Source organism: Oryctolagus cuniculus, chromosome 19 (assembly GCF_964237555.1).
Source record: "Oryctolagus cuniculus chromosome 19, mOryCun1.1, whole genome shotgun sequence".
NCBI classification, from domain to species: Eukaryota; Metazoa; Chordata; class Mammalia; order Lagomorpha; family Leporidae; genus Oryctolagus; species Oryctolagus cuniculus.
Window position 1 is genome coordinate 34,983,253 of NC_091450.1, and position 1,008,055 is coordinate 35,991,307.

Here is a 1,008,055-nt window from a genome sequence, read left to right on the forward strand (position 1 = left end):
GAGCAGAGGGAAGTAGAGGTTGGGGAGAGAAGTAGAATAGAATATTGCATGACATGTTTAAGCTGTTCTGAATTGTGGAGAGGCATCCTCCAAGATTCTGGGCCCCCAGGCACCTCATCTCTCTCTTGCTTCAGTCTCCTCATGGCTCTGGGATGGACAGGAAAAAAACAACTCACTTTGCTCTTAGCAGATGACCCTCTTCATGAACTAGCTATGCACTGCAAAAGGAGAGGGGGTGAAGAAAATGAATTGAAATATTTTGACACAAATGGATCTATGGTATCACATCATGATACCAAGAACAACATCCCACATTGTCTGCTTCCACTGATTATTTTTTAAAGATTTATTAATTTTTTTTTTTTTTTGACAGGCAGAGTGGACAGTGAGAGAGAGACAGAGAGAGAAAGGTCTTCCTTTGCCGTTGGTTCACCCTCCAATGGCCGCCGCTGCAGCTGGCGCACCGCGCTGATCCTGGCAGGAGCCAGGAGCCAGGTGCTTTTCCTGGTCTCCCATGGGGTGCAGGGCCCAAGCACCTGGGCCATCCTCCACTGCACTCCCTGGCCATAGCAGAGAGCTGGCCTGGAAGAGGGGCAACCGGGACAGAATCCGGCGCCCCAACCGGGACTAGAACTTGGTGTGCCGGCGCCGCAAGGTGGAGGATTAGCCTATTGAGCCACGGCGCCGGCTAAAGATTTATTAATTTAAAAGTGACCATGACAGAGACAAAGGAACACACACACACACACACATGAAGTGGGGGTGTAAAGGGAGGGAGAGAGAGGGAGGGGGAGGGGGAGAGGGAGAAAGAGTAAGGGAGGGAATGAGGGGAGTCTTCAACCCACAGGTTCAACCAGCGCTGGACAGGTAGAATCCAGAATTGAGGAACTCCATGTGGATCTCCGAGGTGGGAGCCAGGGACTCAAGTCCTTGAACCATGGTCTGCTGCCTCCTAGGGATGTTAACATGGAGATGGCTTGGAAACAGAGCATCTGGGACTTGGTCTGCCATTCTGATGTCAGCTGAGCAGCAGAAGCCTAACTTGCTGTGCCACAACACCCACTGATTTTTTTTATAAAGCTTTATTTGAAGGAGAGAGTGACTGACTGATTGATTGATTCAGAGACAAAGAAGATCTTCCATCTGTTGGTGCCCTCCCCAAATGACTGCAGTGATTGGAGCTAGGCCAATCTGATGACAGGAGATTCTTGTGTGTCTCCCACAAGGGTGCAAGGACCTAAATACTTGAGATTCTCTGACTTTCCCAGGTGCATTGTGGAGCTGGATTGGAAGTGGAGCAGCTGGAGCTTGAACTGCCCAAGTGGCAACATTAGCTCTACACTACAGCACCAATCCCATCCATGATTTCTTTTTTCACCAAGAAGACTTTCATTTAAGGAATACAAACTTCATGTGTTTCATAAGTATGGCTTTAGGAATATAGTGATTGTTCCCACCATACCCACCCTCCCACCACTCTCTCATCCCACCTCCTGCTCCCTGACCCATTGCCAGTCCTATTTTCTACTAAGGTCCATTTTCAATTCACTTTTTTCTTTTTTTTAACTTTTATTTAATGAATATAAATTTCCAAAGTACAGCTTATGGATTACAATGGCTTCCCCCCCATAACTTCCCTCCCACCCACAACCCTCTCCTCTCCCGCTCCCTCTACCCTTCCATTCACATCAAGATTCATTTTCAATTCTCTTTATATACAGAAGATCAATTTAGTATATATTAGTAAAGATTTCAACAGTTTGTACCCACACAGAAACACAAAGTGTAAAGTACTGTTTGAGTACTAGTTATAGCATTAAATCACAATGTACAGCACATTAAGGAAAGAGATCCTACATGAGGAGTAAGTGCACTGTGATTCCTGTTGTTGACTTAACAATTTGACACTCTTGTTTATGGCATCAGTAATCACCCTAGGCTCTTGTCATGAGTTGCCAAGGCTATGGAGGCCTTTTGAGTTAACTTTATACACAGAAGACCAGCTCTTTACTAAGCAAAGAGTTCCACAGTTTGCACCAAAAAACTGTTCCTCAACAGTTGAGACAAGGACTGTTCAAAGTCCTTTCATCTTGAAGTTAGTTTCACTTCATTTTTTTAGAAACTTAATTAACTTTAAAGAAGCACTGAAGAATGATACATCGTTTTGCAAGCACCTAGACATAATACAACTCTTAGAGGTACTTCATGAGAAGTTAGTGCACAACAACTCCTGTGTTAACAGTTAAAACTCTTGGCCAGCACGTGGCTCACTTGACTAATCCTCTGCCTGCAGCGCTGGTACCCAGGGTTCTAGTCCCGGTTGCTCCTCTTCCAGTTCACCTCCCTGCTGCAGCCCGGGAAGGCAATGGAGGATGGCCCAAGTCCTTGGGCCCTGTACTGGCATGGGAGACCAGGAGGAAGCTCCTGGCTTCATATCGGTGCAGCATGCAGGCCATGGTGGCCATTTGGGGGGTGAACCAATGGAAGGAAGACCTTTCTGTCTGTCTCTCACTCTCACTCTCACTATCTAACTCTGCCTGTCAAAAAAAAAGTTAAAACTCTTATGTATAATGTCAGTGACCACCCAAGGCCCTTGACATGAGCTCCCTAGGCTATGGAAGCCTTTTGAATCCACAAACTCCATCAGCATTTAGACAAGGCCATAAGCAAAGTGGAAGTCCTCTCTTGCCTTCAGAGAAAAGTACCTCCTTCTTTGATGACCACTTCTTTCCACTGAGCTCTTGCCCATGAAGTTCCTTCTTGTCAGATATTTTTTGCACAGTGTCTGGCTTTTGATGCCTGAAATGCTCTCATGGACTTTTCAGACCAAGAAGACTTAAAGGGCTGATTCTGAGGTCAGAGTGCTACTTAAAGGGATTGTCTATCAGAATCTACTCAGATTCTGAGTCTGCTGTGTGGACTGCTAATCATGTTGGAACATCCATTCCTTTTTAATTATTACAAGACCCCTAATCCTACCCATATGATCAATTTAACACTTAAGATGATATATTTACCACCCAGTTTAATGGTATTTGAGATCCCATGGCAAGTATTTAAACTGCAAGTAAGTCCATAGGAAAGTATGCAGAACTATACAGCTTTAGAGTTAGAAACTCCACATGCTTCATAATTACAACTTTAGAAACATGGTGATTCTTCCCACTGTGCCCGCCCTCATGCCCATACTCCCACCCCTCTTCCTCCTCCTCTTATTCCTACTCTTACTTTTTACTGAGGTCTGTTTTCAATTGACTATATACACATATGTTAAACTTTAAGAGTTTGACAAATAGTATATATAAAAAAAACCCCGTTCCTCAACAATAAGACAAGGGCTGTTAGAGTCATTGCCTCTCTTCTACAGATTTCTTTTTAGATTTTTTATTATCACAGATCAGGGAGAACATATGGTAGTTGTCCCTTTGGGACTGGCTTATTTCAGTAAGTATGATTTCCACATTCATTCATTTTGTTGCAAATGATCGGATTTCATTTTTATAACCCCTGTGTGGTATTCCAAGGTGTACATATCCCATAATTTCTTTATCCAGTCTTCAGTTGATGGGCTTTTGAGTTGCTTCCATGATTTAGCTAGTGTAAACTGAGCTGCAATAAAGATGGGGCGGTGCACATAACTCTTTCATATGCTGATTTCATTTCCCTTGGGAAAATCCCCAGGAATGGATGGCTGGGACATATGGTACATCTATATTCAGATTTCTGAGCTATCTCCATACTGTCCTCCACAGTGGTTTTATCAGTTTACATTCTCACCGACAGTGGGTTAGGGTACCTTTATCCTCACATCCTCCCCAGCATTTGTTGATTTCTGTATGGAAGCCATTCTTACTGGGGTGAGGTGAAACCTCATTGTGGTTTTGATTTGCATTTCTCTGGTGGCTAGTGATCCTGAGCCATTTTTTCTGTGTCTGTTGGCCATTTGGATTTCCTCTTTTGAAAAATGTCTAAGTCCTTTGCCCATTTCTTCACTGGGTTGCTTGCTTTGTTGCTGTGGAATTTCTTGATCTTTTTATATATTTTGGTTATTAAACCTTTATAAGTTGTATAGTTTGCAAATAATTTCTCCCACGCAGTCATTTGCCTCTTCAAATAGTTAAATGTTTCTTTTGCACTGCATAACTTCCCAATTTGATATAATCCCATTTGTTAATTTGGCTTTGATTGCTTGTGCCTCTGGGGTCTTTTCCAAGAATGGTTTGCGTGTTCCAAAGTCTTACAGGGTTTCCCCAATGTTCTCTAATAATTTGATGGTATCGGGTCACAGATTTAAGTCCTTAATCTATGTTGAGTGGATGGTTAAGATGTAAGGTAGGGATCCTGCTTCCTACTTCTGAATGTGGAAATCCAATTTTCCTAACACCATTTGTTGAAGAGACTGTCCTTGCTCCAGGGATTGGTTTTAGATCCTAGGTCAAATATAAGTTGGTTGTAGATGCTTGGAATGAATTCTGGCAATTCTACTCTGTTCCATTGGTCTATCCATCTGTTTTTGTACCAGAACCAGGCTATTTTGCTTACAACTGCCTTGTAGTATGTCTTGAAATCTGGAATTGTGATGCCTTCAGCTTGGTTTTTGTGTATAAGATTGTTTTAGCTATTTGAGGTCTCCAGTGTTTCCATATGAATTTCAGCATCACTTTTTATCCTTGGTATTTGATTGAAATTGCATTGAAATTGTAAATTACCTTTGGAAGAATGGACATTTTGATGTTGATGCATCTAATCCATGAACATGGCAGATTTTTCCATTTTTTTGGTATCTTCTATTTCTTTAATCATTTATGATTCTCATCATAAAGATCCTTGACATCCTTGGTTAAATTTATTCCAAGGTATGATTTTTTTGGAACTATTATGAATGGAATTGATCTTAAAAGTTTTTTCTCAGCCGTACCTTTGTGTATTCAAAGGCTGTTGATTTTTCTGAATTGACCTTATATCCTGCTACTTTACCTAACTTTTCTATGAGGTCCAATAGTCTTTTAGTGGAGTCTTTTGGATTCTCTATATAGAATCATGTCATGTGCAAATAGGAATAATTTGACTTCCTCCTTCCCATTTTGTATCCCTTTGACTTATTTTTCTTGCATAATGGCTCTGGCTAAAACTTCCAGGAATGTTTTAAATAGAAATGTTGAGAGTGGGCATCCTTGTCTGGTTCCATATCTCAGTGGGAATGGTTCCAACTTTTCCTCATTCAATAGGATGCTGGCTGAGGGTTTCTCATAAAATACCTTGATTGTATTGAGGAATGTTGATTCTTTACCCAATTTTCTTAGAGTATTCATCATGAAAGGGTGTTGTATTTTATCCAATGGCTTCTCTGCAGCCATTGGATCACATGGTTTTTGTTCTTCAGGTTGGTAATGTGATGTTTGACATGGTTTGCTTTGTGAATGTTGACCTATTCCTGCATACCAGGAATAAATCCCACTTGGTCCAGCTGAATGGTCTTTCTGATGTGTTGTTGGATTCAATTGGCTAACATTTTTTTGAGGATTTTTGTGTCTATGTTCATCAGGGAAATTGGTCTGTAGTTCTCTTTTTCTGTTGCATCTTTTTCAGGTTTATGAATTAAGGTGATGCTGGCTTCATAGAATGAATTCGGGAGGATCCCCCCCCTTTCAATAGTTTCTGAATAGCTTGAGAAGGATTGGACCTTCTTCAAATTCCTGTTAGAATTCAGTAAAGCCATCCAGTCGTGGGCTACTCTTTGCTGGAAGGGTCTTTATTACTGATTCAGTTTCTGTCTTGGTAATGATTTCTTAATGTTGTTTTACTGTGCGGCACTTTATGTGTCTCTACTTTTGTTTTTTTCTGCTAGTTTTTGATGGATTTAGGTTCTTCTTTTTTGCTTGTTCTTAAATATGTTCAAAGAATTGATTGATTTCAGACATTTTTTATTGTAGTTGCTCGTAGGTATAAATTTTCTTCTAGGCCCTGATTTCACTTCATCCATTAGGTGATTGTATTTTGTTTTCATTGCAATTAAAATTCTAAGTGTTTTGCAATCTCTTTTTGACATCTTTGTTAACCTACTGTGTATATGTGTGTATGTGCACTTCCACACCTGTGGCAAGCAAGATGTATTTAAGTCAGGATGCTCTTTCCACAGAGATCAGGAGGGGCCTCCAAGAGAGGAGAAAATTCTGGAAATGACAGACGGGGTCCTTTAGTACAATTGAGTTGAGGTACAGGATTTCAGGTAACAGATGGTAAGGGCCCAACTCAAGCCTGGAAATGCAGTCCCCTATAGACTGCTCATGATAAAATACAAAAGCCGTCAGAAGTATGCAATAGTAAACTTATATTCTCATGATAAAACCAGAGACCCAGGGGGCCGGTGCCATGGCTCACTTGGTTAATTCCTGCCTGCAGCGCTGGCATCCATATGGGAGCCAAGTTCTAGTCCTGGTTGCTCCTCTTCCAGGCCAGCTCTCTGCTGTGGCCTGGGAAGGCAGTGGAGGATGGCCCAAGTGCTTGGGCCCCTGCACCCGCATGGGAGACCAGGAGAAGCACCTGGCTCCTGGCTTCAGTGTAGCTCCAGCCGTGGCAGCCATTTGAGGGGTGAACCAATAGAAGGAAAACCTTTATCTCTGTCTCTCTCACTGTCAAAAAAAAAAAAAAAAACACAAAAAACTAGAGACCCAGAATCATGGAATTGGCACTTTTGTCTTGCTAATGGTCTTTTTCTTTTTGTTAACTTTTATTTAATAAATATAAATTTCCAAAGTACAGTTTATGGATTACAACAGCTTTTCCCCCACCATAACTTCCCTGCCTCCCACAACCTTCCCATCTCCCACTCCCTCTCCCATTCCATTCACATCAAGATTCATTTTTAATTATATACAGAAGATCAATTTAGTATATATTAAGTAAAGATTTCATCAGTTTTGCTAACGGTCTTGTCCATGCTTAAAGGGACATCCTCTTTCCCCATTTCAGTGGGGAACTGACCTAACTGTTCTCTCAAATACCTCCTCACATTACCACCCCCTCCCCACCCAGAAGAATGGACCCTAACTGCAGTTAGGGATACGGGGACTGCTACCATACTGATGGCTTCATGCTAAATGGGGCACCCTTCAGGGACAGCAGTAGGGCATCCTTCTGAGTGCTGATCTAAGGTCTCCACTAGAAGGCAGATTTCTCAGGGTGTCATCTGGAATACTTCCTAGTGTTTGACTCTGGTTGTTTAGTCCTGGATAAAACAAAGCAGGTAGGGGAATTACTATCTCTCCCCTACTTCATGTTGACATTTTCAATTGGGAGAGTTCACATTTGTGAATTCCAGGAATCTATCTAGAAGCATCAAGGTCAAAGACTCAGTGTCAGAGCTGAAGACATACTCTGATGTGGGATGGGGGTGTGCTCATTGGCATCTTATGGAGATGGGCAGATATGGTTCCCAATTTTTTTTAATAATTTGAGTATAAAATATCTCAATTTGGATGTCTTTGAGGTTTATTCTGCCATGGATTTGTTGTGCATCTTCGAGGTGTAGGCTCAAGCTTTTCCTCCACCTGTAACTTTTCAGATAGTGTTTATGTCATTATTGTTTCTGCTTCTTAAAGTCTCCTTTTCTTATGCAGCTTATCTTGTACAAGACATGGTACATTTGATACAGTTTCACTGCTTTTAAACTCTGTTCTTCATTATTTTTCCTCTGTGTTCCTTGCACTGGGACACCTCAATTATCTGGCACTCAGGTTCATTATTCTTCACACTCAAATCCACTTTTAAGATTTGTTGTGATTTTTTTTTCATTTCAGTTCTGCTTTGCAGCTCTAGAATTTGCTTCCTGTTTAAAATTTGTTTCTTTGAAGACATTCTCATTTTGGTTGTGTGGTTTTCCCAATTTGCTCTAGATCTTTATGATTTGATTTTTTTTTGCACAAAATAAAATTGACTTGTTTTTGTCCTTGTAGAATATTTCTATGTTTTCATTTCCTTGTAAAAGAGACTTGCTTTCGTGTTTCTTTGCATGGCACACAATTTCTTACTCAAGACGTATAGCTCTTGTCATCTCTGCTCCAACCCCACCTCAGGTTCATTGTTCCTGTTTTTGTGTGGTCTATGTGTTTATTTTCTTCTATCATCTCTTTTTGGAATGTCTGTCTTATGTTTTCTGTGTCTACTGAAGTGTTCAGTTTCTGTTCCTAAAATTATTTAAGTCAAAGGAAACTGAGGAAAAGAAAATCCTTTTCCAGTCCTGCAGATTGACTCCATGTTGCTCCACTCCTTCAGTGCTTTTCAGCAACTTGTCCTCTGTGCCACACTCAACACCTCCTGTGTGCATCCTGCACATCAGCCAGGGCTGAAATCTTGGGACACTTCTCCCATCTCCTGTGCACGCAGCCCACCTCGTGCATGTGGTAGTGTCCGTGATTACAAGGCATACACAAGAAGTTTAAATGTCCTGCTATCCCAAGTAGCTCCTGACCCGTCCCCTTACTTACCCCTCTTCAGAGTATCTGTGGCTCATCCCATCTGATCTCTGGTCCCTCGGCCTTCTGGGGCCAATGCTTGTGCCTTTATGGACTTTCTGCAAGTGTCGCCTGAGAAGCTATCACATCCTTGGAAAGGCTTCAAGCTGGGCACACCAGAGGCAAGCAGCCTCCGTGCCACACCTCAGAGACCTTCTCACAGTCCAGTGGAGAAGCGTGGTCTTTGAGACTGATGTCGGCATTGCCCCTTCTGGTCTGAGTAGCTTGTGTCCGGAGTTTGTATTGCTGCCGTTACCACTGCCACTCACCTGAGAATGGAACATGAGGCAGGGATTTAAACTGCAGCAGTGCTTCCTTAAAGCTGCAGCTTTCTGTATGAACCCCTCCCTCCCCTGACTGCTGTAAGGTGGTAAATCCATCCCAGGTTCTGGAAACTTGATTCCTGTGGATTTTCTAGGTTTTGTTGCTGCTGGGGCACAATGGAGCACTAGATCTCCCTGCTTGGGAATTTTTAGTGATGTTACCATGAATGTACTTTTGATTATGAAAATGGGTCTAACATGTGTGGCTGAGGTCATTCAGATGAGTGCAATCTGATGTCTGTTTTCACCCAAAGACTCCTTAACCCCTAGAAATGCATCATTAGTAAACGATGGGTGTTCCACAATGAGAATGCCTGGCCAGGTGACCCAGAGGCTCTGTGGCTATTGGGCAAAACATTTTTGTTTAGGAAACAAACTATTTTGAGCAGATCAACCTGTCAGATGAATTCAGGCCTTACATTCCAAAAATTCTATCACTCTATTCCCAAAGTCATCTCGGAATTTCCAAAGCATGTTAAACGGAATTGCAGTTCTCTCCAGACACAAATTCATGTTGAAGCTCAACTTTCCAGGATTTCAAATGTAAAGATATTTATTAGGCATTAGCAGAGTTGTTGAATTAAAATGAGATCGTTCAGCCATAATCCAGCTGGAGTGTTCATTGAAGAAAGGAATATCAGGACACACTCAGAGAAGCAGTGGGGAGCTTTGTGCACTGACGGCAAGCCAGGTGAGGACAGTGTGAGGAGGCAGCCATCTGCAAACAAGGAGAGAGGCCAGAAGAAATGATACCTGCCCTTAGTGTGCTCTTTGTAACCTTTCCTTCAGAACTGTGAGGAATAAGCTCTTCTTTTACTTCGTTATAGGTGGAATTCTGCGTTGAGTTCCCTAGAAAATTCATAAGGGCATTTCCTCTATCAAAACATGTTTCCTGTTTGGTCTAAAACATTCACAATGTGCACCTCATCTCACTGTGATTATTTTGGTTCTTAAACTTTGATTTTGATTGAAAGACAGAATCACACAGATTTTCCGGTAGCCAGTTCACTCCCCAGGTGTCTACAATAGCCCAGGCTGGCTCGGACTGAGGGACTGAAGCCCAGAGACAGGGGCATCATTCAGGCTTCCCACGTGGATTTCATTCAGAAATCAAGATTCTAGCTGGGGTGAGGTGAAACTTCATTGTGGTTTTGATTTTCATTTCCCTCATGGCTAATGATCCTGAGCATTATTTTTTTGACAGGCAGAGTGGACAGAGAGAGAGAGAGAGAGACAGAGAGTAAGGTCTTCCTTTTACTGTTGGTTCACCCTCCAATGGCCGCTACGGCCAGCACACCATGCTGATCCAATGGCAGGAGCCAGGTGCTTCTCCTGGTCTCCCATGGGGTGCAGGGTCCAAGCACTTGGGCCATCCTCCACTGCACTTCCCTGGCCACAGCAGAGAGCTGGCCTGGAAGAGGGGCAACCGGGACAGAATCCGGCGCCCCAATCAGGACTAGAACCCAGTGTGCCGGTGCCGCAAGGTGGAGGATTAGCCTAGTGAGCCGCGGCGCCGGCGATCCTGAGCATTTTTCCATGAGTCTGTCGGCCATTTGGATTTTGTCTTTTGAAAAAGTATTTCAGTCCTTTGCCAATTTCTTAACTGGGTTGTTTTGTTGTGGAGTTTCTAGATATCTTTATATGTCCTGGTTATTCCTCTAGATTCGCAGGTGCACCATCCCCATAGATCAGAGTTGGTGAACTCAAGAGGCTTCCATAGCCTTGACAGCTCATGATTACTGACATCATAAATCAGAGTGTCAGTTGTTAAATCAATAACGGGAGTTACTGTGCACCTGCTCCCCATGTAGGATCTCTGTCCTTAATATGTTGTACTATGAGAATTAACAGTAAAGCTACTAGTCGAACAGTACTCTATTTTGTGTGGCTGTGTGGGTGCAGTCTGTTGAAATCTTTACTTAGCATATACTAAGTTGATCATCTGCATATAAAGATAATTGAAAATGAATCTCGAAGAATGGGATGGGAGAGGGAGTGGGAAATGAGATGGTTGCAAGTGGGAGGGAGGTTATGGGGGGAAAAGCCACAACAATGCAAAAGTTGTACTTTGTAAATTTATATTTATTAAATAAAAAAGAAAAAAATTTCTGTTGCTTCTGGATCATGTCCAGATTGCAGACTATGGTAGCAGAATTTAGGGACAGATTATACCCCTCCTTTGGGTATACCTTATCTGTAGTTCTTCTTGTAGTGGCTGGCATCTGGTAGACACTCAATGTATCGATGTATTTTAAAAAGCATTTAGAATTAAATTTTAAAGTATTTTTCATTTTGTTAAGATTTTTGATATTCATAAAATAGAATATATCAATGGCCTCAGCAGGGCCAATCTTAGTTGTAGACTGCAGCATTACCTTTGTTAACTTCTCCTTCTACTGGATAACATTGTCTGCTCAGAACTTATTTGAAAATCCCTACTTAGTTGCCAGAAGACTTGGCTGCAAAGAGATAATATTTAAGGCTTATGGTTAAATTGCTGCAGGTACCATTCAAAAATCAGCTCTTAGGTCAAATATCATTTTAGTAGCTGTCAGATTATTTTGAGCCCTGAGAAAATAAGATGTAGGGCATTTGAATGTGATTTACTGGGAAAATTTCATGAAGACATCCACGGAGATAACTATTACTGTTACCAGAGAGACAACCCTATTTTTAGGATCACTTTAACACTTAATCCTATCTATATGTTCATTTTAACACTTAAGGTGGCATTTTTACCACCCAGTCTAATGGGATTTGGGGTCCCATGGCAAGTTTTTAAACTGTAACCTTGTAAGTAAGTCTATAGGAATGTATGCATAACTACAGCTTTAAAACTACAAACTTCCGGCCAGCGCCGCAGCTCACTAGGCTAATCCTCCGCCTTGCAGCGCCGGCACACCGGGTTCTAGTCCTGGTCGGGGCACCGGATTCTGTCCTGGTTGCTCCTCTTCCAGGCCAGCTCTCTGCTGTGGCCAGGGAGTGCAGTGGAGGATGGCCCAAGTGCTTGGGCCCTACACCCCATGGGAGACCAGGAGAAGCACCTGGCTCCTGCCATCGGATCAGCGTGGTGCGCTGGCCGTGGCGGCCATTGGAGGGTGAACCAACGGCAAAGGAAGACCTTTCTCTCACTGTCCACTCTGCCTGTCAAAAAAAAAAAAACTACAAATTTCCTCCTCCCTCTCTTTATTCCCACTCTTGCTTTTTACTGAGACCCACCCTCAAGTGACTTTATATACACATGACTAGTGCTATGTTAAATAAAAAGTTTCAACAAATACTATGAAGAAAACCAAATAAAAAAAACAAATGAAACTATTCCTCAACAGTCAAGACAAAGGCAGCTCAATTCGTGACTTCTTGAAGTGTCCATATTACTTCTACAGATTTGGTTTTAGGTGCTCTATTCTCACAGATCAAGGAGAACATATGGTATTGGCCCATTTGGTACTGGCTTGTTTCACTAAGTGTGATGTTTTCTAGATTCATCCATTGTGTTGAAAATGACCGGATTTCATTTTTTACTGGTGTGTAGTATTCCATAGTGTAAGCAGACTCATAGAATGGCAGCACTTCTGCCTCAGAATCAACCCTTGGGACATTCGGATCTGGCTAAAAGGTCCATGAGAGTCTCACAGGCATGGAAAGCCATGACACCGTGGCAAAAAAACAATCTAAATGAAAGATCCTGGTGAACAAGACCCCAGCAGAAGGAACAGGCCATCAAGGAGAGAGGCGCCTTTCTCTGAAGGGAGGAAGGAACCTCCACTGTGCTATGGCCTTGACTAAACAAGTTCAGAGTCAGTGAACTCAAGGGGCTTCCATAGACTAGACAGCTCATAGCAAGAGTCTCGGGTGACTGCTGACATCATAAATAAGAGTGCCAATTGTTAAATCAACAACGGGAGTCACTGGATACATGCTCCCCATGTAGGATCTCTGACCTTAATGTGTTTTACTATGAAACTTAAAAACAACACTACTAGTCAAACAATACCCTATACCTTGTGCGGTTGTGTGAGTACAGCCTGTTGAAATCTTTGCTTAGTATATACTAAGTTGATCTTCAGTATATGAAGGTAATTGAAAATGAAACGTGATGAAGGGCAGGATGGGAGAGGGAGTGGGAGAGGGGAGGGCCATGGGAGGGAGGGAGGGAGGTGGGGTGGGGGAAGCCACAACAATATAAAAGTTGCACTTTGTAAATTCACATTTATTAAATAAAAAAAACTATATAACAAAAAACTTAATACTTTACCCTTTTAGTATTTTTTATGTTCTACTTAAAACTATTGGTTGAACTCTGTAATTAATACACAATTACTCTTAGGTGTTTAATGCTATAACTAGTACTCAAATAGTATTTTACACTTTGTGTTTCTGTGTGGGTGCAAACTGTTGAAATCTTTACTTAATATATGCTAAATTGATCTTCTGTATATAAAGATAATTGAAAATTAATCTTGATGTGAATGGAAGGGAGAGGGAGTGGGGGGAGTGTTGTGTGTGGGAGGGAAGTTATGGGGGGGGAAGCTATTGTAATCCATAAGCTGTACTTTGGAAATTTATATTCATTAAATAAAATAAAATTTAAAAAAAGAAAAGAAAAGTATTCCATAGTGTACATATCCCATGATTTCTTTATCCAGTCTTTGGTTGACAGGCATTGAGGTTGACTCCATGTTGTAGCTATTGAGAATTGAGCTGCAATAAACATGGGGGTGCAGATAATTCTTTAATTAACTGATTTCATTTACCTTGGCTACATTCCCAGGAGTGGGGGTGGCCGGGCCATACGGCAGGTCTCAATTCAGATTTCTGAGGTATTTCCATACTGTATTCCATAGTGGTTTTACCAGTTTACACTCCCACCAACAGTGAATTAGGATACCTTTTTCCCCACACCCTCACCAGCATTTGTGGTTTGTTGATTTCTGTATGAAAGCCATTCTAACTCGGGTGAGGTAAAACCTCATTGTGGTTTTGATCTGCATTTCCATGGTGGCTAGTGAGCCTAAATATTTTTTCATGTGTCTATTGGCCATTTGGGTTTCCTCTTTTGAAAAATGTCTAAGTCCTTTGCCCATTTCTTAATATGGGTGTTTGTTTTCCTGTTGTTGAGTCCCTTGATGTATTTGTATATTCTGGTTATGAATCCTTAATTGGTCGCATAGTTTGCAAATAATTTCTCCCACTCTGCCAGTTGCCTCTTCACTTTCCTGAGTGTTTCTTTTGTGGTATAGAAACTTCTTGATTTGATGTAACCTCATTTGTTAATTTTGGCTTTGATTGCCTGTGCCTCTGGGGTCTTTTCCAAAAACATTTTGCCTGTGCCAATGTCTTGCAGTGTTTTACAAAATGTTCTCTAATAATTTGGTGCCGGGTCATAGATTTAGATCTTTTAATTCATGTTGAGTAGATCTTTGTGTAATGTGAAACGTATGGGTCTTCATACTTCTGCGTGTGGAAATCCAGTTTTCCAAGCACCATTTGTTGTAGAGACTGTCCTTGCTCCAAAGAATTGTTTTAACTCCTTTGTCAAATACAAGGTGGATGTAGATGCTTGGGTTGATTTCTAGATTTTTATTCTGTTGTATTGGTCTATCCATCTGTTTTTGTATCAGTACCAGGCTATTTTGATTATAACTGCCTTGTAGTATGTCTTAATCTTTTATTGTGATGCCTCTAACTTTGTGTTATAAAGATTGCTTTAGCTATTCAAAGTCCCCTGTGATTCCATGTGAATTTCAGCATCATATTTTCTATATCTGAAAAAAAGTCCTTGGTATTTTGATTGGTATCACAATGAATCTGAAAATTGCTTTCAGGAGAATGGACATTTGATGATATTGATAATTCCAATCCATGAACATGGAAGATTTTTCCAATTTTTTTGGTATCTGCTTCTATTTCTTTCTTTCATATTTGTTAATTCTCATTGTGCAGATCTTTGACTACCTTGGTTACATTTATTCCAAGGTATTTGATTTTTTTGTAGTTATTGTGAATGGGATTCATTTTTGAGGTTGTTTCTCAGTATTGGCATTCTCTGTGTATACAACGGCTATTTTTTGTATTAATTTTATTTCCTGCTACTTTCCCACACTCTTCTATGAGTTCTAATAGTCTCTTGGTAGAGACTTTTGGATCCCCTATATAGAAATATTTTCTGCTAATAAGGATAGTTTGAATTCCTTCTTCCCAGTTTGTATCCATTTGATTTCTTTTTCTTGCCTAATGGCTCTGGCTAAAACATCCAGGAATATATTAAACATCAATGGTGAAAGTGGGCATCCTAGTCCGCTTCTGGATCTCAGTGGGAATGCTTCCAAGTCTTCCCCATTCAATAGGATGCTGGCCGTGGTTGTGTCATAAATTGCCTTGATTATGCTGAGGAATGTTCCTTCTATACCCAGTTTGCTTAGAGTTTTCATCATGAAAGGGTGTTGTATTTTATCAAATTTTTCTCTGCATCTATTGAGACAATCACATGGTTTTTGTTCTGCAGTTTGTTAATGTGGCGTATCATATTGATTGATTTGCAAATGTTGAACTATCCCTGCTTACCAAGGATAAATTCCACTTGGTCCATCTGGGTGGATGATCTTTCTAATATGTTGTTGAATTTGATTGGCTAGAATTTCGTTCAGTATTGTTGCATCTATGTTCATCAGGGGAATTGATCTGTAATTCGTTGTTTCAGTTGCATCTTTTTCAGGTTTAGAGATTAAGATGATGGCTGGCTTCATAGAATTTGGGAGGATTCCCTCCCTTTCAATTGTTTTGAATAACATGAGAAGAATTGCAGTTAGTTCTTTAAATGTCTGGTAGAATTCAGCAGTGAGGCCATCTGGTCCCAGGCTGTTCTTTTTTGTGAGGCTCTTTATTATTGATTCAATTTATGACTGGGTAATTGGTTTGTTTAGGTTTCCTATGTCTTCATGGCTCAACTCAGGAACGTTGTATGTGGCCTGGAATCTGTCCATTTCTTGTAGGTTTCCCAGTTTGTTGGCATAGAGCTCTCTGGAGTAATTTCTGATTTTTTTTTCCTGTGGATTCTGTTGTTGCACTTCCTTTTTCACTTCTAATTTTATTGATTTGGGTCTTCTCTCTCTCTTGATGGCTAGTGGGAAAAATGTTTTGCCAATTTTGTTTATTGCATGAAAAACAGCTCTTTGTTTTGCTTATCTTTTGTGTTTTTTGTTTGAATTTTATTGATTTCCTCTCACTTTAATTTTTTTTTCCTATTAGTTTTGAGTTTGGTTTCCTGCTGTTTTTCTAGGTACTTGAGATGCATTGACAGCTCATTTATTTGGTGTACACACCAATTGCTATAAACTTTCCTCTTAACACTTCTTTTGCTAAATCCCATAAGTTTTGGTATGTTGTATTGTCATCATCATTTGCTTTCAGAATTTTTTTTACTTCTTATTTTTTAAACTTTTATTTAACAGATATGAATTTTCAAAGTACAGCTTTTGGATTACAGTGGCTTTTCCCCCCCATAACTTCCCTCCCACCCGCAACCCTCCCATCTCCTGCTCCCTCTCCCATTCCATTCACATCAAGATTCATTTTCAATTCTCTTTATATACAGAAGATCAATTTAGTATATACTAAGTAAAGATTTCAAGTTTGTACCCACACAGAAACACAAAGTGTAAAGTACCGTTTGAGTACTAGTTATAGCATTAATTCACATTGTACAACACATTAAGGAAAGAGATCCTACATGAGGAGTAAGTACACAGTGACTCCTGTTGTTGACTTAACAAATTGACACTCTTGTTTATAGTGTCAGTAATCACTCTAGGCTCTTGTCATGAGTTGCCAAGGCTATGGAAGCCTTTTGAGTTTGTCGACTTCGATCTTATTTAGACAAGGTCGTAGTCCAAGTGGAAGTTCTCGCCTCCCTTCAGAGAAAGGTACCTCCTTCTTTGATGGCCCGTTCTTTCCGCTGGGATCTCACTTGCAGAGATCTTTCATTTAGGTTTTGTTGTTTTTTTTTTTCCAGAGTGTCTTGGCTTTCCATGCCTAAAATACTCTCATGGGCTCTTCAGCCAGATCTGAATGCCTTTAGGGCTGATTCTGAGGCCAGAGTGCTATTTAGGACATCTGCCATTCTATGAGTCTGCTGTGTATCCTGCTTCCCATGTTGGATCGTTCTCTCCTTTTTAATGTTATCAGTTAGTATTAGCAGACACTAGGCTTGTTTATGTGATCATTTTGACTCTTAATCCTATCATTATGATTGATTGTGAACTGAAACTGATCACTTTGGCTAGTGAGATGGCATTGGTACATGCCACCTTGATGGGATTGAGTTGAAATCCCTTGGCACGTTTCTAACTCCACCATTTGGGGCAAGCCAGCTTGTGCATGTCCCAATTTGTACATCTCCTCCCTCTCTTATTCCCACTCTTATATTTTACAGGGATGACTTTTCAGTTAAGTTTCAACACTTAAGAAGAATTGTGTGTTAATTAAAGAGTTCAACCAATAGTATTAAGTATTAAGTAGAACCAAAAAAAAAACTAAAAGGGATAAAGTATTAAGTTGTTCCCCAACAGTCAGAACAAGGGCTGATCAAGTCACTGTTTCTCATAGTGTCCATTTCACTTCAACAGTTTCCTTTTTGGTGCTCAGTCAAAATCTCTTGATTTCTTCTGTGATCCACTGTTCATTCAGGAGCATGGTGTTCAGTCTCCATGTGATTGCATACGTTCTAGAGATTACTGAGTTGCTGAATTCCAGTTTCATTCCATGATGGTCCGAGAAGATGCATGGTATGATGATGACTCTTTGGAACTGGTGAGACTTGCTTTATTGCCTAGCATGTGGCTGATACTAGAGAAAGTTCCATACACTGGAGAGAGAGATCTGTTAGGTCCATTGGTCTATAGTATCAATAACCTCTGCTGTTTCCTTGCTGATTTTCTGTCTGGTTCATCTATCCATTGCTTAAGTGTGGTGTGAAGTGCCCCATTAATATTGCATTTGAGTCTATGTCTCCATTTAGATTCCTTAACATTTATTTAAATAGCCAGGTACCCTGAAATTGGGTGCATATACGTTTATAATAGTCACATCTTCCTATTGAATTGATCCCTTAATCATTACACAGTGCCCTTCTTTGTCTCTTAAGTTTTTTTTTGTTAAGGTCTATTTTGTCTGATATTAGGATGCCTACACAAGCTCTTTTTTGGTTTCTGTTAACATGGAATATCTTTTTCTATCCTTTCACTTTCAGTCTGTATGCCTCTTTGTTGGTGAGATGTATTTCTTGTAGGCAGCAAATAGATGAGTTTTGTTTTTTAATCCATTCAGCCAGTGTGTGTCTTTTAACTGGAGAGTTGAGGCCATTTACATTCAAGGTGATTATGGATAGGTAACAACTTTGCCCTGCCATTTTTCCAAAAATATTCCTGTTTTTTACTTTGGATTTTTTTGTACATTTACTGGGATATTTTCTCTTGTAGAGATGACCGTGTTTCTGTGTTTCTGTGTGCAGTGCATTGTTAAGCATCTTTTGCAGGGCTGAATGGTTGGTGACAAATTCTTTCAGTTTCTGCTTGTTATGGAAGGTCTTTATTGCACCTTCATTCATAAATGAGAGAGTTTTGCTGAGTATAGTGTTCTGGGTTGACAGTTATTTTATTACTTGGAATATAGCTTGTCATTGTCTCTTATCCTTTGGGGTTTCTGATGAGAAGTCCACTGTGAGTCTAACTAGAGATCCTCTGAAAGTAATATTGGCATTTCTCTTGCACATTTTAGTACATTTTCTTTATTTTACTGTGGAAAGTTTGATTACAATGCCATGGTAAGGATCTTTTCTGGTCATGTACATTAGTTCTGTGTGCTTCCTGTACTTGGAAGTCCCTTTCTTTCTCCTAATTAGGGACGTTTTCTGTTACTATTTCACTAAACAGGTCTTCCAATCCTTTCTTTCTATGCCTTCAGGAACTCCTAGAACTCATATTTTGGGTCATTTGATAGCATCCTATAGATTTCCAACAGTGTCTTTTAGTTTTCTAACTTTCTCTTGTTTGTTTTTTTTTTTTTGTCTGACTGTATAATTTCTTGTGATTTGTCTTCTAAGTTGGCTATTGTTGCTTCTGCTTTTCCAATTCTGTTAAAACTCTCCACTGCATTTTTATTTGTTCTATTGAATTCCTTTTTTTTGACAGGCAGAGCTAGACAGAGAGAGACAGGTTTTCCTTCTGTTGGTTCACCCCCTAAATGGCCACTATGGCTGATGCACTGCGCTAATCCAAAGCCAGGAGCCAGGTGCTTCCTCCTGGTCTCCCATGCAGGTGCAGTGCCCAAGCACTTGGCCCATCCTCCACTGCCTTCCCAGGCCACAGCAGAGAGCTGGACTGGAAGAGGAGCAACCAAGACTAGAACCCAGAGTGCCAGCACTGCAGGCAGAGGATTAGCCTAGTGAGCCATGGCGCTGGCTCTATTGAATTCTTAATTTCATTTTGATTTCTCTTTTAAGGTATCAATTTCATGGGAGAAATTTTCTTTCATGTCATGTATGCATTTCAGTAGTTTATGCATTTGCTTCTGATTATTTCAGAGTAATCAATTTTTGAATTCCATTTCTGGCATTTCTTCAGTATTATCATCTTCACAATCTAGTATTCAAGTGTTGTTTCATTTAGGTGTGTTGTTTTCTTCCTTACTGTTTCCTTCGGTGCACCTGTTAAATGGCATTTGTGGAGATGCCCAGTGGTTTCTTTTTTTTTTTCACTGTGGTGGCTTTTGTCTTTGTATTATGCCTCTGTAGATTAGTGGAGTATCTGCTTTCAATGAATAGCTAGAGGCATGTTGTAGGTGTGGCCACGGAACTCTGTCAGTTCTCCATGGTGAAGGGCATGTCTATGGTGACACACCTAGATTTGACATGGTAAATTTGCTCTTTATCAGGAGAGAGGTTTATTCTACTTAGCTGAACTCCTCTCCTCAAAGGAGACTGGTGTCTGAGCACTAGCCCCTGGGAGTATTATATTCATCCACTCTGCCACAGTGACCACACAAAGGATCTGTGCAGTCCTCAGAGTAAGCTCAGATTCTGCAGCATGTCCCTCACCAGGTAACCAGGGAGTCCTAAGCCTGTGGGTTCTCCCACAGTGACATCCCAAAGTCCCAGCCACACCCTGAGCCCTCTCATGCACACATCTCAGCACACAAGCCTCCCACAGTCACGAACACCCAGCTCCCTGTTAGCTCTCCCCACCAGACTCGGGAGTCTCTACTTGGCTGGTTCTGGCACTGCAAAGCTGGTGCAGCTATTGGGTATGTCTGAAATGGTGCCTGCTCTATCATCTTGTACAGGACACAGTTGCAGTGTGGTGTGGAGAGAAAAACGTGCCCTCCCTTTTTCTTCCTCTCCTCTAGTTTTGCAGGTATACTATTCCCCATGGAGCTCCAAGAAGGGTTCCCTCTAGGCTCTTCATGCAGCTTTATCGTCAGTGACTTGGGATGCTGGTCATCTTAGTCTAAAAGCAGATGCTATATATTCATCAATTAATTTCTGGGATCTGTATTCCACTCCATTGAGCTATATATATTTTCTTTACCAATACTGTGTAATTTTAATATATATGGCTTTGTAATATGTTTTGTAGGCAGGTCTTGTGATGCCTGCAGGTTGACTGACCCTGCCCCCCAAATCCCCATATACACCTTTGGCTAATCTGGGTCTTTTTTTTATCTCATGAATTTCAGGATCACTTTTTAATTCTGTAAATAATGTTCTTGATATTTTGATAGTTACTGTGTTGAATCTGTAGACTGCTTTATGTAGTGTAAGTATTTTAATGATATTGACTCTTCTGATCCATAAGCAGAGGTAACTTCCCAGGTTTTTGTTTCCTTGTTGATTGCCTTCATGAGTGATCTGCAGTTTGCATTGTAGGAATCTTCCACTTCTTTGGTTAAATTTATTCTTATCCATTTGATTTTTGTAGATATTGTGAATGATCTTTTTTCTTGAATTCTCTTTCAAGGAGTTCATCCTTAGTGTATAAAAAAGCTAATTTCTTTCTCCTCCCTAAATGGTCTTGATAATACTTCCAGTACCCTATTGAAGAAGTGTGGTGTAAGTGGACATTATTATCTTCGTCCAGATCTGATGGGAAGTGTTTTCAACTTTTAAAAGATTTATTTTATTTATTTGAAAAACAGAGTTACAGAGAGGTAGAGAGAGAGAGAGAGGTCTTCCATCCGCTGGCTCACTTCCCAGATGGCTGCAACAGCTGGAGCTGTGCCGATCCAAAGTCAGGAGCCAAGAGCTTCTTCCAGGTCTCCCAACCTGGTCAGGGTTGGGCAGACCCTATGTTTCTTCTATATCTAATTTGTGTATTTTCTTAAACATGAAGGGGTGTTGAATCTTATCCAACATTGTCTTTGCCTCTATTGAGGTGGCCATATGCTTTTTTACTTTTAATTTCTTCTTGTGATTTATGTTGTTTATTGACTTGCTATTGTTGAAACACTCTTGATTCTTGGGATAAATTGAAGTTGATCATGATGTCTGATTTTTTTATATGGTTTTTTAATTAAGTTTTTTGAGAATCTCTGCATCTTTGTTCAAAAAGGATATAGGTCTGTTTTCTTATTGTTTTGTCTTTTTTGTTTTTGATAAGAGTGACACTGGCCTTGTAAAGTCAGTTTAGCAAGCTTCCATCCCGTTTAATATTTTGAAATGGTTTGACTATTACTGGAATAAGTTCTTCTTCAAATGTTTAATAGAATTCAGTAGCAAATCCAAAATGTTTTGGATTTTTACTGGAAGGCAGATGTTTAATTACTGCTGCAATCTTGTTTCTTTTTATTCTTGTATTTAGATTTATATCATCTTGATTTAATCTTGATAGGCTCTAAGAATCTTCATTTATCCACTTTCTCGACGTTTGTCAGTTTATGTGCACATGCTTGTTCATAGTAGTTTCTTAGCATCCTCTGTTTCAGTTCAAATGTCTGCTTTTTCATCTCTAATTTTATTTGAATGTTTCTCTTTTTTTCTTTGCAAGTCTGGCTAAAGGAAAATATATTACATTAATCAGCTCAAATATCTTTTTGTTTTATTGATCCTTTGCTTTTTTAAGTTTCAATTTCATTTGTTTCTTCTTTGGACATCACAATTTCTCACCTCTTTCTGGTTTTGCATTTGGTTTCCTCCTGTGTTTCTGTGTCTTTGAGATGCATCACTGGATCTTTGAGACCATTCTGTATTTTAATGTAAGTTAATGCTATCAACTTCCCTTTAAAACTGCTTTGGCTGTATCCCATAGATGTTGATAAGTTATGATTTCATTTCATCTCAAAGTTTACGATTTTACTTTTTTCAGTAACTCCTATATTGTTAGGGAACCATTCACAGAGAAAGTAATTGTAGCACGGTTTGAAACAAAGTAACTGTAGCACCCTTTGAAAGAAAGTAACTGCGCAGTCACAGTGGCGCGCAGCTTGAAGGAAAAGTAGAGTAGTAGCCACCCTAGCTGGTAAGATTTGAAAACAGATGGCCTAACTAGATGGCCTAACCACAAACTGTCATTGCCATGATGATGGGACCCTGGGGGGTGGGAATGTGGGCGGGGCTAGCCTCTAGAAACTGTATATAAGGGGACCCTCAGATGCTGTAAACCAAAGGTTGCTCAGCCTCTCTCCCTGGTCCGTAGTGCCTAGTGCCCGTGGGGAGAAGCTCCTGGTCCCTAGTGCCTAGTGCCCTCAGGAGTAGGCTTGAGCGATCTCTCCTCCTAGTCACCTAGAGTATCCATAAAGTGTGTTTACCTTGACCTTCCTCAGTCTCCTCGACTCTTCCTTCATGGTAACCTGGCCAGTTCCTGAAGAGGGGAGATCCTGACAGCTGGCGCCCGAACAGGGACCTGAAGTCAGATGGTGGTGAGGAGATGAGCCCTTGAGGAATCGTCAAAAGGGTGAGTAGTGGTGGTTGAAAGAGACCACGATGGGTGGGATGTCCCCGTCAAAAGAATATAGACAGGCGCTAGTGAGTATAGAGACGGTGAAGGTCCTTCCAGGCCAGGCATAAAGAGGCAAGAAAGTGAAGTGCTACTCCCCTGGAAATATAACATGGGCTTGTAAGCTGGCAGCAGCTTGTACAGGACAGGACCTCCAAGATCTGCAGACCTTGGAAGAGGTAGAAAACCTCCTGGAGGAATTTCTACAAAAAGGAGAAGGCGCCACAACAGGGAAAGACTATAAATGTGCAGTAGACACCCTTAAGGTGTTAATTTGTTGTGGCAAGGCATTAAATCCAAAAAATACAGGAGACGCCTGTAAGCTCTATGACGCCATAGCAGAATGTAGGCAAAAACCTCAGGTTGTTCCCAGGGAGTTAAGAAAGGAAGAAAAAGCAAAAGAACAGTCATCTTACCCAATAATGTTAAGAGGTGGTAGGCGAGAATACGAGCCTGTGGGACCTGGACTAATAGCACTTGGCTTAAACAAGTTCAGGAACACGGTCTCACACACCCGGCTACCATCACTTATTTTGTGGTAATTTCAGTGAACTTTACATCGGTAGACATCAATATGCTACTGAATGTAACTCCTAGCTTTGCAGCAGAGAAACAGCTAATCATAGATAAGATAAAAGAGAAGGCGATGCTATGGGATGAGATGCATCCCCCTCCCCCAGCCGACGCGGCTGGACCAATGCCACTAACATCAGATAAGATTAGGGGAATTGGATTATCACCAGAAGAAGCAGCTGGCCCTAGATTTGCTGATGCCAGAACCCTCTATAGAATATGGGTTCTTGAGGCACTTCAAGAATGCCAGAGAACTATCAGTGGGGCCCCTAAAGCAGTTAGCATCAGACAAGGGCCCAAAGAACCCTACCCTGAGTTTATTAATCGATTATTTACTCAGATTGATATGGAAACATCTAGAGAGGATTGGAGAACATATTTAAAGGACACCATGAGCATTCAAAATGCTAATGAAGAATGTAAAAAGTTGCTTAGAAATTTAAGACCAGGAGATTCGTTAGAAGAAAAAATGTATGCCTGTAGGGAATTTGGGTCCACCTCCTATAAGATGGCCATGCTGGCAGAGGCCTTAAAGGCTGGAGATAGACAGCAAGGGTCAAGAAGTTTTCAGGGAACTTGTTACAGATGTGGAAGAAAGGGGCATATGGCAAGAAATTGTAGGAGTGGAGAAAAAACTCTGCTAAAATGCTATAATTGTGGGAGAACAGGACATATGGCAAAAGTATGCAGACAGCCAAAAAACGGGAAAGCGGGGGGCAATGCCCCCCGGACCATGATGGCATCTTCCCAGAATATCCAGTCATCTATCCCGCCATCTGCGACACCCCTGGGGGAAGCACAGATGGAAACCCCTGCGACAGGGATCTACCCAAAACTACCAAAATAGAATTAAAACAAAGACCTACCTTAAAGGTAAACCTAGGGGGGGGAGACATAATAGGACTGTTAGACACAGGGGCTGATTTAACTATAATAAGGGAACAAGAGGCTAAAGGAATAAAAGAAGGGATAACAGAAGGATGGAAAAATATAGAAGGGGTGGGAGGGTGCTCTAAATTACAAAAAAATCACAGATTACACTGAAAGACAAAAAAGGAAGGAAGACAAAGACATCCATTCTAATATCCCCAGATATTCCCATCAATATATTTGGAAGGGATATATTAATGAAGTTAGGGGTAGCCCTAATTATGGCGCAACTCTCTACCCAAATTACCCCAATAAAGATAAAAAGGAAAGATCCTAATAAAGGTCCCTTGATTCCCCAATGGCCTTTAACCAAAGAAAAATTAGAAGGAATTAAGGAAATAACAAAAAGACTACTAGAGGAAGGGAAGATATCTCCAGCAGACCCAGATAATCCCTGGAACACCCCAATATTTGTGATAAGGAAGAAATCCGGCAAATGATGAATGTTAATAGATTTTAGAGAACTTAATAAATTAGTAGATAAGGGAAGAGAAGTTCAGTTAGGTATTCCACACCCTGGAGGATTACAAAGAAGAAACCAGGTTACTGTTTTGGATATAGGGGATGCTTATTTTACCATCCCTCTGGATAAGGACTTCAGGCAGTGCACTGCCTTTACCATCCCAGAGGTTAATAATCAAGGTCCAGGCCATAGGTATGTTTGGAATTGCCTCCCACAAGGTTTTGTATTAAGTCCCTTGATTTACCAAAGTATACTAAGGGACATACTAGAGCCCTGGAGACAACAACACCCAGAAGTAGATCTTTATCAATATATGGATGATATATATATTAGGTCCAATCATTCCATAGAAAAACTCAGAAAAATGCTTTTAGAAAAGGGATTCAAGACACCAAATGAGAAATTACAAGAACAATATCCCTATTCATGGATGGGGTACTTGTTGCACCCAAATAAATGGACATTGCAAAAACTAGAGTTGCCAGAACTTCAGAGAAGCCCACCCTAAATGAACTACAAAAGTTAGTAGGACTCCTTAATTGGATGACCCAAGCTGTTCCTGGAATTAAGACAAAACCTTTTACTCTTATGATGAAGGGAAACCAAGAGTTAAATAGTATCAGGGAATGGACCCCCGAAGCAAGACAGGAGTTAGGGACTATAAGGAGGCTATTACAAGAACACAAAACTTTAAGCTCCTGGACCCCAGGAAGGAAGTTTACTGTACAGTTATGATGAGAGGTAACACCATAAATTATAAAGTGCACCAAGGATCTGATATCCTTTGGGTAGGTAGACAGGAATTTCCAAAGGTATTGACAGCATCTCCTCCAACTAGAGCCCTAAAATGTCTACATAAAATCAGACAAGAATGCATTATTCAAATAGGGCAAGAACCTATATATAGGTTACCTATTAAAAAAGAGGATTTAGATGTTATGATTCACTGGCGCCGTGGCTCACTAGGCTAATCCTCCACCTAGCAGCGCCAGCACACCGGGTTCTAGTCCCGGTTGGGGCGCCGGATTCTGTCCCAGTTGCCCCTCTTCCAGGCCAGCTCTCTGCTGTGGCCAGGGAGTGCAGTGGAGGATGGCCCAAGTGCTTGGGCCCTGCACCCCATGGGAGACCAGGAAAAGCACCTGGCTCCTGGCTCCTGCCATCGGATCAGCACGGTGCGCCGGCTGCAGCACGCCGGCCACGGCGGAAATTGGAGGGTGAACCAATGGCAAAGGAAGACCTTTCTATCTGTCTCTCTCTCTCTCACTGTCCACTCTGCCTGTCAAAAAATAAATAAATAAATAAATAAAAAATAGATGTTATGAGTCAGGACGACCCTTACTTGCATTGGGTACCACAGATTGGATGTATCCATGTGCCTTTAATGCTTAGAAGGGTGCTAAGCAGTCTTCAAGGTCATCCTGTGCCAGGACCTACTTACTATGTTGATGGAGGAAGCAAACAGGGGCAAGGAAAATATGGCTTTTGGAGATCAGATGGAGTTAAACTAGTTAAGGAGAGTGAGGGAAGTAATCAAGAATTAGAAAAAAGAGCCATGTTACTAGCCCTTCAAGAAGGACCCCCGATAATGAATATAGTTACGGATTCCCAATATGTATATACATTAATTGAGGCCAGACTCCTACCTGTAAATATTGAAGAACCTTTGCTTAGAACCATACTAGAAGCTTAGAAAGTAAAGAAGAAATTTATATCCAATGGGTGCCTGGACGTAAGGGAATCCCAGGCAAAGAAAATATTGACAAATTAGTTTCACAAATAAATACAACTCAAATAAACCTGGTAGTACAAGGTGGCCACATTAAGGAAAAAGAACCAGAACAGATTGGATACTCCATAAGTGCCCCCAAAAGATCTGGTACTTATGCCAAAGGTAATAGAGACCCTTAACCTTCAAACACAAATTACCATAATCCCAGGACAGTGGGGGTGGATAACAGAAACATCAGAGATGACTGAGGCCAAAGTAAGGGTAGTTGGAGGTTTCATCAGCCCAGGAGATCAAAATCCTTTAAAGATAAGATTGGTTAACCTATCCCAAAAAATAGTATATGTAAAAGCAGGACAACAGTAGCTCAGTTATTTTTAATGCCAGTCCTCCATGACATAGTAAGGCACCAAACATCTTTTTTCTAGAACATATTGAGACAGCCATGGATGATCATGCTAAATGGCATAGTGATGTGTCATACTTGAGACAACAATTCAGCTTACCAAAAATTGTAGCAGAACAAACAATAAAGAACTGCCCCAAGTGTGTACATAAAAGAGGAACTACTCCTCATATTAGTAGATCAAGGCTAGGACTGTGGCAAATGGATGTGACCCACTATGAGGCCCAGCTAATTCTGGTAGCCATTGAGACATCTACTGGCCTTCTATGGGCTAAGCTAATTCCTAAGGAGACTGCTCAGGAAACAGTATGGGGAATATTAGAACTACAGAATCTATTTCATATCCAAGCACTCCCTACAGATAATGGCCCTAACTTCACAGCAGAAAGGGTCACAGGATTGTGCCGATATTTAAATTTTGATCATACCACAGGCACACCCTATAATCCACAGTCACAAGGAATGGTTGAGAGAGCCAATCAATCCTTAAAACAAGAAATGGATAAATTTGCCAATGTAGTTCAAACCGTTGAAGCATGGCTACAATTGGCTCTTATCACCCTTAATCAAAAGAAAAGGGGAGGAATAGGGGGCTATACCCCTACTGAAAGATATATTCATCAGAGATGGCAAGAACTAGAGCAAACGCTCCAACTCCAGAAATTTAAAGATAAAAAACTCTTGCTTTTATAGATTACCAAACAGTAAAGACTGGAAAGGGCCCACTACCATCCTTTGGAAAGGTGAAGGAGCAGTAGTGATTGACACACCTGAAAAGGGGATTATTAGCTTGCCCCAAAGACATGTTAGGATGGTTCCAGCCTCAGGACCTCAAGACTTGGGAATTTCCAACTAGGCACTAATGGAATATCAATTGCAATTATCCTGTCAAAAGAACTCATATGTTTGTAAGATGCTTTTTACAGAAAGAATTAGGGATTTCCTATTCCAGAGCTAGGACTAAAGAACTCCAGAAATGGCAACAGCAGCAGCAAACGGAGATGGGACCCAGATAAAGGTAAGTTAATTGAAGGTAAGCAAATGCTTAAACAATTTAAAATATTAGGTAATTTAATGAGATTGTGGGAATCTTCTTAATTATATTGCCAAGGATAAAAACAGAACAAGTGTTAGGCCTAGTAGAAAACCCACCAGCCTATACATACCCTGATATTAATAATTTGCTTTTATTTGTAAAAATGGCTCAGAGCATAGATATATTATAGGTAGACCTCCAAGTAGCAATCAGTCAACACATTGTTTTTGGCAGGCAGGATATGAAATGTTTCACAAACATTTTGTAAAAATTCCAGTAAGGGAAGACCCAGGAAATTGGACAGGTAGAACAGAAGGGGAAGTATTGTATGCTAGATGCACACACTCATTAGATTCTAAAAAGGAGCTTGGTTGCTATATAAGAGGCCTGAAATGGGAAGAGAGAGTGATAACATTTTTGGCTCCATATATGGTGGTAAAAGCAACTCCCTTCACATATGTACCAGTAAATATGTCTGATTTGACTATACCAATAAAACCTATGCACAAAAAAAGAGACTTTGGAGTAACAGCAGCTATTGTCACTATAGCGGTGTCAGCAGCTGCAGTAGCTGGCACTGTGACTGGAGCACTGGCTCTAAGCACTACCCAACTACAGGGAGATGCTTTGGAGTCCCTCCTGAAGGTAATTCAGGAGCAGCGGGCTCAGCTAGGTGACCAGTCAACACTGCTTAAGACACATGCTATGGGGCTCCAGATGCTCGAAGCACGCATGGTACAAATAGAACAGATAATTACTATACTAGCTTTGGAAAGAGAACTCAAGTGTGAAGCGATTGGAAGAGTTTGCATTACCACCATTCCGTGGAACAATCTATCCATTCCTAATGCAACGCAACTAGCTGATATGTTCAAACACAACCATTCTACCTGGCTACAGTGGGTAAATGCAACAGCTCATCTTGAGGCTAACATTACTGAGAGCGCTCTACAGATAATACAGCTTCAACATATAGCGGCATTTAAGATAGGTCAAGTCAGAACAGTGGAACAGAAAATAAATACTCTGACTGACACAGTTTCCTCTTGGCTCCCATCCTGGAAATGGTTTAAAATAGGAGCAATATTTTGTATGGTTCTTGTATGCTTGCCTACCTTAGAGCACCTCTTCTCAATTGGACAGAATTTCACGAAGGGATACCTAGCCCTCCGAAAGGAACCCAGCCCACCAGAAATAGGAGAAAAGGAAGATCCCGAACCTGGAAATCAATCCGGAATATGCTCAAGAATGTTCATCCCCTTGGCCCAGCGGCTCAATGAGCTTTGCAGGGCTATGAGCGCATTTAAAGAAAAGAAAAGGGAGGACTGTTAGGGAACCATTCATGGAGAAAGTAACTGTAGCACCCTTTGAAAGAAAGTAACTGCGCAGCCGCAGTCGCAGTTGCAGTCGCGCCCAGCTTGAAGGAAAAGTAGAGTAGTAGCCACCCTAGCTGGTAAGATTTGAAAACGGATGGCCTAGAGGGCCTAACCACAAACTGTCATTGCCATGATGATGGGACCCTGGGGGGTGGGAATGTGGGCAGGGCTAGCCTCTAGAAACTATATAAAGGGACCCTCAGCTGCTGTAAACCAGAGGTTGCTCAGCCTCTCTCCCCGGTCAGTAGTGCCTAGTGCCCGCGGGGAGAAGCTCCTGGTCTGTACTGCCTAACGTCCGCAGGAGTAGGCTTGAGCGATCTCTCCTCCTAGTCACCTAGAGTATCAATAAAATGTGTTTAGCTTGACCTTCCTCAGAATCCTCGACTCTTCCTTCGTGGTAACCTGGCCAGTTCCCAAAGGGGGAGATCCTGACACAAAGGAAGCTCCTGGTTCCTGGCTTCAGATCAGCACAGCTCTGGCCATTGTGGCCATCTGGGGGTGAGACAGCGGATGAAGACCTCTCTGTCTCTACCTATTTCAAATAAATAAAATAAATCATAAAAAAGAATCACTATGGTACATTGTGCACCTCCCTGTGTGCCACTCACCAGACAGCTGGCTGGGGAGTTTTGGATTCCACCCAAAGACTCTTCTTCTAGGTGTAGCAATAGATTATTCCTAGAAACCAAAGAAACAATCTTCCTTCCCCAGAGAAGCTACTGTATCATTTGCAACTAGATTTGGTTAGACAGGTCCCAGGGGAGCATGAACAATTTAGCTCCTCCATTCCAAGAGTATCTCACTGAAGCTGTGACCATGGATCTAATCTGGGATGAGAACACACTAGTACATCACCACTAGCAGTTCAGCCATCAGACAGAGAGCTTGGACAAACTATTTCAGCACTGTGCAGGGCATTTTGCAAGGAGGGAATCTAATGCCTGGCCAGACTCACAGGCTCAGGCAAGGCGGAAACGTGTTGAGATCTTCGGGTCATCACAGCTCAGGGGTCTACCCAGGTGTGGCTGATGGACAGTCAACGTGGAGGAATCAGCTCATCTAAGGAAAAACCAGGGTGTCTTACTGCTCCTACCGATCCCCGAAACAGGTGAGTTAATTTTATTCTGACCACAATTGGCCTCATTGTGGATTACACAGGCACACATTTCAACTGTGCTCCTGTTCTGCGAGACAAAGTATCTCCCTGTGCTCTACTTTGATTTGTTCTTTGTCTTCTTAGGTGAGTTTGCTTTATCTATCCACCAAGCTTGTGCGTTCAGGGTACACTGCCGTTTCTTTCATCTTTACAAAACCACACTGCCTGACACCTTAGCATAATTCAGATCCTCAAGATTTCTGTGGAAATTAACCAGAAATGCCAATGTAAGTAGAAACAAAAGAATGCAGAAATCTCCATGTATGCATCTGTTGAATCTATTTAACCATCCATTCATCCCTCTATGTATCTGGCATTTGCCTGTATTGGGAAAGAAAGATGCATTATACAGCTACTGACACCCCTGAGTCATTTAGGGAGGATCCCAGGGACCAACATGTCCATGTCCCCATCTGGAGACCCAGGAGAGCCATTCATTCAATTCTAGGACACTATCAGAGTATTAGTCAGTTATCTAAGGCACTAAGGTAGGAGGGTCCGCTCCTGCTCACGGACTGAGTAGCCCTTTTGCTCCACTCAAACCTGACCAGGAAGGGCGATTTCCCTGACAAAGTCTACAGATGTTAAACCTAGCCAGAAGTACCCACACAGAAACATCAAATTTATGCCTGGCCAAATGTGTGGGCACTTGGTGGCCCCGTTCAGTCATTACATAAAATCACCTTTCATACTAGGATCAAACATGAAATGAAACACCAGGAGTAAGGCAGGCCTTTGCATTCACAGCCATAACAGTTGATATGCATAGGCAGACAGGAGGAGGAAGGGCTGGAGGGGAGAAGGGGTGAAAAAGACAGGCAAGGGGAGGGCCTCACTGGAGGACAGGAAGATGGAGAGTTTGGAAACACCAGGAATCAGAAGACAAGACAGGGCTGGCGCTGTGCTGCAGCGGCTTAATGCCCTGGCCTGAAGGGCCAGCATCCCTATGGGTACTGGTTCAAGACCCGCCTGCTCCACTTCTGATCCAGCTCTCTGCTATGGCCTGGGAAAGCAGAGGAAGATGGCCCAAGTCCTGGAGGAAGCTCCTAGCTTCAGGATTGACACAGCTCCAGCCGTTGTGGCCAATTGTGGATGGAAGACCTGTGTGTGTGTGTGTGTGTGTGTATAAAACTCTGACTTTCAAATAAATAAATCTTCAAAAAAAAAAAAAGCACAACAATGTCATAAGGATGAACAGCACTGTGGCATAGCAGGTAAAGCCGCCACCTGCAGTGCCGGCATCCCATATGGGTGCCAGTTCAAGACCTTGCTGCTCCACTTCCAATCCAGCTCTCTGCTAAGGCCTGGGAAAGCAGTAGAAGCTGGCCCAAGTCCTTGGGCCCCTATACCTGCATGGGAGACTCAGAAGAAGCTCCCAACTCCTGGCTTCAGATCAGCACAGTTCTGGCCATTATGGCCAACTGGGGAGTGAACCAGCGGATGGAAGACTGACATCTCCCTCTCTGTCTCTGCCTGTCTCTCTATCTCTGCCTCTCTGTCTGTCTCTGCCTCTCTCTCTCTGCCTTTCCTTCTCTGTGTAACTCTTTCAAATACATAATAAATCTTTAATTAAAAAAAGGCATCAGCAGAAAGAGTAAAACTTCAGACTGAGCACAGCCCCCTGAAGCAGAGCCCTGAGCTCTAGCTCAGTCCCTCACCCTCACCCCATCATGACCAGCACTGCAACCAGGGTCAAGTTTCCTGAACTCAGGAAGCAGCTCTGCTAGCTGCTAGATGTGCAGCCATCTCCAAACAATCCTCTCATGTGGGCAAAATGTATGCTCTCACGGGCGTCACCTCAGTTCCCACAGCAAGGAAACTGCGGTCCCTGCCTTCTCTCATCCCTGGGGATCTTTGAAGCTCAGGACAGCCCAGGAAACTACAGGCACGTAATGAAGGCAAGGCCATGCATGTTTGCCTCTCGGGGAACACACACACTCACCACAGATAGCCCTCCATTGGCTGACAGATGCTTCCTAAAGCTTGGTCTGCGTGAGAAACAGCCTCACTCATTCACTCAAGCGATGGACTCGACTCAGCGAGTGCAAAAACAGTGAGACCCGACTTCCGATCTTGCAACACCTTGTGCCAGCACACCAGGAGCAGGTTCCAGAAAGCTATTTATTTCCTAGCAAGCAGATCCCTCCCCCAGTTCCTCATTGGCTGAGTAACAACAGCGTGACAATCTTCCTGGCATTTGCTTCAGCTGTTTGGCCACAACCTTCCTGGGTCCCTAAAAACTCAGGTGCACAGAATCTACCATTCTTACTTTGAAAATGAACCAAGTGTTTACTTCTCACAGGGAGGAATAGTGGCGAGGAGTTCTTGGGCAAGGCACCTTTGTGCAGAGCAGTGTGTGTGAGGGGTGAACAAGGGCTTGTCTAGGAGAAGATATACTATATTGGCTAACACAAATCTGCACTCATGTAGAAAACTCACACTCTCATCTGAGGGAAATCACTAACCTCTCCCACTCCTGAATATGGCCCGGAAAGGGTCTATTGTAAACTGCCTGCATGTCTGTATCCTCCGGCAAATTACAAATTCCCAAACACACCCCCCGGCAGTCTTAGCCTAGTACTTCTCCCAGTGGTGGCACAGATTCCCAGAAGTAACTTGGGGGGTTTGCCTCCACATGCTTGAAACAATGGGATTCAGACTCATCTCTGTGCCTTGGTTGTCAGCTTCTAAGCAGATGTGTTTCCAGCTCCCATTCCATGACAAGCAAAGTCCTGTATCATCCACACCCACCCACACTCCAACACTGGAGCCCACAAAGTACTGTGGGCTGCGTTTTGGGCCCTTGTGAGACTTGTTGTCTCCCACAGTGCACATCAGGAGGAAGCTGAAATCAGGACTGGACCAGATGTAAACCCAGGAAATCCTATGTGGGATGTAGACACCAGGAGATGACTTATTGCTGCCCCAGGAATCCACCTTTTACTCCTATAACACTTAAGAGGGAATTACATAAAATTAATTATACACAGGCAAGTTTGTGCACACAAGGCATGACTATGTTATCAATAACAAGAAAAGCAGTATTGGACCAAGGCACACAGGAGCAGAATTTGTGTATGCTATTATAGGTGGCATGGACTCAGACTAAGGGGCTATATATTTAGGATGCTGTATGTGATCTCAGTATCAACATATTTTTGATAATCTTTTAGAGATTTATTTTTACTTATTTGAAAGGCAGAGTTACAGGGAGAGAGGGGGAGAGAGGCAGATCTATCCACTGGTTCACTACGCAAATGGCCTCATGGCTGAAGCTGGCCCTGACCAAAGTCAAGAGCAAGGAACCAGGAGCTTCTTCCAGATCTCACATGGCTGCAGGGGCCCAAACACTTGTGCCATCCTCCACTAATTTCCCAGGTGCATTAGCAAGGAGCTGGACTGGAAGTGGAGCAGCCAGGACTTGAACTGGTGCTGATATGAGATGCTGGCATCACAGGCAGCAGCATTACCTGCTACATCACAAACACCAGCCCCTAGATAATTTCTGTGTACATGGGGGACAAGTTCAAGGGCATTTAACTAGCTGTGAGCCAAAGCCATACCAAGGGTGCTCGAGGCTGGCCAGGATGCCACACGGCCCCTCAGGGCTCAGGCTGCGAGTGCCTCCAGGCAGCAGCGGAGGTCAGGGCGCATCAGAACGAACTTTGAAAAACGGATTTGAGGGCCCAGTAACATGGTGTAGCAAGTTAAGCCTCTGCCTGCAGCACCGGCATCCCATATGGGCGCCAGTTCAAATCCCAGCTGCTGCACTTTTGATCCAGCTCCCTGCTGATGCACCTGGGAAAGCAGCAGAGGATGGCCTAAGAAATGGAAATGCAACAAACACAACAATGCACCTCAAGGACCGCAAAAAGCAAGAAAATCCCAGAGTTAGAAGACAGAAATAATATCAGAACTGAAACATGAAATAAAATTTTTTTAAAAAGATGAGTTGCAGGCGTGCACCTTCCGGATAGGTTAATGCCAGAGAGACCTCGGAGACACCAGACGCGTTTATCGGCTTTTCAGCTTCCACTTTATTTTTTAGCAGACTCGGGTTACATGTCGCGAACGCCCGCTGTCTTCGCCTCCTCCAACCCTCTTTTATATCCCCCTCCCACCGTCCACCTGTTTATATATGATTCACGGAGAACATGTTACCAAATCAGCAAGAAACAAAACTTAGTAAATGTGGGAAACATGGAATAACAGGATGCTTAAAGTCAAAACAGCATCTTGCGGTTAGCAACGGGCAGGGTGGAAAAAGCCCAGCACTAAACTTCTTGTGCTTGTACATGTTGGGAGGGGCACAGCTGGCCAGGCTGTCCCATTCCCCGACATCTCCCCCTTATTTCTTTGCAAAATGGAGTGGTACTGTGCCTGTCTTAGGTGACCAAGAGCATCTATTGGGCTTACCCGTCATTGGCACATGAACATGAGGTGTGGAGGGAGCGTTCATGCCCTGTCTTAGGTTGCCTTGAAGACCTCTCAGAACATACCTGTCTTTGACTACCGGTCCAGCAGATTCAGCCACACCTGAATCTGTCCATTTTGCATGGGGTACTGGTTATTGAATGTTAGCATGGCTTATTTAACCACCATTTGCGTATTATGCTGACGCCTGAACAGCCCTTGCAAGATCTGAACAATAATTGATCCTGTTATAAGCACAACAAGAGCCAACCCTATAATAGCGGCCCATTGTTTAATTGGATTCCAACTACCATTTAACATGCTACCCAAAAGATGGGACTGATTAGCGGCAAATGAAAAGTGGTTGTAGGGGTAGGCGGTAACACAAACTGCAGTAGATCGAATAACACAGGGTATGCCAGCCACCCTGATCTTGCAATAAATCCGTTCATTGAGTTAACAGCTGAATAGCAGTATATCATCAAGTGCCTGGGTGGTAGATCTTGTGATGCTATCAAGTGCGGACAGTGTGGAGGTTTGGCTCATGGCCATGCCAATAGCGGCTGCACCAGCTGATAACGCCGCAATTACTGCAATGACGACTGTGGTGACACCAAAGTCTCTCCTGTGTCGAACAGCCATTGAGAAGTCCTTCTCAGACACCGCAACTGGTACAGGAACCCAAATGGTAATCCGCACAACCTCCAGTGTTTCCACTTCATTCAATTTTCCTTTAACACATGAGGAAATAACTCCTGTAGTGCAAGTATTATTAGTAGCATTACAGCGACACCAAAAGAAGGGAGGCTGAAGGCAAACAGGGGATGATACACGGGTTTCATTGGGTGATGAAAAGGCAAATCATAGCCAGCGCTGCAGCTCACGAGGCTAATCCTCCGCCTTGCGGCGCCGGCACACCAGGTTCTAGTCCCGGACAGGGCGCCGGATTTTGTCCCGGTGGCCCCTCTTCCAGGCCAGCTCTCTGCTGTGGCCAGGGAGTGCAGTGGAGGATGGCCCAAGTGCTTGGGCCCTGCACCCCATGGGAGACCAGGAGAAGCACCTGGCTCCTGCCTTTTGATCAGCGCGGTGCGCTGGCCACAGCGTGCTGGCCGCGGCGGCCACTGGAGGGTGAGCCAACGGCAAAAGGAAGACCTTTCTCTCTGTCTCTCTCTCTCACTGTCCACTCTCTGCCTGTCAAAAAAAAAAAAGAAAGAAAAGGCAAATCAAGAAGGTGCAAAGAAATTAACATTAAGGAGCAACAGGGAATCGATCAGAGGTGGACAGGCATCTGGAGAATTGGGGGTGCCTGAGGAGTGCAAGAAGGAAGTGGATTGGTAGGAGGGTAAGGAGCAAATGGTCTGTGACACTCCTGGCACCTGAGAGGTAGCGACTCAGATCGAAAAGCTATAAGTTCCCCTGTAATATTGGCTGTATAAGAACTACCTGACTCATTCCAGTTGATAACATCTCCCATGGAATAAATGGCCAAATTAATACATGGCGTAGGAAAGCCGGTATAATTATAACCACAAAGATCTGCACCAAACTTGGGCTTATGGAAGCATAGCGCTCCCGAAAGGTGGATGGGTAAGTTAACCTGGCCCTGATGGGAAGAATTGACAAGACTGTTGTAAGGCACTCCAAATCTTTCACCTATGGTAGAGTTATGCAAATACACAACTGGCAGAAGGTTAGAAGAATTAGAAACAGGTAGAAGGAGAGGTAGGGCTCTCAAGAGACCGCAATACTCATCCAGCTTGGCCATCGTTGGTGACAGTGGCGTCATTATTAGGAGTAGGATCACGATCATCTTGCCACTCTATTGTTCTTGTCAGTCTTTCTGGAGTCCAGATTGGATTTTTTTTTTCCTGTGGGAGAAAACAAACAGCGCCTCGTACCCGTCTTATTAATGGGTATGGGCCTTTCCATTTGTTATCTTGTGGGTCTTTCCACATAATCATTTTTCTAACAGGTGGCTGAGCTTCTGTCAGTTCATGGGGTTTATTACTATTGGGGGTCTGTTCCGAGATTACATGATGTTCTGCCGGGGTGAGACCATCAGCTTTTTTATTTAAAAAATTTATGGTAAGTAAGGCGAGGTTGAGAATGTCTTTAAGGGGAACGGGATAGTGCCCCTATTCCCCCTTTTTGTTTTAATACAAAATTTTTCAGATACAGATTAGTGCCACCACAACGGCTTGTCCAGTAGGGTTATATGGGATGCCGGTTAAATGAGAGATATGAAAAGTTGCTAAAAACTCAGCAAAAGCCTTAGAAGTATAAGCAGGTCCATTATCAGTTTTTATTATATTAGGAATTCCCCAAGAAGCAAAACATTGTAACATATGTTGCATTACATGCGAGGTGGACTCTTTGGCGGCGGCGGTAGCCATAACTACTCCTGAGTAAGTATCCACCGTAACATGGACACAGGATAGCTTGCCAAAGGCAGGGATATGCGTTACATCCATTTGCCAAATGTGACATGGATAAAGGCCCCAGGGATTAGCTCCAGTGGGCATAGTAACAGGCTGATGAATAACACATTTTTCACAATTTTGGACAATAGATTTAGCTTTACGAATAGGGATATTAAACCTCATCCTTAAGGTCTTACTATTAACATGCCAAAGTTTGTGATATTCCGTTGCCTGTTCCATGGCAGTGCAAGCTAAAAGGAAGTGGGAATGTTGATCGGCAAGGGCGTTTCCCGCAGTGAGAGGACCTGGCAGAGAGGTATGTGCTCTAATATGGGTGATAAAAATGGGATCTGATCTCCTAAATAAAGCGTGCTGAACAAGCTCAAAATAAGGAAACACTGTAGAACTTTTGGATATTAGCGAAGGGGAGCCTAGCCTCTTAACAGCATTAACAACATATAAGCTATCAGAAACGATATTAAGAGGACCCTCAACCATATTTAATAACTTAGCCACTACAGCTAGCTCTGCATGTTGAGGTGAGGGAGACGCAGTAACTGCATGATGCACCTGACCTTGTAAAATAGCCACCCCGGTACCTCCTTTTGCTCCATCAGTAAAAGCTATGGGTGCTTTGGGAATGGGATTAGAATAAACTCTTTTAAAATAGTGTAAGGGTACCATGTCGCAAAATCTAATAAAGGGATGATGGGGATAATGGTTATCTACACTTATGTCAAGGGTGATGGTGATGTGGGACCATTGCCAAGTTTCCTTAGCCCACTCCTGAATGACTACAGACTCTAATGGAAGAATGCAGGACTGTGGTCTTCTCCCTGCAATTTCTATGACTCGGTGGATGGCTTGTAAAACTAAATTTCCCATAGCCTCCACATAGGAGGTAATAGATCTGGGCATATGGTTATGTGGGTATACAGACAACAACGGTCCTTCTTGCCAGAGTAAAGCATAGGGATAATGACTTTGTATGAACACCAAAATACTTAAGGGCATACTGGGGTCACACCGCTGCATAGCGGTGCTCTTAAGGTGCTGTTCAAAATTTTTTAATACTGCTTTTGTCTCCTTTGTAAGTTGTCTGGGTGAATTTAGGCATGCATCGCCTTCCAGAAGTCGGAACAAAGGGTGCATTTCTTCAGTAGTCATTTTACAATAAGGCCGAATCCAGTTTAAATTTCCACACAATTTGGGCCGGCGCCGCGGCTCACTAGGCTAATCCTCTGCCTAGCGGCACTGGCACACTGGGTTCTAGTCCCAGTCGGGATGCTGGATTCTGTCCCGGTTGCCCCTCTTCCAGGCCAGCTCTCTGCTGTGGCCAGGGAGTGCAGTGGAGGATGGCCCAGGTGCTTGGGCCCTGCACCCCATGGGAGACCAGGAAAAGCACCTGGCTCCTGGCTCCTGCCATCGGATCAGCGTGGTGTGCCGGCCACAATGTGCTGGCCGCGGCTGCCATTGGAGGGTGAACCAATGGCAAAAGGAAGACCTTTTTCTCTGTCTCTCTCACTGTCCACTCTGCCTGTCAAAAAAAAAAAAATAAAAAAAAAATAAAATAAAATTTAAAAAATTTTCCACACAATTTTTGTAAGTCATTTAAGGTTTTAACATGATGAGTGGAGATATTAAAATCAAGAGGCTTTACTGTGGTAGGGGTAATCCGTAGTCCTAAATATTGGACTGCAAGAACTCGTTGAATCTTTTCAGGGGATAAGATAAGATTATAATTGTTTAGGGATTGCTCTAATGCAAAAAAGGCTTTATCTAATTCTTCCTGATTGAGAGCAGCCAATAGACCATCACCCATGTAGTGTACTATTGTCATTTGTGGAAATAATTTTCTTACAGGTGCAATAGCCTTAGCAACATATATTTGACATAATGTGGGACTATTAGTCATTCCTTGTGGCAATACCGTCCATTCAAAATGAGCATTGGGTCCTATATGATTTATAGAGGGAATTGTAAAGGCAAAACGTTGTCTATCTTCCTTGGCTAGGGGGATAGAGAAAAAACAATCCTTTATATCAACTACTATTAGTTTCCATTCTCTAGGTAGCATGGTTAAAACGGGGAGGCCGGGTTGGGTGGCCCCCATAGGTTGCATTTGTTTATTTATAGCTCTTAAATCATGAAGTAGGTGATATTTACCTGATTTCTTTTTAATCACAAAGATAGGAGTATTCCAAGGAGAAGTAGATGGCTGAAGATGTCCTGCCCCTAATTGTTCCTCTACTAAGGTTTTTACAGCAGCCAATTTTTCTTCTGTAAGGGGCCACTGCGAAATCCACACTGGCTTAGAGGAGAGCCAAGTTATAGGGATTGGCTGCGGTGCAGTGGCCCCTCCTGGAAACCCAGTCCATGCCTGTCCTTTTCTCCTTTTGGACTAATGGGCATTGAAATACCCTGTTCCCTAGCTCCCAGGCCTCCACCTTTATATCCCATTCATGTCATGATGTTCCACACAGCCTGCTATCCTTGTTGTTTTCCCTTTTCATTAGTCAAGGTAAGTCTTAGTTCCTGTAGGACGTCTCGTCCCCAAAGGGTAACTGGCAGCTTACAGATATATGGTTGGATCTGTCCAGAATGGCCTTCATTGTCGGTCCAAGTGAGGATGCTGGCACTCCTAGGTGGAGCATGGGTAGTACCCAACCCTACCAGTGTATTCTCTGACTCTTGTGTTGGCCAGGAGGGAGGCCAGTCGTCTGTGGCTATAATACATCAGCCCCAGTATCTAACAAGCCTTGTATTGTTTTTCCCTGAATGACAAGAGGCCAAAGTGGTCTGTTTTCCAATGATAAGGAGAGTGCTGCAAAATTACTTCCTTGTTTAGCTCTCTGATCTCTAATTTTTTCCCAGCATAGTAATTGTGCTAGGGGTCTGTCATTATCTACGATAGCTGCACCTAAGGTGGCTTGAACGATAACTTTAGGTTTGCATGTGGGGAAAGTTACTATTGTTGGCTGAATTTGGAGTCCACGCTGAAAATTGGTGGCTCGTCCAATCACTAGTCCAAAGCCAGTATTGGGAACAGAATTTTTAGTAGGGACTACATCAATGATTTGAGGACCCATAGCTGGAGTTAATATTTGAGACTCCGTTGGCTGCAATTCGAAACAGCTTACTGTTCCTGATCCCCCTTTTTTGATTGCTGGCACACCCAATTTTGCTTCAGGCCCCGGTGTGCTGGGGCCCCTCTCCCATTTTTTGACTCTTGGGGAATGGGGTTTCCTGCTCTATCAGTCTTAGAATAACAATCACTGGCCCAATGATTACCTTTCCCACATTTAGGGCATAATCCTGGCTGTCGTTTGTTGGGCTTATGTTGTCTACATTCCTTTTTTACATGTCCGGGTTGGCCACAAGTGAAATATTTGCGGTCACTCGCTCTATTGGCCTTAGCCATTGCCATAGCAGCATGAGCCCAGAGGCAACATCATCCATGACATCTCTGCAAATTTTCATAAAGGTAGGGATGTCCTTATGTTGCGAAGGCCTTAGCGTGGAGCGACATGTCTTATTAGCATTTTCATATGCCAGTCGTCTCAGCAAGGGTGCGGCCTCTTCAGGAGACTCAAACAGATTGCCCGCAGCTTCATAAAGGCGGTTAATAAAATCTGCATAAGGCTCGGTTGGTCCTTGTATTATCTTACTAAGACTGTGTTTAACTTCCCCTTTTTTTGGCACTACCTTCCAGGCCCTCAAGGCTGTATCTCTTATTTGTTGTAATACCTCCCGGGGACACCAAGCTTGCACCGCTTCTGCATGGAATGCTCCCTCTCCGTTTAACATGTCCTCATTCCAGGCAGGTTGCCCATCAGCTCGGTTTTGTGCCGCCTGAGTACGAGCTAGTTCCCTATAAGCGGCTGACCATAAGAGATAATCTCCCCCTGAAAGGACTGCCTTGCAGACATTTCTCCAATCTTCAGGGACTAGGCCCTGAGTGCCTAAAGTTCCTAGGATAGCTTTGGTGAAGTTAGCATGTGGCCCGTAGAGAGTCACTGCCTTTTGCAGCTCTTTTAATGCTGTAAAGTTGACCGGAGTCCACCCGCGATTTCCTTGGCAGTCTTCAGTCACTGGAAAGATCTGATGGGGGTTAAAGAACTCTGCCCAATTTGGTTTCAGGCGCCGCGGTGGGTGGGGAGTTGATTCCCCAGTATTTATAAGAAAAGCAGCTTCAACGTCATTACGAGCACTTTCGTTTTCAAGTATTTGCCTTCTATTCTGTTTCTCCGGCCCAGACTCTAAAACTATGGGCCTCATCTCACTTGAAGCATTGCCGGCAAAACAGCAACAGCACATAGGATGAGGGGGCAGTTCGTAAGGAGCAGCGGAGGGCATTAAGGGCAACTCCGGGTAAAGTGGAGGCAATTCCAGCGTCTGCAGATGTTTCACTTTTGGTCATGCTCCTCCGCTTGCTTCCATCCTTTGTTCCTCTATCTTGTCTCCTTTTTCGCTACTATCAAGGGAGTCTTCGCTGAGCTCCTCCTGTAGTTCAGAGACTTCATCTAAGAGTTCCCCGACCTAGTCATCCTCCGACCGTAAGGCAGTATCTATCAGCTTCCACAAGCGGATCACTCCCTCTTCAACTCCAGCGTTTCACAATTCACGTCCCACCCATCTCCACCAAACCTGTGATAAATCTCCTTCTTCAACAAACCAAGGACAAGTTTTATATAGTATCCTAGTAAAATTGCACACAGCTACACTCTTTACGGGCGGCTAATCAATAGGTGCATTTTCATGGTGGACTGTATGTTCCCCATTGTACCGCGGTATTCCTAGGCTTTTTCCCCTAGACTCCCGTCTATAGACTTTTTTTTTCTTACCTTCTTTCTGCGTCACAGCGATCCGAGTCATGGCACCAGTTGCAGGCATGCACCTTCCGGATAGGTTAATGCCAGAGAGACCTCGGAGACACCAGACGCGTTTATCGGCTTTTCAGCTTCCACTTTATTTTTTAGCAGACTCAGGTTACATGTCACGAACGCCCACTGTCTTCGCCTCCTCCAACCCTCTGATATATCCCCCTCCCACCATCCACCTGTTTATATATGATTCACGGAAAACATGTTACCAAATCAGCAAGAAACAAAACTTAGTAAATGTGGGAAACATGCAATAACAGGATGCTTAAAGTCAAAACAGGATCTTGCGGTTAGCAACGGGCAGGGTGGAAAAAGCCCAGCACTAAACTTCTTGTGCTTGTACATGTCGGGAGGGGCACAGCTGGCCAGGCTGTCCCATTCCCCAACAATGAGTGGATCAGGTTTTTTGAAAAGGTGAACAAAATTTGTATTTATTTTTATTTTTTGAGGTCTGAAACACAACCTTATTTATTAATTGTTATTAAACCTTAGTTTTGACTGGACTCAGATTTAGCAGTAGACACTCTCAGAGAAGACAGCCCACATCTCCCGGCAATCCATTCCTGGCGTTTTTCTTTGGCCTCCTCCATTCTCTTGGCTGAGAGTTTAGCATATTCTGCAGCCTCCTCCTTGTTCTCCTTAGTACACTGTTTCTTCAGAGCAATTTGCCGGCGTCTGTGTCGCAGGACACGTGGAGTAACTAGACGCTGAATCTTGGGTGCTTTGGTCCTAGGTTTCTTACCCTGTTTAAGGGCTTTTCTTACAACATACTGGCATACATCATCTTCTTTAGAGAAACTGAAAAACTTACGAATTCTGCTGGCTCTTTTAAGACCCAGGCGACAAGACACCGTGGTATCTGTCAATCCAGGAATATCTCTCTCTCTCTCTCCCTCTCTTTTTTTTTTTACAATGACCAAGTTGAGAACACTCAAATTGGCATCAACAATGCAGCCCCGAACTGATTTGAGCTTTCTTTCTCCAGTTCTCCTTGGTCAGTAACAGGAATGCCCCTTATTCAGCAGAAGGTGGACCCGCCCATGGGTCAAGACACCTTGCTTCATGGGAAAACCTTGTTTGTCATTCCCACCACTGATCTGGACCACATAACCCTTCCATTCTTCACCCAGGGTGTCGGCAGCAACTTCTGTGGCCATACACTTCTCATAGAAAGTACGAAGTTTACGTTCATTGTGCACTTGGATGAGTTTCTGGCAGCCAGTGGCTGGGAAGGAGGTATTCAGCTTCATTTTGAAGCAGCTGGCCGCTTCGGAGGCTAAATTTTATTTAAGGTATACAAGTTTCATGTATTGCCTATATACAGATCTAGGAACATAGTGATATTCCCCATCCTTCCCTCCCTCCCACCCATGCTCCAACCCTTCTTCCTCCTCCCTCTCCTATTTCCGTTAATTTTTACAAAAATCTATTTTTAGTTTACTTTATACTCCTAAGGGTAACTCTGCACTAAGAGTTCAGGTAGTATGAAGGAAAAAATACTGTTGTGGGGGCTGGTGCTGTGGCACAGCAGGTTAAAGTCCCAGTCTGCATGGCGGGCATCCCGTAAGGGTGCAGGTTCAAGTCCTAGCCGCTCCACTTCTGACCCAGCTCTCTGCTGTGGCCTGGGAAGGCAGTGGAAGATGGCCCAAATCCTTGGGCCCCTTTACCCACGTGGGAGACCTGGAAGAGGCTCCTGGTTTGGATCAGCACTGCTTCAGCCATTATGGCCAATTGGGGAGTGAACCAGCAGATAGAAGACCTCTCTCTGCCTCTGTTAGGGTCATTTCTGGGCCAGGGGCATCTTCAGGCGAAGTCATTTTCAGGAAAGGGCATCTGGGTGAGGGTCATTGCTGGCAGGGGCTTCCAGGCAAGGGCATCTTCGGGCAAGGGTCACTTCTGGGCCAGGGTCATCTTCAGGTGAGGTCAATTTCAGGGATGGCATCTGGGTGAGGAGGGCATCTGGGTGAGGGGCATTGCTGGGTGGAGGCACCAAGGCAAGGGCAAGGGTCAATCCTGGGGCAGGGGTATCATGGGTAAGGGCAGTCTGGGTGAGGTTCACTTAGGGCCAGGGGGCATCATGGGAGAAGGCATCTGGGCAAGGAGAGCATCTGTGTGAGGGTCATTGCTAGGCAGGGGCACCTGGGCCAGGGCATCTAGGGCAAGGGTCACTTCTGGACCAGGGGCAGCATCATCCTAGGGCCCAGGGTCTACTGTGCTGCGGGTGGGCACTGCACAGGGCAGCAGGGCCTGCCAGCAGTGGGCAGCCTGCTGTGCTGTGCTGTACTGAGCATTCAGTGGGGTGAAGAGGCCTCTTCCAGGCTGGTCTTATTACACTGTGACTCCAGGGGCACTGCCGTGTGTGTGTGTGTGTGTGTTTATGAGTATTTATAGATTGTCGCTCCCCCTCTTCATGGAGGAATGACGCTAAGCCCTGCCTATGCTTCCTAGCCGAGTCACGGCACCATTATGTCGCTCCCCGTCTTCGTGGAGGAACGACACAGGACCCTGCGCTGTTCTTTTGTCTGCTCAGCCCTCCCCGGGTTTGCTGCTGGTTCTTCCCGGGTTGGCTACCATCCCTTCCACCTCCGTGGAAGGGCGGTTCCCCCTGCCACTTTCCCCACTTCCGGGGGGAGCGGCACACTGCCGGCCGGCTCTCTCGGGGGCTGCACAGGTGTTCCTTCAGATAGATGTTCCTGGTGCATGTTGTCTCTCTCCTCCTTTATAGTCCTCTTCCACCAATCCCAACTCTGCTACCCACAATGCTGAGTACGCTGCTCTCCTCCAATCAGGAGCAGGTCCTGCTGTTTATTGGTTGAACTGGAGGCAGCTGTGTAGAAGCTGTTTCCTCCTCTCCCAGCGCCATATTGTGGGAAAGCAGATGCATAGAATAAGTCTTAATTCCAGTAACTTAGTCTAGTCCGAGTTGCTTCCCACAATAGATATTTATAGAACAGGGCAGCAGCAGGACCCCAGAGGGGCACAAATTTTCAACAAGGTCATGCCTGGAGGTATGAGCTCACCACACAACAGAAAGTCACAGATGAAGGGGAGGCTTTGAGGCTGAGGGGCCACTGTCAAGTCACAGAACAGCTCTCTGGACAGACTGGCAAAGGGAGGTCTCTGAGGAAGAGAAAGGATCTGGTTAGATGTCAAAGGGGGGCCTGGGGCTCTCAGGACAGCATGGCCTTGCCTGACCCAATCAGCTGGCAGTGGGAGAGAGAGCAGAGAGAACAGTGGAGAGAGAGGAGGGAGACAGGTGGTAAGGCAAGAGCAGCCAGGCCATGGCACTGGTGGGCAGGGCGGAGGTGGGAAGCAGCAGGAGGTGGGCATGTGGGTGAGCTTTCTGGAAAAGGCCAAGGACAGGAAGGGGAAGGAAGATGGGAGGAGGAGCTGGAGTGGGTGACCAGTTTCTGGGGAGTCGGGGTGGAGGCTGGAGAGGGCCTCCCCTGCCACTCACGCCACCTCTCACTCACCACCCAGGCAGCACAGCCACAGTCCTGACACAAGCCTGGCCCTCTCAGACTTCCCTCCTCCCTGACGGCCCTGCCTTTGGACCCACTGGCCATGGCCAGCACTAGCCTGGGAGCCCATGTGGCAGCCAGCAGGCCTGATGGAGAAAGACAGGAGGAAGAACCCTGCTTGAACCAGGAGCACGCAGCTAAAATGGATGGGTGGAGGGGGTGCCGGAGGCCCCTCGGGTACTCAAAAAGCCCAGCATCCTCAAAGGGGACACTGGAGAGGCAGGGCGGGCAGGGGGCCACAAACTCACAAATCTAAGAGGGGAGCCTCAGCTGGTCGGGGGGCTGCAGGTCGTGGAGGTGAGTCTGGGCCCTCCCTGCTGGGGAAAAGCAGAAGAGGGAGAGTCAGAGGCCAGCGAAGAGTGGCAGGTGGGGCCCTGGGCCAACTCTGTGGCCCAGCCAGGCGGAACTCAGAGTAGCTGACCTGCCCTGGCTACGGGGCTTCATCCGGGGCTGAGGATCCCACCTTCAGCCAGTAGCAGGTGTGACAATGCCCAGGTGGGAGGCAGGAGGCTGTGGGTCCCTGCCTCGCCTGGGCTGATGGGTACAGAGGATTCTCAGGCTTTGAGGTCATCAAGCAACCGAAGGCTTCACCCCCGGCCACTCTCAACTGCACACCCAAGGGATGAGGTGACCCCCGGCCTGTCACCCTGGCCTGTGCTGGGGCTCCCAGGCTGGAGGCTTGATACCTCTTGTCCCCTGCCCCCAGCAGCACAGCTCTGATTGGGGCAGGTGTGGCACGCCCAGGAGGAAGTTCAAAGACCTCTGGCTGTCCCACAACAACACCCCCCAAGTTCCCAGCCCCTACACCATCAACCACAAGCTCCCTGACCTCTCTGACAGCTCAGAGGACACCCACATCTGCCAGTGGTGCGGATCCTGTCCCGAGAACCCCCAAGCTCAGCCACGGAGGCCCTGGGCAGCTGCACGGAGTCCCGAGGCTGCCTGGGAAGGGAGAGGAGAGAGCCAGCTGGCCCAAGGACAGAAACAGGAAAGAGGGAGTCTGGAGCTGCAGTAGGGAGAGGGAGGGGCCTGGCCCTGAGGTCCCAGGGGCACCCCCCAGTGTGGGGCTGGTGCAGTGGGGCAGACATGGTCCTGAAACAGGCAGAGTGGCAGGTGCCTACCTTGGCTGACCCTCCTCAGGGGGCACTGAGAGAGATTCTGAAAGAAAGCTCGGGAGCCTCCCGGAGTTTTTTCTGCCCAGGAAGACTGAGGAAGGCCCACCTGTGGGCTGTGGTTGGGGTGGGGGAGGGCTGGGGGTAGCCATGATGCCACTGTGTGGGGGGGGCTCGTACACAACCTCTCCCCATTGGGTGGACTCAGAAATCCTCATGGGGGATGGAGGACATTGGCACCACAGGGGTTGGCGGGTGCTGGCAACCTCATGGGTCGGGGGACAGAGGCACCCTCACAGGTCAGGGGGCATGGGCACCATCATGGGGTTGGTGCCACAGCCACCCTCACCAGGTCGGGCGGCAGCCATCCTCACAGGGTCAGGGGCAGCTACCACCCTCATGGGGTTGGTAGTTCAGGCACACTCATGGGGCTGGGGATGCTGGCACCCTCATGGCTCAGGGGGCACTGGCACCCTCATGGGTCAGGGGGCACTGGAACCACGTGTCGGGGCCCCTGCACCCTCAAGGGATTGTGCAGTACAATGAGAAGGCTATGCCAAAATGGCTGCTGGCAAGAAAGCATCAGTTACTCAGGAATTGCTTCAGAAACTCCCTGGGAAACCACCTGGCAATGGAGCCTGCCTGGCAACAGGCTATGATTGGTCAGGGCATAAACTGCCCCTTGACAAGATTGGCTGCCTCAGCTATATAAGCTGCTGCACCAACTGAAATAGACAAGTCTGCTGGCTGCTCACCTCTGGCCTGCTTTCACCTGACTCCCGGCATCTGTGTGGTGACTCTGTGCCTCTTGCCCCCACCATGCTTCTCCTCTCAGAATGAATCCACAGCAACATCTGGCACCAACGTGACTGAGAGAGAGACAGTGTGTCAGACTCGGCGAAGTCCCCCCTTGATTTTGGCAGGTAGGCCCCTCGGTGTTTTGTGTGCTATTCGGTTCTGCGAGGGTGAGCACAGAACCCCCTCCTACGCCCCTTTCCTTGTCCTTGTCCTCAGTCTAAGTGACCGCAGGTTAAGCACACACTACCCAGAAACCTAATGCCACTTCTCGGCTCCTCCTTTTACTTCCAGTTCGCCTGGCGAATTCACATAAGGGACTGATCATCCCAGAATTCGGAACCAAGTCATCTACCCTCCCTTGAGAGAGTTGACGCTCTGGAGACACCATGTGGGCATACGGCCTTGACCTAACGAATCAAGGAAGTCCCCCACTAAGCACAGGACAAACATACGACCTGATACACCACTGTCTGTCCGTCTAACGTAGGGAACCTCTGCATAATGCCATCAACCACTGAGGTGCTAGGAATTTGTTTTGTTATGGCAGCAGTGCTGTGCATGTCTTTCCTTTGGCTAGAGTTGGTGTGCCGTGCAGCTCTTAAGCACTCAAACATGGGAAAGATACCCCCTCTCAGAAACCCACACAGATGACCAAACATAATGAATCTGTGAGTGATGAGAGCCTGTCTCTCCAGGTCCCTGTCTCACAGACATCAGTTGATGACTTCGGGAGAGAGCGCTCTGACAGTGAAAATGATGTGTCAGCAGACAACGCAGCAATGCCTAGTCAGACACTCCCCAGATACCCATGGGATGAACTTAGATGACCTCGAGGCAATAACCCATGTGAGGTCATCCCATCCGCACCCAGTGAGGATCCATGTTTGTGGCAGTCCCCAGGTACCCCAGGCTCTCAGAGCAGCTGCTAGACCCCATCCCACCTGCATGTTTGCCCTAAATGTAGGAGCAGATGTGGAATTCAGGCCCTGGATTCCAACACCCATAGAAAGGCTTTTGCTGACCAAGGGCCAAGGGTATGCTTGTGTCTATCCAGAGAATGTGGGACAGCCCATTTGGGTACCAGCCAGAAACATCAAGCCTGCAACTGATAGTCAACCAGAACCAGCTGAACAAGACAGAGTCCACCTTGTTAGTGGACGCACCTGCTACCAATTGTCAAGCTGCTGCCCTATCATACTACCCTGAGGAACTGCCCATAGCCATATTTGCTACTGTTTTATACTCCCACTAGCTCTGGTCAGCCACTCAAATGGCCCACAGCCTGCATGCAGTTACCATTGTTCCTCATTCCTACCCCCATCTGAGCAAGCACTCCTATGGTCTCCCATTTTGAGCGCTGGTTAGTCAGTGGCTAAGATCTCCTGGGGGACAACCTAAGACAGGCACAGCCATGAACGGAGACTACATGGAAATGGGGTCAACAATGGTATGGCCAAGAATCATGCCTCCCGTTGCTCAAAAATAAACAAAAAGGGGGCAATGTGGTGGAACAAGAAGACCATGCCAAGATTGCTGCTGGCAATGGAGCCTGCCTGGCAATACACTGTGATGGGATGGCTTTGGAAACCACATGGCAATGGAGCCTGCCTGGCAACAGGCTGTGATTGGATGGCTTCCAAAACCACATGGCAATGGAGCCTGCCTGGCAACGGGCTATGACTGGTTAGGGCATAAACCGCCCCTTGACTGGATTCACTGCTTCGACTATATAAGCTGCTGTACCAACAGAAATAGACGAGTCTGCGGGCTGCTCACCTCTCACCCACTTTCACCTGACTCCTGGGATCTGTGTGGTGACTCCGCGCCTCTTGCCCCCACCACGCTCCTCCTCTCAGAACGAATCCACAGTAACAATTAAGTTCAGGGGGGGTGCAGGGGCTGCCTCAGAATGTGGATTAAAACTCGAGATTTGCACTCTGGCCCAGGGTTGCCTCTTTGAGGACAGCCAGGCCTGGATGCAGCTCCAGGAGCCCTGCAGGAACACACCTGCCAGAGAGAAGCTGCAGGGTGGCTCCTGTTAGTTACCTGATAACCCACCCTTGATTAGCTTGAAGGGTCTTATCCTGCTACTTCATTCCCCCATCCAAATTTTTATCTTCTCTCCTTTATTCAGAGAGAAACTGCATTCTGCACCTGGATGTTGTTAACCAAGGATTCATACTCAGCTCCCAGTCCAAGCCAGGTCTCCAGGTGCCACTTGGGGGGTGCCTGACAAATGAACAGGTATCCACACCACACAGAAGAGATGTTCCAGTTACTGGTGTTACTTCTCTAACGATGAGGTGGTTTGGGCCCCACGTGAATACTCATGAGCTTTGCACACACTGATACATAGACCAGCCCAGAGGTCCCCAAGGCCTGGATCCAGGAAGAGGATTCTCTCTAGTGCTTTGTACGTGGCTAGAGTTGAGGATGCATGCACTCATTTCTGCCCACTCACACAGCCCCACACCCTGGGTGCCTAAGATCCATTCTCAGGCCTGCCTCACCACCATTGACCAGATCAGGATATTCTGAGACTCCCCACAAAACCTCTGGAGGCTCTGAGAGTACACAGGGAGGGCAGGATGACTGAGCCAGAAGAGACTTTTGCCTATGGGGGCCTGAGGCTGCAGGAAATTGTTTTTTTCTCCCCCAGGCTATGGAGTAATTGAATCTAGGAGTAGAGATGCCCCTTGCAGCTCAGTGACTAGAGAACAACCTCTCTTTCATCCTTTCAAAAGGTCAGCACCTTCAAGACCAGAATGGGCTCATCCTGGCCCCCACTTCACATATGATCTTAGTGACAGCTCCAAGGCCAGCAGTCAGGCCTCTTGGAACCTGTCTGGGGCATGTAGGAAAAGAAGGGGCCTCTTGGGAGAGAACATGATGCCTTGGGCCACCTGGCCAGGTTTTCTGTGATATCCCCAGGACAATGGCAATCTCAAAAGCAAAAATAATCAGGTTTTGCAAAGAATGATATTCATTTGGGAATGGTAGAGCAACACAATGGTTGAACATGTGTCATAATAGACTATGAGTGCACTCCAAGGGTCTGAGGGAGGGGGAGTTCTTAAAGGAAAACATAAGGAATGCTATACCAAATACTTTGAAACAACAATATTGGATCACAATGGACAATACCTAGGCTGAATCCTTTACAATAGTTACTATTAGGCAACCAAGAGTTCAGTATTAGCTCCAGGGCTGCAGCAGGTTGGACAGGACAGGAGCTGAGATGGTGCTACGGGACTCATGGTTGTTAGTGACCATACAGGAAGTGTCCCTAGAACGGTGGTAAATGCCCAATTAGGGTGAGCCCAAGAAAGAATGGCAGAAGCATGGACAAGAGTATACACACAAGTCCACACTTCCTGCTGAAAAGAGAGTCAAGTGTTCACAAAGACATGTGATGCAGAGGTTTTGTCTCACAGATGAACATTGCATACGATGCTCAGACCATGCAAAGAGATTGATGTGAGACACTGGTAGAAAATCAACATACAAGGGACTTCAGAGTGCACTTACTTTAGAAATGAGAAATATCAACAAACAATTTCTCTTTGGTTTGTCTGTGCTTTGATGAGGGAAGATTGCCTTTCATCTGAGAGACATTTTTCACTGTGTGGTATGCTGCAATCGCACCGAATTAAAATATTTTTCCTATTTGTTTTCTTTCTCTGAAAATGTTCATCTTAAGGATGTATTTACAATAAGATTGCATTTTGGGGCTGTACTGTGGTGCAGTGGGTTAAACCACTGCTTGAGGTGCTAGCATCACATACAGGTGCCAGTTTGAGTCCTGGCTGCTCCACTTCCAATTCAGCTCCCTGCTAACGTACCTGGGGTAGTAGCAGAAATGCTTGGGCCCCTGCACCCACGTGGGAGACCTGGAAGAAGCTCCCAGCTCCTGGCTTTGGTCTGGCCCAGCTTTGGCCATTGCAGCCATCTGGGGAGTGAAGTAGATAGAAGACACCTCTCTCTCTCCCTCTCTCTCTCTCTCTCTCTCTCTCTCTCTCTCCCCTCTCTCTCTTCCTCTAACTCTATCTTGCAAATAAAGTAAATAAATCATCTTAAAAGATATTGCATGTTATATACCTTATTACCATCAGATAGCTGAATAATTTGGGGGCTCCTAAGCTTACTGGGGATGCATTAAAGACCTGAATTTAAGGCCTACAACTAAATTTCCTAGGAGATAATATAGGGGAAACACTTCAAGACATTGGTGTAGATGGTGACTTCTTGGTTAAGGTCTCCAAGGCATAGACAACAAAAGCAAAACTAGACAAATGGTATTATATCAAAACTCAGAAGCTTCTGCATGTCAAAGGAAAACATAGAGTGAAGAGACATCCAACAGAAAGTGCAAAAATTCTTGTGAGCTACTCATCTGATAAGGGGTTAACATTCAGAATATATCAGCAACATAAAAAACTCAACAACAAACAACCAGTCGAGTTAAGAAATGGGGAAAGGACCTCAGAAGACAGTTCTCTAAAGAAGAAATGCAAATGGCTAACAAATATGGTGAGGGAATTCTTAGGGGATAATAATGTAAACCAACCCAAGCATTTGGTATATGGTTGTCCTTGAATTCAGAACATGGCCATCAGGAGGTAATTATTTCTGACCAAATGATACTGCATTATTGGTTTTGTAATAATCGTCAAATATCATCAGTTTCTCATAGTGGATTCCAAAACATTTGGAGAGGCTTATTATTTTTTAGACATTTGGGAAAGCAAGGACAGACTGTTCAGTGATCAGAAAGGTGTTCTTTAGAACCACCACAAGAGAGCAGTAAGATGTAGGCTTTAGTATCTGCACCCCTGTTTCTCAGAGGCTTGGGAATATGTTTATTCCACCTTTCCTGTGTTAACGTCTCCTTTTCTTCATTTTAAAATTCTCAAACATCTTGAGATAAATTTACTCTCTCTGGAACCTTCTGATTGTACATCTGTGTCTGTGTGTGCACATGTGCATGAGTATATGTTAATGTTCATACATGCATTGTGATGTGTGTGCTTGTCTAACATATGTATACATCTCTGTTAGTGTTGTTATTGTATATCTTCATGTGTACCTTCACCTGTGTGTACTATGTAAGTGTGTGAGGGTTAAGTGTATGAGTGTGTGTACCTTTATGAAATATATTTTTGTGTATACCCACTCACATCAAATACTATGCACATGTATGTGTGTGTGTGTTAGATGTGCACTGTGGTGTGTCCATTTGTGTGGCTCAGGCCTATTCAAGTGTGGGCTAGGGTATGTGACATATGTGTGCCTGTGTTCATGTTTGTGGGATTTTGTTGGATGGGCAGGGAGATTTCAAATAGCATTTATATGTGTGTGTAATGACAAGGAACTAAACCAACTGCCCTCTTTTTAAAAGATTTATTCATTTATTTGAAAGTCAGAGTTACACAGGGAGAGGAGAGGCAGAGAGAGGGGGAGAGAGGTCTTCCATCTGATGGCTCATTCCCCAATTGGCCACAACAGCCAGAGCTGTGCCGATCTGAAGCCAGGAACCAGGAGCTTCCTCCATGACTCCCATGTGGGTGCAGGGACCCAAGGACTTGGGCCATATTCCACTGCTTTCCCAGGCCATAGCAGAGAGCTGGATTGGAAGTGGAGCAGCCAGGTCTTGAACCAGTATCCATATGGGATGCCAGTGCTTCAGGCCACAGTGCTGTGCCACAGCGCCGGTCCCACAAACTGTCCATAGAACTTTCTTCCCAATTGAACACCTCACTCTGGCAGTGTGCTGTCTGCACTCTCTGGAGAGATCAGAGGAAACCCTTTGACTCCCATGTTGAGACCACTACTCTGTCTGTGTTTCTCTGTCCTGCACAACAGTTACATTCACTGGATTGTGTGGGGGCCATCGTAAGCCCCCAGACCCACCGTTAATTATTTGTTTGTTCTGTGTAGAAGCTCTGAGTCTAAAGAGCACTTTAGTATTTATTTCTATCACCACACAGTCTTACTTTCTCTGATATTTGACCATTTCATCTCTAATGATTGACTTTCTTAGGAAAATACAGGTGTCAACTATCCTCTCAAATAATCTGTTTCTAATATGACCATTTTCTTGGCTTCAGCAGATTCTTTTGAAGGAAAACTTGTCAGCTTATCTTCCTAAAGCTTATTTATGCACGCCTTTATTTTAAACTCTGTATTCCTTTGCAAAAATGCCAGAGGAACCTTCACAAGCTCTGTTTTCTTAGAAATAGTTGATTACTTGCTTTTGAGGTTTGTCTTGAAATGGTGTTCTCTGATCTTAGTGCCTGATATGAAGTCATTTTTCATGTTTTCCCACCTAGCATTTTCTTTTTATTTATTTATTTTTTGAAAATAACACACAGAGTGAAGAAGAGGCAGAGAGGCAGAGGTCTTCCATCCACTGGTTCATTCCCCAATTGGCTGCCATGGCTGGAGCTGCATCGATCCGAAGCCAGGAGCCAGGAGCTTCTTCTGAGTCTCCCACGTGGGTTCAGGGCTCCAAAGACTTGGACCATCTTCTACTGCTTTCCAAGGCAATAGCAAAGAGCTGGATTGGAAGTGGAGCAGCCTGGACTCAAACCGTCACCCATATGGGATGCCGGTACTGCTGGCAGCAGCTTTACCTGCTACACCACGATGCCAGCACTCCCACCTAGCATTTTCTAACTTCATAGCATTCTGAGAGAACAATGACTTTGCAGCCAGAGTATCCCAAGATCAAACCAGGGGCCAAGTCAAATCACTTGGCCTTTACAGTAGTGGCTTTGGCTATAGCCTACACACTAAGTTATATAGTAGATTACCCATAAACTCCTACTGATTTTCATTTAAATTTTATAAAGGAAATGTTTTAAAAACAGTTTCTCAGACAAATTATAGTTGAAAGATGTTAATGTATGGTGGAATGAGAAGGCCATGCCAAAATGGCCACTGGCAAGCAAGCATCAGTTACTCAGGAGTGGCTTAGGAAACCCCCTGGGGAAACCCCCTGGCAACAGAGCATGACTGGCAACAGGCTGTGATTGATGGCTTTGGATACTTCCTGGCAACAGGCTGTGATTGGTTAGGGCATAAACCACCCCTTAACCAGATAGGCTTTCTTGGCTATTTAAGCTGCTGTTGCAACTGAAATAGATGAGTCTGTGGGCTGCTCACCTCTGGCCTGCTTTCACCTGACTCCCGGGGTCTGTGTGGTGACTCCACGCCTCTTGCCCCCACCATGCTCCTCCTCTCAGAATGAATCCACAGCAACAAATGTAGCTGATTTCCTGCATAAGAGTCAGAAAATATTAATTCTACATTATTCAAAATGGAGAACTTTATGCTTCAAAAGAACTCTAAAGCTACTGACCTAAAAAATATGAGGGGGTCTTCAAAAATTCATAGAAAGTGCATATTTTAAAAAAACTATGCATGGAGTTGAAACAGTTTTGCATCAAAATAAACATATCTTAATTTTATTTTTCCACAATTTTTGAAGCCCCCTTGTATACAGACTCTATAAATATTTCTATCAACACTTTTTATCCTACATAATGTTCAGTACTTGTTGACATCACAAGAAACAAGATTTGGGTGAGAAGACATTGCTCAAATAACCGAATCTTCAAAAAATTCCAAAGATTTTCAAATTATATCACTCCGAAGACGGATAGACATTTAAGCTATTTTGTAATTACATTCAATAAAAACACAAGCTATTGCTTTGGAAGATTATGTTTATCAGTTGACAGTATCCAAACAGAGTCAGCATAGGCATTTGGTTCAGTGGCTACGCTGCCTCTTGGGACACCTGCATTGCGTACCAGAGCGCCTGGGTTGAAGTCTTGTCTCTGCTCCTAATTCCAGCTTCCAGCTAATGCAGACTCTCAGAAGGGATCCAATACTTGGGTGTGGGAGACCTGGATTGAACTTCCAGCTCCTGGCTTTGGCCTGGCCGAAGCCTGTCTGTTGCAGGTGCTTGGTGCATGAACCAGTGCATGAGAGTTCTGTCTATCAGTCTTGCTGCCTCTCAAAAAAAATCTGCAAAAAATATAAAAAAAGAAGCAAAATCAAGAGTTGGAAATGTGAATTGATCAGGAGGACACCTTCCCAACAACTTGATTTGTGCTTCCTGATCCGTGGTTATTCTCTCCATTCTTCCCATCCCCATTCAAGCTATGTCAGTGAACACTTCCCCCACTGTGAGACTAATCCATCCTTGATCCCAGTCCCTTCTTATGCTACTTTTTACCCTATAGTTAATCTGGCAGTGAGATCTCACTTATCTGAAATATGGCTTTTCAGAACTCAGGTCAAGTTCACTGATGTCTAAACCAAGTTCTTGTATACAGTTTTATACTCTGAAGATAAACACAATAATAATTCTCTACCCTATACTTATGTGGTTATAAGTCCTTAGGGTAACCACAAAAAACTAGAATATCTATAAATTTTAATTAATTATCTAACTTAGCTGCTTAAGAAATACTCAAATGTGAAAACAAGCCAAACACATAAATCTTAAAAAAAGAAATTATGACAACAGTTGTCATGAGGGAAAGGGGGCCAGTGCTGTGGTGTAGCAGGTAAAGCTGCTGCCTGCAGTGCCAGAATCCCATATGGGCTCTGGTTCAAGTTCCAGCTGCTCCACTTCCGATCCAGCTCTCTGCTGTGGCCTGGGAAAGCACTGAAGGATGGCCCAAGTCCTTGGGCCCCTGTACCCACATGGGAGATCCAGAATATGCTTCTGGCTCCTGGCTTCAGATCAGCACAGCTCCAGCCCTTGCAGCCAACTGGGGAGTGAACCAGTGGATGGAAGACCTCTCTCTCTCTCTCTCTCTCTCTCTCTCTGTGTGTGTGTGTAATTCTGCCTTTCAAATAAATAAATAAATAAGTCTCTTTAAAAAAGGGGGGCAGTACTGTGGTATAGCAGGTAAAGCCACCGCCTGCAGTGCTGGCATCCCATACGGGCACCCGTTGGAGTCTTGGATGCTCCACTTTTGATCCAGTTCTCAGTTATGGCCTGGGGAAGCAGTAGAAGATAACCCAAGTCCTTGGGCCCTCATACTCATGTGGGAGACCTGGAGGAAGCTCCTGGCTCCTGGCTTCAGATAGACTCAGCTCCAGCCATTGTAGCCATCTGGGGAGTGAACCAGCAGATTGAAAACTCTCTCTCTCTCTCTGCCTTTCAAATAAATAAATAAATATATAAATCTTTTAAAAACAGGAATATCAGAATGTGTATCTATAAACAGCTAAAATCTTTTTTAAGATTATTTATTTGAAAGAGTTACACAGAGAGGGAAGGAGGCAGAGACAGAGAGGTCTTCCATCCGCATCTTCTACTGCTTTCCTAGGCTGTAGCAGAGAGCTGGATTGAAGTGGAGCAGCCAGGTCTCGAACCGGCGCCTATATGGGATGCTGGCACTACAGGCAGCGGTTTTACCCACTATGCCACTGCACCTGGCCCATTGCTAAAATCTTTTAAAAGAAACAGTAGCAGTTGCAATAAGAACTTGCATTCATCACTGTCCCACCCTCCCTGTAGATTTGAGAAGGAAATTGCTTTTGAAAATAATCATCATGTCAACACCATGCAGGAAAAACAGAGACCATCCAACTTTATTTAACACAGTAAGCCCACCAAGTCCAGTGCAGCCACCTACCAAACCAATCAACCTTGTAGGATGTCACTATGCAGACATGATAGAGTAATACTGGAAGCCACACAGGGAACATCAAGTTAGTTTCAGAGATCAGATATCACACCATATTACAGGTCATCATGTGGAACTAAAAATCAGTATTACAGGTCACTGTCCAGGCCTCATACTAGTTTCAGTGGCCATCTTTTTTTTTTTTTTTTTGAAAGACAGAGTTAGAGAGAGAGAGACAGAGAGAAAGGTCTTCCTTCAGTTGGTTCACCCCACAAATGGCTGCTACGGCCAGCGATGCGCCGATCCGAAGCCAGGCACCTCCTCCTGGTCTCCCATGCAGGTGCAGGGCCCAAGCACTTGGGCCATCCTCCACTGCCTTCCCAGGCCACAGCAGAGAGCTGGACTGGAAGAGGAGCAACTGGGACTAGTATCCAACGCCCCAACTAGGACTAGAACCCGGGGTGCCAGCGCCACAGGTGGAGGATTAGCCTAGTGAGCCACGGCGCCGGCCATGGATATCTTATTGGTAGATATCTTGTGCTTTAGGTGGAATTTCTCCCCCCGTCCCCCCAGACCTTTCTGTGTCCAGCACTCTGAAGACCTGTCAGCCAGAGATTGGAAGCATTTTACAGAGTGCAGATCTGAGAGTTCATCCTTGCTGGGAACCTGGCGCACTTCTCACACCCTTGATGGCTACAGCCAGAAGAGGCAGGCTCGCGCGCCCTCTGGTGCACTTCTCACACCCTTGATGGCTATAGCCAGAAGAGGCAGGCTCGCGCGCCCTCTGGCGCACTTCTCACACCCTTGATGGCTACAGCCAGAAGAGGCAGGATCACGTGCCCTCTGATGCACTTCTCACACCCTTGATGCCTACAGTCAGAAAAGGCAGGCTCGCGCGCCCTCTGGTGGCTTCTAGGACTCGGCACAGGACTCGCGGCCGTTCGCCACAGACTACACCTCCCAGTGGTCCCCACGGGCATCCTGCGTCAGAGGACCGCGTCTCCCAGAACACCTCACGGGCTCTGGACTCAGACTCCATTTCCCAGGGTCCCGTGGGTGCCTGCCTCAGACTCCATCTCCCAGAGCCCCGTGGGCGCCTGCCTCAGACTGCATCTCCCAGAGCCCCATGGGCGCCTGCCTCAGACTCCATCTCCCAGAGCCCCGTGGGCGCCTGCCTCAGACTGCATCTCCCGGAGCCCCGTGGGCGCCTGCCTCAGACTCCATCTCCCGGAGCCCCGTGGACAGCCGACTTCCGAGTACTCCTCTCACGGAGGGCCCTGCGGGGGTGCCCTCTTTGAGGAGCCCGTCTTCCGTCTTCCAGAGCACTCTGCGCAAATCCCTAAGACCCCATCTCCAAGAGCCCCATGGGCGCCTCAGACTCGAACTCCCAGAGCCAGCGAGAGACAAGCCTCAAAGGACTCCATCTCCCAGTGGTCCCCGCGGGTGTCACGCATCAGAGGACCGCGTCTCCCAGAACACCTTACTGGCTCTGGACTCAGACTCCATCTCCCAGAGCCCCGTGGGTGTCCAGCTTCCTAGGACTCCGTCTCACGGAGGGCCCTGCTGGGCTGCCCTCTTTGAGGACCCCAGCTTCCAGAGCCCCCTGAGCATGAAACCCTCAGAAAGCCATCTGCGAAAGCCCCGCGGGCGCCCCCCGCGACTCCAACTACCAGAGCCCAGCCAGCGACAAGCCTCGGAGGACTCCATCTCCCTGGGGTCCCCGTGGGCGTCTTACATCAGAGGACCGCGTCTCCCAGATCGCACTGTGGTCTCGCGCTTCAGACTCCATCCCCCAGAGGTCCCCGCGCGTACTGTGCATCAGAGGACCGCGTCTCCCAGAACTCCACGCTGGCCCCCCACCCCGCCTCTGACGCCATCTCCCAGAGCCCAGTGAGCAACAAGCCTCAGAGGACTCCATCTCCCAGAGTTCCTAAAAGGATGCCCACGTCAGAGGACCGCGTCTTCCAGATCGCACTGTGGTTTCCCGCTTCAGACTACATCTCCCAGAGGTCCCAGCGCACTGTGCATCAGAAGACCGCGTCACACAGAACTCCACGCCGGCCCCCCCCACCTCTGACGCCATCTCCCAGAGCCCAGAGAGCAACAAGTCTCAGAGGACTTCATCTCCCAAGGGTCCCCGCGGGCATCAGACGTCAGAGGACCGCGTCTTCCAGATCGCACTGTGGTCTCCCGCTTCAGACTCCATCTCCCAGAGGTCCCCGCGCTCACTGTGCGTCAGAGGGCCACGTCTTCCAGAATACCTCGCGGGCGCTCATCTCAGACTAACTTTCCAGGGTCCTGTGAGCGCCTGCCTCAGACGCCATCTCCCAGAGTTCCTAGCAGGATGCTCACGTCAGAGGACCGCTTCTCCCAGAACACCTTGCAGGCGCTCGCCTCAGACTCCATCTCCAGCGGCAAGCTTCAAAGGACTCCATCTCCCAGTGATCTCCGCCGGCACCGCGCGTCAGAAGACCGCGATTCCATGAAGGCTGCGGGGCGTCCATCCTCAGCCCATCTCCCAGCGCTCCCCGCGGGCGCACACACACACACACACACACACGTTATCCTCAGAACGATGGAGCCCTAGAGTGTGGAGTGCAGAGCACGACAGGGCATCTGTCACAGATGCGTGGACACTCACGACGCGTGGTGGGAGACGGCGCTTGTGTGGAATCCACAGGCCGGAATGAAAGTGGAATGCACACGAGCAGTGCACCCTCCTTCTTACAGGGCCAACAGAGGCTTCGGGCGTCAGGCGTTGCGGCACAGCGGCTTAAGTGGCTGCCTGCAATGCCGGCATTCCCTATGGGCGCTGCTTAGATCAAGCTACTGCACTCCCAATCCAGTTCCCCGCTGATGTGCCTGGGAAAGCCTTGGGTGGCGGCCAGAGTCTTGCACCCCTGCCACGCCCATGAACGACACTGGGGGAGTTCCAGGCTCCTGGGTTCAGCTTGGCCCACCCCACCATTGTCGCCATTTTGGGAATGGAAGATCTGTCTCTCCCTCTGTCACTGTAGCTCAAGAAAGAAAGAGAGAGGGAGGGAGGGAAGGAAGGAAGGAAGAGAAAAAAATAAATTTAAAAAGAAAGAAGAAAAGGAGTCTGAGGGAGCCTGTTTCACCGTCCCGCCATTCAAGGCCACAGCTGCAGACCCATCAGTGAAGAGCAGGTCTGCACCAGAAATCTCCAGAGCTTCAATCTTTGTCTGCTGTCCAGGACCACGGGCAATACATTACTGTTGAGATCTACTTCCTGAAAACCCATAACCCCACGCCCATTGTGAGGAAAGTCAGAAAAGAGAAACTCATGGCATAGAGCTGGAGACCTAGAAGCCATGAGCGATTTTCTAGTAAAAATACATAAAAGTTGGGGCCAGTGCTGTGGTGTAGTGGGTTAAACCACAACCTGTAGTACCAGCATCCCATATGGGCACCGGGTCTCTCCCTGGTACTCTGACACCATCAGAAGCACATGTCCTGCCTCTCCAGTCTATGCATATCCTGGAGCCTGTGTGAAGTGGCACAGACCCTAAATGCCTCCCTTCCACTTTCATCTTCACTCACTTCCCAGCGTGCAATCTTTTCCCTGAGGGCATGGATTGCAGGGGACACAGTGCACATCTGCTCTGGGAGATAAGTAGGAAGTGAGAGAAGCCTGGGAGGGGATTCCCTTAATCTGAGGTCCCCAGAGGCGATCCCCAGCTCTGCCCTCCACTGCCTTCCTCTACAGTGGAGACTCCCTGGATTCCTACAGCCACGGGACAGGTGTGGAGAGTCCTCCCCTTTGTGGTGCATCCTGCAGAGCAGTGCAGTCGTGCACATTTATGTCTCAGCAAAGCTGAGTTCCCATCTCCATGGAGAACCTTAGGAAAGGTCATGTGGGGTGAGCTCCTGTTTCTATGTCAGCTTTGCAACACTGAATGTAAAAATGGTCACTGAAAAACCCAGGAAGCTTGCTTATTGTGAGAGTTGAAGGATCAAATTCCACTGCATATTAACTGTAAATTTCAAGATTTAGAGGTGACTTTTTCTTTTTTTAGTTTTCTTAAAGATTTTAAAATTTATATGAGAGTTACAGAGAAAGACAGAGAGGTCTTAGATCTACTGGCCCAGTCCCCAAAAGACTACAATGGCCCAGACTGGTCCAGGCCAAAGTCAGGAGCCCAGAGATCTTTCCCAAGTCTCCTGCATGTGTGCAGGGGACCAAGCCCTTGAGTCGTCTGCCACTGTTTTTCCAGGCAAATTAGCCCAGAGCTGGACTGGAGATGAAACTGTCAGGTCCTGGACTTGTGCCCATACTGGATGCCAGCATCACAGACGGCAGCTTAACCTGCTATACCACAATGTCAGCCCAAAGTAGTTTTATTTTTAAACATTGCCTTGGTTAATGAATTAATAAATCTATTCATCCTTGATTTTTCCAGTCATTTCTTTATTCTCTGTGAATTTGCATTTGCTCTTTGGGATACCAACCCTTCTGCATTATTGACTGCAAACATTATATGAGGTTCCCTCTGTCATTCATGAAGGGATGAAAGCATAAACTCATTTTAATGTGAACCTAAGGAGATCATTTTAACATTAGAGACAGATAATCTTTTTTTTTTTTTACAGGCAGAGTGGACAGTGAGAGAGAGAGACAGAGAGAAAGGTCTTCTGTTGCCATTGGTTCACCCTCCAATGGCTGCTGTGGCCAGCGCACCGCGCTGATCCGATGGCAGGAGCCAGGAGCCAGATCTCCCATGGGGTGCAGGGCCCAAGCACCTGGGCCATCCTCCACTGCACTCCCTGGCCACAGCAGAGAGCTGGCCTGGAAGAGGGGCAACCGGGACAGAATCCAGCACCCCAACCGGGACTAGAACCCGGTGTGCCGGTGCCACTAGGTGGAGGATTAGCCTAGTGAGCCGCGGCGCCGGCCGAGACAGATAATCTTGAGGTAGTTTCCTTTTTCCCTTCATTTGCTCAATTTTATCTATTTCCCCACCTCTCTGGTGTAAGCATGGTTTTAATAGCACAAGTTTCCATTAGTTGTGTTTCCAGAGTGGCCATGAGAAGCCGCTCAGATGTAGTCAGCTGACGCCTAGTAATAGTTCTGCAGTATAAAGCATAAGCACATCAGAGCACTGTGTTGGTTTCTGATTTTCAGACTGCTTTTTCCTTTGCTTTTTATAAACATCACAACTTGAGTTAACATATCTCAGTCCACTGCTGTGGATAGACGTTAAACCATGTGTTGTAGAAAATAGGGTGTGGAGGGAGAGTTTCTGGGGGATGTTCCATCTCTGTCTGGCTTCTTGGTGATTTGGACCTGGGTCAGTGATAAATTCATGCTTCTCTCTGGTCTGCTTTGCCTTCTAGGAGTCCAACTGTATATTATTCTGTCGCATCCCTTGACCAGCAAGGAAGACACGACCCGAACTCTTCTTCAAGCAGTTTATTCAGGAACCTTGAACAAGCTTCTTCTTCCGCCTCCTTCCCTCTCCCATCCCTCTTATAGCCATCAGCACACCAATCAAAAGCAGCCAAGTAGCAAGGATTGATAGGTACAGCAATGCGGAAGCCAGAAGGGAGCTCAGCCATCTCCTTATTAGGAGTTGTTTGATTCTCGCCAGTCCCTCCGGGAGAAAGGAGCCAGCGCCATCTTTAGGGCGTGGTGCAATGGCTTCCCACAGTTCCCCCTTTTTGTTTTAGAACCAGGCATCTAAGGATTACAGGAGAAGGTAGGGGTCTGTCCCCCACTGCCAGGCATCCACCTAGAACAGCATCCTTTTCACGGGGGTGGGATCTGGGATGCCAACCCACATGCAGACAGACTTGCCTTCCAGAGAATGTAATGGCTCGTTCCCTCTGAAGTGCTTTGCCTCGCACCCTGCACCCATGTCTAGCATTCAAGGAAGGCCAGCCATGCTTGTGGCGATTGTCCAGCCTCAAGGGCATAAAAGGCTTGAGTTATCATGGCCAATTCCCGCCGATGAGCTGTCCTCATTCTGCACAAACACCACAGGCAAAATAACACAACAAGTAACAGCAACCCCACCAAAGCTCCAAGTCCCGCCCACTCCTTCAGGTTGGAGATGGCTGTGTGGATCCAGGATGAGAATCCAGATGCGAAGGAGACATCCACACGTGTGGAGTTGATGGTGACCACGGCAAGGCACAGTTGCTTCAAGGTGTAGTCAAATTCTGCGGACCAATTCTGCAAGAGCATCTGAGACAACTGTTTAGAGTAATTTGCTGCCTGAGTCATGTTATCGTACTGAACAGAGGTCACACACAACCCTGAAAATTTCCACTCACATCCTAGCTGAGCAAGCTGCCAGAGAGTATCCACCTGCTCCTGTACCAAATCCACACGCTGATTAACAATCATCAAGCCTCCCTTTATTTGTGCATTTAAGGATGTCTGAGTATCCAAAGCAGCAGCCACGGAGGCCGTTAAATTATTCAGGGTATTAGCAGTTTGAACTGTCCCTGTGAGCGCTATAGCAGCTGTTGTAGCACCCACAGCTGCAATGGAAATGGTGGTTATAATGGCTGCAGCAACGATCCCAATCAGCAATGTTATCATAATGAAGATCGAGGGGCTGCTTTGTGACATTGTCTGTTTGCCGCACCAGTCGCTCAGGTAACCATCAAGAATATAGAAACATGTCCACGTCCCCATATTAAAACAGGGTCAGGTCCATATCATTGAGCAGTTAGAGGGTCTTTCCACTTCACATAGACTTGTTGTCTTTTGGTTTCAGGATGCCAGTGACGATCAGCTGCAGTTTTCCCTTGATTATCCAGTATTAGAAAATTTAAAATGAAAAGAGCATGTGATAGCCATTTTTGTGGGGAATATGCCATGGTCCCGTATTCCCCCTTTTTTATTTTTTGTAAATAATTTTTTAATGTGGCATGTGCTCGTTCCACAATACCTTGTCCCTGGGGATTATAAGGAATCCCGGTGATGAGAGATGTGGAAGTTAGTACAGAAGTGCTTAAAAGAGTTGGAAGTATACGCTGGGCCATTATCAGTTTTTATCTGTATAGGGGTTCCTAGAACAGCAAAGGCCTGAAGGCAATGAGAGATGTTTGGCAGCCTCGCCGCATTGCGGGGTGGCAAAAACAAAACCTGAACATGTATCTAAAGAAACATGTATGTATTTTAGTTTACCAAATTCATAAAAATGGGTAACATCCATCTGCCAAAGCTGATTAGGCATAAAACCTCTAGGATTTACACCATAATAAGGGACCGGGAGAAATGTGACACAGGAAGGGCAGGATTTTACAATTTGCCTTGCCTGTTCCCGGGTGATTCTGTATCTTGTGATTCCATATCTTAATCGTAAGGTCTGGGCATTGAGGTGATGCAAATCATGACCATGGGATGCTTCTTAGACTTTGTCAGTCTTTCTTTAAAGGATCTGGCTTCTGAGCCAGAGACTGGAGCAGCTAGAAAGAAACACGTTTATAACTGAAGTTTAGCATCATTTCACATCTTGGCACCACTTTTAATCTAAACAGCCCGATTGGTTATCATCTCTGCAAGATGAGAGATATATCTTTTGACATCTCCAGGGGCCCTCTGGAGATACCAAAAGTTCAGAGAATTTAGAACTTTGATTTTCAGAAAGTCTGTTAAAGGTGCCAAGAGAACTTAGAGTATCTGGTCAAAATAGAATTCCTTAACATTTAGTCAGGGCGATTTTAACACTTTTAGACCAGATCTGATCATAATAATATTTAACATAATTTTTAAGACTTAATACTTTTTATCAATCATAACTTGACAGTAGTGTTAAAAAGAGACGTTACAGTTTTTGCAACAACAGATTTTAAGATTTACAATTGAGACCATTTCCAGATAATTACTAACATTAGTACACATTTTAAAAAATCCCATTGTTATAACAGAAGATCAGACTTCAACTTTAGGTTAGTGTAATTTTGGCATTAACATTTAACTTATAGAAAACTCTGTAAACAATGTTTTAAAATCGTAAACTTTTTACAACTTTTCATGACTTGCTCACACCTTCTGAAACTTTATACCTGTAGTTACTTTTACAGTCTTGAATTATCATGTATGGACAACCTATGAGAATACATGCTGGCAAACTTAAAAGTCTCTCTTATCAAATTTAAGATGTTAAAAGTACACATAATACATTTTCCATATTTTACTTGGCACCGATGCCTGGATAACTTAAAACACTGAGCTATTAATGAATACCACACCATTATCTGAATTAAAAGTCAAAATTACATTTCCATGCTTTTAAGTAACATAAGGATAACATCACTTGGGCAGCAACAGTCACTAGTGCATATTTACAACTTTGAAAAGATCTTCATCCTTAAGAGAAACAAGTTTAAAGCATATCAAAGACATGTAAATGTAAAACTGAGCAAGTGAACCAAAGGGCGTTTGCATTAACCCAATTTTCTGAACCAATCTGTATTGGCTTACTTGAGTTAACAACATAAAGGCTTGTAGACACAGAATTTACTCTCATTTTTATAAGACTACTCTAGCTGAAAAGCAAAAACATGAATACAGCATAGATTTGACATCATTTACTACATTTTAATACACTTTGTATAATTTGAATTGACTCAAACAGCTGTTACTTTAACAAATTTAGAGTCCCATCCTTTGAGAGTTCCAGGGATCCGACTGGAAGCCCCAAAGTTGAAAGACTCGGTTTAGAATTTAAACTATCAGAGAGTCAAACCATTTTAGTCAAAAATTAGTACGTTTAACCAAGGCTGTGGACTAGATCTAATCAGAGTTACGTAATCACTCAAACATTAAAGATATAACGTAAACAGCTTCATGGTGCAGTTTTTCCAATCAAGACTCATACTGGCAATAGAAAAATGCGAAACCTTCAAGACACATGAAAACTCTCATTAGATAAGTTAGCTACAGCAGCACAGAAAAGAATTGATTATCAGCGTATGAGCCCATTGCTTAAGTTTTTATTAACTGTAAAGAGAAAAACCCATCAAGTTGGAAAGGGTTATCGAATTAAGACTTTTCTCTAGGTCAAGATACCTGTGGAATTTTTCCTCTCTCTTTCTCCTGGCCTGTCGCGTCCCCCTTTTTGTTTTAAAAGATATTCTTTCAGTGTGCAGTGTGCTCGCTCAATTATGCCCTGGCCCTGAGGATTGTACGGCAATCCATGGACAAGTTGAACCTCCATTTTTTGGCAAAAGGTGGTAAAGGTTTGAGATGTATAGGCCGGGCCATTATCAGTTTTTAGCACCTGGGGTTTCCCCCAGGCGGCCCATGCATCCAGACAATGAGCAATCACCTGACGTTAGGGATGCAATTGGGCTAGAAGGTTTAATCGGTCCTGTGGTTTCCAATATCTTTAATGTGTTCACCACATATAAGGAATCTGACAACAAGTTAAAGGCGAAAGAGCACTGCTCAAGGACTTCAATAACTATTTTTAATTCCACAACTTGAGGTGAGCCTGGCTGAAACTGATGAAATACCGGGTCATTACCCTCTACCATATAAACCCCACAGCCTGTTTTTGACCCATCCGTAAATATATTTGGAGCACCTGGTAACGGCTCAGTGGCTGTAATTTTTGGAAATCCTCATTTGCCGATTCAATTCCCGTACTTGCTTTATACCAGACTCTTTGTTATCGCCACACTCTTCAGACTCACTGTTGCTTTCTGAGCTACTTTCTGCACTAGTACTACTTACTAAGGAGGGGCTGCGCAACTCGGAAAGATTGGGGTACAGTTTTTTCCTAGTTCTTTTCTGACTCTCCTTCAAAGTTTTCCCTTTTTCACTGGCAGCTCTCTCAGAGCGCTCTTCCTGGAGCTCCTCCAAGGCAGCTTGACCGCTCAGAATAGTTTCACTATACCGCTCATCCTCGAGGCATGCTCACACCAACTTCCATATTGGTCTCACTCCCCTTTCAAGATTACCCTGTTCGAATGCAAAATCCAAATCCCTGCCTAGTTTGTCCCATGAAGGGATGGTAAGGCTTCCCGAAACCCCATACCAGGGTGCAATGGTATCGCAGTTACGTAAAAACCTATGCAATGTACTAGGCTTAAGTTTCAAACTGTTTTCTCGAAGCAGCACATTCAGCGCCAGAAAAATTGGATGGGACTGTGAATTACCCATCGTCAAAAATTGTACTCTTTCCCTGGCCACAGGTCAGAGCTCCTTCTGCTTTTGTCGCAGAACTTCCTCTGCTTTAATCGCAGAGCTATCCTCCCGCTATTGTCGCAGGACTGCCCGCTCTTATCGCGGATCCCCACCTTATTTTCCTGGGGGACTTACCAGCGCTGCCCTGACTGCAGGAAGTTCTGAGTTCGCGTTTGAGATGGTTCCCCGTACGGGCCACCAGTTGTCACGTCCCTTACCAGCAAGGAAGACACGACCCGAACTCTTCTTCAAGCAGTTTATTCAGGAACCTTGAACAAGCTTCTTCTTCCGCCTCCTTCCCTCTCCCATCCCTCTTATAGCCATCAGCGCACCAATCAAAAGCAGCCAAGTGGCAAGGATTGATAGGTACAGCAATGCGGAAGCCAGAAGGGAGCTCAGCCATCTCCTTATTAGGAGTTGTTTGTTTCTCGCCAGTCCTTCCGGGAGAAAGGAGCCGGCGCCATCTTTAGGGCATGGTGCCATGGCTTCCCACATTATTCTAGCTATTTGTTCCTCCAGGTTATTGCTTTGCAGGTTCCTTTGAATGCCTGTTATAATTCAGGCCTATTTTTGGTTAGGAACGGCAGCAGTGGAGATGAATGTATGTGTTACTGTCGTCCCACTAAGCAGCCTGGAGTAGAGCCAATGGGTTTACTTGACAGTGTGAACTTCCCTTAGTGTCCCTGGAAGCAGCCTCGCCCCCTGCATGCAGGCAACAAAGTAGCAGGACAGTGGCACAGCAAACAATGCCATGGAAATTTACTGTTGCCGGGAGCTAGGCCATGCTGCATTGGCTTCTGCATTGGCAGTGCTTAGCCTCGCCAGCAGGGCCATCTGCTGGGGCTGCCTCCTTCATACAGTCAGCCCTTCTTTCTTAGTGACCATGGCTCCTGTGACAGCAAAGCTACAGGTTTGGATGGTGGAAACTGTGGAGGAGTCAACAGTGTGGGGCAGCTTGAATATATTTCTTTGGTGCTTGAATGATCCTGGCCCACCCGTACAACTTCTGTGTCTAACATCACTGCCTTCTGCTGCATGGTGGCTCTGCTCTGTCATGTGTCAGAGACCTTTGGGTGGCATTTTCATTTATGGAGCATGAGCCTAGAAATGTCACTTCCCCAGTGGTTTTAAGTATTAGTTCTTTGGCCTCAGTTTCTGGAAACTCTCTGTCTTAATGTCATGGCCCAGCACAGAGATGGTGTTTTTCTGGCACTTGCTGTGTTGAGGCGGCTGTGTGGCCTTCCTGCTTTATTCCGTAAGTGAATGAAATCCTGTTTCAAAGATCAGAAACATGATTTGTTCATTTCTGAGTCATGGACAGCAGGCTACCTCACTGGCAAGGCATGCATAAATGGTTATCCCATGATACCTGGTAAAAGCCACTTGGTTCTTCCTTTAGTTCCGAAAAACTAAAGCTTGTAGAGTGTTTTTGTATGCTACAAGCTGACCATTATTGAAGGTGCTGTGAGCATGTGGTAACCCTGTATTCCTAGTCTTGGTTAGCACATGAATGGTTGTGTTTAATGTATGAAAAAATATATAGATATATATTTCTAAACCTCCAAGAAATAAAGGAAACAAATTGCTTTCAAATGCTTGTGAGTATTTAAATGTTTGGTAAGTAGATTTTTTCCTTGGGGCAGAGCCAAGATGGCGGAATAGTGAGGGTGCGCACCGATAGTCCGGGAATATTTAGTTTAATAAAAGCGGAGTTATGGTAGCCTCAGAAAAAGGATCAGGAAAAAATTGCAGAGGAAACTCTTCCAGAGCTATTCGCTGTGAACCAAAGGACCTACTGGGAGAGCAGAGTCACCCACCACGTGGAAGCCGAACTGCGGGAGCTGCAGGGTCTGAGCGCCAGTGCGGGAAGGGGAGTCTATGTGACAAAGACACCAGCGGGGAGAGGAGGGACGCTAAGGGCTCTGAGTCCACACATCGGCGCTGTAAGTGGAGGTGAGCTCAGTAACCAGAGACATTGGCGGGGAAACGGCAGACAGAATTTTAGAGGGACGCAGGTTTTGAAGCGGGAAAGTACAACAGACTACAGGAGAGAAGGAAAAATAGATAAATAAATAAATAAAAAGGTGGGGGCATACTGGTACAGACAAGTTCCACTCTCTGCCAACCTTGCAAAGGCGAGCAAGAGACAAAGAGCTGGGATATACATAATAAAAGGGGAGAGTTAAGCCTACAATTCAGTAGCCTAGGCAACCCAGTGGGAGTCCGCAGGAGAAATGGAGCCTGCACAGACTCTTTGGGTAGAAGCCAGCAGAACCTAAATACCATCCATTCTGCTCAGCCTTGCAGTATTACTTACCTCCTGAACAAAAAATAAAATAAAATAAAATAAATGAATAAATAAATAAAGAGAGATTTACCATGCATAACCTGAGGGTGTCACCTTTGCACACCTGTAACCCTGAAGAACCAAGCAGAGCTCTCAGGCCACACCCATCTCAAGCCTCCAAGGCTCCTCCAACAGCAGGCAGTCCACTTAACACGGACATAGTATAATAATAATAAAAAAAAACCTCACAGTGAGGGAAACAGAATTAACCATGCCAAGCAATAAACACAGAAATCGAGGGAACAAGATCAACGATGAGATTATGATGCCTCCAAATAAACAAAACACCCCAAGCCAAGATTATGAAGATGATGAGATAGAAGAAATGCAAGATATGGAGTTCAAAAAATTTATGATAAGAACATTTAGAAGTTTTCAAAAGCAAATCCTTGAACTACAGAAATCCTTATTGGACAGGATTGAAAATCTCTCTCGTGAAAATGAAATTTTAAGGAAGAATCAAAATGAAACGCAGAAACTAGTAGAGCAGGAAAGTGTGATAGTGAAGAGAAATCAAAATGAAATGAAGAGCTCAATAGATCAAATGACAAACACATTAGAGAGCCTTACAAACACAATGGGTGAAGCAGAAGAGAGAATATCGGACTTAGAAGACAGAGAACAGGAAAGGATACAGTCAAACCTAAGAAAAGAAGAGGAAATTAGAAATCTAAAAAATATTGTTGGGAATCCACAGGATACTATTAAAAAAAAAACAACATTCGAGTTCTAGGAGTTCCTGAAGGCATGGAGAGAGAGAAAGGATTAGAAGGCCTTTTTAGTGAGATACTAGCAGAGAACTTTCCGGGTCTGGAGAAGGAGAGACATCCTAGTACAGGAAGCTCATAGAACCCCCAGTAAACATGACCAAAAGAGATCCTCACCACGACACGTTGTAATTAAACTCACCACAGTGAAACATAAAGAAAAGATCCTAAAATGTGCAAGAGAAATGTCAGATTACTCTCAGAGGATCTCCAATCAGACTCACAGCAGACTTCTCATCAGAAACACTACAGGCTAGGAGGGAATGGCGAGACACAGCACAGGTGCTAAGAGAGAAAAATTGCCAGCCCAGAATATTATATCCTGCTAAGCTCTCATTTGTGAATGAAGGTGAAATAAAGACCTTTCATAGCAAACAGAAATTGAAAGACTTTGTGGCCCCTCGTCCGGCCCTGCAAAAGATACTTAAAGATGTGCTACACTCAGAAACACAGAAACACGGCCATCAATATGAAAGAAGGTAAAGGAAGAACACCTACCAGTAAAAGAGCATGGGAAGCTCAAAGCATATACTAGAAAATATCTCCGGGAAAATGGCAGGGCAAAATCACTATGTATCAATAGTCACATTAAACGTGAATGGCCTGAACTGTCCAGTTAAAAGACACAGACTGGCTGACTGGCTTAAGGAACAACACCCAACTATCTGTTGCCTACAAGAAACACATCTCTCTAACAAAGATGCATGCAGACTGAAAGTGAAAGGTTGGAAAAAGATATTCCATGCCAACAAAGACCAAAAACAAGCAGGTGTAGCCATATTAATATCAGACAAAATAAACTTTAATACAAAAACTGTTAAGAGAGACAAGGAGGGGCACTATAAAATGATTAAGGGTTCAATTCAACAGGAAGATGTAACTATTATTAATGTATATGTACCTAATTACAGGGCTCTGGTCTATTTAAAAGATATGTTAAGGGACTTAAAGGGAGACTTAGATTCCAATACAATAGTACTGGGGGACTTCAATACTCCACTCTCAGAAATAGATAGATCATCCGGACAGAAGATCAACAAGGAAACAGCAGATTTAATCAACACTATTGCCCAAATGGATCTAACAGATATCTACAGAACTTTCAATCATACATCTAAGACTTTACATTCTTCTCAGCAGTGCATGGAACCTTCTCTAGGATTGATCACATACTAGGTCATAAAGCAAGTCTCAGCAAATTTAAAAGAATTAGAATCATACCATGCAGCTTCTCAGACCACAGTGGAATGAAGCTGGAAATTAGCAACTCAGGAAACCCCAGAAAGTATGCAAACACATGGAGACTGAACAACATGCTCCTGAATGAACACTGGGTCATTCAAGAAATCAAAAGAGAAATCAGAAACTTTCTGGAAGTAAATGAGGATAACAACACAACATATCAAAACTTATGGGATACAGCAAAAGCAGTATTGAGAGGCAAGTTTATAGCAATAGGGGCCTATATCAAGAAATTGGAAAGGCACCAAATAAATGAGCTTTCAGCACATCTCAAGGACCTAGAAAATTTGCAGCAAACCAGACCCAAATCTAGTAGGAGAATAGAAATAATTAAAATCAGAGAAGAAATTAACAGGATTGAATCCAAAAAAACATTACAAAAAATCAGCCAAGCGAAGAGCTGGTTTTTTGAAAAAATAAACAAAATTGACACCCCATTGGCCCAACTAACTAAAAAAAGAAGAGAAAAGACCCAAATCAATAAAATCAGAGATGAAAAAGGAAACGTAACAACAGACACCACAGAAATAAAAAGAATCATCAGAAATTACTACAAGGACTTGTATGCCAGCAAACAAGAAAATCTATCAGAAATGGATAGATTCCTGGACACATGCAATCTACCTAAATTGAACCATGAAGACATAGAAAACCTAAATAGACCCATAACTGAAACAGAAATTGAAACAGTAATAAAGGCCCTCCCAACAAAGAAAAGCCCAGGACCAGATGGATTCACTGCTGAATTCTACCAGACATTTAAAGAAGAACTGATTCCATTTCTTCTCAAACTATTCAGAACAATCGAAAAAGATGGAATCCTCCCAAATTCTTTCTATGAAGCCAGCATCACCTTAATCCCTAAGCCAGAGAAAGATGCAGCACTGAAAGAAAATTATAGACCAATATCCCTGATGAACATAGACGCAAAAATCCTCAATAAAATTCTCGCCAATAGAATACAACAACACATCAGGAAAATCATCCACCCAGACCAAGTGGGATTTATCCCTGGTATGCAGGGATGGTTCAATATTCGCAAATCAATGTGATTCACCACATTAACAGACTGCAGAAGAAAAACCATATGATTATCTCAATAGATGCAGAGAAAGCATTCGATAAGATTCAACACCCTTTCATGATGAAAACTCTAAGCAAATTGGGTATAGAAGGAACATTCCTCAATATAATCAAAGCAATTTATGAAAAGCCCACAGCCAGCATCCTATTGAATGGGGAAAAGTTGGAAGCATTTCCATTGAGATCTGGCACCAGACAGGGATGCCCACTCTCACCACTGCTATTTAACATAGTTCTGGAAGTTTTAGCCAGAGCCATCAGACAAGAAAAAGAAATTAAAGGAATACAAATTGAGAAGGAAGAAGTCAAACTATCCCTCTTTGCAGATGATATGATTCTTTACTTAGGGGATCCAAAGAACTCTACTAAGAGACTATTGGAACTCATAGAGGAGTTTGGCGAAGTGGCAGGATATAAAATCAATGCACAAAAATCAACAGCCTTTGTATACACAAGCAATGCCATGGCTGAGAAAGAACTGCTAAGATCAATCCCATTCACAATAGCTACAAAAACAATCAAATACCTTGGAATAAACTTAACCAAGGATGTTAAAGATCTCTATGATGAGAATTACAAAATCTTAAAGAAAGAAATAGAAGAGGATACCAAAAAATGGAAAAATCTTCCATGCTCATGGATTGGAAGAATCAACATCATCAAAATGTCCATTCTCCCAAAAGCAATTTATAGATTCAATGCAATCCCAATCAAGATACCAAAGACATTCTTCTCTGATCTAGAAAAAATGATGCTGAAATTCATATGGAGGCAAAAGAGACCTCGAATAGCTAAAGCAATCTTGTACAACAAAAACAAAGCTGCAGGCATCACAATACCAGATTTCAGGACATACTACAGGGCAGTTGTAATCAAAACAGCATGGTACTGGTACAGAAACAGATGGATAGACCAATGGAACAGAATTGAAACACCAGAAATCAACCCAAACATCTACAGCCAACTTATATTTGATCAAGGATCTAAAACCAATTCCTGGAGCAAGGACAGTCTATTCAATAAATGGTGCTGGGAAAACTGGATTTCCACGTGCAGAAGCATGAAGCAAGAACCCTACCTTATACCTTACACAAAAATCCACTCAACGTGGATTAAAGACGTAAATCTATGACCTGACACCATCAAGTTATTAGAGAACATTGGAGAAACCCTTCAAGATATTGGCATAGGCAAAGAATTTCTGGAAAAGACCCAGGAGGCACAGGCAGTCAAAGCCAAAATCAACTATTGGGATTGCATCAAATTGAGAAGTTTCTGTACTGCAAAAGAAACAGTCAGGAGAGTGAAGAGACAACCGACAGAATGGGAAAAAATATTTGCAAACTATGCAACAGATAAAGGGTTAATAACCAGAATCTACAGAGATCAAGAAACTCCACAAAAACAAAACCAACAACCCAATTAAGAGATGGGCCAAGGACCTCAATAGACATTTTTCAAAAGAGGAAATCCAAATGGCCAACAGGCACATGAAAAAATTTTCAAGGTCATTAGCAATCAGGGAAATGCAAATCAAAACCACAATGAGATTTCACCTCACCCCGGTTAGAATGGCTCACATTCAGAAATCTACCAACAACAGATGCTGGCGAGGATGTGGGGAAAAAGGGACACTAACCCACTGTTGGTGGGAATGCAAACTGGTCAAGCCACTATGGAAGTCAGTCTGGAGATTCCTCTGAAGATAACCCTACCGTTTGACCCAGCCATCCCACTCCTTGGAATTTACCCAAGGGAATTTAAATTGGCAAACAAAAAAGTGGTCTGCACCCTAATGTTTATTGCAGCTCAATTCACAATAGCCAAGACCTGGAACCAACCTAAATGCCCATCAACGGTAGACTGGATAAAGAAATCATGGGATATGTACTCTTTAGAATACTATACCGCAGTAAGAAACAACGAAATCCAGTCATTTGCAACAAAATGGAGGAATCTGGAACACATCATGCTGAGTGAAATAAGCCAGTCCCAAAGGGACAAATACCATATGTCCTCCCTGATTGGTGACAACTGACTGAACACCAAAAAGGAAACCTGTTGAAGTGAAATGGACACTATGAGAAACGGTGACTTGATCAGCATAGCCCTGACTGTTAATGAACAACTTAATACATTATCCCTCTTAGTAGTTTTTTTGTCTGCTCTACTTAATATGACTGGTTTAATTCTGTAATTAATACACAGTTATTCTTAAGTGTTGAAATTTAACTGAAATGTGATCCCTGTTAAACATAAGAGTGGGAATAAGAGAGGGAAGAGATGTACAATTTGGGACATGCTCAGGCTGACTTGCCCCAAATGGTAGAGTTAGAAACATACCAGGGGACTCCAATTCAATCCCATCAAGGTGGCATGTACCAATGCCATCTCACTAGTCCAAGTGATCAATTTTCAGTTCACAATTGATCATAATGAAAGGACTAAGAGTCAAGGGGAGCACATAAACAAGTCTAGTACCTCCTAATACTAACCGATAGAATAAATAAAGGGGAGAGTGATCCAACATGGGAAGCGAGATACTCAGTAGACTCATAGAATGGCAGATGTCCTAAACAGCACTCTGGCCTCAGAATCAGCCCTAAAGGCATTCCGATCTGGCTGAAAAGCCCATGAGAGTATTTGAGGCATGGAAAGCCAAGACACTCTGGCAAAAAAAAAAACACCTAAATGAAAGATCTCTGTGAGTGAGATCCCAGTGGAAAGAACAGGTCTTCAAAGAAGGAGGTACCTTTCTCTGAAGGTAGGAGAGAACCTCCACTTTCACTATGACCTTGTCTAAACAAGATAAGAGTCAGAGAACTCAAGGGGCTTCCATAGCCTTGGAAACTCATGACTGGAGCATGGGGAGATTACTGATGCCATAAACAAGAGTGTCAATTTGTAAAGCCAACAACAGGAGTCACTGTGCACTCGCTCCTCATGTAGAATCTCTGTCCTTAGCATGCTGTACATTGAGACTTAATGCTATAACGAGTACTCAAACAGTATATTTCACTTTGTGTTTCTATGGGGGTGCAAACTGTTGAAAGTTTTACTTAATGTATACTAAACTGATCTTCTGTAAAAAAAAAAGAAGAAGAAATTATCAATTCCCAACTTGACTCTCACTGGGATTAAACATGACAATAGGTCTGATCTGATTTCATCATCATTTAAAAAATCATCTATTATTTTTCACTTTATGTTTCTGTGTGGGAGCAAACTGTTGAAATCTTTACTTAATGTATGCTAAACTGATCTTCTGTAGATAAAGAGAATCAAAAATGAATCTTGATGTGAATGGAAGGGGAGAGGGAGTGGGAAAGGGGAGGGTTGCGGGTGGGAGGGACGTTATGGGGGGGAAGCCATTGTAATCCATAAGCTGTACTTTGGAAATTTATATTCATCAAATAAAAGTTAAAAAAAAGTTTGGTAAGTAAAATAGTAGTATCATAGGCTTAATAATAGTAGCTCTGTCTCCCCATATGTACATGTTATAAAAAGTTACTAAGAAATTACTGAAAACAATGGCTAGCTTTCTTTAATATTATTTCCCTCTAGAGTTGAGTCTAGATCCTTTATAAGCCAAATAAAGTACTGAAACAGTAATTACTGAACATAAGTTTATGTATTCTATTTGACATCTTTCTTCTGTATCATAAGGAGAAGCAAAATATCTTGGAGTATCTTAATGAATAAGAAAAAGATAAGCCGGCGCTGTGGCTCACTAGGCTAATCCTCCACCTTGTGGTGCTGGCACACCGGGTTCTAGTCCCAGTCGGGGCACCAGATTCTGTCCTGGTTGCCCCTCTTCCAGGCCAGCTCTCTGCTGTGACCAGGGAGTGCAGTGGAGGATGGCCTAAGTCCTTGGGCCCTGCACCCAATGGGAGACCAGGATAAGTACCTGATTCCTGCCATCGGATCAGCGCGGTGTGCTGCCTGCAGCATGCTGGCCGTGGTGGCCATTGGAGGGTGAACCAATGGCAAAAGGAAGACCTTTCTCTCTGTCTCTCTCTCTCACTGCCCACTCTGCCTGTCAAAAAAAAGATATCACATGAGGGTCCTTATTCCTCTAGAAATTACAGATTCACAAATGTGTTAGTCTGCTATCAAATGCTGCTCCATGACTGCACTATAGAGTGAATGTTCATGGCTTCCTCAAACATATCTGGTGGTATATTTAGCCTGTTGTGATAGTCTTTGATACTGGAGTTCTTGGTAAGTGATATGGTCACTCTTACAACAGAACCCTATGTGGTTTTTTTTGTTGTTTTTTGATGATTTCTCTCTTTTTTTTTTGACAGGCAGAGTTTGTGAGAGACAGAGAGACAGATAAAAAGGTCTTCCTTCCATTGGTTCCCTCCCCAAATGGCCACTACACCTATCTGAAGCCAGGAGCCAGGTGCTTCCTCCTGGTCTCCCATGGGGGTGCAGGTCCCAAGCACTTGGGCCATCCTCCACTGCCTTCCCGGGCCACAGCAGAGAGCTGGCCTGGAAGAGGAGCAACTGGGACAGAATCCAATGCCCCCTCAGGTACTAGAACCTCAGGGTGCCAGCGCTGCAGGTGGAGGATTAGCCAAATGAGCCACAGTGCCAGCCTAGAACCCTATGTCTTAAACATTACTTGGCTGTTTCTGCTCTGAACAGCCCTCAGCAATTTTGACAAATTATTTCAACCATAATTGTTTCCATACTTCTCAGCATGTCCTAGGAAAATAATTTATTTGAAATCACAATTAAGAATTACAGAATCAAATTGTTGCAGGAGTTTGAGTCAGTTTTTTATTTCAGGTTGGATAATGAGTGTGAGAAAAAGGAGAAGTAAAGTTTCACTGAGGAGGGGATCCAAGGGAGTGTTCCAGTAAGGTTGTGGACAACACAGCTTATTTAGCGATTGCCTGTTGATTGAGCAATCGCTTATGTGGGGCCTGCTTTGTTGTTTTGTTTCATGTTTGCATGTTTTCTTCAGGAGTCTGGTTTCTGGTGAATTGAGAAATGGCTTCCTTACATACATTTCAGGAAGTGGTCATTGTCTCTGACCAGGTTATCTCTCTATTGAGGTCTGATCTGGCTTCCAATACCTGGAACATTCTATACATCAAGGAAATGGTCCTGGTCTCTGATGAGCTGAGAATGCCATCTTTCTGAGTAGAAAGAGTTGAAAGACATTACCTCACTGATCACTATAGAAATGCCATAGTTGGAAACTGTTGCTGACAAGTTGAAAATGTGGTGGTCTGGCCAGTGCTCACTAGGCTAATCCTCCACCTTGCGGCACCGGCACACCAGGTTCTAGTCCTGGTTGGGGTGCTGAATTCTGTCCCGGTTGCCCCTCTTCCAGGCCAGCTCTCTGCTGTGGCCCGGGAGTGCAGTGGAGGATGGCCCAAGTCCTTGGGCTCTGCACCCCATGGGATACCAGGAGAAGCACCTGTCTCCTGCCTTTGGATCAGCACGGTGTGCTGGCCGCAGCAGCCATTGGAGGGTGAACCAACGGCAAAGGAAGACCTTTCTCTCTGTCTCTCTCTCTCTCTCTCACTGTCCACTCTGTCAAAAGAAAGAAAGAAAGAAAGAGAGAGAGAGAGAGAAAGAAAGAAAGAGAGAGACAAAATGTGGTGGTCTGCTCTGACACCAGAACCTGGTATCTTGTAGTTATTTAAGAAAAAAGGACACTTCTATATCCCAGAACCCATTGTTTTCCTATCTTTCTGATGGTATTTCACTTACTGCATTCTGACAAGATAGCTACTCAAGGAGCAACCCCCTGCTACCCTTACAATGCTATAGTGGATATGCTGACTGATGTGAAATGAGAAGGCCATAGATATCCAACTGCAGCACCAGCAACAATAAGCACAAAGAAACACATAGGAACATCTGACTACAGAATTGCCCACTTTTGGCAACTGAGGTTTATCTTCAGTTATTGAAACTGGAGTTAGAGAAGTATTTAACTTCATAATAGTAAATGAGAAATGGGCATATCTTTCTCATTCATAAGATTCTTTTTTCAGTTGCTGACTGAGTGTGGTGGCTGCAGCTGACCAATTCTACAATAGCTTCTCTGCTGAGAACTACAGGTTGCACTGGGAGGCCAAGATGCAGCCCCTCTCCTACCAACACCTCTTTTTCTGTTCTATCCTCCATGGTAGGAAGGTTTGATTGCTTCTACAACACAAAACTCAGAGATCACAACCAGTTAAATTTGTGTTTTAACTCTGGTATACTACACATAAAACATGAATGCCCTGGCATTGTTCTCAACCATCATTTTTGTACTATGTCTATGATGATTAAGAATTATTCTGTAAAGAATTTCTATGGTGTTCATGTTTGCAGGGAATTTCTCCCTATATTAATTATCTGGTTTTTTGGAGTTCCTTCTCCATAGACTTCTCTTATAATTCTGTTTCTGTGCATTCGTTGGTAACAGTCTATATTTCATTTCTGAGTTAAGATTCTGAGTCTCTCCTTTGTAATCTAAGTGTTTGTAATATGTGTTCATTTGTCAAAGAATCAAGTTTGATTCTGGTGATTTTTAAAAAGATGTACTTATTTAAAGGCAAAGATGGAGGGGGGTAGGGAGGGAAAGAGAGATATCTTTGACTTTCTGATTTAATCACCAAATCAGCACAGTAGCCTGGGCACAATCAGGCCAAAGCCAAGAGTACAGAACTCAATCAGGGTCTTCAAAATGGTGGCAAAACCCCAGGTATTTGAACAAATATCTTCTGCTTCCTATTTGCACAGCAGTGAGCTGGATGGGGAGCAAAGCAATGTGATTGTTTACTTCCCACATACTCCATACAGTCAGGTCCAGGCTTGCCTAAAGCCAGAAGCTTGGAACTCTACAGCTATATCCCACATTGGTGGCCAGGACCCAGGTTCCTGTGCCATCACATGCTGCTCTCTGTGATCTACATTAGCAGAACAGGTACCAGTAGCCATAACTGTGACTAGAAACCAAGTATACACATATGGTGCTTAGGCATCCTAACTGGTTGGCATCTTAACCAACAGGCCAAATGCCTATTCCATATTGTATGTTCTTTTTTAAAACATTTTATTTATTTTATTTGAGAGGTAGAGTTACAGACAGTGAGAAGGAGAATCAGGAAAGAAAGGTCTTCCCTCCATTGGTTCACTCCCCAAATGGCTGCAATGGCCAGAGCTGCACCAATCCGAAGCCAGGAGCCAGGAGCTTCCTCCAGGTCTCCCACATGGGTGCAGGGGCCCAAGGACTTGGGCCATCTTCCAGTGCTTTCCCAGGCCTGAGTAAAGAGCTGGATTGGCGGTGGAGCAGCCAGGACCAGAACTGGCAACCAGATGGGATGCCAGTGCTGCAGGTGGAAAGATTAACCCACTATGCCACGGCAATGGCCCCTCCATATTATATGTTCTTTTTTTAAATTTTTTTATTTTTTTTTATTTAATGAGCATAAATTTCCAAAGTACAGCTTATGGATTACAATAGCTTCCTCCCCCCCGTAACTTCCCTCCCACCCACAACGCTCCCCTCTCCCACTCCCTTTCCCCTCCCCTTCACATCAAGATTTTCAATTATCAATTATTATAATTTAATATAATTATATATAATTTAATTTAATATATAATTTAATTTATATATAATTTAATATATAATTATATATTATATATAATTTAATACATATAATTATATATAATATATAAATATATAATTATATATAATTTAATATATAATTTAATTTAATATATAATTTAATATAATTATATTATATTATCTTTATATACAGAAGAAAAATTTAGCATATGTTAAGTAAAGATTTCCACATTTTGCTCCCACACAGAAACACAAAATGTAATACTATTTGAGTACTAGTTATAGCATTAAACACCTAAGAGTGATTGTGTATTAATTACAGAGTTCAACCAATAGTTTTAAGTAGAATATAAAATGCAACTTTTGTATTGTTGTGGCTTCCCCCCACAACCTCCCTCCCTCCCGTGGCCCTCCCCTCACCCACTCCCTCTCCCATCCTGCCCCTCATCATGTTTCATTTTCAATTACCTTCATATACTGAAGATCAACTTAGTATATACTAAGCAGGGATTTCAACAGGTTGCACTCACACAACCGAACCAGGTATAGGGTATTGTTCGACTAGTAGTGTTGTTTTTGAGTTTCATAGTTAAACATATTAAGGACAGAGATCCTGCGTGGGGAGCATGAACCCAGTGACTCCCGTTGTTGATTTAACAATTGGCACTCTTATTTATGATGTCAGCAATCACCCGAGACTCTTGCTATGAGCTGTCTAGGCTATGGAAGCCCCTTGAGTTCACCAACTCTGAATTTGTTTAGTCCAGGCCATATCACAGTGGAGGTTCCTTCCTCCCTTCAGAGAAAGGCGCCTCTCTTCTTGATGGCCTGTTCCTTCTGCTGGGGTCTTGTTCACCAGGATCATTCATTTAGATTGTTTTTTGCCAGCGTGTCATGGCTTTCCATGCCTGTGAGACTCTCATGGACCTTTTAGCCAGATCCGAATGTCCCAAGGGTTGATTCTGAGGCAGGAGTGCTGTTTTGGGCATTTGCCATTCTATGAGTCTGCTGTGTGTCCTGTTTCCCCTGCAGGATCGTTCTCTCCCTTTTAATTCTGTCCTTCATTATTTGCTTACACTGGTCTTATTTGTGTAATCTCTTCGACACTTACCCTATCTTTTTGATCAATTCTGTATTTATATTTATCACTTTACCAAGTTTGCTGGCATTGGTACCTGCCTCCTTGGTAAGGTTGAGTTGAAATCCCCTGGCACATTTCTAGTTCCACCATTGGAGGTAGGTCTGAGTGAGTATGTGCCGTCCTATATATCTCCTCCCTCTCTTATTCCCACTCCTATGTTTCACAGAGATCAATTTTCTGTTAATTTTTAAATGCTTAAGAATGGTTGTGCATTGATTGCAGAGTTCAACCAGTGGTCTTGTGTAGAGCAAACCGAGCAACAACAACAACAACAACAACAAAAATACTAAAGGAAACAAAATAGTAAGTTGTTCCTCAACAGTCTAGACAAGGGCTGCTCATGTCATTGTCTCTCACAGTGTCCATTTCACTTCAATGGGTATCATTTAGGTGCTCGTTTAGTTGCCATCGATCAGGGAGAACATGTGATATTTGTCCCTTTTGGACTGGCTTATTTCACTCAGCATGATGTTTTCCAGCTTCCTCCATTTTGTTGTAAATGCCCGGATTTCATTGTTTTTTACTGCTGTATAGTGTTCCATAGAGTACATATCCCATAGTTTCTTTATCCAGTCATCCGTTGATGGACATTTAGGTTGATTCCATGTCTTAGCTATTGTGAATTGAGCTGCAACAACTATTGAGGTGCAAATGGCTTTTTTCACCCCTTTAATTCCATTTGGGTATACTCCAAGGAGTGGGATGGCTGGGTCCTGTGGTAGTGCTATATTCAGGTTTCTGAGGATTCTCCAGACTGTCTTCCATAGTGGCTTTACCAGTTAGCATTCCCACCAACAGTGGGTTAGTGTCCCTTTTTCCCCACATCCTCGCCAGCATCTGTTGTTGGTTGATTTCTGTATGTAAGCCAATATAACCGGAGTGAAGTGGAATCTCATTGTGGTTTTGATCTGCATTTCCCTGATGGCTAGGGATCCTGAGCATTTTTTCATGTGTCTGTTGGCCATTTGGATTTCCTCTTTTGAAAAATGTCTGTTGCCCATTTTTATTGGGTTGTTTGTTTTGATTCTGTGGTGTTTTTTGATCATTGTGTAGATTCTAGTTGTTAATCCTTTATCTGTTGTGTGGTTTGTGAATAACGTCTCCCAATCTGTTGGTTGCCTCTTCACTTTCCTGACTGTTTCCTTTGCTGTTAAGAAACTCTTCAATTTGAGGTAATCCCATTTGTTTATTTTATCTTTGATTACCTGTGCCTGTGGGGTCTTCTCCAGGAATTCTTCACCTATTCCAGTATCTTGAAGGGTTTCCCCTATGCTCTCAATTAGTTTCATGGTGTCGTGGCACGTCTCTAGTTCTTTGATCCATGTTGAGTGGATTTTTGTATAAGGTGTAAGGTAGAAGTCTTGCTTCATACTGTGACATGTGGACATCCAGTTTTCCCAGCACCATTTGTTGAAGAGGCTGTCCTTGTTCCAGGGGTTGGTTTTAGGTCCTTTGTTGAATATGAGTTGGTTATAGATGTTTGGATTGATCTCTGGTGTTTCTATTCTGTTCCATTGGTCTATCCATCTGTTTCTGTACCAGTACCAGGCTGTTTTGATTACAACTGCCCTGTAGTATGTCTTGAAGTCTGGAATTGTGATGCCTCCAGCCTTGTTTTTATTGTAAAGGATTGCTTTAGCTATTCTGGGTCTCCTGTTTCTCCATATGAATTTCAGCATCGTTTTTTCTAGGTCTTTGAAGAATGACTTTGGTATTTTGATTGGTATTGCATTGAACTTGTAAATTGCTTTTGGGAGAATGGACATTTTGATGATATTGATTCTTCCAATCCATGAGCATGGCAGGTTTTTCCATTTTTTTTGTGTCATCTTCTATTTCTTTCTTTAGTGTTTTGTAATTTTCATCATAGAGGTCTTTGACCTCCTTGGTTAAATTTATTCCAAGGTACTTTATTGGTTTTGTGGCTATTGTGAATGGGATTGATCTTAGTAGTTCTTCCTCATCCCTGGCATTGTCTGTGTATACAAAGGCTGTTGATTTCTGAGTGTTGATTTTGTATCCTGCTACTTTACCAAACTCTTCTATGAGTTCCAGTAGTCTCTTATAGGAGTTTATCGGGTCCCCTATATATAGTATCATGTCATCTGCAAATAGGGATAGTTTAACTTCCTTCTTTCCCATTTGTATCCCTTTAATTTCTTTTTCTTGCCTGATGGCTCTGGCTAACACTTCTAGGACTATATTGAATAGCAATGGTGAGAGCGGGCATCCCTGTCTGGTGCCAGTTTTCAATGGAAATGCCTCCAACTTTTCCCCATTCAATATGATGCTGGCCTTTGGTTTATCATAGACTGCCTTAATTATGTTCAGGAATGTTCCTTCTAACCCCAATTTGATTAGGGTTTTCATCATGAAAGGGTGTTGTTGTATTTTGTCAAATGCTTTCTCTGCATCTATTGAGATAACCATATGGTTTTTGTTTCTCAATTTATTAATGTGATGTATTACATTGATTGACTTTCGAATATTGAACCATCCCTGCATACCAGGGATAAATCCCACTTGGTCCGGGTGAATGATCTTTCTGATGTGTAGTTGGATTCAGTTTGCCAGAATTTTGTTGACTATTTTTGCATCTATGTTCATCAGGGAGATAGGTCTGTAGTTTTCTTTCTCTGTTGTGTATTTTCTGGTCTTAGGAATTAAGGTGATATTGGCTTCATAGAAAGAATTTGGAAGGATTCCCTCTCTTTTGATCGTTTTGAATAATTTGAGAAGAACTGGGGTTAGTTGTTCTCTAAATGTCTGGTAAAATTCGGCAGTGAAGCCATCCGGTCCTGGGCTCTTCTTTTAAGGTAGTGCGTTTATTACTGATTCAATTTCTTCCATGGTTGTGGGTCTGTTTAGATTTTCTATATCTTCACAGCTCAGTTTAGAAAGGTTGTATTTGTCCAGGAATCTATCCATTTCTTCCAGGTTCCCCAATTTGTTAACATACATCTCTTTGTAGTAGTTTCTGATGATTCTTTTAATTTTTGTTGTGTCTGTTGTTACATTTCCATTACTATCTTTGATTTTACAGATTTGGGTCTTCTCTCTCCTTTTTTTTTGGTTAGTTGGGCCAATGGTGTGTCGATTTTGTTTATTTTTTTCAAAGAACCAGCTCCTGGTTTTGTTGATCTTTTGTATTTTTTTTTTTTGGTTTCAATTCTGTTTATTTCTTCTCTGATCTTTAGTATTTCTTTCCTCCTTTTGGATTTGGGCTTGATTTGCTGCTGTTTTTCTAAATCCTTGAGGTGCATGGAGAGTTCATTTGTTTGGTTCCTTTCCAGCTTCTTGATGTAGGCACTAATTGCTATAAACTTTCCTCTTAGCACTGCTTTTGCTGTGTCCCACAGGTTTTGATACGTTGTGTTATCATTTTTATTTGTTTCTGGTAATCTTTTGATTTTTCTTTTAATTTCTTCATTTAGGATCATGTTGTCCATTCTCCATATATTTGCATATGGTGTAGAGATTCTTGGGTTGTTGATTTGAAGTTTCACTGTGCTATGGTCTGAGAAGCTACATGGTATAGTTTCAATTTTTTTGAATTTGTTGAGGCTCCCTTTATGGCCTAGTATATGGTCAATCCTAGAGAATGTTCCATGTACTGGGGAGAAATACATGAACTCTGTGTCTGTGGGGTGGAAGGTTCTGAAGATACCTATTAGGTCTATTTGGTCTATGGCATCAATTAGCTCAGTTGTTTCCTTGTTGAATTTCTGTCTGGTTGATCTGTCCATTGGTGAGAGTGGGGTGTTGAAGTCCCCTGTTACTATTGTATTTGAGTCTATATCTCCCTTTAAATCCTTTAGTAATTCTTTCAGGTAGCCAGGCGCCCTGTAATTAGGTGCATATATATTTATAATAGTAATGTCTTCCTGTTGGATAGATCCTTTAATCATTACATAGTGCCCTTCTCTGTCTCTTTTAATTGTTTTTATGTTAAAGTCTATTTTGTCTGATATTTGTCTGATGGCCACACCAGCTCTTTTTTGATTTCCGTTAGCTTGGAGTATCTTTTTCCATCCTTTCACTTTCAGTCTTCATGCATCTTTGCTGATAAGGTGTGTCTCCTGAAGGCAGCATATAGATGGATTCTCTTTCTTTATCCAATCAGCTAGTCTATGTATGTCTCTTTGTTGTGGAATTAAGACCATTCACATTCAATGTGATTACTGTTAAGTACTGTCTTTTCCCTTTCATGTTTCCTGAAACGAGCTGTTTATGTATTTTGAACTTTGTTTGTGGGTTACTCTACATTCGCTTTTTTTTTTTGTAGTGAAATTCTTGTTTTTGTATTTCTGTGTGCAGCACGTTTTGAGCAAGTGTTGTAGGGTTGGATGCGTGGATACAAATTCTTTCAGTTTCTGTTTGTTGTGGAAGATCTTTATTTCCCCTTCATTCATAAATGATAGCTTTGCAGGATATAGTATTCTAGGTTGGCATTGTTTGTCTTTTAAAACTTGAAATATATCATGCCATTGTCTCCTTGCCTGTAGTGTTTGCGATGAGAAGTCTGGGGTGAGTCTGATTGACTTACCCCTGAATGTGATTTGTCGCTTTTCTCTGGCACATTTTAGGATTTGTTCTTTGTGTGTCACTGAACTGAGTGTTGCCACAATGTGTCGTGGTGAATTTCTCTTCTGGTCTACTCTGTTCGGAGTTCTGGCTATCTGTTGTATTTGTGTGTTGTTATCCAGCTGCCTTTGTTTGAAGTTTTCTGATATTATTTTGTTGAAGACACCTTCCAATCCATTCTCTCTTTCCACCCCCTCAGGGACTCCTATTATCGGAACATTACACTGTTGGAATCTTGTAGGTCTCTGACCATATTTTTTAATTTCTTCTTCCTGCGTTTGAACTGACTGTATTATTTCTGGAAGTTTGTCTTCGAATTCTGATATTCAGTCTTCTATTTCATCTGTTCAATTTCCGAGGGATTCCAGTGTTTTTTATATGGTCAATTGAGTTTTTCAGTTCTAGAATCTCATTCTGGCTTCTCTTTAGGATCTCTAATCCTTGGGCTTGTTTTTCATTCAGCTCTTGACACTGTTTCTCATTTTTCTAAGTATTCTGGTTATTAATTCTCTGAATTCTTTTTATGGCATGTTTTCAACTTCTTATTCTTCTGCCTCTGTTATGGTTGGTTTAGCCTGCTCCATTGGCAAGTTTATATGTTATTCTATATTCTTATTTTGGGTTTTTGTTTTGTTTTTTGGCATTCCGTCTGGGTGGTTTTTCAGGTTGATTTCCCTCTGCTATAGGCTGCTGTGAGTCTCTACCAATATCCAGTGTAAGCAGGCTGCTCTACACAGCCCGAATGTAAACAGACAGGATGACTGCTCTCTGCCCGCTGCAGCTCTGGATGCTGCCCTTTTTCCTCAGGTGCTACTCAGTTTTTTTTTTTTATTTTAACTTGAGTAGGTGGGTGTCAGGGCTTTGAGCTGCCCTCCCTCGAGCAAGAAGTGTCCTGTTGCTCCGCTCCACGAAGGTTAGTGTGGAGGCAAAGACAGTTCTCCTTTAAGCCCGAATGTAAACAGACAAAATGGCTGCTTCCCACCCACTGCAGCTCCGAGGAGGCGCCAAGAGATACTGGCTTACTCAGTCTCTCAATTAGTACCCCTGGATTGCACACTCTTTCTGCAGGCACCACTCTGTTCCGTTTTCTATTTCCTCCCCCACTCAGTCGTGTGTGTCTCAGTGTCCATCCCAGGGTGGGTTGGGGGAGGGGTGGCGGTGGCTGTGCCACGGTGCTGGGCGAGCGCCCCGTCTCACCTCGGCTTCCAGCGCTGGTGTGAACACACTCCTGCTGATGTCCTGCGCCTCAGGCGTCCACGTCCTCCTCACGTGTCCACCCTATCTCCCCAGTTTCAGGAAGGGCTTCTCGTTCCTTAAAAACTACAAATTCTCACCCCTCTTTGAACCTTCCCTTACTGGACCTTTGATGTGCTCCCTCCCTATTCCACCGTCTTCCCCCAGAACCTATATGTTCTTAACACAGTAATTTGTATCAATATGTAATGTCCTTTTTGTCTCCTGCAATGATTTTTGTCTCTCATATAATTGTCTGATGGTAGTATAACCACACCAGTTGGATTTTTACCTATGATACAATTCTACATTTCCTTTTCTGTCCATCACTTTGAACCTCCTTTCTATTGAATCTACAGTGATTTTATGTAGACAGTGTATGGTTGGGTTTAGTTTTAAAGCATTCTGATATCTGCTTTTTCATTAGAGTGTTGACACTATTTATATTGGAATAATTATGACATTACTTCTGAAATTTTACATTTGCTTTTTGTTCTCTCTTAGACTATTTTTATCTCATTTCAACCCACACAGCATTTTCTTCATTTCCTTGAATTTTGTAGTGGACACTTTTGATTCCCTTCTCATTTTCCTATTTGTACATGTTTAGGATACTTTTGTTCTTATTACCAATACTTACCTTGGCAAGATTAATATAGGAGACAAAGAAGAACATTATTTTGAGGAAAATTACTGGGTCAAGAAGACAATATGGGGTTGGAATTGGGCCTGTTAGTTAATGCACCAGTAAGGATGCATGCCCCAAATGTGTAAAAAAATCTCAAATGTATATTATATATAACATTCTGAATACATAGCCACTTAGCCTGAGTTGATGCCACCTGCAATAGCACACAAAGACAATGTTCCTATACACCTCCTTCCAACCCTTTTTTTTCTTGGTCAAAGATAACATTATTATAACTTCTGTGCACTAACATGCTTATTTCTAATTATGTTTATGTATTTCTCTTTTAATTGTAATAAGAAATAAAAGGAAAGGATGGACAACTATAAAACCATCCTCAATTCACCATCCTCTCAAATAGAGCAGGAGCTGAAGAGGGTCCTGGTGTAGTTGGTTTTCATGGTGGCATTAAACTTTGTTCCCTCTCTACATTCAGGAAACACCTTCAGAGCAACAGGTATTTCCCAGAGTTACCTTGATCTTTTGTCTTTGTTCTCAGTCATCTGGATTCTCCAACTTTCCTTCTAACAATAAACACATGGCCACTATGCTTGAATGTGCACTGGTCCTGGGGTTCTTCATACATCACACTTTTTAAAATGCTTTGGGAGGTAGCTAGAGTGCCAATTTCAGGGGTTCCCAATGGCCAGCCCGAATCCCTTCCTCATGCAGAACAATGTGTCATTATAAGCTTCTCCTGAAACTTTTTCTCTGGAACAATGAACAGTCAAGGTGAATCCAGATCATGTACCTGCTTCATGCAACATTTGAGGGAACTACAGGTCAGGGTGGTGAAAGCCATGGCCACAAGTGACACAGCTGGCAGGCATGGTGTTCTCTAGATGGTCAGATCCTCACAACATTTTGTTTCTCATCTTATAAAATGTGAACCATTGTCTTCTTTCCTCCTTCACCAAAAGTTCATCACACCAGAGTCAGTTGGCATATACACTGGGAGGAAAAATGATCCCAAGAAAGGATGTGTGTCACATTTGCACATGAGCTGATATAGACTTGATATAGAAAATTTGTAATGCTGCAAATCTACACCATCCTTTTAGCTTTCTCAACCAAAGAACACTTTGATGAAAACACATGGAAGAGCTGGCTGGTAGCATTTATAAAGGATTTACAGAGGTAGGAAGAAACTGGAGCATAGAGCAATGGCATAGAAGGCTGTGACTGCAATCCAGACACTGGAGATGGAGCAAACAGAGTGTGGAACTAGCAAGCCTTGGTCCAGGACAGGCCTACTGGTTAACACAGTGGTTGGGATGCCCATATTTCATATTGGAACATCTGGGTTCAAGTCCAGGCACAGCTTCAGATTCTAGCTTCCTGCTAATGTGCACCCTTGGAGGCAGCAGGCCATGGGTCAAGTAGTTAGGTTCCTGCTACCCACAGGGAGGACCTGGATGGAGTTCTCGGCTCTCAGTTTCAGCCTGGCCCAGACCTGGTAATTTCTTGCATTTGAGAAGTTGGATTAGCAGACAGGAGCTTGTTTTCTCTGCCTCTCAAAAAATACATAAAAAATACCCAAAACACCCACAAAACCTTGTTCTAGCCTTGTCCCTGCCATGCTTCCATTACTGCTGGGGAACCCTGAGCAAGTCACAGCCATTTCTCTGAAGCTTTGTAATTTGTCCCGAAGATGCTGATGAACTGATAATAGAAAACCCTGAGGTTCTTTCAAACTCTAAAATTCTGCCTGAGATTTATGAATTTTAATGCATTCTGAATACCATCTTGAATCCAGAAGGGAATATAGATGTAGTAATTCTTAACATAATCTTGTCAAAGTACAAAGGAATAGGCTTGATTTTAAGAATTTTTTTTTTGGACAGGCAGAGTGGACAGTGAGAGAGAGAGAGACAGAGAAAGGTCTTCCTTTTTCCATTGGTTCACCCTCCAATGGCAGCTGCGGCTGGCATGCTGTGGCTGGCACACTGCGCTGATCTGAAGCCAGAAGCCAGGTGCTTCTCCTGGTCTCCCATGTGGGTGCAGGGCCCAAGGACCTGGGCCATCCTCCTCTGCACTCCTGGGCCACAGCAGAGAGCTGGACTGGAAGAGGAGCAACCAGGACAGAATCCGGCACTCTGTCCAGGACTAGAACCTGGTGTGCTGGCACCGCAGGTGGAGGATTAGCCTATTGAGCGGCAGCGCCGGCCAAGAATGTTTTTTAAACCAGATTACATCACAACAAGCCCATCATTTCAGCATCTTTCTGTTTTCCTTGTTTATGAAAATGATTTGGGCACTGCTGCTATAGCAGTAGTTGACATTAAAGTCAAATAAGAATATTATGTTTGAAACAGAGGAGAGGATTTAAGCTTATCTTTCTAAGAAATTTATGAAAATATACTCGGCAGGCAGAAATTGCATTGTCATCAAATTAGTTTTCTAAGCTCAAATTTAATTAAAATGAGACACTTCTACAACTGGTTCAATCAACAGAGTGTAAAGAGATTTTGGAGGGGCTGGCACTGTGACGCAGTGGGTTAACGTCCTGGCCTGAAGCACTGGCATCCCTTAAGGGCACCAGTTCAAGACCCAGCTGCTCCATTTCTGATCCAGCTCTCTGCTATGGCCTGGGAAAGCAGTAGAAGATGGCCCAAGTCCTTGGGCCCCTGCACCCATGTGGGAAACCAGGAAGAAGCTCCTGGCTCCTGGCTTTGGATCAGTGCAGCTCCGGCCATTGCGGCCAATTGGGGAGTGAACCAGCAGATGGAAAACCTCTCTCTCTCTCTCTCTCTCTCTCTCTCTACCTCTCCTCCCTCTATGTAACTCTGAATTTCAAATAAATAAATAAATCTTTAAAAAAGGAGAGATTTTGAATAGAGCACACAGGAAATAAATATAGTACCACTCAAGCAAATAACCAACACAACAGTTGTCTGTCTGCTGTTGCTGGTGATGCTTCTCAAATATCTTTACAACTTCTGGATGAATTGGCTTCTGCTGGTGTGAAGCAGGCTCGTCACGCCTGGCTCACACTTGCAAACCCCTCTCCTCCTCACACCTGACCACAAGTCTGTCTCCAAGATCTGTTCAGTGCTTGGTGTCTGGTTTTTCCCAGAAGGGATCCTTCCTCACCTTTATAGACATCTGGGTGGCTGCAATGGCCTTACCCCATTTAGCTGGGATAAAGCTTTCACCTTGCTGTTTCTGGTGTCAGAGCCCTCAGGGATCCCATGGCTTGCAGGATAAAATCTACAGCAGCTGAGACTGCCGCTGTTTCAGCTGGGCCAATGAATTAGATTTCTTTACATATCTCTGCACATCTGAGAGTCTGCATCTTAGAATGCTTTGCTCTTCCTCTGCCAACTCAAGGACTTTTCCTCCTTCCATTCTATCTTGAAATTCACTTCCTTCAGGATGTTTTCCTCATTTAGTAGCTACTCAGCAAGTAAACAACTCTCTTTTGTTGAGCTTTTAATTGCATTAAGTGCTTTTAAGATGAATTATCCAAGTCTAGGGATAAGCAAGTCAGAGATTTTCATTCCTTACAATGTTTAACATTTTGAAATTTGAGAACCAAGTGGGGAAAGTTCCTTATTTCACATGCAGGTCTGTGTATGTTGGCTCTCTGGCTTGGAGAATCTAGTTACTTCCCCAGTGACTTTCACTAGAGTGGCATGCTAAGTGCCATGCAGGAGGATTCCTGGGCCCTTGAAAATGCTTTCCGTGCTTCTCTAGGGATTGTTATTATCTGAAGTCAGCTGAAAAACATAAATTCTTCATTTCCCCAGCCTTTCTATTTGTTGTGCTGCACTTTCTATTGCTATAAGCTGTTTTAGCTGAGACTGGATAATTTATAGACATTTATTGGGAATCATGGTGCTGGAAGCCAGGAGTTCCAAGATCTGGCAGTTACAGCTGGGAGGCTCTGAGGCTGCTGCATGTTATGGCAGAAAGCAGATGATCAGCAGAAGGAAAAGAAGGGGCAAGTCAGAGGAAGCAGCCTGGCTTTATCCCAAGGGACTCTTGTGATAACAAATTTAGTTCTGGAAGAACAAGAGCTCCCTCTTGGGGAAAAGACCTTAATTCATTTATCAAGGCTCCAGCTCTATAACTGACACACTTCCTATTAGGTGCCATGTCCAAAAACTGTTGAAATATTTACTTAATGTATGCTAAACTGATCTTCTATATATAAAGAGAATTGAAAATGAATCTTGATGTGAATGGAATGGGAGAGGGAGTGGGAAAGGGGAGGGTTACGGGTGGGAGGGACGTTATGGGGAGGAAGCCATTGTAATCCATAAGCTGTACTTTGGAAATTTATATTCATTAAATAAAAGTTAAAAAAATAAATTAAAAAAATGGTTCTTGGAAAAAAAAACTGCCCCATTGAATAATTAAAGTTCCAAGCCATGAACTTTTTCTTCTTTTTCCCAGAATGTAAGAACACCATTTCATGAAAGTGTAAGTTGGAAACTCTTTTTTTTTTTGTTTGACAGGCAAAGTGGACAGTGAGAGAGAGAGACAGAGAAAGGTCTTCCTTTTTCCATTGGTTCACCCTCCAATGGCCACTGCAGTCGGTGCACAGCGCTGATCTGAAGCCAGGAGCCAGGTGCTTCCTCCTGGTCTCCCATGTGGGTGCAGGGCCCAAGCACTTGGGCCATCCTTCACTGCCTTCCTGGCCACAACAGAGAGCTGGACTGGAAGAGGGGCAACCGGGGCAGAATCTGGTGCCCCGACCAGGACTAGAAACAAGTGTGCCAGTGCTGCAGATAGAGGATTAGGCTATTAAGCCGTGGTGCCGGCCCAAACCATGAACTTTTAATGGACACTTTGAAACCACAGTGCTATTTAAACCCTATCAGGTTTTTTTTTTTGGTAGAATAGTGTCCTGGGTGACTTTTGTGATACCTCTAAACCAAGGGATAGGAGACGTGTATACAATTAATACTTTCCCACACATTGATTGTACACCGCAGATAATATAAAGGGCTGATGTCAGTCACAAACACCAAGTGGATTCATGGGGTGATTAACTGGGGACTGTTGATGGAGGCCCATGAGAATGTCACTTAAGTAAGTTAGTGGACCCTCGCAGCCTGGTAGATGATGACGAACAGTTAACAATGCATCTGGTTACATGAAATGTGTGAGGTCTGGAAAACCTTGGGGATATCAAAGTCACATAAACAACACAACCTTGATCTGACTTGCATGATCCAGGCAGGGGCTAGTCATAGTTGTGAAAAGCACCAACATATCTCCCGGGATTTCTGGCTTCCCATCCTTATTAATCCTATGAGAAAGCATATTCTCACACTGGCAATTTTACCAGACAGCTGTGTATGTTGGGGACCTCTTGACCAAAGGAATAAGATGCTTCTCTGAGAGTTCTTTACAACAAAGCCAAATTAATAGGAGAGATACATGAGGGAGCAACATTGTTTTCAGTTTGGTTTGTATTGACTGCATAGTCAGATACTCATGATTCATTTAAGGTGCACTCCTGTCCATGTTTGGCTTCATCTCCATTGTGTAGCTTATGCCAACAGTTTTGGCAAGAAGGCTCTGCATTGCTTTGCTTGGAAGGTCAGGTGGACATGCAAGAAGGGCTTGCAATCCCTTCTCACTGTATTTCTTCTAAGCAGAAGCCAGGTGAATGGGTTGAAGTGATAGGTCTTTTCCCTTAGCAGATATTCCCACCTGGGTCTGTTCTGGGAAGGGCTCAAAGCCAATGTCATGACACCAAGCACCTCCCTGCAGCTGAGGGATTTGGCTCTAGTCACAGCTAGGGCTACAGATTGCTTTTCATGCTGATGTAGCTCACAGACAGCAGCATGTGATGGCTGAAGAACCTGGGTCCCTGCCACAAAAGTGGGAGATGTCCACCTGGTTCCAAACTATGGCCTGGCTGGGACCTGACTCTTTTGAATATTTGAGATGTGAACACTCCATTTGCTCTGCTCTCAATTCAGCTCACTGCTGTGCAACCAGGGTGCAGCAGATGATCATTCAAACACTGAGTATTTACCACCATTTTTAGGACCCAGATGGAGTTCTGGGCTCCTGGCATTAGCCTGATTCTGCCCAGGCTACTGAAATGAAACTTGATTTTATGTTTTAAAGTAAGACTGCTAGGTTACAAGCACCTGAAAGCTTTTAGGCAAACAAGATAAACAAGAGTATAGTGGCAAGAACATGTGATGAGAAGGCAGGACAGCTTGTAACCCCAGTGTTTCAGCCTGTGAGGAAGCAGGGGAAATAGCCAGTACCACAGATCAATAGGCTAATCCTCCACCTGCAGCACCAGCACACTGGGATCTAGTCCCATTCGGGGCGCTGGATTCTGTCCCGGTTGCCCCTCTTCCAGGCCAGCTCTCTGCTATGGCCTGGGAGTGCAGTGGAGGATGGCCCAAGTCCTTGGGCCCTGAACCCACATGGGAGACCAGGAGGAAGCACCTGGCTCCTGGCTTTGGATCAGCGCAGTTCAGTGGCCACTGGAGGGTGAACCAACGGCAAAGGAAGACCTTTCTCTCTGTCTCTCTCTCACTGTCCACTCTGCCTGTCAAAAAAGAAGAAAAGAAGGGGAGGGATCTCCATGCTAGGAAATCAATAGTCGGCTCTAACCGCCCCAGGTATGCTGACCTACCAACCTAGAAATCTTGCAAGATTGTTAATCAGGTTTCGATGTTGGTACATGCACTTCCTGAACCCATCGTTTGACTGGATGAGTGAGGTTGTTCATCATACAGACCAGTCTATGAAGCATCAGTCAACAAATGCAGGGCCATCCAAGGTGAGTATGTGTCCCTAGAGAGACAAACACACATGTGCTGGCCTTCATTACTTGGCTGTGGTTTCCTGTACTAAACTGAATTCCAAAGATGCCCAGAAATGAGGGCAGGCAGGAGCCCCCATTTCACTGCTGTGGGTCCTGAGGAGCTGCCTGTGGATGAACCTTTTGTGAGAGTGAGAGTTGTTTGGAGATGGCTGCCCATGTCTACTCTGATACCTTCTTCCTGTATTTGGGGAAATGGGCCCTGGTTGGCCCAGTGATATTTTTGGTCATCTTGGGGTGAGGGAGGAGGGATTGAGGAAAACTTGGGGGCTCAGGCTTCAGATACAGCTCTCACTCCAGAGTTTTACTCCTTCCGCTCACCCCTCAGGAACTGTTTTCTCTTTGGTCATTTGCCTTTTCAGTCTCATCATTTTCCTGCCCTCTAGTATACCCCTTCTCTTGGCTCCTTTTTTACCTCTTCTCCCTTTCCAGCCCCCTTCTTCCTGCCTGACTATGCATATCAAGGATTATGGCTATGAGTGCAAAAACCCTGCCTTAATCTTGTTTTTATTTTTTTTTTATTTTCTGTGTGGTCATAGTATGCTAGTTAATTTTACATAATGACTGGATTGGGCCACCGACTGACCATACCTTTGGCCTAACCTCATTCTTTCTGTGTCTACGTGGGTATTTCTGGCTTGGTTTAACATCTGAACAGCTAGAACATGCAAAGAAAATGGCCCTTCCTGGTGAGGCTTGAATAGAGCAAAAGGACAGAGCAGTCTGTAATCAAGAGGTCACACTCCTTCCTTTACTGTCTTAGATAATTGACGTCCGAATATTCTGGATAGTGTTCTAGAATTTGATGAATGACTCTCCTGGGTATCCAGATTGGGAAATGGGCACACACAAAGGTTTCTTCAGCAATGTTTGATCTTTCCTTCACAGGACCTCTGCCTCCACCTCTATCTGAATATGCTCTAGTCCTGGTGTCTTCCACATACCACACTTGTTTCAATGCCTTTGGGAGGTGGCTCAGGTGCCAGTTTCAGGGGCTTTCAATGTCGGCCTCTGTCCTTCCCACATGCACACCAGCTGTGACATTGCAGACTTTTTCTGAAACTTTCATCTGGAAAAATTAACAGTCTAGATGCATGCAGATTATGTACTTTCTTCATAGAACATTTGAGGGAACTAAGGTCAAGGGATAAAGTTTGTTAATTTCAGAGCATCTTTCTAGTATAAACCTCAAAGAAAAGCACAAATGTGTCATTTCCTTTCCTTGACACTCACAACCTAGCAGAGATATTTTCCAGACCAATCTTTCTAGTCTAGCACCATGTACCGGAATATTTGTTTTTGAAGGATCCCATATCTTGGAAAATTTAAAAAACATTTTTATAATGATTGGCTGGCAGCAGGAATCCCATCCTGCTTAGCCAGTTTCACTACAGTCTCACAAAGTGTCTCAGTATGGATTTTAACTTTCATGTGAAGTGTAGATGCTGGCAAAATCTTTCCATTCTTTCCATATTCTCCATATCCTTTATTTCCAAACATATTTACAAAGTCAGTTCACAATGGTCAGTAGCATGTCTTGATTAGGATCAATGCAGTTTGAGATCTTGTCCAAGTTAGGATATTGAGGAAGCAGTTTCTGCTGATTAACTGGAAGTGATCAAAATTCTCTTTCTATTCAGTGTGCTAACTCTTACATTCTGGGGCCATAGTGGCTGAGAGCATTCGTGATCTTCCAGAAGTTCTAGTGCTCCAGCCTCTCCTTTTCCTCCTCCATGCTGCTCAAGGCAGCAGAGGACATCGCCATGGCCGAGCCCCAGTGCAGGGTGGAGAACAGTGATTCCACCACACCACTTCCAGCACAGCTGCCGCTGCTTTCTGGCCAGCAGCCTTTGGCAGCTGAGTGGCGGGAAGCTGTGCTAAATTCCTCTGCTGCATCCCTGCCACCATCCTTGGCTTGGTGGCAGCTGCTCCGTCCTCCTCTTGATGGTGCCAACATGGACCTACTGCAAACTCAGTGCACATTTCACTCCCTGCTCTCCTCAGTGCTGCCTCCATGCTGGAACCCCTGAGGTGCTGAGGGATCCTTGGCATTCCCCACAGGGTTAAAGGGCTACACAAGGCCTTATTAAGAGTTGGCCCAAGGCACAGTGACAGGATTTGTGCACGTATTACCATGAAATATTCCCAAGGTCCTGTACTCTGATGTGCCATGGGCACAATTCCTGGGGCCAATGGCAACGGAGATCTTCCCACAGCTGCAGGGGCTGTTGTATGCCACTCAAAGGCTCCCCAAGATACAGCTCAGACACCCGGCATAAGCCTGGTGGGTCATCTCTGGGCATCAAGCTCAGCAAAGCAGAGCTGCTTCCATCATACTCTCCCATTGGTCCCTGGACCAAAGCAGATGGGTCTAAGGAAGACAGGGCAGGGCTGGGCCCAGGCACCTGAAGCCATCCTTTCTAGTCTTTGTGATCTGACTGGAGCTTAGCTGTCTGACTCTGCCCACTTTTGCTTTCTTGTCTGCCAGTTGCAAACTCTATTCCTGCATTTACAGGAAAGAAGCTGTGGTCTAGCTTCTTCTGCAAGTAGATGCAGGACCCTGAAGTGTGCCTCAGTGAGATGCATGCACCTAACCTCCTGTGAGCACACTTGTCATTAGACAAACATCCTGTCATCCGGTGCTCCCAAACATGAGTATTTCCTTCTCCCTGCTTGCCTTGTTCTGCTTTGATCCCTTACCTTCCTGCCCTTGAGTTCTCATTTTTGTTCCCCTAAAACAATGCCCTGGTCCCCTTTACCTCATTCCACCTCCTACTATGTAGACATGTCTCAGCACTCAAGACTTAATGGGATTAGAATTCACTTGCTCTATCAAGCATTTAACACAATCGTAACTAGGGTGCTGTGTTGTGGAGCAGCAGGCTGGGCAGCTGCTTGCAAAGTCAGCACTCATAAGGTCATGAATGTGTTAGTACCTGTAACCCCACTTCCTATCTAGGCTCCCTTGGATAATGCCTGGCAGGAAAGCAGAAAATTGTCCCATTCCTTGGGTGCATGCCTCCCATGTAGGAGACCCAGATGGAGCTCCATGTCCTGGCTGTGGCCTGGCCCAACCACTGCTGCGGTGGCCATTTGGACAACAACCCAGAGGATAGAAGATGTCTGTCTGTCTCTCAAGCTCTCTCCCTGTTACTTTGCTTTTCAAATGCTAACAAAAATGTACATCTCTAAAGTTACTCACCACTAGCCTAAGCTCATGCAAAAGAGGAGCCCTGTTTTATTAACCACAGCATCTGTAGTGCCAGGGACATCTCCGTCCTTTCAAAAACAGGTACAAATGAGAGACACTGTTCTTTTAAATATTTATTTACTTGAAAGTCAGAGTTACACAGAGAGAAGGAGAGGCAGAGAGAGAGAGCTCTTCCATCTGCTGGTTCACTCTCTAGTTGGCTGCAATGGCTGGAGCTGGGCCAATCCGAAGCCAGGAGCTTCTTCCAGGTCTCCGACATGGGTGCAGGGGCCCAACGACTTGGGCCATCTTCTGCTTTCCCAGGCCATAGCAGAGAGCTGGATCAGAAGAGGAACAGCTGGCACTCAAACCAGTGCCCCATGGGATACTGGCACTGCAGGGGTTGTCTTTATTCACTATGCCACAGCACCAGCCCTGAGACATGTTGTTTGTAAACTTGGGCCATTGTCTGTCCCAGATTGCAGAAAATGCAGTGAGCGATAAGGACTGTGTCATACATGTACCTGATGGGATGCATTCAGCCTCCCAGCCTGCATTTGTGGTCTGCCTTGTCAGGCTGTCCTTAGTATGCGCCATCTGATAATCCCATCAGATTCTCAAGTCCGTGTATTGAGTTTACAGAGTCTAGATTGTGCCTACTGTTTCTGAGCCTATTTCTGGAGGGGGAGGTATGAACTAGAATATTCATGAGGAAATAAAATTATAACTTGTTCTTAGACCTTCGTACTCTGAGGCCTATATTTTGTTTTTTACTATTTTCCCTCTCCAGTCTCTGGAGAAGCTGAATGCAAGTGACAGAGAAGTCACCTGCACTCTGAATGACTCTGAATGAGAGCCAGATTTGAACTTGAGCATGGTCTAATCAAGTGAGCAATGTGAAACCTTCTTAGACTGAAAAGGAAAACAAGGCATCTGCTAAAGGCATCCTCACAAAATGTATATAAACTACACTTGTCACTTTTGCATGTTGATTCATGTACATGTGTTCATTTAAATGGTGTAGCAGGTAGCCCACATTCTCAGATTGCCCTCCAGTCTCTCCTCACCTGAGGAAGAGGCCAACGGTGGGGATCATGAGAGCAGTTGTGTCCAGCAAGCCCATTATCACTGACTCAATATTGCACCCCCTTCTCATGTGCAGGGAAATTGGGAAACTTGTCTTTCTTATTCCCTGGAGGTCTGTCCAGCTTGAAGTCACCTCCTTGTAAAATCTCAGGATGAGCTGTGGAGGGCATGCCAAGGCAGCAACGCAGATCTGTCTCCCAGAGAGTCTACTCATGGGGGGTGGGCCTGAGAAACTTCTGTTTGCTTGGTTTGGGATAGTACCAAGGAGATCTGTGGATGGAGACCTTTGAGCAGGGGCCCCATGCTGTCTCTGGTTGTCTTGAGCAGAGGGAAGTAAAGGTTGGGGAGAGAAGTAGAAGGTGTAGAATATTGCATGACATGTTTAAGCTGTTCTGAATTGTGGAGAGGCATCCTCCAAGATTCTGGGCCCCCAGGCACCTCATCTCTCTCTTGCTTCAGTCTCCTCATGGCTCTGGGATGGACAGGAAAAAAACAACTCACTTTGCTCTTAGCAGATGACCCTCTTCATGAACTAGCTATGCACTGCAAAAGGAGAGGGGGTGAAGAAAATGAATTGAAATATTTTGACACAAATGGATCTATGGTATCACATCATGATACCAAGAACAACATCCCACATTGTCTGCTTCCACTGATTATTTTTTAAAGATTTATTAATTTAAAAGTGACCATGACAGAGACAAAGGAACACACACACAAACACACACACACATGAAGTGGGGGTGTAAAGGGGGGGAGAGAGAGGGAGGGGGAGGGGGAGAGGGAGAGAGAGTAAGGGAGGGAATGAGGGAAGTCTTCAACCCACAGGTTCAACCAGCGCTGGACAGGTAGAATCCAGAATTCAGGAACTCCATGGGGGTCTCCCAGGTGGGAGCCAGGGACTCAAGTCCTTGAACCATGGTCTGCTGCCTCCTAGGGATGTTAACATGGAGATGGCTTGGAAACAGAGCATCTGGGACTTGGTCTGCCATTCTGATGTCAGCTGAGCAGCAGAAGCCTAACTTGCTGTGCCACAACACCCACTGATTTTTTTATAAAGCTTTATTTGAAGGAGAGAGTGACTGACTGATTGATTGATTCAGAGACAAAGAAGATCTTCCATCTGTTGGTGCCCTCCCCAAATGACTGCAGTGATTGGAGCTAGGCCAATCTGATGACAGGAGATTCTTGTGTGTCTCCCACAAGGGTGCAAGGACCTAAATACTTGAGATTCTCTGACTTTCCCAGGTGCATTGTGGAGCTGGATTGGAAGTGGAGCAGCTGGAGCTTGAACTGCCCAAGTGGCAACATTATGCTACAGCACCAGTCCCATCCATGATTTCTTTTTTCACAAAGAAGACTTTCATTTAAGGAATACAAACTTCATGCGTTTCATAAGTACGGCTTTAGGAATATAGTGATTGTTCCCACCATACCCACCCTCCCACCACTCTCTCATCCCACCTCCTGCTCCCTGACCCATTGCCAGTCCCATTTTCTACTAAGGTCCATTTTCAATTAACTTTTTTCTTTTTCTAACTTTTATTTAATGAATATAAATTTTCAAAGTACAGCTTATGGATTACAATGGCTTCCCCCCCATAACTTCCCTCCCACCCACAATCCTCTCCTCTCCCGCTCCCTCTCCCCTTCCATTCACATCAAGATTCATTTTCAATTCTCTTTATATACAGAAGATCAATTTAATATATATTAGTAAAGATTTCAGCAGTTTGTACCCACACAGAAACACAAAGTGAAAAATACTGTTTGAGTACTAGTTATAGCATTAAATCACAATGTACAGCACATTAAGGAAAGAGATCCTACATGAGGAGTAAGTGCACTGTGATTCCTGTTGTTGACTTAACAAATTGACACTCTTGTTTATGGCACCAGTAATCACCGTAGGCTCTTGTCATGAGTTGCCAAGGCTATGGAGGCCTTTTGGGTTAACTTTATACACAGAAGACCAGCTCTTTACTAAGCAAAGAGTTCCACAGTTTGCACCAAAAAACTGTTCTTGACAGTTGAGACAAGGACTGTTCAAAGTCCTTTCATCTTGGAGTTAGTTTCACTTCATTTTTTTAGAAACTTAATTAACTTTAAAGAAGCACTGAAGAATGATACATCATTTTGCAAGCACCTAAACATAATACAACTCTTAGAGGTACTTCATGAGAAGTTAGTGCACAGCAACTCCTGTGTTAACAGTTAAAACTCTTGGCCAGCACCGCGGCTCACTTGACTAATCCTCTGCCTGCAGCGCCGGTACCCAGGGTTCTAGTCCCGGTTGCTCCTCTTCCAGTCCACCTCTCTGCTGTGGCCCGGGAAGGCAATGGAGGATGGCCCAAATCCTTGGGCCCTGTACTGGCCTGGGAGACCAGGAGGAAGCTCCTGGCTTCATATCAGTGCAGCATGCAGGCCATGGTGGCCATTTGGGGGGTGAACCAATGGAAGGAAGACCTTTCTGTCTGTCTCTCACTCTCACACTCACTGTCTAACTCTGCCAGTCAAAAAAAAAAAAAACAGTTAAAACTCTTATGTATAATGTCAGTGACCACCCAAGGCCCTTGACATGAGCTCCCTAGGCTATGGAAGCCTTTTGAATCCACAAACTCCATCAGCATTTAGACAAGGCCATAAGCAAAGTGGAAGTCCTCTCTTGCCTTCAGAGAAAAGTACCTCCTTCTTTGATGACCACTTCTTTCCACTGAGCTCTTGCCCATGAAGTTCCTTCTTGTCAGATATTTTTTGCACAGTGTCTGGCTTTTGATGCCTGAAATGCTCTCATGGACTTTTCAGACCAAGAAGACTTAAAGGGCTGATTCTGAGGTCAGAGTGCTACTTAAAGGGATTGTCTATCAGAAGCTATTCAGATTCTGAGTCTGCTGTGTGGACTGCTAATCATGTTGGAACATCCATTCCTTTTTAATTATTACAAGACCCCTAATCCTACCCATATGATCAATTTAACACTTAAGATGATATATTTACCACCCAGTTTAATGGTATTTGAGATCCCATGGCAAGTATTTAAACTGCAAGTAAGTCCGTGGGAAAGTATGCAGAACTATACAGCTTTAGAGTTAGAAACTCCACATGCTTCATAATTACAACTTTAGAAACATGGTGATTCTTCCCACTGTGCCCACCCTCATGCCCATACTCCCACCCCTCTTCCTCCTCCTCTTATTCCTACTCTTACTTTTTACTGAGATCTATTTTGAATTGACTATATACACATATGTTAAACTGTTAAGAGTTTGACAAATAGTATAAAAAAATTCCTCAACAATAAGACAAGGGCTGTTAGAGTCATTGCCTCTCTTCTACAGATTTCTTTTTCTATTGTCACAGATCAGGGAGAACTTATGGTAGTTGTCCCTTTGGGACTGGCTTATTTCAGTAAGTATGATTTCCACATTCATTCATTTTGTTGCAAATGATCAGATTTCATTTTTATAACCCCTGTGTGGTATTCCAAGGTGTACATATCCCATAATTTCTTTATCCAGTCTTCAGTTGATGGGCATTTGAGTTGCTTCCATGACTTAGCTAGTGTAAACTGAGTTGCAATAAACATGGGGGGGGTGCAGATAACTCTCATATGCTGATTTCATTTCCCTTGGGAAAATCCCCAGGAATGGGATGGCTGGGACATATGGTACATCTATATTCAGATTTCTGAGCTATCTCCATACTGTCCTCCACAGTGGTTTTATCAGTTTACATTCTCACCGACAGTGGGTTAGGGTACCTTTATCCTCACATCCTCCCCAGCATTTGTTGATTTCTGTATGGAAGCCATTCTTACTGGGGTGAGGTGAAACCTCATTGTGGTTTTGATTTGCATTTCTCTGGTGGCTAGTGATCCTGAGCCTTTTTTCTGTGTCTGTTGGCCATTTGGATCTCCTCTTTTGAAAAAATGTCTAAGACCTTTGCCCATTTCTTCACTGGGTTGCTTGCTTTGTTGTTGTGGAGTTTCTTCATATTTTTATATATTCTGGTTATTTTTTTTGACAGGCAGAGTGGACAGTGAGAGAGACAGAGAGAAAGGTCTTCCTTTGCCGTTGGTTCACCCTCCAAAGGCCACCGCGGCTGGCGCACTGTGCCCGGCTTACCGCACTGATCCGATGGCAGGAGCCAGGAGCCAGGTGCTTCTCCTGGTCTCCCATGGGGTGCAGGGCCCAAGCACTTGGGCCATCCTCCACTGCACTCCCTGGCCACAGCAGACAGGTAGCCTGGAAGAGGGGCAACCGGGACAGAATCCGGCACCCCAACCAGGACTAGAACCCGGTGTGCCGGCGCCGCTAGGCGGAGGATTAGCTTAGTGAGCCGCGGCGCTGGCCTATATATTCTGGTTATTAAACCTTTATAAGTTGTATAGTTTGCAAATAATTTCTCCCATGCAGTCATTTGCTCTTCAAATAGTTGAATGTTTCTTTTGCACTGCATAACTTCCCAATTGGATATAATCCCATTTGTTAATTTGGCTTTGATTGCTTGTGCCTCTGGGGTCTTTTCCAAGAATGGTTTGCGTGTTCCAAAGTCTTACAGGGTTTCCCCAATGTTCTCTAATAATTTGATGGTATCGGGTCACAGATTTAAGTCCTTAATCTATGTTGAGTGGATGGTTAAGATGTAAGGTAGGGATCCTGCTTCCTACTTCTGAATGTGGAAATCCAATTTTCCTAACACCATTTGTTGAAGAGACTGTCCTTGCTCCAGGGATTGGTTTTAGATCCTAGGTCAAATATAAGTTGGTTGTAGATGCTTGGAATGAATTCTGGCAATTCTACTCTGTTCCATTGGTCTATCCATCTGTTTTTGTACCAGAACCAGGCTATTTTGCTTACAACTGCCTTGTAGTATGTCTTGAAGTCTGGAATTGTGATGCCTTCAGCTTGGTTTTTGTTGTATAAGATTGTTTTAGCTATTTGAGGTCTCCAGTGTTTCCATATGAATTTCAGCATCACTTTTTATCCTTGGTATTTGATTGAACTGCATTGAAATTGTAAATTACCTTTGGAAGAATGGACATTTTGATGTTAATGCTTCGAATCCATGAACATGGCAGATTTTTCCATTTTTTTGGTATCTTCTATTTCTTTAATATTTATAATTCTCATCATAGAGATCCTTGACATCCTTGGTTAAATTTATTCCAAGGTATGATTTTTTTGGAACTATTATGAATGGAATTGATCTTAAAAGTTCTTTCTCAGCCGTGGCTTTGTGTATTCAAAGGCTGTTGATTTTTCTGAATTGACCTTATATCCTGCTACTTTACCTAACTTTTCTATGAGGTCCAATAGTCTTTTAGTGAAGTCTTTTGGATTCTCTATATAGAATCATGTCATGTGCAAATAGGAATAATTTGACTTCCTCCTTCCCATTTTGTATCCCTTTGACTTATTTTTCTTGCATAATGGCTCTGGCTAAAACTTCCAGGAATGTTTTAAATAGAAATGTTGAGAGTGGGCATCCTTGTCTGGTTCCATATCTCAGTGGGAATGGTTCCAACTTTTCCTCATTCAATAGGATGCTGGCTGTGGGTTTGTCATAAAATGCCTTGAATGTATTGAGGAATGTTGATTCTTTACCCAATTTTCTTAGAGTATTCATCATGAAAGGGTGTTGTATTTTATCCAATGGCTTCTCTGCAGCCATTGGATCACATGGTTTTTGTTCTTCAGGTTGGTAATGTGATGTTTGACATTGTTTGCTTTGTGAATGTTGACCTATTCCTGCATACCAGGAATAAATCCCACTTGGTCCAGCTGAATGGTCTTTCTGATGTGTTGTTGGATTCAATTGGCTAACATTTTTTTGAGGATTTTTGTGTCTATGTTCATCAGGGAAATTGGTCTGTAGTTCTCTTTTTCTGTTGCATCTTTTTCAGGTTTATGAATTAAGGTGATGCTGGCTTCATAGAATGAATTCGGGAGGATCCCCCCCCTTTCAATAGTTTCTGAATAGCTTGAGAAGGATTGGACCTTCTTCAAATTCCTGTTAGAATTCAGTAAAGCCATCCAGTCGTGGGCTACTCTTTGCTGGAAGGGTCTTTATTACTGATTCAGTTTCTGTCTTGGTAATGATTTCTTAAAGTTGTTTTACTGTGTGGCACTTTGTGTCTCTACTTTTGTTTCTTCTGCTAGTTTTTGATGGATTTAGGTTCTTTTTTGCTTGTTCTTAAATATGTTCAAAGAATTGATTGATTTCAGATATTTTTTTTTTATTGTAGTTGCTTGTAGGTATAAATTTTCTTCTAGGCCCTGATTTTACTTCATCCATTAGGTGATTGTATTTTGTTTTCATTGAAATTAAAATTCTAAGTGTTTCTCAATCTCTTTTTGACATCTTTGTTAACCTACTGTGTGTATGTGTGTGTGTGCACTTCCATACCTGTGGCAAGCAAGATGTATTTAAGTCAGGATGCTCTTTCCACAGAGATCAGGAGGGGCCTCCAAGAGAGAAGAAAATTCTGGAAATGACAGATGGGTCCTTTAGTACAATTGAGTTGAGGTACAGGATTTCAGGTAACAGATGGTAAGGGCCCAACTCAAGCCTGGAAATGCAGTCCCCTATAGACTGCTCACGATAAAATACAAAAGCTGTCAGAAGTATGCAATAGTAAACTTATATTCTCATGATAAAACTAGAGACCCAGGGGTTCGGTGCCATGGCTCACTCAGTTAATTCTCCGCCTGCAGTGCTGGCATCCATATGGGAGCCAGGTTCTAGTCCTGGTTGCTCCTCTTCCAGTCCAGCTCTCTGCTGTGGCCCGGGAAGGCAGTGGAGGATGGCCCAAGTGCTTGGGCCCCTGCACCCACATGGGAGACCAGGAGAAGCACCTGGACCCTGGCTTCAGTGTAGCTCCAGCCGTCGTGGCCATTTGAGGGGTGAACCAACAGAAGGAAGACCTTTCTCTCTGTCTCTCTTGCTGTCAAATAAATAAATAAAAAAAAACTAGAGACCCAGAATCATGGAATTGGCACTTTTGTCTTGCTAACGGTCTTTTTCTTTTTTTTTTTAAACTTTTATTTAGTAAATATAAATTTCCAAAGTACAGTTTATGGATTACAATGGCTTTTTCCCCACCATAACTTCCCTGCCTCCTGCAACCCTCCCATCTCCCACTCCCTCTCCCATTCATTCACATCAAGATTCATTTTTAATTATATACAGAAGATCAACTTAGTATATATTAAGTAAAGATTTCATCAGTTTTGCTAACGGTCTTGTCCATGCTTAAAGGGACATCCTCTTTCCCCATTTCAGTGGGGAACTGACCTAACTGTTCTTTCAAATACCTCCTCACATTACCACCCCCTCCCCACCCAGAAGAATGGACCCTAACTGCAGTTAGGGATACGGGGACTGCTACCATACTGATGGCTTCATGCTAAATGGGGCACCCTTCAGGGACAGCAGTAGGGCATCCTTCTGAGTGCTGATCTAAGGTCTCCACTAGAAGGCAGATTGTCTCAGGGTGTCATCTGGAGTACTTCCTAGTGTTTGACTCTGGTTGTTTAGTCCTGGATAAAACAAAGCAGGTAAGGGAATTACTATCTCTCCCCTACTTCATGTTGACATTTTCAAATGGGAGAATTCACATTTGTGAATTCCAGGAATCTACCTAGAATCATCAAGGTCAAAGACTAAGTGTCAGAGCTGAAGACATGCTCTGATGTGGGATGGGGGTGTGCTCATTGGCATCTTATGGAGATGGGCAGATATGGTTCCCCAATTTTTTTATAATTTGAGTATAAAATATCTCAATTTGGATGTCTTTGAGGTTTATTCTGCCATGGATTTGTTGTGTGTCTTCAAGGTGTAGGCTCAAGCTTTTCCTCCACCTGTAACTTTTCAGATAGTGTTTATGTCATTATTGTTTCTGCTTCTTAAAGTCTCCTTTTCTTATGCAGCTTATCTTGTACAAGACATGGTACATTTGATACAGTTTCACTGCTTTTAAACTCTGTTCTTCATTATTTTTCCTCTGTTCCTTGCACTGGGACATCTCAATTATCTGGCACTTAGGCTCACTATTCTTCATCACACTCAAATCCACTTTTAAGATTTGTTTGATTTTTTTTAACTTTTATTTAATGAATATAAATTTTCAAAGTACAGCTTATGGATTAAAATGGCTTCCCCCCCATATCGTCTCTCCCACCCGCATCCCTCCCCTTTCCCACTCCCTCTCCCCTTCCATTCACATGAGGATTCATTTTTGATTCTCTTTATATACAGAAGATCAGTTTAGCATACATTAAGTAAAGATTTCAACAGTTTGCTCCCACACAAACATAAAGTGAAAAATAATAGATGATTTTTTAAATGATGATGAAATCAGATCAGACCTATTGTCATGTTTAATCCCAGTGAGAGTCAAGTTGGGAATTGATAATTTCTTCTTCTTTTTTTTTTTTACAGAAGATCAGCTTAGTATACATTAAGTAAAGATTTCAACAGTTTGCACCCCCATAGAAACACAAAGCAAAATATACTGTTTGAGTACTCATTATAGCATTAAGTCCCAATGTACAGCACATTAAGGACAGAGATCCTACATGAGGAGTAAGTGCACAGTGACTCCTGTTGTTGACTTTACAAATTGACACTCCTGTTTATGGCATCAGTAATCTCCCTATGCACCAGTCATGAGTTTCCAAGGCTATGGAAGCCCTCTGAATTCTCCGACTCTTATCTTGTTTAGACAAGGTCATATTCAAAGTGGAGGTTCTCTTCTCCCTTCAGAGAAAGGTACCTCCTTCTTTGATGACCTGTTCTTTCCACTGGGATCTCACTCACAGAGATCTTTCATTTAGGGTTTTTGTTTGTTTGTTTGTTTTGTTTTGTTTTGTTTTGCCAGAGTGTCTTGGCTTTCCATGCCTGAAATACTCTCATGGGCTTTTCAGCCAGATCGGAATGCCTCTAGGGCTGATTCTGAGGCCAGAGTGCTGTTTAGGACATCCACCATTCTATGAGTCTGCTGAGTATCTCGCTTCCCATGTTGGATCACTCTCCCCTTTATTTATTCTACCAGTTAGTATTAGCAGGTATTAGACTTGTTTATGTGCTTCCTTTGACTCTTAGTCCTTTCATTATGATCAATTGTGAACTGAAATTGATCACTTGGACTGGTGAGATGGCATTGGTACATGCCACCTTGATGGGATTCAATTGGAGTCCCCTGGTATGTTTCTAACTCTACCATCTGGGGCAAGTCAGCTTGAGCATGTCCCAAATTGTACATCTCTTCCCTCTCTTATTCCTACTCTTATGTTTAACAGGGATCACATTTCAGTTAATTTTCAACACTTAAGAATAACTGTGTATTAATTACAGAATTAAACCGGTCATATTAAGTAGAACAGACAAAAAAACTACTAAGAGGGATAATGTATTAAGTTGTTCATTAACAATCAGGGCTATGCTGATCAAGTCACCGTTTCCCATAGTGTCCATTTCACTTCAACAGGTTTCCTTTTTGGTGTTCAGTCAGTTGTTTTTTGTTTTCATTTCAGTTCTGCTTTGCAGCTCTAGAATTTATTTGCTTCCTGTTTAAAATTTGTTTCTTTGAAGACATTCTTATTTTGGTCATGTGTGGTTTTCCCAATTTGCTCTAGATCTTTATGATTTGATTATTTTTGTGCAAAATAAAATTGACTTGTTATGACAATAGGTCTGATCTGATTTCATCATTAAAAAAATCATCTATTATTTTTCACTTTATGTTTCTGTGTGGGAGCAAACTGTTGAAATCCTTACTTAATGTATACTAAGCTGATCTTCTGTATATTAAGAGAATTGAAAATGAATCTTGATGTGAATGGAAGGGGAGAGGGAGCGGGAAAGTGGAGGGTTGTGGGTGGGAGGGACGGTATGGGGGGGAAGCCATTGTAATCCATAAATCGTACTTTGGAAATTTATATTCATTAAATAAAAGTTTTAAAAAAATTGACTTCTTTTTGTCCTTGTAGAATATTTCTATGTTTTCACTTTCTTGTAAAAGAGACTTGCTTTCGTGTTTCTTTGCATGGCACACAATTTCTTACCCAAGACATATAGCTCTCGTCATCTCTGCCCCAACCCCACCTCAGGTTCATTGTTCCAATTTTTTGTGGGCCTATGTGTTCATTTTCTTTTATCATCTCTTTTTGGAATGTCTGTCTTATGTTTTCTGTGTCTACTGAAGTGTTCAGCTTCTGTTCCTAAAATTCTTTAAGTCAAAGGAAACTGAGGTAAAGAAAATCCTTTTCCAGTCCTGCAGATTGACTCCATGTTGCTCTACTCCTTCAGTGCTTTTCAGCAACTTGTCCTCTGTGCCACACTCAACACCTCCTGTGTGCATCCTGCACATCAGCCAGAGCTGAAATCTTGGGACACTTCTCCCATCTCCTGTGCACACAGCCCACCTCGCAGATGTGATGATGTCCGTGATTACAAGGCATACACAAGAAGTTTAAATGTCCTGCTATCCCAAGTAGCTCCTGACCCGTCCCCTCACTTACCCCTCTTCAGAGTATCTGTGGCTCATCCCATCTGATCTCTGGTCCCTCGGCTTTCTGGGGCCAATGCTGTGCCTTTATGGACTTTCTGCAAATGTCGCCTGAGAAGCTATCACATCCTTGGAAAGGCTTCAAGCTGGGCACACCAGAGGCAAGCAGCCTCCGTGCCACACCTCAGAGACCTTCTCACAGTCCAGTGGAGAAGCGTGGTCTTTGAGACTGATGTCGGCATTGCCCCTTCTGGTCTGAGTAGCTTGTGTCCGGAGTTTGTATTGCTGCCATTAGCACTGCCGCTCACCTGAGAATGGAACATCGGGCAGGGATTTAAACTGCAGCAGCGCTTCCTTAAAGCTGCAGCTTTCTGTATGAATCCCTCCCCTGACTGCTGTAAGGTGGTAAATCCATCCCAGGTTCTGGAAACTTGATTCCTGTGGATTTTCTAGGTTTTGTTGCTGCTGGGGCACAATGGAGCACTAGATCTCCCTGCTTGGGAATTTTTAGTGATGTTACCATGAATGTACTTTTGATTATGAAAATGGGTCTAACATGTGTGGCTGAGGTCATTCAGATGAGTGCAATCTGATGTCTGTTTTCACCCAAAGACTCCTTAACCCCTAGAAATGCATCATTAGTAAAAGATGGGCATTCTGCAATCAGAATGCCTGGCCAGGTGACCCAGAGGCTCTGTGGCTATTGGGCAAAACATTTTTGTTTAGGAAACAAACTATTTTGAGCAGATCAACCTGTCAGATGAATTCAGGTCTTACATTCCAAAAATTCTATCACTTTATTCCCAAAGTCATCTCGGAATTTCCAAAGCATGTTAAATGGAATTGCAGTTCTCTCCAGACACAAATTCATGTTGAAGCTCAACATCCCAGGATTTCAAATGTAAAGATATTTATTAGGCATTAGCAGAGCTGTTGAATTAAAATGAGATCGCTCAGCCATAATCCAGCTGGAGTGTTCATTGAAGAAAGGAATATCAGGACACACTCAGAGAAGCAGTGGGGAGCTTTGTGCACTGACGGCAAGCCAGGTGAGGACAGTGTGAGGAGGCAGCCATCTGCAAACAAGGAGAGAGGCCAGAAGAAATGATACCTGCCCTTAGTGTGCTCTTTGTAACCTTTCCTTCAGAACTGTGAGGAATAAGCTCTTCTTTTACTTCGTTATAGGTGGAATTCTGCGTTGAGTTCCCTAGAAAATTCATAAGGGCATTTCCTCTATCAAAACATGTTTCCTGTTTGGTCTAAAACATTCACAATGTGCACCTGATCTCACTGTGATTATTTTGGTTCTTAAACTTTGATTTTGATTGAAAGGCAGAATCACACAGATTTTCTGGTAGCCAGTTCACTCCCCAGGTGGCTCCAATAGCCCAGGCTGGCTCGGACTGAGGGACTGAAGCCCAGAGACAGGGGCATCATTCAGGCTTCCCATGTGGATTTCATTCAGAAATCAAGATTCTAGCTGGGGTGAGGTGAAACTTCATTGTGGTTTTGATTTTCATTTCCCTCATGGCTAGTGATCCTGAGCATTTTTTTTTGACAGGCAGAGTGGACAGAGAGAGAGATAGAGAGTAAGATCTTCCTTTTGCTGTGGGTTCACCCTCCAATGACCGCTGCGGCCAGCGCACCGTGCTGATCTGATGGCAGGAGCCAGGTGCTTCTCCTGGTCTCTCATGGGGTGCAGGGCCCAAGCACTTGGGCCATCCTCCACTGCACTCCCTGGCCACTATGAGAATAGTTAAAGAATGCTTTAACTATTCAAAGTCCCCTGTGATTCCATGTGAATTTCAGCATCATATTTTCTATATTTGAAAAAAAGTCCTTGGTATTTTGATTGGTATCACAATGAATCTGAAAATTGCTTTCAGGAGAATGGACATTTGATGATATTGATAATTCCAATCCATGGACATGGAAGATTTTTCCAATTTTTTTGGTATCTGCTTCTATTTCTTTCTTTCATATTTGTTAATTCTCATTGTGCAGATCTTTGACTACCTTGGTTACATTTATTCCAAGGTATTTGATTTTTTTGTAGTTATTGTGAATGGGATTCATTTTTGAGGTTGTTTCTCAGTATTGGCATTCTCTGTGTATACAAAGGCCATTTTTTGTATTAATTTTATTTCCTGCTACTTTCCCACACTCTTCTATGAGTTCTAATAGTCTCTTGGTAGAGACTTTTGGATCCCCTATATAGAAATATTTTCTGCTAATAAGGATAGTTTGAATTCCTTCTTCCCAGTTTGTATCCATTTGATTTCTTTTTCTTGCCTAATGGCTCTGGCTAAAACATCCAGGAATATATTAAACATCAATGGTGAAAGTGGGCATCCTAGTCCAGTTCTGGATCTCAGTGGGAATGCTTCCAAGTCTTCCCCATTCAATAGGATGCTGGCCGTGGTTGTGTCATAAATTGCCTTGATTATGTTGAGGAATGTTCCTTCTATACCCAGTTTGCTTAGAGTTTTCATCATGAAAGGGTGTTGTATTTTTTCAAATTTTTCTCTGCATCTATTGAGACAATCACATGGTTTTTGTTCTGCAGTTTGTTAATGTGGTGTATCATATTGATTGATTTGCAAATGTTGAACTATCCCTGCTTACCAAGGATAAATTCCACTTGGTCCATCTGGGTGGATGATCTTTCTAATATGTTGTTGAATTTGATTGGCTAGAATTTTGTTCAGTATTGTTGCATCTATGTTCATCAGGGGAATTGATCTGTAATTCATTGTTTCAGTTGCATCTTTTTCAGGTTTAGAGATTAAGGTGATGGCTGGCTTCATAGAATTTGGGAGGATTCCCTCCCTTTCAATTGTTTTGAATAACATGAGAAGAATTGCAGTTAGTTCTTTAAATGTCTGGTAGAATTCAGCAGTGAGGCCATCTGGTCACAGGCTGTTCTTTTTTGCGAGGCTCTTTATTATTGATTCAATTTATGACTGGGTAATTGGTTTGTTTAGGTTTCCTATGTCTTCATGGCTCAACTCAGGAAGGTTGTATGTGGCCTGGAATCTGTCCATTTCTTGTAGGTTTCCCAGTTTGTTGGCATAGAGCTCTCTCGAGTAATTTCTGATTTTTTTTCCTGTGGTGTCTTTTGTTGCACTTCCTTTTTCACTTCTAATTTTATTGATTTGGGTCTTCTCTCTCTCTTGATGGCTAGTGGGAAAAATGTTCTGCCAATTTTGTTTATTGCATGAAAAAACAGCTCTTTGTTTTGCTTATCTTTTGTATTTTTTGTTTGAATTTTATTGATTTCCTCTCACTTTAATTTTTTTTCCTATTAGTTTTGAGTTTGGTTTCCTGCTGTTTTTCTAGGTACTTGAGATGCATTGACAGCTCATTTATGTAGTGTACACACCAATTGCTATAAACTTTCCTCTTAACACTTCTTTTGCTAAATCCCATAAGTTTTGGTATGTTGTATTGTCATCATCATTTGCTTTCAGAATTTTTTTTACTTCTTATTTTTTAAACTTTTATTTAACAGATATGAATTTTCAAAGTACAGCTTTTGGATTACAGTGGCTTTTTCCCCCCATAACTTCCCTCCCACCTGCAACCCTCCCATCTCCTGCTCCCTCTCCCATTCCATTCACATCAAGATTCATTTTCAATTCTCTTTATATACAGAAGATCAATTTAGTATATACTAAGTAAAGATTTCAACAGTTTGTACCCACACAGAAACACAAAGTGTAAAGTACTGTTTGAGTACTAGTTATAGCATTAATTCACATTGTGCAACACATTAAGGAAAGAGATCCTACATGAGGAGTAAGTACACAGTGACTCCTGTTGTTGACTTAACAAATTGACACTCTTGTTTATAGTGTCAGTAATCACTCTAGGCTCTTGTCGTGAGTTGCCAAGGCTATGGAAGCCTTTTGAGTTTGCCGACTTCGATCTTATTTAGACAAGGTCGTAGTCCAAGTGGAAGTTCTCGCCTCCCTTCAGAGAAAGGTACCTCCTTCTTTGATGGCCCATTCTTTCCGCTGGGATCTCACTTGCAGAGATCTTTCATTTAGGTGTTTTTTTTTTTGCCAGAGTGTCTTGGCTTTCCATGCCTAAAATACTCTCATGGGCTCTTCAGCCAGATCTGAATGCCTTAACGGCTGATTCTGAGGCCAGAGTGCTATTTAGGACATCTGCCATTCTATGAGTCTGCTGTGTATCCTGCTTCCCATGTTGGATCGTTCTCTCCTTTTTAATGTTATCAGTTAGTATTAGCAGACACTAGGCTTGTTTATGTGATCATTTTGACTCTAATCCTATCATTATGATTGATTGTGAACTGAAACTGATCACTTTGACTAGTGAGATGGCATTGGTACATGCCACCTTGATGGGATTGAGTTGAAATCCCTTGGCACGTTTCTAACTCCACCATTTGGGGCAAGCCAGCTTGTGCATGTCCCAAATTGTACATCTTCTCCCTCTCTTGTTCCCACTCTTATATTTTACAGGGATGACTTTTCAGTTAAGTTTCAACACTTAAGAAGAATTGTGTGTTAATTAAAGAGTTCAACCAATAGTATTAAGTATTAAGTAGAACCAAAAAAACCTAAAAGGGATAAAGTATTAAGTTGTTCCCCGACAGTCAGGACAAGGGCTGATCAAGTCACTGTTTCTCATAGTGTCCATTTCACTTCAACAGGTTTCCTTTTTGGTGCTCAGTCAAAATCTCTTGATTTCTTCTGAGATCCACTGCTCATTCAGGAACATGGTGTTCAGTCTCCATGTGATTGCATATGTTCTAGAGATTACTGAGTTGCTGAATTCCAGTTTCATTCCATGATGGTCCGAGAAGATGCATGGTATGATGATGACTCTTTGGAACTGGTGAGACTTGCTTTATTGCCTAGCATGTGGCTGATACTAGAGAAAGTTCCATACACTGGAGAGAGAGATCTGTTAGGTCCATTGGTCTATAGTATCAATAACCTCTGCTGTTTCCTTGCTGATTTTCTGTCTGGTTCATCTATCCATTGCTTAAGTGTGGTGTGAAGTGCCCCATTAATATTGCATTTGAGTCTATGTCTCCATTTAGATTCCTTAACATTTATTTAAATAGCCAGCTACCCTGAAATTGGGTGCATATACGTTTATAATAGTCACATCTTCCTATTGAATTGATCCCTTAATCATTACACAGTGCCCTTCTTTGTCTCTTAAGTTTTTTTATTAAGGTCTATTTTGTCTGATATTAGGATGCCTACACAAGCCCTCCGAAAGGAACCCAGCCCACCAGAAATAGAAGAAAAGGAAGATCCCGAATCTGGAAATCAATCCAGAATATGCTCAAGAATGTTCATCCCCTTGGCCCAGCAGCTCAATGGGCTTTGCAGGGCTACGAGCACATTTAAAGAAAAGAAAAGGGAGGACTGTTAGGGAACCATTCATGGAGAAAGTAACTGTAGCACCCTTTGAAAGAAAATAACTCTGCAGCCGCAGTCGCAGTCGCAGTCGCGCCCAGCTTGAAGGAAACGTAGAGTAGTAGCCACCCTAGCTGGTAAGATTTGAAAACCGATGGCCTAGAGGGCCTAACCACAAACTGTCATTGCCATGATGATGGGACCCTGGGGGGGTGGGAATGTGGGCAGGGCTAGCCTCTAGAAACTATATAAAGGGACCCTCAGCTGCTGTAAACCAGAGGTTGCTCAGCCTCTCTCCCGGGTCCGTAGTGCCTAGTGCCCGCGGGGAGAAGCTCCTGGTCCGTACTGCCTAACGTCCGCAGGAGTAGGCTTGAGCGATCTCTCCTCCTAGTCGCCTAGAGTATCAATAAAGTGTGTTTAGCTTGACCTTCCTCAGTCTCCTCGACTCTTCCTTCGTGGTAACCTGGCCATTTCCCGAAGGGGGAGATCCTGACACAAAGGAAGCTCCTGGTTCCTGGCTTCAGATCAGCACAGCTCTGGCCATTGTGGCCATCTGGGGGTGAGACAGTGGATGAAGACCTCTCTGTCTCTACCTATTTCAAATAAATAAAATAAATCATAAAAAAGAATCACTATGGTACATTGTGCACCTCCCTGTGTGCCACTCACCAGACAGCTGGCTGGGGAGTTTTGGATTCCACCCAAAGACTCTTCTTCTAGGTGTAACAATAGATTATTCCTAGAAACCAAAGAAACAATCTTCCTTCCCCAGAGAAGCTACTGTATCATTGCAACTAGATTTGGTTAGACAGGTCCCAGGGGAGCATGAACAATTTAGCTCCTCCTTTCCAAGAGTATCTCACTGAAGCTGTGACCACGGATCTAATCTGGGATGAGAACACACTAGTACATCACCACTAGCAGTTCAGCCATCAGACAGAGAGCTTGGACAAACTATTTCAGCACCATGCAGGGCATTTTGCAAGGAGGGAATCTAATGCCTGGCCAGACCCACAGGCTCAGGCAAGGCTGAAACGTGTTGAGATCTTCGGGTCATCACAGCTCAGGGGTCTACCCAGGTGTGGCTGATAGACAGCCAACGTGGAGGAATCAGCTCATCTAAGGAAAAACCAGGGTGTCTTACTGCTCCTACCGATCCCCGAAACAGGTGAGTTAATTTTATTCTGACCACAATTGGCCTCATTGTGGATTACACAGGCACACATTTCAACTGTGCTCCTGTTCTGCGAGACAAAGCATCTCCCTGTGCTCTACTTTGATTTGTTCTTTGTCTTCTTAGGTGAGTTTGCTTTATCTACCCACCAAGCTTGTGCGTTCAGGGTACACTGCCGTTTCTTTCATCTTTACAAAACCACACTGCCTGACACCTTAGCATAATTCAGATCCTCAAGATTTCTGTGGAAATTAACCAGAAATGCCAATGTAAGTAGAAACAACAGAATGCAGAATTCTCCATGTATGTGCATCTGTTGAATCTATTTAACCATCCATTCATCCCTCTATGTATCTGGCATTTGCCTGTATTGGCAAAGAAAGATGCATTATACAGCTACTGACACTCCTGAGTCATTTGGGGAGGATCCCAGGGACCAACATGTCCATGTCCCCATCTGGAGACCCAGGAGAGCCATTCATTCAATTCTAGGACACTATCAGAGTATTGGTCAGTTATCTAAGGCACTAAGGTAGGAGGGTCCGCTCCTGCTCACGGACTGAGTAGCCCTTTTGCTCTACTCAAACCTCACCAGGAAGGGCGATTTCCCTGACAAAGTCTACAGATGTTAAACCTAGCCAGAAGTACCCACACAGAAACATCAAATTTATGCCTGGCCAAATGTGTGGGCACTTGGTGGCCCCGTCCAGTCATTACATAAAATCACCTTTCATACTAGAATCAAACATGAAATGAAACACCAGGAGTAAGGCAGGCCTTTGCATTCACAGCCATAACAGTTGATATGCATAGGCAGACAGGAGGAGGAAGGGCTGGAGGGGAGAAGGGGTGAAAAAGACAGGCAAGGGGAGGGCCTCACTGAAGGACAGGAAGATGGAGAGTTTGGAAACACCAGGAATCAGAAGACAAGACAGGGGCTAGCGCTGTGCTGCAGCGGCTTAATGCCCTGGCCTGAAGGGCCAGCATCCCTATGGGCACTGGTTCAAGACCCGCCTGCTCCACTTCTGATCCAGCTCTCTGCTATGGCCTGGGAAAGCAGAGGAAGATGGTCCAAGTCCTGGAGGAAGCTCCTGGATTCAGGATCAGCACAGCTCCAGCCGTTGCGGCCAATTGCAGATGGAAGACCTGTGTGTGTGTGTGTGTGTGTGTGTAAAACTCTGACTTTCAAATAAATAAATCTTCAAAAAAAAGCACAACAATGTCATAAGGATGAACAGCACTGTGGCATAGCAGGTAAAGCCGCCACCTGCAGTGCCGGCATCCCATATGGGTGCCAGTTCAAGACCTGGCTGAACCACTTCCGATCCAGCTCTCTGCTAAGGCCTGGGAAAGCAGTAGAAGCTGGCCCAAGTCCTTGGGCCCCTATACCTGCATGGGAGACTCAGAAGAAGCTCCTGACTCCTGGCTTCAGATCATCACAGTTCTGGCCATTATGGCCAACTGGGGAGTGAACCAGCAGATGGAAGACTGACATCTCCCTCTCTGTCTCTGCCTGCCTCTCTGTCTCTGCCTCTGCCTCTCTCTCTCTGCCTCTCTCTGCCTCTCCTTCTCTGTGTAACTCTTTCAAATACATAAAAAAAGGCATCAGCAGAAAGAGTAAAACTTCAGACTAAGCACAGCCCCCTGAAGCGGAGCCCTGAGCTCTAGCTCAGTCCCTCACCCTCACCCCATTGTGACCAGCACTGCAACCAGGGCCAAGTTTCCTGAACTCAGGAAGCAGCTCTGCTAGCTGCTAGATGTGCAGCCTTCTCCAAACAACCCTCTCATGTGGGCAAAATGTATGCTTTCACGGGCATCACCTCAGTTCCCACAGCAAGGAAACTGCAGTCCCTGCCTTCTCTCATCCCTGGGGGTCTTTGAAGCTCAGGACAGCCCAGGAAACCACAGGCACATAATGAAGGCAAGACCACGCATGTTTGCCTCTCGGGGAACACACACACACACCACGGGCAGCCCTCCATTGGCTGAAAGATGATTCCTAAAGCTTGGTCTGTGTGAGAAACAGCCTCACTCATTCACTCAAGCGATGGACTCGACTCAGCGAGTGCAACAAGAGCGAGACCCAACTTCCGATCTTGCAACGCTTTGTGCCAGCACACAGGGAGCAGGTTCCAGAAAGCTATTTATTTCCTAGCAAGCAGATCCCTCCCCCAGTTCCTCATTGGCTGAGTAACAACAGCGTGACAATCTTCCTGGCATTTGCTTCAGCTGTTTGGCCACAACCTTCCTGGGTTCCTAAAAACTCAGGTGCACGGAATCTACCATTCTTACTTTGAAAATGCACCAAGTGTTTACTTCTCACAGGGAGGAATAGTGAAGAGGAGTTCTTGGGCAAGGCACCTTTGTGCAGAGCAGTATGTGTGAGGGGTGAACAAGGGCTTGTCTAGGAGAAGATATACTATATTGGCTAACACAAATCTGCACTCATGTAGAAAACTCACACTCTCATCTGAGGGAAATCATCTCCCACTCCTGAATATGGCCCGGAAAGGGTCTATTGTAAACTGCCTGCATGTCTGTATCCTCCGGCAAATTACAAATTCCCAAACACACCCCCCGGCAGTCTTAGCCTAGTACTTCTCCTAGTGGTGGCACGGATTCCAAGAAGTAGCTTGGGGGTTTTGCCCCCACATGCTTGAAACAATGGGATTCAGACTCATCTCTGTGCCTTGGTTGTCAGCTTCTAAGCAGATGTGTTTCCAGCTCCCATTCCATGACAAGCAAAGTCCCGTATCATCCACGCCCACCCACACTCCAACACTGGAGCCCACAAAGAACTGTGGGCTGTGTTTTGGGCCCTTGTGAGACTTGTTGTCTCCCACAGTGCACATCAGGAGGAAGCTGAAATCAGGACTGGACCAGATGTAAACCCAGGAAATCCTATGTGGGATGTAGACACCAAGAGGTGACTTATTGCTGCCCCAGGAATCCACCTTTTACTCCTATAACACTTAAGAGGGAATTACATAAAATTAATTATACACAGGCAAGTTTGTGCACACAAGGCATGACTATGTTATCAATAACAAGAAAAGCAGTATTGGACCAAGGCACACAGGAGCAAAATTTGTGTATGCTATTGTAGGTGGCATGGACTCACACTAAGGGGCTATATATTTAGGATGCTGTATGTGATCTCAGTATCAACATATTTTTGATAATCTTTTAGAGATTTATTTTTATTTATTTGAAAGGCAGAGTTATAGGGAGGGGGGGGAGAGAGGCAGATCTTCTATCCACTGGTTCACTACCCAAATGGCCTCATGGCTGAAGCTGGCCCTGACCAAAGTCAAGAGCCAGGAGCCAGGAGCTTCTTCCAGATCTCACATGGCTGCAGGGGCCCAAACACTTGTGCCATCCTCCACTAATTTGCCAGGTGCATTAGCAAGGAGCTGGACTGGAAGTGGAGCAGCCAGGACTTGAACTGGTGCCCATATGGGATGCTGGCATCACAGGCAGCAGCATTACCTGCTACATCACAAACACCAGCCCCTAGATAATTTTTGTGTACATGGGGGACAAGTTCAAGGGCATTTAACTAGCTGTGAGCCAAAGCCATACCAAGGGTGCTCGAGGCTGGCCAGGATGCCACACGGCCCCTCAGGGCTCAGGCTGCGAGCACCTCCAGGCAGCAGCAGAGGTTAGGGCGCATCAGAATGAACTTTGAAAAATGGATTTGAGGGGCCGGCGCCGCGGCTCACTAGGCTAATCCTCCGCCTAGCGGCGCCGGCACACCGGGTTCTAGTCCCGGTCGGAGTGCCGGATTCTGTCCCGGTTGCCCCTCTTCCAGGCCAGCCCTCTGCTGTGGCCAGGGAGTGCAGTGGAGGATGGCCCAGGTGCTTGGGCCCTGCACCCCATGGGAGACCAGGAAAAGCACTTGGCTCCTGGCTCCTGCCATCGGATCAGTGCGGTGCGCCGGTCGCAGCGCGCTGGCCGCGGCAGCCATTGGAGGGTGAACCAACGGCAAAGGAAGACCTTTCTCTCTGTCTCTCTCTCTCACTGTCCACTCTGCCTGTCAAAAAAATAAAAAATAAAAAAAAATGGATTTGAGGGGCCAGTACCATGGTGTAGCAAGTTAAGCCTCTGCCTGCAGCACCGGCATCCCATATGGGTGCCAGTTCAAATCCCAGCTGCTGCACTTTTGATCCAGCTCCCTGCTGATGCACCTGGGAAAGCAGCAGAGGATGGCCTAAGAAATGGAAGTGCAACAAACACAACAATGCACCTCAAGGACCGCAAAAAGCAAGAAAATCCCAGAGTTAGAAGACAGAAATATCAGAACTGAAACATGAAATAAAATTTTTTTAAAAAGATGAGTTGCAGGTGTGCACCTTCCGGATAGGTTAATGCCAGACAGACCTCAGAGACACCAGACGCGTTTATCGGCTTTTCAGCTTCCACTTTATTTTTTAGCAGACTCGGACTCGGGTTACATGTCGTGAACACCCGCTGTCTTCGCCTCCTCCAACCCTCTTATATATCCCCCTCCCACCGTCCACCTGTTTATATATGATTCACGGAAAACATGTTACCAAATCAGCAAGAAACAAAACTTAGTAAATGTGGGAAAGATGCAATAACAGGATGCTTACAGTCAAAAGAGGATCTTGCGGTTAGCAACGGGCAGGGTGGAAAAAGCCCAGCACTAAACTTCTTGTGCTTGTACATGTCGGGAGGGGCACAGCTGGCCAGGCTGTCCCATTCCCCAACATCTCCCCCTTATTTCTTTGCAAAATGGAGTGATACTGTGCCTGTCTTAGGTGACCAAGAGCATCTATTGGGCTTACCCGTCATTGGCACATGAACATGAGGTGTGGAGGGAGCGTTCATGCCCTGTCTTAGGTTGCCTTGAAGACCTCTCAGAACTTACCCGTCTTTGACTACCGGTCCAGCAGATTCAGCCACACCTGAATCTGTCCATTTTGCATGGGGTACTGGTTATTGAATGTTAGCATGGCTTATTTAACCACCATTTGTGTATTATGCTGACGCCTGAACAGCCCTTGCAAGATCCGAACAATAATTGATCCTGTTATAAGCACAAGAGCCAGCCCTATAATAGCGGCCCATTGTTCAATTGGATTCCAACTACCATTTAACATGCTACCCAAAAGATGGGACTGATTAGCGGCAAATGAGAAGTGGTTGTAGGGGTAGGCGGTAACACAAACTGCAGTAGATCGAATAACACAGGGTATGCCAGCCAGGCCTGATCTTGCAATAAATCCGTTCATTGAGCTAACAGCTGAATAGCAGTATATCATCAAGTGCCTGGGCGGTAGATCTTGTGATGCTATCAAGTGTGGACAGTGTGGAGGTTTGGCTCACGGCCATGCCAATAGTGGCCGCACCAGCTGATAATGCCGCAATTACTGCAACGACGACCGCGGTGACTCCGAAGTCTCTCCTGTGTCAAACAGCCATTGAGAAGTCCTTCTCAGACACCGCAACTGGTACAGGAACCCAAATGGGAATCCGCACAACCACCAGTGTTTCCACTTCATTTAATTTTCCTTTAACACATGAGGAAATAACTCCTGTAGTGCAAGTATTATTAGTAGCATTACAGCAATACCAAAAGAAGGGAGGCTGAAGGCAAACAGCGGATGATACATGGGTTTCGTTGGGTGATGAAAAGGCAAATCAAGAAGCTGCAAAGAAATTAACATTAAGGAGCAACAGGGAATTGATCAGAGGTGGACAGGCATCTGGAGAATTGGGGGTGCCTGAGGAGTGCAAGAAGGAAGTGGATTGGTAGGAGGGTAAGGAGCAAATGGTCTGTGACACTCCTGGCACCTGAGAGGTAGTGACTCAGATCAAAAGGCTATAAGTTCCCCTATAATATTGGCTGTGTAAGAACTACCTGACTCATTCCAGTTGATAACATCTCCCATGGAATAAGTGGCCAAATTAATACATGGCGTAGGAAAGCCGCTATAATTATAACCACAAAGATCTGTACCAAACTTGGGCTTATGGAAGCATAGCGCTCCCGAAAGGTGGATGGGTAAGTTAACCTGGCCCTGATGGGAAGAATTGACAAGACTGTTGTAAGGCACTCCGAATCTTTCACCTATGGTAGAGTTATGCAAATACACAACTGGCAGAAGGTTAGAAGAATTAGAAACAGGTAGAAGGAGAGGTAGGGCTCTCAAGAGACCCCAATACTCATCCAGCTTGGCCATCATCGGTGACAGTTGTGTCATTATTAGTAGGAGTAGAATCACGATCATCTCGCTACTCTATTGTTCTTGTCCGTCTTTCTGGAGTCCAGATTGGATTTTTTTCTTCCTGTGGGAGAAAACAAACAGAACCTCATACCCTTCTTATTAATGGGTATGGGCCTTTCCATTTGTTATCTTGTGGGTCTTTCCACATAATCATTTCTCTAATGGGTGGCTGAGCTTCTGTCGGTTCATGGGGTTTATTACTATTGGGGGTCTGTTCCGAGATTACATAACGTTCTGCCGGGGTGAGACCATCAGCTTTTTTATTTAAAAAATTTATGGTAAGTAAGGCGAGGTTGAGAATGTCTTTAAGGGGAACGGGATAGTGCCCCTATTCCCCCTTTTTGTTTTAATACAAAATTTTTCAGATACAGATTAGTGCCACCACAACGGCTTGTCCAGTAGGGTTATATGGGATGCCGGTTAAATGAGAGATATGAAAAGTTGCTAAAAACTCAGCAAAAGCCTTAGAAGTATAAGCAGGTCCATTATCAGTTTTTATTATATTAGGAATTCCCCAAGAAGCAAAACATTGTAACATATGTTGCATTACATGGGAGGCAGACTCTTTGGTGGTGGTGGTAGCCATAACTACTCCTGAGTAAGTATCCACCGTAACATGGACACAGGATAGCTTGCCAAAGGCAGGGATATGCGTTACATCCATTTGCCAAATGTGACATGGATAAAGGCCCCGGGGATTAGCTCCAGTGGGCATAGTAACAGGCTGATGAATAACACATTTTTCACAATTTTGGACAATAGATTTAGCTTTACGAATAGGGATATTAAACCTCATCCTTAAGGTCTTACTATTAACATGCCAAAGTTTGTGATATTCCGTTGCCTGTTCCATGGTAGTGCAAGCTAAAAGGAAGCGGGAATGTTGATCAGCAAGGGCATTTCCCGCGGTGAGAGGACCTGGCAGAGAGGTATGTGCTCTAATATGTGTGATAAAAATGGGATCTTATCTCCTAAATAAAGCGTGCTGAACAAGCTCAAAATAAGGAAACACTGTAGAACTTTTGGATATTAGCGAAGGGGAGCCTAGCCTCTTAACAGCATTAACAACATATAAGCTATCAGAAACGATATTAAGAGGACCCTCAACCATATTTTTTTAATTTTTTTAAATTATTTTTTAACTTTTATTTAATGAATATAAATTTCCAAAGTACGACTTATGGATTACAATGGCTTCCCCCCCATACCGTCCCTCCCACCAACAACCCTCCCCTTTCCTGCTCCCTCTCCCCTTCCATTCACATCAAGATTCATTTTCAATTATCTTAATATACAGAAGATCAGCTTAGTATACATTAAGTAAAGATTTCAACAGTTTGCTCCCACACAGAAACATAAAGTGAAAAATAATAGATGATTTTTTTAAATGATGATGAAATCAGATCAGACCTATTGTCATGTTTAATCCCAGTGAGAGTCAAGTTGGGAATTGATAATTTCTTTTTTTTTTTTAACAGAAGATCAGTTTAGTATGCATTAAGTAAAGATTTCAACAGTTTGCACCCCCATAGAAACACAAAGTGAAATATACTGTTTGAGTACTCATTATAGCATTAAATCTCAATGCACAGCACATTAAGGACAGAGATCCTACATGAGGAGTAAGTGCACAATGACTCCTGTTGTTGACTTTACCAATTGACACTCCTGTCTATGGCATCAGTAATCTCCCTATGCTCCAGTCATGAGTTTCCAAGGCTATGGAAGCCCCTTGAGTTCTCCGACTCTTATCTTGTTTAGACAAGGTCATAGTCAAAGTGGAGGTTCTCTTCTCCCTTCAGAGAAAGGTACCTCCTTCTTTGATGACCTGTTCTTTCCACAGGGATCTCACTCACAGAGATCTATTGCCAGAGTGTCTTGGCTTTCCATGCCTGAAATACTCTCATGGGCTTTTCAGCCAGCTCCGAATGCCTTTAGGGCTGATTCTGAGGCCAGAGTGCTATTTAGGACATCTGCCATTCTATGAGTCTGCTGAGTATCTCACTTCCCATGTTGGATCACTCTCCCCTTTATTTATTCTATCGGTTAGTGTTAGCAGGTACTAGGCTTGTTTATGTGCTCCCTTTGACTCTTAGTCCTTTCATTATGATCAATTGTGAACTGAAATTGATCACTTGGAATAGTGAGATGGCATTGGTACATGCCACCTTGATGGGATTGAATTGGAATCCCCTGGTATGTTTCTAACTCTACCATTTTGGGCAAGTCAGCTTGAGCATGTCCCAAATTATACATCTCTTCCCTCTCTTATTCCCACTCTTATGTTTAACAGGGATCACATTTCAGTTAATTTTCAACACTTAAGAATAACTGTGTATTAATTACAGAATTAAACCGGTCATATTAAGTAGAACAGACAAAAAAACTACTAAGAGGGATAATGTATTAAGTTGTTCATTAACAGTCAAGGCTATGCTGATCAAGTCACCGTTTCCCATAGTGTCCATTTCACTTCAACAGGTTTCCTTTTGTCTCCTCAGGAAGACTGAGGAAGGCCCACCTGTGGGCTGTGGTTGGGGTGGGGGAGGGCTGGGGGTAGTCATGATGCCACTGTGTGTGGGGGGCACGCAGACATCCTCCCCACATTGGGTGGGCTCAGAAATCCTCACGGGATGGAGGGCATTGGCACCCACACAGAATTGGGGGTGCTGGCACACTCACGGATTGGAGGCCACTGGCAACTTCATGTGTTGGGGGGCACGGGCTCCCTCATGGGTCGGGGGGCACGGGCATTCTCACAGTGTTGGGGGCCCAGGAACACTCACAGGGTTGGGGTGCTGGCATCTTCTCTGATCGGTGGATGCCGGCACCCTCATGGGTCGAGGGGCCCAGGAAACCTCAAGAGGTCGGGGGTGCAGCCCCCCATGGGGTTGGGAGGCACTGGCACCCTCACAGGGTTGGGAGGTGCTGGCACCCTCACGGGGTTGATGTCTACTGCAGCCCCCCGCACGGGGTTGGGGTCCACAGCCATGCTCACGGCTCGGTGGCCTGGACATCCTCACTGGTCGGGGGTCTCAGGCACACTCATGGGGTTGGGGGGGCGTAGACTTCCTCACAGGTCGGGGGGCGCAGGCCCCCTCACGGTTCGGGAGGCACAGAAATCCTCACAGGGTCTGGGGGCTTTGGCACATGCACGGAGTCAGGGGGCGCAGGCACCCCCACTGGTTGGGGGTGCAGACATCCGCGTGGATCTGGGAACGCAGGCACACGCACGAGGTCTGGGGGCACAGACTTCCTCACGGGTCGGGGGGGTGCAGCCACCATGACGGGGTCGGGAGGTGCTAGCATCCTCACGGGGTCTGGGTCCGTAGCCATGCTCACGGTTCGGGAGCGCAAACATCCTCACGGATGGGGGGGCGCAGGCTCACTCATGGAGTTGGGAGGTGCAGGCACACTCACGGGTCGGGGGCACAGACACCCTCACGGGATGGGGTCCGCAACCATCCGCACGGGTCGGGGGGGCGCAGGCACACGCACGGGGTCGGGGGGCGCGGGCTACTCACCGTGACTGGAAGGTCCCGAGGCAGCTGCGGCCGGGTCCTGCTCAGCCCTGGAGGGAAGCGTGGGAGAGGCTGAGGCCCCGGAGCTGCTCTGAGGGGAAAGGGGGCCCGTGGGGGTGCGGGAGGAGGAGCCGCCAGGACCTGGGCGTGCCCGACTGGATCCAGCTGGGCGGGGTCAGCGTGGGGCTCCTCGAGGAAGGGCTGGGTGTGAGAGGGCAGTGTCTGGAGGACGTGAAAGGGACCCTGAGGGGATTTCTGAAAGGAGAACGTCTGGGGCACATCTGGGAGGAGTCAGAAAGGGGTCGTGAACTGATGCAGTGTCCCCTGCTCTGCGCTCCGCGCCCACCTCCTGAGCCCTGGGGTCCGAGGGCCCCGGTTCGGGGGCGCCTGTGGAGAAAAGGGGTCCAGGGCGCGGGCCGGAGAGCGGCCTCTGGGGTCCGTAGACTAACTAGAATTCTGTGTCGGACGCCATGAGAGGCTCCCAGAAAGCTGCGCCCGCACCCAAGGGAAATCGCCCCGCCCCCAGAGTGGGCGGTGACAGAGCTGCATGTGCAGCTCCCATTTTGACGCCTCGGACCACGCCCCTCTTTGTTTCATCTTTCTCACTGACCAATGGGCTTGAAGTGTGGCGACCACGCCCACCCAGCCCCTCCGAGTTCTGCCCTGAACCTGCGTCTCCTGGCTCAGTCACACACCTGCGCGGTAGCTGCCGGGAGCAACTTGCGTTGGTTGCCGGGATCGTGGTGATGTGGCCCCCCTCCCTCGCCCCCTCCCCGCCCCGCGATGTCGGAGGAAACCCGACAGAGCAAGCTGGCTGCGGCCAAGAAAAAGGTAAAACGTTGGGGTCGCGCCCCCCCGGCCCAGCCCACTGCCCCTCTGACAGCTGGTCCGTGGCGGGGTCTGTGTGGCTCCTCAGACACTCGGGTTGAGCCCCAGCACTTCTTGGCTTCCCCCACCCAAGTCCTCTCAACCAGCACTGCCCCCTCAGCACCCAGCCCCCGCCCTGGCTTGTCGCCCCTGGGTGACTTTGGGCCCTTGGCTCCTGGGGCTCCTCGGCCCAGCCTCAGACCTCGTCTCCGGCCTCCTGCCTTAAAAACGGCAGTAGCCCTGAGACAACCACTTCTCAGGGTTGTCACTCAACTGAGGATGTGAGTCTTGGCTGGCCAGGCTGCTGGGGGCTCGGGGGCTAATGGGCAATGGGGGGTGGGGGTTGGGGATCCAGAGGACAATGGAAGATGGTGGAAGGGAGTGTTAGATACTGGTCAAGGATTCTGGGTCTGAATGCTCCCTTTCCCTCTGCTAGGGATATAATGTAAGGCAAACTGTTCAAGCTTTCTGGGCCTCTCTCTCCACATCTGTAAAATAGATGGGGCTGATGTTTTACTTACAAAGTTTGAGATTTTTTGCTGTTCTCGTATTAATCCAGAATACAGGGTCTTGTAACATTCATAGTCGCTGGTATTTGCGACTTCCTCATCCCCGGCCTCAGGAAAAGCCAGGTCAGCGAGAGCAGCCCGGCCATCGGGCTGTGCCCTTAGGAAGCCCCAGGCACTGGGATTCAGCCTTGGCTCTGGATGACCTCAGAAAAGTCACAGCCTCCCCTGGGCTTCCGTTTCAGGCTGTCAGATATTATTGGATTGGAACAGTGTCTTCTAATTGTTGAGCTGTAGCCTCCCTGTTCAAGAGAACCCTTCTGCAGATGTCTGGTTTTAACATGGAGAGTGGAGGTCGTGTCAGGGGGAGGGTCTGAGAGCCGTGCTGGTCAGTGACTGCGCTTCCTGTGACTCTGGGGCCTGGGGACTTTTCCCTCTGTCTGGCGAGGCAGCAATGGCCAGTCTGAGAGGATGGCCTGGGGGCCACGGTGTGGATCTCTGCTCTTCCTCAGCCTCCGTTTCCTCACTCCACCTCTTCCTTCCCCGACATCCTCGCCTCTCTCTAAGCCACGTCTTGTGGGGAGCAATCCGGACTAGACTGAGTTACTGGAATTAAGACTTATTCTATGCATCTGCTCTCCCACAGTATGGCGCTGGGAGAGAAGTAAACAGCTTCCGCACAGCTGCCTCCAGTTCAGCTAATAAACTGTAGGACTTGCTCCTGATTGGAGGAGAGCAGCGTACTCGGCGTGTGGGCAGCCGAGTTAGGATTGGCGGAGGAGGACTATAAAGGAGGAGAGAGACGGCATGCACCAGGAACATCTAAGGGGAACATCTAAGGGGAACATCTAGCTGAAGGAACACCTGTGCAGCCCCCGAGAAGAGCCGGCCGGCGGTGTGCCGCTCCCCTGCGGAAGTGGGGAATGTGGCCAGGGGGAACTGCCCTTCCACGGAGGTGGAAGGGACAGTAGCCAACCCGGGAAGAACCAGAAGCAAACCCGGGGAGGGCCGAGCAGACGAAAGAACAGCGCAGGGTCCTGTGTCGTTCCTCCACGAAGAGGGGGAGCGACATAATGGTGCCGTGACTCGGATAGGAAACTTAGGATGGATATGAAACTTAGGAGGGAAGAAACGGGAAGAAGTGGAAAATATCGGAGAGAGAGACTAGCAAACAGCCTAGGGAAAAGCCGGACGAAAGAGGTGCCGGAAGAAGCTATTGAAAGCCTAGGCATAGACTCAGATACGGACTACGGGGGGAAGCTGGGAGAAATCTCTAAGGTCGAAAGCGAAAGTGAAAGCTAGAACAAACAGACTCGGATGCGGACTGTGGGGAGAGGCCAGGAGAAATGAGGGAGGAGTATTGTTGGAAGAAAGCTTGGGGAAACATACCGGGTAGAAAAAAATGTTAGGGAAATTGAAGCCGCGGGGGGCAGGCCGAGGCGGAAACGAAAGCCACTTTGGGATTCTCAAGTTAGCCCGGGAATAGGGGGCGAAAAGTTGAAACCAGAAGCTGAAACGTAAGCCAGATTGGGATCCGTCTGATTAGCCCGGGGAGCAAAGGACGGGAAGCCAAACCGTGGGGCGGAGACGTAAGCTGGGTTGAATTCGCCAGGCTAGCCCGGGGAACTTAGATTGAATGCTAGTGGCGGACACGTAAGCTACGCTGTGTGACTCGCGGAGGCTGCCGCGCGCAGACAGAGCGTGCGGGGCTCAAGTACATAGAGAACGCGGGGCTGGCGCGAGGCCGTGGTTCAGACGCGAAAGGGTTAAATGCGAGACCGCGGAGTGTGCGCGCAAAGCCGAGCCGCGCAGATGAGAGAGGCGCGGGCTGAAGCGGCTCAGAGCTGGCGAGGCGCCGAGAAGCAGCCTCGGGGCGGAGCCCGCTGGCGGGGCGAGGCGCCGGGAAGCCGTCGGCAGGGCGAGGCGCCAGGAAGCTGCAGGGATAGGAGAAATAGAAGTTTAGAAGTAAAGTGAGAGAAATAGGAATGCTGGAAGATGGAAGTAAAATGGGAGAAGTAGGAATGCCCGGAGATAGAGAAATAGAGAAATAGAAAGGCCTCCCCTCAACATGGCAGTGAGAGAGCTTGGATTCGGTCTGCCTGATTAAGTGAGGCGATGAGCACCTGCGGCGGCTAGCAGCTTATGCGCCGCAGGTCACCGAAGACAAGCACGAATTAACATCAGAAAGGCCTCCCCACAATACAACAATTAGGAGGCTTGGATTCGGTCTGCCTGATTAAGGCGGTAAGCGCCAGCAGGCGGCTCGACCAGAGTATGAGCCGCAGGTCACCGAACACAGGCACGCATCAGCGCCTAAAAACCTCCTCACAACATGGCGAAGAGAGGACCCGGATTCGGTTTTCCTGATTGATAGGACTTGTAAGAACCTGTGGCAACTCTAGCAAGCAGAGCAGAGTGTGTGCCACGGGGCACCGAAGACAGGCGCGTATCAACGCCAAAAATAAAAAGAAAGGGGGATCTGTGGGGAGCAATCCGGACTAGACTGAGTTACTGGAATTAAGACTTATTCTATGCATCTGCTCTCCCACAGTATGGCGCTGGGAGAGAAGTAAACAGCTTCCGCACAGCTGCCTCCAGTTCAGCTAATAAACTGTAGGACTTGCTCCTGATTGGAGGAGAGCAGCGTACTCGGCGTGTGGGCAGCCGAGTTAGGATTGGCGGAGGAGGACTATAAAGGAGGAGAGAGACGGCATGCACCAGGAACATCTAAGGGGAACATCTAAGGGGAACATCTAGCTGAAGGAACACCTGTGCAGCCCCCGAGAAGAGCCGGCCGGCGGTGTGCTGCTCCCCTGCGGAAGTGGGGAATGTGGCCAGGGGGAACTGCCCTTCCACGGAGGTGGAAGGGACAGTAGCCAACCCGGGAAGAACCAGCAGCAAACCCGGGGAGGGCCGAGCAGACAAAAGAACAGCGCAGGGTTTTGTGTCGTTCCTCCACGAAGAGGGGGAGCGACATAATGGTGCCGTGACTCGGATATGAAGCCTAGGCAGGGCTTAGTGTCGTTCCTCCACGAAGAGGGGGAGCGACAACGTCTCTGTGTCTTCTCCTGCCCTTGTTTTCCCCTTTTCACCGTCTCTAGATGCAGGACATACTGAAGGTGCTGGCGTCTGACCTTAACCATTCCAATGGGGTAGCGCTGCCCCATAGGACAAGTGGAAGGGGAGGCAGTGCCAAGACCCCCTCTCTGGCTTGCTGCCTCCCAGGTGTGCATGTCCCTGAGGCTTGTCTCATATGGTGGAGACTGCCTCTGGCTTGTTTTAAGTTGCTGCCATTAACCCTCAGCCTGCTTATGTCTGCTTCCTCCCCTGCTTGGTTAATTGCATTTTTCCCTTCCCTTGTGTCTTTTATCATCTTGGAGAGGGTAAGGCACACCTCAAAGATTCAGTAATTTGGGAATAACTTTCAGAGCAGGTCTGTAGGGTTTTGGGCTTTGAATGTCCAGTGCAGTTAGACCAGGAGAGATTTGAAAAAATACAAATGCTGTTACATTTTGCCCTCTGGGCAAGTAGACCAGATGGAAGTAAGTGATTTTTCAACTTGATGAATTCCATTTTGGTTTGAGAGTGAGAAGATAGAATTAAGAGAAAATGAATTGGCTTTATAATCACAAGGATGGAGGTTAGCTTTTCAGAGGAACTAACCGGCAAGGATGTGAGGCTACCCAGACAGACCAGTGCTAGGACACTCTGCCTGCCCCTCGTCTCTTTGACAAATCAGATGGGGCACTCAACCATGTTCACTGGGCCCGTGGATGGCAAAGGCATTGGATGCACAGTGGTGGAAGTAGAAGAACAAGACAGGAGGTGCCATGGGGGTGGCAGAGTGCTCTGAGGGGGCAGGGGAAAGGCGGCAATAGGCCAGCTGCATGGCTAGGTGAGGGAGGTGGGTTCCGAATGGACTTGTGGCTGGAAAAGGTGGCGTTTGAGGCCAGTGTGAAGATTAAAGGTGGGTAATATTCATCCACGTGGCGAGTGGGGGAGGCAGAGGGAGCGATGAGGTCATAGGCAGCATAGTGAGGTCATAGAACACCTTCCAGGGCTGCAGCGAGCCTGAGTTGGGGGAGGGGCAGGGCACAGGCACACGGGGCTAGGTAGGCCATAACCTGCAGATAATGTTGGCACTTCCTGTCTAACTGCCCCAGGGCCTTCAGCCAAGCCAGTGTAGCAGGGCTGATCTGGGGATGGGCCTAGGGAAAGGGACAGATGGCTGGTCAACCATCATGGCGGCTCCCACCCAGGAAGGTCTGGCCAGGGGCCATGACTCACTCTACAGCCTCAGAGGAGACAACAAATGACATAGTCTGGGCAGGGCCCAGGCACAGAGAAGTCCTGACAGCTGAAATTTGACTTCGAGTAGCTCAGTGTACTTGAGCCATCACAGGGTCTCCAAGGGCTGGCATGAGGAGGAAACTGCAGTCAGAGCTGGAGCTAGGAATCGGACTAAGGCATTCTGAAGCCAGGTGCAGGCTTCTCATCTGGTGTCGACAGCCAGGCAAAGATCCACCTTCAGACTGAAAGCCAGGTGCACACTTCTCATCTGGTGTCCTGACACCCAGGCGAAGCTCCACCTTCAGACTCAAAGTGAGGTGCAGGCTTCTCATCTGGTGTCCTGACACCCAGGTGAAGCTCCCCCTTCAGACTGAAAGCCAGGTGCAGGATTCTCATCTGGTGTCCTGACACCCATGCGAAACTCCACATTCAGACTGAAATCCAGGTGCATGCTTTCCATGCGGTGTGCTGACACCGAGACAAAGCACCACCTTCAGACTGAAAGCGTGGTGCAGGCTTCTCATCTGGTATCCTAAAACCCATGGGAAGCTCCGCCTTCAGACTGAAAGCCAGGTGCAGGATTCTCATCCGGTGTCCTGATACACAGGTGAAGCTCCACCTCCCAATGTGAAGCAAGGGCAGGCTTCTGATCTGGTGTCCGGACACCCAGGCAAATCTCCACCTTCAGACTGAAAGCGAGGTGCAGGCTTCTCATCTAGTGTCCTGACACCCAGGCAAAACTCCACCTTCAGACTGAAAGCCTGATGCAGGCTTCTCATCTGGTGTAATGACACCCAGTCGAAGCTCCACCTTCTGACTAAAAGCCAGGTGCAGGTTTCTCATCTGGTGTCCTGACACCCAGGCGAAGCTCCCTCTTCAGACTGAAAGTGAGGTGCAGGCTTCTCATCTGGTGTCCTGTCACCCAGGCAAAGCTCTCACCTCAGATTGAAAGCGACTTACAGGCTTCTCATCTGGTGTCGTGACATCCAGGCGAAGCTCCACCTTCAGACTTAAAGCGAGGTGCAGGCTTCTCATCTTGTGTCCTGACACCCACGTGAAGCTCCACCTTCAGACTGAAAACCAGGTGCAGGCTTCTCATCTGGTGTCCTGACACCCAGGCGATGTGCCAATTCAGATGTGATGCGAGGTGCAGGATATCATTCGGTGTCTTGATACCCAGGCGAAGCTCCCACTTCAGATTGAAAGCGACTTGCAGGCTTCTCATCGGGTGTTTTGACATCCAGGCGAACTCCACCTTCAGACTGGAAGCCACGTGCAGGATTCTCATCTGGTGTCCTGACACCCAGGCGAAGCTCCACCTTCAGACTGAAAGCCAGGTGCAGGCTTTTCATCTGGTGTCCTGACTCCCAGGCGAAGCTCCACCACCAGACTGAAAGCCAGGTGCAGGCTTCTCATCTGGTGTCCTGACACCCGGGTGAACCTCCGCATTCACATGTGAAGCTAGGGGCAGACTTCAAATCTGGTGTTCTGACACCCAGGCGAACCTCCACATACAGAATGTGAAGCTAGGGGCAGACTTCTCTTTTGGTCTTCTGACAATCATGTGAAGCTTCACCTTCAGACTGAAAGCCTGGTGCATGCTTCTCATCTGGTATGCTGACACCCACGCGAAGCTCCGTCTTCAGACAGAAAGCCAGGTGCAGGCTTATCATCTGGTGGCCTGACATTCAGGCAAAACTCCACCTTCATACTGAAAGCCAGGTGCAGGCTTCTCATCTGGTGTCCTGACACCCGGATGAACCTCCCCATTCAGATTTGAAGTTTGGGGCAGGCATCTCATCTTGTGTTCTATCACACAGGTGAAGCTCCACCTTCAGACTGAAAGCCAGGTGCAGCCTTCTCATCTGGTGTCCTGACACCCAGGCGAAGCTCCACCTTCAGACTGAAAACCAGCTGCAGGCTTCTCATGTGGTGTCCTGACACCCAGGCGATCCTCCACCTTCAGAGGTGAAGGAGGGGCAGGCTTATCATCTGGTGTACTGACACCCAGGTGATGCTCCACCTTCAATGTGAAGCGAGGGGCAGGCTTCTCATCTGGTGTCTTAACACCCAGGCGAAGCACGACATTCAGACTGAAAGCCAGTTGCAGGCTTCTCATCTGGTGTCCTGACACCCAGTTGAAGCTCACACTTCAGATTGAAAGCGACTTGCAGGCTTCTCATCTGGTGTCCTGACATCCAGGCGAAGCTCCCCCTTCAGACATGAAGCGAGGTGCAGGCTTCTCATCTGGTGTCCTGACACCCAGGCAAAGCTCCACTTGTGCACGTGATGCGAGGTTCAGGCTTCTCATCTACTGTTGACACCCTGGAAAATCTCACATCCTGATGTGAAATCAGGTGCAGGCTTCTCATCTGGTGTCCTGATACACAGGCGAAGCTCCACCTTCAGACTGAAAGTGAGGTGCTGGCTTCTTATCTGGTGTCCTGACACCCTGGCAAAGCTCCACCTTCAGACTGAAAGTGAGGTGCAGGCTTCTCAACTGTTGTCCTGACACCCAGGCGAAGCTCCACCTTCAGATATGAAATGAGGGGCAGGCTTCTCATCTGGTGTCTTTACACCCAGGCAAACCTCCATCTTCAGACTGAAAGCCATGTGTAGGCTTCTCATCTGGTGTCCTGACACCCTGGCAAAGCTCCACCTTCAGACAGAAAGCCAGATGCAGGCTTCTCATCTGGAGTCCTGACACCAATGCCAAGCGCCACCTTCATATTGAAAGGCAGGTGCAGGCTTTCATCTGGTCTCCTGACACCCAGCAGAGCTACACATTCAGACTGAAAGCCAGGTGCAGGATTCTCATCTGGTGTCCTGACACCCAGGCAAAGCTCCACATTAAGACCAAAAGCTAGGTGCAGGCTTCTCATCTGGCATCCTGACACCCAGGCGAAGTTCCACCTTCACACTGAAAGCCTGGTGCAGGCTTCTCATCTGGTGTCCTGACAATCAGGCGAAGCTTCACCTTCAGACTGAAAGCCTGGTGCAAGCTTCTCATCTGGTGTCCTGATACCCAGATGAAGCTCGACCTTCAGACTGAAAGCCATGTGTAGGCTTCTCATCTGGTGTCCTGACACCTAAGCGAAGCTCCACCTTCTTACTGGAAGCGAGGTACAGGCTTCTCATCTGGTGTCCTGACACCCAGGTGAGCTCCACTTTCAGACTGAAATCCAGTGCAGGCTTCTCATCTGGTGTCCTGACACCCAGGCAAAGCTCCACCTTGAGACTGAAAGTGAGGTGCAGGCTTCTTATCTGGTGTCCTTACACGTAGGTGTGCAACACTTTCAGACTGAAAGCCTGGTGCAGGCTTCTCATCTGGTGTCCTGACAACCAGGCTAACCTCCACCTTCAGACTGAAAGCCAGGTGCAGGCTTCTCATCTGGTGTCCTGACACCCAGGCGAAGCTCCACCTTTTGACGTCATGTGAGGTGCAGGCTTCTCAGGTGGTGTCCTGACAGCCTGGCAAAGCTCCAACTCCAGATGTGAATCCAGGTGCAAGGTTCTCATGTGGTGTTCTGACACCCAGCCGAAGCTCCACCTTCAGATGTGAAGTGAGGAGCAGGCTTCTCATCTACTGTCGTGACACCCTGGCAAATCTCCACATCCTGATGTGAAATCAGGTGCAGGCTTCTCATCTGGTGTCCTGATGCCCAAGAGAAGCTCCACCTTCAGACTGAAAGCGAGGTGCAGGCTTCTCATCTGGTGTTCTGACATCCAGGCAAAGATCCACCTTCAGACTGAAAACCAGGTGCAGGCTTCAAATCTGGTGTCCTGACACCCAGGCGATCCTCCACCTTCAGATATGAAGCTAGGGGCAGGCTTCTCATCTGGTGTACTGACACCCAGACGAAGCTCGACCTTCAGACTGAAAGCCATGTGTAGGCTTCTCATCTGGGGTCCTGACACCCAAGCGAAGCTCTACCTTCTTACTGGAAGCGAGGTACAGGGTTCTCATTTGGTGTCCTGACACCCAGGCAAAGCTCCACCTTGAGACTGAAAGTGAGGTTCTGGCTTCTCATCTGGTGTCCTGACACCGAGGCGAACCTCCATCTTCAGACTGAAAGCCAGGTGAAGGCTTCTGATCTGGTGTCCTGACACCCTGGCGAACCTCCACCTTCAGACTGAAAGTGAGGTGCAGACTTCTCATCTGGTGTCCTGAAACCAAGCTAAGCTTCACCTCCAGATGTGAAGCGAGGTGCAGGCTTCTCACCTGGTGTCCTGTCATCCAGGCGAAGCTCCACCTTCATACTGAAAGCCAGGTGCAGGCTTCTCATCTGGTGTCCTGACATCCAGGTGAGCTCCACCATCAGACAGAAAGCCAGTTGCAGGCTTCTCATCTGGTGTCCTGACACCCAGGTGAACCTACACCTTCAGACTGAAAGTGAGGTGCAGGCTTCTCAACTGTTGTCCTGACACCCAGGCGAAGCTCCACCTTCAGACATGATGCAAAGTGCAGGCTTCTCATCTGGTGTCCTGACATCCAGGCCAAGCTCCAGCTTCAGACTGAAAGTGAGTTGCAGGCTTCTCATCTGGTGTCCTGACACACAGGCGAAGCTCCACCTTCAGATTGAAACCCAGGTGAAGGCCTCTTATCTGGCGTCCTGATACCCAGGCGAAGCACCACCGTCAGAGTGAAATCCAGGTACAGGCTTCCCATAGGTGTCCTGACACCCAGGTGAAGCTCCACCTTCAGAATGAAAGCAGTTGCAGGCCTCACATCTGGTATCCTAATGTCCACGGGAAGCTCCAACTTGAGACGTGAAGCCAGGTGCAGGATTCTCATCTGGTGTCCTGACTCCCAGGCGAAGCTCCCCCTTCAGACTGAAAGCCAGGTGCAGGCTTCTCATCTGGTGTCCTGACATCCAGGCTAAGCTCCACCTTCAGCCTGAAAGCCATGTGCAGGCTTCTCATCTGGTGTCCTGACACCCAGGCAAAGCTCTACCTTCAACTGAAAGTGAGGTGCAGGCTTCTCATCTGGTGTCCTGACACCCAGTCGAAGCTCCACCTTTTCACGTCATGCGAGGTGTAGGCTTTTCATCTGGTTTCCTGACATCAGGCGAAGCACCACCTCCAGACATGAAGCGAGGGGCATGCTTCTCATCTGGTGTCCTGACACCCTGGCAAAGCTCCAACTCCAGATGTGAAGCCAGGTGCAGGTTTCTCATCTGGTGTCCTGACACCCAGGTGAGCTCTACCTGTAGACTGAAAACCAGGTGAAGACTTGTCATCTGGTGTCCTGACACCCTGGCGAAGCTCGACCCCCAGATGTGAAGCCAGGTGTAGGCTTCTCATCTGCTGTCCTCACACCTAGGCCAAGCTGCTCCTTCAGACTGAAAGCCTGGTGCAGGCTTCTCATCTGGTGTCCTGACAACCAGGCGATGTGCCAATTCAGACATGATGCAAGGTGCAGGATATCATCCGGTGTCCTTACTCCCAGGCGAAGCTGCACCTTCTTATTGGAAGCGAGGTACAGGCTTCTCATCTGGTGTCCTGACACCCAGGTGACGCGCTACCTTCAGACTGAAATCCAGTGCAGGCTTCTAATCTGGTGTCCTGATACTCAGGGGAAGCTCCACCTTCAGAATGAGAGCCAGGTGCAGCTTCTCATCTGGTGTCCTGACACACTGGCAAAGCTCCAACTCCAGATGTGAAGCCAGGTGCAGGGTTCTCATCTGGTGTTCTGACACCCAGGCGAAGCTCCACCTTCAGATGTGAACGGGAGTCAGGCTTCTCATCAGGTGTCCTGACACCCAGGTGAGCTCAACCTTCAGAATGAAAGCCAGGTACAGGCTTTTCATCCGGTGTCCTGACTCCAAGGCGAAGCTCCACCTTCTCACTAGAAGCGAGGTACAGGCTTCTCATCTGGTGTCCTGACACCCAGGCAAAGCTCCACCTTCAGATTGAAAGCCAGGTGCAGGCTTCTCATCTGGTGTCCTGACACCCTGGCGAACCTCCACATACAGATATGAAGCTAGGGGCAGACTTCACATCTGGTGTTCTGACACCCAGGCGAAGCTCCACATGAGACAGAAAGTGAAGTGCAGACTTCTCATCTGGTGTCGACACCCAGGCAAAGCTCCACCTTCAGACTGAAAGCCAGGTGCAGGCTTCTCATCTGGTGTCCTGACACCCAGGCTAAGCTCCACCTTCAGACTGAAAGCGATGTTCAGGCTTCTCATCTGTTGTTCTGATACACAGGCAAAGCTCCAACTTGAGACGTGAAGCCAGGTTCAGGCTTCTCATCTGGTGTCCGACACCCAGGTGAGCTCCACTTTCAGACTGAAAGCCAGGTGCAGGCTTCTCATCTGGTGTCCTGACATCCAGGCTAAGCTCCACCTTCAGACTGACAGCCAGGTGCATGCTTCTCATCCGGTGTCCTGACACCCAGGCGAAGCTCCACCTTCAGCCTGAAACCCAGGTGAAGGCCTCTCATCTGGCATTCTGACACCCAGGCGAAGCAACACCGTCAGAGTGAAATCCAGGTAAAGGCTTCCCATGTGTTGTCCTGACACCCAGGCGAAACTCCACCTTCAGACTGAAAGCCAGGTGCAGGCTTCCCATGTGTTGTCCTGACACCCAGGCGAAACTCCACCTTCAGACATGATGCGAAGTGCACGCTTCTCATCTGGTGTCCTGACACCCAGGCGAACCTCCACATGCAGATGTGAAGCTTGGGGCAGACTTCTCATCTGGTGTTCTGACACCCAGCGAAGCTCCACATTCAGGCGGGAAGTGATGTGCAGACTTCTCATCTGGTGTCCTGACACCCAGGAGAAGCTCCACCTTCAGACTGAAAGCCAGGTGCAGGCTTCTCATCTGGTGTCCTGACACCCAGGCGAACCTCCACCTTCAGATGTGAAGTGAGGGGCAGGCTTCTCATCTGCTGTCCTGACACCCAGGCAAAGCTCCACTTGCACATGTGATGCGAGGTTCAGGCTTCTCATCTACTGTCGTGACACCCTGGCAAATCTCCACATCCTGAAGTGAAATCAGGTGCAGGCTTCTCATCTGGTGTCCTGATACACAGGCGAAGCTCCACCTTCAGACTGAAAGGCAGGTGCGGGCTTCTCACCTGGTGTCCTGTCATCCAGGCAAAGCTCCACCTTCATACTGAAAGCCAGGTGCAGGCTTCTCATCTGGTGTCCTGACATCCAGGTGAGCTCCACCATCAGACAGAAAGCCAGGTGCAGGCTTCTCATCTGGTGTCCTGACACCCAGGTGAACCTACACCTTCAGACTGAAAGTGAGGTGCAGGCTTCTCAACTGTTGTCCTGACACCCAGGCGAAGCTCCACCTTCAGACATGATGCAAAGTGCAGGCTTCTCATCTGGTGTCCTGACATCCAGGCCAAGCTCCAGCTTCAGACTGAAAGTGAGTTGCAGGCTTCTCATCTGGTGTCCTGATACACAGGCGAAGCTCCACCTTCAGACTGAAAGGCAGGTGCGGGCTTCTCACCTGGTGTCCTGTCATCCAGGCGAAGCTCCACTGTCAGAGTGAAAGCCATGTGAATGCTTCTCTTCTGGTGCCCTGACACCAATGCAAAATTCCACCTTCAGACTGAAAGCCAGGTGCAGGATTCTCATCTGGTGTCCTGATACACAGGCGAAGCTCCACCTCCCGATGTGAAGCGAAGGGCAGGCTTCTCATCTGGTGTCCGGACAACCAGGTGAAGCTCCCCCTTCACACTGAAACCCAGGTGCAGGATTCTCATCTGGCGTCCTGACACCCAGGTGAAGCTCCACCTTCAGACTGAATGCCAGGTGCAGGCTTCTGATCTGGTGTCCTGACACCCAAGCGAAACTCCAAATTCAGACTGAAAGCCTGATGCAGCCTTCTCATCTGGTGTAATGACACCCAGTCGAAGCTCCACCTTCAGACTGAAAGCCAGGTGCAGGCTTCTCATCTGGTGTCCTGACACCCAGGCGAAGCTCCCTCTTCAGTCTGAAAGCCAGGTGCAGGCTTCTCATCTGGTGTCCTGACACCCAGGCGAAGCTCCCTCTTCAGTCTGAAAGCCAGGTGCAGGCTTCTCATCTGGTGTCCTGACACCCAGTTGAAGCTCCCAATTCAGATTGAAAGTGACTTGCAGGCTTCTCATCTGGTGTCCTGACATCCAGGCGAAGATCCACCTTCAGACTGAAATCGAGGTGCAGGCTTCTCATCTGGTGTCCTGACACCCAGCAGCGCTCCACATTCAGACTGAATGCCAGGTGCAGGCTTCTCATCTGCTGTCCTGACACCCAGGCGAACCTCCACCTTCAGACTGAAAGCCTGATGCAGGCTTCTCATCTGGTGTCCTGACACCCAGCAGCGCTCCACATTCAGACTGAATGCCAGGTGCAGGCTTCTCATCTGGTGTCTTGACATTCAGCCGAGCTCCACATTCAGACTGAAAGCCAGGTGCAGGCTTCTCATCTGGTGTCTTGACATCCAGCCGAGCTCCACATTCAGACTGAAAGCCTGATGCAGACTTCTCATCTGGTGTCCTGACACCCAGCAGTGCTCCACATTCAGACTGAAAGCCAGGTGCAGGCTTCTCATCTGGTGTCTTGACATCCAGCCGAGCTCCACCTTTAGACTGAAAGCCCGGTACAGGCTTTTCATCTGGTGTCTTGTCACCCAGGCGAGGCTCCACCTTCAGACGTGAAACCAGGTTCAGGCTTCTCATCTGGTATCCTGACACCCAGGCCAAACTCCACCTTCAGACTGAAAGCCAGGTGCAGGCTTCTCATGTGTTGTCCTGACACCCAGGTGAACCTCCACCTTCAGACTGAAAGCCTGGTGTAGGCTTCTCATCTGGTGTGCTGACTCCAAGCGAAGCTCCACCTTCTTACTGGAAGCGAGGTACAGGCTTCTCATCTGGTATCCTGACACCCAGGTTACCTCCACTTTCAGACTGAAAGACAGTGCGGGATTCTCATCTGGTGTCCAGAAACCCAGGCAAAGCTCCACCTTCAGACTGAAAGCCAGGTGAAGACTTGTCATCTGGTGTCCTGACACCCAGGCGAAGCTCTACCTTTTGACTTCATGCGAGGAGTAGGCTTCTCATCTCGTGTTCTGACACCCTGGCAAAGCCCCCTCTCCAGATGTGACGCCAGTTGCAGGGTTCTCATCTGGTTTCCTGACACCCTGGCAAACTCCAACTCCAGATGTGACGCCAGTTGCAGGGTTCTCATCTGGTTTCCTGACACCCTGGCAAACTCCAACTCCAGATGTGAAGCCAGGTGCAGGGTTCTCATCTGGTATTATGACACCCAGGTGAGCTCAACCTTCAGATGTGAACTGGTGGCAGGCTTCTCATCAGGTGTCCTGACACCAGGTGAGCTCCACCTTCAGACTGAAAGCAAGGTGCAGGCTTCTCATCTGGTGTCCAGACACCCAGGTGAGCTTGACTTTCAGACGGAAAGCCAGGTACAGGCTTCTCATCTGGTGTCCTGACACCAAGGTGAGCTCCACTCTCAGACTGAAAGCCAGGTGCAGGCTTCTCATCTGGTGTCCTGACACCCAGGCGAAACTCCACCTTCATACTAAAAGCCAGGTGCAGGCTTCTCATCTGGCGTCCTGACACCCAGGCGAAGCTCCACTTTCAGACTGAAAGCCAAGTGCAGGCTTTTCATCTGGTGTCCTGACACCCAGGCGAAGCTCCACCTTCAAACTTAAAACCAGGTGCTGGTTTCTCATCTGGTGTCCTGACACCCAGGCGATCCTCCACCTTCAGATGTGAAGCTTGGGGCAGGCTTCTCATCAGGTGTACTGACACCCAGGCAAAGCTCCACCTTCAATGTGAAGCGAGGGGCAGGCTTCTCATCTGGTGTCCTTATACCCAGATGAAGCTCAACCTTCAGACTGAAAGCCCGGTGCAGGCTTCTCATCTGGTGTCCTGACACCCAAGCAAAGCTCCACCTTGAGACTGAAAGTGAGGGTCAGGTTTTTCATCTGGTGTCCTGACACCCAGGTGAGCAACACTTTCAGACTGAGAACCTGGTGTAGGCTTCTCATCTGGTCTCCTGACACCCAGGCTAACCTCCACCTTCAGACTGAAAGCCAGGTGCAGGCTTCTCATCTGGTGTCATGACACCCAGGCGAAGCTCCACTTTCAGACTGAAAGCCAGGTGCAGGCTTCTCATCTGGTGTCCTGACACCCAGGCGAAACTCCACCTTCATACTAAAAGCCAGGTGCAGGCTTCTCATCTGGCGTCCTGACACCCAGGCGAAGCTCCACTTTCAGACTGAAAGCCAAGTGCAGGCTTTTCATCTGGTGTCCTGACACCCAGGCGAAGCTCCACCTTCAAACTTAAAACCAGGTGCTGGTTTCTCATCTGGTGTCCTGACACCCAGGCGATCCTCCACCTTCAGATGTGAAGCTTGGGGCAGGCTTCTCATCAGGTGTACTGACACCCAGGCAAAGCTCCACCTTCAATGTGAAGCGAGGGGCAGGCTTCTCATCTGGTGTCCTTATACCCAGATGAAGCTCAACCTTCAGACTGAAAGCCCGGTGCAGGCTTCTCATCTGGTGTCCTGACACCCAAGCAAAGCTCCACCTTGAGACTGAAAGTGAGGGTCAGGTTTTTCATCTGGTGTCCTGACACCCAGGTGAGCAACACTTTCAGACTGAGAACCTGGTGTAGGCTTCTCATCTGGTCTCCTGACACCCAGGCTAACCTCCACCTTCAGACTGAAAGCCAGGTGCAGGCTTCTCATCTGGTGTCATGACACCCAGGCGAAGCTCCACTTTCAGACTGAAAGCCAGGTGCAGGCCTCTCATCTGGTGTCCTGACACCCAGTTGAGGCTCCACCTTTTGACATCATGTGAGGTGCAGGCTTCTAATCTGGTGTCCTGACACCCAGGCGAACCTCCACATACAGATGTGAAGCTAGGGGCAGATTTCACATCTGGTGTTCTGACACCCAGGTGAAGCTCCACATTCAGACGGAAAGCCTGGTGCAGGCTTCTCATCTGGTGTCCTGACACCCAGTCGAGCTCCACCTTCAGTCTTAAAGCCCGGTGCAGTCTTCTATTTTGGTGTCCTGATGCAGAAGAGGAGTTCCACCTTCAGACTGAAAGCGAGGTGCAGGCTTCTCATCTGGTGTCCTGGCAGCCTGGTGAAGCTCCACCTTCAGATGAAAGTGAGGTGCAGGCTTCTCATCTGGTGTTCTGACATCGAGGCGAATCTACACCTTCAGACTGAAAGCCAGGTGCAGGCTTCTCATCTGGTGCCCTGACACCCTGGGAAACCACCTCCAGATGTGAAGCCAGGAGAAGCTCCACCCGCAGACGTGATGCGAGGTGCAGGCTTCTCATCTGGTGTCCTGACACCCTGGAATTGCTCCACCCCCAGATGTGAAGCCAGGTTCAGGCTTCTAATGTGGTGGCCTGATGCCGAAGAGAAGCTCCACCTTCAGACTGAAAGCGAGGTGCAGGCTTCTCATCTGGTGTCTAACACCCAGATGAAGCTCCACCTTCAAGCTGAAAGCCAGGTGCAGGCTTCTCATCTGGTGTCCTGACACCCAGTAGAGCTCTACATTCAGACTGAAAGCCCGGTGCAGGCTTCTAATCTGGTGGCCTGATTCCCAAGAGAAGCTCCACCTTCAGACTGAAAGCGAGGTGCAGGCTTCTCATCTGGTGTCCTGACACCCAGGCGAAGCTCCACCTTCAGACTGGAAGCCAGGTGCAGGCTTCTCATCTGGTGTCTAGACACCCTGGGAAACTCCACCTTCAGATGTGAAGCGAGGGGCAGGCTTCTCATCTCGTGTCCTGACACCCAGGCGAAGCTCCAACTTCAGACTGAAAGCCCGGTGCAGGCTTCTCATCTAGTGTCCTTTCACCCAGGCGAAACTCCACCTTTAGATGGAAAGCCTGGTGCAGGCTTCTCATCTGGTGTCCTGACAACCAGGTGAAGCTCCACCTTCAGACTGAAAGCCAGGTGCAGGCTTCTCATCTGGTGCCCTGACACCCTGGGAAACCACCTCCAGATGTGAAGCCAGGTGCATGCTTCTCATGTGGTGGCCTGACACCCTGGGAAACTCCACCTCCAGATGTGAAGCCAGGTGCAGGCTTCTCATCTGGTGTCCTGACAACCAGGCGAAGCTCCATCTTCAGATTGAAAGGCAGGTTCAGGCTTGTCATCTGGTGTCCTGACACCCAGGCGAAGCTTCACCATCATTGTTAAGCGAGGTGCAGGCTTCTCATCTGGTGTCCTGACGCTGTGGGGAAGCTGCGCCTTCAGACTGAAAGTGAGGGGCAGGCTTCTCATCTGGTTTCTTGACACCCAGTCGAAGCTCCAGCTTCAGACGTAGAATTGTGACCTGGTTGTTCACAAAGTAATCACAGTAGATAGATTCAATTTTTATTTACTTATTTATGTATTTGAAAACTCAGTTATAGAGAAGCAGAGATAAGAGAGAGAGAGAGACAGAGAGAGGGAGAGGGGGAGAGAGAAGTAGTCCATCCCCTGGTCCACTCTCCAAAGATATAAGTGCAGAGTCAGCACGCCTTTTCCTCATCTATAGGCTTTGCAGCCTGGACTCTAAGGAGGCAGCCAATTGGAGTTTTCAGAGGCCAGGGCTGAAGGGTTCAGAGAGCAGGCAGCAACTCCCTGCCTCCACTCAGCTCCTCTGGCTGCTGTCACTTGTTCAGCCATCTTGGCTGTATGCGGCCGTCTGGCCTGCTGACATGAGGTGGTCTTTAGAGCCAGATGCTTGGACCGAGAGTTAGGCCTGAGCCTGGGGAGAAGCTGGATGGGGCTGGCCGAGGGAGGGGGTCCCACTGGGGAAGAAGGAGGAGAGGCTTCTCCATGGCTCCTAGCACTAGATCCCCGCATTGTTCCCTAGCAGTTTTTCTGGCAATGAGGCGCCATGACCTCCATGTGCCAAATCAAAGAGCAGACATCTTACCTGTGATTTCCTGGCTTCTTTTGGTAGAGTAGGTGTTTCTGGAGCTGCGAGATGGGGCTGAGAGGTATGCCCATGAGGCAGCTGTGGTTGATTTTATCTCCAGAAAGCAGGGAGGGGCTTCTTGGACAACATTTCTCCTTGGAAAGGCCTGAATCAGAGAAATACAGCTGATGGTTGAGGCAGAGAGGAGGGCAGGGAGAAAGGGCAGAGAGCAGGAGAGGGCAGCAGCAGAGTACTACCTGGAGGGAGCCCCGTCACCACCAGCAGCCTCGGCCCAGCAGGGGCCTAGAGTTAGGGTCACTGTGCAGCAGAGACTGGCTTTCTGGAAGAACACTGCCGTGCTGCTTGATCTTGGTGCGCGTTCCTTCTGCCTGCTGCAGCTGCCAGAGGTCAGAGCCCTTGCTGAGGTCCAGGGAGAATCAGGACCTTGTGTCCACAGAGGTCATAGCCCCTTCCTTTGAGCTTTGGCCACCTGAAAAGATGCCACGTGTCCCCAAGCCTGGGCAAGCCATTCCCACAACCCCTGTGGTTCCCAGCATGTATGACTGTCACTCTGACTGCTACGACATCTTCCTACCTGCTCTGTGCCCTTGTGTCCATGGCAGCGAGGCACCTCCTCTCCTGCATGGCCCCCTAACCCCCTGCTCTGTTCCCTGACAGGCGCCCAAAGACTGCACTGCTCCTGCACCACCCTCTGCTGATGCCACTGTGTTACCTGGTGGTGTAGCGCCCCCTGGTGCTAGTCTACCTAGCATGACACCAACTCGGGTTTCTGCCTCTGTCCTTGTGCCTGCTACCCCTGTATGCTTGTACCATCTCCCTTCCCAGAGGACTGCGCCTGCTGTGCCTTCTCTTCTTCTTTCTTCCGGCAGCTTGGTTCCCAGTGCCAGGCACCCTTACCAGCACTGGGGGGGGGGGAGGCCAAGACAGGGCTTTCTCTTGAGCTTGTGGCAGTGGCAGGTTGCTGGAAGGAGATGGGCTCCTGCCACCCTGAGTGGTTCTTACTGGAAATCAGGTGATCACTGTCTCTTTGTTCTCCCTCAGATCCATGATGCTGACCATGGCCCTGTCCTCATAGATGAGACCAAGTGAGTGTCTTCCTGTGTGGGCAGCATTCCCTAAGCCATGGGAATGAGGGCAGGCCACGGCCCAAGGACCTCTTTTGCATCAAGCCCCTGCACCCCTGACCTCTGCGTGCCTGTCCCTAGGACATTGTCCTCCACGGAGAGCCTGCGTCAACCTGCTCGGCAGCTCAATGGTCTTGTCGCCGAGGTACCCCAGACACTGGGACTCAGGAAGGGAGGAGAGAGAGGAAAGGACAGAAATGGAGGCTGGGATTCCTGAGAGATGGGGAGATCCTGGGAGAGACTGACCTGCTGGGCTGTGTTGGGCAGGCTAGGTGTTGGCTTCTTCTTGGAAGCCATACAGATGAAGGACGTGGCCATGAGAACGGTGACCATGTATCTCAGCGCAGGAAGCACTGGGAGAGCATCATTCAGGAAGGGAGGGGGATGGTGATGAGACCCAGGAGAAGCTGGCATAGAGGGTGATGAGAGGAAGAGGCCAGGCTGGGCAGAGGAGTTGCCAGGTGGAGGTGGGGGGGAGGTAGTCTGAGGGTAGGCCTAGAGGGTGATGAGAGGAAGAGGGCAGGCTGGGCAGAGGAGTTGCCAGGTGGAGGTGGGGGGAGAGGTAGTCTGAGGGTAGGCATAGAGGGTGATGAGAGGAAGAGGCCAGGCTGGGCAGAGGAGTTGCCAGGTGGAGGTGGGGGAGAGGTAGTCTGAGGGTAGGCATAGAGGGTGATGAGAGGAAGAGGCCAGGCTGGGCAGAGGAGTTGCCAGGTGGAGGTGGGGGAGAGGTAGTCTGAAGGTAGGCATAGAGGGTGATGAGAGGAAGAGGCCAGGCTGGGCAGAGGAGTTGCCAGGTGGAGGTGGGGGAGAGGTAGTCTGAAGGTAGGCATAGAGGGTGATGAGAGGAAGAGGCCAGGCTGGGCAGAGGAGTTGCCAGGTGGAGGTGGGGGAGAGGTAGTCTGAAGGTAGGCATAGAGGGTGATGAGAGGAAGAGGCCAGGCTGGGCAGAGGAGTTGCCAGGTGGAGGTGGGGGAGAGGTAGTCTGAAGGTAGGCATAGAGGGTGATGAGAGGAAGAGGCCAGGCTGGGCAGAGGAGTTGCCAGGTGGAGGTGGGGGAGAGGTAGTCTGAAGGTAGGCATAGAGGGTGATGAGAGGAAGAGGCCAGGCTGGGCAGAGGAGTTGCCAGGTGGAGGTGGGGTGGAGAGGTAGTCTGAGGGTAGGCATAGAGGGTGATGAGAGGAAGAGGCCAGGCTGGGCAGAGGAGTTGCCAGGTGGAGGTGGGGGAGAGGTAGTCTGAGGGTAGGCATAGAGGGTGATGAGAGGAAGAGGCCAAGCTGGGCAGAGGAGTTGCCAGGTGGAGGTGGGGGAGAGGTAGTCTGAAGGTAGGCATAGAGGGTGATGAGAGGAAGAGGCCAGGCTGGGCAGAGGAGTTGCCAGGTGGAGGTGGGGGGGGAGGTAGTCTGAGGGTAGGCCTAGAGGGTGATGAGAGGAAGAGGGCAGGCTGGGCAGAGGAGTTGCCAGGTGGAGGTGGGGGAGAGGTAGTCTGAGGGTAGGCATAGAGGGTGATGAGAGGAAGAGGCCAGGCTGGGCAGAGGAGTTGCCAGGTGGAGGTGGGGGAGAGGTAGTCTGAGGGTAGGCATAGAGGGTGATGAGAGGAAGAGGCCAGGCTGGGCAGAGGAGTTGCCAGGTGGAGGTGGGGGAGAGGTAGTCTGAGGGTAGGCATAGAGGGTGATGAGAGGAAGAGGCCAAGCTGGGCAGAGGAGTTGCCAGGTGGAGGTGGGGGAGAGGTAGTCTGAAGGTAGGCATAGAGGGTGATGAGAGGAAGAGGCCAGGCTGGGCAGAGGAGTTGCCAGGTGGAGGTGGGGGGGGAGGTAGTCTGAGGGTAGGCCTAGAGGGTGATGAGAGGAAGAGGGCAGGCTGGGCAGAGGAGTTGCCAGGTGGAGGTGGGGGAGAGGTAGTCTGAGGGTAGGCATAGAGGGTGATGAGAGGAAGAGGCCAGGCTGGGCAGAGGAGTTGCCAGGTGGAGGTGGGGTGGAGAGGTAGTCTGAGGGTAGGCATAGAGGGTGATGAGAGGAAGAGGCCAGGCTGGGCAGAGGAGTTGCCAGGTGGAGGTGGGGGGGGAGAGGTAGTCTGAGGGTAGGGACTTGGCGGTGGAGGACGTAGCATCTCCATGGGAGCTCTTGTCTCTTCTAGTCAATGTCCTACATCAGTGGAGAGGGCCTCACATCTTCCTACATGAAGGATCTGGAGGTGAGTGGCTCTGCAGGGCCACCCCCCCTTCTCCCACAGCGGGGGCTGAGTGCCCTGCTGCCAGCTGAGATAGCCCGTGCCCCCCCAGCCCTAATGACTGCTCTCTCTACCTCTCCTCAAACCCTCCTGCAACTCCTCCTCTCTGCATGCGCCTCAGAGCCAGTACCAAGAGCTGGCAGTAGCCCTGGACTCCAGCTATCTAACAAACAAACAACTCAGTAACACCATAGAGGAATTGGTAAGAGCCCAGTGGGGTCCCCTGATTCCATGCTGCCCACCCTGGGCTTCCATTTCCCCACGGGCTCTGAAGAAAGGGGCTGGGGGCCCCCTGGTGCTGAGGGAGAGTAGGGTGCTGGGTGGGCCAGGTCTCAGCTGGAGGGACCCCAGAGCATGGAGCATGCAGCATGGCTCTCATCCTGTCGCTGCCCTCTCCACCTCCTCTCTTCTCCAGACACCCCTGCTTGCACCCTGGCCACACAGCCCTGGGATTGTGGCCTCTTGTTCAGTGCTGGCCATGAGCCTCGTGTCCCCGCCCTGACTCAGGCCCTGACCTGAACTTTGAGTTTGGACAAGCAGCTCTCCGCCCTGGGCTTGAGTTTCCCAAGGAGGTGAAAATGGCAGTTGTCAAAGGGCTCTTTTAGCTCTAAGAATCCAAGATTTCCAGGCTTCCTGGGACATCAACCTCAGGGAGAGAAGGGATCTTACCTGTGCTTTTCATTCCTGTATCCCCGCTGTTAAGAGCAGCCCCCAACCCCTATGTAGCACGTGCTGAGCTGTCAAACGATGCGCACACCCCTGTAAATCCAAACCTAGTGAAAAGCCCATCTTTTCTCACATTCTGTTTCTGGAGGCTCACCTTACTGTCCCCTAAGAAGAATCCCGATTCAGACGCGGTTCCATAGCTGTGAGCAAAAACCAGCAAAGACCCAGATGCTCTTTCCTTGGGAGCCTCAGGACAGGCCCTGTGCCCATAGGTTCTGAGAATGTGCCAATCCCACTCTGGCCCCCTGCGCACCCCCTCTTGCTCTGGGAGTGGAGTAGAGGGGACATCCTTAGTCACCTTCCCTTCTTTGACTCTCCCCACAGAAACAACAGCAGCATTGGTTTAGAGGGAGGCAGTGGCCCCTGCTCATGGCTCTTTTCCCTGTGCTCTGGGCAGCTCTGCACGCTGAGGGAGGAGAAGGAGTGCAGCCTGAGTCAGGTGCGGGAGCTGGAGACCACCTTGGCCAAGCTCAAGAGCCAGATGGGTGAGCAGGGGCAGAGGTGGCCTGGGAGCTGGATGGGTGTTGGGTGCCCCGGTGAGGGGTGTTGTGGCAGAGGGAAGCAGGTCTGTGCTGGTGGATGGCAAGTCTTGTCATCTCTTTGAGCATAGGTGACCTCATCTGTAAATAGGGGTGGCATACCCACTGTCCACCATGCACGGTCAAGCACTGTGTGTCCTGGCTTGGAAGGGTAATGACCATCTGAATATGAAAAGTTGTTAGCCAAGAAGCCAGCACTGGGGTGGGGGCAAGCAGTTGGCCTGAGGAGCTAAGGACCAAGACAGGAGCTTTTTGAAAACCCAGAGGCTGGGGCCCCTGATGGCTGCTTCCTTTCTCAGCTGAGCCTCCCACCCCAGAGTCCCCAGCTTCCCCCGCGGGGCCATCGGAGGTGGAACAGCAGCTGCAGGCGCAGGCTGAGCAGCTGCAGAAGGAGCTGGAGAGCCTGGCAGGACAGCTGCAGGCCCAGGTGCATGACAACGCAGGCCTGAGTCGCCTGAACCAGCAGCAGGAACAGCGGCTGCTGCAGCTGGAGCGGGAGGCGGAGCTGTGGGGCAGTCAGGCTGAGGAGCACAAGCAGAGCGACCACGTGACCATCAGCCGCGCGCTCCTGCAGAACCTGGAGCTCAAGGAGCAGCTGGCCAAGCTGCAGGATGGCTTCGTGAGACTGGTGTGTTCAGCCTCCCTGGGCAAGGCCTCTGGCACAAAACACTTCCCTCTGGGCCTTCACTTCCCCCCCACCAAAGGGGATGGTGATGACCTAGGCAGGCGCCCTGTGAGCCAGGACCCTGCTCAAATGTCTGTCGGAGGAGAGGGGCTGAGCTTCCAGCCCTCCCAGCACTGTGGGAGGTGGGCACCTGGTGTTGGGATCCGGATGCAGCCGCTTTGGGTGGCAACGGATTGCTTCTCTCTGTGCAGAGCAATGACAACATGTGGCTCACCCTCTCGCTGCAGGCAGAGCAGCACATCAAGAACGAGCTGGCCAGGGAACTCGGCCAGCTGCAGGAGAAGCTGGGGGAGCTGAAGGAAATGGTAACGCTCAGCCCGACTGTGAAGGACTGGGCCATGGGGACAAGTCTCTGGGGAGGGCAGTGCTAGGCCCAGGAGGGAGGCTGCTCCAGTCTGGAGTGACAGGTGACCTCCATGTCGACTGTCCTGCCTCTCTTAGGGCTGGTAGCCCCGGGCTCCTCCCAGGCCTGGACATCATTGTCCCACGAGAGGCGTGTCACCCAGCTCCTCTGGTCACTACACAAAGGCTACCCTTTGCTAAGCCTCAGATTCCTGACAAAGGAACTTAGCATTTTTTCCTTACACAGGTGTTGAGGATGAGCTGAGATTGTGCATGTAAAGTATTAGGCACGAGTGTTCCCCTAAAGATGATGCCTTCCCTCTCGTGTGTGGCCTCAAGTTAAAGTGATGGGAAAGAAGGGGATGAGGTGTGAGGCTGGGTGCAGGAGACGCAGGGCTCTGCGCCACTCCCCTGCAACCAGTGGAATCGGTTAGCAAGCCACCACCTGCCCTCATGCTTCCCCCACCCGCCTTGGTCTCCCGCAGATGGAGCTGAAGAGCCAGGAGGCTCAGGGTCTGCACCAACAGCGCGACCAGTGCCTGTTCCACCTGCAGCAGCACGTGGCCGCCTACACACAGCTGCACTCTGAGAAGAAGGCGCTACACAAGCAGAACCCTACTGCGCAGCAGCTCAGGAAGCAGCCACAGGTGATGCAGAACCCCCGGGAGCGCCCAGGCCTGGGCACCAACCACTGCATCCCCTTCTTCTACTGGGCTGACAAGCATGACGACATTATCGTCTAACACCAGATGCCATCAGCCCGGGGAGCCCCAACCCAATCCTTGCCACTCCACCCCTGCTAGCCACCCTATCCCCTGCCGTTCCTTCCCAGTTCCCTTTCCTCCTTAGCCAGAACCCCTGATGGGGAGAGAAAGGCCTCTTTAGGCTGCCTCTCTGGAGGACCCCAGGGGCTCCTGGGGCCTCCACATTTCCAGCTCCATCCTCAGAGGCCGTGACCAACACAGGCAGCATTTGTGTGGCCCCCAGAACAGCCGAGACCAGGGGGTGCTCATCCACTTGGGCAAGTCAGCCAGGCAGTTTTCATCACCCCTCTTGGGGCTGTCAGCCTGGCCAGCATAATCTGGCCGGGAACATCACGTGGGGGCATCAGCAGGCACAGACATGAGGGCATCAGGAGAGGAGGGCATCTGAGTGAGTGTCATTGCTGGGCGGGGGCACCTGGGCAAGGGCATTGCTGGGCAGGGGTCACTTCCGGGGCAGGGGCATCATCATGGGCAAGGGTCACTTCCAGGCCAGGGGCATCATGGGTAAGGGTATATGGGTGAGGAGGGCACAATAGGATGAGGGTCCTCTGGGCGAGGGCAGTCCCTTATTAAGGGAGGCTCCCGGTCCCAAATCGCAGGTTGGCCTAGGCAAGCTGAGGCTAATGGGAGGCCAGGCTTGGTCCAGCTCTTCACTCCGTGCCTGTGCCCCCAGGCAGCCCAGCTGGGAGGCACGGTCAACAGCCCTCAAAGGGTCAGCTGCAGCAGGCGATGCAGGGGCGCCTGTCCCCTTACTAACAGGCACACCAGCCAGGCAGGGCCGAGGCAGGCTAGGCAGGCATTCGGGGGACTCCCTTTTCTTTGGAGGCACTTTGGGGCAGGGCAGTAGGCAGCATTCTGTCAGGCCCTAGGACAGTTGGGGCTAACTCTAGGCCTGATGAGGGGAAGAGGCTGCCTCCAGTGGGCCTCCCCACCCCCACCCCATGTAAATATTGTACTTGTGTATATTTTGTATATTCTGGGGGTAGGGCCTCCCCTGTATCATAGCTGAGGCTGGAGCTCGCAAATGAGGAGGAGGTCTTAATAATTATCTGGGGCTGGGAAACGTATTTATTGACAGTCTATGGCCCAGGAAAGAGGCGGAGACAGCGTTGTGGCACCATGTTGATGTGGCTCCTGATATTATCTTGAAATAAAGAGATAGAGCCATACTGCATGGCCCCGTGTGTGGCAGTTTTGTCATAGGGCCCAGGGTCTGCTGTGCTGCGGGTGGGCACTGCACAGGGCAGCAGGGCCTGCCAGCAGTGGGCAGCCTCTGTGCTGTGCCGAGCATTCAGTGGGGTGAAGAGGCCTCTTCCAGGCTGGTCTCCTTACACTGCAACTCCAGGGGCACTGCTCTGTGTGTGTGTGTGTGTATTTATGAGTATTTATAGATATTTATAGAACAGGGCAGGAGCAGGACCACAGAGGGGCACAAATTTTCACCAAGGTCATGCCTGGAGGTGTGAGCTCACCACACAACAGAAAGTCACAGATGAAGGGGAGGCTTTGGGGATGAGGGGCCACTGTCAAGTCACAGAGCAGGTGTCCAGGCAGCTTGGAAAGGGAGGTCTCTGAGGAAGAGGAGGGATCTGGTTAGAGGTCGAAGGGAGGCCTGGGGCTCTCAGGACAGGACAGCCTTGCCTGACCCAATTGTCCGGCAGTGGGAGAGAGAGCAGAGAGAACAGCGGAGAGAGAGGAGGGAGACAGGTGGTAAGGCAAGAGCAGCCAGGCCACGGCACTGGTGGGCAGGGCGGGGATGGGAAGCAGCATCAGGTGGGCATGTGTGTGAGCTTTCTGGAAAAGGCCATGGACAGGAAGGAGAAGGAAGATGGGAGGAGGAGCTGGAGTGGGTGACCAGAGTTTCCGGGGAGTCGGGGTGGAGGCTGGAGAGGGCCTCCCCTGCCACTCACGCCACCTCTCACTCACCACCCAGGCAGCACACCCACAGTCCTGACACAAGTCTGGTTCTCTCAGACTTCCCTCCTCCCTGACGGCCCTGCCTTTGGACCCACTGGCCATGGCCAGCACTAGCCTGGGAGGCTCACGTGGCAGCCAGCAGGCCTGATGGAGAAAGACAGGAGGAAGAACCCTGCTTGAACCAGGAGCATGCAGCTAAAACGGATGGGTGGAGGAGACGCCAGAGGCCCCTCGGGTACTCAAAAACCCCAGGAGTCCTCTGAGGGGACCCTGGGGAGCCAGGGCCGGCAGGCGGCCATAAACTCAAAAATCTAAGAGGGGATCCTCCGCTGGTCAGGGGGCTGCAGGTCGTGGAGGCAAGTCTGGGCCCTCCCTGCTGGGGAAAAGCAGAAGAGGGAGAGTCAGAGGCCAGCAAAGAGTGGCAGGTGGGGCCCTGGGCCAACTCTGCAGCCCGGCCGGGCGGAACTCAGAGTAGCTGACCTGCTCTGGCTACAGGGCTTCATCTGGGACTGAGGACCCCACCTTCAGCCAGTAGCAGGTGTGACAATGCCCAGGTGGGAGGCAGGAGGCTGTGCGTCCCTGCCTCGCCAGGGCTGATGGGTGCAGAGGATTCTCAGGCTTTGAGGTCATCAAGCAACCAAAGGCTTCACCCTGGCCACTGCTCAACTGCACACCCAAGGGACGAGGTGTCCCCCGGCCTGTCACCCTGGCCTGTGCTGGGGCTCCCAGGCTGGAGGCTTCATACCCCCTGTCCCCTGCCCCCAGCAGCACAGCTCTGATTGGGGCAGATGTGGCACGCCCAGGAGGAAGTTCAAAGACCTCTGGCTGTCCCACAACAACATCCCCCAAGTTCCCAGCCCCTACACCATCAACCACAAGCTCCCTGACCTCTCTGACAGCTCAGAGGACACCCACATCTGCCAGTGGTGCAGATCCTGTCCCGAGAACCCCCAGGCTCAGCCACGGAGGCCCTGGGCAGCTGCACGGAGTCCCGAGGCTGGCTGGGAAGGGAGAGGAGAGAGCCCGCTGGCCCAAGGACAGAAACAGGAAAGAGGGAGTCTGGCACTGCAGTAGGGAGAGGGAGTGGCCTGGCCCTGAGGTCCCAGGGGTGCCCCCCAGAGTGGGGCTGGTGCAGTGGGGCAGACATGGTCCTGAGACAGGCAGAGTGGCAGGTGCCTACCTTGGCTGACCCTCCTCAGGGGGCACTGAGAGAGATTCTGAAAGACAGCTCGGGAGCCTCCTGGAGTTTTTTCTGCTCAGGAAGACTGAGGAAGGCCCACCTGTGGGCTGTGGTTGGGGTGGGGGAGGGCTGGGGGTAGCCATGATGCCACTGTGTGGGGGGGGCTCGTACACAACCTCTCCCCATTGGGTGGACTCAGAAATCCTCATGGGGGATTGAGGACATTGGCACCACAGGGGTTGGCGGGTGCTGGCAACCTCATGGGTCGGGGGACAGAGGCACCCTCACAGGTCAGGGGGCATGGGCACCATCACGGGGTTGGTGCCACAGCCACCCTCACCAGGTCGGGCGGCAGCCATCCTCACAGGGTCAGGGGCAGGAGCCACCCTCATGGGGTTGGTAGTTCAGGCACACTCATGGGGCTGGGGATGCTGGAACCCTCATGGCTCAGGGGGCACTGGCACCCTCATGGGTCAGGGGGCACTGGAACCACGTGTCGGGGCCCCTGCACCCTCAAGGGATTGTGCAGTACAATGAGAAGGCTATGCCAAGATGGCTGCTGGCAAGAAAGCATCAGTTACTCAGGAATTGCCTCAGAAACTCCCTGGGAAACCACCTGGCAATGGAGCCTGCCTGGCAACAGGCTATGATTGGTCAGGGCATAAACTGCCCCTTGACAAGATTGGCTGCCTCAGCTATATAAGCTGCTGCACCAACTGAAATATACAAGTCTGCTGGCTGCTCACCTCTGGCCTGCTTTCACCTGACTCCCGGCATCTGTGTGGTGACTCTGCGCCTCTTGCCCCCACCATGCTCCTCCTCTCAGAATGAATCCACAGCAACATCTGGCACCAACGTGACTGAGAGAGAGACAGTGTGTCAGACTCGGCGAAGTCCCCCCTTGATTTTGGCAAGTAGGCCCCTCGGTGTTTTGTGTGCTATTCGGTTCTGTGAGGGTGAGCACAGAACCCCCTCCTACACCCCTTTCCTTGTCCTTGTCCTCAGTCTAAGTGACCCCAGGTTAAGCACACACTGCCCAGAAACCTAATGCTGCTTCTCGGCTCCTCCTTTTACTTCCAGTTCGCCTGGCGAATTCACATAAGGGACTGATCATCCCAGAATTCAGAACCAAGTCATCTACCCTCCCTTGAGAGAGTTGACGCTCTGGAGACACCATGTGGGCATACGGCCTTGACCTAATGAATCAAGGAAGTCCCCCACTAAGCACAGGACAAACATACGACCTGATACACCACTGTCTGTCCGTCTAACGTAGGGAACCTCTGCATAATGCCATCAACCACTGAGGTGCTAGGAATTTGTTTTGTTATGGCAGCAGTGCTGTGCATGTCTTTCCTTTGGCTAGAGTTGGCGTGCCGTGCCGCTCTTAAGCACTCAAACATGGGAAAGATACCCCCTCTCAGAAACCCACACAGATGACCAAACATAATGAATCTGTGAGTGATGAGAGCCTGTCTCTCCAGGTCCCTGTCTCACAGACATCAGTTGATGACTTCGGGAGAGAGCGCTCTGACAGTGAAAATGACGTGTCAGCAGACAACGCAGCAATGCCTAGTCAGACACCTCCCAGATACCCATGGGATGAACTTAGATGACCTTGAGGCAATAACCCATGTGAGGTCATCCCATCCGCACCCAGTGAGTATCCATGTTTGTGGCAGTCCCCAGGTACCCCAGGCTCTCAGAGCAGCTGCTAGACCCCATCCCACCTGCATGTTTGCCCTAAATGTAGGAGCAGATGTGGAATTCAGGCCCTGGATTCCAACACCCATAGAAAGGCTTTTGCTGACCAAGGGCCAAGGATATGCTTGTGTCTATCCAGAGAATGTGGGACAGCCCATTTGGGTACCAGCCAGAAACATCAAGCCTGCAACTGATAGTCAACCAGAACCAGCTGAACAAGACAGAGTCCACCTTGTTAGTGGACGCACCTGCTACCAATTGTCAAGCTGCTGCCCTATCATACTACCCTGAGGAACTGCCCATAGCCATATTTGCTACTGTTTTATACTCCCACTAGCTCTGGTCAGCCACTCAAATGGCCCACAGCCTGCATGCGGTTACCATTGTTCCTCATTCCTACCCCCATCTGAGCAAGCACTCCTATGGTCTCCCATTTTGAGCGCTGGTTAGTCAGTGGCTAAGATCTCCTGGGGGACAACCTAAGACAGGCACAGCCATGAATGGAGACCACATGGAAATGGGGTCAACAATGGTATGGCCAAGAATCATGCCTCCCGTTGCTCAAAAATAAACAAAAAGGGGACAATGTGGTGGAACAAGAAGATCATGCCAAGATGGCTGCTGGCAATGGAGCCTGCCTGGCAACAGGCTGTGATTGGATGGCTTCCAAAACCACATGGCAATGGAGCCTGCCTGGCAACGGGCTATGACTGGTTAGGGCATAAACTGCCCCTTGACTGGATTCACTGCTTCGACTATATAAGCTGCTGTACCAACTGAAATAGACGAGTCTGCGGGCTGCTCACCTCTCACCCACTTTCACCTGACTCCTGGGATCTGTGTGGTGACTCCGCGCCTCTTGCCCCCACCACGCTCCTCCTCTCAGAACGAATCCACAGTAACAATTAAGTTCAGGGGGGGTGCAGGGGCTGCCTCAGAATGTGGATTAAAACTCGAGATTTGCACTCTGGCCCAGGGGTGCCTCTTTGAGGACAGCCAGGCCTGGATGCAGCTCCAGGAGCCCTGCAGGAACACACCTGCCAGAGAGAAGCTGCAGGGTGGCTCCTGTTAGTTACCTGATAACCCACCCTTGATTAGCTTGAAGGGTCTTACCCTGCTACTTCATTCCCCCATCCAAATTTTTATCTTCTCTCCTTTATTCAGAAAGAAACTGCATTCTGCACCTGGATGTTGTTAACCAAGGATTCATACTCAGCTCCCAGTCCAAGCAGGTCTCCAGGTGCCACTTGGGGGGTGCCTGACAAATGAACAGGTATCCACACCACACAGAAGAGATGTTCCAGTTACTGGTGTTACTTCTCTAACGATGAGGTGGTTTGGGCCCCACGTGAATACTCATGAGCTTTGCACACACTGATACATAGACCAGCCTGGAGGTCCCCAAGGCCTGGATCCAGGAAGAGGATTCTCTCTAGTGCTTTGTACTTGGCTAGAGTTGAGGATGCCTGCACTCATTTCTGCCCACTCACACAGCCCCACACCCTGGGTGCCTAAGATCCATTCTCAGGCCTGCCTCACCACCACTGACCAGCATCAGGATATTCTGAGACTCCCCACAAAACCTCTGGAGGCTCTGAGAGTACACAGGGAGGGCAGGATGACTGAGCCAGAAGAGACTTTTGCCTATGGGGGCCTGAGGCTGCAGGAAATTGTTTTTTTTTTTTCTCCCCCAGGCTATGGATTAATTGAATCTTGGAGTAGAGATGCCCCTTGCAGTTCAGTGACTAGAGAACAGCCTCTCTTTATCCTTTCAAAAGGTCAGCACCTTCAAGACCAGAATGGGCTCATCCTGGCCCCCACTTCACATATGATCTCAGTGACAGCTCCAAGGCCAGCAGTCAGGCCTCTTGGAACCTGTCTGGGGCATGTAGGAAAAGAAGGGGCCTCTTGGGAGAGAACATGATGCCTTGGGCCACCTGGCCAGGTTTTCTGTGATATCCCCAGGACAATGGCAATCTCAAAAGCAAAAATAATCAGGTTTTGCAAAGAATGATATTCATTTGGGAATGGTAGAGCAACGCAATGGTTGAACATGTGTCATAATAGACTATGAGTGCACTCAAAGGGTCTGAAGGAGGGGGAGTTCTTAAAGGAAAACATAAGGAATGCTATACCAAATACTTTGAAACAACAATATTGGATCACAATGGACAATACCTAGGCTGAATCCTTTACAATAGTTACTATTAGGCAACCAAGAGTTCAGTATTAGCTCCAGGGCTGCAGCAGGTTGGACAGGACAGGAGCTGAGATGGCGCTATGGGACTCATGGTTGTTAGTGACCATACAGGAAGTGTCCCTAGAACGGTGGTAAATGCCCAATTAGGGTGAGCCCAAGAAAGAATGGCAGAAGCATGGACAAGAGTATACACATGAGTCCATGCTTCCTGCTGAAAAGAGAGTCAAGTGTTCACAAAGACATGTGATGTGGAGGTTTTGTCTCACAGATGAACATTGCATACGATGCTCAAACCATGCAAAGAGATTGATGCAAGACACTGGTAGAAAATCAACATACAAGGGACTTCGGAGTGCACTTACTTTAGAAATGAGAAATATCAACAAACAATTTCTCTTTGGTTTGTCTGTGCTTTGATGAGGGAAGACTGCCTTTCATCTGAGAGCCATTTTTCATTGTGTGGTATGTTGCAATTGCACCAAATTAAAATATTTTTCCTAGTTGTTTTCTTTCTCTGAAAATGTTCATCTGAAGGATGTATTTACAATAAGATTGCATTTTGGGGCTGGTACTGTGGTGCAGTGGGTTAAACCACTGCTTGAGGTGCTTGCAGCACATACAGGTGCCAGTTTGAGTCCTGGCCATTCCACTTCCAATTCAGCTCCCTGCTAATGTACCTCGGGTAGTAGCAGAAGTGCTTGGGCCCCTGCACCCATGTGGGAGACCTGGAAGAAGCTCCCAGCTCCTGGCTTTGGTCTGGCCCAGCTTTGGCCATTGCAGCCATCTGGGGAGTGAAGTAGATAGAAGACACCTCTCTCTCTCTCTCTCTCTCTCTCTCTCTCTCTCTCTCCCCTCTCTCTCTCTTCCTCTAACTCTATATTGCAAATAAAGTAAATAAATCATCTTAAAAGATATTGCATGTTATATACCTTATTACCATCAGATAGCTGAATAATTTGGGGGCTCCTAAGCTTACTGGGGATGCATTAAAGACCTGAATTTAAGGCCTACAACTAAATTTCCTAGGAGATAATATAGGGGAAACACTTCAAGACATTGGTGTAGATGGTGACTTCTTGGTTAAGGTCTCCAAGGCATAGACAACAAAAGCAAAACTAGACAAATGGTATTATATCAAAACTCAGAAGCTTCTGCATGTCAAAGGAAAACGTAGAGTGAAGAGACATCCAACAGAAAGTGCAAAAATACTTGTGAGCTACTCATCTGATAAGGGGTTAACATTCAGAATATATCAGCAACATAAAAAACTCAACAACAAACAACCAGTCGAGTTAAGAAATGGGGAAAGGACCTCAGAAGACAGTTCTCTAAAGAAGAAATGCAAATGGCTAACAAATATGGTGAGGGAATTCTTAGGGGATAATAATGTAAACCAACCCAAGCATTTGGTATATGGTTGTCCTTGAATTCAGAACATGGCCATCAGGAGGTAATTAGTTCTGACCAAATGATACTGCATTATTGGTTTTGTAATAATTGTCAAATATCATCAGTTTCTCATAGTGGATTCCAAAACATTTGGAGAGGCTTATTATTTTTTAGACATTTGGGAAGGAAGGAGAGACTGTTCAGTGATCAGAAAGGTGTTCTTTAGAACCACCACAAGAGAGCAGTAAGACGTAGGCTTTAGTATCTGCACCCCTGTTTCTCAGAGGCTTGGGAATATGTTTATTCCACCTTTCTTGTGTTAGTGTCTCCTTTTCTTCATTTTAAAATTCTCAAACATCTTGTAGAGATAAATTTACTTTCTCTGGAACCTTCTGATTGTACATCTGTGTCTGTATCTGTGTGCACATGTGCATGAGTATATGTTAGTGTTCACATGCATGCATTGTGATGTGCGTGCTTGTCTAACATATGTATACATCTCTGTTAGTGTTGTTATTGTATATCTTCATGTGTACCTTCATCTGTGTGTACTATGTAAGTGTGTGAGGGTTAAGTGTATGAGTGTGTGTGTACCTTTATGAAATATATGTTTGTGTATACCCACTCACATCAAATACTATGCACATGTATGTGTGTGTGTGTGTGTGTTTTAGATGTGCACTGTGGTGTGTCCATTTGTGTGGCTCAGGCCTATTCAAGTGTGGGCTAGGGTATGTGACATGTGTGCCTGTGTTCATGTTTGTGGGATTTTGTTGGATGGGCAGGGAGATTTCAAATAGCATTTATATGTGTGTGTAATGACAAGGAACTAAACCAACTGCCCTCTTTTTAAAAGATTTATTCATTTATTTGAAAGTCAGAGTTACACAGGGAGAGGAGAGGCAGAGAGAGGGGGAGAGAGGTCTTCCATCTGATGGCTCATTCCCCAATTGGCCACAACAGCCAGAGCTGTGCCGATCTGAAGCCAGGAACCAGGAGCTTTCTCCATGATTCCCATGTGGGTGCAGGGACCCAAGGACTTGGGCCATATTCCACTGCTTTCCCAGGACATAGCAGAGAGCTGGATTGGAAGTGGAGCAGCCAGGTTTAGAACCAGCACCCATATGGGATGCCAGTGCTTCAGCTCACAGTGCTGTGCCACAGCGCCAGTCCCACAAACTGTCCGTAGAACTTTATTCCCAATTGAACACCTCACTCTGGCAGTGTGCTGTCTGCACTCTCTGGAGAGATCAGAGGAAACCCTTTGACTTCCATGTTGAGACCACTACTCTGTGTTTCTCTGTCCTGCACAACAGTTACATTCACTGGATTGTGTGGGGGCCATCGTAAGCCTATTTGTTCTGTGTAGAAGCTCTGAGTCTAAAGAGCACTTTAGTATTTATTTCTATCACCACACAGTCTTACTTTCTCTGATATTTGACCATTTCATCTCTAATGATTCACTTTCTTAGGAAAATACAGGTGTCAACTATCCTCTCAAATAATCTGTTTTCTAATATGACCATTTTCTTGGCTTCAGCAGATTCTTTTGAAGTAAAACTTGTTAGCTTATCTTCCTAAAGCTTATTTATGCACGCCTTTATTTTAAACTCTGTATTCCTTTGCAAAAATGCCAGAGGAACCTTCACAAGCTCTGTTTTCTTAAAAAGAATTGATTACTTGCTTTTGAGGTTTGTCTTGAAATGGTGTTCTCTGATCTTAGTGCCTGATATGTAGTCATTTTTCATGTTTTCCCACCTAGCATTTTCTTTTTATTTATTTATTTTTTGAAAATAACACAGAGAGAGAAGGAGAGGCAGAGAGGCAGAGGTCTTCCATCCACTGGTTCATTCCCCAATTGGCTGCCATGGCTGGAGCTGCATCGATCTGAAGCCAGGAGCCAGGAGCTTCTTCTGAGTCTCCCACGTGGGTTCAGGGCCCCAAAGACTTGGACCATCTTCTACTGCTTTCCAAGGCCATAGCAAAGAGCTGGATTGGAAGTGGAGCAGCCTGGACTCAAACCGTCACCCACATGGGATGCCGGCACTGCTGGCAGCAGCTTTACCTGCTACACCATGATGCCAGCACCCCCACCTAGTGTTTTCTAACTTCATAGCATTCTGAAAGAGCAATGACTTTGCAGGCAGGGTAGCCCAAGATCAAACCAGGGGCCAAGTCAAATCACTTGGCCTTTACAGTAGTGGCTTTGGCTATAGCCTGAACACTAAGTTATATAGTAGATTACCCATAAACTCCTACTGATTTTCATTTAAATTTTATGAAGGAAATGTTTTAAAAACAGTTTCTCAGACAAATTATAGTTGAAAGATGTTCATGTATGGTGGAATGAGAAGGTCATGCTAAGATGGCCACTGGCAAGTGAGTGTCAGTTACTCAGGAGTGGCTTAGGAAACCCCCTGGGAACCCCCCAGCAACAGAGCATGGCTGGCAACAGGCTGTGATTGGATGGCTTTGGATACTTCCTGGCAACAGGCTGTGATTGGTTAGGGCATAAACCACCCCTTAACCAGATAGGCTTTCTTGGCAATTTAAGCTGCTGTTGCAACTGAAATAGACGAGTCTGTGGGCTGCTCGCCTCTGGCCTGCTTTCACCTGACTCCCGGGGTCTGTGTGGTGACTCCACGCCTCTTGCCCCCACCATGCTCCTCCTCTCAGAATGAATCCACAGCAACAAATGTAGCTGATTTCCTGCATAAGAGTCAGAAAATATTAATTCTGCATTATTCAAAATGGAGAACTTTATGCTTCAAAAGAACTCTAAAGCTACTGACTTAAAAATATGAGGGGCTCTTCAAAAATTCATAGAAAGTGCATATTTTGAAAAAACTATGCATGGAGTTGAAACAGTTTTGCATCAGAAGATACATATCTTAATTTTATTTTTCCACAATTTTTGAAGCCCCCTTGTATACAGACTCTATAAATATTTCTATCAACACTTTTTATCCTACATAATGTTCAGTACTTGTTGACATCACAAGAAACAAGATTTGGGTGAGAAGACATTGCTCAAATAACCGAATCTTCAAAAAATTCCAAAGATTTTCAAATTATATCACTCCGAAGATGGATAGACATTTAAGCTATTTTGTAATTATATTCAATAAAAACACAAGCTATTGCTTTGGAAGATTATGTTTATCAGTTGACAGTATCAAATCAGCGTCAGCATAGGCATTTGGTTCAGTGGCTACGCTGCCTCTTGGGACACCTGCATTGCGTACCAGAGCGCCTGGGTTGAAGTCTTGTCTCTGCTCCTAATTCCAGCTTCCAGCTAATGCAGACTCTCAGAAGGGATCCAATACTTGGGTGTGGGAGACCTGGGTTGAACTTCCAGCTCCTGGCTTTGGCCTGGCCGAAGCCTGTCTTTTGCAGGCACTTGGTGCATGAACCAGTGCATGAGAGTTCTGTCTGTCAGTCTTGCTGCCCCTCAAAAAAAAATCTGCAAAACAATATAAAAAAACAGAAGCAAAATCAAGAGTTGGAAATGTGAATTCATCAGGAGGACACCTTCCCAACAAATTGATTTGTGCTTCCTGATCCGTGGTTATTCTCTCCATTCTTCCCATCCCCATTCAAGCTATGTCAGTGAACACTTCCCCCACTGTGAGACTAATCCATCCTTGATCCCAGTCCCTTCTTATGCTACTTTTTACCCTATAGTTAATCTGGCAGTGAGATCTCACCTATCTGAAATATGGCTTTTCAGAACTCAGTTCAAGTTCACTGATGTCTAAATTAAGTTCTTGTATACAGTTTTATACTCTGAAGATAAACACAATAATAATTCTCTACCCTATACTTATGTGGTTGTAAGTCCTTAGGGTAACCACAAAAAATTAGAATATCTATAAATTTTAATTAATTATCTAACTTAGCTGCTTAAGAAATACTCAAATGTGAAAACAAGCCAAATACTTAAATCTTAAAAAAAGAAATTATGACAACAGTTGTCATGAGGGAAACGGGGCCAGTGCTGTGGTGTAGCAGGTAAAGCTGCTGCCTGCAGTGCCAGAATCCCATATGGGCTCCGGTTCAAGTTCCAGCTGCTCCACTTCCGATCCAGCTCTCTGCAGTGGCCTTGGAAAGCGCTGAGGGATGGCCCAAGTCCTTGGGCCCCTGTACCCACATGGGAGACCCAGAATATGCTTCTGGCTCCTGGCTTCAGATCAGCACAGCTCCAGCCCTTGCAGCCAACTGGGGAGTGAACCAGTGGATGGAAGACCTCTCTCTCTCTCTCTCTCTCTCTCTCTCTGTGTGTGTGTGTGTGTGTGTGTAATTCTGCCTTTCAAATAAATAAATAAATAAATAAGTCTCTTTAAAAAAATAGGGTGGCAGCACTGTGGCGTAGCAGGTAAAGCCACCGCCTGCAGTGCTGGCATCCCATACGGGCACCCGTTGGAGTCTTGGATGCTCCACTTTTGATCCAGTTCTCAGTTATGGCCTGTTTGGAAGCAGTAGAAGATAACCCAAGTCCTTGGGCCCTCACACTCATGTGGGAGACCTGGAGGAAGCTCCTGGCTCCTGGCTTCAGATAGACTCAGCTCCAGCCATTGTAGCCATCTGGGGAGTGAACCAGCAGATTGAAAACTCTCTCTCTCTCTCTCTCTGCCTTTCAAATAAATAAATAAATAAATAAACAAACCTTTTAAAAACAGGAATATCAGAATGTGTATCTATAAACAGCTAAAATCTTTTTTTAAGATTATTTATTTGAAAGAGTTACACAGAGAGGGAAGGAGGCAGAGACAGAGAGGTCTTCCATCCGCATCTTCTACTGCTTTCCTAGGCTGTAGCAGAGAGCTGGATTGAAGTGGAGCAGCCAGGTCTCGAACCGGCGCCTATATGGGATGCTGGCACTACAGGCAGCGGTTTTACCCACTATGCCACTGCACCTGGCCCATTGCTAAAATCTTTTAAAAGAAACAGTAGCAGTTGCAATAAGAACTTGCATTCATCACTGTCCCACCCTCCCTGTAGATTTGAGAAGGAAATTGCTTTTGAAAACAATCATGTCAACACCATGCAGGAAAAACAGAGACCATCCAACTTTATTTAACACAGTAAGCCCACCAAGTCCAGTGCAGCCACCTGCCAAACCAATCAACCTTGTAGGATGTCACTATGCAGACATGATAGAGTAATACTGGAAGCCACACAGGGAACATCAAGTTAGTTTCAGAGATCAGATATCACACCATATTACAGGTCATCATATGGACCTAAAAATCAGTATTACAGGTCACTGTCCAGGCCTCATACTAGTTTCAGTGGCCAACTTTTTTTTTTTTTGACAGACAGAGTTAGTGAGAGAGAGAGACAGAGAGAAAGGTCTTCCTTCCGTTGGTTCACCCCACAAATGGCCGCTATGGCCAGCACTGCGCCGATCCGAAGCCAGGAGCCAGGCACCTCCTCCTGGTCTCCCATGCAGGTGCAGGGCCCAAGCACTTGGGCCATCCTCCACTGCCTTCCCGGGCCACAGCAGAGAGCTGGACTGGAAGAGGAGCAACTGGGACTAGTATCCAGCGCCCCAACTAGGACTAGAACCCGGGATGCCAGCGCCACAGGTGGAGGATTAGTCTAGTGAGCCACGGCGCCAGCCATGGATATCTTATTGGTAGATATCTTGTGCTTTAGGTGGAATTTCTCCCCCCGTCCCCCCAGACCTTTCTGTGTCCAGCACTCTGAAGACCTGTCAGCCAGAGATTGGAAGCATTTTACAGAGTGCAGATCTGAGATTTCATCCTTGCTGGGAACCTGGCGCACTTCTCACACCCTTGATGGCTACAGCCAGAAGAGGCAGGCTCGCGCGCCCTCTGGTGCACTTCTCACACCCTTGATGGCTATAGCCAGAAGAGGCAGGCTCGCGCGCCCTCTGGCGCACTTCTCACACCCTTGATGGCTACAGTCAGAAAAAGCAGGCTCGCGCGCCCTCTGGCGCACTTCTCACATCTTTGATGGCTACAGTCAGAAAAGGCAGGCTCGCGCGCCCTCTGGTGGCTTCTAGGACTCGGCACAGGACTCGCGGCCGTTCGCCACAGACTACACCTCCCAGTGGTCCCCACGGGCATCCTGCGTCAGAGGACCGCGTCTCCCAGAACACCCCACGGGCTCTGGACTCAGACTCCATTTCCCAGGGTCCCTTAGGCGCCCGCCTCAGACTCCATCTCCCAGAGCCCCGTGGGCACCTGCCTCAGACGGCATCTCCCAGAGCCCCATGGGCGCCTGCCTCAGACTGCATCTCCCAGAGCCCCGTGGACAGCCGACTTCCGAGTACTCCTCTCACGGAGGGCCCTGCGGGGGTGCCCTCTTTGAGGAGCCCGTCTTCCGTCTTCCAGAGCACTCTGCGCAAATCCCTAAGACCCCATCTCCAAGAGCCCCATGGGCGCCTCAGACTCGAACTCCCAGAGCCAGCGAGCGACAAGCCTCAAAGGACTCCATCTCCCAGAGTCCCGTGGGCACCCGCCTCAGACTGCATCTCCCAGAGCCACATGGGCGCCTGCCTCAGACTCCATCTCCCAGAGCCCCATGGGCGCCTGCCTCAGACTTTATCTCCCAGAGCCCTGGGTGCGCCCGCCTCAGATTCCATCTCCCAGAGCCCCGTGGGTGTCCAGCTTCCTAGGGCTCCGTCTCACGGAGGGCCCTGCTGGGCTGCCCTCTTTGAGGACCCCAGCTTCCAGAGCCCCCTGAGCATGAAACCCTCAGAAAGCCATGTGCGAAAGCCCCGCGGGCGCCCCCCGCGACTCCAACTACCAGAGCCCAGCCAGCGACAAACCTCGGAGGACTCCATCTCCCAGGGGTCCCCGCGGGCATCATACGTCAGAGGACCGCGTCTCCCAGAATGCACCATGGTCTCCCGCTTCAGACTCCATCTCCCAGAGGTCCCCGCGCTCACTGTGCGACAGAGGGCCACGTCTTCCAGAACACCTCGCGGGCGCTCATCTCAGACTAACTTTCCAGGGTCCTGTGAGCGCCTGCCTCAGACTCCATCTCCCAGAGTTCCTAGCAGGATGCTCACGTCAGAGGACCGCTTCTCCCAGAACACCTTGCAGGCGCTCGCCTCAGACTCCATCTCCAGCGGCAAGCTTCAAAGGACTCCATCTCCCTGCGTTCCCCGAGGGCGCACACACACACACACACACACACACGCGTTATCCTCAGAACGATGGAGCCCTAGAGTGTGGAGTGCAGAGCACGACAGGGCATCCGTCACAGATGCGTGGACACTCACGACGCGCGGTGGGAGACGGCGCTTGTGTGGAATCCACAGGCCGGAATGAAAGTGGAATGTACACGAGCAGTGCACCGTCCTTCTTACAGGGCCAACAGAGGCTTCGGGCGTCAGGCGTTGCGGCACAGCCGCTTAAGTGGCTGCCTGCAATGCCGGCATTCCCTATGGGCGCTGCTTAGATCAAGCTACTGCACTCCCAATCCAGTTCCCCGCTGATGTGCCTGGGAAAGCCTTGGGTGGCGGCCAGAGTCTTGCACCCCTGCCACGCCCATGAAAGACACAGAGGGAGTTCCAGGCTCCTGGCTTCAGCTTGGCCCGCCCCACCATTGTCGCCATTTGGGGAATGGAAGATCTGTCTCTCCTCTGTCACTGTAGCTCAAGAAAGAAAGAGAGAAGGAGGGAGGGAGGGAGGGAAGGAAGGAAGAGAAAAAAAATTAATTTAAAAAGAAAAAAGGAGTCTGAGGGAGCCTGTTTCACCGTCCCGCCATTCAAGGCCACAGCTGCAGACCCATCAGGGAAGAGCAGGTCTGCACCAGAAATCTCCAGAGCTTCAATCTTTGTCTGCTGTCCAGGACCACGGGCAATACATTACTGTTGAGATCTACTTCCTGAAAACCCATAACCCCAGGCCCATTGTGAGGAAAGTCAGAAAAGAGAAACTCATGGCATAGAGCTGGAGACCTAGAAGCCATGAGCGATTTTCTAGTAAAAATACATAAAAGTTTGGGCCAGTGCTGTGGTGTAGTGGGTTAAACCACAACCTGTAGTACCAGCATCCCATATGGGCACCGGGTAAGTCTCTCCCTGGTACTCTGACACCATCAGAAGCACATGTCCTGCCTCTCCAGTCTACGCATATCCTGGAGCCTGTGTGAAGAGGCACAGACCTTAAATGCCTCCATTCCACTTTCATCTTCACTCATTTCCCAGCGTGCAATCTTTTCCCTGAGACCATGGATTGCAGGGGACACAGTGCACATCTGCGCTGGGAGATAAGTAGGAAGTGAGAGAAGCCTGGAAGGGCATTCCCTGAATCTGAGGTCCCCAGAGGCGATCCCCAGCTCTGCCCTCCACTGCCTTCCTCTACAGTGGAGACTCCCTGGGTTCCTACAGCCACGGGACAGGTGTGGAGAGTCCTCCCCTTTGTGGTGCATCCTGCAGAGCAGTGCAGTCGTGCACATTTATGTCTCAGCAAAACTGAGTTCTCATCTCCATGGAGAACCTTAGGAAAGGTCATGTGGTGTGAGCTTCTGTTTCTATGTCAGCTTTGCAACACTGAATGTAAAAATGGTCACTGAAAAACCCAGGAAGCTTGCTTATTTTGAGAGTTGAAGGATCAAATTCCACTGCGTATTAACTGTAAATTTCAAGATTTAGAGGTGACTTTTTCTTTTTTTAGTTTTCTTAAAGATTTTAAAATTTATATGAGAGTTACAGAGAAAGACAGAGAGGTCTTAGATCTACTGGCCCAGTCCCGAAAAGGCTACAATGGCCCAGACTGGTCCAGGCCAAAGTCAGGAGCCCAGAGATCTTTCCCAAGTCTCCTGCATGTGTGCAGGGGACCAAGCACTTGAGTCATCTGCCACTGTTTTTCCAGGCAAATTAGCCCAGAGCTGGACGGGAGATGAAACTGTCAGGTCCTGGACTTGTGTGCATACTGGATGCCAGCATCACAGACGGCAGCTTAACCTGCTATACCACAATGTCAGCCCAAAATATTTTTATTTTTAAACATTGCCTTGGTTAATGAATTAATAAATCTATTCATCCTTGATTTTTCCAGTCATTTCTTTATTCTCTGTGAATTTGCATTTGCTCTTTGGGATACCAACCCTTCTGCATTATTGACTGCAAACATTATATGAGGTTCCCTCTGTCATTCATGAAGGGATGAAAGCATAAACTCATTTTAATGTGAACCTAAGGAGATCGTTTTAACATTAAAGACAGATAATCTTGAGGTAGTTTCCTTTTTCCCTTCATTTGCTCGATTTTATTTATTTCCCCACCTCTCTGGTGTAAGCATGGTTTTAATAGCACAAGTTTCCATTAGTTGTGTTTCCAGAGTGGCCATGAGAAGCCGCTCAGATGTAGTCAGCTGACGCCTAGTACTAGTTCTGCAGTATAAAGCGTAAGCACATCAGAGCACTGTGTTGGTTTCTGATTTTCAGACTGCTTTTTTCTTTGCTTTTTATAAACATCACAACTTGAATTAACATATCTCAGTCCACTGCTGTGGATAGACGTTAAACCATGTGTTGTAGAAAATAGGGTGTGGAGGGAGAGTTTCTGGGGGATGTTCCATCTCTGTCTGGCTTCTTGGTGATTTGGACCTGGGTCAGTGATAAATTCATGCTTCTCTCTGGTCTGCTTTGCCTTCTAGGAGTCCAACTGTATATTATTCTAGCTATTTGTTCCTCCAGGTTATTGCTTTGCAGGTTCCTTTGAATGCCTGTTATAATTCAGGCCTATTTTTGGTTAGGAACGGCAGCAGTGGAGATCAATGTATGTGTTACTGTTGTCCCACTAAGCAGCCTGGAGTAGAGCCGATGGGTTTACTTCACAGTGTGAACTTCCCTTAGTGTCCCTGGAAGCAGCCTCGACCACTGCGTGCAGGCAACAAAGTAGCAGGACAAAGACACAGCAAACAATGCCATGGAAATTTACTGTTGCAGGGAGCTAGGCCATGCTGCATTGGCTTCTGCATTGGCAGTGCTTAGCCTCGACAGCAGGGCCATCTGCTGGGGCTGCCTCCTTCATACAGTCAGCCCTTCTTTCTTAGTGACCATGGCTCCTGTGACAGCAAAGCTACAGGTTTGGGTGGTGGAAACTGTGGAGGAGTCAACAATGTGGAGCAGCTTGAGTATATTTCTTTGGTGCTTGAATGATCCTGGCCCACCCGTACAGCTTCTGTGTCTAACATCACAGCCTTCTGCTGCATGGTGGCTCTGCTCTGTCATGTATCAGAGACCTTTGGGTGGCTCCAACAGCAGGCAGTCACAATTGATCATAATGAAAGGACTAAGAGTAAAAGGGAGCACATAAACAAGTCTAGTACCTCCTAATACTAACCGATAGAATAAATAAAGGGGAGAGTGATCCAACATGGGAAGCGAGATACTCAGCAGACTCATAGAATGGTAGATGTCCTAAACAGCACTCTGGCCTCAGAATCAGCCCTAAAGGCATTCGGATCTGGATGAAAAGCCCATGAGAGTATTTCAGGCATGGAAAGCCAAGACACTCTGGCCAAAAAAAAAAAAAAAAAAAAACAAACAAACACCTAAATGAAAGATCTCTGTGAGTGAGATCCCAGTGGAAAGAACAGGTCTTCAAAGAAGGAGGTACCTTTCTCTGAAGGGAGGAGAGAACCTCCACTTTGACTATGACCTTGTCTAAACAAGATAAGAGTCAGAGAACTCAAGGGGCTTCCATAGCCTTGGAAACTCATGACTGGAGCATGGGGAGATTACTGAGGCCATAAACAAGAGTGTCAATTTGTAAAGCCAACAACAGGAGTCACTGTGCACTCGTTCCTCATGTAGGATCTCTGTCCTTAGCGTGCTGTACATTGAGACTTAATGCTATAACGAGTACTCAAACAGTATATTTCACTTTGTGTTTCTATGGGGGTGCAAACTGTTGAAAGCTTTACTTAATGTATACTAAACTGATCTTCTGTAAAAAAAAAAAAAAGAAGAAGAAGAAATTATCAATTCCCAACTTGACTCTCACTGGGATTACTGGGATTAAACATGACAATAGGTCTGATCTGATTTCATCATCATTTAAAAAATCATCTATTATGTTTCACTTTATGTTTCTGTGTGGGAGCAAACTGTTGAAATCTTTACTTAATGTATGCTAAACTGATCTTCTGTAGATAAAGAGAATCGAAAATGAATCTTGATGAAGGGGAGAGGGAGTGGGAGAGGGGAGGGTTGCGGGTGGGAGGGACGTTATGGGGGGGAAGCCATTGTAATCCATAAGCTGTACTTTGGAAATTTATATTCATCAAATAAAAGTTAAAAAAATGTTTGGTAAGTAAAATAGTAGTATCATAGGCTTAATAATAGTAGCTTGTCTCCCCATACGTACATGTTATAAAAAGTTACTAGGAAATTACTGAAAACAATGGCTAGCTTTCTTTAATATTATTTCCCTCTAGAGTTGAGTCTAGATCCTTTCTAAGCCAAATAAAGTACTGAAACAGTAATTACTGAACATAAGTTTATGTATTCTGTTTGACATCTTGCTTCTGTATCATAAGGAGAAGCAAAATATTTTGGAGTATCTTAATGAATATGAAAAAGATAAGCTGGCGCTGTGGCTCACTAGGCTAATCCTCCACCTTGTGGTGCTGGCACACCAGGTTCTAGTCCCGGTCGGGGCACCAGATTCTGTCCTGGTTGCCCCTCTTCCAGGCCAGATCTCTGCTGTGGCCAGGGAGTGCAGTGGAGGATGGCCTAAGTCCTTGGGCCCTGCACCCCATGGGAGACCAGGATAAGTACCTGATTCCTGCCATCGGATCAACGCGGTGTGCTGGCTGCAGCACGCTGGCCGTGGTGGCCATTGGAGGGTGAACCAATGGCAAAAGGAAGACCTTTCTCTCTGTCTCTCTCTCTCACTGCCCACTCTGCCTGTCAAAAAAAAAGATATCACATGAGGGTCCTTATTCCTCTAGAAATTACAGATTCACAAATGTGTTAGTCTGCTATCAAATGCTGCTCCATGACTGCACTATAGAGTGAATGTTCATGGCTTCCTCAAACATATCTGTTGGTATATTTAGCCTGTTGTGATAGTCTTTGATACTGGGGTTCTTGGTAAGTGATATGGTCACTCTTACAACAGAACCCTATGTGGTTTTTTTTTGTTGTTTTTTGATGATTTCTCTCTCTCTTTTTTTTTTTTTGACAGGCAGAGTTAGTGAGAGACAGAGAGACAGATAAAAAGGTCTTCCTTCAATTTGTTCACTCCCCAAATGGCCACTACACCTATCTGAAGCCAGGAGCCAGGTGCTTCCTCCTGGTCTCCCATGGGGGTGTGGGTCCCAAGCACTTGGGCCATCCTCCACTGCCTTCCCGGGCCACAGCAGAGAGCTGGCCTGGAAGAGGAGCAACTGGGACAGAATCCAATGCCCCCTCAGGTACTAGAACCCCAGGGTGCCAGCACTGCAGGTGGAGGATTAGCCAAATGAGCCACAGTGCCAGCCTAGAACCCTATGTCTTAAACATTACTTGGCTGTTTCTGCTCTGAACAGCCCTCGACAATTTTGACAAATTATTTCAACCATAATTGTTTCCATACTTCTCAGCATGTCCTAGGAAAATAATTTATTTGAAATCACAATTAAAAATTACAGAATCAAATTGTTGCAGGAGTTTGAGTCAGTTTTTTATTTCAGGTTGGATGAGTGTGAGAAAAAGGAGAAGTAAAGTTTCACTGAGGAGGGGATCCAAGGGAGTGTTCCAGTAAGGTTGTGGACAACACAGCTTATTTAGCGATTGCCTGTTGATTGATCAATCACTTATGTCAGGGCCTGCTTTGGTGTTTTGTTTCATGTTTTCATGTTTTCTTCAGGAGTCTGGTTTCTGGTGAATTGAGAAATGGCTTCCTTACATACATTTCAGGAAGTGGTCATTGTCTCTGACCAGGTTATCTCTCTATTGAGGTCTGATCTGGCTTCCAATACCTGGAACATTCTACACATCAAGGAAATGGTCCTGGTCTCTGATGAGCTGAGAATGCCATCTTTCTGAGTAGAAAGAGTTGAAAGACATTACCTCACTGATCACTATAGAAATGCCATAGTTGGAAACTGTTGCTGACAAGTTGAAAATGTGGTGGTCTGGCCGGTGCCGTGGCTCACTAGGCTAATCCTCCACCTTGCGGCACCGGCACACCAGGTTCTAGTCCCGCTTGGGGTGCCGGATTCTGTCCCAGTTACCCCTCTTCCAGGCCAGATCTCTGCTGTGGCCCGGGAGTGCAGTGGAGGATGGCCCAAGTCCTTGGACTCTGCACTCCATGGGAGACCAGGAGAAGCACCTGGCTCCTGCCTTTGGATCAGCACGGTGCGCTGGCCGCAGCAGCCATTGGAGGGTGAACCAATGGCAAAGGAAGACCTTTCTCTCTGTCTCTCTCTCTCTCTCTTTCTCTCACTGTCCACTCTGTCAAAAGAAAGAAAGAAAGAGAGAGAGAGAGAGAGAGAGAGAAAGAAAGAGAGAGAGAGACAAAATGTGGTGGTCTGCTCTGACACCAGAACCTGGTATCTTGTAGTTATTTAAGAAAAAAGGACACATCTATATCCCAGAACCTGTTATTTCCCTATCTTTCTGCTGGTATTTCACTTACTGCATTCTCACAAGATAGCTACTCAAGGAGCACCCCCCTGCTACCCTTACAATGCTATAGTGGATATGCTGACTGATGTGAAATGAGAAGGCCATAGATATCCAACTGCAGCACCAGCAACAATAAGCACAAAGAAACACATAGGAACATCTGACTACAGAATTGCCCACTTTTGGCAACTGAGGTTTATCTTCAGTTATTGAAACTGGAGTTAGAGAAGTATTTAACTTCATAATAGTAAATGAGAAATGGGCATATCTTTCTCATTCATAAGATTCTTTTTTCAGTTGCTGACTGAGTGTGGTGGCTGCAGCTGACCAATTCTACAATAGCTTCTCTGCTGAGAACTACAGGTTGCACTGGGAGGCCAAGATGCAGCCCCTCTCCTACCAACACCTCTTTTTCTGTTCTATCCTCCATGGTAGGAAGGTTTGATTGCTTCTACAACATAAAACTCAAAGATCACAACCAGTTAAATTTGTGTTTTAACTCTGGTATACTACACATAAAACATGAATGCCCTGGCATTGTTCTCAACCATCATTTTTGTACTATGTCTATGATGATTAATAATTATTCTGTAAAGAACTTCGATGGTGTTCATGTTTGCAGGGAATTTCTTCCTATATTAATTATCTGGATTTTTTGGAGTTCCTTCTCCATAGACTTCTCTTATAATTCTGTTTCTGTGCATTCGTTGGTAACAGTCTATATTTCATTTCTGAGTTAAGATTCTGAGTCTCTCCTTTGTAATCTAAGTGTTTGTAATATGTGTTCATTTGTCAAAGAATCAAGTTTGATTCTGGTGATTTTTAAAAAGATGTACTTATTTAAAGGCAAAGATGGAGGGGGGTAGGGAGGGAAAGAGAGAGATATATTCGACTTTCTGATTTAATCACCAAATCAGCACAGTAGCCTGGGCACAATCAGGCCAAAGCCAAGAGTACAGAACTCAATCAGGGTCTTCAAAATGGTGGCAAAAACCCAGGTATTTGAACAAACATCTTCTGCTTCCTATTTGCACAGCAGTGAGCTGGATGGGGAGCAAAGCAATGTGATTGTTTACTTCCCACATACTCCATACAGTCAGGTCCAGGCTTGCCGAAAGCCAGAAGCTTGAAACTCTACAGCTATATCCCACGTTGGTGGCCAGGACCCAGGTTCCTGTGCCATCACATGCTGCTCTCTGTGATCTACATTAGCAGAACAGGTACCAGTAGCCATAACTGTGACTAGAAACCAAGTATACGCATATGGCGCTTAGGCATCGTAACTGGTTGGCATCTTAACCAATAGGCCAAATGCCTATTCCATATTGTTTGTTCTTTTTAAAAACATTTTATTTATTTTATTTGAGAAGTAGAGTTACAGACAGTGAGAAGGAGAATCATGAAAGAAAGGTCTTCCCTCCATTGGTTCACTCCCCAAATGGCTGCAATGGCCAGAGCTGCACCAATCCGAAGCCAGGAGCCAGGAGCTTCCTCCAGGTCTCCCACATGGGTGCAGGGACCCAAACACTTGGGCCATCTTCTACTGCTTTCCCAGGCCTGAGCAAAGAGCTGGATTGGCGGTGGAGCAGCCAGGACCAGAACTGGCAACCAGATGGGATGCCAGTGCTGCAGGTGGAAAGATTAACCCACTACGCCATGGCAATGGCCCCTCCATATTATATGTTCTTTTTTTAAATTTTTTTTATTTTTTTTTTTATTTAATGAGCATAAATTTCCAAAGTACAGCTTATGGATTACAATAGCTTCCTCCCCCCCGTAACTTCCCTCCCACCCACAACACTCCCCTCTCCCACACCCTCTCCCCTCCCCTTCACATCAAGATTTTCAATTATCAATTATTATAATTTAATATAATTATATAAAATTTAATACATAAAATTTAATTTAATATATATAATTTAATTTATATATAACTTAATATATATTATATATAATTTAATATATAATTATATATAATATATAAATATATAATTATATATAATTTAATTTAATATATAATTTAATATAATTATATATAATTTTCAATTATCTTTATATACAGAAGAAAAATTTAGCGTATGTTAAGTAAAGATTTCCACATTTTGCTCCCACACAGAAACAAAAAGTGTAAAATACTATTTGAGTACTAGTTATAGCATTAAACACCTAAGAGTGATTGTGTATTAATTACAGAGTTCAACCAATAGTTTTAAGTAGAATATAAAATTCAACTTTTGTATTGTTGTGGCTTCCCCCCACAACCTCCCTCCCTCCTGTGGCCCTCCCCTCACCCACTCCCTCTCCCATCCTGCCCTTCATCACGTTTCATTTTCAATTACCTTCATATACTGAAGATCAACTTAGTATATCCTAAGCAGGGATTTCAACAGGTTGTACTCACACAACCGAACCAGGTATAGGGTATTGTTCGACTAGTAGTGTTGTTTTTGAGTTTCATAGTTAAACATATTAAGGACAGAGATCCTGTGTGGGGAGCATGAACTCAGTGACTCCCGTTGTTGATTTAACAATTGGCACTCTTATTTATGATGTCAGCAATCACCCGAGACTCTTGCTATGAGCTGTCTAGGCTATGGAAGCCCCTTGAGTTCACCAACTCTGAATTTGTTTAGTCCAGGCCATATCACAGTGGCGGTTCCTTCCTCCCTTCAGAGAAAGGCGCCTCTCTCCTTGATGGCCTGTTCCTTCTGCTGGGGTCTTGTTCACCAGGATCTTTCATTTAGATTGTTTTTTGCCACCGTGTCATGGCTTTCCATGCCTGTGAGACTCTCATGGACCTTTTAGTCAGATCCGAATGTCCCAAGGGTTGATTCTGAGGCAGGAGTGCTGTTTTGGGCATTTGCCATTCTATGAGTCTGCTGTGTGTCCTGTTTCCCCTGCAGGATCGTTCTCTCCCTTTTAATTCTGTCCTTCATTATTTGCTTACACTGGTCTTATTTGTGTAATCTCTTCGACACTTACCCTATCTTTTTGATCAATTCTGTATTTATATTTATCACTTTACCAAGTTTGCTGGCATTGGTACCTGCCTCCTTGGTAAGGTTGAGTTGAAATCCCCTGGCACATTTCTAGTTCCACCATTGGAGGTAGGTCTGAGTGAGTATGTGCCGTCCTATATATCTCCTCCCTCTCTTATTCCCACTCCTATGTTTCACAGAGATCAATTTTCTGTTAATTTTTAAATGCTTAAGAATGGTTGTGCATTGATTGCAGAGTTCAACCAGTGGTCTTGTGTAGAGCAAACCGAGCAACAACAACAACAACAACAACAAAAATACTAAAGGAAACAAAATAGTAAGTTGTTCCTCAACAGTCTAGACAAGGGCTGCTCATGTCATTGTCTCTCACAGTGTCCATTTCACTTCAATGGGTATCATTTAGGTGCTCGTTTAGTTGCCATCGATCAGGGAGAACATGTGATATTTGTCCCTTTTGGACTGGCTTATTTCACTCAGCATGATGTTTTCCAGCTTCCTCCATTTTGTTGTAAATGCCCGGATTTCATTGTTTTTTACTGCTGTATAGTGTTCCATAGAGTACATATCCCATAGTTTCTTTATCCAGTCATCCGTTGATGGACATTTAGGTTGATTCCATGTCTTCTTAGCTATTGTGAATTGAGCTGCAACAACTATTGAGGTGCAAATGGCTTTTTTCACCCCTTTAATTCCATTTGGGTATACTCCAAGGAGTGGGATGGCTGGGTCCTGTGGTAGTGCTATATTCAGGTTTCTGAGGATTCTCCAGACTGTCTTCCATAGTGGCTTTACCAGTTAGCATTCCCACCAACAGTGGGTTAGTGTCCCTTTTTCCCCACATCCTCGCCAGCATCTGTTGTTGGTTGATTTCTGTATGTAAGCCAATATAACCGGAGTGAAGTGGAATCTCATTGTGGTTTTGATCTGCATTTCCCTGATGGCTAGGGATCCTGAGCATTTTTTCATGTGTCTGTTGGCCATTTGGATTTCCTCTTTTGAAAAATGTCTGTTAAGGTCCTTGGCCCATTTTTATTGGGTTGTTTGTTTTGATTCTGTGGTGTTTTTTGATCATTGTGTAGATTCTAGTTGTTAATCCTTTATCTGTTGTGTGGTTTGTGAATAACGTCTCCCATTCTGTTGGTTGCCTCTTCACTTTCCTGACTGTTTCCTTTGCTGTTAAGAAACTCCTCAATTTGAGGTAATCCCATTTGTTTATTTTATCTTTGATTACCCGTGCCTGTGGGGTCTTCTCCAGGAATTCTTCACCTATTCCAATATCTTGAAGGGTTTCCCCTATGCTCTCAATTAGTTTCATGGTGTCGTGGCATGTCTCTAGTTCTTTGATCCATGTTGAGTGGATTTTTGTATAAGGTGTAAGGTAGAAGTCTTGCTTCATACTGTGACATGTGGACATCCAGTTTTCCCAGCACCATTTGTTGAAGAGGCTGTCCTTGTTCCAGGGGTTGGTTTTAGGTCCTTTGTTGAATATGAGTTGGTTATAGGTGTTTGGATTGATCTCCGGTGTTTCTATTCTGTTCCATTGGTCTATCCATCTGTTTTTTTACCAGTACCAGGCTGTTTTGATTACAACTGCCCTGTAGTATGTCTTGAAGTCTGGAATTGTGATGCCTCCAGCCTTGTTTTTATTGTAAAGGATTGCTTTAGCTATTCTGGGTCTCCTGTTTCTCCATATGAATTTCAGCATCGTTTTTTCTAGGTCTTTGAAGAATGACTTTGGTATTTTGATTGGTATTGCATTGAACTTGTAAATTGCTTTTGGGAGAATGGACATTTTGATGATATTGATTCTTCCAATCCATGAGCATGGCAGGTTTTTCCATTTTTTGTGTCGTCTTCTATTTCTTTCTTTAGTGTTTTGTAATTTTCATCATAGAGGTCTTTGACCTCCTTGGTTAAATTTATTCCAAGGTACTTTATTGTTTTTGTGGCTATCGTGAATGGGATTGATCTTAGTAGTTCTTCCTCATCCCTGGCATTGTCTGTGTATACAAAGGCTGTTGATTTCTGAGTGTTGATTTTGTATCCTGCTACTTTACCAAACTCTTCTATGAGTTCCAGTAGTCTCTTATAGGAGTTTATCGGGTCCCCTATATATAGTACCATGTCATCTGCAAATAGGGATAGTTTAACTTCCTCCTTTCCCATTTGTATCCCTTTAATTTCTTTTTCTTGCCTGATGGCTCTGGCTAACACTTCTAGGACTATATTGAATAGCAATGGTGAGAGTGGGCATCCCTGTCTGGTGCCAGTTTTCAATGGAAATGCCTCCAACTTTTCCCCATTCAATATGATGCTGGCCTTTGGTTTATCATAGACTGCCTTAATTATGTTCAGGAATGTTCCTTCTAACCCCAATTTGCTTAGGGTTTTCATCATGAAAGGGTGTTGTTGCATTTTGTCAAATGCTTTCTCTGCATCTATTGAGATAACCATATGGTTTTTGTTTCTCAATTTATTAATGTGATGTATTACATTGATTGACTTTCGAATATTGAACCATCCCTGCATACCAGGGATAAATCCCACTTGGTCCGGGTGAATGATCTTTCTGATGTGTAGTTGGATTCAGTTTGCCAGAATTTTGTTGACTATTTTTGCATCTATGTTCATCAGGGAGATAGGTCTGTAGTTTTCTTTCTCTGTTGTGTCTTTTCTGGGCTTAAGAATTAAGGTGATATTGGCTTCATAGAAAGAATTTGGAAGGATTCCCTCTCTTTCGATCATTTTGAATAATTTGAGAAGAACTGGGGTTAGTTGTTCTCTAAATGTCTGGTAAAATTCGGCAGTGAAGCCATCCGGTCCTGGGCTCTTCTTTTTCGGTAGTGCGTTTATTACTGATTCAATTTCTTCCATGGTTGTGGGTCTGTTTAGATTTTCTATATCTTCACAGCTCAGTTTAGAAAGGTTGTATTTGTCCAGGAATCTATCCATTTCTTCCAGGTTCCCCAATTTGTTAACATACATCTCTTTGTAGTAGTTTCTGATGATTCTTTTAATTTTTGTTGTGTCTGTTGTTACATTTCCATTACTATCTTTGATTTTACAGATTTGGGTCTTCTCTCTCCTTTTTTTGGTTAGTTGGGCCAATGGTGTGTCGATTTTGTTTATTTTTTTCAAAGAACCAGCTCCTGGTTTTGTTGATCTTTTGTATTTTTTTTTTTTTGGTTTCAATTCTGTTTATTTCTTCTCTGATCTTTAGTATTTCTTTCCTCCTTTTGGATTTGGGCTTGATTTGCTGCTGTTTTTCTAAATCCTTGAGGTGCATGGAGAGTTCAATTTTTTGGTTCCTTTCCAGCTTCTTGATGTAGGCACTAATTGCTATAAACTTTCCTCTTAGCACTGCTTTTGCTGTGTCCCACAGGTTTTGATAGGTTGTGTTATCATTTTCATTTGTTTCTGGAAATCTTTTGATTTCTCTTTTAATTTCTTCAATGACCCACTGTTCATTTAGGATCATGTTGTCCATTCTCCATGTATTTGCATATGGTGTAGAGATTCTTGGGTTGTTGATTTGAAGTTTCACTGTGCTATGGTCTGAGAAGCTACATGGTATAGTTTCAATTTTTTTGAATTTGTTGAGGCTCTCTTTATGGCCTAGTATATGGTCAATCCTAGAGAATGTTCCATGTACTGGGGAGAAATATGTGAACTCTGTGTCTGTGGGGTGGAAGGTTCTGAAGATATCTCTTAGGTCTATTTGGTCTATGGCATCAATTAGCTCAGTTGTTTCCTTGTTGAATTTCTGTCTGGCTGATCTGTCCATTGGTGAGAGTGGGGTGTTGAAGTCCCCTGTTACTATTGTATTTGAGTCTATATCTCCCTTTAAATCCTTTAGTAATTCTTTCAGGTAGCCAGGCGCCCTGTAATTAGGTGCGTATATATTTATAATAGTAATGTCTTCCTAATGGATAGATCCTTTAATCACTATATAGTGCCCTTCTCTGTCTCTTTTAATAGTTTTTATGTTAAAGTCTATTTTGTCTGATATTTGTCTGATGGCCACACCAGCTGTTTTTTGATTTCCATTAGCTTGGAGTATCTTTTTCCATCCTTTCACTTTCAGTCTTCATGCATCTTTGCTGATAAGGTGTGTCTCCTGAAGGGAGCATATAGATGGATTCTCTTTCTTTATCCAATCAGCTAGTCTATGTATGTCTCTTTGTTGTGGAATTAAGACCATTCACATTCAATGTGATTACTGTTAAGTACTGTCTTTTCCCCTTCATGTTTCCTGAAACGAGCTGTTTATGTATTTTGAACTTTGTTTGTGGGTTACTCTACATTCTCTTTTTTTTTTGTAGTGAAGTTCTTGTTTTTGTATTTCTGTGTGCAGCACGTTTTGAGCAAGTGTTGTAGGATAAGACGCATGGATACAAATTCTTTCAGTTTCTGTTTGTCGTGGAAGATCTTTATTTCCCCTTCATTCATAAATGATAGCTTTGCAGGATATAGTATTCTAGGTTGGCATTGTTTGTCTTTTAAAACTTGAAATATATCACGCCATTGTCTCCTTGCCTGTAGTGTTTGCGATGAGAAGTCTGGGGTGAGTCTGATTGACTTACCCCTGAATGTGATTTGTCGCTTTTCTCTGGCACATTTTAGGATTTGTTTTTTGTGGGTCACTGAACTGAGTGTTGCCACAATGTGTCGTGGTGAATTTCTCTTCTGGTCTACTCTGTTCGGAGTCCTAGCTATCTGTTGTATTTGTGTGTTGTTATCCAGCTGCCTTTGTTTGAAGTTTTCTGATATTATTTTGTTGAAGACACCTTCCAATCCATTCTCTCTTTCCACCCCCTCAGGGACTCCTATTATCGGAACATTACACTGTTGGAATCTTGTAGGTCTCTGACCATATTTTTTAATTTTTTAATTTCTTCTTCCTGCGTTTGAACTGACTGTATTATTTCTGGAAGTTTGTCTTCGAATTCTGATATTCAGTCTTCTATTTCATCTGTTCGATTTCCGAGGGATTCCAGTGTTTTTTATATGGTCAATTGAGTTTTTCAGTTCTAGAATCTCATTCTGGCTTCTCTTTAGGATCTCTAATCCTTGGGCTTGTTTTTCATTCAGCTCTTGACACTGTTTCTCATTAATTCTAAGTATTCTGATTATTAATTTTCTGAATTCTTTTTCTGGCATGTTTTCAACTTCTTATTCTTCTGCCTCTGTTATGGTTGGTTTAGCCTGCTCCATTGGCAAGTTTATATGTTCTTCTATATTCTTGTTGCGGGTTTTTGTTTTGTTTTTTGGCATTCCATCTGGGTGGTTTTTCAGGTTGATTTCCCTCTGCTATAGGCTGCTGTGAGTCTGTACCAATATCCAGTGTAAGCAGGCTGCTCTACACAGCCCGAATGTAAACAGACAGGATGACTGCTCTCTGCCCGCTGCAGCTCTGGATGCTGCCCTTTTTCCCCCTTCAGGCGCTACTCAGTTTTTTTTTATTGTAACTTGAGTAGGTGGGCGTCAGGGCTTTGAGCTGCCCTCCCTCGAGCAAGAAGTGTCCTGTTGCTCTACTCCACGAAGGTTAGTGTGGAGGCAAAGACAGTTCTCCTTTAAGCCCAAATGTAAACAGACAAAATGGCTGCTTTCCACCCACTGCAGCTCCGAGGAGGCGCCAAGAGATACTGGCTTACTCAGTCTCTCAATTAGTACCCCTGGATTGCACACTCTTTCTGCAGGCGCCACTCTGTTCTGTTTTCTATTTCCTCCCCCACTCAGTCGTGTGTGTCTCAGTGTCCATCCCAGGGTGGGTTGGGGGAGGGGTGGCGGTGGCTGTGCCACGGTGCTGGGCGAGTGCCCCGTCTCACCTCGGCTTCCAGCGCTGGTGTGTACACACTCCTGCTGATGTCCTGTGCTTCAGGTGTCCACGTCCTCCTCATGTGTCCACCCTATCTCCCCAGTTTCAGGAAGGGCTTCTCGTTCCTTAAAAACTACAAATTCTCACCCCTCTTTGAACCTTCCCTTACTGGACCTTTGATGTGCTCCCTCCCTATTCCACCATCTTCCCCCAGAACCTATATGTTCTTAACACAGTAATTTGTATCAATATGTAATGTCCTTTTTGTCTCCTGCAATGATTTTTGTCTCTCATATAATTGTCTGATGGTAGTATAACCACACCAGTTGGATTTTTTACCTATGATACAATTCTACATTTCCTTTTCTGTCCATCACTTTGAACCTCCTTTCTATTGAATCTATAGTGATTTTATGTAGACAGTGTATGGTTGGGTTTAGTTTTAAAGCATTCTGATATCTGCTTTTTCATTAGAGTGTTGACACTATTTATATTGGAATAATTATGACATTACTTCTGAAATTTTACATTCGCTTTTTGTTCTCTCTTAGACTATTTTTATCTCATTTCAACCCACACAGCATTTTCTTCATTTCCTTGAATTTTGTAGTGAACACTTTTGATTCCCTTCTCATTTTCCTATTTGTACATGTTTAGGATACTTTTGTTCTTATTACCAATACTTACCTTGGCAAGATTAATATAGGAGACAAAGAAGAGCATTATTTTGAGGAAAATTACTGGGTCAAGAAGACAATATGGGGTTGGAATTGGGCCTGTTAGTTAATGCACCAGTAAGGATGCATGCCCCAAATATGTAAAAAATCTCAAATGTATATTATATATAACATTCTGAATACATAGCCACTTAGCCTGAGTTGATGCCACCTGCAATAGCACACAAAGACAATGTTCCTATACACCTCAGTCCAACCCTTTTTTTTTCTTGGTCAAAGATACCATTATTATAACTTCTGTGCACTAACATGCTTATTTCTAATTATGTTTATGTATTTCTCTTTTAATTGTAATAAGAAATAAAAGGAAAGGATGGACAACTATAAAACCATCCTCAATTCACCATCCTCTCAAATAGAGCAGGAGCTGAGGAGGGTCGTGGTGTAGTTGGTTTTCATGGTGGCATTAAATTTTGTTCCCTCTCTACATTCAGGAAACACCTTCAGAGCAACAGGTATTTCCCAGAGTTACCTTGATCTTTTGTCTTTGTTCTCAGTCATCTGGATTCTCCAACTTTCCTTCTAACAATAAACACATGGCCACTATGCTTGAATGTGCACTGGTCCTGGGGTTCTTCATACATCACACTTTTTAAAAATGCTTTGGGAGGTAGCCAGAGTGCCAATTTCAGGGGTTCCCAATGGCCAGCCCGAATCCCTTCCTCATGCAGAACAATGTGTCATTACAAGCTTCTGAAACTTTTTCTCTGGAACAATGAACAGTCAAGGTGAATCCAGATCATGTACCTGCTTCATGGAACATTTGAGGGAACTACAGGTCAGGGTGGTGAAAGCCATGGCCACAAGTGACACAGCTGGCAGGCATGGTGTTCTCTAGATGGTCAGATCCTCACAACATTTTGTTTCTCATCTTATAAAATGTGAACCATTGTCTTCTTTCCTCCTTCACCAAAAGTCATCACACCAGAGTCAGTTGGCATATACACTGGGAGGAAAAATAATCCCAAGAAAGGATATGTGTCACATTTGCACATGAGCTGATATAGACTTGATATAGAAAATTTGTAATGCTGAAAATCTACACCATCCTTTTAGGTTTCTCAACCAAAGAATACTTTGATGAAAACACATAGAAGAGCTGGCTGGTAGCATTTATAAAGGATTTGCAGAGGTAGGAAGAAACTGGAGCATAGAGCAATGGCATAGAAGGCTGTGACTGCAATCCAGACACTGGAGATGGAGCAAACAGAGTGTGGAACTAGCAAGCCTTGCTCCAGGACAAGTCTACTGGTTAACACCGTGGTTGGGATGCCCATATTTCATATTGGAACATCTGGGTTCAAGTCCAGGCACAGCTTCAGATTCTAGCTTCCTGCTAATGTGCACCCTTGGAGGCAGCAGGTCATGGGTCAAGTAGTTAGGTTCCTGCTACCCACAGGGAGGACCTGGATGGAGTTCTCGGCTCTCAGTTTCAGCCTGGGCCAGACCTGGTAATTTCTTGCATTTGAGAAGTTGGATTAGCAGATAGGAGCTTGTTTTCTCTGCCTCTCAAAAAATACATAAAAAAATACCCAAAACACCCACAAGACCTTGTTCTAGCCTTGTCCCTGCCATGCTTCCATTACTGCTGGGGAACCCTGAGCAAGTCACAGCCATTTCTCTGAAGCTTTGTAATTTGTCCCGAAGATGCTGATGTACTGATAATAGAAAACCCTGAGGTTCTTTCAAACTCTAAAATTCTGCCTGAGATTTATGAATTTTAATGCATTCTGAATACCATCTTGAATCCAGAAGGGAATATAGATGTAGTAATTCTTAACATAATCTTGTCAAAGTACAAAGGAATAGGCTTGATTTTAAGAATTTTTTTTTGGACAGGCAGAGTGGACAGTGAGAGAGAGAGAGACAGAGAAAGGTCTTCCTTTTTCCATTGGTTCACCCTCCAATGGCAGCTGCGGCTGGCATGCTGTGGCTGGCACACTGCGCTGATCTGAAGCCAGAAGCCAGGTGCTTCTCCTGGTCTCCCATGTGGGTGCAGGGCCCAAGGACCTGGGCCATCCTCCTCTGCACTCCTGGGCCACAGCAGAGAGCTGGACTGGAAGAGGAGCAACCAGGACAGAATCCGGCACTCTGTCCAGGACTAGAACCCGGTGTGCTGGCACCGTAGGTGGAGGATTAGCCTATTGAGCCGCAGCGCCAGCCAAGAATGTTTTTTAAACCAGATTACATCACAACAAGCCCATCATTTCAGCATCTTTCTGTTTTCCTTGTTTATGAAAATGATTTGGGCACTGCTGCTATAGCAGCGGTTGACATTAAAGTCAAATAAGAATATTATGTTTGAAACAGAGGAGAGGATTTAAGCTTATCTTTCTAAGAAATTTATGAAAATATACTCGGCAGGCAGAAATTGCATTGTCATCAAATTAGTTTTCTAAGCTCAAATTTAATTAAAATGAGACACTTCTACAACTGGTTCAATCAACAGAGTGTAAAGAGATTTTGGAGGGGCTGGCACTGTGACGCAGTGGGTTAACGTCCTGGCCTGAAGCACTGGCATCCCTTAAGGGCACCAGTTCAAGACCCAGCTGCTCCATTTCTGATCCAGCTCTCTGCTATGGCCTGGGAAAGCAGTAGAAGATGGTCCAAGTCCTTGGGCCCCTGCACCCATGTGGGAAACCAGGAAGAAGCTCCTGGCTCCTGGCTTTGGATCAGTGCAGCTCTGGCCATTGCGGCCAATTGGGGAGTGAACCAGCAGATGGAAAACCTCTCTCTCTCTCTCTCTCTCTCTCTACCTCTCCTCCCTCTATGTAACTCTGAATTTCAAATAAATAAATAAATCTTTAAAAAAGGAGGGATTTTGAATAGAGCACACAGGAAATAAATATAGTACCACTCAAGCAAATAACCAACACAAAGTTGTCTGTCTGCTGTTGCTGGTGATGCTTCTCAAATATCTTTAACAACTTCTGGATGAATTGGCTTCTGCTGGTGTGAAGCAGGCTCGTCACGCCTGGCTCACACTTGCAAACCTCTCTCCTCCTCACACCTGACCACAAGTCTGTCTCCAAGATCTGTTCAGTGCTTGGTGTCTAGTTTTTCCCAGAAGGGATCCTTCCTCACCTTTATAGACATCTGGGTGGCTACAATGGCCTTACCCCATTTAGCTGGTATAAAGCTTTCACCTTGCTGTTTCTGGTGTCAGAGCCCTCAGGGATCCCATGGCTTGCAGGATAAAATCTACAGCAGCTGAGACTGCCGCTGTTTCAGCTGGGCCAATGAATTAGATTTCTTTACATATCTCTGCACATCTGAGTCTGCATCTTAGAATGCTTTGCTCTTCCTCTGCCAACTCAAGGACTTTTCCTCCTTCCATTCTATCTTGAAATTCACTTCCTTCAGGATGTTTTCCTCATTTAGTAGCTACTCAGCAAGTAAACAACTCTCTTTTGTTGAGCTTTTAATTGCATTAAGTGCTTTTAAGATGAATTATCCAAGTCTAGGGATAAGCAAGTCAGAGATTTTCATTCCTTACAATGTTTAACATTTTGAAATTTGAGAACCAAGTGGGGAAAGTTCCTTATTTCACATGCAGGTCTGTGTATGTTGGCTCTCTGGCTTGGAGAATCTAGTTACTTCCCCAGTGACTTTCACTAGAGTGGCATGCTAAGTGCCATGCAGGAGGATTCCTGGGCTCTTGAAAATGCTTTCCGTGCTTCTCTAGGGATTGTTATTATCTGAAGTCAGCTGAAAAACATAAATTCTTCATTTCCCCAGCCTTTCTATTTGTTGTGCTGCACTTTCTATTGCTATAAGCTGTTTTAGCTGAGACTGGATAATTTATAGACATTTATTGGGAATCATGGTGCTGGAAGCCAGGAGTTCCAAGATCTGGCAGTTACAGCTGGGAGGCTCCGAGGCTGCTGCATGTTATGGCAGAAAGCAGATGATCAGCAGAAGGAAAAGAAGGGGCAAGTCAGAGGAAGCAGCCTGGCTTTATCCCAAGGGACTCTTGTGATAACAAATTTAGTTCTGGAAGAACAAGAGCTCCCTCTTGGGGAAAAGACCTTAATTCATTTATCAAGGCTCCAGCTCTATAACTGACACACTTCCTACTAGGTGCCATGTCCAAAAACTGTTGAAATATTTACTTAATGTATGCTAAACTGATCTTCTATATATAAAGAGAATTGAAAATGAATCTTGATGTGAATGGAATGGGAGAGGGAGTGGGAAAGGGGAGGGTTGCGGGTGGGAGGGACGTTATGAGGAGGAAGCCATTGTAATCCATAAGCTGTAATTTGGAAATTTATATTCATTAAATAAAAGTTAAAAAAATAAATTTAAAAAATGGTTCTTGGGAAAAAAAAACTGTCCCATTGAATAATTAAAGTTCCAAGCCATGAACTTTTTTTTCTTTTTCCCAGAATGTAAGAACACCATTTCATGAAAGTGTAAGTTGGAAACTCTTTTTTTTTTTGTTTGACAGGCAAAGTGGACAGTGAGAGAGAGAGACAGAGAGAAAGGTCTTCCTTTTTCCATTGGTTCACCCTCCAATGGCCACTGCAGTCGGTGCACAGCGCTGATCTGAAGCCAGGAGCCAGGTGCTTCCTCCTGGTCTCCCATGCGGGTGCAGGGCCCAAGCACTTGGGACATCCTTCACGGCCTTCCTGGGCCACAATAGAGAGCTGGACTGGAAGAGGGGCAACTGGGGCAGAATCTGGCGCCCCGACCAGGACTAGAAACCAGCATGCCAGTGCTGCAGATAGAGGATTAAGCTATTAAGCTGTGGTGCCGGCCCAAACCATGAACTTTTAATGGACACTTTGAAACCACAGTGCTATTTAAACCCTATCAGGTTTTTTTTTTTTTTTTTGGTAGAATAGTGTCCTGGGTGACTTTTGTGATACCTCTAAACCAAGGGATAGGAGACGTGTATACAATTAATACTTTCCCACACATTGATTGTACGCCACAGATAATATAAAGGGCTGATGTCAGTCTCAAACACCAAGTGGATTCATGGGGTGATTAACTGGGGACTGTTGACGGAGGCCCATGAGAATGTCACTTAAGTTAGTGGACCCTCGCAGCCTGGTAGATGATGACGAACAGTTAACAATGCATCTGGTTACATGAAATGTGTGAGGTCTGGAAAACCTTGGGTATATCAAAGTCACATAAACAACACAACCTTGATCTGACTTGCATGATCCAGGCAGGGGCTAGTCATAGTTGTGAAAAGCACCAACATATCTCCCGGGATTTCTAGCTTCCCATCCTTATTAATCCTATGAAAAAGCATATTCTCACACTGGCGATTTTACCATACAGCTGTGTATGTTGGGGACCTCTTGACCAAAGGAATAAGATGCTTCTCTGAGAGTTCTTTACCACAAAGCCAGATTAATAGGAGAGATACATGAGGGAGCAACATTGTTTTCAGTTTGGTTTGTATTGACTGCATAGTCAGATACTCATGATTCATTTAAGGTGCACTCCTGTCCATGTTTGGCTTCATCTCCATTGTGTAGCTTATGCCAACAGTTTTGGCAAGAAGGCTCTGCATTGCTTTGCTTGGAAGGTCAGGTGGACACGCCAGAAGGGCTTGCAATCCCTTCTCACTGTATTTCTTCTGAGCAGAAGCCAGGTGAATGGGTTGAAGTGATAGGTCTTTTCCCTTAGCAGAAATTCCCATCTGGGTCTGTTCTTCTGGGAAGGGCTCAAAGCCAATGTCATGACACCAAGCACCTCCCTGCAGCTGAGGGATTTGGCTCTAGTCACAGCTAGGGCTACAGATTGCTTTTCATGCTGATGTAGCTCACAGACAGCAGCATGTGATGGCTGAAGAACCTGGGTCCCTGCCACAAAAGTGGGAGGTGTCCACCTGGTTCCAAACTATGGCCTGGCTGGGACCTGACTCTTTTGAATATTTGAGATGTGAACACTCCATTTGCCCTGCTCTCAATTCAGCTCACTGCTGTGCAACCAGGATGCAGCAGATGATGGTTCAAACACTGAGTATTTACCACCATTTTTAGGACCCAGATGGAGTTCTGGGCTCCTGGCATTAGCCTGATTCTGCCCAGGCTACTGAAATGAAACTTGATTTATGTTTTAAAGTAAGACTGCTAGGTTACAAGCACCTGAAAGCTTTTAGGCAAACAAGATAAACAAGAGTATAGTGGCAAGAACAGGTGATGAGAAGGCAGGAAAGCTTGTAACCCCAGTGTTTCAGCCTGTGAGGAAGCAGGGGAAATAGCCAGTGCCACAGCTCAATAGGCTAATCCTCCACCTGCAGCACTGGCACACCGGGTTCTAGTCCCAGTCGGGGCGCTGGATTCTGTCCCGGTTGCCCCTCTTCCAGGCCAGCTCTCTGCTATGGCCTGGGAGTGCAGTGGAGGATGGCCCAAGTCCTTGGGCCCTGAACCCGCATGGGAGACCAGGAGGAAGCACCTGGCTCCTGGCTTCAGATCAGCGCAGTTCAATTGCCACTGGAGGGTGAACCAACTGCAAAAGGAAGACCTTTCTGTCTCTCTCTCTCACTGTCCACTCTGCCTGTCAAAAAAAAAGAAGAAGAAGAAGGGAGGGAACTCCATGCTAGGAAATCAATTGTCGGCTCTAACCACCCCAGGTATGCTGACCTACCAAGCTGGAAATCTTGCAAGATTGTTAACCAAGTTTCGATGTTGGTACATGCACTTCCTGAACCCATCGTTTGACTGGATGAGTGAGGTTGTTCATCATACAGACCAGTCTATGAAGCATCAGTCAACAAATGCAGGGCCATCCAAGGTGAGTATGTGTCCCTAGAGAGACAAACACACATGTGTTGGCCTTCATTACTTGGATGTGGTTTCCTATACTAAACTGAATTCCAAAGATGCCCAGAAATGAGGGCAGGCAGGAGCCCCCATTTCACTGCTGTGGGTCCTGAGGAGCTGCCTGTGGATGAACCTTTTGTGAGAGTGAGAGTTGTTTGGAGATGGCTGCCCATGTCTACTCTGATACCTTCTTCCTGTATTTGGGGAAATGGGCCCTGGTTGGCCCAGTGATATTTTTGGTCAGCTTGGGGTGAGGGAGGAGGGATTGAGGTAAACTTGGGGGCTCAGGCTTCAGATACAGCTCTCACTCCAGAGTTTTACTCCTTCTGCTCACCCCTCAGGAACTGTTTTCTCTTTGGTCATTTGCCTTTTCAGTCTCATCATTTTCCTGCCCTCTAGTATCCCCTTCTCTTGGCTCCTTTTTTACCTCTTCTCCCTTTCCAGCCTCCTTCTTCCTGCCTAACTATGCATATCAAGGATTATGGCTATGAGTGCAAAAACCCTGCCTTAATCTTGTTTTTATTTTTTTTTATTTTCTGTGTGGTCATAGTATGATAGTTAATTTTACATAATGACTGGATTGGGCTACCGAGTGCCCATACATTTGGCCTAGCCTCATTCTTGATGTGTCTATGTGGGTATTTCTGGCTTGGTTTAACATCTGAACAGCTACAGTGTGCAAAGAAAATGGCCCTTCCTGGTGAGGCTTGAATAGAGCAAAAGGACAGCAGTCTGTAATCAAGAGGTCACACTCCTTCCTTCACTGTCTTAGATAATTGACGTCAGAATATTCTGGATAGTGTTCTAGAATTTGATGAATGACTCTCCTGGGTATCCAGATTGGGAAATGGGCACACACGAAGGTTTCTGCAGTAATGTTTGATCTTTCCTTCACAGGACCTCTGCCTCCACCTCTATGTGAATATGCTCTAGTCCTGGGTGTCTTCCACATACCACACTTGTTTCAATGCCTTTGGGAGGTGGCTCAGGTGCCAGTTTCAGGGGCTTTCAATGTCGGCCTCTGTCCTTCCCACATGCACACCAGCTGTGACATTGCAGACTTTTTCTGAAACTTTCATCTGGAAAAATTAACAGTCTAGATGCATGCAGATTATGTACTTTCTTCATAGAACATTTGAGGGAACTAAGGGCAAGGGATAAAGTTTGTTAATTTCAGAGCATCTTTCTAGTATAAACCTTGGGGAAAAGCACAAAAGTGTCCATTCCTTTCCTTGGCACTCACAACCTAGCAGAGATATTTTCCAGACCAATCTTTCTAGTCTAGCACCATGTACCGGAATATTTGTTTTTGAAGGATCCCATATCTCGGAAAATTTAAAAAACATTTTTATAATGATTGGCTGGTAGCAGGAATCCCATCCTGCTTCGCCAGTTTCACTACAGTCTCACAAAGTGTCTCAGTATGGGATTTTAACTTTCATGTGAAGTGTAGATGCTGTCGAAATCTTTCCATTCTTTCCATATTCTCCATATCCTTTATTTCCAAACATATTTATAAAGTCGTTCACAATGGTCAGTAGCATGTCTTGATTAGGATCAATGCAGTTTGAGATCTTGTCAAAGTTAAGATATTGAGGAAGCAGTTTCTGCTGATTAACTGGAAGTGATCAAAATTCTCTTTCTATTCAATGTGCCAACTCTTACATTCTGGGGCCATAGTGGCTGAGAGCATTTGTGATCTTCCAGAATTGCTAGTGCTCCAGCCTGTCCTTTTCCTCCTCCATGCTGCTCAAGGCAGCTGAGGACATCGCCATGGCCGAGCCCCAGTGCAGGGTGGAGAACAGTGATTCCACCACACCACTTCCAGCACAGCTGCCGCTGCTGTCTGGCCAGCAGCCTTTGGCAGCTGAGTGGCGGGAAGCTGTGCTAAACTCCTCTGCTGCATCCCTGCCACCATCCTTGGCTTGGTGGCAGATGCTCCGTCCTCCTCTTGATGGTGCCAACATGAACCTGCTGCAAACTCAGTGCACATTTCACTCCCTGCTCTCCTCAGTGCTGCCTCCATGCTGGAACCCCTGAGGTGCTGAGGGATCCTTGGCATTCCCCACAGGGTTAAAGGACTGTGCATGGCCTTAGTAAGAGTTGGCCCAAGGCACAGTGACAGGATTTGTGCACGTATTACCAAGAAATATTTCCAAGGTCCTGTACTCTGATGTGTCATGGGCATAATTCCTGGGGCCAATGGCAATGGGGATCTTCCCACAGCTGAAGGGCTCTTGTATGCCACTCCAAGGCTCCCCAAGATACAGCTCAGACACCCAGCGTAAGCCTGGTGGGTCATCTCTGGGCATCAAGCTCAGCAAAGCAGAGCTGCTTCCGTTCATACTCTCCCATTGGTCCCTGGACCAAAGCAGGTGGGTCTAAGGAAGACGGGGCAGGGCTGGGTCCAGGCACCTGAAGCCATCCTTTCTAGTCTTTGTGATCTGACTGGAGCTTAGCTGTCTGACCCTGCCCAGCCCCTTCACTTTTGCTTTCTTGTCTGCCAGTTGCAAACTCTATTCCTGCATTTACAGGAAAGAAGCTGTGGTCTAGCTTCTTCTGCAAGTAGGTGCAGGACCCTGCAGTGTGCCTCAGTGAGATGCATGCGCCTAACCTCCTGTGAGCACACTTGTCATTAGACAAACATCCTGTCATCCGGTGCTTCCAAACATGAGTATTTCCTTCTCCCTGCTTGCCTTGTTCTGGCTTTGATCCCTTACCTTCCTGCCCTTGAGTTCTCATTTTTGTTCCCCTAAAACAATGCCCTGGTCCCCTTTACCTCATTCCACCTCTGACTGTGTAGACATGCCTCAGGACTTCAGACTTAATGGGATTAGAATTAACTTGCTCTATCAAGCATTTAAAACAACATAACTAGGGTGTTGTGTTGTGGAGCAGCAGGCTAAGCAGCTGCTTGCAAAGTCAGCACCCATAGGTCATGAATGTTAGTACCTGTAACCCCACTTCCTATCTAGGCTCCCTTGTATAATGGCTGGAAAGACAGCAAAAAATTGTCCCATTCCTTGGGTGCATGCCTCCCATGTAGGAGACCCAGATGGAGCTCCATGTCCTGGCTGTGGCCTGGCCCAACCACTGCTGCGGTGGCCATTTGGACAATGAACCAGAGGATAGAAGATGTCTGTCTGTCTCTCAAGCTCTCTCCCTGTCTTCTTTCTCTGTTACTTTGCTTTTCAAATGCTAACAAAAATGTACATCTCTAAAGTTACCAGTAGCCTAAGCTCATGCAAAAGAGGAGCCCTATTTTATTAACCACAGCATCTGTAGTGCCAGGGACATCTCTGTCCTTTCAAAAATGGGTACAAATGAGAGACATTCTTCTTCTAAAGATTTATTTATTTACTTGAAAGAGTTACACAGAGAGAAGGAGAGGCAGAGAGAGAGAGAGAGGTCTTCCATCTGCTGGTTCACTCTCTAGTTGGCTGCAATGGCTGGAGCTGGGCCAATCTGAAGCCAGGAGCCAGGAGCTTCTTCCAGGTCTCCCATGAGGGTGCAGGGGCCCAAGGACTTGGGCCATATTCTACTGCTTTCCCAGTACATAGCAGAGAGTTGGATCAGAAGAGGAGCAGCTGGGGCTAAAACCAGTGCCCCTAGGGGATACTGGCACTCAGGGGTTGCCTTTACTCACTATGCCACAGCACTGGCCCTGAGACACATTATTTGTATACCTGGGCCATTGTCTGTCCTAGACTGCAGAAAATGCAGTGAGCGATAAGGACTGTGTCATACACGTACCTGATGGGATGCATTCAGCCTCCCAGCCTGCATTTGTGGTCTGCCTTGTCAGGCTGTCCTTAGTATGCGCCATCTGATAATCCCATCAGATTCTCAAGTCCGTGTATTGAGTTTACAGAGTCTAGATTGTGCCTACTATTTCTGAGCCTCTTTCTGGAAGGGGTGATATGAACTGGAGTACACATGAGGAAATAAAATTATAGCTTCTTCTTACACCTTCGTACTCTGAGGCCTGTATTTTGTTTTTTACTATCTTCCCTCTTCAGTCTCCTGAGAAGCTCAATGCAGGTGACAGAGAAGTGTTTCCTGACTCTTAATAGGAGGCAGATTTGAACTTGAGCATGGCCTAATCAAGTGAGCAATGTGAAACCTTCTCAAACCAAAAAGGAAAACAAGGCATCTGCTAAAGGCATCCTCACAGAATGTATATAAACTACACTTGTTACTTTTGCATGTTGATTCATGTATATGTATTCATTTAAATGGTGTAGCAGGTAGCCCACATTCTCAGATTGCCCTCCAGTCTCTCCTCACCTGAGGAAGAGGCCAACGGTGGGGATCATGAGAGCAGTTGTGTCCAGCAAGCCATTATCACTGACCCAATATTGCAACTCACTTCTCATGTGCAGGGAAATTGGGAAACTTGTCTTATACTCTGGAGGTCTGTCCAGCTTGAAGTCACCTCCTTGTAAAATCTCAGGATGAGCTGTGGAGGGCATGCCAAGGCAGCAACGCAGATCTGTCTCCCAGAGTCTACTCATGGTGGATGGGCCTGAGAAGCTTCTGTTTGCATGGTTTGCGATAGTACCAAGCAGATCTGCGGATGGAGACCTTTGAGTAGGGGCCTCATGCTGTCTCTGGTTGTCTTGAGCAGAGGGAAGTAGAGGTTGGGGAGAGAAGTAGAAGGTGTAGAATATTGCATGACATGTTTAAGCTGTTCTGAATTGTGGAGAGGCATCCTCCAAGATTCTGGGCCCCCAGGCACCTCATCTCTCTCTTGCTTCAGTCTCCTCATGGCTCTGGGATGGACAGGAAAAAAACAACTCACTTTGCTCTTAGCAGATGACCCTCTTCATGAACTAGCTATGCACTGCAAAAGGAGAGGGGGTGAAGAAAATGAGTTGAAATATTTTGACACAAATGGATCTATGGTATCACATCATGATACCAAGAACAACATCCCACATTGTCTGCTTCCACTGATTATTTTTTAAAGATTTATTAATTTAAAAGTGACCATGACAGAGACAAAGGAACACACACACAAACACATGAAGTGGGGGTGTAAAGGGAGGGAAAGAGAGGGAGGGGGAGGGGAAGAGGGAGAGAGAGAAAGGGAGGGAATGAGGGAAGTCTTCAACCCACAGGTTCAACCAGCGCTGGACAGGTAGAATCCAGAATTCAGGAACTCCATGTGGATCTCCGAGGTGGGAGCCAGAGACTCAAGTCCTTGAACCATGGTCTGCAGCCTCCTAGGGATGTTAACATGGAGATGCTTGGAAACAGAGCATCTGGGACTTGGTCTGCCATTCTGATGTCAGCTGAGCAGCAGAAGCCTAACTTGCTGTGCCACAACACCCACTCTGATTTTTTTGTAAAGCTTTATTTGAAGGAGAGAGTGACTGACTGACTGATTGATTCAGAGACAAAGAAGATCTTCCATCTGCTGGTGCCCTCCCTGAGTGACTGCAGTGATTGGAGCTAGGCCACTCTGATGACAGGAGATTCTTGTGTGTCTCCCACAAGGGTGCAAGGACGTAAATACTTGAGATTCTCTGACTTTCCCAGGTGCATTGTGGAGCTGGATTGGAAGTGGAGCAGCTGGAACTTGAACTGCCCAAGTGGCAACATTATGCTACAGCACCAGTCCCATCCATGATTTCTTTTTTCACAAAGAAGACTTTCATTTAAGGAATACAAACTTCATGCATTTCATAAGTACGGCTTTAGGAATATAGTGATTGTTCCCACCATACCCACCCTCCCACCACTCTCTCATCCCACCTCCTGCTCCCTGACCCATTGCCAGTCCTATTTTCTACTAAGGTCCATTTTCAATTAACTTTTTTCTTTTTTTAAACTTTTATTTAATGAATATAAATTTCCAAAGTACAGCTTATGGATTACAATGGCTTCCCCCCATAACTTCCCTCCCACCCACAACCCTCTCCTCTCCCGCTCCCTCTCCCCTTCCATTCACATCAAGATTCATTTTCAATTCTCTTTATATACAGAAGATCAATTTAGTATATATTAGTAAAGATTTCAACAGTTTGCACCCACACAGAAACACAAAGTGAAAAATACTGTTTGAGTACTAGTTATAGCATTAAATCACAATGTACAGCACATTAAGGAAAGAGATCCTACATGAGGAGTAAGTGCACTGTGATTCCTGTTGTTGACTTAACAAATTGACACTCTTGTTTATGGCATCAGTAATCACCCTAGGCTCTTGTCATGAGTTGCCAAGGCTATGGAGGCCTTTTGAGTTAACTTTATACACAGAAGACCAGCTCTTTACTAAGCAGAGTTCCACAGTTTACACCAAAAAACTGTTCCTCAACAGTTGAGACAAGGACTGTTCAAAGTCCTTTCATCTTGAAGTTAGTTTCACTTCATTTTTTTAGAAACTTAATTAACTTTAAAGAAGCACTGAAGAATGATACATCATTTTGCGAGCACCTAGACATAATACAACACTTAGAGGTACTTCATGAGAAGTTAGTGCACAGCAACTCCTGTGTTAACAGTTAAAACTCTTGACCAGCACCGCGGCTCACTTGACTAATCCTCTGCCTGCAGCGCCGGTACCCAGGGTTCTAGTCCCGGTTGCTCCTCTTCCAGTCCACCTCTCTGCTGCGGCCCGGGAAGGCAATGGAGGATGGCCCAAATCCTTGGGCCCTGTACTGGCATGGGAGACCAGGAGGAAGCTCCTGGCTTCATATCAGTGCAGCATGCAGGCCATGGTGGCCATTTGGGGGGTGAACCAATGGAAGGAAGACCTTTCTGTCTGTCTCTCACTCTCACACTCACTGTCTAACTCTGCCAGTCAAAAAAAAAAAAAACAGTTAAAACTCTTATGTATAATGTCAGTAACCACCCAAGGACCTTGACATGAGCTCCCTAGGCTATGGAAGCCTTTTGAATCCACAAACTCCATCAGCATTTAGACAAGGCCATAAGCAAAGTGGAAGTCCTCTCTTGCCTTCAGAGAAAAGTACCTCCTTCTTTGATGACCACTTCTTTCCACTGAGCTCTCGCCCATGAAGGTCCTTCTTCTCAGATATTTTTTGAACAGTCTCTGGCTTTTGATGCCAAATGCTCTCATGGATTTTTCAGACAGACCAAGAAGACTTAAAGGGCTGATTCTGAGGTCAGAGTGCTACTTAAAGGGATTGTCTATCAGAAGCTACTCAGATTCTGAGTCTGCTGTGTGAACTGCTAATCATGTTGGAACATCCATTCCTTTTTAATTATTACCAGACCCCTAATCCTACCCATATGATCAATTTAACATTTAAGATGATATATTTACCACCCAGTTTAATGGTATTTGAGATCCCATGGCAAGTATTTAAACTGCAAGTAAGTCCGTAGGAAAGTATGCAGAACTATACAGCTTTAGAGTTAGAAACTCCACATGCTTCATAATTACAACTTTAGAAACATGTGATTCTTCCCACTGTGCCCACCCTCATGCCCATACTCCCACCCCTCTTCCTCCTCCTCTTATTCCTACTCTTACTTTTTACTGAGATCTATTTTCAATTGACTATATACACATATGTTAAACTGTTAAGAGTTTGACAAATAGTATAAAAAAAATTCCTCAACAAGACAAGGGCTGTTAGAGTCATTGCCTCTCTTCTACAGATTTCTTTTTAGGTGTTCTATTATCACAGATCAGGGAGAACATATGGTAGTTGTCCCTTTGGGACTGGCTTTTTTCAGTAAGTATGATTTCCACATTCATTCATTTTGTTACAAATGATCGGATTTCATTTTTATAACCCCTGTGTGGTATTCCAAGGTGTACATATCCCATAATTTCTTTATCCAGTCTTCAGTTGATGGGCATTTGAGTTGCTTCCATGACTTAGCTAGTGTAAACTGAGTTGCAATAAACATGGGGGGTGCAGATAACTCTCATATGCTGATTTCATTTCCCTTGGGAAAATCCCCAGGAATGGGATGGCTGGGACATATGGTACATCTATATTCAGATTTCTGAGCTATCTCCATACTGTCCTCCACAGTGGTTTTATCAGTTTACATTCTCACCGACAGTGGGTTAGGGTACCTTTATCCTCACATCCTCCCCAGCATTTGTTGATTTCTGTATGGAAGCCATTCTTACTGGGGTGAGGTGAAACCTCATTGTGGTTTTGATTTGCATTTCTCTGGTGGCTAGTGATCCTGAGCCTTTTTTCTGTGTCTGTTGGCCATTTGGATCTCCTCTTTTAAAACAATGTCTAAGACCTTTGCCCATTTCTTCACTGGGTTGCTTGCTTTGTTGTTGTGGAGTTTCTTGATCTTTTTATATATTTTGGTTATTAAACCTTTATAAGTTGTATAGTTTGCAAATAATTTCTCCCATGCAGTCATTTGCTCTTCAAATAGTTGAATGTTTCTATTGCACTGCATAACTTCCCAATTGGATATAATCCAATTTCTTAATTTGGCTTTGATTGCTTGTGCCTCTGGGGTCTTTTCCAAGAATGGTTTGCGTGTTCCAAAGTCTTACAGGGTTTCCCCAATGTTCTCTAATAATTTGATGGTATCGGGTCACAGATTTAAGTCCTTAATCTATGTTGAGTGGATGGTTAAGATGTAAGGTAGGGATCCTGCTTCCTACTTCTGAATGTGGAAATCCAATTTTCCTAACACCATTTGTTGAAGAGACTGTCCTTGCTCCAGGGATTGGTTTTAGATCCTAGGTCAAATATAAGTTGGTTGTAGATGCTTGGAATGAATTCTGGCAATTCTACTCTGTTCCATTGGTCTATCCACCTGTTTTTGTACCAGAACCAGGCTATTTTGCTTACAACTGCCTTGTAGTATGTCTTGAAATCTGGTATTGTGATGCCTTCAGCTTGGTTTTTGTTGTATAAGATTGTTTTAGCTATTTGAGGTCTCCAGTGTTTCCATATGAATTTCAGCCTTACTCTTTATCCTTGGTATTATATTGGACTTGCATTGAAATTGTAAATTAACTTTGGAAGAATGGACATTTTGATGTTAATGCTTCTAATCCATGAACATGGCAGATTTTTCCATTTTTTTGGTATCTTCTATTTCTTTAATATTTATAATTCTCATCATAGAGATCCTTGACATCCTTGGTAAAATTTATTCCAAGGTATGATTTTTTTTGCAGCTATTATGAATGGAATTGATCTTAAAAGTTCTTTCTCAGCCTTGGCTTTGTGTATTCAAAGGCTGTTGATTTTTCTGAATTGACCTTATATCCTGCTACTTTACCTAACTTTTCTATGAGGTCCAATAGTCTTTTAGTGGAGTCTTTTGGATTCTCTATATAGAATCATGTCATGTGCAAATAGGAATAATTTGACTTCCCCCTTCCCATTTTGTATCCCTTTACCTTATTTTTCTTGCCTAATGGCTCTGGCTAAAACTTCCAGGAATGTTTTAAATAGAAATGTTGAGAGTGGGCATCCTTGTCTGGTTCCATATCTCAGTGGGAATGGTTCCAACTTTTCCTCATTCAATAGGATGCTGGCTGTGGGTTTGTCATAAAATGCCTTGATTGTATTGAGGAATGTTGATTCTTTACCCAATTTTCTTAGAGTATTCATCATGAAAGGGTGTTGTATTTTATCCAATGGCTTCTCTGCAGCCATTGGATCACATGGTTTTTGTTCTTCAGGTTGGTAATGTGATGTTTGACATTGTTTGCTTTGTGAATGTTGACCTATTCCTGCATATCAGGAATAAATCCCACTTGGTCAAGCTGAATGGTCTTTCTGATGTTTGACATTGTTTGCTTTGTGAATGTTGACCTATTCCTGCATATCAGGAATAAATCCCACTTGGTCAAGCTGAATGGTCTTTCTGATGTGCTGTTGGATTCAATTGGCTAACATTTTTTTTGAGGATTTTTGTGTCTATGTTCATCAGGGAAATTGGTCTGTGGTTCTCTTTTTCTGTTGCATCTTTTTCAGGTTTATGAATTAAGGTGATGCTGGCTTCATAGAATGAATTCGGGAGGATCCCCCCCCTTTCAATTGTTTCTGAATAGCTTGAGAAGGATTGGACCTTCTTCAAATTCCTGTTAGAATTCAGTAAAGCCATCCAGTCATGGGCTACTCTTTGCTGGAAGGGTCTTTATTACTGATTCAGTTTCTGTCTTGGTAATGATTTCTTAATGTTGTTTTACTGTGTGGCACTTTATGTGTCTCTACTTTTGTTTCTTCTGCTAGTTTTTGATGGATTTAGGTTCTTTTTTGCTTATTCTTAAATATGTTCAAAGAATTGATTGATTTCAGATATTTGTTTTTATTGTAGTTGCTTGTAGGTATAAATTTTCTTCTAGGCCCTGATTTCACTTCATCCATTAGGTGATTGTATTTTGTTTCACTGCAATTAAAATTCTAAGTGTTTCTCAATCTCTTTTTGAGATCTTTGTTAACCTACTGTGTGTATGTGTGTGTGTGCACTTCCATACCTGTGGCAAGCAAGATGTATTTAAGTCAGGATGCTCTTTCCACAGAGATCAGGAGGGGTCTCCAAGAGAGAAGAAAATTCTGGAAATGACAGACAGGGTCCTTTAGTACAATTGAGTTGAGGTACAGGATTTCAGGTAACAGATGGTAAGGGCCCAACTCAAGCCTGGAAATGCAGTCCCCTATAGACTGCTCATGATAAAATACAAAAGCCGTCAGAAGTATGCAATAGTAAACTTATATTCTCATGATAAAACTAGAGACCCAGGGGGCCGGTGCCATGGCTCACTTGGTTAATTCTCTGCCTGCAGTGCTGGCATCCATATGGGCGCCAGGTACTAGTCCCGGTTGCTCCTCTTCCAGTCCAGCTCTCTGCTGTGGCCTGGGAAGGCAGAGGAGGATGGCCCAAGTGCTTGGGCCCCTACACCTGCATGGGAGACCAGGAGAAGCACCTGGATCCTGGCTTCAGTGTAGCTCCAGCCATCGCGGCCATTTGAGGGGTGAACCAACAGAAGGAAGACCTTTCTCCCTGTCTCTCTTGCTAACTGTCAAATAAATTAAAAAAAAAAAAAACTAGAGACCCAGAATCATGGAATTGGCACTTTTTTCTTGCTAATGGTCTTTTTCTTTTTTTTAAACTTTTATTTAGTAAATATAAATTTCCAAAGTACAGTTTATGGATTACAATGGCTTTTTCCCCACCATAACTTCCCTGCCTCCCACAACCCTCCCATCTCCCACTCCCTCTCCCATTCTATTCACATCAAGATTCATTTTTAATTATATACAGAAGATCAATTTAGTATATATTAAGTAAAGATTTCATCAGTTTTGCTAACGGTCTTGTCCATGCTTAAAGGGACATCCTCTTTCCCCATTTCAGTGGGGAACTGACCTAACTGTTCTTTCAAATACCTCCTCACATTACCACCCCCTCCCCACCCAGAAGAATGGACCCTAACTGCAGTTAGGGATACGGGGACTGCTACCATACTGATGGCTTCATGCTAAATGGGGCACCCTTCAGGGACAGCAGTAGGGCATCCTTCTGAGTGCTGATCTAAGGTCTCCACTAGAAGGCAGTTTGCCTCAGGGTGTCATCTGGAATACTTCCTAGTGTTTGACTCTGGTTGTTTAGTCCTGGATAAAACAAAGCAGGTAAGGGAATTACTATCTCTCCCCTACTTCATGTTGACGTTTTCAATTGGGAGAATTCACATTTGTGAATTCCAGGAATCTACCTAGAAGCATCAAGGTCAAAGACTAAGTGTCAGAGCAAGCTGAAGACATGCTCTGATGTGGGATGGGGGTGTGCTCATTGGCATCTTATGGAGATGGGCAGATATGGTTCCCCAATTTTTTTTTATAATTTGAGTATAAAATATCTCAATTTAGATGTCTTTGAGGTTTATTCTGCCATGGATTTGTTGTGTGTCTTCAAGGTGTAGGCTCAAGCTTTTCCTCCACCTGTAACTTTTCAGATAGTGTTTATGTCATTATTGTTTCTCCTTATTAAAGTCTCCTTTTCTTATGCAGCTTATCTTGTACAAGACATGGTACATTTGATACAGTTTCACTGCTTTTAAACTCTGTTCTTCATTATTTTTCCTCTGTTCCTTGCACTGGGACATCTCAATTATCTGGCACTTAGGCTCACTATTCTTCATCACACTCAAATCCACTTTTAAGATTTGTTGTGGTTTTTGTTTTCATTTCAGTTCTGCTTTGAAGCTCTAGAATTTGTTTGCTTCCTGTTTAAAATTTGTTTCTTCGAAGACATTCTTATTTTGGTCATGTGTGGTTTTCCCAATTTGCTCTAGATCTTTATGATTTGATTTTTTTTGCACAAAATAAAATTGACTTGTTTTTGTCCTTGTAGAATATTTCTATGTTTTCACTTTCTTGTAAAAGAGACTTGCTTTCATGTTTCTTTGCATGACACACAATTTCTTACCCAAGACGTATAGCTCTTGTCATCTCTGCTCCAACCCCACCTCAGGTTCATTGTTCCCGTTTTTTGTGTGGCCTAAGTGTTCATTTTCTTTTATCATCTCTTTTTGGAATGTCTGCCTTATGTTTTCTGTGTCTACTGAAGTGTTCAGAGTTTCTGTTCCTAAAATTCTTTAAGTCAAAGGAAACTGAGGAAAAGAAAATCCTTTTCCAGTCCTGCAGATTGACTCCAGGTTGCTCCACTCCTTCAGTGCTTTTTAGCAACTTGTCCTCTGTGCCACACTCAACACCTCCTGTGTGCATCCTGCACATCAGCCAGAGCTGAAATCTTGGGACACTTCTCCCATCTCCTGTGCACGCAGCCCACCTCGCGGATGTGGTAGTGTCCGTGATTACAAGGCATACACAAGAAGTTTAAATGTCCTGTTATCCCAAGTAGCTCCTGACCCGTCCCCTCACTTACCCCTCTTCAGAGTATCTGTGGCTCATCCCATCTGATCTCTGGTCCCTCGGCCTTCTGGGGCCAATGCTGTGCCTTTATGGACTTTCTGCAAGTGTCGCCTGAGAAGCTATCACATCCTTGGAAAGGCTTCAAGCTGGGCACACCAGAGGCAAGCAGCCTCCGTGCCACACCTCAGAGACCTTCTCACAGTCCAGTGGAGAAGTGTGGTCTTTGAGACTGATGTCGGCATTGCCCCTTCTGGTCTGAGTAGCTTGTGTCCGGAGTTTGTATTGCTGCCATTAGCACTGCCGCTCACCTGAGAATGGAACATGGGGCAGGGATTTAAACTGCAGCAGCGCTTCCTTAAAGCTGCAGCTTTCTGTATGAACCCCTCCCTCCCCTGACTGCTGTAAGGTGGTAAATCCATCCCAGGTTCTGGAAACTTGATTCCTGTGGATTTTCTAGGTTTTGTTGCTGCAGGGGCACAATGGAGCACTAGATCACTCTGCTTGGGAATTTTTAGTAATGTTACCATGAATGTACTTTTGATTACAAAAGTTGGTCTAACGTGTGTGGCTGAGGAGAAATTTTCTTTCATGTCATGTATGCATTTCAGTAGTTTATGCATTTGCTTCTGATTATTTCAGAGTAATCAATTTTTGAATTCCATTTCTGGCATTTCTTCAGTATTATCATCTTCACAATCTAGTATTCAAGTGTTGTTTCGTTTAGGTGTGTTGTTTTCTTCCTTACTGTTTCCTTTGGTGCATTTGTTAAATGGCATTTGTGGAGATGCCCAGTGGTTTCTTTTTTTTTTTTTCACTGTGGTGGCTTTTGTCTTTGTATTATGCCTCTGTAGATTAGTGGAGTATCTGCTTTCAATGAATAGCTAGAGGCATGTGGTAGGTGTGGCCAGGGAACTCTGTCAGTTCTCCATGATGAAGGGCATGTCTATGGTGACACACCTAGATTTGACATGGTAAATTTGCTCTTTATCAGGAGAGAGGTTTATTCTACTTAGCTGAACTCCTCTCCTCAAAGGAGACTGGTGTCTGAGCGCTAGCCCCTGGGAGTATTATATTCATCCACTCTGCCACAGTGACCACACAAAGGATCTGTGCAGTCCTCAGAGTAAGCTCAGATTCTGCAGCATGTCCCTCACCAGGTAACCAGGGAGTCCTAAGCCTGTGGGTTCTCCCACAGTGACATCCCAAAGTCCCAGCCACACCCTGAGCCCTCTCATGCACACATCTCAGCACACAAGCCTCCCACAGTCACGAACACCCAGCTCCTTGTTAGCTCTCCCCACCAGACTCGGGAGTCTCTACTTGGCTGGTTCTGGCATTGAAAAGCTGGTGCAGCTATTGGGTATGTCTGAAATGGTGCCTGCTCTATCATCTTGTACAGGACACAGTTGCAGTGTGGTGGGGAGAGAAAAACGTGCCCTCCCTTTTTCTTCCTCTCCTCTAGTTTTGCAGGTATATTATTCCCCATGGAGCTCCAAGAAGGGTTCCCTCTAGGCTCTTCATGCAGCTTTATCGTCAGTGACTTGGGATGCTGGTCATCTTAGTCTAAAAGCAGATGCTATATATTCATCAATTAATTTCTGGGATCTGTATTCCACTCCATTGAGCTATATATATTTTCTTTACCAATACTGTGTAATTTTAATATATATGGCTTTGTAATATGTTTTGTAGGCAGGTCTTGTGATGCCTGCAGGTAGACTGACCCTGCCCCCCAAATCCCCTTATTCACCTTTGGCTAATCTGGGTCTTTTTTTTTTATCTCATGAATTTCAGGATCACTTTTTAATTCTGTAAATAATGTTCTTGATATTTTGATAGTTACTGTGTTGAATCTGTAGACTGCTTTATGTAGTGTAAGTATTTTAATGATATTGACTCTTCTGATCCATAAGCAGAGGTAACTTCCCAGGTTTTTGTTTCCTTGTTGATTGCCTTCATGAGTGATCTGCAGTTTGCATTGTAGAAATCTTCCACTTCTTTGGTTAAATTTATTCTTATCCATTTGATTTTTGTAGATATTGTGAATGATCTTTTTTCTTGAATTCTCTTTCAAGGAGTTCATCCTTAGTGTATAAAAAAAGCTAATTTCTTTCTCCTCCCTAAATGGTCTTGCTAATACTTCCTGTACCCTATTGAAGAAGTGTGGTGTAAGTGGACATTATCATCTTCGTCCAGATCTGATGGGAAGTGTTTTCAACTTTTAAAAGATTTATTTTATTTATTTGAAAAACAGAGTTACAGAGAGGTAAAGACAGAGAGAGAGAGGTCTTCCATCCACTGGCTCACTCCCCAGATGGCTGCAACAGCTGGAGCTGTGCCAATCCAAAGTCAGGAGCCAAGAGCTTCTTCCAGGTCTCCCACCTGGTCAGGGGCCCAAGGACTTGCGCAGACCCTATGTTTCTTCTATATCTAATTTGTGTATTTTCTTAAACATGAAGGGGTGTTGAATCTTATCCAACATTGTCTTTGCCTCTATTGAGGTGGCCATATGCTTTTTTACTTTTAATTTCTTCTTGTGATTTATGTTGTTTATTGACTTGCTATTGTTGAAACACTCTTGATTCTTGGGATAAATTGAAGTTGATCATGATGTCTGATTTTTTATATGGTTTTTTAATTAAGTTTTTTGGGAATCTCTGCATCTTTGTTCAAAAAGGATATAGGTCTGTTTTCTTATTGTTTTGTCTTTTTTGTTTTTGATAAGAGTGACACTGGCCTTGTAAAGTCAGTTTAGCAGGGTTCCATCCCGTTTCATATTTTGAAATGGGTTGACTATTACTGGAATAAGTTCCTCTTCAAATGTTTAATAGAATTCAGTAGCAAATCCAAAATGTTTTGGATTTTTACTGGAAGGCAGATGTTTAATTACTGCTGCAATCTTGTTTCTTTTTACTCTTGTATTTAGATTTATATCATCTTGATTTAATCTTGATAGGCCCTAAGAAGCTTCATTTATCCACTTTCTCGACGTTTGTCAGTTTATGTGCACATGCTTGTTCATAGTAGTTTCTTAGCATCCTCTGTTTCAGTTCAAATGCCTGCTTTTTCATCTCTAATTTTATTTGAATGTTTCTTTTTTTTTCTTTGCAAGTCTGGCTAAAGGAAAATCTATTACATTAATCAGCTCAAATATCTTTTTGTTTTATTGATCATTTGCTTTAAGTTTCAATTTCATTTGTTTCTGCTTTGGACATCACAATTTCTCACCTCTTTCTGGTTTTGCATTTGGTTTCCTCCTGTGTTTCTGTGTCTTTGAGATGCATCACTGGATCTTTGAGACCATTCTGTATTTTAATGTAAGTTAATGCTATCAACTTCCCTTTAAAACTGCTTTGGCTGTATCCCATAGATGTTGATAAGTTATAATTTCATTTTATCTCAAAGTTTATGATTTTACTTTTTTCAGTAACTCCTATATTGTTAGGGAACCATTCACAGAGAAAGTAATTGTAGCACCGTTTGAAACAAAGTAACTGTAGTGCCCTTTGAAAGAAAATAACTGCGCAGTCACAGTGGCACACAGCTTGAAGGAAAAGTAGAGTAGTAGCCACCCTAGCTGGTAAGATTTGAAAACGGGTGGCCTAACTAGATGGCCTAACCACAAACTGTCATTGCCATGATGATGGGACCCTGGGGGGTGGGAATGTGGGCGGGGATAGCCTCTAGAAACTGTATATAAGGAGACCCTCAGACGCTGTAAACCAGAGGTTGCTCAGCCTCTCTCCCTGGTCCATATTGCCTAGTGCCCGTGGGGAGAAGCTCCTGGTCCATAGTGCCTAGTGCCCGCAGTAGTAGGCTTGAGTGATCTCTCCTCCTAGTCACCTAGAGTATCCATAAAGTGTGTTTAGCTTGACCTTCCTCAGTCTCCTGGACTCTTCCTTCATGGTAACCTGGCCAGTTCCTGAAGAGGGGAGATCCTGACAGCTGGCGCCTGAACAGGGACCTGAAGTCAGATGGTGGTGAGGAGACGAGCCCTTGAGGAATCGTCAAAAGGGTGAGTAGTGGTGGTTGAAAGAGACCACGATGGGTGGGACATCCCAGTCAAAAGAATAGACAGGCACTAGTGAGTATAGAGACGATGAAGGTCCTTCCAGGCCAGGCACCAAGAGGCAAGAAAGTGAAGTGCTAATCACCAGGAAATGTAACATGGGCTTGTAAGCTGGCAGCAGCTTGTAAAGGACGGGACCTCCAAGAACTGCAGACCTTGGAAGAGGTAGAAAACCTCCTGGAGGAATTTCTACAAAAAGAAGAAGGCGCCACAACAGGGAAAGACTATAAATGTGCAGTAGACACCCTTAAGGTGTTAATTTGTTGTGGCAAGGCATTAAATCCAAAAAATACAGGAGATGCCTGTAAGCTCTATGATGCCATAGCAGAATGTAGGCAAAAATCTCAGGTTTTTCCCAGGGAGTTAAGCAAGGAAGAAAAAGCAAAAGAACAGTCATCTTACCCGATAATGTTAAGAGGTGGTAGACGAGAATATGAGCCTGTGGGACCTGGACTCATAGCCGCTTGGCTTAAACAAGTTCAGGAACATGGTCTCACACACCCAGCTACCATCACTTATTTTGTGGTAATTTCAGTGAACTTTACATCGATAGACATTAATATGCTACTGAATGTAACTCCTGGCTTTGCAGCAGAGAAACAGCTAATCATAGATAAGATAAAAGAGAAGGCGATGCTATGGGATGAGATGCATCCCCCTCCCCCAGCCGACGCAGCTGGACCAATGCCACTAACATCAGATCAGATTGGGGGAATTGGATTATCACCAGAAGAAGCAGCTGGCCCTAGATTTGCTGATGCCAGAACCCTCTATAGAATATGGGTTCTTGAGGTGCTTCAAGAATGCCAGAGAACTCTCAGTGGGGCCCCTAAAGCAGTTAGCATCAGACAAGGGCCCAAAGAACCCTACCCTGAGTTTATTAATTGATTATTTACTCAGATTGATATGGAAACATCTAGAGAGGATTGGAGAACATATTTAAAGGACACCATGAGCATTCAAAATTTTAATGAAGAATGTAAAAAGTTGCTTAGAAATTTAAGACCAGGAGATTCGTTAGAAGAAAAAATGTATGCCTGTAGGGAATTTGGGCCCACCTCCTATAAGATGGCCATGCTGGTAGAGGCCTTAAAGGCTGGAGATAGACAGCAAGGGTCAAGAAGTTTTCAGGGAACTTGTTACAGATGTGGAAAAAAGGGGCATATGGCAAGAAATTGTAGGAGTGGAGAAAAAACTCCGCTAAAATGCTATAATTGTGGGAGAACAGGACATATGGCAAAAGTATGCAGACAGCCAAAAAATGGGAAAGTGGGGGGCAATGCCCCCAAGACCATGATGGCATCTTCCCAGAATATCCAGTCATCTATCCCGCCATATGCGACACCCCTGGGGGAAGCACAGATGGAAACCCCTGCGACAGGGATCTACCCAAAACTACCAAAATAGAATTAAAACAAAGACCTACCTTAAAGGTAAACCTAGGGGGGGAAGATATAATAGGACTGTTAGACACAGGGGCTGATTTAACTATAATAAGGGAACAAGAGGCTAAAGGAATAAAAGAAGGGATAACAGAAGGATGGAAAAATATAGAGGGGGTGGGAGGGTGCTCTAAATTACAAAAAATATCACAGATTACACTGAAAGACAAAAAAGGAAGGAAGACAAAGACATCCATTCTAATATCCCCAGATATTCCCATCAATATATTTGGAAGGGATATATTAACGAAGTTAGGGGTAGCCCTAATTATGGCACAACTCTCTACCCAAATCACCCCAATAAAGATAAAAATGAAAGATCCTAATAAAGGTCCCTTGATTCCCCAATGGCCTTTAACCAAAGAAAAATTAGAAGGAATTAAGGAAATAACAAAAAGACTACTAGAGGAAGGGAAGCTATCTCCAGCAGACCCAGATAATCCCTGGAACACCCCAATATTTGTGATAAGGAAGAAATCAGGCAAATGATGAATGTTAATAGATTTTAGAGAACTTAATAAATTAGTAGATAAGGGAAGAGAAGTTCAGTTAGGTATTCCACACCCTGGAGGATTACAAAGAAGAAACCAGGTTACTCTTTTGGATATAGGGGATGCTTATTTTACCATCCCTCTGGATAAGGACTTCAGGCAGTGCACTGCCTTTACCATCCCAGAGGTTAATAATCAAGGTCCAGGCCATAGGTATGTTTGGAATTGCCTCCCACAAGGTTTTGTATTAAGTCCCTTGATTTACCAAAGTATACTAAGGGACATACTAGAGCCCTGGAGACAACAACACCCAGAAGTAGATCTTTATCAATATATGGATGATATATATATTAGGTCTGATCATTCCATAGAAAAACTCAGAAAAATGCTTTTAGAAAAGGGATTCGAGACACCAAATGAGAAATTACAAGAACAATATCCCTATTCATGGATGGGGTACTTGTTGCACCCAAATAAATGGACATTGCAAAAACTAGAGTTGCCAGAACTTCAGAGAAGCCCACCCTAAATGAACTACAAAAGTTAGTAGGACTCCTTAATTGGATGACCCAAGCTGTTCCCGGAATTAAGACAAAACCTTGTACTCTTATGATGAAGGGAAACCAAGAGTTAAATAGTATCAGGGAATGGACCCCCGAAGCAAGACAGGAGTTAGGGACTATAAGGAGGCTATTACAAGAACACAAAACTTTAAGCTCCTGGACCCCAGGAAGGAAGTTTACTGTACAGTTATGATGAGAGGTAACACCATAAATTATAAAGTGCACCAAGGATCTGATATCCTTTGGGTAGGTAGACAGGAATTTCCAAAGGTATTGACAGCATCTCCTCTAACTAGAGCCCTAAAATGTCTACATAAAATCAGACAAGAATGCATTATTCAAATAGGGCAAGAACCTATATATAGGTTACCTATTAAAAAAGAGGATTTAGATGTTATGATTCACCGGTGCCACAGCTCACTAGGCTAATCCTCCACCTAGCAGCGCCAGCACACCGGGTTCTAGTCCCGGTTGGGGCGCCAGATTCTGTCCCGGTTGCCCCTCTTCCAGGCCAGCTCTCTGCTGTGGCCAGGGAGTGCAGTGGAGGATGGCCCAAGTGCTTGGGCCCTGCACCCCATGGGAGACCAGGAAAAGCACTTGGCTCCTGGCTCCTGCCATCGGATCAGCGCGGTGAACCGGCTTCAGCACGCCGGCCACGGCGGCCATTGGAGGGTGAACCAACAGCAAAGGAAGACCTTTCTATCTGTCTGTCTCTCTCACTGTCCACTCTGCCTGTCAAAAATAAATAAATAAATAAATAAATAAATAAATAAATAAAAAATAGATGTTATGATTCAGGACGACCCCTACTTGCATTGGGTACCACAGATTGGATGTATCCATGTGCCTTTAATGCTTAGAAGGGTGCTAAGCAGTCTTCAAGGTCATCCCGTGCCAGGACCTACTTACTATGTTGATGGAGGAAGCAAACAGGGGCAAGGAAAATATGGCTTTTGGAGATCAGATGGAGTTAAACTAGTTAAGGAGAGTGAGGGAAGTAATCAAGAATTAGAAAAAAGAGCCATGTTACTAGCCCTTCAAGAAGGACCCCCGATAATGAATATAGTTACGGATTCCCAATATGTATATACATTAATTGAGGCCAGACTCCTACCTGTAAATATTGAAGAACCCTTGCTTAGAACCATACTAGAAGCTATAGAAAGTAAAGAAGAAATTTATATCCAATGGGTGCCTGGACATAAGGGAATCCCAGGCAAAGAAAATATTGACAAATTAGTTTCACAAATAAATACAACTCAAATAAACCTGGTAGTACAAGGTGGCCACATTAAGGAAAAAGAACCAGAACAGATTGGATACTTCATAAGTGCCCCCAAAAGATCTGGTACTTATGCCAAAGGTAATAGAGACCCTTAACCTTCAAACACAAATTACCATAATCCCAGGACAGTGGGGGTGGATAACAGAAACATCAGAGATGACTGAGGCCAAAGTAAGGGTAGTTGGAGGTTTCATCAGCCCAGGAGATCAAAATCCTTTAAAGATAAGATTGGTTAACCTATCCCCAAAAATAGTATATGTAAAAGCAGGACAACAGTAGCTCAGTTATTTTTAATGCCAGTCCTCCATGACATAGTAAGGCACCAAACATCTTTTTTCTAGAACATATTGAGACAGCCACGGATGATCATGCTAAATGGCATAGTGATGTGTCATACTTGAGACAACAATTCAGCTTACCAAAAATTGTAGCAGAACAAACAATAAAGAACTACCCCAGGTGTGTACATAAAAGAGGAACTACTACTCCTATTAGTAGATCAGGGTCAGGACTGTGGCAAATGGATGTGACCCACTATGAGGCCCGGCTAATTCTGGTAGCCATTGAGACATCTACTGGCCTTCTATGGGCTAAGCTAATTCCTAAGGAGACTGCTCAGGAAACAGTATGGGGAATATTAGAACTACAGAATCTAGTTCATTTCCAAGCACTCCCTACAGATAATGGCCCTAACTTCACAGCAGAAAGGGTCACAGGATTGTGCCGATATTTAAATTTTGATCATACCACAGGCACACCCTATAATCCACAGTCACAAGGAATGGTTGAGAGAGCCAATCAATCCTTAAAACAAGAAATGGATAAATTTGCTGATGTAGTTCAAACCGTTGAAGCACGGCTACAATTGGCTCTTATCACCCTTACTCAAAAGAAAAGGGGAGGAATAGGGGGCTATACCCCTACTGAAAGATATATTCATCAGAGATGGCAAGAACTAGAGCAAACGCTCCAACTCCAGAAATTTAAAGATAAAAAACTCTTGCTTTTATAGATTACCAAACAGTAAAGACTGGAAAGGGCCCACTACCATCCTTTGGAAAGGTGAAGGAGCAGTAGTGATTGACACACCTGAAAAGGGGATTATTAGCTTGCCCCAAAGACATGTTAGGATGGTTCCAGCCCCAGGACCTCAAGACTTGGGAATTTCCAATTAGGCACTAATGGAATATCAATTGCAATTATCCTGTCAAAAGAACTCATATGTTTGTAAGAAGCTTTTTACAGAAAGAATTAGGGATTTCCTATTCCAGAGCTAGGACTAAAGAACTCCAGAAATGGCAGCAGCAGCAGCAAACGGAGATGGGGCCCAGATAAAGGTAAGTTAATTGAAGGTAAGAAAATGCTTAAATGATTTAAAATATTAGGTAATTTAATGAGATTGTGGGAATCTTCTTAATTATATTGCCAAGGATAAAAACAGAACAAGTGTTAGGCCTAGTAGAAAACACACCAGCCTATACATACCCTGATATTAATAATTTGCTTTTATTTGTAAAAATGGCTCAGAGCATAGATATATTATAGGTAGACCTCCAAGTAGCAATCAGTCAACACATTGTTTTTGGCAGGCAGGATATGAAATGTTTCACAAACATTTTGTAAAAATTCCACTAAGGGAAGACCCAGGAAATTGGACAGGTAGAACAGAAGGGGAAGTATTGTATGCTAGATGCACACACTCATTAGATTCTAAAAAGGAGCTTGGTTGCTATATAAGAGGCCTGAAATGGGAAGAGAGAATGATAACATTCTTGGCTCCATATATGGTGGTAAAGGCAACTCCCTTCACATATGTACCAGTAAATATGTCTGATTTGACTATACCAATAAAACCTATGCACAAAAAAAGAGACTTTGGAGTAACAGCAGCTATTGTCGCTATAGCAGTGTCAGCAGCCGCAGTAGCTGGCGCTGTGACTGGAGCACTGGCTCTAAGCACTACCCAACTACAGAGAGATGCTTTGGAGTCCCTCCTGAAGGTAATTCAGGAGCAGCAGGCTCAGTAGGTGACCCGTCAGCACTGCTTAAGACACATGTTATGGGGCTCCAGATGCTCGAAGCACGCATGGTACAAATAGAACAGATAATTACTATACTAGCTTTGGAAAGAGAACTCAAGTGTGAAGTGATTGGAAGAGTTTGCATTACCACCATTCCGTGGAACAATCTATCCATTCCTAATGCAACGCAACTAGCTGATATGTTCAAACACAACCATTCTACCTGGCTAGAGTGGGTAAACGCAACAGCTCATCTTGAGGCTAACATTACTAAGAGAGCTCTACAGATAATACAGCTTCAACATATAGTGGCATTTAAGATAGGTCAAGTCAGAACAGTGGAACAGACAAGAAATACTCTGACACAGTTTCCTCTTGGCTCCCATCCTGGAAATGGTTTAAAATAGGAGCAATATTTTGTATGGTTCTTGTATGCTTGCCTACCTTACAGCACCTCTTCTCAATTGGACAGAATTATATGAAGGGATACCTAGCCATCTTTAAGGAACCCAGCCCGCCAGAAATAGAAGAGGAAAAGGAAGATCCCGAATCTGGAAATCAATCCGGAATATGCTCAAGAATGTTCATCCCCTTGGCCCAGCGGCTCAATGGGCTTTGCAGGGCTACGAGCACATTTAAAGAAAAGAAAAGGGAGGACTATTAGGGAACCATTCATGGAGAAAGTAATTGTAGCACTGTTTGAAACAAAGTAACTGTAGCACCCTTTGAAAGAAAGTAACTGCGCAGCCGCAGTTGCAGTCGCGCCCAGCTTGAAGGAAAAGTAGAGTAGTAGCCACCCTAGCTGGTAAGATTTGAAAATGGACGGCCTAGAGGGCCTAACCACAAACTGTCATTGCCATGATGATGGGACCCTGGGGGGTGGGAATGTGGGCGGGGATAGCCTCTAGAAACTGTAATATAAGGGGACCCTCAGCTGCTGTAAACCAGAGGTTGCTCAGCCTCTCTCTCTGGTCCATAGTGCCTAATGCCCGCGGAGAGAAGCTCCTGGTCCATAGTGCCTAGTGCCCGCAGGAGTAGGCTTGAGCAATCTCTCCTCCTAGTCGCCTAGAGGATCAATAAAGTGTGTTTAGCTTGACCTTCCTCAGTCTCCTCGACTCTTCCTTCGTGGTAACCTGGCCAGTTCCCGAAGGGGGAGATCCTGACACAAAGGAAGCTCCTGGTTCCTGGCTTCAGATCAGCACAGCTCTGGCCATTGTGGCCATCTGGGGGTCAGACAGCGGATGAAGACCTCTCTGTCTCTACCTATTTCAAATAAATAAAATAAATCATAAAAAAGAATCACTATGGTACATTGTGCACCTCCCTGTGTGCCACTCACCAGACAGCTGGCTGGGGAGTTTTGGATTCCACCCAAAGACTCTTCTTCTAGGTGTAACAATAGATTATTCCTAGAAACCAAAGAAACAATCTTCCTTCCCCAGAGAAGCTACTGTATCATTTGCAACTAGATTTGGTTAGACAGGTCCCTGGGGAGCATGAACAATTTAGCTCCTCCATTCCAAGAGTATCTCACTGAAGCTGTGACCATGGATCTAATCTGGGATGAGAACACACTAGTACATCATCACCACTAGCAGTTCAGCCATCAGAGAGAGAGCTTGGACAAACTATCTCAGCACCGTGCAGGGCATTTTGCAAGGAGGGAATCTAATGCCTGGCCAGACCCACAGGCTCAGGCAAGGCTGAAACGTGTTGAGATCTTGGGCTCATCACAGCTCAGGGGTCTACCCAGGTGTGGCTGATGGACATCCAACGTGGAGGAATCAGCTCATCTAAGGAAAAACCAGGGTGTTCCTTCTACCAATCCCCGAAACAGGTGAGTTAATTTCATTCTGACCACAATTGGCCTCATTGCAGATTACAAAGGCACACATTTCAACTGTGCTCCTGTTCTGCGAGACAAAGCATCTCCCTGTGCTCTACTTTGATTTGTTCTTTGTCTTCTTAGGTGAGTTTGCTTTATCTACCCACCAAGCTTGTGCGTTCAGGGTATACTTCCGTTTCTTTCATCTTTACAAAACCACACTGCCTGACACCTTAGCATAATTCAGATCCTCAAGATTTCTGTGGAAATTAACCAGAAATGCCAATGTAAGTAGAAACAACAGAATGCAGAAGTCTCCATGTATGTGCATCTGTTGAATCTATTTAACCATCCATTCATCCCTCTATGTATCTGGCATTTGCCTGTATTGGCAAAGAAAGATGCATTATACAGCTGCTGACACTCCTGAGCCATTTGGGGAGGATCCCAGGGACCAACATGTCCATGTCCCCATCTGGAGACCCAGGAGAGCCATTCATTCAATTCTAGGACACTATCAGAGTATTAGTCAGTTATCTAAGGCACTAAGGTAGGAGGGTCTGCTCCTGCTCACGGACTGAGTAGCCCTTTTGCTCCACTCAAACCTCACCAGGAAGGGCAATTTCCCTGACAAAGTCTACAGATGTTAAACCTAGCCAGAAGTACCCACACAGAAACATCAAATTTATGCCTGGCCAAATGTGTGGGCACTTGGTGGCCCCGTACAGTCATTACATAAAATCACCTTTCATACTAGGATCAAACATGAAATGAAACACCAGGAGTAAAGCAGGCCTTTGCATTCACAGCCATAACAGTTGATATGCATAGGCAGACAGGAGGAGGAAGGGCTGGACGGGAGAAGGGGTGAAAAAACAGGCAAGGGGAGGGGCTCACTGGAGGACAGGAAGATGGAGAGTTTGGAAACACCAGGAATTAGAAGACAAGACAGGGGCTAGCGCTGTGCTGCAGCGGCTTAATGCCCTGGCCTGAAGAGCCAGATCCCTATGGGCACTGGTTCAAGACCCGCCTGCTCCACTTCTGATCCAGCTCTCTGCTATGGCCTGGGAAAGCAGAGGAAGATGGCCCAAGTCTTGGAGGAAGCTCCTGGCTTCAGGATCAGCACAGCTCCAGCCGTTGCGGCCAATTGCAGATGGAAGACCTGTGTGTGTGTGTGTGTGTGTGTGTGTAAAACTCTGACTTTCAAATAAATAAATCTTCAAAAAAAAGGCACAACAATGTCATAAGGATGAACAGCACTGTGGCATAGCAGGTAAAGCCGCCACCTGCAGTGCCGGCATCCCATATGGGTGCCAGTTCAAGACCTGGCTGCTCCACTTCCGATCCAGCTCTCTACTAAGGCCTGGGAAAGCAGTAGAAGCTGGCCCAAGTCCTTGGGCCCCTATACCTGCATGGGAGACTCAGAAGAAGCTCCTGACTCCTGGCTTCAGATCAGCACAGTTCTGGCCATTATGGCCAACTGGGGAGTGAACCAGCAGATGGAAGACTGACATCTCCCTCTCTGTCTCTGCCTGTCTCTGCCTCTCTGTCTCTGCCTCTCTCTGCCTCTCCTTCTCTGTGTAACTCTTTCAAATACATAATAGATCTTTAATTAAAAAAAAGGCATCAGCAGAAAGAGTAAAACTTCAGACTAAGCACAGCCCCCTGAAGTGGAGCCCTGAGCTCTAGCTCAGTCCCTCACCCTCACCCCATTGTGACCAGCACTGCAACCAGGGCCAAGTTTCCTGAACTCAGGAAGCAGCTAGCAGAGATGTACAGCCTTCTCCAAACAACCCTCTCATGTGGGCAAAGTGTATGCTTTCACAGGCAGCACCTCAGTTCCCACAGCAAGGAAACTGAGGTCCCTGCCTTCTCTCATCCCTGGGGGTCTCTGAAGCTCAGAACAGCCCAGGAAACCACAGGCACGTAATGAAGGCAAGGCCACGCATGTTTGCCTCTCAGGGAACACACACACTCACCATGGGCAGCCCTCCATTGGCTGACAGATGATTCCTAAAGCTTGGTCTGCGTGAGAAACAGCCTCACTCATTCACTCAAGCGATGGACTCGACTCAGTGAGTGCAAGAAGAGCGAGACCCAACTTCCGATCTTGCAACGCCTTTTGCTAGCACACCAGGAGCAGGTTCCAGAAAGCTATTTATTTCCTAGCAAGCAGATCCCTCCCCCAGTTCCTCATTGGCTGAGTAACAACAGCGTGACAATCTTCCTGGCATTTGCTTCAGCTGTTTGGCCACTAACTTCCTGGGTCCCTAAGCACTCTCATGTGCACGGAATCTACCATTCTTACTTTGAAAATGCACCAAGTGTTTACTTCTCACAGGGAGGAATAGTGGTGAGGAGTTCTTGGGCAAGGCACCTTTGTGCAGAGCAGTGTGTATGAGGGGTGAACAAGGGCTTGTCTAGGAGAAGATATACTATATTGGCTAACACAAATCTGCACTCATGTAGAAAACTCACACTCTCATCTGAGGGAAATCATCTCCCACTCCTGAATATGGCCCGGAAAGGGTCTATTGTAAACTGCCTGCATGTCTGTATCCTCTGGCAAATTACAAATTCCCAAACACACGCCCCGACAGTCTTAGCCTAGTACTTCTCCCAGTGGTGGCACAGATTCCCAGAAATAACTTGGGGGTTTTGCCCCCACATGCTTGAAACAATGGGATTCAGGCTCATCTCTGTGCCTTGGTTGTCAGCTTCTAAGCAGATGTGTTTCCAGCTCCCATTCCATGACAAGCAAAGTCCCGTATCATCCACGCCCACCCACACTCCAACACTGGAGCCCACAAAGAACTGTGGGCTGCGTTTTGGGCCCTTTTGAGACTTGCTGTCTCCCACAGTGCACATCAGGAGGAAGCTGAAATCAGGACTGGACCAGATGTAAACCCAGGAAATCCTATGTGGGATGTAGACGCCAGGAGGTGACTTATTGCTGCCCCAGGAATCCACCTTTTACTCCTATAACACTTAAGAGGGAATTACATAAAATTAATTATACACAGGCAAGTTTGTGCACACAAGGCATGACTATGTTATCAATAACAAGAAAAGCAGTATTGGACCAAGGCACACAGGAGCAGAATTTGTGTATGCTATTGTAGGTGGCATCGACTCAGACTAAGGGGCTATATACTTAGGATGCTGTATGTGATCTCAGTATCAACATATTTTTGATAATCTTTTAGAGATTTATTTTTACTTATTTGAAAGGCAGAGTTACAGGGAGAGAGGGGGAGAGAGGCAGATCTTCTATCCACTGGTTCACTACCCAAATGGCCTCATGGCTGAAGCTGGCCCTGACCAAAGTCAAGAGCCAGGAACCAGGAGCTTCTTCCAGATCTCACATGGCTGCAGGGGCCCAAACCCTTGTGCCATCCTCCACTAATTTGCCAGGTGCATTAGCAAGGAGCTGGACTGGAAGTGGAGCAGCCAGGACTTGAACTGGTGCCCATATGGGATGCTGGCATCACAGGCAGCAGCATTACCTGCTACATCACAAACACCAGCGCCTAGATAATTTCTATGTACATGGGGGACAAGTTCAAGGGCATTTAACTAGCTGTGAGCCAAAGCCGCACCAAGGGTGCTCGAGGCTGGCCAGGACGCCACACGGCCCCTCAGGGCTCAGGCTGCGAGCACCTCCAGGCAGCAGCAGAGGTCAGGGCGCATCAGAACAAACTTTGAAAAACGGACTTGAGGGGCCAGTACCATGGTGTGGCAAGTTAAGCCACTGCCTGCAGCACCGGCATCCCATATGGGCGCCAGTTCAAATCCCAGCTGCTGCACTTTTGATCCAGCTCCCTGCTGATGCACCTGGGAAAGCAGCAGAGGATGGCCTAAGAAATGGAAATGCAACAAACACAACAATGCACCTCAAGGACCGCAAAAAGCAAGAAAATCCCAGAGTTAGAAGACAGAAATAATATCAGAACTGAAACATGAAATAAAATTTTTTTAAAAAGATGAGTTGCAGGCGTGCACCTTCCAGATAGGTTAATGCCAGAGAGACCTCGGAGACACCAGACGCGTTTATCAGCTTTTCAGCTTCCACTTTATTTTTTAGCAGACTCGGGTTACATGTCGCGAATGCCCACTGTCTTCACCTCCTCCAACCCTCTTATATATCCCGCCCACCGTCCACCTGTTTATATATGATTCACAGAAAACATGTTACCAAATCAGCAAGAAGCAAAACTTAGTAAATGTGGGAAACATGCAATAACAGGATGCTTAAAGTCAAAACAGCATCTTGCGGTTAGCAACGGGCAGGGTGGAAAAAGCCCAGCACGAAACTTCTTGTGCTTGTACATGTTGGGAGGGGCACAGCTGGCCAGGCTGTCCCATTCCCTGACATCTCCCCCTTATTGCTTTGCAAAATGGAGTGGTACTGTGCCTGTCTTAGGTGACCAACAGCATCTATCGGGCTTACCCGTCATTGGCACATGAACATGAGGTGTGGAGGGAGCGTTCATGCCCTGTCTTAGGTTGCCTTGAAGATCTCTCAGAACTTACCCGTCTTTGACTACCGGTCCAGCAGATTCAGCCACACCTGAATCTGTCCATTTTGCATGGGGTACTGGTTATTGAATGTTAGCATGGCTTATTTAACCACCATTTGCGTATTACGCTGACGCCTGAACAGCCCTTGCAAGATCCGAACAATAATTGATCCTGTTATAAGCACAAGAGCCAACCCTATAATAGCGGCTCATTGTTTAATTGGATTCCAACTACCATTTAACATGCTACCCAAAAGATGGGACTGATTAGCGGCAAATGAAAAGTGGTTGCAGAGGTAGGTGGTAACACAAACTGCAGTAGATCGAATAACACAGGGTATGCCAGCCAGGCCTGATCTTGCAATAAATCCATTCATTGAGTTAACAGCTGAATAGCAGTATATCATCAAGTGCCTGGGCAGTAGATCTTGTGATGCTATCAAGTGTGGACAGTGTGGAGGTTTGGCTCATGGCCATGCCAATAGTGGCCACACCAGCTGATAACGCCGCAATTACTGCAACGACGACTGCGGTGACCCCAAAGTCTCTCCTGTGTCAAACAGCCATTGAGAAGTCCTTCTCAGACACCGCAACTGGTACAGGAACCCAAATGGGAATCCGCACAACCACCAGTGTTTCCACTTCATTTAATTTTCCTTTAACACATGAGGAAATAACTCCTGTAGTGCAAGTATTATTAGTAGCATTACAGCGACACCAAAAGAAGGGAGGCTGAAGGCAAACGGGATGATACATGGGTTTCATTGGGTGATGAAAAGGCAAATCATAGCCAGCGCCGCAGCTCACTAGGCTAATCCTCCACCTTGCGGTGCCAGCACACCGGGTTCTAGTCCCGGACAGGGCGCTGGATTTTGTCCCGGTGGCCCATCTTCCAGGCCAGCTCTCTGCTGTGGCCAGGGAGTGCAGTGGAGGATGGCCCAAGTGCTTGGGCCCTGCACCCCATGGGAGACCAGGAGAAGCACCTGGCTCCTGCCTTTGGATCAGCGCGGTGCACTGGCCACAGCATGCTGGCCGCGGCGGCCATTGGAGGGTGAACCAATGGCAAAAGGAAGACCTTTCTCTCTGTCTCTCTCTCTCACTGTCCACTCTCTGCCTGTCAAAAAAAAAAAAAAGAAAGAAAAGGCAAATCAAGAAGGTGCAAAGAAATTAACATTAAGGAGCAACAGGGAATCAATCAGAGGTGGACAGGCATCTGGAGAATTGGGGGTGCCTGAGGAGTGCAAGAAGGAAGTGGATTGGTAGGAGGGTAAGGAGCAAATGGTCTGTGACACTCCTGGCACCTGAGAGGTAGCGACTCAGATCGAAAGGCTATAAGTTCCCCTGTAATATTGGCTGTGTAAGAACTACCTGACTCATTCCAGTTGATAACATCTCCCATGGAATAAGTGGCCAAATTAATACATGGTGTAGGAAAGCCGCTATAATTATAACCACAAAGATCTGCACCAAACTTAGGCTTATGGAAGCATAGCGCTCCCGAAAGGTGGATGGGTAAGTTAACCTGGCCCTGATGGGAAGAATTGACAAGACTGTTGTAAGGCACTCCGAATCTTTCACCTATGGTAGAGTTATGCAAATACACAACTGGCAGAAGGTTAGAAGAATTAGAAACAGGTAGAAGGAGAGGTAGGGCTCTCAAGAGACCCCAATACTCATCCAGCTTGGCCATCATCAGTGACAGTTGCGTCACTACTAGTAGGAGTAGAATCATGATCATCTTGCCACTCTATTGTTCTTGTCCGTCTTTCTGGAGTCCAGATTGGATTTTTTTCTTCCTGTGGGAGAAAACAAACAAGGCCTCGTACCCGTCTTATTAATGGGTATGGGCCTTTCTATTTGTTATCTTGTGGGTCTTTCCACATAATCATTTTTCTAACGGGTGGCTGAGCTTCTGTCAGTTCATGGGGTTTATTACTACTGGGGGTCTGTTCCGAGATTACATGACATTCTGCCGGGGTGAGACCATCAGTTTTTTTATTTAAAAAATTTATGGTAAGTACGAGGTTGAGAATGTCTTTAAGGGGAACGGGATAGTGCCCCTATTCCCCCTTTTTGTTTTAATACAAAATTTTTCAGATACAGATTAGTGCGTTCCACAACGGCTTGTCCAGTAGGGTTATATGGGATGCCGGTTAAATGAGAAATATGAAAAGTTGCTAAAAACTCAGCAAAAGCCTTAGAAGTATAAGCAGGTCCATTATCAGTTTTTATTATATTAGGAATTCCCCAAGAGCAAAACATTGCAACATATGTTGCATTACATGGGAGGCGGACTCTTTGGCAGCAGCAGTAGCCATAACTACTCCTGAGTAAGTATCCACCGTAACATGGACACAGGATAGCTTGCCAAAGGCAGGGATATGCATTACATCCATTTGCCAAATGTGACATGGATGAGGCCCAGGGGATTAGCTCCAGTGGGCATAGTAACAGGCTGATGAATAACACATTTTTCACAATTTTGGACATAGATTTAGCTTTACAAATAGGGATATTAAATCTCATACTTAAGGTCTTACTATTAACATGCCAAAGTTTGTGATATTCCGTTGCCTGTTCCATGGCAGTGCAAGCTAAAAGGAAGCGGCAATGTTGATCGACAAGGGCGTTTCCCACAGTGAGAGGACCTGGCAGAGAGGTATGTGCTAATATGGGTGATCAAAATGGGATCTGATCTCCTAAATAAAGCGTGCTGAACAAGCTCAAAATAAGGAAACACTGTAGAACTTTTGGATATTAACGAAGGGGAGCCTAGCCTCTTAACAGCATTAACAACATATAAGCTATCAGAAACGATATTAAGAGGACCCTCAACCATATTTAATAACTTAGCCACTACAGCTAGCTCTGCATGTTGAGGTGAGGGAGACGCAGTAACTGCATGATGCACCTGACCTTGTAAAATAGCCACCCTGGTAGCTCCTTTTGCTCCATCAGTAAAAGCTGTGGGTGCTTTGGGAATGGGATTAGAATAAACTCTTTTAAAATAGTGTAAGGGTACCGTGTTGCAAAATCTAATAAAGGGATGATTGGGATAATGGTTATCTACACTTATGTCAAGGGTGATGGTGATGTGGGACCATTGCCAAGTTTCCTTAGCCCACTCCTGAATGACTACAGATTCTAACGGAAGAATGCAGGACTGTGGTCTTCTCCCTGCAATTTCTATGACTCGGTGGATGGCTTGTAAAACTAAATTTCCCATAGCCTCCGCATAGGAGGTAATAGATCTGGGCATATGGTTATGTGGGTATATAGACAACAACGGTCCTTCTTGCCAGAGTAAAGCATAGGGATAATGACTTTGCATGAACACCAAAATACTTAAGGGCATAGTGGAGTCACACCGCTGCATAGTGGTGCTCTTAAGGCGCTGTTCAAAAATTTTTAATACTGCTTTTGCCTCCTTTGTAAATTGTCTGGGTGAATTTAGGCATGCATCGCCTTCCAGAAGTCAGAACAAAGGGCGCATTTCTTTAGTAGTCATTTTACAATAAGGCCAAATCCAGTTTAAACTTCCACACAATTTTTGTAAGTCATTTAAGGTTTTAACATGATGAGTGGAGATATTAAAATCAAGAGGCTTTACTGTGGTAGGGGTAATCCATAGTCCTAAATATTGTACTGCAAGAACTCATTGAATCTTTTCAGGGGATAAGATAAGATTATAATTGTTTAGGGATTGCTCTAATGCAAAAAAGGCTTTATCTAATTCTTCCTGGTTGAGAGCAGCCAATAGACTATCACCCATGTAGTGTACTATTGTCATTTGTGGAAATAATTTTCTTACAGGTGCAATAGCCTTAGCAACATATATTTGACATAATGTGGGACTATTAGTCATTCCTTGTGGCAATACCGTCCATTCAAAATGAGCATTGGGTCCTATATGATTTATAGAGGGAATTGTAAAGGCAAAACGTTGTCTATCTTCCTTGGCTAGGGGGATAGAGAAAAAACAATCCTTTATATCAACTACTATTAGTTTCCATTATCTAGGTAGCATGGTTAAAATGGGGAGGCCGGGTTGGGTGGCCCCCATAGGTTGCATTTGTTTATTTATAGCTCTTAAATCATGAAGTAGGTGATATTTACCTGATTTCTTTTTAATCACAAAGATAGGAGTATTCCAAGGAGAAGTAGATGGCTGAAGATGTCCTGCCCCTAATTGTTCCTCTACTAAGGTTTTTACAGCAGCCAATTTTTCTTCTGTAAGGGGCCACTGCGAAATCCACACTGGCTTAGAGGAGAGCCAAGTTACAGGGATTGGCTGCGGTGCAGTGGCCCCTCCTGGAAACCCAGTCCATGCCTGTCCTTTTCTCCTTTTGGACTAATGGGCGTTGTAATACCCTGTTCCCTAGCTCCCAGGCCTCCACCTTTATATCCCATTCGCGTCATGATGTTCCACGCAGCCTGCGATCCTTGTTGTTTTCCCTTTTCATTAGTCAAGGTAAGTCTTAGTTCCCGTAGGACGTCTCGTCCCCAAAGGGTAACTGGCAGCTTACAGATATATGGTTGGATCTGTCCAGAATGGCCTTCATTGTCGGTCCAAGTGAGGATGCTGGCACTCCTAGGTGGAGCATGGGTAGTACCCAACCCTACCAGTGTATTCTCTGACTCTTGTGTTGGCCAGGAGGGAGGCCAGTCATCTGCGTCTATAATACTTACATCAGCCCCAGTATCTAACAAGCCTTGTATTGTTTTTCCCTGAATGACAAGAGGCCAAAGTGGTCTGTTTTCCAATGATAAGGAGAGTGCTGCAAAATTACTTCCTTGTTTAGCTCTCTGATCTCTAATTTTTTCCCAGCATAGTAATTGTGCTAGGGGTCTGTCATTATCTATGATAGCTGCACCTAAGGTGGCTTGAACGATAACTTTAGGTTAGCATGTGGGGAAAGTTACTATTGCTGGCTGAATTTGGAGTCTGTGCTGAAAATTGGTGGCTCATCCAATCACTAGTCCGAAGCCAGTATTGGGAAGAGAATTTTTAGTAGGGACTACATCAATGATTTGAAGACCCATAGCTGGAGTTAATATTTGAGACTCTGTTGGCCGCAATTCAAAACAGCTTACTGATCCTGATCCCCTTTTTTTGATTGCTGGCGCACCCAATTTTGCTTCGGGCCCCGGTGTGGTGGGGCCCCTCTCCCATTTTTTGACTCTTGGGGAATGGGGTTTCCTGCTTTATCAGTCTTAGAATAACAATCACTGACCCAATGATTACCTTTCCCACATTTAGGGCATAATCCCGGCTGTCGTTTGTTGGGCTTATGTTGTCTACATTCCTTTTTTACATGTCCGGGTTGGCCGCAAGCGAAACATTTGTGGTCACTCACTCTATTGGCCTTAGCCATTGCCATAGCAGCATGAGCCCCAGAGGCAACATCATCCATGACATCTCTGCAAATTTTCATAAAGGTAGGGATGTCCTTATGTTGCCAAGGCCTTAGCGTGGAGCGACAAGTCTTATTAGCATTTTCATATGCCAGTCATCTCAGCAAGGGTGCAGCCTCTTCAGGAGACTCAAACAGATTGCCCGCAGCTTCATAAAGGCGGTTAATAAAATCTGCATAAGGCTCGGTCGGTCCTTGTATTATCTTAGTAAGACTGTGTTTAACTTCCCCTTTTTTTGGCACTACCTTCCAGGCCCTCAAGGCTATATCTCTTATTTGTTGTAATACCTCCCAGGGACACCAAGCTTGCACCACTTCTGCATGGAATGCTCCCTCTCCGTTTAACATGTCCTCATTCCAGGCAGGTTGTCCATCAGCTCAGTTTTGCACCGCCTGAGTACGAGCTAGTTCCCTATAAGCGGCTGACCATAAGAGATAATCTCCCCCTGAAAGGACTGCCTTGCAGACATTTCTCCAATCTTCAGGGACTAGGCCCTGAGTGCCTAAGGTTCCTAGGATAGCTTTGGTGAAGTTAGCATGTGGCCCGTAGAGAGTCACTGCCTTTTGCAGCTCTTTTAATGCTGTAAAGTTGACCGGAGTCCACCCGCGATTTCCTTGGCAGTCTTCAGTCACTGGAAAGATCTGATGGGGATTAAAGAACTCTGCCCAATTTGGTTTCGGGTGCCGCGGTGGGTGGGGAGTTGATTCCCCAGTATTTATAAGAAAAGTGGCTTCATCGTCATTATGAGCACTTTTGTTTTCAAGTATTTGCCTTCTAGTCTGTTTCTCCGGCCCAGACTCTAGAACTATGGGCCTCATCTCACTTGAAGCATTGCCGGCAAAACAGCAGCAGCACATAGGATGAGGGGGCAGTTCGTAAGGAGGAGTGGAGGGCATTAAGGGCAACTCTGGGTAAAGTGGAGGCAATTCCAGCGTCTGTGGATGTTTCACTTTTGGTCGGGCTCCTCTGCTTGCTTCCATCCTTTGTTCCTCTATATTGTCTCCTTTTTCACTACTATCACAGGAGTCTTCGCTGAGCTCCTCCAGTAGTTCAGAGCCTTCATCTAAGAGTTCCCCGACCTGGTCATCCTCCGACCGTAAGGCAGTATCTATCAGATACCACAAGCGGATCACTCCCTCCTCGACTCCAGCGTTTCGCAATTCACGTCCCACCCGTCTCCACCAAACCTGTGATAAATCTCCTTCAACAAACCAAGGACAAGTTTTATATAGTATCCTAGTAAAATTGCACACAGCTACACTCTTTACAGGCGTACCTGTTGCCTTTAAAAGGCGGCTAATCAATAGGTGCGTTTTCGTGGTGGACTGTGTGTTCCCCATTGTACCGCGGTATTCCTAGGCTTTTTCCCCTAGACTCCCGTCTATAGACTTTTTTTTCTTACCTTCTTTCTGCATCGCAGCGATCCGAGTCATGGCACCAGTTGCAGGCATGCACCTTCCAGATAGGTTAACACCGGCGAGACCTCAGAGACACCAGACACGTTTATCGGCTTTTCAGCTTCCACTTTATTTTTTAGCAGACTCGGGTTACATGTGGTGAACGCCCGCTGTCTTCGCCTCCTCCAACCCTCTTATATATCCCCCTCCCACCGTCCACCTGTTTATATATGATTCATGGAAAACATGTTACCAAATCAGCAAGAAACAAAACTTAGTAAATGTGGGAAACATGCAATAACAGGATGCTTAAAGTCAAAACAGGATCTTGCGGTTAGCAACGGGCAGGATGGAAAAAGCCCAGCACTAAACTTCTTGTGCTTGTACATGTCGGGAGGGGCACAGCTGGCCAGGCTGTCCCATTCCCCAACAATGAGTGGATTAGGTTTTTTGAAAAGGTGAACAAAATTTGTATTTATTTTTATTTTTTGAGGTCTGAAACACAATCTTATTCATTTGTTGTTATTAAACCTTAGTTTTGACTGGACTCAGATTTAGCAGTAGACGCTCTCAGAGAAGACAGCCCACATCTCCCGGAAATCCGTTCCTGGCATTTTTCTTTGGCCTCCTCCATTCTCTTGGCTGAGAGTTTAACATATTCTGCAGCCTCCTCCTTGTTCTCCTTAGTACACTGTTTCTTCAGAGCAATTCACCGGCGTCTGTGTCACAGTTCACGTGGAGTAACTAGACGCTGAATCTTGGGTGCTTTGGTCCTAGGTTTCTTACCCTGTTTAAGGGCTTTTCTTACAACATACTGGCATACATCATCTTCTTTAGAGAAACTGAAAAGCTTACAAATTCTGCTGGCTCTTTTAGGACCCAGGCGACGAGGCACCGTGGTATCTGTCAATCCAGGAATATCTCTCTCTCTCTCTCTTTTTTTTACAATGACCAAGTTGAGAACACTCAAATTGGCATCAACAATGCAGCCCCGAACTGATTTGAGCTTTCTTTCTCCAGTTCTCCTTGGTCAGTAACAGGAATGCCCCTTATTCAGCAGAAGGTGGACCCGCCCATGGGTCAAGACACCTTGCTTCATGGGAAAACCTTGTTTGTCATTCCCACCACTGATCTGGACCACATAACCCTCCCATTCTTCACCCAGAGCATTGGCAGCAACTTCTGTGGCCATACGCTTCTCATAGAAAGTACAAAGTTTACTTTCATTGTGCACTTGGATGAGTTTCTGGCAGCCAGTGGCTGGGAAGGAGGTATTCAGCTTCATTTTGAAGCAGCTGACCGCTTCGGAGGCTAAATTTTATTTAAGGTATACAAGTTTCATGTATTTCCTATATACAGACCTAGGAACATAGTGATATTCCCTATCCTTCCCTCCCTCCCACCCACGCTCCAACCCTTCTTCCTCCTCCCTCTCCTATTTCCATTAATTTTTACAAAAATCTATTTTTAGTTTACTTTATACTCCTAAGGGTAACTCTACACTAAGAGTTCAGGTAGTATGAAGGAAAAAATACTGTTGTGGGGGCTGGTGCTGTGGCACAGCAGGTTAAAGCCCCAGTCTACATTGCGGGCATCCTGTAAGGGTGCAGGTTCAAGTCCTAGCCGCTCCACTTCTGACCCGGCTCTCTGCTGTGGCCTGGGAAGGCAGTGGAAGATGGCCCAAATCCTTGGGCCCCTTTACCCACGTGGGAGACCTGGAAGAGGCTCCTGGTTTGGATCAGCACTGCTTCAGCCATTATGGCCAACTGGGGAGTGAACCAGCAGATAGAAGACCTCTCTGCCTCTGTCTCTCTGTAACTCTTTCAAATAAATGAAATAAATATTTTTAAAAATACACTTGTGAACAAATTTTTAGGTAGACAATAAAAACAGAGAAGACTCAAGTCAATAGCAGACATGAAAATGTGACAACGTGTATGATAACACAGAAACATCACTGCCCATTATAGACTGTGAAAACCACATGCCAACAAATTTGAGAACCATTAAGAGAAAGATAAGGGCTGGCGTCATGGCTCACTAGGCTAATCCTCCGCCTGCAGCGCCGGCACATCGGGTTCTAGTCCCAGTCGGGGTACCAGATTCTGTCCCGGTTGCCCCTCTTCCAGGCCAGCTCTCTGCTGTGGCCCGGGAAGGCAGTGGAGAATGGCCCAAGTGCTTGGGCCCTGCACCCGCATGGGAGACCAGGAGGAAGCAGCTGGCTTCTGGCTTTGGATCGGCGCAGCATGCTGGCCACAACGAGCTGGCCGTAGCAGCCATTTGGGGGGTGAAACAACGGAAAAAGGAAGACCTTTCTCTCTGTCTCTCTCTCACTGTCTAACTCTGCCCATCAAAAAAAAAAAGATAAAATTCTGTAGGTGTGACTTACCACACCTGCAGCATGAAGAGAGACCAACAAAAGCTGAGAGTTGGAAGCAGTAAGAAAAAAGCTCCCAGCAAGGAAAAGCCCAGGACCAGATGGCTTTGTGGCTTCATTTTAGCAGACTCTCAGTAAGAACCAAACTGATTAATCTCAAAGTAGCCCCTAAAAATTCAAAGGTAGGGAAACCTTCCAAATTCAATCTAGGAGGACAGCATTACCTCTACTTCAAAACCAGGCAAGGATACAACCAAAAAAATAAAACTACAAGTCAGTGTCCCCAGTGGACACAGCTGCAAAATCCTCAACCAACTCTAGCAAAATGAACTTAATAAGAAATCATTCATACTGATCAAGTGGGGTTTATCACAGGGATTCAGGTACATTCAACCTGTGCACACCAAGAAGCCTATCACAAATCACTTCAATAGAAGGAAGGAGAAAGCTCATATGATCACCTCGACAGAGAAATCACTTGATACAATTCAACAATCTCTCCTCATTTAGAAATCTTGCACATGGGGCTGGCGCTGTGGCGCAGCGGGTTAACACCCTGGCCTGAAGTGCCAGCATCCCATATGGGCACTGGTTTGAGATCTGGCTGCTCCTCTTCCAATCCAGCTCTCTGCTATGGCCTGAGAAAGTAGTAGAAGATGGCCAAGGAGAGAGGCACCTTTCTCTGAAGGGAGGAAGGAACCTCCACTGTGATATGGCTTGACTAAACAAATTCAGAGTTGGTGAACTCAAGGGGCTTCCATAGCCTAGACAGCTCATAGCAAGAGTCTCAGGTGATTGCTGACATCATAAATAAGAGTGCCAATTGTTAAATCAACAGGAGTCACTGGGTTCATGCTCCCCACACAGGATCTCTGTCCTTAATATGTTTAACTATGAAACTCAAAAACAACACTACTAGTCGAACAATACCCTATACCTTGTGCGGTTGTGTGAGTGCAACCTGTTGAAATCTCTGCTTAGTATATACTAAGTTGATCTTCAGTATATGAAGGTAATTGAAAATGAAATGTGATGAAGGGCGGGATGGGAGAGGGAGTGGGAGAAGGGAGGGCCACGGGAGGGAGGGAGGGAGGTGGGGCGGGGGAAGCCACAACAATACAAAAGTTGCACTTTGTAAATTCACATTTATTAAATTAAAAAAAAAACTATATAACAAAAAAACTTAATACTTTACCCTTTTAGTATTTTTTATGTTCTACTTAAAACTATTGGTTGAACTCTGTAATTAATACACAATTACTCTTAGGTGTTTAATTAATGCTATAACTAGTACTCAAATAGTATTTTATACTTTGTGTTTCTGTGTGGGTGCAAACTGTTGAAATCTTTACTTAATATATGCTAAATTGATCTTCTGTATATAAAGATAATTGAAAATTAATCTTGATGTGAATGGAAGGGAGAGGGAGTGGGAGAGGGGAGTGTTGTGGGTGGGAGGGAAGTTATGGGGGGGAAGCTATTGTAATCCATAAGCTGTACTTTGGAAATTTATATTCATTAAATAAAATAAAATTTTCAAAAAAGAAAAGAAAAGTATTCCATAGTGTACATATCCCATGATTTCTTTATCCAGTCTTTGGTTGACAGGCATTGAGGTTGACTCCATGTTGTAGCTATTGAGAATTGAGCTGCAATAAACATGGGGGTGCAGATAATTCTTTAATTTACTGATTTCATTTACCTTGGCTACATTCCCAGGAGTGGGGGTGGCCGGGCCATACGGCAGGTCTCAATTCAGATTTCTGAGGTATTTCCATACTGTATTCCATAGTGGTTTTACCAGTTTACACTCCCACCAACAGTGAATTAGGATACCTTTTTCCCCACACCCTCACCAGCATTTGTGGTTTGTTGATTTCTGTATGAAAGCCATTCTAACTCGGGTGAGGTAAAACCTCATTGTGGTTTTGATCTGCATTTCCATGGTGGCTAGTGAGCCTAAATATTTTTTCATGTGTCTATTGGCCATTTGGGTTTCCTCTTTTGAAAAATGTCTAAGTCCTTTGCCCATTTCTTAATATGGGTGTTTGTTTTCTTGCTGTTGAGTCCCTTGATGTATTTGTATATTCTGGTTATTAATCCTTAATTGGTCGCATAGTTTGCAAATAATTTCTCCCACTCTGTCAGTGCCTCTTCACTTTCCTGAGTGTTTCTTTTGTGGTATAGAAACTTCTTGATTTGATGTAACCTCATTTGTTAATTTTGGCTTTGATTGCCTGTGCCTCTGGGGTCTTTTCCAAAAACATTTTGCCTGTGCCAATGTCTTGCAGTGTTTTACAAAATGTTCTCTAATAATTTGGTGCCAGGTCATAGATTTAGATCTTTTAATTCATGTTGAGTAGATCTTTGTGTAATGTGAAACGTATGGGTCTTCATACTTCTGCGTGTGGAAATCCAGTTTTCCAAGCACCATTTGTTGTAGAGACTGTCCTTGCTCCAAAGAATTGTTTTAACTCCTTTGTCAAATACAAGGTGGATGTAGATGCTTGGGTTGATTTCTAGATTTTTATTCTGTTGTATTGGTCTATCCATCTGTTTTTGTATCAGTACCAGGCTATTTTGATTATAACTGCCTTGTAGTATGTCTTAATCTTTTATTGTGATGCCTCTGACTTTGTGTTATAAAGATTGCTTTAGCTATTCAAAGTCCCCTGTGATTCCATGTGAATTTCAGCATCATATTTTCTATATCTGAAAAAAAGTCCTTGGTATTTTGATTGGTATCACAATGAATCTGAAAATTGCTTTCAGGAGAATGGACATTTGATGATATTGATAATTCCAATCCATGGACATGGAAGATTTTTCCAATTTTTTTGGTATCTGCTTCTATTTCTTTCTTTAATATTTGTTAATTCTCATTGTGCAGATCTTTGACTACCTTGGTTACATTTATTCCAAGGTATTTGATTTTTTGTAGTTATTGTGAATGGGATTCATTTTTGAGGTTGTTTCTCAGTATTGGCATTCTCTGTGTATACAAAGGCTATTTTTTGTATTAATTTTATTTCCTGCTACTTTCCCACACTCTTCTATGAGTTCTAATAGTCTCTTGGTAGAGACTTTTGGATCCCCTATATAGAAATATTTTCTGCTAATAAGGATAGTTTGAATTCCTTCTTCCCAGTTTGTATCCATTTGATTTCTTTTTCTTGCCTAATGGCTCTGGCTAAAACATCCAGGAATATATTAAACATCAATGGTGAAAGTGGGCATCCTAGTCCAGTTCTGGATCTCAGTGGGAATGCTTCCAAGTCTTCCCCATTCAATAGGATGCTGGCCGTGGTTGTGTCATAAATTGCCTTGATTATGCTGAGGAATGTTCCTTCTATACCCAGTTTGCTTAGAGTTTTCATCATGAAAGGGTGTTGTATTTTATCAAATTTTTCTCTGCATCTATTGAGACAATCACATGGTTTTTGTTCTGCAGTTTGTTAATGTGGCGTATCATATTGATTGATTTGCAAATGTTGAACTATCCCTGCTTACCAAGGATAAATTCCACTTGGTCCATCTGGGTGGATGATCTTTCTAATATGTTGTTGAATTTGATTGGCTAGAATTTTGTTCAGTATTGTTGCATCTATGTTCATCAGGGGAATTGATCTGTAATTCGTTGTTTCAGTTGCATCTTTTTCAGGTTTAGAGATTAAGGTGATGGCTGGCTTCATAGAATTTGGGAGGATTCCCTCCCTTTCAATTGTTTTGAATAACATGAGAAGAATTGCAGTTAGTTCTTTAAATGTCTGGTAGAATTCAGCAGTGAGGCCATCTGGTCTCAGGCTGTTCTTTTTTGCGAGGCTCTTTATTATTGATTCAATTTCTGACTGGGTAATTGGTTTGTTTAGGTTTCCTATGTCTTCTTGACTCAACTCAGGAAGGTTGTATGTGGCCTGGAATCTGTCCATTTCTTGTAGGTTTCTCAGTTTGTTGGCATAGAGCTCTCTGGAGTAATTTCTGATTTTTTTTCCTGTGGTGTCTGTTGTTGCACTTCCTTTTTCACTTCTAATTTTATTGATTTGGGTCTTCTCTCTCTCTTGATGGCTAGTGGGAAAAATGTTTTGCCAATTTTGTTTATTGCATGAAAAAACAGCTCTTTGTTTTGCTTACCTTTTGTATTTTTTGTTTGAATTTTATTGATTTCCTCTCACTTTAATTTTTTTTTCCTATTAGTTTTGAGTTTGGTTTCCTGCTGTTTTTCTAGGTACTTGAGATGCATTGACAGCTCATTTATTTGGTGTACACACCAATTGCTATAAACTTTCCTCTTAACACTTCTTTTGCTAAATCCCATAAGTTTTGGTATGTTGTATTGTCATCATCATTTGCTTTCAGAATTTTTTTTACTTCTTATTTTTTAAACTTTTATTTAACAGATATAAATTTTCAAAGTACAGCTTTTGGATTACAGTGGCTTTTTCCCCCCATAACTTCCCTCCCACCTGCAACCCTCCCATCCCCTGCTCCCTCTCCCATTCCATTCACATCAAGATTCATTTTCAATTCTCTTTATATACAGAAGATCAATTTAGTATATACTAAGTAAAGATTTCAACAGTTTGTACCCACACAGAAACACAAAGTGTAAAGTACTGTTTGAGTACTAGTTATAGCATTAATTCACATTGTACAACACATTAAGGAAAGAGATCCTACATGAAGAGTAAGTACACAGTGACTCCTGTTGTTGACTTAACAAATTGACACTCTTGTTTATAGTGTCAGTAATCACTCTAGGCTCTTGTCATGAGTTGCCAAGGCTATGGAAGCCTTTTGAGTTCGTCGACTTCGATCTTATTTAAACAAGGTCGTAGTCCAAGTGGAAGTTCTCGCCTCCCTTCAGAGAAAGGTACCTCCTTCTTTGATGGCCCGTTCTTTCCGCTGGGATCTCACTTGCAGAGATCTTTCATTTAGGTGTTTTTTTTTTTTTTTTGCCAGAGTGTCTTGGCTTTCCATGCCTAAAATACTCTCATGGGCTCTTCAGCCAGATCTGAATGCCTTAACGGCTGATTCTGAGGCCAGAGTGCTATTTAGGACATCTGCCATTCTATGAGTCTGCTGTGTATCCTGCTTCCCATGTTGGATCGTTCTCTCCTTTTTAATGTTATCAGTTAGTATTAGCAGACACTAGGCTTGTTTATGTGATCATTTTGACTCTAATCCTATCATTATGATTGATTGTGAACTGAAACTGATCACTTTGACTAGTGAGATGGCATTGGTACATGCCACCTTGATGGGATTGAGTTGAAATCCCTTGGCACGTTTCTAACTCCACCATTTGGGGCAAGCCAGCTTGTGCATGTCCCAAATTGTACATCTTCTCCCTCTCTTGTTCCCACTCTTATATTTTACAGGGATGACTTTTCAGTTAAGTTTCAACACTTAAGAAGAATTGTGTGTTAAAGAGTTCAACCAATAGTATTAAGTATTAAGTAGAACCAAAAAAAAAAAAAACTAAAAGGGATAAAGTATTAAGTTGTTCCCCAACAGTCAGGACAAGGGCTGATCAAGTCACTGTTTCTCATAGTGTCCATTTCACTTCAACAGGTTTCCTTTTTGGTGCTCAGTCAAAATCTCTTGATTTCTTCTGTGATCCACTGCTCATTCAGGAGCATGGTGTTCAGTCTCCATGTGATTGCATATGTTCTAGAGATTACTGAGTTGCTGAATTCCAGTTTCATTCCATGATGGTCCGAGAAGATGCATGGTATGATGATGACTCTTTGGAACTGGTGAGACTTGCTTTATTGCCTAGCATGTGGCTGATACTAGAGAAAGTTCCATACACTGGAGAGAGAGATCTGTTAGGTCCATTGGTCTATAGTATCAATAACCTCTGCTGTTTCCTTGCTGATTTTCTGTCTGGTTCATCTATCCATTGCTTAAGTGTGGTGTGAAGTGCCCCATTAATATTGCATTTGAGTCTATGTCTCATTTAGATTCCTTAACATTTATTTAAATAGCCAGCTACCCTGAAATTGGGTGCATATACGTTTATAATAGTCACATCTTCCTATTGAATTGATCCCTTAATCATTACACAGTGCCCTTTTTTGTCTCTTAAGTTTTTTTGTTAAGGTCTATTTTGTCTGATATTAGGATGCCTACACAAGCTCTTTTTTGGTTTCTGTTAACATGGAATATCTTTTTCTATCCTTTCACTTTCAGTCTGCATGCCTCTTTGTTGGTGAGATGTATTTCTTGTAGGCAGCAAATAGATGAGTTTTGTTTTTTAATCCATTCAGCCAGTGTGTGTCTTTTAACTGGAGAGTTGAGGCCATTTACATTCAAGGTGATTATGGATAGGTAACAACTTTGCCCTGCTATTTTCCCAAAAATATTCCTGCTTTTTACTTTGGATTTTTTTTTTGTACATTTACTGGGATATTTTCTCTTGTAGAGATGACCGTGTTTCTGTGTTTCTGTGTGCAGTGCATTGTTAAGCATCTTTTGCAGGGCTGGATGGTTGGTGACAAATTCTTTCAGTTTCTGCTTGTTATGGAAGGTCTTTATTGCACCTTCATTCATAAATGAGAGAGTTTTGCTGAGTATAGTGTTCTGGGTTGACAGCTTTCTTATTACTTGGAATATATCTTGTCATTGTCTCTTATCCTTTGGGGTTTCTGATGAGAAGTCCACTGTGAGTCTAACTAGAGATCCTCTGAAAGTAATATTGGCATTTCTCTTGCACATTTTAGTACATTTTCTTTATTTTACTGTGGAAAGTTTGATTACAATGCCATGGTAAGGATCTTTTCTGGTCATGTACATTAGTTCTGTGTGCTTCCTGTACTTGGAAGTCCCTTTCTTTCTCCTAATTAGGGACGTTTTCTGTTACTATTTCACTAAACAGGTCTTCAATCCTTTCTTTCTATGCCTTCAGGAACTCCTAGGACTCATATTTTGGGTCATTTGATAGCATCCTGTAGATTTCCAACAGTGTCTTTTAGTTTTCTAACTTTATCTTGTTTTTTTGTCTGACTGTATAATTTCTTGTGATTTGTCTTCTAAGTTGGCTATTGTTACTTCTGCTTTTCCAATTCTGTTAAAGCTCTCCACTGCATTTTTATTTGTTCTATTGAATTCCTTTTTTTTGACAGGCAGAGCTAGACAGTGAGAGAGAGACAGGTTTTCCTTCTGTTGGTTCACCCCCTAAATGGCCACTACGGCTGATGCGCTGCACTGATCCAAAGCCAGGAGCCAGGTGCTTCCTCCTGGTCTCCCATGCAGGTGCAGTGCCCAAGCACTTGGCCCATCCTCCACTGCCTTCCCAGGCCACAGCAGAGAGCTCGACTGGAAGAGGAGCAACCAAGACTAGAACCCAGAGTGCCGGCACCGCAGGCAGAGGATTAGCCTAGTGAGCCATGGCGCTGGCTCTATTGAATTCTTAATTTCATTTTGATTTCTCTTTTAAGGTATCAATTTCATGGGAGAAATTTTCTTTCATGTCATGTATGAATTTCAGTAGTTTATGCATTTGCTTCTGATTCTTTCAGAGTAATCAATTTTTGAATTCCATTTCTGGCATTTCTTCAGTATTATCATCTTCACAATCTAGTATTCAAGTGTTGTTTCATTTAGGTGTGTTGTTTTCTTCCTTACTGTTTCCTTTGGTGCATTTGTTAAATGGCATTTGTGGAGATGCCCAGTGGTTTCTTTTTTTTTTTTTCACTGTGGTGGCTTTTGTCTTTGTATTATGCCTCTGTAGATTAGTGGAGTATCTGCTTTCAATGAATAGCTAGAGGCATGTTGTAGGTGTGACCACGGAACTCTGTCAGTTCTCCATGGTGAAGGGCATGTCTATGGTGACACACCTAGATTTGACATGGTAAATTTGCTCTTTATCAGGAGAGAGGTTTATTCTACTTAGCTGAACTCCTCTCCTCAAAGGAGACTGGTGTCTGAGCGCTAGCCCCTGGGAGTATTATATTCATCCACTCTGCCACAGTGACCACACAAAGGATCTGTGCAGTCCTCAGAGTAAGCTCAGATTCTGCAGCATGTCCCTCACCAGGTAACCAGGGAGTCCTAAGCCTGTGGGTTCTCCCACAGTGACATCCCAAAGTCCCAGCCACACCCTGAGCCCTCTCATGCACACATCTCAGCACACAAGCCTCCCACAGTCACGAACACCCAGCTCCTTGTTAGCTCTCCCCACCAGACTCGGGAGTCTCTACTTGGCTGGTTCTGGCATTGAAAAGCTGGTGCAGCTATTGGGTATGTCTGAAATGGTGCCTGCTCTATCATCTTGTACAGGACACAGTTGCAGTGTGGTGGGGAGAGAAAAACGTGCCCTCCCTTTTTCTTCCTCTCCTCTAGTTTTGCAGGTATATTATTCCCCATGGAGCTCCAAGAAGGGTTCCCTCTAGGCTCTTCATGCAGCTTTATCGTCAGTGACTTGGGATGCTGGTCATCTTAGTCTAAAAGCAGATGCTATATATTCATCAATTAATTTCTGGGATCTGTATTCCACTCCATTGAGCTATATATATTTTCTTTACCAATACTGTGTAATTTTAATATATATGGCTTTGTAATATGTTTTGTAGGCAGGTCTTGTGATGCCTGCAGGTAGACTGACCCTGCCCCCCAAATCCCCTTATTCACCTTTGGCTAATCTGGGTCTTTTTTTTTTATCTCATGAATTTCAGGATCACTTTTTAATTCTGTAAATAATGTTCTTGATATTTTGATAGTTACTGTGTTGAATCTGTAGACTGCTTTATGTAGTGTAAGTATTTTAATGATATTGACTCTTCTGATCCATAAGCAGAGGTAACTTCCCAGGTTTTTGTTTCCTTGTTGATTGCCTTCATGAGTGATCTGCAGTTTGCATTGTAGGAATCTTCCACTTCTTTGGTTAAATTTATTCTTATCCATTTGATTTTTGTAGATATTGTGAATGATCTTTTTTCTTGAATTCTCTTTCAAGGAGTTCATCCTTAGTGTATAAAAAAAGCTAATTTCTTTCTCCTCCCTAAATGGTCTTGCTAATACTTCCTGTACCCTATTGAAGAAGTGTGGTGTAAGTGGACATTATCATCTTCGTCCAGATCTGATGGGAAGTGTTTTCAACTTTTAAAAGATTTATTTTATTTATTTGAAAAACAGAGTTACAGAGAGGTAAAGACAGAGAGAGAGAGGTCTTCCATCCGCTGGCTCACTCCCCAGATGGCTGCAACAGCTGGAGCTGTGCCGATCCAAAGTCAGGAGCCAAGAGCTTCTTCCAGGTCTCCCATCTGGTCAGGGGCCCAAGGACTTGCGCAGACCCTATGTTTCTTCTATATCTAATTTGTGTATTTTCTTAAACATGAAGGGGTGTTGAATCTTATACAACATTGTCTTTGCCTCTATTGAGGTGGCCATATGCTTTTTTATTTTTTAATTTCTTCTTGTGATTTATGTTGTTTATTGACTTGCTATTGTTGAAACACTCTTGATTCTTGGGATAAATTGAAGTTGATCATGATGTCTGATTTTTATATGGTTTTTTAATTAAGTTTTTTGGGAATCTCTGCATCTTTGTTCAAAAAGGATATAGGTCTGTTTTCTTATTGTTTTGTCTTTTTTGTTTTTGATAAGAGTGACACTGGCCTTGTAAAGTCAGTTTAGCAGGCTTCCATCCCGTTTAATATTTTGAAATGGTTTGACTATTACTGGAATAAGTTCCTCTTCAAATGTTTAATAGAATTCAGTAGCAAATCCAAAATGTTTTGGATTTTTACTGGAAGGCAGATGTTTAATTACTGCTGCAATCTTGTTTCTTTTTATTCTTGTAGTTAGATTTATATCATCTTGATTTAATCTTGATAGGCTCTAAGAATCTTCATTTATCCACTTTCTCGATGTTTGTCAGTTTATGTGCACATGCTTGTTCATAGTAGTTTCTTAGCATCCTCTGTTTCAGTTCAAATGTCTGATTTTTCATCTCTAATTTTATTTGAATGTTTCTTTTTTTTTCTTTGCAAGTCTGGCTAAAGGAAAATCTATTACATTAATCAGCTCAAATATCTTTTTGTTTTATTGATCATTTGCTTTAAGTTTCAATTTCATTTGTTTCTGCTTTGGACATCACAATTTCTCACCTCTTTCTGGTTTTGCATTTGGTTTCCTCCTGTGTTTCTGTGTCTTTGAGATGCATCACTGGATCTTTGAGACCATTCTGTATTTTAATATAAGTTAATGCTATCAACTTCCCTTTAAAACTGCTTTGGCTGTATCCCATAGATGTTGATAAGTTATGATTTCATTTTATCTCAAAGTTTACAATTTTACTTTTTTCAGTAACTCCTATATTGTTAGGGAACCATTCACAGAGAAAGTAATTGTAGCACGGTTTGAAACAAAGTAACTGTAGCGCCCTTTGAAAGAAAGTAACTGCGCAGTCACAGTGGCACGCAGCTTGAAGGAAAAGTAGAGTAGTAGCCACCCTAGCTGGTAAGATTTGAAAACGGATGGCCTAACTAGATGGCCTAACCACAAACTGTCATTGCCATGATGATGGGACCCTGGGGGGTGGGAATGTGGGCAGGGATAGCCTCTAGAAACTGTATATAAGGAGACCCTCAGACGCTGTAAACCAGAGGTTGCTCAGCCTCTCTCCCTGGTCCATAGTGCCTAGTGCCCGTGGGGAGAAGCTCCTGGTCCATAGTGCCTAGTGCCCTCAGGAGTAGGCTTGAGTGATCTCTCCTCCTAGTCGCCTAGAGTATCCATAAAGTGTGTTTAGCTTGACCTTCCTCAGTCTCCTTGACTCTTCCTTCATGGTAACCTGGCCAGTTCCTGAAGAGGGGAGATCCTGACAGCTGGCGCCTGAACAGGGACCTGAAGTCAGATGGTGGTGAGGAGACGAGCCCTTGAGGAATCGTCAAAAGGGTGAGTAGTGGTGGTTGAAAGAGACCACGATGGGTGGGATGTCCCAGTCAAAAGAATATAGACAGGCACTAGTGAGTATAGAGACGATGAAGGTCCTTCCAGGCCAGGCATCAAGAGGCAAGCAAGTGAAGTGCTACTCCCCAGGAAATATAACATGGGCTTGTAAGCTGGCAGCAGCTTGTACAGGATGGGACCTCCATGATCTGCAGACCTTGGAAGAGGTAGAAAACCTCCTGGAGGAATTTCTTCAAAAAGGAGAAGGCGCCACAACAGGGAAAGAATACAAATGTGCAGTAGACACCCTTAAGGTGTTAATTTGTTGTGGCAAGGCATTAAATCCAAAAAATACAGGAGACGCCTGTAAGCTCTATGATGCCATAGTAGAATGTAGGCAAAAACCTCAGGTTGTTCCCAGAGAGTTAAGCAAGGAAGAAAAAGCAAAAGAACAGTCAGCTTACCCGATAATGTTAAGAGGTGGTAGGCGAGAATATGAGCCTGTGGGACCTGGACTCATAGCCGCTTGACTTCAACAAGTTCAGGAACACAGTCTCACACACCCAGCTACCATCACTTATTTTGTGGTAATTTCAGTGAACTTTACATCGATAGACATCAATATGCTACTGAATGTAACTCCTGGCTTTGCAGCAGAGAAACAGCTAATCATAGATAAGATAAAAGAGAAGGTGATGCTATGGGATGAGATGCATCCCCCTTCCCCAGCTGACGTGGCAGGATTAGTGCCACTAACATCAGATCAGATTAGGGGAATTGGATTATCACCAGAAGAAGCAGCTGGCCCTAGATTTGCTGATGCCAGAACCCTCTATAGAATATGGGTTCTTGAGGCACTTCAAGAATGCCAGAGAAATATCAGTGGGGCCCCTAAAGCAGTTAGCATCAGACAAGGGCCCAAAGAACCCTACCCTGAGTTTATTAATTGATTATTTACTCAGATTGATATGGAAACATCTAGAGAGGATTTGAGAACATATTTAAAGGACACCATGAGCATTCAAAATGCTAATGAAGAATGTAAAAAGTTGCTTAGAAATTTAAGACCAGGAGATTCATTAGAAGAAAAAATGTATGCCTGTAGAGAATTTGGGTCCACCTCCTATAAGATGGCCATGCTGGCAGAGGTCTTAAAGGCTGGAGATAGACAGCAAGGGTCAAGAAGTTTTCAGGGAACTTGTTACAGATGTGGAAAAAAGGGGCATATGGCAAGAAATTGTAGGAGTGGAGAAAAAACTCCGCTAAAATGCTATGATTGTGGGAGAACAGGACATATGGCAGAAGTATGCAGACAGCCAAGAAATGGGAAAGTGGGGGCAATGCCCCCAAGACCATGATGGCATCTTCCCAGAATATCTAGTCATCTATCCCACCATCTGCGACACCCCTGGGGGAAGCACAGATGGAAACCCCTGCGACAGGGATCTACCCAAAACTACCAAAATAGAATTAAAACAAAGACCTACCTTAAAGGTAAACCTAGGGGGGGAAGATATAATAGGACTGTTAGACACAGGGGCTGATTTAACTATAATAAGGGAACAAGAGGCTAAAGGAATAAAAGAAGGGATAACAGAAGGATGGAAAAATATAGAGGGGGTGGGAGGGTGCTCTAAATTACAAAAAATATCACAGATTACACTGAAAGACAAAAAAGGAAGGAAGACAAAGACATCCATTCTAATATCCCCAGATATTCCCATCAATATATTTGGAAGGGATATATTAACGAAGTTAGGGGTAGCCCTAATTATGGCACAACTCTCTACCCAAATCACCCCAATAAAGATAAAAATGAAAGATCCTAATAAAGGTCCCTTGATTCCCCAATGGCCTTTAACCAAAGAAAAATTAGAAGGAATTAAGGAAATAACAAAAAGACTACTAGAGGAAGGGAAGCTATCTCCAGCAGACCCAGATAATCCCTGGAACACCCCAATATTTGTGATAAGGAAGAAATCAGGCAAATGATGAATGTTAATAGATTTTAGAGAACTTAATAAATTAGTAGATAAGGGAAGAGAAGTTCAATTAGGTATTCCACACCCTGGAGGATTACAAAGAAGAAACCAGGTTACTCTTTTGGATATAGGGGATGCTTATTTTACCATCCCTCTGGATAAGGACTTCAGGCAGTGCACTGCCTTTACCATCCCAGAGGTTAATAATCAAGGCCCAGGTATGTTTGGAATTGCCTCCCATAAGGTTTTGTATTAAGTCCCTTGATTTACCAAAGTATACTAAGGGACATACTAGAGCCCTGGAGACAACAACACCCAGAAGTAGATCTTTATCAATATATGGATGATATATATATTAGGTCCGATCATTCCATAGAAAAACTCAGAAAAATACTTTTAGAAAAGGGATTCGAGACACCAAATAAGAAATTACAAGAACAATATCCCTATTCATGGATGGGGTACTTGTTGCACCCAAATAAATGGACATTGCAAAAACTAGAGTTGCCAGAACTTCAGAGAAGCCCACCCTAAATGAACTACAAAAGTTAGTAGGACTCCTTAATTGGATGATCCAAGCTGTTCCCGGAATTAAGACAAAACCTTGTACTCTTATGATGAAGGGAAACCAAGAGTTAAATAGTATCAGGGAATGGACCCCCAAAGCAAGACAGGAGTTAGGGACTATAAGGAGGCTATTACAAGAACACAAACCTTTAAGCTACTGGTACCCCAGCAAGGAAGTTTACTGTACAGTTATGATGAGAGGTAACACCATAAATTATAAAGTGCACCAAGGATCTGATATCCTTTGGGTAGGTAGACAGGAATTTCCAAAGGTATTGACAGCATCTCCTCTAACTAGAGCCCTAAAATGTCTACATAAAATCAGACAAGAATGCATTATTCAAATAGGGCAAGAACCTATATATAGGTTACCTATTAAAAAAGAGGATTTAGATGTTATGATTCAGGAAGACCCCTACTTGCATTGGGTACCACAGATTGGATGTATCCATGTGCCTTTAATGCTTAGAAGGGTGCTAAGCAGTCTTCAAGGTCATCCCGTGCCAGGACCTACTTACTATGTTGATGGAGGAAGCAAACAGGGGCAAGGAAAATATGGCTTTTGGAGATCAGATGGAGTTAAACTAGTTAAGGAGAGTGAGGGAAGTAATCAAGAATTAGAAAAAAGAGCCATGCTACTAGCCCTTCAAGAAGGACCCCCGATAATGAATATAGTTACGGATTCCCAATATGTATATACATTAATTGAGGCCAGACTCCTACCTGTAACTATTGAAGAACACTTGCTTAGAACCATACTAGAAGCTTAGAAAGTAAAGAAGAAATTTATATCCAATGGGTGCCTGGACATAAGGGAATCCCAGGCAAAGAAAATATTGACAAATTAGTTTCACAAATAAATACAACTCAAATAAACCTGGTAGTACAAGGTGGCCACATTAAGGAAAAAGAACCAGAACAGATTGGATACTCCATAAGTGCCCCCAAAAGATCTGGTACTTATGCCAAAGGTAATAGAGACCCTTAACCTTCAAACACAAATTACCATAATCCCAGGACAGTGGGGGTGGATAACAGAAACATCAGAGATGACTGAGGCCAAAGTAAGGGTAGTTGGAGGTTTCATCAGCCCAGGAGATCAAAATCCTTTAAAGATAAGATTGGTTAACCTATCCCCAAAAATAGTATATGTAAAAGCAGGACAACAGTAGCTCAGTTATTTTTAATGCCAGTCCTCCATGACATAGTAAGGCACCAAACATCTTTTTTCTAGAACATATTGAGACAGCCACGGATGATCATGCTAAATGGCATAGTGATGTGTCATACTTGAGACAACAATTCAGCTTACCAAAAATTGTAGCAGAACAAATAATAAAGAACTGCCCCAAGTGTGTATATAAAAGAGGAACTACTCCTCATATTAGTAGATCAGGGCTAGGACTGTGGCAAATGGATGTGACCCACTGTGAGGCCCAGCTAATTCTGGTAGCCATTGAGACATCTACTGGCCTTCTATGGGCTAAGCTAATTCCTAAGGAGACTGCTCAGGAAACAGTATGGGGAATATTAGAACTACAGAATCTATTTCATATCCAAGCACTCCATACAGATAATGGCCCTAACTTCACAGCAGAAAGGGTCACAGGATTGTGCCGATATTTAAATTTTGATCATACCACAGGCACACCCTATAATCCACAGTCACAAGGAATGGTTGAGAGAGCCAATCAATCCTTAAAACAAGAAATGGATAAATTTGCTGATGTAGTTCAAACCGTTGAAGCACGGCTACAATTGGCTCTTATCGCCCTTAATCAAAAGAAAAGGGGAGGAATAGGGGGCTATACCCCTACTGAAAGATATATTCATCAGAGATGGCAAAACTAGAGCAAACGCTCCAACTCCAGAAATTTAAAGATAAAAAACTCTTGCTTTTATAGATTACCAAACAGTAAAGACTGGAAAGGGCTCACTACCATCCTTTGGAAAGGAGAAGGAGCAGTAGTGATTGACACACCTGAAAAGGGGATTATTAGCTTGCCCCAAAGACATGTTAGGATGGTTCCAGCCCCAGGACCTCAAGACTTGGGAATTTCCAATTAGGCACTAATGGAATATCAATTGCAATTATCCTGTCAAAAGAACTCATATGTTTGTAAGAAGCTTTTTACAGAAAGAATTAGGGATTTCATATTCCAGAGCTAGAACTAAAGAACTCCAGAAATGGCAGCAGCAGCAGCAAACGGAGAGGGGACCCAGATAAAGGTAAGTTAATTGAAGGTAAGCAAACGCTTAAACAATTTAAAATATTAGGTAATTTAATGAGATTGTGGGAATCTTCTTAATTATATTGCCAAGGATAAAACAGAACAAGTGTTAGGCCTAGTAGAAAACCCACCAGCCTATACATACCCTGATATTAATAATTTGCTTTTATTTGTAAAAATGGCTCAGAGCATAGATATATTATAGGTAGACCTCCAAGTAGCAATCAGTCAACACATTGTTTTTGGCAGGCAGGATATGAAATGTTTCACAAACATTTTGTAAAAATTCCACTAAGGGAAGACCCAGGAAATTGGACAGGTAGAACAGAAGGGGAAGTATTGTATGCTAGATGCACACACTCATTAGATTCTAAAAAGGAGCTTGGTTGCTATATAAGAGGCCTGAAATGGGAAGAGAGAATGATAACATTCTTGGCTCCATATATGGTGGTAAAGGCAACTCCCTTCACATATGTACCAGTAAATATGTCTGATTTGACTATACCAATAAAACCTATGCGCAAAAAAAGAGACTTTGGAGTAACAGCAGCTATTGTCACTATAGCGGTGTCAGCAGCCGCAGTAGCTGGCGCTGTGACTGGAGCACTGGCTCTAAGCACTACCCAACTACAGGGAGATGCTTTGGAATCCCTCCTGAAGGTAATTCAGGAGCAGCAGGTTCAGCTAGGTGACCAGTCAGCACTGCTTAAGACGCATGCTATGGGGCTCCAGATGCTCGAAGCACGCATGGTACAAATAGAACAGATAATTACTATACTAGCTTTGGAAAGAGAACTCAAGTGTGAAGTGATTGGAAGAGTTTGAAATTACGACCATTCCATGGAACAATCTATCCATTCCTAATGCAACGCAACTAGCTGATATGTTCAAACACAACCATTCTACCTGGCTAGAGTGGGTAAATGCAACAGCTCATCTTGAGGCTAACATTACTGAGAGTGCTCTACAGATAATACAGCTTCAACATATAGCGGCATTTAAGATAGGTCAGGTCAAAACAGTGGAACAGACAATAAATACTCTGACACAGTTTCCTCTCGGCTCTCATCCTGGAAATGGTTTAAAATAGGAGCAATATTTTGTATGGTTCTTGTATGCTTGCCTACCTTACAGCACCTCTTCTCAATTGGACAGAATTTCACGAAGGGATACCTAGCACTCTGAAAGGAACCCAGCCCACCAGAAATAGAAGAGGAAAAGGAAGATCCCGAATTTGGAAATCAATTCGGAATATGCTCAAGAATGTTCATCCCCTTGGCCCAGCGGCTCAATGGGCTTTGCAGGGCTACGAGCGCATTTAAAGAAAAGAAAAGGGAGGACTATTAGGGAACCATTCATGGAGAAAGTAACTGTAGCACCGTTTGAAACAAAGTAACTGTAGCACCCTTTGAAAGAAAGTAACTGCACAGCCACAGCAGTTGCAGTCGCGCCCAGCTTGAAGGAAAAGTAGAGTAGTAGCCACCCTAGCTGGTAAGATTTGAAAATGGACGGCCTAGAGGGCCTAACCACAAACTGTCATTGCCATGATGATGGGACCCTGGGGGGTGGGAATGTGGGCGGGGATAGCCTCTAGAAACTGTATATAAGGGAACCCTCAGACGCTGTAAACCAGAGGTTGCTCAGCCTCTCTCCCTGGTCCGTAGTGCCTAGTGCCCACAGGAGTAGGCTTGAGCCATCTCTCCTAGTCGCCTAGAGTATAAATAAAGTGTGTTTAGCTTGACCTTCCTCAGTCTCCTCGACTCTTCCTTCGTGGTAACCTGGCCAGTTCCCGAAGGGGGAGATCCTGACACAAAGGAAGCTCCTGGTTCCTGGCTTCAGATCAGCACAGCTCTGGCTATTGTGGCCATCTTGGGGTGAGACAGTGGATGAAGACCTCTCTGTCTCTACCTATATCAAATAACTAAATCATAAAAAAGAACCACTATGGTACATTGTGCACCTCCCTGTGTGCCACTCACCAGACAGCTGGCTGGGGAGTTTTGGATTCCACCCAAAGTCTCTTCTTCTAGGTGTAACAATAGATTATTCCTAGAAACCAAAGAAACAATCTTCCTTCCCCAGAGAAGCTACTGTATCATTTGCAACTAGATTTGGTTAGACAGGTCCCAGGGGAGCATGAACAATTTAGCTCCTCGATTCCAAGAGTATGTCACTGAAGCTGTGACCATGGATCTAATCTGGGATGAGAACACACTAGTACATCATCACCACTAGCAGTTCAGCCATCAGACAGAGAGCTTGGACAAACTATTTCAGCACCGTGCAGGGCATTTTGAGGAGGGAATCTAATGCCTGGCCAGACCCACAGGCTCAAGCAAGGCTGAAACATGTTGAGATCTTGGGCTCATCACGTTCAGGGGTCTACCCAGGTGTGGCTGATGGACAGCCAACGTGGAGGAATCAGCTCATCTAAGGAAAAACCAGGGTGTCTTACTGCTCCTACCGATCCCTGCAACAGGTGAGTTAATTTCATTCTGACCACAATTGGCCCCATTGTGGATTACACAGGCACACATTTCAACTGTGCTCCTGTTCTGTGAGACAAAGTATCTCCCTGTGCTCTATTTTGATTTGTTCTTTGTCTTCTTAGGCGAGTTTGCTTTATCTACCCAGCAAGCTTGTGCATTCAGGGTACACTTCCGTTTCTTTCATCTTTACAAAACCACACTGCCTGACACCTTAGCATAATTCAGAGCCTCAAGATTTCTGTGGAAATTAACCAGAAATGCCAATGTAAGTAGACACAACAGAATGCAGAAATCTCCAGGTATGCATCTGTTGAATCTATTTAACCATCCATTCATCCCTCTATGTATCTGGCATTTGCCTGTATTGGCAAAGAAAGATGCATTATACAGCTGCTGACACTCCTGAGTCATTTGGGGAGGATCCCAGGGACCAAGATGTCCATGTCCCCATCTGGAGACCCAGGAGAGCCATTCATTCAATTCTAGGACACTATCAGAGTATTAGTCAGTTATCTAAGGCACTAAGGTAGGAGGGTCTGCTCCTGCTCACGGACTGAGTAGCCCTTTTGCTCCACTCAAACCTCACCAGGAAGGGCGATTTCCCTGACAAAGTCTACAGATGTTAAACCTAGCCAGAAGTACCCACACAGAAACATCAAATTTATGCCTGGCCAAATGTGTGGGCACTTGGTGGCCCCGTCCAGTCATTACATAAAATCACCTTTCATACTAGGATCAAACATGAAATGAAACACCAGGAGTAAGGCAGGCATTTACATTCACAGCCATAACAGTTGATATGCATAGGCAGACAGGAGGAGGAAGGGCTGGACGGGAGAAGGGGTGAAAAAACAGGCAAGGGGAGGGGCTCACTGGAGGACAGGAAGATGGAGAGTTTGGAAACACCAGGAATCAGAAGACAAGACAGGGGCTAGCGCTGTGCTGCAGCGGCTTAATGCCCTGGCCTGAAGAGCCAGCATCCCTATGGGCACTGGTTCAAGACCCGCCTGCTCCACTTCTAATCCAGCTCTCTGCTATGGCCTGGGAAAGCAGAGGAAGATGGCCCAAGTCCTGGAGGAAGCTCCTGGCTTCAGGATCAGCACAGCTCCAGCCGTTGCGGCCAATTGCAGATGGAAGACCTGTGTGTGTGTGTGTGTGTGTGTGTGTAAAACTCTGACTTTCAAATAAATAAATCTTCAAAAAAAAGGCACAACAATGTCATAAGGATGAACAGCACTGTGGCATAGCAGGTAAAGCCGCCACCTGCAGTGCCGGCATCCCATATGGGTGCCAGTTCAAGACCTGGCTGCTCCACTTCCTATCCAGCTCTCTGCTAAGGCCTGGGAAAGCAATAGAAGCTGGCCCAAGTCCTTGGGCCCCTATACCTGCATGGGAGACTCAGAAGAAGCTCCTGACTCCTGGCTTCAGATCAGCACAGTTCTGGCCACTATGACCAACTGGGGAGTGAACCAGCGGATGGAAGACTGACATCTCCCTCTCTGTCTCTGCCTGCCTCTCTGTCTCTGTCTCTCTCTCTCTGCCTCTCTGTCTCTGCCTCTCTCTGCCTCTCCTTCTCTGTGTAACTCTTTCAAATACATAATAAATCTTTAATTAAAAACAAGGCATCAGCAGAAAGAGTAAAACTTCAGACAGCACAGCCCCCTGAAGTGGAGCCCTGAGCTCTAGCTCAGTCCCTCACCCTCACCCCATCGTGACCAGCACTGCAACCAGGGCCAAGTTTCCTGAACTCAGGAAGCAGCTAGCAGAGATGTACAGCCTTCTCCAAACAACCCTCTCATGTGGGCAAAGTGTATGCTTTCACAGGCAGCACCTCAGTTCCCACAGCAAGGAAACTGAGGTCCCTGCCTTCTCTCATCCCTGGGGGTCTCTGAAGCTCAGAACAGCCCAGGAAACCACAAGCACGTAATGAAGGCAAGGCCACGCATGTTTGCCTCTCAGGGAACACACACACTCACCACGGGCAGCCCTCCATTGGCTGACAGATGATTCCTAAAGCTTGGTCTGTGTGAGAAACAGCCTCACCCATCCGCTCAAGCGATGGACTCGACTCAGTGAGTGCAACAAGAGCGAGACATGACTTCCGATCTTGCAACACCTTGTGCCAGCACACCAGGAGCAGGTTCCAGAAAGCTATTTATTTCCTAGCAAGCAGATCCCTCCCCCAGTTCCTCATTGGCTGAGTAACAACAGCGTGACAATCTTCCTGGCATTTGCTTCAGCTGTTTGGCCACAACCTTCCTGGGTCCCTAAAAACTCAGGTGCACAGAATCTACCATTCTTACTTTGAAAATGCACCAAGTGTTTACTTCTCACAGGGAGGAATAGTGGTGAGGAGTTCTTGGGCAAGGCACCTTTGTGCAGAGCAGTGTGTATGAGGGGTGAACAAGGGCTTGTCTAGGAGAAGATATACTATATTGGCTAACACAAATCTGCACTCATGTAGAAAACTCACACTCTCATCTGTGGGAAATCACTAACCTCTCCCACTCCTGAATATGGCCCGGAAAGGGTCTATTGTAAACTGCCTGCATGTCTGTATCCTCTGGCAAATTACAAATTCCCAAACACACCCCCAACAGTCTTAGCCTAGTACTTCTCCCAGTGGTGGCACAGATTCCCAGAAGTAACTTGGGGGTTTTGCCCCCACATGCTTGAAACAATGGGATTCAGACTCATCTCTGTGCCTTGGTTGTCAGCTTCTAAGCAGATGTGTTTCCAGCTCCCATTCCATGACAAGCAAAGTCCCGTATCATCCACGCCCACCCACACTCCAACACTGGAGCCCACAAAGAACTGTGGGCTGCGTTTTGGGCCCTTGTGAGACTTGCTGTCTCCCACAGTGCACATCAGGAGGAAGCTGAAATCAGGACTGGACCAGATGTAAACCCAGGAAATCCTATGTGGGATGTAGACGCCAGGAGGTGACTTATTGCTGCCCCAGGAATCCACCTTTTACTCCTATAACACTTAGGAGGGAATTACATAAAATTAATTATACACAGGCAAGTTTGTGCACACAAGGCATGACTATGTTATCAATAACAAGAAAAGCAGTATTGGACCAAGGCACACAGGAGCAGAATTTGTGTATGCTATTGTAGGTGGCATCGACTCAGACTAAGGGGCTATATATTTAGGATGCTGTATGTGATCTCAGTATCAACATATTTTTGATAATCTTTTAGAGATTTATTTTTATTTATTTGAAAGGCAGAGTTACAGGGAGAGAGGGGGAGAGAGGCAGATCTTCTATCCACTGGTTCACTACCCAAATGGCCTCATGGCTGAAGCTGGCCCTGACCAAAGTCAAGAGCCAGGAGCCAGGAGCTTCTTCCAGATCTCACATGGCTGCAGGGGCCCAAACCCTTGTGCCATCCTCCACTAATTTGCCAGGTGCATTAGCAAGGAGCTGGACTGGAAGTGGAGCAGCCAGGACTTGAACTGGTGCCCATATGGGATGCTGGCATCACAGGCAGCAGCATTACCTGCTACATCACAAACACCAGCCCCTAGATAATTTCTATGTACATGGGGGACAAGTTCAAGGGCATTTAACTAGCTGTGAGCCAAAGCCACACCAAGGGTGCTCGAGGCTGGCCAGGACACCACACAGCCCCTCAGGGCTCAGGCTGCGAGCACCTCCAGGCAGCAGCAGAGGTCAGGGCGCATCAGAACGAACTTTGAAAAATGGATTTGAGGGCCCAGAACCATGGTGTAGCAAGTTAAGCCTCTGCCTGCCCCACCGGCATCCCATATGGGTGCCAGTTCAAATCCCAGCTGCTGCACTTTTGATCCAGCTCCCTGCTGATGCACCTGGGAAAGTAGCAGAGGATGGCCTAAGAAATGGAAATGCAACAAACACAACAATGCACCTCAAGGACCGCAAAAAGCAAGAAAATCCCAGAGTTAGAAGACAGAAATATCAGAACTGAAACATGAAATAAAATTTTTTTAAAAAGATGAGTTGCAGGCGTGCACCTTCCGGATAGGTTAATGCCGGAGAGACCTCGGAGAAACCAGACGCGTTTATCGGCTTTTCAGCTTCCACTTTATTTTTTAGCAGACTCGGGTTACATGTCACGAACGCCCACTGTCTTCGCCTCCTCCAACCCTCATATATCCCCCTCCCACTGTCCACCTGTTTATATATGATTCATGGAAAACATGTTACCAAATCAGCAAGAAACAAAACTTAGTAAATGTAGGAAACATGCAATAACAGGATGCTTAAAGTCAAAACAGGATCTTGTGGTTAGCAACAGGCAGGGTGGAAAAAGCCCAGCACGAAACTTCTTGTGCTTGTACATGTCGGGAGGGGCACAGCTGGCCAGGCTGTCCCATTCCCCGACATCTCCCCCTTATTTCTTGGCAAAATGGAGTGGTACTGTGCCTGTCTTAGGTGACCAAGAGCATCTATCGGGCTTACCCGTCATTGGCACATGAACTTGAGGTGTGGAGGGAGCGTTCATGCCCTGTCTTAGGTTGCCTTGAAGACCTCTCAGAACTTACCCGTCTTTGACTACCAGTCCAGCAGATTCAGCCACACCTGAATCTGTCCATTTTGCATGGGGTACTGGTTATTGAATGTTAGCATGGCTTATTTAACCACCATTTGCGTGTTAGGCTGACGCCTGAACAGCCCTTGCAAGATCCGAACAATAATTGATCCTGTTATAAGCACAAGAGCCAGCCCTATAATAGCGGCCCATTGTTTAATTGGATTCCAACTACCATTTAACATGCTACCCAAAAGATGGGACTGATTAGCGGCAAATGAAAAGTGGTTGCAGAGGTAGGTGGTAACACAAACTGCAGTAGATCGAATAACACAGGGTATGCCAGCCAGGCCTGATCTTGCAATAAATCCGTTCATTGAGTTAACAGCTGAATAGCAGTATATCATCAAGTGCCTGGGTGGTAGATCTTGTGATGCTATCAAGTGTGGACAGTGTGGAGGTTTGGCTCACAGCCATGCCAATAGCGGCTGCACCAGCTGATAATGCTGCAATTACTGCAATGACGACCGCGGTGACTCCAAAGTCTCTCCTGTGTCGAACAGCCATTGAGAAGTTCTTCTCAGACACCGCAACTGGTACAGGAACCCAAATGGGAATCCGCACAACCACCAGTGTTTCCACTTCATTTAATTTTCCTTTAACACATGAGGAAATAACTCCTGTAGTGCAAGTATTATTAGTAGCATTACAGCAATACCAAAAGAAGGGAGGCTGAAGGCAAACAGGGGATGATACATGGGTTTCATTGGGTGATGAAAAGGCAAATCAAGAAGGTGCAAAGAAATTAACATTAAGGAGCAACAGGGAATCGATCAGAGGTGGACAGGCATCTGGAGAATTGGGGGTGCCTGAGGAGTGCAAGAAGGAAGTGGATTGGTAGGAGGGTAAGGAGCAAATGGTCTGTGACACTCCTGGCACCTGAGAGGTAGCGACTCAGATCGAAAGGCTATAAGTTCCCCTGTAATATTGGCTGTATAAGAACTACCTGACTCATTCCAGTTGATAACATCTCCCATGGAATAAGTGGCCAAATTAATACATGGTGTAGGAAAGCCGCTATAATTATAACCACAAAGATCTGCACCAAACTTAGGCTTATGGAAGCATAGCGCTCCCGAAAGGTGGATGGGTAAGTTAACCTGGCCCTGATGGGAAGAATTGACAAGACTGTTGTAAGGCACTCCGAATCTTTCACCTATGGTAGAGTTATGCAAATACACAACTGGCAGAAGGTTAGAAGAATTAGAAACAGGTAGAAGGAGAGGTAGGGCTCTCAAGAGACCCCAATACTCATCCAGCTTGGCCATCGTCGGTCACAGTGGCATCATTATTAGTAGGATTAGGATCACGATCATCTTGCCACTCTATTGTTCTTGTCCGTCTTTCTGGAGTCCAGATTGGATTTTTTTCTTCCTGTGGGAGAAAACAAACAGTGCCTCGTACCCTTCTTATTAATGGGTATGGGCCTTTCCATTTGTTATCTTGTGGGTCTTTCCACATAATCATTTTTCTAACGGGTGGCTGAGCTTCTGTCGGTTCATGGGGTTTATTACTATTGGGGGTCTGTTCCGAGATTACATGACGTTTTGCCGGGGTGAGACCATCAGTTTTTTTATTTAAAAAATTTATGGTAAGTACGAGGTTGAGAATGTCTTTAAGGGGAATGGGATAGTGCCCCTATTCCCCCTTTTTGTTTTAATACAAAATTTTTCAGATACAGATTAGTGCGTTCCACAACGGCTTGTCCAGTAGGGTTATATGGGATGCCGGTTAAATGAGACATATGAAAAGTTGCTAAAAACTCAGCAAAAGCCTTAGAAGTATAAGCAGGTCCATTATCAGTTTTTATTATATTAGGAATTCCCCAAGAGCAAAACATTGCAACATATGTTGCATTACATGGGAGGCGGACTCTTTGGCAGCAGCGGTAGCCATAACTACTCCTGAGTAAGTATCCACCGTAACATGGACACAGGATAGCTTGCCAAAGGCAGGGATATGCATTACATCCATTTGCCAAATGTGACATGGGTCGAGGGTCCCAGGCAACCTCAAGATGTCGGGGGTGCAGCCCCCCATGGGGTTGGGAGGCACTGGCACCCTCACGGGGTTGGGAGGTGCTGGCACCCTCATGGGGTTGATGTCTACTGCAGCCCCCTGCACGGGGTTGGGGTCCGCAGCCATGCTCACGGCTCGGTGGCCTGGACATCCTCACTGGTCGGGGGGCTCAGGCACACTCATGGGGTTGGGGGGCGTAGACTTCCTCACAGGTCGGGGGGCGCAGGCCCCCTCACGGTTCAGGAGGCACAGAAATCCTCACAGGGTCTGGGGGCTCTGGCACATGCACAGAGTCAGGGGGCGCAGGCACCCTCACTGGTTGGGGGCCCAGACATCCGCGTGGATCTGGGAACGCAGGCACACGCACGGGGTCTGGGGGCACAGACTTCCTCACAGGTCGGGGGGGTACAGCCACCATGATGGGGTCGGGAGGTGCTGGCATCCTCACGGGGTTGGGTCCGTAGCCATGCTCACGGTTCGGGAGTGCAAACATCCTCACGGATGGGGGGGCGCAGGCACACTCATAGAGTTGGGCCGTGCAGGCACACACACGGGTCGGGGGGCACAGACAACCTCACGGGATGGGGTCTGCAACCATCCGCAAGGGTCGGGGGGCGCAGACATCCTCACGGGTTGGGGGCGCAGACATTCTCACGGGTCGGGGGCACAGACACCCTCACGGGATGGGGTCCGCAACCATCCGCACGGGTCAGGGGGCACGGGCACACAGACTACTCACCGTGACCAGAAGGCCCTGCGGCAGCTGCGGCCGGGTCCTGCTCAGCCCTGGAGGGAAGCGTGGGAGAGGCTGAGGCCCCGGAGCTGCTCTGAGGGGAAAGGGGGCCCGTGGGGGCGCGGGCGGAGGAGCCACCGGGACCTGGGAGCACCCGACTGGATCCAGCTGGGCGGGGTCAGCGTGGGGCCCCTCGAGAAAGGGCTGGGTGTGAGAGGGCAGTGTCTGGAGGACGTGAAAGGGACCCTGAGGGGATTTCTGAAAGGAGAACGTCTGGGGCACATCTGGGAGGAGTCAGAAAGGAGTCGTGAACTGATGCAGTGTCCCCTGCTCTGCGCTCCGCGCCCACCTCCTGAGCCCTGGGGTCCGAGGGCCCCGGTTCGGGGGCGCCTGTGGAGAAAGGGGGTTGAGGGCGCGGGCCGGAGAGCGGCCTCTGGGGTCCACAGACTAACTAGAATTCTGTGTCGGATGCCATGAGAGGCTCCCAGAAAGCTGCGCCCGCACCCAAGGGAAATCGCCCCGCCCCCAGAGTGGGCGGTGACAGAGCTGCACGCGCAGCTCCCATTTTGACGCCTTGGACCACGCCCCTCTTTGTTTCGTCTTTCTCACTGACCAATGGGCTTGAAGTGTGGAGACCACGCCCACCCAGCCCCACCGAGTTCTGCCCTGAACCTGCGTCTCCTGGCTCAGTCACACACCTGCGCGGTAGCTGCCGGTAGCAACTCGCGTTGGTTGCTGGGATCGTGGTGATGTGGCCCCACCTCCCCCCGCCCCCTCCCCGCCCCGTGATGTTGGAGGAAACCCGACAGAGCAAACTGGCTGCGGCCAAGAAAAAGGTAAAACGTTGGGGTCGCGCCCCCCGGCCCAGCCCACTGCCCCTCTGACAGCCGGTCTGTGGCGGGGTCTGTGCGGCTCCTCAGACACTCGGGTTGAGCCCCAGCACTTCTTGGCTTCCCCCACCCAAGTCCTCTCAGCCAGCACCGTCCCCTCAGCACCCAGCCCCCGCCCTGGCTTGTCGCCCCTGGGAGACTTTGGGCCATTGGCTCCTGGGGCTCCTCGGCCCAGCCTCAGACCTCGTCTCCGGCCTCCTGCCTTAAAAACGGCAGTAGCCCTGAGACAACCACTTCTCAGGGTTGTCACTCAATTGAGGATGTGAGTCTTGGCTGGCCAGGCTGCTGGGGGCTCGGGGGCTAAGGGGCAATGGGGGGTGGGGGGTTGGGGATCCAGAGGACAGTGGAAGATGGAGGAAGGGAGTGTTAGATACTGGTCAAGGATTCTGGGTCTGAATGCTCCCTTTCCCTCTGCTAGGGATATGATGTAAGGCAAACTGTTCAAGCTTTCTGGGCCTCTCTCTCCACATCTGTAAAATAGATGGGGCTGATGATTTACTCACAAAGTTTGAGAGTTTTTGCTGTTCTCATATCAATCCAGAATACAGGGTCTTGTAACATTCATAGTCGCTGGTATTTGCGACTTCCTCATCCCCGGCCTCAGGAAAAGCCAGGCCAGTGAGAGCAGCCCGGCCATCAGGCTGTTCCCTTAGGAAGCCCCAGGCACTGGGATTCAGCCTTGGCTCTGGGTGACCTCAGAAAAGTCACAGCCTCCCCTGAGCTTCCGTTTCAGGCCGTCAGATATTATTGGATTGGAACAGTGTCTTCTAATTGTTGAGCTGTAGCCTCCCTGTTCAAGAGAACCCTTCTGCAGAAGTCTGGTTTTAACATGGAGAGTGGGGGTCGTGTCTGGGGGAGGGTCTGAGAGCCGTGCTGGTCAGTGACTGCGCTTCCTGTGACTCTGGGGCCTGGGGACTTTTCCCTCTGTCTGGCGAGGCAGCAATGGCCAGTCTGAGAGGATGGCCTGGAGGCCACGGTGTGGATCTCTGCTCTTCCTCAGCCTCCGTTTCCTGACTCCACCTCTTCCTTCCCCGACATCCTCGCCTCTCTCTAAGCCACGTCTCTGTGTCTTCCCCTGCCCTTGTTTTCCCCTTTTCACTGCCTCTAGATGCAGGACATACGGAAGGTGCTGGTGTCTGACCTTAACCGTTCTGATGGGGTAGCACTGCCCCATAGGACAAGTGGAAGGGGAGGCAGTGCCGAGACCCCCCCTCTCTGGCTTGCTGCCTCCCAGATGTGCATGTCCCTGAGGCTTGTCTCATTTGCTGCATACTCTGGCTTGTTTTAAGTTGCTGCCATTAACCCTCGGCCTGCTTATGTCTGCTTCCTCCCCTGCTTGGCTAATTGCATTTTTTCCCTTCCCTTGTGTCTTTTATCATCTTGGAGAGGGTAAGGCACACCTCAAAGATTCGGTAATTTGGGAATAATTTCCAGAGCAGGTCTGTGGCGTTTTGGGCTTTGAATGCCCATGCGGTCAGACCAGGAGAGATTTGAAAACATACAAATGCTGTTACATTTTGCCCTCTGGGCAAGTAGACCAGATAGAAGTGAGTGATTTTTCAACTTGATGAATTCCATTTTGGTTTGAGAGTGAGAAGGTAGAATTAAGAGAAAATGAATTGGCTTTATAATCACAAGGATGGAGGTTAGCTTTTCAGAGGAACTAACCGGCAAGGATGTGAGGCTACCCAGACAGACCAGTGCTAGGACACTCTGCCTGCCCCTCGTCTCTTTGACATATCAGATGGGACACTCAACCAACCGTGTTCACTAGGCCCATGGATGGCAAAGGCATTGGATGCACAGTGGTGGAAGTAGAAGAACAAGACAGGAGGTGCCATGGGGGTGGCAGAGTCCTCTGAGGGGGCAGAGGAAAGGCGGCAATAGGCCAGCTGCATGGCTAGGTGATGGAGGTGGGTTCCGAATGGACTTGCAGCTGCAGGAGGTGGCGTTTGAGGCCAGTGTGAAGATTAAAGGTGGGTAATATTCATCCACGTGGTGAGTGGTGGAGGCAGAAGGAGTGATGAGGTCATAGGCAGCATCGTGAGGTCATAGAACACCTTTCAGGGCTGCAAGGAGCCTGAGTTGGGGGAGGGACAGGGCACAGGCACGCAGGGCTAGGTAGGCCATTACCTGCAGATAATGTTGGCACTTCCTAACTACCCCAGGGCCTTCAGCCAAGCCAGAGTAGCAGGGCTGATCTGGAGATAGGCCTGGGGAAAGGGACAGGTGGCTGGTCAACCATCACGGCGGCTCCCACACAGGTAGGTCTGAGTAGGGGCCATGATCACTCTGCGGCCTCAGAGGAGACAACAAATGGCATAGTCTGGGCAGAGACCAGGCACGAAGTCCTGACAGCTGAGTACTTGACTTCGAGTAGCTCAGTGTACTTGAGCCATCACAGTGTCTGCATGGTTGGCATGAGCAGGAAGCTGGAGCTAGGAATCGGGCTCAGGAACTCTGAAGTCAGGTGCAGGCTTCTCATCTGGTGTCCTGACACCCAGGCGAAGCTCCACCTTCAGACTGAAAGCTAGGTGCAGGCTTCTCACCTTCTGTCCTGACACCCAGCCGAGCTCCACATTCAGACGGAAAGCGAGGTGCAGGCTTTTCATCTGATGTCCTGACACCCAGGCGAAGCTCCACATTCAGACTGAAAGCCATGAGTAGCCTTCTCATTTGGTGTCCTGACACCCAGGCAAAGCTCCACCTTCAGACTGAAAGCCAGGTGCAGGCTTCTCATCCGGTGTCCTGACACCCAGGCGAAACTCCACCTGCAGACGTGAAGCGAGGTGCAGGCTTCTCATCTGGTGTCCTGACGTCTAGGTGAAGCTCCACATTCAGACTGAAAGTCAGATTCAGGCTTCTCATCCGGTGTCCTGACACCCAGACGATTTTCCCCTTCAGACTGAAAGCCAGGTGCAGGCTTCACATCTGGTGTGCTGACACCCAGCCCATCTCCACATTCAGACGGAAATCCAGGTGCAGGCTTCTCATCAGGTGTCCTGACACCCAGGCGCAGCTCCACCTCCAGTTGTGAAGGAGGTTCTGGTTTCTAATCTGGTGTCTTGACGCCCAGGTGAAGCTCCCCCTTCAGTCTGAAAGAGAGATGCAGGCTTCTCATTTGGTGTCCTGACACCCAGGTGAAGCTCCATCTTCAGACTCAAAGCCTGGTGCAGGCTTCTCATCTGGTGTCCTGACACCCAGGCGAAGCTCCACCTTCAGACTGAAAGCGAGATGCAGGCTTCTCATCTGGTGTCCTGACACCCAGGCGAAGTTCCACCTTGAGACTGAAAGCCAGGTGAAGGCTCATCTGGTGTTCTGACACCAAGGTGAAGTTCCACCTCCAGACGTGAAGGAGCTTCAGGCTTCTAATCTGGTGTCCTGACGCCCAGGTGAAGCTCCACATTCAGACTGAAAGCCAGATTCAGGCTTCTCATCTGGTGTCCTGACACCCAGGCAAAGCTCCAACTTCCGACGTGATGTGCGGTACAGGCTTCTCATCTGGTGTCCTTACACCCAAGCGAAGCTCACCCTTGACTGAAAGCCAGGAGCAGGCTTCTCATCTGGTGTCCTGATACCCAGGCGAAGCTCCACCTCCAGACGTGAAGGAGGTTCAGGCTTCTAATCTGGTGTCCTGAAGCCCAAGTGAAGCTCCACCTTCAGACTGAAAGCCAGGTGCAGGCTTCTCATCTGGTGTCCTGATGCACAAGAGAAGCTCCACCTACAGACTGAAAGGCAGATGGCTTCTCATATGGTGTCCTGACACCCAGGTGAAGCTCCACCTTCAGTCGCGATGTGAGGTGCAGGCTTCTCATCTGGTGTCCTACACCCAGGCGAAGCTCCACCTTTAAACTGAACGCGAGGTGCATGCTTCTCACCTGGTGTCCTGACACCCAGCCGAACTCCACCTTCATACTGAAAGCCAGGTGCAAGCTTCTCATCTGGTGTCCTGACGCCCAGGCAAAGCTCCACCTTCAGACATGAAGGGAGGGGCAGGCTTCTCATCTGGTGTCCTGACAACAGGCGAAGCTCCACCTTGAGAAGTAGAATTGTGACTTGGTTGTTCACAAAGTAATCACAGTACATAGATTCTATTTTCTTTTACTTATGTTTGTATTTGAAAAGCACAGTTATAGAGAAGCCAAGATGAGAGAGAGAGAGAGAGAGGGAGAGAGAAGTCTTCCATCTGCTGGTCCACTCTCCAAAGGTACAACTGCAGACTCAGCACGCCTCATCCTCATCTGTAGACTTTGCAGCCTGGAATCTAAGGAGGCAGCCAATTGGGGTTTTCAGAGGCCAGGGCTGAAGAGTCCAGAGAGCAGGCAGCAACTCCCTGCCTTCACTCTGCTCCTCTGGCTGCTGTCACTTGTTCAGTCATCTTGGCTGTGTGCGGCCGTCTGGCCTGCTGAGATGAGGTGGCTCTAGAGCCAGATGCGTGGACCGAGAGTTAGGCCTGAGCCTGGGGAGAAGCTGGATGGGGCTGGCCGAGGGAGGGGGTCCTGCTGGGGAAGAAGGAGGAGAGGCTTCTCCATGTCTCCAAGCACTAGATCCCCGCATTGTTTCCTAGCAGTTTTTCTGGCAATGAGGCGCCATGACCTCCATGTGCCAAGTCAAAGAGCAGACGTCTTACCTGTGATTTCCTGGCTTCTTTGGTAGAGTAGGTGTTTCTGGAGCTGCGAGATTGGGCTGAGAGGTATACCCATGAGGCGCTGTGGTTGATTTTATCTCCAGAAAGCAGGGAGGGGCTTCTTGGGCAACATTTCTCCTTGGAAAGGCCTGAATCAGAGAACTACAGCTGATGGTTGAGGCAGAGAGGAGGGCAGGGAGAAAGGGCGGAGAGCAGGAGAGGGCAGTGGCAGAGAGCTACCTGGAGGGATTCCTGTCACCACCAGCAGCCTCGGCCCAGCAGGGGCCTAGAGTTAGGGTCACTGTGCAGCAGAGACTGGCTTCCTGGAAGAACACTGCCATGCTCCCTGATGTTGGTGCCTGTTCCTTCTGCCTGCTGTGGCTGCCAGAGGTCAGAGCCCTTGCTGAGGTCCAGGTAGAACCAGGGCCTCGTGTCCACGGAGGTCGTAGTCCCCTTCCTTTGAGCTTTGGCCACCTGAAAAGATGTCACATGTCCCCAAGCCTGGACAAGCCATTCCCACAACCCCTGTGGTTCCCAGCATGTGTGACTGTCACTCTGACTGCTACAACATCTTCCTACCTGCCCTGCGCCCTTGTGTCCATGGCAGCGAGGCACCTCCTCTCCTGCATGGCCCCCTAACCCCCTACTCTGTTCCCTGACAGGTGCCCAAAGACCGCGCTGCTCCTGCACCACCCTCTGCTGATGCCACCGTGTTACTTGGCAGTGTAGTGTCCCCTGGCACTACTCTAACTAGCATGGCACCAACTCAGGTTTGCCTCCATCCTTGTGCCTGCTACCCCTGTATGCTTGCACCATCTCCCTTCCCAGATGACTGCGCCTGCTGTGCCTTCTCTTCTCCTTTCTTCCGGCAGCTTGGTTCCCAGTGCCAGGCACCCTTCCCGGCACTGGTGTTGGGGAGGCCAAGATGGGGCTTTCTCTTGAGCTTGTGGCAGTGGCAGGTTGCTGGAAGGAGCTGGGCTCCTGCCACCCCTGGGTAGTTCTTACTGGAAATCAGGTGATCACTCTCTCTTCTCCCTCAGATCCATGATGCTGACCATGGCCCTGTCCTCATAGATGAGACCAAGTGAGTGTCTTCCTGTGTGGGCAGCAGTCCCTAAGCCATGGGGGTGAGGGCAGGCCACAGCCCAAGGACCTCTTTTGCATCAAGCCCCTGCACCCCTGACCTCTGTGTGCCTGTCCCTAGGACATTGTCCTCCACGGAGAGCCTGCGTCAACCTGCTCAGCAGCTCCATGGTCTTGTCTCTGAGGTACACCAGACACTGGACTCAGGAAGGGAGGAGAGAGAGGAGAGGACAGAAATGGAGGCTGGGATTCCTGAGAGATGGGGAGATCCTGGGAGAGACTGACCTGCTGGGCCGTGTTGGGCAGGCTGGGTGATGGCTTCTTCTTGGAAGCCATACAGATGAAGGACATGGCCATGAGAACGGTGACCATGTATCTCAGTGCAGGAAGCACAGGGAGAGCATCACTCAGGAAGGGAGGGGGATGGTGATGAGACCCAGGAGAAGCTGGCATAGAGGGTGATGAGAGGAAGAGGCCAACTGGGCAGAGGAGTTGCCAGGTGGAGTTGAGGGGGAAGAGGTAGTCTGAAGGTAGGCCTAGAGGGTGATGAGAGGAAGAGGGCAGGCTGGGCAGAGGAGTTGCCAGGTGGAGTTGAGGGGGAAGAAGTAGTCTGAAGGTAGGCCTAGAGGGTGATGAGAGGAAGAGGCCAGGCTGGGCAGAGGAGTTACCAGGTGGAGGTGGGGGGGGAGAGGTAGTCTGAGGGTAGGCATAGAGGGTGATGAGAGGAAGAAGCCCAGCTGGGCAGAGGAGTTCCCAAGTGGAGGTGGTGGGGGAGGAAAGGTGGGTGGGGAGGCAGTCCGAGGGTAGGAACTTGGTGGTAGAGGATTAGCATCTCCATTGGAGCTCTTGTCTCTTCTAGTCAATGTCCTACATCAGTGGAGAGGACCTCACATCTTCCTACATGAAGGATCTGGAGGTGAGTGGCTCTGCAGGGCCAGCCCCCCTCTTCTCCCACAGCAGGGGCTGAGTTCCCCGCTGCCAGCTGAGACAGCCTGTGCCACCCCCACCAGCCCTAATGACTGCTCTCTCTACCTCTCCCCAGCCCTCCTGCAACTCCTCCTCTCTGCATGTGCCTCAGAGCTGGTACCAAGAGCTGGCAGTAGCCCTGGACTCCAGCTATCTAACAAACAGCTCAGTAACACCATAGAGGAATTGGTAAGAGCCCAGTGGGGTCCCCTGATTCCATGCTGCCCACCCTGGGCTTCCATTTCCCCACGGGCTCTGAAAAAGGGGGTGGGGGCCCCTGGTGCTGAGGGAGAGTAGAGCTGGGTGGGCCAGGTCTCAGCTGGAGGGACCCCAGAGCATGGAGCATGCAGCATGGCTCTCGTCCTCTTGCTGCCCTCTCTGCCTCCTCCCTTCTTCAGATACCCCTGCTTGCACCCTGGCCACACAGCCCTGGGATTGTGGCCTCTCATTCAGCACTGGCCATGAGCCTCGTGTCCCCACCCTGACTCAGGCCCTGACCTGAACTTTGAGATTGGACAAGCACCTCTCTACCCTGGGCTTGAGTTTCCCAAGGAGGTGGAAATGGCAGTTGTCAAAGGTCTCTTTTAGCTCTAAGAATCCAAGATTTCCAGGCTCCCTGGGATGTCAACCTCAGGGAGAGAAGGGATCTTACCTGTGCTTTTCATTCCTGTATCCCTGCTGTTAAAAGCAGCCCCAACCCCTATGTAGCACGTGCTGAGCTGTCGAATGATGCGCGCACCCCTGTAAATCCAAACCTAGCGGAACCCCCGTCTTTTCTCACATTCTGTTTCTGGAGGCTCACCTTACTGTCCCCTAAGGAGAATCCCGATTCAGACTCGGTTCCACAGCTGTGAGCAAAAACCAGCAAAGACCCACATACTCTTTCCCTGGGAGCCTCGGGATAGGTCCTGTGCCCATAGGGTCTGAGAATGTGCCAATCCCGCCCTGGCCCCCTGCCCACCTCCTCTTGCTCTGGGAGTGGAGTAGACGGGACTTCCTTAGTCACCTTCCTTTCTTTGACTCTCCCCACAGAAACAACAGCAGCATCGGTTTAGAGGGAGGCAGTGGCCCCTGCTCATGGCTCTTTCCCCTGTGCTCTGGGCAGCTCTGCATGCTGAGGGAGGAGAAGGAGTGCAACCTGAGTCAGGTGCTGGAGCTGGAGACCACCTTGGCTGAGCTCAAGAGCCAGATGGGTAAGCAGGGGCAGAGGTGGCCTGGGAGCCCCGGTGAGTGGTGTTGTGGCAGAGGGAAGCAGGTCTGTGCCAGTGGATGGCGAGTCTTGTCATCTCTTTGAGCATAGGTGACCTCATCTGTAAATAGGGGTGGCGTACCCACTGTCCACCATGCACGGTCAAGCACTCTGTGTCCTGGCTTGGAAGGGTAATGACCATCTGAATATGGAAAGTTGTTAGCCAAGAAGCCAGCACCGGGGTGGGGGCAAGCAGTTGGCCTGAGGAGCTAAGGACCAAGACAGGAGCTTTTTGAAAACCCAGAGGCCAGGGCCCCTGATGGCTGCTTCCTTTCTCAGCTGAGCCTCCCACCCCAGAGTCCCCAGCTTCCCCCGCAGGGCCATCGGAGGTGGAACAGCAGCTGCAGGCGCAGGCTGAGCAGCTGCAGAAGGAGCTGGAGAGCCTGGCGGGACAGCTGCAGGCCCAGGTGCAGGACAACGCAGGCCTGAGTCACCTGAACCAGCATCAGGAACAGCGGCTGCTACAGCTGGAGCGGGAGGCGGAGCTGTGGGGCAACCAGGCCGAGGAACGCACACAGAGCGACCGCGTGACCATCAGCCACGTGCTCCTGCAGAACCGGGAGCTCAAGGAGCAGCTGGCCGAGCTGCAGGATGGCTTCGTGAGACTGGTGTGTTTGGCCTCCCTGGGCAAGTCCTCGGGTACAAAACACTTCTCTCTGGGCCTTCACTCCCCCCCCACCAAAGGGGACGGTGATGACCTAGGCAGGCGCCCTGTGAGCCAGGACCCTGCTCAAATGTCTGTCGGAGGAGAGGGGCTGAGTTTCCAGCCCTCCCAGCACTGTGGGAGGTGGGCACCTGGTGCTGGGATCCGGATGCAGCCACTTTGGGTGGCAACGGATTGCTTCTCTCTGTGCAGAGCAATGACAACATGCGGCTCACCCTCTCACTGCAGGCAGAGCAGCACATCAAGAACGAGCTGGCCAGGGAACTCGGCCAGCTGCAGGAGAAGCTGGGGGAGCTGAAGGAAACGGTAACGCTCAGCCCGACTGTGAAGGACTGGGCCATGGGTACAAGTCACTGGGGAGGGCAGTGCTAGGCCCAGGAGGGAGGCCGCTCCAGTCTGGAGTGACAGGTGACCTCTATATCGACTGTCCTGCCTCTCTTAGGGCTGGTAGCCCCGGGCTCCTCCCAGGCCTGGACATCATTGTCCCACGAGAGGCGTGTCACCCAGCTCCACTGGTCACTACACAAAGGCTACCCTTTGCTAAGCCTCAGATTCCTGACAAAGGAACTTAGCATTTTTTCCTTACACAGGTGTTGAGGATGAGCTGAGATTGTGCATGTAAAGTATTAGGCACGAGTGTTCCCCTAAAGATGATGCCTTCCCTCTCGCTTGTGGCCTCAAGTTAAAGTGATGGGAAAGAAGGGGATGAGGTGTGAGGCTGGGTGCAGGAGACACAGGGCTCTGTGCCACTCCCCTGCAACCAGTGGAATCGGTTAGCAAGCCACCACCTGCCCTCATGCTCCCCCCACCCGCCTTGGTCTCCCGCAGATGGAGCTGAAGAGCCAGGAGGCTTAGGGTCTGCACCAACAGCGCGACCAGTGCCTGTTCCACCTGCAGCAGCACGTGGCCGCCTACACACAGCTGCACTCTGAGAAGAAGGCGCTACACAAGCAGAACCCTACTGTGCAGCAGCTCAGGAAGCAGCCATAGGAGATGCAGAACCCCCAGGAGTGCCCAGGCCTGGGCACCAACCACTGCATCCCCTTCTTCTACCGGGCTGACGAGCATGACGACATTATCGTCTAACACCAGATACCATCAGCCTGGGGAGCCCCAACCCCATCCTTGCCACTCCACCCCTGCTAGCCACCCTATCCCCTGCCGTTCCTTCCGAGTTCCCTTTCCTCCTTAGCCAGAACACCTGATGGGGAGAGAAAGGCCTCTTTAGGCTGCCTCTCTGGAGGACCCCGGGGGCTCCTGGGGCCTCCTCATTTCCAGCTCCATCCTCAGAGGCCGTGACCAACACAGGCAGCATTTGTGTGGCCCCGAGAACAGCCGAGACCAGGGGGTGCTCATCCACTTGGGCAAGTCAGCCAGGCAGTTTTCATCGCCCCTCTTGGGGCTAACTGTCAGCCTGGCCAGCATAATCTGGCCAGGAACATCACGTGGGGGCATCAGCAGGCACGGACATGAGGGCATCAGACAAGGAGGGCATCTGAGTGAGGGTCATTGCTGGGCGGGGGCACCCGGGCAAGGGCATCACTGGGCAGGGGTCACTTCCGGGGCAGGGGCATCATCATGGGCAAGGGTCACTTCCGGGCCAGGGCATCATGGGTAAGGGTATATGGGCAAGGAGGGCACAATAGGATGAGGGTCCTCTCTGGGTGAGGACAGTCCCTTATTCAGGGAGGCTCCCGGTCCCAAATCACAGGGTGGCCTGGGCAAGCTGAGGCTAATGGGAAGCCGGGTGCTTACCACAGGTGGTGGTCATGGTAGGCCAGGCGTGGTCCAGCTCTTCACTCCGTGCCTGTGCCCCCAGGCAGGCCAGCTGGGAGGCACGGTCAACAGCCCTCAAAGGGTCGGCTGGGGCAGGCAATGCAGGGGCGCCTGTCCCCTTACTAACAGGCACACCAGCCAGGCAGGGCTGAGGCAGGCATTCGGGGGACTCCCTTTTCTTTGGAGGCACTTTGGGGCAGGGCAGTAGGCAGCATTCTGTCAGGCCCTAGGACAGTTGGGGCTAACTCTAGGCCTGATGAGGGGAAGAGGCTGCCTCCAGTGGGCCTCCCCACCCCCACCCCCACGTACATATTGTACTTGTGTATATTTTGTATATGCTGGGGGTAGGGCCTCCCCTGTATCATAGCTGAGGCTGGAGCTCGCAAATGAGGAGGAGGCCTTAATAATTATTTGGGGCTGGGAAACTAATTTATTGACAGTCTATGGCCCAGGAAAGAGGCGGAGACAGGGTTGTGGTACCATGTTGATGTGGCTCCTGTTATTATCTTGAAATAAAAAGATTGAGCTATACTGCTTGGCCCCGTGTGGCAGCTTTGTCACAGGGCGCAGGGTCTGCTGTGCTGTGGGTGGGCACTGCACAGGGCAGCAGGGCCTGCCAGCAGTGGGCAGCCTCTGTGCTGTGCTGAGCATTCAGTGGGGTGAAGAGGCCTCTTCCAGGCTGGTCTTATTACATTGTGACTCCAGGGGCACTTCCACGTGTGTGTGTGTGTGTGTGTGTATTTATGAGTATTTATAGATATTTATAGAACAGGGCAGGAGCAGGACCACAGAGGGGCACAAATTTTCACCAAGGTCATGCCTGGAGGTATGAGCTCACCACACAACAGAAAGTCACAGATGAAGGGGAGGCTTTGGGGCTGAGGGGCCCCTGTCAAGTCACAGAACAGCTCTCTGGACAGACTGGCAAAGGGAGGTCTCCGAGGAAGAGGAAGGATCTGGTTAGATGTCAAAGGGGGGCCTGGGGCTCTCAGGACGGGACAGCCTTGCCTGACCCAATCGTCTGGCAGTGGGAGAGAGAGCAGAGAGAACAGCGGAGAGAGAGGAGGGAGACAGGTGATAAGCCAGGCCACGGCACTGGTGGGCAGGGCGGGGATGGGAAGCAGCAGGAGGTGGGCATGTGGGTGAGCTTTCTGGAAAAGGCCATGGACAGGAAGGAGAAGGAAGATGGGAGGAGGAGCTGGAGTGGGTGACCAGTTTCCGGGGAGTCAGGGTGGAGGCTGGAGAGGGCCTCCCCTGCCACTCATGCCACCTCTCACACAGCACCCAGGCAGCACACCCACAGTCCTGACACAAGCCTCGTCCTCTCAGACTTCCCTCCTCCCTGATGGCCCTGCCTTTGGACCCACTGGCCAGGGCCAGCACTAGCCTGGGAGGCTCACGTGGCAGCCAGCAGGCCTGATGGAGAAAGACAGGAGGAAGAACCCTGCTTGAACCAGGAGTGCACAGCTAAAACAGATGGCTGGAGGGGGCGCTGGAGGCCCCTCGGGTACTCAAAAAGCCCAGGAGTCCTCTGAGGGGACCCTGGGGAGCCAGGGCCAGCAGGCGGCCATAAACTCAAAAATCTAAGAGGGGAGCCTCAGCTGCTCGGGGGGCTGCAGGTCGTGGAGGCGAGGTGGGACCCTCCCTGATGGGGAAAAGCAGAAGAGGGGGAGAGTCAGAGGCCAGCGAAGAGTGGCAGGTGGGGCCCTGGGCCAACTCTGCAGTCCAGCCAGGCGGAACTCAGAGTAGCTGACCTGTCCTGGCTAAGGGGCTTCATCCGGGGCTGAGGACCCCACCTTCAGCCAGTAGCAGGTGTGACAACGCCCAGGAGGGAGGCAGGAGGCTGCGCGTCCCTGCCTCGCCTGGGCTGATGGGTGCAGAGGATTCTCAGGCTTTGAGGTCATCAAGCAACCGAAGGCTTCACCCCCGGCCATTCTCAACTGCACACCCAAGGGACGAGGTGACCCCCGGCCTGTCACCCTGGCCTGTGCTGAGGCTCCCAGGCCAGGGGGCAGGATACCCCCTGCCCCCAGCAGCACAGCTCTGATTGGGGCAGGTGTGGCACTCCCAGGAGGAAGTTCAAAGACCTCTGGCTGTCCCACAACAACACCCCCCAAGTTCCCAGCCCCTACACCATCAACCACAAGCCCCTGGCCTCTCTGGCAGCTCCAGAGGGCACCCACATCTGCCAGTGGTGTGGATCCTGTCCTGAGAACCCCCAGGCTCAGCCACGGAGGCCCTGGGCAGCTGCACTGAGTCCCGAGGCTGCCTGGGAAGGGAGAGGAGAGAGCCAGCTGGCCCAAGGACAGAAACAGGAAAGAGGGAGTCTGGCGCTGCAGTAGGGAGAGGGAGGGGCCTGGCCCTGAGGTCCCAGGGGCGCCCCCCAGTGTGGGGCTGGTGCAGTGGGGCAGATGCGGTCCTGAGGCAGGCAGAGTGGCAGGTACCTACCTTGGCTGACGCTCCTCAGGGGGCACTGAGAGGGATTCTGAAAGACAGCTCGGGAGACTCCCGGAGTTTTGTCTGCCCAGGAAGACTGAGGAAGGCCCACCTGTGGGCTGTGGTTGGGGTGGGGGAGGGCTGGGGGTAGCCATGATGCCACTGTGTGTGGGGGGGCACGTAGACAACCTCTCCGCATTGGGTGGGCTCAGAAATCCTCATGGAGGATGGAGGACATTGGCACCAAAGGGGTTGGTGGGCGCTGGCAACCTCATGGGTCGGTGGACAGAGGCACCCTCACGGGTCAGGGGCATGGGCACTGTCACAGGGTCGGTGGCCACAGCCACCCTCACCAGGTCGGGCAGCAGCCATCCTCACAGGGTCAGGGGCAGCAGCCACCCTCATGGGGTTGGTAGTTCAGGCACACTCATGGGGCTGGGAATGCTGGCAACCTCATGGGTCGGGGGGCACTGGCACCACATGTTGGGGCCCCTGCACCCTCAAGGGATCATGTGGTATAATGAGAAGGCCATGCCAAGATGGCTGCTGGCAAGAAAGCGTCAGTTACTCAGGAATTGCTTCAGAAACTCCCTGGGAAACCACCTGGCAATGGAGCCTGCCTGGCAACAGGCTGTGATTGGTCAGGGCATAAACCACCCCTTGACAAGATTGGCTACCTCGGCTATATAAGCTGCTGCACCAACTGAAATAGACAAGTCTGCTGGCTGCTCACCTCTGGCCTGCTTTCACCCAACTCCCGGCATCTGTGTGGTGACTCTGTGCCTCTTGCCCCCACCACACTCCTCCTCTCAGAATGAATCCACAGCAACATCTGGCACCAACGTGATTGAGAGAAACAGTGTGTCGGACTCGGCGAGGTCCCCCCTTGATTTTGGCAAGTAGGCCCCTCGGTGTTTTGTGTGCTATTCGGTTCTGTGAGGTGAGCACAGAACCCCCTCCTATGCCCCTTTCCTTGTCCTTGTCCTCAGTCTAAGTGACCCCAGGTTAGCACACACTGCCCAGAAACCTAATGCCACTTCTCAGCTCCTCCTTTTACTTTCGGTTCACCTGGCGAATTCACATAAGGGACTGATCATCCCAGAATTTGGAACCAAGTCTTCTACCCTCCCTTGAGAGAGTTGATGCTCCAGAGATACCGTGTGGCATACGGCTTTGACCTAATGAATCAAGGAAGTCCCCACTAAGCACAGGACAAACGTACAACCTGAAACACCATTGTCTGTCCGTCTAATGTAGGGAACCCCTGCATAATGCCATCAACCACTGAGGTGCTAGGAATTTGTTTTGTTATGGCAGCAGTGCTGTGCGGGTCTTTCCTTTGGCTAGAGTTGGTGTGCCGTGCAGCTCTTAAGCACTCAAACATGGGAAAGACACCCCCTCTCAGAAACCCACACAGATGACCAAACATAATGAATCTGTGAGTGATAAGAGCCTGTCACTCCAGGTCCCTGTCTCACAGACATCAGTTGATGACTTAGGGAGAGAGCGTTCTGACAGTGAAAATGACGTGTCAGCAGACAACGCAGCAATGCCTAGTCAGACACCCCCCAGATATCCATGGGATGAACTTAGATGACCTCGAGGCAATAACCCATGTGAGGTCATCCCATCCGCACCCAGTGAGGAGCCCCATGTTTGTGGCAGTCCCCAGGTACCCCAGGCTCTCAGAGCAGCTGCTAGACCCCATCCCATCTGCATGTTTGCTCTAAATGTAGGAGCAGATGTGGAATTCAGGCCCTGGATTCCAACACCAATAGAAAGGCTTTTGCTGACCAAGGGCCAAGGATATGCTTGTGTCTATCCAGAGAATGTGGGACAGCCCATTTGGGTACCAGCCAGAAACATCAAGCCTGCAACTGATAGTCAACCAGAACCAGCTGAACAAGACAGAGTCCACCTTGTTAGTGGATGCACCTGCTACCAATTGTCAAGCTGCTGCCCTATCATCCTACCCTCAGGAACTGCCCATAGCCACATCCACTACTGTTTTATATCTGCACTAGCTCTGGTCAGCCACTCAAATGGCCCACAGCCTGCATGTGGTTACCATTGTTCCTCATTCCTACCCCCATCTGAGCAAGCACTCCTATTGTCTCCCATTTTGAGCACTGGTTAGTCAATGACGGGTAAGATCCCCTGGGGGACAACCTAAGACAGGCACAGCCATGAATGGAGACCACATGGAAATGGGGTCAACAATGGTATGGCCAAGAATCATGCCTCCCATTGCTCAAAAATAAACAAAAAGGGGGCAATGTGGTGGAACAAGAAGGCCATGCCAAGATGGCTGCTGGCAACGGAGCCTTGGATGGCTTCCAAAACCACATGGCAATGGAGCCTGCCTGGCAACGGGCTATTATTGGTTAGGGCATAAACCGCCCCTTGACTGGATTGGCTGCTTCGACTATATAAGCTGCTGTACCAACTGAAATAGACAAGTCTGCGGGCTGCTCGCCTCTCACCCGCTTTCACCCAACTCCTGGGATCTGTGTGGTGACTCCGCACCTCTTGCCCCCACTGTGCTCCTCCTCTCAGAACGAATCCACAGTAACAATTAAGTTCGGGGGGAAGCAGGGGCTGCCTCAGAATGTGGATTAAAACTCGAGATTTGCACTCTGGCCCAGGGGCGCCTCTTTGAGGACAGCCAGGCCTGGATGCAGCTCCAGGAGCCCTGCAGGAACACACCTGCCAGAGAGAAGCTGCAGGGTAGCTCCTGTTAGTTACCTGATAACCCACCCTTGATTAGCTTGAAGGGTCTTACCCTGCTACTTCATTCCCCCATCCAAATTTTATCTTCTCTCCTTTATTCAGAAAGAAACTGCATTCTGCACCTGGATGTTGTTAACCAAGAATGCATACTTAGCTTCCAGTCCAAGCCAGGTCTCCAGGTGCCACTTGGGGGATGCCTGACAAATGAACAGGTATCCACACCACATAAAAGAGATGTTCCAGTTACTGGTGTTACTTCTCTAACGATGAGGTGGTTTGGGCCCCATGTGAATACTCATGAGCTTTGCACACACTGATACATAGACCAGCCCGGAGGTCCCCAAGGCCTGGATCCAGGAAGAGGATTCTCTCTAGTGCTTTGTACTTGGCTAGAGTTGAGGATGCCTGCACTCATTTCTGCCCACTCACACAGCCCCACACCCTGGGTGCCTAAGATCCATTCTCAGGCCTGCCTCACCACCACGGACCAGCATCAGGATATTCTGAGACTCCCCACAAAACCTCTGGAGGCTCTGAGAGTACACAGGGAGGGCAGGATGACTGAGCCAGAAGAGACTTTTGCCTATGGGGGCCTGAGGCTGCAGGAAATTGTTTTTTTTTTCTCCCCCAGGCTATGGGGTAATTGAATCTAGGAGTAGAGATGCCCCTTGCAGCTCAGTGACTAGAGAACAACCTCTCTTTCATCCTTTCAAAAGGTCAGCACCTTCAAGACCAAAATGGGCTCATTCTGGCCCCCACTTCACATATGATCTCAGTGACAGCTCCAAGGCCAGCAGTCAGGCCTCTTGGAACCTGTCTGGGGCATGTAGGAAAAGAAGGGGCCTCTTGGGAGAGAACATGATGCCTTGGGCCACCTGGCCAGGTTTTCTGTGATATCCCCAGGACAATGGCAATCTCAAAAGCAAAAATAATCAGGTTTTGCAAAGAATGATATTCATTTGGGAATGGTAGAGCAACACAATGGTTGAACATGTGTCATAATAGACTATGAGTGCATTCAAAGGGTCTGAGGAAGGGGGAGTTCTTAAAGGAAAACATAAGGAATGCTATACCAAATACCTTGAAACAACAATATTGGATCACAATGGATAATACCTAGGCTGAGTCCTTTACAATAGTTACTATTAGGCAACCAAGAGTTCAGTATTAGCTCCAGGGCTGCAGCAGGTTGGACAGGACAGGAGCTGAGATGGTGCTATGGGACTCATGGTTGTTAGTGACCATACAGGAAGTGTCCCTAGAATGGTGGTAAATGCCCAATTAGGGTGAGCCCAAGAAAGAATGGCAGAAGCATGGACAAGAGTATACACACGAGTCTGTGCTTCCTGCTGAAAAGAGAGTCAAGTGTTCACAAAGACATGTGATGCGGAGGTTTTGTCTCACAGATGAACATTGCATACGATGCTCAAACCATGCAAAGAGATTGATGTGAGTCACTGGTAGAAAATCAACACACAAGGGACTTTGGAGTGTACTTACTTTAGAAATGAGAAATATCAACAAACAATTTCTCTTTGGTTTGTCTGTGCTTTGATGAGGGAAGATTGCCTTTCATCTGAGAGCCATTTTTCATTGTGTGGTATGCTGCAATTGCACCAAATTAAAATATTTTTCCTAGTTGTTTTCTTTCTCTGAAAATGTTCATCTTAAGGATGTATTTACAATAAGATTGCATTTTGGGGCTGGTACTGTGGTGCAGTGGGTTAAACCACTGCTTGAGGTGCTTGCATCACATACAGGTGCCAGTTTGAGTCCTGGCCACTCCACTTCCAATTCAGCTCCCTTCTAACATACCTGGGGTAGTAGCAGAAGTGCTTGGGCCCCTGCACCCATGTGGGAGACCTGGAAGAAGCTCCCAGCTCCTGGCTTTGGTCTGGCCCAGCTTTGGCCATTGCAGCCATCTGGGGAGTGAAGTAGATAGAAGACACCTCTCTCTCTCTCTCTCTCTCTCTCTCTCTCTCTCTCTCCCCTCTCTCTCTTCCTCTAACTCTATCTTGCAAATAAAGTAAATAAATCATCTTAAAAGATATTGCATGTTATATACCTTATTACCATCAGATAGCTGAATAATTTGGGGGCTCCTAAGCTTACTGGGGATGCATTAAAGACCTGAATTTAAGGCCTACAACTAAATTTGCTAGGAGATAATATAGGGGAAACACTTCAAGACATTGGTGTAGATGGTGACTTCTTGGTTAAGGTCTCCAAGGCATAGACAACAAAAGCAAAACTAGACAAATGGTATTATATCAAAACTCAGAAGCTTCTGCATGTCAAAGGAAAAGACAGAGTGAAGAGACATCCAACAGAAAGTGCAAAAATACTTGTGAGCTACTCATCTGATAAGGGGTTAACATTCAGAATATATCAGCAACATAAAAAACTCAACAACAAACAACCAGTCGAGTTAAGAAATGGGGAAAGGACCTCAGAAGACAGTTCTCTAAAGAAGAAATGCAAATGGCTAACAAATATGGTGAGGGAATTCTTAGGGGATAATAATGTAAACCAACCCAAGCATTTGGTATATGGTTGTCCTTGAATTCAGAACATGGCAATCAGGAGGTAATTAGTTCTGACCAAATGATACTGCATTATTGGTTTTGTAATAATTGTCAAATATCATCAGTTTCTCATAGTGGATTCCAAAATATTTGGAGAGGCTTTTTATTTTTTAGACATTTGGGAAGGAAGGAGAGACTGTTCAGTGATCAGAAAGGTGTTCTTTAGAACCACCACAAGAGAGCAGTAAGACGTAGGCTTTAATATCTGCACCCCTGTTTCTCAGAGGCTTGGGAATATGTTTATTCCACCTTTCTTGTGTTAGTGTCTCCTTTTCTTCATTTTAAAATTCTCAAACATCTTGTAGAGATAAATTTACTTTCTCTGGAACCTTCTGATTGTACATCTGTGTCTGTATCTGTGTGCACATGTGCATGAGTATATGTCAGTGTTCACATGCATGCATTGTGATGTGCGTATTTGTCTAACATATGTATACATCTCTGTTAGTGTTGCTATTGTATATCTTCATGTGTACCTTCATCTGTGTGTACTATGTAAGTGTGTGAGGGTTAAGTGTATGAGTGTGTGTGTACCTTTATGAAATATATGTTTGTGTATACCCACTCACATCAAATACTATGCACGTGTATGTGTGTGTGTGTGTTAGATGTGCACTGTGGTGTGTCCATTTGTGTGGCTCAGGCCTATTCAAGTGTGGGCTAGGGTATGTGACATATGTGTGCCTGTGTTCATGTTTGTGGGATTTTGTTGGATGGGCAGGGAGATTTCAAATAGCATTTATATGTGTGTGTAATGACAAGGAACTAAACCAACTGCCCTCTTTTTAAAAGATTTATTCATTTATTTGAAAGTCAGAGTTACACAGGGAGAGGAGAGGCAGAGAGAGGGGGAGAGAGGTCGTCCATCTGATGGCTCATTCCCCAATTGGCCACAACAGCCAGAGCTGTGCCAATCTGAAGCCAGGAACCAGGAGCTTCCTCCATGATTCCCATGTGGGTGCAGGGACCCAAGGACTTGGGCCATATTCCACTGCTTTCCCAGGCCATAGCAGAGAGCTGGATTGGAAGTGGAGCAGCCAGGTTTTGAACCAGCACCCATATGGTATGCCAGTGCTTCAGGCCACAGTGCTGTGCCACAGTGCCGGTCCCACAAACTGTCCGTAGAACTTTCTTCCCAATTGAACACCTCACTCTGGCAGTGTGCTGTCTGCACTCTCTGGAGAGATCAGAGGAAACCCTTTGACTCCCATGTTGAGACCACTACTCTGTGTTTCTTTGTCCTGCACAACAGTTACATTCACTGGATTGTGTGGGGGCCATCATAAGCCTATTTGTTCTGTGTAGAAGCTCTGAGTCTAAAGAGCACTTTAGTATTTATTTCTATCACCACACAGTCTTACTTTCTCTGATATTTGACCATTTCATCTCTAATGATTGACTTTCTTAGGAAAATACAGGTGTCAACTATCCTCTCAAATAATCTGTTTTCTAATATGATCATTTTCTTGGCTTCAGCAGATTCTTTTGAAGTAAAACTTGTCAGCTTATCTTCCTAAAGCTTATTTATGCACGCCTTTATTTTAAACTCTGTATTCCTTTGCAAAAATGCCAGAGGAACCTTCACAAGCTCTGTTTTCTTAAAAAGAATTGATTACTTGCTTTTGAGGTTTGTCTTGAAATGGTGTTCTCTGATCTTAGTGCCTGATATGTAGTCATTTTTCATGTTTTCCCACCTAGCATTTTCTTTTTATTTATTTATTTTTTGAAAATAACACACAGAGAGAAGGAGAGGCACAGAGGCAGAGGTATTCCATCCACTGGTTCATTCCCCAATTGGCTGCCATGGCTGGAGCTGCATCGATCCGAAGCCAGGAGCCAGGAGCTTCTTCTGAGTCTCCCACGTGGGTTCAGGGCCCCAAAGACTTGGACCATCTTCTACTGCTTTCCAAGGCCATAGCAAAGAGCTGGATTGGAAGTGGAGCAGCCTGGACTCAAACCGTCACCCACATGGGATGCCGGCACTGCTGGCAGCAGCTTTACCTGCTACACCACGATGCCAGCACCCCCACCTAGCGTTTTCTAACTTCATAGCATTCTGAAAGAGCAATGACTTTGCAGGCAGGGTAGCCCAAGATCAAACCAGGGGCCAAGTCAAATCACTTGGCCTTTACAGTAGTGGCTTTGGCTATAGCCTGCACACTAAGTTATATAGTAGATTACCCATAAACTCCTACTGATTTTCATTTAAATTTTATGAAGGAAATGTTTTAAAAACAGTTTCTCAGACAAATTATAGTTGAAAGATGTTCATGTATGGTGGAATGAGAAGGCCATGCCAAGATGGCCACTGGCAAGCAAGCATCAGTTACTCAGGAGTGGCTTAGGTAACCCCCTGGGAGACCCCTTGGCAACAGAGCATGACTGGCAACAGGCTGTGATTGGATGGCTTTGGATACTTCCTGGCAACAGGCTGTGATTGGTTAGGGCATAAACCACCCCTTAACCAGATAGGCTTTCTTGGCTATTTAAGCTGCTGTTGCAACTGAAATAGACGAGTCTGTGGGCTGCTCGCCTCTGGCCTGCTTTCACCTGACTCCCGGGGTCTGTGTGGTCACTCCACACCTCTTGCCCCCACCATGCTCCTCCTCTCAGAATGAATCCACAGCAACAAATGTAGCTGATTTCCTGCATAAGAGTCAGAAAATATTAATTCTACATTATTCAAAATGGAGAACTTTATGCTTCAAAAGAACTCTAAAGCTGCTGACCTAAAAAATTTGAGGGGGTCTTCAAAAATTCATAGAAAGTGCATATTTTGAAAAAACTATGCATGAAGTTGAAACAGTTTTGCATCAAAATAAACATATCTTAATTTTATTTTTCCACAATTTTTGAAGCCCCCTTGTATACAGACTCTATAAATATTTCTATCAACACTTTTTATCCTACATAATGTTCAGTACTTGTTGACATCACAAGAAACAAGATTTGGGTGAGAAGACATTGCTCAAATAACCGAATCTTCAAAAAATTCCAAAGATTTTCAAATTATATCACTCCGAAGATGGATAGACATTTAAGCTATTTTGTAATTACATTCAATAAAAACACAAGCTATTGCTTTGGAAGATTATGTTTATCAGTTGACAGTATCAAATCAGTGTCAGCATAGGCATTTGGTTCAGTGGCTACGCTGCCTCTTGGGACACCTGCATTGCATACCAGAGCGCCTGGGTTGAAGTCTTGTCTCTGCTCCTAATTCCAGCTTCCAGCTAATGCAGACTCTCAGAAGGGATCCAATACTTGGGTGTGGGAGACCTGGATTGAACTTCCAGCTCCTGGCTTTGGCCTGGCCAAAGCCTGTCTGTTGCAGGCGCTTGGTGCATGAACCAGTGCATGAGAGTTCTGTCTGTCAGTCTCGCTGCCTCTCAAAAAAAAATCTGCAAAACAATATAAAAAGAACAGAAGCAAAATCAAGAGTTGGAAATGTGAATTGATCAGGAGGACACCTTCCCAACAACTTGATTTGTGCTTCCTGATCCGTGGTTATTCTCTCCATTCTTCCCATCCCCACTCAAGCTATGTCAGTGAACACTTCCCCCACTGTGAGATTAATCCATCCTTGATCCCAGTCCCTTCTTATGCTACTTTTTACCCTATAGTTAATCTGGCAGTGATATCTCACCTATCTGAAATATGGCTTTTCAGAACTCAGTTCAAGTTCACTGATGTCTAAATCAAGTTCTTGTATACAGTTTTATACTCTGAAGATAAACACAATAATATTTCTCTACCCTATACTTATGTGGTTATAAGTCCTTAGGGTAACCACAAAAAACTAGAATATCTATAAATTTTAATTAATTATCTAACTTAGCTGCTTAAGAAATGCTCAAATGTGAAAACAAGCCAAATATATAAATCTTAAAAAAAGAAATTATGACAACAGTTGTCATGAGGGAAAGGGGGCCAGTGCTGTGGCGTAGCAGGTAAAGCTGCTGCCTGCAGTGCCAGAATCCCATATGGGCTCCGGTTCAAGTTCCAGCTGCTCCACTTCCAATCCAGCTCTCTGCTGTGGCCTGGGAAAGCACTGAAGGATGGCCCAAGTCCTTGGGCCCCTGTACCCACATGGGAGATCCAGAATAAGCTTCTGGCTCCTGGCTTCAGATCAGCACAGCTCCAGCCCTTGCAGCCAACTGGGGAGTGAACCAGTGGATGAAAGACCTCTCTCTCTCTGTGTGTGTGTGTGTGTGTGTGTAATTCTGCCTTTCAAATAAGTAAATAAATAAATAAATAAATAAGTCTCTTTAAAAAAAAAAAAAGAGGGGGGCAGCACTGTGGTGTAGCAGGTAAAGCCGCCGCCTGCAGTGCTGGCATCCCATACGGGCACCCGTTCGAGTCTTGGATGCACCACTTTTGATCCAGTTCTCAGTTATGGCCTGGGGAAGCAGTAGAAGATAACCCAAGTCCTTGGGCCCTCACACTCATGTGGGAGACCTGGAGGAAGCTCCTGGCTCCTGGCTTCAGATAGACTCAGCTCCAGCCATTGTAGCCATCTGGGGAGTGAACCAGCAGATTGAAAACTCTCTCTCTCTCTCTCTCTCTGCCTTTCAAATAAATAAATAAATAAATAAATCTTTTAAAAACAGGAATATCAGAATGTGTATCTATAAACAGCTAAAATCTTTTTTAAGATTATTTATTTGAAAGAGTTACACAGAGAGGGAAGGAGGCAGAGACAGAGAGGTCTTCCATCCGCATCTTCTACTGCTTTCCTAGGCTGTAGCAGAGAGCTGGATTGAAGTGGAGCAGCCAGGTCTCGAACCGGCGCCTATATGGGATGCTGGCACTACAGGCAGCGGTTTTACCCACTATGCCACTGCACCTGGCCCATTGCTAAAATCTTTTAAAAGAAACAGTAGCAGTTGCAATAAGAACTTGCATTCATCACTGTCCCACCCTCCCTGTAGATTTGAGAAGGAAATTGCTTTTGAAAACAATCATGTCAACACCATGCAGGAAAAACAGAGACCATCCAACTTTATTTAACACAGTAAGCCCACCAAGTCCAGTGCAGCCACCTGCCAAACCAATCAACCTTGTAGGATGTCACTATGCAGACATGATAGAGTAATACTGGAAGCCACACAGGGAACATGAAGTTAGTTTCAGAGATCAGATATCACACCATATTACAGGTCATCATGTGGACCTAAAAATCAGTATTACAGGTCACTGTCCAGGCCTCATACTAGTTTCAGTGGCCATCTTTTTTTTTTTTTTTTTTTGACAGACAGAGTTAGTGAGAGAGAGAGAGAGAGAGAGAGAAAGGTCTTCCTTCCGTTGGTTCACCCCACAAATGGCCGCTACGGCCAGCGCTGCGCTGATCCTAAGCCAGGAGCCAGGTGCTTCCTCCTGGTCTCCCATGCAGGTGCAGGGCCCAAGCACTTGGGCCATCCTCCACTGACTTCCCGGGCCACAGCAGAGAGCTGGACTGGAAGAGGAGCAACTGGGACTAGTACCCAGTGCCCCTACCAGGACTAGAACCCGGGGTGCCAGCGCCACAGGTGGAGGATTAGCCTAGTGAGCCACGGCGCCGGCCATGGATATCTTATTGGTAGATATCTTGTGCTTTAGGTGGAATTTCTCCCCCCGTCCCCCGAGACCTTTCTGTGTCCAGCACTCTGAAGACCTGTCAGCCAGAGATTGGAAGCATTTTACAGAATGCAGATCTGAGATTTCATCCTTGCTGGGAACCTGGCGCACTTCTCACACCCTTGATGGCTACAGCCAGAAGAGGCAGGTTCACGCGCCCCCTGGCGCACTTCTCACACCCTTGATGGCTACAGCCAGAAAAGGCAGGCTCGCGCGCCCTCTGGCGCACTTCTCACACCCTTGATGGCTACAGCCAGAAAAGGCAGGCTTGCGTGCCCTCTGGCGCACTTCTCACACCCTTGATGGCTACAGTCAGAAAAGGCAGGCTCGCGCGCCCTCTGGTGGCTTCTAGGACTCGGCACAGGACTCGCGGCCGTTCGCCACAGACTACACCTCCCAGTGGTCCCCCGGGCATCCTGCTTCAGAGGACCGCGTCTCCCAGAACACCTCACGGGCTCTGGACTCAGACTCCATTTCCCAGGGTCCAGTGGGCGCCCGCCTCAGACTCCATCTCCCAGAGCCCCATGGGCGCCTGCCTTAGACTGCATCTCCCGGAGCCCCATGGGCGCCTGCCTCAGACTGCATCTCCCAGAGCCCCGCGGACAGCCGACTTCCGAGTACTCCTCTCACGGAGGGCCCTGCGGGGGTTCCCTCTTTGAGGAGCCCGTCTTCTGTCTTCCAGAGCACTCTGCGCAAATCCCTAAGACCCCATCTCCGAGAGCCCCATGGGCGCCTCAGACTCGAACTCCCAGAGCCAGCGAGCGACAAGCCTCAAAGGACTCCATCTCCCAGTGGTCCCCGCGGGTGTCACGCATCAGAGGACCCCGTCTCCCAGAACACCTCACGGGCTCTGGACTCAGACTCCATTTCCCAGAGTCCCGTGGGCACCCGCCTCAGACTGCATCTCCCAGAACCCCGTGGGGGCCCGCCTCAGACTGCATCTCCCAGAGCCACATGGGCGCCTGCCTCAGACTGCATCTCCTAGAACCCCGTGGGCGCCCGCCTCAGACTCCATCACCCAGATCCCCGTGGGCACCTGCCTCAGACTGCATCTCCCAGAGCCACATGGGCGCCTGCCTCAGACTCCATCTCCCGGAGCCCCGTGGGTGTCCAGCTTCCTAGGGCTCCGTCTCACGGAGGGCCCTGCTGGGCTTCCCTCTTTGAGGACCCCAGCTTCCAGAGCCCCCTGAGCATGAAACCCTCAGAAAGCCATCTGCGAAAGCCCCGCGGGCGCCCCCCGCGACTCCAACTACCAGAGCCCAGCCAGCGACAAGCCTCGGAGGACTCCATCTCCCAGGGGTCCCCGCGCGCACTGTGCATCAGAGGACCGCGTCTCCCAGAACTCCACGCGCCCCCCCCCGCCTCTGACGCCATCTCCCAGAGCCCAGTGAGCAACAAGCCTCAGAGGACTCCATCTCCCAGAGTTCCTAGTAGGATGCTCACGTCAGAAGGACCGCTTCTCCCAGAACACCTTGCAGGCGCTCGCCTCAGACTCCATCCAGCGGCAAGCTTCGAAGGACTCCATCTCCCAGCGCTCCCCGTGGGCACACACACACGTTATCCTCAGAACGATGGAGCCCTAGATTGTGGAGTGCAGAGCACGACAGGACATCTGTCACAGATGCGTGGACACTCACGACGCGTGGTGGGAGACGGCGCTGTGTGGAATCCACAGGCCGGAATGAAAGTGGAATGCACACGAGCAGTGCACCGTCCTTCTTACAGGGCCAACAGAGGCTTCGGCCGTCAGGCGTTGCGGCACAGCGGCTTAAGTGGCTGCCTGCAATGCCGGCATTCCCTATGGGCGCTGCTTAGATCAAGGCTACTGCACTCCCAATCCAGTTCCCCGCTGATGTGCCTGGGAAAGCCTTGGGTGGCGGCCAGAATCTTGCACCCGTGCCACCCCCATGAAAGACACTGGGGGAGTTCCAGGCTCCTGGCTTCAGCTTGGCCCGCCCCACCATTGTCGCCATTTGGGGAGTGAACCAGCAGATGGAAGATCTGTCCCTCCCTCTGTCACTGTAGCTCAAGAAAGAAAGAAAGAGAGAAGGAGGGAGGGAGGGAGGGAAGGAAGGAAGAGAAAAAAAAAGAAATTTAAAAAGACAAAAGAAAAGGAGTCTTAGGGAGCCTGTTTCACCGTCCCGCCATTCAAGGCCACAGCTGCAGACCCATCAGTGAAGAGCAGGTCTGCACCAGAAATATCCAGAGCTTTAATCTTTGTCTACTGTCCAGGACCGCGGGCAATACATTACTGTTGAGATCTACTTCCTGAAAACCCATAACCCCAGGCCCATTGTGAGGAAAGTCAGAAAAGAGAAACTCATGGCATAAAGCTGGAGACCTAGAAGCCATGAGCGATTTTCTAGTAAAAATACATAAAAGTTGGGGCCAGTGTTGTGGTGTAGTGGGTTAAACCACAACCTGTAGTACCAGCATCCCATATGGGCACCGGGTAAGTCTCTCCCTGGTACTCTGACACCATCAGAAGCACATGTCCTGCCTCTCCAGTCTATGCATATCCTGGAGCCTGTGTGAAGTGGCACAGACCCTGAATGCCTCCCTTCCACTTTTATCTTCACTCATTTCCCAGCGTGCAATCTTTTCCCTGAGGGCATGGATTGCAGGGGACACAGTGCACATCTGCGCTGGGAGATAAGTAGGAAGTGAGAGAAGCCTGGAAGCGGATTCTCTGAATCTGAGATCCCCAGAGGCGATCCCCGGCTCTGCCCTCCACTGCCCTCCTCTACAGTGGAGACTCCCTGGGTTCCTACAGCCACGGGACAGGTGTGGAGAGTCCTCCCCTTTGTGGTGCATCCTGCAGAGCAGTACAGTCGTGCACATTTATGTCTCAGCAAAACTGAGTTCCCATCTCCATGGAGAACCTTAGGAAAGGTCATGTGGGGTGAGCTCCTGTTTCTATGTCAGCTTTGCAACACTGAATGTAAAAATGGTCACTGAAAAACCCAGGAAGCTTACTTATTGTGAGAGTTGAAGGATCAAATTCCACTGCATATTAACTGTAAATTTCAAGATTTAGAGGTGACTTTTTCTTTTTATAGTTTTCTTAAAGATTTTAAAATTTATATGAGTTACAGAGAAAGACAGAGAGGTCTTAGATCTACTGGCCCAGTCCCCAAAAGGCTACAATGGCCCAGACTGGTCCAGGCCAAAGTCAGGAGCCCAGAGATCTTTCCCAAGTCTCCTGCATGTGTACAGGGGACCAAGCACTTGAGTCATCTGCCACTGTTTTTCCAGGCAAATTAGCCCAGAGCTGGACTGGAGATGAAACCGCCAAGTCCTGGACTTGTGCCCATACTGGATGCCAGCATCACAGACAGCAGCTTAACCTGCTATACCACAATGTCAGCCCAAAGTAGTTTTATTTTTGAACATTGCCTTGGTTAATGAATTAATAAATCTATTCATCCTTGATTTTTCCAGTCATTTCTTTATTCTCTGTGAATTTGCATTTGCTCTTTGGGATACCAACCCTTCTGCATTGTTGACTGCAAACATTATATGAGGTTCCCTCTGTCATTCATGAAGGGATGAAAGCATAAACTCATTTTAACGTGAACCTAAGGAGATCATTTTAACATTAAAGACAGATAATCTTGAGGTAGTTTCCTTTTTCCCTTCATTTGCTCAATTTTATTTACTTTCCCACCTCTCTGGTGTAAGCATGGTTTTAATAGCACAATAGCATTGGCTTCTGCATTGGCAGTGCTTAGCCTCGCCAGCAGGGCCATCTGCTGGGGCTGCCTCCTTCATATGGTCAGCCCTTCTTTCTTAGTGACCATGGCTCCTGTGACAGCAAAGCTACAGGTTTGGGTGGTGGAAACCATGGAGGAGTCAACAGTGTGGAACAGCTTGAGTATATTTCTTTGGTGCTTGAATGATCCTGGCCCACCCGTACAGCTTCTGTGTCTAACATCACTGCCTTCTGCTGCATGGTGGCTCTACTCTGTTGTGTGTCAGAGACCTTTGGGTGGCATTTCCATTTATAGAGCATGAGCCTAGAAATGTCACTTCCCCAGTGGTTTTAAGTATTAGTTCTTTGGCCTCAGTTTCTGGAAACTCTCTGTCTTAATGTCATGGCCCAGCACAGAGATGGTGTTTTTCTGGCACTTGTTGTGTTGAGATGGCCGTGTGGCCTTCCTGCTTTATTCCATAAGTGACTGAAATCCTGTTTCAAAGATCAGAAACATGATTTGTTCATTTCTGAGTCATGGACAGCAGGCTACCTCACTGGCAAGGCATGCATAAATGGTTATCCCATGATACCTGGTAAAAGCCACTTGGTTCTTCTTCCTTAAGTTCTGAAAAACTAGAGCTTGTAGAGTGTTTTTGTAGGCTACAAGCTGACCATTATTGAAGGTGCTGTAAGCATGTGGTAACCCTGTATTCCTAGTCTTGGTTAGCATGTGAACGGTTGTGTTTAATGTATAAAAAATATATAGATATATATTTCTAAACCTCCAAGAAATAAATAAAGGAAACAAATTGCTTTCAAATGCTTGTGAGTATTTAAATCTTTATAAGTAAAATAGTAGTATCATAGGCTTAATAATAGTAGCTCTGTCTCCCCATACGTACATGTTATAAAAAGTTACTAGGAAATTACTGAAAACAAAGGCTAGCTTTATTTAATATTATTTCTCTCTAGAGTAGAGTCTAGATCCTTTCTAAGCCAGATAAAGTACTGAAACAGTAATTACTGAACATAAGTTTATGTATTCTATTTGACATCTTGCTTCTGTATGATAAGGAGAAGCAAAATATCTTGGAGTATCTTAATGAATATGAAAAAGATAAGCCGGCACTGTGGCTCACTAGGCTAATCCTCTGCCTTGTGGCACTAGCACACCAGGTTCTAGTCCCGGTCGGGGCACCGGATTCTGTCCCGGTTGCCCCTCTTCCAGGCCAGATCTCTGCTGTGGCCCGGGAGTGCAGTGGAGGATGGCCTAAGTCCTTGGGTCCTGCACTCCATGGGAGACCAGGATAAGTACCTGATTCCTGCCATTGGATCAGCGCGGTGTGCCGGCCGCAGCACGGCCATTGGAGGGTGAACCAACGGCAAAAGGAAGACCTTTCTCTCTGTCTCTCTCACTGTCCACTCTGCCTCTCAAAAAAAAAAGATATCACATGAGGGTCCTTATTCCTCTAGAAATTACAGATTCACGAATGTGTTAGTCTGCTATCAAATGCTGCTCCATGACTGCACTATAAAGTTAATGTTCATGGCTGCCTCAAACATATCTGTTGGTATATTTAGCCTGTTGTGATGGTCTTCGATACTGGGGTTCTTGGTAAATGATATGGTCACTCTTACAACAGAACCCTATGTATTTTTGTTTTTTGATGATTTTTTTTTGACAGGCAGAGTTAGACAGTGAGAGACAAAGAGACAGATAAAAAGGTCTTCCTTCCATTGGTTCACTCCCCAAGTGGCCACTACACCTATCTGAAGCCAGGAGCCAGGTGCTTCCTCCTGGTCTCCCATGGGGGTGCAGGGCCCAAGCACTTGGGCCATCCTCCACTGCCTTCCTGGGCCACAGCAGAGAGCTGGCCTGGAAGAGGAGCAACTGGGACAGAATCCAGTGCCCCCTCTGGTACTAGAACCCCGGGGTGCCAGCGCTGCAGGCGGAGGATTAGCCAAACGAGCCACAGTGCCAGCCTAGAACCCTATGTCGTAAACATTACTTGGCTGTTTCTGCTCTGAACAGCCCTCGGCAATTTTGACAAATTATTTCAACCATAATTGTTTCCATACTTCTCAGCATGTCCTAGGAAAATAATTTATTTGAAATCACAATTAAAAATTACAGAATCAAATTGTTGCAGGAGTTTGAGTCAATTTTTATTTCAGGTTGGATAATGAGTGTGTGAAAAAGGAGAAGTAAAGTTTCACTGAGGAGGGGGTCCAAGGGAGTGTTCCAGTAAGGTTGTGGACAACACAGCTTATTTAGCAATTGCCTGTTGATTGATTAATTGCCTATGTTGGGGCCTGCTTCGTTGTTTTGTTTCATGTTTGCATATGTTTTCTTCAGGGGTCTGGTTTCTGGTGAATTGAGAAATGGCTTCCTTACATACATTTCAGGAAGTGGTCATTGTCTCTGACCAGGTTATCTCTCTATTGAGGTCTGATCTGGCTTCCAATACCTGGAACATTCTATACATCAAGGAAGTGGTCCTGGTCTCTGATGAGCTGAGAATGCCATCTTTCTGAGTAGAAAGAGTTGAAAGACGTTACCTCACTGATCACTATAGAAATGCCATAGTTGGAAACTGTTGCTGACGGGTTGAAAATGTGGTGGTCTGGCCGTTGCTGTGGCTCACTAGGCTAATCCTCCACCTTGTGGTGCTGGCACACCGGGTTCTAGTCCCGGTCGGGGCACCGGATTCTGTCCCAGTTGCCCCTCTTCCAGGCCAGCTCTCTGCTGTGGCCCAGGAGTGCAGTGGAGGATGGCCCAAGTCCTTGGGCCCTGCACCCCATGGGAGACCAGGATAAGCACCTGGCTCCTGCCTTCGGATCAGCATGGTGTGCCGGCTGCAGCAGCCATTGGAGGGTGAACCAATGGCAAAGGAAGACCTTTCTCTCTGTCTCTCTCTCTCTCTCTCACTGTCCACTCTGTCAAAAAAAAAAAAAAGAAAAAAGAAAATGTGGTGGTCTACTCCGACACCAGAACCTGGTATCTTGTAGTTATTTAAGAAAAAAGGGCACTTCTATATCCCAGAACCCGTTATTTTCCTATCTTTCTGCTGGTATTTCACTTACTGCATTCTCACAAGATAGTTACTCAAAGAGCACCCCTCTGCTACCCTTACAATGCTATAGTTGATCTGCTGACTGATGTGAGATGAGAAGGCCATAGATATCCAACTGCAGCACCAGCAACAATAAGCACAAAGAAACACATAGGAACATCTGACTACAGAATTGCCCACTTTTGGCAACTGAGGTTTATCTTCAGTTATTGAAACTGGAGTTAGAGAAATATTTAACTTCATGATATTAAATGAGAAATGGGCATATCTTTCCCATTCATAAGATTCTTTTTTCAGTTGCTGACTGAGTGTGGTGGCTGCAGCTGACCAATTCTACAATAGCTTCTCTGTGCTGAGAACTACAGGTTGCACTGGGAGGCCAAGATGCAGTCCCTCTCCTACAAACACCTCTTTTTCTGTTCTATCCTCCATGGTAGGAAGGTTTGATTGCTTCTACAACACAAAACTCAGAGATCGCAACCAGTTAAATTTGTGTTTTAACTCTGGTATACTACACATAAAACATGAATGCCCTGGCATTGTTCTCAACCATCATTTTTGTACTATGTCTATGATGATTAATAATTATTCTGTAAAGAACTTCGATGGTGTTCATGTTTGCAGGGAATTTCTCCCTATATTAATTATCTGGTTTTTTGAAGTTCCTTCTCCATAGACTTCTCTTATAATTCTGTTTCTGTGCATTCATTGGTAACAGTCTATGTTTCACTTCTGAGTTAAGATTCTGAGTCTCTCCTTTGTAATCTAAGTGTTTGTAATATGTGTTCATTTGTCAAAGAATAAAGTTTGATTCTGGTGATTTTTAAAAAGATGTACTTATTTAAAGGCAAAGATGGAGGGTGGTAGGGAGGGAAAGAGAGAGATAGCTTTGACTTTCTGATTTAATCACCAAATCAGCACAGTAGCCTGGGCATAATCAGGCCAAAGCCAAGAGTACAGAACTCAATCAGGGTCTTCAAAATGGTGGCAAAAACCCAGGTATTGGAACGAATATCTTCTGCCTCCTATTTGCACAGCAGTGAGCTGGATGGGGAGCAAAGCAATGTGATTGTTTACTTCCCACATACTCAATACAGTCAGGTCCAGGCTTGCCAAAAGCCAGAAGCTTGGAACTCTACAGCTATATCCCATGTTGGTGGCCAGGACCCAGGTTCCTGTGCCATCACATGCTGCTCTCTGTGATCTACATTAGCAGAACAGGTACCAGTAGCCATAACTGTGACTAGAAACCAAGTATACGCATATGGCACTAAGGCATCCTAACTGGTTGGTATCTTAACCAATAGGCCAAATGCCTATTCCATATTGTATGTTCTTTTTTAAAACATTTTATTTATTTTATTTGAGAGGCAGAGTTACAGACAGTGAGAAGGAGAATCAGGAAAGAAAGGTCTTCCCTCCATTGGTTCACTCCCCAAATGGCTGCAATGGCCAGAGCTGTGCCAATCCAAAGCCAGGAGCCAGGAGCTTCCTCCAGGTCTCCCACATGGGTGCAGGGGCCCAAGGACTTGGGCCATCTTCCAGTGCTTTCCCAGGCCTGAGAAAAGAGCTGAATTGGCGGTGGAGCAGCCAGGACCAGAACCAGCAACCAGATGGGATGCCAGTGCTGCAGGTAAAGATTAACCCACTACGCCATGGCAATGGCCCATCCATATATGTTCTTTTTTTAAAATTTTTTTATTTTTTTATTTAATGAGCATAAATTTCCAAAGTACAGCTTATGGATTACAATAGCTTCCTCCCCCCCGTAACTTCCCTCCCACCCACAACACTCCCCTCTCCCACTCCCTCTCCCCTCCCCTTCACATCAAGATTAATTTTCAATTATCTTTATATACAGAAGATCAATTTAGCGTATATTAAGTAAAGATTTCCACATTTTGCTCCCATACAGAAACACAAAGTGTAAAATACTATTTGAGTACTAGTTATAGCATTAAACACCTAAGAGTAATTGTGTGTTAATTACAGAGTTCAACCAATAGTTTTAAGTAGAATATAAAATGCAACTTTTGTATTGTTGTGGCTTCCCCCCACAACCTCCCTCCCTCCCGTGGCCCTCCCCTCTCCCACTCCCTCTCCCATCCTGCCCTTCATCACGTTTCATTTTCAATTACCTTCATATACTGAAGATCAACTTAGTATATACTAAGCAGGGATTTCAACAGGTTGCACTCACACAACCGAACCAGGTATAGGGTATTGTTCAACTAGTAGTGTTGTTTTTGAGTTTCATAGTAAAACACATTAAGGACAGAGATCCTGTGTGGGGAGCATGAACCCAGTGACTCCCGTTGTAGATTTAACAATTGGCACTCTTATTTATGACATCAGCAATCACCCGAGACTCTTACTATGAGCTGTCTAGGCTATGGAAGCCCCTTGAGTTCACCATCTCTGAATTTGTTTAGTCAAGGCCATATCACAGTGGAGGTTCCTTCCTCCCTTCAGAGAAAGGTGCCTCTCTCCTTGATGGCCTATTCCTTCTGCTGGGGTCTTGTTCACCAGGATCTTTCATTTAAATTGTTTTTTGCCAGCGTGTCATGGCTTTCCATGCCTGTGAGACTCTAATGGACCTTTTAGCCAGATCCGAATGTCCCAAGGGTTGATTCTGAGGCAGGAGTGCTGTTTTGGGCATTTGTCATTCTATCAGTCTGCTGTGTGTCCTGCTTCCCCCACAGGATCATTCTCTCCCTTTTGATTCTATCTTTCATTATTTGCTTACACTGGTCTTATTTGTGTAATCTCTTCGACACCTACCCTATCTTTTTGATAAGTTGTGTATTTATATTTATCACTTTACCAAGTGTGCTGGCATTGGTACCTGCCTCCTTGGTAAGGTTGAGTTGAAATCCCCTGGCACATTTTTAGTTCCACCATTGGAGGTAGGTCTGAGTGAGTATGTGCCGTCCTATATATCTCCTCCCTCTCTTATTCTCACTCCTATGTTTCACAGAGATCAATTTTCTGTTAATTTTTAAATGCTTAAGAATGGTTGTGCATTGATCGCAGAGTTCAACCAGTGGTCTTGTGTAGAGCAAACGGAGCAACAACAACAACAACAACAACAACAAAAATACTAAAGGAAACAAAATAGTAAGTTGTTCCTCAACAGTCTAGACAAGGGCTGCTCATGTCATTGTCTCTCACAGTGTCCATTTCACTTCAATGGGTATCATTTAGGTGCTCGTTTAGTTGCCATCGATCAGGGAGAACATGTGATATTTGTCCCTTTTGGACTGGCTTATTTCACTCAGCATGATGTTTTCCAGCTTCCTCCATTTTGTTGTAAATGCCCGGATTTCATTGTTTTTTACTGCTGTATAGTGTTCCATAGAGTACATATCCCATAGTTTCTTTATCCAGTCATCCGTTGATGGACATTTAGGTTGATTCCATGTCTTAGCTATTGTGAATTGAGCTGCAACAAATGTTGAGGTGCAAATGGCTTTTTTCACCCCTTTAATTCCATTTGGGTATACTCCAAGGAGTGGGATGGCTGGGTCCTGTGGTAGTGCTGTATTCAGGTTTCTGAGGATTCTCCAGACTGTCTTCCATAGTGGCTTTACCAGTTTGCATTCCCACCAACAGTGGATTAGTGTCCCTTTTTCCCCACATCCTCACCAGCATCTGTTGTTGGTTGATTTCTGTATGTAAGCCAATCTAACCGGAGTGAAGTGGAATCTCATTGTGGTTTTGATCTGCATTTCCCTGATGGCTAGGGATCCTGAGCATTTTTTCATGTGTCTGTTGGCCATTTGGATTTCCTCTTTTGAAAAAATGTCTGTTAAGGTCCTTGGCCCATTTTTTATTGGGTTGTTTGTTTTAATTCTGTGGTGTTTTTTGATCATCGTGTAGATTCTAGTTGTTAATCCTTTATCTGTTGTGTGGTTTGTGAATAACGTCTCCCATTCTGTTGGTTGCCTCTTTGCTTTCCTGACTGTTTCCTTTGCTGTTAAGAAACTCTTCAATTTGAGGTAATCCCATTTGTTTATCTTATCTTTGATTACCCGTGCCTGTGGGGTCTTCTCCAGGAATTCTTCGCCTATTCCAATATCCTGAAGGGTTTCTCCTATGCTCTCAATTAGTTTCATGGTATTGTGGTGCATCTCTAGTTCTTTGATCCATGTTGAGTGGATTTTTGTATAAGGTTTAAGGTAGAAGTCTTGCTTCATACTGTGACATGTGGACATCCAGTTTTCCCAGCACCATTTGTTGAAGAGGCTGTCCTTGTTCCAGGGGTTGGTTTTAGGTCCTTTGTCGAATATGAGTTGGTTATAGATGTTTGGATTGATCTCCGGTGTTTCTATTCTGTTCCATTGGTCTATCCATCTGTTTCTGTACCAGTACCAGGCTGTTTTGATTACAACTGCCCTGTAGTATGCCTTGAAGTCTGGAATTGTGATGCCTCCAGCCTTGTTTTTATTGTATAGGATTGCTTTAGCTATTCTGGGTCTCATGTTTCTCCATATGAATTTCAGCATCATTTTTTCTAGGTCTTTGAAGAATGACTTTGGTATTTTGATTGGTATTGCATTGAACTTGTAAATTGCTTTTGGGAGAATGGACATTTTGATGATATTGATTCTTCCCATCCATGAGCATGGCAGGTTTTTCCATTTTTTGTGTCGTCTTCTATTTCTTTCTTTAGTGTTTTGTAATTTCCATCATAGAGGTCTTTGACCTCCTTGGTTAGGTTTATTCCAAGGTACTTTATTGTTTTTGTGGTTATTGTGAATGGGATTGATCTTAGTAATTCTTGCTTGGCCCTGGCATTGTCTGTGTATACAAAGGCTGTTGATTTCTGAGCGTTGACTTTGTATCCTGCTACTTTACCAAACTCTTCTATGAGTTCCAGTAGTCTCTTACAGGAGTTTATCGGGTCCCCTATATATAGTATCATGTCATCTGCAAATAGGGATAGTTTAACTTCCTCCTTTCCCATTTGTATCCCTTTAATTTCTTTTTCTTGCCTGATGGCTCTGGCTAACACTTCTAGGACTATATTGAATAGCAATGGTGAGAGCGGGCATCCCTGTCTGGTGCCAGTTTTCAATGGAAATGCCTCCAACTTTTCCCCATTCAATATGATGCTGGCCTTTGGTTTATCATAGACTGCCTTAATTATGTTCAGGAATGTTCCTTCTAACCCCAATTTGATTAGGGTTTTCATCATGAAAGGGTGTTGTATTTTGTCAAATGCTTTCCCTGCATCTATTGAGATAACCATATGGTTTTTGTTTTTCAATTTATTAATGTGATGTATTACATTGATTGACTTTTGAATATTGAACCATCCCTGCATACCAGGGATAAATCCAACTTGGACCGGATGAATGATCTTTCTGATGTGTAGTTGGATTCGGTTTGCCAGAATTTTGTTGAGTATTTTTGCATCTATGTTCATCAGGGGGATAGGTCTGTAGTTTTCTTTCTCTGTTGTGTCTTTTCTGGGCTTAGGAATTAAGGTGATATTGGCTTCATAGAAAGAATTTGGAAGGATTCCCTCTCTTTCGATCGTTTTGAATAATTTGAGAAGAACTGGGGTTAGTTGTTCTCTAAATGTCTGGTAAAATTCGGCAGTGAAGCCATCCAGTCCTGGGCTCTTCTTTTTCGGTAGTGCGTTTATTACTGATTCAATTTCTTCCATGGTTGTGGGTCTGTTTAGATTTTCTATATCTTCACAGCTCAGTTTAGGAAGGTTGCATTTGTCCAGGAATCTATCCATTTCTTCCAGGTTCCCCAATTTGTTAGCATACATCTCTTTGTAGTAGTTTCTGATGATTCTTTTAATTTTTGTTCTGTCTGTTGTTACATTTCCATTACTATCTTTGATTTTACAGATTTGGGTCTTCTCTCTCCTTTTTTTGGTTAGTTGGGCCAATGGTGTGTCGATTTTGTTTATTTTTTTCAAAGAACCAGCTCCTGGTTTTGTTGATCTTTTGTATTGGTTTTTTTTTTGTTTGTTTCAATTCTGTTTATTTCTTCTCTGATCTTTAGTATTTCTTTCCTCCTTTTGGATTTGGGCTTGATTTGCTGCTGTTTTTCTAAATCCTTGAGGTGCATGGAGAGTTCATTTGTTTGGTTCCTTTCCAACTTCTTGATGTAGGCACTAATTGCTATAAACTTTCCTCTTAGCACTGCTTTTGCTGTGTCCCACAGGTTTTGATAGGTTGTGTTATCATTTTCATTTGTTTCTGGAAATCTTTTGATTTCTCTTTTAATTTCTTCAATGACCCACTGTTCATTTAGGATCATGTTGTCCATTCTCCATATATTTGCATATGGTGTAGAGATTCTTGGGTTGTTGATTTGAAGTTTCACTGTGCTATGGTCTGAGAAGCTACATGGTATAGTTTTTTTGAATTTGTTGAGGCTCCCTTTATGGCCTAGTATATGGTCAATCCTAGAGAATGTTCCATGTACTGGGGAGAAATACGTGAACTCTGTGTCTGTGGGGTGGAAGGTTCTGAAGATATCTATTAGGTCTATTTGGTCTATGGCGTCAATTAGCTCAGTTGTTTCCTTGTTGAATTTCTGTCTGGTTGATCTGTCCATTGGTGAGAGTGGGGTGTTGAAGTCCCCTGTTACTATTGTATTTGAGTCTATATCTCCCTTTAAATCCTTTAGTAATTCTTTCAGGTAGCCAGGCACCCTGTAATTAGGTGCGTATATATTTATAATAGTAATGTCTTCCTGTTGGATAGATCCTTTAATCATTATATAGTGCCCTTCTCTGTCTCTTTTAATAGTTTTTATGTTAAAGTCTATTTTGTCTGATATTAGGATGGCCACACCAGCTCTTTTTTGATTTCCGTTAGCTTGGAGTATCTTTTTCCATCCTTTCACTTTCAGTCTTCATGCATCTTTGCTGATAAGGTGTGTCTCCTGAAGGCAGCATATAGATGGATTCTCTTTCTTTATCCAATCAGCTAGTCTATGTATGTCTCTTTGTCGTGGAATTAAGACCATTCACATTCAATGTGATTACTGTTAAGTACTGTCTTTTCCCCTTCATGTTTCCTGAAACGAGCTGTTTATGTATTTTGAACTTTGTTTGTGGGTTACTCTACATTCTCTTTTTTTTTTGTAGTGAAGTTCTTGTTTTTGTATTTCTGTGTGCAGCACGTTTTGAGCAAGTGTTGTAGGGTTGGATGCGTGGATACAAATTCTTTCAGTTTCTGTTTGTCGTGGAAGATCTTTATTTCCCCTTCATTCATAAATGATAGCTTTGCAGGATATAGTATTCTAGGTTGGCATTGTTTGTCTTTTAAAACTTGAAATATATCATGCCATTGTCTCCTTGCCTGTAGTGTTTGCAATGAGAAGTCTGGGGTGAGTCTGATTGACTTACCCCTGAATGTGATTTGTCGCTTTTCTCTGGCACATTTTAGGATTTGTTCTTTGTGTGTCACTGAACTGAGTGTTGCCACAATGTGTTGTGGTGAATTTCTCTTCTGGTCTACTCTGTTCGGAGTCCTGGCTATCTGTTGTATTTGTGTGTTGTTATCCAGCTGCCTTTGTTTGAAGTTTTCTGATATTATTTTGTTGAAGACACCTTCCAATCCATTCTCTCTTTCCACCCCCTCAGGGACTCCTATTATCGGAACATTACACTGTTTGATTGAATCTTGTAGGTCTCTGACCGTATTTTTTAATTTTTTAATTTCTTCTTCCTGCATTTGAACTGACTGTATTATTTCTGGAAGTTTGTCTTCGAATTCTGATATTCAGTCTTCTATTTCATCTGTTTGATTTCCGAGGGATTCCAGTGTTTCTTATATGGTCAATTGAGTTTTTCAGTTCTAGAATCTCATTCTGGCTTCTCTTTAGGATCTCTAATCCTTGGGCTTGTTTTTCATTCAGCTCTTGACACTGTTTCTCATTATTTCTAAGTATTCTGATTATTAATTTTCTGAATTCTTTTTCTGGCATGTTTTCAACTTCTTCTTCTGCCTCTGTTATGGTTGGTTTAGCCTGCTTCATTGGCATGTTTATATGTTCTTCTATATTCTTATTGTGGGTTTTTGTTTTGTTTTTGGCATTTGGTCTGGGTGGTTTTTCAGGTTGATTTCCCTCTTCTATAGGCTGCTGTGGGTCTCTACCAATATCCAGTGTAAGCAGGCTGCTCTACACAGCCCGAATGTAAACAGACAGGATGACTGCTCTCTGCCCACTGCAGCTCTGGATGCTGCCCTTTTTCCCCCTTCAGGCGCTTCTCAGTTTTTGTTTTATTGTAACTTGAATAGGTGGGCGTCAGGGCCTTGAGCTGCCCTCCCTCGAGCAAGAAGTGTCCTGTTGCTCCGCTCCACCTTTGGGCTCCGCCTCTGAAGGTTAGTGTGGAGGCAAAGACAGTTCTCCTTTAAGCCCAAATGTAAACAGACAAAATGGCTACTTCCCACCCACTGCAGCTCCGAGGAGGCGCCAAGAGATACTGGCTTACTCAGTCTCTCAATTAGTACCCCTGGATTGCACACTCTTTCTGCAGGCGCCACTCTGTTCTGTTTTCTATTTCCTCCCCCACTCAGTCGTGTGTGTCTCAGTGTCCATCCCAGGGTGGGTTGGGGGAGGGGTGGCGGTGGCTGTGCCGCAGTGCTGGGCGAGCGCCCCATCTCACCTCGGCTTCCAGTGCTGGTGTGTACACACTCCTGCTGATGTCCTGCGCCTCAGGCATCCACGTCCTCTTCGCGTGTCCACCCTATCTCCCCAGTTTCAAGAAGGGCTTCTCGTTCCTTAAAAACTACAAATTCTCACCCCTCTTTGAAACTTCCCTTACTGGACCTTCGATGTGCTCCCTCCCTATTCCACCATCTTCCCCCAGAACCTATATGTTCTTAACACAGTAATTTGTATCAATATGTAATGTCCTTTTTGTCTCCTGCAATGATTTTTGTCTCTCATATAATTGTCTGATGGTAGTATAACCACACCAGTTGGATTTTTACCTATGATACAATTCTACATTTCCTTTTCTGTCCATCACTTTGAACCTCCTTTCTATTGAATCTACAGTGATTTTATGTAGACAGTGTATGGTTGGGGTTAGTTTTAAAGCATTCTGATATCTGCTTTTTCATTAGAGTGTTGACACTATTTATATTGGAATAATTATGACATTACTTCTGAAATTTTACATTTGCTTTTTGTTCTCTCTTAGACTATTTTTATCTCATTTCAACCCACAAAGCATTTTCTTCATTTCCTTGAATTTTGTAGTGAACACTTTTGATTCCCTTCTTTGATTCCCTATTTGTACATGTTTAGGATACTTTTGTTCTTATTACCAATACTTACCTTGGCAAGATTAATATAGGAGACAAAGAAGAGCATTATTTTGAGGAAAATTACTGGGTCAAGAAGACAATATGGGGTTGGAATTGGGCCTGTTAGTTAATGCACCAGTAAGGATGCATGCCCCAAATATGTAAAAAATCTCAAATGTATATTATATATAACATTCTGAATACATAGCCACTTAGCCTGAGTTGATGCCACCTGCAATAGCACACAAAGACAATGTTCCTATACACCTCAGTCCAACCCTTTTTTTTTCTTGGTCAAAGATACCATTATTATAACTTCTGTGCACTAACATGCTTATTTCTAATTATGTTTATGTATTTCTCTTTTAATTGTAATAAGAAATAAAAGGAAAGGATGGACAACTATAAAACCATCCTTGATTCACCATCCTCTCAAATAGAGAAGGAGCTGAGGAGGGCCGTGGTGTAGTTGGTTTTCATGGTGGCATTAAACTTTGTTCCCTCTCTACATTAAGGAAACACCTTCAGAGCTACAGGGATTTCCCAGAGTTACCTTGATCTTTTGTCTTTGTTCTCAGTCATCTGGATTCTCCAACTTTACTTCTAACAATGAACACATGGCCACTGTGCTTGAATGTGCACTGGTCCTGGGGTTCTTCATACATCACACTTTTTAAAAATGCTTTGGGAGGTAGCTAGAGTGCCAATTTCAGGGGTTCCCAATGGCCAGCCCGAAGCCTTTCCTCATGCAGAACAATGTGTCATTACAAGCTTCTTCTGAAACTTTTTCTCTGGAACAATGAACAGTCAAGGTGAATCCAGATCATGTACCTGCTTCATGCAACATTTGAGGGAACTACAGGTCAGGTGGTGAAAGCCATGGCCACAAGTGACACAGCTGGCAGGCATGGTGTTCTCTACATGGTCAGATCCTCACAATATGTTGTTTCTCATCTTATAAAATGTGAACCATTGTCTTCTTTCCTCCTTCACCAAAAGTTCATCACACCAGAGTCAGTTGGCATATACACTGGGAGGAAAAATGATCCTAAGAAATGGTGTGTGTCACATTTGCACATGAGCTGCTGGATAGCCTGAACCACAAGGGTTCAGGTTTTAGGATACTGCTCTCTCTCTAGAGTTTTACACTTTCTGCTTGACCCTATGGGACTGTTTGTCTTTGGCTATTCACCTTTCCAGCCTCATCATTTTCCTGCTCCCTAGTAAAATCCTTCCCTCAGCTCCCTTGTGAACCTGTTCTCCCCTTCCTAACCCTTCTTCCTCCTCCTGCCTGTCTTTGCTTATCTAAGGTTATGGATATGAATGCCAAACTCCTCCCTTAATCTTGGAGTTTTATTTTCTGTGTGCTCATAGTATGAACATTAATTTTATATAATAACTGGCCTGAACCACCAACTGCCCATACATTTGGCCCAGCCTCATTCTCGATGTGTCTATGTGGGAATTTCTGGGTAGGTGTAACATCTGAACAGCTAGAATTTGTAAAGGAAATTGCCCTTCCTGGTGAGCCTTGAATAGAGCAACAGGACTGAACAGTCTGATCAAGAGGGCACCCCCTCCCTTCATAGAACATGTGCGAGAACTTAGGGGCAGGGAAGTGAAAGACCTCACCCCAGTTGACACAGCTGACAGCCATTGCATTTTCCTGGTGATAATCCCTCTCACCATTCTGGGTATGTCACAAAATTTGAGCATAGGAACCATTATCTGCTTGCCTTCTTCAGCAAAGGTTCATTGTAACAGGGCTGGTTGGCATATAACTTAGGGATGACAAATAATTCCAAGAAGCACTGTTTCACATTTGCACATGAGCCATATGATGCCCTGAACCATGAATGCTTCTGAAAGAGATACTAGGGATCTCTGAATATGGAGAAAGGAGGGGAAATGTCCCAGATGCTCCTGAGGAAGTAGGAGCATTGGATTCCCCCTGCTGGGTGTTTCCTTGGTGGAGAGGCCATTGCAGGTGCATGTTTGACATTTTGTTTTTGTTTTGTTTCAGATGAATAATTCCAATTCGTATTTATCTGGAACCCAAGAGAGAAACAAGCAGAGCCAGTGTGGGCTATTGGAAGCAGGCATGAGGTAAGTGTTTTCCATCATCATCCACACAGCCCCTCACTCCATTCTCAGATCATCCCCAAGGTGCAGGCATCATTATCTTCACTTTGTGGGTGAGAAGACTGAGGCTCACAGAGGTAAAGGAACTTGTTTTAGCAAAGAAGGACTCAAAACCAGGGACAAAAATAGCCAACTTGGACTTGATATAGAAAATTTGTAATGCTGCAAATCTACACCATCCTTTTAGCTTTCTCAACCAGAGAATACCTTGATGAAAACACATGGGAGAGCTGGCTGGTAGCATTTATAAAGGATTTACAGAGGTAGGAAGAAACTGGAGCATAGAGCAATGGCATAGAAGGCTGTGACTGCAATCCAGACACTGGAGATGGAGCAAACAGAGTGTGGAACTAGCAAGCCTTGGTCCAGGACAGGCCTACTGGTTAACACAGTGGTTGGGATGCCCATATTCCATATTGGAACGTCTGGGTTCAAGTCCAGGCACAGCTTCAGATTCTAGCTTCCTGCTAATGTGCACCCTTGGAGGCAGCAGGTCATGGGTCAAGTAGTTAGGTTCCTGCTACCCACAGGCAAGACCTGGATGGAGTTCTTGGCTCTCAGTTTCAGCCTGGGCCAGACCTGGTAATTTCTGGCATTTGAGAAGTTGGATTAGCAGATAGGAGCTTGTTTTCTCTGCCTCTCAAAAAATACATTAAAAAACCCCAAAACACCCACAAGACCTTGTTCTAGCCTTGTCCCTGCCATGCTTCCATTACTGCTGGGGAACCCTGAGCAAGTCACAGCCATTTCTCTGAAGCTTTGTAATTTGTCCCTAAGATACTGATGAACTCAAGATGGCGGAATAGTGAGGGCGCGCACCGATAGTCTGGGAAAATTTAGTTTAATAAAAGGGGAGTTACAGTAGCCGCAGAAAAAAAGAACCAGGAAAATATTGCAGGGGAAACCCTTCTGGATGAATTGGAGGACCTACTGGGAGAACAAGGTCGCCCACCGCGTGGAAGCCAAGTCGCGGGACCGAGCCGAGGAAGCCCCAGGGTCTGCGCGCCAGTGCTTGAAGGGGAGTGCATGCCACACAGACAACAGCGGGGAGACTTGGGACGCTCAGGGCACCAAGTCCACACATCGGTGCTGGAAGGGGAGGTGAGCTCAATAACCCGAGACATTGGTGGGGAAACGGGGGTCAGAATCTAGAGGGGGGCCGGAAAGTGCAGCAAACTCACTACCGGAAAGAAGGAAAAAAAAGCTTCGGGGTTTCTCTTCCCCCTAACCTTGCAAAGGTTACAAGGCTGCAAGGCTTGAAGAATTCCCAAGAGACAAAGAGCAGGCCTCCTCTCTGGATTTACATATCAATGGGGGAGAGCTAAGGAACTGAGTCACTATAATTTAGTAGCCTAGGCAACCCAGTGGAAGTCCAGAGGAGCCAAAGACTGGAAGCGAAATACCATCAATTCTGCACCGCCGTGCCATGCGGTGTTACTTACCCCCTGAATAAATAAAATACATAAATAAATAAAAAGAGAGAGATTTACCACGCATAACCTGAGGGTGTCACCTTTGCACACCCTTAACCAGGAAGAACCAGGCAGAGCTCTCAGGCCGCACCCATCTCAAGCCTCCAAGGCTCCTCCAACAGCAGCCAGTCCACTTAACACGGACACAGTATAAAAAAAAAATGCACAGTGACGCAAGAAGAATTAACTATGCCGAGTAACAAACACAGAAATAGAGGGAGCAAGATCAATGATGACACTATGATGCCTCCAAATAAACAAAACACCCAAAGCCAAGATTATGAAGATGATGAGATAGAAGAAATGCAAGATACGAATTTCAAAAAATTTATGATAAGAACATTTAGAAGTTTTCAAAAGCAAATCCTTGAACTACAGAAATCCTTAATGGACAAGATTGAAAATCTCTCTCGTGAAAACAAAATTTTAAGGAAGAGTCGAAATGAAACTCAGAAACTAGTAGAACAGGAAAGTGTTATAGTGAAGAGAAATCAAAATGAAATGAAGAGCTCAATAGATCAAATGACAAACACATTAGAAAGCCTTCAAAACAGAATGGGTGAAGCAGAAGAGAGGATATCAGACTTAGAAGATAGAGCACAGGAAAACATACAGTCAAACCAAAGAAAAGAAGAGGAAATTAGAAATCTAAAAAATATTGTTGGGAACCTACAGGATACTATTAAAAAAACCAACATTTGAGTTCTAGGAGTTCCTGAAGGCATGGAGAAAGAGAAAGGATTGGAAGGCCTTTTTAGTGAGATACTAGCAGAGAACTTTCCAGGTTTGCAGAAGGACAGAGATATCCTAGTACAGGAAGCTCATAGAACCCCCAATAAACATGACCAAAAGAGATCCTCACCACGACACGTGGTAATTAAACTTACCACAGTGAAACATAAAGAAAAGATCCTAAAATGTGCAAGAGAGAAACGTCAGATTACTCTCAGAGGATCTCCAATCAGACTCACAGCAGACTTCTCATCAGAAACACTACAGGCTAGGAGGGAATGGCGAGACATAGCACAGGTGCTAAGAGAGAAAAATTGCCAGCCCAGAATATTATATCCTGCCAAGCTCTCATTTGTGAATGAAGGTGAAATAAAGACCTTTCATAGCAAACAGAAATTGAAAGACTTTGTGGCCACTCGTCCGGCCCTGCAAAAGATACTTAAAGATGTGCTACACTCAGAAACACAGAAACACGGCCATCAATATGAAAGAAGGGAAAGGAAGAACACCTACCAGTAAAAGAGCATGGGAAGCTCAAAGCATATACTAGAAAATATTTCCGGGAAAATGGCAGGGCAAAGTCACTACGTATCAATAGTCACATTGAACATTAATGGTCTGAATTCTTCAGTTAAAAGACACCGTTTGGCTGACTGGCTCACAGAACACAACCCAACTATTTGTTGCCTACAAGAAACACATCTCTCTAACAAAGAGGCATGCAGACTGAAAGTGAAAGGTTGGAAAAAGATATTCCATGCCAACAGAAACCAAAAAAAAGCAGGTGTAGCCATATTAATATCAGACAAAATAAACTTTAATACAAAAACTGTTAAGAGAGACAAAGAGGGACACTATATAATGATTAAGGGTTCAATTCAACAGGAAGATGTAACTATTATAAATGTATATGCACCTAATTACAGGGCACCGGTCTATTTAAAAGATATGTTAAGGGACTTAAAGGGAGATTTAGATTCCAATACAATAGTACTGGGGGACTTCAATACTCCACTCTCAGAAATAGACAGATCATCCGGACAGAAGATCAACAAGGAAACAGCAGATTTAAATGACACTATAGCCCAAATGGATCTAACAGATATATACAGAACTTTCAACCCTACATCTACAGACTTCACATTCTTCTCAGCAGCGCATGGAACCTTCTCTAGGATTGACCACATACTAGGCCATAAAGCAAGTCTCAGCAAATTTAAAAGAATTAGAATCATACCATGCAGCTTCTCAGACCACAGCGGAATGAAGCTGGAAATTAGCAACTCAGGAAACCCCAGAAAGTATGCAAACACATGGAGACTGAACAACATGCTCCTGAATGAACACTGGGTCATTCAAGAAATCAAAAGAGAAATCAAAAACTTTCTGGAAGTAAATGAAGACAACAACACAACATATCAAAACTTATGGGATACAGCAAAAGCAGTATTGAGAGGCAAATTTATAGCAATAGGTGCCTATATCAAGAAATTGGAAAGGCACCAAATAAATGAGCTTTCAGCGCACCTCAAGGACCTAGAAAAACTGCAGCAAACCAAACCCAAATCTAGTAGGAGAAGAGAAATAATTAAAATCAGAGAAGAAATTAACAGGATTGAATCCAAAAAAAACATTACAAAAAATCAGCCAAGCGAGAAGCTGGTTTTTTGAAAAAATAAACAAAATTGACACCCCATTGGCCCAACTAACTAAAAAAAGAAGAGAAAAGACCCAAATCAATAAAATCAGAGATGAAAAAGGAAACGTAACAACAGACACCACAGAAATAAAAAGAATCATCAGAAATTACTACAAGGACCTGTATGACAGCAAACAGGAAAACCTATCAGAAATGGATAGATTCCTGGACACATGCAATCTACCAAAATTGAACCATGAAGACATAGAAAACCTAAATAGACACATAACTGAAACAGAAATTGAAACAGTAATAAAGGCCCTCCCAACAAAGAAAAGCCCAGGACCAGATGGATTCACTGCTGAATTCTACCAGACATTTAAAGAAGAACTAACTCCAATTCTTCTCAAACTATTCAGAACAATAGAAAAAGAGGGAATCCTCCCAAATTCTTTCTATGAAGCCAGCATCACCTTAATCCCTAAGCCAGAGAAAGATGCAGCACTGAAAGAAAATTACAGACCAATATCCCTGATGAACATAGACGCAAAAATCCTCAATAAAATTCTGGCCAATAGAATACAACAACACATCAGGAAAATCATCCACCCAGACCAAGTGGGATTCATCCCTGGTATGCAGGGATGGTTCAACATTCGCAAATCCATCAATGTGATTCACCACATTAACAGACTGCAAAAGAAAAACCATATGATTATCTCAATTGATGCAGAGAAAGCATTTGATAAAATTCAACACCCTTTCATGATGAAAACTCTAAGCAAATTGGGTATAGAAGGAACATTCCTCAATATAATCAAAGCAATTTATAAAAAACCCACAGCCAGCATCCTATTGAATGGGGAAAAGTTAGAAGCATTTCCACTGAAATCTGGCACCAGGCAGGGATGCCCACTCTCACCACTGCTATTTAACATAGTTCTGAAAGTTTTAGCCAGAGCCATCAGACAAGAAAAAGAAAACAAAGGAATACAAATCAAGAAGGAAGAAGTCAAACTACCCTCTTTGCAGACGATATGATTCTGTACTTAGAGGATCCAAAGAACTCTACTAAGAGACTATTGGAACTCATAGAGGAGTTTGGCAAAGTGGCAGGATATAAAATCAATGCACAAAAATCAACAGCCTTTGTATACACAAGCAATGCCATGACTGAGAAAGAACTGCTAAGGTCAATCCCATTCACAATAGCTACAAAAACAATCAAATACCTTGGAATAAACTTAACCAAGGATGTTAAAGATCTCTACGATGAAAATTACAAAATCTTAAAGAAAGAAATAGAAGAGGATACCAAGAAATGGAAAAATCTTCCATGCTCATGGATTGGAAGAATCAACATCATCAAAATGTCCATTCTCCCAAAAGCAATTTATAGATTCAATGCAATCCCACTCAAGATACCAAAGACCTTCTTCTCAGATCTAGAAAAAATGATGCTGAAATTCATATGGAGGCACAAGAGACCTCGAATAGCTAAAGCAATCTTGTACAACAAAAACAAAGCTGCAGGCATCACAATACCAGATTTCAGGACATACTACAGGGCAGTTGTAATCAAAACAGCATGGTACTGGTACAGAAACAGATGGATAGACCAATGGAACAGAATTGAAACACCAGAAATCAACCCAAACATCTACAGCCAACTTATATTTGATCAAGGATCTAAAACTAATTCCTGGAGCAAGGACAGTCTATTCAATAAATGGTGCTGGGAAAACTGGATTTCCACGTGCAGAAGCATGAAGCAAGACCCCTACCTTACACCTTACACAAAAATTCACTCAACGTGGATTAAAGACCTAAATCTACGTCCTGACACCATTAAGTTATTAGAGAACATTGGAGAAACCCTTCAAGATATTGGCACAGGCAAAGAATTTCTGGAAAAGACCCGGGAGGCACAGACAGTCAAAGCCAAAATCAACTATTGGGATTGCATCAAATTGAGAAGTTTCTGTACTGCAAAAGAAACAGTCAGGAGAGTGAAGAGACAACCGACAGAATGGGAAAAAATATTTGCAAACTATGCAACAGATAAAGGGTTAATAACCAGAATCTACAAAGAGATCAAGAAACTCCACAAAAACAAAACCAACAACCCACTTAAGAGATGGGCCAAGGACTTCAATAGACATTTTTCAAAAGAGGAAATCCAAATGGCCAACAGGCACATGAAAAAATGTTCAAGGTCACTAGCAATCAGGGAAATGCAAATCAAAACCACAATGAGGTTTCACCTCACCCCGGTTAGAATGGCTCACATACAGAAATCTACCAACAACAGATGCTGGCGAGGATGTGGGGAAAAAGGGACACTAACCCACTGTTGGTGGGAATGCAAACTGGTCAAGCCACTGTGGAAATCAGTCTGGAGATTCCTCAGAAACCTGAATATAACCCTACCGTTCGACCCAGCCATCCCACTCCTTGGGATTTACCCAAAGGAGTTTAAATTGACAAACAAAAAAGCGGTCTGCAGCCTAATGTTTATTGCAGCACAATTCACAATAGCCAAGACCTGGAACCAACCTAAATGCCCATCAACGGTAGACTGGATAAAGAAATTATGGGATATGTATTCTTTAGAATACTTTACCGCAGTAAGAAACAACGAAATCCAGTCATTTGCAAAAAAATGGAGGAATCTGGAACACATCATGCTGAGTGAAGTAAGCCAGTCCCAAAAGGACAAATACCATATGTTCTCCCTGATCGGTGACAACTGACTCAACACCAAAAAGGAAACCTCCTGAAGTGAAATGGACACTATGGGAAATGGTGACTTGATCAGCATAGCCCTGACTGTTAATGAACAACTTAATACATTATCCCTCTTAGTAGATTTTTTGTCTGTTCTACTTAATATGACTGGTTTAATTCTGTAATTATCACACAGTTATTCTTAAGTGTTGAAAATTAACTGAAATGTGATCCCTGTTAAACATAAGAGTGGGAATAAGAGAGGGAAGAGATGTATAATTTGGGACATGCTCGGGCTGACTTGCCCCAATTGGTAGAGTTGGAAACATACCAGGGGATTCCAATTCAATCCCATCAAGGTGGCATGTGCCAATGCCATCTCACTATTCCAAGTGATCAATTTCAGTTCACAATTGATCATAATGAAAGGACTAAGAGTCAAAGGGAGCACATAAACAAGTCTAGTACCTGCTAACACTAACCGATAGAATAAATAAAGGGGAGAGTGATCCAACATGGGAAGTGAGATACTCAGCAGACTCATAGAATGGCGGATGTCCTAAATAGCACTCTGGCCTCAGAATCAGCCCTAAAGGCATTCGGATCTGGCTGAAAAGCCCATGAGAGTATTTCAGGCATGGAAAGCCAAGACACTCTGACAAAAAGATCTCTGTGAGTGAGATCCCAGTGGAAAGAACAGGTCTTCAAAGAAGGAGGTACCTTTCTCTGAAGGGAGGAGAGAACCTCCACTTTGACTATGACCTTGTCTAAACAAGATAAGAGTCGGAGAACTCAGAGGGCTTCCATAGCCTTGGAAACTCATGACTGGTGCATAGGGAGATTACTGATGCCATAAACAGGAGTGTCAATTTGTAAAGTCAACAACAGGAGTCACTGTGCACTTACTCCTCATGTAGGATCTCTGTCCTTAATGTGCTGTACATTGAGGCTTAATGCTATAACGAGTACTCAAACAGTATATTTCACTTTGTGTTTCTATGGGGGTGCAAACTGTTGAAATCTTTACTTAACGTACACTAAACTGATCTTCTGTAAAAAAAAAAAAAAGAAATTATCAATTCCCAACTTGACTCTCACTGGGATTAAACATGACAATAGGTCTGATCTGATTTCATCATCATTTAAAAAAAATCATCTATTATTTTTCACTTTATGTTTCTGTGTGGGAGCAAACTGTTGAAATCCTTACTTAAGGTATACTAAGCTGATCTTCTGTATATTAAGATAATCGAAAATGAATCTTGATGTGAATGGAAGGGGAGAGGGAGTGGGAAAGGGGAGGGTTGTTGGTGGGAGGGATGGTATGGGGGGGGAAGCCATTGTAACCCATGAGTCGTACTTTGGAAATTTATATTCATTAAATAAAAGATAAAAAAAGATACTGATGAACTGATAATAGAAAACCCTGAGGTTCTTTCAAACTCTAAAATTCTGCCTGAGATTTATAAATTTTAATGCACTCTGAATACCATCTTGAATCCAGAAGAGAATATAGATGTAGTAATTCTTAACATAATCTTGTCAAAGTACAAAGGAATAGGCTTGATTTTAAGAATGCTTTCTCTTTTTTTTTGGACAGGCAGAGTGGACAGTGAGAAAGACAGAGAGAAAGGTCTTCCTTTTTCCATTGGTTCACCCTCCAATGGCCACTGCACTGATCCAAAGCCAGGAGCCAGGTGCTTCTCCTGGTCTCCCGTGTGGGTGCAGGGCCCAAGGACTTGGGCCATCCTCCTCTGCACTCCCGGACCACAGCAGAGAGCTGACCTAGAAGAGGAGCAACCGGGACAGAATCCAGCACTCCAACTGGGACTAAACCCGGTGTGCCGGCGCCGCAGGCAGAGGATTAGCCTATTGAGCCATGGTGCCGGCCAAGAATGCTTTTTAAACCAGATTACATCACAACAAGCCCATCATTTCAGCATCTTTCTGTTTTCCTTGTTTATGAATATGATTTGGACACTGCTGCTATAGCAGTAGTTGACATTAAAGTCAAATAAGAATATTATGTTTGAAACAGAGGAGAGGATTTAAGCTTATCTTTCTAAGAAATTTATGAAAATATACTCGGCAGGCAGAAATTGCATTGTCATCAAATTAGTTTTCTAAGCTCAAATTTAATTAAAATGAGACACTTCTACAACTGGTTCAATCAACAGAGTGTAAAGAGATTTTGGAGGGGCCGGCACTGTGACGTAGTGGGCTAATGTCCTGGCCTGAAGCACCGGCATCCCTTAAGGGCACCAATTCAAGATCTGGCTGCTTCACTTCCGATCCAGCTCTCTGCTATGGCCTGGAAAAGCAGTAGAAGATGGCCCAAGTCCTTGGGCCCCTGCACCCATGTGGGAGACCAGGAAGAAGCTCCTGGCTCCTGGCTTTGGATCAGTGCAGTTCCAGCCATTGCGGCCAATTGGGGAGTGAACCAGTGGTTGGAAGACCTCTCTCTCTCTCTCCTTCTCTTTCTCTCTCTCCCCGTCTCCTCTCTCTATGTAACTCTGAATTTCAAATAAATAAATCTTTAAAAAAAAGAGAGATTTTGAATAGAGCACACAGGAAATAAATACAGTACCGCTCGAGCAAATAACCAACACAACAGTTGTGTCTGCTGTTGCTGGTGATGCTTCTCAAATATCTTTAACAACTTCTGGATGAATTGGCTTCTGCTGGTGTGAAGCAGGCTCGTCACGCCTGGTTCACACTTGCAAATTTAGTTCTATAAGAACAAGAGCTCCCGGCCGGCACCGCGGCTCAGTAGGCTAATCCTCCACCTTGCAGCGCCAGCACACTGGGTTCTAGTGCCGGTCAAGGCACTGGATTCTGTCCCAGTTGCCCCTCTTCCAGGCCAGCTCTCTGCTGTGGCCCGGGAGTACAGTGAGGTATGGCCCAAGTGCTTGGGCCCTGCACCCCATGGGAGACCAGGAGAAGCACCTGGCTCCTGCCTTCGGATCAGCGCGGTGCGCCAGCCTCAGCGCACTGGCCGTGGTGGCCATTGGAGGGTAAACCAATGGCAAAGGAAGACCTTTCTCTCTGTCACTCTCTCTCACTGTCCACTCTGCCTGTCAAAAAAAAAAAAAAAAAACCAAGAGCTCCCTCTTGAGGAAAAGACCTTAATTCATTTATCGAGGCTCCACTTTTATAACTGACACACTTCCTACTATGTGCCATGTCTAAAAACTGTCCTGTTGAATAATTAAAGTTCCAAACCATGAACTTTTTTTTTCTTTTTCCCAGAATGTAAGTCCACCATTTCAGCTGTTTTCATGAGACTGTAAGTTGGCAACTCTTTTTTTTTTTTTTTTTTTGACAGGCAGGGTTGACAGTGAGAGAGAGACAGAGAGAAAGGTCTTCCTTTTGCCATTGGTTCACCCTCCAATGGCCGCTGCAGCTGGCACACCATGCTGATCTGAAGCCAGGAGCCAGGTGCTTCCTCCTGGTCTCCCATACAGGTGCAGGGCCCAAGGACCTGGGCCATCCTCCACTGCCTTCCTGGGCCACAGCAGAGAGCTGGGCTGGAAGAGGAGCAACTTGGACAGAATCTGGTGCTCCAACTGGGACTAGAACCTGGTGTGCCGGTGCCGCAGGTGGAGGATTAGGCTATTAAGCCGCAGCACTGGCCCAAACCATGAACTTTTAATGGACACTTTGAAACCACAGTGCTATTTAAACCCTATCAGGTTTTTTTTTTGGTAGAATAGTTTCCTGGGTGACTTTTGTGATACCTCTGAACTGAGGGATAGGAGACGTGTATACAATTAATACTTTCCCACACATTGATTGTATGCTGCAGATAATAAAAAGGGCTGATGTCAGTCACAAACACCAAGTGGATTCATGGGGTGATTAACTGGGGACTGTTGATGGAGGCCCATGAGAATGTCACTTAAGTAAGTTAGTTGACCCTCGCTGCCTGATAGATGATGACGAACAGTTAACAATGCATCTGGTTACATGAAATGTGTGAGGTCTGGAAAACCTTGGGGATATCAAAGTCACATAAACAACACAACCTTGATCTGACTTGCATGATCCAGGCAGGGGCTAGTCATAGTTGTGAAAAGCACCAACATATCTCCCGGGATTTCTAGCTTCCCATCCTTATTAATCCTATGAAAAAGCATATTCTCACACTGGTCATTTTACCGTACAGCTGTGTATGTTGGGGACCTCTTGACCAAAGGAATAAGATGCTTCTCTGAGAGTTCTTTACCACAAAGCCAGATTAATAGGAGAGATACATGAGGGAGCAACATTGTTTTCAGTTTGGTTTGTATTGACTGCATAGTCAGATACTCATGATTCATTTAAGGTGCACTCCTGTCCATGTTTGGCTTCGTCTCCATTGTGTAGCTTATGCCAACAGTTTTGGCAAGAAGGCTCTGCATTGCTTTGCTTGGAAGGTCAGGTGGACACACAAGAAGGGCTCGCAATCCCTTCTCACTGTATTTCTTCTGAGCAGAAGCCAGGTGAATGGGTTGAAGTGATAGGTCTTTTCCCTTAGCAGAAATTCCCACCTGGATCTATTCTTCTGGGAAGGGCTCAAAGCCAATGTCATGACACCAAGCACTTCCCTGTAGCTGAGGGCATTGGGCTCTAGTCACAGCTATGGCTACAGATTGCTTTTCACAATGATGTAGCTGACAGACAGCAGCATGTGATGGCTGAAGAACTATGTGGGAGATACCACATAGTTCTCAACTTCGGGCTGTGGATTGGCCTGGAGCTGACTCTTTTGAGCATTTGAGATTAGAACATTCAGATTGCTCTGTTCCTGATTCAGCTTGCCACTACGCAACCAGGATGCAGCAGATGATGGCTCAAACACTGAGTATTTGCCACCATTTGCAGGACCAGATGGAGTTCTGGGCTCCTGGCATTAGCCTGATTCTGCCCAGGCTACAGTGCTGATCTAGGGAGTAAATCAGCAGGCCAAAGACACATTCTTTCCCCAAATTGTGTGGCTTTACCTTTCAAATACATTCATCTTTTTAAAAAAAAAATCACTGAAATCAAACTTGATTGACTTTTTTAAAGTAAGACTGCTGGGTTATGTGCACCTGAAAGCTTTTAGGCAAACAGATGAAACAAATGCCAGGAAGATTGTGACCTCAGCCAATTGTAACTCAAGCAATGAGGATTCTAACTCAAAGACTGTAACTCAGCCAATGAGGAACCAGGGGAGGGATCTGCATGCTAGGTAATAAATAGGTCACACTAAACTTCCCCTCGCGTGCTGGCCTACCAAGCATGAAGTCTTGAAGGCAGATAATCCAGTCTCAATTTTGGTGCACTTCCAGATTCCATCGCTTGACTGGATGGGTGAGGCTGTTTCTCACACAGAGATGCCTTAAAAATCAACAGTTGACAAAGGCAGGGTCATCTGTGCTGAGTGTGTGTGCATTCATGAGTAAGTAGGAGTATTGGATTCCCCCTTCTTTGCGTTTCCTTGGTGGAGAAGCCATTGTTGCTCTTGTTTAAGATTTTGAAATTTGAGACCCATGCCTGGAAAGTTACTTATTCTGCATGCAGGGCTGTGTTCATTAGCTCTCTGGGATGGAGGGTCTGATTGCTCGCCAAGTAATTTTCATTAGAATGAGGTTCCAGGCCTCATGTAGGAGGACTCCTGGGCCATTGGGCATGGTTTCAGGGCTCATTTAGGGACTATCATTATCTGAAGTCAGCTGATAAATGTGAATTCTTTGTTTCTCCAGCCTTTTGATTTGTTGTAAGCCAGATACCAGACTGGATAATCTACACAACGGTTTATTCTGGTTCATGGTTCTGGGAGCCAGGATTTCCAAGGTCTGGTAGTTAGAGCTGGTGAGACTCTGAGGCTGTCTCGTCTTGTGGCAGAGTCAGTGGAGGGCAGTGAAGGGAACAACACAAAGGGGTAGTCCTTGCTTTATTCCTACTCACTTTTGTGATAACAAATCTGGTTTGGAAGAGAAAACACTCCTGGGAGAAAAACATGAATTCATTTATCCAGGGTCTACTCAAATGGCTGACACAATTCCCACTACCTACCACTCCCTAAATCCTTCCCATTGAGTAATCAAGGTTCTAACCTGTGTACTTTCAGCAGACACTTTGAACCCATACCATTACTTAACCATTAGAAGATTTTTGTAGAGAAGCTTCATGGTTGACTTTTGTGACACCTCTGAATCAAGGGAGAGGGGAATTTCACGTGAATGCTGACTCTGCACACATTGCTTCTACTCTGAAGTTAATATGAAGGTCTGAGGCAGACACTTAGCATTCAGAGAAACAACATGTGCATTCCGTGTGTAAATAAATTGGAGAACATGGACATAGGCCGATGAGAATGTCACTTCTGTAACTTAGTTGACCCTTGCAGCCTGATAGATGACAAAAGATTAACAAAATGCATCTGGCTGCATGCAATGTGAGGTCTGGAAAGCCTAGGAGATACCAAAGTCACATTAGCAAACATTGCTTTGATCAGATGTGCATGATCCAGGCAGGCTAGTCATTAATTGTCAAAAGCACCAACATATTTCCCAGAGTTTGTAGCTTCCCATCCATGCTTATCCTAGGAGAACAGCATATTCCCACTCAGGCAGTTTTATCATACAGGTGTGCATGTTGGGGGCCTAGTGACCTAAGGAAGAATAATATCCTCTCAAAGAGTTCTCTACAGCAAAGCCCTGTTGATAGGAGAGATTCATGAGGGAGCAATATTGGTTTAGGTTTGGGGTTATTGACTGCATAGTCAGATACTCATGATTCACTTAAGGTGCACTCCTGTCCATGTTTGGCTTCGTCTCCACTGTGTAGCTTATGCCAACAGTTTTGGCAAGAAGGCTCTGCATTGCTTTGCTTGGAAAGTCAGGCAGACATGCAAGAAGGGCTTGCAATCCCTTCTCACTGTATTTCTTCTGAGCAGAAGCCAGGTGAATGGGTTGAAGTGATAGGTCTTTTTCCTTAGCAGATATTCCCACCTGGGTCTGCTCTTCTGGGAGGGGCTCAAAGCCAATTTCATGACACCAAGCACCTCCCTGTAGCTGAGGGCATTGGGCTCTAGTCACAGCTATGGCTACAGATTGCTTTTCATGGTGATGTAGCTCACAGACAGCAGCATGTGATGGCTGAAGAACCTGGGTCCCTGCCACAAAAGTGGGAGATGTCCACCTGGTTCCAAACTATGACCTGGCCAGGACCTGACTCTTGAATATTTGAGATGTGAACACTCCATTTGCTCTGCTCTCAATTCAGCTCACTGCTGTGCAACAAGGATGCAGCAGATGATGGTTCAAATACTTGGTATTTACTACAATTTGTAGGACACAGAAGGAGTTTTGAGCTCCTGGCTTTAGCCTGATTCTAAAATAAACCTTGATTTATGTTTTAAAGTAAGACTGCTAGGTTACAAGCACCTGAAAGCTTTTAGGCAAACAAGATAAACAGGAGTATAGTGGCAAGAACCAGTGAAGAGAATGCAGGACAGCTTGTAACCCCAGTGTTTCAGCCTGTGAGGAAGCAGGGGAGGGATCTCCATGCTAGGAAATCAATAGTTGGCTTTAACCGCCCCAGGTATGCTGACCTACCAAGCTGGAAATCTTGCAAGATTGTTAACCAAGTTTCGATGTTGGTGCATGCACTTCCTGAACCCATCACTTGACTGGATGAGTGAGGTTGTTCATCACACAGATGAGTCTATGAAGCATCAGTCAACAAATGCAGGGCCATCCACGATGAGTATGTGTCCCTAGAGAGACACACACACATGTGTTGGCCTTCATTACTTGGCTGTGGTTTCCTGTACTAAACTGAATTCCAAAGACGCCCAGAAATGAGGACAGGCAGGAGCCCCCATTTCACTGCTGTGGGTCCTGAGGAGCTGCCTATGGATGAACCTTTTGTGAGAGTGAGAGTTGTTTGGAGATGGCTGCCCATGTCTACTCTGATACCTTCTTCCTGTATTTGGCCCTGGTTGGCCCAGTGATATTTTTGGTCATCTTGGGGTGAGGGAGGAGGGATTGAGGTAAACTCGGGGGCTCAGGCTTCAGATACAGCTCTCACTCCAGAGTTTTACTCCTTCTGCTCACCCCTCAGGAACTGTTTTCTCTTTGGTCATTTGCCTTTTCAGTCTCATCATTTTCCTGCCCTCTAGTATCCCCTTCTCTTGGCTCCTTTTTTACCTCTTCACCCTTTCCAGCCCCCTTCTTCCTGCCTGACTATGCATATCAAGGATTATGGCTATGAATGCAAAAACCCTGCCTTAATCTTGTTTTTATTTTTTTTTATTTTCTGTGTGGTCATAGTATGATAGTTAATTTTACACAATGACTGGATTGGGCCACCGAGTATCCATACATTTGGCCTAGCCTCATTCTTGATGTGTATATGTGGGTATTTCTGGCTTGGTTTAACATCTGAACAGCTAGAATGTGCAAAGAAAATGGCCCTTCCTGGTGAGGTTTGAATAGAGCAAAAGGACAGAGCAGTCTGTAATCAAGAGGTCACACTCCTTCCTTTACTGTCTTAGATAATTGACATCAGAATATTCTGGATAGTGTTCTAGAATTTGATGAATGACTCTCCTGGGTATCCAGATTGGGAAATGGGCACACATGAAGGTTTCTGCAGCAATGTTTGATCTTTCCTTCATAGGACCTCTGCCTCCACCTCTATGTGAATATGCTCTAGTCCTGGGTGTCTTCCACATACCACACTTGTTTCAATGCCTTTGGGAGGTGGCTCAGGTGCCAGTTTCAGGGGCCTCTGTCCCTCCCACATGTACACCCGCTGTGACATTGCAGATTTTTTCTGAAACTTTTGTCTGGAAAAATGATGAACAGTCAAGATGCATGCAGATTATGTACTTTCTTCATAGAACATTTGAGGGAACTAAGGGCAAGGGATAAAGTTTGTTAATTTCAGAGCATCTTTCTAGTATAAACCTCAGGGAAAAGCACAAAAGTGTCCATTCCTTTCCTTGACACTCACAACCTAGCAGAGATATTTTCCAGACCAATCTTTCTAGTCTAGCACCATGTACCGGAATATTTGTTTTTGAAGGATCCCATATCTTGGAAAATTTAAAAAACATTTTTATAATGATTGCCTGGTATCAGGAATCCCATCCTGCTTCACCAGTTTCACTGTAGTCTCACAAAGTCTCTCAGTATGGATTTTAACTTTCATGTGAAGTGTAGATGCTGGCAAAATCTTTCCATTCTTTCCGTATTCTCCATATACTTTATTTCCAAACATATTTATAAAGTCATTCACAATGGTCAATAGCATGTCTTGATTAGGATCAGTGCAGTTTGAGATCTTGTCCAAGTTAAGATATTGAGGAAGCAGTTTCTGCTGATTAACTGGAAGTGATCAAAATTCTCTTTCTATTCAATGTGCCAGCTCTTACATTCTGGGGCCATAGTGGCTGAGAGCATTCGTGATCTTCCAGAAGTGCTAGTGCTCCATCCTGTCCTTTTCCTCCTCCATGCTGCTCAAGGCAGCAGAGGACATCGCCATGGCCGAGCCCCAGTGCAGGGTGGAGAACAGTGATTCCACCACACCACTTCCAGCACAGCTGCCGCTGCTTTCTGGCCAGCAGCCTTTGGCATCTGAGTGGTGGGAAGCTGTGCTAAACTCCTCTGCTGCATCCCTGCCACCATCCTTGGCTTGGTGGCAGCTGCTCTGTCCTCCTCTTGATGGTGCCAACATGGACCTGCTGCAAACTCAGTGCACATTTCACTCCCTGCTCTCCTCAGTGCTGCCTCCATGCTGGAACCCCTGAGGTGCTGAGGGATCCTTGGAATCCCCCACATGGTTAAAGGGCTGTGCATGGCCTTAGTAAGAGTTGGCCCAAGGCACAGTGACAGGATTTGTGCACGTATTACCATGAAATATTTCCAAGGTCCTGTACTCTGATGTGTCATGGGCACAATTCCTGGGGCCAATGGCAATGGAGATCTTCCCACAGCTGCAGGGGCTCTTGTATACCACTCCAAGGCTCCCCAAGATACAGCTCAGACACCCGGCGTAAGCCTGGTGGGTCATCTCTGGGCATCAAGCTCAGCAAAGCAGAGTTGCTTCCATTCATACTCTCCCATTGCTCCCTGGACCAAAGCAGATGGGTCTAAGGAAGACGGGGCAGGGCTGGGTCTAGGCACCTGAAGCCATCCTTTCTAGTCTTTGTGATCTGACTGGAGCTTAGCTGTCTGACCCTGCCCACCCCCTTCACTTTTGCTTTCTTGTCTGCCAGTTGCAAACTCTATTCCTGCATTTACAGGAAAGAAGCTGTGGTCTAGCTTCTTCTGCAAGTAGGTGCAGGACCCTGCAGTGTGCCTCAGTGAGATGCATGCGCCTAACCTCCTGTGAGCACACTTGTCATTAGACAAACATCCTGTCATCCGGTGCTCCCAAACACGAGTATTTCCTTCTCCCTGCTTGCCTTGTTCTGGCTTTGATCCCTTACCTTCCTGCCCTTGAGTTCTCATTTTTGTTCCCCTAAAACAATGCCCTGGTCCCCTTTACCTCATTCCACCTCTGACTATGTAGACATGTCTCAGCACTTCAGACTTAATGGGTTAGAATTCACTTGCTGTATCAAGCATTTAACACAATCATAACTAGGGTGCTGTGTTGTGGAGCAGCAGGCTGCGCAGCTGCTTGCAAAGTCAGCACTCATAAGGTCATGAATGTTACTACCTGTAACCCCACTTCCTATCTAGGCTCCCTTGGATAATGCCTGGCAGGAAAGCAGAAAATTGTCCCATTACTTGGGTGCATGCCTCCCATGTAGGAGACCCAGATGGAGCTCCATGTCCTGGCTGTGGCCTGGCCCAACCACTGCTGCGGTGGCCATTTGGACAACAACCCAGAGGATAGAAGATGTCTGTCTGTCTCTCAAGCTCTCTCCCTGTTACTTTGCTTTTCAAATGCTAACAAAAATGTACATCTCTAAAGTTACTCACCACTAGCCTAAGCTCATGCAAAAGAGGAGCCCTGTTTTATTAACCACAGCATCTGTAGTGCCAGGGACATCTCCGTCCTTTCAAAAACAGGTACAAATGAGAGACACTGTTCTTTTAAATATTTATTTACTTGAAAGTCAGAGTTACACAGAGAGAAGGAGAGGCAGAGAGAGAGAGAGAGCTCTTCCATCGCTGGTTCACTCTCTAGTTGGCTGCAATGGCTGGAGCTGGGCCAATCTGAAGCCAGGAGCTTCTTCCAGGTCTCCGACATGGGTGCAGGGGCCCAACGACTTGGGCCATCTTCTGCTTTCCCAGGCAATAGCAGAGAGCTGGATCAGAAGAGGAACAGCTGGCACTCAAACCAGTGCCCGATGGGATACTGGCACTGCAGGGGTTGTCTTTATTCACTATGCCACAGCACCAGCCCCGAGACATGTTGTTTGTAAACTTGGGCCATTGTCAGTCCCAGATTGCAGAAAATGCAGTGAGCGATAAGGACTGTGTCATACACGTACCTGATGGGATGCATTCAGCCTCCCAGCCTGCATTTGTGGTCTTCCTTGTCAGGCTGTCCTTAGTATGTGCCATCTGATAATCCCGTCAGATTCTCAAGTCCGTGTATTTAGTTTACAGAGTCTAGATTGTGCCTACTGTTTCTGAGCCTATTTCTGGAAGGGGAGGTATGAACTAGAGTATTCATGAGGAAATAAAATTATAGCTTGTTCTTAGACCTTCGTACTCTGAGGCCTATATTTTGTTTTTAACTATTTTCCCTCTCCAGTCTCTGGAGAAGCTCAATGCAAGTGACAGAGAAGTCACCTGCACTCTGAATGACTCTGAGTGAGAGGCAGATTTGAACTTGAGCATGGTCTAATCAAGTGAGCAATGTGAAACCTTCTTAGACTGAAAAGGAAAACAAGGCATCTGCTAAAGGCATCCTCACAAAATGTATATAAACTACACTTGTCACTTTTGCATGTTGATTCATGTATATGTGTTCAATTAAATGGTGAAGCAGGTAGCCCACATTCTCAGATTGCCCTCCAGTCTCTCCTCACCTGAGGAAGAGGCCAATGGTGGGGATCATGAGAGCAGTTGTGCCCAGCAAGCCATTATCACTGACTCAATATTGCACCCCCTTCTCATGTGCAGGGAAATTGGCAAACTTGTCTTTCTTATTCTCTGGAGGTCTGTCCAGCTTGAAGTCACCTCCTTGTAAAATCTCAGGATGAGCTGTGGAGGGCATGCCAAGGCAGCAATGCAGATCTGTCTCCCAGAGAGTCTACTCATGGGGGGTGGGCCTGAGAAACTTCTGTTTGCTTGGTTTGGGATAGTACCAAGGAGATCTGTGGATGGAGACCTTTGAGCAGGAGCCTCATGCTGTCTCTGGTTGTCTTGAGCAGAGGGAAGTGGAGGTTGGGGAGAGAAGTAGAAGGTGTAGAATATTGCATGACATGTTAAGCTGTTCTGAATTGTGGAGAGGCATCCTCCAAGATTCTGGGCCCCCAGGCACCTCATCTCCATCTCTTGCTTCAGTCTCCTCATGGCTCTGGGATGGACAGGAAAAAAACAACTCACTTTGCTCTTAGCGGATGACCCTCTTCATGAACTAGCTATGCACTGCAAAAGGAGAGGGGGTGAAGAAAATGAATTGAAATATTTTGACACAAATGGATCTATGGTATCACATCATGATACCAAGAACAACATCCCACATTGTCTGCTTCCACTGATTATTTTTTAAAGATTTATTAATTTAAAAGTGACCATGACAGAGACAAAGGAACACACACAAACACATGAAGTGGGTGTGTAAAGGGAGGGAGAGAGAGGGAGGGGGAGGAGGAGAGGGAGAGAGAGAAAGGGAGGGAATGAGGGAAGTCTTCAACCCACAGGTTCAACCAGCGCTGGACAGGTAGAATCCAGAATTCAGGAACTCCATGTGGATCTCCGAGGTGGGAGCCAGGGACTCAAGTCCTTGAACCATGGTCTGCAGCCTCCTAGGGATGTTAACATGGAGATGCTTGGAAACAGAGCATCTGGGACTTGGTCTGCCATTCTGATGTCAGCTGAGCAGCAGAAGCCTAACTTGCTATGCCACAACACCCACTCTGATTTTTTTGTAAAGCTTTATTTGAAGGAGAGAGTGACTGACTGACTGATTGATTGATTCAGAGACAAAGAAGATCTTCCATCTGTTGGTGTCCTCCCTGAGTGACTGCAGTGATTGGAGCTAGGCCACTCTGATGACAGGAGATTCTTGTGTGTCTCCCACAAGGGTGCAAGGACCTAAATACTTGAGATTCTCTGACTTGCCCAGGTGCATTGTGGAGCTGGATTGGAAGTGGAGCAGCTGGAGCTTGAACTGCCCAAGTGGCAACATTATGCTACAGCACCAGTCCCATCCATGATTTCTTTTTTCACAAAGAAGACTTTCATTTATGGAATACAAACTTCATGTGTTTCATAAGTACAGCTTTAGGAATATAGTGATTGTTCCCACCATACCCACCCTCCCACCACTCTCTCATCCCACCTCCTGCTCCCTGACTCATTGCCAGTCCCATTTTCTACTAAGGTCCATTTTCAATTAACTTTTTTCTTTTTCTAACTTTTATTTAATGAATATAAATTTCCAAAGTACAGCTTATGGATTACAATGGCTTCCCCCCCATAACTTCCCTCCCACCCACAACCCTCTCCTCTCCCGCTCCCTCTCCCCTTCCATTCACATCAAGATTCATTTTCAATTCTCTTTATATACAGAAGATCAATTTAGTATATATTAGTAAAGATTTCAACAGTTGGCACCCACACAGAAACACAAAGTGAAAAAAATACTGTTTGAGTACTAGTTATAGCATTAAATCACAGTGTACAGCACATTAAAGAAAGAGATCCTACATGAGGAGTAAGTGCACAGTGATTCCTGTTGTTGACTTAACAAATTGACACTCTTGTTCATGGCATCAGTAATCACCCTAGGCTCTTGTCATGAGTTGCCAAGGCTATGGATGCCTTTTGAGTTAACTTTATACACAGAAGACCAGCTCTTTACTAAGCAAAGAGTTCCACAGTTTGCACCAAAAAAACTGTTCCTCAACAGTTGAGACAAGGACTGTTCAAAGTCCTTTCATCTTGAAGTTAGTTTCACTCCATTTTTTTAGAAACTTAATTAACTTTAAAGAAGCACTGAAGAATGATACATCGTTTTGCGAACACCTAGACATAATGCAACTCTTAGAGGTACTTCATGAGAAGTTAGTGCACAACAACTCCTGTGTTAACAGTTAAAACTCTTGGCCAGCACCGTGGCTCACTGGACTAATCCTCTGCCTGCAGCGCCGGTACCCAGGGTTCTAGTCCCGGTTGCTCCTCTTCCAGTTCACCTCCCTGCTGCAGCCCGGGAAGGCAATGGAGGATGGCCCAAATCCTTGGGCCCTGTACTGGCATGGGAGACCAGGAGGAAGCTCCTGGCTTCATATCGGTGCAGCATGCAGGCCATGGTGGCCATTTGGGGGGTGAACCAATGGAAGGAAGACCTTTCTGTCTGTCTCTCACTCTCACTCTCACTGTCTAACTCTGCCTGTCAAAAAAAAAGTTAAAACTCTTATGTATAATGTCAGTGACCACCCAAGGCCCTTGACATGAGCTCCCTAGGCTATGAAAGCCTTTTGAATCCACAAACTCCATCAGCATTTAGACAAGGCCATAAGCAAAGTGGAAGTCCTCTCTTGCCTTCAGAGAAAAGTACCTCCTTCTTTGATGACCACTTCTTTCCACTGAGCTCTCGCCCATGAAGGTCCTTCTTCTCAGATATTTTTTGCACAGTGTCTGGCTTTTGATGCCTGAAATGCTCTCATGGATTTTTCAGACAGACCAAGAAGACTTAAAGGGCTGATTCTGAGGTCCGAGTGCTACTTAAAGGGATTGTCTATCAGAATCTACTCAGATTCTGAGTCTGCTGTGTGGACTGCTAATCATGTTGGAACATCCATTCCTTTTTAATTATTACCAGACCCCTAATCCTACCCATATGATCAATTTAACACTTAAGATGATATATTTACCACCCAGTTTAATGGTATTTGAGATCCCATGGCAAGTATTTAAACTGCAAGTAAGTCCGTAGGAAAGTATGCAGAACTATACAGCTTTAGAGTTAGAAACTCCACATGCTTCATAATTACAACTTTAGAAACATGGTGATTCTTCCCACTGGGCCCACCCTCATGCCCATACTCCCACCCCTCTTCCTCCTCCTCTTATTCCTACTCTTACTTTTCCTGAGGTCTATTTTCAATTGACTATATACACATATGTTAAACTTTTAAGAGTTTGACAAATAGTATATAAAAAAAAAAACCCCGTTCCTCAACAATAAGACAAGGGCTGTTAGAGTCATTGCCTCTCTTCTACAGATTTCTTTTTATGTGTTCTATTATCACAGATCAGGGAGAACATATGGTAGTTGTCCCTTTGGGACTGGCTTATTTCAGTAAGTATGATTTCCACATTCATTCATTTTGTTGCAAATGATTGGATTTCATTTTTATAACCCCTGTGTGGTATTCCAAGGTGTACATATCCCATAATTTATCCAGTCTTCAGTTGATGGGCTTTTGAGTTGCTTCCATGATTTAGCTAGTGTAAACTGAGCTGCAATAAACATGGGGGCGGTGCAGATAACTCTTTCATATGCTGATTTCTTTTTTTTTATCTTTTATTTAATGAATATAAATTTCCAAAGTACGACTCATGGGTTACAATGGCTTCCCCCCCCATACCGTCCCTCCCACCAACAACCCTCCCCTTTCCCACTCCCTCTCCCCTTCCATTCACACCAAGATTCATTTTCGACTATCTTAATATACAGAAGATCAGCTTAGTATACCTTAAGTAAGGATTTCAACAGTTTGCTCCCACACAGAAACATAAAGTGAAAAATAATAGATGATTTTTTTTTAAATGATGATGAAATCAGATCAGACCTATTGTCATGTTTAATCCCAGTGAGAGTCAAGTTGGGAATTGAAAATTTCTTTCTTTTTTTTTTTTTACAGAAGATCAGTTTAGTATACATTAAGTAAAGATTTCAGTCGTTTGCACCCCCATAGAAACACAAAGTGAAATATACTGTTTGAGTACTCGTTATAGCATTAAGCCTCAGTGTACAGCACGTTAAGGACCGAGATCCTACATGAGGAGTAAGTGCACAGTGACTCCTGTTGTTGACTTTACCAATTGACACTCCTGTTTATGGCATCAGTAATCTCCCTATGCACCAGTTATGAGTTTCCAAGGCTATGGAAGCCCCTTGAGTTCTCTGACTCTTATCTTGTTTAGACACGGTCATAGTCAAAGTGGAGGTTCTCTCCTCCCTTCAGAGAAAGGCACCTCCCTCTTTGAAGACCTGTTCTTTCCACTGGGATCTCACTCACAGAGATCTTTTTGCCAGAGTGTCTTGGCTTTCCATGCCTGAAATACTCTCATGGGCTTTTCAGCCAGATCCGAGTGCCTTTAGGGCTGATTCTGAGGCCAGAGTGCTATTTAGGACATCCGCCATTCTATGAGTCTGCTGAGTATCTCACTTCCCATGTTGGATCACTCTCCCCTTTATTTATTCTATCGGTTGGTGTTAGCAGATACTAGACTTGTTTATGTGCTCCCTTTGACTCTTAGTCCTTTCATTATGATCAATTGTGAACTGAAATTGATCACTTGGAGTAGTGAGATGGCATTGGCACATGCCACCTTGATGGGATTGAATTGGAATCCCCTGGTATGTTTCCAACTCTACCAATTGGGGCAAGTCAGCCCGAGCATGTCCCAAATTATTCATCTCTTCCCTCTCTTATTCCCACTCTTATGTTTAACAGGGATCACATTTCAGTTAATTTTCAACACTTAAGAATAACTGTGTGATAATTACAGAATTAAACCAGTCATATTAAGTAGAACAGACAAAAAAAATACTATGAGGGATAATGTATTAAGTTGTCCATTAGCAGTCAGAGCTATGCTGATCAAGTCACCATTTCTCATAGTGTCCATTTCACTTCAGGAGGTTTCCTTTTTGGTGTTGAGTCAGTTGTCACCGATCAGGGAGAACATATGGTATTTGTCCCTTTGGGACTGGCTTACTTCACTCAGCATGATGTGTTCCAGATTCCTCCATTTTGTTGCAAATGACTGGATTTCGTTGTTTCTTACTGCGGTATAGTACTCTAAAGAATACATATCCCATAATTTCTTTATCCAGTCTACCGTTGATGGGCATTTAGGTTGGTTCCAGGTCTTGGCTATTGTGAATTGTGCTGCAATAAACATTAGGCTGCAGACCGCTTTTTTGTTTATCAATTTAAACTCCTTTGGGTAAATTCAAAGGAGTGGGATGGCTGGGTTGAATGGTAGGGTTATCTTCAGGTTTCTGAGGAATCTCCAGACTGATTTCCATAGTGGCTTGACCAGTTTGCATTCCCACCAACAGTGGGTTAGTGTCCCTTTTTCCCCACATCCTCGCCAGCATCTGTTGTTGGTAGATTTCTGTATGTGAGCCATTCTAACCGGGGTGAGGTGAAACCTCATTGTGGTTTTGATTTGCATTTCCCTGATTGCTAGTGACCTTGAACATTTTTTCATGTGCCTGTTGGCCATTTGGATTTCCTCTTTTGAAAAATGTCTATTGAGGTCCTTGGCCCATCTCTTAAGTGGGTTGTTGGTTTTGTTTTTGTGGAGTTTCTTGATCTCTTTGTAGATTCTGGTTATTAACCCTTTATCTGTTGCATAGTTTGCAAATATTTTTTCCCATTCTGTCGGTTGTCTCTTCACTCTCCTGACTGTTTCTTTTGCAGTACAGAAACTTCTCAATTTGATGCAATCCCAATAGTTGATTTTGGCTTTGACTGTCTGTGCCTCCCGGGTCTTTTCCAGAAATTCTTTGCCTGTGCCAATCAATATCTTGAAGGGTTTCTCCAATGTTCTCTAATAACTTAATGGTGTCAGGACGAAGATTTAGGTCTTTAATCCACGTTGAGTGGATTTTTGTGTAAGGTGTAAGGTAGGGGTCTTGCTTCATGCTTCTGCACGTGGAAATCCAGTTTTCCCAGCACCATTTATTGAATAGACTGTCCTTGCTCCAGGAATTAGTTTTAGATCCTTGATCAAATATAAGTTGGCTGTAGATGTTTGGGTTGATTTCTGGTGTTTCAATTCTGTTCCATTGGTCTATCCATCTGTTTCTGTACCAGTACCATGCTGTTTTGATTACAACTGCCCTGTAGTATGTCCTGAAGTCTGGTATTGTGATGCCTCCGGCTTTGTTTTTGTTGTACAAGATTGCTTTAGCTATTCGAGGTCTCTTGTGCCTCCATATGAATTTCAGCATCATTTTTTCTAGATCTGCGAAGAATGTCTTTGGTATCTTGATTGGGATTGCATTGAATCTATAAATTGCTTTTGGGAGAATGGACATTTTGATGATGTTGATTCTTCCAATCCATGAGCATGGAAGATTTTTCCATTTTTTCGTATCCTCTTCTATTTCTTTCTTTAAGGTTTTGTAATTTTCATCGTAGAGATCTTTAACGTCCTTGGTTAAGTTTATTCCAAGGTATTTGATTGTTTTTGTAGCTATTGTGAATGGGATTGACCTTAGCAGCTCTTTCTCAGTCATGGCATTGCTTGTGTATACAAAGGCTGTTGATTTTTGTGCATTGATTTTATATCCTGCCACTTTGCCAAACTCCTCTATGAGTTCCAATAGTCTCTTAGTAGAGTTCTTTGGATCCTCTAAGTACAGAATCATATCGTCTGCAAAGAGGGATAGTTTGACTTCTTCCTTCTTGATTTGTATTCCTTTGATTTCTTTTTCTTGTCTGATGGCTCTGGCTAAAACTTCCAGAACTATGTTAAATAGCAGTGGTGAGAGTGGGCATCCCTGCCTGGTGCCAGATTTCAGTGGAAATGCTTCTAACTTTTCCCCATTCAATAGGATGCTGGCTGTGGGTTTTTTATAAATTGCTTTGATTATATTGAGGAATGTTCCTTCTATACCCAATTTGCTTAGAGTTTTCATCATGAAAGGGTGTTGAATTTTATCAAATGCTTTCTCTGCATCAATTGAGATAATCATATGGTTTTTCTTTTGCAGTCTGTTAATGTGGTGAATCACATTGATGGATTTGCGAATGTTGAACCATCCCTGCATACCAGGGATGAATCCCACTTGGTCTGGGTGGATGATTTTCCTGATGTGTTGTTGTATTCTATTGGCCAGAATTTTATTGAGGATTTTTGCGTCTATGTTCATCAGGGATATTGGTCTGTAATTTTCTTTCAGTGCTGCATCTTTCTCTGGCTTAGGGATTAAGGTGATGCTAGCTTCATAGAAAGAATTTGGGAGGATTCCCTCTTTTTCGATTGTTCTGAATAGTTTGAGAAGAAATGGGATTAGTTCTTCTTTAAATGTCTGGTAGAATTCAGCAGTGAATCCATCTGGTCCTGGGCTTTTCTTTGTTGGGAGGGCCTTTATTACTGTTTCAATTTCTGTTTCAGTTATGGGTCTATTTAGGTTTTCGATGTCTTCATGGTTCAATTTAGGTAGGTTGCATGTGTCCAGGAATCTATCCATTTCTGATAGGTTTTCCTGTTTGCTGGCGTACAGGTCCTTGTAGTAATTTCTGATGATTCTTTTTATTTCTGTGGTGTCTGTTGTTACGTTTCCTTTTTCATCTCTGATTTTATTGATTTGGGTCTTTTCTCTTCTTTTTTTAGTTAGTTGGGCCAATGGGGTGTCAATTTTGTTTATTTTTTCAAAAAACCAGCTTCTCACTTGGCTGATTTTTTGTAATGTTTTTTTGGATTCAATTCTATTAATTTCTTCTCTGGTTTTAATTATTTCTCTTCTCCTACTAGATTTGGGTTTGGTTTGCTGCAGTTTTTCTAGGTCCTTGAGGTGCGCTGAAAGCTCATTTATTTGGTACCTTTCCAACTTCTTGGTATAGGCACCTATTGCTATAAATTTGCCTCTCAATACTGCTTTTGCTGTATCCCATAAGTTTTGATATGTTGTGTTGTTGTCTTCATTTACTTCCAGAAAGTTTTTGATTTCTCTTTTGATTTCTTGAATGACCCAGTGTTCATTCAGGAGCATGTTGTTCAGTCTCCATGTGTTTGCATACTTTCTGGGGTTTCCTGAGTTGCTAATTTCCAGCTTCATCCCGCTGTGGTCTGAGAAGCTGCATGGTATGATTCTAATTCTTTTAAATTTGCTGAGACTTGCTTTATGGCCTAGTATGTGGTCAATCCTAGAGAAGGTTCCATGCGCTGCTGAGAAGAATGTGAAGTCTGTAGATGTAGGGTTGAAAGTTCTGTATATATCTGTTAGATCCATTTGGGCTATAGTGTCATTTAAATCTGCTGTTTCCTTGTTGATCTTCTGTCCGGATGATCTGTCTATTTCTGAGAGTGGAGTATTGAAGTCCCCCAGTACTATTGTATTGGAATCTAAATCTCCCTTTAAGTCCCTTAACATATCTTTTAAATAGACCGGTGCCCTGTAATTAGGTGCATATACATTTATAATAGTTACATCTTCCTGTTGAATTGAACCCTTAATCATTATATAGTGTCCCTCTTTGTCTCTCTTAACAGTTTTTGTATTAAAGTTTATTTTGTCTGATATTAATATGGCTACACCTGCTTTTTTTTGGTTTCTGTTGGCATGGAATATCTTTTTCCAACCTTTCACTTTCAGTCTGCATGCCTCTTTGTTAGAGAGATGTGTTTCTTGTAGGCAACAAATAGTTGGGTTGTGTTCTGTGAGCCAGTCAGCTAAACGGTGTCTTTTAACTGAAGAATTCAGACCATTAATGTTCAATGTGACTATTGATACGTAGTGACTTTGCCCTGCCATTTTCCCGGAAATATTTTCTAGTATATGCTTTGAGCTTCCCATGCTCTTTTACTGGTAGGTGTTCTTCCTTTCCCTTCTTTCATATTGATGGCCGTGTTTCTGTGTTTCTGAGTGTAGCACATCTTTAAGTATCTTTTGCAGGGCCGGACGAGTGGCCACAAAGTCTTTCAATTTCTGTTTGCTATGAAAGGTCTTTATTTCACCTTCATTCACAAATGAGAGCTTGGCAGGATATAATATTCTGGGCTGGCAATTTTTCTCTCTTAGCACCTGTGCTATGTCTCGCCATTCCCTCCTAGCTTGTAGGGTTTCTGATGAGAAGTCAGCTGTGAGTCTGATTGGAGATCCTCTGAGAGTAATCTGACGTTTCTCTCTTGCACATTTTAGGATCTTTTCTTTATGTTTCACTGTGGTAAGTTTAATTACCACGTGTCGTGGTGAGGATCTCTTTTGGTCATGTTTATTGGGGGTTCTATGAGCTTCCTGTACTAGGATATCTCTGTCCTTCTCCAAACCTGGAAAGTTCTCTGCTAGTATCTCACTAAAAAGGCCTTCCAATCCTTTCTCTCTCTCCATGCCTTCAGGAACTCCTAGAACTCGAATGTTGGTTTTTTTGATAGTATCCTGTAGGTTCCCAACAATATTTTTTAGGTTTCTAATTTCCTCTTCTTTTCTTTGGTTTGACTGTATGTTTTCCTGTGCTCTATCTTCTAAGTCCAATATTCTCTCTTCTGCTTCACCCATTCTGTTTTTAAGGCTTTCTAATGTGTTTGTCATTTGATCTATTGAGCTCTTCATTTCATTTTGATTTCTCTTCACTATAACACTTTCCTGTTCTACTAGTTTCTGAGTTTCATTTCGACTCTTCCTTAAAATTTTGTTTTCACGAGAGAGATTTTCAATCTTGTCCATTAAGGATTTCTGTAGTTCAAGGATTTGCTTTTGAAAACTTCTAAATGTTCTTATCATAAATTTTTTGAAATCCGTATCTTGCATTTCTTCTATCTCATCATCTTCATACTCTTGGCTTGGGGTGTTTTGCTTATTTGGAGGCATCATAGTGTCATCGTTGATCTTGCTCCCTCTATTTCTGTGTTTGTTACTCGGCATAGTTAATTCTTCTTGCGTCACTGTGCGTTTTTTTTTTCTTTCTTTCTTTTTTTTATTTATACTGTGTCCGTGTTAAGTGGACTGGCTGCTGTTGGAGGAGCCTTGGAGGCTTGAGATGGGTGCGGCCTGAGAGCTCTGCCTGGTTCTTCCAGGTTAAGGGTGTGCAAAGGTGACACCCTCAGGTTATGCGTGGTAAATCTCTCTCTTTTTATTTATTTATTTATTTTATTTATTCAGGGGGTAAGTAACACCGCAGGGCAAGGCTGTGCAGAATTGATGGTATTTAGCTTCCAGTCTTTGGCTCCTCTGGACTCCCACTGGGTTGCCTAGGCTACTGAATTGTAGTGACTCAGTTGCTTAGCTCTCCCCCATTGATATGTAAATCCAGAGCGCAGGCCTGCTCTTTGTCTCTTGGGAATTCTAGCCTTGCAGCCTTGTAACCTTTGCAAGGTTAGGGGGAAGAGAAACCCCGAAGCTTTTTTTTTTCCTTCTTTCCGGTAGTGAGTTTGCTGCACTTTCCGGCCCCCCTCTAGATTCTGACCCCCGTTTCCCCACCAATGTCTCGGGTTATTGAGCTCACCTCCCCTTCCAGCGCCGATGTGTGGAGCGTCCCAAGTCTCCCCGCTGTTGTCTGTGTGGCATGCACTCCCCTTGGAGCACTGGGGCTTCTGCGGCTCCGTCCCGCGACTTGGCTTCCGCGCGGTGGGCGACCTTGTTCTCCCAGTAGGTCCTCCGATTCACGATTCCTGTGCAATTTTTTCCTGGTTCTTTTTTCTGCGGCTACCGTAACTCCCCTTTTATTAAACTAAATTTTCCCGGACTATCGGTGCACGCCCTCACTATTCCGCCATCTTGGCTCCGCCTACCTCATATGCTGATTTCATTTCCCTTGGGTAAATCCCCAGGAACAGATGGCTGGGACATATGGTACATCTATATTCAGATTTCTGAGCTATCTCCATACTGTCCTCCACAGTGGTTTTATCAGTTTACATTCTCACCGACAGTGGGTTAGGGTACCTTTATCCTCACATCCTCCCCAGCATTTGTTGATTCCTGTATGGAAGCCATTCTTACTGGGGTGAGGTGAAACCTCATTGTGGTTTTGATTTGCATTTCTCTAGTGGCTAGTGATCCTGAGCCTTTTTTCTGTGTCTGTTGGCCATTTGGATTTCCTCTTTTGAAAAATGTCTAAGTCCTTTGCCCATTTCTTCACTGGGTTGCTTGCTTTGTTGTTGTGGAGTTTCTTGATCTTTTTATATATTTTGGTTATTAAACCTTTATAAGTTGTATAGTTTGCAAATAATTTCTCCCATGCAGTCATTTGCTCTTCAAATAGTTGAATGTTTCTATTGCACTGCATAACTTCCCAATTGGATATAATCCCATTTCTTAATTTGGCTTTGATTGCTTGTGCCTCTGGGGTCTTTTCCAAGAATGGTTTGCGTGTTCCAAAGTCTTACAGGGTTTCCCCAATGTTCTCTAATAATTTGATGGTATCGGGTCACAGATTTAAGTCCTTAATCTATGTTGAGTGGATGGTTAAGATGTAAGGTAGGGATCCTGCTTCCTACTTCTGAATGTGGAAATCCAATTTTCCTAACACCATTTGTTGAAGAGACTGTCCTTGCTCCCGGGATTGGTTTTAGATCCTAGGTCAAATATAAGTTGGTTGTAGATGCTTGGAATGAATTCTGGCAATTCTACTCTGTTCCATTGGTCTATCCATCTGTTTTTGTACCAGAACCAGGCTATTTTGCTTACAACTGCCTTGTAGTATGTCTTGAAATCTGGTATTGTGATGCCTTCAGCTTGGTTTTTGTTGTATAAGATTGTTTTAGCTATTTGAGGTCTCCAGTGTTTCCATATGAATTTCAGCATCACTTTTTATCCTTGGTATTTGATTGAAATTGCATTGAATTTGTAAATTACCTTTGGAAGAATGGACATTTTGATGTTGATGCTTCTAATCCATGAACATGGCAGATTTTTCCTTTTTTTTTGGTATCTTCTATTTCTTTAATGATTTATAATTCTCATCATAGAGATCCTTGACATCCTTGGTTAAATTTATTCCAAGGTATGATTTTTTTGCAGCTATTATGAATGGAATTGATCTTAAAAGTTCTTTCTCAGCCATGGCTTTGTGTATTCAAAGGCTGTTGATTTTTCTGAATTGACCTTATACCCTGCTACTTTACCTAACTTTTCTATGAGGTCCAATAGTCTTTTAGTGGAGTCTTTTGGATTCTCCATATAGAATCATGTCATGTGCAAATAGGAATACTTTGACTTCCTCCTTCCCATTTTGTATCCCTTTACCTTATTTTTCTTGCCTGATGGCTCTGGCTAAAACTTCCAGGAATGTTTTAAATAGAAATGTTGAGAGTGGGCATCCTTGTCTGGTTCCATATCTCAGTGGGAATGGTTCCAACTTTTCCTCATTCAATAGGATGCTGGCTGTGGGTTTGTCATAAAATGCCTTGATTGTATTGAGGAATGTTGATTCTTTACCCAATTTTCTTAGAGTATTCATCATGAAAGGGTGTTGTATTTTATCCAATGGCTTCTCTGCAGCCATTGGATCACATGGTTTTTGTTCTTCAGGTTGGTAATGTGATGTTTGACATTGTTTGCTTTGTGAATGTTGACCTATTCCTGCATACCAGGAATAAATCCCACTTGGTCAAGCTGAATGGTCTTTCTGATGTGTTGTTGGATTCAATTGGCTAACATTTTTTTGAGGATTTTTGTGTCTATGTTCATCAGGGAAATTGGTCTGTAGTTCTCTTTTTCTGTTGCATCTTTTTCAGGTTTATGAATTAAGGTGATGCTGGCTTCATAGAATAAATTTGGGAGGATTCCCCCCATTTCAATTGTTTCTGAATAGCTTGAGAAGGATTGGACCTTCTTCAAATTCCTGTTAGAATTCAGTAAAGCCATCCAGTCATGGGCTATTCTTTGCTGGAAGGGTCTTTATTACTGATTCAGTTTCTGTCTTGGTAATGATTTCTTAATGTTGTTTTACTGTGTGGCACTTTGTGTCTCTACTTTTGTTTTTTTCTGCTAGTTTTTGATGGATTTAGGTTCTTCTTTTTTGCTTGTTCTTAAATATGTTCAAAGAATTGATTGATTTCAGATATTTTTTATTGTAGTTGCTCGTAGGTATAAATTTTCTTCTAGGCCCTGATTTCACTTCATCCATTAGGTGATTGTATTTTGTTTTCATTGCAATTAAAATGCTAAGTGTTTTTCAATCTCTTTTTGACATCTTTGTTAACCTACTGTGTGTATGAGTGTATGTGCACTTCCATACCTGTGGCAAGCAAGATGTATTTAAGTCAGGATGCTCTTTCCACAGAGATCAGGAGGGGCCTCCAAGAGAGGAGAAAATTCTGGAAATGACAGATGGGGTCCTTTAGTACAATTGAGTTGAGGTACAGGATTTCAGGTAACAGATGGTAAGGGCCCAACTCAAGCCAGGAAATGCAGTCCCCTATAGACTGCTCATGATAAAATACAAAAGCCGTCAGAAGTATGCAATAGTAAACTTATATTCTCATGATAAAACCAGAGACCCAGGGGGCCGGTGCCATGGCTCACTTGGTTAATTCCCGCCTGCAGCGCTGGCATCCATATGGGCGCCAGGTACTAGTCCTGGTTGCTCCTCTTCCAGTCCAGCTCTCTGCTGTGGCCCAGGAAGGCAGTGGAGGATGGCCCAAGTGCTTGGGCCCCTGCACCCGCATGGGAGACCAGGAGAAGCACCTGGCTCCTGGCTTCAGTGTAGCTCCAGCCGTGGCGGCCATTTGAGGGGTGAACCAATAGAAGGAAAACCTTTATCTCTGTCTCTCTCACTGTCAAAAAAAAAAAAAAAAACACAAAAAACTAGAGACCCAGAATCATGGAATTGGCACTTTTGTCTTGCTAATGGTCTTTTTCTTTTTGTTAACTTGTATTTAGTAAATATAAATTTCCAAAGTACAGTTTATGGATTACAATAGCTTTTCCCCCACCATAACTTCCCTGCCTCCCACAACCTTCCCATCTCCCACTCCCTCTCCCATTCCATTCATATCAAGATTCATTTTTAATTATATACAGAAGATCAATTTAGTATATATTAAGTAAAGATTTCATCAGTTTTGCTAACGGTCTTGTCCATGCTTAAAGGGACATCCTCTTTCCCCATTTCAGTGGGGAACTGACCTAACTGTTTTTTCAAATACCTCCTCACATAACCACTCCCTCCCCACCCAGAAGAATGGACCCTAACTGCAGTTAGGGATACGGGGACTGCTACCATACTGATGGCTTCATGCTAAATGGGGCACCCTTCAGGGACAGCAGTAGGGCATCCTTCTGAGTGCTGATCTAAGGTCTCCACTAGAAGGCAGTTTGCCTCAGGGTGTCATCTGGAATACTTCCTAGTGTTTTACTCTGGTTGTTTAGTCCTGGATAAAACAAAGCAGGTAAGGGAATTACTATCTCTCCCCTACTTCATGTTGACATTTTCAATTGGGAGAATTCACATTTGTGAATTCCAGGAATCTACCTAGAAGCATCAAGGTCAAAGACTCAGTGTCAGAGCTGAAGACATACTCTGATGTGGGATGGGGGTGTGCTCATTGGCATCTTATGGAGATGGGCAGATATGGTTCCCCAACTTTTTTAATAATTTGAGTATAAAATATCTCAATTTGGATGTCTTTGAGGTTTATTCTGCCATGGATTTGTTGTGCGTCTTTGAGGTGTAGGCTCAAGCTTTTCCTCCACCTGTAACTTTTCAGATAGTGTTTATGTCATTATTGTTTCTGCTTCTTAAAGTCTCCTTTTCTTATGCAGCTTATCTTGTACAAGTCATGGTATATTTGATACAGTTTCACTGCTTTTAAACTCTGTTCTTCATTATTTTTCCTCTGTGTTCCTTGCACTGGAACATCTCAATTATCTGGCATTCAGGTTCACTATTCTTCACACTCAAATCCACTTTTAAGATTTGTTGTGATTTTTTTTTCATTTCAGTTCTGCTTTGCAGCTCTAGAATTTGCTTCCTGTTTAAAATTTGTTTCTTTGAAGACATTCTCATTTTGGTCATGTGTGGTTTTCCCAATTTGCTCTAGATCTTTATGATTTGATTTTTTTTGCACAAAAGAAAATTGACTTGATTTTGTCCTTGTAGAATATTTATGTTTTCATTTTCTTGTAAAAGAGACTTGCTTTCGTGTTTCTTTGCATGGCACACAATTTCTTACCCAAGACGTATAGCTCTTGTCATCTCTGCTCCAACCCCACCTCAGGTTCATTGTTCCTGTTTTTGTGTGGTCTATGTGTTCGTTTTCTTCTATCATCTCTTTTTGGAATGTCTGTCTTATGTTTTCTGTGTCTACTGAAGTGTTCAGCTTCTGTTCCTAAAATTCTTTAAGTCAAAGGAAACTGAGGAGAAGAAAATCCTTTTCCAGTCCTGCAGATTGACTCCATGTTGCTCCACTCCTTCAGTGCTTTTCAGCAACTTGTCCTCTGTGCCACACTCAACACCTCCTGTGTGCATCCCGCACATCAGCCAGGGCTGAAATCTTGGAACACTTCTCCCATCTCCTGTGCACGCAGCCCACCTCGCGGATGTGGTAGTGTCCATGATTACAAGGCATACACAAGAAGTTTAAATGTCCTGCTATCCCAAGTAGCTCCTGACCCATCCCCTCACTTACCCCTCTTCAGAGTATCTGTGGCTCATCCCATCTGATCTCTGGTCCCTCGGCCTTCTGGGGCCAATACTGTGCCTTTCTGGACTTTCTGCAAATGTCACCTGAGAAGCTATCACATCCTTGGAAAGGCTTCAAGCTGGGCACACCAGAGGCAAGCAGCCTCCGTGCCACACCTCAGAGACCTTCTCACAGTCCAGTGGAGAAGTGTGGTCTTTGAGACTGATGTCGGCATTGCCCCTTCTGGTCTGAGTAGCTTGTGTCCGGAGTTTGTATTGCTGCCGTTACCACTGCCGCTCACCTGAGAATGGAACATGAGGCAGGGATTTAAACTGCAGCAGGCTTCCTTAAAGCTGCAGCTTTTTGTATTAACCCCTCCCCTGACTGCTGTAAGGTGGTAAATCCATCCCAGGTTTTGGAAACTTGATTCCTGTGGATTTTCTAGGTTTTGTTGCTGCGGGGGCACAATGGAGCACTAGATCTCCCTGCTTGGGAATTTTTAGTGATGTTACCATGAATGTACTTTTGATTATGAAAATGGGTCTAACGCGTGTGGCTGAGGTCATTCAGATGAGTGCAATCTGATGTCTGTTTTCACCCAAAGACTCCTTAACCCCTAGAAATGCATCATTAGTAAAAGATGGGCGTTGCACAATGAGAATGCCTGGCCAGGTGACCCAGAGGCTCTGTGGCTATTGGGCAAAACATTTTTGTTTAGGAAACAAACTATTTTGAGCAGATCAACCTGTCAGATGAATTCAGGCCTTACAGTCCAAAAATTCTATCACTCTATTCCCAAAGTCATCTCAGAATTTCCAAAGCATGTTAAACGGAATTGCAGTTCTCTCCAGACACAAATTCATGTTGAAGCGCAACTTCCCAGGATTCCAAATGTAAAGATATTTATTAGGCATTAGCAGAGCTGTTGAATTAAAATGAGATCGCTAAGCCATAATCCAGCTGGAGTGTTCATTGAAGAAAGGAATATCAGGACACACTCAGAGAAGCAGTGGGGAGCTTTGTGCACTGATGGCAAGCCAGGTGAGGACAGTGTGAGGAGGCAGCCATCTGCAAACAAGGAGAGAGGCCAGAAGAAATGATACCTGCCCTTAGTGTGCTCTTTGTAACCCCTCCTCCAGAACTGTGAGTAATAAGCTCTTCTTTTACTTCATTATAGGTGGAATTCTGCATTGAGTTCCCTAGAAAATTCATAAGGGCATTTCCTCTATCAAAACATGTCTCCCGTTTGGTCTAAAACATTCACAATGTGCACCTGATCTCACTGTGATTATTTTGGTTCTTAAACTTTGATTTTGATTGAAAGGCAGAATCACACAGAGATTTTCCGGTAGCCAGTTCACTCCCCAGGTGGCTCCAATAGCCCAGGCTGGCTTGGACTGAGGGACTGAAGCCCAGAGACAGGGGCGTCATTCAGGCTTCCCACGTGGATTTCATTCAGAAATCAAGATTCTAGCTGGGGTGAGGTGAAACTTCATTTTGGTTTTGATTTTCGTTTCCCTCATGGCTAGTGATCCTGAGCATTATTTTTTTGACAGGCAGAGTGGACAGAGAGAGAGACAGAGAGTAAGGTCTTCCTTTTTCTGTTGGTTCACCCTCCAATGGCTGCTGCGGCCAGCGCACCGTGCTGATCTGATGGCAGGAGCCAGGTGCTTCTCCTGGTCTCCCATGGGGTGCAGGGCCCAAGCACTTGGGCCATCCTCCACGGCACTTCCCTGGCCACAGCAGAGAGCTGGCCTGGAAGAGGGGCAACCGGGACAGAATCCGGTGCCCTGACCAGGACTAGAACCTGGTGTGCCAGCACCACAAGGTGGAGGATTAGCCTAGTAAGCCACAGTGCCGGCAATCCTGAGCATTTTTCCATGAGTCTGTCAGCCATTTGGATTTTGTCTTTTGAAAAAGTATTTCAGTCCTTTGCCAATTTCTTAACTGTGTTGTTTTGTTGTGGAGGTTTTAGATCTCTTTATATGTCCTGGTTATTCCTCTAGATTCGCAGGTGCACCATCCCCATAGATCAGAGTTGGTGAACTCAAGAAGCTTCCATAGCCTTGACAGCTCATGATTACTGACATCATAAATAAGAGTGTCAATTGTTAAATCAATAACGGGAGTCACTGTGCACCTGCTCCCCATGTAGGATCTCTGTCCTTAATATGTTGTACTATGAGAATTAACAGTAAAACTACTAGTCGAACAGTATTCTATTTTGTGTGGCTGTGTGGGTGCAGTCTGTTGAAATCTTTACTTAGTATATACTAAGTTGATCATCTGCATATAAAGATAATTGAAAATGAATCTCGAAGAATGGGATGGGAGAGGGAGTGGGAAATGGGATGGTTGCAAGTGGGAGGGAGGTTATGGGGGAAAAAGCCACAACAATGCAAAAGTTGTACTTTGTAAATTTATATTTATTAAATAAAAAAAGAAAAAAAAATTTCTGTTACTTCTGGATCATGTCCAGATTGCAGACTATGGTAGCAGAATTTAGGGACAGATTATGCCCCTCCTTTGGGTATACCTTATCTGTAGTTCTTCTTGTAGTGGCTGGCATCTGGTAGACACTCAATGTATCAATGTATTTTAAAAAGCATTTAGAATTAAGTTTTAAAGTATTTTTCATTTTGTTAAGATTTTTGATATTCATAAAATAGAATATATCAATGGCCTCAGCAGGGACAATCTTAGTTGTAGACTGCAGCATTACCTTTGTTAACTTCTCCTTCTACTGGATAACATTGTCTGCTCAGAACTTATTTGAAAATCCCTACTTAGTTGCCAGAAGACTTGGCTGCAAAGAGATAATATTTAAGGCTTATGGTTAAATTGCTGCAGGTACCACTCAAAAATCAGCTCTTAGGTCAAATATCATTTTAGTAGCTGTCAGATTATTTTGAGCCCTGAGAAAATAAGATGTAGGGCATTTGAATGTGATTTACTGGGAAAATTTCATGAAGACATCCACGGAGATAACTATTACTGTTACCAGAGAGACAACCCTATTTTTAGGATCACTTTAACACTTAATCCTATCTATATGTTCATTTTAACACTTAAGGTGGCATTTTTACCACCCAGTCTAATGAGATTTGGGGTCCCATGGCAAGTTTTTAAACTGTACCCTTATAAGTAAGTCTATAGGAATGTATGCATAACTACAGCTTTAAAACTACAAACTTCCGGCCAGCGCCGTGGCTCACTAGGCTAATCCTCCGCCTTGCAGCGCCGGCACACCGGGTTCTAGTCCTGGTCGGGGTGCCGGATTCTGTCCCGGTTGCCCCTCTTCCAGGCCAGCTCTCTGCTGGGGCCAGGGAGTGCAGTGGAGGATGGCCCAAGTGCTTGGGCCCTGCACCCGCACGGGAGACCAGGAGAAGCACCTGGCTCCTGCCATCGGATCAGCACAGTGCGCTGGCCGTGGTGGCCATTGGAGGGTGAACCAATGGCAAAGGAAGACCTTTCTCTCACTGTCCACTCTGCCTGTCAAAAAAAAAAAAAAACTACAAATTTCCTCCTCCCTCTCTTTATTCCCACTCTTGCTTTTTACTGAGACCCACCCTCAAGTAACTTTATATACACATGACTAGTGCTATGTTAAATAAAAAGTTTCAACAAATACTATGAAGAAAACCAAATAAAAAAACAAATGAAACTGTTCCTCAACAGTCAAGACAAAGGCAGCTCAATTCGTGACTTCTTGAAGTGTCAATATTACTTCTACAGATTTGGTTGTAGGTGCTCTATTCTCACAGATCAGGGAGAACATATGGTATTGGCCCATTTGGTACTGGCTTGTTTCACTAAGTGTGATGTTTTCTAGATTCATCCATTGTGTTGAAAATGACCGGATTTCATTTTTTACTGGTGTGTAGTATTCCATAGTGTAAGCAGACTCATAGAATGGCAGCACTCCTGCCTCAGAATCAACCCTTGGGACATTCGGATCTGGCTAAAAGGTCCATGAGAGTCTCACAGGCATGGAAAGCCATGACACCATGGCAAAAAACAATCTAAATGAAAGATCCTGGTGAACAAGACTCCAGCAGAAGGAACAGGCCATCAAGGAGAGAGGCGCCTTTCTCTGAAGGGAGGAAGGAACCTCCACTGTGATATGGCCTTGACTAAACAAGTTCAGAGTCAGTGAACTCAAGGGGCTTTCATAGCCTAGACAGCTCATAGCAAGAGTCTCGGGTGACTGCTGACGTCATAAATAAGAGTGCCAATTGTTAAATCAACAGGAGTCACTGGGGTACATGCTCCCCACGTAGAATCTCTGTCCTTAATATGTTTTACTATGAAACTTAAAAACAACACTACTAGTCAAACAATACCCTATACCTTGTGCGGTTGTGTGAGTACAGCCTGTTGAAATCTTTGCTTAGTATATACTAAGTTGATCTTCAGTATATGAAGGTAATTGAAAATGAAACGTGATGAAGGGCGGGATGGGAGAGGGAGTGGGAGAGGGGAGGGCCACGGGAGGGAGGGAGGGAGGGAGGTCGGGTGGGGGAAGCCACAACAATACAAAAGTTGCACTTTGTAAATTCACATTTATTAAATAAAAAAATAACTATATAACAAAAAAACTTAATACTTTACCCTTTTAGTATTTTTTATGTTCTACTTAAAACTATTGGTTGAACACTGTAATTAATACACAATTACTCTTAGGTGTTTCATTAATGCTATAACTAGTACTCAAATAGTATTTTACACTTTGTGTTTCTGTGTGGGTGCAAACTGTTGAAATCTTTACTTAATATATGCTAAATTGATCTTCTGTATATAAAGATAATTGAAAATTAATCTTGATGTGAATGGAAGGGAGAGGGAGTGGGGGGGGAGTGTTGTGTGTGGGAGGATAGTTATGGGGGGTGAAGCTATTGTAATCCATAAGCTGTACTTTGGAAATTTATATTCATTAAATAAAATAAAATTTAAAAAAAGAAAAAAAAAGTATTCCATAGTGTACATATCCCATGATTTCTTTATCCAGTCTTTGGTTGACAGGCATTGAGGTTGACTCCATGTTGTAGCTATTGAGAATTGAGCTGCAATAAACATGGGGGTGCAGATAATTCTTTAATTTACTGATTTCATTTACCTTGGCTACATTCCCAGGAGTGGGGGTGGCCGGGCCATACGGCAGGTCTCAATTCAGATTTCTGAGGTATTTCCATACTGTATTCCATAGTGGTTTTACCAGTTTACACTCCCACCAACAGTGAATTAGGATACCTTTTTCCCCACACCCTCACCAGCATTTGTGGTTTGTTGATTTCTGTATGAAAGCCATTCTAACTCGGGTGAGGTAAAACCTCATTGTGGTTTTGATCTGCATTTCCATGGTGGCTAGTGAGCCTAAATATTTTTTCATGTGTCTATTGGCCATTTGGGTTTCCTCTTTTGAAAAATGTCTAAGTCCTTTGCCCATTTCTTAATATGGGTGTTTGTTTTCCTGTTGTTGAGTCCCTTGATGTATTTGTATATTCTGGTTATGAATCCTTAATTGGTCGCATAGTTTGCAAATAATTTCTCCCACTCTGTCAGTTGCCTCTTCACTTTCCTGAGTGTTTCTTTTGTGGTATAGAAACTTCTTGATTTGATGTAACCTCATTTGTTAATTTTGGCTTTGATTGCCTGTGCCTCTGGGGTCTTTTCCAAAAACATTTTGCCTGTGCCAATGTCTTGCAGTGTTTTACAAAATGTTCTCTAATAATTTGTGCCGGGTCATAGATTTAGATCTTTTAATTCATGTTGAGTAGATCTTTGTGTAATGTGAAACGTATGGGTCTTCATACTTCTGCGTGTGGAAATCCAGTTTTCCAAGCACCATTTGTTGTAGAGACTGTCCTTGCTCCAAAGAATTGTTTTAACTCCTTTGTCAAATACAAGGTGGATGTAGATGCTTGGGTTGATTTCTAGATTTTTATTCTGTTGTATTGGTCTATCCATCTGTTTTTGTATCAGTACCAGGCTATTTTGATTATAACTGCCTTGTAGTATGTCTTTTAATCTTTTATTGTGATGCCTCTGACTTTGTGTTATAAAGACTGCTTTAACTATTCAAAGTCCCCTGTGATTCCATGTGAATTTCAGCATCATATTTTCTATATCTTAAAAAAAGTCCTTGGTATTTTGATTGGTATCACAATGAATCTGAAAATTGCTTTCAGGAGAATGGACATTTGATGATATTGATAATTCCAATCCATGAACATGGAAGATTTTTCCAATTTTTTTGGTATCTGCTTCTATTTCTTTCTTTAATATTTGTTAATTTTCATTGTGCAGATCTTTGACTACCTTGGTTACATTTATTCCAAGGTATTTGATTTTTTGTAGTTATTGTGAATGGGATTCATTTTTGAGGTTGTTTCTCAGTATTGGCATTCTCTGTGTATACAAAGGCTATTTTTTGTATTAATTTTATTTCCTGCTACTTTCCCACACTCTTCTATGAGTTCTAATAGTCTCTTGGTAGAGACTTTTGGATCCCCTATATAGAAATATTTTCTGCTAATAAGGATAGTTTGAATTCCTTCTTCCCAGTTTGTATCCATTTGATTTCTTTTTCTTGCCTAATGGCTCTGGCTAAAACATCCAGGAATATATTAAACATCAATGGTGAAAGTGGGCATCCTAGTCCGCTTCTGGATCTCAGTGGGAATGCTTCCAAGTCTTCCCCATTCAATAGGATGCTGGCCGTGGTTGTGTCATAAATTGCCTTGATTATGCTGAGGAATGTTCCTTCTATACCCAGTTTGCTTAGAGTTTTCATCATGAAAGGGTGTTGTATTTTATCAAATTTTTCTCTGCATCTATTGAGACAATCACATGGTTTTTGTTCTGCAGTTTGTTAATGTGGCGTATCATATTGATTGATTTGCAAATGTTGAACTATCCCTGCTTACCAAGGATAAATTCCACTTGGTCCATCTGGGTGGATGATCTTTCTAATATGTTGTTGAATTTGATTGGCTAGAATTTCGTTCAGTATTGTTGCATCTATGTTCCTCAGGGGAATTGATCTGGAATTCGTTGTTTCAGTTGCATCTTTTTCAGGTTTAGAGATTAAGGTGATGGCTGGCTTCATAGAATTTGGGAGGATTCCCTCCCTTTCAATTGTTTTGAATAACATGAGAAGAATTGCAGTTAGTTCTTTAAATGTCTGGTAGAATTCAGCAGTGAGGCCATCTGGTCTCAGGCTGTTCTTTTTTGCGAGGCTCTTTATTATTGATTCAATTTCTGACTGGGTAATTGGTTTGTTTAGGTTTCCTATGTCTTCATGGCTCAACTCAGGAAGGTTGTATGTGGCCTGGAATCTGTCCATTTCTTGTAGGTTTCCCAGTTTGTTGGCATAGAGCTCTCTGGAGTAATTTCTGATTTTTTTTTCCTGTGGTATCTGTTGCTGCACTTCCTTTTTCACTTCTAATTTTATTGATTTGGGTCTTTTCTCTCTCTTGATGGCTAGTGGGAAAAATGTTTTGCCATTTTTGTTTATTGCATGAAAAAACAGCTCTTTGTTTTGCTTTTGTATTTTTTGTTTGAATTTTATGGATTTCCTCTCACTTTAATTTTTTTTCCTATTAGTTTTGAGTTTGGTTTCCTGCTGTTTTTCTAGGTACTTGAGATGCATTGACAGCTCATTTACTTGGTGTATACACCAATTGCTATAAACTTTCCTCTTAACACTTCTTTTGCTAAATCCCATAAGTTTTGGTATGTTGTATTGTCATCATCATTTGCTTTCAGAATTTTTTTTACTTCTTATTTTTTAAACTTTTATTTAACAGATATGAATTTTCAAAGTACAGCTTTTGGATTACAGTGGCTTTTTCCCCCCATAACTTCCCTCCCACCCGCAACCCTCCCATCTCCTGCTCCCTCTCCCATTCCATTCACATCAAGATTCATTTTCAATTCTCTTTATATACAGAAGATCAATTTAGTATATACTAAGTAAAGATTTCAACAGTTTGTACCCACACAGAAACACAAAGTGTAAAGTACTGTTTGAGTACTAGTTATAGCATTAATTCACATTGTACAACACATTAAGGAAAGAGATCCTACATGAGGAGTAAGTACACAGTGACTCCTGTTGTTGACTTCATAAATTGACACTCTTGTTTATAGTGTCAGTAATCACTCTAGGCTCTTGTCATGAGTTGCCAAGGCTATGGAAGCCTTTTGAGTTCGTCGACTTCGATCTTATTTAGACAAGGTCGTAGTCCAAGTGGAAGTTCTCGCCTCCCTTCAGAGAAAGGTACCTCCTTCTTTGATGGCCCGTTCTTTCCACTGGGATCTCACTTGCAGAGATCTTTCATTTAGTTTTTTTTTTCTTTTTTTTTTTTTTGCCAGAGTGTCTTGGCTTTCCATGCCTAAAATACTCTCATGGGCTCTTCAGCCAGATCTGAATGCCTTACAGCTGATTCTGAGGCTATTTAGGACATCTGCCATTCTATGAGTCTGCTGTGTATCCTGCTTCCCATGTTGGATCATTCTCTTTTTTAATGTTATCAGTTAGTATTAGCAGACACTAGGCTTGTTTATGTGATCATTTTGACTCTTAATCCTATCATTATGATTGATTGTGAACTGAAACTGATCACTTGGACTAGTGAGATGGCATTGGTACATGCCACCTTGATGGGATTGAGTTGAAATCCCTTGGCACGTTTCTAACTCCACCATTTGGGGCAAGCCAGCTTGTGCATTTCCCAAATTGTACATCTCCTCCCTCTCTTATTCCCACTCTTATATTTTAAAGGGATGACTTTTCAGTTAAGTTTCAACACTTAAGAATAATTGTGTGTTAATTAAAGAGTTCAACCAATAGTATTAAGTATTAAGTAGAACAAAAAAAACTAAAAGGGATAAAGTATTAAGTTGTTCCCCGACAGTCAGGACAAGGGCTGATCAAGTCACTGTTTCTCATAGTGTCCATTTCACTTCAACAGGTTTCCTTTTTGGTGCTCAGTCAAAATCTCTTGATTTCTTCTGTGATCCACTGTTCATTCAGGAGCATGGTGTTCAGTCTCCATGTGATTGCATACGTTCTAGAGATTACTGAGTTGCTGAATTCCAGTTTCATTCCATGATGGTCCGAGAAGATGCATGGTATGATGATGACTTTTTGGAACTTGTGAGACTTGCTTTATTGCCTAGCATGTGGCTGATACTAGAGAAAGTTTCATACACTGGAGAGAGAGATCTGTTAGGTCCATTGGTCTATAGTATCAATAACCTCTTCTGTTTCCTTGCTGATTTTCTGTCTGGTTCATCTATCCATTGCTTAAGTGTGGTGTGAAGTGCCCCATTAATATTGCATTTGAGTCTATGTCTCCATTTAGATTCCTTAACATTTATTTAAATAGCCAGCTACCCTGAAATTGGGTGCATATACGTTTATAATAGTCACATCTTCCTATTGAATTGATCCCTTAATCATTACACAGTGCCCTTCTTTGTCTCTTAAGTTTTTTTGTTAAGGTCTATTTTGTCTAATATTAGGATGCCTACACAAGTTCTTTTTTGGTTTCTGTTAACATGGAATATCTTTTTCTATCCTTTCACTTTCAGTCTGTATGCCTCTTTGTTGGTGAGATGTATTTCTTGTAGGCAGCAAATAGATGAGTTTTGTTTTTTAATCCATTCAGCCAGTGTGTGTCTTTTAACTGGAGAGTTGAGGCCATTTACATTCAAGGTGATTATGGATAGGTAACAACTTTGCTCTGCCATTTTTCCAAAAATATTCCTGTTTTTTACTTTGGATTTTTTTGTACATTTACTGGGATATTTTCTCTTGTAGAGATGACTGTGTTTCTATGTTTCTGTGTGCAGCGCATTGTTAAGCATCTTTTGCAGGGCTGGATGGTTGGTGACAAATTCTTTCAGTTTCTGTTTGTTATGGAAGGTCTTTATTGCACCTTCATTCATAAATGAGAGAGTTTTGCTGAGTATAGTGTTCTGGGTTGACAGTTTTCTTATTACTTGGAATATATCTTGTCATTGTCTCTTATCCTCTGGGGTTTCTGATGAGAAGTCCACTGTGAGTCTAAGTAGAGATCCTCTGAAAGTAATATTGGCATTTCTCTTGCACATTTTAGTACATTTTCTTTATTTTACTGTGGAGAGTTTGATTACAATGCCATGGTAAGGATCTTTTCTGGTCATGTACATTAGTTCTGTGTGCTTCCTGTACTTGGAAGTCCCTTTCTTTTTCCTAATTAGGGACATTTTTTGTTACTATTTCACTAAACAGGTCTTCCAATCCTTTCTTTCTATGCCTTCAGGAACTCATAGAACTCATATTTTGGGTCATTTGATAGTATCCTGTAGATTTCCAACAGTGTCTTTTAGTTTTCTAACTTTCTCTTGTTTTTTGTCTGACTGTATAATTTCTTGTGATTTGTCTGCTAAGTTGGCTATTGTTACTTCTGCTTTTCCAATTCTGTTAAAGCTCTCCACTGCATTTTTATTTGTTCTATTGAATTCTTTTTTTTTTTTGACAGGCAGAGCTAGACAGTGAGAGAGAGACAGGTCTTCCTTCTGTTGGTTCACCCCCTAAATGGCCACTACGACTGGTGCGCTGCGCTGATCCAAAGCCAGGAGCCAGGTGCTTCCTCCTGGTCCCCCATGCAGGTGCAGTGCCCAAGCACTTGGCCCATCCTCCACTGCCTTCCCGGGCCACAGCAGGGAGCTGGAATGGAAGAGGAGCAACCAAGACTAGAACCCAGAGTGCCAGCACTGCAGGCAGAGGATTAGCCTAGTCAGCCATGGTGCTGGCTCTATTGAATTCTTAATTTCATTTTGATTTCTCTTTTAAGGTATCAATTTCATGGGAGAAATTTTCTTTCATGTCATGTATGAATTTCAGTAGTTTATGCATTTGCTTCTGATTCTTTCAGAGTAATCAATTTTTGAATTCCATTTCTGGCATTTCTTCAGTATTATCATCTTCACAATCTAGTATTCAAGTGTTGTTTCATTTAGGTGTGTTGTTTTCTTCCTTACTGTTTCCTTTGGTGCATTTGTTAAATGGCATTTGTGGAGATGCCCAGTGGTTTCTTTTTTTTTCACTGTGGTGGCTTTTGTCTTTGTATTATGCCTCTGTAGATTAGTGGAGTATCTGCTTTCAATGAATAGATAGAGGCAGGTGGTAGGTGTGGCCAGGGAACTCTGTCAGTTCTCCATGATGAAGAGCATGTCTATGGTGACACACCTGGATTTGACTTGGTAAATTTGCTCTTTATCAGGAGAGAGGTTTATTCTACTTAGCTGAACTCCTCTCCTCAAAGGAGACTGGTGTCTGAGCGCTAGCCCCTGGGAGTATTATATTCATCCACTCTGCCACAGTGACCACACAAAGGATCTGTGCAGTCCTCAGAGTAAGCTCAGATTCTGCAGCAATGTCCCTCACCAGGTAACCAGGGAGTCCTAAGCCTGTGGGTTCTCCCACAGTGACATCCCAAAGTCCCAGCCACACCCTGAGCCCTCTCATGCACACATCTCAGCACACAAGCCTCCCGCAGTCACGAACACCCAGCTCCCTGTTAGCTCTCCCCACCAGACTCTGGAGTCTCTACTTGGCTGGTTCTGGCACTGAAAAGCTGGTGCAGCTATTGGGTATGTCTGAAATGGTGCCTGCTCTATCATCTTGTACAGGACACAGTTGCAGTGTGGTGGGGAGAGAAAAATGTGCCCTCCCTTTTTCTTCCTCTCCTCTAGTTTTGCAGGTATACTATTCCCCATGGAGCTCCAAGAAGGGTTCCCTCTAGGCTCTTCATGTAGCTTTATCATCAGTGACTTGGGATGTTGGTCATCTTAATCTAAAAGCAGATGCTATATATTCATCGATTAATTTCTGGGATCTGTATTCCACTCCATTGTGCTATATATATTTTCTTTACCAATACTGTGTAATTTTAATATATATGGCTTTGTAATATGTTTTGTAGGCAGGTCTTGTGATGCCTGCAGGTTGACTGACCCTGCCCCCCAAATCCCCATATACACCTTTGGCTAATCTGGGTCTTTTTTTTATCTCATGAATTTCAGGATCACTTTTCTAATTCTGTAAACAATGTTCTTGATATTTTGATAGTTACTGTGTTGAATCTGTAGACTGCTTTATGTAGTGTAAGTATTTTAATGATATTGACTCTTCTGATCCATAAGCAGAGGTAACTTCCCAGGTTTTTGTTTCCTTGTTGATTGCCTTCATGAGTGATCTGCAGTTTGCATCGTAGAAATCTTCCACTTCTTTGGTTAAATTTATTCTTATCCATTTGATTTTTGTAGGTATTGTGAATGATCTTTTTTTCTTGAATTCTCTTTCAAGGAGTTCATCCTTAGTGTATAAAAAAGCTAATTTCTTTCTCCTCCCTAAATGGTCTTGCTAATACTTCCTGTACCCTATTAAAGAAGTGTGGTGTAAGTGGACATTATTATCTTGGTCCAGATCTGATGGGAAGTGTTTTCAACTTTTTCTCATTCAGGATGTCATATACAGCCTTCATAATGATGAGTTATGTTTCTTTTTTAAAAAAGATTTATTTTATTTATTTGAAAAACAGAGTTACAGAGAGGTAGAGACAGAGAGAGAGAGAGGTCTTCCATCCACTGGCTCACTCCCCAGCTGCAATGGCTGGAGCTGTGCTGATCCAAAGTCAGGAGCCAAGAGCTTCTTCCAGGTCTCCCACCTGGTCAGGGCCCCAAGGACTTGCGCAGACCCTATGTTTCTTCTATATCTAATTTGTGTATTTTCTTAAACATGAAAAGGTGTTGAATCTTATCCAACATTGTCTTTGCCTCTATTGAGGTGGCCATATGCTTTTTTATTTTTTAGTTCTTGTGATTTATGTTGTTTATTGACTTGCTATTGTTGAAACACTCTTCATTCTTGGGATAAACTGAAGTTGATCATGATGTCTGATTTTTTTTATGTGGATTTTAATTGAGTTTTTTGAGAATCTCTGCATCTTTGTTCAATAAAGATATAGGTCTGTTTTCTTATTGTTTTGTCTTTTTTGTTTTTGATAAGAGTGACACTGGCCTTGTAAAGTCAGTTTAGTAGGGTTCCATCCCATTTAATATTTTGAAATGGTTTGAATATTACTGGAATAAGTTCCTATTCAAATGTTTAATAGAATTCAGTAGCAAATCCATCGTGTTTTCAATTTTTACTGGAAGGCAGATGTTTAATTACTGCTGCAATCTTGTTTCTTTTTATTCTTGTAGTTAGATTTATATCATCTTGATTTAATCTTGATAGGCTCTAAGAATCCTCATTTATCCACTTTCTCGAGGTTTGCCAGTTTATGTGCACATGCTTGTTCATAGTAGTTTCTTAGCATCCTCTGTTTCAGTTCAAATGTCTGCTTTTTCATCTCTAATGTTATTTGAATGTTTCTCTTCTTTTCTTTGCAAGTCTGGCTAAAGGAAAATCTATTACATTAATCAGCTCAAATATCTTTTTGTTTTATTGATCCTTTGCTTTTTTAAGTTTCAATTTCATTTGTTTCTGCTTTGGACATCATGATTTCTCACCTCTTTCTGGTTTTGCATTTGGTTTCCTCCTGTGTTTCTGTGTCTTTGAGATGCATCACTGGATCTTTGAGACCATTCTGTATTTTAATGTAAGTTAATGCTATCAACTTCCCTTTAAAACTGCTTTGGCTGTATCCCATAGATGTTGATAAGTTATGATTTCATTTTATCTCAAAGTTTACAATTTTACTTTTTTCAGTAACTCCTATATTGTTAGGGAACCATTCACAGAGAAAGTAATTGTAGCACCGTTTGAAGCAAAGTAACTGTAGCACCCTTTGAAAGAAAGTAACTGCACAGCTGCAGTGACACACAGCTTGAAGGAAAAGTAGAGTAGTAGCCACCCTAGCTGGTAAGATTTGAAAATGGATGGCCTAACTAGATGGCCTAACCACAAACTGTCATTGCCATGATGACAGGACCCTGGGGGGTGGGAATGTGGGCGGGGCTAGCCTCTAGAAACTGTATATAAGGGGACCCTCAGACGCTGTAAACCAGAGGTTGCTCAGTCTCTTTTCCCGGTCCCTCGTGCCTAGTGCCCACAGGGAGAAGCTCCTGGTCCATAGTGCCTAGTGCCTGCAGGAGTAGGCTTGAGTGATCTCTCCTCCTAGTCCCCTAGAGTATCCATAAAGTGTGTTTAGCTTGACCTTCCTCAGTCTCCTCAACTCTTCCTTCGTGGTAACCTGGCCAGTTCCCGAAGAGGGGAGATCCTGACAGCTGGTGCCCGAACAGGGACCTGAAGTCAGATGGTGGTGAGGAGACGAGCCCTTGAGGAATCGTCAAAAGGGTGAGTAGTGGTGGTTGAAAGAGACCATGATGGGTGGGACGTCCCAGTCAAAAGAATATAGACAGGCGCTAGTGAGTATAGAGAAGGTGAAGATCCTTCCAGGCCAGCCAACAAGATGCAAGAAAGTGAAGTGCTACTCACCAGGAAATGTAACATGGGCTTGTAAGCTGGCAGCAGCTTGTACAGGATGGGACCTCCAAGATCTGCAGACCTTGGAAGAGGTACAAAACCTCCTGGAGGAATTTCTACAAAAAGGAGAAGGCGCCACAACAGGGAAAGACTATAAATGTGCAGTAGACACCCTTAAGGTGTTAATTTGTTGTGGCAAGGAATTAAATCCAAAAAATACAGGAGATGCCAGTAAGCTCTATGATGCCATAGCAGAATGTAGGGAAAAACCTCAGGTTGTTCCCAGGGAGTTAAGCAAGGAAGAAAAAGCAAAAGAACAGTCAGCTTACCTGATAATGTTAAGAGGTGGTAGATGAGAATATGAGTCTGTGGGACGTGGACTAATAGCCGCTTGGCTTAAACAAGTTCAGGAAAATTGTCTCTTACACCCGGCTACCATCACTTATTTTGCAGTAATTTCAGTGAACTTTACATCGGTAGACATCAATATGCTACTGAATGTAACTCCTGGCTTTGCAGCAGAGAAACAGCTAGTCATAGATAAGATAAAAGAGAAGGCGATGCTATGGGATGAGATGCATCCCCCTCCCCCAGCCGACGCGGCTGGATTAGTGCCACTAACATCAGATCAGATAAGGGGAATTGGATTATCACCAGAAGAAGCAGCTGGCTCTAGATTTGCTGATGCCAGAACCCTCTATAGAACATGGGTTCTTGAGGCGCTTCAAGAATGCCAGAGAACTATCAGTGGGGCCCCTAAAGCAGTTAGCATCAGACAAGGGCCCAAAGAACCCTACCCTGAGTTTATTAATCGATTATTTACTCAGATTGATATGGAAACATCTAGAGAGGATTTGAGAACATATTTAAAGGACACCATGAGCATTCAAAATGCTAATGAAGAATGTAAAAAGTTGCTTAGAAATTTAAGACCAGGAGATTCATTAGAAGAAAAAATGTATGCCTGTAGGGAATTTGGGTCCACCTCCTATAAGATGGCCATGCTGGCAGAGGCCTTAAAGGCTGGAGATAGACAGCAAGGGTCAAGAAGTTTTCAGGGAACTTGTTACAGATGCGGAAAAAAGGGGCATATGGCAAGAAATTGTAGGAGTGGAGAAAAACTCCGCTAAAATGCTATAATTGTGGGAGAACAGGACATATTGCAAAAGTATGCAAACAGCCAAAAAAACGGGAAAGCAGGGGGCAATGCCCCCCGGACCATGATGGCATCTTCCCAGAATATCCACTCATCTATCCCACCATCAGCCCCACCCCTGGGGGAAGCACAGACAGAAGCCCCTGCGACAGCGATCTACCCAAAACTACCAAAGTAGAATTAAAACAAAGACCTACCTTAAAGGTAAACCTGGGGGGGAGATATAATAGGACTGTTAGACACAGGGGCTGATTTAACTATAATAAGGGAACAAGAGGCTAAAGGAATAAAAGAAGGGATAACAGAAGGATGGAAAAATATAGAGGGGGTGGGAGGGTGCTCTAAATTACAAAAAATATCACAGATTACACTGAAAGACAAAAAAGGAAGGAAGACAAAGACATCCATTCTAATATCCCCAGATATTCCCATCAATATATTTGGAAGGGATATCTTAACGAAGTTTGGGGTAGCCCTAATTATGGCGCAACTCTCTACCCAAATCACCCCAATAAAGATAAAAAGGAAAGATCCTAATAAAGGTCCCTTGATTCCCCAATGGCCTTTAACCAAAGAAAAATTAGAAGGAATTAAGGAAATAACAAAAAGTCTACTAGAGGAAGGGAAGATATCTCCAGCAGACCCAGATAATCCCTGGAACACCCCAATATTTGTGATAAGGAAGAAATCAGGCAAGTGGTGAATGTTAATAGATTTTAGAGAACTTAATAAATTAGTAGACAAGGGAAGAGAAGTTCAGTTAGGTATTCCACACCCTGGAGGATTACAAAGAAGAAACCAGGTTACTCTTTTGGATATAGGGGATGCTTATTTTACCATCCCTCTGGATAAGGACTTCAGGCAGTGCACTGCCTTTACCATCCCAGAGGTTAATAATCAAGGTCCAGGCCATAGGTATGTTCGGAATTGCCTCCCACAAGGTTTTGTATTAAGTCCCTTGATTTACCAAAGTATACTAAGGGACATACTAGAGCCCTGGAGACAACAACACCCAGAAGTAGATCTTTATCAATATATGGATGATATATATATTGGGTCCGATCATTCCATAGAAAAACTCAGAAAAATGCTTTTAGAAAAGGGATTCGAGACACCAAATGAGAAATTACAAGAACAATATTCCTATTCATGGATGGGGTACTTGTTGCACCCAAATAAATAGACATTGCAAAAACTAGAGTTGCCAGAACTTCAGAGAAGCCCACCCTAAATGAACTACAAAAGTTAGTAGGACTCCTTAATTGGATGACCCAAGCTGTTCCCGGAATTAAGACAAAACCTTTTACTCTTATGATGAAGGGAAACCAAGAGTTAAATAGTATCAGGGAATGGACCCCCAAAGCAAGACAGGAGTTAGGGACTATAAGGAGGCTATTACAAGAACACAAACCTTTAAGCTACTGGTACCCCAGCAAGGAAGTTTACTGTACAGTTATGATGGGAGGTAACACCATAAATTATAAAGTGCACCAAGGATCTGATATTCTTTGGGTAGGTAGACAGGAATTTCCAAAGGTATTAGCAGCATCTCCTCTAACTAGAGCCCTAAAATGTCTACATAAAATCAGACAAGAATGCATTATTCAAATAGGGCAAGAACCTATATATAGGTTACCTATTAAAAAAGAGGATTTAGATGTTATGATTCAGGAAGACCCCTACTTGCATTGGGTACCACAGATTGGATGTATCCATGTGCCTTTAATGCTTAGAAGGGTGCTAAGCAGTCTTCAAGGTCATCCCGTGCCAGGACCTACTTACTATGTTGATGGAGGAAGCAAACAGGGGCAAGGAAAATATGGCTTTTGGAGATCAGATGGAGTTAAACTAGTTAAGGAGAGTGAGGGAAGTAATCAAGAATTAGAAAAAAGAGCCATGTTACTAGCCTTTCAAGAAGGACCCCCAATAATGAATATAGTTACAGATTCTCAATATGTATATACATTAATTGAGGCCATACCCCTACCTGTAAATATTGAAGAACCCTTGCTTAGAACCATACTAGAAGCTATGGAAAGTAAAGAAGAGATTCATATCCAATGGGTGCCTGGACATAAGGGAATCCCAGGCAAAGAAAATATTGACAAATTAGTTTCACAAATAAATACAACTCAAATAAACCTGGTAGTACAAGGTGGCCACATTAAGGAAAAAGAACCAGAACAGATTGGATACTCCATAAGTGCCCCCAAAAGATCTGGTACTTATGCCAAAGGTAATAGAGACCCTTAACCTTCAAACACAAATTACCATAATCCCAGGACAGTGAGGGTGGATAACAGAAACATCAGAGATGACTGAGGCCAAAGTAAGGGTAGTTGGAGGTTTCATCAGCCCAGGAGATCAAAATCCTTTAAAGATAAGATTGGTTAACCCATCCCAAAAAAATAGTATATGTAAAAGCAGGACAACAGTAGCTGTTATTTTTAATGCCTGTCCTCCATGACATAAGTAAGGCACCAAACATCTTTTTTCTAGAACATATAGAGACAGCCACGGATGATCATGCTAAATGGCATAGTGATGTGTCATACTTGAGACAACAATTCAGCTTACCAAAAATTGTAGCAGAACAAACAATAAAGAACTGCCCCAAGTGTGTACATAAAAGAGGAACTACTCCTCATATTAGTAGATCAGGGTCAGGACTGTGGCAAATGGATGTGACCCACTATGAGGCCCAGCTAATTCTGGTAGCCATTGAGACATCTACTGGCCTTCTATGGACTAAGCTAATTCCTAAGGAGACTGCTCAGGAAACAGTATGAGGAATATTAGAACTACAGAATCTATTTCATATCCAAGCACTCCCTACAGATAATGGCCTAACTTCACAGCAGAAAGGGTCATGAGACTGTTCCAATATTTAAATATTGATCATACCACAGGCACACCCTATAATCCACAGTCACAAGGAATGGTTGAGAGAGCCAATCAATCCTTAAATCAAGAAATGGATAAATTTGCCAATGTAGTTCAAACCATTGAAGCACGGCTACAATTGGCTCTTTTCACCCTTAATCAAAAGAAAAGGGGAGGAATAGGGGGCTATACCCCTACTGAAAGATATATTCATCAGAGATGGCAAGAACTAGAGCAAATGCTCCAACTCCAGAAATTTAAAGATAAAAAACTCTTGCTTTTATAGATTACCAAACAGTAAAGACTGGAAAGGGCCCACAACCATCCTTTGGAAAGGAGAAGGAACAGTAGTGATCGACACACTTGAAAAGGGGATTATTAGCTTGCCCCAAAGACATGTTAGGATGGTTCCAGCCCCAGGACCTCAAGACTTGGGAATTTCCAATTAGGCACTAATGGAATATCAATTGCAATTATCCTGTCAAAAGAACTCATATGTTTGTAAGATGCTTTTTACAGAAAGAATTAGGGATTTCATATTCCAGAGCTAGGACTAAAGAACTCCAGAAATGGCAGCAGCAGCAGCAAACGGAGATGGGACCCAGATAAAGGTAAGTTAATTGAAGGTGAGCAAATGCTTAAACAATTTAAAATATTAGGTAATTTAATGAGATTGTGGGAATCATCTTAATTATATTGCCAAGGATAAAAACAGAACAAGTGTTAGGCCTAGTAGAAAACCTACCAGCCTATACATATCCTGATATTAATAATTTGCTTTTATTTGTAAAAATGGCTCAGAGCAAAGATATACTATAGGTAGACCTCCAAGTAGCAATCAGTCAACACATTGTTTTTGGCAGGCAGGATATGAAATGTTTCACAAACATTTTGTAAAAATTCCAGTAAGGGAAGACCCAGGAAATTGGACAGGTAGAACAGAAGGGGAAGTATTGTATGCTAGATGCACACACTCATTAGATTCTAAAAAGGAGCTTGGTTGCTATATAAGAGGCCTGAAATGGGAAGAGAGAATGATAACATTCTTGGCTCCATATATGGTGGTAAAGGCAACTCCCTTCACATATGTACCAGTAAATATGTCTGATTTGACTATACCAATAAAACCTATGCACAAAAAAAGAGACTTTGGAGTAACAGCAGCTATTGTCACTATAGCAGTGTCAGCAGCCACAGTAGCTGGCGCTGTGACTGGAGCACTGGCTCTAAGCACTACCCAACTACAGGGAGATTCCTTGGAGTCCCTCCTGAAGGTAATTCAGGAGCAGCGGGCTCAGCTAGGTGACCAGTCAACACTGCTTAAGACACATGCTGGCCGGCGCCATGGCTCACAGGGCTAATCCTCCGCCTAGCGGCACCGGCACACCAGGTTCTAGTCCCGGTTGGGGCGCCGGATTCTGTCCCGGTTGCCCCTCTTCCAGGCCAGCTCTCTGCTGTGGCCAGGGAGTGCAGTGGAGGATGGCCCAGATGCTTGGGCCCTGCACCCCATGGGAGACCAGGAAAAGCACCTGGCTCCTGGCTCCTGCCATCGGATCAGCGCGGTGCGCCGGCCGCAGCGTGCCGGCCGCGGCGGCCATTGGAGGGTGAACCAACGGCAAAGGAAGACCTTTCTCTCTGTCTCTCTCTCTCACTGTCCACTCTGCCTGTCAAAAAAAAAAAAGACACATGCTATAGGGCTCCAGATGCTCGAAGCACGCACAGTACAAATAGAACAGATAATTACTATACTAGCTTTGGAAAGAGAACTCAAGTGTGAAGTGATTGGAAGAGTTTGCATTACTGTCGCTCCCCCATTCGTGGAGGAATGACACTAAACCCTGTACTGTTCTTTTGTCTGCTCGGCCCTTCCCGGGTTTGCTGCTGGTCCTTCCCAGGTTGGCTGCCGACCCCTCCACCTCTGTGGAGGGGCGGCTCCCCTGCCACTTTCCCCACTTCCGCGGAGGAGTGGCACACCACTGGCCGGCACTCTCGGGGGCTGCTCAGATGTTATCCGGATGTTCCCAGTGCATGTTGTCTCTCTCCTCCTTTATAGTCCTCTTCCACCAATCCCAACTCTGCTACCCACACGCCGAGCACGCTGCTCTCCTCCAATCAGGAGCAGGATCAGCTACTGCAGCTTGTCAAACTGATGAGGCAGCTGCGTAGAGGTTGTTTGGTCTCTTTCTCTCAGCGCCATATTGTGGGAGAGCAGATGCATAGAATAAGTCTTAATTCCAGTAACTTAGTCTAGTCTCAGTTGCTCCCCACACATTACCACCATTCTGTGGAACAATCTATCCATTCCTAACGCAACGCAACTACCTGATATGTTCAAACACAACCATTCTACCTGGCTAGAGTGGGTAAACGCAACAGCTCATCTTGAGGCTAACATTACTGAGAGCGCTCTACAGATAATACAGCTTCAACATATAGTGGCATTTAAGATAGGTCAAGTCAGAACAGTGGAACAGACAATAAATACTCTGACTGACACAGTTTCCTCTTGGCTCCCATCCTGGAAATGGTTTAAAATAGGAGCAATATTTTGTATGGTTCTTGTATGCTTGCCTATCTTACAGTACCTCTTCTCAATTGGACAGAATTTCGTGAAGGGATACCTAGCCCTCCGAAAGGAACCCAGCCTGCCAGAAATAGAAGAGGAAAAGGAAGATCCCGAATCTGGAAATCAATCCGGAATATGCTCAAGAATGTTCATCCCCTTGGCCCAGCGGCTCAATGGGCTTTGCAGGGCTACGAGCACATTTAAAGAAAAGAAAAGGGAGGACTGTTAGGGAACCATTCATGGAGAAAGTAATTGTAGCACCATTTGAAACAAAGTAACTATAGCACCCTTTGAAAGAAAGTAACTGTGCAGCCGCAGTCGCAGTTGCGCCCAGCTTGAAGGAAAAGTAGAGTAGTAGCCACCCTAGCTGGTAAGATTTGAAAATGGACGGCCTAGAAGGCCTAACCACAAACTGTCATTGCCATGATGACGGGACCCTGGGGGGTGGGAATGTGGGCGGGGCTAGCCTCTAGAAACTGTATATAAGGGGACCCTGAGATGCTGTAAACCAGAGGTTGCTCAGTCTCTCTCCCAAGTCCCTCGTGCCTAGTGCCCGCAGGGAGAAGCTCCTGGTCCATAGTGCCTAGTGCCTGCAGGAGTAGGCTTGAGTGATCTCTCCTCCTAGTCCCCTAGAGTATCCATAAAGTGTGTTTAGCTTGACCTTCCTCAGTCTCCTCGACTCTTCCTTCGTGGTAACCTGGCCAGTTCCTGAAGGGGGAGATCCTGACACAAAGGAAGCTCCTGGTTCCTGGCTTCAGATCAGCACAGCTCTGGCCATTGTGGCCATCTTGGGGTGAGAGAGCGGATGAAGACCTCTCTGTCTCTACCTATTTCAAATAACTAAATCATAAAAAAGAATCACTATGGTACATTGTGCACCTCCCTGTGTGCCACTCACCAGACAGCTGGCTGGGGAGTTTTGGATTCCACCCAAAGACTCTTCTTCTAGGTGTAACAATAGATTATTCCTAGAAACCAAAGAAACAATCTTCCTTCCCCAGAGAAGCTACTGTATCATTGCAACTAGATTTGGTTAGACAGGTCCCAGGGGAGCATGAACAATTTAGCTCCTCGATTCCAAGAGTATCTCACTGAAGCTGTGACCATGGATCTAATCTGGGATGAGAACACACTAGTACATCATCACCACTAGCAGTTCAGCCATCAGACAGAGAGCTTGGACAAACTATTTCAGCACCGTGCAGGGCATTTTGCAAGGAGAGAATCTAATGCCTGGCCAGACCCACAGGCTCAGGCAAGGCTGAAATGTGTTGAGATCTTGGGCTCATCACGGTTCAGGGGTCTACCCAGGTGTGGCTGATGGACATCCAACGTGGAGGAATCAGCTCATCTAAGGAAAAACCAGGGTGTCTTACTGCTCCTACCGATCCCGGAAACAGGTGAGTTAATTTCATTCTGACCACAATTGGCCCCATTGTGGATTACACAGGCACACATTTCAACTGTGCTCCTGTTCTGTGAGACAAAGTATCTCCCTGTGCTCTACTTTGATTTGTTCTTTGTCTTCTTAGGTGAGTTTGCTTTATCTACCCACCAAGCTTGTGCGTTCAGGGTACACTGCTGTTTCTTTCATCTTTACAAAACCACACTGCCTGACACCTTAGCATAATTCAGATCCTCAAGATTTCTGTGGAAATTAACCAGAAATGCCAATGTAAGTAGAAACAACAGAATGCAGAAGTCTCCATGTATGCATCTGTTGAATCTATTTAACCATCCATTCATCCCTCTATGTATCTGGCATTTGCCTGTATTGGCAAAGAAAGATGCATTATACAGCTGCTGACACTCCTGAGCCATTTGGGGAGGATCCCAGGGACCAACATGTCCATGTCCCCATCTGGAGACCCAGGAGAGCCATTCATTCAATTCTAGGACACTATCAGAGTATTAGTTATCTAAGGCACTAAGGTAGGAGGGTCTGCTCCTGCTCATGGACTGAGTAGCCCTTTTGCTCCACTCAAACCTCACCAGGAAGGGCGATTTCCCTGACAAAGTCTACAGATGTTAAACCTAGCCAGAAGTACCCACACAGAAACATCAAATTTATGCCTGGCCAAATGTGTGGGCACTTGGTGGCCCCATTCAGTCATTACATAAAATCACCTTTCATACTAGGATCAAACATGAAATGAAACACCAGGAGTAAGGCAGGCCTTTGCATTCACAGCCATAACAGTTGATATGCATAGGCAGACAGGAGGAGGAGGGCTGGAGGGGAGAAGGGGTGAAAAAGACAGGCAAGGGGAGGGGCTCACTGGAGGACAGGAAGATGGAGAGTTTGGAAACACCAGGAATCAGAAGACAAGACAGGGCTGGCGCTGTGCTGCAGCGGCTTAATGCCCTGGCCTGAAGGGCCATATGGGCACTGGTTCAAGACCCGGCTGCTCTGTCGCTCCCCCTATTCACGGAGGAATGACACAGGACCCTGCGCTGTTCTTTTGTCTGCTCAGCCCTTCCCGGGTTTGCTGCTGGTTCTTCCCGGGTTGGCTGCCATCCTTCCACCTCCATGGAAGGGCGGTGCCCCCTGCCACTTTCCCCACTTCCACGGGGGAGCAGCACACCACCGGCCGGCTTTCTTGGGGGCTGCTCAGATGTTCCTCAGGTGTTCCTGGTGCATGTTGTCTCTCTCCTCCTTTATAGTCCTCTTCCACCAATCCCAACTCTGCTACCCACACGCCGAGTACGCTGCTCTCCTCCAATCAGGAGCAGGATCAGCTCCTGCAGCTCATCACTCAAGTTGGTGAGAGGCAGCTGCGTAGAAGCTGTTTACTCCTCTCCCAGTGCCATATTGTGGGAGAGCAGATGCATAGAATAAGTCTTAATTCGAGTAACTTAGTCTAGTCCGAGTTGCTCCCCACATGCTCCACTTCTGATCCAGCTCTCTGCTATGGCCTGGGAAAGCAGAGGAAGATGGCCCAAGTCCTGGAGGAAGCTCCTGGCTTCAGGATCGGCACAGCTCCAGCCGTTGCGGCCAATTGCAGATGGAAGACCTGTGTGTGTGTGTGTGTGTGTGTGTGTGTAAAACTCTGACTTTCAAATAAATAAATCTTCAAAAAAAAAAAAAGCACAACAATGTCATAAGGATGAACAGCACTGTGGCATAGCAGGTAAAGCCGCCACCTGCAGTGCCGGCATCCCATATGGGTGCCAGTTCAAGACCTGACTGCTCCACTTCTGATCCAGCTCTCTACTAACGCCTGGGAAAGCAGTAGAAGCTGGCCCAAGTCCTTGGGCCCCTATACCTGCATGGGAGACTCAGAAGAAGCTCCCGACTCCTGGCTTCAGATCAGCACAGTTCTGGCCATTATGACCAACTGGGGAGTGAACCAGTGGATGGAAGACTGACATCTCCCTCTCTGTCTCTGCCTGTCTCTCTATCTCTGCCTCTCTCTCTCTCTCTGCCTCTCTCTGCCTTTCCTTCTCTGTGTAACTCTTTCAAATACATAATAAATCTTTAATTTAAAAAAAGGCATCAGCAGAAAGAGTAAAACTTCAGACTGAGCACAGCTCCCTGAAGCGGAGCCCTGAGCTCCAGCTCAGTCCCTCACCCTCACCCCATCATGACCAGCACTGCAACCAGGGCCAAGTTTCCTGAACTCAGGAAGCAGCTAGCAGAGATGTGCAGCTATCTCCAAACAACCCTCTCATGTGGGCAAAATGTATGCTTTCATGGGCATCACCTCAGTTCCCACAGCAAGAAAACTGCGGTCCCTGCCTTCTCTCATCCCTGGGGGTCTTTGAAGCTCAGGACAGCCCAGGAAACCACAGGCACGTAATGAAGGCAAGGCCACGCATGTTTGCCTCTCAGGGAACACACACACTCACCACGGGCAGCCCTCCATTGGCTGACAGATGATTCCTAAAGCTTGGTCTGTGTGAGAAACAGCCTCACCCATCCACTCAAGCGATGGACTCGACTCAGTGAGTGCAACAAGAGCAAGACACGACTTCCGATCTTGCAACGCCTTGTGCCAGCACACCAGGAGCAGGTTCCAGAAAGCTATTTATTTCCTAGCAAGCAGATCCCTCCCCCAGTTCCTCATTGGCTGAGTAACAACAGCGTGACAATCTTCCTGGCATTTGCTTCAGCTGTTTGGCCACAACCTTCCTGGGTCCCTAAAAACTCAGGTGCATGGAATCTACCATTCTTACTTTGAAAATGCACCAAGTGTTTACTTCTCACAGGGAGGAATAGTGGTGAGGAGTTCTTGGGCAAGGCACCTTTGTGCAGAGCAGTGTGTATGAGGGGTGAACAAGGGCTTGTCTAGGAGAAGATATACTATATTGGCTAACACAAATCTGCACTCATGTAGAAAACTCACACTCTCATCTGTGGGAAATCACTAACCTCTCCCACTCCTGAATATGGCCTGGAAAGGGTCTATTGTAAACTGCCTGCATGTCTGTATCCTCTGGCAAATTACAAATTCCCAAACACACCCCCAACAGTCTTAGCCTAGTACTTCTCCCAGTGGTGGCACAGATTCCCAGAAGTAACTTGGGAGTTTTGCCCCCACATGCTTGAAACAATGGGATTCAGACTCATTTCTGTGCCTTGGTTGTCAGCTTCTAAGCAGCTGTGTTTCCAGCTCCCATTCCATGACAAGCAAAGTCCCCTATCATCCATGCCCACCCACACTCCAACACTGGAGCCCACAAAGAACTGTGGGCTGTGTTTTGGGCCCTTGTGAGACTTGCTGTCTCCCACAGTGCACATCAGGAGGAAGCTGAAATCAGGACTGGACCAGATGTAAGCACAGGAAATCCTATGTGGGATGTAGACGCCAGGAGGTGACTTATTGCTGCCCCAGGAATCCACCTTTTACTCCTATAACACTTAAGAGGGAATTACATAAAATTATACACAGGCAAGTTTGTGCACACAAGGCATGACTATGTTATCAATAACAAGAAAAGCAGTATTGGACCAAGGCACACAGGAGCAGAATTTGTGTATGCTATTGTAGGTGGCATCGACTCAGACTAAGGGGCTATATATTTAGGATGCTGTATGTGATCTCAGTATCAACATATTTGATAATCTTTTAGAGATTTATTTTTATTTATTTGAAAGGCAGAGTTATAGGGAGAGGGGGGGAGAGAGGCAGATCTTCTATCCACTGGTTCACTACCCAAATGGCCTCATGGCTGAAGCTGGCCCTGACCAAAGTCAAGAACCAGGAACCAGGAGCTTCTTCCAGATCTCACATGGCTGCAGGGGCCCAAACCCTTGTGCCATCCTCCACTAATTTGCCAGGTGCATTAGCAAGGAGCTGGACTGGAAGTGGAGCAGCCAGGACTTGAACTGGTGCCCATATGGGATGCTGGCATCACAGGCAGCAGCATTACCTGCTACATCACAAACACCAGCCCCTAGATAATTTCTGTGTACATGGAGGACAAGTTCAAGGGCATTTAACTAGCTGTGAGCCAAAGCTGCACCAAGGGTGCTCGAGGCTGGCCAGGACGCCACACGGCCCCTCAGGGCTCAGGCTGCGAGCACCTCCAGGCAGCAGTGGAGGTCAGGGCACATCAGAACGAACTTTGAAAAATGGATTTGAGGGGCCAGTACCATGGTGTAGCAAGTTAAGACTCTGCCTACAGCACCGGCATCCCATATGGGCGCCAGTTCAAATCCCAGCTGCTGCACTTTTGATCCAGCTCTCTGCTGATGCACCTGGGAAAGCAGCAGAGGATGGCCTAAGAAATGGAAATGCAACAAACACAACAATGCACCTCAAGGACCGCAAAAAGCAAGAAAATCCCAGAGTTAGAAGACAGAAATATCAGAACTGAAACATGAAATAAAATTTTTTTAAAAAGATGAGTTGCAGGCGTGCACCTTCCGGATAGGTTAATGCCGGAGAGACCTCGGAGAAACCAGACGCGTTTATCGGCTTTTCAGCTTCCACTTTATTTTTTAGCAGACTCGGGTTACATGTCGCAAACGCCCGCTGTCTTCGCCTCCTCCAACCCTCTTATATATCCCCCTCCCACCGTCCACCTGTTTATATATGATTCACGGAAAACATGTTACCAAATCAGCAAGAAACAAAACTTAGTAAATGTGGGAAACATGCAATAACAGGATGCTTAAAGTCAAAACAGGATCTTGCGGTTAGCAACGGGCAGGGTGGAAAAAGCCCAGCACTAAACTTCTTGTGCTTGTACATGTCGGGAGGGGCACAGCTGGCCAGGCTGTCCCATTCCCCGACATCTCCCCCTTATTTCTTTGCAAAATGGAGTGGTACTGTGCCTGTCTTAGGTGACCAACAGCATCTATCGGGCTTACCCGTCATTGGCACATGAACATGAGGTGTGGAGGGAGCGTTCATGCCCTGTCTTAGGTTGCCTTGAAGACCTCTCAGAACTTACCCATCTTTGACTACCGGTCCAGCAGATTCAGCCACACCTGAATCTGTCCATTTTGCATGGGGTACTGGTTATTGAATGTTAGCATGGCTTATTTAACCACCATTTGTGTATTACGCTGACGCCTGAACAGCCCTTGCAAGATCCGAACAATAATTGATCCTGTTATAAGCACAAGAGCCAGCCCTATAATAGCGGCCCATTGTTCAATTGGATTCCAACTACCATTTAACATGCTACCCAAAAGATGGGACTGATTAGCGGCAAATGAAAAGTGGTTGTAGGGGTAGGCGGTAACACAAACTGCAGTAGATCGAATAACACAGGGTATGCCAGCCAGGCCTGATCTTGCAATAAATCCGTTCATTGAGTTAACAGCTGAATAGCAGTATATCATCAAGTTCCTGGGCGGTAGATCTTGTGATGCTATCAAGTGTGGACAGTGTGGAGGTTTGGCTCACGGCCATGCCAATAGCGGCCACACCAGCTGATAATGCCGCAATTACTGCAAAGATGACCGCGGTGACTCCGAAGACTCTCCTGTGTCGAACAGCCATTGAGAAGTCCTTCTCAGGCACCGCAACTGGTACAGGAACCCAAATGGGAATCTGCGCAACCACCAGTGTTTCCACTTCATTTAATTTTCCTTTAACACATGAGGAAATAACTCCTGTAGTGCAAGTATTATTAGTAGCATTACAGCAATACCAAAAGAAGGGAGGCTGAAGGCAAACAGGGGATGATACATGGGTTTCGTTGGGTGATGAAAAGGCAAATCAAGAAGGTGCAAAGAAATTAACATTAAGGAGCAACAGGGAATTGATCAGAGGTGGACAGGCATCTGGAGAATTGGGGGTGCCTGAGGAGTGCAAGAAGGAAGTGGATTGGTAGGAGGGTAAGGAGCAAATGGTCTGTGACACTCCTGGCACCTGAGAGGTAGCGACTCAGATCGAAAGGCTATAAGTTCCCCTGTAATATTGGCTGTGTAAGAACTACCTGACTCATTCCAGTTGATAACATCTCCCATGGAATAAGTGGCCAAATTAATACATGGCGTAGGAAAGCCAGTATAATTATAACCACAAAGATCTGCACCAAACTTGGGCTTATGGAAGCATAGCGCTCCCAAAAGGTGGATGGGTAAGTTAACCTGGCCCTGATGGGAAGAATTGACAAGACTGTTGTAAGGCACTCCGAATCTTTCACCTATGGTAGAGTTATGCAAATACACAACTGGCAGAAGGTTAGAAGAATTAGAAACAGGTAGAAGGAGAGGTAGGGCTCTCAAGAGACCCCAATACTCATCCAGCTTGGCCATCATTGGTGACAGTTGCGTCATTATTAGTAGGAGTAGAATCACGATCATCTTGCCACTCTATTGTTCTTGTCCGTCTTTCTGGAGTCCAGATTGGATTTTTTTCTTCCTGTGGGAGAAAACAAACAGCACCTCATACCCTTCTTATTAATGGGTATGGGCCTTTCCATTTGTTATCTTGTGGGTCTTTCCACATAATCATTTTTCTAATGGGTGGCTGAGCTTCTGTTGGTTCATGGGGTTTATTACTATTGGGGGTCTGTTTCGAGATTACATAACGTTCTGCCGGGGTGAGACCATCATCTTTTTTATTTAAAAAATTTATGGTAAGTAAGGCGAGGTTGAGAATGTCTTTAAGGGGAACGGGATAGTGCCCCTATTCCCCCTTTTTGTTTTAATACAAAATTTTTCAGATACAGATTAGTGCGTTCCACAACGGCTTGTCCAGTAGGGTTATATGGGATGCCGGTTAAATGAGAAATATGAAAAGTTGCTAAAAACTCAGCAAAAGCCTTAGAAGTATAAGCAGGTCCATTATCAGTTTTTATTATATTAGGAATTCCCCAAGAAGCAAAACATTGTAACATATGTTGCATTACATGGGAGGCAGACTCTTTGGCGGCGGCGGTAGCCATAACTACTCCTGAGTAAGTATCCACCATAACATGGACACAGGATAGCTTGCCAAAGGCAGGGATATGCGTTACATCCATTTGCCAAATGTGACATGGATAAAGGCCCCGGGGATTAGCTCCAGTGGGCATAGTAACAGGCTGATGAATAACACATTTTTCACAATTTTGGACAATAGATTTAACTTTACGAATATGGATATTAAACCTCATACTTAAGGTCTTACTATTAACATGCCAAAGTTTGTGATATTCCGTTGCCTATTCCATGGCAGTGCAAGCTAAAAGGAAGCGGGAATGTTGATCGGCAAGGGCGTTTCCCGCGATGAGAGGACCTGGCAGAGAGGTATGTGCTCTAATATGGGTGATAAAAATGGGATCTGATCTCCTAAATAAAGCGTGCTGAACAAGCTCAAAATAAGGAAACACTGTAGAACTTTTGGATATTAGCGAAGGGGAGCCTAGCCTCTTAACAGCATTAACAACATATAAGCTATCAGAAACGATATTAAGAGGACCCTCAACCATATTTTTTAATTTTTTAATTATTTTTTAACTTTTATTTAATGAATATAAATTTCCAAAGTACGACTTATGGATTACAATGGCTTCCCCCCCATACCATCCCTCCCACCAACAACCCTCCCCTTTCCCGCTCCCTCTCCCCTTCCATTCACATCAAGATTCATTTTCGATTATCTTAATATACAGAAGATCAGCTTAGTATACATTAAGTAAGGATTTCAACAGTTTGCTCCCACACAGAAACATAAAGTGAAAAATAATAGATGATTTTTTTAAATGATGATGAAATCAGATCAGACCTATTGTCATGTTTAATCCCAGTGAGAGTCAAGTTGGGAATTGATAATTTCTTTCTTTTTTTTTTTTACAGAAGATCAGTTTAGTATGCATTAAGTAAAGATTTCAACAGTTTGCACCCCCATAGAAACACAAAGTGAAATATACTGTTTGAGTACTCATTATAGCATTAAATCTCAATGCACAGCACATTAAGGACAGAGATCCTACATGAGGAGTAAGTGCACAGTGACTCCTGTTGTTGACTTTACCAATTGACACTCCTGTCTATGGCATCAGTAATCTCCCTATGCTCCAGTCATGAGTTTCCAAGGCTATGGAAGCCCTCTGAGTTCTCCGACTCTTATCTTGTTTAGACAAGGTCATAGTCAAAGTGGAGGTTCTCTCCTCCCTTCAGAGAAAGGTACCTCCTTCTTTGATGACCTGTTCTTTCCACTGGGATCTCACTCACAGAGATCTATTGCCAGAGTGTCTTGGCTTTCCATGCCTGAAATACTCTCATGGGCTTTTCAGCCAGATCCGAATGCCTTTAGGGCTGATTCTGAGGCCAGAGTGCTATTTAGGACATCTGCCATTCTATGAGTCTGCTGAGTATCTCACTTCCCATGTTGGATCACTCTCCCCTTTATTTATTCTATCGGTTGGTGTTAGCAGATACTAGACTTGTTTATGTGCTCCCTTTGACTCTTAGTCCTTTCATTATGATCAATTGTGAACTGAAATTGATCACTTGGAGTAGTGAGATGGCATTGGCACATGCCACCTTGATGGGATTGAATTGGAATCCCCTGGTATGTTTCCAACTCTACCAATTGGGGCAAGTCAGCTTGAGCATGTCCCAAATTATACATCTCTTCCCTCTCTTATTCCCACTCTTATGTTTAACAGGGATCACATTTCAGTTAATTTTCAACACTTAAGAATAACTGTGTATTAATTACAGAATTAAACCGGTCATATTAAGTAGAACAGACAAAAACCTACTAAGAGGGATAATGTATTAAGTTGTTCATTAACAGTCAGGGCTATGCTGATCAAGTCACCGTTTCCCATAGTGTCCATTTCACTTCAACAGGTTTCCTTTTGTCTCCTCAGGAAGACTGAGGAAGGCCCACCTGTGGGCTGTGGTTGGGGTGGGGGAGGGCTGGGGGTAGTCATGATGCCACTGTGTGTGGGGGGCACGCAGACATCCTCCCCACATTGGGTGGGCTCAGAAATCCTCACGGGATGGAGGGCGTTGGCACCCACACAGAATTGGGGGTGCTGGCACACTCACGGATTGGAGGCCACTGGCAACTTCATGCGTCGGGGGGCACGGGCTCCCTCATGGGTCGGGGGGCACGGGCATTCTCACAGTGTTGGGGGCCCAGGCACACTCACAGGGTTGGGGTGCTGGCATCTTCTCTGATCGGCGGATGCTGGCACCCTCATAGGTCGAGGGGCCCAGGCAACCTCAAGAGGTCGGGGGTGCAGCCCCCCCATGGGGTTGGGAGGCGCTGGCACCCTCATGGGGTTGGGAGGTGCTGGCACCCTCACAGGGTTGATGTCTACTGCAGCCCCCCGCACGGGGTTGGGGTCCGCAGCCATGCTCACGGCTCGGTGGCCTGGACATCCTCACTGGTCGGGGGTCTCAGGCACACTCATGGGGTTGGGGGGCGTAGACTTCCTCACAGGTCGGGGGGCGCAGGCCCCCTCACGGTTCGGGAGGCACAGAAATCCTCACAGGGTCTGGGGGCTTTGGCACATGCACGGAGTCAGGGGGCGCAGGCACCCCCACTGGTTGGGGGCGCAGACATCCACGTGGATCTGGGAACGCAGGCACACGCACGGGGTCTGGGGGCACAGGCTTCCTCACGGGTCAGGGGGGTGCAGCCACCATGACGGGGTCGGGAGGTGCTGGCATCCTCACGGGGTCTGGGTCCGTAGCCATGCTCACGGTTCGGGAGCGCAAACATCCTCACGGATAGGGGGGGCACAGGCTCACTCATGGAATTGGGAGGTGCAGGCACACATACGGGTCGGGGGCACAGACACCCTCACGGGATGGGGTCCGCAACCATCCGCACGGGTCAGGGGGGCGCGGGCTACTCACCGTGACCAGAAGGCCCCGAGGCAGCTGCGGCCGGGTCCTGCTCAGCCCTGGAGGGAAGCGTGGGAGAGGCTGAGGCCCCGGAGCTGCTCTGAGGGGAAAGGGGGCCCGTGGGGGCGCGGGCGGAGGAGCCGCCGGGACCTGGGCGCGCCCGACTGGATCCAGCTGGGCGGGGTCAGCGTGGGGCCCCTCGAGGAAGGGCTGGGTGTGAGAGGGCAGTGTCTGGAGGACGTGAAAGGGACCCTGAGGGGATTTCTGAAAGGAGAACGTCTGGGGCACATCTGGGAGGAGTCAGAAAGGAGTCGTGAACTGATGCAGTGTCCCCTGCTCTGCGCTCCGCGCACCTCCTGAGCCCTGGGGTCCGAGGGCCCCGGTTCGGGGGCGCCTGTGGAGAAAGGGGGTTCAGGGCGCGGGCCGGAGAGCGGCCTCTGGGGTCCGCAGACTAACTAGAATTCTGTGACGGACGCCATGAGAGGCTCCCAGAAAGCTGCGTGCGCACCCAAGGGAAATCGCCCCACCCCCAGAGTGGGCGGTGACAGAGCTGCACGCGCAGCTCCCATTTTGACGCCTCGGACCACGCCCCTCTGTTTCATCTTTCTCACTGACCAATGGGCTTGAAGTGTGGCGACCACGCCCACCCAGCCTCGCCTAGTTCTGCCCTGAAGCTGCTTCTCCTGGCTCAGTCACATACCTGCGCGGTAGCTGCCAGGAGGAACTCGCGTTGGTTGCTGGGATCGTGATGATGTGCCCCACCTCGCACCCTCCCCGCGGTGTCGGAGGAAACCTGACAGAGCAAACTGGCTGCGGCCAAGAAAAAGGTAAAACATCGGGTCGCGCCCCCCGGCCCAGCCCACTGCCCCTCTGACAGCCAGTCCGTGGCCGGGGTCTATGCGGCTACTCAGACACTCTGGTCGAGCCAGAACGCCCCTTTGGCTTCCCCCACCCAAGTCCTCTCAGCCAGCACCGCCCCCTCAGCACCCAGCCCCCGCCCTGGCTTGTCGCCCCTGGGTGACTTTGGGCCATTGGCTCCTGGGGCTCCTTGGCCCAGCCTCAGACCTCGCCTCCGGCCTCCCGAAGCCGGACCTCCTTGGGGTCTGTGGGCTCAGTCTCCAAGGACTCGGGTCCCTACCCTGCGCCCCACCTCCCCCTGCGCAGCGCATGGGTAGGGCAGAGTGGGATGTGGTGAGGTCAAATCCTCCTGGGGACTGGCATTACCTCCAGCTCGGGCTTTGATCTCCCGGCCCAGTCCCCTAAGTCCTCACCCCCTTTCTGCTTCCGCCTGCAAGGGGACTGGGGACTGGGGGACCCCCTTCCTCAGCTCAGACACTGACAGTGAGATGTGTCCCGTTCCCCGGGGGAGCTGGAAGTGTGGGCAGTGTTTCTGGGTGACCGCGGGAAAACAGGTTTGGTTTTCCCCCAGGTTTTTACTCTCCAGAGACTTACTTTGGGGGTGTGCGAGTTCTCAGGCTCCCATTCAATTTCCCTGACGCTGGGAGCAGAGTGCCCCACACTCAGGCTCTCTGGAGTGACAGCTGTGTGACCGTCTGTGGAACAGACTTTGGGAGACTAAACTTTGTAGCCTGAACCCTCCCCAGGGGAGTTTTTGAAGCTGGGTGAGGGCACTGCCACAGAGGAGCAGGCAGCAGCTTGGTGAGGCCACCCTGGGGCTTGGGACGGAACCTGTCGTGACGTCATAATGGGCCCTTGGCTGGAATAATGCCTGGGTTCTACTCTTCCTCCTCGGTTTCCAGGGTTCCTCGGGGTGCCCCTCAAAGTTCTGTGAGGTTCTGATATGGAAGGAAGGACCCAATGTCTTGTTTCCAAACCACACAAAGCGCAATTCCTGACCACATAATGTTTAACCTTCTATCTCTACCTCTGGTTTTGCTCCCAGCAGCTGCTGATTCTTGGCAGAACCCCAGAAGTGAGAGTTGGAAGCTGATTTTAAATTCCATCATTCCCTTTTATTGAAGCCATGTTGTCAGTTCTTCAGACATTAACTGATCGTTCCAGCCCCTTGAAGGGTTGTTGGTGGCATGAAGTCAGTGGTGGGCATGAGAGTTCTTGAGAACACTGTGAAGTAGGATGTGACCGCAGGGGCTTAGGGCATTCCAGAGAATCAACTGCTTTTCCTTTCCACAGTTAAGAGACTATCAGCGGAAGAACAGGCCTGGTGGTCCTGCAGGAGGAAAAAAGAAGAAAAACCTTAAAAACGGCAGTAGCCCTGAGACAACCGCTTCTCGGGGTTGTCACTCAACTGAGGATGTGAGTCTTGGCTGGCCAGGCTGCTGGGGGCTCGGGGGCTAAGGGGCAATGGGGGGTGGGGGGTTGGGGATCCAGAGGACAGTGGAAGATGGTGGAAGGGAGTGTTAGATACTGGTCAAGGACTCTGGGTCTGAATGCTCCCTTTCCCTCTGCTAGGGATATGATGTAAGGCAAACTGTTCAAGCTTTCTGGGCTTCTCTCTCCACATCTGTGAAATAGATAGGGCTGATGTTTTACTTACAAAGTTTGAGAGTTTTTGCTGTTCTTGTATTAATCCAGAATACAGGGTCTTGTAACATTCATAGTCGCTGGTATTTGCGACTTCCTCATCCCCGGCCTCAGGAAAAGCCAGGCCAGTGAGAGCAGCCCGGCCATCAGGCTGTCCCCTTAGGAAGCCCCAGGCACTGGGATGCGGCCTTGGCTCTGGGTGACCTCAGAAAAGTCACAGCCTCCCCTGGGCTTCAGTTTCAGGCTGTCAGATATTATTGGATTGGAACAGTGTCTTCTAATTGTTTAGCTGTAGCCTCCCTGTTCAAGAGAACCCTTCTGCAGAAGTCTGGTTTTAACATGGAGAGTGGGGGTCGTGTCTGGGGGAGGGTCTGAGAGCCGTGCTGGTCAGTGACTGCGCTTCCTGTGACTCTGGGGCCTGGGGACTTTTCCCTCTGTCTGGCGAGGCAGCAATGGCCAGTCTGAGAGGATGGCCTAGGGGCCACAGTGTGGATCTCTGCTCTTCCTCAGCCTCCGTTTCCTGACTCCACCTCTTCCTTCCCCGACATCCTCGCCTCTCTCTAAGCCACGTCTCTGTGTCTTCCCTGCCCTTGTTTTCCCCTTTTCACCGCCTCTAGATGCAGGACATACTGAAGGTGCTGGTGTCTGACCTTAACCATTCCAATGGGGTAGCGCTGCCCCATAGGACAAGTGGAAGGGGAGGCAGTGCCGAGACCCCCCCCCTCTGGCTTGCTGCCTCCCAGATGTGCATGTCCCTGAGGCTTGTCTCATTTGGTGCAGACTCTGCCTCTGGCTTGTTTTAAGTTGCTGCCATTAACCCTCGGCCTGCTTATGTCTGCTTCCTCCCCTGCTTGGCTAATTGCATTTTTTCCCTTCCCTTGTGTCTTTTATCATCTTGGAGAGGGTAAGACACACCTCAAAGATTCGGTAATTTGGGAATAACTTCCAGAGCAGGTCTGTGGGGTTTTGGGCTTTGAATGCCCAGTGCGGTCAGACCAGGAGAAATTTGAAAACATACAAATGCTGTTACATTTTGCCCTCTGGGCAAGTAGACCAGATGGAAGTGAGTGATTTTTCAACTTGATGAATTCCATTTTGGTTTGAAAGTGAGAAGGTAGAATTAAGAGAAAATGAATTGGCTTTATAATCACAAGGATGGAGGTTAGCTTTTCAGAGGAACTAACCAGCAAGGATGTGAAGCTACCCAGACAGACCAGTGCTAGGACACTCTGCCTGCCCCTCGTCTCTTTGACAAATCAGATGGGACGCTCAACCATGTTCACTGGGCCCATGGATGGCAACGGCATTGGATGCACAGTGGTGGAAGTAGAAGAACAAGACAGGAGGTGCCATGGGGGTGGCAGAGTCCTCTGAGGGGGCAGGGGAAAGGCGGCAATAGGCCAGCTGCGTGGCTAGGTGAGGGAGGTGGGTTCCGAATGGACTTGCGGCTGGAGAAGGTGGCGTTTGAGGCCAGTGTGAAGATTAAAGGTGGGTAATATTCATCCACGTGGCGAGTGGGGGAGGCAGAGGGAGCAAAGAGGTCATAGGCAGCATCGTGAGGTCATAGAACACCTTTCAGGGCTGCAGGGAGCCTGAGTTGGGGGAGGGGAAGGGCACAGGCACATGGGGCTAGGTAGGCCATAACCTGCAGATAATGTTGGCACTTCCTGTCTAACTGCCCCAGGGCCTAGCCAGTGTAGCAGGGCTGATCTGCAGATGGGCCTAGGGAAAGGGACAGGTGGCTGGTCAACCATCATGGCAGCTCCCACCCAGGAAGGTCTGGCTAGGGGCCATGATCACTCTGCGGCCTCAGAGGAGACACAAATGGCATAGTCTGGGCGGGGCCCAGGCAAGGAGAAGTCCTGACAGCTGAATATTTGACTTCAAGTAGCTCAGTGTACTTGAGCCATCACAGTGTCTGCAAGGGTTGGCGTGAGGAGGAAGCTGGAGTCAGAGCTGGAGCTAGGAATTGGGCTCAGGCACTCTGAAGCCAGGTGCAGCCTTCTCATCTGGTGACCTGACGCCCAGGCGAAGCTCCACCTTCAGACTGAAAGCCAGGTGCAGGCTTCTCATCTGGTATCCTAACAACCACGGGAAGCTCCACCTCCAGACGTGATGTGAGCTGCTGGCTTCTCATCTGGTGTCCTGACACCCAGGCGAAGCTCCACCTTCAGACTGAAGCCAGGTGCAGGCTTCTCATCTGGTGTCCTGACACCCAAGAGAAGCTCCACCTTAAGACTGAAAGCCAGGTGCAGGCTTCTAACCTGGTGTCCTGACACCCAGGCGCAGCTCCACCTCCAGATGTGAAGGAGGTTCAGGTTTCTAATTTGGTGTCCTGACACCCAGGTGAAGCTCCATCTTCAGACTCAAAGCCTGGTGCAGGATTCTCATCTGGTGTCCTGACGCCCAGGCGAAGCTCCACCTTCAGACTGAAAGAGAGATGCAGGCTTCTCATCTGGTGTCCTGACACCCAGGCGAAGCTCCACCTTGAGACTGAAAGCCAGGTGAAGGCTCATTTGGTGTTCTGACACCAAGGTGAAGTTCTACCTCCAGATGTGAAGGAGGTTCAGGCTTCTAATCTGGTGTCCTGATGCCCAGGTAAAGCTCCCCCTTCTGACTGAAAGCCAGGTGCAGGCTTCTCATCTGGTGTCCTGACACCCAGGTGAGCTCCACTTTCAGACTGAAAGCCAGGTGAAGACTTCTCATCAGGTGTCCTGACACCCAGTCGAAGCTCCACCTTGAGACTGGATGCGAGGTGCAGGCTTCTCATCTGATGTCCTGAGACCTAGGCGAAGCTCCACCTTCAGAAGTGATGTGAAGTGCAGGCTTCTCATCTGGTGTCCTGACAGCCAGGCGAATCTCAACCTCCATACGTGAATGAGGTTCAGGCTTCTAATGCGGTGTCCTGAGGCCCAGGTGAAGCTCCACCTGCAGACTGAAAGCCAAGTGCCGGCTTCTCATCTGGTTTCCAGTTACACAGGCAGAGCTCTACCTTCAGACTGAAAGCGAGGTGCAGATTTCTCATCCGGTGTCCTTACACCCAGGCGAAGCTCCACATTCAGACTGAAAGCCAGGTGCAGGCAACTCACCTGCTGTCCTGATACCCAGCCGAGCTCCACCTTCACAATGAAAGCCACGTGCAGGCTTCTCATCTGGTGTCCTGACACCCAGGCGAAGCTCCACCTCCAGATGTAAAGGAGGTTCAGGTTTCTAATCTGATTTCCTGATGCCCAGGTGAAGCTCCCCCTTTAGACTGAAAGAGAGATGCAGGCTTCTCATCTGGTGTCCTGACACCCAGGTGCAGCTCCACCTTCAGACTCAAAGCCAGGTGCAGGCTGCTCATCTGGTTTCCAGACAAACAGGTGAAGCTCCACCTGAATAGGTGATGCGAGGTGCAGGCTTCTCACCTGGTGTCCTGTCAGCCAGGCGAAGCCCCACCTTCTGACTCAAAGCCAGGTGCAGGCTTCTCATCTGCTGTCCTGACACCCAGGAGAATCTCCACCTTCAGACTGAAACCGAGGTGCAGGCTTCTCCTCTAGTGTCCAGAACCCAGGCGTAGCTCCCCCTTCAGACTGAAAGAGAGGTTAAGGCTTCTCATCTGGTGTCCTGACACCCAGGCAAAGCTACACCTTCATAGGGAAAGCCAGTTGCAGCCTTCTCATCTGGTGTCCTGACACCCAGGGGAAGCTCCACCTTCAGACTGAAAGCCTGGTGCTGCCTTCTCATCTGGTGTCATGACACCCAGGCGAAGCTCCACTTTCAGACTGAAAGCCAGGTGCAGGCTTCTCATCTGGTGTCGTGACACCCAGGTGAAGCTCCACCTTCAGACGTGATGCAAGGTACAGGCTTCTCATCTGGTGTCGTGACACCCAGGTGATATCCACCTGCAGATGTGAAGCGAGGTTCTGGCTTCTAATCTGGTGTCCTGACGCCTAGGTGAAGCTCCACCTTCAGACTGAAAGCCAGATGCAGGCTTCTCATCTGCAATACTGACACCCAGCTGAACTCCACATTCAGACTGAAAGCGAGGTGCCGGCTTCTAATCTGGTGTACTGATGCCCAAGAGAAGCTCAACATTCAGACTAAATTCCAAGTACAGGCTTCCCATCTGGTGTCCTGACACCCAGGCTAATCTCCACCTCCAGACGTGAAGGAGGTTCAGGCTTCTAACCTGGTGTCATGACGCCCAAGTGAAGTTCCCCCTTCAGACTGAAAGTGCGGTTTAGGCTTCTCATCTATTATCCTGATTCCCAACAGAAACTCCCACTTCAGACTAAAAGCGAGGTGCAGGCTTCTCATCTGGTGTCCTGACACCAAGGCGAAGCTCACCCTTGATGAAAGCCATGAGCATGCTTCTTATCTGGTGTCCTGACACCCAGGCAAATCACCACCTCCAGACGTGAAGGAGGTTCAGGCTTCTAATCTGGTGTCCTGAAGCCCAAGTAAAGCTCCACTTTCAGACTGAAAGCCAGGTGCAGGCTTCTCATCTGGTGTCCTGACACCCAGGCGAAGCTCCCCCTTCAGACTGAAAGCCAGGTGCAGGCTTCTCATCAGTTATCCTGATGCCCAACAGAAACTCCACCTTCATACTGAAAGCAAAGTGCAGGCTTCTCATCTGGTGTTCTGATGCCTACTAGAAGGTCTACCTTCAGACTGAAAGTCAGGTGCAGGCTTCTCATCTGGTGTCCTGACATCCGGGTGAAGCTCCACCTTCAGATGTGAAGTAAGGTGCTGGCTTCTCATCAGGTGTCCTGACACCCAGCTGAAGCTCCACCTTCAGACTGAAAGCCAGGTGCAGGCTTCTCATCTGGTGTCCTGACACCCTGGCGAAGCTCCACCTTCAGACTGAAAGCCAGGTGTAGGCTTCTCATCTGATGTCCTGATGTCCAAGATGAATTCCACCTTCAGACTGAAATCCAAGTGCAGGATTCTCATCTGGTGTCCTGACACCAGGGCAAAGTTCCACATTCAGATGTGAAGTCAGGTGCAGGCTGAAGCTCCACCTTCACCTGGTGTCCTGAGCCCACGCGTAGTTCCCCCTTCAGACTGAAGGCCAGGTGCAGGCTTCTCATCGGGTTTCCTGACACCCAGGAGAAGCTCCACCTTCAGACTGAAAGCTAGGTGCTGGCTTCTTATCTGGTGTCCCAACACCAAGGCGAAGCTCGAACTTCAGACTGAAAGCCTGGTGCAGGCTTCTCATCTGGTGTCCTGACACCCAGGCAAAGCTTCACCTCCACAGGTGAGGTGAGGTTCAGGCTTCTCATCTGGTGTCCTGACACCCAGGCGAAGCTCTACCTTCAGACGTGATGCAAGGTGCAGGTTTTCGTCTGGTGTCCTGACACCCAGGTGAAATCAACCTTCAGACTGAAAGCCAGGTGCAGGCTTCTCACCTAGTATCCTGACACCCCCCGAAGCTCCACCTTCAGACTGAAAGTCAGGTACAGGCTTCTCATCTGGCGTCCATATGCCCAGGCCAAGCACCCCTTTCAGACTGAATGCTAGGAGCAGGCTTCCCATCTGGTGTCCTGACACTCAGGCTATGCTCCACCTTCAACTGAAGGCCAGGTGCTGGCTTCTTATCTGGTGTCCCGACACCAAGGCGAAGCTCCAACTTCAGACTGAAAGCCAGGTGCAGGATTCTCATCTGGTGTCTTGACACCCAGGAGAAGTTCCATCTGCAGACATGCAGCAAGGTGCATGTTTCTCATCTGGTGTCCTGACACCCAGGCGAAGTTCTACCTTCAGACTGAAAGCCTGGTGCTGGCTTCTCATCTGGTGTTGTGATGCCCATGTTAAGCTCCACCTCAGACTGAAAGCCTGGTGCAGCTTTTCATCTGGTGTGACACCCAGGCGAAGCTCCACCTTTAGACTGAAAGCCTGGTGCAGGCTCTCATCTGGTGTCCTGACACCCAGGCGAAGCTCCCCCATCAGACCGAAAGCCAGGTGCAGGCTTCTCATCTGGTGTCCTGACACCCAGCCGAGCTCCACCTTCAGAAGTGATGCAAGGTGCAGGTTTTCGTCTGGTGTCCTGACACCCAGGTGAAATCAACCTTCAGACTGAAAGCCAGGTGCAGGCTTCTCATCTAGTGTCCTGACACCCACCGAAGCTCCACCTTCAGACGTCAAGCGAGGTCCAGGCTTCTCATCTGGTGTCCAGATGCCAGGCCAAGCACCCCTTTCAGACTGAAAGCTAGGTGCAGGCTTCCCATCTCGTGTCTTGACACTCAGGCAAAGCTCCACCTTCAGACTGAAATCCAGGTGCAGGATTCTCATCTGGTGTCCTGACACCCAGGCGAAACTCCATCTTCAGACGTGAAGCGAGGTGCAGGCTTCCATCTGGTGTCCTGACGCCCAGGCGAAGCTCCACCTTCAACTGAAGGCCAGGTGCAGGCTTCTATGCGGTGTCCTAATACCAAGGAGAAGCTCCAGCTGCAGACTAAAAGCTAGGTGCAGGCTTCTCATCTGGGGTCCTGTCACCCAGATGAAGCTCCACCTTCAGACTGAAAGCCAGGTGCAGGCTTCTCATCTGGTGTCCTGATGCCCAAGAAGAATTCCACCTTCAGACTGAAATCCAAGTGCAGCATTCTCATCTGCTGTCCTGACACCAGGGCAAAGTTCCACATCCAGATATGAAGTCAGGTGCAGGCCTCTAGCTGGTGTCCTGACACCCAGGCGAAGTTCTACCTTCAGACTAAAGGCCAGGTGCTGGCTTCTTATCTGGTGTCCTGACACCCAGCGGAGCTCCACCTTCAGACTGAAAGTCAGGTGCAGGCTTCTCATCTGGTGTCCTGACACCCAGGCGATGCTCCACCTTCAGACTGAAGGCCAGTTGCAGGCTTCTCATCTGATGTGATACCCAAGAGAAGTTCCCCCTTCAGACTGAAAGTGAGTGGCAGGCTTCTCCTCTGGTGTCCTGACACTCAGGTGAGCTCCACCTTCAGACTGACAGCCTGGTGCAGGCTTCTCATCTGGTGTCCTGACACCCAGGCGATGCTGCAACTTCAGTCTTGAAGTGAGCTGCAGGCTTCCCATCTGGTGTCCTGATGCCCACACCAAGCTCCACCTTCAGACTGAAATCCAGGTGCAGGCTTCTCATCTGGTGTCCAGACAACAGGGGAAGCTCCACCTTCAGAAGTAGAATTGTGACTTGGTTGTTCACAAAGTAATCACAGTACATAGATTCTATTTTTATTTACTTATTTATGTATTTGAAAAGCACAGTTATAGAGAAGACGAGATGAGAGAGAGGGAGAGAGGGAGAGAGGGAGAGAGAAGTGTTCCATCTGCTGGTCCACTCTCTAAAGGTATAACTGCAGAGTCAGCACGCCTTTTTCTCATGTAGGCTTTGCAGCCTGGACTCTAAGGAGGCATCCGATTGGGGTTTTCAGAGGCCAGGGCTGAAGGATCCAGAGAGCAGGCAGCAACTCCCTGCCTCCACTCAGCTTCTCTGGCTGCTGTCACTTGTTCAGCCATCTTGGCTGTGTGCGGCCGTCTGGCCTGCTGACATGAGGTGGTCTCTAGAGCCAGATGCGTGGACCGAGAGTTAGGCCTGAGCCTGGGGAGAAGCTGGATGGGGCTGGCCGAGGGAGGGGGTCCCACTGCGGCAGAAGGAGGAGAGGCTTCTCCACATCTCCAAGCACTAGATCCCCGCATTGTTCCCTAGCAGTTTTTCTGGCAATGAGGCGCCATGACCTCCATGTGCCAAATCAAAGAGCAGACGTCTTACCTGTGATTTCCTGGCTTCTTTTGGTAGAGTAGGTGTTTCTGGAGCTGCGAGATGGGGCTGAGAGGTATGCCCATGAGGCGGCTGTGGTTGATTTTATCTCCAGAAAGCAGGGAGGGGCTTCTTGGGCAACATTTCTCCTTGGAAAGGCCTGAATCAGAGAACTACAGCTGATGGTTGAGGCAGAGAGGAGGGCAGGGAGAAAGGGCGGAGAGCAGGAGAGGGCAGTGGCAGAGAGCTACCTGGAGGGAGCCCCGTCACCACCAGTGGCCTCAGCCCAGCAGGGGCCTAGAGTCAGGGTCACTGTGTGGCAGAGACTGGCTTCCTGGAAGAACACTGCCATGCTCCCTGATGTTGGTGCCCGTTCCTTCTGCCTGCTGCGGCTGCCGGAGGTCAGAGCCCTTGCTGAGGTCCAGGGAGAACCAGGGCCTCGTGTCCATGGAGGTTGTAGCCCCCTTCCTTTGAGCTTTGGCCACCTGAAAAGATGTCACGTGTCCCCAAGCCTGCGCAAGCCATTCCCACAACCCCTGTGGTTCCCAGCATGTGTGACTGTCACTCTGACTGCTACGACATCTTCCTACCTGCTCTGCGCCCTTGTGTCCATGGCAGCGAGGCACCTCCTCTCCTGCACGGCCCCCTAACCCCCTGCTCTGTTCCCTGACAGGCACCCAAAGACCGCACTGCTCCTGCACCACCCTCTGCTGATGCCACCGTGTTACTTGGCTGTTTAGCGCCCCCTGGCGCTAGTCTAACTAGCATGGCACCAACTCAGGTTTGCCTCCATCCTTCTGCCTGCTACCCCTGTATGCTTGCACAATCTCCCTTCCCAGAGGACTGTGCCTGCTGTGCCTTCTCTTCTCCTTTCTTCCCGCAGCTTGGTTCCCAATGCCAAGCACCCTTCCCGGCACTGGGGTGGGGGAGGCCAAGATGGGGCTTTCTCTTGAGCTTGTGGCAGTGGCAGGTTGCTGGAAGGAGCTGGGCTCCTGCCACCCCTGGGTGGTTCTTACTGGAAATCAGGTGATCACTCTCTCTTCTCCCTCAGATCCATGATGCTGACCATGGCCCTGTCCTCATAGATGAGACCAAGTGAGTGTCTTCCTGTGCGGGCAGCAGTCCCTAAGCCATGGGAGTAAGGGCAGGCCACGGCCCAAGGACCTCTTTTGCATCAAGCCCCTGCACCCCTGACCTCTGTGTGCCTGTCCCTAGGACATTGTCCTCCACGGAGAGCCTGCGTCAACCTGCTCAGCAGCTCCATGGTCTTGTCTCCGAGGTACCCCAGACACTGGGACTCAGGAAGGGAGGAGAGAGAGGAGAGGACAGAATGGAGGCTGGGATTCCTGAGAGATGGGGAGATCCTGGGATAGACTGACCTGCTGGGCCGTGTTGGGCAGGCTGGGTGACGGCTTCTTCTTGGAAGCCATACAGATGAAGGACATGGCCATGAGAACGGTGACAATGTATCTCAGCGCAGGAAGCATAGGGAGAGCATCACTCAGGAAGGGAGGGGTATGGTGATGAGACCCAGGAGAAGCTGGCATAGAGGGTGATGAGAGGAAGAGGCCAGGCTGGGCAGAGGAGTTTTCCAGGTGGAGGTGGGGGGCAGAGAGGTAGTCTGAGGGTAGGCATAGAGGGTGATGAGAGGAAGAGGCCAGGCTGGGCAGAGGAGTTGCCAGGTGGAGGTGGGAGGAGAGGTAGTCTGAGGGTAGGCATAGAGGGTGATGAGAGGAAGAGGCCAGGCTGGGAGAAGAGTAGCCAGGTGGAGGTGGGGGGGGAGAGGTAGTCTGAGGGTAGGCATAGAGGGTGATGAGAGGAAGAGGCCAGGCTGGGCGAAGAGTTGCCAGGTGGAGGTGGGGGGGGAGAGGTAGTCTGAGGGTAGGGACTTGGCGGTGGAGGACGTAGCATCTCCATGGGAGCTCTTGTCTCTTCTAGTCAATGTCCTACATCAATGGAGAGGGCCTCACATCTTCCTACATGAAGGTCTGGAGGTGAGTGGCTCTGCAGGGCCAGCCCCCCTCTTCTCCCACAGCGGGGGCTGAGTGCCCTGCTGCCAGCTGAGACAGCCCGTGCCACCCCAGCCCTAATGACTGCTCTCTCTGCCTCTCCCCAAACCCTCCTGCAACTCCTCCTCTCTGCATGCGCCTCAGAGCAGGTACCAAGAGCTGGCAGTAGCCCTGGACTCCAGCTATCTAACAAACAAACAACTCAGTAACACCATAGAGGAATTGGTAAGAGCCCAGTGGGGTCCCCTGATTCCATGCTGCCCACCCTGGGCTTCTGTTTCCCCGTGGGCTATGAAGAAAGGGGCTGGGGGCCCCTGGTGCTGAGGGAGAGTGGGGTGCTGGGTGGGCCAGGTCTCAGCTGGAGGGACCCCAGAGCATGGAGCATGCAGCATGGCTCTCATCCTGTTGCTGCCCTCTCCACCTCCTCTCTTCTCCAGACACCCCTGCTTGCACCCTGGCCACACAGCCCTGGGATTGTGGCCTCTCATTCAGCACTGGCCATGAGCCTCGTGTCCCCACCCTGACTCAGGCCCTGACTTGAGCTTTGAGTTTGGACAAGCGCCTCTCCACCCTGGGCTTGAGTTTCCCAAGGAGGTGGAAATGGCAGTTGTCAAAGGTCTCTTTTAGCTCTAAGAATCCAAGATTTCCAGGCTTCCTGGGACATCAACCTCAGGGAGAGAAGGGATCTTACCTGTGCTTTTCATTCCTGTATCCCCGCTGTTAAGAGCAGCCCCAACCCCTATGTAGCACGTGCTGAGCTGTCCAACGATGTGCACACCCCTGTAAATCCAAACCTAGCGGAAGGCCTGTCTTTTCTCACATTCTGTTTCTGGAGGCTCACCTTACTGTCCCCTAAGAAGAATCCCAATTCAGACGCGGTTCCATAGCTGTGAGCAAAAACCAGCAAAGACCCACATGCTCTTTCCTTGGGAGCCTCGGGACAGGTCCTGTGCCCATAGGGTCTGAGAATGTGCCAATCCCGCCCTGGCCCCCTGTGCACCCCCTCTTGCTCTGGGAGTGGAGTAGAGGGGACATCCTTAGTCACCTTCCTTTCTTTGACTCTCCCCACAGAAACAACAGCAGCATCGGTTTAGAGGGAGGCAGTGGCCCCTGCTCATGGCTCTTTTCCCTGTGCTCTGGGCAGCTCTGCACACTGAGGGAGGAAAAGGAGTGCAGCCTGAGTCAGGTGTGGGAGTTGGAGACCACCTTGGCCGAGCTCAAGAGCCAGATGGGTAAGCAGGGGCAGAGGTGGCCTGGGAGCAGGATGGGTGTTGGGTGCCCCGGTGAGTGGTGTTGTGGCAGAGGGAAGCAGGTCTGTGCTGGTGGATGGCGAGTCTTGTCATCTCTTTGAGCATAGGTGACCTCATCTGTAAATAGGGGTGGCGCACCCACTGTCCACCATGCACGGTCAAGCACTCTGTGTCCTGGCTTGGAAGGGTAATGACCATCTGAATATGGAAAGTTGTTAGCCAAGAAGCCAGCACCGGGGTGGGGGCAAGCCGTTGGCCTGAGGAGCTAAGGACCAAGACAGGAGCTTTTTGAAAACCCAGAGGCCAGGGCCCCTGATGGCTGCTTCCTTTCTCAGCTGAGCCTCCCACCCCAGAGTCCCCAGCTTCCCCCGCGGGGCCGTCGGAGGTGGAACAGCAGCTGCAGGTGCAGGCTGAGCAGCTGCAGAAGGAGCTGGAGAGCCTGGAGGGACAGCTGCAGGCCCAGGTGCAGGGCAACGCAGGCCTGAGTCGCCTGAACCAGCAGCAGGAACAGCGGCTGCTGCAGCTGGAGCGGGAGGCGGAGCTGTGGGGCAGCCAGGCTGAGGAGCACAAGCAGAGCGACCACGTGACCATCAGCCGTGCGCTCCTGCAGAACCGGGAGCTCAAGGAGCAGCTGGCCAAGCTGCAGGATGGCTTAGTGAGACTGGTATGTTTGGCCTCCCTGGACAAGGCCTCTGGTACAAAACACTTCCCTCTGGGCCTTCACTCCCCCCCACCAAAGGGGACGGTGATGACCTAGGCAGGCGCCCTGTGAGCCAGGACCCTGCTCAAATGTCTGTTGGAGGAGAGGGGCTGAGCTTCCAGCCCTCCCAGCACTGTGGGAGGTGGGCACCTGGTGCTGGGATCCGGATGCAGCCACTTTGGGTGGCAACGGATTGCTTCTCTCTGTGCAGAGCAATGACAACATGCGGCTCACCCTCTCGCTGCAGGCAGAGCAGCACATCAAGAACGAGCTGGCCAGGGAACTCGGCCAGCTGCAGGAGAAGCTGGGGGAGCTGAAGGAAACGGTAACGCTCAGCCCGACTGTGAAGGACTGGGCCATGGGGACAAGTCTCTGGGGAGGGCAGTGCTAGGCCCAGGAGGGAGGCTGCTCCAGTCTGGAGTGACAGGTGACCTCCATGTCGACTGTCCTGCCTCTCTTAGGGCTGGTAGCCCCGGGCTCCTCCCAGGCCTGGACATCATTGTCCCACGAGAGGTGTTTCACCCACCTTAGCTACCCTTTGCTAAGCCTCAGATTCCTGACAAAGGAACTTAGCATTTTTTCCTTACACAGGTGTTGAGGATGAGCTGAGATTGTGCATGTAAAGTATTAGGCACGAGTGTTCCCCTAACAGCTGATGCCTTCCCTCTCGCGTGTGGCCTCAAGTTAAAGTGATGGGAAAGAAGGGGATGAGGTGTGAGGCTGGGTGCAGGAGACATGGGGCTCTGGGCCACTCTCCTGCAACCAGTGGAATTGGTTAGCAAGCCACCACCTGCCCTCATGCTCCCCCCACCCCCCTTGGTCTTCCGCAGATGGAGCTGAAGAGCCAGGAGGCTCAGGGTCTGCACCAACAGCGCGACCAGTGCCTGTTCCACCTGCAGCAGCACGTGGCCGCCTACACACAGCTGCACTTTGAGAAGAAGGCGCTACACAAGCAGAACCCTACTGTGCAGCAGCTCAGGAAGCAGCCACAGAAGATGCAGAGCCCCCAGGAGCGCCCAGGCTTGGGCACCAACCACTGCATCCCCTTCTTCTACCGGGCTGACGAGCATGACGACATTATCGTCTAACACCAGATGCCGTCAGCCCAGAGAGCCCCAACCCCATCCTTGCCACTCCACCCCTGCTAGCCACCCTATCCCCTGCCGTTCCTTCCCAGTTCCCTTTCCTCCTTAGCAAGAACCCCTGATGGGGAGAGAAAGGCCTCTTTAGGCTGCCTCTCTGGAGGACCCCGGGGGCTCCTGGGGCCTCCTCATTTCCAGCTCCATCCTCAGAGGCCGTGATCAACACAGGCAGCATTTGTGTGGCCCCCAGAACAGCCGAGACCAGGGGGTGCTCATCCACTTGGGAAGTCAGCCAGGCAGTTTTCATCACCCCTCTTGGGGCTAAGTGTCAGCCTGGCTGGCATAATCTGGCCGGGAACATCACGTGGGGGCATCAGCAGGCACAGACATGAGGGCATCAGGAGAGGAGGGCAACTGAGTGAGGGTCATTGCTGGGCGGGGGCACCCAGGCTAGGGCATCGCTGGGCAAGGGTCACTTCTGGGGCAGGGGCATCATCATGGGCAAGGGTCACTTCCAGGACAGGGGCATCATGGGTAAGGGTCACTTCTGGGCCAGGGCATCATGGGTAAGGGTATATGGGTGAGGAGGGCACAATAGGATGAGGGTCCTCTCTGGGCGAGGGCAGTCCCTTATTCAGGGAGGCTCCCGGTGCCAAATAACAGGGTGGCCTGGGCAAGCTGAGGCGAATGGGAGGCCGGGTGCTTACCACACGTGGCGCTCATGGTAGGCCATGCATGGTCCAGCTCTTCACTCCATGCTTGTGCCCCCAGGCAGCCCAGCTGGGAGGCACGGTCAACAGTCCTCAAACGGTCGGCTGCGGCAGGTGATGCAGGGGCACCTGTCCCCTTACTAAGAGGCACACCAGCCAGGCAGGGCCGAGGCAGGCTAGGCAGGCATTCGGGGGACTGCCTTTTCTTTAGAGGCACTTTGGGGCAGGGCAGTAGGCAGCATTCTGTCAGGCCCTAGGACAGTTGGGGCTAACTCTAGGCCTGATGAGGGGAAGAGGCTGCCTCCAGTGGGCCTCCCCACCCCCACCCCCACGTACATATTGTACTTGTGTATATTTTGTATATTCTGGGGGTAGGGCCTCCCCTGTATCATATCTGAGGCTGGAGCGTGCAAATGAGGAGGAGGTCTTAATAATTATTTGGGGCTGGGAAACGTATTTATTGACAGTCTATGGCCCAGGAAAGAGGCGGAGACAGGGTTGTGGCACCATGGTGATGTGGCTCCTGTTATTATCTTGAAATAAAGAGATTGAGTCATACTGCTTGGCCCCGTGTGTGGCAGCTTTGTTGCAGGGCCCAGGGTCTGCTGTGCTGCGGGTGGGCACTGCACAGGGCAGCAGGGCCTGCCAGCAGTGGGCAGCCTCTGTGCTGTGCTGAGTGTTCAGTGGGGTGAAGAGGCCTCTTCCAGGCTGGTCTCCTTACACCGCAACTCCAGGGGCACTGCCACCTGTGTGTGTGTGTGTGTGTGTGTGTATAGATATAATATGAGTTTTTATAGATATTTATAGAACAGGGCAGGAGCAGGACCACAGAGGGGCACACATTTTCACCAAGGTCACACCTGGAGGTGTGAGCTCACCACACAACAGAAAGTCACAGAAGAAGGGGAGGCTTTGGGGCTGAGGGGCCACTGTCAAGTCACAGAACAGCTCTCTGGACAGACTGGCAAAGGGAGGTCTCCGAGGAAGAGGAGGGATCTGGTTAGAGGTTGAAGGGGGGCCTGGGGCTCTCAGGACGGGACGGCCTTGCCTGACCCAATCGTCTGGCAGTGGGAGAGAGAGCAGAGAGAACAGTGGAGAGAGAGGAGGGAGACAGGTGATAAGCCAGGCCACGGCACTGGTGGGCAGGGCGGAGGTGGGAAGCAGCAGGAGGTGGGCATGTGGGTGAGCTTTCTGGAAAAGGCCATGGACAGGAAGGGGAAGGAAGATGGGAGGAGGAGCTGGAGTGGGTGACCAGAGCTTCCAGGGAGTCGGGGTGGAGGCTGGAGAGGGCCTCCCCTGCCACTCAAGCCACCTCTCACACAGCACCCAGGCAGCACAGCCAGAGTCCTGACACAAGCCTGGCCCTCTCGGGCTTCCCTCCTCCCTGACGGCCCTGCCTTTGGACCCACTGGCCAGGGCCAGCACTAGCCTGGGAGGCCCATGTGGCAGCCAACAGGCCTGATGGAGAAAGACAGGAAGAACCACCCTGCTTGAACCAGGAGTGGGCAGCTAAAACTGATGGCTGGAGGGGGTGCAGGAGGCACCTCAGGTACTCAAAAAGCCCAGCGTCCTCAGAGGGGACACTGGAGAGGCAGGGCGGGCAGGGGGCCACAAACTCACAAATCTAAGAGAGGAGCCTCAGCTGGTTGGGGGGCTGCAGGTCATGTAGGTGAGTCTGGGCCCTCCCTGCTGGGGAAAAGCAGAAGAGGGAGAGTCAGAGGCCAGCGAAGAGTGGCAGGTGGGGCCCTGGGCCAACTCTGCGGTCCAGCCAGGCGGAACTCAGAGTAGCTGACCTGTCCTGGCTACGGGGCTTCATCTGGGGCTGAGGACCCTGCCTTCAGCCAGTAGCAGGTGTGACAATGCCCAGGTGGGAGGCAGGAGGCTGAGTGTCCCTGCCTCACCTGGGCTGATTGGTGCAGAGGTTTCTCAGGCTTTGAGGTCATCAAGCAACCGAAGGCTTCACCCCCGGCCACTCTCAACTGCACACCCAAGGGACAAGGTGACCCTTGGCCTGTCACCCTGGCCTGTGCTGGGGCTCCCAGGCTGGGGGGCTTGATACCCCCTGCCCCTGCCCCCTGCCCCCAGCAGCACAGCTCCGATTGGGGCAGGTGTGGCACGCCCAGGAGGAAGTTCAAAGACCTCTGGCTGCCCCACAACACCCCCCCAAGTTCCCAGCCCCTACACCATCAACCACAAGCCCCTGGCCTTTCTGGCAGCTCCAGAGGGCACCCACATCTGCCAGTGGTGCGGATCCTGTCCCGAGAACCCCCAGGCTCAGCCACGGAGGCCCTGGGCAGCTGCACTGAGTCCCGAGGCTGGCTGGGAAGGGAGAGGAGAGAGCCAGCTGGCCCAAGGACAGAAACAGGAAAGAGGGAGCCTGGCGCTGCAGTAGGGAGAGGGAGGGGCCTGGCCCTCAGGTCCCAGGGGTGCCCCCCAGTGCGGGGCTGGTGCAGTGGGGCAGATGCGGTCCTGAGGCAGGCAGAGTGGCAGGTGCCTACCTTGGCTGACGCTCCTCAGGGGGCACTGAGAGGGATTCTGAAAGACAGCTCGGGAGCCTCCCAGAGTTTTGTCTGCTCAGGAAGACTGAGGAAGGCCCACCTGTGGGCTGTGGTTGGGGCGGAGGAGGGCTGGGGGTAGCCATGATGCCACTGTGGGGGGGGCACGCAGACATCCTCCCCACATTGGGTGGGCTCAGAAATCCTCATGGGATGGAAGGCATTGCCACCCACACGGAGTCAGGTGGTGCTGGCCCACTCACAGGTTGGGGGTCACTGGAACCCTCATGGGTCAGAGGGCACGGACACCTTCACGGGGTTCAGGGGCGCTGGCAACCTCATGGGGTTGCTATCTGCAGCCATTCTCACAGTGTTGGGGGGCCCGGGAATACTCACGGGGTTGGCGGTGCTGGCACCCTCACAGCTCGAAGGGCCCTGGCACCCTAATGTGTTCAGGGAGCACAGGCACTCTCACGGGTCGAGGGGCCCAGGCACCCTCAAGAGGTCAGGGGTGCAGCCACCCTCACAGGGTTGGGAGGCGCTGGCATCCTCACAGGGTTGGGGTCTGCGGCAGCCATCCTCATGGGGTTGGGGTCTGCAGTCACACTCACGGTTCGGGGGCGCAGACATCCTCATGGGTTGGGGGGCACAGGCACCCTCACAGGATGGGGTTCACAACCATCCGCATAGGTCGTGCAGCCCAGGCATCCTCACGGGTCAGGGGCACAGACATCCTCACGGGTCTGGGGGTGCAGCCACCATGACGGGGTCGGGAGGTGCTGGCATCCTCACGGGGTCTGGGTCCGTAGCCATGCTCACGGTTCGGGAGCGCAAACATCCTCACGGGTCGGGGGGCGCAGGCACACTCATGGGGTTGGGCGGTACAGGCACACACACGAGTCAAGGGGCGCAGACATCCTCATGGGTCAGGGGCGCAGACATTCTCACGGGTCGGGGGCACAGACACCCTCACGGGATGGGGTCCGCAGCCATCCACACGGGTCGGGTGCGCAGACTTCCTCACGGGTTGGGGGCGCAGACATTCTCACGGGTCGGGGGGCATAGACACCCTCAAGGGATGGGGTCCACAACCATCCGAACGGGTCGGGGGGTGCGGGCACACGCAGGGGGTCGGGGGCACACGCACTACTCACCGTGACCAGAAGGCCCCGCGGCAGCTGCGGCGGGGTCCTGCTCAGCCCTGGAGGGAAGCGTGGGAGAGGCTGAGGCCCCGGAGCTGCTCTGAGGGGAAAGGGGGCCCGTGGGGGCGCGGGCGGAGGAGCCACCGGGACCTGGGAGCGCCCGACTGGATCCAGCTGGGCGGGGTCAGCATGGGGTCCCTCGAGGAAGGGCTGGGTGTGAGAGGGCAGTGTCTGGAGGACGTGAAAGGGACCCCGAGGGGATTTCTGAAAGGAGAACGTCTGGGGCACATCTGGGAGGAGTCAGAAAGGGCTCGTGAACTGATGCAGTGCCCCCTGCTCTGCGCTCCGCGCCCACCTCCTGAGCCCTGGGGTCCGAGGACCCCGGGGCGGGGACGCCTGTGGAGAAAGGGGGTTCAGGGCGCGGGCCGGAGAGCGGCCTCTGGGGTCCGCAGACAAACTAGAATTCTGTGACAGACACCATGAGAGGCTCCCAGCAAGCTGCGCCCGCACCTAAGGGAAATCGCCCGGCCCCCAGAGTGGGCGGTGACAGAGCTGCACGTGCAGCTCCCATTTTGACGCCTCGGACCACGCCCAGACTCCCTGGCAAAGCTCCACCTCCAGACGTGAAGCCAGGTGCAGGCTTCTCTCTGGTGTCCTGACACCGAGCCGAGCACCACCTTCAGATGTGAAGCGAGGTTCAGGCTTCTCATCTGTTGTCCTGACACCCAGGTGAATCTCCACCTTCAGAATGAAAGCCAGGTGCAGGCTTCTCATCTGGTGTCCTGACACACAGGTGAGCGCCACCTTCAGACTGAAAGCGAAGTGCAGGCTTCTCATCTGGTGTCCTGACACCCAGGCAAAGCACCACCTTCAGACTGAAAGCCAGGTGCAGGCTTCTCATCTGGTGTCCTGACACCCAGCCGAGCTCCACCTTCAGACTGAAAGCGAGGCGCAGGCTTCTCATCTGGTGTCCTGACACCCAGGCGAAGCTCGACCTTCAGACTGAAAGCGAGGTACAGCCTTCTCACCCGGTGTCCTGACACCCAGCCGAGCTTCACCTTCAGACGTGATGCGAGGTGCAGGCTTCTCATCTGGTGTCCTGATGCCCAAGAGAAGTTCCACCTTCAGACTGAAAGAGAGGGTAAGGCTTCCCATCTGGTGCCTGACTCCCTGGCAAAGCTCCACCTCAAGACGTGAAGCCAGGTGCAGGCTTCTCCTCTGGTGTCCTGACACCCAGGCGAAGCTCCACCTTCACAAGTAGAATTGTGACTTGGTTGTTCACAAAGTAATCACAGTACATAGATTCCATTTTCATTTACTTATTTTTTTATTTGAAAAGCACAGTTATAGAGAAGCCGAGATGAGAGAGAGAGAGAGAGGGAGAGAGGGAGAGAGAAGTGTTCCATCCCCGGTCCACTCTCCAAATGTATAACTGCAAAGTCAGCACGTCTCTTCCTCATCTGTAGGCTTTGCAGCCTGGACTCTAAGGAGGCAGCCGATTGGGGTTTTCAGAGGCCAGGGCTGAAGAGTCCAGAGAGCAGGCAGCAACTCCCTGCCTCCACTCAGCTTCCCTGGCTGCTGTCACTTGTTCAGCCGTCTTGACTGTGCGGCCGTCTGGCCTGCTGAGATGAGGTGGTCTCTAGAGCCAGATGCGTGGACCGAGAGTTAGGCCTGAGCCTGGGGAGAAGCTGGATGGGGCTGGCCGAGGGAGGGGGTCCTGCTGTGGGAGAAGGAGCAGAGGCTTCTCCACGTCTCCAAGCACTAGATCCCCGCATTGTTCCCTAGCAGTTTTTCTGGCAATGAGGCACCATGACCTCCATGTGCCAAGTCAAAGAGCAGACGTCTTACCTGTGATTTCCTGGCTTCTTTTGGTAGAGTAGGTGTTTCTGGAGCTGCGAGATGGGGCTGAGAGGTATGCCCATGAGGTGGCTGTGGTTGGTTTTATCTCCAGAAAGCAGGGAGGGGCTTCTTGGGCAACATTTCTCCTTGGAAAGGCCTGAATCAGAGAACTACAGCTGATGGTTGAGGCAGAGAGGAGGGCAGGGAGAAAGGGCGGAGAGCAGGAGAGGGCAGCGGCAGAGAGCTACCTGGAGGGAGCCCCGTCACCACCAGCGGCCTCGGCCCAGCAGGGGCCTAGAGTTAGGGTCACTGTGCGGCAGAGACTGGCTTCCTGGAAGAACACTGCCATGCTCCCTGATGTTGGTGCCCGTTCCTTCTGCCTGCTGCGGCTGCCGGAGGTCAGAGCCCTTGCTGAGGTCCAGGGAGAACCAGGGCCTCGTGTCCACGGAGGTCGTAGTCCCCTTCCTTTGAGCTTTGGCCACCTGAAAAGATGCCACGTGTCCCCAAGCCTGCGCAAGCCATTCCCACAACCCCTGTGGTTCCCAGCATGTGTGACTGTCACTCTGACTGCTACGACATCTTCCTACCTGATCTGCGCCCTTGTGTCCATGGCAGCGAGGCACCTCCTCTCCTGCACGGCCCCCTAACCCCCTGCTCTGTTCCCTGACAGGCGCCCAAAGACCGCGCTGCTCCTGCACCACCCTCTGCTGATGCCACCATGTTACCTGGTGGTGTAGCGCCCCCTGGCGCTAGTCTAACTAGCATGGCACCAACTCGGGTTTCTGCCTCTGTCCTTGTGTCTGCTACCCCCGTATGCTTGTACCATCTCCCTTCCCAGAGGACTGTGCCTGCTGTGCCTTCTCTTCTTCTTTCTTCCAGCAGCTTGGTTCCCAGTGCCAGGCACCAATCCCAGAGGACTGCGCCTGCTGTACCTTTTCTTCTTCCTTCCGGCAGCTTGGTTCCCAGTGCCAGGCACCCTTCCCAGCACTGGAGTGGGGCTTTCTCTTGAGCTTGTGGCAGTGGCAGGTTGCTGGAAGGAGCTGGGCTCCTGCCACCCCTGGGTGGTTCTTACTGGAAATCAGGTGATCACTCTCTCTTCTCCCTCAGATCCATGATGCTGACCATGGCCCTGTCCTCATAGATGAGACCAAGTGAGTGTCTTCCTGTGCGGGCAGCAGTCCCTAAGCCATGGGAGTGAGGGCAGGCCACGGCCCAAGGACCTCTTTTGCATCAAGCCCCTGCACCCCTGACCTCTGTGTGCCTGTCCCTAGGACATTGTCCTCTACGGAGAGCCTGCGTCAACCTGCTCAGCAGCTCCATGGTCTTGTCTCTGAGGTACCCCAGACACTGGGACTCAGGAAGGGAGGAGAGAGAGGAGAGGACAGAATGGAGGCTGGGATTCCTGAGAGATGGGGAGATCCTGGGAGAGACTGACCTGCTGGGCCATGTTGGGCAGGCTGGGTGATGGCTTCTTCTTGGAAGCCATACAGATGAAGGACATGGCCATGAGAACGGTGACCATGTATCTCAGTGCAGGAAGCACAGGGAGAGCATCACTTGGGAAGGGAGGGGGATGGTGACCTTTCTTTGACTCTCCCCACAGAAACAACAGCAGCATCGGTTTAGAGGGAGGCAGTGGCCCCTGCTCAGGAAACTGGCGCAGTTGGCTGCATGGCCCAGCTACCTGAGCCAGGCTCCACCCCCATCCTAATGGGATTGGCTGCTCCTGCTTCCCTGCCCGCCCTCAGGCAAAGTTTTAAAAGGGCCTGTTCCTGAACACGTGCTCTCTTGCCCCTTCTCCCCTGCTCTCTCTTGCTCAGTTCCTCTCTCCAGCCTCCTCCTCTGGGCTCTTGGCTCAGCTCTCCTCTCTCCTCTTCTCTGCTTTATTTTCTCTCCTTGCTAGCTCTTCTCCTCTCTGTCTTTCTCTCTTACAGTCTCCCTCCCTTTTTTCCTTTGCCGCTCCTTCACTCCAGTCTGTAGGTTGTTCCCCAATAAACCCTTTCCCTTACTCCGGTGTCCGGTGTGCTTTGCGACAGCTAACATTAAGATATAACAGTGAGACCCAAGAGAAGCTGGCATAGAGGGTGAGGAGAGGAAGAGGGCAGGCTGGGCAGAGGAGTTGCCAGGTGGAGGTGGGGGGCGGAGAGGTAGTCTGAGGGTAGGCATAGAGGGTGATGAGAGGAAGAGGCCAGGCTGGGCAGAGGAGTTGCCAGGTGGGGGGGAGGTGGTCTGAGGGTAGGCATAGAGGGTGATGAGAGGAAGAGGCCAGGCTGGGCAGAGGAGTTGCCAGGTGGGGGGGGAGAGAGGTAGTCTGAGGGTAGGCATAGATGAGAGGAAGAGGCCAAGCTGGGCAGAGGAGTTGCCAGGTGGAGGTGGGAGGAGAGGTAGTCTGAGGGTAGGGACTTGGCGGTGGAGGACGTAGCATCTCCATGGGAGCTCTTGTCTCTTCTAGTCAACGTCCTACATCAGTGGAGAGGGCCTCACATCTTCCTACATGAAGGATCTGGAGGTGAGTGGCTCTGCAGGGCCAGCCCCCCTCTTCTCCCACAGCGGGGGCTGAGTGTCCTGCTGCCAGCTGAGACAGCCCGTGCCACCCCCACCAGCCCTAATGACTGCTCTCTCTACCTCTCCTCAAACCCTCCTGCAACTCCTCCTCTCTGCATGCACCTCAGAGCCAGTACCAAGAGCTGGCAGTAGCCCTGGACTCCAGCTATCTAACAAACAAACAACTCAGTAACACCATAGAGGAATTGGTAAGAGCCCAGTGGGGTCCCCTGATTCCATGCTGCCCACCCTGGGCTTTTGGTTCTGTGGGCTCTGAAGAAAGGGGCTGGGGGCCCCTGGTGTGAGGGAGAGTGGGGTGCTGGGTGGGCCAGGTCTCAGCTGGAGGGACCCCAGAACATGGAGCATGCAACATGGCTCCCGTCCTGTCACTGCCGTCTCCGCCTCCTCTCTTCTCCAGACACCCCTGCTTGCACCCTGGCCACACAGCCCTGGGATTGTGGCCTCTTGTTCAGTGCTGGCCATGAGCCTCATGTCCCCACCCTGACTCAGGCCCTGACTTGAGCTTTGAGTTTGGACAAGCGCCTCTCCACCCTGGGCTTGAGTTTCCCAAGGAGGTGGAAATGGCAGTTGTCAAAGGTCTCTTTTAGCTCTAAGAATCCAAGATTTCCAGGCTCCCTGGGACATCAACCTCAGGGAGAGAAGGGATCTTACCTGTGCTTTTCATTCCTGTATCCCCGCTGCTAAGAGCAGCCCCAACCCCTATGTAGCACGTGCTGAGCTGTCCAACGATGCGCACACCCCTGTAAATCCAAACCTAGTGGAAAGCCCATCTTTTCTCACATTCCGTTTCCGGAGGCTCACCTTACTGTCCCCTAAGAAGAATCCCAATTCAGACGCGGTTCCATAGCTGTGAGCAAAAACCAGCAAAGACCCACATGCTCTTTCCTTGGGAGCCTCGGGACAGGCCCTGTGCCCATAGGGTCTGAGAATGTGCCAATCCCACCCTGGCCCCCTGTGCACCCCCTCTTGCTCTGGGAGTGGAGTAGAGGGGACATCCTTAGTCACCTTCCTTTCTTTGACTCTCCCCACAGAAACAACAGCAGCATTGGTTTAGAGGGAGGCAGTGGCCCCTGCTCATGGCTCTTTTCTCTGTGCTCTGGGCAGCTCTGCATGCTGAGGGAGGAGAAGGAGTGCAGCCTGGGTCAGGTGCGGGAGCTGGAGACCACCTTGGCCGAGCTCAAGAGCCAGATGGGTAAGCAGGGGCAGAGGTGGCCTGGAAGCTCCAGTAAGGGGTGTTGTGGCAGAGGGAAGCAGGTCTGTGCCGGTGGATGGAGAGTCTTGTTATCTCTTTGAGCATAGGAGACCTCATCTGTAAATAGGGGTGGCGCACCCACTGTCCACTATGCACGGTCAAGCACTCTGTGTCCTGGCTTGGAAGGGTAATGACCATCTGAATATAGAAAGTTGTTAGCCAAGAAGCCAGCACCGGGGTGGGGGCAAGCCGTTGGCCTGAGGAGCTAAGGACCAAAACAGGAGCTTTTTGAAAACCCAGAGGCCAGGGCCCCTGATGGCTGCTTCCTTTCTCAGCTGAGCCTCCCACCCCAGAGTCCCCAGCTTTCCCCGCAGGGCCGGTGGCGGTGGAATAGCAGCTACAGGCTCAGGCTGAGCAGCTGCAGAAGGAGCTGGAGAGCCTGGTGGGACAGCTGCAGGCCCAGGTGCAGGACAACGCAGGCCTGAGTCGCCTGAACCAGCAGCAGGAATAGCGGCTGCTGCAGCTGGAGCGGGAGGCGGAGCTGTGGGGCAGCCAGGCTGAGGAGCGCAAGCAGGGCGACCACGTGACCATCAGCTGTGCACTCCTGCAGAACCGGGAGCTCAAGGAGCAGCTGGCCGAGATGCAGGATGGCTTCGTGAGACTGGTGTGTTCGGCATCTGGTACAAAACACTTCCCTCTAGGCCTTCACTTCCCCCGCACCAAAGGGGACGGTGATGACCAGGAAACTCGGCCAGCTGCAGGAGAAGCTGGGGGAGCTGAAGGAAACGGTAACGCTCAGCCCGACTGTGAAGGACTGGGCCATGGGGACAAGTCTCTGGGGAGGGCAGTGCTAGGCCCAGGAGGGAGGCCGCTCCAGTCTGGAGTGACAGGTGACCTCCATATCGACTGCCCTGCCTCTATTAGGGTTGGTAGCCCCGGGCTCCTCCCAGGCCTGGACGTCATTGTCCCATGAGAGGCGTGTCACCCAGCTTCACTGGTCACTACACAAAGGCTACCCTTTGCTAAGCCTCAGATTCCTGACAAAGGAACTTAGCATTTTTTCCTTACACAGGTGTTGAGGATGAGCTGAGATTGTGCATGTAAAGTATTAGGCACGAGTGTTCCCCTAACAGCTGATGCCTTCCCTCTCGCGTGTGGCCTCAAGTTAAAGTGATGGGAAAGAAGGGGATGAGGTGTGAGGCTGGGTGCAGGAGACATGGGGCTCTGGGCCACTCTCCTGCAACCAGTGGAATTGGTTAGCAAGCCACCACCTGCCCTCATGCTCCCCCCACCCCCCTTGGTCTTCCGCAGATGGAGCTGAAGAGCCAGGAGGCTCAGGGTCTGCACCAACAGCGCGACCAGTGCCTGTTCCACCTGCAGCAGCATGTGGCCGCCTACACACAGCTGCACTTTGAGAAGAAGGCGCTACACAAGCAGAACCCTACTGTGCAGCAGCTCAGGAAGCAGCCACAGGAGATGCAGAACCCCCAGGAGTGCCCAGGCTTGGGCACCAACCACTGCATCCCCTTCTTCTACCGGGCTGACAAGCATGATGACATTATCGTCTAACACCAGATGCCATCAGCCCGGAGAGCCCCAACCCAATCCTCGCCACTCTACCCCTGCTAGCCACCCTATCCCCTGCTGTTCCTTCCCACTTCCCTTCCCTCCTTAGCAAGAACCCCTGATGGGGAGAGAAAGGCCTCTTTAGGCTGCCTCTCTGGAGGACCCCAGGGGCTCCTGGGGCCTCCTCATTTCCAGCTCCATCTTTAGAGGCCGTGATCAACACAGGCAGCATTTGTGTGGCCCCCAGAACAGCCAAGACCAGGGGGTGCTCAACCACTTGGGCAAGTCAGCCAGGCAGTTTTCATCACCCCTCTTGGGGCTAAGTGTCAGCCTGGCTGGCATAATCTGGCCAGGAACATCACGTGGGGGCATCAGCAGGCATGGACATGAGGGCATCAGGAGAGGAGGGCATCTGAGTGAGGGTCATTGCTAGGCGGGGGCACCTGGGCAAGGGCATCACTGGGCAGGGGTCACTTCTGGGGCAGGGGCATCATCATGGGCAAGGGTCACTTCCAGGACAGGGGCATCATGGGTAAGGGTCACTTCTGGGCCAGGGCATCATGGGTAAGTGTATATGGGTGAGGAGGGCACAATAGGATGAGGGTCATCTCTGGGCAAGGGCAGTCCCTTATTCAGGGAGGCTCCCGGTGCCAAATAACAGGGTGGCCTGGGCAAGCTGAGGCGAATGGGAGGCCAGGTGCTTACCACACGTGGCGGTCACAGTAGGCCAGGCGTGGTCCAGCTCTTCACTCCATGCTTGTGCCCCCAGGCAGCCCAGCTGGGAGGCACGGTCAACAGCCCTCAAAGGGTCGGCTGGGGCAGGTGATGCAGGGGCACCTGTCCCCTTACTAAGAGGCACACCAGCCAGGCAGGGCCGAGGCAGGCTAGGCAGGCATTCGGGGGACTGCCTTTTCTTTAGAGGCACTTTGGGGCAGGGCAGTAGGCAGCATTCTGTCAGGCCCTAGGACAGTTGGGGCTAACTCTAGGCCTGATGAGGGGAAGAGGCTGCCTCCAGTGGGCCTCCCCACCCCCACCCCCACGTACATATTGTACTTGTGTATATTTTGTATATTCTGGGGGTAGGGCCTCCCCTGTATCATATCTGAGGCTGGAGCGTGCAAATGAGGAGGAGGTCTTAATAATTATTTGGGGCTGGGAAACGTATTTATTGACAGTCTATGGCCCAGGAAAGAGGCGGAGACAGGGTTGTGGCACCATGGTGATGTGGCTCCTGTTATTATCTTGAAATAAAGAGATTGAGTCATACTGCTTGGCCCCGTGTGTGGCAGCTTTGTTGCAGGGCCCAGGGTCTGCTGTGCTGCGGGTGGGCACTGCACAGGGCAGCAGGGCCTGCCAGCAGTGGGCAGCCTCTGTGCTGTGCTGAGTGTTCAGTGGGGTGAAGAGGCCTCTTCCAGGCTGGTCTCCTTACACCGCAACTCCAGGGGCACTGCCACCTGTGTGTGTGTGTGTGTGTATATATATATATAATATGAGTTTTTATAGATATTTATAGAACAGGGCAGGAGCAGGACCACAGAGGGGCACACATTTTCACCAAGGTCACACCTGGAGGTGTGAGCTCACCACACAACAGAAAGTCACAGAAGAAGGGGAGGCTTTGGGGCTGAGGGGCCACTGTCAAGTCACAGAACAGCTCTCTGGACAGACTGGCAAAGGGAGGTCTCCGAGGAAGAGGAGGGATCTGGTTAGAGGTTGAAGGGGGGCCTGGGGCTCTCAGGACGGGACGGCCTTGCCTGACCCAATCGTCTGGCAGTGGGAGAGAGAGCAGAGAGAACAGTGGAGAGAGAGGAGGGAGACAGGTGGTAAGGCAAGAGCAGCCAGGCCATGGCACTGGTGGGCAGTGCGGAGTGGGAGCAGCAGGAGGTGGGCACGTGGGTGAGCTTTCTGGAAAAGGCCATGGACAGGAAGGGGAAGGAAGATGGGAGGAGGAGCTGGAGTGGGTGACCAGAGCTTCCAGGGAGTCGGGGTGGAGGTTAGAGAGGGCCTCCCCTGCCACTCACGCCACTTCTCACACAGCACCCAGGCAGCACAGCCACAGTCCTGACACAAGCCTGGTCCTCTCAGACTTCCCTCCTCCCTGATGGCCCTGCCTTTGGACCCACTGGCCAGGGCCAGCACTAGCCTCGGGAGTCCCACATGGTAGCCAGCAGTCCTGATGGAGAAAGACAGGAGGAAGAACCCTGCTTGAACCAGGAGTGTACAGCTAAAACAGATGGCTGGAGGGGGCACCGGAGGCCCCTCAGGTATTCAAAAAGCCCAGGAGTCCTCTGAGGGGACACTGGAGAGGCAGGGCGGGCAGGCGGGCACAGACTCCCAAATCTAAGAGGGGCACCTCAGCTGGTCGGGAGGCTGCAGGTTGTTGAGGTGAGTCTGGGCCATCCCTGCTGGGGAAAAGCAGAAGAGGGAGAGTCAGAGGCCAGTGAAGAGTGGCAGGTGGGGCCCTGGGCCAACTCTGTGGCCCAGCCAGGCGGAACTCAAGAGTAGCTGACCTGCCCTGGCTAAGGGGCTTCATCTGGGGCTGAGGACCCCACCTTCAGCCAGTAGCAGGTGTGACAATGCCCAGGAGGGAGGCAGGAGGCTGAGTGTCCCTGCCTCACCTGGGCTGATGGGTGCAGAGGATTCTCAGGATTTGAGGTCATAAAGCAACCGAAGGCTTCACCCTGGCCACTCTCAACTGCACACCCAAGGGACGAGGTGACCCCCGGCCTGTCACCCTGGCCTGTGCTGGGGCTCCCAAGCCAGGGGGCAGGACACCCCCCTGCCCCCAGAAGCACAGCTCCGATTGGGGCAGGTGTGGCATGCCCAGGAGGAAGTTCAAAGACTTCTGGCTGTCCCACAACAACACCCCCCAAGTTCCCAGCCCCTACACCATCAACCACAAGCTCCCTGGCCTCTCTGACAGCTCAGAGGTCACCCACATCTGCCAGTGGTGCGGATCCTGTCCCGAGAACCCCCAGGCTCAGCCACGGAGGCCCTGGGCAGCTGCATCTGGAGCTGCAGTAGGGAGAGGGAGGGGCTTCACCCTGAGGTCCCAGGGGTGCCCCCCAGTGTGGGGCTGGTGCAGTGGGGGCAGATGCAGTCCTGAGGCAGGCAGAGTGGCACGTGCCTACCTTGGCTGACGCTCCTCAGGGGGCACTGAGAGGGATTCTAAAAGACAGCTCAGGAGCCTCCCAGAGTTTTGTCTGCCCAGGAAGACTGAGGAAGGCCCACCTGTGGGCTGTGGTTGGGGTGGGGGAGGGCTGGGGGTAGCTGTGACTGCCACTATGTGGGGGGGCACGTAGACAACCTCCCCCATTCGGTGGGCTCAGAAATCCTCATGGGGGATGGAGGGCATTGGCACCACAGGGGTTGGCAGGTGCTGGCAACCTCATGGGTCGGGGAACAGAGGCACCCTCACAGGTCAGGGGGCATGGGCACCCTCACGGGGTTGGTGGCCACAGTGACCCTCACCAGGTTGGGTGGCAGCCATCCTCACAGGGTCAGCGGCAGCTACCACCCTCATGGGGTTGGTAGTTCAGGCACACTCATGGGGCTGGGAATGCTGGCACCCTCATGGCTCAGGGGGCATTGGCACCCTCATGGCTCAGGGGGTACTGGCACCACATGTTGGGGCCCCTGCACCCTCAAGGGATTGTGTGGTATAGTGAGAAGGCCATGCCAAGATGGCCACAGCAAGAAAGTGTCAGTTACTCAGGAATTGCTTCAGAAACTCCCTGGGAAACCACCTGGCAATGGAGCCTGCCTGGCAACAGGCTGTGATTGGTCAGGGCATAAACCGCCCCTTGACAAAATTGGCTGCCTCGGCTATATTAGCTGCTGCACCAACTGAAATATACAAGTCTGCTGGCTGCTCACCTCTGGCCTGCTTTCACCCAACTCCCGGCATCTGTGTGGTGACTCTGCACCTCTTGCCCCCACCATGCTCCTCCTCTCAGAATGAATCCACAGCATCATCTGGCACCAACGTGACTGAGAGAGAGACAGTGTGTTGGACTCGGTGAGGTCCCCCCTTGATTTTGGCAAGTAGGCCCCTCAGTGTTTTGTGTGCTATTCGGTTCTGTGAGGGTGAGCACAGAACCCCCTCCTACGCCCCTTTCCTTGTCCTTGTACTCAGTCTAAGTGACCCCAGGTTAGTCACACACCACCCAGAAACCTAATGCCGCTTCTCAGCTCCTCCTTTTACTTCTGGATCGCCTGGCGAATTCACATAAGGGACCAATCATCCCAGAATTTGTAACCAAGTCATCTACCCTCCCTTGAGAGAGTTGACACTCTGGAGACACCGTGTGGACATACGGCCTTGACCTAACGAATCAAGGAAGTCCCCCACTAAGCACAGGACAAACATACGACCTGATACACCACTGTCTGTCTGTCATGTAGGGAACCCCTGCATAATGCCATCAACCATTGAGGTGCTAGGAATTTGTTTTGTTATGGCAGCAGTGCTGTGCGTGTCTTTGCTTTGGCTAGAGTTGGCGTGCCATGCCGCTCTTAAGCACTCAAACATGGGAAAGATACCCCCTCTCAGAAACCCACACAGATGACCAAACATAATGAATCTGTGAGTGATGAGAGCCTGTCACTCCAGGTCCCTGTCTCACAGGCATCAGTTGATGACTTAGGGAGAGAGCGCTCTGACAGTGAAAATGACGTGCCAGCAGACAACGCAGCAATGCCTAGTCAGACACCCCCCAGATACCCATGGGATGAACTTAGACGACCTCAAGGCAATAACCCATGTGAGGTCATCCCATCCGCACCCAGTGAGGATCCCCATGTTTGTGGCAGTCCCCAGGTACCCCAGGCTCTCAGAGCAGCTGCTAGACCCCATCCCACCTGCATGTTTGCCCTAAATGTAGGAGCAGATATGGAATTCAGGCCCTGGATTCCAACACCCATAGAAAGGCTTTTGCTGACCAAGGGCCAAGGATATGCTTGTGTCTATCCAGAGAATGCGGGACAGCCCATTTGGGTACCAGCCAGAAACATCAAGCCTGCAACTGATAGTCAACCAGAACCAGCTGAACAAGACAGAGTCCACTTTGTCAGTGGACGCACCTGCTGCCAATTGTTGAGCTGCTGCCCTATCATCCTACCCTGAGGAACTGCCCATAGCCATATTTGCTACTGTTTTATACCCCCACTAGCTCTGGTCAGCCACTCAAATGGCCCACAGCCTGCATGCAGTTAGCATTGTTCCTTATTCCTACCCCCATCTGAGCAAGCACTCCCATGGTCTCCCATTTTGAGCGCTGCTTAGTCAATGATGGGTAAGATCCCCTGGGGGATAACTTAAGACAGGCACAGCCATGAATAGAGACCACATGGAAATGGGGTCAACAATGGTATGGCCAAGAATCATGCCTCCCGTTGCTCAAAAATAAACAAAAAGGGGCAATGTGGTGGAACAAGAAGGCCATGCCAAGATGGCTGCTGGCAACGGAGCCTGCCTGGCAATAGACTGTGATTGCATGGCTTCCAAAACCACATGGCAATGGAGCCTGCCTGGCAACAGGCTGTGATTGCATGGCTTCCAAAACCACATGGCAATGGAGCCTGCCTGGCAACGGGCTATGACTGGTTAAGGCATAAATTGCCCCTTGACTGGATTGGCTGCTTCGACTATATAAGCTGCTGTGCCAACTGAAATAGACGAGTCTGCGGGCTGCTCACCTCTCACCTGCTTTCACCCGACTCCTGGGACCTGTGTGGTGACTCCACGTCTCTTGCCCCCACCGCGCTCTTCCTCTCAGAACGAATCCACAGTAACAATTAAGTTCAGGGGGAAGCAGGGGCTGCCTCAGAATGTGGATTAAAACTCGAGATTTGCACTCTGGCCCAGGGGTGCCTCTTTGAGGACAGCCAGGCCTGGATGCAGCTCCAGGAGCCCTGCAGGAACACACCTGCCAGAGAGAAGCTGCAGGGTGGCTCCTGTTAGTTACCTGATAACCCACCCTTAATTAGCTTGAAGGGTCTTACCCTGCTACTTCATTCCCCCAGCCAAATTTTTATCTTCTCTCCTTTATTTAAAGAGAAACTGCATTCTGCACCTGGATGTTGTTAACCAAGAATTCATACTCAGCTTCCAGTCCAAGCCACGTCTCCAGGTGTCACTTGGGGGGTGCCTGACAAATGAACAGGTATCCACACCACACAGAAGAGATGTTCCAGTTACTGGTCTTACTTCTCTAACAATGAGGTGGTTTGGGCCCCACGTGAATACTCATGAGCTTTGCACACACTGATACATAGACCAGCCCGGAGCTCCCCAAGGCCTGGATCCAGAAAGAGGATTCTCTCTAGTGCTTTGTACTTGGCTAGAGTTGAGGATGCCTGAATTCATTTCTGCCCACTCACACAGCCCCACACCCTGGGTGCCTAAGATTCATTCTCAGGCCTGTCTCACCACCACTGACCAGCATCAGGATATTCTGAGACTCCCCACAAAACCTCTGGAGGCTCTGAGAGTACACAGGGAGGGCAGGATGACTGAGCCAGAAGAGACTTTTACCTATGGGGGCCTGGGGCTGCAAGAAATTGTTTTTTTTTTTCTCCCTCAGGCTATGGATTAATTGAATCTAGGAGTAGAGATGCCCCTTGCAGCTCAGTGACTAGAGAACAACCTCTCTTTCATCCTTCCAAAAGGTCAGCACCTTCAAGACCAGAATGGGCTCATCCTGGCCCCCACTTCACATATGATCTCAGTGACAGCTCCAAGGCCAGCAGTCAGGCCTCTTGGAACCTGTCTGGGGCATGTAGGAAAAGAAGGGGCCTCTTGGGAGAGAACATGATGCCTTGGGCCACCTGGCCAGGTTTTCTGTGATTGCCAGGACAATGGCAATCTCAAAAGCAAAAATAATCAGGTTTTGCAAAGAATGATATTCATTTGGGAATGGTAGGGCAACGCAATGGTTGAACATGTGTCATAATAGACTATGAATGCACTCAAAGGGTCTGAGGGAGGGGGAGTTCTTAAAGGAAAACATAAGGAATGCTATAACAAATACTTGGAAACAACAATATTGGATCACAATGGATAATATCTAGGCTGAGTCCTTTACAATAGTTACTATTAGACAACCAAGAGTTTAGCATCAGCTCCAGGGCTGCAGCAGGTTGGACAGGACAGGAGCTGAGATGGTGCTACGGGACTCATGGTTGTTAGTGACCATACAGGAAGTGCCCCTAGAACGGTGGTAAATGCCCAATTAGGGTGAGCCCAAGAAAGAATGGCAGAAGCATGGACAAGAGTATACACACGAGTCCATGCTTCCTGCTGAAAAGAGAGTCGAGTGTTTACAAAGACATGTGATGCAGAGGTTTTGTCTCACAGATGAACATTGCATACGATGCTCAGACCATGCAAAGAGATTGATGTGAGACACTGGTAGAAAATCAACATACAAGGGACTTCGGAGTGCACTTACTTTAGAAATGAGAAATATCAACAAACAATTTCTCTTTGGTTTGTCTGTGCTTTGATGAGGGAAGATTGCCTTTCATCTGAGAGCCATTTTTCATTGTGTGCTATGCTGCAATCGCACCAAATTAAAATATTTTTCCTAGTTGTTTTTCTCTGAAAATGTTCATCTTAAGGATGTATTTACAATAAGATTGCATTTTGGGGCTGGTACTGTGGTGCAGTGGGTTAAACCACTTCTTGAGGTGCTAGCATCACATACAGGTGCCAGTTTGAGTCCTGGCCACTCCACTTCCAATTCAGCTCCCTGCTAACGTACCTGGGGTAGTAGCAGAAGTGCTTGGGCCCCTGCACCCACGTGGGAGACCTGGAAGAAGCTCCCAGCTCCTGGCTTTGGTCTGGCCCAGCCTTGGCCATTGCAGCCATCTGGGGAGTGAAGCAGATAGAAGATACCCCCTTTCTATCTCTCTCTCTTTCCTCTCTCTCTCTCCAACTCTATCTTGCAAATAAAGTAAATAAATCATCTTAAAAGATATTGCATGTTATATACCTTATTACCATCAGATAGCTGAATAATTTTGGGGCTCCTAAGCTTACTGGGGATGCATTGAAGACCTGAATTTAAGGCCTATGACTAAATTTGCTAGGAAAAAATATAGGGGAAACACTTCAAGACATTGGTGTAGATGGTGACTTCTTGGTTAAGGTCTCCAAGGCATAGACAACGAAAGCAAAACTAGACAAATGGTATTATATCAAAACTCAGAAGCTTCTGCATGTCAAAGGAAAAGGTAGAGTGAAGAGACGTTCAACAGAAAGTGCAAAAATACTTGTGAGCTACTTCTCTGATAAGGGGTTAACATCCAGAATATATCAGCAACATAAAAAACTCAACAAGAAACAACCAATCGAGTTAAGAAATGGGGAAAGGACCTCAGAAGACAGTTCTCTGAAGAAGAAATGCAAATGGCTAACAAATATAGTGAGGGAATTCTTAGGGGATAATAATTTAAACCAATCCAAGCATTTGGTATATGATTGTCCTTGAATTCAGAACATCGCAATCAGGAGGTAATTAGTTCTGACAAAATGATACTACATTATTGGTTTTGTAATAATTGTCAAATATCATCAGTTTCTCATAGTGGATTCCAAAACATTTGGAGAGGCTTATTACTCTAGACATTTGGGAAAGGAAGGAGAGACTGTTCAGTGCTCAGAAAGGTGTTCTTTAAAACCACCACAAGAGAGCAGTAAGACATAGGCTTTAGTATCTGCACCCCTGTTTCTCAGAGGCTTGGGAATATGTTTATTCCACCTTTCTTGTGTTAATGTCTCCTTTTCTTCATTTTAAAATTCTCAAACATCTTGAGATAAATTTACTCTCTCTGGAACCTTCTGATTGTACATCTGTGTATCTGTGTGCACATGTGCATGAGTATATGTTAATGTTCATACATGCATTGTGATGTGTGTGCTTATCTAACATATGTATACATCTCTGTTTGTGTTGCTATTGTATATCCTCATGTGTACCTTCATCTGTGTGTACTATGTAAGTGCGTGAGGGTTAAGTGTATGAGTGTGTGTACCTTTATGAAATATATTTTTGTGTATACCCACTCACATCAAATACTATGCACATGTATGTGTGTGTGTGTGTTAGATGTGCACTGTGGTGTGTCCATTTGTGTGGCTCAGGCCTATTCAAGTGTGGGCTAGGGTATGTGACATATGTGTGCCTGTGTTCATGTGTGTGGGATTTTATTGGATGGGCAGGGAGATTTCAAATAGCATTTATATGTGTGTGTAATGACAAGGAACTAAACCAACTGCCCTCTTTTTAAAAGATTTATTCATTTATTTGAAAGTCAGAGTTACACAGGGAGAGGAGAGGCAGAGAGAGGGGGAGAGAGGTCTTCCATCTGATGGCTCATTCCCCAATTGGCCACAACAGCCAGAGCTGTGCCGATCTGAAGCCAGGAACCAGGAGCTTCCTCCATGACTCCCATGTGGGTGCAGCGACCCAAGGACTTGGGCCATATTCCACTGCTTTCCCAGGCCATAGCAGAGAGCTGGATTGGAAGTGGAGCAGCCAGGTCTTGAACCAGCACCCATATGGGATGCCAGTGCTTCAGGCCACAGTGCTGTGCCACAGCGCCGGTCCCACAAACTGTCCGTAGAACTTTCTTCCCAATTGAACACCTCACTCTGGCAGTGTGCTGTCTGCACTCTCTGGAGAGATCAGAGGAAACCTTTGACTCCCATGTTGAGACCACTACTCTGTCTGTGTTTCTCTGTCCTGCACAACAGTTACATTCACTGGATTGTGTGGGGGCCATCGTAAGCCCCCAGACCCACCGTTAATTATTTGTTTGTTCTGTGTAGAAGCTCTGAGTCTAAAGAGCACTTTAGTATTTATTTCTATCACCACACAGTCTTACTTTCTCTGATATTTGACCATTTCATCTCTAATGATTGACTTTCTTAGGAAAATACAGGTGTCAACTATCCTCTCAAATAATCTGTTTCTAATATGACCATTTTCTTGGCTTCAGCAGATTCTTTTGAAGGAAAACTTGTCAGCTTATCTTCCTAAAGCTTATTTATGCACGCCTTTATTTTAAACTCTGTATTCCTTTGCAAAAATGCCAGAGGAACCTTCACAAGCTCTGTTTTCTTAGAAAGAGTTGATTACTTGCTTTTGAGGTTTGTCTTGAAATGGTGTTCTCTGATCTTAGTGCCTGATATGTAGTCATTTTTCATGTTTTCCCACCTAGCATTTTCTTTTTATTTATTTATTTTTTGAAAATAACACACAGAGAGAAGAAGAGGCAGAGAGGCAGAGGTCTTCCATCCACTGGTTCATTCCCCAATTGGCTGCCATGGCTGGAGCTGCATCGATCCGAAGCCAGGAGCCAGGAGCTTCTTCTGAGTCTCCCACATGGGTTCAGGGCCCCAAAGACTTGGACCATCTTCTACTGCTTTCCAAGGCAATAGCAAAGAGCTGGATTGGAAGTGAAGCAGCCTGGACTCAAACTGTCACCCATATGGGATGCCGGTACTGCTGGCAGCAGCTTTACCTACTACACCACGATGCCAGCACTCCCACCTAGCGTTTTCTAACTTCATAGCATTCTGAGAGAACAATGACTTTGCAGCCAGAGTATCCCAAGATCAAACCAGGGGCCAAGTCAAATCACTTGGCCTTTACAGTAGTGGCTTTGGCTATAGCCTGCACACTAAGTTATATAGTAGATTACCCATAAACTCCTACTAATTTTCATTTAAATTTTATGAAGGAAATGTTTTAAAAACAGTTTCTCAGACAAATTATAGTTGAAAGATGTTAATGTATGGTGGAATGAGAAGGCCATGCCAAAATGGCCACTGGCAAGCAAGCATCAGTTACTCAGGAGTGGCTTAGGAAACCCCCTGGGAAACCCCCTGGCAACAGAGCATGACTGGCAACAGGCTGTGATTGATGGCTTTGGATACTTCCTGGCAACAGGCCAGGATAGGCTTTCTTGGCTATTTAAGCTGCTGTTGCAACTGAAATAGATGAGTCTGTGGGCTGCTCACCTCTGGCCTGCTTTCACCTGACTCCCGGGGTCTGTGTGGTGACTCCACGCCTCTTGCCCCCACCATGCTCCTCCTCTCAGAATGAATCCACAGCAACAAATGTAGCTGATTTCCTGCATAAGAGTCAGAAAATATTAATTCTACATTATTCAAAATGGAGAACTTTATGCTTCAAAAGAACTCTAAAGCTACTGACCTAAAAAATATGAGGGGGTCTTCAAAAATTCATAGAAAGTGCATATTTTAAAAAAAACTATGCATGGAGTTGAAACAGTTTTGCATCAAAAGAAACATATCTTAATTTTATTTTTCCACAATTTTTGAAGCCCCCTTGTATACAGACTCTATAAATATTTCTATCAACACTTTTTATCCTACATAATGTTCAGTACTTGTTGACATCACAAGAAACAAGATTTGGGTGAGAAGACATTGCTCAAATAACCGAATCTTCAAAAAATTCCAAAGATTTTCAAATTATATCACTCCGAAGACAGATAGACATTTAAGCTATTTTGTAATTACATTCAATAAAAACACAAGCTATTGCTTTGGAAGATTATGTTTATCAGTTGACAGTATCAAATCAGCGTCAGCATAGGCATTTGGTTCAGTGGCTACGCTGCCTCTTGGGACACCTGCATTGCATACCAGAGCGCCTGGGTTGAAGTCTTGTCTCTGCTCCTAATTCCAGCTTCCAGCTAATGCAGACTCTCAGAAGGGATCCAATACTTGGGTGTGGGAGACCTGGATTGAACTTCCAGCTCCTGGCTTTGGCCTGGCCCAAGCCTGTCTGTTGCAGGCGCTTGGTGCATGAACCAGTGCATGAGAGTTCTGTCTGTCAGTCTCACTGCCTCTCAAAAAAAATCTGCAAAAAATATAAAAAAAGAAGCAAAATCAAGAGTTGGAAATGTGAATTGATCAGGAGGACACCTTCCCAACAACTTGATTTGCGCTTCCTGATCCGTGGTTATTCTCTCCATTCTTCCCATCCCCATTCAAGCTATGTCAGTGAACACTTCCCCCACTGTGAGATTAATCCATCCTTGATCCCAGTCCCTTCTTATGCTACTTTTTACCCTATAGTTAATCTGGCAGTGAGATCTCACCTATCTGAAATATGGCTTTTCAGAACTCAGTTCAAGTTCACTGATGTCTAAATCAAGTTCTTGTATACAGTTTTATACTCTGAAGATAAACAATAATAATTCTCTACCCTATACTTATGTGGTTATAAGTCCTTAGGGTAACCACAAAAAACTAGAATATCTATAAATTTTAATTAATTATCTAACTTAGCTGCTTAAGAAATACTCAAATGTGAAAACAAGCCAAATACATAAATCTTAAAAAAGAAATTATGACAAGCTGTCATGAGGGAAAGGGGGCCAGTGCTGTGGCATAGCAGGTAAAGCTGCTGCCTGCAGTGCCAGAATCCCATATGGGCTCCAGTTCAAGTTCCAGCTGCTCCACTTCCGGTCCAGCTCTCTGCTGTGGCCTGGGAAAGCACTGAAGGATGGCCCAAGTCCTTGGGCCCCTGTACCCACATGGGTGATCCAGAATAAGCTTCTGGCTCCTGGCTTCAGATCAGCACAGCTCCAGCCCTTGCAGCCAACTGGGGAGTGAACCAGTGGATGGAAGACCTCTCTCTCTCTCTCTCTCTCTCTCTCTCTCTCTCTCTGTGTGTGTGTGTGTGTGTGTGTAATTCTGCCTTTCAAATAAATAAGTAAATAAGTATCTTTAAAAAAAAAAGAGGGGGGCAGCACTGTTGTGTAGCAGGTAAAGCTGCCGCCTGCAGTGCTGGCATCCCATACGGGCACCCGTTCGAGTCTTGGATGCTCCACTTTTGATCCAATTCTCAGTTATGGCCTGGGGAAGCAGTAGAAGATAACCCAAGTCCTTGGGCCCTCACACTCATGTGGGAGACCTGGAGGAAGCTCCTGGCTCCTGGCTTCAGATAGACTCAGCTCCTGCCATTGTAGCCATCTGGAGAGTGAACCAGCAGATTGAAAACTCTCTCTCTCTCTCTCTCCCTTTCAAATGAATAAATAAATCTTTTAAAAACAGGAATATCAGAATCTGTATCTATAAACAGCTAAAATCTTTTTTTAAGATTATTTATTTGAAAGAGTTACACAGAGAGGGAAGGAGGCAGAGACAGAGAGGTCTTCCATCCGCATCTTCTACTGCTTTCCTAGGCTGTAGCAGAGAGCTGGATTGAAGTGGAGCAGCCAGGTCTCGAACCGGCGCCTATATGGGATGCTGGCACTACAGGCAGTGGTTTTACCCACTATGCCACTGCACCTGGCCCATTGCTAAAATCTTTTAAAAGAAACAGTAGCAATTGCAATAAGAACTTGCATTCAGCACTGTCCCACCCTCCCTGTAGATTTGAGAAGGAAATTGCTTTTGAAAACAATCATGTCAACACCATGCAGGAAAAACAGAGACCATCCAACTTTATTTAACACAGTAAGCCCACCAAGTCCAGTGCAGCCACCTGCCAAACCAATCAACCTTGTAGGATGTCACTATGCAGACATGATAGAGTAATACTGGAAGCCACACAGGGAACATCAAGTTAGTTTCAGAGATCAGATATCACACCATATTACAGGTCATCATGTGGACCTAAAAATCAGTATTACAGGTCACTGTCCAGGCCTCATACTAGTTTCAGTGGCCATCTTTTTTTTTTTTTGACAGACAAAGAGTTAGTGAGAGAGAGACAGAGACAGAGAGAAAGGTCTTCCTTCCATTGGTTCACCCCACAAATGGCCGCTATGGCCAGCACTGCGCCGATCCGAAGCCAGGAGCAAGGCACCTCCTCCTGGTCTCCCATGCAGGTGCAGGGCCCAAGCACTTGGGCCATCCTCCACTGCCTTCCCGGGCCACAGCAGAGAGCTGGACTGGAAGAGGAGCAACTGGGACTAGTACCCAGCGCCCCAACCAGGACTAGAACCCGGGGTGCCAGCTCCACAGGTGGAGGATTAGCCTAGTGAGCCACGGCGCTGGCCATGGATATCTTATTGGTAGATATCTTGTGCTTTAGGTGGAATTTCTTCCCCCGTCCCCCCAGACCTTTCTGTGTCCAGCACTCTGAAGACCTGTCAGCCAGAGATTGGAAGCATTTTACAGAGTGCAGATCTGAGATTTCATCCTTGCTGGGAACCCGGCGCACTTCTCACACCCTTGATGGCTACAGTCAGAAAAGGCAGGCTCGCGTGCCCTCTGGCGCACTTCTCACACCCTTGATGGCTACAGTCAGAAAAGGCAGGTTCCCGCGCCCTCTGGCGCACTTCTCACACCCTTGATGGCTACAGTCAGAAAAGGCAGGCTCGCGTGCCCTCTGGCGCACTTCTCACACCCTTGATGGCTACAGTCAGAAAAGGCAGGTTCCCGCGCCCTCTGGCGCACTTCTCACACCCTTGATGGCTACAGTCAGAAAAGGCAGGTTCCCGCGCCCTCTGGCGCACTTTTCACACCCTTGATGGCTACAGTCAGAAAAGGCAGGTTCGCGCGCCCTCTGGTGCACTTCTCACACCTTTGATGGCTACAGTCAGAAAAGGCAGGTTCGCGCGCCCTCTGGTGGCTTCTAGGACTCGGCACAGGACTCGCGGCCGTTTGCCACAGACTCCATCTCCCAGTGGTCCCCATGGGCATCCTGCTTCAGAGGACCGCGTCTCCCAGAACACCTCACAGGCTCTGGACTCAGACTCCATTTCCCAGGGTCCCGTGGGCGCCCGCCTCAGACTCCATCTCCCAGAGCCCCATGGGCGCCTGCCTTAGACTGCATCTCCCAGAGCCCCGTGGGCGCCTGCCTCAGAATCCATCTCCCGGAGCCCCGCGGACAGCCGACTTCCAGGTACTCCTCTCATGGAGGGCCCTGCGGGGGTGCCCTCTTTGAGGAGCCCGTCTTCCGTCTTCCAGAGCACTCTGCGCAAATCCCTAAGACCCCATCTCCAAGAGCCCCATGGGCGCCACAGACTCGAACTCCCAGAGCCAGCGAGCGACAAGCCTCAAAGGACTCCATCTCCCAGAGGTCCCCGCGGGTGTCACGCATCAGAGGACCGCGTCTCCCAGAACATCTCACGAGCTCTGGACTCAGACTCCATTTCCCAGAGTCCCGTGGGCGCCCGCCTCAGACTCCATCTCCCAGAGCCCCGTGGGGGCCTGCCTCAGACTGCATCTCCCAGAACCCCGTGGGCGCCTGCCTCAGACTGCATCTCCCAGAACCCCGTGGGCGCCTGCCTGAGACTCCATCTCCCAGAGCCCCGTGGGTGTCCAGCTTCCTAGGACTCCGTCTCACGGAGGGCCCTGCTGGGCTGCCCTCTTTGAGGACCCCAGCTTCCAGAGCCCCCTGAGCATGAAACCCTCAGAAAGCCATCTGCGAAATCCCCGCGGGCGCCCCCCAACTACCAGGCCACTCCAACTACCAGAGCCCAGCCAGCGACAAGCCTCGGAGGACTGCATCTCCCAGAGCCCCGTGGGCGCCCGCCTCAGACTGCATCTCCCAGAGGCCCGTGGGCGCCTGCCTCAGGCTCCATCTCCCAGAGCCCCGTGGGTGTCCAGCTTCCTAGGACTCCGTCTCACGGAGGGCCCTGCTGGGCTGCCCTCTTTGAGGACCCCAGCTTCCAGAGCCCCCTGAGCATGAAACCCTCAGAAAGCCATCTGCGAAATCCCCGCGGGCGCCCCCCAACTACAAGGCCACTCCAACTACCAGAGCCCAGCCAGCGACAAGCCTCGGAGGACTGCATCTCCCAGAGCCCCGTGGGCGCCCGCCTCAGACTGCATCTCCCAGAACCCCGTGGGCGCCTGCCTCAGACTGCATCTCCCAGAGGCCCGTGGGCGCCTGCCTCAGGCTCCATCTCCCAGAGCCCCGTGGGTGTCCAGCTTCCTAGGGCTCCGTCTCACGGAGGGCCCTGCTGGGCTGCCCTCTTTGAGGACTCCAGCTTCCAGAGCCCCCTGAGCATGAAAACCTCAGAAAGCCATCTGCGAAAGCCCCGCGGGCGCCCCCCGCGACTCCAACTACCAGAGCCCAGCCAGCGACAAGCCTCGGAGGACTCCATCTCCCAGGGGTCCCCGCGGGCATCATACGTCAGAGGACCGCGTCTTCCAGATCGCACTGTGGTCTCCCGCTTCAGACTCCATCTCCCAGAGGTCCCCCGCGCACTGTGTATCAGAGGACCGCGTCTCCCAGAACTCCACGCCATCTCCCAGAGCCCAGCGGGCAACAAACCTCAGAGGACTAAATCTCCCAGGGTTCCCCGCGGGCATCAGACGTCAGAGGACCGCGTCTCCCAGAATGCACTGTGGTCTCCCGCTTCAGACTCCATCTCCCAGAGGTCCCCGCGCTCACTGTGCGTCAGAGGGCCACGTCTGCCTGAACACCTCGCGGGCGCTCATCTCAGACTAACTTTCCAGGGTCCTGTGAGCGCCAGCCTCAGACTCCATCTCCCAGAGTTCCTAGCAGGATGCTCACGTCAGAGGACCGCTTCTCCCAGAACACCTTGCAGGCGCTCGCCTCAGACTCCATCTCCAGCGGCAAGCTTCAAAGGACTCCATCTCCCAGCGATCCCCGCGGGCGCGCACACACACACACGCACACACACACACACACACACACACGTTGTCCTCAGAACGATGGAGCCCTAGAGTGTGGAGTGCAGAGCACGACAGGACATCTGTCACAGATGCGTGGACACTCACGACGCGTGGTGGGAGACGGCGCTTGTGTGGAATCCACAGGCCGGAATGAAAGTGGAATGCACACGAGCAGTGCACCGTCCTTCTTACAGGGCCAACAGAGGCTTCGGGCGTCAGGTGTTGCGGCACAGCGGCTTAAGTGGCTGCCTACAACGCCGGCATTCCCTATGGGCGCTGCTTAGATCAAGCTACTGCACTCCCAATCCAGTTCCCCGCTGATGTGCCTGGGAAAGCCTTGGGTGGCGGACAGAGTCTTGCACCCGTGCCACGCCCATGAACGACACTGGGGGAGTTCCAGGCTCCTGGCTTCAGCTTGGGCCGCCCCACCATTGTCGCCATTTGGGGAGTGAACCAGCAGATGGAAGATCTGTCTCTCCCTCTGTCACTGTAGCTCAAGAAAGAAAGAGGGAGGGAGGGAGGGAAGGAAGGAAGGAAGAGAAAAAAATTAATTTAAAAAGAAAAAAGAAAAGGAGTCTGAGGGAGCCTGTTTCACCGTCCCGCCATTCAAGGCCACAGCTGCAGACCCATCAGTGAAGAGCAGGTCTGCACCAGAAATCTCCAGAGCTTCAATCTTTGTCTGCTGTCCAGGGCCACGGGCAATATATTACTGTTGAGATCTACTTCCTGAAAACCCATAACCGCAGGCCCATTGTGAGGAAAGTCAGAAAAGAGAAACTCATGGCATAGAGCTGGAGACCTAGAAGCCATGAGCGATTTTCTAGTAAAAATACATAAAAGTTGGGGCCAGTGCTGTGGTGTAGTGGGTTAAACCACAACCTGTAGTACCAGCATCCCATATGGGCACCGGGTAAGTCTCTCCCTGGTACTCTGACACCATCAGAAGCACATGTCCTGCCTCTCCAGTCTATGCATATCCTGGAGCCTGTGTGAAGTGGCACAGACCCTAAATGCCTCCCTTCCACTTTTATCTTCACTCATTTCCCAGCGTGCAATCTTTTCCCTGAGGGCATGGATTGCAGGGCACACAGTGCACATCTGCTCTGGGAGATAAGTAGGAAGTGAGAGAAGCCTGGAAGGGGATTCCCTGAATCTGAGGTCCCCAGAGGCGATCTCCAGCTCTGCCCTCCACTGCCTTCCTCTACAGTGGAGACTCCCTGGGTTCCTACAGCCACGGGACAGGTGTGGAGAGTCCTCCCCTTTGTGGTGCATCCTGCAGAGCAGTGCAGTCATGCACATTTATGTCTCAGCAAAACTGAGTTCCCATCTCCATGGAGAACCTTAGGAAAGGTCATGTGGGGTAAGCTCCTGTTTCTATGTCAGCTTTGCAACACTGAATGTAAAAATGGTCACTGAAAAACCCAGGAAGCTTGCTTATTGTGAGAGTTGAAGGATCAAATTCCACTGCATATTAACTGTAAATTTCAAGATTTAGAGGTGACTAGTTCTTTTTTTAGTTGTCTTAAAGATTTTAAAATTTATATGAGAGTTACAGAGAAAGGCAGAGAGGTCTTAGATCTACTGGCCCAGTCCCCAAAAGGCTACAATGGCCCAGACTGGTCCAGGCCAAAGTCAGGAGCCCAGAGATCTTTCCCAAGTCTCCTGCATGTGTGCAGGGGACCAAGCACTTGGGTCGTCTGCCACTGTTTTTCCAGGCAAATTAGCCCAGAGCTGGACGGGAGATGAAACTGTCAGGTCCTGGACTTGTGCCCATACTGGATGCCAGCATCACAGACGGCAGCTTAACCTGCTATACCACAACGTCAGCCCAAAGTAGTTTTATTTTTAAACATTGCCTTGGTTAATGAATTAATAAATCTATTCATCCTTGATTTTTCCAGTCATTTCTTTATTCTCTGTGAATTTGCATTTGCTCTTTGGGATACCAACCCTTCTGCATTGTTGACTGCAAACATTATATGAGGTTCCCTCTGTCATTCATGAAGGGATGAAAGCATAAACTCATTTTAATGTGAACCTAAGGAGATCGTTTTAACATTAGAGACAGATAATCTGTTTATTTTTTTTTTTTACAGGCAGAGTGGACAGTGAGAGAGAGAGACAGAGAGAAAGGTCTTCCTTTGCCGTTGGTTTACCCTCCAATGGCTGCCACAGCCGGCACGCTGTGGCCGGCGCACCGCACTGATCCAAAGGCAGGAGCCAGGAGCCAGGTGCTTCTCCTGGTCTCCCATGGGGTGCAGGGCCCAAGCACCTGGGCCATCCTCCACTGCACTCCCTGGCCACAGCAGAGAGCTGGCCTGGAAGAGGGGCAACCGGGACAGAATCTGGCGCCCCAACTGGGACTAGAACCAGGTGTGCCGGCGCCGCTAGGCGGAGGATTCTCCTAGTGAGCCGCGGCGCTGGCCGAAACAGATAATCTTGAGGTAGTTTCCTTTTTCCCTTCATTTGCTCGATTTTATTTATTTCCCCACCTCTCTGGTGTAGGCATGGTTTTAATAGCACAAGTTTCCATTAGTTGTGTTTCCAGAGTGGCCATGAGAAGCCACTCAGATGTAGTCAGTTGACGCCTAGTAATAGTTCTGTAGTATAAAGCACAAGCACATCAGAGCACTGTGTTGGTTTCTGATTTTCAGACTGCTTTTTCCTTTGCTTTTTATAAACATCACAACTTGAATTAACATATCTCAGTCCACTGCTGTGTATAGAAGTTAAACCATGTGTTGTAGAAAATAGGGTGTGGAGGGAGAGTTTCTGGGGGATGTTCCATCTCTGTCTGGCTTCTTGGTGATTTGGACCTGGGTCAGTGATAAATTCATGCTTCTCTCTGGTCTGCTTTGCCTTCTAGGAGTCCACCTGTATATTATTCTAGCTATTTGTTCCTCCAGGTTATTGCTTTGCAGGTTCCTTTGAATGCCTGTTATAATTCAGGCCTATTTTTGGTTAGGAACGGCAGCAGTGGAGATGAATGTATGTGTTACTGTCGTCCCACTAAGCAGCCTGGAGTAGAGCCGATGGGTTTACTTGACAGTGTGAACTTCCCTTCGTGTTCCTGGAAGCAGCCTCGCCCCCTGCATGCAGGCAACAAGGTAGCAGGACAGAGGCACAGCAAACAATGCCATGGAAATTTACTGTTGCCGGGAGCTAGGCCATGCTGCATTGGCTTCTGCATTGGCAGTGCTTACCTCGCCAGCAGGGCCATCTGCTGGGGCTGCCTCCTTCATACAGTCAGCCCTTCTTTCTTAGTGACCATGGCTCCTGTGACAGCAAAGCTACAGGTTTGGGTGGTGGAAACCGTGGAGGAGTCAACAGTGTGGAGCAGCTTGAGTATATTTCTTTGGTGCTTGAATGATCCTGGCCCACCCGTACAGCTTCTGTGTCTAACATCACTGCCTTCTGCTGCATGGTGGCTCTGCTCTGTTGTGTGTCAGAGACCTTTGGGTGGCATTTCCACTTATAGAGCATGAGCCTAGAAATGTCACTTCCCCAGTGGTTTTAAGTATTAGTTCTTTGGCCTCAGTTTCTGGAAACTCTTCTGTCTTAATGTCATGGCCCAGCACAGAGATGGTGTTTTTCTGGCACTTGCTGTGTTGAGATGGCTGTGTGGCCTTCCTGCTTTATTCCGTAAGTGAATGAAATCCTGTTTCAAAGATCAGAAACATGATTTGTTTGTTTCTGAGTCATGGACAGCAGGCTATCTCACTGGCAAGGCATGCATAAATGGTTACCACATGATACCTGGTAAAAGTCACTTGGTTCTTCCTTTAGTTCTGAAAAACTAGAGCTTGTAGAGTGTTATTGTAGGCTACAAGCTGACCATTATTGAAGGTGCTGTGAGCATGTGGTAACCCTGTATTCCTAGTCTTGGTTAGCATGTGAACAGTTGTGTTTAATGTATGAAAAATATATAGATATATATTTCTAAACCTCCAAGAAATAAAGGAAACAAATTGCTTTCAAATGCTTGTGAGTATTTAAATCTTTGGTAAGTAAAATAGTAGTATCATAGGCTTAATAATAGTAGCTCTGTCTCCCCATATGTACATGCTATAAAAAGTTACTAGGAAATTACTGAAAACAATGGCTAGCTTTCTTTAATATTATTTCTCTCTAGAGTAGAGTCTAGATCCTTTCTAAGCCAGATAAAGTACTGAAACAGTAACTACTGAACATAAGTTTATGTATTCTATTTGCCATCTTGCTTCTGTATGATAAGGAGAAGCAAAATATCTTGGAGTATCTTAATGAATATGAAAAAGATAAGCCAGCACTGTGGCTCACTAGGCTAATCCTCCGCCTTTTGGCGCCAGCACACTGGGTTCTAGTCCTGGTCAGGGTGCCTGATTCTGTTCCAGTTGCCCCTCTTCCAGGCCAGCTCTCTGCTGTGGCCAGGGAGTGCAGTGGAGGATGGCCCAAGTACTTGGGCCCTGCACCCCATGGGAGACCAGGATAAGTACCTGGCTCCTGCCATCGGATCAGTGCGGTGCACCAGCTGCAGCACACCAGCTGCAGCAGTCATTGGAGGGTGAACCAACGGCAAAAGAAGACCTTTCTCTCTGTCTCTCTCTCACTGTCTACTCTGCCTATCAAAAAAAAAATAATTACAGAATCAAATTGTTGCAGGAGTTTGAGTCAGGTTTTATTTCAGGTTGGATAATGAGTGTGAGAAAAAGGAGAAGTAAAGTTTTGCTGAGGAGGGGATCCAAGGGACTGTTCCAATAAGGTTGTGGACAACACAGCTTATTTAGCGATTGCCTGTTGATTGATCAATCACCTATGTCGGGGCCTGCTTTGTTGTTTTGTTTCATGTTTGCATGTTTTCTTCAGGAGTCTGGTTTCTGGTGAATTGAGAAATGGCTTCCTTACATACATTTCAGGAAGTGGTCATTGTCTCTGACCAGGTTATCTCTCTATTGAGGTCTGATCTGGCTTCCAATATCTGGAATATTCTATACATCTGGGAAGTGGTCCTGGTCTCTGATGAGCTGAGAATGTCATCTTTCTGAGTAGAAAGAGTTGAAAGACGTTACCTCACTGATCACTATAGAAATGCCATGTTGGAAACTGTTGCTGACAGGTTGAAAATGTGGTGGTCTGCTCTGACACCAGAACCTGGTATCTTGTAGTTATTTAAGAAAAAAGGACACTTCTATATCCTAGAACCCGTTATTTTCCTATCTTTCTGCTGGTATTTCACTTACTGCATTCTCACAAGATAGTTACTCAAGGAGCACCCCCCTGCTACCCTCACAATGCTATAGTTGATCTGCTGACTGATGTGAGATGAGAAGGCCATAGATAACCAACTGCAGCACCAGCAACAATAAGCACAAAGAAACACATAGAAACATCTGACTACAGAATTGCCCACTTTTGGCAACTGAGGTTTATCTTCAGTTATTGAAACTGGAGTTAGAGAAGTATTTAACTTCATAATAGTAAATGAGAAATGGGCATATCTTTCCCATTCATAAGATTCTTTTTTCAGTTGCTGACTGAGTGTGGTGGCTGCAGCTGACCAATTCTACAATAGCTTCTCTGTGCTGAGAACTACAGGCTGCAGTGGGAGGCCAAGATGCAGCCCCTCTCCTACAACACCTCTTTTTCTGTTCTATCCTCCATGGTAGGAAGGTTTGATTGCTTCTACAACACAAAACTCAGAGATCACAACCAGTTAAATTTGTGTTTTAACTCTGGTATACTACACATAAAACATGAATGCCCTGGCATTGTTCTCAACCATGATTTTTGTACTATGTCTGTGATGATTAATAATTATTCTGTAAAGAATTTCCATGGCGTTCATGTTTGCAGGGAATTTCTCCCTATATTAATTATCTGGTTTTTTGGAGTTCCTTCTCCATAGACTTCTCTTATAATTCTGTTTCTGTGAATTCGTTTGTAACAGTCTATGTTTCATTTCTGAGTTAAGATTCTGAGTCTCTCCTTTGTAATCTAAGTGTTTGTAATATGTGTTCATTTGTCAAAGAATAAAGTTTGATTCTGGTGATTTTTAAAAAGATGTACTTATTTAAAGGCAAAGATGGAGGGTGGTAGGGAGGGAAAGAGAGAGATATCTTTGACTTTCTGATTTAATCACCAAATCAGCACAGTAGCCTGGGCATAATCAGGCCAAAGCCAAGACTACAGAACTCAATCAGGGTCTTCAAAATGGTGGCAAAAACCCAGGTATTTGAACAAATATCTTCTGCTTCCTATTTGCACAGCAGTGAGCTGGATGGGGAGCAAAGCAATGTGATTGTTTACTTCCCACATACTCAATACAGTCAGGTCCAGGCTTGCCAAAAGCCAGAAGCTTGAACTCTACAGCTATATCCCATGTTGGTGGCCAGGACCCAGGTTCCTGTGCCATCACATGCTGCTCTCTGTGATCTACATTAGCAGAACAGGTACCAGTAGCCATAACTGTGACTAGAAACCAAGTATATGCATATGGCACTTAGGCATCCTAACTGGTTGGTATCTTAACCAATAGGCCAAATGCCTATTCCATATTGTATGTTCTTTTTTAAAACATTTTATTTATTTTATTTGAGAGGCAGAGTTACAGACAGCGAGAAGGAGAATCAGGAAAGAAAGGTCTTCCCTCCATTGGTTCACTCCCCAAATGGCTGCAATGGCCAGAGCTGCACCAATCCGAAGCCAGGAGCCAGGAGCTTCCTCCAGGTCTCCCACATGGGTGCAGGGGCCCAAGGACTTGGGCCATCTTCCAGTGCTTTCCCAGGCCTGAGCAAAGAGCTGGATTGGCGGTGGAGCAGCCAGGACCAGAACCGGGAACCAGATGGGATGCCAGTGCTGCAGGTGGAAAGATTAACCCACTACGCCACGGCACTGGCCCCTCCATATTATATATTCTTAACACAGTAATTTGTATCAATATGTAATGTCCTTTTTGTCTCCTGCAATGATTTTTGTCTCTCATATAATTGTCTGATGGTAGTATAACCACACCAGTTGGATTTTTACCTATGATACAAGTCTACATCTCCTTTTCTGTCCATCACTTTGAACCTCCTTTCTATTGAATCTACAGTGATTTTATGTAGACAGTGTACGGTTGGATTTAGTTTTAAAGCATTCTGATATCTGCTTTTTCATTAGAGTGTTGACACTATTTATATTGGAATAATTATGACATTACTTCTGAAATTTTACATTTGCTTTTTGTTCTCTCTTAGACTATTTTTATCTCATTTCAACCCACACAGCATTTTCTTCATTTCCTTGAATTTTGTAGTGGACACTTTTGATTCCCTTCTCATTTTCCTATTTGTACATGTTTAGGATACTTTTGTTCTTATTACCAATACTTACCTTGGCAAGATTAATATAGGAGACAAAGAAGAACATTATTTTGAGGAAAATTACTGGGTCAAGAAGACAATATGGGGTTGGAATTGGGCCTGTTAGTTAATGCACCAGTAAGGATGCATGCCCCAAATGTGTAAAAAAATCTCAAATGTATATTATATATAACATTCTGAATACATAGCCACTTAGCCTGAGTTGATGCCACCTGCAATAGCACACAAAGACAATGTTCCTATACACCTCAGTCCAACCCTTTTTTTTCTTGGTCAAAGATAACATTATTATAACTTCTGTGCACTAACATGCTTATTTCTAATTATGTTTATGTATTTCTCTTTTAATTGTAATAAGAAATAAAAGGAAAGGATGGACAACTATAAAACCATCCTTGATTCTCCATCCTCTCAAATAGAGCAGGAGCTGAGGAGGGTCATGGTGTAGTTAGTTTTCATGGTGGCATTAAACTTTGTTCCCTCTCTACATTCAGGAAACACCTTCAGAGCTACAGGGATTTCCCAGAGTTACCTTGTTCTTTTGTCTTTGTGCGCAGTCATCTGGATTCTCCAACTTACCTTCTAACAATAAACACATGGCCACTATGCTTGAATGTGCACTAGTCCTGGGGTTCTTCATACATCACACTTTTTAAAAATGCTTTGGGAGGTAGCTAGAGTGACAATTTCAGGGGTTCCCAATGGCCAGCCCGAATCCCTTCCTCATGCAGAACAATGTGTCATTACAAGCTTCTTCTGAAACTTTTTCTCTGGAACAATGAACAGTCAAGGTGAATCCAGATCATGTACCTGCTTCATGCAACATTTGAGGGAACTACAGGTCAGGTGGTGAAAGCCATGGCCACAAGTGACACAGCTGGCAGGCATGGTGTTCTCTACATGGTCAGATCCTCACAACATTTTGTTTCTCATCTTATAAAATGTGAACCATTGTCTTCTTTCCTCCTTCACCAAAAGTTCATCACACCAGAGTCAGTTGGCATATACACTGGGAGGAAAAATGATCCCAAGAAAGGGTGTGTGTCACATTTGCACATGAGCTGCTGGATAGCCTGAACCACAAGGGCTCAGGTTTTAGGATACTGCTCTCTCACTCTAGAGTTTTACACTTTCTGCTTGACCCTATGGGACTGTTTGTCTTTGGCTATTCACCTTTCCAGCCTCATCATTTTCCTGCTCCCTAGTAAAATCCTTCCCTCAGCTCCCTTGTGAACCTGTTCTCCCCTTCCTAACCCTTCTTCCTCCTCCTGCCTGTCTTTGCTTATCTAAGGTTATGGATATGAATGCCAAACTCCTCCCTTAATCTTGGAGTTTTATTTTCTGTGTGCTCATAGTATGAACATTAATTTTATATAATAACTGGCCTGAACCACCAACTGCCCATACATTTGGCCCAGCCTCATTCTCGATGTGTCTATGTGGGAATTTCTGGGTAGGTGTAACATCTGAACAGCTAGAATTTGTAAAGGAAATTGCCCTTCCTGGTGAGCCTTGAATAGAGCAACAGGACTGAACAGTCTGATCAAGAGGGCACCCCCTCCCTTCATAGAACATGTGAGAGAACTTAGGGGCAGGGAAGTGAAAGACCTCACCCCAGTTGACACAGCTGACAGCCATTGCATTTTCCTGGTGATAATCCCTCTCACCATTCTGGGTATGTCACAAAATTTGAGCATAGGAACCATTATCTGCTTGCCTTCTTCAGCAAAGGTTCATTGTAACAGGGCTGCTTGGCATATAACTTAGGGATGGCAAATGATTCCAAGAAGCACTGTTTCACATTTGCACATGAGCCATATGATGCCCTGAACCATGAATGCTTCTGAAAGAGATACTAGGGATCTCTGAATGTGGAGAAAGGAGGGGAAATGTCCCAGATGCTCCTGAGGAAGTAGGAGCATTGGATTCCCCCTGCTGGGTGTTTCCTTGGTGGAGAAGCCATTGCAGGTGCATGTTTGACATTTGTTTTTGTTTTGTTTTGTTTCAGATGAATAATTCCAATTCGTATTTATCTGGAGCCCAAGAGAGAAACAAGCAGAGCCAGTGTGGGCTATTGGAAGCAGGCATGAGGTAAGTGTTTTCCATCATCATCCACACAGCCCCTCACTCCATTCTCAGATCATCCCCAAGGTGCAGGCATCATTATCTTCACTTTGTGGGTGAGAAGACTGAGGCTCACAGAGGTAAAGGAACTTGTTTTAGCAAAGAAGGACTCAAAACCAGGGACAAAAATAGCCAACTTGGACTTGATATAGAAAATTTGTAATGCTGCAAATCTACACCATCCTTTTAGGTTTCTCAACCAGAGAATACCTTGATGAAAACACATGGGAGAGCTGGCTGGTAGCATTTATAAAGGATTTACAGAGGTAGGAAGAAACTGGAGCATAGAGCAATGGCATAGAATGTGGGGAGCAACTCGGACTAGACTAAGTTACTGGAATTAAGACTTATTCTATGCATCTGCTCTCCTACAATATGGCACTGGGAGAGGAGTAAACAGCTTCTACACAGCTGCCTTTCACCAACTTGACAAGCTGTAGGAGCTGGTCCTGATTGGAGGAGAGCAGTGTACTTGCCATGTGGGTAGCAGAGTTGGGATTGGTGGAAGAGGACTATAAAGGAGGAGAGAGACAACATGCACCAGGAACATCTAAGGGGAACATCCAGATAACATCTGAGCAGCCCCTGAGAGAGCCGGCTGGCGGTGTGCCGCTCCCCCGCTTAAGTGGGGAAAGAAGTGGCAGGGGGCACCGCCCTTCCATGGAGGTGGAAGGATCAGCAGCCAACCCGGGAAGAACCAGCAGCAAACCCAGGGAGGGCCGAGCAGACAAAAGAACAGCGCAGGGTCCTGTGTCGTTCCTCCACGAAGAGTGGGAGCGACATAATGGTGCCGTGACTCGGATATGAAGCCTAGCCAGGTTTAGTGTCGTTCCTCCATGAAGAGGGGGAGCGACATAATGGTGCCGTGACTTGGATATGAAGCCTAGGCAGGTTTAGTGTCATTCCTCCACGAAGAGGGGGAGCGACATAATGGTGCCGTGACTCGGATATGAAGCCTAGGCAGGGTTTAGTGTCGTTCCTCCATGAAGAGGGGGAGTGACAATAGAAGGCTGTGACTGCAATCCAGACACTGGAGATGGAGCAGAGTTTGGAACTAGCAAGCCTTGGTCCAGGACAGGCCTACTGGTTAACACACTGTTTGGGATGCCCATATTCCATATTGGAACGTCTGGGTTCAAGTCCAGGCACAGCTTCAGATTCTAGCTTCCTGCTAATGTGCACCCTTGGAGGCAGCAGGTCATGGGTCAAGTAGTTAGGTTCCTGCTACCCACAGGCAAGACCTGGATGGAGTTCTTGGCTCTCAGTTTCAGCCTGGGCCAGACCTGGTAATTTCTGGCATTTGAGGAGCTGGATTAGCAGACAGGAGCTTGTTTTCTCTGCCTCTCAAAAAATACATTAAAAAAACCCAAACACCCACAAGACCTTGTTCTAGCCTTGTCCCTGCCATGCTTCCATTACTGCTGGGGAACCCTGAGCAAGTCACAGCCATTTCTCTGAAGCTTTGTAATTTGTCCCTAAGATGCTGATGAACTTGTAATAGAAAACCCTGAGGTTCTTTCAAACTCTAAAATTCTGCCTGAGATTTATAAATTTTAATGCACTCTGAATACCTCTTGAATCCAGAAGAGAATATAGATGTAGTAATTCTTAACATAATCTTGTCAAAGTACAAAGGAATAGGCTTGATTTTAAGAATGCTTTTTTTTTGGACAGGCAGAGTGGACAGTGAGAGAGACAGAGAGAAATGTCTTCCTTTGGCATTGGTTCACCCTCCAATGGCTGCTGCGCTGATCCAAAGCCAGGAGCCAGGTGCTTCTCCTGGTCTCCCATGTGGGTGCAGGGCCCAAGGACATGGGCCATCCTCCTCTGCACTCCCGGACCATAGCAGAGAGCTGGCCTGGAAGAGGAGTAACTGGGACAGAATCCAGCATTCCGACCAGGACTAGAACCTGGTGTGCTGGCGCCGCAGGTGGAGGATTAGCCTATTGAGCCACAGCACCGGCCAAGAATACTTTTTAAACCAGATTACATCACAACAAGCCCATCATTTCAGCATCTTTCTGTTTTCCTTGTTTATGAATATGATTTGGACACTGCTGCTATAGCAGTAGTTGACATTAAAGTCAAATAAGAATATCATGTTTGAAACAGAGGAGAGGATTTAAGCTTATCTTTCTAAGAAATTTATGAAAATATACTCGGCAGACAGAAACTGCATTGTCATCAAATTAGTTTTCTAAGCTCAAATTTAATCAAAATGAGACACTTCTACAATTGGTTCAATCAACAGAGTGTAAAGAGATTTTGGAGGGGCTGGAACTGTGACGCAGTGGGCTAATGTCCTGGCCTGAAGCACCGGCATCCCTTAAGGGCACCAATTCAAGATCTGGCTGCTCCACTTCCGATCCAGCTCTCTGCTATGGCCTGGGAAAGCAGTAGAAGATGGCCCAAGTCCTTGGGCCCCTGCACCCATGTGGGAGACCAGGAAGAAGCTCCTGGCTCCTGGCTTTGGATCGGCGCAGTTCCGGCCATTGCGGCCAATTGGGGAGTGAACCAGTGGTTGGAAGACCTCTCTCTCTCTCTTTCTCTCTCTCTCTCTCTCTCTCTCTCCCCCTCTCCTCTCTCTATGTAACTCTGAATTTCAAATAAATAAATCTTTAAAAAAAGAGAGATTTTGAATAGAGCACACAGGAAATAAATACAGTACCGCTCGAGCAAATAACCAACACAACAGTTGTGTCTGCTGTTGCTGGTGATGCTTATCAAATATCTTTAACTTCTGGATGAATTGGCTTCTGCTGGTGTGAAGCAGGCTCATCACGCCTGGCTCACACTTGCAAATTTAGTTCTATAAGAACAAGAGCTCCCGGCCAGCACCGTGGCTCAGTAGGCTAATCCTCCACCTTGTGGCGCCGGCACACCAGGTTCTAGTCCCAGTCAAGGCACCGGATTCTGTCCCGGTTGCCCCTCTTCCAGGCCAGCTCTCTGCTGTGGCCCAGGAGTGCAGTGGAGGATGGCCCAAGTGCTTGGGCCCTGCACCCCATGGGAGACCAGGAGAAGCACCTGGCTCCTACCTTCGGATAGCCATGGTGTGCCGGCTGCAGCGTGCTGGCCGTGGTGGCCATTGGAGGGTAAACCAATGGCAAAGGAAGACCTTTCTCTCTGTCACTCTCTCTCACTGTCCACTCTGCCTGAAAAAAAAAAAAAGCTCCCTCTTGAGGAAAAGACCTTAATTCATTTATCGAGGCTCTACTTCTATAACTGACACACTTCCTACTAGGTGCCATGTCCAAAAACTGTCCCATTGAATAATTAAAGTTCCAAACCATGAACTTTTTTTCTTTTTCCCAGAATGTAAGTCCACCATTTCAGCTGTTTTCATGAAAGTGTAAGTTGGCAACACCACGCCTATCCGAAGGCAGGAGCCAGGTGCTTCTCCTGGTCTCCCATGTGGGTGCAGGGCCCAAGGACATGGGCCATCCTCCACTGCACTCCCTGGCCACAGCAGAGAGCTGGACTGGAAGAGGAGCAACTGGGACGGAATCTGGTGCCCCGACCGGGGCTAGAAACTGGTGTGCCGGTGCCGCAGGTGGAGGATTAGGCTATTAAGCCGCAGCGCTGGCCCAAACCATGAACTTTTAATGGACACTTTGAAACCACAGTGCTATTTAAACCCTATCAGGTTTTTTTTTTGGTAGAATAGTTTCCTGGGTGACTTTTGTGATACCTCTAAACCAAGGGATAGGAGACGTGTATACAATTAATACTTTCCCACACATTGATTGTACGCCACAGATAATATAAAGGGCTGATGTCAGATGCTAAGCATTCAGTCACAAACATCAAGTGGATTCATGGGGTTATTAACTGGGGACTGTTGACGGAGGCCCATGAGAATGTCACTTAAGTTAGTGGACCCTCGCAGCCTGGTAGATGATGATGAACAGTTAACAATGCATCTGGTTACATGAAATGTGTGAGGTCTGGAAAACCTTGGGGATATCAAAGTCACATAAACAACACAACCTTGATCTGACTTGCATGATCCAGGCAGGGGCTAGTCATAGTTGTGAAAAGCACCAACATATCTCCCGGGATTTCTAGCTTCCCATCCTTATTAATCCTACGAGAAAGCATATTCTCACACTGGCAGTTTTATCATACAGTTGTGTATGTTGGGGATCTCTTGACCAAAGGAATAAGATGCTTCTCTGAGAGTTCTTTACCACAAAGCCAAATTAATAGGAGAGATACATGAGGGAGCAACATTGTTTTCAGTTTGGTTTGTATTGACTGCATAGTCAGATACTCATGATTCATTTAAGGTGCACTCCTGTCCATGTTTGGCTTCATCTCCATTGTGTAGCTTATGCTAACAGTTTTGGCAAGAAGGCTCTGCGTTGCTTTGCTTGGAAGGTCAGGTGGACATGCAAGAAGGGCTCGCAATCCCTTCTCACTGTATTTCTTCTGAGCAGAAGCCAGGTGAATTGGGTTGAAGTGATAGGTCTTTTCCCTTAGCAGAAATTCCCACCTGGATCTATTCTTCTGGGAGGGGCTCAAAGCCAATGTCATGACACCAATCACTTCCCTGTAGCTGAGGGCATTGGGTTCTAGTCACAGCTATGGCTACAGATTGCTGTTCACAATGATGTAGCTGACAGACAGCAGCATGTGATGGCTGAAGTACTATGTGGGAGATACCACATAGTTCTCAACTTCGGGCTGTGGATTGGCCTGGAGCTGACTCTTTTGAGCATTTGAGATTAGAACATTCAGATTGCTCTGCTCCTGATTCAGCTTGCCACTATGCAACCAGGATGCAGCAGATGATGGCTCAAACACTGAGTATTTTCCAACAATTTGCAGGACCAGATGGAGTTCTGGACTCCTGGCATTACCCTGATTCTGCCCAGGCTACAGTGCTGATCTAGGGAGTAAATCAGCAGGCCAAAGACACATTCTCTCCCCAAATTGTGTGGCTTTGCCTTTCAAATACATTCATCTTTTTTAAAAAAAAATCACTGAAATAAAACGTGATTGACTTTTATAAAGTAAGACTGCTAGGTTATGTGCACCTGAAAGCTTTTACGCAAACAGATGAAACAAATGCCAGGAAGATTGTGACCTCAGCCAATTGTAACTCAGGCAATGAGGATTCTAACTCAAAGACTGTAACTCAGCCAATGAGGAACCAGGGGAGGGATCTGCATGCTAGGTAATAAATAGGTCGCACTAAACTTCCCCTCGTGTGATGGCCTACCAAGCATGATGTCTTTAAGGCAGATAATCCAGTCTCAATTTTGGTGCACTTCCAGATTCCACCACTTGACTGGATGGGTGAGGCTGTTTCTCTCACACAGAGGTGCCTTAAAAATCAACAGTTGACAAAGGCAGGGCCATCTGTGCTGAGTGTGTGTGCATTCATGAGTAAGTAGGAGTATTGGATTCCCCCTTCTTTGCGTTTCCTTGGTGGAGAAGCCATTGTTTCTCTTGTTTAAGATTTTGAAATTTGAGACCCATGCCTGGAAAGTTACTTATTCTGCATGCAGGGCTGTGTTCATTAGCTCTCTGGGACAGAAGGTCTGATTGCTCCCCCAGTAATTTTCATCAGAATGAGGTTCCAGGCCTCATGTAGGAGGACTCCTGGGCCATTGGGCATGGTTTCAGGGCTCATTTAGGGACTATCATTATCTGAAGTCAGCTGATAAATGTGAATTCTTTGTTTCTCCAGCCTTTTGATTTGTTGTAAGCCAGATACCAGACTGGATAATCTACACAACGGTTTATTCTGGTTCATGGTTCTGGGAGCCAGGATTTCCAAGGTCTGGTAGTTAGAGCTGGTGAGACTCTGAGGCTGTCTCATCTTGTGGCAGAGTCAGTGGAGGGCAGTGAAGGGAACAACACAGAGGGGTAGTCCTTGATTTATTCCTACTCACTTTTGTGATAACAAATCTGATTTGGAAGAGAAAACACTCCTGGGAGAAAAACATGAATTCATTTATCCAGGGTCTACTCAAATGGCTGACTCAATTCCCACTATCTACCACTCCCTAAATCCTTCCCATTGAGTAATCAAGGTTCTAACCTGTGTACTTTTAGCAGACACTCTGAACCCATACCATTACTTAACCATTAGAAGATTTTTGTAGAGAAGCTTCATGGTTGACTTTTGTGACACCTCTGAATCAAGGGAGAGGGGAATTTCACGTGAATGCTGACTCTGCACACATTGCTTCTACTCTGAAGTTAATATGAAGGTCTGAGGCAGACACTTAGCATTCAGAGAAACAACATGTGCATTCCGTGTGTAAATAAATTGGAGAACATGGACATAGGCCGATGAGAATGTCACTTCTGTAACTTAGTTGACCCTTGCAGCCTGATAGATGACAAAAGATTAACAAAATGCATCTGGCTGCATGCAATGTGAGGTCTGGAAAGCCTAGGAGATACCAAAGTCACATTAGCAAACATTGCTTTGATCAGATGTGCATGATCCAGGCAGGCTAGTCATTAATTGTCAAAAGCACCAACATATTTCCCAGAGTTTGTAGCTTCCCATCCATGCTTATCCTAGAACAGCATATTCCCACTCGGGCAGTTTTATCATACAGGTGTGCATGTTGGGGGCCTAGTGACCTAAGGAAGAATAATATCCTCTCAAAGAGTTCTCTACAGCAAAGCCCTGTTGATAGGAGAGATTCATGAGGGAGCAATATTGGTTTAGGTTTGGGGTTATTGACTGCATAGTCAGATACTCATGATTCATTTAAGGTGCACTCCTGTCCATGTTTGGCTTCGTCTCCACTGTGTAGCTTATGCCAACAGTTTTGGCAAGAAGGCTCTGCATTGCTTTGCTTGGAAAGTCAGGCAGACATGCAAGAAGGGCTCGCAATCCCTTCTCACTGTATTTCTTCTGAGCAGAAGCCAGGTGAATTGAGTTGAAGTGATAGGTCTTTTCCCTTAGCAGAAATTCCCACCTGGGTCTGTTCTTCTGGGAGGGGCTCAAAGCCAATGTCATGACACCAAGCACCTCCCTGTAGCTGAGGGCATTGGGTTCTAGTCACAGCTATGGCTACAGATTGCTTTTCATGCTGATGTAGCTCACAGACAGCAGCATGTGATGGCTGAAGAACCTGGGTCCCTGCCACAAAGGTGGGAGATGTCCACCTGGTTCCAAACTATGGCCTGGCTGGGACCTGACTCTCTTGAATATTTGAGATGTGAACACTCCATTTGCTCTGCTCTCAATTCAGCTCAGTGCTGTGCAACCAGGATGCAGCAGATGATGGTGCAAATACTTGGTATTTGCTACAATTTGTAGGACACAGAAGGAGTTTTGAGCTCCTGGCTTTAGCCTGATTCTGAAATAAACCTTGATTTATGTTTTAAAGTAAGACTGCTAGGTTACAAGCACCTGAAAGCTTTTAGGCAAACAAGATAAACAGGAGTATAGTGGCAAGAACCAGTGAAGAGAATGCAGGACAGCTTGTAACCCCAGTGTTTCAGCCTGTGAGGAAGCAGGGGAGGGATCTCCATGCTAGGAAATCAATAGTCGGCTCTAACTGCCCCAGGTATGCTGACCTACCAAGCTGGAAATCTTGCAAGATTGTTAACCAAGTTTCGATGTTGATGCATGCACTTCCTGAACCCATCACTTGACTGGATGAGTGAGGTTGTTCATCACACAGATGAGTCTATGAAGCATCAGTCAACAAATACAGGGCCATCCACAATGAGTATGTGTCCCTAGAGAGACACACACATGTGTTGGCCTTCATTACTTGGCTGTGGTTTCCTGTACTAAACTGAATTCCAAAGACGCCCAGAAATGAGGGCAGGCAGCAGCCCCCATTTCACTGCTGTGGGTCCTGAGGAGCTGCCTTTGGATGAACCTTTTGTGAGAGTGAGAGTTGTTTGGAGATGGCTGCCCATGTCTACTCTGATACCTTCTTCCTGTATTTGGCCCTGGTTGGCCCAGTGATATTTTTGGTCAGCTTGGGGTGAGGGAGGAGGGATTGAGGTAAACTTGAGGGCTCAGGCTTCAGATACAGCTCTCACTCCAGAGTTTTACTCCTTCTGCTCACCCCTCAGGAACTGTTTTCTCTTTGGTCATTTGCCTTTTCAGTCTCATCATTTTCCTGACCTCTAGTATCCCCTTCTCTTGGCTCCTTTTTTACCTCTTCTCCCTTTCCAGTCCCCTTCTTCCTGCCTGACTATGCATATCAAGGATTATGGCTATGAATGCAAAAACTCTGCCTTAATCTTGTTTTTATTTTTTATTTTCTGTGTGGTCATAGTATGCTAGTTAATTTTACACAATGACTGGATTGGGCCACCGAGTGTCCATACATTTGGCCTAGCCTCATTCTTGATGTGTATATGTGGGTATTTCTGGCTTGGTTTAATATCTAAACAGCTAGAATGTGCAAAGAAAATGGCCCTTCCTGGTGAGGCTTGAATAGAACAAAAGGACAGAGCAGTCTGTAATCAAGAGGTCACACTCCTTCCTTTACTGTCTTAGATAATTGACATCAGAATATTCTGGATAGTGTTCTAGAATTTGATGAATGACTCTCCTGGGTATCCAGATTGGGAAATGGGCACACACGAAGGTTTCTGCAGCAATGTTTGATCTTTCCTTCATAGGACCTCTGCCTCCACCTCTATGTGAATATGCTCTAGTCCTGGGTATCTTCCACATACCACACTTGTTTCAATGCCTTTGGGAGGTGGCTCAGGTGCCAGTTTCAGGGGTTTTCAACGTCAGCCTCTGTCCCTCCCACATGCACACCAGCTGTGACATTGCAGACTTTTTATGAAACTTTCATCTGGAAAAATTAACAGTCTAGATGCATGCAGATTACGTACTTTCTTCATAGAACATTTGAGGGAATTAAGGGCAAGGGATAAAGTTTGTTAATTTCAGAGCATCTTTCTAGTATAAACCTCAGGGAAAAGCACAAAAGTGTCCATTCCTTTCCTTGACACTCACAAGCTAGCAGAGATATTTTCCAGACCAATATTTCTAGTCTAGCACCATGTACCAGAATATTTGTTTTTGAAGGATCCCATATCTTGGAAAATTTTAAAAACATTTTTATAATGTTTCACTGTAGTCTCACAAAGTCTCTCAGTATGGATTTTAACTTTCATGTGAAGTGTAGATGCTGGCAAAATCTTTCCATTCTTTCCATATTCTCCATATCCTTTATTTCCAAACATATTTATAAAGTCAGTTCACAATGGTCAGTAGCATGTCTTGATTAGGATCAATGCAGTTTGAGATCTTGTCCAAGTTAGGATATTGAGGAAGCAGTTTCTGCTGATTAACTGGAAGTGATCAAAATTCTCTTTCTATTCAGTGTGCTAACTCTTACATTCTGGGGCCACAGTGGCTGAGAGCATTTGTGACCTTCCAGAAGTGCTAGTGCTCCAGCCTCTCCTTTTCCTCCTCCATGCTGCTCAAGGCAGCAGAGGACATCGCCATGGCTGATCCCCAGTGCAGGGTGGAGAACAGTGATTCCAGCGCACCACTTCCAGCACAGCTGCCGCTGTCTTCTGGCCAGCAGCCTTTGGCAGCTGAGTGGCGGGAAGCTGTGCTAAACTCCTCTGCTGCATCCCTGCCACCATCCTTGGCTTGGTGTCAGATGCTCCGTCCTCCTCTTGATGGTGCCAACATGGACCTGCTGCAAACTCAGTGCACATTTCACTCCCTGTTTCCCTCAGTGCTGCCTCCATGCTGGAAGCCCTGAGGTGCTGAGGGATCCTTGGCATTCCCCACAGGGTTAAAGGGCTACACAAGGCCTTATTAAGAGTTGGCCCAAGGCACAGTGACAGGATTTGTGCATGTATTACCATGAAATATTTCCAAGGTCCTGTACTCTGATGTGTCATGGGCACAATTCCTGGGGCCAATGGCAATGGAGATCTTCGCACAGCTGAAGGGCTCTTGTATGCCACTCCAAGGCTTCCCAAGATACAGCTCAGACACCCGGCATAAGCCTGGTGGGTCATCTCTGGGCATCAAGCTCAGCAAAGCAGAGCTGCTTCCATTCATACTCTCCCATTGGTCCCTGGACCAAAGCAGGTGGGTCTAAGGAAGACGGGGCAAGGCTGGTCCCAGGCACCTGAAGCCATCCTTTCTAGTCTTTGTGATCTGACTGGAGCTTAGCTGTCTGACTCTGCCCACTTTTGCTTTCTTGTCTGCCAGTTGCAAACTCTATTCCTGCATTTACAGGAGAGAGAAGCTGTGGTCTAGCTTCTTATGCAAGTAGATGCAGGACCCTGAAGTGTGCCTCAGTGAGATGCATGCGCCTAACCTCCTGTGAGCACACTTGTCATTAGACAAACATCCTGTCATCCGGTGCTCCCAAACATGAGTATTTCCTTCTTCCTGCTTGCCTTGTTCTGCTTTGATCCCTTACCTTCCTGCCCTTGAGTTCTCATTTTTGTTCCCCTAAAACAATGCCCTGGTCCCCTTTACCTCATTCCACCTCTGACTATGTAGACATGTCTCAGCACTCCAGACTTAATGGGATTAGAATTCACTTGCTCTATCAAGCATTTAAAACAATCATAACTAGGGTGTTGTGTTGTGGAGCAGCAGGCTGGGCAGCTGCTTGCAAAGTCAGCACCCATAAGGTCATGAATGTTAGTACCTGTAACCCCACTTCCTATCGAGCTCCCATGGATAATGCCTGGCAGGAAAGCAGAAAATTGTCCCATTCCTTGGGTGCATGCCTCCCACGTAGGAGACCCAGATGGAGCTCCATGTCCTGGCTGTGGCCCAGCCCAACCACTGCTGTGGTGGCCATTTGGACAATGAACCAGAGGATAGAAGATGTCTGTCTGTCTCTCAAGCTCTCTCCCTGTCTTCTTTCCCTGTTACTTTGCTTTTCAAATGCTAACTAAAATGTACATCTCTAAAGGTACTCACCACTAGTCTAAGCTCATGCAAAAGAGGAGCCCTGTTTTATTAACCACAGCATCTGTAGTGCCAGGGACATCTCCATCCTTTCAAAAACAGGTACAAATGAGAGACATTGTTCTTTTAAATATTTATTTACTTGAAAGTCAGAGTTACACAGAGAGAAGGAGAGGCAGAGAGAGAGAGCTCTTCCATCTGCTGGTTCACTCACTAGTTGGCTGCAATGGCTGGAGCTGGGCCAATCCGAAGCCAGGAGCTTCTTCCAGGTCTCCGACGTGGGTGCAGGGACCCAACGACTTGGGCCATCTTCTGCTTTCCCAGGCCATAGCAGAGAGCTGGGTCAGAAGAGGAACAGCTGGCACTCAAACCGGTGCCCCATGGGATATTGGCACTGCAGGGGTTGTCTTTATTCACTACGCCACAGGCCATAAAGCAAGTCTCAGCAAATTCAAAACAATTAGAATCATACCATGCAGCTTCTCAGACCATAAAGGAATGAAGTTGGAAATTAGCAACTCAGGAATCCCTAGAGCATACAGAAACACATGGAGATTGAACAACATGCTCCTGAATGAACAATGGGTCATAGAAGAAATCAAAAGAGAAATCAAAAACTTTCTGGAAGTAAATGAGGATAACAGCACAACATACCAAAACTTATGGGACGCAGCAAAAGCAGTGTTAAGAGGAAAGTTTATATCAATAGGTGCCTACATCAAGAAATGGGAAAGGCACCAAATAGATGAGCTTTCAATTCACCTCAAGGATCTAGAAAACCTACAGCAAACCAGACCCAAATCTAGTAGGAGAAGAGAAATAATTAAAATCAGAGAAGAAATCAACAGGATTGAATCAAGAAAAATGTTACAAAAAATCAGCCAAACAAGGAGCTGGTTTTTTGAAAAAATAAACAAAATTGACACCCCATTGGCCCAACTAACTAAAAAAAGAAGAGAAAAGACCCAAATCAATAAAATCAGAGATGAAAAAGGAAATGTAACAACAGACACCACAGAAATAAAAAGAATCATCAGAAATTACTACAAGGACTTGTATGCCAGCAAACAGGGAAACCCATCAGAAATGGATAGATTCCTGGACACATGCAACCTACCTAAATTGAACCAGGAAGACATCGAAAACCTAAACAGACCCATAACTGAGACAGAAATTGAAACAGTAATAAAGGCCCTCCCAACAAAGAAAAGCCCAGGACCAGATGGATTCACAGCTGAATTCTACCAGACATTTAAAGAAGAACTAACTCCAATTCTTCTCAAACTATTCAGAACAATAGAAGAAGAGGGAATCCTCCCAAATTCTTTCTATGAAGCTAGCATCACCTTAATTCCTAAGCCGGAAAAAGATGCAGCACTGAAAGAGAATTACAGACCAATATCCCTGATGAACATAGATGCAAGAATCCTGAATAAAATTCTTGCCAATAGAATGCAACAACACATCAGAAAGATCATCCACCCAGACCAAGTGGGATTTATCCCTGGGATGCAGGGATGGTTTAATGTGCACAAGACAATCAATGTGATACACCACATTAACAGACTGCAGAAGAAAAACCATATGATTATCTCAATAGATGCCGAGAAAGCATTTGATAAAATACAACACCCGTTCATGATGAAAACTCTAAGCAAACTGGGTTTGGAGGAACATTCCTCAATACAATCAAAGCAATCTATGAAAAACCCACAGCCAACATCCTATTGAATGGGGAAAAGTTGGAAGAATTTCCACTGAGATCTGGTACCAGACAGGGATGTCCACTCTCACCACTGCTATTCAATATAGTTCTGGAGGTTCTAGCCAGAGCTATTAGGCAAGAAAAAGAAATTAAAGGGATACAAATTGGGAAGGAAGAAACTCAAACTATCCCTCTTTGCAGATGACATGGTTCTTTATTTAGGGGACCCAAAGAACTCTACTAAGAGACTATTGGAACTCATAGAAGAGTTTGGCAAAGTAGCAGGGTATAAAATCAATGCACAAAAATCAACAGCCTTTGTATACACAGACAATGCCATGGCTGAGGAAGAACTTCTAAGATCAATCCCATTCACAATAGCTACAAAAACAAATACCTTGGAATAAACTTAACCAAGGACGTTAAAGATCTCTACGATGAAAATTACAAAACCTTAAAGAAAGAAATAGAAGAGGATACCAAGAAATGGAAAAATCTTCCATGCTCATGGATTGGAAGAATCAATATCATCAAAATGTCCATTCTCCCAAAAGCAATGTATACATTCAATGCAATACCAATCAAGATACCGAAGACCTTCTTCTCAGATCTGGAAAAAATGGTGCTGAAATTCATATGGAGGCACAAGAGACCTTGAATAGCTAAAGCAATCTTGTACAACAAAAACAAAGCTGGAGGCATCACAATACCAGATTTCAGGACATACTACAGGGCAGTTGTAATCAAAACAGCATGGTACTGGTACAGAAACAGATGGATAGACCAATGGAACAGAATTGAAACACCAGAAATCAACCCAAACATCTACAGCCAACTTATATTTGATCAAGGATCTAAAACTAATTCCTGGAGCAAGGACAGTCTATTCAATAAATGGTGCTGGGAAAATTGGATTTCCACGTGCAGAATCATGAAGCAAGACCCCTACCTTACACCTTACACAAAAATCCACTCAACATGGATTAAAGACCAAAATCTATGACCTGACACCATCAAGTTACTAGAGAACATTGGAGAAACCCTTCAAGATATTGGCACAGGCAAAGAATTTCTGGAAAAGACCCGGGAGGCACAGGCAGTCAAAGCCAAAATCAACTATTGGGATTGCATCAAATTGAGAAGTTTCTGTACTGCAAAAGAAACAGTCAGGAGAGTGAAGAGACAACCGACAGAATGGGAAAAAATATTTGCAAACTATGCAACAGATAAAGGGTTAATAACCAGAATCTACAAAGAGATCAAGAAACTCCACAAAAACAAAACCAACAACCCACTTAAGAGATGGGCCAAGGACCTCAATAGACATTTTTCAAAAGAGGAAATCCAAATGGCCAACAGGCACATGAAAAAATGTTCAAGGTCACTAGCAGTCAGGGAAATGCAAATCAAAACCACAATGAGGTTTCACCTCACCCCGGTTAGAATGGCTCACATTCAGAAATCTACCAACAACAGCTGCTGGCGAGGATGTGGGGAAAAAGGGACACTAACCCACTGTTGGTGGGAATGCAAACTGGTCAAGCCACTATGGAAGTCAGTCTGGAGAGTCCTCAGAAACCTGAAGATAACCCTACCGTTTGACCCAGCCATCCCACTCCTTGGAATTTACCAAAAGGAATTTAAATTAGCAAACAAAAAAGTGGTCTGCACCCTAATGTTTATTGCAGCTCAATTCACGATAGCTAAGACCTGGAACCAACCTAAATGCCCATCAACGGTAGACTGGATAAAGAAATTATGGGATATGTACTCTTTAGAATACTATACCGCAGTAAGAAACAGCGAAATCCAGTCATTTGCAACAAAATGGAGGAATCTGGAACACATCATGCTGAGTGAAATAAGCCAGTCCCAAAGGGACAAATACCATATGTTCTCCCTGATCGGTGACAACTGACTGAACACCAAAAAGGAAACCTGTTGAAGTGAAATGGACACTATGGGAAACGGTGACTTGATCAGCATAGCCCTGACTGTTAATGAACAACTTAATACATTATCCCTCTTAGTAGTTTTTTTGTCTGTTCTACTTAATATGACTGGTTTAATTCTGTAATTAATACACAGTTATTCTTAAGTGTTGAAATTTAACTGAAATGTGATCCCTGTTAAACATAAGAGTGGGAATAAGAGAGGGAAGAGATGTATAATTTGGGACATGCTCAAGCTGACTTGCCCCAAATGGTAGAGTTAGAAACATACCAGGGGACTCCAATTGAATCCCATCAAGGTGGCATGTACCAATGCCATCTCACTATTCCAAGTGATCAACTTCAGTTCACAATTGATCATAATGAAAGGACTAAGAGTCAAAGGGAGCACATAAACAAGTCTAGTACCTGCTAACACTAACCGATGGAATAAATAAAGGGGAGAGTGATCCAACATGGGAAGTGAGATACTCAGCAGACTCATAGAATGGCAGATGTCCTAAATAGCACTCTGGCCTCAGAATCAGCCCTAAAGGCATTCGGATCTGGCTGAAAGCCCATGAGAGTATTTCAGGCATGGAAAGCCAAGACACTCTGGCAAAAGATCTCTGTGAGTGAGATCCCAGTGGAAAGAACAGGTCTTCAAAGAAGGAGGTACCTTTCTCTGAAGGGAGGAGAGAACCTCCACTTTGACTATGACCTTGTCTAAACAAGATAAGAGTCGGAGAACTGAGGGCTTCCATAGCCTTGGAAACTCATGACTGGAGGATAGAGAGATTACTTAATGTATACTAAGCTGATCTTCTGTATATTAAGATCATTGAAAATGAATCTTGATGTGAATGGAAGGGGAGAGGGAGTGGGAAAGTGGAGGGTTGTGGGTGGGAGGGACGGTATGGGGGGAAGCCATTGCAATCCATAAGTCGTACTTTGGAAATTTATATTCATTAAATAAAAGTTTAAAAAAAATACTAGGCCATACTGTTTTGCATACTGTTTCTGAGCCTATTTCTGGAAGGGGAGGTATGAACTAGAGTATTCATGAGGAAATAAAATTATAGCTTGTTCTTAGACCTTCGTACTCTGAGGCCTATATTTTGTTTTTACTATTTTCCCTCTCCAGTCTCTGGAGAAGCTCAATGCAGGTGACAGAGAAGTCACCTGCACTCTGAATGACTCTGAGTGAGAGGCAGATTTGAACTTGAGCATGGTCTAATCAAGTGAGCAACGTGAAACCTTCTTAGACCGAAAAGAAAAACAAGGCATCTGCTAAAGGCATCCTCACAAATGTATATAAATTATACTTGTTACTTTTGCATGTTGATTCATGTATATGTGTTCATTTAAATGGTGTAGCAGGTAGCCCACATTCTCAGATTGCCCTCCAGTCTCTCCTCACCTGAGGAAGAGGCCAACGGTGGGGATCATGAGAGCAGTTGTGCCCAGCAAGCCATTATCACTGACTCAATATTGCACCCCCTTCTCATGTGCAGGGAAATTGGCAAACTTGTCTTTCTTATTCCCTGGAGGTCTGTCCAGCTTGAAGTCACCTCCTTGTAAAATCTCAGGATGAGCTGTGGAGGGCATGCCAAGGCAGCAATGCAGATCTGTCTCCCAGAAAGTCTACTCATGGGAGGTGGGCCTGAGAAACTTCTGTTTGCTTGGTTTGGGATAGTACCAAGGAGATCTGCGGATGGAGACCTTTGAGCAGGGGCCTCATGCTGTCTCTGGTTGTCTTGAGCAGAGGGAAGTAGAGGTTGGGGAGAGAAGTAGAATAGAATATTGCATGACATGTTTAAGCTGTTCTGAATTGTGGAGAGGCATCCTCCAAGATTCTGGGCCCCCAGGCACCTCATCTCTCTTTTGCTTCAGTCTCCTCATGGCTCTGGGATGGACAGGAAAAAAACAACTCACTTTGCTCTTAGCAGATGACCCTCTTCATGAACTAGCTATGCACTGCAAAAGGAGAGGGGGTGAAGAAAATGAATTGAAATATTTTGACACAAATGGATCTATGGTATCACATCATGCTACCAAGAACAACATCCCACATTGTCTGCTTCCACTGATTATTTTTTAAAGATTTATTAATTTAAAAGTGACCATGACAGAGACAAAGGAACACACACACAAACACACACACACATGAAGTGGGGGTGTAAAGGGGGGGAGAGAGAGGGAGGGGGGAGGGGGAGAGGGAGAGAGAGAAAGGGAGGGAATGAGGGAAGTCTTCAACCCACAGGTTCAACCAGCGCTGGACAGGTAGAATCCAGAATTCAGGAACTCCATGGGGGTCTCCCAGGTGGGAGCCAGGGACTCAAGTCCTTGAACCATGGTCTGCTGCCTCCTAGGGATGTTAACATGGAGATGGCTTGGAAACAGAGCATCTGGGACTTGGTCTGCCATTCTGATGTCAGCTGAGCAGCAGAAGCCTAACTTGCTGTGCCACAACACCCACTCTGATTTTTTTGTAAAGCTTTATTTGAAGGAGAGAGTGACTGACTGACTGATTGATTGATTCAGAGACAAAGAAGATCTTCCATCTGTTGGTGCCCTCCCCAAATGACTGCAGTGATTGGAGCTAGGCCAATCTGATGACAGGAGATTCTTGTGTGTCTCCCACAAGGGTGCAAGGACCTAAATACTTGAGATTCTCTGACTTGCCCAGGTGCATTGTGGAGCTGGATTGGAAGTGGAGCAGCTGGAGCTTGAACTGCCCAAGTGGCAACATTATGCTACAGCACCAGTCCCATCCATGATTTCTTTTTTCACAAAGAAGACTTCCATTTAAGGAATACAAACTTCATGCGTTTCATAAGTACGGCTTTAGGAATATAGTGATTGTTCCCACCATACCCACCCTCCCACCACTCTCTCATCCCACCTCCTGCTCCCTGACCCATTGCCAGTCACATTTTCTACTAAGGTCCATTTTCAATTAACTTTTTTCTTTTTCTAACTTTTATTTAATGAATATAAATTTTCAAAGTACAGCTTATGGATTACAATGGCTTCCCCCCCATAACTTCCCTCCCACCCACAACCCTCTCCTCTCCCGCTCCCTCTCCCCTTCCATTCACATCAAGATTCATTTTCAATTCTCTTTATATACAGAAGATCAATTTAATATATATTAGTAAAGATTTCAGCAGTTTGTACCCACACAGAAACACAAAGTGAAAAATACTGTTTGAGTACTAGTTATAGCATTAAATCACAATGTACAGCACATTAAGGAAAGAGATCCTACATGAGGAGTAAGTGCACTGTGATTCCTGTTGTTGACTTAACAAATTGACACTCTTGTTTATGGCACCAGTAATCACCCTAGGCTCTTGTCATGAGTTGCCAAGGCTATGGAGGCCTTTTGGGTTAACTTTATACACAGAAGACCAGCTCTTTACTAAGCAAAGAGTTCCACAGTTTGCACCAAAAAACTGTTCTTGACAGTTGAGACAAGGACTGTTCAAAGTCCTTTCATCTTGGAGTTAGTTTCACTTCATTTTTTTAGAAACTTAATTAACTTTAAAGAAGCACTGAAGAATGATACATCGTTTTGCAAGCACCTAAACATAATACAACTCTTAGAGGTACTTCATGAGAAGTTAGTGCACAGCAACTCCTGTGTTAACAGTTAAAACTCTTGGCCAGCACCGCGGCTCACTGGACTAATCCTCTGCCTGCAGCGCCGGTACCCAGGGTTCTAGTCCCGGTTGCTCCTCTTCCAGTCCACCTCTCTGCTGTGGCCCGGGAAGGCAATGGAGGATGGCCCAAATCCTTGGGCCCTGTACTGGCCTGGGAGACCAGGAGGAAGCTCCTGGCTTCATATCAGTGCAGCATGCAGGCCATGGTGACCATTTGGGGGGTGAACCAATGGAAGGAAGACCTTTCTGTCTGTCTCTCACTCTCACTCTCACTGTCTAATTCTGCCAGTCAAAAAAAAAACAGTTAAAACTCTTATGTATAATGTCAGTGACCACCCAAGGCCCTTGACATGAGCTCCCTAGGCTATGGAAGCCTTTTGAATCCACAAACTCCATCAGCATTTAGACAAGGCCATAAGCAAAGTGGAAGTCCTCTCTTGCCTTCAGAGAAAAGTACCTCCTTCTTTGATGACCACTTCTTTCCACTGAGCTCTTGCCCACGAAGTTCCTTCTTGTCAGATATTTTTTGCACAGTGTCTGGCTTTTGATGCCTGAAATGCTCTCATGGACTTTTCAGACCAAGAAGACTTAAAGGGCTGATTCTGAGGTCAGAGTGCTACTTAAAGGGATTGTCTATCAGAAGCTATTCAGATTCTGAGTCTGCTGTGTGGACTGCTAATCATGTTGGAACATCCATTCCTTTTTAATTATTACAAGACCCCTAATCCTACCCATATGATCAATTTAACACTTAAGATGATATATTTACCACCCAGTTTAATGGTATTTGAGATCCCATGGCAAGTATTTAAACTGCAAGTAAGTCCGTGGGAAAGTATGCAGAACTATACAGCTTTAGAGTTAGAAACTCCACATGCTTCATAATTACAACTTTAGAAACATGGTGATTCTTCCCACTGTGCCCACCCTCATGCCCATACTCCCACCCCTCTTCCTCCTCCTCTTATTCCTACTCTTACTTTTTACTGAGATCTATTTTCAATTGACTATATACACATATGTTAAACTGTTAAGAGTTTGACAAATAGTATAAAAAAATTCCTCAACAATAAGACAAGGGCTGTTAGAGTCATTGTGTCTCTATACAGATTTCTTTTTAGGTGTTCTATTGTCACAGATCAGGGAGAACTTATGGTAGTTGTCCCTTTGGGACTGGCTTATTTCAGTAAGTATGATTTCCACATTCATTCATTTTGTTACAAATGATCAGATTTCATTTTTATAACCTCAGTGTGGTATTCCAAGGTGTACATATCCCATAATTTCTTTATCCAGTCTTCAGTTGATGGGCATTTGAGTTGCTTCCATGACTTAGCTAGTGTAAACTGAGTTGCAATAAACATGGGGGGGTGCAGATAACTCTCATATGCTGATTTCATTTCCCTTGGGAAAATCCCCAGGAATGGGATGGCTGGGACATATGGTACATCTATATTCAGATTTCTGAGCTATCTCCATACTGTCCTCCACAGTGGTTTTATCAGTTTACATTCTCACCGACAGTGGGTTAGGGTACCTTTATCCTCACATCCTCCCCAGCATTTGTTGATTTCTGTATGGAAGCCATTCTTACTGGGGTGAGGTGAAACCTCATTGTGGTTTTGATTTGCATTTCTCTGGTGGCTAGTGATCCTGAGCCTTTTTTCTGTGTCTGTTGGCCATTTGGATCTCCTCTTTTGAAAAAATGTCTAAGACCTTTGCCCATTTCTTCACTGGGTTGCTTGCTTTGTTGTTGTGGAGTTTCTTGATATTTTTATATATTCTGGTTATTTTTTTTGACAGGCAGAGTGGACAGTGAGAGAGACAGAGAGAAAGGTCTTCCTTTGCCGTTGGTTCACCCTCCAATGGCCGCCGCGGCTGGCGCACTGTGCCCGGCCTACCGCACTGATCCGATGGCAGGAGCCAGGAGCCAGGTGCTTCTCCTGGTCTCCCATGGGGTGCAGGGCCCAAGCACTTGGGCCATCCTCCACTGCACTCCCTGGCCACAGCAGACAGGTAGCCTGGAAGAGGGGCAACCGGGACAGAATCCGGCACCCCAACCGGGACTAGAACCCGGTGTGCCGGCGCCGCTAGGCGGAGGATTAGCTTAGTGAGCCGCGGCGCTGGCCTATATATTCTGGTTATTAAACCTTTATAAGTTGTATAGTTTGCAAATAATTTCTCCCATGCAGTCATTTGCTCTTCAAATAGTTGAATGTTTCTTTTGCACTGCATAACTTCCCAATTGGATATAATCCCATTTGTTAATTTGGCTTTGATTGCTTGTGCCTCTGGGGTCTTTTCCAAGAATGGTTTGCGTGTTCCAAAGTCTTACAGGGTTTCCCCAATGTTCTCTAATAATTTGATGGTATCGGGTCACAGATTTAAGTCCTTAATCTATGTTGAGTGGATGGTTAAGATGTAAGGTAGGGATCCTGCTTCCTACTTCTGAATGTGGAAATCCAATTTTCCTAACACCATTTGTTGAAGAGACTGTCCTTGCTCCAGGGATTGGTTTTAGATCCTAGGTCAAATATAAGTTGGTTGTAGATGCTTGGAATGAATTCTGGCAATTCTACTCTGTTCCATTGGTCTATCCATCTGTTTTTGTACTAGAACCAGCCTATTTTGCTTACAACTGCCTTGTAGTATGTCTTGAAATCTGGTATTGTGATGCCTTCAGCTTGGTTTTTGTTGTATAAGATTGTTTTAGCTATTTGAGGTCTCCAGTGTTTCCATATGAATTTCAGCATCACTTTTTATCCTTGGTATTTGATTGGAACTGCATTGAAATTGTAAATTACCTTTGGAAGAATGGACATTTTGATGTTAATGCTTCGAATCCATGAACATGGCAGATTTTTCCATTTTTTTGGTATCTTCTATTTCTTTAATATTTATAATTCTCATCATAGAGATCCTTGACATCCTTGGTTAAATTTATTCCAAGGTATGATTTTTTGCAGCTATTATGAATGGAATTGATCTTAAAAGTTCTTTCTCAGCCTTGGCTTTGTGTATTCAAAGGCTGTTGATTTTTCTGAATTGACCTTATATCCTGCTACTTTACCTAACTTTTCTATGAGGTCCAATAGTCTTTTAGTGGAGTCTTTAGGATTCTCTATATAGAATCATGTCATGTGCAAATAGGAATAATTTGACTTCCTCCTTCCCATTTTGTATCCCTTTGACTTATTTTTCTTGCATGATGGCTCTGGCTAAAACTTCCAGGAATGTTTTAAATAGAAATGTTGAGAGTGGGCATCCTTGTCTGGTTCCATATCTCAGTGGGAATGGTTCCAACTTTTCCTCATTCAATAGGATGCTGGCTGTGGGTTTGTCATAAAATGCCTTGAATGTATTGAGGAATGTTGATTCTTTACCCAATTTTCTTAGAGTATTCATCATGAAAGGGTGTTGTATTTTATCCAATGGCTTCTCTGCAGCCATTGGATCACATGGTTTTTGTTCTTCAGGTTGGTAATGTGATGTTTGACATTGTTTGCTTTGTGAATGTTGACCTATTCCTGCATACCAGGAATAAATCCCACTTGGTCCAGCTGAATGGTCTTTCTGATGTGTTGTTGGATTCAATTGGCTAACATTTTTTTGAGGATTTTTGTGTCTATGTTCATCAGGGAAATTGGTCTGTAGTTCTCTTTTTCTGTTGCATCTTTTTCAGGTTTATGAATTAAGGTGATGCTGGCTTCATAGAATGAATTCGGGAGGATCCCCCCCCCCTTTCAATAGTTTCTGAATAGCTTGAGAAGGATTGGACCTTCTTCAAATTCCTGTTAGAATTCAGTAAAGCCATCCAGTCGTGGGCTACTCTTTGCTGGAAGGGTCTTTATTACTGATTCAGTTTCTGTCTTGGTAATGATTTCTTAAAGTTGTTTTACTGTGTGGCACTTTGTGTCTCTACTTTTGTTTCTTCTGCTAGTTTTTGATGGATTTAGGTTCTTTTTTGCTTGTTCTTAAATATGTTCAAAGAATTGATTGATTTCAGATATTTGTTTTTTATTGTAGTTGCTTGTAGGTATAAATTTTCTTCTAGGCCCTGATTTTACTTCATCCGTTAGGTGATTGTATTTTGTTTTCATTGAAATTAAAATTCTAAGTGTTTTGCAATCTCTTTTTGACATCTTTGTTAACCTACTGTGTGTATGTGTGTGTGTGCACTTCCATACCTGTGGCAAGCAAGATGTATTTAAGTCAGGATGCTCTTTCCACAGAGATCAGGAGGGGCCTCCAAGAGAGGAGAAAATTCTGGAAATGACAGATGGGTCCTTTAGTACAATTGAGTTGAGGTACAGGATTTCAGGTAACAGATGGTAAGGGCCCAACTCAAGCCTGGAAATGCAGTCCCCTATAGACTGCTCACGATAAAATATAAAAGCTGTCAGAAGTATGCAATAGTAAACTTATATTCTCATGATAAAACTAGAGACCCAGGGGTTCGGTGCCATGGCTCACTCAGTTAATTCTCCGCCTGCAGTGCTGGCATCCATATGGGAGCCAGGTTCTAGTCCTGGTTGCTCCTCTTCCAGTCCAGCTCTCTGCTGTGGCCCGGGAAGGCAGTGGAGGATGGCCCAAGTGCTTGGGCCCCTGCACCCGCATGGGAGACCAGGAGAAGCACCTGGACCCTGGCTTCAGTGTAGCTCCAGCCGTCGTGGCCATTTGAGGGGTGAACCAACAGAAGGAAGACCTTTCTCTCTGTCTCTCTTGCTGTCAAATAAATTAAAAAAAAAACTAGAGACCCAGAATCATGGAATTGGCACTTTTGTCTTGCTAACGGTCTTTTTCTTTTTTTTTTAAACTTTTATTTAGTAAATATAAATTTCCAAAGTACAGTTTATGGATTACAATGGCTTTTTCCCCACCATAACTTCCCTGCCTCCTGCAACCCTCCCATCTCCCACTCCCTCTCCCATTCATTCACATCAAGATTCATTTTTAATTATATACAGAAGATCAACTTAGTATATATTAAGTAAAGATTTCATCAGTTTTGCTAACGGTCTTGTCCATGCTTAAAGGGACATCCTCTTTCCCCATTTCAGTGGGGAACTGACCTAACTGTTCTTTCAAATACCTCCTCACATTACCACCCCCTCCCCACCCAGAAGAATGGACCCTAACTGCAGTTAGGGATACGGGGACTGCTACCATACTGATGGCTTCATGCTAAATGGGGCACCCTTCAGGGACAGCAGTAGGGCATCCTTCTGAGTGCTGATCTAAGGTCTCCACTAGAAGGCAGATTTCTCAGGGTGTCATCTGGAGTACTTCCTAGTGTTTGACTCTGGTTGTTTAGTCCTGGATAAAACAAAGCAGGTAAGGGAATTACTATCTCTCCCCTACTTCATGTTGACATTTTCAAATGGGAGAATTCACATTTGTGAATTCCAGGAATCTACCTAGAAGCATCAAGGTCAAAGACTAAGTGTCAGAGCTGAAGACATGCTCTGATGTGGGATGGGGGTGTGCTCATTGGCATCTTATGGAGATGGGCAGATATGGTTCCCCAATTTTTTTATAATTTGAGTATAAAATATCTCAATTTGGATGTCTTTGAGGTTTATTCTGCCATGGATTTGTTGTGTGTCTTCAAGGTGTAGGCTCAAGCTTTTCCTCCACCTGTAACTTTTCAGATAGTGTTTATGTCATTATTGTTTCTGCTTCTTAAAGTCTCCTTTTCTTATGCAGCTTATCTTGTACAAGACATGGTACATTTGATACAGTTTCACTGCTTTTAAACTCTGTTCTTCATTATTTTTCCTCTGTTCCTTGCACTGGGACATCTCAATTATCTGGCACTTAGGCTCACTATTCTTCATCACACTCAAATCCACTTTTAAGATTTGTTTGATTTTTTTTAACTTTTATTTAATGAATATAAATTTTCAAAGTACAGCTTATGGATTAAAATGGCTTCCCCCCCATATCGTCTCTCCCACCCGCATCCCTCCCCTTTCCCACTCCCTCTCCCCTTCCATTCACATGAGGATTCATTTTTGATTCTCTTTATATACAGAAGATCAGTTTAGCATACATTAAGTAAAGATTTCAACAGTTTGCTCCCACACAAACATAAAGTGAAAAATAATAGATGATTTTTTAAATGATGATGAAATCAGATCAGACCTATTGTCATGTTTAATCCCAGTGAGAGTCAAGTTGGGAATTGATAATTTCTTCTTTTTTTTTTTTTACAGAAGATCAGCTTAGTATACATTAAGTAAAGATTTCAACAGTTTGCACCCCCATAGAAACACAAAGCAAAATATACTGTTTGAGTACTCATTATAGCATTAAGTCCCAATGTACAGCACATTAAGGACAGAGATCCTACATGAGGAGTAAGTGCACAGTGACTCCTGTTGTTGACTTTACAAATTGACACTCCTGTTTATGGCATCAGTAATCTCCCTATGCACCAGTCATGAGTTTCCAAGGCTATGGAAGCCCTCTGAATTCTCCGACTCTTATCTTGTTTAGACAAGGTCATATTCAAAGTGGAGGTTCTCTCCTCCCTTCAGAGAAAGGTACCTCCCTCTTTGATGACCTGTTCTTTCCACTGGGATCTCACTCACAGAGATCTTTCATTTAGGGTTTTTGTTTGTTTGTTTGTTTGTTTTGTTTTGTTTTGTTTTGCCAGAGTGTCTTGGCTTTCCATGTCTGAAATACTCTCATGGGCTTTTCAGCCAGATCGGAATGCCTCTAGGGCTGATTCTGAGGCCAGAGTGCTGTTTAGGACATCCACCATTCTATGAATCTGCTGAGTATCCCGCTTCCCATGTTGGATCACTCTCCCCTTTATTTATTCTACCAGTTAGTATTAGCAGGTACTAGACTTGTTTATGTGCTTCCTTTGACTCTTAGTCCTTTCATTATGATCAATTCTGAACTGAAATTGATCACTTGGACTGGTGAGATGGCATTGGTACATGCCACCTTGATGGGATTCAATGGAGTCCCCTGGTATGTTTCTAACTCTACCATCTGGGGCAAGTCAGCTTGAGCATGTCCCAAATTGTACATCTCTTCCCTCTCTTATTCCTACTCTTATGTTTAACAGGGATCACATTTCAGTTAATTTTCAACACTTAAGAATAACTGTGTATTAATTACAGAATTAAACCGGTCATATTAAGTAGAACAGACAAAAAAAACTACTAAGAGGGATAATGTATTAAGTTGTTCATTAACAATCAGGGCTATGCTGATCAAGTCACCGTTTCCCATAGTGTCCATTTCACTTCAACAGGTTTCCTTTTTGGTGTTCAGTCAGTTGTTTTTTGTTTTCATTTCAGTTCTGCTTTGCAGCTCTAGAATTTATTTGCTTCCTGTTTAAAATTTGTTTCTTTGAAGACATTCTTATTTTGGTCATGTGTGGTTTTCCCAATTTGCTCTAGATCTTTATGATTTGATTATTTTTGTGCAAAATAAAATTGACTTGTTATGACAATAGGTCTGATCTGATTTCATCATTAAAAAAATCATCTATTATTTTTCACTTTATGTTTCTGTGTGGGAGCAAACTGTTGAAATCCTTACTTAATGTATACTAAGCTGATCTTCTGTATATTAAGAGAATTGAAAATGAATCTTGATGTGAATGGAAGGGGAGAGGGAGCGGGAAAGTGGAGGGTTGTGGGTGGGAGGGACGGTATGGGGGGAAGCCATTGTAATCCATAAATCGTACTTTGGAAATTTATATTCATTAAATAAAAGTTTTAAAAAAATTGACTTCTTTTTGTCCTTGTAGAATATTTCTATGTTTTCACTTTCTTGTAAAAGAGACTTGCTTTCGTGTTTCTTTGCATGGCACACAATTTCTTACCCAAGACATATAGCTCTCGTCATCTCTGCCCCAACCCCACCTCAGGTTCATTGTTCCAATTTTTTGTGGGCCTATGTGTTCATTTTCTTTTATCATCTCTTTTTGGAATGTCTGTCTTATGTTTTCTGTGTCTACTGAAGTGTTCAGCTTCTGTTCCTAAAATTCTTTAAGTCAAAGGAAACTGAGGTAAAGAAAATCCTTTTCCAGTCCTGCAGATTGACTCCATGTTGCTCTACTCCTTCAGTGCTTTTCAGCAACTTGTCCTCTGTGCCACACTCAACACCTCCTGTGTGCATCCTGCACATCAGCCAGAGCTGAAATCTTGGGACACTTCTCCCATCTCCTGTGCACACAGCCCACCTCGCAGATGTGATGATGTCCGTGATTACAAGGCATACACAAGAAGTTTAAATGTCCTGCTATCCCAAGTAGCTCCTGACCCGTCCCCTCACTTACCCCTCTTCAGAGTATCTGTGGCTCATCCCATCTGATCTCTGGTCCCTCGGCTTTCTGGGGCCAATGCTGTGCCTTTATGGACTTTCTGCAAATGTCGCCTGAGAAGCTATCACATCCTTGGAAAGGCTTCAAGCTGGGCACACCAGAGGCAAGCAGCCTCCGTGCCACACCTCAGAGACCTTCTCACAGTCCAGTGGAGAAGCGTGGTCTTTGAGACTGATGTCGGCATTGCCCCTTCTGGTCTGAGTAGCTTGTGTCCGGAGTTTGTATTGCTGCCATTAGCACTGCCGCTCACCTGAGAATGGAACATCGGGCAGGGATTTAAACTGCAGCAGCGCTTCCTTAAAGCTGCAGCTTTCTGTATGAATCCCTCCCCTGACTGCTGTAAGGTGGTAAATCCATCCCAGGTTCTGGAAACTTGATTCCTGTGGATTTTCTAGGTTTTGTTGCTGCGGGGGCACAATGGAGCACTAGATCTCCCTGCTTGGGAATTTTTAGTGATGTTACCATGAATGTACTTTTGATTATGAAAATGGGTCTAACATGTGTGGCTGAGGTCATTCAGATGAGTGCAATCTGATGTCTGTTTTCACCCAAAGACTCCTTAACCCCTAGAAATGCACAGGCACACATTTCAACTGTGCTCCTGTTCTGCGAGACAAAGCATCTCCCTGTGCTCTACTTTGATTTGTTCTTTGTCTTCTTAGGTGAGTTTGCTTTATCTACCCACCAAGCTTGTGCATTCAGGGTACACTGCCGTTTCTTTAATCTTTACAAAACCACACTGCCTGACACCTTAGCATAATTCAGATCCTCAAGATTTCTGTGGAAATTAACCAGAAATGCCAATGTAAGTAGAAACAACAGAATGCAGAAGTCTCCATGTTTGCATCTGTTGAATCTATTTAACCATCCATTCATCCCTCTATGTATCTGGCATTTGCCTGTATTGGCAAAGAAAGATGCATTATACAGCTACTGACACTCCTGAGCCATTTGGGGAGGATCCCAGGGACCAACATGTCCTTGTCCCCATCTGGAGACCCAGGAGAGCCATTCATTCAATTCTAGGACACTATCAGAGTATTAGTCAATTAGTCAATTACCTAAGGCACTAAGGTAGGAGGGTCCGCTCCTGCTCACGGACTGAGTAGCCCTTTTGCTCTACTCAAACCTCACCAGGAAGGGCGATTTCCCTGACAAAGTCTACAGATGTTAAACCTAGCCAGAAGTACCCACACAGAAACATCAAATTTATGCCTGGCCAAATGTGTGGGCACTTGGTGGCCCCGTCCAGTCATTACATAAAATCACCTTTCATACTAGGATCAAACATGAAATGAAACACCAGGAGTAAGGCAGGCCTTTGCATTCACAGCCATAACAGTTGATATGCATAGGCAGACAGGAGGAGGAAGGGCTGGAGGGGAGAAGGGGTGAAAAAGACAGGCAAGGGGAGGGGCTCACTGGAGGACAGGAAGATGGAGAGTTTGGAAACACCAGGAATCAGAAGACAAGACAGGGGCTAGCGCTATGCTGCAGAGGCTTAATGCCCTGGCCTGAAGGGCCAGCATCCCTATGGGCACTGGTTCAAGACCCGCCTGCTCCACTTCTGATCCAGCTCTCTGCTATGGCCTGGGAAAGCAGAGGAAGATGGCCCAAGTCCTGGAGGAAGCTCCTGGATTCAGGATCAGCACAGCTCCAGCCGTTGCGGCCAATTGCAGATGGAAGACCTGTGTGTGTGTGTGTGTGTGTGTAAAACTCTGACTTTCAAATAAATAAATCTTCAAAAAAAAAGCACAACAATGTCATAAGGATGAACAGCACTGTGGCATAGCAGGTAAAGCCGCCACCTGCAGTGCCGGCATCCCATATGGGTGCCAGTTCAAGACCTGGCTGCTCCACTTCCGATCCAGCTCTCTGCTAAGGCCTGGGAAAGCAGTAGAAGCTGGCCCAAGTCCTTGGGCCCCTACACCTGCATGGGAGACTCAGAAGAAGCTCCTGACTCCTGGCTTCAGATCAGCACAGTTCTGGCCATTATGGCCAACTGGGGAGTGAACCAGCAGATGGAAGACTGACATCTCCCTCTCTGTCTCTGTCTGTCTCTGCCTCTCTCTCTGCCTCTCTCTCTCTGCCTCTCTCTGCCTCTCCTTCTCTGTGTAACTCTTCCAAATACATAAAAAAAGGCATCAGCAGAAAGAGTAAAACTTCAGACTAAGCACAGCCCCCTGAAGCGGAGCCCTGAGCTCTAGCTCAGTCCCTCACCCTCACCCCATTGTGACCAGCACTGCAACCAGGGCCAAGTTTCCTGAACTCAGGAAGCAGCTCTGCTAGCTGCTAGATGTGCAGCCTTCTCCAAACAACCCTCTCATGTGGGCAAAATGTATGCTTTCACAGGCATCACCTCAGTTCCCACAGCAAGGAAACTGCAGTCCCTGCCTTCTCTCATCCCTGGGGGTCTTTGAAGCTCAGGACAGCCCAGGAAACCACAGGCACATAATGAAGGCAAGACCACGCATGTTTGCCTCTCGGGGAACACACACACACACCACGGGCAGCCCTCCATTGGCTGAAAGATGATTCCTAAAGCTTGGTCTGTGTGAGAAACAGCCTCACTCATTCACTCAAGCGATGGACTCGACTCAGTGAGTGCAAGAAGAGCGAGACCCAACTTCCGATCTTGCAACGCTTTGTGCCAGCACACTGGGAGCAGGTTCCAGAAAGCTATTTATTTCCTAGCAAGCAGATCCCTCCCCCAGTTCCTCATTGGCTGAGTAACAACAGCGTGACAATCTTCCTGGCATTTGCTTCAGCTGTTTGGCCACAACCTTCCTGGGTCCCTAAAAACTCAGGTGCACGGAATCTACCATTCTTACTTTGAAAATGCACCAAGTGTTTACTTCTCACAGGGAGGAATAGTGAAGAGGAGTTCTTGGGCAAGGCACCTTTGTGCAGAGCAGTATGTGTGAGGGGTGAACAAGGGCTTGTCTAGGAGAAGATATACTATATTGGCTAACACAAATCTGCACTCATGTAGAAAACTCACACTCTCATCTGAGGGAAATCATCTCCCACTCCTGAATATGGCCCGGAAAGGGTCTATTGTAAACTGCCTGCATGTCTGTATCCTCCGGCAAATTACAAATTCCCAAACACACCCCCCGGCAGTCTTAGCCTAGTACTTCTCCTAGTGGTGGCACGGATTCCAAGAAGTAGCTTGGGGGTTTTGCCTCCACATGCTTGAAACAATGGGATTCAGACTCATCTCTGTGCCTTGGTTGTCAGCTTCTAAGCAGATGTGTTTCCAGCTCCCATTCCATGACAAGCAAAGTCCCGTATCATCCACGCCCACCCACACTCCAACACTGGAGCCCACAAAGAACTGTGGGCTGTGTTTTGGGCCCTTGTGAGACTTGTTGTCTCCCACAGTGCACATCAGGAGGAAGCTGAAATCAGGACTGGACCAGATGTAAACCCAGGAAATCCTATGTGGGATGTAGACACCAAGAGGTGACTTATTGCTGCCCCAGGAATCCACCTTTTACTCCTACAACACTTAAGAGGGAATTACATAAAATTAATTATACACAGGCAAGTTTGTGCACACAAGGCATGACTATCTTATCAATAACAAGAAAAGCAGTATTGGACCAAGGCACACAGGAGCAGAATTTGTGTATGCTATTGTAGGTGGCATTGACTCAGACTAAGGGGCTATATATTTAGGATGCTGTATGTGATCTCAGTATCAACATATTTTTGATAATCTTTCAGAGATTTATTTTTATTTATTTGAAAGGCAGAGTTACAGGGAGATAGGGGGAGAGAGGCAGATCTTCTATCCACTGGTTCACTACCCAAATGGCCTCATGGCTGAAGCTGACCATGACCAAAGTCAAGAGCCAGGAGCCAGGAGCTTCTTCCAGATCTCACATGGCTGCAGGGGCCCAAACACTTGTGCCATCCTCCACTAATTTCCCAGGTGCATTAGCAAGGAGCTGGACTGGAAGTGGAGCAGCCAGGACTTGAACTGGTGCCCATATGGGATGCTGGCATCACAGGCAGCAGCATTACCTGCTACATCACAAACACCAGCCCCTAGATAATTTTTGTGTACATGGGGGACAAGTTCAAGGGCATTTAACTAGCTGTGAGCCAAAGCCACACCAAGGGTGCTCGAGGCTGCCCAGGACGCCACACGGCCCCTCAGGGCTCAGGCTGCGAGCGCCTCCAGGCAGCAGTGGAGGTCAGGGCACATGAGAACGAACTTTGAAAAATGGATTTGAGGGCACAGTACCATGGTGTAGCAAGTTAAGCCTCTGCCTGCAGCACCGGCATCCCATATGGGTGCCAGTTCAAATCCCAGCTGCTGCACTTTTGATCCAGCTCCCTGCTGATGCACCTGGGAAAGTAGCAGAGGATGGCCTAAGAAATGGAAATGCAACAAACACAACAATGCACCTCAAGGACCGCAAAAAGCAAGAAAATCCCAGAGTTAGAAGACAGAAATATCAGAACTGAAACATGAAATAAAATTTTTTTAAAAAGATGAATTGCAGGCGTGCACCTTCCGGATAGGTTAATGCCAGAGAGACCTCGGAGACACCAGACGCGTTTATCGGCTTTTCGGCTTCCACTTTATTTTTTAGCAGACTCGGGTTACATGTCACGAACGCCCACTGTCTTCACCTCCTCCAACCCTCTTATATATCCCCCTCCCACCGTCCACCTGTTTATATATGATTCACGGAAAACATGTTACCAAATCAGCAAGAAACAAAACTTAGTAAATGTGGGAAACATGCAATAACAGGATGCTTAAAGTCAAAACAGGATCTTGCGGTTAGCAACGGGCAGGGTGGAAAAAGCCCAGCACGAAACTTCTTGTGCTTGTACATGTCGGGAGGGGCACAGCTGGCCAGGCTGTCCCATTCCCCGACATCTCCCCCTTATTTCTTTGCAAAATGGAGTGGTACTGTGCCTGTCTTAGGTGACCAACAGCATCTATCGGGCTTACCCGTCATTGGCACATGAACATGAGGTATGGAGGGAGCGTTCATGCCCTGTCTTAGGTTGCCTTGAAGACCTCTCAGAACTTACCTGTCTTTGACTACCGGTCCAGCAGATTCAGCCACACCTGAATCTGTCCATTTTGCATGGGGTACTGGTTATTGAATGTTAGCATGGCTTATTTAACCACCATTTGTGTATTATGCTGACGCCTGAACAGCCCTTGCAAGATCCGAACAATAATTGATCCTGTTATAAGCACAAGAGCCAGCCCTATAATAGCAGCCCATTGTTCAATTGGATTCCAACTACCATTTAACATGCTACCCAAAAGATGGGACTGATTAGCGGCAAATGAAAAGTGGTTGTAGGGGTAGGCGGTAACACAAACTGCAGTAGATCGAATAACACAGGGTATGCCAGCCAGGCCTGATCTTGCAATAAATCCGTTCATTGAGTTAACAGCTGAATAGCAGTATATCATCAAGTGCCTGGGTGGTAGATCTTGTGATGCTATCAAGTGTGGACAGTGTGGAGGTTTCGCTCACGGCCATGCCAATAGCGGCTACACCAGCTGATAACGCCGCAATTACTGCAACGACGACCGTGGTGACTCCGAAGTCTCTCCTGTGTCGAACAGCCATTGAGAAGTCCTTCCCAGACACCGCAACTGGTACAGGAACCCAAATGGGAATCCGCACAACCACCAGTGTTTCCACTTCATTTAATTTTCCTTTAACACATGAGGAAGTAACTCCTGTAGTGCAAGTATTATTAGTAGCATTACAGCAATACCAAAAGAAGGGAGGCTGAAGGCAAACAGGGGATGATACATGGGTTTCGTTGGGTGATGAAAAGGCAAATCAAGAAGGTGCAAAGAAATTAACATTAAGGAGCAACAGGGAATCGATCAGAGGTGGACAGGCATCTTGAGAATTGGGGGTGCCTGAGGAGTGCAAGAAGGAAGTGGATTGGTAGGAGGGTAAGGAGCAAATGGTCTGTGACACTCCTGGCACCTGAGAGGTAGCGACTCAGATCGAAAGGCTATAAGTTCCCCTGTAATATTGGCTGTGTAAGAACTACCTGACTCATTCCAGTTGATAACATCTCCCATGGAATAAGTGGCCAAATTAATACATGGCATAGGAAAGCCGGTATAATTATAACCACAAAGATCTGCACCAAACTTAGGCTTATGGAAGCATAGCGCTCCCGAAAGGTGGATGGGTAAGTTAACCTGGCCCTGATGGGAAGAATTGACAAGACTGTTGTAAGGCACTCCGAATCTTTCACCTATGGTAGAGTTATGCAAATACACAACTGGCAGAAGGTTAGAAGAATTAGAAACAGGTAGAAGGAGAGGTAGGGCTCTCAAGAGACCCCAATACTCATCCAGCTTGGCCATCGTCAGTGACAGTTGCATCATTATTAGGAGTAGGATCACGATCATTTTGCCACTCTATTGTTCTTGTCCGTCTTTCTGGAGTCCAGATTGGATTTTTTTCTTCCTGTGGGAGAAAACAAACAGCACCTCATACCCTTCTTATTAATGGGTATGGGCCTTTCCATTTGTTATCTTGTGGGTCTTTCCACATAATCATTTTTCTAACGGGTGGCTGAGCTTCTGTCGGTTCATGGGGTTTATTACTATTGGGGGTCTGTTCTGAGATTACATAACGTTCTGCCGGGGTGAGACCATCAGTTTTTTTATTTAAAAAATTTATGGTAAGTAAGGCAAGGTTGAGAATGTCTTTAGGGGAACGGGATAGTGCCCCTATTCCCCCTTTTTGTTTTAATACAAAATTTTTCAGATACAGATTAGTGCGTTCCACAACAGCTTGTCCAGTAGGGTTATATGGGATGCCGGTTAAATGAGAAATATGAAAAGTTGCTAAAAACTCAGCAAAAGCCTTAGAAGTATAAGCAGGTCCATTATCAGTTTTTATTATATTAGGAATTCCCCATGAAGCAAAACATTGTAACATATGTTGCATTACAAGGGAGGCGGACTATTTGGCAGCGGCAGTAGCCATAACTACTCCTGAGTAAGTATCCACCGTAACATGGACACAGGATAGCTTGCCAAAGGCAGGGGTATGCGTTACATCCATTTGCCAAATGTGACATGGATAAAGGCCCCGGGGATTAGCTCCAGTGGGCATAGTAACAGGCTGATGAAGAACACATTTTTCACAATTTTGGACAATAGATTTAACTTTACGAATAGGGATATTAAACCTCATACTTAAGGTCTTACTATTAACATGCCAAAGTTTGTGATATTCCGTTGCCTATTCCATGGCAGTGCAAGCTAAAAGGAAGCGGGAATGTTGATCAGCAAGGGCGTTTCCTGCGGTGAGAGGACCTGGCAGAGAGGTATGTGCTCTAATATGGGTGATAAAAATGGGATCTGATCTCCTAAATAAAGCGTGCTGAACAAGCTCAAAATAAGGAAACACTGTAGAACTTTTGGATATTAACGAAGGGGAGCCTAGCCTCTTAATAGCATTAACAACATATAAGCTATCAGAAACGATATTAAGAGGACCCTCAACCATATTTAATAACTTAGCCACTACAGCTAGCTCTGCATGTTGAGGTGAGGGAGACGCAGTAACTGCATGATGCACCTGACCTTGTAAAATAGCCACCCCAGTACCTCCTTTTGCTCCATCAGTAAAAGCTATGGGTGCTTTGGGAATGGGATTAGAATAAACTCTTTTAAAATAGTGTAAGGGTACCATGTCGCAAAATCTAATAAAGGATGATGGGGATAATGGTTATCTACACTTATGTCAAGGGTGATGGTGATGTGGGACCATTGCCAAGTTTCCTTAGCCCACTCCTGAATGACTACAGACTCTAATGGAAGAATGCAGGACTGTGGTCTTCTCCCTGCAATTTCTATGACTTGGTGGATGGCTTGTAAAACTAAATTTCCCATAGCCTCCGCATAGGAGGTAATAGATCTGGGCATATGGTTATGTGGTTATACAGACAACAACGGTCCTTCTTGCCAGAGTAAAGCATAGGGATAATGACTTTGTATGAACACCAAAATACTTAAGGGCATAGTGGGGTCACACCACTGCATAGCGGTGCTCTTAAGGTGCTGTTCAAAAATTTTTAATACTGGTTTTGCCTCCTTTGTAAGTTGTCTGGGTGAATTTAGGCATGCATCACCTTCCAGAAGTCAGAACAAAGGGTGCATTTCTTCAGTAGTCATTTTACAATAAGGCCGAATCCAGTTTAAATTTCCACACAATTTCTGTAAGTCATTTAAGGTTTTAACATGATGAGTGGAGATATTAAAATCAAGAGGCTTTACTGTGGTAGGGGTAATCCGTAGTCCTAAATATTTTTTTTTCTTTTTTTTTTATCTTTTATTTAATGAATATAAATTTCCAAAGTACGACTCATGGGTTACAATGGCTTCCCCCCCATACCGTCCCTCCCACCAACAACCCTCCCCTTTCCCACTCCCTCTCCCCTTCCATTCACATCAAGATTCATTTTCAATTATCTTAATATACAGAGGATCAGCTTAGTATACCTTAAGTAAGGATTTCAACAGTTTGCTCCCACACAGAAATGTAAAGTGAAAAATAATAGATGATTTTTTTTAAATGATGATGAAATCAGATCAGACCTATTGTCATGTTTAATCCCAGTGAGAGTCAAGTTGGGAATTGATAATTTCTTTTTTTTTTTTTACAGACGATCAGTTTAGTGTACATTAAGTAAAGATTTCAATCGTTTGCACCCCCATAGAAACACAAAGTGAAATATACTGTTTGAGTACTCGTTATAGCATTAAGCCTCAGTGTACAGCACATTAAGGACAGAGATCCTACATGAGGAGTAAGTGCACAGTGACTCCTGTTGTTGACTTTACCAATTGACACTCCTGTTTATGGCATCAGTAATCTCCCTATGCACCAGTCATGAGTTTCCAAGGCTATGGAAGCCCCTTGAGTTCTCCGACTCTTATCTTGTTTAGACACGGTCATAGTCAAAGTGGAGGTTCTCTCCTCCCTTCAGAGAAAGGCACCTCCCTCTTTGAAGACCTGTTCTTTCCACTGGGATCTCACTCACAGAGATCTTTTTGCCAGAGTGTCTTGGCTTTCCATGCCTGAAATACTCTCATGGGCTTTTCAGCCAGATCCGAGTGCCTTTAGGGCTGATTCTGAGGCCAGAGTGCTATTTAGGACATCCGCCATTCTATGAGTCTGCTGAGTATCGCACTTCCCATGTTGGATCACTCTCCCCTTTATTTATTCTATCGGTTAGTGTTAGCAGATACTAGGTAGTCCTAAATATTGTACTGCAAGAACTCGTTGAATCTTTTCAGGGGATAAGATAAGATTATAATTGTTAAGGCCGGCGCTGCGGCTCACTAGGCTAATCCTCCGCCTAGCGGCACCGGCACACCGGGTTCTAGTCCCGGTTGGGGCGCCGGATTCTGTCCCGGTTGCCCCTCTTCCAGGCCAGCCCTCTGCTGTGGCCAGGGAGTGCAGTGGAGGATGGCCCAGGTGCTTGGGCCCTGCACCCCATGGGAGACCAGGAAAAAAAGCACCTGGCTCCTGGCTCCTGCCATCGGATCAGCACCGTGCGCTGGCCGCAGCGCGCTGGCCGCGGCGGCCATTGGAGGGTGAACCAACGGCAAAGGAAGACCTTTCTCTCTGTCTCTCTCTCTCACTGTCCACTCTGCCTGTCAAAAAAAAAGATTATAATTGTTTAGGGATTTCTCTAATGCAAAGAAGGCTTTATCTAATTCTTCCTGGTTGAGAGCAGCCAATAGAATATCACCCATGTAGTGTACTATTATCATTTGTGGAAATAATTTTCTTACAGGTGCAATAGCCTTAGCAACATATATTTTTTTTTTATCTTTTATTTAATGAATATAAATTTCCAAAGTACGACTCATGTGTTACAATGGCTTCCCCCCCCATACCGTCCCTCCCACCCACAACCCTCCCCTTTCCCACTCCCTCTTCCCTTCCATTCACATCAAGATTCATTTTCAATTATCTTAATATACAGAGGATCAGCTTAGTATACCTTAAGTAAGGATTTCAACAGTTTGCTCCCACACAGAAACATAAAGTGAAAAATAATAGATGATTTTTTTTTAAATGATGATGAAATCAGATCAGACCTATTGTCATGTTTAATCCCAGTGAGAGTCAAGTTGGGAATTGATAATTTCTTTTTTTTTTTTTTTTTTTTACAGAAGATCAGTTTAGTGTACATTAAGTAAAGATTTCAGTCGTTTGCACCCCCATAGAAACACAAAGTGAAATATACTGTTTGAGTACTCGTTATAGCATTAAGCCTCAGTGTACAGCACGTTAAGGACAGAGATCCTACATGAGGAGTAAGTGCACAGTGACTCCTGTTGTTGACTTTACCAATTGACACTCCTGTTTATGGCATCAGTAATCTCCCTATGCACCAGTTATGAGTTTCCAAGGCTATGGAAGCCCCTTGAGTTCTCCGACTCTTATCTTGTTTAGACACGGTCATAGTCAAAGTGGAGGTTCTCTCCTCCCTTCAGAGAAAGGCACCTCCCTCTTTGAAGACCTGTTCTTTCCACTGGGATCTCACTCACAGAGATCTTTTTGCCAGAGTGTCTTGGCTTTCCATGCCTGAAATACTCTCATGGGCTTTTCAGCCAGATCCGAGTGCCTTTAGGGCTGATTCTGAGGCCAGAGTGCTATTTAGGACATCCGCCATTCTATGAGTCTGCTGAGTATCTCACTTCCCATGTTGGACCACTCTCCCCTTTATTTATTCTATCGGTTAGTGTTAGCAGGTACTAGACTTGTTTATGTGCTCCCTTTGACTCTTAGTCCTTTCATTATGATCAATTGTGAACTGAAATTGATCACTTGGAATAGTGAGATGGCATTGGTACATGCCACCTTGATGGGATTGAACTGGAATCCCCTGGTATGTTTCCAACTCTACCAATTGGGGCAAGTCATGCTCGGGCTGACTTGCCCCAATTGGTAGCAACATATATTTGACATAATGTGGGACTATTAGTCATTCCTTGTGGCAATACTGTCCATTCAAAATGAGCATTGGGTCCTATATGATTTATAGAGGGAATTGTAAAGGCAAAACGTTGTCTATCTTCCTTGGTTAGGGGGATAGAGAAAAAACAATCCTTTATATCAACTACTATTAGTTTCCATTCTCTAGGTAGCATGGTTAAAACGGGGAGGCCAGGTTGGGTGGCCCCCATAGGTTGCATTTATTTATAGCTCTTAAATCATGAAGTAGGTGATATTTACCTGATTTCTTTTTAATCACAAAGATAGGACTATTCCAAGGAGAAGTAGATGGCTGAAGATGTCCTGCCCCTAATTGTTCCTCTACTAAGGTTTTTACAGCAGCCAATTTTTCTTCTGTAAGGGGCCACTGCGAAATCCACACTGGCTTAGAGGAGAGCCAAGTTACAGGGATTGGCTGCGGTGCGGTGGCCCCTCCTGGAAACCCAGTCCATGCCTGTCCTTTTCTCCTTTTGGACTAATGGGCGTTGTAATACCCTGTTCCCTAGCTCCCAGGCCTCCACCTTTATATCCCATTCGTGTCATGATGTTCCACGCAGCCTGTGATCCTTGTTGTTTTCCCTTTTCATTAGTCAAGGTAAGTCTTAGTTCCTGTAGGACGTCTCGTCCCCAAAGGGTAACTGGTAGCTTACAGATATATGGTTGGAACTGTCCAGAATGGCCTTCATTGTCGGTCCAAGTGAGGATGCTGGCACTCCTAGGTGGAGCATGGGTAGTACCCAACCCTACCAGTGTATTCTCTGACTCTTGTGTTGGCCAGGAGGGAGGCCAGTCATCTGCGTCTATAATACTTACATCAGCCCCAGTATCTAACAAGCCTTGTATTGTTTTTCCCTGAATGACAAGAGGCCAAAGTGGTCTGTTTTCCAATGATAAGGAGAGTGCTGCAAAATTACTTCCTTGTTTAGCTCTCTGATCTCTAATTTTTTCCCAGCATAGTAATTGTGCTAGGGGTCTGTCATTATCTACGATAGCTGCACCTAAGGTGGCTTGAACGATAACTTTAGGTTTGCATGTGGGGAGTTACTATTGCTGGCTGAATTTGGAGTCTGTGCTGAAAATTGGTGGCTCATCCAATCACTAGTCCGAAGCCAGTATTGGGAAGAGAATTTTTAGTAGGGACTACATCAATGATTTGAGGACCCATAGCTGGAGTTAATATTTGAGATTCTGTTGGCCGCAATTCGAAACAGCTTACTATTCCTGATCCCCCTTTTTTGATTGCTGGCGCACCCAATTTTGCTTCGGGCCCCGGTGTGCTGTGGCCCCTCTCCCATTTTTTGACTCTTGGGGAATAGGGTTTCCTGCTCTATCAGTCTTAGAATAACAATCACTGGCCCAATGATTACCTTTCCCACATTTAGGGCATAATCCTGGCTGTCGTTTGTTGGGTTTATGTTGTCTACATTCCTTTTTTACATGTCTGGGTTGGCCGCAAGCGAAACATTTGTGGTCACTCGCTCTATTGGCCTTAGCCATTGCCATAGCAGCATGAGCCCCAGAGGCAACATCATCCATGACATCTCTGCAAATTTTCATAAAGGTAGGGATGTCCTTATGTTGCCAAGGCCTTAGCATGGAGCAACATGTCTTATTAGCATTTTCATATGCAGTCGTCTCAGCAAGGGTGAGGCCTCTTCAGGAGACTCAAACAGATTGCCCGCAGCTTCATAAAGGCGGTTAATAAAATCTGCATAAGGCTCGGTCGGTCCTTGTATTATCTTAGTAAGACTGTGTTTAACTTCCCCTTTTTTTGGCACTACCTTCCAGGCCCTCAAGGCTGTATCTCTTATTTGTTGTAATACCTCCCGGGGACACCAAGCTTGCACCACTTCTGCATGGAATGCTCCCTCTCCATTTAACATGTCCTCATTCCAGGCAGGTTGCCCATCAGCTCGGTTTTGTGCCGCCTGAGTACAAGCTAGTTCCCTACAAGCGGCTGACCATAAGAGATAATCTCCCCCTGAAAGGACTGCCTTGCAGACATTTCTCCAATCTTCAGGGACTAGGCCCTGAGTGCCTAAAGTTCCTAGGATAGCTTTGGTGAAGTTAGCATGTGGCCCGTAGAGAGTCACTGCCTTTTGCAGCTCCTTTAATGCTGTAAAGTTGACCAGAGTCCACCCGCGATTTCCTTGGCAGTCTTCGGTCACTGGAAAGATCTGATGGGGGTTAAAGAACTCTGCCCAATTTGGTTTCAGGCGCTGCGGTGGATGGGGAGTTGAATCCCCAGTATTTATAAGAAAAGCGGCTTCATCGTCATTACGAGCACTTTCGTTTTCAAGTATTTGCCTTCTAGTCTGTTTCTCTGGCCCAGACTCTAAAACTATGGGCCTCATCTCACTTGAAGCATTGCCGGCAAAACAGCAACAGCACATAGGATGAGGGGGCGGTTCATAAGGAGTGGAGGGCATTAAGGGCAACTCCGGGTAAAGTGGAGGCAATTCCAGCGTCTGCGGATGTTTCGCTTTTGGTCAGGCTCCTCCGCTTGCTTCCATCCTTTGTTCCTCTATATTGTCTCCTTTTTCGCTACTATGATGGGAGTCTTCGCTGAGCTCCTCCAGCGTTTCGCAATTCACGTCCCACCCGTCTCCACCGAACCTGTGATAAATCTCCTTCTTCAACAAACCAAGGACAAGTTTTATATAGTATCCTAGTAAAATTGCACACACCTACACTCATTATGGGTGTCCCCGTTGCCTTTAAAAGGCGGCTAATCAATAGGTGCATTTTCGTGGTGGACTGTGTGTTCCCCATTGTACCGCGGTATTCCTAGGCTTTTTCCCCTAGACTCCCGTCTATAGACTTTTTTTTTTTTTTTACCTTCTTTCCGCATCGCAGCGATCTGAGTCACGGCACCAGTTGCAGGCATGCACCTTCCGGATAGGTTAACGCCGGCAAGACCACGGAGACACCAGACGTGTTTATCGGCTTTTCAGCTTCCACTTTATTTTTTAGCAGACTCAGGTTACATGTCACAAACGCCCGCTGTCTTCGCCTCCTCCAACCCTCTTATATATCCCCCTCCCACCATCCACCTGTTTATATGATTCACGGAAAACATGTTACCAAATCAGCAAGAAACAAAACTTAGTAAATGTGGGAAACATGCAATAACAGGATGCTTAAAGTCAAAACAGGATCTTGCGGTTAGCAATGGGCAGGGTGGAAAAAGCCCAGCACTAAACTTCTTGTGCTTGTACATGTCAGGAGGGGCACAGCTGGCCAGGCTGTCCCATTCCCCAACAATGAGTGGATCAGGTTTTTTGAAAAGGTGAACAAAATTTGTATTTTTTATTTTTTGAGGTCTGAAACACAATCCTATTTATTAGTTGTTATTAAACCTTAGTTTTGACTGGACTCAGATTTAGCAGTAGACGCTCTCAGAGAAGACAGCCCACATCTCCCGGCAATCCATTCCTGGCATTTTTCTTTGGCCTCCTCCATTCTCTTGGCTGAGAGTTTAGCATATTCTGCAGCCTCCTCCTTGTTCTCCTTAGTACAGTTTCTTCAGAGCAATTCGCCGGCGTCTGTGTCGCAGGACACGTGGAGTAACTAGACGCTGAATCTTGGGTGCTTTGGTCCTAGGTTTCTTACCCTGTTTAAGGGCTTTTCTTACAACATACTGGCATACATCATCTTCTTTAGAGAAACTGAAAAGCTTACAAATTCTGCTGGCTCTTTTAGGACCCAGGCAACAAGGCACCGTGGTATCTGTCAATCCAGGAATCTCTCTCTCTCTCTCTCTTTTTTTTTTTTACAATGACCAAGTTGAGAACACTCAAATTGGCATCAACAATGCAGCCCCGAACTGATTTGAGCTTTCTTTCTCCAGTTCTCCTTGGTCAGTAACAGGAATGCCCCTTATTCAGCAGAAGGCAGACCCGCCCATGGGTCAAGACACCTTGCTTCATGGGAAAACCTTGTTTGTCATTCCCACCACTGATCCGGACCACATAACCCTTCCATTCTTCACCCAGAGCGTCGGCAGCAACTTCTGTGGCCATACGCTTCTCACAGAAAGTACGAAGTTTACGTTCATTGTGCACTTGGATGAGTTTCTGGCAGCCAGTGGCTGGGAAGGAGGTATTCAGCTTCATTTTGAAGCAGCTGGCCGCTTCGGAGGCTAAATTTTATTTAAGGTATACAAGTTTCATGTATTGCCTATATACAGATCTAGGAACATAGTGATATTCCCCATCCTTCCCTCCCTCCCACCCACGCTCCAACCCTTCTTCCTCCTCCCTCTCCTATTTCCATTAATTTTTACAAAAATCTATTTTTAGTTTACTTTATACTCCTAAGGGTAACTCTACACTAAGAGTTCAGGTAGTATGAAGGAAAAAATACTGTTGTGGGGGCTGGTGCTGTGGCACAGCAGGTTAAAGCCCCAGTCTGCATGGCGGGCATCCCGTAAGGGTGCAGCTTCAAGTCCTAGCTGCTCCACTTCTGACCCGGCTATCTGCTGTGGCCTGGGAAGGCAGTGGAAGATGGCCCAAATCCTTGGGCCCCTTTACCCACATGGGAGACCTGGAAGAGGCTCCTGCTTTGGATCAGCACTGCTTCAGCCATTATGGCCAATTGGGGAGTGAACCAGCAGATAGAAGACCTCTCTCTGCCTCTGTTAGGGTCATTTCTGGGCCAGGGGCATCTTCAGGTGAAGTCATTTTCAGGAAAGGGCATCTGGGTGAGGGTCATTGCTGGCAGGGGCTTCCAGGCAAGGGCATCTTCGGGCAAGGGTCACTTCTGGGCCAGGGTCATCTTCAGGTGAGGTCAATTTCAGGGATGGCATCTGGGTGAGGAGTGCATCTGGGTGAGGGGCATTGCTGGGTGGAGGCACCAAGGCAAGGGCAAGGGTCAATCCTGGGGCAGGGGTATCATGGGTAAGGGCAGTCTGGGTGAGGTTCACTTAGGGCCAGGGGGCATCATGGGAGAAGGCATCTGGGCGAGGAGAGCATCTGTGTGAGGGTCATTGCTAGGCAGGGGCACCTGGGCAAGGGCATCTTGGACAAGGGTCACTTCTGGACCAGGGGCAGCATCGTCCTAGGGCCCAGGGTCTGCTGTGCTGCGGGTGGGCACTGCACAGGGCAGCAGGGCCTGCCAGCAGTGGGCAGCCTGCTGTGCTGTGCTGTACTGAGCATTCAGTGGGGTGAAGAGGCCTCTTCCAGGCTGGTCTTATTACACTGCAACTCCAGGGGCACTGCCGTGTGTGTGTGTGTGTGTGTGTGTGTGTGTGTTTATGAGTATTTATAGATTGTCGCTCCCCCTCTTCATGGAGGAATGACACTAAGCCCTGCCTAGGTTTCCTATCCGAGTCACGGCACCATTATGTCGCTCCCCGTCTTCATGGAGGAACGACACAGGACCCTGCGCTGTTCTTTTGTCTGCTCGGCCCTCCCCGGGTTTGCTGCTGGTTCTTCCCGGGTTGGCTACCATCCCTTCCACCTCCGTGGAAGGGCGGTTCCCCCTGCCACTTTCCCCACTTCCGCGGGGGAGCGGCACACCGCCGGCGGGCTCTCTCGGGGGCTGCACAGGTGTTCCTTCAGATAGATGTTCCTGGTGCATGTTGTCTCTCTCCTCCTTTATAGTCCTCTTCCACCAATCCCAACTCTGCTACCCACAATGCCTAGTACGCTGCTCTCCTCCGATCAGGAGCAGGTCCTGCTGTTTATTGGTTGAACTGGAGGCAGCTGTGTAGAAGCTATTTCCTCCTCTCCCAGCGCCATATTGTGGGAGAGCAGATGCATAGAATAAGTCTTAATTCCAGTAACATAGTCTAGTCCGAGTTGCTCCCCACAATAGATATTTATAGAACAGGGCAGGAGCAGGACCACAGAGGGGCACACATTTTCACCAAGGTCATGCCTAGAGGTGTGAGCTCACCACACAACAGAAAGTCACAGATGAAGGGGAGGCTTTGAGGCTGAGGGGCCACTGTCAAGTCACAGAACAGCTCTCTGGACAGACTGGCAAAGGAGGTCTCCGAGGAAGAGAAAGGATTTGGTTAGATGTCAAAGGGGGGCCTGGGGCTCTCAGGACGGGACGGCCTTGCCTGACCCAATCGTCTGGCAGTGGGAGAGAGAGCAGAGAGAACAGTGGAGAGAGAGGAGGGAGACAGGTGGTAAGGCAAGAGCAGCCAGGCCACGGCACTGGTGGGCAGGGCGGAGGTGGGAAGCAGCAGGAGGTGGGCACATGGGTGAGCTTTCTGGAAAAGGCCATGGACAGGAAGGAGAAGGAAGATGGGAGCAGGAGCTGGAGTGGGTGACCAGAGTTTCCGGGGAGTCGGGGTGGAGGTTGGAGAGGGCCTCCCCTGCCACTCACGCCACCTCTCACACAGCACCCAGGCAGCACAGCCACAGTCCTGACACAAGCCTGGCCCTCTCAGACTTCCCTCCTCCCTGATGGCCCTGCCTTTGGACCCACTGGCCATGGCCAGCACTAGCCTGGGAGGCCCATGTGGCAGCCAGCAGGCCTGATGGAGAAAGACAGGAGGAAGAACCCTGCTTGAACCAGGAGCACACAGCTAAAATGGATGGGTGGAGGGGGTGGCGGAGGCCCCTCGGGTACTCAAAAAGCCCAGCATCCTCAAAGGGGACACTGGAGAGGCAGGGTGGGCAGGGGGCCACAAACTCAAAAATCTAAGAAGGGAGCCTCAGCTGGTCGGGGGGCTGCAGGTCATGGAGGTGAGTCTGGGCCCTCCCTGCTGGGGAAAAGCAGAAGAGGGAGAGTCAGAGGCCAGCGAAGAGTGGCAGGTGGGGCCCTGGGCCAACTCTGTGTCCCAGCCAGGCGGAACTCAGAGTAGCTGACCTGTCCTGGCTACGGGGCTTCATCCGGGGCTGAGGATCCCACCTTCAGCCAGTAGCAGGTGTGACAATGCCCAGGTGGGAGGCAGGAGGCTGTGCGTCCCTGCCTCGCCTGGGCTGATGGGTGCAGAGGATTCTCAGGCTTTGAGGTCATCAAGCAACCGAAGGCTTCACCCCCGGCCACTGCTCAACTGCACACCCAAGGGACGAGGTGACCCCCGGCCTGTCACCCTGGCCTGTGCTGGGGCTCCCAGGCTGGGGGGCTTGATACCCCCTGTTCCCTGCCCCCAGCAGCACAGCTCCGATTGGGGCAGGTGTGGCACGCCCAGGAGGAAGTTCAAAGGCCTCTGGCTGAACCACAACACCCCCCAAGTTCCCAGCCCCTACACCATCAACCACAAGCTCCCTGGCCTCTCTGGCAGCTCCAGAGGGCACCCACATCTGCCACTGGTGTGGATCCTGTCCCAAGAACCCCCAGGCTCAGCCACGGAGGCCCTGGGCAGTCACACTGAGTCCTGAGGCTGCCTGGGAAGGGAGAGGAGAGAGCCAGCTGGCCCAAGGACAGAAACAGGAAAGAGGGAGTCTGGAGCTGCAGTAGGGAGAAGGAGGGGCCTGGCCCTGAGGTCCCAGGGGCGCCCCCCAGTGTGGGGCTGGTGCAGTGGGGCAGATGCGGTCCTGAGGCAGGCAGAGTGGCAGGTGCCTACCTTGGCTGACGCTCCTCAGGGGCCACTGAGAGGGATTCTGAAAGACAGCTCGGGAGCCTCCCGGAGTTTTGTCTGCTCAGGAAGACTGAGGAAGGCCCACCTGTGGGCTGTGGTTGGGGTGGGGGAGGGCTGGGGGTAGTCATGATGCCACTGTGTGGGGGGGGCACGCAGACATCCTCCCCACATTGGGTGGGCTCAGAAATCCTCACGGGATGGAGGGCGTTGGCACCCACACAGAATTGGGGGTGCTGGCACACTCACGGATTGGAGGCCACTGGCAACTTCACGTGTTGGGGGGCACCGGCTCCCTCATGGGTCAGGGGGCACGGGCATTCTCACAGTGTTGGGGTGCTGGCTTCTTCTCTGGTCGGCGGATGCTGGCACCCTCATGGGTCGAGGGGCCCAGGCAACCTCAAGAGGTCGGTGGTGCAGCCCCCCCATGGGGTTGGGAGGCGCTGGCACCCTCACAGGGTTGGGAGGTGCTGGCACCCTCACAGGGTTGATGTCTACTGCAGCCCCCCGCACGGGGTTGGGGTCCGCAGCCATGCTCACGGCTCGGTGGCCTGGACATCCTCACTGGTCGGGGGGCTCAGGCACACTCATGGGGTTGGGGGGCGTAGACTTCCTCACAGGTCGGGGGGCACAGGCCCCCTCTTGGATCGGAGGCACAGAAATCCTCACAGGGTCTGGGGGCTTTGGCACATGCACGGAGTCAGGGGGCGCAGGCACCCCCACTGGTTGGGGCCCAGACATCCACGTGGATCTGGGAATGCAGGCACATGCACGGGGTCTGGGGGCACAGACTTCCTCACGGGTCGGGGGGGTGCAGCCACCATGACGGGGTCGGGAGGTGCTGGCATCCTCACGGGGTCTGGGTCCGTAGCCATGCTCACGGTTCGGGAGTGCAAACATCCTCACGGATAGGGGGGTGCGCAGGCACACTCATGGAGTTGGGCGGTGCAGGCACACACACGGGTTGGGGGGCACAGACACTCTCACGGGATGGGGTCCGCAACCATCCGCACGGGTCGGGGGGGTGCAGGCACACGCACGGGGTCGGGGGGCGCAGGCACACTCATGGAGTTGGGAGGTGCAGGCACACACACGGGTCGGGGGGCACAGACAACCTCACGGGATGGGGTCCGCAACCATCCGCAAGGGTCGGGGGGTGCAGGCAACTCATGGGTTGGGGGGCGCAGACACCCTCACGGGTTGGGGGCGCAGACATTCTCACGGGCCGGGGGCACAGACACCCTCACGGGATGGGGTCTGCAACTATCCGCACGGGTCGGGGGGTGCGGGCACACGCAGGGGGTCGGGGGCACACGCACTACTCACTGTGACCGGAAGGCCCCGAGGCAGCTGCGGCGGGGTCCTGCTCAGCCCTGGAGGGAAGCGTGGGAGAGGCTGAGGCCCCGGAGCTGCTCTGAGGGGAAAGGGGGCCCGTGGGGGTGCGGGCGGAGGAGCCACCGGGACCTGGGCGCGCCCGACTGGATCCAGCTGGGCAGGGTCAGCGTGGGGCCCCTCGAGGAAGGGCTGGGTGTGAGAGGGCAGTGTCTGGAGGACGTGAAAGGGACCCTGAGGGGATTTCTGAAAGGAGAACGTCTGGGGCACATCTGGGAGGAGTCAGAAAGGGCTCGTGAACTGATGCAGTGTGCCCTGCTCTGCGCTCCGCACCACCTCCTGAGCTCTGGGGTCCGAGGGCCCCGGGTCGGGGGCGCCTGTAGAGAAAGGGGGTTGAGGGCGCAGGCCGGAGAGCGGCCTCTGGGGTCCGCAGACTGACTAGAATTCTGTGACGGACGCCATGAGAGAGCTCCCATAAAGCTGCGCGCGCACCCAAGGGAAATCGCCCCGCCCCCCAGAGTGGGCGGTGACAGAGCTGCACGCGCAGCTCCCATTTTGACGCCTCGGACCACGCCCCTCTTTGTTTCGTCTTTCTCACTGACCAATGGGCTTGAAGTGTGGCGACCACGCCCACCCAGCCTCGCCTAGTTCTGCCCTGAAGCTGCGTCTCCTGGCTCAGTCACACACCTGCGCGGTAGCTGCCGGGAGCAATTCGCAGTGGTTGCCGGGATCGTGGTGATGTGCCCCACCTCTCCCCCTCCCCGCGATGTCGGAGGAAACCCGACAGAGCAAGCTGGCTGTGGCCAAGAAAAAGGTAAAACGTCGGGGTCACGCCCCCGGCCCAGCCCACTGCCCCTCTGGTGGTCGGTCCGTGGTGGGGTCTGTGCGGCTCCTCAGACACTCTGGTCGAGCCCGAGCACCCCTTGGCTTCCCCCACCCAAGTCCTCTCAGCCAGCACCGCCCCCTCAGCACCCAGCCCCCACCCTGGCTTGTCGCCCCTGGGTGACTTTGGGCCATTGTCTCCTGGGGCTCCTCGGCCCAGCCTCAGACCTCGCCTCCAGCCTCCCGAAGCCGGACCTCCTTGGGGTCTATGGGCTCAGTCTCCAAGGACTCGGGTCCCTACCCTGCGCCCCACCTCCCCCTATGCAGCGCGTGGGTAGGGCAGAGTGGGATGTGGTGAGGTCAAATCCTCCTGGGGACTGGCATTACCTCCAGCTCGGGCTTTGATCTCCCGGCCCAGTCCCCTAAGTCCTCACCCCCTTTCTGCTTCCGCCTGCAAGGGGACTGGGGACTGGGGGACCCCCTTCCTCAGCTCGGACACTGAAAGTGAGATGTGTCCCGTTCCCCGGGGGAGCTGGAAGTGTGGGCAGTGTTTCTGGGTGACCGCGGGAAAACAGGTTTGGTTTTCTCCCAGGTTTCGACTCTCCAGAGACTTACTTTGGGGGTTGTGCGAGTTCTCAGGCTCACATTCAATTTCCCTGACCCTGGGATCAGAGTGCCCCACACTCAGGCTCTCTGGAGTCACAGCTGTGTGACCGTCTGTGGAACAGACCTTGGGAGACTAAACTTTATAGCCTGAACCCTCCCCAGGGGAGTTTTTGAAGCTGGGTGAGGGCACTGCCACAGAGGAGCAGGCAGCAGCTTGGTGAGGCCGCCCTGGGGCTTGGGTCGGAACCTGTCGTGACGTCATAATGGGCCCTTGGCTGGAATAATGCCTGGGTTCTACTCTTTCTCCTCGGTGTCCAGGGTTCCTCGGGGTGCCCCTCGAAGTTCTGCGAGGTTCTGATATGGAAGAAAGGACCCAATGTCTTGTTTCCAAACCACACAAAGCGCAATTCCTGACCACATAATGTTTAACCTTCTACCTCTACCTCTGGTTTTGCTCCCAGCAGCTGCTGATTCTTGGCAGAACCCCAGAAGTGAGAGTTGGAAGCTGATTTTAAATTCCATCATTCCCTTTTATTGAAGCCATGTTGTCAGTTCTTCAGACGTTAACTGATCATTCCAGCCCCTTGAAGGGTTGTCAGTGGCATGAAGTCAGTGGTGGACATGAGAGTTCTTGTGAACACTGTGAAGTAGGATGTGACTGCAGGGGCTTAGGGCATTCCAGAGAATCAACTGCTTTTCCTTTCCACAGTTAAGAGAATATCAGCGGAAGAACAGGCGTGGTGGTCCTGCAGGAGGAAAAAAGAAGAAAAACCTTAAAAACGGCAGTATCCCTAAGACAACCACTTCTCGGGGTTGTCACTCAACTGAGGATGTGAGTCTTGGCTGGCCAGGCTGCTGGGGGCTCGGGGGCTAAGGGGCAATGGGGGGTGGGGGGTTGGGGATCCAGAGGACAGTGGAAGATAGTGGAAGGGAGTGTTAGATACTGGTCAAGGATTCTGGGTCTGAATGCTCCCTTTCCCTCTGCTGGGGATATGATGTAAGGCAAACTGTTCAAGCTTTCTGGGCCTCTCTCTCCACATCTGTAAAATAGATGGGGCTGATGTTTTACTTACAAAGTTTGAGAGTTTTTGCTGTTCTCGTATTAATCCAGAATACAGGGTCTTGTAGCATTCATAGTCGCTGGTATTTGCGACTTCCTCATCCCCGGCCTCAGGAAAAGCCAGGCCAGTGAGAGCAGCCCGGCCATCGGGCTGTCCCCTTAGGAAGCCCCAGGCACTGGGATGCGGCCTTGGCTCTGGGTGACCTCAGAAAAGTCACAGCCTCCCCTGGGCTTCCGTTTCAGGCTGTCAGATATTATGGGATTGGAACAGTGTCTTCTAATTGTTGAGCTGTAGCCTCCCTGTTCAAGAGAACCCTTCTGCAGAAGTCTGGTTTTAACATGGAGAGTGGGGGTCGTGTCTGGGGGAGGGTCTGAGAGCCGGGCTGGTCAGTGACTGCACTTCATGTGACTCTGGGGCCTGGGGACTTTTCCCTCTGTCTGGCGAGGCAGCAATGGCCAGTCTGAGAGGATGGCCTGGGGGCCACGGTGTGGATCTCTGCTCTTCCTCAGCCTCCGTTTCCTGACTCCACCTCTTCCTTCCCCGACATCCTCGCCTCTCTCTAAGCCACGTCTCTGTGTCTTCCCCTGCCCTTGTTTTCCCCTTTTCACTGCCTCTAGATGCAGGACATACTGAAGGTGCTGGTGTCTGACCTTAACCGTTCTGATGGGGTAGCACTGCCCCATAGGACAAGTGGAAGGGGAGGCAGTGCCGAGAACCCCCCCTCTCTGGCTTGCTGCCTCCCAGATGTGCATGTCCCTGAGGCTTGTCTCATTTGCTGCAGACTCTGCCTCTGGCTTGTTTTAAGTTGCTGCCATTAACCCTCGGCCTGCTTATGTCTGCTTCCTCCCCTGCTTGGCTAATTGCATTTTTTCCCTTCCCTTGTGTCTTTTATCATCTTGGAGAGGGTAAGACACACCTCAAAGATTCAGTAATTTGGGAATAACTTCCAGAGCAGGTCTGTGGGGTTTTGGGCTTTGAATGCCCAGTGCAGTCAGACCAGGAGAGATTTGAAAACATACAAATGCTGTTACATTTTGCCCTCTGGGCAAGTAGACCAGATGGAAGTGAGTGATTTTTCAACTTGATGAATTCCATTTCGGTTTGAAAGTGAGAAGGTAGAATTAAGAGAAAATGAATTGGCTTTATAATCACAAGGATGGAGGTTAGCTTTTCAGAGGAACTAACCGGCAAGGATGTGAAGCTACCCAGACAGACCAGTGCTAGGACACTCTGCCTGCCCCTCGTCTCTTTGACAAATCAGATGGGATGCTCAACCATGTTCACTGGGCCCGTGGATGGCAAAGGCATTGGCTGCACAGTGGTGGAAGTAGAAGAACAAGACAGGAGGTGCCATGGGGGTGGCAGAGTCCTCTGAGGAGGCAGGGGAAAGGCGGCAACAGGGCAGCTGCATGGCTAGGTGAGGGAGGTGGGTTCCAAATGGACTTGCGGCTGGAGAAGGTGGCGTTTGAGGCCAGTGTGAAGATTAAAGGTGGGTAATATTCATCCACGTGGCGAGTGGGGGACACAGAGGGAGCGAAGAGGTCATAGGCAGCATCGTGAGGTCATAGAACACCTTTCAGGGCTGCAGGGAGCCTGAGTTGGGGGAGGGGAAGGGCACAGGCACATGGGGCTAGGTAGGCCATAACCTGCAGATTATGTTGGCACTTCCTGTCTAACTGCCCCAGGGCCTAGCCAGTGTAGCAGGGCTGATCTGCAGATGGGCCTAGGGAAAGGGACAGGTGGCTGGTCAACCATCACAGCAGCTCCCACCCAGGAAGGTCTGGCTAAGGGCCATGATCACTCTGCGGCCTCAGAGGAGACAACAAATGGCATAGTCTGGGCAGGGACCAGGCACAGAGAAGTCCTGAGAGCTTAATATTTGAATTCGAGTAGCTCAGTGTACTTGAGCCATCACAGTGTCTCCAAGGGTTGGCGTGAGGAGGAAGCTGGAGTCAGAGCTGGAGCTAGGAATCGGGCTCAGGCACTCTGAAGCGAGGTGCAGGCTTCTCATCTGGTGTCCTGACACCCAGGCGAAGCTCCACCTTCTGACTGAAAGCCAGGAGCAGCCTTCTCATCTGGTGTCCCGACGCCCAGGGGGAGATCCCCCTTCAGATATGAAGTGAGGTGCAGCCTTCTCATCCGGTGACCTGACGTGCAGAAGAAGCTCCACCTTCAGACTGAAAGCCAGGTGCAGGCTTCTCATCTGGTGTCATGACGCCCAGGCGAATCTCCACCTCCAGACGTGAAGGAGGTTCAGGCTTCTAACCTGGTGTCATGACGCCCAAGTGAAGCTCTCCCTTCAGACTGAAAGCGAGATGCAGGCTACTCATTGGTGTCCTATGGCCACGTGAAGCTCCACCTTCAGACTGAAAGCGAGGTTCAGGCTTCTCATCTGGAGTCCTAACACCAAGGCAAAGCTGCACCTTCAAACTGAAAGCCAGGTGCAGGGTTCTCATCTGGTGTCCTGACACCCAGGTGAAGCTCCACTTTCAGACTGAAAGCCAGGTGCAGGCTTCTCATCTGGTTTCCTGACACCCAGGTGAAGCTCCACCTTCAAACGCAATGGGAGGTACAGCCTTCTCATCTGGTGTCCTGACACCCAGGCGAATATCCACCTTCAGACTGAAATCCAGGTGCAGGCTTCTCATCGGGTGTCCTGACACCCAGGTGAGTGCCACCTTCAGACTGAAAGCCAGGTGTAGGCTTCTCATCTGGTGTCATGACGCCCAGGCGAAGCTCCACCTTCAGACTGAAAGTGAGGTGCAGGCTTCTCTTCTGGTGTCCTGACACCCAGGTGAAGTTCCACCTTGAGACTGAAAGTGAGGTGCAGGCTTCTCTTCTGGTGTCCTGATGCCCAAGAGAAGCTCCTCCTTCAGTTGAAAGCCAGGGGCAGGTTTCTCAACTGGTGTCCTGACACCCAGTAGAAGCTCCCCCTTCAGACTGAAAGCGAGGTGCAGGCTTCTCATCTGCTGTCCTGACACCCAGGCGAAGCTCCACTTCCAGACTGAAACTGAGGTGCAGGCCTCTCCTCTTGTGTCCTGAATGCAGGCGTAGCTCCCCCTTCAGACTGAAAGAGAGGGTAAGGCTTCTCATCTCGTGTTTTGACACCCAGGCAAAGCTCCACCTTCAGACTGAGCCAGGTGCAGGCTTCTCATCTGGTGTCCTGACATCCTGGTGAAGCTCCCCCTTCAGACTGAAAGCCAGGTGCAGGCTTCTCATCTGGTGTCCTGACACCCAAGTGAAGCTCCACCTTCAGACGCGATGCAAGGTACAAGCTTCTCATCTGGTGTTGTGACACCCAGGTGATATCCACCTGCAGATGTGAAGCGAGGTTCTGGCTTCTAATCTGGTGTCCTGACGCCTAGGTGAAGCTCCACCTTCAGAATGAAAGCCAGATGCAGGCTTCTCATCTAGTGTGTTGACACCCAGCCGAACTCCACATTCAGACTGAAAGCGAGGTGCCGGCTAAAATCTGGTGTCCTGATGCCCAAGAGAAGCTCAACATTCAGACTAAATTCCAGGTGCAGGCTTCCCATCTGGTGTCCTGACACCCAGGCTAATCTCCACCTCCAGACGTGAAGGAGGTTCAGGCTTCTAACATGGTGTCATGACGCCCAAGTGAAGCTCCCCCTTCAGACTGAAAGCCAGGTGCAGGCTTCTCATCTGGTTTCCTGACACCCAGGCGAAACTCCACCTCCAGACGTGAAGGAGTTTCACACTTCTATTCGGGTGTCCTGAGCCCAAGTGAAGCTCCCCCTTCAGACTGAAAGCGCGGTTCAGGCTTCTCATCTGGTGTCCTGACACCAAGGCGAAGCTCAACTTCTGACTGAAAGCGAGGTGCAGGCTTCTCCTCTGGTGTCCTGACACCCAGCCGAGCTCCACCTTCAGATGTGATGTGAGATGCAGGCTTCTCATCTGGTCCTGACACCCAGTCAAAGCTCCCCCTTCAGACTGAAAGTCAGGTGCAGGCTTCTCATCTGGTGTCCTGACACCCAAGAGAAGCTCCACCTTCAGACTGAAAGCCAGGTGCAGGCTTCTCATCTGGTGTCCTGACACCCAGGCGAAGCTCCATCTTCAGACGTGAAGCGAGGTGCAGGCTTCTCATCTGGTATCCTGACGCCCAGGCGAAGCTCCACCTTCAGACTGAAAGCCAGGTGCAGGATTCTCATCTGGTGTCCTGACACCCAGGCAAAGCTCCACCTCCTCATGTGAAGTGAGGTTCAGGCTTCTAATCTGGTGTCCTGACACCCAGGTGATGCTCCACCTGCAGACTGAAGGCCAGTTGCAGGCTTCTATCTGGTGTCCTGATGCTCAAGAAAAATTCCACCTTCAGACTGAAAGCCAGATTCAGGCTTCACATCTGGTGTCCTGACACCCACGCGAAGCTCCGCCTTCAGACTGACAGCCTGGTGCAGGCTTCTCATCTGGTGTCCTGACACCCAGGCGATGCTGCAACTTCAGTCTTGAAGTGAGCTGCAGTCTTCTCATCTGGTGTCCTGATGCCCACACCAAGCTCCACCTTCAGACTGAAATCCAGGTGCAGGCTTCTCATCTGGTGTCCAGACAACAGGCAAAGCTCCACCTTCAGAAGTAGAATTGTGACTTGGTTGTTCACAAAGTAATCACAGTACATAGATTCTATTTTTATTTACTTATTTATGTATTTGAAAAGCACAGTTATAGAGAAGCCGAGATGAGAGGGAGAGAGAAGTGTTCCATCCCTGGTCCACTCTCTAAAGGTATAACTGCAGAGTCAGCACGCCTCTTTCTCATCTGTAGGCTTTGCAGCCTGGACTCTAAGGAGGCAGCCGATTGGGGTTTTCAGAGGCCAGGGCTGAAGAGTCCAGAGAGCAGGCAGCAACTCCCTGCCTCCACTCAGCTCCTCTGGCTGCTGTCACTTGTTCAGCCATCTTGGCTGTGTGCGGCCGTCTGACCTGCTGACATGAGGTGGTCTCTAGAGCCAGATGCATGGACCGAGAGTTAGGCCTGAGCCTGGGGAGAAGCTTGATGGGGCTGGCCGAGGGAGGGGGTCCCACTGGGGAAGAAGGAGGAGAGGCTTCTCCACGTCTCCAAGCACTAGATCCCCGCATTGTTCCCTAGCAGTTTTTCTGTCAATGAGGCGCCATGACCTCCATGTGCTAAGTCAAAGAGCAGACGTCTTACCTGTGATTTCCTGGCTTCTTTTGATAGAGTAGGTATTTCTGGAGCTGCGAGATTGGGCTGAGAGGTATGCCCATGAGGCGGCTGTGGTTGATTTTATCTCCAGAAAGCAGGGAGGGGCTTCTTGGGCAACATTTCTCCTTGGAAAGGCCTGAATCGGAGAAATGCAGCTGAGGGTTGAGGCAGAGAGGAGGGCAGGGAGAAAGGGTGGAGAGCAGGAGAGGGCAGCGGCAGACAGCTACCTGGAGGGAGCCCCGTCACCACCAGCAGCCTTGGCCCAGCAGGGGCCTAGAGTTAGGGTCACTGTGCGGCAGAGACTGGCTTCCTGGAAGAACACTGCCGTACTCCCTGATGTTGGTGCCTGTTCCTTCTGCCTGCTGCAGCTGCCGGAGGTCAGAGCCCTTGCTGAGGTCCAGGGAGAACCAGGGCCTCATGTCCATGGAGGTCATAGCCCCCTTCCTTTGAGCTTTGGCCACCTGAAAAGATGCCACGTGTCCCCAAGCCTGGACAAGCCATTCCCACAACCCCTGTGGTTCCCAGGATGTGTGACTGTCACTCTGACTGCTACGACATCTTCCTACCTGCTCTGCGCCCTTGTGTCCATGGCAGCAAGGCACCTCCTCTCCTGCATGGCCCCCTAACCCCCTGCTTTGTTCCCTGACAGGCGCCCAAAGACTGCGCTGCTCCTGCACCACCCTCTGCTGATGCCACCGTGTTACCTGGAGTTGTAGCGCCCCCTGGTGCTAGTCTAACTAGCATGGCACCAACTCAGGTTTGCCTCCGTCCTTGTGCCTGCTACCCCTGTATGCTTGCACCATCTCCCTTCCCAGAGGACTGCGCCTGCTGTGCCTTCTCTTCTCCTTTCTTCCCGCAGCTTGGTTCCCAATGTGAGGCACCCTTCCCGGCACTGGGGTGGGGGAGGCCAAGATGGGGCTTTCTCTTGAGCTTGTGGCAGTGGCAGGTTGCTGGAAGGAGCTGGGCTCCTGCCACCCCTGGGCCAGTACCAACAGCTGGCAGTAGCCCTGGACTCCAGCTATCTAACAAACAACTCAGTAACACCATAGAGGAATTGGTAAGAGCCCAGTGGGGTCCCCTGATTCCATGCTGCCCACCCTGGGCTTCTGTTTCCCCGTGGGCTCTGAAGAAAGGGGCTGGGGGCCCCCTGGTGCTGAGGGAGAGTGGGGTGCTGGGTGGGCCAGGTCTCAGCTGGAGGGACCCCAGAGCATGGAGCATGCAGCATGGCTCTTATCCTGTTGCTGCCCTCTCCGCCTCCTCTCTTCTCCAGACACCCCTGCTTGCACCCTGGCCACACAGCCCTGGGATTGTGGCCTCTTGTTCAGTGCTGGCCATGAGCCTCATGTCCCCACCCTGACTCAGGCCCTGACCTGAACTTTGAGTTTGGACAAGCCATGGGCTTGAGTTTCCCAAGGAGGTGGAAATGGCAGTTGTCAAAAGTCTCTTTTAGCTCTAAGAATCCAAGATTTCCAGGCTCCCTGGGATGTCAACCTCAGGGAGAGAAGGGATATTACCTGTGCTTTTCATTCCTGTATCCCCGCTGTTAAGAGCAGCCCCAACCCCTATGTAGCACGTGCTGAGCTGTCAAACGATGCGCACACCCCTGTAAATCCAAACCTAGTGGAAGGCCTGTCTTTTCTCACATTCCGTTTCTGGAGGCTCACCTTACTGTCCCCTAAGAAGAATCCCAATTCAGACGCGGTTCCACAGCTGTGAGCAAAAACCAGCAAAGACCCACATGCTCTTTCCTTGGGAGCCTCGGGACAGGCCCTGTGCCCATAGGGTCTGAGAACGTGCCAATCCCGCTCTGGCCCCCTGCCCACCCCCTCTTTCTCTGGGAGTGGAGTAGAGGGGACATCCTTAGTCACCTTCCTTTCTTTGACTCTCCCCACAGAAACAACAGCAGCATCGGTTTAGAGGGAGGCAGTGGCCCTGCTCGTGGCTCTTTTCCCTGTGCTCTGGGCAGCTCTGCACGCTGAGGGAGGAGAAGGAGTGCAGCCTGAGTCAGGTGTGGGAGCTGGAGACCACCTTGGCCGAGCTCAAGAGCCAGATGGGTGAGCAGGGGCAGAGGTGGCCTGGGAGCAGGATGGGTGTTGGGTGCCCCGGTGAGTGGTGTTGTGGCAGAGGGAAGCAGGTCTGTGCCGGTGGATGGCGAGTCTTGTTATCTCTTTGAGCATAGGAGACCTCATCTGTAAATAGGGGTGGCGCACCCACTGTCCACTATGCACGGTCAAGCACTCTGTGTCCTGGCTTGGAAGGGTAATGACCATCTGAATATGGAAAGTTGTTAGCCAAGAAGCCAGCACCGGGGTGGGGGCAAGAAGTTGGCCTGAGGAGCTAAGGACCAAGACAGGAGCTTTTTGAAAACCCAGAGGCCAGGGCCCCTGATGGCTGCTTCCTTTCTCAGCTGAGCCTCCCACCCCAGAGTCCCCAGCCTCCCCTGAGGGGCCGGCGGCGGCGGAGCAGCAGCTGAAGGCGCAGGCTGAGCAGCTGCAGAAGGAGCTGGAGAGCCTGGAGGGACAGCTGCAGGCCCAGGTGCAGGACAACACAGGCCTGAGTTGCCTGAACCAGCAGCAGGAACAGCGGCTGCTGCAGCTGGAGCGGGAGGTGGAGCTGTGGAGCAGCCAGGCCAAGGAGCACAAGCAGAGCGACCGCGTGACCATCAGCTGTGCGCTCCTGCAGAACCGGGAGCTCAAGGAGCAGCTGGCCAAGCTGCAGGATGGCTTCGTGAGACTGGTGTGTTCAGCCTCCCTGGGCAAGGCCTCTGGTACAAAACACTTCCCTCTGGGTCTTCACTTCCCCCCCACCAAGGGGATGGTGATGACCTAGGCAGGTGCCCTGTGAGCCAGGACCCTGCTCAAATGTCTGTCAGAGGAGAGGGGCTGAGCTTCCAGCCCTCCTAGCACTGTGGGAGGTGGGCACCTGGTGCTGGGATCCGGATGCAGCCGCTTTGGGTGGCAACGGATTGCTTCTCTCTGTGCAGAGCAATGACAACATGCGGCTCACCCTCTCGCTGCAGGCAGAGCAGCACATCAAGAACGAGCTGGCCAGGGAACTCGGCCAGCTGCAGGAGAAGCTGGGGGAGCTGAAGGAAACGGTAATGCTCAGCCCGACTGTGAAGGACTGGGCCATGGGAACAAGTCTCTGGGGAGGGCAGTGCTAGGCCCAGGAGGGAGGCCGCTCCAGTCTGGAGTGACAGGTGACCTCCATGTCGACTGTCCTGCCTCTCTTAGGGCTGGTAGCCCCGGGCTCCTCCCAGGCCTGGACATCATTGTCCCACGAGAGGCGTGTCACCCAGCTCCTCTGGTCACTACACAAAGGCTACCCTTTGCTAAGCCTCAGATTCCTGACAGAGGAACTTAGCATTTTTTCCTTACACAGGTGTTGAGGATGAGCTGAGATTGTGCATGTAAAGTATTAGGCACGAGTGTTCCCCTAACAGCTGATGCCTTCCCTCTCGTGTGTGGCCTCAAGTTAAAGTGATGGGAAAGAAGGGGATGAGGTGTGAGGCTGGGTGCAGGAGACGCAGGGCTCTGTGCCACTCCTGTGCAACCAGTGGAATTGATTAGCAAGCCACCACCTGCCCTCATGCTCCCCCCACCCCCCTTGGTCTTCCGCAGATGGAGCTGAAGAGCCAGGAGGCTCAGGGTCTGCACCAACAGTGTGACCAGTGCCTGTTCCACCTGCAGCAGCACGTGGCCGCCTACACACAGCTGCACTCTGAGAAGAAGGCGCTACACAAGCAGAACCCTCCTGTGCAGCAGCTCAGGAAGCAGCCACAGGAGTTGCAGAACCCCCAGGAGCACCCAGGCCTGGGCACCAACCACTGCATCCCCTTCTTCTACCAGGCTGACGAGCATGACGACATTATCGTCTAACACCAGATGCCATCAGCCCGGGGAGCCCCAACCCCATCCTTGCCACTCCACCCCTGCTAACCACCCTATCCTCTGCCGTTCCTTCCCAGTTCCCTTCCCTCCTTAGCCAGAACCCCTGATGGGGAGAGAAAGGCCTCTTTAGGCTGCCTCTCTGGAGGACCCCGGGGGCTCCTGGGGCCTCCTCATTTCCAGCTCCATCCTCAGAGTCCGTGACCAACACAGGCAGCATTTGTGTGGCCCCCAGAACAGCCGAGACCAGGGGGTGCTCATCCACTTGGGCAAGTCAGCCAGGCAGTTTTCATCGCCCCTCTTGGGGCTAAGTGTCAGCCTGGCCAGCATAATCTGGCCAGGAGCATCACGTGGGGGCATCAGCAGGCACAGACATGAGGGCATCAGGAGAGGAGGGCATCTGAGTGAGTGTCATTGCTGGGCGGGGGCACCAGGGCAAGGGCATCGCTGGGCAGGGGTCACTTCTGGGGCAGGGGCATCATCATGGGCAAGGGTCACTTCCAGGCCAGGGGCATCGTGGGTAAGGGTATATGGGCGAGGAGGGCACAATAGGATGAGGGTCCTCTGGGCGAGGGCAGTCCCTTATTAAGGGAGGCTCCCGGTCCCAAATCGCAGGGTGGCCTAGGCAAGCTGAGGCTAATGGGAGGCCAGGCTTGGTCCAGCTCTTCACTCCGTCCCTGTGCCCCCAAGGCAGGACAGCTGGGAGGCACGGTCAACAGCCCTCAAAGGGTCGGCTGGGGCAGGTGATGCAGGGGCGCCTGTCCTCTTACTAAGAGGCACACCAGCCAGGCAGGGCCGAGGCAGGCTAGGCAGGCATTCGGGGAACTCCCTTTTCTTTGGAGGCACTTTGGGGCAGGGCAGTAGGCAGCATTCTGTCAGGCCCTAGGACAGTTGGGGCTAACTCTAGGCCTGATGAGGGGAAGAGGCTGCCTCCAGTGGGCCTCCCTACCCCCACCCCCATGTACATATTGTACTTGTGTATATTTTGTATATTCTGGGAGTAGGGCCTCCCCTGTATCATAGCTGAGGCTGGAGCTCACAAATGAGGAGGAGGTTTTAATAATTATCTGGGGCTGGGAAACGTATTTATTTGTGGGGAGCAACTCGGACTAGACTAAGTTACTGGAATTAAGACTTATTCTATGCATCTGCTCTCCCACAATATGGTGCTGGGAGAGGAGGAAACAGCTTCTACACAGCTGCCTCCAGTTCAACCAATGAACTGTAGGAGCTGATCCTGATTGGAGGAGAGCAACGTACTCGGCGTGTGGGTAGCAGAGTTGGGATTGGTGGAAGAGGACTATAAAGGAGGAGAGAGACAACATGCACCAGGAACATCTAGGGGAACATCTATCGGAAGGAACACCTGTGCAGCCCCCGAGAGAGCCGGCCAGCGGTGTGCCGCTCCCCCGCGGAAGTGGGGAAAGTGGCTAGGGGGAACCGCCCTTCCACGGAGGTGGAAGGGTCGGTAGCCAACCCAGGAAGAACCAGCAGCAAACCGGGGAGGGCCGAGCAGACAAAAGAACAGCGCAGGGTCCTGTGTCGTTCCTCCACGAAGACGGGGAGTGACATTTATTGACAGTCTATGGCCCAGGAAAGAAGCGGAGAAAGGGTTGTGGCACCCTGGTGATGTGGCTCCTGTTACTATCTTGAAATAAAGAGATAGAGCCATACTGCTTGACCCCGTGAGTAGCAGCTTTGTCGCAGGGCCCAGGGTCTGCTGTGCTGCGGGTGGGCACTGCACAAGGCAGCAGGGCCTGCCAGCAGTGGGCAGCCTCTGTGCTGTGCCGAGCGTTCAGTGGGGTGAAGAGGCCTCTTCCAGGCTGGTCTCCTTACACTGCAACTCCAGGGGCACTGCCACGTGTGTGTGTGTGTGTGTGTGTGTGTGTGTGTATTTATGAGTATTTATAGATATTTATAGAACAGGGCAGGAGCAGGACCACAGAGGGGCACAAATTTTCACCAAGGTCATGCCTGGAGGTATGAGCTCACCACACAACAGAAAGTCACAGATGAAGGGGAGGCTTTGAGGCTGAGGGGCCACTGTCAAATCACAGAGCAGGTGTCCGGGCAGGCTTGGAAAGGGAGGTCTCTGAGGAAGAGGAGGGATCTGGTTAGAGGTCGAAGGAAGGCCTGGGGCTCTCAGGACAGGACGGCCTTGGCTGACCCAATCCTTTGGCAGTGGGAGAGAGAGCAGAGAGAACAGTGGAGAGAGAGGAGGGAGACAGGTGGTAAGGCAAGAGCAGCCTGCCACGGCACTGGTGGGCAGGGCGGAGGTGGGAAGCAGCAGGAGGTGGGCACATGGGTGAGCTTTCTGGAAAAGGCCATGGACAGGAAGGGGAAGGAAGATGGGAGGAGGAGCTGGAGTGGGTGACCAGAGTTTCCGGGGAGTCGGGGTGGAGGTTGGAGAGGGCCTCCCCTGCCACTCACGCCACCTCTCACTCACCACCCAGGCAGCACAGCCAGAGTCCTGACACAAGCCTGGTCCTCTCAGACTTCCCTCCTCCCTGACGGCCCTGCCTTTGGACCCACTGGCCATGGCCAGCACTAGCCTGGGAGGCCCATGTGGCAGCCAGCAGGCCTGATGGAGAAAGAAAGGAGGAAGAACCCTGCTTGAACCAGGAGCTCGCAGCTAAAACGGATGGGTGGAGGAGGCGCCGGAGGCCCCTCGGGTACTCAAAAACCCCAGGAGTCCTCTGAGGGGACCCTGGGGAAGCAGGGTGGGCAGGGGGCCATAAACTCAAAAATCTAAGAGGGGAGCCTCAGCTTGTCGGGGGGCTGCAGGTCGTGGAGGTGAGTCTGGGCCCTCCCTGCTGGGGAAAAGCAGAAGAGGGAGAGTCAGAGGCCAGCGGAGAGTGGCAGGTGGGGCCCTGGGCCAACTCTGCGGTCCAGCCAGGCGGAACTCAGAGTAGCTGACCTGTCCTGGCTACAGGGCTTCATCCGGGGCTGAGGACCCCACCTTCAGCCAGTAGCAGGTGTGACAATGCCCAGGTGGGAGGCAGGAGGCTGTGCGTCCCTTCCTCGCCTGGGCTGATGGGTGCAGAGGATTCTCAGGCTTTGAGGTCATCAAGCAACCGAAGGCTTCACCCCCGGCCACTCTCAACTGCACACCCAAGGGACGAGGTGACCCCCAGCCTGTCACCCTGGCATGTGCTGGGGATCCCAGGCCAGGGGGCAGGATACCCCGCTGCCCCCAGTAGCACAGCTCTGATTGGGGCAGGTGTGGCACACCCAGGAGGAAGTTCAAAGACCTCTGGCTGTCCCACAACAACACCCCCCAAGTTCTCAGCCCCTACACCATCAACCACAAGCTCCCTGGCCTCTCTGGCAGCTCCAGAGGGCACCCACATCTGCCAGTGGTGTGGATCCTGTCCTGAGAACCCCCAGGCTCAGCCACAGAGGCCCTGGGCAGCGACACTGAGTCTGCCTGGGAAGGGAGAGGAGAGAGCCAGCTGGCCCAAGGACAGAAACAGGAACGAGGGGGTCTGGCGCTGCAGTAGGGAGAAGGAGGGGCCTGGCCCTGAGGTCCCAGGGGTGCCCCCCAGTGTGGGGCTGATGCAGTGGGGCAGATGCGGTCCTGAGGCAGGCAGAGTGGCAGGTACCTACCTTGGCTGACGCTCCTCAGGGGGCACTGAGAGGGATTCTGAAAGACAGCTCGGGAGCCTCCCGGAGTTTTGTCTGCCCAGGAAGACTGAGGAAGGCCCACCTGTGGGCTGTGGTTGGGGTGGGGGAGGGCTGGGGGTAGCCATGATGCCACTGTGGGGGGGGGCACGTAGACAACCTCTCCCCATTGGGTGGGCTCAGAAATCCTCATGGGGGATGGAGGACATTGGCACCACAGGGGTTGGCGGGCGCTGGCAACCTCATGGGTCGGGGGACAGAGGCACCCTCATGGGTCAGGGGCATGGGCACTGTCACAGGGTTGGTGGCCACAGCCACCCTCACCAGGTCGGGCAGCAGCCATCCTCACAGGGTCAGGGGCAGCAGCCACCCTCATGGGGTTGGTAGTTCAGGCACACTCATGGGGCTGGGGATGCTGGCACCCTCATGGGTCGGGGGGCACTGGCACCACATGTTGGGGCCCCTGCACCCTCAAGGGATCATGTGGTATAATGAGAAGGCCATGCCAAGATGGCTGCTGGCAAGAAAGCGTCAGTTACTCAGGAATTGCTTCAGAAACTCCCTGGGAAACCACCTGGCAATGGAGTCTGCCTGGCAACAGGCTGTGATTGGTCAGGGCATAAACCGCCCCTTGACAAGATTGGCTACCTCGGCTATAGAAGCTGCTGCACCAACTGAAATAGACAAGTCTGCTGGCTGCTCACCTCTGGCCTGCTTTCACCCAACTCCCGGCATCTGTGTGGTGACTCTGTGCCTCTTGCCCCCACCACACTCCTCCTCTCAGAATGAATCCATAGCAACATCTGGCACCAACGTGACAGAGAGACAGTGTGTCGGACTCGGCGAGGTCCCCCCTTGATTTCAGCAAGTAGGCCCCTCGGTGTTTTGTGTGCTATTCGGTTCTGTGAGGTGAGCACAGAACCCCCTCCTACGCCCCTTTCCTTGTCCTTGTCCTCAGTCTAAGTGACCCCAGGTTAGCACACACTGCCCAGAAACCTAATGCCACTTCTCAGCTCCTCCTTTTAATTTTGGTTCACCTGGCGAATTAACATAAGGGACTGATCATCCCAGAATTTGGAACCAAGTCATCTACCCTCCCTTGAGAGAGTTGATGCTCCAGAGACACCGTGTGGGCATACGGCTTTGACCTAACGAATCAAGGAAGTTCCCCACTAAGCACAGGACAAACGTACAACCTGAAACACCATTGTCTGTCCATCTAATGTAGGGAACCCCTGCATAATGCCATCAACCACTGAGGTGCTAGGAATTTGTTTTGTTATGGCAGCAGTGCTGTGCGTGTCTTTCCTTTGGCTAGAGTTGGTGTGCCGTGCCGCTCTTAAGCACTCAAACATGGGAAAGACACCCCCTCTCAGAAACCCACACAGATGACCAAACATAATGAATCTGAGTGATGAGAGCCTGTCACTCCAGGTCCCTGTCTCACAGACATCAGTTGATGACTTCGGGAGAGAGCGCTCTGACAGTGAAAATGACGTGTCAGCAGACAACGCAGCAATGCCTAGTCAGACACCCCCCAGATACCCATGGGATGAACTTAGATGACCTCGAGGCAATAACCCATGTAAGGTCATCCCATCCGCACCCAGTGAGGATCCCCATGTTTGTGGCAGTTCCCAGGTACCCCAGGCTCTCAGAGCAGCTGCTAGACCCCATCCCACCTGCATGTTTGCCCTAAATGTAGGAGCAGATATGGAATTCAGGCCCTGGATTCCAACACCCATAGAAAGGCTTTTGCTGACCAAGGGCCAAGGATATGCTTGTGTCTATCCAGAGAATGTGGGACAGCCCATTTGGGTACCAGCCAGAAACACCAAGCCTGCAACTAATAGTCAACCAGAACCAGCTGAACAAGACAAAGTCCACCTTATTAGTGGACGCACCTGCTACCAATTGTCAAGCTGCTGCCCTATCATCCTACCCTCAGGAACTGCCCATAGCCATATTTGTTACTGTTTTATACCCCCACTAGCTCTGGTCAGCCACTCAAATGGCCCACAGCCTGCATGCAGTTACCATTGTTCCTCATTCCTACCCCCATCTGCGCAAGCACTCCTATGGTCTCCCCTTTTGAGCGCTGGTTAGTCAATGACGGGTAAGATCTCCTGGGGCACAACCTAAGACAGGCACAGCCATGAACGGAGACCACATGGAAATGCGGTCAACAATGGTATGGCCAAGAATCATGCCTCCTGTTGCTCAAAAATAAACAAAAAGGGGGCAATGTGGTGGAACAAGAAGACCATGCCAAGATGGCTGCTGGCAATGGAGCCTGCCTGGCAATAGACTGTGATTGGATGGCTTTGGAAACCACATGGCAATGGAGCCTGCCTGGCAACAGGCTGTGATTGGATGGCTTCCAAAACCACATGACAATGGAGCCTTCCTGGCAACGGGCTATGACTGGTTAGGGCATAAACCGCCCCTTGACTGGATTCACTGCTTCGACTATATAAGCTGCTGTACCAACTGAAATAGACGAGTCTGCGGGCTGCTCACCTCTCACACGCTTTCACCTGACTCCTGGGATCTGTGTGGTGACTCCGCACCTCTTGCCCCCACCACGCTCCCTCTCAGAACGAATCCACAGTAACAATTAAGTTCAGGGGGGGTGCAGGGGCTGCCTCAGAATGTGGATTAAAACTCGAGATTTGCACTCTGGCCCAGGGTTGCCTCTTTGAGGACAGCCAGGCCTGGGTGCAGCTCCAGGAGCCCTGCAGGAACACACCTGCCACAGAGAAGCTGCAGGGTGGCTCCTGTTAGTTACCTGATAACCCACCCTTGATTAGCTTGAAGGGTCTTACCCTGCTACTTCATTCCCCCATCCAAATTTTATCTTCTCTCCTTTATTCAGAGAGAAACTGCATTCTGTATCTGGATGTTGTTAACCAAGAATTCATACTCAGCTTCCAGTCCAAACCACGTCTCCAGGTGCCACTTGGGGGGTGCCTGACAAATGAACAGGTATCCACACCACACAGAAGAGATGTTCCAGTTACTGGTGTTACTTTTCTAATGATGAGGTGGTTTGGGCCCCACATGAATACTCATGAGCTTTGCACACAATGATACATAGACCAGCCCAGAGGTCCCCAAGGCCTGGATCCAGGAAGAGGATTCTCTCTAGTGCTTTGTACTTGGCTAAAGTTGAGGATGCCTGCACTCATTTCTGCCCACTCACACAGCCCCACACACTGGGTGCCTAAGATCCATTCTCAGGCCTGCCTCACCACCACGGACCAGCATCAGGATATTCTGAGACTCCCCACAAAACCTCTGGAGGCTCTGAGAGTACACAGGGAGGGCAGGATGACTGAGCCAGAAGAGACTTTTGCCTATGGGGGCCTGAGGCTGCAGGAAATTGTATTTTTTTTCTCCCCCAGGCTATGGATTAATTGAATCTAGGAGTAGAGATGCCCCTTGCAGCTCAGTGACTACAGAACAACCTCTCTTTCATTCTTTCAAAAGGTCAGCACCTTCAAGACCAGAATGGGCTCATCCTGGCTCCCACTTCACATATGATCTCAGTGACAGCTCCAAGGCCAGCAGTCAGGCCTCTTGGAACCTGTCTGGGGCATGTAGGAAAAGAAGGGGCCTCTTGGGAGAGAACATGATGCCTTGGGCCACCTGGCCAGGTTTTCTGTGATATCCCCAGGACAATGGCAATCTCAAAAGCAAAAATAATCAGGTTTTGCAAAGAATGATATTCATTTGGGAATGGTAGAGCAATGCAATGGTTGAACATGTGTCATAATAGACTATGAGTGCACTCAAAGGGTCTGAAGGAGGGGGAGTACTTAAAGGAAAACAAGGAATGCTATACCAAATACTTTGAAACAACAATATTGGATCACAATGGATAATACCTAGGCTGAGTCCTTTACAATAGTTACTATTAGGCAACCAAGAGTTTAGCATCAGCTCCAGGGCTGCAGCAGGTTGGACATGACAGGAGCTGAGATGGTGCTACGGGACTCATGGTTGTTAGTGACCATACAGGAAGTGCCCCTAGAACGGTGGTAAATGCCCAATTAGGGTGAGCCCAAGAAAGAATGGCAGAAGCATGGACAAGAGTATACACACGAGTCCACGCTTCCTGCTGAAAAGAGAGTCAAGTGTTTACAAAGACATGTGATGTGGAGGTTTTGTCTCACAGATGAACATTGCATACGATGCTCAGACCATGCAAAGAGATTGATGTGAGACACTGGTAGAAAATCAACATACAAGGGACTTTGGAGTGCACTTACTTTAGAAATGAGAAATATCAACAAACAATTTCTCTTTGGTTTGTCTGTGCTTTGATGAGGGAAGATTGCCTTTCATCTGAGAGCCATTTTTCATTGTGTGGTATGCTGCAATTGCACCAAATTAAAATATTTTTCCTAGTTGTTTTCTTTCTCTGAAAATGTTCATCTTAAGGATGTATTTACAATAAGATTGCATTTTGGGGCTGGTACTGTGGTGCAGTGGGTTAAACCACTGCTTGAGGTGCTTGCATCACATACAGGTGCCAGTTTGAGTCCTGGCCGCTCCACTTCCAATTCAGCTCCCTGCTAACGTACCTGGGGTAGTAGCAGAAGTACTTGGGCCCCTGCACCCATGTGGGAGATCTGGAAGAAGCTCCCAGCTCCTGGCTTTGGTCTGGCCCAGCTTTGGCCATGGCAGCCATCTGGGGAGTGAAGTAGATAGAAGATACCTCTCTCTCTCTCTCTCTCTCTCTCTCTCTCTCTCTCTCTCTCTCCTCTCTCTCTCTCTTCCTCTACCTCTATCTTGCAAATAAAGTAAATAAATCATCTTAAAAGATATTGCATGTTATATACCTTATTACCATCAGATAGCTGAATAATTTGGGGGCTCCTAAGCTTACTGGGGATGCATTAAAGACCTGAATTTAAGGCCTATGACTAAATTTGCTAGGAGAAAATATAGGGGAAACACTTCAAGACATTGGTGTAGATGGTGACTTCTTCGTTAAGGTCTCCCAAGCATAGACAACGAAAGCAAAACTAGACAAATGGTATTATATCAAAACTCAGAAGTTTTTGCACGTCAAAGGAAGACAGAGTGAAGAGACATCCAACAGAAAGTGCAAAAATACTTGTGAGCTACTTATCTGATAAGGGGTTAACATCCAGAATATATCAGCAACATAAAAAACTCAACAACAAACAATCAATCGAGTTAAGAAATGGGGAAAGGACCTCAGAAGACAGTTCTCTAAAGAAGAAATGCAAATGGCTAACAAATATGGTGAGGGAATTCTTAGGGGAAAATAATTTAAACCAACCCAAGCATTTGGTATATGATTGTCCTTGAATTCAGAACATGGCAATCAGGAGGTAATTAGTTCTGACCAAATGATACTGCATTATTGGTTTTGTAATAATTGTCAAATATCATCAGTTTCTCATAGTGGATTCCAAAACATTTGGAGAGGCTTATTATTTTTTAGACATTTGGGAAGGAAGGAGAGACTGTTCAGTGATCAGAAAGGTGTTCTTTAGAACCACCACAAGAGAGCAATAAGACGTAGGCTTTAATATCTGCACCCCTGTTTCTCAGGGGCTTGGGAATATGTTTATTCCACCTTTCTTGTGTTAATGTCTCCTTTTCTTCATTTTAAAATTCTCAAACATCTTGTAGAGATAAATTTACTTTCCCTGGAACCTTCTGAGTGTACATCTGTGTCTGTATCTGTGTGCACATGTGCATGAGTATATGTTAATGTTCATACATGCATTGTGATGTGTGTGCTTGTCTAACATATGTATACATCTCTGTTAGTGTTGCTATTGTATATCTTGATGTGTACCTTCATCTGTGTGTACTATGTAAGTGTGTGAGGGTTAAGTGTATGAGTGTGTGTGTACCTTTATGAAATATATGTTTGTGTATACCCACTCACATCAAATACTATGCACATGTATGTGTGTGTGTGTGTGTTAGATGTGCACTGTGGTGTGTCCATTTGTGTGGCTCAGGCCTATTCAAGTGTGGGCTAGGGTATGTGACATATGTGTGCCTGTGTTCATGTTTGTGGGATTTTATTGGATGGGCAGGGAGATTTCAAATAGCATTTATATGTGTGTGTAATGACAAGGAACTAAACCAACTGCCCTCTTTTTAAAAGATTTATTCATTTATTTGAAAGTCAGAGTTACACAGGGAGAGGAGAGGCAGAGAGGGGGGAGAGAGGTCTTCCATCTGATGGCTCATTCCCCAATTGGCCACAACAGCCAGAGCTGTGCCGATCTGAAGCCAGGAACCAGGAGCTTCCTCCATGACTCCCATGTGGGTGCAGGGACCCAAGGATTTGGGCCATATTCCACTGCTTTCCCAGGCCATAGCAGAGAGCTGGATTGGAAGTGGAGCAGCCAGGTCTTGAACCAATATCCATATGGGATGCCAGTGCTTCAGGCCACAGTGCTGTGCCACAGCGCCGGTCCCACAAACTGTCCGCAGAACTTTCTTCCCAATTGAACACCTCACTCTGGCAGTGTGCTGTCTGCACTCTCTGGAGAGATCAGAGGAAACCCTTTGACTCCCATGTTGAGACCACTACTCTGTGTTTCTCTGTCCTGCACAACAGTTACATTCACTGGATTGTGTGGGGGTCATCGTAAGCCCCCAGACCCACCGTTAACTATTTGTTTGTTCTGTGTAGAAGCTCTGAGTCTAAAGAGCACTTTAGTATTTATTTCTATCACCACACAGTCTTACTTTCTCTGATATTTGACCATTTCATCTCTAATGGTTGACTTTCTTAGGAAAATACAGGTGTCAACTATCCTCTCAAATAATCTGTTTCTAATATGACCATTTTCTTGGCTTCAGCAGATTCTTTTGAAGGAAAACTTGTCAGCTTATCTACCTAAAGCTTATTTATGCCCGCCTTCATTTTAAACTCTGTATTCCTTTGCAAAAATGCCAGAGGAACCTTCACAAGCTCTGTTTTCTTAGAAAGAGTTGATTACTTGCTTTTGAGGTTTGTCTTGAAATGGTGTTCTCTGATCTTAGTGTCTGATATGTAGTCATTTTTCATGTTTTCCCACCTAGCATTTTCTTTTTATTTATTTATTTTTTGAAAATAACACAGAGAGAGAAGGAGAGGCAGAGAGGCAGAGGTCTTCCATCCACTGGTTCATTCCCCAATTGGCTGCCATGGCTGGAGCTGCATCAATCTGAAGCCAGGAGCCAGGAGCTTCTTCTGAGTCTCCCACATAGGTGCAGGGCTCCAAAGACTTGGGCCATCTTCTACTGCTTTCCAAGGCCATAGCAAAGAGCTGGATTGGAAGTGGAGCAGCCTGGACTCAAATCATCACCCAAATGGGATGCCGGCACTGCTGGCAGCAGCTTTACCTGCTACACCACGATGACAGCACCCCCACCTAGCGTTTTCTAACTTCATAGCATTCTGAAAGAGCAATGACTTTGCAGCCAGAGTATCCCAAGATCAAACAAGGGGCCAAGTCAAATCACTTGGCCTTTACAGTAGTGGCATTGGCTATAGCCTGCACACTAAGTTATATAGTACATTACCCATAAACTCCTACTAATTTTCATTTAAATTTTATGAAGGAAATGTTTTAAAAACAGTTTCTCAGACAAATTATAGTTGAAAGATGTTCATGTATGGTGGAATGAGAAGGCCATCCCAAAATGTCCACTGGCAAGTGAGTGTCAGTTACTCAGGAGTGGCTTAGGAAACCCCCTGGGAGACCCCTTGGCAACAGAGCATGACTGGCAACAGGCTGTGATTGGATGGCTTTGGATACTTCCTGGCAACAGGCTGTGATTGGTTAGGGCATAAACCACCCCTTAACCAGATAGGCTTTCTTGGCTATTTAAGCTGCTGTTGCAACTGAAATAGATGAGTCTGTGGGCTGCTCGCCTCTGGCCTGCTTTCACCTGACTCCCGGGGTCTGTGTGGTGACTCCACACCTCTTGCCCCCACCATGCTCCTCCTCCTCCTCTCAGAATGAATCCACAGCAACAAATGTAGCTGATTTCCTGCATAAGAATCAGAAAGTATTAATTCTACATTATTCAAAATGGAGAACTTTATGCTTCAAAAGAACTCTAAAGCTACTGACTTAAAAATATGAGGGGGTCTTCAAAAATTCATAGAAAGTGCATATTTTGAAAAAAATATGCATGGGGTTGAAACAGTTTTGCATCAAAAGAAACATATCTTAATTTTATTTTTCCACAATTTTTGAATCCCCCTTGTATACAGACTCTATAAATATTTCTATCAACACTTTTTATCCTACATAATGTTCAGTACTTGTTGACATCACAAGAAACAAGATTTGGGTGAGAAGACATTGCTCAAATAACCAAATCTTCAAAAAATTCCAAAGGTTTTCAAATTCTATCACTCCGAAGATGGATAGACATTTAAGCTATTTTGTAATTACATTCAATAAAAACACAAGCTATTGCTTTGGAAGATTATGTTTATCAGTTGACAGTATCAAATCAGCGTCAGCATAGGCATTTGGTTCAGTGGCTACGCTGCCTCTTGGGACACCTGCATTGCATACCAGAGCGCCTGGGTTGAAGTCTTGTCTCTGCTCCTAATTCCAGCTTCCAGCTAATGCAGACTCTCAGAAGGGATCCAATACTTGGGTGTGGGAGACCTGGATTGAACTTCCAGCTCCTGGCTTTGGCCTGGCCCAAGCCTGTCTGTTGCAGGCACTTGGTGCATGAACCAGTGCATGAGAGTTCTGTCTGTCAGTCTTGCTGCCTCTCAAAAAAAATCTGCAAAACAATATAAAAAAAAAGAAGCAAAATCAAGAGTTGGAAATGTGAATTGATCAGGAGGACACCTTCCCCACAACTTGATTTGTGCTTCCTGATCCGTGGTTATTCTCTCCATTCTTCCCATCCCCATTCAAGCTATGTCAGTGAACACTTCCCCCACTGTGAGACTAATCCATCCTTGATCCCAGTCCCTTCTTATGCTACTTTTTACCCTATAGTTAATCTGGCAGTGAGATCTCACCTATCTGAAATATGGCTTTTCAGAACTCAGTTCAAGTTCACTGATGTCTAAATCAAGTTCTTGTATACAGTTTTATACTCTGAAGATAAACAATAATAATTCTCTACCCTATACTTATGTGGTTATAAGTCCTTAGGGTAACCACAAAAAACTAGAATATCTATAAATTTTAGTTAATTATCTAACTTAGCTGCTTAAGAAATACTCAAATGTGAAAACAAGCCAAATACATAAATCTTAAAAAAAGAAATTATGACAACAGTTGTCATGAGGGAAAGGGGGCCAGTGCTGTGGCGTAGCAGGTAAAGCTGCTGCCTGCAGTGCCAGACTCCCATATGGGCTCCGGTTCAAGTTCCAGCTGCTCCACTTCCGGTCCAGCTCTCTGCTGTGGCCTTGGAAAGCACTGAAGGATGGCCCAAGTCCTTGGGCCCCTGTACCCACATGGGAGATCCAGAATAAGCTTCTGGCTCCTGGCTTCAGATCAGCACAGCTCCAGCCCTTGCAGCCAACTGGGGAGTGAACCAGTGGATGGAAGACCCCTCTCTCTCTCTCTCTCTCTCTCTCTCTCTCTCTCTCTGTGTGTGTGTGTGTGTGTGTAATTTTGCCTTTCAAACAAACAAATAAATAAGTCTCTTTAAAAAAAATAGGGGGGCAGCACTGTGGCGTAGCAGGTAAAGCCACCGCCTGCAGTGCTGGCATCCCATACGGGCACCCGTTCGAGTCTTGGATGCTCCACTTTTGATCCAGTTCTCAGTTATGGCCTGGGGAAGCAGTAGAAGATAACCCAAGTCCTTGGGCCCTCACACTCATGTGGGAGACCTGGAGGAAGCTCCTGGCTCCTGGCTTCAGATAGACTCAGCTCCAGCCATTGTAGCCATCTGGAGAGTGAACCAGCAGATTGAAAACTCTCTCTCTCTCTCTCTCTCTGCCTTTCAAATAAATAAATAAATAAATCTTTTAAAAACAGGAATATCAGAATGTGTATCTATAAACAGCTAAAATCTTTTAAGATTATTTATTTGAAAGAGTTACACAGAGAGGGAAGGAGGCAGAGACAGAGAGGTCTTCCATCCGCATCTTCTACTGCTTTCCTAGGCTGTAGCAGAGAGCTGGATTGAAGTGGAGCAGCCAGGTCTCAAACCAGCGCCTATATGGGATTCTGGCACTACAGGCAGTGGTTTTACCCACTATGCCACTGCACCTGGCCCATTGCTAAAATCTTTTAAAAGAAACAGTAGCAATTGCAATAAGAACTTGCATTCATCACTGTCCCACCCTCCCTGTAGATTTGAGAAGGAAATTGCTTTTGAAAATAATCATGTCAACACCATGCAGGAAAAACAGAGACCATCCAACTTTATTTAACACAGTAAGCCCACCAAGTCCAGTGCAGCCACCTGCCAAACCAATCAACCTTGTAGGATGTCACTATGCAGACATGATAGAGTAATACTGGAAGCCACACAGGGAACATCAAGTTAGTTTCAGAGATCAGATATCACACCATATTACAGGTCATCATGTGGACCTAAAAATCAGTATTACAGGTCACTGTCCAGGCCTCATACTAGTTTCAGTGGCCATCTTTTTTTTTTGACAGAGTTAGACAGTGAGAGAGACAGAGAGAAAGGTCTTCCTTCTGTTGGTTCACCCCACAAATGGCCGCTATGGCCAACACTGCGCCGATCCGAAGCCAGGAGCCAGGCACCTCCTCCTGGTCTCCCATGCAGGTGCAGGGCCCAAGCACTTGGGCCATCCTCCACTGCCTTCCCGGGCCACAGCAGAGAGCTGGACTGGAAGAGGAGCAACTGGGACTAGTATCCAGTGCCCCAATTAGGACTAGAACCCGGGGTGCCAGTGCCACAGGTGGAGGATTAGCCTAGTGAGCCACGGCGCCAGCCATGGATATCTTATTGGTAGATATCTTGTGCTTTAGGTGGAATTTCTCCCCCCGTCCCCCCAGACCTTTCTGTGTCCAGCACTCTGAAGACCCGTCAGCCAGAGATTGGAAGCATTTTACAGAGTGCAGATCTGAGATTTCATCCTTGCTGGGAACCCGGCGCACTTCTCACACCCTTGATGGCTACAGCCAGAAAAGGCAGGCTTGCGTGCCCTCTGGCGCACTTCTCACACCCTTGATGGCTACAGTCAGAAAAGGCAGGCTCGCGCGCCCTCTGGTGGCTTCTAGGACTCGGCACAGGACTCGCGGCCGTTCGCCACAGACTACACCTCCCAGTGGTCCCCACGGGCATCCTGCGTCAGAGGACCGCGTCTCCCAGAACACCTCACGGGCTCTGGACTCAGACTCCATCTCCCAGGGTCCCGTGGGCGCCCGCCTCAGACTGCATCTCCCAGAGCCCCGTGGGCGCCCGCCTTAGACTCCATCTCCCAGTGATCTCCGCCAGCACCGCGCGTCAGAAGACCGCGATTCCATGAAGGCAGCGGGGCGTCCATCCTCAGACCCCATCTCCCAGCGCTCCCCGCGGGCACCCCCTCCCCCGTTATACTCAGAACTTTGAAGCCCTAGAGTGTGGAGTGCAGAGCACGACAGGGCATCTGTCACAGATGCGTGGACACTCACGACGCGTGGTGGGAGACGGCGCTTGTGTGGAATCCACAGGCCGGAATGAAAGTGGAATGCACACGAGCAGTGCACCGTCCTTCTTACAGGGCCAACAGAGGCTTTGGGCGTCAGGCGTTGCGGCACAGCGGCTTAAGTGGCTGCCTGCAATGCCGGCATTCCCTGTGGGCGCTGCTTAGATCAAGGCTACTGCACTCCCAATCCAGTTCCCCGCTGATGTGCCTGGGAAAGCCTTGGGTGGCGGCCAGAGTCTTGCACCCGTGCCACGCCCATGAACGACACTGGGGGAGTTCCAGGCTCCTGGCTTCAGCTTGGCCCACCCCACCATTGTTGCCATTTGGGGAATGGAAGATCTGTCTCTCCCTCTGTCACTGTAGCTCAAGAAAGAAAGAGAGAGGGAGGGAGGGAGGGAAGGAAGGAAGCGAAAAAAAAAATTTAAAAAGAAAAAGAGAAAAGGAGTCTGAGGGAGCCCGTTTCACCGTCCCGCCATTCAAGGCCACAGCTGCAGACCCATCAGTGAAGAGCAGGTCTGCACCAGAAATATCCAGAGCTTCAATCTTTGTCTGCTGTCCAGGGCCACGGGCAATATATTACTGTTGAGATCTACTTCCTGAAAACCCATAACCGCAGGCCCATTGTGAGGAAAGTCAGAAAAGAGAAACTCATGGCATAGAGCTGGAGACCTAGAAGCCATGAGCGATTTTCTAGTAAAAATACATAAAAGTTGGGGCCAGTGCTGTGGTGTAGTGGGTTAAACCACAACCTGTAGTACCAGCATCCCATATGGGCACCGGGTAAGTCTCTCCCTGGTACTCTGACACCATCAGAAGCACATGTCCTGCCTCTCCAGTCTATGCATATCCTGGAGCCTGTGTGAAGTGGCACAGACCCTAAATGCCTCCCTTCCACTTTCATCTTCACTCATTTCCCAGCGTGCAATCTTTTCCCTGAGACCATGGATTGCAGGGGACACAGTGCACATCTGCTCTGGGAGATAAGTAGGAAGTGAGAGAAGCCTGGAAGGGGACTCCCTGAATCTGAGGTCCCCAGAGGCGATCCCCAGCTCTGCCCTCCACTGCCTTCCTCTACAGTGGAGACTCCCTGGGTTCCTACAGCCACGGGACAGGTGTGGAGAGTCCTCCCCTTTGTGGTGCATCCTGCAGAGCAGTGCAGTCGTGCACATTTATGTCTCAGCAAAACAGTTCCCATCTCCATGGAGAACCTTAGGAAAGGTCATGTGGGGTGAGCTCCTGTTTCTATGTCAGCTTTGCAACACTGAATGTAAAAGTGGTCACTGAAAAACCCAGGAAGCTTGCTTATTGTGAGAGTTGAAGGATCAAATTCCACTGCATATTAACTGTAAATTTCAAGATTTAGAGGTGACTTTTTCTTTTTTTAGTTGTCTTAAAGATTTTAAAATTTATATGAGAGTTACAGAGAAAGGCAGAGAGGTCTTAGATCTACTGGCCCAGTCCCCAAAAGGCTACAATGGCCCAGACTGGTCCAGGCCAAAGTCAGCAGCCCAGAGATCTTTCCCAAGTCTCCTGCATGTGTGCAGGGGACCAAGCCCTTGAGTCGTCTGCCACTGTTTTTCCAGGCAAATTAGCCCAGAGCTGGACTGGGAATGAAACTGTCAGGTCCTGGACTTGTGCCCATACTGGATGCCAGCATCACAGACAGCAGCTTAACCTGCTATACCACAATGTCAGCCCAAAATATTTTTATTTTTAAACATTGCCTTGGTTGATGAATTAATAAATCTATTCATCCTTGATTTTTCCAGTCATTTCTTTATTCTCTGTGAATTTGCATTTGCTCTTTGGGATACCAACCCTTCTGCATTATTGACTGCAAACATTATATGAGGTTCCCTCTGTCATTCATGAAGGGATGAAAGCATAAACTCATTTTAATGTGAACCTAAGGAGATCGTTTTAACATTAGAGACAGATAATCTTTTCTTTTTTTTTTTTTACAGGCAGAGTGGACAGTGAGAGAGAGACAGAGAGAAAGGTCTTCCATTGCCATTGGTTCACCCTCCAATGGCCGCCGTGGCCGGCACACTGCGGCCGGCACACTGCGCTGATCCGATGGCAGGAGCCAGGAGCCAGGTGCTTCTCCTGGTCTCCCATGGGGTGCAGGGCCCAAGCACCTGGGCCATCCTCCACTGCACTCCCTGGCCACAGCAGAGAGCTGGCCTGGAAGAGGGGCAACCAGGACAGAATCCGGTGCCCCAACTGGGACTAGAACCCGGTGTGCCGGCGCTGCTAGGCGGAGGATTAGCCTAGTGAGCTGCGGCACCGGCCGAGACAGATAATCTTGAGGTAGTTTCCTTTTTCCCTTCATTTGCTTGATTTTATTTATTTCCCCACCTCTCTGGTGTAGGCATGGTTTTAATAGCACAAGTTTCCATTAGTTGTGTTTCCAGAGTGGCCATGAGAAGCCGCTCAGATGTAGTCAGCTGACGCCTAGTGATAGTTCTGCAGTATAAAGCATAAGCACATCAGAGCACTGTGTTGGTTTCTGATTTTCAGACTCCTTTTTCCTTTGCTTTTTATAAACATCACAACTTGAATTAACATATCTCAGTCCACTGCTGTGGATAGACGTTAAACCATGTGTTGTAGAAAATAGGGTGTGGAGGGAGAGTTTCTGGGGGATGTTCCATCTCTGTCTGGCTTCTTGGTGATTTGGACCTGGGTCAGTGATAAATTCATGCTTCTCTCTGGTCTGCTTTGCCTTCTAGGAGTCCAACTGTATATTATTCTAGCTATTTGTTCCTCCAGGTTATTGTTTTGCAGGTTCCTTTGAATGCCTGTTATAATTCAGGCCTATTTTTGGTTAGGAATGGCAGCAGTGGAGATGAATGTATGTATTACTGTTGTCTCACTAAGCAGCCTGGAGTAGAGCCGATGGGTTTACTTGACAGTGTGAACTTCCCTTAGTGTCCCTGGAAGCAGCCTCGCCCACTGCGTGCAGGCAACAAGGTAGCAGGACAGAGGCACAGCAAACAATGCCATGGAAATTTACTGTTGCCGGGAGCTAGGCCATGCTGCATTGGCTTCTGCATTGGCAGTGCTTAGCCTCGCCAGCAGGGCCATCTGCTGGGGCTGCCTCCTTCATACAGTCAGCCCTTCTTTCTTAGTGACCATGGCTCCTGTGACAGCAAAGCTACAAGTTTGGGTGGTGGAAACCGTGGAGGAGTCAACAGTGTGGAGCAGCTTGAGTATATTTCTTTGGTGCTTGAATGATCCTGGCCAACCCGTACAGCTTCTGTGTCTAACATCACTGCCTTCTGCTGCATGGTGGCTCTGCTCTGTCGTGTGTCAGAGACCTTTGGGTGGCATTTCCATTTATAGAGCATGAGCCTAGAAATGTCACTTCCCCAGTGGTTTTAAGTATTAGTTCTTTGGCCTCAGTTTCTAGAAACTCTTCTGTCTTAATGTCATGGCCCAGCACAGAGATGGTGTTTTTCTGGCACTTGCTGTGTTGAGATGGCTGTGTGGCCTTCCTGCTTTATTCCATAAGTGACTGAAATCCTGTTTCAAAGATCAGAAACATGATTTGTTTGTTTCTGAGTCATGGACAGCAGGCTACCTCACTGGCAAGGCATGCATAAATGGTTATCCCGTGATACCTGGTAAAAGTCACTTGGTTCTTCCTTTAGTTCTGAAAAACTAGAGCTTGTAGAGTGTTTTTGTATGCTACAAGCTGACCATTATTGAAGGTGCTGTGAGCATGTGGTAACCCTGTATTCCTAGTCTTGGTTAGCACATGAACGGTTGTGTTTAATGTATGAAAAAATATATAAATATATATTTTTAAACCTCCAAGAAATAAATTAAGAAAACAAATTGCTTTCAAATGCTTGTGAGTATTTAAATCTTTGGTAAGTAAAATAGTAGTATCATAGGCTTAATAATAGTAGCTCTGTCTCCCCATACGTACATGTTATAAAAAGTTACTAGGAAATTACTGAAAACAAAGGCTAGCTTTATTTAATATTATTTCCCTCTAGAGTAGAGTCTAGATCCTTTCTAAGCCAGATAAAGTACTGAAACAGTAATTACTGAACATAAGTTTATGTATTCCATTTGACATCTTGCTTCTGTATAATAAGGAGAAGCAAAATATCTTGGAGTATCTTAATGAATATGAAAAAGATAAGCCGGCTCTGTGGCTCACTAGGCTAATCCTCCGCCTTGTGGTGCCGGCACACCGGGTTCTAGTCCTGGTCGGGGCACCGGATTCTGTCCTGGTTGCCCCTCTTCCAGGACAGCTCTCTGCTGTGGCCCAGGAGTGCAGTGGAGGATGGCCCAAGTACTTGGGCCCTGCACCCCATGAGAGACCAGGATAAGTACCTGGCTCCTGCCATCGGATCAGCGCAGTGTGCTGGCTGCAGCACGCCGGCCGTGGCGGCCATTGGAGGGTGAACCAATGGCAAAAGGAAGACCTTTCTCTCTGTCTCTCTCTCTCACTGTCCACTCTGCCTGTCAAAAAAAAGATATCACGTGAGGGTCCTTATTCCTCTAGAAATTACAGATTCACAAATGTGTTAGTCTGCTATCAAATGCTGCTCCATGACTGCACTATAGAGTGAATGTTCATGGCTTCCTCAAACATATCTGTTGGTATATTTAGCCTGTTGTGATGGTCTTTGATACTGGGGTTCTTGGTAAGTGATATGGTCACTCTTACAACAGAACCCTATGTTTTTTTGTTTTTTGATGATTTCTTTTTTTTTTTTTTTGACAGGCAGAGTTAGACAGTGAGAGACAAAGAGACAGATAAAAAGGTCTTCCTTCCATTGGTTCACTCCCCAAATGGCCACTACACCTATCTGAAGCCAGGAGCCAGGTGCTTCCTCCTGGTCTCCCATGGGGGTGCAGGGCCCAAGCACTTGGGTCATCTTCCACTGCCTTCCCGGGGCACAGCAGAGAGCTGGTCTGGAAGAGGAGCAACTGGGACAGAATCCAATGCCCCCTCAGGTACTAGAACCCCAGGGTGCCAGCGCTGCAGGTGGAGGATTAGCCAAATGAGCCACAGTGCCAGCCTAGAACCCTATGTCTTAAACATTACTTGGCTGTTTCTGCTCTGAACAGCCCTCGGCAATTTTGACAAATTATTTCAACCATAATTGTTTCCATACTTCTCAGCATGTCCTAGGAAAATAATTTATTTGAAATCACAATTAAGAATTACAGAATCAAATTGTTGCAGGAGTTTCAGTCAGTTTTTTATTTCAGGTTGGATAATGAGTGTGAGAAAAAGGAGAAGTAAAGTTTCACTGAGGAGGGGATCCAAGGGAGTGTTCCAGTAAGGTTGTGGACAACACAGCTTATTTAGCGATTGCCTGTTGATTGATCAATCGCCTATGTCAGGGCCTGCTTCGTTGTTTTGTTTCATGTTTGCATGTTTTCTTCAGGAGTCTGGTTTCTGGTGAATTGAGCAATGGCTTCCTTACATACATTTCAGGAAGTGGTCATTGTCTCTGACCAGGTTATCTCTCTATTGAGGTCTGATCTGGCTTCCAATACCTGGAACATTCTATACATCAAGGAAGTGGTCCTGGTCTCTGATGAGCTGAGAATGCCATCTTTCTGAGTAGAAAGAGTTGAAAGATGTTACCTCACTGATCACTATAGAAATGCCATAGTTGGAAACTGTTGCTGACAGGTTGAAAATGTGGTGGTCTGGCCGGTGCTGTGGCTCACTAGGCTAATCCTCCACCTTGCGGCACTGGCACACCAGGTTCTAGTCCCGGTTGGGGTGCCGGATTCTGTCCCGGTTGCCCCTCTTCCAGGCCAGATCTCTGCTGTGGCCCAGGAGTGCAGTGGAGGATGGCCCAAGTCCTTGGGCTCTGCACCCCATGGGAGACCAGGAGAAGCACCTGTCTCCTGCCTTTGGATCAGCACAGTGCGCTGGCCGCAGAGGCCATTGGAGGGTGAACCAATGGCAAAGGAAGACCTTTCTCTCTGTCTCTCTCTCTCTCTCTCTCTCTCTCACTGTCCACTCTGTCAAAAAAAGAAAGAAAGAGAGAGAGAGAGAGAGAGAGAGAGAGAGAGAGAGAGAGAATGTGGTGGTCTGCTCTGACACCAGAACCTGGTATCTTGTAGTTATTTAAGAAAAAAGGACACTTCTATATCCCAGAACCCATTATTTTCCTATCTTTCTGCTGGTATTTCACTTACTGCATTCTCACAAGATAGCTACTCAAGGAGCACCCCCCTGCTACCCTTACAATGCTATAGTGGATCTGCTGACTGATGTGAGATGAGAAGGCCATAGATAACCAACTGCAGCACCAGCAACAATAAGCACAAAGAAACACATAGGAACATCTGACTACAGAATTGCCCACTTTTGGCAACTGAGGTTTATCTTCAGTTATTGAAACTGGAGTTAGAGAAGTATTTAACTTCATAATAGTAAATGAGAAATGGGCATATCTTTCTCATTCATAAGATTCTTTTTTCAGTTGCTGATTGAGTGTGGTGGCTGCAGCTGACCAATTCTACAATAGCTTCTCTGCTGAGAACTACAGGTTGCACTGGGAGGCCACGATGCAGCCCCTCTCCTACCAACACCTCTTTTTCTGTTCTATCCTCAATTGCTTCTACAACATAAAACTCAGAGATCACAACCAGTTAAATTTGTGTTTTAACTCTGGTATACTACACATAAAACATGAATGCCCTGGCATTGTGCTCAACTATCATTTTTGTACTATGTCTATGATGATTAATAATTATTCTGTAAAGAATTTTGATGGTGTTCATGTTTGCAGGGAATTTCTCCCTATATTAATTATCTGGTTTTTTGGAGTTCCTTCTCCATAGACTTCTCTTATAATTCTGTTTCTGTGCATTCGTTAGTAACAGTCTATATTTCATTTCTGAGTTAAGATTCTGAGTCTCTCCTTTGTAATCTAAGTGTTTGTAATATGTGTTCATTTGTCAAAGAATCAAGTTTGATTCTGGTGATTTTTAAAAAGATGTACTTATTTAAAGGCAAAGATGGAGGGGGTAGGGAGGGAAAGAGAGAGATATCTTTGACTTTCTGATTTAATCACCAGATCAGCACAGTAGCCTGGGCACAATCAGGCCAAAGCCAAGAGTACAGAACTCAATCAGGGTCTTCAAAATGGTGGCAAAACCCCAGGTATTTGAACAAATATCTTCTGCCTCCTATTTGCACAGCAGTGAGCTGGATGGGGAGCAAAGCAATGTGATTGTTTACTTCCCACATACTCCATACAGTCAGGTCCAGGCTTGCCAAAAGCCAGAAGCTTGAAACTCTACAGCTTTATCCCACATTGTTGGCCAGGACCCAGGTTCCTGTGCCATCACATGCTGCTCTCTGTGATCTACATTAGCAGAACAGGTACCAGTAGCCATAACTGTGACTAGAAACCAAGTATATGCATATGGTGCTTAGGCATCCTAACTGGTTGGTATCTTAACCAATAGGCCAAATGCCTATTCCATATTGTATGTTCTTTTTTAAAACATTTTATTTATTTTATTTGAGAGGTAGAGTTACAGACAGTGAGAAGGAGAATCGGGAAAGAAAGGTCTTCCCTCCATTGGTTCACTCCCCAAATGGCTGCAATGGCCAGAGCTGCGCCAATCCGAAGCCAGGAGCCAGGAGCTTCCTCCAGGTCTCCCACATGGGTGCAGGGGCCCAAGGACTTGGGCCATCTTCCAGTGCTTTCCCAGGCCTGAGCAAAGAGCTGGATTGGCGGTGGAGCAGCCAGGACCAGAACCGGCAACCAGATGGGATGCCAGTGCTGCAGGTGGAAAGATTAACCCACTACGCCACGGCAATGGCCCCTCCATATTATATGTTCTTTTTTTAAATTTTTTTTATTTTTTTATTTAATGAGCTTAAATTTCCAAAGTACAGCTTATGGATTACAGTAGCTTCCTCCCCCCCGTAACTTCCCTCCCACCCACAACGCTCCCCTCTCCCACTCCCTCTCCCCTCCCCTTCACATCAAAATTAATTTTCAATTATCTTTATATACAGAAGATCAATTTAGCGTATATTAAGTAAAGATTTCCACATTTTGCTCCCATACAGAAACACAAAGTGTAAAATACTATTTGAGTACTAGTTATAGCATTAAACACCTAAGAGTAATTGTGTGTTAATTACAGAGTTCAACCAATAGTTTTAAGTAGAATATAAAATGCAACTTTTGTATTGTTGTGGCTTCCCCCCACACCCTCCCTCCCTCCTGTGGCCCTCCCCTCACCCACTCCCTCTCCCATCCTGCCCTTCATCATGTTTCATTTTCAATTACCTTCATATACTGAAGATCAACTTAGTATATCCTCAGCAGGGATTTCAACAGGTTGCACTCACACAACCGAACCAGGTATAGGGTATTGTTCGACTAGTAGTGTTGTTTTTGAGTTTCATAGTTAAACACATTAAGGACAGAGATCCTACGTGGGGAGCATGAGCCCAGTGACTCCCGTTGTTGATTTAACAATTGGCACTCTTATTTATGATGTCAGCAATCACCCGAGACTCTTGCTATGAGCTGTCTAGGCTATGGAAGCCCCTTGAGTTCAGCAACTCTGAATTTGTTTAGTCAAGGCCATATCACAGTGGAGGTTCCTTCCTCCCTTCAGAGAAAGGCACCTCTCTCCTTTATGGCCTGATCCTTCTGCTGGGGTCTTGTTCACCAGGATCTTTCATTTAGATTGTTTTTTGCCACCATGTCATGGCTTTCCATGCCTGTGAGACTCTCATGGACCTTTTAGCCAGATCCGAATGTCCCAAGGGTTGATTCTGAGGCAGGAGTGCTGTTTTGGGCATTTGCCATTCTATGAGTCTGCTGTGTGTCCTGCTTCCCCGACAGGATCATTCTCTCCCTTTTAATTCTGTCCTTCATTATTTGCTTACACTGGTCTTATTTGTGTAATCTCTTCGACACTTACCCTATCTTTTTGATCAGTTGTGTATTTATATTTATCACTTTACCAAGTGTGCTGGCATTGGTACCTGCCTCCTTGGTAAGGTTGAGTTGAAATCCCCTGGCACATTTCTAGTTCCACCATTGGAGGTAGGTCTGAGTGAGTATGTGCCATCCTATATATCTCCTCCCTCTCTTATTCCCACTCCCATGTTCCACAGAGATCAATTTTCTGTTAATTTTTAAATGCTTAAGAATGGTTGTGCATCGATTGCAGAGTTCAACCAGTGGTCTTGTGTAGAGCAAACCGAGCAACAACAACAACAAAAATACTAAAGGAAACAAAATAGTAAGTTGTTCCTCAATAGTCTAGACAAGGGCTGATCATGTCATTGTCTCTCATAGTGTCCATTTCACTTCAATGGGTATCATTTAGGTGCTCATTTAGTTGCCATCGATCAGGGAGAACATGTGATATTTGTCCCTTTTGGACTGGCTTATTTCACTCAGCATGATGTTTTCCAGCTTCCTCCATTTTGTTGTAAATGCCCGGATTTCATTGTTTTTTTTATTGCTGTATAGTGTTCCATAGAGTACATATCCCATAGTTTCTTTATCCAGTCATCCGTTGATGGACATTTAGGTTGATTCCATGTCTTAGCTATTGTGAATTGAGCTGCAACAAATACTGAGGTGCAAATGGCTTTTTTCACCCCTTTAATTCCATTTGGGTAAATTCCAAGGAGTGGGTTGGCTGGGTCCTGTGGTAGCGCTATATTCAGGTTTCTGAGGACTCTCCAAACTGTCTTCCATAGTGGCTTTACCAGTTTGCATTCCCACCAACAGTGGATTAGTGTCCCTTTTTCCCCACATACTCGCCAGCATCTGTTGTTGGTTGATTTCTGTATGTAAGCCAATCTAACCTGAGTGAAGTGGAAGCTCATTGTGGTTTTGATCTGCATTTCCCTGATGGCTAGGGATCAGGAGCATTTTTTCATGTGTCTGTTGGCCATTTGGATTTCCTCTTTTGAAAAAATGTCTGTTAAGGTCCTTGGCCCATTTTTTATTGGGTTGTTTGTTTTAATTCTGTGGTGTTTTTTGATCATTGTGTAGATTCTAGTTGTTAATCCTTTATCTGTTGTGTGGTTTGTGAATAACGTCTCCCATTCTGTTGGTTGCCTCTTTGCTTTCCTGTTTCCTTTGCTGTTAAGAAACTCTTCAATTTGAGGTAATCCCATTTGTTTATTTTATCTTTGATTACCCATGCCTGTGGGGTCTTCTCCAGGAATTCTTCACCTATTCCAATATCTTGAAGGGTTTCTCCTATGCTCTCAATTAGTTTCATGGTGCTGTGGCGCATCTCTAGTTCTTTGATCCATGTTGAGTGGATTTTTGTATAAGGTGTAAGGTAGAAGTCTTGCTTCATACTGTGACATGTGGACATCCAGTTTTCCCAGCACCATTTGTTGAAGAGGTTGTCCTTGTTCCAGGGGTTGGTTTTAGGTCCTTTGTTGAATATGAGTTGGTTATAGATGTTTGGATTGATCTCTGGTGTTTCTATTCTGTTCCATTGGTCTATCCATCTGTTTTTTTGTACCAGTACCAGGCTGTTTTGATTGCAACTGCCCTGTAGTATGCCTTGAAGTCTGGAATTGTGATGCCTCCAGCCTGTTTTTATTGTAAAGGATTGCTTTAGCTATTCTGGGTCTCATGTTTCTCCATATGAATTTCAGCATCATTTTTTCTAGGTCTTTGAAGAATGACTTTGGTATTTTGATTGGTATTGCATTGAACTTGTAAATTGCTTTTGGGAGAATGGACATTTTGATGATATTGATACTTCCAATCCATAAGTATGGCAGGTTTTTCCATTTTTTGTGTCATCTTCTATTTCTTTCTTTAGTGTTTTGTAATTTTCATCATAGAGGTCTTTGACCTCCTTGGTTAAATTTATTCCAAGGTACTTTATTGTTTTTGTGGTTATCGTGAATGGGATTGATCTTAGTAGTTCTTCCTTGGCCCTGGCATTGTCTGTGTATACAAAGGCTGTTGATTTCTGAGCGTTGACTTTGTATCCTGCTACTTTACCAAACTCTTCTATGAGTTCCAGTAGTCTCTTACAGGAGTTTATCGGGTCCCCTATATATAGTATCATGTCATCTGCAAATAGGGATATTTTAACTTCCTCCTTTCCCATTTGTATCCCTTTAATTTCTTTTTCTTGCCTGATGGCTCTGGCTAACACTTCTAGGACTATATTGAAAAGCAATGGTGAGAGTGGGCATCCCTGTCTGGTGCCAGTTTTCAATGGAAATGCCTCCAACTTTTCCCCATTCAATATGATGCTGGCCTTTGGTTTATCATAGACTGCCTTAATTGTGTTCAGGAATGTTCCTTCTAACCCCAATTTGCTTAGGGTTTTCATCATGAAAGGGTGTTGTATTTTGTCAAATGCTTTCCCTGCATCTATTGAGATAACCATATGGTTTTTGTTTCTCAATTTATTAATGTGATGTATTACATTGATTGACTTTTGAATATTGAACCATCTCTGCATACCAGGGATAAATCCCACTTGGACTGGATGAATGATCTTTCTGATGTGTAGTTGGATTTGGTTTGCCAGAATTTTGTTGAGTATTTTTGCATCTATGTTCATCAGGGAGATAGGTCTGTAGTTTTCTTTCTCTGTTGTGGCTTTTCTGGGCTTAGGAATTAAGGTGATATTGGCTTCGTAGAAAGAATTTGGAAGGATTCCCTCTCTTTCGATCGTTTTGAATAATTTGAGAAGAACTGGGCTTAGTTGTTCTCTAAATGTCTGGTAAAATTCGGCAGTGAAGCCATCCGGTCCTGGGCTCTTCTTTTTCGGTAGTGCGTTTATTACTGATTCAATTTCTTCCATGGTTGTGGGTCTGTTTAGATTTTCTATATCTTCACAGCTCAGTTTAGGAAGGTTGTATTTGTCCAGGAATCTATCCATTTCTTCCAGGTTCCCCAATTTGTTAGCATACATCTCTTTGTAGTAGTTTTGATGAATCTTTTAATTTTTGTTGTGTCTGTTGTTACATTTCCATTACTATCTTTGATTTTACAGATTTGGGTCTTCTCTCTCCTTCTTTTTGGTTAGTTGGGCCAATGGTGTGTCGATTTTGTTTATTTTTTTCAAAGAACCAGCTCCTGGTTTTGTTGATCTTTTGTATTGGTTTTTTTTTTTTGTTTGTTTCAATTCTGTTTATTTCTTCTCTGATCTTTAGTATTTCTTTCCTCCTCTTGGATTTGGGCTTGATTTGCTGCTGTTTTTCTAAATCCTTGAGGTGCATGGAGAGTTCATTTGTTTGGTTCCTTTCCAGCTTCTTGATGTAGGCACTAATTGCTATAAACTTTCCTCTTAGCACTGCTTTTGCTGTGTCCCACAGGTATTGATAGGTTGTGTTATCATTTTCATTTGTTTCTGGAAATCTTTTGATTTCTCTTTTAATTTCTTCAATGACCCACTGTTCATTTAGGATCATGTTGTCCATTCTCCATATATTTGCATATGGTGTAGAGATTCTTGGGTTGTTGATTTGAAGTTTCACTGTGCTATGGTCTGAGAAGCTACATGGTATAGTTTTTTTGAATTTGTTGAGGCTCCCTTTATGGCCTAGTATATGGTCAATCCTAGAGAATGTTCCATGTACTGGGGAGAAATACGTGAACTCTGTGTCTGTGGGGTGGAAGGTTCTGAAGATATCTATTAGGTCTATTTGGTCTATGGCGTCAATTAGCTCAGTTGTTTCCTTGTTGAATTTCTGTCTGGTTGATCTGTCCATTGGTGAGAGTGGGGTGTTGAAGTCCCCTGTTACTATTGTATTTGAGTCTATATCTCCCTTTAAATCCTTTAGTAATTCTTTCAGGTAGCCAGGCACCCTGTAATTAGGTGCGTATATATTTATAATAGTAATGTCTTCCTGTTGGATAGATCCTTTAATCATTATATAGTGCCCTTCTCTGTCTCTTTTAATAGTTTTTATGTTAAAGTCTATTTTGTCTGATATTAGGATGGCCACACCAGCTCTTTTTTGATTTCCGTTAGCTTGGAATATCTTTTTCCATCCTTTCACTTTCAGTCTTCATGCATCTTTGCTGATAAGGTGTGTCTCCTGAAGGCAGCATATAGATGGATTCTCTTTCTTTATCCAATCAGCTAGTCTATGTATGTCTCTTTGTCGTGGAATTAAGACCATTCACATTCAATGTGATTACTGTTAAGTACTGTCTTTTCCCCTTCATGTTTCCTGAAACGAGCTGTTTATGTATTTTGAACTTTGTTTGTGGGTTACTCTACATTCACTTTTTTTTTTTGTAGTGAAGTTCTTGTTTTTGTATTTCTGTGTGCAGCACGTTTTGAGCAAGTGTTGTAGGGTTGGATGCATGGATACAAATTCTTTCAGTTTCTGTTTGTCGTGGAAGATCTTTATTTCCCCTTCATTCATAAATGATAGCTTTGCAGGATATAGTATTCTAGGTTGGCATTGTTTGTCTTTTAAAACTTGAAATATATCATGCCATTGTCTCCTTGCCTGTAGTGTTTGCGATGAGAAGTCTGAGGTGAGTCTGATTGACTTACCCCTGAATGTGATTTGTCGCTTTTCTCTGGCACATTTTAGGATTTGTTCTTTGTGTGTCACTGAACTGAGTGTTGCCACAATGTGTTGTGGTGAATTTCTCTTCTGGTCTACTCTGTTCGGAGTCCTGGCTATCTGTTGTATTTGTGTGTTGTTATCCAGCTGCCTTTGTTTGAAGTTTTCTGATATTATTTTGTTGAAGACACCTTCCAATCCATTCTCTCTTTCCACCCCCTCAGGGACTCCTATTATCGGAACATTACACTATTTGATTGAATCTTGTAGGTCTCTGACCGTATTTTTTAATTTTTTAATTTCTTCTTCCTGCATTTGAACTGACTGTATTATTTCTGGAAGTTTGTCTTCGAATTCTGATATTCAGTCTTCTATTTCATCTGTTTGATTTCCGAGGGATTCCAGTGTTTCTTATATGGTCAATTGAGTTTTTCAGTTCTAGAATCTCATTCTGGCTTCTCTTTAGGATCTCTAATCCTTGGGCTTGTTTTTCATTCAGACACTGTTTCTCATTATTTCTAAGTATTCTGATTATTTATTTTCTGAATTCTTTTTCTGGCATGTTTTCAACTTCTTCTTCTTCTGCCTCTGTTATGGTTGGTTTAGCCTGCTCCATTGGCAAGTTTATATGTTCTTCTATATTCTTATTGTGGGTTTTTGATTTGTTTTTGGCATTCGGTCTGGGTGGTTTTTCAGGTTGATTTCCCTCTTCTATAGGCTGCTGTGGGTCTCTACCAATATCCAGTGTAAGCAGGCTGCTCTACACAGCCCGAATGTAAACAGACAGGATGACTGCTCTCTGCCCACTGCAGCTCTGGATGCTGCCCTTTTTCCCCCTTCAGGCACTTCTCAGTTTTTTTTTTTTTATTGTAACTTGAATAGGTGGGCGTCAGGGCCTTGAGCTGCCCTCCCTCGAGCAAGAAGTGTCCTGTTGCTCCGCTCCACCTTTGGGCTCCGCCTCTGAAGGTTAGTGTGGAGGCAAAGACAGTTCTCCTTTAAGCCCGAATGTAAACAGACAAAATGGCTACTTCCCACCCACTGTAGCTCCGAGGAGGTGCCAAGAGATACTGGCTTACTCAGTCTCTCAATTAGTACCCCTGGATTGCACACTCTTTCTGCAGGCGCCACTCTGTTCTGTTTTCTATTTCCTCCCCCACTCAGTCGTGTGTGTCTCAGTGTCCATCCCAGGGTGGGTTGGGGGAGGGGTGGCGGTGGCTGTGCCACAGTGCTGGGCGAGCGCCCCGTCTCACCTTGGCTTCCAGCGCTGGTGTGTACACACTCCTGCTGATGTCCTGCGCCTCAGGCGTCCACGTCCTCTTCGCGTGTCCACCCTATCTCCCCAGTTTCAAGAAGGGCTTCTCGTTCCTTAAAAACTACAAATTCTCACCCCTCTTTGAACCTTCCCTTACTGGACCTTCGATGTGCTGCCTCCCTATTCCACCGTCTTCCCCCAGAACCTATATGTTCTTAACACAGTAATTTGTATCAATATGTAATGTCCTTTTTGTCTCCTACAATGATTTTTGTCTCTCATATAATTGTCTGATGGTAGTATAACCACACCAGTTGGATTTTTACCTATGATACAAGTCTACATTTCCTTTTCTGTCCATCACTTTGAACCTCCTTTCTATTGAATCTACAGTGATTTTATGTAGACAGTGTACGGTTGGATTTAGTTTTAAAGCATTCTGATATCTGCTTTTTCATTAGAGTGTTGACACTATTTATATTGGAATAATTATGACATTACTTCTGAAATTTTACATTTGCTTTTTGTTCTCTCTTAGACTATTTTTATCTCATTTCAACCCACACAGCATTTTCTTCATTTCCTTGAATTTTGTAGTGAACACTTTTGATTCCCTTCTTTGATTCCCTATTTGTACATGTTTAGGATACTTTTGTTCTTATTACCAATACTTACCTTGGCAAGATTAATATAGGAGACAAAGAAGAACATTATTTTGAGGAAAATTACTGGGTCAAGAAGACAATATGGGGTTGGAATTGGGCCTGTTAGTTAATGCACCAGTAAGGATGCATGCCCCAAATGTGTAAAAAAATCTCAAATGTATATTATATATAACATTCTGAATACATAGCCACTTAGCCTGAGTTGATGCCACCTGCAATAGCACACAAAGACAATGTTCCTATACACCTCAGTCCAACCCTTTTTTTTCTTGGTCAAAGATACCATTATTATAACTTCTGTGCACTAACATACTTATTTCTAATTATGTTTATGTATTTCTCTTTTAATTGTAATAAGAAATAAAAGGAAAGGATGGACAACTATAAAACCATCCTTGATTCACCATCCTCTCAAATAGAGCGGGAGCTGAAGAGGGTCGTGGTGTAGTTGGTTTTCATGGTGGCATTAAACTTTGTTCCCTCTCTACATTCAGGAAACACCTTCAGAGCAACAGGTATTTCCCAGAGTTATCTTGATCTTTTTGATCTTTTGTCTTTGTTCTCAGTCATCTGGATTCTCCAACTTTACTTCTACCAATGAACACATGGCCACTATGCTTGAATGTGCACTGGTCCTGGGGTTCTTCATACATCACACTTTTTAAAAATGCTTTGGGAGGTAGCCAGAGTGCCAATTTCAGGGGTTCCCAATGGCCAGCCCGAATCCCTTCCTCATGCAGAACAATGTGTCATTACAAGCTTCTTCTGAAACTTTTTCTCTGGAACAATGAACAGTCAAGGTGAATCCAGATCATGTACCTGCTTCATGCAACATTTGAGGGAACTACAGGTCAGGGTGGTGAAAGCCATGGCCACAAGTGACACAGCTGGCAGGCATGGTGTTCTCTAGATGGTCAGATCCTCACAACATTTTGTTTCTCATCTTATAAAATGTGAACCATTGTCTTCTTTCCTCCTTCACCAAAAGTTCATCACACCAGAGTCAGTTGGCATATACACTGGGAGGAAAAATGATCCTAAGAAATGGTGTGTGTCACATTTGCACATGAGCTGCTGGATAGCCTGAACCACAAGGGCTCAGGTTTTAGGATACTGCTCTCTCACTCTAGAGTTTTACACTTTCTGCTTGACCCTATGGGACTGTTTGTCTTTGGCTATTCACCTTTCCAGCCTCATCATTTTCCTGCTCCCTAGTAAAATCCTTCCCTCAGCTCCCTTGTGAACCTGTTCTCCCCTTCCTAACCCTTCTTCCTCCTCCTGCCTGTCTTTGCTTATCTAGGGTTATGGCTATGAATGCCAAAATCCTGCCTTAATCTTGGAGTTTTATTTTCTGTGTGCTCATAGTATGAACATTAATTTTATATAATAACTGGCCTGAACCACCAACTGCCCATACATTTGGCCCAGCCTCATTCTCGATGTGTCTATGTGGGAATTTCTGGGTAGGTGTAACATCTGAACAGCTAGAATTTGTAAAGGAAATTGCCCTTCCTGGTGAGCCTTGAATAGAGCAACAGGACTGAACAGTCTGATCAAGAGGGCACCCCTTCCCTTCATAGAACATGTGCGAGAACTTAGGGGCAGGGAAGTGAAAGACCTCACCCCAGTTGACACAGCTGACAGCCATTGCATTTTCCTGGTGATAATCCCTCTCACCATTCTGGGTATGTCACAAAATTTGAGCATAGGAACCATTATCTGCTTGCCTTCTTCAGCAAAGGTTCATTGTAACAGGGCTGCTTGGCATATAACTTAGGGATGGCAAATGATTCCAAGAAGCACTGTTTCACATTTGCACATGAGCCATATGATGCCCTGAACCATGAATGCTTCTGAAAGAGATACTAGGGATCTCTGAATATGGAGAAAGGAGGGGAAATGTCCCAGATGCTCCTGAGGAAGTAGGAGCATTGGATTCCCCCTGCTGGGTGTTTCCTTGGTGGAGAAGCCATTGCAGGTGCATGTTTGACTGTGGGGAGCAGCCCGGACTGGACTGAGTTACTGGAATTAAGACTTGTTCTATGCATCTGCTCTCCCACAATATGGCGCTGGGAGAGAAGTAAACAGCTTCCGCACAGCTGCCTCCAGTTCAATCAATAAACTGTAGGACTTGCTCCTGATTGGAGGAGAGCAGCGTACTCGGCGTGTGGGCAGCCGAGTTAGGATTGGTGGAGCAGGACTATAAAGTAGGAGAGAGACGGCATGCACCAGGAACATCTAGGGGGAACATCTATCTGAAGGAACACCTGTGCAGCCCCCGAGAGAGCCGGCCGGCGGTGTGCTGCTCCCCCGAGGAAGTGGGGAATGTGGCAGGGGGAACCGCCCTTCCACGGAGGTGGAAGGGACGGTAGCCAACCCGGGAAGGACCAGCAGCCAACCCGGGAAGGACCAGCAGCCAACCCGGGAAGAACCAGCAGCAAACCCGGGGAGGGCCAAGCAGACGAAAGAACAATGCAGGGTCCTGTGTCGTTCCTCCACGAAGACGGGGAGCGACATTTGACATTTTGTTTTTGTTTTGTTTCAGATGAATAATTCCAATTCGTATTTATCTGGAACCCAAGAGAGAAACAAGCAGAGTCAGTGTGGGCTATTGGAAGCAGGCATGAGGTAAGTGTTTTCCATCATCATCCACACAGCCCCTCACTCCATTCTCAGATCATCCCCAAGGTGCAGGCATCATTATCTTCACTTTGTGGGTGAGAAGAATGAGGCTCACAGAGGTAAAGGAACTTGTTTTAGCAAAGAAGGACTCAAAACCAGGGACAAAAATAGCCAACTTGGACTTGATATAGAAAATTTGTAATGCTGCAAATCTACACCATCCTTGTGGGTTTCTCAACCAGAGAATACCTTGATGAAAACACATGGGAGAGCTGGCTGGTAGCATTTATAAAGGATTTACAGAGGTAGGAAGAAACTGGAGCATAGAGCAATGGCATAGAAGGCTGTGACTGCAATCCAGACACTGGAGATGGAGCAAACAGAGTGTGGAACTAGCAAGCCTTGGTCCAGGACAGGCCTACTGGTTAACACAGTGGTTGGGATGCCCATATTCCATATTGGAACATCTGGGTTCAAGTCTAGGCACAGCTTCAGATTCTAGCTTCCTGCTAATGTGCACCCTTGGAGGCAGCAGGTCATGGGTCAAGTAGTTAGGTTCCTGCTACCCACAGGCAAGACCTGGATGGAGTTCTTGGCTCTCAGTTTCAGCCTGGCCCAGACCTGGTAATTTCTGGCATTTGCGAAGTTGGATTAGCAGACAGGAGCTTGTTTTCTCTGCCTCTCAAAAAATACATTAAAAAACCCAAAAACACCCACAAGACCTTGTTCTAGCCTTGTCCCTGCCATGCTTCCATTACTGCTGGGGAACCCTGAGCAAGTCACAGCCATTTCTTTGAAGCTTTGTAATTTGTCCCTAAGATGCTGATGAACTTGTAATAGAAAACCCTGAGGTTCTTTCAAACTCTAAAATTCTGCCTGAGATTTATAAATTTTAATGCACTCTGAATACCATCTTGAATCCAGAAGAGAATATAGATGTAGTAATTCTTAACATAATCTTGTCAAAGTACAAAGGAATAGGCTTGATTTTAAGAATGCTTTTTTTTTGGACAGGCAGAGTGGACAGTGAGAGAGACAGAGAGAAAGGTCTTCCTTTTTCCATTGGTTCACCCTCCAATGGCTGCTGCGCTGATCCAAAGCCAGGAGCCAGGTGCTTCTCCTGGTCTCCCATGTGGGTGCAGGGCCCAAGGACTTGGGCTATCCTCCTCTGCACTCCCGGACCACAGCAGAGAGCTGGCCTGGAAGAGGAGCAACTGGGACAGAATCCAGCATTCTGACCAGGACTAGAAGCCGGTGTGCCGGCACCGCAGGGGGAGGATTAGCCTGTTGAGCCACAGCGCCGGCCAAGAATACTTTTTAAACCAGATCACATCACAACAAGCCCATCATTTCAGCATCTTTCTGTTTTCCTTGTTTATGAAAATGATTTGGGCACTGCTGCTATAGCAGTAGTTGACATTAAAGTCAAATAAGAATATTATGTTTGAAACAGAGGAGAGGATTTAAGCTTATCTTTCTAAGAGATTTATGAAAATATACTCGGCAGACAGAAATTGCATTGTCATCAAATTAGTTTTCTAAGCTCAAATTTAATTAAAATGAGACACTTCTACAACTGGTTCAATCAACAGAGTGTAAAGAGATTTTGGAGGGGCTGGCACTGTGACACAGTGGGCTAATGTCCTGGCCTGAAGCACCGGCATCCCTTAAGGGCACCAATTCAAGATCTGGTTGCTCCACTTCCGATCCAGCTCTCTGCTATGGCCTGGGAAAGCAGTAGAAGATGGCCCAAGTCCTTGGGCCCCTGCACCCATGTGGGAGACCAGGAAGAAGCTCCTGGCTCCTGGCTTTGGATCAGTGCAGTTCCGGCCATTGCAGCCAATTAGGGAGTGAACCAGTGGTTGGAAGACCTCTCTCTCTCTCTCTCTCTCCCCCTCTCCTCTCTCTATGTAACTCTGAATTTCAAATAAATAAATAAATCTTCAAAAAAAGAGAGATTTTGAATGGAGCACACAGGAAATAAATACAGTACCACTCGAGCAAATAACCAACACAACAGTTGTGTGTCTGCTGTTGCTGGTGATGCTTCTCAAATATCTTTAACGACTTCCGGATGAATTGGCTTCTGCTGGTGTGAAGCAGGCTCGTCACGCCTGGCTCACACTTGCAAATTTAGTTCTGTAAGAACAAGAGCTCCCTCTTGGGGAAAAGACCTTAATTCATTTATTGAGGCTCCACTTCTATAACTGACACACTTCCTACTAGGTGCCATGTCCAAAAACTGTCCCGTTGAATAATTAAAGTTCCAAACCATGAACTTTTTTTCTTTTTCCCAGAATGCAAGTCCACCATTTCAGCTGTTTTCATGAAAGTGTAAGTTGCAACTCTTTTTTTTTTTTTTGACAGGCAGAGTGGACAGTGAGAGAGAGACAGAGAGAAAGGTCTTCCTTTGCCATTGGTTCACCCTCCAATGGCCGCTGCAGCTGGCACACCATGCTGATCCGAAGCCAGGAGCCAGGTGATTCCTCCTGGTCTCCCATGGGGTGCAGGGCTCAAGGACCTGGGCCATCCTCCACTGCACTCCCTGGCCACAGCAGAGAGCTGGACTGGAAGAGGAGCAACTGGGACAGAATCCGGTGCCCCGACCGGGACTAGAACCTGGTGTGCCGGTGCCGCAGGCGGAGGATTAGGATATTAAGCCGCAGCGCCGGCCCAAACCATGAACTTTTAATGGACACTTTGAAACCACAGTGCTATTTAAACCTTATCAGGTTTTTTTTTTTTTGGTAGAATAGTTTCCTGTGACTTTTGTGATACCTCTCAACCAAGGGATAGGATACGTGTATACAATTAATACTTTCCCACACATTGATTGTACACTGGAGATAATATAAAGGGCTGATGTCAGTCTCAAACATCAAGTGGATTCATGGGGTGATTAACTGGGGACTGTTGACGGAGGCCCATGAGAATGTCACTTAAGTAAGTTAGTTGACCCTCGCTGCCTGATAGATGGTGACAAACAGTTAACAATGCATCTGGTTACATGAAATGTGTGAGGTCTGGAAAACCTTGGGATATCAAAGTCACATAAACAACACAACCTTGATCTGACTTGCATGATCCAGGCAGGGGCTAGTCATAGTTGTAAAAAGCACCAACATATCTCCTGGGATTTCGAGCTTCCCATCCTTATTAATCCTATGAGAAAGCATATTCTCACACTGGCGATTTTACCATACAGCTGTGTATGTTGGGGACCTCTTGACCAAAGGAATAAGATGCTTCTCTGAGAGTTCTTTACCACAAACCCAGATTAATAGGAGAGATACATGAGGGAGCAACATTGTTTTCAGTTTGGTTTGTATTGACTGCATAGTCAGATACTCATGATTCATTTAAGGTGCACTCCCGTCCATGTTTCGCTTTGTCTACATTGTGTAGCTTATGCTAACAGTTTTGGCAAGAAGGCTCTGCATTGCTTTGCTTGGAAGGTCAGGCGGACATGCAAGAAGGGCTCGCAATCCCTTTTCACTGTATTTCTTCTGAGCAGAAGCCAGGTGAATTGGGTTGAAGTGATAGGTCTTTTCCCTTAGCAGAAATTCCCACCTGGATCTATTCTACTGGGAGGGGCTCAAAGCCAATGTCATGACACCAAGCACCTCCCTGCAGCTGAGGGCATTGGGTTCTAGTCACAGCTATGGCTACAGATGGCTTTTCACAATGATGTAGCTGACAGACAGCAGTATGTGATGGCTGAAGAACTACGTGGGAGATACCACATAGTTCTCAACTTCGGGCTGTGGATTGGCCTGGAGCTGACTCTTTCGAGCATTTGAGATTAGAACATTCAGATTGCTCTGCTCCTGATTCAGCTTGCCACTATGCAACCAGGATGCAGCAGATGATGGCTCAAACACTGAGTATTTGCCACCATTTGCAGGACCAGATGGAGTTCTGGGCTCCTGGCATTACCCTGATTCTGCCCAGGCTACAGTGCTGATCTAGGGAGTAAATCAGCAGGCCAAAGACACATTCTTTCCCCAAATTGTGTGGCTTTGCCTTTCAAATACATTCATCTTTTTTAAAAAAATCACTGAAATAAAACGTGATTGACTTTTTTAAAGTAAGACTGCTGGGTTATGTGCACCTGAAAGCTTTTAGGCAAACAGATGAAACAAATGCCAGGAAGATTGTGACCTCAGCCAGTTGTAACTCAGGCAATGAGGATTCTAACTCAAAGACTGTAACTCAGCCAATGAGGAACCAGGGGAGGGATCTGCATGCTAGGTAATAAATAGGTCGCACTAAACTTCCCCTCATGTGCTGGCCTACCAAGCATGATGTCTTGAAGGCAGATAATCCAGTCTCAATTTTGGTGTACTTCCAGATTCCATCGCTTGACTGGATGGGTGAGGCTGTTTCTCACACAGAGGTGCCTTAAAAATCAACAGTTGACAAAGGCAGGGCCATCTGTGCTGAGTGTGTGTGCATTCATGAGTAAGTAGGAGTATTGGATTCCCCCTTCTTTGCGTTTCCTTGGTGGAGAAGCCATTGTTGCTCTTGTTTAAGATTTTGAAATTTGAGACCCATGCCTGGAAAGTTACTTATTCTGCATGCAGGGCTGTGTTCATTAGCCCTCTGGGATGGAGGGTCTGATTGCTCCCCCAGTAATTTTCATCAGAATGAGGTTCCAGGCCTCATGTAGGAGGACTCCTGGGCCATTGGGCATGGTTTCAGGGCTCATTTAGGGACTATCATTATCTGAAGTCAGCTGATAAATGTGAATTCTTTGTTTCTCCAGCCTTTTGATTTGTTGTAAGCCAGATACCAGACTGGATAATCTACACAACGGTTTATTCTGGTTTATGGTTCTGGGAGCCAGCATTTCCAAGGTCTGGTAGTTAGAGCTGGTGAGACTCTGAGGCTGTCTCGTCTTGTGGCAGAGTCAGTGGAGGGCAGTGAAGGGAACAACACAGAGGGGTAGTCCTTGCTTTATTCCTACTCACTTTTGTGATAACAAATCTGATTTGGAAGAGAAAACACTCCTGGGAGAAAAACATGAATTCATTTATCCAGGGTCTACTCAAATGGCTGACTCAATTCCCACTATCTACCACTCCCTAAATCCTTCCCATTGAGTAATCAAGGTTCTAACCTGTGTACTTTTAGCAGACACTTTGAACCCATACCGTTACTTAACCATTATAAGATTTTTGTAGAGAAGCTTCATGGTTGACTTTTGTGACACCTCTGAATCAAGGGAGAGGGGAATTTCACGTGAATGCTGACTCTGCACACATTGCTTCTACTCTGAAGTTAATATGAAGGTCTGAGGCAGACACTTAGCATTCAGAGAAACAACATGTGCATTCCGTGTGTAAATAAATTGGAGAACATGGACATAGGCCGATGAGAATGTCACTTCTGTAACTTAGTTGACCCTTGCAGCCTGATAGATGACAAAAGATTAACAAAATGCATCTGGCTGCATGCAATGTGAGGTCTGGAAAGCCTAGGAGATACCAAAGTCACATTAGCAAACATTGCTTTGATCAGATGTGCATGATCCAGGCAGGCTAGTCATTAATTGTCAAAAGCACCAACATATTTCCCAGAGTTTGTAGCTTCCCATCCATGCTTATCCTAGGAGAACAGCATATTCCCACTCGGGCAGTTTTATCATACAGGTGTGCATGTTGGGGGCCTAGTGACCTAAGGAAGAATAATATCCTCTCCAAGAGTTCTCTACAGCAAAGCCCTGTTGATAGGAGAGATTCATGAGGGAGCAATATTGGTTTAGGTTTGGGGTTATTGACTGCATAGTCAGATACTCATGATTCATTTAAGGTGCACTCCTGTCCATGTTTGGCTTCGTCTCCACTGTGTAGCTTATGCTAACAGTTTTGGCAAGAAGGCTCTGCATTGCTTTGCTTGGAAGGTCAGGCGGACATGCAAGAAGGGCTCGCAATCCCTTCTCACTGTATTTCTTCTGAGCAGAAGCCAGGTGAATTGGGTTGAAGTGATAGGTCTTTTCCCTTAGCAGAAATTCCCACCTGGGTCTGTTCTTCTGGGAGGGGCTCAAAGCCAATGTCATGACACCAAGCACCTCCCTGCAGCTGAGGGCATTGGGTTCTAGTCACAGCTATGGCTACAGATGGCTTTTCACAATGATGTAGCTGACAGACAGCAGTATGTGAAGGCTGAAGAACCTGGGTCCCTGCCACAAAGGTGGGAGATGTCCACCTGGTTCCAAACTATGGCCTGGCCGGGACCTGACTCTCTTGAATATTTCAGATGTGAACACTCCATTTGCTCTGCTCTCAATTCAGCTCAGTGCTGTGCAACCAGGATGCAGCAGATGATGGTGCAAATACTTGGTATTTGCTACAATTTGTAGGACACAGAAGGAGTTTTGAGCTCCTGGCTTTAGCCTGATTCTGAAATAAACCTTGATTTATGTTTTAAAGTAAGACTGCTAGGTTACAAGCACCTGAAAGCTTTTAGGCAAACAAGATAAACAGGAGTATAGTGGCAAGAACCAGTGAAGAGAATGCAGGACAGCTTGTAACCCCAGTGTTTCAGCCTGTGAGGAAGCAGGGGAGGGATCTCCATGCTAGGAAATCAATAGTCAGCTCTAACCACCCCAGGTATGCTGACCTACCAACCTGGAAATCTTGCAAGATTGTTAACCAAGTTTCGATGTTGGTGCATGCACTTCCTGAACCCATCACTTGACTGGATGAGTGAGGTTGTTCATCACACAGATGAGTCTATGAAGCATCAGTCAACAAATGCAGGGCCATCCACGGTGAGTATGTGTCCCTAGAGAGACACACACACACACATGTGTTGGCCTTCATTACTTGGCTGTGGTTTCCTGTACTAAACTGAATTCCAAAGACGCCCAGAAATGAGGACAGGCAGGAGCCCCCATTTCACTGCTGTGGGTCCTGAGGAGCTGCCTTTGGATGAACCTTTTGTGAGAGTGAGAGTTGTTTGGAGATGGCTGCCCATGTCTACTCTGATACCTTCTTCCTGTATTTGGCCCTGGTTGGCCCAGTGATATTTTTGGTCATCTTGGGGTGAGGGAGGAGGGATTGAGGTAAACTTGGGGGCTCAGGCTTCAGATACAGCTCTCACTCCAGAGTTTTACTCCTTCCGCTCACCCTTCAGGAACTGTTTTCTCTTTGGTCATTTGCCTTTTCAGTCTCATCATTTTCCTGCCCTCTAGTATCCCCTTCTCTTGGCTCCTTTTTTACCTCTTCTCCCTTTCCAGCCCCCTTCTTCCTGCCTGACTATGCATATCAAGGATTATGGCTATGAATGCAAAAACTCTGCCTTAATCTTGTTTTTATTTTTTATTTTCTGTGTGGTCATAGTATGATAGTTAATTTTACACAATGACTGGATTGGGCCACCGAGTATCCATACATTTGGCCTAGCCTCATTCTTGATGTGTATATGTGGGTATTTCTGGCTTGGTTTAACATCTGAAGAGCTAGAATGTGCAAAGAAAATGGCCCTTCCTGGTGAGGCTTGAATAGAACAAAAGGACAGAGCAGTCTGTAATCAAGAGGTCACACTCCTTCCTTTACTGTCTTAGATAATTGACATCAGAATATTCTGGATAGTGTTCTAGAATTTGATGAATGACTCTCCTGGGTATCCAGATTGGGAAATGGGCACACATGAAGGTTTCTGCAGCAATGTTTGATCTTTCCTTCATAGGACCTCTGCCTCCACCTCTATTTGAATATGCTCTAGTCCTGGGTGTCTTCCACATACCACACTTGTTTAAATGCCTTTGGGAGGTGGCTCAGGTGCCAGTTTCAGGGGTTTTCAATGTCAGCCTCTGTCCCTCCCACATGCACACCAGCTGTGACATTGCAGACTTTTTCTGAAACTTTCATCTGGAAAAATTAACAGTCTAGATGCATGCAGATTACATACTCTCTTCATAGAACATTTGAGGGAACTAAGGGCAAGGGATGAAGTTTGTTAATTTCAGAGCATCTTTCTCGTAGAAACCTCAAAGAAAAGCACAAAAGTGTCCATTCCTTTCCTTGACACTCACAACCTAGCAGAGATATTTCCAGACCAATCTTTCTAGTCTAGCACCATGTACCAGAATATTTGTTTTTGAAGGATCCCATATCTTGGAAAATTTAAAAAATATTTTTATAATGATTGGCTGGTATCAGGAATCCCATCCTGCTTCGCCAGTTTCACTGTAGTCTCACAAAGTCTCTCAGTATGGATTTTAACTTTCATGTGAAGTGTAGATGCTGGCGAAACCTTTCCATTCTTTCTGTATTCTCCATATCCTTTATTTCCAAACATATTTATAAAGTCAGTTCACAATGGTCAGTAGCATGTCTTGATTAGGATCAATGCAGTTTGAGATCTTGTCCAAGTTAGGATATTGAGGAAGCAGTTTCTGCTGATTAACTGGAAGTGATCAAAATTCTCTTTCTATTCAGTGTGCTAACTCTTACATTCTGGGGCCACAGTGGCTGAGAGCATTCGTGATCTCCCAGAAGTGCTAGTGCTCCAGCCTCTCCTTTTCCTCCTCCATGCTGCTCAAGGCAGCAGAGGACATCGCCATGGCTGATCCCCAGTGCAGGGTGGAGAACAGTGATTCCACCACACCACTTCCAGCACAGCTGCCGCTGCTTTCTGGCCAGCAGCCTTTGGCAGCTGAGTGGCAGGAAGCTGTGCTAAACTCCTCTGCTGCATCCCTGCCACCATCCTTGGCTTGGTGGCAGCTGCTCCGTCCTCCTCTTGATGGTGCCAACAAGGACCTGCTGCAAACTCAGTGCACATTTCACTCCCTGCTCTCCTCAGTGCTGCCTCCATGCTGGAAGCCCTGAGGTGCTGAGGGATCCTTGGAATCCCCCACAGGGTTAAAGGGCTGTGCATGGCCTTAGTAAGAGTTGGCCCAAGGCACAGTGACAGGATTTGTGCACGTATTACCAAGAAATATTCCCAAGGTCCTGTACTCTGATGTGCCATGGGCACAATTCCTGGGGCCAATGGCAATGGAGATCTTCCCACAGCTGCAGGGGCTCTTGTATGCCACTCCAAGGCTTCCCAAGATACAGATCAGACATCCGGCATAAGCCTGGTGGGTCATCTCTGGGCATCAAGCTCAGCAAAGCAGAGCTGCTTCCATTCATACTCTCCCATTGGTCCCTGGACCAAAGCAGGTGGGTCTAAGGAAGACAGGGCAGGGCTGGTCCCAGGCACCTGAAGCCATCCTTTCTAGTCTGTGATCTGACTGGAGCTTAGCTGTCTGACCCTGCCCACTTTTGCTTTCTTGTCTGCCAGTTGCAAACTCTATTCCTGCATTTACAGGAGAGAGAAGCTGTGGTCTAGCTTCTTATGCAAGTAGATGCAGGACCCTGAAGTGTGCCTCAGTGAGATGCATGCGCCTAACCTCCTGTGAGCACACTTGTCATTAGACAAACATCCTGTCATCCAGTGTTCCCAAACATGAGTATTTCCTTCTCCCTGCTTGCCTTGTTCTGGCTTTGATCAATTACCTTCCTGCCCTTGAGTTCTCATTTTTGTTCTCCTAAAACAATGCCCTGGTCCCCTTTACCTCATTCCACCTCTGACTATGTAGACATGTCTCTGGACTTCAGACTTAATGGATTAGAATTCACTTGCTCTATCAAGCATTTAACACAATCATAACTAGGGTGCTGTGTTGTGGAGCAGCAGGCTGGGCAGCTGCTTGCAAAGTCAGCACCCATAAGGTCATGAATGTTAGTACCTGTAACCCCACTTCCTATCTAGGCTCCCTTGGATAATGCCTGGCAGGAAAGCAGAAAATTGTCCCATTCCTTGGGTGCATGCCTCCCATGTAGGAGACCCAGATGGAGCTCCATGTCCTGGCTGTGGCCCGGCCCAACCACTGCTGTGGTGGCCATTTGGACAATGAACCAGAGGATAGAAGATGTCTGTCTGTCTCTCAAGCTCTCTCCCTGTCTTCTTTCCCTGTTACTTTGCTTTTCAAATGCTAACAAAAATGTACATCTCTAAAGTTACTCACCACTAGCCTAAGCTCATACAAAAGAGGAGCCCTGTTTTATTAACCACAGCATCTGTAGTGCCAGGGACATCTCTGTCCTTTCAAAAATGGGTACAAATGAGAGACATTCTTCTTCTAAAGATTTATTTATTTACTTGAAAGAGTTACACAGAGAGAGGGAGAGGCAGAGAGAGAGAGAGGTCTTCCATCTGCTGGTTCACTCTCTAGTTGGCTGCAGTGGCTGGAGCCATGCCAATCTGAAGCCAGGAGCTTCTTCCAGGTCTCCCATGTGGGTGCAGGGCCCAAGGACTTGGGCCATCCTCCATTGCCTTCTGGGGCCACAGCAGAGAGCTGGACTGGAAGAGGAGCAGCTGGGGCTCAAACTAGTGCCCCTATGGGATACTGGCACTGCAGGGGTTGCCTTTACTCACCATGCCACAGCACTGGTCCTGAGACACGTTGTTTGTAAACCTGGGCCATTGTCTGTCCCAGATTGCAGAAAATGTGGTGAGCGATAAGGACTGTGTCATACACATACCTGATGGGATGCATTCAGCCTCCCAGCCCGCATTTGTGGTCTGCCTTGTCAGGCTGTCCTTAGTACGCGCCATCTGATAATCCCGTCAGATTCTCAAGTCCGTGTATTGAGTGTACAGAGTCTATATTGTGCCTACTATTTCTGGGCCTCTTTCTGGAAGGGGTGATATGAACTGGAGTACGCATGAGGAAATAAAATTATAGCTAGTTGGCTGGCACCATGGCTCAATAGGCTAATCCTCTGCCTGCAGCGCCGGCACACCGGGTTCTAGTCCTGGTTGGGATGCTGGATTCTGTCCCGGTTACCCCTCTTCCAGGCAAGCTCTCTGCTGTAGCCCGGGAGTGCAGTGGAGGATGGCCCAAGTGCTTGGGCCCTGCACCCCATGGGAGACCAGGAGAAGCACCTGGCTCCTGCCTTCAGATCAGCGCAGTGCAGCCGTCGCAGCAGTCATTGGAGGGTGAACCAACGGCAAAGGAAGACCTTTCTTTCTCTCTCTCTCTGTCTCTCTCTCTCTCTCTGTCTCTCTCTCTCTGTCTCTCTCTCTCACTGTCCACTCTACCTGTCAAATAAATAAATAAAATTATAGCTTGTTCTTCACACCTTCGTACTCTGAGGCCTATATTTTGTTTACTATCTTCCCTCTCCAGTCTCCTGAGAAGCTCAATGCAGATGACAGAAGTGCTTCCTGACTAGGAGGCAGATTTGAACTTGAGCATGGTCTAATCAAGTGAGCAATGTGAAACTTTCTCAAACCGAAAAGAAAAACAAGGCATCTGCTAAAGACATCCTAACAAAATGTATATAAACTACACTTGTTACTTTTGCATGTTGATTCATGTATATGTGTTCATTTAAATGGTGTAGCAGGTAGCCCACATTCTCAGATTGCCCTCCAGTCTCTCCTCACCTGAGGAAGACGCCAACGGTGGGGATCATGAGAGCAGTTGTGCCCAGCAAGCCATTATCACTGACTCAATATTGCACCCCCTTCTCATGTGCAGGGAAATTGGCAAACTTGTCTTTCTTATACTCTCGAGGTCTGTCCAGCTTGAAGTCACCTCATTTTAAAATCTCAGGATGAGCTGTGGAGGGCATGCCAAGGCAGCAATGCAGATCTGTCTCCCAGAGAGTCTACTCATGGGGGGTGGGCCTGAGAAGCTTCTGTTTGCTTGGTTTGGGATAGTACCAAGGAGATCTGCGGATGGAGACCTTTGAGTAGGGGCCTCATGCTGTCTCTGGTTGTCTTGAGCAGAGGGAAGTAGAGGTTGGGGAGAGAAGTAGAAGGTGTAGAATATTGCATGACATGTTTAAGCTGTTCTGAATTGTGGAGAGGCATCCTCCAAGATTCTGGGCCCCCAGGCACCTCATCTCTCTCTTGCTTCAGCCTCCTCATGGCTCTGGGATGGACAGGAAAAAAACAACTCACTTTGCTCTTAGCAGATGACCCTCTTCATGAACTAGCTATGCACTGCAAAAGGAGAGGGGGTGAAGAAAATGAATTGAAATATTTTGACACAAATGGATCTATGGTATCACATCATGATACCAAGAACAACATCCCACATTGTCTGCTTCCACTGATTATTTTTTAAAGATTTATTAATTTAAAAGGGACCATGGACCATGACAGACAAAGGAACACACATACACACACACACACAAGGGGGGGTGGTGTAAAGGGTTAGGGAGGGAGGGAGGGAGAGAGAGAGCTAAAGAGGTAGAGGCAGAGGGAATAAAGGAGGGAATGAGGGAAGTCTTCAACCCACAGGTTCAACCAGAGCTGGACAGAATTCAGGAACTCCATGGGGATCTCCCAGGTGGGAGCCAGGGACTCAAGTCCTTGAACCATGGTCTGCTGCCTCCTAGGGATGTTAACATGGAGATGCTTGGAAACAGAGCATCTGGGACTTGGTCTGCCATTCTGATGTCAGCTGAGCAGCAGAAGCCTAACTTGCTGTGCCACAACACCCACTCTGATTTTTTTGTAAAGTTTTATTTGAAAGAGATTGATTCAGAGACAAAGAAGATCTTCCACCTGTTGGTGCCCTCCCTGAGTGACTGAAGTGATTGGAGCTAGGCCAATCTGATGACAGGAGATTCTTGTGTGTCTCCCACAAGGGTGCAAGGACCTAAATACTTGAGATTCTCTGACTTGCCCAGGTGCATTGTGGAGCTGGATTGGAAGTGGAGCAGCTGGAACTTGAACTGTCCAAATGGCAACATTACCTCTATGCTACAGCACCAGTCCCATCCATAATTTCTTTTTTTCCCAAAGAAGACTTTCATTTAAGGAATACAAACTTCATGCGTTTCATAAGTACAGCTTTAGGAATATAGTGATTGTTCCCACCATACCCACCCTCCCACCCACTCTCTCATCCCACCTCCTGCTCCCTGACCCATTGCCAGTCCCATTTTCTACTAAGGTCCATTTTCAATTAACTTTATACACAGAAGACCAGCTATTTACTAAGCAAAGAGTTCCATAGTTTGCACCAAAACTGTTCTTCAACAGTTGAGACAAGGACTGTTCAAAGTCTTTTCATCTTGAAGTTAATTTCACTTCATTTTTTTAGAAAATTAACCTTAAAGATGCTCTGAAGAATGATACATTTTTTTGTGAGCACCTAGACATAATAACTCCTAGAGGTACTGCATGAGAAGTTAGTGCACAGTGACTCCTGTGTTCATTTAACAGTTGAAACTCTTATGTGTAATGTCAATGACCACCCGAGGCTCTTGACGTGAGCTCCCTAGGCTATGGAAGCCTTTTGAATCCATAAACTCCATCAGCATTTAGACAAAGCCATAAGTAAAGTGGAAGTCCTCTCTTGCATTCAGAGAAAAGTACCTCCTTCTTTGACCACTTCTTTCCACTGAGCTCTCGCCCACGAAGGTCCTTGTTAAACAATTTTTGCACAGTGTCTGGCTTTTGATGCCTGAAATGCTCTTGTGGACTTTTCAGACCAGGAAGACTTAAAGGGCCGATTCTGAGGTCAGAGTGCTACTTAAAGGGATTGTCTATAAGAATCTACTCAGATTCTGAGTCTGCTGTGTGGACTGCTAAACATGTTGATACATCCATTCTTTTTTAAATTCTATTATCAGACCTTTAATCCTATCCATGTAATCAATTTAACACTTAAGATGATATATTTACCACCAATTAATGGTATTTGAGGTCTCATGGCAAGTATTTAAACTGTAAGTCCGTAGGAAAGTATGCAGAACTATACAGCTTTAGAGTTAGAAACTTCACATACTTCATAATTACAACTTTAGAAACATGGTCATTCTTCCCACTGTGCCCACCCTCATGCCCATACTCCCACCCCTCTTCCTCCTCTTATTCCTACTCTTACTTCTTACTGAGAGCTATTTTCAATTGACTATATACACATATGTTGAACTCTGTTAAGAGTTTGACAAATAGTATATAAAAAAAAAACGTTCCTCAACAATAAAGACAAGGGCTGTTAGAGTCATTGCCTCTCTTCAGATTTCCTTTTAGGTGTTCTATTAGTTATCACAGATCAGGGAGAACAAATGGAGTTATCCCTTTGGAACTGGCTTATTTCAGTAAGTATAATGTTTTCCACATTCATTCATTTTGTTGTAAATGATCAGATTTCATTTTTATAACCACTGTATAGTATTCCATGGTGTGCATATCCCATAATTTCTTTATCCAGTCTTCAGTTTATGGGCATTTGAGTTGCTTCCATGACTTAGCTAGTGTAAACTGAGCTGCAATAAACATGGGGGGGTGCAGATAACTCTTTCATATGCTGATTTCATTTCCCTTGGGAAAATCCCCAGGAATGGGATGGCTGGGACATATGGTACATCTATATTCAGATTTCTGAGCTATCTCCATACTGTCCTCCACAGTGGTTTTATCAGTTTACATTCTCACCGACAGTGGGTTAGGGTACCTTTATCCTCACATCCTCCCCAGCATTTGTTGATTTCTGTATGGAAGCCATTCTTACTGGGGTGAGGTGAAATCTCATTGTGGTTTTGATTTGCATTTCTCTGGTGGCTAGTGATCCCGAGCCTTTTTTTCTGTGTCTGTTGGCCATTTGGATTTCCTCTTTTGAAAAATGTCTAAGTCCTTTGCCCATTTCTTCACTGGGTTGCTTGCTTTGTTGTTGTGGAGTTTCTTGATCTTTTAATATATTCTGGTTATTAAACCTTTATAAGTTTTATAGTTTGCAAATAATTTCTCCCACGCAGTCATTTGCCTCTTCAAATAGTTGAATGTTTCTTTTGCACTGCATAACTTCCCAATTGGATATAACCCCATTTGTTAATTTGGCTTTGATTGCTTGTGCCTCTGGGGTCTTTTCCAAGAATGGTTTGCATGTTCCAAAGTCTTACAGGGTTTCCCCAATGTTCTCTAATAATTTGATCGTATCGGGTCACAGATTTAAGTCCTTAATCTATGTTGAGTGGATGGTTAAGATGTAAGGTAGGGATCCTGCTTCCTACTTCTGAATGTGGAAATCCAATTTTCCTAACACCATTTGTTGAAGAGACTGTCCTTGCTCCAGGGATTGGTTTTAGATCCTAGGTCAAATATAAGTTGGTTGTAGATGCTTGGAATGAATTCTGGCAATTCTACTCTGTTCCATTGGTCTATCCATCTGTTTTTGTACCAGAACCAGGCTATTTTGCTTACAACTGCCTTGTAGTATGTCTTGAAATCTGGTATTGTGATGCCTTCAGCTTGGTTTTTGTTGTATAAGATTGTTTTAGCTATTTGAGGTCTCCAGTGTTTCCATATGAATTTCAGCATCACTTTTTATCCTTGGTATTTGATTGAAATTGCATTGAATTTGTAAATTACCTTTGGAAGAATGGACATTTTGATGTTGATGCTTCTAATCCATGAACATGGCAGATTTTTCCATATTTTTTTGGTATCTTCTATTTCTTTAATGATTTATAATTCTCATCATAGAGATCCTTGACATCCTTGGTTAAATTTATTCCAAGGTATGATTTTTTTTGCAGCTATTATGAATGGAATTGATCTTAAAAGTTCTTTCTCAGCCGTGGCTTTGTGTATTCAAAGGCTGTTGATTTTTCTGAATTGACCTTATATCCTGCTACTTTACCTAACTTTTCTATGAGGTCCAATAGTCTTTTAGTGGAGTCTTTTGGATTCTCTATATAGAATCATGTCATGTGCAAATAGGAATAATTTGACTTCCTCCTTCCCATTTTGTATCCCTTTACGTTATTTTTCTTGCCTAATGGCTCTGGCTAAAACTTCCAGGAATGTTTTAAATAGAAATGTTGAGAGTGGGCATCCTTGTCTGGTTCCATATCTCAGTGGGAATGGTTCCAACTTTTCCTCATTCAATAGGATGCTGGCTGTGGGTTTGTCATAAAATGCCTTGAATGTATTGAGGAATGTTGATTCTTTACCCAATTTTCTTAGAGTATTCATCATGAAAGGGTGTTGTATTTTATCCAATGGCTTCTCTGCAGCCATTGGATCACATGGTTTTTGTTCTTCAGGTTGGTAATGTGATGTTTGACATTGTTTGCTTTGTGAATGTTGACCTATTCCTGCATACCAGGAATAAATCCCACTTGGTCAAGCTGAATGGTCTTTCTGATGTGTTGTTGGATTCAATTGGCTAACATTTTTTTGAGGATTTTTGTGTCTATGTTCATCAGGGAAATTGGTCTGTAGTTCTCTTTTTCTGTTGCATCTTTTTCAGGTTTATGAATTAAGGTGATGCTGGCTTCATAGAATGAATTCGGGAGGATCCCCCCCCTTTCAATAGTTTCTGAATAGCTTGAGAAGGATTGGACCTTCTTCAAATTCCTGTTAGAATTCAGTAAAGCCATCCAGTCGTGGGCTACTCTTTGCTGGAAGGGTCTTTATTACTGATTCAGTTTCTGTCTTGGCAATGATTTCTTAAAGTTGTTTTACTGTGTGGCACTTTGTGTCTCTACTTTTGTTTCTTCTGCTAGTTTTTGATGGATTTAGGTTCTTTTTTGCTTGTTCTTAAATATGTTCAAAGAATTGATTGATTTCAGATATTTGTTTTTTATTGTAGTTGCTTGTAGGTATAAATTTTCTTCTAGGCCCTGATTTCACTTCATCCATTAGGTGATTGTATTTTGTTTTCATTGCAATTAAAATTCTAAGTGTTTTGCAATCTCTTTTTGACATCTTTGTTAACCTACTGTGTGTATGTGTGTGTGTGCACTTCCATACCTGTGGCAAGCAAGATGTATTTAAGTCAGGATGCTCTTTCCACAGAGATCAGGAGGGGCCTCCAAGAGAGGAGAAAATTCTGGAAATGACAGATGGGTCCTTTAGTACAATTGAGTTGAGGTACAGGATTTCAGGTAACAGATGGTAAGGGCCCAACTCAAGCCTGGAAATGCAGTCCCCTATAGACTGCTCATGATAAAATACAAAAGCCGTCAGAAGTATGCAATAGTAAACTTATATTCTCATGATAAAACTACAGACCCAGGGGCTGGTGCCATGGCTCACTTGGTTAATTCTCCGCCTGCAGCGCTGGCATCCATATGGGAGCCAGGTTCTAGTCCTAGTTGTTCCTCTTCCAGTCCAGCTCTCTGCTGTGGCCCGGGAAGGCAGTGGAGGATGGCCCAAGTGCTTGGGCCCCTGCACCCACATGGGAGACCAGAAGCACCTGGCTCCTGGCTTCTGATTGGTGTAGCTCCAGCTGTGGCGGCCATTTGAGGGGTGAACCAATAGAAGGAAGACCATTCTCTCTGTCTCTCTGTCAAAAAAAAAAAAAAAAACAAAAAACAAAACAAAAAAAAAAAAAACAAAAAACAACTAGAGACCCAGAATCATGGAATTGGCACTTATTTCTTGCTAATGGTCTTTTTCTTTTTTTAACTTTTATTTAGTAAATATAAATTTCCAAATTACAGTTTATGGATTACAGTGGCTTTTTCCCCACTATAACTTCCCTGCCTCCCGCAACCGTCCCATCTCCCACTCCCTCTTCCATTCCATTCACATCAAGATTCATTTTTAATTATATACAGAAGATCAATTTAGTATATGTTAAGTAAAGATTTCATCAGTTTTGCTAACGGTCTTGTCCATGCTTAAAGGGACATCCTCTTTCCCCATTTCAGTGGGGAACTGACCTAACTGTTCTTTCGAATACCTCCTCACATTACCACCCCCTCCCCATCCAGAAGAATGGATCCTAACTGCAGTTAGGGATATGGGGACTGCTGCCATACTGATGGCTTCATGCTAAATGGGGCACCCTTCAGGGACAGCAGTAGGGCATCCTTCTGAGTGCTGATCTAAGGTCCCCACTAGAAGGCAGATTGCCTCAGGGTGTCATCTGGAGTACTTCCTAGTGTTTGACTCTGGTTGTTTAGTCCTGGATAAAACAAAGCAGGTAAGGGAATTACTATCTCTCCCCTATTTCATGTTGACGTTTTCAATTGGGAGAGTTCACATTTGTGAATTCCAGGAATCTACCTAGAAGCATCAAGGTCAAAGACTAAGTGTTAGAGCTGAAGACATACTCTGATGTGGGATGGGGGTGTGCTCATTGGCATCTTATGGAGATGGGCAGATATGGTTCCCCAATTTTTTTGTTTTTACAATTTGAGTATAAAATATCTCAATTTGGATGTCTTTGAGGTTTATTCTGCCATGGATTTGTTGTGCGTCTTTGAGGTGTATGTCGCTCCCCCTCTTCGTGGAGGAACGACACAGGACCCTGCGCTGTTCTTTCTGCTGCTCGGCCCTCCCCGGGTTTGCTGCTGGTTCTTCCCGGGTTGGCTACTATCCCTTCCACCTCCGTGGAAGGGCAGTTCCCCCTGGCCACATTCCCCACTTCCGCAGGGGAGCGGCACACCGCCGGCCGGCTCTGTCGGGGGCTGCACGGGTTCCCTTAGATGTTCCCCTTAGATGTTCCTGGTGCATGCCGTCTCTCTCCTCCTTTATAGTCCTCCTCCGCCAATCCTAACTCGGCTGCCCACACGCCGAGTACGCTGCTCTCCAATCAGGAGCAAGTCCTACAGTTTATTAGTTGAACTGGAGGCAGTTGTGCGGAAGCTGTTTACTTCTCTCCCAGCGCCATATTGTGGGAGAGCAGATGCATAGAATAAGTCTTAATTCCAGTAACAGTCTAGTCCGAGCTGCTCCCCACAGATCCCCCTTTCTTTTTATTTTTTTGGCGTTGATACGCGCCTGTCTTCGGTGTCCCGCAGCACACACTCTGCTCTACTTGCTAGAGTTGCCACAGGCTCTTACAAGTCCTATCCATCAGGCAAACCGAATCCGGGTCCTCTCTTCGCCATGTTGTGAGGAGGTTTTTAGGCGCTGATGCGTGCCTGTGTTCGGTGCCCTGCAGCGCATACTCTGCTCTGCTAGAACTGCCTGCAGGTGTTTACAAAACCTATCAGGCAAACCGAATCCAAGCCTTCTCATTGCCTTATTGTGGGGGAGACTTATTAGTGTTGGTTCGTGCCTATCTTCGGTGACCTGCAGCTCATACTCTGGTCGAGCTTTGCTGGCGCTTACCACCTTAAATCAGGCAGACCGAATCCAAGCCTCCTAATTGTTGCATTGTGGGGAAGCTTTACTGATGTTAATTCGTGCCTGTCTTCGGTGACCTGCGGCTAGCCGCCCAGGTGCTCATCGCCTCACTAATCGGGCAGACCGAATCCAAGCCTTCTAATTGGCATGTTGAGGGGAGGCCTTATTTTTCTCTATTTCTCTATCTCCGGGCATTCCTACCTCTCCCATTTCACTTCTATCTGCCAACATTCCCATTTCTCTCACTCCACTTCCAAACTTCTGTTTCTCTTATCCCCGCAGCTTCCCGGCACCTCGCCCCGCCGGCGGGTTCCCGGCTCTGCGCCGCTTCAGCCCGCGCGCCTCTCTCATCTGCGCAGCTTCCCGGCTTTGCACGGCTCGGCTTCGCGCGCTCCGCGGTCTCCACGCTTAACCCTTTCGCGTCTGAACCACGGCCTACGCCAGCCCCGTTCCCTATCTACTCACGCCCCGTGCTCTCTGCACGCGGCGGCTTCCGCGAGTAACACAGCGTAGCTCACGTGTCCGCCACTAGCATTCAATCTAAGTTCCCCGGGCTAGCCTGGCGAATTCAACCCAGCGTACGTCTCCGCCCCACGATTTGGCTTCCCGTCCTTTGCTCCCTGGGCTAATCAGACGGATCCCAATCTGGCTTGCGTCTCAGCTTCTGGTTTCAACTTTTCGCCCCCTATTCCCGGGCTAACTTGAGAACCCCAAAGTGGCTTCCGTTTCCGCCTCGGCCTGCCCCCCGCGGCTTCAATTTCCCTAACATTTTTCTCTACCCGGTATGTTTCCCCAAGCTTTCCTCCAACAATACTCCTCCCTCATTTCTCCTGGCCTCTCCCCACAGTCCACGTCCGAGTCTGTTTGTTCTAGCTTTCACTTTCGCTTTCGACCTTAGAGATTTCTCCCAGCTTCCCCCCGTAGTCCGTATCCGAGTCTATGCCTAGGCTTTCAACAGCTTCCTCCGGCACCCTTTTCGTCCGGCTTTTCCCTAGGCTGTTTGCTAGTCTCTCTCTCCGATATTTTCCCTAGTTCTTCCCGTTTCTTCCCTCCTAAGTTTCATATCCGTCCTAGGTTTCTTATCCGAGCTAGGTTTCCTATCCGAGTCACGGCACCATTATGTCGCTCCCCCTCTTCGTGGAGGAACGACACAGGACCCTGCACTGTTCTTTCTGCTGCTCGGCCCTCCCCGGGTTTGCTGCTGGTTCTTCCCGGGTTGGCTACTATCCCTTCCACCTCCATGGAAGGGCAGTTCCCCCTGGCCACATTCCCCACTTCCACAGGGGAGCGGCACACCGCCGGCCGGCTCTGTCGGGGGCTGCACGGGTTCCCTTAGATGTTCCCCATAGATGTTCCTGGTGCATGCCGTCTCTCTCCTCCTTTATAGTCCTCCTCCGCCAATCCTAACTCGGCTGCCCACACGCCGAGTACGCTGCTCTCCAATCAGGAGCAAGTCCTACAGTTTATTAGTTGAACTGGAGGCAGCTGTGCGGAAGCTGTTTACTTCTCTCCCAGCGCCATATTGTGGGAGAGCAGATGCATAGAATAAGTCTTAATTCCAGTAACAGTCTAGTCCGAGCTGCTCCCCACAGTGTAGGCTCAAGCTTTTCCTCCACCTGTAACTTTTCAGATAGTGTTTATGTCATTATTGTTTCTGCTTCTTAAAGTCTCCTTTTCTTACGCAGCTTATCTCATACAAGACATGGTACATTTGATACAGTTTCACTGCTTTTAAACTCTGTTCTTTGATTATTTTTCCTCTGTTCCTTGCACTGGGACATCTCAATTATCTGGTACTTAGGCTCACTATTCGTCACACTCAAATCCACTTTTAAGATTTGTTGTGATTTTTGTTTTCATTTCAGTTCTGCTTTGCAGCTCTAGAATTTGTTTGCTTCCTGTTTAAAATTTGTTTCTTTGAAGACATTCTCATTTTGGTCATGTGTGGTTTGTGTGTCAGGAGTTTGTATTGCTGCCATTAGCACTGCTGCTCACCTGAGAATGGAACATGGGGCAGGGATTTAAACTGCAGCAGCGCTTCCTTAAAGCTGCAGCTTTCTGTATTAACCCCTCCCCTGACTGCTCTAAGGTGGTAAATCCATCCCAGGTTCTAGAAACTTGATTCCTGTGGATTTTCTAGGTTTTGTTGCTGCGGGGGCACAATGGAGCACTAGATCTCCCTGCTTGGGAATTTTTAGTGATGTTACCATGAATGTACTTTTGATTACGAAAATGGGTCTAACGCGTGTGGCTGAGGTCATTCAGATGAGTGCAATCTGATGTCTGTTTTCACCCAAAGACTCCTTAACCCCTAGAAATGCATCATTAGTAAAAGATGGGCATTCCACAATGAGGATGCCTGGCCAGGTGACCCAGAGGCTCTGTGGCTATTGGGCAAAACATTTTTGTTTAGGAAACAAACTATTTTGAGCAGATCAACCTGTCAGATGAATTCAGGCCTTACATTCCAAAAATTCTATCACTCTATTCCCAAAGTCATCTCGGAATTTCCAAAGCATGTTAAACAGAATTGCAGTTCTCTCCAGACACAAATTCATGTTGAAGCTCAACTTCCCAGGATTTCAAATGTAAAGATATTTATTAGGCATTAGCAGAGCTGTTGAATTAAAATGAGATCGTTCAGCCATAATCCAGCTGGAGTGTTCATTGAAGAAAGGAATATCAGGACACACTCAGAGAAGCAGTAGGGAGCTTTGTGCACTGACGGCAAGCCAGGTGAGGACAGTGTGAGGAGGCAGCCATCTGCAAACAAGGAGAGAGGCCAGAAGAAATGATACCTGCCCTTAGTGTGCTCTTTGTAACCATTCCTTCAGAACTGTGAGGAATAAGCTCTTCTTTTACTTCGTTATAGGTGGAATTCTGCATTGAGTTCCCTAGAAAATTCATAAGGGCATTTCCTCTATCAAAACATGTTTCCCGTTTGGTCTAAAACATTCACAATGTGCACCTCATCTCACTGTGATTATTTTGGTTCTTGAACTTTGATTTTGATTGAAAGGCAGAATCACACAGATTTTCTGGTAGCCAGTTCACTCCCCAGGTGGCTCCAATAGCCCAGGCTGGCTCGGACTGAGGGACTGAAGCCCAGAGACAGGGGCATCATTCAGGCTTCCCACGTGGATTTCATTCAGAAATCAAGATTCTAGCTGGGGTGAGGTGAAACTCCATTGTGGTTTTGATTTTCATTTCCCTCATGGATAGTGATCCTGAGCATTATTTTTTTGACAGGCAGAGTGGACAGAGAGAGAGAGAGAGAGACAGAGAGTAAGGTCTTCCTTTTGCTGTTGGTTCACCCTCGAATGGCCACCCTGGCCAGCACACCACGCTGATCCGATGGCAGGAGCCAGGTGCTTCTCCTGGTCTCCCATGGGGTGCAGGGCCCAAGCACTTGGGCCATCCTCCACTGCACTCCCTGGCCACAGCAGAGATCTGGCCTGGAAGAGGGGCAACCGGGACAGAATCCAGCGCCCCGACCAGGACTAGAACCCGGTGTACCGGTGCCACAAGGTGGAGGATTAGCCTAGTGAGCCGTGGCGCCGGCGATCCTGAGCATTTTTCCATGAGTCTGTCGGCCATTTGGATTTTGTCTTTTGAAAAAATATTTCAGTCCTTTGCCAATTTCTTAACTGGGTTGTTTTGTTGTGGAGTTTCTAGATCTCTTTATATGTCCTGGTTATTCCTCTAGATTCGCAGGTGCACCATCCCCATAGATCACAGTTGGTGAACTCAAGAGGCTTCCATAGCCTTGACAGCTCATGATTACTGACATCATAAATAAGAGTGTCAATTGTTAAATCAATAACGGGAGTCACTGTGCACCTGCTCCCCATGTAGGATCTCTGTCCTTAATATGTTGTACTATGAGAATTAACAGTAAAACTACCAGTCGAACAGTACTCTATTTTGTGTGGCTGTGTGGGTGCAGTCTGTTGAAATCTTTACTTAGTATATACTAAGTTGATCATCTGCATATAAAGATAATTGAAAATGAATCTTGAAGAATGGGATGGGAGAGGGAGTGGGAAATGGGATGGTTGCAAGTGGGAGGGAGGTTATGGGGGAAAAAGCCACAACAATGCAAAAGTTGTACTTTGTAAATTTATATTTATTAAATAAAAAAAGAAAAAAAATTTCTGTTGCTTCTGGATCATGTCCAGATTGCAGACTATGGTAGCAGAATTTAGGGACAGATTATGCCCCTCCTTTGGGTATACCTTATCTGTAGTTCTTGTATTCGCTGGCATCTGGTAGACACTCAATGTATCAATGTATTTTAAAAAGCATTTAGAATTAAATTTTAAAGTATTTTTCATTTTGTTAAGATTTTTGATATTCATAAAATAGAATATATCAATGGCCTTATCAGGGCCAATCTTAGTTGTAGACTGCAGCATTACCTTTGTTAACTTCTCCTTCTACTGGATAACATTGTCTGCTCAGAACTTATTTGAAAATCCCTACTTAGTTGCCAGAAGACTTGGCTGCAAAGAGATAATATTTAAGGCTTATGGTTAAATTGCTGCAGGTACCACTCAAAAATCAGCTCTTAGGTCAAATATCATTTTAGTAGCTGTCAGATTATTTGAGCCCTGAGAAAATAAGATGTAGGGCATTTGAATGTGATTTACTGGGAAAATTTCATGAAGACATCCACGGAGATAACTATTACTGTTACCAGAGAGACAACCCTATTTTTAGGATCACTTTAACACTTAATCCTATCTATATGTTCATTTTAACACTTAAGGTGGCATTTTTACCACCCAGTCTAATGGGATTTGGGGTCCCATGGCAAGTTTTTAAACTGTACCCTTGTAAGTAAATCTATAGGAATGTATGCATAACTACAGCTTGAAAACTACAAACTTCCGGCCAGCGCTGCAGCTCACTAGGCTAATCCTCCGCCTTGCAGCACCAGTACACCGGGTTCTAGTCCTGGTCAGGGTGCCGGATTCTGTCCCAGTTGCCCCTCTTCCAGGCCAGCTCTCTGCTGTGGCCAGGGATTGCAGTGGAGGATGGCCCAAGTGCTTGGGCCCTACACCCCATGTGAGACCAGGAGAAGCACCTGGCTCCTGCCATCGGATCAGCACGGTGCACTGGCCGTGGTGGCCATTGGAGGGTGAACCAATGGCAAAGGAAGACCTTTCTCTCTCACTGTCCACTCTGCCTTGTCAAAAAAAAAAAACTACAAATTTCCTCCTCCCTCTCTTTATTCCCACTCTTGCTTTTTACTGAGACCCACCCTCAAGTGACTTTATATACACATGACTAGTGCTATGTTAAATAAAAAGTTTCAACAATAACTATGAAGAAAACCAAATAAAAAAACAAATGAAACTATTCCTCAACAGTCAAGACAAAGGCAGCTCAATTCGTGACTTCTTGAAGTGTCAATATCACTTCTACAGATTTGGTTTTAGGTGCTCTATTCTCACAGATCAGGGAGAACATATGGTATTGGCCCATTTGGTACTGGCTTGTTTCACTAAGTGTGATGTTTTCTAGATTCATCCATTGTGTTGAAAATGACGGATTTCATTTTTTACTGGTGTGTAGTATTCCATAGTGTAAGCAGATTCATAGAATGGCAGCACTCCTGCCTCAGAATCAACCCTTGGGACATTCGGATCTGGCTAAAAGGTCCATGAGAGTCTCACAGGCATGGAAAGCCATGACACCGTGGCAAAAAAACAATCTAAATGAAAGATCCTGGTGAACAAGACCCCAGCAGAAGGAACAGGCCATCAAGGAGAGAGGCGCCTTTCTCTGAAGGGAGGAAGGAACCTCCACTGTGCTATGGCCTGGACTAAACAAGTTCAGAGTCAGTGAACTCAAGGGGCTTCCATAGCCTAGACAGCTCATAGCAAGAGTCTCGGGTGACTGCTGACGTCATAAATAAGAGTGCCAATTGTTAAATCAACAACGGGAGTCACTGGGTACATGCTCCCCACGTAGGATCTCTGTCCTTAATGTGTTTTACTATGAAACTTAAAAACAACACTACTAGTCAAACAATACCCTATACCTTGTGCGGTTGTGTGAGTACAGCCTGTTGAAATCTTTGCTTAGTATATACTAAGTTGATCTTCAGTATATGAAGGTAATTGAAAATGAAACGTGATGAAGGGTGGGATGGGAGAGGGAGTGGGAGAGGGGAGGGCCACGGGAGGGAGGGAGGGACATGGGGTGGGGGAAGCCACAGCAATACAAAAGTTGCACTTTGTAAATTCACATTTATTAAATAAAAAAAAAACTATATAACAAAAAACTGAATACTTTACCCTTTTAGTATTTTTTATGTTCTACTTAAAACTATTGGTGGAACTCTGTAATTAATACACAATTACTCTTAGGTGTTTAATTAATGCTATAACTAGTGCTCAAATAGTATTTTACACTTTGTGTTTCTGTGTGGGTGCAAACTGTTGAAATCTTTACTTAATATATGCTAAATTGATCTTCTGTATATAAAGATAATTGAAAATTAATCTTGATGTGAATGGAAGGGGAGAGGGAGTGGGGGGAGTGTTGTGTGTGGGAGGGAAGTTATGGGGGGAAGCTATTGTAATCCATAAGCTGTACTTTGGAAATTTATATTCATTAAATAAAATAAAATCTAAAAAAAGAAAAAAAAAGTATTCCATAGTGTACATATCCCATGATTTCTTTATCCAGTCTTTGGTTGACAGGCATTGAGGTTGACTCCATGTTGTAGCTATTGAGAATTGAGCTGCAATAAACATGGGGGTGCAGATAATTCTTTAATTTACTGATTTCATTTACCTTGGCTACATTCCCAGGAGTGGGGGTGGCCGGGCCATACGGCAGGTCTCACTTCAGATTTCTGAGGTATTTCCATACTGTATTCCATAGTGGTTTTACCAGTTTACACTCCCACCAACAGTGAATTAGGATACCTTTTTCCCCACACCCTCACCAGCATTTGTGGTTTGTTGATTTCTGTATGAAAGCCATTCTAACTGGGGTGAGGTAAAACTTCATTGTGGTTTTGATCTGCATTTCCATGGTGGCTAGTGAGCCTAAATATTTTTTCATGTGTCTATTGGCCATTTGGGTTTCCTCTTTTGAAAAATGTCTAAGTCTTTTGCCCATTTCTTAATATGGGTGTTTGTTTTCCTGTTGTTGAGTCCCTTGATGTATTTGTATATTCTGGTTATGAATCCTTAATTGGTCGCATAGTTTGCAAATAATTTCTCCCACTCTGTCAGTTGCCTCTTCACTTTCCTGAGTGTTTCTTTTGTGGTATAGAAACTTCTTGATTTGATGTAACCTCATTTGTTAATTTTGGCTTTGATTGCCTGTGCCTCTGGGGTCTTTTCCAAAAACATTTTGCCTGTGCCAATGTCTTGCAGTGTTTTACAAAATGTTCTCTAATAATTTGGTGCCGGGTCATAGATTTAGATCTTTTAATTCATGTTGAGTAGATCTTTGTGTAATGTGAAACGTATGGGTCTTCATACTTCTGCGTGTGGAAATCCAGTTTTCCAAGCACCATTTGTTGTAGAGACTGTCCTTGCTCCAAAGATTTGTTTTAACTCCTTTGTCAAATACAAGGTGGATGTAGATGCTTGGGTTGATTTCTAGATTTTTATTCTGTTGTATTGGTCTATCCATCTGTTTTTGTATCAGTACCAGGCTATTTTGATTATAACTGCCTTGTAGTATGTCTTTTAATCTTTTATTGTGATGCCTCTGACTTTGTGTTATAAAGACTGCTTTAACTATTCAAAGTCCCCTGTGATTCCATGTGAATTTCAGCATCATATTTTCTATATCTGAAAAAAAGTCCTTGGTATTTTGATTGGTATCACAATGAATCTGAAAATTGCTTTCAGGAGAATGGACATTTGATGATATTGATAATTCCAATCCATGAACATGGAAGATTTTTCCAATTTTTTTGGTATCTGCTTCTATTTCTTTCTTTAATATTTGTTAATTTTCATTGTGCAGATCTTTGACTACCTTGGTTACATTTATTCCAAGGTATTTGATTTTTTGTAGTTATTGTGAATGGGATTCATTTTTGAGGTTGTTTCTCAGTATTGGCATTCTCTGTGTATACAAAGGCTATTTTTTGTATTAATTTTATTTCCTGCTACTTTCCCACACTCTTCTATGAGTTCTAATAGTCTCTTGGTAGAGACTTTTGGATCCCCTATATAGAAATATTTTCTGCTAATAAGGATAGTTTGAATTCCTTCTTCCCAGTTTGTATCCATTTGATTTCTTTTTCTTGCCTAATGTCTCTGGCTAAAACATCCAGGAATATATTAAACATCAATGGTGAAAGTGGGCATCCTAGTCTGGTTCTGGATCTCAGTGGGAATGCTTCAAAGTCTTCCCCATTCAATAGGATGCTGGCCGTGGTTGTGTCATAAATTGCCTTGATTATGTTGAGGAATGTTCCTTCTATACCCAGTTTGCTTAGAGTTTTCATCATGAAAGGGTGTTGTATTTTTTCAAATTTTTCTCTGCATCTATTGAGACAATCACATGGTTTTTGTTCTGCAGTTTGTTAATGTGGTGTATCATATTGATTGATTTGCAAATGCTGAACTATCCCTGCTTACCAAGGATAAACTCCACTTGGTCCATCTGGGTGGATGATCTTTCTAATATGTTGTTGAATTTGATTGGCTAGAATTTTGTTCAGTATTGTTGCATCTATGTTCATCAGGGGAATTGATCTGTAATTCGTTGTTTCAGTTGCATCTTTTTCAGGTTTAGAGATTAAGGTGATGGCTGGCTTCATAGAATTTGGGAGGATTCCCTCCCTTTCAATTGTTTTGAATAACATGAGAAGAATTGCAGTTAGTTCTTTAAATGTCTGGTAGAATTCAGCAGTGAGGCCATCTGGTCTCAGGCTGTTCTTTTTTGTGAGGCTCTTTATTATTGATTCAATTTATGACTGGGTAATTGGTTTGTTTAGGTTTCCTATGTCTTCATGGCTCAACTCAGGAAGGTTGTATGTGGCCTGGAATCTGTCCATTTCTTGTAGGTTTCCCAGTTTGTTTGCATCGAGCTCTCTGGAGTAATTTCTGATTTTTTTTTCCTGTGGTGTCTGTTGTTGCACTTCCTTCTTCACTTCTAATTTTATTGATTTGGGTCTTCTCTCTCTCTTGATGGCTAGTGGGAAAAATGTTTTGCCAATTTTGTTTATTGCATGAAAAAACAGCTCTTTGTTTTGCTTATCTTTCATATTTTTCGGTTGAATTTTATTGATTTCCTCTCACTTTAATTTTTTTTTCCTATTAGTTTTGAGTTTGGTTTCCTGCTGTTTTTCTAGGTACTTGAGATGCATTGACAGCTCATTTACTTGGTGTATACACCAATTGCTATAAACTTTCCTCATAACACTTCTTTTGCTAAATCCCATAAGTTTTGGTATGTTGTATTGTCATCATCATTTGCTTTCAGAATTTTTTACTTCTTATTTTTTAAACTTTTATTTAACAGATATAAATTTTCAAAGTACAGCTTTTGGATTACAGTGGCTTTTTCCCCCCATAACTTCCCTCCCACCTGCAACCCTCCCATCTCCTGCTCCCTCTCCCATTCCATTCACATCAAGATTCATTTTCAATTCTCTTTATATACAGAAGATCAATTTAGTATATACTAAGTAAAGATTTCAACAGTTTGTACCCACACAGAAACACAAAGTGTAAAGTACTGTTTGAGTACTCGTTATAGCATTAATTCACATTGTACAACACATTAAGGAAAGAGATCCTACATGAGGAGTAAGTACACAGTGACTCCTGTTGTTGACTTAACAAATTGACACTCTTGTTTATAGTGTCAGTAATCACTCTAGGCTCTTGTCATGAGTTGCCAAGGCTATGGAAGCCTTTTGAGTTCGTCGACTTCGATCTCACTTAGACAAGGTCGTAGTCCAAGTGGAAGTTCTCGCCTCCCTTCAGAGAAAGGTACCTCCTTCTTTGATGGCCCGTTCTTTCCGCTGGGATCTCACTTGCAGAGATCTTTCATTTAGGTGTTTTTTTTTTTGCCAGAGTGTCTTGGCTTTCCATGCCTAAAATACTCTCATGGGCTCTTCAGCCAGATCTGAATGCCTTAACGGCTGATTCTGAGGCCAGAGTGCTATTTAGGACATCTGCCATTCTATGAGTCTGCTGTGTATCCTGCTTCCCATGTTGGATCGTTCTCTCCTTTTTAATGTTATCAGTTAGTATTAGCAGACACTAGGCTTGTTTATGTGATCATTTTGACTCTTAATCCTATCATTATGATTGATTGTGAATTGAAACTGATCACTTTGACTAGTGAGATGGCATTGGTACATGCCACCTTGATGGGATTGAGTTGAAATCCCTTGGCATGTTTCTAACTCCACCATTTGGGGCAAGCCAGCTTGTGCATGTCCCAAATTGTACATCTTCTCCCTCTCTTGTTCCCACTCTTATATTTTACAGGGATGACTTTTCAGTTAAGTTTCAACACTTAAGAAGAATTGTGTGTTAATTAAAGAGTTCAACCAATAGTATTAAGTATTAAGTAGAACCAAAAAAAAAAAACTAAAAGGGATAAAGTATTAAGTTGTTCCCCGACAGTCAGGACAAGGGCTGATCAAGTCACTGTTTCCCATAGTGTCCATTTCACTTCAACAGGTTTCCTTTTTGGTGCTCAGTCAAAATCTCTTGATTTCTTCTGTGATCCACTGTTCATTCAGGAGCATGGTGTTCAGTCTCCATGTGATTGCATATGTTCTAGAGATTACTGAGTTGCTGAATTCCAGTTTCATTCCATGATGGTCCGAGAAGATGCATGGTATGATGATGACTCTTTGGAACTGGTGAGACTTGCTTTATTGCCTAGCATGTGGCTGATACTAGAGAAAGTTCCATACACTGGAGAGAGAGATCTGTTAGGTCCATTGGTCTATAGTATCAATAACCTCTGCTGTTTCCTTGCTGATTTTCTGTCTGGTTCATCTATCCATTGCTTAAGTGTGGTGTGAAGTGCCCCATTAATATTGCATTTGAGTCTATGTCTCCATTTAGATTCCTTAACATTTATTTAAATAGCCAGCTACCCTGAAATTGGGTGCATATACGTTTATAATAGTCACATCTTCCTATTGAATTGATCCCTTAATCATTACACAGTGCCCTTCTTTGTCTCTTAAGTTTTTTTGTTAAGGTCTATTTTGTCTAATATTAGGATGCCTACACAAGCTCTTTTTTGGTTTCTGTTAACATGGAATATCTTTTTCTATCCTTTCACTTTCAGTCTGCATGCCTCTTTGTTGGTGAGATGTATTTCTTGTAGGCAGCAAATAGATGAGTTTTGTTTTTTAATCCATTCAGCCAGTGTGTGTCTTTTAACTGGAGAGTTGAGGCCATTTACATTCAAGGTGATTATGGATAGGTAACAACTTTGTCCTGCCATTTTTCCAAAAATATTCCTGTTTTTTACTTTGGATTTTTTTGTACATTTACTGGGACATTTTCTCTTGTAGAGATGACCGTGTTTCTGTGTTACTGTGTGCAGTGCATTGTTAAGCATCTTTTGCAGGGCTGGATGGTTGGTGACAAATTCTTTCAGTTTCTGCTTGTTATGGAAGGTCTTTATTGCACCTTCATTCATAAATGAGAGAGTTTTGCTGAGTATAGTGTTCTGGGTTGACAGTTTTCTTATTACTTGGAATATATCTTGTCATTGTCTCTTATCCTTTGGGGTTTCTGATGAGAAGTCCACTGTGAGTCTAACTAGAGATCCTCTGAAAGTAATATTGGCATTTCTCTTGCACATTTTAGTACATTTTCTTTATTTTACTGTGGAAAGTTTGATTACAATGCCATGGTAAGGATCTTTTCTGGTCATGTACATTAGTTCTGTGTGCTTCCTGTACTTGGAAGTCCCTTTCTTTCTCCTAATTAGGGACGTTTTCTGTTACTATTTCACTAAACAGGTCTTCCAATCCTTTCTTTCTATGCCTTCAGGAACTCCTAGAACTCATATTTTGGGTCATGTGATAGCATCCTGTAGATTTCCAACAGTGTCTTTTAGTTTTCTAACTTTCTCTTGTTTTTTTTTTTTTGCCTGACTGTATAATTTCTTGTGATTTGTCTTCTAAGTTGGCTATTGTTGCTTCTGCTTTTCCAATTCTGTTAAAGCTCTCCACTGCATTTTTATTTGTTCTATTGAATTCCTTTTTTTTGACAGGCAGAGCTAGACAGAGAGAGACAGGTTTTCCTTCTGTTGGTTCACCCCCTAAATGGCCACTACGGCTGATGCGCTGTGCTGATCCAAAGCCAGGAGCCAGGTGCTTCCTCCTGGTCTCCCATGCAGGTGCAGTGACCAAGCACTTGGCCCATCCTCCACTTCCTTCCCAGGCCACAGCAGAGAGCTGGACTGGAAGAGGAGCAACCAAGACTAGAACCAAGAGTGCCGGCACCGCAGGCAGAGGATTAGCCTAGTGAGCCATGGGGCTGGCTCTATTGAATTCTTAATTTCATTTTGATTTGTCTTTAAGGTATCAATTTCATGGGAGAAATTTTCTTTCATGTCATGTATGCATTTCAGTAGTTTATGCATTTGCTTCTTATTATTTCAGAGTAATCAATTTTTGAATTCCATTTCTGGCATTTCTTCAGTATTATCATCTTCACAATCTAGTATTCAAGTGTTGTTTCATTTAGGTGTGTTGTTTTCTTCCTTACTGTTTCCTTTGGTGCACCTGTTAAATGGCATTTGTGGAGATGCCCAGTGGTTTCTTTTTTTTTTTTTTCACTGTGGTGGCTTTTGTCTTTGTATTATGCCTCTGTAGATTAGTGGAGTATCTGCTTTCAATGAATAGCTAGAGGCATGCTGTAGGTGTGGCCACGGAACTCTGTCAGTTCTCCATGGTGAAGGGCATATCTATGGTGACACACCTAGATTTGACATGGTAAATTTGCTCTTTATCAGGAGAGAGGTTTATTCTACTTAGCTGAACTCCTCTCCTCAAAGGAGACTGGTGTCTGAGCGCTAGCCCCTGGGAGTATTATATTCATCCACTCTGCCACAGTGACCACACAAAGGATCTGTGCAGTCCTCAGAGTAAGCTCAGATTCTGCAGCATGTCCCTCACCAGGTAACCAGGGAGTCCTAAGCCTGTGGGTTCTCCCACAGTGACATCCCAAAGTCCCAGCCACACCCTGAGCCCTCTCATGCACACATCTCAGCACACAAGCCTCCCACAGTCACGAACACCCAGCTCCCTGTTAGCTCTCCCCACCAGACTCGGGAGTCTCTACTTGGCTGGTTCTGGCACTGAAAAGCTGGTGCAGCTATTGGGTATGTCTGAAATGGTGTCTGCTCTATCATCTTGTACAGGACAGTTGCAGTGTGGTGGGGAGAGAAAAACGTGCCCTCCCTTTTTCTTCCTCTCCTCTAGTTTTGCAGGTATACTATTCCCCATGGAGCTCCAAGAAGGGTTCCCTCTAGGTTCTTCATGCAGCTTTATCGTCAGTGACTTGGGATGCTGGTCATCTTAGTCTAAAAGCAGATGCTATATATTCATCAATTAATTTCTGGGATCTGTATTCCACTCCATTGAGCTATATATATTTTCTTTACCAATACTGTGTAATTTTAATATATATGGCTTTGTAATATGTTTTATAGGCAGGTCTTGTGATGCCTGCAGGTTGACTGACCCTGCCCCCCAAATCCCCATATACACCTTTGGCTAATCTGGATCTTTTTTTTATCTCATGAATTTCAGGATCACTTTTTAATTCTGTAAATAATGTTCTTGATATTTTGATAGTTACTGTGTTGAATCTGTAGACTGCTTTATGTAGTGTAAGTATTTTAATGATATTGACTTCTGATCCATAAGCAGAGGTAACTTCCCAGGTTTTTGTTTCCTTGTTGATTGCCTTCATGAGTGATCTGCAGTTTGCATTGTAGAAATCTTCCACTTCTTTGGTTAAATTTATTCTTATCCATTTGATTTTTGTAGATATTGTGAATGATCTTTTTTCTTGAATTCTCTTTCAAGGAGTTCATCCTTAGTGTATAAAAAAGCTAATTTCTTTTTCCTCCCTAAATGGTCTTGCTAATACTTCCTGTACCCTATTGAAGAAGTGTGGTGTAAGTGGACATTATTATCTTCGTCCAGATCTGATGGGAAGTGTTTTCAACTTTTAAAAGATTTATTTTATTTATTTGAAAAACAGAGTTACAGAGAGGTAGAGACAGAGAGAGAGGTCTTCCATCCGCTGGCTCACTCCCCAGATGGCTGCAACAGCTGGAGCTGTGCCGATCCAAAGTCAGGAGCCAAGAGCTTCTTCCAGGTCTCCCACCTGGTCAGGGGCCCAAGGACTTGCGCAGACCCTATGTTTCTTCTATATCTAATTTGTGTATTTTCTTAAACATGAAGGGGTGTTGAATCTTATCCAACATTGTCTTTGCCTCTATTGAGGTGGCCATATGCTTTTTTATTTTTTAATTTCTTCTTGTGATTTATGTTGTTTATTGACTTGCTATTGTTGAAACACTCTTGATTCTTGGGATAAATTGAAGTTGATCATGATGTCTGATTTTTTATATGGTTTTTTCATTAAGTTTTTTGAGAATCTCTGCATCTTTGTTCAAAAAGGATATAGGTCTGTTTTCTTATTGTTTTGTCTTTTTTGTTTTTGATAAGAGTGACACTAGCCTTGTAAAGTCAGTTTAGCAGGGTTCCATCCCATTTAATATTTTGAAATGGTTTGACTATTACTGGAATAAGTTCCTCTTCAAATGTTTAATAGAATTCAGTAGCAAATCCAAAATGTTTTGGATTTTTACTGGAAGGCAGATGTTTAATTACTGCTGCAATCTTGTTTCTTTTTATTCTTGTAGTTAGATTTATATCATCTTGATTTAATCTTGATAGGCTCTAAGAATCTTCATTTATCCACTTTCTCGACGTTTGTCAGTTTATGTGCACATGCTTGTTCATAGTAGTTTCTTAGCATCCTCTGTTTCAGTTCAAATGACTGCTTTTTCATCTCTAATTTTGTTTGAATGTTTCTCTTTTTTTCTTTGCAAGTCTGGCTAAAGGAAAATCTATTACATTAATCAGCTCAAATATCTTTTTGTTTTATTGATCCTTTGCTTTTTTAAGTTTCAATTTCATTTGTTTCTGCTTTGGACATCATGATTTCTCACCTCTTTCTGGTTTTCCATTTGGTTTCCTCCTGTGTTTCTGTGTCTTTGAGATGCATCACTGGATCTTTGAGACCATTCTGTATTTTACTATAAGTTAATGCTATCAACTTCCCTTTAAAACTGCTTTGGCTGTATCCCATAGATGTTGATAAGTTATGATTTCATTTTATCTCAAAGTTTACAATTTCACTTTTTTCAGTAACTCCTATATTGTTAGGGAACCATTCACAGAGAAAGTAATTGTAGCATGGTTTGAAACAAAGTAACTGTAGCACCCTTTGAAAGAAAGTAACTGCGCAGTCACAGTGGCGTGCAGCTTGAAGGAAAAGTAGAGTAGTAGCCACCCTAGCTGGTAAGATTTGAAAACGGATGGCCTAACTAGATGGCCTAACCACAAACTGTCGTTTCCATGATGATGGGACCCTGGGGGGTGGGAATGTGGGCGGGGATAGCCTCTAGAAACTGTATATAAGGGGACCCTCAGCTGCTGTAAACCAGAGGTTGCTCAGCCTCTCTCCCTGGTCCGTAGTGCCTAGTGCCCGTGGGGAGAAGCTCCTGGTCCCTAGTGCCTAGTGAACTCAGGAGTAGGCTTGAGCGATCTCTCCTCCTAGTCGCCTAGAGTATCCATAAAGTGTGTTTAGCTTGACCTTCCTCAGTCTCCTCGACTCTTCCTTCATGGTAACCTGGCCAGTTCCTGAAGAGGGGAGATCCTGACAGCTGGCGCCTGAACAGGGACCTGAAGTCAGATGGTGGTGAGGAGACGAGCCCTTGAGGAATCATCAAAAGGGTGAGTAGTGGTGGTTGAAAGAGACCACGATGGGTGGGACGTCCCAGTCAAAAGAATATAGACAGGCACTAGTGAGTATAGAAACGGTGAAGGTCCTTCCAGGCCAGGCATCAAGAGGCAAGAAAGTGAAGTGCTACTCCCCAGGAAATATAACATGGGCTTGTAAGCTGGCAGCAGCTTGTACAGGACGGGACCTCCAAGATCTGCAGACCTTGGAAGAGGTAGAAAACCTCCTGGAGGAATTTCTTCAAAAAGGAGAAGGCGCCACAACAGGGAAAGACTATAAATGTGCAGTAGACACCCTTAAGGTGTTAATTTGTTGTGGCAAGGGATTAAATCCAAAAAATACAGGAGATGCCTGTAAGCTCTATGACACCATAGCAGAATGTAGGCAAAAACCTCAGGTTGTTCCCAGAGAGTTAAGCAAGGAAGAAAAAGCAAAAGAACAGTCATCTTACCCGATAATGTTAAGAGGTGGTAGACGAGAATATGAGCCTGTGGGACCTGGACTCATAGCCGCTTGGCTTAAACAAGTTCAGGAACACAGTCTCACACACCCAGCTACCATCACTTATTTTGCGGTAATTTCAGTGAACTTTACATCGATAGACATCAATATGCTACTGAATGTAACTCCTGGCTTTGCAGCAGAGAAACAGCTAATCATAGATAAGATAAAAGAGAAGGCGATGCTATGGGATGAGATGCATCCCCCTCCCCCAGCCGACGCGGCTGGACCAGTGCCACTAACATCAGATCAGATTGGGGAATTGGATTATCACCAGAAGAAGCAGCTGGCCCTAGATTTGCAGATGCCAGAACCCTCTATAGAATATGGGTTCTTGAGGCGCTTCAAGAATGCTAGAGAACTATCAGTGGAGCCCCTAAAGCAGTTAGCATCAGACAAGGGCCCAAAGAACCCTACCCTGAGTTTATTAATTGATTATTTACTCAGATTGATATGGAAACATCTAGAGAGGATTTGAGAACATATTTAAAGGACACCATGAGCATTCAAAATGCTAATGAAGAATGTAAAAAGTTGCTTAGAAATTTAAGACCAGGAGATTTGTTAGAAGAAAAAATGTATGCCTGTAGGGAATTTGGGTCCCCCTCCTATAAGATGGCCATGCTGGCAGAGGTCTTAAAGGCTGGAGATAGACAGCAAGGGTCAAGAAGTTTTCAGGGAACTTGTTACAGATGTGGAAAAAAGGGGCATATGGCAAGAAATTGTAGGAGTGGAGAAAAAACTCCGCTAAAATGCTATGATTGTGGGAGAACAGGACATATGGCAAAAGTATGCAGACAGCCAAAAAACGGGAAAGCGGGGGGCAATGCCCCCCAGACCATGATGGCATCTGCCCAGAATATCCAGTCATCTATCCCGCCATCTGCGACACCCCTGGGGGAAGCACAGATGGAAACCCCTGCGACAGGGATCTACCTAAAACTACCAAAATAGAATTAAAACAAAGACCTACCTTAAAGGTAAACCTAGGGGGGGAAGATATAATAGGACTGTTAGACACAGGGGCTGATTTAACTATAATAAGGGAACAAGAGGCTAAAGGAATAAAAGAAGGGATAACAGAAGGATGGAAAAATATAGAGGGGGTGGGAGGGTGCTCTAAATTACAAAAAATATCACAGATTACACTGAAAGACAAAAAAGGAAGGAAGATAAAGACATCCATTCTAATATCCCCAGATATTCCCATCAATATATTTGGAAGGGATATATTAACGAAGTTAGGGGTAGCCCTAATTATGGCGCAACTCTCTACCCAAATCACCCCAATAAAGATAAAAATGAAAGATCCTAATAAAGGTCCCTTGATTCCCCAATGGCCTTTAACCAAAGAAAAATTAGAAGGAATTAAGGAAATAACAAAAAGACTACTAGAGGAAGGGAAGATATCTCCAGCAGACCCAGATAATCCCTGGAACACCCCAATATTTGTGATAAGGAAGAAATCAGGCAAATGATGAATGTTAATAGATTTTAGAGAACTTAATAAATTAGTAGATAAGGGAAGAGAAGTTCAATTAGGTATTCCACACCCTGGAGGATTACAAAGAAGAAACCAGGTTACTGTTTTGGATATAGGGGATGCTTATTTTACCATCCCTCTGGATAAGGACTTCAGGCAGTGCACTGCCTTTACCATCCCAGAGGTTAATAATCAAGGTCCAGGCCATAGGTATGTTTGGAATTGCCTCCCACAAGGTTTTGTATTAAGTCCCTTGATTTACCAAAGTATACTAAGGGACATACTAGAGCCCTGGAGACAACAACACCCAGAAGTAGATCTTTATCAATATATGGATGATATATATATTAGGTCCAATCATTCCATAGAAAAACTCAGAAAAATGCTTTTAGAAAAGGGATTCGAGACACCAAATGAGAAATTACAAGAACAATATCCCTATTCATGGATGGGGTACTTGTTGCACCCAAATAAATGGATATTGCAAAAACTAGAGTTGCCAGAACTTCAGAGAAGCCCACCCTAAATGAACTACAAAAGTTAGTAGGACTCTTTAATTGGATGACCCAAGCAGTTCCCGGAATTAAGACAAAACCTTTTACTCTTGTGATGAAGGGAAACCAAGAGTTAAATAGTATCAGGGAATGGACCCCCAAAGCAAAACAGGAGTTAGGGACTATAAGGAGGCTATTACAAGAACACAAAACTTTAAGCTCCTGGACCCCAGCAAGGAAGTTTACTGTACAGTTATGATGAGAGGTAACACCATAAATTATAAAGTGCACCAAGGATCTGATATCCTTTGGGTAGGTAGACAGGAATTTCCAAAGGTATTGACAGCATCTAATCTAACTAGAGCCCTAAAATGTCTACATAAAATCAGACAAGAATGCATTATTCAAATAGGGCAAGAACCTACATATAGGTTACCTATTAAAAAAGAGGATTTAGATGTTATGATTCAGGAAGACCCCTACTTGCATTGGGTACCACAGATTGGATGTATCCATGTGCCTTTAATGCTTAGAAGGGTGCTAAGCAGTCTTCAAGGTCATCCCATGCCAGGACCTACTTACTGTGTTGATGGAGGAAGCAAACAGGGGCAAGGAAAATATGGCTTTTGGAGATCAGATGGAGTTAAACTAGTTAAGGAGAGTGAGGGAAGTAATCAAGAATTAGAAAAAAGAGCCATGTTGCTAGCCCTTCAAGAAGGACCCCTGATAATGAATATAGTTACGGATTCCCAATATGTATATACATTAACTGAGGCCAGACTCCTACCTGTAAATATTGAAGAACCCTTGCTTAGAACCATACTAGAAGCTATAGAAAGTAAAGAAGAAATTTATATCCAATGGGTGCCTGGACATAAGGGAATCCCAGGCAAAGAAAATATTGACAAATTAGTTTCACAAATAAATACAACTCAAATAAACCTGGTAGTACAAGGTGGCCACATTAAGGAAAAAGAACCAGAACAGATTGGATACTCCATAAGTGCCCCCAAAAGATCTGGTACTTATGCCAAAGGTAATAGAGACCCTTAACCTTCAAACACAAATTACCATAATCCCAGGACAGTGGGGGTGGATAACAGAAACATCAGAGATGACTGAGGCCAAAGTAAGGGTAGTTGGAGGTTTCATCAGCCCAGGAGATCAAAATCCTTTAAAGATAAGATTGGTTAACCTATCCCAAAAAATAGTATATGTAAAAGCAGGACAACAGTAGCTCAGTTATTTTTAATGCCAGTCCTCCATGACATAGTAAGGCACCAAACATCTTTTTTCTAGAACATATTGAGACAGCCACGGATGATCATGCTAAGTGGCATAGTGATGTGTCATACTTGAGACAACAATTCAGCTTACCAAAAATTGTAGCAGAACAAATAATAAAGAACTTCCCCAAGTGTGTACATAAAAGAGGAACTACTCCTCAAATTAGTAGATCAGGGCTAGGACTGTGGCAAATGGATGTGACCCACTGTGAGGCCCAGCTAATTCTGGTAGCCATTGAGACATCTACTGGCCTTCTATGGGCTAAGCTAATTCCTAAGGAGACTGCTCAGGAAACAGTATGAGGAATATTAGAACTACAGAATCTATTTCATATCCAAGCACTCCATACAGATAATGGCCCTAACTTCACAGCAGAAAGGGTCACAGGATTGTGCCGATATTTAAATTTTGATCATACCACAGGCACACCCTATAATCCACAGTCACAAGGAATGGTTGAGAGAGCCAATCAATCCTTAAAACAAGAAATGGATAAATTTGCTGATGTAGTTCAAACCGTTGAAGCACGGCTACAATTGGCTCTTATCGCCCTTAATCAAAAGAAAAGGGGAGGAATAGGGGGCTATACCCCTACTGAAAGATATATTCATCAGAGATGGCAAGAACTAGAGCAAACGCTCCAACTCCAGAAATTTAAAGATAAAAAACTCTTCCTTTTATAGATTACCAAACAGTAAAGACTGGAAAGGGCCCACTACCATCCTTTGGAAAGGAGAAGGAGCAGTAGTGATCGACACACCTGAAAAGGGGATTATTAGCTTGCCCCAAAGACATGTTAGGATGGTTCCAGCCCCAGGACCTCAAGACTTGGGAATTTCCAATTAGGCACTAATGGAATATCAATTGCAATTATTCTGTCAAAAGAACTCATATGTTTGTAAGATGCTTTTTACAGAAAGAATTAGGGATTTCATATTCCAGAGCTAGGACTAAAGAACTCCAGAAATGGCAACAGCAGCAGCAAACGGAGATGGGACCCAGATAAAGGTAAGTCAATTGAAGGTAAGCAAACGATTAAATGATTTAAAATATTAGGTAATTTAATGAGATTGTGGGAATCATCTTAATTATATTGCCAAGGATAAAAACAGAACAAGTGTTAGGCCTAGTAGAAAACCCACCAGCCTATACATACCCTGATATTAATAATTTGCTCTTTTATTTGTAAAAATGGCTCAGAGCAAAGATATATTATAGGTAGACCTCCAAGTAGCAATCAGTCAACACATTGTTTTTGGCAGGCAGGATATGAAATGTTTCACAAACATTTTGTAAAAATTCCAGTAAGGGAAGACCCAGGAAATTGGACAGGTAGAACAGAAGGGGAAGTATTGTATGCTAGATGCACACACTCATTAGATTCTAAAAAGGAGCTCAGTTGCTGTATGAGAGGCCTGAAATGGGAAGAGAGAATGATAACATTCTTGGCTCCATATATGGTGGTAAAAGCAACTTCCTTCACATATGTACCAGTAAATATGTCTGATTTGACTATACCAATAAAACCTATGCACAAAAAAAGAGACTTTGGAGTAACAGCAGCTATTGCCGCTATAGCGGTGTCAGCAGCCACAGTAGCTGGCGCTGTGACTGGAGCACTGGCTCTAAGCACTACACAACTACAGGGAGATGCTTTGGAATCCCTCCTGAAGGTAATTCAGGAGCAGCAGGCTCAGCTAGGTGACCAGTCAGCACTGCTTAAGACGCATGCTATGGGGCTCCAGATGCTCGAAGCACGCATGGTACAAATAGAACAGATAATTACTATACTAGCTTTGGAAAGAGAACTCAAGTGTGAAGCAATTGGAAGAGTTTGCATTACCACCATTCCATGGAACAATCTATCCATTCCTAATGCAACGCAACTAGCTGATATGTTCAAACACAACCATTCTACCTGGCTAGAGTGGGTAAACGCAACAGCTCATCTTGAGGCTAACATTACTGAGAGCGCTCTACAGATAATACAGCTTCAACATATAGCGGCATTTAAGATAGGTCAAGTCAGAACAGTGGAACAGACAATAAATACTCTGACTGACACAGTTTCCTCTTGGCTCCCATCCTGGAAATGATTTAAAATAGAAGCAATATTCTGTATGGTTCTTGTATGCTTGCCTACCTTACAGCACCTCTTCTCAATTGGACAGAATTTTATGAAGGGATACCTAGCCCTCCGAAAGGAACCCAGCCCGCCAGAAATAGAAGAGGAAAAGGAAGATCCCGAATCTGGAAATCAATCCGGAATATGCTCAAGAATGTTCATCCCCTTGGCCCAGCTGCTCAATGGGCTTTGCAGGACTACGAGCGCATTTAAAGAAAAGAAAAGGGAGGACTGTTAGGGAACCATTCATGGAGAAAGTAATTGTAGCACCGTTTGAAACAAAGTAACTGTAGCACCCTTTGAAAGAAAGTAACTGTGCAGCCGCAGTCGCAGTCGCGCCCAGCTTGAAGGAAAAGTAGAATAGTAGCCACCCTAGCTGGTAAGATTTGAAAACGGATGGCCTAGAGGGCCTAACCACAAACTGTCATTGCCTTGATGATGGGACCCTGTGGGGTGGGAATGTGGGCGGGGCTAGCTTCTAGAAACTATATAAAGGGACCCTCAGCTGCTGTAAACCAGAGGTTGCTCAGCCTCTCTCCCCGGTCAGTAGTGCCTAGTGCCCGCGGGGAGAAGCTCCTGGTCCGTACTGCCTAATGTCCACAGGAGTAGGCTTGAGCGATCTCTCCTCCTAGTCGCCTAGAGTATCAATAAAGTATGTATAGCTTGACCTTCCTCAGTCTCCTCGACTCTTCCTTCATGGTAACCTGGCCAGTTCCCGAAGGGGGAGATCCTGACACAAAGGAAGCTCCTGGTTCCTGGCTTCAGATCAGCACAGCTCTGGCCATTGTGGCCATCTGGGGGTAAGACAGTGGATGAAGACCTCTCTGTCTCTACCTATTTCAAATAAATAAAATAAATCATAAAAAAGAATCACTATGGTACATTGTGCACCTCCCTGTGTGCCACTCACCAGACAGCTGCCTGGGGAGTTTTGGATTCCACCCAAAGACTCTTCTTCTAGGTGTAACAATAGATTATTCCTAGAAACCAAAGAAACAATCTTCCTTCCCCAGAGAAGCTACTGTATCATTTGCAACTAGATTTGGTTAGACAGGTCCCAGGGGAGCATGAACAATTTAGCTCCTCCATTCCAAGAGTATCTCAATGAAGCTGTGACCATGGATCTAATCTGGGATGAGAACACACTAGTACATCACCACTAGCAGTTCAGCCATCAGACAGAGAGCTTGGACAAACTATTTCAGCACTGTGCAGGGCATTTTGCAAGGAGGGAATCTAATGCCTGGCCAGACTCACAGGCTCAGGCAAGGCGGAAACGTGTTGAGATCTTCGGGTCATCATAGCTCAGGGGTCTACCCAGGTGTGGCTGATGGACAGTCAACATGGAGGAATCAGCTCATCTAAGGAAAAACCAGGGTGTCTTACTGCTCCTACCGATCCCCGAAACAGGTGAGTTAATTTTATTCTGACCACAATTGGCCTCATTGCGGATTACACAGGCACACATTTCAACTGTGCTCCTGTTCTGCGAGACAAAGTATCTCCCTGTGCTCTACTTTGATTTGTTCTTTGTCTTCTTAGGCGAGTTTGCTTTATCTACCCACCAAGCTTGTGCATTCAGGGTACACTGCCATTTCTTTCATCTTTACAAAACCACACTGCCTGACACCTTAGCATAATTCAGATCCTCAAGATTTCTGTGGAAATTAACCAGAAATGCCAATGTAAGTAGAAACAACAGAATGCAGAAATCTCCATGTTTGCATCTGTTGAATCTATTTAACCATCCATTCATCCCTCTATGTATCTGGCATTTGCCTGTATTGGCAAAGAAAGATGCATTATACAGCTACTGACACTCCTGAGTCATTTGGGGAGGATCCCAGGGACCAACATGTCCATGTCCCCATCTGGAGACCCAGGAGAGCCATTCATTCAATTCTAGGACACTATCAGAGTATTAGTCAGTTATCTAAGGCACTAAGGTAGGAGGGTCCGCTCCTGCTCACGGACTGAGTAGCCCTTTTGCTCCACTCAAACCTCACCAGGAAGGGCGATTTCCCTGACAAAGTCTACAGATGTTAAACCTAGCCAGAAGTACCCACACAGAAACATCAAATTTATGCCTGGCCAAATGTGTGGGCACTTGGTGGCCCCGTTCAGTCATTACATAAAATCACCTTTCATACTAGGATCAAACATGAAATGAAACACCAGGAGTAAGGCAGGCCTTTGCATTCACAGCCATAACAGTTGATATGCATAGGCAGACAGGAGGAGGAAGGGCTGGAGGGGAGAAGGGGTGAAAAAGACAGGCAAGGGGAGGGGCTCACTGGAGGACAGGAAGATGGAGAGTTTGGAAACACCAGGAATCAGAAGACAAGACAGGGCTGGTGCTGTGCTGCAGCGGCTTAATGCCCTGGCCTGAAGGGCCAGCATCCCTATTGGCACTGGTTCAAGACCCGGCTGCTCCACTTCTGATCCAGCTCTCTGCTATGGCCTGGGAAAGCAGAGGAAGATGGCCCAAGTCCTGGAGGAAGCTCCTGGCTTCAGGATCGACACAGCTCCAGCCGTTGCGGCCAATTGTGGATGGAAGACCTGTGTGTGTGTGTGTGTGTGTGTGTGTGTTTGTAAAACTCTGACTTTCAAATAAATAAATCTTCAAAAAAAAGCACAACAATGTCATAAGGATGAACAGCACTGTGGCATAGCAGGTAAAGCTGCCACCTGCAGTGCCAGCATCCCATATGGGTGCCAGTTCAAGACCCAGCTGCTCCACTTCCGATCCATCTCTCTGCTAAGGCCTGGGAAAGCAGTAGAAGCTGGCCCAAGTCCTTGGGCCCCTGTATCTGCATGGGAGACTCAGAAGAAGCTCCCAACTCCTGGCTTCAGATCAGCACAGTTCTGGCCATTATGGCCAACTGGGGAGTGAACCAGCGGATGGAAGACTGACATCTCCCTCTCTGTCTCTGCCTCTCTGTCTGTCTCTGCCTCTCTCTCTGCCTCTCTCTCTCTCTGCCTCTCTCTGCCTCTCCTTCTCTGTGTAACTCTTTCAAATACATAAAAAAGGCATCAGCAGAAAGAGTAAAACTTCAGACTAAGCACAGCCCCCTGAAGCGGAGCCCTGAGCTCTAGCTCAGTCCCTCACCCTCACCCCATTGTGACCAGCACTGCAACCAGGGCGAAGTTTCCTGAACTCAGGAAGCAGCTCTGCTAGCTGCTAGATGTGCAGCCTTCTCCAAACAACCCTCTCATGTGGGCAAAATGTATGCTTTCATGGCAAGGAAACTGCGGTCCCTGCCTTCTCTCATCCCTGGGGGTCTTTGAAGCTCAGGACAGCCCAGGAAACCACAGGCACATAATGAAGGCAAGACCACGCATGTTTGCCTCTCGGGGAACACACACACACACCACGGGCAGCCCTCCATTGGCTGAAAGATGATTCCTAAAGCTTGGTCTGTGTGAGAAACAGCCTCACTCATTCACTCAAGCGATGGACTCGACTCAGTGAGTGCAAGAAGAGCGAGACCCAACTTCCGATCTTGCAACGCTTTGTGCCAGCACACTGGGAGCAGGTTCCAGAAAGCTATTTATTTCCTAGCAAGCAGATCCCTCCCCCAGTTCCTCATTGGCTGAGTAACAACAGCGTGACAATCTTCCTGGCATTTGCTTCAGCTGTTTGGCCACAACCTTCCTGGGTCCCTAAAAACTCAGGTGCACGGAATCTACCATTCTTACTTTGAAAATGCACCAAGTGTTTACTTCTCACAGGGAGGAATAGTGAAGAGGAGTTCTTGGGCAAGGCACCTTTGTGCAGAGCAGTATGTGTGAGGGGTGAACAAGGGCTTGTCTAGGAGAAGATATACTATATTGGCTAACACAAATCTGCACTCATGTAGAAAACTCACACTCTCATCTGAGGGAAATCATCTCCCACTCCTGAATATGACCCGGAAAGGGTCTATTGTAAACTGCCTGCATGTCTGTATCCTCCGGCAAATTACAAATTCCCAAACACACCCCCCGGCAGTCTTAGCCTAGTACTTCTCCTAGTGGTGGCACAGATTCCAAGAAGTAGCTTGGGGGTTTTGCCCCCACATGCTTGAAACAATGGGATTCAGACTCATCTCTGTGCCTTGGTTGTCAGCTTCTAAGCAGATGTGTTTCCAGCTCCCATTCCATGACAAGCAAAGTCCCGTATCATCCACGCCCACCCACACTCCAACACTGGAGCCCACAAAGAACTGTGGGCTGTGTTTTGGGCCCTTGTGAGACTTGTTGTCTCCCACAGTGCACATCAGGAGGAAGCTGAAATCAGGACTGGACCAGATGTAAACCCAGGAAATCCTATGTGGGATGTAGACACCAAGAGGTGACTTATTGCTGCCCCAGGAATCCACCTTTTACTCCTACAACACTTAGAGGGAATTACATAAAATTAATTATACACAGGCAAGTTTGTGCACACAAGGCATGACTATGTTATCAATAACAAGAAAAGCAGTATTGGACCAAGGCACACAGGAGCAGAATTTGTGTATGCTATTGTAGGTGGCATCGACTCAGACTAAGGGGCTATATATTTAGGATGCTGTATGTGATCTCAGTATCAACATATTTTTGATAATCTTTTAGAGATTTATTTTTATTTATTTGAAAGGCAGAGTTACAGGGAGAGAGGGGGAGAGAGGCAGATCTTCTATCCACTGGGTCACTACCCAAATGGCCTCATGGCTGAAGCTGGCCCTGACCAAAGTCAAGAGCCAGGAGCCAGGAGCTTCTTCCAGATCTCACATGGCTGCAGGGGCCCAAACACTTGTGCCATCCTCCACTAATTTCCCAGGTGCATTAGCAAGGAGCTGGACTGGAAGTGGAGCAGCCAGGACTTGAACTGGTGCCGATATGGGATGCTGGCATTACAGGCAGCAGCATTACCTGCTACATCACAAACACCAGCCCCTAGATAATTTTTGTGTACATGGGGGACAAGTTCAAGGGCATTTAACTAGCTGTGAGCCAAAGCTGCACCAAGGGTGCTCGAGGCTGGCCAGGATGCCACACGGCCCCTCAGGGCTCAGGCTGTGAGCACCTCCAGGCAGCAGTGGAGGTCAGGACACATCAGAATGAACTTTGAAAAATGGATTTGAGGGGCCAGTACCATGGTGTAGCAAGTTAAGCCTCTGCCTGCAGCACCGGCATCCCATATGGGTGCCAGTTCAAATCCCAGCTGCTGCACTTTTGATCCAGCTCCCTGCTGATGCACCTGGGAAAGCAGCAGAGGATGGCCTAAGAAATGGAAATGCAACAAACACAACAATGCACCTCAAGGACCGCAAAAAGCAAGAAAATCCCAGAGTTAGAAGACAGAAATAATATCAGAACTGAAACATGAAATAAAATTTTTTTAAAAAGATGAGTTGCAGGCGTGCACCTTCCGGATAGGTTAACGCCGGCGAGACCTCAGAGACACCAGACGCGTTTATCGGCTTTTCAGCTTCCACTTTATTTTTTAGCAGACTCGGGTTACATGTCGCGAACGCCCGCTGTCTTTGCCTCCTCCAACCCTCTTATATATCCCCCTCCCACCGTCCACCTGTTTATATATGATTCACGGAAAACATGTTACCAAATCAGCAAGAAACAAAACTTAGTAAATGTGGGAAACATGCAATAACAGGATGCTTAAAGTCAAAACAGGATCTTGCGGTTAGCAACGGGCAGGGTGGAAAAAGCCCAGCACTAAACTTCTTGTGCTTGTACATGTCGGGAGGGGCACAGCTGGCCAGGCTGTCCCATTCCCCGACATCTCCCCCTTATTTCTTTGCAAAATGGAGTGGTACTGTGCCTGTCTTAGGTGACCAACAGCATCTATCGGGCTTATCCGTCATTGGCACATGAACATGAGGTGTGGAGGGAGCGTTCATGCCCTGTCTTAGGTTGCCTTGAAGACCTCTCAGAACTTACCCATCTTTGACTACTGGTCCAGCAGATTCAGCCACACCTGAATCTGTCTATTTTGCATGGGGTACTGGTTATTGAATGTTAGCATGGCTTATTTAACCACCATTTGCATATTACGCTGACGCCTGAACAGCCCTTGCGAGATCCGAACAATAATTGATCCTGTTATAAGCACAACAAGAGCCAACCCTATAATAGCGGCCCATTGTTTAATTGGATTCCAACTACCATTTAACATGCTACCCAAAAGATGGGACTGATTAGCGGCAAATGAAAAGTGGTTGTAGGGGTAGGCGGTAACACAAACTGCAGTAGATCGAATAACACAGGGTATGCCAGCCAGGCCTGATCTTGCAATAAATCCGTTCATTGAGTTAACAGCTGAATAGCAGTATATCATCAAGTGCCTGGGCGGTAGATCTTGTGATGCTATCAAGTGTGGACAGTGTGGAGGTTTGGCTCACGGCCATGCCAATAGTGGCCACACCAGCTGATAACGCCGCAATTACGGTAATGACAACTGCGGTGACCCCAAAGTCTCTCCTGTGTCAAATAGCCATTGAGAAGTCCTTCTCAGACACCGCAACTGGTACAGGAATCCAAATGGGAATCCGCACAACCACCAATATTTCCGCTTCATTTAAATTTACTTTAACACATGAGGAAATAACTCCTGTAGTGCAAGTATTATTAGTAGCATTACAGCGACACCAAAAGAAGGGATGCTGAAGGCAAACAGGGGATGATACATGGGTTTCATTGGGTGATGAAAAGGCAAATCATAGCCAGTGCCACAGCTCACTAGGCTAATCCTCCACCTTGCAGCGCCGGCACACCGGGTTCTAGTCCCGGACAGGGCGCCGGATTTTGTCCCGGTGGCCCCTCTTCCAGGCCAGCTCTCTGCTGTGGCCAGGGAGTGCAGTGGAGGATGGCCCACGTGCTTGGGCCCTGCACCCCATGGGAGACCAGGAGAAGCACCTGGCTCCTGCCTTTGGATCAGCGCGGTGCGCCGGCCACAGCGTGCTGGCCGCGGCAGCCATTGGAGGGTGAACCAACGGCAAAAGGAAGACCTTTCTCTCTGTCTCTCTCTCTCACTGTCCACTCTCTGCCTGTCAAAAAAAAAGGCAAATCAAGAAAGTGCAAAGAAATTAACATTAAGGAGCAACAGGGAATCGATCAGAGGTGGACAGGCATCTGGAGAATTGGGGGTGCCTGAGAAGTGCAAGAAGGAAGTGGATTGGTAGGAGGGTAAGGAGCAAATGGTCTGTGACACTCCTGGCACCTGAGAGGTAGCGACTCAGATCGAAAGGCTATAAGTTCCCCTGTAATATTGGCTGTATAAGAACTACCTGACTCATTCCAGTTGATAACATCTCCCATGGAATAAGTGGCCAAATTAATACATGGTGTAGGAAAGCCGGTATAATTATAACCACAAAGATCTGCACCAAACTTAGGCTTATGGAAGCATAGCACTCCCGAAAGGTGGATGGGTAAGTTAACCTGGCCCTGATGGGAAGAATTGACAAGACTGTTGTAAGGCACTCCGAATCTTTCACCTATGGTAGAGTTATGCAAATACACAACTGGCAGAAGGTTAGAAGAATTAGAAACAGGTAGAAGGAGAGGTAGGGCTCTCAAGAGACCCCAATACTCATCCAGCTTGGCCATCGTCGGTGACAGTGGCGTCATTATTAGTAGGATTGGGATCACGATCATCTTGCCACTCTATTGTTCTTGTCCGTCTTTCTGGAGTCCATGTTGGATTTTTTTCTTCCTGTGGGAGAAAACAAACAGCGCCTCGTACCCTTCTTATTAATGGGTATGGGCCTTTCCATTTGTTATCTTGTGGGTCTTTCCACATAATCATTTTTCTAACGGGTGGCTGAGCTTCTGTCAGTTCATGGGGTTTATAACTACTGGGGGTCTGTTCCGAGATTACATAACGTTCTGCCGGGGGGAGACCATCATCTTTTTTATTTAAAAAATTTATGGTAAGTAAGGCGAGGTTGAGAATGTCTTTAGGGGAATGGGATAGTGCCCCTATTCCCCCTTTTTGTTTTAATATAAAATTTTTCAGATACAGATTAGTGCGTTCCACAATGGCTTGTCCAGTAGGGTTATATGGGATGCCGGTTAAATGAGAGATATGAAAAGTTGCTAAAAACTCAGCAAAAGCCTTAGAAGTATAAGCAGGTCCATTATCAGTTTTTATTATATTAGGAATTCCCCAAGAAGCAAAACATTGTAACATATGTTGCATTACATGGGAGGCAGACTCTTTGGCGGCGGCGGTAGCCATAACTACTCCTGAGTAAGTATGCACCATAACATGGACACAGGATAGCTTGCCAAAGGCAGGGATATGCGTTACATCCATTTGCCAAATGTGACATGGATAAAGGCCCCGGGGATTAGCTCCAGTGGGCATAGTAACAGGCTGATGAATAACACATTTTTCACAATTTTGGACAATAGATTTAGCTTTATGAATAGGGATATTAAACCTCATACTTAAGGTCTTACTATTAACATGCCAAAGTTTGTGATATTCCATTGCCTGTTCCATGGCAGTGCAAGCTAAAAGGAAGCGGCAATGTTGATCGGCAAGGGCGTTTCCCGCGGTGAGAGGACCTGGCAGAGAGGTATGTGCTCTAATATGGGTGATAAAAATGGGATCTGATCTCCTAAATAAAGCGTGCTGAACAAGCTCAAAATAAGGAAACACTGTAGAACTTTTGGATATTAACGAAGGGGAGCCTAGCCTCTTAACAGCATTAACAACATATAAGCTATCAGAAACGATATTAAGAGGACCCTCAACCATATTTAATAACTTAGCCACTACAGCTAGCTCTGCATGTTGAGGTGAGGGAGACGCAGTAACTGCATGATGCACCTGACCTTGTAAAATAGCCACCCCAGTACCTCCTTTTGCTCCATCAGTAAAAGCTATGGGTGCTTTGGGAATGGGATTAGAATAAACTCTTTTAAAATAGTGTAAGGGTACCGTGTTGCAAAATCTAATAAAGGGATGATTGGGATAATGGTTATCTACACTTATGTCAAGGGTGATGGTGATGTGGGACCATTGCCAAGTTTCCTTAGCCCACTCCTGAATGACTACAGACTCTAATGGAAGAATGCAGGACTGTGGTCTTCTCCCTGCAATTTCTACGACTCAGTGGATGGCTTGTAAAACTAAATTTCCCATAGCCTCCACATAGGAGGTAATAGATCTGGGCATATGGTTATGTGGGTATATAGACAACAACGGTCCTTCTTGCCAGAGTAAAACATAGGGATAATGACTTTGTATGAACAACAAAATACTTAAGGGCATAGTGGGGGTCACACCACTGCATAGCGGTGCTCTTAAGGTGCTGTTCAAAAATTTTTAATACTGGTTTTGCCTCCTTTGTAAGTTGTCTGGGTGAATTTAGGCATGCATCACCTTCCAGAAGTCAGAACAAAGGGTGCATTTCTTCAGTAGTCATTTTACAATAAGGCCGAATCCAGTTTAAATTTCCACACAATTTCTGTAAGTCATTTAAGGTTTTAACATGATGAGTGGAGATATTAAAATCAAGAGGCTTTACTGTGGTAGGGGTAATCCGTAGTCCTAAATATTTTTTTTCTTTTTTTTTTATCTTTTATTTAATGAATATAAATTTCCAAAGTACGACTCATGGGTTACAATGGCTTCCCCCCCATACCGTCCCTCCCACCAACAACCCTCCCCTTTCCCACTCCCTCTCCCCTTCCATTCACATCAAGATTCATTTTCAATTATCTTAATATACAGAGGATCAGCTTAGTATACCTTAAGTAAGGATTTCAACAGTTTGCTCCCACACAGAAACGTAAAGTGAAAAATAATAGATGATTTTTTTTAAATGATGATGAAATCAGATCAGACCTATTGTCATGTTTAATCCCAGTGAGAGTCAAGTTGGGAATTGATAATTTCTTTTTTTTTTTTTTACAGACGATCAGTTTAGTGTACATTAAGTAAAGATTTCAATCGTTTGCACCCCCATAGAAACACAAAGTGAAATATACTGTTTGAGTACTCGTTATAGCATTAAGCCTCAGTGTACAGCACATTAAGGACAGAGATCCTACATGAGGAGTAAGTGCACAGTGACTCCTGTTGTTGACTTTACCAATTGACACTCCTGTTTATGGCATCAGTAATCTCCCTATGCACCAGTCATGAGTTTCCAAGGCTATGGAAGCCCCTTGAGTTCTCCGACTCTTATCTTGTTTAGACACGGTCATAGTCAAAGTGGAGGTTCTCTCCTCCCTTCAGAGAAAGGCACCTCCCTCTTTGAAGACCTGTTCTTTCCACTGGGATCTCACTCACAGAGATCTTTTTGCCAGAGTGTCTTGGCTTTCCATGCCTGAAATACTCTCATGGGCTTTTCAGCCAGATCCGAGTGCCTTTAGGGCTGATTCTGAGGCCAGAGTGCTATTTAGGACATCCGCCATTCTATGAGTCTGCTGAGTATCGCACTTCCCATGTTGGATCACTCTCCCCTTTATTTATTCTATCGGTTAGTGTTAGCAGATACTAGGTAGTCCTAAATATTGTACTGCAAGAACTCGTTGAATCTTTTCAGGGGATAAGATAAGATTATAATTGTTAAGGCCGGCGCCGCGGCTCACTAGGCTAATCCTCCGCCTAGCGGCACCGGCACACCGGGTTCTAGTCCCGGTTGGGGCGCCGGATTCTGTCCCGGTTGCCCCTCTTCCAGGCCAGCCCTCTGCTGTGGCCAGGGAGTGCAGTGGAGGATGGCCCAGGTGCTTGGGCCCTGCACCCCATGGGAGACCAGGAAAAAAAGCACCTGGCTCCTGGCTCCTGCCATCGGATCAGCACCGTGCGCTGGCCGCAGCGCGCTGGCCGCGGCGGCCATTGGAGGGTGAACCAACGGCAAAGGAAGACCTTTCTCTCTGTCTCTCTCTCTCACTGTCCACTCTGCCTGTCAAAAAAAAAGATTATAATTGTTTAGGGATTTCTCTAATGCAAAGAAGGCTTTATCTAATTCTTCCTGGTTGAGAGCAGCCAATAGAATATCACCCATGTAGTGTACTATTATCATTTGTGGAAATAATTTTCTTACAGGTGCAATAGCCTTAGCAACATATATTTTTTTTTATCTTTTATTTAATGAATATAAATTTCCAAAGTACGACTCATGTGTTACAATGGCTTCCCCCCCCATACCGTCCCTCCCACCCACAACCCTCCCCTTTCCCACTCCCTCTTCCCTTCCATTCACATCAAGATTCATTTTCGATTATCTTAATATACAGAAGATCAGCTTAGTATACCTTAAGTAAGTATTTCAACAGTTTGCTCCCACACAGAAACATAAAGTGAAAAATAATAGATGATTTTTTTTTTAAATGATGATGAAATCAGATCAGACCTATTGTCATGTTTAATCCCAGTGAGAGTCAAGTTGGGAATTGATAATTTCTTTCTTTTTTTTTTTTTTTTTTTTTTTTTTTTTTTTACAGAAGATCAGTTTAGTGTACATTAAGTAAAGATTTCAGTCGTTTGCACCCCCATAGAAACACAAAGTGAAATATACTGTTTGAGTACTCGTTATAGCATTAAGCCTCAGTGTACAGCACGTTAAGGACAGAGATCCTACATGAGGAGTAAGTGCACAGTGACTCCTGTTGTTGACTTTACCAATTGACACTCCTGTTTATGGCATCAGTAATCTCCCTATGCACCAGTTATGAGTTTCCAAGGCTATGGAAGCCCCTTGAGTTCTCCGACTCTTATCTTGTTTAGACACGGTCATAGTCAAAGTGGAGGTTCTCTCCTCCCTTCAGAGAAAGGCACCTCCCTCTTTGAAGACCTGTTCTTTCCACTGGGATCTCACTCACAGAGATCTTTTTGCCAGAGTGTCTTGGCTTTCCATGCCTGAAATACTCTCATGGGCTTTTCAGCCAGATCCGAGTGCCTTTAGGGCTGATTCTGAGGCCAGAGTGCTATTTAGGACATCCGCCATTCTATGAGTCTGCTGAGTATCTCACTTCCCATGTTGGACCACTCTCCCCTTTATTTATTCTATCGGTTAGTGTTAGCAGGTACTAGACTTGTTTATGTGCTCCCTTTGACTCTTAGTCCTTTCATTATGATCAATTGTGAACTGAAATTGATCACTTGGAATAGTGAGATGGCATTGGTACATGCCACCTTGATGGGATTGAACTGGAATCCCCTGGTATGTTTCCAACTCTACCAATTGGGGCAAGTCATGCTCGGGCTGACTTGCCCCAATTGGTAGCAACATATATTTGACATAATGTGGGACTATTAGTCATTCCTTGTGGCAATACTGTCCATTCAAAATGAGCATTGGGTCCTATATGATTTATAGAGGGAATTGTAAAGGCAAAACGTTGTCTATCTTCCTTGGCTAGGGGGATAGAGAAAAAACAATCCTTTATATCAACTACTATTAGTTTCCATTCTCTAGGTAGCATGGTTAAAATGGGGAGGCCAGGTTGAGTGGCCCCCATAGGTTGCATTTGTTTATTTATAGCTCTTAAATCATGAAGTAGGTGATATTTACCTGATTTCTTTTTAATCACAAAGATAGGAGTATTCCAAGGAGAAGTAGATGGCTGAAGATGTCCTGCCCCTAATTGTTCCTCTACTAAGGTTTTTACAGCAGCCAATTTTTCTTCTGTAAGGGGCCACTGCAAAATCCACACTGGCTTAGAGGAGAGCCAAGTTATAGGGATTGGCTGCAGTGTGGTGGCCCCTCCTGGGAACCCAGTCCATGCCTGTCCTTTTCTCCTTTTGGACTAATGGGCGTTGTAATACCTTGTTCCCTAGCTCCCAGGCCTCCACCTTTATATCCCATTCATGTCATGATGTTCCACGCAGCCTGCGATCCTTTTGTTTTCTCTTTTCATTAGTCAAGGTAAGTCTTAGTTCCTGTAGGACATCTCGTCCCCAAAGGGTAACTGGCAGCTTACAGATATATGGTTGGAACTGTCCAGAATGGCCTTCATTGTCGGTCCAAGTGAGGATGCTGGCACTCCTAGGTGGAGCATGGGTAGTACCCAACCCTACCAGTGTATTCTCTGACTCTTGTGTTGGCCAGGAGGGAGGCCAGTCATCTGCGTCTATAATACTTACATCACCCCAGTATCTAACAAGCCTTGTATTGTTTTTCCCTGAATGACAAGAGGCCAAAGTGGTCTGTTTCCCAATGATAAGGAGAGTGCTGCAAAATTACTTCCTTGTTTAGCTCTCTAATATTTTGCCAGCATAGTAGTTGTGCTAAGGGTCTGTCATTATCTACGATAGCTGCACCTAAGGTGGCTTGAACGATAACTTTAGGTTTGCATGTGGGGAAAGTTACTATTGCTGGCTGAATTTGGAGTCTGTGCTGAAAATTGGTGGCTCGTCCAATCACTAGTCTGAAGCCAGTATTGGGAAGAGAATTTTTAGTAGGGACTACATCAATGATTTGAGGACCCATAGCTGGAGTTAATATTTGAGACTCTGTTGGCCGCAATTCGAAACAGCTTACTGTTCCTGATCCCCTTTTTTTGATTGCTGGTGCACCCAATTTTGCTTCGGGCCCTGTGTGGTGGGGCCCCTCTCCCATTTTTTGACTCCTGGAGAATGGGGTTTCCTGCTCTATCAGTCTTAGAATAACAATCACTGGCCCAATGATTACCTTTCCCACATTTAGGGCATAATCCTGGCTGTCATTTGTTGGGCTTATGATGTCTACATTCCTTTTTTACATGTCCAGGCTGGCCGCAAGCGAAACATTTGTGGTCACTCGCTCTATTGGCCTTAGCCATTGCCATAGCAGCATGAGCCCCAGAGGCAACATCATCCATGACATCTCTGCAAATTTTCATAAAGGTAGGGATGTCCTTATGTTGCCAAGGCCTTAGCGCGGAGCAACATGTCTTATTAGCATTTTCATATGCCAGTCGTCTCAGCAAGGGTGCGGCCTCTTCAGGAGACTCAAACAGATTGCCCGCAGCTTCATAAAGGTGGTTAATAAAATCTGCATAAGGCTCAGTCGGTCCTTGTATTATCTTAGTAAGACTGTGTTTAACTTCCCCTTTTTTTGGCACTACCTTCCAGGCCCTCAAGGCTATATCTCTTATTTGTTGTAATACCTCCCAGGGACACCGAGCTTGCACCACTTCTGCATGGAATGCTCCCTCTCCATTTAACATGTCCTCATTCCAGGCAGGTTGTCCATCAGCTGAGTTTTGTGCCGCCTGAGTACGAGCTAGTTCCCTATAAGCAGCTGACCATAAGAGATAATCTCCCCCTGAAAGGACCGCCTTGCAGACATTTCTCTAATCTTCAGGGACTAGGCCCTGAGTGCCTAAGGTTCCTAGGATCGCTTTGGTGAAGTTAGCATGTGGCCCGTAGAGAGTCACTGCTTTGCAGCTCTTTTAATGCTGTAAAGTTGACCGGAGTCCACCCGCGATTTCCTTGGCGGTCTTCGGTCACTGGAAAGATCTGATGGGGGTTAAAGAACTCTTCCCAATTTGGTTTCAGGCGCCGCGGTGGGTGGGGAGTTGATTCCCCAGTATTTATAAGAAAAGCAGCTTCATCGTCATTACGAGCACTTTCGTTTTCAAGTATTTGCCTTCTAGTCTGCTTCTCCGGCCCAGACTCTAAAACTATGGGCCTCATCTCGCTTGAAGCATTGCCGGCAAAACAGCAACAGCACATAGGATGAGGGGGCAGTTCGTAAGGAGGAGCGGAGGGCATTAAGGGCAACTCGGGGTAAAGTGGAGGCAATTCCAGCGTCTGCAGATGTTTCGCTTTTGGTCGGGCTCCTCCGCTTGCTTCCATCCTTTGTTACTCTATATTGTCTCCTTTTTTGCTACTATCAAGGGAGTCTTCGCTGAGCTCCTCCAGTAGTTTGGAGCCTTCATCTAAGAGTTCCCTGACCTGGTCACCCTCTGACCGTAAGGCAGTATCTATCAGATACCACAAGTGGATCACTCCCTCCTCGACTCCAGCATTTCGCAATTCATGTCCCACCCGTCTCCACCAAACCTGTGATAAATCTCCTTCTTCAACAAACCAAGGACAAGTTTTATATAGTATCCTAGTAAAATTGCACACAGCTACACTCTTTACAGGCATACCCGTTGCCTTTAAAAGGCGGCTAATCAATAGGTGCATTTTCGTGGTGGACTGTGTGTTCCCCATTGTACCGCGGTATTCCTAGACTTTTTCCCCTAGACTCCCGTCTATAGACTTTTTTTTTCTTACCTTCTTTCCGCGTCGCAGCGATCTGAGTCACGGCACCAGTTGCAGGCATGCACCTTCCGGATAGGTTAACACCAGCGAGACCTCGGAGACACCAGACGCGTTTATCGGCTTTTCAGCTTCCACTTTATTTTTTAGCAGACTCGGGTTACATGTCGCGAACGCCCACTGTCTTCGCCTCCTCCAACCCTCTTATATATCCCCCTCCCACCGTCCATCTATTTATATATGATTCACGGAAAACATGTTACCAAATCAGTAAGAAGCAAAACTTAGTAAATGTGGGAAACATGCAGTAACAGGATGCTTAAAGTCAAAACAGGATCTTGTGGTTAGCAACGGGCAGGGTGGAAAAAGCCCAGCACTAAACTTCTTTTGCTTGTACATGTCGGGAGGGGCACAGCTGGCCAGGCTGTCCCATTCCCCAACAATGAGTGGATCAGGTTTTTTGAAAAGGTGAACAAAATTTGTATTTATTTTTATTTTTTGAGGTCTGAAACACAATCTTATTCATTTGTTGTTATTAAACCTTAGTTTTGACTGGACTCAGATTTAGCAGTAGACGCTCTCAGAGAAGACAGCCCACATCTCCCGGCAATCCGTTCCTGGCATTTTTCTTTGGCCTCCTCCATTCTCTTGGCTGAGAGTTTAGCATATTCTGCAGCCTCCTCTTTGTTCTCCTTAGTACACTGTTTCTTCAGAGCAATTCACCGGCGTCTGTGTCGCAGGACACGTGGAGTAACTAGACGCTGAATCTTGGGTGCTTTGGTCCTAGGTTTCTTACCCTGTTTAAGGGCTTTTCTTACAACATACTGGCATACATCATCTTCTTTAGAGAAACTGAAACGCTTATGAATTCTGCTGGCTCTTTTAGGACCCAGGCGACGAGGCACCGTGGTATCTGTCAATCCAGGAATATCTCTCTCTCTCTCTCTCTCTCTCTTTTTTTTTACAATGACCAAGTTGAGAACACTCAAACTGGCATCAACAATGCAGCCCCGAACTGATTTGAGCTTTCTTTCTCCAGTTCTCCTTGGTCAGTAACAGGAATGCCCCTTATTCAGCAGAAGGTGGACCCGCCCATGGGTCAAGACACCTTGCTTCATGGGAAAACCTTGTTTGTCATTCCCACCACTGATCTGGACCACATAACCCTTCCATTCTTCACCCAGGGTGTCGGCAGCAACTTCTGTGGCCATACACTTCTCATAGAAAGTACGAAGTTTACGTTCATCGTCCACTTGGATGAGTTTCTGGCAGCCAGTGGCTGGGAAGGAGGTATTCAGCTTCATTTTGAAGCAGCTGGCCACTTCGGAGGCTAAATTTTATTTAAGGTATACAAGTTTCATGTATTTCCTATATACAGATCTAGGAACATAGTGATATTCCCCATCCTTCCCTCCCTCCCACCCACGCTCCAACCCTTCTTCCTCCTCCCTCTCCTATTTCCATTAATTTTTACAAAAATCTATTTTTAGTTTACTTTATACTCCTAAGGGTAACTCTACACTAAGAGTTCAGGTAGTATGAAGGAAAAAATACTGTTGTGGGGGCTGGTGCTGTGGCACAGCAGGTTAAAGCCCCAGTCTGCATTGCAGGCATCCCGTAAGGGTGCAGGTTCAAGTCCTAGCCACTCCACTTCTGACCCGGCTCTCTGCTGTGGCCTGGGAAGGCAGTGGAAGATGGCCCAAATCCTTGGGCCCCTTTACCCACGTGGGAGACCTGGAAGAGGCTCCTGCTTTGGATCAGCACTGCTTCAGCCATTATGGCCAACTGGGGAGTGAACCAGCAGATAGAAGACTTCTCTCTGCCTCTGTTAGGGTCATTTCTGGGCCAGGGGCATCTTCAGGCGAAGTCATTTTCAGGAAAGGGCATCTGGGTGAGGGTCATTGCTGGCAGGGGCTTCCAGGCAAGGGCATCTTCGGGCAAGGGTCACTTCTGGGCCAGGGTCATCTTCAGGTGAGGTCAATTTCAGGGATGGCATCTGGGTGAGGAGGGCATCTGGGTGAGGGGCATTGCTGGGTGGAGGCACCAAGGCAAGGGCAAGGGTCAATCCTGGGGCAGGGGTATCATGGGTAAGGGCAGTCTGGGTGAGGTTCACTTAGGGCCAGGGGGCATCATGGGAGAAGGCATCTGGGCGAGGAGAGCATCTGTGTGAGGGTCATTGCCAGGCAGGGGCACCTGGGCAAGGGCATCTTGGGCAAGGGTCACTCTGGACCAGGGACAGCATCGTCCCAGGGCCCAGGGTCTGCTGTGCTGCGGGTGGGCACTGCACAGGGCAGCAGGGCCTGCCAGCAGTGGGCAGCCTGCTGTGCTGTGCTGTACTGAGCATTCAGTGGGGTGAAGAGGCCTCTTCCAGGCTGGTCTTATTACACTGTGACTCCAGGGGCACTGCCGTGTGTGTGTGTGTGTGTGTGTGTGTGTGTTTATGAGTATTTATAGATTGTCGCTCCCCCTCTTCATGGAGGAATGACACTAAGCCCTGCCTAGGCTTCCTATCCGAGTCATGGCACCATTATGTCGCTCCCCGTCTTCATGGAGGAATGACAGAGGACCCTGTGCTGTTCTTTTGTCTGCTCGCCCCTCCCCGGGTTTGCTGCTGGTTCTTCCTGGGTTGGCTACCGTCCCTTCCACCTCCGTGGAAGGGCGGTTCCCCCTGCCACTTTCCCCACTTCCGCGGGGGAGCGGCACACCACCAGCCGGCTCTCTCGGGGGCTGCACAGGTGTTCCTTCAGATAGATGTTCCTGGTGCATGTTGTCTCTCTCCTCCTTTATAGTCCTCTTCCACCAATCCCAACTCTGCTACCCACAACGCCTAGTACGCTGCTCTCCTCCAATCAGGAGCAGGTCCTGCTGTTTATTGGTTGAACTGGAGGCAGCTGTGTAGAAGCTATTTCCTCCTCTCCCAGCGCCATATTGTGGGAGAGCAGATGCATAGAATAAGTCTTAATTCCAGTAACATAGTCTAGTCCGAGTTGCTCCCCACAGATCCCCCTTTCTTTTTATTTTTGGCGTTGATACGCGCCTGTCTTTGGTGCCCCGCGGCACACACTCTGCTCTGCTTGCTAGAGTTGCCCATAGGTACTTACAAGCCCTACCAATCAGGCAAACCGAATCCGGGTCCTCTCTTTGCCATGTTGTGAGGAGGTTTTTAGGCGCTGATGCATGCCTGTGTTCGGTGCCCTGCAGTGCATGCTCTGCTCTGCTAGAACTGCCTGCAGGTGCTTACAAGCCCTACCAATCAGGCAAACCGAATCCGAGCCTTCTCATTGCTGTATTGTGGGGAGACTTATTGATGTTGATAACGTGCCTGTCTTTGGTGACCTGCAGCCGCCCACAGGTGCTCATCACCTTACTAATCAGGCAGACCGAATCCAAGCTCTCTCATTGCCGTGTTGTGGGGAGGCCTTATTTTTCTCTATTTCTCTACCTCCGGGCATTCCTATTTCTCCTATTTTACTTCTATCTGCCAGCATTCCTATTTCTCTCATTTTACTTCTAAAACTTCTGTTTCTCTTATCCCCGCGGCTTCCCGGCACCCGCCCCGAGGCTGCTTCTCTGCGCCTCGCCCCGCGGTGGCTTCAGCCTCCCTAACATATTTTTCTCTACCCGGTATGTTTCCTAACTTTTCTTCCAACAATATTCCCCTCTCACTTCTCCTGGCTTCTCCCCACAGTCCGTATCCGAGTCTAAGTTTCTTCTAGGTTTCACTTTCACTTTCAACCTGCAGTCCGTATCTGAGTCTAAGTTTCTTCTTGCTTTCACTTTAAATCCTAACTTCTTTCCCACAGTCCGTATCCGAGTCTATGCCTAGGCTTTCAATAGCTTCTTCCGGCACCTTTTCAGTCCGACTTTTCCCTAGGCTCTTTGCTAGTCTCTCTCTCCAGTATTTTCCCACTTCTTCCCGTTTCTTCCCTCCTAGGTTTCCTATCCGAGTCACGGCACCATTATGTTGCTCCACGTCTTCATGGAGGAACGACACAGGACCCTGCGCTGTTCTTTTGTCTGCTCGGCCCTCCCATAGTTTGCTGCTGGTTCTTCCCGGGTTGGTTACCGTCCCTTCCACCTCCGTGGAAGGGCGGTTCCCCCTGCCACTTTCCCCACTTCCGCGGGGGAGCAGCACACCACTGGCCAGCTCTCTCAGGGGCTGCACAGGTGTTCCTTCAGATAGATGTTCCTGGTGCATGTTGTCTCTCTCCTCCTTTATAGTCCTCTTCCACCAAGCCCAACTCTGCTACCCACAACGCCTAGTACGCTGCTCTCCTCCAATCAGGAGCAGGTCCTGCTGTTTATTGGTTGAACTGGAGGCAGCTGTGTAGAAGCTATTTCCTCCTCTCCCAGCGCCATATTGTGGGAGAGCAGATGCATAGAATAAGTCTTAATTCCAGTAACATAGTCTAGTCCGAGTTGCTCCCCACAATAGATATTTATAGAACAGGGCAGGAGCAGGACTGCAGAGGGGCACAAATTTTCACCAAGGTCATGCCTGGAGGTGTGAGCTCACCACACAACAGAAAGTCACAGATGAAGGGGAGGCTTTGAGGCTGAGGGGCCACTGTCAAGTCACAGAACAGCTCTCTGGACAGACTGGCAAAGGGAGGTCTCCGAGGAAGAGAAAGGATCTGGTTAGATGTCAAAGGGGGGCCTGGGGCTCTCAGGACAGGATGGCCTTGCCTGACCCAATCAGCTGGCAGTGGGAGAGAGAGCAGAGAGAACAGCGGAGAGAGAGGAGGGAGACAGGTGGTAAGGCAAGAGCAGCCAGGCCACGGCACTGGTGGGCAGGGCGGAGGTGGGAAGCAGCAGGAGGTGGGCATGTGGGTGAGCTTTCTGGAAAAGGCCATGGACAGGAAGGAGAAGGAAGATGGGAGCAGGAGCTGGAGTGGGTGACCAGAGTTTCCGGGGAGTCGGTGTGGAGGCTGGAGAGGGCCTCCCCTGCCACTCACGCCACCTCTCACTCACCACCCAGGCAGCACAGCCACAGTCCTGACACAAGCCTGGCCCTCTCAGACTTCCCTCCTCCCTGACAGCCCTGCCTTTGGACCCACTGGCCAGGGCCAGCACTAGCCTGGGAGCGCATGTGGCAGCCAGCAGGCCTGATGGAGAAAGACAAGAGGAAGAACCCTGCTTGAACCAGGAGCGCGCAGCTAAAATGGATGGCTGGAGGGGGTGCCGGAGGCCCCTCGGGTACTCAAAAAGCCCAGCATCCTCAAAGGGGACACTGGAGAGGCAGGGTGGGCAGGGGGCCACAAACTCACAAATCTAAGAGGGGAGCCTCAGCTGGTCGGGGGGCTGCAGGTCGTGGAGGTGAGTCTGGGCCCTCCCTGCTGGGGAAAAGCAGAAGAGGGAGAGTCAGAGGCCAGTGAAGAGTGGCAGGTGGGGCCCTGGGCCAACTCTGTGTCCCAGCCAGGCGGAACTCAGAGTAGCTGACCTGCCCTGGCTACGGGGCTTCATCCGGGGCTGAGGATCCCGCCTTCAGCCAGTAGCAGGTGTGACAATGCCCAGGTGGGAGGCAGGAGGCTGCGTGTCCCTGCCTCGCCTGGGCTGATGGGTACAGAGGATTCTCAGGCTTTGAGGTCATCAAGCAACCGAAGGCTTCACCCTGGCCACTGCTCAACTGCACACCCAAGGGACGAGGTGACCCTCGGCCTGTCACCCTGGCCTGTGTTGGGGCTCCCAGGCTGGGGGGCTTGATACCCTCTGTTCCCTGCCCCCAGCAGCACAGCTCCGATTGGGGCAGGTGTGGCACGCCCAGGAGGAAGTTCAAAGGCCTCTGGCTGTCCCACAACACCCCCCAAGTTCCCAGCCCCTACACCATCAACCACAAGTTCCCTGGCCTCTCTGGAAGCTCCAGAGGGCACCCACATCTGCCAGTGGTGCGGATCCTGTCCCAAGAACCCCCAGGCTCAGCCACGGAGGCCCTGGGCAGCGACACTGAGTCCTGAGGCTGGCTGGGAAGGGAGAGGAGAGAGCCAGCTGGCCCAAGGACAGAAACAGGAAAGAGGGAGTCTGGCGCTGCAGTAGGGAGAAGGAGGGGCCTGGCTCTGAGGTCCCAGGGGCGCCCCCAGTGTGGGGCTGGTGCAGTGGGGCAGATGCGGTCCTGAGGCAGGCAGAGTGGCAGGTGCCTACCTTGGCTGACGCTCCTCAGGGGGCACTGAGAGGGATTCTGAAAGACAGTTCGGGAGCCTCCCAGAGTTTTGTCTGCTCAGGAAGACTGAGGAAGGCCCACCTGTGGGCTGTGGTTGGGGTGGGAGAGGGCTGGGGGTAGCCGTGATGCCACTGTGTGGGGGGCATGCAGACATCCTCCCCACATTGGGTGGGCTCAGAAATCCTCACGGGATGGAGGGCGTTGGCACCCACACAGAATTGGGGGTGCTGGCACACTCACGAATTGGAGGCCACTGGCAACTTCACGTGTCGGGGGGCACCGGCTCCCTCATGGGTCAGGGGGCATGGGCATTCTCACAGTGTTGGGGGCCCATGCACACTCACAGGGTTGGGATGCTGGCATCTTCTCTGGTCGGTGGATGCTGGCACCCTCATGAGTCGAGGGGCCCAGGCAACCTCAAGAGGTCGGGGGTGCAGCCCCCCCATGGGGTTGGGAGGCGCTGGCACCCTCATGGGGTTGGGAGGTGCTGGCACCCTCACAGGGTTGATGTCTACTGCAGCCCCCCGCACGGGGTTGGGGTCCGCAGCCATGCTCACGGCTCGGTGGCCTGGACATCCTCACTGGTCGGGGGGCTCAGGCACACTCATGGGGTTGGGGGGCGTAGACTTCCTCACAGGTCGGGGGGCACAGGCCCCCTCACGGTTCAGGAGGCACAGAAATCCTCACAGGGTCTGGGGGCTCTGGCACATGCACGGAGTCAGGGGGCATAGGCACCCCCACTGGTTGGGGGCCCAGACATCCACGTGGATCTGGGAACGCAGGCACACGCACGGGGTCTGGGGGCACAGACTTCCTCACGGGTCGGGGGGGTGCATCCACCATGATGGGGTCGGGAGGTGCTGGCATCCTCACGGGGTCTGGGTCCGTAGCCATGCTCACGGCTTGGGAGTGCACGGATAGGGGGGTGCGCAGGCTCACTCATGGAGTTGGGCGGTGCAGGCACACACACGGGTCGGGGGGCACAGACAACCTCACGGGATGGGGTCCGCAACCATCCGCAAGGGTCGGGGGGCGCAGGCACACTCATGGGTTGGGGGGCGCAGACACCCTCACGGGTTGGGGGCGCAGACATTCTCACGGGCCGGGGGCACAGACACCCTCACGGGATGGGGTCCGCAACTATCCGCACGGGTCGGGGGGTGCGGGCACACTCAGGGGGTCGGGGGCACACGCACTACTCACCGTGACCAGAAGGCCCCGAGGCAGCTGCGGCCGGGTCCTGCTCAGCCCTGGAGGGAAGCGTGGGAGAGGCTGAGGCCCCGGAGCTGCTCTGAGGGGAAAGGGGGCCCGTGGGGGCGCGGGCGGAGGAGCCGCCGGGACCTGGGCGCGTCTGACTGGATCCAGCTGGGCGGGGTCAGTGTGGGGCCCCTCGAGGAAGGGCTGGGTGTGAGAGGGCAGTGTCTGGAGGACGTGAAAGGGTCCCTGAGGGGATTTCTGAAACGAGAACGTCTGGGGCACATCTGGGAGGAGTCAGAAAGGGGTCGTGAACTGATGCAGTGTCCCCTGCTCTGCGCTCCGCACCACCTCCTGAGCCCCTCTGAGGGCCCCGGTGCGGGGGCGCCTGTGGAGAAAGGGGGTCCAGGGCGCGGGCCGGAGAGCGGCCTCTGGGGTCCGCAGACTGACTAGAATTCTGTGTCGGACGCCATGAGAGGCTCCCAGAAAGCTGCGCCCGCACCCAAGGGAAATCGCCCCGCCCCCAGAGTGGGCGGTGACAGAGCTGCATGTGCAGCTCCCATTTTGACGCCTCGGACCACGCCCCTCTTTGTTTCGTCTTTCTCACTGACCAATGGGCTTGAAGTGTGGCGACCACGCCCAGCCAGCCCCGCCGAGTTCTGCCCTGAACCTGCGTCTCCCGGCTCAGTCACACATCTGCACGGTAGCTGCCAGGAGCAACTCGCGTTGGTTGCCAGGATCATGGTGATGTGCCCCACCCAGCCCCGCCCCCTCCACGCCCCACGATGTCGGAGGAAACCCGACAGAGCAAGCTGGCTGCGGCCAAGAAAAAGGTAAAACGTCGGGGTCGCACCCCCCGGCCCAGCCCACTGCCGCTCTGACGGCCGGTCCGTGGGTTCTGTGCGGCTCCTCAGACACTCTGGTCGAGCCCGAACGCCCCTTGGCTTCCCCCACCCAAGTCCTCTCAGCCAGCACCGCCCCCTCAGCACCCAGACCCCGCCCTGGCTTGTCGCCCCTGGGTGACTTTGGGCCATTGGCTCCTGGGGCTCCTCGGCCCAGCCTCAGACCTAGCCTCCGGCCTCCCGAAGCCGGACCTTCTGGGGTCTGTGGGCTGAGTCTCCAAGGACTCGGGTCCCTACCCTGCGCCCCACCTCCCCCTGCACAGAGTGTGGGTAGGGCAGAGTGGGATGCACTGAGGCCAAATCCCCCTGGGGACTGTCATTACCTTTAGCTGGGGCTTTGATCTCCTGGCCCAGTCCCCTAAGTCCTCACCCCCTTTCTGCTTCTGCCTGCAAGGGGACTGGGGACTTGGGGACCCCCTTCCTCAGCTCGGACACTGACAGTGAGATGTGTCCCATTCTCGGGGAGCTGGAAGTGTGGGCAGTGTTTCTGGGTGACCGCGGGAAAACAGGTTTGGTTTTCCCCCAGGTTTCGACTCTCCAGAGACTTACTTTGGGGGTTGTGCGAGTTCTCAGGCTCTCTGGAGTGACAGCTGTGTGACCGTCTGTGGAACAGACTTTGGGAGACTAAACTTTGTAGCCTGAACCCTCCCCAGGGGAGTTTTTGAAGCTGGGTGAGGGCACTGCCATAGAGGAGCAGGCAGCAGCTTGGTGAGGCCGCCCTGGGGCTTGGGTCAGAACCTGTCATGATGTCATAATGGGCCCTTGGCTGGAATAATGCCTGGGTTCTACTCTTTCTCCTCGGTGTCCAGGGTTCCTCGGGGTGCCCCTCGAAGTTCTGTGAGGTTCTAATATGGAAGGAAGGACCCAATGTCTTGTTTCCAAACCACACAAAATGCAATTCCTGACCCCATAATGTTTAACCTTCTACCTCTACCTCTGGTTTTGTTCCCAGCAGCTGCTGATTCTTGGCAGAACCCCAGAAGTGAGAGTTGGAAGCTGATTTTAAATTCCATCATTCCCTTTTATTGAAGGCATGCTGTCAGTTCTTCAGACATTAACTGATCGTTCCAGCCCCTTGAAGGGTTGTCGGTGGCATGAAGTCAGTGGTGGGCATGAGAGTTCTTGTGAACACTGTGAAGTAGGATGTGACTGCAGGGGCTTAGGGCATTCCAGAGAATCAACTGCTTTTCCTTTCCACAGTTAAGAGAGTATCAGCGGAAGAACAGGCGTGGTGGTCCTGCAGGAGGAAAAAAGAAGAAAAACCTCAAAAACAGCAGTAGCCCTGAGACAACCACTTCTCGGGGTTGTCACTCAACTGAGGATGTGAGTCTTGGCTGGCCAGGCTGCTGAGGGCTTGGGGGCTAAGGGGCAATGGGGGGTGGGGGTTGGGGATCCAGAGGACAGTGGAAGATGGTGGAAGGGAGTGTTAGATACTGGTCAAGGATTCTGGGTCTGAATGCTCCCTTTCCCTCTGCTAGGGATATGATGTAAGGCAAACTGTTCAAGCTTTCTGGGCCTCTCTTTCCACATCTGTGAAATAGATAGGGCTGATGTTTTACTTACAAAGTTTGAGAGTTTTTGCTGTTCTCGTATTAATCCAGAATACAGGGTCTTGTAACATTCATAGTCGCTGGTATTTGCGACTTCCTCATCCCCGGCCTCAAGAAAAGCCAGGTCAGTGAGAGCAGCCCGGCCATCGGGCTGTCCCCTTAGGAAGCCCCAGGCACTGGGATGCGGCCTTGGCTCTGGGTGACCTCAGAAAAGTCACAGCCTCCCCTGGGCTTCCGTTTCAGGCCGTCAGATATTATTGGATTGGAACAGTGTCTTCTAATTGTTGAGCTGTAGCCTCCCTGTTCAAGAGAACCCTTCTGCAGAAGTCTGGTTTTAACATGGAGAGTGGGGGTCGTGTCTGGGGGAGGGTCTGAGAGCCGTGCTGGTCAGTGACTGTGCTTCCTGTGACTCTGGCGCCTGGGGACTTTTCCCTCTGTCTGGCGAGGCAGCAATGGCCAGTCTGAGAGGATGGCCTGGAGGCCACGGTGTGGATCTCTGCTCTTCCTCAGCCTCCGTTTCCTGACTCCACCTCTTCCTTCCCCGACATCCTCGCCTCTCTCTAAGCCACGTCTCTGTGTCTTCCCCTGCCCTTGTTTTCCCCTTTTCACTGCCTCTAGATGCAGGACATACTGAAGGTGCTGGTGTCTGACCTTAACCGTTCTGATGGGGTAGCACTGCCCCATAGGACAAGTGGAAGGGGAGGCAGTGCCGAGACCCCCCCTCTCTGGCTTGCTGCCTCCCAGATGTGCATGTCCCTGAGGCTTGTCTCATTTGCTGCATACTCTGGCTTGTTTTAAGTTGCTGCCATTAACCCTCGGCCTGCTTATGTCTGCTTCCTCCCCTGCTTGGCTAATTGCATTTTTTCCCTTCCCTTGTGTCTTTTATCATCTTGGAGAGGGTAAGGCACACCTCAAAGATTCGGTAATTTGGGAATAACTTCCAGAGCAGGTCTGTGGCGTTTTGGGCTTTGAATGCCCAGTGCGGTCAGACCAGGAGAGATTTGAAAACATACAAATGCTGTTACATTTTGCCCTCTGGGCAAGTAGACCAGATAGAAGTGAGTGATTTTTCAACTTGATGAATTCCATTTTGGTTTGAGAGTGAGAAGGTAGAATTAAGAGAAAATGAATTGGCTTTATAATCACAAGGATGGAGGTTAGCTTTTCAGAGGAACTAACCGGCAAGGATGTGAGGCTACCCAGACAGACCAGTGCTAGGACACTCTGCCTGCCCCTCGTCTCTTTGACATATCAGATGGGACACTCAACCAACCGTGTTCACTAGGCCCATGGATGGCAAAGGCATTGGATGCACAGTGGTGGAAGTAGAAGAACAAGACAGGAGGTGCCATGGGGGTGGCAGAGTGCTCTGAGGGGGCAGAGGAAAGGCGGCAATAGGCCAGCTGCATGGCTAGGTGACGGAGGTGGGTTCCGAATGGACTTGCAGCTGCAGGAGGTGGCGTTTGAGGCCAGTGTGAAGATTAAAGGTGGGTAATATTCATCCACGTGGTGAGTGGTGGAGGCAGAAGGAGTGATGAGGTCATAGGCAGCATCGTGAGGTCATAGAACACCTTTCAGGGCTGCAAGGAGCCTGAGTTGGGGGAGGGACAGGGCACAGGCACGCAGGGCTAGGTAGGCCATTACCTGCAGATAATGTTGGCACTTCCTAACTACCCCAGGGCCTTCAGCCAAGCCAGAGTAGCAGGGCTGATCTGGAGATGGGCCTGGGGAAAGGGACAGGTGGCTGGTCAACCATCACGGCGGCTCCCACACAGGTAGGTCTGAGTAGGGGCCATGATCACTCTGCGGCCTCAGAGGAGACAACAAATGGCATAGTCTGGGCAGGGACCAGGCACGAAGTCCTGACAGCTGAGTACTTGACTTCGAGTAGCTCAGTGTACTTGAGCCATCACAGTGTCTGCATGGTTGGCATGAGCAGGAAGCTGGAGTCAGAGCTGGAGCTAGGAATCGGGCTCAGGAACTCTGAAGTCAGGTGCAGTCTTCTCATCTGGTGTCCTGACACCCAAGCGAAGCTCCACCTTCAGACTGAAAGCTAGGAGCAGCCTTCTCACCTTCTGTCCTGACACCCAGCCGAGCTCCACATTCAGACGGAAAGCGAGATGCAGGCTTCTCATCTGATGTCCTGACACCCAGGCGAAGCTCCACCTTCAGACTGAAAGCCATGAGTAGCCTTCTCATTTGGTGTCCTGACACCCAGACAAAGCTCCACCTTCAGACTGAAAGCCAGGTGCAGGCTTCTCATCCGGTGTCCTGACACCCAGGCGAAACTCCACCTGCAGACGTGAAGCGAGGTGCAGGCTTCTCATCTGGTGTCCTGATGTCTAGGTGAAGCTCCACATTCAGACTGAAAGCCAGATTCAGACTTCTCATCCGGTGTCCTGACACCCAGACGATTTTCCCCTTCAGACTGAAAGCCAGGTGCAGGCTTCACATCTGGTGTGCTGACACCCAGCCCATCTCCACATTCAGACGGAAATCCAGGTGCAGGCTTCTCATCAGGTGTCCTGACACCCAGGCGCAGCTCCACCTCCAGTTGTGAAGGAGGTTCTGGTTTCTAATCTGGTGTCTTGACGCCCAGGTGAAGCTCCCCCTTCAGTCTGAAAGAGAGATGCAGGCTTCTCATTTGGTGTCCTGACACCCAGGTGAAGCTCCATCTTCAGACTCAAAGCCTGGTGCAGGCTTCTCATCTGGTGTCCTGACACCCAGGCGAAGCTCCACCTTCAGACTGAAAGCGAGATGCAGGCTTCTCATCTGGTGTCCTGACACCCAGGCGAAGTTCCACCTTGAGACTGAAAGCCAGGTGAAGGCTCATCTGGTGTTCTGACACCAAGGTGAAGTTCCACCTCCAGATTTGAAGGAGCTTCAGGCTTCTAATCTGGTGTCCTGACGCCCAGGTGAAGCTCCACATTCAGACTGAAAGCCAGATTCAGGCTTCTCATCTGGTGTCCTTACACCCAGGTGAAGCTCACCCTTGACTGAAAGCCAGGAGCAGGCTTCTCATCTGGTGTCCTGATACCCAGGCGAAGCTCCACCTCCAGACGTGAAGGAGGTTCAGGCTTCTAATCTGGTGTCCTGAAGCCCAAGTGAAGCTCCACCTTCAGACTGAAAGCCAGGTGCAGGCTTCTCATCTGGTGTCCTGATGCACAAGAGAAGCTCCACCTACAGACTGAAAGGCAGATGACTTCTCATATGGTGTCCTGACACCCAGGTGAAGCTCCACCTTCAGTCGCGATGTGAGGTGCAGGCTTCTCATCTGGTGTCCTACACTCAGGCGAAGCTCCACCTTTAAACTGAACGCGAGGTGCATGCTTCTCACCTGGTGTCCTGACACCCAGCCGAACTCCACCTTCAGACTGAAAGCCAGGTGCAGGCTTCTCATCTGGTGTCCTGATGCCCAGGCAAAGCTCCACCTTCAGACGTGATGGGAGGGGCAGGCTTCTCATCTGGTGTCCTGACAACAGGCGAAGCTCCACCTTGAGAAGTAGAATTGTGACTTGGTTGTTCACAAAGTAATCACAGTACATAGATTCTATTTTCTTTTACTTATGTTTGTATTTGAAAAGCACAGTTATAGAGAAGCCAAGATGAGAGAGAGAGAGAGAGAGAGAGGGAGAGAGAAGTCTTCCATCTGCTGGTCCACTCTCCAAAGGTACAACTGCAGACTCAGCACGCCTCATCCTCATCTGTAGACTTTGCAGCCTGGAATCTAAGGAGGCAGCCAATTGGGGTTTTCAGAGGCCAGGGCTGAAGTGTCCAGAGAGCAGGCAGCAACTCCCTGCCTTCACTCTGCTCCTCTGGCTGCTGTCACTTGTTCAGTCATCTTGGCTGTGTGCGGCCGTCTGGCCTGCTGAGATGAGGTGGTCTCTAGAGCCAGATGCGTGGACCGAGAGTTAGGCCTGAGCCTGGGGAGAAGTTGGATGGGGCTGGCCGAGGGAGGGGGTCCCACTGCGGGAGAAGGAGGAGAGGCTTCTCCACGGCTCCAAGCACTAGATCCCCGCATTGTTCCCTAGCAGTTTTTCTGGCAATGAGGCGCCATAACCTCCATGTGCCAAGTCAAAGAGCAGACATCTTACCTGTGATTTCCTGGCTTCTTTTGGTAGAGTAGGTGTTTCTGGAGCTGCGAGATTGGGCTGAGAGGTATGCCCATGAGGCGGCTGTGGTTGATTTTATCTCCAGAAAGCAGGGAGGGGCTTCTTGGGCAACATTTCTCCTTGGAAAGGCCTGAATCAGAGAACTACAGCTGATGGTTGAGGCAGAGAGGAGAGCAGGGAGAAAGGGTGGAGAGCAGGAGAGGGCAGCGGCAGAGAGCTACCTGGAGGGAGCCCCGTCACCACCAGCGGCCTCGGCCCAGCAGGGGCCTAGAGTTAGGGTCACTGTGCGGCAGAGACTGGCTTCCTGGAAGAACACTGCCGTGCTCCCTGATGTTGGTGCCCGTTCCTTCTGCCTGCTGCGGCTGCCGGAGGTCAGAGCCCTTGCTGAGGTCCAGGGAGAACCAGGGCCTCGTGTACACAGAGGTCGTAGTCCCCTTCCTTTGAGCTTTGGCCACCTGAAAAGATGCCACGTGTCCCCAAGCCTGGGCAAGCCATTCCCACAACCCCTGTGGTTCCCAGCATGTGTGACTGTCACTCTGACTGCTACGACATCTTCCTACCTGCTCTGTGCCCTTGTGTCCATGGCAGCGAGGCACCTCCTCTCCTGCACGGCCCCCTAACCTCCTGCTCCTCCCTGACAGGCGCCCAAAGACCGCGCTGCTCCTGCACCACCCTCTGCTGATGCCACCATGTTACCTGGTGGTGTAGCGCCCCCTGGCGCTAGTCTAACTAGCATGGCACCAACTCGGGTTTCTGCCTCTGTCCTTGTGTCTGCTACTCCCGTATGCTTGCACCATCTCCCTTCCCAGATGACTGCGCCTGCTGTGCCTTCTCTTCTCCTTTCTTCCGGCAGCTTGGTTCCCAGTGCCAGGCACCAATCCCAGAGGACTGCGCCTGCTGTGCCTTCTCTTCTCCTTTCTTCCCGCAGCTTGGTTCCCAGTGCCAGGCACCCTTCCCAGCACTGGGGTGGGGGAGGCCAAGATGGGGCTTTCTCTTGAGCTTGTGGCAGTGGCAGGTTGCTGGAAGGAGCTGGGCTCCTGCCACCCCTGGGTGGTTCTTACTGGAAATCGGGTGATCACTCTCTCTTCTCCCTCAGATCCATGATGCTGACCATGGCCCTGTCCTCATAGATGAGACCAAGTGAGTGTCTTCCTGTGCGGGCAGCAGTCCCTAAGCCATGGGAGTGAGGGCAGGCCACGGCCCAAGGACCTCTTTTGCATCAAGCCCCTGCACCCCTGACCTCTGTGTGCCTGTCCCTAGGACATTGTCCTCCACGGAGAGCCTGCGTCAACCTGCTCAGCAGCTCCATGGTCTTGTCTCCGAGGTACCCAGACACTGAGACTCAGGAAGGGAGGAGAGAGAGGAAAGGACAGAATGGAGGCTGGGATTCCTGAGAGATGGGCAGATCCTGGGATAGACTGACCTGCTGGGCCGTGTTGGGCAGGCTGGGTGATGGCTTCTTCTTGGAAGCCATACAGATGAAGGACATGGCCATGAGAACGGTGACCATGTATCTCAGTGCAGGAAGCACAGGGAGAGCATCACTTGGGAAGGGAGGGGGATGGTGATGAGTGTTAGGAAACTGGCGCAGTTGGCTGCATGGCCCAGCTACCTGAGCCAGGCTCCACCCCCATCCTAATGGGATTGGCTGCTCCTGCTTCCCTGCCCGCCCTCAGGCAAAGTTTTAAAAGGGCCTGTTCCTGAACACGTGCTCTCTTGCACCCTCTCCCCTGCTCTCTCTTGCTCGGTTCCTCTCTCCAGCCTCCTCCTCTGGGCTCTTGGCTCAGCTCTCCTCTCTCCTCTTCTCTGCTTTAACTTCTCTCCTTGCTAGCTCTTCTCCTTTCTGTCTCTCTCTCTCTTACAGTCTCCCTCCCTTTTTTCCTTCGCCGCTCCTTCACTCCAGTCTGTAGGTTGTTCCCCAATAAACCCTTTCCCTTACTCCGGTGTCCGGTGTGCTTTGCGACAGCTAACATTAAGATATAACAGTGAGACCCAGGAGAAGCTGGCATAGAGGGTGAGGAGAGGAAGAGGCCAATCTGGGCAGAGGAGTTGCCAGGTGGAGGTGGGGGGGGGAGAGAGGTAGTCTGAGGGTAGGCATAGACGGTGATGAGAGGAAGAGGCCAGGCTGGGCAGAGGAGTTGCCAGGTGGAGGTGGAGGTGGGAGGAGAGGTAGTCTGAGGGTAGGCATAGAGGGTGATGAGAGGAAGAGGCCAGGCTGGGAGAAGAGTTGCCAGGTGGAGGTGGAGGTGGGAGGAGAGGTAGTCTGAGGGTAGGCATAGAGGGTGATGAGAGGAAGAGGCCAGGCTGGGCAGAGGAGTTGCCAGGTGGGGGAGGAGGTAGTCTGAGGGTAGGCATAGATGAGAGGAAGAGGCCAGGCTGGGAGAAGAGTTGCCAGGTGGAGGTCGGGGGGGAGAGGTAGTCTGAGGGTAGGGACTTGGCGGTGGAGGATGTAGCATCTCCATGGGAGCTCTTGTCTCTTCTAGTCAACGTCCTACATCAATGGAGAGAGCCTCACATCTTCCTACATGAAGGATCTGGAGGTGAGTGGCTCTGCAGGGCCAGCCCCCCTCTTCTCCCACAGCAGGGGCTGAGTGCCCTGCTGCCAGCTGAGACAGCCCGTGCCACCCCAGCCCTAATGACTGCTCTCTTTGCCTCTCCTCAAACCCTCCTGCAACTCCTCCTCTCTGCATGTGCCTCAGAGCAGGTACCAAGAGCTGGCAGTAGCCCTGGACTCCAGCTATCTAACAAACAGCTCAGTAACACCATAGAGGAATTGGTAAGAGCCCAGTGGGGTCCCCTGATTCCATGCTGCCCACCTTGGGCTTCTGTTTCCCCACGGGCTCTGAAAAAGGGGCTGGGGGCCCCCTGGTGTGAGGGAGAGTGGGGTGCTGGGTGGACCAGGTCTCAGCTGGAGGGACCCCAGAGCAGGGAGCGTGCAGCATGGCTCTCATCCTGTTGCTGCGCTCTCTGCCTCCTCCCTTCTTCAGATACCCCTGCTTGCACCCTGGCCACACAGCCCTGGGATTGTGGCCTCTCGTTCAGCACTGGCCATGAGCCTCATGTCCCCACCCTGACTCAGGCCCTGACCTGAGTTTTGAGTTTGGAAAAGCGCCTCTCCGCCCTGGGCTTGAGTTCCCAAGGAGGTTGAAATGGCAGTTGTCAAAGGTCTCTTTTAGCTCTAAGAATCCAAGATTTCCAGGCTCCCTGGGATGTCAACCTCAGGGAGAGAAGGGATCTTACCTGTGCTTTTCATTCCTGTATCCCCGCTGTTAAGAGCAGCCCCAACCCCTATGTAGCACGTGCTGAGCTGTCAAACGATGCGCACACCCCTGTAAATCCAAACCTAGTGGAAGGCCTGTCTTTTCTCACATTCCGTTTCTGGAGGCTCACCTTACTGTCCCCTAAGGAGAATCCCGATTCAGACTCGGTTCCATAGCTGTGAGCAAAAACCAGCAAAGACCCACATGCTCTTTCCTTGGGAGCCTCAGGACAGGCCCTGTGCCCATAGGGTCTGAGAACGTGCCAATCCCGCTCTGGCCCCCTGCCCACCCCCTCTTGCTCTGGGAGTGGAGTAGAGGGGACATCCTTAGTCACCTTCCCTTCTTTGACTCTTCCCCACAGAAACAACAGAACCAAGAAACTATGGAGCAAGTGGAAAAAGTAATGTGATTTCTGTGTCTGCTCATGGCACGGCTGCTGGGTCTACACCCCACGCCCTCCCCCTCCAGGGTCCCTGAGATCTGATGTAGCTTTTCTGTGTTTGCAGCACACCAAGGAACTGACCAAAGAGCGAAATGCTCTGAAACTGCTGTTATACAAGAACAAGTAAGAAGGGGAAGGCGGTGGGGAGGAGTCTGGGGGACCTTAGTACAGGTGATGAGGAGAGGGGTGCCGGGGAGCATGAGGAGGAAGTGGCTGTACAGGCTGGGACGTGTGCAGAGCCAAGCTCTGGTCCCAGCTGTGCCACCAGCTCATGCGATGGCCTCAGGCAGCTCAGGTCCTCTCTCTGGCCTGCCATGGGAGTGACCTGATTGTTGGGGACCCCTCCAACACCAAGGTTCTTGGCAGGTGCAGCAAGAAGATGGGTTGGTCACCAGAGCGGTGCTCTCTGTTTGCTCATTCCTCTCACCACAACAAAAACAATGAGGACCTGAAGCAGCAGAACTCTGAGCTCCGAGAGAGGCTTCGAGTCCTCGTGTCCGAAAAGAAGACCCTGCGGCTGGGCACGGAGGAGCTGCAGAAGAAGGTGGGAATGTCTGAGCTGCTGCTGCAACAAGCAAGAGGCTGCAGCCCATGGAGCACCAGCCCTAGCCCGCGGGGGCCACCATCCCCAGGGACTGTCAGGGAGGCCCCCAGCCAAGAGATGGAAATTCTGAATCCTTATTCTGGTCCTGCCCTAGAATCCTCCAGAAATTGCTAGAATTCTGCACAGAGCCCCTACCTGGACCTACACAATCAGAATCTCAGTGATACAGCTTTTCAAAAATGTGTATTTAAGCATCTCGGTTTCCGTTAGGAAGGCAGAGGCAGACAGACAGAGATGGAGGGAGATCTTCCATCCACTAGTTCATTTTCAAAATGCCTTCAACAGCCAGGGCTGAAGCCAGGAGATTGAAACTCAATCCAGACCTCCTGTGTGGGTGTCGGGATCCCAGGAGGCCATCCCCTGCTGCTTCCTAAGTTGCACAGTACAGCAAGTGCACCTGCTGTGGACTGCAGCCAGAGGTGGCTGTGTGTTTGGGTTTTGGGGGCAGCATCGGTTTAGAGGGAGGCAGTGGCCCCTGCTCATGGCTCTTTTCCCTGTGCTCTGGGCAGCTCTGCACACTGAGGGAGGAAAAGGAGCGCAGCCTGAGTCAGGTGCGGGAGCTGGAGACCACCGTGGCCGAGCTCAAGAGCCAGATGGGTGAGCAGGGGCAGAGGTAGCCTGGGAGCAGGATAGGTGTCGGGTGCCCTGGTGAGGGGTGTTGTGGCAGAGGGAAGCAGGTCTGTGCTGGTGGATGGCAAGTCTTGTCATCTCTCTGAGCCTCGGTGACCTCATCTGTAAATAGGGGTGGCGTACCCACTGTCCACCATGCACGGTCAAGCACTCTGTGTCCTGGCTTGGAAGGGTAATGACCATTTGAATATGGAAAGTCATTAGCCAAGAAGCCAGCACTGGGGTGGGGCAAGCAGTTGGCCTGAGGAGCTAAGGACCAAGCAGGAGCTTTTTGAAAACCCAGAGGCCAGGGCCCCTGATGGCTGCTTCCTTTCTCAGCTGAGCCTCCCACCCCAGAGTCCCCAGCTTCCCCCGCAGGGCTGTCGGAGGTGGAACAGCAGCTGCAGGCGCAGGCTGAGCAGCTGCAGAAGGAGCTGGAGAGCCTGGAGGGACAGCTGCAGGCCCAGGTGCAGGACAACGCAGGCCTGAGTCGCCTGAACCAGCAGCAGGAACAGCGGCTGCTGCAGCTGGAGCGGGAGGCGGAGCTGTGGGGCAACCAGGCCGAGGAACGCACACAGAGTGACCGCGTGACCATCAGCCACGCTCCTGCAGAACCGGGAGCTCAAGGAGCAGCTGGCCAAGCTGCAGGATGGCTTCGTGAGACTGGTGTGTTTGGCCTCCCTGGGCAAGGCCTCTGGTACAAAACACTTCCCTCTGGGCCTTCACTTCCCCCCAACCAAAGGGGATGGTGATTGACCTAGGCAGGTGCCCTGTGAGCCAGGATCCTGCTCAAATGTCTGTCGGAGGAGAGGGGCTGAGCTTTCAGCCCTCCCAGCACTGTGGGAGGTGGGCACCTGGTGCTGGGATCCGGATGCAGCCACTTTGGGTGGCAACGGATTGCTTCTCTCTGTGCAGAGCAATGACAACATGCGGCTCACCCTCTCACTGCAGGCAGAGCAGCACATCAAGAACGAGCTGGCCAGGGAACTCGGCCAGCTGCAGGAGAAGCTGGGGGAGCTGAAGGAAACGGTAATGCTCAGCCCGACTGTGAAGGACTGGGCCATGGGGACAAGTCTCTGGGGAGGGCAGTGCTAGGCCCAGGAGGGAGGCCGCTCCAGTCTGGAGTGACAGGTGACCTCCATGTCGACTGTCCTGCCTCTCTTAGGGCTGGTAGCCCCGGGCTCCTCCCAGGCCTGGACATCATTGTCCCACAAGAGGCGTGTCACCCAGCTCTTCTGGTCACTACACAAAGGCTACCCTTTGCTAAGCCTCGGATTCCTGATGAAGGAACTTAGCATTTTTTCCTTACACAGGTGTTGAGGATGAGCTGATATTGTGCATGTAAAGTATTAGGCACAAGTGTTCCCCTAACAGCTGATGCCTTCCCGCTCACGTGTGGCCTCAAGTTAAAGTGATGGGAAAGAAGGGGATGAGGTGTGAGGCTGGGTGCAGGAGACGTGGGGCTCTGTGCCACTCCCCTGCAACCAGTGGAATTGGTTAGCAACCCCCACCTGCCCTCATGCTCCCCCCACCCCCCTTGGTCTTCCGCAGATGGAGCTGAAGAGTCAGGAGGCTCAGGGTCTGCACCAACAGCGCGACCAGTGCCTGTTCCACCTGCAGCAGCACGTGGCCGCCTACACACAGCTGCACTCTGAGAAGAAGGTGCTACACAAGCAGAACCCTACTGCGCAGCAGCTCAGGAAGCAGCCACAGGAGATGCAGAACCCCCGGGAGCACCCAGGCCTGGGCACCAACCACTGCATCCCCTTCTACCGGGCTAACGAGCATGACGACATTATCGTCTAACACCAGATGCCGTCAGCCCAGAGAGCCCCAAACCCATCCTTGCCACTCCACCCCTGCTAACCACCCTATCCCCTGCCGTTCCTTCCCAGTTCCCTTCCCTCCTTAGCCAGAACCCCTGATGGGGAGAGAAAGGCCTCTTTAGGCTGCCTCTCTGGAGGACCCCAGGGGCTCCTGGGGCCTCCTCATTTCCAGCTCCATCCTCAGAGGCCGTGACCAACACAGGCAGCATTTGTGTGGCCCCCAGAACAGCCGAGACCAGGGGGTGCTCATCCACTTGGGCAAGTCAGCCAGGCAGTTTTCATCGCCCCTCTTGGGGCTGTCAGCCTGGCCAGCATAATCTGGCCAGGAACATCACATGGGGGCATCAGCAGGCAGAGACATGAGGGCATCAGGAGAGGAGGGCATCTGAGTGAGGGTCATTGCTGGTCGGGGGCACCCGGGAAAGGGCATCACTGGGCAGGGGTCACTTCTGGGGCAGGGGCATCATCATGGGCAAGGGTTACTTCCAGGCCAGGGGCATCATGGGTAAGGGTATATGGGCGAGGAGGGCACAATAGGATGAGGGTCCTCTGGGCGAGGGCAGTCCCTTATTAAGGGAGGCTCCCGGTCCCAAATGCAGGTTGGCCTAGGCAAGCTGAGGCTAATGGGAGGCCAAGCTTGGTCCAGCTCTTCACTCCGTGCCTGTGTCCCCAGGCAGGCCAGCTGGGAGGCACGGTCAACAGCCCTCAAAGGGTCGGCTGTGGCAGGCGATGCAGGGGCGCCTGTCCCCTTACTAAGAGGCACACCAGCCAGGCAGGGCCAAGGCAGGCTAGGCAGGCATTTGGGGGACTGCCTTTTCTTTGGAGGCACTTTGGGGCAGGGCAGTAGGCAGCATTCTGTCAGGCCCTAGGACAGTTGGGGCTAACTCTAGGCCTGATGAGGGGAAGAGGCTGCCTCCAGTGGGCCTCTCCACCACCATCCCATGTACATATTGTACTTGTGTATATTTTGTATATTCTGGGGGTAGGGCCTCCCCTGTATCATAGCTGAGGCTGGAGCTCGCAAATGAGGAGGAGGCCTTAATAATTATTTGGGGCTAGGAAACTTATTTATTGACAGTCTATGGCCCAGGAAAGAGGCGGAGACAGGGTTGTGGCACCATGGTGATGTGGCTCCTGTTATTATCTTGAAATAAAGAGATAGAGCCATACTGCTTGGCCATGTGTAGCAGGACTGTCCCAGGGCCCAGGGTCTGCTGTGCTACGGGTGGGCACTGCACAGGGCAGCAGGGCCTGCCAGCAGTGGGCAGCCTCTGTGCTGTGCCAGGCATTCAGTGGGGTGAAGAGGCCTCTTCCAGGCTGGTCTCCTTACACTACAACTCCAGGGGCACTGCCGTGTGTGTGTGTGTGTGTGTGTGTGTGTATTTATGAGTATTTATAGATATTTATAGAACAGGGCAGGAGCAGGACCGCAGAGGGGCACAAATTTTCACCAAGGTCATGCCTGGAGGTGTGAGCTCACCACACAACAGAAAGTCACAGATGAAGGGGAGGCTTTGGGGCTGAGGGGCCACTGTCAAGTCACAGAACAGCTCTCTGGACAGACTGGCAAAGGGAGGTCTCCGAGGAAGAGGAGGGATCTGGTTAAAGGTCGAAGAGGGGGCTGGGGATCTCAGGAAAGGACAGCCTTGCCTGACCCAATCGTCTGGCAGTGGGAGAGAGAACAGAGAGAACAGCGGAGAGAGAGGAGGGAGACAGGTGGTAAGGCAAGAGCAGCCAGGCCATGGCACTGGTGGGCAGGGCGGAGGTGGGAAGCAGCAGGAGGTGGGCACATGGGTGAGCTTTCTGGAAAAGACCATGGACAGGAAGGGGAAGGAAGATGGGAGGAGGAGCTGGAGTGGGTGACCAGAGCTTCCAGGTAGTCAGGGTGGAGGCTGGAGAGGGCCTCCCCTGCCACCCACGCCACCTCTCACACAGCACCCAGGCAGCACAGCCACAGTCCTGACACAAGCCTGGTCCTCTCAGTCTTCCCTCCTCCCTGATGGCCCTGCCTTTGGACCCACTGGCCAGGGCCAGCACTAGCCTGGGAGGCTCATGTGGCAGCCAGCAGGCCTGATGGAGAAAGACAGGAGGAAGAACCCTGCTTGAACCAGGAGCGGGCAGCTAAAACAGATGGGTGGAGGAGGCGCCGGAGGCCCCTCAGGTACTCAAAAACCCCAGGAGTCCTCAGAGGGGACCCTGGGGAGGCAGGGTGGGCAGGTGGCCACAAACTCACAAATCTAAGAGGGGAGCCTCAGCTGGTCGGGGGGCTGCAGGTCGTGGAGGCGAGGCAGGGACCTCCCTGCTGGGGAAAATCAGAAGAGGGAGAGTCAGAGGCTAGCGAAGAGCGGCAGGTGGGGCCCTGGGCCAACTCTGCAGCCCGGCCGGGCGGAACTCAGAGTAGCTGACCTGCTCTGGCTACAGGGCTTCATCTGGGGCTGAGGACCCCACCTTCAGCCAGTAGCAGGTGTGACAATGCCCAGGTGGGAGGCAGGAGGCTGTGCGTCCCTGCCTCGCCTGGGCTGATGGGTGCAGAGGATTCTCAGGCTTTGAGGTCATCAAGCAACCAAAGGCTTCACCCTGGCCACTGCTCAACTGCACACCCAAGGGACAAGGTGACCCCCGGCCTTTCACCCTGGCCTGTGCTGGGGCTCCCAGGCTGGGGGACCTGATACCCCCTGGCCCCTGCCCCCAGCAGCACAGCTCCGATTGGGGCAGGTGTGGCACGCCCAGGAGGAAGTTCAAAGACCTCTGGCTGCCCCACAACAACATCCCCCAAGTTCCCAGCCCCTACACCATCAACCACAAGCTCCCTGACCTCTCTGACAGCTCAGAGGACACCCACATCTGCCAGTGGTGCGGATCCTGTCCCGAGAACCCCCAGGCTCAGCCACGGAGGCCCTGGGCAGCTGCACGGAGTCCCGAGGCTGGCTGGGAAGGGAGAGGAGAGAGCCAGCTGGCCCAAGGACAGAAACAGGAAAGAGGGAGTCTGGAGCTGCAGTAGGGAGAGGGAGGGGTCTGGCCCTGAGGTCCCAGGGGTGCCCCCCAGTGTGGGGCTGATGCAGTGGGGCAGATGCGGTCCTGAGGCAGGCAGAGTGGCAGGTGCCTACCTTGGCTGACGCTCCTCAGGGGGCACTGAGAGGGATTCTGAAAGACAGTTCGGGAGCCTCCCGGAGTTTTGTCTGCTCAGGAAGACTGAGGAAGGCCCACCTGTGGGCTGTGGTTGGGGTGGGGGAGGGCTAGGGGTAGCCATGATGCCACTGTGTGGGGGGGCACGTAGACAACCTCTCCCCATTGGGTGAACTCAGAAATCCTCATGGGGGATAGAGGACATTGGCACCACAGGGGTTGGCGGGTGCTGGCAACCTCATGGGTCGGGGGACAGAGACACCCCAACAGGTCAGGGGGCATGGGCACCCTCACGGGGTTGGTGCCACAGCCACCCTCACCAGGTCGGGCGGCAGCCATCCTCACAGGGTCAGGGGCAGCAGCCACCCTCATGGGGTTGGTAGTTCAGGCACACTCATGGGGCTGGGGATGCTGGCACCCTCATGGCTCAGGGGGCACTGGCACCACGTGTCGGGGCCCCTGCACCCTCAAGGGATTGTGCAGTACAATGAGAAGGCCATGCCAAGATGGCTGCTGGCAAGAAAGCATCAGTTACCCAGGAATTGCTTCAGAAACTCCCTGGGAAAGCACCTGGCAATGGAGCCTGCCTGGCAACAGGCTGTGATTGGTCAGGGCATAAACTGCCCCTTGACAAGATTGGCTGCCTCGGCTATATAAGCTGCTGCACCAACTGAAATAGACAAGTCTGCTGGCTGCTCACCTCTGGCCTGCTTTCACCTGACTCCCGGCATCTGTGTGGTGACTCTGTGCCTCTTGCCCCCACCATGCTCCTCCTCTCAGAATGAATCCACAGCAACATCTGGCACCAACGTGACAGAGAGACAGTGTGTCAGACTCGGCGAGGTCCCCCCTTGATTTCAGCAAGTAGGCCCCTCGGTGTTTTGTGTGCTATTCGGTTCTGTGAGGGTGAGCACAGAACCCCCTCCTACGCCCCTTTCCTTGTCCTTGTCCTCAGTCTAAGTGACCCCAGGTTAGCACACACTGCCCAGAAACCTAATGCCGCTTCTCGGCTCCTCCTTTTACTTCCAGTTCACCTGGCGAATTCACATAAGGGACTGATCATCCCAGAATTCGGAACCAAGTCATCTACCCTCCCTTGAGAGAGTTGACGCTCTGGAGACACCGTGTGGGCATACGGCCTTGACCTAACAAATCAAGGAAGTCCCCCACTAAGCACAGGACAAACATACGACCTGATACACCACTGTCTGTCCATCTAACGTAGGGAACCCCTGCATAATGCCATCAACCACTGAGGTGCTAGGAATTTGTTTTGTTATGGCAGCAGTGCTGTGCGTGTCTTTGCTTTGGCTAGAGTTGGCGTGCCGTGCTGCTCTTAAGCACTCAAACATGGGAAAGATACCCCTCTCAGAAACCCACACAGATGACCAAACATAATGAATCTGTGAGTGATGAGAGCCTGTCACTCCAGGTCCCTGTCTCACAGACATCAGTTGATGACTTAGGGAGAGAGTGCTCTGAGAGTGAAACTGACGTGTCAGCAGACAATGCAGCAATGCCTGGTCAGACACCCCCCAGATACCCATGGGATGAACTTAGATGACCTTGAGGCAATAACCCATGTGAGGTCATCCCATCCACACCCAGTGAGGATCTCCATGTTTGTGGCAGTTCCCAGGTACCCCAGGCTCTCAGAGCAGCTGCTAGACCCCATCCCACCTGCATGTTTGCCCTAAATGTAGGAGCAGATGTGGAATTCAGGCCCTGGATTCCAACACCCATAGAAAGGCTTTTGCTGACCAAGGGGCCAAGGATATGCTTGTGTCTATCCAGAGAATGTGGGACAGCCCATTTGGGTACCAGCCAGAAACATCAAGCCTGCAACTGATAGTCAACTAGAACCAGCTGAACGAGACAGAGTCCACCTTGTTAGTGGATGCACCTGCTACCAATTGTCAAGCTGCTGCCCTATTATCCTACCCTGAGGAACTGCCCATAGCCATATTTGCTACTGTTTTCTATCCCCATTAGCTCTGGTCAACCACTCAAATGGCCCATAACCTGCATGTGGTTACCATTGTTCCTCATTCCTACCCCCATCTGAGGAAGCACTCCTATGGTCTCCTGTTTTGAGCGCTGGTTAGTCAATGACGGGTAAGATCTCCTGGGGGACAACCTAAGACAGGCACAGCCATGAACGGAGACCACATGGAAATGGGGTCAACAATGGTATGGCCAAGAATCATGCCTCCCATTGCTCAAAAATAAACAAAAAGGGGGCAATGTGGTGGAACAAGAAGACCATGCCAAGATGGCTGCTGGCAATGGAGCCTGCCTGGCAATAGACTGTGATTGGATGGCTTTGGAAACCACATGGCAATGTGAGCCTGCCTGGCAACAGCCTGTGATTGGATGGCTTCCAAAACCACATGGCAATGGAGCCTGCCTGGCAACGGGCTATGACTGGTTAGGGCATAAACCGCCCCTTGACTGGATTCACTGCTTCGACTATATAAGCTGCTGTACCAACTGAAATAGACGAGTCTGCAGGCTGCTCGCCTCTCACCCGCTTTCACCTGACTCCTGGGATCTGTGTGGTGACTCCACGCCTCTTGCCCCCACCACGCTCCCTCTCAGAACGAATCCACAGTTACAATTAAGTTCAGGGGGGTGCAGGGGCTGCCTCAGAATGTGGATTAAAACTTGAGATTTGCACTCTGGCCCAGGGTTGCCTCTTTGAGGACAGCCAGGCCTGGATGCAGCTCCAGGAGCCCTGCAGGAACACACCTGCCACAGAGAAGCTGCAGGGTGGCTCCTGTTAGTTACCTGATAACCCACCCTTGATTAGCTTGAAGGGTCTTACCCTGCTACTTCATTCCCCCATCCAAATTTTTATCTTCTCTCCTTTATTCAGAGAGAAACTGCATTCTGCACCTGGATGTTGTTAACCAAGGATTAATACTCAGCTCCCAGTCCAAGCCAGGTCTCCAGGTGCCACTTGGGGGGTGCCTGACAAATGAACAGGTATCCACACCACACAGAAGAGATGTTCCAGTTACTGGTGTTACTTCTCTAACGATGAGGTGTTTGGGGCCCCACGTGAATACTCATGAGCTTTGCACACACTGATACATAGACCAGCCCAGAGGTCCCCAAGGCCTGGATCCAGAAAGAGGATTCTCTCTAGTGCTTTGTACTTGGCTAGAGTTGAGGATGCCTGCACTCATTTCTGCCCACTCACACAGCCCCACACCCTGGGTGCCTAAGATCCATTTTCAGGCCTGCCTCACCACCACGGACCAGCATCAGGATATTCTGAGACTCCCCACAAAACCTCTGGAGGCTCTGAGAGTACATAGGGAGGGCAGGATGACTGAGCCAGAAGAGACTTTTGCCTATGGGGGCCTGAGGATGCAGGAAATTGTTTTTTTTTTCTCCCCCAAGCTATGGATTAATTGAATCTAGGAGTAGAGATGCCCCTTGCAGCTCAGTGACTAGAGAACAACCTCTCTTTCATCCTTTCAAAAGGTCAGCACCTTCAAGACCAGAATGGGCTCATCCTGGCCCTCACTTCACATATGATCTCAGTGACAGCTCCAAGGCCAGCAGTCAGGCCTCTTGGAACCTGTCTGGGGCATGTAGGAAAAGAAGGGGCCTCTTGGGAGAGAACATGATGCCTTGGGCCACCTGGCCAGGTTTTCTGTGATATCCCCAGGACAATGGCAATCTCAAAAGCAAAAATAATCAGGTTTTGCAAAGAATGATATTCATTTGGGAATGGTAGAACAACACAATGGTTGAACATGTGTCATAATAGACTATGAGTGCACTCCAAGGGTCTGAAGGAGGGGGAGTTCTTAAAGGAAAACATAAGGAATGCTATACCAAATACTTTGAAACAACAATATTGGATCACAATGGATAATACCTAGGCTGAGTCCTTTACAATAGTTACTATTAGGCAACCAAGAGTTTAGCATCAGCTCCAGGGCTGCAGCAGGTTGGACATGACAGGAGCTGAGATGGTGCTATGGGACTCATGGTTGTTAGTGACCATACAGGAAGTGTCCCTAGAACGGTGGTAAATGCCCAATTAGGGTGAGCCCAAGAAAGAATGGCAGAAGCATGGACAAGAGTATACACACGAGTCCACGCTTCCTGCTGAAAAGAGAGTCAAGTGTTTACAAAGACATGTGATGTGGAGGTTTTGTCTCACAGATGAACATTGCATACGATGCTCAGACCATGCAAAGAGATTGATGTGAGACACTGGTAGAAAATCAACATACAAGGGACTTCGGAGTGCACTTACTTTAGAAATGAGAAATATCAACAAACAATTTCTCTTTGGTTTGTCTGTGCTTTGATGAGGGAAGATTGCCTTTCATCTGAGAGCCATTTTTCATTGTGTGGTATGCTGCAATTGCACCAAATTAAAATATTTTTCCTAGTTGTTTTCTTTCTCTGAAAATGTTCATCTTAAGGATGTATTTACAATAAGATTGCATTTTGGGGCTGGTACTGTGGTGCAGTGGGTTAAACCACTGCTTGAGGTGCTTGCAGCACATACAGGTGCCAGTTTGAGTCCTGGCCACTCCACTTCCAATTCAGCTCCCTGCTAATGTACCTGGGGTAGTAGCAGAAGTGCTTGGTCCCCTGCACCCACGTGGGAGACCTGGAAGAAGCTCCCAGCTCCTGGCTTTGGTCTGGCCCAGCTTTGGCCATGGCAGCCATCTGGGGAGTGAAGTAGATAGAAGATACCTCTCTCTCTCTCTCTCTCTCTCTCTCTCTCTCTCTCCTCTCTCTCTCTCTTCCTCTACCTCTATCTTGCAAATAAAGTAAATAAATTGTCTTAAAAGATATTGAATGTTATATACCTTATTACCATCAGATATCTGAATAATTTGGGGGCTTCTAAGCTTACTGGGGATGCATTAAAGACCTGAATTTAAGGCCTATGACTAAATTTGCTAGGAGAAAATATAGGGGAAACACTTCAAGACATTGGTGTAGATGGTGACTTCTTGGTTTAGGTCTCCAAAGCATAGACAACAAAAGCAAAACTAGACAAATGGTATTATATCAAAACTCAGAAGTTTTTGCACGTCAAAGGAAAAGACAGAGTGAAGAGACATCCAACAGAAAGTGCAAAAATACTTGTGAGCTACTTATCTGATAAGGGGTTAACATCCAGAATATATCAGCAACATAAAAAACTCAACAACAAACAACCAGTCGAGTTAAGAAATGGGGAAAGGACCTCAGAAGACAGTTCTCTGAAGAAGAAATGCAAATGGCTAACAAATATAGTGAGGGAATTCTTAGGGGATAATAATTTAAACCAACCCAAGCATTTGGTATATGATTGTCCTTGAATTCAGAACATGGCCATCAGGAGGTAATTAGTTCTGACCAAATGATACTGCATTATTGGTTTTGTAATAATTGTCAAATATCATCAGTTTCTCATAGTGGATTCCAAAACATTTGGAGAGGCTTATTACTTTTTAGACATTTGGGAAGGAAGGAGAGACTGTTCAGTGCTCAGAAAGGTGTTCTTTAGAACCACCACAAGAGAGCAGTAAGACGTAGGCTTTAATATCTGCACCCCTGTTTCTCAGAGGCTTGGGAATATGTTTATTCCACCTTTCTTGTGTTAATGTCTCCTTTTCTTCATTTTAAAATTCTCAAACATCTTGTAGAGATAAATTTACTTTCTCTGGAACCTTCTGATTGTACATCTGTGTCTGTACCTGTGTGCACATGTGCATGAGTATATGTTAATGTTCATACATGCATTGTGATGTGTGTGCTTGTCTAACATATGTATACATCTCTGTTAGTGTTGTTATTGTATATCTTCATGTGTACCTTCACCTGTGTGTACTATGTAAGTGTGTGAGGGTTAAGTGTATGAGTGTGTGTACCTTTATGAAATATATGTTTGTGTATACCCACTCACATCAAATACTATGCACATGTATGTGTGTGTGTGTTAGATGTGCACTGTGGTGTGTCCATTTGTGTGGCTCAGGCCTATTCAAGTGTGGGCTAGGGTATGTGACATATGTGTGCCCGTTCATGTTTGTGGGATTTTATTGGATGGGCAGGGAGATTTCAAATAGCATTTATATGTGTGTGTAATGACAAGGAACTAAACCAACTGCCCTCTTTTTAAAAGATTTATTCATTTATTTGAAAGTCAGAGTTACACAGGGAGAGGAGAGGCAGAGAGAGGGGGAGAGAGGTCTTCCATCTGATGGCTCATTCCCCAATTGGCCACAACAGCCAGAGCTGTGCCAATCTGAAGCCAGGAACCAGGAGCTTCCTCCATGATTCCTATGTGGGTGCAGGGACCCAAGGACTTGGGCCATATTCCACTGCTTTCCCAGGCCATAGCAGAGAGCTGGATTGGAAGTGGAGCAGCCAGGTCTTGAACCAGCACCCATATGGGATGCCAGTGCTTCAGGTCACATTGCTGTGCCACAGTGCCGGTCCTACAAACTGTCTGTAGAACTTTATTCCCAATTGAACACCTCACTCTGGCAGTATGCTGTCTGCACTCTCTGGAGAGATCAGAGGAAACCCTTTGACTCCCAAGTTGAGATCACTACTCTGTGTTTCTCTGTCCTGCACAACAGTTACATTCACTGGATTGTGTGGGGGCCATCGTAAGCCTATTTGTTCTGTGTAGAAGCTCTGAGTCTAAACAGCACTTTAGTATTTATTTCTATCACCACACAGTCTTACTTTCTCTGATATTTGACCATTTCATCTCTAATGATTGACTTTCTTAGGAAAATACAGGTGTCAACTATCCTCTCAAATAATCTGTTTCTAATATGACCATTTTCTTGGCTTCAGCAGATTCTTTTGAAGTAAAACTTGTTAGCTTATCTTCCTAAAGCTTATTTATGCACGCCTTTATTTTAAACTCTGTATTCCTTTGCAAAAATGCCAGAGGAACCTTCACAAGCTCTGTTTTCTTAGAAAGAGTTGATTACTTGCTTTTGAGGTTTGTCTTGAAATGGTGTTCTCTGATCTTAGTGCCTGATATGTAGTCATTTTTCATGTTTTCCCACCTAGCATTTTCTTTTTATTTATTTATTTTTTGAAAATAACACACAGAGAGAAGGAGAGGCAGAGAGGCAGAGGTCTTCCATCCACTGGTTCATTCCCCAATTGGCTGCCATGGCTGGAGCTGCATCGATCTGAAGCCAGGAGCCAGGAGCTTCTTCTGAGTCTCCCACGTGGGTTCAGGGCCCCAAAGACTTGGACCATCTTCTACTGCTTTCCAAGGCCATAGAAAAGAGCTGGATTGGAAGTGGAGCAGCCTGGACTCAAACCGTCACCCATATGGGATGCCGGGCACTGCTGGCAGCAGCTTTACCTGCTACACCATGATACCAGCACCCCCACCTAGCATTTTCTAACTTCATAGCATTCTGAGAGAGCAATGACTTTGCAGGCAGGGTAGCCCAAGATCAAACCAGGGGCCAAGTCAAATCACTTGGCCTTTACAGTAGTGGCATTGGCTATAGCCTGCACACTAAGTTATATAGTAGATTACCCATAAACTCCTACTGATTTTCATTTAAATTTTATGAAGGAAATGTTTTAAAAACAGTTTCTCAGACAAATTATAGTTGAAAGATGTTAATGTATGGTGGAATGAGAAGGCCATGCCAAGATGGCCACTGGCAAGTGAGTGTCAGTTACTCAGGAGTGGCTTAGGAAACCCCCTGGGAGACCCCCTGGCAACAGAGCATGACTGGCAACAGGCTGTGATTGGATGGCTTTGGATACTTCCTGGCAACAGGCTGTGATTGGTTAGGGCATAAACCACCCCTTAACCAGATAGGCTTTCTTGGCAATTTAAGCTGCTGTTGCAACTGAAATAGATGAGTCTGTGGGCTGCTCGCCTCTGGCCTGCTTTCACCTGACTCCTGGGGTCTGTGTGGTGACTCCACACCTCTTGCCCCCACTACGCTCCTCCTCTCAGAATGAATCCACAGCAACAAATGTAGCTGATTTCCTGCATAAGAGTCAGAAAATATTAATTCTACATTATTCAAAATGGAGAACTTTATGCTTCAAAAGAACTCTAAAGCTACTGACCTAAAAAATATGAGGGGGGTCTTCAAAAATTCATAGAAAGTGCATATTTTGAAAAAACTATGCATGGAGTTGAAACAGTTTTGCATCAAAAGAAACATATCTTAATTTTATTTTTCCATAATTTTTGAAGCCCCCTTGTACACAGACTCTATAAATATTTCTATCAACACTTTTTATCCTACATAATGTTCAGTACTTGTTGACATCACAAGAAACAAGATTTGGGTGAGAAGACATTGCTCAAATAACCGAATCTTCAAAAAATTCCAAAGATTTTCAAATTATATCACTCCAAAGATGGATAGACATTTAAGCTATTTTGTAATTACATTCAATAAAAACAGAAGCTATTGCTTTGGAAGATTATGTTTATCAGTTGACAGTATCAAATCAGCGTCAGCATAGGCATTTGGTTCAGTGGCTACGCTGCCTCTTGGGACACCTGCATTGCATACCAGAGCGCCTGGGTTGAAGTCTTGTCTCTGCTCCTAATTCCAGCTTCCAGCTAATGCAGACTCTCAGAAGGGATCCAATACTTGGGTGTGGGAGACCTGGATTGAACTTCCAGCTCCTGGCTTTGGCCTGGCCGAAGCCTGTCTGTTGCAGGTCTTGGTGCATGCACCAGTGCATGAGAGTCCTGTCTGTCAGTCTTGCTGCCTCTCAAAAAAAATCTGCAAAAAAATATTAAAAAAGAAGCAAAATCAAGAGTTGGAAATGTGAATTCATCAGGAGGACACCTTCCCAACAACTTGATTTGTGCTTCCTGATCCGTGGTTATTCTCTCCATTCTTCCCATCCCCATTTAAGCTATGTCAGTGAACACTTCCCCCACTGTGAGACTAATCCATCCTCGATCCCAGTCCCTTCTTATGCTACTTTTTACCCTATAGTTAATCTGGCAGTGAGATCTCACCTATCTGAAATATGGCTTTTCCGAACTCAGTTCAAGTTCACTGATGTCTAAATCAAATTCTTGTATACAGTTTTATACTCTGAAGATAAACACAATAATAATTCTCTACCCTATACTTATGTGGTTATAAGTCCTTATGGTAACCACAAAAAACTAGAATATCTATAAATTTTAATTAATTATCTAACTTAGCTGCTTAAGAAATACTCAAATGTGAAAACAAGCCAAATACTTAAATCTTAAAAAAAGAAATTATGACAACAGTTGTCATGAGGGAAAGGGGGCCAGTGCTGTAGCGTAGCAGGTAAAGCTGCTGCCTGCAGTGCCAGAATCCCATATGGGCTCCGGTTCAAGTTCCAGCTGCTCCACTTCCAATCCAGCTCTCTGCTGTGGCCTGGAAAAGCACTGAAGGATGGCCCAAGTCCTTGGGCCCCTGTACCCACATGGGAGATCCAGAATAAGCTTCTGGCTCCTGGCTTCAGATCAGCACAGCTCCAGCCCTTGCAGCCAACTGGGGAGTGAACCAGTGGATGAAAGGCCTCTCTCTCTCTCTCTCTCTCTCTCTCTCTCTCTGTGTGTGTGTAATTCTGCCTTTCAAATAAATAAATAAATAAGTATCTTTAAAAAAATAGGGGGGCAGCACTGTGGTGTAGCAGGTAAAGCCACCGCCTGCAGTGCTGGCATCCCATACGGGCACCCGTTCGAGTCTTGGATGCTCCACTTTTGATCCAGTTCTCAGTTATGGCCTGGGGAGGCAGTAGAAGATAACCCAAGTCCTTGGGCCCTCACACTCATGTGGGAGACCTGGAGGAAGCTCCTGGCTCCTGGCTTCAGATAGACTCAGCTCCAGCCATTGTAGCCATCTGGGGAGTGAACCAGCAGATTGAAAACTCTCTCTCTCTCTCTCTCTGCCTTTCAAATAAATAAATAAATAAATAAATAAATCTTTTAAAAACAGGAATATCAGAATGTGTATCTATAAACAGCTAAAATCTTTTTTTTAAGATTATTTATTTGAAAGAGTTACACAGAGAGGGAAGGAGGCAGAGACAGAGAGGTCTTCCATCTGCATCTTCTACTGCTTTCCTAGGCTGTAGCAGAGAGCTGGATTGAAGTGGAGCAGCCAGGTCTCGAACCGGCACCTATATGGGATGCTGGCACTACAGGCAGTGGTTTTACCCACTATGCCACTGCACCTGGCCCATTGCTAAAATCTTTTAAAAGAAACAGCAGCAGTTGCAATAAGAACTTGCATTCATCACTGTCCCAAACTCCCTGTAGATTTGAGAAGGAAATTGCTTTTGAAAACAATCATGTCAACACCATGCAGGAAAAACAGAGACCATCCAACTTTATTTAACACAGTAAGCCCACCAAGTCCAGTGCAGCCACCTGCCAAACCAATCAACCTTGTAGGATGTCACTATGCAGACATGATAGAGTAATACTGGAAGCCACACAGGGAACATCAAGTTAGTTTCAGAGATCAGATATCACACCATATTACAGGTCATCATGTGGACCTAAAAATCAGTATTACAGGTCACTGTCCAGGCCTCATACTAGTTTCAGTGGCCATCTTTTTTTTTTTTTTTTGACAGACAGAGTTAGTGAGAGAGAGAGACAGAGAGAAAGGTCTTCCTTCCGTTGGTTCACCCCACAAATGGCCACTACGGCCATCGCTGCGCCAATCCTAAGCCAGGAGCCAGGCACCTCCTCCTGGTCTCCCATGCAGGTGCAGGGCCCAAGCACTTGGGCCATCCTCCACTGACTTCCCGGGCCACAGCAGAGAGCTGGACTGGAAGAGGAGCAACTGGGACTAGTACCCAGTGCCCCAACCAGGACTAGAACCTGGGGTGCCAGCGCCACAGGTGGAGGATTAGCCTAGTGAGCCACGGCGCCGGCCATGGATATCTTATTGGTAGATATCTTGTGCTTTAGGTGGAATTTCTCCCCCCGTCCCCCCAGACCTTTCTGTGTCCAAAACTCTGAAGACCTGTCAGCCAGAGACTGGAAGCATTTTACAGAGTGCAGATCTGAGATTTCATCCTTGCTGGGAACTTGGCGCACTTCTCACACCCTTGATGGCTACAGCCAGAAAAGGCAGGTTCGCGCGCCCTCTGGCGCACTTCTCACACCCTTGATGGCTACAGTCAGAAAAGACAGGCTCGCGCGCCCTCTGGCGCACTTCTCACACCCTTGGTGGCTACAGCCAGAAAAGGCAGGCTCGCGCGCCCTCTGGTGGCTTCTGGGACTCAGCACAGGACTTGCGGCCGTTCGCCACAGACTACACCTCCCAGTGGTCCCCACGGGCATCCTGCGTCAGAGGACCGCGTCTCCCAGAACACCTCACGGGCTCTGGACTCAGACTCCATCTCCCAGAGCCCCATGGGCGCCTGCCTTAGACTGCATCTCCCGGAGCCCCATGGACGCCTGCCTCAGACTGCATCTCCCAGAGGCCCGTGGGCGCCCACCTCAGACTGCATCTCCCAGAGCCCCGTGGGCGCCTGCCTCAGACTGCATCTCCCGGAGCCCCGCGGACAGCCGACTTCCGAGTACTCCTCTCACGGAGGGCCCTGCGGGGGTGCCCTCTTTGAGGAGCCCGTCTTCTGTCTTCCAGAGCACTCTGCGCAAATCCCTAAGACCCCATCTCCAAGAGCCCCATGGGCGCCTCAGACTCAAACTCCCAGAGCCAGCGAGCGACAAGCCTCAAAGGACTCCATCTCCCAGTGGTCCCCGCGGGTGTCACGCATCACAGGACCGCGTCTCCCAGAACACCTCACGGGCTCTGGACTCAGACTCCATTTCCCAGAGTCCCGTGGGCGCCTGCCTCAGACTGCATCTCCCGGAGCCCCATGGGCGCCTGCCTCAGACTGCATCTCCCAGAACCCCGTGGGCGCCCGCCTCAGACTGCATCTCCCAGAGCCCCGTGGGCACCCGCCTCAGACTCCATCTCCCGGAGCCCCGTGGGTGTCCAGCTTCCTAGGACTCCGTCTCACGGAGGGCCCTGCTGGGCTGCCCTCTTTGAGGACCCCAGCTTCCAGATCCCCCTGAGCATGAAACCCTCAGAAAGCCATCTGCGAAAGACCCGCGGGCGCCCCCTGCGACTCCAACTACCAGAGCCCAGCCAGCGACAAGCCTCGGAGGACTCCATCTCCCAGGGGTCCCCGCGGGCATCATACGTCAGAGGACCGCGTCTCCCAGAATGCACGGTGGTCTCCCGCTTCAGACTGCATCTCCCAGAGGTCCCCGCGCTCACTGTGCGTCAGAGGGCCACGTCTTCCAGACACCTCGCGGGCGCTCATCTCAGACTAACTTTCCAGGGTCCTGTGAGCGCCTGCCTCAGACTCCATCTCCCAGAGTTCCTAGCAGGATGCTCACGTCAGAAGGACCGCTTCTCCCAGAACACCTTGCAGGCGCTCGCCTCAGACTCCATCTCCAGCGGCAAGCTTCAAAGGACTCCATCTCCCACCGCTCCCCGTGGGCACACACACACACACACACACACACGTTATCCTCAGAACGATGGAGCCCTAGAGTGTGGAGTGCAGAGCACGTCAGGGCATCTGTCACAGATGCGTGGACACTCACGACGCGTGGTGGGAGACGGCGCTTGTGTGGAATCCACAGGCCGGAATGAAAGTGGAATGCACACGAGCAGTGCACCGTCCTTCTTACAGGGCCAACAGAGGCTTCGGGCGTCAGGCGTTGCGGCACAGCGGCTTAAGTGGCTGCCTGCAATGCTGGCATTCCCTATGGGCGCTGCTTAGATCAAGTCTACTGCACTCCCAATCCAGTTCCCCGCTGATGTGCCTGGGAAAGCCTCGGGTGGCGTCCAGAGTCTTGCACCCGTGCCACCCCCATGAAAGACACTGGGGGAGTTCCAGGCTCCTGGCTTCAGCTTGGCCCACCCCACCATTGTCGCCATTTGGGGAGTGAACCAGCAGATGGAAGATCTGTCCCTCCCTCTGTCACTGTAGCTCAAGAAAGAAAGAAAGAGAGAAGGAGGGAGGGAGGGAGGGAAGGAAGGAAGAGAAAAAAAAAAGAAATTTAAAAAGACAAAAGAAAAGGAGTCTTAGGGAGCCTGTTTCATCGTCCCGCCATTCAAGGCCACAGCTGCAGACCCATCAGTGAAGAGCAGGTCTGCACCAGAAATCTCCAGAGCTTGAATCTTTGTCTACTGTCCAGGACCACGGGCAATACATTACTGTTGAGATCTACTTCCTGAAAACCCATAACCCCAGGCCCATTGTGAGGAAAGTCAGAAAAGAGAAACATGGCATAAAGCTGGAGACCTAGAAGCCATGAGCGGTTTTCTAGTAAAAATACATAAAAGTTGGGGCCAGTGTTGTGGTGTAGTGGGTTAAACCACAACCTGTAGTACCAACATCCCATATGGGCACCGGGTAAGTCTCTCCCTGGTACTCTGACACCATCAGAAGCACATGTCCTGCCTCTCCAGTCTACGCATATCCTGGAGCCTGTGTGAAGTGGCACAGACCCTAAATGCCTCCCTTCCACTTTTATCTTCACTCATTTCCCAGCGTGCAATCTTTTCCCTGAGGGCATGAATTGCAGGGGACACAGTGCACATCTGCTCTGGGAGATAAGTAGGAAGTGAGAGAAGCCTGGAAGGGGATTCTCTGAATCTGAGATCCCCAGAGGCGATCCCCGGCTCTGCCCTCCACTGCCCTCCTCTACAGTGGAGACTCCCTGGGTTCCTACAGCCACGGGACAGGTGTGGAGAGACCTCCCCTTTGTGGTGCATCCTGCAGGGCAGTACAGTCGTGCACATTTATGTCCTTTATGTCTCAGCAAAGCTGAGTTCCCATCTCCATGGAGAACCTTAGGAAAGGTCATGTGGGGTGAGCTCCTGTTTCTATGTCAGCTTTGCAACACTGAATGTAAAAATGGTCACTGAAAAACCCAGGAAGCTTGCTTATTGTGAGAGTTGAAGGATCAAATTCCACTGCATATTAACTGTAAATTTCAAGATTTAGAGGTAACTTTTTCTTTTTATAGTTGTCTTACAGATTTTAAAATTTATATGAGAGTTACAGAGAAAAACAGAGAGGTCTTAGATCTACTGGCCCAGTCCCCAAAAGGCTACAATGGCCCAGACTGGTCCAGGCCAAAGTCAGGAGCCCAGAGATCTTTCCCAAGTCTCCTGCATGTGTGCAGGGGACCAAGCCCTTGAGTCGTCTGCCACTGTTTTTCCAGGCAAATTAGCCCAGACCTGGACTGGAGATAAAACTGTCAGGTCCTGGACTTGTGCCCATACTGGATGCCAGCATCACAGACAGCAGCTTACCCTGCTATACCACAATGTCAGCCCAAAGTAGTTTTATTTTTGAACATTGCCTTTGTTAATGAATTAATAAATCTATTCATCCTTGATTTTTCCAGTCATTTCTTTATTCTCTGTGAATTTGCATTTGCTCTTTGGGATACCAACCCTTCTGCATTGTTGACTGCAAACATTATATGAGGTTCCCTCTGTCATTCATGAAGGGATGAAAGCATAAACTCATTTTAACGTGAACCTAAGGAGATCGTTTTAACATTAGAGACAGATAATCTTGAGGTAGTTTCCTTTTTCCCTTCATTTACTCAATTTTATTTACTTTCCCACCTCTCTGGTGTAAGCATGGTTTTAATAGCACAAGTTCCCATTAGTTGTGTTTCCAGAGTGGCCATGAGAAGCCGCTCAGATGTAGTCAGCTGACGCCTAGTAATAGTTCTGCAGTATAAAGCATAAGCACATCAGAGCACTGTGTTGGTTTCTGATTTTCAGACTCCTTTTTCCTTTGCTTTTTATAAACATCACAACTTGAATTAACATATCTCAGTCCACTGCTGTGGATAGAAGTTAAACCATGTGTTGTAGAAAATAGGGTGTGGAGGGAGAGTTTCTGGGGGATGTTCCATCTCTGTCTGGCTTCTTGGTGATTTGGACCTGGGTCAGTGATAAATTCATGCTTCTCTCTGGTCTGCTTTGCCTTCTAGGAGTCCAACTGTATATTATTCTAGCTATTTGTTCCTCCAGGTTATTGCTTTGCAGGTTCCTTTGAATGCCTGTTATAATTCAGGCCTATTTTTGGTTAGGAACGGCAGCAGTGGAGATGAATGTATGTGTTACTGTTGTCCCACTAAGCAGCCTGGAGTAGAGCCGATGGGTTTACTTGACAGTGTGAACTTCCCTTAGTGTCCCTGGAAGCAGCCTCGCCCACTGCGTGCAGGCAACAAGGTAGCAGGACAGAGGCACAGCAAACAATGCCATGGAAATTTACTGTTGCCGGGAGCTAGGCCATGCTGCATTGGCTTCTGCATTGGCAGTGCTTAGCTTCGCCAGCAGGCCATCTGCTGGGACTGCCTCCTTCATATGGTCAGCCCTTCTTTCTTAGTGACCATGGCTCCTGTGACAGCAAAGCTACAGGTTTGGGTGGTGGAAACCGTGGAGGAGTCAACAGTGTGGAGCAGCTTGAGTAGATTTCTTTGGTGCTTGAATGATCCTGGCCCACCCGTACAGCTTCTGTGTCTAACATCACTGCCTTCTGCTGCATGGTGGCTCTACTCTGTTGTGTGTCAGAGACCTTTGGGTGGCATTTCCATTTATAGAGCATGAGCCTAGAAATGTCACTTCCCCAGTGGTTTTAAGTATTAGTTCTTTGGCCTCAGTTTCTGGAAACTCTTCTGTCTTAATGTCATGGCCCAGCACAGAGATGGTGTTTTTCTGGCACTTGCTGTGTTGAGATGGCTGTGTGGCCTTCCTGCTTTATTCCGTAAGTGAATGAAATCCTGTTTCAAAGATCAGAAACATGATTTGTTTGTTTCTGAGTCATGGACAGCAGGCTACCTCACTGGCAAGGCATGCATAAATGGTTATCCCGTGATACCTGGTAAAAGCCACTTGGTTCTTCTTCCTTTAGTTCTGAAAAACTAGAGCTTGTAGAGTGTTTTTGTAGGATACAAGCTGACCATTATTGAAGGTGCTGTAAGCATGTGGTAACCCTGTATTCCTAGTCTTGGTTAGCATGTGAACAGTTGTGTTTAATGTATAAAAAATATATAGATATATATTTCTAAACCTCCAAGAAATAAATAAAGGAAACAAATTGCTTTCAAATGCTTGTGAGTATTTAAATCTTTGGTAAGTAAAATAGTAGTATCATAGGCTTAATAATAGTAGCTCTGTCTCCCCATACGTACATATTATAAAAAGTTACTAGGAAATTACTGAAAACAAAGGCTAGCTTTATTTAATATTATTTCTCTCTAGAGTAGAGTCTAGATCCTTTCTAAGCCAGATAAAGTACTGAAACAGTAATTATTGAACATAAGTTTATGTATTCTATTTGACATCTTGCTTCTGTATGATAAGGAGAAGCAAAATATCTTGGAGTATCTTAATGAATATGAAAAAGATAAGCCAGCACTGTGGCTCACTAGGCTAATCCTCTGCCTTGTGGCACTAGCACACCAGGTTCTAGTCCCGGTCGGGGCACCGGATTCTGTCCCGGTTGCCCCTCTTCCAGGCCAGCTCTCTGCTGTGGCCCAGGAGTGCAGTGGAGGATGGCCTAAGTCCTTGGGTCCTGCACTCCATGGGAGACCAGGATAAGTACCTGGCTCCTGCCATTGGATCAGCGCGGTGTGCCGGCCGCAGCACGCCGGCCACGGCAGCCATTGGAGGGTGAACCAACGGCAAAAGGAAGACCTTTCTCTCTGTCTCTCTCTCTCACTGTCCACTCTGCCTGTCAAAAAAAAGATATCACATGAGGGTCCTTATTCCTCTAGAAATTACAGATTCACAAATGTGTTAGTCTGCTATCAAATGCTGCTCCATGACTGCACTATAAAGTTAATGTTCATGGCTGCCTCAATCATATCTGTTGGTATATTTAGCCTGTTGTGATGGTCTTCGACACTGGGGTTATTGGTAAATGATATGGTCACTCTTACAACAGAACCCTATGTTTTTTTGTTTTTTGATGATTTCTTTTTTTTTTTTTTTTTTGACAGGCAGAGTTAGACAGTGAGAGACAAAGAGACAGATAAAAAGGTCTTCCTTCCATTGGTTCACTCCCCAAGTGGCCACTACACCTATCTGAAGCCAGGAGCCAGGTGCTTCCTCCTGGTCTCCCATGGGGGTGCAGGGCCCAAGCACTTGGGCCATCCTCCACTGCCTTCCTGGGCCACAGCAGAGAGCTGGCCTGGAAGAGGAGCAACTGGGACAGAATCCAGTGCCCCCTCTGGTACTAGAACCCCGGGGTGCCAGCGCTGCAGGTGGAGGATTAGCCAAATGAGCCACAGTGCCAGCCTAGAACCCTATGTCTTAAACATTACTTGGCTGTTTCTGCTCTGAACAGCCCTCGGCAATTTTGACAAATTATTTCAACCATAATTGTTTCCATACTTCTCAGCATGTCCTAGGAAAATAATTTATTTGAAATCACAATTAAAAATTACAGAATCAAATTGTTGCAGGAGTTTCAGTCAATTTTTATTTCAGGTTGGATAATGAGTGTGTGAAAAAGGAGAAGTAAAGTTTCACTGAGGAGGGGGTCCAAGGGAGTGTTCCAGTAAGGTTGTGGACAACACAGCTTATTTAGCAATTGCCTGTTGATTGATTAATTGCCTATGTCGGGGCCTGCTTCGTTGTTTTGTTTCATGTTTGCATATGTTTTCTTCAGGGGTCTGGTTTCTGGTGAATTGAGAAATGGCTTCCTTACATACATTTCAGGAAGTGGTCATTGTCTCTGACCAGGTTATCTCTCTATTGAGGTCTGATCTGGCTTCCAATACCTGGAACATTCTATACATCAAGGAAGTGGTCCTGGTCTCTGATGAGCTGAGAATGCCGTCTTTCTGAGTAGAAAGAGTTGAAAGACGTTACCGCACTGATCACTATAGAAATGCCATAGTTGGAAACTGTTGCTGACGGGTTGAAAACGTGGTGGTCTGGCCGTTGCTGTGGCTCACTAGGCTAATCCTCCACCTTGTGGTACTGGCACACCGGGTTCTAGTCCCGGTCGGGGCACCAGATTCTGTCCCAGTTGCCCCTCTTCCAGGCCAGCTCTCTGCTGTGGCCAGGGAGTGCAGTGGAGGATGGCCCAAGTCCTTGGGCCCTGCACCCCATGGGAGACCAGGAGAAGCACCTGGCTCCTGTCTTCGGATCAGCATGCTGTGCCGGCTGCAGCGGCCATTGGAGGGTGAACCAATGGCAAAGGAAGACCTTTCTCTCTGTCTCTGTCTCTCTCTCTCTCTCTCTCTCTCTCACTGTCCACTCTGTCAAAAAAAAAAAGAAAAAAGAAAAAACAAAATGTGGTGGTCTGCTCCGACACCAGAACCTGGTATCTTGTAGTTATTTAAGAAAAAAGGACACTTCTATATCCCAGAACCCGTTATTTTCCTATCTTTCTGCTGGTATTTCACTTACTGCATTCTCACAAGATAGTTACTCAAAGAGCACCCCTCTGCTACCCTCACAATGCTATAGTTGATCTGCTGACTGATGTGAGATGAGAAGGCCATAGATATCCAACTGCAGCACCAGCAACAATAAGCACAAAGAAACACATAGGAACATCTGACTACAGAATTGTCCACTTTTGGCAACTGAGGTTTATCTTCAGTTATTGAAACTGGAGTTAGAGAAATATTTAACTTCATGATATTAAATGAGAAATGGGCATATCTTTCCCATTCATAAGATTCTTTTTTCAGTTGCTGACTGAGTGTGGTGGCTGCAGCTGACCAATTCTACAATAGCTTCTCTGCTGAGAACTACAGGTTGCACTGGGAGGCCAAGATGCAGCCCCTCTCCTACCAACACCTCTTTTTCTGTTCTATCCTCCATGGTAGGAAGGTTTGATTGCTTCTACAACACCAAACTCAGAGATCACAACCAGTTAAATTTGTGTTTTAACTCTGGTATACTATACATAAAACATGAATGCCCTGGCATTGTTCTCAACCATCATTTTTGTACTATGTCTATGATGATTAATAATTATTCTGTAAAGAACTTCGATGGTGTTCATGTTTGCAGGGAATTTCTCCCTATATTAATTATCTGGTTTTTTGAAGTTCCTTCTCCATAGACTTCTCTTATAATTCTGTTTCTGTGAATTCGTTTGTAACAGTCTATGTTTCACTTCTGAGTTAAGATTCTGAGTCTCTCCTTTGTAATCTAAGTGTTTGTAATATGTGTTCATTTGTCAAAGAATCAAGTTTGATTCTGGTGATTTTTAAAAAGATGTACTTATTTAAAGGCAAAGATGGAGGGGGTAGGGAGGGAAAGAGAGAGATATCTTTGACTTTCTGATTTAATCACCAAATCAGCACAGTAGCCTGGGCATAATCAGGCCAAAGCCAAGAGTACAGAACTCAATCAGGGTCTTCAAAATGGTGGCAAAAACCCAGGTATTGGAACGAATATCTTCTGCCTCCTATTTGCACAGCAGTGAGCTGGATGGGGAGCAAAGCAATGTGATTGTTTACTTCCCACATACTCAATACAATCAGGTCCAGGCTTGCCTAAAGCCAGAAGCTTGGAACTCTACAGCTATATCCCACGTTGGTGGCCAGGACCCAGGTTCCTGTGCCATCACATGCTGCTCTCTGTGATCTACATTAGCAGAACAGGTACCAGTAGCCATAACTGTGACTAGAAACCAAGTATACGCATATGGCGCTAAGGCATCCTAACTGGTTGGTATCTTAACCAATAGGCCAAATGTCTATTCCATATTGTATGTTCTTTTTTAAAACATTTTATTTATTTTATTTGAGAGGCAGAGTTACAGACAGTGAGAAGAAGAATCAGGAAAGAAAGGTCTTCCCTCCATTTGTTCACTCCCCAAATGGCTGCAATGGCCAGAGCTGTGCCAATCCAAAGCCAGGAGCCAGGAGCTTCCTCCAGGTCTCCCACATGGGTGCAGGGGCCCAAGGACTTGGGCCATCTTCCAGTGCTTTCCCAGGCCTGAGAAAAGAGCTGGATTGGTGGTGGAGCAGCCAGGACCAGAACCGGCAACCAGATGGGATGCCAGTGCTGCAGGTAAAGATTAACCCACTACGCCATGGCAATGGCCCATCCATATTATATGTTCTTTTTTTAAATTTTTTTTTATTTTTTTATTTAATGAGCATAAATTTCCAAAGTACAGCTTATGGATTACAATAGCTTCCTCCACCCCGTAACTTCCCTCCCACCCACAACACTCCCCTCTCCCACTCCCTCTCCCCTCCCCTTCACATCAAGATTAATTTTCAATTATCTTTATATACAGAAGATCAATTTAGCGTATATTAAGTAAAGATTTCCACATTTTGCTCCCATACAGAAACACAAAGTGTAAAATACTATTTGAGTACTAGTTATAGCATTAAACACCTAAGAGTAATTGTGTGTTAATTACAGAGTTCAACCAATAGTTTTAAGTAGAATATAAAATGCAACTTTTGTATTGTTGTGGCTTCCCCCCACACCCTCCCTCCCTCCCGTGGCCCTCCCCTCACCCACTCCCTCTCCCATCCTGCCCTTCATCATGTTTCATTTTCAATTACCTTCATATACTGAAGATCAACTTAGTATATCCTAAGCAGGGATTTCAACAGGTTGCACTCACACAACCGAACCAGGTATAGGGTATTGTTCAACTAGTAGTGTTGTTTTTGAGTTTCATAGTAAAACACATTAAGGACAGAGATCCTGTGTGGGGAGCATGAACCCAGTGACTCCCGTTGTAGATTTAACAATTGGCACTCTTATTTCTGATGTCAGCAATCACCCGAGACTCTTACTATGAGCTGTCTAGGCTATGGAAGCCCCTTGAGTTCACCATCTCTGAATTTGTTTAGTCCAGGCCATATCACAGTGGAGGTTCCTTCCTCCCTTCAGAGAAAGGTGCCTCTCTCCTTGATGGCCTGTTCCTTCTGCTGGGGTCTTGTTCACCAGGATCTTTCATTTAAATTGTTTTTTGCCAGTGTGTCATGGCTTTCCATGCCTGTGAGACTCTCATGGACCTTTTAGCCAGATCTGAATGTCCCAAGGGTTGATTCTGAGGCAGGAGTGTTGTTTTGGGCATTTGCCATTCTATCAGTCTGCTGTGTGTCCTGCTTCCCCCACAGGATCATTCTCTCCCTTTTGATTCTATCTTTCATTATTTGCTTACACTGGTCTTATTTGTGTAATCTCTTCGACACTTACCCTATCTTTTTGATAAGTTGTGTATTTATATTTGTCACTTTACCAAGTGTGCTGGCATTGGTACCTGCCTCCTTGGTAAGGTTGAGTTGAAATCCCCTGGCACATTTCTAGTTCCACCATTGGAGGTAGGTCTGAGTGAGTATGTGCCGTCCTATATATCTCCTCCCTCTCTTATTCTCACTCCTATGTTTCACAGAGATCAATTTTCTGTTAATTTTTAAATGCTTAAGAATGGTTGTGCATTGATCACAGAGTTCAACCAGTGGTCTTGTGTAGAGCAAACGGAGCAACAACAACAACAACAACAACAACAACAAAAATACTAAAGGAAACAAAATAGTAAGTTGTTCCTCAACAGTCTAGACAAGGGCTGCTCATGTCATTGTCTCTCACAGTGTCCATTTCACTTCAATGGGTATCATTTAGGTGCTCGTTTAGTTGCCATCGATCAGGGAGAACATGTGATATTTGTCCCTTTTGGACTGGCTTATTTCACTCAGCATGATGTTTTCCAGCTTCCTCCATTTTTTTGTAAATGCCCGGATTTCATTGTTTTTTACTGCTGTATAGTGTTCCATAGAGTACATATCCCATAGTTTCTTTATCCAGTCATCCGGTGATGGACATTTAGGTTGATTCCATGTCTTAGCTATTGTGAATTGAGCTGCAACAAATGTTGAGGTGCAAATGGCTTTTTTCACCCCTTTAATTCCATTTGGGTATACTCCAAGGAGTGGGATGGCTGGGTCCTGTGGTAGTGCTGTATTCAGGTTTCTGAGGATTCTCCAGACTGTCTTCCATAGTGGCTTTACCAGTTTGCATTCCCACCAACAGTGGATTAGTGTCCCTTTTTCCCCACATCCTCGCCAGCATCTGTTGTTGGTTGATTTCTGTATGTAAGCCAATCTAACCGGAGTGAAGTGGAATCTCATTGTGGTTTTGATCTGCATTTCCCTGATGGCTAGGGATCCTGAGCATTTTTTCATGTGTCTGTTGGCCATTTGGATTTCCTCTTTTGAAAAAATGTCTGTTAAGGTCCTTGGCCCATTTTTTATTGGGTTGTTTGCTTTAATTCTGTGGTGTTTTTTGATCATCGTGTAGATTCTAGTTGTTAATCCTTTATCTGTTGTGTGGTTTGTGAATAACGTCTCCCATTCTGTTGGTTGCCTCTTTGCTTTCCTGACTGTTTCCTTTGCTGTTAAGAAACTCTTCAATTTGAGGTAATCCCATTTGTTTATTTTATCTTTGATTACCCGTGCCTGTGGGGTCTTCTCCAGGAATTCTTCGCCTATTCCAATATCCTGAAGGGTTTCTCCTATGCTCTCAATTAGTTTCATGGTATTGTGGTGCATCTCTAGTTCTTTGATCCATGTTGAGTGGATTTTTGTATAAGGTTTAAGGTAGAAGTCTTGCTTCATACTGTGACATGTGGACATCCAGTTTTCCCAGCACCATTTGTTGAAGAGGCTGTCCTTGTTCCAGGGGTTGGTTTTAGGTCCTTTGTCGAATATGAGTTGGTTATAGATGTTTGGATTGATCTCCGGTGTTTCTATTCTGTTCCATTGGTCTATCCATCTGTTTCTGTACCAGTACCAGGCTGTTTTGATTACAACTGCCCTGTAGTATGCCTTGAAGTCTGGAATTGTGATGCCTCCAGCCTTGTTTTTATTGTAAAGGATTGCTTTAGCTATTCTGGGTCTCATGTTTCTCCATATGAATTTCAGCATCATTTTTTCTAGGTCTTTGAAGAATGACTTTGGTATTTTGATTGGTATTGCATTGAACTTGTAAATTGCTTTTGGGAGAATGGACATTTTGATGATATTGATTCTTCCCATCCATGAGCATGGCAGGTTTTTCCATTTTTTGTGTCGTCTTCTATTTCTTTCTTTAGTGTTTTGTAATTTCCATCACAGAGGTCTTTGACCTCCTTGGTTAGGTTTATTCCAAGGTACTTTATTGTTTTTGTGGTTATCATGAATGGGATTGATCTTAGTAGTTCTTCCTTGGCCCTGGCATTGTCTGTGTATACAAAGGCTGTTGATTTCTGAGCGTTGACTTTGTATCCTGCTACTTTACCAAACTCTTCTATGAGTTCCAGTAGTCTCTTACAGGAGTTTATCGGGTCCCCTATATATAGTATCATGTCATCTGCAAATAGGGATAGTTTAACTTCCTCCTTTCCCATTTGTATCCCTTTAATTGTATCCTTTTTTCTTGCCTGATGGCTCTGGCTAACACTTCTAGGACTATATTGAATAGCAATGGTGAGAGCGGGCATCCCTGTCTGGTGCCAGTTTTCAATGGAAATGCCTCCAACTTATCCCCATTCAATATGATGCTGGCCTTTGGTTTATCATAGACTGCCTTAATTATGTTCAGGAATGTTCCTTCTAACCCCAATTTGATTAGGGTTTTCATCATGAAAGGGTGTTGTATTTTGTCAAATGCTTTCCCTGCATCTATTAAGATAACCATATGGTTTTTGTTTTTCAATTTATTAATGTGATGTATTACATTGATTGACTTTTGAATATTGAACCATCCCTGCATACCAGGGATAAATCCCACTTGGACCGGATGAATGATCTTTCTGATGTGTAGTTGGATTCGGTTTGCCAGAATTTTGTTGAGTATTTTTGCATCTATGTTCATCAGGGGGATAGGTCTGTAGTTTTCTTTCTCTGTTGTGTCTTTTCTGGGCTTAGGAATTAAGGTGATATTGGCTTCATAGAAAGAATTTGGAAGGATTCCCTCTCTTTTGATCGTTTTGAATAATTTGAGAAGAACTGGGGTTAGTTGTTTTCTAAATGTCTGGTAAAATTCGGCAGTGAAGCCATCCGGTCCTGGGCTCTTCTTTTTCGGTAGTGCGTTTATTACTGATTCAATTTCTTCCATGGTTGTGGGTCTGTTTAGATTTTCTATATCTTCACAGCTCAGTTTAGGAAGGTTGCATTTGTCCAGGAATCTATCCATTTCTTCCAGGTTCCCCAATTTGTTAGCATACATCTCTTTGTAGTAGTTTCTGATGAATCTTTTAATTTTTGTTGTGTCTGTTGTTACATTTCCATTACTATCATTGATTTTACAGATTTGGGTCTTCTCTCTCCTTTTTTTGGTTAGTTGGGCCAATGGTGTGTCAATTTTCTTTATTTTTTTTCAAAGAACCAGCTCCTGGTTTTGTTGATCTTTTGTATTTTTTTTTTTTTTGGTTTCAATTCTGTTTATTTCTTCTCTGATCTTTAGTATTTCTTTCCTCCTTTTGGATTTGGGCTTGATTTTCTGCTGTTTTTCTAAATCCTTGAGGTGCATGGAGAGTTCATTTGTTTGGTTCCTTTCCAGCTTCTTGATGTAGGCACTAATTGCTATAAACTTTCCTCTTAGCACTGCTTTTGCTGTGTCCCACAGGTTTTGATAGGTTGTGTTATCATTTTCATTTGTTTCTGGAAATCTTTTGATTTCTCTTTTAATTTCTTCAATGACCCACTGTTCATTTAGGATCATGTCGTCCATTCTCCATATATTTGCATATGGTGTAGAGATTCTTGGGTTGTTGATTTGAAGTTTCACTGTGCTATGGTCTGAGAAGCTACATGGTATAGTTTTTTTGAATTTGTTGAGGCTCCCTTTATGGCCTAGTATATGGTCAATCCTAGAGAATGTTCCATGTACTGGGGAGAAATACGTGAACTCTGTGTCTGTGGGGTGGAAGGTTCTAAAGATATCTATTAGGTCTATTTGGTCTATGGCGTCAATTAGCTCAGTTGTTTCCTTGTTGAATTTCTGTCTGGTTGATCTGTCCATTGGTGAGAGTGGGGTGTTGAAGTCCCCTGTTACTATTGTATTTGAGTCTATATCTCCCTTTAAATCCTTTAGTAATTCTTTCAGGTAGCCAGGCACCCTGTAATTAGGTGCGTATATATTTATAATAGTAATGTCTTCCTGTTGGATAGATCCTTTAATCATTATATAGTGCCCTTCTCTGTCTCTTTTAATAGTTTTTATGTTAAAGTCTATTTTGTCTGATATTAGGATGGCCACACCAGCTCTTTTTTGATTTCCGTTAGCTTGGAGTATCTTTTTCCATCCTTTCACTTTCAGTCTTCATGCATCTTTGCTGATAAGGTGTGTCTCCTGAAGGCAGCATATAGATGGATTCTCTTTCTTTATCCAATCAGCTAGTCTATGTATGTCTCTTTGTCGTGGAATTAAGACCATTCACATTCAATGTGATTACTGTTAAGTACTGTCTTTTCCCCTTCATGTTTCCTGAAACGAGCTGTTTATGTATTTTGAACTTTGTTTGTGGGTTACTCTACATTCACTTTTTTTTGTAGTGAAGTTCTTGTTTTTGTATTTCTGTGTGCAGCACGCTTTGAGCAAGTGTTGTAGGGTTGGACGCGTGGATACAAATTCTTTCAGTTTCTGTTTGTCGTGGAAGATCTTTATTTCCCCTTCATTCATAAATGATAGCTTTGCAGGATATAGTATTCTAGGTTGGCATTGTTTGTCTTTTAAAACTTGAAATATATCATGCCATTGTCTCCTTGCCTGTAGTGTTTGCAATGAGAAGTCTGGGGTGAGTCTGATTGACTTACCCCTGAATGTGATTTGTCGCTTTTCTTTGGCACATTTTAGGATTTGTTCTTTGTGTGTCACTGAACTGAGTGTTGCCACAATGTGTTGTGGTGAATTTCTCTTCTGGTCTACTCTGTTCGGAGTCCTGGCTATCTGTTGTATTTGTGTGTTGTTATCCAGCTGCCTTTGTTTGAAGTTTTCTGATATTATTTTGTTGAAGACACCGTCCAATCCATTCTCTCTTTCCACCCCCTCAGGGACTCCTATTATCGGAACATTACACTATTTGATTGAATCTTGTAGGTCTCTGACCGTATTTTTTAATTTTTTAATTTCTTCTTCCTGCGTTTGAACTGACTGTATTATTTCTGGAAGTTTGTCTTCGAATTCTGATATTCAGTCTTCTATTTCATCTGTTTGATTTCCGAGGGATTCCAGTGTTTTTTTATATGGTCAATTGAGTTTTTCAGTTCTAGAATCTCATTCTGGCTTCTCTTTAGGATCTCTAATCCTTGGGCTTGTTTTTCATTCAGCTCTTGACACTGTTTCTCATTATTTCTAAGTATTCTGATTATTAATTTTCTGAATTCTTTTTCTGGCATGTTTTCAACTTCTTCTTCTTCTGCCTCTGTTATGGTTGGTTTAGCCTGCTCCATTGGCAAGTTTATATGTTCTTCTATATTCTTATTGTGGGTTTTTGTTTTGTTTTTGGCATTCGGTCTGGGTGGTTTTTCAGGTTGATTTCCCTCTTCTATAGGCTGCTGTGGGTCTCTACCAATATCCAGTGTAAGCAGGCTGCTCTACACAGCCCGAATGTAAACAGACAGGATGACTGCTCTCTGCCCACTGCAGCTCTGGATGCTGCCCTTTTTCCCCCTTCAGGCGCTTCTCAGTTCTTTTTTTTTTTATTGTAACTTGAATAGGTGGGCGTCAGGGCCTTGAGCTGCCCTCCCGTGAGCAAGAAGTGTCCTGTTGCTCTGCTCCACCTTTGGGCTCCGCCTCTGAAGGTTAGTGTGGAGGCAAAGACAGTTCTCCTTTAAGCCCGAATGTAAACAGACAAAATGGCTACTTCCCACCCACTGCAGCTCCGAGGAGGCGCCAAGAGATACTGGCTTACTCAGTCTCTCAATTAGTACCCCTGGATTGCACACTCTTTCTGCAGGCGCCACTCTGTTCCATTTTCTATTTCCTCCCCCACTCAGTCGTGTGTGTCTCAGTGTCCATCCCAGGGTGGGTTGGGGGAGGGGTGGCGGTGGCTGTGCCGCAGTGCTGGGCGAGTGCCCCATCTCACCTCGGCTTCCAGCGCTGGTGTGTACACACTCCTGCTGATGTCCTGCGCCTCAGGCGTCCACGTCCTCTTCGCGTGTCCACCCTATCTCCCCAGTTTCAAGAAGGGCTTCTCGTTCCTTAAAAACTACAAATTCTCACCCCTCTTTGAAACTTCCCTTACTGGACCTTCGATGTGCTCCCTCCCTATTCCACCATCTTCTCCCAGAACCTATATGTTCTTAACACAGTAATTTGTATCAATATGTAATGTCCTTTTTGTCTCCTACAATGATTTTTGTCTCTCATATAATTGTCTGATGGTAGTATAACCACACCAGTTGGATTTTTACCTATGATACAATTCTACATTTCCTTTTCTGTCCATCACTTTGAACCTCCTTTCTATTGAATCTACAGTGATTTTATGTAGACAGTGTATGGTTGGGTTTAGTTTTAAAGCATTCTGATATCTGCTTTTTCATTAGAGTGTTGACACTATTTATATTGGAATAATTATGACATTACTTCTGAAATTTTACATTTGCTTTTTGTTCTCAGACTATTTTTATCTCATTTCAACCCACAAAGCATTTTCTTCATTTCCTTGAATTTTGTAGTGAACACTTTTGATTCCCTTCTCATTTTCCTATTTGTACATGTTTAGGATACTTTTGTTCTTATTACCAATACTTACCTTGGCAAGATTAATATAGGAGACAAAGAAGAACAATATTTTGAGGAAAATTACTGGGTCAAGAAGACAATATGGGGTTGTAATTGGGCCTGTTAGTTAATGCACCAGTAAGGATGCATGCCCCAAATATGTAAAAAATCTCAAATGTATATTATATATAACATTCTGAATACATAGCCACTTAGCCTGAGTTGATGCCACCTGCAATAGCACACAAAGACAATGTTCCTATACACCTCAGTCCAACCTTTTATTTCTTGGTCAAAGATAACATTATTATAACTTCTGTGCATGAACATGCTTATTTCTAATTATGTTTATGTATTTCTCTTTTAATTGTAATAAGAAATAAAAGGAAAGGATGGACAACTATAAAACCATCCTTGATTCACCATCCTCTCAAATAGAGCAGGAGCTGAGGAAGGCCGTGGTGTAGTTGGTTTTCATGGTGGCATTAAACTTTGTTCCCTCTCTACATTCAGGAAACACCTTCAGAGCTACAGGGATTTCCCAGAGTTACCTTGATCTTTTGTCTTTGTGCGCAGTCATCTGGATTCTCCAACTTTACTTCTAACAATGAACACATGGCCACTATGCTTGAATGTGCACTGGTCCTGGGGTTCTTCATACATCACACTTTTTTAAAATGCTTTGGGAGGTAGCTAGAGTGCCAATTTCAGGGGTTCCCAATGGCCAGCCCGAATCCCTTCCTCATGCAGAACAATGTGTCATTATAAGCTTCTTCTGAAACTTTTTCTCTGGAACAATGAACAGTCAAGGTGAATCCAGATCATGTACCTGCTTCATGCAACATTTGAGGGAACTACAGGTCAGGGTGGTGAAAGCCATGGCCACAAGTGACACAGCTGGCAGGCATGGTGTTCTCTAGATGGTCAGATCCTCACAACATGTTGTTTCTCATCTTATAAAATGTGAACCATTGTCTTCTTTCCTCCTTCACCAAAAGTTTATCACACCAGAGTCAGTTGGCATATACACTGGGAGGAAAAATGATCCTAAGAAATGGTGTGTGTCACATTTGCACATGAGCTGCTGGATAGCCTGAACCACAAGGGCTCAGGTATTAGGATACTGCTCTCTCACTCTAGAGTTTTACACTTTCTGCTTGACCCTATGGGACTGTTTGTCTTTGGCTATTCACCTTTCCAGCCTCATCATTTTCCTGCTCCCTAGTAAAATCCTTCCCTCAGCTCCCTTGTGAACCTGTTCTCCCCTTCCTAACCCTTCTTCCTCCTCCTGCCTGTCTTTGCTTATCTAAGGTTATGCCTATGAATGCCAAAATCCTCCCTTAATCTTGGAGTTTTATTTTCTGTGTGCTCATAGTATGAACGTTAATTTTATATAATAACTGGCCTGAACCACCAACTGCCCATACATTTGGCCCAGCCTCATTCTCGATGTGTCTATGTGGGAATTTCTGGGTAGGTGTAACATCTGAACAGCTAGAATTTGTAAAGGAAATTGCCCTTCCTGGTGAGGCTTGAATAGAGCAACAGGACTGAACAGTCTGATCAAGAGGGCACCCCCTCCCTTCATAGAACACGTGAGAGAACTTAGGGGCAGGGAAGTGAAAGACCTCACCCCAGTTGACACAGCTGACAACCATTGCATTTTCCTGGTGATAATCCCTCTCACCATTCTGGGTATGTCACAAAATTTGAGCATAGGAACCATTATCTGCTTGCCTTCTTCAGCAAAGGTTCATTGTAACAGGGCTGGTTGGCATATAACTTAGGGATGACAAATGATTCCAAGAAGCACTGTTTCACATTTGCACATGAGCCATATGATGCCCTGAACCATGAATGCTTCTGAAAGAGATACTAGGGATCTCTGAATGTGGAGAAAGGAGGGGAAATGTCCCAGATGCTCCTGAGGAAGTAGGAGCATTGGATTCCCCCTGCTGGGTGTTTCCTTGGTGGAGAGGCCATTGCAGGTGCATGTTTGACATTTTGTTTTTGTTTTGTTTCAGATGAATAATTCCAATTCGTATTTATCTGGAACCCAAGAGAGAAATGAGCAGAGCCAGTGTGGGCTATTGGAAGCAGGCATGAGGTAAGTGTTTTCCATCATCATCCACACAGCCCCTCACTCCATTCTCAGATCATCCCCAAGGTGCAGGCATCATTATCTTCACTTTGTGGGTGAGAAGACTGAGGCTCACAGAGGTAAAGGAACTTGTTTTAGCAAAGAAGAACTCAAAACCAGGGGAAAAAATAGCCAACTTGTACTTGATATAGAAAATTTGTAATGCTGCAAATCTACACCATCCTTGTGGGTTTCTCAACCAGAGAATACCTTGATGAAAACACATGGGAGAGCTGGCTGGTAGCATTTATAAAGGATTTACAGAGGTAGGAAGAATCTGGAGCATAGAGCAATGGCATAGAAGGCTGTGACTGCAATCCAGACACTTTAGATGGAGCAAACAGAGTGTGGAACTAGCAAGCCTTGGTCCAGGACAGGCCTACTGGTTAACACCGTGGTTGGGATGCCCATATTCCATATTGGAACGTCTGGGTTCAAGTCCAGGCACAGCTTCAGATTCTAGCTTCCTGCTAATGTGCACCCTTGGAGGCAGCAGGTCATGGGTCAAGTAGTTAGGTTCCTGCTACCCACAGGGAGGACCTGGATGGAGTTCTTGGCTCTCAGTTTCAGCCTGGCCCAGACCTGGTAATTTCTGGCATTTGAGAAGTTGGATTAGCAGACAGGAGCTTGTTTTCTCTGCCTCTCAAAAAATACATTAAAAAACCCCCAAACACCCACAAGACCTTGTTCTAGCCTTGTCCCTGCCATGTTTCCATTACTGCTGGGGAACCCTGAGCAAGTCACAGCCATTTCTCTGAAGCTTTGTAATTTGTCCCTAAGATACTGATGAACTCAAGATGGCGGAATAGTGAGGGCGCGCACCGATAGTCTGGGAAAATTTAGTTTAATAAAAGGGGAGTTACAGTAGCCGCAGAAAAAAAGAACCAGGAAAATATTGCAGGGGAAACCCTTCTGGATGAATCAGAGGACCTACTGGGAGAACAAGGTCGCCCACCGCGCGGAAGCCAAGTCGCGGGACCGAGCCGCGGAAGCCCCAGGGTCGGCACGCCAGTGCTCCAAGGGGAGTGCACGCCACACAGACAACAGCGGGGAGACTTGGGACGCTCAGGGCACCGAGTCCACACATCGGCGCTGGAAGGGGAGGTGAGCTCAATAACCTGAGACATTGGTGGGGAAACGGAGGTCAGAATCTAGAGGGGGGCCGGAAAGTGCAGCAAACTCACTACCGGAAAGAAGGAAAAAAAAAGCTTCGGGGTTTCTCTTCCCCCTAACCTTGCAAAGGTTACAAGGCTGCAAGGCTTGAAGAATTCCCAAGAGACAAAGAGCAGGCCTCCTCTCTGGATTTACATATCAATGGGGGAGAGCTAAGGAACTGAGTCACTACAATTCAGTAGCCTAGGCAACCCAGTGGGAGTCCAGAGGAGCCAAAGACTGGAAGCTAAATACCATCAATTCTGCACGGCCGTGCCATGCGGTGTTACTTACCCCCTGAATAAATAAAATACATAAATAAATAAAAAGAGAGAAATTTACCACGCATAACCTGAGGGTGTCACCTTTGCACACCCTTAACCAGGAAGAACCAGGCAGAGCTCTCAGGCCGCACCCATCTCAAGCCTCCAAGGCTCCTCCAACAGCAGGCAGTCCACTTAACACGGACACAGTATAAAAAAAACGCACAGTGATGCAAGAAGAATTAACTATGCCGAGTAACAAACACAGAAATAGAGGGAGCAAGATCAACGATGACACTATGATGCCTCCAAATAAACAAAACACCCAAAGCCAAGATTATGAAGATGATGAGATAGAAGAAATGCAAGATATGGATTTCAAAAAATTTATGATAAGAACATTTAGAAGTTTTCAAAAGCAAATCCTTGAACTACAGAAATCCTTAATGGACAAGATTGAAAATCTCTCTCGTGAAAATGAAATTTTAAGGAAGAGTCAAAATGAAACTCAGAAACTAGTAGAACAGGAAAGTGTTATAGTGAAGAGAAATCAAAATGAAATGAAGCGCTCAATAGATCAAATGACAAACACATTAGAAAGCCTTAAAAACAGAATGGGTGAAGCAGAAGAGAGAATATCGGACTTAGAAGATAGAGCACAGGAAAACATACAGTCAAACCAAAGAAAAGAAGAGGAAATTAGAAACCTAAAAAATATTGTTGGGAATCTACAGGATACTATTAAAAAAACCAACATTCGAGTTCTAGGAGTTCCTGAAGGCATGGAGAAAGAGAAAGGATTGGAAGGCCTTTTTAGTGAGATACTAGAAGAGAACTTTCCAGGTTTGCAGAAGGACAGAGATATCCTAGTACAGGAAGCTCATAGAACCCCCAATAAACATGACCAAAAGAGATCCTCACCACGACACGTGGTAATTAAACTTACCACAGTGAAACATAAAGAAAAGATCCTAAAATGTGCAAGAGAGAAACGTCAGATTACTCTCAGAGGATCTCCAATCAGACTCACAGCAGACTTCTCATCAGAAACACTACAGGCTAGGAGGGAATGGCGAGACATAGCCCAGGTGCTAAGAGAGAAAAATTGCCAGCCCAGAATATTATATCCTGCCAAGCTCTCATTTGTGAATGAAGGTGAAATAAAGACCTTTCATAGCAAACAGAAATTGAAAGACTTTGTGGCCACTTGTCCAGCCCTGCAAAAGATACTTAAAGATGTGCTACACTCATAAACACAGAAACACGGCCATCAATATGAAAGAAGGGAAAGGAAGAACACCTACCAGTAAAAGAGCATGGGAAGCTCAAAGCATATACTAGAAAATATTTCCGGGAAAATGGCAGGGCAAAGTCACTACGTATCAATAGTTACATTGAACATTAATGGTCTAAATTCTTCAGTTAAAAGACACCGTTTGGCTGACTGGCTCACAGAACACAACCCAACTATTTGTTGCCTACAAGAAACACATCTCTCTAACAAAGAGGCATGCAGACTGAAAGTGAAAGGTTGGAAAAAGATATTCCATGCCAACAGAAACCAAAAAAAGCAGGTGTAGCCATATTAATATCAGACAAAATAAACTTTAATACGAAAACTGTTAAGAGAGACAAAGAGGGACACTATATAATGATTAAGGGTTCAATTCAACAGGAAGATGTAACTATTATAAATGTATATGCACCTAATTACAGGGCACCGGTCTATTTAAAAGATATGTTAAGGGACTTAAAGGGAGATTTAGATTCCAATACAATAGTACTGGGGGACTTCAATACTCCACTCTCAGAAATAGACAGATCATCCAGACAGAAGATCAACAAGGAAACAGCAGATTTAATTGACACTATTGCCCAAATGGATCTAACAGATATCTACAGAACTTTCAACCCTACATCTACAGACTTCACATTCTTCTCAGCAGTGCATGGAACCTTCTCTAGGATTGATCACATACTAGACCATAAAGCAAGTCTCAGCAAATTTAAAAGAATTAGAATCATACTATGCAGCTTCTCAGACCACAGCGGAATGAAGCTGGAAATTAGCAACTCAGGAAACCCCAGAAAGTATGCAAACACATGGAGACTGAACAACATGCTCATGAATGAACACTGGGTCATTCAAGAAATCAAAAGAGAAATCAAAAACTTTCTGGAAGTAAATGAAGACAACAACACAACATATCAAAACTTATGGGATACAGCAAAAGCAGTATTGAGAGGCAAATTTATAGCAATAGGTGCCTATATCAAGAAATTGGAAAGGCACCAAATAAATGAGCTTTCAGCGCACCTCAAGGACCTAGAAAAACTGCAGCAAACCAAACCCAAATCTAGTAGGAGAAGAGAAATAATTAAAACCAGAGAAGAAATTAACAGGATTGAATCCAAAAAAACATTACAAAAAATCAGCCAAGCGAGAAGCTGGTTTTTTGAAAAAATAAAGAAAATTGACACCCCATTGGCCCAACTAACTAAAAAAAAGAAGAGAAAAGACCCAAATCAATAAAATCAGAGATGAAAAAGGAAACATAACAACAGACACCACAGAAATAAAAAGAATCATCAGAAATTACTACAAGGACCTGTATGCCAGCAAACAGGAAAACCTATCAGAAATGGATAGATTCCTGGACACATGCAATCTACCAAAATTGAACCATGAAAACATAGAAAACCTAAATAGACACATAACTGAAACAGAAATTGAAACAGTAATAAAGGCCCTCCCAACAAAGAAAAGCCCAGGACCAGATGGATTCACTGTTGAATTCTACCAGACATTTAAAGAAGAACTAACTCCAATTCTTCTCAAACTATTCAGAACAATCGAAAAAGAGGGAATCCTCCCAAATTCTTTCTATGAAGCCAGCATCACCTTAATCCCTAAGCCAGAGAAAGATGCAGCACTGAAAGAAAATTACAGACCAATATCCCTGATGAACATAGACGCAAAAATCCTCAATAAAATTCTGGCCAATAGAGTACAACAACACATCAGGAAAATCATCCACCCAGACCAAGTGGGATTCATCCCTGGTATGCAGGGATGGTTCAACATTCGCAAATCAATCAATGTGATTCACCACATTAACAGACTGCAAAAGAAAAACCATATGATTATCTCAATTGATGCAGAGAAAGCATTTGATAAAATTCAACACCCTTTCATGATGAAAACTCTAAGCAAATTGGGTATAGAAGGAACATTCCTCAATATAATCAAAGCAATTTATAAAAAACCCACAGCCAGCATCCTATTGAATGGGGAAAAGTTGGAAGCATTTCCACTGAAATCTGGCACCAGGCAGGGATGCCCACTCTCACCACTGCTATTTAACATAGTTCTGGAAGTTTTAGCCAGAGCCATCAGACAAGAAAAAGAAATCAAAGGAATACAAATCAAGAAGGAAGAAGTCAAACTATCCCTCTTTGCAGACGATATGATTCTGTACTTAGAGGATCCAAAGAACTCTACTAAGAGACTATTGGAACTCATAGAGGAGTTTGGCAAAGTGGCAGGATATAAAATCAATGCACAAAAATCAACAGCCTTTGTATACACAAGCAATGCCATGACTGAGAAAGAACTGCTAAGATCAATCCCATTCACAATAGCTACAAAAACAATCAAATACCTTGGAATCAACTGAACCAAGGACGTTCAAGATCTCTACGATGAAAATTACAAAATCTTAAAGAAAGAAATAGAAGAGGATACCAAGAAATGGAAAAATCTTCCATGCTCATGGATGGGAAGAATCAACATCATCAAAATGTCCATTCTCCCAAAAGCAATTTATAGATTCAATGCAATCCCAATCAAGATACCAAAGACCTTCTTCTCAGATCTAGAAAAAATGATGCTGAAATTCATATGGAGGCACAAGAGACCTCGAATAGCTAAAGCAATCTTGTACAACAAAAACAAAGCTGGAGGCATCACAATACCAGATTTCAGGACATACTACAGGGCAGTTGTAATCAAAACAGCATGGTACTGGTACAGAAACAGATGGATAGACCAATGGAACAGAATTGAAACACCAGAAATCAATCCAAACATCTACAGCCAACTTATATTTGATCAAGGATCTAAAACTAATTCCTGGAGCAAGGACAGTCTATTCAATAAATGGTGCTGGGAAAATTGGATTTCCACGTGCAGAATCATGAAGCAAGACCCCTACCTTACACCTTACACAAAAATCCACTCAACGTGGATTAAAGACCTAAATCTATGACCTGACACCATTAAGTTATTAGAGAACATTGGAGAAACCCTTCAAGATATTGGCACAGGCAAAGAATTTCTGGAAAAGACCCGGGAGGCACAGGCAGTCAAAGCCAAAATCAACTATTGGGATTGCATCAAATTGAGAAGTTTCTGTACTGCAAAAGAAACAGCCAGGAAAGTGAAGAGACAACTGACAGAATGGGAAAAAATATTTGCAAACTATGCAACAGATAAAGGGTTAATAACCAGAATCTACAAAGAGATCAAGAAACTCCACAAAAACAAAACCAACAACCCAATTAAGAGATGGGCCAAGGACTTCAATAGACATTTTTCAAAAGAGGAAATCCAAATGGCCAACAGACACATGAAAAAATGTTCAAGGTCACTAGCAATCAGGGAAATGCAAATCAAAACCACAATGAGGTTTCACCTCACCCCGGTTAGAATGGCTCACATACAGAAATCTACCAACAACAGATGCTGGCGAGGATGTGGGGAAAAAGGGACACTAACCCACTGTTGGTGGGAATGCAAACTGGTCAAGCCACTATGGAAATCAGTCTGGAGATTCCTCAGAAACCTGAATATAACCCTACCGTTCGACCCAGCCATCCCACTCCTTGGAATTTACCAAAAGGAGTTTAAATTGACAAACAAAAAAGCAGTCTGCAGCCTAATGTTTATCGCAGCACAATTCACAATAGCCAAGACCTGGAACCAACCTAAATGCCCATCAACGGTAGACTGGATAAAGAAATTATGGGATATGTATTTTTTAGAATACTATACCGAGTAAGAAACAATGAAATCCAGTCATTTGCAACAAAATGGAGGAATCTGGAACACATCATGCTGTTTGAAGTAGCCAGTCCCAAAGGGACAAATACCATATGTTCTCCCTGATCGGTGACAACTGACTGAACACCAAAAAGGAAACCTCCTGAAGTGAAATGGACACTATGAGAAATGGTGACTTGATCAGCATAGCCCTGTTAATGGACAACTTAATACATTATCCCTCTTAGTATTTTTTTTGTCTGTTCTACTTAATATGACTGGTTTAATTCTGTAATTATCACACAGTTATTCTTAAGTGTTGAAAATTAACTGAAATGTGATCCCTGTTAAACATAAGAGTGGGAATAAGAGAGGGAAGAGATGTATAATTTGGGACATGCTCAAGCTGACTTGCCCCAATTGGTAGAGTTGGAAACATACCAGGGGATTCCAGTTCAATCCCATCAAGGTGGCATGTGCCAATGCCATCTCACTATTCCAAGTGATCAATTTCAGTTCACAATTGATCATAATGAAAGGACTAAGAGTCAAAGGGAGCACATAAACAAGTCTAGTATCTGCTAACACTAACCGATAGAATAAAGGGGAGAATGATCCAACATGGGAAGTGAGATACTCAGCAGACTCATAGAATGGCGGATGTCCTAAATAGCACTCTGGCCTCAGAATCAGCCCTAAAGGCATTCGGATCTGGCTGAAAAGCCCATGAGAGTATTTCAGGCATGGAAAGCCAAGACACTCTGGCAAAAAGATCTCTGTGAGTGAGATCCCAGTGGAAAGAACAGGTCTTCAAAGAGGGAGGTGCCTTTCTCTGAAGGGAGGAGAGAACCTCCACTTTGACTATGACCGTGTCTAAACAAGATAAGAGTCGGAGAACTCAAGGGGCTTCCATAGCCTTGGAAACTCATAACTGGTGCATAGGGAGATTACTGATGCCATAAACAGGAGTGTCAATTGGTAAAGTCAACAACAGGAGTCACTGTGCACTTACTCCTCATGTAGGATCTCTGTCCTTAACGTGCTGTACACTGAGGCTTAATGCTATAACGAGTACTCAAACAGTATATTTCACTTTGTGTTTCTATGGGGGTGCAAACGACTGAAATCTTTACTTAATGTACACTAAACTGATCCTCTGTAAAAAAAAAAAAAAAAGAAAGAAAGAAAGAAATTATCAATTCCCAACTTGACTCTCACTGGGATTAAACATGACAATAGGTCTGATCTGATTTCATCATCATTTAAAAAAAATCATCTATTATTTTTCACTTTATGTTTCTGTGTGGGAGCAAACTGTTGAAATACTTACTTAAGGTATACTAAGCTGATCTTCTGTATATTAAGATAATCGAAAATGAATCTTGATGTGAATGGAAGGGGAGAGGGAGTGGGAAAGGGGAGGGTTGTGGGTGGGAGGGACGGTATGGGGGGGAAGCCATTGTAACACATGAGTCGTACTTTGGAAATTTATATTCACTAAATAAAAGATAAAAAAAAAAGGAACCATAAAACGGGGACGAGGCAGAAAGCCTTGAAGTTCAGAAGGTGCTAAAGTTTTAAAGAAACATATTTCAGAACCAAAGTAAAAATCTCTCATAATTAATGTTGCATTTTAAAAGCATTTATAAATAATTTCCTTTCAGTATTTGCTGACCTAATCACATATAAATTTTCTAAGATTTAAAAAAAAAAATTATCAATTCCCAACTTGACTCTCACTGGGATTAAACATGACAATAGGTCTGATCTGATTTCATCATCATTTAAAAAAAATCATCTATTATTTTTCACTTTATGTTTCTGTGTGGGAGCAAACTGTTGAAATCCTTACTTAAGGTATACTAAGCTGATCTTCTGTATATTAAGATAATAGAAAATGAATCTTGATGTAATGGAAGGGGAGAGGGAGTGGGAAAGGGGAGGGTTGTGTGTGGGAGGGATGGTATGGGGGGGAGCCATTGTAACCCATGAGTCGTACTTTGGAAATTTATATTCATTAAATAAAAGATAAAAAAAAGATACTGATGAACTGATAATAGAAAACCCTGAGGTTCTTTCAAACTCTAAAATTCTGCCTGAGATTTATAAATTTTAATAAACTCTGAATACCATCTTGAATCCAGAAGAGAATATAGATGTAGTAATTTTTAACATAATCTTGTCAAAGTACAAAGGAATAGGCTTGATTTTAAGAATGCTTTTTTTTTGGACAGGCAGAGTGGACAGTGAGAAAGACAGAGAGAAAGGTCTTCCTTTTTCCATTGGTTCACCCTCCAGTGGCTGCTGCACTGATCCAAAGCCAGGAGCCAGGTGCTTCTCCTGGTCTCCCGTGTGGGTGCAGGGCCCAAGGACTTGGGCTATCCTCCTCTGCACTCCCGGAGCACAGCAGAGAGCTGGCCTGGAAGAGGAGCAACCAGGACAGAATCCAGCATTCTGACCAGGACTAGAACCTGGTGTGCTGGCGCCGCAGGTGGAGGATTAGCCTATTGAGCCACAGCGCCGGCCAAGAATACTTTTTAAACCAGATTACATCACAACAAGCCCATCATTTCAGCATCTTTCTGTTTTCCTTGTTTATGAATATGACTTGGACACTGCTGCTATAGCAGTAGTTGACATTAAAGTCAAATAAGAATATTATGTTTGAAACAGAGGAGAGGATTTAAGCTTATCTTTCTAAGAGATTTATGAAAATATACTCGGTAGACAGAAATTGCATTGTCATCAAATTAGTTTTCTAAGCTCAAATTTAATTAAAATGAGACACTTCTACAACTGGTTCAATCAACAGAGTGTAAAGAGATTTTGGAGGGGCTGGCACTGTGACACAGTGGGCTAATGTCCTGGCCTGAAGCACCGGCATCCCTTAAGGGCACCAATTCAATATCTGGTTGCTCCACTTCCAATCCAGCTCTCTGCTATGGCCTGGGAAAGCAGTAGAAGATGGCCCAAGTCCTTGGGCCCCTGCACCCATGTGGGAGACCAGGAAGAAGCTCCTGGCTCCTGGCTTTGGATCAGTGCAGTTCCAGCCATTGCGGCCAATTGGGGAGTGAACCAGTGGTTGGAAGACATCTCTCTCTCTCTCTCTCTCTCCCCCTCTCCTCTCTCTATGTAACTCTGAATTTCAAATAAATAAATAAATCTTCAAAAAAAGAGAGATTTTGAATGGAGCACACAGGAAATAAATACAGTACCACTCGAGCAAATAACCAACACAACAGTTGTGTGTCTGCTGTTGCTGGTGATGCTTCTCAAATATCTTTAATGACTTCCGGATGAATTGGCTTCTGCTGGTGTGAAGCAGGCTCGTCACGCCTGGCTCACACTTGCAAATTTAGTTCTGTAAGAACAAGAGCTCCCTCTTGGGGAAAAGACCTTAATTCAATTATTGAGGCTCCACTTCTATAACTGACACACTTCCTACTAGGTGCCATGTCCAAAAACTGTCCCGTTGAATAATTAAAGTTCCAAACCATGAACGTTTTTTCTTTTTCCCAGAATGTAAGTCCACCATTTCAGCTGTTTTCATGAAAGTGTAAGTTGGAAACTCTTTTTTTTTTTTTGACAGCCAGAGTGGACAGTGAGAGAGAGACAGAGAGAAAGGTCTTCCTTTTGCCGTTGGTTCACCCTCCAATGGCCGCTGCAGCTGGCACACCATGCTGATCCAAAGCCAGGAGCCAGGTGATTCCTCCTGGTCTCCCATGGGGTGCAGGGCTCAAGGACCTGGGCCATCCTCCACTGCACTCCCTGGCCACAGCAGAGAGCTGGACTGGAAGAGGAGCAACTGGGACAGAATCCGGTGCCCTAAACGGGACTAGAACCTGGTGTGCCGGTGCCGCAGGCGGAGGATTAGGATATTAAGCTGCAGCGCCGGCCCAAACCATGAACTTTTAATGGACACTTTGAAACCACAGTGCTATTTAAACCCTATCAGCTGTTTTTTTTTTTTTTTGGTAGAATAGTTTCCTGGGTGACTTTTGTGATACCTCTCAACCAAGGGATAGGATATGTGTATACAATTAATACTTTCCCACACATTGATTGTACACTGGAGATAATATAAAGGGCTGATGTCAGTCTCAAACATCAAGTGGATTCATGGGGTGATTAACTGGGGACTGTTGACGGAGGCCCATGGGAATGTCACTTAAGTAAGTTAGTTGACCCTCGCTGCCTGATAGATGGTGACAAACAGTTAACAATGCATCTGGTTACGTGAAATGTGTGAGGTCTGGAAAACCTTGGGGATATCAAAGTCACATAAACAACACACCCTTGATCTGACTTGCATGATCCAGGCAGAGGCTAGTCATAGTTGTGAAAAGCACCAACATATCTCCCGGGATTTCTAGCTTCCCATCTTTATTAATCCTATGAGAAAGCATATTCTCACACTGGCAGTTTTACCATACAGCTGTGTATGTTGGGGACCTCTTGACCAAAGGAATAAGATGCTTCTCTGAGAGTTCTTTACCACAAAGCCAGATTAATAGGAGAGATACATGAGGGAGCAACATTGTTTTCAGTTTGGATTGTATTGACTGCATAGTCAGATACTCATGATTCATTTAAGGTGCACTCCTGTCCATGTTTGGCTTCGTCTCCATTGTGTAGCTTATGCTAACAGTTTTGGCAAGAAGGCTCTGCATTGCTTTGCTTGGAAGGTCAGGCGGACATGCAAGAAGGGCTCACAATCCCTTCTCACTGTATTTCTTCTGAGCAGAAGCCAGGTGAATTGGGTTGAAGTGATAGGTCTTTTCCCTTAGCAGAAATTCCCACCTGGGTCTGTTCTTCTGGGAAGGGCTCAAAGCCAATTTCATGACACCAAGCACCTCCCTGTAGCTGAGGGCATTGGGCTCTAGTCACAGCCATGGCTACAGATTGCTTTTCACAATGATGTAGCTCACAGACAGCAGTATGTGATGGCTGAAGAACTATGTGGGAGATACCACATAGTTCTCAACTTCGGGCTGTGGATTGGCCTGGAGCTGACTCTTTTGAGCATTTGAGATTAGAACATTCAGATTGCTCTGTTCCTGATTCAGCTTGCCACTACGCAACCAGGATGCAGCAGATGATGGCTCAAACACTGAGTATTTGCCACCATTTGCAGGACCAGATGGAGTTCTGGGCTCCTGGCATTACCCTGATTCTGCCCAGGCTACAGTGCTGATCTAGGGAGTAAATCAGCAGGCCAAAGACACATTCTTTCCCCAAATTGTGTGGCTTTGCCTTTCAAATACATTTATCTTTTTAAAAAAATCACTGAAATAAAACGTGATTGACTTTTTTAAAGTAAGACTGCTAGGTTATGTGCACCTGAAAGCTTTTACGCAAACAGATGAAACAAATGCCAGGAAGATTGTGACCTCAGCCAAGTGTAACTCAGGCAATGAGGATTCTAACTCAAAGACTGTAACTCAGCCAATGAGGAACCAGGGGAGGGATCTGCATGCTAGGTAATAAATAGGTCACACTAAACTTCCCCTCATGTGCTGGCCTACCAAGCATGATGTTTTGAAGGCAGATAATCCAGTCTCAATTTTGGTGCACTTCCAGATTCCATCGCTTGACTGGATGGGTGAGGCTGTTTCTCACACAGAGGTGCCTTAAAAATCAACAGTTGACAAAGGCAGGGCCATCTGTGCTGAGTGTGTGTGCATTCATGAGTAAGTAGGAGTATTGGATTCCCCCTTCTTTGCGTTTCCTTGGTGGAGAAGCCATTGTTGCTCTTGTTTAAGATTTTGAAATTTGAGACCCATGCCTGGAAAGTTACTTATTCTGCATGCAGGGCTGTGTTCATTAGCTCTCTGGGATGGAGGGTCTGATTGCTCCCCCAGTAATTTTCATTAGAATGAGGTTCCAGGCCTCATGTAGGAGGACTCCTGGGCCATTGGGCATGGTTTCAGGGCTCATTTAGGGACTATCATTATCTGAAGTCAGCTGATAAATGTGAATTCTTTGTTTCTCCAGCCTTTTGATTTGTTGTAAACCAGATACCAGACTGGATAATCTACACAACGGTCTATTCTGGTTCATGGTTCTGGGAGCCAGGATTTCCAAGGTCTGGTAGTTAGAGCTGGTGAGACTCTGAGGCTGTCTCGTCTTGTGGCAGAGTCAGTGGAGGGCAGTGAAGGGAACAACACAGAGGGGTAGTCCTTGCTTTATTCCTACTCACTTTTGTGATAACAAATCTGATTTGGAAGAGAAAAAACTCCTGGGAGAAAAACGAATTCATTTATCCAGGGTCTACTCAAATGGCTGACTCAATTCCCACTACCTACCACTCCCTAAATCCTCCCCATTGAGTAATCAAGGTTCTAACCTGTGTACTTTTAGCAGACACTTTGAACCCATACCGTTACTTAACCATTATAAGATTTTTGTAGAGAAGCTTCATGGTTGACTTTTGTGACACCTCTGAATCAAGGGAGAGGGGAATTTCACGTGAATGCTGACTCTGCTCACATTGCTTCTACTCTGAAGTTAATATGAAGGTCTGAGGCAGACACTTAGCATTCAGAGAAACAACATGTGCATTCCATGTGTAAATAAATTGGAGAACATGGACATAGGCCGATGAGAGTGTCACTTCTGTAACTTAGTTGACCCTTGCAGCCTGATAGATGACAAAAGATTAACAAAATGCATCTGGCTGCATGCAATGTGAGGTCTGGAAAGCCTAGGAGATACCAAAGTCACATTAGCAAACATTGCTTTGATCAGATGTGCATGATCCAGGCAGGCTAGTCATTAATTGTCAAAAGCACCAACATATTTCCCAGAGTTTGTAGCTTCCCATCCATGCTTATCCTAGGAGAACAGCATATTCCCACTCGGGCAGTTTTATCATACAGGTGTGCATGTTGGGGGCCTAGTGACCTAAGGAAGAATAATATCCTCTCAAAGAGTTCTCTACAGTAAAGCCCTGTTGATAGGAGAGATTCATGAGGGAGCAATATTGGTTGAGGTTTGGGGTCATTGACTGCATAGTCAGATACTCATGATTCATTTAAGGTGCACTCCTGTCCATGTTTGGCTTCGTCTCCATTGTGTAGCTTATGCCAACAGTTTTGGCAAGAAGGCTCTGCATTGCTTTGCTTGGAAAGTCAGGCAGACATGCAAGAAGGGCTTGCAATCCCTTCTCACTGTATTTCTTCTGAGCAGAAGCCAGGTGAATTGGGTTGAAGTGATAGGTCTTTTCCCTTAGCAGAAATTCCCACCTGGGTCTGTTCTTCTGGGAGGGGCTCAAAGCCAATTTCATGACACCAAGCACCTCCCTGTAGCTGAGGGCATTGGGCTCTAGTCACAGCTAGGGCTACAGATCGCTTTTCACAATGATGTAGCTCACAGAAAGCAGCATGTGATGGCTGAAGAACCTGGGTCCCTGCCACAAAGGTGGGAGATGTCCACCTGGTTCCAAACTATGGCCTGGCCAGGACCTGACTCTCTTGAATATTTGAGATGTGAACACTCCATTTGCTCTGCTCTCAATTCAGCTCACTGCTGTGCAACCAGGATGCAGCAGATGATGGTTCAAATACTTGGTATTTGCTACAATTTGTAGGACACAGAAGGAGTTTTGAGCTCCTGGCTTTAGCCTGATTCTGAAATAAACCTTGATTTATGTTTTAAAGTAAGACTGCTAGGTTACAAGCACCTGAAAGCTTTTAGGCAAACAAGATAAACAGGAGTATAGTGGCAAGAACCAGTGAAGAGAATGCAGGACAGCTTGTAACCCCAGTGTTTCAGCCTGTGAGGAAGCAGGGGAGGGATCTCCATGCTAGGAAATCAATGGTCGGCTCTAACCGCCCCAGGTATGCTGACCTACCAAGCTGGAAATCTTGCAAGATTGTTAATCAAATTTCGATGTTGATGCATGCACTTCCTGAACCCATCACTTGACTGGATGAGTGAGGTTGTTCATCACACAGATGAGTCTATGAAGCATCAGTCAACAAATGCAGGGCCATCCATGGTGAGTATGTGTCCCTAGAGAGACACACACACATGTGTTGGCCTTCATTACTTGGCTGTGGTTTCCTGTACTAAACTGAATTCCAAAGACGCCCAGAAATGAGGGCAGGCAGGAGCCCCCATTTCACTGCTGTGGGTCCTGAGGAGCTGCCTGTGGATGAACCTTTTGTGAGAGTGAGAGTTGTTTGGAGATGGCTGCCCAAGTCTACTCTGATACCTTCTTCCTGTATTTGACCCTGGTTGGCCCAGTGATATTTTTGGTCATCTTGGGGTGAGGGAGGAGGGATTGAGGTAAACTTGGGGGCTCAGGCTTCAGATACAGCTCTCACTCCAGAGTTTTACTCCTTCTGCTCACCCCTCAGGAACTGTTTTCTCTTTGGTCATTTGCCTTTTCAGTCTCATCATTTTCCTGCCCTCTAGTATCCCCTTCTCTTGGCTCCTTTTTTACCTCTTCTCCCTTTCCAGCCCCCTTCTTCCTGCCTGACTATGCATATCAAGGATTATGGCTATGAATGCAAAAACTCTGCCTTAATCTTGTTTTTATTTTTTATTTTCTGTGTGGTCATAGTATGCTAGTTAATTTTACATAATGACTGGATTGGGCCACCGAGTGCCCATACATTTGGCCTAGCCTCATTCTTGATGTGTATATGTGGGTATTTCTGGCTTGGTTTAACATCTGAACAGCTAGAATGTGCAAAGAAAATGGTCATTCCTGGTGAGGCTTGAATAGAACAAAAGGACAGAGCAGTCTGTAATCAAGAGGTCACACTCCTTCCTTTACTGTCTTAGATAATTGACATCAGAATATTCTGGATAAGGAACTCCTAGAACTCGAATGTTGGTTTTTTTAATAGTATCCTGTAGATTCCCAACAATATTTTTTAGGTTTCTAATTTCCTCTGCTTTTCTTTGGTTTGACTGTATGTTTTCCTGTGCTCTATCTTCTAAGTCCGATATTCTCTCTTCTGCTTCACCCATTCTGTTTTTAAGGCTTTCTAATGTGTTTGTCATTTGATCTATTGAGCTCTTCATTTCATTTTGATTTCTCTTCACTATAACACTTTCCTGTTCTACTAGTTTCTGAGTTTCATTTTGACTCTTCCTTAAAATTTCGTTTTCACGAGAGAGATTTTCAATCTTGTCCATTAAGGATTTCTGTAGTTCAAGGATTTGCTTTTGAAAGCTTCTAAATGTTCTTATCATAAATTTTTTGAAATCCGTATCTTGCATTTCTTCTATCTCATCATCTTCATAATCTTGGCTTGGGGTGTTTGCTTATTTGGAGGCATCATAGTGTCATCGTTGATCTTGCTCCCTCTATTTCTGTGTTTGTTACTCGGCATAGTTAATTCTTCTTGCGTCACTGTGCGTTTTTTTTTTTTTTATACTGTGTCCGTGTTAAGTGGACTGCCTGCTGTTGGAGGAGCCTTGGAGGCTTGAGATGGGTGCGGCCTGAGAGCTCTGCCTGGTTCTTCCTGGTTAAGGGTGTGCAAAGGTGACACCCTCAGGTTATGCGTGGTAAATCTCTCTCTTTTTATTTATTTATTTATTTTATTTATTCAGGGGGTAAGTAACACGCAGGGCATGGCTGTGCAGAATTGATGGTATTTAGCTTCCAGTCTTTGGCTCCTCTGGACTCCCACTGGGTTGCCTAGGCTACTGAATTGTAGTGACTCAGTTCCTTAGCTCTCCCCCATTGATATGTAAATCCAGAGAGGAGGCCTGCTCTTTGTCTCTTCAAGCCTTGCAGCCTTGTAACCTTTGCAAGGTTAGGGGGAAGAGAAACCCCGAAGCTTTTTTTTCCTTCTTTCCGGTAGTGAGTTTGCTGCACTTTCCGGCCCCCCTCTAGATTCTGACCCCTGTTTCCCCACCAATTTCTCGGGTTATTGAGCTCACCTCCCCTTCCAGCGCCGATGTGTGGACTCAGAGCCCTGAGCGTCCCAAGTCTCCCCGCTGTTGTCTGTGTGGCGTGCACTCCCCTTGGAGCACTGGCGTGCCGACCCTGGGGCTTCTGCGGCTCGGTCCCGCGACTTGGCTTCCGCGCGGTGGGCGACCTTGTTCTCCCAGTAGGTCCTCCGATTCACGATTCCCGTGCAGTTTTTTCCTGGTTCTTTTTTTCTGCGGCTACCTTAACTCCCCTTTTATTAAACTAAATTTTCCCGGACTATCGGTGCGCACCCTCACTATTCCGCCATCTTGGCTCCCATCACTATGCCATTTAGCATGTACCAATGCCATCTCACTAGTCCAAGTGATCAACTTCAGTTCACAATTGATCATAATGAAAGGACTAAGAGTCAAAGGGAGCACATAAACAAGCCTAGTACCTGCTAACACTAACCGATAGAATAAATAAAGGGGAGAGTGATCCAACATGGGAAGTGAGATACTCAGCAGACTCATAGAATGGCAGATGTCCTAAATAGCACTCTGGCCTCAGAATCAGCCCTAAAGGCATTCGGATCTGGCTGAAAAGCCCATGAGAGTATTTCAGGCATGGAAAGCCAAGGCACTCTGGCAAAAGATCTCTGTGAGTGAGATCCCAGTGGAAAGAACAGGTCATCAAAGAAGGAGGTACCTTTCTCTGAAGGGAGGAGAGAACCTCCACTTTGACTATGACCTTGTCTAAACAAGATAAGAGTTGGAGAACTCAAGGGGCTTCCATAGCCTTGGAAACTCATGACTGGAGGATAGAGAGATTACTTAATGTATACTAAGCTGATCTTCTGTATATTAAGATCATTGAAAATGAATCTTGATGTGAATGGAAGGGGAGAGGGAGTGGGAAAGGGGAGGGTTGTGGGTGGGAGGGACGGTATGGGGGGGAAGCCATTGCAATCCATAAGTCGTACTTTGGAAATTTATATTCATTAAATAAAAGTTTTAAAAAAATACTAGGCCATACTGTTTTGCATACTGTTTCTGAGCCTATTTCTGGAAGGGGAGGTATGAACTAGAGTATTCATGAGGAAATAAAATTATAGCTTGTTCTTAGACCTTCGTACTCTGAGGTCTATATTTTGTTTTTTACTATTTTCCCTCTCCAGTCTCTGGAGAAGCTCAATGCAGGTGACAGAGAAGTCACCTGCACTCTGAATGACTCTGAGTGAGAGGCAGATTTGAACTTGAGCATGGTCTAATCAAGTGAGCAACGTGAAACCTTCTTAGACCGAAAAGAAAAACAAGGCATCTGCTAAAGGCATCCTCACAAAATGTATATAAACTACACTTGTTACTTTTGCATGTTGATTCATGTATATGTGTTCATTTAAATGGTGTAGCAGGTAGCCCACATTCTCAGATTGCCCTCCAGTCTCTCCTCACCTGAGGAAGAGGCCAACGGTGGGGATCATGAGAGCAGTTGTGCCCAGCAAGCCATTATCACTGACTCAATATTGCACCCCCTTCTCATGTGCAGGGAAATTGGGAAACTTGTCTTTCTTATTCCCTGGAGGTCTGTCCAGCTTGAAGTCACCTCATTTTAAAATCTCAGGATGAGCTGTGGAGGGCATGCCAAGGCAGCAATGCAGATCTGTCTCCCAGAGAGTCTACTCATGGTGGATGGGCCTGAGAAGCTTCTGTTTGCTTGGTTTGCGATAGTACCAAGGAGATCTGCAGATGGAGACCTTTGAGCAGGGGCCTCATGCTGTCTCTGGTTGTCTTGAGCAGAGGGAAGTAGAGGTTGGGGAGAGAAGTAGAAGGTGTAGAATATTGCATGACATGTTTAAGCTGTTCTGAATTGTGGAGAGGCATCCTCCAAGATTCTGGGCCCCCAGGCACCTCCTCTCTCTCTTGCTTCAGTCTCCTCATGGCTCTGGGATGGACAGGAAAAAAACAACTCACTTTGCTCTTAGCAGATGACCCTCTTCATGAACTAGCTATGCACTGCAAAAGGAGAGGGGGTGAAGAAAATGAATTGAAATATTTTGACACAAATGGATCTATGGTATCACATCATGATACCAAGAACAACATCCCACATTGTCTGCTTCCACTGATTATTTTTTAAAGATTTATTAATTTAAAAGTGACCATGACAGAGACAAAGGAACACACACACAAACACATGAAGTGGGGGTGTAAAGGGAGGGAAAGAGAGGGAGGGGGAGGGGAAGAGGGAGAGAGAGAAAGGGAGGGAATGAGGGAAGTCTTCAACCCACAGGTTCAACCAGCGCTGGACAGGTAGAGTCCAGAATTCAGGAACTCCATGGGGATCTTCCAGGTGGGAGCCAGGGACTCAAGTCCTTGAACCATGGTCTGCTGCCTCCTAGGGATGTTAACATGGAGATGCTTGGAAACAGAGCATCTGGGACTTGGTCTGCCATTCTGATGTCAGCTGAGCAGCAGAAGCCTAACTTGCTGTGCCACAACACCCACTCTGATTTTTTTGTAAAGCTTTATTTGAAGGAGAGAGTGACTGACTGACTGATTGATTGATTCAGAGACAAAGAAGATCGTCCATCTGTTGGTGCCCTCCCTGAGTGACTGAAGTGATTGGAGCTAGGCCACTCTGATGACAGGAGATTCTTGTGTGTCTCCCACAAGGGTGCAAGGACCTAAATACTTGAGATTCTCTGACTTGCCCAGGTGCATTGTGGAGCTGGATTGGAAGTGGAGCAGCTGGAGCTTGAACTGCCCAAGTGGCAACATTATGCTACAGCACCAGTCCCATCCATGATTTCTTTTTTCACAAAGAAGACTTTCATTTATGGAATACAAACTTCATGCGTTTCATAAGTACGGCTTTAGGAATATAGTGATTGTTCCCACCATACCCACCCTCCCACCACTCTCTCATCCCACCTCCTGCTCCCTGACCCATTGCCAGTCCCATTTTCTACTAAGGTCCATTTTCAATTAACTTTTTTCTTTTTCTAACTTTTATTTAATGAATATAAATTTCCAAAGTACAGCTTATGGATTACAATGGCTCCCCCCCCATAACTTCCCTCCCACCCACAACCCTCTCCTCTCCCGCTCCCTCTCCCCTTCCATTCACATCAAGATTCATTTTCAATTCTCTTTATATACAGAAGATCAATTTAGTATATATTAGTAAAGATTTCAGCAGTTGGCACCCACAGAGAAACACAAAGTGTAAAATACTGTTTGAGTACTAGTTATAGCATTAAATCACAATGTACAGCACATTAAGGAAAGAGATCCTACATGAGGAGTAAGTGCACTGTGATTCCTGTTGTTGACTTAACAAATTGACACTCTTGTTCATGGCATCAGTAATCACCCTAGGCTCTTGTCATGAGTTGCCAAGGCTATGGAAGCCTTTTGAGTTAACTTTATACACAGAAGACCAGCTCTTTACTAAGCAAAGAGTTCCACAGTTTGCACCAAAAAACTGTTCCTCAACAGTTGAGACAAGGACTGTTCAAAGTCCTTTCATCTTGAAGTTAGTTTCACTCCATTTTTTTAGAAACTTAATTAACTTTAAAGAAGCACTGAAGAATGATACATCGTTTTGCAAGCACCTAGACATAATACAACTTAGAGGTACTTCATGAGAAGTTAGTGCACAGCAACTCCTGTGTTAACAGTTAAAACTCTTGGCCAGCACCGTGGCTCACTGGACTAATCCTCCGCCTGCAGCGCCGGTACCCAGGGTTCTAGTCCCGGTTGCTCCTCTTCCAGTTCACCTCTCTGCTGCGGCCCGGGAAGGCAATGGAGGATGGCCCAAATCCTTGGGCCCTATACTGGCCTGGGAGACCAGGAGGAAGCTCCTGGCTTCATATCGATGCAGCATGCAGGCCATGGTGGCCATTTGGGGGGTGAACCAATGGAAGGAAGACCTTTCTGTGTCTCTCACTCTCACTCTCACTATCTAATTCTGCCTGTCAAAAAAAAAAGTTAAAACTCTTATGTATAATGTCAGTGACCACCGAAGGCCCTTGACATGAGCTCCCTAGGCTAAAGCCTTTTGAATCCACAAACTCCATCAGCATTTAGACAAGGCCATAAGCAAAGTGGAAGTCCTCTCTTGCCTTCAGAGAAAAGTACCTCCTTCTTTGATGACCACTTCTTTCCACTGAGCTCTCGCCCACGAAGGTCCTTCTTGTCAGATATTTTTTGCACAGTGTCTGGCTTTTGATGCCTGAAATGCTCTCATGGATTTTTCAGACAGACCAGGAAGACTTAAAGGGCTGATTCTGAGGTCAGAGTGCTACTTAAAGGGATTGTCTATCAGAATCTACTCAGATTCTGAGTCTGCTGTGTGGACTGCTAATCATGTTGGAACATCCATTCCTTTTTAATTATTACCAGACCCCTAATCCTACCCATATGATCAATTTAACACTTAAGATGATATATTTACCACCCAGTTTAATGGTATTTGAGATCCCATGGCAAGTATTTAAACTGCAAGTAAGTCCGTAGGAAAGTATGCAGAACTATACAGCTTTAGAGTTAGAAACTCCACATGCTTCATAATTACAACTTTAGAAACATGGTGATTCTTCCCACTGTGCCCACCCTCATGCCCATACTCCCACCCCTCTTCCTCCTCCTCTTATTCCTACTCTTACTTTTTACTGAGGTCTATTTTCAATTGACTATATACACATATATTAAACTTTTAAGAGTTTTACAAATAGTATATATAAAAAAAACCCCGTTCCTCAACAATAAGACAAGGGCTGTTAGAGTCATTGCCTCTCTTCTACAGATTTCTTTTTACGTGTTCTATTATCACAGATCAGGGAGAACATATGGTAGTTGTCCCTTTGGGACTGGCTTATTTCAGTAAGTATGATTTCCACATTCATTCATTTTGTTGCAAATGATCGGATTTCATTTTTATAACCCCTGTGTGGTATTCCAAGGTGTACATATCCCATAATTTCTTTATCCAGTCTTCAGTTGATGGGCTTTTGAGTTGCTTCCATGATTTAGCTAGTGTAAACTGAGCTGCAATAAAGATGGGGCGGTGCAGATAACTCTTTCATATGCTGATTTCATTTCCCTTGGGTAAATCCCCAGGAACAGATGGCTGGGACATATGGTACATCTATATTCAGATTTCTGAGCTATCTCCATACTGTCCTCCACAGTGGTTTTATCAGTTTACATTCTCACCGACAGTGGGTTAGGGTACCTTTATCCTCACATCCTCCCCAGCATTTGTTGATTTCTGTATGGAAGCCATTCTTACTGGGGTGAGGTGAAACCTCATTGTGGTTTTGATTTGCATTTCTCTGGTGGCTAGTGATCCTGAGCCTTTTTTTCTGTGTCTGTTGGCCATTTGGATTTCCTCTTTTGAAAAATGTCTAAGTCCTTTGCCCATTTCTTCACTGGGTTGCTTGCTTTGTTGTTGTGGAGTTTCTTGATCTTTTTATATATTTTGGCTATTAAACCTTTATAAGTTGTATAGTTTGCAAATAATTTCTCCCACACAGTCATTTGCCTCTTCAAATAGTTGAATGTTTCTTTTGCACTGCATAACTTCCCAATTGGATATAATCCCATTTGTTAATTTGGCTTTGATTGCTTGTGCCTCTGGGGTCTTTTCCAAGAATGGTTTGCGTGTTCCAAAGTCTTACAGGGTTTCTCCAATGTTCTCTAATAATTTGATGGTATCGGGTCACAGATTTAAGTCCTTAATCTATGTTGAGTGGATGGTTAAGATGTAAGGTAGGGATCCTGCTTCCTACTTCTGAATGTGGAAATCCAATTTTCCTAACACCATTTGTTGAAGAGACTGTCCTTGCTCCCGGGATTGGTTTTAGATCCTAGGTCAAATATAAGTTGGTTGTAGATGCTTGGAATGAATTCTGGCAATTCTACTCTGTTCCATTGGTCTATCCATCTGTTTTTGTACCAGAACCAGGCTATTTTGCTTACAACTGCCTTGTAGTATGTCTTGAAATCTGGTATTGTGATGCCTTCAGCTTGGTTTTTGTTGTATAAGATTGTTTTAGCTATTTGAGGTCTCCAGTGTTTCCATATGAATTTCAGCATCACTTTTTATCCTTGGTATTTGAAATTGCATTGAAATTGTAAATTACCTTTGGAAGAATGGACATTTTGATGTTGATGCTTCTAATCCATGAACATGGCAGATTTTTCCATTTTTTTGGTATCTTCTGTTTCTTTAATGATTTATAATTCTCATCATAGAGATCCTTGACATCCTTGGTTAAATTTATTCCAAGGTATGATTTTTTTTGGAGCTATTATGAATGGAATTGATTTTTTTTTATGCTGTCATTTTTAATTTTAATAAAATAGATAATTTCATATTACATAGAGAGCAAGTCGATTCACACATCGTTGACAAAATTTTAGAAATATATTCTATAAAAAGTTTAGTATTTGGGAATTAATTCATTATAACATGATTTCTACAGGTACAGTGTTCCCATCCTCACCCCCATTCTTATTAATTTTGAAATTTAAAAAATACAGAAAAGTACAAAAAATAAGACAAGATATCCATATACCACACTCCAGAAGTAGCCACTATTTTCATACTTACTTGCAAATCTTTAGGAGATGCTTCTATAAAAAGCCAAAGTCCCCTTTAACCACCCACCTCCCACATTCATGCCCTACCCTCTCCACTCTTCACAGACGACCAATGTCAGGTCTGTATCCTTCCAATTAATTTCAAAAACATTTACATACATATGTGTGTGCACGTGTGTGTATGTGTGTATATATACATATATATCTATTACCAATGTTAAGTACTGTTTTGTTAAGAGTTTTAATTCAAATTTACAAACTCATTGTACTATATGCATCACTCTGCAACTTGATTTTCCCCTCAATTTCTGGAATATTCCTGTTAATGCATGTTAATCTCATTTGCTCCATTTTTACAAATATATGTACAGTATTCCATTCCAAGAATCTTCTTTTCTATTCCCAAAAAGCATTTAAGTTATTTCCAATTTTTGGCTGCGATAAATCAAGCCATAGTAAATATTCTGGCGCATATTTTCTTTGCATACATACAGGTAGAATTGCTAAGTGTTTTTGAATGTTATAAGCAATGTTTCCCTACTCTTAATGTCACAACTATTTTACCACATCTTTTGAGATATTCCTGTTTTCAATCCTTGTAGATTTTACTTTTGTGTATAGTTCTGTTATTTTTTCCTTTTGGAGAACAAGTTATCTCCAAACAGTTTCCAAAATCATCTCATTTCTTTACCCACTGATGCCATTTCTGTCATATCCCAAATTCTAACACATGCATAGGTCTCTCTGGAAGATTCCTTCTGTTCTGCTGAATCAATTCCACAAGTTTTATATTATTTGTAGGTGATCATATCTACTTTTGTCTCTTCCTTTCCAATTCTTACAACTTAATTTTCTTATGCTGGTGAAGATCTCCAGATCTATGCTGATAATAGTAATAGGCATCTGTTTTCTGCTCCCAATTTTAGTGGAAATGTGTCTAAAATTTCAGCATTACCTTTGCTGTTTGCTGTAGTTTTTTGTTGTTGGATACAGGCTTTTTATCATACAACTGTCCTTTTCTTCAGCATGAACTTGCTGGTGTCCCCTAAGTTTTCAGTATTTGTTAAAGTTTATTTCATTTGTATTTCAAATTCCTGGTGAATTTTCAAAATATTTACAGGGTTTTTAATGAGTATGAATTTTCTGGTGTCGAATGTGGTGTGACTTCTGGCTGAAAGCCTTCCCACACTCACTACACTGATAAGGCTTCTTACCTGTGTGGATTCTCAAATGCAGAGCAAGGGTTGAGAACTGAGAGAAAGCTTTCCCACATTCATTGCAGCCATAGGGTTTCTCACCGGTGTGGCTTCTCACATGTACAGTAAGAGATGAACTCTGAGAGAAGGCTTTTCCACAAACATTGCATTCATAAGGCTTATCACCTGAATGAATTCTCACATGCACAATCAGTGACGTTCGTTGAGAGAAGGCTTTTCCACATTCATTACATTCATAGGGTTTTTCTCCAGTGTGAATGTTCTGATGTTTTATGAGGTACTTCTTCTGGCCAAAAGCTGTTCCACATTCATTACATTTAAAGGGTTTCTCTCCAATATGAATTTTCTCATGCTCAGTAAGGTTTGATTTGCCACTAAAGGTTTTCCCACACTCCTTACATACAAAGGGCTTTTCTCCCGTGTGAGTTCTCTGGTGTCTGATGAGGTTGGACTTCTGAATAAAAGCTTTCCCACAATCTTTACACTCAAAAGGTTTCTCTCCAGTGTGAATTTTCTGATGGGTAAGCAGGTTTTCCTTCTGGCTAAAGGATTTCCCACAATCATTACATTCAAAAAGCTTCTCTCCAGTATGGGTGTTTTGATGTTTAATGACATACTGCTTTTGGCTAAAGGCTTTCCCACATTCATTACACTCAAAAGGCTTCTCTCTAGTATGAAAATGTTCATGCTCAGTGAGATTTGATTTGTGGCTGAAGCCTTTCCCACATACCTTACAGGAAAAGGGGTTTTCCCCACTATAAATTCTCTGCTGACTGCTGCGTGACATCTGAATAGAAGCTTTCCCACATTCACAAGGTTTCTCTCCAGTAATAATTTTTTGATGAACGAAGATCTACTTTCAGCTGAAGATATTTCCACATTTCTTATAAATATAAGTCTCCTCCATGGATATGACCTGGACACACGTGCTTTCCACTTCTTTCTTTCATGTACAATCTGGTCACGTTACAACCTCTACTGAGGTAGTATGACACAGTACTACAACATTAATGCTGGTGCCAAAGTACCATCGTAGAACTCAGGCTGAGCCCTGGGGCCTCCAAGCCCACTGACCAGGATTGCACAAGGAAGCGGCCCTCCTACTTTCGCGCCACGTGGACCCGAGGGCCGTACTGACCCCTGGAATTGATCTTAAAAGTTCTTTCTCAGCCGTGGCTTTGTGTATTCAAAGGCTGTTGATTTTTCTGAATTGACCTTATATCCTGCTACTTTACCTAACTTTTCTATGAGGTCCAATAGTCTTTTAGTGGAGTCTTTTGGATTCTCTATATAGAATCATGTCATGTGCAAATAGGAATAATTTGACTTCCTCCTTCCCATTTTGTATCCCTTTGACTTACTTTTCTTGTTTAATGGCTCTGGCTAAAACTTTCAGGAATGTTTTAAATAGAAATGTTGAGAGTGGGCATCCTTGTCTGGTTCCATATCTCAGTGGGAACGGTTCCAACTTTTCCTCATTCAATAGGATGCTGGCTGTGGGTTTGTCATAAAATGCCTTGATTGTATTGAGGAATGTTGATTCTTTACCCAATTTTCTTAGAGTATTCATCATGAAAGGGTGTTGTATTTTATCCAATGGCTTCTCTGCAGCCATTGGATCACATGGTTTTTGTTCTTCAGGTTGGTAATGCGATGTTTGACATTGTTTGCTTTGTGAATGTTGACCTATTCCTGCATACCAGGAATAAATCCCACTTGGTCCAGCTGAATGGTCTTTCTGATGTGTTGTTGGATTCAATTGGCTAACATTTTTTTGAGGATTTTTGTGTCTATGTTCATCAGGGAAATTGGTCTGTAGTTCTCTTTTTCTGTTGCATCTTTTTCAGGTTTGTGAATTAAGGTGATGCTGGCTTCATAGAATGAATTCGGGCGGATTCCTCCCCCCCTTTCAATTGTTTCTGAATAGCTTGAGAAGGATTGGACCTTCTTCAAATTCCTGTTAGAATTCAGTAAAGCCATCCAGTCGTGGGCTATTCTTTGCTGGAAGGGTCTTTATTACTGATTCAGTTTCTGTCTTGGTAATGATTTCTTAATGTTGTTTTACTGTGTGGCACTTTATGTGTCTCTACTTTTGTTTTTTTCTGCTAGTTTTTGATGGATTTAGGTTCTTCTTTTTTGCTTGTTCTTAAATATGTTCAAAGAATTGATTGATTTCAGATATTTGTTTTTTATTGTAGTTGCTTGTAGGTATAAATTTTCTTCTAGGCCCTGATTTTACTTCATCCATTAGGTGATTGTATTTTGTTTTCATTGCAATTAAAATGCTAAGTGTTTTTCAATATCTTTTTGACATCTTTATTAACCTACTGTGTGTATGTGTGTATGTGCACTTCCATACCTGTGGCAAGCAAGATGTATTTAAGTCAGGATGCTCTTTCCACAGAGATCAGGAGGGGCCTCCAAGAGAGAAGAAAATTCTGGAAATGACAGACGGGGTCCTTTAGTACAATTGAGTTGAGGTACAGGATTTCAGGTAACAGATGGTAAGGGCCCAACTCAAGCCTGGAAATGCAGTCCCCTATAGACTGCTCATGATAAAATACAAAAGCCGTCAGAAGTATGCAATAGTAAATTTATATTCTCATGATAAAACCAGAGACCCCGGGGGCCGGTGCCATGGCTCACTTGGTTAATTCCCGCCTGCAGCACTGGCATCCATATGGGAGCCAGGTTCTAGTCCTGGTTGCTCCTCTTCCAGTCCAGCTCTCTGCTGTGCCCCAGGAAGGCAGTGGAGGATGGCCCAAGTGCTTGGGCCCCTGCACCCGCATGGGAGACCAGGAGAAGCACCTGGCTCCTGGCTTCAGTGTAGCTCCAGCCGTGGCGGCCATTTGAGGGGTGAACCAATAGAAGGAAAACCTTTATCTCTGTCTCTCTCACTGTCAAAAAAAAAAAAAAAACACGCACACAAAATACTAGAGACCCAGAATCATGGAATTGGCACTTTTGTCTTGCTAATGGTCTTTTTCTTTTTGTTAACTTTTATTTAGTAAATATAAATTTCCAAAGTACAGTTTATGGATTACAATAGCTTTTCCCCCACCATAACTTCCCTGCCTCCCACAACCTTCCCATCTCCCACTCCCTCTCCCATTCCATTCACATCAAGATTCATTTTTAATTATATACAGAAGATCAATTTAGTATATATTAAGTAAAGATTTCATCAGTTTTGCTAACGGTCTTGTCCATGCTTAAAGGGACATCCTCTTTCCCCATTTCAGTGGGGAACTGACCTAACTGTTCTTTCAAATACCTCCTCACATTACCACCCCCTCCCCACCCAGAAGAATGGACCCTAACTGCAGTTAGGGATATGGGGACTGCTACCATACTGATGGCTTCATGCTAAATGGGGCACCCTTCAGGGACAGCAGTAGGGCATCCTTCTGAGTGCTGATCTAAGGTCTCCACTAGAAGGCAGTTTGCCTCAGGGTGTCATCTGGAATACTTCCTAGTGTTTGACTCTGGTTGTTTAGTCCTGGATAAAACAAAGCAGGTAAGGGAATTACTATCTCTCCCCTACTTCATGCTGACATTTTCAATTGGGAGAGTTCACATTTGTGAATTCCAGGAATCTATCTAGAAGCATCAAGGTCAAAGACTAGGTGTCAGAGCTGAAGACATGCTCTGATGTGGGATGGGGGTGTGCTCATTGGCATATTATGGAGATGGGCAGATATGGTTCCCCATTTTTTTTTAATAATTGAGTATAAAATATCTCAATTTGGATGTCTTTGAGGTTTATTCTGTCATGGATTTGTTGTGCGTCTTCGAGGTGTAGGCTCAAGCTTTTCCTCCACCTGTAACTTTTCAGATAGTGTTTATGTCATTATTGTTTCTGCTTCTCAAAGTCTCCTTTTCTTATGCAGCTTATCTTGTACAAGTCATGGTATATTTGATACAGTTTCACTGCTTTTAAACTCTGTTCATTATTTTTCCTCTGTGTTCCTTGCACTGGGACATCTCAATTATCTGGCATTCAGGCTCACTATTCTTCACACTCAAATCCACTTTTAAGATTTGTTGTGATTTTTTTTTCATTTCAGTTCTGCTTTGCAGCTCTAGAATTTGTTTGCTTCCTGTTTAAAATTTGTTTCCTCGAAGACATTCTCATTTTGGTCATGTGTGGTTTTCCCAATTCACTCTAGATCTTTATGATTTAATTTGATTTTTTTGTGTGCAAAATAAAATTGACTTGTTTTTGTCCTTTTTGGAATGTCTGTCTTATGTTTTCTGTGTCTACTGAAGTGTTCAGAGTTTCTGTTCCTAAAATTGCTTAAGTCAAAGGAAACTGAGGAAAAGAAAATCCTTTTCCAGTCCTGCAGATTGACTCCATGTTGCTCCACTCCTTCAGTGCTTTTCAGCAACTTGTCCTCTGTGCCACACTCAACACCTCCTGTGTGCATCCTGCACAGCAGCCAGAGCTGAAATCTTGGGACACTTCTCCCATCTCCTGTGCATGCAGCCCACCTCGTGCATGTGATAGTGTCCATGATTACAAGGCATACACAAGAAGTTTAAATGTCCTGCTATCCCAAGTAGCTCCTGACCCGTCCCCTCACTTACCCCTCTTCAGAGAATCTGTGGCTCATCCCATCTGATCTCTGGTCCCTCGGCCTTCTGGGGCCAATGCTGTGCCTTTATGGACTTTCTGCAAATGTCGCCTGAGAAGCTATCACATCCTTGGAAAGGCTTCAAGCTGGGCACACCAGAGGCAAGCAGCCTCCGTGCCACACCTCAGAGACCTTCTCACAGTCCAGTGGAGAAGCGTGGTCTTTGAGACTGATGTCGGCATTGCCCCTTCTGGTCTGAGTAGCTTGTGTCAGGAGTTTGTATTGCTACTGTTAGCACTGCCGCTCACCTGAGAATGGAACATGGGGCAGGGATTTAAACTGCAGCAGCGCTTCCTTAAAGCTGCAGCTTTCTGTATGAACCCCTCCCCTGACTGCTGTAAGGTGGTAAATCCATCCCAGGTTCTGGAAACTTGATTCCTGTGGATTTTCTAGGTTTTGTTGCTGCGGGGGCACAATGGAGCACTAGATCTCCCTGCTTGGGAATTTTTAGTGATGTTACCATGAATGTACTTTTGATTACGAAAATGGGTCTAACGCGTGTGGCTGAGGTCATTCAGATGAGTGCAATCTGATGTCTGTTTTCACCCAAAGACTCCTTAATCCCTAGAAATGCATCATTAGTAAAAGAAAACCCACCAGCCTATACATACCCTGATATTAATAATTTGCTCTTTTATTTGTAAAAATGGCTCAGAGCAAAGATATATTATAGGTAGACCTCCAAGTAGCAATCAGTCAACACATTGTTTTTGGCAGGCAGGATATGAAATGTTTCACAAACATTTTGTAAAAATTCCAGTAAGGGAAGACCCAGGAAATTGGACAGGTAGAACGGAAGGGGAAGTATTGTATGCTAGATGCACACACTCATTAGATTCTAAAAAGGAGCTCAGTTGCTATATAAGAGGCCTGGAATGGGAAGAGAGAATGATAACATTCTTGGCTCCATATATGGTGGTAAAAGCAACTCCCTTCACATATGTACCAGTAAAGATGTCTGATTTGACTATACCAATAAAAGCCATGCGCAAAAAGAGACTTTGGAGTAACAGCAGCTATTGTCACTATAGCAGTGTCAGCAGCCACAGTAGCTGGCGCTGTGACTGGAGCACTGGCTCTAAGCACTACCCAACTACAGGGAGATGCTTTGGAGTCCCTCCTGAAGGTAATTCAGGAGCAGCAGGCTCAGCTAGGTGACCAGTCAGCACTGCTTAAGACACATGCTATGGGGCTCCAGATGCTCGAAACACGCATGGTACAAATAGAACAGATAATTACTATACTAGCTTTGGAAAGAGAACTCAAGTGTGAAGTGATTGGAAGAGTTTGCATTACCACCATTCCGTGGAACAATCTATCCATTCCTAATGCAACGCAACTACCTGATATGTTCAAACACAACCATTCTACCTGGCTAGAGTGGGTAAATGCAACAGCTCATCTTGAGGCTAACATTACTGAGAGCGCTCTACAGATAATACAGCTTCAACATATAGCGGCATTTAAGATAGGTCAAGTCAGAACAGTGGAACAGACAATAAATACTCTGACTGACACAGTTTCCTCTTGGCTCCCATCCTGGAAATGATTTAAAATAGAAGCAATATTCTGTATGGTTCTTGTATGCTTGCCTACCTTACAGCACCTCTTCTCAATTGGACAGAATTTCGTGAAGGGATACCTAGCCCTCCAAAAGGAACCCAGCCCGCCAGAAATAGAAGAAGAAAAGGAAGATCCCGAATCTGGAAATCAATCCGGAATATGCTCAAGAATGTTCATCCCCTTGGCCCAGCGGCTCAATGGGCTTTGCAGGGCTACGAGAGCATTTAAAGAAAAGAAAAGGGAGGACTGTTAGGGAACCATTCATGGAGAAAGTAATTGTAGCACTGTTTGAAACAAAGTAACTGTAGCACCCTTTGAAAGAAAATAACTGTGCAGCCGCAGTTGCAGTCACGCCCAGCTTGAAGGAAAAGTAGAGTAGTAGCCACCCTAGCTGGTAAGATTTGAAAATGGACGGCCTAGAGGGCCTAACCACAAACTGTCATTGCCATGATGATGGGACCCTGGGAGGTGGGAATGTGGGCGGGGCTAGCCTGTAGAAACTGTGTATAAGGGGACCCTCAGACGCTGTAAACCAGAGGTTGCTCAGCCTCTCTCCCTGGTCCCTAGTGCCTAGTGCCTGCGGGGAGAAGCTCCTGGTCCATAGTGCCTAGTGCTCGCAGGAGTAGGCTTGAGCAATCTCTCCTCCTAGTCGCCTAGAGTATCAATAAAGTGTGTTTAGCTTGACCTTCCTCAGTCTCCTCAACTCTTCCTGCTGGGTAACCCAGCCAGTTCCCAAAGGGGGAAATCCTGACATAAAGGAAGCTCCTGGTTCCTGGCTTCAGATCAGCACAGCTCTGGCCATTGTGGCCATCTGGGGGTGAGACAGCAGATGAAGACCTCTCTGTTATTACCTATTTCAAATAAATAAAATAAATCATAAAAAAGAATCACTATGGTACATTGTGCACCTCCCTGTGTGCCACTCACCAGACAGCTGGCTGGGGAGTTTTGGATTCCACCCAAAGACTCTTCTTCTAGGTGTAACAATAGATTATTCCTAGAAACCAAAGAAACAATCTTCCTTCCCCAGAGAAGCTACTGTATCATTTGCAACTAGATTTGGTTAGACAGGTCCCAGGGGAGCATGAACAATTTAGCTCCTCCATTCCAAGAGTATCTCAATGAAGCTGTGACCATGGATCTAATCTGGGATGAGAACACACTAGTACATCACCACTAGCAGTTCAGCCATCAGACAGAGAGCTTGGACAAACTATTTCAGCACTGTGCAGGGCATTTTGCAAGGAGGGAATCTAATGCCTGGCCAGACTCACAGGCTCAGGCAAGGCTGAAACGTGTTGAGATCTTCGGGTCATCATAGCTCAGGGGTCTACCCAGGTGTGGCTGATGGACAGTCAACATGGAGGAATCAGCTCATCTAAGGAAAAACCAGGGTGTCTTACTGCTCCTACCGATCCCCGAAACAGGTGAGTTAATTTTATTCTGACCACAATTGGCCTCATTGCGGATTACACAGGCACACATTTCAACTGTGCTCCTGTTCTGTGAGACAAAGTATCTCCCTGTGCTCTACTTTGATTTGTTCTTTGTCTTCTTAGGCGAGTTTGCTTTATCTACCCACCAAGCTTGTGCATTCAGGGTACACTGCCATTTCTTTCATCTTTACAAAACCACACTGCCTGACACCTTAGCATAATTCAGATCCTCAAGATTTCTGTGGAAATTAACCAGAAATGCCAATGTAAGTAGAAACAACAGAATGCAGAAATCTCCATGTATGCATCTGTTGAATCTATTTAACCATCCATTCATCCCTCTGTGTATCTGGCATTTGCCTGTATTGGCAAAGAAAGATGCATTATACAGCTACTGACACTCCTGAGTCATTTGGGGAGGATCCCAGGGACCAACATGTCCATGTCCCCATCTGGAGACCCAGGAGAGCCATTCATTCAATTCTAGGACACTATCAGAGTATTAGTCAGTTATCTAAGGCACTAAGGTAGGAGGGTCCGCTCCTGCTCACGGACTGAGTAGCCCTTTTGCTCCACTCAAACCTGACCAGGAAGGGCGATTTCCCTGACAAAGTCTACAGATGTTAAACCTAGCCAGAAGTACCCACACAGAAACATCAAATTTATGCCTGGCCAAATGTGTGGGCACTTGGTGGCCCCGTTCAGTCATTACATAAAATCACCTTTCATACTAGGATCAAACATGAAATGAAACACCAGGAGTAAGGCAGGCCTTTGCATTCACAGCCATAACAGTTGATATGCATAGGCAGACAGGAGGAGGAAGGGCTGGAGGGGAGAAGGGGTGAAAAAGACAGGCAAGGGGAGGGCCTCACTGGAGGACAGGAAGATGGAGAGTTTGGAAACACCAGGAATCAGAAGACAAGACAGGGCTGGCGCTGTGCTGCAGCGGCTTAATGCCCTGGCCTGAAGGGCCAGCATCCCTATTGGCACTGGTTCAAGACCCGGCTGCTCCACTTCTGATCCAGCTCTCTGCTATGGCCTGGGAAAGCAGAGGAAGATGGCCCAAGTCCTGGAGGAAGCTCCTGGCTTCAGGATCGACACAGCTCCAGCCGTTGCGGCCAATTGTGGATGGAAGACCTGTGTGTGTGTGTGTGTGTGTGTGTGTGTGTGTGTTTGTAAAACTCTGACTTTCAAATAAATAAATCTTCAAAAAAAAGCACAACAATGTCATAAGGATGAACAGCACTGTGGCATAGCAGGTAAAGCTGCCACCTGCAGTGCCAGCATCCCATATGGGTGCCAGTTCAAGACCCAGCTGCTCCACTTCCGATCCATCTCTCTGCTAAGGCCTGGGAAAGCAGTAGAAGCTGGCCCAAGTCCTTGGGCCCCTGTATCTGCATGGGAGACTCAGAAGAAGCTCCCAACTCCTGGCTTCAGATCAGCACAGTTCTGGCCATTATGGCTAACTGGGGAGTGAACCAGCGGATGGAAGACTGACATCTCCCTCTCTGTCTCTGCCTCTCTGTCTGTCTCTGCCTCTCTCTCTGCCTCTCTCTCTCTGCCTCTCTCTGCCTCTCCTTCTCTGTGTAACTCTTTCAAATACATAAAAAAGGCATCAGCAGAAAGAGTAAAACTTCAGACTAAGCACAGCCCCCTGAAGCGGAGCCCTGAGCTCTAGCTCAGTCCCTCACCCTCACCCCATTGTGACCAGCACTGCAACCAGGGCCAAGTTTCCTGAACTCAGGAAGCAGCTCTGCTAGCTGCTAGATGTGCAGCCTTCTCCAAACAACCCTCTCATGTGGGCAAAATGTATGCTTTCATGGCAAGGAAACTGCGGTCCCTGCCTTCTCTCATCCCTGGGGGTCTTTGAAGCTCAGGACAGCCCAGGAAACCACAGGCACATAATGAAGGCATAATGAAGACCACGCATGTTTGCCTCTCGGGGAACACACACACACACCACGGGCAGCCCTCCATTGGCTGACAGATGATTCCTAAAGCTTGGTCTGCATGAGAAACAGCCTCACTCATTCACTCAAGCGATGGACTCGACTCAGTGAGTGCAAGAAGAGCGAGACCCAACTTCCGATCTTGCAACGCTTTGTGCCAGCACACTGGGAGCAGGTTCCAGAAAGCTATTTATTTCCTAGCAAGCAGATCCCTCCCCCAGTTCCTCATTGGCTGAGTAACAACAGCGTGACAATCTTCCTGGCATTTGCTTCAGCTGTTTGGCCACAACCTTCCTGGGTCCCTAAAAACTCATGTGCACGGAATCTACCATTCTTACTTTGAAAATGCACCAAGTGTTTACTTCTCACAGGGAGGAATAGTGAAGAGGAGTTCTTGGGCAAGGCACCTTTGTGCAGAGCAGTATGTGTGAGGGGTGAACAAGGGCTTGTCTAGGAGAAGATATACTATATTGGCTAACACAAATCTGCACTCATGTAGAAAACTCACACTTTCATCTGAGGGAAATCACTAACCTCTCCCACTCCTGAATATGGCCCGGAAAGGGTCTATTGTAAACTGCCTGCATGTCTGTATCCTTTGGCAAATTACAAATTCCCAAACACATCCCCAACAGTCTTAGCCTAGTACTTCTCCCAGTGGTGGCACAGATTCCCAGAAGTAACTTGGGGGGTTTGCCTCCACATGCTTGAAACAATGGGATTCAGACTCATCTCTGTGCCTTGGTTGTCAGCTTCTAAGCAGATGTGTTTCCAGCTCCCATTCCATGACAAGCAAAGTCCCGTATCATCCACGCCCACCCACACTCCAACACTGGAGCCCACAAAGAACTGTGGGCTGCGTTTTGGGCCCTTGTGAGACTTGCTGTCTCCCACAGTGCACATCAGGAGGAAGCTGAAATCAGGACTGGACCAGATGGAAACCCAGGAAATCCTATGTGGGATGTAGACACCAGGAGGTGACTTATTGCTGCCCCAGGAATCCACCTTTTACTCCTATAACACTTAAGAGGGAATTACATAAAATTAATTATACACAGGCAAGTTTGTGCACACAAGGCATGACTATGTTTTCAATAACAAGAAAAGCAGTATTGGACCAAGGCACACAGGAGTAGAATTTGTGTATGCTATTGTAGGTGGCATGGACTCAGACTAAGGGGCTATATATTTAGGATGCTGTATGTGATCTCAGTATCAACATATTTTTGATAATCTTTTAGAGATTTATTTTTACTTATTTGAAAGGCAGAGTTACAGGGAGAGAGGGGGAGAGAGGCAGATCTTCTATCCACTGGTTCACTACCCAAATAGCCTCATGGCTGAAGCTGGCCCTGACCAAAGTCAAGAGCCAGGAACCAGGAGCTTCTTCCAGATCTCACATGGCTGCAGGGGCCCAAACACTTGTGCCATCCTCCACTAATTTCCCAGGTGCATTAGCAAGGAGCTGGACTGGAAGTGGAGCAGCCAGGACTTGAACTGGTGCCCATATGGGATGCTGGCATCACAGGCAGCAGCATTACCTGCTACATCACAAACACCAGCCCCTAGATAATTTCTGTGTACATGGGGGACAAGTTCAAGGGCATTTAACTAGCTGTGAGCCAAAGCTGCACCAAGGGTGCTCGAGGCTGGCCAGGACACCACACGGCCCCTCAGGGCTCAGGCTGTGAGTGCCTCCAGGCAGCAGCGGAGGTCAGGGCGCATCAGAACGAACTTTGAAAAACGGATTTGAGGGGCCAGTACCATGGTGTAGCAAGTTAAGCCTCTGCCTGCAGCACCGGCATCCCATATGGGCGCCAGTTCAAATCCCAGCTGCTGCACTTTTGATCCAGCTCCCTGCTGATGCACCTGGGAAAGCAGCAGAGGATGGCCTAAGAAATGGAAATGCAACAAACACAACAATGCACCTCAAGGACCGCAAAAAGCAAGAAAATCCCAGAGTTAGAAGACAGAAATAATATCAGAACTGAAACATGAAATAAAATTTTTTTTAAAAAATGAGTTGCAGGCGTGCACCTTCCAGATAGGTTAATGCCGGCGAGACCTTGGAGACACCAGACGCGTTTATCGGCTTTTCAGCTTCCACTTTATTTTTTAGCAGACTCGGGTTACATGTCGCGAACGCCCACTTTCTTCGCCTCCTCCAACCCTCTTTTATATCCCCCTCCCACCGTCCACCTGTTTATATATGATTCACGGAGAACATGTTACCAAATCAGCAAGAAACAAAACTTAGTAAATGTGGGAAACATGCAATAACAGGATGCTTAAAGTCAAAACAGGATCTTGCGGTTAGCAACGGGCAGGGTGGAAAAAGCCCAGCACTAAACTTCTTGTGCTTGTACATGTTGGGAGGGGCACAGCTGGCCAGGCTGTCCCGTTCCCCGACATCTCCCCCTTATTTCTTTGCAAAATGGAGTGGTACTGTGCCTGTCTTAGGTGACCAAGAGCATCTATTGGGCTTACCCGTCATTGGCACATGAACATGAGGTGTGGAGGGAGCGTTCATGCCCTGTTTAGGTTGCCTTGAAGACCTCTCAGAACTTAGTAGTAGTCTTTGACTACCGGTCCAGCAGATTCAGCCACACCTGAATCTGTCCATTTTGCATGGGGTACTGGTTATTGAATGTTAGCATGGCTTATTTAACCACCATTTGCATATTACGCTGATGCCTGAACAGCCCTTGCGAGATCCGAACAATAATTGATCCTGTTATAAGCACAACAAGAGCCAGCCCTATAATAGCAGCCCATTGTTTAATTGGATTCCAACTACCATTTAACATGCTACCCAAAAGATGGGACTGATTAGCGGCAAATGAGAAGTGGTTGTAGGGGTAGGCGGTAACACAAACTGCAGTAGATCGAATAACACAGGGTATGCCAGCCAGGCCTGATCTTGCAATAAATCCGTTCATTGAGTTAACAGCTGAATAGCAGTATATCATCAAGTGCCTGGGCGGTAGATCTTGTGATGCTATCAAGTGTGGACAGTGTGGAGGTTTGGCTCACGGCCATGCCAATAGCGGCCGCACCAGCTGATAACACCACAATTACTGCAACGATGACTGCGGTGACCCCAAAGTCTCTCCTGTGTTGAACAGCCATTGAGAAGTCCTTCTCAGTCACCGCAACTGGTACAGGATCCCAAATGGTAATCCGCACAACCTCCAGTGTTTCCACTTCATTTAATTTTCCTTTAACACATGAGGAAATAACTCCTGTAGTGCAAGTATTATTAGTAGCATTACAGCGACACCAAAAGAAGGGAGGCTGAAGGCAAACAGGGGATGATACACGGGTTTCATTGGGTGATGAAAAGGCAAATCATAGCCAGCGCCGCAGCTCACGAGGCTAATCCTCCACCTTGTGGCGCCGGCACACCGGGTTCTAGTCCCGGACAGGGCGCCGGATTTTGTCCCGGTGGCCCCTCTTCCAGGCCAGCTCTCTGCTGTGGCCAGGGAGTGCAGTGGAGGATGGCCCAAGTGCTTGGGCCCTGCACCCCATGGGAGACCAGGAGAAGCACCTGCCTCCTGCCTTTGGATCAGCGCGGTGCGCTGGCCACAGCATGCTGGCCGTGGTGGCCATTGGAGGGTGAGCCAACGGCAAAAGGAAGACCTTTCTCTCTGTCTCTCTCTCTCACTGTCCACTCTCTGCCTGTCAAAAAAAAAAGAAAGAAAGAAAAGGCAAATCAAGAAGGTGCAAAGAAATTAACATTAAGGAGCAACAGGGAATCGATCAGAGGTGGACAGGCATCTGGAGAATTGGGGGTGCCTGAGGAGTGCAAGAAGGAAGTGGATTGGTAGGAGGGTAAGGAGCAAATGGTCTGTGACACTCCTGGCACCTGAGAGGTAGCGACTCAGATCGAAAAGCTATAAGTTCCCCTGTAATATTGGCTGTATAAGAACTACCTGACTCATTCCAGTTGATAACATCTCCCATGGAATAAGTGGCCAAATTAATACATGGTGTAGGAAAGCCGGTATAATTATAACCACAAAGATCTGCACCAAACTTAGGCTTATGGAAGCATAGCGCTCCCGAAAGGTGGATGGGTAAGTTAACCTGGCCCTGATGGGAAGAATTGACAAGACTGTTGTAAGGCAATCTGAATCTTTCACCTATGGTAGAGTTATGCAAATACACAACTGGCAGAAGGTTAGAAGAATTAGAAACAGGTAGAAGGAGAGGTATGGCTCTCAAGAGACCGCAATACTCATCCAGCTTGGCCATCGTTGGTGACAGTGGCGTCATTATTAGGAGTAGGATCACGATCATCTTGCCACTCTATTGTTCTTATCAGTCTTTCTGGAGTCCATGTTGGATTTTTTTCTTCCTGTGGGAGAAAACAAACAGCGCCTCGTACCCGTCTTATTAATGGGTATGGGCCTTTCTATTTGTTATCTTGTGGGTCTTTCCACATAATCATTTTTCTAACGGGTGGCTGAGCTTCTGTCAGTTCATGGGGTTTATTACTACTGGGGGTCTGTTCCGAGATTACATGACATTCTGCCGGGGTGAGACCATCAGCTTTTTTATTTAAAAAATTTATGGTAAGTAAGGCGAGGTTGAGAATGTCTTTAGGGGAACGGGATAGTGCCCCATTCCCCCTTTTTGTTTTAACACAAAATTTTTCAGATACAGATTAGTGCGTTCCACAACAGCTTGTCCACTAGGGTTATATGGGATGCCGGTTAAATGAGAGATATGAAAAGTTGCTAAAAACTCAGCAAAAGCCTTAGAAGTATAAGCAGGTCCATTATCAGTTTTTATTATATTAGGAATTCCCCAAGAAGCAAAACATTGTAACATATGTTGCATTACATGGGAGGCGGACTCTTTGGCAGCGGCGGTAGCCATAACTACTCCTGAGTAAGTATCCACTGTAACATGGACACAGGATAGCTTGCCAAAGGCAGGGATATGCGTTACATCCATTTGCCAAATGTGACATGGATAAAGGCCCCGGGGATTAGCTCCAGTGGGCGTAGTAACAGGCTGATGAATAACACATTTTTCACAATTTTGGACAATAGATTTAGCTTTATGAATAGGGATATTAAACCTTATACTTAAGGTCTTACTATTAACATGCCAAAGTTTGTGATATTCCGTTGCCTGTTCCATGGCAGTGCAAGCTAAAAGGAAGCGGGAACGTTGATCGGCAAGGGCGTTTCCCACGGTGAGAGGACCTGGCAGAGACGTATGTGCTCTAATATGGGTGATAAAAATGGGATCTGATCTCCTAAATAAAGCGTGCTGAACAAGCTCAAAATAAGGAAACACTGTAGAACTTTTGGATATTAACGAAGGGGAGCCTAGCCTCTTAACAGCATTAACAACATATAAGCTATCAGAAACGATATTAAGAGGACCCTCAACCATATTTAATAACTTAGCCACTACAGCTAGCTCTGCATGTTGAGGTGAGGGAGACGCAGTAACTGCATGATGCACCTGACCTTGTAAAATAGCCACCCCGGTACCTCCTTTTGCTCCATCAGTAAAAGCTATGGGTGCTTTGGGAATGGGATTAGAATAAACTCTTTTAAAATAGTGTAAGGGTACCGTGTTGCAAAATCTAATAAAGGGATGATGGGGATAATGGTTATCTACACTTATGTCAAGGGTGATGGTGATGTGGGACCATTGCCAAGTTTCCTTAGCCCACTCCTGAATGACTACAGACTCTAATGGAAGAATGCAGGACTATGGTCTTCTCCCTGCAATTTCTATGACTCGGTGGATGGCTTGTAAAACTAAATTTCCCATAGCCTCCGCATAGGAGGTAATAGATCTGGGCATATGGTTATGTGGGTATATAGACAACAACGGTCCTTCTTGCCAGAGTAAAGCATAGGGATAATGACTTTGCATGAACACCAAAATACTTAAGGGCATAGTGGGGTCACACCGCTGCATAGCGGCGCTCTTAAGGCACTGTTCAAAAATTTTTAATACTGCTTTTGCCTCCTTTGTAAATTGTCTGGGTGAATTTAGGCATGCATCGCCTTCCAGAAGTCGGAAAAAAGGGCACATTTCTTCAGTAGTCATTTTACAATAAGGCCGAATCCAGTTTAAACTTCCACACAATTTTTGTAAGTCATTTAAGGTTTTAACATGATGAGTGGAGATATTAAAATCAAGAGGCTTTACTGTGGTAGGGGTAATCCGTAGTCCTAAATATTGTACTGCAGGAACTCGTTGAATCTTTTCAGGGGATAAGATAAGATTATAATTGTTTAGGGATTGCTCTAATGCAAAGAAGCCTTTATCTAATTCTTCCTGGTTAAGAGCAGCCAATAAAATATCATCCATGTAGTGTACTACTGTCATTTGTGGAAATAATTTTCTTACAGGTGCAATAGCCTTAGCAACATATATTTGACATAATGTGGGACTATTAGTCATTCCTTGTGGCAATACCGTCCATTCAAAATGAGCATTGGGTCCTATATGATTTATAGAGGGAATTGTAAAGGCAAAACGTTGTCTATCTTCCTTGGCTAGGGGGATAGAGAAAAAACAATCCTTTATATCAACTACTATTAGTTTCCATTCTCTAGGTAGCATGGTTAAAATGGGGAGGCCGGGTTGGGTGGCCCCCATAGGTTGCATTTGTTTATTTATAGCTCTTAAATCATGAAGTAGGTGATATTTACCTGATTTCTTTTTAATCACAAAGATAGGAGTATTCCAAGGAGAAGTAGATGGCTGAAGATGTCCTGCCCCTAATTGTTCCTCTACTAAGGTTTTTACAGCAGCCAATTTTTCCTCTGTAAGGGGCCACTGCGAAATCCACACTGGCTTAGAGGAGAGCCAAGTTACAGGGATTGGCTGCAGTGCGGTGGCCCCTCCTGGAACCCCAGTCCATGCTTGTCCTTTTCTCCTTTTGGACTAATGGGCATTGTAATACCTTGTTCCCTAGCTCCCAGGCCTCCACCTTTATATCCCATTCGTGTCATGATGTTCCACGCAGCCTGCGATCCTTGTTGTTTTCTCTTTTCATTAGTCAAGGTAAGTCTTAGTTCCTGTAGGACGTCTCGTCCCCACAGAGTAACTGGCAGCTTACAGATATATGGTTGGAACTGTCCAGAATGGCCTTCATTGTCGGTCCAAGTGAGGATGCTGGGACTCCTAGGTGGAGCATGGGTAGTACCCAACCCTACCAGTGTATTCTCTGACTCTTGTGTTGGTCAGGAGGGAGGCCAGTCGTCTGTGGCTATAATACTTATATCAGCCCCAGTATCTAACAAGCCTTGTATTGTTTTTCCCTGAATGACAAGAGGCCAAAGTAGTCTGTTTTCCAATGATAAGGAGAGTGCTGCAAAATTACTTCCTTGTTTAGCTCTCTGATCTCTAATATTTTCCCAGCATAGTAGTTGTGCTAGGGGTCTGTCATTATCTACGATAGCTGCACCTAAGGTGGCTTGAACGATAACTTTAGGTTTGCATGTGGGGAAAGTTACTATTGCTGGCTGAATTTGGAGTCTGTGCTGAAAATTGGTGGCTCATCCAATCACTAGTCTGAAGCCAGTATTGGGAAGAGAATTTTTAGTAGGGACTACATCAATGATTTGAGGACCCATAGCTGGAGTTAATATTTGAGACTCAGTTGGCCACAATTCGAAACAGCTTACTGTTCCTGATCCCCTTTTTTTGATTGCTGGTGCACCCAATTTTGCTTCGGGCCCCATGTGGTGGGGCCCCTCTCCCATTTTTTGACTCTTGGGGAATGGGGTTTCCTGCTTTATCAGTCTTAGAATAACAATCACTGGCCCAATGATTACCTTTCCCACATTTAGGGCATAATCCTGGCTGTCGTTTGTTGGGCTTATGTTGTCTACATTCCTTTTTTACATGTCCGGGCTGGCCACAAGCAAAACATTTGCGGTCACTCGCTCTATTGGCCTTAGCCATTGCCATAGCAGCATGAGCCCCAGAGGCAACATCATCCATGACATCTCTGCAAATTTTCATAAAGGTAGGGATGTCCTTATGTTGCCAAGGCCTTAGCGCGGAGCGACATGTCTTATTAGCATTTTCATATGCCAGTCATCTCAGCAAGGGTGCGGCCTCTTCAGGAGACTCAAACAGATTGCCCGCAGCTTCATAAAGGCGGTTAATAAAATCTGCATAAGGCTCGGTCAATCCTTATATTATCTTAGTAAGACTGTGCTTAACTTCCCTTTTTTTGGCACTACCTTCCAGGCCCTCAAGGCTATATCTCTTATTTGTTGTAATACCTCCCAGGGACACCGAGCTTGCACCACTTCTGCATGGAATGCTCCCTCTCCATTTAACATGGCAGGTTGTCCATCAGCTCGGTTTTGCGCCGCCTGAGTACGAGCTAGTTCCCTATAAGCGGCTGACCATAAGAGATAATCTCCCCCTGAAAGGACTGCCTTGCAGACATTTCTCCAATCTTCAGGGACTAGGCCCTGAGTGCCTAAGGTTCCTAGGATAGCTTTGGTGAAGTTAGCATGTGGCCCGTAGAGAGTCACTGCTTTTGCAGCTCTTTTAATGCTGTAAAGTTGACCGGAGTCCACCCGCGATTTCCTTGGCAGTCTTCGGTCACTGGAAAGATCTGATGGGGGTTAAAGAACTCTGCCCAATTTGGTTTCAGGTGCCATGGTGGGTGGGGAGTTGATTCCCCAGTATTTATAAGAAAAGCAGCTTCATCGTCATTACGAGCACTTTCGTTTTCAAGTATTTGCCTTCTAGTCTGTTTCTCCGGCCCAGACTCTAGAACTATGGGCCTCATCTCACTTGAAGCATTGCCGGCAAAACAGCAACAGCGCATAGGATGAGGGGGCAGTTCATAAGGAGGAGCGGAGGGCATTAAGGGCAACTCCGGGTAAAGTGGAGGCAATTCCAGCGTCTGCGGATGTTTCACTTTTGGTCGGGCTCCTCCGCTTGCTTCCATCCTTTGTTCCTTTATATTGTCTCTTTTTTCGCTACTATCATGGGAGTCTTCGCTGAGCTCCTCCAGTAGTTCAGAGCCTTCATCTAAGAGTTCCCCGACCTGGTCATCCTCTGACTGTAAGGCAGTATCTATCAGCTACCACAAGTGGATCACTCCCTCCTCGACTCCAGCGTTTCGCAATTCACGTCCCACCCGTCTCCACCGAACCTGTGATAAATCTCCTTCTTCAACAAACCAAGGACAAGTTTTATATAGTATCCTAGTAAAATTGCACACAGCTACACTCTTTACGGGCATCCCCATTGCCTTTAAAAGGCAGCTAATCAATAGGTGCATTTTCGTGGTGGACTGTGTGTTCCCCATTGTACCGCGGTATTCCTAGACTTTTTCCCCTAGACTCCCGTCTATAGACTTTTTTTTTCTTACCTTCTTTCCGCGTCGCAGCGATCTGAGTCACGGCACCAGTTGCAGGCGTGCACCTTCCAGATAGGTTAATGCTGGCGAGACCTCGGAGACACCAGACGCGTTTATCGGCTTTTCAGCTTCCACTTTATTTTTTAGCAGACTCGGGTTACATGTCTCGAACGCCCACTGTCTTCGCCTCCTCCAACCCTCTTATATATCCCCCTCCCACCGTCCATCTGTTTATATATGATTCACGGAAAACATGTTACCAAATCAGTAAGAAGCAAAACTTAGTAAATGTGGGAAACATGCAGTAACAGGATGCTTAAAGTCAAAACAGGATCTTGTGGTTAGCAACGGGCAGGGTGGAAAAAGCCCAGCACTAAACTTCTTGTGCTTGTACATGTCGGGAGGGGCACAGCTGGCCAGGCTGTCCCATTCCCCAACAATGAGTGGATCAGGTTTTTTGAAAAGGTGAACAAAATTTGTATTTATTTTTATTTTTTGAGGTCTGAAACACAATCTTATTCATTTGTTGTTATTAAACCTTAGTTTTGACTGGACTCAGATTTAGCAGTAGACGCTCTCAGAGAACACAGCCCACATCTCCCGGCAATCCGTTCCTGGCATTTTTCTTTGGCCTCCTCCATTCTCTTGGCTGAGAGTTTAGCATATTCTGCAGCCTCCGCTTTGTTCTCCTTAGTACACTGTTTCTTCAGAGCAATTCACCGGCGTCTGTGTCGCAGGACACGTGGAGTAACTAGACGCTGAATCTTGGGTGCTTTGGTCCTAGGTTTCTTACCCTGTTTAAGGGCTTTTCTTACAACATACTGGCATACATCACCTTCTTTAGAGAAACTGAAAAGCTTATGAATTCTGCTGGCTCTTTTAGGACCCAGGCGACGAGGCACCGTGGTATCTGTCAATCCAGGAATATTTCTCTCTCTCTCTCTTTTTTTTTTACAATGACCAAGTTGAGAACACTCAAATTGGCATCAACAATGCAGCCCCGAACTGATTTGAGCTTTCTTTCTCCAGTTCTCCTTGGTCAGTAACAGGAATGCCCCTTATTCAGCAGAAGGTGAACCCGCCCATGGGTCAAGACACCTTGCTTCATGGGAAAACCTTGTTTGTCATTCCCACCACTGATCTGGACCACATAACCCTTCCATTCTTCACCCAGGGTGTCGGCAGCAACTTCTGTGTCCATACACTTCTCATAGAAAGTACGAAGTTTACGTTCATCGTCCACTTGGATGAGTTTCTGGCAGCCAGTGGCTGGGAAGGAGGTATTCAGCTTCATTTTGAAGCAGCTGGCCACTTCGGAGGCTAAATTTTATTTAAGGTATACAAGTTTCATGTATTTCCTATATACAGATCTAGGAACATAGTGATATTCCCCATCCTTCCCTCCCTCCCACCCACGCTCCAACCCTTCTTCCTCCTCCCTCTCCTATTTCCATTAATTTTTACAAAAATCTATTTTTAGTTTACTTTATACTCCTAAGGGTAACTCTACACTAAGAGTTCAGGTAGTATGAAGGAAAAAATACTGTTGTGGGGGCTGGTGCTGTGGCACAGCAGGTTAAAGCCCCAGTCTGCATTGCGGGCATCCTGTAAGGGTGCAGGTTCAAGTCCTAGCCGCTCCACTTCTGACCCGGCTCTCTGCTGTGGCCTGGGAAGGCAGTGGAAGATGGCCCAAATCCTTGGGCCCCTTTACCCACGTGGGAGACCTGGAAGAGGCTCCTGCTTTGGATCAGCACTGCTTCAGCCATTATGGCCAACTGGGGAGTGAACCAGCAGATAGAAGACCTCTCTCTGCCTCTGTTAGGGTCATTTCTGGGCCAGGGGCATCTTCAGGCGAAGTCATTTTCAGGAAAGGGCATCTGGGTGAGGGTCATTGCTGGCAGGGGCTTCCATGCAAGGGCATCTTCGGGCAAGGGTCACTTCTGGGCCAGGGTCATCTTCAGGTGAGGTCAATTTCAGGGATGGCATCTGGGTGAGGAGGGCATCTGGGTGAGGGGCATTGCTGGGTGGAGGCACCAAGGCAAGGGCAAGGGTCAATCCTGGGGCAGGGGTATCATGGGTAAGGGCAGTCTGGGTGAGGTTCACTTAGGGCCAGGGGGCATCATGGGAGAAGGCATCTGGGCGAGGAGAGCATCTGTGTGAGGGTCATTGCCAGGCAGGGGCACCTGGGCCAGGGCATCTTGGGCAAGGGTCACTTCTGGACCAGGGGCAGCATCATCCTAGGGCCCAGGGTCTGCTGTGCTGCGGGTGGGCACTGCACAGGGCAGCAGGGCCTGCCAGCAGTGGGCAGCCTGCTGTGCTGTGCTGTACTGAGCATTCAGTGGGGTGAAGAGGCCTCTTCCAGGCTGGTCTTATTACACTGTGACTCCAGGAGCACTGTCGTGTGTGTGTGTGTGTGTGTGTGTGTGTATTTATGAGTATTTATAGATATTTATAGAACAGGGCAGGAGCAGGACTACAGAGGGGCACAAATTTTCACCAAGGTCATGCCTGGAGGTGTGAGCTCACCACACAACAGAAAGTCACAGATGAAGGGGAGGCTTTGAGGCTGAGGGGCCACTGTCAAGTCACAGAACAGCTCTCTGGACAGACTGGCAAAGGGAGGTCTCCGAGGAAGAGAAATGATCTGGTTAGATGTCAAAGGGGGGCCTGGGGCTCTCAGGACAGGATGGTCTTGCCTGACCCAATCAGCTGGCAGTGGGAGAGAGAGCAGAGAGAACAGTGGAGAGAGAGGAGGGAGACAGGTGGTAAGGAAAGAGCAGCCAGGCCACGGCACTGGTGGGCAGGGCGGAGGTGGGAAGCAGCAGGAGGTGGGCATGTGGGTGAGCTTTCTGGAAAAGGCCATAGACAGGAAGGAGAAGGAAGATGGGAGGAGGAGCTGGAGTGGGTGACCAGAGTTTCCGGGGAGTCAGGGTGGAGGCTGGAGAGGGCCTCCCCTGCCACTCACGCCACCTCTCACTCACCACCCAGGCAGCACAGCCACAGTCCTGACACAAGCCTAGCCCTCTCAGACTTCCCTCCTCCCTGACGGCCCTGCCTTTGGACCCACTGGCCATGGCCAGCACTAGCCTGGGAGGCCCATGTGGCAGCCAGCAGGCCTGATGGAGAAAGACAGGAGGAAGTACCCTGCTTGAACCAGGAGCACACAGCTAAAATGGACGGCTGGAGGGGGTGCCGGAGGCCCCTCGGGTACTCAAAAAGCCCAGCATCCTCAAAGGGGACACTGGAGAGGCAGGGCGGGCAGGGGGCCACAAACTCACAAATCTAAGAGGGGAGCCTCAGCTGGTCGGGGGGCTGCAGGTCGTGGAGGTGAATCTGGGTCCTCCCTGCTGGGGAAAAGCAGAAGAGGGAGAGTCAGAGGCCAGCGAAGAGTGGCAGGTGGGGCCCTGGGCCAACTCTGTGTCCCAGCCAGGCGGAACTCAGAGTAGCTGACCTGCCCTGGCTACGGGGCTTCATCCGGGGCTGAGGATCCCGCCTTCAGCCAGTAGCAGGTGTGACAATGCCCAGGTGGGAGGCAGGAGGCTGTGAGTCCCTGCCTCGCCTGGGCTGATGGGTACAGAGGATTCTCAGGCTTTGAGGTCATCAAGCAACCGAAGGCTTCACCCCCGGCCACTGCTCAACTGCACACCCAAGGGACGAGGTGACCCCTGGCCTGTCACCCTGGCCTGTGCTGGGGCTCCCAGGCTGGGGGCAGGATACCACCCTGCCCCCAGCAGCACAGCTCCAATTGGGGCAGGTGTGGCACGCCCAGGAGGAAGTTCAAAGGCCTCTGGCTGTCCCACAACAACATCCCCCAAGTTTCCAGCCCCTACACCATCAACCACAAGCTCTCTGGCCTCTCTGGCAGCTCCAGAGGGCACCCACATCTGCCAGTGGTGCGGATCCTGTCCCGAGAACCCCCAGGCTCAGCCACAGAGGCCCTGGGCAGCGACACTGAGTCCCGAGGCTGCCTGGGAAGGGAGAGGAGAGAGCCAGCTGGCCCAAGGACAGAAATAGGAACGAGGGAGTCTGGAGCTGCAGTAGGGAAAGGGAAGGGCCTGGCCCTGAGATCCCAGGGGCACCCCCCAGTGTGGGGCTGGTGCAGTGGGGCAGATGCAGTCCTGAGGCAGGGAGAGTGGCAGGTACCTACCTTGGCTGATGCTCCTCAGGGGCCACTGAGAGGGATTCTGAAAGACAGCTCGGGAGCCTCCCGGAGTTTTGTCTGCTCAGGAAGACTGAGGAAGGCCCACCTGTGGGCTGTGGTTGGGGTGGGGGAGGGCTGGGGGTAGCCATGATGCCACTGTGTGTGGGGGGGCACATAGACAACCTCTCCGCATTGGGTGGGCTCAGAAATCCTCATGGGGGATGGAGGACATTGGCACCACAGGGGTTGGCAGGTGCTGGCAACCTCATGGGTCGGGGGACAGAGGCACCCTCACGGGTCGGGGGCATGGGCACTATCACAGGGTCGGTGGCCACAGCCACCCTCACCAGGTCGGGCAGCAGCCATCCTCACAGGGTCAGGGGCAGCAGCCACCCTCATGGGGTTGGTAGTTCAGGCACACTCATGGGGCTGGGGATGCTGGCACCCTCATGGGTTGGGGGGCACTGGCACCATGTTGGGGCCCCTGCACCCTCAAGGGATCATGTGGTATAATGAGAAGGCCATGCCAAGATGGCTGCTGGCAAGAAAGCATCAGTTACTCAGGAATTGCCTCAGAAACTCCCTGGGAAACCACCTGGCAATGGAGTCTGCCTGGCAACAGGCTGTGATAGGTCAGGGCATAAACCGCCCCTTGACAAGAATGGCTGCCTTGGCTATATAAACTGCTGCACCAACTGAAATAGACAAGTCTGCTGGCTGCTCACCTCTGGCCTGCTTTCACCTGACTCCCGGCATCTGTGTGGTGACTCTGCGCCTCTTGCCCCCACCACACTCCTCCTCTCAGAATGAATCCATAGCAACATCTGGCACCAACGTGACTGAGAGACAGTGTGTCGGACTCGGCGAGGTCCCCCCTTGATTTCAGCAAGTAGGCCCCTTGGTGTTTTGTGTGCTATTCGGTTCTGTGAGGGTGAGCACAGAACCCCCTCCTACGCCCCTTTCCTTGTCCTTGTCCTCGGTCTAAGTGACCCCAGGTTAAGCACACACTGCCCAGAAACCTAATGCTGCTTCTCAGCTCCTCCTTTTACTTTCGGTTCACCTGGCAAATTCACATAGGGGACTGATCATCCCAGAATTCAGAACCAAGTCATCTACCCTCCCTTGAGAGAGTTGACACTCCGGAGACACCGTGTGGGCATACAGCCTTGACCTAACGAATCAAGGAAGTCCCTGCAGAGGACAACGTACGACCTGATACACCACTGTCTGTCTGTCTAACGTAGGGAACCCCTGCATAATGCCATCAACCACTGAGGTGCTAGGAATTTGTTTTGTTATGGCAGCAGTGCTGTGCGTGTCTTTCCTTTGGCTAGAGTTGGCGTGGCGTGCCGTGCCGCTCTTAAGCACTCAAACATGGGAAAGATACCCCCTCTCAGAAACCCACACAGATGACCAAACATAATGAATCTGTGAGTGATGAGAGCCTGTCACTCCAGGTCCCTGTCTCACAGACATCAGTTGATGACTTAGGGAGAGAGCGCTCTGACAGTGAAAATGACGTGTCAGCAGACAACGCAGCAATGCTGGTCAGACACCCCCCAGATATCCATGGGATGAACTTAGATGACCTCGAGGCAATAACCCATGTGAGGTCATCCCATCCGCACCCAGTGAGGATCCCCATGTTTGTGGCAGTCCCCAGGTACCCCAGGCTCTCAGAGCAGCTGCTAGGCCCCATCCCATCTGCATGTTTGCTCTAAATGTAGGAGCAGATGTGGAATTCAGGCCCTGGATTCCAACACCCATAGAAAGGCTTTTGCTGACCAAGGGCCAAGGATATGCTTGTGTCTATCCAGAGAATGTGGGACAGCCCATTTGGGTACCAGCCAGAAACATCAAGCCTGCAACTGATAGTCAACCAGAACAAGCTGAACAAGACAGAGTCCACCTTCTTAGTGGATGCACCTGCTACCAATTGTCAAGCTGCTGCCCTATCATCCTACCCTCAGGAACTGCCCATAGCCACATCTGCTACTGTTTTCTATCCCCACTAGCTCTGGTCAGCCAATCAAATGGCCCACAGCCTGCATGTGGTTACCATTGTTCCTCATTCCTACCCCCATCAGAGCAAGCACTCCTATTGTCTCCCATTTTGAGCGCTTTTAGTCAATGATGGGTAAGATCCCCTGGGGGACAACCTAAGACAGGCACAGCCATGAATGGAGACCACATGGAAATGGGGTCAACAATGGTATGGCCAAGAATCATGCCTCCCATTGCTCAAAAATAAACAAAAAGGGGGCAATGTGGTGGAACAAGAAGGCCATGCCAAGATGGCTGCTGGCAACGGAGCCTGCCTGGCAATAGACTGTGATTGGATGGCTTTGGAAACCACATGGCAATGGAGCCTGCCTGGCAACAGGCTGTGATTGGATGGCTTCCAAAACCACATGGCAATGGAGCCTGCCTGGCAACGGGATATGACTGGTTAGGGCATAAACCACCCCTTGACTGGATTGGCTGCTTCGACTATATAAGCTGCTGTACCAACTGAAATAGATGAGTCTGCGGGCTGCTCGCCTCTCACCCGCTTTCACCCAACTCCTGGGATCTGTGTGGTGACTCCGCACCTCTTGCCCCCACCACGCTCCTCCTCTCAGAACGAATCCACAGTAACAATTAAGTTCGGGGGGAAGCAGGGGCTGCCTCAGAATGTGGATTAAAACTCGAGATTTGCACTCTGGCCCAGGGTTGCCTCTTTGAGGACAGCCAGGCCTGGATGCAGCTCCAGGAGCCCTGCAGGAACATACCTGCCAGAGAGAAGCTGCAGGGTAGCTCCTGTTAGTTACCTGATAACCCACCCTTGATTAGCTTGAAGGGTCTTACCCTGCTACTTCATTCCCCCATCCAAATTTTATCTTCTCTCCTTTATTCAGAAAGAAACTGCATTCTGCACCTGGATGTTGTTAACCAAGAATTCATACTTAGCTTCCAGTCCAAGCCAGGTCTCCAGGTGCCACTTGGGGGGTGCCTGACAAATGAACAGGTATCCACACCACATAAAAGAGATGTTCCAGGCCGGCGCCGCGGCTCACTAGGCTAATCCTCTGCCTAGCGGCACCGGCACACCGGGTTCTAGTCCCGGTCAGGGCGCTGGATTCTGTCCCGGTTACCCCTCTTCCAGGCCAGCCCTCTGCTATGGCCAAGGGAGTGCAGTGGAGGATGGCCCAGATGCTTGGGCCCTGCACCCACATGGGAGACCAGGAAAAGCACCTGGCTCCTGGCTCCTGCCATCGGATCAGCGCGGTGCGCCGGCCGCTGCGCGCCTGCCGCGGCGGCCATTGGAGGGTGATCCAACGGCAAAGGAAGACCTTTCTCTCTGTCTCTCTCTCACACTGTCCACTCTGCCTGTCAAAAATAAAAATAAAAGTTAAAAAAAAGAGATGTTCCAGTTACTGGTCTTACTTCTCTAACGATGAGGTGGTTTGGACCCCATGTGAATACTCATGAGCTTTGCACACACTGATACATAGACCAGTCTGGAGGTCCCCAAGGCCTGGATCCAGGAAGAGGATTCTCTCTAGTGCTTTGTACTTGGCTAGAGTTGAGGATGCCTGCACTCATTTCTGCCCACTCACACAGCCCCACACCCTGGGTGCCTAAGATCCATTCTCAGGCCTGCCTCACCACCACGGACAAGCATCAGGATATTCTGAGACTCCCCACAAAACCTCTGGAGGCTCTGAGAGTACACAGGGAGGGCAGGATGACTGAGCCAGAAGAGACTTTTGCCTATGGGGGCCTGAGGATGCAGGAAATTGTTTTTTTTCCCCAGGCTATGGATTAATTGAATCTAGGAGTAGAGATGCCCCTTGCAGCTCAGTGACTACAGAACAACCTCTCTTTCATCCTTTCAAAAGGTCAGCACCTTCAACACCAGAATGGGCTCATCCTGGCCCCCACTTCACATATGATCTCAGTGATAGCTCCAAGGCCAGCAGTCAGGCCTCTTGGAACCTGTCTGGGGCATGTAGGAAAAGAAGGGGCCTCTTGGGAGAGAACATGATGCTTTGGGCCACCTGGCCAGGTTTTCTGTGATATCCCCAGGACAATGGCAATCTCAAAAGCAAAAATAATCAGGTTTTGCAAAGAATGATATTCATTTGGGAATGGTAGAGCAACACAATGGTTGAACATGTGTCATAATAGACTATGAGTACACTCCAAGGGTCTGAGGGAGGGGGAATTCCTAAAGGAAAACATAAGGAATGCTATACCAAATACTTTGAAACAACAATATTGGATCACAATGGATAATACCTAGGCTGAGTCCTTTACAATAGTTACTATTAGGCAACCAAGAGTTTAGCACCAGCTCCAGGGCTGCAGCAGGTTGGACAGGACAGGAGCTGAGATGGCGCTATGGGACTCATGGTTGTTAGTGACCATACAGGAAGTGTCCCTAGAATGGTGGTAAATGCCCAGTTAGGGTGAGCCCAAGAAAGAATGGCAGAAGCATGGACAAGAGTATACACACGAGTCTATGCTTCCTGCTGAAAAGAGAGTCAAGTGTTCACAAAGACATGTGATGCAGAGGTTTTGTCTCACATGTGAACATTGCATACGATGCTCAAACTATGCAAAGAGATTGATGCGAGACACTGGTAGAAAATCAACATACAAGGGACTTCAGAGTGCACTTACTTTAGAAATGAGAAATATCAACAAACAATTTCTCTTTGGTTTGTCTGTGCTTTGATGAGGGAAGATTGCCTTTCATCTGAGAGCCATTTTTCATTGTGTGGTATGCTGCAATTGCACCAAATTAAAATATTTTTCCTAGTTGTTTTCTTTCTCTGAAAATGTTCATCTTAAGGATGTATTTACAATAAGATTGCATTTTGGGGCTGGTACTGTGGTGCAGTGGGTTAAACCACTGCTTGAGGTGCTTGCAGCACATACAGGTGCCAGTTTGAGTCCTGGCCACTCCACTTCCAATTCAGCTCCCTGCTAATGTACCTGGGGTAGTAGCAGAAGTGCTTGGGCCCCTGCACCCATGTGGGAGACCTGGAAGAAGCTCCCAGCTCCTGGCTTTGGTCTGGCCCAGCTTTGGCCATTGCAGCCATCTGGGGAGTGAAGTAGATAGAAGATACCTCTCTCTCTCTCTCTCTCTCTCTCTCTCTCTCTCTCTCTTCCCTCTCTCTCTCTTCCTCTAACTCTATCTTGCAAATAAAGTAAATAAATCATCTTAAAAGATATTGCATGTTATATACCTTATTACCGTCAGATAGCTGAATAATTTTGGGGCTCCTAAGCTTACTGGGGATGCATTAAAGACCTGAATTTAAGGCCTACAACTAAATTTGCTAGGAGATAATATAGGGGAAACACTTCAAGACATTGGTGTAGATGGTGACTTCTTGGTTTAGGTCTCCAAGGCATAGACAACAAAAGCAAAACTAGACAAATGGTATTATATCAAAACTCAGAAGCTTCTGCATGTCAAAGGAAAACGTAGAGTGAAGAGACATCCAACAGAAAGTGCAAAAATACTTGTGAGCTACTCATCTGATAAGGGGTTAACATTCAGAATATATCAGCAACATAAAAAACTCAACAACAAACAACCAGTCGAGTTAAGAAATGGGGAAAGGACCTCAGAAGACAGTTCTCTAAAGAAGAAATGCAAATGGATAACAAATATGGTGAGGGAATTCTTAGGGGATAATAATGTAAACCAACCCAAGCATTTGGTATATGGTTGTCCTTGAATTCAGAACATGGCCATCAGGAGGTAATTAGTTCTGACCAAATGATACTGCATTATTGGTTTTGTAATAATTGTCAAATATCATCAGTTTCTCATAGTGGATTCCAAAACATTTGGAGAGGCTTATTATTTTTTAGACATTTGGGAAGGAAGGAGAGACTGTTCAGTGATCAGAAAGGTGTTCTTTAGAACCACCACAAGAGAGCAGTAAGACATAGGCTTTAGTATCTGCACCCCTGTTTCTCAGGGGCTTGGGAATATGTTTATTCCACCTTTCTTGTGTTAATGTCTCCTTTTCTTCATTTTAAAATTCTCAAACATCTTGTAGAGATAAATTTACTTTCTCTGGAACCTTCTGATTGTGCATCTGTGTCTGTGTGTGCATATGTGCATGAGTATATGTTAGTGTTCACATGCATGCATTGTGATATGTGTGCTTGTCTAACATATGTATACATCTCTGTTAGTGTTGCTATTGTATATCTTCATGTGTACCTTCATCTGTGTGTACTATGTAAGTGTGTGAGGGTTAAGTGTATGAGTGTGTGTGTACCTTTATGAAATACATGTTTGTGTATACCCACTCACATCAAATACTATGCACATGTATGTGTGTGTGTGTTAGATGTGCACTGTGGTGTGTCCATTTGTGTGGCTCAGGCCTATTCAAGTGTGGGCTAGGGTATGTGACATATGTGTGCCTGTGTTCATGTTTGTGGGATTTTGTTGGATGGGCAGGGAGATTTCAAATAGCATTTATATGTGTGTGTAATGACAAGGAACTAAACCAACTGCCCTCTTTTTAAAAGATTTATTCATTTATTTGAAAGTCAGAGTTACACATGGAGAGGAGAGGCAGAGAGAGGGGGAGAGAGGTCTTCCATCTGATGGCTCATTCCCCAATTGGCCACAACAGCCAGAGCTGTGCCAATCTGAAGCCAGGAACCAGGAGCTTCCTCCATGACTCGCATGTGGGTGCAGGGACCCAAGGACTTGGGCCATATTCCACTGCTTTCCCAGGCCATAGCAGAGAGCTGGATTGGAAGTGGAGCAGCCAGGTTTTGAACCAGCACCCATATGGGATGCCAGTGCTTCAGGCCACAGTGCTGTGCCACAGCACCGGTCCCACAAACTGTCCATAGAACTTTCTTCCCAACTGAACACCTCACTCTGGCAGTGTGCTGTCTGCACTCTCTGGAGAGATCAGAGGAAACCCTTTGACTCCCATGTTGAGACCACTACTCTGTCCTGCACAACAGTTACATTCACTGGATTGTGTGGGGGCCATCGTAAGCCCCCAGACCCACTGTTAACTATTTGTTTGTTCTGTGTAGAAGCTCTGAGTCTAAAGCGCACTTTAGTATTTATTTCTATCACCACACAGTCTTACTTTCTCTGATATTTGACCATTTCATCTCTAATGATTGACTTTCTTAGGAAAATACAGGTGTCAACTATCCTCTCAAATAATCTGTTTCTAATATGACCATTTTCTTGGCTTCAGCAGATTCTTTTGAAGGAAAACTTGTTAGCTTATCTTCCTAAAGCTTATTTATGCACGCCTTTATTTTAAACTCTGTATTCCTTTGCAAAAATGCCAGAGGAACCTTCACAAGCTCTGTTTTCTTAGAAAGAGTTGATTACTTGCTTTTGAGGTTTGTCTTGAAATGGTGTTCTCTGATCTTAGTGCCTGATATGTAGTCATTTTTCATGTTTTCCCACCTAGCATTTTCTTTTTATTTATTTATTTTTTGAAAATAACACAGAGAGAGAAGGAGAGGCAGAGAGGCAGAGGTCTTCCATCCACTGGTTCATTCCCCAATTGGCTGCCATGGCTGAAGCTGCATCAATCTGAAGCCAGGAGCCAGGAGCTTCTTCTGAGTCTCCCACATGGGTGCAGGGCTCCAAAGACTTGGACCATCTTCTACTGCTTTCCAAGGCCATAGCAAAGAGCTGGATTGGAAGTGGAGCAGCCTGGACTCAAACGTCACCCAAATGGGATGCCGGCACTGCTGGCAGTAGCTTTACCTGCTACACCATGATGCCAGCACCCCCACCTAGCATTTTCTAACTTCATAGCATTCTGAGAGAGCAGTGACTTTGCAGCCAGAGTAGCCCAAGATCAAACCAGGGGCCAAGTCAAATCACTTGGCCTTTACAGTAGTGGCTTTGGCTATAGCCTGCACACTAAGTTATATAGTAGATTACCCATAAACTCCTACTAATTTTCATTTAAATTTTATGAAGGATATGTTTTAAAAACAGTTTCTCAGACAAATTATAGTTGAAAGATGTTCATGTGTGGTGGAATGAGAAAGCCATGCCAAAATGGCCAATGGCAAGCAAGCGCCAGTTACTCAGGAGTGGCTTAGGAAACCCCCTGGGAACCCCCCGGCAACAGAGCATGACTGGCAACAGGCTGTGATTGGATGGCTTTGGATACTTCCTGGCAACAGGCTGTGATTGGTTAGGGCATAAACCACCCCTTAACCAGATAGGCTTTCTTGGCTATTTAAGCTGCTGTAGCAACTGAAATAGATGAGTCTGTGGGCTGCTCACCTCTGGCCTGCTTTCACCTGATTCCCGGGGTCTGTGTGGTGACTCCACGCCTCTTGCCCCCACCATGCTCCTCCCCTCAGAATGAATCCACAGCAACAAATGTAGCTGATTTCCTGCATAAGAATCAGAAAATATTAATTCTACATTATTCAAAATGGAGAACTTTATGCTTCAAAAGAACTCTAAAGCTACTGACTTAAAAATATGAGGGGGTCTTCAAAAATTCATAGAAAGTGCATATTTTGAAAAAACTATGCATGGAGTTGAAACAGTTTTGCATCAAAAGATACATATCTTAATTTTATTTTTCCATAATTTTTGAAGCCCCCTTGTACACAGACTCTATAAATATTTCTATCAACACTTTTTATCCTACATAATGTTCAGTACTTGTTGACATCACAAGAAACAAGATTTGGGTGAGAAGACATTGCTCAAATAACCGAATCTTCAAAAAATTCCAAAGATTTTCAAATTATATCACTCCGAAGACGGATAGACATTTAAGCTATTTTGTAATTACATTCAATAAAAACAGAAGCTATTGCTTTGGAAGATTATGTTTATCAGTTGACAGTATCAAATCAGCGTCAGCATAGGCATTTGGTTCAGTGGCTACGCTGCCTCTTGGGACACCTGCATTGCATACCAGAGCGCCTGGGTTGAAGTCTTGTCTCTGCTCCTAATTCCAGCTTCCAGCTAATGCAGACTCTCAGAAGGGATCCAATACTTGGGTGTGCGAGACCTGGATTGAACTTCCAGCTTCTGGCTTTGGCCTGGCCGAAGCCTGTCTGTTGCAGGCGCTTGGTGCATGAACAAGTGCATCAGAGTTCTGTCTGTCAGTCTCGCTGCCTCTCAAAAAAATCTGCAAAAAAATATAAAAAGAAGCAAAATCAAGTGTTGGAATGTGAATTGATCAGGAGGACACCTTCCCGACAACTTGATTTGTGCTTCCTGATCCGTGGTTATTCTCTCCATTCTTCCCATCCCCATTCAAGCTATGTCAGTGAACACTTCCCCCACTGTGAGACTAATCCATCCTTGATCCCAGTCCCTTCTTATGCTACTTTTTACCCTATAGTTAATCTGGCAGTGAGATCTCACCTATCTGAAATATGGCTTTTCCGAACTCAGGTCAAGTTCACTGATGTCTAAATCAAGTTCTTGTATACAGTTTTATACTCTGAAGATAAACACAATAATAATTCTCTACCCTATACTTATGTGGTTATAAGTCCTTAGGGTAACCACAGAAAACTAGAATATCTATAAATTTTAATTAATTATCTAACTTAGCTGCTTAAGAAATACTCAAATGTGAAAACAAGACAAATACATAAATCTTAAAAAAAGAAATTATGACAACAGTTGTCATGAGGGAAAGGGGGCCAGTGCTGTGGCGTAGCAGGTAAAGCTGCTGCCTGCAGTGCCAGAATCCCATATGGGCTCCAGTTCAAGTTCCAGCTGCTCCACTTCCAATCCAGCTCTCTGCTGTGGCCTGGAAAAGCACTGAAGGATGGCCCAAGTCCTTGGGCCCCTGTACCCACATGGGAGATCCAGAATAAGCTTCTGGCTCCTGGCTTCAGATCAGCACAGCTCCAGCCCTTGCAGCCCACTGGGGAGTGAACCAGTGGATGGAAGACCTCTCTCTCTCTCTCTCTCTCTGTGTGTGTGTGTGTGTGTGTGTATTTCTGCCTTTCAAATAAATAAATAAGTCTCTTTTAAAAAAAGGGGGGCAGCACTGTGGTGTAGCAGGTAAAGCTGCCGCCTGCAGTGCTGGCATCCCATACGGGCGCCCGTTCGAGTCTTGGATGCTCCACTTTTGATCCAGTTCTCAATTATGGCCTGGGGAAGCAGTAGAAGATAACCCAAGTCCTTGGGCCCTCACACTCATGTGGGAGACCTGGAGGAAGCTCCTGGCTCCTGGCTTCAGATAGACTCAGCTCCAGCCATTGTAGCCATCTGGGGAGTGAACCAGCAGATTGAAAACTCTCTCTCTCTCTCTCTCTCTGCCTTTCAAATAAATAAATAAATAAATAAATCTTTTAAAAACAGGAATATCAGAATGTGTATCTATAAACAGCTAAAATCTTTTTTTAAAGATTATTTATTTGAAAGAGTTACACAGAGAGGGAAGGAGGCAGAGACAGAGAGGTCTTCCATCCGCATCTTCTACTGCTTTCCTAGGCTGTAGCAGAGAGCTGGATTGAAGTGGAGCAGCCAGGTCTCAAACCGGCGCCTATATGGGATGCTGGCACTACAGGCAGCGGTTTTACCCACTATGCCACTACACCTGGCCCATTGCTAAAATCTTTTAAAAGAAACAGTAGCAGTTGCAATAAGAACTTGCATTCATCACTGTCCCACCCTCCCTGTAGATTTGAGAAGGAAATTGCTTTTGAAAATAATCATGTCAACACCATGCAGGAAAAACAGAGACCATCCAACTTTATTTAACACAGTAAGCCCACCAAGTCCAGTGCAGCCACCTGCCAAACCAATCAACCTTGTAGGATGTCACTATGCAGACATGATAGAGTAATACTGGAAGCCACACAGGGAACATCAAGTTAGTTTCAGAGATCAGATATCACACCATATTACAGGTCATCATGTGGACCTAAAAATCAGTATTACAGGTCACTGTCCAGGCCTCATACTAGTTTCAGTGGCCACCATTTTTTTTTCTTTTGACAGACAGAGTTAGTGAGAGAGAGAGACAGAGAGAAAGGTCTTCCTTCCGTTGGTTCACCCCACAAATGGCCGCTACGGCCAGCGCTGTGCCGATCCTAAGCCAGGAGCCAGGCACCTCCTCCTGGTCTCCCATGCAGGTGCAGGGCCCAAGCACTTGGGCCATCCTCCACTGACTTCCCAGGCCACAGCAGAGAGCTGGACTGGAAGAGGAGCAACTGGGACTAGTACCCAGTGCCCCAACCAGGACTAGAACCCGGGGTGCCAGTGCCACAGGTGGAGGATTAGCCTAGTGAGCCACGGCGCCAGCCATGGATATCTTATTGGTAGATATCTTGTGCTTTAGGTGGAATTTCTTCCCCTGTCCCTCCAGACCTTTCTGTGTCCAGCACTCTGAAGACCTGTCAGCCAGAGACTGGAAGCATTTTACAGAGTGCAGATCTGAGATTTCATCCTTGCTGGGAACCTGGCGCACTTCTCACACCCTTGATGGCTACAGCCAGAAGAGCCAGGCTCGCGCGCCCCCTGGCGCACTTCTCACACCCTTGATGGCTACAGCCAGAAAAGGCAGGCTCGCGCGCCCTCTAGTGCCTTCTAGGACTCGGCACAGGACTCGCAGCCGTTCGCCACAGACTACACCTCCCAGTGGTCCCCACGGGCATCCTGCGTCAGAGGACCGCGTCTCCCAGAACACCTCACGGGCTCTGGACTCAGACTCCATCTCCCAGAGCCCCGTGGGCGCCTGCCTCAGACTCCATCTCCCAGTGATCTCCGCCGGCACCGCGCGTCAGAAGACCGCGATTCCATGAAGGCAGCGGGGCGTCCATCCTCAGACCCCATCTCCCAGCGCTCCCCGCGGGCACCCCCTCCCCCGTTATACTCAGAACTTTGGAGCCCTAGAGTATGGAGTGCAGAGCACGACAGGACATCTGTCACAGATGCGTGGACACTCACGACGCGTGGTGGGAGACGGCGCTTGTGTGGAATCCACAGGCCGGAATGAAAGTGGAATGCACACGAGCAGTGCACCGTCCTTCTTACAGGGCCAACAGAGGCTTCGGGCGTCAGGCGTTGCGGCACAGCGGCTTAAGTGGCTGCCTGCAATGCCGGCATTCCCTGTGGGCGCTGCTTAGATCAAGTCTACTGCACTCCCAATCCAGTTCCCCGCTGATGTGCCTGGGAAAGCCTTGGGTGGCGGCCAGAGTCTTGCACCCGTGTCACGCCCATGAACGACACTGGGGGAGTTCCAGGCTCCTGGCTTCACCTTGGCCCACCCCACCATTGTTGCCATTTGGGGAATGGAAGATCTGTCTCTCCCTCTGTCACTGTAGCTCAAGAAAGAGAGAGGGAGGGAGGGAGGGAAGGAAGGAAGCGAAAAAAAATTTTAAAAAGAAAAAGAGAAAAGGAGTCTGAGGGAGCCCGTTTCACCGTCCCGCCATTCAAGGCCACAGCTGCAGACCCATCAGTGAAGAGCAGGTCTGCACCAGAAATCTCCAGAGCTTCAACCTTTGTCTACTGTCCAGGACCATGGGCAATAAATTACTGTTCAGATCTACTTCCTGAAAACCCATAACCCCAGGCCCATTGTGAGGAAAGTCAGAAAAGAGAAACATGGCATAGAGCTGGAGACCTAGAAGCCATGAGCGATTTTCTAGTAAAAATACATAAAAGTTGGGGCCAGTGTTGTGGTGTAGTGGGTTAAACCACAACCTGTAGTACCAGCATCCCATATGGGCACCGGGTAAGTCTCTCCCTGGTACTCTGACACCATCAGAAGCACATGTCCTGCCTCTCCAGTCTATGCATATCCTGGAGCCTGTGTGAAGTGGCACAGACCCTAAATGCCTCCCTTCCACTTTTATCTTCACTCATTTCCCAGCATGCAATCTTTTCCCTGAGGGCATGGATTGCAGGGGACACAGTGCACATCTGCGCTGGGAGATAAGTAGGAAGTGAGAGAAGCCTGGAAGGGGATTCCCTGAATCTGAGATCCCCAGAGGCGATCCCAGCTCTGCCCTCCACTGCCTTCCTCCACAGTGGAGACTCCCTGGGTTCCTACAGCCACGGGACAGGTGTGGAGAGTCCTCCCCTTTGTGGTGCATCCTGCAGAGCAGTGCAGTCGTGCACATTTATGTCGCAGCAAAGCTGAGTTCCCATCTCCATGGAGAACCTTAGGAAAGGTCATGTGGGGTGAGCTCCTGTTTCTATGTCAGCTTTGCAACACTGAATGTAAAAGTGGTCACTGAAAAACCCAGGAAGCTTGCTTATTGTGAGAGTTGAAGGATCAAATTCCACTGCATATTAACTGTAAATTTCAAGATTTAGAGGTGACTTTTTCTTTTTTAGTTTTCTTAAAGATTTTAAAATTTATATGAGAGTTACAGAGAAAGACAGAGAGGTCTTAGATCTACTGGCCCAGTCCCCAAAAGACTACAATGGCCCAGACTGGTCCAGGCCAAAGTCAGGAGCCCAGAGATCTTTCCCAAGTCTCCTGCATGTGTGCAGGGGACCAAGCACTTGGGTCGTCTGCCACTGTTTTTCCAGGCAAATTATCCCAGAGCTGGACTGGAGATGAAACTGTCAGGTCCTGGACTTGTGCCCATACTGGATGCCAGCATCACAGACGGCAGCTTAACCTGCTATACCACAATGTCAGCCCAAAGTAGTTTTATTTTTAAACATTGCCTTGGTTAATGAATTAATAAATCTATTCATCCTTGATTTTTCCAGTCATTTCTTTATTCTCTGTGAATTTGCATTTGCTCTTTGGGATACCAACCCTTTTGCATTATTGACTGCAAACATTATATGAAGATCCCTCTGTCATTCATGAAGGGATGAAAGCATAAACTCATTTTAATGTGAACCTAAGGAGATTGTTTTAACATTAGAGACAGATAATTTTTTTTTTACAGGCAGAGTGGACAGTGAGAGAGAGAGACAGAGAGAAAGCTCTTCCTTTGCCGTTGGTTCACCCTCCAATGGCCGCCGTGAACGGTGCACCGCGCTGATCCGATGGCAGGAGCCAGGAGCCAGGTGCTTCTCCTGGTCTCCCATGGGGTGCAGGGCCCAAGCACCTGGGCCATCCTCCACTGCACTCCCTGGCCACAGAAGAGAGCTGGCCTGGAAGAGGGGCAACCAGGACAGAATCCGGCACCCCAACTGGGACTAGAACCCAGTGTGCCGGCGCCACTAGGCAGAGGATTAGCCTAGTGAGCCGTGGCGCTGGCCGAGACAGATAATCTTGAGGTAGTTTCCTTTTTCCCTTCATTTGCTTGATTTTATTTATTTCCCCACCTCTCTGGTGTAAGCATGGTTTTAATAGCACAAGTTCCCATTAGTTGTGTTTCCAGAGTGGCCATGAGAAGCCGCTCAGATGACGCCTAGTAATAGTTCTGCAGTATAAAGCATAAGCACATCAGAGCACTGTGCTGGTTTCTGATTTTCAGACTGCTTTTTCCTTTGCTTTTTATAAACATCACAACTTGAATTAACATATCTCAGTCCATTGCTGTGGATAGACATTAAACCATGTGTTGTAGAAAATAGGGTGTGGAGGGAGAGTTTCTGGGGGATGTTCCATCTCTGTCTGGCTTCTTGGTGATTTGGACCTGGGTCAGTGATAAATTCATGCTTCTCTCTGGTCTGCTTTGCCTTCTAGGAGTCCAACTGTATATTATTCTAGCTATTTGTTCCTCCAGGTTATTGCTTTGCAGGTTCCTTTGAATGCCTGTTATAATTCAGGCCTATTTTTGGTTAGGAACGGCAGCAGTGGAGATGAATGTATGTGTTACTGTTGTCCCACTAAGCAGCCTGGAGTAGAGCCGATGGGTTTACTTGACAGTGTGAACTTCCCTTCGTGTTCCTGGAAGCAGCCTCGACCCCTGCATGCAGGCAACAAGGTAGCAGGACAGAGGCACAGCAAACAATGCCATGGAAATTTACTGTTGCCGGGAGCTAGGCCATGCTGCATTGGCTTCTGCATTGGTAGTGCTTAGCCTCGCCAGCAGGGCCATCTGCTGGGGCTGCCTCCTTCATACAGTCAGCCCTTCTTAGTGACCATGGCTCCTGTGACAGCAAAGCTACAGGTTTGGGTGGTGGAAACCGTGGAGGAGTCAACACTGTGGAGCAGCTTGAGTACATTTCTTTGGTGTTTGAATGATCCTGGCCCACCCGTACAGCTTCTGTGTCTAACATCACTGCCTTCTGCTGCATGGTGGCTCTGCTCTGTCGTGTGTCAGAGACCTTTGGGTGGCATTTCCATTTATAGAGTATGAGCCTAGAAATGTCACTTCCCCAGTGGTTTTAAGTATTAGTTCTTTGGCCTCAGTTTCTGGAAACTCTCTGTCTTAATGTCATGGCCCAGCACAGAGATGGTGTTTTTCTGGCACTTGCTGTGTTGAGATGGCTGTGTGGCCTTCCTGCTTTATTCCATAAGTGAATGAAATCCTGTTTCAAAGATTAGAAACATGATTTGTTCATTTCTGAGTCATGGACAGCAGGCTACCTCACTGGCAAGGCATGCATAAATGGTTATCCCATGATACCTGGTAAAAGCCACGTGGTTCTTCCTTGTAGAGTGTTTTTGTAGGCTACAAGCTGACCATTATTGAAGGTGCTGTGAGCATGTGGTAACCCTGTATTCCTAGTCTTGATTAGCATGTGAACAGTTGTGTTTAATGTATGAAAAAATATATAGATATATATTTCTAAACCTCCAAGAAATAAATAAAGGAAACAAATTGCTTTCAAATGCTTGTGAATATTTAAATCTTTGGTAAGTAAAATAGTAGTATCATAGGCTTAATAATAGTAGCTCTGTCTCCCCATATGTACATGCTATAAAAAGTTACTAGGAAATTACTGAAAACAATGGCTAGCTTTCTTTAACATTATTTCTCTCTAGAGTAGAGTCTAGATCCTTTCTAAGCCAGATAAAGTACTGAAACAGTAATTACTGAACAAAAGTTTATGTACTCTATTTGACATCTTGCTTCTGTATGATAAGGAGAAGCAAAATATCTTGGAGCATCTTAATGAATATGAAAAAGATAAGCCAGCACTGTGGCTCACTAAGCTAATCCTCCACCTTGTGGCGCCAGCACACTGGGTTCTAGTCCTGGTCGGGGTGCCAGATTCTGTTCCAGTTGCCCCTCTTCCAGGCCAGCTCTGCTGTGGCCAGGGAGTGCAGTGAGGATGGCCCAAGTACTTGGGCCCTGCACCCCATGGGAGACCAGGATAAGTACCTGGCTCCTGCCATCGGATCAGTGCAGTGCACCAGCTGCAGCACACCAGCTGCAGCAGCCATTGGAGGGTGAACCAACGGCAAAAGGGAGACCTTTCTCTCTGTCTCTCTCTCACTGTCTACTCTGCCTATCAAAAAAAAAAAGAATTACAGAATCAAATTGTTGCAGGAGTTTGTGTCAGGTTTTATTTCAGGTTGGATAATGAGTGTGAGAAAAAGGAGAAGTAAAGTTTTGCTGAGGAGGGGATCCAAGGGAGTGTTCCAGTAAGGTTGTGGACAACACAGCTTATTTAGCGATTGCCTGTTGATTGATCAATCGCCTATGTCGGGGCCTGCTTTGTTGTTTTGTTTCATGTTTGCATGTTTTCTTCAAGAGTCTGGTTTCTGGTGAATTGAGAAATGGCTTCCTTACATACATTTCAGGAAGTGGTCATTGTCTCTGACCAGGTTATCTCTCTATTGAGGTCTGATCTGGCTTCCAATACCTGGAACATTCTATACATCTGGGAAGTGGTCCTGGTCTCTGATGAGCTGAGAATGTCATCTTTCTGAGTAGAAAGAGTTGAAAGACGTTACCTCACTGATCACTATAGAAATGCCATAGTTGGAAACTGTTGCTGACAGGTTGAAAATGTGGTGGTCTGCTCCGACACCAGAACCTGGTATCTTGTAGTTATTTAAGAAAAAAGGGCACTTCTATATCCCAGAACCCGTTATTTTCCTATCTTTCTGCTGGTATTTCACTTAGTGCATTCTCACAAGATAGTTACTCAAGGAGCACCCCCCTGCTACCCTCACAATGATATAGTTGATCTGCTGACTGATGTGAGATGAGAAGGCCATAGATATCCAACTGCAGCACCAGCAACAATAAGCACAAAGAAACACATAGGAACATCTGACTACAGAATTGTCCACTTTTGGCAACTGAGGTTTATCTTCAGTTATTGAAACTGGAGTTAGAGAAGTATTTAACTTCATAATAGTAAATGAGAAATGGGCATATCTTTCCCATTCATAAGATTCTTTTTTCAGTTGCTGACTGAGTGTGGTGGCTGCAGCTGACCAATTCTACAATAGCTTCTCTGTGCTGAGAACGACAGGCTGCACTGGGAGGCCAAGATGCAGCCCCTCTCCTACCAACACCTCTTTTTCTGTTCTATCCTCCATGGTAGGAAGGTTTGATTGCTTCTACAACACAAAACTCAGAGATCACAACCAGTTAAATTTGTGTTTTAACTCTGGTATACTACACATAAAACATGAATGCCACGGCATTGTTCTTAACCATCATTTTTGTACTATGTCTGTGATGATTAATAATTATTCTGTAAAGAATTTCGATGGCGTTCATGTTTGCAGGGAATTTCTCCCTATATTAATTATCTGGTTTTTGGAGTTCCTTCTCCATAGACTTCTCTTATAATTCTGTTTCTGTGAATTCATTTGTAACAGTCTATGTTTCATTTCTGAGTTAAGATTCTGAGTCTCTCCTTTGTAATCTAAGTGTTTGTAATATGTGTTCATTTGTCAAAGAATAAAGTTTGATTCTGGTGATTTTTAAAAAGATGTACTTATTTAAAGGCAAAGATGGAGGGGGGTAGGGAGGGAAAGAGAGAGATATCTTTGACTTTCTGATTTAATCACCAAATCAGCACAGTAGCCTGGGCATAATCAGGCCAAAGCCAAGAGTACAGAACTCAATCAGGGTCTTCAAAATGGTGGCAAAAACCCAGGTATTTGAACAAACATCTTCTGCTTCCTATTTGCACAGCAGTGAGCTGCATGGGGAGCAAAGCAATGTGATTGTTTACTTCCCACATACTCAATACAGTCAGGTCCAGGCTTTCCTAAAGCCAGAAGCTTGAAACTCTACAGCTATATCCCACATTGGTGGCCAGGACCCAGGTTCCTGTGCCATCACATGCTGCTCTCTGTGATCTACATTAGCAGAACAGGTACCAGTAGCCATAACTGTGACTAGAAACCAAGTATACGCATATGGCGCTTAGGCATCCTAACTGGTTGGCATCTTAACCAATAGGCCAAATGTCTATTCCATATTGTATGTTCTTTTTTAAAATATTTTATTTATTTTATTTGAGAGGCAGAGTTACAGACAGTGAGAAGGAGAATCAGGAAAGAAAGGTCTTCCCTCCATTGGTTCACTCCCCAAATGGCTGCAATGGCCAGAGCTGCGCCAATCCGAAGCCAGGAGCCAGGAGCTTCCTCCAGGTCTCCCACATGGGTGCAGGGACCCAAGGACTTGGGCCATCTTCCAGTGCTTTCCCAGGCCTGAGCAAAGAGCTGGATTGGCGGTGGAGCAGCCAGGACCAGAACCGGCAACCAGATGGGATGCCAGTGCTGCAGGTGGAAAGATTAACCCACTACGCCACGGCACTGGCCCCTCCATATTATATGTTCTTAACACAGTAATTTGTATCAATATGTAATGTCCTTTTTGTCTCCTGCAATGATTTTTGTCTCTCATATAATTGTCTGATGGTAGTATAACCACACCAGTTGGATTTTTTACCTATGACACAATTCTACATTTCCTTTTCTGTCCATCACTTTGAACCTCCTTTCTATTGAATCTACAGTGATTTTATGTAGACAGTGTATGGTTGGATTTAGTTTTAAAGCATTCTGATATCTGCTTTTTCATTAGAGTGTTGACACTATTTATATTGGAATAATTATGACATTACTTCTGAAATTTTGCATTCGCTTTTTGTTCTCTCTTAGACTATTTTTATCTCATTTCAACCCACACAGCATTTTCTTCATTTCCTTGAATTTTGTAGTGAACACTTTTGATTCCCTTCTTTGATTCCCTATTTGTACATGTTTAGGATACTTTTGTTCTTATTACCAATACTTACCTTGGCAAGATTAATATAGGAGACAAAGAAGAACATTATTTTGAGGAAAATTACTGGGTCAAGAAGACAATATGGGGTTGGAATTGGGCCTGTTAGTTAATGCACCAGTAAGGATGCATGCCCCAAATGTGTAAAAAAATCTCAAATGTATATTATATATAACATTCTGAATACATAGCCACTTAGCCTGAGTTGATGCCACCTGCAATAGCACACAAAGACAATGTTCCTATACACCTCAGTCCAACCCTTTTTTTTTCTTGGTCAAAGATACCATTATTATAAATTCTGTGCATGAACATGCTTATTTCTAATTATGTGTATGTATTTCTCTTTTAATTGTAATAAGAAATAAAAGGAAAGGATGGACAACTATAAAACCATCCTTGATTCACCATCCTCTCAAATAGAGCAGGAGCTGAAGAGGGTCGTGGTGTAGTTGGTTTTCACGGTGACATTCAACTTTGTTCCCTCTCTACATTCAGGAAACACCTTCAGAGCAACAGGTATTTCCCAGAGTTACCTTGATCTTTTGTCTTTGTTCTCAGTCATCTGGATTCTCCAACTTTCCTTCTAACAATAAACACATGGCCACTATGCTTGAATGTGCACTGGTCCTGGGGTTCTTCATACATCACACTTTTTAAAATGCTTTGGGAGGTAGCTAGAGTGCCAATTTCAGGGGTTCCCAATGGCCAGCCCGAATCCCTTCCTCATGCAGAACAATGTGTCATTATAAGCTTCTCCTGAAACTTTTTCTCTGGAACAATGAACAGTCAAGGTGAATCCAGATCATGTACCTGCTTCATGCAACATTTGAGGGAACTACAGGTCAGGGTGGTGAAAGCCATGGCCACAAGTGACACAGCTGGCAGGCATGGTGTTCTCTAGATGGTCAGATCCTCACAACATTTTGTTTCTCATCTTATAAAATGTGAACCATTGTCTTCTTTCCTCCTTCACCAAAAGTTCATCACACCAGAGTCAGTTGGCATATACACTGGGAGGAAAAATGATCCCAAGAAAGGATGTGTGTCACATTTGCACATGAGCTGCTGGATAGCCTGAACCACAAGGGCTCAGGCTTTAGGAAACTGCTCTCTCACTCTAGAGTTTTACACTTTCTGCTTGACCCTATGGGACTGTTTGTCTTTGGCTATTCACCTTTCCAGCCTCATCATTTTCCTGCTCCCTAGTAAAATCCTTCCCTCGGCTCCCTTGTGAACCTGTTCTCCCCTTCCTAACCCTTCTTCCTCCTCCTGCCTGTCTTTGCTTATCTAGGGTTATGGCTATGAATGCCAAAATCCTGCCTTAATCTTGGAGTTTTATTTTCTGTGTGCTCATAGTATGAACGTTAATTTTAAATAATAACTGGCCTGAACCACCAACTGCCCATACATTTGGCCCAGCCTCATTCTCGATGTGTCTATATGGGAATTTCTGGGTAGGTTTAACATCTGAACAGATAGAGTTTGTAAAGGAAATTGCCCTTCCTGGTGAGGCTTGAATAGAGCAACAGGACTGAACAGTCTGATCAAGAGGGCACCCCTTCCCTTCATAGAACATGTGAGGGAACTTAGGGGCAGGGAAGTGAAAGACCTCACCCCAGTTGACACAGCTGACAGCTATTGCATTTTCCTGGTGATGGTTCCTCTCACCATTCTGGGTATGAATGTCACAAAAGTTGAGCATAGGAACCATTATCTGCTTGCCTTCTTCAGCAAAGGTTCATTGTAACAGGGCTGCTTGGCATGTAACTTAGGGATGGCAAATGATTCCAAGAAGCACTGTTTCACATTTGCACATGAGCCATATGATGCCCTGAACCATGAATGCTTCTGAAAGAGATACTAGGGATCTCTGAATGTGGAGAAAGGAGGGGAAATGTCCCAGATGCTCCTGAGGAAGTAGGAGCATTGGATTCCCCCTGCTGGGTGTTTCCTTGGTGGAGAGGCCATTGCAGGTGCATGTTTGACATTTTGTTTTTGTTTTGTTTCAGATGAATAATTCCAATTCGTATTTATCTGGAACCCAAGAGAGAAACAAGCAGAGTCAGTGTGGGCTATTGGAAGCAGGCATGAGGTGAGTGTTTTCCATCATCATCCACACAGCCCCTCACTCCATTCTCAGATCATCCCCAAGGTGCAGGCATCATTATCTTCACTTTGTGGGTGAGAAGACTGAGGCTCACAGAGGTAAAGGAACTTGTTTTAGCAAAGAAGGACTCAAAACCAGGGGGAAAAAATAGCCAACTTGGACTGTTAGGGTCTAAAAAAAAGCCCACCGCCCGAGGAACGACTCCAAGAGACTTTTTCTCTCATGCAACCAGCAAAGGGTTAAATTTATTGATCCAACATGTTGGGGCCCTCTGACAAGGACAGAGGAGCAGTGAGGAACTACAGCATAGGGTTTATAAAGGCAAAAACCGCAAAATCTGGAGGAGGGAGAGAATACACGGTTGCTAAGCGGTTGCTAAAATCTTACAATCAGCAGTTATGATTTTAAGACATAGACAAATCACATCTTCATTAGCAGCCCAGGTAACCCAGGTGCAACCTTTCTACTTTTAAGCTTGAGCAATCATGCTAGGGGGTTTTTGTGCGTTGCCAAGGGTGATGTAGTGCACTGCTATTGTCCGACTATTTGAGATCATAGTTTCAGACCAGAGTCTCACAGGGGGGGGGGGGTGCTTTCCCAGAATGCAGTCTCAAGTGCTCCAAAATGGAGTCCCTACTGTCAAGGTGCTACTTTACTCTGTCTTATTTTCACAGCTGTACCAGGAAGGTTTAAACCTGTAATCTTAAGCTTAACTTTTGACACCCGTACATATACAATTTTAACTCTTCATTCCCCACTCCTTGTTGTGAGGATCTCTAATCTTAGAGATTATTCATTTTTGTCTCTTTTAATGTGACATATTGTTGTCTTACAACCATGAGTTTAACATTTTTAACTTGTTCCCACATGAAGGTGATGAGTCTATTTAACACACAAGGTCCTATGGTTACAATTAGGAGTAGAACAATTAAGGGTCCTGTTAGGGCTGACAGTAGAGTAGTAAGCCATGGGGACCGGCAGAACCATGACTCAAACCATCCCTGTTGAGTTTTCCTTTCCCGTTGCCATTTTTCCAGTCGTTTTTTGAGTTTGGCCATGGAGTTTCTAACCACCCCGGTTCAGTCAGCATAAAAACAACATTTTTTCTTTAGGGCCACTCATAACCCACCCCCACAAAAATGAGATTTAACCCCCGCCTGTTCTGTAATACTGAAATGCAGATACTGGGCTGCATCTGGGAGATTGTGGAAGATTTGTCAGGCAGAAGGGGCGGGCATCTCCACCTGGCAGGTTATCAGGTAGAAGGGGGCAGGGCAGGATGCAAAGGCCAGGCTGCCCGTGAAACATTGTCAGGATGACTGAGATGTAGATGCATATGCTGGACACATTAGGCCTTTATGTCACACACACATAAGCTCATAACTGACTTTCTGCCTAATATTTTCCCCTCAAGAGGTAATACCCAAAATTCTTCTTTGGGATTACGGATGGAGTTCCGTTTTCTGTAACTTCTTCGAAGCTGGAATGTGGGCGTCGAGGGGGATTTGGGTATTTCCTCTTGCTACCTGTCTTATGGTGTGCAACAGTGGCCTTGGAAAGACTGTGTTGCTCGGTCCAGAGGGCTGCTCAGGTCGTCCAGTGGAATGGGCTGGAAGTCTTGCCTGATGACCATTTGGAGTTTAACAGCTTTTAGTCTGTTAGAGACAAAACGAACAAGGGCATTAAAAACACACGGTGCAAAGAGAAGCATCAAGATCGCAGAAGTTAGTGGGCCAAGGAGAGGAAATAGCCAGGATTTCCATGACCAGATGTCAGGCCAGAAATCCCAGCCCTGCTTGGCCTGGTCCTGGAGCTGTTTGGCTTTTTCCAGGAAAAGTAAAAATCTGGGTTTGTGCCTGTCTAGTCTGATTGACCCAGAGACAATTTTTTTTTTTTTTGATATTTAGTAGCCAGTTTTGCTAGGAAGTTAAGCCAATGTACAAGACTAGAGTCTCAGGCTGGGAAAAGGACAGACTAATGAATTATTTACATTTAACCATTTATATTATGGATTATTGTGCACCCCCCCTCAAGAGATAGCCCCTTTAAGTCCTCAGTGAGGACCTGTCCAAATCGGTGTAGGGCTATCTGAGTTAGCTGTTACTGAAAGCCCTGTTTTTAGGAACTGGCAGGGAGGGCTTTCTAAGCTTATTGTTATTGGATAGACTTTTAAGGCCTGGCTGGGTGTGTGAGGCCCAGACCTATCCATGGGGTGCTGGAAGAGAATTGAAAGAGATGCAAATCTCCTTTAAGGGAGGCACCCTGTTGACTTGCATTACATGGATGGACTAGGAGGAGAGCTGAATAGGAGGCTGATAGAAATAGGCAACTTGCGTTTTACTGACCCTAGGCCATCCCCTCAATAGCAGTGGCTGGAGCTGGAAGCTGGGCAGAGGCTGGGCAGAGCCAAAGGCTTTTTAGCTCGGGGCCACAGGGTCAGCGGTTCTGAACCAGGAGTCCTTCGACACCCAGGGCAGTTCCGTGTCCAGTGGCCATGCTCTTGGCAGGGCTGACAGAAGGCATTTGCTGTCACGACAGCTGCTTGCCCAATGCCCTGTCTCCTTATATCAGCAACAGGTGCCATTTGGGGTGCACTGGCCTTGCTGGGTCTCCTTGATGGCAATCACCATGTAAAGCAGCCATTGATTGGTCTGTTGCCTATCCTCTGCTGCTAGCTTGCTCCTCGTTTTCCTGGTCTCTAATAAAGTAGACCAAGGAGGCAGCCTCTATGATGTCAGTCAAGGGGGTGCTCAACCCAATCCTGATTTTTGGAGATTTTTTTTAAATATCAGGGTGAGCTAGAAAAACTATGGTCATGGGCAAATTCTGACATTTAGTATTTTCCTGCAAGTTAAGACCGTGCCCATGAGGAGAACTATGACCCTTTAGGTAAGATCAACTGTGGTGACCTGCTTGCATACTTTGAGGTCATCAGTGTAACTTTTTACACCAAAAAATTGATCTAGTTGTCATATTATTTTATAGTTTAACCTTTTTTGTTGTTGTTGTTGTTGTTTGGGGCCCTATACTGTGGCCAGGCATTATTACAGAAAAGGTCAGTCATCCCTTACATAAGGTCTGGGGATCAAACCGTACATCACAGTGGAGAGTCCTGCAGAACAGTAGTAACTTCCCTTCTGGAAGAGAAAAGAGGAGAAGTGAGGCAGCGAGTTGGGTCTCTAGCCTGACTTTTTGGGCTTTTAGATTTAACTGGCAGTTTAACCAGTGTTTACTGCGTAGCCTGACTTAGAGGAGAAATTGTGGCAGAGTTCTCTGCCATTCTTTGGCTTCCGGGTATTTACCGTGTAGCCTGTGGACACTAGAGTTTTCTTGGGTTTTTGGAACCCAGTTTTCTAGCATCTGCCACATAACCATAACTTAACAGAGACAGTAGAGTACACAATGGATTAACATGAATTTTATGTCTCTTGTTGTCGAATAACAGAAGATCAGACTTTAACTTTAGGTTAGTGTAATTTTGGCATTAGCACTCAACTCTGTAAACAATATTTTAAAATTGTAAACATTTTAAAACTTTTTATGACTTGTTTACACCTTTTGAAACTTTATACCCGTAGTTTCTTTTACATAGCCTTGAATTGTCATGTATGGACAACCTATGAGAATACATGTTAACAAACTCAGTTTTTTTTTATCAAATTTGAGATGTTAAAAGTATATATAATATATTTTCCCAAGTTTTACTTAGCACTGATGCCTAGATGTCTTAAGACACTGAGTTATTAATGAATACCACACCATTATCTGAAATAGAAGTTAAAATTACATTTTTATGTTTTTAAGTAACATGAGGATAACACCTCCTGGACAGCAAACACTAGTGTATGTTTACAACTTTGAAAAGATCTTCCTCATTAAGAGAAACAAGTTTAAAGCATATCAAAGACATGTAAAACTGAGCAAGCAAGCCACTGAGCAAACCGAAGGGTGTTTGCATTACCTCAATTTTCTGAACCAATCTGCATTGGCTTACTTTAGTTAACAACATAAAGGCTTGTATACACAGAATTTACTCTTATTTTTATAAGACCACTTTAGCTGGAAAGCAAAAACATAAATACAGTATAGGTCTGACACCATTTATAACATTTTAATATATTTTATATAATTTGAATTGACCCAAGCAGCTGTTACTTTAACAAATTTAGAGTCTCATTCTTTGAGAGTTCCAGGGATCCAGCTGGAAGCCCAAAGTTGGAAGACTCGGTTTAGAATTTAAGCTGTCAGAGAGTCAAACCATTTAGCCAAAATTAGTACATTTCTGATCAGTTGGGTAATCACTCAGACATTAAAAACAGATAAACAATGTAAACAACTTTGCATTGTAGTTTTCCCAATTAAGACTCTAATGGCAATAGAAAAACACGAAACCTTCAAGACAGGTGAATGCTCTCAGATGAATAACCCATTGTTTAGGTTTTTATTAGCTGCAAAGAGAAAAACCCATCAGGTTGGTAAGGGTTAATGGCTTAAGGTTCTGGCTCCCTTAGGTAAGACCAGCAGTGGTATTGAATTGGAAATTCCTCCAGGAGAGGAGAGAAAAAGCAACCCTGGGGTGGGGGCTCTGCCTAGAGATATTTGGCTATGCTTGCCTGGGTGCGGCAGGCCACATGAACTAGAATACAGTGCAGAGAAAGGCTGTGGTCCCCCATTTACAGGGAAGACTGCACACACCATGGCCTGGCAGGACTAACCGTGGGGTTGGGTAAGTGTGCCGTTTTACTAAGAGTGTTGGGAACCTCCTATAATTTAACCAAAGCCAGATCAATTAGGACTACTGCAGACACTCAGTCAATTACAACAGATAGTTAACTTTAGCTTTTTTCCAGATTTAGTCCTCAGGCAATCAAAGCTTAGCAACAGTAATACTTCACAAAAAACTTTAAGACGCACCAGAGCTACCATAAGCTGCAAAGACTTTCTACCAGGTTGGAAAGGGTTAACAGGTAACAGGTAACAGCTTTTCCCGGGGTGGAGAGACCTGTGGAATTTCCCTCTCCCTTTCTCCTGGCCAGTGGTACAGGAATGGAGATGAGGAGAGCAAAAGAGTGGAGGAGGGAGCCCCTGGGAGAAGGAGGAAGGCAGAAAGCAATAAAGCTCCTCAGTCTGGGGGCTGAGTGGGGTTTGAAATCTCCTATTGCTCAAGGTTACCCACTACCTAGTTGTCTGAGTTTACCTGAAGGGCCAATATTAGCCTCGACCGAAGCTAAGCCCTGCTCGCGTAGCAGTAGGCAGCGTGACCAGGCGTCCCTCCGAGAGAGAGACCTGATCCTCGGGTCGCAGTCCGGCCGCCGGGAAGCCAAAGCGAGCTCAGGGGGTCTCCAGGCTCTCAGCCAACTGCCCTTCCTAATTTCCCTCCCATTCCTTACAATCCCTCTGGAGTTTCGGCCGTAGCTAAGCCGTGGCCGGGGGGACTCTGCATTCTCGGAGAGCTGTGGGGTGCCGGACACTCAATGGTCACTTCCACAGATCCGGTCCCACTTGAGGGAAGGAATACTGACCTTCGATGTCTTCTTAAAATCCCTGTCTGGGTGCCCATGACGACCAGGCTGGAGAACGGCCTCTTTCACTCGGCTAATGAGTGGTAAATGGAATGAGCCCTCCAGGGGCCAATCCACTCTGAGGGCAGGTCATTTAGAGACACAGAAAGACTTTACCTTTTTGACTGACAAAAAAAGGTTATGTGCCTAGTGGCTTACCTCTGACCAATGATTCAAAGTTAGAGACAAAGGTGTAGACACAGTCTGGCCCATGTTAGCAGACAACACAATGTACACAAACAGACAAACAGCGTAGAGAAGCAGCATACAACGACCACACAAATGTCTACCAAACGGGAGCCATCACAGCGTCCCAAAAATGCTTAACAAATACAAAAGACTAACGAGCTCGATCAAATACCAAAGTTTCGGCAGTACAAACAAAATGTGAGTCTCTGCAGTCTATTTCCCTACTGCAGGCAACCCACCAAACAGGAAACACTGGGCGTCCCCAGTTCTCCCTTTCTCCCGGGGCGTCCCCCGGGATGTGGTCTGTGGCTCTGGAGCACGTCTGCCCGCCACAGTCGGGTGGAGCTCTCGCTCGAGCCCGACAACCACGCTGCCAATTACAAACAAATAACAAACCTCACCAAACAACAAATCAAAGTGTACACTTTCAATCAAAACAATAGGCGCCTTACTCACCCCGAGAGATATCCGTTGGAGGCGTCCACAGGCAGCAGTCAGATCTCGGTGGAACCTCCAAATGTTAGGGTCTAAAAAAAAGCCCACCGCCCGAGGAACAACTCCAAGAGACTTTTTCTCTCATGCAACCAGCAAAGGGTTAAATTTATTGATCCAACATGTTGGGGCCCTCTGACAAGGACAGAGGAGCAGTGAGGAACTACAGCATAGGGTTTATAAAGGCAAAAACCGCAAAATCTGGAGGAGGGAGAGAATACACGGTTGCTAAGCGGTTGCTAAAATCTTACAATCAGCAATTATGATTTTAAGACATAGACAAATCACATCTTCATTAGCAGCCCAGGTAACCCAGGTGCAACCTTTCTACTTTTAAGCTTGAGCAATCATGCTAGGGGGTTTTTGTGCGTTGCCAAGGGTGATGTAGTGCACTGCTATTGTCCGACTATTTGAGATCATAGTTTCAGACCAGAGTCTCACGGGGGGGGGGGGTGCTTTCCCAGAATGCAGTCTCAAGTGCTCCAAAATGGAGTCCCTACTGTCAAGGTGCTACTTTACTCTGTCTTATTTTCACAGCTGTACCAGGAAGGTTTAAACCTGTAAGCTTAAGCTTAACTTTTGACACCCGTACATATACAATTTTAACTCTTCAGGACTTGATATAGAAAATTTGTAATGCTGCAAATCTACACCATCCTTTTAGGTTTCTCAACCAGAGAATACCTTGATGAAAACACATGGGAGAGCTGGCTGGTAGCATTTATAAAGGATTTACAGAGGTAGGAAGAAACTGGAGCATAGAGCAATGGCACAGAATGTGGGGAGCAACTCGGACTAGACTAAGTTACTGGAATTAAGACTTATTCTATGCATCTGCTCTCCTACAATATGGCGCTGGGAGAGGAGTAAACAGCTTCTACACAGCTGCCTTTCACCAACTTGACAAGCTGTAGGAGCTGGTCCTGATTGGAGGAGAGCAGCGAACTCGGCGTGTGGGTAGCAGAGTTGGGATTGGTGGAAGAGGACTATAAAGGAGGAGAGAGACAACATGCACCAGGAACATCTAAGGGGAACATCCGGATAACATCTGAGCAGCCCCCGAGAGAGCCGGCCGGCGGTGCGCCGCTCCCCCATGGAAGTGGGGAAAGAAGTGGCAGGGGGCACCGCCCTTCCACGGAGGTGGAAGGATCAGCAGCCAACCCAGGAAGAACCAGCAGCAAACCCGGGGAGGGCCAAGCAGACAAAAGCACAGCGCAGGGTCCTGTGTCATTCCTCCGCGAAGAGGGGGAGCGACATAATGGTGCCGTGACTCAGATATGAAGCCTAGGCAGGGTTTAGTGTCGTTCTTCCACGAAGAGGGGGAGCGACATAATGGTGCCGTGACTCAGATATGAAGCCTAGGCAGGGTTTAGTGTCGTTCCTCCACGAAGAGGGGGAGCAACAATAGAAGGCTGTGACTGCAATCCAGACACTGGAGATGGAGCAGAGTTTGGAACTAGCAAGCCTTGGTCCAGGACAGGCCTACTGGTTAACACCGTGGTTGGGATGCCCATATTCCATATTGGAACATCTGGGTTCAAGTCCAGGCACAGCTTCAGATTCTAGCTTCCTGCTAATGTGCACCCTTGGAGGCAGCAGGTCATGGGTCAAGTAGTTAGGTTCCTGCTACCCACAGGCAAGACCTGGATGGAGTTCTTGGCTCTCAGTTTCAGCCTGGCCCAGACCTGGTAATTTCTGGCATTTGAGGAGTTGGATTAGCAGACAGGAGCTTGTTTTCTCTGCCTCTCAAAAAATACATTAAAAAAACCCCAAAACACCCACAAGACCTTGTTCTAGCCTTGTCCCTGCCATGCTTCCATTACTGCTGGGGAACCCTGAGCAAGTCACAGCCATTTCTCTGAAGCTTTGTAATTTGTCCCTAAGATGCTGATGAACTTGTAATAGAAAACCCTGAGGTTCTTTCAAACTCTAAAATTCTGCCTGAGATTTATAAATTTTAATGCACTCTGAATACCATCTTGAATCCAGAAGAGAATATAGATGTAGTAATTCTTAACATAATCTTGTCAAAGTACAAAGGAATAGGCTTGATTTTAAGGATTTTAAGAATGCTTTTTTTTTTCTTTTGGACAGGCAGAGTGGACAGTGAGAAAGAGAGGAGAAAAAGGTCTTCCTTTTTCCATTGGTTCACCCTCCAGTGGCCGCTGCACTGATCCAAAGCCAGGTGCTTCTCCTGTCTCCCGTGTGGGTGCAGGGCCCAAGGACTTGGGCCATCCTCCTCTGCACTCCTGGAGCACAGCAGAGAGCTGGCCTGGAAGAGGAGCAACTGGGACAGAATCCAGCATTCTGACCAGGACTAGAACCTGGTGTGCCAGTGCCGCAGGAGGAGGATTAGCCTATTGAGCCACAGCACCGCCCAAGAATACTTTTTAAACCAGATTGCATCACAACAAGCCCATCATTTCAGCATCTTTCTGTTTTCCATGTTTATGAATATGATTTGGACACTGCTGCTATAGCAGTAGTTGACATTAAAGTCAAATAAGAATATTATGTTTGAAACAGAGGAGAGGATTTAAGCTTATCTTTCTAAGAAATTTATGAAAATATACTCGGTAGACAGAAATTGCATTGTCATCAAATTAGTTTTCTAAGCTCAAATTTAATTAAAATGAGACACTTCTACAACTGGTTCAATCAACAGAGTGTAAAGAGATTTTGGAGGGGCTGGCACTGTGACACAGTGGGCTAATGTCCTGGCCTGAAGCACCGGCATCCCTTAAGGGCACCAATTCAATATCTGGTTGCTCCACTTCCAATCCAGCTCTCTGCTATGGCCTGGGAAAGCAGTAGAAGATGGCCCAAGTCCTTGGGCCCCTGCACCCATGTGGGAGACCAGGAAGAAGCTCCTGGCTCCTGGCTTTGGATCAGTGCAGTTCCAGCCATTGCGGCCAATTGGGGAGTGAACCAGTGGTTGGAAGACCTCTCTCTCTCTCTCTCTCTCTCCCCCTCTCCTCTCTCTATGTAACTCTGAATTTCAAATAAATAAATAAATCTTTAAAAAACAGAGAGATTTTGAATGGAGCACACAGGAAATAAATACAGTACCACTCGAGCAAATAACCAACACAACAGTTGTGTCTGCTGTTGCTGGTGATGCTTCTCAAATATCTTTAACGACTTCTGGATGAATTGGCTTCTGCTGGTGTGAAGCAGGCTCATCACGCCTGGCTCACACTTGCAAATTTAGTTCTGTAAGAACAAGAGCTCCCTCTTGGGGAAAAGACCTTAATTCATTTATCGAGGCTCCACTTCTATAACTGACACACTTCCTACTAGGTGCCATGTCCAAAAACTGTCCCGTTGAATAATTAAAGTTCCAAACCATGAACATTTTTTCTTTTTCCCAGAATGTAAGTCCACCATTTCAGCTGTTTTCATGAAAGTGTAAGTTGGCAACTCTTTTTTTTTTTTTTTTTGACAGGCAGAGTGGACAGTGAGAGAGAGACAAAGGTCTTCCTTTTGCCGTTGGTTCACCCTCCAATGGCCGCTGCAGCTGGCACACCATGCTGATCCGAAGCCAGGAGCCAGGTGATTCCTCCTGGTCTCCCATGGGGTGCAGGGCTCAAGGGCCTGGGCCATCCTCCACTGCCTTCCCGGGCCACAGCAGAGAGCTGGACTGGAAGAGGAGCAACTGAGACAGAATCCGGTGCCCCGACTGGGACTAGAACCTGGTGTGCCGGTGCCGCAGGTGGAGGATTAGGCTATTAAGCCGCAGCGCCGGCCCAAACCATGAACTTTTAATGGACACTTTGAAACCACAGTGCTATTTAAACCCTATCAGGTTTTTTTTTTTTAGTAGAATAGTTTCCTGGGTGACTTTTGTGATACCTCTCAACCAAGGGATAGGATACGTGTATACAATTAATACTTTCCCACACATTGATTGTACACTGGAGATAATATAAAGGGCTGATGTCAGTCTCAAACATCAAGTGGATTCATGGGGTGATTAACTGGGGACTGTTGACGGAGGCCCATGAGAATGTCACTTAAGTAAGTTAGTTGACCCTCTCTGCCTGATAGATGGTGACAAACAGTTAACAATGCATCTGGTTACATGAAATGTGTGAGGTCTGGAAAACCTTGGGGATATCAAAGTCACATAAACAACACACCCTTGATCTGACTTGCATGATCCAGTCAGGGGCTAGTCATAGTTGTGAAAAGCACCAACATATCTCCCGGGATTTCTAGCTTCCCATCCTTATTAATCCTATGGGAAAGCATATTCTCACACTGGCAATTTTACATACAGCTGTGTATGTTGGGGACCTCTTGACCAAAGGAATAAGATGCTTCTCTGAGAGTTCTTTACCACAAAGCCAGATTAATAGGAGAGATACATGAGGGAGCAACATTGTTTTCAGTTTGGTTTGTATTGACTGCATAGTCAGATACTCATGATTCATTTAAGGTGCACTCCTGTCCATGTTTGGCTTCATCTCCATTGTGTAGCTTATGCCAACAGTTTTGGCAAGAAGGCTCTGCATTGCTTTGCTTGTAAGGTCAGGCAGACATGCAAGAAGGGCTTGCAATCCCTTCTCACTGTATTTCTTCTGAGCAGAAGCCAGGTGAATGGGTTGAAGTGATAGGTCTTTTCCCTTAGCAGAAATTCCCACCTGGATCTATTCTTCTCGGAAGGGCTCAAAGCCAATGTCATGACACCAAGCACTTCCCTGTAGCTGAGGGCATTGGGCTCTAGTCACAGCTATGGCTACAGATTGCTTTTCACAATGATGTAGCTGACAGACAGCAGCATGTGATGGCTGAAGAACTGTGTGGGAGATACCACATAGTTCTCAACTTCGGGCTGTGGATTGGCCTGGAGCTGACTCTTTTGAGCATTTGAGATTAGAACATTCAGATTGCTCTGCTCCTGATTCAGCTTGCCACTATGCAACCAGGATGCAGCAGATGATGGCTCAAACACTGAGTATTTGCCACCATTTGCAGGACCAGATGGAGTTCTGGGCTCCTGGCATTAGCCTGATTCTGCCCAGGCTACAGTGCTGATCTAGGGAGTAAATCAGCAGGCCAAAGACACATTCTCTCCCCAAATTGTGTGGCTTTGCCTTTCAAATACATTCATCTTTTTAAAAACATCACTGAAATAAAACGTGATTGACTTTTTTAAAGTAAGACTGCTAGGTTATGTGCACCTGAAAGCTTTTACGCAAACAGATGAAACAAATGCCAGGAAGATTGTGACCTCAGCCAAGTGTAACTCAGGCAATGAGGATTCTAACTCAAAGACAGTAACTCAGCCAATGAGGAACCAGGGGAGGGATCTGCATGCTAGGTAATAAATAGGTCGCACTAAACTTCCCCTCATGTGCTGGCCTACCAAGCATGATGTTTTGAAGGCAGATAATCCAGTCTCAATTTTGGTGCACTTCCAGATTCCATCGCTTGACTGGATGGGTGAGGCTGTTTCTCACACAGAGGTGCCTTAAAAATCAACAGTTGACAAAGGCAGGGCCATCTGTGCTGAGTGCGTGTGCATTCATGAGTAAGTAGGAGTATTGGATTCCCCCTTCTTTGCGTTTCCTTGGTGGAGAAGCCATTGTTGCTCTTGTTTAAGATTTTGAAATTTGAGACCCATGCCTGGAAAGTTACTTATTCTGCATGCAGGGCTGTGTTCATTAGCTCTCTGGGATGGAGGGTCTGATTGCTCCCCCAGTAATTTTCATTAGAATGAGGTTCCAGGCCTCATGTAGGAGGACTCCTGGGCCATTGGGCATGGTTTCAGGGCTCATTTAGGGACTATCATTATCTGAAGTCAGCTGATAAATGTGAATTCTTTGTTTCTCCAGCCTTTTGATTTGTTGTAAACCAGATACCAGACTGGATAATCTACACAACGGTCTATTCTGGTTCATGGTTCTGGGAGCCAGGATTTCCAAGGTCTGGTAGTTAGAGCTGGTGAGACTCTGAGGCTGTCTCGTCTTGTGGCAGAGTCAGTGGAGGGCAGTGAAGGGAACAACACAGAGGGGTAGTCCTTGCTTTATTCCTACTCACTTTTGTGATAACAAATCTGATTTGGAAGAGAAAAAACTCCTGGGAGAAAAATGAATTCATTTATCCAGGGTCTACTCAAATGGCTGACCCAATTCCCACTACCTACCACTCTCTAAATCCTCCCCATTGAGTAATCAATGTTCTAACCTGTGTACTTTTAGCAGACACTTTGAACCCATACCGTTACTTAACCATTATAAGATTTTTGTAGAGAAGCTTCATGGTTGACTTTTGTGACACCTCTGAATCAAGGGAGAGGGGAATTTCACGTGAATGCTGACTCTGCACACATTGCTTCTACTCTGAAGTTAATATGAAGGTCTGAGGCAGACACTTAGCATTCAGAGAAACAACATGTGCATTCCGTGTGTAAATAAATTGGAGAACATGGACATAGGCCGATGAGAATGTCACTTCTGTAACTTAGTTGACCCTTGCAGCCTGATAGATGACAAAAGATTAACAAAATGCATCTGGCTGCATGCAATGTGAGGTCTGGAAAGCCTAGGAGATACCAAAGTCACATTAGCAAACATTGCTTTGATCAGATGTGCATGATCCAGGCAGGCTAGTCATTAATTGTCAAAAGCACCAACATATTTCCCAGAGTTTGTAGCTTCCCATCCATGCTTATCCTAGGAGAACAGCATATTCCCACTCGGGCAGTTTTATCATACAGGTGTGCATGTTGGGGGCCTAGTGACCTAAGGAAGAATAATATCCTCTCAAAGAGTTCTCTACAGCAAAGCCCTGTTGATAGGAGAGATTCATGAGGGAGCAATATTGGTTTAGGTTTGGGGTTATTGACTGCATAGTCAGATACTCATGATTCATTTAAGGTGCACTCCTGTCCATGTTTGGCTTCGTCTCCATTGTGTAGCTTATGCCAACAGTTTAGGCAAGAAGGCTCTGCATTGCTTTGCTTGGAAGGTCAGGCGGACATGCAAGAAGGGCTCTCAATCCCTTCTCACTGTATTTCTTCTGAGCAGAAGCCAGGTGAATGGGTTGAAGTGATAGGTCTTTTCCCTTAGCAGAAATTCCCACCTGGGTCTGCTCTTCTGGGAGGGGCTCAAAGCCAATGTCATGACACCAAGCACCTCCCTGTAGCTGAGGGCATTGGGTTCTAGTCACAGCTAGGGCTACAGATTGCTTTTCATGCTGATGTAGCTGACAGACAGCAGCATGTGATGGCTGAAGAACCTGGGTCCCTGCCACAAAGGTGGGAGATGTCCACCTGGTTCCAAACTATGGCCTGGCCAGGACCTGACTCTCTTGAATATTTGAGATGTGAACACTCCATTTGCTCTGCTCTCAATTCAGCTCACTGCTGTGCAACCAGGATGCAGCAGATGATGGTTCAAATACTTGGTATTTGCTACAATTTGTAGGACACAGAAGGAGTTTTGAGCTCCTGGCTTTAGCCTGATTCTTAAATAAACCTTGATTTATGTTTTAAAGTAAGACTGCTAGGTTACAAGCACCTGAAAGCTTTTAGGCAAACAAGATAAACAGGAGTATAGTGGCAAGAACCAGTGAAGAGAATGCAGGACAGCTTGTAACCCCAGTGTTTCAGCCTGTGAGGAAGCAGGGGAGGGATCTCCATGCTAGGAAATCAATGGTCGGCTCTAACCGCCCCAGGTATGCTGACCTACCATGCTGGAAATCTTGCAAGATTGTTAACCAAGTTTCGATGTTGATGCATGCACTTCCTGAACCCATCACTTGACTGGATGAGTGAGGTTGTTCATCACACAGATGAGTCTAGAAGCATCAGTCAACAAATGCAGGGCCATCCACGGTGAGTATGTGTCCCTAGAGAGACACACACACATGTGTTGGCCTTCATTACTTGGCTGTGGTTTCCTGTACTAAACTGAATTCCAAAGACGCCCAGAAATGAGGGCAGGCAGGAGCCCCCATTTCACTGCTGTGGGTCCTGAGGAGCTGCCTGTGGATGAACCTTTTGTGAGAGTGAGAGTTGTTTGGAGATGGCTGCCCATGTCTACTCTGATACCTTCTTCCTGTATTTGGCCCTGGTTGGCCCAGTGATATTTTTGGTCATCTTGGGGTGAGGGAGGAGGGATTGAGGTAAACTTGGGGGCTCAGGCTTCAGATACAGCTCTCACTCCAGAGTTTTACTCCTTCTGCTCACCCCTCAGGAACTGTTTTCTCTTTGGTCATTTGCCTTTTCAGTCTCATCATTTTCCTGCCCTCTAGTATCCCCTTCTCTTGGCTCCTTTTTTACCTCTTCTCCCTTTCCAGTCCCCTTCTTCCTGCCTGACTATGCATATCAAGGATTATGGCTATGAATGCAAAAACTCTGCCTTAATCTTGTTTTTATTTTTTATTTTCTGTGTGGTCGTAGTATGATAGTTAATTTTACACAATGACTGGATTGGGCCACCGAGTGCCCATACATTTTGCCTAGCCTCATTCTTGATGTGTATATGTGGGTATTTCTGGCTTGGTTTAATATCTGAACAGCTAGAATGTGCAAAGAAAATGGCCCTTCCTGGTGAGGCTTGAATAGAACAAAAGGACAGAGCAGTCTGTAATCAAAAGGTCACACTCCTTCCTTTACTGTCTTAGATAATTGACATCAGAATATTCTGGATAGTGTTCTAGAATTTGATGAATGACTCTCCTGGGTATCCAGATTGGGAAATGGGCACACACGAAGGTTTCTGCAGCAATGTTTGATCTTTCCTTCATAGGACCTCTGCCTCCACCTCTATGTGAATATGCTCTAGTCCTGGGTGTCTTCCACATACCACACTTGTTTCAATGCCTTTGGGAGGTGGCTCAGGTGCCAGTTTCAGGGGTTTTCAATGTCAGCCTCTGTCCCTCCCACATGCACACGCGCTGTGACATTGCAGACTTTTTCTGAAACTTTCATCTGGAAAAATGATGAACAGTCTAGATGCATGCAGATTACGTACTTTCTTCATAGAACATTTGAGGGAACTAAGGGCAAGGGATAAATTTGTTAATTTCAGAGCATCTTTCTAGTATAAACCTCAGGGAAAAGCACAAAAGTGTCCATTCCTTTCCTTGACACTCACAACCTAGCAGAGATATTTTCCAGACCAATCTTTCTAGTCTAGCACCATGTACCAGAATATTTGTTTTTGAAGGATCCCATATCTTGGAAAATTTTAAAAACATTTTTATAATGTTTCACTGTAGTCTCACAAAGTCTCTCAGTATGGATTTTAACTTTCATGTGAAGTGTAGATGCTGGCAAAATCTTTCCATTCTTTCCATATTCTCCATATCCTTTATTTCCAAACATATTTATAAAGTCAGTTCACAATGGTCAGTAGCATGTCTTGATTAGGATCAATGCAGTTTGAGATCTTGTCCAAGTTAGGATATTGAGGAAGCAGTTTCTGCTGATTAACTGGAAGTGATCAAAATTCTCTTTCTATTCAGTGTGCTAACTCTTACATTCTGGGGCCACAGTGGCTGAGAGCATTCGTGATCTTCCAGAAGTGCTAGTGCTCCAGCCTGTCCTTTTCCTCCTCCATGCTGCTCAAGGCAGCAGAGGACATCGCCATGGCTGAGCCCCAGTGCAGGGTGGAGAACAGTGATTCCACCACACCACTTCCAGCACAGCTGCCGCTGTCTTCTGGCCAGCAGCCTTTGGCAGCTGAGTGGCGGGAAGCTGTGCTAAACTCCTCTGCTGCATCCCTGCCACCATCCTTGGCTTGGTGGCAGATGCTCCATCCTCCTCTTGATGGTGCCAACATGGACCTGCTGCAAACTCAGTGCACATTTCACTCCCTGTTTCCCTCAGTGCTGCCTCCATGCTGGAAGCCCTGAGGTGCTGAGGGATCCTTGGCATTCCCCACAGGGTTAAAGGGCTACACAAGGCCTTAGTAAGAGTTGGCCCAAGGCACAGTGACAGGATTTGTGCACATATTACCATGAAATATTTCCAAGGTCCTGTACTCTGATGTGTCATGGGCACAATTCCTGGGGCCAATGGCAATGGAGATCTTCCCACAGCTGCAGGGGCTCTTGTATGCCACTCCAAGGCTTCCCAAGATACAGCTCAGACACCCGGCATAAGCCTGGTGGGTCATCTCTGGGCATCAAGCTCAGCAAAGCAGAGCTGATTCCATTCATACTCTCCCATTGCTCCCTGGACCAAAGCAGGTGGGTCTAAGGAAGACGGGGCAAGGCTGGTCCCAGGCACCTGAAGCCATCCTTTCTAGTCTTTGTGATCTGACTGGAGCTTAGCTGTCTGACCCTGCCCACTTTTGCTTTCTTGTCTGCCAGTTGCAAACTCTATTCCTGCATTTACAGGAGAGAGAAGCTGTGGTCTAGCTTCTTCTGCAAGTAGATGCAGGACCCTGAAGTGTGCCTCAGTGAGATGCATGCGCCTAACCTCCTGTGAGCACACTTGTCATTAGACAAACATCCTGTCATCCGGTGCTCCCAAACATGAGTATTTCCTTCTCCCTGCTTGCCTTGTTCTGCTTTGATCCCTTACCTTCCTGCCCTTGAGTTCTCATTTTTGTTCCCCTAAAACAATGCCCTGGTCCCCTTTACCTCATTCCACCTCCTACTATGTAGACATGTCTCAGCACTCCAGATTTAATGGGATTAGAATTCACTTGCTCTATCAAGCATTTAAAACAATCATAACTAGGGTGTTGTGTTGTGGAGCAGCAGGCTGGGCAGCTGCTTGCAAACTCAGCACCCATAAGGTCATGAATGTTAGTACCTGTAACCCCACTTCCTATCGAGCTCCCTTGTATAATGCCTGGCAGGAAAGCAGAAAATTGTCCCATTCCTTGGGTGCATGCCTCCCATGTAGGAGACCCAGATGGAGCTCCATGTCCTGGCTGTGGCCCAGCCCAACCACTGCTGTGGTGGCCATTTGGACAATGAACCAGAGGATAGAAGATGTCTGTCTGTCTCTCAAGCTCTCTCCCTGTCTTCTTTCCCTGTTACTTTGCTTTTCAAATGCTAACAAAAATGTACATCTCTAAAGGTACTCACCACTAGTCTAAGCTCATGCAAAAGAGGAGCCCTGTTTTATTAACCACAGCATCTGTAGTGCCAGGGACATCTCCGTCCTTTCAAAAACAGGTACAAATGAGAGACATTGTTCTTTTAAATATTTATTTACTTGAAAGTCAGAGTTACACAGAGAGAAGGAGAGGCAGAGAGAGAGAGCTCTTCCATCTGCTGGTTCACTCACTAGTTGGCTGCAATGGCTGGAGCTGGGCCAATCTGAAGCCAGGAGCTTCTTCCAGGTCTCTGACGTGGGTGCAGGGGCCCAACGACTTGGGCCATCTTCTGCTTTCCCAGGCCATAGCAGAGAGCTGGGTCAGAAGAGGAACAGCTGGCACTCAAACCGGTGCCCCATGGGATATTGGCACTCCAGGGGTTGTCTTTGTTCACTATGCCACAGGCCATAAAGCAAGTCTCAGCAAATTCAAAAGAATTAGAATCATACCATGCAGCTTCTCAGACCATAAAGGAATGAAGTTGGAAATTAGCAACTCAGGAATCCCTAGAGCATACAGAAACACATGGAGATTGAACAACATGCTCCTGAATGAACAATGGGTCTTGGAGAAATCAAAAGAGAAATCAAAAACTTTCTGGAAGTAAATGAGGATAACAGCACAACATACCAAAACTTATGGGACGCAGCAAAAGCAGTGTTAAGAGGAAAGTTTATATCAATAGGTGCCTACATCAAGAAATGGGAAAGGCACCAAATAGATGAGCTTTCAATTCACCTCAAGGATCTAGAAAACCTACAGCAAACCAGACCCAAATCTAGTAGGAGAAGAGAAATAATTAAAATCAGAGAAGAAATCAACAGGATTGAATCAAGAAAAATGTTACAAAAAATCAGCCAAACAAGGAGCTGGTTTTTTGAAAAAATAAACAAAATTGACACCCCATTGGCCCAACTAGCTAAAAAAAGAAGAGAAAAGACCCAAATCAATAAAATCAGAGATGAAAAAGGAAATGTAACAACAGACACCACAGAAATAAAAAGAATCATCAGAAATTACTACAAGGACTTGTATGCCAGCAAACAGGGAAACCCATCAGAAATGGATAGATTCCTGGACACATGCAACCTACCTAAATTGAACCAGGAAGACATCAAAAACCTAAACAGACCCATAACTGAGACAGAAATTGAAACAGTAATAAAGGCCCTCCCAACAAAGAAAAGCCCAGGACCAGATGGATTCACAGCTGAATTCTACCAGACATTTAAAGAAGAACTAACTCCAATTCTTCTCAAACTATTCAGAACAATAGAAGAAGAGGGAATCCTCCCAAATTCTTTCTATGAAGCTAGCATCACCTTAATTCCTAAGCCGGAAAAAGATGCAGCACTGAAAGAGAATTACAGACCAATATCCCTGATGAACATAGATGCAAGAATCCTGAATAAAATTCTTGCCAATAGAATGCAACAACACACCAGAAAGATCATCCACCCAGACCAAGTGGGATTTATCCCTGGTATGCAGGGATGGTTTAATGTGCGCAAGACAATCAATATGATACACCACATTAACAGACTGCAGAAGAAAAACCATATGATTATCTCAATAGATGCCGAGAAAGCATTTGATAAAATACAACACCCGTTCATGATGAAAACTCTAAGCAAACTGGGTTTGGAGGAACATTCCTCAATACAATCAAAGCAATCTATGAAAAACCCACAGCCAACATCCTATTGAATGGGGAAAAGTTGGAAGCATTTCCACTGAGATCTGGTACCAGACAGGGATGTCCACTCTCACCACTGCTATTCAATATAGTTCTGGAGGTTCTAGCCAGAGCTATTAGGCAAGAAAAAGAAATTAAAGGGATACAAATTGGGAAGGAAGAACTCAAACTATCCCTCTTTGCAGATGACATGATTCTTTATTTAGGGGACCCAAAGAACTCTACTAAGAGACTATTGGAACTCATAGAAGAGTTTGGAAAAGTAGCAGGGTATAAAATCAATGCACAAAAATCAACAGCCTTTGTATACACAGACAATGCCATGGCTGAGGAAGAACTTCTAAGATCAATCCCATTCACAATAGCTACAAAAACAAATACCTTGGAATAAACTTAACCAAGGACGTTAAAGATCTCTACGATGAAAATTACAAAACCTTAAAGAAAGAAATAGAAGAGGATACCAAGAAATGGAAAAATCTTCCATGCTCATGGATTGGAAGAATCAATATCATCAAAATGTCCATTCTCCCAAAAGCAATGTATACATTCAATGCAATACCAATCAAGATACCGAAGACCTTCTTCTCAGATCTGGAAAAAATGGTGCTGAAATTCATATGGAGGCACAAGAGACCTCGAATAGCTAAAGCAATCTTGTACAACAAAAACAAAGCTGGAGGCATCACAATACCAGATTTCAGGACATACTACAGGGCAGTTGTAATCAAAACAGCATGGTACTGGTACAGAAACAGATGGATAGACCAATGGAACAGAATTGAAACACCAGAAAGCAACCCAAACATCTACAGCCAACTTATATTTGATCAAGGATCTAAAACTAATTCCTGGAGCAAGGACAGTCTATTCAATAAATGGTGCTGGGAAAATTGGATTTCCACGTGCAGAATCATGAAGCAAGACCCCTACCTTACACCTTACACAAAAATCCACTCAACATGGATTAAAGACCAAAATCTATGACCTGACACCATCAAGTTACTAGAGAACATTGGAGAAACCCTTCAAGATATTGGAACAGGCAAAGAATTTCTGGAAAAGACCCGGGAGGCACAGGCAGTCAAAGCCAAAATCAACTATTGGGATTGCATCAAATTGAGAAGTTTCTGTACTGCAAAAGAAACAGTCAGGAGAGTGAAGAGACAACCGACAGAATGGGAAAAAATATTTGCAAACTATGCAACAGATAAAGGGTTAATAACCAGAATCTACAAAGAGATCAAGAAACTCCACAAAAACAAAACCAACAACCCACTTAAGAGATGGGCCAAGGACCTCAATAGACATTTTTCAAAAGAGGAAATCCAAATGGCCAACAGGGACATGAAAAAAGGTTCAAGGTCATTAGCAATCAGGGAAATGCAAATCAAAACCACAATGAGGTTTCACCTCACCCCGGTTAGAATGGCTCACATTCAGAAATCTACCAACAACAGCTGCTGGTGAGGATGTGGGGAAAAAGGGACACTAACCCACTGTTGGTGGGAATGCAAACTGGTCAAGCCACTATGGAAGTCAGTCTGGAGAGTCCTCAGAAACCTGAAGATAACCCTACCATTCGACCCAGCCATCCCACTCCTTGGAATTTACCAAAAGGAATTTAAATTAGCAAACAAAAAAGTGGTCTGCACCCTAATGTTTATTGCAGCTCAATTCACGATAGCTAAGACCTGGAACCAACCTAAATGCCCATCAACGGTAGACTGGATAAAGAAATTATGGGATATGTACTCTTTAGAATACTATACCGCAGTAAGAAACAATGAAATCCAGTCATTTGCAACAAAATGGAGGAATCTGGAACACATCATGCTGAGTGAAATAAGCCAGTCCCAAAGGGACAAATACCATATGTTCTCCCTGATCGGTGACAACTGACTGAACACCAAAAAGGAAACCTCCTGAAGTGAAATGGACACTATGGGAAACGGTGACTTGATCAGCATAGCCCTGACTCTTAATGAACAACTTAATACATTATCCCTCTTAGTAGTTTTTTTTGTCTGTTCTACTTAATATGACTGGTTTAATTCTGTAATTAATACACAGTTATTCTTAAGTGTTGAAATTTAACTGAAATGTGATCCCTGTTAAACATAAGAGTGGGAATAAGAGAGGGAAGAGATGTACAATTTGAGACATGCTCAAGCTGACTTGCCCCAAATGGTAGAGTTAGAAACATACCAGGGGACTCCAATTGAATCCCATCAAGGTGGATGTACCAATGCCATCTCACTATTCCAAGTGATCAACTTCAGTTCACAATTGATCATAATGAAAGGACTAAGAGTCAAAGGGAGCACATAAACAAGCCTAGTACCTGCTAACACTAACCGATAGAATAAATAAAGGGGAGAGTGATCCAACATGGGAAGTGAGATACTCAGCAGATTCATAGAATGGCAGATGTCCTAAATAGCACTCTGGCCTCAGAATCAGCCCTAAAGGCATTCGGATCTGGCTGAAAGCCCATGAGAGTATTTCAGGCATGGAAAGCCAAGACACTCTGGCAAAAGATCTCTGTGAGTCAGATCCCAGTGGAAAGAACAGGTCTTCAAAGAAGGAGGTACCTTTCTCTGAAGGGAAAAGAGAACCTCCACTTTGACTATGACCTTGTCTAAACAAGATAAGAGTCGGAGAACTGAGGGCTTCCATAGCCTTGGAAACTCATGACTGGAGGATAGAGAGATTACTTAATGTATACTAAGCTGATCTTCTGTATATTAAGATCATTGAAAATGAATCTTGATGTGAATGGAAGGGGAGAGGGAGTGGGAAAGGGGAGGGTTGTGGGTGGGAGGGACGGTATGGGGGGAAGCCATTGCAATCCATAAGTCGTACTTTGGAAATTTATATTCATTAAATAAAAGTTTTAAAAAAATACTAGGCCATACTGTTTTGCATACTGTTTCTGAGCCTATTTCTGGAAGGGGAGGTATGAACTAGAGTATTCATGAGGAAATAAAATTATAGCTTGTTCTTAGACCTTCGTACTCTGAGGTCTATATTTTGTTTTTTACTATTTTCCCTCTCCAGTCTCTGGAGAAGCTCAATGCAGGTGACAGAGAAGTCACCTGCACTCTGAATGACTCTGAGTGAGAGGCAGATTTGAACTTGAGCATGGTCTAATCAAGTGAGCAACGTGAAACCTTCTTAGACCGAAAAGAAAAACAAGGCATCTGCTAAAGGCATCCTCACAAAATGTATATAAACTACACTTGTTATTTTTGCATGTTGATTCATGTATATGTGTTCATTTAAATGGTGTAGCAGGTAGCCCACATTCTCAGATTGCCCTCCAGTCTCTCCTCACCTGAGGAAGAGGCCAACGGTGGGGATCATGAGAGCAGTTGTGCCCAGCAAGCCATTATCACTGACTCAATATTGCACCCCCTTCTCATGTGCAGGGAAATTGGGAAACTTGTCTTTCTTATTCCCTGGAGGTCTGTCCAGCTTGAAGTCACCTCATTTTAAAATCTCAGGATGAGCTGTGGAGGGCATGCCAAGGCAGCAACGCAGATCTATCTCCCAGAGAGTCTACTCATGGGAGGTGGGCCTGAGAAACTTCTGTTTGCTTGGTTTGGGATAGTACCAAGGAGATCTGCGGATGGAGACCTTTGAGCAGGGGCCCCATGCTGTCTCTGGTTGTCTTGAGCAGAGGGAAGTAGAGGTTGGGGAGAGAAGTAGAATAGAATATTGCATGACATGTTTAAGCTGTTCTGAATTGTGGAGAGGCATCCTCCAAGATTCTGGGCCCCCAGGCACCTCATCTCCATCTCTTGCTTCAGTCTCCTCATGCCTCTGGGATGGACAGGAAAAAAACAACTCACTTTGCTCTTAGCAGATGACCCTCTTCATGAACTAGCTATGCACTGCAAAAGGAGAGGGGGTGAAGAAAATGAATTGAAATATTTTGACACAAATGGATCTATGGTATCACATCATGATACCAAGAACAACATCCCACATTGTCTGCTTCCACTGATTATTTTTTAAAGATTTATTAATTTAAAAGTGACCATGACAGAGACAAAGGAACACACACACAAACACATGAAGTGGGGGTGTAAAGGGAGGGAGAGAGAGGGAGGGGGAGGGGGAGAGGGAGAGAGAGAAAGGGAGGGAATGAGGGAAGTCTTCAACCCACAGGTTCAACCAGCGCTGGACAGGTAGAATCCAGAATTCAGGAACTCCATGTGGATCTCCGAGGTGGGAGCCAGGGACTCAAGTCCTTGAACCATGGTCTGCTGCCTCCTAGGGATGTTCACATGGAGATGCTTGGAAACAGAGCATCTGGGACTTGGTCTGCCATTCTGATGTCAGCTGAGCAGCAGAAGCCTAACTTGCTGTGCCACAACACCCACTCTGATTTTTTTGTAAAGCTTTATTTGAAGGAGAGAGTGACTGACTGACTGATTGATTGATTCAGAGACAAAGAAGATCTTCCATCTGTTGGTGCCCTCCCCAAATGACTGCAGTGATTGGAGCTAGGCCATTCTGATGACAGGAGATTCTTGTGTGTCTCCCACAAGGGTGCAAGGACCTAAATACTTGAGATTCTCTGACTTGCCCAGGTGCATTGTGGAGCTGGATTGGAAGTGGAGCAGCTGGAGCTTGAACTGCCCAAGTGGCAACATTATGCTACAGCACCAGTCCCATCCATGATTTCTTTTTTCACAAAGAAGACTTTCATTTATGGAATACAAACTTCATGTGTTTCATAAGTACAGCTTTAGGAATATAGTGATTGTTCCCAACATACCCACCCTCCCACCACTCTCTCATCCCACCTCCTGCTCCCTGACCCATTGCCAGTCCCATTTTCTACTAAGGTCCATTTTCAATTAACTTTTTTCTTTTTCTAACTTTTATTTAATGAATATAAATTTCCAAAGTACAGCCTATGGATTACAATGGCTTCCCCCCCATAACTTCCCTCCCACCCACAACCCTCTCCTCTCCCGCTCCCTCTCCCCTTCCATTCACATCAAGATTCTTTTTCAATTCTCTTTATATACATAAGATCAATTTAGTATATATTAGTAAAGATTTCAACAGTTGGCACCCACACAGAAACACAAAGTGAAAAAAATACTGTTTGAGTACTAGTTATAGCATTAAATCACAGTGTACAGCACATTAAAGAAAGAGATCCTACATGAGGAGTAAGTGCACAGTGATTCCTGTTGTTGACTTAACAAATTGACACTCTTGTTCATGGCATCAGTAATCACCCTAGGATCTTGTCATGAGTTGCCAAGGCTATGGAAGCCTTTTGAGTTAACTTTATACACAGAAGACCAGCTCTTTACTAAGCAAAGAGTTCCACAGTTTGCACCAAAAAAACTGTTCCTCAACAGTTGAGACAAGGACTGTTCAAAGTCCTTTCATCTTGAAGTTAGTTTCACTCCATTTTTTTAGAAACTTAATTAACTTTAAAGAAGCACTGAAGAATGATACATCGTTTTGCGAACACCTAGACATAATGCAACTCTTAGAGGTACTTCATGAGAAGTTAGTGCACAACAACTCCTGTGTTAACAGTTAAAACTCTTGGCCAGCACCGTGGCTCACTTGACTAATCCTCCGCCTGCAGCGCCGGTACCCAGGGTTCTACTCCCGGTTGCTCCTCTTCCAGTCCACCTCCCTGCTGCAGCCCGGGAAGGCAATGGAGGATGGCCCAAATCCTTGGGCCCTGTACTGGCATGGGAGACCAGGAGGAAGCTCCTGGCTTCATATCAGTGCAGCATGCAGGCCATGGTGGCCATTTGGGGGGTGAACCAATGGAAGGAAGACCTTTCTGTCTGTCTCTCACTCTCACTGTCTAACTCTGCCTGTCAAAAAAAAAGTTAAAACTCTTATGTATAATGTCAGTGACCACCCAAGGCCCTTGACATGAGCTCCCTAGGCTAAAGCCTTTTGAATCCACAAACTCCATCAGCATTTAGACAAGGCCATAAGCAAAGTGGAAGTCCTCTCTTGCCTTCAGAGAAAAGTACCTCCTTCTTTGATGACCACTTCTTTCCACTGAGCTCTCGCCCACAAAGGTCCTTCCTGTCAGATATTTTTTGCACAGTGTCTGGCTTTTGATGCCTGAAATGCTCTCATGGATTTTTCAGACAGACCAAGAAGACTTAAAGGGCTGATTCTGAGGTCCGAGTGCTACTTAAAGGGATTGTCTATCAGAATCTACTCAGATTCTGAGTCTGCTGTGTGGACTGCTAATCATGTTGGAACATCCATTCCTTTTCAATTATTACCAAACCCCTAATCCTACCCATATGATCAATTTAACACTTAAGATGATATATTTACCACCCAGTTTAATGGTATTTGAGATCCCATGGCAAGTATTTAAACTGCAAGTAAGTCCGTAGGAAAGTATGCAGAACTATACAGCTTTAGAGTTAGAAACTCCACATGCTTCATAATTACAACTTTAGAAACATGGTGATTCTTCCCACTGTGCCCACCCTCATGCCCATACTCCCACCCCTCTTCCTCCTCCTCTTACTTTTTACAGAGATCTATTTTCAATTGACTATATACACATATGTTAAACTGTTAAGAGTTTGACAACTAGTATAAAAAAAAAAAAACCCGTTCCTCAACAATAAGACAAGGGCTGTTAGAGTCATTGCCTCTCTTCTACAGATTTCTTTTTACGTGTTCTATTATCACAGATCAGGGAGAACATATGGTAGTTGTCCCTTTGGGACTGGCTTATTTCAGTAAGTATGATTTCCACATTCATTCATTTTGTTGCAAATGATTGGATTTCATTTTTATAACCCCTGTGTGGTATTCCAAGGTGTACATATCCCATAATTTCTTTATCCAGTCTTCAGTTGATGGGCTTTTGAGTTGCTTCCATGATTTAGCTAGTGTAAACTGAGCTGCAATAAACATGGGGGCGGTGCAGATAACTCTTTCATATGCTGATTTCATTTCCCTTGGGTAAATCCCCAGGAACAGATGGCTGGGACATATGGTACATCTATATTCAGATTTCTGAGCTATCTCCATACTGTCCTCCACAGTGGTTTTATCAGTTTACATTCTCACCGACAGTGGGTTAGGGTACCTTTATCCTCACATCCTCCCCAGCATTTGTTGATTTCTGTATGGAAGCCACTCTTACTGGGGTGAGGTGAAACCTCATTGTGGTTTTGATTTGCATTTCTCTGGTGGCTAGTGATCCTGAGCCTTTTTTTCTGTGTCTGTTGGCCATTTGGATTTCCTCTTTTGAAAAATGTCTAAGTCCTTTGCCCATTTCTTCACTGGGTTGCTTGCTTTGTTGTTGTGGAGTTTCTTGATCTTTTTATATATTTTGGTTATTAAACCTTTATAAGTTGTATAGTTTGCAAATAATTTCTCCCACACAGTCATTTGCCTCTTCAAATAGTTGAATGTTTCTTTTGCACTGCATAACTTCCCAATTGGATATAATCCCATTTGTTAATTTGGCTTTGATTGCTTGTGCCTCTGGGGTCTTTTCCAAGAATGGTTTGCGTGTTCCAAAGTCTTACAGGGTTTCTCCAATGTTCTCTAATAATTTGATGGTATCGGGTCACAGATTTAAGTCCTTAATCTATGTTGAGTGGATGGTTAAGATGTAAGGTAGGGATCCTGCTTCCTACTTCTGAATGTGGAAATCCAATTTTCCTAACACCATTTGTTGAAGAGACTGTCCTTGCTCCCGGGATTGGTTTTAGATCCTAGGTCAAATATAAGTTGGTTGTAGATGCTTGGAATGAATTCTGGCAATTCTACTCTGTTCCATTGGTCTATCCATCTGTTTTTGTACCAGAACCAGGCTATTTTGCTTACAACTGCCTTGTAGTATGTCTTGAAATCTGGTATTGTGATGCCTTCAGCTTGGTTTTTGTTGTATAAGATTGTTTTAGCTATTTGAGGTCTCCAGTGTTTCCATATGAATTTCAGCATCACTTTTTATCCTTGGTATTTGATTGAAATTGCATTGAATTTGTAAATTACCTTTGGAAGAATGGACATTTTGATGTTGATGCTTCTAATCCATGAACATGGCAGATTTTTCCATTTTTTTTGGTATCTTCTATTTCTTTAATGATTTATAATTCTCATCATAGAGATGCTTGACATCCTTGGTTAAATTTATTCCAAGGTATGATTTTTTTTGCAGCTATTATGAATGGAATTGATCTTAAAAGTTCTTTCTCAGCCGTGGCTTTGTGTATTCAAAGGCTGTTGATTTTTCTGAATTGACCTTATACCCAGCTACTTTACCTAACTTTTCTATGAGGTCCAATAGTCTTTTAGTGGAGTCTTTTGGATTCTCTATATAGAATCATGTCATGTGCAAATAGGAATACTTTGACTTCCTCCTTCCCATTTTGTATCCCTTTACCTTATTTTTCTTGCCTAATGGCTCTGGCTAAAACTTCCAGGAATGTTTTAAATAGAAATGTTGAGAGTGGGCATCCTTGTCTGGTTCCATATCTCAGTGGGAATGGTTCCAACTTTTCCTCATTCAATAGGATGCTGGCTGTAGGTTTGTCATAAAATACCTTGATTGTATTGAGGAATGTTGATTCTTTACCCAATTTTCTTAGAGTATTCATCATGAAAGGGTGTTGTATTTTATCCAATGGCTTCTCTGCAGCCATTGGATCACATGGTTTTTGTTCTTCAGGTTGGTAATGTGATGTTTGACATGGTTTGCTTTGTGAATGTTGACCTATTCCTGCATACCAGGAATAAATCCCACTTGGTCAAGCTGAATGGTCTTTCTGATGTGTTGTTGGATTCAATTGGCTAACACTTTTTTGAGGATTTTTGTGTCTATGTTCATCAGGGAAATTGGTCTGCAGTTCTCTTTTTCTGTTGCATCTTTTTCAGGTTTATGAATTAAGGTGATGCTGGCTTCATAGAATAAATTTGGGAGGATTCCCCCCCTTTCAATTGTTTCTGAATAGCTTGAGAAGGATTGGACCTTCTTCAAATTCCTGTTAGAATTCAGTAAAGCCATCCAGTCATGGGCTATTCTTTGCTGGAAGGCTCTTTATTACTGATTCAGTTTCTGTCTTGGTAATGATTTCTTAATGTTGTTTTACTGTGTGGCACTTTATGTGTCTCTACTTTTGTTTTTTCTGCTAGTTTTTGATGGATTTAGGTTCTTCTTTTTTGCTTGTTCTTAAATATGTTCAAAGAATTGATTGATTTCAGATATTTGTTTTTTATTGTAGTTGCTTGTAGGTATAAATTTTCTTCTAGGCCCTGATTTCACTTCATCCATTAGGTGATTGTATTTTGTTTTCATTGCAATTAAAATTCTAAGTGTTTTGCAATCTCTTTTTGACATCTTTGTTAACCTACTGTGTGTATGTGTGTATGTGCACTTCCATACCTGTGGCAAGCAAGATGTATTTAAGTCAGGATGCTCTTTCCACAGAGATCAGGAGGGGCCTCCAAGAGAGGAGAAAATTCTGGAAATGACAGATGGGGTCCTTTAGTACAATTGAGTTGAGGTACAGGATTTCAGGTAACAGATGGTAAGGGCCCAACTCAAGCCTGGAAATGCAGTCCCCTATAGACTGCTCATGATAAAATACAAAAGCCGTCAGAAGTATGCAATAGTAAACTTATATTCTCATGATAAAACCAGAGACCCAGGGGGCCGGTGCCATGGCTCACTTGGTTAATTCCCGCCTGCAGCACTGGCATCCATATGGGAGCCAGGTTCTAGTCCTGGTTGCTCCTCTTCCAGTCCAGCTCTCTGCTGTGGCCCAGGAAGGCAGTGGAGGATGGCCCAAGTGCTTGGGCCCCTGCACCTGCATGGGAGACCAGGAGAAGCACCTGGCTCCTGGCTTTAGTGTAGCTCCAGCCGTGGCGGCCATTTGAGGGGTGAACCAATAGAAGGAAAACCTTTATCTCTGTCTCTCTCACTGTCAAAAAAAAAAAAAAAACACAAAAAACTAGAGACCCAGAATCATGGAATTGGCACTTTTGTCTTGCTAATGGTCTTTTTCTTTTTGTTAACTTTTATTTAGTAAATATAAATTTCCAAAGTACAGTTTATGGATTACAATAGCTTTTCCCCCACCATAACTTCCCTGCCTCCCACAACCTTCCCATCTCCCACTCCCTCTCCCATTCCATTCATATCAAGATTCATTTTTAATTATATACAGAAGATCAATTTAGTATATATTAAGTAAAGATTTCGTCAGTTTTGCTAACGGTGTTGTCCATGCTTAAAGGGACATCCTCTTTCCCCATTTCAGTGGGGAACTGACCTAACTGTTTTTTCAAATACCTCCTCACATAACCACTCCCTCCCCACCCAGAAGAATGGACCCTAACTGCAGTTAGGGATATGGGGACTGCTACCATACTGATGGCTTCATGCTAAATGGGGCACCCTTCAGGGACAGCAGTAGGGCATCCTTCTGAGTGCTGATCTAAGGTCTCCACTAGAAGGCAGTTTGCCTCAGGGTGTCATCTGGAATTCTTCCTAGTGTTTGACTCTGGTTGTTTAGTCCTGGATAAAACAAAGCAGGTAAGGGAATTACTATCTCTCCCCTACTTCATGTTGACATTTTCAATTGGGAGAATTCACATTTGTGAATTCCAGGAATCTACCTAGAAGCATCAAGGTCAAAGACTCAGTGTCAGAGCTGAAGACATACTCTGATGTGGGATGGGGGTGTGCTCATTGGCATCTTATGGAGATGGGCAGATATGGTTCCCCAACTTTTTTAATAATTTGAGTATAAAATATCTCAATTTGGATGTCTTTGAGGTTTATTCTGCCATGGATTTGTTGTGCATCTTTGAGGTGTAGGCTCAAGCTTTTCCTCCACCTGTAACTTTTCAGATAGTGTTTATGTCATTATTGTTTCTGCTTCTTAAAGTCTCCTTTTCTTATGCAGCTTATCTTGTACAAGTCATGGTATATTTGATACAGTTTCACTACTTTTAAACTCTGTTCTTCATTATTTTTCCTCTGTGTTCCTTGCACTGGGACATCTCAATTATCTGGCATTCAGGTTCACTATTCTTCACACTCAAATCCACTTTTAAGATTTGTTGTGATTTTTTTTTCATTTCAGTTCTGCTTTGCAGCTCTAGAATTTGCTTCCTGTTTAAAATTTGTTTCTTTGAAGACATTCTCATTTTGGTCATGTGTGGTTTTCCCAATTTGCTCTAGATCTTTATGATTTGATTTTTTTTGCACAAAAGAAAATTGACTTGATTTTGTCCTTGTAGAATATTTATGTTTTCATTTTCTTATAAAAGAGACTTGCTTTCGTGTTTCTTTGCATGGCACACAATTTCTTACCCAAGACGTATAGCTCTTGTCATCTCTGCTCCAACCCCACCTCAGGTTCATTGTTCCTGTTTTTGTGTGGTCTATGTGTTCGTTTTCTTCTATCATCTCTTTTTGGAATGTCTGCCTTATGTTTTCTGTGTCTACTGAAGTGTTCAGTTTCTGTTCCTAAAATTCTTTAAGTCAAAGGAAACTGAGGAAAAGAAAATCCTTTTCCAGTCCTGCAGATTGACTCCATGTTGCTCCACTCCTTCAGTGCTTTTCAGCAACTTGTCCTCTGTGCCACACTCAACACCTCCTGTGTGCATCCTGCACATCAGCCAGGGCTGAAATCTTGGAACACTTCTCCCATCTCCTGTGCACGCAGCCCACCTCGTGGATGTGGTAGTGTCCGTGATTACAAGGCATACACAAGAAGTTTAAATGTCCTGCTATCCCAAGTAGCTCCTGACCCATCCCCTCACTTACCCCTCTTCAGAGTATCTGTGGCTCATCCCATCTGATCTCTGGTCCCTCGGCCTTCTGGGGCCAATACTGTGCCTTTCTGGACTTTCTGCAAATGTCACCTGAGAAGCTATCACATCCTTGGAAAGGCTTCAAGCTGGGCACACCAGAGGCAAGCAGCCTCCGTGCCACACCTCAGAGACCTTCTCACAGTCCAGTGGAGAAGCGTGGTCTTTGAGACTAATGTCGGCATTGCCCCTTCTGGTCTGAGTAGCTTGTGTCTGGAGTTTGTATTGCTGCCCTTAGCACTGCTGCTCACCTGAGAATGGAACATGAGGCAGGGATTTAAACTGCAGCAGGCTTCCTTAAAGCTGCAGCTTTCTGTATTAACCCCTCCCCTGACTGCTGTAAGGTGGTAAATCCATCCCAGGTTCTGGAAACTTGATTCCTGTGGATTTTCCCTGCTTGGGAATTTTTAGTGATGTTACCATGAATGTACTTTTGATTATGAAAATGGGTCTAACGCGTGTGGCTGAGGTCATTCAGATGAGTGCAATCTGATGTCTGTTTTCACCCAAAGACTCCTTAACCACTAGAAATGCATCATTAGTAAAAGATGGGCGTTCCACAATGAGAATGCCTGGCCAGGTGACCCAGAGGCTCTGTGGCTATTGGGCAAAACATTTTTGTTTAGGAAACAAACTATTTTGAGCAGATCAACCTGTCAGATGAATTCAGGCCTTACAGTCCAAAAATTCTATCACTCTATTCCCAAAGTCATCTCGGAATTTCCAAAGCATGTTAAACGGAATTGCAGTTCTCTCCAGACACAAATTCATGTTGAAGCTCAACTTTCCAGGATTTCAAATGTAAAGATATTTATTAGGCATTAGCAGAGCTGTTGAATTAAAATGAGATCATTCAGCCATAATCCAGCTGGAGTGTTCATTGAAGAAAGGAATATCAGTACACACTCAGAGAAGCAGTGGGGAGCTTTGTGCACTGATGGCAAGCCAGGTGAGGACAGTGTGAGGAGGCAGCCATCTGCAAACAAGGAGAGAGGCCAGAAGAAATGATACCTGCCCTTAGTGTGCTCTTTGTAACCCTTCCTCCAGAACTGTGAGGAATAAGCTCTTCTTTTACTTCATTATAGGTGGAATTCTGCATTGAGTTCCCTAGAAAATTCATAAGGGCATTTCCTCTATCAAAACATGTCTCCCGTTTGGTCTAAAACATTCACAATGTGCACCTGATCTCACTGTGATTATTTTGGTTCTTAAACTTTGATTTTGATTGAAAGGCAGAATCACACAGAGATTTTCCGGTAGCCAGTTCACTCCCCAGGTGGCTCCAATAGCCCAGGCTGGCTTGGACTGAGGGACTGAAGCCCAGAGACAGGGGTGTCATTCAGGCTTCCCACGTGGATTTCATTCAGAAATCAAGATTCTAGCTGGGGTGAGGTGAAACTTCATTGTGGTTTTGATTTTCGTTTCCCTCATGGCTAGTGATCCTGAGCATTATTTTTTTGACAGGCAGAGTGGACAGAGAGACAGATAGAGACAGAGAGTAAGGTCTTCCTTTTTCTGTTGGTTCACCCTCCAATGGCTGCTGCGGCCAGTGCACCGTGCTGATCTGATGGCAGGAGCCAGGTGCTTCTCCTGGTCTCCCATGGGGTGCAGGGCCCAAGCACTTGGGCCATCCTCCACTGCACTCCCAGGCCACAGCAGAGAGCTGGCCTGGAAGAGGGGCAACCGGGACAGAATCCGGTGCCCTGACCAGGACTAGAACCTGGTGTGCCAGCACCACAAGGTGGAGGATTAGCCTAGTAAGCCGCAGTGCCGGCAATCCTGAGCATTTTTCCATGAGTCTGTCGGCCATTTGGATTTTGTCTTTTGAAAAAATATTTCAGTCCTTTGCCAATTTCTTAACTGTGTTGTTTTGTTGTGGAGGTTTTAGATCTCTTTATATGTCCTGGTTATTCCTCTAGATTCGCAGGTGCACCATCCCCATAGATCACAGTTGGTGAACTCAAGAAGCTTCCATAGCCTTGACAGCTCATGATTACTGACATCATAAATAAGAGTGTCAATTGTTAAATCAATAACGGGAGTCACTGTGCACCTGCTCCCCATGTAGGATCTCTGTCCTTAATATGTTGTACTATGAGAATTAACAGTAAAACTACTAGTCGAACAGTATTCTATTTTGTGTGGCTGTGTGGGTGCAGTCTGTTGAAATCTTTACTTAGTATATACTAAGTTGATCATCTGCATATAAAGATAATTGAAAATGAATCTCGAAGAATGGGATGGGAGAGGGAGTGGGAAATGGGATGGTTGCAAGTGGGAGGGAGGTTATGGGGGAAAAAGCCACAACAATGCAAAAGTTGTACTTTGTAAATTTATATTTATTAAATAAACACAGAAAAAAAAATTCTGTTGCTTCTGGATCATGTCCAGATTGCAGACTATGGTAGCAGAATTTAGGGACAGATTATGCCCCTCCTTTGGGTATACCTTATCTGTAGTTCTTCTTGTAGTGGCTGGCATCTGGTAGACACTCAATGTATCAATGTATTTTAAAAAGCATTTAGAATTAAGTTTTAACGTATTTTTCATTTTGTTAAGATTTTTGATATTCATAAAATAGAATATATCAATGGCCTCAGCAGGGACAATCTTAGTTGTAGACTGCAGCATTACCTTTGTTAACTTCTCCTTCTACTGGATAACATTGTCTGCTCAGAACTTATTTGAAAATCCCTACTTAGTTGCCAGAAGACTTGGCTGCAAAGAGATAATATTTAAGGCTTATGGTTAAATTGCTGCAGGTACCACTCAAAAATCAGCTCTTAGGTCAAATATCATTTTAGTAGCTGTCAGATTATTTGAGCCCTGAGAAAATAAGATGTAGGGCATTTGAATGTGATTTACTGGGAAAATTTCATGAAGACATCCACGGAGATAACTATTACTGTTACCAGAGAGACAATCCTATTTTTAGGATCACTTTAACACTTAATCCTATCTATATGTTCATTTTAACACTTAAGGTGGCATTTTTACCACCCAGTCTAATGGGATTTGGGGTCCCATGGCAAGTTTTTAAACTGTACCCTTATAAGTAAGTCTATAGGAATGTATGCATAACTACAGCTTTAAAACTACAAACTTCCGGCCAGCGCCGTGGCTCACTAGGCTAATCCTCCGCCTTGCAGCGCCGGCACACCGGGTTCTAGTCCTGGTCGGGGTGCCGGATTCTGTCCCGGTTGCCCCTCTTCCAGGCCAGCTCTCTGCTGTGGCCAGGGAGTGCAGTGGAGGATGGCCCAAGTGCTTGGGCCCTGCACCCGCACGGGAGACCGGGAGAAGCACCTGGCTCCTGCCATCGGATCAGCACAGTGCGCTGGCCATGGTGGCCATTGGAGGGTGAACCAATGGCAAAGGAAGACCTTTCTCTCACTGTCCACTCTGCCTGTCAAAAAAAAAAAAAACTACAAATTTCCTCCTCCCTCTCTTTATTCCCACTCTTGCTTTTTACTGAGACCACCCTCAAGTAACTTTATATACACATGACTAGTGCTATGTTAAATAAAAAGTTTCAACAAATACTATGAAGAAAACCAAATAAAAAAACAAATGAAACTGTTCCTCAACAGTCAAGACAAAGGCAGCTCAATTCGTGACTTCTTGAAGTGTCAATATTACTTCTACAGATTTGGTTTTAGGTGCTCTATTCTCACAGATCAGGGAGAACATATGGTATTGGCCCATTTGGTACTGGCTTGTTTCACTAAGTGTGATGTTTTCTAGATTCATCCATTGTGTTGAAAATGACCGGATTTCATTTTTTACTGGTGTGTAGTATTCCATAGTGTAAGCAGACTCATAGAATGGCAGCACTCCTGCCTCAGAATCAACCCTTGGGACATTCGTATCTGGCTAAAAGGTCCATGAGAGTCTCACAGGCATGGAAAGCCATGACACCATGGCAAAAAACAATCTAAATGAAAGATCCTGGTGAATAAGACCCCAGCAGAAGGAACAGGCCATCAAGGAGAGAGGCACCTTTCTCTGAAGGGAGGAAGGAACCTCCACTGTGATATGGCCTTGACTAAACAAGTTCAGAGTCAGTGAACTCAAGGGGCTTTCATAGCCTAGACAGCTCATAGCAAGAGTCTCGGGTGACTGCTGATGTCATAAATAAGAGTGCCAATTGTTAAATCAACAACGGGAGTCACTGGGTACATGCTCCCCACGTAGGATCTCTGTCCTTAATGTGTTTTACTATGAAACTTAAAAACAACACTACTAGTCAAACAATACCCTATACCTTGTGCAGTTGTGTGAGTACAGCCTGTTGAAATCTTTGCTTAGTATATACTAAGTTGATCTTCAGTATATGAAGGTAATTGAAAATGAAACGTGATGAAGGGCGGGATGGGAGAGGGAGTGGGAGAGGGGAGGGCCATGGGAGGGAGGGAGGGAGGGAGGTCGGGTGGGGGAAGCCACAACAATACAAAAGTTGCACTTTGTAAATTCACATTTATTAAATAAAAAAATAACTATATAACAAAAAAACTTAATACTTTACCCTTTTAGTATTTTTTATGTTCTACCTGAAACTATTGGTTGAACACTGTAATTAATACACAATTACTCTTAGGTGTTTAATTAATGCTATAACTAGTACTCAAATAGTATTTTACACTTTGTGTTTCTGTGTGGGTGCAAACTGTTGAAATCTTTACTTAATATATGCTAAATTGATCTTCTGTATATAAAGATAATTGAAAATTAATCTTGATGTGAATGGAAGGGGAGAGGGAGTGGGGGGAGTGTTGTGTGTGGGAGGATAGTTATGGGTGGTGAAGCTATTGTAATCCATAAGCTGTACTTTGGAAATTTATATTCATTAAATAAAATAAAATTTGAAAAAAGAAAAAAAAAGTATTCCATAGTGTACATATCCCATGATTTCTTTATCCAGTCTTTGGTTGACAGGCATTGAGGTTGACTCCATGTTGTAGCTATTGAGAATTGAGCTGCAATAAACATGGGGGTGCAGATAATTCTTTAATTTACTGATTTCATTTACCTTGGCTACATTCCCAGGAGTGGGGGTGGCCGGGCCATACGGCAGGTCTCAATTCAGATTTCTGAGGTATTTCCATGCTGTATTCCATAGTGGTTTTACCAGTTTACACTCCCACCAACAGTGAATTAGGATACCTTTTTCCCCACACCCTCACCAGCATTTGTGGTTTGTTGATTTCTGTATGAAAGCCATTCTAACTGGGGTGAGGTAAAACCTCATTGTGGTTTTGATCTGCATTTCCATGGTGGCTAGTGAGCCTAAATATTTTTTCATGTGTCTATTGGCCATTTGGGTTTCCTCTTTTGAAAAATGTCTAAGTCCTTTGCCCATTTCTTAATATGGGTGTTTGTTTTCCTGTTGTTGAGTCCCTTGATGTATTTGTATATTCTGGCTATTAATCCTTAATTGGTCGCATAGTTTGCAAATAATTTCTCCCACTCTGTCAGTTGCCTCTTCACTTTCCTGAGTGTTTCTTTTGTGGTATAGAAACTTCTTGATTTGATGTAACCTCATTTGTTAATTTTGGCTTTGATTGCCTGTGCCTCTGGGGTCTTTTCCAAAAACATTTTGCCTGTGCCAATGTCTTGCAGTGTTTTACAAAATGTTCTCTAATAATTTGGTGCCAGGTCATAGATTTAGATCTTTTAATTCATGTTGAGTAGATCTTTGTGTAATGTGAAACGTATGGGTCTTCATACTTCTGCGTGTGGAAATCCAGTTTTCCAAGCACCATTTGTTGTAGAGACTGTCCTTGTTCCAAAGATTTGTTTTAACTCCTTTGTCAAATACAAGGTGGATGTAGATGCTTGGGTTGATTTCTAGATTTTTATTCTGTTGTATTGGTCTATTCATCTGTTTTTGTATCAGTACCAGGCTATTTTGATTATAACTGCCTTGTAGTATGTCTTAATCTTTTATTGTGATGCCTCTGACTTTGTGTTATAAAGATTGCTTTAGCTATTCAAAGTCCCCTGTGATTCCATGTGAATTTCAGCATCATATTTTCTATATCTGAAAAAAAGTCCTTGGTATTTTGATTGGTATCACAATGAATCTGAAAATTGCTTTCAGGAGAATGGACATTTGATGATATTGATAATTCCAATCCATGAACATGGAAGATTTTTCCAATTTTTTTGGTATCTGCTTCTATTTCTTTCTTTAATATTTGTTAATTCTCATTGTAAAGACCTTTGACTACCTTGGTTACATTTATTCCAAGGTATTTGATTTTTTTGTAGTTATTGTGAATGGGATTCATTTTTGAGGTTGTTTCTCAGTATTGGCATTCTCTGTGTATACAAAGGCTATTTTTTGTATTAATTTTACTTCCTGCTACTTTCCCACACTCTTCTATGAGTTCTAATAGTCTCTTGGTAGAGACTTTTGGATCCCCTATATAGAAATATTTTCTGCTAATAAGGATAGTTTGAATTCCTTCTTCCCAGTTTGTATCCATTTGATTTCTTTTCCTTGCCTAATGGCTCTGGCTAAAACATCCAGGAATATATTAAACATCAATGGTGAAAGTGGGCATCCTAGTCCGGTTCTGGATCTCAGTGGGAATGCTTCCAAGTCTTCCCCATTCAATAGGATGCTGGCCGTGGTTGTGTCATAAATTGCCTTGATTATGCTGAGGAATGTTCCTTCTATACCCAGTTTGCTTAGAGTTTTCATCATGAAAGGGTGTTGTATTTTATCAAATTTTTCTCTGCATCTATTGAGACAATCACATGGTTTTTGTTCTGCAGTTTGTTAATGTGGCGTATCATTATTGATTGATTTGCAAATGTTGAACTATCCCTGCTTACCAAGGATAAACTCCACTTGGTCCATCTGGGTGGATGATCTTTCTAATATGTTGTTGAATTTGATTGGCTAGAATTTTGTTCAGTATTGTTGCATCTATGTTCCTCAGGGGAATTGATCTGGAATTCGTTGTTTCAGTTGCATCTTTTTCAGGTTTAGAGATTAAGGTGATGGCTGGCTTCATAGAATTTGGGAGGATTCCCTCCCTTTCAATTGTTTTGAATAACATGAGAAGAATTGCAGTTAGTTCTTTAAATGTCTGGTAGAATTCAGCAGTGAGGCCATCTGGTCTCAGGCTGTTCTTTTTTGCCAGGCTCTTTATTATTGATTCAATTTATGACTGGGTAATTGGTTTGTTTAGGTTTCCTATGTCTTCATGGCTCAACTCAGGAAGGTTGTATGTGGCCTGGAATCTGTCCATTTCTTGTAGGTTTCCCAGTTTGTTGGCATAGAGCTCTCTGGAGTAATTTCTGATTTTGTTTTCCTGTGGTATCTGTTGCTGCACTTCCTTTTTCACTTCTAATTTTATTGATTTGGGTCTTTTCTCTCTCTTGATGGCTAGTGGGAAAAATGTTTTGCCATTTTTGTTTATTGCATGAAAAAACAGCTCTTTGTTTTGCTTTTGTATTTTTTGTTTGAATTTTATGGATTTCCTCTCACTTTAATTTTTTTTCCTATTAGTTTTGAGTTTGGTTTCCTGCTGTTTTTCTAGGTACTTGAGATGCATTGACAGCTCATTTATTTGGTGTATACACCAATTGCTATAAACTTTCCTCTTAACACTTCTTTTGCTAAATCCCATAAGTTTTGGTATGTTGTATTGTCATCATCATTTGCTTTCAGAATTTTTTTTACTTCTTATTTTTTAAACTTTCATTTAACAGATATAAATTTTCAAAGTACAGCTTATGGATTACAGTGGCTTTTTCCCCCCATAACTTCCCTCCCACCCACAACCCTCCCATCTCCTGCTCCCTCTCCCATTCCATTCACATCAAGATTCATTTTCAATTCTCTTTATATACAGAAGATCAATTTAGTATATACTAAGTAAAGATTTCAACAGTTTGTACCCACACAGAAACACAAAGTGTAAAGTACTGTTTGAGTACTAGTTATAGCATTAATTCACATTGTACAACACATTAAGGAAAGAGATCCTACATGAGGAGTAAGTACACAGTGACTCCTGTTGTTGACTTAACAAATTGACACTCTTGTTTATAGTGTCAGTAATCACTCTAGGCTCTTGTCATGAGTTGCCAAGGCTATGGAAGCCTTTTGAGTTCGTCGACTTCGATCTTATTTAGACAAGGTCGTAGTCCAAGTGGAAGTTCTCGCCTCCCTTCAGAGAAAGGTACCTCCTTCTTTGATGGCCCGTTCTTTCCGCTGGGATCTCACTTGCAGAGATCTTTCATTTAGGTTTTTTTTTTCTTTTTTTTTTTTTTGCCAGAGTGTCTTGGCTTTCCATACCTAAAATACTCTCATGGGCTCTTCAGCCAGATCTGAATGCCTTAACAGCTGATTCTGAGGCTATTTAGGACATCTGCCATTCTATGAGTCTGCTGTGTATCCTGCTTCCCATGTTGGATCATTCTCTCCTTTTTAATGTTATCAGTTAGTATTAGCAGACACTAGGCTTGTTTATGTGATCATTTTGACTCTTAATCCTATCATTATGATTGATTGTGAACTGAAACTGATCACTTTGACTAGTGAGATGGCATTGGTACATGCCACCTTGATGGGATTGAGTTGAAATCCCTTGGCACGTTTCTAACTCCACCATTTGGGGCAAGCCAGCTTGTGCATTTCCCAAATTGTACATCTCCTCCCTCTCTTATTCCCACTCTTATATTTTAAAGGCATGACTTTTCAGTTAAGTTTCAACACTTAAGAATAATTGTGTGTTAATTAAAGAGTTCAACCAATAGTATTAAGTATTAAGTAGAACAAAAAAACTAAAAGGGATAAAGTATTAAGTTGTTCCCTGACAGTCAGGACAAGGGCTGATCAAGTCACTGTTTCTCATAGTGTCCATTTCACTTCAACAGGTTTCCTTTTTGGTGCTCAGTCAAAATCTCTTGATTTCTTCTGTGATCCACTGTTCATTCAGGAGCATGGTGTTCAGTCTCCATGTGATTGCATACGTTCTAGAGATTACTGAGTTGCTGAATTCCAGTTTCATTCCATGATGGTCCGAGAAGATGCATGGTATGATGATGACTCTTTGGAACTGGTGAGACTTGCTTTATTGCCTAGCATGTGGCTGATACTAGAGAAAGTTCCATACACTGGAGAGAGAGATCTCTTAGGGCCATTGGTCTATAGTATCAATAACCTCTGCTGTTTCCTTGCTGATTTTCTGTCTGGTTCATCTATCCATTGCTTAAGTGTGGTGTGAAGTGCCCCATTAATATTGCATTTGAGTCTATGTCTCCATTTAGATTCCTTAACATTTATTTAAATAGCCAGCTACCCTGAAATTGGGTGCATATACGTTTATAATAGTCACATCTTCCTATTGAATTGATCCCTTAATCATTACACAGTGCCCTTCTTTGTCTCTTAAGTTTTTTTGTTAAGGTCTATTTTGTCTAATATTAGGATGCCTACACAAGTTCTTTTTTGGTTTCTGTTAACATGGAATATCTTTTTCTATCCTTTCACTTTCAGTCTGCATGCCTCTTTGTTGGTGAGATGTATTTCTTGTAGGCAGCAAATAGATGAGTTTTGTTTTTTAATCCATTCAGCCAGTGTGTGTCTTTTAACTGGAGAGTTGAGGCCATTTACATTCAAGGTGATTATGGATAGGTAACAACTTTGCCCTGCCATTTTTCCAAAAATATTCCTGTTTTTTACTTTGGATTTTTTTGTACATTTACTGGGATATTTTCTCTTGTAGAGATGACCGTGTTTCTATGTTTCTGTGTGCAGCGCATTGTTAAGCATCTTTTGCAGGGCTGGATGGTTGGTGACAAATTCTTTCAGTTTCTGCTTGTTATGGAAGGTCTTTATTGCACCTTCATTCATAAATGAGAGAGTTTTGCTGAGTATAGTGTTCTGGGTTGACAGTTTTCTTATTACTTGGAATATATCTTGTCATTGTCTCTTATCCTCTGGGGTTTCTGATGAGAAGTCCACTGTGAGTCTAAGTAGAGATCCTCTGAAAGTAATATTGGCATTTCTCTTGCACATTTTAGTACATTTTCTTTATTTTACTGTGGAGAGTTTGATTACAATGCCATGGTAAGGATCTTTGATCATGTACATTAGTTCTGTGTGCTTCCTGTACTTGGAAGTCCCTTTCTTTTTCCTAATTAGGGACATTTTCTGTTACTATTTCACTAAACAGGTCTTCCAATCCTTTCTTTCTATGCCTTCAGGAACTCCTAGAACTCATATTTTGGGTCATTTGATAGTATCCTGTAGATTTCCAACAGTGTCTTTTAGTTTTCTAACTTTTTCTTGTTTTTTGTCTGACTGTATAATTTCTTGTGATTTGTCTGCTAAGTTGGCTATTGTTACTTCTGCTTTTCCAATTCTGTTAAAGCTCTCCACTGCATTTTTATTTGTTCTATTGAATTCTTTTTTTTTTGACAGGCAGAGCTAGACAGTGAGAGAGAGACAGGTCTTCCTTCTGTTGGTTCACCCCCTAAATGGCCACTACGACTGGTGCGCTGCGCTGATCCAAAGCCAGGAGCCAGGTGCTTCCTCCTGGTCCCCCATGCAGGTGCAGTGCCCAAGCACTTGGCCCATCCTCCACTGCCTTCCTGGGCCACAGCAGGGAGCTGGAATGGAAGAGGAGCAACCAAGACTAGAACCCAGAGTCCCAGCACTGCAGGAATAGGATTAGCCTAGTGAGCCATGGTTCTGGCTCTATTGAATTCTTAATTTCATTTTGATTTCTCTTTTAAGGTATCAATTTCATGGGAGAAATTTTCTTTCATGTCATGTATGAATTTCAGTAGTTTATGCATTTGCTTCTGATTATTTCAGAGTAATCAATTTTTGAATTCCATTTCTGGCATTTCTTCAGTATTATCATCTTCACAATCTAGTATTCAAGTGTTGTTTCATTTAGGTGTGTTGTTTTCTTCCTTACTGTTTCCTTTGGTGCATTTGTTAAATGGCATTTGTGGAGATGCCCAGTGGTTTCTTTTTTTTTCACTGTGGTGGCTTTTGTCTTTGTATTATGCCTCTGTAGATTAGTGGAGTATCTGCTTTCAATGAATAGCTAGAGGCAGGTGGTAGGTGTGGCCACGGAACTCTGTCAGTTCTCCATGATGAAGGGCATGTCTATGGTGACACACCTGGATTTGACTTGGTAAATTTGCTCTTTATCAGGAGAGAGGTTTATTCTACTTAGCTGAACTCCTCTCCTCAAAGGAGACTGGTGTCTGAGCGCTAGCCCCTGGGAGTATTATATTCATCCACTCTGCCACAGTGACCACACAAAGGATCTGTGCAGTCCTCAGAGTAAGCTCAGATTCTGCAGCAATGTCCCTCACCAGGTAACCAGGGAGTCCTAAGCCTGTGGGTTCTCCCACAGTGACATCCCAAAGTCCCAGCCACACCCTGAGCCCTCTCATGCACACATCTCAGCACACAAGCCTCCCGCAGTCACGAACACCCAGCTCCCTGTTAGCTCTCCCCACCAGACTCGGGAGTCTCTACTTGGCTGGTTCTGGCACTGAAAAGCTGGTGCAGCTATTGGGTATGTCTGAAATGGTGCCTGCTCTATCATCTTGTACAGGACACAGTTGCAGTGTGGTGGGGAGAGAAAAATGTGCCCTCCCTTTTTCTTCCTCTCCTCTAGTTTTGCAGGTATACTATTCCCCATGGAGCTCCAAGAAGGGTTCCCTCTAGGCTCTTCATGTAGCTTTATCATCAGTGACTTGGGATGCTGGTCATCTTAATCTAAAAGCAGATGCTATATATTCATTGATTAATTTCTGGGATCTGTATTGCACTCCATTGTGCTATATATATTTTCTTTACCAATACTGTGTAATTTTAATATATATGGCTTTGTAATATGTTTTGTAGGCAGGTCTTGTGATGCCTGCAGGTTGACTGACCCTGCCCCCCAAATCCCCATATACACCTTTGGCTAATCTGGGTCTTTTTTTTATCTCATGAATTTCAGGATCACTTTTCTAATTCTGTAAACAATGTTCTTGATATTTTGATAGTTACTGTGTTGAATCTGTAGACTGCTTTATTTAGTGTAAGTATTTTAATGATATTGACTCTTCTGATCCATAAGCAGAGGTAACTTCCCAGGTTTTTGTTTCCTTGTTGATTGCCTTCATGAGTGATCTGCAGTTTGCATCGTAGAAATCTTCCACTTCTTTGGTTAAATTTATTCTTATCCATTTGATTTTTGTAGATATTGTGAATGATCTTTTTTTCTTGAATTCTCTTTCAAGGAGTTCATCCTTAGTGTATAAAAAAGCTAATTTCCTCTCCTCCCTAAATGGTCTTGCTAATACTTCCTGTACCCTATTAAAGAAGTGTGGTGTAAGTGGACATTATTATCTTGGTCCAGATCTGATGGGAAGTGTTTTCAACTTTTTCTCATTCAGGATGTCATATACAGCCTTCATAATGATGAGTTATGTTTCTTTTTTAAAACAGATTTATTTTATTTATTTGAAAAACAGAGTTACAGAGAGGTAGAGACAGAGAGAGAGAGGTCTTCCATCCGCTAGCTCACTCCCCAGCTGCAATGGCTGGAGCTGTGCTGATCCAAAGTCAGGAGCCAAGAGCTTCTTCCAGGTCTCCCACCTGGTCAGGGCCCCAAGGACTTGCGCAGACCCTATGTTTCTTCTATATCTAATTTGTGTATTTTCTTAAACATGAAAGGGTGTTGAATCTTATCCAACATTGTCTTTGCCTCTATTGAGGTGGCCATATGCTTTTTTATTTTTTAGTTCTTGTGATTTATGTTGTTTATTGACTTGCTATTGTTGAAACACTCTTCATTCTTGGGATAAACTGAAGTTGATCATGATGTCTGATTTTTTTTATGTGAATTTTAATTGAGTTTTTTGAGAATCTCTGCATCTTTGTTCAATAAAGATATAGGTCTGTTTTCTTATTGTTTTGTCTTTTTTGTTTTTGATAAGAGTGACACTGGCCTTGTAAAGTCAGTTTAGCAGGCTTCCATCCCATTTAATATTTTGAAATGGTTTGAATATTACTGGAATAAGTTCCTATTCAAATGTTTAATAGAATTCAGTAGCAAATCCATCGTGTTTTGGATTTTTACTGGAAGGCAGATGTTTAATTACTGCTGCAATCTTGTTTCTTTTTATTCTTGTAGTTAGATTTATATCATCTTGATTTAATCTTGATAGGCTCTAAGAATCCTCATTTATCCACTTTCTCGAGGTTTGCCAGTTTATGTGCACATGCTTGTTCATAGTAGTTTCTTAGCATCCTCTGTTTCAGTTCAAATGTCTGCTTTTTCATCTCTAATTTTATTTGAATGTTTCTTTTTTTCTTTGCAAGTCTGGCTAAAGGAAAATCTATTACATTAATCAGCTCAAATATCTTTTTGTTTTATTGATCCTTTGCTTTTTTAAGTTTCAATTTCATTTGTTTCTGCTTTGGACATCATGATTTCTCACCTCTTTCTGGTTTTGCATTTGGTTTCCTCCTGTGTTTCTGTGTCTTTGAGATGCATCACTGGATCTTTGAGACCATTCTGTATTTTAATGTAAGTTAATGCTATCAACTTCCCTTTAAAACTGCTTTGGCTGTATCTCATAGATGTTGATAAGTTATGATTTCATTTTATCTCAAAGTTTACAATTTTACTTTTTTCAGTAACTCCTATAGTGTTAGGGAACCATTCACAGAGAAAGTAATTGTAGCACCGTTTGAAACAAAGTAACTGTAGCACCCTTTGAAAGAAAGTAACTGCACAGCTGCAGTGACACGCAGCTTGAAGGAAAAGTAGAGTAGTAGCCACCCTAGCTGGTAAGATTTGAAAATGGACGGCCTAGAGGGCCTAACCACAAACTGTCATTGCCATGATGACAGGACCCTGGGGGGTGGGAATGTGGGCGGGGATAGCCTCTAGAAACTGTATATAAGGGGACCCTCAGACACTGTAAACCAGAGGTTGCTCAGTCTCTCTCCCAAGTCCCTCGTGCCTAGTGCCCACAGGGAGAAGCTCCTGGTCCATAGTGCCTAGTGCCTGCAGGAGTAGGCTTGAGTGATCTCTCCTCCTAGTCACCTAGAGTATCAATAAAGTGTGTTTAGCTTGACCTTCCTCAGTCTCCTCGACTCTTCCTTCGTGGTAACCTGGCCAATTCCCGAAGAGGGGAGATCCTGACAGCTGGCGCCCGAACAGGGACCTGAAGTCAGATGGTGGTGAGGAGACGAGCCCTTGAGGAATCGTCAAAAGGGTGAGTAGTGGTGGTTGAAAGAGACCATGATGGGTGGGACGTCCCAGTCAAAAGAATATAGACAGGCGCTAGTGAGTATAGAGAAGGTGAAGATCCTTCGAGGCCAGCCAACAAGATGCAAGAAAGTGAAGTGCTACTCACCAGGAAATGTAACATGGGCTTGTAAGCTGGCAGCAGCTTGTACAGGATGGGACCTCCAAGATCTGCAGACCTTGGAAGAGGTACAAAACCTCCTGGAGGAATTTCTACAAAAAGGAGAAGGTGCCACAACAGGGAAAGACTATAAATGTGCAGTAGACACCCTTAAGGTGTTAATTTGTTGTGGCAAGGAATTAAATCCAAAAAATACAGGAGATGCCAGTAAGCTCTATGATGCCATAGCAGAATGTAGGGAAAAACCTCAGGTTGTTCCCAGGGAGTTAAGCAAGGAAGAAAAAGAAAAAGAACAGTCAGCTTACCTGATAATGTTAAGAGGTGGTAGATGAGAATATGAGCCTGTGGGACGTGGACTAATAGCCGCTTAGCTTAAACAAGTTCAGGAAAATGGTCTCATACACCCGGCTACCATCACTTATTTTGCGGTAATTTCAGTGAACTTTACATTGGTAGACATCAATATGCTACTGAATGTAACTCCTGGCTTTGCAGCAGAGAAACAGCTAGTCATAGATAAGATAAAAGAGAAGGCGATGCTATGGGATGAGATGCATCCTCCTCCCCCAGCCGACGTGGCTGGATTAGTGCCACTAACATCAGATCAGATTAGGGGAATTGGATTATCACCAGAAGAAGCAGCTGGCCCTAGATTTGCTGATGCCAGAACCCTCTATAGAACATGGGTTCTTGAGGCGCTTCAAGAATGCCAGAGAACTATCAGTGGGGCCCCTAAAGCAGTTAGCATCACACAAGGGCCCAAAGAACCCTACCCTGAGTTTATTAATCGATTATTTACTCAGATTGATATGGAAACATCTAGAGAGGATTTGAGAACATATTTAAAGGACACCATGAGCATTCAAAATGCTAATGAAGAATGTAAAAAGTTGCTTAGAAATTTAAGACCAGGAGATTCGTTAGAAGAAAAAATGTATGCCTGTAGGGAATTTGGGTCCACCTCCTATAAGATGGCCATGCTGGCAGAGGCCTTAAAGGCTGGAGATAGACAGCAAGGGTCAAGAAGTTTTCAGGGAACTTGTTACAGATGCGGAAAAAAGGGGCATATGGCAAGAAATTGTAGGAGTGGAGAAAAACTCCACTAAAATGCTATAATTGTGGGAGAACAGGACATATTGCAAAAGTATGCAGACAGCCAAAAAAATGGGAAAGCAGGGGGCAATGCCCCCCGGACCATGATGGCATCTTCCCAGAATATCCACTCATCTATCCCACCATCAGCCCCACCCCTGGGGGAAGCACAGACAGAAGCCCCTGCGACAGCGATCTACCCAAAACTACCAAAGTAGAATTAAAACAAAGACCTACCTTAAAGGTAAACCTGGGGGGGAGATATAATAGGACTGTTAGACACAGGGGCTGATTTAACTATAATAAGGAAACAAGAGGCTAAAGGAATAAAAGAAGGGATAACAGAAGGATGGAAAAATATAGAGGGGGTGGGAGGGTGCTCTAAATTACAAAAAATATCAAAGATTACACTGAAAGACAAAAAAGGAAGGAAGACAAAGACATCCATTCTAATATCCCCAGATATTCCCATCAATATATTTGGAAGGGATATCTTAACGAAGTTTGGGGTAGCCCTAATTATGGCGCAACTCTCTACCCAAATTACCCCAATAAAGATAAAAAGGAAAGATCCTAATAAAGGTCCCTTGATTCCCCAATGGCCTTTAACCAAAGAAAAATTAGAAGGAATTAAGGAAATAACAAAAAGTCTACTAGAGGAAGGGAAGATATCTCCAGCAGACCCAGATAATCCCTGGAACACCCCAATATTTGTGATAAGGAAGAAATCGGGCAAGTGGTGAATGTTAATAGATTTTAGAGAACTTAATAAATTAGTAGACAAGGGAAGAGAAGTTCAGTTAGGTATTCCACACCCTGGAGGATTACAAAGAAGAAACCAGGTTACTCTTTTGGATATAGGGGATGCTTATTTTACCATCCCTCTGGATAAGGACTTCAGGCAGTGCACTGCCTTTACCATCCCAGAGGTTAATAATCAAGGTCCAGGCCATAGGTATGTTCGGAATTGCCTCCCACAAGGTTTTGTATTAAGTCCCTTGATTTACCAAAGTATACTAAGGGACATACTAGAGCCCTGGAGACAACAACACCCAGAAGTAGATCTTTATCAATATATGGATGATATATATATTGGGTCCGATCATTCCATAGAAAAACTCAGAAAAATGCTTTTAGAAAAGGGATTCGAGACACCAAATGAGAAATTACAAGAACAATATTCCTATTCATGGATGGGGTACTTGTTGCACCCAAATAAATAGACATTGCAAAAACTAGAGTTTCCAGAACTTCAGAGAAGCCCACCCTAAATGAACTACAAAAGTTAGTAGGACTCCTTAATTGGATGACCCAAGCTGTTCCCGGAATTAAGACAAAACCTTTTACTCTTATGATGAAGGGAAACCAAGAGTTAAATAGTATCAGGGAATGGACCCCCGAAGCAAGACAGGAGTTAGGGACTATAAGGAGGCTATTACAAGAACACAAACCTTTAAGCTACTGGTACCCCAGCAAGGAAGTTTACTGTACAGTTATGATGGGAGGTAACACCATAAATTATAAAGTGCACCAAGGATCTGATATCCTTTGGGTAGGTAGACAGGAATTTCCAAAGGTATTGACAGCATCTCCTCTAACTAGAGCCCTAAAATGTCTACATAAAATCAGACAAGAATGCATTATTCAAATAGGGCAAGAACCTATATATAGGTTACCTATTAAAAAAGAGGATTTAGATGTTATGATTCAGGAAGACCCCTACTTGCATTGGGTACCACAGATTGGATGTATCCATGTGCCTTTAATGCTTAGAAGGGCACTAAGCAGTCTTCAAGTTCATCCCGTGCCAGGACCTACTTACTATGTTGATGGAGGAAGCAAACAGGGGCAAGGAAAATATGGCTTTTGGAGATCAGATGGAGTTAAACTAGTTAAGGAAAGTGAGGGAAGTAATCAAGAATTAGAAAAAAGAGCCATGCTACTAGCCTTTCAAGAAGGACCCCCAATAATGAATATAGTTACAGATTCTCAATATGTATATACATTAATTGAGGCCATACCCCTACCTGTAAATATTGAAGAACCCTTGCTTAGAACCATACTAGAAGCTATGGAAAGTAAAGAAGAGATTTATATCCAATGGGTGCCTGGACATAAGGGAATCCCAGGCAAAGAAAATATTGACAAATTAGTTTCACAAATAAATACAACTCAAATAAACCTGGTAGTACAAGGTGGCCACATTAAGGAAAAAGAACCAGAACAGATTGGATACTCCATAAGTGCCCCCAAAAGATCTGGTACTTATGCCAAAGGTAATAGAGACCCTTAACCTTCAAACACAAATTACCATAATCCCAGGACAGTGGGGGTGGATAACAGAAACATCAGAGATGACTGAGGCCAAAGTAAGGGTGGTTGGAGGTTTCATCAGCCCAGGAGATCAAAATCCTTTAAAGATAAGATTGGTTAACCTATCCCAAAAAAATAGTATATGTAAAAGCAGGACAACAGTAGCTCAGTTATTTTTAATGCCTGTCCTCCATGACATAAGTAAGGCACCAAACATCTTTTTTCTAGAACATATTGAGACAGCCACGGATGATCATGCTAAATGGCATAGTGATGTGTCATACCTGAGACAACAATTCAGCTTACCAAAAATTGTAGCAGAATAAACAATAAAGAACTGCCCCAAGTGTGTACATAAAAGAGGAACTACTACTCCTATTAGTAGATCAGGGGTGAGACTGTGGCAAATGGATGTGACCCACTATGAGGCCCAGCTAATTCTGGTAGCCATTGAGACACCTACTGGCCTTCTATGGGCTAAGCTAATTCCTAAGGAGACTGCTCAGGAAACAGTATGGGGAATATTAGAACTACAGAATCTATTTCATATCCAAGCACTCCCTACAGATAATGGCCTAACTTCACAGCAGAAAGGGTCATGAGACTGTTCCAATATTTAAATATTGATCATACCACAGGCACACCCTATAATCCACAGTCACAAGGAATGGTTGAGAGAGCCAATCAATCCTTAAATCAAGAAATGGATAAATTTGCCAATGTAGTTCAAACCATTGAAGCACGGCTACAATTGGCTCTTTTCACCCTTAATCAAAAGAAAAGGGGAGGAATAGGGGGCTATACCCCTACTGAAAGATATATTCATCAGAGATGGCAAGAACTAGAGCAAACGCTCCAACTCCAGAAATTTAAAGATAAAAAACTCTTGCTTTTATAGATTACCAAACAGTAAAGACTGGAAAGGGCCCACTACCATCCTTTGGAAAGGAGAAGGAACAGTAGTGATCGACACATCTGAAAAGGGGATTATTAGCTTGCCCCAAAGACATGTTAGGATGGTTCCAGCCCCAGGACCTCAAGACTTGGGAATTTCCAATTAGGCACTAATGGAATATCAATTGCAATTATCCTGTCAAAAGAACTCATATGTTTGTAAGATGCTTTTTACATAAAGAATTAGGGATTTCATATTCCAGAGCTAGGACTAAAGAACTCCAGAAATGGCAACAGCAGCAGCAAACGGAGATGGGACCCAGATAAAGGTAAGTTAATTGAAGGTGAGCAAACGCTTAAACAATTTAAAATATTAGGTAATTTAATGAGATTGTGGGAATCATCTTAATTATATTGCCAAGGAAAAAACAGAACAAGTGTTAGGCCTAGTAGAAAACCCACCAGCCTATACATACCCTGATATTAATAATTTGCTCTTTTATTTGTAAAAATGGCTCAGAGCAAAGATATACTATAGGTAGACCTCCAAGTAGCAATCAGTCAACACATTGTTTTTGGCAGGCAGGATATGAAATGTTTCACAAACATTTTGTAAAAATTCCAGTAAGGGAAGACCCAGGAAATTGGACAGGTAGAACAGAAGGGGAAGTATTGTATGTTAGATGCACACACTCATTAGATTCTAAAAAGGAGCTTGGTTGCTATATAAGATGCCTGGAATGGGAAGAGAGAATGATAACATTCTTGGCTCCATATATGGTGGTAAAAGCAACTCCCTTCACATATGTACCAGTAAATATGTCTGATTTGATTATACCAATAAAACCGATGCGCAAAAAAAGAGACTTTGGAGTAACAGCAGCTATTGTCACTATAGCAGTGTCAGCAGCCACAGTAGCTGGCGCTGTGACTGGAGCACTGGCTCTAAGCACTACCCAACTACAGGGAGATTCCTTGGAGTCCCTCCTGAAGGTAATTCAGGAGCAGCGGGCTCAGCTAGGTGACCAGTCAACACTGCTTAAGACACATGCTGGCTGGCACCACGGCTCACTGGGCTAATCCTCTGCCTAGCGGCGCCGGCACACCAGGTTCTAGTCCCGGTTGGGGTGCCGGATTCTGTCCCGGTTGCCCCTATTCCAGGCCAGCTCTCTGCTGTGGCCAGGGAGTGCAGTGGAGGATGGCCCAGGTGCTTGGGCCCTGCACCCCATGGGAGACCAGGAAAAGCACCTGGCTCCTGGCTCCTGCCATCGGATCAGTGCGGTGCGCCGGCCGCAGCGTGCCGGCCGTGGCGGCCATTGGAGGGTGAACCAACGGCAAAGGAAGACCTTTCTCTCTGTCTCTCTCTCTCACTGTCCACTCTGCCTGTCAAAAAAAAAAAAGACACATGCTATAGGGCTCCAGATGCTCGAAGCACGCACGGTACAAATAGAACAGATAATTACTATACTAGCTTTGGAAAGAGAACTCAAGTGTGAAGTGATTGGAAGAATTTGCATTACTGTCGCTCCCCCATTTGCAGAGGAATGACACTAAACCCTGTACTGTTCTTTTCTCTGCTCGGCCCTTCCCGGGTTTGCTGCTGGTCCTTCCCGGGTTGGCTGCCGACCCCTCCACCTCTGTGGAGGGGCGGCTCCCCTGCCACTTTCCCCACTTCCGCGGAGGAGTGGCACACCACTGGCCGGCTCTCTCGGGGGCTGCTCAGATGATATCCGGATGTTCCCAGTGCATGTTGTCTCTCTCCTCCTTTATAGTCCTCTTCCGCCAATCCCAACTCTACTACCCACACGCCGAGCACACTGCTCTCCTCCAATCAGGAGCAGGATCAGCTACTGCAGCTTGTCAAACTGATGAGGCAGCTGCGTAGAGGTTGGTCTCTTTCTCTCAGCGCCATATTGTGGGAGAGCAGATGCATAGAATAAGTCTTAATTCCAGTAACTTAGTCTAGTCTCAGTTGCTCCCCACACATTACCACCATTCCGTGGAACAATCTATCCATTCCTAATGCAACGCAACTAGCTGATATGTTCAAACACAACCATTCTACCTGGCTAGAGTGGGTAAACGCAACAGCTCATCTTGAGGCTAACATTACTGAGAGCGCTCTACAGATAATACAGCTTCAACATATAGCGGCATTTAAGATAGGTCAAGTCAGAACAGTGGAACAGACAAGAAATACTCTGACTGACACAGTTTCCTCTTGGCTCCCATCCTGGAAATGGTTTAAAATAGGAGCAATATTTTGTATGGTTCTTGTATGCTTGCCTATCTTACAGTACCTCTTCTCAATTGGACAGAATTTCGTGAAGGGATACCTAGCCCTCCAAAAGGAACCCAGCCTGCCAGAAATAGAAGAGGAAAAGGAAGATCCCGAATCTGGAAATCAATCCGGAATATGCTCAAGAATGTTCATCCTCTTGGCCCAGCGGCTCAATGGGCTTTGCAGGACTACGAGCGCATTTAAAGAAAAGAAAAGGGAGGACTATTAGGGAACCATTCATGGAGAAAGTAATAGTAGCACCGTTTGAAACAAAGTAACTGTAGCGCCCTTTGAAAGAAAGTAACTGTGCAGCCGCAGTCGCGCCCAGCTTGAAGGAAAAGTAGAGTAGTAGCCACCCTAGCTGGTAAGATTTGAAAATGGACGGCCTAGAGGGCCTAACCACAAACTGTCATTGCCATGATGACGGGACCCTGGGGGGTGGGAATGTGGGCGGGGATAGCCTCTAGAAACTGTATATAAGGGGACCCTCAGACACTGTAAACCAGAGGTTGCTCAGTCTCTCTCCCAAGTCCCTCGTGCCTAGTGCCCACAGGGAGAAGCTCCTGGTCCATAGTGCCTAGTGCCTGCAGGAGTAGGCTTGAGTGATCTCTCCTCCTAGTCGCCTAGAGTATCAATAAAGTGTGTTTAGCTTGACCTTCCTCAGTCTCCTCGACTCTTCCTTCGTGGTAACCTGGCCAGTTCCCAAAGGGGGAGAACCTGACACAAAGGAAGCTCCTGGTTCCTGGCTTCAGATCAGCACAGCTCTGGCCATTGTGGCCATCTTGGGGTGAGACAGCGGATGAAGACCTCTCTGTCTCTACCTATTTCAAATAACTAAATCATAAAAAAGAATCACTATGGTACATTGTGCACCTCCCTGTGTGCCACTCACCAGACAGCTGGCTGGGGAGTTTTGGATTCCACCCAAAGACTCTTCTTCTAGGTGTAACAATAGATTATTCCTAGAAACCAAAGAAACAATCTTCCTTCCCCAGAGAAGCTACTGTATCATTTGCAACTAGATTTGGTTAGACAGGTCCCAGGGGAGCATGAACAATTTAGCTCCTCCATTCCAAGAGTATCTCAATGAAGCTGTGACCATGGATCTAATCTGGGATGAGAACACACTAGTACATCACCACTAGCAGTTCAGCCATCAGACAGAGAGCTTGGACAAACTATTTCAGCACCGTGCAGGGCATTTTGCAAGGAGGGAATCTAATGCCTGGCCAGACCCACAGGCTCAGGCAAGGCTGAAACGTGTTGAGATCTTGGGCTCATCACGGTTCAGGGGTCTACCCAGGTGTGGCTGATGGACATCCAACGTGGAGGAATCAGCTCATCTAAGGAAAAACCAGGGTGTCTTACTGCTCCTACCAATCCCGGAAACAGGTGAGTTAATTTCATTCTGACCACAATTGGCCCCATTGTGGATTACACAGGCACACATTTCAACTGTGCTCCTGTTCTGTGAGACAAAGTATCTCCCTGTGCTCTACTTTGATTTGTTCTTTGTCTTCTTAGGTGAGTTTGCTTTATCTACCCACCAAGCTTGTGCGTTCAGGGTACACTTCCGTTTCTTTCATCTTTACAAAACCACACTGCCTGACACCTTAGCATAATTCAGATCCTCAAGATTTCTGTGGAAATTAACCAGAAATGCCAATGTAAGTAGAAACAACAGAATGCAGAAATCTCCATGTATGCATCTGTTGAATCTATTTAACCATCCATTCATCCCTCTATGTATCTGGCATTTGCCTGTATTGGCAAAGAAAGATGCATTATACAGCTACTGACACTCCTGAGCCATTTGGGGAGGATCCCAGGGACCAACATGTCCATGTCCCCATCTGGAGACCCAGGAGAGCCATTCATTCAATTCTAGGACACTATCAGAGTATTAGTCAATTACCTAAGGCACTAAGGTAGGAGGGTCTGCTCCTGCTCACGGACTGAGTAGCCCTTTTGCTCCACTCAAACCTCACCAGGAAGGGCGATTTCCCTGACAAAGTCTACAGATGTTAAACCTAGCCAGAAGTACCCACACAGAAACATCTAATTTATGCCTGGCCAAATGTGTGGGCATTTGGTGGCCCCGTTCAGTCATTACATAAAATCACCTTTCATACTAGGATCAAACATGAAATGAAACACCAGGAGTAAGGCAGGCCTTTGCATTCACAGCCATAACAGTTGATATGCATAGGTAGACAGGAGGAGGAGGGCTGGAGGGGAGAAGGGGTGAAAAAGACAGGCAAGGGGAGGGGCTCACTGGAGGACAGGAAGATGGAGAGTTTGGAAACACCAGGAATCAGAAGACAAGACAGGGCTGGCGCTGTGCTGCAGCGGCTTAATGCCCTGGCCTGAAGGGCCATATGGGCACTGGTTCAAGACCCGGCTGCTCTGTCGCTCCCCCTATTCACGGAGGAATGACACAGGACCCTGCGCTGTTCTTTTGTCTGCTCAGCCCTTCCCGGGTTTGCTGCTGGTTCTTCCTGGGTTGGCTGCCGTCCTTCCACCTCCATGGAAGGGCGGTGCCCCCTGCCACTTTCCCCACTTCCGCAGGGGAGCAGCACACCACCGGCCGGCTTTCTCAGGGGCTGCTCAGATGTTCCTCAGGTGTTCCTGGTGCATGTTCTCTCTCTCCTCCTTTATAGTCCTCTTCCACCAATCCCAACTCTGCTACCCACATGCCGAGTACGCCGCTCTCCTCCAATCAGGAGCAGGATCAGCTCCTGCAGCTCATCACTCAAGTTGGTGAGAGGCAGCTGCGTAGAAGCTGTTTACTCCTCTCCCAGCGCCATATTGTGGGAGAGCAGATGCATAGAATAAGTCTTAATTCGAGTAACTTAGTCAGTCCGAGTTGCTCCCCACATGCTCCACTTCTGATCCAGCTCTCTGCTATGGCCTGGGAAAGCAGAGGAAGATGGCCCAAGTCCTGGAGGAAGCTCCTGGCTTCAGGATCAGCACAGCTCCAGCCGTTGCGGCCAATTGTGGATGGAAGACCCGTGTGTGTGTATGTGTGTGTGTGTGTAAAACTCTGACTTTCAAATAAATAAATCTTCAAAAAAAAAAAAAAAAGCACAACAATGTCATAAGGATGAACAGCACTGTGGCATAGCAGGTAAAGCCGCCACCTGCAGTGCCGGCATACAATATGGGTGCCAGTTCAAGACCTGGCTGCTCCACTTCTGATCCAGCTCTCTACTAAGGCCTGGGAAAGCAGTAGAAGCTGGCCCAAGTCCTTGGGCCCCTATACCTGCATGGGAGACTCAGAAGAAGCTCCCGACTCCTGGCTTCAGATCAGCACAATTCTGGCCATTATGGCCAACTGGGGAGTGAACTAGCGGATGGAAGACTGACATCTCCCTCTCTGTCTCTGCCTCTCTGTCTGTCTCTGCCTCTCTCTCTGCCTCTCTCTCTCTGCCTCTCTCTGCCTTTCCTTCTCTGTGTAACTCTTTCAAATACATAATAAATCTTTAATTTAAAAAAAGGCATCAGCAGAAAGAGTAAAACTTCAGACTGAGCACAGCCCCCTGAAGCGGAGCCCTGAGCTCCAGCTCAGTCCCTCACCCTCACCCCATCATGACCAGCACTGCAACCAGGGCCAAGTTTCCTGAACTCAGGAAGCAGCTAGCAGAGATGTGCAGCTATCTCCAAACAACCCTCTCATGTGGGCAAAATGTATGCTTTCACGGGCATCACCTCAGTTCCCACAGCAAGGAAACTGCGGTCCCTGCCTTCTCTCATCCCTGGGGGTCTTTGAAGCTCAGGACAGCCCAGGAAACCACAGGCACGTAATGAAGGCAAGGCCACGCATGTTTGCCTCTCGGGGAACACACACACTCACCACAGGCAGCCCTCCATTGGCTGACAGATGATTCCTAAAGCTTGGTCTGTGTGAGAAACAGCCTCACCCATCCGATCAAGCGATGGACTCGACTCAGTGAGTGCAACAAGAGCAAGACACGACTTCCGATCTTGCAACGCCTTGTGCCAGCACACCAGGAGCAGGTTCCAGAAAGCTATTTATTTCCTAGCAAGCAGATCCCTCCCCCAGTTCCTCATTGGCTGAGTAACAACAGCGTGACAATCTTCCTGGCTTTTGCTTCAGCTGTTTGGCCACAACCTTCCTGGGTCCCTAAAAACTCAGGTGCACGGAATCTAGCATTCTTACTTTGAAAATGAACCAAGTGTTTACTTCTCACAGGGAGGAATAGTGGCGAGGAGTTCTTGGGCAAGGAACCTTTGTGCAGAGCAGTGTGTATGAGGGGTGAACAAGGGCTTGTCTAGGAGAAGATATACTATATTGGCTAACACAAATCTGCACTCATGTAGAAAACTCACACTCTCATCTGTGGGAAATCACTAACCTCTCCCACTCCTGAATATGGCCCGGAAAGGGTCTATTGTAAACTGCCTGCATGTCTGTATCCTCTGGCAAATTACAAATTCCCAAACACACCCCCAACAGTCTTAGCCTAGTACTTCTCCCAGTGGTGGCACAGATTCCCAGAAGTAACTTGGGGGTTTTGCCCCCACATGCTTGAAACAATGGGATTCAGACTCATTTCTGTGCCTTGGTTGTCAGCTTCTAAGCAGCTGTGTTTCCAGCTCCCATTCCATGACAAGCAAAGTCCCATATCATCCATGCCCACCCACACTCCAACACTGGAGCCCGCAAAGAACTGTGGGCTGCGTTTTGGGCCCTTGTGAGACTTGCTGTCTCCCACAGTGCACATCAGGAGGAAGCTGAAATCAGGACTGGACCAGATGTAAAACCCAGGAAATCCTATGTGGGATGTAGACGCCAGGAGGTGACTTATTGCTGCCCCAGGAATCCACCTTTTACTCCTATAACACTTAAGAGGGAATTACATAAAATTATACACAGGCAAGTTTGTGCACACAAGGCATGACTATGTTATCAATAACAAGAAAAGCAGTATTGGACCAAGGCACACAGGAGCAGAATTTGTGTATGCTATTGTAGGTGGCATGGACTCAGACTAAGGGGCTATATATTTAGGATGCTGTATGTGATCTCAGTATCAACATATTTTTGATAATCTTTTAGAGATTTATTTTTATTTATTTGAAAGGCAGAGTTATAGGGAGAGGGGGGGAGAGAGGCAGATCTTCTATCCACTGGTTCACTACCCAAATTGCCTCATGGCTGAAGCTGGCCCTGACCAAAGTCAAGAGCAAGGAGCCAGGAGCTTCTTCCAGATCTCACATGGCTGCAGGGGCCCAAACACTTGTGCCATCCTCCACTAATTTCCCAGGTGCATTAGCAAGGAGCTGGACTGGAAGTGGAGCAGCCAGGACTTGAACTGGTGCCCATATGGGATGCTGGCATCACAGGCAGCAGCATTACCTGCTACATCACAAACACCAGCCCCTAGATAATTTTTGTGTACATGGGAGACAAGTTCAAGGGCATTTAACTAGCTGTGAGCCAAAGCTGCACCAAGGGTGCTTGAGGCTGGCCAGGACGCCACACGGCCCCTCAGGGCTCAGGCTGTGAGTGCCTCCAGGCAGCAGCAGAGGTTAGGGCACATCAGAATGAACTTTGAAAAACAGATTTGAGGGCCCAGTACCATGGTGTAGCAAGTTAAGCCTCTGCCTGCAGCACCGGCATCCCATATGGGCGCCAGTTCAAATCCCAGCTGCTGCACTTTTGATCCAGCTCCCTGCTGATGCACCTGGGAAAGCAGCAGAGGATGGCCTAAGAAATGGAAATGCAACAAACACAACAATGCACCTCAAGGACCGCAAAAAGCAAGAAAATCCCAGAGTTAGAAGACAGAAATAATATCAGAACTGAAACATGAAATAAAATTTTTTTAAAAAGATGAGTTGCAGGCATGCACCTTCCGGATAGGTTAATGCCAGAGAGACCTCGGAGACACCAGACGCGTTTGTCAGCTTTTCAGCTTCCACTTTATTTTTTAGCAGACTCGGGTTACATGTCACGAACGCCGCTGTCTTCGCCTCCTCCAACCCTCATATATCCCGCCCACCGTCCACCTGTTTATATATGATTCACAGAAAACATGTTACCAAATCAGCAAGAAACAAAACTTAGTAAATGTGGGAAACATGCAGTAACAGGATGCTTAAAGTCAAAACAGGATCTTGCGGTTAGCAACGGGCAGGGTGGAAAAAGCCCAGCACTAAACTTCTTGTGCTTGTACATGTCAGGAGGGGCACAGCTGGCCAGGCTGTCCCATTCCCCGACATCTCCCCCTTATTTCTTTGCAAAATGGAGTGGTACTGTGCCTGTCTTAGGTGACCAAGAGCATCTATCGGGCTTACCCGTCATTGGCACATGAACATGAGGTGTGGAGGGAGCGTTCATGCCCTGTCTTAGGTTGCCTTGAAGACCTCTCAGAACTTACCCGTCTTTGACTACCGGTCCAGCAGATTCAGCCACACCTGAATCTGTCCATTTTGCATGGGGTACTGGTTATTGAATGTTAGCATGGCTTATTTAACCACCATTTGCATATTACGCTGACGCCTGAACAGCCCTTGCGAGATCCGAACAATAATTGATCCTGTTATAAGCACAACAAGAGCCAACCCTATAATAGCGGCCCATTGTTTAATTGGATTCCAACTACCATTTAACATGCTACCCAAAAGATGGGACTGATTAGCGGCAAATTAAAAGTGGTTGTAGGGGCCGGCACCGCGGCTCACTAGGCTAATCCTCCGCCTAGCGGCGCCGGCACACCGGGTTCTAGTCCCGGTTGGGGCACCGGATTCTGTCCCGGTTGCCCCTCTTCCAGGCCAGCCCTCTGCTGTGGCCAGGGAGTGCAGTGGAGGATGGCCCAGGTGCTTGGGCCCTGCACCCCATGGGAGACCAGGAAAAGCACCTGGCTCCTGGCTCCTGCCATCGGATCAGCGCGGTGTGCCGGCCGCAGCGCGCCGGCCGCGGTGGCCATTGGAGGGTGAACCAACGGCAAAGGAAGACCTTTCTCTCTGTCTCTCTCTCTCACTGTCCACTCTGCCTGTCAAAAAAAAAAAAAAAGAAAAAAAAAAGTGGTTGTAGGGGTAGGTGGTAACACAAACTGCAGTAGATCGAAAAACACAGGGTATGCCAGCCAGGCCTGATCTTGCAATAAATCCGTTCATTGAGTTAACAGCTGAATAGCAGTATATCATCAAGTGCCTGGGTGGTAGATCTTCTGATGCTATCAAGTGTGGACAGTGTGGAGGTTTGGCTCACGGCCATGCCAATAGTGGCCACACCAGCTGATAACACCGCAATTACTGCAACGACGACTGCGGTGACCCCAAAGTCTCTCCTGTGTCAAATAGCCATTGAGAAGTCCTTCTCAGACACCGCAACTGGTACAGGAACCCAAATGGGAATCCGCACAACCACCAATGTTTCCGCTTCATTTAATTTTCCTTTAACACATGAGGAAATAACTCCTGTAGTGCAAGTATTATTAGGATCATTACAACGACACCAAAAGAAGGGAGGCTGAAGGCAAACAGGGGATGATACATGGGTTTCATTGGGTGATGAAAAGGCAAATCATAGCCAGTGCTGCAGCTCACTAGGCTAATCCTCCACCTTGCAGCACTGGCACACTGGGTTCTAGTCCCAGACAGGGCGCCGGATTTTGTCCCGGTGGCCCCTCTTCCAGGCCAGCTCTCTGCTGTGGCCAGGGAGTGCAGTGGAGGATGGCCCACGTGCTTGGGCCCTGCACCCCATGGGAGACCAGGAGAAGCACCTGCCTCCTGCCTTTGGATCAGCGCGGTGCGCCGGCCACAGCATGCTGGCCGCGGCAGCCATTGGAGGGTGAACCAACGGCAAAAGGAAGACCTTTCTCTCTGTCTCTCTCTCTCACTGTCCACTCTCTGCCTGTCAAAAAAAAAAAAAAGGCAAATCAAGAAGGTGCAAAGAAATTAACATTAAGGAGCAACAGGGAATCGATCAGAGGTGGACAGGCATCTGGAGAATTGGGGGTGCCTGAGAAGTGCAAGAAGGAAGTGGATTGGTATGAGGGTAAGGAGCAAATGGTCTGTGACACTCCTGGTACTTAAGAGGTAGCAACTCAGATCGAAAGGCTATAAGTTCCCCTGTAATATTGGCTGTGTAAGAACTACCTGACTCATTCCAGTTGATAACATCTCCCATGGAATAAGTGGCCAAATTAATACATGGCATAGGAAAGCCGGTATAATTATAACCACAAAGATCTGCACCAAACTTAGGCTTATGGAAGTATAGTGCTCCCGAAAGGTGGATGGATAAGTTAACCTGGCCCTGATGGGAAGAATTGACAAGACTGTTGTAAGGCACTCCAAATCTTTCACCTATGGTAGAGTTATGCAAATACACAACTGGCAGAAGGTTAGAAGAATTAGAAACAGGTAGAAGGAGAGGTAGGGCTCTCAAGAGACCCCAATACTCATCCAGCTTGGCCATCGTCGGTGACAGTGGCGTCATTATTAGGAGTAGGATCACGATCATCTTGCCACTCTATTGTTCTTGTCCGTCTTTCTGGAGTCCAGATTGGATTTTTTTCTTCCTGTGGGAGAAAACAAACAGCACCTCATACCCTTCTTATTAATGGGTATGGGCCTTTCCATTGTTATCTTGTGGGTCTTTCCACATAATCATTTTTCTAACGGGTGGCTGAGCTTCTGTCGGTTCATGGGGTTTATTACTATTGGGGGTCTGTTCCAAGATTACATGACGTTCTGCCGGGGTGAGACCATCAGCTTTTTTATTTAAAAAATTTATGGTAAGTAAGGCGACGTTGAGAATGTCTTTAGGGGAACAGGATAGTGCCCCTATTCCCCCTTTTTGTTTTAATACAAAATTTTTCAGATACAGATTAGTGCGTTCCACAACGGCTTGTCCAGTAGGGTTATATGGGATGCCGGTTAAATGAGAGATATGAAAAGTTGCTAAAAACTCAGCAAAAGCCTTAGAAGTATAAGCAGGTCCATTATCAGTTTTTATTATATTAGGAATTCCCCAAGAAGCAAAACATTGTAACATATGTTGCATTACATGGGAGGCGGACTCTTTGGCAGCGGCGGTAGCCATAACTACTCCTGAGTAAGTATCCACCGTAACATGGACACAGGATAGCTTGCCAAAGGCAGGGGTATGCGTTACATCCATTTGCCAAATGTGACATGGATAAAGGCCCCGGGGATTAGCTCCAGTGGGCATAGTAACAGGCTGATGAATAACACATTTTTCACAATTTTAGACAATAGATTTAGCTTTATGAATAGGATATTAAACCTCATACTTAAGGTCTTACTATTAACATGCCAAAGTTTGTGATATTCCCTTGCCTGTTCCATGGCAGTGCAAGCTAAAAGGAAGCGGGAATGTTGATCGGCAAGGGCGTTTCCCGCGATGAGAGGACCTGGCAGAGAGGTATGTGCTCTAATATGGGTGATAAAAATGGGATCTGATCTCCTAAATAAAGCGTGCTGAACAAGCTCAAAATAAGGAAACACTGTAGAACTTTTGGATATTAGCGAAGGGGAGCCTAGCCTCTTAACAGCATTAACAACATATAAGCTATCAGAAATGATATTAAGAGGACCCTCAACCATATTTAATAACTTAGCCACTATAGCTAGCTCTGCAAGTTGAGGTGAGGGAGACGCAGTAACTGCACGATGCACCTGACCTTGTAAAATAGCCACCCCGGTACCTCCTTTTGCTCCATCAGTAAAAGCTATGGGTGCTTTGGGAATGGGATTAGAATAAACTCTTTTAAAATAGTGTAAGGGTACCATGTCGCAAAATCTAATAAAGGGATGATGGGGATAATGGTTATCTACACTTATGTCAAGGGTGATGGTGATGTGGGACCATTGCCAAGTTTCCTTAGCCCACTCCTGAATGACTACAGACTCTAATGGAAGAATGCAGGACTATGGTCTTCTCCCTGCAATTTCTACAACTTGGTGGATGGCTTGTAAAACTAAATTTCCCATAGCCTCCACATAGGAGGTAATAGATCTGGGTATATGGTTATGTGGGTATATAAACAACAACGGTCCTTCTTGCATAGGGATAATGACTTTGTATGAACACCAAAATACTTAAGGGCATAGTGGGGTCACACCACTGCATAGCGGTGCTCTTAAGGTGCTGTTCAAAAAATTTTAATACTGCTTTTGCCTCCTTTGTAAGTTGTCTGGGTGAATTTAGGCATGCATCACCTTCCAGAAGTCGGAACAAAGGGCGCATTTCTTTAGTAGTCATTTTACAATAAGGCCGAATCCAGTTTAAATTTCCACACAATTTGGGCTGGCGCCGCGGCTCACTAGGCTAATCCTCCGCCTAGCGGCACCAGCACACCAGGTTCTAGTCCCAGTTGGGGCGCCAGATTCTGTTCCGGTTGCCCCTCTTCCAGGCCAGCTCTCTGCTGTGGCCAGGGAGTGCAGTGGAGGATGGCCCAGGTGCTTGGGCCCTGCACCCCATGGGAGACCAGGAAAAGCACCTGGCTCCTGGCTCCTGCCATCGGATCAGCGCGGTGCGCCGGCCGCAGCACGCCAGCCGCGGCGGCCATTGGAGGGTGAACCAACGGCAAAGGAAGACCTTTCTCTCTGTCTCTCTCTCTCACTGTCCACTCTGCCTGTCAAAAAAAAATTTTTTTTTAATTAAATTAAATTTAAAAAATTTTCCACACAATTATTGTAAGTCACTTAAGGTTTTAACATGATGAGTGGAGATATTAAAATCAAGAGGCTTTACTGTGGTAGGGGTAATCCGTAGTCCTAAATATTGTGCTGCAAGAACTCGTTGAATCTTTTCAGGGGATAAGATAAGATTATAATTGTTTAGGGATTGCTCTAATGCAAAGAAGGCTTTATCTAATTCTTCCTGGTTAAGAGCAGCCAATAGACTATAACCCATGTAGTGTACTATTGTCATTTGTGGAAATAATTTTCTTACAGGTGCAATAGCCTTAGTAACATATATTTGACATAATGTGGGACTATTAGTCATTCCTTGTAGCAATACCGTCCATTCAAAATGAGCACTGGGTCCTATATGATTTATAGAGGGAATTGTAAAGGCAAAACGTTGTCTATCTTCCTTGGCTAGGGGGATAGAGAAAAAACAATCCTTTATATCAACTACTATTAGTTTCCATTCTCTAGGTAGCATGGTTAAAATGGGGAGGCCGGGTTGGGTGGCCCCCATAGGTTGCATTTGTTTATTTATAGCTCTTAAATCATGAAGTAGGCGATATTTACCTGATTTCTTTTTAATCACAAAGATAGGAGTATTCCAAGGAGAAGTAGATGGCTGAAGATGTCCTGCCCCTAATTGTTCCTCTACTAAGGTTTTTACAGCAGCCAATTTTTCTTCTGTAAGGGGCCACTGCGAAATCCACACTGGCTTAGAGGAGAGCCAAGTTACAGGGATTGGCTGCGGTGCGGTGGCCCCTCCTGGAAACCCAGTCCATGCCTGTCCTTTTCTCCTTTTGGACTAATGGGCATTGTAATACCCTGTTCCCTAGCTCCCAGGCCTCCACCTTTATATCCCATTCATGTCATGATGTTCCACACAGCCTGCGATACTTGTTGTTTTCCCTTTTCATTAGTCAAAGTAAGTCTTAGTTCCTGTAGGACGTCTCGTCCCCAAAGGGTAACTGGCAGCTTACAGATATATGGTTGGAACTGTCCAGAATGGCCTTCATTGTCGGTCCAAGTGAGGATGCTGGCACTCCTAGGTGGAGCATGGGTAGTACCCAACCCTACCAGTGTATTCTCTGACTCTTGTGTTGGCCAGGAGGGAGGCCAGTCGTCTGCGGCTATAATACATCAGCCCCAGTATCTAACAAGCCTTGTATTGTTTTTCCCTGAATGACAAGAGGCCAAAGTGGTCTGTTTTCCAATGATAAGGAGAGTGCTGCAAAATTACTTCCTTGTTTAGCTCTCTGATCTCTAATTTTTTCCCAGCATAGTAATTGTGCTAGGGGTCTGTCATTATCTATGATAGCTGCACCTAAGGTGGCTTGAACGATAACTTTAGGTTTGCATGTGGGGAGTTACTATTGTTGGCTGAATTTGGAGTCCACGCTGAAAATTGGTGGCTCGTCCAATCACTAGTCCGAAGCCAGTATTGGGAAGAGAATTTTTAGTAGGGACTACATCAATGATTTGAGGACCCATAGCTGGAGTTAATATTTGAGACTCCGTTGGCCACAATTTGAAACAGCTTACTGTTCCTGATCCCCCTTTTTTGATTGCTGGCGCACCCAATTTTGCTTCGGGCCCCAGTGTGCTGGGGCCCCTCTCCCGTTTTTTGACTCTTGGGGAATGGGGTTTCCTGCTCTATCAGTCTTAGAATAACAATCACTGGCCCAATGATTACCTTTCCCACATTTAGGGCATAATCCCGGCTGTCGTTTGTTGGGTTTATGTTGTCTACATTCCTTTTTTACATGTCCAGGCTGGCCGCAAGCGAAACATTTGCAGTCACTCACTCTATTGGCCTTAGCCATTGCCATAGCAGCATGAGCCCAGAGGCAACATCATCCATGACATCTCTGCAAATTTTCATAAAGGTAGGGATCTCCTTATGTTGCGAAGGCCTTAGCGCGGAGCGACATGTCTTAATAGCATTTTCATATGCCAGTCGTCTCAGCAAGGGTGCGGCCTCTTCAGGAGACTCAAACAGATTGCCCACAGCTTCATAAAGGTGGTTAATAAAATCTGCATAAGGCTCGGTCGGTCCTTGTATTATCTTAGTAAGACTGTGTTTAACTTCCCCTTTTGTTGGCACTACCTTCCAGGCCCTCAAGGCTATATCTCTTATTTGTTGTAATACCTCCCGGGGACACCGAGCTTGCACCGCTTCTGCATGGAATGCTCCCTCTCCATTTAACATGTCCTCATTCCAGGCAGGTTGTCCATCAGCTGAGTTTTGTACCGCCTGAGTACGAGCTAGTTCCCTATAAGCGGCTGACCATAAGAGATAATCTCCCCCTGAAAGGACTGCCTTGCAGACATTTCTCCAATCTTCAGGGACTAAGCCCTGAGTGCCTAAGGTTCCTAGGATAGCTTTGGTGAAGTTAGCATGTGGCCCGTAGAGAGTCACTGCCTTTTGGAGCTCTTTTAATGCTGTAAAGTTGACCGGAGTCCACCCGCGATTTCCTTGGCGGTCTTCAGTCACTGGAAAGATCTGATGGGGATTAAAGAACTCTGCCCAATTTGGTTTCAGGCGCCGCAGTGGGTGGGGAGTTGATTCCCCAGTATTTATAAGAAAAGTGGCTTCATCGTCATTACGAGCACTTTCGTTTTCAAGTATTTGCCTTCTAGTCTGTTTCTCCAGTCCAGACTCTAAAACTATGGGCCTCATCTCACTTGAAGCATTGCCGGCAAAACAGCAACAGCACATAGGATGAGGGGGCAGTTCATAAGGAGGAGTGGAGGGCATTAAGGGCAACTCCGGGTAAAGTGGAGGCAATTCCAGCGTCTGCGGATGTTTCGCTTTTGGTCGGGCTCCTCCGCTTGCTTCCATCCTTTGTTTCTCTATATTGTCTCCTTTTTCGCTACTATCAAGGGAGTCTTCGCTGAGCTCCTCCAGTAGTTCGGAGCCTTCATCTGAGAGTTCCCCGACCTGGTCATCCTCTGACCGTAAGGCAGTATCTATCAGATACCACAAGCGGATCACTCCCTCCTCGACTCCAGCGTTTCGCAATTCACGTCCCACCCGTCTCCACCAAACCTGTGATAAATCTCCTTCTTCAACAAACCAAGGACAAGTTTTACATAGTATCCTAGTAAAATTGCACACAGCTACACTCTTTACGGGCGTCCCCGTTGCCTTTAAAAGGCGGCTAATCAATAGGTGCATTTTCATGGTGGACTGTGTGTTCCCAATTGTACCGAGGTATTCCTAGGCTTTTTCCCCTAGACTCCCATCTATAGACTTTTTTTTTCTTACCTTCTTTCCGCGTCGCAGCGATCCGAGTCATGGCACCAGTTGCAGGCGTGCACCTTCCGGATAGGTTAACGCCGGCAAGACCACGGAGACACCAGACGCATTTATTGGCTTTTCAGCTTCCACTTTATTTTTTAGCAGACTCGGGTTACATGTCACGAACGCCCGCTGTCTTCGCCTCCTCCAACCCTCTTATATATCCCCCTCCCACCATCCACCTGTTTATATATGATTCGCAGAAAACATGTTACCAAATCAGCAAGAAACAAAACTTAGTAAATGTGGGAAACATGCAATAACAGGATGCTTAAAGTCAAAACAGGATCTTGCGGTTAGCAATGGGCAGGGTGGAAAAAGCCCAGCACTAAACTTCTTGTGCTTGTACATGTCGGGAGGGGCACAGCTGGCCAGGCTGTCCCATTCCCCAACAATGAGTGGATTAGGTTTTTTGAAAAGGTGAACAAAATTTGTATTTATTTTTATTTTTTGAGGTCTGAAACACAATCTTATTTATTTGTTGTTATTAAACCTTAGTTTTGACTGGACTCAGATTTAGCAGTAGATGCTCTCAGAGAAGACAGCCCACATCTCCCGGCAATCCATTCCTGGCGTTTTTCTTTGGCCTCCTCCATTCTCTTGGCTGAGAGTTTAGCATATTCTGCAGCCTCCTCCTTGTTCTCCTTAGTACACTGTTTCTTCAGAGCAATTCACCGGCGTCTGTGTCGCAGGACACGTGGAGTAACTAGACGCTGAATCTTGGGTGCTTTGGTCCTAGGTTTCTTACCCTGTTTAAGGGCTTTTCTTACAACATACTGGCATACATCATCTTCTTTAGAGAAACTGAAAAGCTTACGAATTCTGCTGGCTCTTTTAGGACCCAGGCGACGAGGCACTGTGGTATCTGTCAATCCAGGAATATCTCTCTCTCTCTCTCTCTTTTTTTTTACAATGACCAAGTTGAGAACACTCAAATTGGCATCAACAATGCAGCCCCGAACTGATTTGAGCTTTCTTTCTCCAGTTCTCCTTGGTCAGTAACAGGAATGCCCCTTATTCAGCAGAAGGTGGACCCGCCCATGGGTCAAGACACCTTGCTTCATGGGAAAACCTTGTTTGTCATTCCCACCACTGATCCGGACCACATAACCCTTCCATTCTTCACCCAGGGTGTCGGCAGCAACTTCTGTGGCCATACACTTCTCATAGAAAGTACGAAGTTTATGTTCATTGTGCACTTGGATGAGTTTCTGGCAGCCAGTGGCTGGGAAGGAGGTATTCAGCTTCATTTTGAAGCAGCTGGCCGCTTCGGAGGCTAAATTTTATTTAAGGTATACAAGTTTCATGTATTTCCTATATACAGATCTAGGAACATAGTGATATTCCCCATCCTTCCCTCCCTCCCACCCACGCTCCAACCCTTCTTCCTCCTCCCTCTCCTATTTCCATTAATTTTTACAAAAATCTATTTTTAGTTTACTTTATACTCCTAAGGGTAACTCTACACTAAGAGTTCAGGTAGTATGAAGGAAAAAATACTGTTGTGGGGGCTGGTACTGTGGCACAGCAGGTTAAAGCCCCAGTCTGCATTGCGGGCATCCCGTAAGGGTGCAGGTTCAAGTCCTAGCCACTCCACTTCTGATCCGGATCTCTGCTGTGGCCTGGGAAGGCAGTGGAAGATGGCCCAAATCCTTGGGCCCCTTTACCCACGTGGGAGACCTGGAAGAGGCTCCTGCTTTGGATCAGCACTGCTTCAGCCATTATGGCCAACTGGGGAGTGAACCAGCAGATAGAAGACCTCTCTCTGCCTCTGTTAGGGTCATTTCTGGGCCAGGGTCATCTTCAGGTGAGGTCAATTTCAGGGATGGCATCTGGGTGAGGAGGGCATCTGGGTGAGGGGCATTGCTGGGTGGAGGCACCAAGGCAAGGGCAAGGGTCAATCCTGGGGCAGGGGTATCATGGGTAAGGGCAGTCTGGGTGAGGTTCACTTAGGGCCGGGGGCATCATGGGAGAAGGCATCTGGGCGAGGAGAGCATCTGTGTGAGGGTCATTGCTAGGCAGGGGCACTTGGGCAAGGGCATCTTGGGCAAGGGTCACTTCTGGACCAGGGGCAGCATCGTCCTAGGGCCCAGGGTCTGCTGTGCTGCGGGTGGGCACTGCACAGGGCAGCAGGGCCTGCCAGCAGTGGGCAGCCTGCTGTGCTGTGCTGTACTGAGCATTCAGTGGGGTGAAGAGGCCTCTTCCAGGCTGGTCTTATTACACTGTGACTCCAGGGGCACTGCCGTCTGTGTGTGTGTGTGTGTGTGTGTGTGTTTATGAGTATTTATAGATTGTCGCTCCCCCCTTCATGGAGGAATGACACTAAGCCCTGCCTAGGTTTCCTATCCGAGTCACGGCACCATTATGTCGCTCCCCGTCTTCGTGGAGGAACGACACAGGACCCTGCGCTGTTCTTTTGTCTGCTCGGCCCTCCCCGGGTTTGCTGCTGGTTCTTCCCGGGTTGGCTACCATCCCTTCCACCTCCGTGGAAGGGCGGTTCCCCCTGCCACTTTCCCCACTTCCGCGGGGGAGCGGCACACCTTGGCGGGCTCTCTCGGGGGCTGCACAGGTGTTCCTTCAGATAGATGTTCCTGGTGCATGTTGTCTCTCTCCTCCTTTATAGTCCTCTTCCACCAATCCCAACTCTGCTACCCACGACGCCGAGTATGCTGCTCTCCTCCAATCAGGAGCAGGTCCTGCTGTTTATTGGTTGAACTGGAGGCAGCTGTGTAGAAGCTATTTCCTCCTCTCCCAGCGCCATATTGTGGGAGAGCAGATGCATAGAATAAGTCTTAATTCCAGTAACATAGTCTAGTCCGAGTTGCTCCCCACAGATCCCCCTTTCTTTTTATTTTTGGCATTGATACGCGCCTGTCTTCGGTGTCCCGCGGCACACACTCTGCTCTGCTTGCTAGAGTTGCCACAGGTTCTTACAAGTCCTATCAATCAGGCAAACCGAATCCAGGTCCTCTCTTTGCCATGTTGTGAGGAGGTTTTTAGGCGCTGATGCGTGCCTGTGTTCGGTGCCCTGCAGCACATGCTCTGCTCTGCTAGAACTGCCTGCAGGTGCTTACAAGCCCTACCAATCAGGCAAACCGAATCCGAGCCTTCTCATTGCCGTATTGTGGGGAGACTTATTGATGTTGATAACGTGCCTGTCTTCGGTGACCTGCAGCCGCCCACAGGTGCTCATCGCCTTACTAATCAGGCAGACCGAATCCAAGCTCTCTCATTGCCGTGTTGTGGGGAGGCCTTATTTTTCTCTATTTCTCTATCTCCGGGCATTCCTATTTCTCCTATTTTACTTCTATCTGCCAGCATTCCTATTTCTCTCATTTTACTTCTAAAACTTCTGTTTCTCTTATCCCCGCGGCTTCCCGGCACCCGCCCCGAGGCTGCTTCTCGGCGCCTCGCCCCGCGGCGGCTTCATCCTCCCTAACATATTTTTCTCTACCTGGTATGTTTCCTAACTTTTCATCCAACAATATTCCCCTCTCACTTTTCCTGGCTTCTCCCCACAGTCCGTATCCGAGTCTAAGTTTCTTCTAGGTTTCACTTTCACTTTCAACCTGCAGTCCGTATCTGAGTCTAAGTTTCTTCTTGCTTTCACTTTAAATCCTAACTTCTTTCCCACAGTCCGTATCCGAGTCTATGCCTAGGCTTTCGATAGCTTCTTCCGGCACCTTTTCCATCCGGCTTTTCCCTAGGCTCTTTGCTAGTCTCTCTCTCTGGTATTTTCCCACTTCTTCCCGTTTCTTCCCTCCTAGGTTTCCTATCCGAGTCACGGCACCATTATGTCGCTCCCCATCTTCGTGGAGGAACGACACAGGACCCTGCGCTGTTCTTTTGTCTGCTCGGCCCTCCCCGGGTTTGCTGCTGGTTCTTCCCGGGTTGGCTACCGTCCCTTCCACCTCCGTGGAAGGGCGGTTCCCCCTGCCACTTTCCCCACTTCTGCGGGGGAGCGGCACACCTTGGCGGGCTCTCTCGGGGGCTGCACAGGTGTTCCTTCAGATAGATGTTCCTGGTGCATGTTGTCTCTCTCCTCCTTTATAGTCCTCTTCCACCAATCCCAACTCTGCTACCCACAATGCCTAGTACGCTGCTCTCCTCCAATCAGGAGCAGGTCCTGCTGTTTATTGGTTGAACTGGAGGCAGCTGTGTAGAAGCTATTTCCTCCTCTCCCAGCGCCATATTGTGGGAGAACAGATGCATAGAATAAGTCTTAATTCCAGTAACATAGTCTAGTCCGAGTTGCTCCCCACAATAGATATTTATAGAACAGGGCAGGAGCAGGACTGCAGAGGGGCACAAATTTTCACCAAGGTCATGCCTGGAGGTGTGAGCTCACCACACAACAGAAAGTCACAGATGAAGGGGAGGCTTTGAGGCTGAGGGGCCACTGTCAAGTCACAGAACAGCTCTCTGGACAGACTGGCAAAGGGAGGTCTCTGAGGAAGAGAAAGGATCTGGTTAGATGTCAAAGGGGGGCCTGGGGCTCTCAGGACAGCATGGCCTTGCCTGACCCAATCAGCTGGCAGTGGGAGAGAGAGCAGAGAGAACAGTGGAGAGAGAGGAGGGAGACAGGTGGTAAGGCAAGAGCAGCCAGGCCATGGCACTGGTGGGCAGGGCGGAGGTGGGAAGCAGCAGGAGGTGGGCATGTGGGTGAGCTTTCTGGAAAAGGCCATGGACAGGAAGGAGAAGGAAGATGGGAGGAGGAGCTGGAGTGGGTGACCAGAGTTTCCGGGGAGTCGGGGTGGAGGTTGGAGAGGGCCTCCCCTGCCACTCACGTCACCTCTCACTCACCACCCAGGCAGCACAGCCACAGTCCTGACACAAGCCTGGCCCTCTCAGACTTCCCTCCTCCCTGACGGCCCTGCCTTTGGACCCACTGGCCATGGCCAGCACTAGCCTGGGAGGCCCATGTGGCAGCCAACAGGCCTGATGGAGAAAGACAGGAGGAAGAACCCTGCTTGAACCAGGAGCGTGCAGTTAAAATGGATGGCTGGAGGGGGTGCCGGAGACCCCTCGGGTACTCAAAAAGCCCAGCATCCTCAAAGGGGACACTGGAGAGGCAGGGTGGGCAGGGGGCCACAAACTCACAAATCTAAGAGGGGAGCCTCAGCTGGTCGGGGGGCTGCAGGTCGTGGAGGTGAGTCTGGGCCCTCCCTGCTGGGGAAAAGCAGAAGAGGGAGAGTCAGAGGCCAGCGAAGAGTGGCAGGTGGGGCCCTGGGCCAACTCTGTGTCCCAGCCAGGCGGAACTCAGAGTAGCTGACCTGTCCTGGCTACGGGGCTTCATCCGGGGCTGAGGATCCTGCCTTCAGCCAGTAGCAGGTGTGACAATGCCCAGGTGGGAGGCAGGAGGCTGTGCGTCCCTGCCTCGCCTGGGCTGATGGGTACAGAGGATTCTCAGGCTTTGAGGTCATCAAGCAACCAAAGGCTTCACCCTGGCCACTGCTCAACTGCACACCCAAGGGACGAGGTGACCCCCGGCATGTCACCCTGGCCTGTGCTGGGGCTCCCAGGCTGGGGGGCTTGACACCCCCTGTCCCCTGCCCCCAGCAGCACAGCTCTGATTGGGGCAGGTGTGGCACACCCAGGAGGAAGTTCAAAGCCTCTGGCTGTCCCACAACACCCCCCAAGTTCCCAGCCCCTACACCATCAACCACAAGCTCCCTGGCCTCTCTGGCAGCTCCAGAGGGCACCCACATCTGCCAGTGGTGCGGATCCTGTCCCGAGAACCCCCAGGCTCAGCCACGGAGGCCCTGGGCAGTCACACTGAGTCCCGAGGCTGGCTGGGAAGGGAGAGGAGAGAGCCAGCTGGCCCAAGGACAGAAACAGGAAAGAGGGAGTCTGGAGCTGCAGTAAGGAGAGGGAGGGGCCTGGCCCTGAGGTCCCAGGGGCGCCCCCCAGTGTGGGGCTGGTGCAGTGGGGCAGATGCGGTCCTGAGGCAGGCAGAGTGGCAGGTGCCTACCTTGGCTGACGCTCCTCAGGGGGCACTGAGAGAGATTCTGAAAGACAGCTCGGGAGCCTCCCGGAGTTTTGTCTGCTCAGGAAGACTGAGGAAGGCCCACCTGTGGGCTGTGGTTGGGGTGGGGGAGGGCTGGGGGTAGCTGTGATGCCACTGTGTGGGGGGCACGCAGACATCCTCCCCACATTGGGTGGGCTCAGAAATCCTCACGGGATGGAGGGCGTTGGCACCCACACAGAATTGGGGGTGCTGGCACACTCACGGATTGGAGGCCACTGGCAACTTCACGTGTCGGGGGGCACCGGCTCCCTCATGGGTCAGGGGGCATGGGCATTCTCACAGTGTTGGGGGCCCAGGCACACTCACAGGGTTGGGGTGCTGGCATCTTCTCTGGTCGGTGGATGCTGGCATCCTCCTGGGTCGAGGCGCCCAGGCAACCTCAAGAGGTCGGGGGTGCAGCCCCCCCCATGGGGTTGGGAGGCGCTGGCACCCTCATGGGGTTGGGAGGTGCTGGCACCTTCATGGGGTTGATGTCTACTGAAGCCCCCCACACGGGGTTGGGGTCCACAGCCATGCTCACGGCTCGGTGGCCTGGACATCCTCACTGGTCGGGGGGCTCAGGCACACTCATGGGGTTGGGGGGCATAGACTTCCTCACAGGTCGGGGGGCACAGGCCCCCTCACGGTTCGGAGGCACAGAAATCCTTACAGGGTCTGGGGGCTCTGGCACATGCACGGAGTCAGGGGGCGCAGGCACCCCCACTGGTTGGGGCCCAGACATCCACGTGGATCTGGGAACGCAGGCACATGCACGGGGTCTGGGGGCACAGACTTCCTCATGGGTCGGGGGGGTGCAGCCACCATGACTGGGTCGGGAGGTGCTGGCATCCTCACGGGGTCTGGGTCCGTAGCCATGCTCACGGTTCGGGAGTGCAAACATCCTCACGGATAGGGGGGTGCGCAGGCACACTCATGGAGTTGGGCAGTGCAGGCACACACACGGGTTGGGGGGCACAGACACTCTCACGGGATGGGGTCCGCAACCATCCGCACAGGTCGGGGGGGCGCAGGCACACGCACGGGGTCGGGGGGCGCAGGCACACTCATGGAGTTGGGCGGTGCAGGCACACACACGGGTCGGGGGGCACAGACAACCTCACGGGATGGGGTCCGCAACCATCCGCAAGGGTCGGGGGGCGCAGGCAACTCGTGGGTTGGGGGGCGCAGACACCCTCACGGGTTGGGGGCGCAGACATTCTCACGGGTCGGGGGCACAGACACCCTCACGGGATGGGGTCTGCAACTATCCGCAAGGGTCGGGGGGTGCGGGCACACGCAGGGGGTCGGGGGCACACGCACTACTCACCGTGACCGGAAGGCCCCGAGGCAGCTGCGGCCGGGTCCTGCTCAGCCCTGGAGGGAAGCGTGGGAGAGGCTGAAGCCCCGGAGCTGCTCTGAGGGGAAAGGGGGCCCGTGGGGGCACGGGCGGAGGAGCCGCCGGGACATGGGCGCGCCTGACTGGATCCACCTGGGCGGGGTCAGCGTGGGGCCCCTCGAGGAAGGGTTGGGTGTGAGAGGGCAGTGTCTAGAGGACGTGAAAGGGGTCCCCGAGGGGATTTCTGAAACGAGAACGTCTGGGGCACATCTGGGAGGAGTCAGAAAGGGGTCGTGAACTGATGCAGTGTCCCCTGCTCTGCACTCCGCGCCCACCTCCTGAGCCCTGGGGTCCGAGGGCCCGGGTTCGGGGGCGCCTGTGGAGAAAGTGGGTTGAGGGCGTGGGCCGGAGAGCGGCCTCTGGGGTCCGCAGACTGACTAGAATTCTGTGACGGACGCCATGAGAGAGCTCCCATAAAGCTGCGCGCGCACCCAAGGGAAATCGCCCCGCCCCCAGAGTGGGCGGTGACAGAGCTGCACGCGCAGCTCCCATTTTGACGCCTCGGACCACGCCCCTCTTTGTTTCGTCTTTCTCACTGACCAATGGGCTTGAAGTGTGGCGACCACGCCCACCCAGCCCCGCTGAGTTCTGCCCTGAACCTGCGTCTCCTGGCTCAGTCACACACCTGCGCGGTAGCTGCCAGGAGCAATTCGCAGTGGTTGCCGGGATCGTGGTGATGTGCCCCGCCCCCTCCCCGCCCCGCGATGTCGGAGGAAACCCGACAGAGCAAGCTGGCTGCGGCCAAGAGAAAGGTAAAACGTCGGGGTCGCGCCCCCCGGCCCAGCCCACTGCCCCTCTGACAGCTGGTCCGTGCCCGGGGTCTGTGCGGCTCCTCAGACACTCTGGTCGAGCCCGAACGCCCCTTGGCTTCCCCCACCCAAGTCCTCTCAGCCAGCACCGCCCCCTCAGCACCCAGCCCCTGCCCTGGCTTGTCGCCCCTGGGTGACTTTGGGCCATTGGCTCCTGGGGCTCCTCGGCCCAGCCTCAGACCTCGCCTCCGGCCTCCCGAAGCCGGACCTCCTTGGGATCTGTGGGCTCAGTCTCCAAGGACTCGGGTCCCTACCCTGCGCCCCACCTCCCCCTGCGCAGAGCGTGGGTAGGGCAGAGTGGGATGTGGTGAGGTCAAATCCCCCTGGGGACTGGCATTACCTCCAGCTCGGGCTTTGATCTCCTGGCCCAGTCCCCTAAGTCCTCACCCCCTTTCTGCTTCTGCCTGAAAGGGGACTGGGGACTTGGGGACCCCCTTCCTCAGCTCGGACACTGACAGTGAGATGTGTCCCGTTCCCCAGGGGAGCTGGAGGTGTGGGCAGTGTTTCTGGGTGACCGCGGGAAAACAGGTTTGGTTTTCCCCCAGGTTTTTACTCTCCAGAGACTTATTTTGGGGGTTGTGCGAGTTCTCAGGCTCCCATTCAATTTCCCTGACCCTGGGAGCAGAGTGCCCCACACTCAGGCTCTCTGGAGTGACAGCTGTGTGACCGTCTGTGGAACAGACTTTGGGAGACTAAACTTTGTAGCCTGAACCCTCCCCAGGGGAGTTTTTGAAGCTGGGTGAGGGCACTGCCACAGAGGAGCGAGGGAGCAGCTTGGTGAGGCCGTCCTGGGGCTTGGGTCGGAACCTGTCGTGATGTCATAATGGGCCCTTGGCTGGAATAATGCCTGGGTTCTACTCTTTCTCCTCGGTGTCCAGGGTTCCTCGGGGTGCCCCTCGAAGTTCTGCGAGGTTCTGATATGGAAGAAAGGACCCAATGTCTTGTTTCCAAACCACACAAAGCGCAATTCCTGACCACATAATGTTTAACCTTCTACCTCTACCTCTGGTTTTGCTCCCAGCAGCTGCTGATTCTTGGCAGAACCCCAGAAGTGAGAGTTGGAAGCTGATTTTAAATTCCATCATTCCCTTTTATTGAAGCCATGTTGTCAGTTCTTCAGACATTAACTGGTCGTTCCAGCCCCTTGAAGGGTTGTCGGTGGCATGAAGTCAGTGGTGGGCATGAGAGTTCTTGTGAACACTGTGAAGTAGGATGTGACTGCAGGGGCTTAGGGCATTCCAGAGAATCAACTGCTTTTCCTTTCCACAGTTAAGAGAGTATCAGCAGAAGAACAGGTCTGGTGGTCCTGCAGGAGGAAAAAAGAAGAAAAACCTTAAAAACGGCAGTAGCCCTGAGACAACCACTTCTCGGGGTTGTCACTCAACTGAGGATGTGAGTCTTGGCTGGCCAGGCTGCTGGGGGCTCGGGGGCTAAGGGGCAATGGGGGGTGGGGGGTTGGGGATCCAGAGGACAGTGGAAGATGGTGGAAGGGAGTGTTAGATACTGGTCAAGGATTCTGGGTCTGAATGCTCCCTTTCCCTCTGCTAGGGATATGATGTAAGGCAAACTGTTCAAGCTTTCTGGGCCTCTCTCTCCACATCTGTAAAATAGATGGGGCTGATGTTTTACTTACAAAGTTTGAGAGTTTTTGCTGTTCTCATATTAATCCAGAATACAGGGTCTTGTAACATTCATAGTCGCTGGTATTTGCGACTTCCTCATCCCCAGCCTCAGGAAAAGCCAGGCCAGTGAGAGCAGCCCGGCCATAGGGCTGTCCCCTTAGGAAGCCCCAGGCACTGGGATGCGGCCTTGGCTCTGGGTGACCTCAGAAAAGTAACAGCCTCCCCTGGGCTTCAGTTTCAGGCTGTCAGATATTATTGGATTGGAACAGTGTCTTCTAATTGTTGAGCTGTAGCCTCCCTGTTCAAGAGAACCCTTCTGCAGAAGTCTGGTTTTAACATGGAGAGTGGAGGTCGTGTCTAGGGAGGGTCTGAGAGCCGCGCTGGTCAGTGACTGCGCTTCCTGTGACTCTGGGGCCTGGGGACTTTTCCCTCTGTCTGGCAAGGCAGCAATGGCCAGTCTGAGAGGATGGCCTGGGGGGCCATTGTGTGGATCTCTGCTCTTCCTCAGCCTCCGTTTCCTGACTCCACCTCTTCCTTCCCCGACATCCTCGCCTCTCTCTAAGCCACGTCTCTGTGTCTTCCCCTGCCCTTGTTTTCCCCTTTTCACCGCCTCTAGATGCAGGACATACTGAAGGTGCTGGTGTCTGACTTTAACCGTTCCGATGGGGTAGCGCTGCCCCATAGGACAAGTGGAAGGGGAGGCAGTGCCGAGACCCCCCCTCTCTGGCTTGCTGCCTCCCAGATGTGCATGTCCCTGAGGCTTGTCTCATTTGCTGCAGACTCTGGCTTGTTTTAAGTTGCTGCCATTAACCCTCGGCCTGCTTATGTCTGCTTCCTCCCCTGCTTGGCTAATTGCATTTTTTCCCTTCCCTTGTGTCTTTTATCATCTTGGAGAGGGTAAGGCACACCTCAAAGATTCAGTAATTTGGGAATAACTTCCAGAGCAGGTCTGTGGCGTTTTGGGCTTTGAATGCCCAGTGCGGTCAGACCAGGAGAGATTTGAAAACATACAAATGCTGTTATATTTTGCCCTCTGGGCAAGTAGACCAGATGGAAGTGAGTGATTTTTCAACTTGATGAATTCCATTTTGGTTTGAAAGTGAGAAGGTAGAATTAAGAGAAAATGAATTCGCTTTATAATCACAAGGATGGAGGTTAGCTTTTCAGAGGAACTAACCAGCAAGGATGTGAAGCTACCCAGACAGACCAGTGCTAGGACACTCTGCCTGCCCCTCGTCTCTTTGACAAATCAGATGGGGTGCTCAACCATGTTCACTGGGCCCATGGATGGCAACGGCATTGGATGCACAGTGGTGGAAGTAGAAGAACAAGACAGGAGGTGCCATGGGGGTGGCAGAGTCCTCTGAGGGGGCAGGGGAAAGGCGGCAATAGGCCAGCTGCATGGCTAGGTGAGGGAGGTGGGTTCTGAATGGACTTGCAGCTGGAGAAGGTGGCGTTTGAGGCCAGTGTGAAGATTAAAGGTGGGTAATATTCATCCACATGGCGAGTGGGGGAGGCAGAGGGAGCGATGAGGTCATAGGCAGCATCATGAGGTCATAGAACACCTTTCAGGGCTGCAGGGAGCCTGAGTTGTGGGAGGGGAAGGGCACAGGCACATGGGGCTAGGTAGGCCATAACCTGCAGATAATGTTGGCACTTCCTGTCTAACTGACCCAGGGCCTAGCCAGTGTAGCAGGGCTGATCTGCAGATGGGCCTAGGGAAAGGGACAGGTGGCTGGTCAACCATCACGGCAGCTCCCACCCAGGAAGGTCTGGCTAGGGGCCATGATCACTCTGCGGCCTCAGAGGAGACAACAAATGGCATAGTCTGGGCAGGGCCCAGGCACGGAGAAGTCCTGAGAGCTTAATATTTGAATTCGAGTAGCTCAGTGTACTTGAGCCATCACAGTGTCTGCAAGGGTTGGCGTGAGGAGGAAGCTGGAGTCAGAGCTGGAGCTAGGAATCGGGCTCAGGCACTCTGAAGCTAGGTGCAGGCTTCTCATCTGGTGATCTGACACCCAGGCGAAGCTCCACCTTCACACTGAAAGCTAGGAGCAGCCTTCTCATCTGGTGTCCCGACGCCCAGGGGGAGATCCCCCTTCAGATATGAAGTGAGGTGCAGCCTTCTCATCTGGTGAACTGATGCCCAGGCGAAGCTCCACCTTCAGACTGAAAGCCAGGGGCAGGCTTCTCATCTGGTGTCCAGACACCCAGGTGAAGCTGGACCTACTGATGTGAAGCGAAGGGCAGGCTTCTCATCTGGTGTTGTGACACCCATGCGAAACTCCACCTTCAGACTGAAAGCAAGGTGCAAGCTTCTCATCTGGTATCCTAACAACCACGGGAAGCTCCACCTCCAGACGTGATGTGAGCTGCCGGCTTCTCATCTGGTGTCCTGACACCCAGGCGAAGCTCCACCTTCAGACTGAAAGCCAGGTGCAGGCTTCTCATCTGGTGTCCTGACACCCAAGCGAAGCTCCACCTTCCAACATGATGTACGGTACAGGCTTCTCATCTAGTGTCCTGATACCCATTCGAAGCTCCACCTTCAGAGTGAAAGCCAGGTGCATGCTTCTCACCTGCTGTCCTTACACCCAGGCGAAGCTCCCCCTTGACTGAAAGCCAGGAGCAGACTTCTCATCTGGTGTCCTGATACCCAGGGGAAGCTCCACCTTCAGAATGAAAGCGCGGTGCAGGCTTCTCCTCTGGTGTCCTGACACCCAGGCAAAGCACCACCTTCAGACTGAAGGCCAGGTGCAGGCTTCTCATCTGGTGTCCTGACACCCAGGCGATACTCCACCTGCAGACGTGAAGCGAGGTTCTGGCTTCTAATCGGGTGTCCTGACGTCTAGGTGAAGCTCCACATTCAGACTGCAAGCCAGATTCAGGCTTCTCATCTGGTGTCCTGAACCCAGGCGAAGCTCCACCTTCAGACTGAAAGCCAGATTCAGGCTTCTCATCTGGTGTCCTCACACCCAGCCGAAGCTCCACCTTCAGAATGAAAGCGAGGTGCAGGCTTCTCCTCTGGTGTCCTGACACCCAGGCAAAGCTCCGCCTTCAGACTGAACGCCAGGTGCAGGCTTCTCATCTGGTGTCCTGACACCCAGGCGAAGCTCCACCTTCAGACGTGATGCGAGGTGCAGGCTTCTCATCTGGTGTCCTGACATCCGGGTGAAGCTCCACCTTTAGATGTGAAGTAAGGTGCTGGCTTCTCATCTGGTGTCCTGACACCCAGCCGAAGCTCCACGTTCAGACTGAAAGCCAGGTGCAGGCTTCTCATCTGGTGTCCTGACACCCTGGCGAAGCTCCACCTTCAGACTGAAAGCCAGGTGTAGGCTTCTCATCTGGTGTCCTGACACCCTGGCGAAGCTCCACCTTCAGACGGAAAGGGAGGTGCATGTTTCTCATCTGGTGTCCTGATACCCAGGCGAACCTCCACCTGCAGACTGATAGCCTGATACAGGCTTCTCATCTGGTGTCCTGACACCCAGCTGAAGCTCCACCTTCAGACTGAGCCAGGTGCAGGCTTCTCATCTGGTTTCCTGACACTCTGGTGAAGCTCCACCTTCAGAAGTGATGCAAGATGCAGGCTTCTCATCTGGTGTCCAGACACCAGGCGAATCTCCACCTCAAGACAATTAGCGAGGTTCAGGCTTCTCATCTGGTGTCCTGACATGCAGACGAAGCTGGACCTTCCAATGTGAAGCGAGGGCAGGCTTCTCATCTGGTGTCCTGATGCCCAAGAGAAGCTCCACCTTCAGACTGAAAGCCAGGTGCACGCTACCCATCTGGTGTCCTGACACGCTAGCAAAGCTGCACCTCCAGACGTGAAGCCAGGTGCAGGCTTCTCATCTGGTGTCCTGACACCCAGGCGAAGCTCCACCTTCAGACTGAAACCCAGGTTCAGACTTCTCATCTTGTATCCTGACACCCAGGCGAAGCTCCCCCTTCAGACTGCAAGCCAGGTGCAGGCTTCTAATCTGGTGTCCTGATGCCCAAGAGAAGCTCCACCTTCAGACTGAAAGCCAGGTGCACGCTACCCATCTGGTGTCCTGACACCCTAGCAAAGCTGCACCTCCAGACTGAAAGCCAGGTGCAGGCTTCTCACCTGCTGTCCTGACACCCAGTCAAAGCTCCATCTTCAGACTCAAAGCCTGGTGCAGGCTTCTCATCTGGTGTCCTGACGCCCAGGCGAAGCTCCACCTTCAGACTGAAAGTGAGGTGCAGGCTTCTAATCTGGTGTCCTGACACCCAGGTGAAGCTCGCCAGGTGCAGGCTTCTCATCTGGTGTCCTGACACCCAGGTGAGCTCCACTTTCAGACTGAAAGCCAGGTGAAGACTTCTCATCTGGTGTCCTGACACCCAGGCGAATCTCAACCTCCATACGTGATTGAGGTTCAGGCTTCTAATGTGTGGGGAGCAACTCGGACTAGACTGTTACTGGAATTAAGACTTATTCTATGCATCTGCTCTCCCACAATATGGCGCTGGGAGAGGAGTAAACAGCTTCTACCCAGCTGCCTCTCACCAACTTGACAAGCTGCAGGAGCTGCTCCTGATTGGAGGAGAGCGGCGTGCTTGGTGTGTGGGCAGCCGAGTTGGGATTGGCGGAGGAGGACTATATAGGAGGAGAGAGACGGCATGGTGGTGTGGGTTGGTTGGAGAGTGCGTTGGAGAGTTCGCGGGGAAGTTCGTTACTTCGTTCTTTCTCATTTCTCTCTACTCATTCTTGCTTTGGGAGTTTGCTGTTTACTTATTCTTACTTTACTATAGAAAGGACTTGTAAAAAAAGGGAACAACAAGCGCCCGGTCCGGTGCGGCTCCTCCGCGTGTGGAGGAGCAGCAAATGGTGCCGTGACTCAGATATGAAGCCTAGGCAGGGCTTAGTGTCGTTCCTCCATGAAGAGGGGGAGCGACATAATGGTGCCGTGACTTGGATAGGAAACCTAGGAAGGATAGGAAACTTAGGAGGGAAGAAACGGGAAGAAGTGGGAAAATACCGGGGAGAGAGACTAGCAAACAGCCTAGGGAAAAGCCAGACGAAAAAGGTGCCGGAAGAAGCTATTGAAAGCCTAGGCATAGACTCGGATACGGACTACAGGGGGAAGCTGGGAGAAATCTCTAAGGTCGAAAGCGAAAGTGAAAGCTAGAACAAACAGACTCAGATGCGGACTGTGGGGAGAGGCCAGGAGAAATGAGGGAGGAGTATTGTTGGAGGAAAGCTTGGGGAAACATACCGGGTAGAGAAAAATGTTAGGGAAATTGAAGCCGCGGGGGGCAGACCGAGGCGGAGACGAAAGCCACTTTGGGATTCTCAAGTTAGCCCAGGAATGGGGGGCGAAAACTTGAAACCAGAAGCGGAAACGTAAGGCAGATTGGGATCCGTCTGATTAACCCGGGGAGCAAAGGACGGGAAGCCAAATCGGGGGCGGAGACGTGAGCTGGGTTGAATTCGCCAGGTTAGCCCGGGGAACTTAGATTGAATGCTAGTGGCGGAGACGTAAGCTACGCTGTGTGACTCGCGGAGGCTGCCGCACACAGACAGAGCGTGCGGGGCTCAAGTAGATAGGGAACGCTGGGCTAGTGCGAAGCCGCGCAGATGAGAGAGGCGCGGGCTGAAGCGGCTCAGAGCCGGAAAGCCACCGAGAAGCAGCCTCGGGGCGGGCGCCGGGAAGCCGCGGGGATAAGAGAAACAGAAGTTTAGAAGTAAAATGAGAGCGGGAAGCCGCAGGGATAAGAGAAACAGAAGTTTAGAAGTAAAATGAGAGAAATAGGAATGCTGGAAGATAGAAGTAAAATGGGAGAAATAGGAATGCCCGGAGATAGAGAAATAGAGAAATAGAAAGGCCTCCCCACAACATGGCAATGAGAGAGCTTGGATTCGGTCTGCCTCATTAGGGCGATAAGCACAAGCAGGCAGCTCGACCAGAGTATGCGCTGCAGGTCACCGAAGATAGGCACGAATCAACACCAATAGGCCTCCCCACAATATGGCAATGAGAAGGCTTGGATTCGGTCTGCCTGATTAGTAAGGCGGTAAGCACCAGCAGGCGGCTCGACCAGAGTATGAGCCGCAGGTCACCGAACACAGGCACGCATCAGCGCCTAAAAACCTCCTCACAACATGGCGAAGAGAGGACCCGGATTCGGTTTGCCTGATTGATAGGACTTGTAAGAACCTGTGGCAACTCTAGCAAGCAGAGCAGAGTGTGTGCCGTGGGACACTGAAGACAGGCGCGTATCAACGCAAAAATAAAAAGAAAGGGGGATCTGTGGGGAGCAATCCGGACTGGACTAAGCTGCTGGAATTAAGACTTATTCTATGCATCTGCTCTCCCACAATATGGCGCTGGGAGAGAAGAAAACAGCTTCTACACAGCTGCCTCCAGTTCAGCCAATAAACTGTAGGACTTGCTCCTGATTGGAGGAGGGCAGCGTACTCGGCGTGTGGGTAGCAGAGTTGGGATTGGTGGAGGAGGACTATATAGGAGGAGAGAGATGGCATGCACCAGGAACATCTAAGGGGAACATCTAAGGGAACACCTGTGCAGCCCCCGAGAGAGCCGGCCGACGGTGTGCCGCTCCCCTGTGGAAGTGGGGAATGTGGCCAGGGGGAACTGCCCTTCCACGGAGGTGGAAGGGATGGTAGCCAACCCGGGAAGAACCAGCAGCAAACCCGGGGAGGGCCGAGCAGACGAAAGAACAGCGCAGGGTCCTGTGTCGTTCCTCCATGAAGAGGGGGAGCAACATAATGGTGCCGTGACTCGGATATGAAGCCTAGGCAGGGCTTAGTGTCGTTCCTCCATGAAGAGGGGGAGCGACATAATGTGGTGTCCTGACGCCCAGGTGAAGCTCCACCTGCAGGCTGAAAGCCAAGTTCAGGCTTCTCATCTGGTGTCCTGACACACAGCCAAAGCTCCACCTTCAGAATGAAAGCCAGGTGCAGGCTTCTCATCAGGTGTCCTGACACCCAGGCGAAGTTCGACCTCCAGATGTGAAGGAGGTTCAGGTTTCTAATCTGGTTTCCTGACGCCCAGGTGAAGCTCCCCCTTCAGACTGAAAGAGAGATGCAGTCTGCTCATCTGGTTTCCAGACAAACTGGCGAAGCTCCACCTGAATAGGTGATGCGAGTTGCAGGCTTCTCATCTGGTGTCCTGACGCCCAGGCGAAAGTCCCCCTTCAGACTGAAAGAGAGATGCAGTCTGCTCATCTGGTTTCCAGACAAACTGGCGAAGCTCCACCTGAATAGGTGATGCGAGTTGCAGGCTTCTCATCTGGTGTCCTGACACCCAGGTGAAGCTCCACCTTCAGACTGAAAGCCAGATGCAGGCTTCTCATCTGCAATACTGACACCCAGCTGAACTCCACATTCAGACTGAAAGCGAGGTGCCGGCTTCTAATCTGGTGTCCTGATGCCCAAGAGAAGCTCAACATTCAGACTAAATTCCAAGTACAGGCTTCCCATCTGGTGTCCTGACACCCAGGCTAATCTCTACCTCCAGACGTGAAGGAGGTTCAGGCTTCTAACCTGGTGTCATGACGCCCAAGTGAAGTTCCCCCTTCAGACTGAAAGTGCGGTTGAGGCTTCTCATCTATTATCCTGATTCCCAACAGAAACTTCCACTTCAGACTAAAAGCGAGGTGCAGGCTTCTCATCTGGTGTCCTATGGCCACGAGAAGCTCCACCTTCAGACTGAAAGCGAGGTTCAGGCTTCTCATCTGGAGTCCTAACACCAAGGCAAAGCTGCACCTTCAAACTGAAAGCAAGGTGCAGGGTTCTCATCTGGTGTCCTGACACCCAGGTGAAGCTCCACTTTTAGACTGAAAGCCAGGTGCAGGCTTCTCATCTGGTGTCCTGACACCTAGAAGAAGCTCCACCTCCAGTTGTGAAGGAGGTTCTGGTTTCTAATCTGGTTTCCTGACGCCCAGGGGAAGCTCCTCCTTCAGTCTGAAAGAGAGATGCAGGCTTCTCATTTGGTGTCCTGACACCCTTCTGAAGCTCCACCTTCAGACTGAAAGCCAGGTGCTGGCTTCTCATCTGGTGTCCTGACACCCAGGCGAAGCTCAACCTCCAGATGTGAAGGAAGTTCAGGTTTCTAATCTAGTGTCTTGACGCCCAGGTGAAGCTCCCCCTTTAGTCTGAAAGAGAGATGCAGGCTTCTCATTTCGTGTCCTGACATCCAGGCGGAGATCCATCTTCAGACGCAAAGCCTGGTACAGGCTTCTCGTCTGGTGTACTGACACCCAGGTGAGCTCACCTTCAGACTAAAAGCAGATGCAGGCTCATCTGGTGTTCTGACACCCAACCGAAGCTCCCACTTCAGACTGAAAGCCAGGAGCAGGCTTCTCATCTGGTGTCCTGACACACAGCCAAAGCTCCCACTTCAGACTGAAAGCCAGGAGCAGGCTTCTCATCTGGTGTCCTGAGACCCAGGCGAATTTCAACCTCCATATGTGAATGAGGTTCAGGCTTCTAATGTGGTGTCCTGACGCCCAGGTGAAGCTCCACCTGCAGGCTGAAAGTCAGGTGCAGGCTTCTCTTCTGGTCTCCTGACACCCAGGTGTTACTCCACCTGCAGATGCGAAGTGAGGTTCTGCCTTCTAATCTGGTGTGCTGACATCTAGGTTAAGCTCCACATTCAGACTGAAAGCCAGATTCAGGCTTCTCATCTGGTGTCCTGACACCCAGGCAAAGCTCCACCTTCAGACTTAAGTCGAGGTGCAGGCTTCTCATCTGGTGTCCTGACACCGAGGCAAAGCTCCACCTTCAGACGTGAAGCAAGGGGCAGGCTTCTCATCTGGTGTCCTCACATCTAGGTGAAGCTCCACATTCAGACTGAAAGCCAGATTCAGGCTTCTCATCTGGTGTCCTCACACCCAGGCGAAGCTCCACCTTCAGACTGAAAGCCAGGTGCAGGCTTCTCATCTGGTGTCCTGACACCCAAGCGAAGCTCCACCTTCCAACATGATGTACGGTACAGGCTTCTCATCTGGTGTCCTGATACCCATTCGAAGCTCCACCTACAGAGTGAAAGCCAGGTGCATGCTTCTCACCTGCTGTCCTTACACCCAGGCGAAGCTCCCCCTTGACTGAAAGCCAGGAGCAGACTTCTCATCTGGTGTCCTGATACCCAGGGGAAGCTCCACCTTCAGAATGAAAGCGCGGTGCAGGCTTCTCCTCTGGTGTCCTGACACCCAGGCGAAGCTCCACCTTCAGACTGAAGGCCAGGTGCAGGCTTCTCATCTGGTGTCCTGACACCCAGGCGATACTCCACCTGCAGACGTGAAGCGAGGTTCTGGCTTCTAATCGGGTGTCCTGACGTCTAGGTGAAGCTCCACATTCAGACTGCAAGCCAGATTCAGGCTTCTCATCTGGTGTCCTGAACCCAGGCGAAGCTCCCCCTTCAGACTGAAAGCCAGGAGCAGGCTTCTCATCTCGTGTCCTGACACCCAGCCGAAGCTCCACCTTCAGACTGAAAGCGAGTTGCAGGTTTCTCATCTGGTGTCCTGACACTGAGGCGAAGTTCCACATTCAGACGTGAAGCGAAGGGCAGGCTTCTCATCTGGTGTCCTCACATCTAGGTGAAGCTCCACATTCAGACTGAAGGCCAGATTCAGGCTTCTCATCTGGTGTCCTGACACCCAGGCAAAGCTCCGCCTTCAGACTGAACGCCAGGTGCAGGCTTCTCATCTGGTGTCCTGACACCCAGGCGATACTCCACCTGCAGACGTGATGGGAGGGGCAGGCTTCTCATCTGGTGTCCTGACACCCAGGCGAAGCTCCACCTTCAGACGTGATGCGAGGTGCAGGCTTCTCATCTGGTGTCCTGACATCCGGGTGAAGCTCCACCTTCAGATGTGAAGTAAGGTGCTGGCTTCTCATCTAGTGTCCTGACACCCAGCCGAAGCTCCACCTTCAGACTGAAAGCCAGGTGCAGGCTTCTCATCTGGTGTCCTGACACCCTGGCGAAGCTCCACCTTCAGACTGAAAGGGAGGTGCATGTTTCTCATCTGGTGTCCTGATACCCAGGCGAACCTCCACCTGCAGACTGATAGCCTGGTACAGGCTTCTCCTCTGGTGTCCTGACACCCAGGCGATGCTCCACCTTCAGACTGAAGGCCAGGTGCAGGCTTCTATCTGGTGTCCTGATGTCCAAGATGAATTCCACCTTCAGACTGAAATCCAAGTGCAGGATTCTCATCTGGTGTCCTGACACCCAGGCAAAGCTTCACCTCCACAGGTGAGGTGAGGTTCAGGCTTCTCATCTGGTGTCCTGGCACCCAGGCGAAGCTCTACCTTCAGACGTGATGCAAGGTGCAGGTTTTCGTCTGGTGTCCTGACACCCAGGTGAAATCAACCTTCAGACTGAAGGCCAGGTGCAGGCTTCTCATCTAGTATCCTGACACCCCCCGAAGCTCCACCTCAGACTGAAAGTCAGGTACAGGCTTCTCATCTGGCGTCCATACGCCCAGGCCAAGCACCCCTTTCAGACTGAATGCTAAGAGCAGGCTTCCCATCTGGTGTCCTGACACTCAGGCTATGCTCCACCTTCAACTGAAGGCCAGGTGCTGGCTTCTTATCTGGTGTCCCGACACCAAGGCGAAGCTCCAACTTCAGACTGAAAGCCAGGTGCAGGCTTCTCATCTGGTGTCTTGACACCCAGGAGAAGCTCCATCTGCAGACGTGCAGCAAGGTGCATGTTTCTCATCTGGTGTCCTGACACCCAGGCGAAGTTCTACCTTCAGACTGAAAGCCTGGTGCTGGCTTCTCATCTGGTGTTGTGATGCCCATGTTAAGCTCCACCTCAAACTAAAGCCTGGTGCAGGCTCTTCATCTGGTGTGACACCCAGGCGAAGCTCCACCTTTAGACTGAAAGCCTGGTGCAGGCTTCTCATCTGGTGTCCTGACACCCAGGCGAATCTCCCCCATCAGACCAAAAGCCAGGTCCAGGCTTCTCATCTGGTGTCCAGACACCAGGCCAAGCACCCCTTTCAGACTGAAAGCTAGGTGCAGGCTTCCCATCTCATGTCTTGACACTCAGGCAAAGCTCCACCTTCAGACTGAAATCCAGGTGCAGGCTTCTCATCTGGTGTCCTGACACCCAGGCGAAGCTCCACCTTCAACTGAAGGCCAGGTGCAGGCTTCTATGCGGTGTCCTAATACCAAGGAGAAGCTCCAGCTGCAGACTAAAAGCTAGGTGCTGGCTTCTCATCTGGGGTCCTGTCACCCAGATGAAGCTCCACCTTCAGACTGAAGGCCAGGTGCAGGCTTCTCATCTGGTGTCTTGACACCCAGGCGAAGCTCCACCTTCAGACTGAAATCCAGGTGCAGGCTTCTCATCTGGTGTCCTGATGCCCAAGAAGAATTCCACCTTCAGACTGAAATCCAAGTGCAGCATTCTCATCTGCTGTCCTGACACCAGGGCAAAGTTCCACATCCAGATATGAAGTCAGGTGCAGGCCTCTAGCTGGTGTCCTGACACCCAGGCGAAGTTCTACCTTCAGACTAAAGGCCAGGTGCTGGCTTCTCATCTGGGGTCCTGTCACCCAGATGAAGCTCCACCTTCAGACTGAAGGCCAGGTGCAGGCTTCTCATCTGGTGTCTTGACACCCAGGCGAAGCTCCACCTTCAGACTGAAATCCAGGTGCAGGCTTCTCATCTGGTGTCCTGATGCCCAAGAAGAATTCCACCTTCAGACTGAAATCCAAGTGCAGCATTCTCATCTGCTGTCCTGACACCAGGGCAAAGTTCCACATCCAGATATGAAGTCAGGTGCAGGCCTCTAGCTGGTGTCCTGACACCCAGGCGAAGTTCTACCTTCAGACTAAAGGCCAGGTGCAGGCTTCTCATCTGGTGTCCTGACACCCAGGCGATGCTCCACCTTCAGACTGAAGGCCAGTTGCAGGCTTCTCATCTGATGTGATACCCAAGAGAAGTTCCCCCTTCAGACTGAAAGTGAGTGCCAGGCTTCTCCTCTGGTGTCCTGACACTCAGGTGAGCTCCACCTTCAGACTGACAGCCTGGTGCAGGATTCTCATCTGGTGTCCTGACACCCAGGCGATGCTGCAACTTCAGTCTTGAAGTGAGCTGCAGGCTTCCCATCTGGTGTCCTGATGCCCACACCAAGCTCCACCTTCAGACTGAAATCCAGGTGCAGGCTTCTCATCTGGTGTCCTGACGCCCAGGCGAAGCTCCACCTTGAGAAGTAGAATTGTGACTTGGTTGTTCACAAAGTAATCACAGTACATAGATTCTATTTTTATTTACTTATTTATGTATTTGAAAAGCACAGTTATAGAGAAGCCGAGATGAGAGAGAGGGAGAGAGGGAGAGAGGGAGAGAGAAGTGTTCCATTTGCTGGTCCACTCTCTAAAGGTATAACTGCAGAGTCAGCACGCCTCTTTCTCATCTGTAGGCTTTGCAGCCTGGACTCTAAGGAGGCAGCCGATTGGGGTTTTCAGAGGCCAGGGCTGAAGGGTCCAGAGAGCAGGCAGCAACTCCCTGCCTCCACTCAGCTCCTCTGGCTGCTGTCACTTGTTCAGCCATCTTGGCTGTGTGCGGCCGTCTGACCTGCTGACATGAGGTGGTCTCTAGAGCCAGATGCATGGACCGAGATTTAGGCCTGAGCCTGGGGAGAAGCTGGGTGGGGCTGGCCGAGGGAGGGGGTCCCGCTGCGGGAGAAGGAGGAGAGGCTTCTCCACATCTCCAAGCACTAGATCCCCGCATTGTTCCCTAGCAGTTTTTCTGGCAATGAGGCGCCATGACCTCCATGTGCCAAATCAAAGAGCAGACATCTTACCTGTGATTTTCTGGCTTCTTTTGGTAGAGTAGGTATTTCTGGAGCTGCGAGATGGGGCTGAGAGGTATGCCCATGAGGCGGCTGTGGTTGATTTTATCTCCAGAAAGCAGGGAGGGGCTTCTTGGGCAACATTTCTCCTTGGAAAGGCCTGAATCAGAGAACTACAGCTGATGGTTGAGGCAGAGAGGAGGGCAGGGAGAAAGGGTGGAGAGCAGGAGAGGGCAGTGGCAGAGAGCTACCTGGAGGGATTCCTGTCACCACCAGCGGCCTCAGCCCAGCAGGGGCCTAGAGTCAGGGTCACTGTGTGGCAGAGACTGGCTTCCTGGAAGAACACTGCCATGCTCCCTGATGTTGGTTCCCGTTCCTTCTGCCTGCTGCGGCTGCCGGAGGTCAGAGCCCTTGCTGAGGTCCAGGGAGAACCAGGGCCTCGTGTCCATGGAGGTCGTAGCCCCCTTCCTTTGAGCTTTGGCCACCTGAAAAGATGCCACGTGTCCCCAAGCCTGGGCAAGCCATTCCCACAACCCCTGTGGTTCCCAGCATGTGTGACTGTCACTCTGACTGCTACGACATCTTCCTACCTGTTCTGCGCCCTTGTGTCCATGGCAGCGAGGCACCTCCTCTCCTGCACGGCCCCTAACCCCCTGCTCTGTTCCCTGACAGGTGCCCAAAGACCGCGCTGCTCCTGCACCACCCTCTGCTGATGCCACCGTGTTACTTGGCTGTTTAGCGCCCCCTGGCGCTAGTCTAACTAGCATGGCACCAACTCAGGTTTGCCTCCGTCCTTGTGCCTGCTACCCCTGTATGCTTGCACCATCTCCCTTCCCAGAGGACTGCGCCTGCTGTGCCTTCTCTTCTCCTTTCTTCCAGCAGCTTGGTTCCCAGTGCCAGGCACCCTTCCCAGAGGACTGTGCCTGCTGTGCCTTCTCTTCTCCTTTCTTCCGGCAGCTTGGTTCCCAATGTGAGGAACCCTTCCCGGCACTGGGGTGGGGGAGGCCAAGATGGGGCTTTCTCTTGAGCTTGTGGCAGTGGCAGGTTGCTGGAAGGAGCTGGGCTCCTGCCACCCCTGGGTAGTTCTTACTGGAAATCAGGTGATCACTCTCTCTTCTCCCTCAGATCCATGATGCTGACCATGGCCCTGTCCTCATAGATGAGACCAAGTGAGTGTCTTCCTGTGCGGGCAGCAGTCCCTAAGCCATGGGAGTAAGGGCAGGCCACGGCCCAAGGACCTCTTTTGCATCAAGCCCCTGCACCCCTGACCTCTGTGTGCCTGTCCCTAGGACATTGTCCTCCACGGAGAGCCTGCGTCAACATGCTCAGCAGCTCCATGGTCTTGTCTCCGAGGTACCCCAGACACTGGGACTCAGGAAGGGAGGAGAGAGAGGAAAGGACAGAAATGGAGGCTGGGATTCCTGAGAGATGGGGAGATCCTGGGATAGACTGACCTGCTGAGCCGTGTTGGGCAGGCTGGGTGACGGCTTCTTCTTGGAAGCCATACAGATGAAGGACATGGCCATGAGAACGGTGACAATGTATCTCAGCGCAGGAAGCATAGGGAGAGCATCACTCAGGAAGGGAGGGGTATGGTGATGAGACCCAGGAGAAGCTGGCATAGAGGGTGATGAGAGGAAGAGGCCAGGCTGGGCAGAGGAGTTTTCCAGGTGGAGGTGGGGGGCGGAGAGGTAGTCTGAGGGTAGGCATAGAGGGTGATGAGAGGAAGAGGCCAGGCTGGGCAGAGGAGTTACCAGGTGGAGGTGGGAGGAGAGGTAGTCTGAGGGTAGGCATAGAGGGTGATGAGAGGAAGAGGCCAGGCTGGGCAGAGGAGTTGCCAGGTGGAGGTGGGAGGAGAGGTAGTCTGAGGGTAGGCATAGAGGGTGATGAGAGGAAGAGGCCAGGCTGGGCAGAGGAGTTGCCAGGTGGGGGAGGAGGTAGTCTGAGGGTAGGCATAGATGAGAGGAAGAGGCCAGGCTGGGAGAAGAGTTGCCAGGTGGAGGTGGGGGGGGGGGAGAGGTAGTCTGAGGGTAGGGACTTGGCGGTGGAGGACGTAGCATCTCCATGGGAGCTCTTGTCTCTTCTAGTCAATGTCCTACATCAATGGAGAGGGCCTCACATCTTCCTACATGAAGGATCTGGAGGTGAGTGGCTCTTCAGGGCCAGCCCCCCTCTTCTCCCACAGCGGGGGCTGAGTGCCCTGCTGCCAGCTGAGACAGCCCGTGCCACCCCAGCCCTAATGACTGCTCTCTCTGCCTCTCCTCAAACCCTCCTGCAACTCCCCCTCTCTGCATGTGCCTCAGAGCTGGTACCAAGAGCTGGCAGTAGCCCTGAACTCCAGCTATCTAACAAACAAACAACTCAGTAACACCATAGAGGAATTGGTAAGAGCCCAGTGGGGTCCCCTGATTCCATGCTGCCCACCCTGGGCTTCTGTTTCCCCATGGGCTCTGAAGAAAGGGGCTGGGGGCCCCTGGTGCTGAGGGAGAGTGGGGTGCTGGGTGGGCCAGGTCTCAGCTGGAGGGACCCCAGAGCATGGAGCATGCAGCATGGCTCTCATCCTGTCGCTGCCCTCTCCACCTCCTCTCTTCTCCAGACACCCCTGCTTGCACCCTGGCCACACAGCCCTGGGATTGTGGCCTCTCATTCAGCGCTGGCCATGAGACTCGTGTCCCCACCCTGACTCAGGCCCTGACCTGAGCTTTGAGTTTGGACAAGCGCCTCTCCACCCTGGGCTTGAGTTTCCCAAGGAGGTTGAAATGGCAGTTGTCAAAAGTCTCTTTTAGCTCTAAGAATCCAAGATTTCCAGGCTCCCTGGGACGTCAACCTCAGGGAGAGAAGGGATCTTACCTGTGCTTTTCATTCCTGTATCCCCGCTGTTAAGAGCAGCCCCAACCCCTATGTAGCACGTGCTGAGCTTTCGAACGATGCGCACACCCCTGTAAATCCAAACCTAGCGGAAGGCCTGTCTTTTCTCACATTCTGTTTCTGGAGGCTCACCTTACTGTCCCCTAAGAAGAATCCCAATTCAGACTCGGTTCCATAGCTGTGAGCAAAAACCAGCAAAGACCCACATGCTCTTTCCTTGGGAGCCTCGGGACAGGCCCTGTGCCCATAGGGTCTGAGAACGTGCCAATCCCGCCCTGGCCCCCTGCGCACCCCCTCTTGCTCTGGGAGTGGAGTAGAGGGGACATCCTTAGTCACCTTCCTTTCTTTGACTCTCCCCACAGAAACAACAGCAGCATCGGTTTAGAGGGAGGCAGTGGCCCCTGCTCATGGCTCTTTTCCCTGTGCTCTGGGCAGCTCTGCACACTGAGGGAGGAAAAGGAGTGCAGCCTGAGTCAGGTGTGGGAGTTGGAGACCACCTTGGCCGAGCTCAAGAGCCAGATGGGTGAGCAGGGGCAGAGGTGGCCTGGGAGCAGGATGGGTGTTGGGTGCCCCGGTGAGGGGTGTTGTGGCAGAGGGAAGCAGGTCTGTGCTGGTGGATGGCGAGTCTTGTCATCTCTCTGAGCCTCGGTGACCTCATCTGTAAATAGGGGTGGCGCACCCACTGTCCACCATGCACGGTCAAGCACTCTGTGTCCTGGCTTGGAAGGGTAATGACCATCTGAATATGGAAAGTTGTTAGCCAAGAAGCCAGCACCGGGGTGGGGGCAAGCCGTTGGCCTGAGGAGCTAAGGACCAAGACAGGAGCTTTTTGAAAACCCAGAGGCCAGGGCCCCTGATGGCTGCTTCCTTTCTCAGCTGAGCCTCCCACCCCAGAGTCCCCAGCTTCCCCCGCGGGGCTGTCGGCGGTGGAACAGCAGCTGCAGGCGCAGGCTGAGCAGCTGCAGAAGGAGCTGGAGAGCCTGGCGGGACAGCTCAGGCCCAGGTGCAGGACAACGCAGGCCTGAGTCGCCTGAACCAGCAGCAGGAACAGCGGCTGCTGCAGCTGGAGTGGGAGGCGGAGCTGTGGGGCAGCCAGGCTGAGGAGCACAAGCAGAGCGACCGCGTGACCATCAGCCACGCGCTCCTGCAGAACCGGGAGCTCAAGGAGCAGCTGGCCAAGCTGCAGGATGGCTTAGTGAGACTGGTATGTTCGGCCTCCCTGGACAAGGCCTCTGGTACAAAACACTTCCCTCTGGGCCTTCACTCCCCCCCCCCCACCAAAGGGGACGGTGATGACCTAGGCAGGTGCCCTGTGAGCCAGGACCCTGCTCAAATGTCTGTTGGAGGAGAGGGGCTGAGTTTCCAGCCCTCCCAGCACTGTGGGAGGTGGGCACCTGGTGCTGGGATCCGGATGCAGCCACTTTGGGTGGCAACGGATTGCTTCTCTCTGTGCAGAGCAATGACAACATGCGGCTCACCCTCTCGCTGCAGGCAGAGCAGCACATCAAGAACGAGCTGGCCAGGGAACTCGGCCAGCTGCAGGAGAAGCTGGGGGAGCTGAAGGAAATGGTAACGCTCAGCCCGACTGTGAAGGACTGGGCCATGGGGACAAGTCTCTGGGGAGGGCAGTGCTAGGCCCAGGAGGGAGGCCGCTCCAGTCTGGAGTGACAGGTGACCTCCATATCGACTGTCCTGCCTCTCTTAGGGCTGGTAGCCCCGGGCTCCTCCCAGGCCTGGACATCATTGTCCCACGAGAGGCGTTTCACCCACCTTAGCTACCCTTTGCTAAGCCTCAGATTCCTGACAAAGGAACTTAGCATTTTTTCCTTATACAGGTGTTGAGGATGAGCTGAGATTGTGCATGTAAAGTATTAGGCACGAGTGTTCCCCTAAAGATGATGCCTTCCCTCTCGTGTGTGGCCTCAAGTTAAAGTGATGGGAAAGAAGGGGATGAGGTGTGAGGCTGGGTGCAGGAGATGCAGGGCTCTGTGCCACTCCCCTGCAACCAATGGAATCAGTTAGCAAGCCACCACCTGCCCTCATGCTCCCCCCACCCGCCTTGGTCTTCTGCAGATGGAGCTGAAGAGCCAGGAGGCTCAGGGTCTGCACCAACAGCGCGACCAGTGCCTGTTCCACCTGCAGCAGCACGTGGCCACCTACACACAGCTGCACTCTGAGAAGAAGGCGCTACACAAGCAGAACCCTACTGTGCAGCAGCTCAGGAAGCAGCCACAGGAGATGCAGAACCCCCGGGAGCGCCCAGGCTTGGGCACCAACCACTGCATCCCCTTCTTCTACCGGGCTGACGAGCATGACGACATTATCGTCTAACACCAGATGCCATCAGCCCGGGGAGCCCCAACCCCATCCTTGCCACTCCACCCCTGCTAGCCACCCTATCCCCTGCCGTTCCTTCCCAGTTCCCTTTCCTCCTTAGCCAGAACCCCTGATGGGGAGAGAAAGGCCTCTTTAGGCTGCCTCTCTGGAGGACCCCAGGGGCTCCTGGGGCCTCCACATTTCCAGCTCCATCCTCAGAGGCCGTGACCAACACAGGCAGCATTTGTGTGGCCCCCAGAACAGCCGAGACCAGGGGGTGCTCATCCACTTGGGCAAGTCAGCCAGGCAGTTTTCATCACCCCTCTTGGGGCTGTCAGCCTGGCCAGCATAATCTGGCCGGGAACATCACGTGGGGGCATCAGCAGGCACAGACATGAGGGCATCAGGAGAGGAGGGCATCTGAGTGAGTGTCATTGCTGGGCGGGGGCACCTGGGCAAGGGCATTGCTGGGCAGGGGTCACTTCCGGGGCAGGGGCATCATCATGGGCAAGGGTCACTTCCAGGCCAGGGGCATCATGGGTAAGGGTATATGGGTGAGGAGGGCACAATAGGATGAGGGTCCTCTGGGCGAGGGCAGTCCCTTATTAAGGGAGGCTCCCGGTCCCAAATCGCAGGTTGGCCTAGGCAAGCTGAGGCTAATGGGAGGCCAGGCTTGGTCCAGCTCTTCACTCCGTGCCTGTGCCCCCAGGCAGGCCAGCTGGGAGGCACGGTCAACAGCCCTCAAAGGGTCAGCTGCAGCAGGCGATGCAGGGGCGCCTGTCCCCTTACTAACAGGCACACCAGCCAGGCAGGGCCGAGGCAGGCTAGGCAGGCATTCGGGGGACTCCCTTTTCTTTGGAGGCACTTTGGGGCAGGGCAGTAGGCAGCATTCTGTCAGGCCCTAGGACAGTTGGGGCTAACTCTAGGCCTGATGAGGGGAAGAGGCTGCCTCCAGTGGGCCTCCCCACCCCCACCCCATGTAAATATTGTACTTGTGTATATTTTGTATATTCTGGGGGTAGGGCCTCCCCTGTATCATAGCTGAGGCTGGAGCTCGCAAATGAGGAGGAGGTCTTAATAATTATCTGGGGCTGGGAAACGTATTTATTGATAGTCTATGGCCCAGGAAAGAGGCGGAGACAGCGTTGTGGCACCATGTTGATGTGGCTCCTGATATTATCTTGAAATAAAGAGATAGAGCCATACTGCATGGCCCCGTGTGTGGCAGTTTTGTCATAGGGCCCAGGGTCTGCTGTGCTGCGGGTGGGCACTGCACAGGGCAGCAGGGCCTGCCAGCAGTGGGCAGCCTCTGTGCTGTGCCGAGCATTCAGTGGGGTGAAGAGGCCTCTTCCAGGCTGGTCTCCTTACACTGCAACTCCAGGGGCACTGCTGTGTGTGTGTGTGTGTGTGTATTTATGAGTATTTATAGATATTTATAGAACAGGGCAGGAGCAGGACCGCAGAGGGGCACAAATTTTCACCAAGGTCATGCCTGGAGGTGTGAGCTCACCACACAACAGAAAGTCACAGATGAAGGGGAGGCTTTGGGGATGAGGGGCCACTGTCAAGTCACAGAGCAGGTGTCCAGGCAGCTTGGAAAGGGAGGTCTCTGAGGAAGAGGAGGGATCTGGTTAGAGGTCGAAGGGAGGCCTGGGGCTCTCAGGACAGGACAGCCTTGCCTGACCCAATCGTCCGGCAGTGGGAGAGAGAGCAGAGAGAACAGCGGAGAGAGAGGAGGGAGACAGGCGGTAAGGCAAGAGCAGCCAGGCCACGGCACTGGTGGGCAGGGCGGGGATGGGAAGCAGCATCAGGTGGGCATGTGTGTGAGCTTTCTGGAAAAGGCCATGGACAGGAAGGAGAAGGAAGATGGGAGGAGGAGCTGGACTGGGTGACCAGAGTTTCCGGGGAGTCGGGGTGGAGGCTGGAGAGGGCCTCCCCTGCCACTCACGCCACCTCTCACTCACCACCCAGGCAGCACACCCACAGTCCTGACACAAGTCTGGTTCTCTCAGACTTCCCTCCTCCCTGACGGCCCTGCCTTTGGACCCACTGGCCATGGCCAGCACTAGCCTGGGAGGCTCACGTGGCAGCCAGCAGGCCTGATGGAGAAAGACAGGAGGAAGAACCCTGCTTGAACCAGGAGCATGCAGCTAAAATGGATGGGTGGAGGAGGCGCCAGAGGCCCCTCGGGTACTCAAAAACCCCAGGAGTCCTCTGAGGGGACCCTGAGGAGCCAGGGCCGGCAGGCGGCCATAAACTCAAAAATCTAAGAGGGGATCCTCCGCTGGTCAGGGGGCTGCAGGTCGTGGAGGCAAGTCTGGGCCCTCCCTGCTGGGGAAAAGCAGAAGAGGGAGAGTCAGAGGCCAGCAAAGAGTGGCAGGTGGGGCCCTGGGCCAACTCTGCAGCCCGGCCGGGCGGAACTCAGAGTAGCTGACCTGCTCTGGCTACAGGGCTTCATCTGGGGCTGAGGACCCCACCTTCAGCCAGTAGCAGGTGTGACAATGCCCAGGTGGGAGGCAGGAGGCTGTGCGTCCCTGCCTCGCCAGGGCTGATGGGTGCAGAGGATTCTCAGGCTTTGAGGTCATCAAGCAACCAAAGGCTTCACCCTGGCCACTGCTCAACTGCACACCCAAGGGACGAGGTGTCCCCCGGCCTGTCACCCTGGCCTGTGCTGGGGCTCCCAGGCTGGAGGCTTGATACCCCCTGTCCCCTGCCCCCAGCAGCACAGCTCTGATTGGGGCAGGTGTGGCACGCCCAGGAGGAAGTTCAAAGACCTCTGGCTTTCCCACAACAACATCCCCCAAGTTCCCAGCCCCTACACCATCAACCACAAGCTCCCTGACCTCTCTGACAGCTCAGAGGACACCCACATCTGCCAGTGGTGCAGATCCTGTCCCGAGAACCCCCAGGCTCAGCCACGGAGGCCCTGGGCAGCTGCACGGAGTCCCGAGGCTGGCTGGGAAGGGAGAGGAGAGAGCCAGCTGGCCCAAGGACAGAAACAGGAAAGAGGGAGTCTGGCACTGCAGTAGGGAGAGGGAGGGGCCTGGCCCTGAGGTCCCAGGGGTGCCCCCCAGTGTGGGGCTGGTGCAGTGGGGCAGACATGGTCCTGAGACAGGCAGAGTGGCAGGTGCCTACCTTGGCTGACCCTCCTCAGGGGGCACTGAGAGAGATTCTGAAAGACAGCTCGGGAGCCTCCTGGAGTTTTTTCTGCTCAGGAAGACTGAGGAAGGCCCACCTGTGGGCTGTGGTTGGGGTGGGGGAGGGCTGGGGGTAGCCATGATGCCACTGTGGGGGGGGGGCTCGTACACAACCTCTCCCCATTGGGTGGACTCAGAAATCCTCATGGGGGATGGAGGACATTGGCACCACAGGGGTTGGCGGGTGCTGGCAACCTCATGGGTCGGGGGACAGAGGCACCCTCACAGGTCAGGGGGCATGGGCACCATCACGGGGTTGGTGCCACAGCCACCCTCACCAGGTCGGGCGGCAGCCATCCTCACAGGGTCAGGGGCAGGAGCCACCCTCATGGGGTTGGTAGTTCAGGCACACTCATGGGGCTGGGGATGCTGGCACCCTCATGGCTCAGGGGGCACTGGCACCCTCATGGGTCAGGGGGCACTGGAACCACGTGTCGGGGCCCCTGCACCCTCAAGGGATTGTGCAGTACAATGAGAAGGCTATGCCAAGATGGCTGCTGGCAAGAAAGCATCAGTTACTCAGGAATTGCCTCAGAAACTCCCTGGGAAACCACCTGGCAATGGAGCCTGCCTGGCAACAGGCTATGATTGGTCAGGGCATAAACTGCCCCTTGACAAGATTGGCTGCCTCAGCTATATAAGCTGCTGCACCAACTGAAATATACAAGTCTGCTGGCTGCTCACCTCTGGCCTGCTTTCACCTGACTCCCGGCATCTGTGTGGTGACTCTGCGCCTCTTGCCCCCACCATGCTCCTCCTCTCAGAATGAATCCACAGCAACATCTGGCACCAACGTGACTGAGAGAGAGACAGTGTGTCAGACTCGGCGAAGTCCCCCCTTGATTTTGGCAAGTAGGCCCCTCAGTGTTTTGTGTGCTATTCGGTTCTGTGAGGGTGAGCACAGAACCCCCTCCTACGCCCCTTTCCTTGTCCTTGTCCTCAGTCTAAGTGACCCCAGGTTAAGCACACACTGCCCAGAAACCTAATGCCGCTTCTCGGCTCCTCCTTTTACTTCCAGTTCGCCTGGCGAATTCACATAAGGGACTGATCATCCCAGAATTCAGAACCAAGTCATCTACCCTCCCTTGAGAGAGTTGACGCTCTGGAGACACCGTGTGGGCATACGGCCTTGACCTAATGAATCAAGGAAGTCCCCCACTAAGCACAGGACAAACATACGACCTGATACACCACTGTCTGTCCGTCTAACGTAGGGAACCTCTGCAGAATGCCATCAACCACTGAGGTGCTAGGAATTTGTTTTGTTATGGCAGCAGTGCTGTGCATGTCTTTCCTTTGGCTAGAGTTGGCGTGCCGTGCCGCTCTTAAGCACTCAAACATGGGAAAGATACCCCCTCTCAGAAACCCACACAGATGACCAAACATAATGAATCTGTGAGTGATGAGAGCCTGTCTCTCCAGGTCCCTGTCTCACAGACATCAGTTGATGACTTCGGGAGAGAGCGCTCTGACAGTGAAAATGACGTGTCAGCAGACAACGCAGCAATGCCTAGTCAGACACCTCCCAGATACCCATGGGATGAACTTAGATGACCTTGAGGCAATAACCCATGTGAGGTCATCCCATCCGCACCCAGTGAGTATCCATGTTTGTGGCAGTCCCCAGGTACCCCAGGCTCTCAGAGCAGCTGCTAGACCCCATCCCACCTGCATGTTTGCCCTAAATGTAGGAGCAGATGTGGAATTCAGGCCCTGGATTCCAACACCCATAGAAAGGCTTTTGCTGACCAAGGGCCAAGGATATGCTTGTGTCTATCCAGAGAATGTGGGACAGCCCATTTGGGTACCAGCCAGAAACATCAAGCCTGCAACTGATAGTCAACCAGAACCAGCTGAACAAGACAGAGTCCACCTTGTTAGTGGACGCACCTGCTACCAATTGTCAAGCTGCTGCCCTATCATACTACCCTGAGGAACTGCCCATAGCCATATTTGCTACTGTTTTATACTCCCACTAGCTCTGGTCAGCCACTCAAATGGCCCACAGCCTGCATGCGGTTACCATTGTTCCTCATTCCTACCCCCATCTGAGCAAGCACTCCTATGGTCTCCCATTTTGAGCGCTGGTTAGTCAGTGGCTAAGATCTCCTGGGGGACAACCTAAGACAGGCACAGCCATGAATGGAGACCACATGGAAATGGGGTCAACAATGGTATGGCCAAGAATCATGCCTCCCGTTGCTCAAAAATAAACAAAAAGGGGACAATGTGGTGGAACAAGAAGATCATGCCAAGATGGCTGCTGGCAATGGAGCCTGCCTGGCAACAGGCTGTGATTGGATGGCTTCCAAAACCACATGGCAATGGAGCCTGCCTGGCAACGGGCTATGACTGGTTAGGGCATAAACTGCCCCTTGACTGGATTCACTGCTTCGACTATATAAGCTGCTGTACCAACTGAAATAGACGAGTCTGCGGGCTGCTCACCTCTCACCCACTTTCACCCGACTCCTGGGATCTGTGTGGTGACTCCGCGCCTCTTGCCCCCACCACGCTCCTCCTCTCAGAACGAATCCACAGTAACAATTAAGTTCAGGGGGGGTGCAGGGGCTGCCTCAGAATGTGGATTAAAACTCGAGATTTGCACTCTGGCCCAGGGGTGCCTCTTTGAGGACAGCCAGGCCTGGATGCAGCTCCAGGAGCCCTGCAGGAACACACCTGCCAGAGAGAAGCTGCAGGGTGGCTCCTGTTAGTTACCTGATAACCCACCCTTGATTAGCTTGAAGGGTCTTACCCTGCTACTTCATTCCCCCATCCAAATTTTTATCTTCTCTCCTTTATTCAGAAAGAAACTGCATTCTGCACCTGGATGTTGTTAACCAAGGATTCATACTCAGCTCCCAGTCCAAGCAGGTCTCCAGGTGCCACTTGGGGGGTGCCTGACAAATGAACAGGTATCCACACCACACAGAAGAGATGTTCCAGTTACTGGTGTTACTTCTCTAACGATGAGGTGGTTTGGGCCCCACGTGAATACTCATGAGCTTTGCACACACTGATACATAGACCAGCCTGGAGGTCCCCAAGGCCTGGATCCAGGAAGAGGATTCTCTCTAGTGCTTTGTACTTGGCTAGAGTTGAGGATGCCTGCACTCATTTCTGCCCACTCACACAGCCCCACACCCTGGGTGCCTAAGATCCATTCTCAGGCCTGCCTCACCACCATTGACCAGCATCAGGATATTCTGAGACTCCCCACAAAACCTCTGGAGGCTCTGAGAGTACACAGGGAGGGCAGGATGACTGATCCAGAAGAGACTTTTGCCTATGGGGGCCTGAGGCTGCAGGAAATTGTTTTTTTTTCTCCCCCAGGCTATGGATTAATTGAATCTAGGAGTAGAGATGCCCCTTGCAGTTCAGTGACTAGAGAACAGCCTCTCTTTATCCTTTCAAAAGGTCAGCACCTTCAAGACCAGAATGGGCTCATCCTGGCCCCCACTTCACATATGATCTCAGTGACAGCTCCAAGGCCAGCAGTCAGGCCTCTTGGAACCTGTCTGGGGCATGTAGGAAAAGAAGGGGCCTCTTGGGAGAGAACATGATGCCTTGGGCCACCTGGCCAGGTTTTCTGTGATATCCCCAGGACAATGGCAATCTCAAAAGCAAAAATAATCAGGTTTTGCAAAGAATGATATTCATTTGGGAATGGTAGAGCAACGCAATGGTTGAACATGTGTCATAATAGACTATGAGTACACTCCAAGGGTCTGAAGGAGGGGGAGTTCTTAAAGGAAAACATAAGGAATGCTATACCAAATACTTTGAAACAACAATATTGGATCACAATGGACAATACCTAGGCTGAATCCTTTACAATAGTTACTATTAGGCAACCAAGAGTTTAGTATTAGCTCCAGGGCTGCAGCAGGTTGGACAGGACAGGAGCTGAGATGGCGCTATGGGACTCATGGTTGTTAGTGACCATACAGGAAGTGTCCCTAGAACGGTGGTAAATGCCCAATTAGGGTGAGCCCAAGAAAGAATGGCAGAAGCATGGACAAGAGTATACACATGAGTCCATGCTTCCTGCTGAAAAGAGAGTCAAGTGTTCACAAAGACATGTGATGCGGAGGTTTTGTCTCACAGATGAACATTGCATACGATGCTCAAACCATGCAAAGAGATTGATGCGAGACACTGGTAGAAAATCAACATACAAGGGACTTCGGAGTGCACTTACTTTAGAAATGAGAAATATCAACAAACAATTTCTCTTTGGTTTGTCTGTGCTTTGATGAGGGAAGATTGCCTTTCATCTGAGAGCCATTTTTCATTGTGTGGTATGCTGCAATTGCACCAAATTAAAATATTTTTCCTAGTTGTTTTCTTTCTCTGAAAATGTTCATCTTAAGGATGTATTTACAATAAGATTGCATTTTGGGGCTGGTACTGTGGTGCAGTGGGTTAAACCACTGCTTGAGGTGCTTGCAGCACATACAGGTGCCAGTTTGAGTCCTGGCCACTCCAATTCCAATTCAGCTCCCTGCTAATGTACCTCGGGTAGTAGCAGAAGTGCTTGGGCCCCTGCACCCATGTGGGAGACCTGGAAGAAGCTCCCAGCTCCTGGCTTTGGTCTGGCCCAGCTTTGGCCATTGCAGCCATCTGGGGAGTGAAGTAGATAGAAGACACCTCTCTCTCTCTCTCTCTCTCTCTCTCTCTCTCTCTCTCTCTCTCTCCCCTCTCTCTCTCTTCCTCTAACTCTATCTTGCAAATAAAGTAAATAAATCATCTTAAAAGATATTGCATGTTATATACCTTATTACCATCAGATAGCTGAATAATTTTGGGGCTCCTAAGCTTACTGGGGATGCATTAAAGACCTGAATTTAAGGCCTACAACTAAATTTGCTAGGAGATAATATAGGGGAAACACTTCAAGACATTGGTGTAGATGGTGACTTCTTGGTTTAGGTCTCCAAGGCATAGACAACAAAAGCAAAACTAGACAAATGGTATTATATCAAAACTCAGAAGCTTCTGCATGTCAAAGGAAAACGTAGAGTGAAGAGACATCCAACAGAAAGTGCAAAAATACTTGTGAGCTACTCATCTGATAAGGGGTTAACATTCAGAATATATCAGCAACATAAAAAACTCAACAACAAACAACCAGTCGAGTTAAGAAATGGGGAAAGGACCTCAGAAGACAGTTCTCTAAAGAAGAAATGCAAATGGATAACAAATATGGTGAGGGAATTCTTAGGGGATAATAATGTAAACCAACCCAAGCATTTGGTATATGGTTGTCCTTGAATTCAGAACATGGCCATCAGGAGGTAATTAGTTCTGACCAAATGATACTGCATTATTGGTTTTGTAATAATTGTCAAATATCATCAGTTTCTCATAGTGGATTCCAAAACATTTGGAGAGGCTTATTATTTTTTAGACATTTGGGAAGGAAGGAGAGACTGTTCAGTGATCAGAAAGGTGTTCTTTAGAACCACCACAAGAGAGCAGTAAGACGTAGGCTTTAGTATCTGCACCCCTGTTTCTCAGAGGCTTGGGAATATGTTTATTCCACCTTTCTTGTGTTAGTGTCTCCTTTTCTTCATTTTAAAATTCTCAAACATCTTGTAGAGATAAATTTACTTTCTCTGGAACCTTCTGATTGTACATCTGTGTCTGTATCTGTGTGCACATGTGCATGAGTATATGTTAGTGTTCACATGCATGCATTGTGATGTGCGTGCTTGTCTAACATATGTATACATCTCTGTTAGTGTTGTTATTGTATATCTTCATGTGTACCTTCACCTGTGTGTACTATGTAAGTGTGTGAGGGTTAAGTGTATGAGTGTGTGTGTACCTTTATGAAATATATGTTTGTGTATACCCACTCACATCAAATACTATGCACATGTATGTGTGTGTGTGTGTGTGTTTTAGATGTGCACTGTGGTGTGTCCATTTGTGTGGCTCAGGCCTATTCAAGTGTGGGCTAGGGTATGTGACATGTGTGCCTGTGTTCATGTTTGTGGGATTTTGTTGGATGGGCAGGGAGATTTCAAATAGCATTTATATGTGTGTGTAATGACAAGGAACTAAACCAACTGCCCTCTTTTTAAAAGATTTATTCATTTATTTGAAAGTCAGAGTTACACAGGGAGAGGAGAGGCAGAGAGAGGGGGAGAGAGGTCTTCCATCTGATGGCTCATTCCCCAATTGGCCACAACAGCCAGAGCTGTGCCAATCTGAAGCCAGGAACCAGGAGCTTTCTCCATGATTCCCATGTGGGTGCAGGGACCCAAGGACTTGGGCCATATTCCACTGCTTTCCCAGGACATAGCAGAGAGCTGGATTGGAAGTGGAGCAGCCAGGTTTAGAACCAGCACCCATATGGGGTGCCAGTGCTTCAGCTCACAGTGCTGTGCCACAGCGCCGGTCCCACAAACTGTCCGTAGAACTTTATTCCCAATTGAACACCTCACTCTGGCAATGTGCTGTCTGCACTCTCTGGAGAGATCAGAGGAAACCCTTTGACTTCCATGTTGAGACCACTACTCTGTGTTTCTCTGTCCTGCACAACAGTTACATTCACTGGATTGTGTGGGGGCCATCGTAAGCCTATTTGTTCTGTGTAGAAGCTCTGAGTCTAAAGAGCACTTTAGTATTTATTTCTATCACCACACAGTCTTACTTTCTCTGATATTTGACCATTTCATCTCTAATGATTGACTTTCTTAGAAAAATACAGGTGTCAACTATCCTCTCAAATAATCTGTTTCTAATATGACCATTTTCTTGGCTTCAGCAGATTCTTTTGAAGGAAAACTTGTCAGCTTATCTTCCTAAAGCTTATTTATGCCTGCCTTTATTTTAAACTCTGTATTCCTTTGCAAAAATGCCAGAGGAACCTTCACAAGCTCTGTTTTCTTAGAAATAGTTGATTACTTGCTTTTGAGGTTTGTCTTGAAATGGTGTTCTCTGATCTTAGTGCCTGATATGTAGTCATTTTTCATGTTTTCCCACCTAGCATTTTCTTTTTATTTATTTATTTTTTGAAAATAACACAGAGAGAGAAGGAGAGGCAGAGAGGCAGAGGTCTTCCATCCACTGGTTCATTCCCCAATTGGCTGCCATGGCTGGAGCTGCATCGATCCGAAGCCAGGAGCCAGGAGCTTCTTCTGAGTCTCCCACGTGGGTGCAGGGCTCCAAAGACTTGGACCATCTTCTACTGCTTTCCAAGGCCATAGCAAAGAGCTGGATTGGAAGTGGAGCAGCCTGGACTCAAACCGTCACCCAAATGGGATGCCGGCACTGCTGGCAGCAGCTTTACCTGCTACACCATGATGCCAGCACCCCCACCTAGTGTTTTCTAACTTCATAGCATTCTGAAAGAGCAATGACTTTGCAGGCAGGGTAGCCCAAGATCAAACCAGGGGCCAAGTCAAATCACTTGGCCTTTACAGTAGTGGCATTCGCTATAGCCTGAACACTAAGTTATATAGTAGATTACCCATAAACTCCTACTGATTTTCATTTAAATTTTATGAAGGAAATGTTTTAAAAACAGTTTCTCAGACAAATTATAGTTGAAAGATGTTCATGTATGGTGGAATGAGAAGGTCATGCCAAGATGGCCACTGGCAAGTGAGTGTCAGTTACTCAGGAGTGGCTTAGGAAACCCCCTGGGAACCCCCCAGCAACAGAGCATGACTGGCAACAGGCTGTGATTGGATGGCTTTGGATACTTCCTGGCAACAGGCTGTGATTGGTTAGGGCATAAACCACCCCTTAACCAGATAGGCTTTCTAGGCAATTTAAGCTGCTGTTGCAACTGAAATAGACGAGTCTGTGGGCTGCTCGCCTCTGGCCTGCTTTCACCTGACTCCCGGGGTCTGTGTGGTGACTCCACGCCTCTTGCCCCCACCATGCTCCTCCTCTCAGAATGAATCCACAGCAACAAATGTAGCTGATTTCCGGCATAAGAGTCAGAAAATATTAATTCTGCATTATTCAAAATGGAGAACTTTATGCTTCAAAAGAACTCTAAAGCTACTGACTTAAAAATATGAGGGGCTCTTCAAAAATTCATAGAAAGTGCATATTTTGAAAAAACTATGCATGGAGTTGAAACAGTTTTGCATCAAAAGATACATATCTTAATTTTATTTTTCCACAATTTTTGAAGCCCCCTTGTATACAGACTCTATAAATATTTCTATCAACACTTTTTATCCTACATAATGTTCAGTACTTGTTGACATCACAAGAAACAAGATTTGGGTGAGAAGACATTGCTCAAATAACCGAATCTTCAAAAAATTCCAAAGATTTTCAAATTATATCACTCCGAAGATGGATAGACATTTAAGCTATTTTGTAATTATATTCAATAAAAACACAAGCTATTGCTTTGGAAGATTATGTTTATCAGTTGACAGTATCAAATCAGCGTCAGCATAGGCATTTGGTTCAGTGGCTACGCTGCCTCTTGGGACACCTGCATTGCGTACCAGAGCGCCTGGGTTGAAGTCTTGTCTCTGCTCCTAATTCCAGCTTCCAGCTAATGCAGACTCTCAGAAGGGATCCAATACTTGGGTGTGGGAGACCTGGGTTGAACTTCCAGCTCCTGGCTTTGGCCTGGCCGAAGCCTGTCTGTTGCAGGCACTTGGTGCATGAACCAGTGCATGAGAGTTCTGTCTGTCAGTCTTGCTGCCCCTCAAAAAAAAATCTGCAAAACAATATAAAAAAACAGAAGCAAAATCAAGAGTTGGAAATGTGAATTCATCAGGAGGACACCTTCCCAACAAATTGATTTGTGCTTCCTGATCCGTGGTTATTCTCTCCATTCTTCCCATCCCCATTCAAGCTATGTCAGTGAACACTTCCCCCACTGTGAGACTAATCCATCCTTGATCCCAGTCCCTTCTTATGCTACTTTTTACCCTATAGTTAATCTGGCAGTGAGATCTCACCTATCTGAAATATGGCTTTTCAGAACTCAGTTCAAGTTCACTGATGTCTAAATCAAGTTCTTGTATACAGTTTTATACTCTGAAGATAAACACAATAATAATTCTCTACCCTATACTTATGTGGTTATAAGTCCTTAGGGTAACCACAAAAAATTAGAATATCTATAAATTTTAATTAATTATCTAACTTAGCTGCTTAAGAAATACTCAAATGTGAAAACAAGCCAAATACTTAAATCTTAAAAAAAGAAATTATGACAATAGTTGTCATGAGGGAAACGGGGCCAGTGCTGTGGTGTAGCAGGTAAAGCTGCTGCCTGCAGTGCCAGAATCCCATATGGGCTCCGGTTTAAGTTCCAGCTGCTCCACTTCCGATCCAGCTCTCTGCTGTGGCCTTGGAAAGCGCTGAGGGATGGCCCAAGTCCTTGGGCCCCTGTACCCACATGGGAGACCCAGAATATGCTTCTGGCTCCTGGCTTCAGATCAGCACAGCTCCAGCCCTTGCAGCCAACTGGGGAGTGAACCAGTGGATGGAAGACCTCTCTCTCTCTCTCTCTCTCTCTGTGTGTGTGTGTGTGTGTGTGTGTGTGTAATTCTGCCTTTCAAATAAATAAATAAATAAATAAGTCTCTTTAAAAAAATAGGGGGGCAGCACTGTGGCGTAGCAGGTAAAGCCACCGCCTGCAGTGCTGGCATCCCATACGGGCACCCGTTGGAGTCTTGGATGCTCCACTTTTGATCCAGTTCTCAGTTATGGCCTGGGGAAGCAGTAGAAGATAACCCAAGTCCTTGGGCCCTCACACTCATGTGGGAGACCTGGAGGAAGCTCCTGGCTCCTGGCTTCAGATAGACTCAGCTCCAGCCATTGTAGCCATCTGGGGAGTGAACCAGCAGATTGAAAACTCTCTCTCTCTCTCTCTCTCTCTCTGCCTTTCAAATAAATACATAAATAAATAAACAAACCTTTTAAAAACAGGAATATCAGAATGTGTATCTATAAACAGCTAAAATCTTTTTTTAAGATTATTTATTTGAAAGAGTTACACAGAGAGGGAAGGAGGCAGAGACAGAGAGGTCTTCCATCCGCATCTTCTACTGCTTTCCTAGGCTGTAGCAGAGAGCTGGATTGAAGTGGAGCAGCCAGGTCTCGAACCGGCACCTATATGGGATGCTGGCACTACAGGCAGCGGTTTTACCCACTATGCCACTGTACCTGGCCCATTGCTAAAATCTTTTAAAAGAAACAGTAGCAGTTGCAATAAGAACTTGCATTCAGCACTGTCCCACCCTCCCTGTAGATTTGAGAAGGAAATTGCTTTTGAAAACAATCATGTCAACACCATGCAGGAAAAACAGAGACCATCCAACTTTATTTAACACAGTAAGCCCACCAAGTCCAGTGCAGCCACCTGCCAAACCAATCAACCTTGTAGGATGTCACTATGCAGACATGATAGAGTAATACTGGAAGCCACACAGGGAACATCAAGTTAGTTTCAGAGATCAGATATCACACCATATTACAGGTCATCATGTGGACCTAAAAATCAGTATTACAGGTCACTGTCCAGGCCTCATACTAGTTTCAGTGGCCAACTTTTTTTTTTTTTGACAGACAGAGTTAGTGAGAGAGAGAGACAGAGAGAAAGGTCTTCCTTCCGTTGGTTCACCCCACAAATGGCCGCTATGGCCAGCACTGCGCCGATCCGAAGCCAGGAGCCAGGCACCTCCTCCTGGTCTCCCATGCAGGTGCAGGGCCCAAGCACTTGGGCCATCCTCCACTGCCTTCCCGGGCCACAGCAGAGAGCTGGACTGGAAGAGGAGCAACTGGGACTAGTATCCAGCGCCCCAACTAGGACTAGAACCCGGGGTGCCAGCGCCACAGGTGGAGGCCTAGTGAGCCACGGCGCCGGCCATGGATATCTTATTGGTAGATATCTTGTGCTTTAGGTGGAATTTCTCCCCCCGTCCCCCCAGACCTTTCTGTGTCCAGCACTCTGAAGACCTGTCAGCCAGAGATTGGAAGCATTTTACAGAGTGCAGATCTGAGAGTTCATCCTTGCTGGGAACCTGGCGCACTTCTCACACCCTTGATGGCTACAGTCAGAAAAAGCAGGCTCGCGCGCCCTCTGGCGCACTTCTCACATCTTTGATGGCTACAGTCAGAAAAGGCAGGCTCGCGCGCCCTCTGGTGGCTTCTAGGACTCGGCACAGGACTCGCGGCCGTTCGCCACAGACTACACCTCCCAGTGGTCCCCACGGGCATCCTGCGTCAGAGGACCGCGTCTCCCAGAACACCCCACGGGCTCTGGACTCAGACTCCATTTCCCAGGGTCCCTTAGGCGCCCGCCTCAGACTCCATCTCCCAGAGCCCCGTGGGCGCCTGCCTCAGACTGCATCTCCCAGAGCCCCGCGGACAGCCGACTTCCGAGTACTCCTCTCACGGAGGGCCCTGCGGGGGTGCCCTCTTTGAGGAGCCCGTCTTCCGTCTTCCAGAGCACTCTGCGCAAATCCCTAAGACCCCATCTCCAAGAGCCCCATGGGCGCCTCAGACTCGAACTCCCAGAGCCAGCGAGCGACAAGCCTCAAAGGACTCCATCTCCCAGAGCCCCGTGGGCACCCGCCTCAGACTGCATCTCCCAGAGCCACATGGGCGCCTGCCTCAGACTCCATCTCCCAGAGCCCCATGGGCGCCTGCCTCAGACTTTATCTCCCAGAGCCCCGGGTGCGCCCGCCTCAGACTCCATCTCCCAGAGCCCCGTGGGTGTCCAGCTTCCTAGGGCTCCGTCTCACGGAGGGCCCTGCTGGGCTGCCCTCTTTGAGGACCCCAGCTTCCAGAGCCCCCTGAGCATGAAACCCTCAGAAAGCCATCTGCGAAAGCCCCGCGGGCGCCCCCCGCGACTCCAACTACCAGAGCCCAGCCAGCGACAAGCCTCGGAGGACTCCATCTCCCAGGGGTCCCCGCGGGCGTCATACATCAGAGGACCGCGTCTCCCAGAATGCACGGTGGTCTCCCGCTTCAGACTCCATCTCCCAGAGGTCCCCGCGCTCATTGTTCGTCAGAGGGCCACGTCTTCCAGAACACCTCGCGGGCGCTCATCTCAGACTAACTTTCCAGGGTCCTGTGAGCGCCTGCCTCAGACTCCATCTCCCAGAGTTCCTAGCAGGATGCTCACGTCAGAGGACCGCTTCTCCCAGAACACCTTGCAGGCGCTCGCCGCAGACTCCATCTCCAGCGGCAAGCTTCAAAGGACTCCATCTCCCTGCGTTCCCCGAGGGCGCACACACACACACACACACACACACACGCGTTATCCTCAGAACGATGGAGCCCTAGAGTGTGGAGTGCAGAGCACGACAGGGCATCTGTCACAGGTGCGTGGACACTCACGACGCGTGGTGGGAGACGGCGCTTGTGTGGAATCCACAGGCCGGAATGAAAGTGGAATGTACACGAGCAGTGCACCGTCCTTCTTACAGGGCCAACAGAGGCTTCGGGCGTCAGGCGTTGCGGCACAGCCGCTTAAGTGGCTGCCTGCAATGCCGGCATTCCCTATGGGCGCTGCTTAGATCAAGCTACTGCACTCCCAATCCAGTTCCCCGCTGATGTGCCTGGGAAAGCCTTGGGTGGTGGCCAGAGTCTTGCACCCCTGCCACGCCCATGAAAGACACAGAGGGAGTTCCAGGCTCCTGGCTTCAGCTTGGCCCGCCCCACCATTGTCGCCATTTGGGGAATGGAAGATCTGTCTCTCCTCTGTCACTGTAGCTCAAGAAAGAAAGAGAGAAGGAGGGAGGGAGGGAGGGAAGGAAGGAAGAGAAAAAAAATTAATTTAAAAAGAAAAAAGGAGTCTGAGGGAGCCTGTTTCACCGTCCCGCCATTCAAGGCCACAGCTGCAGACCCATCAGGGAAGAGCAGGTCTGCACCAGAAATCTCCAGAGCTTCAATCTTTGTCTGCTGTCCAGGACCACGGGCAATACATTACTGTTGAGATCTACTTCCTGAAAACCCATAACCCCAGGCCCATTGTGAGGAAAGTCAGAAAAGAGAAACATGGCATAGAGCTGGAGACCTAGAAGCCATGAGCGATTTTCTAGTAAAAATACATAAAAGTTGGGGCCAGTGCTGTGGTGTAGTGGGTTAAACCACAACCTGTAGTACCAGCATCCCATATGGGCACCGGGTAAGTCTCTCCCTGGTACTCTGACACCATCAGAAGCACATGTCCTGCCTCTCCAGTCTACGCATATCCTGGAGCCTGTGTGAAGAGGCACAGACCTTAAATGCCTCCATTCCACTTTCATCTTCACTCATTTCCCAGCGTGCAATCTTTTCCCTGAGACCATGGATTGCAGGGGACACAGTGCACATCTGCGCTGGGAGATAAGTAGGAAGTGAGAGAAGCCTGGAAGGGCATTCCCTGAATCTGAGGTCCCCAGAGGCGATCCCCAGCTCTGCCCTCCACTGCCTTCCTCTACAGTGGAGACTCCCTGGGTTCCTACAGCCACGGGACAGGTGTGGAGAGTCCTCCCCTTTGTGGTGCATCCTGCAGAGCAGTGCAGTCGTGCACATTTATGTCTCAGCAAAACTGAGTTCCCATCTCCATGGAGAACCTTAGGAAAGGTCATGTGGTGTGAGCTTCTGTTTCTATGTCAGCTTTGCAACACTGAATGTAAAAATGGTCACTGAAAAACCCAGGAAGCTTGCTTATTTTGAGAGTTGAAGGATCAAATTCCACTGCATATTAACTGTAAATTTCAAGATTTAGAGGTGACTTTTTCTTTTTTTAGTTGTCTTAAAGATTTTAAAATTTATATGAGAGTTACAGAGAAAGACAGAGAGGTCTTAGATCTACTGGCCCAGTCCCCAAAAGGCTACAATGGCCCAGACTGGTCCAGGCCAAAGTCAGGAGCCCAGAGATCTTTCCCAAGTCTCCTGCATGTGTGCAGGGGACCAAGCCCTTGAGTCGTCTGCCACTGTTTTTCCAGGCAAATTAGCCCAGAGCTGGACTGGAGATGAAACTGTCAGGTCCTGGACTTGTGCCCATACTGGATGCCAGCATCACAGACGGCAGCTTAACCTGCTATACCACAATGTCAGCCCAAAGTAGTTTTATTTTTAAACATTGCCTTTGTTAATGAATTAATAAATCTATTCATCCTTGATTTTTCCAGTCATTTCTTTATTCTCTGTGAATTTGCATTTGCTCTTTGGGATACCAACCCTTCTGCATTATTGACTGCAAACATTATATGAGGTTCCCTCTGTCATTCATGAAGGGATGAAAGCATAAACTCATTTTAATGTGAACCTAAGGAGATCATTTTAACATTAAAGACAGATAATCTTGAGGTAGTTTCCTTTTTCCCTTCATTTGCTCGATTTTATTTATTTCCCCACCTCTCTGGTGTAAGCATGGTTTTAATAGCACAAGTTTCCATTAGTTGTGTTTCCAGAGTGGCCATGAGAAGCCGCTCAGATGTAGTCAGCTGACGCCTAGTACTAGTTCTGCAGTATAAAGCGTAAGCACATCAGAGCACTGTGTTGGTTTCTGATTTTCAGACTGCTTTTTTCTTTGCTTTTTATAAACATCACAACTTGAATTAACATATCTCAGTCCATTGCTGTGGATAGAAGTTAAACCATGTGTTGTAGAAAATAGGGTGTGGAGGGAGAGTTTCTGGGGGATGTTCCATCTCTGTCTGGCTTCTTGGTGATTTGGACCTGGGTCAGTGATAAATTCATGCTTCTCTCTGGTCTGCTTTGCCTTCTAGGAGTCCAACTGTATATTATTCTAGCTATTTGTTCCTCCAGGTTATTGCTTTGCAGGTTCCTTTGAATGCCTGTTATAATTCAGGCCTATTTTTGGTTAGGAACGGCAGCAGTGGAGATGAATGTATGTGTTACTGTTGTCCCACTAAGCAGCCTGGAGTAGAGCCGATGGGTTTACTTCACAGTGTGAACTTCCCTTCGTGTCCCTGGAAGCAGCCTCGCCCACTGCGTGCAGGCAACAAAGTAGCAGGACAAAGACACAGCAAACAATGCCATGGAAATTTACTGTTGCAGGGAGCTAGGCCATGCTGCATTGGCTTCTGCATTGGCAGTGCTTAGCCTCGACAGCAGGGCCATCTGCTGGGGCTGCCTCCTTCATACAGTCAGCCCTTCTTTCTTAGTGACCATGGCTCCTGTGACAGCAAAGCTACAGGTTTGGGTGGTGGAAACTGTGGAGGAGTCAACAATGTGGAGCAGCTTGAGTATATTTCTTTGGTGCTTGAATGATCCTGGCCCACCCGTACAGCTTCTGTGTCTAACATCACAGCCTTCTGCTGCATGGTGGCTCTGCTCTGTCATGTTTCAGAGACCTTTGGGTGGCTCCAACAGCAGGCAGTCACAATTGATCATAATGAAAGGACTAAGAGTAAAAGGGAGCACATAAACAAGTCTAGTACCTCCTAATACTAACCGATAGAATAAATAAAGGGGAGAGTGATCCAACATGGGAAGCGAGATACTCAGCAGACTCATAGAATGGTAGATGTCCTAAACAGCACTCTGGCCTCAGAATCAGCCCTAAAGGCATTCGGATCTGGATGAAAAGCCCATGAGAGTATTTCAGGCATGGAAAGCCAAGACACTCTGGCCAAAAAAAAAAAAAAACACCTAAATGAAAGATCTCTGTGAGTGAGATCCCAGTGGAAAGAACAGGTCTTCAAAGAAGGAGGTACCTTTCTCTGAAGGGAGGAGAGAACCTCCACTTTGACTATGACCTTGTCTAAACAAGATAAGAGTCAGAGAACTCAAGGGGCTTCCATAGCCTTGGAAACTCATGACTGGAGCATGGGGAGATTACTGAGGCCATAAACAAGAGTGTCAATTTGTAAAGCCAACAACAGGAGTCACTGTGCACTCGTTCCTCATGTAGGATCTCTGTCCTTAGCGTGCTGTACCTTGAGACTTAATGCTATAACGAGTACTCAAACAGTATATTTCACTTTGTGTTTCTATGGGGGTGCAAACTGTTGAAAGCTTTACTTAATGTATACTAAACTGATCTTCTGTAAAAAAAAAAAAAAAAAGAAGAAGACGAAATTATCAATTCCCAACTTGACTCTCACTGGGATTACTGGGATTAAACATGACAATAGGTCTGATCTGATTTCATCATCATTTAAAAAATCATCTATTATGTTTCACTTTATGTTTCTGTGTGGGAGCAAACTGTTGAAATCTTTACTTAATGTATGCTAAACTGATCTTCTGTAGATAAAGAGAATCGAAAATGAATCTTGATGAAGGGGAGAGGGAGTGGGAGAGGGGAGGGTTGCGGGTGGGAGGGACGTTATGGGGGGGAAGCCATTGTAATCCATAAGCTGTACTTTGGAAATTTATATTCATCAAATAAAAGTTAAAAAAATGTTTGGTAAGTAAAATAGTAGTATCATAGGCTTAATAATAGTAGCTTGTCTCCCCATACGTACATGTTATAAAAAGTTACTAGGAAATTACTGAAAACAATGGCTAGCTTTCTTTAATATTATTTCCCTCTAGAGTTGAGTCTAGATCCTTTCTAAGCCAAATAAAGTACTGAAACAGTAATTACTGAACATAAGTTTATGTATTCTATTTGACATCTTGCTTCTGTATCATAAGGAGAAGCAAAATATTTTGGAATATCTTAATGAATATGAAAAAGATAAGCTGGCGCTGTGGCTCACTAGGCTAATCCTCTGCCTTGTGGTGCTGGCACACCGGGTTCTAGTCCCGGTCGGGGCACCAGATTCTGTCCTGGTTGCCCCTCTTCCAGGCCAGATCTCTGCTGTGGCCAGGGAGTGCAGTGGAGGATGGCCTAAGTCCTTGGGCCCTGCACCCCATGGGAGACCAGGATAAGTACCTGATTCCTGCCATCGGATCAACGCGGTGTGCTGGCTGCAGCACGCTGGCCGTGGTGGCCATTGGAGGGTGAACCAATGGCAAAAGGAAGACCTTTCTCTCTGTCTCTCTCTCTCACTGCCCACTCTGCCTTTCAAAAAAAAAGATATCACATGAGGGTCCTTATTCCTCTAGAAATTACAGATTCACAAATGTGTTAGTCTGCTATCAAATGCTGCTCCATGACTGCACTATAGAGTGAATGTTCATGGCTTCCTCAAACATATCTGTTGGTATATTTAGCCTGTTGTGATAGTCTTTGATACTGGGGTTCTTGGTAAGTGATATGGTCACTCTTACAACAGAACCCTATGTGTTTTTTTTGTTGTTTTTTGATGATTTCTCTCTCTCTTTTTTTTTTTTTTTTTTTGACAGGCAGAGTTAGTGAGAGACAGAGAGACAGATAAAAAGGTCTTCCTTCAATTTGTTCACTCCCCAAATGGCCACTACACCTATCTGAAGCCAGGAGCCAGGTGCTTCCTCCTGGTCTCCCATGGGGGTGTGGGTCCCAAGCACTTGGGCCATCCTCCACTGCCTTCCCGGGCCACAGCAGAGAGCTGGCCTGGAAGAGGAGCAACTGGGACAGAATCCAATGCCCCCTCAGGTACTAGAACCCCAGGGTGCCAGCACTGCAGGTGGAGGATTAGCCAAATGAGCCACAGTGCCAGCCTAGAACCCTATGTCTTAAATATTACTTGGCTGTTTCTGCTCTGAACAGCCCTCGACAATTTTGACAAATTATTTCAACCATAATTGTTTCCATACTTCTCAGCATGTCCTAGGAAAATAATTTATTTGAAATCACAATTAAAAATTACAGAATCAAATTGTTGCAGGAGTTTGAGTCAGTTTTTTATTTCAGGTTGGATAATGAGTGTGAGAAAAAGGAGAAGTAAAGTTTCACTGAGGAGGGGATCCAAGGGAGTGTTCCAGTAAGGTTGTGGACAACACAGCTTATTTAGCGATTGCCTGTTGATTGATCAATCGCTTATGTCAGGGCCTGCTTTGGTGTTTTGTTTCATGTTTGCATGTTTTCTTCAGGAGTCTGGTTTCTGGTGAATTGAGAAATGGCTTCCTTACATACATTTCAGGAAGTGGTCATTGTCTCTGACCAGGTTATCTCTCTATTGAGGTCTGATCTGGCTTCCAATACCTGGAACATTCTACACATCAAGGAAATGGTCCTGGTCTCTGATGAGCTGAGAATGCCATCTTTCTGAGTAGAAAGAGTTGAAAGACATTACCTCACTGATCACTATAGAAATGCCATAGTTGGAAACTGTTGCTGACAAGTTGAAAATGTGGTGGTCTGGCCGGTGCCGTGGCTCACTAGGCTAATCCTCCACCTTGCGGCACCGGCACACCAGGTTCTAGTCCCGGTTGGGGTGCCGGATTCTGTCCCAGTTGCCCCTCTTCCAGGCCAGATCTCTGCTGTGGCCCGGGAGTGCAGTGGAGGATGGCCCAAGTCCTTGGACTCTGCACTCCATGGGAGACCAGGAGAAGCACCTGGCTCCTGCCTTTGGATCAGCACGGTGCACTGGCCGCAGCAGCCATTGGAGGGTGAACCAACGGCAAAGGAAGACCTTTCTCTCTGTCTCTCTCTCTCTCTCTCACTGTCCACTCTGTCAAAAGAAAGAAAGAAAGAGAGAGAGAGAGAGAGAGAAAGAAAGAGAGAGAGAGACAAAATGTGGTGGTCTGCTCTGACACCAGAACCTGGTATCTTGTAGTTATTTAAGAAAAAAGGACACTTCTATATCCCAGAACCCGTTATTTCCCTATCTTTCTGCTGGTATTTCACTTACTGCATTCTCACAAGATAGCTACTCAAGGAGCACCCCCCTGCTACCCTTACAATGCTATAGTGGATATGCTGACTGATGTGAAATGAGAAGGCCATAGATATCCAACTGCAGCACCAGCAACAATAAGCACAAAGAAACACATAGGAACATCTGACTACAGAATTGCCCACTTTTGGCAACTGAGGTTTATCTTCAGTTATTGAAACTGGAGTTAGAGAAGTATTTAACTTCATAATAGTAAATGAGAAATGGGCATATCTTTCTCATTCATAAGATTCTTTTTTCAGTTGCTGACTGAGTGTGGTGGCTGCAGCTGACCAATTCTACAATAGCTTCTCTGCTGAGAACTACAGGTTGCACTGGGAGGCCAAGATGCAGCCCCTCTCCTACCAACACCTCTTTTTCTGTTCTATCCTCCATGGTAGGAAGGTTTGATTGCTTCTACAACACAAAACTCAGAGATCACAACCAGTTAAATTTGTGTTTTAACTCTGGTATACTACACATAAAACATGAATGCCCTGGCATTGTTCTCAACCATCATTTTTGTACTATGTCTATGATGATTAATAATTATTCTGTAAAGAATTTCGATGGTGTTCATGTTTGCAGGGAATTTCTTCCTATATTAATTATCTGGATTTTTTGGAGTTCCTTCTCCATAGACTTCTCTTATAATTCTGTTTCTGTGAATTCGTTGGTAACAGTCTATATTTCATTTCTGAGTTAAGATTCTGAGTCTCTCCTTTGTAATCTAAGTGTTTGTAATATGTGTTCATTTGTCAAAGAATCAAGTTTGATTCTGGTGATTTTTAAAAAGATGTACTTATTTAAAGGCAAAGATGGAGGGGGGTAGGGAGGGAAAGAGAGAGATATATTCGACTTTCTGATTTAATCACCAAATCAGCACAGTAGCCTGGGCACAATCAGGCCAAAGCCAAGAGTACAGAACTCAATCAGGGTCTTCAAAATGGTGGCAAAAACCCAGGTATTTGAACAAACATCTTCTGCTTCCTATTTGCACAGCAGTGAGCTGCATGGGGAGCAAAGCAATGTGATTGTTTACTTCCCACATACTCCATACAGTCAGGTCCAGGCTTTCCTAAAGCCAGAAGCTTGAAACTCTACAGCTATATCCCACGTTGGTGGCCAGGACCCAGGTTCCTGTGCCATCACATGCTGCTCTCTGTGATCTACATTAGCAGAACAGGTACCAGTAGCCATAACTGTGACTAGAAACCAAGTATACGCATATGGCGCTTAGGCATCCTAACTGGTTGGCATCTTAACCAATAGGCCAAATGCCTATTCCATATTGTTTGTTCTTTTTAAAAACATTTTATTTATTTTATTTGAGAAGTAGAGTTACAGACAGTGAGAAGGAGAATCATGAAAGAAAGGTCTTCCCTCCATTGGTTCACTCCCCAAATGGCTGCAATGGCCAGAGCTGCACCAATCCGAAGCCAGGAGCCAGGAGCTTCCTCCAGGTCTCCCACATGGGTGCAGGGACCCAAACACTTGGGCCATCTTCTACTGCTTTCCCAGGCCTGAGCAAAGAGCTGGATTGGCGGTGGAGCAGCCAGGACCAGAACTGGCAACCAGATGGGATGCCAGTGCTGCAGGTGGAAAGATTAACCCACTACGCCATGGCAATGGCCCCTCCATATTATATGTTCTTTTTTTAAATTTTTTTTTATTTTTTTTTATTTAATGAGCATAAATTTCCAAAGTACAGCTTATGGATTACAATAGCTTCCTCCCCCCCGTAACTTCCCTCCCACCCACAACACTCCCCTCTCCCACTCCCTCTCCCCTCCCCTTCACATCAAGATTTTCAATTATCAATTATTATAATTTAATATAATTATATAAAATTTAATACATAAAATTTAATTTAATATATATAATTTAATTTATATATAACTTAATATATATTATATATATAATTTAATATATAATTATATATAATATATAAATATATAATTATATATAATTTAATTTAATATATAATTTAATATAATTATATATAATTTTCAATTATCTTTATATACAGAAGAAAAATTTAGCGTATGTTAAGTAAAGATTTCCACATTTTGCTCCCACACAGAAACAAAAAGTGTAAAATACTATTTGAGTACTAGTTATAGCATTAAACACCTAAGAGTGATTGTGTATTAATTACAGAGTTCAACCAATAGTTTTAAGTAGAATATAAAATTCAACTTTTGTATTGTTGTGGCTTCCCCCCACAACCTCCCTCCCTCCTGTGGCCCTCCCCTCACCCACTCCCTCTCCCATCCTGCCCTTCATCACGTTTCATTTTCAATTACCTTCATATACTGAAGATCAACTTAGTATATCCTAAGCAGGGATTTCAACAGGTTGCACTCACACAACCGAACCAGGTATAGGGTATTGTTCGACTAGTAGTGTTGTTTTTGAGTTTCATAGTTAAACATATTAAGGACAGAGATCCTGCATGGGGAGCATGAACCCAGTGACTCCCGTTGTTGATTTAACAATTGGCACTCTTATTTATGATGTCAGCAATCACCCGAGACTCTTGCTATGAGCTGTCTAGGCTATGGAAGCCCCTTGAGTTCACCAACTCTGAATTTGTTTAGTCCAGGCCATATCACAGTGGCGGTTCCTTCCTCCCTTCAGAGAAAGGCGCCTCTCTCCTTGATGGCCTGTTCCTTCTGCTGGGGTCTTGTTCACCAGGATCTTTCATTTAGATTGTTTTTTGCCACCGTGTCATGGCTTTCCATGCCTGTGAGACTCTCATGGACCTTTTAGTCAGATCCGAATGTCCCAAGGGTTGATTCTGAGGCAGGAGTGCTGTTTTGGGCATTTGCCATTCTATGAGTCTGCTGTGTGTCCTGTTTCCCCTGCAGGATCGTTCTCTCCCTTTTAATTCTGTCCTTCATTATTTGCTTACACTGGTCTTATTTGTGTAATCTCTTCGACACTTACCCTATCTTTTTGATCAGTTGTGTGTTTATATTTATCACTTTACCAAGTGTGCTGGCATTGGTACCTGCCTCCTTGGTAAGGTTGAGTTGAAATCCCCTGGCACATTTCTAGTTCCACCATTGGAGGTAGGTCTGAGTGAGTATGTGCCGTCCTATATATCTCCTCCCTCTCTTATTCCCACTCCTATGTTTCACAGAGATCAATTTTCTGTTAATTTTTAAATGCTTAAGAATGGTTGTGCATTGATTGCAGAGTTCAACCAGTGGTCTTGTGTAGAGCAAACCGAGCAACAACAACAACAACAACAACAAAAATACTAAAGGAAACAAAATAGTAAGTTGTTCCTCAACAGTCTAGACAAGGGCTGCTCATGTCATTGTCTCTCACAGTGTCCATTTCACTTCAATGGGTATCATTTAGGTGCTCGTTTAGTTGCCATCGATCAGGGAGAACATGTGATATTTGTCCCTTTTGGACTGGCTTATTTCACTCAGCATGATGTTTTCCAGCTTCCTCCATTTTGTTGTAAATGCCCGGATTTCATTGTTTTTTACTGCTGTATAGTGTTCCATAGAGTACATATCCCATAGTTTCTTTATCCAGTCATCCGTTGATGGACATTTAGGTTGATTCCATGTCTTAGCTATTGTGAATTGAGCTGCAACTATTGAGGTGCAAATGGCTTTTTTCACCCCTTTAATTCCATTTGGGTATACTCCAAGGAGTGGGATGGCTGGGTCCTGTGGTAGTGCTATATTCAGGTTTCTGAGGATTCTCCAGACTGTCTTCCATAGTGGCTTTACCAGTTTGCATTCCCACCAACAGTGGGTTAGTGTCCCTTTTTCCCCACATCCTCGCCAGCATCTGTTGTTGGTTGATTTCTGTATGTAAGCCAATATAACCGGAGTGAAGTGGAATCTCATTGTGGTTTTGATCTGCATTTCCCTGATGGCTAGGGATCAGGAGCATTTTTTCATGTGTCTGTTGGCCATTTGGATTTCCTCTTTTGAAAAATGTCTGTTAAGGTCCTTGGCCCATTTTTATTGGGTTGTTTGTTTTGATTCTGTGGTGTTTTTTGATCATTGTGTAGATTCTAGTTGTTAATCCTTTATCTGTTGTGTGGTTTGTGAATAACGTCTCCCATTCTGTTGGTTGCCTCTTCACTTTCCTGACTGTTTCCTTTGCTGTTAAGAAACTCCTCAATTTGAGGTAATCCCATTTGTTTATTTTATCTTTGATTACCCGTGCCTGTGGGGTCTTCTCCAGGAATTCTTCACCTATTCCAATATCTTGAAGGGTTTCCCCTATGCTCTCAATTAGTTTCATGGTGTCGTGGCATGTCTCTAGTTCTTTGATCCATGTTGAGTGGATTTTTGTATAAGGTGTAAGGTAGAAGTCTTGCTTCATACTGTGACATGTGGACATCCAGTTTTCCCAGCACCATTTGTTGAAGAGGCTGTCCTTGTTCCAGGGGTTGGTTTTAGGTCCTTTGTTGAATATGAGTTGGTTATAGGTGTTTGGATTGATCTCCGGTGTTTCTATTCTGTTCCATTGGTCTATCCATCTGTTTTTTTACCAGTACCAGGCTGTTTTGATTACAACTGCCCTGTAGTATGTCTTGAAGTCTGGAATTGTGATGCCTCCAGCCTTGTTTTTATTGTAAAGGATTGCTTTAGCTATTCTGGGTCTCCTGTTTCTCCATATGAATTTCAGCATCGTTTTTTCTAGGTCTTTGAAGAATGACTTTGGTATTTTGATTGGTATTGCATTGAACTTGTAAATTGCTTTTGGGAGAATGGACATTTTGATGATATTGATTCTTCCAATCCATGAGCATGGCAGGTTTTTCCATTTTTTTTGTGTCATCTTCTATTTCTTTCTTTAGTGTTTTGTAATTTTCATCATAGAGGTCTTTGACCTCCTTGGTTAAATTTATTCCAAGGTACTTTATTGGTTTTGTGGCTATTGTGAATGGGATTGATCTTAGTAGTTCTTCCTCATCCCTGGCATTGTCTGTGTATACAAAGGCTGTTGATTTCTGAGTGTTGATTTTGTATCCTGCTACTTTACCAAACTCTTCTATGAGTTCCAGTAGTCTCTTATAGGAGTTTATCGGGTCCCCTATATATAGTACCATGTCATCTGCAAATAGGGATAGTTTAACTTCCTCCTTTCCCATTTGTATCCCTTTAATTTCTTTTTCTTGCCTGATGGCTCTGGCTAACACTTCTAGGACTATATTGAATAGCAATGGTGAGAGTGGGCATCCCTGTCTGGTGCCAGTTTTCAATGGAAATGCCTCCAACTTTTCCCCATTCAATATGATGCTGGCCTTGGGTTTATCATAGACTGCCTTAATTATGCTCAGGAATGTTCCTTCTAACCCCAATTTGCTTAGGGTTTTCATCATGAAAGGGTGTTGTTGCATTTTGTCAAATGCTTTCTCTGCATCTATTGAGATAACCATATGGTTTTTGTTTCTCAATTTATTAATGTGATGTATTACATTGATTGACTTTCGAATATTGAACCATCCCTGCATACCAGGGATAAATCCCACTTGGTCCGGGTGAATGATCTTTCTGATGTGTAGTTGGATTCAGTTTGCCAGAATTTTGTTGAATATTTTTGCATCTATGTTCATCAGGGAGATAGGTCTGTAGTTTTCTTTCTCTGTTGTGTCTTTTCTGGGCTTAAGAATTAAGGTGATATTGGCTTCATAGAAAGAATTTGGAAGGATTCCCTCTCTTTCGATCATTTTGAATAATTTGAGAAGAACTGGGGTTAGTTGTTCTCTAAATGTCTGGTAAAATTCGGCAGTGAAGCCATCCGGTCCTGGGCTCTTCTTTTTCGGTAGTGCGTTTATTACTGATTCAATTTCTTCCATGGTTGTGGGTCTGTTTAGATTTTCTATATCTTCACAGCTCAGTTTAGGAAGGTTGTATTTGTCCAGGAATCTATCCATTTCTTCCAGGTTCCCCAATTTGTTAACATACATCTCTTTGTAGTAGTTTCTGATGATTCTTTTAATTTTTGTTGTGTCTGTTGTTACATTTCCATTACTATCTTTGATTTTACAGATTTGGGTCTTCTCTCTCCTTTTTTTGGTTAGTTGGGCCAATGGTGTGTCGATTTTGTTTATTTTTTTCAAAGAACCAGCTCCTGGTTTTGTTGATCTTTTGTATTTTTTTTTGGTTTCAATTCTGTTTATTTCTTCTCTGATCTTTAGTATTTCTTTCCTCCTTTTGGATTTGGGCTTGATTTGCTGCTGTTTTTCTAAATCCTTGAGGTGCATGGAGAGTTCATTTGTTTGGTTCCTTTCCAGCTTCTTGATGTAGGCACTAATTGCTATAAACTTTCCTCTTAGCACTGCTTTTGCTGTGTCCCACAGGTTTTGATAGGTTGTGTTATCATTTTCATTTGTTTCTGGAAATCTTTTGATTTCTCTTTTAATTTCTTCAATGACCCACTGTTCATTTAGGATCATGTTGTCCATTCACCATGTATTTGCATATGGTGTAGAGATTCTTGGGTTGTTGATTTGAAGTTTCACTGTGCTATGGTCTGAGAAGCTACATGGTATAGTTTCAATTTTTTTTAATTTGTTGAGGCTCCCTTTATGGCCTAGTATATGGTCAATCCTAGAGAATGTTCCATGTACTGGGGAGAAATACGTGAACTCTGTGTCTGTGGGGTGGAAGGTTCTGAAGATATCTCTTAGGTCTATTTGGTCTATGGCATCAATTAGCTCAGTTGTTTCCTTGTTGAATTTCTGTCTGGCTGATCTGTCCATTGGTGAGAGTGGGGTGTTGAAGTCCCCTGTTACTATTGTATTTGAGTCTATATCTCCCTTTAAATCCTTTAGTAATTCTTTCAGGTAGCCAGGCGCCCTGTAATTAGGTGCGTATATATTTATAATAGTAATGTCTTCCTAATGGATAGATCCTTTAATCACTATATAGTGCCCTTCTCTGTCTCTTTTAATAGTTTTTATGTTAAAGTCTATTTTGTCTGATATTTGTCTGATGGCCACACCAGCTGTTTTTTGATTTCCGTTAGCTTGGAGTATCTTTTTCCATCCTTTCACTTTCAGTCTTCATGCATCTTTGCTGATAAGGTGTGTCTCCTGAAGGCAGCATATAGATGGATTCTCTTTCTTTATCCAATCAGCTAGTCTATGTATGTCTCATTGTTGTGGAATTAAGACCATTCACATTCAATGTGATTACTGTTAAGTACTGTCTTTTCCCCTTCATGTTTCCTGAAACGAGCTGTTTATGTATTTTGAACTTTGTTTGTGGGTTACTCTACATTCGCTTTTTTTTGTAGTGAAGTTCTTGTTTTTGTATTTCTGTGTGCAGCACGTTTTGAGCAAGTGTTGTAGGATTGGACGCATGGATACAAATTCTTTCAGTTTCTGTTTGTCGTGGAAGATCTTTATTTCCCCTTCATTCATAAATGATAGCTTTGCAGGATATAGTATTCTAGGTTGGCATTGTTTGTCTTTTAAAACTTGAAATATATCACGCCATTGTCTCCTTGCCTGTAGTGTTTGCGATGAGAAGTCTGGGGTGAGTCTGATTGACTTACCCCTGAATGTGATTTGTCGCTTTTCTCTGGCACATTTTAGGATTTGTTTTTTGTGTGTCACTGAACTGAGTGTTGCCACAATGTGTCGTGGTGAATTTCTCTTCTGGTCTACTCTGTTCGGAGTCCTAGCTATCTGTTGTATTTGTGTGTTGTTATCCAGCTGCCTTTGTTTGAAGTTTTCTGATATTATTTTGTTGAAGACACCTTCCAATCCATTCTCTCTTTCCACCCCCTCAGGGACTCCTATTATCGGAACATTACACTGTTGGAATCTTGTAGGTCTCTGACCATATTTTTTAATTTTTTAATTTCTTCTTCCTGCGTTTGAACTGACTGTATTATTTCTGGAAGTTTGTCTTCGAATTCTGATATTCAGTCTTCTATTTCATCTGTTCGATTTCTGAGGGATTCCAGTGTTTTTTATATGGTCAATTGAGTTTTTCAGTTCTAGAATCTCATTCTGGCTTCTCTTTAGGATCTCTAATCCTTGGGCTTGTTTTTCATTCAGCTCTTGACACTGTTTCTCATTAATTCTAAGTATTCTGATTATTAATTTTCTGAATTCTTTTTCTGGCATGTTTTCAACTTCTTATTCTTCTGCCTCTGTTATGGTTGGTTTAGCCTGCTCCATTGGCAAGTTTATATGTTCTTCTATATTCTTGTTGCGGGTTTTTGTTTTGTTTTTTGGCATTCCATCTGGGTGGTTTTTCAGGTTGATTTCCCTCTGCTATAGGCTGCTGTGAGTCTGTACCAATATCCAGTGTAAGCAGGCTGCTCTACACAGCCCGAATGTAAACAGACAGGATGACTGCTCTCTGCCCGCTGCAGCTCTGGATGCTGCCCTTTTTCCCCCTTCAGGCGCTACTCAGTTTTTTTTTATTGTAACTTGAGTAGGTGGGCGTCAGGGCTTTGAGCTGCCCTCCCTCGAGCAAGAAGTGTCCTGTTGCTCTGCTCCACGAAGGTTAGTGTGGAGGCAAAGACAGTTCTCCTTTAAGCCCAAATGTAAACAGACAAAATGGCTGCTTTCCACCCACTGCAGCTCCGAGGAGGCGCCAAGAGATACTGGCTTACTCAGTCTCTCAATTAGTACCCCTGGATTGCACACTCTTTCTGCAGGCGCCACTCTGTTCTGTTTTCTATTTCCTCCCCCACTCAGTCGTGTGTGTCTCAGTGTCCATCCCAGGGTGGGTTGGGGGAGGGGTGGCGGTGGCTGTGCCACGGTGCTGGGCGAGCGCCCCGTCTCACCTCGGCTTCCAGCGCTGGTGTGTACACACTCCTGCTGATGTCCTGCGCCTCAGGTGTCCACGTCCTCCTCATGTGTCCACCCTATCTCCCCAGTTTCAGGAAGGGCTTCTCGTTCCTTAAAAACTACAAATTCTCACCCCTCTTTGAACCTTCCCTTACTGGACCTTTGATGTGCTCCCTCCCTATTCCACCATCTTCCCCCAGAACCTATATGTTCTTAACACAGTAATTTGTATCAATATGTAATGTCCTTTTTGTCTCCTGCAATGATTTTTGTCTCTCATATAATTGTCTGATGGTAGTATAACCACACCAGTTGGATTTTTTACCTATGATACAATTCTACATTTCCTTTTCTGTCCATCACTTTGAACCTCCTTTCTATTGAATCTATAGTGATTTTATGTAGACAGTGTATGGTTGGGTTTAGTTTTAAAGCATTCTGATATCTGCTTTTTCATTAGAGTGTTGACACTATTTATATTGGAATAATTATGACATTACTTCTGAAATTTTACATTCGCTTTTTGTTCTCTCTTAGACTATTTTTATCTCATTTCAACCCACACAGCATTTTCTTCATTTCCTTGAATTTTGTAGTGGACACTTTTGATTCCCTTCTCATTTTCCTATTTGTACATGTTTAGGATACTTTTGTTCTTATTACCAATACTTACCTTGGCAAGATTAATATAGGAGACAAAGAAGAGCATTATTTTGAGGAAAATTACTGGGTCAAGAAGACAATATGGGGTTGGAATTGGGCCTGTTAGTTAATGCACCAGTAAGGATGCATGCCCCAAATATGTAAAAAATCTCAAATGTATATTATATATAACATTCTGAATACATAGCCACTTAGCCTGAGTTGATGCCACCTGCAATAGCACACAAAGACAATGTTCCTATACACCTCAGTCCAACCCTTTTTTTTTCTTGGTCAAAGATACCATTATTATAACTTCTGTGCACTAACATGCTTATTTCTAATTATGTTTATGTATTTCTCTTTTAATTGTAATAAGAAATAAAAGGAAAGGATGGACAACTATAAAACCATCCTCAATTCACCATCCTCTCAAATAGAGCAGGAGCTGAGGAGGGTCGTGGTGTAGTTGGTTTTCATGGTGGCATTAAATTTTGTTCCCTCTCTACATTCAGGAAACACCTTCAGAGCAACAGGTATTTCCCAGAGTTACCTTGATCTTTTGTCTTTGTTCTCAGTCATCTGGATTCTCCAACTTTCCTTCTAACAATAAACACATGGCCACTATGCTTGAATGTGCACTGGTCCTGGGGTTCTTCATACATCACACTTTTTAAAAATGCTTTGGGAGGTAGCCAGAGTGCCAATTTCAGGGGTTCCCAATGGCCAGCCCGAATCCCTTCCTCATGCAGAACAATGTGTCATTACAAGCTTCTGAAACTTTTTCTCTGGAACAATGAACAGTCAAGGTGAATCCAGATCATGTACCTGCTTCATGCAACATTTGAGGGAACTACAGGTCAGGGTGGTGAAAGCCATGGCCACAAGTGACACAGCTGGCAGGCATGGTGTTCTCTAGATGGTCAGATCCTCACAACATTTTGTTTCTCATCTTATAAAATGTGAACCATTGTCTTCTTTCCTCCTTCACCAAAAGTCATCACACCAGAGTCAGTTGGCATATACACTGGGAGGAAAAATAATCCCAAGAAAGGATATGTGTCACATTTGCACATGAGCTGATATAGACTTGATATAGAAAATTTGTAATGCTGCAAATCTACACCATCCTTTTAGGTTTCTCAACCAAAGAACACTTTGATGAAAACACATAGAAGAGCTGGCTGGTAGCATTTATAAAGGATTTGCAAAGGTAGAAATAAACTGGAGCATAGAGCAATGGCATAGAAGGCTGTGACTGCAATCCAGACACTGGAGATGGAGCAAACAGAGTGTGGAACTAGCAAGCCTTGCTCCAGGACAAGTCTACTGGTTAACACCGTGGTTGGGATGCCCATATTTCATATTGGAACATCTGGGTTCAAGTCCAGGCACAGCTTCAGATTCTAGCTTCCTGCTAATGTGCACCCTTGGAGGCAGCAGGTCATGGGTCAAGTAGTTAGGTTCCTGCTACCCACAGGGAGGACCTGGATGGAGTTCTCGGCTCTCAGTTTCAGCCTGGGCCAGACCTGGTAATTTCTGGCATTTGAGAAGTTGGATTAGCAGATAGGAGCTTGTTTTCTCTGCCTCTCAAAAAATACATAAAAAAATACCCAAAACACCCACAAGATCTTGTTCTAGCCTTGTCCCTGCCATGCTTCCATTACTGCTGGGGAACCCTGAGCAAGTCACAGCCATTTCTCTGAAGCTTTGTAATTTGTCCCGAAGATGCTGATGTACTGATAATAGAAAACCCTGAGGTTCTTTCAAACTCTAAAATTCTGCCTGAGATTTATGAATTTTAATGCATTCTGAATACCATCTTGAATCCAGAAGGGAATATAGATGTAGTAATTCTTAACATAATCTTGTCAAAGTACAAAGGAATAGGCTTGATTTTAAGAATTTTTTTTTGGACAGGCAGAGTGGACAGTGAGAGAGAGAGAGAGACAGAGAAAGGTCTTCCTTTTTCCATTGGTTCACCCTCCAATGGCAGCTGCGGCTGGCATGCTGTGGCTGGCACACTGCGCTGATCTGAAGCCAGAAGCCAGGTGCTTCTCCTGGTCTCCCATGTGGGTGCAGGGCCCAAGGACCTGGGCCATCCTTCTCTGCACTCCTGGGCCACAGCAGAGAACTGGACTGGAAGAGGAGCAACCAGGACAGAATCCGGCACTCTGTCCAGGACTAGAACCCGGTGTGCTGGCACCGCAGGTGGAGGATTAGCCTATTGAGCCGCAGCGCCAGCCAAGAATGTTTTTTAAACCAGATTACATCACAACAAGCCCATCATTTCAGCATCTTTCTGTTTTCCTTGTTTATGAAAATGATTTGGGCACTGCTGCTATAGCAGCGGTTGACATTAAAGTCAAATAAGAATATTATGTTTGAAACAGAGGAGAGGATTTAAGCTTATCTTTCTAAGAAATTTATGAAAATATACTCGGCAGGCCGGCGCCGCGGCTCACTAGGCTAATCCTCCGCCTAGCGGCGCCGGCACACCGGGTTCTAGTCCCGGTCGGGGCGCCGGATTCTGTCCCGGTTGCCCCTCTTCCAGGCCAGCCCTCTGCTGTGGCCAGGGAGTGCAGTGGAGGATGGCCCAGGTGCTTGGGCCCTGCACCCCATGGGAGACCAGGAAAAGCACCTGGCTCCTGGCTCCTGCCATCGGATCAGCGCGGTGCGCCGGCAGCAGCGCGCCGGCCGCGGCGGCCATTGGAGGGTGAACCAACGGCAAAGGAAGACCTTTCTCTCTGTCTCTCTCTCTCACTGTCCACTCTGCCTGTCAAAAAAAAAAAAAAAAAAAAAAAGAAAATATACTCGGCAGGCAGAAATTGCATTGTCATCAAATTAGTTTTCTAAGCTCAAATTTAATTAAAATGAGACACTTCTACAACTGGTTCAATCAACAGAGTGTAAAGAGATTTTGGAGGGGCTGGCACTGTGACGCAGTGGGTTAACGTCCTGGCCTGAAGCACTGGCATCCCTTAAGGGCACCAGTTCAAGACCCAGCTGCTCCATTTCTGATCCAGCTCTCTGCTATGGCCTGGGAAAGCAGTAGAAGATGGTCCAAGTGTTTGGGCCCCTGCACCCATGTGGGAAACCAGGAAGAAGCTCCTGGCTCATGGCTTTGGATCAGTGCAGCTCTGGCCATTGCGGCCAATTGGGGAGTGAACCAGCAGATGGAAAACCTCTCTCTCTCTCTCTCTCTCTCTCTACCTCTCCTCCCTCTATGTAACTCTGAATTTCAAATAAATAAATAAATCTTTAAAAAAGGAGGGATTTTGAATAGAGCACACAGGAAATAAATATAGTACCACTCAAGCAAATAACCAACACAAAGTTGTCTGTCTGCTGTTGCTGGTGATGCTTCTCAAATATCTTTAACAACTTCTGGATGAATTGGCTTCTGCTGGTGTGAAGCAGGCTCGTCACGCCTGGCTCACACTTGCAAACCTCTCTCCTCCTCACACCTGACCACAAGTCTGTCTCCAAGATCTGTTCAGTGCTTGGTGTCTAGTTTTTCCCAGAAGGGATCCTTCCTCACCTTTATAGACATCTGGGTGGCTACAATGGCCTTACCCCATTTAGCTGGGATAAAGCTTTCACCTTGCTGTTTCTGGTGTCAGAGCCCTCAGGGATCCCATGGCTTGCAGGATAAAATCTACAGCAGCTGAGACTGCCGCTGTTTCAGCTGGGCCAATGAATTAGATTTCTTTACATATCTCTGCACATCTGAGTCTGCATCTTAGAATGCTTTGCTCTTCCTCTGCCAACTCAAGGACTTTTCCTCCTTCCATTCTATCTTGAAATTCACTTCCTTCAGGATGTTTTCCTCATTTAGTGGCTACTCAGCAAGTAAACAACTCTCTTTTGTTGAGCTTTTAATTGCATTAAGTGCTTTTAAGATGAATTATCCAAGTCTAGGGATAAGCAAGTCAGAGATTTTCATTCCTTACAATGTTTAACATTTTGAAATTTGAGAACCAAGTGGGGAAAGTTCCTTATTTCACATGCAGGTCTGTGTATGTTGGCTCTCTGGCTTGGAGAATCTAGTTACTTCCCCAGTGACTTTCACTAGAGTGGCATGCTAAGTGCCATGCAGGAGGATTCCTGGGCTCTTGAAAATGCTTTCCGTGCTTCTCTAGGGATTGTTATTATCTGAAGTCAGCTGAAAAACATAAATTCTTCATTTCCCCAGCCTTTCTATTTGTTGTGCTGCACTTTCTATTGCTATAAGCTGTTTTAGCTGAGACTGGATAATTTATAGACATTTATTGGGAATCATGGTGCTGGAAGCCAGGAGTTCCAAGATCTGGCAGTTACAGCTGGGAGGCTCCGAGGCTGCTGCATGTTATGGCAGAAAGCAGATGATCAGCAGAAGGAAAAGAAGGGGCAAGTCAGAGGAAGCAGCCTGGCTTTATCCCAAGGGACTCTTGTGATAACAAATTTAGTTCTGGAAGAACAAGAGCTCCCTATTGGGGAAAAGACCTTAATTCATTTATCAAGGCTCCAGCTCTATAACTGACACACTTCCTATTAGGTGCCATGTCCAAAAACTGTTGAAATATTTACTTAATGTATGCTAAACTGATCTTCTATATATAAAGAGAATTGAAAATGAATCTTGATGTGAATGGAATGGGAGAGGGAGTGGGAAAGGGGAGGGTTGCGGGTGGGAGGGACGTTATGAGGAGGAAGCCATTGTAATCCATAAGCTGTAATTTGGAAATTTATATTCATTAAATAAAAGTTAAAAAAATAAATTTAAAAAATGGTTCTTGGGGAAAAAAAAACTGTCCCATTGAATAATTAAAGTTCCAAGCCATGAACTTTTTTTTCTTTTTCCCAGAATGTAAGAACACCATTTCATGAAAGTGTAAGTTGGAAACTCTTTTTTTTTTGTTTGACAGGCAAAGTGGACAGTGAGAGAGAGAGACAGAGAGAAAGGTCTTCCTTTTTCCATTGGTTCACCCTCCAATGGCCACTGCAGTCGGTGCACAGCGCTGATCTGAAGCCAGGAGCCAGGTGCTTCCTCCTGGTCTCCCATGCGGATGCAGGGCCCAAGCACTTGGGACATCCTTCACTGCCTTCCTGGGCCACAATAGAGAGCTGAACTGGAAGAGGGGCAACTGGGGCAGAATCTGGCGCCCCGACCAGGACTAGAAACCAGCATGCCAGTGCTGCAGATAGAGGATTAAGCTATTAAGCTGTGGTGCCGGCCCAAACCATGAACTTTTAATGGACACTTTGAAACCACAGTGCTATTTAAACCCTATCAGGTTTTTTTTTTTTTGGTAGAATAGTGTCCTGGGTGACTTTTGTGATACCTCTAAACCAAGGGATAGGAGACGTGTATACAATTAATACTTTCCCACACATTGATTGTACGCCACAGATAATATAAAGGGCTGATGTCAGTCTCAAACACCAAGTGGATTCATGGGGTGATTAACTGGGGACTGTTGATGGAGGCCCATGAGAATGTCACTTAAGTTAGTGGACCCTCGCAGCCTGGTAGATGATGACGAACAGTTAACAATGCATCTGGTTACATGAAATGTGTGAGGTCTGGAAAACCTTGGGGATATCAAAGTCACATAAACAACACAACCTTGATCTGACTTGCATGATCCAGGCAGGGGCTAGTCATAGTTGTGAAAAGCACCAACATATCTCCCGGGATTTCTAGCTTCCCATCCTTATTAATCCTATGAAAAAGCATATTCTCACACTGGCGATTTTACCATACAGCTGTGTATGTTGGGGACCTCTTGACCAAAGGAATAAGATGCTTCTCTGAGAGTTCTTTACCACAAAGCCAGATTAATAGGAGAGATACATGAGGGAGCAACATTGTTTTCAGTTTGGTTTGTATTGACTGCATAGTCAGATACTCATGATTCATTTAAGGTGCACTCCTGTCCATGTTTGGCTTCATCTCCATTGTGTAGCTTATGCCAACAGTTTTGGCAAGAAGGCTCTGCATTGCTTTGCTTGGAAGGTCAGGTGGACACACCAGAAGGGCTTGCAATCCCTTCTCACTGTATTTCTTCTGAGCAGAAGCCAGGTGAATGGGTTGAAGTGATAGGTCTTTTCCCTTAGCAGAAATTCCCATCTGGGTCTGTTCTTCTGGGAAGGGCTCAAAGCCAATGTCATGACACCAAGCACTTCCCTGCAGCTGAGGGCATTGGGCTCTAGTCACAGCTAGGGCTACAGATTGCTTTTCATGCTGATGTAGCTCACAGACAGCAGCATGTGATGGCTGAAGAACCTGGGTCCCTGCCACAAAAGTGGGAGGTGTCCACCTGGTTCCAAACTATGGCCTGGCTGGGACCTGACTCTTTTGAATATTTGAGATGTGAACACTCCATTTGCCCTGCTCTCAATTCAGCTCACTGCTGTGCAACCAGGATGCAGCAGATGATGGTTCAAACACTGAGTATTTACCACCATTTGTAGGACCCAGATGGAGTTCTGGGCTCCTGGCATTAGCCTGATTCTGCCCAGGCTACTGAAATGAAACTTGATTTATGTTTTAAAGTAAGACTGCTAGGTTACAAGCACCTGAAAGCTTTTAGGCAAACAAGATAAACAAGAGTATAGTGGCAAGAACAGGTGATGAGAAGGCAGGAAAGCTTGTAACCCCAGTGTTTCAGCCTGTGAGGAAGCAGGGGAAATAGCCAGTGCCACAGCTCAATAGGCTAATCCTCCACCTGCAGCACTGGCACACCGGGTTCTAGTCCCAGTCGGGGCGCTGGATTCTGTCCCGGTTGCCCCTCTTCCAGGCCAGCTCTCTGCTATGGCCTGGGAGTGCAGTGGAGGATGGCCCAAGTCCTTGGGCCCTGAACCCGCATGGGAGACCAGGAGGAAGCACCTGGCTCCTGGCTTCAGATCAGCGCAGTTCAATTGCCACTGGAGGGTGAACCAACTGCAAAAGGAAGACCTTTCTGTCTCTCTCTCTCACTGTCCACTCTGCCTGTCAAAAAAAAAGAAGAAGAAGAAGAAGAAGGGAGGGAACTCCATGCTAGGAAATCAATAGTCGGCTCTAACCACCCCAGGTATGCTGACCTACCAAGCTGGAAATCTTGCAAGATTGTTAACCAAGTTTCGATGTTGGTACATGCACTTCCTGAACCCATCGTTTGACTGGATGAGTGAGGTTGTTCATCATACAGACGAGTCTATGAAGCATCAGTCAACAAATGCAGGGCCATCCATGGTGAGTATGTGTCCCTAGAGAGACAAACACACATGTGTTGGCCTTCATTACTTGGATGTGGTTTCCTATACTAAACTGAATTCCAAAGATGCCCAGAAATGAGGGCAGGCAGGAGCCCCCATTTCACTGCTGTGGGTCCTGAGGAGCTGCCTGTGGATGAACCTTTTGTGAGAGTGAGAGTTGTTTGGAGATGGCTGCCCATGTCTACTCTGATACCTTCTTCCTGTATTTGGGGAAATGGGCCCTGGTTGGCCCAGTGATATTTTTGGTCATCATGGGGTGAGGGAGGAGGGATTGAGGTAAACTTGGGGGCTCAGGCTTCAGATACAGCTCTCACTCCAGAGTTTTACTCCTTCTGCTCACCCCTCAGGAACTGTTTTCTCTTTGGTCATTTGCCTTTTCAGTCTCATCATTTTCCTGCCCTCTAGTATCCCCTTCTCTTGGCTCCTTTTTTACCTCTTCTCCCTTTCCAGCCTCCTTCTTCCTGCCTAACTATGCATATCAAGGATTATGGCTATGAGTGCAAAAACCCTGCCTTAATCTTGTTTTTATTTTTTTTTATTTTCTGTGTGGTCATAGTATGCTAGTTAATTTTACATAATGACTGGATTGGGCTACCGAGTGCCCATACATTTGGCCTAGCCTCATTCTTGATGTGTCTATGTGGGTATTTCTGGCTTGGTTTAACATCTGAACAGCTACAGTGTGCAAAGAAAATGGCCCTTCCTGGTGAGGCTTGAATAGAGCAAAAGGACAGCAGTCTGTAATCAAGAGGTCACACTCCTTCCTTCACTGTCTTAGATAATTGACGTCAGAATATTCTGGATAGTGTTCTAGAATTTGATGAATGACTCTCCTGGGTATCCAGATTGGGAAATGGGCACACACGAAGGTTTCTGCAGTAATGTTTGATCTTTCCTTCACAGGACCTCTGCCTCTACCTCTATGTGAATATGCTCTAGTCCTGGGTGTCTTCCACATACCACACTTGTTTCAATGCCTTTGGGAGGTGGCTCAGGTGCCAGTTTCAGGGGCTTTCAATGTCGGCCTCTATCCTTCCCACATGCACACCAGCTGTGACATTGCAGACTTTTTCTGAAACTTTCATCTGGAAAAATTAACAGTCTAGATGCATGCAGATTATGTACTTTCTTCATAGAACATTTGAGGGAACTAAGGGCAAGGGATAAAGCTTGTTAATTTCAGAGCATCTTTCTAGTATAAACCTTGGGGAAAAGCACAAAAGTGTCCATTCCTTTCCTTGGCACTCACAACCTAGCAGAGATATTTTCCAGACCAATCTTTCTAGTCTAGCACCATGTACCGGAATATTTGTTTTTGAAGGATCCCATATCTCGGAAAATTTAAAAAACATTTTTATAATGATTGGCTGGTAGCAGGAATCCCATCCTGCTTCGCCAGTTTCACTACAGTCTCACAAAGAGTCTCAGTATGGGATTTTAACTTTCATGTGAAGTGTAGATGCTGTCTAAATCTTTCCATTCTTTCCATATTCTCCATATCCTTTATTTCCAAACATATTTATAAAGTCGTTCACAATGGTCAGTAGCATGTCTTGATTAGGATCAATGCAGTTTGAGATCTTGTCAAAGTTAAGATATTGAGGAAGCAGTTTCTGCTGATTAACTGGAAGTGATCAAAATTCTCTTTCTATTCAATGTGCCAACTCTTACATTCTGGGGCCATAGTGGCTGAGAGCATTTGTGATCTTCCAGAATTGCTAGTGCTCCAGCCTGTCCTTTTCCTCCTCCATGCTGCTCAAGGCAGCAGAGGACATCACCATGGCCGAGCCCCAGTGCAGGGTGGAGAACAGTGATTCCACCGCACCACTTCCAGCACAGCTGCCGCTGCTTTCTGGCCAGCAGCCTTTGGCAGCTGAGTGGCGGGAAGCTGTGCTAAACTCCTCTGCTGCATCCCTGCCACCATCCTTGGCTTGGTGGCAGATGCTCCGTCCTCCTCTTGATGGTGCCAACATGAACCTGCTGCAAACTCAGTGCACATTTCACTCCCTGCTCTCCTAAGTGCTGCCTCCATGCTGGAACCCCTGAGGTGCTGAGGGATCCTTGGCATTCCCCACAGGGTTAAAGGGCTGTGCATGGCCTTAGTAAGAGTTGGCCCAAGGCACAGTGACAGGATTTGTGCATGTATTACCAAGAAATATTTCCAAGGTCCTGTACTCTGATGTGTCATGGGCATAATTCCTGGGGCCAATGGCAATGGGGATCTTCCCACAGCTGAAGGGCTCTTGTATGCCACTCCAAGGCTCCCCAAGATACAGCTCAGACACCCAGCGTAAGCCTGGTGGGTCATCTCTGGGCATCAAGCTCAGCAAAGCAGAGCTGCTTCCGTTCATACTCTCCCATTGGTCCCTGGACCAAAGCAGGTGGGTCTAAGGAAGACGGGGCAGGGCTGGGTCCAGGCACCTGAAGCCATCCTTTCTAGTCTTTGTGATCTGACTGGAGCTTAGCTGTCTGACCCTGCCCAGCCCCTTCACTTTTGCTTTCTTGTCTGCCAGTTGCAAACTCTATTCCTCCCTTTACAGGAGAGAGAAGCTGTGGTCTAGCTTCTTCTGCAAGTAGGTGCAGGACCCTGCAGTGTGCCTCAGTGAGATGCATGCGCCTAACCTCCTGTGAGCACACTTGTCATTAGACAAACATCCTGTCATCCGGTGCTTCCAAACATGAGTATTTCCTTCTCCCTGCTTGCCTTGTTCTGGCTTTGATCCCTTACCTTCCTGCCCTTGAGTTCTCATTTTTGTTCCCCTAAAACAATGCCCTGGTCCCCTTTACCTCATTCCACCTCTGACTGTGTAGACATGCCTCAGGACTTCAGACTTAATGGGATTAGAATTCACTTGCTCTATCAAGCATTTAAAACAACATAACTAGGGTGTTGTGTTGTGGAGCAGCAGGCTAAGCAGCTGCTTGCAAAGTCAGCACCCATAAGGTCATGAATGTTAGTACCTGTAACCCCACTTCCTATCTAGGCTCCCTTGTATAATGCCTGGAAAGACAGCAAAAAATTGTCCCATTCCTTGGGTGCATGCCTCCCATGTAGGAGACCCAGATGGAGCTCCATGTCCTGGCTGTGGCCTGGCCCAACCACTGCTGCGGTGGCCATTTGGACAATGAACCAGAGGATAGAAGATGTCTGTCTGTCTCTCAAGCTCTCTCCCTGTCTTCTTTCCCTGTTACTTTGCTTTTCAAATGCTAACAAAAATGTACATCTCTAAAGTTACCAGTAGCCTAAGCTCATGCAAAAGAGGAGCCCTATTTTATTAACCACAGCATCTGTAGTGCCAGGGACATCTCTGTCCTTTCAAAAATGGGTACAAATGAGAGACATTCTTCTTCTAAAGATTTATTTATTTACTTGAAAGAGTTACACAGAGAGAAGGAGAGGCAGAGAGAGAGAGAGGTCTTCCATCTGCTGGTTCACTCTCTAGTTGGCTGCAATGGCTGGAGCTGGGCCAATCTGAAGCCAGGAGCCAGGAGCTTCTTCCAGGTCTCCCATGAGGGTGCAGGGGCCCAAGGACTTGGGCCATATTCTACTGCTTTCCCAGTACATAGCAGAGAGTTGGATCAGAAGAGGAGCAGCTGGGGCTAAAACCAGTGCCCCTAGGGGATACTGGCACTCAGGGGTTGCCTTTACTCACTATGCCACAGCACTGGCCCTGAGACACATTATTTGTATACCTGGGCCATTGTCTGTCCTAGACTGCAGAAAATGCAGTGAGCGATAAGGACTGTGTCATACACGTACCTGATGGGATGCATTCAGCCTCCCAGCCTGCATTTGTGGTCTGCCTTGTCAGGCTGTCCTTAGTACACACCATCTGAAAATTCTGTCAGATTCTCAAGTTCAGCATATTGAGTTTACAGAGTCTAGATTGTGCCTACTATTTCTGAGCCTCTTTCTGGAAGGGGTGATATGAACTGGAGTATTCATGAGGAAATAAAATTATAGCTTGTTCTTACACCTTCGTACTCTGAGGCCTGTACTTTGTTTTTTACTATCTTCCCTCTTCAGTCTCCTGAGAAGCTCAATGCAGGTGACAGAGAAGTGTTTCCTGACTCTTAATAGGAGGCAGATTTGAACTTGAGCATGGCCTAATCAAGTGAGCAATGTGAAACCTTCTCAAACCAAAAAGGAAAACAAGGCATCTGCTAAAGGCATCCTCACAGAATGTATATAAACTACACTTGTTACTTTTGCATGTTGATTCATGTATATGTATTCATTTAAATGGTGTAGCAGGTAGCCCACATTCTCAGATTGCCCACCAGTCTCTCCTCACCTGAGGAAGAGGCCAACGGTGGGGATCGTGAGAGCAGTTGTGTCCAGCAAGCCATTATCACTGACCCAATATTGCAACTCACTTCTCATGTGCAGGGAAATTGGGAAACTTGTCTTATACTCTGGAGGTCTGTCCAGCTTGAAGTCACCTCATTTTAAAATCTCAGGATGAGCTGTGGAGGGCATGCCAAGGCAGCAACACAGATCTGTCTCCCAGAGTCTACTCATGGTGGATGGGCCTGAGAAGCTTCTGTTTGCTTGGTTTGGGATAGTACCAAGCAGATCTGCGGATGGAGACCTTTGAGTAGGGGCCTCATGCTGTCTCTGGTTGTCTTGAGCAGAGGGAAGTAGAGGTTGGGGAGAGAAGTAGAAGGTGTAGAATATTGCATGACATGTTTAAGCTGTTCTGAATTGTGGAGAGGCATCCTCCAAGGTTCTGGGCCCCCAGGCACCTCATCTCTCTCTTGCTTCAGTCTCCTCATGGCTCTGGGATGGACAGGAAAAAAACAACTCACTTGGCTCTTAGCAGATGACCCTCTTCATGAACTAGCTATGCACTGCAAAAGGAGAGGGGGTGAAGAAAATGAGTTGAAATATTTTGACACAAATGGATCTATGGTATCACATCATGATACCAAGAACAACATCCCACATTGTCTGCTTCCACTGATTATTTTTTAAAGATTTATTAATTTAAAAGTGACCATGACAGAGACAAAGGAACACACACACACACATGAAGTGGGGGTGTAAAGGGAGGGAAAGAGAGGGAGGGGGAGGGGAAGAGGGAGAGAGAGAAAGGGAGGGAATGAGGGAAGTCTTCAACCCACAGGTTCAACCAGCGCTGGACAGGTAGAATCCAGAATTCAGGAACTCCATGTGGATCTCCGAGGTGGGAGCCAGAGACTCAAGTCCTTGAACCATGGTCTGCAGCCTCCTAGGGATGTTAACATGGAGATGCTTGGAAACAGAGCATCTGGGACTTGGTCTGCCATTCTGATGTCAGCTGAGCAGCAGAAGCCTAACTTGCTGTGCCACAACACCCACTGATTTTTTTATAAAGCTTTATTTGAAGGAGAGAGTGACTGACTGATTGATTCAGAGACAAAGAAGATCTTCCATCTGTTGGTGCCCTCCCCAAATGACTGCAGTGATTGGAGCTAGGCCACTCTGATGACAGGAGATTCTTGTGTGTCTCCCACAAGGGTGCAAGGACCTAAAAACTTGAGATTCTCTGACTTTCCCAGGTGCATTGTGGAGCTGGATTGGAAGTGGAGCAGCTGGAACTTGAACTGCCCAAGTGGCAACATTATGCTACAGCACCAGTCCCATCCATGATTTCTTTTTTCACAAAGAAGACTTTCATTTATGGAATACAAACTTCATGTGTTTCATAAGTACGGCTTTAGGAATATAGTGATTGTTCCCACCATACCCACCCTCCCACCACTCTCTCATCCCACCTCCTGCTCCCTGACCCATTGCCAGTCCCATTTTCTACTAAGGTCCATTTTCAATTAACTTTTTTCTTTTTTTAAACTTTTATTTAGTGAATATAAATTTCCAAAGTACAGCTTATGGATTACAATGGCTTCCCCCCATAACTTCCCTCCCACCCACAACCCTCTCCTCTCCCGCTCCCTCTCCCCTTCCATTCGCATCAAGATTCATTTTCAATTCTCTTTATATACAGAAGATCAATTTAGTATATATTAGTAAAGATTTCAACAGTTTGCACCCACACAGAAACACAAAGTGAAAAATACTCTTTGAGTACTAGTTATAGCATTAAATCACAATGTACAGCACATTAAGGAAAGAGATCCTACATGAGGAGTAAGTGCACTGTGATTCCTGTTGTTGACTTAACAATTTGACACTCTTGTTTATGGCATCAGTAATCACCCTAGGCTCTTGTCGTGAGTTGCCAAGGCTATGGAGGCCTGTTGAGTTAACTTTATACACAGAAGACCAGCTCTTTACTAAGCAAAGAGTTCCACAGTTTGCACCAAAAAACTGTTCCTCAACAGTTGAGACAAGGACTGTTCAAAGTCCTTTCATCTTGAAGTTAGTTTCACTTCATTTTTTTAGAAACTTAATTAACTTTAAAGAAGCACTGAAGAATGATACATCATTTTGCAAGCACCTAGACATAATACAACACTTAGAGGTACTTCATGAGAAGTTAGTGCACAGCAACTCCTGTGTTAACAGTTAAAACTCTTGACCAGCACTGCGGCTCACTTGACTAATCCTCTGCCTGCAGCGCCGGTACCCAGGGTTCTAGTCCCGGTTGCTCCTCTTCCAGTCCACCTCTCTGCTGCGGCCCGGGAAGGCAATGGAGGATGCCCAAATCCTTGGGCCCTGTACTGGCATGGGAGACCAGGAGGAAGCTCCTGGCTTCATATCAGTGCAGCATGCAGGCCATGGTGGCCATTTGGGGGGTGAACCAATGGAAGGAAGACCTTTCTGTCTGTCTCTCACTCTCACTCTGTCTAACTCTGCCTGTCAAAAAAAAAAAAACAGTTAAAACTCTTATGTATAATGTCAGTAACCACCCAAGGCCCTTGACATGAGCTCCCTAGGCTATGGAAGCCTTTTGAATCCACAAACTCCATCAGCATTTAGAAAAGGCCATAAGCAAACTGGAAGTCCTCTCTTGCCTTCAGAGAAAAGTACCTCCTTCTTTGATGACCACTTCTTTCCACTGAACTCTCACCCACGAAGGTCCTTCTTGTCAGATATTTTTTGCACAGTGTCTGGCTTTTGATGCCTGAAATGCTCTCATGGATTTTTCAGACAAACCAAGAAGACTTAAAGGGCTGATTCTGAGGTCAGAGTGCTACTTAAAGGGATTGTCTATCAGAAGCTACTCAGATTCTGAGTCTGCTGTGTGGACTGCTAATCATGTTGGAACATCCATTCCTTTTTAATTATTACAAGACCCCTAATCCTACCCATATGATCAATTTAACATTTAAGATGATATATTTACCACCCAGTTTAATGGTATTTGAGATCCCATGGCAAGTATTTAAACTGCAAGTAAGTCCGTAGGAAAGTATGCAGAACTATACAGTTTTAGAGTTAGAAACTCCACATGCTTCATAATTACAACTTTAGAAACATGGTGATTCTTCCCACTGTGCCCGCCCTCATGCCCATACTCCCACCCCTCTTCCTCCTCCTCTTATTCCTACTCTTACTTTTTACTGAGATCTATTTTCAATTGACTATATACACATATATTAAACTGTTAAGAGTTTGACAAATAGTATAAAAAAATTCCTCAACAAGACAAGGGCTGTTAGAGTCATTGCCTCTCTTCTACAGATTTCTTTTTACGTGTTCTATTATCACAGATCAGGGAGAACATATGGTAGTTGTCCCTTTGGGACTGCCTTTTTTCAGTAAGTATGATTTCCACATTCATTCATTTTGTTACAAATGATCGGATTTCATTTTTATAACCCCTGTGTGGTATTCCAAGGTGTGCATATCCCATAATTTCTTTATCCAGTCTTCAGTTGATGGGCATTTGAGTTGCTTCCATGACTTAGCTAGTGTAAACTGAGTTGCAATAAACATGGGGGGGGGTGCAGATAACTCTCATATGCTGATTTCATTTCCCTTGGGAAAATCCCCAGGAATGGGATGGCTGGGACATATGGTACATCTATATTCAGATTTCTGAGCTATCTCCATACTGTCCTCCACAGTGGTTTTATCAGTTTACATTCTCACCGACAGTGGGTTAGGGTACCTTTATCCTCACATCCTCCCCAGCATTTGTTGATTTCTGCATGGAAGCCATTCTTACTGGGGTGAGGTGAAACCTCATTGTGGTTTTGATTTGCATTTCTCTGGTGGCTAGTGATCCTGAGCCTTTTTTCTGTGTCTGTTGGCCATTTGGATCTCCTCTTTTGAAAAAATGTCTAAGACCTTTGCCCATTTCTTCACTGGGTTGCTTGCTTTGTTGTTGTGGAGTTTCTTGATATTTTTATATATTCTGGTTATTAAACCTTTATAAGTTGTATAGTTTGCAAATAATTTCTCCCACACAGTCATTTGCCTCTTCAAATAGTTGAATGTTTCTTTTGCACTGCATATCTTCCCAATTGGATATAATCCAATTTCTTAATTTGGCTTTGATTGCTTGTGCCTCTGGGGTCTTTTCCAAGAATGGTTTGCGTGTTCCAAAGTCTTACAGGGTTTCCCCAATGTTCTCTAATAATTTGATGGTATCGGGTCACAGATTTAAGTCCTTAATCTACGTTGAGTGGATGGTTAAGATGTAAGGTAGGGATCCTGCTTCCTACTTCTGAATGTGGAAATCCAATTTTCCTAACACCATTTGTTGAAGAGACTGTCCTTGCTCCAGGGATTGGTTTTAGATCCTAGGTCAAATATAAGTTGGTTGTAGATGCTTGGAATGAATTCTGGCAATTCTACTCTGTTCCATTGGTCTATCCATCTGTTTTTGTACCAGAACCAGGCTATTTTGCTTACAACTGCCTTGTAGTATGTCTTGAAATCTGGTATTGTGATGCCTTCAGCTTGGTTTTTGTTGTATAAGATTGTTTTAGCTATTTGAGGTCTCCAGTGTTTCCATATGAATTTCAGCATCACTTTTTATCCTTGGAATTTGATTGGACTTGCATTGAAATTGTAAATTACCTTTGGAAGAATGGACATTTTGATGTTAATGCTTCTAATCCATGAACATGGCAGATTTTTCCATTTTTTTGGTATCTTCTATTTCTTTAATGATTTATAATTCTCATCATAGAGATCCTTGACATCCTTGGTTAAATTTATTCCAAGGTATGATTTTTTTTGCAGCTATTATGAATGGAATTGATCTTAAAAGTTCTTTCTCAGCCGTGGCTTTGTGTATTCAAAGGCTGTTGATTTTTCTGAATTGACCTTATATCCTGCTACTTTACCTAACTTTTCTATGAGGTCCAATAGTCTTTTAGTGGAGTCTTTTGGATTCTCTATATAGAATCATGTCATGTGCAAATAGGAATAATTTGACTTCCCCCTTACCATTTTGTATCCCTTTACCTTATTTTTCTTGCCTAATGGCTCTGGCTAAAACTTCCAGGAATGTTTTAAATAGAAATGTTGAGAGTGGGCATCCTTGTCTGGTTCCATATCTCAGTGGGAATGGTTCTAACTTTTCCTCATTCAATAGGATGCTGGCTGTGGGTTTGTCATAAAATGCCTTGATTGTATTGAGGAATGTTGATTCTTTACCCAATTTTCTTAGAGTATTCATCATGAAAGGGTGTTGTATTTTATCCAATGGCTTCTCTGCAGCCATTGGATCACATGGTTTTTGTTCTTCAGGTTGGTAATGTGATGTTTGACATGGTTTGCTTTGTGAATGTTGACCTATTCCTGCATATCAGGAATAAATCCCACTTGGTCAAGCTGAATGGTCTTTCTGATGTGCTGTTGGATTCAATTGGCTAACATTTTTTTTGAGGATTTTTGTGTCTATGTTCATCAGGGAAATTGGTCTGTGGTTCTCTTTTTCTGTTGCATCTTTTTCAGGTTTATGAATTAAGGTGATGCTGGCTTCATAGAATGAATTCGGGAGGATCCCCCCCCTTTCAATTGTTTCTGAATAGCTTGAGAAGGATTGGACCTTCTTCAAATTCCTGTTAGAATTCAGTAAAGCCATCCAGTCGTGGGCTACTCTTTGCTGGAAGGGTCTTTATTACTGATTCAGTTTCTGTCTTGGTAATGATTTCTTAAAGTTGTTTTACTGTGTGGCACTTTGTGTCTCTACTTTTGTTTCTTCTGCTAGTTTTTGATGGATTTAGGTTCTTTTTTGCTTGTTCTTAAATATGTTCAAAGAATTGATTGATTTCAGATATTTGTTTTTTATTGTAGTTGCTTGTAGGTATAAATTTTCTTCTAGGCCCTGATTTTACTTCATCCATTAGGTGATTGTATTTTGTTTTCACTGCAATTAAAATTCTAAGTGTTTCTCAATCTCTTTTTGACATCTTTGTTAACCTACTGTGTGTATGTGTGTGTGTGCACTTCCATACCTGTGGCAAGCAAGATGTATTTAAGTCAGGATGCTCTTTCCACAGAGATCAGGAGGGGCCTCCAAGAGAGAAGAAAATTCTGGAAATGACAGACAGGGTCCTTTAGTACAATTGAGTTGAGGTACAGGATTTCAGGTAACAGATGGTAAGGGCCCAACTCAAGCCTGGAAATGCAGTCCCCTATAGACTGCTCATGATAAAATACAAAAGCCGTCAGAAGTATGCAATAGTAAACTTATATTCTCATGATAAAACTAGAGACCCAGGGGGCCGGTGCCATGGCTCACTTGGTTAATTCTCCGCCTGCAGTGCTGGCATCCATATGGGCACCAGGTACTAGTCCTGGTTGCTCCTCTTCCAGTCCAGCTCTCTGCTGTGGCCTGGGAAGGCAGAGGAGGATGGCCCAAGTGCTTGGGCCCCTACACCCGCATGGGAGACCAGGAGAAGCACCTGGCTCCTGGCTTCAGTGTAGCTCCAGCCATCGCGGCCATTTGAGGGGTGAACCAACAGAAGGAAGACCTTTCTCTCTGTCTCTCTCGCTAACTGTCAAATAACTAAAAAAAAAAAAAACTAGAGACCCAGAATCATGGAATTGGCACTTTTTTCTTGCTAATGGTCTTTTTCTTTTTTTTAAACTTTTATTTAGTAAATATAAATTTCCAAAGTACAGTTTATGGATTACAATGGCTTTTTCCCCACCATAACTTCCCTGCCTCCTGCAACCCTCCCATCTCCCACTCCCTCTCCCATTCCATTCACATCAAGATTCATTTTTAATTATATACAGAAGATCAATTTAGTATATATTAAGTAAAGATTTCATCAGTTTTGCTAACGGTCTTGTCCATGCTTAAAGGGACATCCTCTTTCCCCATTTCAGTGGGGAACTGACCTAACTGTTCTTTCAAATACCTCCTCACATTACCACCCCCTCCCCACCCAGAAGAATGGACCCTAACTGCAGTTAGGGATACGGGGACTGCTACCATACTGATGGCTTCATGCTAAATGGGGCACCCTTCAGGGACAGCAGTAGCGCATCCTTCTGAGTGCTGATCTAAGGTCTCCACTAGAAGGCAGATTGTCTCAGGGTGTCATCTGGAATACTTCCTAGTGTTTGACTCTGGTTGTTTAGTCCTGGATAAAACAAAGCAGGTAAGGGAATTACTATCTCTCCCCTACTTCATGTTGACATTTTCAATTGGGAGAATTCACATTTGTGAATTCCAGGAATCTACCTAGAAGCATCAAGGTCAAAGACTAAGTGTCAGAGCAAGCTGAAGACATGCTCTGATGTGGGATGGGGGTGTGCTCATTGGCATCTTATGGAGATGGGCAGATATGGTTCCCCAATTTTTTTATAATTTGAGTATAAAATATCTCAATTTGGATGTCTTTGAGGTTTATTCTGCCATGGATTTGTTGTGCGTCTTCGAGGTGTAGGCTCAAGCTTTTCCTCCACCTGTAACTTTTCAGATAGTGTTTATGTCATTATTGTTTCTCCTTATTAAAGTCTCCTTTTCTTATGCAGCTTATCTTGTACAAGACATGGTACATTTGATACAGTTTCACTGCTTTTAAACTCTGTTCTTCATTATTTTTCCTCTGTGTTCCTTGCACTGGGACATCTCAATTATCTGGCACTTAGGCTCACTATTCTTCATCACACTCAAATCCACTTTTAAGATTTGTTGTGATTTTTGTTTTCATTTCAGTTCTGCTTTGCAGCTCTAGAATTTGTTTGCTTCCTGTTTAAAATTTGTTTCTTTGAAGACATTCTCATTTTGGTCATGTGTGGTTTTCCCAATTTGCTCTAGATCTTTATGATTTGATTATTTTTGTGCAAAATAAAATTGACTTGTTTTTGTCCTTGTAGAATATTTCTATGTTTTCACTTTCTTGTAAAAGAGACTTGCTTTCATGTTTCTTTGCATGGCACACAATTTCTTACCCAAGACGTATAGCTCTCGTCATCTCTGCCCCAACCCCACCTCAGGTTCATTGTTCCCGTTTTTTGTGTGGCCTAAGTGTTCATTTTCTTTTATCATCTCTTTTTGGAATGTCTGTCTTATGTTTTCTGTGTCTACTGAAGTGTTCAGAGTTTCTGTTCCTAAAATTCCTTAAGTCAAAGGAAACTGAGGAAAAGAAAATCCTTTTCCAGTCCTGCAGATTGACTCCAGGTTGCTCCACTCCTTCAGTGCTTTTTAGCAACTTGTCCTCTGTGCCACACTCAACACCTCCTGTGTGCATCCTGCACATCAGCCAGAGCTGAAATCTTGGGACACTTCTCCCATCTCCTGTGCACGCAGCCCACCTCGCGGATGTGGTAGTGTCCATGATTACAAGGCATACACAAGAAGTTTAAATGTCCTGTTATCCCAAGTAGCTCCTGACCCATCCCTTCACTTACCCCTCTTCAGAGTATCTGTGGCTCATCCCATCTGATCTCTGGTCCCTCGGCTTTCTGGGGCCAATGCTGTGCCTTTATGGACTTTCTGCAAATGTCGCCTGAGAAGCTATCACATTCTTGGAAAGGCTTCAAGCTGGGCACACCAGAGGCAAGCAGCCTCCATGCCACACTTCAGAGACCTTCTCACAGTCCAGTGGAGAAGTGTGGTCTTTGAGACTGATGTCGGCATTGCCCCTTCTGGTCTGAGTAGCTTGTGTCCGGAGTTTGTATTGCTGCCATTAGCACTGCCGCTCACCTGAGAATGGAACATGAGGCAGGGATTTAAACTGCAGCAGCGCTTCCTTAAAGCTGCAGCTTTCTATATGAACCCCTCCATCCCCTGACTGCTGTAAGGTGGTAAATACATCCCAGGTTCTGGAAACTTGATTCCTGTGGATTTTCTAGGTTTTGTTGCTGCGGGGGCACAATGGAGCACTAGATCTCTCTGCTTGGGAATTTTTAGTAATGTTACCATGAATGTACTTTTGATTACAAAAGTTGGTCTAACGTGTGTGGCTGAGGAGAAATTTTCTTTCATGTCATGTATGCATTTCAGTAGTTTATGCATTTGCTTCTGATTATTTCAGAGTAATCAATTTTTGAATTCCATTTCTGGCATTTCTTCAGTATTATCATCTTCACAATCTAGTATTCAAGTGTTGTTTCATTCAGGTGTGTTGTTTTCTTCCTTACTGTTTCCTTTGGTGCACCTGTTAAATGGCATTTGTGGAGATGACCAGTGGTTTCTTTTTTTTCACTGTGGTAGCTTTTGTCTTTGTATTATGCCTCTGTAGATTAGTGGAGTATCTGCTTTCAATGAATAGCTAGAGGCATGTTGTAGGTGTGACCACGGAACTCTGTCAGTTCTCCATGGTGAAGGGCATGTCTATGGTGACACACCTAGATTTGACATGGTAAATTTGCTCTTTATCAGGAGAGAGGTTTATTCTACTTAGCTGAACTCCTCTCCTCAAAGGAGACTGGTGTCTGAGCGCTAGCCCCTGGGAGTATTATACTCATCCACTCTGCCACAGTGACCACACAAAGGATCTGTGCAGTCCTCAGAGTAAGCTCAGATTCTGCAGCATGTCCCTCACCAGGTAACCAGGGAGTCCTAAGCCTGTGGGTTCTCCCACAGTGACATCCCAAAGTCCCAGCCACACCCTGAGCCCTCTCATGCACACATCTCAGCACACAAGCCTCCCACAGTCACAAACACCCAGCTCCCTGTTAGCTCTCCCCACCAGACTCGGGAGTCTCTACTTGGCTGGTTCTGGCACTGCAAAGCTGGTGCAGCTATTGGGTATGTCTGAAATGGTGCCTGCTCTATCATCTTGCACAGGACACAGTTGCAGTGTGGTGGGGAGAGAAAAATGTGCTCTCCCTTTTTCTTCCTCTCCTCTAGTTTTGCAGGTATACTATTCCCCATGGAGCTCCAAGAAGGGTTCCCTCTAGGCTCTTCATGCAGCTTTATCGTCAGTGACTTGGGATGCTGGTCATCTTAGTCTAAAAGCAGATGCTATATATTCATCAATTAATTTCTGGGATCTGTATTCCACTCCATTGAGCTATATATATTTTCTTTACCAATACTGTGTAATTTTAATATATATGGCTTTGTAATATGTTTTGTAGGCAGGTCTTGTGATGCCTGCAGGTTGACTGACCCTGCCCCCCAAAATCCCCTTATACACCTTTGGCTAATCTGGGTCTTTTTTTTATCTCATGAATTTCAGGATCACTTTTTAATTCTGTAAATAATGTTCTTGATATTTTGATAGTTACTGTGTTGAATCTGTAGACTGCTTTATGTAGTGTAAGTATTTTAATGATATTGACTCTTCTGATCCATAAGCAGAGGTAACTTCCCAGGTTTTTGTTTCCTTGTTGATTGCCTTCATGAGTGATCTGCAGTTTGCATTGTAGGAATCTTCCACTTCTTTGGTTAAATTTATTCTTATCCATTTGATTTTTGTAGATATTGTGAATGATCTTTTTTCTTGAATTCTCTTTCAAGGAGTTCATCCTTAGTGTATAAAAAAGCTAATTTCTTTCTCCTCCCTAAATGGTCTTGCTAATACTTCCTGTACCCTATTGAAGAAGTGTGGTGTAAGTGGACATTATCATCTTCGTCCAGATCTGATGGGAAGTGTTTTCAACTTTTAAAAGATTTATTTTATTTATTTGAAAAACAGAGTTACAGAGAGGTAGGAACAGAGAGAGAGAGGTCTTCCATCCACTGGCTCACTCCCCAGATGGCTGCAACAGCTGGAGCTGTGCCGATCCAAAGTCAGGAGCCAAGAGCTTCTTCCAGGTCTCCCACCTGGTCAGGGGCCCAAGGACTTGCGCAGACCCTGTTTCTTCTATATCTAATTTGTGTATTTTCTTAAACATGAAGGGGTGTTGAATCTTATCCAACATTGTCTTTGCCTCTATTGAGGTGGCCATATGCTTTTTTACTTTTAATTTCTTCTTGTGATTTATGTTGTTTATTGACTTGCTATTGTTGAAACACTCTTGATTCTTGGGATAAATTGAAGTTGATCATGATGTCTGATTTTTTATATGGTTTTTTAATTAAGTTTTTTGGGAATCTCTGCATCTTTGTTCAAAAAGGATATAGGTCTGTTTTCTTATTGTTTTGTCTTTTTTGTTTTTGATAAGAGTGACACTGGCCTTGTAAAGTCAGTTTAGCAGGCTTCCATCCCGTTTAATATTTTGAAATGGTTTGACTATTACTGGAATAAGTTCCTCTTCAAATGTTTAATAGAATTCAGTAGCAAATCCAAAATGTTTTGGATTTTTACTGGAAGGCAGATGTTTAATTACTGCTGCAATCTTGTTTCTTTTTACTCTTGTATTTAGATTTATATCATCTTGATTTAATCTTGATAGGCTCTAAGAAGCTTCATTTATCCACTTTCTCGACGTTTGTCAGTTTATGTGCACATGCTTGTTCATAGTAGTTTCTTAGCATCCTCTGTTTCAGTTCAAATGCCTGCTTTTTCATCTCTAATTTTATTTGAATGCTTCTCTTCTTTTCTTTGCAAGTCTGGCTAAAGGAAAATCTATTACATTAATCAGCTCAAATATCTTTTTGTTTTATTGATCCTTTGCTTTTTTAAGTTTCAATTTCATTTGTTTCTGCTTTGGACATCATGATTTCTCACCTCTTTCTGGTTTTGCATTTGGTTTCCTCCTGTGTTTCTGTGTCTTTGCGATGCATCACTGGATCTTTGAGACCATTCTGTATTTTAATGTAAGTTAATGCTATCAACTTCCCTTTAAAACTGCTTTGGCTGTATCCCATAGATGTTGATAAGTTATAATTTCATTTTATCTCAAAGTTTACGATTTTACTTTTTTCAGTAACTCCTATATTGTTAGGGAACCATTCACAGAGAAAGTAATTGTAGCACAGTTTGAAACAAAGTAACTGTAGCTCCCTTTGAAAGAAAGTAACTGCGCAGTCACAGTGGCATGCAGCTTGAAGGAAAAGTAGAGTAGTAGCCACCCTAGCTGGTAAGATTTGAAAACGGGTGGCCTAACTAGATGGCCTAACCACAAACTGTCATTGCCATGATGATGGGACCCTGGGGGGTGGGAATGTGGGTAGGGATAGCCTCTAGAAACTGTATATAAGGGGACCCACAGATGCTGTAAACCAGAGGTTGCTCAGCCTCTCTCCCTGGTCCATAGTGCCTAGTGCCCATGGGGAGAAGCTCCTGGTCCATAGTGCCTAGTGCCCGCAGTAGTAGGCTTGAGCGATCTCTCCTCCTAGTCACCTAGAGTATCCATAAAGTGTGTTTAGCTTGACCTTCCTCAGTCTCCTCGACTCTTCCTTCATGGTAACCTGGCCAGTTCCTGAAGAGGGGAGATCATGACAGCTGGCGCCCGAACAGGGACCTGAAGTCAGATGGTGGTGAGGAGACGAGCCCTTGAGGAATCGTCAAAAGGGTGAGTAGTGGTGGTTGAAAGAGACCACGATGGGTGGGACGTCCCAGTCAAAAGAATAGACAGGCACTAGTGAGTATAGAGACGGTGAAGGTCCTTCCAGGCCAGGCATCAAGAGGCAAGAAAGTGAAGTGCTACTCACCAGGAAATGTAACATGGGCTTGTAAGCTGGCAGCAGCTTGTACAGGACGGGACCTCCAAGAACTGCAGACCTTGGAAGAGGTAGAAAACCTCCTGGAGGAATTTCTACAAAAAGAAGAAGGCGCCACAACAGGGAAAGACTATAAATGTGCAGTAGACACCCTTAAGGTGTTAATTTGTTGTGGCAAGGCATTAAATCCAAAAAATACAGGAGACGCCTGTAAGCTCTATGACGCCATAGCAGAATGTAGGCAAAAACCTCAGGTTGTTCCCAGAGAGTTAAGCAAGGAAGAAAAAGCAAAAGAACAGTCATCTTACCCGATAATGTTAAGAGGTGGTAGACGAGAATACGAGCCTGTGGGACCTGGACTCATAGCCGCTTGGCTTCAACAAGTTTAGGAACATGGTCTCACACACCCGGCTACCATCACTTATTTTGCGGTAATTTCAGTGAACTTTACATCGATAGAAATCAATATGCTACTGAATGTAACTCCTGGCTTTGCAGCAGAGAAACAGCTAATCATAGATAAGATAAAAGAGAAGGCGATGCTATGGGATGAGATGCATCCCCCTCCCCCAGCCGACGCAGCTGGACCAATGCCACTAACTTCAGATCAGATTGGGGGAATTGGATTATCACCAGAAGAAGCAGCTGGCCCTAGATTTGCTGATGCCAGAACCCTCTATAGAATATGGGTTCTTGAGGTGCTTCAGGAATGCCAGAGAACTCTCAGTGGGGCCCCTAAAGCAGTTAGCATCAGACAAGGGCCCAAAGAACCCTACCCTGAGTTTATTAATTGATTATTTACTCAGATTGATATGGAAACATCTAGAGAGGATTGGAGAACATATTTAAAGGACACCATGAGCATTCAAAATGCTAATGAAGAATGTAAAAAGTTGCTTAGAAATTTAAGACCAGGAGATTCGTTAGAAGAAAAAATGTATGCCTGTAGGGAATTTGGGTCCACCTCCTATAAGATGGCCATGCTGGCAGAGGCCTTAAAGGCTGGAGGTAGACAGCAAGGGTCAAGAAGTTTTCAGGGAACTTGTTACAGATGTGGAAAAAAGGGGCATATGGCAAGAAATTGTAAGAGTGGAGAAAAAACTCCACTAAAATGCTATAATTGTGGGAGAACAGGACATATGGCAAAAGTATGCAGACAGCCAAAAAATGGGAAAGCGGGGGGCAATGCCCCCCGGACCATGATGGCATCTTCCCAGAATATCCAGTCATCTATCCCGCCATCTGCGACACCCCTGGGGGAAGCACAGATGGAAACCCCTGCGACAGGGATCTACCCAAAACTACCAAAATAGAATTAAAACAAAGACCTACCTGAAAGGTAAACCTAGGGGGGGAAGATATAATAGGACTGTTAGACACAGGGGCTGATTTAACTATAATAAGGGAACAAGAGGCTAAAGGAATAAAAGAAGGGATAACAGAAGGATGGAAAAATATAGAGGGGGTGGGAGGGTGCTCTAAATTACAAAAAATATCACAGATTACACTGAAAGACAAAAAAGGAAGGAAGACAAAGACATCCATTCTAATATCCCCAGATATTCCCATCAATATATTTGGAAGGGATATATTAACGAAGTTAGGGGTAGCCCTAATTATGGCGCAACTCTCTACCCAAATTACCCCAATAAAGATAAAAAGGAAAGATCCTAATAAAGGTCCCTTGATTCCCCAATGGCCTTTAACCAAAGAAAAATTAGAAGGAATTAAGGAAATAACAAAAAGACTACTAGAGGAAGGGAAGATATCTCCAGCAGACCCAGATAATCCCTGGAACACCCCAATATTTGTGATAAGGAAGAAATCAGGCAAATGATGAATGTTAATAGATTTTAGAGAACTTAATAAATTAGTAGATAAGGGAAGAGAAGTTCAGTTAGGTATTCCACACCCTGGAGGATTACAAAGAAGAAACCAGGTTACTCTTTTGGATATAGGGGATGCTTATTTTACCATCCCTCTGGATAAGGACTTCAGGCAGTGCACTGCCTTTACCATCCCAGAGGTTAATAATCAAGGTCCAGGCCATAGGTATGTTTAGAATTGCCTCCCACAAGGTTTTGTATTAAGTCCCTTGATTTACCAAAGTATACTAAGGGACATACTAGAGCCCTGGAGACAACAACACCCAGAAGTAGATCTTTATCAATATATGGATGATATATATATTAGGTCTGATCATTCCATAGAAAAACTCAGAAAAATGCTTTTAGAAAAGGGATTCGAGACACCAAATGAGAAATTACAAGAACAATATCCCTATTCATGGATGGGGTACTTGTTGCACCCAAATAAATGGACATTGCAAAAACTAGAGTTGCCAGAACTTCAGAGAAGCCCACCCTAAATGAACTACAAAAGTTAGTAGGACTCCTTAATTGGATGACCCAAGCTGTTCCCGGAATTAAGACAAAACCTTGTACTCTTATGATGAAGGGAAACCAAGAGTTAAATAGTATCAGGGAATGGACCCCCAAAGCAAGACAGGAGTTAGGGACTATAAGGAGGCTATTACAAGAACACAAAACTTTAAGCTCCTGGACCCCAGCAAGGAAGTTTACTGTACAGTTATGATGAGAGGTAACACCATAAATTATAAAGTGCACCAAGGATCTGATATCCTTTGGGTAGGTAGACAGGAATTTCCAAAGGTATTGACAGCATCTCCTCTAACTAGAGCCCTAAAATGTCTACATAAAATCAGACAAGAATGCATTATTCAAATAGGGCAAGAACCTATATATAGGTTACCTATTAAAAAAGAGGATTTAGATGTTATGATTCACCGGTGCCACAGCTCACTAGGCTAATCCTCCACCTAGCGGCGCCAGCACACCGGGTTCTAGTCCCGGTTGGGGCGCCGGATTCTGTCCCGGTTGCCCCTCTTCCAGGCCAGCTCTCTGCTGTGGCCAGGGAGTGCAGTGGAGGATGGCCCAAGTGCTTGGTCCCTGCACCCCATGGGAGACCAGGAAAAGCACCTGGCTCCTGGCTCCTGCCATCGGATCAGCGCGGTGCACCGGCTTCAGCACGCCGGCCACGGCGGCCATTAGAGGGTGAACCAACAGCAAAGGAAGACCTTTCTATCTGTCTGTCTCTCTCACTGTCCACTCTGCCTGTCAAAAATAAATAAATAAATAAATAAATAAATAAAAAATAGATGTTATGATTCAGGATGACCCCTACTTGCATTGGGTACCACAGATTGGATGTATCCATGTGCCTTTAATGCTTAGAAGGGTGCTAAGCAGTCTTCAAGGTCATCCCGTGCCAGGACCTACTTACTATGTTGATGGAGGAAGCAAACAGGGGCAAGGAAAATATGGCTTTTGGAGATCAGATGGAGTTAAACTAGTTAAGGAGAGTGAGGGAAGTAATCAAGAATTAGAAAAAAGAGCCATGTTACTAGCCCTTCAAGAAGGACCCCCGATAATGAATATAGTTACGGATTCCCAATATGTATATACATTAATTGAGGCCAGACTCCTACCTATAACTATTGAAGAACCCTTGCTTAGAACCATACTAGAAGCTTAGAAAGTAAAGAAGAAATTTATATCCAATGGGTGCCTGGACATAAGGGAATCCCAGGCAAAGAAAATATTGACAAATTAGTTTCACAAATAAATACAACTCAAATAAACCTGGTAGTACAAGGTGGCCACATTAAGGAAAAAGAACCAGAACAGATTGGATACTTCATAAGTGCCCCCAAAAGATCTGGTACTTACGCCAAAGGTAATAGAGACCCTTAACCTTCAAACACAAATTACCATAATCCCAGGACAGTGGGGGTGGATAACAGAAACATCAGAGATGACTGAGGCCAAAGTAAGGGTAGTTGGAGGTTTCATCAGCCCAGATCAAAATCCTTTAAAGATAAGATTGGTTAACCTATCCCAAAAAATAGTATATGTAAAAGCAGGACAACAGTAGCTCAGTTATTTTTAATGCCAGTCCTCCATGACATAGTAAGGCACCAAACATCTTTTTTCTAGAACATATTGAGACAGCCACGGATGATCATGCTAAATGGCATAGTGATGTGTCATACTTGAGACAACAATTCAGCTTACCAAAAATTGTAGCAGAACAAATAATAAAGAACTGCCCCAAGTGTGTACATAAAAGAGGAACTCCTCCTCATATTAGTAGATTAGGGGTGAGACTGTGGCAAATGGATGTGACCCACTGTGAGGCCCGGCTAATTCTGGTAGCCATTGAGACACCTACTGGCCTTCTATGGGCTAAGCTAATTCCTAAGGAGACTGCTCAGGAAACAGTATGGGGAATATTAGAACTACAGAATCTAGTTCATTTCCAAGCACTCCATACAGATAATGGCCCTAACTTCACAGCAGAAAGGGTCACAGGATTGTGCCGATATTTAAATTTTGATCATACCACAGGCACACCCTATAATCCACAGTCACAAGGAATGGTTGAGAGAGCCAATCAATCCTTAAAACAAGAAATGGATAAATTTGCCGATGTAGTTCAAACCGTTGAAGCACGGCTACAATTGGCTCTTATCACCCTTAATCAAAAGAAAAGGGGAGGAATAGGGGGCTATACCCCTACTGAAAGATATATTCATCAGAGATGGCAAGAACTAGAGCAAACGCTCCAACTCCAGAAATTTAAAGATAAAAAAACTCTTGCTTTTATAGATTACCAAACAGTAAAGACTGGAAAGGGCCCACTACCATCCTTTGGAAAGGTGAAGGAGCAGTAGTGATTGACACACCTGAAAAGGGGATTATTAGCTTGCCCCAAAGACATGTTAGGATGGTTCCAGCCCCAGGACCTCAAGAGTTGGGAATTTCCAATTAGGCACTAATGGAATATCAATTGCAATTATTCTGTCAAAAGAACTCATATGTTTGTAAGATGCTTTTTACAGAAAGAATTAGGGATTTCCTATTCCAGAGCTAGGACTAAAGAACTCCAGAAATGGCAACAGCAGCAGCAAACGGAGATGGGGCCCAGATAAAGGTAAGTTAATTGAAGGTAAGAAAATGCTTAAATGATTTAAAATATTAGGTAATTTAATGAGATTGTGGGAATCTTCTTAATTATATTGCCAAGGATAAAAACAGAACAAGTGTTAGGCCTAGTAGAAAACCCACCAGCCTATACATACCCTGATATTAATAATTTGCTTTTATTTGTAAAAATGGCTCAGAGCATAGATCTATTATAGGTAGACCTCCAAGTAGCAATCAGTCAACACATTGTTTTTGGCAGGCAGGATATGAAATGTTTCACAAACATTTTTAAAAATTCCAGTAAGGGAAGACCCAGGAAATTGGACAGGTAGAACAGAAGGGGAAGTATTGTATGCTAGATGCACACACTCATTAGATTCTAAAAAGGAGCTTGGTTGCTATAAAAGAGGCCTGAAATGGGAAGAGAGAATGATAACATTCTTGGCTCCATATATGGTGGTAAAAGCAACTCCCTTCACATATGTACCAGTAAATATGTCTGATTTGACTATACCAATAAAACCTATGCACAAAAAAGGAGACTTTGGAGTAACAGCAGCTATTGTCACTATAGTGGTGTCAGCAGCCGCAGTAGCTGGCGCTGTGACTGGGGCACTGGCTCTAAGCACTACCCAACTGCAGGGAGATGCTTTGGAGTCCCTCCTGAAGGTAATTCAGGAGCAGCAGGTTCAGCCAGGTGACCAGTCAACACTGCTTAAGACACATGCTATGGGGCTCCAGATGCTCGAAGCACACACGGTACAAATAGAACAGATAATTACTATACTAGCTTTGGAAAGAGAACTCAAGTGTGAAGTGATTGGAAGAGTTTCCATTACCACCATTCCGTGGAACAATCTATCCATTCCTAATGCAACGCAACTAGCTGATATGTTCAAACACAACCATTCTACCTGGCTAGAGTGGGTAAACGCAACAGCTCATCTTGAGGCTAACATTACTAAGAGAGCTCTACAGATAATACAGCTTCAACATATAGCGGCATTTAAGATAGGTCAAGTGAGAACAGTGGAACAGAAAATAAATACTCTGACTGACACAGTTTCCTCTTGGCTCCCATCCTGGAAATGGTTTAAAATAGGAGCAATATTCTGTATGGTTCTTGTATGCTTGCCTACCTTACAGCACCTCTTCTCAATTGGACAGAATTTCACGAAGGGATACCTAGCCCTCTGAAAGGAACCCAGCCCGCCAGAAATAGAAGAGGAAAAGGAAGATCCCGAATCTGGAAATCAATCCGGAATATGCTCAAGAATGTTCATCCCCTTGGCCCAGCGGCTCAATGGGCTTTGCAGGGCTACGAGCACATTTAAAGAAAAGAAAAGGGAGGACTATTAGGGAACCATTCATGGAGAAAGTAACTGTAGCACCCTTTGAAAGAAAGTAACTGCGCAGCCACAGTTGCAGTCGCGCCCAGCTTGAAGGAAAAGTAGAGTAGTAGCCACCCTAGCTGGTAAGATTTGAAAATGGACGGCCTAGAGGGCCTAACCACAAACTGTCATTGCCATGATGATGGGACCCTGGGGGGTGGGAATGTGGGTGGGGCCAGCCTCTAGAAACTGTATATAAGGGGACCCACAGATGCTGTAAACCAGAGGTTGCTCAGCCTCTCTCTCCGGTCCATAGTGCCTAATGCCCGCGGGGAGAAGCTCCTGGTCCATAGTGTCTAGTGCCCGCAGGAGTAGGCTTGAGCAATCTCTCCTCCTAGTCACCTAGAGTATCAATAAAGTGTGTTTAGCTTGACCTTCCTCAGTCTCCTCGACTCTTCCTGCAGGGTAACCTGGCCAGTTCCCAAAGGGGGAGATCCTGACACAAAGGAAGCTCCTGGTTCCTGGCTTCAGATCAGCACAGCTCTGGCCATTGTGGCCATCTGGGGGTCAGACAGCGGATGAAGACCTCTCTGTCTCTACCTATTTCAAATAAATAAAATAAATCATAAAAAAGAATCACTATGGTACATTGTGCACCTCCCTGTGTGCCACTCACCAGACAGCTGGCTGGGGAGTTTTGGATTCCACCCAAAGACTCTTCTTCTAGGTGTAACAATAGATTATTCCTAGAAACCAAAGAAACAATCTTCCTTCCCCAGAGAAGCTACTGTATCATTTGCAACTAGATTTGGTTAGACAGGTCCCAGGGGAGCATGAACAATTTAGCTCCTCCATTCCAAGAGTATCTCACTGAAGCTGTGACCATGGATCTAATCTGGGATGAGAACACACTAGTACATCATCACCACTAGCAGTTCAGCCATCAGACAGAGAGCTTGGACAAACTATCTCAGCACCGAAAAGGGCATTTTGCAAGGAGGGAATCTAATGCCTGGCCAGACCCACAGGCTCAGGCAAGGCTGAAACGTGTTGAGATCTTGGGCTCATCACAGCTCAGGGGTCTACCCAGGTGTGGCTGATGGACATCCAACGTGGAGGAATCAGCTCATTTAAGGAAAAACCAGGGTGTCTTACTGCTTCTACCGATCCCCGAAACAGGTGAGTTAATTTCATTCTGACCACAATTGGCCTCATTGCAGATTACAAAGGCACACATTTCAACTGTGCTCCTGTTCTGCGAGACAAAGCATCTCCCTGTGCTCTACTTTGATTTGTTCTTTGTCTTCTTAGGTGAGTTTGCTTTATCTACCCACCAAGCTTGTGCGTTCAGGGTACACTGCCGTTTCTTTCATCTTTACAAAACCACACTGCCTGACACCTTAGCATAATTCAGATCCTCAAGATTTCTGTGGAAATTAACCAGAAATGCCAATGTAAGTAGACACAACAGAATGCAGAAATCTCCATGTTTGCATCTGTTGAATCTATTTAACCATCCATTCATCCCTCTATGTATCTGGCATTTGCCTGTATTGGCAAAGAAAGATGCATTATACAGCTGCTGACACTCCTGAGCCATTTGGGGAGGATCCCAGGGACCAACATGTCCATGTCCCCATCTGGAGACCCAGGAGAGCCATTCATTCAATTCTAGGACACTATCAGAATATTAGTCAGTTATCTAAGGCACTAAGGTAGGAGGGTCCGCTCCTGCTCACGGACTGAGTAGCCCTTTTGCTCCACTCAAACCTCACCAGGAAGGGCGATTTCCCTGACAAAGTCTACAGATGTTAAGCCTAGCCAGAAGTACCCACACAGAAACATCAAATTTATTCCTGGCAAATTTGTGTGGGCACTTGGTGGCCCCGTCCAGTCATTACATAAAATCACCTTTCATACTAGGATCAAACATGAAATGAAACACCAGGAGTAAAGCAGGCCTTTGCATTCACAGCCATAACAGTTGATATGCATAGGCAGACAGGAGGAGGAAGGGCTGGAGGGGAGAAGGGGTGAAAAAACAGGCAAGGGGAGGGGCTCACTGGAGGACAGGAAGATAGAGAGTTTGGAAACACCAGGAATTAGAAGACAAGACAGGGGCTAGCGCTGTGCTGCAGCGGCTTAATGCCCTGGCCTGAAGAGCCAGCATCCCTATGGGCACTGGTTCAAGACCCGCCTGCTCCACTTCTGATCCAGCTCTCTGCTATGGCCTGGGAAAGCAGAGGAAGATGGCCCAAGTCCTGGAGGAAGCTCCTGGCTTCAGGATCAGCACAGCTCCAGCCGTTGCGGCCAATTGCAGATGGAAGACCTGTGTGTGTGTGTGTGTGTAAAACTCTGACTTTCAAATAAATAAATCTTCAAAAAAAAAGCACAACAATGTCATAAGGATGAACAGCACTGTGGCATAGCAGGTAAAGCCGCCACCTGCAGTGCCGGCATCCCATATGGGTGCCAGTTCAAGACCTGGCTGCTCCACTTCTGATCCAGCTCTCTGCTAAGGCCTGGAAAGCAGTAGAAGCTGGCCCAAGTCCTTGGGCCCCTATACCTGCATGGGAGACTCAGAAGAAGCTCCTGACTCCTGGCTTCAGATCAGCACAGTTCTGGCCATTATGGCCAACTGGGGAGTGAACCAGCAGATGGAAGACTGACATCTCCCTCTCTGTCTCTGCCTGTCTCTGCCTCTCTTTCTCTGCCTCTCTCTGCCTCTCCTTCTCTGTGTAACTCTTTCAAATACATAATAAATCTTTAATTAAAAAAAGGCATCAGCAGAAAGAGTAAAACTTCAGACAGCACAGCCCCCTGAAGAGGAGCCCTGAGCTCTAGCTCAGTCCCTCACCCTCACCCCATCGTGACCAGCACTGCAACCAGGGCCAAGTTTCCTGAACGCAGGAAGCAGCTAGCAGAGATGTACAGCCTTCTCCAAACAACCCTCTCATGTGGGCAAAGTGTATGCTTTCACAGGCAGCACCTCAGTTCCCACAGCAAGGAAACTGAGGTCCCTGCCTTCTCTCATCCCTGGGGGTCTCTGAAGCTCAGAACAGCCCAGGAAACCACAGGCACGTAACGAAGGCAAGGCCATGCATGTTTGCCTCTCGGGGAACACACACACTCACCATGGGCAGCCCTCCATTGGCTGACAGATGATTCCTAAAGCTTGGTCTGCATGAGAAACAGCCTCACTCATTCACTCAAGCGATGGACTCGACTCAGTGAGTGCAACAAGAGCGAGACCCAACTTCCGATCTTGCAACGCCTTGTGCTAGCACACCAGGAGCAGATTCCAGAAAGCTATTTATTTCCTAGCAAGCAGATCCCTCCCCCAGTTCCTCATTGGCTGAGTAACAACAGCATGACAATCTTCCTGGCATTTGCTTCAGCTGTTTGGCCACAACCTTCCTGGGTCCCTAAGCACTCCCATGTGCACGGAATCTACCATCCTTACTTTGAAAATGAACCAAGTGTTTACTTCTCACAGGGAGGAATAGTGAAGAGGAGTTCTTGGGCAAGGCACCTTTGTGCAGAGCAGTGTGTATGAGGGGTGAACAAGGGCTTGTCTAGGAGAAGATATACTATATTGGCTAACACAAATCTGCACTCATGTAGAAAACTCACACTCTCATCTGAGGGAAATCAACTCCCACTCCTGAATATGGCCCAGAAAGGGTATATTGTAAACTGCCTGCATGTCTGTATCCTCTGGCAAATTACAAATTCCCAAACACACGCCCCGACAGTCTTAGCCTAGTACTTCTCCCAGTGGTGGCACAGATTCCCAGAAATAACTTGGGGGTTTTGCCCCCACATGCTTGAAACAATGGGATTCAGACTCATCTCTGTGCCTTGGTTGTCAGCTTCTAAGCAGATGTGTTTCCAGCTCCCATTCCATGACAAGCAAAGTCCCGTATCATCCACGCCCACCCACACTCCAACACTGGAGCCCACAAAGAACTGTGGGCTGCGTTTTGGGCCCTTGTGAGACTTGCTGTCTCCCACAGTGCACATCAGGAGGAAGCTGAAATCAGGACTGGACCAGATGTAAACCCAGGAAATCCTATGTGGGATGTAGACGCCAGGAGGTGACTTATTGCTGCCCCAGGAATCCACCTTTTACTCCTATAACACTTAAGAGGGAATTACATAAAATTAATTATACACAGGCAAGTTTGTGCACACAGGCATGACTATGTTATCAATAACAAGAAAAGCAGTATTGGACCAAGGCACACAGGAGAAGAATTTGTGTATGCTATTGTAGGTGGCATCGACTCAGACTAAGTGGCTATATACTTAGGATGCTGTATGTGATCTCAGTATCAACATATTTTTGATAATCTTTTAGAGATTTATTTTTACTTATTTGAAAGGCAGAGTTACAGGGAGAGAGGGGGAGAGAGGCAGATCTTCTATCCACTGGTTCACTACCCAAATGGCCTCATGGCTGAAGCTGGCCATGACCAAAGTCAAGAGCCAGGAACCAGGAGCTTCTTCCAGATCTCACATGGCTGCAGGGGCCCAAACACTTGTGCCATCCTCCACTAATTTCCCAGGTGCATTAGCAAGGAGCTGGACTGGAAGTGGAGCAGCCAGGACTTGAACTGGTGCCCATATGGGATGCTGGCATCACAGGCAGCAGCATTACCTGCTACATCACAAACACCAGCCCCTAGATAATTTCTATGTACATGGGGGACAAGTTCAAGGGCATTTAACTAGCTGTGAGCCAAAGCCGCACCAAGGGTGCTCGAGGCTGGCCAGGACACCACACGGCCCCTCAGGGCTCAGGCTGCGAGCACCTCCAGGCAGCAGCAGAGGTTAGGGAGCATCAGAATGAACTTTGAAAAATGGATTTGAGGGCCCAGTACCATGGTGTGGCAAGTTAAGCCTCTGCCTGCAGCACCGGCATCCCATATGGGTGCCAGTTCAAATCCCAGCTGCTGCACTTTTGATCCAGCTCCCTGCTGATGCACCTGGGAAAGCAGCAGAGGATGGCCTAAGAAATGGAAATGCAACAAACACAACAATGCACCTCAAGGACCGCAAAAAGCAAGAAAATCCCAGAGTTAGAAGACAGAAATAATATCAGAACTGAAACATGAAATAAAATTTTTTTAAAAAGATGAGTTGCAGGCATGCACCTTCCAGATAGGTTAATGCCAGAGAGACCTCGGAGACACCAGACGCGTTTATCAGCTTTTCAGATTCCACTTTATTTTTTAGCAGACTCGGGTTACATGTCGCGAATGCCCGCTGTCTTCACCTCCTCCAACCCTCTTATATATCCCGCCCACCGTCCACCTGTTTATATATGATTCACAGAAAACATGTTACCAAATCAGCAAGAAGCAAAACTTAGTAAATGTGGGAAACATGCAATAACAGGATGCTTAAAGTCAAAACAGGATCTTGCGGTTAGCAACGGGCAGGGTGGAAAAAGCCCAGCACTAAACTTCTTTTGCTTGTACATGTCAGGAGGGGCACAGCTGGCCAGGCTGTCCCATTCCCCGACATCTCCCCCTTATTGCTTTGCAAAATGGAGTGGTACTGTGCCTGTCTTAGGTGACCAACAGCATCTATCAGGCTTACCCGTCATTGGCACATGAACATGAGGTGTGGAGGGAGCGTTCATGCCCTGTCTTAGGTTGCCTTGAAGACCTCTCAGAACTTACCCGTCTTTGACTACCGGTCCAGCAGATTCAGCCACACCTGAATCTGTCCATTTTGCATGGGGTACTGGTTTTTGAATGTTAGCATGGCTTATTTAACCACCATTTGCGTATTACGCTGACGCCTGAACAGCCCTTGCAAGATCCAAACAATAATTGATCCTGTTATAAGCACAACAAGAGCCAACCCTATAATAGCGGCCCATTGTTTAATTGGATTCCAACTACCATTTAACATGCTACCCAAAAGATGGGACTGATTAGCGGCAAATGAGAAGTGGTTGTAGGGGTAGGCGGTAACACAAACTGCAGTAGATCGAATAACACAGGGTATGCCAGCCAGGCCTGATCTTGCAATAAATCCGTTCATTGAGTTAACAGCTGAATAGCAGTATATCATCAAGTGCCTGGGTGGTAGATCTTGTGATGCTATCAAGTGTGGACAGTGTGGAGGTTTGGCTCACGGCCATGCCAATAGTAGTCACACCAGCTGATAACGCCGCAATTACTGCAACGACGACTGCGGTGACCCCAAAGTCTCTCCTGTGTCAAACAGCCATTGAGAAGTCCTTCTCAGACACCGCAACTGGTACAGGAACCCAAATGGGAATCTGCACAACCACCAGTGTTTCCACTTCATTTAATTTTCCTTTAACACATGAGGAAATAACTCCTGTAGTGCAAGTATTACTAGTAGCATTACAGCGACACCAAAAGAAGGGAGGCTGAAGGCAAACGGGATGATACATGGGTTTCATTGGGTGATGAAAAGGCAAATCATAGCCAGCGCCGCAGCTCACTAGGCTAATCCTCTGCCTTGCGGTGCCAGCACACCGGGTTCTAGTCCTGGACAGGGCGCCGGATTTTGTCCCGGTGGCCCCTCTTCCAGGCCAGCTCTCTGCTGTGGCCAGGGAGTGCAGTGAAGGATGGCCCAAGTGCTTGGGCCCTGCACCCCATGGGAGACCAGGAGAAGCACCTGGCTCCTGCCTTTGGATCAGCGCGGTTCACTGGCCACAGCATGCTGGCCGCGGCGGCCATTGGAGGGTGAACCAACGGCAAAAGGAAGACCTTTCTCTCTGTCTCTCTCTCTCACTGTCCACTCTCTGCCTGTCAAAAAAAAAAAAAGAAAGAAAAGGCAAATCAAGAAGGTGCAAAGAAATTAACATTAAGGAGCAACAGGGAATCAATCAGAGGTGGACAGGCATCTGGAGAATTGGGGGTGCCTGAGGAGTGCAAGAAGGAAGTGGATTGGTAGGAGGGTAAGGAGCAAATGGTCTGTGACACTCCTGGCACCTGAGAGGTAGCGACTCAGATCGAAAGGCTATAAGTTCCCCTGTAATATTGGCTGTGTAAGAACTACCTGACTCATTCCAGTTGATAACATCTCCCATGGAATAAGTGGCCAAATTAATACATGGTGTAGGAAAGCCGGTATAATTATAACCACAAAGATCTGCACCAAACTTAGGCTTATGGAAGCATAGCGCTCCCGAAAGGTGGATGGGTAAGTTAACCTGGCCCTGATGGGAAGAATTGACAAGACTGTTGTAAGGCACTCTGAATCTTTCACCTATGGTAGAGTTATGCAAATACACAACTGGCAGAAGGTTAGAAGAATTAGAAACAGGTAGAAGGAGAGGTAGGGCTCTCAAGAGACCCCAATACTCATCCAGCTTGGCCATCATCGGTGACAGTTGTGTCACTACTAGTAGGAGTAGAATCATGATCATCTTGCCACTCTATTGTTCTTGTCCGTCTTTCTGGAGTCCAGATTGGATTTTTTTCTTCCTGTGGGAGAAAACAAACAGCACCTCATACCCTTCTTATTAATGGGTATGGGCCTTTCCATTTGTTATCTTGTGGGTCTTTCCACATAATCATTTTTCTAACGGGTGACTGAGCTTCTGTCAGTTCATGGGGTTTATTACTACTGGGGGTCTGTTCCGAGATTACATGACATTCTGCCGGGGTGAGACCATCAGTTTTTTTATTTAAAAAATTTATGGTAAGTAAGGCGAGGTTGAGAATGTCTTTAGGGGAACGGGATAGTGCCCCTATTCCCCCTTTTTGTTTTAACACAAAATTTTTCAGATACAGATTAGTGCCACCACAACGGCTTGTCCAGTAGGGTTATATGGGATGCCGGTTAAATGAGAAATATGAAAAGTTGCTAAAAACTCAGCAAAAGCCTTAGAAGTATAAGCAGGTCCATTATCAGTTTTTATTATATTAGGAATTCCCCAAGAGCAAAACATTGTAACATATGTTGCATTACATGGGAGGCGGACTCTTTGGCAGCCGCGGTAGCCATAACTACTCCTGAGTAAGTATCCACCGTAACATGGACACAGGATAGCTTGCCAAAGGCAGGGATATGCATTACATCCATTTGCCAAATGTGACATGGATGAGGCCCAGGGGATTAGCTCCAGTGGGCATAGTAACAGGCTGATGAATAACACATTTTTCACAATTTTGGACAATAGATTTAGCTTTACAAATAGGGATATTAAATCTCATACTTAAGGTCTTACTATTAACATGCCAAAGTTTGTGATATTCCCTTGCCTGTTCCATGGCAGTGCAAGCTAAAAGGAAGCGGCAATGTTGATCGACAAGGGCGTTTCCCGCAGTGAGAGGACCTGGCAGAGAGGTATGTGCTAATATGGGTGATAAAAATGGGATCTGATCTCCTAAATAAAGCGTGCTGAACAAGCTCAAAATAAGGAAACACTGTAGAACTTTTGGATATTAACGAAGGGGAGCCTAGCCTCTTAACAGCATTAACAACATATAAGCTATCAGAAATGATATTAAGAGGACCCTCAACCATATTTAATAACTTAGCCACTACAGCTAGCTCTGCATGTTGAGGTGAGGGAGACGCAGTAACTGCATGATGCACCTGACCTTGTAAAATAGCCACCCTGGTAGCTCCTTTTGCTCCATCAGTAAAAGCTGTGGGTGCTTTGGGAATGGGATTAGAATAAACTCTTTTAAAATAGTGTAAGGGTACCATGTTGCAAAATCTAATAAAGGGATGATGGGGATAATGGTTATCTACACTTATGTCAAGGGTGATGGTGATGTGGGACCATTGCCAAGTTTCCTTAGCCCACTCCTGAATGACTACAGATTCTAACGGAAGAATGCAGGACTGTGGTCTTCTCCCTGCAATTTCTACAACTCAGTGGATGGCTTGTAAAACTAAATTTCCCATAGCCTCCGCATAGGAGGTAATAGATCTGGGCATATGGTTATGTGGGTGTATAAACAACAATGGTCCTTCTTGCCAGAGTAAAGCATAGGGATAATGATTTCGTATGAACACCAAAATACTTAAGGGCATAGTGGGGTCACACCGCTGCATAGCGGTGCTCTTAAGGCGCTGTTCAAAAATTTTTAATACTGCTTTTGCCTCCTTTGTAAATTGTCTGGGTGAATTTAGGCATGCATCACCTTCCAGAAGTCGGAACAAAGGGCGCATTTCTTTAGTAGTCATTTTACAATAAGGCCAAATCCAGTTTAAACTTCCACACAATTTTTGTAAGTCATTTAAGGTTTTAACATGATGAGTGGAGATATTAAAATCAAGAGGCTTTACTGTGGTAGGGGTAATCCGTAGTCCTAAATATTGTACTGCAAGAACTCATTGAATCTTTTCAGGGGATAAGATAAGATTATAATTGTTTAGGGATTGCTCTAATGCAAAAAGGCTTTATCTAATTCTTCCTGGTTGAGAGCAGCCAATAGACTATCACCCATGTAGTGTACTATTGTCATTTGTGGAAATAATTTTCTTACAGGTGCAATAGCCTTAGCAACATATATTTGACATAATGTGGGACTATTAGTCATTCCTTGTGGCAATACCGTCCATTCAAAATGAGCATTGGGTCCTATATGATTTATAGAGGGAATTGTAAAGGCAAAACGTTGTCTATCTTCCTTGGCTAGGGGGATAGAGAAAAAACAATCCTTTATATCAACTACTATTAGTTTCCATTCTCTAGGTAGCATGGTTAAAACGGGGAGGCCGGGTTGGGTGGCCCCCATAGGTTGCATTTGTTTATTTATAGCTCTTAAATCATGAAGTAGGTGATATTTACCTGATTTCTTTTTAATCACAAAGATAGGAGTATTCCAAGGAGAAGGAGATGGCTGAAGATGTCCTGCCCCTAATTGTTCCTCTACTAAGGTTTTTACAGCAGCCAATTTTTCTTCTGTAAGGGGCCACTGCGAAATCCACACTGGCTTAGAGGAGAGCCAAGTTACAGGGATTGGCTGCGGTGCGGTGGCCCCTCCTGGAAACCCAGTCCATGCCTGTCCTTTTCTCCTTTTGGACTAATGGGCATTGTAATACCCTGTTCCCTAGCTCCCAGGCCTCCACCTTTATATCCCATTCGTGTCATGATGTTCCACGCAGCCTGCGATCCTTGTTGTTTTCCCTTTTCATTAGTCAAGGTAAGTCTTAGTTCCTGTAGGACGTCTCGTCCCCAAAGGGTAACTGGCAGCTTACAGATATATGGTTGGATCTGTCCAGAATGGCCTTCATTGTCGGTCCAAGTGAGGATGCTGGCACTCCTAGGTGGAGCATGGGTAGTACCCAACCCTACCAGTGTATTCTCTGACTCTTGTGTTGGCCAGGAGGGAGGCCAGTCATCTGCGTCTATAATACTTACATCAGCCCCAGTATCTAACAAGCCTTGTATTGTTTTTCCCTGAATGACAAGAGGCCAAAGTGGTCTGTTTTCCAATGATAAGGAGAGTGCTGCAAAATTACTTCCTTGTTTAGTTCTCTGATCTCTAATTTTTTCCCAGCATAGTAATTGTGCTAGGGGTCTGTCATTATCTATGATAGCTGCACCTAAGGTGGCTTGAACGATAACTTTAGGTTTGCATGTGGGGAAAGTTACTATTGTTGGCTGAATTTGGAGTCCGCGCTGAAAATTGGTGGCTCATCCAATCACTAGTCCGAAGCCAGTATTGGGAAGAGAATTTTTAGTAGGGACTACATCAATGATTTGAAGACCCATAGCTGGAGTTAATATTTGAGACTCTGTTGGCCGCAATTCGAAACAGCTTACTGTTCCTGATCCCCTTTTTTTGATTGCTGGCGCACCCAATTTTGCTTTGGGCCCCGGTGTGGTGGGGCCCCTCTCCCATTTTTTGACTCTTGGGGAATGGGGTTTCCTGCTTTATCAGTCTTAGAATAACAATCACTGGCCCAATGATTACCTTTCCCACATTTAGGGCATAATCCTGGCTGTCGTTTGTTGGGCTTCTGTTGTCTACATTCCTTTTTTACATGTCCGGGTTGGCCGCAAGCGAAACATTTGTGGTCACTCGCTCTATTGGCCTTAGCCATTGCCATAGCAGCATGAGCCCCAGAGGCAACATCATCCATGACATCTCTGCAAATTTTCATAAAGGTAGGGATGTCCTTATGTTGCCAAGGCCTTAGCGTGGAGCGACAAGTCTTATTAGCATTTTCATATGCCAGTCGTCTCAGCAAGGGTGCGGCCTCTTCAGGAGACTCAAACAGATTGCCCGCAGCTTCATAAAGGCGGTTAATAAAATCTGCATAAGGCTCGGTCGGTCCTTGTATTATCTTAGTAAGACTGTGTTTAACTTCCCCTTTTTTTGGCACTACCTTCCAGGCCCTCAAGGCTGTATCTCTTATTTGTTGTAATACCTCCCGGGGACACCAAGCTTGCACCGCTTCTGCATGGAATGCTCCCTCTCCATTTAACATGTCCTCATTCCAGGCAGGTTGTCCATCTGCTCAGTTTTGCACCGCCTGAGTACGAGCTAGTTCCCTATAAGTGGCTGACCATAAGAGATAATCTCCCCCTGAAAGGACTGCCTTGCAGACATTTCTCCAATCTTCAGGGACTAGGCCCTGAGTGCCTAAGGTTCCTAGAATAGCTTTGGTGAAGTTAGCATGTGGCCCGTAGAGAGTCACTGCCTTTTGCGGCTCTTTTAATGCTGTAAAGTTGACCGGAGTCCACCCGCGATTTCCTTGGCGGTCTTCAGTCACTGGAAAGATCTGATGGGGGTTAAAGAACTCTGCCCAATTTGGTTTCAGGCGCCGTGGTGGGTGGGGAGTTGAATCCCCAGTATTTATAAGAAAAGCGGCTTCATCGTCATTACGAGCACTTTCGTTTTCAAGTATTTGCCTTCTAGTCTGTTTCTCTGGCCCAGACTCTAGAACTATGGGCCTCATCTCACTTGAAGCATTGCCAGCAAAACAGCAACAGCACATAGGATGAGGGGGCGGTTCATAAGGAGTGGAGGGCATTAAGGGCAACTCCGGGTAAAGTGGAGGCAATTCCAGCGTCTGCGGATGTTTCGCTTTTGGTCAGGCTCCTCCGCTTGCTTCCATCCTTTGTTCCTCTATATTGTCTCCTTTTTCGCTACTATGATGGGAGTCTTCGCTGAGCTCCTCCAGCGTTTCGCAATTCACGTCCCACCCGTCTCCACCGAACCTGTGATAAATCTCCTTCTTCAACAAACCAAGGAGAAGTTTTATATAGTATCCTAGTAAAATTGCACACAGCTACACTCTTTACGGGCGTCCCCGTTGCCTTTAAAAGGCGGCTAATCAATAGGTGCATTTTCGTGGTGGACTGTGTGTTCCCCATTGTACCGTGGTATTCCTAGGCTTTTTCCCCTAGACTCCCGTCTATAGACTTTTTTTTTTTACCTTCTTTCCGCATTGCAGCGATCTGAGTCACGGCACCAGTTGCAGGCATGCACCTTCCGGATAGGTTAACGCCGGCGAGACCTCAGAGACACCAGACGTGTTTATCGGCTTTTCAGCTTCCACTTTATTTTTTAGCAGACTCGGGTTACATGTCACGAATGCCCGCTGTCTTCACCTCCTCCAACCCTCTTATATATCCCCCTCCCACCGTCCACCTGTTTATATATGATTCACAGAAAACATGTTACCAAATCAGCAAGAAACAAAACTTAGTATATGTGGGAAACATACAATAACAGGATGCTTAAAGTCAAAACAGGATCTTGCGGTTAGCAACGGGCAGGGTGGAAAAAGCCCAGCACTAAGCTTCTTGTGCTTGTACATGTCGGGAGGGGCACAGCTGGCCAGGCTGTCCCATTCCCCAACAATGAGTGGATTAGGTTTTTTGAAAAGGTGAACAAAATTTGTATTTATTTTTATTTTTTGAGGTCTGAAACACAATCCTATTTATTTGTTGTTATTAAACCTTAGTTTTGACTGGACCCAGATTTAGCAGTAGACGCTCTCAGAGAAGACAGCCCACATCTCCCGGCAATCCATTCCTGGCGTTTTTCTTTGGCCTCCTCCATTCTCTTGGCTGAGAGTTTAGCATATTCTGCAGCCTCCTCCTTGTTCTCCTTAGTACACTGTTTCTTCAGAGCAATTCACCGGCGTCTGTGTCGCAGGACACGTGGAGTAACTAGACGCTGAATCTTGGGTGCTTTGGTCCTAGGTTTCTCACCCTGTTTAAGGGCTTTTCTTACAACATACTGGCATACATCATCTTCTTTAGAGAAACTGAAAAGCTTACGAATTCTGCTGGCTCTTTTAGGACCCAGGCGACGAGGCACCGTGGTATCTGTCAATCCAGGAATCTCTCTCTCTCTCTCTCTCTTTTTTTTTTACAATGACCAAGTTGAGAACACTCAAATTGGCATCAACAATGCAGCACCGAACTGATTTGAGCTTTCTTTCTCCAGTTCTCCTTGGTCAGTAACAGGAATGCCCCTTATTCAGCAGAAGGTGGACCCGCCCATGGGTCAAGACACCTTGCTTCATGGGAAAACCTTGTTTGTCATTCCCACCACTGATCCGGACCACATAACCCTTCCATTCTTCACCCAGGGTGTCGGCAGCAACTTCTGTGGCCATAGACTTCTCATAGAAAGTACGAAGTTTATGTTCATTGTGCACTTGGATGAGTTTCTGGCAGCCAGTGGCTGGGAAGGAGGTATTCAGCTTCATTTTGAAGCAGCTGGCCGCTTCGGAGGCTAAATTTTATTTAAGGTATACAAGTTTCATGTGTTTCCTATATACAGATCTAGGAACATAGTGATATTCCCCATCCTTCCCTCCCTCCCACCCACGCTCCAACCCTTCTTCCTCCTCCCTCTCCTATTTCCATTAATTTTTACAAAAATCTATTTTTAGTTTACTTTATACTCCTAAGGGTAACTCTACACTAAGAGTTCAGGTAGTATGAAGGAAAAAATACTGTTGTGGGGGCTGGTGCTGTGGCACAGCAGGTTAAAGCCCCAGTCTGCATGGCGGGCATCCCGTAAGGGTGCAGGTTCAAGTCCTAGCTGCTCCACTTCTGACCTGGCTCTCTGCTGTGGCCTGGGAAGGCAGTGGAAGATGGCCCAAATCCTTGGGCCCCTTTACCCACGTGGGAGACCTGGAAGAGGCTCCTGCTTTGGATCAGCACTGCTTCAGCCATTATGGCCAACTGGGGAGTGAACCAGCAGATAGAAGACCTCTCTCTGCCTCTGTTAGGGTCATTTCTGGGCCAGGGGCATCTTCAGGCGAAGTCATTTTCAGGAAAGGGCATCTGGGTGAGGGTCATTGCTGGCAGGGGCTTCCAGGCAAGGGCATCTTCGGGCAAGGGTCACTTCTGGGCCAGGGTCATCTTCAGGTGAGGTCAATTTCAGGGATGGCATCTGGGTGAGGAGGGCATCTGGGTGAGGGGCATTGCTGGGTGGAGGCACCAAGGCAAGGGCAAGGGTCAATCCTGGGGCAGGGGTATCATGGGTAAGGGCAGTCTGGGTGAGGTTCACTTAGGGCCAGGGGGCATCATGGGAGAAGGCATCTGACCGAGGAGAGCATCTGTGTGAGGGTCATTGCTAGGCAGGGGCACCTGGGCAAGGGCATCTTGGGCAAGGGTCACTTCTGGACCAGGGGCAGCATTGTCCTAGGGCCCAGGGTCTGCTGTGCTGCGGGTGGGCACTGCACAGGGCAGCAGGGCCTGCCAGCAGTGGGCAGCCTGCTGTGCTGTGCTGTACTGAGCATTCAGTGGGGTGAAGAGGCCTCTTCCAGGCTGGTCTTATTACACTGTGACTCCAGGGGCACTGCCGTGTGTGTGTGTGTGTGTGTGTGTGTGTGTGTGTGTGTTTATGAGTATTTATAAATTGTCGCTCCCCCTCTTCATGGAGGAATGACACTAAGCCCTGCCTAGGTTTCCTATCCGAGTCACGGCACCATTATGTCGCTCCCCGTCTTCATGGAGGAACTACACAGGACCCTGCGCTGTTCTTTTGTCTGCTCGGCCCTCCCCGGGTTTGCTGCTGGTTCTTCCCGGGTTGGCTACCGTCCCTTCCACCTCCGTGGAAGGGCGGTTCCCCCTGCCACTTTCCCCACTTCCGGGGGGAGCGGCACACCGCCGGCCGGCTCTCTCGGGGGCTGCACAGGTGTTCCTTCAGATAGATGTTCCTGGTGCATGTTGTCTCTCTCCTCCTTTATAGTCCTCTTCCACCAATCCCAACTCTGCTACCCACGACACTGAGTATGCTGCTCTCCTCCAATCAGGAGCAGGTCCTGCTGTTTATTGGTTGAACTGGAGGCAGCTGTGTAGAAGCTGTTTCCTCCTCTCCCAGCGCCATATTGTGGGAGAGCAGATGCATAGAATAAGTCTTAATTCCAGTAACTTAGTCTAGTCTGAGTTGCTCCCCACAGATCCCCCTTTCTTTTTATTTTTGTCATTGATACGCACCTGTCTTTGGTGCCCCACGGCACACACTCTGTTCTGCTTGCTAGAGTTGCCCACAGGTACTTACAAGCCCTACCAATCAGGCAAACCGAATCCGGGTCCTCTCTTTGCCATGTTGTGAGGAGGTTTTTAGGCGCTGATGCGTGCCTGTGTTCGGTGCCCTGCAGCACATGCTCTGCTCTGCTAGAACTGCCTGCAGGTGCTTACAAGCCCTACCAATCAGGCAAACCGAATCCGAGCCTTCTCATTGCCGTATTGTGGGGAGACTTATTGATGTTGATAACGTGCCTGTCTTCGGTGACCTGCAGCCGCCCACAGGTGCTCATCGCCTTACTGATCAGGCAGACCGAATCCAAGCTCTCTCATTGCCGTGTTGTGGGGAGGCCTTATTTTTCTCTATTTCTCTACCTCCGGGCATTCCTATTTCTCCTATTTTACTTCTATCTGCCAGCATTGCTATTTCTCTCATTTTACTTCTAAAACTTCTGTTTCTCTTATCCCCGCGGCTTCCCAGCACCCGCCCCGAGGCTGCTTCTCGGCGCCTTGCCCCGCGGCGGCTTCAGCCTCCCTAACATATTTTTCTCTACCCGGTATGTTTCCTAACTTTTCTTCCAACAATATTCCCCTCTCACTTCTCCTGGCTTCTCCCCACAGTCCGTATCCGAGTCTAAGTTTCTTCTAGGTTTCACTTTCACTTTCAACCTGCAGTCCGTATCTGAGTCTAAGTTTCTTCTTGCTTTCACTTTAAATCCTAACTTCTTTCCCACAGTCCGTATCTGAGTCTATGCCTAGGCTTTCGATAGCTTCTTCCGGCACCTTTCTCGTCTGGCTTTTCCCTAGGCTCTTTGCTAGTCTCTCTCTCTGGTATTTTCCCACTTCTTCCCGTTTCTTCCCTCCTAGGTTTCCTATCCGAGTCACGGCACCATTATGTCACTCCCCGTCTTCGTGGAGGAACGACACAGGACCCTGCGCTGTTCTTTTGTCTGCTCGGCCCTCCCCGGGTTTGCTGCTGGTTCTTCCCGGGTTGTCTACCGTCCCTTCCACCTCCGTGGAAGGGCGGTTCCCCCTGCCACTTTCCCCACTTCCGCGGGGGAGCGGCACACCACCGGCGGACTCTCTCGGGGGCTGCACAGGTGTTCCTTCAGATAGATGTTCCTGGTGCATGTTGTCTCTCTCCTCCTTTATAGTCCTCTTCCACCAATCCCAACTCTGCTACCCACGACACCGAGTATGCTGCTCTCCTCCAATCAGGAGCAGGTCCTGCTGTTTATTGGTTGAACTGGAGGCAGCTGTGTAGAAGCTATTTCCTCCTCTCCCAGCGCCATATTGTGGGAGAGCAGATGCATAGAATAAGTCTTAATTCCAGTAACATAGTCTAGTCCGAGTTGCTCCCCACAATAGATATTTATAGAACAGGGCAGGAGCAGGACTGCAGAGGGGCACAAATTTTCACCAAGGTCATGCCTGGAGGTGTGAACTCACCACACAACAGAAAGTCACAGATGAAGGGGAGGCTTTGACTGAGGGGCCACTGTCAAGTCACAGAACAGCTCTCTGGACAGACTGGCAAAGGGAGGTCTCTGAGGAAGAGAAAGGATCTGGTTAGATGTCAAAGGGGGGCCTGGGGCTCTCAGGACAGCATGGCCTTGCCTGACCCAATCAGCTGGCAGTGGGAGAGAGAGCAGAGAGAACAGTGGAGAGAGAGGAGGGAGACAGGTGGTAAGGCAAGAGCAGCCAGGCCACGGCACTGGTGGGCAGGGCGGAGGTGGGAAGCAGCAGGAGGTGGGCATGTGGGTGAACTTTCTGGAAAAGGCCATGGACAGGAAGGAGAAGGAAGATGGGAGGAGGAGCTGGAGTGGGTGACCAGAGTTTCCGGGGAGTCGGGGTGGAGGTTGGAGAGGGCCTCCCCTGCCACTCACACCACCTCTCACACAGCACCCAGGCAGCACAGCCACAGTCCTGACACAAGCCTGGCCCTCTCAGACTTCCCTCCTCCCTGACGGCCCTGCCTTTGGACCCACTGGCCATGGCCAGCACTAGCCTGGGAGGCCCATGTGGCAGCCAGCAGGCCTGATGGAGAAAGACAGGAGGAAGAACCCTGCTTGAACCAGGAGCACGCAGCTAAAATGGGTGGGTGGAGGGGGTGCCGGAGGCCCCTCGGGTACTCAAAAAGCCCAGCATCCTCAAAGGGGACACTGGAGAGGCAGGGTGGGCAGGGGGCCACAAACTCACAAATCTAAGAGGGGAGCCTCAGCTGGTCGGGGGGCTGCAGGTCATGGAGGTGAGTCTGGGCCCTCCCTGCTGGGGAAAAGCAGAAGAGGGAGAGTCAGAGGCCAGCGAAGAGTGGCAGGTGGGGCCCTGGGCCAACTCTGTGTCCCAGCCAGGCGGAACTCAGAGTAGCTGACCTGTCCTGGCTATGGGGCTTCATCCGGGGCTGAGGATCCTGCCTTCAGCCAGTAGCAGGTGTGACAATGCCCAGGTGGGAGGCAGGAGGCTGTGCATCCCTGCCTCGCCTGGGCTGATGGGTACAGAGGATTCTCAGGCTTTGAGGTCATCAAGCAACCGAAGGCTTCACCCCCGGCCACTGCTCAACTGCACACCCAAGGGACGAGGTGACCCCCGGCCTGTCACCCTGGCCTGTGCTGGGGCTCCCAGGCTGGGGGGCTTGATACCCCCTGTTCCCTGCCCCCAGCAGCACAGCTCCGATTGGGGCAGGTGTGGCACGCCCAGGAGGAAGTTCAAAGCCTCTGGCTGTCCCACAACACCCCCCAAGTTCCCAGCCCCTACACCATCAACCACAAGCTCCCTGGCCTCTCTGGCAGCTCCAGAGGGCACCCACATCTGCCAGTGGTGCGGATCCTGTCCCGAGAACCCCCAGGCTCAGCCACGGAGACCCTGGGCAGTCACACTGAGTCCTGAGGCTGCCTGGGAAGGGAGAGGAGAGAGCCAGCTGGCCCAAGGACAGAAACAGGAAAGAGGGAGTCTGGCGCTGCAGTAGGGAGAAGGAGGGGCCTGGCCCTGAGGTCCCAGGGGCGCCCCCCAGTGTGGGGCTGGTGCAGTGGGGCAGATGCGGTCCTGAGGCAGGCAGAGTGGCAGGTGCCTACCTTGACTGACGCTCCTCAGGGGGCACTGAGAGGGATTCTGAAAGATGGCTCGGGAGCCTCCCGGAGTTTTGTCTGCTCAGGAAGACTGAGGAAGGCCCACCTGTGGGCTGTGGTTGGGGTGGGGGAGGGCTGGGGGTAGTCATGATGCCACTGTGTGGGGGGGGCACGCAGACATCCTCCCCACATTGGGTGGGCTCAGAAATCCTCACGGGATGGAGGGCGTTGGCACCCACACAGAATTGGGGGTGCTGGCACACTCATGGATTGGAGGCCACTGGCAATTTCACGTGTCGGGGGGCACCGGCTCCCTCATGTGTCAGGGGGCATGGGCATTCTCACAGTGTTGGGGGCCCAGGCACACTCACAGGGTTGGGGTGCTGGCATCTTCTCTGGTCGGCGGATGCTGGCACCCTCATGGGTCGAGGGGCCCAGGCAACCTCAAGAGGTCGGGGGTGTAGCCCCCCCATGGGGTTGGGAGGCGCTGGCACCCTCATGGGGTTGGGAGGTGCTGGCACCCTCACGGGGTTGATGTCTACTGCAGCCCCCCGCACGGGGTTGGGGTCTGCAGCCATGCTCACGGCTCGGTGGCCTGGACATCCTCACTGGTCGGGGGGCTCAGGCACACTCATGGGGTTGGGGGGCGTAGACTTCCTCACAGGTCGGGGGGCACAGGCCCCCTCACGGTTCCGAGGCACAGAAATCCTCACAGGGTCTGGGGGCTCTGGCACATGCACGGAGTCATGGGGCGCAGGCACCCTCACTGGTTGGGGGCCCAGACATCCACGTGGATCTGGGAATGCAGGCACATGCACGGGGTCTGGGGGCACAGACTTCCTCACGGGTCGGGGGGGTACAGCCACCATGACGGGGTCGGGAGGTGCTGGCATCCTCACGGGGTTGGGTCCGTAGCCATGCTCACGGTTCGGGAGTGCAAACATCCTCACGGATAGGGGGGTGCGCAGGCACACTCATGGAGTTGGGCGGTGCAGGCACACACACGGGTTAGGGGGCACAGACACTCTCACGGGATGGGGTCCGCAACCATCCGCATGGGTCGGGGGGGCGCAGGCATACGCACGGGGTCGGGGGGCTCAGGCACACACATGGAGTTGGGAGGTGCAGGCACACACACGGGTCGGGGGGCACAGACAACCTCACGGGATGGGGTCCGCAACCATCCGCAAGGGTCGGGGGGCGCAGGCAACTCATGGGTTGGGGGGCGCAGACACGGTCACGGGTTGGGGGCGCAGACATTCTCACGGGCCGGGGGCACAGACACCCTCACGGGATGGGGTCTGCAACTATCCGCACGGGTCGGGGGGTGCGGGCACACGCAGGGGGTCGGGGGCACACGCACTACTCACCGTGACCAGAAGGCCCCGAGGCAGCTGCGGCCGGGTCCTGCTCAGCCCTGGAGGGAAGCGTGGGAGAGGCTGAGGCCCCGGAGCTGCTCTGAGGGGAAAGGGGGCCCGTGGGGGCGCGGGCGGAGGAGCCGCCGGGACCTGGGAGCGCCCGACTGGATCCAGCTGGGCAGGGTCAGTGTGGGGCCCCTCGAGGAAGGGCTGGGTGTGAGAGGGCAGTGTCTGGAGGACGTGAAAGGGACCCTGAGGGGATTTCTGAAAGGAGAACGTCTGGGGCACATCTGGGAGGAGTCAGAAAGGGGTCGTGAACTGATGTAGTGTCCCCTGCTCTGCGCTCCGCGCCCACCTCCTGAGCCCTGGGGTCCGAGGCCCCGGTTCGGTGGCGCCTGTGGAGAAAGGGGGTTGAGGGCGCGGGCCGGAGAGCGGCCTCTGGGGTCCGCAGACTGACTAGAATTCTGTGTCGGACGCCATGAGGCTCCCAGCAAGAGGCGCCCGCACCCAAGGGAAATCGCCCCGCCCCCAGAGTGGGCGGTGACAGAGCTGCACGCGCAGCTCCCATTTTGACGCCTCGGACCATGCCCTTCTTTGTTTCGTCTTTCTCACTGACCAATGGGCTTGAAGTGTGGAGACCACGCCCACCCAGCCCCGCCGAGTTCTGCCCTGAACCTGCGTCTCCTGGCTCAGTCACACACCTGCGCGGTAGCTGCCGGGAGCAATTCGCAGTGGTTGCCGGGATCGTGGTGATGTGCCCCACTCCGCCCCGCGCCCTCCCCCTCCCCGCGATGTCGGAGGAAACCCGACAGAGCAAGCTGGCTGCGGCCAAGAATAAGGTAAAACGTCGGGGTCACGCCCCCGGCCCAGCCCACTGCCCCTCTGGTGGTCGGTCCGTGGCGGGGTCTGTGCGGCTCCTCAGACACTCTGGTCGAGCCCGAGCGCCCCTTGGCTTCCCCCACCCAAGTCCTCTCAGCCAGCACCGCCCCCTCAGCACCCAGCCCCCACCCTGGCTTGTCGCCCCTGGGTGACTTTGGGCCATTGTCTCCTGGGGCTCCTCGGCCCAGCCTCAGACCTCGCCTCCAGCCTCCCGAAGCCGGACCTCCTTGGGGTCTATGGGCTCAGTCTCCAAGGACTCGGGTCCCTACCCTGCGCCCCACCTCCCCCTACGCAGCGCGTGGGTAGGGCAGAGTGGGATGCACTGAGGCCAAATCCCCCTGGGGACTGGCATTACCTCCAGCTCGGGCTTTGATCTCCCGGCCCAGTCCCCTAAGTCCTCACCCCCTTTCTGCTTCCGCCTGCAAGGGGACTGAGGACTGGGGGACCCCCTTCCTCAGCTCGGACACTGACAGTGAGATGTGTCCCGTTCCCCGGGAGCTGGAAGTGTGGGCAGTGTTTCTGGGTGACCGCGGGAAAACAGGTTTTGTTTTCCCCCAGGTTTCGACTCTCCAGAGACTTACTTTGGGGGTGTGCGAGTTCTCAGGCTCCCATTCAATTTCCCTGACCCTGGGAGCAGAGTGCCCCACACTCAGGCTCTCTGGAGTGACAGCTGTGTGACCGTCTGTGGAACAGACCTTGGGAGACTAAACTTTATAGCCTGAACCCTCCCCAGGGGAGTTTTTGAAGCTGGGTGAGGGCACTGCCACAGAGGAGCAGGCAGCAGTTTGGTGAGGCCGCCCTGGGGCTTGGGTCGGAACCTGTCGTGACGTCATAATGGGCCCTTGGCTGGAATAATGCCTGGGTTCTACTCTTTCTCCTCGGTGTCCAGGGTTCCTCGGGGTGCCCCTCGAAGTTCTGCGAGGTTCTGATATGGAAGAAAGGACCCAATGTCTTGTTTCCAAACCACACAAAGCGCAATTCCTGACCACATAATGTTTAACCTTCTACCTCTACCTCTGGTTTTGCTCCCAGCAGCTGCTGATTCTTGGCAGAACCCCAGAAGTGAGAGTTGGAAGCTGATTTTAAATTCCATCATTCCCTTTTATTGAAGCCATGTTGTCAGTTCTTCAGACGTTAACTGATCATTCCAGCCCCTTGAAGGGTTGTCGGTGGCATGAAGTCAGTGGTGGACATGAGAGTTCTTGTGAACACTGTGAAGTAGGATGTGACCGCAGGGGCTTAGGGCATTCCAGAGAATCAACTGCTTTTCCTTTCCACAGTTAAGAGAGTATCAGCGGAAGAACAGGCCTGGTGGTCCTGCAGGAGGAAAAAAGAAGAAAAACTTTAAAAACGGCAGTAGCCCTGAGACAACCACTTCTCGGGGTTGTCACTCAACTGAGGATGTGAGTCTTGGCTGGCCAGGCTGCTGGGGGCTCGGGGGCTAAGGGGCAATGGGGGGTGGGGATTGGGGATCCAGAGGACAGTGGAAGATGGTGGAAGGGAGTGTTAGATACTGGTCAAGGATTCTGGGTCTGAATGCTCCCTTTCCCTCTGCTAGGGATATGATGTAAGGCAAACTGTTCAAGCTTTCTGGGCCTCTCTCTCCACATCTGTGAAATAGATAGGGCTGATGTTTTACTCACAAAGTTTGAGAGTTTTTGCTGTTCTCGTATTAATCCAGAATACAGGGTCTTGTAACATTCATAGTCGCTGGTATTTGCGACTTCCTCATCCCCGGCCTCAGGAAAAGCCAGGTCAGTGAGAGCAGCCCGGCCATCGGGCTGTCCCCTTAGGAACATTGGCTCTGGGTGACCTCAGAAAAGTCACAGCCTCCCCTGGGCTTCCGTTTCAGGCTGTCAGATATTATTGGATTGGAACAGTGTCTTCTAATTGTTGAGCTGTAGCCTCCCTTGTTCAAGAGAACCCTTCTGCAGAAGTCTGGTTTTAACATGGAGAGTGGGGGTCGTGTCTGGGGGAGGGTCTGAGAGCCGCGCTGGTCAGTGACTGCGCTTCCTGTGACTCTGGGGCCTGGGGACTTTTCCCTCTGTCTGGCGAGGCAGCAATGGCCAGTCTGAGAGGATGGCCTGGGGGCCACGGTGTGGATCTCTGCTCTTCCTCAGCCTCCGTTTCCTGACTCCACCTCTTCCTTCCCCGAATCCTCGCTTCTCTCTAAGCCACGTCTCTGTGTCTTCCCTGCCCTTGTTTTCCCCTTTTCACCGCCTCTAGATGCAGGACATACTGAAGGTGCTGGTGTCTGACCTTAACCGTTCCGATGGGGTGGCACTGCCCCATAGGACAAGTGGAAGGGGAGGCAGTGCCGAGACCCCCCCTCTCTGGCTTGCTGCCTCCCAGATGTGCATGTCCCTGAGGCTTGTCTCATTTGCTGCAGACTCTGGCTTGTTTTAAGTTGCTGCCATTAACCCTCGGCCTGCTTATGTCTGCTTCCTCCCCTGCTTGGCTAATTGCATTTTTTCCCTTCCCTTGTGTCTTTTATCATCTTGGAGAGGGTAAGGCACACCTCAAAGATTCAGTAATTTGGGAATAACTTCCAGAGCAGGTCTGTGGCATTTTGGGCATTGAATGCCCAGTGCGGTCAGACCAGGAGAGATTTGAAAACATACAAATGCTGTTACATTTTGCCCTCTGGGCAAGTAGACCAGATAGAAGTGAGTGATTTTTCAACTTGATGAATTCCATTTTGGTTTGAGAGTGAGAAGGTAGAATTAAGAGAAAATGAATTAGCTGTATAATCACAAGGATGGAGGTTAGCTTTTCAGAGGAAGTAACCGGCAAGGATGTGAGGCTACCCAGACAGACCAGTGCTAGGACACTCTGCCTGCCCCTCGTCTCTTTGACATATCAGATGGGACACTCAACCATGTTCACTAGGCCCATGGATGGCAAAGGCATTGGCTGCACAGTGGTGGAAGTAGAAGAACAAGACAGGAGGTGCCATGGGGGTGGCAGAGTCCTCTGAGGGGGCAGGGGAAAGGCGGCAATAGGCCAGCTGCATGGCTAGGTGAGGGAGGTGGGTTCCGAATGGACTTGCAGCTGGAGGAGGTGGCGTTTGAGGCCAGTGTGAAGATTAAAGGTGGGTAATATTCATCCACGTTGTGAGTGGTGGAGGCAGAAGGAGTGATGAGGTCATAGGCAGCATCGTGAGGTCATAGAACACCTTTCAGGGCTGCAAGGAGCCTGAGTTGGGGGAGGGACAGGGCACAGGCATGCAGGGCTAGGTAGGCCATTACCTGCAGATAATGTTGGCACTTCCTAACTACCCCAGGGCCTTCAGCCAAGCCAGAGTAGCAGGGCTGATCTGGAGATGGGCCTGGGGAAAGGGACAGGTGGCTGGTCAACCATCACGGCGGCTCCCACACAGGTAGGTCTGAGTAGGGGCCATGATCACTCTGCGGCCTCAGAGGAGACAACAAATGGCATAGTCTGGGCAGGGACCAGGCACGGAGAAGTCCTGACAGCTGAGTACTTGACTTCGAGTAGCTCAGTGTACTTGAGCCATCACAGTGTCTGCATGGTTGGCGTGAGGAGGAAGCTGGAGTCAGAGCTGGAGCTAGGAATCAGGCTCAGGAACTCTGAAGCCAGGTGCTGGCTTCTCATCTGGTGTCCTGACACCCAGGCGAAGCTCCACCTTCAGACTGAAAGCCAGGTGCAGGCTTCTCATCTGGTGTCCTGATGCACAAGAGAAGCTCCACCTACAGACTGAAAGGCAGATGGCTTCTCATATGGTGTCCTGACACCCAGGTGAAGCTCCACCTTCAGTCGCGATGTGAGGTGCAGGCTTCTCATCTGGTGTCCTACACCCAGGCGAAGCTCCACCTTTAAACTGAACGCGAGGTGCATGCTTCTCACCTGGTGTCCTGACACCCAGCCGAACTCCACCTTCAGACTGAAAGCCAGGTGCAGGCTTCTCATCTGGTGTCCTGACGCCCAGGCAAAGCTCCACCTTCAGACGTGATGGGAGGGGCAGGCTTCTCATCTGGTGTCCTGACAACAGGCGAAGCTCCACCTTGAGAAGTAGAATTGTGACTTGGTTGTTCACAAAGTAATCACAGTACATAGATTCTATTTTCTTTTACTTATGATTGTATTTGAAAAGCACAGTTATAGAGAAGCCAAGATGAGAGAGAGAGAGAGAGGGAGAGAGAAGTCTTCCATCTGCTGGTCCACTCTCCAAAGGTACAACTGCAGACTCAGCACACCTCATCCTCATCTGTAGGCTTTGCAGCCTGGACTCTAAGGAGGCAGCCGATTGGGGTTTTCAGAGGCCAGGGCTGAAGAGTCCAGAGAGCAGGCAGCAACTCCCTGCCTCCACTCAGCTCCTCTGGCTGCTGTCACTTGTTCAGTCATCTTGGCTGTGTGTGGCCGTCTGGCCTGCTGAGATGAGGTGGTCTCTAGAGCCAGATGCGTGGACCGAGAGTTAGGCCTGAGCCTGGGGAGAAGCTGGATGGGGCTGGCCGAGGGAGGAGGTCCTGCTGGGGAAGAAGGAGGAGAGGCTTCTCCACGTCTCCAAGCACTAGATCCCCGCATTGTTCCCTAGCAGTTTTTCTGGCAATGAGGCGCCATGACCTCCATGTGCCAAGTCAAAGAGCAGATGTCTTACCTGTGATTTCCTGGCTTCTTTTGGTAGAGTAGGTGTTTCTGGAGCTGCGAGTTTGGGCTGAGAGGTATAGCCATGAGGCGCTGTGGTTGATTTTATCTCCAGAAAGCAGGGAGGGGTTTCTTGGGCAACATTTCTCCTTGGAAAGGCCTGAATCAGAGAAATGCAGCTGATGGTTGAGGCAAAGAGGAGGGCAGGGAGAAAGGGCGGAGAGCAGGAGAGGGCAGCGGCAGGGTACTACCTGGAGGGAGCCCCGTCACCACCAGCAGCCTCGGCCCAGCAGGGGCCTAGAGTTAGGGTCACTGTGCGGCAGAGACTGACTTCCTGGAAGAACACTGCCATGCTCCCTGATGTTGGTGCCTGTTCCTTCTGCCTGCTGTGGCTGCCGGAGGTCAGAGCCCTTGCTGAGGTCCAGGGAGAACCAGGGCCTCGTGTCCACGGAGGTCGTAGTCCCCTTCCTTTGAGCTTTGGCCACCTGAAAAGATGTCACGTGTCCCCAAGCCCGGGCAAGCAATTCCCACAACCCCTGTGGTTCCCAGCATGTGTGACTGTCACTCTGACTGCTACGACATCTTCCTACCTGCTCTGCGCCCTTGTGTCCATGGCAGCGAGGCACCTCCTCTCCTGCACGGCCCCCTAACTCCCTGCTCTGTTCCCTGACAGGTGCCCAAAGACCGCGCTGCTCCTGCACCACCCTCTGCTGATGCCACCGTGTTACCTGGAGGTGTAGCGTCCCCTGGCGCTAGTCTAACTAGCATGGCACCAACTCAGGTTTGCCTCCGTCCTTGTGCCTGCTACCCCTGTATGCTTGCACCATCTCCCTTCCCAGAGGACTGTGCCTGCTGTGCCTTCTCTTCTCCTTTCTTCCGGCAGATTCGTTCCCAGTGCCAGGCACCCTTCCCGGCACTGGGGTGGGGGAGGCCAAGATGGGGCTTTCTCTTGAGCTTGTGGCAGTGGCAGGTTGCTGGAAGGAGCTGGGCTCCTGCCACCCCTGGGTGGTTCTTACTGGAAATCAGGTGATCACTCTCTCTTCTCCCTCAGATCCATGATGCTGACTATGGCCCTGTCCTCATAGGTGAGACCAAGTGAGTGTCTTCCTGTGCGGGCAGCAGTCCCTAAGCCATGGGAGTGAGGGCAGGCCACGGCCCAAGGACCTCTTTTGCATCAAGCCCCTGCACCCCTGACCTCTGTGTGCCTGTCCCTAGGACATTGTCCTCTACGGAGAGCCTGCGTCAACCTGCTCAGCAGCTCCATGGTCTTGTCTCCGAGGTACCCCAGACACTGGACTCAGGAAGGGAGGAGAGAGAGGAAAGGACAGAAATGGAGGCTGGGATTCCTGAGAGATGGGGAGATCCTGGGAGAGACTGACCTGCTGGGCCGTGTTGGGCAGGCTGGGTGATGGCTTCTTCTTGGAAGCCATACAGATGAAGGACATGGCCATGAGAACGGTGACCATGTATCTCAGTGCAGAAAGCACAGGGAGAGCATCACTCGGGAAGGGAGGGGGATGGTGATGAGACCCAGGATAAGCTGGCATAGAGGGTGATGAGAGGAAGAGGGCAGGCTGGGCAGAGGAGTTGCCAGGTGGAGTTGAGGGGGAAGAGGTAGTCTGAAAGTAGGCCTAGAGGGTGATGAGAGGAAGAGGGCAGGCTGGGCAGAGGAGTTGCCAGGTGGAGTTGAGGGGGAAGAGGTAGTCTGAAGGTAGGCCTAGAGGGTGATGAGAGGAAGAGGCCAGGCTGGGCAGAGGAGTTACCAGGTGGAGGTGGGGGGGGGAGAGGTAGTCTGAGGGTAAGCATAGAGGGTGATGAGAGGAAGAAGCCAGGCTGGGCAGAGGAGTTGCCAGGTGGAGGTGGGGGGAGAGGTAGTCTGAAGGTAGGCATAGAGGGTGATGAGAGGAAGAAGCCCAGCTGGGCAGAGGAGTTGCCAAGTGGAGGTGGTGGGGGGAGGAAAGGTGGGTGGGGAGGCAGTCCGAGGGTAGGAACTTGGTGGTAGAGGATTAGCATCTCCATTGGAGCTCTTGTCTCTTCTAGTCAACATCCTACATCAGTGGAGAGGGCCTCACATCTTCCTACATGAAGGATCTGGAGGTGAGTGGCTCTGCAGGGCCAGCCCCCCTCTTCTCCCACAGCAGGGGCTGAGTTCCCCGCTGCCAGCTGAGACAGCCCATGCCACCCCCACCAGCCCTAATGACTGCTCTCTCTACCTCTCCCCAACCCTCCTGCAACTCCTCCTCTCTGCATGCGCCTCAGAGCCGGTACCAAGAGCTGGCAGTAGCCCTGGACTCCAGCTATCTAACAAACAGCTCAGTAACACCATAGAGGAATTGGTAAGAGCCCAGTGGGGTCCCCTGATTCCATGCTGCCCACCCTGGGCTTCCATTTCCCCACAGGCTCTGAAAAAGGGGCTGGGGGCCCCCTGGTGTGAGGGAGAGTAGAGCTGGGTGGGCCAGGTCTCAGCTGGAGGGACCCCAGAGCATGGAGCGTGCAGCATGGCTCTCATCCTGTTGCTGCCCTCTCTGCCTCCTCCCTTCTTCAGATACCCCTGCTTGCACCCTGGCCACACAGCCCTGGGATTGTGGCCTCTCATTCAGCACTGGCCATGAGCCTCGTGTCCCCACCCTGACTCAGGCCCTGACCTGAGCTTTGAGTTTGGACAAGCGCCTCTCCACCCTGGGCTTGAGTTTCCCAAGGAGGTGGAAATGGCAGTTGTCAAAGGTCTCTTTTAGCTCTAAGAATCCAAGATTTCCAGGCTCCCTGGGATGTCAACCTCAGGGAGAGAAGGGATCTTACCTGTGCTTTTCATTCCTGTATCCCTGCTGTTAAAAGCAGCCCCAACCCTTATGTAGCACTTGCTGAGCTGTCGAACAATGCACACACCCCTGTAAATCCAAACCTAGCGGAACCCCCGTCTTTTCTCACATTCTGTTTCTGGAGGCTCACCTTACTGTCCCCTAAGGAGAATCCCGATTCAGACTCGGTTCCACAGCAGTGAGCAAAAACCAGCAAAGACCCACATACTCTTTCCCTGGGAGCTTCGGGACAGGCCCTGTGCCCATAGGGTCTGAGAATGTGCCAATCCCGCCCTGGCCCCCTGCCCACCCCCTCTTGCTCTGGGAGTGGAGTAGACGGGACTTCCTTAGTCACCTTCCTTTCTTTGACTCTCCCCACAGAAACAACAGCAGCATCGGTTTAGAGGGAGGCAGTGGCCCCTGCTCATGGCTCTTTTCTCTGTGCTCTGGGCAGCTCTGCATGCTGAGGGAGGAGAAGGAGTGCAGCCTGGGTCAGGTGCGGGAGCTGGAGACCACCTTGGCTGAGCTCAAGAGCCAGATGGGTAAGCAGGGGCAGAGGTGGCCTGGGAGCCCCGGTGAGGGGTGTTGTGGCAGAGGGAAGCAGGTCTGTGCCGGTGGATGGCGAGTCTTGTCATCTCTTTGAGCATAGGTGACCTCATCTGTAAATAGGGGTGGCGCACCCACTGTCCACCATGCACGGTCAAGCACTCTGTGTCCTGGCTTGGAAGGGTAATGACCATCTGAATACGGAAAGTTGTTAGCCAAGAAGCCAGCACCGGGGTGGGGGCAAGAAGTTGGCCTGAGGAGCTAAGGACCAAGACAGGAGCTTTTTGAAAACCCAGAGGCCAGGGCCCCTGATGGCTGCTTCCTTTCTCAGCTGAGCCTCCCACCCCAGAGTCCCCAGCTTCCCCCGTGGGGCCATCGGAGGTGGAACAGCAGCTGCAGGCGCAGGCTGAGCAGTTGCAGAAGGAGCTGGAGAGCCTGGCGGGACAGCTGCAGGCCCAGGTGCAGGACAACGCAGGCCTGAGTCGCCTGAACCAGCAGCAGGAACAGCGGCTGCTGCAGCTGGAGCGGGAGGCGGAGCTGTGGGGCAGCCAGGCTGAGGAGCACAAGCAGAGCGACCGCGTGACCATCAGCCGTGCACTCCTGCAGAACCGGGAGCTCAAGGAGCAGCTGGCTGAACTGCAGGATGGCTTCGTGAGACTGGTGTGTTTGGCCTCCCTGGGCAAGGCCTCTGGTACAAAACACTTCCCTCTGGGCCTTCACTTCCCCCCCACCAAAGGGGACGGTGATGACCTAGGCAGGTGCCCTGTGAGCCAGGACCCTGCTCAAATGTCTGTCGGAGGAGAGGGGCTGAGTTTCCAGCCCTCCCAGCACTGTGGGAGGTGGGCACCTGGTGCTGGGATCCGGATGCAGCCACTTTGGGTGGCAACGGATTGCTTCTCTCTGTGCAGAGCAATGACAACATGCGGCTCACCCTCTCGCTGCAGGCAGAGCAGCACATCAAGAACGAGCTGGCCAGGGAACTCGGCCAGCTGCAGGAGAAGCTGGGGGAGCTGAAGGAAACGGTAACGCTCAGCCCGACTGTGAAGGACTGGGCCATGGGGACAAGTCTCTGGGGAGGGCAGTGCTAGGCCCAGGAGGGAGGCCGCTCCAGTCTGGAGTGACAGGTGACCTCCATGTCGACTGTCCTGCCTCTCTTAGGGCTGGTAGCCCCGGGCTCCTCCCAGGCCTGGACATCATTGTCCCACGAGAGGCGTTTCACCCACCTTAGCTACCCTTTGCTAAGCCTCAGATTCCTGACAAAGGAACTTAGCATTTTTTCCTTACACAGGTGTTGAGGATGAGCTGAGATTGTGCATGTAAAGTATTAGGCACGAGTGTTCCCCTAAAGATGATGCCTTCCCTCTCATGTGTGGCCTCAAGTTAAAGTGATGGGAAAGAAGGGGATGAGGTGTGAGGCTGGGTGCAGGAGATGCGGGGCTCTGCGCCACTCCCCTGCAACCAGTGGAATTGGTTAGCAAGCCACCACCTGCCCTCATGCTCCCCCCACCCCCCTTGGTCTTCCGCAGATGGAGCTGAAGAGCCAGGAGGCTCAGGGTCTGCACCAACAGCGCGACCAGTGCCTGTTCCACCTGCAGCAGCACGTGGCCGCCTACACACAGCTGCACTCTGAGAAGAAGGTGCTACACAAGCAGAACCCTACTGTGCAGCAGCTCAGGAAGCAGCCACAGGAGATGCAGAACCCCCGGGAGCGCCCAGGCCTGGGCACCAACCACTGCATCCCCTTCTTCTACCGGGCTGATGAGCATGACAACATTATCGTCTAACACCAGATGCCATCAGCCCGGGGAGCCCCAACCCCATCCTTGCCACTCCACCCCTGCTAGCCACCCTATCCCCTGCTGTTCCTTCCCAGTTCCCTTCCCTCCTTAGCCAGAACCCCTGATGGGGAGAGAAAGGCCTCTTTAGGCTGCCTCTCTGGAGGACCCCGGGGGCTCCTGGGGCCTCCTCATTTCCAGCTCCATCCTCAGAGGCCGTGACCAACACAGGCAGCATTTGTGTGGCCCCCAGAACAGCCGAGACCAGGGGGTGCTCATCCACTTGGGCAAGTCAGCCAGGCAGTTTTCATCACCCCTCTTGGGGCTAACTGTCAGCCTGGCCAGCATAATCTGGCCGGGAACATCACGTGGGGGCATCAGCAGGCACAGACATGAGGGCATCAGGAGAGGAGGGCATCTGAGTGAGGGTCATTGCTGGTGGGGGGCACCCGGGCAAGGGCATCACTGGGCAGGGGTCACTTCTGGGGCAGGGGCATCATCATGGGCAAGGGTCACTTCCAGGCCAGGGGCATCGTGGGTAAGGGTATATGGGCGAGGAGGGCACAATAGGATGAGGGTCCTCTGGGCGAGGGCAGTCCCTTATTAAGGGAGGCTCCCGGTCCCAAATCACAGGGTGGCCTAGGCAAGCTGAAGCTAATGGGAGGCCAAGCTTGGTCCAGCTCTTCACTCCGTGCCTGTGCCCCCAGGCAGGCCAGCTGGGAGGCACGGTCAACAGCCCTCAAAGGGTCGGCTGGGGCAGGTGATGCAGGGGCGCCTGTCCCCTTACTAAGAGAGGCACACCAGCCAGGCAGGGCTGAGGCAGGCTAGGCAGGCATTCGGGGGACTCCCTTTTCTTTGGAGGCACTTTGGGGCAGGGCAGTAGGCAGCATTCTGTCAGGCCCTAGGACAGTTGGGGCTAACTCTAGGCCTGATGAGGGGAAGAGGCTGCCTCCAGTGGGCCTCCCCACCCCCACTCCCACGTACATATTGTACTTGTGTATATTTTGTATATGCTGGGGGTAGGGCCTCCCCTGTATCATAGCTGAGGCTGGAGCTCGCAAATGAGGAGGAGGCCTTAATAATTATTTGGGGCTGGGAAACATTTATTGACAGTCTATGGCCCAGGAAAGAGGCAGAGACAGGGTTAAAGCACCATGGTGATGTGGCTCCTGTTATTATCTTGAAATAAAGAGATAGAGCCATACTGCTTGGCCCCGTGAGGAGCAGCTTTGTCGCAGGGTCCAGGGTCTGCTGTGCTGCGGGTGGGCACTGCACAGGGCAGCAGGGCCTGCCAGCAGTGGGCAGCCTCTGTGCTGTGCTGAGCATTCAGTGGGGTGAAGAGGCCTCTTCCAGGCTGGTCTCCTTACACTGCGACTCCAGGGGCACTACCACATGTGTGTGTGTGTGTGTGTGTGTGTGTATTTATGAGTACTTATAGATATTTATAGAACAGGGCAGAGGCAGGACCCCAGAAGGGCACAAATTTTCACCAAGGTCACGCCTGGAGGTATGAGCTCACCACACAACAGAAAGTCACAGATGAAGGGGAGGCTTTGGGGCTGAGGGGCCCTTGTCAAATCACAGAGCAGGTGTCCGGGCAGGCTTGGAAAGGGAGGTCTCTGAGGAAGAGGAGGGATCTGGTTAGAGGTCGAAGGGAGGCCTGGGGCTCTCAGGACGGGATGGCCTTGCCTGACCCAATCAGCTGGCAGTGGGAGAGAGAGCAGAGAGAACAGTGGAGAGAGAGGAGGGAGACAGGTGGTAAGGCAAGAGCAGCCAGGCCATGGCACTGGTGGGCAGGGCGGAGGTGGGAAGCAGCAGGAGGTGGGCACATGAGTGAGCTTTCTGGAAAAGGCCATGGACAGGAAGGGGAAGGAAGATGGGAGGAGGAGCTGGAGTGGGTGACCAGAGCTTCCGTGGAGTCGGGGTGGAGGCTGGAGAGGGCCTCCCCTGCCACTCACACCACCTCTCACACAGCACCCAGGCAGCACAGCCACAGTCCTGACACAAGCCTGGCCCTCTCAGACTTCCCTCCTCCCTGACGGCCCTGCCTTTGGACCCACGGGCCAGGGCCAGCACTAGCCTGGGAGGCTCATGTGGCAGCCAGCAGGCCTGATGGAGAAAGACAGGAGGAAGAACCCTGCTTGAACCAGGAGCACGCAGCTAAAACGGGTGGCTGGAGGGGGCGCTGGAGGCCCCTCGGGTACTCACAAACCCCAGGAGTCCTCTGAGGGGACCCTGGGGAGCGAGGGCCGGCAGGCGGCCATAAACTCAAATATCTAAGAGGGGAGTCTCAGCTGGTCGGGGGGCTGCAGGTCATGGAGGCGAGGCAGGACCCTCCCTGCTGGAGAAAAGCAGAAGAAGGGGAGAGTCAGAGGCCAGCGAAGAGCGGCAGGTGGGGCCCTGGGCCAACTCTGAGGCCTGGCTGGGCTGAACTCAGAGTAGCTGACCTGTCCTGGCTAAGGGGCCTCATCCGGGGCTGAGGATCCCACCTTCAGCCAGTAGCAGGTGTGACAATGCCCAGGAGGGAGGCAGGAGGCCTGCACGTCCCTGCCTCGCCTGGGCTGATGGGTGCAGAGGATTCTCAGGCTTTGAGGTCATCAAGCAACCAAAGGCTTCACCCCCGGCCACTCTCAACTGCACACCCAAGGGACGAGGTGACCCCCGGCATGTCACCCTGGCCTGTGCTGGGGCTCCCAGGCTGGGGGCAGGATACCACCCTGCCCCCAGCAGCACAGCTCTGATTGGGGCAGGTGTGGCACACCCAGGAGGAAGTTCAAAGGCTTCTGGCTGTCCCACAACACCCCCCAAGTTCCCAGCCCCTACACCATCAACCACAAGCCCCTGGCCTCTCTGACAGCTCCAGAGGGCACCCACATCTGCCAGTGGTGCGGATCCTGTCTAGAGAACCCCCAGGCTCAGCCACGGAGGCCCTGGGCAGCGACACTGAGTCCCGAGGCTGCCTGGGAAGGGAGAGGAGAGAGCCAGCTGGCCCAAGGAAAGAAATAGGAAAGAGGGAGTCTGGCACTGCAGTAGGGAAAAGGAAGGGCCTGAGGTCCCAGGGGCGCCCCCCAGTGTGGGGCTGGTGCAGTGGGGCAGATGCGGTCCTGAGGCAGGCAGAGTGGCAGGTGCCTACCTTGACTGACGCTCCTCAGGGGGCACTGAGAGGGATTCTGAAAGATGGCTCGGGAGCCTCCCGGAGTTTTGTCTGCTCAGGAAGACTGAGGAAGGCCCACCTGTGGGCTGTGGTTGGGGTGGGGGAGGGCTGGGGGTAGTCATGATGCCACTGTGTGGGGGGGGCACGTAGACAACCTCTCCCCAATTGGGTGGGCTCAGAAATCCTCATGGGGGATGGAGGGCATTGGCATCACAGGGGTTGGCGGGCGCAGGCAACCTCATGGGTCGGGGGACAGAGGCACCCTCACGGGTCGGGGGCATGGGCACCATCACCAGGGCGGGCAGCAGCCACCCTCATGGGGTTGGTAGTTCAGGCACACTCATGGGGCTGGGGATGCTGGCACCCTCATGGGTCGGGGGGCACTGGCACCACATGTTGGGGCCCCTGCACCCTCAAGGGATCATGTGGTATTATGAGAAGGCCATGCCAAGATGGCTGCTGGCAAGAAAGCGTCAGTTACTCAAGAATTGCTTCAGAAACTCCCTGGGAAACCACCTGGCAATGGAGTCTGCCTGGCAACAGGCTGTGATTGGTCAGGGCATAAACCGCCCCTTGACAAGATTGGCTGCCTTGGCTATATAAACTGCTGCACCAACTGAAATAAACAAGTCTGCTGGCTGCTCACCTCTGGCCTGCTTTCACCCAACTCCCGGCATCTATGTGGTGACTCTGCGCCTCTTGCCCCCACCACACTCCTCCTCTCAGAATGAATCCATAGCAACATCTGGCACCAACGTGACTGAGAGACAGTGTGTCGGACTCGGCGAGGTCCCCCCTTGATTTCAGCAAGTAGGCCCCTCGGTGTTTTGTGTGCTATTCGGTTCTGTGAGGGTGAGCACAGAACCCCCTCCTACGCCCCTTTCCTTGTCCTTGTCCTCGGTCTAAGTGACCCCAGGTTAGGCACACACTGCCCAGAAACCTAATGCCGCTTCTCGGCTCCTCCTTTTATTTTCAGTTCGCCTGGTGAATTCACATAAGGGACTGATCATCCCAGAATTTGGAACCAAGTCATCTACCCTCCCTTGAGAGAGTTGATGCTCCGGAGACACCATGTGGGCATACGGCCTTGACCTAACAAATCAAGGAAGTCCCTGCAGAGGACAACATATGACCTGATATACCACTGTCTGTCCGTCTAAAGTAGGGAACCCCTGCATAATGCCATCAACCACTGAGGTGCTAGGAATTTGTTTTGTTATGGCAGCAGTGCTGTGCGTGTCTTTCCTTTGGCTAGAGTTGGTGTGCCGTGCCACTCTTAAGCACTCAAACATGGGAAAGATACCCCCTCTCAGAAACCCAGATAGATGACCAAACATAATGAATCTGTGAGTGATGAGAGCCTGTCACTCCAGGTCCCTGTCTCACAGACATCAGTTGATGACTTAGGGAGAGAGCGCTCTGACAGTGAAAATGACGTGTCAGCAGACAACACAGCAATGCCTGGTCAGACACCCCCCAGATACCCATGGGATGAACTTAGATGACCTTGAGGCAATAACCCATGTGAGGTCATCCCATCTGCACCCAGTGAGGATCCCCATGTTTGTGGCAGTCCCCAGGTACCCCAGGCTCCCAGAGCAGCTGCTAGACCCCATCCCATCTGCATGTTTGCTCTAAATGTAGGAGCAGATGTGGAATTCAGGCCCTGGATTCCAACACCCATAGAAAGGCTTTTGCTGACCAAGGGCCAAGGATATGCTTGTGTCTATCCAGAGAATGTGGGACAGCCCATTTGGGTACCAGCCAGAAACATCAAGCCTGCAACTGATAGTCAACCAGAACCAGCTGAACAAGACAGAGTCCACCTTGTTAGTGGATGCACCTGCTACCAATTGTCAAGCTGCTGCCCTATCATCCTACCCTCAGGAACTGCCCATAGCCACATCCACTACTGTTTTATATCCCCACTATCTCTGGTCAGCCACTCAAATGGCCCACAGCCTGCATGTGGTTACCATTGTTCCTCATTCCTACCCCCATCTGAGCAAGCACTCCTATTGTCTCCCATTTTGAGCGCTGGTTAGTCAATGATGGGTAAGATCCCCTGGGGGACAACCTAAGACAGGCACAGCCATGAATGGAGACCACATGGAAATGGGGTCAACAATGGTATGGCCAAGAATCATGCCTCCCATTGCTCAAAAATAAACAAAAAGGGGGCAATGTGGTGGAACAAGAAGGCCATGCCAAGATGGCTGCTGGCAACGGAGCCTGCCTGGCAATAGACTGTGATTGGATGGCTTTGGAAACCACATGGCAATGGAGCCTGCCTGGCAACAGGCTGTGATTGGATGGCTTCCAAAACCACATGCAATGGAGTCTTCCTGGCAACAGGCTATTATTGATTAGGGCATAAACCGCCCCTTGACTGGATTGGCTGCTTCGACTATATAAGCTGCTGTACCAACTGAAATAGATGAGTCTGCGGGCTGCTCGCCTCTCACCCGCTTTCACCCAACTCCTGGGATCTGTGTGGTGACTCCGCACCTCTTGCCCCCACCACGCTCCTCCTCTCAGAACGAATCCACAGTAACAATTAAGTTCGGGGGGAAGCAGGGGCTGCCTCAGAATGTGGATTAAAACTTGAGATTTGCACTCTGGCCCAGGGGTGCCTCTTTGAGGACAGCCAGGCCTGGATGCAGCTCCAGGAGCCCTGCAGGAACATACCTGCCAGAGAGAAGCTGCAGGGTGGCTCCTGTTAGTTACCTGATAACCCACCCTTGATTAGCTTGAAGGGTCTTACCCTGCTACTTCATTCCCCCATCCAAATTTTATCTTCTCTCCTTTATTCAGAAAGAAACTGCATTCTGCACCTGGATGTTGTTAACCAAGAATTCGTACTTAGCTTCCAGTCCAAGCCAGGTCTCCAGGTGCCACTTGGGGGATGCCTGACAAATGAACAGGTATCCACACCACATAAAAGAGATGTTCCAGTTACTGGTCTTACTTCTCTAACGATGAGGTGGTTTGGGCCCCACGTGAATACTCATGAGCTTTGCACACACTGATACATAGACCAGCCCAGAGGTCCCCAAGGCCTGGATCCAGGAAGAGGATTCTCTCTAGTGCTTTGTACTTGGCTAGAGTTGAGGATGCCTGCACTCATTTCTGCCCACTCACACAGCCCCACACCCTGGGTGCCTAAGATCCATTCTCAGGCCTGCCTCACCACCACGGACCAGCATCAGGATATTCTGAGACTCCCCACAAAACCTCTGGAGGCTCTGAGAGTACACAGGGAGGGCAGGATGACTGAGCCAGAAGAGACTTTTGCCTATGGGGGCCTGAGGCTGCAGGAAATTGTTTTTTTTTCTCCCCCGGGCTATGGAGTAATGGAATCTAGGAGTAGAGATGCCCCTTGCAGCTCAGTGACTAGAGAACAACCTCTCTTTCATCCTTTCAAAAGGTCAGCACCTTCAAGACCAGAATGGGGTCATCCTGGCCCCCACTTTACATATGATCTCAGTGACAGCTCCAAGGCCAGCAGTCAGGCCTCTTGGAACCTGTCTGGGGCATGTAGGAAAAGAAGGGGCCTCTTGGGAGAGAACATGATGCCTTGGGCCACCTGGCCAGGTTTTCTGTGATATCCCCAGGACAATGGCAATCTCAAAAGCAAAAATAATCAGGCTTTGCAAAGAATGATGTTCATTTGGGAATGGTAGAGCAACACAATGGTTGAACATGTGTCATAATAGACTATGAGTGCACTCCAAGGGTCTGAAGGAGGGGGAGTTCTTAAAGGAAAACATAAGGAATACTATACCAAATACCTTGAAACAACAATATTGGATCACAATGGATAACACCTAGGCTGAGTCCTTTACAATAGCTACTATTAGGCAACCAAGAGTTTAGCATCAGCTCCAGGGCTGCAGCAGGTTGGACATGACAGGAGCTGAGATGGCGCTATGGGACTCATGGTTGTTAGTGACCATACAGGAAGTGTCCCTAGAATGGTGGTAAATGCCCAATTAGGATGAGCCCAAGAAAGAATGGCAGAAGCATGGACAAGAGTATACACACGAGTCCATGCTTCCTGCTGAAAAGAGAGTCAAGTGTTCACAAAGACATGTGATGCAGAGGTTTTGTCTCACAGATGAACATTGCATACGATGCTCAAACCATGCAAAGAGATTGATGCGAGACACTGGTAGAAAATCAACATACAAGGGACTTCAGAGTGCACTTACTTTAGAAATGAGAAATATCAACAAACAATTTCTCTTTGGTTTGTCTGTGCTTTGATGAGGGAAGATTGTCTTTCATCTGAGAGCCATTTTTCATTGTGTGGTATGCTGCAATTGCACCGAATTAAAATATTTTTCCTAGTTGTTTTCTTTCTCTGAAAATGTTCATCTTAAGGATGTATTTACAATAGGATTGCATTTTGGGGCTGGTACTGTGGTGCAGTGGGTTAAACCACTGCTTGAGGTGCTTGCATCACATACAGGTGCCAGTTTGAGTCCTGGCCACTCCACTTCCAATTCAGCTCCCTGCTAACGTACCTGGGGTAGTAGCAGAAGTGCTTGGGCCCCTGCACCCATGTGGGAGACCTGGAAGAAGCTCCCAGCTCCTGGCTTTGGTCTGGCCCAGCTTTGGCCATTGCAGCCATCTGGGCAGTGAAGTAGAAGACACCTCTCTCTCTCTCTCTCTCTCTCTCTCTCTCTCTCTCTCTCTCTCTCCCCTCTCTCTCTATTCCTCTAACTCTATCTTGCAAATAAAGTAAATAAATCATCTTAAAAGATATTGCATGTTATATACCTTATTACCATCAGATAGCTGAATAATTTTGGGGCTCCTAAGCTTACTGGGGATGCATTAAAGACCTGAATTTAAGGCCTACAACTAAATTTGCTAGGAGATAATATAGGGGAAACACTTCAAGGCATTGGTGTAGATGGTGACTTCTTGGTTAAGGTCTCCAAGGCATAGACAACAAAAGCAAAACTAGACAAATGGTATTATATCAAAACTCAGAAGCTTCTGCATGTCAAAGGAAAACATAGAGTGAAGAGACATCCAACAGAAAGTGCAAAAATACTTGTGAGCTACTCATCTGATAAGGGGTTAACATTCAGAATATATCAGCAACATAAAAAACTCAACAACAAACAACCAGTCGAGTTAAGAAATGGGGAAAGGACCTCAGAAGACAGTTCTCTAAAGAAGAAATGCAAATGGCTAACAAATATGGTGAGGGAATTCTTAGGGGATAATAATGTAAACCAACCCAAGCATTTGGTATATGGTTGTCCTTGAATTCAGAACATGGCCATCAGGAGGTAATTAGTTCTGACCAAATGATACTGCATTATTGGTTTTGTCATAATCGTCAAATATCATCAGTTTCTCATAGTGGATTCCAAAACATTTGGAGAGGCTTATTATTTTTTAGACATTTGGGAAAGGAAGGAGAGACTGTTCAGTGATCAGAAAGGTGTTCTTTAGAACCACCACAAGAGAGTAGTAAGATGTAGGCTTTAATATCTGCACCCCTGTTTCTCAGAGGCTTGGGAATATGTTTATTCCACCTTTCTTGTGTTAGTGTCTCCTTTTCTTCATTTTAAAATTCTCAAACATCTTAATAGAGATAAATTTACTTTCTCTGGAACCTTCTGATTGTGCATCTGTGTCTGTATCTGTGTGCACATGTGCATGAGTATATGTTAATGTTCATACATGCATTGTGATGTGCGTGCTTGTCTAACATATGTATACATCTCTGTTAGTGTTGCTATTGTATATCTTCATGTGTACCTTCATCTGTGTGTACTATGTAAGTGTGTGAGGGTTAAGTGTATGAGTGTGTGTGTACCTTTATGAAATATATGTTTGTGTATACCCACTCACATCAAATACTATGCACATGTATGTGTGTGTGTTAGATGTGCACTGTGGTGTGTCCATTTGTGTGGCTCAGGCCTATTCAAGTGTGGGCTAGGGTATGTGACATATGTGTGCCTGTGTTCATGTTTGTGGGATTTTGTTGGATGGGCAGGGAGATTTCAAATAGCATTTATATGTGTGTGTAATGACAAGGAACTAAACCAACTGCCCTCTTTTTAAAAGATTTATTCATTTATTTGAAAGTCAGAGTTACACAGGGAGAGGAGAGGCAGAGAGAGGGGGAGAGAGGTCTTCCATCTGATGGCTCATTCCCCAATTGGCCACAACAGCCAGAGCTGTGCCAATCTGAAGCCAGGAACCAGGAGCTTCCTCCATGATTCCCATGTGGGTGCAGGGACCCAAGGACGTGGGCCATATTCCACTGCTTTCCCAGGCCATAGCAGAGAGCTGGATTGGAAGTGGAGCAGCCAGGTCTTGAACCAGCACCCATATGGGATGCCAGTGCTTCAGGTCACATTGCTGTGCCACAGTGCCGGTCCTACAAACTGTCCGTAGAACTTTATTCCCAATTGAACACCTCACTCTGGCAGTATGCTGTCTGCACTCTCTGGAGAGATCAGAGGAAACCCTTTGACTCCCAAGTTGAGACCACTACTCTGTGTTTCTCTGTCCTGCACAACAGTTACATTCACTGGATTGTGTGGGGGCCATCGTAAGCCTATTTGTTCTGTGTAGAAGCTCTGAGTCTAAAGAGCACTTTAGTATTTATTTCTATCACCACACAGTCTTACTTTCTCTGATATTTGACCATTTCATCTCTAATGATTGACTTTCTTAGGAAAATACAGGTGTCAACTATCCTCTCAAATAATCTGTTTCTAATATGACCATTTTCTTGGCTTCAGCAGATTCTTTTGAAGTAAAACTTGTTAGCTTATCTTCCTAAAGCTTATTTATGCCCGCCTTTATTTTAAACTCTGTATTCCTTTGCAAAAATGCCAGAGGAACCTTCACAAGCTCTGTTTTCTTAAAAAGAATTGATTACTTGCTTTTGAGGTTTGTCTTGAAATGGTGTTCTCTGATCTTAGTGCCTGATATGTAGTCATTTTTCATGTTTTCCCACCTAGCATTTTCTTTTTATTTATTTATTTTTTGAAAATAACACACAGAGAGAAGGAGAGGCAGAGGTCTTCCATCCACTGGTTCATTCCCCAATTGGCTGCCATGGCTGGAGCTGCATCGATCCGAAGCCAGGAGCCAGGAGCTTCTTCTGAGTCTCCCACGTGGGTGCAGGGCTCCAAAGACTTGGACCATCTTCTACTGCTTTCCAAGGCCATAGCAAAGAGCTGGATTGGAAGTGGAGCAGCCTGGACTCAAACCGTCACCCATATGGGATGCCGGCACTGCTGGCAGCAGCTTTACCTGCTACACCATGATGCCAGCACCCCCACCTAGCGTTTTCTAACTTCATAGCATTCTGAAAGAGCAATGACTTTGCAAGCAGGGTAGCCCAAGATCAAACCAGGGGCCAAGTCAAATCACTTGGCCTTTACAGTAGTGGCATTGGCTATAGCCTGAACACTAAGTTATATAGTAGATTACCCATAAACTCCTACTGATTTTCATTTAAATTTTATGAAGGAAATGTTTTAAAAACAGTTTCTCAGACAAATTATAGTTGAAAGATGTTCATGTATGGTGGAATGAGAAGGCCATGCCAAAATGGCCACTGGCAAGCAAGCATCAGTTACTCAGCAGTGGCTTAGGAAACCCCCTGGGAACCCCCCGGCAACAGAGCATGACTGGCAACAGGCTGTGATTGGATGGCTTTGGATACTTCCTGGCAACAGGCTGTGATTGGTTAGGGCATAAACCACCCCTTAACCAGATAGGCTTTCTTGGCAATTTAAGCTGCTGTTGCAACTGAAATAGACGAGTCTGTGGGCTGCTCGCCTCTGGCCTGCTTTCACCTGAATCCCGGGGTCTGTGTGCTGACTCCACGCCTCTTGCCCCCACCATGCTCCTCCTCTCAGAATGAATCCACAGCAACAAATGTAGCTGATTTCCTGCATAAGAGTCAGAAAATATTAATTCTACATTATTCAAAATGGAGAACTTTATGCTTCAAAAGAACTCTAAAGCTACTGACTTAAAAATATGAGGGGCTCTTCAAAAATTCATAGAAAGTACATATTTTGAAAAAACTATGCATGGAGTTGAAACAGTTTTGCATCAAAAGATACATATCTTAATTTTATTTTTCCACAATTTTTGAAGCCCCCTTGTATACAGACTCTATAAATATTTCTATCAACACTTTTTATCCTACATAATGTTCAGTACTTGTTGACATCACAAGAAACAAGATTTGGGTAAGAAGACATTGCTCAAATAACCGAATCTTCAAAAAATTCCAAAGATTTTCAAATTATATCACTCCGAAGATGGATAGACATTTAAGCTATTTTGTAATTACATTCAATAAAAACACAAGCTATTGCTTTGGAAGATTATGTTTATCAGTTGACAGTATCAAATCAGCATCAGCATAGGCATTTGGTTCAGTGGCTACACTGCCTCTTGTGACACCTGCATTGCCTACCAGAGCGCCTGGGTTGAAGTCCTGTCTCTGCTCCTAATTCCAGCTTCCAGCTAATGCAGACTCTCAGAAGGGATCCAATACTTGGGTGTGGGAGACCTGGATTGAACTTCCAGCTCCTGGCTTTGGCTTGGCCGAAGCCTGTCTGTTGCAGGCGCTTGGTGCATGAACCAGTGCATGAGAGTTCTGTCTGTCAGTCTTGCTGCCCCTCAAAAAAAAATCTGCAAAACAATATAAAAAAACAGAAGCAAAATCAAGAGTTGGAAATGTGAATTCATCAGGAGGACACCTTCCCAACAAATTGATTTGTGCTTCCTGATCCGTGGTTATTCTCTCCATTCTTCCCATCCCCATTCAAGCTATGTCAGTGAACACTTCCCCCACTGTGAGATTAATCCATCCTTGATCCCAGTCCCTTCTTATGCTACTTTTTACCCTATAGTTAATCTGGCAGTGAGATCTCACCTATCTGAAATATGGCTTTTCAGAACTCAGTTCAAGTTCACTGATGTCTAAATCAAGTTCTTGTATACAGTTTTATACTCTGAAGATAAACACAATAATAATTCTCTACCCTATACTTATGTGGTTATAAGTCCTTAGGGTAACCACAAAAAACTAGAATATCTATAAATTTTAATTAATTATCTAACTTAGCTGCTTAAGAAATACTCAAATGTGAAAACAAGCCAAATACTTAAATCCTAAAAAAAGAAATTATGACAACAGTTGTCATGAGGGAAACGGGGCCAGTGCTGTGGTGTAGCAGGTAAAGCTGCTGCCTGCAGTGCCAGAATCCCATATGGGCTCCGGTTCAAGTTCCAGCTGCTCCACTTCCAATCCAGCTCTCTGCTGTGGCCTTGGAAAGCGCTGAAGGATGGCCCAAGTCCTTGGGCCCCTGTACCCACATGGGAGACCCAGAATATGCTTCTGGCTCCTGGCTTCAGATCAGCACAGCTCCAGCCCTTGCAGCCAACTGGGTAGTGAACCAGTGGATGAAAGACCTCTCTCTCTCTCTCTCTCTCTCTCTCTCTCTCTCTCTCTGTGTGTGTGTGTGTGTGTGTGTAATTCTGCCTTTCAAATAAATAAATAAATAAGTCTCTTTAAAAAAATAGGGGGGCAGCACTGTGGCGTAGCAGGTAAAGCCACCCCCTGCAGTGCTGGCATCCCATACGGGCACCCGTTGGAGTCTTGGATGCTCCACTTTTGATCCAGTTCTCAGTTATGGCCTGGGGAAGCAGTAGAAGATAACCCAAGTCCTTGGGCCCTCACACTCATGTGGGAGACCTGGAGGAAGCTCCTGGCTCCTGGCTTCAGATAGACTCAGCTCCAGCCATTGTAGCCATCTGGGGAGTGAACCAGCAGATTGAAAACTCTCTCTCTCTCTCTCTCTCTCTCTCTCTCTCTGCCTTTCAAATAAATAAATAAATAAACCTTTTAAAAACAGGAATATCAGAATGTGTATCTATAAACAGCTAAAATCTTTTTTTAAGATTATTTATTTGAAAGAGTTACACAGAGAGGGAAGGAGGCAGAGACAGAGAGGTCTTCCATCCGCATCTTCTACTGCTTTCCTAGGCTGTAGCAGAGAGCTGGATTGAAGTGGAGCAGCCAGGTCTCGAACCGGCACTTATATGGGATGCTGGCACTACAGGCAGCGGTTTTACCCACTATGCCACTGTACCTGGCCCATTGCTAAAATCTTTTAAAAGAAACAGTAGCAGTTGCAATAAGAACTTGCATTCATCACTGTCCCACCCTCCCTGTAGATTTGAGAAGGAAATTGCTTTTGAAAACAATCATGTCAACACCATGCAGGAAAAACAGAGACCATCCAACTTTATTTAATACAGTAAGCCCACCAAGTCCAGTGCAGCCACCTGCCAAACCAATCAACCTTGTAGGATGTCACTATGCAGACATGATAGAGTAATACTGGAAGCCACACAGGGAACATCAAGTTAGTTTCAGAGATCAGATATCACACCATATTACAGGTCATCATGTGGACCTAAAAGTCAGTATTACAGGTCACTGTCCAGGCCTCATACTAGTTTCAGTGGCCAACTTTTTTTTTTTTTGACAGAGTTAGTGAGAGAGAGAGACAGAGAGAAAGGTCTTCCTTCCATTGGTTCACCCCACAAATGGCCGCTATGGCCAGCACTGCGCCGATCCGAAGCCAGGAGCCAGGCACCTCCTCCTGGTCTCCCATGCAGGTGCAGGGCCCAAGCACTTGGGCCATCCTCCACTGCCTTCCTGGGCCACAGCAGAGAGCTGGACTGGAAGAGGAGCAACTGGGACTAGTACCCAGTGCCCCAACCAGGACTAGAACCCGGGGTGCCAGCGCCACAGGTGGAGGATTAGTCTAGTGAGCCACGGCGCCAGCCATGGATATCTTATTGGTAGATATCTTGTGCTTTAGGTGGAATTTCTCCCCCTGTCCCCCAAGACCTTTCTGTGTCCAGCACTCTGAAGACCTGTCAGCCAGAGATTGGAAGCATTTTACAGAGTGCAGATCTGAGATTTCATCCTTGCTGGGAACCTGGCGCACTTCTCACACCCTTGATGGCTACAGCCAGAAAAGGCAGGCTCGCGCGCCCTCTGGCGCACTTCTCACACCCTTGATGGCTATAGCCAGAAGAGGCAGGCTCGCGCGCCCTCTGGCGCACTTCTCACACCCTTGATGGCTACAGCCAGAAAAGGCAGGCTCGCGCGCCCTCTGGCGCACTTCTCACACCCTTGATGGCTACAGCCAGAAGAGGCAGGCTCGCGCGCCCTCTGGTGGCTTCTAGGACTCGGCACAGGACTCGCGGCCGTTTGCCACAGACTACACCTCCCAGTGGTCCCCACGGGCATCCTGCGTCAGAGGACCGCGTCTCCCAGAACACCCCACGGGCTCTGGACTCAGACTCCATTTCCTAGGGTCCCGTGGGCGCCCGCCTCAGACTCCATCTCCCAGAGCCCCGTGGGCGCCCGCCTCAGACTGCATCTCCCGGAGCCCCGTGGGCGCCCGCCTCAGACTCCATCTCCCAGAGCCCCGTGGGTGTCCAGCTTCCTAGGGCTCCGTCTCACGGAGGGCCCTGCTGGGCTGCCCTCTTTGAGGACCCCAGCTTCCAGACCCCCTGAGCATGAAACCCTCAGAAAGCCATCTGCGAAAGCCCCGCGGGCGCCCCCCGCGACTCCAACTACCAGAGCCCAGCCAGCGACAAGCCTCGGAGGACTCCATCTCCCAGGGGTCCCCGCGGGCATCATACGTCAGAGGACCGCGTCTCCCAGAATGCACGGTGGTCTCCCGCTTCAGACTCCATCTCGCAGAGGTCCCCGCGCTCACTGTGCGTCAGAGGGCCACGTCTTCCAGAACACCTCGTGGGCGCTCATCTCAGACTAACTTTGCAGGGTCCTGTGAGCGCCAGCCTCAGACTCCATCTCCCAGAGTTCCTAGCAGGATGCTCACGTCAGAGGACCGCTTCTCCCAGAACACCTTGCAGGCGCTCGCCTCAGACTCCATCTCCAGCGGCAAGCTTCAAAGGACTCCATCTCCCTGCGTTCCCCGAGGGCGCACACACACACACACACACACGCGTTATCCTCAGAACGATGGAGCCCTAGAGTGTGGAGTGCAGAGCACGACAGGACATCTGTCACAGATGCGTGGACACTCACGACGCGTGGTGGGAGACGGCGCTTGTGTGGAATCCACAGGCCGGAATGAAAGTGGAATGCACACGAGCAGTGCACCGTCCTTCTTACAGGGCCAACAGAGGCTTCGGGCGTCAGGCGTTGCGGCACAGCGGCTTAAGTGGCTGCCTGCAATGCCGGCATTCCCTGTGGGCGCTGCTTAGATCAAGCTACTGCACTCCCAATCCAGTTCCCCGCTGATGTGCCTGGGAAAGCCTTGGGTGGCGTCCAGAGTCTTGCACCCGTGCCACGCCCATGAACGGCACTGGGGGAGTTCCAGGCTCCTGGCTTCAGCTTGGCCCACCCCACCATTGTCGCCATTTGGGGAATGGAAGATCTGTCTCTCCCTCTGTCACTGTAGCTCAAGAAAGAAAGAGAGAGGGAGGGAGGGAGGGAAGGAAGGAAGCAAAAAAAAATTTAAAAAGAAAAAGAGAAAAGGAGTCTGAGGGAGCCCGTTTCACCGTCCCGCCATTCAAGGCCACAGCTGCAGACCCATCAGTGAAGAGCAGGTCTGCACCAGAAATCTCCAGAGCTTCAATCTTTGTCTACTGTCCAGGACCACGGGCAATAAATTACTGTTGAGATCTACTTCCTGAAAACCCATAACCACAGGCCCATTGTGAGGAAAGTCAGAAAAGAGAAACTCATGGCATAGAGCTGGAGACCTAGAAGCCATGAGCGATTTTCTAGTAAAAATACATAAAAGTTGGGGCCAGTGCTGTGGTGTAGTGGGTTAAACCACAACCTGTAGTACCAGCATCCCATATAGGCATCGGGTAAGTCTCTCCCTGGTACTCTGACACCATCAGAAGCACATGTCCTGCCTTTCCAGTCTATGCATATCCTGGAGCCTGTGTGAAGTGGCACAGACCCTAAATGCCTCCCTTCCACTTTCATCTTCACTCATTTCCCAGCGTGCAATCTTTTCCCTGAGGGCATGGATTGCAGGGGACACAGTGCACATCTGCTCTGGGAGATAAGTAGGAAGTGAGAGAAGCCTGGGAGGGGATTCCCTGAATCTGAGGTCCCCAGAGGCAATCCCCAGCTCTGCCCTCCACTGCCTTCCTCTACAGTGGAGACTCCCTGGGTTCCTAAAGCCACGGGACAGGTGTGGAGAGTCCTCCCCTTTGTGGTGCATCCTGCAGAGCAGTGCAGTCGTGCACATTTATGTCTCAGCAAAACTGAGTTCCCATCTCCATGGAGAACCTTAGGAAAGGTCATGTGGGGTGAGCTCCTGTTTCTATGTCAGCTTTGCAACACTGAATGTAAAAATGGTCACTGGAAAACCCAGGAAGCTTGCTTATTGTGAGAGTTGAAGGATCAAATTCCACTGCATATTAACTGTAAATTTCAAGATTTAGAGGTGACTTTTTCTTTTTTAGTTGTCTTAAAGATTTTAAAATTTATATGAGAGTTACAGAGAAAGACAGAGAGGTCTTAGATCTACTGGCCCAGTCCCCAAAAGGCTACAATGGCCCAGACTGGTCCAGGCCAAAGTCAGCAGCCCAGAGATCTTTCCCAAGTCTCCTGCATGTGTGCAGGGGACCAAGCACTTGGGTCGTCTGCCACTGTTTTTCCAGGCAAATTAGCCCAGAGCTGGACTGGAGATGAAACTGTCAGGTCCTGGACTTGTGCCCATACTGGATGCCAGCATCACAGACAGCAGCTTAACCTGCTATACCACAATGTCAGCCCAAAGTAGTTTTATTTTTAAACATTGCCTTGGTTAATGAATTAATAAATCTATTCATCCTTGATTTTTCCAGTCATTTCTTTATTCTCTGTGAATTTGCATTTGCTCTTTGGGATACCAACCCTTCTGCATTATTGACTGCAAACATTATATGAAAATCCCTCTGTCATTCATGAAGGGATGAAAGCATAAACTCATTTTAATGTGAACCTAAGGAGATCGTTTTAACATTAGAGACAGATAATCTTTTTTTTTTTTTTTCAGGCAGAGTGCACAGTGAGAGAGAGAGACAGAGAGAAAGGTCTTCCTTTGCCATTGGTTCACCCTGCAATGGCCGCCGTGAACGGTGCACCGCGCTGATCCGATGGCAGGAGCCAGGAGCCAGGTGCTTCTCCTGGTCTCCCATGGGGTGCAGGGCCCAAGCACCTGGGCCATCCTCCACTGCACTCCCTGGCCACAGCAGAGAGCTGGCCTGGAAGAGGGGCAACCAGGACAGAATCCGGCACCCCAACTGGGACTAGAACCCGGTGTGCCGGCGCCACTAGGCAGAGGATTAGCCTAGTGACCCGTGGCGCCGGCCGAGATAGATAATCTTGAGGTAGTTTCCTTTTTCCCTTCATTTGCTCGATTTTATTTATTTCCCCACCTCTCTGGTGTAAGCATGGTTTTAATAGCACAAGTTCCCATTAGTTGTGTTTCCAGAGTGGCCATGAGAAGCCGCTCAGATGTAGTCAGCTGACACCTAGTAATAGTTCTGCAGTATAAAGCATAAGCACATCAGAGCACTGTGCTGGTTTCTGATTTTCAGACTGCTTTTTCCTTTGCTTTTTATAAACATCACAACTTGAATCTCAGTCCATTGCTGTGGATAGACGTTAAACCATGTGTTGTAGAAAAGAGGGTGTGGAGGGAGAGTTTCTGGGGGATGTTCCATCTCTGTCTGGCTTCTTGGTGATTTGGACCTGGGTCAGTGATAAATTCATGCTTCTCTCTGGTCTGCTTTGCCTTCTAGGAGTCCAACTGTATATTATTCTAGCTATTTGTTCCTCCAGGTTATTGCTTTGCAGGTTCCTTTGAATGCCTGTTATAATTCAGGCCTATTTTTGGTTAGGAACAGCAGCAGTGGAGATGAATGTATGTGTTACTGTTGTCCCGCTAAGCAGCCTGGACTAGAGCCGATAGGTTTACTTGACAGTGTGAACTTCCCTTAGTGTCCCTGGAAGCAGCCTCGCCCCCTGCATGCAGGCAACAAGGTAGCAGGACAGAGGCACAGCAAACAATGCCATGGAAATTTACTGTTGCAGGGAGCTAGGCCATGCTGCATTGGCTTCTGCATTGGCAGTGCTTAGCCTCAACTGCAGAGCCATCTGCTGGGGCTGCCTCCTTCATACGGTCAGCCCTTCTTTCTTAGTGACCATGGCTCCTGTGACAGCAAAGCTACAGGTTTGGGTGGTGGAAACCGTGGAGGAGTCAACAATGTGGAGCAGCTTGAGTAGATTTCTTTGGTGCTTGAATGATCCTGGCCCACCCGTACAGCTTCTGTGTCTAACATCACTGCCTTCTGCTGCATGGTGGCTCTGCTCTGTTGTGTGTCAGAGACCTTTGGGTGGCATTTCCATTTATAGAGCATGAGCCTAGAAATGTCACTTCCCCAGTGGTTTTAAGTATTAGTTCTTTGGCCTCAGTTTCTGGAAACTCTCTGTCTTAATGTCATGGCCCAGCACAGAGATGGTGTTTTTCTGGCACTTGCTGTGTTGAGGCGGCTGTGTGGCCTTCCTGCTTTATTCCATAAGTGAATGAAATCCTGTTTCAAAGATCAGAAACATGATTTGTTTGTTTCTGAGTCATGGACAGCAGGCTACCTCACTGGCAAGGCATGCATAAATGGTTATCCCATGATACCTGGTAAAAGCCACTTGGTTCTTCCTTTAGTTCTGAAAAACTAAAGCTTGTAGAGTGTTTTTGTAGGCTACAAGCTGACCATTATTGAAGGTGCTGTGAGCATGTGGTAACCCTGTATTCCTAGTCTTGGTTAGCACGTGAACAGTTGTGTTTAATGTATGAAAAAATATATAGATATATATTTCTAAACCTCCAAGAAATAAATAAAGGAAACAAATTGCTTTCAAATGCTTGTGAGTATTTAAATCTTTGGTAAGTAAAATAGTAGTATCATAGGCTTAATAATAGTAGCTCTGTCTCCTCATACATACATGTTATAAAAAGTTACTAGGAAATTACTGAAAACAATGGCTAGCTTTCTTTAATATTATTTCTCTCTAGAGTAGAGTCTAGATCCTTTCTAAGCCAGATAAAGTACTGAAACAGTAACTACTGAACATAAGTTTATGTATTCTATTTGACATCTTGCTTCTGTATGATAAGGAGAAGCAAAATATCTTGGAGTATCTTAATGAATATGAAAAAGATAAGCCAGCACTGTGGCTCACTAGGCTAATCCTCCGCCTTGTGGTGCCAGCACACCGGGTTCTAGTCCTGGTTGGGGCACCAGATTCTGTTCCAGTTGCCCCTCTTCCAGGCCAGCTCTCTGCTGTGGCCAGGGAGTGCAGTGGAGGATGGCCCAAGTACTTGGGCCCTGCACCCCATGGGAGACCAGGATAAGTACCTGGCTCCTGCCATTGGATCAGTGCGGTGCACCAGCTGCAGCACACCAGCTGCAGCAGTCATTGGAGGGTGAACCAATGGCAAAGGAAGACCTTTGTCTGTGTCTCTCTCTCACTGTCTACTCTGCCTATCAAAAAAAAAAAAAAGAATTACAGAATCAAATTGTTGCAGGAGTTTGAGTCAGGTTTTATTTCAGGTTGGATAATGAGTGTGAGAAAAAGGAGAAGTAAAGTTTTGCTGAGGAGGGGCTCCAAGGGAGTGTTCCAGTAAGGTTGTGGACAACACAGCTTATTTATCGATTGCCTGTTGATTGATCAATCGCCTATGTCGGGGCCTGCTTTGTTGTTTTGTTTCATGTTTGCATGTTTTCTTCAACAATCTGGTTTCTGGTGAATTGAGAAATGGCTTCCTTACATACATTTCAGGAAGTGGTCATTGTCTCTGACCAGGTTATCTCTCTATTGAGGTCTGATCTGGCTTCCAATATCTGGAACATTCTATACATCTGGGAAGTGGTCCTGGTCTCTGATGAGCTGAGAATGTCATCTTTCTGAGTAGAAAGAGTTGAAAGACGTTACCTCACTGATCACTATAGAAATGCCGTAGTTGGAAACTGTTGCTGACAGGTTGAAAATGTGGTGGTCTGCTCTGACACCAGAACCTGGTATCTTGTAGTTATTTAAGAAAAAAGGACACTTCTATATCCCAGAACCCGTTATTTTCCTATCTTTCTGCTGGTATTTCACTTACTGCATTCTCACAAGATAGTTACTCAAGGAGCATCCCCCTGTTACCCTCACAATGCTATAGTTGATCTGCTGACTGATGTGAGATGAGAAGGCCATAGATATCCAACTGCAGCACCAGCAACAATAAGCACAAAGAAACACATAGGAACATCTGACTACAGAATTGCCCACTTTTGGCAACTGAGGTTTATCTTCAGTTATTGAAACTGGAGTTAGAGAAGTATTTAACTTCATAATAGTAAATGAGAAATGGGCATATCTTTCCCATTCATAAGATTCTTTTTTCAGTTGCTGACTGAGTGTGGTGGCTGCAGCTGAACAATTCTACAATAGCTTCTCTGTGCTGAGAACTACAGGCTGCACTGGGAGGCCAAGATGCAGCCCCTCTCCTACCAACAGCTCTTTTTCTGTTCTATCCTCCATGGTAGGAAGGTTTGATTGCTTCTACAACACAAAACTCAGAGATCGCAACCAGTTAAATTTGTGTTTTAACTCTGGTATACTACACATAAAACATGAATGCCATGGTATTGTTCTTAACCATCATTGTTGTACTATGCCAGTGATGATTACTAATTATTCTGTAAAGAATTTCAATGGCATTCATGTTTGCAGGGAATTTCTCCCTATATTAATTATCTGGTTTTTTGAAGTTCCTTCTCCATAGACTTCTCTTATAATTCTGTTTCTGTGAATTCATTTGTAACAGTCTATGTTTCATTTCTGAGTTAAGATTCTGAGTCTCTCCTTTGTAATCTAAATGTTTGTAATATGTGTTCATTTGTCAAAGAATCAAGTTTGATTCTGGTGATTTTTAAAAAGATGTACTTATTTAAAGGCAAAGATGGAGGGGGGTAGGGAGGGAAAGAGAGAGATATCTTTGACTTTCTGATTTAATCACCAGATCAGCACAGTAGCCTGGACATAATCAGGCCAAAGCCAAGAGTACAGAACTCAATCAGGGTCTTCAAAATGGTGGCAAAACCCCAGGTATTTGAACAAATATCTTCTGCTTCCTATTTGCACAGCAGTGAGCTGGATGGGGAGCAAAGCAATGTGATTGTTTACTTCCCACATACTCAATACAGTCAGGTCCAGGCTTGCCTAAAGCCAGAAGCTTGGAACTCTACAGCTATATCCCATGTTGGTGGCCAGGACCCAGGTTCCTGTGCCATCACATGCTGCTCTCTGTGATCTACATTAGCAGAACAGGTACCAGTAGTCATAACTGTGACTAGAAACCAAGTATACGCATATGGTGCTTAGGCATCCTAACTGGTTGGTATCTTAACCAATAGGCCAAATGCCTATTCCATATTGTATGTTCTTTTTTAAAACATTTTATTTATTTTATTTGAGAGGCAGAGTTACAGACAGTGAGAAGGAGAATCGGGAAAGAAAGGTCTTCCCTCCATTGGTTCACTCCCCAAATGGCTGCAATGGCCAGAGCTGCGCCAATCCGAAGCCAGGGGCCAAGAGCTTCCTCCAGGTCTCCCACATGGGTGCAGGGACCCAAGGGCTTGGGCCATCTTCCAGTGCTTTTCCAGGCCTGAGAAAAGAGCTGGATTGGCGGTGGAGCAGCCAGGACCAGAACCGGCAACCAGATGGGATGCCAGTGCTGCAGGTGGAAAGATTAACCCACTACGCCACGGCACTGGCCCCTCCATATTATATGTTCTTAACACAGTAATTTGTATCAATATGTAATGTCCTTTTTGTCTCCTGCAATGATTTTTGTCTCTCATATAATTGTCTGATGGTAGTATAACCACACCAGTTGGATTTTTACCTATGATACAATTCTACATTTCCTTTTCTGTCCATCACTTTGAACCTCCTTTCTATTGAATCTACAGTGATTTTATGTAGACAGTGTATGGATGGGTTTAGTTTTAAAGCATTCTGATATCTGCTTTTTCATTAGAGTGTTGACACTATTTATATTGGAATAATTATGACATTACTTCTGAAATTTTACATTTGCTTTTTGTTCTCTCTTAGACTATTTTTATCTCATTTCAACCCACACAGCATTTTCTTCATTTCCTTGAATTTTGTAGTGGACACTTTTGATTCCCTTCTCATTTTCCTATTTGTACATGTTTAGGATACTTTTGTTCTTATTACCAATACTTACCTTGGCAAGATTAATATAGGAGACAAAGAAGAACATTATTTTGAGGAAAATTACTGGGTCAAGAAGACAATATGGGGTTGGAATTGGGCCTGTTAGTTAATGCACCAGTAAGGATGCATGCCCCAAATGCGTAAAAAAATCTCAAATGTATATTATATATAACATTCTGAATACATAGCCACTTAGCCTGAGTTGATGCCACCTGCAATAGCACACAAAGACAATGTTCCTATACACCTCATTCCAACCCTTTTTTTTCTTGGTCAAAGATAACATTATTATAACTTCTGTGCACTAACATGCTTATTTCTAATTATGTTTATGTATTTCTCTTTTAATTGTAATAAGAAATAAAAGGAAAGGATGGACAACTATAAAACCATCCTCAATTCACCATCCTCTCAAATAGAGCAGGAGCTGAGGAGGGTCATGGTGTAGTTGGTTTTCATGGTGGCATTAAACTTTGTTCCCTCTCTACATTCAGGAAACACCTTCAGAGCTACAGGGATTTCCCAGAGTTACCTTGATCTTTTGTCTTTGTTCTCAGTCATCTGGATTCTCCAACTTTCCTTCTAACAATAAACACATGGCCACTATGCTTGAATGTGCACTGGTCCTGGGGTTCTTCACACATCACACTTTTTAAAAATGCTTTGGGAGGTAGCTAGAGTGCCAATTTCAGGGGTTCCCAATGGCCAGCCCGAATCCCTTCCTCATGCAGAACAATGTGTCATTACAAGCTTCTTCTGAAACTTTTTCTCTGGAACAATGAACAGTCAAGGTGAATCCAGATCATGTACCTGCTTCATGCAACATTTGAGGGAACTACAGGTCAGGGTGGTGAAAGCCATGGCCACAAGTGACACAGCTGGCAGGCATGGTGTTCTCTAGATGGTCAGATCCTCACAACATTTTGTTTCTCATCTTATAAAATGTGAACCATTGTCTTCTTTCCTCCTTCACCAAAAGTTCATCACACCAGAGTCAGTTGGCATATACACTGGGAGGAAAAATGATCCCAAGAAAGGATGTGTGCCACATTTGCACATGAGCTGCTGGATAGCCTGAACCACAAGGGCTCAGGCTTTAGGAAACTGCTCTCTCACTCTAGAGTTTTACACTTTCTTTTTTTTTAATTTTTTTATTTTTATTTTTTTTTATTTTTGATAGGCAGAGTGGACAGTGAGAGAGAGAGACAGAGAGAGAAAGGTCTTCCTTTTGCCGTTGGTTCACCCTCCAATGGCTGCCGCTGCAGCCGGCACACCGCGCTGATCCGATGGCAGGAGCCAGGAGCCAGGTGCTTTTCCTGGTCTCCCATGGGGTGCAGGGCCCAAGCACCTGGGCCATCCTCCACTGCACTCCCTGGCCACAGCAGAGAGCTGGCCTGGAAGAGGGGCAACCGGGACAGAATCCGGTGCCCCGACCGGGACTAGAACCCGGTGTGCCGGCGCCGCAAGGTGGAGGATTAGCCTATTGAGCCACGGCGCCAGCTCGAGTTTTACACTTTCTGCTTGACCCTATGGGACTGTTTGTCTTTGGCTATTCACCTTTCCAGCCTCATCATTTTCCTGCTCCCTAGTAAAATCCTTCCCTCAGCTCCCTTGTGAACCTGTTCTCCCCTTCCTAACCCTTCTTCCTCCTCCTGCCTGTCTTTGCTTATCTAGGGTTATGGCTATGAATGCCAAAATCCTGCCTTAATCTTGGAGTTTTATTTTCTGTGTGCTCATAGTATGAACGTTAATTTTAAATAATAACTGGCCTGAACCACCAACTGCCCATACATTTGGCCCAGCCTCATTCTCGATGTGTCTATATGGGAATTTCTGGGTAGGTGTAACATCTGAACAGATAGAGTTTGTAAAGGAAATTGCCCTTCCTGGTGAGGCTTGAATAGAGCAACAGGACTGAACAGTCTGATCAAGAGGGCACCCCCTTCCTTCATAGAACATGTGAGGGAACTTAGGGGCAGGGAAGTGAAAGACCTCACCCCAGTTGACACAGCTGACAGCCATTGCATTTTCCTGGTGATGGTTCCTCTCACCATTCTGGGTATGAATGTCACAAAATTTGAGCATAGGAACCATTATCTGCTTGCCTTCTTCAGCAAAGGTTCATTGTAACAGAGCTGCTTGGCATGTAACTTAGGGATGGCAAATGATTCCAAGAAGCACTGTTTCACATTTGCACATGAGCCATATGATGTCCTGAACCATGAATGCTTCTGAAAGAGATACTAGGGATCTCTGAATGTGGAGAAAGGAGGGGAAATGTCCCAGATGCTCCTGAGGAAGTAGGAGCATTGGATTCCCCCTGCTGGGTGTTTCCTTGGTGGAGAAGCCATTGCAGGTGCATGTTTGACATTTTGTTTTGTTTTGTTTCAGATGAATAATTCCAATTCGTATTTATCTGGAACCCAAGAGAGAAACAAGCAGAGCCAGTGTGGGCTATTGGAAGCAGGCATGAGGTAAGTGTTTTCCATCATCATCCACACAGTCCCTTACTCCATTCTCAGATCATCCCCAAGGTGCAGGCATCATTATCTTCACTTTGTGGGTGAGAAGACTGAGGCTCACAGAGGTAAAGGAACTTGTTTTAGCAAAGAAGGACTCAAAACCAGGGGGAAAAAATAGCCAACTTGGACTTGATATAGAAAATTTGTAATGCTGCAAATCTACACCATCCTTGTGGGTTTCTCAACCAGAGAATACCTTGATGAAAACACATGGGAGAGCTGGCTGGTAGCATTTATAAAGGATTTACAGAGGTAGGAAGAAACTGGAGCATAGAGTAATGGCATAGAATGTGGGGAGCAACTCGGACTAGACTAAGTTACTGGAATTAAGACTTATCCTATGCATCTGCTCTCCCACAATATGGTGCTGGGAGAGGAGTAAACAGCTTCTACACAGCTGCCTTTCACCAACTTGACAAGCTGTAGGAGCTGGTCCTGATTGGAGGAGAGCAGCGTACTCGGCGTGTGGGTAGCAGAGTTGGGATTGGTGGAAGAGGACTATAAAGGAGGAGAGAGACAACATGCACCAGGAACATCTAAGGGGAACATCCGGATAACATCTGAGCAGCCCCCGAGAGAGCCGGCCGGCGGTGTGCCGCTCCCCCGCGGAAGTGGGGAAAGAAGTGGCAGGGGGCACCGCCCTTCCATGGAGGTGGAAGGATCAGCAGCCAACCCAGGAAGAACCAGCAGCAAACCCGGGGAGGGCCAAGCAGACAAAAGCACAGCGCAGGGTCCTGTGTCATTCCTCCGCGAAGAGGGGGAGCGACATAATGGTGCCATGACTCGGATATGAAGCCTAGGCAGGGTTTAGTGTCGTTCTTCCATGAAGAGGGGGAGCGACATAATGGTGCCGTGACTCGGATATGAAGCCTAGGCAGGGTTTAGTGTCGTTCCTCCATGAAGAGGGGGAGCGACATAATGGTGCCGTGACTCGGATATGAAGCCTAGGCAGGGTTTAGTGTCGTTCCTCCACGAAGAGGGGGAGCAACAATAGAAGGCTGTGACTGCAATCCAGACACTGGAGATGGAGCAGAGTTTGGAACTAGCAAGCCTTGGTCCAGGACAGGCCTACTGGTTAACACACTGGTTGGGATGCCCATATTCCATATTGGAACGTCTGGGTTCAAGTCCAGGCACAGCTTCAGATTCTAGCTTCCTGCTAATGTGCACCCTTGGAGGCAGCAGGTCATGGGTCAAGTAGTTAGGTTCCTGCTACCCACAGGCAAGACCTGGATGGAGTTCTTGGCTCTCAGTTTCAGCCTGGCCCAGACCTGGTAATTTCTGGCATTTGAGGAGTTGGATTAGCAGACAGGAGCTTGTTTTCTCTGCCTCTCAAAAAATACATTAAAAAAACCCCAAAACACCCACAAGACCTTGTTCTAGCCTTGTCCCTGCCATGCTTCCATTACTGCTGGGGAACCCTGAGCAAGTCACAGCCATTTCTCTGAAGCTTTGTAATTTGTCCCGAAGATGCTGATGAACTGATAATAGAAAACCCTGAGGTTCTTTCAAACTCTAAAATTCTGCCTGAGATTTATAAATTTTAATGCACTCTGAATACCATCTTGAATCCAGAAGAGAATATAGATGTAGTAATTCTTAACATAATCTTGTCAAAGTACAAAGGAATAGGCTTGATTTTAAGGATTTTAAGAATGCTTTTTTTTTTTTTTTTTGGACAGGCAGAGTGGACAGTGAGAAAGAGAGGAGAAAAAGGTCTTCCTTTTTCCATTGGTTCACCCTCCAGTGGCCGCTGCACTGATCCAAAGCCAGGTGCTTCTCCTGGTCTCCCATGTGGGTGCAGGGCCCAAGGACATGGGCCATCCTCCTCTGCACTCCCGGACCACAGCAGAGAGCTGGCCTGGAAGAGGAGCAACCGGGACAGAATCCAGCATTCTGACCAGGACTAGAACCTGGTGTGCTGGCACCGCAGGTGGAGGATTAGCCTATTGAGCCACAGCGCCGGCCAAGAATACTTTTTAAACCAGATTACATCACAACAAGCCCATCATTTCAGCATCTTTCTGTTTTCCTTGTTTATGAATATGATTTGGACACTGCTGCTATAGCAGTAGTTGACATTAAAGTCAAATAAGAATATTATGTTTGAAACAGAGGAGAGGATTTAAGCTTATCTTTCTAAGAAATTTATGAAAATATACTCGGTAGACAGAAATTGCATTGTCATCAAATTAGTTTTCTAAGCTCAAATTTAATTAAAATGAGACACTTCTACAACTGATTCAATCAACAGAGTGTAAAGAGATTTTGGAGGGGCTGGCACTGTGACACAGTGGGCTAATGTCCTGGCCTGAAGCACCGGCATCCCTTAAGGGCACCAATTCAAGATCTGGCTGCTCCACTTCTGATCCAGCTCTCTGCTATGGCCTGGGAAAGCAGTAGAAGATGGCCCAAGTCCTTGGGCCCCTGCACCCATGTGGGAGACCAGGAAGAAGCTTCTGGCTCCTGGCTTTGGATCAGTGCAGTTCCAGCCATTGCGGCCAATTGGGGAGTGAACCAGTGGTTGGAAGACCTCTCTCTCTCTCTTTCTCTCTCTCTCTCTCTCTCTCCCCCTCTCCTCTCTCTATGTAACTCTGAATTTCAAATAAATAAATAAATCTTTAAAAAACAGAGAGATTTTGAATGGAGCACACAGGAAATAAATACAGTACCACTCGAGCAAATAACCAACACAACAGTTGTGTCTGCTGTTGCTGGTGATGCTTCTCAAATATCTTTAACGACTTTTGGATGAATTGGCTTCTGCTGGTGTGAAGCAGGCTCATCACGCCTGGCTCACACTTGCAAATTTAGTTCTGTAAGAACAAGAGCTCCCTCTTGGGGAAAAGACCTTAATTCATTTATCGAGGCTCCACTTCTATAACTGACACACTTCCTACTAGGTGCCATGTCCAAAAACTGTCCCGTTGAATAATTAAAGTTCCAAACCATGAACTTTTTTCTTTTTCCCAGAATGTAACTCCACCATTTCAGCTGTTTTCATGAAAGTGTAAGTTGGCAACTCTTTTTTTTTTTTTTTTGACAGGCAGAGTGGACAGTGAGAGAGAGACAGAGAGAAAGGTCTTCCTTTTGCCGTTGGTTCACCCTCCAATGGCCGCTGCAGCTGGCACACCATGCTGATCCAAAGCCAGGAGCCAGGTGATTCCTCCTGGTCTCCCATGGGGTGCAGGGCTCAAGGGCCTGGGCCATCCCCCACTGCCTTCCCAGGCCACAGCAGAGAGCTGGACTGGAAGAGGAGCAACTGAGACAGAATCCGGTGCCCCGACTGGGACTAGAACCTGGTGTGCCGGTGCCGCAGGTGGAGGATTAGGCTATTAAGCCGCAGCGCCGGCCCAAACCATCAACTTTTAATGGACACTTTGAAACCACAGTGCTATTTAAACCCTATCAGGTTTTTTTTTTTTTTTGGTAGAATAGTTTCCTGGGTGACTTTTGTGATACCTCTCAACCAAGGGATAGGATACGTGTATACAATTAATACTTTCCCACACATTGATTGTACACTGGAGATAATATAAAGGGCTGATGTCAGTCACAAACACCAAGTGGACTCATGGGGTGATTTACTGGGGACTGTTGACGGAGGCCCATAAGAATGTCACTTAAGTAAGTTAGTTGACCCTCGCTGCCTGATAGATGGTGACAAACAGTTAACAATGCATCTGGTTACATGAAATGTGTGAGGTCTGGAAAACCTTGGGGATATCAAAGTCACATAAACAACACAACCTTGATCTGACTTGCATGATCCAGGCAGGGGCTAGTCATAGTTGTGAAAAGCACCAACATATCTCCCGGGATTTCTAGCTTCCCATCCTTATTAATCCTACGAGAAAGCATATTCTCACACTGGCGATTTTACCATACAGCTGTGTATGTTGGGGACCTCTTGACCAAAGGAATAAGATGCTTCTCTGAGAGTTCTTTACCACAAAGCCAGATTAATAGGAGAGATACATGAGGGAGCAACATTGTTTTCAGTTTGGTTTGTATTGACTGCATAGTCAGATACTCATGATTCATTTAAGGTGCACTCCTGTCCATGTTTGGCTTCGTCTCCATTGTGTAGCTTATGCTAACAGTTTTGGCAAGAAGGCTCTGCATTGCTTTGCTTGGAAGGTCAGGCAGACATGCAAGAAGGGCTTGCAATCCCTTCTCACTGTATTTCTTCTGAGCAGAAGCCAGGTGAATGGGTTGAAGTGATAGGTCTTTTCCCTTAGCAGAAATTCCCACCTGGGTCTGTTCTTCTGGGAAGGGCTCAAAGCCAATGTCATGACACCAAGCACCTCCCTGCAGCTGAGGGCATTGGGCTCTAGTCACAGCTATGGCTACAGATTGTTTTTCACAATGATGTAGCTGACAGACAGCAGTATGTGATGGCTGAAGAACTACGTGGGAGATACCACATAGTTCTCAACTTCGGGCTGTGGATTGGCCTGGAGCTGACTCTTTTGAGCATTTGAGATTAGAACATTCAGATTGCTCTGCTCCTGATTCAGCTTGCCACTATGCAACCAGGATGCAGCAGATGATGGCTCAAACACTGAGTATTTGCCACCATTTGCAGGACCAGATGGAGTTCTGGGCTCCTGGCATTAGCCTGATTCTGCCCAGGCTACAGTGCTGATCTAGGGAGTAAATCAGCAGGCCAAAGACACATTCTCTCCCCAAATTGTGTGGCTTTGCCTTTCAAATACAATGATTGACTTTTTTAAAGTAAGACTGCTAGGTTATGTGCACCTGAAAGCTTTTAGGCAAACAGATGAAACAAATGCCAGGAAGATTGTGACCTCAGCCAATTGTAACTCAGGCAATGAGGATTCTAACTCAAAGACTGTAACTCAGCCAATGAGGAACCAGGGGAGGGATCTGCATGCTAGGTAATAAATAGGTCGCACTAAACTTCCCCTCGTGTGCTGGCCTACCAAGCATGATGTCTTGAAGGCAGATAATCCAGTCTCAATTTTGGTGCACTTCCAGATTCCATCGCTTGACTGGATGGGTGAGGCTGTTTCTCACACAGAGGTGCCTTAAAAATCAACAGTTGACAAAGGCAGGGCCATCTGTGCTGAGTGTGTGTGCATTCATGAGTAAGTAGGAGTATTGGATTCCCCCTTCTTTGCGTTTCCTTGGTGGAGAAGCCATTGTTGCTCTTGTTTAAGATTTTGAAATTTGAGACCCATGCCTGGAAAGTTACTTATTCTGCATGCAGGGCTGTGTTCACTGGCTCTCTGGGATGGAGGGTCTGATTGCTACCCCAGTAATTTTCATTAGAATGAGGTTCCAGGCCTCATGTAGGAGGACTCCTGGGCCATTGGGCATGGTTTCAGGGCTCATTTAGGGACTATCATTATCTGAAGTTAGCTGATAAATGTGAATTCTTTGTTTCTCCAGCCTTTTGATTTGTTGTAAGCCAGATACCAGACTGGATAATCTACACAACGGTTTATTCTGGTTCATGGTTCTGGGAGCCAGCATTTCCAAGGTCTGGTAGTTAGAGCTGGTGAGACTCTGAGGCTGTCTCGTCTTGTGGCAGAGTCAGTGGAGGGCAGTGAAGGGAACAACACAGAGGGGGAGTCCTTGCTTTATTCCTACTCACTTTTGTGATAACAAATCTGATTTGGAAGAGAAAACACTCCTGGGAGAAAAACATGAATTCATTTATCCAGGGTCTACTCAAATGGCTGACTCAATTCCCACTATCTACCACTCCCTAAATCCTTCCCATTGAGTAATCAAGGTTCTAACCTGTGTACTTTTAGCAGACACTTTGAACCCATACCGTTACTTAACCATTAGAAGATTTTTGTAGAGAAGCTTCATGGTTGACTTTTGTGACACCTCTGAATCAAGGGAGAGGGGAATTTCACGTGAATGCTGACTCTGCACACATTGCTTCTACTCTGAAGTTAATATGAAGGTCTGATTCAGACACTTAGCATTCAGAGAAACAACATGTGCATTCCGTGTGTAAATAAATTGGAGAACATGGACATAGGCCGATGAGAATGTCACTTCTGTAACTTAGTTGACCCTTGCAGCCTGATAGATGACAAAAGATTAACAAAATGCATCTGGCTGCATGCAATGTGAGGTCTGGAAAGCCTAGAAGATACCAAAGTCACATTAGCAAACATTGCTTTGATCAGATGTGCATGATCCAGGCAGGCTAGTCATTAATTGTCAAAATCACCAACATATTTCCCAGAGTTTGTAGCTTCCCATCCATGCTTATCCTAGGAGAACAGCATATTCCCACTCGGGCAGTTTTATCATACAGGTGTGCATGTTGGGGGCCTAGTGACCTAAGGAAGAATAATATCCTCTCCAAGAGTTCTCTACAGCAAAGCCCTGTTGATAGGAGAGATTCATGAGGGAGCAATATTGGTTTAGGTTTGGGGTTATTGACTGCATAGTCAGATACTCATGATTCATTTAAGGTGCACTCCTGTCCATGTTTGGCTTCGTCTCCATTGTGTAGCTTATGCCAACAGTTTTGGCAAGAAGGCTCTGCATTGCTTTGCTTGGAAAGTCAGGCAGACATGCAAGAAGGGCTCGCAATCCCTTCTCACTGTATTTCTTCTGAGCAGAAGCCAGGTGAATTGGGTTGAAGTGATAGGTCTTTTCCCTTAGCAGAAATTCCCACCTGGGTCTGTTCTTCTGGGAGGGGCTCAAAGCCAATGTCATGACACCAAGCACCTCCCTGTAGCTGAGGGCATTGGGTTCTAGTCACAGCTATGGCTACAGATTGCTTTTCACAATGATGTAGCTGACAGACAGCAGCATGTGATGGCTGAAGAACCTGGGTCCCTGCCACAAAGGTGGGAGATGTCCACCTGGTTCCAAACTATGGCCTGGCTGGGACCTGACTCTTTGGAATATTTGAGATGTGAACACTCCATTTACTCTGCTCTCAATTCAGCTCACTGCTGTGCAACCAGGATGCAGCAGATGATGGTGCAAATACTTGGTATTTGCTACAATTTGTAGGACACAGAAGGAGTTTTGAGCTCCTGGCTTTAGCCTGATTCTGAAATAAACCTTGATTTATGTTTTAAAGTAAGGCTGCTAGGTTACAAGCACCTGAAAGCTTTTAGGCAAACAACATAAACAGGAGTATAGTGGCAAGAACCAGTGAAGAGAATGCAGGACAGCTTGTAACCCCAGTGTTTCAGCCTGTGAGGAAGCAGGGGAGGGATCTCCATGCTAGGAAATCAATGGTCGGCTCTAACCGCCCCAGGTATGCTGACCTACCAAGCTGGAAATCTTGCAAGATTGTTAACCAAGTTTCGATGTTGATGCATGCACTTCCTGAACCCATCACTTGACTGGATGAGTGAGGTTGTTCATCACACAGATGAGTCTATGAAGCATCAGTCAACAAATGCAGGGCCATCCACGGTGAGTATGTGTCCCTAGAGAGACACACACACATGTGTTGGCCTTCATTACTTGGCTGTGGTTTCCTGTACTAAACTGAATTCCAAAGACGCCCAGAAATGAGGGCAGGCAGGAGCCCCCATTTCACTGCTGTGGGTACTGAGGAGCTGCCTGTGGATGAACCTTTTGTGTGAGTGAGAGAGTTGTTTGGAGATGGCTGCCCATGTCTACTCTGATACCTTCTTCCTGTATTTGGGGAAATGGGCCCTGGTTGGCCCAGTGATATTTTTGGTCATCTTGGGGTGAGGGAGGAGGGATTGAGGTAAACTTGGGGGCTCAGGCTTCAGATACAGCTCTCACTCCAGAGTTTTACTCCTTCCGCTCACCCCTCAGGAACTGTTTTCTCTTTGGTCATTTGCCTTTTCAGTCTCATCATTTTCCTGCCCTCTGGTATACCCCTTCTCTGGGCTCCCTTTTTTACTTCTTCTCCCTTTCCAGCCCCCTTCTTCCTGCCTGACTATGCATATCAAGGATTATGGCTATGAGTGCAAAAACCCTGCCTTAATCTTGTTTTTATTTTTTTTATTTTCTGTGTGGTCATAGTATGCTAGTTAATTTTACATAATGACTGGATTGGGCCACCGAGTGTCCATACATTTGGCCTAGCCTCATTCTTGATGTGTCTATGTGGGTATTTCTGGCTTGGTTTAACATCTGAACAGCTACAGTGTGCAAAGAAAATGGCCCTTCCTGGTGAGGCTTGAATAGAGCAAAAGGACAGAGCAGTCTGTAATCAAGAGGTCACACTCCTTCCTTCACTGTCTTAGATAATTGACGTCAGAATATTCTGGATAGTGTTCTAGAATTTGATGAATGACTCTCCTGGGTATCCAGATTGGGAAATGGGCACACACGAAGGTTTCTGCAGTAATGTTTGATCTTTCCTTCATAGGACCTCTGCCTCCACCTCTATGTGAATATGCATTAGTCCTGGGTGTCTTCCACATACCACACTTGTTTCAATGCCTTTGGGAGGTGGCTTAGGTGCCAGTTTCAGGGGTTTTCAATGTCAGCCTCTGTCCTTCCCACATGCACACCAGCTGTGACATTGCAGACTTTTTCTGAAACTTTCATCTGGAAAAATGATGAACAGTCTAGATGCATGCAGATTATGTACTTTCTTCATAGAACATTTGAGGGAACTAAGGGCAAGGGATAAAGTTTGTTAATTTCAGAGCATCTTTCTAGTATAAACCTCAGGGAAAAGCACAAAAGTGTCCATTCCTTTCCTTGACACTCACAACCTAGCAGAGATATTTTCCAGACCAATCTTTCTAGTCTAGCACCATGTACCGGAATATTTGTTTTTGAAGGATCCCATATCTCGGAAAATTTAAAAAACATTTTTATAATGATTGGCTGGTAGCAGGAATCCCATCCTGCTTCGCCAATTTCACTGTAGTCTCACAAAGTCTCTCAGTATGGATTTTAACTTTCATGTGAAGTGTAGATGCTGGCAAAATCTTTCCATTCTTTCTGTATTCTCCATATCCTTTATTTCCAAACATATTTATAAAGTCGTTCACAATGGTCAATAGCATGTCTTGATTAGGATCAATGCAGTTTGAGATCTTGTCGAAGTTAGGATATTGAGGAAGCAGTTTCTGCTGATTAACTGGAAGTGATCAAAATTCTCTTTCTATTCAGTGTGCTAACTCTTACATTCTGGGGCCACAGTGGCTGAGAGCATTCGTGATCTTCCAGAAGTGCTAGTGCTCCAGCCTGTCCTTTTCCTCCTCCATGCTGCTCAAGGCAGCTGAGGACATCGCCATGGCCGAGCCCCAGTGCAGGGTGGAGAACAGTGATTCCAGCACACCACTTCCAGCACAGCTGCTGCTGCTTTCTGGCCAGCAGCCTTTGGCAGCTGAGTGGCGGGAAGCTGTGCTAAACTCCTCTGCTGCATCCCTGCCACCATCCTTGGCTTGGTGGCAGCTGCTCTGTCCTCCTCTTGATGGTGCCAACAAGGACCTGCTGCAAACTCAGTGCACATTTCACTCCCTGCTCTCCTCAGTGCTGCCTCCATGCTGGAACCCCTGAGGTGCTGAGGGATCCTTGGCATTCCCCACAGGGTTAAAGGGCTACACAACGCCTTAGTAAGAGTTGGCCCAAGGCACAGTGACAGGATCTGTGCACGTATTACCATGAAATATTTCCAAGGTCCTGTACTCTGATGTGCCATGGGCACAATTCCTGGGGCCAATGGCAATGGAGATCTTCCCACAGCTGCAGGGGCTCTTGGATGCCACTCCAAGGCTTCCCAAGATACAGCTCAGACACCCAGCATAAGCCTGGTGGGTCATCTCTGGGCATCAAGCTCAGCAAAGCAGAGCTGATTCCATTCATACTCTCCCATTGGTCCCTGGACAAAAGCAGATGGGTCTAAGGAAGACAGGGCAGGGCTGGTCCCAGGCACCTGAAGCCATCCTTTCTAGTCTTTGTGATCTGACTGGAGCTTAGCTGTCTGACCCTGCCCACTTTTGCTTTCTTGTCTGCCAGTTGCAAACTCTATTCCTGCCTTTACAGGAGAGAGAAGCTGTGGTCTAGCTTCTTCTGCAAGTAGATGCAGGACCCTGAAGTGTGCCTCAGTGAGATGCATGCGCCTAACCTCCTGTGAGCACACTTGTCTTTAGACAAACATCCTGTCATCTGGTGCTCCCAAACATGAGTATTTCCTTCTCCCTGCTTGCCTTGTTCTGCTTTGATCCCTTACCTTCCTGCCCTTGAGTTCTCATTTTTGTTCTCCTAAAACAATGCCCTGGTCCCCTTTACCTCATTCCACCTCTGACTATGTAGACATGTCTCAGCACTTCAGACTTAATGGATTAGAATTCACTTGCTCTATCAAGCATTTAAAACAATCATAACTCGGGTGTTGTGTTGTGGAGCAGCAGGCTGGGCAGCTGCTTGCAAAGTCAGCACCCATGAGGTCATGAATGTTAGTACCTGTAACCCCACTTCCTATCGAGCTCCCTTGTATAATGCCTGGCAAGACAGCAGAAAATTGTCCCATTCCTTAGGTGCATGCCTCCCACGTAGGAGACCCCGATGGAGCTCCATGTCCTGGCTGTGGCCCAGCCCAACCACTGCTGCGGTGGTCATTTGGACAATGAACCAGAGGATAGAAGATGTCTGTCTGTCTCTCAAGCTCTCTCCCTGTCTTCTTTCCCTGTTACTTTGCTTTTCAAATGCTAACAAAAATGTACATCTCTAAAGTTACTCACCACTAGTCTAAGCTCATGCAAAAGAGGAGCCCTGTTTTATTAACCACAGCATCTGTAGTGCCAGGGACATCTCCATCCTTTCAAAAACAGGTACAAATGAGAGACATTGTTCTTTTAAATATTTATTTACTTGAAAGTCAGAGTTACACAGAGAGAAGGAGAGGCAGAGAGAGAGAGCTCTTCCATCTGCTGGTTCACTCACTAGTTGGCTGCAATGGCTGGAGCTGGGCCAATCCGAAGCCAGGAGCTTCTTCCAGGTCTCCGACGTGGGTGCAGGAACCCAACGACTTGGGCTATCTTCTGCTTTCCCAGGCCATAGCAGAGAGCTGGGTCAGAAGAGGAACAGCTGGCACTCAAACCGGTGCCCCATGGGATATTGGCACTGCAGGGGTTGTCTTTACTCACTATGCCACAGGCCATAAAGCAAGTCTCAGCAAATTCAAAAGAATTAGAATCATACCATGCAGCTTCTCAGACCATAAAGGAATGAAGTTGGAAATTAGCAACTCAGGAATCCCTAGACCATACAGAAACACATGGAGATTGAACAACATGCTCCTGAATGAACAATGGGTCATAGAAGAAATCAAAAGAGAAATCAAAATCTTTCTGGAAGTAAATGAGGATAACAGCACAACATACCAAAACTTATGGGATGCAGCAAAAGCAGTGTTAAGAGGAAAGTTTATATCAATAGGTGCCTACATCAAGAAATGGGAAAGGCACCAAAGAGATGAGCTTTCAATTCACCTCAAGGATCTAGAAAACCTACAGCAAACCAGACCCAAATCTAGTAGGAGAAGAGAAATAATTAAAATCAGAGAAGAAATCAACAGGATTGAATCAAGAAACATGTTACAAAAAATCAGCCAAACAAGGAGCTGGTTTTTTGAAAAAATAAACAAAATTGACACCCCATTGGCCCAACTAACTAAAAAAAGAAGAGAAAAGACCCAAATCAATAAAATCAGAGATGAAAAAGGAAATGTAACAACAGACACCACAGAAATAAAAAGAATCATCAGAAATTACTACAAGGACTTGTATGCCAGCAAACAGGGAAACCTATCAGAAATGGATAGATTCCTGGACACATACAACCTACCTAAATTGAACCAGGAAGACATCAAAAACCTAAACAGACCCATAACTGAGACAGAAATTGAAACAGTAATAAAGGCCCTCCCAACAAAGAAAAGCCCAGGACCAGATGGATTCACAGCTGAATTCTACCAGACATTTAAAGAAGAACTAACTCCAATTCTTCTCAAACTATTCAGAACAATAGAAGAAGAGGGAATCCTCCCAAATTCTTTCTATGAAGCTAGCATCACCTTAATTCCTAAGCCGGAAAAAGATGCAGCACTGAAAGAAAATTACAGACCAATATCCCTGATGAACATAGATGCAAGAATCCTGAATAAAATTCTTGCCAATAGAATGCAACAACACATCAGAAAGATCATCCACCCAGACCAAGTGGGATTTATCCCTGGTATGCAGGGATGGTTTAATGTGCGCAAGACAATCAATGTGATACACCACATTAACAGACTGCAGAAGAAAAACCATATGATTATCTCAATAGATGCCGAGAAAGCATTTGATAAAATACAACACCTGTTCATGATGAAAACTCTAAGCAAACTGGGTTTGGAAGGAACATTCCTCAATACAATCAAAGCAATCTATGAAAAACCCACAGCCAACATCCTATTGAATGGGGAAAAGTTGGAAGCATTTCCACTGAGATCTGGTACCAGACAGGGATGTCCACTCTCACCACTGCTATTCAATATAGTTCTGGAGGTTCTAGCCAGAGCTATTAGGCAAGAAAAAGAAATTAAAGGGATACAAATTGGGAAGGAAGAACTCAAACTATCCCTCTTTGCAGATCACATGATTCTTTATTTAGGGGACCCAAAGAACTCTACTAAGAGACTATTGGAACTCATAGAAGAGTTTGGCAAAGTAGCAGGGTATAAAATCAATGCACAAAAATCAACAGCCTTTGTATACACAGACAATGCCATGGCTGAGGAAGAACTGCTAAGATCAATCCCATTCACAATAGCTACAAAAACAATCAAATACCTTGGAATAAACTTAACCAAGGACGTTAAAGATCTCTACGATGAAAATTACAAAACCTTAAAGAAAGAAATAGAAGAGGATACCAAGAAATGGAAAAATCTTCCATGCTCATGGATTGGAAGAATCAATATCATCAAAATGTCCATTCTCCCAAAAGCAATGTATACATTCAATGCAATACCAATCAAGATACCGAAGACCTTCTTCTCAGATCTGGAAAAAATGGTGCTGAAATTCATATGGAGGCACAAGAGACCTCGAATAGCTAAAGCAATCTTGTACAACAAAAACAAAGCCGGAGGCATCACAGTACCAGATTTCAGGACATACTACAGGGCAGTTGTAATCAAAACAGCATGGTACTGGTACAGAAACAGATGGATAGACCAATGGAACAGAATTGAAACACCAGAAAGCAACCCAAACATCTACAGCCAACTTATATTTGATCAAGGATCTAAAACTAATTCCTGGAGCAAGGACAGTCTATTCAATAAATGGTGCTGGGAAAACTGGATTTCCACGTGCAGAATCATGAAGCAAGACCCCTACCTTACACCTTACACAAAAATCCACTCAACATGGATTAAAGACCTAAATCTATGACCTGACACCATCAAGTTACTAGAGAACACTGGAGAAACCCTTCAAGATATTGGCACAGGCAAAGAATTTCTGGAAAAGACCCGGGAGGCACAGGCAGTCAAAGCCAAAATCAACTATTGGGATTGCATCAAATTGAGAAGTTTCTGTACTGCAAAAGAAACAGTCAGGAGAGTGAAGAGACAACCGACAGAATGGGGAAAAATATTTGCAAACTATGCAGCAGATAAAGGGTTAATAACCAGAATCTACAAAGAGATCAAGAAACTCCACAACAACAAAACAAACAACCCAATTAAGAGATGGGCCAAGGACCTCAATAGACATTTTTCAAAAGAGGAAATCCAAATGGCCAACAGGCACATGAAAAAAGGTTCAAGGTCATTAGCAATCAGGGAAATGCAAATCAAAAGCACAATGAGGTTTCACCTCACCCCGGTTAGAATGGATCACATGCAGAAATCTACCAACAACAGATGCTGGCGAGGATGTGGGGAAAAGGGGACACTAACCCACTGTTGGTGGGAATGCAAACTGGTCAAGCCACTATGGAAGTCAGTCTGGAGAGTCCTCAGAAACCTGAAGATAACCCTACCGTTCGACCCAGCCATCCCACTCCTTGGAATTTACCAAAAGGAATTTAAATTGGCAAACAAAAAAATGGTCTGCACCCTAATGTTTATTGCAGCTCAATTCACAATAGCTAAGACCTGGAACCAACCTAAATGCCCATCAACGGTAGACTGGATAAAGAAATTATGGGATATGTACTCTTTAGAATACTATACCGCAATAAGAAACAACGAAATCCAGTCATTTGCAACAAAATGGAGGAATCTGGAACACATCATGCTGAGTGAAATAAGCCAGTCCCAAAGGGACAAATACCATATGTTCTCCCTGATCGGTGACAACTGACTGAACACCAAAAAGGAAACCTGTTGAAGTGAAATGGACACTATGGGAAACGGTGACTTGATCAGCATAGCCCTGACTGTTAATGAACAACTTAATACATTATCCCTCTTAGTAGTTTTTTTGTCTGTTCTACTTAATATGACTGGTTTAATTCTGTAATTAATACACAGTTATTCTTAAGTGTTGAAATTTAACTGAAATGTGATCCCTGTTAAACATAAGAGTGGGAATAAGAGAGGGAAGAGGTGTATAATTTGGGACATGCTCAAGCTGACTTGCCCCAAATGGTAGAGTTAGAAACATACCAGGGGATTCCAATTCAATCCCATCAAGGTGGCATGTACCAATGCCATCTCACTATTCCAAGTGATCAACTTCAGTTCACAATTGATCATAATGAAAGGACTAAGAGTCAAAGGGAGCCCATAAACAAGCCTAGTACCTGCTAACACTAACCAATAGAATAAATAAAGGGGAGAATGATCCAACATGGGAAGCAAGATACTCAGCAGACTCATAGAATGGCAGATGTCCTAAATAGCACTCTGGCCTCAGAATCAGCCCTAAAGGCATTCGGATCTGGCTGAAAAGCCCATGAGAGTATTTCAGGCATGGAAAGCCAAGACACTCTGGCAAAAGATCTCTGTGAGTGAGATCCCAGTGGAAAGACCAGGTCATCAAAGAAGGAGGTACCTTTCTCTGAAGGGAGGAGAGAACCTCCACTTTGACTATGACCTTGTCTAAACAAGATAAGAGTCGGAGAACTGAGGGGAAACTCATGACTGGAGGATAGGGAGATTACTTAATGTATACTAAGCTGATCTTCTGTATATTAAGATAATTGAAAATGAATCTTGATGTGAATGGAAGGGGAGAGGGAGTGGGAAAGGGGAGGGTTGTGGGTGGGAGGGACGGTATGGGGGGGAACCATTGCAATCCATAAGTCGTACTTTGGAAATTTATATTCATTAAATAAAAGTTTAAAAAAAAATACCAGGCCATACTGTTTTGCATACTGTTTCTGAGCCTATTTCTGGAAGGGGAGGTATGAACTAGAGTATTCATGAGGAAATAAAATTATAGCTTGTTCTTAGACCTTCGTACTCTGAGGCCTATATTTTGTTTTTTATTATTTTCCCTCTCCAGTCTCTGGAGAAGCTCAATGCAGGTGACAGAGAAGTCACCTGCACTCTGAATGACTCTGAATGAGAGGCAGATTTGAACTTGAGCATGGTCTAATCAAGTGAGCAACGTGAAACCTTCTTAGACCGAAAAGAAAAACAAGGCATCTGCTAAAGGCATGCTCACAAAATGTATATAAATTATACTTGTTACTTTTGCATGTTGATTCATGTATATGTGTTCATTTAAATGGTGTAGCAGGTAGCCCACATTCTCAGATTGCCCTCCAGTCTCTCCTCACCTGAGGAAGAGGCCAACAGTGGGAATCATGAGAGCAGTTGTGCCCAGCAAGCCATTATCACTGACTCAATATTGCACCCCCTTCTCATGTGCAGGGAAATTGGCAAACTTGTCTTTCTTATTCCCTGGAGGTCTGTCCAGCTTGAAGTCACCTCATTTTAAAATCTCAGGATGAGCTGTGGAGGGCATGCCAAGGCAGCAACGCAGATCTGTCTCCCAGAGAGTCTACTCATGGGAGGTGGGCCTGAGAAACTTCTGTTTGCTTGGTTTGGGATAGTACCAAGGAGATCTGCGGATGGAGACCTTTGAGCAGGGGCCCCATGCTATCTCTGGTTGTCTTGAGCAGAGGGAAGTAGAGGTTGGGGAGAGAAGTAGAATAGAATATTGCATGACATGTTTAAGCTGTTCTGAATTGTGGAGAGGCATCCTCCAAGATTCTGGGCCCCCAGGCACCTCATCTCTCTCTTGCTTCAGTCTCCTCATGGCTCTGGGATGGACAGGAAAAATACAACTCACTTTGCTCTTAGCAGATGACCCTCTTCATGAACTAGCTATGCACTGCAAAAGGAGAGGGGGTGAAGAAAATGAGTTGAAATATTTTGACACAAATGGATCTATGGTATCACATCATGATACCAAGAACAACATCCCACATTGTCTGCTTCCACTGATTATTTTTTAAAGATTTATTAATTTAAAAGTGACCATGACAGAGACAAAGGAACACACACACACACACATGAAGTGGGGGTGTAAAGGGAGGGAGAGAGAGGGAGGGGGGAGGGGTAGAGGGAGAGAGAGTAAGGGAGGGAATGAGGGGAGTCTTCAACCCACAGTTTCAACCAGCGCTGGACAGGTAGAATCCAGAATTCAGGAACTCCATGTGGATCTACGAGGTGGGAGCCAGGGACTCAAGTCCTTGAACCATGGTCTGCTGCCTCCTAGGGATGTTCACATGGAGATGCTTGGAAACAGAGCATCTGGGACTTGGTCTGCCATTCTGATGTCAGCTGAGCAGCAGAAGCCTAACTTGCTGTGCCACAACACCCACTCTGATTTTTTTTATAAAGCTTTATTTGAAGGAGAGAGTGACTGACTGATTGATTGATTCAGAGACAAAGAAGATCTTCCATCTGTTGGTGCCCTCCCCAAATGACTGCAGTGATTGGAGCTAGGCCACTCTGATGACAGGAGATTCTTGTGTGTCTCCCACAAGGGTGCAAGGACCTAAATACTTGAGATTCTCTGACTTGCCCAGGTGCATTGTGGAGCTGGATTGGAAGTGGAGCAGCTGGAACTTGAACTGCCCAAGTGGCAACATTACCTCTACACTACAGCACCAATCCCATCCATGATTTCTTTTTTCACAAAGAAGACTTTCATTTAAGGAATACAAACTTCATGTGTTTCATAAGTACGGCTTTAGGAATATAGTGATTGTTCCCACCATACCCACCCTCCCACCACTCTCTCACCCCACCTCCTGCTCCCTGACCCATTGCCAGTCCTATTTTCTACTAAGGTCCATTTTCAATTAACTTTTTTCTTTTTTTTAACTTTTATTTAATGAATATAAATTTCCAAAGTACAGCTTATGGATTACAATGGCTTCCCCCCCATAACTTCCCTCCCACCCACAACCCTCTCCTCTCCCACTCCCTCTCCCCTTCCATTCACATCAAGATTCATTTTCAATTCTCTTTATATACAGAAGATCAATTTAGTATATATTAGTAAGATTTCAACAGTTTGTACCCACACAGAAACACAAAGTGAAAAATACTGTTTGAGTACTAGTTATAGCATTAAATCACAATGTACAGCACATTAAGGAAAGAGATCCTACATGAGGAGTAAGTGCACTGTGATTCCTGTTGTTGACTTAACAATTTGACACTCTTGTTTATGGCATCAGTAATCACCCTAGGCTCTTGTCATGAGTTGCCAAGGCTATGGAGGCCTTTTGAGTTAACTTTATACACAGAAGACCAGCTCTTTACTAAGCAAAGAGTTCCACAGTTTACACCAAAAAACTGTTCCTCAACAGTTGAGACAAGGACTGTTCAAAGTCCTTTCATCTTGAAGTTAGTTTCACTTCAATTTTAGAAACTTAATTAACTTTAAAGAAGCACTGAAGAATGATACATCATTTTGCGAGCACCTAGACATAATACAACTCTTAGAGGTACTTCATGAGAAGTTAGTGCACAGCAACTCCTGTGTTAACAGTTAAAACTCTTGGCCAGCACCGTGGCTCACTTGACTAATCCTCTGCCTGCAGCGCCGGTACCCAGGGTTCTAGTCCCAGTTGCTCCTCTTCCAGTTCACCTCTCTGCTGCGGCCCGGGAAGGCAATGGAGGATGGCCCAAATCCTTGGGCCCTGTACTGGCATGGGAGACCAGGAGGAAGCTCCTGGCTTCATATCGGTGCAGCATGCAGGCCATGGTGGCCATTTGGGGGGTGAACCAATGGAAGGAAGACCTTTCTGTCTGTCTCTCACTCTCACTCTCACTATCTAACTCTGCCTGTCAAAAAAAAAAAGTTAAAACTCTTATGTATAATGTCAGTGACCACCCAAGGCCCTTGACATGAGCTCCCTAGGCTAAAGCCTTTTGAATCCACAAACTCCATCAGCATTTAGACAAGGCCATAAGCAAAGTGGAAGTCCTCTCTTGCCTTCAGAGAAAAGTACCTCCTTCTTTGATGACCACTTCTTTCCACTGAGCTCTCGCCCACGAAGGTCCTTCTTCTCAGATATTTTTTGCACAGTGTCTGGCTTTTGATGCCTGAAATGCTCTCATGGATTTTTCAGACAGACCAAGAAGACTTAAAGGGCTGATTCTGAGGTCCAAGTGCTACTTAAAGGGATTGTCTATCAGAATCTACTCAGATTCTGAGTCTGCTGCGTGGACTGCTAATCATGTTGAAATATCCATTCCTTTTTAATTATTACCAGACCCCTAATCCTACCCATATGATCAATTTAACACTTAAGATGATATATTTACCACCCAGTTTAATGGTATTTGAGATCCCATGGCAAGTATTTAAACTGCAAGTAAGTCCGTAGGAAAGTATGCAGAACTATACAGCTTTAGAGTTAGAAACTCCACATGCTTCATAATTGCAACTTTAGAAACATGGTGATTCTTCCCACTGTGCCCGCCCTCATGCCCATACTCCCACCCCTCTTCCTCCTCCTCTTATTCCTACTCTTACTTTTTACTGAGGTCTATTTTCAATTGACTATATACACATATGTTAAACTTTAAGAGTTTGACAAATAGTATATATAAAAAAAACCCGTTCCTCAACAATAAGACAAGGGCTGTTAGAGTCATTGCCTCTCTTCTACAGATTTCTTTTTAGATTTTTTATTATCACAGATCAGGGAGAACATATGGTAGTTGTCCCTTTGGGACTGGCTTATTTCAGTAAGTATGATTTCCACATTCATTCATTTTGTTGCAAATGATCGGATTTCATTTTTATAACCCCTGTGTGGTATTCCAAGGTGTACATATCCCATAATTTCTTTATCCAGTCTTCAGTTGGTGGGCTTTTGAGTTGCTTCCATGATTTAGCTAGTGTAAACTGAGCTGCAATAAAGATGGGGCGGTGCACATAACTCTTTCATATGCTGATTTCATTTCCCTTGGGAAAATCCCCAGGAATGGGATGGCTGGGACATATGGTACATCTATATTCAGATTTCTGAGCTATCTCCATACTGTCCTCCACAGTGGTTTTATCAGTTTACATTCTCACCGACAGTGGGTTAGGGTACCTTTATCCTCACATCCTCCCCAGCATTTGTTGATTTCTGTATGGAAGCCATTCTTACTGGGGTGAGGTGAAACCTCATTGTGGTTTTGATTTGCATTTCTCTGGTGGCTAGTGATCCTGAGCCTTTTTTCTGTGTCTGTTGGCCATTTGGATCTCCTCTTTTGAAAAATGTCTAAGTCCTTTGCCCATTTCTTCACTGGGTTGCTTGCTTTGTTGTTGTGGAATTTCTTGATCTTTTTATATATTTTGGTTATTAAACCTTTATAAGTTGTATAGTTTGCAAATAATTTCTCCCACGCAGTCATTTGCCTCTTCAAATAGTTGAATGTTTCTTTTGCACTGCATATCTTCCCAATTGGATATAATCCCATTTGTTAATTTGGCTTTGATTGCTTGGGCCTCTGGGGTCTTTTCCAAGAATGGTTTGCGTGTTCCAAAGTCTTACAGGGTTTCTCCAGTGTTCTCTAATAATTTGATGGTATCGGGTCACAGATTTAAGTCCTTAATCTATGTTGAGTGGATGGTTAAGATGTAAGGTAGGGATCCTGCTTCCTACTTCTGAATGTGGAAATCCAATTTTCCTAACACCATTTGTTGAAGAGACTGTCCTTGCTCCAGGGATTGGTTTTAGATCCTAGGTCAAATATAAGTTGGTTGTAGATGCTTGGAATGAATTCTGGCAATTCTACTCTGTTCCATTGGTCTATCCATCTGTTTTTGTACCAGAACCAGGCTATTTTGCTTACAACTGCCTTGTAGTATGTCTTGAAATCTGGTATTGTGATGCCTTCAGCTTGGTTTTTGTGTATAAGATTGTTTTAGCTATTTGAGGTCTCCAGTGTTTCCATATGAATTTCAGCATCACTTTTTATCCTTGGTCTTTGAAATTGCATTGAAATTGTAAATTACCTTTGGAAGAATGGATGTTTTGATGTTGATGCATCTAATCCATGAACATGGCAGATTTTTCCATTTTTTTGGTATCTTCTATTTCTTTAATCATTTATAATTCTCATCATAGAGATCCTTGACATCCTTGGTTAAATTTATTCCAAGGTATGATTTTTTTGGAACTATTATGAATGGAATTGATCTTAAAAGTTCTTTCTCAGCCGTGGCTTTGTGTATTCAAAGGCTGTTGATTTTTCTGAATTGACCTTATATCCTGCTACTTTACCTAACTTTTCTATGAGGTCCAATAGTCTTTTAGTGGAGTCTTTTGGATTCTCTATATAGAAGCATGTCATGTGCAAATAGGAATAATTTGACTTCCTCCTTCCCATTTTGTATCCCTTTGACTTATTTTTCTTGCATAATGGCTCTGGCTAAAACTTCCAGGAATGTTTTAAATAGAAATGTTGAGAGTGGGCATCCTTGTCTGGTTCCATATCTCGGTGGGAATGGTTCCAACTTTTCCTCATTCAATAGGATGCTGGCTGTGGGTTTGTCATAAAATGCCTTGATTGTATTGAGGAATGTTGATTCTTTACCCAATTTTCTTAGAGTATTCATCATGAAAGGGTGTTGTATTTTATCCAATGGCTTCTCTGCAGCCATTGGATCACATGGTTTTTGTTCTTCAGGTTGGTAATGTGATGTTTGACATGGTTTGCTTTGTGAATGTTGACCTATTCCTGCATACCAGGAATAAATCCCACTTGGTCCAGCTGAATGGTCTTTCTGATGTGTTGTTGGATTCAATTGGCTAACATTTTTTTGAGGATTTTTGTGTCTATGTTCATCAGGGAAATTGGTCTGCAGTTCTCTTTTTCTGTTGCATCTTTTTCAGGTTTATGAATTAAGGTGATGCTGGCTTCATAGAATGAATTCGGGAGGATCCCCCCCCCCTTTCAATAGTTTCTGAATAGCTTGAGAAGGATTGGACCTTCTTCAAATTCCTGTTAGAATTCAGTAAAGCCATCCAGTCGTGGGCTATTCTTTGCTGGAAGGGTCTTTATTACTGATTCAGTTTCTGTCTTGGTAATGATTTCTTAATGTTGTTTTACTGTGCGGCAATTTATGTGTCTCTACTTTTGTTTTTTTCTGCTAGTTTTTGATGGATTTAGGTTCTTCTTTTTTGCTTGTTCTTAAATATGTTCAAAGAATTGATTGATTTCAGACATTTTTTATTGTAGTTGCTCGTAGGTATAAATTTTCTTCTAGGCCCTGATTTCACTTCATCCATTAGGTGATTGTATTTTGTTTTCATTGCAATTAAAATTCTAAGTGTTTTTCAATCTCTTTTTGACATCTTTGTTAACCTACTGTGTGTATGTGTGTGTGTGTACTTCCACACCTGTGGCAAGCAAGATGTATTTAAGTCAGGATGCTCTTTCCACAGAGATCAGGAGGGGCCTCCAAGAGAGGAGAAAATTCTGGAAATGACAGACGGGGTCCTTTAGTACAATTGAGTTGAGGTACAGGATTTCAGGTAACAGATGGTAAGGGCCCAACTCAAGCCTGGAAATGCAGTCCCCTATAGACTGCTCATGATAAAATACAAAAGCCGTCAGAAGTATGCAATAGTAAACTTATATTCTCATGATAAAACCAGAGACCCAGGGGGCCGGTGCCATGGCTCACTTGGTTAATTCCCGCCTGCAGCGCTGGCATCCATATGGGAGCCAGGTTCTAGTCCTGGTTGCTCCTCTTCCAGTCCAGCTCTCTGCTGTGGCCCAGGAAGGCAGTGGAGGATGGCCCAAGTGCTTGGGCCCCTGCACCTGCATGCGAGACCAGGAGAAGCACCTGGCTCCTGGCTTCAGTGTAGCTCCAGCCGTGGCAGCCATTTGAGGGGTGAACCAATAGAAGGAAAACCTTTATCTCTGTCTCTCTCACTGTCAAAAAAAAAAAAAAAAAAAACTAGAGACTCAGAATCATGGAATTGGCACTTTTGTCTTGCTAATGGTCTTTTTCTTTTTGTTAACTTTTATTTAGTAAATATAAATTTCCAAAGTACAGTTTATGGATTACAACAGCTTTTCCCCCACCATAACTTCCCTGCCTCCTGCAACCCTCCCATCTCCCACTCCCTCTCCCATTCCATTCACATCAAGATTCATTTTTAATTATATACAGAAGATCAATTTAGTATATATTAAGTAAAGATTTCATCAGTTTTGCTAACGGTCTTGTCCATGCTTAAAGGGACATCCTCTTTCCCCATTTCAGTGGGGAACTGACCTAACTGTTCTTTCAAATACCTCCTCACATTACCACCCCCTCCCCACCCAGAAGAATGGACCCTAACTGCAGTTAGGGATACGGGGACTGCTACCATACTGATGGCTTCATGCTAAATGGGGCACCCTTCAGGGACAGCAGTAGGGCATCCTTCTGAGTGCTGATCTAAGGTCTCCACTAGAAGGCAGATTGTCTCAGGGTGTCATCTGGAATACTTCCTAGTGTTTGACTCTGGTTGTTTAGTCCTGGATAAAACAAAGCAGGTAAGGGAATTACTATCTCTCCCCTACTTCATGTTGACATTTTCAAATGGGAGAATTCACATTTGTGAATTCCAGGAATCTACCTAGAAGCATCAAGGTCAAAGACTAAGTGTCAGTGCTGAAGACATGCTCTGATGTGGGATGGGGGTGTGCTCATTGGCATCTTATGGAGATGGGCAGATATGGTTCCCCAATTTTTTTATAATTTGAGTATAAAATATCTCAATTTGGATGTCTTTGAGGTTTATTCTGCCATGGATTTGTTGTGTGTCTTCAAGGTGTAGGCTCAAGCTTTTCCTCCACCTGCAACTTTTCAGATAGTGTTTATGTCATTATTGTTTCTGCTTCTTAAAGTCTCCTTTTCTTATGCAGCTTATCTTGTACAAGACATGGTACATTTGATACAGTTTCACTGCTTTTAAACTCTGTTCTTCATTATTTTTCCTCTGTTCCTTGCACTGGGACATCTCAATTATCTGGCACTTAGGCTCACTATTCTTCATCACACTCAAATCCACTTTTAAGATTTGTTGTGATTTTTGTTTTCATTTCAGTTCTGCTTTGCAGCTCTAGAATTTGTTTGCTTCCTGTTTAAAATTTGTTTCTTTGAAGACATTCTTATTTTGGTCATGTGTGGTTTTCCCAATTTGCTCTAGATCTTTATGATTTGATTATTTTTGTTCAAAATAAAATTGACTTGTTTTTGTCCTTGTAGAATATTTCTATGTTTTCACTTTCTTGTAAAAGAGACTTGCTTTCATGTTTCTTTGCATGGCACACAATTTCTTACCCAAGACATATAGCTCTCATCATCTCTGCCCCAACCCCACCTCAGGTTCATTGTTCCCGTTTTTTGTGTGGCCTAAGTGTTCATTTTCTTTTATCATCTCTTTTTGGAATGTCTGTCTTATGTTTTCTGTGTCTACTGAAGTGTTCAGAGTTTCTGTTCCTAAAATTGCTTAAGTCAAAGGAAACTGAGGAAAAGAAAATCCTTTTCCAGTCCTGCAGATTGACTCCATGTTGCTCCACTCCTTCAGTGCTTTTCAGCAACTTGTCCTCTGTGCCACACTCAACACCTCCTGTGTGCATCCTGCACAGCAGCCAGAGCTGAAATCTTGGGACACTTCTCCCATCTCCTGTGCACGCAGCCCACCTCGCAGATGTGGTAGTGTCCATGATTACAAGGCATACACAAGAAGTTTAAATGTCCTGCTATCCCAAGTAGCTCCTGACCTGTCCCCTCACTTACCCCTCTTCAGAGTATCTGTGGCTCATCCCATCTGATCTCTGGTCCCTCGGCCTTCTGGGGCCAATGCTGTGCCTTTATGGACTTTCTGCAAATGTCGCCTGAGAAGCTATCACATCCTTGGAAAGGCTTCAAGCTGGGCACACCAGAGGCAAGCAGCCTCCGTGCCACACCTCAGAGACCTTCTCACAGTCCAGTGGAGAAGCGTGGTCTTTGAGACTGATGTCGGCATTGCCCCTTCTGGTCTGAGTAGCTTGTGTCCGGAGTTTGTATTGCTGCTGTTAGCACTGCCACTCACCTGAGAATGGAACATGGGGCAGGGATTTAAACTGCAGCAGCGCTTCCTTAAAGCTGCAGCTTTCTGTATTAACCCCTCCCCTGACTGCTGTAAGGTGGTAAATCCATCCCAGGTTCTGGAAACTTGATTCCTGTGGATTTTCTAGCTTTTGTTGCTGCTGGGGCACAATGGAGCACTAGATCTCCCTGCTTGGGAATTTTTAGTGATGTTACCATGAATGTACTTTTGATTATGAAAATGGGTCTAACGCGTGTGGCTGAGGTCATTCAGATGAGTGCAATCTGATGTCTGTTTACACCCAAAGACTCCTTAACCTCTAGAAATGCATCATTAGTAAAAGAAAACCCACCAGCCTATATATACCCTGATATTAATAATTTGCTCTTTTATTTGTAAAAATGGCTCAGAGCAAAGATATATTATAGGTAGACCTCCAAGTAGCAATCAGTCAACACATTGTTTTTGCAGGCAGGATATGAAATGTTTCACAAACATTTTGTAAAAATTCCAGTAAGGGAAGACCCAGGAAATTGGACAGGTAGAATGGAAGGGGAAGTATTGTATGCTAGATGCACACACTCATTAGATTCTAAAAAGGAGCTCAGTTGCTATATAAGAGGCCTGGAATGGGAAGAGAGAATGATAACATTCTTGGCTCCATATATGGTGGTAAAAGCAACTCCCTTCACATATGTACAAGTAAATATGTCTGATTTGATTATACCAATAAAACCTATGCGCAAAAAGAGACTTTGGAGTAACAGCAGCTATTGTCACTATAGCGGTGTCAGCAGCTGCAGTAGCTGGCGCTGTGACTGGAGCACTGGCTCTAAGCACTACCCAACTACAGGGAGATTCTTTGGAATCCCTCCTGAAGCTAATTCAGGAGCAGCGGGCTCAGCTAGGTGACCAGTCAGCACTGCTTAAGACGCATGCTATGGGGCTCCAGATGCTCGAAGCACGCATGGTACAAATAGAACAGATAATTACTATACTAGCTTTGGAAAGAGAACTCGAGTGTGAAGTGATTGGAAGAGTTTGCATTACCACCATTCCGTGGAACAATCTATCCATTCCTAATGCAACACAACTAGCTGATATGTTCAAACACAACCATTCTACCTGGCTAGAGTGGGTAAACGCAACAGCTCATCTTGAGGCTAACATTACTGAGAGTGCTCTACAGATAATACAGCTTCAACATATAGCGGCATTTAAGATAGGTCAAGTCAGAACAGTGGAACAGACAATAAATACTCTGACTGACACAGTTTCCTCTTGGCTCCCATCCTGGAAATGGTTTAAAATAGGAGCAATATTCTGTATGGTTCTTGTATGCTTGCCTACCTTACAGCACCTCTTCTCAATTGGACAGAATTTCGCAAAGGGATACCTAGCCCTCTGAAAGGAACCCAGCCCACCAGAAATAGAAAAGGAAGATCCCGAATCTGGAAATCAATCCAGAATATGCTCAAGAATGTTCACCCCCTTGGCCCAGCGGCTCAATGGGCTTTGCAGGGCTACGAGCGCATTTAAAGAAAAGAAAAGGGAGGACTGTTAGGGAACCATTCATGGAGAAAGTAATTGTAGCACCATTTGAAACAAAGTAACTGTAGCACCCTTTGAAAGAAAGTAACTGCACAGCCGCAGCAGTCGCAGTGGCGCCCAGCTTGAAGGAAAAGTAGAGTAGTAGCCACCCTAGCTGGTAAGATTTGAAAATGGACGGCCTAGAGGGCCTAACCACAAACTGTCATTGCCATGATGATGGGACCCTGGGGGGTGGGAATGTGGGCGGGGCTAGCCTCTAGAAACTGTATATAAGGGGACCCTCAGATGCTGTAAACCAGAGGTTGCTCAGCCTCTCTCCCCGGTCCCTAGTGCCTAGTGCCTGCGGGGAGAAGCTCCTGGTCCATAGTGCCTAGTGCCCGCAGGAGTAGGCTTGAGCAATCTCTCCTTCTAGTCGCCTAGAGTATCAATAAAGTGTGTTTAGCTTGACCTTCCTCAGTCTCCTCAACTCTTCCTTCATGGTAACCTGGCCAGTTCCCAAAGGGGGAGATCCTGACACAAAGGAAGCTCCTGGTTCCTGGCTTCAGATCAGCACAGCTCTGGCCATTGTGGCCATCTGGGGTGAGACAGCGGATGAAGACTTCTCTGTCTCTACCTATTTCAATTAACTAAATCATAAAAAAGAATCACTATGGTACATTGTGCACCTCCCTGTGTGCCACTCACCAGACAGCTGGCTGGGGAGTTTTGGATTCCACCCAAAGACTCTTCTTCTAGGTGTAGCAATAGATTATTCCTAGAAACCAAAGAAACAATCTTCCTTCCCCAGAGAAGCTACTGTATCATTGCAACTAGATTTGGTTAGACAGGTCCCAGGGGAGCATGAACAATTTAGCTCCTCCTTTCCAAGAGTATCTCACTGAAGCTGTGACCATGGATCTAATCTGGGATGAGAACACACTAGTACATCATCACCACTAGCAGTTCAGCCATCAGACAGAGAGCTTGGACAAACTATTTCAGCACCATGCAGGGCATTTTGCAAGGAGGGCTCAGGCAAGGCTGAAACGTGTTGAGATCTTGGGCTCATCACGGTTCAGGGGTCTACCCAGGTGTGGCTGATGGACATCCAACGTGGAGGAATCAGCTCATCTAAGGAAAAACCAGGGTGTCTTACTGCTCCTACCGATCCCCAAAACAGATGAGTTAATTTCATTCTGACCACAATTGGCCCCATTGTGGATTACACAGGCACACATTTCAACTGTGCTCCTGTTCTGTGAGACAAAGTATCTCCCTGTGCTCTACTTTGATTTGTTCTTTGTCTTCTTAGGCAAGTTTGCTTTATCTACCCACCAAGCTTGTGCGTTCAGGGTACACTGCCGTTTCTTTCATCTTTACAAAACCACACTGCCTGACACCTTAGCATAATTCAGATCCTCAAGATTTCTGTGGAAATTAACCAGAAATGCCAATGTAAGTAGAAACAACAGAATGCAGAAGTCTCCATGTTTGCATCTGTTGAATCTATTTAACCATCCATTCATCCCTCTATGTATCTGACATTTGCCTGTATTGGCAAAGAAAGATGCATTATACAGCTACTGACACTCCTGAGTCATTTGGGGAGGATCCCAGGGACCAACATGTCCACATCCCCATTTGGAGACCCAGGAGAGCCATTCATTCAATTCTAGGACACTATCAGAGTATTAGTCAGTTATCTAAGGCACTAAGGTAGGAGGGTCCGCTCCTACTCACGGACTGAGTAGCCCTTTTGCTCCACTCAAACCTGACCAGGAAGGGCGATTTCCCTGACAAAGTCTACAGATGTTAAACCTAGCCAGAAGTACCCACACAGAAACATCAAATTTATGCCTGGCCAAATGTGTGGGCACTTGGTGGCCCCGTCCAGTCATTACATAAAATCACCTTTCATACTAGGATCAAACATGAAATGAAACACCAGGAGTAAGGCAGGCCTTTGCATTCACAGCCATAACAGTTGATATGCATAGGCAGACAGGAGGAGGAAGGGCTGGAGGGGAGAAGGGGTGAAAAAGACAGGCAAGGGGAGGGGCTCACTGGAGGACAGGAAGATGGAGAGTTTGGAAACACCAGGAATCAGAAGACAAGACAGGGGCTAGCGCTGTGCTGCAGCAGCTTAATGCCCTGGCCTGAAGAGCCAGCATCCCTATGGGCACTGGTTCAAGACCCGCCTGCTCCACTTCTGATCCAGCTCTCTGCTATGGCCTGGGAAAGCAGAGGAAGATGGCCCAAGTCCTGGAGGAAGCTCCTGGCTTCAGGATTGGCACAGCTCCAGCCGTTGCGGCCAATTGCAGATGGAAGACCTGTGTGTGTGTGTGTGTGTGTGTGTGTAAAACTCTGACTTTCAAATAAATAAATCTTCAAAAAAAAAAAAGCACAACAATGTCATAAGGATGAACAGCACTGTGGCATAGCAGGTAAAGCCGCCACCTGCAGTGCCGGCATCCCATATGGGTGCCAGTTCAAGACCTGGCTGCTCCACTTCCGATCCAGCTCTCTGCTAAGGCCTGGGAAAGCAGTAGAAGCTGGCCCAAGTCCTTGGGCCCCTATACCTGCATGGGAGACTCAGAAGAAGCTCCTGACTCCTGGCTTCAGATCAGCACAGTTCTGGCCATTATGGCCAACTGGGGAGTGAACCAGCAGATGGAAGACTGACATCTCCCTCTCTGTCTCTGCCTGCCTGTCTCTGCCTCTCTGTCTCTGCCTCTCCTTCTCTGTGTAACTCTTTCAAATACATAATAAATCTTTAATTAAAAAAAAGGCATCAGCAGAAAGAGTAAAACTTCAGACAGCACAGCCCCCTGAAGCGGAGCCCTGAGCTCTAGCTCAGTCCCTCACCCTCACCCCATCGTGACCAGCACTGCAACCAGGGCCAAGTTTCCTGAACTCAGGAAGAAGCTAGCAGAGATGTACAGCCTTCTCCAAACAACCCTCTCATGTGTGCAAAATGTATGCTTTCACAGGCAGCACCTCAGTTCCCACAGCAAGGAAACTGAGGTCCCTGTCTTCTCTCATCCCTGGGGGTCTCTGAAGCTCAGAACAGCCCAGGAAACCACAGGCACGTAATGAAGGCAAGGCCATGCATGTTTGCCTCTCGGGGAACACACACACTCACCATGGGCAGCCCTCCATTGGCTGACAGATGATTCCTAAAGCTTGGTCTGCATGAGAAACAGCCTCACTCATTCACTCAAGCGATGGACTTGACTCAGTGAGTGCAACAAGAGCGAGACCCAACTTCCGATCTTGCAACGCCTTGTGCCAGCACACCAGGAGCAGATTCCAGAAAGCTATTTATTTCCTAGCAAGCAGATCCCTCCCCCAGTTCCTCATTGGCTGAGTAACAACAGCATGACAATCTTCCTGGCATTTGCTTCAGCTGTTTGGCCACAACCTTCCCGGGTCCCTAAGCACTCTCATGTGCATGGAATCTACCATCCTTACTTTGAAAATGAACCAAGTGTTTACTTCTCACAGGGAGGAATAGTGGCGAGGAGTTCTTGGGCAAGGCACCTTTGTGCAGAGCAGTGTGTATGAGGGGTGAACAAGGGCTTGTCTAGGAGAAGATATACTATATTGGCTAACACAAATCTGCACTCATGTAGAAAACTCACACTCTCATCTGAGGGAAATCATCTCCCACTCCTGAATATGGCCCGGAAAGGGTCTATTGTAAACTGCCTGCATGTCTGTATCCTCCGGCAAATTACAAATTCCCAAACACACCCCCCGACAGTCTTAGCCTAGTACTTCTCCCAGTGGTGGCACAGATTCCCAGAAGTAACTTGGGGGTTTTGCCCCCACATGCTTGAAACAATGGGATTCAGACTCATCTCTGTGCCTTGGTTGTCAGCTTCTAAGCAGCTGTGTTTCCAGCTCCCATTCCATGACAAGCAAAGTCCCGTATCATCCACGCCCACCCACACTCCAACACTGGAGCCCACAAAGAACTGTGGGCTGCGTTTTGGGCCCTTGTGAGACTTGCTGTCTCCCACAGTGCACATCAGGAGGAAGCTGAAATCAGGACTGGACCAGATGTAAACCCAGGAAATCCTATGTGGGATGTAGACACCAGGAGGTGACTTATTGCTGTCCCAGGAATCCAACTTTACTCCTATAACACTTAAGAGGGAATTACATAAAATTAATTATACACAGTTAAGTTTGTGCACACAAGGCATGACTATGTTATCAATAACAAGAAAAGCAGTATTGGACCAAGGCACACAGGAGCAGAATTTGTGTATGCTATTGTAGGTGGCATGGACTCAGACTAAGGGGCTATATATTTAGGATGCTGTATGTGATCTCAGTATCAACATATTTTTGATAATCTTTTAGAGATTTATTTTTATTTATTTGAAAGGCAGAGTTATAGGGAGAAGGGGGGAGAGAGGCAGATCTTCTATCCACTGGTTCACTACCCAAATGGCCTCATGGCTGAAGCTGGCCATGACCAAAGTCAAGAGCCAGGAGCCAGGAGCTTCTTCCAGATCTCACATGGCTACAGGGGCCCAAACACTTGTGCCATCCTCCACTAATTTCCCAGGTGCATTAGCAAGGAGCTGGACTGGAAGTGGAGCAGCCAGGACTTGAACTGGTGCTGATATGAGATGCTGGCATCACAGGCAGCAGCATTACCTGCTACATGACAAACACCACTAGATAATTTTTGTGTACATGGGGGACAAGTTCAAGGGCATTTAACTAGCTGTGAGCCAAAGCCACACCAACGGTGCTCGAGGCTGGCCAGGACGCCACACGGCCCCTCAGGGCTCAGGCGGCGAGCACCTCCAGGCAGCAGCGGAGGTCAGGGCGCATCAGAACAAACTTTGAAAAACGGATTTGAGGGGCCAGTACCATGGTGTAGCAAGTTAAGCCTCTGCCTGCCCCACCGGCATCCCATATGGGCACCGGTTCAAATCCCAGCTGCTGCACTTTTGATCCAGCTCCCTGCTGATGCACCTGGGAAAGTAGCAGAGGATGGCCTAAGAAATGGAAATGCAACAAACACAACAATGCACCTCAAGGACCGCAAAAAGCAAGAAAATCCCAGAGTTAGAAGACAGAAATAATATCAGAACTGAAACATGAAATAAAATTTTTTTAAAAAGATGAGTTGCAGGCGTGCACCTTCTGGATAGGTTAATGCCGGCGAGACCTCGGAGACACCAGATGTGTTTATCGGCTTTTCAGCTTCCACTTTATTTTTTAGCAGACTCGGGTTACATGTCACGAATGCCTGCTGTCTTCGCCTCTTCCAACCCTCTTATATATCCCCCTCCCACCATCCACCTGTTTATATATGATTCACGGAAAACATGTTACCAAATCAGCAAGAAACAAAACTTAGTAAATGTGGGAAACATGCAATAACAGGATGCTTAAAGTCAAAACAGGATCTTGCGGTTAGCAACGGGCAGGGTGGAAAAAGCCCAGCACTAAACTTCTTGTGCTTGTACATGTCGGGAGGGGCACAGCTGGCCAGGCTGTCCCATTCCCCGACATCTCCCCCTTATTGCTTTGCAAAATGGAGTGGTACTGTGCCTGTCTTAGGTGACCAACAGCATCTATCGGGCTTACCCGTCATTGGCACATGAACATGAGGTGTGGAGGGAGCGTTCATGCCCTGTCTTAGGTTGCCTTGAAGACCTCTCAGAACTTACCCGTCTTTGACTACCGGTCCAGCAGATTCAGCCACACCTGAATCTGTCCATTTTGCATGGGGTACTGGTTATTGAATGTTAGCATGGCTTATTTAACCACCATTTGTGTATTACACTGACGCCTGAACAGCCCTTGCGAGATCCGAACAATAATTGATCCTGTTATAAGCACAACAAGAGCCAACCCTATAATAGCGGCCCATTGTTTAATTGGATTCCAACTACCATTTAACGTGCTACCCAAAAGATGGGACTGATTAGCGGCAAATGAGAAGTGGTTGTAGGGGTAGGCGGTAACACAAACTGCAGTAGATCGAATAACACAGGGTATGCCAGCCAGGCCTGATCTTGCAATAAATCCGTTCATTGAGTTAACAGCTGAATAGCAGTATATCATCAAGTGCCTGGGCGGTAGATCTTGTGATACTATCAAGTGTGGACAGTGTGGAGGTTTGGCTCACGGCCATGCCAATAGTGGCCACACCAGCTTATAACGCCGCAATTACTGCAACAACGACTGCGGTGACCCCAAAGTCTCTCCTGTGTCAAACAGCCATTGAGAAGTCCTTCTCAGACACCGCAACTGGTACAGGAACCCAAATGGGAATCCACACAACCACCAATGTTTCCACTTCATTTAATTTTCCTTTAACACATGAGGAAATAACTCCTGTAGTGCAAGTATTATTAGTAGCATTACAGCGACACCAAAAGAAGGGAGGCTGAAGGCAAATAGGGGATGATACATGGGTTTCATTGGGTGATGAAAAGGCAAATCATAGCCAGTGCCGCAGCTCACTAGCCTAATCCTCTGCCTTGCGGCGCCGGCACACCGGGTTCTAGTCCCGGACAGGGCGCCGGATTTTGTCCTGGTGGCCCCTCTTCCAGGCCAGCTCTCTGCTGTGGCCAGGGAGTGCAGTGGAGGATGGCCCAGGTGCTTGGGCCCTGCACCACATGGGAGACCAGGAGAAGCACCTGGCTCCTGCCTTTGGATCAGCGCAGTGCGCCGGCCACAGCGTGCTGGCCGCGGCAGCCATTGGAGGGTGAACCAATGACAAAAGGAAGACCTTTCTCTCTGTCTCTCTCTCTCACTGTCCACTCTCTGCCTGTCAAAAAAAAAAAAAAAGAAAAGGCAAATCAAGAAGGTGCAAAGAAATTAACATTAAGGAGCAACAGGGAATCGATCAGAGGTGGACAGGCATCTGGAGAATTGGGGGTGCCTGAGAAGTGCAAGAAGGAAGTGGATTGGTAGGAGGGTAAGGAGCAAATGGTCTGTGACACTCCTGGCACCTGAGAGGTAGTGACTCAGATCGAAAGGCTATAAGTTCCCCTGTAATATTGGCTGTGTAAGAACTACCTGACTCATTCCAGTTGATAACATCTCCCATGGAATAAGTGACCAAATTAATACATGGCATAGGAAAGCCGGTATAATTATAACCACAAAGATCTGCACCAAACTTAGGCTTATGGAAGCATAGTGCTCCCGAAAGGTGGATGGGTAAGTTAACCTGGCCCTGATGGGAAGAATTGACAAGACTGTTGTAAGGCACTCCGAATCTTTCACCTATGGTAGAGTTATGCAAATACACAACTGGCAGAAGGTTAGAAGAATTAGAAACAGGTAGAAGGAGAGGTAGGGCTCTCAAGAGACCCCAATACTCATCCAGCTTGGCCATCGTCGGTCACAGTGGCGTCATTATTAGGAGTAGGATCACGATCATCTTGCCACTCTATTGTTCTTGTCTGTCTTTCTGGAGTCCAGATTGGATTTTTTTCTTCCTGTGGGAGAAAACAAACAGCACCTCATACCCTTCTTATTAATGGGTATGGGCCTTTCCATTTGTTATCTTGTGGGTCTTTCCACATAATCATTTTTCTAACGGGTGGCTGAGCTTCTGTCGGTTCATGGGGTTTATTACTATTGGGGGTCTGTTCCGAGATTACATGACGTTCTGCCAGGGTGAGACCACCAGCTTTTTTATTTAAAAAATTTATGGTAAGTAAGGCGAAGTTGAGAATGTCTTTAAGGGGAACGGGATAGTGCCCCTATTCCCCCTTTTTGTTTTAATACAAAATTTTTCAGATACAGATTAGTGCGTTCCACAACGGCTTGTCCAGTAGGGTTATATGGGATGCCGGTTAAATGAGAGATATGAAAAGTTGCTAAAAACTCAGCAAAAGCCTTAGAAGTATAAGCAGGTCCATTATCAGTTTTTATTATATTAGGAATTCCCCAAGAAGCAAAACATTGTAACATATGTTGCATTACATGGGAGGTGGACTCTTTGGCGGCGGCGGTAGCCATAACTACTCCTGAGTAAGTATCCACCGTAACATGGACACAGGATAGCTTGCCAAAGGCAGGGATATGTGTTACATCCATTTGCCAAATGTGACATGGATAAAGGCCCCGGGGATTAGCTCCAGTGGGCATAGTAACAGGCTGATGAATAACACATTTTTCACAATTTTGGACAATAGATTTAGCTTTACGAATAGGGATATTAAACCTCATACTTAAGGTCTTACTATTAACATGCCAAAGTTTGTGATATTCCCTTGCCTGTTCCATGGCAGTGCAAGCTAAAAGGAAGCGGGAATGTTGATCGGCAAGGGTGTTTCCCGCAGTGAGAGGACCTGGCAGAGAGGTATGTGCTCTAATATGGGTGATAAAAATGGGATCTGATCTCCTAAATAAAGCGTGCTGAACAAGCTCAAAATAAGGAAACTCTGTAGAACTTTTGGATATTAGCGAAGGGGAGCCTAGCCTCTTAACAGCATTAACAACATATAAGCTATCAGAAACGATATTAAGAGGACCCTCGGGGGCGGAGCCAAGATGGCGGAATAGTGAGGGCGCGCACCGATAGTCCGGGAAAATTTAGTTTAATAAAAGGGGAGTTACGGTAGCCTCAGAAAAAAGAACCAGGAAAATATTGCAGACAAAACTCTTCTGGATCCAGTGGGCATGAATCGGAGGACCTACTGGGAGAACAAGGTCGCCCACCGCGCGCGAAAGCCGAACCACAGGACCGAGCCGCGGGACTGAGCCGCGGAAGCCGAGCCGAGGGACGGAGCTGCGCGCAAGTGCTCGAAGGGGAGTGCAACAGCGGGGAGACTTGGGAAGTCCAGGGCTCCGAGTCCACACATCGGCACTGGAAGGGGAGCAGACCTGCGTGGAGAGCGTGGGAGCCCACAGTTCGGGACGTCAGCGGCAGACTCAACACACCAGCGCTGGAACGCGAGGTGAGCCGAACCTCAATAACCCGAGACACCGGCAGGCAAGCGGAGAGAGGAGACTAGAGGGAACGACCCCCGGGGCGGGGGGGACTTCACCAAGCTAACTGGAAGAGAGAGAGAGGGAAAAAAAAAAAAAAAAGGTGACTGGTATGGACACGGGTTTCTCTCTCTCCGCTCACCTCTCAAGGGCGAGCAAGACAAAGAGCAGGCGCCATCTCGGACATACGTCATAAGCAGAGCGACCTCAGGTCTGCACCGGCCCTGAGCCTAGCAGTAAAACCTGACTCTGGGTGGGGCGAATTAACAGGAGATTAGGACTTAGTAAATTTATGGTGCTACTGAACTGAGACTGTGAAAAAAGAGACGGTGGGGGAGAGAACTCACGGAATTCACGTGAGCACTCTCCAGAGACGCTACAATTCCGTAACTTTGGCAACCCAGTGGGAGACTGAAGGAGAATTTGAGCGCACTCTAAGGGCCGAACAGATTCCCTGTGTGGTCCTTGGGAAAGAGCTTCTGATCTCTGGCTCCTGTGGGTATATCATTTGCCTGCTAACTACCTCCAACTTTGTTCAGCTGTGCAGAATAACTTCCCTGTTGAATCAAAAAAAAAAGAGAGAGAGAGAGAGAGAGAGAGAGGTTTACCACGCCTAACCTGGGAGTGTCACCTTTGGCACACCAAACAGAGCTCTCAGGCCACACCCATCTCAAGCCCTAAGGCTCCATCAAAAACAGATAGTCCACTTAATCTAGAGTCATAGTATAACAAGAAAAAGCACCACAGTGAAGAAACCAAATATCTCCAATATGACAAATAACAAACGCAAAAACCAAGGTAATAAAAACAAGGAAGTCACCATGAAGCCCTCAAATGAAAAAGACACCCCAATTCAAGATTATGAGGATGATGACATAGAAGAAATGCAAGAAGCAGATCTCAAAAAATTGATAAGAACATTAAGAAGTTCTCAAAAACAAATTCTTGAACTACAGAAATCCTTAATGGACAAGATAGAAAATCTCTCTCGTGAAAATGAAATATTAAGGAGGAATCAAAATGAAACGAAACAACTAGTACAACAGGAAACTGGGATAGTGACTGAAGTGAAGAATTCAATAGATCAAATGAAAAACACAATAGAGAGCCTTACAAACAGAATGGGAGAAGCAGAAGAGAGAATATCGGACTTAGAAGACAGAGAACAGGAAAGGATACAGTCAGACCAAAGAAAGGAAGAGGAAATTAGGAATCTAAAACATATTGTCGGGAATCTTCAGGATACTATTAAAAAACCCAACATTCGGGTTCTAGGAGTTCCTGAAGGCATGGAGAGGGAGAAAGGATTAGAAGGCCTTTTTAGTGAGATATTAGCAGAAAATTTCCCAGGTTTGGAGAAGGACAGAGAAATCCTAGTACAGGAAGCTCACAGAACCCCTAATAAACACGACCAAAAGAGACCCTCACCACGGCACGTTGTAATTAAACTCTCCACAGTGAAACATAAAGAAAAGATCCTAAAATGTGCAAGAGAGAAACATCAGATTACTCTCAGAGGATCTCCAATCAGACTCACAGCTGACTTCTCATCAGAAACTCTACAAGCTAGGAGGGAATGGCAAGATATAGCCCAGGTACTAAGAGAGAACAACTGCCAGCCCAGAATATTATATCCTGCAAAGCTATCATTTGTGAATGAAGGTGAAATAAAGACTTTTCATAACAAACAGAAATTGAAAGAATTTGTTGCCACTCGTCCAGCCCTGCAAAAGATGCTTAAAGATGTGTTACACACAGAAACAAAGAAACACGGTCATCAATATGAAAGAAGGTAAAGGAAGGAAACCAAGGAAGGAAAGCTCACAGCAAAAGATCACAGGGAATTCAAAGCATATATTAGAACTTATCTTTGGCAAATGGCAGGGCAAAGTTACCACTTATCATTAGTCACATTGAACGTGAATGGCCTGAACTGTCCAGTTAAAAGACACCGTTTGGCTGATTGGGTTAAAAAACAAAACCCATCTATTTGCTGCCTACAAGAAACACATCTTTCCAACAAAGATCCATACAGACTGAAAGTGAAAGGCTGGAAAAAGATATACCATGCCAACAGAAATGAAAAAAGAGCAGGCGTAGCCATCTTAATATCAGACACCATAAACTTTACCACAAAAACCATTAAGAGAGACAAAGAGGGACACTACATAATGATTAAGGGATCAATTCAACAGGAAGATATAACAATTATCAATGTATATGCACCTAACTACAGGGCACCGGTTTATCTAAAAGATTTGTTAACGGACTTAAAGGGAGACTTAGACCCCAATACAATAGTACTGGGGGACTTCAATACTCCACTCTCAGAAATAGACAGATCAATAGGACAGAAGATCAACAAGGATACAGTAGATTTAAACGACACTATAGCCCAAATGGATCTAACAGATATATACAGAACTTTCAATCCTACAGCTAAAGATTATACATTCTTCTCAGCAGTACATGGAACCTTCTCTAGGATTGACCACATACTAGGCCATAAAGCAAGTCTCAGCAAATTCAAAAGAATTAGAATCATACCATGCAGCTTCTCAGACCATAAAGGAATGAAGTTGGAAATGAACAACTCAGGAATCCCTAGAGCATACGCAAACACATGGAGATTGAACAACATGCTCCTGAATGAACAATGGGTCATAGAAGAAATCAAAAGAGAAATCAAAAACTTTCTGGAAGTAAATGAGGATAACAGCACAACATACCAAAACTTATGGGACGCAGCAAAAGCAGTGTTAAGAGGAAAGTTTATATCAATAGGTGCCTACATCAAGAAATTGGAAAGGCACCAAATAGATGAGCTTTCTATTCACCTCAAGGATCTAGAAAACCTACAGCAAACCAGACCCAAATCTAGTAGGAGAAGAGAAATAATTAAAATCAGAGAAGAAATCAACAGGATTGAATCAAGAAAAACATTACAAAAAATCAGCCAAACGAGGAGCTGGTTTTTTGAAAAAATAAACAAAATTGACACCCCATTGGCCCAACTAACTAAAAAAAGAAGAGAAAAGACCCAAATCAATAAAATCAGAGATGAAAAAGGAAATGTAACAACAGACACCACAGAAATAAAAAGAATCATCAGAAATTACTACAAGGACTTGTATGCCAGCAAACAGGGAAACCTATCAGAAATGGATAGATTCCTGGACACATGCAACCTACCTAAATTGAACCAGGAAGACATCGAAAACCTAAACAGACCCATAACTGAGACAGAAATTGAAACAGTAATAAAGGCCCTCCCAACAAAGAAAAGCCCAGGACCAGATGGATTCACTGCTGAATTCTACCAGACATTTAAAGAAGAACTAACTCCAATTCTTCTCAAACTATTCAGAACAATTGAAGAAGAGGGAATCCTCCCAAATTCTTTCTATGAAGCCAGCATCACCTTAATTCCTAAGCCGGGAAAAGATGCAGCACTGAAAGAGAATTACAGACCAATATCCCTGATGAACATAGATGCAAAAATCCTCAATAAAATTCTCGCCAATAGAATGCAACAACACATCAGAAAGATCATCCACCCAGACCAAGTGGGATTTATCCCTGGTATGCAGGGATGGTTTAATGTGCGCAAGACAATCAATGTGATACACCACATTAACAGACTGCAGAAGAAAAACCATATGATTCTCTCAATAGATGCCGAGAAAGCATTTGATAAAATACAACACCCGTTCATGATGAAAACTCTAAGCAAACTGGGTTTGGAAGGAACATTCCTCAATACAATCAAAGCAATCTATGAAAAACCCACAGCCAACATCCTATTGAATGGGGAAAAGTTGGAAGCATTTCCACTGAGATCTGGGACCAGACAGGGATGTCCACTCTCACCACTGCTATTCAATATAGTTCTGGAGGTTCTAGCCAGAGCTATTAGGCAAGAAAAAGAAATTAAAGGGATACAAATTGGGAAGGAAGAACTCAAACTATCCCTCTTTGCAGATGACATGATTCTTTATTTAGGGGACCCAAAGAACTCTACCAAGAGACTATTGGAACTCATAGAAGAGTTTGGCAAAGTAGCAGGGTATAAAATCAATGCACAAAAATCAACAGCCTTTGTATACACAGACAATGCCATGGCTGAGGAAGAAATTCTAAGATCAATCCCATTCACAATAGCTACAAAAACAATCAAATACCTTGGAATAAACTTAACCAAGGACGTTAAAGATCTCTACGATGAAAATTACAAAACCTTAAAGAAAGAAATAGAAGAGGATACCAAGAAATGGAAAAATCTTCCATGCTCATGGATTGGAAGAATCAATATCATCAAAATGTCCATTCTCCCAAAAGCAATTTATAGATTCAATGCAATACCAATCAAGATACCGAAGACCTTCTTCTCAGATCTGGAAAAATTGGTGCTGAAATTTATATGGAGGCACAAGAGACCTCGAATAGCTAAAGCAATCTTGTACAACAAAAACAAAGCCGGAGGCATCACAATACCAGATTTCAGGACATACTACAGGGCAGTTGTAATCAAAACAGCATGGTACTGGTACAGAAACAGAAGGATAGACCAATGGAACAGAATTGAAATACCAGAAATCAACCCAAACATCTACAGCCAACTTATATTTGATCAAGGATCTAAAACTAATTCCTTGAGCAAGGACAGTCTATTCAATAAATGGTGCTGGGAAAATTGGATTTCCACGTGCAGAATCATGAAGCAAGACCCCTACCTTACACCTTACACAAAAATCCACTCAACATGGATTAAAGACCTAAATCTACGACCTGACACCATCAAGTTACTAGAGAACATTGGAGAAACCCTTCAAGATATTGGCACAGGCAAAGAGTTTCTGGAAAAGACCCGGGAGGCACAGGCAGTCAAAGCCAAAATTAACTATTGGGATTGCATCAAATTGAGAAGTTTCTGTACTGCAAAAGAAACAGTCAGGAGAGTGAAGAGACAACCATCAGAATGGGAAAAAATATTTGCAAACTATGCAACAGATAAAGGGTTAATAACCAGAATCTACAAAGAGATCAAGAAACTCCACAAAAACAAAACCAACAACCCAATTAAGAGATGGGCCAAGGACCTCAATAGACATTTTTCAAAAGAGGAAATCCAAATGGCCAACAGGCACATGAAAAAATGTTCAAGGTCATTAGCAATCAGAGAAATGCAAATCAAAACCACAATGAGGTTCCACCTCACCCCGGTTAGAATGGCTCACATTCAGAAATCTACCAACAACAGATGCTGGCGAGGATGTGGGGAAAAAGGGACACTAACCCACTGTTGGTGGGAATGCAAACTGGTCAAGCCACTATGGAAATCAGTCTGGAGATTCCTCAGAAACCTGAAGATAACCCTACCGTTCGACCCAGCCATCCCACTCCTTGGAATTTACCCAAAGGAATTTAAATTGGCAAACAAAAAAGCGGTCTGCAGCCTAATGTTTATTGCAGCACAATTCACAATAGCTAAGACCTGGAACCAACCTAAATGCCCATCAACGGTAGACTGGATAAAGAAATTATGGGATATGTACTCTTTAGAATACTATACTGCAGTAAGAAACAACGAAATCCAGTCATTTGCAACAAAATGGAGGAATCTGGAACACATCATGCTGAGTGAAATAAGCCAGTCCCAAAGGGACAAATACCATATGTTCTCCCTGATCGGTGACAACTGACTGAACACCAAAAAGGAAACTTGTTGAAGTGAAAGGGACACTATGGGAAATGGTGACTTGATCAGCATAGCCCTGACTGTTAATGAACAGCTTAATACATTATCCCTCTTAGTAGTTTTTTTGTCTGTTCTACTTAATATGACTGATTTAATTCTGTAATTAATACACAGTTATTCTTAAGTGTTGAAATTTAACTGAATTGTGATCCCTGTTAAACATAAGAGTAGGAATAAGAGAGGGAAGAGATATATAATTTGGGACATGCTCAAGCTGACTTTCCCCAAATGGTAGAGTTAGAAACATACCAGGGGATTCCAATTTAATCCCATCAAGGTGGCATGTACCAATGCCATCTCACTAGTCCAAGTGATCAATTTCAGTTCACAATTGATCATAATGAAAGGACTAAGAGTCAAAGGGAGCACATAAGCAAGTCTAGTACCTGCTAACACTAACCGATAGAATAAATAAAGGGGAGAGTGATCCAACATGGGAAGTGAGATACTCAGCAGACTCATAGAATGGCAGATGCCCTAAATAGCACTCTGGCCTCAGAATCAGCCCTAAAGGCACTCGGATCTGGCTGAAAAGCCCATGAGAGTATTTCAGGCATGGAAAGCCAAGACACTCTGGCAAAAGATCTCTGTGAGTGAGATCCCAGTGGAAAGAACAGGTCTTCAAAGAAGGAGGTACCTTTCTCTGAAGGGAGGAGAGAACCTCCACTTTGACTATGACCTTGTCTAAACAAGATAAGAGTCGGAGAACTCAAGGGGCTTCCATAGCCTTGGAAACTCATGACTGGAGCATAGGGAGATTACTGATGCCATAGACAGGAGTGTCAATTGGTAAAGTCAACAACAGGAGTCACTGTGCACTTACTCCTCATGTAGGATCTCTGTCCTTAATGTGCTGTGCATTGAGATTTAATGCTATAATGAGTACTCAAATAATATATTTCACTTTGTGTTTCTATGGGGGTGCAAACTGTTGAAATCTTTACTTAATGCATACTAAACTGATCCTCTGTAAAAAAAAAAAAAAAAAAAAAAAAAAAGAAAAGAAAAGAAACTATCAACTCCCAACTTGACTCTCACTGGGATTAAACATGACAATAGGTCTGATCTGATTTCATCATCATTAAAAAAAATCATCTATTATTTTTCACTTTATGTTTCTGTGTGGGAGCAAACTGTTGAAAGCCTTACTTAATGTATACTAAGCTGATCTTCTGTATATTAAGATAATCGAAAATGAATCTTGATGTGAATGGAAGGGGAGAGGGAATGGGAAAGGGGAGGGTTGTGGGTGGGAGGGACGGTATGGGGGGGAAGCCATTGTAATCGATAAATCGTACTTTGGAAATTTATATTCATTATATAAAAGTTAAAAAAAAATAAAAAATAAATAAAAAATTAAAAAAAAAAAAGAAAAAAAAAAAAAAAAAAAAAAAAAAAAAAAAAAAACCTGGGATGTTTTTTCACACTCTTGTACAATCCTGGAAACTTTGTGGTATTCATTTTGCTTATCTTCCACTGGCTTCTCAGGAGTTCATGAAGGATTTCATTAACAGATTTAGGCAATTCCTCTCTCCAAGTTTTTTTCATTGAAAAAAATTTATTTGGAGAACACACTCACACAAGAATGAGGGGCCATTTGTCATCATGGTTAAGGCACCTCTTGGCTGCTCTCATCCAATATGTAGTGCCTGTGTTCAACTCCTGGGTAGCACCGCGCTGATCCGATGGCAGGAGCCAGGAGCCAGGTGCTTTTCCTGGTCTCCCATGGGGTGCAGGGCCCAAGCACCTGGGCCATCCTCCACTGCACTCCCTGGCCACAGCAGAGAGCTGGCCTGGAAGAGGGGCAACTGGGACAGAATCCGGCGCCCTAACCGGGACTAGAACCCGGTGTGCCGGCGCCGCTAGGCAGAGGATTAGCCTAGTGAGCCGCGGCGCCGGCCCTGGGTCTATTCCTGAATTGACCTTTCTTGTAATGTGCCTTTCTTGTAATGTGTGTCTTCGCAGTTCCTCATATTGGTTTGACTCAACCACAGCTGTTGTGTTTAGGTGGTGAACCATTACATGAATCTATCTATCTATCTATCTATCGATCGATCGATCTAATCTTTCTCTCTTTAAAATAAGTAAATTTTAGAAAAATGCTCAAAAACTTTGGCATATGTTCTTTTAATTTTATCTGTAGTAAATTTTCATAGCCTTTAATGTACTTGTAAACATTAAAATCCCTAAAAAGACTTAGAAAAAATAAAATGTGTAACATTTCTAAAAAAAAAAAAAAAAAAAAAAAAAAAAAAAAAGAGGACCCTCAACCATATTTAATAACTTAGCCACTACAGCTAGCTCTGCATGTTGAGGTGAGGGAGACGCAGTAACTGCATGATGCACCTGACCTTGTAAAATAGCCACCCCGGTACCTCCTTTTGCTCCATCAGTAAAAGCTATGGGTGCTTTGGGAATGGGATTAGAATAAACTCTTTTAAAATAGTGTAAGGGTACCATGTCACAAAATCTAATAAAAGGATGATGGGGATAATGGTTATCTACACTATGTCAAGGGTGATGGTGATGTGGGACCATTGCCAAGTTTCCTTAGCCCACTCCTGAATGACTACAGACTCTAATGGAAGAATGCAGGACTGTGGTCTTCTCCCTGCAATTTCTACGACTCGGTGGATGGCTTGTAAAACTAAATTTCCCATAGCCTCCGCATAGGAGGTAATAGATCTGGGCATATGGTTATGTGGGTATACAGACAACAATGGTCCTTCTTGCCAGAGTAAAGCATAGGGATAATGACTTTGTATGAACACCAAAATACTTAAGGGCATAGTGGGGTCACACCGCTGCATAGCGGTGCTCTTAAGGTGCTGTTCAAAATTTTTTAATACTGGTTTTGCCTCCTTTGTAAGTTGTCTGGGTGAATTTAGGCATGCATCACCTTCCAGAAGTCGGAACAAAGGGTGCATTTCTTCAGTAGTCATTTTACAATAAGGCCGAATCCAGTTTAAATTTCCTCACAATTTGGGCCGGCTCTGCGGCTCACTAGGCTAATCCTCCGCCTAGCGGTGCCAGCACACCAGGTTCTAGTCCCGGTTGGGGCGCCGGATTCTGTCCCGGTTGCCCCTCTTCCAGGCCAGCTCTCTGCTGTGGCCAGGGAGTGCAGTGGAGGATGGCCCAGGTGCTTGGGCCCTGCACCCCATGGGAGACCAGGAAAAGCACCTGGCTCCTGGCTCCTGCCATCAGATCAGCGCGGTGCGCCAGCCGCAGCGCACTGGCCGTGGCGGCCATTGGAGGGTGAGCCAACGGCAAAAGGAAGACCTTTCTCTCTGTCTCTCTCTCACTGTCCACTCTGCCTGTCAAAAAAAATTTTTTTTAAATTAAATTTAATTTAAAAAAATTTCCACACAATTTTTGTAAGTCATTTAAGGTTTTAACATGATGAGTGGAGATATTAAAATCAAGAGGCTTTACTGTGGTAGGGGTAATCGATAGTCCTAAATATTGTACTGCAAGAACTCATTGAATCTTTTCAGGGGATAAGATAAGATTATAATTGTTTAGGGATTGCTCTAATGCAAAAAAGGCTTTATCTAATTCTTCCTGGTTGAGAGCAGCCAATAGACTATCACCCATGTAGTGTACTATTGTCATTTGTGGAAATAATTTTCTTACAGGTGCAATAGCCTTAGCAACATATATTTGACATAATGTGGGACTATTAGTCATTCCTTGTGGCAATACTGTCCACTCAGAATGAGCATTGGGTCCTATATGATTTATAGAGGGAATTGTAAAGGCAAAACATTGTCTATCTTCCTTGGCTAGGGGGATAGAGAAAAAACAATCCTTTATATCAACTACTATTAGTTTCCATTCTCTAGGTAGCATGGTTAAAACGGGGAGGCCGGGTTAGGTGGCCCCCATAGGTTGCATTTGTTTATTTATAGCTCTTAAATCGTGAAGTAGGTGATATTTACCTGATTTCTTTTTAATCACAAAGATAGGAGTATTCCAAGGAGAAGTAGATGGCTGAAGATGTCCTGCCCCTAATTGTTTCTCTACTAAGGTTTTTACAGCAGCCAATTTTTCTTCTGTAAGGGGCCACTGCGAAATCCACACTGGCTTAGAGGAGAGCCAAGTTACAGGGATTGGCTGCGGTGCGGTGGCCCCTCCTGGAAACCCAGTCCATGCCTGTCCTTTTCTCCTTTTGGACTAATGGGCGTTGTAATACCCTGTTCCCTAGCTCCCAGGCCTCCACCTTTATATCCCATTCGTGTCATGATGTTCCACGCAGCCTGTGATCCTTGTTGTTTTCCCTTTTCATTAGTCAAGGTAAGTCTTAGTTCCTGTAGGACATCTCGTCCCCAAAGGGTAACTGGCAGCTTACAGATATATGGTTGGATCTGTCCAGAATGGCCTTCATTGTCAGTCCAAGTGAGGATGCTGGCACTCCTAGGTGGAGCATGGGTAGTACCCAACCCTACCAGTGTATTCTCTGACTCTTGTGTTGGCCAGGAGGGAGGCCAGTCGTCTGCGGCTATAATACTTACATCAGCCCCAGTATCTAACAAGCTTTGTACTGTTTTTCCCTGAATGACAAGAGGCCAAAGTGGTCTGTTTTCCAATGATAAGGAGAATGCTGCAAAATCACTTCCTTGTTTAGCTCTCTGATCTCTAATTTTTTCCCAGCATAGTAATTGTGCTAGGGGTCTGTCATTATCTACGATAGCTGCACCTAAGGTGGCTTGAACGATAACTTTAGGTTTGCATGTGGGGAAAGTTACTATTGTTGGCTGAATTTGGAGTCCGCGCTGAAAATTGGTGGCTCATCCAATCACTAGTCCGAAGCCAGTATTGGGAAGAGAATTTTTAGTAGGGACTACATCAATGATTTGAAGACCCATAGCTGGAGTTAATATTTGAGACTCCGTTGGCTGCAATTCGAAACAGCTTACTGTTCCTGATCCCCTTTTTTTGATTGCTGGCGCACCCAATTTTGCTTCAGGCCCCGGTGTGCTGGGGCCCCTCTCCCATTTTTTGACTCTTGGGGAATGGGGTTTCCTGCTCTATCAGTCTTAGAATAACAATCACTGGCCCAATGATTACCTTTCCCACATTTAGGGCATAATCCCGGCTGTCGTTTGTTGGGCTTCTGTTGTCTACATTCCTTTTTTACATGTCCGGGTTGGCCGAAGAGAAACATTTGCAGTCACTCGCTCTATTGGCCTTAGCCATTGCCATAGCAGCATGAGCCCCAGAGGCAACATCATCCATGACATCTCTGCAAATTTTCATAAAGGTAGGGATGTCCTTATGTTGCAAAGGCCTTAGCGTGGAGCGACATGTCTTATTAGCATTTTCATATGCTAATAAGATATATGGTTGGATCTGTCCAGAATGGCCTTTATTGTCAGTCCAAGTGAGGATGCTGGCACTCCTAGGTGGAGCATGGGTAGTACCCAACCCTACCAGTGTATTCTCTGACTCTTGTGCTGGCCAGGAGGGAGGCCCAGAGGCAACATCATCCATGACATCTCTGCAAATTTTCATAAAGGTAGGGATGTCCTTATGTTGCAAAGGCCTTAGCGTGGAGCGACATGTCTTATTAGCATTTTCATATGCTAATAAGATATATGGTTGGATCTGTCCAGAATGGCCTTCATTGTCAGTCCAAGTGAGGATGCTGGCACTCCTAGGTGGAGCATGGGTAGTACCCAACCCTACCAGTGTATTCTCTGACTCTTGTGCTGGCCAGGAGGGAGGCCCAGAGGCAACATCATCCATGACATCTCTGCAAATTTTCATAAAGGTAGGGATGTCCTTATGTTGCCAAGGCCTTAGCACAGAGCGACATGTCTTATTAGCATTTTCATATGCAGTCGTCTCAGCAAGGGTGCGGCCTCTTCAGGAGACTCAGATTGCCCGCAGCTTCATAAAGGTGGTTAATAAAATCTGCATAAGGCTCGGAGGGTCCTTGTATTATCTTAGTAAGACTGTGTTTAACTTCCCCTTTTGTTGGCACTACCTTCCAGGCCCTCAAGGCTATATCTCTTATTTGTTGTAATACCTCCCGGGGACACCGAGCTTGCACTGCTTCTGCATGGAATGCTCCCTCTCCATTTAACATGTCCTCATTCCAGGCAGGTTACCCATCAGCTCGGTTTTGTGCCGCCTGAGTACGAGCTAGTTCCCTATAAGCGGCTGACCATAAGAGATAATCTCCCCCTGAAAGGACTGCCTTGCAGACATTTCTCCAATCTTCAGGGACTAGGCCATGAGTGCCTAAGGTTCCTAGAATAGCTTTGGTGAAGTTAGCATGTGGCCCGTAGAGAGTCACTGCCTTTTGCAGCTCTTTTAATGCTGTAAAGTTGACCGGAGTCCACCCGCGATTTCCTTGGCGGTCTTCAGTCACTGGAAAGATCTGATGGGGGTTAAAGAACTCTGCCCAATTTGGTTTCAGGCGCTGCGGTGGATGGGGAGTTGAATCCCCAGTATTTATAAGAAAAGCGGCTTCATCGTCATTACGAGCACTTTCGTTTTCAAGTATTTGCCTTCTAGTCTGTTTCTCCAGCCCAGACTCTAGAACTATGGGCCTCATCTCACTTGAAGCATTGCCAGCAAAACAGCAACAGCACATAGGATGAGGGGGCGGTTCGTAAGGAGCAGCGGAGGGCATTAAGGGCAACTCCGGGTAAAGTGGAGGCAATTCCAGCGTCTGCGGATGTTTCGCTTTTGGTCAGGCTCCTCCGCTTGCTTCCATCCTTTGTTCCTCTATATTGTCTCCTTTTTCGCTACTATCACGGGAGTCTTCGCTGAGCTCCTCCAGTAGTTCGGAGACTTCATCTAAGAGTTCCCCGACCTGGTCATCCTCTGACCGTAAGGCAGTATCTATCAGCTACCACAAGTGGATCACTCCCTCCTCGACTCCAGCGTTTCGCAATTCACGTCCCACCCATCTCCACCAAACCTGTGATAAATCTCCTTCTTCAACAAACCAAGGACAAGTTTTATATAGTATCCTAGTAAAATTGCACACAGCTACACTCTTTACGGGCAACCTCATTGCCTTTAAAAGGTGGCTAATCAATAGGTGCATTTTCGTGGTGGACTGTGTGTTCCCCATTGTACCACGGTATTCCTAGGCTTTTTCCCCTAGACTCCGTCTATAGACTTTTTTTTTTCTTACTTTCTTTCCACGTCGCAGCAATCCGAGTCACGGCACCAGTTGCAGGCATGCACCTTCCGGATAGGTTAACGCCGGCGAGACCTCGGAGACACCAGACGCGTTTATCGGCTTTTCAGCTTCCACTTTATTTTTTAGCAGACTCAGGTTACATGTCACGAACGCCCGCTGTCTTCGCCTCCTCCAACCCTCTTATATATCCCCCTCCCACCGTCCACCTGTTTATATATGATTCACGGAAAACATGTTACCAAATCAGCAAGAAACAAAACTTAGTAAATGTGGGAAACATGCAATAACAGGATGCTTACAGTCAAAACAGGATCTTGCGGTTAGCAATGGGCAGGGTGGAAAAAGCCCAGCACTAAACTTCTTGTGCTTGTACATGTCGGGAGGGGCACAGCTGGCCAGGCTGTCCCATTCCCCAACAATGAGTGGATTAGGTTTTTTGAAAAGGTGAACAAAATTTGTGTTTATTTTTATTTTTTGAGCTCTGAAACACAATCTTATTTATTTGTTGTTATTAAACCTTAGTTTTGACTGGACTCAGATTTAGCAGTAGACGCTCTCAGAGAAGACAGCCCACATCTCCCGGCAATCCGTTCCTGGCATTTTTCTTTGGCCTCCTCCATTCCCTTGGCTGAGAGTTTAGCATATTCTGCAGCCTCCTCCTTGTTCTCCTTAGTACACTGTTTCTTCAGAGCAATTTGCCGGCGTCTGTGTCGCAGGACACATGGAGTAACTAGACGCTGAATCTTGGGTGCTTTGGTCCTAGGTTTCTTACCCTGTTTAAGGGCTTTTCTTACAACATACTGGCATACATCATCTTCTTTAGAGAAACTGAAAAGCTTACGAATTCTGCTGGCTCTTTTAGGACCCAGGCGACAAGGCACCGTGGTATCTGTCAATCCAGGAATCTCTCTCTCTCTTTTTTTTTTACAATGACCAAGTTGAGAACACTCAAATTGGCATCAACAATGCAGCCCCAAACTGATTTGAGCTTTCTTTCTCCAGTTCTCCTTGGTCAGTAACAGGAATGCCCCTTATTCAGCAGAAGGTGGACCCGCCCATGGGTCAAGACACCTTGCTTCATGGGAAAACCTTGTTTGTCATTCCCACCACTGATCCGGACCACATAACCCTTCCATTCTTCACCCAGGGTGTCGGCAGCAACTTCTGTGGCCATACACTTCTCATAGAAAGTACGAAGTTTACGTTCATTGTGCACTTGGATGAGTTTCTGGCAGCCAGTGGCTGGGAAGGAGGTATTCAGCTTCATTTTGAAGCAGCTGGCCGCTTCGGAGGCTAAATTTTATTTAAGGTATACAAGTTTCATGTATTGCCTATATACAGATCTAGGAACATAGTGATATTCCCCATCCTTCCCTCCCTCCCACCCACGCTCCAACCCTTCTTCCTCCTCCCTCTCCTATTTCCATTAATTTTTACAAAAATCTATTTTTAGTTTACTTTATACTCCTAAGGGTAACTCTACACTAAGAGTTCAGGTAGTATGAAGGAAAAAATACTGTTGTGGGGGCTGGTGCTGTGGCACAGCAGGTTAAAGCGCCAGTCTGCATCATGGGCATCCCATAAGGGTGCAGGTTCAAGTCCTAGCCGCTCCACTTCTGACCCGGCTCTCTGCTATGGCTTAGGAAGGCAGTGGAAGATGGCCCAAATCCTTGGGCCCCTTTACCCACGTGGGAGACCTGGAAGAGGCTCCTCCTTTGGATCAGCACTGCTTCAGCCATTATGGCCAACTGGGGAGTGAACCAGTGGATAGAAGACCTCTCTCTGCCTCTGTCTCTCTGTAACTCTTTCAAATAAATAAAATAAATCTTTAAAAAAATACACTTGTGAACAAATTTTTAGGTAGACAATAAAAACAGAAGACTCAAGTCAATAGCAGACATGAAAATGTGACAACGCATATGATAACACAGAAACATCACTGCCCATTATAGATTGTGAAAACCACATGCCAACAAATTTGAGAACCATTAAGAGAAAGATAAGGGCTGGCGTCATGGCTCACTAGGCTAATCCTCCGCCTGCAGTGCCGGCACACCAGGTTCTAGTCCCAGTCGGGGTACCAGATTCTGTCCCGTTGCTCCTCTTCCAGTCTAGCTCTCTGCTGTGGCCTGGGAAGGCAGTGGAGGATGGCCCAAGTGCTTGGGCCCTGCACCTGTATGGGAGACCAGGAGGAAGCAGCTGGCTCCTGGCTTCAGATCGGTGCAGCATGCTGGCCACAACGAGCTGGCCGTAGCAGCCACTTGGGGGGGGTGAAACAATGGGAAAAGGAAGACCTTTCTCTCTGTCTCTCTCTCACTGTCTAACTTTGCCCGTCAAAAAAAAAAGAGATAAAACTCTGTAGGTGTGACTTACCACACCTGCAGCATGAAGAGAGACCAACAATAAGCTGAGAGTTGGAAGCAGTAAGAAAAAAGCTCCCAGCAAGGAAAAGCCCAGGACCAGATGGCTTCATGGCTTCATTTTAGCAAACTCTCAGTAAGAACCAAACTGATTAATCTCAAAGTAGCCCCTAAAAATTCAAAGGGAGGGAAACCTTCCAAATTCATTCTAGGAGGACAGCATTACCTCTACTTCAAAACCAGGCAAGGACACAACCAAAAAATAAAATTACAAGTCAGTGTCCCCAGTAGACACAGCTGCAAAATCCTCAACCAACTCTAGCAAAATGAACTTAACAAAAAATCATTCATACTGATCAACTGGGGTTTATCACAGGGATTCAGGTACATTCAACCTGTGCACACCAAGAAACCTATCACTAATCACTTCAATAGAAGGAAGGAAAAAGCTCATACGATCACCTCGACAGAGAAATCACTAGATACAATTAAACAATCTCTCCTCATTTAGAAACTTTGCACATGGGGCCGGCGCTGTGGTGCAGCTGGTTAACACCCTGGCCTGAAGCGCCAGCATCCCATATGGGCACTGGTTCGAGACCCGGCTGCTCCTCTTTCAATCCAGCTCTCTTCTATGGCCTGAGAAAGTAGTAGAAGATGGCCAAGGAGAGAGGCACCTTTCTCTGAAGGGAGGAAGGAACCTCCACTGTGTATGGCCTTGACTAAACAAATTCAGAGTTCCTGAACTCAAGGGGCTTCCATAGCCTAGACAGCTCATAGCAAGAGTCTCGGGTGATTACTGACATCATAAATAAGAGTGCCAATTGTTAAATCAACAATGGGAGTCACTGGGTTCATGCTCCCCACGCAGGATCTCTGTCCTTAATATGTTTAACTATGAAACTCAAAAACAACACTACTAGTCGAACAATACCCTATAGCTGGTTCGGTTGTGTGAGTGCAACCTGTTGAAATCCCTGCTTAGTATATACTAACTTGATCTTCAGTATATCAAGGTAATTGAAAATGAAACTCGATGCAGGGCGGGATGGGAGAGGGAGTGGGTAAGGGGAGGGCCACGGGAGGGAGGGAGGGAGGTCGGGGGGGGGAGCCACAACAATACAAAAGATGCATTTTATAGTCTACTTAAAACTATTGGTTGAACTCTGTAATTAATACACAATTACTCTTAGGTGTTTAATTAATGCTATAACTAGTACTCAAATAGTATTTTACACTTTGTGTTTCTATGTGGGAGCAAAATGTGGAAATCTTTACTTAACATATGCTAAATTGATCTTCTGTATATAAAGATAATTGAAAATTAATCGTGATGTGAAGGGGAAGGGGAGAGGGAGTGGGAGAGGAGAGCGTTGTGGGTGGGAGGGAAGTTATGGGGGAGGAAGCTATTGTAATCCATAAGCTGTACTTTGGAAATTTATGCTCATTAAATAAAAAAAAAAGTAGTAGAAGATGGCCCAAGTCCTTGCACTCCTGCACCCGCGTGGGAGACCTGGAAGAAGCTCCTGGCTTCGGACTGGCACAGCTCCGGCCGTTGTGGCCAATTGGGGAGTGAACCATCGGATGGAAGACCAACCTCTCTCTCTCCCTCTCCCTCTCTCTCACTCTTTCTGCTTCTCCTCTCTCTAACTCCACTTTCAGATAAATAAATAGATCTTAAAAAAAAAAAAAGAAACCTTGAACAAACTCAGCATAGAAGGGGTATGTCCCAACGGTACAGGCTATGTTGGACAAACTCACAGCTAAGAGGATTTCCTCAAAGATCTGGAATCTGAAAAGAATGTCTACAACCACCACTCTTATTCAATACAGCACAGCAAGTTATCACGAAAGCAATTAGGCAAGAGAAACAAGTAAAATGCATACAAATAGGAAAGGAGGAAGTCCAACTGTCCCTGTTTGCAGATGACAGGATTCTACTTGGGAGAAACCTGCAGACTCCTGCAAGAGAATATTAGAACTGGAAAACAAATCCAGTAGCTGCAGGGTACAAATTCAATGTGCAAAGCTAATTAGCATTTGTATAAACAAACAATGAACTGTGAGAAAGAAGTTACAAGACCAATTCCATTAATAATTACAAAAAAAATTTAAATGGAATAAATTAAACCATAAATAGTAAAGACTCCTCCAATGATAATGACACAGCAGTAATGAAAGAAATGAAGGAGCTAAAACAGAAGAACGGCCCCCCATATTCATGGTTGGAAAACGTATTTATTTACCTTTTAAAAATGATTTATTTGAAAGTTAGAGTGGGATGGGGGGAAGGTAGGTCCTGTATCTGCTGGTTCACTCCCCTAGTGGCCTCAATGGCCAGCACTAGGAAAGGCTCAAGCCAGGAGCCAGGAGCTTCATCCAGGTCTCCACAGGAATGGCAGAGGCCAAAGGACTTGAGCCATCTTCCATTACTTTTCCCAGGCCATTAGCATGTGGCTGGATTGCAAGTGGAACAGCCAGGACAGGAACTGCTGCATGGGGATGCAGGTGTCACAGGTGGTGGCGCCACTGCTATGCCACAATGCCTGTCCTCGTCTGGAAAACAATAAATTGTCCATACTACACAAAGAGATTGAAAGATTCAATGTAGTCGTCACAAAACTACCAATTACATTCTCCAAAGAACAATAAGAAACAACTTTGAAATTCACATAGCAGCACCAAAGTCCTCAAATGGACAAATCAGACTTGAACAAAAATAATACAGCTGGAAGCACAAGAACACCAGACTTCAAGCCCTTCTACTATTCCAACAACACCGACATGATCCTGGCATGAAGACAGTCACAAAGATTAATTAACTGAGTAAAGATCGAAGAAATGAACCCAGCATCCACAGCCATCTTGCCGTGGACAAAGGTGCCCAAAACACACAGAGAAAGGACAGTGTCTCTACTAAATGGTGCCTGGAAGACTGCATGTCCACACGCAGATAACTGAACTGGGCCAATTCCCCACCCTATGCAATCATTTACTCAAAACAGATCAAAGATCTCAACGTAAGGTTGAAAAATAAGCGCTCAGATGAGATCACAGGGGAAACACCAAGACATCTCCATAGGCAATGGTTTTAAAAAGATCAAGAGAAAAGGAAGAAAACCAGACAAATGTGATTTTATCAGACTCAGAGGCTTCTGCACAGCAGGAAAAACAATCCACAGAATGAGAGACATACTGATAATCTGTTCATCTGACAAAGGACTACTATCCCTTACATGTAAAGAACCTGGAAAACTTAACAAGAATGCAAGCAATGCAGTTCAGAGCTGGGCGTTGAACAGGAGCAGACATTTTGCCCTTTGCTTTGCTTTCAAAACACACATTTGTCCCGATTCCACACGTGTGTGTGTTTGGCTCTCCACACCCAGGGAGATATCTGGAAAGAAAGGAGGATTTTTAATGGCAGATAACAAAAAAAAAAAAAAAAAAAAAAAAAAAAAAAAAAAGGATCCTCTAACAAAAAGTTACATGTGGAAATACACGTCCCACTAAAATAGCAGTTAGGGAATAGCGGCCAGGGAATCCAGAAAAATCACCTGGATCAACCAGTCAACAGCCTCTCCCTCTATAAATCAACACTCCATATGGCCCTCACTCCAACTTTCAGCTTGTTCAAGAGCTGCCCCTTGGATAGGAATTCAGACGTCCGTCAAAGAGAATTGTGGGTTTCCATCAGTGTAGCAGTGGTTGGTACTGGAATCCTGAGAAAGACCTTGTATACCTGAACACTGTGTCTACCACACTGCTAAGGCTGCACGTGACTGCTCATCATGGAAAGAGTCCATTTCTACGCCTCTGTAAGTGTGTGGCTGGATAGAAAGTGATCACTGCCATCCAGGAAGTCAGCCCAGAGTGTGAGTTCTGTGCAAAAATGACAAGAGCAAGGAAATCCCACAGGGATGGGACCTCCAGCATCAGTCATCCAGAGTGGAAGTGTGAGCCGACTTCACGGTGACGGCAAGAGCTGCAAGGCCACTTAACCTTTGTAAGTTCACCAACTGCCTGGAAGCAGACCTGAGGCAAACTGAAGGAAGCTACAGAGGGGCGTAAGGCACGACTTAGTCACATCGTCCCCAGCCTGGCCTCCTCGAGTGCAGCCAGGGGCCAGCCCTCAAGCACACATTCCCTGGCTAGGAAGGGCTGCCTCCCATTTCTCTCCTTGCAGAGTCCAGAGGAGGCTGCGGCCCCATAGCCCCCCGAGTTTGACAAACCTGTCCAGTGTGATTAAGCACTCTTCAGGCACTGAATCGCACGTCCATGTGGCTAAGAACAAAGACTGAAACCCGGTGGGGCTGCACCATGTCCCCAGGCCCCCAGTTCTCCTGGTTCAGTTTACTCACCCCTCTGTGGCTTGCTCTCAGCTGCGTGGCGGTCCCTGCCTTCGTCATTCTCCAGCCATTTTCATTCGTAGCCAAGGAAGGCCAGGCCTTCCTGTTCCCAGAACTTCCACCTCCACAGAAACGGGCTCACCAACCCTGGAAATTCGTTCACTTCCTGGTTAAAACCAATCCGGCCTCATGTCCCAGATGACAGCAGGAAGCAGCCAGACAGTGACGCCGTGTACACCTTTGAATCTTTAAGTTCTAAGCAACGAGAGCCAACACAGAAACCATTCCTCCCGCTCAAGAAAACAGTGTAAGTTTGGCGAAAAAGCTTGCTGACACTACCCATCCCCAGGTGTTCTTGCAAATAAAGGGGCGGGGGAAGCTGATTGGATGCAGCCAAGCTCAGCAGCTAACACTTCTCACACTTCTCATTAAGGAGCTGCCTGCAATTCTGACTCAGCTGCATCAGGTTTGCTGCGCCCTTGGTGTTTTTTTTTTTTTTTTTTTTGGTCAGGCAGAGTGGCAGTGAGAGAGAGACAGAGAGAAAGGTCTTCCTTTGCCGTTGGTTCACCCTCCAATGGCCACCGCAACCAGCGCGCTGCGGCCAACACACCGCGCTGATCCGAAGGCAGGAGCCAGGTGCTTCTCCTGGTCTCCCATGAGGGTGCAGGGCCCAAGCACTTGGGCCATCCTCCACTGCACTCCCTGGCCACAGCAGAGAGCTGGCCTGGAAGAGGGGCAACCGGGACAGAATCCGGCACCCCGACCAGGACTAGAACCCAGTGTGCCGGCGCCGCAAGGCCGAGGATTAGCCTAGTGAGCCGCAGCGCTGGCCTTTGCTGCACCCTTGTAAAAGCAGGGCCAGGACCCTCACCATCTCCTTCCTGGCACAGAAATCCAACTCCATTATAATGATAAACGTCCAACAGCAGCCAACCTGAAACACATGCAGCACACACGACGACACAGATGGCAAAGAAACCTGCTCCTCCCTGAACCTGAGCAACCCTCCTGGGGACGTCCCATAAACTCAGGGAGCATATAAAACTTCCCTGGAAGTTAAAACCTTTAACTCCTGGCTCTTGCAGAAACCCGATTTCTGATTAAAGCCACCTTGTTCCTGAATTGTGCAATTTAAATTTAAATTGCTGCTCTCAGCTCACACTGTGGTGAGTGTGCTTCTGCTGGCAAAGGCATAGGACAAGAACCTCTGGGTTTTCTGCCAGTGTTGTCATTCCAAAGAAATGATAAGATGATGGATATGTTAATTATGCCCACTTGTGGCCAGCACTGTGGCTTAGCAGTTACAGCTGCCACCTGCAGTGCCGGCATCCAATATGAGTGCCGGTTCGAGTCCTGGAAGCTACATTCTGATCCAGCTCCCTGCTGTGGCCTGGGAAAGCAGTAGAAGATGGCCCAAGTCCTTGGGCCCCTGGCCCCATGTAGGAGACCTGGAGGAAGCTCCTGGCTCCAGATCAGCACAGCTCTGTCCGATGCAGCCATCTGGGGAGTGAACCAACAGATGCAAGACCTCTCTCTCTCTCTCCCCCCATCTCAGCCCCTCTGTATCTCTGCCTTTCAAATAAATAAATGAATACTTTAAAAAATTATCCTCACTTAATCATCTGACAAGGTTTATAGGCCGTGTACCACTATACTGTATGCCACATATATACAGCTATCTGTCAATTTAAAATAAGATAAAATGAATTTAAAATTGATTCTAAAGCTCCTATGAAGATTACAGAAAGCAACAGCTTACCTACTCTTCTCCAGTAACCGCCGGTTGTTGCACAAATTAGAAATCCATTGCACAGCATGGGACAAGGGCAGCTGGAGACTGCAGGCAGGGCCTGTGGCCACACCGAGGCTGCACTGTTGCAGAAGTGCTGTGAGGGCTCCCCCGTCACAGGCAGACGAGGGCAGCTGGAGACTGCAGGGCAGGGGCTGTGGCCACACCGAGGCTGCGCTGTTGCTGAAGTGTTGTGAGGGCTCCCCCGTCACAGGCAGACAGCCGAGCGATCAGTGCTGTCACGCATTCTTCAGTGACAGAACTTGGCAAACAACCAACATTCCAACGCCCTTAAAGGTAAAGGTAAAAATGATAGTGTGACTGATTTCTGACATGGCTCATCAGACTTACAGAACTTCACAAATGTCTCCCTTTTCCCATCCGACTTTGAGACTACGTTTTGCATGTTTGTCAGAAATGATCTGGTATGTGACATGGAACGTGGCAGTGCTGCTGGAGTGGTGAGGAGAGCTGTAGCAGGGCCCACAGCTGTCTTGGCTGCCAAGGTCTCGTCTGGTGCGAGGCACAGAATCCCCCTGAGAACATGCCTGGAGCTGGCTTGATCACTCCTTTACAATGTGCTTGTGTCATCTGTGTCTTGTTCTTCAAAATTCTGTCAGTTGGTACTTGAGCAAATCCAAGTTAACACAGTATTTTGGTTTTAGTCACTTTTTCTTTTTTGTTCCCCACTTTTCTACATTCAGTTTTGTTTTTGTTTTTTTTTTTTTCTTGCAGTTACTAACATTAAAGATAAGCCATTTTCTATACTCCCCAATGGCGCATCATATTGGCTGTAATATTAAGGTGAACAAATAATAAGTGATTTTGCAAGATCCCTGAAAAGTCAAGGAGGGGCAGAGTTTTTAGAGACGATCACTAATAAGATAAACACCCACTCAACACAGCATTAACCACCACAGCAATCAGACAACCATCGGTATGGAGGCCAGTAAGAGCATCAGTGAAATTCACTGGATCACATTGGGGGCCACAGGGCTCCCACAAATGAGAATGGATGGACAGTTCAGCCAACCATTGCTTTTTCTGTGTTTTAAGATTTATTTTTATTTGCAAGTCAGAGCTAGAGAGAGAGAGGAAGAGAGACACACAGAGAGAGAAATCTCCCATCTGCTGGTTCACTTCCCAGATGATCACAATGGCTTGGCTGTTTTTTTTTTTTCTTTCAGGGGAAAACATAAACATTGCACGTGTGTGTGTTCGGTTCACCATGCCCATGGAGATATTTGGAAAGAAAGGAGGACCAGCCAAAACCATTCAAACCCAACTGGTGACTGAACATGCATATTTGGTGGGCTGTAGAAGGACCAAACATGCTCAGATGCTGCCCAAGCCAATGCACTTCCAACTAGGGACAGCATATGCACATTTGGGGTTTCAAAGGTTGCCACATGAATGGCAGGTCCAAACCAGGGATGGCAATGGTGCCTATGTGTTTGTTGGCTCGAAGGCAGCCCAAGAATGAGCAGTCTCTGCCCAAGCCATTCCATATCCAACTGGGAACCGCACTTCTGTGTTTGGTGGATAACAGACATTCCAAGCATGGGCAGTGGCTGGCCCACACCACTGCTAATACAACAGGGGACCATGACTGTGGGTTTGGTGGCTCCAATGTGGCCCAAGCATCACAGTCACCACCCAAGCCATTGGACACCAACTGGGAACAGCACATGTGCGTTTGGTGACTCACAGGCTGCCTGTGCATGTGTAGTCACCACTCACGCATTGCAAATTGAACTGGGCCCATGCATGCACATTTGCTAACCCACAGGCCCAACCATCGCAAGTCCAGCTGGAGGCCAGGCATGCATGTGGTTGCTCACTTGGGACCACAGCATGCAGCCACTGGAGTAATGGAGGCCTGTGTGAGTCAAGTGCTTGTCCCCTCAGAAGCCTCTGCATGCACCTTTGCAAACACCACAGGGGACTGAACATGCACATTCGGTGGCTAATAGGGAGCTCATCCACATGCAGTCACACAGTCGCCCTCCATGCCATTGCAAATTCAACTGGGGACAGCACATGTGCGTTGTGTGGCTCACAGACTGCCCATGCATGTGAAGTGCCTGATCGATTCAATGCAAACACAACTGAGAACTACAAATGCATGTTTGGGGGGCTCAGAGACCCACACACGTGCAATTGGCAGCCCAAGACATTGCAAATTCAACTGAGGACCAGGCACGCAAGTGCAGTGGCTCACTGGGAACCACAGCATGCAGAGTGACCAGAGTAATGGTGGCCTGTGCAAGTCAAGTGGCTGTCCCCACCAGGAGCCTCTGCCTATGCCTTTGCAAATCCAACTGGGGACTGCACATGCACTAACGGTCGGCAGCAGCACCCACAGTGACACTCCTAACTGCAGCCTACATGCGCAGTGGCCACACCCATGAGAGGAAGGTGCATGCATCATTGTAAATCCAATAGGGACTGCACATGCACATTTGGTGGCTCACAGGTGGCCCACCCATGTGCAGTGGCCAGCCCAATCCATTGCAAATCCACCTGCGGGCAGACAAATGAGAGCCAGCACATTCAAAGTGGAGATCCCACCTGCAGACTACCCACGAGCCACTGTGAATCCAACTGGGGACTATGCATGCCCATGTGGCTGCTCACAGGTGACCCAGCATGCACAGCGATCAGCCTAATGGCAGCCTGCACATGTGCAGTGGCCGTCCTCACCACAGGCCCCTGCATGACACCTGGCAAATCCAACTGGGAAACACGCATGCTCAGTTGGTGGCTCCCCTGGGAACCAAGCATACACAGTGACCAGCCTAACAGCACCTGCACATGGTAAGGGGCCATCCCCACCAGAAGACCTTACAAGGTGCGTGCAAACCCAACAGGAGATTGCACATGTGCATCTGGTGACTCTCAGGCAGCCCACGCATGTGTAGTTGACACCAAGCCATTGCAAATCCAGCTGGGGACCGAGCATGCACTTTTGGTGGCTCATATGTGGCCCAAGAATGTGCACTGACATTCCTAATTGTGGCCAGCACATGCCCAGTAGCTTGCCCCACCAGAGCAAGGCCCACACATAACTGGAAATCCAACTGGGGACTGCGCATGCGTGTGGCTCACAGGCAGCCAAAGCATGAGCAGTTGCCGTCAACGGCCTGCAAATCCAACTGGGGACAGCACATGCGTGTCTAGGGACTCAAAGCTGCCACACACACGCAGTGGGCAGCCCAAGCCATTGCAAACCCAACTGGTGACCATGCACGTGCATCTGTTTTCTCACAGGCTGCCCACACGTTAGCAGTGACCGGCTGAAGCCACTGCAAACCCCACTGGGGATGCTGCACGCGGATTTGGTTGCTCACACACTGCCCGTGCATGTGCAGTGGCTGCCCAAGGCACTGCAGATCCAACAGGGGACCTCCCATGCGAGTTTGGTGGCTCAGATAGGCCTGAGCATGCGCAGTCACCACCCATTTGCCACTGCAGATACAACCAGGGCAAACCCAGTGACTGTCAGCTCATTCAAAGCACCTATCCCCATGCGTAGACTCTGTGTGGGCCATTGCAAATCCAACTGGAGGACCAGACATGAGCACTGGATGTCTCTCAGGTGACCCACGCCTGCAGTGACCAGCATAATGGCAGCATGCAGGTATGCAGTGGCCATCCCCAACACAGGACACTGTGTGAGCCATTGCAAATCCAACTGGAGGACCAGACATGAACACTGGATGTCTCTCAGGTGACCCACGCCTGCAGTGACCAGCATAATGGCAGCATGCAGGGTGCAGTGGCCATCCCCAACACAGGACCCTGCATGAGCCACTGTGAATCCAATTGGAGGACCAGACATGAACACTGGATGTCTCTCAGGTGACCCACGCCTGCAGTGACAGCATAATGGCAGCATGCAGGGTGCAGTGGCCATCCCCAACACAGGACCCCATGTGAGCCATTGCAACTCCAACTGGGGACAGCACATGCACACTGAGTGGCCAACCAGCAGCCTGCCCTTTTGCAGCAACACGCCTAATTGCAGCGTGCACATGCGCATTAGCTGTTCCCAACAGAGGAAGGCACAGGCATCATTGTATGTCCAACTGGGGACCTTAACTCTAACCCCAACTCTAACATCCTGACCCTCCACCCAACCCCAACCCCTAACCTGAATCCTAAACCCTAACAGTAAACCATAACCCTAATCTTAACCTCCAACCTCTAACCCCTAATCCTAATCCCAGCCCTAATCTTGAACCCCACCTCTCATCCTAACACAAACCCTAAACCCTGCTTCTAAAACCCTAAACCCCAAACTGTATATCCTAATCCTAACCTTCACCCTAAACCATGACACTCCACCTCTAACCCTAATCTTAATCTTGACCTCACACATAACCTCCAATTCTATTTTTTCCTTGATGCTACTTTCTAGCTCTTAAAATCAATCTGAGTGCTGGCACTGTGGCGTAGTAGGTTAAGCATCCGCCTGCAGTGCCAGCATTCCATATGGGCACTGGTTTGAGACCCAGCTCCTACCCTTCCAAAACAGCTCCCTGCTAATGGGCCTGAGAAAAGAGCAGAAGATGGTTCAAGTCCTTGGGCCCCTGCACCCACGTAGGAGACCTTGAAAGAAGCTCCTGGCTCCTGTCTCCCGATCAGCCAGCTCCAGCCATTGCAGCCATTTGGGGAGTGAACCAGTGGATAGGAGACCTCTCTCTCTGCCTGTAACTCTGCCTCTTGGAGCAAATAAATAAATTTGTAAAAAACCCAATCTGTTCACCATGACATTGTGAAACTCAAATCCCTATTGCTTGTGTGATAACTTCAACACAAAATCAAGCCCATCCCCCACATTACAACCTCAATCACCTGACATCACATGACAGAAAACTGTTATAAATGCACACCCAAAAACCTTCCACAACAAACTTAAAGCAATAGCACATTAAAGCATCACATGCTAGATTAAGATATCTTTCAGAAAATCAAGGTTGAACAGAACACTCATCCATGTGAAACATCACATTCACAGAATAATGAAAAGCTCCACCTGATCATCCCACCAGATGCAGAAACAGCTTCAATAAATCCACAACCACGTAGTGATGCTTAAAAGTGCCCACTGATCAGATAAAGAAGGGAACTTCCAGGCCTGGCATTGGGTGCTGCAGGTGCAGCTGAGGCTTGCCATGCCCGCACCCATGTGGGGGTGCTGCTTTGATTCCCAACCTTTCCACACGTGTGACCCAGCTTCCTGATAATGTTCCTGGGAGGCAGTGGGTGAGGGCTCACGTATTTGGGTTCCCACCACTTACAGTGGGAGACCCAGATGGAGTTCCAGACTCCGGGCTTCAACCTGGCAGCATCCTGGCTTTTGTGGCCATTTGGGGGAATGGTTCAGGGTAGGCAAAAACCTCTCTCTCTCTCTCTCTCTCTCTCTCTCTCTCTCTCTCTCTCTCTCCTTCCCACCCTCTCTTTCAATCCAAGGCATAAATCTTTTAAAAAGAGAATGAATTCTGGAGAGAATTTCAACAGGACAGAGTGTTTGGGCAAACCACAGAGCAAACATCACACTCGGTGATGCTCCCTGAAAGCTGTAGGCCTGAGCTGAGGGGCAGGGCAGGGACGGGACACCCACGTCCCCTGTGTGTTCAACACCACACTGCACGTTCTCTGCAGAGCAATGAGGCAACAGGAAGAAAGATCACACTAAGGAGTACATAACACAGCATCAGAGCTGGTAAACCCGCCCAGGGAAGTGAACACCACAGCCCCAACACACAAAGACCCACCCCACACCAGGAATGAGCAATCAGGAGAGTAAATTTTAAAACTGAATCTTAAACGATGTCAACCCCAATAACATGATGGAGAATAAATCTGGTGTTGGGGCAAGACTCACTCCCTGAAGATTATAAGTTATTACCGAATGATATTAAAGAAAACCAAAATAAATCCCACATGGGCGCCAGGTACTAGTCCCGGTTGCTCCTCTTCCAGTCCAGCTCTCTGCTGTGGCCTGGGAAGGCAGTGGAGGATGGCCCAAGTGCTTGGGCCCCTGCACCCCATGGGAGACCAGGAGGAAGCACCTGGCTCCTGGCTTCAGATTGGCACAGCGCCAGCTTCTAGCAGCCATTTGGGGAGTGAACCAACGGAAGGAAGACCTTTCTCTCTGTCTCTACCTGTCAAATAAATAAATAGAAAAAAAATTTTTAAATAAATAAATGTGAAGACACATCAACCTCACCCAACAGAACACTTAAAACTGATTGTGGACCCACAAAGCAAAGCAAGCTGCAGGTTCAACGCGATCCTTTCACTACCTCTAAGATCGGGGCCACACAGGGGGAAAATCACCCTAACATCCACAGGGAACTTCCAGGGTCAAAGCACCCTGCAGAAACACACTAAGGAGATTCACACTTCTCGCTTTCGAATCTTAACACAAAGCAATGATAGTCAAAGTGTGATGCGGGCAAACTGGACCCACACTGGAGGAGGAAACGCCTGCGCCAGTACCGAACGGGCGCCCCCTGGCTGCCACGGGGCGCGGCACAGGAACTCCGCACGCTCTCCGCAGCGCCTGGGCGCCCCCTGGCGGCAGTCCCCCTGATCCCGCAATTCACGGCTCTGGCCATTCCAAGCCCTGACTGGAGGGAGATTCAGCTGGAGACAGAGCCCACCGCCCTGGCCATGACAGGAATGGATGGAGATAAGGAGTCAAAGTTCAAGGTCATACATAAAAGTCATTTGCTTTGGTCTACATCAGTAATGATGTATAAGAAAAATTGAAATTTGAAAACTGCAATATGAAAATTTTAAAAAGTAATACCTTCAACAATTCCACTGCATAAAATGGATGTCCGTAAAGCAAAAAAATCTTTAAAAAGCATAAACATGTATTCAGAAAACCTTGACACGCTGTTCAAAGAAACCAAATGAAATACAGATCAAGGCAAATATTCATTATTCAACTCAATGTTGTTAAGAAGAAAATTCCTTTTTAATTTTTTAAAAGATTTATTTATTATTTATTTGAAAGGCAGAGTTACAGAGAGATCTTCCATCTGTGGGTTGACTCCCCAAAATGGCTTCAACGGCCAAAGCTGGGCCAGGCCAAATCCAGGAGCCAGGGGCTTCTTCCAGGTCTCCCAGATGGGTGCAAGAGCCCAAGCACTTGAGCCATCTTCCACTGCTTTCCCAGGTGCATTAGCAGGGAGTGGAGCAGCTGGGCCTCACACTGGTGCCCATAGGAGATGCCAGTGTAGCAGGTGGCAGCTTTACCTGCTACATCACAATGCCGGCCCTGAAAATTCTTTCAACTTTGACACAGAAACTAAATGAAACCACAGATTCCCAGGAAACTGCATCAAATTCCAGAACAGATGATACCTGCTTGAAGAAGTCCAGCTGTTAAAAACTAGCACATCTGGATCCCTGGATCCCAACGGTTAACATGGAGCCATGGTGATGGCGTGAATGAGACGCTAGTGATGGAGTGGACTGTGGTGGAATGAGGAGGCCATGCCAAGATGGCCGTTGGCAAGCGAGCGTCAGTTACTCAGGAATGGCTTTGAAACCCACCTGGCAACAGAGCCTGCCTGGCAACAGGCTGTGACTGGATGGCTTTGGAAACTGCCTGGCAACAGGCTGTGATTGGTTGGGGCATAGACCGCCCCCTAGACCGCCCCTTGACCAGATTGGCTGGTCTTGGCTATATAAGCTGTTGTACTAACTGAAATAAATGAGTCTGCGGGCTGCTCACCTCTGGCCTGCTTTCACCGACTTCCAGGGTCTGTGTGGTGACTCTGCGCCTCTTGCCCCCACCACGCTCCTCATCTCAGAAACGAATCCACTGCAACACTGTTGAGAAATCAACTGCAGCATCGGACAGATGGATAAGTAGAGGTGAATGCAGGGCCCCAGACAGACCAGGGCAAAAGCAGCCAACTGTCAACAGGACAAGGCAACTCAACAGAAAAGGAATGTCTACGCCACAGCTGGTGAAGGGACAGCTGGAAACCATGTGGGAAAAACAGAAACACACCTTAGAACATTCAACAATTCACTCAAAGTGAACCATGTGCTTATATTTAAAATGTGACCATAAAAATCCTAGAATAAAATGAATATGTACATGTATTTCATGATAAGTTTCTAAGTGCAAGCCTAAAAACCAACCCATGGGAGAAAATAACTGACAATGCAGACTTTGTTAGAACTAAACTCTGCTCTGTGGGGGTGGATGTTGTGGCTCCATGGGTTAATTCACCACGTGGGATGTCAGAATTTCATGTCCAAGTGCCTGGTTCAGGTCACAGCTACTCGACGCTTCCAATCCAGATTCCTGCTAAGGCACCTGAGAGGCAGAAGGTGCCCAAGTGCTTGGGTCCCTGTCACCCAAGTGGGAGACCTGGGTGGAGTTTCTGGTTCCTGCCTTCAGCCTGGCCCAGTCCCAACTGTTGCAGGCATTTGGGGAGTGAATCAGCAGATGGAAAAGCTCTCTCTCTGCCCAGCTATGTGTGTCTGCCTTTCAAATAAATAAATCTTTTAAAACTTGTATTTTTTAAAGGTTTAACAGGACCTGTTCCTGAATACACGGCTCTCTTGCTCTCTCTCTCTCTCTTGATCTTTCTCTCTTGCGCTTTCCTTCTCTCTCTTTTTCCCTCTTCACCTCTTCCCTCCAGTCTGTCAGGTTTCCCCACCAATCAATCCTTTCCCTTACTCTGGTGTTTGGTGTTTTGTGGCAGCCATGTAGTAAACCACTGCACCACAATGCCAGCCCTGCTTAACTGTATTTTCTTTTCTTTTTTTTTTAATATTTTTTATTTAGTTAGTTGAGAGGTAGAGTTACAGACAGTGAGAGGGAGAGACAGAGAGAAAGGTCTTCCATCCGCTGGTTCACTCCCCAATTGGCCGCAATGGCCGGAGCTGCACCAATCCAAAGCCAGGAGCCAGGAGCTTCCTCCAGGTCTCCCATGCGGGTGCAGGGGCCCAAGGACTTGGGCCATCTTCTACTGCTTTCCCAGGCCACAGCAGAGAGCTGGATGGGAAGAGGAGCAGCTGGGACTCGAACTGCCACCCACGTGGGTGCCAACACCACAGGCGGAGGATTAACCTACTGCGCCACAACGCTGGCCCCTAAAACTTCCATTTTGAAAAATACTATAAAGCAAACAAGAGGACAAGCCACAGACTGGGAGACATCACTAAAACAGGCATACCTTGAAAAATAGTGTCCAAAACACAATAAGAAGATGTAAAAATCAACGAGAAAGCAAACTACCAAATTACAAATGAGGAAGACCTAACAGACACCTCACCACAGAGGACATGCAGGTGTCAAACAAGCTTGCAAACTAAGGCTCAACGTCACCTTCCATGAGGAAGAAAAGTCACACGACAATGTAGCCCTGCGCCCTGATGCATCAGCTGCCGTGAAGGGTGTGGAACAGGGGCTCGCACTAGCTCACCGCTCTGGAAAGCAGCCTGGCAGCTCTCCAAAGCTAAACATGGTCTCAATAGATGATCCAACACTCATGTCCTAAGAAGTTAGAGGGGCCAGCACTGTGGCACAGTGGGTTAAAGCCCTGGCCTGAAGCACCGGCATCCCATACGGGCACCGGTTCTAGTCCTGGCAGTTCTACACGTAACAGCCAAATCCTTGAAGCTGTCAGTGGTCCCTCCAATGCATGGGTGACAAGTGCACAGTGCTTCCCTGAGGAGTCAACGGGCAAACGGACGCTCTCTGTGTCTGTCCCTGTGCCACTCAAATAAACACATGTTTAACAAACATACACCACCCACGCCTCCTTCCCAGAGTTAACTGGGTGGGGGAATTTGGCCGGAGCGGAGTGGGCAGGAAAACAGCAGCAATGGAAAATCCCCCCCTTCAGAAAGTTCCATTGCATGCAAGTTGACAGGGGCTCAGCTCCCCGGCCTATCCCTGCCCAAGGGGACAGGACACCCTGCTCTGACCACACCGCCTGAGGGCACGGGCCATCCTGCTCTGACCACACCACCCGAGGGCACGGGCCATCCTGCTCTGACCGCATGTGCAGTTCTCACACTGCTTCCTCCAGGACCGGGAAACTTGGCCAAATCATTGAAACGTGCAAGGGGCCAGCAAGCCCTCTGTGCCTCTCGGGAGACCCTCAGGGAATGCTGGGGCTGCCGTCTCTATTCTGGATAAAGCCCTGTAACTCACTGAGCTACACATGAACAAAACACACACCTCCCCTCCCGGGGAAACTGGCTCGGCCCAAGGAGCACCTGGCAGAGGCCACCGTGTGGGACACAGGTGACAAGAACCACCCAGTCATGCTCTCTACCACACAGTGGGAGATGCTGTAGGCACCTGACACAGACACTGGGAGATTCTCCTCCATGAGCCCCACAGGTGTAGGGTGTGTCCGGCAGAGGCCACCGTGTGGGACACCAGGTGACAAGAACCACCCAGTCAAGCTCTCTACCACACAGCGGGAGATGTAGGCACCTGACACAGACACTGACAGGTTCTCCTCTGTGAGCCCCACAGGTGAGGGTGTTAGGAAGGGCCACGCTAGACATGCAGCAGTGTCACGCACTAGGTCAGAGAGGGCAGCAGGGCAGGCTCATGGAGACGCAGCCAGGGAGCACGAGAAGGAATGGAAACACTGATGGAGGAACAGGCCTGGGGCGTGAGGGCGAGCAGAGGCCACAGCCAGGCGGTCGCTCTAGACAGCACTGGTGGTCGCTACACGGGTCAACCCCTGCCCAGCCTGGGACTGACTCCTAGGTGTGCAGACGACACGTGCACAGGGCCAGCCTTACCCACAATCGCCCCGAGTGAGAACCACACGCCCACCCCCGGGGACTGGACAAGCAAACTGCAGTTATCCACACCACGGGGTTCGCTGAGCAATAGAGAGCCGTGGGGCACCAGCGACAGGGACGGAGTATATGACAGCAGCGTCTCCAACACGGGCTGAGGGCGGAGGGCTGAGGAGCACAGAAGTGACAGCAGCGTCTCCAACACGGGCTGAGGGCGGAGGGCTGAGGAGCACGGGACGCTCGGCCCAGCGGTGCTGTGGTGTAGCTGGCAGAGCCCCAGCCTGTGATACTGGCATCCCATGTGGGCGCCGGCTTGAGTGCAGGCTGCTGCACTTCCGACCCAGCTCCCTAATGGCCTGGGAAAGCAGAAGATGGCCCAGGTACTCGGGCCCCTGCACACATGTGGGGTACACAGAGGAAGCCCCTGGCTCCTGGCTTCGGATCAGCCCAGTTCCGGCCATTGCAGCCATTTGAGGCATGAACCAGCAAATGAAGGGCTTTGCTCTCTCTATGAAGCTCTGACTTTCAAATAAATAAATCAATTTAAAAAAAATTTCAGCCTCTATCGCACCAGGTGCTCCGAGGTAAGTTTACAAGCCTGGAGCGGGGGTGCAGGGTGGCTGCTGTTTCCTCTCATTTGAAGTCTCCTCGCAGTCTTACTTTTCTGTCACGGGCTTTTCTTTCTTTCCTTGTTGGCAAATTAAAATAGGAATTAATTAGGATGTTTGTGGGACCAGTGGCTGCTTCAGCTGGACTGGCTCTGAGCCTAACCAAACAGTGCGGATTCCAGCAGGAAATGCGGCCCCTCCCCACAATTCCAACCCCACCCCTCCAAGACCCTAAAATCATCTTCAGTCCAAAGAGAACCCACCCGCAGAGCCGCAAGCACCTAGGGTGGCCAGGGGTGCGCCCACAGCGCCATCTGCAGGGCGCACCATGAAGTTCACCTCCCACCAGGGACCAGCTGCCGGCTCTAGAAATTCCTGTAAGTTCCCAGGGCAAGAGCCAGGGTTCACGGGAAGCGGGACAAGGATCTAGGACAGAGTGCAGAGATCAAGGCCTGAGCACGTGGGACAGGAGAGCAGGAGCGTGGGAAGCCCCTCCTGGGCAGAAGACACCCCAGCTCAGGGCAGCGGAGTCTGGGAGGAGAACGTGGGTTCCACCTGGACTCAGACACTCAGGGATCATTCTGCCAGAGGACCCAGGGGACTCCATCTCCCAGAGGGCCACGCGGAAGCCTAACTTAGAGGACTCCATTTCCCAGAGGGCTCCGCGGGCGCCCTGCCTTAGAACAGTCCATCTCCCAGAGGGCCCCCGGAAGTCCTGACCCAGGGGACTCCATCTCCCAGAGGGCCCCGCGGCCGCCCTGCCTTAGAACATTCAGTCTCCCAGAGAGCCCCGAAGGCGGGTCCCGCCTTGGGGGACTCCATTTCCCAGAGGGCCCCGTGGGTGTCCCACCTTGGAGGACTCCATTTCCCAGAGGGCTCCGCGGGCGCCCTGCCTTAGAACAGTCCATCTCCCAGAGGGCCCCCGGAAGTCCTGACCCAGGGGACTCCATCTCCCAGAGGGCCACGCGGAAGCCTACCTTAGAGGACTCTATTTCCCAGAGGGCCCCGCGGGCGCCCTGCCTTAGAACAGTCCATCTCCCAGAGGGCCCCCGGAAGTCCTGACCCAGGGGACTCCATCTCCCAGAGGGCCACGCGGAAGCCTACCTTAGAGGACTCTATTTCCCAGAGGGCCCCGCGGGCGCCCTGCCTTAGAACAATCCATCTCCCACAGGGCCCCCGGAAGTCCTGACCCAGGGGACTCCATCTTCCAGAGGGCCCCGCGGCCGCCCTGCCTTAGAACATTCAGTCTCCCAGAGAGCCCCGAAGGCGGGTCCCGCCTTGGGGGACTCCATTTCCCAGAGGGCCATGCGGAAGTCCCACTTTGGAGGACTGCATTTCCCAGAGGGCCCCGCGGCCGCCCTGCCTTAGAACATTCCATCTCCCAGAGAGCCCTGAAGGCGGATCCCGCCTTGGGGGACTCCATTTCCCAGAAGGCCATGCGGAAGTCCTGACCTAGGGACTCCGTTTCCCAGAGGGCCATGCGGAAGTCCTGGCTTAGAGAACTCCATTTCCCAGAGGTCCATGCGGAAGGCCTCCCTTAGAGGACTCCATCTCCCAGAAGGCCTCGTGGGCAGCCTAACGCGCCGGCCAAAGCCACGCAGCGGCGATTAGGGCCCCGCGCCCCGCAGGTCCCCCGGCCCACCCCCAGGGGACGCCACCCAACCCCGCCAGGCTCCCTCATCCCGTGGCACAGGCGCCGCTCGGCCCACCCCGGCTCCAGCCCTGAGCTGTCCCCGCGGCTGCGTGGACAGTTGCCGGGGTCGGGGGCGCACGCTCCGACGCGCCGCCGCCCACACCCCTCTTCCCGCCGGCGTGGAGTCGGGACGCGGGGCTGTCCGCGGCGCAGGCTGGAGCGGACACGGTGCGCGGACCAGAAGGAACGCACGGCCCGGCTCGGAAACGCGGCCACCACGGAGGGTTTGTGAGGGGCTCCTTGGGACCCGCCTCGCCAGATCGGGGGCGGCCCCCCACGGCGGCCCTCTGCCGCGTCGCAGGGGTGCCACGTCCGGCCGGCGACAGGGACCAGGACGCGGCCTTGGGCTCGGGGTGCTGCCCGCACCTCCCTCGCTGACGCCTGAGGCGGCGTGGCCGCTTGGCACGGCCCTCGCGTGTCCTCAGAACTCCCCGGGCCGGGCCGCGAAGCTGGAGACCCAGCCCGACCCGGGGCACCACCCGCGTCTCTTCCTAAAACTGACACACGGGGCATCCAGAATGCAGGGACCAGAGGACATCGCTGTGCGGGGGACGCAGAAACTAACCCGAGTCCACACGCGGAGATTCCAAAGGCGAAATACACAATTCTAGAAAACGCAGAATCTATGTGGTCCTGGGTAGTCATGAACCTAATTCCAAAATTTATTTCGCAAAAGAGAGAAGATGCTAAAATGGACTTCATAAAACTGAATTTTCTACCCTGTGAGAGACCCGTGAGGACAGAGCCAGGCACAGAATGGGAGCAGAGCTGAGAACGTGTCGGGGCAGGCATGGGGGAGGACGAGAACGTGTCGGGGCAGGCATGGATGGGTGAGGACGAGAACGTGTCGGGGCAGGCATGGATGGGTGAGGACGAGAACGTGTCGGGGCAGGCATGGATGGGTGAGGACGAGAACATGTCGGGGCAGGCATGGATGGGTGAGGACGAGAACATGTCGGGGCAGGCATGGATGGGGGAGGACGAGAACGTGTCGGGGCAGGCATGGATGGGGGAGGACGAGAACGTGTCTGGGCAGGCATAGATGGGGGAGGACGAGAACGTGTCGGGGACGCCTCCGGTCATCGGGCTCTGGCACCCACGTGGGAGAACTGGCCTGCGCTCCTTCCCGGATTCAGCCCCGTCTGCGGGGTGAGTGAGCAGATGGGAGCTCTCTGTGATGTCTCTCTCTCACACACACACACACGTAGATGTTTAGGTGCGGGTGTCTGGTGCAGCGGTTAAAATGCCTCTTGGGGTGCGCCCTCACCCATACCAGAGAACCGAGTTCGAGTCCCCAGTTCTGCCTCTGAGCCGGCTTCCTGCTAAAGTGGATCCCGAGTCCCTGCTATACTCCTGGGACACCCAGCGTGAGTTCAAGGCTCCTGGCTTTAGCTTGGCCAAGCCCTGGCTGCTGCATGCATTTTGACAGTGAACTACCAGATCGAAACTCCCCCCACTCTGCCTTTTAACACATAAAATTAAAACATAAATATATATTTAAAAGAATTTATTCTTCAAATTACACAAATGACCCCTAATGGTAGAGCTAGAAACGTGCCATGGGATTCCAAATCCCTTTAAAGTGGTTTGTACAAATGCCATCTTACTAGTCCAAGTGATCAGTTTAAGTTCATAATTGATCATAATGATATGATTAAGTGTCAAAAAGATCACAAAATAAGACTAGTGTCTGCTAATAATAACTGATAGAATTAAAAAGGAGAGAATGATCCAACATGGGAAGCAGGATACACAGCAGACTCATAGTATGGCGGATATCCTAAACAGCACTCTTGCCTCAGAATCAGCCCTTAAGGCATTTGAATCCGGCTAAAAAGCCCATGAGAGGAGCCGGCGCCACGGCTCAATAGGCTAATCCTCCACCTAGTGGCACCGGCACACCGGGTTCTAGTCCCAGTCGGGGCGCTGGATTCTGTCCCGGTTGCCTCTCTTCCAGGCCAGTTCTCTGCTGTGGCCTGGGAGTGCAGTGGAGGATGGCCCAATTGCTTGGGCCCTGCACCCCATGGGAGACCAGGAGAAGCACCTGGCTCCTGCCTTCGGATCAGCACGGTGTGCCGGCCGCAGTGCTCTGGCCGGGGCGACCATTGGAGGGTGAACCAATGGCAAAAGGAAGACCTTTCTCTCTCTCTCTCTCCACTCTGCCTGTCAAAAAAAAAAAAAAAAAAAACGCGCCCATGAGAGTATTTCAGGCATGGAAAGCCAAGACATTGTGGGGAAAAAAAAAATTGACCTAAATGAAAGATCTCTGTGAGTGAGATCCCAGCAGAAAGAATGGACCATCAAAGAAGGAGGTACCTTTCTCTGAAGAGAGAGAGAACTTCCACTTTGACTATGGCCTTCTTCCAGGTCTCCCACATGGGTGCAGGAGCCCAAGGACTTGAGCCACCTTCCACTGTTTTCCCAGGTAGATTAGCAGGAACTGGATCAGAAGTGAAGCAGGGGCCAACGCTGTGGCATAGCGGGTAAAGCCATCGCCTGCAGTGCCAGCATCCTTTATGGATGCCGGTTCAAATCCCGGCTGTTCCACCTCCAATCCAGCTCTCTGCTACAGCCTGGGGAATCAGTGGAAGATGGCCCAAGTGCCTGGGCCCTTGCACCCACGTGGGAGACCCAGAAGAAGCTCCTGGCTTCAGATCCACCAGCTCCAGCTGTTGTGGCCATCTGGTGAATGAACCCGCAAATGGAAGACCTCTCTCTTTCTCTCTCTCTCTTCCTCTTTTTAACTCTATCTTTCAAATAAATAAATAAATCTTTAAAAAAAAAATAGTGAAGCAGCTTGGACTCTAGACGGCACCCATATGGGATGCTGGCATCACAGGCAGCAGCTTTACCTGCTACAGCAAAGCCAGCCCCACGCTCTGTGAACTTTATGAAGACCTCTGGTATCTAATGATAGTTGTCTATGTGACCTAATTATGACTAAATTGAATAATGCTTAATTCACAGATCTTAAGCTTTAGAAAAAGAGGCTGGGAAATGGTGACAGTAGTCTAAGTATTCACTGCATTTGGTAAAGTAGAACAAAACCTGAACTAATGAAAAACAAAAGAAAGTCGGTTTGCAAACAAGAAAAAGGGAAAAATACCTAGAAGTTAAGACACTGAAGTGCTTGGGCTTGATTCCAACCTCAGGCTCCTGACTCCGGCTTCCTGCTAACAGGCCCTGGTGGGGCCAGTAATGGTTCCTGCCACCCATATCGGAGACCTGGATTGAGGTCCCAAGACATGGATCTGGTACTGACCCATCCTGGCTGCTGCAGCCATTTGTGGGATCAATCAGCAGATGGGAATCCTCTGTCACCTCACAAAAAAAAAAAAAAAAAAAAAGAGAGAGAGATAAGAAATTTGAGATCATACAGTTTGGAAAACTCAAGCCTCGAAACATTTTTTAATTTAAGGTTGACAAGGTTGCATCTCCCAGCTCTTACAGAAAAATACACACTGATAAATAATTTGAGAATCAAGAACAAAACACTCGGGGCTGGCACTGTGGTGCAGCAGGTAAAGCCGCAGCCTGCATCCCATATGGGCACAGGTTCAAATCCTGGCTGCTCCACTCCTGATCCAGCTCTCTGCTGTGGCCTGGGAAAGCAGTAGAAGATGGCCCCTGCAACCACATGGGAAGACCCAGAGGAAGCTCCTGGCTCCTGGCTTCAGATCGGCTCAGCTCCAGCCATTGCAGCCAACTGGGGAGTGAACCTGCGGATGGAAGACCTCTCTCTCTCTCTGTCTCTCTGCCTCTCCTTCTCTTTCTGTGTAACTCTGACTTTCAAATAAATAAGTAAATCTTTTTAAAAAAAGAACAAAACATTCAGCCCCATGGTAATTTATTCAAAAGTTATAATCATGAAAACCACTCTTAAAATCTGTGAATGAATGCAGTTGGCCCCAGTAGATTATTTCAATTGCCTGAAATGGCCCAGAGGAAAGATGAAGAGTGCTGAGGTATTCCTAACATAGCATATAAAAACACGTTTGAAAATGGGAGAAAACCTGGGGTCTCAAAACCTTGAGAGCTAGCAGGAATCAAAAAGCTGTAATTCCTGGGTGGGTATCTGGTACAGTGGTCACACCGGCTCTGGGGATGGCCACATCCCACACTGGAGTGCCCACTCCTGATTCCAGCTTCATGCTAATGCATACATGAGAGTCAACAGCGATGGCACAAGTACCTGGGTCCCTGCCACTCATATGGGAGACCCAGACTGGGTTCCCAGCTCCTGGTTTCAGCCTGGCCCAGACCTAGCTGTTGTGAGTATTTGAGGGGTAAGCCAGCAGATAAGGGATTTCTTCCTCACCCCACAAAAATAAATAACATGTTTTTAAAAAGATATAATTCAAGGTACTTTTTTAATGGTTATACCATCAAAAAAAAAAAAAGACCTAAAAAGTAAAAAGTGATGATGGTTTAATATGTAGAGACTGTACTGTGGAAGACAATATGGAGATACCTCAAAAAGCTGAATACAGACCTACCATATAACCCAGCCATCCCACTCCTGGGAATCTATCCAAAGGAAATGAAATCAGCATATGAAAATGTTATCTGTACCCCCATGTTGCGGTCTCAGAATTAAAAATAAGGTGCAGGCACATGGCAGTTCAGACACCAGCTGGGACACCTGCATCCCATACAGGAGTGCCTGGATTCGAATGCTGCTCCACTCCCAATCCCAGCTTTTTACTCACACACCATGGGAGGCAGCAGGGAATGGCTCCGGTAAATGATCCCTGCTACCCACATGCGAGGCTTGGGCTGAGTTCCCAGCTTCTGGCTTCAGCCTGCTCAGTCCCTGCCATTGCAGGTATTTTCAGAATGAACCAGTAGATGGGAGCTCTCTCTCCCTAGCACATCTCTGCTACTCAAAAAAATTTTTTTTTAAATTCACAAAATGCCTTTTAGCCCAGTAAGCTTTTTGTTGATACGTCAGGCTGAGATACTTTGATAAGTACGGGGAAAAGAATCAAACTTCATGTCAAATGCAATTATAGCCTCAACACCAAATGTAGTTTCAAAAAGTGGAATAAAGGTCAACCAGATGAGTCTCCTGTCGGCACTAAGCTGTGTGAGTCACACAAAGAAACTACGGAGAGATCCTAAGACTGTTTAAATGTTTACATCCATGCGGGCACTGGATTGTGCACTTTCATAATGAACTTGCCAGCGACTGAAGTGTGACTCACCCTAGTTCTCCCATTCCAAACAGTGGAAAATAAGCTCACGGTAATTGGCTACAACACGTATGACTCTGAAGAATGGACTACCGCCACCAAGAGGGGAAATGTGTATTATAAACCCCTCTGGCTCACATACTCCATGGCAAGTGCTGGCAGGGGGAGGGGGAATAGCAGGCATGGTCAAGGCAGTCTTTAAACCAGGTTTGCTCAATGTTAACTGCAGTTGCTGAAACTGAAGCCAGAAACAGCATGAGTTTCTGAATGCATTATGGCAAAGCAGAAAACACTAGTGGAAAAGCCAGGGTAGTGGACATCTACACATCAGATGACCCCAGGAAACCCACTTGTTCCCTGAAACTCAGCTGGTTTCCGACCAGGCAGAAAATCTCCAGCAACCTTTCATAAGCTATCAGGGAGAACCATCAGGACAGACGCAACATCAGCCCATCTCTAAATCCTACTCTGGGTGACAGACGAGGACTGAGAGGGCTTGGGTTCTGGAAACAGTGAAGGCAGAAAGTAGAGCTAGTGTGTACACAGGGGCTCCGAGGAGTGACAGGTTACCCTCTGCTTCAGCCAACACCTTTAAGACCCCGCTAGTAACAGTCCCCGGCGCTTGCATACCCTTCTAAATCCACTCACTCACGTTTCCTTAAAAAAAAAAAATAAAATAAAATAAAAAAAAAAGGGGGGGGATTCTATTTGAGAGACAGTTACAGCAGACAGAGAGGGAGAGGTCTTCCAACCACTGCTTCGCTCCCCAAATGGCTGCAATGGCTGGAGCTGGGCTGATCCGAAGCCAGGAGCCAGAAGCTTCTTCCGGGTCTTCCAGGTGGGTGCAGGGGCCCAAGGACTTGGGCCATCCTCCACTGCTTTCCCAGGCCATAGAAGAGAGCTGGATCGGAAGAGGAGCAGCCGGGACTCGAACCAGCACCCATATGGGATGCCAGCACTGCAGCCGGAGCTTAACCTACTACACCACAGTGTGGCCCCCACACCTTTCTTCTGATCGTCCACACAAAATTCCAGTGTCACCAGGTCTATGGCAGTTCGTGGAGGCAGCAGAGGAACATCGCTCAGTCCTCGATCACGCTGGACAACACGTCAGTCATTGCTTGGCCTGTGCAAAGCTCCGATCCCTACCTCTGTGGGACTTCTCAGCGCTGCTCTGCAGTACGGCAAAAGCGTGGGAAGGAGACGGGGCCGCCATCCACGCCCCAAGTCTCCCCGGTGGAGCGCATTGCCCCTGGAAGGAAGGAGGGGACAGACATCACGTGAGGACCACAGAACCCGCACACCGGACGGCCCCACACTGAGGCTCAGTCTGCACACACTCCAGTGACTCCTCTGGGAACCGCACGCGTCACAGACGACTGACGTCACACAGGTCAGGGCCAGAGGTGTGCCCACGCCACTCCCAGCGTCTGATCGCGCGCAGCCATCACCGCTTCCTGGAAAAGACCGCCTGGGCGCGGGGCTCCAGGAACCACCGTCTGTCCACCCGCAGGGCACGCCCCAGGCGTCAGGCAGCGCAGGCCTCCTGACCCCGTCTCTGGCCCTCAGCACGGCCCCGACGCCCCCTCCCCTGGCTCCAGCCTGGCACTGCCCCGACGCCCCCTCCCCGCCCCCAGCCCTCAGCACGGCCCCGACGACCCTCCCAGGCTCCGGCCCTCAGCACCGCCCCGACGCCCCCTCCCCGCCTCCGGCCCTCAGCACCGCCCCGACGCCCCCTCCCCGCCCCCGGCCCTCAGCACCGCCCCGACGACCCCTCCCCGCCCCCGGCCCTCAGCACAGCCCCGGACGCCCCTCCCCGCCCCCGGCCCTCAGCACGGCCCCGACGCCCCCTCCCCGCCCCCGGCCCTCAGCACCACCCCGACCCCCCCTCCCCGCCCCCGGCCCTCAGCACCGCCCCGACGCCCCCTCCCGGCCCCCGGCCCTCAGCACCGCCCCGACGCCCCCTCCCCGCCCCCGGCCCTCATGACCGCCCAGATGACCCTCCCCGCCCCCAGCATCCCCACTACGAGGGTCGCCTCCTGGAGGGGTCCCCGTCGGGGCGCGCCGCGCCTCACAACCCATTCTGTTCCCATCCCGGGAGGCGCCCGCCCCGCGCCCAGGTCCTCCTCACCCACCTGCAGCGATGCACTTCAGCCCGAGTCCAATGGCGCGGGTAGACAGCGGCGACACACGGAACTCTTGGACACATGCGCAGAAGGGACCGAGGCGCCTTCCTGTCGTCGCGTGATGATGACGTCACGGAAACCATGACTACATTTCCCACAAGCCCCTGCGTCCCGCCTACCCGCCAAAGGCGCCGCCCCGGTCTGTACCACGTGACGTCCGTGTGGCCGCTGAATCTACCCTAAATTGACGCATTCGTGTTGGGATGAAACGTGGTTTTCGACTGTGCGCGGAGCACGTGATAACCGAAGCAAGATTTGAGATTTGATTTTTACTTCTGGTGATTGTATTGCGTTCATAGAACCCACGTCTGCTTCCTACAGGTGCTGCCTAATGCGTGGGGAAAGCACGCATTTACTTTAAATTACTTTAAAGAGCTTAGGAAACTAAAAATAATCCAAAAAATAAAAACAAAACTTAGGAAACTAATACTCCTAAAAGCTCACTTCGGGGCTGGCGCCGTGGTAGCGGGTAAAGCCGCCACCTGCAGTGCCAGCATCCCATGTGGGCGCTGGTTCGAGCCCCGGCTGCTTCACTTCTGATCCCGCTCCCTGCTGTGGCCTGGGAAAGCAGTGGAAGATGGCCCAAATATTTGGGCCCTGCACCCACGTGGGAGACCCGGAAGTAGCTCCTGGCTCCTGGCTTTGGATCAGCGTAGCCCCGGCCACTGTGGCCATCTGGAGAGTGAACCAGCAGATGGAAGACACCCTCCCCCCCATAACTCTGCCTTTCAAATAAAGTAAATCTTTAAAAAAAAAAAAAAAAAAAAAAAAAAACCTTCTAAGTGAAAAAAGTTTGATTTTTTTTTAAGATTCATATATTTATTTGAAAGGCAGATTAGAGAGAGGGGCAGAGAGATCTTCCATCTGCTGATTTATTCCTCACATGGCCGCAACGGCCGGGGCTTAATCACAGCACTAGCCCTTTGATCGCCTCTATTAAAATAACTTGTATGGGGGCTGGTGTGGAGTAGTGGGTAAGGCTGGCCTCCCATATGCGTGCCTGTTCCTGTTCCAGCTGCTCCAGTCCAGCTCCCTGGTAAAACAGGGGAAGATGGCCCAAGTGTTTGGGCCTTTGCCACTCACATGGGAGACCCAGATGGAGCCCTTGGCTTTGGCCTGACCCAGTGCTGGCCATTGGGGCCATCTGGGGAGTGAACCAGCAGATGGAAGGTATCTCTAACTCTTTTTTTTAAACTTGTGATCCATCCCTGGATCATACTATGTGCTTGGGAAAACTAATCTAGTGTATATATCAGAATAAAAAGCTGTGGCCTAGGGCAAGTGCATTCTAAGTTGTGCAAGTTGGAAGTTTCCACTGTCTGGTGGTTGCTTACCTAGAAACTCCTGAAGTCCATCTCTCTGTCTACCTATCAAACCCTTATTTACTTCCTGGGACCCGAACTTGAACCTCATCCTCCCTTTGGTGGTTTTGTTAGTGGAGTTGAGTGGAACCGGTTCTTGTCTTTGCTCAAGAGTTCCGACATGAGACAGGAGTGGTCAGCAGGGTAGCAAGGGTTAATGGGGTGGGACATCCATCAAAACAGCTGGGCACCTCTCCACACGGAATCTGAGACTGGATTTTTAAGGGATGGGGGCGTTATTCTGGCTGCTTCTCCTCTCCTCCTCCCTCCTCTGGACAAAGGATCTGCTGAATATGGATCGGGTACATTCCTCCCATGGTTTCACTGCTCAGTGCTGTCACACTGGGCGGCCCACTTGGCAGAGGAGGGTCCCCTGGGGTGCCTCCCTGGGAGAAGGCCCTGAAGGTTTTACTGCGCAAGACTATCAGGCGGGGTCACCCCGGCTCAGGAGAGTCCCTGGGGGAGCCTCCTTGGGGAAGCTGGGACTGCAAAGTTATTGGGTTTCAGGCAGGGCTTTGTAGTGTAAAATACTGGCTGCTTCTAAGGTGAGCTTCCAAGACTGCTACACTCCTTCCTGAAGAAACTTATTTTTCTCAGGCCTCTCACACAAACAGGATAATTTCCAACTTCCTCCCTAACAATTTTTGCAACAAACAAGGCAATCAAGTCAATGAAAGAATTTCACACTTGGGGCATGGTAGGCTGAGGTTCCACCTGCGTTGCAGCATCCCATGTAGGCACTGGTTTGTGTCCCAGCTACACCTCTTCCAATCCAGTTATCTGCTATGGCCTGGGAAAGCAGTGGAAGATGGCCAAGTGCTTGGGACCCTGCACACACATGGGAGACCTAGGGGATGCTCCTGGCTCCGGCTGTTGTAGCCATTTGGGGAGTGGGCCAGCAGATGAAAGGCCTATCTTTCTCTTTCTCTGTGTAACTCCACTTCTCCAATAAATAAAACCTTTCAAAAACAAACAAACAAAAAGACTTACAAATAAGATTAACGTCACCTTTCCCCACAATTCTAAGGATCTGCCCTCTGTGTTAATCATTATCTCACATACTGATATCCATATCTGCATGTGAATATAGGCTGTATCATATAGAAGGCTCGTCACATTTTATGTGGATTTGAATTAGGAATATTAACATAAAATTTCACATACAAATTTGAAATTATTCATTATTTGCTTTGAAAATTATCATGAGTCATGTATCTTAAACAGATTTACTGATACAAGTATTTATTGCTATTCACTGGTAGAAATATTTACTGATACAAATACAATTTTCTTACTATGCAATTAATCTTTTAAAAATCCACAATTCAAACATGTGCAATAATCACCAAGAAGCACTTTTTTAAAGATTTTATTTATTATTTATTTAAGAGGTAGAGTTACAGACAAAGAGAGGGAGAGACAGAGAGAAAGGCCTTCCATCTGCTGGTTCACTCCCCCAAATGGCTGTGTCAGCCAGAGCTGGGCTGATCCAAAGCCAGGAGCCAGGAGCTTCCTCTGGGTCTTCCCATGCGAGTGCAGGGGCCCAAGGACTTGGGCCATCTTCCATTGCTTTCCCAGGCCATTAGCAGGGAGCTGGATCAGAAGTAGAGAGGCTGGGACTCAAACTGACACCCAAATGGGATGCCGGCAAGGCCTCAGGTGTGAAGCAGTCTCTGGGTCCCTCCCCCGGAGCCTGGGGCCGCAGTGCCCCGGGTCTGGCCCCGTGCAGCCTGGGCCTCAGTGCCCGGGTGCTGATCCCGTGCAGCCTGGGCCGCAGTGCCGTGGGTGCTGACCCCGGAGCCTGGGGCCGCAGTGCCCTGGCTCTGGCCCCATGCAGCCTGGGCCGCAGTGCCCCGGGTGCTGACCCCGGAGCCTGGGGCCGCAGTGCCCTGGGTGCTGACCCCGGAGCCTGGGGCCGCAGTGCCCTGGCTCTGGCCCCGTGCAGCCTGGGCCGCAGTGCCCTGGGTGCTGACCCCATGCAGCCTGGGCCGCAGTGCCCTGGGTGCTGACCCCATGCAGCCTGGGGCCACAGTGCCGTGGGTGCTGACCCCGGAGCCTGGGGCCGCAGTGCCCTGGCTCTGGCCCCATGCAGCCTGGGCCGCAGTGCCCTGGGTGCTGACCCCGGAGCCTGGGGCCGCAGTGCCCTGGGTGCTGACCCCGGAGCCTGGGGCCGCAGTGCCCTGGCTCTGGCCCCGTGCAGCCTGGGCCGCAGTGCCCTGGGTGCTGACCCCGTGCAGCCTGGGGCCACAGTGCCGTGGGTGCTGGCAAACCAAAGGCACATTCCTGAGGCCTGGCTCTGTCTTGGCACAGCCTGACAAGAATGGCTGGCTTGACTTCACAGTCCCCAGCTGCTCTGTGTGTGTGTCTGCTTGTTTGTGTGCCTGTGAGTAATTCCTTATAAAATACATTTCAGTAAAAACGTGAGTGAAGTGAAATGCAGGAGTAAATAGTCATAAAATTCAGGTAAATAAGAAAGTCAAATATAGGAAGAAATGACTCACGGTAATGGTGGCAACACCGAGGAGGCAGCCCGAGGGTGCGTGTGGAAAATCTGGTAGCGAGAGCCCACGCCTGGGGCAGGGTTCCAGCACCTGCAGGCTCTGGGCCCGGGGAGAAGCCAGGTGCTGTGGGGGGCTGGTACAGGGGTCAGATGTGCCGACTCAAATCCAGAGCAGCTGCTCCCAAGCTCCTGAGCTGTGTGGCCTCGTCCACTGAGACGTCCTCCCCTCTGGCCACTCCTGTGCTCCCAGAGACCAGCATGTGAGCAGGTGAGGGGGTGCAGGTGGAACAGCGTGCGAGCCCAGAGCTGGCCAGGCATGGGGGCACTAAGTGCACTGTTAGGCCATCCTGTCCACTGTGGTTCTGACTGAGCTGCTTGGTGGCTGGTGACACAGCCTGTCTGTGGACAGTCAGGTGAAGAAGGTTATCTGGAGGGCGTGGGCAGCCTGCAGGGTTCAGAGGCTCAGGGAGAGGCTATGGTCACTCCCTGGAGGCTGCCCCTCCCTGCATCCAAGTTCCTGGAGAGGTCTTGAGATGGCCCCGCTCGGGTCACAGGTACAGCCTCCTCCCCTTGGCTGGGGGGCTGAGACCCAGTGACTCCATTCAGCACCCTCGGGGGTGGGGAGGGGAGGGCTGTCCCTGGAAAGCAGGCTGGGCAGAGGGGCTGCCATTGAACCTGTGTCCTGCTGGGCAGTCTGGGCGGTGTCAGACCACATGCGTTTGCATTTACTGGTTTGACCTGGACCCAAGAGGGGACTGCTTGTCTGCCTGCTCATCTGAGGATCGCTGGGCACTGACACACGGGGTCTCCAGAACCTGGGCAGGAGGCTCTGAGCGCCGGTCTCTCAAACGAGCTTCCCACAGGAAACGCCGACTGTCCTTGGCCACACTGGGCCATGACTCGCTGCAGGAGGCAGCCGTCAGGCCCCAGGCCCGGTGGGGCAGCTCCACACTGAACGTCCGTCCGCTGGGCCTGCTGACATCCCAGATCCACTTTCCAGTGTCCCCAGCTCTTCTCCCTGCTGCTGCTGCAGCCTCGTGGTTCCTGCTGTCAGAGAAGCACGTTCTCCCCCCATTTTCTGTGCCTCAGCCTTAGTCCTGCAGAGCTTTCTAGGACAGACTGCGAAGGACAGCACGCATGCTGGCAGCCCGAGGGGCACTCGTTTGCTGAGTCACGAGTCTCAGTGATGTCACGTCCTCGCCCCCCCCGCCCCGGTCTGGGATTTGATGAGCACTCCAGCGAGGGGAATTGCTGGATGCCTGCACAATGACGCCTGGGTGTCGCCTCACCCTGTGCACAGCTGAGAGCCCCGGGCTGTGTCTGACTGTTGTTGGCCCAAATCAGGGACACTGAGCTGGTGAGGGAGACGCACACGTGGTCTGCTTGCTGGGACCTGATGCCTCCATGACAACACAGACCCAAGAGGCAGGAGGGAAGCCTCACTTTCCACCTCGGAGTGTGGGTGTGTGCATGTGTGGGTAGAGGGTGGGAACAGCCCACACAGCCGACTCTCCATCTAGAAGAGAAATGCGATCGGGTGAGGCAAGGTCATGTCTACTTCTCAGACACCTTAAATAACCAACACTACCAAGGAATGGCAATGTTATCTGCAGCAGCCCACCTGTACATCCTACGGTGCGGCAACAACTCAAGCTGTGCATGTTACCTGTAACAGCCCACCTGCACATCCTACAGCACCACACCAACTCAATCTGTGCATGTTACCTGTGACAGCCTGCCTGCACGTGCTACAGCACAACACCAACTCAATCTGTGCATGCTACCTGTAACAGCCCACCTGCATGTGCTACAAAGTGACACCGACTCAATCTGTGCATGTTACCTGTAACAGCCACCTGCACATCCTACAGCACCACACCAGCTCAATCTGTGCATGTTACCTGTGACAGCCCACCTGCACATCTATAGTGTGACACTGACTCAATCTGTGCATGTTACCTGTGACAGCCCACCTGCACATCTATAGTGTGACACTGACTCAATCTGTGCATGTTACCTGTGACAGCCCACCTGCACATCCTACAGCACCACACCAACTCAACCTGTGCATGTTACCTGTAACAGCCACCTGCACATCTACAGTGTGACACTGACATAATCTGTGCATGTTACCTGTAACAGCCCACCTGCACATCCTACAGCACCACACCAACTCAATCTGTGCATGTTACCTGTAACAGCCACCTGTACATCTATAGTGTGACACTGACATAATCTGTGCATGTTACCTGTGACAGCCCACTTGCACATCCTACAGCACCACACCAACTCAACCTGTGCATGTTACCTGTAATAGCCCGCCTGCATGTGCTACAGCACAACACCAACTCAACCTGTGCATGTTACCTGTAACAGCCCGCCTGCATGTGCTACAGCACAACACCAACTCAATCCGTGCATGTTACCTGTGACAGCCCACCTGTACATCCTACAGCACCACACCAACTCAATCTGTGCATGTTACCTGTGACAGCCCACCTGCACATCTATAGTGTGACACTGACTCAATCTGTGCATGTTACCTGTGACAGCCCACCTGTACATCCTACAGCACCACACCAACTCAATCTGTGCATGTTACCTGTGACAGCCCACCTGCACATCTATAGTGTGACACTGACTCAATCTGTGCATGTTACCTGTGACAGCCCACCTGCACATCCTACAGCACAACACCAACTCAACCTGTGCATGTTACCTGTAACAGCCCGCCTGCATGTGCTACAGCACAACACCAACTCAACCTGTGCATGTTACCTGTGACAGCCCACCTGTACATCCTACAGCACCACACCAACTCAATCTGTGCATGTTACCTGTAACAGCCACCTGCACATCTACAGTGTGACACTGACTCAATCTGTGCATGTTACCTGTGACAGCCCACCTGCACATCTATAGTGTGACACTGACTCAATCTGTGCATGCTACCTGTAACAGCCACCTGCACATCTACAGTGTGACACTGACATAATCTGTGCATGTTACCTGTGACAGCCCACCTGCACATCTATAGTGTGACACTGACTCAATCTGTGCATGTTACCTGTGACAGCCCACCTGCACATCCTACAGCACCACACCAACTCAATCTGTGCATGTTACCTGTAACAGCCACCTGCACATCTATAGTGTGACACTGACATAATCTGTGCATGTTACCTGTGACAGCCCACCTGCACATCCTACAGCACCACACCAACTCAATCTGCGCATGTTACCTGTGACAGCCCACCTTCACATCCTACAGTGCAACACTGACATAATCTGTGCATGTTACCTGTGACAGCCTGCCTGCACGTGCTACAGCACAACACCAACTCAACCTGTGCATGTTACCTGTAACAGCCACCTGCACATCCTACAGTGCAACACTGACATAATCTGTGCATGTTACCTGTGACAGCCTGCCTGCACGTGCTACAGCACAACACCAACTCAACCTGTGCATGTTACCTGTGACAGCCACCTGCACATCCTACAGCACCACACCAACTCAACCTGTGCATGTTACCTGTAACAGCCACCTGCACATCTACAGTGTGACACTGACATAATCTGTGCATGTTACCTGTGACAGCCCACCTGCACATCTATAGTGTGACACTGACTCAATCTGTGCATGCTACCTGTAACAGCCACCTGCACATCTACAGTGTGACACTGACATAATCTGTGCATGTTACCTGTGACAGCCCACCTGCACATCTATAGTGTGACACTGACTCAATCTGTGCATGTTACCTGTGACAGCCCACCTGCACATCCTACAGCACCACACCAACTCAATCTGTGCATGTTACCTGTAACAGCCACCTGCACATCCTACAGTGCAACACTGACATAATCTGTGCATGTTACCTGTGACAGCCTGCCTGCACGTGCTACAGCACAACACCAACTCAACCTGTGCATGTTACCTGTAACAGCCACCTGCACATCCTACAGTGCAACACTGACATAATCTGTGCATGTTACCTGTGACAGCCTGCCTGCACATGCTACAGCACAACACCAACTCAACCTGTGCATGTTACCTGTGACAGCCCACCTGCACATCCTACAGCACCACACCAACTCAACCTGTGCATGTTACCTGTAACAGCCACCTGCACATCTATAGTGTGACACTGACATAATCTGTGCATGTTACCTGTGACAGCCCACCTGCACATCCTACAGCACAACACCAACTCAACCTGTGCATGTTACCTGTAACAGCCCGCCTGCATGTGCTACAGCACCACACCAACTCAATCTGTGCATGTTACCTGTGACAGCCCACCTGCACATCCTACAGCACCACACCAACTCAATCTGTGCATGTTACCTGTAACAGCCACCTGCACATCTACAGTGTGACACTGACTCAATCTGTGCATGTTACCTGTGACAGCCCACCTGCACATCTATAGTGTGACACTGACTCAATCTGTGCATGTTACCTGTGACAGCCCACCTGCACATCCTACAGCACCACACCAACTCAACCTGTGCATGTTACCTGTAACAGCCCGCCTGCATGTGCTACAGCACCACACCAACTCAATCTGTGCATGTTACCTGTGACAGCCCACCTGCACATCCTACAGCACAACACCAACTCAACCTGTGCATGTTACCTGTAACAGCCCGCCTGCATGTGCTACAGCACCACACCAACTCAATCTGTGCATGTTACCTGTGACAGCCCACCTGCACATCCTACAGCACCACACCAACTCAATCTGTGCATGTTACCTGTAACAGCCACCTGCACATCTACAGTGTGACACTGACTCAATCTGTGCATGTTACCTGTGACAGCCCACCTGCACATCTATAGTGTGACACTGACTCAATCTGTGCATGTTACCTGTGACAGCCCACCTGCACATCCTACAGCACCACACCAACTCAATCTGTGCATGTTACCTGTAACAGCCACCTGCACATCTATAGTGTGACACTGACATAATCTGTGCATGTTACCTGTGACAGCCCACCTGCACATCCTACAGCACCACACCAACTCAATCTGCGCATGTTACCTGTGACAGCCCACCTGCACATCCTACAGTGCAACACTGACATAATCTGTGCATGTTACCTGTGACAGCCTGCCTGCACGTGCTACAGCACAACACCAACTCAACCTGTGCATGTTACCTGTGACAGCCACCTGCACATCCTACAGCACCACACCAACTCAACCTGTGCATGTTACCTGTAACAGCCACCTGCACATCTACAGTGTGACACTGACATAATCTGTGCATGTTACCTGTGACAGCCCACCTGCACATCTATAGTGTGACACTGACTCAATCTGTGCATGCTACCTGTAACAGCCACCTGCACATCTACAGTGTGACACTGACATAATCTGTGCATGTTACCTGTGACAGCCCACCTGCACATCTATAGTGTGACACTGACTCAATCTGTGCATGTTACCTGTGACAGCCCACCTGCACATCCTACAGCACCACACCAACTCAATCTGTGCATGTTACCTGTAACAGCCACCTGCACATCCTACAGTGCAACACTGACATAATCTGTGCATGTTACCTGTGACAGCCTGCCTGCACGTGCTACAGCACAACACCAACTCAACCTGTGCATGTTACCTGTAACAGCCACCTGCACATCCTACAGTGCAACACTGACATAATCTGTGCATGTTACCTGTGACAGCCTGCCTGCACATGCTACAGCACAACACCAACTCAACCTGTGCATGTTACCTGTGACAGCCCACCTGCACATCCTACAGCACCACACCAACTCAATCTGTGCATGTTACCTGTAACAGCCACCTGCACATCTACAGTGTGACACTGACATAATCTGTGCATGTTACCTGTGACAGCCCACCTGCACATCCTACAGCACAACACCAACTCAACCTGTGCATGTTACCTGTAACAGCCCGCCTGCATGTGCTACAGCACCACACCAACTCAATCTGTGCATGTTACCTGTGACAGCCCACCTGCACATCCTACAGCACCACACCAACTCAATCTGTGCATGTTACCTGTAACAGCCACCTGCACATCTACAGTGTGACACTGACATAATCTGTGCATGTTACCTGTGACAGCCCACCTGCACATCTATAGTGTGACACTGACTCAATCTGTGCATGTTACCTGTGACAGCCACCTGCACATCCTACAGCACCACACCAACTCAATCTGTGCATGTTACCTGTAACGGCCACCTGTACATCTATAGTGTGACACTGACAATCTGTGCATGTTACCTGTGACAGCCCACCTGCACATCCTACAGTGTGACACTGACTCAATCTGTGCAAACCACTTGGTATGGATGGTGCAAACACTGCGGGCTGCCATGAAGAGGCACACGAAGCCGGCTCCACGAAGGGGTGTATGGTTAGGCATGCAAGCCAGCTCCGTGAAGGTGTGTGTGGTCAGGCACATGTAAGCTGGCTCCGTGAAGGGGTTTGCGGTTAGGGATACACAAGCCAGCTCCGTGAAGGGATGTGTAGTCAGGCATACGCAAGCCAGCTCCTGTTCTTCCCTGAGCCTGGAGCCAGGCCAGGAATCTGTCAGAGAACATCAAGTAGGGACCGTGCTCCCTGGGTAACTCCACCCACCCCAGCCTGGGAAAGGTGAGCAGTGACGATGATGGAGGGGACAGAACCCACTCCCCAAGGCCACACGGGCGTTGCCTGGTGGCCAGACAGCACAGCAGGTGCTCAAGAAAGAACTGCGGAGTTTGTCTCCCCAGCTGGAGGCCCAGTGAGGGATCATACACATCTTGGAAAGAGGATTGCTGAAAATGTCAGTCCTCGGACCAGGAACACTGACATTTTTATTTTAAGAGGCAGCATTGGTGCATCTGGGTAAAGAATGTGAAAATGTGATATACTCTTTGTCAGACAGATGGACATCAATACAGCCTCTCCAGGAAGCTAGCACTCCCCAGAAGCCAGCATGTTAGCAACATGTAAACATGCGCGCTTGCTGACCTGCCGGGTCACTAACACAGCCGGCCAGCTAGAAGCATCAAAGATGCACACACGAGACGCCAGTTTGCTTCCAGACATTCACAGTCGGGTTGCTGGGGCAGAAAGCACAGCAGCCATGCTCACCCTCATTCCTGCTGCACCGGGTGTACCTCCATCACCGTCCTCTGCGGGGCGGGAAGAGAACCACATTGGCCACCGTCATGCCCCAGGAAGCCCCTGGTACAGCCGACTGTGGGGAGCAAGAGTCAGGAGAAGACACACGGCCCTTCTCGTCTCTCCAGTCAGCGCACCAGCCGCCACTCTGAAAGCAGGGTAGTCTCCCTGGTGGGTGAACACGCCCGGCCTCTGTGAACCTCACGCCCACGTAACATCCCCTGAGATGCTGACGGGGCAGTTTAGAACTACTTACTAGACTCCCACTGAAACTGAGGGTTACTAGGAGCAAGAGATAATTCTAATGGATTAATGACAATTTGTAAACAGGAAGTAAAGGGTAAAAAATCCTGCTATTGGGGGGCCGGCGCCGTGGCTCACTTGGTTAATCCTCCGCCTGTGGCACACATCCCATATGGGCACCGGGTTCTAGTCCCAGTTGCTCCTTTTCCAGTCCAGCTCTCTGCTGTGGCCCGGGAAGGCAGTGGAGGATGGCCCAAGTGCTTGGGCACCTGCACCTGCACGGGAGACCACGAAGAAGGACGTGGCTCCTGGCTTCAGATCGGCACAGCACTGGCCGTAGTGGCCATTTGGGGAGTGAACCAACAGAAGGAAGACCTTTCTCTCTGTCTCTCTCTCTCACTAACTCTGCCTGTCAAAACAAACAAACAAACAAACAAACCTGCAATTGGAACAGCTTCATTCTCCTGTCTTCTGACATGTGTTACAAGTATGTACGTGTTGTATGTTGTGTTACATGTGTGTATGTTGTGTGTACAGGGTACAAATCCCTAAGAGCTTGTTTTAACTGACTTACAGATAAATGGGCACGCATATGAATTAAGACTATTAAAGGAACCCACATGTCTTTTACATCATGAGACATAAGTCTTTCAGAAATAAACTATTTTAAGTTTGTTGATGAATAAAAGAAGACATCTTCAAAACTGTTAGCATACCTTTGTGCCTGGGTTTGCTGGCCAGACAGGGTCATACTGATCTCTGGTGTTTAAGATGATAAAAATATAAATTTAATCTAAATATATGTTGAAGTACAACACATTATCTATGTATCGTGTGTAACAATTTAAGTTTAAAAATAACTTTTTGTCTAATATCTCAATTATCAACAATCTAGTACAATTATTAAAAATAAATTGGGTGAATATAAGTGAGAGAAACATTTCTAAATATAAGTTAAACCATTTTGGGGCCGGCGCTGTGACATAGCAGGTATCCCATATGGGCACCTGTTCAAGTCCCCACTGTTCCACTTCTGATCCAGCTCTCTGCTGTGGCCTGGGAAAGTAGTAGAAGATGGCCCAAGTCCTTGGGCCCCTGCACCAACATGGGAGACCTGGAGGAAGCTCCTGGCTCCTGGCTTCAGACTGGCCCAGCTCTGACCATTGCAGCCATTTTGGGGAGTGAAGCAGCGGATTGAAGACCCCTCTCCTTCTCCCCTGGCCCCTCCCCTGCCCCTGCTCCTGCCCCTGCTCCTGCCCCTGCCTCTGCCTCTCTGTAACTCTGCCTTTCAAATAAATAAATATATCTTTTTTAAAAAACCATTCGGCTTCTTATATCTGTAAAAAGATAACGTATTTGGGTCTGTTAACAAATATGTTTTCACAAATTACCAACCACTGAAATGAAATTTTGTGCCTGTCAGGATAATCCCTTGCACTCTGTGTCTTTACTGGATTTTGATTGTTGGGAAAAATGAGTCTTCAGTTATGAGTTTTGCTGCCTGTCTCTGGACCCCTTTGCCTTTAGTGGGTCTGCCTGAGTGCAGCCACCCTGATGGAACAGGTGGTGATGATTCACGGTGATCAAGGACCCTGCTGTGACCAGAGGTTCCTAAGGTTTTTGATCATCTCTGACAGGTTTCTCAAAAGCAAACCTCCAGGGGCGGCTGCTGCCTGAGGAGAACTCGGTGCACAGGAGAGCTCTGGTCTGAGTCCTGGCTGCTCCACTTCCGACCCAGCTCCCTGCTAAGGCACCTGGGAAGGCAGCGGAAGGTGGCCCATGTGGCTGGGCCCCTGCACCTGCGTGGGAGACCCAGGTGGAGCTCCCGCTGCCCGCTCCTGGCTCTGGGCTGGCCCAGCCCTGGCCAGACAGGGTTACACTTATGAAACACCTGGGGAGTGAAGCAGCAGATAGAATACGTCTCCCATCATCTAGACTCTTCCCCGTGAGGGGTGCTCACGGCACAGGCAGGCCCTCACCTAGGCCCTCACTGCCACCATTGCCACATCTGCCCGTGGTGGCTCAGAGAGGGCAGGCGGGGTCTGTCCCGTGTACCGGATGCTTCTCGAATCCACACTCTGCAGGATCAGGAGACCAAGTGCTGCCCTGATGGCCAGAGCAGCCGACCCCAGGGATCCACTGCGGGGTCAGGGGAACCAGTGTGTAGGACAGATCTCCACTGTGCTCTTGAGGGGCTGGGCCTGGACAGCCATTGTTCCATGAAAATGACCTGCCCCTGGCCTCAGGTTGGCCTGGGCAGAAGGCTGCTGGGGTCTGTGGTCTCCCCTGACCACTGGATTCAGGGCTGCCCGGCTCACCCTGCTGCTCTCTCCCCTCAAGGTTTCCTCCTTCTCCCGAAACACCAGCCACTGCTTCCTCGCATGCTGGTGGGTCAGGCGCTCCTCCTGCAGCCTGGGCACTGCACACCCTTAGGGGCTCCTCTGCACGCTGCGGGGGAACGGGGTGAGCCGTGAGTGACGTCAGCTCTGCCTGGTGCTCCGTGAGGCCCAAGGTGAAGTCAGAGTCAGGGCTCCTCCCTCTGGGCAGACACCGGGCTCCATCCCTGGGTTTCCCGGCCCTGCCTGTCCTCTCTGGGCTCCTCTCCCGGTGAAGGGAACTTGGGCCACCAGGGGGCGCTGGTTGTCACAGTCTGGCGGCCTCGGCCGGCATAACATCACCTTGTGGGCAGGCCGAGGCCTCCAGCTCTGGGTGACTCTCCAGGACCAGGAGGGCCCACAAGCCACGCTGATTTGCTCGGGGAAAGTGCGTGCGCAGGGAGCCCTGTGCTGTCTCAGGCTGGGCCGCCCTGCCCTGGTCAGTGAGGCATCACGAAACACAGAAACTGAAATTAAAAATTAAAAAAGCTTGGCTAATAAGCTCAGGGCAATCCGAGACCCCACGCCTGCCCAAGCATCCCCCTGCGAGCTGTGCCTGGAGCCTCCTCCCAGGCCTCGCCTCCACCTCCCCACCAGGTGAAAATCAGCAGCCAAGACCAGGCCGAGGTGATGTGGGGGCGGGGGGGGGGGTGCAGCAGGCCCCAGCTCCACCCACCCAGAGAAAACGATCCGGGCAAAGACACAGACTCCAGGCAGGTGGAGGCAGCGCGGCACAACCTCCAGCCCCATCACTGCGCCCTGTAAGCCAGCCCCTCGCCCCGACAATTCACACTCCCAGGGCCACCTACCAAACAGGGGCAGGTGCCCGATTCCCAGAAGTCACCACCACTACCTCAGAACAAGAGCGTCCTGCCCACACACGAGCACACAGGACCCGGCACTGGGGGCCGCCCACAGTCTAGGCTTCGCGCCTCCCTCAGTGCAACTCTGGCTCACGGCTGATTTCCATTTCACCAACGCCAAGGACTCCCTGAGGCTGCAGGGCCCACGCAGGGCCCCCGGCTCCCCTGTCCCAACACTCCCTTCACCCCGGGGAAGACCTCCAGGGAACTGTTTTGCTGGCTGGGGGAGGCTCAGGGCCGTCTCCACACCTCCTCCCTTGCTCATCAGGGAAATGAGATTTTAGGCAAACTCAGTTCAGCGAAGCCACATTTACCACCCAGGTGCGGCTCACTTGTGGCATCGGCATCGACGGAGGTCCTGCTTCGTAATGCTGAAAGGCTCCGGAACCCCGGAGAAGGGGCCCGAGCAACCACAAGACGCTCCGGTCACCTCTCTGGATGATTCCAAGCTGCCCCAGTCCTGTAGAGACCCCGGCTGCTTTGTGGGGGCGGCCACGGATGAAACACACCAGTTCCCTCACTCTCCACGTGGACAGAACCCACCCGCCTGCAGGCCTAGAAAGTGGCCGGCGCCAACGGGCCTGTGTGGTGTGGGGGTGGCGGGGTGCTGAGCCGGGCCCTGACAGGCACCTGGGACCTCGTAGGGAAGAGCAAGCAGGCTGGGACCGAGGAGGGTGGCGGTAACGGTTCTGGGGAGGAAATTATGGCTCACTGCCTCGCTCCAATGGCCCGGACTTGCGCAAGCAGATACCAGGAAAAGGTAATTTGAGCGTTTCTGCGGCAATTAAGTGTTCACATGGAGAGGAAAGCACAAAGTGGAATTCAGAAAGATGCAACTCGCCGCTTCTTTGCAATCCATTTGCTCCGTGTGTCTGGCCGGGCCACCCACGGAGTGGAGCTGCTGGCCCAGCACAGGCAGCCCGCGGAGCAGGCAGGCACCCTGTCTGCATCTGCCACGGGGCTGCTGGCGTCCCAGGCGAAGCCTCTTTGCAGAGAGGCTACTGACCTCATTTTCCTTTGAATTAATTTAAAAATTTATTTGAAAGGTAGAGGGGGTGGGGGAGGGAGAAGGAGGTGGGGAGGGGGGGGGAGAGACCCATCTTCCATCTACAGGTTCATTCCCCAAATGTGCAGCAGCCGGGGCTGGGCCAAGCCAAAGCCAGGAGCCAGGACCCCATCTGGGTCTCACAGATGGGTGGCAGGGACCTCAGTCCTTGGGCCATCGTCCACGGAGCAGGAGCCGGACTGGAAGTGGAGCAGCTGGGGCTTGAACAGTCACCCCTACATGCGATGTGGGCATCCTGAGCACCGGCATAACCTGCTGCAGCACAGGACCCGTCTGCAGTGAATTTTCAGGGACTTTTACGTCAGCCCAGTCCCCAGGTCACGGTCCTTCTGCCTCAGCAGTGGCTGGGCCAGCTCTGCCTCTAGTCCACAGGGCTTGGGGCTGAGGGCACTGGGAGCAGTGTGCGGAAGACAGGCAGAGGGAGGGGAAGGAAGGGACACAGCAGAGGGGCCTGCCCGGGTGGGCGTCGACCAGTCCTCTGCTCTGACCACACCGCGTCCCTCCACAACCCCGCGAGGACTTCTTCCCGTGGCTCCTGGTGGTCCCTCTATACAGGGCCTGCGTGAGCCAGCAGCAGCTGCAGGTGCTCGGGGCAGTGAAACCAGTTCCCCAGAGAGGAGCCACCCTCCGCCCTGCAGGCACGCGCTCTGGGCCCGCACTGTGCCTCCGCGTCTGAGCTCTGGACCTCCTCCTTCCAGGATGACTGTCCCGGCTGCAGGCAGACTCACTCCCGCGTACGGTGTGCCATTTCCTCAAGCTCTAATTACGGAACAGGAGCTCAGAAATGAAAGTGCCGGCGCTGGGCTGTAATTCCTGGAGTCTGGACGGAGACGGGCCTTCAATTAGGCTGTCCTGACTCCAACGGGCGCACACGCTCGGAGTCCCTTCCGCCGGCTGCTGAGGGACAGCGAAGGAGGGGCCGTCTCACAGACACCAGTCATGTGGCCACACGCACACACACACACACAGACCAGACCCTGCTAAGTCTGGGTCAGAGACGGGGAAGACAGGTGCTGTGGCCAGGACTCAACACTCAGGGCAGGCTGGGCAACTCGAACAAGGAAAACTCCCCCTGCAATCCCTCCTGGGGCTCTGCTCACCTCCCAGGGCTCTGTTCTCACCTCCCAGGGGGCTCTGCTCACCTCCAGGGCTCTGCTCACCTCCAGGGCTCTGTTCTCACCTCCAGGGCTCTGCTCACCTCCCAGGGCTCTGTTCTCACCTCCAGGGGGCTCTGTTCTCACCTCCCAGGGGGCTCTGTTCTCACCTCCAGGGGCTCTGCTCACCTCCAGGGCTCTGTTCTCACCTCCAGGGCTCTGCTCACCTCCCAGGGCTCTGTTCTCACCTCCAGGGGGCTCTGTTCTCACCTCCCAGGGCTCTGTTCTCACCTCCAGGGGCTCTGCTCACCTCCAGGGCTCTGTTCTCACCTCCAGGGGGCTCTGCTCACCTCCCAGGGCTCTGTTCTCACCTCCAGGGGGCTCTGTTCTCACCTCCCAGGGCTCTGTTCTCACCTCCAGGGCTTTGTTCTCACCTCCAGGGGCTCTGTTCTCACCTCCCAGGGGCTTTGCTCTCACCTCCCAGAGCTCTGTTCTCACCTCCTGGACTATGTTCTCACCTCCAGAGCTCTGTTCTCACCTCCCAGGGCTCTGTTCTCACCTCCAGGGGCTCTGTTCTCACCTCCAGGGCTCTGTTCTCACCTCCCAGGGCTCTGTTCTCACCTCCAGGGCTCTGTTCTCACCTCCAGGGGGCTCTGCTCACCTCCCAGGGCTCTGTTCTCACCTCCAGGGGGCTCTGTTCTCACCTCCAGGGGCTCTGCTCACCTCCAGGGCTCTGTTCTCACCTCCCAGGGGGCTCTGTTCTCACCTCCCAGAGCTCTGTTCTCACCTCCTAGACTATGTTCTCACCTCCAGAGCTCTGTTCTCACCTCCCAGGGCTCTGTTCTCACCTCCAGGGGCTCTGCTCACCTCCAGGGCTCTGCTCACCTCCAGGGCTCTGTTCTCACCTCCCAGGGGGCTCTGTTCTCACCTCCCAGAGCTCTGTTCTCACCTCCTAGACTATGTTCTCACCTCCAGAGCTCTGTTCTCACCTCCCAGGGCTCTGTTCTCACCTCCAGGGGGCTCTGCTCACCTCCCAGGGCTCTGTTCTCACCTCCAGGGGCTCTGCTCACCTCCAGGGGCTCTGCTCACCTCCAGGGCTCTGTTCTCACCTTCCAGGGGGCTCTGTTCTCACCTCCCAGGGCTCTGTTCTCACCTCCTAGACTATGTTCTCACCTCCAGAGCTCTGTTCTCACCTCCCAGGGCTCTGTTCTCACCTCCCAGGGGGCTCTGTTCTCACCTCCAGGGCTCTGCTCACCTCCAGGGCTCTGTTCTCACCTCCAGGGCTCTGTTCTCACCTCCAGGGGGCTCTGCTCACCTCCAGGGGCTCTGTTCTCACCTCCAGGGGCTCTGCTCACCTCCCAGGGCTCTGTTCTCACCTCCAGGGCTCTGCTCTCACCTCCAGGGCTCTGTTCTCACCTCCAGAGCTCTGTTCTCACCTCCAGGGCTCTGTTCTCACCTCCAGGGGCTCTGCTCACCTCCCAGGGCTATGTTCTCACCTCCCAGGGGCTCTGTTCTCACCTCCTGGACTATGTTCTCACCTCCAGAGCTCTGTTCTCACCTCCCAGGGCTCTGTTCTCACCTCCTAGGGCTCTGCTCTCACCTCCAGAGCTCTGTTCTTACTTCCTGGACTCTGTTCTCACCTCCAGGGTTCTGTTCTCACCTCCTAGGGCTCAGCTCTCACCTCCCAATGGCCTCTGTTTTCACCTCCAGGGTCTGCTTGGGCATTCACTGCACATCCCCTTCCCCCATGCCAGTTCCCCTGAACCTGTTGTCCCCAAGTGCTCCCTTCCCTAAGTGACAAGTGGTTTCTCTCTCAGAGGTGGGACCCTCTAACAGCCCCCCTGGGGTCTGGGTCTGCATCTCCCAGTGGAAAGGGGTGGAGACCTTCCTCACCTCCAGCTGATTGTGGTAACCGTGGGGGACCCCTGGAGGGCACTGCAGGTGAGATGGGCACCAAGACCTCTGCCTCAGAGAGCTCTGGCAGGGGTGCACCTCCCAAGGGCTCACTTCAGAGCTCAGCTTAGAGTGGAAGCTACTGGAAAGCCAATGGGCAGATGGCCCTCGAGACAGGCCCAAGAAGGGCAAGGAGCCACCCCCCACCACACACACATAAAACTCCCGTGGACAGACAGTGGGGCAGCCCAAATGCTGAGCTGTCCCACACAGTGGTGAAGGAGGAACCTCTGGGCCTGCTCGTGTTGTCCCAGATAAGTAGAGCACAGGGAGTGGACCGGCCACCATTCTGGAGGAGGAGGACCCTGCCTGGGCACCACAGTGACCCACAGGCACTGGCTACTTCCGGAGTGTCCACGGGCACTGGCTACTTTCAGAGTGTCCATGGGTACTGGCTACTTCTAGAGTGTCCACTGGCACTGGCTACTTCTGAAGTATCCACGGGCACTGGCTACTTCCCAAGTGTCCACGGGCACTGGCTACTTCCCGAGTGTCCACGGGCACTGGCTACTTCCGGAGTGTCCACGGGCACTGGCTACTTCCGGAGTGTCCACGGGCACTGGCTACTTCCAGAGCATCAGTGGACGTGCTTTCGTGCCTGGTATAGTGTAGAGCTGTGTTTCTGCTGGTGGTGCTGGGGGTTGGGTGGGTGTAAGGGTGCCAGGCGCCCACACGTCCCCAGGAAGACATGTCTGGTGCCAGGGGCACCACCAGGACAAGCCAAGTGCACAGAGACCATGTGGCCTATCTCCACCCTGCAAACCATGGGGGCTCCGCAGACCCTGTGCCATCTGCCCGTGGTGTCAGTCACTGGTGTGGTTGTCAGGTACCCTGAGGGGGAAAGGGTTGGGTCACAGCACACACTAACCCAGGGGACAGAGCTTCCCTGCCAGTCCCTCAGCGCCCCCTCCCTGCCACGGCCGACTGGACCTGGCCCCTGTGTCCACCAGAGCCTGGCCTGGTGTTGCATGGAGAGGGAGAACTGTGCGGTTCAGTGCTGAGAGCTGGGCTGCCCTGATGCTGGGCTCAGGCCTCAGAACCCAACCCCAGCCCAAGCTCCCAGTGTTGGCTCCCAGAGTGCTCCCCCACACCCCTCACCTCCTACAGGACGCGGTGCAGGCCACATGCAGGAGGGAGCAGTGGTCCCCAGGCTGGCCCACACTCAGACACGCAGCCCCACTTGCTCAGTCCTGCCCATGAGGGAGCAGACAGGGGCCTGGGAGTGGGCAGAGGGGGCACGGGGGAAGCAGCACCAGGGACTCCCCCGCCCTGCCCCCTCGGCTGCTCTCACAAGGTCCACACGTCTGCTACTCCGCAGTCTGTCTGTCACAACCTTGGTCATTTTCTGCTGCCCAGTGCAGCCCAACACCACAAGAAAGGGAGACAGGAGGGGCAGGCGGCAGGTGTGGCAGCGAAGTCACAGCTCAGACACCCACACCCTGATTCCAGCTTCTTGCTGACACACACCCTGTAGGCAGCAGGTGGCCCCTCGGGTGTTTGGGCTCCTATCAACTCACATGGGAGACCTGGCTGTGGCAGGCATTTGGGGAGCAAACCAGTACATGAAACAGCTGTCTCCTTGCCTTTCAAATAAAATGAAAACTTTTTTTTTTTTTTCAGAAAAATGGAGGGAGGGGGCCAGTGCTGTGGCATAGTAGGTTGAGCCTCCACCTGTGGCAACAGCATCCCATATGGGCACTGGTTCAAGTCCTGGCTGCTCTACTTCTGATCCTGCTAATGTGCCTGGGAAAGCAGAATTTGGCCCAAGTCCTTGGGCCCCTGCACCCACATAGGAGACCCAGATAATCTCCTGGCTCCTGGCTCAGATCAGGCCAGCTCCAGCCATGTGGGGAGTGAGCCAGTGGATAGAAGCTCTTTCTCTCTGTCTCTCCCTCTGTCTGTGACCCTGCCTCTCAAATAAACAAACCTTAAAAAATAAGAGGTGGAGGAGAGACAGGAAAGGCAGCCTGGGGAGGCCCAGCCGCAGAGGCCTGCCCACCGTCTCCTGCCTCCTGCCCAGCAGCCTCGCAGATGGCCCCCACGGGCCTGCAGCCACCCAGGGCACAGTGTGGTCCTGGGCTGCCCTGCCTTCTGTGCCAGGAGATTGCTCTCTGCATGTGGCTGGCTTGTTAAAGGTGCAGGTACCCGGCTGCTGCTCAGGAACTGGGAGCTGACTACGGCGAGGGGGGATGAGCAGTGCGTCCGTCCCTGCACAGGGATGCGAGGAGCCAGGGAAGCAAAGCCCCGGCCTGAGGGGCAGGGTCCAGGTGGGCCCTTCCGTCCTGGGGACAGCAGGTCACGGGCAGGGGACCAGCGAAGGTGTCACCACTGGGGTCTGGCAAATCTCCCTGTGACAACTTCGTGGCCACTGTGCCTGGGGCCTCCGAGCGTGTGCAGCTTCTGTGTGCAGGTGACTCTGCAGCCAGCCCGAGCCTGCAGTCCGCTCTGAGATCACCTTCCAGCAGCAGCTCTGGGCTCTGCACCTGTTTTGTGGGGCCTGGAACCACCTGTTCCCTGATTTCTCTCTAGGAGCAGCTGGGGTGGAGGGGCTGTCACCAGCTCTCTGGGGCTCCCCAAGTGTCCATGGCCCAGACCCAAGGAGACAGGTTCTGGTCCTGCAGAAGCTGCCTGCCGCTCTGCACACACACATGGCCGGGGAATCTGCTGCCCAGCGGAGCCTCCCGCCCACCCAAGGGGCTCCATCCTCACATGCGGGGACATCTCGTCTCACACCCCTTCTTCCAAAAACGCATTTTCAATGATTTCTTATGACCATGTGTGTATAAAGCTGTATACCATTCAAACTGGATTTATTATTCTATATCGATGATTACTTTCATGTTCTGCTAATTTTAAAAGAGAAATTGAGAGTAAACATTTCTGGGCTGGCATAGTGGCGCAGCGGGTAAAGTCTCCACCTGTGAAGCATGCATCCCATACGGCTGCTCCTCTTCCGATCCAGCTCCCACTAACGGCCAGGAAAAGCAGTGGAAGATGCCCAAGTGTGTGCACCACTGCACCCCCATGAGAGGCCCAGATGATGCTCCTGCTTCAGCCTGATCCAGCGCTGGCTGTTGTGTGGTCATTTGGGGAACAAACCAGCACATGGAAAATTCTCTCTCTCTTTCAAATAAAATAAATGAGCCCTTTTAAAAACTTATTTATTTATTTGAAAGTCTGAGTTACACAGAAAGAGGAGAGGGAGAGAGGGAGAGAGGGAGAGAGGGAGAGAGGGAGAGAGGGAGAGAGGGAGAGAGGGAGAGAGGGAGAGAGGGAGGGAGGGAGGGAGGGAGGGAGGGAGGGAGGGAGAGATCTTCCATCCGATGGTTCAATCCCCTGTTGGCCACAACGGCTGCAGCTGCGTTGATCTGAAGCCAGGAGCCAGGAGCTTCTTCTGGGTCTCCCATGCAGATGCAGGGGCCCAAGGACTTGGGCCATCCTCCACTGCTTTCGCAGGCCACAGCAGAGAGCTGGATCGGAAGTGGAGCAGCTGAGACTAGAACCAGTGCCCATATGGGATGCCAACAATGCAGGTGGCGGCCCCACCCGCTATGCCAAGCCACAGCGCCAGCCCTGAGCTTTTTTTTTTTTTTTTTTTTTTTTTTTTTTAGATTTATTTATTTATTTGAGAAGCCGAGTTACAGAGAAAAAGGTCTTACATCCACTGGTTCACTCCTCAAATGGCCACAACAGCCAGGGCTGGGCCAGGGCAAAGCCAGGAGCCAGGAGCTTCCTCCGAGTCTTCCAAGTGGGTGCAGGGGCCCAAGGACTTGGGCCACCTTCTACTGCTTTCCCAGGCCACAGCAGGGAGCTGGATGGGGAGTAGAGCAGTTGGGATTCGAACCGGCACCCATATGGGATGCTGGCACCACAGGCAGAACTACACCCCAGCCCTACCCCCAGTAAATGAATCTTTAAACAAAACACATTTCCGCGGAGTCCTAAAAGCATCGGGGCCTTCCCTGCTGGGCTCATGCTGAACGCAGAAGCAGCCTGAAGGCTGACTCCAACCCTCGGCGGCACTGCCCTCACTGTGTGTTTCCTGTTGTGGCTGCAACAGACCACCGCACATTCAGCGGCTCTAAACAGCAGGCACTCGTTGTCTCCTAGTCCTGAGGACAACAAGGGGCCATGCAGGAGGCACTGTCCCTCCCCAACAGTACCCGTCTCACAGACCCTGGCTGAGCCCTCACTAGGGTCAGGTGCGCGTCAGGTGCCTCGGGGATCCCTCCTGGGGACAATCCCCGAAAGGAGGTACAGCACAGCTGGGCGGGGGGGAGTCTGGGGGCCGTGCCAGGTGCAGAGAGCCTGGGGAAGGAGGCTGCATCTGGGCTGCAGGGCAAGGGGCTTCTGGGAAGGGAGCTCTGAGCCACGCTCTGGAGGAGCCGGAGCCGTGGGGCAGGCGTGGCGGGGCTCTGCCGCTCGCCACCCCAGGATGCCGGCTGAGTCTTGTCTGCAGGGCCTCCGGCCTGGAACAGCTCCTCTCTGCCCTTCTGTCCCACACACCTGTCGTGTCCCGGCTTCCACCACCACCACCACTGCCCCCAGGTCCCAGCAGAGCTGACTTAGATCTCCGGTGCAGTCCCGGGTCAGCTCCGTGCTGCTGTCACCGGGAAGGGTGCGCCTGACACTCGGGACTCCGTCTGCCCTCTGACCACAGCCCTGAGTCCAGCCCCACGCACGGGGCCCACAGCAGAAAAGTGTGCAGCCCAAACAGGAACAAAAGAAGTCTCTATGAGCCGATGAGACGCCATTTGAACCAATAAATTGGCAAAGACGGTTTTCAGATGAGGGCATGCAACACTAGCCTGGAAGCCAGGCGTCCCCGGGGCCTGTTTCCCTCCTCCCCTCACCCAGCTGTGGGCGGGACAGACCTATCCCCTGCCTAGAGAGGGCAGGCATGGACTCTGCATGGCTTAGAGTCCCATCAGTGGTGGACTAGGGCACCGAGCAGGCATGTGTGCGATGGGGATCCTGTCACTGAGTGTGGGCAGAGGTGAGAGGGCAGCTTCCTCCCAGCCCCAGCCCCAGCCCCAGCCCTCTGCGCACTGCCCTTCCCTATACTGACGATCAGAGGTTGTGATACTGAGCCATGGCAAACAGTTCTTTCATGGAGCTTTCTGGTCAATGGTAAAATTAGCAGAACCCCAAAAAACAGGAATGCAAGCTAGCTCATTAGCTCAGCCATTAGCTCGTAATAGCACCGCCGGCTTAGCTGTCCCCTTGAGAGGATAATCGCAGGCACACGCCGATGAGTCCACTGGGCAGAGCCGGCGAACAGAGCCACAGACAGCTCCGGGCTCCTTGGGGCTCCCAGGAAGGAACCACCTGCTCCCCACAGAGAAACGGCCAGGCTCCTGGCGGCTTGCCCCTCCTCCGCCCCGTGGCTCTGCCCAGGTCGCAGGGACATCCGCTTACACTCCTCTGCCCCACGGTCCACCCCTCCCCACGCCTGGCCTGTCAGCAGGGGCTGTTCTCTTTAAGGAGGAACCTGGGCTGTTGTGATGCCTGTTTTCACGACTCCCTGAAGAAGCTCGGAATTACATTCCTGGAATGACCTCATTTCCCTGACACTCGGCCCGGCTTCTTTCCTGTTTGGAGCTAATGTGGCCGTGCAGCCACGTGGGTGGGGGCTGAAAGCCACTGTTCACGGCCCACAGTTCCTGTCTGGGGTCCTCTCAGGGTGTAGGGGGGCTCTGCACTTAGCAGGGGCCGCTCTCTGGGGCAGCACTTGCCACCAACCTCAGCAGGTAACTAGCAGGAGGCTTCGCAGAACGTCTGCTCTGCAGTAGGCAAACCGTGCCCTGCTCGGCGCTGTCCTCCCACGGCCTAGGGCTCTGCTAACTACGCGTGGCGACCTGGCCGGGCTACAGATGCCCCGAGAGCTGGAAGCACGTGACCGGGGTGTCTGCCTGGTGTCTCCCTGTGCCAGCAAGGTGCACTGTCCCCAGGGCAGGAAGCGGCACCCAATCTGCTGAGGGCCTGGACAGACGACAGGCGACTTCTCTCGCGCGTGTCCGTCTTCTTGGCCTTCATTCCTGGAACAGGCACCAGCGGCTGCCCCGGCTCCGGGGTCTTCCACCCTGCAGATCACACGTCCTAGACTTCTCCACGCCCCCAAGGCAGTGCCTGTCCGTGTCTGTGTGTCCTGCTGGTTCCATCTCTCTGGAGACCCTGGCTCGTCCCTGCGTGGCTTCTGCGTGGCTGGGAGCTTTGGACAGCAAGGCCTGGCTGTGTCCCTCTAAAGGCCCGTGTGGGAAGCGGATAGCAGCAGAAGGCCAGAGCACAGCCTGGAGTACCCAGGCCCACTCTCCCACTGCCCCGTGATGCACTGGTCAGAGCCCAGGGAACCATCCCGCCTGAAAACCAGAGGGGCGGGAGGCTCCCAGCTTCCTCGCGTCCTTGCCTGAGCCTAGTCCAGGCATGACTGACCACACATGCAGTGCCAGCCCCGCCACGTCCTGACTGCCACCCTCCGTGCCCTCCTCAGCCCTTCCCACTGCCTGCTCTTCTCACGTCCCTTTCTAGAACCTTCTTTCCCACATGCCCGCCGGCCCTCACGCTCTCCCCAGCAGCTGGCACAGCCCTCCTTCTCCTGGATTTCCACCTCTCCTCTGCATGAGAGGCCGCCCCGTGCCTCCCCTGAGCTTCACTGTCACTCCCTTCCCACAGCTGGGCCACACGCAGGGCCACGGTTTTCAGTCCCCTGTGCCAGGAGCAGGTGCTGGGGTCCCGGTGCCAGAGCCCGGTGCTGAGCGGCATTGAGCCCGCTCACAAACCCTGCCAGGGCCAGGCCCTTCCTCTGCGGGGATGGCGCTCGGGCTCCTGCTGTGGAAGCAGCCACTGATGCAGGCAGCAGCCCGCAGCACACACACCGGCCTCAGCACCAGCGGCCGCGGCAGCTTCCTCGCCAGGGTCGCCTGCGTCTGACCCTGATCCGGTGCGCTGTCTCCCAGCCACGCCTAGTGGGCCGTGATGTGCCCACTTACCCAGGGTCTCACCAGGAGGCCAGCAGGCACCTCCGCGGGGTCCCCGGCCTCAGCATCTTTGGCAGGAATGGAGCTGTGATGAGGCCTTGCCCACACACGTCCTCGGCCGTGTCCCGCAGGAAACGCACATCTTCCCTCGTCCTGACTGCTTGTGGTCATGCTTCCCTCCTGTGTGTGGAGGGGGGCCCAGGCCCCTCCCCAGCCACACGTTCTCTGGCTTTTAAGAGGCTGCCATGGGGCCAGCACTGTGACGTGGTGGGTGAAGCTGCCGCCTGCCACGCTGGCATCCCGACGGCCCCGGTAGGCATCCCTTCTGGCTGCCCTTCTGAGCCTGATGCGCTACGCATTCATTCAGAAACCCCGGGTACTTGGGACAGAGCTAGGAAAACCGCGACAGCTCACTGGAAGAGCCCGCACGGGAACACAGCACATCCAGGTCAGAGGCCCCGAGTCCTGGGCCATGAATCCCTCCCCAGCTAATCCATCAGGCAGCAAGTGCCCAGCACGGAAGGTAAAGGTCGAAGGGTGATAAGAGCGATCTTGGGGCAAATGGTCAAAGTTGAAAAACTCACCTTAAAGCTGCCATGTCCAGCCACAGGCAAGGGATCGCTGGACGGAACAGAGCCTGGTCAAGGCCAGCAGAAAGCACCAGGTGCTCCCTGTGAATGGTGCTGCAAACCTGGGCAACGAGACGGAAAGGGAAGTCAAGAAACCTGGAGCCTCTTCCCATCTCCGTCACTCAACGGCCAGGCAGGGGCCTCACGGACAACACAGAGGCACTAACCCTAGGACATGAGGGCAGTGCCTGGACAGCGGGGAGGGAAGGGCACCAAGGGTGGCTCAGCAGTGGAGACCCGAGACACACCTGACACACACCTTGGGCAGTGGCCAGGCAGCACCAGCGGCTGGGAGTCAGCCCGCAGGGGGTGCCCTGGCACCTTGAGACAAGAAGGCCCTCACCTCTGGTGCCCCCAGTCCCAGTCTGGTCATGAGGAAGGCATCAGAGTGGTCCCAGCCTCAAAACTGTAACAGAAAAACCAGGGAGGGCCCGGTGCTGTGGCGCTGTCAGTCAGGCCTCAGCCTGCAGCGCCGCCATCATATGGGAGTGCCCGTTTGAATCCCGGCTGCTCCACTTCCAATTCAGGTCCTCGCTAATGCATCTGGGAAAGCAGCAGCAGACAGCCTAAGTATGGAACCCCTGCACCCACTTGGGGACCCGGATGGAACTCCTGGCTCCTGGCTTCTGCCTGGCCCAGGCCCAGCCCCAGCCATCGTGGCCATTTGGGGAGTGAACAAGTGCATAGAAGCATGCTCTCTCTCTCCATCTCTGTAGCTCTGCCTTTCAAATAAGTAAAATAAATCCTTGAAAAGGGAAACAGGAAAATCCCTAGGAAACTCAGAAAAGCCCAAGGAGAGGCCAATGGAGTGTCAACGGGGCACAGGAGGCCATCGGGTGAGAATGGAGAGAAGCAGAATGGACGGTGGGCTCAGTAACTGGGTGGACTCTCGTTCACTGAGGCCGACACACCACCACACTAACACGGGCATCGCTCCTGGCGAGCCTGGGCAGAGGGTACACAGGACTCCCAACTGTCCTCAGCACAGCTGGACAGGACTGACCCAGCTGCAGAACTGACGTTCACCTAAACACTTCCCACCATCCACATGGGGGATCTGGATGGAGCTCCAGGCTCCCAGCTTTGCCTGGGCCCAGCCCTGGCTGTTGCTGGCATTTATGGAATGAACCAGTAGATGGAAGATCCATCTGTCTCACTGCCTCAAACAAAAGAAAATAAACAGGCCGGCGCCGCGGCTCACTAGGCTAATCCTCCGCCTAGCGGCGCCGGCACACCGGGTTCTAGTCCCGGTCGGGGCGCCGGATTCTGTCCCGGTTGCCCCTCTTCCAGGCCAGCCCTCTGCTGTGGCCAGGGAGTGCAGTGGAGGATGGCCCAGGTGCTTGGGCCCTGCACCCCATGGGAGACCAGGAAAAGCACCTGGCTCCTGGCTCCTGCCATCGGATCAGCGCGGTGCGCCGGCCGCAGCGCGCCAGCCGCGGCGGCCATTGGAGGGTGAACCAACGGCAAAAAGGAAGACCTTTCTCTCTGTCTCTCTCTCTCACTGTCCACTCTGCCTGTAAAAAAAAAAAATAAAAAAAAATAAAATAAACAATAAATTTAAAAAAGTACAATCACGAACTCCCTGGATATATTGGATCTTCGCAGAGTAAACAATTATCAACACAAACGCCCCCAAAAGGCTGGGAAGTCCCAACACAGATGGGACAAAAACACACAGACAGACGAACCTGCCAAAACCTCATGCTGAGAACAGGAGAATTCTGGAACTCGATGGCGTGGAGAACCCGGCTCCACAGGGACAGACAGCTGGTGCGCCCAAGTGCTCAGCCTCAGCGAGTGGACAGTGCAGCTGAGGGTCTCAGTGGGAGCCCCGCTGGCCCAGCAGCCGGACAACACTGGGAACCCGAACGCTGAGGCACGTCCATCAGGAATGCCCACCTGTTAGCAGAGAGAATGCAAAATGTTGCAAGTGCTTAGGAAAACCCTGTGGCTTCTTAAACCCGCAATACCCACCAGGAATGCTCCTCGTGGAGGGAGCACCCAGGAACAAGTGCTTAGGAAACCCATGTGGCTTCTTAAACCCCCAGTACCCACGGGAGTGCTCCTCGTGGAGGGAGCACCCAGGAACAAGTGCTTAGGAAACCCATGTGCCTTAAATCCGCAGTACCCACGGGAGTGCTCCTCGTGGAGGGAGCACCCAGGAACAAGTGCTTAGGAAACCCATGTGCCTTAAACCCGCGGTACCCACGGGAGTGCTCCTCGTGGAGGGAGCACCCAGGAACAAGTGCTTAGGAAACCCATGTGCCTTAAACCCGCGGTACCCACGGGAGTGCTCCTCGTGGAGGGAGCACCCAGGAACAAGTGCTTAGGAAACCCATGTGCCTTAAACCCCCATTACCCACCAGGAATGCTCCTCGTGAGGGAGCACCCAGGAACAAGTGCTTAGGAAACCCATGCGCCTTAAACCCGCAGTACCCACAGGAGTGCTCCTCGTGGGGGAGCACCCAGGGACCGAGGATGCTCCCATTTCACAGCCCGGCAGGCTGGGGCCACAAGGGAGGCCCTGTGTCCAGCTCTCCCTGGGCCCCACACCTGCCCCAGGATGCCCCCTCTTGCTCTAGGCCAGCACTTTCTGCCCCTGCTCTCCAGAACTGCTAAGAACATGGAGCCTCCTGAGCTCTGCCAATCCTGCAGAGAGCCCGAGAATCTGTAACCAGACTGGTCCCCGCCAGATGCACAGCTGTCCCCTCCTGTCCCTCCAGGCCTTGGGGATCTGTCCTCGCCAGTGGGGAAGGCTCCCTGGCTCAGCATCAGCGGCAGGGTGGACACATGCAGGGGTCTGTGCAGAGCCCTGTGGTTGCTCTGCCCGGGGGGAAGAACCCATAGGGGATATCTGCTCATCACAGTAGGTCAGCGACTCCCCTCCCCACCATGGAAAGCCCGCTGGAACCACCACAGCCCCTCCCAGCCCTCACTCAGGAAATGGGATGCTCGTCCTGTCACTATTTTAAACCCCGTTTCAGGGTTGGGAGCAACGGAAGTTGTTCTGGGCTCGGTTTTGCGTGGGGATGCAGGAGAGCGCGACGGGAAGAGAGAAGACGCTGGCTGGGCAGGGGAAGTGGCCAGGGAGAGAAGCCACAGGAGGCGGGGCGCCAACAGCTCTGACCTGAGTGGGTGGGGCGTGGCGTGGTCCCTGGGGCCGGAAGCTGCTGTGGGCCAAGTGTCTGGAGGAGGCGGTGGGCTGGGCTGAGAGCAAGCACGCACAAGGCTGCCACCAGAGCCCTGGCCTGATTTAGAAGTGGCTGGGAGGAAGCAGTGTGACACTGTGGCCTTGTGGCCTCAGCGCCTGCTCTGTGTGGCTTCACACAGGAACTTCTCCGCTCCCTCCCTTCCCCTAGGGTTCCTGGGGACACCCAGGGACAGCGGAAGGGCAGCATGTGGTTACAAGTGCGCGGTCAGCCTGGAGTCAGAAAGCCAAGGTTGACCCTGGGTTTCCTGCACACTCACACACACGTGTGCATGCACAATGATACATATCCACACAGAGACACACACCTGTTCGCTCAGGCACACACATGGTCTGGACCTGCCTTGCCTGTGCCACACAGCCTGTGTCCAGCATGCCTGTGCCCAGGGCTGATCTCCTGCTGGGTCCTGGCGCCCAGGAAGTCCGCTGCTTCCTGATGTGGGACCCTCTCCAGCAGGAGCTCGGTCACTTAGCTTTCTCCTGTTACTCTGCGTCTGCCATCACCCAGGCCCAGGGCTGCACACTGCTCAGGGGCCAACACACCACGGGGATGAGGTAGGGAGGGGCCCCATGGGTCAGCGGCTGTCACTTCCTGTGAACCCCTGAGTGTCTGCTCTGGGGGTAACCCCAGGAGGAACCTGCTTGGAATCCACTGGTGTCCAGGCCCAGGGGCCTCCTGTTCTCATGCTCAGTAGCAGACAAGAAGTCAGAACTAGAGGTTGGACAGGGCCCCTGCGCCTGCTGTGGCTAAGACCCTCAAAGGCGCCCGTCCCCAGCCTCAGCTCCACCCCCATCTCAAAGTGCAGCTGCTGTGAGCCCAAGAAGTTGTTTATTTTTATTGAGCTGGTTATTTTTGTCTATGCTTATGAAAAAGTTCCAGGGCACACAGTAAGTTAGAGCTGATCTGCGGAGATGCCCAGGCCGAGGGCCATTTCCTCGTGGACGCCGTGGGTCCTGCGGGTCTCTGGGGGGAGCCCCATGGGAATGAGGGGCACTGATGCCACAACCTGCTGCTTCTCTCTTCTAAGCATCAGAAAACAAGGAAGGTTTGTTTTGTACCCCTGGCATTCTGCTGGGCCTGGGTTTGTTTGAGAGACCAGGGCAGGGGCACCTGAGGCCACACGGTCACTGCAGGTGACTTGCTGAGCCTCCTACTGCAGAAGCTGTCCAGGAGCTGGGCTCCCTGGTGAACCTGGAGCCTGCTCCATCACACATGTCTGTGGGCTGCTTGTGGGAAGAGACAGGGTTTTACAAACAGAGTACTTGGCGCGTGTGATTTACACGGCAGGGTGCAGGGCCATCCTCCCAGAAGACAACCAGCCTCGGCCAGGGAGAGCGCGGGCGGGCAGAGCCCTCCCAGCCTGCCTCATCACTGGGGTTTTGGGCCAGCCCCAGCACGGCTGTTCTGCGAGGTGCCAGGGGCACCTGGCCCTCAGAACTCCAGCGTGCTGGAGTGGCTCTCAGACTCACCAGTGTGACCTGGCACGGGGCAGGGGGAATGCCAGGGACACCTGTCCCCTCACCCCCGGCCTCCCAAGGCAGCTTTTGGCCTCCCAGGGCGGCTCCTGTTCACAGAGCTGCCTCCGAGCCCAGAGCCAGGCCAAGCATGCTGGGGGTGTGACAGTGGCAGAGCTGAGTCAGGTGGCTGAGCGCTGGAGGGCCCCAGCTCTGCTGCCCCGTGCCAGGTCACACCAGGGAGTCCCTGCGAACTCTGCGGGGTGATACCTGCTGACCACCAGCCCACCATTCAGTTGTGCAACACACTTTTTTTTACATGAAATAAGCTCTAAATTCATACAGGTTCAGAGTAGCCCTCATCCAGAAACTCCCTGCCCTGAATCTCCCCAAGACCCGTCCGGGCCTCAGGCTCTGAACGCCCCTGAAGTAGTAAGGGCTTCTCCTTGGGGTGGGAGGGGCCATCCTGTGCTGCACGCCCAGCGCACCCCCTCCTCACTACCTGCTTGCTAGTCTGGCACGTGTGCAAGTGGGGCAGCAACTGTCCCCAGCCAGTGAACGGTGAAGGCTGCATCCAGGCCCAGCTCTGCCCCTCAAACCCCCACTGTGCCAGTGGCCTGGCCTGGCATGGCAGGGACTCCTCCCATCAGGCCCTGCCTCAATTTCCCCCAGGAGCTGGGGTGGTCCTGCCAGCCTGAGGGGAAGAACCCAATGACCTACTCGAGCTCCAAACCAGCGGCCCATGGCAGGTCAGCACCTCCCAAAGCAGGGAGCAAGCCCGTCCTGGACACATGTGACCCAGGGACCTCTGCCAGTGACAAGTGCCCAGCTCTGTGTCCTGGGCCGCTCAGCACAGAGGGCTGTGGGAGGGTTTCCTATCTCACGTGCTGGGCGCAATTAGAAGCAGGAGGGCTCTGCCGGGCCAGCTTGTGGGAGCCCGTGCGTGTGAGGGCATGTCTGCATGTCAGTGTGTAAGTATCCGTGCCTTGGCGTGTGGGTGTGTGACTGAGTGTCAGTGTGTGAGTATCCGTGCCCTGGTGTGTGGGTGTGTGACTGTGTGTCAGAGCGTGAGCATCCATGCCTCAGAGTGTGACCATGTATCCACGTGTCAGAGTGTGTATATCCATGTGTCAGTGTGTGAGTATCCGTGCCCTGGTGTGTGGGTGTGTGACTGTCAGTGTGTGAGCATCCGTGCCTCAGAGTGTGACCATGTGTCCACATGTCAGAGTGTGTATATCTGTGTCAGTGTGTGAGTATCCGTGCCCTGGTGTGTGACTATGTGTCAGTGTGTGAGTATCCGTGCCTCAGAGTGTGACCGTGTGTCCACGTGTCAGTGTGAGCATCCATGCCTCAGCTGTGGGCGACTGTGTGTCCATGTGTCAGAGTGTGTATATCTGTGTCAGTGTGAGTATCCGTGCCCTGGTGTGTGGGTGTGTGACTGTGTGTCAGAGTGTGAGCATCCGTGCCTCAGAGTGTGATCATGTGTTCATGTGTCGGAGTGTGTATATCCATGTCAGAGTGTGTATATCTGTGTCAGTGTGTATCTGTGCCCTGGTGTGTGGGTGTGTGACTGTGTGTCAGAGTGTGAGCATCCGTGCCTCAGAGTGTGACCATGTATCCACGTGTCAGAGTGTGTATATCCATGTGTCAGTGTGTGAGTATCCGTGCCCTGGTGTGTGGGTGTGTGACTGTCAGTGTGTGAGCATCCGTGCCTCAGAGTGTGACCATGTGTCCACGTGTCAGTGTGAGCATCCATGCCTCAGCTGTGGGCGACTGTGTGTCCAAGTGTCAGAGTGTGTATATCTGTGTCAGTGTGTGAGTATCCGTGCCCTGGTGTGTGGGTGCGTGACTGTGTATCAGAGTGTGAGCATCCGTGCCTCAGAGTGTGACCGTGTGTCCATGTGTCAGAGTGTGTATACCTGTGTGTCAGTGTGCGGGCAGAGATAGTGAGCAGGGTGAGCGTGTTCCAGGCGTGACCCCAGCTGCCTGCAGGTCTCAGGTGAGCCTCTCTGGCCCCAGCTGCTTGCAGGGAGTGGCTGGGGTAGACATGCAGGGTCCCCCAGGGCAGGCCTTGCTCTCAGTTTCCTGTCCCCAAACCTTCTGCTAGGGCTTCCCCTGCTAGGGGCCTGCGTGTTCACGGAGCACGTCCTTGGATCCTAGCCCTGTGCTGACCTACTCCTTCCCCAGGGTCCAGCCCATCGTTCGAAAGGACAGCAGGGTCAGGAAGCAAACTGGTCCAGCCTCCTTGGCCCCGAGTTGGAGCTGTCACCATGATGACTGTTTCACGCCTCCTCTGCTTTGTCCCCAGCTTCCCCCTGGCCCCAGGAGGTCAGCCACCCAGAGGCCCCCAGCCTGGTCACTCTCAGCCGCTGGATGTGGGGGGTTGGGACCGAGTGGAGCCCCTCCCCTGCTTAGGCCCTGCTAGGATCTGAGAGAGGGAAAGGCCCCCAGTCCTGCTGCCCTGAGAGCCGACCACCACTCTGCAGCTCCTCTGGGGACTCCCAGCAGGCGGAGGGTCCCCACCCTCGCGGCTCACGTCCACCTGGAAAAGCCGGCCTGGGCTTGCCTGACTCTAGAGCCCCCCGTGGGACCCTGGCTCATCCGCTCTTGGGCTATATCACCGCAGACCCGAGGAAGCCCGGAGCTGTGGTCACACAGGAGGAGCTGGGAACCTGGCCAGGCTCAGCCGAGCACCACATGCCTCCGTCCTGAGCCCAGACTCGGGGGCCCAGGAAGCGGTGCTCTGTGTGGCTTCCTGCACACAGACAGCTCCACCCTCGTGTCCCACGGGCCCCCCAAGACACAGGCAACAGTGGGGCTGCCCCCAGAAGGGGTCTGCGCTGCCCCCAGGTCCCTCCACACCCGCAGGGCAAAAGGCCCTGAGGCTCAGCCAGTGTCGGGCCCCCGGGACATGGGGACATGCGGGGGGACAAACAGGACTGCTGTCTCCCACAAGGGCACAGCGCAATCCATCAGCACAGGGATTCCGGCCCAGGACATCTGTGCTCACGAGGGGCGGCCAGTCTGCTGGAGCAACCCACAGCTTTCTCTCCCTTGGTTTTCCCCTCGTCTTGAGAACTGTCAGTCAGATTCACACAGAGTCCCCAAGCCCCAGACCCCACATCCAGGGTCACTAGGGCCCTGCTGGCCCAGGCCATGCTGCGGGTGCCCAGGGCTCTGCCTCTGAAGCCCGGGCTTCTAGGTGCCCCTCACCTGCACATCCCCGGAACGAGGCTGAGATTTTCTGGAGCAGAGGCGTCCGGGGAGGGTCCTGGGGTGAGAGGCTGCTCTGCAGGTGGCAGGGAAGTCTTGGCCCCCAGGGCCCTGAGCCGGGCACCCCTGGGGATCCTGCCCCGCCAGTCATGACTGACCACTCCTGCGGCAGGAGATTCAGGCCCCCAGCACCATGGGGGCCGCTCTGCCCGGCCCGGCCCTGATCTCCCTGCCCTGTGGCCCTCGGCCCTGTGAGGGCGGACACGGGGCCTCTGCTCTGGGTCAGCTTCCCACGGCTGCTGAGGCGCATCACCGCCAACACTGCTGCGTGCCTTGCGGCTCTGGAGGTGCGACTCTGAACAGATGCCAGGGGCCACAACACAGGTGTCGCATGGCCAAGACTCCCAGGGGCTCCGTGGGGCTCCTGCTGCCCACTCTCACCCTGCTCCCCAGCCAGTGTCCTTCCTGCAGCCCCCTCAGCATCCTTCACTGATCCACGTGGTCAGAGGTGGTCTCCATTAGCCTCAGCACCCATGGAAGGGGCACAGGGCCCCAGGGTGGGGCCCCAGCTTCTCAGAGCTCCCAGCGTCAGTGGGGTGCCCTCTGGGCCATGTGCACCACTCATCACTTTGCCTGTTCTGCCTGGGGTCACGGAGGCCCCACATCGCCCTGGATTCACAGCCACCCTTGCGCCCAGCAGGCTCCTCTCCCAGGGCACCCTTCCCAGGGCCTCTCCTCCCCCACTGTCGCAGGAGCTCCCAGGACACAGGGCAGCTGCAGGCTGAGCCCTGGTCTGCAGCCTCAGGGGGAGAAGGCAGCGTTCTAAGCCAGCAGTGTCTGCCCATGCCCATGGGTGTGTGTCACTGCGTGTCTGTGTCTCTGTGTGTCTCTGTGTCTGCATGTGTGTTCTCTGCATGTCTGTGTGTGTCTGTGTCTGCATGTGTGTGTCTCTGTATGTCTGTCTCTGTGTCTGTGTATCTATCAGTATGTGTGTGTCTCTGTGTGTGTATCTGTGTCAATGTGTGTGTCTATGTATATGTCTATGTGTGTCTGTATCTGTGTACATAACCGTGTCTATGTGTCAACATGTGTATCTGTGTGTATCTCTGTATGTATCTATGTGTCTGTACCTGTATCTGTGTGTCAACATGTGTGTGTCTCTGTGTCTTTATGTGTCTGTATCTGTGTATCTGCATCTATGTTTCCGTGTCTGCGTATCTGTGTTGTGGTCTGGGTGCCTGTGCGTCTCTGTCTATGTGAGTCTGTGTGT

General features: G+C 47.1%; 8 protein-coding genes, 3 long non-coding RNA genes and 12 pseudogenes across 37 annotated transcripts in view; 6 read left to right on the top strand and 17 right to left on the bottom strand.

Annotated features, from left to right (window-relative positions):
- Window positions 1–34,503: 34,503 nt before the first annotated feature.
- Window positions 34,504–59,183, bottom strand: LOC108176034 (uncharacterized). 4 transcript variants are annotated; one of them, XR_011384614.1, is made up of 5 exons: window positions 59,020–59,183; window positions 55,452–55,668; window positions 54,802–54,914; window positions 42,168–42,248; window positions 34,504–36,771 (listed from the first exon to the last, which is right to left on the bottom strand). It is a non-coding gene; the product is annotated as an uncharacterized lncRNA (long non-coding RNA). The 4 variants fall into 4 exon arrangements; XR_011384615.1 differs by lacking the exons at window positions 34,504–36,771; window positions 42,168–42,248 and adding an exon at window positions 53,024–53,420; XR_011384613.1 differs by lacking the exons at window positions 34,504–36,771; window positions 42,168–42,248 and adding an exon at window positions 53,024–54,167.
- LOC138847022 (small ribosomal subunit protein eS6-like) lies at window positions 42,585–43,551 on the bottom strand (annotated as a pseudogene).
- A 36,840-nt stretch (window positions 59,184–96,023) lies between the features above and the next one.
- Window positions 96,024–96,866, bottom strand: LOC127489579 (carnosine N-methyltransferase pseudogene; annotated as a pseudogene).
- Window positions 96,867–113,301: 16,435 nt separating this feature from the next.
- On the bottom strand, window positions 113,302–126,552 carry LOC127486479 (uncharacterized). Its single transcript, XR_007913161.2, has 3 exons — window positions 126,384–126,552; window positions 126,041–126,087; window positions 113,302–122,577 (listed from the first exon to the last, which is right to left on the bottom strand). It is a non-coding gene; the product is annotated as an uncharacterized lncRNA (long non-coding RNA).
- A 124-nt stretch (window positions 126,553–126,676) lies between these two features.
- LOC127482723 (golgin subfamily A member 2) lies at window positions 126,677–379,010 on the top strand. 13 transcript variants are annotated; one of them, XM_070064236.1, is made up of 11 exons: window positions 126,692–126,868; window positions 364,628–364,750; window positions 373,366–373,473; window positions 373,744–373,787; window positions 373,908–373,971; window positions 374,631–374,686; window positions 374,851–374,926; window positions 375,846–375,933; window positions 376,287–376,615; window positions 376,899–376,976; window positions 377,482–379,010. In XM_070064236.1, the coding sequence occupies exons 1-11, from the start codon at window positions 126,821–126,823 to the stop codon at window positions 377,737–377,739; spliced, it is 1,272 nt and encodes a 423-aa protein (XP_069920337.1). In that variant the 5' UTR covers window positions 126,692–126,820; the 3' UTR covers window positions 377,740–379,010. The 13 variants fall into 13 exon arrangements, with proteins under 13 accessions (XP_069920339.1, XP_069920342.1, XP_069920343.1 ...); XM_070064233.1 differs by having other exon boundaries at window positions 126,698–126,868; window positions 376,863–376,976; XM_070064238.1 differs by lacking the exons at window positions 364,628–364,750; window positions 373,366–373,473; window positions 373,744–373,787; ... (5 more) ...; window positions 376,899–376,976; window positions 377,482–379,010 and adding exons at window positions 128,057–144,992; window positions 145,648–145,691; window positions 145,812–145,875; ... (4 more) ...; window positions 150,098–150,211; window positions 150,734–151,962 and having other exon boundaries at window positions 126,677–126,868.
- Window positions 190,281–191,410, bottom strand: LOC138847048 (carnosine N-methyltransferase pseudogene; annotated as a pseudogene).
- On the bottom strand, window positions 194,290–973,460 carry LOC103347431 (translation initiation factor IF-2). Of its 9 annotated transcripts, none has more exons than XR_011384492.1 (6): window positions 972,642–973,460; window positions 971,656–971,758; window positions 968,421–968,635; window positions 959,967–960,079; window positions 950,437–952,503; window positions 826,140–830,137 (listed from the first exon to the last, which is right to left on the bottom strand). XR_011384492.1 is itself a non-coding variant. In XM_070064247.1 (4 exons), the coding sequence occupies exons 1-4, from the start codon at window positions 972,773–972,775 to the stop codon at window positions 952,464–952,466; spliced, it is 390 nt and encodes a 129-aa protein (XP_069920348.1). In that variant the 5' UTR covers window positions 972,776–972,790; the 3' UTR covers window positions 950,436–952,463. The 9 variants fall into 9 exon arrangements, 2 of the variants coding, with proteins under 2 accessions (XP_069920348.1, XP_069920346.1); XR_011384491.1 differs by lacking the exons at window positions 826,140–830,137; window positions 968,421–968,635 and adding an exon at window positions 919,492–929,303 and having other exon boundaries at window positions 950,437–950,571; window positions 952,184–952,503; window positions 972,642–972,790; XR_007916919.2 differs by lacking the exon at window positions 826,140–830,137 and adding an exon at window positions 945,112–949,472.
- Window positions 222,508–226,489, bottom strand: LOC127489090 (small ribosomal subunit protein eS6-like; annotated as a pseudogene).
- LOC103346682 (golgin subfamily A member 2) lies at window positions 253,819–265,384 on the top strand. Its single transcript, XM_070064700.1, has 11 exons — window positions 253,819–253,905; window positions 255,068–255,118; window positions 259,249–259,356; window positions 259,627–259,670; window positions 259,791–259,854; window positions 260,546–260,585; window positions 260,712–260,824; window positions 261,741–261,828; window positions 262,164–262,492; window positions 262,741–262,854; window positions 263,377–265,384. The coding sequence occupies exons 1-11, from the start codon at window positions 253,819–253,821 to the stop codon at window positions 263,401–263,403; spliced, it is 1,065 nt and encodes a 354-aa protein (XP_069920801.1). The 3' UTR covers window positions 263,404–265,384.
- Window positions 311,296–313,017, bottom strand: LOC103347454 (carnosine N-methyltransferase pseudogene; annotated as a pseudogene).
- On the bottom strand, window positions 451,838–457,106 carry LOC127489340 (small ribosomal subunit protein eS6-like; annotated as a pseudogene).
- LOC127489307 (golgin subfamily A member 2-like) lies at window positions 462,184–585,176 on the top strand. The gene is given in 15 exon segments (XM_070064230.1): window positions 462,184–462,579; window positions 572,266–572,388; window positions 577,824–577,867; window positions 577,988–578,051; window positions 579,211–579,267; window positions 579,427–579,466; window positions 579,469–579,503; window positions 580,349–580,387; window positions 580,494–580,552; window positions 580,796–580,973; window positions 581,543–581,630; window positions 581,982–582,240; window positions 582,242–582,308; window positions 582,558–582,671; window positions 583,194–585,176. Coding segments are annotated over 15 exon segments (1,470 nt in total). The 5' UTR covers window positions 462,184–462,531; the 3' UTR covers window positions 583,449–585,176.
- On the bottom strand, window positions 538,205–564,207 carry LOC138847049 (small ribosomal subunit protein eS6-like; annotated as a pseudogene).
- LOC138846949 (zinc finger protein OZF) lies at window positions 639,104–641,736 on the bottom strand. The gene has a single exon (XM_070064248.1). It carries the CDS (start codon window positions 641,381–641,383, stop codon window positions 640,505–640,507), a length of 879 nt encoding a protein of 292 aa, XP_069920349.1. The 5' UTR covers window positions 641,384–641,736; the 3' UTR covers window positions 639,104–640,504.
- Window positions 659,083–660,927, bottom strand: LOC138846951 (small ribosomal subunit protein eS6-like; annotated as a pseudogene).
- On the bottom strand, window positions 747,978–751,959 carry LOC127485715 (small ribosomal subunit protein eS6-like; annotated as a pseudogene).
- LOC138843176 (golgin subfamily A member 2-like) lies at window positions 758,686–777,212 on the top strand. Of its 3 annotated transcripts, XM_070064249.1 has the most exons (9): window positions 758,687–758,864; window positions 760,191–760,313; window positions 774,004–774,111; window positions 774,457–774,500; window positions 774,621–774,684; window positions 775,419–775,475; window positions 775,635–775,715; window positions 776,562–776,722; window positions 777,076–777,212. In XM_070064249.1, exons 1-9 carry the CDS (start codon window positions 758,817–758,819, stop codon window positions 777,077–777,079), a joined length of 690 nt encoding a protein of 229 aa, XP_069920350.1. In that variant the 5' UTR covers window positions 758,687–758,816; the 3' UTR covers window positions 777,080–777,212. The 3 variants fall into 3 exon arrangements, with proteins under 3 accessions (XP_069920352.1, XP_069920350.1, XP_069920351.1); XM_070064251.1 differs by lacking the exon at window positions 774,004–774,111 and having other exon boundaries at window positions 758,686–758,864; XM_070064250.1 differs by lacking the exon at window positions 775,635–775,715 and having other exon boundaries at window positions 758,695–758,864.
- Window positions 777,163–779,721, top strand: LOC138843236 (golgin subfamily A member 2-like). The gene is made up of 3 exons (XM_070064252.1): window positions 777,163–777,403; window positions 777,655–777,768; window positions 778,273–779,721. Exons 2-3 carry the CDS (start codon window positions 777,667–777,669, stop codon window positions 778,528–778,530), a joined length of 360 nt encoding a protein of 119 aa, XP_069920353.1. The 5' UTR covers window positions 777,163–777,403; window positions 777,655–777,666; the 3' UTR covers window positions 778,531–779,721.
- Window positions 839,703–854,085, bottom strand: LOC138846950 (small ribosomal subunit protein eS6-like; annotated as a pseudogene).
- LOC138846953 (golgin subfamily A member 2-like) lies at window positions 860,839–872,178 on the top strand. Its single transcript, XM_070064253.1, is given in 12 exon segments — window positions 860,839–861,030; window positions 862,351–862,473; window positions 866,349–866,456; window positions 866,727–866,770; window positions 866,891–866,954; window positions 867,716–867,772; window positions 867,935–867,940; window positions 867,943–868,011; window positions 868,928–869,015; window positions 869,351–869,679; window positions 869,928–870,041; window positions 870,546–872,178. Coding segments are annotated over 12 exon segments (1,347 nt in total). The 5' UTR covers window positions 860,839–860,943; the 3' UTR covers window positions 870,804–872,178.
- Window positions 899,141–908,839, bottom strand: LOC138846909 (carnosine N-methyltransferase pseudogene; annotated as a pseudogene).
- On the bottom strand, window positions 938,779–945,075 carry LOC138846952 (small ribosomal subunit protein eS6-like; annotated as a pseudogene).
- A 14,765-nt stretch (window positions 973,461–988,225) lies between the features above and the next one.
- LOC103346834 (uncharacterized) overlaps window positions 988,226–1,008,055 on the bottom strand; it is a 51,397-nt gene continuing 31,567 nt past the window's right edge. The window contains exons 2-4 of one of the 2 annotated variants that reach the window (XR_007916916.2): window positions 1,000,598–1,000,808; window positions 998,865–998,971; window positions 988,226–989,150 (exon numbers count right to left, since the gene is read on the bottom strand). This is a non-coding gene — a long non-coding RNA (uncharacterized lncRNA). Of the gene's footprint in view, window positions 989,154–998,864; window positions 998,972–1,000,597; window positions 1,000,809–1,008,055 lie in introns of both variants that reach the window. The other variant, XR_007916915.2, reaches the window with a different exon arrangement.

What these genes read in the sequence shown, in the direction of transcription:
- LOC127482723 (XM_070064232.1), top strand. Translation starts at nt 145,357, where the DNA reads ATGACACCAACTCGGGTTTCTGCCTCTGTCCTTGTGCCTGCTACCCCT. An exon ending in CAAGCTCAAGAGCCAGATGG is followed by an intron (nt 149,168 to 149,520) that starts GTGAGCAGGGGC and finishes TTCCTTTCTCAG; the next exon opens with CTGAGCCTCCCACCCCAGAG. An exon ending in AGGATGGCTTCGTGAGACTG is followed by an intron (nt 149,850 to 150,097) that starts GTGTGTTCAGCC and finishes CTCTCTGTGCAG; the next exon opens with AGCAATGACAACATGTGGCT.
- LOC103346682 (XM_070064700.1), top strand. Translation starts at nt 253,819, where the DNA reads ATGTGGCCCCACCTCCCCCCGCCCCCTCCCCGCCCCGTGATGTTGGAG. An exon ending in ACCTTAACCGTTCTGATGGG is followed by an intron (nt 255,119 to 259,248) that starts GTAGCACTGCCC and finishes GTTCCCTGACAG; the next exon opens with GTGCCCAAAGACCGCGCTGC. An exon ending in TGAGCTCAAGAGCCAGATGG is followed by an intron (nt 261,829 to 262,163) that starts GTAAGCAGGGGC and finishes TTCCTTTCTCAG; the next exon opens with CTGAGCCTCCCACCCCAGAG.
- LOC138846949 (XM_070064248.1), bottom strand. Translation starts at nt 641,383, where the DNA reads ATGTCACGCAGCAGTCAGCAGAGAATTTATAGTGGGGAAAACCCCTTT.
- LOC138843176 (XM_070064249.1), top strand. Translation starts at nt 758,817, where the DNA reads ATGTCGGAGGAAACCCGACAGAGCAAGCTGGCTGCGGCCAAGAGAAAG. An exon ending in GTTGTCACTCAACTGAGGAT is followed by an intron (nt 760,314 to 774,003) that starts GTGAGTCTTGGC and finishes GTTCCCTGACAG; the next exon opens with GTGCCCAAAGACCGCGCTGC. An exon ending in TCCATGGTCTTGTCTCCGAG is followed by an intron (nt 774,685 to 775,418) that starts GTACCCCAGACA and finishes TGTCTCTTCTAG; the next exon opens with TCAATGTCCTACATCAATGG.
- LOC138843236 (XM_070064252.1), top strand. Translation starts at nt 777,667, where the DNA reads ATGCGGCTCACCCTCTCGCTGCAGGCAGAGCAGCACATCAAGAACGAG. An exon ending in TGGGGGAGCTGAAGGAAATG is followed by an intron (nt 777,769 to 778,272) that starts GTAACGCTCAGC and finishes GGTCTTCTGCAG; the next exon opens with ATGGAGCTGAAGAGCCAGGA.
- LOC103347431 (XM_070064245.1), bottom strand. Translation starts at nt 966,397, where the DNA reads ATGACCGGAGGCGTCCCCGACACGTTCTCGTCCTCCCCCATCTATGCC.